At 38.3% G+C, this 1,153,433-nt stretch overlaps 3 protein-coding genes and 3 long non-coding RNA genes across 34 annotated transcripts; 3 read left to right on the forward strand and 3 right to left on the reverse strand.

Annotated features, from left to right (window-relative positions):
- Positions 1-1,869: 1,869 nt before the first annotated feature.
- On the reverse strand, positions 1,870-4,370 carry LOC139082761 (uncharacterized). The gene is made up of 3 exons (XR_011538969.1): positions 3,466-4,370; positions 2,602-2,720; positions 1,870-2,507 (listed from the first exon to the last, which is right to left on the reverse strand). It is a non-coding gene; the product is annotated as an uncharacterized lncRNA (long non-coding RNA).
- Positions 4,371-11,867: 7,497 nt separating this feature from the next.
- Positions 11,868-13,498, forward strand: LOC139083101 (uncharacterized). 2 transcript variants are annotated; one of them, XR_011539670.1, is made up of 3 exons: positions 11,868-12,064; positions 12,822-12,992; positions 13,107-13,498. It is a non-coding gene; the product is annotated as an uncharacterized lncRNA (long non-coding RNA). The 2 variants fall into 2 exon arrangements; XR_011539669.1 differs by having other exon boundaries at positions 12,822-12,988.
- Positions 13,499-47,007: 33,509 nt separating this feature from the next.
- Positions 47,008-47,762, reverse strand: LOC139082762 (uncharacterized). Its single transcript, XR_011538975.1, has 2 exons — positions 47,621-47,762; positions 47,008-47,133 (listed from the first exon to the last, which is right to left on the reverse strand). It is a non-coding gene; the product is annotated as an uncharacterized lncRNA (long non-coding RNA).
- Positions 47,763-48,661: 899 nt separating this feature from the next.
- CDK13 (cyclin dependent kinase 13) lies at positions 48,662-160,534 on the forward strand. Of its 4 annotated transcripts, none has more exons than XM_070615462.1 (15): positions 48,662-51,493; positions 73,745-74,404; positions 80,139-80,309; positions 81,745-81,884; positions 83,457-83,627; positions 121,967-122,156; positions 123,354-123,410; positions 135,391-135,492; positions 135,589-135,666; positions 146,127-146,243; positions 146,812-146,943; positions 151,851-151,898; positions 153,396-153,601; positions 156,484-156,936; positions 157,478-160,534. In XM_070615462.1, exons 1-15 carry the CDS (start codon positions 50,274-50,276, stop codon positions 158,326-158,328), a joined length of 4,596 nt encoding a protein of 1,531 aa, XP_070471563.1. In that variant the 5' UTR covers positions 48,662-50,273; the 3' UTR covers positions 158,329-160,534. The 4 variants fall into 4 exon arrangements, with proteins under 4 accessions (XP_070471563.1, XP_070471564.1, XP_008537596.2 ...); XM_070615463.1 differs by having other exon boundaries at positions 156,664-156,936; XM_008539374.2 differs by lacking the exon at positions 151,851-151,898.
- A 12,092-nt stretch (positions 160,535-172,626) lies between these two features.
- Positions 172,627-194,378, reverse strand: MPLKIP (M-phase specific PLK1 interacting protein). 2 transcript variants are annotated; one of them, XM_008539373.2, is made up of 2 exons: positions 193,909-194,378; positions 172,627-172,818 (listed from the first exon to the last, which is right to left on the reverse strand). In XM_008539373.2, the coding sequence occupies exons 1-2, from the start codon at positions 194,338-194,340 to the stop codon at positions 172,696-172,698; spliced, it is 555 nt and encodes a 184-aa protein (XP_008537595.1). In that variant the 5' UTR covers positions 194,341-194,378; the 3' UTR covers positions 172,627-172,695. The 2 variants fall into 2 exon arrangements, with proteins under 2 accessions (XP_008537595.1, XP_008537594.1); XM_008539372.2 differs by lacking the exon at positions 172,627-172,818 and adding an exon at positions 192,129-192,853.
- Positions 194,379-194,512: 134 nt separating this feature from the next.
- Positions 194,513-943,616, forward strand: SUGCT (succinyl-CoA:glutarate-CoA transferase). Of its 24 annotated transcripts, none has more exons than XR_011538973.1 (15): positions 194,513-194,813; positions 213,363-213,414; positions 214,049-214,122; positions 224,461-224,546; positions 225,079-225,129; positions 231,751-231,871; positions 279,606-279,697; positions 308,897-309,040; positions 345,722-345,817; positions 472,067-472,138; positions 478,530-478,627; positions 479,011-479,119; positions 521,787-521,889; positions 778,117-778,180; positions 873,438-874,862. XR_011538973.1 is itself a non-coding variant. In XM_070615473.1 (15 exons), the coding sequence occupies exons 1-14, from the start codon at positions 194,513-194,515 to the stop codon at positions 778,145-778,147; spliced, it is 1,389 nt and encodes a 462-aa protein (XP_070471574.1). In that variant the 3' UTR covers positions 778,148-778,180; positions 943,600-943,616. The 24 variants fall into 24 exon arrangements, 19 of the variants coding, with proteins under 19 accessions (XP_070471574.1, XP_070471572.1, XP_070471573.1 ...); XR_011538970.1 differs by lacking the exon at positions 479,011-479,119 and adding an exon at positions 602,037-602,220; XR_011538971.1 differs by lacking the exons at positions 479,011-479,119; positions 873,438-874,862 and adding exons at positions 602,037-602,220; positions 778,770-782,094.
- Positions 943,617-1,153,433: the final 209,817 nt, after the last annotated feature.

Raw genomic sequence — 1,153,433 nt, forward strand, 5'->3', positions numbered from 1 at the left:
TTTCTTAACAAATTTCATTGCACGAACACAATCCTTACATATTTTTGCACATTTTTCCCAAAATTTCCTAAAGATAGTAATGGATACTTTCTAGTAGTCCAGTCAGACCATAGTCTATGAATCATTGTAATTAAATAAAACCTGTAAGAATCAGTCCCAATAGAATATAGCGTGTTGAATCTGGGATTTTTTTTTCTTTTTTAAAGATTTTACTTTTCCTTTTTCTCCCCAAAGTCCCCCGGTACATAGTTGTATATTTTTAGTTGTGGGTCCTTCTAGTTGTGGCATGTGGGACGCCACCTCAACATGGCCTGATGAGCGGTGCCATGTCCACGCCCAGGATCCAAACCAGTGAAACCCTGGGCCACCAAAGCTGGAGTGCGCGAACTTAAACACTTGGCCACGGGGCCGGCCCCAGGGATTTTTTTGTAAAAAAATTTCTCCAAGAGTTAGTAGCCTTTTAGAAGACAGATTGTCTTAAGAGGGTTATTATACAAAGATTCTTGTTTAATAATAAACTTACAAGTCCTGATCTAACTATGTTCTCTGTATCACTGGACCCTTAGGTAAAACTTGAAAGAAAGGGAGTTTCAGCTCAATAGAAGAAAGAAATCATGGGGCCGGCCCATGGCCGAGTGGTTAAATTCACAGGCTCCACTTCAGTGGCCCAGGGTTTCACAAGTTCGGATCCTGGGCGTGGACTTAGCACTGCTCCTCAGGCCATGCTGAGGGGGCGTCCCACATAGCAGAACTAGGAGGACCTACAACTAAAATATACAACTGTGTACTGGGGGATTTTGGGGAGAAGAAGAAGGAAAACAAAAAGATTGGCCACAGATGTTAGCTCAGGGCCAATCTTTAAAAAAAGAAGAAGAAAGAAATCAACAATAATGTCTACAACAGGATGGGCCGCCTCAAAGGAAAGTAAGCTGCCGCTCGCTGGGGAGTCAAGCTAATACTGCATGAGTATTTGTCAGGAAATTGTAGAACAGATTTAACGTTCACTGATGGAGAAAAGTAAAGGAACTCCTTGACCAATGATTTCTCAAACTAGCCAATCAGAATCACTTGAAGAGCATGTTAAAATTCAGATTCCTTGGCCTCACTTGTGGAAATTCTAATTTAGGAGGTCTGGAATGGAGCCCTGGCATCTGTATTTTTAGAGAAATCCTCAGAAGACTCTAACGTAAAGTCACATTTGGGATCCATTACCCTATGTTGGTTTCTCAAAATGGAGGATACATGGTCTCCCCCAAATATGTCCATAGAACGTCTCCTCTCCCCTCCAGGAGCTGCAGACCTCATTTTAAGAAATATTGCACCTAATGTCAAAATGAAACAATCACTCCACATTTATGATTTTATTTTGGTAGAATTATTTTATCAGTTATAAAGATAAAACTCATATATTTTAGTAACAATACACAACTGAAAGTTTTGTAGATTGTCTTTCATTTCTTGAGGCAGTGTTTTCCCAGCCAGAATACTCTTAGCTCTATTCTATATAGATATATTCTTAATAGTGAATGTGTTCACTATATTCGTAACTCAAGAATACAGTTGGAGAAATCAGTTTGAGAAACATTGTACTAGAAGTTGTCTAAAGACGCTGAGATTTAACAATCTGGTAACTGGAGTTTCCGGTTTGGGCTGAACTAACTCCTAAAGAAAGTTCTTAGGGAAAAAAAATGAAAACTGGGGGTGGGAGTGCAGGTCCAAGCCAGGGAAGCGAGCAGGTGACATATCAGTTCTCAAGGACAGGACCTGAGGCTTTTAATAATAGCCCTTATTCAGGGCCAGGCACACCGTAGGCAATCAATAGATATTTGTTGAATGAATAAAGCGAGGAAGAGGAGGACAGACATCATGTGTGTCATAACCAGATTCTTTGCCTTTATTTGTGGCTAAGCCGGCCACATAAAAAACCTCTAAAAAACCATTTTTGGGAGAATAAGGAAATTTGAATATGATTAGGGTATCTCATGTTATTAATTTATTGCAAATCCTATTGACATTAGTTTACTGTTTTAGATGTTAGGAATTTATTATTTTTTGTGAGGTGCAATAATGGAATAATGATGATGTTTTAAAAGGTCTTTCCAGGAAGAGATGTATATTCATGTATTTATGGGTGACATTCATGATGTCTCAAGGAAAAGATGAAACAAAATTGACAAATTGTTGCTAGCTGTTGAAGATGAGTGATGTGTTTACAGGAGTTTATTATGATATACATTGTGCTATTCTTAAGTAAATAGACTCTTTTCTGACAGAATCCAATCTTGTTGTCCTAAGACATATGTATGTAATGAATTTCAACTTCGCTCCTATGTATCCAGCATGGGACTAGTTACGTAGCATCCTGGGAGAATTGAGAAAATAGTCATTAGTTACGTAGCATCCTGGGAGAATTGAGAAAATAGTCATTCAAAATACTCGAAGTGTTTTCCACGTGGTTTCTGTGGTTCCGCCTCATCAGTGGAGAAAGTTTGAGAGAGGTCTAAAACCTGTAATCCAGAGGGGACACCCAGTTAGGAAACAGCAAGGCACACCTCCTCGCCTCAGTGCACCCCCACCTGAAATGGAGATAACAGTGCCTACCTTCTAGGTGGTTGGGATGAACCACCTGCCCTTCTTGTTGTCCTCGACAATTGTTTTTGCGCTGTCTGAACTTGGTGGCTTTTGACCAAGGTCAAAACAGGGGATGAAGGAAGAGAAAGCTACAGAAGAAAAACAATTACGGACATATTCCTCTGGACGCTTCTCACACTTCTCTGCTTCTCTGCTCCTTAGCCCCCACAGAACTCAGCCTCATCTCTTTTCCCCTTCTCTCCTGTCCCTAAAGCAGTGCACATGCCTTTCAAGATTTTCTGACAATGACTAGGGAGTTGAAGGGCAGGATTTGGAGGGGAAAGTGCTGGCTAGGGCTGTGCATCCCACGTGGACCGGTTTCCTATTCTGATCCCACGACTCTTTGGCCATGTGATCTTGAGCAATTACCTAACTTCTCTTAGCTTCAACTACATCTCCTGTGAAACAAAGATGGTATCACCCAACATGTTGTTGGAAGACTGAGTGAAGCATTATATGGAATGTGCCTGGTGGACTGCATGGCATACAGCAGATGCTCAATAAGTTAGTGATAAGGGCAAGAAAAGGCTCCCAGTGCTGCCTCCCTCACATCCCCCATCATAGCCGCTCAGACCTCACAGGAGGATCATTTGAACTTTGAATTCAAGGTGCTGATAATTGGTTTCTAGAAGGCGAGGTCAGGGGAGAGAAGACCCAGAGGAGGGTTGGTGTGCTTCTCAAATGACTCCCTCTATAAGAGCTGACAGTGGGGTTTTAAGTGAGGGAGATGAGAAGGAGAGTGCTTGCAAGATGGGCAAGGGGAATTCCTAGGGCAGATGGTGGGGGTGGTAGGGGAGAGGTACACTCCAGAGACATAGGTAAGACCTGAGTTACCTGTAAATACGAATGTTTCCTACAAGTAAACAGAAGAAACTTAGTACTATGTGCCGAGGATAATCCTCTACAGATATTTACAGTATTAACTCCTGTAACCCTCCCAGCAACCAATGAGGTAGGTACAATTTCATCTCCATTTTACGTATGAGTGAACTGAAGCAAAGACCCAGTAAGTGACTTGCTCAAGGTCCCCCAGCTGGTAAGTGGAGGGGCTGAGCTCAGACCAGGCAGGCTTGTTAACATCCATCCTTGAAATTGATGGTGCTTGTGTGACCCTGCGTTGAGGATGGCACAAAAAGTCACCACAGTTTGGTTGATCTTTCTTCCCCTGAAGAGTGGGTCACCCTAACAGCCCCTGGTTTTCTCAGCCAGAACATCTTGAGTCTCCAGCACGTTTTTTTTCTCCTTCAGGCTTAGTTCCTGGATCCCTCTTGGCTTGTCCATTGTCTGTTCTTAGATGGAGTGTCCTCTCTCTGTTCCAGTGTATCTGTTAGGGTTCAATCAGAGAAGAAACAGCACCACTAGGAGCAATATAAAATAGGGACTTATAGTCACTAAATAATTTGGGGAGCTGGTTAAACAGTCTATGTACTGCTGGTCCTGCAGCCTGAAGTGTGTAGGGCAGGTAATCTGGAAGTGAAGATGGGGGACAGCAAAGACAAACTGGAAGCCACGAGCACGAAGCTGGAACCAAAGGACAGATTGGAATCAAAAGTCTCCAAATTCAAGGAAGTCGGTATCCTAAAGAAGCTGAAAGAGGCTCCAGTCGGGGCTGGAGGAGCAGTGACCCAGCGGCTGCCCACACCAACAAGGTGAGCCAGCAGACAAGGCCACCAGGAGCAGGAGCTGTGACAGAGCCTCACGCCCTGCACCAGTCTACATAGAAGGAACATGGCAGCTCTTTCACTTCCACCTTCCAAATTCCACACCAGCGCTCTCCTGTAGCCCATGCCAACCCGGAACCATGCAAGAGAGGGAATTCTGGGAAATGTAGTTCCAGTTTAACTAAATTGTTAGAATCTCAAGCCACACACCTGGGATAGGATGCCCTATTTTTTCTGGGCAAGCCCCAACATTCTTTCTCTGGCTTTCAAAAAGCTGAGGGGAAAACAAAACAAAACTCCTGCCCAGGGAATTTCTTGTCTTTAGTATTTATTTTGAGTTTTGGTTTAGAGCAAAGGTGGAATTATTCCTTCTGCCAGACCCACCCAGGTCTGGGTCCTTTGCTTCTCTTCAGAACCATCCAGACCCTCTGTCCTTGGGCCTCTTCTCCCCAGCGGTGGGTTGTCACCCCAATCAAAACTCAGTTGTGATGAGCCGAGGATCCCTGACAGTCACCAGGGTTTTTGATGAGTTTGGGAAGCACAGCGGAATTTTTTCAGGGTCTTAATTATATAAGCATTATGTTCCAAAGTATATTTTCCCTTAAGTCCCGGACAGTGTCTTTTGACTTTGCCATAATGACATGAAGTAACATAAATGACAGTGTACCATTCTCATCTCCAGGGTAGGGCTAGGCCCAGAGTTGCTTTTATTTAAATACTCTAACAATTGGAGGTACCGTGGCCTAGGTTAGTGCTGTCAAACCACTGTAGGGCTGGTCAAAACTCTCCTGGTTCCCATCCCCCCAGTTTCTGATTCAAAAGGTCTGGAGTGGGGCCCGAGAACTTGCAGCTTTATCAAATTTCCAGGTAATGATGGTGCTGCTGGTCTGGGGGCCACACTTCGAGAACCACTGACCTTGTGGTTAAGAGCACAGGCTTCTGGAACGGACTCCATGGCATGGGCTCCCAATTCACCATCCGTTTGCTGTGTGACCTTGGGAAAATTACTCAACATCCCCATGCCTCAGTTTCTTTATACGTAAAATGGGGATAATAATGGCACCTACTTTGGGGAGTTATAGTGAGGATTAAATAAATTAATCCACATAAAGGACAGACACTTTATTATCCACAAAGTACTTTAGCCATAAAATGCTTTATCCACATAAAATAGGGATACAGCATATAGTAAATACTCAAATGTTTACTATTATTTTAAAACAGAGTGTTTTGTGAGTTAATGATTACATAGCAGATGCATATTATAAAATATTCCAGATCCGCAGATCTTTCACACTCATGAAGCCTGAGTCTAGAAGAAATTGAAGTTCTTCTTTTCTTTCCTGAGGAAGACTCGCCCTGAGCTAACATCTGTTGCCAGTCTTCCCCTTTCTTTTTGCATGAGGAAGACCGGCCCTGAGCTAACATCTGTGCCAATCTTCCTCTGCTTCATCTGTGGGTCCCCGGCCACAACATGGCTGAGTGGTGTATGTTCCCGTCGGAGATCCGAACCGCGAACCAGGGTTGCCGAAGCGGAGTGCGCTGAACTTAACCACTAGCCACGGCACCAGCCCCAGAAGAAACTGAAGTTTCACAGTAATCAGTTGTGAAGTTTTCATGTCTCTTTATAATTGTCCCTTCGTATTTCTCTAATGATGGTCACGGAGCTTGGAAATACCAAGCAGATGCATTGGGAAAAAATATCCTGGTAGAAATAAAGAAAGTGCTAGCTCTTTTACAAAACATTTTAATGGAAAAGCTAGCTTTATTGGCGAAGTTTGAGTTTAATTTCCTAGTTGAACACAGGGTGGCAGCACCACCCGGGAATTCTGCAGGAATATTGCTCTGAGCCGCCTCCCCGCCCCCTCCCGCACGAGGCTGGGTTTTTGCACTTTGAACCTTATTTCCTGAGTTTCACACGCTTTCCTATCCTTGTTTAGCCTTTAGACCATCAGTGGACCGTGCCCCTTTCCTGTTGGGGACGCCAGTGCCAGTTCATGGGTTTGAAAAAATAGTTTCACCTCGATCTCAAGACTAACCTGATGTGTGACTCTCAACAGGTCCCAGTGCCCCTCTGAGCCTCAGTTTGCCTGTGCACAACGAGGCCAGTGGAATAGGGGCTCTCCGAGGTCATCAGCCCCGACAGCACGGGGTTCCAAGTCCAGAGTCAGGGCTTCTATATGACCTCAGCAGGTGGGTCGTGACTGGCGCCGATGGGCGCTCCGGCGAGAGTCCCCGCAGCAGGAAGGCAGGAGCGCGGGGCAGAGCCAGCGGGTGCGGGAGACGAACAGGGCGCCCTCGGGAGCACCCTGTTTACCCGGGCCCGGGAAAGGTAAAACATTGTGTGCTGGAGTAAAACGAACCAGGATGCATTAGGAGACGCGGTGGAAAATCACATCCATTTTTAACATAAAACTGATGTCGTCAACCCAAACTGCATGCCTCAGAAGACTTTTTCAGGGGCCGCCCGTCCACTCTGTTCTGTCTTTGGGGTTACTTCGGTGGAGACTGTCGCTTCGGGCAAATGTTTTGTTTAATTGAAGCCTAACGGGTTTTGTTCAACAGAAACTTCTTTTGGAGGAGGATGCTCTGGCGCCCTCTTGTGCCTTATCCCGAGTGAGGCGTCACTCGCCTTCCAAAGGCTTCGTTTACAACCTCTCACACCAAAGGATCCAGTTTTTGCCTTTTGAGTCCCATGTTACCCTTCTTCTGGATGATTACTTTTACAGCTAACTCTGATCTCCCAAGTAGCGGTTATGAGATTCCGCGTTGGTAATATGGACTCCAGGCAAGCTTAGAGCGGAAGCACTAATAAGCTAACTTGATGGAACTGCCAAGTCTGGTGTCGGCTCATTTCGTAGGAAAACAACACGCCTCTGGAGAGATGGCTGTCAGTCCTGCGGGGAGAGGGAAAGTCTGCGAGGAGTCTCACATTTTTTGAGCTTGGGTCCAGGTAGCTGGCGCTCTGGAATCCTCTCGCCTTTCGTCTACCTCCTCTTTCCAGCTCACACAGTATGACTAGGTGTCTGCCTCAGTTCATGTTTAAGATGCCAATTCCTCACAGGCGGGCTCCCCTTGGGGCCCTGACATCTATCCTAGCGCTCCTGGTGAGCAAGGGACCAGATCCTGATCCTTGTGCCTGGAACGGTTGCTAGAATACCAATACTTCTCCAGGGAACGGCTGCATTAGAACCTTCTGGGATGCTATACATCCAGACTCTGGGAGTCCAGCCCTGGACCAGCTGCATTAAAATCTCTGAAGGTAGAGATGAGAATTATGCATTTTAAACAAGATCCCCATGTGACTGTTAGGCAAGCCAAGATTTAGGAATTGCTTCACAGATTAGCAACTCATCGTCACGATACCCTCAGTCCACATAGCAAGTGTCTGCATTTTTGCTGCCACTTCCCCACACCACCGCCAACAGGGCTGCACCTTCTTAGATCTGAGCACCAGCCAGGGTGCATGAGCGTGAACCTCCTGGCTTCTGTCCCGGGAAACATGTCACAGAGTAAATTTCTCAGCTCTTTCCTGGACCCTTTTTTTCTTCCATCAGGCTAGTGTTTCTGAGGTTGCAGCAAGACTCTGCTGAACAACTTCAACTTACATCCCTGACATTAAAATAAAAATGTCAAGAAATAAGAAATTGAACTTCTAAGGTCGTAAGAGCATATGTATTCTGATATATGCATAGTCCCAGAATCAGTTATATTTAGGCAAACTAAAAGCTACCTACAGAAACAATTGTCTGGTGTTTTGGTAGCTTTGCTCGGCCGAGGCACCTTTTGTCTATTTGTGTCTGTCTTTCTGTCTGTCTCTCTTTCTGTCTGTGGTAGGCGTGGTGAGCCATCATGCACTTGACATTAACAGGGATAAGCTGAAACTGAGTATCTGCCATTTCTGTCAGACAGAAACGGTGAGGTCAGGGGCCTGAAACCCACTCTACGGTTCCGGGACTCAGTGTTGGGAAGGACAGTGAAGGCCAACTTCTTCCCCAGGGCAGGACTTCCTTCCCCTCGGGCTCACTCAGGGGACATTATCTCAGATGCTGACTTCCGTGGCTGTCTGCCGTTGGACCTACTTCCAGGTATACTTTTCATCTGAGTACCCCAGGGTTTCCTTGCCTAGCAAGTCTCACAAAAGAGGCAGAGAAAAAAATAACCTATGAGCTCACTAACACTGATCACTAGTGTTACAAGTGCTGACAATCACATCTTCGACTTTAGTGCATTGTTGCCCAACACGGTAGCCACAGGCCACCTGTGGCCACTGAGTGCTTGAAATGTGGCTCATGTGGAATGTGCTATATATTCTGGAGACATGGTAAGAATGTAAAATATCTCATTAGTGTTTATATATGTATTGACTGCAAGTTGAAATGATAATATTCTGGATACATTGGGTTAAATAAAATACACTGTTAAAATTAATTTCACTTGTTTATTTGAAATCTTCAAATTTGTCTACTAGGCAATTTCAAATTACATAACATGGCTCATACCCTACTAGTCTGAACCTGTGGTATTTATCTGATGATTTCTACCGTAACTAACCTTTTGGGGCTTAACCACTTCTCTAAGCTTCATGATCTGTCAAGTTTCTCCTATTTCTTCCCCTCCTGGCCAGCCCTATCGTATTGCCTATAGAGCTGTGTGACCCATGACAGCTCTTGCTAGAATGCCCCAAGCTGCTCATTCCATTGCTGCATAACTTTAGCTGTTAGAAGATTCTTTCTTATATATAAGCCAAAATATGCTTTCCTGGGACAGCTTTCTATGAGAATAAATGAGTCGCGGTTAATGACTAGATAGCAACAAATTTATGCCATTTATTTAACCAATTCCCTATTGCCAATTATTTGGTCTGTGTACAAGCTTCTAAAAATTATACTCTGATAATCATCCTTACAGTTAAATTTGTATATACATATTAAGTGATTTTCTTTGGATAAATTCTTACTAATATAATCTTTAAAGCATTTGACATCGTTCTGTATTACATGAACAACATTAGATATTACAATTTTTGAAGTCTTTATACTTCTTATAAAATGGTAATTTTGTTAAAAATTTTACTTTAAAATGGTAATTTATTATTTTCCTTTGCTTTAGTGGAATGATATTTTAACTTTCTTGGTTTATTTAGAGCTTAATTTCTTCTCAAGCTTTCTTTCTGTTGATGGCAGAAATTAAATAGAATTCAGATGCCAGTTTCTATGTCTGTGTTTCCTTCTAGAGGTATTCTATGCATTTTCCATACAAAGAAACCACACAATATACATTTTCCCATGCCTTTCATTTTCATAATTATTATTATTTTTTAAATCCTAGATTGGCTTCTTTTTTACCCTCCTTAGTAAATGTCGCCTGTTACCTTAGTTTTGCAATAACCACAGGACCCACACATATATAGTCAATTGATTGTTGCAAAGGCAATTCAGTGGAGAAAGGACAGTCTTTTCAACAAATGGTGCTGGGACAATAGGATATACACAGATAAAAAGATGAATTTAGTCCCTTACATCTCATAACACACACAAAAAAATAACTCAAAATAGATAATGGACCTAAATGTAAAATAGAAACTATAAAACTTGTAGAAGAAAACATAGAAGAAAATCTTTCTGGTTAGTCAAAATAAGACCAAAAATGGTCCTAGATATGACACCAAAAGCATGATCCATAAAAGAAAAATCTGATAAATTAGACTTCATTAAAATTAAGAACTTCTCTTCAAAAGACACTGTTAAGAGAAATAAAAGATGAGACACAGACTGGGAAAAAAATTTGCAAATCATATTATCTGATAAAATTCTTGTATCCAAATTATATAAAGAACTCTTGAAACTCAATAATAAAACAACCCAATAAAAAATGGGCAAAAGATTTGAAAAAACATTTCACCAAAAAGATGTTCAATATCAAATAAACACCTGAAAAGGTGATTAACATCTTAGTCCTTAGGGAAATGCAAATTATTACCACAATGAGATACTTCTACACATCTATTTGGATGGCTAAATTTAACAAGACTGACCATAGCAAGTGTTGGTGAGGATGTAGGACAGCTGAAACTCTCATATACTGCTGATAGGAGTGTAAAATGGTACAACCACTTTGGAAAATAGTTTGGCAGTTTCTTAAAAAGTTAAACATACACCTACTATGTGATCCAGCCATTCCACTCTTAGATATGTGCCTAAGAGAAAGGAAAGCCTGTGTCCATTCAAAGACTTGTACATGAATGTGCATAGCAGCTTTATTTCTAATAATCCCAAACTGGAAACAACCCAAATGTTCATCAAGAGATAAACAGATAAACAAACTATGGTATATCCATACAATGTAATACTACTCAGTAATAAAAAGGAATGAACTAGTGGTACATGCAATAACAGATGAATTTCAAAAGAACTATGCCAAATAAAAGAAGCCAAATAAAAAAGAATATTTCTTGAACAATTTCATTTATATAGAATTCTAGAAAATATAATCTAATCTGTAGTGACAGAAAGCAGATTAGTGGTCACCTGGGAACAGGGTAAGGAGGAGAGAGGCCAGGAAACTTTCAGGGGTGATGGATGGATTCATTGTCCTGATTGAGGTGGTGGTTTTATGGCTACATAGCTATGTTTAAACTTATTTAGTTATACGTTTTTAATTTGGACAGTTTATTGTGTGTCAATTGTGCCTCAGTAAAATTGTAAAAAAAAATCTTATTACTTACTAAAGCACAACCAAAATCTAACATCTCCAACATGGGAAGAGCTCTTATCTCTTCTCTGCTCCCTACTTTACTCCTTCTTGTGAGAGGAGCAATGACCAATCCTACTGGGGAGATTGGAAAAATGAACACATGTGACTGCTCCCCTTGCTTTTGGAGCAGCTTGTCTCCAGTGCTCACAATCTAACTACACCTGTGGGAAAATTCCTGGAATGAGAATTATCCCTAAAAGGGAAGGGATTTAAGTTTAATTCTGGAAGGAGATTTAAAGAGCCCAATTGTGACTATTGTTCAAGTTACACTTTTCAGTTCAGCCTCATCGCCAATGAAGCTGACATTTTGATCTCCGTTGGTCTCATTCTTGTATCTTTCAGTTGGTTCTTACGTGGGGAACCTTAACTTCTTAAACATCACCTTCTCCTCCTTCACAGACTATTGGGAAAACAGTGGCACAAAGGTGTGAATCAGTGATTTTGCTCATAAATATTCGACAATCTGGTATCTGAGAGGAAAAATACCCAAGATTTGTAGTATTTGCCTGTTTGTGTGGTGTAAATATTCTCATCATGATGGATTTCAAGTTACCAACATGAAGTTGCTAAATGCAGAGCTAGGAAGAGAGGCACATGGTTGGCTCTTGTCAGCTGATACAAACCAGCTCCTGCACAACAGTGAGAGAGCTCAAGGCAGAACTTTGACGACGATCCAATGTATGAGCCGCCTGCTAGCTACCAGCAACGAATAATAATAATAATAATAATAATACCCTATGATGAAATAATGTTATGCCATTTTTTAACCATTTTCTGCAAGTAGAATACGGAATTTGGAATCAGGTTCAAATTCTTGCCACATTAGTTATTCATTCGTTCAACAAACAGGCAACACCTAAGGGCCAGGTCCTAGTCTAGGTGCCATGGATAGAGTGGTAAAGAAGACAGACAAACTTCCAGCTTCATGAAGCTTACTAAATTCCAGTGGTGAAAAGAGACAATAAATAAGGACAGTAGTGACTAGTGCTATAAAGAAGAATAAAGAATAACACAGGGTAAGGGGGAAAAGAGGGTGCTTTTTCCTCTTACCCTGAGGGGGCAGTGGGGGACTGTTGTAGACAGGGTGACTGGAAAGCCTGTCAGGGCAGCGAAATTTGAGCAGAGTCAAGAGTGATGGGAGGGAGTATCCAGGGAGAAGGGTTGGGAAGAGAATTCTAGGCAGAGAGGATAGCAAGAGTAAAGACCTTCAGGTGAGGAGGTTTGTACGAGGCCAGAAGGCTGGTAGCTTTTTGTGTGGGAAATTGTGGAAATTCACATCTATTCTCAGTGAATTAAGAGTCGAGTGCACAGTAAGAGTGGAGCAGAGGAGAGAGGTCTGAAATAGTGTGTGAGAGAAGGGGAGAGTGAATCGACCGGAGAAAGGTAGGACTGTGGGGCAATGCCAAGGATCAACTTGAAGTTTGTGATGGTAAATTTAAATGAGAATAGTTTCCCTGGTTGTTTATTCTTCTCCAGCCACAGTGCAACTGGGTGCAGGCATGGAGAAAGTGGGATTGGCTCAATAAAGGGATAATTTAAAAGATGATGGAAATGACTGCACCAATTGAACCTTAAGAAGGTCAGTCAGCTTCTGCTTTTGCAATTTTGAGAGCCCTTGAGTCAACAGGTCCAGCTACTTTGCTGGAGAGACCACATGGAAAACCTTTTGGAGGGGCCACGCAGAGAGGCCGAGGCTCTGGGACTACTTGGGGAGAGAGAAAACTCTCACCTTCCCAGAATTCCAGCTGAGCGCAGCCTCCCTGCTGCTCCCAGCACCTAGGTGCCAGACATGAGAGTGAAGACATCTTGGACATTCCAGCCCCAGTCATGTGCCTGCAGCTTCATGACAGACTACTCGTGACACCAGCAGAAGAACCATTCAGCTGATCTTTCGTCAACTCACAGAATCATGGGAAATAATAAAATGGTGGTTGTACTAGGTCGGTAAGTTTTGTGATAGATAACTAAAACAGCACCTAGGCAGCACCCCTCCAGAGAGGGAGCCTGGAAATAAACCTTTCAACGTCACTCTTCTCCCTCCCTCTGATCTCCTTGTAGGTGCTCCCCGTAAGTTGAACCTAGTCCAAGGCAGAAGGAAAAGGAGCCTTCGATGTTGTCCATAAAGGTCAGACTCTCAGGTCACAGAGCAAGGGAGAGAAGAATGGAGATTGGCTCTGGAGAGGCAAACAGAAGAGATTCAGCAGGGGCCACCCCCTTCCCCTTCAGCATCAACTCTAGCTCTCCGTGCAAGTGAAAGTTGATCTCCCTGTTACAGAACACATCGAAGTCCTTCAGCTTCCGTATTATCATGGGAAAATGTTTGTTCAGTCATAGTCCCACCTGGAACCCAAAATCTTAGCCAACACTAGTGTTCTTCATATCAGGTGGCTAAGATGAGGGGAGAAGGATGTGGAAAAATAATCAATTAATATCAAACCTAGCTATTACCATCCCTGCTTCTTGACTGGTCATGAGGTCTAAGCAAGTGGTAATCATATCTGTTTTCTTCCACATTCACTTCATGTTTCTCTTACCCTCTGATACCACCTCAGCTTCATGGGGTTCTTTACCTGGTAGGGTGACTCAAACCTTCATTCCTGTGGGATTTGAGTCCTTACTGGTCTTGTTTTATTCCATTGCTACAGTTTCCCGTTGACTAGGACAATTGGCCGAGTGAGTACTAGGAGGCACCTAGTGATTCCTCTGGGCTCCAAATATAGTTCTGTCCCATCCTTGTGTAGCAGCAACCCAGTTTCTCCCTGGTAATCAGGATCAATGACCCCGGTCAGCACAGTAGCCCCATTCTCCACATTGCTCCCTTGGCCACTAGGATCTTTAAATCCAAAGAGGCCAAGGTCATAGGGACAAAAAGCAAAATTCTTCAAGTGTAATAGTGAGAGGTACCACTCCCAGCTCCAACCCTTGGTTCCCAGGCCCATGCATTCTGGCTAAGGAAAAGAAGACATGATATATTGGTCACTGGTTAAAAGTATACCTCAATTTACAGATCAGCAGCCCAACCTCACAGGGTGATGTCTCCCAGCTGCTTTCAGGCCTAAGCCTTCACCAGGCTACTCCACTGTTCTATTAAACCACTACTTCTGTGTAACGGGGCATGTGGTAAGATCGGCGACGTTCACAGATGCTGAGGGCATGGCTCCACTTCTTTTGCCATAAAAGGCACCCCCTTCTCTTAGGCAATGTTGTGTGGGACATGATGATGGTGGATAAGTTGTTCCAAGAGCCTGAAAACAGGTAGAACTGGCAGAAGCACTGAGATCTTGCCACTGATTTTCCAAAACTAATCTTTCCAAGTCCCTGGCCAACTGAGTCACTGTCCATGTGTCACTATTGTTCTGTACCTCAGGCTATCTCTTTTTTCACGTGAAGTGGGTACAGCATCCAGAGTTCTGCCCATAGGGATTTCCCTTCACCGTTATCTTTCTGGGCCACCCTTTGGCAGAGTGCTAGTGTAGCAGCCACCCACTTCCAGCTGGTCCTGGCATAACAGGAAGATCCATCAACAAATCTAGCCTGTGTTTTCCTCTATTCACTGGCCCTGTAGAACTCAATCACAGGGCCCTGGTGTAGATTGAGAAAGAGGCTGCAAAGCAGTAGGAGCAGGAGCATGGGGCTCTGTGCCACCTGCTTATGCAATTTCCTTGTGTCTTCCAGACCTGCTTACGAGGCTTTCTAAGAAATCTGCTGTGCAATCTTGATATTTTGGGAATATATAACACCCGGTTCATGATGGGCAGGTTGGGTCACAGGTGTCTGTTAGGGCTCAGTAGCTATCCAGGAGATCTCTTTCTTTTTCTTTTTTCTTTTTTTTTTTTTTAATAGAGAATAGTTGAAGACCTTTCAGGAGCTGAGTCTTTCCAATGAGGGATGCAGCCCATGGTGACTTCTTAGAGAGGGAGCTGGAGGAATAAATATCCTAACCTCACTCTCCTCCCTGTCTCTGATCAGCTTCCGGGTTTGCCATGGGCTGAAGCCAAATGGAACCCAGAGAACAAGAGTTCATTGATGACTGTAGGCCATTTATGTCACCCTCCTAGGGTGGAACAGGGTGCAGGGTGGGTCTGGAGGGGAAAATAGAAGACAATCTGCATGTCAGATGAATATAGTAAAGAGAGGAGTAAGGGAATTAAGAATAATGTGAGAGATCATAACATTTAAGCTGGGTAAGGTGAGTGATGAGGACATGGGAAGAGGGGAAAGGCAGTGAGAAAGATGGAGGATCCTATAACTATAGATCCAAATGGAGGTTACAGAGCATTCAAGGGGGGATCCTAGAGCAAATTGGAAAGACAGAAGGTGCCCATAAGAGAAAGTAACTGATCAAAATAGAAATTCTGTGTGAAATATTGGTTACGATAAGGTTTAGACAGCAGTGTCCAATGGAAATTTCTGTGATGATGGAAATGTTCTATATCTGTGCTGTCCAGTACTGTAGCTACCAGCCACGTGTGGCTACTGAGGACTTGAAATGTGGCTACTGTGACTGAGAAACTGAATTTTTAATTTTGTTTAATTTTAATTAATTTTAATTTAAATAACCGCGTGAGGCTAGCGGCTACTGAATTGGACAGTACACATCTAGAGTATGATCACGTCAGCGGCTTTATGGGGTAGGGATACAATATTAGTGCAATGTTAGTGATGGAAAAAAGGAAGGTGGCGAAGCAATGCAATGTGATGAGTTACTGAGCTGGTCACAGCTTCACAAGAAAGCACACCAGTTGCATGGCCACGCAGGATGTCTCTGGAGGTGCGAGGTGGCACCGTTGTTTGTGGGAACAGTCCATCACTGGAGGAAGGAAGATGCACTTGTTTACTGGTCCATCCCATCTTCTGCCTCCCATTGTCCAAGCTTGCCGCACAAGGCGTTAATTACCCCACACTTCCGGGTTGTGCCGGGAAAGCTGCACAGTTCTTCACCTAATCTGGAAGTGGTGGGAGGAGCCAGTTGGTGGTCAGTTTCGACCTGGGTGGTGAAGCTGCTGCTTTATGAGTGGGCAAGAGGGAGGTCAGGCCAAAGCCATGCCCTCACCCCAAGAGAGTCGCAGTCAGCTGAGATGTTAGGAGATTAGAGGTCAAGATTGGTGGGTGGGGTCGGGAAAGCCTGACCTAGGAGTTGGGCATTGCATAAACTCAGTCTGGTCTATTGTGAGTGACCTTGGGCAAGTCACCTACGCACTTTGAGCCTCAGTTCCCTCTTCTCTACAACAGGTAACAGTGCCTACCTCATACGCTGACTCACATTATTCATATATACTACTCAGCATTGTTACAAGAGCTTGGTAACAATAGGTGAGGCAGCTGTCATTTTTGCCAAGACGCAGATATGGAAATTGAGGCTAAGAGAGATTGAATGAAAATCCTCAATCACTGGCAGAGCCAGAGTTCATCTCACCCAGCCTCTTACTGTTTTCACCATGTTGCCCTTCTCCTTGAGATTTCCTCGGAGGACTGAATTTCAAAAGTCTCAGAGAGAGAAAGATTCAAGCCGGAAAGTGAGTTAAAAGTTATGCACCGGTGCAGGTATTATGAAGGGTAAAATGTGCGTCCAAAAACAGGCAATTCTAAAATTACTTAATTGATTTTATAAAGCAAAATGTGCTTTGAAAGCAGTTTACAAGTATAGTTTTAGAAGTACTCCAACAAGTGTTTGCTTTGGATTAATTTATTTCTGTTGAATCGTAGCAATGTGTGGAAGCGTAAAATATAAGACCCATTCTTCCAAACAATTTTCAGGGCAATCGGTCTCATTTGCCAGGCGAGTGCAGCATGAGAGCTGCTATTGGAGATCACACGTGCTCTGACTTGTCAAGACCCACCTTTGTGTCTCCTCCCGCCAAGTGACAGGCTCAGCTCTTGGGATCTCTAATCTCATGGATCCAGTTGCCTCTCAGGCTGTTACAGCCTCACTCACACAGCTCCCGCTGGCAGCAAACCTCATTAAGATCCCAGTTCCGAGGAAAAGAAAGAGGGATGAAGGGATTAATTAATCAAAGGCCCTGCAGACAGCTATGAGCAAGACTCAAGAATCAAAATGAACTGTGAACTGTTCATTTTTCTGCACTTTCTGTAAATACAGAGAGAAACCCAGACTCTCTTAAAATAGGGTTATTACTTTCTAGTCTTCAAACTCCGAGTAAGGCGATATGAGAGTGACGTTAATGTCATGGAGGGAGTCAGATCTTTTAAAGAAGCACCCAGCAGAAACGAGCCATTTCATAGTTGAAGACTCTTCCTCCTAATTGGGTGGACTTCATAAGGCTATGGAAACAGAAACTGGCACCTGTTAACGGATGCTATTGCTCTGAGACGCTAATGTCAGAAGGAATGAGATGGTCATCAAAATGTTAGACTAAGTCAGGTGTCCTGGACACCCAGGACCTCTTCATCATGAGGGAAACAAACCGAGGTTCTGTGTCTCCAAACTTACTGCCCTAACCCTAAACCAGAAGGCGGTGGCAGAGCCAAAAAGGTACCATGGTAATCAATTTGGGCTCCTTTCGTGGAGAGCTGAATGGTGGGCTACTGTTGATGTGAACACTTACATGAATTATCTCCGAGGCCATTTTTAGTGATAAGGAAGAAGACTCTCAATTATGTTATACTCGAGGATCGCAGAATGCTATGTAAACAAATTCCAAATAAACCTTCCCCTAAAAGAGATAGAAACTGCTGTCAGAGAAGAAACAAGTCTGCCTCATGTGCTATGTTCTTATGTCCAGAATAGAGCCTTCCGTGGACACAGTAGGACTCAACAAATCTTTGTCATCAATGCTGATAGTAAAAAGGCCTGATTTAAAAAGAAAATTGAGTGGTCAAGGGATGAACACATGCATACTTTGACTTCACATTATCTTGTGAGGCATTAACCGGCTGTCATTTCGTGAACAGCTGTGAAAAAATGCTTCAAAACTATTGAGTCTTCTTTGGACTAATTCTCATTTCATCTCCTCTCCTTTTTCCAACATTTACAAATATCACTTAAGGTTCTGCTCCTTGCTCATCGTGTGATGTTGAGAAAATGACGTAATTTCTTTGATCATCTATTTCTATATTTTTGACATAGAGATGATGATAATACCTACTTCACAGGGGTGTTCTAAAAATTAAATGAGTTATTGTCTGTGAATATCCTCGAAGAGTGCTTAGGAATCCACAGGATTACTGGGTTTAAAAACATGCAAAAGTGACAGTTAAGTTTTATTGATGATATTTAAAATTTCTCTTTTAAATCTGGTGTTAATATCAGAAGAAAAAGGGAAAGAAACAGGAAATAGTCCATATTTTGAAATAAAATCTTTAAAAAAAAAAAAAAAAAGGGGCTGGCCCCGTGGCCGAGTGGTTAAGTTCGCGCGCTCCGCTGCAGGCGGCCCAGTGTTTCGTCGGTTCGAATCCTGGGCGCGGACATGGCACTGCTCGTCAGACCACGCTGAGGCAGCGTCCCACATGCCACAACTAGAGGAACCCACAACGAAGAATATGTACCGGGGGGCTTTGGGGAGAAAAAGGAAAAAATAAAATCTTTAAAAAAAAAAAAAAAGAAATAGTCCATATTTTGGAAGAATTTTGGGAGAAATCAACGACATATGATCTAAAACTTTTTCTCAGATTTAGGCCAATTATATCTTTCCTGAAATATGGGCAGTTTGAATTTTCTTTTGTTTTTGAAGAATTTTGTTTAAATCGAAGACTTTTAGACATCTAGATTTTTCAGAGCAAATACAAAACATGAGGAAAAGAAATCTTGCAGCATTTCTGGTTTCATCTGGATCTGAATTTATAGATCCTTATGTCTGTTTCATAATTTTTTTGGAAAATGGGGCAGACTGTTTAACTGTCATGAATCTTGTCATTCTCAATGAAAATTTTTTGGAAAAAAACCTCATGCAATAAGTTTCTGCTAATAAGTCTAGAGATGAGTGGAAGTCAAATCTTTTAAAAAAATCAGCAGCAGCGATAAATATTTAGTGATTGCCTACTATTTTATGCAATATACTAAGCAATGGGAATATAATTCAAGCTTTCAGGAAACTTACATTCAAGTTATTCAGATGGAAAGTTAGGAGAGTTGATTATGAGTGCATTATTCTATAAGAAAAAAATCCTCTTTTTTTGGTAGAAATTTCTGTGTTCTTTTTTTCTGTTTGATTTTGCATAATTCTGGTGTTAAACTGGGACATCCCCTGTGGGGAGTGGGAAGAGGGCAATTGAATGTAAAGGGATCTGCGTGTGGGGTTAAGCAGAACAGGCAGGGGTTTAATTGTTATTCTGGCCTGGGATTTGTCCGTGTTATAAATGTGCTGAGAACTAAAGTCATTATTGAGAAATGAAAGAAGAAACTTTCTCGTTAAAACCAACTTTTACAGTCACAAATGTACAGGTCCGCTGGTGAAATTAGGATCGGAAGAGAATGAGGGAAGAGCCAAGCCATGATGAATTATCCAGTAAAATGCTGTGGAAATACCCAAAAACGTATATGTACAACCCAGATTTAAAAGGATGGAGGAGGTCCCTCCGTGGGGAGGGGCAGACCTAAACTGAACCTTCATGGATAGCAGGAGTTAGCCACCGGAAGAGGATTGAGAAAGAAAGCCACCGTGCCAGGAGTTCAGGTCAAGGACCAGCAAGGAGCACTGATTGGTTTGGTTGGAGAGCTGACAGGTCAGGCCAGAAAGGTGAGCAGAGATCAGATCAAGAAAGACCTTAACTCTGGCATAAAGGCAATGGAGAGGATTTAGGTTAGGGGAAGGCCTTAAGCAGATTTCCCTTTGAGTAAGGTCCCTCAGGACTAGTGTGGAGAACAGATTGAGGGATAGACTGGATACTGGCCCAGTTTTCCCTCAGTGTCTTAGGCAGAAGAAAGTGACATATAAATCTGTTTTTCAAGTTTAATCTAATTTTAATTTTTTTTTTTTTTTTTTTTTGGTGAGGAAGATTCACCCTGAGCTGACATCTGTGCCAGTCTTCCTCTATTTTTGTATGGGTTGCCGCCATAGCATGGCTGTCAGGTGGTGTAGGTCTGCGCCCAGGATCTGAACCCATGAACCCAGGCAGAGTGTGCCAAACTTAACCACTAGGCCACAGGACCCACCCTTAATTTTAATTTTTTAAAGTTGCTCTTGAGCAACTCAGAGATGTTGAGTAACTACCTAAATATGTAAATTCAACTTGCAAACATCATGTAAATATATACTGCTAATGTGTTGGTAAGTTTTTACGGAAGCAAGAATTGCAAGATAAGCTGGGTGTGGTTCTAGAGATGATTTTCCCCTTGTGCAATCTCTATGGTGTCATTGCTTTGATTTGTCATTTAAAATCATTAGTCATGTCAGATGTCATGAACAGTTGTATAATTAAGGATCTATACTCCCTCCCTGAAGGGCACCAATACCTCCACGAAACACAGATGGCACTTTCAAGATTTTGCATAGGCGATTTAAAAATGAAATCACCAGAATATATTCTTAATTTTTTAGTTACTTGATACAGTAAAACAGGACAGATTACATTACTCGGTGGTTTTGTTTCCATAGTTTAAAGCATACTCAGGATTAAGGACTGTCGCGATCTTCATAAAGCTACATTTCGGGGAAACATAAAAGTGTGGAAACATACACATTCCGTCTACTCTTTCAAAGGTGCTAAGGCTATCTTTCTCCAGAGAGAGGCAGTGCCTGTTGCTACTCCTTCAACTTTTCTCAGCTCTTGGCCTCTTCTATTATTAGTGGCAGAAGAATTTAGTGCCTCACATCTAGAGCAACTTCCTGGCAAGCCTAATAGTAATGCCGGCCTACCTTTCAAAATCAAAGAATGCAAAAGAACGCATAACACAAAGCAACAGTAACCTGCCCCACCCCCTGTACTGTTTTCCAGAGACAAATACTTTGAACCACTTTCTTGCTATTTCTTAATCAACTTAAGACATTTTCTTTTTACTTCCTGCTGTGACGGATGAACGTCTAGCACATTTATACCACATCTCAGTTCATTTACCTCTCTTCTCACTTCTGTTAGTCACATCCCGTGTTTAGTTTCTCTATTACACAGGCTGCAAAGGGATGGCCTGGAGGCTAGATCTGACTATAGATGTGTTGCATTTGGATTGCAGGGAGTTTAAAAACAACAACAACAACCCAACATTGAAAAATTGTAAGATTTAACATGTAAAAGAAATCCGAATCTGAGGCCGGCCCAGTGGCGTAGTGGTTAAGTTCATGTGCTCCACTTCAGTGGCCAAGGGTTTGCCAGTTTGGATCCTGGCATGGACCTACACACCACTTATTAAGCCATGCAGAGGTGGCATCCCACATACAAAATAGAGGAAGATTGGCACAGATGTTAGTTCAGGGACAATCTTCCTCAAGCAAGAGAGGAGAATTGGCAACAGATGTTAGCTCAGGGCCATCTTCCTCACCAAAAAAAAAAACAACAAAAACACCCCAATGTTTGGCTTCTCACAAAAAGTCAGACGGGGCATGTTTTAGTTGCCCAGGGCTGCTGCAACAAAGTACTATAAACAGGGTAGCATAAAACTGCAGAAATTTATTCTTTTACTGCTCTGGAGGCTAGAAGGCTAGAATCAAGTTTTTGGCAGGGCCATGCTCCCTCTGAAAGATCTAGGAAAGGATCTTTCCTCGCCTCTTCCAAGCTTCTGGTGGTTGCCAGCAATCCTTGGTGTTTCTCGGCTTGTAGCTGTATCACTCAAATTTCTGCCTCTGTCTTCATGTGACCTTCTTCCCTCTGTGTGTACGTGTCTCTTTGTCTAAATCTCCCCTTGTAAGGACACCAGCCATTGGAAGAGCCTATCCTAATCCACTATAACCTCATCTTAACTAATTACATCTGCAAAGACGCTATTTCCAAGTGAGATCACAGTCTGAGGTTCCAGGTAGATATAAATTTGGGGGAGACATTAACCGAGGACATGCAAACACGGCCCCTATTCCAAGAACTGACCAAAGCTGGTCAGGTGGCTGGACTCTCCCGATGGGGCAAGCACCTACTAGTATGCCAAAATTCTCCACGCTTCTACGAGGTAAACACCTGCACCAATACAGGAGCCCTGTTTCTGGTTTATGTTACCTGTTTGCTCCTGTGAACATCTCAGTTTGCTAACCATAGTATTGGTTATCTTTACAACTTTTAAAAAATATACCAAATACTCCTAGTTCACATTTCATAAACTTTTGTCAATATCTCACAGCTCCCTTCCTGTTTTGTAAGAGCAAGATATTAGTTTTTTCCCACTTTTTCCTCTATCTCTTCTGCTCCCTTTCCATCTCACAGATTTTGCCAGCAGCACCTTAATTATTGTTATGGGTTGAATTATGTCCCCCCCAAATTCATATGTTGAAGTCCTAATCCTCAGCACTTCAGAATGTGACCTTATTTGGAAAAAGGGTGATTGCAGATATAATTAGTTAAGATGAGATCATACTGAAGTAGGGTGGGTCCCTAATCCAATATGACTGATGTCCTTAAAAAGGGGAAAATTTGGAGACAGACATACACACAGGTAGAACACCATCTCCAGGTGAAGACAGAGATTAGGGTCATGCAGCAGAAGCCAAGGAATGCCATAGATTGCCAGGAAACCACCAGAAGCTAGGGGAGGGGCATGCAAAAGAGTCCCTCTCATAGTTTTCAGAAGTAATGAACCCTGCTGACACCTTGATCTTGGATTTCTAGCCTGCAGAACTATAAAGACAAAACATTGAGATGATAAATTGCTATTGTATAGTACCACACTTTGTGGTACTTTGTTACAGCAGCCCTAACAAATTAATACAATTACAAATATTCAGTGTTGTAGCATTCATATTCTATTCTGAAATTTTAAGTATATCTTATGTTCTGTGGTCCTCAAATGTCTGCTGATCCCGGGTTATCCACTCATATTTAAGAATGAGGCAATAGGTCTCTGCTTCCACCCATGAAGGGGCTACTGGTATGGGGCCTGCTATCCTGCTGTGGAAAACTGGGCAAAATGTATGAAATAAATGTTTGAATCTATTTCTTTTTAAGCCACTGAAAGAAAGGAAACCCACAAGGTGTACTTTTTGATTGTTGCAGCTTTCTCCCTGGAGGCAATTTCTGGACTATGGCACAGGGAGGAGAAATCCAAATCTCCCAGTCACTGGGAGATCTCACTGAGGTGATGAGTGAGAGATAAGGACGTGGAGAGGCTGAGGTGCCTGCAATTCGGGCAGAATACCAAAGAGGAGGGAGCTATGCAAAGATAGACATCCGAAAATCTCTATTATTTGGCATAGTACTAATCTGAACCTATGTCAGGTGAAACTGCATGAGGCTGAGCAAGGAACAAAAGCTGGGAACCATGAGCCAAACATCCTAGAGTTCACATAGGGCTAAGAGACGTTTGTCTCTGACTAACCAGAGTAAAGGGAACATATGCAAAAACTGGGGCATTCAATAGAGAACCAAGAAGTGTTATGTCTTAGAAGTGGGGCTAAATAAGCGTTAGAGTAAAAGCTACTTTAGATTTGCCCTAACAAAGCTTAAAAGGAGGGCTTGAAATGACCAAGCTGATCTTCAAGTAACTAAATTGCTCGCCAACCAAATTTAACATTTGTAAGAGAAGACAACAAAATTCAAATATTCAACAACATAACATGCATGATATTCAACTTCTAGTCAAAAATCGCTAGACAAGTGAAGAAGGTGAAAATATGACCCCTAACCAGGAGAAAAATTAGTTAATATTTTTAAGGGTTGCTGTCTGTTCTAGACTCAGAAATGACAGATATAATGGAATTTATAGACAAATAATTTAAAATAGTTATTATAAATATCTTCAAATGTTTAAAGAAAAACAAAAATAATAAAGAAAAAAGTGGAATTTATAAAAAAACCAAACAGGACTTCCAGAGGTAAAAAATACAAAATGTGAAATGAAAATTTCACTTGAGGAACTCAATATACAGTTTAGATACTGCAGATGAAAAGATCAGTGAAATTGAAGACATACAATAGAAATCATCCATATTGGAAAAAAAATAGAAGAAAACACTGACAAGTAATTCATGGAGCCTCAATGACCTATTAGACAATTTCAAGAGGTCAAACATATGTGTAATTGAGGTCCCAAAGAAGAGAAGAGAGAGGAAGATGTGGGAAAAATATCAAAAAAAGTAATAGCCAAAAAGTTTCCAAATAAAATTAAAATTTTAAAAACCACAGATCCAAGAAGATAAATGAAAGTCAACCAAGAAAACCATTGCAAGGCACATGATAATTAAATTGCTAAGACCAATGATAAAAAGAACACTTATAAAGTAGCCAGAAAAAAGGAAAAAATTGTCATAGATTTCTCACAAGAAACTATGCAAATCAGAAGACAGTGGAACAATGTTTTTAAAATGGTGAAAGAAAAAGACTGTCAGTTTAGATTCTATATCTTAAAAAAAATCTTTCAAAATAAAGGCAAAATAAAAATTTTTCAGACAAACAAAAGCTGAGTGAATTTGTTATCAGCAGACCTGTGCTACAAAAAAATGTTAAACAATGTTCTTCAGGCTGAAGGATATGATATCGGAAAATCTTGAATCTACACAAAAGAGAGACGAGCTTCAGAAATGATAAATGTACCAGTACTTAGAACAGACTTTTTACTTAATTTTAATTTCTTTTAAGGATAATTGATTGTTTAAAGCCTAAGAAATAACAATATATATTTGGGTTCTGTAATGTACGTAGAATTAAAACTTGTGACAAAAACCATATGAAGGATGGGGAGGGGGCGGAAATGGAAGGATATTGTGGTAAGGTTTTTACACTATACTTGGAAGTAATATGACATTATTTGAAGGAAGATTCTGGTAAGTTAAAGGTGCAGATTGCAAGCCCAAGAGCAAACACACACACACACACACACACACACACACACACACACAATAGGTGTAGCTAATAAGTAAATTGTGGAGATAAAATGGAGTACATTAAATATGAATAGACTAAACATTCCAATTAGAAGGTTGAGATTGTCAAACGGGATTAAAAAGAAAAAAGCAAGACCCAAATAGATGTTATATACAAATAACTTGCTTTAAACAAAAAGACGCATATAGAGTAAAAGGGTAGAAAAAGCTATAATAACATGCTAACAATAATGATGAGAAAGCTGTAATGGCTCTGGTAAGAACAAAGTAAACATCAGAACAAAGAATATACCAGATAGAAAGAGGGACATTTCAGTATGAGAAAAAGGTAGGGGGTTAAATTCATCAGGAAGGCATAATTTCTAAACATGTATGCACCTAATAACAACATTTCAAAATACATGAAGCAGAAGTTGATAGAATTAAAGGAGAAATAGAAAAATCCACAATTTCAGTTGGAGATTTCACTCAGCTCAGTGATAGATTAAGTGGCAAATCTGTAAGAATATACAAGACCAACAGCCAAATTAACCTATTGACATTTATAGAACACTTTTTAAAAATAATAGAACCCTACACCAACAATAGAAGAATACACATTCTTTTTAACTGACTGTAGAATAACCACTAAAATAGGCCATATATTGGACCATAAAACAAATTTCAATAAATTTAGATATCTTGAAATCATAGTGAGCATGTTCGCTACCATAGAGGAATTAAATTAGAAACAAACAGTCAAAAGATATATGAGAAGAGTCTAATTATCTGGACAATCAGCACATTCGTAGTTAACTTATGGGCCAAAAAAGGAATAACAAAAGAAATTAGAAAACATTTTGAATGAACTGATAATAAAACACAACATATCAAAATTCGTGGGATGCAGCTAAAGCAGAGCTTAGAGGGAAATGGGTAGCTTTAAATGCTTATATTTTTGAAAATGAGGTCTAAAATCAATAATCTACACTTTCTCCTTAAGAAGCAAGCAAAAGAAGAGTGAATTAAACTCAAGTAATTAGAAGGAAAGAAATAGTATGGATAAGAGTAGAAATCAATGAAATAGAAATGGACAAACAAAAATGAATAACCAAAGATGGCTCTTTGTAAAAGATTGATAAAAATAATAAGCTACTAGCTAAACAGATAAAAAAATAAAGTGAGACAGTATAAATTGAAAATAACAAAGTTGAAAGAGGGGAGACAACAACACACACTGAAGGATGATAAAGTAATGTTATGAAGAACTTTATGCCAATAAATCCCACAACTCAGATGAAATGGACAAATTTGCTGAAGGACACAAATAGCCAAAATTGACTTTAGGCATAATAACTATTAAAGAAATTGAATTTATCATTAAAAACCTTCCCACAACAAAGCTCTAGGCCTAGATGGCTTTGCTAGTCAATTCTATCAACTACTCAACGAAAAAATACAAATTTTATAAAAACTCTTTCCAAAATTAGAGAATGAGGGGATAATTCCCTTCATTTTAAGAAGCCAGTGTATCCTTCATACCAAAACCTGAAAAGCTATTGTTAAAGAAAAGAAGTTTATAGATCAATATCCTTCATTTACTTAGGTGAAAAATCTTTAACAAAATATTAGCAAGTCAAATCTAACAATATATAAAAATGATAATATACGTTGACCAAGCAGGGATTATTCAAGGAATGCAAGGCTGGTTTACCATTTGAAGAGCAACTGATGCCATTCACCATATTAATAGACTAAAAAAGAAAAACTAGATGATCATCTCAATCAATATATTTCACCATGTCAGTGAAACAAATGATTAAAAACACATCTTCATGTCAACTGATGCAGAAAAAGCATTGAGAAAATTTGCACTCACTAATGATAAAAACACTCAGCAACCTAGGAATAAAATGGAACTTGATCCGACTTATACAGGATACCTGTGAAAAATACACACCTAATAGTGAAAGACTGAAAGTTTTCTGCTTGAGATTAGGAGCAAGGTAAGGATGTTCGCTCTCACCACTTCCATTCAACACTATACTAGAGGTCCAAGCCTGTTCAAAAAGACAAGAAAAGGCAATAAAGAGCAATGCAGATTGAAAAGGAAGAAGTAAAACACTTTATTAGAGATAGTGTGATCATATTTGTGGAAAATCCTAAAGAATCTACCAAGAACTTAATAGAACTAATATGTGAATTTAGCAAGCTAAAAAATAGCAGGTAAATGCACAAAAATCAATTGTATTTCTAAATACTAGCAATGAACCAAAAGAAAATGAAATATTAAAAAAACTTGTATGCACTTTTCGTGAAAATTAACTAAAAATGGATTGCAGACCTAATTTTAAAATGCAAAGCTATAAAACTTTTAGTGGAAACATGGGAAAAAATATAGGTGACCATGGGTTTGCTAATAAATTTTCGGACACACCAAAAGCATGATCCTTGAAAGAAAAACTTGATAAGTTGTACTTTATAAAAATTAAATACCTCTGTTATATGAAAGATAATCAAAAGATCAGCCTCAGAAAGGCAGAAAATATTTGCAAAACTCATATCTGACAAAGGACTTGTATCAAAATACATAATGAGCTCTTAAAGCTCACCAATAAAAAGGTGCAACAGACATGAAAAAAACACCACATCAAAGAAGATATACGGATGTCAAATAAGCATATGAAAAAATGCTCAAAGCATTTGTCATTAGAGAACTTCAACTTAAAACAACAACGAGACACCACTACCTACCTATTAGAATTGCTCACGTCCAAAAAGCTGAAAATATCTATTGCTAGTGAGGATGTGGAGAACAGGAACTCTCGTTCATTGCTGGTGGGAATGAAAAATCATACAGATGCTTTGGTAGTTTCTTACAAAGCTAAAAATAGATAAAATAGATGAAAAAATATGATCTTGCAATTGCACTCCAGTTACCCAACTGATTTGAAAAATTATGTCTGCACAGAAACCTGCACACAAATGATCATATCAGCTTTATTCATAATCATCCCAAATTGGAAGCAACCAAGATGTCCTTCCCAAAGTGAATGGATGAGCAAACTGTGGCACATCCATACAATGGAATATTTTTCAGTGATAAAAAGAGATGAGTTATCAAGCCACGAAAAGACATGGATGAATCTTAAATACATATTGCTAAGTGAAAGATGCCTATCTGAAAAGAAAGCATTTCTGCTGTATAATTACAGTTACAATTGCATTCTGGAAAAGGTAAAAGTATAGTATGTTTTAAAAGGTTAGCAATTGCCAGAGGTTTAAGGGGAGCGGGAGGAGGTTGAGTAGATGAAGCACAGGGGACTTTTTAGGGCGGTGAAACTATTCTGTATGATGCTCTAACTGTGCGTGCATGCATTTCATAGCAGTTTTATTCATAACAGCTCCCAACTGGAAACAATCTGAATGTGCAACCACAAGTGAATGGATAAACAATGTGGCATATCCTTGCAATGGAGGACTACTCAGCAATAAAAAGAAATGAATTATTTGCACGAGCTACAACTTGATGAATCTCAAAAATATTATGCTGCGTAAGGGAAGGCAGAACCACATGCTCTGTGATTGAATTCATCAGAAATTTTTAGGACGTGAAAACTAATGTCTACCTAGTGGCCTGGGGCAGGATGGTGGTGGTGGTGGGGATTGATTGCAAAGAGGTAGGAGGAGGGGCTGGCCCCGCGGCGGAGTGGTTAATTTCATGCGCTCTGCTTCAGTGGCCCAGGGTTTTGCCAGTTGGAATCCTGGATGTGAACATGGCACCACACATCAGGCCATGCTGAGGCAGCATCCCACATGCCACAACTAGAAGGACCCACAACTAAAAATACACAACTATGTACTGGGGGGCTTTGGGAGAAAAAGGAAAAATAAAAAAATCCTAAAAAAAAAAAAAACAGGTGGAAACTTTTTGGTTTTGTTAATGAAATATACTTTATTGTGTGGTGAGTGCGTGCCTTATACGTCACTAATATTATATATAAGTTATACATCATAAAGTTGATTTTTAAAAAAAGGAAGCAACAGTAAAACTGATGGGATAATTCCTGCTCAAAGGAGGAGATTTGCAATTGATATGCCTTTTTTGAGAGTATGGGTCAAGCGCTGGCTTTTATGCTGGAAGCTTCTCTCATGCCAGAATGGAGAGATTTTCTCTGCTGCACCAACTCCTTCCTAGTACCCCTAGCTCTCTCCAGGCAGTTCTTTAGAAAGGAACTCTCCTGCCCGTCCTCGCCTCCACTCCCACCCACCCAGGTGTAATCACCTGGCTGCCAACTATTCTGCCTTCACCGTACGGATGGAGGTTGGTCTGTTTCCACACACCTTCGAATCATTCTGATTCTGCCCCGCTTCTCTTTCCTTCCCTCTGTAATACTTCCCATACTCAAGTCCAGAACCTGTTCAAAGTTCTGAAAATCTAAAATTGTTAATTCGTTGCTAGGATTTTTATTTCTTGATGTGAATCCATTGGTTTCATCCTAGTTGAAGGGCAGTGTATAAGTTATCCATTGCTGCATAACAAATACCACAAAATTTACGGGCTTAAAACAACAAAAAGAAGATGAGGACCATTGGGGATCAACTTGGAGGCTGGCTAATAAGTTAGCAAATACTTTCTTATGTGTTTATGTCCATCTACTTTGTTTTTATTCCTCAGTGAATGTTTCACCAGCCACTTGTGAAGAAAATACTGACCAATTTTTATTAGTATGATACTATGATAAACATAACTAAGAAATTTATCGTAGTTTAAATAAAATTACAATTGCATATGTTTCTCTCTCTTTTTTTATTGAGGTCATAATAGTTTATAACATTGTGAAATTTCAGTTGTACATTCTTATTTGTCAGTCACCATATAAATGTGCCCCTTCACCCCTTTTGCCCATGCCCCAACCCCCTTCCCATCTAGTTAGGACTAAGCTATTCTCTCTGTCTATGTGTTAGTTTATCTTCGACATATGAACAAAATCATATGGTGTTTGTCTTTCTCTGTCTGGCTTAGTTTGCTTAACATCATACCCTCAAGGTCCATCCATGTTGTTTCACTGGGACAACTTTGTCTCTTTTTATGGTTGAGTAATATTCCATTGTGTGTGTATATATATATATATATATATATACACACACACACACACACACACAATGATATATACAATCATATATATACAATATCTATGATATACATGGTATATATGAGAGAGATATATATATAGATAGATAGATATAGAGATATAGATCTCACATCTTCTTTATCCAATCATCAGTTCGATGGGCACTTGGGTTGCTTCCACTTCTTGGCTATAATGAATAATTCTGCAATGAACATAGGAGTGCATAAGTCTCTTTGAATTGTTGATTTCAAGTTCTTTGGATAAATGCCCAGTGGTGACATACCTGGGTCATATGGTATTTCTATTTTTAATTTTTTGAGAAGTCTCCACACTGTTTTCCATAGTGGCTGCATCAGTTTGCATTCCCACCAGCAGTGTATGGGGGTTCCCTTTTCTCCATGCCGTCTCCAACATTTGTTATTTTTTGTCTTGGTGACTATAGCCATTCTAATGGGAGTAAGGTGATATCTTAGTATAGTTTTGATTTGCATTTCCCTGAGGATTAGTGATGTTGAACATCTTTTCATGTGCCTGTTGGCCATCTGTATATCTTCTTTGGAAAAATGTCTGTTCATATCCTCTGCTCATTTTTTGATTGGGCTGTTTGTTTTTTGGTTGTTCAGTTGCGTGAGTTCTTTATATATTTTGGAGATTAACCCCTTGTCAGATATATGATTTGCAAATATTTTCCTTCAGTTGATGGGTTGTCTTTTCATTTTGTTCCTGGTTTCCTTTGCCTTGTAGAAGATCTTTAGTCTGATGAAGTCCCACTTGTTTGTTTTTTCTTTTGTTTCCCTTGTTTGAGTACACATGGTATTTGAAATGATCCTTCTAAGACCAATGTCAGGGTGTATTGCCTATATATTCTTCTAGGAGTTTTATGGTTTCACGTCTTATCTTCAAGCTTTTATCCATTTTGAGTTAATTTTTGTGTATGGTACAAGATAATGGTCTACTTTCATTCTTTTGTGTGTGGCTGTCCAGTTTTCCTGACACCATTTATTTATTTATTTATTTATTTATTTTTTAAAGATTGACATCTGAGCTAACAACTGTTGCCAGTCTTTTTTTTTCTCCCCAAATCCTTTATCTCCCCGAATCCCTCCCCCCACCCCCAGTACATAGTTGTATATCTTAGTTGTAGGCCCTTCTAGTTGTGGCATGTGGGATGCCACCTCAATGTGGCCAGACAAGCAGTGCCATGTCCATGCCCAGGACCTGAACCAGCGAAACCTTGGGCCACCGCAGCGGAGCATGTAAACTTAACCACTCAGCCACAGGCCGGCCCCCTGACACCATTTATTGAAGAGACTTTCCTTTCTCCATTGTATATTCTTGGCTCCTTTGTTAGAGATCAGCTATCCATAGATGTGTGGTTTTATTTCTGGGCTTTCAATTCTGTTCCATTGATCTGTGTGTCTGTTTTTGTACCAGTATCATGCTGTTTTGAGTACTATAGCTTTGTAGTATATTTTAAAGTCAGGGATTGTGATTGCCTGCAGCTTCGTTCTTTTTTCTCAGGATTGTTTTAGCTATTCAGGGTCTCTTGTTGCCCCATATGAATTTTAGGATTCTTTGCTCTATTTCTGTGAAGAATATCACTGGGATTCTGATTGGGATTGCATTGAATCTGTAGACTGCTTTAGGTAGTATGGACATTTTAACTGTATTTGTTCTTCCAAGCCATGTGCATGGAATATCTTTCCATTTCTTTACATCAACATCAATTTCTTTCAATAATGTCTTATAGTTTTCATTGTATAGGTCTCTCACCTCTTTGGCTAAATTTATTCCTAGATATTTTATTCTTTTTTTGTGATTGTAAATGGGGCTGTATTCTTGAGTTCTCTTTCTGTTAGTTCATTATTAGAGTATAGAAATGCAACTGATTTTGTAAGTTGATTTTGAACCCTGCAACTTTGCTGTAGTTGTTGATTATTTCTAGTAGTTTTCTAATGGATTCTTTAGGGTTTTCTATATATATAATCATGTCGCCTGCACACAGTGAGAGTTTCACTTCTTCATTGCCTATTTAGATTCCTTTTATTTCTTTTCTTGCCTAATTGCTCTGGCCAAAACCTCCAGTACCACGTTGAATAAGAGTGTTGAGAATGGGCATCCTTGTGTCATTCTTGTTCTCAGAGGGATGCCTTTCAGTTTTTGCCCATTGAATATGATGTTGGCTGTGGGTTTGTCATATATGGCCTTTATTATGTTGAGGTACTTTCCTTCTACATCCATTTTCTTGAGAGTTTTTATCATAAATGGATGTTGGATCCTCTCAAATGCTTTGTCTGCAACTATTGAGAAGATCATGTCATTTTTATTCCCCATTTTGTTAATGTGGTGTATCACATTGATTGATTTGCAGATGTTGAACTATCCCTGCATCCCTGGTATAAATCCCAGTGTATGTGGTGCATGATCTTTTTAATGTATTGCTGTATTCGATTTGCCGATATTTTGTTGAGGATTTTTGCATCTATGTTCACCAGCAATATTGGCCTATAATTTTCCTTTCTTGGATTGTCCTTATCTGGCTTTGGTATCAGGGTGATGTTGGCCACATAGAATGTGTTAGGAAGTGTTCCTCCTTCCTCAATGTTTTGGAATAGTGGAAGAAGGATAGATATTACATCTTCATTCAGTGTTTGGTAGAATTCTCCAGAGAAGCCATCTGGTCCTGGACTTTTTTGGGGGGGATGTTTTTGGTTACTATTTCAATCTCTTTATTTGTGATTGGTCTATTCGGATTCTCTGTTTCTTCTCGGTTCAGTTTTGGGAGGCTGCATGAGTCTAAGAATTTATCCATTTCTTCTAGAGTGTCCAATTTGTTGGCATATAGTTTTCATAGTATTCTCTTATAATCCTTTGTATCTCTGTTCTATGTATTGTAATTTCTCCTGTTTCATTTCTAATTTTATTTATTTGAGCTTTCTCTCTTTTGTTCTTAGTGAGTCTGGCTTTTCAGTTTAGTGCTTAGTGAGTCTGGTTTGTCAGTTTTGTTTGTCTTCTCAAAGAATCAGCTCTTTGCTTCACTTATCCTTTCTACTGTTATTTTTTTTGTTTTGTTTCAATTTCATTTATTTCCACTCTAATTTTTATTATTTCCCTCCTTCTGTTGACTTTGGGCTTTGTTTGTTCTTCTATTTCTAATTCTGTTAGGTGTAGTTTAAGTTTGTTTGTTTGAGATTTTTCTTGTTTGTTAAGGTGGGCCTGTATTGCCATGAATTTCCCTCTTATGACTGCTTTTGCTGCATTCCATATGAGTTGGTATGGCATATTTTCATTCTCATTTGTCTCCAGATATTTTTTGATTTCTCCTTTAATTTCTTCAATGATTCATCGGTTATTCAGTAGCATGTTGTTTAGTCTCCACATGTTTGTCACTTTCTCAGCTTTTTTATTGTAGTTGATTTCTAGTTTCATATCATGGTAGGAAAAGGTACTTGATATGATTTCAATCTTAAGTTTATTGAGGCTTGCCTTGTTTCCCAACATATATTCTATCTTTGAGAATGTTCCATATGCACTTGAGAAGAATGTGTATTCTGCTGTTTTGGGATGGAGTGTTCTCTATATTTCTATTAAGTCCATCTGGTCTAGTTTTTTCTTTAAATCCACTATTTCCTTGTTGACTTTCTGTCTGAATGATCTATCCATTGATGTAAATGGGGTGTTAAGGTCCCCTACTATTATTGTGTTGCTGTTAATATCTCCTTTTAGGTTTGTTAGTAGTTGCTTTATGTACTTCGGTGCTCCTGTGTTGGGTGCATATATATTTATAAGTGTTATGTCTTCTTGGTGGAGTGTCCCTTTTATCATTATATACTGCCCCTCTTTGTCTCTCATTACCTGTTTTCTCTTGAAGTCTACTTTATCTAAGTATGGCAACACCTGTTCTCTTTTGTTTGCCATTAGCTTGGAGTATCATCTTCCATCTCTTCACTCTGAGCATGTGTTTGTCTTTAGAGCTGAGATGTGTTTCCTGGAGACAGAATATTGTAGGGTCCTTTTTTTTTTAAAGATTGGCACCTGTGCTAACATCTGTTGCCAATCTTTTTTTTTCCCTTCTTCTCCCCAGAGCCCCACTTTACATAGTTTTATATTCTAGTTGTGAGCATGGGGTCTTGTTTTTTAATCCATCCCACCACTCTGTATCCTTGTATTGGAGAATTTGAACCATTTACATTTAGAATGATTATTGATATATGAGGGCTTAATGTTTCCACTTTATTGCTCATTTTTTGGGTCTTCTGCATTCTCCTTGTTTCTTGTCCCATCTATTTTGAACTTCCAATTTAGTTTGGTAGCTCTCTATGATGGCTTTTCCTTGGTTTTCTCTTTATTTATCTTTTGTGTCTCTGTTATGATTATTTGTTTACTTGTTACCATGAGGTTTGTATAAAAAAATCTCATAGATGAGACAGTACTTTTTCTGATAGCCTCTTCTTTCCTTAGACGAAACCGATTCCATCCCTTTCTTTTTCCTCTTCTAAGTTATTATTGTCACAACTTATTCCACCTTGCATTGTGAGTTTGTGGTTAAAATGATGACATTATATTATTTTTTGATGTTTTCCTTCCCTTTATCTTTAATGTCATAATTGTTTGCTAACTTATTCTGATAGAGATCTGCAATTTTCTGATTTTGTCTACCTATTTATCTCCTTCTCAGGGCTTCATAAACCCTTTCTCTTTTTTTTTCAGATATGAGAGCCTTCTTGAGCATTTCTTGTAGGGGGTGGTCTTGTGGCAATGAACTCCGTTAGTTTTGTTTATCTGGGAAAGCTTTTATTTCTCCATCACATCTGAAGGACATTTTCACTGAATAGAGTGTTCTTGGCTGGATAAAGTTTTTGTCTTTCAGAATTTTGAATATATCATTCCACTCTCTCCTAGCCTGTAAGGTTTCTGCTGTGAAATCTGCTGAAAGACTGATAGGAGCTCCTTTGTAAGTTATTTTCTTCTGCCTTGCTGCTCTTAATATTTTTTCTTTGTCATTGATTTTTGCCAGCTTTACTACTATATGCCTTGGAAACCATCTTTTTACATCAATATACTTAGGAGATTTATTAGCTTATCTAACTTGTATTTCCAGCTCCTTCCCCAGGTTTGGGAAGTTCTCAACTATTATTTCTTTGAACAAGCTTTCTGCTCCTTTCTCCTTCTCTTCTCTCTCTGGGATATCTATAATCCTTATATTGTTTTTCCTAATTTAGTTGGATATTTCTCAGAGAATTTCTTCATTTCTTTTTAGTCTTAGTTCTCTTTCCTCCTCCATCTGAAGCATTTCTATATGTCTTTCCTCCATATTGCTGGTTCTCTCCTCCATAATATCAGGTCTGTTATTCAAGAACTCCAGATTTTTCTTTATCTCAACCATTGTGTTTTTAATCTCCAACATTTCTGATTGGTTTTTCTTTATAGTTTCAATCTCTTTTGTGAAGAAGTTCCGGATTTCATTGAACTGTCTATCTATATTTTCTTCCAACTGGTTGAGTTTTTTGATGATAGCTATTTGGAATTCTCTGTCATTTAGATTATAAATTTCTGTGCCTTCAGGATTGATTTCTGGGTGCTTGTCATTTTCCTTCTGCTCTGGAGTATTAAAATACTTTTTCATATTGTTTTATGGTGTGGATTTGTGCCTCTGCATAGTGATAGTATTTGGTTGCGTCTTCCATCTGCCGCCACTGGGTAGTAGTCAAGAGTTGTGTATTCTGAGGCCATTGCCACCCCTCACAGCTGCTGCTTTTCTATCATATACACGCACACTATGGCTGACTTGCTGAGCTGGAGCATTGGGTGTGGGGAGGGGTGCTTTTTTTGCTTGCATGATCCCATGGGGAATTCTCACTCTGCCCCTGCCCTTGCTATCTGCTCTCCTGGGGCACTGGTTTGATGAAGACACCCTGACAACAGCTTAGCCACCTCTGTGTTGGGCTTTCCCGTGGGCTGTGAGGGAACTTGGAGAGCAAAGGTTTTCCCACAAAGGGAAACCCCTCACCCCTCTCCTCTCAGAGCCACACATGGTCCTATGCCCTGGGTCACTGCCACTGGGGGAAGGAGAGGAGGTCCCTTATCTCCTTCCACTTCCTCCGGGGGGTCCAGCTCCTCCACCTTCAGACATACAGCTGTGTGGGTCTCTCAGATGCCTTTTGTGTTGTGTGAATGTCCTCTGTTGGGCTATGAATGTCCTTTTCATTGTATCCTAGGGGAAAGAGTCTATGGAAGAGCTTCCTGCACTGTGATGCTGACATCACTCTATGCTTCTCTCTTTTTAAAAAACTAATAGAATTCATTTTTTGTGCACTTGTAGGTTTACAGAAAAATTGAGCTGGAAGTAAAGAGAGTCCCCATATGTCCGCCACCCCTCAGTGTCTTCTGTTAACATCTTGCATTAGTGTGCTACATTTAGTAAAATTAATGACCCAATATTGATACCTTATTATTGACTACAGTCCATCGTTTAAAATAGGGTTCACTCTTTGTGTTGTACATTATGTGGATTTTGACAAATGTATAATGATATGTATCCACCTTTACAGTATCATACAGTACATTTTCACTCCCTTAAAAATATCTTTTGCCCCACCTATTCATCCCTCCCATGCCCTTGAACCTGTGATCTTTTTATTGTCTTTAGTTTTCCCTTTTCCAGAAAGTCATATGGTTGGAATCATACAGTATGTAGCCTTTTTAAGTTGGCTTATGTCATTTAGCAATATGCACCTAAGTTTCCTGCCTGTCTTTTCATGGCTTGATAACTCAATTCTTTTTATTGCTGAGTAATATTTCATTGTTTGGATGTGCCACAGTTTGTTTATCCATTCACTATTGAAAGCCATCTTAGTTGCTTCCAAATTTTGGCAATTATGAATAAACCTGCTATAAATATTGATGTGGAGATTTTTGTGTGGACACACACTTCTTTTTCATCCCTAGTTCTTCAGATTTACACTGAACTTTTTTCCTTAGATGGTTCATTTCTTCCATATCTGAGAAAAACCCTTCGTCTTGTTTATATGAGCCCAAATTCTTTTTAGGTTCTCAATAAATATTAACTACCACAAGGTTTCCTCAAAACTCATACAGACATGTTAAAATTTGAGTGGTTTTAAGTCTTTTGAAAGTTTCTTGCTTCCCAGGGCTATTTCCACAGAAAGGTGGAATTGTGTGCTATAATTGAGATTGGAGCACTACACAACTTTTGTATAATGCAACCCAAAGTATTTTAAGTTCTTTTCAACTGATGTTTTAAATGTCTGTTTTGTAATTCCTCTTTCTATCCCTAACTGAGCACTTCATTAAGTAAAAACTCCTAGCATAACCATATCTGAATTAATGAATATCCTATTTGACTACAAAATGAAAATTATTTTTTTTTAAATATCACACTCAATTTTTATTACTTTTTAAGCCATTCTAGAGGCCCTAAATACTCACATGGCACCAGAGCAAACTGCTCTGTGTGGGAACACATATTTTGCTTTCGTTCTAGACAGCTGGAGTGGACAGCTGTACTTTCTTAGCTGTGCTGTATCCAACCTTTCTTCCTGTGTGTGGGAATTCCCCCACAGTCTTGATGAAGGGCATGCCCTTCTTCCCACTCTGGAAGTGTGATAGGCCATACCTTGATGTTCCCCACCTCTAGCAACCTGGGCATGGGCACATGATCTTTAGCCAATGATCATTTTTCCATAAATTTCCATCTTGACCAACTGACACAAAGACAAAGGGGCGATGAAATTTAATTCACAGCAGTGTGGAGATTATCTCCAAGGATACTGAGGTGGAATCCCAAAGTGGCAGCAGCAGTGCCCTGCAACAGAGGTGATTGTGTCCTTCTCAGGCTATTTCTGCTAATATTTTCAGGCTTCTTGGCTGTTTGGAGCTACCTGGATCTTCACCTATTTTTCAAGCCTGGTTTTACAGCTTCCTGTCAATTCATGAACACCTTATACCCTTCCGATAAATTCCTCTTTCACTTAAGATTGTTAGAGGAGCTGTTACTTTCAATAGAATTATTTTAATTGATAAATCAGCAAAATCAATCAACCCATTCATTAATTCTCCAAATATTCATTAATAACCGTCAGTACTACACATTGTGCGTGGCTTAAGAATATGATGGTGAGTGAAGTAGACATTGTCCCTACTGTCTTGGCACCTACAGTCTATTGGAGGATACAAGCTATGAAAGAGATGATTGCAGTACATGCTTGATGGGGAAGGACACTATTCATCAGGAACAAAAAGTAGGAGCATTTAATCCAACCTTAATGATGGTAGTGGTGGGGGGTGTCAGAGAAAGCTTCAAGTGATAGTTGAATTGAGATTTGAATATGTAAAAATTATACCTAGTTGGGAGGTAGCAGGTGGGGTGAGTATTCCAAATAGAAGAATAGTCCATGTGAAAGCCCAGAGTTGAGAGAGGAACAGAACCTTCAAAGAGCTGAAAAGAAGTTCCAAATGACCGAAGTGCAGACTTTGAGAGGAGACAGAAAGACGAATCTGGAGCGCTAAGTGGGACTTGGATCATAGACAGTAATGTGAGTGCCATGAAGGGGTTAGCACTTTCTCCTATAAGCAATTTGGAGTGATTGAAAGGTTTTAAGCAGAGGCCTCAGGACACAGCAGCCTGGTGCCTGGGTGCCTGGGGAAATTGTGTAAGAAAAGAGAAGCTTGCAAAATTTAGGAGTGGGAGCAGAAGTTCTGGTATTTCTCGACTTCAAAATCTTTTTTTTAAGCCTCATGCAAAAGGATCAAAGTAGACCATTATCTTACACCATGCACAAAAATGGACTCAAAATGGATTAGAGACTTGAATGTAAGATCTGAAACCATAAAACTCCTAGAAGAAAATGCAGGCAGTACACTCTTTGACATGGGTCTTAGCAGCATCTTTTTGAATACCATGTCTACTCAGGGAATGAAAACAGAAGAAAAAAATAAACAAATGGGACTACATCAGACTAAAGAGCTTCTGCAAGGCAAAGGAAACCAGGAACAAGATGAACAGACAACTCACCAACTGGGAGAAAATATTTGCAAATCATATATCTGACAGGGATTAATTTCCAAAATATATAAAGAACTCATACAACTGAACAACAAAAAAACAAACAACCTAATCAAAAAATGGCAAGAGGATATGAACAGACATTTCTCCAAAAAAGATACACAGATGGCCAATAGACACATGAAAAGATGTTCAACATCACTAATTATTAGGGAAATGTGATATTAAACTACAGTGAGATATCACCTTACACTTGTTAGAATGGCTATAATCACCAAGACAAAAAATAACAAATGTTGGAGAGGTTGCAGAGAAAAGGGAAACCTCATACACTGCTGGTGGGAATGCAAACTGGTGCAGCCATTATGGAAAACAGTGTGGAGATTTCTCAAAAAATTAAAAATAGAATTACCATACAATCCAGCTCTCCCACTACAGGGTATTTATCCAAAGATCTTGAAATCAACAATCCAAGGAGATTATGCACCTCTATGTTCATTGCAGCCTTATTCACAATAGCCAAGTCATGGAAGCAGCCCAAGTGCCTTCTGCAGATGAATGGAAAAAGATGCATTGTATACATTTATATACAATGGAATACTACTCAGCCCTAAAAAAACCAAAATGGTCCCATTTGCAACGACATGGATGGACCTTGAGGGTATGATGTTGAGTGAAATTAGCTAGACAGAGAAAGACAAATAATGCATGATTTCACTCATACATGGAAGATAAACTCCTAGATAAAGAGAACATATTGGGGTTACCAGAGGGGAAGGGGGTTGGGGGATTGGTGAAAGGGGCAAAGGGACATAAATGTATGGTGATGGATAACAATTAGACTACTGTTGGGGCTGGCCCCATGGCCTAGTGGTTAAATTCGGTGTGCTCTGCTTCAGCAGCCCAAGTTCAGTTTCCAGGCGTGGACCTATACCACTGGTAGGTGGCCATGCTGTGGCAGGGACCCACATACAAAATAGAGGAATATTGGCAGAGATGTTAGCTCAGGGTGAATCTTCCTCAGCAGAAAAAAATTAAGACTACTCGTGGTGAGCACAATGCAGTCTATAAAGGAATTGATAAATAATAACGTACACTTGAAATTATATAATGTTATAAACCTTTATGATTTCAATAAAATAATTGAAAAAATAAGACTAAAAAAATCTTTTTTTTAAAGCACAATGATGATGTGCTTTCCTTTCTGTGTGGAAATGATAATACTGATTTAAAAATTAGCAGATAGGTTTGTTGAGAATGTTCTTCTATAATGGTAATGGATTAACTATGAGTCATCAATATTCTATGGAGGATTGCCTATTACAGTGGTTTTCAGGTTTTTTTGCTTATGCTTCCCAAAGTAATTTTGAAAGCCTATATATACCTTTGCACCTTCATATGTTGACATTTAAGATTCTTTCTATTATCAATACTTGCAAAGGATGCAATTTTCTGTCATGTTATAAATATTAACATTTAAAAATAAACTATTATATCACTCTTGTGTGTAACCAAGACTCTCAAACCATAGCTATTTTATATCCACTATCATTCTTTTTTTTATTATTAATTTTTTTCCATTTTCCCCCCTAAGCACCCTGGTACATAGTTGTATGTTCTTAGTTGTGGGTCCTTCTAGTTGTGGCATGTGGGAAGCCGCCTCAGCGTGGCTCGATGAGTGGTGCCATGTCCGCGCCCAGGATTCGAACTGACAAAACACTGGACCGCCTGCAGTGGAGCACACGAACTTAACCACTCGGCCACGGGGCTGGCCCCTCCTCTATCATTCTTTTAGAAAAACTACATCAGGCTTCAATAGGCAGACTTTTACATTGTTCCTTTTTCTCTTTGAATTTGTATTTCCGTTCTACTTCTCTCACAGAATTTTATCCTGATGTAATACACTAGCATACCTTTTTGCTTTAAAGTCTTTTATTGATCACCCTATTCAATATCCTGCCATAAAAATACGTATACAAGTGGAAATTTATGAGTGTTAAAATGTTTCTTCTAGATTGTCATAATTTCAACTATCAGTAATAGATGATTAAAACAGCAAGTATACTTCATATTTTGATTAATAATATGTAAACATTAGTTAATTTGCCCACCATTAGTTCATGTGTCTATAGAATTATATTACTTACTGCTACAATAAGACAGGCTGTTTTGATTAAAAATGTCTTCCTCACACCAACATTTTGAATCGTGGCCTGGTTTGCCTTTGTTCTTACACTTTTGGACAACGTGCCATTAAGATTAGAGAATGAGCGAGAATTGTGTCTTTGTTTTGTAAAGTGGGAGAAAGAACTAGTATGACACCTTGACCACAAGAACATTCTCGGGCAGATCAATTATAGAATTACGGAAGTTGAGGATCTGAAAACAGATTTCCTCAAAACTTTCCCAGCCTATGTACCCCTTTGAATGTCTGTGAGTAGCACCAGTCAGTTTGAAAACTGTGAGTCTAACGTAGAGCGTACTGGAGGGGAGACAAAATAAACTGGGCTTCTTTTACAAAGTAGCAGTAGGACCTGAGACAAGACATTCGATTTGCGTAAATCTCAATTTCCATCAATAAAGTGAGTGTGGGAGAATTCAGCTAATTAAAAAAACTCTTTCCAGCTCTTAAATCCCTTGATTTCCACTGGAAATTTTTAGCTATGCCCAGGACACTTGAAAGAAGGCCAGGCACCAATACAGAAAGGGAAAAGGAAAGATGGCTAGCATTTGAGTGGTCACTGAGAACACAATAAAGGAAAAGGAAGGGACCATGTAGATCATAGATCAAGAAACACTTTTTGAAAAAGTATTTTTATTTGTGCTTAGGATGTATTTCTGGGTTAAAATCTAGTTTCATATTACTGTTTATGTGGCTGTAGATAATTCAATCTCTTTGAGCTTTTCTTTCCTCAACTGTTAAATGAGAATAAACTGTCTACTCTGTACTTTAGGTGACGATTAAAAGACAGAAACAGACTTATTTCACGTAGCATAATGTTTTCAAAGGTTGTCTATGTTGTAGCATGTATCAGAAATTTATTCCTTTTTATCGTTGAACAAATACTACATTATAGGGTTATGTCACATTTTGTTTGTCCATTCATCTGTTGATGGACATTTGGGTTGTTTCCACATTTTTGGGGTATTATGACTCATGCTGCTATAAACATTTGCGTATAAGTTTTTCCATGGAGATATGTTTTCCTATCTTGTTGGTATGTACCTAAGAGTGGACTTGTTGGGTCATATTGTAATTCCATGTTTAATATTTTGAGGAACTGCCAAACTATTTTCCAAAGTGGCTGTACCATTTTTACATTCCCACCAGCAATGTATGAGGGTTCCATTTTCTCTATATCTTTGACAAAACTTGTCTCTTGATTATAGCCATCCTGGTGTTTGAAGTTGTGTCTCATTGTGATTTTTACTTGAATTTCCCTAATGGCTAATGATGTTGAGCATCTTTTCATGTCCTTTTTGACCATTTGTATATCTTCTTTGGAGAAATGTCTTTTCAGATCCTGTAACTATTTTTAAATTGTGTTTTTTATCTTTCCATTATTGGGTTGCAGAAGTTCTTTATATATTCTACACACAAGTTCCTTACCTGACATATAATTTGTAAATATGTACAAGTGATCTTTTCCACTTTCTTGATGGTGTCATTTGAAACAAAAGCTTTTTAATTTTGATAAGTCCAACTTATCTATTTTTCCTTTTGTCACTTGTGCTTTTGGTGTCTCATCTGAGAAGATTTTGTGTTAACTCAAAGTTGGAAATATTTATTCCTATGTTTTCTTCTCAGAGTTTTATAATTTTAGCTCTTTTATTAGATCTATGATCCATTTTGAGTTAATTTTTGTATATAGTATGAGGTTGGGGGTCCAACTTCACTCTTTTGTGGCTATCCAGTTGTCCCAGCACTGTTTGTTGAAAAGACTATTCTTCCCCATTGAATTGTCTTGGTACGCTTGTTGAAAATCATCTGACCATAAATATAAGGATGAATCAATTCTTAAATGCTGATTCTAATACTTTTATTGTAATGCTCTGAACACAAAATAAGATTCACATTATGAGCTAAAAAGTTCTGGCAGGAATTATTTCCTTTGACCTATATCACCAATAGTGTATTTTAAGATTATAATGACCTTATTTATGAGAACTTTTAACACAACAAAGATGAATTGTTCCTGTTTGTTTACGCTTTCTCCGTCAAAGCTGTTAGGTGATGTAATTAGAAATTTAAAGTATTCTTGTTCTGTTGTTGAACTTCCAAATAGTCCTGAATATCTATCTCCTAAGAGTACATAAATATTCCTGTGAAATTAAACATTAGCAAAATATTTATTCCAATAAATTATGTTCCCTTTACATTCTGACATAATTCAATGTATTGCCTTGACTTATCTCTGTAACTAAGGCATAAATAGTACAGCATAACTGTAATGCACGTAGTTTTGTGCCAGGTTTTCTAGTTTTGTGAATCCTACGGTTTTGGGCCAAACAATTCCCCAAATAATCACAAAAATTGCTCCAGGACAGGCAGGAGAAATAGTTTCACTGCTGGTGCCTATTGGCAACAGGCTTCCGAGCCGTGTAAAAGATGAGCGTGGAAGCAGCACGTCTTTCACTTCACAGCTTTACTAGTGAAATTGATCTTAAAATTTGATCATAAATTTTATGTTATACTTCCTTTTATTCTGGAATATGTTACTTTGTGTGTATGTGTGAGTACGTCTCAGGCTTAAGAAAAAGGTGATGAGTGACATAGGCATTAAAATCAAGAGCATTATTCAACTTACCCTTCCCTCCAACCAGTTCCTCCAAACTCCCCGCTCCCACACCTTGTCAGTTTCCAATTCTTTCCTTAGTGAATGAAGAATTTAATCCCCAAAGCCCTGGTACAAACCCCAGGGTTCTCTTTCCCTAGCTCTCCCCTTTCCTCTGTCCCCCATCCTGAAGGGCAGGCACCTTATAGGAGAGCCCTGAGTGGTGACAGACACAGAGGGAAAGACTTCATCCTCAGGGAAAGGGACCAAGGAGTACAGGGTAGTGAAGTGAGGGCCCCCATGGCCTGGGGTACCAAAATGGGGCCCTGGTGCCAGACGAAAGGATACTGGTCCTCCTGAGAAAGGAGACCCAGCAGCCTCAAAATCCTCTTGTTGTGAATAGTCCCTGCTTGATCATTTGCCCTTGTGGTGGTGATTGCAGAACCACACTTGGACCGTGTCCTTCTCAAGCCTGAGCTGCTGTGCGATGTGGCTGATCTACTGCAGTGTGGGTTTCAAGCACTTATGTTGAGATGGATTCTACGGTTATATTTAGGATAAGCAGGAAGGATTGCTGTCATTAATTAATGATATCCATCATGGAAGTGGGATGGGAGAATGAAGTCACAGTGTAACATTTAGGAATTTAGTTTAGCTGTTGTAAAATTGGAAAAAGCAGTGGCTTACACATTACCAGCTTTATTTATCTTTTTTAGACCAGGGTTGGTTTGGTAAATCCACAATGTCCTCAGGGAGTCAGGCCCTTCGAGTTTCCCTTCATCTAGCCATCTTTAGCATGTGCTTGTTTCTTTGTAGTCACAAGATGGCTGCTCAAACTCCAGTATTGCATTTGAGTTCCAGACATAAAGAAAAGTAAGCATGAAGGGCAAAAGGCACAGGTCAGCTGAATTGGCCTTCCATTTCAAGGAGCATTCCCAGAAGCCCCATCCAATAACTTCCACTTGCATTTCATTGGCCGGAATTGCAGAATATGGTCATGTCCTTCATCTACAAGGAGTGCTGAGAGATGTAGTTTCTAGCTAGGCACATTTATCCCCTCAATGAAATCAGTGTTCTGTTACTTATGATCAGGGAGAATCCATATTAGGAAGGCCTCTAGCAGTTTAGTCCACCATTCGTGTTCTATAAATAGGTATCCTTCAGCTTTACTGAATCAGCAAGAACTCCATCTCCCCCCGACCCCACATGGAGGGGAGCATCGCTCTTCTGCAAAGGGTTGATAGCAAGTGTGGGCCTCTGAACTGTGTAAAAGATGAATGTGAGAGAGGCACATCTATCACTCCAGAGTTTTGCTAGGGAGATTGGTCTTAACATTTTATCATAAATTTTGCATTATACTTTCTTTTATTCTAGAATATATTACTATATTTGGGTTCAACATAAATCTCAGGAGTGCTGATATCACTGTGAAACATCTTGTAATTCTTAAAATACTGGACTACAAAGCCAGACAGACCTGGGTTGGGATCTCAGATCCACATTTACTAGTAGTATACTCTGGGCAAGATGTTCAATCTCTCTATGCCTCAGTTTCTTCATTTGTAAACTGTGGATAATAATTTTTACAGGTAGGGTGATCACATACCTTATGTCTAAACTGGGAAACTTATGTATTGGAAAGGGGATACTATGAATAATTATACTTCAACAAGTGGCATAAGCCAGGACCACCCCAAGCAAACCCAGGACTACAGTCACCCTGCTTATAGGCCTTGTTGAGAGAATTAAATGAGAAAATAAATATACAGCACTTAGCACAGAGCCCAACACCCAGTAAGTGCTAAGTAAATACTAGCCACTACATGTTTTTATTACTCAATTGAAAAGTTCCATTGTTTCAGGTTTGCTTTTCTCTCTTTGAACAACAATGTTTGATATTCTTCCTTCTGATAGAGAATAGTGGGCTGAAACAAGGCGAGCTTAAATTTTTTCAAGACTTAAAAAAACCTAATTGAAAGTCAAACAACCAACTCCTCTAAAGGACGAACAATGTTGAAAGACACTGCAGAAACTCCTAGTTATGAGGATAATTCTGGAACAACAGTGCATGGCCTATCCGTGAACTGTTTGTACCCTTAGAAGCATGAAGGGTAGAATTGGAATTTTAATGATTTTGTATAGCATTTCTCAAAGGTTTTGGTCTGAAGATCCCTTTACAGTCTTAAAAATTTTTGAGGACCACAAAGAGTTTTTGTTTATATGTGTTATATCTATTGCTATTAGAAATAAAAATGGAGAAAATTTAAAAATATTCATTAAAAATAACTATAACCCTATCATATATTAACACAACTAACCATTCAAATGAAAGTAACTATCTTTACAAAACAAAACAAAACAAAATCAGAAGATTATTGTTTTACCTTTCTGCAAATCTCTTTATTGGCTGGTTTAATGTAAGTGAAAGTGGTTGCAATATGTTGTTTTGGTGGAAATATATGAATAAGATATGCTGTTGGAAAAGGGAGGGAGTTTTTTAATAGCCTTTCCAGATAACTGCGGTTATTTATTTTTTTTTTTTAAGATTTTATTTTTTCCTTTTTCTCCCCAAACCCCCCCGGTACATAGCTGTATATTCTTTGTTGTGGGTCCTTCTAGTTGTGGCATGTGGGACGCCGCCTCAGCGTGGTTTGATGAGCAGTGTCATGTCCGCGCCCAGGATTCGAACCAACGAAACACTGGGCCGCCTGCAGCGGAGCGCGCGAACTCAACCGCTCGGCCACGGGGCCAGCCCCTAACTGCGGTTATTTTTTGATATTACAACAAAACTCCCCAGCAGTTTCTTAAAGGTTAGTTGTAAAGCGGAATCTGAAATCATATCTATGAACTTTTTGCACTGTTACATGAAAACCCATCAGTCTGTTTTGCACTTTGAATGAATCTTCTACTCATGATTTTGTAACATCATCTACTAGTCATTTGGAAAATATTGGTTCACTGAGTTATGCAGATGTTTGAAATGTTTATACATTTCAGAAACCTAAGATCTCAGAACATTCTAGAAAACGTATGAACACACAAGCACACATTCCATTAGCCCTCAGAACGATGATGTCATCACGTCATGTTGCTTCTGGAAAACTCCATTGTACACTCATGAAATAATGAGAATGATAAAGACAAATCATGTTATTATCATTATGAAAGTAGTTTGACTGCATTACATGATCCATTGAAAAGGTTTTAGTCTCAGGCCACACTTTAAGAACAGCTGATATAGTATGATGCAACCTGTTAGATAAACAAACAAAGCAAAAAAACTTACCACCTCTTTTTTTTTTAACCAGGAGACAATAAATTATAACACGCAAACATCAAAATACTAAAATATAGTCCCAAGTACCAATTTCAAATCTCTTTATATGATGGCAAGTGGACAAGCTTATAGAAACAGATGGCTTCTAATTTAAAGGCCTTTCTCATTTTTTTGAGTTTGGACGCTATTAATTATTAGTATTTCAATGCATGTGGGTAGGTATCTTTGGGGAGCTCAAAATGCTTCATTTCTTCCTCTCCTCCCTATTCTCCCCAAGATATGATCTTTGTGGAAAGATGTGGGTGGCAGAACCCCACTAAAAATATTTTAGTACGTGTTTTCTATTTGCAACCTGGACCGGAAGCTATCCATTTATGGATCAAGTTTTCTGTGCAAGTGTAGGGCAGAAGATGACATTCTCAAGTGGAATTGGGTATAGATGAGAGGAACTGCCAGACAAACCTCTTATTTTGCTCTCCTTGTTCTGTTACTCCAGGCTTTTCGAAGTAGCATGATGGGGCAGGTTGATCCTACTTTTTGGAAAAAGCCACTTGCTAAGCGGTCTTCAGCAGGAGGCTGGCTATGGGATCTTCACATAGCAAAACTGCCAAGGAGAAATTTGTTTCAGCCGCCCTGCCCCTTACTTTTCTGTTCAGTTTCCCAATGCCCTTACCACTTCCTTCTGGCTGCACAGCAGGTCCCACTGTGTGGTCCACCCACGCCTATCCTCCTGGGCACAGCTTTGACTTCAAGATTACCTTTTCCTTGCTGCTTCCTTTATCCTTCAGCAAACAAACACGCTTTGTATTCACTCTTTCAGTGAAATCTGCTTTTAGCTTAGATCAGTCCAGTCTGAGACAGTGTTAGTGGATGTCAAGCCAATTAAAATTTACACTAAAGCATGAATGATGGACGGATATCAAGTGATGACCTGCATGGCATAGGGGTTAAGTTCCTGTGCTCCACTTCTGCGGCCAGGTGCCTGGGTTCAGATCCCAGGTACAGACCTAGCACTGCTCATCAAGCTACGCGGTGGCCGCCTCCCACACACAAAATAGAGAAAGACCGGCACAGATGTTAGCTTAGGGCCAATCTTCTTCAGAAAAAAGAAAAAAAAGCCACTAAGGACCAAGTGATGGTCTGAACAAATAAACTTGAACTGGGGTGACTACATGTAGCCATTGACAGGACGGCTTGGTTTTTCTTCTCAACCATATTAAAAGCCAACAAGCAATTCAGATTTTAATCTAATTATCCTAAGGGTCCAGTCTATAAGTGAAAGGCAAGCTCGGGTAAGGCAAGAAATGAGACTCGAGGGCAGTGAATGGTTATGTTTGGCAGCCCTACAGGTTTAGATGTTAAGGTGAAAGTGGGTGAAGTGCCAAGAGGGCGGCCCTCATTTGAGCAAGATGTTTGACTTCAAGGCCGCTGGTAATAATTCTGGGATTTTCAGCAGTCCCTTTGATGTTTCATACACTCCCCGGATTAATCTAAGGCTTTTTTTTTTTTTTTCTTTTTGTAAATTTCAGTGTTCTCGAAGCTCAAAACTGTGATTCCGCTGTGGTTTTAGCCTAAGCTAGGGCCTGGGACTCGGGTGTCCGTGAGACGGTTTAAGCTAACGCCACCTCCGCCCTCTTTTGCAGAGTGCCCTCTCTTCTCTCGCAGCTGTTCCAACCCTGGAGCTCGACTGAGAGCAAACGAGGGGTGACGACCCGGCCCAGGCGGCCAGTAACGGCATTACTCCCGAGTCTCCAGGTTCTTGCTCTTGCCGTGACCTTTAACAGGCAGGCGGTGCGGCGCCCGCGAAGGGCCGGAGCCGGCATCGCGCCCTGGACGCCAGCAACAGGCACGACTGCCGTGCCACCACTGCGAGAGTCTCAAGCGACAAGAGTGGGCGGCGCACGACTGCTCTCCTTTCTTTCACCCTTCTTCACACATAGTCCCACCTTCGCCGGAAAGTGGAGCCGTTTCTACGTTACGCCACTTCCGGTCCGGACGCCGGTCGCTTGGCGGGAGCGAGCACGCCGGTGCGCGGCAACTTTGTTCCCGCCTCCTTTGCCCCTGACACCACTCGCCTTCGGCTTTCTCGGAGCGTGACGTGCGTGCGCGCCCCCAGCCTTGCGTCGGGGCCGAGGGGAAAGGCCGAAAGAGCGAGGCGAGAAGGAGGGGTTGTGGAGGTTAGGGCCCAACCAGCGAGTCCCGTCGCCCTCCCTCCTCCTGACGAGGAGCGAGAGGGAAGGGGAGGAGCGAGCCGGGCCGGCCGCGCACACTAGGAGCCTCCTCGTGTAGGGGGGGGAGCGGAGAAAAGGGGCAGCTCCGCCACCTCTGCTCGCGGCGGCGGCGGCGAAGGAAGAAGAAAGTCAGGGCCCGTACCCACCGCCACAGACTCAGAAACGCCCCCCGCCCCCATCTCCCCGGAAACAGCCCCCCGCCCAGCCCCGCACACTCGCTGCCCCAACCGTGAGCCGCAGCCCGGTCGCCCCCGCCTTGCCCCGCCCCGCCGCCCGTCCCTGCGGGCCGCAGAGTGCGCGAGGCCCTAGGCCGGGAGTTGTTGTCAGGCCCAGGCCACTTCCGAGGCGCCCGCCGTGTGTCGCCGCCACCACAGAGAAGGACGTCGACGCGCAGGAGGAGGCGGCGGAGGCGTGTTGTTGTCTCGCCCACTCTCCTCCCCTGAACTCGCACCCAGCGTCGGGGCGCGATGGAGTGAAGCGGCGACGAAGGTGGTACTTCCGCGTTGCGCTGCCCGAGCCGAGAGCGCGGCCGAGGCCGCTCCCCCGCCGCGGGGGCACTTGGAGGACTCCGGACTCCCCCGCAGGTCAGCGCCCGGCGCATCTGGGGTGTTTGCTGCTGAGGCGAGGACGACGAACGCGATCGCGAGCTCGGCCGCCCGGATTGCTGCCTCCGTCAGGCCCGGAGGCCGCTGCGGACCCCGCCGCGACCTGGAAGCCAGGGACCCGAGTCCCGACCCGGATTATCGTGGCGCGGCTCCAGGCCGGCCCTTGTGCTCGGTGTCCCTCCGCCGCCGCCGCCGTTCCCGTTTCCGGCGGGGGAGATGGCCGGGATCTGAGTCGGAGGAGGCCGCACCCGCGCCGCGCTCTGCGGCGGGCTCTAGGCGATGCCGAGCAGCTCGGACACGGCGCTGGGGGGAGGCGGGGGCCTGAGCTGGGCGGAGAAGAAGTTGGAGGAACGCCGCAAGCGGAGGCGATTCCTGTCCCCTCAGCAGCCGCCGCTGCTGTTGCCGCTCCTGCAGCCGCAGCTCCTGCAACCGCCGCCGCCCCCGCCGCCTCTGCTCTTCCTGGCTGCTCCCGGCACGGCCGCCGCCGCAGCCGCCGCCGCCGCGGCCTCCTCCTCTTGCTTCAGCCGGGCCCCCCCTCTGGAGGTCAAGCGGCTGGCGAGAGGCAAGAGGCGCCCAGGAGGGCGGCAGAAGCGGCGCCGCGGGCCCCGCGCCGGGCAGGAGGCGGAGAAGCGTCGGGTCTTCTCGCTGCCCCAGCCGCAGCAGGACGGCGGTGGCGGTGCCAGTAGCGGCGGGGGTGTGACCCCGCTGGTGGAATACGAGGATGTGAGCTCCCAGTCCGAGCAGGGGCTGCTGCTGGGGGGGGCCAGCGCGGCAACGGCGGCGACGGCTGCCGGGGGAACGGGGGGCAGCGGCGGGAGTCCGGCCTCGTCCTCCGGCACCCAGCGGCGCGGGGAGGGCTCGGAGCGCAGGCCCCGGCGGGACCGCCGCCGCAGCAGCGGCCGCAGCAAGGAGCGCCACCGCGAGCACCGGCGGCGGGACGGGCAGCGCGGTGGCGGCGAGGCCTCCAAGTCCCGCAGCCGCCACAGCCACAGCCACAGCGGCGAGGAGCGGGCCGAGGCGGCCAAGAGCGGCAGCAGCAGCAGCAGCGGCGGCCGCCGGAAGAGCGCCTCGGCCACGTCCAGCAGCAGCAGCAGCCGCAAGGACCGGGACCCCAAGGGCCACCGGAGCCGGACTAAGTCGTCCAAGGAGCCGCCTTCGGCCTACAAGGAGCCGCCCAAGGCCTACCGGGAGGACAAGAGCGAGCCCAAGGCCTACAGGCGGCGGCAGCGCTCGCTGAGCCCGCTGGGCGGCCGGGACGACAGCCCGGTGTCCCACAGGGCCTCGCAGAGCCTGAGGAGCCGCAAGTCCCCCAGCCCGGCGGGAGGTGGCAGCAGCCCCTATTCTCGGCGGCTGCCCCGCTCCCCGAGCCCCTACAGCCGCCGCCGCTCCCCCAGCTACAGCCGCCACAGTTCCTACGAGCGCGGCGGCGACGTGTCCCCCAGCCCCTACAGCAGCAGCAGCTGGCGCCGCTCCCGGAGCCCCTACAGCCCGGTCCTCAGGTGAGTCCGCCGGCCTCACGTGCGCCGGTGGCCGGCCGCCAGGTCCCCCGGAGGCGGGCCGAGTGGGGAGCGACTCTCCCCAGCCGCCCAGGGCAGCTGTGGGGACGGGGGCCGCGCCGCAGAGGGGTCCGCGGGCGCCAGGCGTTTTCGCGCGCCCGTGCTGCCGGACCTTTCGGGGCGCCGGGGACAAAGCAACCGGTCCGGCAGGGCTCTTCTCCCCGCCCGGCAGGGAAGGGTCTAGGGAAGAGTTCCAAGTTTTGAACTTGTTGCGTTGATGCATTAACAGGTTTCTCTCAGCTGCGTTTTGCTTTTCCAGCACGCTTGCTTCGGGCAAACCTGGAGGGGGTTTAATTTGTCGTCATTTTGGGAGCTCTCTGAAGAGGTTCCGTTGTTGGAGACTTCGGAAGGGACTGCAGTTCAGGGACTAAGTGTTGTGAAGGAGAAGCAGCATCACGTGTCGATGTCAGTTAGACAGGGGTTGCAAATGTTTCGTATGATTCATACAGCGATGGGAAAAGCAGCCCGTCTGTAAGTGTGTTCTTGTGGTATGTGAAAAGCTTTTGTGGGAGCTTACAGTTCCAAATTCTGGAGATAAGAGAGAGACCCAGTTTGTGATGTTCTTGTGTGGAATAGTCTTTACGTGGTATTTGAAAGTCATAATTTTAAAAAGTAGAAAAAAATGACAAGATTTTGGTTTCTATGTTGGTTTGTGATGACACCCAGTTGCTAATAACATAAATAGAATCTGGTTGTTGTAATCCAGTGTAACCAAGTGAGTGGCTTAGTATATTTACACTGTTAACTGTTTACTATTATTTTTTTAAGTTACTATTCACGCTTTATAGTTAACTAGACCTTTAAATATGAGGATCTTCGTTTAGAAATGTTTAAACGGTATAATTTAGTCTAGTGAAGTTGGAGTAAATCCTTTATGTAGCTGTTTTGTTTATTATGTGATACTTTTCTCCAAAAAGAAAGTATGGGCATTGATATATACTTGTGTGTTAAAGCCAAGTGAATTAAAAATGACTTTTGAGTGTTTTGCAGGTTCTTATGTTCCTTGAGATGTTTGGAAATTCTAGGCCTTGTAGTTGAGGTGTTACAAAGTGACGTTTGCATTGGTGTTGTTTTTCCTATTGGTGTTAGTTTTCAGTAATGCCCAGCTGAAGCTGAGTCCGTGTAACTATGAGTTATGTTGAATCTCAGTATAGTATGTGGACCTGTAAAATTAGCAGATTTCTTTGAAGCGTCAGCCTGGTGAATGTAAAGGTGTGATGCGAGTAGAGATCTGGGTGTGGGTTTGTCTTTAAACCAAGACAGCTGTATAAATCTCTTCCTTACAGTGGTCGAGCACACTTGAAATGCCAGTTGATGCCTTATGCGAAGACTATCAACATTGAAAACTCATTTCACCAAATTTAGCGTTTATAAAACCATATATTTTACTGCTAGTTAAAATAGTTCAGGTTTGCCAGAATGTTTGCAGATTTTGCAGCTGAATTTGTTTTTGAAGACTGGTTAAGTTTCAGGACTTTAGATAGCAATTTTTAGTGTAGTGCTGTGTATTTTGTATATATTATGTAGTAGTCGCGTGTATGATTAGGATTATTCCCATTTAGCAAATAATTATTGAGCGTATATTATATGCTGGCTACTGTTTTAGGGACTGGAATATAGCAGTAAAGGAAGACAAGTTCCTTGCCCTCAGGAAGCTTGCATTCTAGAGGACCGTTCATTACTGAATCTTTTCATGGCGTTAGATTGACCCACCAGTGTATCTAAAGGGTTGGATTTGGAAGAAGCTTTAAAATATCTTGGCCAGCATTACTGACAGCTGGCCATTTGATGTGTGCCTGAACACATCTAGAGGTGGGAAGACATTACTTTGAGACAGCCTCTTCCATTAGATTTGGGACTTGAGTTCTAGTCCTCCGTTGCCCACTGTTTAACGAGGAGACTCAGTTTCCTAAACGTTAACAGGGAAAATATTTGTTTTGTTTGGTTATTTCATGGATTAAATGAAAATTTGTATTTTGTATAGAAACATTATAGACTATAGAGAAGTGTAACGTGGTTGAATTATTATCGAATAGATGGAATTGTTAGAATTCTTCATACTGAAACAGAAATCTGCCTCCATGTAACTTCTACCCATTGGTTCAGGTTTAACCCTTTGGAATGATACAGGGCAAACCTGTATGCTGCCTCTTTAAAATGCAAAGATAGTTGCCATGTCTTCTGAGTCTTTCCTTCTCTGGGCCAAAAAAGTCATTTTTCATAAGGTGTGGATTTTAGATTTTTGCGTTATATCTAGTTTGTCAAATACCCTGCTTAAAACGTGGGGCCCAGAATTTACAGCTAAAATAGTTGATTGGAAAACTTTAAGATTTTTAAATATAGCAAATGTATTGTTACTATTTAGGAGCGATTAATTGAACTCACTTGTCCAAATTAATGCAGGAAGTTTTATTTACTTTTAGACTTTAGTCATTGTGGTAGGTGGCCCATGCTGTTTAATGAATAGACTGCTGCACTGTGAGCTCTGTGAAGGCAACTAGCATGTCTTGCCCACCATTGTATTCCTAGTGCTCAGCATAGTATCTGGCACAAGTAGACTACGAATAACTGTTGAATGGGTAAATGAAGAGATGGTGGAGTTTAGTTTACTGAGCATATGAAATATTATTGTGGGCCTGGATTACGTAAGTATTTCATATATAGACTATGTGTTATGCTGTAGGAAATAGCAGTGTGATCTTTTTCCAGCCCACATGGAGCTTATGTATTAATGGATTGTCAGCGTAGATATTTTTAAGGAAATGCGTACACGTTCAAAATAGTGTTGAAACCATGGCATGAAGATTTTTCTCAGTGTTAGTTCCTAGGATAAATCCTCTCCATTTTGTTGACTTCTGCTTCACCTGCTCTTTGCCTTCATCTGAATCTTCAGTCCTCTGCTCCTGCTTTTCTTTTCATCAGTCCCTTCTTAGCTTTTCTTTTTCTCCTTTCTAACCGGTTTACCATATTTTCTTTACCAGTTGACTGTTGGGGTACGCGAAGACACATACTTTTGTTGATTGGCCCTATAGTAAACGTGAGGCTGTACTGAAGAGAGGGACTGTTGAGGAAAGGCAGAGAATGGTACTGACGTTTGGGTTCTACTATGTGCCAGGCATTGATAAATACACATTTACCCCCAAAACCTACGTGGTAGTCGGAGATATTCCTGCTGGTAGATTGGGAAATGGAAGCTCTCAAAAGTTAAGTGATTTGTTCCATGGTTGGCTTGGATTCAAACCCTGGGCTGATTCCGAAGTACATGCTCTTGATACTGTGCTGCATTGAACCTCACCTGGCATTCAGGGGAGCTGACCACCTCAGGTAATGATCTGTTTTGCTAAATTTCAATCCCTGTTTGGTATTTATTTATTAATTTCCATTTCCTGGCCATCTTTGCAGCATTTTGAGGATTTAAAAAAATGAATTCTTTTAGATTCTTTTAGCTCATTTTGTCTTTATTAATTTGTAGGTTTTGTGAGTATGAGGCTGAAAACATTTCTTGAAGGCAGGAATTACCTTTAGTTATTGATGATTGTTTGGCAGTGGGATATCTTGATCTAAAGTCATTCACGTCAGATCAGTTAGAATCCATACAATAAATTGTTAAATATAATTGGTTCTGTTTCTGAACCTGTGGTAGTTCTGTTCCACCAAGAAACAGCAGAAGCCTCCATTATGGAATAATATTGAGACCCTGAGAATCTGAAAATGGATGGACACTAGATGTAAATAAGTGAACTTACTAGTATTCACTTGCATATGATATAGGATACCTCTGTTGTGGATTCTTTAGTGTTTTGTCCTAAAAATCAGTATTCAAAAATATATAAAATGAAGACATTCCATACTTTAAAAAAAAGCTCTTATCACTCATAAAATGCTAGTGATTTGATATGTACTTAATAGATGTAAGTTATGAGTATCCTTAGATGAATGGAATTCTTAAATGCTTTTAAAATGTGTCAAAAATATAGGGTACTAGAATAAATGCGGGACACTCAGAAGGGACGGAAATTTAGGTGAACTGTCTTAAGTCTCCAAATCTGTAATCACGCCTTTCATTCTCAAGATGTCTTTGTGTTTTGCTCCTTCTCTGACCAAACCTTACCTGACATTTATGTCTACTCAGTCCTTACCACATGTTTGTTCTAACACTAATATTTATCCCATTTCCATTTCTAGCATCTTAGTTCAGGCCTTCATTTTTAGACTCCCTCTTATCATTCTTTTCTTCCCTGTTCATCCATTCTTTTCTCCCTAGTTCATTCTTTCTTAGGAGAGTATTCTTAAAATCTTGGTTAGATTGTGTCACTTCCATTATATAGAATTAAGTCTCAACTTACTAATGCATCATCAGGTAATGCCTTTTATGATCTGGCCCCATTCTATCAGAATGGTATTTTTAGAGGCACTTCTATTTCTCTATATTTTTACTATTGATGTTCTTTTAGGTTGAAATGACCTTGTTTCCCTTCTGTGCCTCCAGCGTTGCATTCAAAACCCAGCCCAAATTCTACCATCTTGAGACCCTTTCTTCACTCATCTAGAACAAGTTACTTCCTTTTCTTTTTTTTTTTTTGAGCAAGATTGGCCCTAAGCTAACATCTTTGCCAGTCGTCCTCTTTTTGCTTGAGGAAGATCGTCCCTGAGTTAACATCCATGCCAGTCTTCATCTATTATTTGTATGTGGGATGCCGCCATAGTGTGGTTTGACGACCGAAGTCTGCACCTGGGATCTGGGCCACCAAAGCGGAGCGCGCAGACTTAACCACTACGCCAGCCACTGGGCAGGCTCCTAATTCCTTTTCTTATATTCCTACAGCAGTTTGCTTTATCTTTGTTATAGAGCTTTTAAAAATTTTACTTAATATTCTAATTATTTGTCTGGCTACATTTCTGTTTTCCCTGGTAGATTTTGAGCTCCCAGAGGACAGATTCCAATGTGTATTTTTTAGTGGTTGAATTAATTTAAATAGCATTTTTCTCCATAGATTAATGAAAACCAGCTTTTGCACAGGTACCGATTATATCTCTACACTTGCTTGCTATTTTGGTTCACCTGTGCTCTAGGATGGGGGAAGTAATTGTTTTAATTTATAAGGAGAAAAATTAAGAACCTCTCTGTTCTAGCGTCTGCTTTACTGGATTAGTTGAGGATGCTGGGAGTCGTTTTTAGTGTGAATAGAATAAATTCAGTTCTAGTGTTTATATTTGCACTCTCTTGTCCTGATCAGGATAAGTGATCCGTTCTTCTTGGTAAGAATTTTCCAAGTAGACTGTATGTCAAGCTCTTGTTTCCTAACCTTGAAAAATTGTAGCTATTTCTGAAAAGCCAGTTGAGAATATTGCTTATATCCATATTTAAGATCATTTTACTCTTTTCTCTTTTTCTATGAATATCGCTTAAGTTTTTGTTATTTTTGTTTTTGGTTGGCTTTGTTTCATATTTAGATATTTGTAGACTTTAAAGTGGATGTTGGAAGCAGAAGTATCACCTAGAACCAGGAGTATTTCTTGTTTGCAGTGATTTTTGTTCTTGAATTTCTGCACATCTATATTGTGGGAGAATCTAGTGTTCTTAATATATTTGGAAAATAAAATGAATGTAGATTAGAGGATAAAATCTAGGTTAAAAACTGGAATTTACATAAAATGGAAATGAAAAGGTAGTGAGAGGAACTGAAAACTAAAGGTAGTCAATAGGCTGCATGCCTCCCCACTTTTCTCTTTCTGCATTTTCAGTTGCAGAGGGGCACCTTCACTGAGATATTTTATTGACACTCCAGACTTAGTTTGTCTAACATTTAATTAATTATTTCAGGTGTCTTGGAGTCATTTCTGATATTTCTCTTCATTATTTTTCACCTGTTTGCAAAGGTAATAGAGGCTCATGGTAGAAATTGCAGTTAGTACAGAAAAGTGTAAGAGATTTCAAATCCCCTGAACCCACCCTCCTGAGATGATCACCCTTGACATTTTGATGAACATTCTTCTGGATTTCTGTATGCATATGTGCATAAGGGCATAAGATTTTACATAAATAGGAACATATTACAATGCTATTTTGTACCCTTACTACATGGTGTATATTTTTTCTACCGACTCCTAATATTCTGTTGTACGGATATGCTATAACTTGTTTGGCCAAGTCCATTTTGCTAGACTTAGTTTTTTTATTTTTTGTTTTTGCAATGTGTGTGTATCTGTTGCAGATGTTTTTTATTTGCATTTGTCCCATTCTTTCCTCTCGATTGGACTTCCCAGGGGTAAAATTTTTGGGGTCAAAAATGGTATACACATTTGTAATTTCAATATACTGTCATATTGCCCTTAAGAAATCTTCTACCAATTAATATTTCCCAACAGTGTGAGAGTGCCCATTTCCTCAGTCCGATCATCACTTGGAGTTGTCAAATATCCCATTATTTTTTTCATTTGCATTTCTCTAATATGTAATAAGGTTGAATTTATTTTCATCCGTTTATTGGATGTTCTAGTTTCTTGATTCATTTTTCTGATTGTTGTTTTTCTTGTTAGTTTATAAGAGCTCTTTGTGTATTAGAAACATTAACTGTTTTTTTTAGTAGCATTAGCAAGTATTTGTCATGAGTTTGTCTTTTAATCTTGTTTATGTAATGTTTTGTTTTAAGAAGTTTTTGATTTGCACATAGGCACATTTTAAGTAGCAGTAGTTTCTCCCAGACACCCAGTGCCAAAATTTCAATAAGTCTTATCTCTTCTCCCTCCCCACTTGTAATGAATTGCTTGTTTTGTCTGTCCTTTTGCAGTGGTCTTTAGTCCACTCTTATCTAGTTAAGACTCCTTAGCTTACGTCCTTATTGTTGGGTCAGCTAGCTTTGGGACTTTTCCTCTTCAAGCCTCTTCTGTTTTCTGCATTCGAATTAATCTTAAAATACCACTCTGGTTCTGTCATTTTTCTATAAAATTTATTTATAGAATCAAATTCTTGAACTGGGCACTTAAGATTCCCCACTCCAGACTGATCAAAACTACCCTTATTTCTTACCATATGTGCTGATCACAATACAAACTGGACTCCTTACTATTTTAAAAACATGCAGTTGTAAGCCCTTATACCTTAGTTTATGCCCTTCCCTCAATTGGCCAATCCTAATTGCCTGTTCTTCTAATCATAGTTCAGGTGTCATTTTATCTATGAAGCCTTCAGTAATCTCATCCAGAAGTGATTTCTCCTAACGCCTTTAGTAGTGAGATCACTTTTATGAATGCCTTTTACATCTAGGCTTGCATTAATTAGAGTGGTCCTCCCCACACTTCCCCCCACTTTCAGGTGCATTGGTCATATTTCATTCATTCATTTTTTAAAAAACAAGTTTTATTGAGGTATAATTTACATACAATATAATTCACAGTTTTTAAGTACACAATTAATGCGTTTTGACAGATAGATATACTTGTGTAACCACCACCACAATCATGATAAAGGACATTTCCATCGCCACAAAAAGTCCCCTGTGCCCCTTTGCAGTTTATCTCCTTCTCCTACCTGTGATCTTTGGCAACCGCTAATCTGCTTTTTATCTCATTAGTTTTACCTTTCTTGAACTTCATGTAAATAGAATTATACAGTATGTATTCTTTGGTGTCTGCTTTTCTCTTAGCATACTTTTGAGATTCATTGATGTGGCATGTTGAGTGGTTTGTTCCTTTCTATTGCTGAGTAGTATTCCATGTATGGAGTATGCCATAATTTGCTTATCTGTTCACCCAGTTGATGAGCATTTGAGTTGTTTCCAGTTTTTGGCTGTTATGAACAAAGCTGCTGTAAACATTTGAATAGAGATTTTTGTTTTAAATTTCTTGTGAGTAAACTAGGAGTGGGATTGCTGTGTTGTATGGTAAGTGAATATTTGACTTTAGAAGAAAATGCCAGCCTGCTTTCTAAAATGGCTGTACCATTTTGCATTCTGCTGAGCAGAGTACGAATATTCCAGTTGTTTCACATCCTAAGACTTAGTTTTTGTCAGTCTTTGATTTTAGCTGTTCTGGTGGATGTGTAGTGGTATATCATTGTGGTTTTATTTGCAATTCCCTGATGACTGATAATGTTGAGTACCTTTCCCTTTGCTTATTTGTTCTTTATATGTTTTGTGAAGTCTCTTTAAATGTGCTGTCCCTATTCTTTATGAATTGGGTGGTTTGTCTTAGGAGTTGTAAGAGTTCTGTACATATTCTGGATACAAGCTTTTTATCAAATACACGTTTTGCAAATGTTTCTTCTCCGTCTGTGGCTTACCTTTCCTTAACAGTAATTTCGAAGAACAGAAGTTTTAAATTTTGATGAAATCCAGTTTAGCAATTTTTTCTTTTATAATTTGTGTTTTTTTTGTGACCTGCAAAAACTTTGCCTCACAGTCACAAAGATTTTCTCCTTGGTTTTATAAAACACATCTTTAATTCATCACAGTCTACATTCATGTATAACGTTACAAGAGCATACTTCCATTTTCTTCTCTTTTGTATTATTTTTGTCACGTTTCATTTTTACATATTTATGACTGTGTGTATTATATATAGACATGAGATTAAAAAATGGGAGAAGTCACTTATATCTTTTTAATATATACCTTTTCAAGCACTTCTCATTTCTTTGTGTAGATCCAACTTTCACTGTAGTATTTTCATCTGGGCAGAGGAATTGAACATTTCTTATAATGCAGGTCCCCTGTTTCGTTTGTCTGAAGAAGTCTCCATTTTTGAAAGATATTTTTGCTGGGTATGGAATTCTGCATGGACTCCCCCCCGCCCCCACCCCCTGCCCCCCCAAAATACTTGGACTTATTCTATTCTGGCTTGCATAGTTCGGTGAGAATTTCCCTAATATTTTGTTTTTACTTCAGCCACTGGGTTTTAACTCCCATGAGGTTCTTTTTTCAGTCTTAGTGTCTCTTAAGCACCTACCACAGCATGTGATAGGTAATAGATGGCCAGCAAATGATAGTAAGTTGATTTGGGTAAGAAAATATCCAGCAGCTCAGAACTTAAAAAAATGCTCTTAACAGGGTCTGATATTGGCCTATGAGTAAATTCATAATGACTAGAGCTAGAGCAATCAAATGTATGTGCCTTTGTGCAGATCAAGTATCAAGCCCTCCCTCTACTCTTCTCATCATCTTTCCTTTTTCTCTTTTCAAAAACATATCTCAGGGCATGGTTCACTGAAACATGAAGACAAACAGTTTATATGTTCAGTGGACTAGAACTTGTTTGCCTGAGCAGATCTGCAAAAAGTCAGCCATGTGTCTTTTATTTTTTTAACTTTTAATGTTGCATAGGAACATAAAGGAAAGGAAGTATGCTTTTAGAATAAACACAAAACATTTCAGATTTGTTGTTTTTTCTAGTTTTAAAATAACATCTTTTTTGAGATATAATTCACATTAACGTACAATTTTAAATGGTACGGTAAGTGGTCTTCAGTAGATTCACAGAGTTATGTAGCCATCACCACTAATTTTAGAATATTTTAATCACCCCAGAATGAAACTCAGGGCCTATTAATAGTCTCTCCCCAAGTCTGTGGCAGCTACCAGTCTACTTTCTGTCTCTCTGGATTTGCCTATTCTGGACATTTCATGTAAATGGAATCATGCAATTCATGGTCTTTTGTGACTGGCTTCTTTTACTTAATCATAATGTTTTTAAGGTTCATTCATGTTGTAGCATGTATCAGTACTTCATTCCTTTTTATGGCAAAGTAGTATTCCATTGTATGGATATATACCACCTTTTTTTGTCAGTTGGTGGACATTTGGGTTGTTTGTACTTTTTGGCTGTTATTGTGAATTATGCTCCTATGAACGTGTGTACAACTTTTGCATGGAGATATGTTTTGTTTCTCTTGGGTATATACTTAGCAGAATTTCTGGGTCATGTGATAATTGTATGTTTAACATTTTAAGGAACTACCAAACTGTTTCCCAAGGTGGCTGCATCATTTTTATATTCTGACCAGCAACATATGAGGGTTCCAATCTCTCCACATCTTTGACAATAGTTGTCTTTTTTGATGATAGCTGTCCTGCTGTTTAAAGTGGTATCTCATTGTGCTTTTGAGTTACGTTTCCCTAGTGACTAATGATGTTGAGCTTCTTTTCAGGTGTTTATTGGCCATTTGTATATTTTTTTCGGAGGAAATTTATTCAAATCATTTGCCTGTTTTAAAATCAAATTGTTTTCTTATTGTTGAATCTTAAGAGTTCTTTATATATTCTGGGTACAAGTCCCTTAATATGACTTGTGACGTTTCTCCCTCTCCTAGAGAGAGGAACTCTTCAGGAGAGTCCATTTTAATTTATTACAAAGAAACAGAGTCTTCCCCAAGTAACTTGTTCGTAACTGCTTAGGCCGTTCTAACAGTGTAACTTTGGACAAGTCATATAACTGCTGGGTTGTCATCTGTGGACTTTGATCAAAAGAAGAAAAGAAAGTTATTTCTAGGATGAGGTGTCAACAGAACAACCAAAGGACAACTATCCCATTGGCAGATCTTGTGCCTTGGGTTTGCTGGGTAAATATGTAGTATAAAGGAAAAAGCAAGGACTTAGAAATTATACTGATGTGGATTTAGGTGCTAACTCTAGTGCTTTTGTAGCAGAGCAATAGCAAGCAATTCATTCACTTACGCTGTTTAAGCCCTAGTCTTTCTACTTGTAAAATGGGATGAATAATGCCTATCTAATGAAAAAACTGGGAACAATGTAAGTACTGTGAATAGGGGAGCACTTAATAAATTGTGGTACAGATACTGAATTTGCGAATGTTTTCTCCCGTTGTATCACTTTGTTGATGGTCATTAAAGCACAGAAGTTTTTAGTCTTTTTAAGATTTTATTTTTTTCCTTTTTCTCCCCAAAGCCCCCCAGTACACAGTTGTGTATTCTTCGTTGTGGGTTCTTCTAGTTGTGGCATGTGGGATGCCACCTCAGTGTGGCTTGATGAGCAGTGCCATGTCCTCACCCAGGATTCGAACCTACGAAACACTGGGCCGCCTGCAGCCGAGCGTGCGAACTTAACCACTCGGTCACGGGGCCAGCCCCCAGAAGTTTTTAGTTTTGATGAAGTTGTTTATTTTATTCTTTTGTTGCTTGTGCTTTGGTGTCATATCTAAGAAGTCTTTGCTTAATCGAAGATGACAAAGATTGGTTCCTGTATTTTCTTTTAAGAGTTTCATAGTTTTGGCTCTTATATCTTGGTCTTTGATCTATTTTGAGTTAATTTTTGTGTATGATGAGAGAAAGAGGTCCAACTTCTTTCTTTTGAATGGTTATTCAGTAGTCCCAAGACCGTTTGTTAGAAAGACTGTTCTTTCTCCATCAGATTATATTGGCACCCTTGTTGAAAATCCACTGATCCTAACTTTGAGGGTTTATTTCTGGACTCTCAATTTTGTTCCAATGACTTACATGTGTATCCTTATGCCAGTACTACAGTTTTGATTATTCCAGCTTTGCAGTGATTTTTGAAATCAGGAAGTGTGAGTACTCCAGCTTTTTCTTTTTCTTCTTTCTGCTTTTTCTCCCCAAATCTGCCCATATATAGTTGTATATTTTAGTTGTGAGTCCTTCTGGTTGTGGCATGTGGGATGCCACTTCAATATGGCCTGATGAACGGTGCCATGTCGGCACCCAGGATGCAAAGCGGCGATACCCTGGGTCTCCGAAGCAGGGCGCGCGGACTTAACCACAGGGCCGGCCCCTCCAACTTTTTCTTTTAGATCATTTTGACTTTGTGTTTTTGGGAGGTCCTTTGCATTTCCGCGTGAATTTTAGGGTCAGCTTGCCAACATGTGCAAAAACGGCAGCTGGAATTTTCGTGGGGGTTGCGTTGAATCTGGAGATCAATTTGGCATACAGGCATACCTCATTTTATTGCGTTTGCTGTTTTGCGCTTCCCAGATAATGTGTTTTTTACAAGACCCTCCACCAGCAAAAAGATTATGACTTGCTGAAAGCTTGGATGATGGTTAGCACCTCTTAGCAATAAGAATTTGTAATTAAAGTATGTAAATTTTTTTAGAGATAATGCTGTTGTACATTTAATAGAATACAGTATAGTGTAGTGTAAGTATACTACAATATAGTGTAAACATAACTTTTATATGCACTGGGAAACCAAAAAATTTGTATGACTTGCTTTATTGAAATACTTTATTGAGGTGGTCTGGAACTGAATCCTCGATGTCTTCGAGGTATGCCTGTATTGCCATCTTAATAATGTTAAATCATCTAATAGACAAATATAGAATATCTTTCCATTTATTTAGGTTTTCTTTAATATTTTCAGTGGTGTTTGGAAGTTTTAAGGGTACAGTCCTTGCACTTCTTTTGTTAAATTTATTCCTAGGTACTCTTTTTAAAGCTATTGTAATGGAAATTATTTCCATAATTTCATTTTGATTGTTATTGCTATCGTATAGAACTACAGTAGATTTTTTTACACTGATTATGTATCCTACCATCTTGCTGACTTATTAGTTCTAATAGTTTTTAATGGATTCCTTAGGATTTTCAATATACAAGATTATGTCATCTGCAAATAGAGATAGTTTTCCTTCTTTTTTCCCCAGTCTAGATACCTTTTATTTCTTTTTCTTGCCTAGTTGCAAAGACTAGAATCCCAAGTACAGTGTTGATTAGAAATGGTAGATTGGACTTCCTTGTCTTGTTCCTCATCAGGTAGGGAAAGCATTTACTCTTTCTCCACAAAATGATGTTAGCTGTGAATTTTTCATAAATGCCTAGTTTTACTTTTTGATTAAAATTATTTCCCTCAGAGTCTAATTTTTGGTGTCAAAAAAAATTCTGAATGGCTTTGGTTGACCCTTATACACGAGCCTGTGTAATTATTCATTATTCGTTATTGTCCTAGGGGCTAGAAAAAGGAAATCTCCTATTTTGTAGTATGCATGTAATGATTGGCCACACCGGTTTCCTCATATACTGTGCCTGAAGAAACATTTGAAATATGTTTTGTTATGAAAAACGTATGTATTAATGTTGGTAGTATTTTCTTTATCTAATTAGTCTTTCTTAAGCACTCATGATTTTCTAAATTTAATTCTTTGAAGTTAAGCAGTTGGAGTACTGGAGTAAGAATAAATATGTACAACCTTTTTCATTTTTATTAAGAAATTGACAATGTTTTTTCATACCATACAATTTGGTTTGTAATAATTTCCAGTTTTGTTCATATTTAAACTTTTCTGGAGTTCTTAGTTTTCTGCAATGCAATTGCATTGCTTTTTTTAACCTATACTCTCTTTATATTTAAAATTTACATATGAAATACTTGAAACAGTAGAGAGGCATACAGAGGACGATGTGAAAGCGATCCTTTATGTCCTTTTCATTCCCATTTCTTTCCAAATATATAACCATGTAAGTGGCTTGGTGTACAGTTTCTGCTATTTCAGTGGCTGCCATGCCTGATCATGGGGTATGTTTAAGGAGAAAGGGAGTGGATTTGGAAAGAAAGCTTAATAGTTTTAGTTGTATTGTGTTGAAGGTGCATGTTGGATAATTGGGAGGAGAGAGGGTGACTTTGGGGGTTAATCAATGTTTAGATAATAGTTTAAGCCACACATAAGCATAAATTAAGTTATTATGGGAGAATGAGTGTAATGAAGAAGAGGAACTAAGGAGCACTGAGAAACAGCCATAGAAGTGAGAAAATAATCAGGAAAAAAAAGGTAGTGGAAGTCGTTAGGAAATGTTTTTAAGGGTGTCATGATCAACATTGTCATGACAGATAGTGATTTTTTTCTTTCTTTCTTTCTCCCCCCTGCCAAAGGTAAGTCATTGGTTACCTCAGTAATTTCAGTGAGGATATAAGCCAGATTCCAGTGGTTTGAGGAGTATATGGGGGCATGAGAATTTGGCTGTAATGGGAAGGAGAACTAAAGATAAAATATCAAGGTATCATCATTTGCTTGTTTTTTCTTGTCTGTTTTTAAAAATCTTAGAGACTCGAGTTATTTATTCCTTGAAAGGAAATAGCAAATGGATATCAAAGAGTTGAAGTCACAAGTAATGGAGTAACCATAGAGGAGCCTAGCATAGTGTATCTCAAACTGTAATGGGGATCTTATTAAAATACAGATTCTGAATCAGAAGGTCTGGGTTTGGGCCTGAGACACAGCATTTCTGATAAGTTCTCGGATGAGGCTGATGCTGCTAGTTTGTGGGCCATACTCTTTGAAGTAAGGATCTAGAGAATATGAGATTGATAGCACTATAGAGGAGTTAGCCTTGGTTTGGAAAAGGAACACCTCTACTCTGAGATCAGGTGGAATGTAAGGTGGATGGAGATACAGATTAAGTTTGCAGCCAGGAGACATGCATGATAATCTTTGTTTTTTCTGCAAGATAGAAATAAAGTGGTGTTAAGAAAAGACTTTGAGGGGCCGGCCCCGTGGCCAAGTGGTTAAGTTCGTGCTCTCTGCTTCGGCGGCCCAGGGTTTCACCGGTTTGGATCCTGGGCACGGACATGGCACTACTCATCTAAGCCCTGCTGAGGTGGCGTCCCACATAGCACAACCAGAAGGACCTACAACTAGGATATACAACTATGTCCTGGGGGACGTTGGGGAGAAGAAGAAGAAGAAGAAGGAAAGAGAATTGGTAACAGATGCTAGCTCAGGTGCCAATCTTACAAAAAAAAAAATCAGGGCTGACTCCTGGGCTGAGAGGCCAAGCGGGCCTTCCAGCTTTAAAAAAGAAAAGAAGAGACTTTGAGAATGGTGTTGTGAGCTTGAAGAAAGCTGTGAAGGTTTGGAATAACTACTAAAAAGGGAAGAGAAGTGAGTGAATTTGGAACATGTAATAATCAATGAACAGTGAGGATTAGTTTGGTTATCGTGTCTGTAGAAATAACGGGAGCAGGGAGAGACTAGACATGAAGAGATGAGTTATTTTTAAGCCTAGAGGAGAGGTAATGAGATCTGAAATAGAACAGTGGCTTTGAGAATTGAAGGGGAGGGTGTGGTAGACTGAATAATGGCCTCCGCAAAGATGTCCAGGTGAATGTTACCTTACATGGCAAAAGGGACTTTGTAGATGTGATTTAAATAGGGATCTTGATGTGGAGATATTATTCTAGATTGTACGGATTGGTCTTATGTAATCACAAGGGTCATTATAAAAGGAAGCAGGAGGGTCAGAGTCAGAAAAGGCCATGTGATGACAGGAGAGAGAGGGAGGTATGTGATGATGGAAGCAGAAGTTGGATTGATGTGGGACCATGAACTAAGGAATGGATAGCCTTTTGAAGCTGGAAAAGATGAGGAAACAGACTACAGAAGAAACAAAGGCATGTTGACATGTTGATTTTCAGCTCAGTGAGACTGATTTTGGACTTCTTACCTCTAGAACTGTAACATAATAAATTTGTGTTGTTTAAGCCACTAAATCTGTGATAATTTGTTACAGCAGCAATAGGAAACATCCAGAGAAGTATGGATGTAAGGGAATGTAGGATTAGAATCAATTAAATGAGACAATTGATGGGATGTGGTACGGGCACCAGGAAACTGGGAAGATTTCTAGCCTGGGTAAATGGGTGGAGGAGAGTGGTGAAATTAAAAATAGAGAATGGCAAGGAGGAGATGTTAGAGGAAGATGTTCACTTTGCATGTAAGTGTGAATTAGATAGGATGAAGGAAAATTTGAAACAAGGAGATGAATTTAAGAGACTTCCATAGTACTGTTATAGTTAATAGAACTGTTATAATACCAATACATGCAGATTACACAGGAATATTTAGAGTTTTGACTGAGAAGGTAGCAAAAGGGATGACTGAGAGAGACAGGTTTTTGAATATCACTTTATATTTATGTAGTGCTTTTCATTTTGGGAAGCTTTTTTCCCTCAGTTTTGTTGAGATATAGTTGACAAATAAAATTGTAATACATTTAAAGTGTCAATGTGATCATTTGATATAGTATACATTGTCAGTGGATTCCCACAGTTGAGTCAATTAACACATCCATCACCTCACATATTTACCTTTTTTTATTTTGGTGAGAACACCTGAGTTCTACTCTCTCAGCAAATTAATTTCAGTTATACAGTACAGTATTATCACTTATATTCACCATGTTATACATGAAAATCTCAGACCTTATTCGTCTAATAACGAAAGTTGGCACCCTTTTACCAACCTCTCCCCATTTCCCCCACCCTCTAACTCCTGGCAGCCACTATTCTATTCTCTGAGTTTGCCTCCCCCCTCCCACCCCCCCCAGATTCCACATATAAGTGATACCATGCGGTATTTATCTTTCTCTGGCTTATTTCACATAGCGTAATGCCTTCCATGTTCATCTGTGTAGTTTCAAATGGCAGGATTTCCTTCTTTAAGGTTACATAATGTTCCATTATTTTTAAGTACGTGCGCACATACATACGTACACACCTCCCCACCCCAGTTTTCTTTATCCACTCATCTGTTGATGGACACTCGGGTTGTTTCCATACCTTTGCCATTGTGAATAGTGCTGCATGAACATGGGAGTACAGATATCTCTTTGACATAGTGATTTAGTTTCCTTGGGATATATACTCACAAGTGGAATTGCTGGATCATATGGTAGTTCTATTTTTGACTTCCAGAGGAACCTCCATACTATTTTCTGTTATGGCCGTATCAGTTTACATTCCCACCAACAGTGTACAAAGGTTTCCTTGTCTCTGCATCCTTACTAGCACTTATCACCTCTTGTCTTTTTGATAATAGACATCCTAGCAGGTGTGTAGTGATATCTCATTGTGGTTTTGAATTGCATTTCCCCGATGGTTAGTGGTGATGTTGAGCACTTTTTCAGATACCTGTTAGCCATTTGGATGTCTTATTTGCAAAAATGTCTATTCACATCCTTTGCCCTTTTGTTTTATTCTGTTTGCGTTGTATGAATTCTTTGTATATTTTGGTTATTAACCCCTTATCAGATATCAGGTTTGCAAATATTTTCTCTCCTTCTGTAGGTTGCCTTTTCATTCTGTTTCCTTTGCTGTGCTTAAGGTTTTAGTTTGATGTAGTCCCACTTGTTTACTTTTGCTTTTCCTTTCTTTTTGGTGTTAAATACAAAAGATCATTGCCTAGACCAATGAAAAGGGGCTTACCCCTTGTGTTTTCTTCTGGGAATTTTATGGCTTCAGGTATTATGTTCAGCTCTTTAACCTGTTTTGAGTTGATTTTCATGTGTGGTATAAGATAGGGATCCAGTTTCATTTTTTTGCTTGTGGCTATCTAGATTCCCCAACACCATTTAATGGAGAGATTATCCTTTTCCCATTGCATGTTCTTGGCTCCTTTGTGGAAGATTAGTTGACCATGTACAGATGGCCCTCTGTATCCATAGGTTTTGCATCTGGTTGGTTGAATCCACGGATGTGAAAGGAGGGCCAACTGTATTCCTTGTATTAGACCATTTTATGTACGGCGTTTGAGCATCTGTGGATTTTGGTGTCCTCGGGGGTTTCTGGAACCAATCTCCCACAGATACTGAGGGATGACTTTGCATGGGTTTATTTCTGGGTTCTCCAGTCTGTTCTCTTGATCTGTGTCTCTGTTTTTATGCCAATACCATCATGTTTTGATTACTCTTGCTTTGTAATATAGTTTGAAATCAGGATGTGTGATGCCTTCAGCTTTGTTCTTTTCTCTCAAGATTGTTTTTGGGGTTGTTTCTGATTGCATGTGAATTTTAGGATTGTTTTTTTCTGTTTCTATGAAAAAGATCATTGGAATTTTGATAGGGATTACATTGAATCTGCAGATCTCGTGGATAGTATGGACTCTAGTAATCATAGTATTAACAATGCTAATCATAATATTAACAATATTCTTCTAATTTATCAACATGGAGTATCTTTCCATTTATTATGTATCTTCCATTTTTATCACCTCCTTGGTTAAATTTATTCCTAAGTATTTTGTTCTTTTTGATGCTGTTGTAAATGGGATTGTTTTCTTTCTTTTTCCAGTAGTTCATTGTTAATTTATAGAAACATAACTGATCGTTGTATATTGATTTTGTATCCTTCAACTTTACTGAATTTGTTTATTAGTTCTAACAGCTTTGAGTAGAGTCTTTAAGAGTTTTCTGTCTTTAAGATCATGTCATGTGCAAATAGAAAGTGTTGCTTCTCCCTTTCCAATTTTGATACGTTTTATTTATTTTTCTTGCCTAATTGCTCTGGCCAGGACTTCCAATACCGTGTTAAATAAAAGTGGCAAGAGTGAGCATCATTGTCTTTTTCCTGATCTTAGAGGAAAAGCTTTCACTTATGTGATGTTAGCTATGATGTTAGCTGTGGTCTTGTCATATATGGCCTTTATTATGTTGAGGTACCTTCCTTCTGTACCCAGTTTGTTTAGTTTTTATCATGAAAGGATGTTGAATTTTGTGGAATGCTTTTTCTGCATCTCTTGAGATTATCATATGATTTTTAGTCTTTATTTTTAATGTGGTGTATGACATTTATTGATTTGCATATGTTGAACCATCTTTGCATGGGAAGCATTTTTGCACCTTTTGTGGTGGAGGTTATCAACAAGTTTTTGAAATGGGCATAGCTACTATTAGCATGTGAAATAAGCAAGATAGAAGAATTAGGCTAAAAAATGTTGTGAATAGTGCCTGCTGTATGGGGCATCACATGTGTAGAACGTTTCTATCATGTTATAAAGTTCTATTGGATAGTGCTGTTCTATATTATTTTATATAATGCCATTGGATATTATTATAGTAAAATTTGTAAGAATCAGTGTTTGTTAATTAGGCACAATTTCAGAAGACCTGGACTCTTGCAGAGATTGTGATGTAGTTGAGTGAACAGTACACCATGTTCTTTCTCTAAGGAACACTACCCTAATTAACAGTGAGCACTAACCAGTTGGGTTTCAGGATACTGGTTATTTTATCCTGGTTCTGTTTTGTGTTGTCTGAAGTTGAGAAACCTTAGAAACATAAAAAGTTCTCTTAACTTCTTAAAGAGATCCAGTAACCTCTTGAAAATGTTAAAAACAAACAAGAAATAGCTATTATGTATTCACTGTAGAGTCTACAGTACAGAAATATTAGAAAAAACATTTTTAAAAGAAGAAAAATCTTATCTAAAACAAGGGCTTGCTATCTGCCATCCATTTCAGTTCTTTTAGTAAGACATCATGATATAATTCATTATATAGTCTTAAAGATCCACTTCTCTATTACCCTCCTAACTTTGTATGGCTGAAGTATAAGATCATTAGTAAAAATGACCTAAACTTGAATTTTGTATTTAATTTAATTTTAGGTTCTCAAACTCTGTTTGTTATAAAAAGTAAATATGTAATTGAAATTTAGTAGCAAATATGCAGTATCTGAGAGAATGCAACTTGAGGACGTGAAATAGAAAAGTTAAGGAACTAGTGAAGACAAATAGAGAAATTAGAGAGGAATGGAGGGTGTGTCTAGAATAATTCAATTGGTGTAGAGATCAAATACCATAAAAACATCATTTCTAAAATATCCTTTTTATAGAGCAGAAAATTTGTATAACTCTCTTATTCAGATTCTATCCAGAAGAGAATAATTTAATAGACCAGAGGAATTAATTGTGTTGGAATTTTACCAAGTATCTTTGTATCTCTTGGGTAAAATTTACTGATCATAAATCTTTCAGTTAATTGTAATTTATGTATCTTTATGTAACTGGTGACCAAAATCTTGCTAGTGTAGGAAAGTTAATTTAAGAAAAGTTCTGTGCTGTTACCTCTGATGAGATGATGATTCTCTTTGCTTTCTCCTGCTATGTACCTTTCAGCCGTTCATTAGTATCTTATCAGGGGAGGTCTGAGAGTCTGAAGGGAGAGGAAATTAAAAATGTGGCTGAGTGTTTCATATTATGACACTTTTGGTTCCTATATTAAAGTTATCCAAGATATTTTGCAATCAACTTATCACTTTATATTTAACCAAATATTTCCCCTCTCATTTCCATGAATGATTGTAAGCTCATGGGTGATTTTAATGATTGGTATATATGAATATTTAATGATAAGAAAGTGTTATATTAGAATGTTTTCTAAACCAGTGTTCCCATTAATCTAAAATAATGTTACATAAATACTTTGTGAAATTGTGGAGTTTGTATGAAACACTAGCTCAGTGCTGAACACTAGTTGGCCCTTTGTACATTTTGAAATGTTTTTGAAAGAATGAGAGAGAAGTTGAATTTGTATTTGAGTTTATTCTAAACCTAATTATCATTTTGTTTTCATACTAGAATTGTAGAATGTTTCTAAACTTTTTGCTTCATACCATATTAATGTCAGATATAAACAGAAATTTCCAGTTCTTCTTTTTCTCTGTCCATTTTAATTATGGGTTCCTAGGAGTTTTTTTTTTTACTTCATTTACACTCTCCTCATAACTTTCACAAAATTTCAGCAAGAGCTATCTCCTTGGCAGTGTGTTAATGTATTAATTGTGTTAACCTACCTATTTACAGTCAGTAGGTCTGAGTGTAAGACCTGGCATACAACTACATCAGACAAGGTTCTAGAGGGAAACTGAATCCAATTCAGATGGTTTAAGAGACTTTAATGAAGGACCACAAGAGATAGGGGTGGCTTAAGGGAACCCACAAGGGATGTTTTCACTAGTTATAGAGGGAAGTTCAAAGGGGCAAGGGAAATGTGGTGTTATTAGAGCCTGGTGAGAGTTGTGGAGAAGTGGGTGCCTGACAGGAGCTATGGTGGTAGAGGGACACAGCTTCTGTCAGAAAATGTGGCCAAGAGGAGGGACAGAGCTAGGAAGAAATAATCTAGCTTTTCTCGTCCTTCTGATCTGCTAGCGACAAACAGCATGGAACCCAGAAGATGCATCTGTTGAGGTCAGCCTCCTTGGGCACGGCATAGGGTAGAAGAGTATTGGAGAGAGAGGATAGTGGCAATAAGGTAATAACCAGTACAGCTATGAATGAGTATGGAATTGACTTCAGGTAACATAATATTTTAGATTCAACTTCTCTGTAAACTGCAGATACTTTACTGGGGTTGATGTGGATATTAAATGAGACATGTCAAACATGTCAAAGTGCTGTCATAGTGCCTTTGTCTTGTGAGTATTTTTTTAAAGTTTTGATATGTGTGGATTTGAAAAAGCTCAGTTTTGTTTCACTTGGTGCTGTGCCGCATTTGTTTTATAGGAATTTTGTTTGCCACCATACTTTTAAATATACGTTAGTTTTTGTGTTTTCTGATATTTTTGAGAAATGAATTGCACAGTCATTATTAAGTAATTTCCAAGATTTAGAGACTGTTCTTACTTATTGCCCAACGACAGGTTTCATCTTTTTCCCTCTTGCAGTAGACAGAGCACTACTTAGTTCTGAACTTATGGGTGAGGGTGCTTTTGAGATGTAGAAATTCTCTCTCTGGTAGAAGATTGGTCAGACTTCACCCTGCTACTGCTACAGTTGATGCATCCTTGTTGTCTGCTTCTGTTTTCTGGGACAACAGGGATGCCTTGTTGCATTTTTTCCTTCTGATTCTTACAGTCCTCCCTCAGTATCCATGGGGGAGGTGGTTCCAGGGTCCTCGAAGATACCAAAATCTGAGGATAATCAAATCCCTTATGTGAAATGGTGTAGTATTTGCGTATAACCTAAGCACATCCTCCTGTATACTTTAAATCATCTCTAGATTACTTATAATACCTAGTACAATGTAAATGCTATGTAAATAGTTATTATACTGCGTTGTTAGGGAATAACAAGAAAAATAGTCTGTATGTGTTCAGTAGGGGCACACCCATCGTATGCCTTCTGATCCGTGGTTAGTCAAATCTGCAGATGTGGAACCCCAGGATAGGGAGGACCTACTGTATTTCTTCTCACAGAAATCTCTTTTCATCCAGCCTCATCTTTGAGCATTGGTAGACCTGACCAGGATCAAGACAATCTATTTTTGGGACGACTAGATAATATTCTACTTAAAAGCACTTTTTGTTTTTTAAAAATCCTGTCACAAAAACTTAAAGTATTCTGATTTTGAAATTAAATGAATTTCTATTCTGTTTTACAGGCTTCAGTTAGCAGTTTTTGTAAATTTCAAACTGAATTTTTCTGAATTACTGACTAAATCTTAATTATTTTCCACCAGACGGTCTGCCAAGTCCCGAAGCAGAAGCCCATATTCATCTAGGCATTCAAGATCTCGTAGCAGGCACAGATTGTCTAGATCCAGAAGTCGTCATTCTAGCATTTCTCCTAGCACACTAACTCTCAAGAGTAGCCTGGCAGCTGAATTGAACAAGAATAAAAAAGCAAGAGCTGCAGAGGCAGCAAGAGCTGCAGAGGCAGCGAAAGCTGCAGAAGCAGCTAAGGCTGCTGAGGCCGCTGCCAAAGCTGCCAAAGCCTCAAACACTTCTACACCTACCAAGGGGAGCACAGAAACTGGTGCCAGTGCATCACAAACCAACCACGTGAAGGATGCGAAGAAACTTAAAATTGAGCATGCACCTTCTCCCTCAAGTGGTGGAACTTTAAAGAATGACAAGGCAAAAACAAAGCCACCTCTTCAGGTGACAAAGGTGGACAATAATTTGATTGTAGATAAAGCCACCAAGAAAGCAGTTGTAGTTGGGAAGGAGAGTAAATCTGCTGCTACGAAGGAGGAACCAGTATCTCTTAAAGAGAAAACCAAACCACTTACACCAAGCATAGGAGCCAAGGAGAAGGAGCAACATGTGGCTTTAGTGACCTCTACGTTACCACCATTACCCTTGCCTCCCATGCTGCCTGAAGATAAAGATACTGATAGGTAAGCACAAAAAATGTTGTCAATCCTATTTCAAGGAAAAAAAATGCAAGTTTCAAGTGAGAAATTATTTGACCTCCCTCAAAAAAAAGTTACTAAAAAAAAGAATATAAGTAAATGAATTAATTTTGTTTATTACATCTTAAAATGAAGCACATTGCTTGTAAATTATAATTGTAAATTGACAAAATTATGGTTTTTCTAAGAATTCCAGGAAAAATTTGCTATTGCCTTGGGGTACAATGTATATTTTAGTTTGAATTTTGGAATTAGAAATGCCCGTATTTTCTTTGGCTAGTATTCCTTGATGATACTGTCAGAGATAAGACATTTTATGAGAGAGTGTGCCCTGGGTGATATAAAGCATGTATCTTGGTTACTTATAAGTTTCTACAGTGGCCTTATAAATTTATCACTTCAGATGGCTTTATAAATTTATGACTTTCTGGTCTTTTCTTAACTTTTTGCAATTAGTGATTAATTACATATTACAGAAAACACATAATGTGGTTATGCTTTCCTTTGACCTGTTTACACATTTCTATTGTGAGTATCGGGGGTATTAACTTTTTTTTTTATTTTGAAACATTTTATTTTTACGAGAATGAAGGTAGGAGTGTGACCGTAAAGTAATTGCGGTTCTGAGAATGTTTCTTAAATGTATGCTAGGATAGAAGCATTATGCGATTGTGTGATATCTGCCTATTATAATACTTAGCCTTTTTTATTTTTATTTTTATGAAGAAATCAGAACTGTTTTTTCCCCCCACTTTCTATTAAAAAGCAACCATATGGGCAGTTTTTCTAGCTGACATCTTTATAGAATTTGAAAACAAGTGTATAAAAATGCCATGTGGGCAGGTCTTACAAGTGCTCACTTTGGCTGGCATTATGAAAATTTTATAATTTGAAGCAAACAAAAATTTCTGTGTTTCATGCCATCTGAGGCGTCTTTTTTCTACAATCAAAAATGTTGCTGAGACACCCCATCCAATTTAATCAAGTGTTATCCAGTTATACTACTCTAATTGTGGTATTTGCGGGTTTGAATGTTCTTAGGAACACTAAGGGTTCCTAACAGTAGTGGTTTGTGATTTTGATGAGTCGTAGAATAGGCTCTCCAGCACAGAGACAGAGGTATGAGTGCAGAATTGAGTCACTTCATTAGTGAGAGAATAACCCAGTTGCCCAGAACCCAGTGATTCTGGACCAGTGAGACTGGTTATTCTCTACTTAATTCTTTATATGTTCTTTAGGGGTGAATTTTTCCTGGTGATATTTTCAAGAACTTAGAATGTACCCATGTGAATGCTTAAAGAGGGTATTCTGTGTGCATCCATTTTTAATGAGATGGTGATGGTGGCACATTTCATACTAGGTCATTAAAAAATGTTTTTGATCCACTTTCTTTTCTGTCTCTTCTGCTTTTGTCTTTTATTGTGTGTCTGCTTTTCTTTCTTTGAATGTGTTTGTGTGTTTCATGGATATAAAGTTTCTTAAGATTCCTCAGTACTGCTACTGACATGTGTGGCCAAAGATTGATTCAATACCAGTTACTGTCACTCTTCTTTTTGATGCTCCAGTTGTCTGAATTTGGCCAGTGGGAACTCTTTTAAGCTGACTTCTCATTAATTTTTGAGTGCTTCCTTGCTTCCTAGCCAATAATATCTTTTATGCTCACTTTGAACTTTGCTTCTCTCCCAGACCTGGAATCCATTACTCTCATAAAATAGACTGTTAACTATATGTTTTCATATAATAAATCGTCTTCTTTAAAAACAAATTAAGATCGTACTATGCATAATATTTCTTGACTTGTTTTTTTCGTTTGCTATGTTGGAGATCTTTCCATGTTGGTATAGATAGGTTCAGTATTCCTATCTATAGGAATGGATGCATCATGCTCTTATTAACTGTTCTGCTATTGATTAATGGATGTTCAGATTTATAATTGTTTGCTGTTAAACTCTTCTTATATATTAATATTTTATGTAGACGAGCAATTTTTTAAAAAATTTCTGCTGTTTATTTAGTCTATGGAATTTTATTATTTTTTTAATTTATTTTTTTTTGTTTTTCCTTTTTCTCCTCAAAGCCCTCCAGTACATAGTTGTATATTTTAGTTGTGGGTCCTTCTAGTTGTGGCATGTGGGACACTGCCTGAGCATGGCTTGATGAGTGGTGCTAGATCCGTGCCCAGGATCTGAACCAGCAAAACCCTGGGCCACCGAAGCAGAACACACAAACTTAACCACTCGGCCATGGGGCTGGCCCCACACATGAGCGATTTTTGTAGGATAGTTGCAGGGCCAGAGTATGCACATTTAAAATTGACAGAAACTGCCAGATTTTATCCTAATAAGACTGTGTACCAATTTATGCATCCAAATGTATGAAATTGCTTCAACAGCACTGAATATTGTCAATTTTGGATTTTTGACAATCTTTAAAATATGTAATCACTTGATTTCGCGTTTTTCTGGTTATTGAGATGTAGCATCTTGTGAACATTTGTTGGCTATTTTTTCCTTGTTGCTTGTTCATGTCTTATGTTGGCTTTTCCTTTAGATTGTTTTCCTTTTTCTAATTGATTTGTATATTCTCCTTATGTTAAGGATCTTGACCTTTGCCTCTCAGAGTCTCTTGCTTGTCTTTGACATTTATTGTTTTGTTTTTGGCTATATGGATGTTTTCCAATTTTTTACTGTAGTCAGCTCTATCATTTTTTCTTTGAAACTTAGAAGTTCATAAAGTTAAAAAAGGGTTAATTTAAATCTCACAGAAATTTGGTTTTGGTTATTCTAAGAAGAAGAAAGGAATGGTCTGATTATATGCTCTTCCCCATCACCCTGTGGACTAATAGGTCCAGTTGTTACTAACATCATTTATTGAATAATCCATCGCTCTGATTTGTGGTGCCATATATAAAAATTCTTGTCAATATCCATGTGTTTCTGGACTCTATTTTCTGTTAACATGTCTTATTATTTCTTTGCCAGTACCTTTTTATTTTAACTTCTTTAGATGCATGGTATATGGGCTCTCAAACTCAAATTTATGTTATAAGGGTAGGCAGGTAATGTAAAAGTGAAGGGATGGAGTAAATTACTGATTAGTAAATAGCCCTGCTTTTCAACCACAACTTCAGTGCTGCTGTACGTGAATTTGGACTCATTGTTGCTAGAGCTTTTGATGTTTTTTTAAGAAGCCTGGACTTGGAATGTTTATGTAAATCTTCTGATTTAAAACTATTGACAATCCACAGTTTTTGGAAAACATTGGGTAGACAATAATACATATTCTTTGACTTCAAGCAGCCTTTGGCTTCTAGTTTGGGATCTTTTTAAATAGGTTAACCATATGACAGGGCAAATCCCAGTTTGTTATTCCTTTTCAGAAGTTTCTTGGCAGGTTTTTACCTTTATTCTTAGACCGATTTTATGATCAGTCAGCTTGTCAAATTGTATTTAAAAAACTCTTGCTCAGGTTTTGTTTGGGACTGTTAAATAGAGTAGGTTAAATTGGAGACTGACAGCTTTACACTGTTACAATTCCCATACAAAAACATGGTTTCTTTCTGTTCATTCAGATCTAGTTTTGTGTTCATCAGTCAGATGTTTTAATTTTCTTCTGTTGGTCTTGTACATTTTTTATTAAGGCATTTTGTTGTTTTTGTTGCTGTAGTATATGGAAACATTTTAAAATCACGTTTCCTGTTTGGTTATTGCAAGTATTCAGTGAAAATATAATGTTTTTAATTATATAATGTTATTCTTGGAAAGTAATATTTTATTTCTCTTAAGTTTGGGAGGCTTGCTGAATTTGATGTTTCATACAGTGATATATTTGAATACAGACAGGCTTTTAAATTTTAAGTTTTAAGTAAACTTAAGACTTTTAAGTTTTTCCCCCAAAAATGTTGATTGAATCTTTAGAAAAATGAGAATTGTTGACTGAAGCTTAATTACAAGTTAGAGACTACAGTTTTCTAAATAAATAATTTTAAATAGTCTTATTTTCAGAACAGAGTTCAAGTGGTACTTTTTCTAGAAAGAAGCTTTACAGTCTTTCAATCCTGATTTAGCTGCCTTTTAGCTACCACATTGCTCTGGGAATCTGTTCGTATGGTACTTTATCCTGCTGCTTACCTGACTGTGTTCTCCAAAAGACCGTAAGCTCCTTTCCGAGAGGAGCTGTATCTTAATGTATTTGTTACTGTTCTTGTTGTTAAACTCTAGTGCCCTACATAATACCTAGCACGTAGAAGGGTATAATTGATATTTCTTGAATGGAGGGACGTTAAATTTGAAAAGTGGGCTTCTGTGATACCATTACTTTAAAAATTAAACTGCAAACCAGTTTCCTTTTGAGCAGGTTTTCTCTGTTAACCTTCTAGTGGGTAACATGGGATTATGGAGAAAAGGCACAATTTTATTATGATTATTGATAAATAGTTTTTATCAGATGTTATTAATGGATCCATTTATATAATAGTATTAATGTTTAACATGAATAGAAGAAGTTATAATTAAAATAAAGTGATTTACATCGATAACATCATTAGCAGTTTCTGACCACAGCTATGTGGTCTCACTGAACATTTTCATTATGGGAGTCATAACTGCAATGAAAGTAAGTGAAATCCAAATTATATTATTGTTATGAGATTCTCTTTGAATATATCACATTGTTAAACAGATTTTTTAGTATTTGGGAGGTTTAAAATAATCAATTCCCAAGTTAAAATATTCTTTAAAAATCAGAGCTCTTTATTTCTGTGTTTATTTGTGTATTCATAAAATGTACAAAACTAATTGAACTTGAATTTTCACGTGTAATGCTACTAAGCTAGAGCCTTAAAACATTTTTAAAGAATCACTGTCCAGTTTAGAAGAATTAACCCTGAAAAAGGGCAAAGGTAAAATAGGTGTTTGTGGTTATTTAAACAGACAAGATAAATAATAGCATGTAGTTTTATTTATTTCTTACAACAAAACCACTTTTTGTCTCTCTACCAGAATTAAACCAAATGCTGTTACAAAACTAATGAATTTTCCTATAATGCATGACTAGTCGACTTTCAGTTTTAACTTAGAGTTTTATAGTAATTATATATCATTTTTAAAAATAAACTACTTTTTTGGAACATTGTAGAATTACAGAAAAATTACGGTGATACTACAGAGAGTCCTCATATACCCTGCACTCTGTTTCTTCATTAATAACATAGATTAGTATGGTACCTTTGTTACAGTTAATGAACCAATATTGATACATTATTGGTAACTAAAATCCATACTTTGTTCAAATTTTCTTTTTTAATCTAATTCTGAACCTTTTTCCCCCCAAATCTTGTATTTTGCAGTCAAATACAGTATATTATTTTAGCTGGAAAGTGAAAAAACTCAGTTTAGTATTTTTTTTCTTTTGCTGAGGAAGATTTGCTCTAAACTAACATCCATTGCCAGTCTTCTTCTCTTTTTCCTTTTTTTATGAACTGCTGCAACAGCATGGCTTGGCTACCAACAGATGAGTGGTACAGGTCCTTGCCCAGGAACCGAACCTGGGCTGCCAAAGCGAAGCGCACCAAACTTAACCATTTGGCCACCGGGGCTGACCCTCAGTTTAGTAGTTTGCCATTGCATTCTGCTTAAATGTAAGAAATGGTTGTATTTTTATTTCTCAATGAAATACATTTTTGTGTTTTGTTTATTTGTCTGACTCCTTTCTTTTTTAGCTTACGAGGAAATATTTCAGTAAAAGCGGTTAAAAAAGAAGTAGAAAAGAAACTACGATGTCTACTTGCTGATTTACCACTGCCCCCTGAGCTACCAGGAGGGGATGATCTCTCCAAGAGTCCAGAGGAAAAGAAAACAGCAACACAGTTACATAGTAAAAGGAGACCTAAGTATGTGCTTGCTTTCTACCTGCTCTTAAATTGACCAGAGATGATTCTGGATCATCATAAAACCATAAAACACAAAATTAAGATTTAAAATAATAAAAAGTGTATTTATTCTTTCAACTTAAGTATCTGAATAAATTCTAATAGTTTTGAAAAGAAATTTTCATAATTGCCTGCATACCTATTCAAAATGACTAATAAAACCAAATTTAATTTTCTCTCTCAGTTTGTAATGTATTAATTTCTTGGGGTATTGTATGTGTTAAAGATAATTTCTATAATTGTGATATTTAAATAACACAGAAACACTGAAATTGGACAATTGGAAGACGAAAGTCAGCATTCACTGAGCCCAAACAAAATTAGTAATGGGCAAGCTGCTATGTTTTCCTTTGCTTTTACCTTCATTTGCTCACATAACTAAATTCATTCTTCATTTTGCAAGAGGTGGTGGAGTGGAAGAAGGTTTGAAATCTGTGTCCTAAATTAGCTTCAAGTAAGTGCCTAGAGATAACTGTCCCTTGAAACCTGTTCATCAGTTAAGGGAAGAGAACGTTGATTTCTTTTTTTACTTCTACTTATCCAAGGGAAAGTGTGAGTAAGACTGAGTTAGATCTGATTTTAGAATTGCTGTTCGGGTAGGGCCTAGTGTAAGAGTATGAAGTGCTTTTCTAGTATGGAGTAGAAAGTTAGAAAACTTTTAAAATAGACTCTTTTAAAATAGACTCTCCTTGAGTGTTGTAGCTTTATTCTTTTGCTTGAGTTTCTGTTAGCTACTAGAATATTAAAATACTACAAAATTACAAGTCTTTTTGAAGAATGGTAAATATTTGTCATATGTATATATAATATATACACATACTTAAAGTGTGGATTCCTGACAGTTGATTATATTAATACTTCTGTGCTCTTTTAGACTAAAAATCTTTCTGGTGTTTCCATTTTTAAGAAAATTTCATGTAGCCGTAAGTCTAAATTTGTCAATAAGCTGTATAGTTATATTTTTGGTAATGTTCATTATCAAACTTTTGTTTTTTGAGAGCATAGATATATATATATAGTTCATTAATGGAAAGGAAAACTTTCTGGAAGTTGGTTAGAGAACCTTGACTCTTTATGCTAGTGTTGATTTTATCCACTCGCTGAAAAATTACATTTTATTTCTGAAGTCCTTCATACAAACTTTAATTCTTCTCCTTCCCAGTTTAATTGTTAGTCTTCAGAAGAAGAGTCAGTATGGAGAAGTGATACCTTAAGTTTCATGGCAACTTATAATGCCAAATCACAGTGTTACTTGTCCTAGATAGATGATCACAAATATGCAAGGATTGGGGGCAAATAAAGGATATAAGATTGGATGGAGGGTGGACATTGAGTATTAAACATTTTATTCAGTTTGCTTGATTGTATATAAAAACTTCAGAACTATATTTGATAGAATATGTGGGCCTCGCTATGGTGAAATCAAAGAAAAAGATATTGACTGGGGAAAACGCTGCGTGGATAAATTTGATATCATCGGAATTATCGGAGAAGGTACCTATGGACAAGTTTACAAAGCCAGGGATAAAGACACTGGTAAGAATGCCAAATGTTGTGGCTCTTTGGGTCTGTGGAGTATACTTAATTTGTATTTAAACAAATTAAACACAAATTTAAAAAAAAGTTAAATTAGAATTTATCATGCTTTTGTTTCATCTTTTTTATTTTATTTCATATGTGCACTTATGTAAGATATGAGTACCTATAAGTGGGTGCGTGTACATGTATCTTTTTAAAAGTATTTCTTCAGTATTTGTGATGTGTAGTATGGTGGGATTTAAGTTTCTTTTATGTTGAATAAATTCTTATGTTGTTAGTAATCAGAGATAAAAAGTATCTTGACCTTAATTGTTAGTCTTAGTGGTAACTTTGTTGTATTAAGCCTCATGCAAAATTTTTATCTTTGGCCAAAATAATTTTTTTTCTGTAGAAATTACTCTTTATTTGGAGGCCAGATTTAGCAGCTTAATCTTTCAGAACGCAGTCAGGAACCTGAGAGAAAGTTTTAAAAGGCCTTGCAGCTCAGGAAAAAGTAACTGTGTCAATGGCTGTCTATTTGACTAAATAATGCTTAGAGCCAGTGTTTAATCTTTATTTATAATTCCTTGTTGAGTAAGTTAGTAGATTAAAATACTATAGCTATTTGAGGCCATGTAGTATAGGGGAAACTACCTTCTTCTTAAAAACTCCGGAAGGCAGTTACAGCATAGAGTAATAACATTTATAATGACGATTCTTCATTATCAAAAAGAGATTAAATTATAACTTTTTAAAGCTGTTTAATAAAACAAGGAATCATACTACATTTTAGACTTCCATAAAAAAGAATCAAATAAGTTTTAAGGATTAAAAGGGCAGAATCCTTCTTTTGGAAAATTTCTAAGTTCAGAATTTGTTTTTTCTCCAAAGCAGTGGAATGAACAACTGTTTTTTATAATGAATGCTTTCTTATAATGAGATTTGTGTGTGTGTTATTTAATATTTAGATTTTATCTGATACAAAACTTACTCATGTCTAAATTATGAGGCCATTTAGTGTATTGGGAAGAGCACATACTTTTGAGACAGCTAAACCAGATTTTGAATCTCAGTTTTACTACTTGGTAATTGGGCAACTTTAGTCAAGTTAATATGTCTGAGCATATTTTCTCACCTGTACAGTGTGCAGAATTTTCTCATCTGTTCAGAGAGATTTTATGCATATTAAGTATATTAGGTATATTTATCCTCTCCTCCTTCACTTTCTAAAAATGGCGGTGTAATGTATCTACTCTTATTCATCTTGCTTTTTACATTTAATATATCTTGGAGAGCATAAAATAACAATACATGTGGACCTATCCCATCTTTTTTAACAATTGCATAGTATTCTACTATTGCATAGTATTATGGGATTGATATCCCATAATTTATTTAACCAGAGACTTAATCTTTTGAACTATAAACATTATAATTTGGTATGTTGGAAACTAAAATATATTTTGTGAGTTGTAACAACATTTCAAGAGGTAGGAGCAGAAATTATGAATTAAAATAAATTTAAAATTAAGAAAAATGTCCTTTGGTTTTGTCAGCTGGTTAACCTCATTTTATTTAATTTCCTAATAGGAGAGATGGTAGCCTTAAAAAAAGTACGTCTAGATAATGAAAAGGAAGGCTTTCCGATTACAGCAATTCGAGAAATTAAAATTCTCCGGCAGCTTACCCATCAGAGTATTATCAATATGAAGGAAATAGTGACCGATAAAGAAGATGCTCTGGATTTTAAGAAGGATAAAGGTATGTTTGCCTATTTGCATAACCAATTCTGCATACTTACCATGTTGCTAATTTGCAGATTTTGTTATAGATATTGACCATTTGAGTAATTATTAGGTACATAAAAATATTGCCTTAATGTCAATGTCTAGATTTTTAGTGATTGAGAAACAGTTTCTAGTAGTATTAGAGTATGTTTTCCTTACATTTTTAATGTTATAATGCCGTAAACTAACAAAGAAACTTTATGGTGGGCGTATATATTATTTCTAAAAGTGTGGATGCAAAATCTTACCTGGAATTGCCTTTAATAAACCATAGGAGTTTATTTTTAGCAGATTTAGCAGGTCGACTTTTAGCAGAAAAGCTGAAAAGAAATTAGCTTGCTTATTAAAGTAGTTATCATAGAGCATATGAAGAGTGAAAGAAAGGTTATGCTTCTAGTAGGTTTTAGATCTTCACAGTAAGATTTTGCAACCAAGGTCGATTCCTTTGTAATCTGTGGTTTTCAAAGAACAGGTTTCTTTTTCAAACTAAATCTAGTACAAAACAGATTAAAGTAGGTATGTTCTGACTGAACGTGATACTTAACCTCCTCCTGTCCCCAACTACGCACGTGCACACGCACACAATCTTATTCTTCTGGAGAACACAATGTAAAAATGATTGATAATAATATATGGTAATTTTTATTGCCGGGGGCTGACGGAAGGGGGAATAGGAAGTTGTATAGACCTTCAGTTTTGTACGATGAAAACGTTCTGGAGATTGGTTGCACAACAATGTAAATATACTTAATACTGCTGAATTGTAAACTTAAAAACGTTAGGATGGTAAATTTTATGTGTATTTAACCACAATTTTTCAAAATTAAATTAAACTATATGTTGAAAGGGTACATGATATAGATTAAAAAAAAAAACCAGAGCAGCCACACTAAGACATTCTAGAAGAATTATTAAAGAAGAAAGGATAATGGTACTACAGAAGCGTAAGAAGATACTTCCAATACTGTTTGTGATGCTTTAGTTCTTGGGGAAAAAGACTCTGCTTTGATGCAAGTAAGAAAAGTTGTATTTTTCCTTATAGGAGACGCATAAATGGGGATTTGTTATGTTATCCTCTGTACTCATCTGCATGCTTGAAATATTTGATCACACAATCACAGCTATTGACTCCCATAACTGGAAAGTTCAGAGATTAGTGTTGTCTGCAGGGCAAACTTGAACCAGGAGCTCAGTGTCACCAGAGTCCCAATTCTTCTGCACCTCCTGCTCTGCCTCTGTGGAATCAGCTTCACCCTTGGGTTCCACACAGAAACCAGGCTTTCCCCTTACCCTGACCACATGTCTGTGGTAGTTCCCAGTTTCAAATCTTTATAACAGAAGCAGCAAGAGCATTTCTTCTAAAAGGTTCCATTTAGGTCCTGGAATTCACTTTCTCACATTGACTGAAGATGGGTACTCATTCCTGAAATAACTGCTATGACAAAATAGTGGGATACAATGATTGGCTTAGACTTACCAGCACCCACTCATGGAGGTAGGAGTGGAGTAAGTCCTAAGAATGGAAAAAAGAAATGGAGATGAACAAAGGAGAAATGGATTTTCTAAGTCAGATACAACATCTTTGGCAGATGCCATAGTCCTTATGGTCATTTCTCAGCCTCACAGATGCTATCCCTCTGCTTACTCCTTGGAACCCTCAAGACATGATCTGACACATCTGGATTTGCTGTGAAACTATATCTAGGCTCTTACTCTGCTGTGTATACGTAGTAACTTTCATGTAAAAAGAACAGAGTTCTTTAGAGATAGGACAACTTTTCACAAAAAAGTATCTAGATATAGATATGATTATTTTGCATAGAAGAACTTCTGTTGGAAGTAGTCTGTATTCGCTGTGGAGATAATCAAAATCATCTTTTTCACTGATGGAACTTCCATTAGTTTCTTCTATTATAAAGTCCATATCCCTCAGCCTGACCTTTAACCTAATTTGTCTCTTTCACCTTATTTTTCTCATTATTTCTTATTGTGTAGTAGAAGAATACTGGTTTGACTTTGGTTAAAATGTCTGGGATTTGTGACTTAGCTTATTGGCAGTGTGGCCTTATTAGCAAGGCCTTTGACCTTTCTGAGTTGGTTATCCCTTCTTTCCTTAAAGGGAAATGTTACTTCTCTTACTGTGTAGTAAGAGTCAGAGTAAGATTTTATACATGAGAGTGATGTGCAAATGTTGTTTTTCATTAACCTTGTACTTTAGCCAAATTAATATATTTGCTTTTTCTCCAACATATCCTGAACCTCCTGCTTCTTTGATCTGTGGGATCACATCCCTGCTTATCTCTCCATCCTCATCTATGCTATTTTTTCTGATTGCTCACCAAGCTTCAGTCTCATTGGTCTTTTGAATTGTCAGATATGGCAGTGTACTTGCCTGCCATAGTCTTTACTCATGCTGCTTCCCTGGGTTAAACTGCTTCACCAACACACACCCACTCACACACACACACACACACACACACACACACGCGATTAGAAAGGCTGATTTCTCATCCTCTGGGTTTCAGCCTGAATATTGCTTTATTCATTAGTGAGGCCTTACCTGGCCAGTCTTCCCACTTTCTGCTGCATATAGACACAATTTAAAAGCCCTAACCTTCTTCATAACTTTTTCAGAATAATTATATTGATTTGTTATATATTTGTTTCTCCACATGAGGGTGGGAACCATACCTGTTATACTCACTGTTATACCCCCTATCTAGATCAGTGGCTAGACCATAGAAGGTACTGAATGCTTGATTGCTGAATGAATAAGTAAGCTCTACTGATTGTATCATGTCCATACTTTAACACTTTTTAAAAGATTATTACCTCTGAACATAGAAAATTTTCATAGTTTTCCTTTATATTTGTGGTCATAATTTATTTCCCTTGCCAGATGATAAATTCCCTGAAGCCTTTGTTTTTTGTTTTGTTTTATTTTGGTTCCTCCACAGTGCCTAACACTGTACTTCACAAATCATAGATTTTCATGTATTTGCACCCTCACCTTCTTTTTCCCCACCGTAATCCTGTTTGTAATTGTATGAGTCGTGATAAATAAGAGAGTGTTTCAGTATGTGGGAAGTTACATGTAGGTGCCATGTATTAGTTAAATATGTTAGAGTGTATGAGGGAGTATAAAATTGGAAACAATCCTTTTTCAAAATTGTTTATTTTATTGAGATATAATTACATATAATATTAGTTTCAACAACATAGTGATTAGATATTTTGTGTTATGAAATGATCACCACAATAAATCCAGTTAACATCCATCACTGCACGTAGTTAGAAAATTTTTCTTTCTTGTACTTAGAGAAATACTTAGAGAACTTTTAAGATCTGTTCTCTTAGCAACTTTACAATGTACAAAACAGTAATTTCAACTATAGTCACCATGCTGTGTATTACATCCCTGTGACTTACTTATTTTATAACTAGACATGCTTATTTTATAACGTTATAACTATTTTATAACTTACGTACCTTTTGACCACCTTCACCCATTTCACCCACCCCCATCCCTTGTCTCTGGCAACCACCAGTCTGTTCCCTATCTATGAGTTTGATTTATTTTTAGTTTCCACATATAAATGAGATCATATGGTATTTGTCTTTCTCTAATTTATTTCATTGTCATAATGCCCTCAAGGTCTATCCATGTTGTCACAGATGGCAAGGTTTTCTTCTTTTTTAAGGCTGTATAATATTCCATTATGTATATATACCACATTTCCTTTATCCATTCATCCTTTGATGGACACTTAGGTTGCTTCCATATCTTTGCTATTATAAATAATGCCACAGTGAACATGGGGGTGCATATATCTTTTTGAGTTAGTGTTTTTGTTTCCTTTGGATAAACACCCAGAAGTGGGATTGCTGAATCATATGGTAGTTCTATTTTTAATTTTTTGAGGAACTTCCATACTGTTTTCCAGAGTGGCTGCACCAGTTTACATTCCCGCCAACTGTGCACGAGGGTTACCTTTTCTCCACATTCTCACCAACACTTGCTATTTCTTGTCTTTTTGATAATAGCCATTCTAACAGATGTGAGGTGATACATAATGCTTCTTTAATGAATCTGTTCATTTTGATGGGAACCATGTTGATGAGGCAGCATGGTTTGGTGAAAAGGGAAGTAGATTTGGAGTCCTTGGGTTCTAATCCTGACCGTGCTCGCTGTGTGACATTATACTAATTGTGATTGCCACGCTGGAGCAGAAAGACAGTATGGGAACTTTGATTTAATATTGTATGTTAGAATTCATTAAGTTTTAAAAAGTAAAATTAAATACTTAAAACAATTTAAATATGAAAATTATAAACAACACAAAAATCAAGTAAAATTACAAACTTATAAAAATATAAACATTTGGATTATTATAACACAAGCCATTGGCTATTTAAGAATAGCGCCATAAAAGAATATTTTAAAACTTGGCTCTACTTAAAAATGAAAAAAAATTAATCATGAAAAATTGAAAATAAAATATTATTTGGTCTTAAAAAAGAAATCGTTGTCCCTAAGAAAACAGGTTAAGTGGTATGATCAAATGGTACATGTCATTTGTATATTTGTGCAAAAACTTAGAGATGCCAAAGGAGCTTTTTCTGAAATAATCGGGGAAATGGATGGGGGATAAACTAATTATAAATATTTTTCTTAGTTCTTTTCTTCATCTTCAGGTAATGCCATCTATTTTTAATAAGTTTGAAAGAACCTTTGAACCTTTTTGTCTGTTTTTCAATCTTTTTATTATTAGCAAGGGGGAGTTTTTGTTTCACAGAAAGCGGTTTCTGTGCCTCTAGGTCTTCAGGCTCCTCAAGTGTGGAAGGAGAGGGGGTGCAGTTACTTGTATTAATTTCAGTACTCTCATGTTCCTATTTCACTGTTTATAAAATCTTTCAACTAGAGTGTGAGTTATTTTGCAACAGAAGCTTTGTTTTACTGTTTTCTTCCTCTCACTGAGGATTATGAACTTACAGAAAAGTACTTTTCTGAATGAGTGTAATAATACTCAATTAAAAATTTTAGGGCAGTTTATAGTTCTCCGAGGAAAAAAGACTTTTTGTTTTGCAGTTATATACAGTACAAAATAAAAACTTTCATCATTGATCTCCATCTGAAGATATAAATATTTAGTATTCAGATTTTTAAAAAAACACTGAAATAATGATATCACCCAACAAAATAATATTTTGGTACTTAAAATTAACATAATATCCTGGGCAACCAAAAACCAATATTATAATTATTATGCACAAATTAAGTAAGCTATAATATTTTCAATATTAGTATTTGTTTAATGAGGGAAGTTGCGTAATCTTTTAATTAGGAATTTTCCTCAAAATCAAGAAAACAATATTCTATAGTAAATGTTGTGTCAAAGTGTCACTGATGGTCGAGGGAAGAACCCTCAAATATTACTTCCTCTGTAGTCTCTGATTCCCACATGGTGCTCACTTGTTCTCTGATAGTATTTCCTGTTTCATCTTATCATTATGTTTTCATATCTTATTCCTATTGAAGTCCCTGAGGGAAGGGACTGAATTTTATTCTACTTTGTATTCATAGTGTGTGGCACACATTAGATTTTCATTAAATTTTGAGTAACTGAATGAATGAAATACGGGGGTGAGAAAGTTCTGTGTAATAGGTAGAATGTTAAAGGTGGGGCAATTTGGATAGAGAGGACAGCCTTCTAATTCATAACTGTCATGATTTGTTTTACAAGACATTGAAAGATTGGCATATTCCCTAAAAAATACCTTGCTTCACAATTACCTTCCCTATCTCATTTTCTTCAAAATCTGAGCTCATTCCCATATATAGAACTGCTAATATCTTGTAAAGTTTGTGAAGAGAGCATTATTGATGCATTTGTTCATTCTTTCATTCCGCAGATGTTTGTTGTGCTAGGTCTAGACTTTGGCTGGTCAACACAGTAGCCACTAGGCATGTGTGGTTATTTACATTAATTAAAATTAAATACAATTAAAAGTTCAGTTCCTTGGTTGCATTAGCCACATTTCAAGTGCGCTGTAGTTAACGTGGCTACTGGCTACATTTTAGGTAGTGCAGCTATAGAACATTTCCATCAAATCAGCAAGTTTTATTGACCAGTGCTGGGGAGATACTAAAAAGGAATATCTGGTTCCTGACTCACTCTGGTTCCTGGGAAGGAAGGATTGGTAGTTGCTAGACCTAAATCGGACTGATATATGAATGACAAACTTATTTCTGCTCAGAAGCTTTAACTTTAAAGAAAAAAAGAACTTGCAGGTTATTTTATTAAAGATAAAATTATCCTAAGATGGGGGTGCCTCCAGCAGCATGTTGAGGCAGGATTAAAAGTCACATGTACGTTTAAGTTTTTTGTATACAGGGGGCTGCCTATTTTGTGTTACTCATTATCTCATGTAAAAGATAAAACTTATAAAGTAGTCTCAGTTGTGCATTTTATTTGTATCTGGAATTTTATGTGAAATTTCCAAGTAAGCTACCAGGCCAGGGATTGCTAATTTTAAGATCCTGTACCCTCTTTTTGTATATTACTTTGTAGAGTTAGTTACTTTTTTTGGGTGTGGCAGAGGAGGAGAAAGAAAAATGTTAATGTATAGGCTTTCTTTACTTGATTATGAAAATGGTATTTATTGTTGTAAATTTAGAAAGTAAAATATAAAAAAGAAAATAAAATGACCCATATATTATTACTATCATCATTTTTCTGTACTTTTTCCTAGCGTCTCTTTTCTCACATATATGAGATTATTTATTCCCAAACTGAGGTGATGCTTCTTTCGTTAATAACATGCTTTTTTCTTGGCATAGTATGTCACTTGGATGGATCATATTTCATTCCTCTCTTGTTGCATATTTAGGTTCTTTCAGGCATTTCACTACTATTTCCTTTATTGAAGTTTTATGCTGGCAAATTTTAGCAGCGGTTTGCAGCCATTCATATGCCTTTAACCAGAGGAGGGACTTTATCTGCTAGGAGAAGTCCTAACCAATTCTGAATTAGAAGTTTGGTTAGCAATGGCGTAGTGAGTGACAAGGATCCTGTATAATGAGCAGATATGCCATCATTCCTAGTATTCGGTGAGTCCATAGACATTGGAACCAGATTTCTCTCTCTTCTCATCTCCTTACGCATAAAACTTTTATTCCCATCTGATTATTCCCTTAAATAGATTAATAGGAATAGGATTACTAGGTCAAAGCATTTGAACTTTGAAATTTCTTGACATATTTATCAAGTTGTTTTCCAGAAAGGTTGTGCCAGTTTACACTCTCAAGTATAGGACAGGAATAGAACAAAGTAGAAATAGAAGGGAACTTCCTTAACCTGATAAAGGGTATCTATGAAAAACAAGGGTATCTGCTCTTGCCACTTCTGTTCAACATTGCCAGGGCAATTAGATAAGAAAATGAAGTAAAAGGTAACCAGATTGGAAAGGAAGAAGTAAAACTATCTTTAATTAGTTTGTGTGTGTGTCTGTGTGTGTGTGTGTATATATATATACACACAATATAGAAACTATGGAAAATCCTATGAAATCCACTAAAAAAACTCTTATAACTAATGAATGAGTTCAGCAAGGTGGCAGGATACAAGATCAATATGCAGAAATCTGTTGGGGCTGGCCCAGTGGTGTAGTGATTAAATTTGCACACTCTGCTTTGGTGGCCTGGAGTTTGTGGGTTTGGATCCTGGGTGCAGACCTACACACCACTCATCGAGCCATGCTGTGGCAGTGTCCCATGTACAAAATAGAGGACGATTGGCACAGATGTCAGCTTAGGGACAATCTTCCTCAAGCAAAAAAAAAATTGGAAGATTGGCAGCAGATGTTAGCTTGGGGCCAGTCTTCCGCGCACACACACACACACACACACACACACAAATCTATTGTAGTTCTGTACACTAGCAATGAACAGTCCAAAGTGAAATTAAGAAAACAGTTTAATTTATAATAACCTTACAAAGAATAAAATATCTAGGAATAAACTGACAGAAGAAGTGTAAGGCCTTGACCTTGAAAACTACAAAACATCATTGAAAGAAATTAAAGAAGACCTAAGTAAATAGGAAGACATTACATATTATGGATCAGATGACTTAATTTTACTAAGATGGCAATACTCCCCAAATTGATTTGTATATTCAATGCAATCCCTATCAAAATCCCAGCTGGCTTCTTTTTAGAGACTGACAAGTTGATCCTAAAATTCATATGGAAATTGAGGAGAGGTAAAATAGCCAAAAAAATACTTAAAACAGAAGAGCAAAGTTTGAAGACTCACACTTCCTGATTCCAAATCTTAACTACAAAACTAGAGTGATCAAGACTGTGATACCGGCTTTAGGATAAACATAGAGATCAGTGGAATAGGATTGAGAGTCTACAAATGAACTCTCACGTTTATGGTCAGTGGATTTTCGATGAAGATACCAGGGCAATTTAATGGAAAAGAATAGACTTTTCAACAATCAGTGCTGGGTCAAGTGGATATCCACATGCAAAAGAATGAAATTGGATCCCTTCCTCACATTGTACACAATAATTAACTCAAAGTGGATCAATGACCTAAAGATAAGATCTAAAACCATGAAATTCTTAAAATATAGGAGTAAATTTTCATGACTTAGGATTAGCCAAAGCCTTCTTAGTTATGACACCAAAAGCAGAAGCAATAAAGGAAAAATTAGATGTATTGGACTTCGTCAAAATTAAAAACTTTTGTGCTTTAGTGGACACTACTGAGAAAGTGAAAAGACAAGTCATATAATGGGAGAAAACATTTGTAACTCATATATCCGATAAGGGGCTTGTATTTAGAATATATAAATACACCTCTTAAAGGTAAGTAATAAAAAGCCTGCTTAAAAAGTGAGCAACAGATCTGAATAGACATTTCTCCAAAGATAATATGCAAATAGCCATTAAGCACATGAAAAGATGTTCAACATCTAGTCTTTAGGGAAATTCAAATCAAAACCATAATGAGATACCACTTCATACATACTTTAGGGCGACCATAATAAAAAAGGTTGATGATAACAAGTGTTGGAGAAGATGTAGAGAGATCGGAAGACTTATACGTTAGTGGTGGGAGACTCATACGTTACTGGTGGGATTGTAAAATGGTACAGCCACTTTGGGAAACAGTGTGGCGTTTCCTCAAAATATTTAATAGAGAGTTAACATATGACCTAGAGCTTCTACTTCTAGGGATATATTCAAGGAGAAATAAAAACGTGTCCACACAAAAACTTGTATACCAAGGTTCATAGCAGGATAATTCATAATAGCCAAGAAGTGCAAACAACCCAAGTGTCTATAATTGATAAATAGATAAATAAAATCTGCTGTGTTCATACAGTGGAATATTATTCTGCCATAAAAAGGAATGAAGTACTTATACCAACAAATTGGATAACCTAGGTGAAATGGACAAATTCATAGAAAAACACAACCTACTAAGAATCATGAAGAAATAACAAATATGAAGAGACCTATAACCAGTATGGAGATGAATCTGTAATCAGAAACCTTTAACAAATAAAAGCCTGATGGTTTCACTGGTGAATTTTACCAAACTTTTAAAGAAGAATTAACACCAGTCTTCTCTAGACTCTTCCAAAAAAATCAATCAGGAAGAAACAGTTCCAAACATTCCATAAGGCCGGCATACCCTGATACCAAATCCACAGAAAGATACTACAAGAAAACTGTGGACTAATATTTCTGACGAATATTTATGCAAAAATTCTCAGAAAATACTAGCAGACTGAATTCAGCAGTGTATTAAAAGGATTATACACTACGAACAAGTGAGAGATTTATTCCTGGAATGCAAAGATGGTTCAACATATGAAAACCGATCACAGTCAGTGAAAATTCTGCAAAGGAAATGAAGAAAACAGTTCCATTTACAAGGACATCAAAGAGAATAAAACAGGAATAAACTAGCAAGGAGGTGAAACACTTGCACACTGAAAATTACAAAAGATTGCAGAAAGAAGTTAAGGAAGACTCCCGTAAATTAAAGACATCTGTGTTCATGGATTAGAAGACTTAATAGTGTTAAGATGTCAGTACTATCCAAGGCGATCTACAGATTCAGTGCAATTCCTATGAAAATCCCAACAATGGTTTTTGCAGAAATAGAAAAATTCATCCTAAAATTCAAATGGAATCTCAAGGGAACCCCAGATAGCTAAAGTGATCTTGAAAAGAAAAACGAAGTTGGAGGTCTCACACTTCTTGATTTCAAAACTCACTACAAAGCTCCAGTAATCAAACAGTGTAGTACTGGCATAAAGACAGACCTATAGACCAATGGAACAGAATAGAGAGCCCGGAAATAAACACTCACACATATGCTCCAGTGATTTTTGACAGGAGTGCTAAGATATTCACTGGAGGAAGGCAGTCTTTTCAACAAATGGTGCTGAGAAAATTGGATATCCACATGTAAAACAGTGAAGTTGGACCTTTACCTAACACTGTATCCAAAAACTACTCAAAGTGGATCAAAGACCTAAACATAAGAGTTAAAACTGTAAAATTTTTACAAGAAAACACAGGGGAGAAACTTCATGGCATTGCGTTTGGCAGTGGTTTCTTGGGTATGACACCAAAAGCACAGGCAACAACAACAAAATAAATTGGACTGCATCAAAATTTTTTGTGCATCAAAGGACGTGATCAACAGAGTGAAAAAGCGGCCCATGATATAGGAGAAAATATTTGCTAAACATATGTCTGACAAAGGTTCATATCTGGTATATATAAAGAACTCCTACAACTCAACAGCAGCAAAAGAGCAAAGGACTTGAATGGATATAAGTGCATGAAAAGATGCTAAACATCACTAACCATTAGGGAAATGCAAATCAAAACCGTAATGAATCACCACTTCATACCTATTAAAATGGCTGTTTATCAAAAAAATATAAAAACAAAATATCAAGTGATTGCAAAGATGTGGAGAAATTGGAACCCTTGTTCTTTGTCAGTGGGAATGTACAGTGGTAAAGCTGTTGTACAAAGTGATACTGTTGATTCCTCAGAAAATTAAAAATAGAATTGCCATATGATCTAGCATGTCCACTTCTTGGTATATACTAAAAAAAAATGGAAAGTACCATCTTGAAGAGATGTTTGTACCCCATGTTCATTGCAGCATTATGCTCTGTAGCCAAAAGGTGGAAGCAATGCAAGTGCCCTTGGATGGATGAATTGAAAAGAAAAATGTGGTATATACATAGAATGAAAAGGAAGGAAATTTTGACACATGGTACAACATGGGTGAACCTTGAGAATATTATGCTAAGTGAAGCAAGGCGGTCACAAAAGTACAAATATTGTTTGATTTCACTTATCTGAGATACCTGAGGTGGTCAGATTCATAGAGACAGGAAGTAGAATGGTGGTTATCGGAGTGGAGGAGGGGAGAATGGAGAGTTATTATTTAATGGGTACAGAATTTCATTTTTGCAAGGTGAAGAGAGTTCTGGTGGTGATGACGGTTGCACAACAATGTATGTGAACTTAATGCCCCTGAACTGTACACTTAAAAGTAGTTAAGATGGTAAATTTTATGTTAGATATAATTCACTGCAATTTTTTAAAGTTTAAAAAAAGGAATGAAGTACCAATATGTGCTACAACATGATTGAACCTTAAAAACATTATGCTAAGTAAAAGAAGCCAGTTACAAAAGACTATATGTTGTGTGATTCCATCTGTATAAGGTGTCCAGAATAGACAAATCTATAGACACAGAAAGTAGATTGGTGGTTGCCAGAGACTTTGAGGAGGGGATTGGAAATGGGGATTGACTGCTGATGGGTTCTCTTTGAAGTGATAAATGTGTGCTAAAATTCATTGTGGTGATAGTTGCACAACTCTGTTGAATTGTACACTTTAAATGGGTGAATGTATGGTTTGTGCATTAGATCTCAGTAAAGCTGTTATTTAAGACCAAAAAAAAAACCCAACTAGCTCCCAAGAATTCTGTGTTCTGCTGAAAATACTGTGTAAATTGAGAGGGATAAGCGTTGGGAGGAGGAGGTAGGTCTGTTAAAGAAAATGAGGCTGGTAAGGTAGGTTAGGACCAAAATTGGTGCCAAAATATTATGCCAAGGAACCAAAAAAAATTAACTTTTACGTTTTTCAGAAAAAATAGGACAGTTCTTATCGTGTATTTCGATGGGCATTTATAGTGATTTTATTTGATCTTTGGGAATTCTATAGGTAAGAAATGGGAGCCTATCTTTTTAATAATTATTTTTTATTAGTATGGAAATAGGACAGTTTGCTGTGCTTAGAGGCCCTTTATATTTCAGTATCCATGTAGTACCTGTTTATGTCCTTTGCCCGTTGTTTTATTAGGGTATTAGTGTTTTGCTTAATTGATTTTAAATATATTTTTTATGTAGTAAGAATGTTTATCTTTTGAGTGATTTACGTAAAAACTATCCAGTTATCTGAATTCTTTGCTCTCCATGTGTTTCTTATGTTAGTACTCAGAAATGTTTGTTGTGTTGAAGAGAAGAATATTTATAAGATAGGGGCCGGTCCTGTGGCCAAGTGGTTAAGTTCACTTACTCTGCTGCAGCAGCCCAGGGTTTTGCGGGTTCGGATCCTGGGCGTGGACATGGCACCACTCATCAAGCCATGCTGGGGCAGCGTCCCACATGCCACATCTAGAAGGACCCACAACTAAGAATATACAACTGTGTACCAGGCAGCTTTGGGGAGAAAAAGGAAATAAATAAAATCTTAAAAAAAAAAATTTCCGGAGTAACCAAATGAACCTTTCATGATTGTGAATTTGGCATAATCAGTGAAAGATATAGGAAAGTGCTTTAGTGATAATTCAGTAAAATATAGAAAATAATGCTTTTAAAGGAAAAAATTAAAATCTTAGTTAGGAATGACTTCCTTCTCTGGGTCACAAGGGACTATAGAGTTAGCATCATGTGTTGAAATTTAGAGTTTAAAACACAGAGAGAGATCAGAATGTGTAGATGCCCGTCAGGAGATGATCTCTTGCAAAAGGATTGTCAGGAGTTTAAAGGAAAAGGAATATGGGAAGGTAGGGAAGAGGTAGGAGGAAATGGAGAGGGGGGAGTGATTTCTCCTGTCATTATTTCCTGAGTAGCTGCACAAGAAATATGTTCTTGGGACAGTTCAGTGGTTACCAGGGGAAGGGGACTAGGGGGTGGGCACAGGGGATGAAGGAGAGCACTTACATGGTGACGGACAAGTAATAATATACAACTGAAATTTCACAATGTTGTAAACTATTATGAACTTAATTTAAAAAAACACAAATGTTCTTGGGGCAGCCCTGGTGCCCTAGCGGTTAAATTTGATGCGCTCTGCTTCAGAGGCCCAGGTTCAGTTCGCAGGCCTGGACCTACACCAGTCATCTGTCAGTGGTCACGCTGTGGCCGTGGCTCACATAGAAAAAAAAGAGGAAGATTGGCAATGGATGCTAGGTCAGGGTGAATCTTCCTCAGAAAAAAAAAGTACACACACACACACACACACACACACCCTTTTTGGGGCACATGTTATAAGGTAATAGTAACGGGAACTATGTGTAATGGTTGAGAGCATAGTTTGAATCATTGCTTCTTCCATCGTTATATACTCTATGTTTTCCTCATCTGGAAAATGGGGTAATAATACCTAACTCATAGGTTTGTTGTATTAAATGAAATAATGCATGTGAAGCACGTAGCCTAGAATATTGCACATAGCAACCACACAGTAAAGTTTGCTATTATTATAGCTGTGTGGTGGATTGATGGTGAGGGCAGAAATAGATCAATAATGATTGTTTATAATTAAGCAGAGAGGATGGAGGTTTGGGAGAAATGAATTTTAGTTTTAGTCCTCTAGTGAAATTTCATTATGTGGAGATGAAACATCATGAATGGTACTGACCCAAAAAGTTAAGAAAAACAAAGTTTTTCTGATAGCTTAGAAGTAGTCTCTAATTATTAATAGTAAAAGTTCTCAAGAAGAGTGAAAAATTTGTCACATCTGACTAGCTGTGATTGATTAGTTAACCCACCAGAAGTTCAAAAGTGAGCTCATTGATTGCATCAAACCCAGGCAGGCTAAAGGAAGCCAGAAGAGCGAAACTCAGTAGCAGGCCATAAGACAGGTGCCAATTGCAGAAGCCACGGTATGGGTTTGAAATGGAGAGTAGAGGGGTGAGTTAAGGAACAGGTGATCTGACATTGAGAGTACCGTGGCCATCAATAAAGAGAAAGTATTCTGCAAGTTAAATTCTGCAGTGAGGAAAGGCAGGTGGTGAAGGTGGAAGTGGCAGAGCACTGTTTAGGGCATCGTCACCATTTAGGGCAGTGAGCTGAAAGATAGCTGTTAGGTTGCTCCCTGTGTTTTGAGCCTTCTCAACTGCTGTTTCTTCATGGTGAAAAGAGGGATGGGACAGTCAGGCTAGGGGATTATTTTACTTTTGCCATTTAGTAGTGGTGTGATAGACAAATTATTTAGTGTCTCTGAGCCTCATGTGTTATAGGAGATAATACTACTTTTTGGGTTATTGTGAAGCTTAAATGAGGTAATATGTGAAATATTTTCACCTCTTTAATAGTTTACCATTCCTTCTTTATGCTTACCGTAGAGTCAACCTACATACTAGGATGTCACTCTTAATATGATATGTTACGGGAGAGACTTAATATATTGGTGGTCTATCATGTAGTTACCATATAAGACTTTCAGATTTCTTATTTCTTGTTTGTGTGAGAATTTTATTGAAAGTCAGATATTAGAGTTTGGCAGGTGTAATGCCAGGTGTTGTATCTTTAGAGGTATACTATCTGATGTTTAAAAGAAATATGAACTGTGGCATAAATGTTGTTTTAAACATGTAGGCACAGTTCTCCTTAGAGCTCATAGAAGATTGACTAGAAAAGGACATAAACAGGCAATAAGAAAGCAACAGTTTCCTTAGTAAAAAATTCAGCTTTACTATAATAAAGGAAATATAATTTATATATGATATATTTTTTACTTATCAAGATAAAACTGGTAGTATTTATAAAAGAACGTATCTTACCTCATTCTTTTTAGAATTATAAAAATAGCATATTTGATTGCATTAAAACGCTGGAAATGTAGAAATAAAAAGCATAGGGGCCGGCTCCGTGGCCGAGTGGTTAAGTTTGCACGTTCTGCTGCGGTGGCCCAGGGTTCGGATCCTGGGCGCGGACATGGCACTGCTCGTCAGGCCACGTTGAGGCAGCGTCCCACATCTCACAACTAGAAGGACCTGCAGCTAAGATATACAACTGTGTACAGGCGGGGGTTGGGGAGATAAAGCAGAAAAAAAAAAAGATTGGCAACAGTTGTTAGCCCAGGTGCCAATCTTTGGGGAAAAACAAAAAAAAAAAAGGAATAAAAAGCATAAATGAGTGCAAGGGAGACATATGTATAGATGCTCTGACATTTGGCCACAATGAAGAGAGCTCAGAGGCTCCACTTTTTCAGTTTCTTTCCAGACTTTTTTTTTTGGTTTTTTTTTTTTTTGAGGAAGATTAGCCCTGAGCTAACATCTGCTGCCAGTCCTCCTCTTTTTGCTGAGGAAGACTGGTCCTGAGCTAACATCTGTGCCCGTCTTCCTCTACTTTATATGTGAGACGCGTGGCTTGCCAAGCGGTGCCATGTCTGCACCCGAGATCCGAACTAGCAAACCCTGGGCTGCCAAAGCGGAAGGTGTGCACTTAACCGCTGCGCCACTGGGCCAGCCCCTCCAGACATTTTTTTGTGCAAAACAAGTATACACATTATTTATTCATTAGTTTTTACAAAATTGAGGACATAATATGCAATATTCTATAAAATAAACATCTTTGTGTATCATGCAGCCATTAAAAAAAAGTGTTCTATAATTTTGTAATTTGGATGTATTTTATTTTACTAGGCTTTCTGCTGTAGATAGACATTTACGTTATTGGATTTTAGCTTCTAACAGTGCTCTGCCAAACATCATTAAATGTAAATCTACGTGTATTTGTTTGGGTCTTTTTGTAGGATACATTCCTAAAAGTGGAATTGTTAGGTTAAATGATACAGCTCTTTTTTATGTTAATAGTTACTTTCAAATTAACTTATGCGAAAGCTTATACCAATTTACATTCTCGTTACAGTTTTGTGTTAATGTCTATTTTAGTGAAACACATTACATTATTGATTTTAAATTTTTTATCCATCTGATAAGAGAAATAATACTTTTTTTCGTTTTATTTGTGAGGTTAAAGATTTTTTTCATGTTTTTGCCAATTCTTCTGTGAATTGCTTGTTCCTTTGACATTTTCTTACTAACTGGAGAGATTTATTAAAATATAGATATTAATGCTTCATGTGTTTCACATATCATAGATAATTTTTCCCATATCCAATTTCTTGCCCTTAACTTTATCTTTCTGTGTTCTTTGTTATTCCAAATCTTGTAGGTGGTCATGTCTGTCAGTTTGGGGTTTTGGGGTTTTTTTGAGGGAAGGCAGGATGTGTCTCATGCATAGGAAGGCTCAACCCTCTGGAAAATTATAACAATGCTTTTCCGTATTTTTTCAACTTTATTTTACTTTTTAAAAATAATCTCGTTTGCTTTATTCTGTTCTGCCATCTTTATCCTATGTAAAGTTCCCACATATTCTGGGCTCTTCTGTTTTATTGATTCTTTTGCATGTCCACATTGTTTTAATTATTGTAGCCTTATATTTCATGTTAATTTCCAGTATGGAAAGGTCTCCTGCCCCCTCTTCCTTAAAAAGAAGATCTTGCTTATTTTCATGCATTTAGACGGATATGATGTGTGAAAACTTAGCCCTGGAGAGTTGACTGGAATTACATTGAGGTTCATTTGTGAGAGGGCAAGGAGTTTTTAACAGTTTGGTCAGTAATGGGATCATAGGTATATTCATGTTATGCTTGACACTGAAAATTGGTATAACTTTCAGAGCGTATTTAAGGGCATGATGTAGTGCCTGGCACATACTAAATGCTGTGTAAATGTTTGATGTTGATTTTATAATAATAATCATTTCTTACGCAGCAATTCTATTTTTAGAAACAAGGAAGTAATCATGACTTTACATAGCTGTAACTGCGAGAATGCTATTCATAGTGTTGCTTATAATAGCAAGATGTTAGAAGCAACTTAAATATCTAACAGTGGAGGGTTATTGAACAGAACTGTGGCACATTATTACTGTGGAATACTATATAGTCATTAGATTTATGTAAAAATTCAATGATAAGGAAAACTGTTCACTGTATATATTATGAACTGGAGAAAGTTCACAAAGAAATATGAAGTTTAATCCAATTTCTGCATTAAAAATACGTTCCAGGAGCACAAGGAAACCTTTGGGGGTGATGGGTGTGTTCATTATCTCAGTTGTAGCCACAGTCTCACAGGTGTATACCTCTGTGAAAACTACTTAAATTGTACTTTCTAAATATGTGCAATTTAATAGTGTCCATTACACATTAGAGCTGTAAAAAATGTTTGTTCTGTTAAAATGTGGTAAACTTAAGGAAAACTATTGAGTTTATTACTTTAAGAGAGAAAACCAATAGGTTGTATGCATGTAGACATTTATTTTAAGGAATTAGGTCACACGATTGTGGAAACTGGCAAGCTGGAAATTCTGACTGGAGTTGATATTGCAGTCTTGACTTCAAAGGTAGTCTGGAGGCAGAATTCCTTCTTTTTTAAAAGGCGTCAGTCTTTTCTCTTAAATCCTTCAACTGTTTGGATGAAGCCCACCCACATGGACAGTAATTTGCTCTTCTCAATGTCTGCTGATTTAAATGTTAATCACATCTAAAAATACCTTGACCCAACATCTAGACTGGTTTTGACCAAGCAGCTGGGCTGTATAGCCTAGCCAAGTTGACACACAAAATTAACCATCACTCTGTTTCAGAGTGATTTCAGCAGAGTAACAGAAAATCCAACTGAAACGGCTTAAACCATATGGCAATCCATTAGCTTTCATAAGAAGAGGTCTAGAGATAGGGCAGGCTCGAGGGTTAGTTGATTCAGTGGCTTAAGGATGTTATCAGAACCCCAGGTTATACCATCCTTGGTGTCTGTTTCATTCGAACTAGTTTGGCTTGTACAGGCTGTTATTCATATCTGGTGAGAGACGGCCTGGCCACTCATGGCTCTCTGAGGTCCAAGAAGGGTTCTCTCTCAGGGACCCTCCTCAGTGCCTCGTAGGCCCAAATCTACTTTTGCCTGCGCATTTGTGAACTAATCACCAGCAGGGGGGTTACCAAGAACCTACTTAACATAAAATGTACCCAAGTTAGAATATGATAAAAAGAAAAGAAACTAACACACCACTTTCAGGACTCAGGAGCTTGTTAGGAGGGAGGGAGATAGCTGAGTGTACAGAGGCTTTACATGAAATCTGAAGACACTAGAGTATTATGGAAGAAGACTGAGAAATCCCTACTCTGCTATGCAGAGTAAAGGTTATGCAAACTTGTTTCCATAGAAGTTAGTCTGTGTCTCTAGGACAGGTGGGAATTGGCAGCCAAGCCTGCTGAGTCATGAAGTTAATGGAATTATTGAACATTTTTAATTTAGCATGTGGAAAGTTGCATTAATATCCTCTTTTTTAATGTTCTGACTTTAGTGTTTTATTTTAGCGAATGTAGAAATTATTTCCTGACTGGTCCTCTATCACTCTTCGTTAGGGTTTAAGTTCATTTCATTCTTGGATTTTTAGGTACCGCACTTTGAATTTGGGGATTTTTGGTCATTTGGTTTATAATGGGATTTTCTAATAAATGTTATACACTTATAATATTTGTTCATTTTTACAGATATTTGGGGTAACAGGAATTGAATGATTTTTGCACTTTGGGAAGCTTTTTTGTTGCTTGTCTCTGGCTTTAAGTGCGTTTTCTGAAAGTGAATTGGGGTTTTACGTTATGTTCTAGATGTAATATAACCAGTAAACTTTCAACTTCCATTAGTTCAGATTCTTTTATCACCTCATGTTATTTCTGCAGCAGCCACTGTGCCAACCTGGATTCCCTTCATTGATACTTCTACACACCTTTACTCTTCATTTTTAAAGCCCTCCCCTCTCCCAGTATATTTCATTGCCTAAGAGTGGCTGGACTGGCATGCTACCCCTAAAATGTAAAGAGGTTGAAACACTTGTCACTGTATAGCCAACTCTTGCAGCAGAAGCTCCATTAAATGATGGCAATTTAACAGAGTACTCATGGTTAAACTAAATCAAAGTTGCTTCAACTTAGCAAATACGCTTTTAAGGTGGTGACGATGTGGCTGTGGGTAAAAGAGCTTGTAGGGTAAAGTTTTTAAAAAGTAAGGTAATTTTGAAAGATGATTGCTTTAAGCATATTGAAAAATTATAAATTATAGTTTTAAATTAAATTAATTTGAAATTCCCGAAGATTAGTTCATGTGCTAGTCGTTAGAAATAATAATTTTGACTATTTTAACTCTTAGTTCTCTTTGAGGTAGACAAAAAATTGAGTATGAAAACACCACTAAAAAAAGGATACTTTTTTGAAAAATTACTTAGAAAAACTTTTAACAAATGTGAAGAGTGTATTAGTATTTTGTTTAATAAAAATGCTGATTTTTTTTTTTATTGCAGGCCAGGCACTATCCTAAGCTCTTCACAAGTATTAACTCATTTAATCCTCATAAAAAATCTATGAGGAACAGAGAGGGAAATGTGGTACAGGAAAAGTCAGAACCACTCTTTTATACACGCAGTGCCTGATATGAAAAAGAGTGTCTAGAAATATTCTTTTCAAGCAAAAAGTCATTTCAATTTGTTTGATTTTAATAGAATGTGTAAAGTCTAACTTTGTATCACAGTATGTTTGTAGGAAAATGCATTGGAAATTGAAATATTGAGGCCAGGTATACACTTCTTCTCTCCCGCTCCCAGTTGTGGTGGTATTAAACGGATTTCTACTCTTTCTACTTCTATCACCTTTCTGTAGTGGAAGCACATTTACTTCCCCAGCTTGCTATCACTGGTAGTGGCGTTAGAGGCCTGAAATGAGGAAAGGAGACCCTGAGGTGAAGAGCCAGGAGCTCTCAAGTTTTCAGAGTTCGAAGCTTGGAGGACCAGGGTTTTCTTTGTTCCTCTTTGTGGTATAAACACCTCTGGATATGAGGTATTTGGGTTCAGACAGACATGATCATCAAACCTTTCTCTTCTGCAATTTCAGGAATTGATCTATTTCTGTTTTTATTGCTACCACCACTCTCAGCCACAACTTCTTGTAACATGTAATGTGCGTGGCTCCCTTTTTAAGTTTTCTGCCACTGATACCAGTGGCAAAGGGAGGAGGATAGATTCCTTCCTTCTCTGCTAACACACTCCAACCCCTACCCCTAGGCATTTTTTTCTGTCTCTTCGACCTGTGGGAAACGCAGAGTTATGAATGTGACCTTTGGTTAAGTAAAAATAAGCCAAAATAAGATTCCTAAATACTTAGAGAAGAAATTCCCTAACAAATATTTGTTGAGCACCTATTATATTGTTCTAGGTGATCGGAATAGGCTGTTAATTAGATAGACAAGGTCCCTACCCTATGGTGCTTACATTATAGTGAGTAAGACTCTGGCTGTCTTGTATATTCTATCATAAGACCTGAGGATTGGGGCTGGGCTGGGCTGGGATTAAGGGACTGAGGAAAAGAAGTTGTTCATTTTCTCTCTGCTCCAGTTTGAAGAGAACATAGGGTCAAAGGAGAAGGGAGGAATGTTGCCATCCACCCTCAGTGATACCGTATGGCTTGGGACTCTAAGGTTAGGTTAATTCACTTCCTCCTGTTAAAGCTAGAAATGTTTTCTAGCAGTTACAGGTTAAAGGCAAAGGTGGCCGCAGGAAGAAATATTTTTGCTTTCTTTGCAGATTTCAGGCAGAAATGTTTTTTGAATTTTATATAAGTGTCTTGCAAATTTACACATTACAAATACATAGTCTTTTTTCTTTCACTTGTTTTCTCAAGTAAAGAGCAATGTAATTTTTGCAGCCATTGGTTTTACAGTCAGAACTGTTAAATCTTGTCTATTAACTTTTCTTCCTTGATAATTTCTGATGTTGAATTTGAGAAAGCAGAGTTCTAATACAACTTATACTTTACTTTTGATCATATTTTTTCATAAAGTAAAGATATTTGGAGTTGTATATAATGACTTTAACACTCTTGCCAAGAAACTCATACCTCTTTTGATATTTGTCCTTCTGGCACACCTCCCCTTAACCTTCAACCTTGGATTGATTGCTTTTGTTATACTAAACCTGCTGGAGGAAAATCACACAACTATGTAGCTTATTTTCTCCCCAGATTTACAGTCTACAGAGCTTGAACTTCAGGGCTGCTAGACAGTCCTTAGTTTCTTCCATTCTATAAAGCAGAGATTCCTGTTCTCTTAAGGAAGACATAACATCATTGTATACACAGAAATTCACACTTACGAGATGAGAATTCACTCTCTCAACTTCTACCTTTCCATGCTCTTACCTCACTGTGTACCCATTTCACTCTTGTCTCAGAGGAAGTAATATTTCTTCTTCCTGCTTGTAGCTGATTCTTTCAAGTTCCTAGAAATGGTGTTGTATGTTCTCTCTTCTGCATTTTCAGTCTCTTCCCTCTCCACTGGTCCTTATTTTCAGCACTCAACCTATTCAGATCCCTCCTATCTTAAACAAAGCAAAATGTCTTTCTGTCTTTCAGTCTGCTTATGGCTCCATTACTCTGTTTTGTTCTTTCCTTTGTTGCCAGATGTTTTAAAAGAGTAATCAGCATGTACTGTCTGTACTTCCTCACTTTTTTGTTCACCAATTGGTCTGAATTTTCTTACTACTTTATAAAGATAAGATCACTAATGATCTCTTGCCAAACCCCTAGAAATTTCGGTTTTTCTTACTTTATGTGAGCAACATTTATTATGTTTACTTGCTTCTTGAATGTCTTCTTGGCTTTTCTGCAAAAACTCTAGTCAGATTTTCTTTCTCCCTTTCTGACTGTTGCTTCATAACCTTAATCATTGCCTTTTCTTTGTCTTATCCTTAAATGTTGGTATTCCTCAGGATTATGTCCTTGATAGTCTTCTCTTTTATTCCCAGATATTCTCATAGCTATAAGGTTATCATCACCGTTGGCTCTGTGCCATTACCTTATAGAATTATTTCTAGACCTGAACTCCAGATAGCTACCACTATTTACTGAATATCTCCATGTTCACATTTCACAAAGGTGTCTCATGCCTCTCCCCACCATCAGCTTGCTTGCGTCTAGCCCTGCTTTCAATCTCAGCTTAAATCTCTTCCTGATTCCCCGGTCAGATTTTGTCTTTCAGGATACCACTGCATTTTTAAGCCTATCAATTAAAGCGCTGTAGAACAATTATTTTATTTACTTAGATCTGTCTGCACTGCTACCTTATTAGACGCCTCATGTCAGCAACTCTTACGCATCTTTGTACTTATAAACAATAAACATCTGTGGACTATTCTGTTGAATAAAGTCTCACAAAGGTAAAATTCTAAAATAATTGGTAGAGTATAAAGAATTCATATAAAATATGTAATCTAAAACATAATTTAAATTAGGATTTATAAATGAAAACTTGTAGTTTTTTGGTCCACATTCACCATCCCTATTCCTTGTGCCTGCTTCTAGCTGCTGCTGGCTTAGTGGCTTTGAACAAGTAGAATCTAGGTTAATACAGATCATTTCTAAACTGTATAATTGAAAGCAGAGTAGTCTTTCACATTTTTTTCTTGAAATCTTTTTCACCATTAGGAATTATCTTACTATAAGAATTTTAAAACACATTTTTATAAATTGTGCTATCTTTAATCTTTCCATAATATTTTGATCATGTATAAAATACTATTTTGGAATTAGTAGTAAGTGAACAATTTAATTTCATCTCATGTAAATTGGTGTGATTTTATTTTCTTGATGTGTCCCACCCCCCTTTTTACCATATATTTTAAATAGTAAATAGTCTATTTCTTCTTGCATATTATTTTTAATAATACAGTTTATTTTACCCAAAATGTCCAAAAATGTTATCATTTCAGCATATAATGAACATTTTAAAATTACTTAGGTATTTTACATTTTTTTATACTAAATTTTCAAAATCCATAGCACATGCCACGTCAGTGAGTCTAGTTACATTTCAGGTGCTCCATAGGCACTTGTGACTAATGCCTTCTGCATGGGCAACATAATGCTAGAGTATAGCTTGATATTGGCCCTACTTTGGGGTAGATACTGTGTTTCACATGTTTTGGTGTTTCCTACCACCAGTTACTCTACTTCCTGTTTACCTTGCTTCCTATAACAGCCCTGGGCTTTTTGTTTTTGAGGATTCACCTTTTATCTGCTCTAGCTGGGGAGCTGATTCTACTTCCAGCTTCCTAGGGACACATCACTCCGATATGGCAAGTTAGAGCCTCACAGTTTTCCTGTCCTTGAGGTTGAGACTTTTCCTAAGATTTCGTGTATAGAGTATGGTCCTCTTACCTGTGAGATGTGAGTCTGAGAGCAAGAAAGGGGCTATTGCTGCAGCAACCACCTTGAGGCAGTGTGGGTTCTGAGGATAGAGCCGGCACTGAGAAATGGATAGAGGGAACCGAGACGCTTGCTGTAGGATTTTGAAAGCTGTTTCACTCCATATCCAAAACAAAGTACTGGAATGTTTAGAGGATTGATAGATTACTTTTTTTGTTTAAGTCAGTGTGCATTGGGTTGTAGTAACAGTCCAAGTTTGACTGAAAGTTGGACAAGAGGTTTGGATTAAGAAGGTCCATCTTAAAAGAGCCTGTGGTCTTAGAATACCTAAATAGCACACGTTAGTTTTGGGATTGATGGGAGAGTTTCCACCAATTAGAAGTCAGGTCCGATTGAGATGCCCAGGTCTCAAATGCTTGACTTGACTTCTTGTCAAGGGATACTCCAGATCTTTTGATGGGGCAGACATTTAAGGATTTAGCCTAATTTATAGTGAACACTGATGACTCTACTGTCTCCTCAGTGAAGGGGCTCAGAAATGCAAGTAACACAATAATTTATTTCCTCTGGGATGCTCTCCTCATTGTGTTTTATTGCCTAGCCTTTGAGTATAGAGCTTATTGTGATCAGCTTTTACTGAATTTGAAATCTCTTGTATTTTAAGGACTTGTAACTTTAATGTTTTTCTTTTGAAAATAACGTTCCTCTATAAGAAATATAAAAGTAAAATATTTGCCATAATCATTGAAATAATGCAAGTACATATAAAGAAAAAAGCTTTCCCATTTTCTCTTGCCACTTTCTGCCCAACCCAGGGTTAGCAGGCTGTTGTGTATCCTTCAAGACTTTGTCTGTCGTCAAAAATGGAAATGGGGGGCTGGCCCCGTGGCCAAGTGGTTAAGTTTGCGTGCTCTGCTTCGGCGGCCCAGAGTTTCACCTGTTCAGATCCTGGCTGTGGACATGGCACCGCTCTTCAAGCCATGCTGAGGCAACGTCCCACATGCCACAACTAGAAGAATTCACAACTGAAAATACACAGCCATGTACCAGGGGGCTTTGGGAGAAAAAGGAAAAGTAAAAACTTTAAAAAAAAATGGAAATAGAAATAATAGAAATATTTGTTTACATATATATATTGAGAGAGAAAGAGACAGTCAGTCAGGTAGTCAGTCAAGCAGAGACATGTAGAGTCCAACATAAACACACAAGTTGATAGAGTCTGAGGGAGACCCAAAGACAGGGACACAAAGACAGACAAGGCCAGAGTCACAGAAAGTCTCACAGACACACAGAGACACAGAGAATACTTCACTGTCCTAAAAATCTCCTATATTCCAACTATTCATCCTCACCCTTTGAAACCCTGGCAAACACTGATTTCTTTTTTTTTTACTGTCTCCATAGTTTTACCTTTTCCAAAATGACATTAGTTGGAAACATACAGTGTGTAGCTTTATCATATTGGCTTCTTTCACTTAGTAATGTGCATTTAAGTTTGCTCAGTGGATTTTCATCACTTCATAGCTCATTTCTTTTAAGTGCTGATTAATATTCCATCGTTTGGATGGACCACAGTTTATTCATCCATTCATGTACTGAAGGCCATCTTGGTTGCTTCCAAGTTTTGGCAATTGTGCATAAAGCTGCTATAAACATTCATGTGCAGGATTCTCTGTGTAGATATGTTTTCAGCTCCTTTGGGTAAATACCAGGGAGCACAATTGCTGGGTTGTATAGTTTCATAAGAAACTTCCAAACTGTTTTCAGAAGTAGCTGTATCATTTTGCATTCCCGCAAGCAATGAACAAGAGTTTCTGTTGCTCCATATCCTCATCAGCATTTGGTATTGTCAATGTTTTGCATTTTTGCCATTCTGATGGGTATGTATGGTATCCCATTGTTGTTTTAATTTGCCGTTCCATGATGAAATAGGGTGTTGAGAATCTTTTCATATGCTTATGTGCCATCTGTGTATTTTCTTTGGTGAGGTGTCTATTCAGATCTTTTGCCCAGTTTTTAATTGGGCTGTTTGTTTTTTACTGTTGAGTTTTAAGACTTCTGTGTATATGTTATATACCAATCCTTTATCAGACATGTGTTTTACGGATGGATTTCTCTCAGTCTGTGGCTTGTCTTTTCATTTTCCTAATGGTGTCTTTTGCAAACCTGAAGTTTTTAATTTTAATGAAGTTCAACTTCTTTCACAAGAAGACCATTTCTTCTTCCACAGGTTGTTATTTTGGTGGTGTATCTAAAAAGTCATTGTCAAACTCAAGGTCACCATGATTTTCTCTTATGTTATCTTCTAGGAGTTTTATAGTTTGGCATTTTACCCTTAGGTCTATGATCCATTTTGAGTTAGTTTTTGTAAAGCATATAAGGTCTTTGTCTAGATTCTTTTCTTTTTTCCTTTGGTATATCTGTTGATGTCTGCTTGTTCCAGCAGCATGTTGAAGACTATCCTTTCTCTGTTGAAGTGCCTTTGCTCTGCTCTTGATGAGTTGACTGTTTGTTAAAGGTCTATTTCTGGGCTTTCTGTTCTGTTCCATTGATCTGCTTGCCTATTCTTTTGCTAATACCACATTAATATTGATTGTTGTTCTTTATAGTAAGTCTTGAAGTCAGATAGTGTTAGTCCTCTAACTTCATTCTCCTTCAATATGTGTTGGTATTCTAGCTCTTTTTCCTCTCCATGTGAACTTTAGAATCAGTTTGTTGATGTCCACAAAATAACTTGCTGGGATTTTTATTGGGATTGTAATAAATCTACAGATCTGGTTGGGAAGAACTGACTTCTTGACAATATTGAGTCTTCCTATCCATGTATGTGGGATATCTTGATTGATTTACATCTTTGGTTTCTTTCAGAATTTTGTAGTTTTTCTCATATAAATCTTGTACATATTTTGTTAGGTTTATACCTCAGTATTTAATTTCCTTTTTTTGGTCCTAATGTAAATGGTATAATGTTTTTAATTTCAAATTCCAGTTACTCATTGCTGTTATATAAGAATGCAGTTAACTTTTGTATGTTGACTTTGTCATGGGTTACATTAATTGATTTTTGAATGGTGAAGCAGCCTTGCATACCTGGAATAAATCTCACTTGGTTATGGTATATAATTCTTTTTATACATTGTTGGATTCAGTTTGCTTATATTTTGTTGAGGATTTTTACATCTATGTTTGTGAAAAATACTAGTGTGTAGTTTTCCTTTCTTGTAGAGTAATGCTTTCTTCATAGAATGAGGTAGGAAGTAGTCTGTCTTCTTGTCTTTTCTGGAAGAGATTGTAGAGAATTGGTATAATTTCTTCTTTAAACTTTTGGTAGAATTCACCAGTAAACCCATCTGGACTTGGTGCTTTCTGTTTTGGGAGGTTATTAATTATTGATTCATTTTCTTTAATAGATATAGGACCATTTAGATAATCTATTTCTTCTTGTATAAGTTTTGGTATCTTTCAAGGTATTGGTCCATTTCATCTAGATTATCAAATTTGTGGGCATAGAGTTGTTCATATATTCTTTTACTATCCTTTTAATGTTTTGGGGGGCAAGAATGATATCCCCGCTTTCATTTCTGATATTTATAATTTGCACCTTTTCTCTTTTTGTCCTTAGTTAACCTGGCTAGAGGTATACCAATTTTATTAGTCTTTTCAAAGAATCTGCTTTTAGTCTTCTTGATTTTTTTTTGTTTTCAATTTCATTGATTTCTGTTCTAATCTTTATTATTCCTCTTCTTTTGCTTACTTTGAATTTAATTTGCTCTTTTTCTAGTTTCCTAAGGTGGATGCCTGGGTTATTGACTTTAGATCTTTTTTTCTAATACTTGCATTCAGTGCTATAATTCTCTCTAAGCAATAGCTTTGCTGTATCTTACATATTTTGTTGTGTTTTCATTTTAATTTACTTCAGAATATTTTAAAAACTTACTTTTAGACGTATTTAATCCATGTGTTATTTAGAAATTTTATGTTTTTTAAATTCTAAGTATTTTGCAGTTTTCCAGCTATCTTTCTGTTACTGATTTTTACCTTAATTACATTGTAGTCTGATGGCATACTTTGTGTGATTTTTGTTCTTTTAAATTTGTGTAGGTGTGTTTTACGCCCCTGAACGTGGTCTATCTTGGTGAACATTTCATGTGAATTTGAGAAGACATATTCTGCTATTGTTGGATGAAGTATTCCATAGACATCAGTTAGCTCCAGTTGATTGATGGTGCTGTTCAATTCAAATACGTCCTTACTGATTTTTTTCCTGTTGCATCTGTCAATTAATGTTAGAGAGGTCTTGAAATCTCCAACTGTAATAGTGAATTTATTTATTTGTGCAGTTCTGTCAGTTTTTTCCTGAGATTTTGACCCTCTGTGTTGAGTGTACATAATAAAGATTATGTCTTTTTGGAGAATTAACCCCCTTATCATTAGGTAATGCCCCTCTTTATTCCTGATAACTTTCCTTGCTCTTAAGTCTGCTCCATCTGAAATTAATATAGGTACTCCTGCTTTCTTTTTATTAGTGTTAGCATGGTATATCTTTCTCTATTCTTTTATGTTTACTATATCTGTCTTTATATTTAAAGTAGATTTCTTGTGGACAACATACAATTTGGTCTTGTTTTTTATCCACTCTGCATGTGTGCTTTAATTGATGTATTTAGACTATTGGTATTTAAGGTGATTATTGATATAGTTGGGTTAATACCTACCATATTTCTTACATTTTCTATTTGTTGCCCTTGTCTGTTTCCTTTCTTCCACTCTTTTTCTGCCTTCTCTGGTCTTAATTCCATTGTTTTCTCCTTTCTTTGCATATCAATTATGCTGCTTTCTAAAATTTTCTTTCATGGTTGCCCTTGTCATTGCAGTATGCATTTAAAATTTATCCAAATCCTCTGTTAAAATAACATTATAATACTTTATAGGTAGTATAGGTACCTCATAACAGAGTATTCCCATTTCCTTCCTCCCATCCCTTATAACATTGTTATTCATTTCACTTATCCACAAACTATAATCACTGAATACATTATTGCTGTTATTATTTTTGAACAGACCATTAACTGATAGATCAATCAATAATAAGAAAAATAAAGATTTTATCTTCATTTATTCTTTTCTGATGTTCTTCCTTTATGTCAACCTGAGTTTCTTTCCTACATTAGTTTCCTTCTTTCTGAAGAATGTCTTTGGCCTTTGGCAAGATAGATCTACTGGTAACACATTTCTTCACTTTTTGTTTGTTTGAGACTGTTTTTATTTTTCCTTCACTTTTGAAGGATAATTTTACTGTGAATCTGGAATTTGGGATTGGTGGGTTTTTTCTTCTAACACTTTAAATATTTCATTCTGCTCTTGTTTTTACGGTTTCTGAGGAGAAATCTGATATAATTTTTGTTTTTGCTACTGTATAGGTAAGGTATTTTTCATCTGGCTTCCATCAAGATTTTCTTCTGTCTTTGAATTTCGGCAGTATGACTGTGATATACCTAGGTGTAGATGTTTTGGTATTTATCCTCATTGTTCGTTGAGTTTCCTGGATTTGTGGTTTGGTATTTATTGTTAATTTGGGGGAAATTTCAGTCGTTATTACTTCAAATATTTCTTCTGTTCCTTTCTGTCTTTTTTCTGTTTCCAGTTTTCCCGTTATACTTATGTTAACACCTTTTGTAATTGTCCCACATTTTTTGAGTGTTCTGTCTTTCTCATTTTTTTTTCCTTTGCGTTTCATTTTTGGAAGATCCTATTGGCATATCTTCTGGCTCAGTGATTCTTTGCTCAGCCATGTCTGGTGTATTGATGAGCCCATCAAAGGCATTATTTCTGTTAACAGTGTTTTTGATTTCTAGCATTTTCTTTTGATTCTTTCTTAGAATTTACATTTCTCTTGCTTACAATAGCCATCTGCTCTTGCATGCTACTTTCTTCAATAGAACCCTTAGAATATTAATCATAGTAATTTAAAATCCCTAGTGTGATCATTTCAATTTCTCTTCTGTATCGAATCTGACTCGGCTGCTTGCTTTTTCTCTTCAGTCTGTGTTTTAGCATACCTTGTAATTTTTTGTTGAAAGGTGGGCATGATGTGTTGGATAAAAAGAACTGAGGTAAACAGGCTGTTAGTGTAAGGTTTTATGTTTATCTGGTTCACTTATACTGTGCTTCCTATTAGCTGAAACTTTGTCACAGGCTAAGAGCTCCTTCCCTGTTGCCCTTCAGTTTCCCTGGAGACTTTTTCTTAAATAAGGTCTGAGATGTACAGTTCTTTCAGTTGTATTCTCCTGTTATTGTACAGGAGCCCCGTTTATATGGTGGTAAGTTATGGGGGGAGGAGAAGTGTTCTATAGCTCCGTAATTTGGTCTCAGTTCTTTTAGTGAGCCTATATCCTTGGGCTGTCTCCTTCAGATCTGTTTCTCAGTTTTCTTATTTATTCCCTTTCAAGTGAGACAGGAATGCTAAAGGGTGCTGGAGCTGAGTATTTCCTTCTCCTAAGTCAAAGGCTAGAATATTCTAGAGTTGGATATTTCCTCTCTGCCAGGTTGGTAAGGCTCCTGTAGAACCCCAGTCAGTTAACCTCTGGTAAAATAGTTTTCTTGAGGGCAGGCCTTGTTGAGAACAGAATGCTCTGGGTATATTTCTTCATGACTACTTTCCCCTGTCTTTACTGGAAGCACGGATGATTTTTCTCTCATCTTCAATGTGATGACCTGGTAGGGTTCTTGATGGTAAAACTTGCAGAAGTGTGGGGGCTGCCCTAAGAGTGGGTCCCCTGGAGTTTGTAACTCCCAAACTTGTTCACACTGAGCCTCCAGCAATTTGTCAATTACAGTTTAGGCTTTCCTACCCCGATAGCGGTTCCTGTGGGGGTTTCTGCTTCTGGGCTTCTGCTCTGGTGGGTTGTGATTCTCTGTATCTGCCTGTCTCTCTCACCAATTTGGGGGGCAGTGGTTTGCTCGAGTACCTCAGTTCTCTGATAGTTCTAAGAATTGTTGATTCCCAGTTTGTTCTGCAATTTTCTTGTTTTGAGGATGGGTGTGGCAACTTCCAAACTTCCTACATGTCAAACTGGAAACCAGAAGTCCCTGGTGCTAATTGTTTTTTTACTCTGTATTTTACTTTTCTTTCTTTTTTTTTTCCCCTGCTTTATCTCCCCAAATCCTGCCCTGGTACATAGTTCTATATCTTAGGCACAGGTCCCTCTAGTTGTGGCATGTGGGACGCTACCTCAATGTGGCCTAACGAGCAGTGCCATGTCCGTGCCCAGGATCTGCACCAGCGAAACCCTGGGCTGCCGTAGCGGACCACGTGAACTTAACCACTCAGCTACAGGGCCAGCCCCTGCTTTTCTTATTAAAAGATAGAATATATCTTTAGGTGATAAACCTTTCTTTTACATAACTGTGTAATATGCCACAGGGTAGATATACTAGGTTTATTCAATGATTTCTCTCTTGATGGGCACTCAATTTTTCCCACCTTTTTTTCCATTACAAACAATACTGCTAGGAATGTCATTATACATGTATATTTGCATACTGGTGCTATTATTTCCTTTGGTTTACTTCCAAAAGTCAAAGGATAGTTGTATTTTTAATTAATAGATAGTCAGATTACTTTGCTAAAAAATTGTAACAGTGTATAAGTTTCCTTTCATTTGGATACCACTGGATATTGTCAGTCTGATAGGTAAAAATGGTATCTCATTCTTTCTTTGATTATTACTTTCCTGATTACTAGTGAAGTATGGAGCATCTTATATGTGTTTACCGTTTTGATTTCCTGTGTGCACTCTTTTATTTGTGACATTGACATTTCTTTCAGTTGGGTTGTTTTTTTTCCGTATCAGTTTGTATATTAGGCACAGTTGTTAATATATTTAAAAATTATTATTTGTGTTCCTTGTAGAAAAGTCAGAAAATGGCAGCATAAGAAGAAAGTAAAATTCACCCATCTGCTCACACAGAGATAAACTGCTCTTAGAATTTGATATTGGACATTTTTCTAAGCATATGTATGTATATAAATTCCTATCCAAATGAAATTTTACTTCGCATGCTTTATTATAAAAAATATTATTTCATATATTTTATTAACGTTTAAATACAGTGTAGGAAAAAATATCAAGTAATAGAAAAAGGTTTTTAAAAATGCAGGTCATGACCTACTAAATTGATTTCATGACTCAATTTGAAAACATTGTCTTAAATATATAACCTTGATAAAAATAAAAACCAAATTTAAAATATGGGAACAAGAAATATACCCCTTAATTCAAGATAATTCGAAAGCCTTCTAAAATTTTTTGTTTATTTAGTTTTGTTTCAGACATTAAAAAAAAGCATTATTACTGAAATGCTCAAACATACTTAAAAGTAGAGAAAATAGTCTGATGAACTCCAGTGTCCTCATCTTTCACACTTAGCAATTATCACATTTTGCTGATCTCGTTTCATTTGTTTCTCCCTACTTGTTTTTATTTTGCTGGATTATTTTTAAGTGAATCCCAGGCATCATATTGTAAGCATAAATACTTGACTATCTGTCTACAGTTGATAATGAAATTGTGGTTATGTTAAAAAAAAAAAAGACAAGAAAGAGGCCTTAAACATAAGAAAATTGGCAGTAATTTTATATTATCTAACAGTCCCTGTTTACGTTTATCCAGTTGTCTCAAAAACATTTTTAGGGTTGCTTTCTTTGAATTTGGATGCAAACAAGATCTGCAGATAGTATGTGGTTAATTATTATCCTAAGTCTCTTGTAATCTATAGTATCTCCTATTGCCTTTTAGAAGTTTCATTCAATTTATTTATTGAAGAATAGGCAGCATTTTAGATTTGGCTAAAGGCTTCCTTTTGGTGGTGTTTGTTCTTCTGTGCCTCATATTTCCTATAAATGGTAATTAGATCTAGATGCTTATTTAGATAGAAGTTCAGTTCTTTGACAATTACACTTCAAAGGTAATGCTGGAAGCTGTTACCTCCTGCGGTTTCTATGGGGAGAAATTTGGGAACATCCTGGCTGAGCAGTTTTGGCTCTGGATCTCTCATGAGATTACAGTGAGCTGTTGACTTGGGCTGTAGTTACTAGGCTTGCCCAGGGTTGGAGAATCTGCCTCCAAGGTGGCTCTCTCACATGGCTGGCAAGTTATAGTTCTACTCTTGGTGGGAGGTCTCAGTCCTTCTTCACAGGGGCCTTTCCACAGAGTTTCTTGACTATCTTGGCAGCATGGTGGCTGGCTACTCCCACAACAAGTGATCCAAGAAGTATGATGGAAGCTGCAGTGTCTTTATGACCTAGCCTTGGTAGTCAGTGACATTATCACTTCTGCAATATTTTGTTTGTCGCACAGACCATCCTTGAATCACTGTGGGGAGGCACGCATAAAGGGGGAGGGGACTCACTGGGAATCTTGGAGGCTGCATACCATAGATGATTTTAATTTAAAATTAAAAGTACAGGATTTATGTATTTTTTGATCTTATACTTGTCTTTCTTTTATACTAAAAGTCTTGCTTCCTAGGATATTAACATAGTTTAGCCTACAATATACATATATATAATAATTTCAGGTAACAATACCAGTGCTAATATTAATTACTAAGAAGACTACTGAATCCAGTTTAAGATTTCTCAGTGGTTCTTTTTGTCCTTAGAATATACCCCACTAGGGATATATAGTCAGAATACTGTGGCATAGATAGTTTATGCAGCCAGTTTAATACACATTTAGATTTAACTGTTTCCAATTTTTTTTAGGCATTGCTTTTTTACGCTTTTTGGTTTAATGATGTATTTTAATCATGTAAAACATTTACATGGTTCCAGACTCAAAACTATAAAACAGGGGCACATGGTCTGGGGCCGCCCTGTTGGCATAGTGATCAAGTTTGCTGCTCTGCTTCAGCAGCCTGCGTGCGGTTCACAGGTTCGGATCCTGGATGCAGACCTACAGACTGGTCATCAAGCCATGCTGTGGTGGGTCCCCCATACACAATGCGGAGGATTGGCACAGATAGTAGCTCAGGGACAGTCTTCCTCACACACACACACACAAAACAGGGCACATTCAGCATAGTCTCATTTCCATTCCTCTTTTTCCTATGCTCTCCCTTACCCCTGGGCAACTGCTTTTTTTTAAGTATTTAGTTCATTCTTTTGACTTTTCTTTCCTACATATTCACCCTCCCCTTTTTATATAAAAGGTAGCATTTTAATGAGTACTCTCCTGTGCCTAGTTCTCTTTATTTAATCTTGTATCTTGAGGATTACTCCACATCAGTAGACAGAGATCATCCTCGTCCCTTCTTACGGCTACACGGTACTCCGTTGTGTGGATGGGCCACAGCTTATTCAGTCAGTCTCCTCCTGATAGGCATTTGCATTGTTTTCTGTCTTTCACTATTAGAAATAATGTTGTGTTGAATAGCTCCCTGCCTACATCATCTTGTATTTTGGTCACTGAGTTTTTGGGATAGGTTCCTACAATTGGGATTGTTAGGTCAAAGGGAAATGCTAAATGTGATTAAGCTAGATATTGCCAAATTCCTAGCATTGTCTGAGTGTTCCTCCCAGCTTTGTCAATAGAGTCTGGTTGTCAGACTTTTTGGATTGTTGTCAATTTGTTATTGTGATGAAGTTTTAGTTTGAGAAATAAATTTTCATTATGAGCAAAGTTAAGCAACTTTCCGTTGATTTAAGGGCACTTTGCTGCTGCCTTTTTCTTTTCTTTTTTTTTCTGATTTATCCGTCTTCTTTTGCCCAATTTTTTGTAAGATTGTTAATCTTTTTCTTTTCAATTTAGAGAGACCTTTTATAATGGATACTAATCATTTATCTGGACTAGAAGTTGCCAATGAAATTTTTCCAGATTGCTGTGTTCTTCTAAATTTGCTTGCAAGTCTTTCTAGACGTGCAGTAGATTTTTATTTTTACATAGTCACATTATCAGTCTTTTCCCCTTATTGCTTCTTGGTTTGATTCTTAGGAAAGTTTTCCGTACTTTGAAGTTATTCAAGAATTTTTGTTTTTTTAAAAAAAATACTTTCATAGTTTTATTTTTTATATTTAGAACTGGTTCATTTGCTTTTTATGCCGTTATTTATTCTGAGGAATAGATCCATTTTGTCTGTTTCTGTCCATCTATTCAGTTGTCCTAGTATTGCTAATTAACAAGTCTGTCTTTTCCACAGTGAATTGATATACCATCTTTATCATTTACTAAAGTTCTGTATGCATTTGGGTATATTTCTAGATTTCTGGTTTTTTTTTATGTTCACTAACCAGTTATCGTACCTTTTTTTTTGCTGAGGAAGATTGGCCCTGAGCTAACATCCGTGCCAGTCTTCCTCCACTTTATATGTGGGTTGCCACCACAGCATGGCTGATGAGTGCTGTAGGTCTGTGCTCGGGATCTGAATCTGCAAAAACCTGAGGCACTGAAGTGGAATGAGCCTAACTTAACCACTACAAAATTAACCACTATGCCACAGGACCGGCCCCTCGTACTTTGTAATTATAAAAATTTATACTGTCTTAATATCTGGTAGAGCCTAGTGCCCATCTGCCTTTTCTCTTTTAGGTATATTCATAGCTGTTCTTACTTATTTTTCGGTATGGATATAACATCAGCTTGTCAGTAGGAAAAAAAAATAAGGTATTTTAAAAAGTGAACTTGTGTTTAATTTATAAATTAACTTAGGGAAAATTGACATCTTTATCATGTTGAGCCTTCCTATCTAAGAATCTATCCATTTGTTTGTGTATGGTTTTCAGCCTTGTAAGAAGGTTTTATAGTTTATCTCTGAAGGATTTTGCACATTTCTTAAATTAAAAAAAAATTTAATATAAATCGAATCTTCCATTTTATCATTTAACTGGTAGTTATGTTAATGATTACTCTAAGTTTTATTTGTTTTTCTAAATTATGTTACTGTTTTTAATAATTTTTCATTGAATGTTTGTCTTTTCAGACACTAAAAAAATCACGTCATCTGCTTATAGAGATAGTTTTAGTTCTCCTGTTTAATTCTTATACCTCTAATTCAGTAATGTCTAGTAGACATAGAATGCAAGCGTATCATATACTCATTTAAAATAATCTGTTAGCCTCATTAAAAAAACTAGTCTCTTAATTTTAATATTTATTTAACCCAGTATGTCAACTAGATCATTTCAATATGTAATCAGTATAACAAATGGTGGAGATATTTTATACTGTTTTTGCTGTTGTTATTCTAAGTCTTCAACATCCAGTGTATGCTTTACATTTCCAGCACATTTAGACTAGCCGCATTTCACGTGTTCCGTAGCCACATGGGGCTGGTAGCAACTGCTTTGGATTGTGCAACTCTGAATGCTCTCTCTTCTAACTGTGTTGCTTAATACCATCTAAGATAGTGAGATAGATGCGTCAAATACACAGTATCTGATAATCTCCTTACTTTAACAACATCAATATATTTCCACATCAATATTGTCCCTCTACAACATTTTTCTAGGCGCATGGTATGGTATAGATGCATTATAATAACCCCCCTCCTTTTTTTTGCTTAATGTTTTATTTTTAAGTATTTTTATTATTACCTTGCTTTTAGTGAACATACTTATGGCTAAATTTTTGAAATCCTTATTTCCTTATGCTAAATATCTATAAATGCAATTGCTATGTAAAAGGGTATGTAATTTTTAAAGCTTTGATGCATATTTCCCTATTATATTTTGTAAATATACCAATTTACTACTGACACCATATAACAGTGTCTGTTTACCTCACACCTTTGTTAACACTGTGTATTGTCTTTCTTTTGATCTTTTCCTTTTAGTTAAAAGTGATATATTGTTGCTTTGATTTGTATATTTTGATTAATAGTGAGATTAAATATTTTTTTATGTTGTTTTTGGACATAAGTGTTCTTTTGCTTATTGACAGTTCATTTTATTTGTCCTTTTCTGTCATGGAATTGGTCTCTTTTTGTACTGATTTGTAAGACTATTTTTTATTAAGGGTGTTAATCTGTTATATGTTGCAAATGTGTTTCCCCAGTTTGTTATTTGCCTTTTATATTTCATATCGTTTTCTTATGTGCGTGATTCTAAATTTTTATTTAGTGAAGTCTGTCAGTTTTTAAATGAGTTTTGTCTTTGACAAAACTCCCCATCTCCCTATGGGGTTACACCTTTGTCCTGATACCATTTTGCCTCTTTTTTTCTTAACTGACTTAAAATGGATGTTTTCATAGTTATAAGGGTATATATATTTGGGGTTTGTTTTCTGATATATGTTGTATTATGCTGTTCCGTCTGTCCCTATAGTATGATAGGTCATGTTAATTTCTGATAGGGCAAGTAGTTATTTTCAGAAATGTTTTGGCTAGTCCTCTGATTTTTGTTTTCTTCAAGGTAAATTTTAGAATTATTTTGTGAAGTGTCCCCTCAGCAAAAGAAAACAAATCATTAGTCCTATTATTGAAATTGCTTTAAAATATAGAATTTTACAGTTTGATATTTCTTAGTGAATTGGTATAATTCTTCTTACAGTTTATTTCTAGTGATTTGTAGTATTATTTTTCTATTGTGGAATCATTGAAATTTCGTTTTCTAGTGAATTGTTGCTGGCATATATGAAGTCTTTTGCTTTTTTAATATGATTCCCTGTTGGACTTTTCAGGAGGATGTTCATCTACCAGTAGTTGTGTTCTTTTTGTCTCTTTCAATATTTATACTTTGTCTTTAATTTACTTACTGACTTTGAGAAAAGTTAATTATCATGAACATTTTTGTCTAATGTACAACACCATGCATTTTGCTGTTAAACAGGACATTGGCTGTTGGTTTCAGAGAGGTGCCATTGTAAACTTTTAAAAAGAATCCTTCTATTGTACGTTTACTATGATGTCTTTTCTCTGTTTTTAGTTAGAAACTGATCGTGAACTTTCTTCAGATGCCTTTTTGGGCATATTAATAGTTTTTTTCTTTGATAGATAGGTGTCTTGAATTTTATTAGCTTTTCCATTCTTGAATTGCTAAGTTCAATTCTGCTTGATTGGGGTATTTGTTGATATGGTGGTGGATTCAATTTGTGCAAATTTTTATTTAGGACTTTTGAATCTCTCATAAGTGTGCTTGTGTATGTGCGATGTGCTATTTTGGTAGCAGGATTAAGCTGGTTTTATAAAATAAAGTTGTAATTTGTATGCTTTCAAATGCTCTGGAGCTATATAAACAGAATTAAATTATATGTTTATTGAAGCCTTAATAGAAGTCATCTGAAGTCCAACTGGGCCCAGTTGGCTCCTTTTTATTAAAGGCAGTTCTTTTAACACCTTTAAATTTTCTTTGATGAACTGTACTGATTTTATTTAGCTTCCACTGAGAGAGAATTTGTTTAATATATAAAACATTTAGGAATTTATTTTATGTTAATCACACCCAGAAACTATGCAGTGTGGAATTCAGCAAGGTTGATTTTATGTCATAACAGTTTTCTTTAGGAGCAGAAAACTAGATTAGATGTTTCCTTGGGGTGTATTTATATTTATAGGTATTAAATTTAGAGAGAAGGATGAATGTTGTTAAAGTGGACAAAGTAGCATTTCTTTTCATGGATTAATTTTCTTCCCAGCTTTTTATGTTTAAAAATTTTGAACTTATAGAAAAATTGTAAGAATAGAAGTCTCTAATGTATTAATTATTCTTGTTCTTAGGTGCATTTTATCTGGTGTTTGAATACATGGACCATGATCTGATGGGACTACTGGAATCAGGCTTGGTTCATTTTAATGAAAATCACATAAAGTCATTTATGAGACAGCTCATGGAAGGTCTAGATTATTGTCATAAGAAGAACTTTTTGCATAGAGATATTAAATGTTCAAATATTCTTCTAAATAATAGGTATGATATGAGTTTGATTACATATGTCTAAAATGAGTGTTATATAATGCATACCTTGATTCTGTTAAAAGAATTTAAAATTTAGTTATTTCGTTGATCAAACTGTTTTAACATAATTAAAATATCATTGGGCTATATCTGAAGTTGTGTTAAATACACTTTAGTTAATTAACTTCCAATAATAGTTTGTAATGTACATAAAATAATACTTAGTTGACTTTCTTGTTTGATATTTTTCCAAGCAATGTGAATGCATCTTCTAATAGTAATATGATTTCAGCTTTAGGTTAAGAATAGCGTTTAGAATTTTTTTTTTTTTTTCAGATTTTTATTTTTCCTTTTTCTCCCCAAAGCCCCCCAGTACATGGTTGTATGTTTTTAGTTGTGAGTCCTTCTAGCTGTGGCATGTGGGACGCTGCCTCAGCATGGCTTAGATGAGCGGTGCCATGTCCCCACCCAGGACCCGGACCAGCAAAACCCTGGGCCGCCACAGCAGAGTGCGCGAACTTAACCACTCGGCCACGGGCCAGCCCCTAGAATTTTTTTTTAATTCAGAATTATTTTAAAAGCAGTCATCACAATTTTTAAAGTGAACTTTTTTGAAGTGTGTATATACACACACACACATATGTATTTAAAGTTTATGTTATATATTTTGCTAGCAGCATGACCTGAACTCTGATAATTCTGTTGTGATTGGTACAATTTGTTAGTTTAAATGAGGTATACCTGGTCCTGATTTTAGTTAGTAGAAAGTATTTTGTACACCTAGTGCCTCTAAGAACTGGAAAATGAAACATAAATTTAAAATAATGTGATTTAGTTCTTGAGCATTATTGAACAAGTAATTTATCTTACTACTAAGTAGTAGAAATTATCTCATTTTATTTCCATTGAATTGTACTTTTCTAAATAGGAACTGAATAGTACTGAAATACTGGAAACTAGTACTGTAATAACAATAATGTACTAGTATAATAATAATGGTAGCTGAAATTATCCAGAACATACTAATTTTTTACCTTATCTTGTATGTTCATCTACTTGCCTTGCCTTGTAGGACCTTGAGTACTGCAGTGTGATCAAAGTTGACGTTTATATGTGTATTTTTGATTAGTTCTAGGAATAGATTATGAATGTGTATGATCAATTGAGAGTAGACTAATACCTTTTGTTCATTTTGTCTTATTCCACCAGAGGGCAGATAAAACTCGCTGATTTTGGACTTGCTCGATTATATAGCTCAGAAGAAAGGTAAGAGTACTTTCAAATGAACATCGTGGACAGTAGAGACCAGTTTTAGAAGCTTTACTAAGAATACCTTATTGATGGTTTATTTTTCTAACAAAAGGGAAATTTACTTTTCACAGTTAAATACAGGAAATAATGAAATCTTATACCATTTTAGGGTTGATAATTTAATTACAAAGTTTTATACTTTTATCTCAGTTTAAAAATATATGTTTTTTAGCACTTAGGGGTAAATAAAATTTCTTTTAAAATGTGCCATTTAAAGTCTGACTTAACTGAACTTATGAATTTTTAAAAAATTCTTACTTAAATTTCTAATGTAGATCCAGACGTTAAGATGTTTATAATTTTTGTGTTTGGTGAAAAACCTTATATGCTTTTTATGTTGCGTGTTTAAATGTATAAACTTTGTTTTAATTATTTTGGACTTCCTTTTCTTTTAAATGTAGTTATCTCTGCAGTTGTGTGTGTGTGTTTGTAACTCCCTAGAACCTTGTGTTTAAACAAACTGTTGTGAGGAAGTTCTTTATAGACCTTCTGTGTGTGGAGCTTTTCTGGCTAAGGTCGGGATGTATATCCCACTTGGCTTCTTTTGTGCCTAGTGGTAGTGAAATATGACTTGTCTTATTAGAACTAATATGGAATTTCAAAATAAAATATTTCTGTAAAGTAGTCAGTTTTTTATAAATAAACTATGGAATTAACTGAGTTTAGTAAAGCTCTAGTTTAGCCCATTCCTTTCCTGTTAGCATCGTTTTTTTATTTCCAGGTATAATAGATATATATGTGTTTAATTTTGAAATTCTTTATGGCAATTCTGTAATTTCTTTAGTGTAAGCATAGTTTCATATAATGAAATATCAGTTAATTGGAATTCTTAGAAATAGGGCTTTACACTTTGACTGAATTTTTGCCAGTTTCTGGTTAGTTGAAAACATCTTCTGTTGTTTGAATTTTTTAGAGTGAAAAAATCTGTTTACTTTTGAATCTTGGAATGCCTATGACGTCACTCTGAAAATTGCTTTCATTGTTTAGTGTTTAGAGATTTTTAAATGGTGTATTTTGGATCCATTAGAGTTCCATGAAACCGCTCAGAAACTGTGGTGTGGGTGGGTTATTAGGACAGGGCTCCAGTTTCCTATACCTATTTTGGCCAGAGCTTTTCTGATTTTATTTTACCTACTACACTTCTAATTAATATTTTAACAAATGGTTGTATCTTTGATTTTTTTCTTTTTTTAAGTTTAAAACTGTTCTAGAGAGTAAAATCTATAATTTTCATTTTGCTTTTGAGAAAACTGAGTGGTAGAAAGAGTTGAGTGACTTTAAAGATCAAAAAGTATTTGTTGGCAGAATCAAAAGTGTGTAGTTCAAGGTTTCCAACTTCTAATTTTTCATTCTTTTCACCATATGTAAAATGCCTCTTGGTAGAAATTGAAGGAAAAATAAATTGGTCTAAATGTGTACTTAATCCAAAACTTCACTTGAGATACATTTTTTGAATGACTAGATTTCAGTGACTGTTCTTCAGGGGGAGATTCTGCTTAATTAAGGATTCTATCTGCTTAGCTGGCTAATTGAGATTTCACTGTAGTTAGATCATGCTTTCTTAATACAAGTTTGTGTCTGTCATCCTTGAATATAAATCCCCCCGCTCCTTTTTTTTCTTCTCCTGTGAATACTTCTCCCTCACCACTGTGTGAAACACATGAAATCTGAGGTGGTCAGAGAGGGAGAATTCAAAGACCACCACTAGGAGAGCATGGCCAAGTTTGTGCTATAAGGCTCTGTGCAAGAAGAGGCTGCAGAGAGAGGTGGTGGCTGTCATTGTTGGGTTGGTTTTACCTCAGGAAGAGGGAGAGGATAATAGGCCAGTGACAAAAGGCAAGAAAGGAAAAGTGATGTACCCAAAATGGAAATGAACCACAGGAAAGCAAAAGAGCAGTCATTAGGATGACCATATCCCAAATATTGGTTCTGGAATTGGAAAAGAAAGCATCCACTATGATTTCTGACAAGGGAGAGAGAGACGAGAAGAAGCAAGACAGTGTGTTTCCTGTAATTTATTTAGATGTAGTGATGATAATAGAACAACAGCAAGAATTAATTTTTATTGAGTATTTATTATGTGCCAAGCACTGTGCTGAGTGCTTGACAAATATTAGTATCTCGTTTAGTTGTATAACAACTCTGTGAGTAAGTATTATTGTTATCCCCATTTTACAGATGAGAAAATTGATGCCCATAGAGGTTAAGTAACTCCCCCAAGCTACTGGTGACAGAAGACTTCTAAAATCATGCTCTTAACCACCATGCTGTAATGTCTCTCTATACTGACATTTGCCCAGAAGGGATCATAATTTCCACACAGAATTCAGATATTTACTAAATATATGATACTCCCATTTAATTATTCTATAGCCTTCTTTTTTACATATTTGCAGAGAAGAAAAGAATTGTCCAGTATGGTATTCCTAGTCTTAAGTGGCCTGAATGGAGGTATTTCCAGCAATGGGAACACTGCTAAGCACAATCCCCTGCGCTCTTTGTGGTATCTTTTTATGTGCAATTTTACCTCATCTGCTAGGCAGCCTACTCCTTGTAGGATGGATTTACAAATGCACGGCCCAGGCTCAAATCAGTTTATGGTTTGTGTGAACTTGGACAAGTTACTTAATCTCTCTACACCTTAGTTTCCTTATGTGTAAATGGGGATAATATCATTGAGCTAGTATGAAATTTAAGTTTCTGTTTTCTTAACCCGTCACTGTACTTTGCTCACAAAAGACAGTCGGTAAATACCATCCTGTGTTTCTTGTTGGTGTTAATGAACTATTGATGGTTGGTTGAATATCCTTGTGGGGAGAGGCTAGTTTCTCCCTGATGTGTTCGCTCTTAGTCCACAGTATTGTACTTTCGGACATTTGACTTTAGCCATATATTGGGATTTAGAATAAAAATACTGTTTTTCATAAGCTACTGTCATATTGTATACAGGGTAAGGTGCATCAGTTCTTATTTTAAAAGGATGTTTTCTTTGAAGTTTGTGTTTTTTTTGGCAACTTTATTACTTTTTTTACTTTTTGACCTCCTTCACCCAGTTTTCCCATCCCTACCCCCACCTCTGGCAACCACCAATCTGTTCTTTGTTTCTGTGAGTTTGTTGGTTTCTTTTTTTTTCAGATTCAACATACAAGAGAGATCATATGATATTTGTCTTTGTCTGGCTTGTTTCATGTATCGTAGTAAAAAAAAATCCTTTTTTTCTTGTTTTCATGTTAGATTTCACTGGAGATGGAGAACAGCTAAATTATCATTTTCCATCTCATTCTTTTTAAATGCAGATATTTGTTCACATTGGAATAACTATTTTCCAGAAAAACTGACTGTAAAAGCCAAATTCTATATATCAAACTCCATTTTTGTGTTGATTTTTCCTTTTAAAATGGGATGTTGGGTTTCCTGGAGTGCCAGGGTGTGATGGATTTACTGAGCCATGGTCCCCATTGCCCTGCTGAATTGATGGAGGAATTTTGAGCTGAGAGAACTAGAAAATTTTAAATCCTTTGCTTCTTTAGGTAATGTATGCTGATTTTTCTGCTTAATCAAATTTGTAAGATAAAAACTTAGTATATCATTTTGTTTTATAAACAAATATCCTGTCCTTCAGGAGTTTATGTACGCCTTTAAAACTTCTCTTTTTCAGAATCTAATAATTCCAATTTCTTTAAAATCAGGCTTAATTTAGTGGAATGATTTTAAAATACATTGTTCCAGTAAATTTTAATAACATACTAATTTCTAATATACTTAATTCTGCCTTTAGCCGATTTACTGTATTGTCCAAATTTTCTGGATATTTCTTGAAATAAACATAAAGCAAGTGATTTTTCATTCATATTTCTTTGTTATTATAAGCAGAAAGGTAAGGCTTTATCATAATACACCCATCCAAAGGTTAGGTCATTTTGAAGTATTTTATAAGTAAGTAGCTATTACAGATAGAATAATTGAAGTGTTCAAGAAATTATTGCAAGATTTTTTGTTTCAAAATGGAGCAGATTTCAGCTTATCTGTAGTAGCTTCAGCTACATCTTCCTCACTCATTTGATTTTGGATATCTTTTTTGAATTTGAGGAAAACTAGAGTTTTCCTCTATCAAGTTACAGCTAGTATGTAGGAATTGAACATTGGGGGTGTGTGACCAGTATGGATCTCCTCCGTCACGTGTGCTATATAATAGAAAAAAGAAGGAGAACCACTGGGTTAAAATTAGGGGGAATATGATTCCTTTAAACTTCAAGAATCATTTTCTTATTTTAAACATCAGTATTTATACTGTGTTCCATCTGGCATTGAGAAATATAGAACTTGAGAAGTTTTTGCCCCGTGTCTTCATTACTTCATTTTTTCAGTAGCTCTTTTAAGTCCAGCTTTTCCTGAGACTTTAGCCACAATGATGTATCCTTTTCTGAGTTTTTATTTTACCAACTCATTGCTGCAGTGCTTTTCCAAATGATAGAGGATATTTTTTTCTTTATGTGACTGCCCCTTATGAAAAAATGTGTTTTTCATATAAGTTGAAATTAATTGCATTTTCTAGAGAAGAAACTATAACTTACTACATTTACTTTTTTAATGCAAGGAACATAAAACCTGAATCAGGAAATTTGCTCTAGTCCTGGCACTGCCATTTAACCAGTTGTGGAATCTTGGGCAAGTCACTTAATCTCCATAGATCTCATTATTCTTTGAGATTAAGGATTTGAAATCTCTACAGTCTTTACTTATTGGGTATTGAAAACATATCTTTCATGGTTCTAAAAAAGTTACTGTGATCAAATGTTTCTTAAACAACATTTTTGAAAGTAATATCTCCATCTAGTGGCTTTTCCTAAAATTGCCATTGAAAGCAAAACCGACTTTTCTCAAAGCTATACAGCTGTTAATGGGAGAAAGAGAGAATACTTCTTGCTACTTGTTCCAAGACTAGATGAAATTATATTCAGGATTAAAATTGCCTCCTTAATGCTGATCTTATTACTTGTTTTCTTCTTTTTACTCAAGCTGGAATTATAGTCATTTTAAAGGCAGGGATCATATTTTAAATTTTGTGTTTTATATGCTGTAAAACATAAAACCCATTCACAGTAACTGCTTGATTAGTTCTGATCCAGGAGAAGGTCATCCTGATCTTGAGGACCCTCCTGATATAGATTAGTGCAGGGAGCTTGGGATTCTAGGTAATACAGAGGATCTTCTGGGAGACCCTGGACAATATTGAAACTGTGGTAATAAAAAGATCATTAATAACATACGAATGACAATAAACAATGCGACTGAACAAGCTTCAGGAATGGAAATCTCATTTAGATCACTGACAACTACAAGATCAAGATTGAATTGTACTTCTTTTAGCCCTAATGCGGTAGCTTACACTTTTTGAGCATATAAAATGGGAAGGGCAATTTAGTTCTTTAGGGTACAGTATTACCCCTCCTTGTATAGGGAGAATCTCATCCATTCCCTTAGTGCTGAAGACTACAAATCTGAATTTCAAGCCTTGATCTTTCTTCTCATCTCTAAACCTGTGTGTTTAGTGGACATCTCCACCTAGGTGATCTAGGGTACCTTAAATTAAACATATTGTTACAAAACCTATCTTCACATTCCCCAGAAAGAAGTCTGTTCCTTTTCATGTATTCCCTGTTTTAGTTAAAGGTATCCAGTCCCTATTACATTTAGATATGTCTCATGTAGACCATTGTAAATAGAATTATATTAGTTTTCCTGCCTCTGGTCTTTCTTTATAACATTTTTTTCTTCTGCCGTTCTTTTCAACTCTCATCCCCTGTCCCCAAGATAATAACGATGTTGAACTCTGTTCTTTGAACGATGTTCTTTCATGAATAAAAGAAAAAATAAAGTGTCATATGGTGTCACATCAGTTTGCCTTTTCTCTGTGTGGTCTAAACAGGACTATCTTTAGGACGTTGACAATGGGTAGCCACACAGTAGACCAAGTTCGAAATGTTCGTTTTTGGAGATTCTGGATTTTTATTTATTTGTCTAACTTTGAATGATCTATTTTCATATTGCAGCAGTACTTTAGTTTTCTTGGGGCTTAAATGTCTAGTTTCAAAACATAATTTCAATGTCTTTTACTTTTGTCTTAACATTTGTAAACACAGCATCCTAATCATAACATGGAATATTTTCTTGATAATACTATAAACGATTATTGAATTAGGTGATTCAAAATTGGCCTTATTCTCTTCTAACTCCAGCTACCTTGGAATTTGCTTTTATGATTAAAGTCTTTCTGTCTGTGTACTTTCTTAATGTTTGCTTCTTTTTCATTAAACACTAAGATGGAAAGTTGGTGTGGCCCCTGTTTTGCAAAATTTTTCAATAAATTATCACAAGTTTTTCCTTGACTTTAATAATCATTTTCATTGTCTTTTGTCAATTTTAACTTTTAAAAGTTTATTTAAAATCTTATTTAAAGTGCTCATTGAAAACATAATTACAGCACCACTATATTTTTGAAGGTTTTCTTACCAGCTCTTTTCTCTCCTTGGCTTATCTTCTTGTTTTAGAAAATGAGCATTTGCTCACCCTTCTTAGGGAATTGGTGGTTCAGTGTGGTTGGAGCAAGAACCAAGTAATGAAGAATGTTACAGGCTTTGTGTGGATATTCTCTAGGAGGCAGCAGTGTGTATTAAAGGTGTAATACATTTCATTTTATGCTATCATATTTTATATGATCACTTTGTACTTTGGAAGATGAATTGACCTTGTACGTCTGGAACAAGAGAAATCAGTTAGAAAGCTGTTTTAGTAAACCTAGGTAGGATGGTTATGGCGAGAACTAGGGAATGGCCATAGATGTTGCAAAGACAGAGATGAATTATATCATATGATGTAGAATTGTTAGAACCTGATGGTTTAATATCTGTTGTTAGACACATCCCTGCCTCCACCCCTACTGTTTAACTTTTCTGCTTAAGCAACTAGATAAATGGCGTATTAGTTAGGATAAGCTAAACTGTTATAACAAAGAGAACCTCAAAACCTAGTGGCTTAAAGAATAGGAAGTTTATATATATATTTCTCACTTAATAATCTAGAGTGGTTGTTGCTTACCTTAGTGCACACTTAAGAATATTTTAACAATATCATTAGATTAAGTGGTAACTCAGCTTCATACCATCATTCAGGGATCCAGGTTGGAAGATCTGCCATCTTCTTCACGTGCCTTCCAAGGCTGTCACCATTTCTGTCAGCCAGAAGCTAGAGAAGAGGGAGGAGTATTGTGAGCCAGACCTAGAAATCACAAGCGCTCATGTTCCATGGGTGAGAACTTGGTCTAACTGGCCCTCACTGCAGTAAGGTTGGGAATGTAGTGTAGGTGGGCAGCTACCATCTAGGAAAGGAAGAACAGATTTTGGAAGACAGCCAGCAGCCTCTGCCATAAACAGTGATGCTGTTTGCTGAGGGAAACAGGAAGCAGGTTTGTGGCAGAAGATAATAAATTTCCTTTTGGATGGTTACAATCCAAACGATTCAGGCACTTATAGGACTTCTAAGTTTGCATGTGTAGTAAGAACAAACAAGTGATTGTAAGGTGACATCAATTCAAAGAAAATTACTTTTGTTTCTCTGTAGCAATATTATGATACAGAAATTTGCAAAGTTATTTTTCTTGGAAAATATCAAAGGGAGGAAAATGGGACTGAAAATAGGAAGGAGGGGGAAAGGGCATGAGGAAAAAGATTGTTTATTGTTATGTGATTGTGGCATAAGTCAGTTGATTAAAAATATTATTAAGTGCTTACTGTCTGCCAAACACAGACCTAAGTATTACCTGTTGTTTATGTATTAGAGACACAGCTATGAAAGACAGACCAAGTCCCTAGTCTCATTTACACGATGACGAGAGAAAGTAGACAGTGAAGCTGTGGGGTAGAGGAAAGAGTTTAAAATACTAAATGCTACAAAGCAAATAAAATAGTGACTGTAGAGTCACTGTGGGCATGGGGGTGGCTGCTGGGTTAATTTTAGCTAAAACAGTTACGATAGACCTCTTTGAGGAAGTAAAATCGAGCTAAGACCTGAGCAAAGAGAAAAGGATAACTTAATGAAAACCTACGCAAAGAACATTCCAAGTAGGGGGAATTTAGCAGCTGCAAAGCCTGGGAACAGACTGGGAAAGTTTGAGGACTCAGAAGTTGCCCAGTGTAAAAATAGAGGGTCAGATACTTGGGAGTACGGTCTTATCAAGTGAGGCAGTTTATTTTATTTACCTTATTTTATTTAGCTGCATTTGGAAATCACTGAACAGTTTTAGCAAGTAAGTGATATGATCTGGTTTTATGCTTAAAAAAACTTTAAGAAGTTGGGGAGGGAGGTCAGAGGTGGAGGCAATGGGGCTAGTTAAGAGGCTGTTGCAGCAGTTGCAATGGAAAGACAATGGGGGCTCAGATTTCCTTGAAATTGTGGGAAATGGTTGAATTTAGGTTGTAGTTTGGATGTAGAGTTGACAGTTGTTGTAGATAGATTAGATGTGAAATTTGAAGGAAAGAGGAATCAAGGCTAACTCCTGGAATTTTGACCTCAGAAGCTAGGTTGGTGTTAAAAATAGGTCCCAGATTTTTTTTGTAGGTTTGATAGGTGTTTCTGCAGTAGACTCTGAAGGAGGCATGGCGTTTGTGTATGTGATGAATTTAGTTAGCTGAAGGTTTGCCATGTTTCTCTAAAAGCTATAAATTATAGTCTGAAAGGAATAGGGACAGACTTTATTAGATGTGGTGTTGGGAAAATGAAGCATTTTAGAGCTAGTTTAGGTATTTTCTTTTACGCATATGATTCTTTTTTTCATTTCATAGAAGAGTTTGTTTTTTTTTTAAAGATTGGCACCTGAGTTAACAACTGTTGCCAGTCTTTTTTTTTCCTGCTTTTTCTCCCCGAATTCCCCCAGTACATAGTTGTATGTTTTAGTTGTGGGCCCTTCTAGTTGTGGCATGTGGGGTGCCGCCTCAACGTGGCCTGATGAGTGGTACCACATCCACGCCCAGGATCTGAACCGACGAAACCCTGGGCTGCCAAAGCAGAGCGTGTGAACTTAACTACTCGGCCACAGGGCCAGCCCAGAAGGGTTTTTAACAAAGTTAGCAACCGTGGTTTGTATATTTTAACTGAGATTATCCAGAACCCTCAAATACTTCAAGGGCCTAGGATCTTGCTCTGAGCTCTTCTTTGCCGTTTATCTAGACCAGATAGGAGGCTGAGCCCCTGCCAGCTTGGGGGGACACCCTCACAGCAGTGCTGGGTTTGCTGGGGATACTGTATTGCTTCTCAGGCCCTAGGTAGGGAAGACCGTAACCATATCCTACCTCCCCTCATTACCCTAGTCTTTTGAATTCCTGGGATTATCTAGAGGAAAAGTCTTAGAATTTGATCACTGAACAGATAGAATGTCTTTGTTCTCTACTCTGTTGCTATTTCAGTGAATGTAAAGAAAAATGTTGGGATGGTACTTTATTTTATAAAAAGTATATATCAGCCCGAATATATATTTACTTCACAAATGAAAGAATTTCCACAATTTTGAGATTACATTAGTGTTTTAAAATGGAACTTTCTGGGTCAAATTTTATAGTTGAATGTTTTTTCTCAGTCTTTACGTAGTTCTTTATTTTTCTTCTGACAGAAACTAAGCATTTGGAAATACTTCGAAAAGCTATTAATTAGTGTACATTAAATATTTTTGCTATACATTTAGAAGTATATTTCACCTAGTTTTGTACTTAATCATTTTTGAAAATGTGCTAAATATTTTCACTTCTGAATTTTATTAGAGTTAATTAGAAATTACACTAGTCTAATTTTGACTGCTGAAGATGACTGTGTTCCACGTTGCCTAGAACTTGATACACAGTATATAAATAATAATCTTTTATTTAAATATTCCTTTTTCCATAAAATTTAGTAACTTTAATTTGTGTAATTTCTCCAAATGATAATAAAAGGAATAAGTGCTTTTATTTTTTAAATATATTTTAATACATTTCTAAACATAAAAAGATTAAAAATTAACTATTTATAGATAGGTTTACATTTCCTTGAGACTATAGATATCTAGTTGCACTTGAGTAATAAGACCATAGGTTTCATATGCTTAGAGACCATTGAAATGTTTTAGAGAACTGGCCATCATAATTTTCACAGACTTTTTTCTCCCACCCAGCTAATTCATGTATGGTACCTAAAGTTTCAGGGCCGTATACGTTAGGGTGTCTGCCCTATGCCCAGCATTGTTCTGGGCTTTGTGTGTGGGGTTCATAATAAAGAATGGTCTCTGGGGTCTTTTGACTTTCTGGGAAGATAGAAAACATAAAATAGAGATTTCAGTACAGTGGTGAGTATAATATAAATTTAAGAATGTGAAAATCTATTGTAAATAGAGATTAGACTTTATGGAAATGAGTCTTTCACTATGTCTTGAAGGAGGTATAGGATTTGAATGAAAGAAAAATAAGGAAGGAATTTCAAATTTAAAAGGAGTTAAGGCATAAAGAGGTGAACATATTTTTAAAGAAGTATTAAGTCTAGCTTAATTAGAGTATCTAGAGTTTAAAAGATCTCATTATATAAAGATAAGTGATGCCAGTAAACAAACAAAAATCACTAAGAAAAAATACTTTATTAGAAAAATTTAATCCTAATTTGCTATTGAAAATATACATATTAGACCATGCTCCTTATTTTCACAATTTATATACCAAGGTCAATTACCCTTTTTCCTGGTTTTGGCATACTGTTAACGATAGTCCTATCTGTGGTAATGCTGTGATGCCCAGATCTATAGCTTATAGTGCAAGTGTTTAAATTATTTGGAGAAATTTGGCTCAGTGCGGGCAGAGCAGATCAGGCTGTTGAGGTCTTACACTACCTGGAACTGCAGACCTACAGTTGGCAAGTGAGAATTGCTTTATAAATTATATGCTCCTTTTCCTTCTTCCCAGAACTGGTCCAGGTCCATGCCAACCTCAGGTAAATAGGTTTGGAACTCAGCCTTCCTGGAGAATTTCCTATACTAGGCCTTTGAGTCCTTGTGTTTTAGAGGATGTCCAGAAAGAAAGAGAGGTTTAAAATCGATGTAAAGACATACTTATCACCCTATATAGGTTAGTATACCCTAACGACGAATCAGTCAAAGAACCACCTCTGACTTCTTAGAACCCTCTTTATTCATGTGAATCAGCTAGCACATGATCATTCTCTGAGGATTGAAAACACTTTGCCAGAGAATTTGTACTGTGATGGTCAAACTTGTCCCTAATACAACTTACTAGATAATCTCTTCTACGGCAAATAAAGAGGTAGCAGTATGTATATGTTTTCTTTGGTAGAAGGTGACAAAGGGATCATCTGATAAAGTATACCTGTTGCTAGTGGTTCTTTGCAGCATAGACTTCAACTACTATAGTCTACATTTCTGTGTTTGCTATTCATGCTAAAATGGGTTGAAATCAATTAAATGTTGCCAAAGATATGCCCAGTTGAAAAGTTTCGTTAGGGTGGTTCCAATTTGAACTGTATCTTGCTACACATTAGTAATTTGCCAGATTTTGTCACGATCAATTACGTTTAAATCAGTTATTCTCTCTAAAAGTTATTATGGAAAGGAAAACAGTATTGAACAGTAGAGTTGATAAAGACCTTTCTTCGATTAAATTACAGTTACAGCCAGCCAACTCCTTTTTATTTTTATATATTAAGGGGATAGTTCAGTTAATCACACTCTCAGCTGTATTTTATGATCATATTAGATGTCATGGCTTGTCCCTATTTAGTAGGCAGATGAAAGTGGTTTTAGTTAGGATTGTAGGATTGCTTTGATTAGAGAAATTAATATTTCCTAAGAGAATCTATCTTCTAGCAGATACTACCTCTAAAGAGTGCTTTCTGTGTTTTTTAGTCGGCCATATACTAACAAGGTCATCACCTTATGGTACCGTCCACCTGAACTGCTGTTGGGAGAAGAACGATATACGCCAGCTATTGACGTATGGAGCTGTGGGTAAGATAAGCCTATTGATTGGTTCAATTTACTTGAAACTTTTGTTAGTGAAGTAAAATCATATCATTTAGTAATGATGGATATTTTTTCCATTAGATGTATCCTTGGTGAACTCTTCACTAAAAAACCGATATTTCAAGCAAATCAGGAACTTGCACAACTAGAATTAATAAGGTAAGCTCATGATTGTAATATTTGCTGGGGAACGGGTGGTTGGTATGTGTCATACTCCTCAGAAAGTTTAAAATCTTCCAAGCTGCTGTCTTCAGGAGGACAGGAGCGTGTTTCTCCTGAAGACTAATGATTGCTGAAAGGAGGAGAAACTAGCATGCCAGGCGCTTTGGTACTTGATCCAGTAAAATTAAGGATCTTAACCTCCTTAGATCTTTTGTCATTAAATCAAAGGGCTTGAAACCCAAAAGATAAGACTAAGAAAGACGACTAAATAAGGGGGAAGAGAGAATGAATGTTAGATACTTTTTTCCCTTAAGTATGGCAGAATGGAAGAATTAATGTTTTGGGATATTGTAGGGAAATAGTCTATTTTATATACATAGGTACATGTGTTTTTAAAAGTTATTTTATTTGGGTCATATTGGCTTACAACTATGCATATGTGTTTATACGTATCTCTTTATATGTATACACAGTGAAATTTATGCTATACCCACTAGCATGGATCTTCATTATTTGGAGCCTATTGTAGGACCTAGGTCATGAGGAATTACTCATTCATCTACTATTATAAAATCAATTTCTTTTTTAAAAAATATAAAGTGCTTTGCTTTTCATATAATGTTAATTTGCAACTTGTAAGATTTACATGAGTATTTCAAAATATGGATGAGAACTTTTAGAAAAGATACTGGTATGAGGCACAGATACCAATATACTATGAATCTTACTGGATTAATTGATGCTCTCCACTCCTTTGGTAAATAATACTAGCTTGATAACATGGCAAGCTGCATGTGTGCAACCAGTAGACTGCCACTCTCTAGTAATACTGTGTGTTTATCCTACCAGTTGAAGAGTAGGATGACCGAGAGGTAGTTGTTTCTGATTTTTTATTATTGCACATGTATCGTTTAATTAAATATAGACATGCAGTGCTTTGCAAAGACTTAAAGTTGCTTTCAAATTAATTAGAGGTGGGCAAATAATTATAAGAAGGAAAAGTCAGAAAAATTTAGAACGTAGCACTCAAATTGCTTTAAATCCTTGATGGCATGTTATGGGTGTGGTTTGTGCAAGAAAGCATTCTCTGTTCAAATAAAAGGCCTTGGCCCTGTGTCTGAAGATTGGAGCATAAATGTACATTTATAAATTTTCACTTAAAATAAAATGTTTAAATTATGTATTTGTTGTATCTTGTTTTTTTAATGATTCCCTCTAAACCGTCTTTTCTGTTAACCAAACATTGGTCCTGATATTGGATACTAGGGCTTTATTAATAAGTTAACATTTATTTAGTTTATCCTGATGCAAGTGTTGTTCTAAGAATTTCACCTGAATTAGCCTCAGTTAAGCTTCATAACAACCCTGTCTTCTTTTTATAGTTAAGAAAACTGAAAGGTAAAGAATTTGTCCAGGGTCATACAACTAGCAAGTGGCAAAATCAGGATTTAAATCTAAACAGTTTTACCTTACTATCTGAACTTTAACCAATTCTCAATACTGTGTAGGAAATCAAACTTCCTAGCACTTTTTACAAAGTCAATATGAAACAAACATCAGTAATTGACAAAGATAGCATGAAAAATTTCCACAGAATATTAATTCACAAATTCCAAAGGAGAGATTAGCCAACAATATCCAGCTTTTCATTAACAAGTTAACTTGCAGAGTCAAGTAATGTTCATCCCAAGAATACAAAGATGTCTCAATTTTAGGAAATATATTATTATAATTTATCATTTTAAGAGAAGTAAAATAATATGTTTATCTTAGCTGTGTGTTATCTGTGTGTTAAATAGGCATTTGCTAAAATATAAACTCCTAGCTAAATAAGTGTAGAGGATATTTCTTTAAATTTGATAAAAATATGTATCACAAACTGACAGCCTGAATAATATTTAGTGGTAGAACACTAGAAGAAATAAAGACAAGAATGAGAAAAAAATTGTCTTCCAGTATCATTATGTAAGAGTGTTTTAGAAGTACTAACCAGTTAACTAGTAGTGTTAGAAAAGTGAACCAATAAGAGCTATAAATAGTGGGAAGATGTCAGTATTGTCATAATTTGTATATGATAACATTGCATACGTGCATGCAACATACAAAGGCATCACCTGAAACACCTTAAATAAAAAGTTTGGTGAAATGGCAAGTCTTAAGAAAATGTGTGCACGTGCGTGTGTGTGTGTGTCTGTATATACACATATACAAACGTATATACTCACACAATATATATTAATATATACTAATACATATACACTAAAAGCAATAGTTTTTAAAAATATGAACCATTAATAACCAGTTAGCAATATAGGATGGGGAAAAGATGCCCCCTTTTTTTTTTTTTTGGTGGGGAAAATTGTCCCTGAGCTAACATCTGTGCCAATCTTCCTCTGATTTTTGTTTGTGGGATGCCACCACAGCATATGGCTTGATGAGTGGTGTGTAGGTCCATGCCTGAGATCTGAACCCATGAACCCTGGGCCACCAAAGCAGAATGCACGAACTTAACCACTGGGCTGGCCCCAAAGATGCCTTTAAAAAAACCACCACTATATATTGAAAACTATAATGTCTCACTTAAAATTCTACAGAAGATTTGAGTAACTGTTGGAGAGGTCTATCTCCTTTTTTGGCTAGGAAGCTTTAATTTTTTTTAAAGATGGTAATTCATCGTATTAGTCAGTATAGTCCTAATGAGACGTTCAAAAGACATTTTTTGAAATGGTGATTGATTTTAGTGTTTATCTGGAGGGATAAACATGAAAATAACCAGGAAAAGTCTTAAAAAGAAGGAAAATTTGGTATACCATATGTTAAAGAGTAACTAAAACCATTTGGTACTGGCACAAGATACATAGATGAATCAGTGAAGTTGTTTGGGAAGTCCAGAAATCAAGTTAATATGGACCTTAGAATCTAATACAGAAGACACCTCAATTCAGGGGGATTAACCGAACAGTATTTATTGACTGGTGGTTGCGTGCCAGTTACGAGGTACTGAGGCTACGACGGAGAATAGGAGTTGTATCCTCATTGCCTAGAGACTGGCACATACTTTTTCTACTTTCTAGTTGGGGTAGACAGACAAAACAAACTAATAAAATATGTCAGGTGGTGATAAGTGTAAGGGCTTAGAAGATGATAGGAGGTAGTCTTGTTTATAGTCAGGGAATGTCTCCCTTAAGGTTCTCATTTGAGCAGAGATCTGAATGGAGCGAGGGAACAGGAAGGTAGGAAAGATCCTGAGGCATGAGTGTACTTGGGTTATTTTATTAACGTGTTAAGTCAGTTAATGACCCAGATGGGAAAAGAAAGTTCAGTCCATCCACTTAATGGCATACTATACAGTTATTAACAAGAAAATGGTCCATCTGGAGATACTGACATGGAAAAGCAACATAAAAGAAAAATTTTTTCAAGAGAAGGCTATGTTTGGTTTGATCCCATTTAGGTAAAACAGGCCTATCAAAAGAGTCTCGAATTATTGGTCTGAACATGACTTGTGAGAGGGCTAGGGAGGGAACTATTTTACTATATAGTTTATTTCAGAATGTTTTGTAGAGAAGACATCAAATATTTATAATAATTTTAAAAGATGCTTCAACTTCAATTCTGTAGCATTAATTATTATTATTTTTTTTTAGGCATTTTTTTCAGCTTTATTGAGGTATTATTGACAAAGTAGTGATATATTTAAAGTGTACAACATGATGATTTGGTGTATGTATCCATTGTGAAGTGATTCCCACTGTTGACTGAGTTAACACATCCACCACCTCATATATTCACTTTTTTGTGTGTGTGTCGTAAGAACTCAAATTCTACTCTCTTAGCAACTTTCAGTTATACAATACAGTGTTATCAACTATAGTCACCATGTTTCACATTAAATCCTCAGAACTTATTCATCTTATAGATGGAAGTTTTACCCTTTTACCAGCCTTTTCCTATTTCCCCTGCCCCTCAGTCCCTGGCAACCACTATTCTCCTCTCTGTTTCTATGAGTTAGACTTTTTTTTTTTATTATTAATGTTATGATAGATTACAACCTTGTGAGATTTCAGTTGTACATTATTGTTAGTCATGTTGTGGGTACACCACTTCCCCCTTTGTGCCCTCCCCCCACTCCCCCTTTTCCCTGGTAACCACCGATCAGATCTCCTTATCAATATACTAACTTCCACCTATGAGTGGAGTCATATAGAGTTCGTCTTTCTCTGACTGGCTTATTTCGCTTAACATAATACCCTCGAGGTCCATCCACGTTGCTGTGAATGGGCCAATTTTGTCTTTTTTTATGGCTGAATAGTATTCCATTGTGTATATATACCACATCTTCTTTATCCAATCATCAGTTTCTGGGCATGTAGGTTGGTTCCATGTCTTGGCTATTGTAAATAATGCTGCGATGAACATAGGGGTGCAAGGGACTCTTGGGATTTCTGATATCAGGTTCTTAGGATAGATACCCAGTAATGGGATGGCTGGGTCATAGGGTATTTCTATTTTTAACTTTTTGAGAAATCTCCATACTGTTTTCCATAGTGGCTGTACCAGTTTGCATTCCCACCAACAGTATATGAGGGTTCCTTTTTCTCCACGACCTCTCCAACATTTGTCGCTCTTGGTTTTGGATGTTTTTGCCAATCTAACGGGTGTAAGGTGATATCTTAGTGTAGTTTTGATTTGCATTTCCCTGATGATTAGCGATGATGAACATCTTTTCATGTGTCTATTGGACATATTCATATCTTCTTTTGAGAAACGTCTGTTCATGTCCTCTGCCCATTTTTTGATCAGGTTGTTTGTTTTTTTGTTGTTAAGCCGTGTGAGTTCTTTGTATATTATGGAGATTAACCCTTTGTCAGATAAGTGGCTTGTAAATATTTTTTCCCAATTAGTGAGCTGTTTTTTTGTTTCAATCCTGTTTTCCCTTGCCTTGAAGAAGCTCTTTAGTCTGATGAAGTCCCATTTGTTTATTCTTCTATTGTTTCCCTCAACTGAGGAGTTATAGTGTCCGAAAAGATTCTTTTGAAACTGATGTCAAAGAGTGTACTGCCTATATTCTCTTCCAGAAGACTTATTGTTTCAGGCCTAATCTTTAGGTCTTTGATCCATTTTGAGTTTATTTTGGTGTGTGGTGAAAAAGAATGGTCAATTTTCAATCTTTTGCATGTGGCTGTCCAGTTTTCCCAGCACCATTTGTTGAAGAGACTTTCTTTTCTCCATTGTAGGCCCTCTGCTCCTTTGTCGAAGATTAGCTGTCCATAGATGTGTGGTTTTATCTCTGGGCTTTCAATTCTGTTCCATTGATCTGTGGACCTGTTTTTGTACCAGTACCATGCTGTTTTGATCACTGTAGCTTTGTAGTATGTTTTGAAATCGGGGATTGTGATTCCGCCGGCTTTGTTTTTCTTGCTCAGGATTGCTTTAGCAATTTGCGGTCTTTTGTTGCCCCATATGAATTTTAGGATTCTTTGTTCAATTTCTGTGAAGAATGTTCTTGGGATTCTGATTTAGCATTAATTATTTTTAAAGCATGAAGAAAAAAGGGAGTTTTTGATAAAAGAAACACGTCTCCCTGATTTGAAGGAGGCGGCAGAGTGTATTCGGGGGGTGGGGGGAGCGCTTTGTAATCTTACAGACCTGGGTTCTAATTCCAGCTCAGCTGCTGCTTGCTTTTGTGACTTAGGGTAAGTTCCATAATGTTCTAAGTTTGCTTCTTCACAGGTAAAACAGGACCAATAATATGCTTAAGGTTGTAAGAATTAAATGTATTTTTCCTGATACTTCTCCCCCTCATCTCATTTGCAGTAATGCTGGGATATTTCCCTAATCTAAAGCCTCAGAAGTGATCAGATTTAGGGTTTGCATTGTACAAATACATGTAAACTGATCAAGGGTGAGAATACTAATCAGAATCTGTCTTAAAGACCTTTATACCACATGGTCAAGTTATTTGTACTTTGCCTTGGTCCAGAAAGTATTTTAGGCAGATTAGAAAAGTTTTGTGATAGAAGTATAGTATGAGTTAAAAAAGTGATGGCAAAAGAGAGTGAGAAACATAGGTGGGGACAAAATGGAATGAATGAAGGAAAAATTATTTTTACATGAGTGTCACACTTTAAGCCTTCTAGCAGCCAGGAAAAGAGCCTTGATATCACACAATTTACATTGCTTATGAAATAAAAAAACACCTATGATCATGGAAGAAATTAAAAATGGATCAAAATGAAAAGAACCCTGTTTCTCTCTATCCAAACCCCACCCCCACCGCTGCCACACAGACACACACACACATACACACAGCCTCAGGCCTAGATGGTCACACAGGTGAAATTTTAAAAGCTTTAAAGGCATAGGCTTTGGTTGTTTCATAATATAGGGAAATAGGGAAAGTTCCCATACTTTTTAAAATGAAGCATGTATACCTTCATAATAGCATATCTGTGGTGTACTATTTTTAATAGTCACTGAATAATTATTTCAGGTAACTTTGCATATTATTCTTTGAAACCGCAGTAAATAAGTGGTAGTTTTTTGTAAGTTAGTTGTAATGTGCAATCTGAAACCATAGCAAGGAGTCTTTTGTATTCTAATACATTGAAATCCATTGTTCTGTCTTGCTTTCTGAATGGATCTTTTACCGGTGATGATTTTGTAACATTTTATATTGGTCGTTTGGAAAATATTGGATTAATGAATCGAGCAGATCTTCCAAATGTAACATTTCATTTTATAATATTTATTATCACCACTAATCTCATCAGAAAAACTTTTAGCTATTTATTGTGAAACTGTCAAGTTTATGGTGTAAGTATAAGTTTTCTAGTATTCTGATTTTCTCTTGAAAGCTCAAATTTTATAATTGACAATAAATACTGCAGTTGTCTCCTTGAAGTAACAAGCTGACTTTGTTCATATCTGAGAAAATGTCTGGCAGATGCCCATTCTGAAATGAGCATAGTTAGTTAGTTGTTCTTGCAGGTAAAACTGCTGCTCCACGAATAAAGCAGCTGCTTCAGCATGCAACTCAAATAATTGCACAAGTGTTTCTCAAGATAACTATCAGACTTTGTTGTGCTGCAGAAGAGTTTTTTGAGTATTTTCTATTTCATCACTAAGAATATTAAAAAGATGTTTATTCAAGTGTTAGGATTTAATAGCATTAATAATTTTTACTGCTTCAACAAGTACATTCTTAAGTGACATTGCCCCCTGATGGCGTGATTGTGTGGTAGGGAAGAGTACCTACTGCTGATAGTTTGGTGCCACTGTCTTGAATCATGCTAAGGTGTCAGTAGTTTACTCACCATTGGCCTTGTACCAAAGTCAACATATTGAAAAAGGCAAATAATGTCTTAGTAATACCTTTGATCTGCTAGACTCCTAAGGGTCTTTGGACCCCATTTTTGAGAACTCCTGCTGTATAACAATCTCACGTATGAATATTGATGCCAAAGGTCTAAGTTAACTAGTAGACTATAGCATTACGCTAAAATATAGTATGTCTGGGCCTAGGAGATAGTCCTCTTTCGAATGTAAGGATGAATAAATACTAGGAAATCTCTTAATATAATTCATGGCATTAGTAGCCCAGGGTGGAAAATGCAGATGATGATTATAATAAAGTTTCTACAAATCAAACTGATAAAACTAAAGTATCTTTCTAAAATTTAAAAGCCAGAGAAATAAAACTCATAGTAAAAAAGGAATGCAGGTGAATTCTTCCTTAACAGGATATATGTGTGAATTTGTGTGTGTGTGTGTGTCTGTGAGTATCTTTATTATGTGTTGTGTTTCTCAAACCAGAATTCATTATCCTTCCCAGTGGTAAACAATGAAAGTACTTCCATTTAAATCAGAAACAAAACAAAATTACTTAGTATTGTGTAGCACCATTATCATTTTCACATTGAAAACTGCCACCTAATGTAAGGTACCAAAATGATAGAGATATGCACATCAAAAAAAGTGTAGATGAATTCTGGTTATAGGTGATATGGTTGTCACCCTGGAAAGCCTCAAAGAAACAACTACGAAAACTGTTAGGGACCATAGAATCTCTGGCGGCTACCTTAAAATTGTGTATGTCAAATTTTCAACCATTCCTATAATAAAACTTTCCTAGTTTTCCTTGGAAATATTATAATAGGCACAAGAGGCACAGGAACACATTCCAAAAAGCAAAAAATAAAACCCGTAAGAATATACAAGATCTAATTGAAGAAATATATATAAAACTGAAAGAAATATAAAATGAGTATTTCTGGGATAGAAATGTTAAGCTTTGTGAAGATAGCAGTCCTTTCTAAGTGAATTTATAAATTCAGAGCAGTAGTTGAATCCAAACAGGATTCTCTTACTTTTGGAGTGTTGACGGTACTGATTCTACATTTCATCTAAGAAAATTCTGAGAAGAGTAATTGCAGGAATGGGTAGATAGAGGAGTTTGTCCTGTCAGCCTTATGAAAAATACAAAGCTACCATATGGTATTGACACGAGAGTAGATATGTGAGTAGATCAGAATAGATGCCCAAAATAGGCCTCAGATATTTGGGGATTTAGTATATTATGTATTTCAAGACATCTTTGGTAAATGCTTTTGGTATAGCTGGCTAGCCATCAGGCAGATTTTGCTAATAAGCAGTTATCATCAATGGCTGTCATGTCTGCTTTCCTAGTTTCTAGTAACTTTCCCTGCCTCAGAATGTCTCTTCCATCTGTATGCTGCTACCAGTTAGGTAACTTCACTACTCAAGTCTTTTTACAACATATAAAATAAAATAATTGAAACTGTTTAGCTAAGAGGTAATAGGTAATAAACTGATTTTTATTATAAAGCTATTAATTGGCCAGATGCTAGCTCATTCAGTTTCACAGCTTCAAAGTAAAATTAATCTCTATTTTACAGAAGAAGAAATAGATTCTTACACAATGTAATTTGACCAATATCACCCAGACAGGATTCAGTTGTGAAGTTTGTCTTCAAAGTCTGTCTTAATTGTAGTTAGGCAAATTGCCTCTTAAAAACTGTACTGTGTGACCTCGGTCTGTGCTTCCCACGACCCCTCCCTGAGCCCTAAATTCCACCTCTCCTGATTTCCTGTCTTCCTCCCAAATGCCCACACTTTGCTACTTCCATGCCTTTGCCTGTGCACTTCTGTTTGCCAGTAACATATTTCCTTTATTCCCTTTGTCACCTGTCTGTTGTTTACTTAATCTTGGAGTTGTAGCCAAAATTCTGCACCCTTCCCTAAATTGAGTATATTTTCTTGTATTTCTCTGGTTGAAAGTATGCTCCATTTCTTTTATTCCAATATACTTTATACTTATGTTATAATACACATCAGTCTGCCTGGAATTAATTATTTATGTTTATGTAGTTACTTGGGAAAGTATACAAAAGTGAGGGACATGGTTCCTGAATGATTATTTAGAAAGAGAAACAGACATGTAAACAACTAAAATAGAAAGCAGGACTAAATAGCGTCAAAAGAAACAAGTAGCAGGCAGAGAGTGACCATTCTGGGTAGGCTTGGGGATATAGAAGAACTCGTTGAATAGATTACTTTTGATCTGAATCTTGAGAAGTGAAAAGGATTCAGCTAGGTAGAAGCTAGGGAGAAGGACTGTGAGGGTGGACATGGAGGAGTGGTGCTTCTGTGGGGAGAGGTGAATTGCGAGATGAGACTAGGAGGGCAGCTGGGACCAGATCATAGATAGTTGTGCTCCCCAGTTTGGCCTTTTTTCCTATGAAGCTAGTATATTTTTGAGGAGGTTGTGAAAATTGGGTTGTAAGGAAGAAGAGACTGGCGTGTACAAGTAATAAGATTTTTTATAGCATTTCTTCTACAAATTGCCATAACAAGGACTTACTAATTAATACAAAAATAATGAGGGTTTGCAAGGTATAGATAAGCAGAGTGTAAAGCAATTCAAGTTTCTAAATACCTTGAAATCAGTAGCACTAAAATTGAAGAACTTTCATGTTGCCAGAATGTTACTTTTAGGGTCCTCCTGTTAATAGAATTCAGCAGCAGTCTTGACAGTCCAATGACCTTCCTGAGTGTAGGAAAACTGTTTCTGCTGTTACTACAGACTTCCTTATATTCATGAGAAGAGCTTTATTGGCATAAAATGTTTTGTTTTGGTTCAAAACGTGGTCAACATATTTTCACTGTTACCTGTGTCTTAAGATTTGATTTTGCAAATATGAAGCTTCTCTCTGGGGTGTTTGGAGTGTTAAAAGCATCGACTGAAAATAAGTTGGTTTCTTAAAACAAGTGATTAAGTTGGGATGACTAAAATATTTAATGAAACTTCTTATACATTATATTAGGACTTCAAATTTTGTGTATTTAAAAATGAGTTGATGTTTTGTATAGCAGTAATATGTATTATTTTTTCTACGTAGTTTATAGTGATGTTCTTCTTTTTGTGTATTGTTTAGCCGTATATGTGGGAGTCCATGTCCTGCAGTCTGGCCCGATGTAATCAAACTACCCTATTTCAACACCATGAAACCAAAGAAGCAATACCGTCGAAAGTTAAGAGAAGAATTTGTTTTGTAAGAAGGGGATGCTTAAACATCTATATTGCATCAAATGGTTTTTTGTTGTTGTTGTTGTTGTTATTTCTTGTGAATTCTAAATGTCGCTCTATAGTGACCCAAGGTAGACCCGTCACAATTCTTCTGTGTCGTTTAATTTTGTTTCCCTTTGCTCCATGCAAATTACCATTTCACCGTCATTATGGAATTAATGATTTGGGGTTTTGTGTTTGATTTGGTGCTTACATGAAAGACCTTTAATAATATCATTTTAAATTTTAATGAAACAGTTTTCAAAGTGAGCTCAGGTTTTTATTTTCTTATAGGAAACTATTCTATTCATTTCTTAATTTATAACAGCAAATTACCTATAGAGTAGTAAAATATACTGTTTGCCAAATTTCAAATTATTTAGAATAATAGTTACAAGATTGTGTGAAAATGTTTCTTCAAAGTAGAATTTGGAATTTATTGGAATAAAGTAATGCGAACATGTTATAAAATGCTAATATTCAAAATAAGCTTCTAAAGAAACATTAAACTTGTGTCAGAGAGCACGTGTGACTCTGTAATCCTCTTGTGCCAGTATCCCTGCAGCCGCACTAGACTTGTTTGATTACATGCTCGCCTTGGATCCTAGTAAGCGCTGCACTGCAGAACAGGCTCTTCAATGTGAGTTCCTACGAGACGTGGAACCTTCAAAAATGCCTCCGCCAGAGTAAGTGGCTTTTTATTATATTAGATCCCGTATAGGCAGAATCTGGACAGTGTTCATAACATCTATCTATAACAATCAGCAGCTTTTCCATGATTAGTCAGTCAAAAGAAATAGAATAAATCAAAAGAAACAGAATAGCAGTAATACATATAATTTTTATATCCAGGATGCAGAGCCTTGCTTTTAATGTTCAGCTCACCATAGAATTAGCAAAAGCAGCCTTCACTCTGGCTAATTTTATTAATATATTTCAACTCTGAGAAAATCTCACTGCTGCTGCTGTTGCTTTGGTACTGCTTCTGCCAGTACTACTGCCTGCGCTGCTACTAGTTGCTCTAGCTAAAATTTTGAGTGCTATGCTAAGCATTTTTCACGTATTACATTAGTCTTTATAATCCTATCAGGTGGGTATTATTATTATTATTATTATCACCATTTTACAGAGGAGGAAGCAGGCTCAAAGAGGTTAAGAAACTTGCCCAAGAATACAAATGTAGTAAAGGGTGGAGCCAGCTCTGAAATTCAAGTTAGTCCAGAATGAAAGAGAAGTTCTGAAATACTCCTTGGCATACTACACAATAGAAAATCCTTATCACTGAATGAAGTAATATTAGTATCAAAAGCTTGTCTAGAATGAGTTTATTGTCTGATAGGAGGAAACATGCATAGAGTTTGGGCGTCAGAATAGCTGGGTTCTTGAATCCTCACTCCCTTGTGGCTCCTGTAATTTCTCTAGGATTGATTTGGGGGAAGGGGAGGGGACAAGGCAGTCTCTTTGGTTCTCCTTGATAGGATCTAGCAGCTTTGTAGGAATTTTCTTAGTAATTTTATAGATGATAGCATCATAAAAGCAAGCCTATCCCTATAATAATAACATGTTTGTATGTGATACAGTTAGCATGTTGTAAATGAACAAACATGGGCTTTGGAGTTCAAATCCTGGCTCTTCCACTTATCACTTAGGCTTATTATGTTTCTATGAGATCATCATATTCAGCCTCATTAAGTTTTTACCAAACTGTATATAAATAGCTTTTATGAGATGATTTGAAAGGCAAAAAGGGTCTATCATCTGACGTGTTGAGGGACCTGAGTCATTCACTGTTGAATTGATTGTTTTGTGGGCTTTTTGTGCTTATCAGTATATATCGACAGGCTTGAAACTTTGGGTCTAGTACCCCTTCAAAGAGTTTTTTACCAACCTTTGTTTTGGAAAAATACCAACTCTACAGAAAAATAGGAAGAATGGTACAATGAGATTCATATATCCTTCACCTAGATTCAGTAGTTAATATTTGGACACATTTACTTTCTCACTCTATATAAACTTTTTCCCCTAAACTATTTGAATATTATATTGTGGAAGTGACGCTTCACTTACAAATAATTAGCCATGTATCTGTAAGAACTGGGACTTTATTCTGTATAAGTACAGAGCCGTTATAAAGCATAAGGGATTTAACATTGCAATATCCAATAGATAGTCCATATTCAAATTCTCCAGTTGCTCTGATAATTTCCCTCATGGCCTATTGTTTTCTCTTTTTTTTTGGCTGAAGAATTTATTCACAGCTCTGAATTTCATTTAGTTGTTGTATCTCTTTGGTCTTTGATCACTCTTGGGAGGGCTTTTATGACGTTGACATTTTCAAAGAGTCCAAGCTAGCTGTTTCGTGGCACATTCTACAATCTGGCTTGATTGCTTTCTGGTGATCAGAATCAGAGTAAACTCTTTTTTTGGGGGGGGGCAGGGCAGGAACACTGCCTAGGTAGTGATGTGTGCTTCCTGCTCTGTCATATGAAGAGGAATATAATAACATTTTTCTCCCATTATTGGTAATACTAAGTTGATCTCTTGGTTGTGTTAAATGATCCACATGCAAGAATTCTAGTAAATCTGTATCAAGCACATTTTTAATTGACACCTAAACTTTTTAAAATCAAGGGTTCAACTAGTTGCAAAAGAAGTAGTTTTCAGTGTATCATAAGTGTTGACACTTAAATGGAGCAGTTACATCACTCTTATAAATGTGTCCAGTGGAATCAAAATATCAGCATTTTGATATTCACCACCATTCATGTAGAAGATGTCTGAACAATGGGACATTGTTCTTCTTTCATCTTGAATTTATTTTGCTTCTGCAGGTTTTTAATGTAACATATATTTGAACATATGTTTGAAAGTATTTTATTGATTACCCTGTTGTATTTCTTCTAAACAATTATTTATATGTAAATGTAAATTTAATTTTAAAAAATGTCCTCTGACTAGAAAGCTCTTTTTCTTCTTGATTAAATTGTCATTGCAAATATTAGTAATATATATTTGTTAAAAAACCGAAAGAGGGCCAGCCCCGATGGCCTAGTGATTAAAGTTCGGTGTGCTCCCCTTCAGTGGCCCAGGTTCAGTTCCCGGGCACAGAACCACACCACTCATCTGACAGTGGCCATGCTGTGGCAGCAGCTCACATAACAAAAGCATAGGAAGAAGCCAGGCCTGTGGCCTAGTGGTTAAGTTCAGCACGCTCTGCTTTAGCAGCCCAGGTTTGGTTCCTGGCTGCAGACCTACACCACTTGGTGGCTATGCTGTGGCAGTGCCCCACATACAAAATAGAGAAGATTGGCACAGATGTTACCTCAGGGCGAATCTTCCTCAAGCAGAAAGAGAAGATTGGCAACAGATGCTAGCTCAGGGTGAATCTTCCTCAGCAAATAAAGAAAAAAAGGGAAAAAAATTAGTAAGTTTTGTTGGAAACGCAACCTAATGAAATAGATAGGGCTGAGATTTTTTTTCCTAAGTAATTTGCATATCTGTTGATGAATATTACTTATTCTAGAATGAAACATAGTTCCACATTAATTGTAATTTTATTTTTTTATAAGTATCCTTGTAAATAAGCATTTGAGAATGCATAGAGTTTTGTCATAGTTATAGCACTGACTTCTTTGAACTTCCACATTATGTCTTAAAAATCACATAGTGATCTGTCATCAAAATTATTTTAATGGCCTTTCAGATGTCAACTTAAAATTCTTTTCTCCTTTAATATTCTTGACAGTAATGATTGGGAAACTACATGACTTGCCAAACGATCTATCTAGTCATTAATCATTTGTTTTTTCATATTTTGAGAAAATAAACCAAAGAAAGTTTACGAATACTTAAGTAGTTTCTTTTTATACTTGTTACTTTTTGTTTTATTAGCACTTGTTTGATTGACTATATGTAGAAAAGATTAGGAAGTCATTGTGTAATTTCATTGCTACTTTGCTAATCCATTTGTTAAATTGTGTTTCTGACTTTTTTTTTTTCGCTGAGGAAGTTTTGCCCTGAGCTAATATCTGTTGCTAGTCTTCCTCTTGTGGTATGTGAGGTGCTGCCACAGCATGGCCACTGATGGACAAGTGGTGTAGGTTGGCACCTGGGAACCGAACCTGTGCCAGACTTAACCACTAGGCCACCAGGGCTGGCATTCTTATTACATTTTTAAAATACGTGTTTTTGTTAAAACCTTGGAACTATAGTTGTATCCCATTCAGTTTATGGAAAATGTCTGCCACATGACCTAATTGGAAACACTGTGCATATTGTCAAACGCATCATCTAAATTCTCTTAGTTTTAGCAGACCATACACCTGACTACATTTTTACATTAAAAATAAACGTGTTAATACACATTTTGGTGAACATTTTATAAACCAGTAATAAATTATGGGACAGCTCTTGTTAGATCCATCACTAAAGCAATCAGGTCAAAATTATAATGATTTTGACCTAATATTTAAATTAAAAAAATATTTATATAAGCAGTGTAATATCTCTCATTTTGTAATATGTAATGGGTAGTTAAAATTATAAATTATTTATGAGGTAAGGACCATGAAGAAGGGCTTGGTATTCCTTTGTGAAATAATGATCAATTTTTTAGGAATAATCAAATGAGAGTGGGGTATAAAAAAATAGGAAGTAGCTCCATTAATTATATTAGATGTTCTGTCAAACTTTTCTGATGTATTTTAATGAAAAGGAAAATGTATATATTGCCAAAAAGTGAATTAGACTGGCAGTTAGCCTATAATTTTGTTTTTTCTTAACAAGTAAAAAGCATTAAACAATTCATAAAATACGATCAACTGTAATTGGAATAAGTATTTCATGATATGATTTGACAAAAGTAGCTTTAAACTACTTTTGTCAAATGATGGTGAATGGTATCAGGCATGAATACTGCACCTCCTGTGTGAGAGGCACTGTCCAAGTCCTTCCACATGTTAATGTAGAATGTGACCTTCGCCCTATAAGGTAGATTGTATTTTTAAACCCATTTTTAAAGATAAGGAAACTGAGGCACAGAGCTCCAGTTGCTTGCCTAATGAGACACAGTAAGTAAGTGGCTGAGCCAGTATTTGAACCTTCAGGAAAGCACGTAGTTGGTCATCCTGGAAAACGTTCCTGGTACATCTAAGAGTCAGCGTCACTAACCTGTACTGTCATAGCTCTTTGTTGGGTCATATTTATCTTTCTTAGAGATGAGTGTTGAGATCATCTGTAAAGAATCTCTTACCTTGAAACTGGGGGAGGGAACTAAAGCCCTTTTTAGTGGATTTCTTTGCTTTACTCTCATGGAACTCTCCCACAAGAGCAGAGCGTTCCCTGAACATCAGGATGGAGGAGTGAGATCGCTCCAGTTACCCCACTCTGCAGTCCTGCAGTATGTTTGAATTCAGAATGTCCCAGCAGAGGCTCCGCCCTCACAGCTTACACACACACACACACACACACACACACAGAAACACAGAAACACACACTCACACTCACACAGAAAGGAAAGTCTTTGGCGGGTTTATGATGCCTTAAAGGTTCCCAATATCAATATTTCAAATTGTCCCTTTGTTTGTTACTCCAGGAGGTTTTTACACGCTGAGGCAATGCACCATAGTAAGATGGCTGAGAGGTATGCCTTTGTTTTGTTTTTGGACCTCAGGTGCATAGACTTGGTTTAATCATAATCCTTGTGTCACTCATCATTGGTCCATGCATGGCTCTCTTTTTTTGTTTTAGTTACTTAATTTAATTAGTTATTTTAAATGACGTTAATAAGCAGCCATGAACCTACCAAATAAAAGCTACAACCTTGAAAATAACCTACTTCAATCATATCATACCCTCTCCCCCACCACGACCTATCCCCTTGCCTTCTCCACCTGAGGTAACCATCATCCCTGTTTTCTTTTGTATATTCTTTTTGTTGCCATCTATATGTACTCATAAAAAGTTATATTTTAAAATTTTAGTTGTTTTTAATTATATAAAAGGGTGTCATGCTGTATGTAATCTTTCGGGAATGACCTTTTTAACTTAATATTATATAATATTGCTAAGATTCGACCATATTGTTGCATATGCCTTTATTTTATGACATGAGATGAGAGTAATTTTGAAGGAGGAGGTGTGAAAGAACTTGCTGAACATGCAGGCCATTCTCAAAGATCAATTTTAGAAAAGAGGACATATGGATGTGGAAATGCCTTTAAAACAATTCCAGGTCCACCCCCATAGAAAGTCTTCGTGTATTCCTAGAGGTAAACATACCAGTTTGAAGACTACAGACGCCTATCACCAGGTTGGGGCTGCTTAAGGGAATTTGTAGATATTCTGGGCAAGTTTATTAACCTTTCCAAGCCTCAATTTTCTCATCTTTAAAATAGATATAATAGTAACTTCCCATTGAACTTTTTATTAGGTTAAGAAGAAAACATTTATAAATCAAATATTTATGTTTTTCTTTAAGCAAAAGTTTTTCTGCAGTTTTATGAAATTACATTAACGTAGAATTGTGGGTAATTTTGATAGTTGCTAGTTATTTAGAACTCTTTGTTAACGAGTAATGAGCCTGGATTACCTATTTTTGAAATTCCTCTGTAGCGTCAGTTTAATTTTAAAGCATTTGATCGTAAAAGCAAATATGAGGATATTAAAAAATAGAATCCTTACTAGAGAGTTTCTCACAAATGTTATGTCCTAGCGTTTACTATTTTTTAATCCTGTGTCTAGTTTCTGCAAATGGCTTACTTTTTGCCCTTTTTTTCATATCCTATTCAATGTATGATACACTGTGATAGAATTGGCTTTAAAAGATTGCACCAAGGATAATAGTAACCTACTTTTATGAACATATATTCTTCATTAATAGTTTTAACAAATGATTACTTGTTGCTTATTCAGAAGCCACAGAAAAATAGTCCGTCTGTAAAGGTGAAGCCCTGAAGGAGGTGGGGCATCAAGGATGATTTTTATTGGAGAAGTTTACAGAGCCTGTGTGTGAAGTCTTCAAGAGCAACTTGCGGGAGATTGGGGCTGGCAGCTTTGGTGCTACGTAGTAAATATTGGCATTTTTTTGTTGCTGTCAAGAAATGTCACTGACAAACAATTTAATACTTTTTATTTCCAGCCTTCCTTTATGGCAAGATTGTCATGAGTTATGGAGTAAAAAACGAAGAAGACAGAAGCAGATGGGCATGACTGATGATGTTTCCACAATTAAAGCCCCCAGAAAGGACTTGTCTCTGGGCTTGGATGACAGCAGAACCAGTACCCCTCAGGGTGTGCTGCCGTCTTCACAACTGAAATCTCAGGGCAACTCGAATGTAGCACCTGGTCAGTAATGCTTCCGTGGGTGGGTTGGTTTTCTTCGTGCTGGTGTGTGGCTAGCGTTGATTGTATTGTTCTAGTGGTAAAGCATCTTGTGGCTATAGGTCAGGTTAATGCACCGAACTTGACCTTTCCTTGTTATTTGCTTGTGTGCCAGTACAGGCGTTTCACTGCCACTGGCACCACAATATTAAGCAATTTTAAGGTAAGGTTAACTTATAAAGAAAGCATGACATTGCATATGATTAGTGATTGGTCAGATTTCCCTGTTTCCTTTTCTCCCTAGAGCAGGAGTCAGTAGGTCTTTTACTAACCCCGTTCTCATGGAGGCTCAGCATTTAGTGTCTGTGGATGCTTAAAGAATACGAAGATAGAGGAAACTAGCCAAAAACTCAGAGGAGCTCTTTCGTACTGTTTGTAATGTCCTTGGATCACTCTTAATATAATTCCCATTATATTATAGAATCTCAAAGATTGCCATCTTAATACTGTGCCAGAAATGATTTGAAGTTTGATAAAGAAGAATATTTTCGGGAAACTTAAATTTCTTCCTCTGACTCAATCTGTTATACGAGTAAGCTGCTTTAATGTTGTCAGAAGTGTATTAAACTCATTCTCTCATTTAGTTAACAACTTTTTAAAAAATGGAATCCACTCCCTCATTTTACCTCAAGAACAGAAAACATTCAACTTTAGCTTAATTTTTTTAATGAAAACAGAGACTGTTATGAAAAAAATGTTTGTTTGTGGAGGTGGTGATTTATTAAACATGAAAAAGTAGCCTAGCACTTACTAAGAGATGAGTACATATTGATCAGTTAGTTGATTAAAACAGATCCGTGGTCAGATCGAACTTCTGGTGGTTGAGGATAAATATATGGTAGATAAGCTGAGAAAGGTTAGAGAGATTCCCGTTAATGCATTTCCATGTAATCTGCAAGTTTAGACTTGGCCTTGGTCAGACTAAAGTGCTGATACATGTTACTTTATAAAGCAAAAGCAGTTGTTATTTGTTGTTCAGAAGTATTCTTTCCTTTCTTGGAATACTGAATTCCCCTCATACATGAAAATATTTGATATGCGTAGCTTTGGAGAACACATGTGCTGTGTACAGTGAGGGCTGTCTATATCAAGTTCAATATTACTTCTCTTCATGCTAAAAATATGTAAAATTTGGAGAAGGGCAAAAGAGAAGCAACAGGAAGTTTTCATAATTTGTATTTATAAATGTTACGTTTTCTATGCCGTCTGCTCCTGAAAAAGGATTTGAGCTCGCAGTAACAGGAAATTTGGATGGTGTCAGCTGTCCCAGGTGACAGTTGTCATATTCCTTAACAAGACTATCAGGTCTTCATTTCTACTCCTCTTCACGGAACTGATGTCCTTACTTCACCAGCAAACCTAATGTAACAGAGGGTAGATATTTCACTCTATTTTAGCTGCTAAAAAATGAATTGCCCTTTCTGGGCTCATTTTGTTATTGTTTCTTAGCTCTAACCTATTTAACAGCCCTGTTAATGGGGGAGAGCTTCATTTTATTTTTTTTCCTTTTTTTTTTTTAACTGTTGCTATTAAGTGAGAATTTTGGTTTTTTGAAATAGGAATGAATCCTCTTTGTCTTTCAAGACATCATCAGTGTCTTGAAATAAGAAAATGCCCCTTCTGTAGAGGAGACACCATAGTTAAAGAATACTTCTCTGAGCTCACGCAGAGATAGCCTCTGCCAATAGAGAAGTGAAAGGGAAAATGAACAAAACCAACTTCAGGGGTGTAGTGAACAAGCTTGGTTCCCTATTAATGCCTGCAGGTCACAAGAAGAACTTGCAAAAGTTTGTGTTGAATTAATCTAAAAATAATATTAAGAATGAATGAAGACTATCTCAAAATATGTAGAGAGAGAATATAAAAAGATAGCATTAATCATCAGCATTTTATCATCTTTGGTTTCTCTTCTATTAGTCTGTCATCTGTGGTTATGGAAATTGCTTATCACTGTCTGTATTCTCTCTTAACATATTAGTATTGTATGCATTTGAGCCTTGTTGTATATGACTCAGATAAGCTTGCACAAGAGCCTCTGTAAACCGTCACAAGTCTAAACTGAAAATTGGAAAAAGAAAAATAACTGGTTCTGTTTTCCTGGTGCTGAGTTAATGCCTTCTTCTGTGCACATTGTAAGCATGCTTCTGTAGGAGTTCCTAGCTTACCCAAAGTGACCTAACTTAAAAAATGAATTAAAATACATTTTATCAGAGAGTCCACAATATCCTAGTTTGAAATTACTGCAAAGATAAAGTTAGGTTCTTAGGTAATAAGCATTATTTTAGATAAACAATACCGTGGGTTAAGAGCTCAGACTCTGGAATCAGAATCCATGGGTTCAAATCTCAGCTCGGTTACTTACAGCGTTTGTGACCTGGGCAAGTTATTGAGTCTCTCTGGATGTCAGTTTCTTCTTCAGTAAAAAAAAAACGAGGCTGATAATAGAGCATGCCTTATAAGGTTCTTGTGAGGAATGAAGGAAATAAAATACTTAGCCCCTGACACTGTTGCTGTCGTTGTCATCATCATCTATTTCCATTCACAAGTGATATTTCCTGGTTATGTCTATAGTATGGGGTTCTGATGGTAGTTTGGATTTTCCTTTTGAAGTATTTACTCCTAAAAATAATTTACTCAAAATGCACTGCAGTTTTTTTTTGTTTAAATTTATGTGCAGTTACATCTTAAATGTACAGGAAATTGAACTAGACTGAGATTCCCTTTTCACAGTATTTCTTAAACACTGTCCCACAAAGTGCATTTTAATATGGTAATACAGAGCCATTTTGGGGGGCAAGGGAGAGCTGCGAATTATGAATTCTAATTAATACAAATTTTGTCTTTAGTAAAAACAGGCCCTGGACAGCAGTTAAACCACAGTGAATTGGCAATTCTACTAAACCTACTACAATCTAAAACAAGTGTTAATATGGCTGATTTTGTCCAAGTGTTGAACATTAAGGTAAACTCTGAGACTCAGCAGCAGCTCAATAAAATAAACCTTCCTGCTGGAATTTTGGCAACAGGTGAAAAACAGACAGATCCATCAACACCACAGCAGGAGTCTTCGAAACCATTGGGAGGAATTCAGCCTTCTTCTCAGAGCATCCAGCCTAAAGTGGAGACTGATGCTACCCAGGCTGCTGTGCAGAGCGCATTTGCGGTTCTGTTGACTCAGTTAATAAAGGCTCAGCAGTCGAAGCAGAAAGACGTGCTACTAGAAGAGAGGGAGAATGGATCGGGACATGAAGCGTCGTTACAACTCAGGCCACCTCCAGAACCTAGCACTCCGGTCTCGGGTGAGTGTGCAGACAGCAGACCACTAACACAGCTGTGTTCACACTGTTTTCTTGCTGTTGCTGATGATTTGTAATGTGTACTGTTTCGTGGCATTGCTAGATGTCCTGAAAATTTTCAGGTCGCTGGTTATGGCTTGGTTTCTTTGTCTGTTTATCCATGTGTGAGATAACTCAATATGAATGCCATAGATTTTTTTCAGGTAAACCTATCGTTAAGAAATAATCTTTTACTCCAACTACAACAGGATGATTGACCGAGGCAGAAACTTTATGTATACAGTAGCTTTTGTTCTTCAAGCAAAAAAATAGGTATACGTGAGATACTTTTCAAAAGTCAAATACAGTCAAGTTTTTCAGTCACCATAGACTTAAATGGTAGCAGGTAATGTTAGTACTTACATACCTCTTTCCTTTTGTCTTTTTTGCTAGAGATGGAACTTCTAATGATCTTTAGGCCCGCCCATAGGAAACAGGAACTATTTTGAACGGTTAGTTTTCCATGGTAACTTTGTTCTCTTTTTTTTCGCTTTGTTTCACTCAGGGCAAGATGACCTCATCCAACACCAAGATATGAGGATATTGGAGCTCACACCAGAACCAGACCGGCCTCGCATTCTGCCTCCTGATCAGCGACCTCCTGAACCACCTGAACCACCACCAGTCACTGAGGAAGATCTGGATTATCGGACAGAAAACCAGCACGTCCCCACCACTGGTTCTTCCTTAACTGACCCTCATGCCGGAGTGAAAGCAGCGCTGTTACAGCTTCTTGCTCAGCATCAGCCCCAGGATGATCCCAAAAGAGAAGGTGGTATTGACTACCAAGTAGGAGACACTTACGTACCCACTTCAGACTACAAGGACAACTTTGGATCTTCTTCCTTCTCCTCTGCTCCTTATGTTAGCAGTGATGGTCTAGGGGGTAGCTCTGCTCCACCACTGGAACGACGTAGCTTCATCGGGAACTCTGATATTCAGTCTTTGGACAACTACAGTACTACTTCATCTCATTCTGGTGGGCCACCTCAGCCTTCTGCCTTTTCGGAGTCATTTCCTAGTTCAGTAGCTGGATATGGAGACATTTACCTCAATACTGGTCCCATGTTGTTTAGTGGAGACAAGGACCATAGATTTGAATATAGCCATGGCCCCATTGCAGTCCTGGCAAACAGCAGTGACCCTTCCACAGGGCCCGAGAGTACTCATCCTTTGCCAGCAAAGATGCACAACTATAACTATGGTGGTAACTTACAGGAAAACCCAGGCGGCCCTGGCCTCATGCATGGACAGACCTGGACTTCTCCTGCTCAAGGACCTGGATATTCACAAGGATACAGGGGACACATTAGCACATCAACTGGCAGAGGTCGAGGCAGAGGGTTACCATACTGAGTATCTGTTTTTCCTCAGGCACATCATTTTTATCTGGAAAGACTTTTCTAGCTGCGATTTAAGGCAGCAGTCCAAGAGACTTGAATAATATTAATTCAACAACAGCTTTATTTTTATGTGGAAAAGGGTCTTGCATACAATAGTTAAAAAAAAAAGACAAAAAAAACCTTGCTTAAATTCATGCTGTTCTAAAAACTAGATCTATTAATTGTACATCTTCACGAATTCTAGTTAACAATTTTATTTTGTATTCTTGCAGTTTTAAGTGGATGCTAATCTTAGGGACATAAAAGTCTTTATGGCCCTCTGCAGATCTTCTGAACTATGCACATTTGTGCTTTTTTTGTAAGTTTGGACCAACTTTTATGTAACAACCAACAAACCCCTCCCCCCTCCAGTTTTACAACAATCAGAAAGGGCACTGATTTATTTGGTATTTTTCTTTTTACAAAGCTACCTTTAGTCAAAGGTCACTGTCAGTCTTTGCACCTGCTTTCAGTGTTATTGTGAAAGGTGTACTTTGTGCATTTCAGAAAATAAAACACAGCCTTTCTCTTGATGCAGCAGTTTTATAAAAAAAAATGGTCAACGTTATTTTTGTTTTATTTTGCAGATTATCATAGCCTAGCAAAATGCATTCAAACGAAATAGTGGGTTTTATATGAAAACTATGGGTGGGCTGGGGAGGGTAAGTAAGTGCCTTAACAGGTAAACTTAAGGTCTGAAAAAGCAGTTAACCTTTACACCCATTTGTCTTCTAAAGGGAATCAATGCATTGTACTGGCGAGGCAGGGAGCTCTCCCGTGTTTAGGGGCTGCCTGCTCAGTTCCCATGGGGTCCATTCCCTCTGCCCATCACACTGTCTCCTTTCTGCCTGTCTTTGGGCTCTGTTACCTTCCACTACCACCTTCTCTTGAGAGAAGAGTCAGAACAAAGAAAGGGAGTAGAACTCCAATCAGTACCTTTTGTTACTTCTGAGAAGTCCTAGAAAGTTTTGTCATTTAAATGGTTAAAATAGCTAACAGAATTTTAGAGTACCATTTTCTTTCAGCTGCCATATTGTCCCTGTTTCCTCTTGCCATGGATAATTGGAGGGCAGTAGCATAGAAGTAAGAGGTAATAACAGAATTTGCATAGATCTTTTGAAGTTCATGGGGGAGGGGTGGCAAACACCATATTTTAAGTTATGCAGTTGCCATTTTAAGAAAAAATTAACTCTATTCACTTTACTTGTTAACTAGAAACATTACCTAGATGGAATTTATGGAAGCAAAGAAAACATAGTGAGAAGAAACCCTGTTATCTTCCTTCCCTCACCTGTGAGGTTTCTTATGACTCCTTCTGCAAGACTTCGAGCAAATTTAGTTCATTTTAACATTTTTTCTCTTATTAAAAGCAACGAAGAATGGTGGGCTAACCCTTATCTAAACCGTCATGGTGTCAAATCTATTCATGTGCACAGAAACACACATGTGCACAGAAACACACATGTGCACACACACATACAGTTAGAATAATTCTAGAAAGGAACCAAAGGTAAAAAGCCAGTGTTTCCATTATCACTAACTGGAAAAAATAGACTCTGGAAATGAGAGTTGTGCCAATTAACCATTTTGTTTTAATTATTCTCTTGGTAACTTATTTTTTGATTGGAATCTTAAATTGGAACAACTGTTATAGAATGGAAATTGCTCCAGTTCTAAAGTCAGTTTCTTAACCCTGTGCCCTCTTATCTGACTTGTGAACCTTCATTTCCAAACAATATATGGGAGGCATTGTAGTTTGGGGACAGTAAGGACATTTTAAAGTGGATAATTTGCCATTTTACTGCTATAAAATGAGTTGATGTCGGTTGACCATTTTATTTTTTGATGGAATTTTTTTTTGTTTGGGAGAAAGAAATGAAGAAAAAATTATTTTGCTTTTATTTGAATATTGAGTACTAACAACTTATAATAAAACTACATTGCAGGAAGTGAAGAAATATTTTGAAATTTAGCAAAATAGCTACAGTATTCAAGTATCTGAAATTTTAATATGGTGAGTCTTAGAGCTTTAGACTTTCCTCTAAGTGACAGTATCTAAGTTATTCTTAATAGTCACACTTGATAATTCTGCTGACTACAGCAGCTAACCTGAAATTGAAGATATTTATGTGACATGAATAGCCTGTGTTTTAAAATTAAATATTTTATATAAAATGGAACTGTGTTTGGATAGTTTTTCTAATTCAACATTTCAGTTATATATTTATGTTGGGAGAGTGGCTGGGAGGATGTGGAAATTGTTCCTTGAAATTGAAAATTTAAACCACAGCTTCTAATCTCACCCTAAAACAGTGTTGATGTGACACATACCAATATTTTATGCACCACTTAGAAAAAATGTTGCCACTTAAACTACAACACAATGTTAAGGTGCATCCACTGTAAAATAATCCCCAAATATAGAGACATTGTTGTATGAAAGAATTTGTCTTAAAATTGATGAAATATGATAGTCAAAATCTTAATGCATCCTTCCATACCATGTAATACTTTAGCAAGTTTGGATTAATAAAAAGAACAGGATTGGGAAATCACTGATTCTCTAGGTGATAATGACTGCAGTAATCACTGAGTATTCTTGAGTGAAATCTAAGCAACATAAAATATTGCTGATGTTTTTGGGGAAGAAACAGGTAAGTCAGATTGCAAATAAGATGAAAATAGGTAAGATTGACCTACCAAAAGAAGAAAATATTCATTATATCCCACGTGAAGTTCCTTTTTGTATTTCCTGACACAGCAAGTTTTTCCACATGGAACTCAGTGTATTTCCCAAGTCTTCATCCATTATTTGCTGGAGAGGTGCAATCACTCGCCCATGAAATTTTAAAAGACTCATTTGAAGGGGTTTATTGATTAAAATAGTTTGTGGAATGTGAATTAAGAGAATGCTTTACCTGTGGCTCAGAGCTTCATTCTGTCAGTGAATATGTGTTGAGTGCCTCCCAAGTGCCGGGTACTGTTCTAGTGCGCGGGCTACGTCAGTCAACGTGAAAGGCGCTGCCCGGAGCTTCTAGTGGCTGACGGTGAGCAAGGCGGTTTAAAAAGGGTCTGGAGAAGCTAGTGGTGTTTGCTACTCTCAGCTATATCTAAATTACACTTAAGTGAGTAAGAAATGAAAAATGTGAGTGTCTTTGTAAAGTTTTAAAGTCAAATTTGAATAGAGAAATAAGGTTTTGGAAAGAACAACTGGAAACTCAGTGATGAAAACAAATTTTAAGTTGCACGTGGCCAGTTTGTAATAGGCCGATTTGTAGGAAACATCAAGATTTCTTGAGAAAAATGGAAGGTAAATGGGTTAAATGCTTCCAGACTAACTTGACTGGTACTTCGGAGTCAAGTGTTTCTGCATTCGCTATGAGCTTAACCCAATTTTGGATGATTTTTCACTTTTTTTTTTTAAAGTGAAGTTGAAATAAAAGCTTTGAATAAAGATCTGCTGATTCTCTGGGATGCTGGTTTTGACATTTGTGAAGTCTAACAGGATGTTCCAGTAATCTAAAATCATCTAGTCCGTCTCCTCACTGTAACAGCTGAGAACAATGACACTTAGATGGCTTGCCAGCGCTCGTTTCTCTAAGCCTTATCTAAATTCCGCAGTACTTAACTTTTTAATAAAAGCGACTATTAAAATACTTATTAGTGTGATAGTAAAATAAATTTAGAATCCTGAACAACTGGTTTAACACAAATGGCTTAAAAAAGTCAACTGAAAAAATGATTCAGAAGAAATAAGGAAATAAACTAAAAATTTTAGAAAACTTATTTAGGAGCCTTGTAGAGACTCTTTGCTTCATATGTGGATAGTCTTTAAAAAGGAGTTTTTTTTTTTTAAGGATAGTAGTATAAATTTCTAACAATTAGGTAATAAGACTGAATCTGATTGAAACATTTTCTGTTTGTAGGAGGAAAATTGATATCTGCCTTGAAAACATTGCTTTTAAATTCTTTCAAGGTTTTATAATGTCAAGTGGTTTTATAAGAGGAGCAATGGTTTGTCATTTACCAAAGGCCTCTCTACATAAGTTCTTAAATTGTTTTTAGTTTAATTAGAAATAAAAGCTACCAACAGATTAATAAGCTATCAAGGGACCCAATTGAAGATGAGGAAAACAAAATTTTTATCATACTGGAAAGAACTTACCTTTTGAATTATGTAGACTAACGAATTTTGTGGCTCTCACTCTTTTTACCATATCAAATGTCCCATTAAAAAAGAATTTTCTAGTTCTCATTGCATTCAAAAATACGGATTGTAGTGAATTGCCCTGTAAGTTTTTTTCACAAGTTAATTTGTTGTAAAGGTGCCATGCTTTTCTGCAAGAACTTTAGTATCAAGTCTTGTAACTTAAATCGAATGTGTTTAATATAAGCCATTTGTTTAAAAAAGAAAAGGCTGTATTTGATAGTCTGTAAATAAACTGTCGTAAGAATTCCAGGCCATTTAGCCTTGTTTTCTTCTTGCTTATATCCAGAACAGACTCTTGGAAATAATCTCATCTGATGAAGACGACCGCTTGTTAACCATTGTGCCGTGTTTTACTGACAAAGCTTAAAAGCTAGAACTCTTATTTTTTCCTGTTTATATTTGTACGTGTTTGGAAATGTAGGAACATATCCAGAGATAAACCACCATTAATATTTTGCTTGTGATGATGTATATGAATATGTATCTAATTTTTTTCTGGATGGGATTATACTGCCCATAGGTTTTGAATTAGATTTTTTTAGTAACGTGGACACCCGTCTATTCAGTAATTAAATTCTACGCTTTTTTAAATGGTTGTAAATAATTCCTTTATAGAAGAACCGTTAATTTAACAATTCCTTATTACTAGACACAAAATATTTCTAACTTCTGTTATAAATAATGAGATGAAAATCTGCATAAATATATGTATACATACATACAAATGCACATAATTTCTTTGGAATTGCTGGTCTAAAGAGTGCAGTTCTTTTGCTATATCCTGATTGTCCTCAGGAAAGTTTTGCAAGTTGTACATTCCTATTGCTTTCGCTTTGCCTTTAGCTATGTTGAGTACATAAAATTTTTAAATCTTTGCCAGTTTGACAGGTGATAAATCATCTTGTTTAAATTCATATTTCTTTGGTTACTACTGAAATTCAGTATTATGTTAGCCAACTGTCTTTTGTTTATTGACTATTCATGTGTTTAATTATTAGGTGTTTATCTCTGTTGCTTTGAAGAGCTCTTAATATAAGGCAGGTAGCCCTTTGTAAACTATAGTCTTAAAAATGCTGTACGGGGCCAGCCCTGGTGGCCTCGTGATTTAAGTTCAGCTCAGTCTGCTGTGGCGGCCCAGGTTCAGTTCCCTGGGGCTGACTTAACAGAGAGCAGTCTCTGTTAGTGGCTGTGCTGTGCTGGCGCCCCAACTACTAACAAGTAGAGGAAGATTGGCACAGATACTAGCTCAGGGCGAATCTTCCTCAAGGGGAAAAGAATACTGTAGTATGGTGTGTATTGATATAGGAAAATTTAATGATTGTATGTAGTCTGTTCATCTTTTGCTTATGTTTTCTCCTTAGAAAAGCTTTGTCTACTCCAAGATTATTCTAATTTTCACACAAATTTCATCTTACTTCTCTGGCTTTTACACTTAATTCTAAGTCATTCTGGAATTTATTTCGTTAGAGGTTGTGAGCTAAGGATCCACCGTTACTCCTTTTCTGAATCTCTCTACTGACCAGGCCAAGAGCATTTGTTGAACAGTTCATCCTGTCCCCTGTTTTGAAATACCAGCTTCGTCTCATTTGGGTCCATTTCTGGGCTTTCAGTTATGTTCCAGCTCTGGTCTTTCTCTTCTGGTTACAAGTACTGTACTTGTGTTAGATCTTTATAGACTATGCATGTCTCATTGTAGCCTTTCTTTAATCACTGTAATTTCAATTCCTAGAACAATGTGTAGTACATGGCAGACAGTACTATTTGTTGTAGGATGGAACTTAATTTAACTGTCCTTTTTCAAAGTTTTCTATTCCTGCCTGTTTATTTTCCCATGTGACTTTCAGAATCATTTTTCTCACTTTCCCCAAGTATCCTGTTAGGATTTTAACCAGAAACACGCTAAGTGTTTAAATTCACTTAGGGGGTCTTTCCATTGAGCACATAGTACAATATATATATATTTTTTGCATGTCCTCATTAAAGGTTTTGAAATTTTCTTTACTATAATACTGATATGTTGGTTTTTTAAAAGTCTCCAAAAATTTTTGTCGCTTTTAAAAATGGACTCTTCATATTATTATAAGTACTGTAATATTTTAAACGAATCACTGCATATATAGGAAAGCTGTCGTGTGTTTTTTTTTTAAACTGACCACATTGCATAACTCTTCTATTATTTCTAATAGTTTTCAGTTGATTGAATATGATAATGGGCATTCTTATTTCTGATTTTATGAATGTCTAATTTTTAGTATTTCGCTCAAGTATAATTTAAACTATAGAATAGAAATAAAATACTTATGTTAAGAAGAATCTTGATTCATGAAGCCCATTTATTGGAATCAGATGTTAAATTTTTTTCAAATGCTTTTCCAGTGTCTACCAATATGTTAGTATGGATTTTCTCCTTTGACCTATCGATGAGAGACCCTGATTATATTAGCAGAATCTAATATTGAGCCAGCCATTATAAATGCTGCTGTATTCTATTGACTGACCTTATATTTAGGATTTTGTATTTATTCATAAGAGGTAAGTCTAGTTTTGATGGCTTTGCAGAATAAACTGGAAAACTGTCTCATGTCTTATTTGATTTAGAATATACCCTGAGAATTGTCTGTTTATTGAAGTTGATGCTATTTTATTTATATCTAGATACACCTGACTCTTTTCTTGAAGGTATTTCTTCACAATTCTATTTCCTCATGGGTTCCTGCTCTGTTCAGGATTCTGTTTCTTGAATAAATCTTGGTAATTTTCCTTCTTGAAATTCATCATGCAGTCTACCTTATATTTAAAATGTTTTTCATATAGTTAATAATCTCAGCGTTTTAAGTACACACATCATCTACCATTACATGTCCTCTTCGTGTCTTTCTCTTCTCTTCGGTTAGACTCGCTCAGGTGTGCCCCCTTCTACCCCCATCCTCTTTACCATCAGGGAATAATCATCTATCATTTTTTCTAACTTATTTCAGCATTTTAACTTTGATTCCATTCTTCTACTTCTCTTATTTATTCCTACCTCTTGAGTTGAATAATTGGTCCATTTATTTTTTCTTCCTTTCAATTCTAAAAGAAATCACTTTAATGTGATGAATTTTCCTCTGATTATTTCTTTGAGTCCATCCCATAGGTGAAGAATGTTGTATTTTCATTATTGTTTTCTAAATATTTGGTGGCTGCAAATTTGATGGCTTGTCTAACAGTTATTTGGGATAGTGTGTTTCACTTTTCAGGTGGTTGGCTATATTTTATTTTTTAGTTTAGTTTTTTGTTAATAACATAGTTTCTACTACATAGAGTCAGTGTCTCTAGTCTGCTTTTGGAAACCTATTAAGGATTCTTTTTAGCCTGCTAAGCAAACAAATTTTCTAAGTATTTCCTGGTTGCTAGGATGGGTATGTCCTTCGGTACAATTTGTCATGTAACCATTAAATCAATATTATTAGTTAAGCACTGGTGAGATTCTTTATATCTTTACTTATATCTCAAGGAGTGAGAAATGTAAAATAAATTCTTATATTGCTATTATGTGTTTTTCTTCATATATCCAATCCTTTTTGCTTTGTGTATTCAGTGCTATGTTCAGCACATACAGGTTCATAACTACTTAATCTTTGTTCATTTATTCAAGTTTCTTTTTTAACATTTTGAATTCTACTAGGTCCAATTTTAATATTACCACAATTACTTGGGCCTCTCTATCAGTTTATTTTATACTCTCTGCTTGCCCTTTTTTTTTTTTTAATGCGACCTTGCTGGCTTTGTTTATAATCTTCTGCTAAATTGATTTTTTCTCTTTAAAAATTTGTAGTTGGGGACCTTTTGTTGATCCGTAATGTATACAGACTGTTTTCTGTTAGGCTTTAAATATTTCAAAGATATATTTAAAGCTATTTCTTGAATAATAACTTCAGGAATGAAAGAGTTGCCTGGACTGTCTCCTATACAAAATGAAATTTGCACGTTCCCTTTATCCTAACCCTCTACTTTCTCCCCTTTTTTGGTAGAAAAATTCATGATTTTAGACCCATTTTAAAAATAATGATGTTTCAGTTCTGTTATATAACTATTGTAATCATTTTCAAAACTTAATGCCACAAATATACTTGGAGTAGAATGCTGGACACGTTCATTTTAAGATCTGGATGGACATGGATGCTCATTATTAGTTACTATTTGGTATTCAACATTTTGTGGCGGGTCTTTGTTAGTTAAGAAAGTGGGGGAGGGAGAGAGGAAGAGAAGTAAAAAAATAAGCTTTGGAAAGCAAGAAAGAATGGCAGATTATATATGACTGTCTACGTAGAATACACAAAAGAATCTACAAAAAATATTAGCAGTAATAGATTGAACAAGTTGCTAGAAACTTTTATATAGAAGAACAAAGGGCCAAAAATAGCTAACATAATTTTGAAAAAAAAAAATTTGGACTTGCTCTCCCAGATAGTAAGATTCCTGGGACAATTGGTTACACACAAGTAAAAAAGTCAAGAAGAGGCAAATGTTGAAAATACACGTTTTCATGGGTCTGAATGACAAAAATTAAAAATACTATGGGAGGGAAAATGTACTTTGACCTGTCGATTCCACTTCTGGGAGACTTCTACTCAGAAATGACCCATGTAGCTTGTATATCATTATTTATAAAATAAGTGTAAATATCCTAAATACTTATCTGTAGGAGAATAGTTAAATACCATTATGGATAGAAGTATAGTATGACTCCGTTTGATTAAAGAAGTACATCTATATATAGTGTATAGAAAAAGAATTTGAAAACTCCAACTGCTTGTGGGTTATAGAGCATAGTGGTTTTAAAAGGAGGCTTATAAGCCAGGACCAATTCCTGGCTTTACTATTATTAATCTTTATAGCCTTAGACTAGTTATTGAAACTCTGATTCTCAGTTTTTACGTTTATGAAATGGGTGCAATACTGAAAGTTTTAAGGCTTCAGTAACTTAACAGTGCCTGGAGTATGATAAGTGCTTCATGGATATTTGCTTTGTTATTGAGAGAGAGGTTGGGTGGGGGTGCTGAAGGGGAAACTTTGCTTCTTCATTGATGCTTTTTAAGAATTTTTAATTAAAAACATGCTTGTGATAAATTTAAGTTGGAAGGTATTGGTTTCAGTCAACAAATGATATTCACTCTTGAGGCTTTCCACAGACTATAAAAATTTGAACTATCTTCTGTCTAGTTCCATCTTAAACATCTGAAAAAGTGATTAATGGAGAACTGTCTGAAGTATATGTAGTCCATTAATTCTTATTCTTTTAAACACTAGAATTTATTATCTTCAATTCAGAGACAGGATTTATTTCTTTGTCTCCATTGGAAGAGATAAGAATAAGCTAATTCTATGTTTTCTAGAAGGAAATGGTCTAAGTCGTCTAGCATTGGAATCATTCACTTTGAAAATTTAGGGCTCCATCAAGTGTGCAGATTGGCTCTCTCAGGCCATACTTGAACACAAAAGTTTCAGCCTTGGGTGGGCATCAGAATCACATGTTAAGCTTCATTTTTAATTTCATTTTTAAAATTTTATGTAAGTATAACATGTATACATTAAAGTAATATTAAGTGCACTTAATGAATTTTTATATATGTTTACACCCATGTAACCACGAGCCAGATCAAGATAGAGAACATCTCTATCACTCCATAAGGCCATGCACTTTCCCAATCAGTACCCCTGGAAGGAACTAATATTCTAACTTCTAACATCTTTAATTCGTTTTGCCTTTTCTTAAGCTTTATATTAAGGGAACCAGATAGTATATACTCTTATTGACAATTTTCTTCCAATAAATTTGATGTTAGGTGACATAGACACAAATTATGACTGACAGAAGAAGAAATCCAAAAGTCCTACATCTATGAAAGGAATCTATAATTAAAACTTTTTTCCGCAAAAAACAAAACAAATAGAACTGCAGGCTCAGAATGTTTCACTAATGAAAGCGTCCAAACACTTATGGAAAAAAGTAATAATTTTACACAAACTCAGAGATTAGAGAAAGAAGGAATATGTTCCAACTCATTGTATGAGTTCAGCATTTCCCTGATATCAAAACTTGACATGGACTTGACATGACAAGAAAATTACAAGTCAGTATCTCTTATTGAACGTTCTTAACAACACATTAGAAAGTCCAGAGATTAAAACAAAAAAAGATGATATGTCATGACAAAGTGGGGTTTACTCCAGGAATGCAAGGTTGGGTCAACATTCAGAAATCAATGTAATTTACCACATTCACCTAACAGAGGAGAAAAACCATAACATCATCTCAATAAATGCAGAAAGTATAAGATTAAACATCCATTTATGATCACAACTCTCAGCAGGCTAGAAATAGAAGAAAATGTCCTTAATTTGATTAGGCTATCTGTATAAACCCTACCGCTAACATACCTAATGGGGAAAGGTTGAAAACCTTCTCCTTCAGGTCCAGACAAGACAAGGAGGTTTACTATCACTGCTGCTTGTCAATATTTTACTAAATATGTAAAGATTGGAAAGGAAGAAATAAATCTGTCTTTATTCGCAGATGGCATGATTGTGTACATAGAAAATACAAAAGGATCTATAAACAAGGTAATTTAGCAAGGAAACAATGAAAGATCTATATACAAAAATCAATTGTATTTATATAGACTAGCACAGTTGGAAAATGAAACGTACTAAATGTCACTTACATTAGCATTAAAAAATCAGATACTTAGGGATAAATCCTACAAAAGATGTACTTTTGTAATAAAAACTACAAAACATTGCTGAGAGAAGTCAAAGAAGACCTAAAATGAGAGAGAGAGAGAGAGGGAGGAGAGAGCGCACTAGTTGATAGATAAATATATTAAGCTCATGGATTGGAAGCCTCATTATTATGTCAATTCTACTCATATTGGGCTAGCTATAGATTCAATGCAATCCCAATCAGAAAACCAGCAGGTTTGTGTGTGTGTGTGTACATATGTGTGCATGAAAACTGACATGTTGACATTAAAATTTATGCACAAATGCAAAGGAGCTAGTATAGCCAAGGTAACCTGGAAGAACAAAGTCGAGGAACTCATTCTGCTACATTTTAATGCTTAATGTAAAGTAACAGCTATTAAGAGAGTGTGGTATGGGCACAAAGATAAACACAGATCAACTGAATAGAATACAAGCTGTTGGAGGAGCTCATCAAGAGGATGTGGCTGCTGGTTGACCCACGAGATGGACCTGAGCAACTGGAGGCTCCACCTCCTCCCCTGTCCTGGGAAGGTACTTCTGCCCACCGTTCCCACAGTGGGAGCCATTTCAAGGACACAGCCTTGAGAGTACTGTGTTGTTGAGATCATCCAGTCTGTAGACGTGAGTGAACGCAATTAAGGCTCTATGTAAACTTTTAAGATTCTGGCGGGTGGGTATGAAAATCTATGCGTCTTGTGGCTGTCTAAGACAAGCCTTGATGTAAGTTCCCATGCTGTTACAACTGCCATGTACCACTCTGGAGTGGCCTGCCTCTTCCTTCCGTCTCTCCTTGCCCTCCGTGTATGGGGGCCAGTTTCAGATTTCACCTGGGAAGCTCCCAAGGTTTCGAACCAACACAAGCCTAGAATAGACCCCCACAGACACCTTCACCTGCATGTGACTCGGAGATAAAACAGCCTTCTCAAAAAATGTTGCTGGAGTAATTGCTATCTATGTGGGGGGAAAAATGAAGCTTGAGCTAGCTATCGAGAGAATTTGAGGTAGGTCATAGGCCTAAATGCGAAATGTCAAAAAGCAAAGCTTATAGGAAAAAAATAGGAGATTTTTTAATGACTTTGAACAAAACACAGAAGCACTAATACTACTTTATTAAATTTAGGAACAAGTTTATCTTTTCTTCTAGTTATTCTAAGTAGTATCCTCAGATCAACCTAGACCTTCAGAACATTTGAATAATTCCACCAATATCTGGATAGTTTGTAGAATTGCTTTAACTAATATTATACTGTTATGCTCTCAGCTTTTTTTTTTTTTAAGATTTTATTTTTTTCCTTTTTCTCCCCAAAGCCCCCCAGTACATAGTTGTATATTCTTCGTTGTGGGTCCTTCTAGTTGTGGCATGTGGGATGCTGCCTCAGCGTGGTTTGATGAGCAGTGCCATGTCCGCGCCCAGGATTCGAACCAACAAAACACTAGGCCGCCGGCTGCGGAGCGCGCAAACTCAACCACTCGGCCACGGGGCCAGCTTTCAGCTTTTCATCAAAGGACACTATAGGAAACACTCATAAAATTATTACCTCATTTGCCATGGATGATTCTTTAATCAAAACTTTGGTGTTTACTGTGGGTTAGGCAACGTGCTAAGCCCTTTATAAACACTAACTTCTTCAATCCTCATAACCCATGTGAGGCAGATGCTATTCATAACCACATTTTACAGAAGAGGATACTGGTAAAGAGACATTGAACAAGTCGCTCACGGTCACGTAGTCAGGGTTGGGATTTAAACATAGCCATCACAAAATGCCACAGGTTGGGTGGCTTAAACTGAAACGGAAATGTATTTCTCACAGTTCTGGAGGCTGGAAGTCTCAGATAAAAGTCCAGTGGGGTTTGGTTTCTGGTGAGGGCTCTCTTCTGGCTCGCAGATGGCCACCTTCTGGCTGTGTCCTCACATGGCCTTTCCTTGGAGTGAACACAGAGAGAGAGTTCTCTGGGGTCTTTTCTTATAAGGACACTATTGCTATTGGACGAGGGCCCCACTCTAGTGACCTCATTTAACCTTAATTTCTTCCTGACTCCGCACATAGCTACACTGCCGGTTAGGGCTTCAGTATATGAATTTGAGGGTAGACACAATCATTCAGTCCAAAACAGTCAGTCTGGCTCCAGAGTCCACACACAACCACTTATTTTAAGGCCCACATGAAAATTTTCTTTGAGAAATTGGTGTAAGGAGAGAGAGGCATATGAGCACACTCTCCCCCAAAATGTGTGTATGTATTTATGACAATTCAATAACAGCATTGGGACACAGGCCTCTGTGTCTAGAGATTTGTCAAAATTATCGGAAGATAGAACGCAAATAAAGTTGGAGAAACTAGAATAGGAAACAACTGAAAACATAGGATGAAACTACTGCACAGTGAAAAACTGCAGAGAAATTCCAAGCTCAGGCTACCACAGACAGACAATCCTTATGCCAGTATAATGGGCGCGGCAAAAACTTCTCACAGAGAATCCAGTTGCACTGGGGGTGGGGGAGACTCCATAACGGGGGGAAATGTTTTTTCGGTACTTGACCTCTAATGATTATGAAAGCTACGAAAGTAAATTTACTAAATTTATAGTTAACAAACTTCTGATTATAATTGCAACTGTGTTAATTGTTTAAAGGATACCGATTAAATCACCGCTTTTGTCTTTTTTGGTGTATTTCTGATGAGACTGTGACGACACAATAAGACACCTTTCATTCCATATTTTATTTTTGTAACCTATTCATCCCTCTGACCTCGTATTTAGGATATCTGGCCTTGAGGCAATTTGAATCAACAGTCTTGGGGAGGAAGGAATGATTCATAATTCTGTAGTTCTGAGAAAGGCGTAACAAAGTTTATCTTTTTTTCCTCAATCTTATCTCCCGCTATATCTTCCACTTCCTGGGGCAGAGAATGCAGCTTTTCAAACCTCAAGGCCTCGACTTGGACTGCAGGCCATAGCTAGAAAGAACTCCACATTCAGCTGGGCCACCTTAAACCGGATGTAGCTCTTTCTTGTGGGCCACAAGAAATTGCCAACATATTCCAACATCCTGAATTTGTTTTCCACTGTTTTCCTTAATACATTTCTGTAGGTACACCTTTAGTGTCCCAATGAATAGATAACAATTTAGCCAAATGCAAGGGTCATCTGAACCTAGAATAGTGGGAATCAAGTTGCCCAATTCTCTACTCCTTCACCTTGCCAATTCCACACTTTAGGATTTGCTACTTGAAGTACCCACTTCCGTTAACCACGTTCTGTATCAAGTCAGCATGTTTTGGCTACAAGTGACAGAAATCCAGTTCAAAGTTGCAAAGCAATAAGGAAATTTATTTTCTCACATAAATCCAGAAAAGGTTAGGCTTCAGACATGGTCCATCAGGACTCCAGATTTACTTCTTTGTAGTTGTCTTGGTGGTGTCCTTCTCTGTGCGTTGGTTTCATCTTCAGCACAGCAAGACTGTTGTGGCTCTTCCAGGTATCACAGCCAAACAAAACTCTCTAGAGCAAGAAGGATCATCTCTAAGAATTACATCCCATTCGCCAGAATTGAGCTACATACATGTTGCCAAGTCAATCAGCGAAAAGAGGAATGGAATTACTGTGACTGACTTGGACCAGGGTTGAAGGAATGTTGGAGTGTCACCTATAATTATTATTAAGCATTCACTTAAAAAAAAAAATAAGACTGACAAAAATCAGAATCAGAGTTCTTGGATGTTAAAAACATGATTGCACACAAACAAAAAAGTAGATGGACCGTAAAATAGAATATCCATGGCTGAAGATCAAATTAGTGAGCCTGAATATCAAGCTGAGAGATGCTGGGGATGATCCTCCCTAAAATTTACCACTAAAAATTTAAATGAAGGAAAGTATAAAAGGAAAATTGAGAAATGGAGGATAGATCTAGATATCCCACTATTCATGTGATAGTTCCAAAAGGAGAGAACAGAGAGAATGGAGAGCAACAAATAAACAAAGAAATATTAGAAGAAAATTTCCCAGAGTTGAAAGAGACATCAGTCTTCCCATTGAAGAAGACCATGGAATGCAAGCAAAACATATGATAACAAATTCACACTTGAAAGACAGCAAAGTAATATCTCAGAATTTTACATTTTATTAGAACTTGAGATTTATTTATATTAGGGGAATAAAAAATAGATTGTCTACAAAAGAAAGAGAGTCAGACTGGCATCAGACCCCTCACCATTAACACTGGATGCTAAAAGTTTCTGCAACGTCTAGGGGAAATAATTTTGACCTCAGAATACTATACTCAGTGTGTTAAGGTATTGTTCTTTTCCCTTGGCCTTCTTGCTTTGACTGAAACCTGGCTCTTCCCTGAGGACGCTGATCACCCTGCAGCCTTCTGAAGTGATGGCCATTTTCTCTCCCTTGTACCACTGGGCCTCAAGTCTAGTTAGGTGTCCTTCCTGATCCTCACTTTCACTTTCAGATCATTCTTGTTGCCTCCTTAAAACTACAAAGCTTTGACTCTCATGTCATCAGACTACATCACTCACTCCTCCCTGTTACAGGTATTTACTGATGTCTGAGTTATTCTTCCCCTTCCACCCTCCCCACCACACTCTACCCACTACCCATTCTTTGAAGATTTTGATTCCTGGCTTACCGTCACTCTCTCCTATTTCTATCTTGATTTCACCATCCATGTGGATGACCGTTCAAGTCTTGGCTTCTTTGTTTCTTGACCACTCCAGTGACCTTATCCTCTACCTCATCTCAGCTCTTGTCATACTCAGGACTTTATCAACACCAATAACATAGTCCTCCCACAAATCTCAATTTCAAGCATACTACTTATACTACTCTTTGAAAAACTGCTCCTAAATTTGCAGCTCACTCCCTCTAGTACTCTGACTCCTGTCTTTTTCGCTATAATCACTCTCTCATTAATTTATACACACCTTCAACTGCCTTGTAACCCTCTTGCTTTCCTGAATTCACTTGAAAAAAACAAAATTCCGTTTAGACCCTAACTCCTAAAATACTATTTAAATCCTATGTCTGCATTCATGCAGCTGAACATTGCTGGAAAAATACTCAATCATGCCAACTAGTTTCACCTTACTTCATGATCACAAATCTCAGGTGGGCCCTTAAGGCTACCCAACAATTATACTTACCATATTTCATCAATTCTAAAACATACACATTTTCACACTTAATATCTCTGAAATGAGGATGTGTCTTAGATATGCCACTATGGCATCTCATACTTTAATTGTCAGGGCTTTTCCTTTTTTAGTGGTACCTAAAATAATGGTGTGTCTTACAATCAATGGCATCTTAGATTTGATGAAGTATAGCATAATTCTCGAGTCCTTTTCATTCTCTCATTCTTCCACATGATCATTTAATACTTTTCTCCTCTCTACTCAAACCTCCAGTACTTCCTTCCTGTATTAGTTGCTAGCGCTGCCAATGCCGCCTTCCTGCTGTGTCCTCACATGGTCTTTCCTCTGTATGCGTGCATGTCTCATGGTTGTGTGTCCAAATTTCCTCTTCTTATAAGGACATTGGTCATATTGGATTAGGCCCACACTAATGGCCTCATTTTAACTTAATTGCTCTTTAAAAACCTTATCTCCAAATATATGTACCTTCTGAGGCACTGGGGGTTAGAACTTCAACATAGGAATTTTGAGGGGACCACAATTCAGCCCATGGTACGCCCCCATGCTCACTTTCAGTTGATGACTTTGTTCCATATGTCATAGATTTAGAAATAAATAAGAAAAATTCGAAAGTTCCTACCACATCACCTCCACTCTTCACTAACCATCTCCATTTCATTAGCTTCTTTCCTGTTACTACAGATAAACTATCCGTACTCCTAGAGAATCCTTTCTTGCCAAACAAAGCACTTCCCTCCAGCTCTCCTCCCGCGCCTGCGTTATCATTTCTTTCCATATAAGTTCAAAGGGGGCCAGAGTTTTTTTTGTTTCGTTTTGTTCTCTACTCCCAGCATCTAGAACTGTGTCTGGCACATCATATAAACTCAATATTTAATGAACAAATCCTGATTTTATAAATAATATAAAAATATATAACAAAATTATATATCATATATATTATAAATATATCCCTTTAGTATATATAATATAAAGGGAGGCACTAGAAGGGAAACCCTTTATTGGAAGTAAAATTATAACAGTGTATCAAGTAAGAGAATAAAAAGGAACAAAGTCAAGTGAATCAGTCCAAGAAAGGCAGAACACTTCACAAGAACAAGAAGTAGGTTGCTAAGGAGAGGCAGTCACCTGAAGGAAAAAGCCTCCTGAAAGCTCATCTCAGATATGGTCATATAGTAATGACAAAGGAGATTCAGAGAGGAGAACCACGCTGATCAAAAAACCCACTTTAGGGGGCCGGCCCCATGGCAAAGTGGTTAAGTTCGTGTGCTCTGCTTTGGTGGCCTGGGGTTCGCCAATTCAGATCCTGGGTACAGACCGACACACCGCTCATTAAGCCATGCTGTGGTGGCATCTCACACAGAAGAACTAGAATGACTTAAAACTAGGATATACAACTACGTACTGGGACTTTGGGGAGGAAAGCAAAAAAAAGAGGAAGACTGGCAACAGATGTTAGCTCAGGGCCAATCTTCCTCACCAAAAAGCATACCTTAAAAAAAAAAAACAACTCCACTTTACTGCTAAGATAGGGGGTCTTTGCTATTCTTCACAATTAGGGTGTTATACATAAATGGTGACCTCTGTATGTTTTCATTTCTCTCCCATCCTAATGGGAGTTTCTCGTTTTTTTCTCTTTCTCTCTCTCTCTTCCCTTCTTCCTTCCTTCCTTCTGCTCCTCCTCTATCTCCTCCTCATTGTTGTCTTCCTCCTTTCAATTGTAATTACCCTGTTTTCTTTCTACCACCGCATATTGAGTATGGGGCAATTGGTTAATTGTGTAATTTAGCCATAGTTTACCATAGGAGTTGTACTATATTTAGACCTGAAAAGAGAAGCACAAATCATCCAGAGCTTTTTTTGAACTTCAGTATGAATGAATAATGGGATCTTGAGTTATCTCTATAAGGAGGTGTGTTTGTCATACACATTAGTTACATTTTATCAGGTGTGCCTAGTTTAAAAAGTGCGTGTATGCTGAATGCAATGTGGAATCCTGGATTGGATCCTAGAACAGAAAAAAATCATTAATGGAAAGATTGATGAAATCCAAATAAAGTCTGTAGTTTAGTTTTAGTTTAGTCTTCTTAGTTTTGACAAATGTACTGTGGTTATGTAAGATGTTAACACCAGGGAAAGTTGTGTGGAGGCTATATGGGAACTCTGGGTACTATCTTTGCAACTTTTCTGAAAATCTAGCATTCAAAATACAAAGTAAAAACAAAACAAAACAAAACAAAAAGACATACAAAAAACAGTGCCTGGAAATAAAGTAGCCTGTATTTGGAGGCTGGGCTGCCAGGACGTGGAATGTCTTTTCTTACTCAGCATTCATTTCCCCTCGGTCAATAACATCCTGCTTTCTATTGGGGAACTAAGCATCCCTCTACTACCAGTCTTTGTGGTTCAGATGGCGGGCCATTACTAATTCTCCCTCTGTCTCTGTGGATGGAAAGCGCCCCAGGCTTGACCCCACTGATCAACACCACATCCTCCTGGTCACAGTCACAGACTCAGGGATGAACATGTGACTCAATCAGTGCCAGTGAGACTCAATTCCAAGACTCTTGTGAAACTGGTAAGAAGCTAGAATCTCTCCTTTCCACTAGGGTTGCTAGGAGAAGTTGTATCAGCCTATTGGCATCATGAAGCAAGAGTCTTCTGGATAATGGGAGTAAGAGATGAAAGGGCAGAACAAACAAGAAAGAGCAAACCCAAGAGCCGACAACTTATTATCTAAGCTTATCTAAGTTCCTCTTGCCAGCCAGGTCCTGGACTTTGTCAATAAAGTATGTTTGCTGTATAAGTCTGTTTAAATGGGTTTTCTGAACCTTGCAACTTGAAGGAACTCAGACTAATGCAAAAATTTCTAAGTGTAGTGGTGTGAGGCAAAACTGTGCATCTAGCATGATGCCATCTTTTTAGAGTATTGTTTATGCATATAAAATGTCTGGAAAGATTTAATCTGTTCACTGGATTGGGGTTACAAGAGATTTTCACATTCTGCTTTGCACATTTCGGAATTGTTTGAATTTTTCATTAGGGACATACATTATTTCTGTCATCGGAAGTAGCAAACAGACAGAAATGTCTTAGGAAGTATCTATGATAAAGAAAACAAAACCAAAAACATTTTAATTTGCCTTGTTCAGTTAGTCAGATGATTTAGGCATTTCAAGTCATAGACTGAGACCCTCAAGTTTTTTTTTAATATGTGAATGCCATATAGCTGAAAGTCATAAACACTTTGCTCATCACAGCATACCGAAGTTTTCACGAAAGATAGGCATGAAAATGTGTGGCTTTTGAGAGAAAATTCTAGCAATGTACAAATCTATTTTATTTTAATAATATCTCCCCTTGATAATCTCCCCTAAGAGAATATTCCCCTAAGTTAACATCTCTTCCCTTGAGCTTTGAATTTTGTCCAATTCACTTTCTAGGGTTACGAATTTAAAACGATTAGAGCATAGTGCCAAAATTTGCGATGAAATCTGTCATTGTTTTAAATTCAGGATTTACGAGACAATATCATCCTTCAACAGGAACCTCATCATATATTCGATAGGTTCGTGTAGTGATGTTAATTTCACTGAAGAAAAAATCATCACAATCGTCCATTCCCAGTAAACTTTGCTGAATTACAAACTGGTCCTAACACGGAGTACGTCAGCCAACAATGAGAATTCCTCTATATCTACATATTATGGGAAGGTTTCAGAAAATTACTCAACAGATTCCACTCCCAACTTAAAAAGAGACTTTCTCTACCAGAGAGATTCTTGGCTCAGCATTTACTAAGGGACACTGTGTGCACATTTCTCTGCCAATCATGCGGAACAAAGGTCATAAACTGGTGACCCAGGGGTGAGATTCAGCTTATATGTGGTTTTGTTTGATTTACAGTGTTCAAACATTTAAAAAGTTAGCTTAAAACTAGGAGTTGGTGTAAAATAATTCAGATTTCTGGGAGTCGTTTGAAAAACGGGAAAAATGTGGCAACATTACACTTCGCATTGGGCATTAAGTTAGTACAAACTCACAAAGTGGCTAATTTCTCAGCGTCCGTCATGTGAAAACAACTAGGAAAAAGATGGCAAGGGAAGTGGTTCCCCCTCTTGCCCCAGCAGTCCTCTCTCTGGTGGCTGAAAGTTGAAGATGCTTCGATAACTTATAACTCACTGCTCTACAGGGAGCATTAGAGATTCTGACTTTCAAAGGATTAATAACAATTTAAAAGACCAAAGGGAAAGGTAATATGCAGTATTTATTTAAATGTTGCTTTTGTATCATTAAAGTATAGATCTATACGTTTAAGGCCACTTGATAAAATCAAAACAAAACAAACGAAAAGTATGCTGATACTTTCGTATGGTGAAAGCTTACCCTGATTATAAAAAATAAAAGGAAATGAAATTTGAGTGCTGGAGTCATAAAACCCGATCAAACATATTTATCCCAGATGATATGCCCACCTACAGAAAAAGAAAACTGCGACAGTTTCCTTTGACTCCTGTTTTTCTAGCCTCATAAACATTGGGTTTTGATGTTATTTCTTTAATGAATCTTAACTATCAAAAAGTTAATGACCTGTCAGGATTTGGATTATCTATGTGGCCCAGACCTTCATTGATACTGTACGCTGAAGTAATGAAAGTTGGTCTGTATGTAACAATTTCAGCCTCACAGGACATCCCTCTGGTCTGTTCCCTTTCCTCATTCCCCATTAAAAAAACAAAGAGGGATTTCCAGATTAACAGCTAAGCTTTTACTTTTAACTTCTCTGTGGATTGTGTGATACACTTAACCCATCAGAGTTCAAGGTATGAGACAAAACTCACTATAAATATTAAGTTCTTATAAAATCATTGGGAAGCCTGAAGGAGCAGGATCTAGGTTGGGCCTCCTGGAATGCTCTCTGAACAATACAGAAGTGGCCCATGACTACAGGGTCTTTACTGCTTCCAGGCCAGGCTAGAACTGGAGACACTACCACCAGCAACAGCATCCAGACAACAGGAAGACCACTGCATCCAGGGACTAGGGAATTAGATCAAGAAGCGGAGACACTCAGGAAGCTGGCAAATGAACACTGGATCTTCTCAGGAAAACTACAATTTTCCTAACCAGTGGTGACAGCCAGAAGTCACAGTGATGATGGCCTCTCACTCACTTTTGCTTCCCAAATCTTGGGCAACTGCATCTAGTGGGCAAAATTGAATTTACACTCAGAACCCTGGGTGCAAAGGAATCAGGGCATTGAAACTTTCCAAACAGAAGGAAGGTGAAATGAAAGCTAAGGGCCAATTTAAGTATTTACTATATACATAGTTTTTTATTTAGTTTGTGTTGAATGATTTTTATAAATTTGCATTTAAAAGTGTACAGAATTAAAGTGCAACAGTGACAGTTCAATTCTAGGCATTGGCATATGGAAACATTTAACACAGATTATACATAAGGTAATAGGACTGAGAGAAAGACAAAGAAGGAATTATACTTTCCCTCGCACAGAGATAAGCTGTAGATTGAAAGCTTCAACCTTCTTGTGCCATTTCCAGCTCCACTGTCACTATTTTAATACAATGCACGACCATCTCTAACCCTACTTCAGTGATTCACTAAATGGTCTCTGGGAATCTACCTTGTCAACTCTCTATTCTGTTTTCCACATGAAACTATAGTAGTTTTCTTTTTTTTAAATTAATAGACTTTACTTTTCTGAGCAGTTTGTGTTTATAGAAAAACGACCAGAAAATACAGAATGTTTCCATATGCCCTCTCCTCCTCCTCCTACCCGTTTCCCCTACTAGTGATCTCTTGCATTAGTGTGGCACAGTTGTTATAACTGATGAGCCATTATTGATACATTATTAACCGAAGTCACAGACTACAGTTCACTCTTTGTGTTGCACATTCTGTGGGTTTGGGCAAATGTATAATGACATGTATCAACGATTAGTTTCATACAGAATAGTTTCACTGCCCTAAAAATCCCGTGCTCCACCTAGCCATCACTCCCTCCACTCACCAACTCCTCATAACTCCTAGCAACCACTTTTCTTTCTACTGTCTTCATAGTTTTGCTGCTTCCAGAATGTCACATCCTTGGAGTGATACAGCGTGTGTAGCCTCTTCAGGTTGGCTTCTTTCACTCAGCAATATGCTTTCAAGTTTCATCCATGACTGTCTGTGACGATAACTGTTTTCTTTTTATTGCTGAATACCATTCCATTGTATGGACATACCACAGTTTCTTTACCCATTTACCTATCGAAGGATACGTAGCTGCTTCAAAGTTTTGGCAATTATGAATAAAGCCGTTATAAACATTTGTGTGCAGGTTTTTGTGTGGACATAAAATTTCAACTCACTTGGGTAAACACCAAGGAGTGTGATTGCTTGATCATTTGGTACGAGTGTGTTTAGTTTTGTAGGAAACTGCCAAACTGTTTTCCAAAGTGGCTGTGCTGTTTCACAGCCCCACCAGCAATCAACGAGGATTCCTGTGGCTCCATGTCCTTGTCAGCATTCGGTGTTGTCAGTGTTCTGAATTTTAGACTTTGGATTGAACCACTGTAACAATGGTATTTCATTGTTTTGCAAACACTTTCTCCCACCAGTGGCTTGTCTTTTCTTTCTCGTAACAGTGTCTTTTTCAGAGCATAAGTTTCAATTTTAATGAAGTTCAACTTACTAATTTTTTCTTTATGGATCATGCTTTTAGTGCTGTATCTAAAACAGTAATCACCAAACCAAGGTCACCTAGGTTTCCCCCTACGTTGTCTTCTTTTATAGGTTTGTGTTTTACATGTAGGTCTATGATTCACTTTGAGTTAATTTTTATGAAAAGTATAATGCCTGTGTCTAGATTCCCCTTTTTTTGCATGGGGACGTCCAGTTGTTCCAGCACCATTTGTTTAAAGTCCATCCTTTCTCCATGGAATTCACTTGCTCCTTTGTCAAAGATTAGTTGACTATATTTGTGCAGGTCTATCTCTGGTGCCTGTATTCTGTTCCAATGACTTAGTTGGCTACTCTTTCACCAATGCCGGCTGGTCTTGGTTACTGTAGCTTTACAGTAAGTCTGGAAGTCCAGTTATGTCAGTATTCTATGGTCTTCTCCTTCAATGTTGTGGGTCTTCTGCCTATACAATTAAACTTAAGAATCAATTTGCCAGTTTTCACAAAATAACTTCCCGGGACTTTGAATGGGATTGCATCGAATCTATAAATCAAGTTGGAAAGAACTGATATCTTGACAGTATTTAGTCTTCTTATCCATGTACATGGAATATCTCAATTTATTTAAAATATTTTGATTTCTTACCCAGTTTTGTAGTTTTCCTCATATAGATCTTGTACATATTTTGTTAGCTTTATACCTGAGTTTTTTTTTTCTTTTGGTGCTAACGTAAATGGTATTGGGTTTTTAAGTTAAAATTCCAATTGATCATTGCTAGTATTATATAGAAAAGCAACTGACTTTCACATATTAACTGTGTATACTGCAACCTTGCTGTAATTATTAGTTCCAGGATTTTTTTTTTGGATTCTTGGTGATTTTCTACACAGATTAATCATGTCATGTGCAAACAGAGTTTAATTTCTTCTTTCCCAAACTATATACTTTTTATTTCCTTTTTTTGGGACTTGCAGTACAATGTTGAAAAACAGTGGTACAGGGGACATGTTTGCCTTGTCCCTGATCTTGGCAGGAAAGCATTTAGTTTCTCACCATTTAGTATGATACAGCTGTAGGGGTTTTTGTAGATGTTCTCTCTCAAGTAAGAAACTTCCTTTCTACTTCTAGTTTGCTGAGAGTTTTGATCATGAATGAGTGCTGGATTTTATCAGATACTTCTTCTGCATGTATTAATAAGATCATATGATTTTTCTTCTTTAGCCTGTTAATGTGATGGATTATATTAATTGATTCTTGAATGTTGAACTAGCCTTGCATATCCGGAATCCCACTTGTTCATGGTATATAATTCTTTTAATACATTGTTGGATTCAACTTTCCTTTTTTTTAAGGTATGCTGTTTGGTGAGGAAGATTGGCCATCTGTTGCCAATCTTCCTCTTTTTTTTTTTCTCCCCAAAGCCCCAGTACATAGTTGTATAGCCTAGTTGTAAGTCATTCTAGTTCTTCTATGTGGGATGCCACCACAGCATGGCTTGATGAGCGATGCGTAGGTCTGCATCCAAGATCTGAACAGGAGAAGCCCGGGCTGCTGAAGCAGAGCATGTGCACTCAACCACTAGGCCACGGAGTCAGGCCCTCAACTTGCTAATATTTTGCTGAGGATTTTCGCATCTATGTTCACGAGAGATATTGGTGTGCAATATTCCTATCTTGTAATGCCTTTGTCTGGTTTTGGTGTTAGAGTGATTCTGGCATTACAGAATGATTTAGGAAGTCAGAGTAAATTTTTTATTATGACATATTTCAAAGAAATAAGAAAAATAAAAGTATGTGTACCTTATAGCCAGCCTTAAATCTGGATATTTTCCTAATTTGGATAGCTTGTAACACTCACCCATCCATCCTCCCAAATTCATTGGAAGCCTTTATCTCCCCATCCTCCATCCCAAAATAAGTACTATTATGGATAGCATTTGTTGTTTTCATTCATATATACATTTTTTACTACTTCTTTACATTTGTATGTCTATCAATAATACAAAATATTGTTTTGCAGGCTTTTAAGATTTATATAAAGAATATCACATAGGGGCTGGCCCCATGGCCGAGTGGTTAAGTTCGCACGCTCTGCTTCATTGGCCCAGGGTGTTGCTGTTTCGAATCTTGGGTGTGGACGTGGCACCGCTCTTCAGGCCATGCTGAGGTGGCATCCCACATAGCACAACCAGGACCTACAGCTAGAATACACAACTATGCACTGGGGTGCTTTGCAGAGAAGAAGAAGAAAAAAACCCAAGAATATCACGTAAACTCTTTTGGCTTTTCTTTGCTCAAAATTATTTTGGATTTATTAATATGGTGTCATGTAGTTCTAATTAATTAAACTCCTGAATTCTATTACATTGTGCAAATATGCAACTTATTTATCCTTTCTCCTATTGATGGTCATTTAGATTATTGCCAATCTTTTGATCTTGCAAATATTACTGCAAAGAACATTCTTGAATATATCTCTGCACAGATACAAGTGCAATTATTTCTCTAGGTTATATATTGTAGAAGAAAATAATTCATGTTGTGTTTTAATTCTCTAATTTATTTTATCTGCAAAAATAATTTCTGCAAGGAGGCAGATCTTTTCAGATCTTTTATTCAGTGAGAGGATTAACAATATTTTTTATGCTGAGTTAATTATAAAAACAATGAAGCCATGGTCAGCAGGTTATTATACAAAGTTCATGAGGAAATTCCACCTACTATCACAACTCTAATAAATTTTATACACAAATATTTTTAATAGTTCACTCTTCTATAACCTCATGTTGACAGGTAACAATCCTTGGAGGACAACATTAAACACGAATCTAATATTACAGGAATGAGTCTTTGGCCTTCTGAGTAAATAAACACAAGTATATTTAACCTGTATTTTATGGTAACTGCTATGTTAATATACTCTAACCTTTTACCTTTCTAAACATATTTGTATTCCCCAAAGTCTTAGGAAGCTTTCCTATTATATCCTATTCTGACTTGTGGCTAAGCTTTTCAGCTACAATTTTAGACAAGTTTGAATTACACTAATTGGTGTTATAATAATTTTATTCCACAATACCTAGATAAGGGTTTGCTGGCTTTCAGGGTGTTCAGCAGCTTCAGCTTTGCTATATTGCCAAATGCTCTCCAAAGTGGTTGTACTCTACTCCCACGAGCCCTTGTGTAGGGGGCTCAGTATCTTCACCAACACTTCATGTTGCCAGACTTTTTAAGTTTTGTCACTCTGATGAGTGTGATATGATAGCTCATTGCGACTTCAATTTATACTTTTATGATTACTAGGGATTCATGTGCTTATTGTCCACCTGGGTTTTCTCTTCTATAATTGTCTGTCTTGACTCAATAGGCTCCTTGCTTTTCTCATTGATTTGTAGGAATTCTTTATTATTCTAGATATGAGTAATTTGCTAGTTATGTGTGTTGTAAATATCCTTTTGTTTATGTAATTTGTGGTTTTTAATTTTAATTCAAATTTGTCAATCTTTTATGTGCTTTTCGTATCCTCAGTAAGAAATCCTTACCCATTACAAGCTCATAAAAAAATGTTGCCTATATTTCCTTCTAACACTTTTATTCAGTTTTATTTTTCACATTTGGGGCTTTATTCTGCTCGGAATTTGGCTTTTGAATGGTGTGAGGTAGGGATGTACACTAATTCTTTTCATAAGCATAAACAATTGAGTTATTCCCACTTATCTGTCCTTTCCCACTGATTTTTAGTACTATCTTAAACATATATCAAGTTTTCACATATGTGTGTTTCTGAGGTCTCTATTTTTGTTTCATTAGTCTGTTTATTCCTGTACCAATCACAGTCATTAGTTTTACAAGTTTTTTAAATTTGGTAGAGCAAGTCTGCTTATATTTTTCTTCTCCAACATTTTTCCAACTAATCTTGACTCTTTCCTCTTTCATATAAATATTGGAATCATTTTGCAAGGTTCATAAAAATTATTTTGAGATTTTTATTGGAATTGGATTAAACTTGTAATTTAGGGAGAATGGGCATATTTACAACATTGTATCTTTTTATCCATGAATAACATCTCTCTCTCCATCTAGTCATGGTTTTTAAAAAGCCCTTCAAAAATGCTTCGTAATTTTCTCTGTAGTTTTCTGCCCACAAGACTTACTGCAGCTTGCTATGGAGGGTAGGGCAGTTCTGCCTATTGCCTTTTTTGACTGGTGTGTAGGAATACTATAATTGTATATCGTTCTTGGATCCAGAATAATAGCTCTCTTGGTGTTGTACACAGTAATATTAACTGCAAATATGGTCAATTTCTTCCCATCCTTTGTTACTCCTATACCTCAGATCTTTTCCTTTCCCACTTCTCAAAGACTTTTGTGTATCTAGTTTAGAGCAATGCTTTTTCTTCATTTACTGAGTTATTAGCATAGATCCTCTCCTTTAACCAATTAATAAGGTGTATTATAGGAATAAATTCCTAGGTGCTGAACCATCACTGCAATCCTGAGATTAAAGCCTATTAGTTTTTTTGCTAATTGCTAAATTGTGCTATCTTATTTAGGATTTCTGGTGTCTATGGTCATTAAGCGAAATGTGCTAGTTTCCATTTATAGGGTCCTTGGCCAGGTTTGAGATCAGATTAATATCAAGGGTGTAAGATGTGTTGGATACTTTCTTTTCTTTAGTAAAATTTTTATAATACAGCAATTATGTATTCCATGAAGGCTTGGTAAGTCTGGTGTCATTCATGGGGAGAATGATTATCAACTCTAAATTTAATGGTTATTGGGTTATTTTGGCTTTCTATTCTTTTTGTCAATATTGATAATGTATTTTTCTAAAAAATTACCTATTTCATCTATGTTTTCAAATGCTTTGGCATAGAATTGTTCATACTATGTCTGTGTGGCTTTCAAAGCCTTTATCAGTAGTAAATATAATTTCTTCATCTTAATCCTCAGTGTACCAGAAAAAATATTATCTGGGCCCAATGGACCCTTTTAATTTTTAAAAATATTTCATTTAGCAAAATTTAGAGAATAAAGATACAGTTAGAAACTTTACTAGAAATTTGAGTAAGAATGTAAACATAGCAATCCCAAATTCGTATTCAATGTTTTCCTGGTTTAGAAAGCATTTAATATAATAAAACATTACCAAAAAAGATGGGTAATGTACCTTGAATGCATCTAGATGTTCATCAACTGTCACAAGCCTAGGATGTATTCGTTTTATGAATCTTGATCCAGATTTCAAATATATCTCTAATGTGCTCTAGTTTCTACTTCTGATTCTTTTCACTTCTGTCTTCAAAATGCAATACAGTTAAAACTTTGATGTCATATTTTTGTTGAAGAGAGGATAACCATCTTTTTTGCTTCATAACTGCTAAACATTTTCACTTTTAGATTTATAAACACCAATTAGAATGGTCAATCCAATTCACTTTTATTTATTTCATTTCAGTCACCTTTGAATATAAGCCTGCTTTTAGCATTTGCCTACTTACAAGCCTTATCATGTAAATTCTGATAAGCAAACACAAAAGATGTTCTCATGACAAAGTATTGTTTGATGAAGTCCTTTTGGATGACTAACTGGATGAGAATATCATATTTCCTTTTGCCCCTAGAAATATATTGTTCACTTATTGATTCTTGAATTTGAGAAAAATTTTCCAGGATACTGTCATCTGAAAATTTAGTCTGAGATTTTGCTTCTAAGAGTCCAGAGTGCTGATTTGTCTAATAATCATGACACCTGTTAATTTTCTTTTCTTTGCCCTTATGAATGAGAAATGCAAAATTCCAATTGAGCCCAATGAAAGCTTAAAAAATGTTTACAGAGATTGTATCTCTAGACTTCTTTTATACCTTCTTGAAAGATGATGCAGTACTTGGGGCAATGCAATAAGAAAACTGAAGGACGATGCAATAGTGACAATTTATTATTTCATTATCCTTCTAAGTGATTCCATCACTATTGTTTTCTTATTGTACTTTTTTTTTTAGCATAGTTCCTGATGTTACATGAAAGGTTAATATTTTTTATATTTTTCCTTTTGTCTGTTTTTTCCCATGGCCAATCTTTGTCTACTTTAGTTTATCCAAAGAATAGACTTTTGCTTTTGTTGACTTGCTCTATAGTCTGTCTTCTGTTCATCCACTTTTATTTGATTTTTTTAGGAAGGGTACATTTTGTTATTAAATTTATTGAACATTTTGGTCAGAACACATGATCTGCACATCAATGAGATCTTTGAAATCTGCAGACTCTTTGTGATTTAGAACATTCATGAAAATTTATTATATACTGTGTGCACTTAAAAAGAATATATATTATATAGAATCTCTATTTTGTGTAGCATTTCTCTACAACCTTACAAATTCTATATCTGTTTGATATATACATGTCCGGTAGAGATACCATAAAATCACCACTGTGATTGTGAATTTGAATCTTTTTCTAACTCCTCATTTTAGATATATCTTTCCTAAACCAGCAAATAGATTGATTTCCTTTTTCTAATCCAATCTGATAATCTGCTTTTAAAAGAAAACTTTACTTCTTTTAGATTCTGATTACTGAAATATTTGGACTTACTATTGTTGCTTTTTGTTTTTTTTTCCTCGTTCGCTGACTTCTTTTGGATTTCTGGTTTACTAAATTCCCTTTTCTCCTTTCTCTGCTGGTTGGAGAGCTTTAAAATTTTTGGTCATATATTCTCTGAAGTAATTCTCTGAAATGACAGACCCTTTTATACTGTTTTAAGTCAGTATAAAAACATTTTCATACGTTTCAAAAATTGCACAGGAAGTCATTTTTGTAATATTGATATTTTAAGCTAGATCCATTACTTTATTAAGGTATCCAACTGAATCTAAATATCACAGCAATTTGATATCCATCATCACTCCTTAAAACAGTTGCAGCAAATTTTACACTATTTTATTCCCAACTCGTATTTTTCGTATACCCCATGTAATTTTATCTCATTGTATTTTCTCTCACTGTATACACTGTACCGCTTGAAAGTCTTACTGATATTCTATCATACATCTGTTTTCTCAAAATGTATGAAAAACATATTTACTGAAATAAAAAAATATTTTTTGAAATAAAAAAATCCATTTCCAATGACTATAAACCTCCAAGTGTTGAAGATTGTTGTCTGGATTATTGTTAGTATTCAAATGGTAAAAACAACACAACTATATCAATTTTAATAAATTATTAAAAGCACAAATCAAGTTTTATTAAAAATGTATCTCTTAATGAGATGGATGATGCTGTATTTTTCTATATTCATGGGTAAATACTGCTAATATTGCTGGACTGACACAACATCAATTTTATTACTATTTTTTAAGCATAGATATATATAAATGCTGAGAAAATTCATTCAGGTTTAGAAGTAAAAAGGGATAGAAAGAATTTTGTTCTAATGATGCCATTCAACTCTCAGACTCCTTTTAGGTTATATGCCCCAAATTATAAACTGACCTATCATCAAATTATTTTTAACGATTTTAACTGACAACTTGACTATGTTTTCTTCAATTTTGTTGAAAGCAAAGAACTGGAAACCACCCTCATTGAAGAATCTTGCTGTTCAAGCCATTTTCCTTCTCAATTCCTTGGCAAGTCAACAAAAGGGCTTTACCAAGACTTATCTATAACTCTTTTACTTAAGAGTCATCTTGCTTATGGAGCTTAAAATTAAGACAAAACTGAATAAAAATATCCCTCATAAAATTAGAAATAGCACAGATTTCTTGAGAATAATTATATATAGATTAGAAATTTTATGTTTGAAAAACAATTATGCTTTTTACAGAATTAGAACATAACATAAATATCTGAGAAGGAAGAATTAATCCTATTTAAGTAAAGCTGATTTTCTAAAGTTAAATTGCACTATGTGCTAGACTATATTTTGGGGACACTCACTCCTATACCTACACGTAAGTATATGTTTTGCTTTTAAGAGTACTGTTTACAGTATTTCATCAAATACAATAAAATTCACAATATATTTCTGCTAATTTAAACCTAAATATACCATAGGAATGAAAAAAGCAGGGAAACAGCTGAGTGTCAAGAAGCAGGAGACTTGGGCCAGGTAAAAAATTAATACGCATTTACAGAATCTAGGAATGAACTGGCAAAGGTTAATAAAAATGATTCTCCTAAGAATCTGGGAAATGCTCTGGAAAATATAAAAATCATGAACTTACCTCTGAAATATGATCTTCTAACTTGAAGATGTAATGTTAATATATCAGAAATAAACATGGAACTTTTAACTTCTTTCTCCTTGAAATCATGCAAATTATGCTACTAAGACAGGTTTGAGACACATTCATCAGGCTCCTTATCATTACTGAGAATGGTGAAAACAGTTTGCTTGACCACAGATTCACCAAAACCTACCATGCTTTTATACCAGTCCCGAATATTCTAAGACAGACGAGGCAAGCAACCTTACCATTTGTTTGTTGCCTAAAAATAAAGTGCCTTTCCCTTCATGTTATGTTCTTGTTCTATTTGCTTTACTTTCACATGATCCACCCACAGGAAAAATGGTTATTTGAATGGTCAGGAGACAAAAAAAGCAAGGTCATTAAACAAAAACTGTCATTACACTATCTCCCTACTTGACAACTCATCTGAATGGTGAACATCCCCCATGGGCCAATATAACCCATTTCTAAGATCACACTTCTCCCATAATGAAAATACATTAACTTCCACCATACTTCCTTGAACATGGCAGTGAGAAAGATCAGCTCAGGTTCAAAGGAAAGGGACGTAACTCCACATCTTGACGGAGTAGTGGCTATGTTCTGGAAAAGCATGAGGGACCTGAAATATTGTTGGGGTCATTTTTGGAAAATGCAGCCTGCCATAGGTTTCTTTTGTAAAGTGGAAAAAGGGTGACTACGAAAAGCTAGAAGGGAAAAAGGAGAACTGGCATGATCCACTGAACATGGAAATGTTCTTTAGGCAGATCGGTTTGAACACAGGACCTATGGGAACTGAGGATCTGGATTCCCTTAAAGCTATCTACGCCTGCATTTCCCTTTGACAGCTAAGTACTCCCAGGAGAAGGCATACCTTCGTTTGAAGATGCAGCAGTAAATTATACTTTCGTTTTTTAATTATCTGAATATCTAAGATGCATACTTGACTAAAAATTTTTCTGTTACTTAGCATTTCTATGGAGGTAAAAATGTGTATTCTGAAACACACAAAAAATCATTTTTCATTTTAAAGAATGATCAATTCCTTTCACTCAGATAAAAATAGGCTAATAATAGAAACAAACCAAATTATCAATGTTGCAAGAAGTTTGATACCTGAATATACTAACTAGAGCAAACAGCAGTGCACCTTTCCTGAGGACAAAAAATGTTTCTTTCAGAAAAAGTCAGATCTCTGGAAGTAGATGTTGGTAGTTTGGTAAGAAAGAAATTTCACATTTAGTTGTTTAACATTACACTTATAAGGTATGTAGTGAAATAAGATGCACATAAACCATTAGAACAGTTACAATTTGAAGGTCTTCCAAATACGATATGAACGCATTGGCACAAAAATCCTTCCTGACTTCTTTTCATCTTTGCCAATAACCCAGTGATCTCTAAGAAATAGTTTAATAATTATTTCCAAATGCCATTTCCTAAAGATATTTCTTATCTCTGAAGTTCAATAAAAGGTTTACAAAAGTATTCTACTTGCTCTAATTTTCGTTACACATCATGATCTCAAATCATCTGGAAAGAGATTAGGGAATAAACACATTCCCTTTAAAATATTGGGGAAAATTACTCACCTACTACCCTTTTTATACACAGGAGATAAGGTAGAGCAACACAGTTGTTACAATCAGAATGTCTGCATTCATTCACCAAATACTTATTAAGCATCTACTATTTTCCAGGCATCATTCTAAGAGCTGAGGATGTAGGGGTGAATGAGAAAGCAACAGCTACCATTTATTGAGTGCTTACTATGTGCCAGGCTCTGGCCTAAGAGTTGCACATACATAAACCCATTTAATCCTCAAACACAATACCTCTATGACATGGGTACTATTAATTTCTTTATTTTACATATGAGAAAATTGAGGCATAGAGAAGTTAAATAACTCATCTAGCTAGTAATTGATAGAAATAATCCTGGCTCTCACGGAGCTTCCATTAATCTACAATCCTTCCCTTCTCCTTTTCTTCTTTGCCTCTGTGAAAGACCTAATGAGCAGACAAAACCGGATATGGCTGAAATAAGTGGTGTGACCATTTCATTTATAGATGTTCTTTATGGGAATATTTAACAAAATCTTAACTAGCTCTATCTTCATCATATATTGAGACCTCAAAATATCTAAAAATCCTGCATGTTATAAGACTCGGTTTTGTTTAGTCAGGGGAAAAAAATCCCTTCATATTTTTCTATTACTGTAGGTATATATATATATAGCATCCCTTTCTTTGGAAAACCACTTCTCTAATCCAGGTAGGCCTGGTGGGGCTGAAGATCATGGGACTCCTGAAGATCATGGGGGCGGTCCATGGTTCAAGCTAATTAGGCCTCAGTGCCTCGGTGAGTTATTGGTTCAGGACTGCAGAAACATGATCTAAGCATGGCAAATCTGTCTTCCCTGGGATCGACAGAGTTGGGAAATGTTCTGCAACGGGAAGTGATCTGAGACTGCTGGTAGCCCCTTTCCTTGGCCTCAAGAGAAAATGACTCCACAATACTGAGGGATGTAGAGTAGAGACATTCAGATCCTGAACACTTTAATCTAGCTATGCAAGAAATAGACCTACTCCTGCCCACTCCAGTTAAATAGGCATAAAAGGTACAAATATCATTTTTGACTTAAGCTTAAGTGGGTTTCTGTGACTTCCAATCAAATTTCAATGCATTTTTACAAAAGTATTACATAAAATATGCACGAAGAACAATGGTTATAATGAATATGAATGAATTCTTTTATTCTTTTCCTTCATCCCTCTTTCTCTACAAATATAGAACTGTCTACAGTTCAAAGCATGTTTTATCTATTTCATTTTCAAAAGTAGTATGCAAACTATTTACCTATCAATTCTACGTGATTACAAAGCATTATTTTAATAATTCTACTTCTTTAGCATATGACAACACCACAATATAGCTAGAAAGACAAAATGTTTTATTTTAAAACATTGAAAAAACATTAAAAGACAAATGTCCATTATATAGCCAAGAATGTTAAATATTTGGAAATCATAAATCTTCCAAAATGTGGCAGGCACTTCCAGAGAGCTAGATATCGCAAATTATCCTACTATATGTCTTCCCTAATACCAACAATACTTGATATGATGAAAAATATCAAGAAGGCCCAACTAATTGTTCAAAGTCACCATCTTAGGGTTCAAGTTAATTACACAAGTAAGTTCTGTCCAAGATGTTCCTGACACATGAAGCTTCCAGGTGAATTTCAGAAATGTTAACAAAAGTATCTTCCTTTTTTGCCTGTGCATGTTTGAGTATTGCTGTACTGTTGGTTAATATCCACTACAGACACTGGTTCTAGGCCAGCCCAAGGGTCTTCAAGCATTGAAGGCTTGAAATAACTTTCCAACTCATTAGACATTCTCTTTTCTCTACCACGCCCTGATCCAAATGGTGTAGATGTCCTTGGAGAACCCTTTAGAAAAAAAACCATCAGTTAAAAAAACATTTAGTAGAGATAATTGGTACTTTTTAAAGAAAGCTACTGGGGATCCATTGCTAGTTAAGTTTGTGTCTTGAGCCCAGATACGTTCAACTGCAAAGTCCATGCTTCCTTTAATCCAGTGTTTCTGTCTGTAAAAACTATTTAGACTAATTTGATATACTCATTTATTAATCATTCCATGCCCACTGTCACCTCAAATACTCTTGGATTTCTAATGTAGTATCTTTGCAGAACTATCAATTGATGATGACATAAAAAATTAATTGTATTCAATTTTTCCTCAAAATTTCAATCTTTTTTTCTAGAGAAAAATTTAAAAAATTTTTTCAACCCTAAGCTGCAAAATTTCTAGAAGCTTTCCATCTCGTGAAACTTTATCTCCCTAGCTCCAGCCTCAAAGGGGTCGGGGTTGGTTTAGCATAAGGAAAGCTGGAAACCACTCAAGTTTTAAACCACAGAAACCCTAGACACACCAGAAACATTCCCTGTCTCCTGTATTCAGTCTCCCTGAGCGGCACGGGAAACTTCCACTATCCACTGAATCTCCCTTGAAAAGACTTGGAGCAGAAGCCAGTGTAGTTCGAAAAAAGTCACACCGCCCCCGCTAAAAAGGTGCCAGCAGGAGGAAGACGGCACCAGTCTATAACTCTACGACCGAGATGAAATCTACGCCGGAAATTCACTGGCTTTTTTTCCCCCTCGGAGACCGGGGGTCAGAATCACTTACTGAGACGAACAGGCAAAGCCCCTGGCAGAGGAGAGGGACTTAGGGACATCAGTGTGGGGGTGGCAGCGGACTGGCTAGAAGCAGGAGGGCTCTAGAAACACAAAGTACAGCTCTGCCACTTTTTAGGGTAACCTAAAGAAAGTTACTTAACTTCTCTAAGCCTCAGTTTATTCATCTGCAAAACGGGGCTAACAATCGTATCTCACCTCATAGAGGATTAAACAAAATAATCCACGGAAAGGGATTATTAGTACCATGCCTGCCAGACAGTAAGCTCGGCACACGCTGGCTATATTACCTGGGGGTGGGTCTGCTGCTGCCCTGGGGAGTAGCCGAATTGCTGCTGGGACCCCGCGGGGGACTTGGAGTAGGAGCCAGGGTAGCCGCCAGGGGACGGAGACCCGAACCGGCCCCCCGGGAAGCTGCCGCCGGGCCGCGGAGAGTGGCTGCTTCCGTAGGGCCGAGACCGGGGCCCGTATGGCGGCGTGTGGTGCGGACTCCCGTACCCGTCCCGAGGGGAGGGCGGCCGCGCTCCGCCTCCGCCCGGGGTACCCCGGAAGCTGCTCCCGCCACCCCAACCTCCTACGCCCGGGCCGGGGTAAGGAGGAGTCGGGGGGCGAAAATTCTGTCGGTGCATCTCAGGAGCCGCAGACGAAGACCTCACCGCCGCCTTCTCCCGCCGGAACTGTCCCGACCAACCCTGCACAGAGCATTGGCGGTCCTTCACCATAACAGTCCTCCGGCCGCCCACGCCGCACAGCACGTTGGTTCCGGCCTCGCAAAGGTTCCGCCAAAGCCGGCGGGGTAAGTGGGTTCTCAAATTGGGTGGAGATTGAGCGGATTTAAGTGAAGGAAGGAAGAAGAAAAAGGAGCAAGGAAGGGCCGAACACCCGGCCCCGACAATGGCCTCTGCAGTCTCGCGGTCTTTGGTAGGGACGGACGGACGGAACGTGCGCCCCGCAGTGACGCGAGCCCGGAGCGCTCCTGCGGGTCCGCCCGGCCGGCTGGCGCGGGGCGGGGCGGGGCCTGGCGGGTCCGCGGGCGCCCCCAGCGGCTGCGGGCGGCGCGCGGCGTTCTCCCCTCGTGCGGGCGCCGACGAGCTGAGGCGCGCGATGCTGGCGAGGGGCGCGGCGCTGCGGAGGACCGGCCTGCTCTGCGGCCGGGGCGGCGGGCGGGGGCTGTGGACCGGCCGCCCGCAGTCAGGTACCCTCCGAGACCCGGGCGGGCGGCGAAGGGGACCCTGGCCCCGGCCTCCCCCGCAGGCGGCGCCCCGAGGAGGGCGCCCGCGCTCGCCTGCAGTGTCCGCTGCGCCCGCAGCCCGCGCCGTGGCCCTTCCCGCCTCCCGGGCCCTCGCCCCGTGGCCCGCGGCGGGCTCCGGGCCGGGCGGGCGGACCCTCGCCTCTCCCCCTGCCCCTACCCGCTCGTCCCCGAAGTTTAAATAACTTAGAAACGGTGCACCAGCCGACTTTCAGGAAGGATTCTAGGGTTGAGAAATACCGCACTTTGCTCCCTCCTTCTGGTCGAATGGAAGCGGGTAAGGGAGGAGGTTAGGATGCACGTACTGATTTTCCAAAAGAGCAAAATCTGCCCAAAGCTCTTAAAATCGTGATTGTTTCACCCACTTTTAGAAAGAAAACCGTGATGATTCAAGGATGACACCTAACGTTTAATCAGACACGCCCTTGGACCAGACACCTGTCCCAGAATTTTATTTAGAATTTGAAATTTAGATTTACTGTAGTTTTAAAGAACTTCCTTGACTCCCTTAGAATTGGAGAAAGATAGTCTGCTGAGTCTTGAGATCAGACTGCAGTGAACCGAATCTTTTAGGCAACTTGAGGACTCATTAAATCGTAGCCTAAGGGGTTAGCCGGGACCCACGCTTTTCAGCCTCGATCCCTTCTTGCAGGTGCCACTCCTCACTGTGTCTTTGACATGTTCTGTGACATGTCTAGCCGGAGACTGTGATGTCTTCTCAGCTTCCATCCTTGACGAGTGGAGATACACCGTTTCTCTGTTGTGGTTTATTCTGAGAGAATTCGGTTCACCAAATTTCTCCTTAGGAAGCGAGTTGTAGAATCAGTCAAGGCAGGATAGTGCCATCAGGGCTTTGTGATGCAATTAAGGCCTGAGGACCAGATTATCCACTTTGTTATATACTTCTGTCCTGGCCAAAAACTCGCCTTTCTGGACATTGTCTTTGATGCTTAACTTAATGCCGGGTAATTGAGCACTCACATATTTATGGAATGAATGAATGGGTCACATCGTATTGATCAGTGATTCTCACCTGACATACCTTTATGTCATCAACCAATCTACTTTTCTGGGAGGAGGGAGCAGAAAAATGAGGGTGGTGGGGACCAAAATTACCTTTATTAATTTTTTTATAAGTGGCAAATGATTTGCAGAATTGAGGAAAATACTATAAGTTGTCTTTTTACTTGGCTTACACTTCTAGAATGCTCTTCCCTATAGTGATATCTTGCTATCTTCTACACATATGAACTTGCATTAGAAATGGTGGAGGCAAAGAAATACATTGGAAAATTTTTGATAGATAATTATGCATGACATCGTGCCCTTCATCACATTTGCAGGTGTACATGAAGATTGAGGGAGAGTAAATTCTTAATAATTATATGAAAACTCCAGATTCCACTTGCATCACTTCTGAGAATGGGCCACTTGCCTTTTCACATATGAGAAATTGACCAAGAGAAGTTAAGTGACTTGCTTAAGTTCACATAGCAGGCAAAGGTGGGACCAGAACTCAGCCTTCCTGAATCCCAGGCGATTGTTTTTTTTTCCCTAAGTAAAGAAATATGAATTGACAGTCTATTTGAAAAATGCAATAGACAAATGTGCATGCAAAATTTTGAAAGTGGTACTGTGTAGCATATTACTTCAGATTTAGAGATTAGTAGTTATAGCCTTATGTAGAATTTTTATAAAGGTAGCTAGAATCTTCCCAAGTGTTACCCAGGGAATTGCAGTCCGGCTGCCTGAACTGTTGGGTGTGAGGTCTCCAGGCATCTATTTGTATTGAATTTATTTGTGTGGTGATGAGTTCAGGGGAAGAGAGATGAGGGGAAGGGGAGAAAGTTTTGTTAGGTAGTAAAGTGAACTGGGATGATGGATATGAGAGCATGGTGGCTGCCCCATGAACTGAGTCCTCTGGAGAGAAAAGGACACTTCTTATTTTTGTGAGTGACAGAGATATGGTTCCCACAAAAAGAAAATTGCAGCACTGTTTAGGGAGGATCACCTAAACAGGATCCTTCAGAGGGCAATTCTTTCATGGAAGATGCTCTTAGTGGCTAGCTGCTGTCTCAAGTGGCATTGTAGACTGACATCAACAGACAGAATGTCAAAGAACTTTCTGAGTACCCATGAACTATGTGAGGAGCCCCGGAAATAATTGGTTGTCTTTGTGTTTTCCAAGTTTACATTAATGCAAATAAAAGCACCAAGCCAAGAAATTTAAGAGTAAATGTAAATAAGGCCTTATCTGTTTCTTGAAGACTGAGGATCGTTATTAACCTAACCCAAGATTTTTTGGTGTTTCTTTTTTCAGTGGATTTCAATTTTTTTTTTATAGAGCCTTATCTTCAAACAACCATACTTGGAAGTCCAAAATATGAGAGCAGATGGGCTATGTTTGAAGCAGGAATTGAGATCCCAGAGCCCTACTCTCTCTACTTTAACCGCCCCTCCCCCCAAGAGGCTTCTGGGGCATCTGTGAGGAATTCCTAGGACTTTCCAGAAAGGATTTGAAAGCCAGTATTTTAGGAGATGTCAAGTATTAACATGTACTGCAAATATAAATACTTTAGTTAGTTTTACTGTGAATTATTAAGAAGTGAATATTTTCATGTTTCTGCATGGTCAGGGCTTTCAAAGCCAAGAAAACTAGCACCTCGGTTAAAGGGCAAGCCTTGGAAGTTAAAAGATGACTGAATAGATTGTTAGAGAACTCTCAGGAAGTTTATGTTTATATTTCAAAGGGGTATAAAACTCAGAGCCTTGGAGACATTCCTGAGATTGAGATTGTAAACCCAGTGAAGTTTATCTTCCCCCGCCAGAGACATTTATATACATACATTCCAGAGGGTGAGAAGCCAGTGACCTTTCCCTTTTCTTCCCAAGGAGAGTTTGTTTACATTACGGAGATTAGCTTTTTCTGCCTTTTTCAGGGGAACGTGGCAGCTGGGCAGTTATCCTATACAAATTTCCAGGTTCATAATTTTGGGGACATTTCCTCTGGTTCAACCCCTGTATGTGCAGCCCTAACCAACTGACTGTCATTACAACACCTGTGGCATATTAGGTGTGAGAAAAATGGTGCGTTTCTTGATGTAGGTAATAATTAACTCTGCTCTCTGCTCCAGAAACCTCGTGTTTACTTTCAGGCTAAAAGTGAATAAATATAGATATTATTACCTTACATATTTTTGATGTAAAACACATTAGGAGAATGTATTTAATAATTTCTATATGTAGAAATATTTGTATGTATACTTAGAGCGTAAGCTTTATCTTATTATTTCCTGAAACTTTTCAGATTATCTCAGTTTTCCTTGTAGAGGTCCTGTTGTTAGCTGTTTTATGTTAAAGACTGTCAATAGTAGAAAAGTAAAGGCATCTCTAGGATGTGATTAGCTCATGCATTGATAGGGTTACTCCTGCGCTGAACACAGTAGACCACTTCACTGTCTCTTAAGTACTCATTGATAGAGCAGGTATTAGAAGCAACTTGTTTCCAAGAATCTCTGCGAGCCTAACTCTACTGTTAATGACCTTCTTTTTAATTCTAGGCATGTATCCATTGTCCATGATAGTCAGGCACAGGTGAAATGTTTTATGCATATTTATTTCTTGCAGACTACTACTCTTCACCCAGGTGTAACACAAGTGTTAATGCATTAACTCACACTTATAAAAGTTTTCATTGGAAATAATAAAATTGCTAACAGAATGCTTTGATATGAAGAAAAATGTAAGAGGATATGAATACTGTTTTCTGGACACATTTTTGTTTTAAAATGACTCAATAAAATTTTAATGTCACTAGAATTTGTATCTTTCTATTTTTCCAATTATAAAAACAATACATGCTTTTTGTAGAAAACCTGCAGTGCTTAGAAAAATAGAAAGCAAGAAAAAATATTAGTCTCTTATCCAAGAAGCAACTACTTAATATTTAAACAGAAAAAATAAATCTCAGATAGTATAAATCTTTAAATAGGAAAATAAAAGCTTTTGAAATGGGAAAACCAACTATATGAGTATTTGTATAATCTGGGCTTAGAGAAACATGATATCTGTGCAGAAAAGAGTTAACGTAGCAGGTCTGAGGCTGCTAACTTTAGAGGGACCTTCTTACAAGTTTCGCTGTTGGTTGTCATCTGAGAACCCGGCACTCAAACTGCTTCCTAATGAATAAAGGTGCCTAGATGGTTTGTAGAATAAGTGTGATTTATGGTGAACACCTACTTTTCTTCTGGGAGTCTGGAATCTAGGTACATGGTAAGCAGAGAGTGCCTTTGTGGATAGCCCTCAATAAAAACCTTGGATTCTGAGTTTATAGTAGACTTTCCTGAGCAGAAACATTGCACTTATTACTGTATTTTTTGTTGCTGGAGAAAGAAGCATGCTTGGTGTGGTCCTTCATGGGAGGGAGAGAGCATAAGGAGCCTGTGCATGGATGTTTCCAGACTCTGTCTGTCTTTTTCCCTTGCTGATCCTGTCATATATCATTTTGGTATAATAAACCTTATGTTGAATGAATGCAACTATATGCTGAGTCCTGTGAATCCTTTTAGCAAATCACTAAAGGTGTGGATAGTCTTGAGAAATCCTGAAACGATACCAAACACGGACAGCAAAATGATTTTTTTTGAAAGTGAAATTCTAAAACAATTCAAAAAAGCAAACAGAGAGGGAAAAATTACTTTTACTAAATATGACTGATAAAAGGTTAATATTCTTACCACATAAAGAATCCATACACATCAGTAAGAAAAAGATAAATGTATTTGTAGAAATATGGGCCAACAACGGGTAGATAATCTACAAGAGAAGATATGAAAAAAGAGCAGATACGAAAAACAGTTTACTTTCAGAAGTCATTAAATAAGTGCAAATTAAAATGACAATGACATGCAAATTTTGAACTGTTCAAATTGCAGCAAACAAGTAAACCAAAACCCTAGAAAACCAAGAGATCACAGTCAGGGTTATGGAATGTGGTGGAGAACACCAGTTTCATACGATTATGGTGCCGGTATATATTAATACTGCCTTCTGGTGGACAGTTTGATAATATGTATTAAAAGTTTAAAAGAATTTGTAACATGACATGCCTAGGCCACCTTAAGGGCTGCCTCTGTCCTTGGAAACATGCTCCTCATTTTCCCTTCTGTATCCCCCCCCCCCAAACTCTAAAAGCCTTAAAGAATAATTTTATCTTTACTACTTGAAGAGAAGTCTCTAGGGGGTTACATAGCCCTTCATGCAGAAAGTGTCCTAAATTCTTTATGGGTATCTCTCCTGCTCTTCTGAATTACCCATTGGCACCTGTTAAAAACAAATGAAATCGTAAAACATATTCTTTCTCACATATGCATCCACCCCATACACTTCTTTTAGGTTCCGCCTCCCCTCCCTTCCTCCCCACATCCCTCCCCTCCCCTTCCCTTCTATTCCTCTGGAGTGTTCTGTAAAATAGGGCTCAATATCTTTTCTATCAAAAGAGGCTCATCGCATTCACAATCTAACGCTGCAGCATTCCCCTCGCCCCCTTCACTGCCTCCTCCAGCCCTGCACACACACTTTTTCTTATTTGCTGTGATAATTTTAATTCCCCAGCCTAGAGTGGGCGCTTTTTTGCCAGTTGTCTCCTGGAAGGGATGCCTTTTTCTGATTTGCACAAAGGTCCTGCCTTTCTCGGTCTTGTCCCAGAGGAGAGTCACATCGCCAATACTGAGAAGTTCGAGGGGCCTCTTGGGTTTGTGAGCACTCACATTCGGTAGTTTGTAACTATCATTTGCTCCACCAGTTCCTGGTTCAACCACTTCTCATCGTCTAAGTAGTTAACTTCAGGATGGCTCATTAAGAGGCCTGAACACCGCGGAAGTTTTTCCCTCTGGCTTGCTGACTTTTGGTTATGAATTCTGTAACTATAAATAGATTTATAAAGTCTATAAATTGGTACTGTTTTCAACCTTTTCACATACCAATCTATAGTACTGGTCTATCTCCTAAGTGACTTTTGAAAAATAGTCCCTTGCGTTTATTAAGTTGATAGTTAAACGGTTTTTTTATCGCTTTAGTAAATTTTATAACATGAACTAAGGTGGGAGAGTAAGATCTGGGATGTGTGAGGAATATGCTTTCCTTTTGCCTAGGGGGAAGAGGCTTATCATGAAATGTTTATCTGTAGGCTGGTTGAACTTTAGGAAGGAATACGTATGGAAGTTGAAGACCTGGAAATTGATTTCTTTAAGATGATTCATATATCTCTTAGGAAAGTCTTCACATATCTCAGTTTGAAGACTGTTCCTCAAGGAACAGTAAAACAATTTACCTTTGAAATGGACTTCCCTGTTGTTGGCTTTGATGCTATGAAATTGCTTAGTGGCTACCAATTTCTCTGCTTCCAGTGCTTGGCATCTTTATTAGTCAGGATAGGCCAGATTGTGCTTCGGTACTAATTAGCCTACAATCTCAGTGGCTTAATACAAACAATAGAAACATCTTTCTTGCACATAGAGCTTCACTATTTGAAACTTTTAGCCTCCAAGCTCAGGGCAGCAAGAGAATAGAGGCCTGGAGGATTTCATGGGATGTTTTAAGGGCTGGTCCTGGAATTGACCTATATTACTTCTGCCTATGTTTCACTGGCCGGACTCCAGGCATTTGGCCCCAACCTAACTGCAACAGAAGCTAGGAAACGTGGAAGAGCAGAGAGATTTGGGATCAGCACTGACTTGTACTTTGGTTGTGGCATGCTTTACCCGTGACACAAAAGCCTCTTTTCTCGTCTTTTTGCACAGTTCTTCCTGTAAATTTCTAAAGTTTTCATTAAAATAGTAGCATCCCACAGTTCCAAACCTGTGTGATTGCTAATCCCACAGCAACAGCCAAGTTCTTGCAGGGGAAGGGCAGTTCTTAAGAAATTGGGTGTCAACATAAGGTGAATTATAAATTATTATCCATACAACTATTGTTCTTTGGGTGTCTTTAAATGGTGTAATTGCCTTATAACCAGCTTTATTTCACACTACTTTTTTACATCTCAAAAATTTTAATTTCCGTGGAATATCTTCCAGTGGATACTAATTTTCCAAGTACCCTAAATTCCTAAAATTACCTGCCAAACTATGTAATTAGGAACAGACTTCTATCATGTGCTAGAAATAAAACATCCTGCTAACTATTCTAAATAAAGCTTCAGCAGATTGAGAGAGCTTGCTTTAAAGAGATGTCCATCTTCTGCTTTCTCACGCCTAAGTTCTGACAGTTAAATTCTCTGTAAGATATCAAATTAAAAATCCCTTTGGCGTAGATTGCATGTCACATGTTCTCTTTGATATTGATATTTGATCAGTCTGTTTTATGATTGGGCCTTTCTGTTTTTTAAATGTCTCAGTAGATGGCTAGGACGATGGGAAGGGATGCCATAATTGCTGTCACACAGATGAGCCACTTGTGTGGGCATCTGTCGATTATCTCTGCTCCAGTGCTGCTCAAGCTTATTTGTGTCCTGGAAACCTTAGGGCTAAGTACCAGGGGAGTTCTCGAAGCAGCTCTGGCAAGCACAGAATTGATGGCAGCTTCATTATAATTATACTTCTTTCCATGGCTGCTCAGCTGTATCGTTATAATGGCTTTCCGTCCTAGAGGCCAAATAAGATAGAGTGATATACAAGCTGCTCAGTATATCTCGACAAATTACATTACAATTGATGGCCTTTCCAACTGTTTTCCCCCCTGTCATCACCCCTGACTCCCATCCAACCTATTCTGGTCTTTCACAAACAGGCAAAATATGGCTATAGGTACCCTTTTTAAGTATAGAGAATTGAGAATCCTATTTTTTTCTGTTCCTTAAAATAATCGTGTGTGTTTCTTTTCTTGTTTTCAAATCTGGATTAAGTTATCTAATAGGCGGTGTGACTGTCTAATACATACATGATGATAATGATAATCACCGCTGTAAACTTTTTTTTTTTTTTTTAAGATTTTATTTTTTCCTTTTTCTCCCCAAAGCCCCCCGGTACATAGGTGTGTATTCTTCGTTGTGGGTTCTTCTAGTTGTGGCATGTGGGACGTTGCCTCAGCGTGGTCCGACGAGCAGTGCCATGTCCGCGCCCAGGATTCGAACTGACGAAACACTGGGCCGCCTGCAGCAGAGCGCGCGAACCCAACCACTCGGCCACGGGGCCAGCCCCACCGCTGTAAACTTTTAGAGAACATTTACTATGTGCGAGGAAGTGTCCTAAGCACTTGACACACAACATTTCATTTAATCCTTGCAAACTCTATCATATGGGTGTTTTGAATGAGGAATGGAAGCTCAGAGAAGTGAAGTTACCTTGCTCGAAGTCTAGTAAGAAGCGGAGCAGGGGATTAGATCCAGTCAGTCTCCAGAGTTCACGCTTTTAACTGTTTAAAACTCGTTCATTGATTTTGACTTGAAGTCCTTTCTGGGTGTCTTCTCAGAGAATAAAAGTAAAATTCTATTGCCTGATGTTAAATGAATTCAGTTTAAATGTTTTTGCTTCATTAAACAAAATTTTACAAATTTATTATGGTTGTGAGATGGCATTGATAGTAAAATATAGACTTCTCTTAATAGATTTCTAATGAAATGAGATTATGGGATGAAGAGACCGCATAAGTATATTTCCTGCGTCATTTTCATTTAAATTAAAACAGTGGCCCTAAAAGAGATCTGAATGCAGAAGACCAGTATTTTTGGAGACTTAGGTAACATAAAGAATTACTTATCCATTCATTCCTGATGATGTCAAAATATCTTTTCATATTTGAGGTCTTTTCTGTATTTTTTTCTCTAGATAGTTTGTTCTTTATGTCTTCATTTTCTGCTGATTGTACAGAAATATATAACTTAGCCAGTGAAAATTCTCCATAAAGTCTTTCCCCAGGACTTAAGCTCTGATAAAATATTATGCATGCTCCTACAACTGCCAACATATATTATTGTTATTATATATGTTTACAAAAGTTGGATCATATTATACATTCTATTCTACAACTTGGTGTTATTTTGTAACCTAGAAATATATGTTGGTCAACTTTCCGTGTCAGGGTTTGTAAATCTGTCTAATTTTTCTTAATTTCTGCATGATGTTCTGTTGTATGGAGGTGCCAGTGTTTTTTTAACATTTCACCTGTTGGTGGATTCTCTCATTGTTTTTAATCATTTTGCTTCCATATTAAAAACAGTGGGACAATTCACAAAAGAAGATGTATGAATGTCCAGTTGTTACATGAAAAGATGTCATCATCATTAGTCATTAGGAAAATCCAATTAAAACTACAGTGAGAAACATATACCCATTAGAGTGACTAACATTAAAAAGATGAACAGTTCCCAGTGTGGAGAGGATAGGAGCATCTGGAACTCTTATTGCACTGTTGTATAACTACTTTGGAGATCTGTTTGGCAGTTAGAAAGTTAAACATATACTTACCATGTTGTCCAGTCATTCTACTATGTGTTTACTCAAAAGAAATGAAAACATGTCCACACAAATACTTGTACACGAATGTTCATAGTAGCCTGATTGACTGTAGCCTAAAATGGAACCAACTCAATGTCCATCAGCAGCAGAATGGCTAAACAAAAATGGTATATCCATATAGGAGAATACTACTCACTTATAAAAACATAGCATGGATGAATCTCAAAATCATTATGCTGAATAAGGGAAGCCAGACACAAAGAGTGCATACTATATGCTTTCATTAATATACTATTCTAGAAAATAAAAACTAAAATTATAGTGACAGAAACCAGTCAATGGTTGCCTGAGGCTGGAAATGGAGGAAGAGGTAGTTTGCAAACTTCCCAGGTGAAGGAAAGTTCTGTTTCTTGATTGTCGAGGTGACTTCACAGGTGCTAACATCTGCCAGAGCTCATTTAATTGTATAATTTATTATATGTAAATTATTCTTCAACAAAGATAACTCAAAAACTTCTAACGTACAGTGGAAAATTAAAAAAGTTCTGCAGTGAACATTTTATACCCATGTCTTAGCACACTTTTGGAATGTTTCTGTGAATTAAATTCCACCAACAGGAAAACTTAGTTAAAAGATACTAACATTTTAAATTTTTGTGCAAGTGTTAAATTGCTCTCATTAGTTATTACTTATTTGCATTCCACAATATATGAAAGTGACCATTTCACCACAACCTTGCCAACATTGGATATTATCTTATAAATGTTTGCCAGTCTGGTGAGAAAAAAATTCTTATCGTTATAAATTTCATCTTTTTGGTTGTAAGTGAAATTATTGCGAATATCTATTGCTGTGCATACTGGAAATTTTTATTATCTGTAAGTTGACTGTTCATGTCCTTTTCCTGTTTTTCCATTGGGCTTTGTTTCTTTCTTACTGATTTGTGAGTTCTTTATATGTTGTAGAAAGCTTTTGTCTTTTATTTTTATTGTAAATGTTTTTATACTTCCAGCCTGCCATTTATCTTTTAACTTTATTCATGGTATCTTTCACTGTATTGAGTTTAAAATGTTATATAGTCACAACTATCAACCTTGATGATGTTTTAATTTCAATGTGGTTGTTTTGAGTATAGAAGAGCTTTCCTCAGCCAAAAAGATAACATGTTTTCTTTCATCTTTTTCTGGTATTTTAATAGTATCATTTAATTTAAATTTCATTCGTATTTAGCTCTTAGAACTTAATAGGATCAGGAGTAGATCACACTTCCTATTTTTGTGTATGGATAAGCAGTTTTCCCAATACTGTTTCTTAAATACTTTATCATTTTCCCATTCATTTGATATTTCCTCTTCATTATGTAATAATTTTTCATTTCTGAATATGACTTTCTCTGCTCCTTGATCCATTTATCTGTTCTTATGTTAATATCACATTTAAAAAATTGCTATGTATTTTATCACCTTGTAGACTAAGTATCCTTCTCCCCCCCTCATAATTTTCTGGGCTATCCTTGATCATATACTCATTAAGATGAATTTTAGAATCAATTTATCAAGTCTTTTTTCCCTTTCCTTCCTCTGTGCCACCCCCTCACTGCCTAGTTGCATTTTGATGATGATGACATTCAGTTTTGTTTGAAGGCTTCCCAAGGCTGGTCAAGGATTCCTTGGGGAGCCAGCGCTGATCTTTCTCTTGCCTCGTTAATACAGTTGATTCTTGTTACTTGCAGTAGTTATGTTCTGTAATCTGTGAACACTGAATTAGCAAATAGTGAGACACCGCTCCTAGGGGAAATACAGGATTAGGTTCCTGGAAGTCTTTGATCACACATTTTTGTCAACCGATGAATACACATAACCTGATTTTATGTATGTTTCTGTTTAAAGATACCTTATATAATATATATTGTTGCTTCATTAACATTGAACTCATGGCCAATAGTACTGTGACATATATTTATAGTCATGCCTGAACGAACCTCATCTAACACACCTATTTACTCTGTAAGGCACAGCAGAACCTTCTTGGGCTTAGAAACACTGCACAGCACTTCAGCACTACTCTTGGAGGCCATTTTAAACAGCAAAATCACCAACAAACAGCACAAAAACGTGAACACGTGACACTAAATATACCACCAAAAGGACACTTATTTAACAATATGAGACCTCAAACAAGAAGGCCTTGTTTGACCTCAGCTGGGAAAATGTGCATCAGGTGACTCCAGTTTTCCTGCATCCTGTGCATGTCCCAGAATGACTGTGAAAGCTCTGCAGGTACAGTCATGCACTGCCTACCGACGTTTCAGTCAATGATGGACTGCATGTACGACAGTGGTCCCATAAGATGAGTATCATCTAGCTGAGGTATGTAGTAGCTGTACCATCTAGGTTTGTGTAAGTACACTCTATGATGTTGGAACAATGATGAAATCACCTAATGAGGCATTTCTCAGAATGGATCCACGTCAAGCAAAACATGACTGTATTGATTTTGAGGTTACAAATAAATATTAGTGAGGAGTCAAATTTGCAAAAATGGACTCTGTGAATAGTGAGAATAGACGGTAGTTTCTCTTTAATGCTGCTGTGGTTTGTGCAAACAATGAATCAGGAAAAGCTTCAGAGTGGCAGTGTTTATTAAAATATCGCAGGGAGCTGTACAGCAGGAGATATGGCCAATGACACTTCACCCTGTTGCTCATGAATTTAATATAAAATAATTTATAATTTATTTTTAAATTTTTTAAAATCAAAGTTTACATATACTTTAGATCTACAAGGTAAATTATGAAAAGTAGTCATCCCTTGTGCCTCTCTGCCCTGTCCCTTTTCCCAGAGACAACAAATTTCAATTCTTTTAACTGTTTGTTTTAGTTTTTACCTCCAAATCTCTACATAACATGATTATAATACTGCTTCTTCATTTTTTTATTTTTCGGCATTATTTGTAGTGAGAAAGATTAGCTTTCTTTTACCACCATTCGAACAAATGCACATATATTTTCCATCCTCCCAAACCATAAATTTTGCTAGATCACTGTTCAGTATTTATATTATTATGATTATATAATTATTCATTTCTGATCACATTGCTGCTCTGATATACCTTTTTGTTTTCCCTTGTATTGATATTTCCCTGGCTTCTTTATTTGCTGTCTCAATATCTGTTCTTAATTCATCCACAACTGTACTGTAAATATAAATCTCTCAGCTATTGTGATAGTATCTTCTTTACTGTCACCCTGAGGATTCCTTTCACTCTTCTCCTTCTTTGGATCCCCCGTTTTCTGGGCCCATCTAGGTGTTTTCTTTTGGTCTGGTTCCATTTATATGAAATGTTCAGAATAGGCAAATCCATTAAAACAGAAAGTAGATGAATGGTTGCTGGGGGGAAGATGGTGGATACCATATCTTCTTATTTCTTGTTCATCTTTTTGGTAAAACATATCCTCTAGAAGTAATTTTCCCAAGAAAGGATGCATGGGAGGTAAAGTTTTTGAAAACTTGCATGATTGAAAATATTTCTTTTTTCTACCTTTACACATGACTCACAGCTTGACTGGGTTTAGAATTTAAAAGAGGAATAATTTCTCCTCTCAAGATTTAAACATTTTTGCTCTATTTTTACATTTTAGTTTCCGGTATTTTTTTGAGAAGCTCAATGCAATTCTGATAGCCAATCTTTTATATATGATCTGCATTTTTTCTCCCTAGAAAATTTTGAGATCTTTTGTCAGAGAAAAAATCTCAGTGTTGCAGATTTTTACAGTGATGTGTCTTGGGTGTGTGTTTTTTAAAAATCCGTTATGCTAGGCATATAGTGGGCCTTTTCAATCTGGAAATTCATGTCCTTCAGTTCTGGGAAATTTTTCTGAATTATTTCTTTATTAATGCTCTGTCTTCTGTTTTTGCTGTTCACTCTTTGAGAAACCTATGTTATTGGAATTTCTGGACCAATAATTGGATCCTTTATTTTTCTCCCCTTTTCTCCATTTCCCACTTTTCTTTAAAAATTTTATTTTTCCTTTTTCTTCCCAAAGGCTTCTGGTACATAGTCGTAGATTTTTAGTTGTGGGTCCTTCTAGTTGTGGCATGTGGGACGCCACCTCAACGTGGCTTGATGAGCAGTGCCATGTCTGCGCCCAGGATCCGAACCGGCGAGACCGTGGGCTGCCAAGTGGAGCGTGTGAACCCAACCAGTCGGCCACAGGGCCGGCCCCTCCATTTCCCACTTTTAATTTGTCTTTTTGTTTTACTTTCTAGGTGATTTTCTTGTCTATTTTTCCACCATTCTTTTGCACTCCTGTTCTTCTATCGTTTTTTTTAACTTCCAAGACTATTTTTATTCTCTGAATTTTTTTTACATATCTTGTTTTGTTTTATGTGTGCAAAATCTTCATGTTTCTGAGAATATCAATGACAATTTTTTTGTGGAGGTAAAATTTGCATCCAGTAAAAGTCTTTCTTTTTGGTATAGAGTCCTCTGAGTTTGGACAAACTATGTAAAGTCATGTAGCCATCACCATAATTAAGATATAGATGCTTGGCTCACCCTTCGTTATAATCATCCCCTCTCTTCATCCCCAGTCTCTGTGAACTCTGATCTGTTTTCTATCTCTATTGGTTTGCCTTTTCCAGAATATCATATCAGTGGAATCATAACGATAGTTTAAAAAAAATTATTTTACCTGCTTTATCTTTGTTTCCTCTGAGTTTCTTTTTCATATTTGTTTTGATTTCCCTCTTTCCTGATAGAGCCTTTCCCCATATATATATATATATATATAATTTTTTTTTTTGAGGAAGATTAGCCCTGAGCTAATATCTGCTGCCAATCCTCCTCTTTTTGCTGAGGAAGACTGGCCCTGAGCTAACATCCATGCCCATTTTCCTCTACTTTGTATGTGGGACCCCTGCCACAGCGTGGCTTGACAAGTGGTGCTGTAGGTCCATACCCGGAATCTGGACTGGCGAACCCTGGGCAGCTGAAGTGGAACGTGTGAACTTAACCACTGTGCCACCAGGCTGGCCCCGAGGCTTTCCCCAAATTTTGCTGATTTTTGACTGTTCTCCTATATAATAAGAGATGGGCATTAAAAATTTATTATTCCTTCCTCCTTCCCTTCCAGAGTGATCCTTCAGTTAATTCCTAGTGAGTGCCTACTCTGTGCCGACCACTGTTCTAGGCATGGGATGCAAGACAGACAAGTCCCACCTTCATTGAGATTACATTCTAGAGAGAAAGACAGTAATAACAGAAATAAACATGTAATGTGAGGAAACGATAAGTGTTATGAAGAAAGATAAAGCAGGTATAGAGGTTCAGAAGGGTGCTGTTTTAGATATGATGATCAAGCAAGGTCTCTCTGAGAGTGATATTTGAGCAGAAATTTGAATATAGTGAGCAAGACATGCAAATATATGGAGGAAAAGAGTTCCGGGTCTAGGGAATAGTAAGTGCCCCATCATATCTTGGGTTCTCTGGAAAGCAGATGTTGGGACATAGTTAGAAGGACAAAGGATTTATTGGGGAGTAACACCTGTGAATGGGAAAGGAAGGAAGTAGATTGAGCAGAGGAACCATCAGACTGCATGCTGACCTGTCATGTTCTTTGCTGGCCCAGTGGGAGTTCCAGAGCCAATACCTTTAAAGAGAACTGATCCAACATTCCACACTGGGTGGAAGAAATGAGCAGGGCTTTCTACCCCAAATCTGGTCAGTCATTTGACCAAGGGCTGCCCTGAGAATAGTGTGCTCTCAGCTGAGGAAAGCTGACGTGCACCTTGGCAAAGCTAATACTGGAGGTCAGAAGCTAACTACACTTCTGGTAGGTAGGCAGAAAGCCCTTTGTTTCAAGGGGAATCTGAGTGGTACATCTTTCCGCCACAGGCTGTAAAACAGAAATGTGCTCAGTGTGTTCAAGGAACTGCAGGAGGGCTAATGCAACTGAAGAGTGAGGGGGAGAGTGAGGAGGAATGAGGCTGGAGAGCTAGCCAAGGGCCAGAACAAGCAGATCTGTGGGCTGTGCTATGATTCTGGATTTCATTCTAAGTTTGGTAGAAAGCCATTAGAGGATTTCGAGCAGAGGAATGACATTATATGTGTTATATTGTAAAAGGATCACTCTGGCTGCTACAATAGGCTATCTCTGCCATAAGTCATTTTGTCTGTTTATCTATTGTTGCATAACAAAGCACTTAAAACTTAAGAGCTTAAAACAACAGTGGCTGATTTTTTCTCACAGTTCTGTGGGTGTTCTGCTGGACTCACCTGAACTCACTCGTGGCTGGATGTGGGTGTCCTGAGATGGCTTCACCCACATGTCTGGGGCCTCAGCTGGGATGGCTGCAATGCTTGGGGTGGCTGAGCCTCTCTCCATGTGTTCTTTCATCTTGTGCTTCTTTATATGAAGGCAAAAGCATTCCAAAGAGGCAAGCCCCAGTTTGCAAGCACTTACCCAGCCTCTGCTGGCATCAAGTGTGCTAATGTCCCATTGCCAAAGCTAGGCAAATGCCCAAACCCAGAGTGAACATTGAAGGGGAATAAATAGGGTGTGGATATCTGGAAGTATGATTCATGGAGGCCATTGCTGTAACAATCTACCACATTAAACTTTGTTTTAGCTACTTTCCTGTTTCTGATCCTCTGCTCATCAATTTATCATCTGAGTATAATTTGGTTTCCTACATAAGTGTTCTTCCAAGAAAATATTTCACCAGTTACATGGACTTCACATATTTCCTATTGCTGTGACAGCAGTTTTTGGTTGTAAAATAGTAAATTGGCTTATTTCAGGGAGAGAATGCCTACTTTATGGACTTCCAGTATTCCTTGTAGAGCAGGGCGGTTTGGGGACCCCCTCACTAAGAATCATTGCACCCTTTATGATCCGTCTCAAGCCTATAATGGTGTATGGTGTAAATGTATGACTTCTGTAACCCTCATTCTTGATCCACTGGTGCTGGAGCTATGTTGAGATTTTAAAAAATTGTATTTAACTGAGGTAACTCTCATTCATTGCTGGTGGGATTGCAAAATGGTACAGTCAGTTTGGAAGACACAGTGGAAAACTAAACGTACTCTTACCATACTATCTAGCAATCACACTCTTTGATAGTTACCCAAATGAGTTGAAAACTTAAGTCCACGCAAAAACCTGCATGTGATGTTTATAGCAGCTTTCTTCATAATTTCCAAACCTTGGAAGCAACCACGATGTCCTTTAATAGGTGGATGGATAAATAAACTGTGGTATATCCAGGTAATGGAATATTGTTTAGCACTAGAAAGAAATGATCTGTGAAGCCATGGAGGAAACTTAAATGCATGTTACTAAGTGAAAGAAGCCACTCTGGAAAGGCTACATACTGTATGATTCCAACTATATGATATTCTGCAAAAGGCAAACTATGGGTACAGTTGAAAGATTGGTTGCCAGGGGTTTACGGGAAGGAAGGGATGAATAGGCAGAGCTCAGAGGATTTTAGGACAGTGAAATATTCTGTATGATGTTATAATGGTGGATATGTCATTATGCATTTGTCCAAATCCATAAAATATACAACCCCAAAAGTGATTCCTAGTGTGAACTATGGACTTGGGGTGATAGCAATGTGTCAGTGTAGGTTCTTCAACTATAACAAATGTACCACTCTGGTGAGGGATGTTGAAAGTGGAGGGGGTTTTGATGTGTGAGGGAAAGGGGTACATGGGAATTCTCTATACTTTCTGCTCAATTTTGCTGTGAATCTAAAACTGCTCTAAAAAATAAAGTCTATTTTTTAAAAAACATATTGAGCCAGTAGTTCGTCATTTGTTCCCATAAGTTCAGCTTGATTTCAGTCACCACAACCTAAACTTTTGTAAGCCATTTGGCTAGAATTTGACTTTGTGATTTAATGTTGATGTTAAATATTTTTAGTGAATTATTGATATAATTATTGACTTATCTACTTATTTTTATAGCTGATGGATGAAAAGAAAAAAGAAATACACTTAGGATTATAAATTGTTTAACAAACTTTTTAAATTCATTATTTTCTCCGTGTCTTAAATGTGGGACAAATATGTGAAAGTCTTTGTTTCTCCTTTTTTGTTGTTAGTACTCTTTTGTTTAGTTCACTTTTTATTTATTTATTTTTTTAAGACTTTATTTTTTTAGAGAACTTTAGGTTCACAGCAAAATTCAGAGGAAAGGGGTCAGCCCCCATGGCTGAGTGGTTAAGTTTGCATGCTCTGCTTTCGTGGCCCAGAGTTCGACGGTTTGGATCCTGGACACAGACCTACGTGCCACTCATCAAGCCATGCTGTGGTGGCATCCCACATAGAAGAACTCAAGTGACCTGCAACTAGGATATACAACTATGTACTGGAGCTTTGGGGAGGAAAAAAAAGAGAAGAAGATTGGCAACAGATGTTAGCTCAGGGCCAATCTTCCTCACCAAAAAACATACTTTAAAAAACATTGAGAGGAAGATACAGAGATTTCCCATATATCCTCTTTTCCCGCACATTCATAGCCTCCCCCATTATCAACATCCCATGCCAGAGGGTATGTTTGTTACAATTGATGAACCTACATTGACACATCATAATCACCCAAAGTCTATATTTTACATTAAGGTTCACTCTTAGTGTTGTACATTCTATGAGTTTGGACAAATGTATAATGACATGTATCTATCATTATAGCATCATACAGAGTATTTTCAGTGCCCTAAAAATCCTATGTGCTCGGCCTATGCATCTCTTTCCCCTCCCACTTTCTATTTTTCATTAGACAAACTATCTTAAGCATAGATGTGGGCTTTATTAATTGGGAATAATCTGGTATTAGGGGCTTTAAGTTTGCAGATTGACCTAATTGGATCAGGTCAAGGTTCCTATGTTACATATAGAGCAGAAATATTGTGAAGGAAAAAATATTTTTTGGTAGTAATAGAGATTACTTAAAGCAGAATATGAAGAATTCTGCATTCTTCCTCCTGAAAATTAGTAGTCAATACTCTTCAAATATTTTCTGTGTTTTGCCAGATGCTGACAATACGAAGCCATTAGAGGGTGTAAAAATTCTGGATCTAACGAGGTTTGTATTGGTTTATCCATGTTTTGGAGTTTTTCCCGTCTCTCAGAAAACATTAATTTATCTTTTAGATTATAAGAGGACTCTTAAATGCTTATTATCAAAATTCTGGAAAGAAAAATTCACATAACTTCATCATTCTAAGAGACAAGTAGTATAATATTTATGTATTTCTTTCTAATCTGCATATTTATATATGATTTTTAAAAACAAAAGTTGGGACCATATTAAAATTATAGTTTTACCCACGTTTAAAACATAGTATTATATTGTGAATATGTTCCCAGGTCATTCAAGATTCAACAAAAATATAAGATGATACTTTATTATATAGTTGCCACATCATTAATTAATCATCCCACCGTATTTCACTATTATAAATTAGGCTTCTTGTACATAAATCTTTGTCTCAGGACATCTTTTGATCTTTAGAATAGAATTCTGGAAGTAGAGTTACTGTAACAAAGGGAATGTACTTTTTAAAGCTCTTGGCACATATGACCAATGACTTTTTTGAACAGTTTTAATTCTTACTAGCATTTTTGAGCTTGTCTGAGTTGATGGACTATTAAGAAAAGAATTAGTATAAAAATCTTCAAGATGGTAATTAATTTATTTATCATTGTTAACATTGTAGAGTACTGGCGGGACCTTTTGCTACTATGAATTTAGGAGATCTTGGAGCAGAAATTATAAAAGTGGAAAGACCAGGTAAAGCTAATGCTCCCTTTAAAACATAAAAAAAGCTAATAAATATTTTTCACAGTTCTTTAAATATCCCTGTCCCTCTATGTGGGATGGGGAGAAAATTGAAATGAAATGATTATTTTCTCTTCTTCATTCCTTATTTTCCTCTGAACCTATACTAAGGGTCTCTCTTTACCCTTTTTAGGTACCCCAGGCTAAGGCTTAAGCCAGGTCCTTCACACGCACCTGAAAGCCTCTGGTAGAAACTGAGATGCAACATGTAATGACAGTGATGCTAACAGCACTTATCCCAGTGCCAGGCACGGTTCTAAGTGCTTTGCCTATATTAACTTGTTTAATCTTTACAATGACCTTATGAGTTGATGTTATCATTCCTAGATTATAAATGAGAAGACAGAGACACTGAGCGAGAACGCAGTTTGTTCAAGGTCACGCAGCTAATAAGGAATATCCAGGCCCTCAGCTCTGATCCTGGCCCTCCTGAGCCCCACACAAGCCCTACTGTTGAGACTGAGATTCCAGAGGGCCTGGCCACACTCCCTCGCTGTGGGATGAAGGGGAGCAAGAACAAGGCAGGGTAAGAGGGAAGAAGTAGTTCACAGAAGGGGAGAGAAGGAAAAAGGAATCAAAGTCTGCCAAAAAGGACCCCAAATACCTCAGGCTAAGTCATTCTTTTCTATTCCTAATAGAAGAGACATTTCCCCATTTTATAATTTTAAAGATTTTGAGGGAAAAACACCTAAGCTAAGATCAATTCTTCATTTTTATTTCAATTCTTCATTTTTTTGTTTTTCATCTGATGTGCTTTCTTTTTTATCTTCCCATTCTTTACATTAGTTTTAGAAATCATCATTCCCTATTTACTTAGGCCTATTTCTCCTTTGTACTTTTTTCTTTCTTAACCAAATAAACCTATTCTGTTTACACAATTTTCACTTTTATTCGGTGCCTTGGTAGCATTTTGGTGTTTGGTTAATGCTGTTATTGATAAACTTGCTTAGAAAAGTGTCATGTGACCTTTCTCTCCAAAAAGCACTTAAAGGGCAGAGTCTGTGTTCTCTACGTCCTCTGCATATAAACAGCTTGTTTTGGATGGTTTCAAAAATTAGCATTATTATTTATTCTTCAAGATCTAGTCCTTATGGAGCTGGAACAGAATTCTAAAATCAGTGAAAATGGTCTAGCCTTGAATAGTGTGCATGTATCTATAAGACTCATTAGAGACTAGTTTATAATTATATCAACTTATTAATTTACCGTAAGTGATTAAACACTGTAAAGTAGAATATTTGATCTGGAAGATTCAACTTTCTGTTACACAGATCTTCTTAGGAGCCAAAGCAGGGAGAAGAAGATTCTCTGATGAGCATGGGGAACATTATATATATTATTATACTCTATTTATCTGGTCCTGTGTTCATCAGGCTCCAGGTGATAGACTAACGTGGCCAATCCTGCCTTCCAGAGATAATAGTTCATTTATCCAGTGATGTTTATCACTTTTGGTCATTGCAGGGTACATGCTGAATAGTGTTTATTTTCTAGCTGAACATTGGTTTTTTCTTTTCTAGGTCCCATAAAACTTCTGGTTTTCACACTGCTGTCCAATGTCAATGCCACAGCTCTTTCTAATTTCAACCATTGGGTCTTCCATTTCTAGATAAAGCATCCAATCTAATTTCTCTTGCTATTTCAGTTGATCTCTGCCTAAATACTAGGCCAAATATTTGTATTTACATTAATTATGAAAATAATTATCCCCTATTTATTTAGGCCTGTTTCTCCCTTGTACTTTTTCATTTCCCTTGGGGAGGACACCTTCCTTTTAGGTCTTTATGATGTCCCATAGCCATACATTTGGTATGAAGCTTTGTTCCTAGCAGGTATTTGTTGCTTTTTTTTCTGACTGATTGCTCTCTTTCCTTTAACCCTTTGGCCAATATACATTTTTTAAAAAAAATTTTTGTTGAGTTTATGATAGTTTACAATCTTGTGAAATTTCAGTTGTACATTATTGTTTGTCACTCGTGTTGTAGATGCACCCCTTCGCCCTTTGTGCCCACCCCGACCCCTCCTTTCCCCTGGTAGCCACTAATCTGTTCTCTTTGTCTACATGTTTAAATTCCTCATATGAGGGGAGTCATACAGAGATTGTCCTTTTCTGTCTGGCTTATTTCACTTAACAATTCCCTCAAGGTCCATCCACGTTGTTGTGAATGGGACGATTTTATTCTTTTTTATGGCTCAGTAGTATTCCATTGTATATATATATATATACCATATCTTCTGTATCCAGTTATCAGTTGACGGGCACTTAGATTGCTTCCACGTCTTGGCTATTGTGAATAATGCTGCGGTTAACTTAGCGGTGCATGAGACTTTTGGAATTGCTGACTTCAGTCTCTTTGGATAGATACCCAGTAGTGGGATGGCTGGGTCATATGGTATTTCTATTTTTAATTTTTTGAGAAATCTCCATACTGTTTTCCATAGTGGCTGCACCAGTTTGCATTCCCGCCAGCAGTGTATGAGGGTTCCTTTTTCTCCACAACCTCTCCAACATTTCTTACTATTTGTTTTGGTTATTTTTGCCATTCTAACAGGTGTAAGGTGATATCTTAGTGTAGTTTTGATTTGCATTTCCCTGATGATCAGTGATGATGAACATCTTTTCATGTGCCTATTGGCCATCCATATATCTTCTTTGGAGAAATGTCTGCTCATGTCTCCTGCCCATTTTTCGATCAGGTTGTTTGATTTTTTGTTGTTGAGTTATGTGAGTTCTTTATATGTTATGGATATTAAGCCTTTGTCATATATATGACTTGCAAATATTTTTTCCCAGTTAGTGGGTTGTTTTTTTGTTTCCATCCTGTTTTCATTTGCCTTGAAGAAGCTCTTTAGTCTGATGAAGTCCCATTTGTTTATTCTTTCTATTCTTTCCCTTGTCTGAGAAGACATGGTGTCTGAAAAGATCCTTTTAATACTGATGTCAAAGAGTGTATTGCCTACATTTTCTTCTAGAAGTCTTATGGTTTGAGGTCTTATCTTTAGGTCTTTGATCCATTTTGAGTTTATTTTTGTGAATGGTGAAAAAGAATGGTCAATTTTCATTCTTTTACATGTAACTGTCCAGTTTTCCCAACACCATTTTTTGAAGAGACTTTCTTTTCTACATTGTATGCCCTCAGCTCCTTTGTCAAAGATTATCTGTCCATAGATGTGTGGTTTTATTTCTGGGCTTTCAATTCTGTTCCATTGATCTTTGCACCTGTTTTTGTACCAGTACCGTGCTGTTTTGATTACTGTAGCTTTGTAGTATGTTTTGAAGTCAGGGATTGTGATGCCTCCAGCTTTGTTCTTTTTTCCCAGGATTGCTTAAGCAATTCAGGGTCTTTTGTTGCCCCACATGAATTTTAGGATTCTTTATTCTATTTCTGTAAAGAATGTCATTGGGATTCTGATTGGGATTGCATTGAATCTGTAGATTGCTTTAGGTAGAGTGGACATTTTAACTATGTTTATTCTTCCAATCCATGTACATGGAATGTCTTTCCATCTCTTTATGTCATCATCCATTTCTTTCAGAAAAGCCTTGTAGTTTTCATTGTATAGGTCTTTCATTTCCTTAGTTAAATTCACCCCAAGGTATTTTATTCTTTTTGTTGCAATTGTGAATGGTATTGTGTTCTTGAGTTCTTTTTCTGTTAGTTCGTTATTAGACTATAGAAATGCACTGATTTATGTAAGTTGATTTTATACCCTGCAACTTTGCTGTAGTTGTTGATTACTTCTAAAAGTTTTCCAATGGACCCTTTGGGGTTTTCTGTATATAAGATCATGTCATCTGCAAACAGCAAGAGTTTCACTTCTTCCCTCCCTGTTTGGATTCCTTTTATTCCTTTTTCTTGACTAATTGCTCTGGCCCAAACCTCCAGTACTATGTTGAATAAGAGTGGTGATAAAGGGCATCCTTGTTTCGTCCCTGTTTTCAGGGGGATGGTGCTCAGTTTTTGCCCATTGAGTATGATGTTGTCTGTGGGTTTGTCGTATATGGCCTTTATTATGTTGAGGTAGTTTCCTTCTATCCCCATTTTCTTCAGAGTTTTTATCATAAATGGCTGTTGGATCTTGTCAAATGCTTTCTCTGCATCTATTGAGATGATCATGTGGTTTTTATTCCTCAATTTCTTGGTGTGGTGTATCACGTTAATTGATTTGCAGATGTTGAACCATCCCTGTGTCCCTGGTATGAATCCCACTTGATCATGATGTATGATCCTTTTGATGAATTGCTGAATTTGGGTTGCCAAAATTTTGTTGAGAATTTTTGCATCTATGTTCATCAGCAATATTGGCCTGTAGTTCTCCTTTTTCGTGCTATCCTTGTCAGGCTTTGGTATCAGTGTGATGTTGGCCTTGTAGTATGTATTAGGAAGTATTCCATTCTCCCTAATTTTTTGGAATAGCTTGAAAAGTATAGGTATTAAATCCTCTGAAAATTTGGTAGAATTCCCCAGGAAAGCTGTCTGGTCCTATGGTTTTATTCTTTGGGATGCTTTTGATTGCAGTTTCAATCTCTTTCCTTGTGATTGGTCTGTTCAGATTGTCTACTTCTTCTTGACTTAGCTTTGGAAGATTGCAAGAGTCTAAGAATTTATCCATTTCCTCTAGGTTATCTATTTTGTTGGCATATAGTTTTTCATAGCATTCTCTTATAATCTGTTGTATTTCTGTGGAGTCTGTTGTTATTTCTCCTCTTTCATTTCTGATTTTGTTTATTTGAGCTTTCTCTCTTCTTTTCTTTGTAAGTCTGGCTAGGGGTTTGTCAATTTTATTTATCTTCTCAAAAAACCAGTTCTTTGTTTCATTGATCCTTTCTACTGCCTTTTTGTTTCAATAGCATTTATTTCTGCTCTGATTTTTATTATTTCTCTCCTTCTGCTTATTTTGGGCTTTGTTTGTTCTTCTTTCTCTAATTCAGTTAGGTATAGTTTAAGATTGCTTATTTGGGATTTTTCTTGTTTGTTAAGGTGTGCCTGTATTGCGATGAATTTCTCTCTTAATACAGCTTTTGCTGTATCCCATATGAGTTGGTATGGCATGTTATCATTTTCATTTGTCTCCGGATATTTTTTGATTTATTCTTTAATTTCTTCAATGATCCATTGCTTGTTCAATGGCATAGTGTTTAGTCTCCACATCTTTGTGCCTTTCTCAGCTTTTTTCTTATAATTAATTTCTAGCTTTATAGCATTATGATTGGCTTGTTATTATTTCAATTTTTTTAAATTTATAGAGGCTTACCTTGTTTCCCAACATATGGTCTGTCCTTGAGAATGTTCCATATGTGCTTGAGAAGAATGTTTATTCTGCCATTTTTGGATGAAGTGTTCTTTATATGTCTATTAAGTTCAACTGTTTTAGCTTTTCATTTAATTCCACTATTTCCTTGTTGATTTTCTGTCTGGATGATCTGTCCAATGATGTGAGTGGGGTGTTGAGGTCCACTGCTTTATTGTGTTATTTTTGATATCTTTTTTTAGGTTTGTTAATAGTTGCTTTATGAACTTTGGTGTTCCTGTGTTGGGTGCATAGATATTTATAAGCATTATTTCTTCTTGATGAAGTGTCCCTTTGATCATTATATATTGCCCTCTGTGTCTCTCTTTACCTGTCTTGTCCTGAAATCTACTTTATCTGATATAAGTATTGCGACACCTGCTTTCTTTTGTTTGCCATTAGCTTGGAGTATCGTCTTCCACCCCTTCACTCCTAGACTGTGTTTGTCATTGGAGCTGAGGTGTGTTTCCTGGAGGCAACAAATTGTTGGATCTTGTTCTTTAATCGATCTTGCCACTCTGTGTCTTTTCATTGGAGAGTTCAATCCGTTTACACCGAGGCTGATTATTGATGCATGAGGGCTTAATGCTGTCATTCTGTTGCTCGTTTTCTGATTTTCCTGCATTTCCTTTGTTACTCGTCCTGTGTGTTTTGGCCTACCCATTGACTTCTTCAGTTTCTTATGCTGGGTTTCTTAGCTTTTTCCTTATTTATTTTTTGTGTCTCTGTTCTGTTTTTCAGTTTAGTGGCTACCCTGAAGTTTGTATTCAGAATCTCATGCATAACGTAGTCCATTTTCTGGTGGCCTCTTATTTCCTTAGCCTAAACTGATTCAGTCCCTTTCCTCCTCCCCTCCTAAGTTATTATTTTCATCTCTTATTCCAACTTGTGTTGTGAGTTTGTGGTTAGAGTGATAAGATTGTCTTTGTTTTTGGTGTTTTCCTTCCCTTTATCCTAATGCTATAGTTGAATATTTGCTATCCTATTCTGATTCTATCTGTTGGTCTCCTTACTCTGTGTTTTGTTACCCCTTTCTCCCTCTTTTTCTTTTTTCAGGTATGAGGGCCTTCCTGGGGATTTCTTGTAGGGGGGGGGTCTCATGGCTATGAAGTCCCTTAGCTTTTGTTTGTCTGGGAAAGATTTAATTTCTCCCTCATACCTGAAGGACATTTTTGCTGGATAGAGTATTCTTGGCTGATGATTTTTATTCTTTAAAGTTTTGAATATGTCATTCCAGTCTCTCCTAGCTTGTAAGGTTTCTGCAGAGAAATCTGCTGAAAGTCTGATGAGGGATCCTTTGTAGGTTGTTTTCTTCTGCCTGAGTATTCTTTCTTTGTCATTCATTTTTGCCATTTTTACTACTATATGCCTTGCGGTAGGTCTTTTTTTTTTTTTTTTTTTTTTAAAGATTTTATTTTTTCCTTTTTCTCCCCAAAGCCCCCCGGTACATAGTTGTGTATTCTTCGTTGTGGGTTCTTCTAGTTGTGGCATGTGGGACGCTGCCTCAGTGTGGTCTGATGAGCAGTGCCATGTCCGCGCCCAGGATTCGAACTAATGAAACACTGGGCCGCCTGCAGCGGAGTGCGCGAACTTAACCACTCGGCCACGGGGCCAGCCCCCTTGCGGTAGGTCTTTTTACATTGACATATATAGGCGATCTGAAAGCTTTCTCCACACACATTTCTCTCTCATTCCCTAGACTTGGGAAGTTCTCTGCTATTATTTCTTTGAGCACACCTTCTGCTCCATTCTCCTTTTCTTCGCCCTTGGGTCTGCCGATAATTCTTAAATTGCATTTCCTCATTGAGTCGGCTATTCCTTGGAGATTTTCTTCATTTCTTTTTCGTCTTCATTCTCTCTCTTCCTCTGTCTGGAACCGTTCAACCTGTCTATCTTCGATTATGCTAATTTGCTGATCTATGTTGTCCACACTGGCATGCAAGGAATCTGTATTCTGTTTTATCTGATTCATTGTATTTTTCATCTCTAGTATTTCTAATTGATTCTCCTTTATAGTTTCAATCTCTTTTGTGAAGTAACTCCAGAACTTGTTGACTTGTTTCTCTATATTTTCCTTTACCTCACTGAGTTTTTTGATGATAGCTATTCTGAATTCATTGTCGTTTAGTTTACCTATTTCCAAGTCCTCAGGACATATTCTGTGTTTTTATTTTTTCCTTCCGCTCTGGAGCTTTTATAAATTGCTGGATGGTAGAGGAGCGGTTTTTGTGCATAGTGATATTATTTGGTTGCAGTTACAGCCTCTCGCCACTAGATGGGGGTCGAGAGCCGTGTATTCTGAGCCCTCCGCCTTCGGCCCGATGGCAGTGCACAGTGCTGGTTGGAGGCGGGGGAACACTTTCTCTTGCACGCAGACCCGGGTTTCCCAATCAGCTGTTGCTCTCTGGTTTCCTGGGGTCTTGGCTTAATGGGATCACCCCACATGAAAGCTTTTGCCCCATTGGAGGGTTTCTGCTGCAGGGCGGTGGGAGTCCTGGAAGATCCCATGGAAGCGTGGCCCCTCCCCTGCTCCTTCCCTCACAGAGCCTCCAGCGGCAGTGATCCCAGTCTCTAGGGGAGGGAGCAAAGATCTCTCTTAACCCAATCCAGCTCCTCTGGCTGCTGTGGGTCTCTGGGGATTCCTGTGCTATTATTTTTTGTTGGAATGTGGTTGCTCCTTTTTGTTGCATGTTGGAGGGGAGAGTGTCCTGGGCGAGTTCACTCCGTCGTGATGCTGATGCCACTCCTCTGCATCCAATGTACGTTTTAATGTTCACATTATATATTTAATTGTTTTGGGTTTTCAAGATGTTATTCAACACAGATATGAGGAGAAGTGACTTGGCTGTATTTTCAGATTTCAGTAGAGAACTGGTCTCTTTTTGTGTCCATTTCTCCAGTTCTTTAATTAAATAAGATTTGGTTGTAGTTTTCTGACTTAGAACTTAGAGTATTCTTATTTGTGTAATCAAAGAGCACAGCAAGCTGAAGTATATTTTTTATTCTCTTTTTAGAGTTGGTCATTGAGTGGAAACTAAATGTCTGTAGGGCCAGGCAGGTAACACAAATGAGTGAAGTGGGCTGGGGGCGGGCCACAAATGATGCTGCTGATACTCCAGCATTGTCCCCAGTAGGCAGGGATGTGAGGGCAGGGCTCTTGGTCTTTTGTTCACTGCTGCGTCTGCTCTGCATAGAGCAGTGTCTGTGACGTAGTAGGCACCCTGTAAATATTTGCTGAATGAGTAAATGTATTGAAATATTTAAGAAAAGCAGTCGGAATTTTTATATGAGATCTTCAGATTTTGAAATCATGGTAGCTAAAGAATTTAAATTGTGTGTAGGACAAATAAAACATGTCTCTCAAACTGCCTGTTTTTACCAGTTGTGACCTTTAACCTTTATTTCCTGTCGTGTGCCTTTGACACTGATCCTTCTGCCTCTCTAAAACCCTGGTTATATACCAGGGACAATTGGGGCAGAAAGCCATGTAGGCCTCCAATTTAGATTGCTGACATTTTCTTCATCTGAGAGATGAATGTAAACATTTAAAATAAACCATCTAATTTTAGCCTTATCTTGGCATGGCTTCATTTTAAAAAATGTTTTTAATGTATGGGGAGCTTCGAAAAAAAATGGAAGTAGCTGGACTTTCTCTTTACTCTAAGAGGTCCTGCTGATCCTGAAGACCCAGATTCATGCATACGTTTTCCCTGAAGCCTCTAACTGGTTTGTTACTGAGAGGTTGCCTTTGTGGGCTCTTGTGGTTCATTTTTTTCCCCTGATGTTTGAGTATTCCATTCCATTTGATACCATTTATTGTTTTGTATTGTTATTGGTTCATATCCAGTTGGAACTAATGTTTCTTTTTTCTTTTGTCCTGTGTCCTCTGTTTCTCTTGGTTTTTTTTTTTTTTTTTTAATAAATGAGTTTATTCTTTAGACTCTTTTATTTTCTAAAAGGCTGTGTCTGTTTTTCTTCATCAATTTTAGTAGGTAAAGTCTAATGGGCTACTAGGTTAATTATATCATTTAAATGAAATTAGAATTTAAATTTTAACACATGTTCACAAATTATCTCTTTTTAGGGGGCTAGTGATAAATACTTTATAATTGCTTATATAGTGATTTGTTTCTTATATCAATACTTAGAACTTACAAAATTCTTAATTAAAGTGATATTGTTTTGTGTCATTTAAGTGTTGATTCATTTTCTGAGTTCTATCGATGTTGTTTGCCAGTTGCTTTTTGTGCAAAGAAAACTTTTTTTTCTGTAACTCTAAGATGTTGTCTTTGAATCAAACACAAAAAAATTTCAGAATCACTTAAAGTAGATGTCCAGAATAAAATGCCCTATTTTTTGATGGTTTTAAACTTTTACTTTGAAGCAGGACCCAGAAGACTGAAATTGTATTCTAAAATAATGTTTTAAATTCACAGAATTTGCTATTCAGTAGCTTATTTTGCCTTTTCTGATTTGTTGTTGCTACAGAAAATTTTGTTATAGATTTATTTATCATTGTTCTCTACCTACCCTCGGATGCCATTTTATCCTAAAGACTTACTTATCATTATTCTGCCTTAAATAATATTTAACAAAAATCTTTTGCAGACTCAACATTTTCTTTGCACATTTAATGCCAAGAAACATGGGAAAAGCTGACCAACTTGCTTGGCAAAAACTGACAGTAATTTTTTTTCCCCTCACATTTGACATTTATTAAACTTTAAAACTGCCAGTAGGTTATTTCCTTCTGGATTTTGACTTTCAGGGATGGAGTTCAGTGAAAGAGAATATGGAGGGATTTAGTGGTTAAGATGAACAGGTAGAGTGTGGACAGTCCTAAGCAGCTCCTATGGCCCCCTCTAGATGGCTAATGCCATGACTTGAGCTGATCTTGTTCAGATGCCTGTGAATGTGTGTGATGAGAGAGCCCGTTGGTGTGACATGTCTCATGGTGTTTCAAAGGTAAAGATTAATAGCTTGAACTGTTACTTCCAGGAGCTGGTGATGACACACGAGCTTGGGGGCCACCTTTTCTGGGGACGGAAAGTGTTTATTTTCTCAGTGTTAACCGAAATAAAAAAGTAAGAACGTCATTTCCTTTTTTTTGCCTTCTTTGTGTTATTCTCTTGTAATAGCAAAGCGTTTGATATCATCCTGGCTTGTTTGTTTCTACTTTTTTTTGTAGATATAACTAATGTTTCAAATAAGGTGAAATTTTATTCATTCACCACTTACCAAATAAAAGCAATAGAGCTTTTCTTCCTTTGTCACTAACTTAAACATTTTGTGAGAGTTTATAATGTTTTATAACGGAAATAATTTTACTATCAAGAGGAATCATTTGATTCTTTACATTTGTTAATCCTTTGGAGATTGCTAATTGCCCAATACTTGGTATTATTATTGGAAAAATTTTTACTATAATCCTTGCTATCAGCTAACATATCCAAATTGCAAATAAAATCAGTAAAGGTGATTTAAATGTTTCTTCATGAGGAACATACATTTGCTTTAAGAGCAGGATCTATGATATGAATGGTTCCCTTGTTGAAATGTCAGTAATAATAAAAACCTTTATGTACGATTTTAATATTTATATATTTTAATTTTTAGAGTATAGCTGTTAATATCAAGGATCCAAAAGGGGTGAAAATCGTCAAAGAGGTACAGTATGCTCTGTGGGAGGCATTTTACCGCCTGGGTTGTATTAGGGATTTCAACATCAGAAAAAAAGTGTTTTAAAACTTTATTTCATTCACAATATGTAATTTTGCTGTAAATGCCATTTAAGAATTTAACTTTACTTTTGTAATAGGTATAATTTGTTTTATAATTTCTTGTATATTGAGTGTAATGTTTCTCCAACTGTGAGAGTATTCAGTTATAGTACTAGCTACTTACTGTTGACTGAGTGCCTGCTCTGCATCAGATCTTAGGCTTGGCCACTTTAATTACATGATCTTCTCAAATCCTCAGAATTTGACTTGTAAACGAGGTATTAGAATCCTCATTTTCACAGGAGGCAAATGAGTCTCATGGGGCTTAAGTGATGCTCCAAAGATCACATAGCTAGTAAAGGGGAGAGCTGAAATGTGAACCCTGGGCCACATCACTGGAGAGCCCAAGCTTTCTCCAGCACTTATTCAGATGACCAAAATGTCCAGACCTGATCCCCGCATCTTTCCTTGAGGGGCAGGATTGCATAATGGTTTGGGGCATACCTTAGGGTTCCACTACTGGGATTCAAATCCTGCCTTCTGTACTTACTAGATACGTGACTTCAGGCAGGTCACTTAACTTCTTTATGTCCTTATCAGTAAAATGGGGATAATAGTAGTGCCTGCTTCTTAGGGTTGCTGTTAGAATCGAGTTCATAGGTGTAAAACGTGTAGAAGAATGCCTGCCACAGTCAGCACTCATTAATGCTGACCACTATTACTCTTGTTCCTGAGGCACGTGAAGTTGGATTCATCATGTGGGATAAAGCTTGTTTGCCATCCTTGTTAAAGTTGAAAACCTGATGTAATGGATGTAAGTCTGCTTGATTAAAGAACCAGTCCCCAAATTTGTTTTATACCAAAGCATCAAGTTTAACATCATGCTCTGCTGTTACTTTCCTCATTTATCTGTCCAACTGGAAGATAATTTCTTTTAATTGTTACGATCAGAACTAGTGACCATCCACTTTGGGTCTGTTGGATCAATATAGCAAATTTAGAACTTTGATTTGCTAGATACGTTTTGAACCCAAAGCTCGATAATTGTCCTGATCTTACTGCTCTGTTTTCCTACATCTTTTCCGTAGCATAACTTAGGTTTGCTTGTTTGCTTTTTCAGTTGAAAGTTAGTTCAATTTTTCTAAGTTGTTCTCCATTATCACTGCCCTGCTCTGTTTTTCTGCAGTGGCTGCCCTCACTTTGGACCCAACTCTCATTATCTTCATTATCAGGCCTTTCTTTTTATCGTCTTCTCAGTAGTTATTTATTTATTTATTTATTTATTTATTTATATTCATTTATTTATTTATTTATTATCTAGGAGATTTTCTTTCCTTAACTCTTCTCTTTCTGTTCTGTGTTTCTCAGTTCCATCTTCCGTGTTCAATCTGCTTCTTTGCTTCCACTTCAGAACATTCTGATATTTTATCCTGAATAGTCAAGCTTTCACATTTGATTTAACAAATACTTTGCAGTTTCACCCGGGCTTCTCAATGGGGCAGTGTTAGGTGGAATTCATCACTCCTGCTACTAAGCCATCGGTGTACCTTTGAATATTTTAGGCCTACAGGTATAATTCTGACTGAAATAAATGAATTGCTGGGACTTCCTCTGCACTCTCCTTGGATCCTGCCGGTGTCTTCCAACAGATTGTAACAATTTAAAATAGTTTCATTGTGGGTTTGATTTCTCTTCGTGTCTGATTGATAACATTAAAGTACATTTTAACTCATATTAAACTTAAATAGATTGTCTGGGGACATTATTCATGTCTATGGCTTTTAGTTATATCATTCATAAGTTATGTCTCTTACTGCCTAGAGGAAAAATTACTTTTTGCCTAGTTTTTTATTCTTTCTGGCATGGATTTCTCTTTTGGCCTTAGGAGTAGCAAAACAACCTCTGCATTCAGACCTTGGTGGCTGTGATTGCTAATAGAATGAGTCTAGTTTATAGAAACGCTTCCAAAGTATTATACAAAGCAATCAGCTGGATACATGAGAGCTCCAAAAAGTATGACTCCTTTGTTGGCTAGACTAACCAAAAACAGGTTGTGTCAAAAACAAAACTCTGCTTAGAAAGTCTTTGTGGAGCCTGGTATTTTCATGGCAGTATGATCTGATAACTTTCTAACACATCTATATTTCAAATAATTCTCTCTGTTAATTAGTTGACAGTCACAATATCTATATTGTGTGCATGTGTTATGGTCCACAGAGCAGTGTGTTAGGTTTTATTTTCCTCTGACATTTTATTATGAAAAATTTAAACATACAGAAAAGTTGAAAGAATAGTACAATGAACTTTCTTTTACCCTATGCCTAGAAGCTACAATTTTAGCATTTTGCTATATTCGCTTATTTGCATGTGTATTTGTGTATGTATTTGTGTATTGTTGAACTATTTGAAAATAAGTGGAAGATATCATGAAACTTTGCCCTTATGTTCTGTGACATAGCATTGAAAAAATTATTTTTATTTATTTATTTATTTTTTTAAAGATTTTATTTTTTCCTTTTTCTCCCCAAAGCCCCCCGGTACATAGTTGTGTATTCTTCGTTGTGGGTTCTTCTAGTTGTGGCATGTGGGACGCTGCCTCAGCGTGGTCTGATGAGCAGTACCATGTCCGCGCCCAGGATTCGAACTAACGAAACACTGGGCCGCCTGCAGCGGAGTGCGCGAACTTAACCACTCGGCCACGGGGCCAGCCCCTTGAAAAAATTATTTTATGATTTCTTTACTCATAAGTTTGGTTAAATTATTATCATCACTTTCCCCTGTTCTTGATCTTGCTCATCCAGTCTGTTCCTAAATTATGTCTAATGAGGAGAACTCAAAATTATATACTTTGTATTTCAAATTGATTTTAGTTCTTATTTACTCTGTGACTGGAAGGAAATTATCTTTTTCCCTTTCAGAAAGAAAAAGATGGTGAGTTCTCTAACATACAAAATTGTACTTATTTTTTATTCTGGGCAAGATTCTAGAAAAGATTAATAGGTGATTTGCAAGCACCTAAATGAGGAAGAGATGATGACCAGTAAAACTGGGAGCCAGTCTTTTTTATTCTCACTTTATTTCCTAGTAGATTATTGTGTCCCAGCAATGCAGTAAACATTTGGTCTCTACTGAAACAATTGACTTGTATAATGCTTGTAGATAGTGTGGAGATCAATTTAACTCCGAGGAAGTTTTCTGATGACTGATTTCAGCGCTGTCCTGTTTAGCCTATGAATGCCTTGGCTAAAGCTATAGGGAACATACATTATCTTGAACTGGGTGAATATCCTGAAACAGAGAGGGAGAGAGAATATGTTGGATGACAGACTCACTAAGAATCAATATCTAGTAAGCGGATAGTACATATTTATTTAAAATAAATATTTATAAAATGGAGAAAAGAATAATTTCTGCCCTATATACTTTTCCTGGAATATTTTATCAGTAAATATCAATAATGCCTACACATTGAGTTCTTAGGTAATCATAAAAAACTACTGGGCGTCTTTATCAGTAGAAATCTTTAGTTCTTAAACTCGACTTTTTCATATTTTTCTTATAACATTGTAGAGCCAGACTACATGGTATTCTGAGCACAACTCTTTCTGGTTAAAAAATTTGTTTTTTCTTGTTACACAGGTAACATCTGTTCATGGGCAAAAAGGTTAATATTTTAGTGTATCATATCAAATCTCTTTATGCCCTCATGTACTCACTTTTTCCCCCAAAACATGAGATAATGCCATGTATATTGGTTTTTATTGCTTTTTTTTTTTGGTTGCTTAAAATGTATATTGTTTTTTATTGCTTTCTTTTGGTTACTTAAAATATTTTGAGGGGCCAGCCCTGGTGGCCTAGTGGTTAAATTTGGTGTGCTCCACTTTGGTGGCCTGGGTTTGTTTCCCAGGTGCAGACCTACACCGCTCTGTTAGCAGCCATGCTGTGCTGGCAGCCCACAGACTAATAAATAGAGGAATATTGGCATGATTGTTAGTTCAGGGCAAATCTTCCTCAGGAAAAAAAAAAAATTTGGAACACTTGTTTTAGCATAACGTATTCATTGTATTTTTTTCTTGTTTTATTGGAACAGTGAATTTGTTTGTGGTCCATCTGGATACTTTATGTGGCTTGAGATGGATTCCACAGAAGTCTAAAAATACAAATACTGTACATTGTTAAAAAAATTTTTTATTTTTTTATTGTGATAGAATATATATAACATAAAAATTTCCATTTTAACCATTTTTAAGTGTACAATTCAGTGGCATTAATTACATTAATAATGTTGTGCAACCATCACTGCTGTCTATTTCCAAAATGTCTCATCACCCCAGACAGAAACTCTGTAATTAAGCAATAACTCTCTACTTCCCTCTCCCCCAGCCCCTGATAATCTCTAATCTACTTTCTGTTTCTATGAATTTGCCTATTCTGGATATTTCATGTAAGCGAAATCATACAATATTTGTACTTTTGTGTTTGGTTAATTTCACTTAGCATAATGTTTTCAAGGTTCATCCATGTTGTGGCATGTATTAGAACTTCATTCCTTTTTATGGTTGAATAATGTTCCACTTTATGGGATGGATATATTTGTCTGTTAATGGACATGTGGGTTGTTTTTCAACTTTTGGCTATTGTGAATAAAATGCTTCCATGAACATTTGCATACAAGTATCTGTTTGAGTTCCTGTTTTCAATTTTTTTGAGTATATACCTAGGAGTGGCATTGCTGGGTCATATGGTAGTTGTATGTTAAACTTTTTGAGGCACCTGCCAGAGTTTTTTAAAATTAAAACTAATTTATTAAATGTCATTTACATAAGGTACTTTATCATACACCATGCAGAATACATGCAGTGAGAGATGACCAATGTGGAAGCCTGGATGTGTTTGATGTAGTTTGTTTCCTTTAGTGCCTATAGGAGGGCCTTCTAAGTAGTAAATAGAGGCTTAGGAAAATTTGTGGAGTGAATCGAAACCTAACTGTACCTTTGTGTTTTATTTAATACTAACTCCCGCCCTCCCTTCAAAGCCCGAACCAATACTTGGTAGAATCATTAACAATAAATAAGTGCATCTTTATTGGGAATCTCCCTGGAACATACTATGTGGAACTGCCCATGTGAGAAGTAGCTCAAATGTTATTTGGCCCCTGAAGTTTGGAAAGGATGCCTATATGGCTTTAGATTTGGGGCGCATACTTTAAACCTTTCAGTCTCTGTCCTATATCTTAATATATTTATCATTCCTTTCCTGATAGGTGGTCCCCTGGGCATCTGGTGCTTCTGTTTCAGGAGCTCTGGAGGATGATAACTTGTTTCCTTGAGATATCTCCTAAGAGTTCCCACTCTTCTCCAAATTTTGTTAAGTCAGACAATTCCATAAATACACTCCCAATTTGGTGGCCGGCACTCAATTTATTTATGTGTTTCCATCTAAAGCTTATTTGAATTTAACCTTTTCCTCTTAGAGCAAAGGTTGGCAAACTATGGGGGCCAAATCAGGTTTGTTTTTATACAGTCCGTGGAGTAAGCGTGGATTTTACATTTTTAAAGACTGTTAACAAAAATGAAGAAGAACATGTGACAGGGAATGGATGTGGCCTGCAAAGGCTAAGATATTTACTATTTTACTTTTTATGGAAAAAGTTTGCCCACTTCTGATCTAGAGTCTTATTCTATTACATTAGTTTGTATGTGTGGAAATAAATCTAAATCCAAGTCAACATGGCAATTAAAAGTTTATTTAATAGTTATTAAGCTCTTGGATATGTTCAAGAATTACTGTAATTAATTTGTCTGGGTGACCTAGTATAATTTTTATGATGACTTTAAAAAAAGACTTTAAAAGATATATAGTCACAATTGAAATTTTGAAAAAAATTTTAAGATTAAGGTTTACAATGGTTCCTTGTCCTCTAATTCCTATAGCAGTCACCTAGGAATAAAGATCTGCGTCTTGTTTCTGACAGTTGATGATTCAGTGGGTTATATTTTAATAGTTTTTCTTAAAAACAATGATTTATTAAATACATTTGAAACTCTTTGGAAAGAAAGCATCTGAAAAGTATGAAAGCATTTCAGAATCCTGTTTTCATGTACTAAGTGTCTATATGTGCATGTTGCAATGAGGAATATTGCATAATAAGAATAGGGAGTAGTAAAGACATCGTATTTAATTTTTTGTAAAGTGTTTAAAAGATGTTTTCCATATATTTTATGTACTTATATTCTAATTTTTCTGCCTAAACTTCTGAGAATATATTTGGACCACGTAGCTTAGATGTTTCTTACGTTTAACCGAAGCAGAATCCATTTAATACCACAGCATTTACTGAAAATTTTAATAGCCATTGTTTTACTGGCAGTAATACCTCAAGTAGTTGACCAGAACCTGTGTGTTTATCTAATTCTACTTTGTAATTCTGCTTTTCCTGTGATTCTTCTGGACTATTACAAAATGAGGATCAATTGTTTTTACTGAATTAGAATTCTATCATGTGGGGATTTGTTGAAAGTTTGGAAGTCCCTTAAGAAGTCTGACTCATCTTCATCTCTTCCTTCAGCTTGCAGCTGTTTGTGATGTATTTGTGGAAAACTATGTCCCTGGCAAACTGTCTGCAGTGGGCCTGGGATATGAAGATATAGACAAGATTGCTCCTCACATCATCTATTGTTCCATCACAGGTATTTCAACCCCACACCCTTCTCAGTGAGTAGGTTGTCCAATTTCTGGGTTTCTTTGTTTATATAAGAAATCTCTTGCTAGTGTTGGTTTTCTTGAAGTGATTTTGCTCTCCATCCCCTGGCCCCCAAGCTATTTTAGGTTGCTGAAAATTAACCGCTAGAGAATGTTAACCTAAATGAATATTTTTCATGTATTTACGGGATATTTGTATTTCTCCTCTGAATTATATGCTTGTAGTTTTTGCCAACTTTTCTATTGATATTTTATAAAGTACTGTTATTAACTCATATACAGAATTAAAGGTGAAATATTAATCAACTTTAAGATATCACAGGAACTCAACATGTTCCTTCAATATATTCAAAAGTGCTAAGCCAAGTGAAGGAAAAGGAAAAGAGTGCTAGAAAGTCTTCCCGGTCATTCAGCTCTTGCTGGTGAACCTCATGTGTGTGTGTGTGTATGTCATTGGGCCAAAAGGGAAAAAAGTCATCGTATTAGTTTTACGTATTTTTATAAGCCTATTAATTAGGAATGCAATATAGGAAAGTGGCTCTTAAAATTGAAAGTTACATTAATAGTTTTTGTCAGAAAAATTCATAATATTTTCAGCCTTTATTCGTTCATCCACCAAATATTTACTGCAGGCCTATGTCCTGCCAGGCAGTATTCTAAGGTTCTGGATATAGCAATGAATAACATGTATTTATGCTCCCAAGGAGATTTACATTCTGGGTTAGAGAGATGGATAGTAGATAAATAAGCACCTTCTTTTGTTTTTTGTTTTTTGTGATTGAGTAGGGTAGTGATAAGGGTTAAAGAGAGAAATAAAGTAGGGCAACGTGGATGGGGTGAAGAGGAGCTATTTTATATGGGGAGGTGAGAGAAGGCTTCATTGATAAGGTGACATTTGAGCAGGGACCTGAATGAAGTAAAAGAATGAGTTATATAGATATTGGCAGAGAGAGTTTTAGGTACGGGGAGCATCAAGTGCAAAGAAGTGAGGCAAGAATGTGCTGGGCATGTTTGAGGACCAGCAAGGATGGCTGAAGCAGGGTGAGCAAAGGGGCATGAATATGAAGAAAACCAGGAGATGTTGGTTAGCAAGATCATAAAGGGCTTTTGGGTTACTTTTAAGGAATTTGGCTTTTACTTTGAGTAAGATTGTAAACTAATGGAATGTTTTGAGCCAAGGATTGATATGATCTGACCTATTTTTAAAAACATCATGCCAGCTCCTGTGTTGAGAAGAGACTATAGAGGACAAAGGTGGAAGTGGAAGGACAGTTATGAAGCTACTGAACTATTCCAGCCTCCAGAGGATGGTGACTTGAATTAGGGTAGCAGTGCTGCAGAGAATGGAAGAGTAAGAGGATCCCGAATGTTTCCACGACGAAGTTGATAAGTTTGCAGACGGAATAGATCTGAGTATCAGAGAAAGACTAGAGTTAAGGATGACTCGAAGGTTTTGGCCTGAGCAATTATGAGAATGGAATTGCTATTTACGGAGTTGAACAAGACTGTGGAAAGCAGTGTTGGTAGGGAAAACGTCAAGAGTTCAGTTCTGGACACGTCTAGCTTGAGGTGTTTATTAGATATCCAAGTGGAGGTGTAGGGTAAGGGATTGGATCTAAGAGTCAGGAGTTCTGGGGAGATATAAAATTTGATAGTGATGAGTAAGTAGATGCTATTGGAAACCTGGTTGAGATCATTTAGAGAGTGAATGTAGATGAGAAAGGAGTGTCTGGGAGGCTGAGCCTGGTGCACTGTAACGACTAGATGTTTGGGAAATGACAAGGACACAGTGAAGGAGACAGTGAAGGAATTGTCAGTGAAGTGGGAGGAGAACCTCCTGGAAATCAAGTGAAGAAAGTGTTTATCTTCATAGATATTTTAAGCTTAAAAATATAGACAGAAAGCAGAAAGGCATAAAGCGTAAAGCATATATGGACCTGAGTTACTTGCATTTCCTAAATTCTCCATGCCCTCCCTCACTTTAGAGCCTTTGCATGTGGTGTTCCCATCACTTGGAAAACTATTCCCCTGCTGCACCTGTTTACTCTGTCTTTGTCCTTCAGATCTCAGTTTTGATGCCGTTGCTTCTGCGCAGACTTTCTTGACCCCTGAAGATTGAGCTGGATGTTCTCTATCACATTTTCCATTTTCCTCTTTACTAGCTTGTCTCCCCCACTATCCTGCAGGCTCTTTCTGTTCCAGGTTCCACACACAGTGCAGAGCACCCGGTAGAGACTCCACAGGAGTTTCTTGAATCAATGAGTAAATAATCAGAACTTGACTGAAGAGCTTTTAATAGCTGAATTTTTTCTGCATTCCGCTTTTCGGAGACGAGATTAAGTGATAAATATTACGTTTGTATTTTCCAAAGAAACTTTCAGAAGATAGCCTGGGGTTAGTGCATAGGTTGGCCTAGTCTGTGATTTCTTTATCCATAGCACTGTACAGTGATCATTGCTTTAAGGGACCAAAAGAGCCTGTGCTGTGAAATGAATCTTCAATTATTGTCATTAGGTCACTATACTTTAAGTTTTTTCCTAAGGCAGGAAGGGAACTAGTACATTTAAAAAAGATTTTATAAAGGAACTAAGCCCAAACTTTGCACCTTATATTTCAGTAAATTTATCTCAAAATAGATAGATACCTGAAAATCTTGTTTTTCTGTAAAAGCCACAGAAATATATCTTAAAATATTTATTATTCGTAAGATAATAATAACTAAAACACTCCTGAATCTCTACATTTAGGTTAATTGAGATATTATAATGACTGTGCCATCCTTCTTTAATATAAATAGTACTTTTCACAGTGTAATTATCTACATGGTGGTATTTTTATGTAAAGTCAGATATAACTACAATGTTTGGCTGATTCTTATTATTTTAGACAGGATGAAGAGCCCAGTGATCATTAACTTCTCTATTGAATCAACATGAGACACAGTTCTGTACATTGTAGAAAACTCTTTGCCACTACATCTAACTCTTTTTTAGGTGTACTATTTTATAGATCTGTAATTACACTTTCATTTTTGTGTTTATATATTAATATTTATATATGTGAGAGGGAGAAATTTTTCCTTAGGATCTCACAATCCAATGGAAATGTTGAGGTCTAAAATATTATAATAGGTTAAATATTATCTTCTGAATTACCCTATTACCATAAAAATGCTACATAACTAACAAATGCAAAGTCTTATGTGACAATAAGTGTTTATTTCTCATTCCCATGTCTGTGGGTTGGCTTGGATTCAGGTGGTCTATACTGCTTAGGGTTGGCTGCACGTTGCAGGCTGGGGCCTGGTCTGCTTTGCATGTCTCTTATACTTCTTGGATCAGTGGCTACCAAACGCCTATTCTTCTCATAGTGAAAGGTAAGGGCACAAGAGGACAAGCCCAATCTTACAAGCACATTTAAAGCCTATGCTCACATCACATCTATTAATATTTCTTTGGTCAAACTAAGTCACATGGCCAAACCCAATAGCAATGGGTGGAGAAATATATTCTACTCTAGTGGTAGGAACTACAAAGTCACGTGGCAAAGGGCGTGGATGCCAAGAAGGGTGAAGATAGGGAATAGTAATACATTTATCACATCACCCAGCCAAGTAAAATGCTAATCCACTTGGGAAGCCTCACACTTCCCCAAGTTCCCCACCTATAACTAAAAGTGGTTAGAGTCAGAAGAGCCTCTGGGCCATGCTTGTGACTGGAGAATCTCTAAGGTTTCTTGCAGTTCTCAGATCTCCTATTAACATTTTAGTGTGGCAAAGTGCCTTGGGGATAGATTATATAATTCAGTAGTTCTCAGCTCGGGGGAGAATGGGAGTATCATATGCTTTTCAGTTATTGGGATGGGGGAGTAAGGAGGCGATGGGGAGAGCCATGTGTAGTCTGAAAGCACCTCTCATAATTCTATAATCCTCGACATCCCCACCTCCTGACAATCATTAGAATTCATTAGGAAAACATTCATCCAGTTCATTCCCCTTTATTTCCTGATAAGGAAACAGATCCAGAACGGCTAAGGGATCGCAAGTTGCACAGCTATCTAATGGCAGACAGCTTTAAAACTCAGGCTTCTTGACCTAATATTAAGAGCCTTTATGCTTTCCATTCTTAGACGTATATCATTGTTAAATGATGACAGGGACTTTGTGATTACAAGACACTGAACTGCTCTACTTGAGAATAATATATTTTTGCTATTCTCTTTCATTTGTGTTAATTGTATTTTCAACGGTGGAAGTCATGAACACATTTTCTCACCAGAGAGTCTAAATTTCAACAGATTCTTTTGGAAACAAAGATCACTTACGAGTCATGAGTTTGTGTGTGTGTAATGCAAGGGCCATCTCTTTTTTAGAAGTTTGAGATTCTTCGTAATCAATGTTTGTTTTGTATCTTTTAATAAGCCTGATTAGATCAGGCTTAAGTTGCACATGTTGTGATTGGGATTGTAGACTTTCCTGCTGGTTCCCAGTGGTATTGCTGTCTTGTCAGGGCTGTCCAAGCGCAAATAGTCTGTTCTCACTCACATGTTGGCCTTATTGCTGATGAGAGTAATCTTAGAACGGTTGGGAGATTTGCTTTAATGCATTCTGACAGTTGTGTGGTTGAGATTGCCTCAGTCTGTGAAATCTGGTCTGCAGGACAAAAATGCTAGACTGATCGCAAGAGGGGGAGGATCTCATTATTGTTATTAGCACGGTGTTCTTGTCCTTTCAGAGGAAGCTGAGTATGAACATTAGGGGGCAGTGTTGAAAAAGCTATGATTCACAAAGAATTACTTTTTGAGAAAACTGTAGTTTCCTGTGTAGCACTGGGTAGAGAGAATCTCTGAAAGGTCATATTTATATTTTTTAAGAAGTTTTTTTTTTTAAAGTGACCATTTTCAACCTCTTTATACTTTTAGGAGTTTCATGATATTTTCTCTAACAATGTATTTTTAAGTTGTACCTTCTTTCTTTTGTATCTTCAGAGCATGTTGTTAATTATAAAAATTTAGCAGTAAAAATGCTCTCTACCACATCTAAAAATATTTATTTTTTTCTTCTTGTTAACGTCATTACTCTCTTTCTACAAGGATAAACATTATATTATCTTATTGACTAGGCTAATTTTGTGGTAGGAACATTGTGTATGCCCTTTAATAAAATTTCCTGATTTCTTTTTAAAGAAAGGGATTTCCAAAGTGCATTTTGATTTTTGTGAATCCCTCCATAGCATTTTCTTAATCTCTGTCCTTGTATGGACAGATTGCAGGGTCCCACTAGGGCATGGGGCCTCATAAGGGACCTCAGAATTCAATTCAGAGAGAATATTCCAGAGAGTTAGATCCACTCTTTAGTTTTCAATAGAAAAAGCTTGAGTGGTCTACTTAAGAAATGAAGGAATAGCATACGTAAAAACAAAAGGACAAGAATAGCCAAGACAATTTTAAAGAAGAACATGGTAGGCAGATTTGCTCTGTTGGATATAAAGACTTACTGTATAACCATAATAATAAGACAGTGTAATATTAGATAAAGAAACAGATCGATGGAACAGAATAGAGAGCTCAGAAATATACTAACACATAGTGGAAAGTTTTTTCTTTGGGCTTATACTACAGATCATTAAAGGATGGATATGCAGTAATTGATGGTAGAACAATTGGTTATCCTTATGGAGAAAGATAAAATTGAACTTCAGGTTTATTCTATACAGTAAAATAATGTTCTAGGGTGAACTTAAGCTCTAACTATAAAAAGTAAAACTTTAAGAAAACAATATAGGGAAGTGTCTTTATGACCTTAGGGCAGGGAAGAATTTTGTAGACAGCAAGTGAAAAATACAAACTGTGAAACAAAAGTTGGTAAACTTGACAACTTACTAAAATAAAAAACTTTTGTATCATAAAAAAGCAAGAAGACAAGTCACAGACGTTTGCAAGATAAATGATAAATGATTAATAACCAGAATATATAGAATAGTCCTTCAAATCAAATAGAAAAAAGAGACAATTCAACAGAAAAGTGGGCAAGCTCCAGAAAAGGAAACCTGAACGGCCAGTAAAAAGTTACTCAGCCTCAGCAGTCCTTAGACAAATGTAAATTAAAACAAGAATAATATTCCATTTCACACCTAAGGGTTTGACACGTTAAAAGTCTGACAATACCAAGTATGGATGAAGCAAGGGAACCCTTGAACATTGCTGGGGGACTGTAAATTCTTCTCCACATTGGAAAGCTATTTGGCAAACCCTTCTGAGGTTGTACACGTCTACCCTATGACCTACAGCTTCGCTTCTAGGTATCCGTACAGAAACTTGAATATGTGCATGAGGAGACATGAAGAAGAATGTTCATAGCAGCATTGTTTGTAATAGCAAAAAGATGAAGATATCAAATTAAATATATTTCAATAGGGGGCTGGCCTGGTGGCATAGTGGTTAAGTTTGCATGCTCTGCTTTGGTGGCCCAGAGTTTGTGGGTTCAGATCCCAGGCACAGACTTCCACACCACTCATCAAGCTGTGCTGTAGTGACATCCCACATGCAAAATAGAGGAAGATTGGCACTGATGTTAGCTCAGGGACAGTTTTCCTCAAGCGAAAAGAGGAAGATTGGAGACAGATGTTAGCTCAGGGCCAATCTTCCTCACCAAATATATGTATATTTTTAGCATTTCACTCATATGTGGTTAAAATATAAAGACATGCATGGTAATGAAAAATGCTAAATTCAAGAGAATAATTACCCTTGGGGAGTGAAGAGGGAGGGATGTGGGACAGGGAAGGGATGCGCATGGGGTTTCAACTATATTTGCCAAATAAGCTGACTAGCTGGTGCATGAGTACTTGTTATATTATTCTGTATACTCTTTTTATGTTTGAAATAACAACAACAAAAGATTCAGAAATACCCAAATAATTCCCTTTCTTCCTTCCTTCCCTCCGTCTTTCCCTTTGTCCCTCCACCCCCTACTCGAACACATATTTCTTGAGCTCCTGTATATCCTGGCTGTGCTGAGTTTGCAGGGTGAACAATACAGACGTGGTTCCTGCCTTTAAGGAGCTTACAGCCTAGTGTCAGAGACATTTTATAAACAAGTTAAAAATATAGTATGGCATGTACTAACAAATTGTGTCGTTATGAAAGAATCAAACAGGGTACGATCATAGAGATTAATAGGGGAGGGGATGACATCCCATACTGTAAATGGGATGGTCAGGGAAAGCCTGTCCGAGGAGGTAAAATTTAATAGACCTAACGTATGAGAAGGAGCCAGCCAATCAAAGAGCAAGGGGAGGAGTGATTCAGGCAGAGAGAATACCATGTGCAAAGGCCCTGGGGTAGGAAAGATCTAGATACCTTTAAAGGCCAAAGAGAAAGCCAGTGTGCCTAGAATACCAAAAACTGGGACCAAACTGCTTGAGAAGACACTGCATAGGTGTGCAAGTACCATGGCCTGCTGGAAGGGATTTAAGCAGTAGAGGGATATGATCCAAATTACATTAAAAATAATCTTTAAAAGAGGTAGGAATCAAACACTGATTGACTCAGTGAAGAACTTTGTTATATACCTTGGACGTTGAAATAAGGTTCGTATTTCAGAGAGTAGCTATTAAGATAAAATTTCTTTGGACTACTAAAGGCTCCATAGTGTTCCAGAGTCAACAGCAGAAAATGATGAGCCCAAATGGATATGGCGAATCATCTAGCAACTGCATCCAGCCTTCATATCATGGCAACGACAATACAAAACAAAACACTGCTGCTGTTGGATTCCTATGGAGTGAGTTAGTCTGTGTGTATATATATATATATATATATATATATATATATATATATTCTCATCATTTTCTGTGTATTCACTCCATAACCACATCTTTTAAAGAAGAATACTTAGAAGTCTGCTTGCACTGTAAATCCATAAAAATTTTGAACAGCAGAGAAAGAAGGATGGAAGGCAGGGGAGGATGGAAGTAGGGAAGGAAAAAGGAGGGAAGGAGGGAAGGGGGGAGGGAGGGAAGGAGGGAGGGAGGGAGGGAGGAAGGAAGCAAGCAAAGCCGGATGCAAAGAAGGAAGAGAAAGAATCAAAGTTAAGTCAAACGGAATAACAATGGGCAAGTTTGCTTTTAACCTCTAAAAACAGTAGTCCAGGTTAGTTCACATGACATTAAGCATCATTTTTAGATTGAATAAATAATAAATATGGATATGACATTAAAAGGGGTCATCATAGTCAAAATAATCAGAAACTACAGGTCTAGATTATGAGTGTCTCTGTTGCCCGCTCTTCTATCAGGTGATATTTTTTCCCCCAGAATTTCCGTGTTGTGGCCATCTGTCCAACTTTATAGTCGGTAATCCCTTGCAAAAGTGAGGTTTGACATATTTACCATTTCGTACCAAACTCGTTATTTAAACAAATAATGACACCATCTCTGCAGGGGAAGAGAAATTTAGCACATAAATACAAGATTTCAAAACACAGCCCATAAAGCTAGGGACTGGGATTATATTTTGTCTGTAGACATGGACTGACTCCAGAAAGTGACTTTATGCCTTCATTTTATCCCCGAAGGGCATAACCTTTTTATCTTTAAATACTTCTTTTTACCCTTACACAATGTAACAGATGTGTTATACAAGTGGGACTCAGCGGCGTGTAAGCATAAACTTTATTCTTTCCCAGTCTGCCTCTGCAAACCTGCACTCTTGACTCATTCTCCTCGCTCATGGATAAAATCCCAGGCAAGTCCTATAGACTTTTTTCCAGTCATTTCGTTTAAAATATTAAAAGTCCAATCTAAAATCAAAACTTTAGACTCTTGTACAGTTTATGACTTTTCCCTCTCCCTGACTTGGGCCTGCCTTCTTGGACACCTGAAGAATCTGAGTGTGTGAGTGTGTGTGTGTGTGTGTGTGTGTGTGGAAGAGGACAGGCAGTTTCCTCATTCTTCTGTGGTGCATCTCTTCCCTGTTGCTAGCTGCTGTTTGTGATTCCTTCAGAATCTGGTCCTCTCAGGGAAGGGAAGTGAGTTAATGGGTGCCGAAGAGCCGTGCTAGACTGGTGTGGTTGGGGCCCTGTGTTGGAGCCTTCTGCTGCCTGAAGCTCAAGTGGCGGCTCTTTGTCTTGTGGGGAGCTTTGTAGGCTCTTCGGAGACCTTGGGCTACAGTCCTCCCCCTTTGTCCCTGGCTTTGTGTGGTCCTCTGTACACAGCGTCTATCTATTTGGGTCACCTTGTCCTATAGGAGGTGCTCATGGGTAGAATGCCTTTTGAAATGAACTAGTTCTGCTCTCTTGATCATCCACTTGGCCCATGGGGAAAATGCCTCCTTCCTCCTCCTTACCATTAGTGAGAGGGCAGTTTACTCCCAAATCTGTTAGTTCTGCTGCCTTTGACTGATGTAATCATAACTCCTTGCTTTTGATATTTTCTTTTTTTTTTTTAGGCCTATGTCAAGTCCGTAGGTAATTTCAAATTTCCAGAACACAGGCCAAGATCTCAGATGCTTTTTTTGAAGAGTCCCTCATGTGGCTCGAAGTAGAGGGGAAGTAGCTGGTCTTTCCCCTTGGACAGGGTGAAATGCATAGCACGCTGACAACTCTTTCTAAGGAAATCCTTGCTAAAGGTCATATTTACCTTCCCACCTTTTCGCATATGCCCGCAAACGGATGATAAGCTAAGGGCAGCAAAACTGGCTTCGTAATCTTTTAGCTTAGCCCACATTGGTATTTGACACTCATGCCATTCTTTTTGAGTTGGAAGCCTCAGCTGAAATTGAGACAAGAAAGTCCCATTTGAACATTCTTTACCTCAAATTTTGTTGAAGAAATATATATCTCAGGTAGTAAAAAATCACATTAAGTAGAGCAAAGCTGAAGTATCTGTCTTCAGAATTTTTAAGTATGAAAAGATACTATTTAATGATAAAAGTGTTTTGATTGATTCCGTATACATTTTCAATTATTTAAACCCAAAGAAAAAGATCAGTTTTTTCCATATACATAATTTCTAAATAAATATCTCTTCCTGATAGCAAATGCCACTTTAAAGCTGATACTGAGTTGTTACTGGGTAGAAGGAACATTATGATAGTTTTCCATGGGAACTCTTTATGAAACTGTGAGATTAAGTAAATCTACTGGAATGGAACATGGAAAATGATTCCCCATTATGTTAAAAGAGACAAAATTGCTCTTCTTAAAAGAGCTCTGCTGGGTATAATTATGGATATGCAGTGAGTACCATCTCATGACACAGTTTGGTACATAAATGTATGTTTGACCTATTCCGGTTTCCAGATACATTTACTATTCTTATACTGTTGATCAATAAAAGAGAAATCCAGGGCTTGAAAAGCAAGTTAAGTTGGTTTTTTCAGTGCTTTAAAATTCCTGAAGCAAAAAGCCTGGTCCTGGAAATATGGTATAAATCTATAATCAGTTGCTTTCACCATTGGTCTCTGATTTCTAATATATGGATATAATAGTTCCCAATTTAAAGAACCTCTTGGGGACGAGAGACCAACAGCAGGGAAAAAGATGACGATGTTAGTTAATGTCAGAGCAGCAGTTATTTCAAAACCTTCACAAATCAAATGTTTCGTAGATCGTGCCATATAAACATGCCAAGACTTAGCCACTATCCAAAAACCCTGTCATCAGAACTGAGTTGTTTCCCTCTATGGTAATAGGCTCTGGAAATAAATCCATAAATTTAAAGAAACAATGCTAGATAAGAAGAAATATTCTGCTTAGGATAAAAAATAAATGTTAGATAAAATTTAGATAGCATTTATTTTAAAAATACTAATGATTTTTTCCATTCTTTGAGTGGTCTTCCAAGCCAGCACTAGTGCAATACTACAACTTTCAGCTATTTATTTGAATCATAGTATCTTTAGTTGTGAAGGTCAAAAGTATGTGGAATAAGTAATAGTCAGGCGCCCTGAAAGATCAGGGATATTGATAGAATATCAGATTGTGGATTCAGTGAATCTGATTTGTAAAGAACATAAAACCCACAAAAGTTCATCAAGTAAAAAGATCAAAGTTTAAAAAATTTGCCAATGTTTTCTTCTAGAAGTTTCATGGTTTTGGGTCTTACATTCAAGTCTTTAATCCATTTTGAGTTGACTTTTGTGCATGGTGTAAAGGAATGGTCTACTTTCATTCTTTTGCATGTGCTGTCTAGTTTTCCCAACACCGTTTATTGAAGAGACTGTCCTTTCTCCATTGTATGCTCTTGGCTCCCTTGTTGAATATTGGCTGTTCATAATGTGGGTTTATTTCTAGGCTCTTGATTCTGTTCCATTGATCTGTGTGTCTGTTTTTGTGCCAGTACCACGCTGTTTTGGTTACTATGGCTTTGTAGTATATTTTGAAATCAGGGAGTGTGAAACCTCCTGGTTTGTCCTTTTTCCTCAGGATTCCTTTGGCTATTCGGGGTCTTTTGTTGCTCCATATAAATTTTAGGATTCTTTCCTCTATTTCTGTGAAAATGTTGGAACTTTGATAGGGATTGCGTTGAATCTGTAGATTGCTTTAGGAAGTATGGACGTTTTAATGATGTTAATTCTTCCAATCCAAGAGCACGGAATATCTTTCCATTTCTTTGTGTCTTCTTCACTTTCTTTCAACAGTGTCTTATAGTTTTCAGTGTACAGATCTTTCACCTCTTTGGTTAAGTTTATTCCTAGGTATTTTATTCTTTTTGTTGCAGTTGTAAGTGGAATTCTATTCTTAATTTCTCTTTCTGCTACTTTGTTGTTAGTGTATAGAAACGCAACCGATTTTTGTATATTAATTTTGTATTCTGTGAGTTGACTGTATTCATTTATTATTTCTAAAAGTTTTTTAGTGGATTCTTTAGGTTTTTCTATATATAAAATCATGTCATCTGCAAAGAGTGACAGTTTCACTTCTTCTTTTCCAATTTGGATCCCTTTTATTTCTTTTTCTTGCCTGATTGCTCTGGCTAGGACTTCCAATATGATGTTAAATAAGTGTGGTAAGATTGGGCATCCTTCTCTGGTTCCTAGTCTTAGAGGGATAGCTTTCAGTTTTTTTCTGTTGAGAATATTTGCTGTGGGTTTGTCATATATGGCCTTTATTATGTTGAGGTGTTTTCCTTCTATACCCATTTTCTTTAGAGTTTTTATCATAAATTAATGCTGTATCTTGTCAAATCCTTTCTCTGCATCTATTGAGATAATCATGTGATTTTTATTCTTCATGTTGTTAATGTGATGAATCACGTTGATAGATTTGCAGATATTGAACCATCCCTGCATCCCTGGAATAAAACCAACTTGATCATAACATATGATCTTTTTAATGTATTGCTGTATTCAATTTGCTAGTATTTTGTTGAGAATTTTTGCATCAATGTTCATCAGTGATATTGACCTGTACTACTTTTCTTCCCCACAATACCTCAGGCCCTGGCCTCCCACACACCCTCAGTTCTGTTTCTAACCTGGCATATGGATTCAGTGATTCCACTAAGCTGTACCTGTTCATGTCCACAAAAATATCCTCATTTAGATCTTTTACCTATGGAAGAACACCTGTGAAGGTGCACAGCATCAATTATCAGCAGCAAAGTTCTCAGTCTTTATCCTATTTCCATGGATCTTTCACTTCTTTGGGTGGGTTACTATACGCTTCTGCCCTCTAATTCCTCCACTATTTCAGATCTAATCTGTGATTTGGACTTGAACTATTTGTTACATCTGTGGGCCGTGGGGATTACTGGACATAAGCTATTTGGTCCATCATTTTGACTGTCTTGAGTTTTGCAGGATCTGAAACAACCAAAGCTAATGTGAAAAGCATAGAACAAGGGACAATGTGGCCCAATCACTTCTCAGATGATGCTAATGGGGAAAAGAGGGACGAGGCACAGGAAGGATCTCAGATGATGAGATTTAGGTGTGGAGAGGCAATTTGTTAAAGTGTATTTCCCTCTCATGCCCCTACTTCTCCCACTACCGTTTCCTTGGATTCCTCACAGTTCTCCAATTTTGCTTATCTAGAGCAGGGGCGTGGAAGGGCTTGTTGGGCCAAATTTCACTAGCTGTCTCTTTTTCACAGTAAGGTTTTATTGGAACACAGCCATGCCCACTTGTTTACATGTTGTCTATGGCTGCTTTTGTGTTGCAATAGCAGAGTTGAGGAGCTGCAACAGGGACCCCCCAACCCCGCAGAGCCTAAAATATTTACCATCTGGTGCTTTACAGAAAAGGTTCACAGGCCCCAGATCTGGAGCATTTGAAATTCATGATCTGAAGGCAGGGATGACAACACTGGATGGAGAGAAAAAAAAAAAGTACTTTATTTGTTCTCTTTTGAGTCTAGGCCCTGAGGATACTTTCATAGAAAATGCATTTTGATGTAAAAGCCAGAAATCTGAGTCTTATGCCCACATTCCCAAGAATGAAAATAATTCTCCATAATGAAAATGATTACAGAAATAGTAAGAAGTGGAATCAGGGAAAAGTTTACATTTGGTTTGGCTATATAACATAATATCTAATATTGAGTATTTACTATGTGTTTGACACTGTGCTAAGCATTTATTGTGTATTATCTCATATAAAATAATACATAATTGGCATAATTTATATATAGGTATGTACTATAATTATGATAACAATTGCTCATCAATTATAAAAAATATCATGCAGCTTATTTGAAAGGTCTCAACAAGGATTTATGAGATTTGTAGTATTATAGTGCCGTGTCACCTTAGGGGACATCATTACACTGATCTGAGTCTAAATATCATCATCTCTAAAATGGGAATAAATCTGCCCTGCTTATCTCATTGACTATAGTGAGTCTGAGATATAATTCATAAAAATTCTTTCAAAACTATAAATTATTTGATAGATATTAAAAACATGGTCTTTAAATATGTTTCACATTGTGTTATGTAAATTTTATATTGGCTGTAATACTGGTGATACCTGGAGCTCTTTTTCACAAGACTACATGTGGAGAGCAGAGGCTCAGTGGTCAGAGGACCTGGACTGAAGTCCCAGTTCTACCGTTATTGGTTGTGTAAATTTGCTCAGGTTATTTGATCTCCTTTAACCTGTGTTTTCTGGTTGTAAAATGGGAACAGTGATGCTGGTGCCTCCCGCGACAATGTTATTGTGAGGATTAAATAAGAGTGAAAAGGGACTCTCTAAAAGTGATGCAATCGTAACATGCAATATTGTTCTCAAACCTGAGTCTTTTACTCCCCTTCCTCCACAGCACTCCAGACATTTGCCAGACACATGCCCTCAGCTCCAGCATGGGGACAGTGGTGCTCAAAGCTGAGAGGAAACTGCTCTTGAGCAACCATTTCTCAGGGCACAGAGAGTGTGCACTAATATGTTAATCCTCTAATGTTTCCTGTGTTCTCTGACTCAGTGCTGCTTTCCACGCTCACTTCATTGTATGTTGTGTTAAAGTACAGTTATTTTTGCTAGGTAATCTGAGCAAACATTAAAAAAAACAAATGGAAGAACGTTTTCTAAGTTAAAAAAAGAAAGAATTTGTGGAACCTATACTGAGGTGATAGAATAGCTATCTGTTTAAAAACTATTTATTACCACAGATACTTTGATGGGTACCAGGACCATAAGGATTAATAAGACATGTGGGCAGCCAAGAGCTCCTGGGGAGGAGACAGTTCATATGGAACCAAATTGTCACAAATCAGTTTAAGGAATGGGCACACATGCTATGGAGCACAGAGTAGGAGCTGACTAACTGCCTGGTGGTAATAGGGTACTAGGGAAGTCTTAACAGAGGAGATCATAGTTAAATTGACTTTTGAAATATTAGTCTTTTGCTAGGCAGAAAATGGAGGGAAAAGACATTTTCTGTGGAAAAGGGAGATCAGTTAGGCAAAGGAATTGAGGCGCAAAACAACGTGATGTGTTCAAAGAACAGTGCAGAGTTCTATGTGGATAGTGTGATGATGAGGCTTGACGAGGAGATGAAGCCATACAGAAGGGCTGTATATGCCAGACTTGTGAGCTTAGCCCCCATCCTGTTATCAGAAGGAAATCATCAAAGATGATGTCATGGTCAAATCTATTTTAGGAAGATAATTAACTGCAGGTAGAGAAGTGCATTTAACAAGAGAATATCCTGATAGCAGTAGACCTGGTATAGATACATTAAAATAGTGCTAGGGAGAAACAGTGAGTCTAAATAAAGTGGAAGGAGATAGAGTGGAGGGATGGATTAAGGAAAGATTTAGCATCTGAATTGAGTGACCAAAAGAAAGAAAAAAGAAAGGAATTGAGATGATTTCAAATTGTCTAGCTTGATCCATTAGAGAAGCATCTGGGTACCTGGGAGAAATGAAAATAAGTTCAGTATTGGGGGACCTGGGAGGAGAAACTTCCAGGGGAAGGTGAAATCATCACTGACAGACACTGTGCACAGGACGTTTCTGTCCTTGTATTTCTCTAGCCCGTTTTATACTATCTTGATTTTAACATTTATTAGATATATTCATCCCTCGAAATATGCATACACAGACGCATGCATCCACCCATCTGTTTAGTCATTCAGCAAGAAAGTGCTGTATCCCCCCAAGCCAAGCACTGTAATGTAATTATTTAACTGACTTTCTTCTTCCCTCAGGGATGAGTCTGTGTTCACCTTGATAGCAGTACTATCTCCTTTTTCTTTGTGTTCCCAATGCTAGCGTGATGTCTGTAATGTAGTAGTTACTCAACAGATGTTCATTGAGTTAATTATTGAGCCAAATATGATATAGACTGGAAAAAGAAACCATTAGACAATTAAGAGGTTATTGTTAATCCTGCAAGAACAATTCACTAAAATGCTGGGAGAAGAAACCAAATTATAAGGATGTTTAGGAATGAATGGGAAGTGATAAAATAGAGATAGTGAGCTGTTAATTCTTCAAGAATTTTTAGGTTAAAGGAGAGATGAGAGTTTGGAGAGCATCTTCCAGAGAGTGAAGAATTGAGAAGACTTTGATAATGTACATTTTCTGGAATGCAAAAATTGTGTCAATATTATATAAAATTTTAGAGAATGGCTAGTGCAGCATTTAAAGTGTATTCAAATTTTTAAAACCCTTTTGCTTTGCTATGTAGAAAGGCAGATAATTTTGCTGACTGCCCTCTAAATCGATGCTGTCCACTTTCTGCTGAGTTCTTCTGGTTACCTCTCAATCCTTTCCCTTCTCTAGTTAAGTCCTTATCAAGTTCAAGGCAAGTGCTTTTCATATTTCCTCTTATCTCCTTAAGTACCTTGAGTACCCTTCCCCAATTCCGTATTTCAAATTCAGCAGATGTCTTTGCTATCAAACGCCAATTTACATGTTGTATTAGTCAAGTTTCTCCAGGAAAACAGGATAAATAGGATATATAGATATATGAGGAGATTTATTATAGGAATTGACTCATATGGTCATGTGGGCTGAGGAGTCCCGCGACCTACCATCTGCAAGCTGGAGCTCCAGGAAAGCCAGGGTAGTAATTCAGTCTGAGTTTGAAGGCCTAAGTATGGGGGTGTGGGGTGATGGCATAAATCGCAGTTTGAGTCCAAAAGACCCAGACCCAGGAGCACTGGTGTCTAAGGGCAGGAGAAGATGGAGGTCTCAGCCCAAGCAAAGAGAGAGAATTCACCCTTCCTCCACCTTTCTGTTTTATTCAGACCCTCAACAGTCTGGATGGTCCTCATCCACATCGCTGAGGGCCCTCTTTACAGTCTACTGATTCGAATGCTAATCTCTTCTGGAGACCCCCTCACAGACACACCCAGAAATAGTGTTTCACCAGCTCTCTGGGCATCCCTTAGCCCAGTCAAGTTTAGCCCATAAATTAACCATCACACATGTATGTCCTTAATTTCAAGAATCTCTGTCTTACTTATAATAGCTTAGCTTTATTGAGTCTTACGATGTCATCAAAGCTTTACATACATTACTTTATTTAGTCCTCATGAGAACGAATACAGTTATACTATTTATCCTTATTGTCAGTGATGAAACTGAGGCCTAGAGTCTTGTCCAAAACCTCAAGTCTGGTGCCAAGACTCAATCCTTAACAACAGTGGTAAATTATCTCAAGTTTTTACAGAAAACTGCTAGAAAATACAACTCCAAATTGTCAATATAATACAATACAATACAGTATTACAATAGAGGTTTATTTCTTTCTTATGTCACAGTCTAGTGTGGGTCATGGGGGCTTTGCTGGACCTAATCAGGTCCAGCCTTCTTAACCATTATGACAAATTAAAAGAATAAAGTTTTCTTTGAAAACCATGAGTGAGGGCAAGGGGGTTAGGAAAGACCCCATAGATGAGGGGGCATTTGAGCAATGGTTGAAGGAAGTGAGGGAATGAACCATATAAACTCATACCTAGAAAAAGAGCATTCTGAGCAGGGATTAGTAAGTGCAAATGTCCTCAGGAAGTGAGCTTGCTTTGTTCAAGAGTAAATTTAGCTGGAACAGAGTGAGTGAGAGGGAAATTAGCAGATTCGCTTAGGTAGGTGGCTGGGGATCAGATACCCCAGGGCCTTGTGGGTGGTGTTGAGCACTTTGGCTTTTACTCTGAGACGCAAGCCCAGGATTTTTGAGCACAGGAGTGCTATACTCTGATCTATGTTTTGAAAGGGTTAAGCAAGGAGACCAATTGAGAGGGTGCTGCATATGAAAGGCTAACAACAGTGCCTTGAAACAGGAAGACAGCGGAGGTGGTGAGAAGTAGTCAGATTCTGGACATATTTTCAAGTTAGAACTGCCAGCATTTGCTGAAAGATTGGATGTGGGATACAAGAGAAAGAGAGAAATCAAGGATGACGCCAGTTTTTTGCCTGAACAGCTGGAAGGATACTATATTGGTTAGGGTAGGTAAACTGTTCTAATGAACAAGTTCCAAATCTCAATGACTTAACAGTTTATTTCTTTCTTATGGCACAGATAGTATGAGTCAGAGGGGGCTTTGTGCTATGTAGTCATTCCAGGACCGCAACCTTTTCATTTAGTGGCCTACCTGTTACCTAGGGCATTTGAGTCCTGTGTCAGATCCTCTGAAACCAGCTGTCAGATGAGGAAATAAAGAGAATGTGTGGAGGATTACATGTTAGGAGTGAGGAGGATCACTCTAAACTGAAGCAAGATAAATAAGAAGCAATCCTTATCTAGGCTGATCATAGTGAAACCACAGAAAATCAAATATGGAAAATGTTAACAGTAGCCAAAGGGAGAGGGAAAGTCAGATTATTTTCAAAGGAATGAACGTTGCCTGACAACTGACTTCTTAATAGCAACATTAGAAGCTAGAAAATAGTGGACAAATATCTATATCAAGGTGCTGAAATAGGTTAACTGTCAATTAAAAATTCTCTGACCATGAAAATGTTCCTCAAAAATGATGAAGACAAAGGTGTCTTAAAACAGCAGCAGCATACTGAGAGAATTCGTTTAGCAGCAAACACCTACCCAAGAAAATTTTAAAGGCTATCCTTCAGGTAGAAGGAAAATGAAGCTAGATGGGTAAATCTGAATGTTGACTGTATGAAGCCTACTAAAATGTGGTATTTAAAAAAAAAAAAATATATATATATATATATATATATGTATATATGTATATATTCCGCAAGCCCTGGTGGTCTAGTGGTCAAGATTCGGTGCTCTCACCACCATAGCCCGGGTTTGTTTCCAGGTCAGGGAACCACACCACCTGCCTGTAGGTTGTCACACTGTGGCGGCTGCATGTTGCTGTGATGCTGAAAGCTATGTCAATGGTATTTCAAAGACCAGCAGGGTCTCATGGTGGACAAATTTAAGTGGAACTTCCAGACTAACAGAGACTAGGAAGGAGGACCTAGCCATCCTCTTCCAAAGAAATTGGCCATGAAAACCCTATGAATAGCAATAGAGCATTTTCTGGTCTAGCCCCCGAAGGTGAGAGGAGGGCACAAAAAGACCAGGCATGGTTCTGCTCTGCTGGACATGGGGTTGCTGTACACAGGATCGCTAGGAGTCAGAATTGATTCAAGGACACTAACAAAATACACATAGATCTTTTAATATGTAATGTGTGCAACACACACACACGACAGTAGCAGATCAGGCAGGAGTGGATAAAGGGATTTTAATGCCCCTGCATTGTCCAGGAGGAGGATAGAGGTAAAGTTAGATAGGCTGAAAATTCCATGGATGCGCACTGTATTTTCTAGGCTAATAACTAGAAAAATAGAAAGCAGGGTATAACTTCTAAACTAATGCAAGGGATAGAGAATGATGACAAATACGCAACCAATCCAAAAGAAGTTAAGAAGGGAGAGACAAAGAAACATAGGACAATTGGAACAAATATAAAGGACCTTAGAAGATGACAGAGGAGTTAAACCCAAATGTATCATACAATTACTTTAAATATAAAAGAAGTAAAATTCCCAGTTAATAAGGAAGATTGTCAGACTATATTAAGAAAAACATAACTAAATATTATTTATGAGACACATCTAAAACAAAGTAATTCAGAAAAGTTGAGAACAAAAAGATGAAAAATGATAAAGCATGTAAAATATTAATCAAAAGAAAGCTGGTGAAGCTTTATTAATGCTAAACAATAGACTTTAAAGCAGAAAGCATTACTGGGGCCGGCCTGGTGGTGTGGTGGTTAAGTTTGTGCTCTCTGCTTTGGTTGCCTAGGGTTTGTGAGTTTACCTGGATCCCAGGTGTGGACCTGCACACTGCTCATCAAGCCAGGCTGTGGTGGCATCCCACATACAAAAATAGAGGCAGATTGGCACAGATATTAGCTCAGCAACAATCTTTCTCAAGCAAAGGGAGGAGGATTGACAATATATGTTAGCTCAGGGCCAATCTTCCTCACCAAAACAAAACAAAATAAAACAAAACAAAACCAGAAACCATTATTAAACAAAATAAGGGATGCTTGATAATGATCCATGTGGTTCATAATGATAAGTTTAACAGAAGTTTGACAGTTCTGCAGATATATGCCACAAATAATATGAGTTCATCATATACAAAATGAAAATTGGTAAAAATGTATGGAGAAAATATGTAAATTCACAGTTATAGTTGAAGATTTTAATACATTTTTTCTCAGTAATTGACAGGACAAATAGACCAAAAAAATCATTAAAGACTGGAAGATGTCGATAGTACAAGTAATGAAGGAAACCTTCAAAATTTTAATGAAAAGGATATTTAACCTTGAATTTCATATCCAGACAAATCAAGTATAAAAATAGAATAAAGATTTTCAGACATGTAAGTTTTCTTCAAATTCAAAAGTTTTGCTTCTTTTGCATATTTTCTCAGGAAACCACTGAAGGATGTTTTGCGCCAAAATAAGAGAATAGTAATAATAATAATAATAATAAAGGAAGACGTGAGATTCAGGAAACAAAAGATTCAGCAGAGGAGAGGTGAAGGAGAGCACTAATGACAGGCTGTGCTACAGGCCCAGAGAGCAGCTGGTCCAACGTGGACAAGAGGACACAGGACTCCCGGGGGTTATCTTCAATTGAACAAAGATTGGGACTGAGAGATTACCTGACATGTTTGGTTCTCATATTGGAAATTCAATTCTATTCATTGGAAAGGTGCGAGAAAGATTTAGGGATAGGCACATATAAAACTAACCACGCCAAAAAGTGAGGAAAAGAAAGATAATGTGGCTCAGAAGTGGACAATATTTTCATAGTTAAAATAATACAAATACTGACCAAAATTTGTGATATATCACTGGGAAGTGATGTAAGATAGCAAAACCCACACCTGCTGTAGTAAAAAGGCAATATTTAATATCCGAAGTTGAAATTCCAGAAATAGTAATATGTGTGTCGTTTGAAAGTATTAAGGTAAATATAGTAGGAGAAACAGCTAAAAGGGTTGGAAGGGGTTGCTTTGGGTAGTGGGATTTGAACATAGGGAAGTATGACTGTGGTTTGTTGTTATAAATCTTGTGGTACTATTCAACTTAATAAACTACAAGTATTATTTATATGAAATAAAAATTGTATTAGAGCAAACATGAGGTTAGTAATGTGGCATTATTGACATCTGCATTAAATGTCTCTCTCAAGCACTTACTGCTGGAATTGGAGTCTGTAGTGGGATAATAACAGCAATGATTGAACACATTAAATATGTAGGCACCGTTCATCACTTTACATGTATTAATGGGTACAATCTTTATAACAACCCCATGAGGTAACTTCTGTTATCATTCATAATTTTTGAGCGAGAGAACTGAGGCCCAAAGGGGTTAATTCACTTGTCCAGGATTGCTCTGCTGGTAGCAGTAGTCAGATTTTGGACCAGGCCATCTCACCCAGCCCTGCCTTTACCACTACATACTCTCTGTTGTTTGCTTTCCTGTGAAGAAATGAAGCTCGACGAGGTGAGTTACATGTCTACACTCTAGACCTTTGTCCAAACTAATCTCATTTGAACTCTACTTAGTAGGAATTCCTAAACTTTAGACATTTGGAGGGCACAGATGCAGGTTTTCCCATTTTTATATTTCCTTGGTTATTTTGGTGAGAATTGCGAGAGAGAATTGCAATGCCTGAGCTCACTATCTTTGACGGGAAACCCATCAGAAATTTTTAAATAGGGTTGTGATCTGTACCTCTTTGTGTGTCAGAACTGTGGACTGGGAGCAGGGAGTGGGGATCAATGAAAACTGAGTGTCATGGTAGAAAGACTGTATAGAGAGGAGAGAATATGTATATTTATGAGATAATTCTGGGGTGAAATGGATAGATCTTTATGATGTGGGGAATGAGTTGAAGGACTGAGAAGGATCCCCAAAGTTTCTAGCATGGGCACATATTTAGGGTCTATCAAAATTAGCGATGTCTCCTTTTTTCTGGGCCATATAACACTTTGATAATTTTAATCACAATGATGAAAAAGTTTTAGGATACCAACAAACAATGACTAGTCAAAGAGTTTTGTGTGTCATTTATTTCTTATCAAGCGCAAATAATATTTAGAGATTCCTGAGGGTTTGAAATTTCTATATTATGAATGGTTCTGGATTTCAGAACTGATGTTTCTCCTTTACTGAGTAGAAGTAGGTGACTGCAACTCATAGCCCAGAACTTTTAGGAAATATTTGGCTGTATTTACCTTTTGTGGGATAGAGATTATAAATCAAAAATGAATTTACCTACAGCTTCCATTCACAGGAAAGCATGTTCTACTTTCTTTACTTGTTTTGGGAAACAAAAGTATTTTAAAAAGGCTTTTCTTTTCTTTTTTTCATTTGTCTTGGTGCAGATATACAGATAGCTTACAAGAAAGCATGAAGGGACATGGCTGGCTAAATTTGCTTAAAAGAGTGTTGTAATTTATTCGTACCCTCTTTATGTGAGAAGGAAGAAAGGATTACAAGGCAGCCAGGAGGTTCAGCCCACGTGTAAGGATGCTCCTGGTGGAGTGTTCTTTTCCACTCTGTCCACTTGGACACCAGTGTTTCCCCTCTCTCAATATTTGATTGGAAGGCAAATTGTTTATAGAATCCATGTCTAAATTTAGCAGAGGTTTGCTACACTGAGGATTTTAGTCTCTTGTTTTAACTGCGTGATACTATGATTAAGCTAGGGCCACAGATACTATGCGAAATCTGCCCCTCTCCTCTGCCAACTACCCTACCATGAATTGCTTGCAGAATTATTCTTGTCTCCATCCCTCCTTACAGTGCTTTTCCCTAGGCATCAAACTATCCCAGCATGCTGTGCACATCTACCAGTCTTCATCCTGCTTCTTCTCTGTTGTGTACCTGGAATTTGTAGTCTTTGAATGGCTGTAAAAACAGAAAAGTGAATGAAGCTGATGGACCCAAATTCTGGTTTTGGAAAGCTGTCTATTGTTTTACGTGCAGTTGATGGATTCTAGAACGAATGACTATGCCAGGGTACTCTTGAGAAATCTTGCATTTGTGGGCAGAGATGTTTGGCCACTTGCCATGTGATAATCCTCCTGGAAAAAGATGGGCATGAAAAACTGTCATTGGTGTTCCTCAAGTTGGTCATGCCTGGTTAGGGAGTTTCACACCCAGAGGACAATTTACACAATTTAAAAGAAAGGGATGAAAGCAAGAGATGCTCTGCAAAATTATTTTATTTTACTCTTCGGGGAACTACGCACACGTACTGCTTTGTAATAGTAATGTTTCTATTAAAGAATGGAGGAAGCCTGGCTCCCAGTACTCCAAATGAGGAAAAAAAGGGTAGTAATTGGATGTCATCATGATCAATCATCTCAGTTGTGAAAGACAAGTCACCTTGTCTCTCGGAGAGGTAGTGGCCAGGAATTATCCTTGGAGATTTTCTGTGGATGAACCTCTCTCCACCAGGCATGCTGATGGTAGGGATGGTGACTCTGCTATTTGGATGTTAAAACAAACATCAAACGGACACAATAAAACAAAAGTTAAAAAACTAAAAGCTCCTTATCAGCAAAGGACTGAAAAACCAATGCAGATAGTATCTTGATACAGAAACTAAAAAGAACCTTGTTAAAAAAATCCCTTTGGCCCAACTTTCTTCCTTAGAATTCTAAATCTTTTGTTCACTACCTTATAAAAAGTATCAATTAATTAATTAGGGCCTTGTGAAGATAAGGAAGTTTACCCTAATCTCTGGCTGGTTTTTGTTAGAATAGGAGCATGTGGAAGAAAAATCTGAAGGTGGCCTGTGTGATTCTGGTTCAGAATAAGATACATATGACATCATTCAAGAATGTGCTTCTTGGGGCCAGCCCCGTGGCTGAGTGGTTAAGTTCTCGCACTCCGCTTTAGTGGCTAGGAGTTTCGCCAGTTCGGATCCTGGGCGCAGACATGGCACCGCTCGTCAGGCCATGATGAGGTGGCGTCCCACTTAGCACCACCAGAGGCTCTCACAACTAGAATATACAACTATGTACTGGGGGACTTTGGGGAGAAGAAGAAGGGAAAAATTATTTAAAAAAAAAACGTCCTTCTTAATCCTTTGCCCCAATGATGCTTTTAGTGGGAATTCTCCACTAAACGTGGTATGTGATGTTATCTTCCCTTTAAAGTTTTTCTTCTTTTTCTTTTTCTCTCCAGTTTTGGTTTTTATTGTATCTCTCCATAGGTGTTTTGATGGGATGTTGAGAGAAAGCACACTGGCATGGCTGTCTGCTGCCATTTTAACCCAGAATTTACAAGAACCACTTTTGATACATTCTCTGACACAGGCGTACCTTGGAGATATTCCGAGTGTGGATCCACACCAGTGCAATGAAGTGAATATTGCAGTAAAGCGAGTCACAAATTTTTTGGTTTTCCAGTGCATATAAATTTATGTTTACATCATACTGTAGTCTGTTAAGTATACAATAGTATTATATCTAAAAGAACAATGTACTTACCTTAGTTAAAAAATACTTTACTGCTAAAAATTGCTAACTATCATCTGAGCCTTCAGCAAGTCATAATCTTTTTGTTGGGGGAGAGTCTCGCCTTGATGTTGATGGCTGCTGACTGATCAGGGTGGTGGTTGCTGAAGGTTTGGGGGCTCTGGCAATTTCTTAAAATAAGACAACAATGAAGTTTGCTGCATCAATTGACTTCCTTTCATGAACAATTTCTCTGTAGCATGTGATGCTGTTTGATAGTATTTTACCCACAGTAGAACCTCTTTCAAAATTGAAGTCAGTCCTGTCAAACCCTGCCACTGCTTTATCAGCTAAGTTTATGTAATATTCTAAATCCTTTGTTTTTATTTCAAAAGTCTTTACAGTGTCTTCACCCGGAGTAGATTCCATCTCAAGAAGAACTTTCTTTGCTGATCCATAAGAAGCAACTCCTCATCTATTAAAGTTTTATTGTGAAACATCAGCAATTCAGTCACATCTTCAGGCTCCGTTTCTAATTCTGGTTCTCTTGCTGTTTCCACCACATCTGCAGTTACTTCCTCCACTGAAGTCTTGAACCCTTCAAAGTCATCCGTGAGGGAAGAAGAATTAACTTCTTTCAAACTCCTGCTATTGTTGATGTTTTGACCTCTTCCCATGAATCACAAATGCTCTTAATGGTGTCTAGAATGGTGAATCCTTTCCAGAAGGTTTTCAGTTTACTTTGCCCAGATCTATCAGAGGAATCACTATTTACGGCACCTGTGGTCTTACGAAATTTATTTCTTAAATAATAAGATATGAAAGTAAAAAATACTCCTTGGTTCATGGGCTGCAGAATGGATGTGTCTTAGCAGGCCTGAAAACAACATCACAACAGTTCGTCTCCATCAGAGCTCTTTGACCAGGTGCATGGTCGATGAGCGGTAATATTTTGAAAGGAATCTTTTTCTGAGCAGTAGGTCTCAATGGTGGGCTTAAAATATTTAGTAAACCATGTCATAAACAGATGTGCTGTCATTTAGGCTTTGTTGTTCCATTTATATAGCACAGGCAGAGTAGATTTAGCATAATTCTTAAGGGCTCTAGGATTTTTGGAATGGTAAATGAGCACTGGCTTCAACTTAAAGTCACCAGGTGCGTTAGCCCCTAACAAGAGAGTCAGCCTGTTCTTTGAAGCTTTGAAGCTAGGCATTGACTTCTCTCTAACTATGAACGTCCTAGATGGCGTCTTCTTCCCAGTATAAGGCTGTTTCATCTACATGGAAAATCTGTTGTTCAGTGTAGCCACCTTCATTATCTTAGCTAGATCTTCTGGATATCTTGCTGCAGCTTCTGCGTCAGCACCTGCTGCTTCACCTGCACTTTTATGTTACGGAGATGACTTCTTTCCTTAAACCTCATGAACCAACCTCTGCTAGCTTCAAACTTTTCGTCTGCAGCTTCCTCAACCTCTCTCAGCCTTCACAGAATTGAAGAGAGTTAGAGCCTTGCTCTGGATTAGGTTTTGGCTTCAGAGAATTTTGTGGTTGTTTTGATCTATCCAGACCACTAAAACTCTCTCCATATCAGCAATAAGTCCATTTTGCCCTCTTATCATTCGTGTGTTCACTGGAGTAGCACTTTTAATTTCCTTCAAGAACTTTTCCTTTGCAGTCACAAGTTGGCTAATTGTTTGGCGCAGGAGGCCTAGCTTTCAGCCTGTCTCCGCTTTGACATGCCTTCCTGGCTAAGCTTAATCATGTCTAGCTTTTGATTTAAAGTGAGAGACATGTGACTCTTCCTTTCACTTGAACGCTTAGAGGCCATTGTAGGGTTATTAATTGGCCTAATTTCAATATTGTTGTGTCTCAGGGAGTAGGGAGGCCCAAGGAGAGGGAGAGAGATGGGGGAACAGCTGGTTGGAGCAGTCAGAACACACACAACATTTATTGATTAAATTCTCTGTCTTGTACGGGCACGGTTTGTTGCACCCTCAAGCAATTACAATAGAAACATCAAAGATCCCTGACCACAGATCACCGTAACACATATAATAATAATGAAAAAGTTTGAAATATTGGGAAAATTACCAAAATGTGACACAGAGACACGAAGTGAGTAAATCCTGTTGGAAAAATGGTGCCGATAGATTTGCTTGACGCAGGGTTGCCACAACCCTTCCGTTTGTAAAAAACGCAGTATCTGTGAAGGGCAATAAAACTAGGGATGCCTGTATTTCATCTGGCTCTAATGATATTCCCAGAGTGTTCCAGATATTTATTTACATCTGGTGCAAAGTTAGTATTAATTAAAAACATAAAGCTGGCTTTGGCGCTTGACTACATCAGGAGGAAACTCGGTATTGGTTCATGACTTTGTGATAAATCTGTTACCAAGTACTTTCAGGCTATCAGACCATCAGGCCAAGTGATAGTCCCTGAGTGATGGTGGAGGAACGTCCTGCTTAATCTAAGTTGCATGTGGAGATGACGAAATCTGAAAGTCTCTAATCACTTCATCAAGCCCATTTCACTTAGGGCTGCAACAGAAACTACTCTATGCAATAGTTTCTCATATAATGTGGAAAGTTTCCTATTTGTGGCACAATTCCATGAATAAATAGAAATATCTGTTCTTTACAAAATAATGCCAGCCTCACCTTGGTTTTGTATTATAGCGTGGTAAATTCCAAATTATTTGTTTTTGGATTACCCACAGAAAAATTTGGAACCTGGGCTGACTCTCTGGCACAAAATATTTTGAATCATCTTCCTTTGCCATTGTTCAGTTTGTTGAAAGCAAATGTAAATTCATCTTAATATTAGTTTAGCTGAAACAATGAGGAAGATAAATTTATGGAAATATATCCACATTTTTTTATTGAAGATACACTAGCTGGATATTGTTTGTTTTATTGTTTTTGAGTCAGTGTCTTTAGTATCAGTGGAGATACCAAAGATATGACTATGGTTATATCGCCTCTTGATACTGGCCAGCACTTAGGGAAAAAAAGCAATTTTTATTTAATATTGGGAAATATACTTTGTAATTATCATTTATTAGAGATCTAATTATGGAATAAACCAGATATTTACATTATCTATGTTTTTTGAGTAAAAAAGCTGTTACTGCTCTTTTGTTAATCACGAAAATGATAAACGTTCATTTTGGAAAACTGAAAATAGAGAACTATAAAAGAGGAAATAATTATGAGTTATAATGCTATCACTCTGAGATAACTACGTAAGGTTTTGGATTTCCATAATCACTTTTGATTTAAAAAAATTTTAATCAAACATTTATAGTTTCAAAAGAAACAATTCTACAAGATTTATAACCTCAAGCCAAAGGAAATGGCCTTCTCTGGGACCTCTGGGAGGATTTGGTTTTTGTTCCCTAGAGGTTGGTAGATAAGTGGATTGATGTGTGATTCATGCCTGAGATATTTAGAGAGCCAGAGGATGTCTGGAGGGCTGCGGTTTGGGAAGCTACCACAGTCCTGCCAACATTTCCTGTGGATCAGGGCGAGAAAGAGAAAAACATCGTGTGGTTGTTTTAGATCCTGTCCAGGAGGGCAGAAGGAAGCTGGTGTGTACAGATGATGCCTGGGGCTGAGGAAACACTCATAAATGATCAGCTGGAAAAGAGATAGATTCACCAGTGTTAAGAGACCCTGGAGGTGAGAGATCCCCACTGATGCAGTGGGGGAGGTCTTAGAAGAACCCATTAAAGTACTCCATGTGACAAATAAGCTTTAAACCCTTGCCATACCCAGAGAGCAAAAGGCTAGATCACGATGATGCTACTAGTTAAGTGAGACTTTCCCTGCTGACCACACCTCTTCTCCTTCTCCTCCAGCCTCCTCCAGCCTGTGTCCACCCATGGAGGCATTAGAAACTGCACTTAGCAATTGGGGAGCTACCTAGAGTTGGATTTTACCACTGTTAGACACTAATGTTTTTTCTTAAGCGCTACTGGCTTTCTTGAAAGTGATATTTACACATAGTAGATATTTGTCATATCAATATTAGTGCAATAAAATTTTGTAACTAATTTACTAGAAGTTAAATGACTCTCCAGGTTCCTACTTTGGGTTTGAGCCCTGTGGTGAGTGTTCTTTTCCTTCCTCAAGTTTTGCTTTAAGGCAATGGACTTGGTCAGTGGCTTTAATTAGCCTGCCCTGACCTCTTTGTAGCCTTAGTCTTGTGTCTTCCTAAGTGATGCTCTCATTGCAGCCTTGGGAAAAAGTCCAGGAATGGTGTGAAGGAGAATAATGTAATATAGTATTTTAGTTATTGAAACCTTCCTTCTTTACAGAAGCCTAACACAGATAAATGTGGAACTGCTCAGATTAAAGCAGGACAAAGACAGGTGTGAGTGTTGTCCCATATAGACTGGTTGAAATATGGCCTCTGCCACTTCCTATTTATGTGACTTTGGACAATTTACTTAACCTTTCCAAGTACAATTTTCTTATCTGCAAATTCTAGGGTTACTGTAAGGATTAAATGAGATAATGTATGTGAAATCCTTGGCGTTTAGAAAGTGTTCAGGAAATGTTTGCTGTGCCTCCTTAGCCACTACCGCCTCCCTCTCTTCTTCCTAAAGAATAGGGGCAAGTTAAATGGTTTTCAGGTTCACGTTAGAACTCATTACTTAAAGTCTATTGTTCCATGGATCTGGATATACAAATACTTTTACTTTATCCGTCTTTCTGCCTCTATCTATCTATCTATCTCATCATCATCTATATCCCCTATCTAATCTATCTACACTTTTTTTTTTTTTTTGCTGAGGAAGATTCACCCTGAGCTAACATCTGTGCCAGTCTTCCTCTATTTTGTATGTGGGTCGTTGCCACAGCATGACTGCTGACAAGTGGTGTGGGTCCACACCTCAGTACGAACCTGAGCTGCCAAAGTGGAGTGTGCTGAACTTAACCACTAGAGCACAGGGTCAGCCCCCCATCTATACTTTTTATGAACCATATAAGAGTTACAGACATGTGATGCCCCTTTACCCCTAAATTTTTCATTTTGTATTTCATAAAAACATGGAATTCTGTTAGGTAACCAGAATACAATTACCATAATCAGGAAATTGATGTTGAAACAATACTATTATATAATTTATAGACCTTATTGATAATTTGTGAGTTGTCTCACTAATGCCCTTTACTGCAAAAGAAAACCCAAAATCTGCATCGCATTTGATTGTCGTGTGTTGTTAGCCTCCTTTAGTTTGAGTCTGTCTTTGCAGCTTGTGGGGCTTTCTCTGTAGTACATGGCATTGACATTTTTGCAAAGTGCGGGTCAATTATTAAGGAAAATGTCTGGTTTGGATTTGTCTGATGTTTCCTCATGAATAGATTCAAGTAAAGTACATTTGACTGTTATGGCATGGGAGCGATGCTGAGTTCTCAGTGCATCATATTAGTAGGCAGGTTCTGTCGATTAGTCTCATTACTAGCAATGCAACTTTGGTCATTGGGTTAAGGTGGTGTCTGCTAGCTTTCTCTAGTGCAAAGATATTGTTTTACTCTATAGTTAAAAGGATATATTGTGAAGGGGGGGTGAACTTTGAGACTATGTATATATTCTGGTACTTAATCAAACTATCATCCACTATTTTTATCATCTATGGATGATTCTTGCCTGAATTTAATAGTGATTTTCTAATTCCACCATTCCTTCTACATCTATTAGTTGACTTTCTACCACAAGGGAGAGCTTTCCCTTTCCTTTACTTATTTATATCAGTGTGGACTCTTGTATTTGTGTTTTTTTCAATCAGTTATAATCCTTTATTATCACTGTTTATTTTGACGCTCAAATTGTCCCAGATTTGGCCAGTGGGAAATCTTTAAGATGTCCCTTGTATCTTTTTGATATGTCCTCATCATCCTGTGAACACTTTCTTAATCTTTGGTACAAGATGTTCCATGTTTATTCTGTTTTGTTTTTTTCTGCTGCCCCAGTCCTGGAATTGACCATTTCTATGAAGAGCCCTGGTTCCGTTGAGTGGAGAATGGTATTTAAGAACCAAGAGCTGAGTACTGTATGTGCTCATAACTGCAAACTTTAAACCTCCCATTAGTTTATTTTACAAGTGATTATTTAAACCAGCATATTACATGCTATAACATGGCGCTTTCTCCCTTTGCATGTTATTTCTCTGCTTTTGGATTTGGTGTTGATACGTGTATTTGCTTATTTAGGAAACAATTACCTAGAAGTCTGCACTTGTGGAAAGACTTTAGTTATTCCCAACTTTGGACAGCTCAGTGATCACTGGATTTTATTTGAAATCTTCCTTATTTGGATTAGTTTTATTCTCTTATTTCATTGATCTCTATTAAAAAAAGATGTAGACTGTACTTAATTGAGAATTTTTATCTTGGCAATGGAGGAAGGCTAAAGGTGATTCTTGTTAATTTGTTACTCAGTTGAGTTATCCATTTATCTGGATTTGATTTGAGATGATGTTTAGTCTCTGTAAAGAGATCACTACCGAACATTTTTGTGTTCCTTGCCTAAAATGTCCTTTCGCAGGCTGACGTAGTGCTGCTATTTGGAGTGTGGGAATCTAGTTATAGGGAATTAGTTTTATGTGAGAGTCTGGCTGGATTTTTATTTTCTTTTCTACTCATAGAGTGTGTTTTATATTTCTGTCATTTAAAATTTGATTTTGCTCCTGAAAATGAAAAGTATATAACAATGGTAATTCTCTTTGTTCTTTAATGATTTTATAGGGCATCTGTCGGAATGTGAGCTGTGTTCGTCTGCCAGAGAATGTTGACTCTTAGGATATAGGTGAAACTGTCGATATAGTTTCTTACGGATAGAGTTCATGAAAATAGATTTGAATTCTTAATTCGAGGGCAAATTCTGCAATTTATTTTCATTCTGTATCAGTGTGGTTGATGATAGTGTTTTCCCTCCCTACTTGAATAGTCTTCTTGGATTTAGGTTAATCAGTGTGTGTATGTGTGTGTGTGTACACGATTGTGGTGGAGTTAAAGTCACTTTTAGCAGAATACATTGGCATGATCATCAAAGCCTTTACAATTGTAGACTCCATTTGGATGATGATAGTTTTGAAGACTTTTTATTTCTTTTCCATGAAAAACACAGTTGTGTATTATAGGCAAGATGCTGTTTTGATATTCAATTACCTCTAACTCCTGTCAATCCTGTAAAAACATTTATTTTGATAGTTTATGTGAAGAATATCATAGACATGTATGAAATAGTATAAAATACAAAAACGTGCACCAGTCAGGTAACAAATGTTTATTTGTTACTGTCTGTTTAGTGTTATGCTAACTAGTTGGAGGAAATGAAACAAATGTTTAAGAAACAATTGTCAAACAAGACGTAGTTTTTCATATATTAGAATCATCAAATTGGATATCATAAGGCAAAGTAGTAAATTTGTGATAAAGATAGATACCAGGGCAAACATTTCTTTTTGCTTAATATGCTTTCGCTGTATCGTGGCATACTGCTTAACTTACAAATTAATTTCCTTTTTCTGACTGGGAACATATACTTCTTAGTGGGATACTTCAGATGTTTTAGGTGCTGTACACTTAACCAACCAATTTTGCTGCCTTTCTGTGATAGAGATTGAAGGATCTGATTTCAAAAGTTATTAGGTAGCAAACCATATTAATCACATTTTTGGTCTTTAAACAACGTATGAAGTGTTGATGCTCATGGAAATATTATGTAAAAGTGACTACATGGCAATGAGTGTCAACACTTCAATAATTACTTATAGAATCATAGTAAGTAGCTGTGTGGCCTTGGGTAAAGTATAGTTTCTCAGAACCTCATTTTTCTCAATAGTAGTGAAGATAGGATAGTAAAACTTTCCTCATGTAGTTCTAGTGACACTTCAATAAGATAAAAGGTACAAAGCACCAGCACAGTTCCTGGGACATAGGACGTGCTCTGTACGTGTTAAATATTATTATTATTATTACCCTAAATTGCCTCCATTGGTTGATTTATGGAGTCCTGGGATTAAGTTTTGATTGGTTAGCAGCTTTGCAGGGAGGTCTCTTGCTGTATTGAAATTTGCAGGAATCTTACTGGAATCCTGCTGAGGTATGTAATCTTGCATGCAAAAAGGTACATATCTTACAGGTTAGAAATGCTGTGTCTGTACCCCTGAGGGAAAAAGAAAAAAAACACCAAAATGAGGTATGACTGTGAGAATCTAAATTGTCATGCATATGACAGAACAAACCCTGTTAAATGGAAAGTATGATTGTGGGAAAACTTTCAAAGTAATAGGAAGTTTTTCACAATGCCAGTAGAAAAAGTTGAGTGAAAAGCTATAAGAATGTGAAACTTTGGTACATTTGCTGAACACGTCTCATTTAGTTGTCACCGTAGAGGAAAGAGGCAAAAAAAGGGAAATGTCCACAAAACAAAGCACACAAGTCAAAAAAAACCAAAAACACTTCCTAGAGAACTGGCTCTGGAGAAAGTAGAAAGTGGCTGAGAAGATTCTTCAGAATAGACTAGAACTCCCATGTTCAGATGAAGGGGAACCAGATTGGGAAACTGAGAACCTGAGCGTTCTAGCTTTGCTATTGGTTGGCTTTGTGACTTTGGACAAGTCACTTAACCTCTCTCGGACTCATTTTTCTTATCTGTAAAGCAAGAGTTTTTGCCCCAGACTGATTCAGCTCTAATATTCCTTGCTATATTTTTAGACATACAAAATGAAATTTGCACGTCATTCTTAAATTTATTTACTTCTTGGCATTTTATTGTGGGAAATTTTAAAGTTACACAAAAGTAAAGAGACTAGTGTAATGGCTCTTGAGGTGCATATTACCCAGCTCAATAATGATCAATTTATGGCCAATCTTATTTTGTCTACAAACCCACCTCTTCTCCCTCCCTTGGTTATTTAAAAGCAAATCTCTGCCTTCATATCTTTTCATTTCTAAATATTTCAGAATATATCTAAAAGAAAAGGACTCTTTTTAAAGCATAAACACCCAGTGTCATCACTTATAAATAAAAAAATAGTTATAATTCCTTAATATCATCAAATATGCGGTTGGTGTTTAGATTTTCCAAATTCCCTCTCTCTTTCTTTTTATAGTTTGTTAATTTGAATTGGGACCCAAATGAAGTCCAATCATTGTAATTGATTGATATGTCTGTTAATTCTTTAATTTATAGCTCCTCCTTAGTCTCTTTTTTTCTTACTTTTTTTGGTTTAAAAGCCAGTTTATTTGTCCTGTTTGGTAGTTTGAATTTTGCTGATTACATTCCCATGTTGTTTAATTTTTGTTGTTCTTTATAAATTGACATATCTATAGCCTTGCTCAGATTTTGGCTTGATCTTTTTTTGTTAAGAATGTTTCACAGAAGGTGGTATGTAGTTCCACGAGGAGGCACGTAAGGCTATCCTGTTTGTGATGTTAGCTGCCATTGATGATGATTGCCTAGATCTATTCATTAGGAGTTACAAAATGATGATATATTAATTCTGCCATTCCTTCTTCATATATTGGTTGGAAAACTTCTATAAGGGGAATATTTCCCTCATCACCTATTTGATTAACCTGAGGTTTAGTTCATTTAGTAAAGGCAGGATGGATGCAATATTGTTTCCACCTACCAATTTTCATAATAATGAATTTATACTCTAGTATCCCTATTCCCTAGTATCCTCTAAGGGTGACTGTTGATTTACAAAAAATATCATTATGAACTCACAGAATTTAACATATTTGATGTGTTTCACTCCATTCTAGCTATTATCCTTATTGATACTCAAAATGGTCTCATCTTTGGCCAGTGGGGGCATTTTTTGAGTTGGCTTCTGCATCCTTTTGACATGACCAATAGTCTTTGATAGCTTCCTTAATTTCTGGAATAACAAGATATTCCAGGCACATTTTGTACATTTCCTGTCCTATCCTCGAATCAACCATTTGCCCAAGGAATTTTAATTCCTTTTAGTGGGAAATGGTATTTAAGACCACAGTCCGGATACTAGGGATGCTCATTGCTACTGGGTTAGTCAAGGACAGAAAAGAAAATAAATATTAAAAAAAAAGCGTTATGAATTCATAATCCATCAGTTTAATTCAGAAACAATATACACCCAGGAAAAGAGCAGGGAAATAAACAAAAGCCAGATGTTTATACACATTTTGAAGGACTGGATTGTAAATATTGTAAAATATTTATTGCCTTCTGTTTTCCTTTCAGGTAAACAATCTATTGTTGAAATATCTGAAGCTGCTGGAATAGTAGTATTAGCTATCTAGCTAATAGCCATGATATTAACTTTAAACATACTCCTGTTTTGTTTTTGAATTCGTTACCAGGATAGGTCCTAGTCCTCTGTGAAGCCTCCTTCTTTCTCACCCGCAATAACCCATCATTGACCAGGTCTTTATCTTAAGAGGACTATGCTTACCAGACAGATGGGGGAAGCACAGGTTGCAAGTAAATTGGCACGTACAGAGGCCCAGAGGAATAAAGAGTCTTGTGTATTTGGAGAACAGCTATACTGAGTATAAGTTTTTTGCAGGAGTGGCAGGAGATAAGAAGCATGAAGTGGTTAGGAGCCAGGTCACAAAGGACACAGTATGTCATAGTAAAGAATTATTATTTTTATCCTGTAGGTAATTTAATAAGAACTTAATAAGGGAAATGACTTGATCAGAATTACCTGTTCAAACGGCCTTTGTAGCCATGTGAAGAATAAACTGAGGTGGAGGGCCAGTACGTAAGGTATTGCAGGGCATGGGGGTTTGGATGGATTTGAGAGTTATTTGGCAGATCAAATAATAAGGAATTTAGTGATCAATTGGATATGGTCAGGGAGTGAAAGAAAAAAGTTCAGGATGATTCTTAGGGTTCTGGGTTGTGCAAATGTGTCGGTAATGTTTCGTTCAGTGAAACAGTGAATGTGGGAGAAGGAGCAGTCTGGGTTGGTGGCATATGAATGTGACTGAGGTGGGACGATGAGTTCTGTTTGGGGCATCTTCAGCTTGAAGTATCTTGGACTTTTTAGTGGAGATGTCCATGTACGCGCGCACAAGCATCTTTATGATTAAGGACCCAGACTGGGGTTAAAAATTCTAGCTCTGCTACTTCCTGTCTTTGTGACCTTGGACAGGTTACCTAACCTTTCTAAGCATCAGTTTTCATAGTTGTATAAAAGGGATAATGGTACCTAACTCATAGGGTTGTTGTGTGAATTAAATGGTCTAATGGATAAAAATCTAACAGAGTGCCTAATACACAACAACTCAATAAATATTGTCATTATTATTCTAGCTATGGGTGTTGCCAGTTTGTTGTTTGGGGCCACGGTATGGATGAGATTCATTATAGAGAACACAGAGAGTAAGAAGAGACGGGGCCAAATATGACTATTAGGAAATGTCAGCAGTTGAACCTGGGAAATTTAGTTGCTTGGACCTTCCCACCCTGTCCTCTACCCGACACAGGTTATTTCAGGTATTATTGGAGGAACCACAGTTTAATCTTTGGCTTGTAGCCAGAGACTAAGCGTTAAGTTAGGCAAGTGTTAAGTAAGTATTATTTCTATTTCCCAAGCTTATTTATTCACATTAATTCATTTATTCAACACACATTACTGAGATACTGGTGGACATTATTCTAGGTGCTGAAGATACTGCAGAGAACAGACACCTAGGTCACAGCTGTCATGGTGCTCGCATCCTAGAGAAGAGACTGATATTCCTCAAAAAATAAAAATATCAGATAGTGCTAAGTGCTTTAGAGAGAACTAAAATATGATAAGATGCTAGAGAGTTCCTGGAAGTCTGTTTTAGATTGCGTGGTCAGGGAAGGCCTCTTTGAGGAGGATACATTTAAGATCACATAATCAGTAGTAGCCAGCCATGTGAAGATTGGAGGGAAGAACATTCTAGGCAGTACAAAGGCCTAAGGATGGAAATAAGCTGTGGGTATATTCAGAGAACAGTAAGAAGGCCAATGGGACTCAAGGCAGAGGGCAGTGGGAAAACTGATGAGATTAGGCCGGAGAGCAGGCAGCGGCCAAGCCATGAAGGGCCCTCTGAGGCAGGATGAGGAGTTTGGATGCTCTAGGTGACTTGGCAAGCCCCCGGAAAGATTTGGGCAGGAAAGCAGTGCACTCTGATTTACATTTTAGAAAGATCACTGTGAGCACAAAAGGCAAGCAATAGGTAGGGAGATTAGAAACAGGAGGCTAATGAAATAGTCTGGATGAGACATGCTTTGTTCTGTCCTTTCTTCTCCTTTTATTCGGGCCAAAGTCTCACCCCAAAACCTTGGTTGCTTGGAAACCTCCAAGCTGTCCTGGAACTGATCCTCATCAGGAGAGTTGTCCTGATCATCGAGGAGCTGTGGGCCTGGAGCAGACAGATACAAGCAGTGATGACCTGCTGAGGGTCCTTAACCTGCCTCTTAACTAGGGGCGGGTGGGTGGGCTTCTAAGTCTATAAGCTTATGGTGCATTACTTTCTTCTGGGGAGACTTCATAACTTCTCACCAGTTGGTCAAAGGGGCCTTAGACCTCCAAAAGGTTGACCTTTGATAGACAGTATGTTGAGCACTGTGGGAGGTGTTACAGGAGTTACAAAAAGCAAAAGCACCAGTGGGAGCTCTTGCTTTCTAAGAGCTCCTAAGTTAAGGAGAAAAGCAAAACACAAAGTTAGACACAATTAAGAAGAAAAATGAGTGAAACGAGGAGAGGGCAAGCCAGATCATCTAATATTCAGGGCAAATGTTAAAAGATAAGAAATCTCTTCCCTTTAGCTTCCTTCCCTTGCGTTTTTACTTAGGAGTCTGGAAATGAAAGTTTTGCTTTATAGTCGATGTTCATAAAAGCCACAAGATGGCGAGGTTGCTCCTTAAAATAAATGTGAGTAAGGCGTGGGGAGGTGGTGGTGAGAGAGAGCGAGAAAGAAAGAGAATGAGGGGTGTTTCTCTCTGATTTTCCATAACCTCCTTAATTTTCCTTACCCCCTTGCTTGAATATAAAATGAAACTGACATGCATAAATTTTTCCTCTTTAATTTGGATTTTGATCATCGTTATTTTTGGAATTGTGAAAAAATTGAAAAGAACTACCTGGATCCCATGTTTGCTGTTTTTCAGCATTTTATTAAATTATTAATAAATAATTCAATCTTTACATTGACAACAGACTAATCTTTACAAAATACCATGTTGATAATGTCAGTTCCCTGCTTTAAAATTTTCTATTTGTTGTCATAAATATTTGTTGTAGGACTGGTGGTCAGTATTCAAATAGCTAAGATAAGTGTAAGGTGAAAGATGGAATAGTTTTTGACCCATATTACAAAAATATGTATATATTTTATTATTGTTCGCTTCTTTTCTAAAATGAACGAGTGCAAGTTTCCAAATTCAAAACCTTTCCATTTTAATGGGTTATTAAACAACATAATTGTAATGCTCAGAATATTATTCTCATCATTTCAACATACCTCAAGGCAGTTTTCAGTATTCTCAATATTTTGTGGAAAGGGCAAGTTACTATATTATTAGTATATTAATTAATGCATATTTATTAACTAAGTCTACTTAGCTCTCAATGTACAGTGCACTTTGCTTATGCTGTCTTATCAAATTGAATCCTCATAATGTCTGTGAGATGAATGTGAATATTGTGGACACTGAGGCTCAGGGAGATGAAATGAATTGTCCAAGACTTAATAGTTGGCAGGGCTATAATTTGAATCCAGATTTTTTTCAACCCTAAAACTCATCCTTTTACTCACTCTGCCATACTGCCTCCATGAGAGTAACTATTTATATTTCTCTTTAATAGAAATACTTGGAAGTTGTAATTTAAAGTAATTAGGATATTTGTGCCTCCCCTTTGTTGCAAGCTGAACAAGAGACTTTGTATCACAAGGCAAGTGTTACGGTGCACTTTTATTTAGCAAGCTGTTTGTTTTTCTGAGCATGATTTCCCGCATCCTTTATTTAGAAGACTCCATTTAGAGTGGTGCTGATGGGGAGGGGCCTCTATTTGTCCCATTTGAGGGATTTGGGCTCCTGGCCAGAAGCCTGAGCACCTGATTTTTCCCTACTCAGAGCAGACTGAAACTTAATTCCTTCTCCTGACTTCCTGTTGAGATAACAGGTGGTTCACCAGCACACAGTGTTCCTGCCTTATGGCAGAGCTTCTCTCTGCTCCTGGAGGCCTGTTTTATGCTGGGGATACCAGTGGTTTAAAAACCATTGTGTTCAAGACTGAAAGCCTGGTCTGGGGTGCCCTTTACACTAGCTGTCCTGGAATATAAATTCACTCCTAAACCTTGGCATTAATTTCTGCATTTTTGCATGGGGAGTGTTGACTTATATTTATTTCTCTTTATATTTCCTCCATATCTCATTTTTGCTTTTCTAAAGATTTAAAAAGTAATAGTTCAGAATTTACAAGTTTTGTTTTGAAATTGGGAGACAAACATGGCAAAGCCTGGAATTTTGTGTGACTGGTTTTTACCTGAATCAAGACATTTTGGTATTTTTTAATAGTTTTACTTTTTTCTTCATACAACAATTTTAATTGAAATATGTATAATAAGTGTAAGAATGTTGGAAAGAAGATTGGCTATGAATAAATAATTTTTGAAGTTGGCTGGTGGGTTTATTTTATGATTCTCTCTACCTTTATTTGTGTGAAATTTTCCATAAATAAACATAAAGGAGAGATATGTTGTGACACCTTTTCTGCCATCAATAATGATAAATGTAATTTAATCTTGAAGTATTTTAATTTCTTAATACTAAGTGATAATTTTATCTGAGGACCTTGTTTTACATACTCACATTTCTTTTCTTTCTTTTTTTCCTCCAGACTTATTGAGGAATAATTGACAAATAAAATTGTATATATTTAAAGTGTACAATATGATTTTTTTTTTTTTTGATGAGGAAGATTGGCCCTGAGCTAACATCCATGCCAATCTTCCTCTATTTTGTATGTGGGATGCTGCCACAGTATGGCTTGATGAGTGCTGTGCAGGTCTGTGCCTGGGCTCTGAACCTGCCGAATCTCGGGCTGCCGAGGTGCACAAACCTAACCACTATACCACCAGGCAGGCCCTCAATATGATGTTTTGATATATGTATATATTGTAGAATGATTACCACAATCAAATTAACTAACACATCCATCAAGTCACATAGTTAACTCCTTTTTTTCTTGGTGGTGAAAATACTTAAGATCTACTCTTAGCAAATTTCAAGGATACAATATCGTATTATTAACTATAGTTGCCATACTGTACAATAGATCCTTGGATCTTATTCATCTTATAATTGAAAATTTGTACTCTTTGCGCAGCATTTCCCTACCTCTGGCAACTGCCATTCTATTCTGTTTCTGTGAGATTGGCTTTCTTTTTTTTTTAGATTCCACAGATAAATGATACCATACAGTATGTGTCTTTATCTGTTTGATTTATTTCACTTATCATAATGCATCTAAGTTGCTGAAATGGCAGGATTTCCTTCTTTTTAATGTATGAATAATATAACATTATATTATTATATTAACATTGTATATATATATTTTCTATGTCCACTCATCTATTGATAGACACTTAGGTTGTTTTCCTATCTTTGCTATTGTGAATAATGCTGCGATGAACATGGGAGTGCAGACATCTTTTTGAGATATTGATTTCATTTCATTTTGGTATATACCCATAAAAAGAATTGCTGGATCATGTGGTAGTTCTATTTTTAATTTGTTGAGGAACTTCCATACTGTTTTCCATAATAGCTGTACCAATTTACATTCCCACTGACGATGTTCAAGGGTTTCCTTTTTTCTATAACATTGCCAACATTTGTTATTTCTTGGTATTGATCATAACTGTCCTAACAGGTGTATAGTAATATCTCATTGTGGTTTTTATTTGCATTTCCCTAATGATTAGTGAAATTGAGCACCTTTTCATGTACCTATTGGTCATTTATATGTCTTCTTTAAAAAAATGTCTATTCAGGTCCTTTGCCCATTTTTTAATCAGATTATTTTTTTTACTATTGAGTTGTATGAGTTCCTTGTATATTTTGGATATTAACCCTTTATCAGATATATGGTTTGCAAATATTTCCTCCCATTCTGTGGGTTACCTTTTCATTTTATTGTTTGTTTCCTTTGCTGTGCAGAAATGTTTTAGTTTGATGTAATGCCATCTGTCTATTCTTACTTTTGTTGCCTCTGCTTTTGGTGTCATATCCAGGAAATCATTGTTAGGGCCAATGTGAAGAAGATTTCTCCCTATGTTTTCTTCTAGGAGTTTTACAATTTCACATATTACATTTAAGTCTTTTGACGTTTTGACATTTTGAGTTGATTTTGGTGGATGGTGTAAGATAGGGATCCAATTTTATTCTTTTGCATGTGGATATATGGTTTTCTCAGCAGCATTTACTGAGCAGACTATCCATTCCCATTGTGTGTTCTTGGTGCTCTTGTCAAGAATTGGTTGACCATACATGCATGGATTTATTTCTAGGCTATCTATTCTGTTCCATTCCTCTATATGTCTGTTTTTATGCCAGTACCACATATGTTTTTGATTACTGTAGCTTTGTAATGTATTTTGAATCAGGAAGTGTGATGTCTCATTGCTCACGATAACTTTGGCTATTTAGAGTCTTTTGTGGTTCCATGTGAATTTTAGGATTATTTTCCTATTTCTATAAAAAGTAGCATTGGGAGTTTGTTAGAGATTGCATTGAATCTGTAGATTGCTTTGGGTAGTATGGACAATTTAACAATGTTAATTCTTCCAATCCAAGGATGTGGGACATCTTTCCATTTATTTATGTCTTCTTCAGTTTCTCTCATCAGTGTCTTATAGTTTTCAATGTACAGGTCTTTTAACTCCTTGATTAATATATTCCTGAGTATTTTGTTGTTTTTAGTACTATTGTAAATAGGATTGCTTTCTTAATTTCTCTTTCAGATGGTTCATTGTTAGTATATGGAAATGCAACTGACTTTTGTATGTTGCTTTGGTATTCTGAAACTTTACTGAGTTTGTTTTTAACTTCTAACAATTTTTTGGCCGAGTCTTTAGGGTTTTCTATATATCCTATCATGTCATCTGAAAACATAGACAGTTATACTTCTTTTTTTCAGATTTTGATGTCTTTTATTTCTTTTTCTTGCCTAATTGCTCTGGCTAGGACTTCCAGCACTATGTTGAATAAAATTGGCAGGAGTAGACAACCTTGTCTTGGTTGTGATCTTAGAGGAAAAACTTTCAGCTTTTCACTGTTGAGTATGATGTTGGCTGTGGGCTTGTCACATATGGCCTTTATTATGTTGAGGTATGTTTCCCCCTATGAGGATAATGCTGGCCTCCAAAAATGAATTTGGAAGTGTTCCTTCCTCTTCTATTTTTCTGGAAGAATTTGAGAAGGATCGATATTAATTCTTTACGTATTTGGTAGAATTCACCAAAGAAGCCATCTGGTCCTGGACTTTCATTTTTTGTGAGGTTTTGGATTACTGATTCAATCTCCTTACTAGTAATCAGTCTGTTCGGAGCTCTATTTCTTCATGATTCGGCTTTGGTAGTTTGTATGTTTCTAGGAATTTATCTATTTCTTCTAGATTGTTTAATTTGTTGGTGTATAATTATTCGTAGTAGTCTCTTATGATCCTTCATATTTCTGTGGTATCAATTTTAATGTCTCTTCTTTTATTTCTGATTTTATTTATTTGAGTCCTTTTTTCTTGTTTTCTTGGTGAGTCTAGCTAAAGATTTGCGAATTTTGCTTATCTTTTCAAAAAACCTGCCTAGGACGCTGGCCCCACGGCCTAATGGTTAAATTCGTACACTCCACTTTGGCAACCCAGGTTTGGTTCCCAGGTGCAGACCTATACCACTCATTGGCAGCCATGCTGTGATGGTGACCCATATACAAAAATAGGAAGATTGGCAACAGATGTCAGCTTAGGGCGAAAATAACAACCACCACCAAACAACCGCTTTGTTTCATTGATCTTTTCTATTATTTTGTTAGTCTCTATTTCACTTATTTCTTCTCTGATCTTTATTTTCTTCCTTCTACCAAGTTTGGGTTTTGTTTGTTCTTCTTTTTCGGATTCCTTTAGGTATAAAGTCAGGTTGTTTATATGAAATCTTTCTTGTTTCTTGATATAGGAATTTATCGCTGTGAACTTCCCCCTTAGAATTGTGTTTGCTGCATCCCATAAGTTTGGTATGTTGTATTTTCATTTTCATTTGTTTAAAGGTATTTTTTTTTAAAGATTGGCACCTGAGCTAACAACTGTTGCCAATCTTCTTTTTTTCTTTTCTGCTTTTTCCTCCCCAAATCCCCCAAGTACGTAGTTGTATATTTTTAGTTGTGGCTTCTAGTTGTGGCATGTGGGATGCTGCCTTAGCATGGCCTGATAAGTGATGCCGTGTCCGCGCCCAGGATCCAAACCAGTGAAACCCTGGGCTGCCAAAGCGGAGCACGCGAACTTAACCACTTGGCCACGGGGCCAGCCCCTAAAGGTATTTTTTTGATTTCTTCTTTGACACATTGACTTTTCAGTAGCATGTTATTTACTCTTGACATATTTGTGAATTTTCCAGGTTTCTTCTTTTAATTGATTTCTAGTTTCATACCATTATGGTCAGAAAAGATGCTTGATATGGTTTCATTTTTCTTAAATTTATTAAGACTTGTTTTGTGGCCTAACATATGATTTATCTTGGAGAATGTTCCACATCTGCTTGAGAGAATGTGTGTTTTGCTGCTGTTGGATGGAATATGGTATAATTGTTAAATCTACAGGTTTAACATGTAGTTTAAGTCCAGTATTTCCCTATTTATTTTCTGTCTGAATAATCTAGCCATTGTTGAAAGTAGGGTATTGAAGTCCCCTACTGTTATTGTATTGCCCTCTTTTTCTCCCTCCAGGTCTATTAATATTTACTTTATATATAAGGTTCTTCTATGTTGGGTGCATAAATATTTACAAATGTTATATCGTGTTTTTGCATTGACCCCTTTATTATTTTGTGATGTCCTTCTTTGTCTCTTATTGTAGTCTTTGTTTTAAAGTCTATTTTATCTGATGTAAGTATAGCTCTCCCTGTTTTCTTTTGGTTTCCATTTGCATGGAATATCTTTTTCCATTCTGTCACTGTCAGTCTCTGTCCTTAAAGCTGAAATGAGTCTCTTGTGGGCAGCATATAGTTGAGTCTTGTTTCTTTTATTGATTCAGCCCCTTTATGTCTTTTGATGGAGAATTTGGTCCATTTACATTTAAAGTAATTATTGATAGGTATAGACTTACTATTGCCATTTTGTTAATTATTTTGTGGTTGTTTGGTAATTTCTTTGTCCCTTTCTATCTCTCTTGTTTTCTTCCTGTGTGATTTGATGATTTTCTATAGTGGTATGCTTCTTTCTCTTCATCCTTTGTGTATCTGCTATAGGTTTTTGCTTTGTATTACCATGAAGCTTACATAAAACGTCTTCTAGTTATAACAGTCTATTTTAAGCTGATGACAATCTGACGTCAAATGTATACAGAAGTTCTACGTTTTTGGATCCCTCTGACATTTTGTGTTTTTGACATCACAGTTTTCATCTTTTTTATATTGCATATCCATTAACAAATTATTGTAGTTATAGGTAGTCTTAATACTTTTGTCTTTTGACCTTTGTACTAGAGTTACATGTGATTTATGCACCACTATTACAATATTAGAGTATTTTGAATTTAACCATATATTTACCTTTAGTAGTGAGTTTTATACTATCCTATCTTTTAATGTTGCTAATTAACATGCTTTCATTTCAGCTTGAAGAACTCCCTTTAACATATCTCATAAGGCCACTCTAGTGGTGATCAACTCCTTCAGCTTTTGTTTTTCTGGAAAACTCTTTATCTCTCTTTCAGTTCTGAAGGACAATTTTCTGGGTAGAGTATTCTTAGCTGACAGTTTTTTTTTTCCTTTCAACACTTTGAATATCTCATCCCACTCCCTTCTGGCCTGCAAGGTTATTGTAAATTCCCTTCTATGTAACAAGTTGCTTTTTTCTTTCTTCTTTTAAGCTTCTCTCTTTGTCTTTAACTTGTGACAATTTAATCATAATGTGAATCTCTTCAGATTAATTGTAGTTGGTACTTTTTTGACTACCTGGATCTGATGTCTGTTTTTTTCCCCAGGTTAGGGAAGTTTTTAGCCATTTATTTCTTTGAATAAGATTTTGCCCCTTTCTTGCTCTCTCTTCTTCTTCTAAAATGCATATATTGTCCATTTGATAATATCCTATAAGTTCTTTAAGCTATCTGTAGTTGTATTCCATCTTTTTTCTTTTCATTTCTCTGATTGGATGTATTCCACTGCCTTGTCTTCTAATTTGCTGATCCTTTCTTCTACTTGATCTAATCTGATGCTGAAGCCCTCTATTGAATTTTTCAGTTCATTTACTTTATTATTTAGCTCTGTGCTATTTGGTACTTTTTTTATATTTTCTATATCTTTGTTAAAATTCTTACTTTGTTCATGCATTTCTCTCCTGACGTTGGTGAGCATCTTTATGAGCGTTATTTTGAACTATCAGGTAAATCACTTATCTCTGTTTCATTAAGATTGGTTTCTGGAGATTCATCTTAATTTTTGTTTGGAACATATTCCCTTGTTTCGTCATTTTCCTTGAATCCCTGTGTTGATTTTTGTGCATTAGGTAAAACAGCCACCTCTCCTAGTCTTGACAGACTGGTCTTGTGTAGAAGATGAATCTTATTAATCAGCCCAGCCTGAGCTCCTGGTTGCCTCTCAAACCTTTGTGATTATCTAAGCTGCTGTCCTTGTTCTTCGAGCCTCCTAGTCGTTGATGGTGTGAGAAGACCCGTCAGTGTTCCAAAGGGGACAATTGTAGTCAGCATCTAGATGCAGGCTGATCAGAAGCTGGACCCTCAGGCAGCAGCTGGGAAAGTATGCTGTCAAACTCCTTCTGGGGAGAAACTGAGAGATAGTCATTTTTACATTCTCCCTCTTCACTGAACCTGGTTGTATAGCTGTTGTGGAGGAGGGGGGAAGTACTGCTCCTGAGCCCATTAAAAAACTGCTTGTTTGTTTGTTATGGTCCTATGGACTTATGAATCCAAGCCCCATTGGCAATCAGAGCCAGGTGATTTGGGGCCCATCCCTCAGGCAGTAGCTGCAAATGTTGGGGCAGCAAACATGTGTAGACGGTCCTTCCAGAGAAATGCTGGTGACCTGGTCTTATTGTTGGAGCAAACTGGAGGGAGAAGGTGGTGGAAGCACCCACTGATTCTTTTGGGTTCCAGGTAGGATCACAGTCAGCACTCAGATATGTGTTAATCAGTGTCTGGACTCTCAGGTGGCAGCTTATAAAGTATACAGTCAAAGCTTTTCCAAGGAAAGACTGGGAGATAAACATTTTTGCCAGCTCCTTTTGTGCTGAACCCTGGGGGATAGCTGTGGTTAGTGCTTGTGTGCCTGTCAACAGCTTCTTCTTTGTGTGCTATAGTCTTGTGGGACTCATGAATGCAAGCCCTGCTGGCTATCAGAGCTAGGTGTTTTGGGGGTCTATCCCTTGGGTGGAAGCCTTAAAAGTTGGGGTGCTAGATGTACCATGCGAACTGTTTGCTGCTGAGGGAGAAGCTGTGAGTTGGGCTTTCCCTCCCTCTTGTAGGACACTGTGCCTGGAGTGGGGCTTTTGGTGAGAGTGTGTCTCAGCCTTTTCTACAAATTTCTATGTGGGTATTTTCTCTGTTGCCCACTGTGTAGGAGTCATTCAACTAGCTCCTGGATATCTCTTGGAGGGAATTTCTCCATGTGTAGCTGTACATTCAGTGTGTCTGTGGGAGGAGGAAAATGGCCTCCACTTTGGTTAAAAACAAAACAAACAAAACAAAATAGAAAAAAACCTCTTTAGTTTCTTTATTAGTTTACTTTTTATAGATTAATTGTTTTTAAAAAATAGTCATGTGTAACAATTATTCATTCATTTCATTCAATAAATGTTATTGAATTCTATTCTAAATGCTGGGGATACATCAGTGAATTGAATAGGAAAAATATCTTTGGAGTATATATTTTAGTAGGGAGGAGACAGAAAATAAATCAATAACAAATTGTATTTTATATCTATGGTGACAAGAGCTATGAAGGTAAAAATAATTTGGTAAGGGGGTTAAGAGTCTGAAGTGAGAGTGCTCTTTTGTGAAAATTCTTCAGGAAAAGTCTCTTTAGTTAGGAGACGTTTGTAGACTTGGGGGATACGAGGGAGAGAGGTATGTGGATATGTGGAGTTAATTGGAGGGAGAGTGTTCCAGGGGCTGGGGAAGCAAGCAAAGGCCCTGAGGCACCCCTGTCTTGATATTTCAAAGGAGAGTATGCAGGCAATTTCAGCAAATCACAGATGAGTATGGAAGGCTCTTTATCTGGCCACTCTTTGGTTGATACATGGGGTCTGGAGACAGATTCACATAGCTCCTGATGTAACCTTTATTATTCAACAATGAGCACCAGGACTGAGGAGAGCAGGAGAAAATATTTCCTGTGTTCTTTTGATTTTTGCTGATGGCCAAAAAAAAAAAAGGGGGGGGGGATGCTTTCACATTCTCTTTGTAGTCTTGAAAAGCACTGTTTGGAGATGTAATCATTTTATTCATGTTCCAATTTTTTATCATTTATATTTTCTTTGCATGCTTGAGAAAATATGTAAATAGAACTAAGGGAGACATTGTTTTGTTTTACTTTGTTTATTGTTTTGTGTAGAGTGAGAGTGGTAGATATCTGTTGGAGTCTGGAAGGTGGGTTAATGAGTGACTCAGGTGAGGCTTAAAGGACTAAGGAGTGGTGGAGACTGTGGCAAATTGGAGAATTTATGCCCGTTTAGAGGGAAGAGATGTTACTTTAATTGATTGTTGCCATGTGAGAAAGTAGCCCTAGTTTTGAATTTATTTTCTGATTTTTTAAGAAAAGCCAGAAATGTGCATTGATGTGCTATCTCCTGATTTTTAAACGTTGGCAACTAAATAAAAATATTTCAAAACATTCTTCAGGCCAGACAAATCAATCACGCAGGCGGGATCTGGCCCCCAAGTCACAAGTTTGCAACCTTCTGGAGTATAACACCATAGTTAATTTTTACTGCCTCCTTCAAGGGATAGTATAGATCTAATAGTAACAAAGTGCTGCAAGATTTCTGTATACAGATGGTTTTCACATACCATTGTACTGTTGTTCTCCCTGTGTGGTGCTGAATATGTCTATTCTCGTTGTTGTAGGGTTTGGTCAGACAGGTCCGCTGTCTCGGCGAGCTGGTTATGATTCTGTTGCCTCTGCTGTGTCTGGTCTGATGCACATCACAGGGCCTGAGGTAGGTATCTTTCTTTAGAATGTTCATGATTCCTGCCCCCGCGACCATGTATTCCAGAGATTTTTGTCTTTCCTAACACCTAGGCTTAAACTTGAGTTAATTTTAGAAAGAAACCAGGGAAAATGAATGGCTTCTTAAAAATGGAAGGGTTCATTACAAATGTACTCAAGGCTCAATGTCAATTTGGCCCCATGGAAAAGAACAGTGTTTTTTGTAAGGGCAATAGATTAGCAGTGAACACATTTTCCGTATGTATTATATTACTCAAGCTTAATATAGGCACTTTCATGTGACTTCGGTATATTCCTTCTGTTGAATAGAATGGCTGACTAGACTAGTTCGCAGATGTCTATTTCTACCAGAGTTCCTTCATTTGGCCTGTATACATAGTGGAGGGTTTCTTTTTCCCTCTGGAATATTATAAGTGGTTATGTATTTTAAAATTTGTGTCTTAAAACCTCAGGTGTGATTGTGTCTGATTACTATTTGCATTAGATTCTGACAGTGCAAGGAAATATTCTATGTTATAACAATCCCTTTCCATTGATGATAGGTTAGGAAGTTCCTAAAAAGTATATAGGTGGTCAAAATTTCATTGGTTAGATCAAAGACTCTTAGAAAATGGACTCTTGGGGGAAACAGTTAGAATGGCATTAAATAAATAAAAAGACTGTGGAAGCCTGGTAAATAAAAATACTAAAAGACATCCATTTCCAAAACAAATTAGGTTGGTAGGCTTAAAAGACTTTTTCTGGTAGGCGTTGCTTTAGTTAACTTTTCAGGAAATATTGCTGCAGTGGTGGGATAAACTGAAGCCAGAGCGACCTCAGGTCTTTTTTTTACAGTCTTCTTTTTATTAATCTGAAAGCAGGCATTGGGATGTCAGTGACTTGGAATATAAGGTCTTTTGTGCTTTCTTTGTTGTTTCATTTTCACAAGTTTTAGAAAAAATGAGTGTGGCCTTTCCTTAAAATATTCAAGAGCGCTGGTTTTCTTTCCTCCATTGAGAGAATAGAACATGAGTATATCTCTCTTTGCTCTATCCCATAAAAGTTCTTATATGTACAAGACATTATTATTATGAATGGCTTTATTTAAGAGCCCTGAACTCGATTGCGAATATGTGAAAAGATCTGGGACTTTTAAATTTGTATATTCAAATGTTAAAATGAATTAGCTCAAAAACAACTGAGGTCAAGGATTACTGTGGCTCCTTTAGTACCCTGCGCTGTACTCTGGCAGGGATAACCACACAGCGTGACCTCAGCCTTACCATTTATCAGTCAATACCTTTCTCTCCTGTGTTACTCTACCTGGTGATTTTTGTTCTAGCCAAGCAAATAACAACAACGTTGATATGCTTACTATGTTCAAAGCATTATTTAATATACTTTACATGTATTAAATAAAGTTACTCCCATATACTGTGTTTCTTTCACACAGACACATCTCATTTAATTCATGGATTCAGTGAATGGTTATTGCAGATATGCCTTCTGGGTGCCAGGAACTGTGGCAGGTACTGGGGATTGAGCAGGCAACAGGGTAGGCAGAGTCCTTAAGTGGGGAAAATAAACGTTAATGGAAAATAAACACTGAATACAAACAAAAAGAGGTCTGAAGACGAGTACAGGATGCTATTAACATATATAACAGTGTGCCTCAGACCATTATAATACTTCCAAAGATCTCTGAAAAATGTGGTTTGACAGTGAAGGATAAGAACAGACTGAAGAGAATCAGGCCATGCTAGGAGTTCCCCTTAAAGGAGTTGTTTTCCCCTGTTATCAGCAATATATCTCAACTTGCCAAGCCTCTCGGCAGAGACTGCACAGGAGGGATCACTTCTGAAAGCCTTGGCTAATCTTTTAAACTAGCCAATGCAGATGACTATTGCCAATTAGATCATGTTGCACGTGAACATTTATCTACCTGCACAGCTGTGTATTTGTGCTGTGGCATAACTCCATGTTGTCCGATGCCTGATTGGAGCCCAAGCTTCTCTATCATTAGGAGACTTCACCACGTCACCCTACACAGTGCAGCCTAATGTTGTCAGGATGGTTGGTTAGGGAAGGCTTCTCTGAGGACCAGATATTTAAGAGGGGACACACGTAGGCATTAGCCTGGTAACTAGAGGGCACCACCTTTCATCGTGTCTAAATGTTGGAGAATCTGGTAGGTGTGAGGAGCCAAAAGAATGCCAGGGTCATTGGATTATTGCGAGATAGCAAAGAAGGGGGAAAATGAGGCTGGAGAGGTGGGGAGTGGTGGCTGAGCTTGCTGTTTATCGACTTATTATGTTACTTAATAGTTTGACAAGAGAAGATACATTTATCATTTATACATATTTTTAGTGATGATCTAGTATATTTCTGCCTGGAAAATGAGGGATATTCCCAAAGTATAGACCAACAATATGCTGAAAAAACTCAAAATGCATGTTTTTTTTCTATAATGGAGTAATAATGCCAGTTTTATCCCAAAGGGGCATCACCTAAATGTATAAAGTAGAATAAAATTTATGAAAGCAGTCTTTATCATGGGATTTAAGCAGACTAGTGACATTTGACTTCCACTAAATCTAAAATCTAGCCTTTTAGGCATGCTGTGGTGTTGTCAGATAAGATTCATATTTGATTATGAAAAATAGAGAACCAGTATTGAGTACCTACACTATGCTAGACCCATGCTTGATGTTTTACATAGGCTATTATATGTTTTGATCCTCACATTCATCCTTCCAGGATCAATTTATTGATCAGTTCTGTAGCTGAAGCTTAAAGGCTTAGAAAACTTGTCTAGACTGTCCAGGGATGTAAAAGGCTAAACCCAGACTGTGAACGCAGGTCTGCTTTATCCTTATAGCCTGTACTGTATCCATTGTCCATGCTGCCTGAAGAATGAATCCTGATTTTTGTTGTATTTGCATTTTGCTTGTGCATGCTGTTGATATGATAATGTTACATTGTAGCACATAGACCATTTGGTGTGATAAGACCATACTCAACTAAGAGTCTGGAGGCCTGGCTCTATCTAATTCTCTCCTGTGTAATGTTTACTGGCTGCCCTAAAAAGGGCCCTGAGAGAATCTAAGCCTCATAAGACAGTGGTGTTTGCTTGGTCACTGCTGTATCTCTATGCCTAGAGCAGAGCCTGGCACTTAGTAAGCACTCAATAAATATATGCTGAATGAATGAATGAATGAGTACCTGGCACTGTGCTATGTGAACATATTATATGGCTTCTCTGTGTTTCAGTGAAGTACATCTGGAAGTGATGCTCACCCACCTCCTCTTCAAGATATTGTAAAGAGCAAATGAAATGTCTTTTATAAAATAAAATATAAATAATAAAATAAAAATGAAATAAAGTAATAAAATAAAAAGCTTGTTTATAGTAAAAGGCAGTATACATAAGAATCAGCAGTTACTTGATATATCTGCAGACTCCTTAGCTCCACCCTCAGAGATACTGATTTGTGGTGGAGCCCCCAAATATGCATATTTTGTGATGGCCCCAAGTGCTTCTGATGGACATGGTTTGTGGATCACACTTGGAAACATTATGATAGGCATTATTATTAAAATCCCCTTTGCATTGGAAGTAGACAGCAGATATTCTTTCATAGACTCTGACAGAAGTTAATGACTCATTAAGATCTACATATTTTTCAATTATAATCTGTGCTTCAAACAAAATCATATTCTGTTATTTTTTTCATGTTCATGGCCCTACGCTAACCAGTTATTACTCGAAAGGGACATCTATCTATCTATCTATCTGTTTTTTTGATGCATATGTGATGTGGAGATGGGATTGGGAATGAAATCAATGAGTGTGAGATTCTGGAAAGTAAATGACTCAAACATGTGTAATACATGTTCTAAGTAATAATTCACCTGTGCATTATGAACCATTTAAACATCAAGAAGAGTCATATTGATCAACCAATGAACAAAGATGTATTGACCATATGTGTATAGAACTGTATTAAATACCATAAGGAATTTAATGAATTACTCTATAAGTAGTGATTTAGTTGACTAGATTAGATATATACTCATGGAAAAATTAGAAAATAATAGAAAACTGCATAAAATTAAATGGAACATTATGTATCAGACAGTGTACAGAACTGTAAGATAGAGGATCTCTAACTTTTTCTTGAGGATAAACAACCTTTGGAACCCTTGAGTTTTATGATCCTACAGGCCTGGAGTTGGGGAATGGGTGAGTGTGTATGTATGTGTGTGTGTGTATGTATGTGTGTCTACATATGTGATGTTTATAATGAAGTAAGTTCTTTGCAAGCAGCTGAGGGGGCAGACATGTGAGGGCAAGTTGAATATGGTGGCAGTTGTCACCTGTTTCTGTTTCCATGGTAGGGACAGCTTCTCATTCAACTTTTGTGTCCTAGTGCCCAGTACAATAAGTGCTCTTTAAATGCTTTTTAAAAAATTTCATTAATAACATCCTCAACATCTAATTTGTGCCTTATATGGAATGTGTTGGAGAGAACTTATCATAACATAAGGAAGTAAAATATAAGTGCGTTTCAGGGTAGGACTTCAAGGAAGGGGTGGGATTTGAGTTGAATGGCACCTGGAAAGATGAATAGGATTTGAATGGGTTGAGACACACCTAGCGGAGATCGCAGTGAACAAAGCCGGGAAAGCAGGAAGGAGGCAGGCATGCCTAGGAAAAAGCAATAGGCCGGTTATGGAAGAGCTGAGAGTTAAGATTTCAGAGTAGTGGGGGACGGTTGGTTGGGGCCATCCTTTGGAAAGTCTTCAAGGTCAGGGAAAGAGGTTGGGCTGTTGTTGGCTCATGGTGAAGTTAGGGAGGTTTTTCAGAAGGGGAGTGACATGATGAAAGCTATGCCTCAGGAGATGAGTTTGGCCCATATGTGTAGGATGGATTAAATCAAGTTTACAAGCAATGCTTCTTAGATATTTATCTCCCCTTTTAAAAACTGGGAAACATGAATAATTACACAAAGAAGAAATCTTCTTAGATTGCTGTCCAAAGGCACTGTATTATATTTCGTTTATATTTTATTCATTTTTGAAGAGATAATACACTCACATAATACTAAATCTACAAGAAACATAAGTATGTTGACTATGTAATTTATCATACAAACCAGTCCTCTTTTAAAAATGAAGAAGTCTCTCTATACAATAAATTGGTGAATAAACCAGGCTGCTGTTTATCACCCTATATCTAAGAGTCTACAGTGTAAATCACCTTCCCTCTGTCCCCACCCTACCTTCTTTTCCTTCTCAGAGACAGTCAATGCTATCACTTATCTTTTGTGTCCTTTCAGAGATATTCTATTAAAAAACAAGCAAAATAGTCTTCCCCATCTTTAGAAAAACGCAATTGGTAGTATACTTTCTCAATATTTTTAAAATCCCATAAAAAATGAAGTATAATTTGTATGCAACAAAGTGAAAAATCTTAAGGTGTTGCTCAATGAAGTTTTATAAATATATAGACCTGGATAAACATCACTCAGTTCAAGATATAGTGTATTTCCATCTCTGTAGAAAGTTTCCTCGTACCTCTTCGTAAGCAATACCACCTCCTCCTAGAGGTAATCACTATTTTGACTTCTACTCCTATGCACTAGTTTTACCTGTTCTTGGACTTTGACAAATAGAGTCATATCCTATGTCCTTTTCAATGTCTGGCTTCTTTTGCTCAGCATGTTTTTGAGGTTCATTCAGTTGTCACGTGTATCAGTGGTGAGTTTTTATTGCTGTATAGTATTCCATTGTGTGAATAAACCACAATTTATCCATTGTTCTGTTAATGAACATTTGAGATGTTTCTAGTTTTTGCCTGTTATGAGTATAACTCCTATGAACATTCTTTTGAATGTCTTTTGATGGACACACACATTTCTCTTGGGCATATACCTAAGAGTGGAACGGATGGGTCACAGGTTAGGTGTACATTTAGCTTTAGTATACTGCCAGTTTTCCAAAATGGTACCAGTTTTTACTCTACCAACAATGAATGAGAGTTTTAGTTATCTTCACCAACTCTTGACAATGCCAGTCTTTTTAATTTTAGTCATTTTGGTGGTTATGTAGTAGCATCTCGCTGTAATTTGAATTTGCATTTTCCTGATGAGTAGTGATGTACCTTTTTTTCACATGCTTAGTGTTCATTTGGATATCTTTGTGAACTGTATGTTTGAATCTTTTCTGTTGTTGTTATTAGAGTGTTAATCCTTTTCTCATTGATTTATAGGATTTCTTTCTATTCTGGGTGTAAGTATTTGTCAGACATATGTATTGCTGATATTTTCTCCCAGTCTATGGCTTACATTTTCTCTATCATAATGATTTTTTTCCTTTTTTTTTGTTTTTGAGGAAGATTACCCCTGACCTAGCATCTGCCACCAATCCCCCTCTTTTTGCTGAGGAAGACTGGCTCTGAGCTAACATCTGTGCCCATCTTCCTCTACTTTTTATATGTGGGACGCCTGCCACAGCTTGGCTTGACAAGTGGTGTGTAGGTCTGCACCCGAGATCTGAACTAGGGAACCCTGGGCCGCTGAAGTGGAATGTGTGAAATTAACCACCATGCCACCGGGCTGGCCCATAATGATTTTTTTGATGAGCAGTTTTTAATTTTAAGTCAGATTAATCAGTTTTTTTCTTTTATAGTTAGTGTCTTTTATGTCCTGTTTAGGAAATCTTTGCCTGCCCTTAAGTCATGAAGATTTTCTTCTAAAAGCTTTAGAGTTTTAGTTTTACATTTAAGGTTACATAAGGTTACATAAAACTCAATGCTTTTTTGCTTCCTATATCTTGGAGCTTATTCTATATCAGTACACTTGCTCTTATTGTGTCTGTATCTATGGATGTACCATAATTTATTTAACCAGCCTCTACTTGATGAGCATTTGGTTTCTTTTCATTATTTTGCTATTTCCACAAGACTACAGGGAATATTCTTGCACCTATGTTATTTCTCTCACGTGTAACTATTTCTGTTGGAAAAATCCCTAGGAAAGAAATGCTGTATCAAAGGGTTTGTCCATTTGTACCTTTGGTAGATGTTCCACGAGATTGAACCAGTTTACACTCCTGTTAGCAATGTCTGAGAACAAGGACCTGTTTTAAATTTGAAATATTTGTGTAGATTAAACAACTAGAGATGCAGCCATTTCTAACACACACACGCACACTCCTTTTTTTAATTCTACTATATGTATTGTTTTTAATATCTCTAGTATCTAGTATCTAAAGAACTTCATGCTCTTTAAATATTATAGGGATTACGAATTCTTAGGCATATTTTCTCTTTGATGACCCATATCAGGATAATATCTTTCCTTGATCTTAATCTTATTTATTTATTATAAATATTAATATATTAATAAGAGAGATTAAAAAGTCTAGATTAAATAATCAGCTTTTCCTTAATTCATGCCCCTTTCTAGGATGGCACTGCTTAAACATAGCTGACCATTGATTAGTCAGAGTTCATGGTGAAATAATTTTATTTATCTGTTTTATTTCTATTTTATTTTAATTTACTTTTAAAAGTAATTATTTTTATAAATGATATATACTTCTTATAAAAAGTTAAGCAATGCAGAAAATAAAAGAGAAGAAAACCAGAAATTATCCTAAATTTCTCCACTGAGAAGTTACTAGTACTAATATTTGGTGAACATCATTCCAGACATCTGTTTATGCTCACATGTGGACATGTTCAGAGGGCATGATGAATAGAAATAGTTTTATAACAATGAGATCATAACATTCTTGTTAACTTAAAGCAAATAAGTATTGAATTTTGTTGAATTTGAGAGGAACAAAACGTAAAGTGAAATGGAAGGCATTGCTCAAATTTAGCTAAATTTCTTTTTTACAAAAGTAATTGTTCCTAACAGATCGTTTTGTGGTTGAGACAAAAGACTGTGAAAACCCTTAAGATATTGGAGTCATTTCATGCTTCTTTAACTACCTTCATATTCAATTTTAAATATTACGTATTGATTCTGTGCTATGGGAATTATTAGCATTGTTACACTTCTTCCCTCTACTTCCCTTCCTTCACTTCCCAATTGTTGCTGATTAAGTGCTTTTACTTAAAGTTTACTTAGTACTCATACTTAACCACTTTTACTTGGTAAGTACTTTACTTGCCCTAACCCTGATACTAACTCTAGTCTAGTTCATAACATTTAAATTCTATACTGCCACCACAATTTCCCCGGCTTGCAGTTGGCTGAGGTACAGAACTAGAAGTGGGGTGAGGCTGAAGAACAGGGGTGGTAGGAAGCCAAGCCTTGCAGGGCTGAGTGCAATCTTTTCTGGGGCTTGGGTTGTCCTCTTTCTGGGACTTCCCCAACAAAGGCCCTGTGCTAGGTCTACACTGTCCAACCACGGGGTGGTTGAACTCCCACGTGAAAGGAAAAGGCAAATCCTGGCAGCACTTTGTGCCTTGGTTCTGGGCCTGAGACTTTCTCCTTTAAGGCTATTTTGGTTAACTTTTCCCAGTGTTGTTTGCTTAATTTTTCATTGTGCTTCTCTCCTATTAAAGATTTTTGACCTGGATTATCATGATTTGGTTGACTAAACCTATTTTTCCTCAGTACTGTGTGGGCAAAGAAGGGGACGTGAGGAGCTGCACTGTGTGGCCAGTACCTCCATCTTCAGTTTCTTTCCTTGGCCTCCACTTTTCAGAGTGATGACATGACATTTTCCACGCTCCTTGTTTGGTTGTTAATAGGACCAATTTGTATTACCTAGGAAAAACAATAAACAAACAAACAGGGTGGTGGGGAAAGTACCAATGGGCTGCTAGAACTGTGCTTTAATGTATCTGTTCACTACCAGAAAGCAAGATTATCCAATTGTACTTGTGTTTTCTTGAGTGAAATGATGTAGTGTAACATTTGATTTGTTTATTAGAATCATAGTTCCATAGGTCACATAAAGCCAGGCCAGGTGGTCTAGTGGCTAAGATTTGGTACTCTCACCACCATGGACCAGTTGTTTCTGGTCAGGGAACCACACCACCCATCTGTTGGTTGTCATACCATGGAGGCTGCATGTTTGCTGTGGTGCTGAAAGCTGTGCCACTGGTGTTTCAAATGTCAGCAGTGTCACCAAAGATGAACGTGTTTCGGTGAAGCTTGTAGATGAAGGCAGACAAGGAAGGAGGACCTAGCCACCTGATTCCGAGAAAATTGGCTATGGAAACCCTGTGAATAGCAGCGGAGCATTGTCTGATATAGTTTAGGAAGGTGAGAGGATGATGCGGGCCTGTTCCGCTCTGCTGGACACAGGGGTGCTAAGGTTGAAATTCTCGACAGCACTAACACCACCACCAAGGTCACATAAAGATTTCAAGATAAGAAAGTCCTAAGGATAAACTACAAATTGGTAAACTATAATTTTATTATGATAAATGTTTTGGGATAGCTTCCAAACAATGGAAGATGTTTTGTGAAACACAGCAAATTTTACCAAAAATTTTCAGATATAATTACTACAGTAGTTATAGTGATCATCAAAGTGATAAATATTTAGAATTTATAACATATCATTCTTATTTCCTAACACGTCTCATAAATATAGTGTTTAGTAAGAATTTGCTTTATTAAAATCTATTAAAGCTAATGAATAATATAACTGTGGTAAGGGATTAAAGTTTGGACATAATGAGGCGATTTGATTTTTATCAGAGCAGTTGTGTGATATAGTGCAAAGAGCATGGATTCTGGAGGTGCACAGGGTTTGAATCTGGCTTCTGCTATTTATTGTCTATGTAACTTTAGAAAAGCTATGGTGAATATTCTGAATTATCTAATTTGTTTATTTAGAATTTGTTTTTCTTTATTCTGTAAAATGTCATGCAATCTCCTGTAGTTTAAAATTTCAATTTTATTCTCTATCATTGTGTTTCTTTTTCTGTAATTTAAATGCCTTAAAAATGTACCTGTTCTTTTTTTCTGGAAAATTCCTTTTTCAAAAATTTAACACATTTATGTTTGATAATTCATTAGTTTTTGTATGATCAAAATAAAATATTTACTTTAAACTTTGAAATAGAATAGTAGTAGAGGTGCCCTTCAGTTTGAACTCATCCATAAATTGAAAAGAACAGTAGCAGGAGGTTTAAGCAAGAGGTGATTTATTTTTTGCTTGGACCTATGAAAAAGTTAAAAGACACCAGACTGATTGCTTACAATCTGTAGGTTTGCATATTTTCTCTTATTTGCAATCCCATTTTCTCCTGATGTTTTCTTTTGGTCATCAAAGTCTAAGAATATATTCTCATCTAAAAAATTATATGTTGGTATTACATGGACTGAGGAATGAGGATGCATATGTATTTCCTCTTTTTAGGGTGAGGAAGGCTTAGCACCTATGTCTGGTTGGGAATGAGAGTTCTTAATGATCAATAGTCCTCGTTATAGAGGCTGTTATTGTTACCATCTTTCTAAACTGTTCAGTAAATGTAATCAGAATTAGAATAAATTATTTTTATTTAGCATTTTATTTAACCAAGTTATTTCTTTATGTTGATTCTCTTGATATTGTCCATATCATTTTGAGCTGTGTCCATTCTCATTTCACATTGCTGAGCAAGAAGATTATTATAGTTTATTTATATATAACACTGGTATGCCTGGAACTATAATACTGAGTTGGTTTATAAGCACCAAAAATTCCAGAGAAATGTCAACACATTGGAAATATTCTAAAGAAATGTTAAACAACAGTATCCTTTTTAAAAAAAAAAAACAAGGAGGAAAGATTAAAGTAAATATAAACAGTTTACTTAAATGTTGTAGGACAAAAAGGACATTTAAGTATATATAAATTCCAGTATAGAAAGGGAGTATAGGTTTGGAAAATTGTTTTGAAATATTATCCATGCATAGCTTCCAAGGAATACTTTCAAATTCCTCTCAATGGGAGGATGTTCATTCTCGGCTGCTGTACCTTCTGCAAACTCCAGGGTAGGGACGGTGTCACAGGCTTCTTGCTCTCCTTCCCCACATCTAGTCCTTGATTCTACAACCTTATGCCAACACTCATTCCACTTCTAAAATCTATGCACAAACTCTCTCTCCCACCCTCATAGCTTCAACCTTCTTGGGCTTGTCTCTTCTCTGCCATGTTATCTTGGAACTTTAACCCTCACAGTTTTCTTTTTAAGTTCAATTCCTGACATTATCTTGAGCAGTTTTAACATCTTCATTGATCAACTCCTTAATCATTGATGATGCCTTCACTGAATGGTCTCAGGAATCAAGACCTGCGTTTGAACTTTCATTCTGTCCTTCAGTGTGACATTAGACAACTTGTCTGACTTCAATTTCCTCCCTTGTAAAACAGGGAAAATGTTTTTTAAATGGTAGTTGTAAAGTTGTGAAGTCATGGTAGAAGCATCACATAAATTATATGTAAAACCATGCTGTAGTCATATTCAAATGCCTGTTGTATAGTTAGGTTTTGTTTCTTGTTCTTGTTGTTAGTGGTGTCCAGTGGCTTCTGACTCCTAGTGACCCTGTGTACAGCAGAGTGGAACCCCGCCTGGTCTTTTCGTGCCATCCTCTCGTCTTCTGGCGCTGTATCAGACACTGCTCTGCTGCTATTCATAGGGTTTTTATGGCCAATGTTTTTGGAAGTGGGTGGCTAGGTCCTTCTTCCTAGTCTGTCTAGTCTGGAAGCTCCACTGAACCATTTCTACCATGAGTGACTGTGCTGGTGTTTGAAATACCAGTGGCATAGATTCCAGCATCACAGCAACGAGCAGATACCACAGTATGACAACCAATAGAAGGGTGGTATGGTTCTCCACCAGGAATAAACCCGGGCTGCAGGAGTAAGAATGCCACATCTTAACCACTAGACCACCAGGGCTGGTTATGTTTACTCAGCGACAGTTATTTGATCAACCAACTCATATGACCACATTTTATATTTTGTGTTGTATGTGAAAATTCCATTTTGGGCTCTATTCTCTGGTTGTATATTCCACATCACAAATTCCTTGACCTTATTGACTCTTTTAAACCTATCTTGCTACTCACCTAGTCATTCACCTCCTTTCTACTTCAATTCCCCTGCTACTGTCCATAACAAAGAAGTTGGATTATGGGTCTCTTCACGATGTCATTTCTGAGCTTGAGGTAACCTATGCTCTAGCAATGGTTTTCATCTTGGGGTAGTAGTCCCCACCCTCAATCCAGGGTAGTTTTAAAATGATGCTTTAGGTTGTTACTGACATTTAGTGCTTAGGGTAGGGATGGGTAAACATCCTTAAGGTATGAGACAGGCTCATGAATCTAAAATTCTCCCTCCAAAATGCCAATAGTTCCCCTAATGAAAGCACTACTGGATATGCAGGACTTTCGTTCATCCTTTGTGACCTAGTTCCTTTCTTAGCTTTCTTAGGCAAAATTTGCCACTTCTTTCTATGTGCTCCTATATAACTTTCATTATGCTGCTAATTGCATGTGTGTCTGTCTCTGTGTTTAGAATATAAGTGACTTGATTCAGGGAGAGTGTCTTTGTGACACTTACTTTTGTGTTTCTAGAGTATACCACAGACACCCACTGCAGAGTTGGTGCTCACTGATTATTTGTTGTGTGTGAATTTGGAATCTTTAGTGGTTCCAGGAAGGGTTCAACTTCTGTTTCCTAATAAGTTGATACATGGTAGCAACAGTTATGGCATTTGAGATTCCTTTGGAGTTCTTTAAGGGACATACTTAAAAATAAAAGAAGGGTCTTTTCTATGGGTAGAACATTTCATATAAACCCCATACTCAGAAAATATGAATAGAAAATTTTTGGGTAGTGACTGGAAAAATATAGTAAAAATATTTGAAAAAATATTCAGTTTGAGGTAAAGATTAAAAACCATATAATTTTCTTCCTAATATTTTTGCCTTCTGAGTCTTATGAAAGAAAGAACCTCCCCTTCCTTTTTTTTTCTATATCAGTAAATGGTTACTTTTCAGAGTGTTGTGTTCATTTTGAGTCATCATCCTTTGAAAAAATGTTATAATCAGAGAAGATCCTGAAAAGAATGGCCAAAATTATCCCAGGGATATGAAATAGTTTCTTCAATGAGAGTCTATAGCAACTGGATTTTTTTTGCCATAGATATAGCAAAGAAAAGATTTGATTTCTGTTTTCATCTGTTTTTTTGGAGGATGTGGAACAGTTATTTTTATTGTTCATAGAACAATGAAGAAGAGAAAATGAACTCACACCAGAGAGAAAATTTTAGTTAGCTGAAGGCAGAGCTTTTTGACCATTAGGGTTCTGGACCCTGCAGTTCATAAAGAAACTGGTTCTGCAGTTCCTATTAGCATGTGGGGTGGAGAGATTCTGGGCCTTGAGACCATCCTAGCTTGAAACCCTAGCCCCATTTAACATCTCTGAGCCTTGCTTCTTTCATTTGTAAAAATGAAAATACTAACACATATCCTGAAAAATGTACTCAGATTGAATGAGATAATGTGTAGGCAAACACCTGGAAAATAATGCCGCTCCTTCTCCCTTTCTGGTGCGTGCCTCGCATGTACTAGAGACGCGATAACTGTTCTCTTTCCTCCAGAGATCTTTAAGGAGAGAGGGATAAGCATCTCTCCTGGATGATTTAGAAATTTACCTAAAGGCAGGAATTTGGACCAAATGATGCTTTGAGAGCTTTTAAAGCTTTAGGAGTCTTTATTTACTGTTTTATTTTGGAAACTAGGTAATAAAATACTTTTTTCTTAGGTCTTTTGTGGGAAAGATTGACTAGTCAACGATGTAGTGTTTAATTCATACTGTAATTCTACGTAGTAAAGAGAAAGATGCTGAGTGTCTTGAATTGCTATTTGAATTCCATAGAGAATTTTGATGGAAAGTTAATGAGAACTTAAATTCTCAGTTAGTGTCTTCCCTAGGGGATTGGACTGCAGGGCAAATCACAACGTGCACTCTGCACTCCTGCCTTTTCATCTAAGTAAAGTCAGGGTAAAATAACTATAAAGGAGGAGTTTGAAGGGGTCCCTAAAGGGCTACATGCAGCTTTGAGGAGATAAAGGGAAGTCAGGTTTAGCTCAGCTCACCTTCGTTATGAAACACATCCTTCTTACCCATTGTTCCCCCCTTGACTGGCTGTCCAGCACCATAACCCTGTTCAGCTATAACTGAGAAATAGCTTCCAGATTAACGTTTGAGAAAATAGTTTAATTTTCTGTCTTTCACTACATGTTCAAGGAGGAGGAGACACCTGCACTTTTGGCATAAAAGGTTCTAAAATATTAGGAGCAATAATATTTGTCTGTATAAAATCGATACCTTTCAGTAGAGTCAAATGTGCTTTTACTCATCTCTAGAAGTAGTGTTTCTCTTTATATATTGAGGATAAACAAATGCAAAGATACTGAATACTTGGCCTGCAGTCATAGTCACTGGAAAAGAACTTTGAACTTTTAATAAATCTCACATTTGTGTTAGTAAATCATAATTCCTGGCCTGAGGGGTAAGGGATGTTGAGGAACTTTTCACTAGAGAACTATAGCATGCAATCCTACAAGAATTTCAGAAGCCGGTTGAATTACAGATTTTCAAGTTTAGGAGCACTGATACCGATTTTGTGGTATACCAGAAGTTTTTAGAATTGCCTAGAGAACTCTAAATAACACATAAATTCCCTTGTCTTAGACCTAATGAAACAGAAACTTGGGATGGTGTTACTTCTGCGTGCATTCTTGAAAATCCTTCTGAGTGATTCTGCTGATCCATCTGGTTTTGGAATCACCGGTCTAAGAAATAAGAGATACTGTTAACACTTTGTGAAAGAAGAGCATGTGATTTCTGTTTGTTCCTCAATCCATGGCATTCCGGCTCCCGTGGTCACCTCACCGATGAAATTGCTCTTGTGAGGGTTTCCAGTGACCTCTTAATGGAAACTACAGTCGGTACTTTTCCTTTCTTATCTCTCCTGGATAGCAGACAGTGTGGACTATCCCTCCTCGCTGCTCCTTTTCTCCTTGTCTTCCGTGATATCACTTCTTTCCTGGGTTCCTTCCCACATGTCTGTTCTCTCTCTCAGGCTCCTTCAGGGTCTCCTGTTCCTCAGCCTGCTTTTTAAATAGTGAGTGTGCCCAGAATTCTGTGCTTTGACCTCATCTATTCTTTTCACTTTTTTATGCTAATACTGCAGCCATCAGCCGCATGTGGCTGTGAAGCGTTTGAAATGTGACTAGTTTAAGTTGAGGTGTGCTGTAAGTGTAAAATATACATTGGATTTCAAAGACATATGAACAAAGTCATGTAAAATTTCTCAATAATTTGTGGAAATCAGTTACATGTTGAAATGATAATATTTTAGGTATTTAGGTTAAATGAAATATATTAGTAAAATTAATTACACCTGTTTCCTTTTACTTTTTATAGTTTGGCTACTAAAGTTTTAAAAATTACACATGTAACTTTTAGTTTGCTCACATTATATTTCTGTTGGATATCACTGTTCAGTATGTTCTTCCTAGATAGCATCTCAAACCTACTGTGTCTTAACTGCCATATGTAATGTTTTGGCTCTCAGATTTGTGGCTGCTGCCCAGTTCTTTATTTCCTGGGCTCTAGGTTTTGTATTCAACTCTTGATTTGAATACACTGTAAGCCCCTTGTACTGAACAAACAAAAAAATAAATTCATCAAATTTACTTCCCTTTCCCTTTATCCTATCTCAATTGAACAATGAACCCAAACCCAGAAACCTAAACTTATATCCAAACATTCACTAAGTCTGATTGGTTCTATGGTCTAACCCTTGTTCCTGTTTTTTCATTCTTTTTATTCCTACTGCTATTGACTTAGTTTGGTCCCTGATCTTTCACATGAATAATTGTGATAACATCCTACTTGGTTCCTTGCCTCAAATCTCAAACCTTATGATTCTTCTTCCTATCTAATCTACAAAGTGATGCTAGAGTGATAATTTTAATTTATATTTAATAAAAATGACCTTGACGCTTCTTTTCTGGAAACCCTTTCCTATCACAGTTAGGAAAATACATAAACAAACAAATCAACCTAACTTCGTTAGATGTGCTATCAGGCCTTCATGATTTGTCTTTGGTTGCTTCCAGCCTCATTTCCTATCATTCCCTCACATTCTTTCTTTGCTTCAGTCATCCAAACTACTTGCAAACTACTCTCCAAAATAATAAATTCATTTTTAATATGTTTTTAAAGAGTCATAGACTTCTTTGAGAATTTGACGAAGGCTATTGAACCTCTCTAGAAAATTAACATATAGAATTTTTCCTGTAGTTCCAGAGGGATCTTGGACCACCTAAAAATGGGACGAGAACTGCAGTTTATATCCTTCTGTTTCCTAGCGTCCTTCTACATTGTATGCTAGTTTTCTTCTTAGTCAGTTGTAAGCCTCGATCTCTATTTTGCTAACAATTATTGTGTAAGAAATCAGCCTAAAACTTAGTGATTTAAAACAAGAACAATCATTTTATTAACTCTCATGGTTTCCACGGGTCAGGAACTTGGGAAGGGCTCAGCTGGGTGGTTCTGGCTTGCAGTTTCTCAGGCAATTGCAGTGAAAGCAGGAACAATAGGGGCTGGAGCAGGTTGGGGCTTCCAGGCTTCTCTCTGTGTTAATCTCAGGGCTTCTCCATGTGGTCGCTCTGCATTGGCTGGGTTGGGTTTCCTCACAGTATGGGACCTCAGGGCAGTCAGAGTGTATATTGGGGCACACAGGGCTCTACTAGGACAAATGCTCCAGTAAACAAGGCAAAGTCAGCAGTACATATGTTTTATGACTTAGCTGTGGAAGTCATGCTCCAACTCTTCTGCAGCATTTTATTGGTTACAAGCATGTCACAAGCCCACCCAGACTCAAGGAGAAAGGAATTAGACTCCACCTCTTGATGGGGGGAGTGGCAAGGTACTAAAAGGGCCTATGGAATGACAGATATTACAGCCGTCTTCGGAAAATACAATCTGCCACAGTCTCTCCACATGCTGTGATGCTACATAAGGAGCAGGTGGGAGTTAGGGACAATGTTTCCACTTTGTGGAGAAATCTTTAGTAACAATGAACTTTTTGTAACTTTGATTGATCATTTCTTGGCTTTGTCTGTGGTAAAAATTGGTTATGGACTGAGCTTTATGATCTCAATATAAACTTTCTCTACTACTAGTGTCTGAACCTAGTTACAAAAGAAAGAACCAGGATGAAAGAAGAGAGCAGATATCTCTTGACACATTAGATAGCAATTTTGAGTGGGTAAAAAGGATATGTTTTCATCATTTATTCCCGACCTTTTAAAACTTGTATCTTAACAACTTGATAATCCATTTGTATAAAATGAATGCATTGCCACAGAGAGCAGAGAGATAAATGTTCTCCTATGTGCCAATGTTTATTATCGTGCACCAAGACTGACCTTAATAGGCCACCAGTTCTATGTAATTTTTGGCATAACTAAATAAGACTAAAGTAATTTTTTTTAACCACATTATCTCCTGCTTTTGTTTGGCTTATTCTAGCAACTCCATGCATGTGGTCACCACAGCTACCATGAGTGTTTCTATCCAGTTTTGCTTAGAGGGTTCAGGAAGAAATTGTATTGGATAACTTGTAACACTGATGTAGAAAGACTTTTCTAACAAAAGTAATTGCATTCAGAGTCTATAGTGTACATTTTTGAGATATCACTTACTGATGGGGAAATGAAAATTAAATGAAATAGGTAAAATCATAAACTAGGAAAAGTCCTCAAGAGTTCTCTGTTTTGTTTCTTCTAGGTATGACTTACCTAAATCATAACAGATATAGACAATTACTGACTAACGTCTGGAGGAAAGGTCTGGATCTCCCCTCTGGAATATATACGACTGAGTTCAGAGGAGGCCTGTTAAATATAGGATTGATTATATGTGAATCTTAGTGGGTATGAACGTTGTCTTGTCTCAGGAGTTAGAGACATTGACTTTTAGATTTGTTTTTGCTTCTCTCTGATCCATTAGCACAGAAAGCTGTAGCAAAGAAACTATAGCTAGGAAACTCTTTCTTGAACAACATGGAAAGAAGTAAAATAATTTTTCAAATTATTTCTTAGACCATCCCTTAAAATATCACAATTCCCCAACCATCCATTCCGTTTTCTCCCAGCCAGGCTAGGAGGACAGCCAGGCTAGATGATATTTTGGGCATCTCACTGTGGGAGCTCGCTCAAGATGATTTAGATGGTATTTCATCACTGGACAAGAAAATAGTATGACTGATGTGTTAAGGCATCTTTGAAAATTTGTAGTTTTGTCCACGTTTTAATTTACTGGCCTCCCAGTGAATGTATTCTTCCAGTTATTTTCTGAAAAATGTTTTGGTTTACATTTTTCAGAGTGATAAAACCATATTTCTCTGTAGGTGCATTAGGTTGCTTGCCATTCACTTGAATTTTGTGCAACAAACCATCCCACATCAGGACCGATCATTTCTAATTGGAGTTGTAGAAATGAGAAATCAGCTCACACATTTAAAATTTTTGCTCTGTAGTGATTGTCTGAAAAGGAAAGATGATGAATACTGGAGTTATAACAAAATACTATGTGGGGGCAAGATGGTAGTGGAAAGAACAAGCTTTGGGGTCAGAATTCCTGAGTTCTAGTTCTAGTTGTATCGTTTTCTCTCTGTAACTTTGACAAGTTAATTTATCATCAAAATCTTTCTTTTGTAATCTATAATGGGGGTAATATGGGTATTTGTAGAATTACTGTTGAAAGTTAAATGTAACAGCATATGTTAAAGCACTTTGAAAAGCAGTAAGCTGTGCATAACATTATGGACATGCAGAAGACCTAAAGAAAAGCTTCCTGCTGGTCTAGTAAATGCAAAATAGTTAAGAATTCAGATCTGGTCGTGAAGACTTATGGAGGGCAATTGAATCCAGCACTAGTAGCCTAAATTTGGTGTATTACTATGCTAACACTCTTTTCTCCATCGTATCAGGGATCTCTTTGCCAGTAAGTCGTAGAAACTGATCTCTTAACAACTGTCCTCTTTCCTGCTTCTCTACCTTCACTGATAAGGAGACTTATTACGGGATCCTTTCAAGTCCTGACAGGCTGTGATTTAGGTTGGAGGACTCCATAGTGTCACTGAGGCACATGGTGTGTGTGTGTGAGGCGGGGTGATAGATTTCGTTACGACTGTTTACAGGTGAGAAAGTGAAGGCATCTACAGCTTTGAGTTCAGGGTTTCAGCCGTCCAGTGGAATTTCCTTCATGTAGGGGAAATGTTACTTTGTGAAAATTTATACGTGAATGTCGCTATAAGCATATTTTTAGAATCAGTGAGTGGTCTGAGTAGATTGTATGTTTGAAACAGAAGGTTCAGATACTGTGTAGTTCTGGAGTCTATGTTCATGAAGTGTGAAGGCAGTGACTGTGGTGAGTGTGTTCTCGTGTACCAAAACCCTCATTTGATCTGAATATACCATTTTTTGTTCTCCGCGCTGTCCTTTGTACTTCTACTAAAGATACTTTTCTCCTAATTAGGGCTGCAAGTCAGGCTTATGGTGGATTTCATAATCAAAGTATCACCTTCATATTAAGAAACTTAATTTCCTGTTGATTTTCTCCCAAGTTGATTTCATTTTCAATCCCTCCTCACCCAATCAATAATCAAAGTCTGCGAATTCAGATTTCTGAGTATCTCTTGAGTCCATGCCTCCCCTCTTCTCTGTTGCTCATTGAGGTTCTCATCTTGTCTCTCTCCCCTGAGCTATTGCCAAATCTTTCTGATGGAGCTCCTGGCACCACATCAAGTATCTTATAAAAAGTCACATTTCTGCAGCCTTTTACATTCATAGAGTGCCTTTATACACCTTTTCTTATTTAATTCTCATCTAACCGGTGAGCTGGATTTTATCATTACCCGCATTTGACAACTGAGAAAAAACTAAGAAAGGCTCAGATCTTTCCAAAGGTTATGCAGTTAGTGAATAGTGGAAGAATTCATATTTCAGAAAATAGATCACTAAAAAATTTCATGTGCCCTAGGGTAAAAACAAAATTTTCTGTAGATTACATTAGTATAGTGAATGACTGAGTGTGAAATAAAAATATGACATAGAGACACAGATACATCAAAGGATAATTTTTTATTTTGGAAATGAAACAAAAAAAGTTTTAACGTTTTTGTTGTTTTATGAAGTATTGGGTTGAGTAATGTATCTAAAGAGAAAAATCCTTGATGACTTTTCAAATTCATGCCTTTTTATTGAACATCTGCCAGAACTGATTTAAAGTTTTTTTTGTACTCTCTTTTTTTTTGCTGAGGAAGATGAGCCCTGAGGTAACATCTGTTGCCAATCTTCCTCTTTTTTTGCTTGAAGAAGATTAGTCCTGAGCTAACATCTGTGCTATCTTCCTTAACTTTATATGTGGGTCACTGTCACAGCATGGCTGATGAGTGGTGTGGCTCCACACTCAGGATCTGAACCCATGAACCCGGGCCAACAAAGTGCAGTGTGTTGAACTTAACCACTATGCCACAGGGCTGGCCCCTTTTATGTACTTTTTAACAAGACAAGGTTTTGAATAACTTAGAAAAACACATACCTTTTCTTTCTCCCTTCCTCCTTTCATTTCTGTCTTTTTTTAAAATCTGTTTGGCGAACTCTGAAAGTAATGACAATAGATGTGGAGAAATGAATAAAAGTGTTAAAGTGTCTTAAAGTGTATCTGGGAAATAATCTTTTTAAGTTTTAAATTCTTAATTTATAATTTAGGAGACTGTGATGTAAGGGGAGCAAGAGAAGACCTTTACAGGGAGCTGCCTGTCTTTTTCCCCTTCTCTAGGGGAGAAATAAAAACCACTAAAACATTTCTGCCATTTCAAAATTGTCATATTTTATTTTTTAAAGAAATAACTCAGGTTATACTTTTCAACTTTTAAATTTTGAAGCAGTTTTGTGCTCATAGAGAAGTTGCAAAAATAGAATGGCAAGTTCCTATATCCTTCATTCAGTTTCCTCTAATGTTAACACTACACAAAACCATAATACAATGGTCAAAACTAAGAAATAAACACTGGTGTGATACTATTAATTACACTCCATGCTTTATTCAGATTTCACTACTTTTTCCACTAATGTTCAAGTTTTCACGAGTTTTTGAATCCGTGAATGAATGGAGGATGACAAAGTATAAGGAAAGAACATTGAGGCAATGAGAGTGGAGAAATACACAGTGAATGTGGAAAGTGAGTAAAGTAAAGACTCAATAATTTTATGTTCTACTTTGTCATCTCACTATAACTGTCTTCAGTCTTGAGTAGAATCTTCCTTTTCTTGTGCCTTTGTTGGTGAGAGGCATACTTGTTTAGTTTTACAGGAAAATCATCGCAAATTGTTCTTATAAAAGAGTTACATTAATTTATTAACAGGACTAAATATATTTAAAGCAGTTTCTAAGTGGCCATGATAAAAATAAAAATCATTCTGGGGCTGGCCCTGTGGCGGAGTGGTTAAGTTGGCAGGCTCCACTGCAGCGGCCCAGGGTTTTGCTGGTTCAGATCCTGGGTGCCGACATGGCACCGCTCGTCAGGCCACGTTGAGGCGGCTTCCCACATGCCACAACTGGAAGGACCCACAGCTAAAATATACAACTATGAACAACAAAAAAAACAAAAAACAAACAAACAAAAAAACACATAGCATTGAAGATTGGACTGGTGGTTACCTTTGGGGAAGGGGGGAGGGGGGAGGGCAAAAGGGGTGATTAGGCTCACATGTGAAGGGATGGACTATAGTTAGTGTTTGGTTGGTGAACATGATGTAATGTATACAGAACTCGAAATATGATGTACATCTGAAAAAAATAAAAATTAAAAAAAAAAATAAAATATACAACTATGTACTGGGGGGATTTGGGGAGAAAAAGCAGAAGGCAAAAAAATAGATTGGCAACAGTTATTAGCTCAGGTGTCAATCTTTAAAAGAAAAAAAAATCATTCTACTGTCAATGTCCAGAAAAATTCAGTAAAATAAAAATATTACTTGATTTTTAAAAGTCTACATATCGGTTTAAATCTACTTCTTCCAGTAAGTTATGATGAGATTTTAGGGCACATGTTTAACAAGGTCAGTGAATTACCCATTTTTCCTCAAATGAGGGATGAGTTCTTCTACCCATTGAGATAAACCCTGCCATTTATCCCAGATTTGATGAGAAGGGACACCCCGTTTTGTGTTGTCACGGCAGCAGGGCACCACTGGCGCTCCCGCGTGGGAGGGAGTTTTCATACCTTGCACGTACACAGCCCCTTCTCCGATTCTGTCTAGTTACACCTGGGAACACATAGTCACTTCACAGCCACAGCGTGGTTCTCTGTGGGGTTTCCCGTTCACTAAATGGTAATTAATTTTCACTTCTTTATTCCTCTGGCATGCTGACAATTCTTAGATGACAGGAGTTTGATTATGAGGGCTTTCCAAAGTATTAATATAGCCACCTCTGAATTATCCTAGAAAATGAATTGTATGTCTTCTCTGGTTATTGCTACCAAACAGCCTTGAATGAAATGTAACTTCTAGAGTTTCCACTAAATGCATGTTCTTTAGTAGGCCTTTAAAAAGATTTTTTATATTTAATTTAATTTTTGTTTATTTCTATTTTTCTGCTTTGTTTAATTACCAGCATTATAATGATATTGTAAAAAATAAAACAGCTTTATAGAGACATAATTCATTTACTGTACAGTTCATCCATTTAAAGTGTACAATTCAGTGGTTTTTTAATATATTCAGAGAGTTGTGCAAGCAGCACCACAATCAATTTTAGAACGTTTTCATCACCCCTAGAAGAAACCCCGGGCCCATTAGCAGCACTCTCTATTCTGACCTTCTCCTTTCCCCCTGGTTCTACTTGTTTGTCTCTATGGATTTGCCTATTCTGGGCTTTTCATCAAAGTAGTATCATATAATACGTGGTCTTTTGTGACTGACTCCTCAGTTTTCCATGTTGTAGCATGTGTCAGTGCTTCAGTTCTTTTTGTTGCCTAAAATATCCCGTTGTATGGCTCTACCACATTTTATTCACTTACCCATTGATGGACATTTGGGTTACTTCCACTCTTAGGTCATTACGAATAATACTGCTATGAAAATTTGTGTATAGGTTTTTTGTGAGGACATATGTTTTCATTCTCTTGGGAATACACCTAGAAGTGGAATTATTGAGTTATATGGTAATTCTATGTCTAAGTTTTTGAGGAACTCCCAGACTTGTTTTCCACGGTGACTACACCGTTTTGCAATCCCACTAGCAATGTATAAGAGTTTTGATTTTTCCACATCCTTGCTGACACTTGTTATTCTCTTTCTCATGATAGCCATTCTAGTGGTTTGATTTGGTTTTGGTTTGCATTTCCCTAATGACTAATGATGCTGAGCATCTTTCAATGTGCTTATTGGCCGTTTGTATATCTTCTTTGGAGAAATGTGTATTTAAATCTGCTGCTCATTTTTAAATTCGGTTGTCTTTTTATTGTTGAGTTGTAAGCTCATTGTGGTTTTCATTTGCATTTCCCTGATGGCTAATGATGTTGAGCATCTTTTCATGTGCTTAACGGCCATTTGTAGATCTTCTTTGGGTAAATATCTGTTCAAATTCTTTTCCTATTTTAAAAAAATGGGTTATTTATCTTCTTATTATTGAGTTATAAATGTTCTTTATAAATTTTGGTTGTAAGTTCCTCATCAGATATGTGATTTGTAAAAACTTTGTCCCTTTTTTTTGGTTGTTTATTCAATTTCTTGACGGTTTCCTTTGAAACACACATCTTAAATTTTAATGATGTTTCATTTATGTATTTTTATCTTTTGTTGCTATTGGATGTCATATCTAAGAAATCATTGCCAAATTAAAGATCATGAGGGTTTACTCCTATATTTTCTTCTGTTTTATAGTTTTAGTTCTTTTTTGTTTTTTTGAGGAAGATTAGCCCTGAGCTAACATTGGCTGCCAATCCTCCTCTTTTTGCTGAGGAAGACTGGCCCTGAGCTAACATCGGTGCCAATCTTCCTCTACTTTATACGTGGGATGCCTGCCACAGCATGGCTTTTGCCAAGTGGTGCCATGTCGGCACCCAGGATCCGAACCGGTGAACCCCGGGCTGCCGCAGCAGAACGTGCGCACTTAACGGCTGTGCCACTGGGCTGGCCCCTATAGTTTTGGCTATTATGTTTAGGTCTATGGTCCATTTAGAGTAAATTGTTGTGTATGGTGTGAGGAGGGGTTCAACTTCATTCTTTTGCATTCTTTTTACTATTTTTTGAAAAGATTGTTCTTTCCCCATTGAATTACCTTGGTATGTTTTTCAAAACGAATTGAAAGTAAGTTGGAGAATTTCCATTGTCTGTATATCTGTCTTATGCCAATACCACATTGTCCTGTTTACAGTACCTTGTAGTAAGTTTTGAAATTGGGAAGTATGAGTCTTCCAACTTTCTCCTTCTTTTTCTAGATTGTTTTGGCTATTATTTGTCCCTGAAATTTCCATATGAATTTTAGAATCAGATTTTATTTCTTCAAAAAAAGGTACCTAGGATTTTGGTAGGTGAAACTGCATTGAATCTATAGGTCAGTTTGGGGAGTATTGCCATATTAATAGTATTAAGTCTTTTGATTCATGACAATGGGATGTCTTTCCATTGATTTAGGTCTTCTTTAATGTCTTTCAACAATATTTTGTAGTTTCCAGAGTGTAAGTTTGTACTTCTTTTGTTAAATTTATTCCTAAGTGTTTCATTCTTTTTGATGCTGTTATAAATGGTTACGTAATTTCCTTTTTGTTTTGTTGATCATTACTGTGTAGAAATACAATTTTTTTTGTATATTGCCTTGTGTCTTGCAAACTTGCTGAACTAATTTATTAGTTCTAGGAGTTTGTTAGTGGATTCCTTAGGATTTCCTATATACAAAATTATGTCATCTGCAAATAGAGTTAGTTTTACTTTTTTCTTTCCAGTCCAGATTTCTTTTCTTTCTTTTTATTCCCTAATTACACTGACTAAAACTTCCAGTATAATGTTGAATTGAAGTGATGAGGGCAGCCATTCGTGTCTTGTTCCTGATATTAGGGGGAAAGCATTCAGTCTTTCATCTTTAACTATGATGTTAGCTTTTTATTTTTATGTATGCCCTTTATAAGATTGAAGAAGTTCACTTTGTTCCTAGCGTGTTGAGTTTTATGGAATGCTTTTTCTGCATCTGGATGATCATGTTGCATGTGTCCTTTATTCTAATGATATGGTGTGCTATGTTGATTGATTTTCAAATGTTAAACCAAACTTGCATTCCTCAGGAAAATCCAGTTGATTACGGTATGTAATCTTTTCCATAGATCACTAGACTCAGTTTGCTAGTATTTTGTTGAGGACCTTTTTGTGTTCACGTTCATGAGATGTTGGTCTGTAGTTTTATTTTCTCTTGATGTCTTTGTCTGGCTTGATCTCAGGATATTACAGGCCTTGTAGAATGAGTTGATAAGTGTTCTCTCTTTCACTTTTTGGAAACATTTGTGAAGAATTAACATTGATTCTTCTTTAAATGTTTGGTAGAATTCACCAGTGAAGCCGAAAAAAATAGCCTGTTTTTTTTTCCTGTTTGAAGCTTTGTGATTACTAATTCAGTTTCTCTAATTGTCATATGTCTATTCAGTTTTTCTATTTATTCTTTAGTCAATTTAAGTAGTTTGTGTCTTTTTAGGAATTTATCCATTTCATCTAGGTTATCTAATTTGTTGGCATACAATTGTATTCCCTTATAATCCTTTTTATTTCTGTAAGGTCATTAATGATGTTCTTTCTTTCATTCCTGATTTCAGTAATTTGAATCTTCTCTCTCTCTTTTTTTTCATTTCTTGGAAAGTTTAGTTAAAGTTTTGTTTTGTTGATCTTTTCAAAGAGCCAACTTTTCACCTTGTTGATTTTCTCCATTGGATTTCTATTCTCTACTTCACTGTTTTCTGCTCTAATTTGTGTTATTTCCTTTCTTTTGCTTGCTTTGAGTTTAGTTTGCTCTTCTTTTTCCAATGTGTTAAGGTGGTTATTGATTTGAGATCTTTCTTCTTTTTTAATGTTAAGTATTTACAGTTCTAAATTTCCCTTGAATACTGCTTTAGCTGCATTCCATAAATTTTGGTATATTGTGGTTTTATTTTCATTCATCTTGAAGTATTTTCTAATTTCTTATGTGATTTCCTCTGTAACTCATTGGCGTTTTGGGAGTATGTTGTTTACTGTCTGTATCTTTTTGAGTTTTCCAAACATGCCTCTGTTATTGATTCTAATTTCTTTCTATTGTGATCTGAGAACATATTTTGCACGAAATCATTCCTTTTAAGTTTATTTTAGCTTATTTTATGTCCAAGGATATGGTTTGTCCTAGCAAATTTTCCATGTGCACTTGCAAATGTGCATTTTGTTATTATTGGATGTAGTGTTTAATAGATATCTCTTAGGTATACTTGGTTTATGATGTTGTTTAAATATTTTATTTTTTTGATCTTCTATCTAGTTGTTCTATTCACTATTCATATTTGAAGATTGAAATCTCCTAATATTATTCATGAAGTGTCTATTTCTCCCTTCAAATTTGTCCCTTTTTGCTTTTCATATTTTGGCATCTCTATTATTGGGTGCATATATGCTTATAATTGTTGTATCTTCCTTATGCATTGACCTCTTTTTCCTTATAAAATTTCTCTTCTTCTCTAGTAACTTTTTTGTTTTCAGGTCTATTTTGTCTGATGTTAATATAGCCACTTCAGCATTCTTATGCCTGCTGTTTGCATGATATATCTTTCCCCATACTTTCATTTTCAGCCTATTTGTATCCTTAAATCTAAAGTGTGTTAGCAAGACTCTTTCAATTAGTGTTTCGCTAAAATTAATTGGCACAAATTGTCATTTTTAACAATGACAACGTTGTCTCCAATATATGGGTGACAATGTTTATTCAATGTTCATACATCGCAGATTATTACTCCTGATAATGTGGTGATGTTTTTAGAATATTAATGAGGCATGTTCCCTCTTTTTCAGAAAATTTATAGTGAAATATAAAGGATTTACTATCTTATTTATTCCTATTGGTCTGAGAAGTATAGCAGATAAAATATGATTATATTCCTATTATAGTGAGAAAGCAGATGTCTATAAACTTAAATTTGAACTTGTCTCCAACTTTTAATTCATTAAATAATCTTAAATCTCAATGACAAATTAATTTTAAATTTACTGATTCAAGCCACTGCAAGTTTTGCCAATAATAATAGTTAGAAGTCTGCCAGAAGTTTCCAATTTTCATGACAATATCTTCCTTGAAATTGTGTTGAAAAGCAGGGACAAAAGTTTAGTCACTGTTTAGTCTCACTTAGTTTTGTTTTTTTTTTGAGGAAGATTAACCCTGAGCTAACATCTACTGCCAATCCTCCTCTTTTTGCTGAGGAAGACTGGCCCTAAGCTAACATCTGTGCCCATCTTCCTCTACTTTGTATGTGGGACACCTGCCACAACATGGCTTGCCAAGTGGTGCCATGTCTGCACTGGGATCCAAACCAGCGAACCCCGGGCTGCCGAAGCGGAACATGCGCAGTTAACTACTGCACCACCAGGCTGGCCCCTCACTTAGTTGTTTTTTAATGTTATTTACCTTTCTTGTAAGATGATTAACATAGTTTATGGATGGGCTGCAGAAAAGGAAAGATTAGCTTCCAAAGATGACTGAAGTGTAGCTGGAGTGAATGAATAGGGAAGTGAATGAGTGAATCCCTCAACGGAATAAAATGTGAAATGTAGGTCTTTTTATGTATTCTGTGCAATGAGAGGCTTAGCAGAATTCCAGAAAGTGAAAAATAGGAACTGCCTGACACAACAATGACTGCTATTAACGTTGACGATAATTGTGATGGCTAGTTTTTATTGGGTACTTCTTGTTTGCCAGGCACTGTTCTAATATCTTTACATATGGGTTAATAATTGGATTGTCAGATCAGACTGACCTGAATCAAGATTCACCTGTAATTTCAAGGATACAAGCAATCAAAAAGCACAGGAGAAGCAGAGCCAGGTCCTGGACGTTGAGAGAGGCCCCCAGAGACTTTCTTCCCATGGTAGACAAAACGGTCAATCCGAGAGCAGTAGATAAGATCTCTAATTAAGTACATGGATTACCTCATATAACAGGGAACATTACAGGCTGTGAAACATCTCCATTTTATATCCAGATAGTGGCATAGCTCATGCCCCATGCCCCATAAATGTGTAGATTCTAAGTTTGTTTACCATAGTAATTCTAAACTTCCTGCTAAAAGCCTTCTATGTATAAGTACTCTTTTTTCTTTTTTTTAAGCAAATACCATGGTTATTAGTAATAGTTGTCAGCATGCTTATAAGGAGATTAGCCCAGGTCTTCTACCTTCTTCTTTCCTGGGAGAGCCTCCTAACCAACAGGGAAAAAATACTGCTTTAACTCTTTCCTCTCCAACAGATTAACTCATTTATTTTATCTTTATTGTTATTTTTTGTTTTTGAGGAAGATTAGCTCTGAGCTAACATCCGCTGCCAATCCTCCTCCTTGTGCTGAGGAAGACTGGCCCTAAGCTAACATCTATGACCATCTTTCTCTACTTTATACGTGGGACGCCTACCACAGCATGGCTTACCAAGCGGTGCCTGTCTGCATCAGGGATCTGAACGGGCAAACTCCGGGCCACCGAAGTGAAACATGTGTACTTAACCGCTGTGCCACCAGGCCGGCCCCAAATTAACTCATTGAAATTCAAATTCAGTTATTTACTTTTTTAATACAAACAAGGCAAAATATATTAAGAAGGAATTTCAGACATGTTTTAAAAAATCTTTTATTTCATTTGGTTTGTTTTAGTTTGTTGGTAGAGGGTGGGGTGAGAAATATGGTAAATATACAGTTAATATAGATATATTATCACCACTAAGAGATATCTGCAATAGCAATTAGTTCTATTTCTTTCGCGCGCGTGTGTGTGTGTATGTGTACATCATATACAATTCTTTCTTCTATTTGACCTTAGGATATTTGAGAAATCATTTGATGTTTTAATTTTCAATTTTCTCTGTTTTTCTCAACCCTACTCTCAAATCAGGATGGAGATCCAGTTCGTCCAGGAGTGGCCATGACTGATCTTGCCACTGGCCTATATGCATATGGAGCCATTATGGCTGGATTGATACAAAGATACAAAACTGGAAAAGGACTGTTCGTTGATTGTAACCTACTGTCATCTCAGGTACCAATCCAAATAACATTTTAGATAGTGGTGTATAAACATGTGTCTGGGTATTCTCTTTCATATCAAATCCTATGGTCATATGTGCACAAACAAAAAACAAAACAACAGACAAAACTACAATCAACCACAGCAAAAGCTGTTCTGTTTTGGTATACTAAATTGTTGTCAAATGAAAATAAATGGACCATGAAGATTTTGTCATAGTATAGATATTGCTGTTGAACCAGAATTTTAAAGACCGTTTTTATTAGAATAGGTCTATTACTATTTGTGAGACAAGAATACAGATGTTTCTATTTTATTGTCACATGAGCTCCATAACTTCTTTTTACCAGAGTCAGTTTCTTCACCTTTTTTGTGCTATGGACCCTTTGAGTAGTCTGGTGAAGTCTGTGGACCTTTCCTCAGAATTATGTTTTTAAATGCATAAAATGAGATACTTAGGATTACAAAGGAAGCCAATTATATTGAAATACAGCTATTTCAATGTAAAAACCCGTTTTGTGTTATAATAACATATATGATTTTTCACTAAGACATTAAGCCACAAGATCTGTCAGTGGGTCCAATAACTACTGCAATTTTGAGGTAGTATTGAGCATAAATGATATCTGCAATAACTATAAAATGATATGAAAATATGTGTAATATTGATTGATGATCAAATCATAGATCCTGCTAATACTCCTGTGGTTTGTTGCCTGCGTTCATAATTGAAGAAAATGCTAAATTTTAGTTAGAGGTTGATGAAAATAAAGATATAACTTTTTTCCATTCAAATTAATTAGTTCCCAGAATTCTATGGAAACATAGACTTCAGATTAACAACCCATGGTTTAGATAGTTATCAGCTATGTTATGCTAAATACTAAACTGGTGGAATAAAAGGGTTAACTCACTCTCAAATTGACATTTTGCTTCCTTCGTACTGGATCAGACCCAGATGCTGTACCATATGTGGAAGTTGATTCTGAATAGATAATTTTTCAGGGATAGAAAAAAAGAAAATATCTAATTTGTGCAAGGAGACATTTTACTGTGGGAAAAATTGCTTTATAGACAGAGACCTCAGTTGGGAATTTCAAATTTAAATGACATACATGGGAAAATAGTAAACTTGGAACACTACTTTGGAGAATTTTTTCTCTTAGACAAAATTAAGGAGGTATACAAGGGTAAAAAACATCAATATGGTCGAAGATGAAATATTACATATGGGTTTTCAACACTAGCTTTGAGTCACAGTCAGCATTTTGATGGTTATGAAAAGGGTAAAAAAATTCTCTCCAAATGAATGATGTAGCTTCTTAACAGAGAAACACAGATGTTAATTGTGGGAAGAAGCTGAAAGTCTTTTCTACTCTCCCCTGATTTTATAGCTGTAAGGAACTTGAGGTAGGTTAAGTAACTGACTAAAACTTGCACATCCAATAAGTATGGAGGCCATGGAACTTTCATGGATGTGTGACCTGTGCAGTCACAGAGGGCCTTAAGCTTAGTTTAAATGTTCTGCTGTTACTGCTTTGAAATTCTTAATAATTTTGGTACAAGAGGCCCTACATTTTTCATTGTGCACCAGTACTCACAGATTATGTAGCTGGTCCTGGATTTGGGACTCTACTTAGGTCTCCTGATCTCTACCTAGACTGCTTTACTTACAATACATCAATGATTAATTAATTAGCTTTGGAAAAAATTCTTTTATAGTTTATTATAGAATTTAATTCTCTTCTAGCACCCAACACAGAGATTCACAATGTGGAGGTGTGTGGTTCCTTGGGGTTAGGGGTGGAAGTGGGTAGAATCACTGGTAGGGCTGTTTCAAAGTGAGGAATACGGTAAGGGCAAATTCATACACACATACGTACATTCCAGCCATTTTGGGTGTGTGTCTATATTTGTTGTTTATGTTGCTCCTTGAGACTCTAAGTTCCATGAGCGCAGGAATAATGTTTGTTCTTGCTTACAGTGGTATCCTCAAAGCCCAGCCCAAGCCCAGTATTTGTCAAATAGCAGGCTCTCCCAATCTTCTGTGATTAATGGGAGAATCACTGTTTCAATGGTTATGTCTCATAGCCCTTATGTTTTGCATTTGTTTTTTGGGCTCTTTCTTTGCTGAGTAATATTAGCCCCGAGCTAACTTCTGTGCCAGTCTTCCTCTATTTTATATGTGAGTTGCTGCCACAGCATGGCCAATGATTGGTGTAGGTCTGTGCTCAGGATCTGAACCCATGAACCCAGGCCGCCAAAGCTGAGTGTGCCAAACTTAACCACTAGGCCACGGGGCTGACCCCTCATATCCCTTAGGTTTGCTGGGGAAGATTAGGAAAAGGTAGAAAACCATTGACTTAGGATAAGTACTTGATAAACAACTAATGATGAGATGATTTGCTTTTGGCACACATGGTATTAGTGATTTAGCCTATGGTGCTGTAGCTAATCCAGTCAAAAGTTGCTAAAATTATAGTGTGTTTAAGGCTCATTAACTACCTTTTTTTAAAATTGATATATAATTGACATATAACATTATGTTGGTTTCAGATGTACAGCATAAGGATTTGGTATTTCTATATATTGTGAAATGATCGCCACAATAAGTCTGGTTCTCTATCACTGTACTTAGTTACAAACTGCTTTTTTTTGTGATGAGAACTTTTAAGATCTACTCTCTTAGCAACTTTCAAACATGCAATACAGTATTATTAATTATAGTCACCATGCTGTACATCACATCCCCATTACTTAGTTATTTTATAACTGGAAGTTTCTACCTTTTGACCCCCCCCCCCCCACCCATTTTGCTCACCTTCCCATCCCTTGCCTCTGGCAACCACCAATCTGTTCTCTGACTCTGTGAGTTCAGTATTTTTTAATTTTTTTTTTTTTTAGATTCCACATGTAAGTGAGATCATACAGTATTTGTCTTTCTCTGTCTGACTTATTTCATTTAGCATAATGTCCTCCGGGTCCATCCATGTTATCACAAATGGCAAGATTTCTTCTTTTTTATGGCTGAATAATATTCCATTATGTGTGTGTCTCACATTTCTTTTTAATCCATTCATCTATGGGTGGATGCTTGGGTTGTTTCCATATTTTGGCTATTGTCATTAACTACCTTTTAACAATTAAAATCCATTTTTCCTTATTTTAGAGCTATGCACTTTCATGTCTACTATTTTATATGATCTTCATAATAATCACTTGAGGTAGGTAGATAAAGCAGGAACTTTTATTACCATTTTACTTTTAAGGAAACTGAGTTTAAGAGAGGTTGACTTGCTTGAGCAGTAGAGTCTCAGCAAGACCTCTGGTTTCGGACATTCTGACTGGTTCTCTTCTCCCTCCTTCCTGAAGGCAAAAGCTTTGGCACAGAGGGACAGGCAAGCTCCAGCTCTCCTGGGTGAAGCTCCAGGGGAGAAGGCACTTTGAGTAAGAGGCAGAGGAAGCCCAGGAGCGCTCCGTAACGGGGAAGCACGCAGTGAGACTGCCCCCTCCCACCCCTGCACGAGTGTGCCAAGAGCCGCAATAAGACAGTGCTGCAAAGTGGGCCCTTATGGGTCATTATCTAATCGTGTTCAGACCCAGTGAGTGAAAACTATCATGGAATTTAACCTGGAGGACAAGTATTTCTGTTGAATATGAGAATTTTGAGAAAAATAGGATTTGGAGTCATGGGCTGACTGGATTTTTTTGCTTCAGCTGGAGTCAACTGAGCACTCACTGTGTCCCGGGCTCTGTGCTAGTGAGGCCTGGAGTGAGAGGCACACAGCTATTCCAGGCTCAGTAGTAGAGGCAGCCAGGTCGTATGGAAGAGTTGGAGGTGATATATAGTTCCTTTATGGGGCCTCTAACAGGGTGATAGAACGTGGTTGGGCCAAGATTGTTAAGGGCCTCATATATGTCATGCTTAGGAATCTGGATTTTAACCTCTCAAGGCTTCTGTTTCTCTGTCTATAAATTCTGTTAGGTGATGGTCTTTTCAACCAAAGACTATGTCTCGTTGGATACTTGCCACATTCAGAATATCCTCTAAGCTGTGGACAGTATTAGAGAGTTTCAAAGGACAGTGGTACATATCATGATGGATGCAGACGCCTACCTGAAGTGCAGGGCAATGCGTGATAGGAACATTTTCATTCTCTGGACCCACTGCAGTCCAACTCTGTTTTTCTTGGACTCTTTGCTTCTACTCTGTTCCTTGTCTCTGGACTCTCTCTATTCTTCTTATGTGAGCTTCTCTAGCCTTGGGCATCTCTTTCCTCTGTTTGTCTTTTCCTCGCTTGTCTTTCTTCTTCCCTGTTTTCATTCCTGTTCTGTGCTCTTTGCTTTTCTCTTTGTCTCTCCCTGTCTCTCCATCCTTCGTTATGTGTGGCTAAAGTTGTAGCAGTTCTAGTTACAGATCTTACATCCTTTTACCATACCACTCAGGAAAGTTTCACAATCTTTCACTAGTTCCCAAGGAAGAAAAAGGAAGTTTCCTTTCCTTGAAGTTCCAGAAAAGAAGCCCATATATTTCATTGGGTTAAGTGACCATTCCTGAACGGACTAATGAAGGCTGAAAGATAGAATATACTGATTGGCTTAAGCCCTTCTTGGGCTTTACTTCACCCAAACCATTCGGCTGTGGCTGGGGAGAGGTGATCTCCCCAAAGAATGGTGTGATTATTTCTTGGCCCAGGAAGGGGAAATGAATGTTGAGGAGCCAATCAACAAATGTTCACTATACTAGCATACTGAGTTGTTTTGAGAATCTAATGCAATAAAGGATGTGAAAAATTCTTTGTAAGTTAGAAAGTACTCTACTGATGACTAGCGTTAATGTTATTAGGTTATTGAAAAAATATTTCATAGTGTTATAGAAATGTGCTGAGATTAAAAAGTCGGTTATTGACATAATTATTTTGTTATCATAATTATTGTAACTTTTCATAATGGAGAAATCTTGACTAGCTTCACTTAGTCTTTCAATTTGAGGTAACATTTATAGATTCTAGATCCCAAAACCAAATCACAAAATGATTAAAATCTGCTTTATGTAAATGGAAAGTGCTATTTCTAGATACTTTTCAAAGTAATATAATAGGAAACTTCACCTTTTCTTTAATGTATTCATTTTCTTTTTTTATATAAATGTTCACCTGCATTAAGCAGGTAACATTTGAACTTAATTTCAGCTGCCTGGAAAATGACTGTGATTTCATGCAGTGGTAAAAAACATACTTTTCTACTCATTTTGATTGCATTACATAGGATGACAAATGAATGATTATAACATTCAATATCTGTTGCTAAAAATGAAATTCTGTACTCCTTCTCCTAAAAGTGATCTAGTATACAATAGACAAATTACACTTGATTTGAATAGTAGCTAATTATTAACTCAGAGATGATTGCCTCAACCACAACAAAACCATTTCATTGTAGAAACATGACAGTTGCCAGGATGTGGTTTGTAGTGGGCACCAAATTTTTTGTAGTTTCAAGGCTATAAACTTTTAACCCTGTCATAAAATTCTTTGATTTTTTTTTTTACTCTTAATATGATTTAAAGTTGTCAACTGAAGATTGTCTAATGTCAGCATCTAAATAGTATTCTTTAGATGATATTGGTAAATAACAAGGAAGTGGGTTTGGATGTGGTTCCAATTATTCTGTTGCTCTTATTCTTCTGTTGTGGCTTACAGAAATATCTTTTTGGAAGTTTTAATATCCTTCCTGTACTTAATTGCAACCAGGCTCCCCTAATTACTACTACAATGAGTTAGTTTTTTTAGCACCAAACTTCCATAATTATTTTCACATACAGAATGTTTTGGAATTTTTGATGTCACCGTTCTTTCTCCACGTTTGTGTACTGCTCATATTTGGGGTAGACAATATTTCAGCTCTCATAATTGTAGCACATTTTTATGAATAAACTTTTGAATCTCAAACAAGTATAGTAATCTGTAATTCATCTTTTTGTGTCTTTAGATACACCTGTGTTTCTGCTTTTTTTAATCCTCTATCTTTTTAAAAACAATTTTATTGAGGTATATTTTACATATAAAATTTACCCTATTTCAAGCGACAATTTAGTAATTTTTAGTAAGTTTAGTGAGTTATGCAGCCATCATCCCTAAATCAGGTTTTGAAATAAATACTCATACAGTCACCTCAGGTCTGGGTCTTATGCATGAGGCTAGAATGGATCGGTTTTGAAGTGAGAGGGATGCAGGGCTGGGCTGACTCAGAAGAATTCAGGGCCCATTATTACTTCTGTGGGCTCTCGAAAATTTTGCCTTTGTGAGTTCTTTCCTCCATAAAAGTATTAAGAATTACAACTGCATTGGTGTAAAATAAATATAATGTAATTCATTATTATGCATTTATTATTATTGCATTGATTTTTTTCTTCTGATTTTGAAAGAAATTAAAATTAAAGCATTTTTGTGGAGCCCTAAAGTATCATGGACCTTTGGCACTATGCCTCGTTGTTAAGTCAGCTCTGGAAGAGTTACGTTGACAATGGTACATAAATGTGCCACATCTTTGAGGAAGGACACTCTGGTACCCAGGAAGGAAGTGGAGATTGTGCTGGAGGATGAATAGAGGATGGAAAGGTAGAGAGGCAGCAGTCTATGACCGAGAAAGTTGAGAGAATGGAGTAGGGAAAGAAAAATAGAGGCTAATAGAGACTTCAAGAAATCATGGAACTGTGAGTGTGCATTTGAACCTCCCGTTTTTGAGAAGCCTAATCAATTCCTGCTTAGAAGGCCCTTGTCAGCCTGACAATCCTTAGTTACTTGTGGACAGTTTTTTTTTCTGTGTGTGTGTGTATGAGGAAGATTGACCATGAGCTAATATCTGTAGCCAGTCTTCCTCTTTTTGCTTGAGGAGGAGTGGCCCTGAGCTAACATCTGTGCCAGTCTTCCTATTTTGTATGTGGGATAGCTGCTACAGCATAGCTTGATGAGTGAAGTGTATGTCCACACCTGGGATCTGGGCCTGCAAACCTTGGGCCACCAAAGCGGAGCACGTGAACCCAGCCACTACACTACTGGGCCAGCCCCTTGTCGCCAATTTTTAATCCTTGTCCAACTTCCATCTTTAACTAGCATTCTCCCTAATGCCTCCCATTGCTCTATTAAAGTTTTGGGGATACAAATGGATATTAATATTTATCTAATATTAAGATGAGTAATTAGGAAGGTGAAGACACACATCAAAAATGTAGTTCTAAAGATAACTACAAAGAATTTTAGATAATCTATTATTTTATGTTATTATTTTATACCATGATTTGGATTGAATACTAGTTGACTGCAATATAAAACATGGTTCACTGTTCTTTTAAAGAAGATTCGGTGAAATGCAAGTGTATTGGGAGAATGCTCTGGTTTTGCATAACTGAAATCCTTAGGTATATTCACAGGCATTGCAGATTTTTATATAATATGAGCCACAGTGATGGAGACCAGGGCTTTTAACTTGTAATAATCAATAATTACTGGTGGGAGAAGATCTCAAAGGAGAAAAGAATAAAACAAGAAGAAAAATTTCATTATAGTCTAATTTAATTCCCTTCTTAGATATTTTAAAACAATTTGGTGCTTTCAAAGTGTTCTGAAAAACAGAAAATAATTAAGACCAAGCTATGAAAGAAATAGGAGAAGAAAGATTCATTGGTGTTGACAAATAGTCCTTGAATTTAGATTTTGTCCTTGCAGAATCTTGTAGAATAATGAATTTGATTGGCTGTTGCGAAAGGTGGATTTAACAGTGTTGGAATCACCTATTTCTCTACTACTAGAGTTAGAGCAGGTTGTTTTTGATGCTGAGTTAATTGACTCTACCTTTATCTTTGTACTTTCTAGGGTAGGAAAATTTTTTATAGAATAAAATGTAGTAATCATATCCTTCTGTCTTGGCTAATTAATGGTGGCTGTTTATCTACCATAGTTATAGGCCAGCTAATTCCTACTGGAATGTGTCTATTTGACCCAAACGATTATGCCATCATTGTAGCTAAAAGATAAGTAAACCGCTGACATGAAGCATGGTGGCTGAGATTTAGTTTCTAGGAAAATCATTTTAGTTCTTTACAGAATGTGTATGAGGTATAGTGGTGAGTAGTTTTTAAATTTTTTATAGCCTAGAGTTATCATGTACCAGCAATGTATAATAAGATCTTGATTAGCTGGAGTGCTTAGCAGTTTGGATAGTCTGGTTGATTTCATTTTCTAGATGACTGAGGGCTAAAAGGGAACTGCTTTAGTTTCTACCATTTTCATAAAAAATCTTCTAAAATGCTTTAATTTACTTTTACATTGAGGTAAATGCCACATACTAAATATATTTTTTCCTTAAAGATTATTATTCTGATCTCAATCTTTTTTAACCTATTAATATTCACTTTGGGGAGTAAGAAATTAAGTCAAATCTGTACTAAAAGAATCCATCCATCCATCCATTCATCCGTCCATCCATCCATCCATATCTGTTCCTCATCTATTGTATGCCAGAGTATACAATAAATGGTAAATAAGCCAACGAGTTTCCTGGCTCATGGAATTTACATTGTAGTTGGAGATATAGGAAATAAACAAGTAGAAAGTGATAAATTCACAGAAGGGAATAAACACTTGGATAAGGATAACAGGGACACTTCTGTTAGCCAGGGCAAGATTATTCCACATAGAGGGAACAATAAATGCAAAGGCCTGAGGCAGGACAAAACTTGCCACGTCCTAGGACCTGACAAAAGGCTGCTGTGGCTGACCGAAAGACATCCCCTAGACGTTGACATTGGCACTAAATCTGGCCATTTATTAATACTCATCTGAAGAATAAACATGGGATGTGACATTTAACCAATAACTCAATATTCTGTAGTTTGTAGGCCTAGTAGAAGTTAGGAGTCAGCAACAGACTGTTCTTTCTTGGAAGGAGAGAATTTCTCGGCAGGGTACGAGGTCAAGCTTGTAGAGCAAGAGTTGAGTTCTGGTGCTGTTTTGGAAGACTGATAGTAGAAGTAACACAGGACTGCAAGCAGCTTCAGTCTTTTCTGCCTCTTGGGCTGACTGGAGATGTGTGTCGAGAAAGTTGAGATGGGTTCTGGAAAAAGAGTGCTGTGATTAATAACAATGTTTGCCAAGGTGCAACATTGGGAGAGGGCTATAAACTTGCTGACCTTGGAGTAGATGCTGGAGTATGTAGGCTATTTATAGTCTCCAAAATTGAATTATTGAGAGTGACTTTAATAACATAGTAAAGGTTATGCAACATTTACTTTATACTAGACATTGTTCTCAGAGCATTGATATATTAACTAATTTTATTTCTCCAATAGCTCTATTATTCCCATTTTATTGAGGAGGAAGCAGAGGCACAGCATAATAATGTAACTTGCCCTATGTCACACAGCCAGTAAGTAGCAGAGCTGAGACCTGAACTGAGTCTGGATCCAGAGACCGTGCTATGGGTCTACTCTCCATAAGAGTATAAGGCCCTTCCAGTATTCATTCATTTACTTATTCACCTAAATATTTATTGAGTGCCTAGTGTCAGCAATGCTGTTATTCCTGGAAAAGTTATAGTGAATAAGGATGTCTGGGGAATATGTTTTAGTTCTTAAGATGGGTATACAAAGATAACACATATTGACTTGTCTTTTGGGAGAATGATTTATAAGTAATGCTGTCAACACTGAGCAATAGAACTTAACATGATGATTGTGTATTGATTTTGTATCTTGCAACCTTGCTGGGCTCATTGTTTTAGTTCTAAGAGTATTTTAGTGGAACCTATAGAATTTTCCATGTACAAGATTATGTCATCTGTAAATAGATAGTTTTACTTCTTCCTTTCTAACGTGGATGCCTTTTCTTTCTTTTTCTTACCTAATTGTCCTGGGTAGAAAGAACCCCAGTACAATGTTGAATAGAAGTGAAAAGAGCAGACATTCCTTTTTTTCTTTTTCTTTTCCTGATTTCAGGGCAAAACATTCAGTTTTTCACCAGTATGTGTGGTGTTAGATGTGGTTTTTTCACTGATGCTCTTTATTAGGTTGAGGAAGTTCCCTTTATTCCTGGTTTGCTGAATGGTTTAATTATGAAAAGGTGTTGGATTTTGGCAAATGCTGTTTCTGTAACTATTGAGATATTATTTGGTTTGTGTCGCTTATCCTATTAATATGTTATTTGACTGTTGATTAACATTAATTGATTAACAATTGACATTAATTGACTTTTGTATATTGAACCAATTTTGCAAATCCTGGGAAAAATCTCAGTTGGTCTTGTATAATCCTTTGTATATGTTGCTGTATTCAGTTTGCTAGAATGCTCCTGAGGATTTTGGAGTCTATATTCAAAACGGGGAATTGACCTGTAGTTTTCTTTTCCTCTGATGTTTTTCTTAGTTTTTGGTATCAGAGTAATACTCACCTCATAGAATGAGTTGTTCCCTCCTCTCCTAGTTTTTGGAAGAGTTTCTGAAGAATTGATATTAATTCTTCTTTAATTGTTTGGTAGAATTCATCAGTGAAGCTAAAGAAAACCTGGGCTCGTTATTTGTTTTTTCCTAAGTTTTGTGATTACAAATTCAATCTCTCTACTTTTTATATGTCTGTTCAGTTTTTCTATTGATTATTTACTCAGTTTCTGTAATTTATGTCTTTATAGGAATTTGTCCATTTCATTTAACTTATTTAATTTATTGGCATATGATTGTTAATCGTATTCTCATATAATCCTTTTTATTTTTGTAAGGGCAATAGAGATGTTCCCTCTTTTATTCTTGATTTTAGTAACTTGAGTCTTCTCTCTCTTTTATTTTTGGTCAGTCTTGCTTAAAGTTTGTTAATTTTGTTGGTTTTTTCAACAAAACAACTTTGGATTTCATTGATTTTCTCTATTGGTTTTCTCCATTCTATTTCATTTATTTCCACTCTTATTTTTATTATTTCCTCCCCTTTTCTAGTGTTGGGTTTAGTTTGCTCTCTGTCTCGTATCTTAAATTGAAATGTTAGGTTAATTGTTTTGAAGTCCTTTTCTTTTTCAGTATAGGCATTTTCAGCTATATATTTCTCTCTAAGAACTGTTGTAGCTTCATCTCAGAAATTTTATTTTATTTTATTTTTTGTTAAAGATTGGCATCTGAACTAACATCTGTTGCCAATAATCTCCTCTTCTTTTTTTTCTCTTCTTCTTCTTCCCAAAGCCCCGCCCCCCCCCCCCCCCCCCCCCGCCCAGTACATAGTTGTATCTTTTAGTTGTAGGTCCTTCTGGTTCTGCTATGTGGGATGCCACCTCAGCATGGCTTGATGAGCGGTACTAGGTCTGTGCCCAGGATCTGAACTGGTGAAGCTCTGGGCCGCCGAAGTAGAGAGCACAAACTTAACCACTTGGCCATGGGGCTGGCCCCCTATCTCATATATTTTAATATGTTGTGTTTTTGTTTTCAGTCATCTCAAATTATTTTCTAATTTTCTTTGTGATTTCTTCTTTCATCCATTGGTTTTAGGAATGTGTTATTTAATTTCCACCTTTGTGAATTTCTTAAATACACTTATGTTGTTAATTTCTCACTTCATTCCACTGTTGTTGGAAAATATTCTCTGTGTGGTTTGAGTCCTTTTAAATTTAGTGAGGCTGTTTTTGGCTAAATATATGGTCTTTCTTGGTGGATGTTCTGGGTGTGCTTGAGAAGAATGTGCATTTTGCTGTTGTTGTGAAGCATTATATAGATGTCTGTTAGGTCTAGTTGGTTTATATGGTAATGTTATGTTTAACATTTTGAGGAACTATCAAATTTTTTTCCCAAACAGCTGCACTGCTTTACAATCCCATCAACGATTTATGAGGTTTCCAATTTCTCCACATCCTTGCTAACACTTGCTATTCTCTATCATTTTTACTTTTCCTGTTACAGTAGGTGTGAAGTGATTTTGATTGCATTTTGCATTTCAAATCTTCTCTTTCTTTGTTGACTTTCTACTTAATTGTTCCATCTATTTAAAGTGGGGTGTTTAACTCTCCATCCATTATTGCTGGATTATCTTTTTCTTCCTCCAATTCTTTGAGTTTTCCTGCAAGACTCTGGTGCTCTGTTATTGGGTACATATATGTTTATAATTGTTCTGTCCTCCTGATAAATCAACCATTTTTATCATTATAAAGTGTACTAATTTGCCTCTAATAACAATTTTTGTCTTAAAGTCTACTTTTTCTGATATTTGTATGTACTCCATCTGTTTTTTAGTTACCATTTTCATGATGTGTTATTTGCTAGGGCTGCCATAAGAAAGTACCATAAACCGAGTGGTTTAAACAACAGAGAGTTATTTTCACACAGTTCTGGAGGGTTGAACTCTGAGATCACGGTGTTGTCAGGTTTCTTCTGAGGGCCATGAGGGGAGAATCTGTTCCATGACTCTCTCCTTGCCTTGTAGATGGCCATTTTCAGTTTGCGTTTTCACTTTATCTTCCTCTGCATATGTCTAAGTCAGAATTTTCTCTTCTTATAAAAACACCAGTCATATTGGACTAGTACACATCCTAGTGACCTCATTTTAACTTAATTAGCTCTTCAAAGACTTAAAACCTCAAGATGAGCTATAAGTGAAAGATTAGACCTTCTCGGCTCATTCCTGTGCATGCACACAGCTCTGGATATGCGTGTGGCCATCTAGATTCCCAGGAATAAGTTGGAGCTATTCCATATTCCCTCTGGACATCTCTTTACCCAGTGTTTCCTATTAAGTTATTGGTCAGTCTCTTGTTTGCTCCAAATGGTGTTGCCACCTCAGCCAGCTGTGATGTTAAGCAATTGCTGCTGATTGTTTTTAACAGATGTCCTCAGGATAGGGCTTTTTGCACTGATTAAGCTCTGAGGCAAGTCAAATAAAGCAAGTCTGAAAGTGGGACTTTTTCAGGGCACTGCCAGACAGGTTAGACCATGGCAGTGCTCTGGTGGTGGGGTTTTTTTGTAAGCTTCAAGCTCATTCTGCTCACTCTGTGGCTGCCAGGTTGCCTGGTATTCATAGCTACCTGTGAGACAATTGGTTTTCCAGACTACCATGGAGTTGAGTAGAGGTGGGTGGTAATATGGCAAGTTAAGACATCATAAAGCTTGCTGTTCCTACTTAGATTCAGTTATTTTTCTTGAATAAACACTCATCACTTGTTCCAAGGCTTTGCTTCATTTCCATAGTTCTGAAAAAGTTGATTATGAGAATTTTGCCAGTGCTTTTATGGCAGAAATCCTTATTCTACATTTTTTGGAATTTATATTAATCAGGGTTCTCCAGAGAAACAGAACCAATAGAAAAAATGTTATATATATATATACACACACACATGTATACATATATGGTATAGGAAGGCTGATGGTGTAATTCAGACTGAGTCTGAAAGCCCGAGAACAAGGAGCACCAATGTCCAAGGGCAGGAGAAGATGGATGCCCTAGCTCAGGCAGAGAGCAAATTTGCTCTTCCTCCCCCTTTTTGTTCTGTTCAGGCCCTTATGGGACTGGATGCTGCCCACTTGGATTGTTGAGGGCGATGTTCATTTACTCTTTATTCTAATGCTAATTTCTTCTGGAAACACCTTCACAGACATACCCGGAAATAGTATTTTACCAGGGATCTGGGCATCCCTTAACTCAGTGAAGTTGACATATAAAGTTAACCATTACAGAAGTGCTTCCTCCCTACATATGTAATTTAAATTTATCTAATAGCCACATTAAAAAAATAAAAAGGAACAAATGAAATTAATTTTAATTGAAAAGAATGTATTTCATTTAATAAAATATACCCAAAAGATTTTCATTTCAAAATGTAAAATTCATATAAGATTAATAATGAGATATTTTACATTTTTTTCTGGGCTAAGTCTTTCACATTTGATATGTACTTTGTACTTATAGCACATCTTAATTTGGAATATCCTCATCAAGGGCTCAATAGCAACATATGGCTTAGAGCACAGAACAGGTAGATGTGTTAAATTCCAGTGTTTCCTTTATTCTTTCCCTATTTGTGTTGAAAGTGAAAAGTAATGTTTAACCGCGACTATGTCCACTCTCTACTCCTTTGCTATGACTGCCTGTGGTAGATCGAATAATGGCCCTGAAAGAAGGCAATGTCTTTATCCCCAGAACCTGTGAATATGTTACCTTACGTGGTAGAAGGAATACTGTAGATGTGATTAAGTTAAGGCTCTTGAGTTGGGGAGATTACCTTGGATTATCTGGGTAAACCCAATGTAATTACACGAGTCCTTATAAGAAGGAGGCAGGAAGATCAGAGTCAGTAGTTTGAGATAAGAAATGGTAGCAAGGGGGGCTGGCCCTGTGGCCAAGTGGTTAAGTTAGAGCGCTCTGCTGCAGGTGGCCCAGTGTTTCGTTGGTTTGAATCCTGGGCGCCAACACGGCACTGCTCATCAAACCACGCTGAGGCAGCGTCCCACATGCCACAACTAGAAGGACCCACAGCGAAGAATATGCAACTATGTACCGGGGGGCTTTGGGGAGAAAAAGGAAAAAAAATAAAATATTAAAAAAAAAAAAAGAAATGGTAGCAAGAAATTGGAGTGATGCAAGGAAAGAGGAGCCTAGTGAATGCAGGTGGCCTCCAGAAGCTGAAAGTGGCAAGGAAACAGATTCTCACCTGAGGGCCTCCAGAAGGAACCAGCCTTGCTGACACCTTGACGTTAGCCCAGTGAGAGTGATTTTAGACTTCTGACCTCCAAGACTCTAAGATAATACTTTTCTTTTTTTTTGGTGTGAAAGATCGTCCCTTAGCTAACATCTGTTGCCAGTCTTCCTCCTTTTACTTGAGGAAGAGTGGCCCTGAGCTAACATCTAAGATAATATATTTGTGTTGTTTCAAGCCACAAAATTTGGCATAATCTGTAACAGCAGCAGTAGGAAATGAATTTACCATCTTAGTTGGCAGAAGTAGCTATTGAAATCTTTAGTTTTATGTATAAATTTTTGTTAATGTTAAGGAGCTGTTGTTCTGTACAAGTGAGGGTCCATATCAATTTGATTTGAGCTTTACATCTCTGCTTAAAGTACTCATTTTTAATTTCAACAATTTTATATTTTAGATGGATTTTCATATGGGCAGAGGACTAAAACATGGCTGAGAGATAATTGCCAGAAGTTTCAGGGTAGCTGTAGAATCCATATATTTATCTCTGAAATTCCAGGAAGAACACTATGTGTCTTCTTGGTGGGATAGTTTGTTTTCAGTTCAATCAATTCTTCCTGAAACTGAACCACACTTATAGCATGGATGATAATACAGATACGTTCTGAGGTTTTCTCTAAAGGAAGCTGCAGAAACTTAAAGCATAATTTGAAATCATGTAAATCATTGAGTCTTTTCTGGAATGACGACTTCCGTTCCACCAAATAGCTCTGCAATTCTTTTATATTTTTGATTCTATTGAACTCAAGCCAGGCCGCACTAGTAAAATGAGTACATTGTCCTTTTGCCCACTGTTCAATCTTTAGGCCCAGTTTGAGTCTGAAACTTGCAGTTCTTTGAGTAAAGACATGCTTTTTAAATTCTGTGACTATAGTTTCAGGTTCACTGTATTCAGATATGTTGTGTCAAGTTTAATAATGTGTTATCTTGTAAGCTACTGAGGGAAAACCCTGTCTTTTAACTACAGAAACCCTTGACTTTAGAAAGCAGCTTGCTGGATTATTTTATTTCTCTAACATTGGTACCTTATTGAAAATTTAGTTTGTTTTGATACACATTCTGCTCTAGGATCTTCTAAACATCCCCAAACCAGTGCAGATTGATTTGTAACAGTGTGAAAAAATGTACCATATTGGTAACTTCCTCCATCATATTATGTAACGAAACTGGTTTGCAATGTTTAGAGCATAAGTTTTCTGTCAATGAAGGCTGGACTTAATAAGTTTCCTCGTTTGATTCAAATAAATTGTTGGAAACCTTTTTTGTATGTGGTCATATTGGTAATGAGGATTTTTCTGTGTTTAAACCATACTTAATGCTTTTTATGGCAGCTTGTTAGGTTTTATTTGTTGCTGCCATGACTAACTGGGTGTTAAACTTTTGTTGTTGTTGTTTTGATTGTTAGAATCTCAAGTTGACTATGTCTTGACACCGTGGAAGACTGAATTTGGCTCTAATCTGCACCTGGAGCCTTTATAACCAGTGCTCAGACGTGGCCGCACTTTGGAATCACCTGGGAAGTTTCAAAAACTGCTGCGTGTGTCCCACCCCCCGAGATTCCGGTTTAGTTGATGTGGGGCGTGGCCCAGGCACTGGGACTTTGTAAACTTCTCCAGATGATTTTAATGGGCAGCAAAGTTTGAGAACTGCGGTTCCACAAATGATCCCCAAACTTATGCTGTATGAAAATCATCAGGGAGATTTTTTTGTTTTTAAATAAAAGAAATTTTTTAGAGCAGTTTTAGGTTTACAACAAAATTGAAAGGAAGGTACAGATATTTCTCATCACCCCCTGCCCCACACGTGAATAGCTTACCCCGTTATCATCATCACTCGCCAGAATGTTACATTTTTTACCAAGGATGAACATACATATCATAATCACTCAAGGTCCATAGTTTAACTTAGGGTTCACTTTTGGTGTTGTGTATTCTGTGGGTTTGGATGAAGTATAATGATGGCTATCCATCATTATAATATCATGCAGAGACTTTTCACTGCCCTAAAAATCCTCAGTGCTTGCCTATTCATCTCTTGTTGCCCAACCCCTGTCAACCTTGGATCTTTTTATTGTCTCCATAGTACTGCCTTTTCCAGAATGTCATGTGGTTGGAATCACACAGTATGTTGTCTTTTTAGATTGACTTCTTTCACTTAGAAGTATGCATTTAAGGTTCCTCTATGTCTTTTCATGGCTTGAAAGCTCATTTCTTTTTAGTTCTGAGTAATATCCCGTTGTTTGGATATACCGCAGTTTCGGTAATTATGAATTACCAAAAGTTTTCAGAAGAAAAATCTTATTAAAAGAACTCACTAAAGAATTTTTATTGAATTCCTTCCAGCACATATATAATCATTTTGTCTTGGTAGTATAATTAGCTATAATATTATGGTTTTCAACGAAAACTAAACTTTAGAATTCAGTTAAGTCACAATGTAAACGTTCTCTCTATGAGAATTTTTAAAAAGTAATCACTTGTCTATTTAAGTCCATAGATATGTTTTTGCCTTGTTTGATGCTTTCCCAGCTCCCCTCCCTGCATCTCAGGTCTCTCTTCCACCACATGCCTAAGTGATGCATGTTTCCTTCTCGAGGTCCCAAGATGAGGGAACTACCCACAATTTGCTTTGCTGTTTGGAGCAGCGTTTCAGCCTTCCTCATTGGCTGCCTCTGAACTCCATAATCCATTAACTGAAAGGGTGTTAGTAAGCGGTGAATTACCCTGTATGGTGACAATAGTATGTCTTCACTGGGAGACTGAGATGCTATTAATAAAGACTTTGAATGGTTTCTTGGGGAAAATGAAGTAGTCTAGTAAATTATCAGCAACCTCTCTTACCCCTCCACCTAATAGTTTGGGTTAGTCTTATCAAAGTCATATGTTTAATTAAGAAACAGTGGGGTAAAATTTAAATGTAAGGGTAATTTGGCAAAAGTTATAGTAAAATAAAAGATAGGTTACTACTAATGTTGGTTTCCTTTTTTATGTGAATCTTCTGGATTTGTTAAAGAGAAGATTGCAGTAATTTGTAGGAGAGGGTGTACACGCGATTCACCTACCTTATCACTGGATGGCACTGTGGGCTTATGAGCTGCACTAGTAATGGGATCTCTCGGCTAGTTAAAATATTGTGCTCCCATATTTCTGGAGAAGGCTTTTTATGTTCATTTCTAATGTTTGTGCGTACACTTGTTACCTGTTGCCAAGTATGCATTATATTGTGTTTATTAGGTAGAACATTTTAATCTGCATTCAAAATATATTTTTTTCCCTATAAGATAAAACTGCAGTTGTATTTTTTTTTTTACACTTAATTTTAGGCTTATTGTTGAATTAACTTCTTTCCCTTTGGTCACCTTCCTGTTCAGGCCTATGCGGTAGTGGTTAGAAACATGGACTCTCGAGCCAGACTGCTGAGATTGACATCCTCAACATGCTACTAAGTCGCTGAGGTCCTTGGGCAAGTCTTGAAATGGTTCTGTGCCTCAGTTTCCTCATTCATTCAATGGGGATAATAACAGTGTTTGCCTCCTAGGATTGCTAGGAGGATTGAAATTAGTTTATCTATGGAAAGTACTTGTCGAGGTGCCCATTGCGTTGTAAGCACTAAGTAAGTGTTAGCTTTTAATATTTTATTATTATTATTGCCATCGTCTCCACCTTAGTTTCTCCTTTCTTTTTCCTCTTCCTTTGACCCCTCTTCAGTAGGCTGTCACCTAATTATGACATTTCTTAACCCCGCATGTACCAGCATAGGAGCATATTGGTTCCAGCAGAGACTAATGTTTTACCCAAAGCTTTTACTTTTGATGAAGTCTTGTAATTATTTAGAATATAAACATTAAAAAGTAAAAGTCTTACTTTGCTACTGCTTTTTTTTTTTTTTTTTAAGTTGAGGGAACGTGGATGTTAAAATGCCTCAACCAAAATTAAGAATACTGATGACCTACTGCTTATTGTAACTATGCACGTAAGGCCTGTGGCTGCCGGTGCTTAAACCAGGCCGAGAACTGAGGTAACTTGTCCTAAGTCCAGGAAGTACTTCTTTGCTAGTCAGCTGCAGTACAAACCTGAGCATTTGGAGTAGAAGGAGTCTGGCTCACGTTGAGTTCTGTTACTGAAAGAACTCGGTTACCCTTGAGGTAACTGAGGTTCAGGCCTTCAGCGTAAAATCAGCGGAAATCCATACACTGAAACAAAGTTCGATATAAATTAGCGCAGCTCGCACACGTTACTGAATACAGGTAGAACTCTTGTTCTTTGTGGTGTCCTTGTTCTTTGTTTTATTTTTCGTTTTTGGTACTATCAACAAACTCCTCTTGACTTTAGCCGAATCATTTCCTGAGCTTCTCCATCTACACTTGAGAATGTCTCATCCTCATGGGAGCATGTCAAAAATCAGAGGCAAAAATTTGTTCAAGATGATAAATAATAATATTATTTGGATTCCACCAGCCCAAAGTTTACATTAAGAGCAGTCTAAAAGGACACATGACAGTTGCTTTCCTCCTTCTCTTTTTAAAACATGATCCCTTTCTCTCTTGTTACCTCAAAACATTCTTTGTGTCTTTTCTTTGTAGTCCCCCCGACCCGTGATCCTTCTTTCCTGTTTCTTTAATCTCTTGTTTTCTTGCTACAGTAAAACTGACCTTATCATAATTTTTGTGCGAGGGTAGAATTCTAAACACTTGTTATTTTTGAGCATCTTGAAAAAAAGAAAAGACCAGCAACCATGCTAAAGTAGGTCTGAGACGGAAAACACATTTAGTGGGAGATAGAGGAGGGAAGATAGAATTTTAAAAGTGGTGCATTGAGGTAGAGACTCCTGACAATGCTCGTATCACCGCTGCCATATAGTGGTCGTGACTCCTGCTAGGACAGTACCCAGAAATACAACACCCATTGATGGGAACTGTTTTAGGAACTTCCATTGGTCTGTGTTCTTTCCCAAACTTTGTCCTCTGTCTTTGTTCTTGGGACCTTGAAAGTGGTTTCTGGAAAATGCTTTTCTTTTAGTGGGTAGGACTATCATGGTCATGCCCCAAGGGAAGGGAGTGATAAATGAAAGTATTATTGTCTTTGGAAGCACAGACCTATGTATTAGGGCAGGCTAAGCAACTGTCGTCTGTGTATGAACCCACGTAATGTAACATGAAAGGGAATTTTCCTGACCACCATCATATCTGGTTTCATGTTCAGACATTCTTATTGATAGAGTCATTTAATCAGAGGTTTGTCTTGTGTAGGGATTTTTTTTTGCCCAGGTTTTTGAGATTTCCATCAAGTATCCATATAAGGTCTCCAGACAAACCAAAAGCATTCAGTTTTGAGAAGCAATGATGATTCTTTTCCCTAGAAAAAAAATTCTCAGTTTTTCACATTTTGTTTCTTAAGAATACACAATTAAATAATATTCTTAACTTTAAAAAAATCCATTATGCTAACTGCTCAGTTTATGACTTGAAATCTGTTACAATGTTCTTTTCTGCTTAAATAACAGGAGTTAGAAAAGAGAGAAAAAGGAATCTAAAGATAGTATTTCAATTTGTCCAACAGTGTTGAATTTAAGCCTGGTTTTTGTTTGTTTTTAATTATCAAGCAAGCACAGTGGCTTGGCTATTTTTCTTTGTTATCGTCTAAGAGTTTTTTAAAATAGAGTCTGACTGTAAACCAGGAATTGCAAAATCAAATGCTTAAATATGCCAGGTACGTAATTAAAATGAGTAAACTGAGCCAGACAAAAACACGATAGGGAAGAGTGGTGGATATGGACTAAAGAGTCCACATCCTGTCTGAGGGCACGGTCACTGCTCACTCCAGCCATGTGAGATTGCTGCCATGTGAGGCTGTGGTCCCAAGGGTGGAGTGTGCTTGCAAATGTTTAACTAGCTTTCTTAAAGAAAAAAAAAAAAAAGCTGTGATTTGTAGCAAATGCCAATTCTCATGGTATAAATATTCTGACATAGCTAATTTCAAGCCTCTAGTGTGATTGTCACTTGAACATGTTTGGAAAAGATATTAACAATTGGCTCTTATGAGCCAGTGTAAGCTAGCTCCACCACACCACTAGCCCAGTGTAGCCAGATTTACAATTTTTGAAGCAGGAAATCTGAATTTTTGTATAAGACTTTTCAATCTTTGAAATGCTATGTAGGCCAAACAAAACATATTAATGAACTCAATCATGCTCATGAGCTGCCAATTTACAACCTCTGGAGGTAAACCGATAATACTTGTCTTAGAAATCAATTTTTGCCAGTTTATAGTCAAACTGCAGATGTTTAATCAACAGTTCCACTGGTATTTTTCTGAACCGACAGTGTTTTAGTTTGTGTTTAATATTTTTAAAAGTTTAAAAAATTGCAGTTTAGAAATTCTTCTTTGATTAATAAAAACAATCAATATACTTAGAATTTCTAAAGCCGATTAACCTGGTTTGCCTTCTCTGGGAGTTACTTTTCTTAGATGGATTATTTTTATCAGTGAAAGATGGAAAACAATCTAATTCATAGAAATTACTAAACTGTTGTGTAGTATAATCCTCTGTTAGCTGTTTGATCTGTATTCACTTGGATGTGTTTTTTTAAATGATAATGTTTCATTCTTCCTACTTTTGGGTATTTCCAAAACACATTTACAGTGTTGTTCTGAAGTCACACAAACAGGGCTGTGAGGAGTTAGCGGTGTTTTGCAAACTGGCCTCAGGGTTCAGGACTCTGTAGTGAGCGAGTAAGCAGACTGGGACTCAGACCTGTTGACTTAGAATCCAAATTTTTTCCACCAAACTGCTGACGACGTCAAAAAGATTCAAAGACTATGCCCTCTTCAGAACTGTCTAGCCCTCCAATTGTGGTTAAGGAGTAGGTGGAGGATGTGGCTAAGAGACTGATCATTGTCTGATGAATATGAGAATTGACACAACAAAGCAGAGTGGCTCTTAAGGGTTCTATCGTATTATAGTCTTCTAGCATCTGAAAACATATTTGTGGATCTGTTCGAATGCAGATCATATGCAAATGTGCTGAATTAGGGACATATGAGAATAGGGATATATGATACAGTGTATCGTCAAAGGCTGATTATGTCAGTGTCCCTTTGAGGTCTCTCAGAGGTGATGTTGAAAAGCCCAAACACGTCTATAATTTGCAGCTTAGATCTTAAAAGCCATCCAGCTTGTGCCATGTGGCATGTTGTTGATGAGTTCTGACTGTGATATATATTAGTGAGGTTCTGAAATCAGTTTCCTTGGTTTTGATCTCTGGTGAGATGTATTAGTAAGAACAGAGGAGAGATTGGCTAGATGTTTATATACATAGTGGAATAGTCTCATTGTTTCTGTTCTTGTGAAGTGGCTTCCAAATTAGTAAAGATAGCCATCATGTGGCAGTTTTATTTGCCAAAAGCATTTTGTGTGTTTTGGTGGGGAGAGGGGGCCGGGAAGTTCAGAAAGAGTACGCTTGTCATGCAAACTCAACTTTGAGCTCAGTCCGCTAGGCCTGCCTCCAATCAGGGTGCTGGCCCTAAACTCCATCACTGACTTTAGCCTGTTTAGTGTGTGTCTTCTCACTAGACTCTATGTCCCATGAGGGCAGAGAATCCATCTCTTTTCACCATTATATTCCCAGCCCCTAGCACACTGCATGAACAAAGTAGTCACTCAATAAACATTTGCTGGATGGAAAAATGAAATGTACATACAAGATTTTTTAAAACTTTCAAATAAAACCGAATTAGTATATACAAGTATAGAATGTGTTTCTTCTCTCTTGGTGTTCTTAGAGTTGTCTTTTTCATCTCTGAGTTGGTTTTTGTTAATTAACATGGCAGTCCTTGGCACTGTGTACCTGTATTCATTGCATGCATTTTTGCTTGAAGTGTAATCACATAACACATACTTCACCTGCTGAATCATTTGGTCACTGACATCACGATATCTTGTCTTTTTTTTGGAGGAAGATTAGCCCTGAGCTAACTGCTGCCAGTCCTCCTCTTTTTGCTGCGGAAGCCTGGCCCTGAGGTAACATCCGTGCCCATCTTCCTCTACTTTATATGTGGGACACCTACCACAGCATGGCGTGCCAAGTGGTGCCGTGTCCGCACTCGGGATCCAAACCAGAGAACCCAGGGCCGCCGAGAAGCGGAACATGGGAACTTAACCGCTGCACCACCGGGCCGGCCCCTGGATATCTTGTCTTAATCCAAACCTGGCTTTGCGCCTTTCTCCTGAATGCCCATGAGGTCACTCTAAGAAGAGTCACCACTAAAGAACTTAGTTAGGTACTGTTCTGGTGAGCCTCCCCTGTTATTCTGGGAACCACGCCACAGCAGCTCAGGAGAGCAGTGCGACATGGCCAAAAATCAGCATTAGATTTACCTTTGCGTTCTTGGATTTTAGTCAGAATGTTCAGATATAGGCAGAGTATCTAAGTTAACTTATTCTTTTCTCCTGTCGGGGCTTGGTTTATCAGCTGTTGTCATATGCAGAGTTGTTTTATGTAGTTCTGTGACTTACAGGTTCTAGGAAAATGACTCAATTATAAAATCTGTCTTCCATGAACTTGGGAAAATGCCTGAAATTCCACTAATAGAGATTCATTCCTTTAGCTCTAAGGCTTTTGGGTCTTGATTCATTTTCTGTTAAAGTCTGTAAACCCGGGAAAAGGCAACATCATGAACAATCTTTACTTGACACCATTTTTGGCAATTTGGCTATGTATTCCAGCTATTGTTCTCTCTTTTCTCCGTTCACTACCAAAGTTGATATATCATTTGTGTTTGAGGTTTCTGTTTCCTACCTGCTTTTCTTAACCTTTTGCAGTATAACGTCCACTCCAATTCCTCTATGATATTGCCTTTCAGGGCTAATTTTCTTTTGTCCAGTCCATGATTCTCACTCTCATCCTTCTTGACCTCCCTTGGCTATTCAACATACATTCACATAATTCCTTCCAACATGCTCCTTCTTGGGCCTACAGGCACCACACCTTTCTGTTATTCTTCCTACTTTTACAACCGATTTTTTTGTATCCTTCTTGGTTGACTCTGGTGCCCTGTCCTTGTCCTCCACTTTCCCCCTAATTGCCCAGCCTGGTCATCCTCTTCGATGGCTTCAGCCTTGTGTTAGTTTTCTAGTGCCACGTCATAAATTAACACAAATGTAGCATTAGTTAACACAAGGTTATTATCTCATAGTTTTTATAGGTGGAGTCCAGGAAAGGCTGGATCCTGTCCTCAGGTCTTAAATGCTGCAACCAAAGTGTCTGCTGGACTGAACTTCTCACTTGGGGCTCAGAGTCCTTCTCCAAACTCTTTCAGGTTGTTGGCAGAATACAGTTCCTGTGGCTGTAGAGCTCCTGGAGGCTGTGTCTTCAAGGCCGGTAGGAGCATGGCTCTCTGAGTTTACCTTCTTTTTAAAGGTTCTTCTGATGAGATCAGGCCCACCCAGCACAATCACCTTTTTTTCTTTAAAAAAAATTATTGAGGTCATATTGGCTTATGATGTTGTATAAACTTCAGGTGTACAGTATTATATATTAGTTTCTGTATAGACTCCATCGTGTTCACCACCAATAGTCTAGTTTTTATCTGTCACTGTACGTATGTGCCCCTTTACTGCTTTTGCACTCTCCCTACCCCTTCCCCTCTGGTAACCACTAATCTGTTCTCCTTGTCCATGTGTTTATCTTCCACATAGGAGTGAAATTGCAGTGTTTGTCTTTCTCTGTCTGGCTTATTTTGCTTAACATAATACTCTCAAGGTCCAGCCGTGTTGTTGCAAATGTCACAATTTTGTCTTTTTTATGGCTGAGTAGTATTCCATTGTGTATATATACCACATTTTCTTTATCATTCATCCATTAATGGGCACTTGGGTTGCTTCCATGTCTGGGCTATTGTGAATAATGCTGTGATGAACATAGGCATGCATAAATCTTTTTAAATTGTTGATTTCATGTTCTTTGGATAAATACCCAGGAGTGGGATAGCTGGATCATATGGCATTTCTATTTTTAATTTTTTGAGAAATCTCCTTACTGTTTTACACAGTGGCTCCACCAGTTTGCATTCCCACCAACAGGGTCTGAGGGTTCCCTTTTCTCTACATCTTCTCTGACATTTGTTATTTCTTGTCTTGTTAATTATAGCCATTCTGATGGGTGTAAGGTGAAATCTCATTGTGATTTTGATTTTCATTCCCCTAATGATCAGTGATGTTGAACATCTTTTCATATACCTGTTGGCCATCTGTATATCTTCTCTGGAAAAATGTCTGTTCAGGTCCTCGGCCCATTTTTTGATTGGGTTTTTTTTTTTTTTTTTTTGTTGAGTTGTATGAGTTCTTTATATATTTTGGAAATTAACTCCTTGTCAGATATATGATTTGCAAAAATTTTCTATCAGTTGGTAGGTTGTCTTTTTGTTTTGTTCATGATTTCCTTTGCCTTGCACAAGCTCTTTAGTCTGATGAAGTCCCGTTTGTTAATTTTTTCTTTTGTTTCCCTTGCATGAGTAGACATGGTATTCAAAAAGATACTGCTAAGACCAATGTCAAAGAGTGTACTGCCTATGTTTTCTTCTAGGAGTTTTATAGTTTCAGGTCTTACATTCAAATCTTTAACTTATTTTGAGTTAATTTTTTGTATAGTGTAAGATAATGTTCTACTTTCATTCTCTTTCACGTGGCTGTCCAGTTTTCCCAACACCATTGATTGAAGAGACTTTCCTTTCTCCACTGTATGTTCTTGGCTCCTTTGTTGAAGATTAGCTGTCTACACAATCTCCTTTGATTAAATCATAGTCAATGGATTGTTAGCCTAATCATGGGAGTCACATCCCATCAGAATGGTAAGGGATTATACAGGGTGCATTCACCAGCAGATGGGAATCTTGGTGGCCATCTTAGAATCCTGCCCACCCCAGTCCTCTATATAGATAGCCACTGAACATCCATGGCTGTTTCTCACCATCATCCAGGCTCCAACAACTGGATTTCCAGCTAGCAATGGGTATCTTCATTTGGACATCCCAACCACATCTTTAAATCAATGTATGCCCTACCATAGAAACAAACAAAAAACCCAGCATATTTCTTCACCAAGAAAGCCATTTATATAGGTAAATTCACATTCCTTTTATGGTCCAGGCTAAAACCATTAGAGCTCTCTTTGTACCTTCTTTTCTATTCCTTACAATCTGTTACCAGGTCTTGTGATCCTTTCCTTTAAAGTCTCTCAGATTTGTTATTTCTTCTTTTCTCACAGTAGCCACAACTTAGACAAACATATGCAAGGTGACCTGTGTACATGCAAGGAAGATGAACAGTCTGAGCAATCCCTATATGTACTGTGTTCTGTACCTGCATAATTTTGTCCTACCTCCCCTTTTTAAGTGGATAATACATTATTGAATAGTGTTGAAGAAACAACGACAAAATGTCACCAGAACATAAAGGCATAGGTAATCAAAACTAGAGGAAAATGTGGCAAAGAGAGAACTGGAGAAGGTTCCCTGAACTAGCATAACTAAACAAAGTGTATGAAGCTCTTCCCAAAAAGAACCACAACTTTCTGTAGAAGAAACAGCATCTTGGGCACCATGGGACAAGGAAGGACGTCTAAGGGGTCAGTGGGAGTCAGCCTTCATTCAATTTCTCAGCCTCAGAACTGCCTAGTGCTCCCTCGTAGATCCTATTGATCTCTCAGTTACAGATTCACCCCACCCCCATTCCTAGGCCAATCCTGACTTAAGGGAAGAGTTTTTGTTCATCTCTCTCCCGTCCATGAATCTTCAGCATCATCCTATAGTCACTTTTAGCGCAATGAGATGTTGACTCCTGAAGATTCCCTTGTTGTTCCCTAAGCCACCTTTGTTGCTTTTCCCACCCTGTGAGGCCTCAGGCCCTGACATTGCTCTCTAACTAGTCTCTCTGTTTATCCATTTGGTACACGGTGAAAGAATGAGTGGACTTGCTCTATGTGACTCCAGTGGGAAGAGCCAGGGTTTAGAGGGAGAACAAGGCAAATTTCATCCTATCTTTCTCATTCCATGAAGATGCCTTGTACTATTCTGCTTTTTTGTGGGGATTGCATCCACTCTCCTCTTTTTCACCTAACATATTTCTTCTTCTTTATTAAGATTCTCCTCCCAAATTAGAGGAAAACTGTATCATTCACTCACTTTTTCACTAGTTTAACTAATAATTACTGAGTGCCTGTGTCTCAGGTAGTGTTGCTGTGGCTGGGGAGAGAATGGCAGACGAATCAGGCAAGTTCTCTCCCTCCTGAAGCTTCCATGCTGATGGACAGAGAGACAGAAAAGGAAGTGATTCCAGCTGAGTGAGTTAGGGAAGACTTCACTGAGCGAGGACATTTTTAACCATAACCCCTTCTTTTGTGCTTTCTTTTTTATCTTCTTTCATCTTGCTTAAGACTCTACACTTTCAGTTATCTTTTCTTGCATATTTAAATGAAGTTTAGGGTTTTTTAATCCTCAAAAATAAAGCCTTTATCTTCCTGCTCACTTGCTTGAGCTACTGTCCAGCCTCTCTCCTTCCCCCTGTACACAACCCTCTAAAATACTCCTGTGGCTCCCACAATCTTTTCATTGACTCCTTAACCCCCTTTAATCGGGCTTTTATCCCTACTGTTTTATTGATATTGCATCTTAGTGATCATTCATGGTATCCTGGTCATCAAATCTATTGCCTTGTTTCAGTTATTTCCATTCATTAATAATTCGTTCAAAGAGCCCCAATACTTTTCCATCTCTGTTATGACTTTGCCCACAATATTTCTTTCATGTGGAAGGCCCTTTTCCTTGTTTTTTGCATGACTAAATTCATATTATTAAAGCATCAGCTCAAATGTCACTTTCTATCCCAACTTGATTTTTTAAAAACGTCTCTTGTGGCACTGATTATTTCAATTTTGAATTATAGATTTTAACCCTCTTGAGAGATGAAACTCTGTTTTATTGATGTTCAGATCTCCCACCGCACCTGTTAGAATACTTTGCATATAAAAAGTGTTTATTAAATATCTGCTAAATGCATGAAGAAAGCAATAAGCGAAGGTAACTTTCATTTCATTTTTAGAACTTCTTTTTAAAACTAGTGGTGCAAAACAATGTATTTTATTCCAAAATCAGACATATTTTAAAGAACTGAATTATTTAAAATGTAAAAACATATTTCAAGAAGACATTTGAAACTGAAGACATGCCACCACAAGGGTAGATAAGCAAATCATGTTATTAAATGTTACTTTTCTACATTTCCACGTACTCATCACTTTTTTTTAGTTGTTAATAACCATTTTTTGAGTCAAATGATTGACTGGGTCAGTGGTTCATGGTAAGAAATATGTTTGAAGTATTATCCTAAACATGCTTTTGAAATTCTGCCTCTTTTTGCTGTCTGGTCTCACCTTCTGGCATTTGATATTCAGTTTCCTCATATGTCTGATTCTGATTCAGATGGATTGGCAAAATTATTCTGAGTATAATGCAAATATGTTTTTCTTTTGAGTTCAGTTTAAAAATAAACATCAATATGATTTGACAATCATTAGTGATAATTTACAGGAATATGAAGTGTATGTGTTCCTTTCATTAAGTTAAAAAAATGCCATGAAGAGAAGGATTTGATGATATGGTTTTTCTTTGCTATGTAAATAAAAGTAGAGATTTTAAAATTATATAACAGCTCTACTGGTTTTTCAGTGCTATAGGTAACATGTTTATAGGTTGAAGTTTATTTCTAACTACATTGGAATAGTAGCCCAGAATAGTTGCAGCAAAGCAGAAAACTTTGAATGAGCATTAAATATTATGTAATAATTAAGGTTAAATTTATGTGTAGAGGTTTACGTAATTGAGAAGGATGCTTAATCACTGTTTTTTCTTTACTGAGTAGGACGTTCCAATAAAACTTTTCCAGGATCAAGGCCATTCAGAAATTTTGAGTCTGATTCTGTAATTTAGTCTAGAATGCTAGAATCCAGACTTTAGCTGAGTTCTGGTTCTGGCTCGTCCATTTACTAGGTATATAACCTTGGGCAGATTACTAAACTGCTCAGTTCTTCAATTGTCTCTTTTGTAAAATTGGTTCATCACAGCACCTCTCTCATACAATTATCATGACGATTAAATGAGATAATTCACATAAAATGCTTAGAATATAATGCAATGAGTGCTTAATAAATATTAGCTTTTATCGTTAGAAACTTAGAATGATATAGTATGAATAGGTAGAATTCTTCTTCTTCTTTCAACATGGGATACCCAAAGTACTTTCTCTTCTCCTGAAGGTTTTTCCTCCTTGGCTCTATTGGTTCTGGAGGAATCAGTTTACTTTGGGGTGTGGGGGACAAAGTGAAGCAGATTAAATTACGCAGGAAGTTTGACATGCCAAGTAATGGTATTAGGATAAAAAAGAGATGTCAGGATCTCAAAAGCTCTTTCTGATATGAGAAGAAATTTCCCTTCTTGAAAGGTGTATTCTCTATGAATGCTAGCCCCTTCATTTCTCTTTTAGCACATTTTTCCCAGAAAATGTTGTATAGTTAGTAAATGAGTGAAGTTGAGCAGAAGAACATGAAGAGAATTACTGATTCAGTTAATAATGTGCTTTCTAAGCAAATGCGGAGGACCACTGAGTGATCATGGAGGGCGTCCAGTCCACTCCAGTGATTTGCGGGCCTTGCAGGGAATGTAAACTGTGAAGCCAAGGATATGGCCTAGGATAAGATGTGAAGTCAAGCACTGCTAAGCTGGGAGGGGCTGGCAGCAGAGAGGTGGAACAGAGAGGAGGTAGCAGAGTAGGGATGACTTAGAGAGTAGAGTGACCTGAGTGTGAGTGGTAGTTTGCCATTCACCAACTGTGAGATCCAGACCACATAGATCTCCCTGGGCTTCATTTTCTCATCTGCAAAATGAAAGTTGTAATACTGATTTCATGTGAGATAATATGGTTTCATTAATAAATGAATATTGCCCCTTTATATTCCATATAACAGCCAGGTGATCTAATTATATAAATCAATGGCTTTCTGTGACACTTAGAACAATATCCCAGATCCTTGCCCAGACCTACAAGGACTCACATGATCTGGCCCTTGCATACCTCCCTGACCTGACCTTGAACTACTCCCTCTTTTACTTACTACATTCCGGCTACAGTGACATTATTTTTGTTCCTAAATGTGGCAAGCTTTTCACCACAATAAAGTCTTTTAATTGGTTGATCTTGTTGCCTAGAAAGATTTCCCCTAGAGTTTTCACATGCCTTCTCCAGGTCTCAGATTAAATGTGACATCTTCAAAGGTGCTTTACTAACCTGCTAGTCTAGAAGAGCGCCCTCTGTGATTCTGTTTTATTTTCTTCATAGCACTTATCATTCCTTGATATTTTCATGTTTGTTTATGCCTGAGTATACCTTACACCACAATATAAGCTTCATGAGAGTATGACCATATCTGTCTTGTTTACTCTTTATCCACTGTGCCTAACACAGTTCCTAGCACATAGTAGGTGTGATATCAAGATTTTTGAATAAATGAATGAGTGAAGTGCTAGTCGACACTAAAATAAATATTGGTTCCTTTCTCTACCCTATGACGACTCTTCTTTTTATGCTTTCTTGTAAGACTGGAGCAGGACAGATGAGCCTGGAGCATCTTGTAGTTCCACAAAGGAAGGAAGTAAGTGCTAAAAACAAAAAAACCTCACAATGATGAGAAGTGTGTCAAAGGGACATAGGAGCAAACTGAAAAAGCGCCCAATGGCCAAATCTGGAATGACTTGAGCAAGAAAATAAAGTAGCAGTGGATTATAACCCAAAGTATAAAATAAATATGCAGAAGTCTGTGCTGATATAAATAAATGATTGAACAAATAAATAAATAGGAGAGAAGAGATAAATCTCCCGTGCAGAATTCCATATAATTTATATAGACACCTTGCCCTCAAGAAGGAGGAGTATAACTCCCCACCCATTAAGTGTGGGTTGTACATGGTGACTTCCTTCCAAAGAGTACAGTCTGGAGAGGGGGGGAAAGAAGAATACTTTTACAGTGGAGAAACCTGATAAACACCACCTCAGCCCAGTGATCAAGGCCAGCACCAACAGTGAGAAATCATGTTGATGGCATGTACCTTTGATATGATGTGTTGAAAACAGTGCTTTACTTTCGTGATCTTCTTTCTAAAAACCCATAACCCCCAACTAATTGTGAGGAAAACATAAGAAAAATCCCAGTTGAGGAGCATGCTGCAAAATACCTGATCACTACTCCTCAAAACTGTCCAGGTCATCAAAAACAGGGAAAGCCTGAGAAACTGTTATAAACTAGAGGAGCTTAAGGGGGCAACAATTAAATATAAGGTGGTAAGTATCCTGGATGGTATGTTGGAACAGAAAAAGGACATTAAGTAAAAACTAAGGACATCTGAACACATGGACTTTAATTAATAACAATGCATCAATAATTGATTCTTTAATTGAAAATATGTATCACACTAATGTAAGATGTTAATAATAGGGGAACTGGGTGTGGAATAATGAGAACTCTGTACTAACTTGGTATTTTTTCTATAAATGTAGATGGCCAACAGGCACATGAAAAGATGTTCAATATCATTAATTATCAGGGAAATGCAAATCAGAACTACAATGAGATATCACCTCTCTCCGGTCAGAATGGCTATAATTAACAAGACATAAAACTGTTCTAAAATAAAAACGTTTTAAAAAAGAGTTGCTAACATTTTCCCACATGATGCTTTATTCTTCTGTTGTATCATTTTGAGTGCCTACTTTGTCTTCTATTGTATATGGATATCAAAGCTTATTTATAACTACACCCTACTTCTGGGTATTTAAATTGGTGCTAGTGTTTGTATCTACATCATTGACCATACCTGGACCAGAGGAAGGGCTGTTTTTGACATGGAGACTTACCTTCTTTTGTTTTGTATTGTTTCTGGTTTCATCTCTCTATATTTCCTATTGGAGGATGATTTTAAATGCTTTCTATGTGTTGATGACTTCAGCCCAATTGTTTGTCTTGCAGGCATCTCCAATTCAATGTATTCCAAGGTAGACTCTTATTTTCTTCCCCCTTTAAATTGTTCCTCTCTCTGACTTCCTTGTTTCTGTTAATGCCTGTATAGCTCATCGAGATATTCAGCCAGAAATCTGGAAGTTATGATTGGCTCCTTCCTCTCCCTCACCATTCTGTCTCCCATGCTATTCCCATACATCTTTCACGTGTTCTGTCCTTTCTGTCCCTAGTATATATTTTACTCCACATATTTTTACATGTTCACTGCTGCCAACCTAGTCAGAGCTATCATCAACTTATGCCTGGACCCTTGCAATATCCATAACTGGTCCTTTTCTCTCTTGCCTCTTTTCAGTTCATTCTTTGAATTTAATTGCTAGTGCAGTGGGAAGCCCTATGAGTTTTAAGTAGAAGGATGATATGATATGATTTGTGACTTTAAAGTGATCATTCTGAAAGATGTGCAAAGAATGACTCCTTACAATGATCTGCAAGGGCTGGCGTGATCTGGTCTCTCATCCTCTCCAATTTCATTTCCTGTCTCTTTCTTGCTATGCTTCAGTTACATTGGTCTACTTTCAGTTTTTGGGTTTTTTTCGTGTATGCCAATCTTTCTCCTGCCTTAGGGCTTTCACACGTTATTCTCTTTGTTTTTAAAATTCTCCTCTATCTCCTCTCTCTATGGCAGTTCCTATAACTGTTTGTTTAGTTACCTTCTCTGCTATTCTTAAGTCCAAACGGGGCAGGACTATGTCTTTTCATTTGCTTATGTATACCCGGTACCTAGCATAATGCCTTACACAAAGCAGCACTCAGTATTTGTTGAATAAATAAACAACTAGTAATTACTGTTTTTATTCATGTGTTAAAAAAAATTAGTGTGCAAGCTCTATGTTAGTTGCTATGAGAACATGCAAAGGGTTTGTAATACACAATTCCAACCCTGAAATAGTTCTCAATTTACAAGGAGCGAAAGGATATGAATAATACTGTAGCATGGAAGAGGGCACTGTAGTTGGTGTAGTTTAAAGTTCTGCCACTAGCCTGCTGTGTGGCATCAGATACATTATTTCCCTTTTCTGTTCCTTTACTTATCCATCTTTAATATTAAGGGGTTTGACTAGACTTTCCTAAGGCTTTGGTTCTCAAATCTCCTGTGCAATTAATTGTACATTGGTTAAATGATTCTTTCCCAGGCTCCATCCCTGGAGAGTCTGATGCAGTAAGTCTAGGGTAGGGTCCAGGAATTCCCCCAGGTGATTGGGATATACAGCCAGGTTTAGGAACTACTGATCTAGATTTGTCTAGGTTCGCCATCTTATAATTCTAATTATAGTACAAGGCAAACTATGAAAGTGCAGTAGGAGTTGGACAAATTAAGACGTTATGTTTGTTCAGATGCAGGAAAATACTTTTTTGCTTGGGTGATGGGGAGCACTTGATGGAAATGGTGATGTTGAAATGGACTTTGAAGAGTGGATGGGGATATAGGCAGGTGCAGAAGTGAGGCGTGATTGGTGTCTAGTCAAGCTTAGTTGAAGGCCAGAATATATGCAAGTGAGCAGTTGGGAAGAAATTAACAGTTTTGATGCAATGGACCATAGTTCCAGTCTTGTTTTCCCCATGTTACCTATCATACTTGGTTGTCCTTTTGGAGATGAAAGATTCTATTATTGCAGCTTGAACCTCATTTGGCAGTAGTGAAACATGAGGTGACAGACACCATGAAGCTGCTTTGGGAAATAATTGAGCGTATTCTTCCTGAAGCCTTTTGGGGCTGTGCCCTTTGAGATCTACTTTGATCATCCCATTGGTTTTCTGGTTAGACATAAAGAATATCAGGACCCACTGTATTATCTAAAGTAATAGTTTTTCTATCCAAATTATTATTATTAAACCAAAGTTGGCTTTTTTGTTTAGATGAAACCATATAAAGGCAACATTCTGAGTAAATTATATGGCATCCACATGATGAAATAATGAGCCTAAGTTTAGGGGATGAAAGTGGTGATCTAATGCAATATTTAGAAGGGATATACAGTATGTAGTTATTAACCTAAAAGTCACATCCTGCATTCTTTTAATTTGCAGAAAGTTTGTCATTAATTGCCAGGAAGCCTCTGATTTTTTATGCATAATCACGTCATAGCTGTTGACTTCCTCCCCCTTCTCCTGTTTTAAAATATATCCTTGTAAATAGTAGATTACTTTCAGATTAGCAATGCTCCTTTTAAACATTGGGTTGCTAAATTTAGCCCTGTTGCTCTCTTTTTTTAAAAATAGAATTCTTTTTTTCCCCAACTTTGCCTCTGAGTAGTTACTCACAAATCACACTCTGTTTTTGCATGGCAACTGGCTTCAAATCTTATTTAACCTTTCTGCCCATTGGGAGCTTGCTAGTTCTGAAGTGCTTTTTGTTTTCATGACTTCATATTGTGGGAGAGAATGGCTATGGTATTCCATTTACAAACAGTCTGCGAGATGAGTTTTCACCCTTCATTCAAACTCACTCTAAATGGGGCTACTTTTATTAAATCATTGTCAAAGATAGCTTATCAAGGCAGGGCCAGAAACACAGAAGTCAAAATTGAGAAGAAAGAATAAGGTAGTGGGCAAGAAATGAGACAGCCAGGCTGATGTCCACTCTAGAATCCAACCCATGCCTACGTTGGCAGCCATCTCAGATCAATCTAGGATTTACGGGTTGACCTGTATCATCCAGTCAGCCCACTACCTCATGCAGCTCTTGCCGATGTTGGTCTACTGACTGTCAGTTGACTTTGAAATTAGAAAAGTGGAAATACCAAGCCTCTTGTGATTCTTTGCTTGCAAAAAATTACCTTTATTAATGTGAATTCTTGCCCTTCAGTAGCACCAGAACTCCCTAGAGAATGACTTTCACCAGAATTTATTTGAAAGGAACAAAAAACCCCTCTCAACATACCTAGATCATAGAAGCACCTGTTCTATAGAAAAATCTAAGACTTGAGAAAATTTCTCCAATTTCAGGAAGAGCCTTCATGGGAAAATGACTACTATTGCATCCCTGGTACCTTTTTATCTACCAGACTCTTAAAAAGAATAATAGAGTCAGAAGTGTAGACCTTGGAAGCAAATTTAAGACCATTTACTATTTTGCAAAGTGTATTCTGTGTTCATGTTGGCATAGGATGGCATTGTACGCCTGCCTCTGCTTGCACTGGAGCACTTGGGATATTATCTGCTTACACATTAGGATTTCACTATTATTTGGTTGATGCGGGAGTTCTGCTTTTTTAAAAATAAGTTTGAAAACCATTGGTTTAGGTCAAGTGCCCACGACTTTTTAGAGTATATGTCTGAAGGTCAAAGAAGTTAAATTATATGCCTATGATGGTACAACTGCTTAGAGGGTGACAGAAATTAGAAACCATGAATTTGGACTTCCCAACCAGTGCATTTTTACTACAAAATGTTGATTTGATTTTTCCATTTTGAAAGACACAGAAGTTATCTGTGAAATGGTGATTAGCACTAGGCAGCCCCAGGCAGCCCTGGAATGCTCCATGTTTCAAATGCCCAAGACCAGATGGAAGTCCAGAAGTGGGTGACTCAAAGTTTATTAGTTTTGCCACCTGGGCAGTACAGCTAAACCAGCTGCCATAAGGCAGTTTCAATTTCAACAGAGCAGTAAATGAACATAAAAGTGAGTGTAAATCCCAAGAATAAAGTAAAGGAGAATGGTTGCTGCTGCAAGGAGATTCACACACGCCGAACCCTATTGACAGCCCTTGTAGGAGGCATGGCTGCCATGCTAGGTAGAGGGCAATAACAAATTGTGGCACCAAGCCTGAAAAATCACCCTGAGAGTTGTTCCAGGAGCCAGTCTCGATTTGGGATATGTTTGACCTGGCTTGGTAGATTCCCAGTCACATTTGATGATCTAGGATGGAAAAAGCAAACCCATGCTATATTATTATTATGTTATGAGGCCAGAAGCTTTTTTTCAGGAAGCAATGGAAAGTTGTTATTAGGTCACTTTCTTTCCATAGTTCTGGGCCCTTGGAGGCATGGATATTCATTGGAACATATGCTCCTTGTGGCAGCTCACCAGGAATCATGTCATTATCCTCATGTTATCCTCACAGGGAGTTGAGTTACTGTAGGTTTTCGAGATCTGTATATGAAATACTGCAAGAGTCAGAGGTTGTCCCTACGGTTTTAGACGACCCCTTTAATAGGTCTATTGTTTTTGAAAACTGAAATAAGTATAATAATGAGAATATGGGCCTAGGTCCAAACTGAGAGAGGTACAGTAATTTTTGTTCAAATTAGAATGATTCACTAATAAATAAAAACAAAGTCAAATAATTATGATCCTCTGTGTTAGAATGCTTTGGGCAGCAAGTATCAGAAAACTTGACTAAACAGACTTAAACAAAATAGAAGTTTATTATTATTATTTTTTCATGTAATGAGAAGTTTAGAGGAAAGGCTCCTGACTTTGGCTCCCCTGCTCAGTGGTGGCACAAGCTGTTTTTGTGTCATCTTGATGGAAAGTAAAAGAGGAAAGGAATGTATACTTGCTGATTGCTATGGCTTTGATGTTAAAGGCTGGACTGAGGTTCCATCTGCTGGGTCAACCTCTGCCTTCAGATGATCTTTTTTGGAGCTGAATGTTTCTGTGTTTATATTTCTCAGCTGACAATTGCTCAGTACTTAGCCTCATGCAATAATGTAATACTGCTCTTCCTTTCTTTGTATGATGAAAGTGTCTATGCGTGCATGTTTTCTAACCAAACAGGATACTTTTCTGTCACTTTTTTTCCTTCTACAATGACATGAAGTGACATCAAGTGAGAACTTTTATATTTTAACCTTCTGTTTGTGAGTGTAAATAAACTAGCTTTTTTTTGTTGTTTGTTTTCCTGGTAGGTGGCATGTTTGACCCAGGTGGCTGCTAATTATCTTATTGACCAAAAGGAAGCAAAACGCTGGGGCACAGCTCATGGCAGTATTGTTCCTTACCAGGTAAGAATACAGAGTGTAGGGTTGGACTGCTGTAATCTGCAGTTTTGTATGATATGAGTTTGGGAAATGATTCCTTTTTTTAAAAAAACTGTCAGGGTATTCTGTTATGTATCTTTGTCTCACTATAACAAGATTTTCTTGTTCACTTTAAGTTCTGTGTTTTGCACATTTCTTCATCAGAAGATTAGTAACAGGACACTTGAATAGATCAAAGGAGTTTGCTGAAAGTGAGTGACTTTTGGACTCATATGATGGTTTCCTTTTTTTTTTCACCCAAAAGAGGCACTGCTTGTAGCCGTTTTATAAAGCATGGTTTGTTCACCATGTTAGTTATGAACCAAATGTTACCTACCCTAGCTGCAATAATATTCTCACAAGGTTCCAGTAAAATGAAAATTTGCGTGTGATGGATCTTCATTTTTTGACCAAAGCAGATGGTTCAGGAACTCCTGTTCTTTATTAAGTGTCTAAACTTGTCCTTAGGAATTCTTGACTTTGGCTAGTGTGAATGAATATGTGAAGTAACTGTGATCTTTCAAAAATAAAAATAAGAACAAAAACTCTAACTCTTCTTTCAAATCCCTAACCTTTGCTTAGCCCAGTTGCATCATATCACTGTATTTCGTAATGTCTTTGTCACATCTTCTGTACTGTGTTGTGAGGTTAAGAGTGGAGGTGTCTTTTTCATCATTGTATCACTTCTCACATCCAACAGAAGCATGTATAAGATACTATATAAATATCTGTTGAATAAAGGAGTGCATTTTACAGTAGTTATTTCAATGCTAGTCTTCTTGACAGAACACGTAAAAGTCAGCATTTTCCATTTGCCAGGAAACCCATCAACACTGCTAATCATCCTTTTAGTTTTAAGAACATTATTTCCTTGGGCAAAACCAGTTTCATTTCCATTTTCTTTAATGCAGCTTTGAGGAAAGCAGTGACCCGATGTGAATCTAGAATTCTTTTCTCTCTGTTTCTGTTTATGGTCTCTTTACACCTGAGGCGTTACTATGATTTCTCAGTAAAACTGCTTTTGAACACATTTAGTTAATCTTTTGGCATAATTACAGTTGTGGAGACATTTTCTTTAGTGCCTCTCCTCTTTTCTCCAGCCATGGTTTTTTGATCACCATTAGTGACATTTTGCTTCCCCACTTTTTAGTGCTTTGTGGTTGATCCTACAGTTCTAGCCAGACCAGATAAGAAATCTGATACCTAGATTGGATAGATGGACTCCAACTCTGATCTCTTCCCTCTTTGTTGAATATTCTTTCGGATCGTGCTGCCTTTGACAGGAGAGTGCTGTGATTTCTGTTCTCTTCTTCTACTCCACCCCACACCCTCTCTATCAAACTTGCTCCAGGCCAAGAGGTCTCATCAACTAATTTATCCTCATCCTTGATAATGAAAATCCCTCTCAAGCGCATTTTAACAGTGAGCGATGTTGAACCCATGGGGATTCATCTCAAATAATGGAAGTCCAGTCTTCAGTTTTTGATGTGTACAGAGAAAGCATTTGTGGGTGGGAAGGCTTGAGAGTGTAATTCCAAGTCATATCACATAGGGAACTGTTCATTATGTTCTAGTATAAGGTTTGTAGTTTATTTTTTTTGAAATAAAATGTCTTTTAAAAAGGTTTTGTGTAGACTTCAGCTATCCCTCCTGGGTGTTTGTACCTAGAGCTCTGGCCTCTTGAGTATGCTCTCAATTATTTCACTGTGAGGTGAAAAGAAATTTAGAATTTTTAGCTTTTCTTATGGTAGGTGAAAGATATGGGAGACTGTGTGAGTGTGTGTGTTTCTATTCTTTGAAGACAGAAATGTGCTTTTTCTGCTTGAATTGTCCCAGTCACATAAAATGGATACTGTGCTCATTTGATCTAGTTGATTGCAGCTTTATTATCTATAAGAAATAAGAGAAGATTACTAGGGTCTTTCTTAGGAGCCCAGAATTAATTTGTTTCCTCTTGGTAGAGAACTGGTTCAGCACTGTGATTAAGGAACAAATGCAAATTTAGCTTGAATGAAACTAGCATAACCAAGATGGGTCCTAGATATGCTTATAGACCCTGGTCTGTTTTCAATTTTTAAAATAGATTTGGGAAACATTTTTATGGGTGAATGCCAGGATAATTATAATTCAGTTTTCTATAATAATTACAGCTTTGCATCTAATTTGAGTTGTCTGAGTTTTGAGCTGAAAGTCTGTAATGGAAGACCCTGATGGTCTCAGGAATTAGTTAAGGTGCCCAGCTCACTTTCCTCAATTCTTGTTGAACCCTATTTGAAAGAGCATAGACCTTGAATGCATGGAATGTAAATTTCTGAAAAGTAGTGATCCTTGATTTGTGTGTTATTTTATATATATGCAATTCTTAATTTCTCAGGTTGATTATCCACTTATCTTTCCTCCCAATTCTTTGGATGCCAACTTTTTCAGAACGAGTAAGCCAAACAAAAAGCAGACAGAATTGTGATAATCGTTTTGCTACTTGTTGAACATATTTGTGGATACTTTTCTGAGAATTCAGATTTTTAAAAAGAGGTTTTAGACTTCAATGCTTTTTTGGTTCCCATTACCATTGGACTTTGCCACTGAGAAGCACCTTGCCCAAAGTTATTAATAATTACATAATATTCATGTTAATATTTTTAGTGCATTAGTATTAGTCCAATGTTTCTCAACCCTTCAAACAGTTATATTTATAAAGACAGGAGGTTTTTAGAGATGGGAGAGGAGAGTGCCGAGAAAGCAGTTAGTCAGTCTTCAAAAAGAATGTATTTTATTATGTAACAGTTATCAGTGGGGCCAGTGCCCTTTAGATGTGTGACTAACATGGTAATCCTTCTAATTTCATAGCCTGTATATATTCAAAACTCTCTTCCAAATTCCTTCAACAGCCCAGGAGCCTATATTTTCATGTCCTCCTTCGCTTTCTGGGCTCTTGACCCACACTGACCTCGACCTCTCTCAAATATTATAGAAGATCCATTCACAAATACACTCATGAGGATGGGAGACTATACTGAATATTTTGAAGAAAAATGGAGTTTTTTATAGATGAAACTTATGCAATCTCTGATAGGAAGCTTCAACCTTTCTTCCCATATCCTTTGGCTGCTCCTAGGGAGTGTTAGTGTCCTGAATAACGTAAGAATCTCCCCATCTTCTGTTCCTTTCTCTTCCTTCTTCTTTTGTCTCTTCTTCTTTTCAAGAGCAATGAATTCCTCTAGTCTTATACAGAGTTATTACACTCTCTAGGCACAGATCTTTGGGTGGCTACCTAAATACTTAACAATTTACTGTTTATATAAAGAGAGTTCCTTCCTAAGGGGCATGCTGGTGTGTGGATCTAATAGGAGCCTACTAAGCTCTCTCTGTGCTCCTGGTCTCTCCCAGTCCATACAACTTGCAGGAGCTCACAGAGTACCATATGCTCCTTCAGCTACAGTCTTGCCCCCATGATCAGTGTAAACTGCCCAAGAGTCTGGGGAATGAGACTACAACCACAACTATCTGCTTCCCTTAAAAGACTACCGGAACTAATCTCATCACTTTACACATTTTCCTCAATCACCACCAGGACTCTAAGCCTTCCAGGCCATCTATTATCACCTAGACAATTATTCCCATATGGCTCTGTTCATCTCTTCCTTTGATCCCGTCATGTCTTCTGTCATCAATCTTGGTGGCTCTAAAGTCTACATAGAGGACCCATGCAACAGCCTATCCTCTCTTTTCTTTAACCTGCCATCCCAATACTTTTAATGATCTTTTCCTGTTTTCACATGGCTCCCACTCAGGTCTTTCTAAAGTTCTAACATACGTATGAATTGTTTAGAAATTTTGTTAAGATGCAGATTCTGATTCCAGGTGATGTTGATGCTGCGCTATGAGTAATAAGGTTCTAGATCTAGACTTTGTTGTTATCGATGACTATCCCATCTCCTTTGTACTAAACTGGCAAAATCCCACTGCTGATTAGACTTAATACTCCATCTATTCCATGTCTGTACTCAAGCAGTGGATATGGCTAGAAGAAAACCATAACCACCACGTTGACGATCTATCTCACTTTCAGTTTATGGCTGTCTCTCTCAAGATGTCCCTCAGCTTACCCAGCAATCCTGCCACACTTACCTACATATTTATTTTCTCTCTTTGAGATGACTATTGCACATTTTCTCTCTCCTCAAATCTTCCCTTCTCTCCTCATCCTTAGCCAAAGATTCTGCCTCTTATTTCACTAAAAATTGATGTAATCAGAAGAGAACTACTTCATCTTTTCTCTGCTGTACCTCCTAAACTGCTACCTGTGTACCCACATATAGTCCACTTGATTTCCTCCTATCACAATGGATGGACTGTCCTTTTCACATTTTACCTACTTGAAGGCATTGCTCCTGCACTGTCTCCTCTATCACCTGTGTTATCCATCAGTGCACAAACATATGATTACATCCTTCACCTTAAAGACCCAGCCACCTACCTTGGACCCTCCGGGCAGGTCTTTCTATCTCCCGTCCCGTTTCTCCATGCTCTTATATTACAAAACTCCTCTAAAGAGTTTCCAGCGGTGTCTGCTGGAAGGAAGCACTCCCCCCTCTGTTCTACAGTGCCATTTGTGCCTCACAGGCAAAGGGATTTTACAGCACTGAGGCCTCAGGAGTTTGGCTGCTGTGGAATAGTTAGAGGAAGTTGACTTTCTGAGCAGTTCATTAATAAGAATACTCGTTTTATGTTTTTTTCTTGAGCCTTTGAAATGTAGGGCCTTCAAAGGGATTTTTTCCTTTAAATGGCTTGATAATTTGCATGGTGATTTCTTTTAGACTTTTTTTTTTTCTTCTGGAGTAGCTTCTAATTCAAGAGATTGAAGAAAACAATTATTCAGATGATTAAATAAAATCATGGCTCCCTTTCTTCAGTTTGGGCTCATTTAAGTAAGAAGTAGAGCAGGAAGCTGTGCTATGTTATTTCTGGTAGGGACGTTATACTGTATATTTAATTTGGCACAAGCAGACACTCAGGCAGGCAGTAAATTCCAAGTTTGAAGAGATGCAGCACTTTGCTATCATTCCTTAGAAAACGTCAAAATGCTGTTAAATCATAGCAGATTAGGTAACCTTGGGGATCTTTTTTTAAAACTTATGTTAAGGATTTGAGTCAAATTGTAAACAATATGCATCTGTCTCTTGTGTGACTTTTTTTTTTTTTTTTACCATAGTCACACTAAGGCACTCGCTAAAGTTGGAGAGTACAACTTAAACAGGCATTTGATTGTATTGCACATTTAATTTAATTGATGCATTGGTAATAGCAGTAATAATAATAATGCTGGCTTGAGCATGATTGAACACATACAATGTAACTGGGATATGTATATACACACACACACACACACACACACATATATATTCTCATTTCATATTGATGAAGGGGAGACTGGAGAGAGAGAGCAACTTTTCTATGGCCATAGCTAGACAGTTGAAGAGCCTGGATTGGAACCATGGTTTTAAGATTTCAAAACTTGATTCTTTTCTCACCATGTCCAACTAGTAGTTCTTTTGGTGCTTGACACATTGCGGATGCCTGTCTTTTCATTTGGCAGATGGTAGAATTCTTCTAATCTGTTTCCATCATGTCTTTGACAAATGACCTGCTTATTATGATTCCAGAAGCTACCAACCTAAGAAGTGATCTTGCTATAGAAGTAGATTTGAATTCTGAACTCTTGGGTAGTTGTAGGTTTCCCTCTGCTGTGTTTTCAATTCCTGCTTTCAAATGACTCTTGATAAATCAATTAAACTACAATTTCTTGAGCCCCCTATAGAGTAAGCACTGTTTTGGTTCCTGGAGGCTTCCAGATGAGGAAGAACTGGGCCCTGGATTCCAGGAGCTCCGAGGCAGTATAGCAGGCACAGCTGGAAGAGCTTCAGCTTTGGAGTACGACAGACCTGGCTCAGAACTTGGCTCTGCCACTGATTGGCTGTGAAATCTTGGACAGGTCTTTTGATATCCCTAATGTTAGCTGCTTCCTATGCAAAAGGTTATAATGATAGTTGTGTCCATGTTTACTGAAGGAATTAAATGAGATAGTGAATGCTAAGTGTTTTATTCAGTGCTTGACTCTCGTAAGCATTCAATAAAAGGTGGCTACTATTATTATTTCTGTGGTTGAACTAATGATTATGACTTTGTAAAATAGTTTCTAGGGGGGCCGGCCCGGTGGTGCAGCGATTAAGTTTGCACATTCCACTTCGGCGTCCCGGGGTTTACCGGTTGAGATCCCTGGTGTGGACATGGCACCGCTTGGCAAGGCATGCTGTGGTAGGCGTCCCACATATAAAGTAGAGGAAGATGGGCATGGATGTTAGCTCAGGGCCAGGCTTCCTCAGCAAAAAGAGGAGGATTGGCAGCACATGTTAGCTCATGGCTAATATTCCTCAAAAAAAAAAAAGTTTCTAGGAAACTATGAAATAGTCTCTATGAAAACTATCCATGGCAGCTTAGGGGCAGAGTAAATAAAGATACACAGCTGAATTTCTTTCTTAATGAAATTCTACTTTAATTTCCTTTTTTTTTTTTAAAGATGAAAAGGAGAGCAATGCATTGTGGTACTTTTCTGTTTTAAAAAACTGTCCTCAGATCTTTTTCTGAAACTGTAGTATTTTGCCATTGCCATAATGTAGCATTATTTAAAGAAATACAATGTCAGGAGAATCATCTATAGCAACACCACTCAATTGTCACAGGGAACAGGGATGCTAGTTTACTGAAGCATCTGGTTGAGTTTTAGTATAAATTCATACCTAACAAGATAAAATATGACAAAAATGATTTTCACAAGTAGTCTCTGAGAAGCCCACAAGATGGGAACCAATCTCTGTAAAAAGATATCTACCTAACCCTTTGAGAGCCAAAAATTGTGGATATTTCTCCCTCCGTTTTAAAAAGTGAGAGAACTACAGAACATTTTAAACATCTATTCTTACAACCTTAAGATTGCAATGAACTTTGATAATGTTTACCCAGTAAGAAATACCTGGAGATTTATTGGGAACAAAAGTGCAGATGATAGCAAGCAAGTTAGATTACATCTCAGAGGTTTCTGCAAACGTTTGGATTGCTTAGCAATGACAAATTAGAATATTCAAGTATTTTTTATTTTTTTGTAAATTAAGGAATGGATTATCTGAGTTTCCCCTGCCAGGTAGCTTTTGAATATTTGCTTTAGGGTGTGTGTGCTTTGATCTCTATGAATTTGGGGTTCTTGTTAAAACAAAACAAAATCTTTTATTTGAAGATCCTGGTTACTTTGAAACCAAATGGCCTGGACTTTACCACAGTCCTAAGAATATAAGTAATTGGGCAGTCCAACAGGCAAATAAAATTAGGGCAGATATGTCAGCTACGAGTATGATAGCAGCCACCCTCTGGGCTTCTGCTTAGAAAAGGTTTGGCCTTTAAAATAAAATTCCTAAATTTAAAATAAATTGGGCAATATGACGTTTAAGGAGAGCATATTGACAAAGAATAAATATACTTATCACTGTTCAAAACTATTGTGATTTTTAAAAATCAGAATTGCCTCCAGTTGACAGATATGATATTTTTAATGCATTTCACTAAGAGGTAAAATAGAAGGAGGCACAAGGAAAGGCAAGATATCTTAAGGAGTAAATCTGGAATTCCTTTAGGATCTTATCAGCTTCTCTTGCATTCTAAATATACATGCAGAATTGATGAGATTGTATCCTGTTTACGCCTATCAATTTGGCTAAAATTATCCAAAAGAATCGAATGCCATTTTGAATATTCAGTTAAATAAGAATATTATTAGTTATTACCCTTAATAATATTGTATTAAAAATAATCATTATAATCGTTAGAGATAAAGTTTATTGAATGATTACTGTGTGTTGGTTATTAACTTCTTTACATATATTAATTCAATCCTCACAACAACCCTGTGAAATGGGTATGGTTATTGTCTTCACTTTCAGATGAGGAAACTGAGGCATAGAGAGGTTAGGTAACTAACTTGCCCAAGGTCACAGTGAGTGGGGTAGCTGGGATTCTAACCAAGGCAGGGGGACTATGCTATATAGGCAGATGACTCAGTGCTACTCACTTACACTGGCTTGCTTAGTTTCATTTTCTGTCTTCATTCCACTTTTGGGGAAGAATTATGTGAAATTTTCCTCTACATAATTTCCCCTTTAGGACTGCCAAGAGCAATTGAAGAGGTATAAACAGTTCTGTTGTTTACTTATTATAGAGATCTTTAATTAAGACTTAAAAGTAAATTTCCTTCAGGAAATCAGGTTGTACAGCTCTTGAATAAATCCTTTGATTGCATATGTTAAAACTGTATTAGAATCATAATGGAGTCAAGTTATAGTAAAACAGCTATCTGTAGCTCCATCTATGTAACGAGAACAATACTGTCCTTGAGCGACACATGAGCTTGGGATGGTTTTAGCTAGTGTGAGACTCATAGTTGCTGGTTTTCAAACTCTATGAGGTTGGTAGACTGGCGGGGGGGTGGGGTGTGGAGTTGGGGTGGGAAGGAGTATTTGGGGGCATAAGGAGGAGTATTCAGGGGCATTGGGTGGGGGCAGCCTGGGGAGAAATCAAGTGGCAGATCTCCAAGTATTCCAACTCCATCTCAACCAGAACAGCTCCACTTTTTTGTTTGTTTGAAATAGGGGTTCCACTGCTTAAAAGTGATTATTTGTCCTAGAGCAGTCGGCTTTACTGAGGGATTCTACTGGACCGGGAAGTGGGTTTTGTACACGTTCATGTGTGTGTTTTGGAAGAGAAAGCCTGACTTTCATCCAAGGTGATGGCTCCTAGAACTGTGACCCAGAACCAAAGAAAGGGTTCTAATCTGGCTGAGAAGGGGGCCTTGGCAGGAGGAGTTTGTGGGGGGGCCTAGCAGAGCTCCTCTGTGGAAGAGCGCACATGTTACCTTCCAGCTAGGAGTCTGGCTTGGTGGCTCTGCATGGAGGTCAATGCTCTTTGGCTCAGATAAATCACATAGGACTGGATTCTGGAAATGGTTGGATTTGGATATAGTTACACATCCTGTTCTGTTCTTAGGGGTGTCCAGGGCAAATACTGTTGAAATTCTGAGTAGGTGTGCTTAGCGTTCAGACAATACCCTGATGGCTCCCTGTTCAGGGGCAGGTTACCTGGGGGAAAAAGAACTGAGTTCTGATATGGTACAAATTACTATTATAATTCAATATTGGGCAAATAAATAATAACAATAAAGGAAAATCTGTAAGACGTTAAGTTCTGAAGTGAGCCTGTATTGGAGTCAAATCATGCCCACCTATAAATATGGCTTGTGAAGTGTGCTCTTTTCCTTCTTAGTTTTGTTTCTGGCGTTTGGGAAAAGGAGTACTGGTGCAGGGACTCTGCACAGACAGGAGATGTTAAGTGTGCATGCTGGGGGGGAGGGGCGGGCAGTGAATTTTTTGAACTCATGTTAATAATTCGTTTGACCTAATTTTAACCTGGAAATGAGTCTCAAGTGTCCCTTCCCCGTTTTCTTTCCTGAGGGTAAAAGCAGGTGTGAAATGCTCCAGGTCCTCAACCACTCTAAGTGGTCCGTGGAGCAGCAGCATCGGCTGGAAGCTTGTTGGAAATAATAGACTCTAGTTTATTCTACTGAATCAGAATCTGCATTTTAACAAGATTCTCAGGTGATTCGTTTTCACATTAGGTTTTGAGAAGCCCTGCTCTGAAGTACATGTGAAATCCTCTGGTCGTTGTATTATGAGTCCACTAGATGTCACTCTTGTAACCTGGTAATGGGATGGTATTTTTCAATGGGGACTTGGAAGAATCCATGAACAGGATCACGTTATTAGGTGATTTCCTCCCTACTCTTAGAGCTACTGATATACATGTTGATTATTTAAGGTAAAGTTACCTTTCTCTCTGGTTCAAAGTCCTGGAGAGAGATTCCTGGGAATGATTTTCATCGTGTTGAATTAGCACTCTTGCCTCTGCCTTTCCCTCCTTCAAGCCCCCTGTTGCTTGAGTTAGTTCTGTCATTATATAACCTTAGCACAAGAATATGCTGCAGATGCTCTGACTGACTGGCTCACTGAGAAAACAGCGTCCTGGGCTGCTCAGCACAGTGACATAGAATAAATGTACAGATTTGATCTCTGTAGAAATGACTGAGAGCAGAAAGGAAGCAAGGCTATATCCTGAAATTAACATCACCTCTATGTGATTGTTGAAGGAAGTGCAGACCTTTCTGAATTCTTGGGTGTCCCAAGGGTGGTTTTACAAAGAAGATCGAGTCTACTTCTGCTTAGAAAGAAATGTCCCAAGTGTAATCTTGTAGGGCATTAGTTTTAGCCGTGAAGATGAATATGAGGGATGTTTATAGGTAAAGTAAGATCCAGAGGGAGATGATATACTTTCAGAGATATATGAGGCCCCTAGGACTAGTCCTGTTAGCAACTGGTTAGGTCTACATATTAGGAAAGAGAGGTGAAAAGGTTAAGGACTATACTTTAGAATATCCAATTTTTTGCCGGATGCCCAGCTTGAGAAAAGGTAGTTCTTGAAATAAATCAACCTCTTGCAAAACTCTCCTCCCTCTGAGTCTGATGTGGTTGTTTCTCTGTTTCAGTTAACAAGGGTAGCAAGCAAGTCATAAAGTAGCAGGTATGTGTGTGCTTGGGTGTGTTTTGTGAGTTGTGTATTTCTTCTTCTTGGTGTATGGGAGGGGCATTTAATTTATAATATCACTAAATGAAAGAAAAATGTTTAATTTGATTGATTTCAGTAAAGTAAATATCTTATTGGTATGAAAGCAATATGGCTTTAGCTTAAATATAATTTTCTTTGTGCAATATAATTAAGGTGGCCATGGTATTTATTTCTAAGCTTTATGGTCCTTTTTGCAATGTCACTTTTTATGATGTGATTCCTGATGACCAAGAGCGGAACTAATTTTCAAGCATTTTACTGAAAATTAATTTCACTTTTTTAAAGGAGTATCTAAATGATGGAAAACAAACCTAAAACGCTCATTCCCATTCCTAGCCGTGGTCTAAATTTCTGCTTCTGCTGTGATGAGATTTTATACCACCGTCCCCTTTATTGTTGAATTCCCTTCCCTCCTTCCTTTTTAACTGTTACTGCTGAGACTCCAGATGCTACCAGATATAGAGACATACTTAGATATATTACTTAAAAGCATGGGCTTTGGAGTCAGACAGACTTTGGGGAAACTGCTTCGTTTCACTGGGCCTCAGTTTCTTCGTTTGTAAAATAGCAATAATACTACCTGTCTCGTGGGTGATGGTGATGCTTTAGCAAGGCAGTGCTCATAAAGGGTGTGGTATAGAGTCAGGCGCATAGTGCATATTCAGTGGATGCAACTGTTATCACCATCATTGCCCCATCTCACAGACCCCAGACCTGTGGCAGGAGCTCCTGTTCCTATACTTTTTCTCTTCCAGAGGACAACTCCAAGTCAGAATCTTCCTTTTCCTCTGCCTGGAAAATGTATGTGATGAGGGCGTGGGTTGATGGGGAACAGATCAATAGGACGGTAGAGTGGTAGGGAGGATATTGATCCTAGAACTGCAACAAGGAGAGAAGTTCTCCTTACAACCCACATTGGAATTCTCAACGGAAATCTCCCTCAGTGTTATAAAACGGTGATCAAGTTCATAGAATTGTTAGCACTGTTAGTGTTGCCAGTACAGGCATATCTCAGACTGGCCCATGATCCTATGCACCAATTTAAACATTATTTCTAAAGAGAAACAAACTTGGAGATGCAAACTCCCAAATCCCAAGTGATTTTTTGCACATAAGTTCCAGCTTGCCTGCTCTTTATTATCTTTACTGCTTTGGAATGACATTTTTGGTTTACAGAGGACCTCTAGGCTTTCAATAGCTGTAACTCATACCTTGGGGTCATTAGAACATTACCTGGTTAGCAACAGCCTCAGAAAGCTGCTGTGAGGAAGTCCAAAGAGATCTTTCATCCTGAAAACATCCTTGCATGAGTTTTTACTGTTTTCATTTGATAATATCCTGCTGATGAAGAACAATGGAGATGTTGATGTGACAGCAACTGTGTTAGTGTGCTGCCTCAAATGGAAGAGGATATAAAATATTAAAGGATTGTGAGCACTTTGCGTCTTTAAAATACACTCACTTTTCTTGCTAGAGTTTTGGAATCTGCATTGGATTTTTTGCTTTTTACCTGATTTTTATATATATTTTTGTTAATTGTTTAAAACGCGTTCTCAAAAAACCTTAAGGGGTATGGATCGTACTTTTTCTCCTATGTATCATTCTTGTTTCCATTGCAAGGAGTCAAGTCAGTAAGTTCAGTCCTAGTTCAAAGAAGCTGGGGGGTAGGGAACAAAACTTATAATGGTGTTACTGTGTAGATTGCAAAAGAATCTGAGGTTTGTTCAGAAAATATAATGGTGCATTGAGGTGTTGTGTTAATGTGGGGGGCCAGAAAATGAGCTCAGTGTGTAGCGAATCTCTTAAGTGGCAGTTTAGAGTTTAACCTAAAAATTGGGAGAAAGTTGATAAGTGCAGGGGAAGCATGAGACCCAGTTTGACACAGACCTTGCTAGGGTGATGGTGGTGGGATGTGGAGGAAGACTGAAAGGAGAAGGAGAGTCTGTGGTGTGTTACATGAAGATGAGGATGGCAAAATTGTCCTTCCATACCAACAGAAAATTGACAGTTTTGTAGGAAAGCAAAGCCCCAAGTATTTAAATTCACGTTGGATGTATAACCTCTAGAAGTATAGGAAAGAGTGGATAGAATGATTGGTAGCAAGTAAAGATCCTGATTCCATTTTCTTTTCATAGGCTGGATAGAAGTAGAAAACTGGTAGAAACTAATGAAAACTGGTACTGCAGGGTTATGAAATCTACAGGAATGTTAAGGATGGATGAACTGATGGGATTATAACGTTTTATATACAGAAATGATGAAAACAGAGGAAGTATAATAACAGCAAAATTCATAAAAAAATGCCGGACAAATAAATTCTCTGTGGATGAGAAATTCATGCTCACTAATAAGGATATATTTAGGGACACTATGAATCAGTGGCTCAAATTTTTTTTTTTGCTCATAATTCCTTCGAAAAACTGACAAAAACTATAGAATCTTTTCTCATAAAAGTACACATACCCGTATGCATGCATGATTTTGCCTATGATTTTAGGAGCTTCTCAGACCTTCTGGAACCCATCCCTGGACCCTAGGTTACGATCCCCAACCAAAGGCAAACTGAATATGGTAAAGATAGTGAAATTATGTTAATAACACTGAAATTAGACCAAATAGTAGGTATGAAGGAAATCATACCCTGAGACTGAAAGATCTCACGCAAATTTCTGCTTTATAGGGCAAGAAGTTTTAGAATTAAGGAAAGAATGGAATTATACTGGACTTGGGCCTAAGATTAGACAGGGATTGGTACAGGAAATTATCTGTGACTATTGTAATAATGCTCGCAACTCAATTACATTCAACCTTCTGAAGGAGAGTGAAAGGCAAAAAGAAAAAGTCTTATCACTTTATTTCTTAGTTTTAGAGAATGCAACTATGATCAAATCAACGTGTGCATTAAGTTAAAATGAAAGTACTATTTTAAAAAGTCCGTAAGTTGTAGGAAACCGGGAAATTCTTTAAACACATTAGTGAAGGGGCAGGAAAGTATGTCACATACCAAAGATTAGGAGCTCATATAAAAACTTTTGCATCAATCTCATAAAATAAAAGAAGCGAAAGTGGGAGGGAAAGTAGGCAAAAGATTGTTCAAGTGAGAACAGGGAAGGCTTCCCAGTGTGACAGGTCAGGTGTAAATAAGAAGCCAGTCAGACTGTAAAGGAATTCAAGAAACAGCACAAAAAGGGCTGCAATCCAGAAATAAAAGCTTTTTTATACATGAAAGGCAGAGGGTCAACTGGAGAATCAATGGGACTGCTTGATGATCAGGGTGCAAAAGATGTGCTCACGGGGAAGAAAGGATATCTAGGGGCTCAATGAATGCTTTGCTTTGGTCTTTGTTGAAACATAGAAATTTCCACTGTCATCATGTCTTTTGAAGCAAAGAGGCAAGAGATGTAGTATTAGATCAAATAGTGGTGAGGGAACAGGATGTTCTACCTGATTGGCATCCTGGGTATAAGCAAATTGCTGAAACTTTATGGCATCCCTTATAGGTCTGAAGAAACTCAAAGGAATAAACTGACCAAAATGTGAAATAAGTTATTGCACTTAGTCTTTCCTTTTAGTGAATTCCACTCTTGTTTCCATTCTCATGAGGAGACCTTACAATCTGTTGATTGGTGACTCTAGTTCATATTGGTGGATTCCAAAAGTTGTAGGATCCTTGACTACTTAGTATAATGAATGGAGAAAAGTATTCTGTTTTCTATAACATGCTTGAATTGTTTGAAGAGGTAAATAAGCACCAGGAAAAAAACCAGCAAATGTAGTTTGTGTAGACGTTCAAGGAGTCAATTACAAAGTTGCATAACAAAGCTATCCCCAATTGTGTTACCATGGTATTAGGAGGAATGTTTTGTCACACGTAGGTATTAATAGAGGAAACAAAAAGTAGGATGTGTGAGCCTGCTGTTGATAGAGACGTGTAAATAGTGAGGCCCCTACAGGGATTTCTGCTGGACCTCTTTCTTAAACATGTTTATGGATAATCTGAAAGAGTAAGTACACAGTGAAACTTCTGAGGGTGCAGGACTAAGCTCTTTTGGCTAGTGAAATTGTAAATCAATGGGAATAAGCTTTTGAAGGATCGTATAACTGGATAAGAAAGTGGTAGGGAGACTCCAGTAGTGTGAGAAGTGCTACCTATTTAGGGAAAAAGAAACCAGACTAAACTTATAAAATTTTGGGCTTTTTGGAAGCCTGCTTTCATTTATGAACCAGGAAAGGAATTTGGAGGCGGTGTAGTTGCATCCTTCTGAACAGGCCAACAGAATCTTGGAAGGTTCTGAAAACAAAGGTACACTTGAAGCAAAACCAATCTGCCTGTGGATTCTTTTGGTTTTGATTGCCACATCTCAACAAGGATGGTGAGAAAGACCTGGTTTCGAATCTTGCTCAATCCTCACAGGACTGTTATGAGAACCAAATGAAATATATGTGAAATTGCCTAGTACAGTGGTCCATGGCAAGCACTGAATGCAGAGTCTTAGAGGGGATATGATGAAATTAGACTATCCCACTTGGAAGAAATCATTCACTGTCACCTGGAACAGGAAAGTCCATACCAGATGCTGACCCACCTTCTCTCTGACTCAGCTACAAGGAACTCACTTTTTAAGAGGGAGACAACTTAATTTTTGAACAGCTCTAATTGTCACTCAGGACTTTGTACTTAGTTGAAAGCTACCTTTCTGTAAATTTATAGAATAACAGAGAAGAAAGAAGACGTGAGAGATCACTCAGCCAAAACCTCCTATTTTATGGATGAGGGCAAGGAATATAAGGTGAAATCAAATCTCAGGAAAGCAAGTGAGGCACGAATGACCAATTAGTGATCTCTGATTTTTCAACAGAGTAATCAGTCATAAGATGCCCTACACACAAACCTACACACATCTTTTTAGATAATAGTTACTAGATGTTGTTTAACTCAGAGTGGTGTGGTCTGTGGAAATTGTTAGAGGACTTGGCATTCCATTTTCGAGTCTACAAAAAAATATCTGGGAAACCTGTTACTCATAGTGACACTTTCCGATCCCAGAATATTAAAAGTTAATAGAAAGTCCCAATATCTTAACAGTTGGTCTCCCTCAGCATTGAAGGAATCTAGTCTGAAATATCTTGCTGTTTTTAGAACCGTGGCGTATAAAAAGCTCTCTGTGAGGTAATGACCGCCGATAAACATCTTTGCTTGCTTCTTTATTTATTTGATAAATCTCAAGGCTAAGCTATGGGGTAAGTTCTATAATTGTACCACAATTCACAAATCTCCCTCAGCCTTTCCCTCTCAGGCTTATCTCACAGTTTCTTCCTAGTTCATCTGTTCATTCCTAAGATTATTATTGTTATAGTTATTAGAAATCACCATTAACTCACAGCTGTTATAATTATTTGCATAATGTAAATGAATTGTGTAATAATAATTCATGATATTCATCTATAATAATTACCAGCATGCCATCTCACATCTCATGTGCTGGCCAAGGTAATGGAGCAAATTAGACAGACTTCGGACTTGAATCTGGATCTTTCCGAAGCTGGGGAATCAGAAACCCCTTTGAAACTATGCCAGGTTTTTCAGTCAAGGGACTCTTTTCAGAAAAAAAAGGGAAAGGAACCATAGATACCAAATAGATACTGACATTTCACAAAACTCTACCAAGAGCAAAATCTCTTGGATTGATCCTCAAACTTGAAAATATTTTGTTTTTTCCTTCTCACCACCCTGGCCCCTTCTTTCTCTATAAACATTTCTGTTCGTAGAGAGTCTTATCTCCTTTTCCTCCCTGCCTTCTGTGCAAACCTTAGCTCTGTTCCCAGGAGGCTGAGTAGTGGACATTCAACATAGTTATATTAGCCCCCAGGCAACTGTGGTGCCTCCAGCCGTTGAGATACCTTCTGGTTCAGTGATTACATTTTATTTTCTTTCTGACTTCCTAAAACTTTGGAAATTATAAATTTAAAATGGCAACTTGGGATGTGTTTCCACCCACAAGAGTTCATAAAACATTGCTTCATTGATATTTCTGTTTGCATTTCTATATGTTTATTTTATCTTTATTAAATTTGTAAGGCCCCTAATATCAAGGCCTGTTTTGACATTCCATTATTTAGCATTCATTACCAACTTTCAGTGCTGATCCTACCCTCAGGATGATTTGTTTCATTTTCTATATTGCAGCCGTCAGTCATTTAGAGCAAGAGTTGGCAAACTATGGCCCACGGGCCAACTCCTGTCTGTGCCCGATTTTATGTGACCCATGAGCTGAGAACAGTTTTTACAGTTTTAAATGGTTAAAAAAAAATGAAAAATGATATTTTGTCACACATGAAAATTGTGTGAAATTTAAATTTCAGTGTTCATAGGTAAAGTTTCCTCGAGTCACAGTCACACGCGTGTGGTTGCGTATTATCTACAGCTGCTGTGGTGCTACACCAGAAAAGTTGCGGCAGAGACTGTGAGGCCCGGAAAGCTGAAAATATGTACAATGAGCTCTTTATGGAAAAAGTTTGCTGACCCTTGCTTTAAAGTGTCTCCAAAGACCCGGTCAGCATCCCTCTATATTCTCTCCTGGGCCTTTTCCTCTCTCAGAGTTCCAGCTTGAATTCCACTTCTGTCATGACCTTCAAAAATTTCTCTTTACTCTTTACCTAGCACGTACTAGCATTTGATGGATTGCCTAGTTCTCTAGTAGTTTTACATATATCAAGTTTGTGCTTTTTTTTTTGGTAAATGTAATCTTTTTGAAGGCAGGAGCCTTATATACCTCATAACTTATACATAATGTGTTTAACAACATAGCACTCAGCCAAGGATTAGGCACATGGTACTTGGCTCTCACTAGGTGGTTGCTGAATTTAATTGAATTTCTCTAAGTGGGATCCTCCAGAGTTCATATAAGGAGCCACAGTGGGGAAGACAGGATTTTGATATGCAAATAATTTATGTGATTACTGCTTTAATTGTGGTTTGTACAGAGAACGGTGGGAGCCCAGAAGAGCAAGTAACCAGAGGAGTCAGAAAAAAACTTCACATAGGAAATGAAATTTGATCAAAATCTTGAAAGCTGGGTAGACATTTGCTAGGGGAAGAAGGGAGAATGAGGACAAGAGGGCTTGAGCATTATGAGCTCGTGTGTGCACGAGGCATTGATGGAAGAATGTATCCGAGGTGACTTCTCATTCCTTTTCCTCCCTGGAGAAGGATGAACACTATCCTAAGTCTGGTATTATCAATATCACGAGTGCTTTTATCCTTGTATTACGTATGTTTCTATCTTTAAAAAATACATAGTACTCTTTTCAATGTTTTTAAATTCTATATAAATAGTATCGTACTGATACATCATTCTGAAAATTGCCTTTTTTAACCTTATTTTTATGAGTTTTGTCTATGTTAATACATATAGTTCTAATACATTGATTTTTCATGCCCTACATCATTCCATTCTTTCAGTATGGCACAATTTATTTACCATTCATCTTTTGAAAGATACTTAGATTTCCATTTTTTACTTTTACAACATTGCTTTCAGCATTCCTTTTTTTTTTTTGGTTCATATGTTGGAAATTCTCTGGAATCTATACCTAAGAGTAGCATTGATAGGTCATAGATGTGTGTATTTTTGCCTGATATTGCTAAAAAATGAATTATATAGATTTTCTAATATCACATCATCTTTGCATTTCCAGGATAACCCATTGGTAATAATGTATTGTTTTTAAACATTTATAGATTTATTTTTCCAGAGGTTTATATAGGACTTTTATATCTATTTTCATAAGAAAGCTGGTCCAGAACCTTCTTTTCTCAGATTGTTCTTGTTTGGTTTTGGTTTTGGTTTTCATGTTATTATGTAAGTCTCATAAGTTGAGATCAAGAATATTCAGTCCTTTTCTGTTCTCTAGAAGATTAGACTTATCTGTATATTAAAAGTTTGATAGAAACAGCCTGTTAGACCACATGAGTCTCGTGGTTTTTGAATGGGTAGATTTTAAATTATAGACTTATTTTTTTTAAGGTTAAAGATCTATACAGGCTTTCTATTTCTTTTTAAGTCAATTTTCTTGAGTTATATTTTTTCTAGAGATTTTCACTTGTTATCTAAGTATTCTAATTTATTGTCATAAAGTTAAGCATATTCCCCCATAATTAAAAAAAAACCCCTCTGTTATACCCTTTGTTGTTTTCTTTTTTCGTTTCTAATGTAGGGAAAAGAATGATAGGGTAGTAGATAAAAGCATAGATTATGTAGTCAGATTGTCTAGGTTTGGATCCAGGTTCCTCAATTTTCTGGTTGTATGACAGTGAGAAAGTTACAGAACTTCTCTGTGCCTCAGGTCCTCAAGTGTAAAAATGATGGTAAAATAGCATCTACCGCATAGGCTGTACTTAGAATTTTATAAATTTTTGATGTTTTTGTTGTAAACCTTTTAATAACTTAAATTAATTTTTATAGACAATAAAAATTATATACCTATAAAGAAGAAAAAATTAGTTGAAATTTACCATCTGAGAGATAATATAACTAATACTAAATTGGTGTACCTTTTTTTCCAGTCAATCCTTTCTCTTTTTTATGTGTGTGCATGCATGTGTTTGTGTATATATGTGTATCTGTGTGTTTATTTGTATTCCTCTATCTGGAGAGATGTATATATATATATATATATACATACATAATACATATATGTACCTATACATATGCATATATATGTGCATGTCTATATCTCCAATTTTTGTTTATCCTGTGCATCTGCCATATCGTTTCAGATCCTTCAAAAATGTGATTTTTAAATCGATGTCTATATAATTCTATCAAAGATTTTTAGAAAAGGAAAGATGGAAATTACCCAATTGGTTTTCCTAAAATTTGTATGAAGTTGTTTATTGTATTTGATTACTGTCACTTCTCTCATTAAAAAGCATCAGTGGGTACATCTTTATCACTTGAGTTTAAATGTTAACTCCTTAACATGTTGTAGAAGGGATCTGTCCTCTACTTATCTTTCCTCTTTCAACTCTCTCTCCAGTCATTGTTAGCACTTGCTGTTTCTGACTGTGCCATACTCTAGCTCAACCCAGAGGTTGACGAGCTCTGCTTCTTCTGCCTACGCTGGCCGTGTTTCTATTGGTTATTGGCTAGTGAGTTTATTTGCATTTTTGTTCGGGTAGCCATTTGTGGAGTTAATCTCTTTCTTATTGATTTGTAAAACTTTTCACGTGTTGAAAATATTCATCTTCTGATATATAGCTACAATATTTTTCTTATGTTATTTGCATGTTTATTTTATATGTGGTTTTATTTATGTAGAATATTTTGATTTTTTTAAAAGGTAATCAAATTCACCAATCTTTTCTTTAAGATTTAAATTTTTGGAGTAGTTTATTTTTTCTTATTACTTTTATAATTTTGTTTTCCAATTTTTTAAATTTTAAATTCATCTGCAATTTATTTTGGTATGTAATATGAAGTACATTTTAATAATTTTTTCTCTCAATAATATACTAATTATTCCAGAATATCTCATTAAACAATCCATTCTTTGTCCACTGTTTAAAGTGTTAATTTCATCATATACTAATTTACAAATGCTGGTCCTTTTCTCAACCCTCTGTTCTATTTATTCCACTGATGTTTCTTCTCAAGCCTATGTCACACTCTAACTCCATAGTATGCTCTGTTATTCTGTGGTGAACATCTGCCCTTCTTTTTCCTTTTTATCATTTACTTAGATATTTTTGTTGCTGATTTCTTTCAAAATAGGTAAAGTTATTTTTTTCAAGTTAAAAAATCTCTTTGAAGTTTTACTAGGAATTGCATTAAATATACAAATTGTTTGGCAAGAATTTTCTCTTTCACTTACTGATTAATGCATTAGTATAACAGATTTCTTAGTATTGAGTTATTAAAATATTTCTGGGATCAATTGTCTTCAACCACAGTTTATTTCTCTTTTTAAATGCTGCTGATCTAATTTGGTAGTATTGTACTTAAAGTTTTCACATCTGTTTTTTTACATCTATTTTTCTAAGTGTGTTGAGTCATTAGTTTTCTTTGTTGTACTTTACGTTGTAGTATGAGGGCAATGCTGGATTTTGCGATCAAATGAGGCACTTTTCCATTTTTATTAAGCTTTGAGTTTACTTTTTTGTCTTCTTTTTTATTATTGAGACGTAATGGCCATATAGCATTGTATATGTTTAAGGTATACAATGTGTTGATTTGATACATTTATATATTGCAATATGATTTCTACCATAACTTAGCTAACATCACAGTTACATCACATAATTATCATTTCTTTTTTGTGGTTAGAACATTTAAGAGCTAGTCTCTTAGCAACTTTGAAGTTGAGCTTTTTTATGTAACTGGAGAAGAATCTTTTCTTTGAACGTTTGATAAGAAACTTTTCTAAAAACTATCTGGTTCCAGAGCCTCTTCCTGGGGGTTAAATTTTAGTTCATAGTAGTTATTTGTCTATTTAGCTTAATTTCTGATCATTTCTCTAAATTGTATAATATTTTCTCATAGTTTTATTAATCACCTCCATTTGTCACCAGGTCTCCTTTCTAATTTTGCTTGTTTGATTATAATTTTGCTTGTTTGATTGTTTGCCGTCTTGTTCTTACTTCAATTGACTCAAGTTAGTTTTAGTTTTTTAAAAAAGAATCTCATCTTTGATTTATCAAAATGGTGGTTACTTTTTCTTGAAATTGAAATTTGCCACAGGATGTTTTTAGGTCAATTTTCATTTAGTGATTTTTTTAGTCTTTTTAATTTACAAGCATGTCTTTTCTCAATTTCATTCTTGTTCCTTTTCTTTTTTCTGGAAGAACTTTTCAGGTTTGTCCTCCACATACCTTATTCCATTTTCTGCAGTGCTGAATTTTGGTCTTTTTGCTTTTGATAGATTTGTGTCAGAGTATTCCTACCTGCCTCTGTTGTAATATCTTTTGACCTCTTAGCTGGCCGTTGTCTCTTAATCTCTTGTTTTATCTTGTGTTTCAGAAAGATATTTCTCTGAATTTTACTGAGTGGATAAAGCAGCTGTCATCTGTAATTTACTTCTTTGCCCCACATAAATGGTTTTGAAATTCTTGTCTTTTCATGTATCTGGAGAGTTATGTTCTCTTTCTTTTTTGTCATAGAATATTTTATGGGTCCTCTCCGTCCCTATCCTGTATAATCTTCTCTGAAAGAGTTCTCATCTCTGTTGTCTGAGGTTTGCTGTTAACAAGGCAGGTGGCTTTGCTTCTCTTTATACTCATCACTATCTGGTTGCTGTTCAAAATGCTTCTTTTAAGTCTTAATGTGAAATACTCATTGGTATAAATTTAGATTCAGAAGGCATTACTGGAATGGCAGTCTCATCAGGGGAACTGTGTCTCTTCACTTTTTCCCCTAGTACCTTTGATTTAACTGTTGCTCCAGTGCCTAACTTTTCTTACCCGACGTTCTAATAGTTCTTTCCAAGTACAAACTGGATCTACTGTCTGGAATATTTGAGTCTAGCCCTTGTCATTCCATTTTCTGCTCGGTGTTGTCAGTCCACAAATTCTGGAGACTTCTCGCAGAGTCCTGCTTCCGAATGTTGGTTATTCTCGGTTGCGAAATGGAGGCTGTGCCACTTGCTTTCCACCTGTTGTACCATCATCTCATTCCTCTAACAATGTCTTATATATATATATATATTTTTAAAGATTTTATTATTTCCTTTTTCTCCCCAAAGCCCCCCGGTACATAGTTGTATATTCTTCGTTGTGGGTTCTTCTAGTTGTGGCATGTGGGACGCTGCCTCAGCGTGGTCTGACGAGCAGTGCCATGTCCGTGCCCAGGATTCGAACCGACGAAACACTGGGCCGCCTGCAGCGGAGCGCGCGAACTTAACCACTCGGCCACGGGACCAGCCCCACAATGTCTTATATTTTTGTCAGTGTTGTTTTGTAGCTGTGTGAGTTATCAGTGGACCCCTGGTGATTTCTTTGTTTTGGCTTATTTAGAGTGTACCAGCAGAGGGCTGACCCTCTGGCTGGGTGGTTAAATTCATGTGCTCTGCTTTGGTGGCCCAGGGTTAGCAGGCTTGGATCCTGGGCGTGGACGTACACACCGCTCATTCAGCCATGCTGTGGTGGCATCCCACATAGAAGAACCAGAGTGACTTTCAACTAGGATATACATCTATGTACTGGGGCTTTGGGGAGGGAAAAAAAAGAGGAAGATTGACAACAGATGTTAGCTGAGCACCAATCTTTCTCACCAAAAAAAAGAATACTTTAAAAGATAATATACCAGCAGGAAATCGTCAACATTTCTGTTCCCCAGTATCTTTTATTCTAGTACTGTTCTTTTTCTTCTTTTTAAAATAATTTAAAATAATTTTTAATATATATAAAAATAAATACATCCATTAAATGGAGATCTGGGAAGAGTAATAGATAAAGGTTTTCAGGGGCAGCCCCATGGCCAAGTGGTTAAGTTTGGGCACTCTGCTTCTGCAGCCCAGGGTTTTGCTTGTTTCCGATCTGGGGCACGGACATGGCACCGCTTGCTCATCAAGCCATGCTGAGGCCGTGTCCCACCTAGCACAACCAGAAGGACCTACAACTAGAATATACAACTATGTGCTGGGGGCTTTGGAGGAGAAAGAAAGTAAATAAATAAATAAAAAGATGATTGGCAACAAATGTTAGCTCAGGTGACAATCTTTAAAAAAAAAGCCTTTCATATCAACTTACTTGTAAGTTACATATTTTTTAAAAAAATCTTTGCTTATTTGGTAGGTGAATCTCACTCATTATTGTTTTATTTTCATTTGTTGTATTATTAATGATTTTGAATGCTTTTTCTCAATATATAATGAGTTGTCTGTCTGTGTTCTCTGTTGTGGTGTAAGTCTTCTTATGAACTTTTTGCAGACTGACAATATTATGCCTGTCTCATAGTTGTTGTGACTACTCTTTCCCAGTTTGTCTTTTAATTTTATTTGTTTTTTAATGCATAAAATGTTATGTTTAGATATTACATTTAATAATTTTTCTTTTGTGACCTCTTTTATTCTTTTTATGCTTAAAAATTATTTTCCATCCTGAAATATGACAATAAATCATTTCCTTTGGTCAAATTTTGATTTCACATTAAAATATTTATATGTTTATTTTCCAACTTTTTAAAAAATAAAGAAATTATGTTCCTATTTTCTTGAGTGGATTATTAGATTTATTTTGGGATTCAGCATAATGTACAAATAATAGTGTGATTGGATTTTTTTCACTACCCTTCCAAGATTCTCTAAGCCTTTCTAAGCATTATCTCATTAATTCACACAACACCCTTGTGGGTTAGGTAATAACTGTGATCAGAGTTCCACATGCTGTTTTTAGAAAAATCTCTAGAATAAATAGGGTTTAATTTGTTAGCAAAACATTTGTAAGCAGTCTTTAATGACTAGCTGACATCACATTTAGAGTTGGGGATAAAAACATAATTCTATTTAATGGCAGCTTTGCCAACTTATCTTTTGTTTCTGACTTCATTTTTTAATCTATGGAAAATTTGCTACTGTAGTACATCTTTCTGAAATGACATGAGGTAGATTATGATTGAAGAAATGGAGACTTTTAATTTTAGATTAGTGGTTCTCAATCTTGGCTTCATATTAGAGTCATCTGAGAAGCTTCTTGAAAAATATTAATGCTCAAATTTCACCCCCAGAAATTACTGAACAGGGCCTGGGCATTAAGAGTTTAAAAAAATCTCCCCAGGTGATTCTAATGCACAGCCAGAGTAGAAAACCATTATTTGACATCAGTGGATTTCCTGGTGTGCTCCCTAGACTTGCTGTATCAGTTGGGGACTTTTTAGAAATGTAAATTATCAGGCTACATCACAGGTCAATTCAATCAGAAACTCTAGGGTTAGGGTCTGGCAATCTGTGTGGTTTTTTTTTTTTTTTTGACTTTTTGTTATGAGAGAATTGTAGATTTACATGCAATTGGAAAAAATAATACAGGGATCCAATTTCAGCAGTTTTATGTGTATTCGTGTGTGTGTATTTAGTTCTGTGCAATTGTGTCATATCTGTATTGCCACCACAGTCGAGATACAAGATACAATAAGAAGCTCTGTTTTCCCAAGCCTCCAGGTGACTTTGATGCAGCTAAGGTTTGAGAATCACTTTTAAAATAAAACTGGAAGAGCAGAACAGTTTTTTGATAAGAATTCAAGTATTCAAAGTTAGCTAACAGACCAGCAGCATAGGTCTCACCTGTAAGCTTGATAGAAATGCAGACTCTCAGGTCCCCTCTCAGACCCGATGAATCAAAGTCTGCATTTAACAAGATCCCCAGGTCATTTGTGTACATGTTGAAGTTGAAGGGTACCTGATGAATGGGTTAAAAAAAACCCTCCAAACGGACAAAAAAAACCCAAATCAGTTTTCTGCAATTAGTTCAGATATTTATTCTTGTAGTAAATAACTCTTGTAGTAAAGATAATTTGTCTTGTAATAAAGATAAAATCAGTTTTAAGCAAAATTAGTATCAGTTTTTCTGCATGTATATCGTAGTCATTTTGAGATTCATTATGATGTTATTTTTGTCAGATACAGTTGGAATTTTTTTTACCATGTATGATGTAAAATTTGAGATTTTCTACTAATTAGTCTTAATATTATAACATCTTAAGTACAAGAAATATGACAGCTATCATCACCTTAATATCAAACATGAATGTGTCTGAACCCTTTTTTATCCATCACTACTTTTTTTCACTTTAGTCACTTACTTCTGATAAAATTGGATATAACTGAGTTTGTCTCAGGCTCCTGTTGCAGCTCTGTTGACGACTATCACCATTTTCTGCCTTCATTTTTGGGGCATTTGTTTTGAGAGTCCAAGAAAGAATTTTAAGGAAAAAGTGCTACATTGGGGAAAACAAATAAGACCAGGGGGTAACATTATTAGTAGTTAGATTTCCTTTTATTTCAATTGAAGTGTAATTGGCATACCATATCCTATTAGTTTCAGGGGTACATCATAGTGATTCAATATTTATATACATTATGAAATGATCATGATAAGTCTAGTTACCATCTGTCACTATACAAAGTTATTACAATATTATTATAAAGTTATTACAATAATCTTTCTGTTTTGTTTATTTGTTTTGTTTTTTAGATTCCACATATAAGTGAAATCATACAGTATTTGTCTTTGTCTGACTTATTTCACTTAGCATAATACCTTCTAGGTCCCTCCATGTTGTTGCAAATGGTAAGATTTCATTCTTTTTTATGGCTGAGTAATATTCCATTGTATACGTATACCTCTCTTCTTTATCTATTCATCTATCGATGGATGCTTAGGTTGCTTCCATAACTTTGCTACTGTAAATAATGCTTCAATGAACATAGAGGTGCATATATCCCTTTGAATTAATGTTATCATTTTCTTTAGATAAATACCCAGAATTGGAATTGCTGGATTGTATGGTAGTTCTATTTTTAAATTTTTGAAGAACCTTCAGACTGTTTTTCATAGTTGCTGCACCAATTTACATTCCCACCACTTGTTGTATAAAGATTCTCTTTTCTCCACATCTTCGCAATCATTTCTTATGTTATCTTTTTTGTAATAGCCATTCTGACGGATGTGAGATGATATCTCATTCTGGTTTTGATTTGCATTTCCCTGATATTAGTGATGTTGAGCATCATTTTGTGTGCCTGTTGGGGACATCTATATGTCTTTCTTGGAAAAATGTCTGTTTAAGTCCTCTGCCATTTTTTAATTGAGTTTTTTTTTTATATTAAGTTGCCTAAGTTCTTTTTATATTTTGGATATTAACTCCTTATCAGGTGTGTATGATTTGCAAATATCTTCCTCCATTCAGTAGGTTGCCTTTTCATTTTGTTGATGGTTTCCTTTACTGTGCAAAAGCTTTTTAGTTTGATATAGTCGCATTTGTTTATTTTTGCTTCTGTTGTCCTTACCTGAGGAGACTGGCTCAAAAAAATATTGCTGAGACCATTAACAAAGAGCTGACTACTTATGCTTTCTTCTAGGAGTTTTAGGGTTTCAGCTCTTATATTCAAATCTTCAGTCTCTTTTGAATTATTTCTGTATATGGTGTAAGAGAGTGGTCCAGTTTTATTCTTTTGCGTGCAGCTGTCCAGTTTTCCCAGCACCATTTTTTGAAGAGGGTGTCTTTTCCCCACTGTATATTCTTGTCTCCTTTCTCATAGATTAATTGACCATATATACATGGGTTCGTTTCTGGGCTCTCTATTCTATTCCATTGATCTATGTGTCTGTTTTTGTGCCAGTACCATACTGTTTTGATTACTATAGCATTGTAGTATAGTTTGAAATCAGGGAGCATGATACCTCCAGCTTTGTTCTTCTTTCTTCTTTCTCCAGATTTCTTTGGCTATTCAGGGTATTTTCTGGTTCCATTCAAAATTTGAGAATCTTTATTCTAGTTTTATGAAAAATGCCATTGGTGTTTTGATGAGGATTGCATGGAATCTGTATATTGCTTTGGGTAGTCTGGCCATTTTAACAATATTAATTCTTCCAATTCATGAGCACAGTGTATCTTTCCATTTATTTCTGTTGTCTTCAGTTTCTCTTATCAGTGTCTTATAATTTTCAGAGTACAGTTCTTTTGCCTCCTTGGTTAAATTTATTCCTGAGTGTTTTATTCTTTTTGATGCAATTGTAAATGAATTGGTTTTAAATTTCTCATTCTGATACTTCATTATTAGCGTATAGAAACACAACCAATTTCTGTATATTGATTTTGAATCCTGCAACTTTACTGAATTTGTTTGTTAGTTCTCATAGTGTTTTAGTCGAGTCTTTAGGGTTTTCTGTATATAGTATCAGGTTATCTGCAAATAGTGACTGTTTTATTTTCCCTTTCCTGAATGCCTTTCATTTCTTTTTCTTGCCTAATTGCTGTGGCCAGGCTTTCCAATACTCTTTTGAATAAAAATGGCAAGGGTGGGCATCCCTGGCTTCTTCCTGATTTTAGAAGAAAAACTTTCATCTTTTCACCACTGAGTCTGATGTTAGCTGTGGGTTTGTCATACATACCTCATACCTATAATGTGAATGTTAGTGTGCTTGATATTGTCCCAGAGGTCCCTTAAACTATCCTCATTTTTTAAAATTCTTTTTTCTTTTTGCTGTTCTGATTGTCTGATTTCCACTATGTTGTCTTCCAGATTACTGATCTGTTTTTCTGTATCATCCAATCTACTGTTGATTCCCTCTAGTGTATTTTTCGTTTCAGTTATTGTATTCTTCAGCTCTGATTGGTTCTTTCTTATATTTTCTAACTCTTTGTTGAAGTTCTCACTGTGTTCATCCATTTCTCTCCCAAGTTCAGTTAGCATCTCTATGACCATTACTTTGAATTCTTAGGTAAATCACTTATCTCCATTTCACTAGAGGTTTTTTCTGAGGAACATATTCTCCTGAGTCATCATTTTGTTTGACTTTCTGTGTTTGTTTCAATGAATTAAGTGAAACCACTACCTCTCCTGGTCTTGAAGGAGTGACCTTGTGTAACAGTGTTCCCTGTGTAGACTCATATTCTGGGTTCGTTGGCAGGCCAGTGGTAGCTGGGGTGGGTGTGGGCCAGGGGAGTCTCAGGGCATGGTGTGTTCAGGGCATCTTGGCAGGCCTGCTGGGCTTGAGGTGGGTGTGGGGTGGGGGAGTCCCAGGGTGTGCCATGTTCAGGGCACTTTGATGGGTCAGCTGGAGCTGGTGTAGGCAAGGGGCCCAGGGCCCACTGAGGTGGCCTTAGCAGCCTGGCTAGAGCATCTGGACTGTGTTCCCACCTGTGCTATCAAAGTGGAGGGAGAATGGAAATAATGGTGCTTGTTAGTGCCTCTGACCCTGGGGAGAGTTCCAGCAGTTCCCCACCAGTTTGGCAGATGCTCTAGGGTTAGTAAATGGATTTACTTCTCATATAGTCTAGGGGCCATTTAAACCACTGTCTTTGTGCTGTGCCCCATGGGAGGCAAGCCTGCTCTCCGGCCCCTCAGTGATATCCCTCCCTGCTGCAGGTTGCTGCATCGAGGGTGTGGCTTCTCTGTCTTTCCTACCCATCTCTATGTGGTCCCTCTACCATTTGTTGTGTAGAAGCTGTCCAATCAGCCCTCAGTTCTTCTTCAAGAGGAACTGCTCTACGTTTAGGTATAGATTCAGGGTGTCCATGGAAGAAGGTGAGTTCAGAGTCTTCCTAGGCCATCATCTGGGACCTCTGTCTCTGTTAGATAGAGTTCTTATTTTAGGCACTTTTCCAGCTCTCTTCGGCCTCAATCCCCACCAAAAAATAAATGAGGATATTTCCAGTTTTTCCTTTTCTTCTTCCTTCCCTTCATCCACACTGTAAGAGGTGCCAGAGATTAATCAATGAATGAGATGTGGTTCTCTTTCTTAAGGAGCTGACAGTCTATTGGGGATATGTAAAACCCATCACAATATGATGAAGAAAGAGTAAGGGGAATACCAGTAAGGGAGAACCAAGCTCAACATGAAGAAAATTGTCAAATAGGGTTTCACAGAGGTGCATCTATTCAAGCTGAACGTAGAAGGGTGAATAAGAATTTGCTAGGCAGATTTATCAGTCAGGGAGTCAGGAGAAGACAAATTAAGCCCTGATAGTTCAAATGGAGATACCACATACAACAGTGTAGACAGAGGTCAAAGAAGGGTTGAAGAGACAGGAAATGTGAGAAACTATTATCTCTCCATGGGGCTAAAGGGACAAAAAGGAAATAGAGTTCCTGAAGCCCAGTAAGAGCTTGAACTGTGGAGAAGTGGCCACCTGGTTGAAACTGTAGTCGTGGAGGCACCTGGCTACTCCTGGAGATACAGTGCCTAAGCTGGGAGGGAGCTACAAAGAAATTCCCTCATCTCTTTCTCTTCTCATTGGTGCCTCCCATTGGCTGAATTTAATGACACATCAGCTGGCAAGGGAACTGGGTACTGCAGTCCATAGGGTCAGGGTCAAGAGCAGTGAGCAGGGCAGAGAAGTTTGAGAGTGGATAGAGGTTGGAGGATAAAGAAAAATAACCAAGACGTAAGGGAGAAATGGCAGTTCCAGGGAAAAGGAACATTATGTGCTGATGCACAGAAGTACAGAAAATTGCCAACTCTGGGGAGTAGCAAGGAGAACAGGAGGCAGGGAATGTGAAAGGAGATGAGGCTGGATAAATATTAATAATAACTAATACTTTTAGTGCCAGGCACTTGGCTAAATACTTTACATAATTTATTCAATTCAATCCTTACATGGTTATGAGGTTGGCCTTATCATGTAGCAATTTTGAGTCTTATCCACAAAAACCTATGCCTCTTTTTTTCATTTACTCAGATTTGGCTCTGAACCTTTACCCCATCTTAGGAAATTATACCTCAGTCATTATTTTAGCACCTGCATTCTCCATTGAGTTGTATATAGATCCAGGAGATTTATATGGTGCCCAGATAAATAGGGAGGACTCTAATTTCAGGACCATTCTGCTTACCAACTCTTTGTTACTTGAAATCCCTAGATTCTTAACCATGGGTGGGACACTAGAGTCTTTGTAGAGGCTGTGAGCCCCAATGGAGAGTCCACCCTCTTCATAGGGTGGACTCTTCTTTTTTCATTATTTTTAATGTCCTAATCTGTGTCAGAATCTTTTGGTAAGAGTCTTAAGAGGTATGTTGTACCTTGTTTCTCTTTCAGACAAGGTTATACTTAGAGTTTTTAATTTATGTCAGTCATAATCTATGGTGGTATTTTATTTTTATATTTGTAGCCTATTCTGCTTTTGGGAAATCTGAACAGTTCATGCTCCTCAGAGACTGTGATATGCTTCATTTTACCAAAGTCCTCTTGAGCAGGACTTAGCAAACTTTTTTGGTAAAGTGCTAGATAGTAAATAACTTAGGCTTTGCAGGACAAGAGGCAAAATGGAGGATGTTATGCAAGTACTTATACAATTAGAGAGAAAACTAATTTCCACAAAATTTTGGTTGGTTAAAGTAGAAATATGACAGTAATAGTAATTGAGTACAATTTTCTTTTGTAACGCAGGTTTGCTGATGAGGATAACATTTTTGGGGAGGATAACATTTCACTTAATTGGGGTGCAAAGTTAATATTCCCTATCATTAGAATCATCAGAATTGATTGCAAATGTTTATTTCTTAATGCTGATCTGTGCTAAAAGTTTTCATATTTCATCTTTGAAAATGTCTTTTCACGCAGAAAGGTGCTGCCAAATGGTGGTTTCTATCCACAAGCAATGGATTTTAATTGAGCACGTTCATTGCCTGGAAGGCATTCATAGAATTTATTAGATTTTTATCCTGATATTTTTCTTTTCCATATCATTATAGTTCAGATTAATCACTTACAATTGAAAGTTAGGTGGAAGCTTCTCAATTACACAAATGGATTTTGAAATGCGGAAGTTTCCTTTGCAATTGCATCAAAGTCTGAAAAACTGCTGTAATTTGAGCTTAGAAGATATATCTGCTGCCAATTTGTGTAGGAATGGAAATCTCACTTTTTGTTTTAACTTTTGCCACCATGGGAAATATATAAAGCAGCCTGCCATTACTCGTGATTCAAACAACATTAGTTGCCATTGAAGTGGCTTTACTGCCATAAAAGTTTTTCATGTAAGTGCTGTTTTGCCTTGTAATTTTAGGTGGAATTCATTAAAAAACATTATCAAGTCTGCAGGAAAAGCTAATTTCCAAAGCTAATCAGTGTTCAGTGAGAATGATTGGGGGTGGTTCTTCTTACTCAGAAAACTCTCCTTCCTGACCCTGTGCTTAAAAAACCACAGTAAAACTTTACCACTGTTCAGCCATAGTACTGCTCTGTAGTAGAGTGAGTCAGTATTCTCAGCTTCTATTTCTGAGAAAACTTCATGAGAATAACAATGGTTAAGGCTATCAGAGCAAATGAAGATCACCATTAACACTACCGGTTCAATGTCACCATAGATTCAAATATTTTCCTCAGTACACTGCCAATGAATAATACAATGAATAACCATAGGCTTTAAACACCCTACATTTTTACAAGCTCTGTAAATTTGTCCAACTAAGTCTCTTTTTGCTCCACGTGTAATTTTTACTGCCCTAAGTTGTAAGACATCTTAGCAGATTCCACTTAAGTTGTACTGAATTGCTGTTCTTTCAAATTCTTTGGAAATATTCTTCGTAGTTGTTCCAAGCAGCCTATTCGTAGAGGCTAATACTTCAGTCACTTCAAACTCGACGTTGACTCTTTGTACAAAGAACAACTGAGCAATAACCATAACATCTGCCAACTCATCAAAGCTAAGGAAAACCACTCAAAATAATTTGCTTCATTTTTAAAGTGACAATTGATCTTGCTCCCAATGTCTTCCACTTTTTGAGTAACAGTTCTTACCAAAAGACTAACAGTCTTAAACAAGTTTATTTTCTCTGGACGCCTTGCTTTAGCTGCTGCAATCAAACACAACTTAATTAAGCTACCATTGGTAAATGGCTTTCCTTGCTTGGCTAACAAGCGAGCCACTCAGAAACCGACTTTGGTTGCAGCCTCATTTTCAGTTTATTTTATTTTTTTACTTTTGTGAAGAAATTCTGCTGTGATGAGATATTCTGTTTTAAATTTCGTAATTTTCTGACCATTGTTTTTCCCGTGAGTTGGGAATATTATGATGAGTGCTTAATCTGGCATGTGTTATATTCTTTTAGCATGGATATGATGTCATTGAATAATAAACAAAATGCTTTGTCATCTAATCCAATGACAACACAGTCCATCTTCCAGTGTGTGCCAAAAGTATGGCACACTTTTCTGCTTTTCTTCTTTTGACATGGTGTCAGTATGCACTGGTAATAAAAAAGATTGTGGTAAAAAAAATTGTGACATTTGAAATGCTGTCGAGTTATAACTACATCACTGATTTGTAGTGCACCAAGCAGGTGTGCAAAGAAATGAGTGAGAGTGCCACATGTGGTCTCTGTTACAACCACTCAACTTTTGTAGTGCAAAGGCAGCCACAGATATAAACACATGAGTGTGGCTGTGTTCTAATAAAATTTTATATATGGACACTGATATTTGAATTTATGTAATTTTCATCTATCATGAAATATTAATTTTTTATTTTTTAAAGCCATTTAAATATGTAAAGCTAATTCTTAGTTTGTGAACCATAAAAAAATAGGCAGCAGTTTGGATTTGGCCATTAGGTCACCTTTGTTGATCCCTCCTACTGAGAATCACTGATCTATGATAATCAGTAGAATCTCAGAGATGCTGAAAAATACAGATGTCCAGGTCCTGCTTTAAGACTTGGCATCCAAAGTTAGAAGACCTTGGCTATCTTGTTTTCTGTCAAATCCCCAGCATATAGACACTCAGTAAGTATTTTTTGAGTAAGTAAATGATAGACAAATCCTGGCATATAATAAAGATCTGTTGGATGAATGAAATGAATGAATAATTTACTATATATCTTACACAATATATGAGATTCTAAAAATAGTGAAATTAAAATGAATGGTTTAGGGGAAGGATCAAGCTGGTGGAGTAGGATCCTGAGCTCACCTCCCCCCTCCCATGGACACACCAAAAGCTACAGCTATATAGAGAACAACTATCTCTGAGAAGGACCTGAAGACCAGCAGAACAGATTATCCACAACTAAGGATATAAAGAAAAAGCCACATCGAGATGAGTAGCAGGGATGGAGTTGCAGTCTAGTCAGGACCCACAACCCCTGTATGCCAACCCACAAGTGGGAGGTATATCACAACCTCCAAGGTCCTCCCTGAGGCGCGAGAGGTTCAAGTCCCACATCAGGATCTTCAGCCCAGGGAACCTGCATGGTGAAGATGAGATCTCATAATGTCCGGCTTTGAAAACCAGCAGGGCTTATGTCCAGGAAAGTCAGAGGGCTGTAGGAAACTGCAACTCCTCTCTTAAGAGGCGCATGCACAAACTCACTCGCTCCCAGTTCCAGGACATACACAGCAGTCTGAAAGCGCCTGTGTCATATGTGAAGGAGATTCGTTGACTAATTTTAGAGTGTATGCCAGAGGGGCAGGGATCTGTTGGTACTTTCTCTAGGAATGGAAGCGTTGGTGTGTGCCATGTTTTTTTACTCTCCTACCTAGCTGGCCCAGCTCTGACAGGCACCATTTCTGACACTCTCCATCAACCTTTGTAGCACCACTTGCCCCACCCAGGCATTCCCCTGTGGACCCGCTCCAGTTGATGCCCCTCCAGAGTGCTCCCACACAAAAGTGGCTCCCACCCAACCACACCCAGCAGGCAGAATCAGCTGGGTCCAGCACCTCTCCACAGCAACTCTTGCACCTCCAGACCTGGCACACCTGGTGGGCAGCCTCAGCTGGGACCAGCACTCCTCCAAAGTGGCTCCTAACTGGACCACTTGAGGACAAGAGGACAGCTTGACTGGGTATGGCACCCCTCAAAAAGTCTCCCACTGCACCACACCTGGAGGGTGGCCTCAGCCTGTCTAGCTCCCCTCTGAAGGGGCTCTCATCCCACCACACCTGGCAGGCCACTTCAGATGTGACTGGTGTCCCCCCAAAGTGGCTCCCATCCCAGGGGGCCAGCCTTGTACACCAGAGCAGTAGTGTGGCCAAGACTCACAGCCAGTTGCACCTGAGGCCTGCTCTGCCCAGTGGTGCACCACAGCTATCATGGATGTGTGTTGCATCCAGCTGTGTCAGGGACCAGATGTGCACACCAGCATGCCTGCAGCAGTTGCAGATAGACCTGTTAGCCAGCCAGGCTGTGGGCCAGCCCCACCCACCAGTATGCACAGAGCTATTACAGCTGGGCCTCACAGACAGCTGTGCAGAGAGCCAGCCCCAGGCACCAGCTTGTCTGCAGCAGTTGCAGCCAGGCCTTATAGCCAGCTGGCCTTGGGGCCAGTCCCACCCATCAGCACACCCACAGCAATTGCAGCCCAGCCACAACAGGAGGACACAGACAGCCCACACGGTGGACACCCCTGGTACCTGACTCTGGTGATCAGGAAGGATTGCACTACTGGACCCCACAGGATGTCTTCCACATAAAGCCACTACTTCAAGATTGGGAGCTGTAGCTGATCTACCTGATACATAGACACAAGCTCAGAGAGTTAGGCAAAATGAGGAGACAGAGGAATATGTTCCAAATGAAAGAACAAGACAAAAATATCATAAAAAGAACTAAATGAAACAGAGATGAGAAATCTACCAGATAAAGAGTTCAAAGTAATGGTCATAAAGATGCTCACCAAACTTAGGAGAAGAATGAATGAACACTGAAAACTTCAACAAAGAGTTTGAAAATACAAAAAAGAAGCAATCAGAGCTGAAGAATGCAATAACTGAAATGAAAAACACACTAGAGGGAATCAACATCAGATTAGGTGATGCAGGAGACAGATCAGTGATCTGGAAGACAGGGCAGTGAATCACCCAATCAGAATAGCAAAAAGAAAAAAGGATAAAAAAATTAAGAGAGTTAAAAGGACCGTTAGACAATATCAAGCACTCTAATATTCACAATATAGGTGTCTCAGGAGAAGATAGAGAGAAAGGGACAGAAAACCTATTTGAAGAAATAATATCTGAAAACTTCCCTAACCTGGTGAAGGAAACAGACATCTAAGTCCAAGAAGCACAGAGTGTCCCAATAAAACAGGCCTGAAGAGAACCACACCAAGACACATAATAAATAAAGTGTCAAAAGTTAAAGATAAATAGAGTATCTTAAAAGCAAGAGAAAAACAAATAGTTACTTATAAGAAAACCCCCATAAGACTATTGGCTGATTTTTCAGCAGAAAACTTGTAGGGCAGAAGGGAGTATTACAATATATTCAAAGAACTATGAGGAGAAAACTTGCAACTGATAATACTCTACTTAGCAAAGTTATCATTCAGATTGAAGGAGAGATGAAGAGTTTCCCAGACAAGCTAAAGCTAAAGGAGTTCATCACCATTAAACTGGCCTTATAAGAATGTTAAAAGGACTTCTTTAAATGGAAGAGAAAAGGCCATAAGTAGAAATAAGAAAATTGTGACAGAAAAAAATCAAACTGGTAAAGGCAAACATATAGTAAAGGTGGTAGATCAACTGCCTGGATAGCTAGTATGAAGCTTAAAGAACAAAAGTGGTAAAAAAAAAAATCATCTATATCTATAATAATTAGTTAAAGAATACACAAAATCAGAAGATGTAAAAAACTTCAAAAATTGAAAACATGCAAAGGGGGAGTAGAACATGCTTGAACTTAAGTGAGCATTAAGTTAAAATAGATTGCTATATACATAGGTTGTTATCTATGAACTTCATGGTAACCACAAATGAAAACCCTATAATAAATGCACAAAAAATAAAGAGAAAGGAATACAAGCATAATGTTTAAAAAGTTATCAAATCACAAGGGAAGAGACCATGAAAAGAAGAAAGGAACAGAGAAACACTACAAAAACAACCAGAAAACAACGAACAAAATGGCAATAGGTACATACCTATCAATAATTACCTTAAATTTAAAGGACTAAATGCTCCATTCAAAAGACGTAGGGTGGCTGAATGGATGTAATAAACAAGACCTGGGGCCGGCCCTGTGGCCGAGTAGTTAAGTTCGTGCACTCCACTTTGGCAGCCCAGGGTTTTGCTGGTTCAGATCCTGGGTGCAGACCTAGCACCACTCATCAAGCCATGCTGAGGTGGCATCCCACATAGCAGAACCAGAAGGACCTACAGCTAGAATATACAACTATGTACTATGGGGGTTTTGGGGAGAAGAAAAAAAAAAAGATTGGCAATAGATGTTAGCTCAGGTGCCAATCTTTGAAAAAAAACAACAACAAGACCTATGTATATGCTGCCTACAAAAGACTCATTACAGATCTAAAGACATACACAGGCTAAAAGTGAAGGGATCAAAAAAAATAGGCCATGCAAATGGAAACAAAAAGCAAGCTGGAGTAAAATATTTCTATCAGACAAAGTAGACTTCAAAGCAAACATTGTAACAAGAGACAAAGAAGGGCATTGCATAATGATAAAGGGATCAATCCTACAAAAGGATATAACACTTGTAAATATTTATGCGCCCAATGTAGGAGCAGCTAAATACATAAAGCATATATTAACATACATAAAGGGAGAAATTGACAGTAATACAATAATTGTAGGGGACTTTAACATCCTACTTACATCAATGGATAGATCATCTAACAGAAAACCAGTAAGGAAACATTGGCCTTAAATGACACATTAGACTAGATGGACTTAATAGATGGGTATGGAACATTCCATCCCCAAACTGGAGAATACACATTCTTTTCAAGTACACATGGATCATTTTCCAGGATAGACTGCATGTTAGGCCACAAAACAAGCCTCAATAAATTTAAGAAGATTGAAATCATATCAAGCATATTTTTTGTCCACCATGTTATGAAACTAGAAATCAATTTTGAGAAGAAAACTGGAAAAAACAGAAACATATGGAGGCTAAACACTATGCTACTAAACAACCAATGGATCAATGAAAAAATCAAAGAGGAAATCTAACAATACCTTAAGACAAATGAAAATGGAAACACAATATTCCAAAATCTGTGGGATGCAGCAAAAGCAGTTCTAAGAGGGAAGTTCATAGCAATAAATGCCTATCTCAGGAAACAATAAAAATCTGAAATAAACAATCTAACTTTGCACCTAAAGGAACTAGAAAAAGAAGAACAAAGTCCAAAGTTAGTGGAAGGAAGGGAATAATAAATATCAGAGTGGAAATAAATGAAATAGAGACTGAAAAAACAGTGGAAAGATCAATGAAACTAAGAGCTGGTTCTTTGAAAAGATAAACAAATTTGATAAACCTTCTGCTAGGCTCATCAAGAAAGAAAAAGAGAGGACCCAAATAAATAAAATCGGAAATGAAAGAGGAGAAGTTACGAGCAACAGCACAGAAATACAAAGGATCATGAGATTACTAAGAACAATTATATGGCAACAAATTAGTCAACCTAGAAGAAATGGATGAATTTCTGGAAACATACAGTCTTCCAAGGCTGAATAAGAAGAAATAGAAAATCCGAACAAACTGATTACTAGTAATGAAATTGAATCAGTAATGAAAAACTCCCAGCAACCGTCCAGGACCAGGGGCTTCACAGGTGAATTCTACCAAACATTTAGAGAAGAGTTAATACCTATCCTTAAACTGTTCCAAAAAATTAAAGATGAAGGAATGCTTCCAAATTCTTTTTGTGAAGCCAGCATTACTCTGATATCAAAATCAGACAATGACACCACCACAACAAAAAAATTATAAGCCAATATCCCTGCTGAACATAGATGCAAAAATTCTCCACAAAATATTAGCAAACTGAATCCAGCAATACATTAAAAGGATGATACACCATGACCAAATGGGATTTATTCCAGGGATGCAAAGATGGTTCAATATCTGCAAATTAATCGATGTGATATGCCACATTAACAAAATAAAGGATAAAAATTGTATGATCATCTCAATAGATTCAGAAAAAGCATTTGGCAAAATTCAACATCTATTTGTGATAAAAATTCTCAACAACATGAGTATAGAGGGAACATACCTCAACATAGTAAAGGCCGTATATGACAAACCCACAGCTGACATACTCAATGGTGAAAACTGAAAACTTTTCTTCTAAGATCAGGAAGAAGACAATGATTCCCACTCTCACCACTTTTATTTAACACAGTATTGGAAGTCCTTGCCACAGCAATCAAACAAAAGAAAAAAGAAAGAAAGAAGGAAGGGAGGGAGGGAGGGAGGTAGGAAGGAAGGAAGGGCATCCAAATTGGAAATGAAGAAGTAAAACTGTCACTATTTGCAGATGACATGATTATATATATCCTAAAAGATAGGACCCTAAAAGAAAATCCTAGAGACTCCACCAAATACTGTAAAATCTAATAAATGAATTCAATAAAGTTTCAGTATACAAAATCAAAATACGGAAATCTGTTGCTTTTTTATACCCTAAGAATAAACTTTTGGAAAGACGAACTAAGAAAATAATGCCATGGACAGTCGCATTGAAAAGAATGAAATATGTAGGAATAAACTTAACCAAAGAGGTGAAAGACCTGTACTCTGAAAACTATAAACCACTGATGAAAGAAATTGGAGACAACACAAATAAATGGAAAGTTATACCATACTCATAGATTTGAAGAATTAATGATGTTAAAGTGTCTATACTAGCCTGAGCAATCTACAGATTCAATGCAATCCCTATGACAATACTAATGGCGTTTTTCACAGAGCTAGAACAAATAATCCTAAAATTCGTATGGAACAATAAAAGACCCCAAATAGCCAAAGCAATCTTGAGAAAGAACAAAGCTGGAGGTATGCTCCCTGATTCAAAACTATGCTAGAAAGTTATAGCAAACAAAACAATATGGTACTGGTATAACAACAGACACATAGATCAATGAACAGAATAGAGAGACCAGAAATAAACTCATCTTTATATGGTCAATTAATTTATGACAAAGGAGGCAAGAATATACAATGGGGAAAAGAGAATCTCTTCAAAAATGATGTTGGGAAAAGTTAACAGTGACATGTACTGGACCACTTTCTTATACCACATACAAAAATAAATTCAAAATGGATCAAAAACTTAAATGTAAGACCTAAAGCCATAAAACTCCTAGAAGAAAACATAGGCAGTAAACTCTTTGACACCAGTCTTAGCAAAATTTTTTTGTATCAGTCTCCTTAGGTGAGGGCAGGAGAAGCAAAAATAAACAAATGGGGACTACATTAAACTAAAAGCTTTTGGACAGTGAAGGAAACCATTAACAAAACGAAAAGACAACCTAACAACTGGGAGAAGATATTTGCAAACTGTATATCTGATAAGGGGTTAATATCCAAAATATATAAAGAACTCATACATCTTAACAACAACAAGAAACAAACAACCCAATTAAAACATGGGCAAGAGATCTGAACAGACATTTCTTCCAAAGAAGATATACAGATGGCCAATAAGCACATGAAAAGATGTTCAACATCACTAATTATTAGGGAAATGCAAATCAAAACTACAATGAGATATCACCTCATGCCTGTCAGAATGACTATAATTAACAAGACAAGAAATAACAAGTGTTGGAGAGGATGTGGAGAAAAGAGAACTCTCATATACTGCTAGTGGGAATGCAAACTGGTGCGGCCACTAGTATGGAGATTCCTCAGAAAATTAAGAATAGAACTATGATATGATCCAGCTATTTCACTGCTGGGTATTTATCCAAAGAACATGGAAACATGAATGTGTAAAGGTATATGCACCCCTATGTTCATTACAACATTATTCACAACAGCCAAGACTTGGGAACAGCCTAAGTGCCTCTCAAGGGATGAATGAATAAAGAAGATGTAGTATATATACACAATGGAATACTACTCAGCCATAACATAGGTGAAATCTTGCCATTTGCGACAACATGGATGGACCTTGAGGGTATTATGAGATAAGTTAGAGGAAGAAAGTCAAATACTTTGTGGTCTCGCTCATAAGTGGAAGATAAAAACAACAACAAACAAACACATAGATACAGAGATTAGATTGGTGCCTACCAGAGGGGAAGGGGGCAGAGAGGAGGGCGAAAGGGGTAACATGGCACATGTGTGTGGTGATGGATGGTAATTAGTCTTTGGGTGGTGAAGATGATATAATCTATGCAGAAATAGAAATATGATTATATGCACCTGAAATTTATATAGTGTTATAAACCAATGTTACCTCAATGAAAAAAGAAAAGATATGCAGAGGAGATGAAAGAGTTTTCAGCAAGGAATGAATATCAAGCCAAACAAACTAGTAGCTAATAGTGTTTTCCAGGAGGATGAAGTCAGTGTCAGTGTATTTTATTTAATATGCTAGACTAAATAAAGACCCTCCTCTTAATGTGTACTTTCATGAATCTGGTTTGTCTCTAGGATGCGGGTAACCGTGGAATATATGTTAGCCAAAGGTACATTTTACACTACATTTTCAAACTCATTTAGATCGCACACCAATAAAGAACTCAGTAAGCTTTTCAGGATCACCTTTCGTATGGAGCTTTGTTTCATGGATATGCACTATTTTACCAGCTCAGAGACATTTCTCACTCCAGCAGCCTTAACTTTTGTGTTCTGTCACTTACTAGAGCAAGATTCCATGTGACATGGCAATGTAAGTACAAGTTTCATGGTCGTTTTTTTTTTTTCTGCTTAAAAGGGTATCCTAGAGAAGGATGGCGTACTGGCTTTGTTGTAGGCAAGGTGCTTATCCTTCCCAAGCCTTGGTTTCTTCCTCCGAGAAGTTGTAATCTGGTGCACTTTAGAGCTTGATTGTGGGGATTAAATGAGAAAATATGTCTCAACTGCTAGGCACAGTCTTGGAGAATGGTAATGGTAGCTATTATTTGTATTCAATGACAGATTTCATACTTTAATATTTCTTAATTTAAGATGACTAGGTGACTGTTGACACTGCATAATACAAGCTCGTTATGGACAGAGTTAAGAGTAACTACTTACAAATGTTGGATGAATGAACTACAGCCTTTTAATATCCACAGGATGGCCCGTGGGTTTGCTATGCATGTGTGTGCAAGACTTTTTTTAACTACTATTTTTCTTGTGTTCTAACTTTGCTTGAAGAGAGTTAATGCAAATTTCATTAATGAGATTTGTAAGAAGGAATACAAGAGCTATGCTCATTAATTCATTTATTCAGTATTCAACAAATACTGAGCACTTACTGTAACAAGAACTGGGTGACAGTTAAGAATAAGACATTGCCTCTGCTCCTAAGGAGTGCACTTGTAGCTGGAGAGACAGTCAAGTTAGTGATTGATGCAAAGTAAGTGTATGATGATGTGGGCATGAATGGAAGAGATATTTAACCCAGTTAGAGTTAGGTTAGATCTAGTCTAGAGAGTAGGGAAGACTTCCCAGAAGATGGAAATCTCTGCTACAGCCAGGTGAAGTAGTGGTGAGAGGATTAGACTAGCACCAGAGGGAGCAGTGAAAGCGTTTGGAGAAGTTTTTAAGGGCCTTGTAAACCATGTTGTGAAATGGAAACACTATCCTAAAGGTAGGAGGGAGCCTTTGAAAGATTTTAAGTACACAGAAACATTTGGTTTTAGAGATTAAATTTTGGTAGTAGTGCAGAATAAGTGAAGACTGTGGGCAAGGGGACCAGTTAAGAGGCTGTTGCAGTACCGCAGGAGAGAGGAAATGGTGATTATGGGGAAGGAAAGAAAGTAAACATTCAAGATCTGTTAAAGAGTTAGAATTGATATTACTTGGTCAATAATTGAGAGTGAGGAGGTGAAAAATGGAGGATTAAATCATGATTCCCAACTTTTTTACTTCAGCCATTGGGTGGATGTTAGCGCCATAAATTCAGTAAGAGCGAGAACTGGATCTGTTTTGCTTATTCTTGTATTCCCGACATGTAGTACATTGTCTGCCACATAGTGGGTTCTCAGTACATATATTCTTGAAAAAAATGAATTAATGAGTAAATAAATGCATCCATTGTTCTTGATTGGTCATATTCTGAGTTCCATATTCTTTCTTGTCCTATCCAGACTGTAATGCTTAACTTACGCTGAGGCTGATAATGATTGCATAGAGTTGTCATCTTTTGTCTGAAGTTGCGTAAGCTTCAGGCTTCAGTACAGAGTGTCTTCACTGGCTACATATCTATGCCTGAAACTAGTATTGATTCTAATTCACCACTACTCAGAACTAGGCAATCTGAAATTGAAGAAAGCTCATTTTCCTATAATGTACTGATCCCTCAATTTGGCTGATTTTCAAAATCATCTGGAAACCTTTACAAAATGCAAGTTCCTGGGCTTTAGATTTATTGAATTAGAACTTTCAGGTGGGGCCTGGGTGTCTGTATTTTTAGGAAGTTCTCCAGGTGGGTGACATCCAATGAGATCAGTACCGGACTGCAGAGTTGCATTTGGGAACCAATACTCCAGAAAACTTGGCAAAATGCTGTAGTAACTGTCATCCCTCCTTTTTTTTGGAGACGGAATGGAGGATGGGGAGGGAGCAGAGTCTTATATATTTCTCTGGCTTTTGTGTGAAGAAAACAGCTTCTAAGTTGAGTTCTTCCTGAAGAAACTAACTCCCAGTTATCCCTCTAACATTTTCTCTATCATTTCTTCCCTTTTCACATTATCAGATATTCTATTCTAACGCTGCCTTCTTATGTCCGTATTGTAACAGGTTGATGTGGAACTGTTTAATGATTTTATATACATTTGTGTCTGGCCACTCATAGAATGTTACAGTGGGCTGTTGACCTTAAGCAAATAGACAGCCAGTTATTTCTCCAGGAAAAATGGGTTTATTCAGGATCAGCAAAGAATTGCAATTTGGGGTCTGCAACTATGGCAAGCCATGTGTAAGTCCCCCAGCTGCAAGGGAGGAGAAACTCTTTTATAGAAGGAAAAAGGAAGTCGGGAGGGCTATTGTAAACAAAGTTTGAGATGTAATGGCTTTTCACTGGCTGAGTTGTGACAGTCTCTCATTGGCTGAGCTTCTTGCTGATCAGGAAAAGGAAGTCCTCTTCTTCCTGTTGGGCTCTGCTATTGACATAGGGCATGAGAATTCCCCCTTTTGGCCTCCTGACTCCCAATTCAATGAGATTTCTATTTGACATCTCCCCTTTTGATCAAGATTTTTCTCTCAAAGCATCACTGACCAAGAGTCATATTTTTCTTGATTTCATCAACTTTTTGACCCAGATGCCAGAAAGGACTTTTCCTCAGTGTCACGTTGGAGGGAAAGTGCACAGATTGGAAACCTATTGAGGCCACATTTGAGTAACAAGGAGAGGTAGAAGGGAGAACTCTCAGGCATTTTTCTTTTCTGAAGTCCATATGTTATCATTGGAGATCATCTGTAGCATTATATCATCATCAAAGGTTTGGCAGACAGAATTCCGACAGGCCTGATCTGAACATCTTTGGGAAGCTGTCTCATCAGATGTCATCTACTTCAATTCCAGGAAATCTTTACTTTCAGGTCCCCAGATGATGTGCAGGTCCAGTCAGCATTTGGTGCTTTCTTTAGATGTCTCACGTGAATGCAAGAGTCTATTCCCTGGAGTTTTGTGGCACAAGGGTTAGTTAGCAGTAGCTGATAGGGGCCTTTCCAGTGAGGTTGAAGAGAATCCTGCTGGAGGGGTCTTTTTCAATAGATGAAATGTCCAGGTTGCAAGGCGTGATGCTTAAGGGCTTTGTCTCCCTTTGTCTCCCTGGAGCGCACTGTGAAAGACTGCTCTACCAAACATGGTTATTAATAAAAGCAATTAGGCCCTTGCAATATTGGAGTATATCTCTTTCATCAGCTGTGGGTTGAAAGAGGCGGGAGCCAAGTACACTGGGAATCATGTGACTATCTCAAGGGGTGAAAGTTTATGAGTTCCGAAGCGGGTGGATTTGAGATTTAGAAGGACCAATGGCGAAGCTTTTGGCTAACCTATTTTGAGGGTCTCCACAAATTTTGCCAGTTGAGTCTTAATAATGCCGTTAGTACATTTGACTAAACCAGAGGATTGAGTGTGGTAAGTACAGTGAAAGTGTAAAATGGTTTTCACATTTTTGTGCTTTTTCTTTTGATTTTGCTGTTTAAAACGGACCCCAAGTATAGTGCTGAAGTGCTGTCTATTGTTTGTAAGTGAAAGGTGGCTGTAACGTGCCTTGCAAAGAAAATACAGGTGTTAGATAAGCTTCATTCATGCATGAGTTAGAGTGCTATTGGCTGTGAATTTGATGTTAATGAATTGATCATGTATATTAAATAAGGTGTCTTTAGACAGAAACACACATGAAACAAGGCTGTGTATCGATGAGTTGGTGAAAATATTGTGACCAGAGGCCGTCAGGAACTCAGCTTGTACTTCACTGGGACGAAATACCTAGGGGAACCCAGCGGAACAGTTCAGGATCTGTTGACTCAGTGCATGCTGAGACTTTATAGAATATAACTGCTGAAAATAACAAGAATTAATTGAATATTGGATCAATTTGTACACACGTGCTGCTATTTACAACTGAGGAAAGTGGACCTTGGGGAAGTTAAGTAATTTCCCCAAGGTCAAGTGAGGGGTGCACCTGGAACTAGAATTCAGGACAGTTTGACACCAAAGTTCATGCCCCTAACCATTAAACTTAGGAGTCTGAAAGCCTTAGCATGAGAGGCGAGCTCTCTTACTGTCTGACCCCACTGCCTTCTAGGTTCTCTTCTCTCCTGCTCCCCTCTCTGCAGCAGAGTGCCTATGCAACGGACGTACAGGACAAATTTAATTTCCTGAAAATGTCATTTATTGAGCACCTATGGAGTGCTTCATCTTAATTAACTCTCAGTAACATTTTGCAAGATATATTATTATTATTATTTTTCAGGTAGAGAAACTGTTCAACTTCTGAATAAGAAGTTAACTAATAGTTAAATAAGAAGTTAAATGACTTGCCCATGGACTTACATAACAAATTGCACAGAGCTAGTCCTGACTCAAATGACCATGAACATTTCTTTTATGCTAATTGTTTTCACTCTTATGAAATTCAGAAGATTCCATTTTGACCAGGTTCTCAGCTGCGACTTGTCCGTTTTGCATTCCCTATCTCTCTCTCTTTCAGTTACTTGAAAACAGTTTACTGCTGTATATCACAAGGGCTCAGTAAATGTTTATTGGTTACTTTCAGTGATTACAGAAGTTAAATAGTGTATGGGATGAGCCAGGGACTCTTTTTTATGCTCTGCATTCAGAGCTTTGTTTGTTTGATTTGTTATTTTGATTTCTCCTACAGCTGGTGAGCACACAGACAGGAAGTGGTGATGCCAGGTGAGGGAAGAATTGGAAAGGTTACTGCACTACAGAAAATCGGTTCCTAACTGTCGGAAATGCAGCTGTGGAGGCAGATTAAGGCAAAGCGTGATTTCCTGTGCATTTCAAGTTCCTAAAAGTAATGAAAAAAAAAATAGAGACAACAAATTCATTATATTTTGTTTTCTTTACTCCTGCTAACTGAGCAGATTTGGGAACTTGCCAAAATATTGCTTGTTTAAAAATAGTGCAAAGAAATCTCAGCCATGCACCAGAGATTCATTGAATTTAATAATTTTACAAGACATTTTCCATTTTTGAAGACTTTGGGTATTGTTTCCTTAGTGTCTTAATCATCACTACTCAGTCATAGATAAGGTTCAATATTGTGCTGATGCTTGAAAAGATTATTTAAAAACTTTCATTGCATTTCCTGTGGTATAGGAGGAAGAGAACCTTCTGATTTTCTCCTCCCTAATTTAAAAATCATGTTCACAGGAAATTCTTCATAATTCTTTTAAATAAACAGGAAATGTAATTATTTGCTTGGGGGTGTGTGTATAAATGTGGGTTAAAAATAGTATAGGTTGAGGAGTACGGTGTGTTTTTTTTTTTTAAATCAGGATTATGCAACACATGCTTTAAATGAGACCCAGGGTCGTGTGTGTGTTTCTGACATGGTCTTACTAGCTTGAGGCTTTTTTAAAAGCTTTGTTTTGGATTTTATTTTTCTGATGCTCTTCCTGTTTTCTTACAAGTCCGGTAATGGAATAAGAGTTGAAGAGCTGACAGATTCACATGGAGACAGTCTTTGTAACATCATCTGTCAGGTGTCTGTCTCTTTCTTATTAGTCATCTGGAATTTTGAAGACTGACTGAGGCCATTACAAACTGTACTTCAGAGCTTAGACCCTGCATCTTTAATCAATTAATGTCCACAAAACACTTTGCAGTTGATGAATAAAGCTGGCTGTTGAAAAATACCAAATGATTAACTCTTTTTATATTTTTCTCATCTCCACACCAAATGCATTAATCTAATTTTTAAAAAAATTGTGCCATGGCTGCTCTTAAGCACTTTTTTCTTTTGAGCTCTTTATACATCATTTACCATTTGTAGAGGGACTTGTTCCATGATTTTGTGTCTTCTGATTTGCCTGGTAAATATATATTCCTGGCTATGGATTTTTTTCTCGGCTGGAAAGCACCATTCAAATATTGTTTTAATTCTTAAGAGAATTAATTTTTTATATCAGTGGAAAAATAAGAAATTATTCAGACAAAAATGTCATACGTCTATATAAACTTTGAAAGAGAAACCTAAAGGTCACGGAGAATACTTTCTAAGAGAATAGAATATTCCATGAAGAATGCTTGTTTGTAAGAAAAAGTAATATTTGTCTAAAACATAAGAACAAATGTGACCATAGGAGTAGGTACATTTTTGATCAAATAATTGCAAAAGATTCAGTCCAAGTAACCTTGATATACTGTTCTCTAAGAATTTATAATCTTAAATCCATATCGATTTTTCATAAAAAGAATTTGAGTACAAAGACGTTGAGTATACAGACAGAAGATTATTAGGTTGCAAGGGCCAACTCCAAGACCCAAGATTTATACTGTATATAAAAATCATATCATGTGGTTTAATTGTATGTCATAGCAGTAATTACCACTAAAGTATTTCAAAGAATTCATAGGTGAAAATTACTACCAGTGAAGCCCAAAGGAGTAAAACTGTGATAGTATAAATTCCTAGATGATGTGATTTGAACTTAAAGTTAGAAAGCTGCATTTTTTTCTCTTTTCACTTGTATGGAGAAGTTAAGTGATTAAAGAAATAAGAGTCATTTAATTCTGTGGTTTTCCACTTAACTATAATAGACTAAGATTTATGTCAAATTGAGCTCAGTGAAAAGTAACCCTAAGCTTTATAGATTTCATCCCTGAAAAGCATTATGAGATTTTAAAATGACTTTTAAGTTAATAATACCCTCATAATTTGAGGATATTCATTTTGACATGTGAGAATTTTCAATGGGAGAATATGTGTTCTTGAAGAAGGAATGTAATGCTAGGAAGTCCTCACATTCAAATTAGGAAGATACTGAGTGTCTGTGGACTTCATTCTGTCTACGTACATGTATTTCTAATTGTCCTTGATATTGGAAGTTGAATGCAAGTTTATTTTTGTAAGTAACAGCAGAGATAAACACGTGATTTATTTGTGATTGAATCATTCTGTTTGTGGCAAATCAATTTTAGCAAGTATTTTTCAGGATTTTGACAAGATGATTCAGTTTTAATATAAATGAGACAATGACAGGAGTAATAGAAATCTGTGAGGACGTTTCAAATATTCTGTAGGTAAAAAGTATATGTAAGTTGAATTCATTATCATAAAGAATTCACACAGGTAGGTACAAAACACCTATATTAATTTTTAGTTTCTATGTCTACAATTTAATGACATTTATAGCTAGGACCCATTCTGTACCTGGTCAAATAAAAAATGTTTTGGTTAACCATTTTTAGTTTTTATTTTTTGCTGTGAAATAAGACTTGAAATTCTTAGTGAAGCAACTGAGTTGCATGGCACCATGCTTAGAGATGCTCAGTACAACTACATAAATCCATGAAGCAAATGTTAATAAAGTGTGTCAGGCGTTATGCTGGGCAAGTGCTCATATAGGATTGAGGGAGGAGGGATAATAATTTAGCCCTTGAGCAAGAGCCGTTTCTTGAATGAGGGGATGAAGATGAGGAAAATCAGCAATTACAGTTTGAGTTAATATTTGTATGGTACTTTTTGTATGTACTTTCTGATTTAACCTTCAAATTGACATTGTGAGGTAGATACCATTTTCATCGTACAGATGAAGAAATTGAGGTTCAGAAATGTTAATCGTCTTAAGTCTTAGATGAGCAAATGGATCTAACCCAAGCCTTTTGGCTCCATATTCTTTACTTTTTCTTTCCATCAGCTGGAGACAGAGGCAAAGTATTAATCCAAATTAAGGGAATCAGCACAAAATTTATGGGAGAAGCAGTGCTTGAAGGCCTTTAAAGGAAAAGCAAAATCTAGATGTGTGAAACTAGGGATGTCACAAACTGAATGAGTGGCCCATGGACTGAGTTTAGCCTGCAGATGAGTTTGGTTTGACTAGCCAGGTGTTTTAAAAGTCTGAGTTTGAATGCCTTACGTAGAAAAAGCATTTTCTAGTTTTCTCAGTCTCCACTACGCTGTATTATTCCCATCTGACTGCACTCACTTAGCTTGTCTGCTTAGCTTCCTACGTTCTTTGAATATGCACTCCTGAGCTGAATGAATCCTGTGAGGAAGAACGTGGAGGAAAGCATGAGGGTGAGCATAGAGAGCAATTTCATCTTTTCAGCCAAGAATACTATATTCAGTGAAGTTATCCTTGAGATATGATGGATAAAGAAAACTTTCCCAGGTAAAAAAAAAAAAAAACTGAGGGAGTTCATCACGAGTAGACCTGCCTTACAAGTAGTGATGTAGGAGAGAGACATCAGCAACATGGCAGAGTGAGTTGTGCCCTTTATCTCTCCCCCTTTGAACTACAACCAAATGGACATTCATTGATCAGCAGAGGATACCCACACAGCACATCAGGACACCTGAGAGACCCATGCAGCTATACATCTGAAGGTGGATGGACTACCTCCTGGGGAGGTGGTGGAGATAGGTGAGCAGTGTCCAGCCCTGAGGCAGCCCAGTACACGTGTCCTACTTCTCTCCAGGCTTGAGCGCTCACAGCCCTACTGTGGGCCCGAGGTGGGTGTGTGCCTCAGCATGACTGTGCAAACAGGTGATGGCAGCCCTGAACCTCTGCTTGATCACTTCCCTGTCTCATGAAACAGTCCACAGGTCCACGTGGCCCACAGGGAGCAGCTCAGGCTCAGACCAAGTGGGGTGGCCCTGCCCATCAAGCACAATGGCTGGTGTGACCTAGGAGCAGATGGCGGGGCAGCTGTGAGTCCAGGTGAATGAGCTCCCAGCTGCCATGACTGCCCGTAGTACTGTTGCAGCCCTGAAAAGGAGAGTGCATTCAGCATGACTGTGGGATGAGGCAGCACCAGCCCTGAGCCCACATGTTATTGGCTTTCCATTTGGTGGTAGACCCCTCAGGTCTGGGGCAATCCCAAGGAGTGGCCCAGAACCAGACAGGCACAGATGACATGGATCACCATGGATTCAGATTACACAGCCCCTCCCCGCCCCCAGTAGCAGCAAGTAGAACTTGTGACCAGATATTATCACTATGTGATGGCACAAATCCACTCCATAAAATTGTATGAAGAAATATATTGATACTCCAGACCAGAAGGAAAAAGAAAAACACCCAATCCTAAAGGCACAAAAATCTACAATCTAAATGACAGAGAATTCAAAACAGACGTCATAAAAATACCCAATGAGTAACAAGAGAATTCAGAAAGACATTTCAATGAAATCAGGAACAAAATTAATGAACAGAGGGAATTCTTCACAAAAGAGATAGAAATTATAAAGAAAAACCAATCAGAAATGTTGGAGATGGATGAGATAAAGAAAAATCTGGAATTCTTAAATAAGAGAGTTGATATTATGGAGGATAGAAATAACAATCCAGAGGATAGGAGCACAACAATGCTTCAGATGGAAGAGGAGAGAGAACTAAGACTAAAAAGAAATGAAGAAATTCTCTGAGAAATAACTGACTCTATTAGGAAATGCAAGATAAGGATTGCAGGTATTCCAGAGAAAGAAGAGAGGGAGAAAGGAGAAGAGATCTTGTTGAAAGAAATAATAGCCAAGAACTTCCTAAACCTGGAGAAGGAGCTGGAATTATATGTAAAGAAAGGCAGTAGAACTCCTAATTACATCAATTATAAAGAGATCTTCTCCAAGGTGTGTATTAGTAAAGCTGGCAAAAGTAAATGACAAAGAAAAAACATCAAGGGCAGCAAGGCAAAAGAAAATAACCTACAAAGGAACCCCTATCAGGCATTCAGTGGATTTCTCAGCAGAACCTTACAGGCTAGGAGAGAGTGGAATGACATACTCAAAATTCTGAAGAACAAAAGTTCTCAGCCAAGAATACTATATCTCTCAAAAATGTCCTTCAGACATGATGGAGAGATAAAACTTTTCCCATATACCAAACAGCACTAAGTACTGTTTTTTTGTTTTTTTGGGGAAGATTAACCCTGAGCTAACATCTGCTGCCAATCCTCCTCTTTTTTGCTGAGGAAGACTGGCCCTGAGCTAACATCCATGCCCATCTTCCTCTACTTTATATGTGGCATGCCTACCACAGCATGGCTTCCAAGTGGTGTGTACATCTGCACCAGGGATCTGAACTGGTGGGCCCTGGGATCCGAACCAGGAAACCCAGGGCCACTAAAGCAGAACATGCAAACTTAACCACTGTGCCACCGGGCCAGCCCCAAAACTTTTCCCATATAAACAAAAGCTGAGGGAGTTCATCACCGCAAGATCCCCCCACCCTACAAAGATTTGATCAAGAAGGCCCTCATACCTGAAATGAAAAAGAAGGAAGGGTTTATAAAGCCTTGAGCAAGGAGATAAATAGTCAGACAAAATAATGAAATTGCAACTCTCTATCAGAACAGATTAGCAAACACCTAATTATATCTCTAAAGATAAAGGGAAGGAAAACATCAAAAATAAATATAATCACTTCATTTCAACCACAGATTCACAACACATAATGGCGTGACTTGTGACAACAACAACTTAGAAGAGGAAGAGGATAGAGATGAAACCTGCTTAGACTAAGGGAATAAGAGGCTGTCAGAGAATGGACTATCTCATCTAGGAGATGTTTTATACAAACCTCACAGTAACCACTAAACGAAAAATCAGAACAAGGACATAAATGATAAATAAGGGAAAACTGAGAAAACTGTCATGGAGAGCCACCAAACTGAGTTGGCAATCCAAAATACATGGGACAAGAAACAAGGAACATGCAAAACAACTGGTAAGCAAATTACAAAATGGCAGCCTTAAGCCCTCATATATCAATAATCACCCTAAATGTAAATGTATTGAATTCTCCAATCAAAAGACGCAGAGTGGCCATATGGATTAAAAACAAGACCCAACAATTTGCTGCCTCCAGGAAAACGATCTCAGCTCTAAATTCAAACACAGGCTGAGAGTAAAGGGACGGGAGATAACACTCCAAGCAAATGGCAAAGAAAAGAACGCAGGTGTTGCCATACTTATATCAGACAAGGGAGACTTCAAGATAAAAAAGACAATGAGAGACCAAGAGGCGCAGTATATAATGATAAAAGGGACACTCCACTAAGATGACATAACAGTTATAAATGTATATGCACCTAACACAGGAGCATGAACTTACATAAAGCACTATTACTTGATGTAAAAGGAGACATTACCAGCAACACAATAACAGTAGGGAACCTTAACACCTCACTATTATCAATGGTTAGGTCAACCAGAGAGAAAGTCAACAAGGAAATAGTGGAACTAAATGAGAAACTAGACCAGATGGATTTAATAGATATATATAGAACACTCCATCCAAATTCAGCAGAATACACATTCTTTTCACATGCACATGGAACATTCTCAAAGGTAGACCACATGTTGGGACACAAGGGGAGCTTCAATAAATTTAAGAAGATTGAAATCATATCAAGCATCTTTTCCGACCATAATGGTATGAAACTAGAAACCAACTTCAAGAAAAAAGCTGAGAAAGTGACAAACATGTGGAGACAAAACAACATGCTACTGAGCAACAAATGGATCATTGAATAAATTCAAGGAGAAGTCAAAGAATATCTGGAGACAAATGAAAATTAAACTGCACTACAACTCATATGGGTTGCAGCAAAAGCTGTCCTAAGAGGGAAATTCATAGCAATAGAGCCCCACCTTAACACACAAGAAAAAATCTCAAATAAGCAATCTTAAGCTACACCTAACAGAACTAGAAAAGGATGAACAAAGTCCAAAGTCAGCAGAATGAGGGAAATAATAAAAATTAGAGAAGAAGTAATGAAATGGAAACAAAAAAGACAGTGGAAAGGATCAATGAACCAATGAAACTAAGCACTGGTTCTTTGAGAAGATAAACAAAATTGACAAACCCTTATCCAGACTCACTAAGAAAAAAGAGATAAGGCTCAAATAAACAAAATATGAAATGAAAGAAGAGAAATACAAAAGATACCCCAGAAATACAAAGGATTATAAGAGAATTCTCTGAAAAACAATATGTCAACAAATTGGACAATCTAGATGAAATGGATACATTCTTAGACTCACATAACCTCCCAAAACTGAACCAGGAAGAAATAGAGATTCTGAGTAGACCAATTACAAGTGAAGAGATTGAAACAGTAATCAAAAACCTCCCAAAAAATAAAAGGCCAGGTACCAGATGGCTTCTCTAGAGAAGTCTACCAAACATTCAAAGAAGATTTAGTATGTATCCTCCTCAAACTATTGCAAAAAATTGAGGAAGACAGAAAACTTCCTAACGCATTTTATGAGGGCAACATCACCCTGATCCCAAAGGTAGACAAGGACAACACAAAGAAGGAAAACTGCAGGCCAATATTGCTGGTGAATGTAGATGCAAAAATCCTCAAAAAGATATTGGCAAACTGAATACAGCAATACATCAGAATGCTCATACAGCATGATCAAGTGGGATTTATACCAGGGGCACAGTAATGGTTCAACATCTGCAAATCAATCAATGTGATACATCGCATTAACAAAATGAGGAATAAAAACTACATGATTATCTCAATAGATGCTGAGAAAGCATTTGAGAAGATCCAACATCCATTTATGATAAAAACTCTCAATAAAATGGGTATAGAAGGAAAGTACCTCAACATAATAAAGCCCATATGCCAAAACCACAGCCAACATCATACTCAATGGGGAAAAACTGAAAGGTATCTCTCCCAGAACAGGAACAAGACAAGGGTGCCTACTCTTGCCACTCTTATTCCACAACATCTTGGAGGTTTTGGCCAGAGCAATTAGGCAAGAAAAAGTAATAAATGGTATCCAAATTGGCAAGTAGGAAGTGAAGTTCTCAGTGTTTGCACATATATGATTTTATATATAGAAAACCCTATAGAATCCATTGGAAGACTATTAGAACTAATCATCAACTACAGCAAACTTGCAGGGTACAAAATCAACTTACAATAATCAGTTGCATTTCTATACTCTAATAATGAACTAACAGAAAGAGAACTCAAGGATACAATCCCATTTACAATTGCAACAAAAAGAATAAAATATCTAGGAATAAATCTAACCAAGAAGGTGAATGACCCATACAATGAAAACTAGAAGACATTATTGAAAGAAATCAATGATGACGGAAACAAATGGAAAAATATTCCATGCACATTGATTTGAAGAATAAACATAAAGTCTCCATACTACCGAAATTAATCTACAGATTCAATGCAATCCCAATCAGAATCCCAATGACATCCTTCACAGAAATAAAACAAAGAATCCTAAAATTCATATGGGGCAAGAAAAGACTCCAAATAGTTAAAGCAATCATGAGAAGAAAGAACAAAGCTGGAGTCATCACAATCCCTGACTTCAAAATATACTACAAGGCTATAGTAATCAAAACAGCATGGTACTGGCACAAAAACAGATACACAGATCAATGGAACAGAACTGAAAGCCCAGAAATAAAACCACACATCTATGGACAGCTAATCTTCAACAAAGGAGCCAAGAATATACAATGGAGAAAGGAAATTCCTTTCAATAAATGGTGTTGAGAGAACTGGACAGCCTCATGCAAAAGAACGAAAGTAGATCATTATCTTGCACCATACACAAAAATTAGCTCAAAATGGATTAAAGACTTGAATGTAAGACCTGAAACCATAAAACTCCTCCAGGAAGAAAATACAGGTGGTATGCTCTTTGACATTGGTCTTAGCAGCATGTTTTCAAATAACATGTCTACTCAGGCAAGGGAAACAAAAGTAAAACTTAACAAATGTAACTACATCAGACTAAAAACCTTCTGCAAGGCAAAGGAAACAATGAACAAAATGAAAAGACAACCCACCAACTGGGAAAAAATATTTGCAAATCATATATCCAACAAGGGGTTAATCTCCAAAATATATAAAGAACCCATACAAGTCAACAAGAAAAAAAGAAAGAACCCAATCAAAACAGGGGTGGAGGATATCAACAGACATTTTCCCAAAGAACATATACAGATGGCAATAGGCATGTGAAAAGACGTTCAACATCACTAATTATTAGCAAAATGCAAATCAATACTACAGTGAATTATCACCTTACACCTGTCTGAATGGCTGTAATTAAAAAGACAAAAAATAGCAAACATTAGAGAAGATGTGGGGAAAATAGATGGGGCTGCACTGTGGAAAACAATATGGAGATTTGTCAAAAAATTAAAAATAGAAATGCCATTTGACCTAGCTATCCCACTACTGGGTATTTATCCACAGAACTTGAAATCAACATACAAAGAGATTTAGCATTATTCACAATAGCCAAGATGTGGAAGTATCCCAAGTACCCATCAACTGATGAATGGATAAAGAAGATGTGGTGTTTATATACAATGGAATACTACCCAGCCATATAAAAGACAAAATTGTCCCCTTTGCAACAACATGGATGGACCTTGAGGGTGTTAAGTGAAATAAGCCAGACAGAGAAAGACCGACAACATATGATTTCACTCATATGTGGAAGATGAACAAACGTATGGATAAGGAGCACAGATTAGAACCCCCTCTGGTGGTTCAGAAAAGATTATTATATTCACTAATTTCCAAATCATTGTGATAAGATTATTTCCATGTCTCAGGAGACACCCTAGACCCAATGGTGTTGTGCTAGTCTGGATGTGATGAAACTTAATACATTCATAAGGAATATTTTGGCAAGTCCATATCATATCATTCCCCTCCTCCATTTCTCCCATTGTACGGAGAATTGTAATCATTAAAAAATTACAAACGAACAGACTTACAAAAATCTCATCAAACCAAATAACTACATAACATTTGGAAAAATGTCAGTTTTGGTTAAATAATCAAATGATGAGTGGTCTTTTTCATGTCAATCTTTTGTGCTTATATTTATTTTATATATTTTTATTGGACAATTATTTTAGAAGGAGTTGATGAATTTCACTTACTCATCCAACACATCATGCCAAATGTTTCTGATTACATAGAATTGGAATAAATGTAGTTCATACCATCAAGGGAGGGGTGTCTCTATAACTAGAAATTTCTTCAATGTGATAATCGACATATGGATTCTTCCTCAATAGTGTTGTTTTCACTTTTCAAAAAACATCTAAGATATTTGAAAATATGAGTACTGCTCTTTAGCACATTCATTTTCATATGTCCCTGTGTAGCCTATCTGTTTTGAGTTTTATGGGCCTCTTCTCTTTCTGATAGACTGAATTTTTCAGAATCTTGCATAATCTAGTGACTGTCAGAATTATGTTGTCAGGAATAGAATTTGATTGCTTGTAGGTTTACTCTTCACACATTTATACATGCGATTAAAAAAATAAACAGCTATTTTAAGGTGGAAGTGAACTTAGATCATCTTATGTCATCCTTTGAGAGAACATCACTCTCAAGGATTTGGCACTTTCACTCCACTTCATTGGCTAGGAACAGGTCATGGCTCATGGTCTCAGTCAGTTTCTCCTTCTTATGGAAGGGAATACTCCTCAAGTGTACAGAGAGGAGTATGTGAAAGAAGATATAAAGTTTTGGTTTTGTGGTCTAAGATCATACCTTTAACTCATAATTACAGTGCCAACTATAGTGGTGTAAGTGGGATTAGAGAAGAATACAATGTTACAGCTCATGAAACCAAATGTGTTTGTGTTAATTCAAACGTATTCATGAGATAAAGAAACCAACAACTTTCAAATGTTTATATCAAGTTAAGCATTTTAAATTTTATTTTCTACTGCTTTTATTAGGTCTTTCATTAATATAAATTTTAGTCTTTTCTTATTCACATTAAAGATTCACAATTTTAAAAGATGATTTCATTGGTATTTCATTTACTAAACTATTAAGTCTGTTTAATTTCTATTTGTTGATTTACAAAACCAAACATTAAATTGTGGCTATTTACAAAGAAATATTCTTGTTTTTTCTCTGCTCATACTAGGGGGCTTACTTTCTACATTATAAAAAGAATCTCCAAATTGGTATTTTTACCTAACTAATAATAGAAGAAAATGTATGTGATGAGTTGTTTTATAGATAAATTTCTTTTAAAGAGAGAAAGGAAAGTATAAATAAAAATAGCAAAGAGCTGAAATTTAAAAAAGAGAAAATTTAATGTAGATTGTATGCTTAGAAATGTCTATCAGAGACTGCTTTCTTTGAATAGAGAAACTTGGATGAAATGACAAGGTAGATGCTTTGAAAACTAGGTTAACTCTTTGAAGTTGTGTTCACCTACCTTTGTCCATCATCGCTAGAAAGTGTTTAAGTGCTGATACATATTTGATTATATACATTACAAAGAGAACTACTGAAAAAATGTTTCTGCTTTGTAAAATCTCATTCGTTTTATTGAATATACAGGAGATAAGTAGAGGTATATTTTAATTAAATAATCACAGTAATAAATAAAGATGATAAGTATGCTAAGTCTGTGAAGTGGAGATTTATGATGCTGTAAGAGTGTTATGTGGAGTGATTTGTTGTAGTCTGGTCATCACGCAAATTTCTCTCTGGAAGTGATGATGATTTGAGCTCTGAAGAAAGACTTAGAGCTACTAGGCAAAGGGCGAGGGGAGTTGTGTTTCCTTTGCTTAATTATTCACGTATTTTGTACCGTATAATGTACTTACATATTAGTAATGGCCTGGAGGATCAGCTCTAGTTCATCTTTTTTGAGATGAGGGAACTAGAACCCATGGAGTTTAAGCAACTTGCCTAAGTTTCATAGCCAGCTTGTGAGAAAAACTGAATTAGGATTTATGATTTATAATTAATGCCATTTGTATTAAGCCATGTTTAAGACATAAGAGTAACAGAACAAAAATGCACTTAACTTTTTTTCGTTCGTTTATTCAGGCACCTTATAAAGCACCAGTGTATGGAAGGCCCTGTGTTACTTGATGTGAAAGATACAGAAGTGAATGATATGTGACATTTGCCTTTAGGGAGCTCACTGTCTAGTAGGGAATATAAAACGATATCTGAATTTATAGTGGAAAGTTATATATGTCAACAGGAAAATGTAGATAAAATGCGGGAATTGAGGCAAGAAAGGGATTATGTTCATTTGGAGTGAGTTTGTGAAGGCTTCCTGGAGGAAATGATAATTGAACTGGGCTCAAGCATAAAAATGAAGGGCCTTTGGTACAAAATAAACTTCATGATCAAAGGCAAGAAAGTTGTCAGGGCATCAGCAGGTGATTCTCTTTAGATGACTCTAAAAGGGGTGAAAGGAGGGATATTGGGAAATAAATTTGGAATGACTTGAAGCTTGATTGTGGACAAAAACTATAGATAAAGGAGAGCCATTACTAAAAAGGGGCATGAACAAATAGCACCTGCAGGTCCATGCTAAGTGAATTGGGTAGAAGATGAAGAAAGGTGGAATGTGTAGGTGCTTTATGCTGTGCTGGGGATACAAAGATGAATATATGCAATTTAGGGATAGAAGTAAGTGTGATGTATGAAACATGGAGAAGGCCAGGTGTGAGAGTTTCATGTCTAGGTGGGGGAGATAGCCATTGGTTCTCAAGTTTGGAAAGGCTTTGTGGATAGGTGAGTTTTAGTTGCTGTTAATCTCTGCTATTGTTTTGTCTCCTTGGACCATAGGTTCTTTACATGTCAATCATGATGCAACAGTTGCCAGTGAAGTCTTACTGAGCCAGGTGCCACAACGATGCTATGCCTCCCTTAGCTCATAAGGCTGCCCTGGCTCCTTTAATCATTCATTTAATAGAGGTTTATTGAGAGCCTACTATGTGTCAGGCACTATGCTTAGGTGTTGAGACTAGTGGTAAATGAAGATAGACACTTTTCCTTTCCTTAAGGGTCTTGTAGTCTGGCAGGGAAGACATGATAAACTAGTAATTAAAATAAGGTGTGATTAGTGTTAATGATGGGTAAGAGTTCTGGGTAGTATAGAAGATAAAGCCAGGACTCTTTTCAATGATCATAGCATTTCAAGGAAAGTGAAAATAGTCTTATTAGTTCATATTTTAATTGTCACTGCTAGAGTCCTTGATGGCCAGTAGGAATAATCCATATTAATTTTGAAATGTATGAAATCTCTCCATTGTGTGATGAGTGAAGAGAGAAGGAGGACTCGTGGCTGGGAGCATGGGCTTTGAGTCCAACAGTCCTGGGTGGAATTCAGTCAGTGACCTTGTATAAGCTACTTAGTGTCACTGCCCTCAGTTTCTTCAGCTGTCAAATAGGAAAAATCACATCTGCCTCTGAGTAAGATTTAAGAGAGAAGAATATTTAAAACATGCTGCCTTCTATATAGAAACTGTTCAATAAGTGATATCTTTTTAAAAAGATATAGTGCTTGTAAGAGAATAAGATTTAACTAGTGTCTTATTCTCCATGTAGGATTTTGACCCCATCTCCACTGATCATTGTACTTGGGCAAGAAATCTGAACTCTTGCTGCTTCTCCATATACAAAAGAGATCATGTTGCCTCTTTCTTCTTTTTAGCAAAGAGGTGTAAAGATTAATTACACCATATATTTTTTTTTTCTCTTTTAGAGAAGGTGCTACATAAACACTGTTTTATTCCTTTCCTCAAATTTATTTTTCTACAGAAGTTGAAAATACGTCTCTTCCTAATTCTATTTTTTTTTTTCAAATGCATGTGACTGTTTACTTACCTTTTAAGGTGATGTGTGAACATTTCTCATGGAAACTGATAATTTGTGTCACTTTAGGTATCATTGCCAAAGTCCTTTCTTGTCAGTCTTCTTGTGACATGTAACAATTGCTAGGTGGGATGGATGCATATACAGATGCTTAACCAGATTTTATTGATTATAAATAAAATAGCTTAAAAATAAAACTTTAAAAATATAATCACTGCTGCATTTTCACAAAAAAGTCAGAATAAAGAAATATGGAGTGTTCTCTTAGGGACAGAAGGATGGCTGGGTTTTATCTTCATTTCACTAGGACACAGATGCAATCTGGAAAGCCCTCTTCAGAACCATTACAGTACAAAATACAATGCGTCCTCAGAAGTGTGCAGAAGACAGGACAAGAGCAGATCATGCCTGTAGAAAGCCTCTGACACTATACTCTTAAAAATGAAGTATCTATTGGGAACGTCAGTATCTTCTCAATATACTCCAGTGTATAAGAAATATTGCCTTACTTACTTCCTGTAAATCAACCTAAATCCAGCTCTGAGCTCCCATCCCACCAGCTTGAAGGGAATTCCTTCTCAATCATAACTCCTCTCTTGCTCCCTCTCACTCACAAAGTTGTGGAGCTGAGGGGGTGTTGCACAGAACAGCGTTGAAGGGCAATTCTTGGTCTTTTAGTCCAAATTAGTTTCCTCTTTGATGTGTATTGTCCGTCACTTTCTCTCAACAGAATGTACTGGCATTTTGAGTGGAACAGTTCTTGTGGTGTAGGACTGTCCTGTACATTGTAGGATGTTTTTAGCATCCATGACTCTCTTTCATTGTGACAAGTAAAAGAAGCTTTCCCCACCTTTCCAAAGCCCCTTAGTTGAGCCTGCTAAGGTACCTACCTTTATCTCCCCAGCCAATCCTTTGGAATCTGATGATGTTGGGCCTATTGTGTCACCCAGTGTGTGGGGACCTAGAGGGCTCAGGAGCCTGTCAGAATAGGAGACTTGTATGGCTACTTTGCTGTCATTTCTTGTGGAGACCCAAACTCTTTCCTGGAACTCTGCAAGGGAGAAGGTGTGGGCCCCTTTACTTGAGGTCCCACAGACCTCCAGTCCTTTCTTAAGTTTGGGGCAATCTTTTTCTTCCTCTTGCTGCTTGTGTCACACCTGTCCTCACCTCTATCCTAGAGTCTCTCATTAAATGCAGTGGCTTCTTTTTGTCTCCATTGTACAAGGCTTTTGGAAAACTATAGCAAGGAAGGGAGGTTCTCTTCAGGCCACTTCTGCTTTAGCCCTGTAGCCTACCCTGTGGCAAGGGAGTGAAGACCATCTGGCCATCTTCTCAGGAGGCAGAGGTGGAGTATAAGAAGATAACATAGAAAATGCAAACTTCTAAATGTCGTTTAACTCTTGTGGGTCATTCAACAGCAGCAAAATCAAAAAGCTAATTAATATCTCAATCAATTATCCCGCCACATACCCAAACATACATTTTGTATCATATTTCCTTCAAAAATGAGTGTTCCTGCCCTACCTCTGTAGTCTGATTACTTTACCACAGGGAATCAGAGCCCTGTAACTTGGGCAAATGGGATGGCTAACTATTGGTAATGCTGAGGCAAAGGCAGGGAATAATTTGACAGGGGTTGAGGGCTGTGCTCACTTTCTTCTATTGGGGTTCTTTAACTGAACAGCAGAACACAAAAAACTATGTGGGCTATTTTTCTCAATTCTCCTGTGGATGGTACTTTCTAGTTTAATAAGAGAGAAGTTAATTTGTCCCATGCAATGGACGCTTTAGGGCATTAGGGCTTATTTCCCTTGCTGAATGCCCTGGAGTGGTTAGTGCTAATCCCTGTTTATCTGGTCCTCTTGTCTTGTGAAGTAATCAGAACTGTGGTTTACAGATGGCTTCTCATATGTTAAAGAAGGATGATAATAGTACCTACCCTGAGGAGCTGTTACAAGATTAAAGGAATTAATATGTAAAGTGCCTAGAACACTGCCTGGCAGGCAGTAAGTACTGTGTAAGGGCATAATGTTAATGTGTTCAGGCACTGTGCGAAATACTTTATTTACGTCTTTGTGCATTCTCATTTATGTTCCCTAGACCTTTCTGAGATAGACATTATTATCTCCGCTTCACAGAGGAGGAATATGAGGCATGAAGAGTTTTTTACTTGCCCAAGGATGCAGCCCATGAATGGATGAGTTGCAACTGGTTGCAAGTACAGAAGGAAGTCTCCTCGCCCCAAATGTGGGTGGAGATGGCCTTGGGCTTCCTAATTGGAAAAGCTTTCATTGGTATTGTGCTGAGTTTTGTCCCTTACATGCCTCCACACTGTTTTCCATTGAAAGTAGAAAAATGAAGTAGAAAACTAATCAAAATTATTACAATGTTAAGACTGAAAAAAATGAATCTGGTTAAGTTTGTTGATTACAGTGTTCATACCTGAATATATTTGTTTGGTCCCCCTTACACATTACTGAAAAATATACCATAATTACAAGACATTTATTTACTGAAGCAGGCTAGTGGGCACATTGGTAATGGGTTGCATTTTATTTTCCATGGGGTAATGGACAGGCTTAAAATATAATGAGAGAATTTTGGTTTTGGAATTGAATTCAGTTTTAATACAAATCACTGGAAAAACAAAATTGAGAACATTTTAACATTTTTTAAATTAGCAGATGTTCTTGTAGAACTTCACATTTTATATTTTCACATCATCATGCTCTGAAGAAAAATAAAAGCAGGATCTCCTATTATTTTGTGTGTGGGTAATTCATAATGATTTAGTATAAGGACCCATTATTTTTTGCCCCTGGAAAAAGTTATCCATGATTCTTAGTATTTGTATTTTTACCAATTAAGAACTTTAAAAATATGTTTGACATACTCATTTATTGTGAGAAAAACTGCTGCTCTCCTATTTTTTCATTGGCAAGTCATTGGCAAACTTTTCTTCTTGTTATTGTTTTAATATGTGTCAAGATAATTTCTTTTTGTAAAAAAGAGTTTCTGAACACTAAAAAGACTAACTTAAGTAGATAAAATAAGATATTTTGCAAAGATTCCTTTGCAAACAACTAAAATTCTAATTTATTGGGTTCTTATTCTGTGCCAGTTTATATCCTAAACATTTTGTCTCACTAATTCTTAATGACAAAGCAATAATGCGAATATTATCTCCATTTTACACATGAAGGAACTGAGGAATTAAAGACATTGTATGATTTTTCAGTTAAGAATGTTGACAAATGTTGGAGCAGTGGTTTAATTCCAGATCTTTGTTATTAGCAAGTTCTCTTAACTGTTGCATTATGATATGAGTAATATAGAAATGCACAAGCTATTATGCACATACAGAGGTGAACACTTAACCAAACCTGGAAGACTTGAGTCTTAAAGTATATGAATCAGCTAAAGGTGTTCCTGAAGTGGGTAGGGGAAGTAGTGGGGAGACGAAAAGAATTCAAGGTTCAGGGTTCTGCAAATAGGGGATCCTATTGCTCTTACTTGCAGTACACTAAAATAAGTGAGATGGGGGATGATGTCAGAGAGGAAAGGTCCAAATTTTGGAGAATCTGTGTTGAAGAGCTTAAGCATGATCTTATATGATAGAAGGACACCGGTAGGTTTCAGTCATGTAACTGACATGGTTATATTTGTGTTTTAGGTAAATCACTCTTGAATGGGTGAGGAGATGGTTTTAGGAGACAAAACCAGAGGTAGGGAGGGCAGTTAATTTCCGTCTTCCATGTGAAAGATGATGAAGACTTTGGATTATGTCAGTGGTAGTGGGGGATCTATTTGAGATGTATTTAAGATTTATTTTTGTAGGATCTAATGATTCTTGGCTCTGGATGTTGAGAGAGATAAAGGGGTAAACAACAAGTATCAGATTTCCAGCCTATATAACTGGTGGCTTGTAGAGTCACCAATTAAGACAGAGAAATACAAGAAAGAGGGGCAGGCAGAGGATAAAATGAGTTCAGTTTGGGGCATACTGGGTTTGGTACAGCCAAGTGGTAACAGTCAAAAGAAATTAACTATATGAATCTGACATTCTTCGCAGGGATTTGAGGTGGAGGCAGGCATAGGAATCATAAGCATTTATGGAAGTTTCAACTATTAGAGTGACTGAGATCATGGTAAAAGTGAGAATAGTGGGCTGTAGATAGACTACTGGGGTACCTGGGTTGGGTGAAGAAAGGGGAGCCTACCAAGGAGACAGAACAAAAGTAATCAGAGACATGATGAACCAATAGTGTGTGGTATCAGAGAATCAGATAGAATTTCAGAAAAATGATAAACAAGTGTGCAGTGCTATAGAATGGTGTTAAAAAGGAATGAAAAATGTCCACTAAATTACACAATGGATGTAACTGATGACTTTTGCATGAAGAGATCTGGTAGAATGGTGTTGACAGAAACCATGACACTTTGGGTTTAGAAGTAAATGTTAGGGTGGGAATCGAGATGGCAAGTTAGGAATTCTCCTTCAAGTATTTTGGTTAACAACATGAGAAGATTGAATAGTAGCTAAAGGTGGATTTCTTTCTCTCTTTTTTGTCTGTGGAGTGGAGGGAATAGAATTTAGGGCTGGAGTAAAGAGCCATGGACTTGACATGGGTCCACAGGGCCATTGATTTCTTGAAGGATGGGTGGACTTGTAGATCGCTTACAGGTCATGCGTGTTAGACAGTCCAGTGATAACACAGTTTCCGGTTTCGGCCATCTGGAAGAAGAAGGAAGGAGTGACAATTTATTATTTCTTTTAATTTTTATTTATTTATTTATTTTTAAAGATTTTATTTTTTTTCCTTTTTCTCCCCAAAGCCCCCCGGTACATAGTTGTATATTCTTCGTTGTGGGTCCTTCTAGTTGTGGCATGTGGGACGCTGCCTCAGCGTGGTTTGATGACCAGTGCCATGTCCGCGCCCAGGATTCGAACCAACGAAACACTGGGTCGCCTGCAGCGGAGCGCGCGAACTTAACCACTCGGCCACGGGGCCAGCCCAGCAGTGACAATTTTTGAAAATGAATGTGGTGAGAGATGTGGAGAGCAGTGAAGTTTTATACTAGTTTTGAAGTGCTGCGGTTGAAAACAACAACAAAAAGCCCCCCAAGAATTGTGCTGGGGATTGTGTCTTAGTTCCTACTGCCCACAGTGCAGATGGTTGTGCAGGAACAATCTGTGAATAGTTGAAGACCTGGACTTTAAGCTTTGACTTTGGAGACTTTGTCTATAGATGCTGAGACACGGGTAGGTTGGGGATATATCCTGTAGACCAATGGTTTTCAAATCTGGCTGCTCATAGGAGTCACTTGGAGAGCTTTTAAAAGATAATGATGCCAGGGTCACCCCTTGAGATCCCGGATTGACTGATTTTGTGTGGTATAGGGTCCTCAATATTTTTAAAATCTCCCCAGGTGATTTGACTGTGCAGCTAAGGTTGAGAACCACTGCTCTAGACCAGTGGTTAGCAAATGTTTTCTGTAAAAGACCACATACTAAATATCTTAGGTTTTGTGGCCTATATAGTTTCTGTTGCAACTTCTCAACTCTGTTATAGCACAAAAGGAGCCATAGACAATGCGTAAATAAATAAGCATGACTGTGTTCCAATGAAATTTTATTTATGAGCACTGAAATGTGAATTTCGTATAATTTTCAAATTTCACAAAAAATTCCTCGTTTCGATTTTTCCCCCAACCATTAAAAAATGCAAAGACCGTTCTCACCTCACGGGCCATGTAGGCATGGGCTGCAATTTGCAGACCCCTGCTCTAGACCTTTGCTGCTCAAAGTGTGGTCCTGAATTAGCAGCATTGGCATCACTTGGGAGGTAGTTAGAAATGCAGAATTTTCAGCCTCAACCCAGCTCTACTGAATCAGAATCAGCATTTTAATGAGATACTCAAGTAATGTGTATGCAGATTCAAATTTGAGAATCATTAATCTGCTCTAGGCCATCCTACCCCCATTCCCACCCAGCTCAGAAAATAGGGGAGCCTCTTTGTTCCTCCAGTTGTCTCAGTGACCTTTTAATGAAAGCTAGAGAACGTTTAAAGGGAACCCTGTGGGAAGAGGCTGTCGTTCAGGTGTGCTGAATTGCTTAACAATTCAGATATCCTGGCTTTAGGTCTTAGAAATACTAGTGGAGAGTGACATTCTGTTATGAAAATGAGGAGTTTAATTTATATTCTAGCACATAGAGAGAATCTGTCTTTATACAGAACAGGCTTAGTGTGGTTCTCCGAGGCAGGGCCAAACTTTTCTTTAAGAAACTCCTTAAATTTATTAAACAGGCTTTACCACGGACTTTTTTCAGTTTCTGGAGAACTACAGCCAAGAGCATGTAAGAGGCCATCTTAGCCTAGCTTTGTGAGAGGAAAACCAAGAAAATCGTGAAAGAATATTAAATGTCTAAAAACTAACTTATACGTTCATAGTGAACCTGTTACTGAAAGAAGTGATATCCACCTTTTTTTTGCACAGATTCAAAAGGTGAATTATTTAGCAAATAATACTTATTTGGTTCTAAGACTCATTTGAGGTAAATGGGAAAGAAAATTAAAGTGGGACTCAAAACACTGTAGTACTACTCTGACATGGGGAAGCCAATTTTAATTTACTTTTGAACCTTGTTTTTTTAATCTGTACAATGAGGATAACGTTTTTTGGACCAATTTTCTTTCCAGGATTATTCTAAAGGTTAAATATATGGGAATATGCCCTGAAAAGTACTAATTCATATTCTAATGTAGGTTGACCCATGCTTTGTATGTCTATAAGAGTTAGACTAAGACTATGTATTTGTGGGTTGACAAAACAACTGTTAGGATTGTCTAAAACAGTCCTCCAGCTGAACAGAAGTATTTGTTCCGTAAGTAAGAAACAATTTCCCTTTAGCTTCAGTTATTTTTAGCAGATTTACTTCTCATTTGACTCTGGTAAGAATAAGATTAATAATGGAGCTATAGCAAGACTAAAATGTTAATTCTCCCAGGATGTGGAGAAACCACATGCATACAAATGTGTTTAACATTGATTTCCCTCATTATTTACTTTGGCTAATTTCCTTTTAAACTCACATATATGTGTAGATTCAGGCACCTGTTGAAGAGCTTATTAAGCGTTGACTTATTTTGTTCATTCATCTTTTTTTATTACCTCATTCCACCTCTTTTGTAAAATACAAACTATTACTTCTTTCTTTAAGCAGATATTGGACAAGGACAAAAAAGATCATAGACTCTTAAACTTTTACACTATCCTTCTATGACCATAAGGGAATGACCCCCTTCTGACTTCCTACATTCCATTTCAACAAGTTGGATCTTGTAGAAATTTTAAAATATGAATACTAACCTGGCATTAAAAAGTAGTATGCAGCTGATTGACCTTACCACCAGAGGCATTAATGTCATGCCACTTTTAAGAACTGAAATCTCTGATGATAGATTACTGAAATGGTTAAAAATGTATGTAGAGTGGTGTTTTCCAGCCATATCTCCCAGTACACCTCTGTGATGTGTACATTATGCTTCAGCCAAACCAGACTGTTTCTCAAAGGAGCATGCATTTTTCTGTGGTTGGAGCTTTGCTTATAATATTCTCTATATTTAGAAAGCCCTCTAGTCACCTTTTGCTGACAAAATCCCATCTGTCCTTCAAAGCTCAGCTCCCAAGCCCCCTTTTCACATCTCCTTCCTGATCCTGCCAACTGCACGTGATATTTATCTCCACTGAGCCCTCAAAGCACTTTGTATGTACCTCTCTTATGGCACTTAGCTCATTCTGCCTTATGTTTTAGTTATTTGTGACCTTGACTTCTTTCCTCTTCTAGGCAGCTGGAGAGCAGAGACTATGTCTTTTTTCTTCTTGAAACTTTTTAAAGTTAATGGTCCTGTTTCCTCAAGAAGGTCATTCTTGAGACTAATGACAGACTGGTCAGAAAAGGGACAGATTATATCAAGCATAAGTTCCCTTTGTCTTTTGGATAATATTGATCAAAGGGAAATATATTATATTTAATAAGGGAATTGTATCTATGTTAGAAGTAGAAATATAATATGTTAAGTAGGTGAATGATGAGGCATGTAGAGACTGTAGAGAAATCCATGAGATGATGAGGAGGAGAGAGAAGAATGTTGGTATTCTTGTGATCACAAGGATGAGGTAACTTGAAAGCTCCGTTGGACCATGTAACCGATGATGTTGGTGTCCCCCTCCATGTCACCTCCATCTACTTGTGAGTTCTCCTGCAGTGTGGTAGACAGTTCTTGTAGTCACTGACAGCTTCCAACCTCAAGCATTGTGACTCTCTGATTCTCTGCCTATGGGCTTGCTTCCATGTCATAGGTGCTTGCTTAACCCACAAAAGGGCAGGTCAGAAATGCCAGGCAGTTTATGTCCCCATTGGCCATTCTCAACCAGTGAGGAATGACACTCAGTGGTTAAATGTTCCACTTTCTCTGTTACTTGATGAGACAGTTCTGGAGTATATTGTGCATGATTTGCCAGAAAGGCCCCAGTGGGTTTGAGAATCAGTTTGCCACAGTGGTATCTGATCATTAACATATTATTCATTGATTTTTCTCCCTGATCTCACTTTTATTTCTCCCTGACTTATGCTTACCAGGATCACATAACAGATATGGTCTCTTTTGGATTAGCCCATCTTAAGACATTCTGACCAAGTAGAGCTGAGGTCATAGCAAAGAATAAATTACTTCAATTACAAGTTCCAATCTTCATATTAATAATGTTATAATAATAGTAGCCAAAGATAAAATAAGCATAGGTTAATCAGAATGGCAAAAATGTGATGTAGTTAACATCATTTTGGAGAAGGATTTTTGGATGGGTCTGGGAAGAATATGTGCAATAAACAAAGGGTGAATATATAAAGGGATGATCTTGAGTTGGAGATAAAAGTAATTGTATTGAGCCTTTATGCTTGAAAATATCCCATATCTCCTGATGAATTTGGTCATAATCAGTATATGTAAATGTTTTCTATATCTATGTTGCACAAATCTGCCATGTTTAATTGCCATTCCACTGCATTGCAATATGGAAAGTGAATCTACAAGGAGTATAACAGATGAATCTACATTGTCAGCCTTTTACATTGGTGAAGAGATTTACAGAGAACTGACTGATTCATCACTCATGAATTTGAAAAAATTTTTACCATATTACATTTATTTCTCACATATGTGGGAGGATAATATTTATATATACTGATTTATATGTTGTTATTTTACCTATTCAAATTAGAATTAGAATCAAGTTTCAGGGAAGAAAAAAACAGCAGCCAAAGAAGTTAAAAGTCTAACCCCCAAGGGGGTTTAAGGTATGAAAGAAGATATGAGAAAAAAATTAAGACTCTTAGATGATAATCTGAATTGGCTTTAGCCAAAAAGAGAATTTATTATTTCATATACCTGAATGGTCCAGGGATAGAACTATTCTCAAACAAGCTGATTCATAGCTCGTTTTCACTAGGGTCATTTTTAGGCTGACACCTAATGGGGTAGTTCTATTCTCAGACTGTATGGTGGACCCCAGAAGCTTGAGGGTCTCTTCACCACAATAAAAGATAGTGTAGCAGAAAACAGGGTTCATACTCAAATTCAAGGATTGGAGGTCATTGGCCTGATCAGCTCATGTGTCCATCTCTAAACAGAGGCCAGGATAATGAAATGAGCACATTAGCTTATTTTACTTTCCACTTTCCAATCTGTATGTCATCAGTTTATTTTTCTTGGTTTATTGTACTGGCTAGGACCTCCAGTACAATGCTGAAAGAAAGGGTAAGAGCAGGCATCCTAGCTGTTTTCCGATATCAGAGAAAAATCGTTTAGTGTTTCACCATAAAGTATGATGTTAGTTGTAGGTTTTTCATCTATCAGATTGAGGGAGTCCCCTTCTATTCTTAGTTTGCTGAGAATTTTTTTAAAAATCATGAATTAGTGTTGAATTTTGTTAAATGCTTTTTCTGTGCCAATTGAGATGTTTATGTGGATTTTCTTCTTTATTCTATTAGTATGTGAATTATGTTAATGAATTTCATCTTGATTCCTGGCATAAACCCTACAAGGTCATGATGTAGTGGATACATTTTATAAGCTACTGAATTCGATTTGTGTGTGCATGTGTTTAATTTTTATGTTCATGTTCTTGAATGATAATTGGTCTATTTTTTTTTGTAATAGCTTTGTCTGGTTTTGGTATCAGGGTAATGCTGGCTTCATAAAATGAGTTGAGAAGTATTCTGTTTTCCTACATTTTCTGGAAGAGTTTGTGTAGGAAGATTATTTTAATTCTTGATCTTGCTCTGATTCTCAAGGGGTAGAGTCAATTGTACCCAAGGGCATGAATTGACAATGGGAGAGGGATGATTCCTCTGAAAAAACTGAAGTACTGCTGCCACAAGAAAGAAGACTGGGAGATGGACGGCAGATACAACAAATGCCCGTTATGCACAACGAGGCAGAACAAGGCTGCTCATTGCCAAGGCTAGATAAGATTCCATGGGTTGGTAGGAGAGATGGAGGGCGATGGAATGAAGAGGTAGGGTTCTTAATGAGGGGTCATGAATAGGAGCAGAGTTATTATCCAGAGATTGCCCAGCACCAATTCTCATGAGAATCTCCTAGGAGCCAACTTTAGTCTTCATCTGAACAGAAGTTATTAATCATCGCCTGTGGCAAGGGAGTGCACGAACTCCTCTTCTACTTGGCATTAGGTGGGGACCTATCCCCCTGCCAGCATGTCGTCTATTGACTTTCAGCTGATGCGATATGATGCATTTCTGTGCCTCTACATTTTGCTTACTTCCTACTCTATTTAAGTAGCAACCCACCTTTCAGTGTCCTTGGATATCCATACCCTACTTCAGCCCAGTCTCCACAGGTAAAGGATATGTACCTTTACCGGGGGGAGTGGTGAGGGTGTGAGAGCAGGCAGAACTTCCCGCACCTGCACTTGGATGGTTTTGAACAGAGCCAGATGGAACCCTCCAATACAGGTAATCATCAAAAAAGCAGCCTCATTCATTCCTTGGAAGTTGTTAAAGTGCTTTTGTTTTACACCATTCCTTCATTTTGAATGTTAATCTTTAGCTGTGATTTACACCTTTCTTGTCAATCCTGAATTATTCTTCTTAACTTCTGAGATTAAGGGAAGATAACTGGCTGATTCTTTTTCCTTCTGACTAGCTTTGTATCTCACAAAGCCTCAGGCATTTATGTAAAAATTACAGTGTTTGGTCTTAAAAAGGAGAGTTTTCCCTCATTACCAGCTGGTAAAAAATCAACGTGGGCTTTTATTACACTAAACCTAAGAAATCATTGTATGACAATACAGGATACAATAGTGCCTTGCTCAATTCACTTAAACTTTTTAAAGTGTCTGTTGTTTACTAGATAGCATTAGGGCTAGACCTTGAGATGATTTAGACAAAGGCTCTGCCACCAAGTGCTCTACAGTTCTGTAAAGTGGAAGCAGTGGGCCCTGAGGACTGGACAAGGAAACACAGAAGTGGAATAGAATGTGAGAGGCTGCTAATTTATTAACTTATCCAGGATGCTGTTAGAGGCAAGCAGAGAATGGTCAATTAAACTTGTGAGAGTTCTGGAAAGGTAAATTAAGGACTCTCTATTCTCTGGGGTTTGTACTTCCAACTCTGAGAGTTGGCCATTCAGTTAATCTGAGTGATTAAACCCTACGGAAAATGGATTTACAATGACCAAATTCTGATTTTAGCTAGAAACTAGTTTAATAACTGAAAATAGCAAATCCTTCTTCCTAGAAGGGAAGTTTACGTAAGACCAGAAATAACAAGAGCTATAAATCAAGACCAGAAAGAAACTTGGTGAGTATATAGTACTTGAATAAAAAAGGATTCTTAAGGAAAACCTATCCCAACTATTAGAGAGCTCTAGTTGAGTTAGGGCTCCTCTCTCCTTAACTATCATCCTGCTTCCTTCTGGTACTCTTTCAAAAATGCTCCAAGTTACTCCCTTTAATATTTTTGGTAGCAACAACTTTTTTTTTTTTAACCAAACATTCCAAATTACTTCATGAAAAACACATTTAGTGAGCACTCATAGCAACAATAGCTAATATTTATTGAGCCAGGTAATATGTACCAGATAATATTCTAAATGTTTTATATGGATTATCTTCTTTACCTCTTACACTCACTCTATAAAATAAGTATTATTATCTCCCCCCCCTTTTTTTTCCAAATGAAGAAACTGAGGCATGTGGAAGTTAAGTACCTTACCCAAGGTCACACAGTTAGGAAGGATGGTTCCAGAATCTGTGCTCTTCAGCATTCTGTGACTCTGCCTCAGTCCTTCTTTTGAGCTGTTTGAGACATTAGAGATGATTTGGTATAATCTGTTTTCATTTTTAAAATGAGTAACTAGAGAAGGTTATGGGAGCTCAGTTTATGGTTGACATAGAAAACCAAGATGGCAGCTTTTCTTGTGCTTTCTGACCTCCTATGCCCTGAAAATGAACTGCTTCAACTAAGAAGGGCAACCTGTCTTATAAGAAGCAAAGATTTTCTTTTTATAAACTTCCATGGAATAAAACTGATGATAAGATAGAAAAATAAATCCCAGTAACAATATACTAATGCAAAGACAGTGAAATTTTTGTTTTGCCGATATTGTTTATTCATACCTACTTTCTTAAAAATCCACTTTTGAAAATATATCTGGCTTTTCTAATTTTGGTCTAAATATGTTGGGGTGGGAATCCATATATGCACTTTATTAAGAGCTACATTAGATGGTTTTGGAAATAAAATTGCTCTCCCTCCTCTCAGCTTTAGAAAGTCCTTTCTCATTGCTTCATCCTGATCGGCTAGGATCCACCCTCTTTAGGGTGACAGGAAGTTCAGTCTCCAAGCAGCTTAGGCTTTGGACTCACCGCCAACTTGCTGATTTATGTGTGGTTTTAGTGATGAGGACTACTGTCTTCCATGGATTTAGGTGAGAACACCAGGGACTTTTTACTGGAAACCTCATGTTGCGCTTCACTTAATTTCCAATAGGTTAGAGGCAGCCCGATACGTGATTGTACGCATAGAGGCATTATCTGGTCTCTGTATCTGTGTTACTTATTATGTTTTAAGCTGTAACCTTATTCCTCATGTCCTATGTTCATTCTTACATATTTTTTTTCCATTTTCCTTGTTTTTCCTTTGGGAGGTAGATGACTATAAACTATATATTAAACAATAATTTTCCTTTTGCTGTCACTTTCCATAATTTTATTAGGTTTTGTACAAAAATGCAAGTGCTTTTGCTGCTGACTTGGCACAAAAACATGGAAGAATATAAGCCAAACAATATAAAAATCCTTCTGTCAGTAAATAAAGGGTCCCATGCAAGTTTTTTTTTTCACTAATAAATAAAACAAGACTTGTCATGCCAAACGAGGGTGGGTGGTGTTTTATCCACCACACTCTTGACTATGGTACAATTTATTTATTTCATTGTAACAAAAACCATGGTAACACTTTCAGGAGCACTGGCTTTTGCTAGAGGGACCGCAAGCCTAAAGGGACAGAGGAATAGCGTTTGCAAAGAAGGAGTAATAACTATATTTTTAACTGTTAATGTGTTGGGCAAAAGGGGAAAGTTACCCAGACATAAAAATGGAGGAGCTATTCTAAAATTCAGGAGGAAGGTTTACATAGTCCCTATGACCTGAACCCAGGTCAGAGTAGCTAAAACTTTTAAGCTCTGTCTGTGGCAGCCCTTATCTTGGGTTCTGATGTGCTTAGATGATTCATAACTTATTTCTACCCAGCTTCTTCATAGGAGGGTGGACTAATTTGACGCAGTTTGATGGCGAGCATGTTTTCATATTTTCTTTGCCTATGTGGCCAACAGGTTGAATTTACAGTGTGAACATGCCCTTTTAATCTCTTTGAAGATTAATTTTGGAAGCAGCATCTACTCTGTGGGATTCTTTTTGACTGGCTTGCTGGCTGATGAAATGTCATCAATCTAGATAGAATCATCATTCCAGTCTTGGCCACTTACTTCTTTTCTTTTGTGGGTTTTCTTTTTCAGGTTTTAGCAACCCAGGAAAAAGAGGTAAGGCAGGGATCGGGAGAGAACTGCACTGGCTTTGTTCAGGGACCAAACACAGAGCTCATGGGTACAGGTCACCTAGGGACTGAGGCAGACACAGGAGCACTGCTCTGTGCCGTGGGAGGCCCCTGCCTGCATCTCAGGAAGCTCCATTTCTGACTGAGTGACTGTGGCCAAGTTGCTGAATTTCACTGAGCTTGAGTTTTCTCATTAGAGAGAAGAAGAATTAGAACAAATGAGGTTCCTTGTACAGAGTTGCTGCTCTGTGACTGAGTAAAAGAGGGAAAGTGAAGTTGGTCTTACGCATTAGGCAAGGGCCCCTGACACCTTGCACAAGGTGAGTACCATGGCGGTGACCTCTGTTGTCCTTTATTTTCCTTGGTCCGAGGAAGACATTCCTTCAGAGAGGTCTCTAGTTCATTTGTTGCTCCGTCTTTGCACATAGAGGAGTTTCTGATGTTCGGGCATTTGGTAATGTAGCTTCTTGTAGAGAAAATTGCTTTTCAGGCCAACGGAGCCTCTTCAATATGATCCCACGTTCTGCCAGGTCTGTACTGCTGACAGGAATGTGCCCTAGCAGTGCCAGGACTAACTGGTTCCTATTCCTAATTCTGGGATCTTTATAGAATTAGCTGGGCTTTAGCCTGAAACGCCACAGCAAAGCTCTCTGGTGGGCTGAGCTGGGATGTGTGGTTTAATTTCTAGGCTTCTTCATCACCTAAAACCCAAACTGAAACCTCACCACCTTCCTGCAATGCATGGGAAATCAACGAGATGAGAGCTGCCCAGCAGATCCCTCAGACCAACAGAAGAGTTGAAATAGCCAGGCCCCCTCCTGGGCTGTTTAGACAAGGCTGTGGCATCAGTTTATTGGTATCTAATCATATGACTGGAGGGAGTAAGAGAGTCCCAGTCATGAGGATAGTGACCTCGCCCCTAGGTAAACACAACCCACTCAGTGTTTTATGCTGTTTTTAAAGTAACAGGAGACATAGGCATGATAAGAGATGTGTTATATGACTATGGACCTCAATTTCTCCATTTCCATAATGAGGATAAGGTCTTTTCTTTTTCCGCTATCATCAAGATAATGTTTCCTGCTTTAAAATTAGCATTTGACTATGTAATGTTTTAATTATTACAATGCACATTTACTTTGCTTCTTATAATATCAATGTTTCTTAATATAGAAAATATTTTATAAAAATTAGCTTTTTAATAATCAGGAAATGTCACTTTCAATTTATGAAATTCTGTAATACTATCACAGCAGGTTTTAACTGTGATGCCATTAGGAAAGTAAAGTGGTTGATTTAGGTTAACTAGAAAGCTAATGTGGGGATTAGGGTTTGTTGAGTTCTGAGTTAATTTATAGGCATCTCTTTTATTCAGAAAGTTGTAACTTAGTCATAAAAATATAGCTCAGGGATAAATATGCCAAAAATCTGTCCTAGTCCTTTGAGAAGTTTTTAAAAGAGTAAATAATATTGCAAAATGTACTGGTTTTTTAGGTGCTCATTCATATGCAATGACAGCTTCAAGAATTCTGAATTTTTATAGCGAGTTTGGCTTGGGAGTAGAAACAAAGGGGTCCCTCTCTTTTTATTTACTGTTTTTGCTGAGCTTTAAATTATATATATGGACAAAAACTGGGAAATACAATGATAGTGTAGGTTCTTGGCTTAAAACAAGTGTTGCAATAAAGTTTACCTTAAAAAAAATAAAACCACACATTTTTGGGGAAAAAAAGAACAAGGAGAGCTTTAAGGGCTTCTTTTGGAAGACTGAAACAAAGAAAACAGAAAATATGAATGAAAATGAGAATTCAAATGCACAAGCTTATAGAAAAATACTTGCAATTTACCTCATTGTCATAAGATAAAATTTTCCTGTTGACATCTCTGTTGATTCAAGACAATGTTTTCTTGACTTACTTGGCTCTCTGAGTAAAAATGTAATAAATGTAGCTATGTGATATTTCAAGAGCTGAATGAAATGGCTTTTAAAGTTTAAGAACTATTCCAGTTATTTTGTTTTATTAAAACAATAAAAGTCAGAAAGCATTTCAGCATATTATCTGAAATTAAGGTAAACATTCATTGAGTCATGTATCTTTTAAGTTGATGCAGGCATAAAATTTTGTGGTACTGAAACCGTGTCAAAAATTAAAAAATAAAATGAATGTCATTCTTTATCATCTGATTATACATTTTAAAAGTGGTCCAATTTAAGTCATAAAAGGATAAAAAAAGTTAGCTTCAGGACTTAAGAAGATCATGCCAAAATAAGAATTAAAAAGTTACATTGACCTTGGTTTATAAGCACTGAAGAATGAACAATGTTGATAGTACGTTGATTCTGATCTTTCCTCATTCAGCTTTGGCAATCCTCAGCAAAAGATTTGGCAAGTCTGAGCTTTTAGAAGGTTTTTTAAGGAATGTAGGTAATAGGAGTACCCTTTTTTACACCCCCTGCCCCCAATTTATTTCTCAATGCACACAGAAGAATTGGCATTGTAGACTAGAAGAGCATTTTCATTTATATTTCTTCTAAACTAGACTATATTAGTTTAAAACAGGACACATTCTCTGAAATAAGAGCCATCCAATTCATTCCCTAGTGAGCCTGGGATAGTTTTCCATTACCGTTAACTCACTAACCTACCCCCGATTCAGATGTTTTCTTTAGTTCTGTTTTACCTGTTTCCCTTGCAAGGATATTAATGGTTTGTTGATTCTGATGCCAGCAAGCTTTTCCAAGTCATTCAAATCAAATGTGCTTTACTGTAATCTTTTGATAGTCACTGTGTAAAAACATCTAGAAGGTAAATTGAAGGTAATGCCTTTGTTTTTAAAATGACAATATTCCTAGAGCAGTCCTTAAACTTGAAAGTGACTTTTCTTAGAGTTATCTCCTTTCTTTTAAATGACACATGTTCCTGGTTAGCAGTGTATAATGTGTGTACTTGCAAATTCCATTCAGCGTATATGTTGGAGCCACTATTGAGAACATATTTTTTAGTGATTTTTCTAGAGATGCTCAGAAAAACTAGTCACTTTAAATTAAATATTTTGTTCCAGAAACTGTGTTAGAAACAGGCTCATACAAATTGAGATGGTTGACTTTGATTATTTCTGTCCTCCCTAGGCTGTCTCCCCTGCCTCCCTGCAGAAGGTGACTTCACTGAGCACCTTTCTGACTTAGTTCTTCTCTATAGGAATTCTCACTAAGTCCTACTTTTCCAAGACAGTACCCAATTCTCTAAGATAATTTTCACCCCTTTTTCTTGCACAGCTTATCCGGGTTATAGTTTGTCACCAAAGCAGTTTTTTCTTCAGTTGCCTTTCACTGTGGAGGAAATCTCCAATTTACAGAATTGAAACAACATATTTTTCTTTTCTAATTACAACTTTAATTGAATCCATACCATTAAAATAGCATTTATGAGGTTTTTCTAATTACAAGATTAAAGCATTCTCAATGTTAGAAATTTGCAGAGCTCAGGAAAATACCACAATGCTAAGGAAAGACAAAACAAACTGAAACAAAACAAAAAGGAAATCATTTGTAATTTTACTGCATAAGTACAGTTCATGTTTTTTGTAGGTCCTTCAAATAGTCATACCCTACCTCATAATCACTTATTAACAATCTCTCAATGATATGAACTTATTTTATAAAGATGAAATAACTTTTATAGACACAGGCCCACATGGTTCTGGACTTTGTGTTCTGTTTCATTGTCTCTTGTCACCTCAGTTAAACTCTATTATCATTATTTTAGCTTTACAACAAGTTTAGACATCAGTTTTTATAAGTTCTCTAGCATTCTTCTTTTTTAAATATTTCTTGCCTATTATTATGTGTCTTTACTTTCAGAGAAATTTTTGTGCCAAAATGTCAAATTAAAACATCCTTTCAGATTCTGATTGGCATTGCTTTAACTATAACAGTTACCTTTGTTAGAGATGACCTGTTAACCATAATCGAGTCTTGTCATCCAGGAACATGGCACTAGTCAACTCTTAAAGTATGCCCCTCAGCTAAGTGTTATAGATTTCTTCATATGGATCATGTACTTTTTTTCTTGCCTATTCCTAGATACTTTACAAGCTTCAAGAGCTATTGTGGGTAGGGTCTTTTCCTGTTATGTTTTCCAGCTGGTAACTGCTTATGTTACATCTGGCTCTTAACTGGCCACATCACCAAAATCTTTTATTATTTCTAATTAGTTCTAATTCACATCTTGGGCTGTAGTATAGCCTTCTGCAATTTTATCTAGTTATTTTTAATTATTCTTTTTTATTCAATTTAGTATTTTTTGTCCTGAAGTCTATAATATTTGTTTGTTTCTTTGACATTATTATATTTGTTTGGTACAACTTTGTGCATAAATGAGGGCAACAGAGAGACACGATAGAACTGTAGGCGCTAAGAGCGTACGTGTATCACTCATGTCTGAGCAGCAGTGCAATTAAAATTGTGTGCTCTGGAGCCAGACTGCCTGGGTTGGCTCGTGGCTGTGCCGCTCACTACCTGTATGACCTTAGGCAAGTTGATTAACCAATTTAGACTCAGTTTTATCATCTTTAAAATGGGGATGTTTTGAGGATTTAAATGAGTAGTTAGATGTAAAATGCCTGTGAGAGTTCCCAGCGCATACTAAGCACTATATAAGTATTTGCTATTATTGTCATTATTCTTCTATTTCTTTTAAACTTTTCAGAATAATTTTGATTTAGATATGACTTTTAAAATGTCTGGGGAGGTTGAATGCTTATTTGTATATTACTGATATATTTGGTTCTACTTCTGACATACGTACTTGAATTTATAAAAACCTTTCCTGCTGATCCCCTTTGTTTTGTGTCTTTTGAAACCTTGCTGTATTGCTTTTTTGTTCTTTCTAGTAATTTGGAGGGGATATATTTGCTTTGAGTGTTTCTGAAGATTATTTTTGTGTTAAAAAATTACTTGAAAATATGTTTTTCTAATTACACACATTAAGAAGCAAACCATGTTGATTGCCTGCCTTGATGTGAGTCAAAGGAATTTGCACCCTTTTACTTTCTTCCTCCTGCAACTTCCAGATTTCTGTTTGCATATTTTGTTATTTTTGCTGTGTTATTACTTAAATTGTTATTTTTAACTCATGCGTCTTTTCTTTCAATAATTGTTGTACTGTCTTATTCTATCTTGTATTCATACTTTAGCAGCTACGTGGGTATTTAATTCTGAGATTAAATGGTGGCAATATTCATGCCTGTGTCTTTTGTAGCACTATTTGCATATTCATGAGTTTTTTTTGTCTTACTTAACTTCTCCATGACTGAAATATGCCTCCAAGTGTTTTATTTTTCTTCCAGTATACATGGGTGTTATATTTCATAAGCCCTTACATATCTGACTATATATTTCTGTTGTCTTTACAAGTGAGTGGCAATTTGTCTGCATATAGAATTCTTGAGAAGCAAACTTTCCCTGCTAAAAAACTATGTATTTTATTCTATATTTAATATTGATCTAGGCCAATCTTGTGTTTTTTTAAAAAAGTACTTTTTTAGGACTATTTCTTTATCTTGGAAAAATATTCATCACAGTTTGTCTAGGTTTAATTAGTTGTGTCCTGTATAGGGCAAAGCTTTTTAGTCAGCAGATTTAGATTTTATTCAGCTCTGTAATTTTGTTATAGAAAAATTCTGATTAAGCTAGAAGAATATAGACTGGGCACAATGGCTCATCTCACTCCTCCCTAAGCCATTGACATAAGCCAATGAATCAGGCATTTAAAAAGGGAAATTTATTAAGTGTGATGGATAAAAAGTGTCAGGACATTCTTCCTGCTCCCATCTCAACCTCACCCACTTTTCCTAACCCTGTTCAAGTGCTCAAAAGCTCTTCCTCTCATTGGGCATTGTTGTTGGCAATATGATGTAAATGATTTCTTGCTCAAAAGTAGAAGTCAAAGGGTACCAGTAGGGTTGCATAGCTGACCATTCCTTTTGTAGTAGTCCCAACCCACAAATTCATGCCTATTAGACCAGAGAGTTTCTTAGTGGTCCAGAGTCCTCATGACTATTACATCAGAAGCACTCTCCTCTCATTGGCTTATTTTCTCCTAAATTTGACTCACAAATAGAGTGCTTAATTCTTATTGGTGCATTCTACTTTATCTTGTTAGGAAGACAAAGTTTAACCAAGAACTAACATTTTTTAATGTGCTGACCAAGACAAAGTTCTTATTACTGCTCTAAGTAATTGTAGGTTGTAAAACTAGCTGATGCTTATTCTCCTTTCTTCATTCTTCCAAGATAAGTTAAACAACAACAATAACAAATACTATTCTTTTAAGGGAAGTTTCTTAGGCAATTTTAGATTTTTTGTCTCATTTGTTTAGATTTCTTCTTTAATAAAATACATTGTTTATTTGTTGAATATTCACCCTGTCTTCTATAAGTTTTAACATTTTTTGACTATTTGAATATTTCTGTCCCTTTCTTCTTCAGTCTTGGCTAGGTTTATACTTTGTCCTCCACGTGACTTATTAGATTTTTTGCAGTATAGATTCTGACCGTTACAAGTTTTAGTGTAATTTTAAGTTCTACTAAAGCATTCTCTCTCTCCGTCTTACATTCTTTTAGTGAATTTGTCAGTTTTATTTTTCTGTAAGTGTTTTTTGTCAGTTCGTCTTGACTCTTTTTGTTTGGAAAGTCCATAGTGTTTTCTTTAATTTCCTTGAGAGCGTAAATAAATGCTTTCTAGAATTTACTTATGTTTTCTGCCATGTTTACATTAAAAAATGCTCTCTTTACCTCTTACATGCTGTATTTATTTCCTTTTGCAGGGCTTATCTTTATGGGTATCATTTCATCCGTATATTTATACATTTTTAAATGAAAAAGATTTATTCTGACCATGTATTTGCCAAAAAGTAGCATGGAGGGATTTTCTTTTGGGTCCTGTCAGTACTCTCATGTATGATGTAAGGATCTTTCCCTAAGATCTATAGTTGAAGGGCTGAATGGGGTAAATATATGTTAGTGACTCCGTAATCTGGAAGAATTTGGAGACATGGGACATCCAAGCAGGGAAATTTCCTCTCTGCTTGGTATATTCGTTGTACATGGGAAACTGCTAGTCTATGGGCCAGCTTTCCATAGCTAGTTTCTTTTCTTCCTGGCTTCCCCTCAGAAATACTCTTTGGCTATGTCTGAACTCCTTCCTGGAGCTCCTGCCTGCTGTTTCAGGCAAAACCCCGACTTCAGTGGGAGAGTCAGATTCCTAACTAACTCACTTCATCCACCAAAATAAACTCCAGATGGATTAAAGATTTACATGTAGAAAAATTAAAATATGAGTACTCGAAGAAAATATGGGAAAACATTTATAAACTCTTTGGGTGGCAATGTACATTTTAAGTCCAATACAAGGGCAAATTAATTACTGATAAACTATTTAAAAATGTGTAGGTCTGGCCCGGTGGCACAGTGGTTAAGTGCGCACGTTCAGCTTCGGTGGCCCGAGGTTTGCCGGTTCGGATCCTGGGTGCAGACATGGCACTGCTTGGCAAGCCATGCTGGGGTAGGCATCCCACATATAAAGTAGAGGAAGATGGGCACGGATGTGAGCTCAAGGCCAGTCTTCCTCAGCAAAAAGAAGACTGGCAGTAGATGTTAGCTCAAGGCTAATCTTCCTCAAAAAAAAAAAAAAAGTGTAGTGTCTTCTGTATGTGAGAAAGCTTACTCCATACACACTATTATATGGTAAGTAAAAATATTTATAACATGATTTGATGGTCAAGTAGTGAGTTCTTATGGGTAAAGAATTTGTGCAAACCAATAAGGACGATATGAAAATCCTAATAGAAAAATGAGCAACATTAAGACAAAATTAATAAAAAAGAAAATACAAATTACCAATCTCCATGTCATTAGTAATCAAATAAATGTAAATCACAGCAATAAATTACAATTTTCTTTGTCATATTGACAAATGTAAAGAAAAGCTAACAATGCTTATCCAGTATATCATGGAGATTTCTCTTTCCAAGACTTCATTCCTTTCAATAGTTGCCTAATATTTCATGGCTTGGATGTAACATAATTTATTCCTCTATTGATGGGCAGTATGTTTTTTCAAATTTTTTTGCCACTATAATAAATACTACAATAAATATTCTTTTAAATATGAATAAACTATGGCTATTATATCTACAGGATAGATTTTCAGGAGTGGGATTGCTATAACTAAGGGAAGGAAAAATAATTCATGTTTTTACCAACAGTATATGAAAATACTCTTGTCCTGCCTGTAATTTTCTCTGATACTGGGTATTATCACCCTTTAAAATTTTTGCCAACCTAATGCATAAGAAATAGAAGAGCAATTCTGTGTTAATATTTAATATTGGATATTTGCATTTCCTATTCATACTATATTTTTGCTTGTTTTAATGTTTTTCTTATCAATATGTAGAAACTCCTTTATATTAATCATATTTCCCCAATCCATTTTTCATCTTTGATTATGTTTTTGTTTTTTATCTGTCAAATATGTCTCATTTTTCTTCTGCAAATTTTGAGTTTTCTACCTTTGAACAAAAAGGCCTTGATTAAAACCTCTCCCCAACATTTATTTCCCTAGATTTTATTATATTTTTGTTTTATTTTTACATTTGTATCTTTATTCTACATGCAATATGTTTCTTTATATAATGGGAAGTAGTGTCTAACTTTGCTTATAGGTGAATGACTAGTTTTGACCATTTTGAATAAAAACTTTTTTGTTACTAAAATAAAATTCTGTCTCTGTCATATTAAGTACTTGTATATCTTGGAACCTATTACTGACTCTCTTTGATTCCATTGAATTATTTGTTTATTTCTTGTTTGACTAGCATGATCTTATAGTAAGTTTTAATATGGTTGGCAAGTCTTCAACTTAGTGTTGTTTTCATATTTTTTCTCTTAGACATTTATTCTTCCATGTGAATGTTAAAATCATTTAAACCTAATTCAGAATGATTCTAACTAAATTGCTTTCAGAGTATACACTTTTTGGAGGATATATATTTATACTATTTTGATGTCAAATATTCCTTTCCAAGAACATAGTTTGCCTATCTACTTGTTCAAATCTTATTTTGTTATCTAAGAATACAATTTTATGCCTACATAGGTTTTTTCCACTATTGTGAATAGCAGTTTTTTTCCTATTTTAATTTCTGAATGGTGTTTCTTAGACGTAAAGTGTTGGTTTTCCATATAACATATGGTCACCTTATCAAATTACCTTATGAGTTATAGTAGCTTTATTTTTAGAGTCTTTTGCATTTTTCTAGGCATGAAATATATGTCTAAAATATAATTTTGTATCATCTACTATTTATGCCAGTTATTTTATTTTCTTATCTTCATGTGCTTGAACCTCAAAACCCAATTTTGGATAACTGTGGTGGTAAAGAGTCATTCTGATTTTAATGATGTTTGTCTTTCTATATAGTCTTTACTGTATTTATTTCCTTCCAATCTTACTTGGAGGTCTTATTAGAAATTTCTACTGAGTTTTATTAAGTGACTTAGTTCCATTTATAGAATCATACATAAAGTTTTCTTTATGTTTTGGATGCAGTGAACTCGTTATATTCTTGGTCATCTTTGGCTACCTGAAATAAACCCTACTTGATCATAGGGCATCATTCTTTTGAAATACTGCAAATATTGATAGATTCAATTTAATAACATTTTATTGACATTATCTGCACATATATTCACAAGTCAAATTGGACTATAATTTTCTGTTGTTAAACTCAGATTTTGCTAGTTAACAATTTAAAGAATGAGTTCGGAAGCTTTCCATCTTTTACTCTAATCTGGAACAATTTAAACAACATTGGAATTATGAGCCCTTTGAAACTTGGAAGGAGTTCAGCTGTACATCTATCTGGGCCTAGTGCCTTTAAAAATGAGTGTTTTTAAATTATGATAATTTGTCTTGATAATCTTCATTATCAAGTGGTTTGTTTATTTTTTCTACCTCTTTCATGAGTTTTGGTAATTTGTATTTTTCAAGAAAATTATCCATTTATGCTAGACTTTCAAATATGTTGTAATAGAGTTGCATATAGTATTTTCATATTTTTTTCTAATTTCCTCTGTATCTATTGTCTCTGTTTTCATTTCTTCTTGCCTACTTTAACTATTTATCCTTTCTTCTGTATCAGACCTGTGAGAATTTCTGTATTTTATTGGTCTTAGCAAACAGTCAGTTTTTGATTTTTTTCTATTATATAGTTCAGCTTTTTCCTTTGTTAATTTCTACATTCTACTTTGTTTTGGTTTATTTTGTGGCTTCTTTTAAAATATTTAAAATGTATACTCGGTCCCATTATTTTCAGTTTTTATTTTTTAATAACGATATTTAGGGCTACACGTTTTTCTGTAAGTGAGACTATTTCTCAAAGGTTTTGATGTGAAGTAGTCTCTCTTTATTTGTTGTCTTGTAGATAACCAGTAATTACAGTTTTTATTTATTTTCTGATCTATAAATTATTTAGGAAAATATTTGTCGATTTTGAAAGTTTTATTCTTATAAACTTTTATTGTGTTTTTCTAGTTTATTCGTTTATAATCAGAAGATGTGATTCATACAATTCATTGGTTTTGAATTTGTTAACCATTTCTTTTGTGTTCAAGTACATGATTTATTTTTAAAAAATGTTCTATGGACAGTAAAAAGTAAAATACATGTTCTCTATTTACAGTACTATGTGAAATTGTATTTTATGTATTTATATAAAATCTTGTTTGCTGATTACAATATTCAATTTTTCTATTGATTATGTTATTCAATTTTTTAATGTGCTTACGTATTTTTAATGTGCTAGCTCTATGGCATTTTGAAAGATATGTACCAATATCTCTCTATAAGATTGTGTTTATCAATATGTCCTTGCATTTCTATTAGCTTTTGCTTTATTTACTTTGCTTTGTTTATTTTATCCTAAGTTATTTTACTTTGTTTATTTAACATCCTCATTATTTAACTTTTAAGTTATATGTTTTTGAAATTAAATCTTCCTTGTAAATCATGCTTTGTGTTTTTGCATAATGACTTTCTTTGTCGTGTTTAATACTTTAAAATTCTGCCTCATCAAATATTAAAATTTCTACTCCTGCCTTCTTTTTGTTTGCACTTAAATGGTACTTGTTTTTTCTTTTAACTTCAGTCTTTTCTTTTTCTATTAATTTTTAAAAGTATAAACATATACTTGGGTATTGTTTTCAATTCAGTATATTGTGTTCATATTAATGGAGGTATCCAGCCCATTCACATAATGTTAGAACTAGTTTGATTTCATTTCCCTTTTACTTTATGATTTACTTGTTCTTCTAATTCCTTTTCCTCATTTTTGTAGGTCAATGAAATTACTATTCACCCTCTACTGCCTTGTTTCTCACTTGCTAATTCGGAAGTTCTGTGCTTCCTTATTTCATTAGTATTTGTCTTACTCTTTGTGACACTCATAAGCGAACATATTTCTTTAGTATTATATCAAAAGAAGCTCCTAACTCTACTCTGTCCAACCAAGGTGATCTGTTCCCTCCTTACAGTCATACTCATCTTTCTCACACTGCGCCCCATCTCCCAAGTCCCTGACTCTTGGCACTCCCTAATCTATTCTCTATTTATATAATTTTGAAATTCAAGAATGTTATATAAATAGAATCATACAGTATGTTACTTTTGGAATTTTTTTTTTTTCACTTAGCATAATTCCCTGGAGATTCATTCAAATTATTGTATCTACCAATGCATCATTCCTTTCTATTTCTGCATACTACTCTATGGTGTGAGCATACCACTCTTTTGTTATCCATTCACCCGTTGAAGGACATCTGAGTTATTTCCAGTTTTTGCCTATTATGAATAGAGCTGCTAAGAGCATTCATGCACAGATTTCTGTGAGAACCTAAATGTTCATTTCCCTGGGATCGGTGTCCAGGGGCACAGTCGTTAGGTGGTATGGTTGTTGTATGTTTAGTTTTATAAGAAATGGCCAAACTATTTCCCAGAGTAACCGTATCATTTTATATCCCCACGAGCAAGGCACGAGTGGTCCAGTTTCCCTGCCTCTTTCTCAGCATTAATGTTATCACCATTCTTAATTTTAACCATTCTGATAGACATATGGATATCTCACTGTGGCTTTAATTTGCATTTCTGTAGTCACTAACGACGTTGAACATCTTTTCACGTCCTGATTTGCTGTACGTAGATCTTCTTTAGTGAAATGTCTCTTCATGATGTTTGCCCATTTTCTCTTTTGACTGTTATGTTTTTTTCACTGTTGAGTTTTGAGAGTTCTTTATATAGTCCAGTTCTTTATATATTCTACTAATCATTTATCAGATATATAGTTTGCAAATATTGTCTCCCACTTTCTAGTTTGTCTTTCCATTCTCTCAACAGGGCCTTTCTTAGAGCAAAAGTTTTTAATTTGATGAGATCCCATTTATCAACTTTGTATTTATGGATTGTGATATTGGTGTCAAGTCTAAGCACTCTTTGCCTAGCCCTAGAGTCTGAAAATTTGGTTCTATATTCTTTCTACAAGTTTTGTATCTTTCTATTTTACATTTAAGTCCATGATCCACTCTGAGTTAATTTTTATATGAAGTGTGAGGTTCATTTTTTTTTAACCTATTGATGTCTAATTGCACCAGACCATTTGTTGAAGAGTTTTTGTTTCTCCACTGAATTGCTTTTGTACGTTTTTCAAGAGTCGGTTGAATGTATTCGTGGGGCTCTATTTCTTGGTTCTGTATTCTGTGCCATTGATTTATGTATCTATTCCTCTGCCGTTACAACTCTGCATCTATTTACTTTTGTAATTCAACAGTTATGTTTTTTATGTGTAGAAAATCTTATTAGTGCTACAGTTGAATCACTTTCACTCCTTTTATTATATGTATTTCTTTGAAAAGTTGTCATCTGCCTCTTCTAGCAGGTGTGTTTCACCTGGAGTTGTCTGTTCTTGTATTCTGCTTGGTCTTATGCCTGTTAGTTATTTCTTCTTGGATGTTTTATTGTTCTTCCTTGTCTACTCACTCTGTTCACTTTCAGTGGTCAAGTCAAGTGTTCAGATCACAGTGGATCTGAGCATGGTTGTAAGGAGGAGGCCAGCATTGTACTAGCTATCAAGCTGTCGGACCTCTGATGAAGCTCTGTGATGACACCTTTTTTGGCTCCCAGGTCTCCCTGGTTGCATGTGTTCAGCATTTCCTACATGCAGTAGTTGGAGGCATTTTAGCTTCTCATCATGACGTTCACACACTTTCTCTAGGACAAAGGAGATTGGATGGGCCCTCCTGGGATAACATACTTAATGGGTGATCTTCAGGTCTCTTGGGCCAGCCTTTGAGCTGTGGAATCTCCAGGGTTACCACAGGCATCTCTTTTGCTTGTCCCTGGCCCAGAGTAGAACAAAATCTTGGGCCTAATTTCTCCCCTAGAGATTTCATCACAGCCTTGCATTTTAATTAATGCCCTGAGGTTACTGGCTTGACCATTTTGGCTGTCTGTCTGCCCTGGAGAAGTAATTGAATAAGTGTAGGGAGAAAGGGGCTTCAGTAATATTTGTTTAGGCCATTACTTTCTGGTAAAAAGTTTTGGAATATGGTTGTAAATTCTTTAAAGCCGAGGTCTCTGTACTACTTATTTCAACTCAGTAAACATTTACTGAGTGATTATTTTGGACCAAAAACTTTGCTAGGAGCTACGTATGACAGATAAGGCCTGAAAAGAACTAACATTGTAGGAGACAAGAAAGAGAAGTAGAACAATAATTAAAATGAAGTGTGATAAATGCTACAATAGAGATGTACTAGTATGAATAATCGAGTGATGAAATCCTGACATAAAAGTGGAAATTCATACAGATTAATGATTTAAATGTAAAAAAGCAAATAAATGTTTTATGCAGCAAAAAATAAAATAATTTTTTTAATCTTTGGAGGTTTGGTGCAGTAGTAGATATCAAAACCAAGTGTATTAACAAATTGAGCCAATGATTTATAAAATGCTTTAGTGTAGAATGATTTTAAAAAAGAAGAAAATGCTGGTAAAATTATTTTCCATCATTATTACCTGTATGATATAATGAGCTCTTATAGATTGAAAAACAAAACATCAATAGAAAAATGATCAAAGAACATGATTTACATTAATAACAATACAATCTATACATAAATATAGATGGGCTATTTCAGCGTTGCTGGTGATTAAAGTAATCTGACTTAAAACTAGAGTTTTAATTTTTGGTACTCTTATACTCATAAAAAATAGATAATACTTGATGTTATAATGAAATTAAATACTTTTTCATTGCTTGGGCCTATATGGGTAACATACTTTGGATAACTGCGTGGCAATGCCTTTCAAGAAACACATAAATGATCAAACACTTTGGCTTATAATTCTCACTTTTGCAATTTTTACCCAAGGAATTTTATTTATGGTAACAACTTGTAACAAAGCTAATACCTAATAGGAGATAGGTATCTTAAATTATGATGTATCAACTTGATGGAATGTTAAGTAGCCACTGAAATTTTATAAAAACTGTAGTTACGTTATCTCCTTTGTCTCCATGCTATGACAACCACTGTGTAAACATAAACACATAAATTTCTGTCTATCTGTCTGTCGTCTGTGGATAATGAATGGAAGAGGTTATGGAAAATGTTTATCAGTTTTGCTTTGGGGTTATGGGGTTTGTTCCCTTTAAAATGATTCTTATTTCCTTTATAAATCTTCATTCCATAAGAACATTTTAGCAATTTGGTTATCTGTATTAATTTTGGCAAGTGAGAGTGTCTGTGTGTGACTTTGTATTTTGAAATAATATTTCTCCACAATTTTCTGAAGAAATTTTCGAAGAAGTAGTTTAGTTAGATTATTCTGCAAACCGAAAAGGGAGAAGCATAATACTCAGTGATAATAATTGTCTGAGGTAGCAGACAGAATTATGAGATGATCCTCAATGATCCATGCCCTCATAGTTCCCTCCCCTAGAATGCAGGCAGAATTTAGGACTTGCTTCTCACCCATAGAATATGGCAAAGGTGATGGGCTAGGCGTTGCTATAATTATGTTACACGATATGACTCCGTCTTAGCAGACTAGGGTGAGAGACATTCTCTCTCTCTTTTTCTTCTTTCAGTTATTTTATTGAGGTCATAATGGTTTAGAACATTGTGTAATTTCAGGTATACATTATTATTTATCAATTCCTGTATAGATTGCATCATGCTCACCACCGCTAGTCTAACTTTCATCCATCACCATATTTATGTGCCCTTTTACCCCTTTCAAACTCCCCCCAGCCCCCTTCCCCTCTGGTAACTACTACTGTGTTCTCTTTATTCATGTGTTTATTTATTTTCCACATAACAGTGAAATCATGCAGTATTTGTCTTTCTCTATCTGGCTTATTTCGCTTAACATCATACCTTCAGGGTGCATTCATGTTGCTGCGATTGGGGTGATTTCATCTTTTTTATGGCTTAGTAGTATTCCGTTATGCATATATATCTCTGTGCATACATCTTATATATCCATTCATCCATAGAAGGGCACTCGAGTTGCTTCCACGTTTTGGCTATCATGAATAATGCTGCAGTGAACAAAGGGGTGCATAAATCTCTTTGCATTGTTGATTTCAAGTTCTTTGGATAAATTTCCAGTAGTGAGATGGCTGGATTGTTTGGTATTTCTATTTTTAATTTTCTTTTCTAAAATCTCCATACTCTTTTCCATAGTAGTGGCACCAGTTTGCATTCCTACCAGCAGTACATGAAGGGTCCCTTTCCTCCACATCCTCTTCAACATTTGTTATTTTTTGTCTTGATAGTTATAGCCATTGTGATAGATGTTAAGTTGATATCTTGTTGTAGTTTTGCTTTGCATTTCCCTAATAATTAGTAATGTTGAACATCTTTTCATGTGCATGTTGGCCATCCATATATCTTCTTTGGAAAAAATGTCTGTTGATATCCTTTACCCCTTTTTCAGTTGGGTTGTTTCTTTTTTTGTTGTTGAGTTGCATGAGTTCTTTATATGTTTTGGAAATTAACCCCTTGTCAGATATATGATTTGCAAATATTTTCTCCCACTTGGTGGGTTGTCTTTTCATTTTGTTCATGGTTTCCTTTGCCTTGCAGAGGCTTTTTAGTCTGATATAGTGCCATTTGTTAATTTTTTTCTTTTGTTTCCCTTGCCTGAGTAGACATGGTATTCAAAAAGATGCTGCTAAGACCAATGTCAAAGAGTGTACTGTCTATATATTCTTCTAGGATTTTTATGGTTTCAGGTCTTACAATCAAGTCTTTAATGCATTTCAGATTTATTTTTGCGTATAGTGCAAGATAATGGTCTACTTTCATTGCTTTGCAAGTGACTGTCCAGTTTTCCCAACACCATGTATTGAGACTTTCCTCTCTCCGTTGTATCTCCTTGGCTCCTTTGTCAGAGATTAACTGTCCATGGATGTGTGCTTTTATTTCTGGGCTTTCAGTTCTGTTCCACTGATCTGTGTGTCTGTTTTTGTGCCAGTGCCATGCTGTTTTGATTACTATAGCTTTGTAGTATATTTTGAAGTCAGGGATTGTGATGCCTCCAGCTTTGCTCTTTTTTCTCAGGATTGCTTTAGCTATTCAAGGTCTTTTCTTGTTCCATACTAACTTTAGGATTCTTTGTGCTATTTCCATGAAGAATGTCATTGGGATTCTGATTGGGATTGCACTGAATCTGTAGATTGCTTTAGACAATATGGACATTTTAACTATGTTTATTCCTCCCATCCATGAGCATGGAATATCTTTCAATTTCTTTATATCTCCTTCAATTTCTTTCAATAATTTCATATAGTTTTCAGCGTATAGGTCTTTCTCTTGTTTGGTTAAATTTATTCTTAGATATTTTATTCTTTTTGATATGATTGTAAATGAGATTGTGTTCTTGACTTCTCTTTCTGTTAGTTCATTATTAGTGTATGGAAATGTAACTGCTTTTTGTAAGTTTATTTTGTACCCTGCAATTTTGCTGCAGTTGTTGAGTATTTCTAAGTTTTCTGATGGATTCTTTAGTGTTTTCTATATATAGAATCATGTCATCTGCAAACAGGGAGAGTTCATTTCTTCCTTTCCAATTTGGATAACTTTTATTTCTTTGTGTTGTCTGATTGCTCTGGCCAAATCCTCCAGTACTATCTTGAATAGGAGTGGTGAGAGTGAGCACCGTTGTGTTGTTCCTGTTCTCAGAGGGATGGCTTTTAGTTTTTCACCATTAAGTATGATGTTGTCTGTGGGTTTGCTATAAATGACTTTTATTATAGTGAGGTACTTTCCTTCTATATACATTTTATTGAGAGTTTTTTTTTTTTTATCGTAACTGGATGGTGGATCTTGTCAGATGCTTTCTCTGCATCTATTGAGACAATCATGTGGTTTTTATTCCTCATTTTGTTAATGTGGTGTATCACGATCAATTTGTGGATATTGAACAATTCCTGCATCTTTTTTTTTTTGGAGGAAGATTAGCCCTGAGCTAACATCTGCTGCCAATCCTCCTCTTTTTGCTGAGGAAGACTGGCCCTGCGCTAACATCCATGCCCATCTTCCTCTACTTTATATGTAGGATGCCTGCCACAGCATGGCTTGTCAAGCGGTGCCACATCCGCACCCAGGATCCAAACTGGTGAACCCCGGGCCACCGAAGCAAAATGTGCGAACTTAACCACTGTGCCACTGGGCTGGCCCCCATTCCTGCATCTTGATCATGGTGTATGATCCTTTTAATGTAATGCTGTATTCAATATTTTGGTGAGGATTTTTGCATTTATGTTCATCAGCGAGATTGGCCAGTAATTTTCCTTCTTTGTGCTGTCCTTGCCTGGTTTTGGTATCAGGGTATTGTTGACCTCAGAGAATGAGTTAGGAGGCATTCCATCTTCTTCAATTTTTTGGAATACTTTGAGGAGGATAGGTATTTAATCTTCTTGAATGTTTGATAGAATTCTCCAGAGAAGCCATGTGGTCCTGGACTTTCGTTTTTTGGGAGGTTTTTGATCTCTTTACATGTGATAGCCCTATTCATATTCTCTATTTCTTCTTGATTCAGCTTTGGGAAGTTGTATGAGTCTAAAAATTTATCCATTTCTTCTAGGTCATCCAATTTTTTTATATAGCTTTTTGTAGTATTCTCATATATTCCTTTCTATTTCTGTGGTATCCTCTGTAATTTCTCCTCTTTCTTTTCTAATTTTACTTATTTGAGCCTTCTCTCTTTTTTTTCTTAGTGAGTCTGGCTATGGGTTTCCCAATTTTGTTTATCTTCTCAATGAACCAGCTCTGGTTTCATTGATTCTTTCTCTATTTCATGTATTTCTGCTCTAATTATTATTATTTCCCTCCTTCTGCCAACTGTGGACTTTGTTCTTCTTTTTCTAGTTTTGTTAGGTCTAGTTTAAGGTTGCTTATTTGAGATTTTCCTTGTTTGTTGAGGTGGGCCTGAATTGCTATTAATTTCCCTCTTAGAACCACTTTTGCTGCTTTCCAAAGAGTTGGTATGTTTTATTTTCATTTTCATTTGTCTCCAGGTATTTTTTTAATTTCTCCTTTGGTTTCCTCATTGATCCAGTGGTTGTTCAGTAGCATGTTGTTTAGTCTCCACATGTTTGTGACTTTTCCAGCTTTTTTATTGTTGTTGATTTCTAGTTTCATAGCATTGCAGTTGGAAAAGATGCTTGATATGATTTTAATCTTAAATTCATTGAGGCAAGCCTTATTTCCCAACATATGGTCTATCTTTAAGAATGTTCCATGTACACTTGAGAAGAATGTGTATTCTGCTGTTTTTGGATAGAAGGCTCTCTATATATCTGAAGTCCATCTGATTGAGTGTTTCATTTAAATCCACTATTTCCTTGTTGACTTTCTGTCTGGATGATCTATCCATTGATGTATGTGGTGTGTTGAAGTCCCCTACTATTATTGTGTTGCTGTCTATTTCTCCCTTTAGGTCTGTTAATAGTAGTTTTATATACTTTGGTACTCCTGTGTTAGGTGCATATATATCAATAAGTGTCATGTCCTCTTGGTGGAAAGTCCCTTTGATCATATACTGCCCTTCTTTGTCTCTTGCTGTCTTTTTTATCTTGAAGTCTGCTTTGTCTGATGTAAGTATGACAACACCTGCTTTCTTTTTCTTGCCATTTGCTTGGACTATTGTCTTCCATCTCTTCACTCTGCAACTATGTTTGTCTTAGGAGCTGAGATTTGTTTCCTGGAGGTAGCATATTGTCGGGTTTTGTTTTGTAATCCATCCAGCTACTCTTTGTCTCACATTGGAGAATTCAATCCATTTAGATTTAGAGTGATTATTGATATATCAGGGCTTAATAGTGCCATTTCATCTGTTGTTTTCTTGTATTTCTATATTTCCCTTGTTTCTCTTCCTTTGTATTTCTGACTGCCATTTCATTTTAGGGGTTTTCTGCAGTGGTTTTCTTAGTTTCCTTTATTTTTATGAATTGTGGCTCTGCTCTGATTTTTTGTTTGGTGGTTAACATGAGGTTTGAATAAAAGATCTCTTAGATGAGACAGTCCATTTTCTGATAGCCTCTTATCTCCATTAGCCAAAGCAGATTCCATCCCTCTCCTGTTCCCATTCTGAATTATTGTTGTAAATTACTCTGTTTTGTGTAGTGAATTTGTGACTAAGTTGAAGTGTTTATTTCGATGCCTTCCTTCCTTTTATCTTTTAAGTTATAATTATGCATTTGCTGCCCTGTTCTGAAAGCAAGCTACAGTTTTCTGATTTTTCTGTCTATTTATCTCTTTGCTTGAAGCTTTGTAGAACTTTGGTTTTTTGTTTCAGTTATGAGGGCATCTTTGATCATTTCTTGTAGGGGAGTTGTCGTGGTGAGGAATTTTCTCAACCTTTGTTTATCTGGGAAAGCTTTTGTATTTGAAAGATAGTTTCACTGGATAGATTATTTGTGGCTAAAAGTTTTTGTCTTTTATTATTTTGAATATATCATTCCATTCTCTCCTAGCTTGTAAGATTTCTACCAAGAAATCTGTTGAAAGCCTCATAGCAGTTCCCTTGTAGATTATTTCCTTCTGCTTTACTGCCCTTAATATATATATTTTTTGTCATTAACTTTTGCCATTTTGTTTTACTATTATATGCCTTGAAGAAGGTCTTTTTGCATTAATGTAATTAGGAGTTCTTTTGGCTTCATCTATTTGTAAGTCCAGTTTCTTCCCTAGGTTTGGGAATTTCTCAGCTACTGTTTCTTTGAACAAGCTCTGCTCCTTTATCCCTCCTTTCTCCCTATGGAACACCTATAATCCTTCTCTTACTTTTCCAATTGAATCAGATATTTCTCAAAGAATTTCTTCATTTTTAACAAGTCTTAGTTCTCTCTCCTCTTCCTTCTCAAGCATATCTATATTTCTATCCTCTAAATTGCTAAGTCTTTCCTCCATAATGTCAGCTCTATTTTTTAAGGATTCTAGGTTATTGTTTATCTCATTAAGTGTGTTCTTCATGTCCAGAATTTCTGCTTGTCTTTTTTTGTTTTTAATAGTTTCAATCTCTTTGGTGTAGTATTCCTTCTTCTCGTTAATTTTATTCCTGAGCTTATTGAACTTTCTTTGTGAGTTTTCTTGTAACTCATTGAGTTTCTTTATGACAGGTATTTTAAATTCTCTGTCATTTAGGTTATAAATTTTAGTGACTTCAGGGTTGGATTCTGGAGACTTGTCATTTTTCTTTCGCTCTGAATTGTTTCTGTAGTTTCTCATGGTGTTTTGTGAACTAATCCTTTGCTGGCACATTGGAGGTAGTAGCAGGTCACAAATTCCACCTGCTACTGCTGGGGGGAAGCAGGAGCTGTGTTTCTGATCCCACCCCATCTGCTGGAAGTTGTGGGGGTATGGTGGTCACTCCCACCAGCTGGAAAAGCATTTGTGGGTCAGCTTGGGGCTGACACCTCCTCTTCTTACATATGCGCTGAGGCATATTCCCACTTGTGAAGCCACAGCTGTACTATGGGCCCTCCTGCTGGCTGAGAAAACATTTGCATGCACATGTAGATCTGCTGCCACCTCTTGTTATGGTTGTGCTGTCTGCTGTGCTTGGTGGGTGGAGCTTCCTCCCAGGACCTGAACCTGGGCCACTCACTGGGACTGCAGTGGCATGGTGGGCTCTCTTGCTGCCCAGGAAAGTATTCACACATGGGCTGAGAGCTACTTCTGTCTCTTCTTACAGTCATGCTGAGGCGTCTTCCAATGTGCAGGACTGCAGTGGTACTATGGGAATTACCAGCTGGGAAAGCATTCACATACATGCACATGGCTGCCGGGGAAGGGTTGGGGAGTGCTCACCTATCTCCACCACTTCCTGGAGGCCCAGTCCATCCACCTTCAGATGTATAGCTGTGTGGGTCTCAGGTGTTCTGTTGTGCTGTGTTGGTATCCTCCATTGGTCAGTGAATGTCTGTTGAGTTGTAGTTTGAAGAGGGAGAGATAAAGGGAACAGCTCACTCTGCCATGTTGCTGACATCACCTTTGTGAGAGATATTCTCTTGATAGCTGTGCAGAAGCAAACAGCCATGCTGTGAACTCCTTTTGTAGAGGAGAGGCTTCTGGCAGCTGAGGGCCTCAGTCCTACAACCATGAGGAAATGAATCAAAAAATTAAGGGAGCTTTGAAGGGCATCCTTCTTTAGTCTAGTCTCCAATGGGAACACAGCCTGGCTGACACCTTGATTTCCAACTTTGAGACCTTGAGCAGAGAACCCAGCTAAGCTGTGCCCACATTTGCCATACAAAGACTATGAAATAATAAGTGGGTGTTGTTTTAAGCCATTAAGTTTACAGTAATTTATTATGCAGCATAGAAAATTAAAATAGCTGACAAGCATTATATACTTCATATGAGCTTCAGGCTTTATGTGATGTCAACTGGTTTAAGACAAATATGTATGTTTTGTGTGTAAATGTAACCCTAAATTTGTATATTTCTCTTGATGTTTAAATAGTAGAAATCTTCCTTTTTGTTATGTTTCTGAATTTTACATTTCTATGAAACAGTTTTCTTAATTCTGAAATAGCTGTACTAATTATCCAATAGACACTGTGTTAGGAGTCACTGTGTTTTTTATTGCAAGCAGAGAGCCACTCAGTAAAAGGAGGTTTGTTGTAAGGATTCACAGATTTGAAATCCTAGGAACTGTGTCTTATCTGGGAACTGGTCTCTCTGCCGTCTCTGCCTCTCCTTGGATGATGCTGTGATGTCCACTGATTAGCTTCCTTACCAGCTACTCAATATTGTTTTTGCTTCTTCATTATTTTGGGGCACATGTATGATTGCCTTGCCATGTTTCTGACTCACTTTCATAGCATATTTTTCCTACCAGCTTACATTTAAATGACTCAGTCTCTCTTTTTCCCAATATCAAGTGTTTAGAAGATAATTAGATTAAACCAGCACAAAGTTTTGGTCAGGAATAGGCCACTGGCTGGCCTTTGGATGATGTGCCACTTATCAGGAGCCATTGTCTAACTCCCACCATTTATGGCAAGAGGTGGGTCCTGTGTAGAGGACTAGGCCACTTAGGGTGCAGAAGTTATGGGCAAGCAGATTATAGTAAGTGAGGTATGGTCTGGATGGGCAGTGACAGCATTACTTGTATAATCTATCAGTTACCAAGAGATTCTTTAAATGAAGAACGTTGTCTTCTTTTAGTTTTTGTCATTTGTAAAACAGAGGAAGTGGTATTTTTCCATTTGCCCTCTGAATGTTGAACAACTTACTTCTGAGATAGTAAAAAGAAATTAAAATGCCTTATTAAACATCGGAATCCATAAACTAACACATTTCTAACCAGAATTTTAATATTAATCAGGGTCCTGAAATGATGCTTTATTCTTTTCCTTTCTCCTTGCCTGCAGTAGAGTGCTGTAAGTATATTTGGAAGTTATTATGGCAAGAGATATAGTTTTAAAAAAGAACATCAGTGTAAAGTGTGTTAACTAAGTTTTTTGGTGGAATAAGATGCAGCAGAATCATAAAGGAATGTGTTCATTTATGGGGCAGAGAGTCCCTGTTGCATGGATTAAAAGGCAAAGTTCATGTTTACATATGGCAAATGGGTATTGTAAATGGATAGTTCATCATGGGTTTTATTGATTGAATTTCTTTGGCTGATGACAAAGGTACTCAAAAGTAGTGCAAAGAGAGATCTGATAGTGGGAATTCAATTGTTTTTTCTTTTGCTTAATTAACCACATCCACTTTTGTATGTTGCTAGCCAATTCTAAACCTAGACAGAATCCCCAATATACTCATAAATCACTTGATTCATTACTAAAAGGGAAAACATAATTTTGGCTTGAATTAGAAGGAAAAGGAGGAGAGTTACAATTATTAGTCAGTAAAAAGCTACTTTCCTCCAATTTTTTCTGGTCAGAAAGATATACTAAGTTCAGTTTGTACTTTTGGGGGCTCTCTCTTCCATTTTTTCTTGTCTGATATCTGTGGGAGGAATTGCTTCAAGAGCTTGGAAATCCCTTTGTAAATTTACAGTCCAAGTCCACTGTTGAGCAGGTCCACTGCTAAGAGGCATATCTGGGTGGAAGGGGGTAGAGAGACTGAGATCTTGTTGGAAGGTCTGTCTAGTCAATGACTTTGGTGGTTGCTTTGGGCAAATAGCCTGATCTGCTTCGTTGTTTACTCTGCAACAACATCACAAGAGGAGTTAATGAAAGCGCTGTGTTATTCAGTTCTGCCATGCCAGTCGCTGGTATTAATCCATGTATTGTCTCATATACTTCTTGCAGTAGTCCTGCCAGGTAGATAGTATCTGCACTTTTGCAGAAGTGGATAAGGCCCAAGCATGTTATTTAGCTGATAAACTGCAGAAATGGGAGCCTGTGTCCCTAACCTCTACATTGGACTTCCTTTCCCTGTGGCTGGTTGTAGTTTTAGGAGGGAGAACAGAAAATCCGACTCAGGACTTAGTGTGTGATAACTGTGGCAGAGATGTGGCAGACGGCTGTGGGGGTACACAGACTGCCAGGAGATCAGAGGACTTCAGGAAAATCAGATGCTGTGGTGAATTTTGAAGCATGAGAAAGATTTGATAAGTGAAGAAGGTGGGGAAAGGGCATTTTGGTGACAGGGAATAGCATTCTGTGAAGTTATGTGGGTGGGCAACTCTATGCGGTGTATTGCTGCTACTAATTGCGGTGAAAGTTTCCTGAGAGCGATGATGGGAAACGAAGGTATAGAAGTGGGCAGGAGTCAGATCAGATTATGTAAATCGCTATTTCCAAAGATTAAGTGTACCTGTTTCATTGGAAGTTTCAAAGTGCTAAGTTACTGCACAAAATTGGCGATATCTGCTTGATGTGCATAAAGCCAATTAGTTATGGAATCAGAGTTTGGGAAAAGAGATCAGCTTTATTCTGCAAGATTGATCTTCAGGGGGAACAGGGGACATGTGCCCTCAGATCTGTCTCCCTGATTCAGGATTTGGGGTGAAATTTAAGAGGTTAGGGAGAACAGGCTGGCATGCAGAAATGCTGGTGGGACAGGTTTTAACTGGTGGGCTTCAAGTATTTATGGTAAGGCTTTAAACATTTATGACCGGGCTGTTAACATTTATGATGAAGTTCTAGACTTTTTGATGAGGTAGGTAAGGAATTTTAACACCGGGTCTTCCTGAATGAGGGACCCCTCATTTCTGATAAGAGTCCGAGTTGCAAGTTCTGGTCGCATCTGGGTCTTTGGGTTTCATGGAAAGGAGGATCTTTTGTTCCATGGTCATTTCAGGTCCAGATTTCTTCTTTTGCACCTGCCATGGCTACACGACTTTATAGATTTTCTGAAAGGCAATTCTTAATCACTCCGTTGATAAGAAACGGGGTCAGTTGAACTCATCCTGGCGGGCCTGGCATTACTGTGTGGGAGAAATTCTCTTACTGGCTCTTTGTGCTGCTATGATTTGCATGTCCACTTCCATGGACATAACCCTGCCCAGTATCTTATTTTTGCTTGCCTGGACTAGTATACAAGCCTCACCTTCTCCCTTCTTTTTTCTAATATGTACTCTCTTTTTACTAAGCGGAGCTTTGATCAGGTCTCTCCCCTGCTCACAAACTTACAGAAACTTTCTAAAGTTTGTTGATTAAAATCCAGCTTCCTGAACATGAAAGCTATTAAGGCTCCAACCTGTTTTTCCACCTGTATTTTCAGTATTTACCTTACCCAACCCACGTTCTGACTAAGTGCATTTGTTCACGTTCCCTCCCTGTGCTCTCCCTGAAGCCCCCTTTTTACCTTCCCACATCTTCCAATCTGCAAAGTCTATCTTGTCTAGCCAGTAGAGAGCTGTAATAGATGCTTCTAGACCCATTCCTGAGACCTCTGATAGCTTTTGAAGATCTTTTGGAGCTACCCTTTGCAGCACTGGGGATTTTTCCAGCATCTGCTTTGCATTTTCATCTAATTTTATGTCCATCTTATTGTCAAGTTCCTGAAGATCCGTTGCCTGCCTTTTCCTTTGTTTTCTCCTCAATACCTCACTTCTTGCATCATCAACATTTGTATTGAGAGGCCTCAGGGCAAGTGACACCCTACCCCTTGTCCTGACCAGACCTGCTCCAGGACACTTCAACAGAATCCAGGCTTAGCATTCCTCCTGCCCTCCAGTCTGGAAGGATGATTAGCCCATGTGTGGGTTCATTTGTTTTGTCATCTATTTCTTCGAGAAATATTTACAGATTACCTACTGAGTGCCAGGTGCTGGAGACATCGTAGTGACAAATACTAGGCATGACCCCTGCTTTCTTAGAAGGTTGGGAAATGCTTCCTTGATACAGGCCTGATACCTGTTACCACCCCTAAAACTATGCACTAACCCCGCGCTGTGGCTCATCCACAGAAAATGGCACAGTCTTTCTGGACTATTGTCAGAGAAAGGCTCTGATCTTCTAGTCTTGAGCCTTTATCTTGCCCCAATTCTCACCCTTGGATTTTAAAACATTGACAAAGTTTGATGATCTGGTATCTAACATTTGAATTCCAATATCTGCCACTTATATCATTTGCTCCCAGATCAAGACTAGGTCTAGGTGACCCAAGGGATTGTTTGTACCTTTTTTGATCCCTGGAAGTCTGTGGAACACAGTTAAAATGGATTTGAATGCTTCTAAATTAGTCTTAAACTTATAATATACATAAAATATGGTGGGAACAAGTGGGAGGTAGAAATATGTGCTTCTGTGTTTATGTTGGTAGTATTTTGGTAGTATTTGGAATGGGATGTAACTGAATTTTTAATAAATAAAATATTTATTGGCTAGCATTTTTGAGCAGTTAATATGTGGCAGGCACTGTGTTAAAAGTTACCGTGTGTATTATTTCATTTAATCCTTTGGAAAAACTGTCAACACGTCTTTACTGAATAATGTATAAACGCTTTCTTGGGCTTTTTACAATTTGGCCTCTAGCTTCTTGTCCAGACTCGTTTTCCACTATCTTTGAACTCTTTGTGACCACTAAACATATTTCTAGCTATTTTATGTGCTGGGTTTGCGTATTTGTTTTCCTCCACCTAGAGTACATTCTTTTATTTTCACATCAAAATCCTACCCTTGGAATTGTTACCCCTTCAAGACTCTCCAGTCAGTCCATATTGGATGTAATCTTTGGCACTTTCCTTAAGTAAAGTGATGCTCAGTGAATATTTGTTGAATTAGACATCAGTTTCTTTGGGTAGCTTTGCTAATTTATCTCATTTAAACGAGGTAGATGTTTAATAGCCAAGTAATAATGATTTGAGATGGTTTGTTGCTCTCATCCCTGCCATCTTAGAGAACCAACTAGCTGTCAAAACAACATTCTCTCTAAAACGTATAATCAATAAGAATCATTAGTACTTCATTCTGAGAAATTTTCCTGATTTAAGAATAGTTCCGGGAATTCTAGTTTAGAGTTGTTTGCCCCAGTAGGTGCTCAATTTTTTGAATGAATGGATCGTATGAGATAGGTCCTATTATTATTATCAGATTAAAAATGGGGTGCCTGAGGCACAGAGCGGTTAGATCGCTTGCCTGGGTCACACAAAGTAGCCAGAGGCAGAGCTGACATCTTTACCTATGTGTCTTTGATGGCTGGCCCATATTCCCAACTCTGTCAACAGTTATCAGAGGTATAATTTTTAATGGAGTATCATTTCACTTTTAAATCCATATTACTCTTTGGCATACCACCCTTCTAGGAATACCTGAACTCTCAAATACTGTGACTGGTGACTGTAGAAAAGTATCAATGTTACTGATGGGTGTCATATCTAGTAAGAAAGTGCATGTCAAAGTGTCTGAAATCACAGGTTATTTTATAGAAAAAGATAGGACTAAATTTATTTGGCAACAAAGTTCCAAAATATATTTGTAAATCTGCCAAAAGCTTTTAACTTTCTTTTACAGTACCTGTTCCTCAAAATAATTGAAAAAATCTTCTTCCAAGTGGTCAACAGTTGCTTTTATTTTCTTTTCACTTTTTAAAAATGTTGCTTACTAAGAACACACATGCCAGATTTCACTTAATTGCATTTTTATGGTCCAGTCATTAACCTGCTGAAAAAAAGTAGCCTAAATGGAAACACTGACATAAACCTCATTACACTGGCTCCAATGTGTTGCTATCATAAAGTATCCATCTTCTATATGTGTATGTTTTCATAGGATACTATTGAAAAGGTAATGGAAAATTAATGTTGCAATGGAGAATTTGATTCTATGTATATATTTTTAAACACTCTAGCACAGTGTGTTTATAACATCAAGGGGTTTATTTGGAATTAAGGTTTATCATAAACTTTATGATATTTAAAACATATTTTACAACTGGCTATATATTATTTCTGCTCCCCGTCTTCAAGCTTTTCTCATTTCTTTGACAAAATATTTGTATGTTTCTCTCTTTGGGCTGAACAAATTACTTATATTCAATTTTCAATGAGGAAGAAAAGTCTTAGAATTTCAAAGTGATCAATTAACTTTCCCACATAAATTTTTTTTTTGACATTTAAATTTTAAAGCATGCTCTGCCATGGTGGGATGGTGTGTCAATGGTAGAAATAGTTGAGTCTGAAGTAATCATTTAAGAGATATTATTATTATCATCGTCATATCATCATCATCATCTTTGGCCTCACTGATATTGGCAAAGAAACTTACCTATATAGTTTTCATAAGGAAGGAAGCAAGGTATGGGGAATTGAAGCAATTGAGATGGTGACAAAAATGGGAATATGTGCAAGCCAGGGAGGTAATTTCCTTTCCAAATACTTGATGTATGTGTAGATGTGTGGAAAATAGTAAAGATGGAAGACTTTCATGATTTATTTGAGATTCTATAATCATTACCTTATCAATCAAAGCCTCCTGCACATAAATTTGTGAAACTTGAGAAGAAATACAAACTCTGCCTCTAGACCTAAAGCTTCCACCGTATTGTAGGTGCTTTTCAGGAAGGGGTTTGAAAGCATTGATGTTTTTAACTGTCTCGCTGTGGACACGTTAGTTAACTTCTCTATGTTTCAATTTCCCTACCTGCAAATGGAGATAATAGTAGTGTCTAACTCATAAAGATGTTGGGAGGAGTAAAAGGGTTATTACATAATAAAAATTCAATAAATTTTATTACTATTGTTATTTAAATAGTGAGCAGATTTATTTTAAGTTATTTTGAGACAGAATGGCAGAGCACACCTTAGCAGACTTGGGTTCTCATCTTGGTTCTTATTTAATGCTGTTCAGCTAAGCTACTGTATTCTCTGAGGCCTGATTTTCTTATGAGTAAAGTGGGATAATAATATACATTTTGCAGGCTTGTTGGAAGAATGACATTATGTATGTAAATTACCAACCGTGGAGTCAGACCCAATAGTGAGTGCTCAGTGAATGGGAGCCATTATAATTCTGTACAAAAAACACAGTAATAATTAGATTGAGTGCCTAAGGACACCATGTCTTTACAAAATAGCATTACTTTACTCAACAACATAAAGAACAAAGGTCAGTGTTCTCAGAAACTCATGTAGTTGAACATTACCTCTCAGCCAAAAGAAATATATTACAGAGTAAGTGGTTGTAAATGCTGTGTTCTATTTATACATGATGAGGGTGTTGTGAACTCTGGAGCCACATTTTTAAATATCATGTGTGTGAGGGCTTTCTTGTTTCTTACCTTATAAAATGTCCTCATTTTAAATGTCTCTAAGTGCATGTAAACATGTATAAAATAGCCCCAAACACTTATAATAAAATAGGCAAGATCTTCTAGACCAGACCATTTTCTTTCTTTTTCACTGTTTTATTACAATCCTCCTATCAGGATTTCATGTTTGATCTTAAAATCACAGAATTTAATAGCTGGAAGGGACCAGTCCAACACCCTAAATTTATACGTGAGGAAACTGTGACCTGACAAGTTTAAGTGATTTGCCTGAGGCCATAGAGTAAGTTAGTGGCAGCATTCTGATCTCTTGTCTCCAAGCCAGAACATTTAGGGAAGAGAAATGACAGTTGCATCTAGACAAATTAAGCTCTTATAACTTAGGAGAGGTGGTGTTGGGGTCCTAATGAATGACACTCAGCATACATATGTATGACAAACAGCGTATAGCTGAAAGAAAAGATTAGGTGAGGCAGGTGTGGGGGACCCTTACCTGGTGGCAGAGGCTGGCCCTTGTGAAATTACCTGGATGGAGCCATACACCGCTCATAAAGGATATTGTGATCTCAGATATGTTCAGGTAAGAATTATCAAAGGGCATCTGGTTGAAAGAGCAAGGCAAGCACTAGTAGATACCAAGCAGTGGGGCAGTAGATTCAACATCAGAAAAGCAATAGCACCTTAGCTCCAGGGGACATCTGCTAATTAATGGCTTGAGGAGGTTACTTATCTCTCAGTCCTTTGTTTTCCTCAACAGTAAATTTATAATAATGCCTATATGTTCTGGTTGTGCTGATAATCAAGTAAGGTAATTCATGAAATGAGTTTAGCATAGTGTCTGCTATAGCTATCACTATAATTCCAAGTGATGAGTCTCTGCAGGGTCGGAGATCTGCTGGAGAAAATCCTATCCCTTGAGAAAGTACGCAGAGAACTTCCTAGGTTCTCAGAGTCCTAGGAAAGTCACCCACAATTTAGGATACCATTCTAGTCTGAACAGATAAAAGGCATACTTAGTAGAAAATTGAGGCAGAAACCTCTGCCCTGAGCTGGCCAACAAGCTGGGTATTTAGCATTGTTAGGTAGAGCAGCATGGAAATATTCTCCTTTCCGATACTGCAAGTGAGCTGGATTTTTCTCAGACTCAAGAGGCTCTGAGTCCAAGACAAATTTCAGTGACCTTATCCAGACTAGATTCAAAGATCATTGGTGGACTTCCCTCCTAGAATCTTGTAGAAAGATGAACTTTTAAATAAGATCAAGTTAATATCTATTATAATTAGCTACTTTAAAACTTACCGATAGTCAGTAACATCTTCTTTTAGCTATGGCGTTTTCTAAAGATTTTTTTTTTCCATTGCTGCTGGAAAATGAGTTTTTAACTGCTGATGACTGGCTATGATTGTATTTAAGGTTTAGGTTCTAAAATGCTTCCAGGTTTCAGTAAGACCATATAAAAATCTGGAGGCTGGCCTGGTGGTGCAGTGGTTAAGTTCACACGTTCTGCTTCAGCAGCCCGGGGTTTGCCAGTTCGGATCCCAGGTGTGGACCTATGCACCGCTTGTCAAGCCATGCGGTGGCAGGTATCCCACATAAAATAGAGGAGGATGGGCACAGATGTTAGCTCAGGGCCAGTCTTCCTCAGCAAAAACAGGAGGGTTGGCAGCAGATGTTAGCTCAGGGCTAATCTTCCTGGAAAAAAAAAAAAAAAAAAGACCCTGTGCAAGAAATTTGTCCCCACCACAAATTTCTGATGTATTCAAAGAGATATAAATATATATATTAGCTCTGTATATGACTTAATTTCTGTCATTTGATAATGGAGTTTCACGGGAAATGTGTATAACCTGAAGCGGCTTGAGTGACTAAATCATTTGGGCATGATATATGCCAAGCCAGTGCATTAAAGATTCATAGAATAGACATAAATAAATCCACAAATAGTAAGAAACTTTTATTTGTACATTTCTTATCACTTTAGGGCTTCCCAGATTCTTCTTGGAATGTCCATATAAGCATTGAAAATTAAAGCCAAAATACAACCATAAAAAGAAAATGCTGAAACAAAATGAGACAGAAGACATTGTGTTTTCGTTAGCCCTCTCATTTCTCCCTTTATCTGCAAGATCATGAGCTTTTACATTAGATTTCTTGAGTACAATATTATTCATATTTATATTCACAGTGCCTAATATTGTACCCAGAAGAACATATGTAGCTGCACAATAAAATACGTATTGAATGAATGTATAACGATGGCTTGAATCAATATTCCAGGACAAGAAACAGCCTATTAAGTCCGGAGAACTTTGGGTGTTTGTGGTATGTGCTGATTACTCTCTTTTGATTCTCTTAGTAAGAGAATCTTTATGTTTGACTGAATAAAATAATATATATGAAAATTTTTTATAAATTGTAATATACTCTGCCAAAAGAAGGCTGTCACTAGTTTGCATTATTACTTTGAGAACGTGAAAAGACCACACCTTCTGAGTAAGGGCCAAGATCTAGGAGTAAGGAAAATACTGAAATAGACCAATCTTAACAAAGGCCAAAGCCAACTCTTGCTAAGATCAAGGTGATCTTTCAGGCAATTCAACCTGCCTATCAGAACAAAACAACATAAACATCCTGGGATTTTATAGGAATATAACGTAATCCACAACCTTTGCAAAATATCCCTTGTAATTTTTAACACACAATTGAAAATTTGTAGACATGTAAAAAAACTGGCAAAAGTGACTGATAAGGAAGAGATAAAATGATCAATGAGGCAGATGCAGAGATGATTCAGATATTGGATTTAATAGGCAAGAGCTTCAAAAATAATCCTGATGAATATGTTAAAAAATAGAGGAAAGGATGGACAAAATGATGGTAAAAGAGGATATTTCAATAGAAATATAAAATGAATTATACAGCGTTAAAGAATACCAAAATGTATCTGAAACTAGAACCCATTAGATGGGTTTAACCACAGATTGTACACAGCAAGACAGAATTAGTGAATTCATAGACAAGTCAATAAAAAATATCCAAACTGAAGTTCAAAATAGAAAAAAGAATGGAAAGAAGAAAAGAATATAAGCAGAAAAAAGTGTAAGATACATATAAATTATGCTCAAAAGCTTGAACATGTGTAATTTAATCCATGTTTTGTAGTTTTCTGTATACAAGTGTTCCACCTCCTTAGTTATTTCTATGTATTTTATTCTTTTTGATGATATTTTAAATGAGATTGTTTTCCTAATTTCCTTTCAGATAGTTTACTGGTGGTGTATTGGAACACAAGTTTTAAATATTGATTTGGTAACCTGCAACTTTATTGAATTTGATTAGTAATTCTAACAGATTTGTGTGGAGTTTTTAGGATTTTCTCTATGTAAGATCACGTCATCTGCAAATAGGGACAATTTTACTTCTTCCTTTTGAATTTCGATGACTTTTAGTTCTTTTTTTTTGCCTAATTGTTCTGGCTAGCATCTCCACTCTTATGTTGAACAGAAGTGGTGAGTGTGGGCATCCTTGCATTGTTCTTGATCTTAAAAAGTTTCACTGTTGAGGATGTTGTTAGCTGTGGACTGTTCATATATGGCTTTTATTATGTGTAGGTAATTTCATTCTGTTTCAAGTTTGTTGAGAGTTTTTATTGTGAAAGAGTGCTGAATTTGTCAAATGCTTTTTTCTGCATCTATTGAGATGATCATTTGACTTTTATCCTTCATTCTATAATGCAGTGTATGACATTAATTGATTTTTATATGTTGAACCATCCTGGCATTCCGGGCATAAATTGCACTTTGTCATTGTGTATAATCCTTTTAACATGCTGTTGAATTCCATTTGCTAGTATTTTGTTGAGGATTTTTGCATCTATATTCATCAAGAATATTGGCCTGTTCTTTTCTTTTCTTGTGATGTCTTTATCTGGCTTAGTATCAGGGTAATACTGGCTTCATAAATTGAGCTTGGAAGTATTTTCTTCCCTTCAATTTTTTTAAGAGTTTGAGAAGGAATGGCAGTAGTTTTTCTTTAGATGTTTGGTAGACTTCACTGTTGAAGCCATCTAGTCCTGGGCTTTGTTGTGATATTTTTGGTTATTGATTCAATCCCCATGCTAGTTGTAGGTCTCTTCAGACTTTCTATTTCTTTCATGATTTAGTCTTGGTAGTTTGTATGTTTCTAGGAATTTATAGATTTCTTCTAGATTATCCTTTTTTTTTGCATATAATTGTTCATAGTAGTCTCTTTTTATCATTTTTCTTTCTGTGGCATCATTGTAATGTCTCTTCTTTCATTTTTGATGTTATTATTTGAGTCTTCTATCTTTTTTTCTGAGTTATTCCAACTAATGGTTTGTCAATTTTATCTTTTCAAAAAAAGAAACTTAGTTTCATTGATTTTTTTTTCTATCATTTCTCTTTTCTGTATCATTTATTTCTGGTCTGTTCTTTGTTATTTCCTTCTTTCTGCTAAATTTGGGCTTAGTTTTCTCTTTTTTTCTACCTCATCGAAGTGTAAAGTTAGGTTGTTTATTTGAGATCTTTCTTCTTTTTTAATGTAGGCATTTACAATGTGAATGTTCCTCTTATTACTACTTTTGCTGCATCCCATAAGTTTTGGTATGTTGTGTTTTTGTTTATGTCAAGGTGTTTTCTAATTTCTTTTTAAATTTTTCCTTTGACACAATGACTGTTCAAGAGTGTACTGTTTAATTCCCGCCTATTTATGCATTTTCCAGTTCCATTTCTGTTATTGATTTCTAGTTTCATTTCATTGTGGTCTGAAAAGCTTGTGAAGTCATACTTCATATGGTTTAAATCTTTTAAAATTTGTTAAGAGTTGTTATGTGACCTAACATGTGATCTATCCTGGAGAATGTTCCATGTGTGCTTCAGAAGAATGTGTATTCTGCTGTTGTTGGGTGGAATGTTCTGTGTATGTCTGGTAGGTCCATTTGGTTTATAGTGTTGTTCAAGTCTTCTGATTCCTTATTGATCTTATGTCTGGATGTTCTACCCATTATCGAAACTGAAGTATTGAAATCTCCTACTATTATTGTGTTTCTGTCTATTTCTTCCTTCAGTTTTGTCAGTGTTTGCTTCATTTATTTGGGTGCTCTGATATTAAGTGCACATATATTTATACTTATGGTGTCTTCCTGGTAAATCGAGGCTTTTATCACTGTATAATATCGTTCTTTATCTCTTGTGACACTTTTTGACTTAAAGTCTATTTTGTCTGATAGAAGAAGTATATCTCTTTTGCTTACCATTTGCATGGAATATCTTTTCCATCCTTTAATTTTCAGCATATGTGTGTACTTAAAACTATACAGTCTTGTAGATAGTATATAGTTGGATCTTGTTTTATTATTTATTCAGCCACTCTATGTCCTTGATCAGGAGGGTTTAATCTATTTAAATTTAAAGTAATTAGTGTTAGGGAATGACTTGTTATTGTTTTCTGTCTGGCCTGTAGCTTTTTTGTACCTTTTTTCTTTTCTTTTTCTCTTCCTTCATGTTTTGTTAATTTTTTGTCATAACATGTATTGATTTCTTTCTTATTTTATATTGTGTATCTTCTATTGGTATTTTTCTTGTGGTTACCATGAGGCTTACATCTTATGTTATAATAATCTATTTTAAGCTGGTAAGTGTTTAACTTCAATCACATTCAAAAACTACTGTTACTTTACCTTGCACACTTTTTCTTCTTGATGTCATAAATTATGTCTTTCCATATTAAACAATATGGATTTTGCTTTGGAAAAACAGTATATTTATCCATTAACATATTTTTATAGTTTTTTTTATTTTATATACTTTTGTCTTTTAACTTCCTTGCCAGTGTTAAAAGTGACATGCACCACTGTTAAAGTATTAAAACATTCTTTATTTGTCAATGTATTTACTTTTATTAGCAAACTTTATTTTTTCATATGCTTTCTTGTTTCTTGCTGCTGTTTGGTATCCTTTTGTTTCAATTTGAAGGATTCCCCTTATAATTTCTTATAAGGCAGGTCTAATGGTGATAAACTTCCTTAGCTTTTGTTATCTGGGAAAGTCTTTATTTCTCCTTTATTTTGAAGGACAGTTTTTCTGCATACAGTATTCTTGGTTGGCAGTTCTTCTCTTTCAGCACTTCAAATATACCATCCACTCCCTTCTGGTCTGCAAGCCTTCTGCTAAGAAATCTGCTCATAGTTTTATGGGGGCCCCTTTGTGTGTGATGAGTTGCTTTTCTTTTGCCACTTTCAAATTCACTCTTTCTCTTTGACTTTCAACATTTTGATTATAATGTGTCCTGGTGTGGAGTTCTTTGAATTCATTCTAGTGGAGTGTTTTTGCGCCTGTTGAATCTGGATGTCCATTTCTTCCCCCAGATTTGGGAAGCTTTTAGCCATTATTTCTTTCAATAATCTTTCTGCCCCTTTCTCTTTCTATTCTCCTTCTGGGACTCCCATGTGTGTATTTTGGTCTGCTTGATTGTGTCTCATAAGTCCCTTACACTTTCTTCATTCTTAGTTTCTTTTTGCTTCTCCTACTGGATAATTTACAATGACCTGTCTTTGAGTTTACTGATTCTTTCTTCTGTCTGTCAAGTCTGCTGCTGAATCACTCTAGTGAATTTTTCAATTTATTGTATTCTTCAGCTCCAAAATTTCTGCTTGGTTCTTCTTTATATTTTTTGTCTCTCTGTTGATATTCTCACTTTGTTCATGCATAGTTTCTCTCAACTCATTGAGCATCTTTATCATGGTTATTTAGAATTATTTGTCAAGTAGTTTGTATATATTCATTTCTTTTTTTTTTTGGAGGAAGATTAGCCCTCAGCTAACTACTGCCAGTCCTCCTCTTTTTGCTGAGGAAGCCTGGCTCTGAGCTAACATCCGTGCCCATCTTCCTCTAGTTTATACGTGGGACGCCTACCACAGCATGGCTGCCAAGCAGTGCCGTGTCCGCACCCGGGATCCGAACCAGCGAACCCCGGGCCGCCGAGAAGCAGAACGTGCGAACTTAACCGCTGCGCCACCGGGCCGGCCCCATGTGTATATTCATTTCTTTACAGTTGTTTTCTGGAGATTAATTTTGTTCTTTGATTGAGCCATATTTCCACGTTTCTTCGTATGCCTGTAACTGTGTGTTGGGATCCAAGCTTTTGAAAAGACAGCCATTATTCCTAGTCCGTATGGGCTGGCTTCACACAGGGAAAGACCTTTACCAGTCAGGCTTGGTAGAGATTCTGGGGGCCTCAAATATTTTTTGGTGGATTCATGTTCTCTGGACAGGTATGTGGAAATTTATAATTAGATTTGCCAGTTTCTTTTTTCAGGAGCTCATAATCTTTTACTCCCTCTGATGTCTGTCTGCAGTACTGCAGTTTCTCTAGAAGTGTGACAAATTCCCGCTCTCTTTTGGTCTCAGCGGCCCCCAGCCTCTAGTGTATGTTGTGTCACCTCAGTGCTTCGAGATTGCAGAGACAAAAGCCAGTCCCTTGAGCAGCCCCCTGAAGAGACAGAATATTGGATGCAACACTTGGCTCTTCTTTTCCCCCTTTGACTGAGAGGCCACTTCACTGTATTGGCCTCTGTCTGTTGTACTGTGGATCCTCCAGAATAATACCATGTTATCCAGCTCTCTTTTGCTCTCAGTGGCCCTCAGGCATCAGAGTATGCTGTGTTCTATAAGTGCTCTGAAATAAGTGAGACAGAATCTGGTCCCTTGGGTAACCCCCTGAAAAGCTGGAACACTGTATGCATGCTCCAACTGTTTCCTCCTCCAGCGAGAAGCCTGGAGTTGTGGGTTTTCTCTCACTGTGTTCACAGTAAGTTGGGGGATGGACTAGGGTGAGTGAGTGTGTGCCGGTCCAAACTCTCACCTTCGTCCTCAGCATCCTACAACCTAACACCCTGTCCCATTAGCACTTAGATTCAGGCAAGACAGAAACCATTCCCTCAGGCAGTCCCTCAGAAAGTCTGTACATTAAACATATGTTTCAGTCTTATCTTTCCCTTCCTAGGGAGAAGCCAGGAGCTGGGAGTTTTCTCCCAATAATGCTGCAGTGAGCCGGGGGAGGAGTTATGGCAAATGGATGCCACAAGTTTTTCTATTGGCTTCTATGTAGCTGGTTTCACACTCACCTGTGGTGCAGGAGCCTCTTAACTGTTTTCTGGATTTCTCACAAAGGGAATTGGTCTATGCATTCTTACTGAATCAGTGCCTCTCTGGGGGGAAGGAAGGTCTGGGGCTTCCTGTTCTGCCATCTTGCTGGTGTCACCCCACATCAGAATCTCTCTTGAAGGGAGATCTTAGTGATTCATCCCCATTTCTGCCTTATTAGTCATCATCATCATCATCATCATCATCATCATCATTATTTTACACATCAGTCTTTTCTTAGATTCACTCATATATATATATATACACACATATATATAATATTTCATTTTTCTCAGCATTCTCTTTTGTATTTCAGTTCTTCCAGATTCAATTTCTTTCTTTCTAAAGTATGTTCTTTAGTTGAAATTGCTTTGGTGAGGAACTGGTGGTGATAAACTCTCTCAGATTTTGTTAGTCTTAAAATGACTTTATTTCAGGATCATTCTTTAAGAATATTTTAGTTAAGTATAAAGTTCTATGTTGACAGCTATTATATCTCAGCATTATCATCTGACTTCTATAATTATTATTGAGGTTTCTACTGCCAGTCATAATGAGATTCCTTACAGGTAATCTGTCCTTCCTATTTGGCTGATTTTAACATCTTTACTTTGTCTTTGATACTCTTCAGTTTTACTATGGTTTATCTAGTTGTGCATTTCTTTTTATTTGTCCTACTTGGGATTCATTGAGTTTACAGAGTTTATCAGTTTTGAATATTTCTCAAGTATCATCTTTTTATATATTGCATTTCCTCCATTCTTTTTCCTCTCTTTATCTATAACTCCAATTGGATATTTTAATTTGAACCTCCTTGTCTCTTAATGTCACTTTTATATTTTTGATTTCTTCTTTTTTCTGCTAAATTCTAGCTAATTTTAAAAAATCTCTATTCTAGTCTACAATTCTCCTTTCAGCGTACTAATAAACTCTGTAACCTGTCCATTGAGTCTTAAATTTCAATTGCCTTTTTATTTTTAAAAACAGTATCTTTTATTTTAAAAATGTATCTTTTTTTTGAGAGTAACATATTTTTCTCTTCTCTTTGAACGGATCCCTCATTTTAAAAAACATTTTAGCCATGCTTATTTTATATTCTATGTCTGGAAACACCATTATTTGAAGATCTTATGATTCTGATTCTGCTTTTTGTTGTTTCTGCCAACTCCTGCTCATGGTAGTTTATTTCCTTGTATATTGTATAACGTTGGATTGTGGGCTCAAAGACCCTTGGGCTATCTCAGTGCAAATCTCCTGCAATTTAGGTTCAGAGTGTCCTTCTAAATAGGATTTGTATTTACTTCTTGCATAGCACCCTAAGGCAGTAGAAATCAGGGACTAGTTTTTTGTTAATTTTTTGGCCTTTGCTATCCATACTCTACAGATAAATTTGAACCTCTTTAAGGAAATGCCACGATTAGGATTATTCAGAAGAGTCTTTTTTCCCCCCACCTTTTCTTGTGAGTGGGTCTTTCTCATTTACAGTTTCACTGGTAGAATATCCCTTTATGTGTCCCAGCTTTGTGTGGGTGTCCCCTGGGTGCAGTTTCCCAACTTGTTCCGGTCCTGTTTTAGAGGGTAGTTAATTAGTTCTGTTTTGATTACTGACTTTGAAGAATTTAGTACAAGAGCTTGGAAGTGGGTCAGTGTTACAAAGATAATTCCTATAGAAATCACAGTTGAAGCTATGGGAGTTGAATGAGGTTATAGAGCCAAAGGATAAGGAGAAGAAAGAGGGGTCAGCTGAGGAGAAAAAGCTCAGGAAATCCCATGGAGAATAAGGAATTGGAATTGAAGGAAGTAAGATTGTGTGGTTTCTCCCAGGGTAAAACAGGAGGGGCTGGTTATCAGAGCAGGGAGATCAAGAAAGGTGAGGACTATGAAGAAAAAATATTGTGATGAAGATGTCATTTGAGAATAGTTTGGGTGCAGTGCTGGGATGGAAGCCATATTACCAGCAGGGAGGGAAGGAAGGAATGAATGATAGGGAAATGGAAGCAGGAGGGACTACCACCTGAGAAGTAGAATAATTTATTATATATTGTTAGACACTTAAAACTGAATTTTAATTTAGCAACACATGGAGAGAGGTTCCTAAAGAATTTAAACTATTTGGTATTTGAAAATATCATTCTCTGTTCAGAACACTTGATTAACAAGATTTCATGGTCATTTAAAAGAAACACCTTAGATAAATAATTATCTATCTTTTTTTTTTAAAATTAAGCTTATTGGATGGAAAATATGAATTAAGGTAAAATAAGTCACAACATTTTTCTTTTGGCATTTAGCCAAAGCCTTTATTTAGGGATTTGCATAAAATTGCAAACATAATTGGGGCTGGCCCCTTGGCCGAGTGGTTAAGTTCTCACACTCCGCTGCAGGCGGCCCAGTGTTTCGTCAGTTCGAATCCTGGGCGCGGACATGGCACTGCTCATCCAACCACGCTGAGGCAGCGTCCCACATGCCACAACTAGAAGGACCCACAACTTGGAATATACAACTATGTACCGGGGGGCTTTGGGGAGAAAAAGGAAAAAAAAAAATGAAATCTTAAAAAAAAATTGCAAACATAATTTATCCTTTAGAGAATAATATTAAATCAAACTTTAAAGAAATCAGCTAATTTGTGGAACTAACACTGGAGAAAATGAAAGATCATACTCTATAGATTCTTCTGGCTGTCAGAGGCGTACTTGCTCCTGTATAGGTCTGACAGGTTATCTCACCCTTTTTGAACTGTTCTATGGAACACTCTTCTGGGAGAAGAATTAATTGATAGGCTTTCAAAAAGGGGTTTCATGATCAAACTAATTTGTGAAATTCCTTTTAAAAAATTCTAGGACTCTTTTGGAGATTCATAAATTCACTAGCACATTAAGAGTTTTGAAAAGTAGAGGTAGAGAAAGTCAAATACCATATGATCTCACTCATAAGTAGAAGATTAAAACAACAACAAACAAACGCATAGCATTTCAGGTCAGATTGGTGGTTACTATAGGGGAAGGAGTGGGGGGAAAAGGAGTGATTAGGCTCACGTGTGAGGGGGTAGACTACAATTAGTTTTCGGGTGGTGAACATGACATAATCTACACCGAATTCGAAATATATTATGATGTACATCCGAAAATAAATAAATAAATAAATTGAAAAAAACAAGAGTTAAAAAAAGCTGTTGAACTAGCATTTCTCAAACTTATTTGAGTAAAGAAAAGGTTTGTGTGTGTGAGTGTGTTTGTGTGTGTGTGTGTATGTGCGTGTGTGTGCATGTGTGTGTGTGGTGCTGAGAGAGAAAGAGAGAGGGAAGATTGTTAGTAACACTTTACGGAACATTGTTTTGTAGAACTTGTTTCGGAAGTGCTAGAGTTTAAAATCTCTAGTAAAAATCCATTTTAAAATAAATATAAGGTCCTTCTATATGTCAGGCCATGTGCTAGGCAAATAGACAATGAGCCCATGAGATATAGACCCAGCGTTGTTGTTCACTGCTTCACCAAAACTCCACTATGTGAGAGAGCTCCAGTCATATATTGCCCCTGAATTTGCATGATATGGCACAGTTTAGGAAATCTATGATTAAGTCTTTTTTGGTTCTAACAAACAGAAATGCATTCAAACTGATAAATAAGGATGGGAGTAGATAAGGGGGAGGTTATTGTAAGGCTACAGAAGATTTTGCAGAAACAAGTGTGGTTCAGTTTCATGAGAATCAGGATGCTATGAGGCATGTGACAGTTGCTTAGTCTGAATCTGTTTCCTTTGTGTAGTCTGGTCTTTTATCTCCGTTTTAGTCTTTCTGAGGCTTTCTTACTTACTTAAGCCTAATATGGCCATCAGTCCCACCTCCACATCATGACTTTTGAACTCTCAAGCTAATGTAATTGATTCCTGCCCAGTGAATCTATTGGCTGGCTTGAGAGTAGTATCCACACTCTTCTAGTCAACCAGGGATGAAGAATGGTCAGTCACATGCTGTATAGAGCTGCTTCTTCGGGGAGGTTTGGGGTGGAGTAGAAATTAAACATATTTAACATAATCGAGATGAAGAATTGTGTTTGAGGAGACAGGCAATGATAAATTATTTCCAGCACATTCTGTTATTATCCATAAAAATTCTTAAATAGTTCCCACCTTTATTTAAAGAGCATAAATCCTAGAGGAACTAAAATATAACAATTATTCAAACAGATAAATAAACTCTAAAATAAAACAGAATCTCCCTCTACCCTTGACCTTTTAGCTAATAAGACCTGTTAATGTTGTCGGGGGGGGGGGAGGATAAAAATACCAAATATCTTCTCTTAAGTGGTTATGGAGGCCAGAAAAGAATTATTCCTTTCTCCACCTTCTGACCTCCTGGAAGGACTTATTGCAAATTCTTTTCAGGTTGTTTTGGAAGAATGATTATAATGACTCTGATGTTAAGTTACTTTGGAAGAGACAACTTCCTAGTTGGTCTAAATTTTGAAGCAAAAGAATCTTGCATAACACTCCCATGACCTCAGTCATGGTGTACGTGCCCATGTGAGTTCAACTCTTTTGGGTCACCAATGATTGAAACAGGAATGTACAGAATAATATTCAGATTGCATCTTGTGTTTTCTTGTGAGTATTTTGTGAAATGGAAATTGTTGAGGTACATTTTGAGACCTCAATCCCCTAGCTATTCATCATGACTCTGTCTGTTGAACAAGCCTAGGTCCATTTTTCCCTGCTTCTTATAACCATATACACAAGGGTCTACTGACCCTTCCAGTGACAGATTCAGACTTGCCTCAGTATCCAGATTCATGAAGACTTGAGACGAGAAATAATTAGTCCATAGTCAACTCTGATAATTTTGCCTTCTGATTATTAGTTTTCCAAGGAGAGAATTCATTGATCTTTTAGTCTTCAAGGATTCTGGCTTCTAATATAATTCTATCTCAATATATACTAGCAGTTCCTCATTCTGGTATCTACCTTAATCTCACATGCATGTTAGATGGCCTGAGTTAGGCTCCTGGGTCCTTGGTCACCCAGGAGAAGGAATGAGTCCTTTAAAGAACCAGTTCAGACCCTGGGATATGGCAGTCTCATCAAGGTCCTCCAGCTGCTTGCAGCCTACCACCTTTCTCCTCACTTTCCTCAATAAGAAATGTCTATAAATATTTAAGATGGAGCCTTCTCCTGAGCTTTTTCTGACCCTGGAGTTGACTTGTTTTAGATACTTGGTTATCCCATAAGGACTACATTTTACCTGCTCCTGCCAGCTAGCAGGGCTTTCCCATAAGTGCTTGTTCTCCACTGAGTAAGCTGAGTAGACATCAGTACTTCCTATGTCTTTGGGCCAAGCCCACAGATATTTAAAGAATCTGTATACTTTAGATTCCAAGCCTCTATACAGGAAACCATTTTATATTTGGATAGAAAATAAATTTTATTTCTAGTTCATGTCCGATTACTTTGTAGTAGCTATCTGGAGTGTTTGCTGGAAAGAATACTAAAGCTGATCCTGTATGCTTCAAGACAGAGTGCCACAGTTACATGGTAACATCTGCCGTGGGTACTGGATTGGGGTGAAGATGATGGTTGGAGGTGGTTGGAGGTGGTAGCAGTATGAATGGATCCTTAATGGTCTTGTACTATGGCGAGATGCTAGGAGATTTCTCCTTACCATCCTAAAGTATAACAACTTCCCTTGCCTCCAAACACTGTGATGAAACTGTGTTAAGAGACTCTTGGCTCTGAGTATTAGGGAGATAAAGGAAGAGATCTTTCAGATAACAAAATGGCTTCCGAAAATGGGAGGGCTGTCTTGTGAATGGGCTAAATTTTGACTTTAGTAAGAAGAATGAGAAGTACTTAATTAGAGAGACTGAGTCCCTCATTGTTTCAACTACAGGGCATATCTGGAACTCCTAATGGAATTATATTCTTCATCTCCCCTTAAGCTTATCTTCACCCTTAAACTTAGGTGATCATCTGCAAGGAAGGAAGTTTTTTTGTGGTAATTGATTCTCAGTGTGTTTGTCATTCTCAGTGGGTCCTCATCTTTGGGTCCTTGACACTCCTCACCTCTTCTACTTCATGCTTCCCAGTTTTGCCACCAAGCCTTTTGTATAGTGTCTGAGATTTCCTGAATTGCCTAGTTTGCTGTGATCCAGCCCTAATACATTGGCCTTGATTTAACAAAATGTATTAAGCTCCTGTTATGCCAGATATTGTCCTAGATGCTAAGTATAACTGCGGTAGGCTATAACATGTTGGGCTCTCAGTTGTTCTTATCTGGAGCCAGACTCCCATGCTCATCAGAGGTCACTTGCATTGTTTCATATGCCTTTGTTGAAATGCTTGGGCTTCTGCCTTTGCCTATATTCTCTGAGCATCTTATTTAGTTAACTGCCTCGTTCCTGTCCCTCCACCCTTTGCCTTGCTTTCACTGGTCCTCATGTGGGAATTTGGAGGCAAGTCTCCGAGCCTCATTCCTACAACTGTGACTTTGCAGCCTCTACCTGTACATCTCAGGGGCCAACTGCCTACTACAGGACTTAGGAGAATTATGTTATCAAAAGTTCGCACCCTGTTCCCTTCCCTTACTCTTAGACTTTATCGTGCTGACTGCTTTCCTGAACCATGTTTATTCAAACCTTCCATATTCTGCTGTGAGCTGGGCCTGTATCCCAATGCCTTATGAGGCCTGGTGGGCAGGTCTAATGTGTCAGGGCTTCCCCTAATCCCAGTCTTACCGTGTATATTTTGTCACTGATAAATCTTGAGATATGATAGAATTAAGATGTATTTGGAAAACTTTACTGGTGATCCACTCTGTAATCCACTTTGGAAAATTTTTATTGTAACTACAGTTAATATCCTTTTCTAGCTGATTCTTTGCTTGAAGGTAAAATGTTGTTGTGACAGCTTGAATAAAGTTCTGGTCTATGAATGCTTTTAACTAGTCTGAAATAAATGTAGGCCCTTTGTCAGAATGATGTTTTCATGTATGGTACGTAACTAAGATGCAACTGTGATTGTTGTAGCATGTTTGAGATAAAATGAAGAACACTTAAAAATGATAATGTAGTCAAGAAAGTTTCACCTTGAAGTGCTCCTGAAAAATCAGTATGGACTCTTGACCAGAACTTTTTGCTTACCTTCCATTAAGTGGTAAGTGTTTTGGGCAGGATATTCCAAATAATCTGGCTTAAGATTCTTTATAATACAGTCAATTCAAGATCAGCAAAACCAGTTTCTGTCACATACTTTGCAGGAAAAATAACTCCAAGTGCTATTTTTCTTTGTGTCCAAGATACGTGATGATTGCTTTCTTAAATAACAGCAGGCCTTCGTCACAAAGGACTTATTTTATAAGAAAATAACATCCATTGACAATTTGCAAAGAATATAAAAAATTTAAGATAGTTTCCATTTCCTTCCTTGCCATTGCCTCCATACCAGTATCAGAAACTGAGTGATTGAAAATCCTAGATATGTTTGATTTGAAATGAAATTAAGTTATTTGAAGAACCTTAAGTATGTCTTTGAACATTCAAACTTCCTATGGAATCAATAAATCCATATTAGCTTGGCTCTGGGGTGCAGGAAATCAGTACATAATATTGCTTTCAAGCCTATTCTAGAATTCAAAGCAAGGGATCATATTTAGAAATGGGTCCTCAAAAATGGCTTTTGACCTATGAAAAATGTACAGATAAAGCCAAATAAGTAGTGGATGCAATTAGAGACAACTGGGCTCCTTTACCACTGTTGCACAGTTCTATCCCATGGATGACACTGTTCTTGAGTTGTAAGCAGTCTGTGCCTTATTGCCATCTGGTTCAGCCAGCTCCAGCACCATAAGGTGAACTGAACTGTTAGTGATAGGAAATAGTGCTCTATATTTGTCATGCTGTACTAGCACGGACTCAAAGTCATAACTGCTTGACATTCCAGAAAACATTCTCATGGCCGTGAGTTAAACTTCATGGAATGTCTTTTTCCAGTGGACGATTAAGTCATTTAGCAATGGTTACCTTTTGTGGAAGAAAATCTTGTTAAAAATAAAGTAGCTCTAGGAGAGCTTCAAGTCTGTGCTCTTGTTTTTGAAGTAGACGCACTACCAGTTGTGTGGACTTTATTTAGACCAGAGAAAATAATGACGCATCAATATGGTAGCTTAAGAGGGTGACACAGGAAGTTCCAGTTTTACTTTTTTCCTCTTTTTTATTTGATCATCTGATATATAAAGTTGATGCAGAACTTCTAGAAGTCCTTCTTTGGTTTTATCTCAATAATTAGGACATTTTCAAGCCAGGTTAGCATGGCTGGAAGCTCAGAAAGCAGAGTATCTGGGAAGCAATAGAAACTTCCAAGAACAATGGGAATTCCAGAACGACCCTCTTATTTCTCTGCCTTCACATCTTCTCGATATCCTCTACTCTTGTATCTTACATCTCCACCCCCCAGTCTGTCAGCTGTGGTCACATTTAACATCTGAAACTGCTCTAACCAGAGGAACTAAACTCTGAAGCCCCATGCTCTCTCGTTTTTACATGTGTCCCAATTTGCTCATAAGTTGAGTGCACTTTCCATGGGACATCTAATCACTTGACCCATCAATATTTTCTCAGACTGAGAAATACCTTCCTCTCCAAGAGACGAGGTTTATCATGACTAGAATGCAAAGAAAACCGTGTGATTTCTGCATGATCTCCCCATCAGTGAAACTTGTCATCCTTGAATAAGCACACCTCACAGTAAGAAGCATTTCTTTCCCCAGAAATAGTAAAACCTGGTCTCCTATGAGGAAAGTATTGGTTTTTGCCCTGTCCTTTTAAAACCAAAGACAGTTGCCCCTGCTGCCCTCTCCCCCATCATTTCATGCAGAAGTAATTTATTTCCTCCTGAGGCTTGAATTCCTTATAAGAGAAACATCCCAGCTATGAATGTTTGCAGCCAGATTCAGTGCTTGTGATTTCAGTTCTCCCTGTAATGGAAAGCCTGCTAGTGGTATCCATGCGTGGCATATTGTCACTTATCTTGCCTGGCATGGAGAATGAGGCAACCATGGGAATGGAAGAGGAGAGAGAGACGAGTGGTTTACAGAATAGATGAGGGCCCAGGAGTCAGGATCTAAGGGCTTAGAAGGCCCTAGGGAGCTCCATTTATGTATATTAGTAATTATTTAATAATAATTAGATTTATTCATTGAGTCCCTACCTCTTATCAGCAAGTATGTTATGCAGCTTACACTGTGGCTCTTACCTCACACTGAAACTGCTTCACTTCAATAATCACTGAATGAAGTATTTTGCTTTCTGACCATTCATAGTCTGCTGTTCTTCCGCCCTTGAGGTTTATCTGTTTCCCTTGTGGCTGTTCTTTGACTTCATCAGGATCCCTTATCCTCTGACACCTCTCCCTTTGCCCTGTCTGTAACCTCCTCCTATCTGCACCACCTTCTTCCGTATCCAGATGGTCCATGGCTCATCTCTCGATAACATTCTGGCTAGTTTTTTAATTTTCCTACACCTGTATCTTTTTGTCATAGCCATTTGACAAAAGCCTGGTGAATCCATTTATTCTATGGCTGTAACTGAGAGTTGATGGAGAATATCCTTCAACTGGGCTCTCCCCACTTCAGCGTTACAGTTATGTTTATCTGGTCACTCTGCTGTGCCACTCTCTTCAATGATACATCAGACCTTCTCCACTCTTTTCAGTCTTCTAGTCTCATATTGCCCAACTCTACTCTCAGTTGATGACCTCACCCCTTATTTCACAAGAAAATAGAAGCATCCAGTGGGAATTTCCTCGGCTTCCCACCATCACACCAACGTGGGGAGCTGCATCTGCGTTCCTGCTCCTCCTGTGTTCTCAGTCCTTTGCTTATTCCTCTCCTTCACAGCCAAACTTCTCCAACAGATGTTTGCATATACTCTCTCCAGCTCTCCAACTGTTACTCAGTCCTGATCCACTTCAAACTGCATTCTGTCCACATCATGAGCCAAGAGCAGTGTTTACTGAGGTAGTATTAGAGGGACCACCATGTGGGCATTCTTCAGTCCTCCTCTTAGTCTCTGGCTAACTCCTCTTCTGCCTGGACTTCAGAGGGAGGTGGCCTTCAGACTCATCCCTTGGCTCCTTCTTTTCCCCTGCTCTACAGTCTGAACTCTCTTCCTAGATGACTTCACCTATGTGATGGCTTCAGTTACATGTTACAAGCAAATGACTCCCAAGTTTTATCTACAGTTTAGACTTTCATATGGTCTCGAAGCTGCACTCATTTGGAATTTCCACTGGAGTATCACAGAAGCTCCTCAGAAACCTAAACATTATCCATGATGACTTCCTCTCCCTCAGCCTTCAAATCTCAACCATCATTTTCAAGTCGTTACCAACTCTGGTAGATTTTACCAGCTAAATATTTCTTGAAACTGTTTTCTTCCATCTCTGTTGTCAGGGCCCTAGTCTAATGTATCATCATCTTTTTTACATTAAACTTTAAAAATTTTTTTGAGATAATTGTAGACTCACATGTATTTTAAGAAATAATAGAGATAGAGCCTGTACACCCTTTACCCAGTTTACTCCATTGATAACATCTTGCAAAACTGTAGTACAATGGTCACAACCAGGATATTCACATTGGTGTAGTCAAGATACAGAACATTATCATCACTGCAAGGATGCTTCCTGCTGTTCCTTTTATTTTAAAAAATTATTTTTTAGAGCAGTTTTAGGTTCACAAAAAAATTGAACAGAAGGTACAGAGATTTTCCACATACCTCCTCCCCCTACACATGCACAGCCTCCCCTATTATCAACATCCCCCACCAGAGTGTTACATTTGTTACAATTGATATACCTATGTTGACACATTATAATTATCCAAAGTCCGTAGTTTACATTAGGTTTCATGCTTGGTGTTGTCCATTCAACGTGTTTAGACAAATGTGTAATGCCATTTATCCACCATTATAGTATCATACAGAGTATTTTTACTGCCCTAAAATTCCTCTGTGCTCTGCCTTATAACCCTCCCTCCCCTAAGCCCTGTCAACCACTGATCTTTTTACTGTCTCCATAGTTTTACCTTTTCCAGAATTTCTATATGGTTGTAATCATGCAGTATGTAGCCTTTTCATATTGGCTTCTTTCACTTCGTAATATGCCTTTAGGGTTCCTCCATGTCTTTTCATGGCTTGATAGCTCATTTCTTTTTAGCACTGAGTAATAGTCCATTGTCTGGATATATCACAGTTTATTTATCCCTTTGCCTTTTGAAGGACATCTTCTTATCAAACAGTCACTTGGCCACACCCTTAGTGTTTTCTTCTGGCCATGCTTTCTCATTTTTCACAATATGGATATGCTCAGAATTTTCCAAATCTTTAATTTCTGCTTCCTTTTTGCTTAACAATTCTGTGTTTAAGTCATTCCTCTTTTTTTCACGTTGTACTATAAGCAGTCAAAAGGGGCCAAGTCGCACCTTCAACATTTTGCTTAGAAATAGCTTCAGCTAAATATCCAGTTTCAACACTTGCAAGCTCTACCTTCCACCAAACACTAGCACATGAATATGATTCAGCCGAGTTCTTTGCCACTTTGTAACAAGGATTGCCTTTCCTCCAGTTTCCGATAACATGTTTCTTATTTCTATCTGAGACCTCATCAAAATGGCCTTTACCATCCGTTTTTTCTGCCAACATTCTGTTTAGGATTATTTAGGTATTCTCTGAGAAAGTTGAGCCTTTCTCTACAGCTCTTTTCTTTCTGAGCTCTCAACAGAATTTTCCTTAGCAGTCCATTAACAGCAATGTAGACTTTTTCTAGCATGTACCTCAGACCTCTTCCAGCCTCTACCCATTACCCAGTTCTCAAACTGCTTACACATTTTTAGGTATTTATTACAGTAGCATCTCACTTCTCAGTACCAATTTCATATCCGTTCAGTCTGCTATGACAGAATACCATAGACTGAGCGGCTTAAACAGCTAACATTTCTTTCTCACAGTTCTCAACGCTGAGACCTCCAAGATCAAGGTGTTGGCAGATTCAGTGTCTGGCCAGAACCTACTTCCTGGTTCATAGATGGCTGTGGTCTTGGTCCTAATACCATCACATTGGGGTTAGGATGTCAAAATATACATTTTGGGGGGATGTAAACATTTAGTCTTCAGCACAATAGTGTTTTTTAAAAAAAGTTCTTATATAAAACATATTTGTTAAATAAGCACTGTAGCAACAATAACAGGGAACAAGTAAGTATTTTAAAGAACTCGGAATCTTACCTTCATCCTTACAAATCTATTTGGTGATCTTTAGTCTAATTGTATTCTGGTGACTCAGCTGCTATTCAGTCTTCACTTTCATATGATTGTTAACTAGTTATCTCTGCTTAAAATTAAAAAAATTGTATATCTGTAAAGATGTATTTCATGGTACGGTTCAGGCTTAAGGAAGAAAGCCATTTCTTCATTAATTAAAAGGAAATGAGCACCACCAAAAATGGAAACTTGTTGAACATGTCACTGATCCAAAATTTGGAAAACCTTACTTTATGTTATACTTCACAATACACATTGTTACTTCACATTACTTATCCACTCCCTTACTCACCTTTTCTCTGCAAAAAAGCAAGCAAACAACCTGCGTACCTTCGTAGTCATCGATGGTTTGTTGAGGCATCTCTGCTCAAAATCCTACGTCCCTCATTCACAGCTTTGTTGCAGATTCTCTTTCTGTAGTTTGAGAAACACTAATGCATTATGTACAACACTAACTTTGCTTTTGTCCTGTGGACAAGGGAAAATAAATGTTTAAAATAGTTCACGTGATATCTTCTTAATAGAATTTATTACCAAATCAAGCAAAAATGTAAATGGAATAAAACCCTGTTATAATTTTTTCCTTGAGATCCATTTTAGCCACAATTTTATTAAGTGGAAGTAATCACCTGAGATTCATTAACATTTTATACCCATTTATTAATTGTCTAACATTCTTCATATATCATGTTAGGCCTCGTAGGAAGAATAAAGGGAAAAATACAATCTGCCCTCTCCAGTCTACCAGCACTGTGCAACAGAACTTTCTGTGACGAATGAAATCTTCTCTGTTTGTGCTAATACTGCAGCCGCTAGCCATGTGTGGCTATCAAATGCTTGACATGTAGCTAGTGTGTCTGTGGAATTGAACTGTTAATTTAATTTTTCTTAGTAAAAGCTTTATTAAGATATAACTCACATGCCATATAATTCACCCATTTAAAGTGTACAATTCAATGGTTTTCAGTGTACTCACAGAGTTGTGCAGCCATTACCACAATTGGTTTTAGAACATTTTCATCACCCCAACAAGAAAGCCAGTACTCGTTAGTAGTCACTCCCCAAATTTCCCCAACTTCCTCAGCCCTAGGCAGCTACTAATCTTTCTGTCTCCATGGATTTGCCTATTTTGAACATTTCATATAAATGGAATACCAATGTGTAGGCTTTTGTGAATGGCTAATTTGATTTTATTTTATTAAAATTTAATAGCCACCTGCGGCTAGTGGCTACCATGAGAAGCAAGTGAAGTAAAAGACTAAATACTAAGTAAGGAATGCTGAAGGCTGGGGAGAAGATAATCTTTCAAAAGGGGCATGTGGAAAATAGGGCGGCAAGATTGGAGATGAACTCAGACAAAGCCTAGAAGCTGAGAGGTTCCTGAAGGATGGGATGGTTACCAAATAATACAGAGGGGTCCAGACAGAATAGTTTCAGTGTAGTGAAAGGATAAGAATCCTAATGACAGAGGGCACTGAAATGTGGTGGTTGGTGAAGAAATATAGGCAGGTGGCACTCAAATCATTTAGAGATGGGGAGAAGGAAGAACATGTCAAGATAGCTTGAAAGGGGTGTCAGGATTGCTGTTAATATTTTTAGTGTAGGCATGATCCTATACATAGGCAGAAGAAAAAGATCCATAGAAAGGAAGAGATTAAAGCTGATTGAGCAGGGTTGAAGGATATGTGTGAAAGTAGACCAAGAGCAGTATGGGAGTAAGCCCTGCCAAGGAAGACAGAAGCCATCTTTCCCAGATGCAGGAGTAAGTGAAGAAAAAGTAGGTGCAGATATAGAGCAATTCTTACATAGAAAGGAAGGAAACTAAAGGAATTCATTTACTTCAGGAAAGTGAAGTTTGGTTCCTCCGACCAGCAGTGTGATCAAATGTGGAGAAGGAAGTGCTAAAAAGTTCTCCAGAGGGTCTAGGACTGTGGGAGGTGGGAGTATCAATTACTTATGTGTCTGTAGCTGCCCAAATGAATGTGTCTCCTAAAAGGAGCAGACATTTTCAGGTACATAAAGACCCATGGGGTCCAGAGACCCAGATGTGTCAATTTTCACATACTAAAAAGTGAAAATTGCCCCAAAGTTTACCTCTGAGATCTTTAAAGATGAAATGTAGCTCCGTCAGTCACTCATCCTCCCGCCCTCCCTTCATCTCTCCCTCTCCTTCCTTCTTTCCTTCCTTCCTTCCTCCTGCCCCCCTTGTATCTCCCTCTCCTTCCTCCCTCCTTCCGTCCCTCCCTTTCTTCCTTCCTTCCTTCTTTTCCTCCTTCCTTCCATCTATTCTTACACTTTGTAGAAAATAATGTAACCTCTTGCTCTTTGCCTTACAAGGAAACATGGAAACAAAACACAAAACTTGGGGAAAATCCAACATTAATCCATACTATAATGAAAATAGAATTTCATGTTATGAGTTATAATGAAACTCTAGTATTTTCTTTATTTTTCTACGTCACCCCCACCTCCATGTTATAACAGTTAGTGGAAGAGCCAGAAAATGCTTTGAAAATCCCAAATGCAATCAAGTATGCAAATAAAAGAGAAAAACATACTAATTAGTTGATATTGATTTAATTAATAACATAGCTTTAGAGCAAGCTTTCTGTATAGAAATTCTAGAAATTAAATCCACAGCCTTTGAGGTATTCTCAGTGTATAAAATTATATATTTATGTATGTATTTATTTATTTTAGGCTTTTAAAACCAAGGATGGATATCTTGTAGTTGGAGCAGGAAATAACCAACAGTTTGCTACCGTGTGCAAGGTAATCTGTAATCATTGGGATGGGTGAATGCTATATGCAACAATTTATTTTGTACAAAGCTAGGAAAGTTCAACTTTGTTTAGAACAATGTTGCTAAGTCTATAACCAACTTAAGATCCCCTGTGTTTAGTACCTAAAAGTATGCCATTTTCCTACTTACAGATACTAAGACAGGGTCTGAATTGGCACTCTGACTGTATTTTTTTTAATCGAGATATCTGGCTATATTTTGAAATGAAGAATCATAGTGGCCTAAATTACCAGTCCAAACAAAAAGGGCAAGAAAAAAATTCATTTTAAAGGGATTTTTAACACTAGGATGATTTTTCTTTTCTTTTCCTTTCTTTTCTTTTTCTCTTTCTCTCTTTCTTTCTTTTTTAACAAGATGAGATCCAATTAGGCTCAAATATAGTTACTTTACTACTAAATTTTTTGTATTTACCACTAGGAAATTGAATTTTTTCTTTTTCAAATTAGTCTTTGTTTAATGAGTACATTTCTGCAAAATCCATGTTTTAAGGTTTTAGCAATTAAGTTTATATTAAAAATGTTGCTACTCAACAAGGCCTTAAACAAAGGCCTTGGAATAATTTAAAAATAATTTATGTTAAAGATATTCTAAATTTTTAGCATGGCTTTGATATTTTTTTAATTGATGTTTTTACTATTTATGTAGACTTTTGACCTTTTGTTTTTATTTGAGGCTTTAAGTTTCAGTTAACTTTTTCCATTTCTAATCTCAGGAATATAATCTAGTTTTTAAAAAATATATTTAAGTTTTTATTTTTATTTTTCTTGCATGTAAGGAAAAGGCCTCACCTGCTGGGGATTTTTTTCTAATTGGGAGGCGTTCATTTTTTTTGTACTAACCATAGTACCCCGAGCTTTCAGTTTTATTAAAGATGCCTGTGAATTCCTGAGAGGAACCTTATTTATTGCAGTTAACTTATTATGTACAAAAATTATTTATTACTGTGCCTCTTTTGAATGAGAGGTTAACGAGCAGAGCTAAAAACCACAGCAAAGGAGTGGGAAGTCCCACAGAGAAGGTGACAAATGGAGATGGTTCTGATTGCAGGAAGGGCTGGAACATCTGAGGTGGGACGGAGGGGAGCTTTTAGAATGGCGACTCTGAGTAAGTGTAGAGAAATTGATTCAAACATTTGATCTGGGATCAAAGAATCTTTATTATGAACGGTCAACGTTAAAAATATGAAACATACGGAAGCCCTTGCCTGTGAAGTCATTTGCCTACTTGAGCTACAGAGATGTAAAAGCCAGTTCATTGCCATAAATGAGTACAGATTTTCTTTCTGGGCCATATGTTTTGGAGTTTTCTGTCTCCAAAAAGAAGTTGGGCGTGGGGGCGGGGAGAAATTACTGGTTGACATATTCTTCATTGTTGAAAATAACTGTACTGAATTCTTTTTATTTTTGATTCATTACTGCTGATCAATTTGAAACTTTTGAACTTCCTCATAAATATCCATAAGAACATTTTTGAAAAAAACTTATTTCAAAGCAGAATATTTGCTGTAAGTTTTAGTGCTAAAATATGACTTATTGTTATGGTGTGTTCTGACACATTTTAAAAAGGAGACTCAGAGGGCCTTGGAGAATGACGTAGTTGACCTTGTGTTTTCCATCTGTGAATTAGGAATGATAATCCTTGTTATGAGCCATTAAGATAATGTCTATAAAGCCCTTTGAAATCCTCAGAAGAAAAGTTTTATGTGTATAGGATTTTAATGTTATTTACATCATTTACTAGGCATCTTGAGCAAACATTGCAATCTGATTGACTTTTCAGCCTTCATAATTATATCCTTACATATAGACTTGTCCTAGAAATCTTCTCACCTAAGAAAAATAATGTTTCCTTATTTAGGTGCAAGTTTCTCCCCCGTCTCATACATACAGCAGTGAGTTTCTTCCAAGTAGAAAATAGATTTGTCTATTACAGAGGAGCTTGTCACTGAAACTAGTCTTATAGAGGATGAGGTCCCTAGTTTTTGACAGTGAGGGCATCGAAATTGTTCTTTTGCCAAGTAAGGTCCATCATGACAGAGAGGGCAACTCTGCCTCCTGAGGAGAAATGTGGCAGTATTGCCTGTGACGAATGAGTAGAATTTACTTAGGCCTAATCTCTTTCCGAAATAGACTTTGTTATATTGTTGGATTAATGCTTCTTGGGGAGGGCTCCTATTAGGGACAATGCTTATTGTCGGGGATTAGAGTGAGTCAAGAGCTTTGGGTTCAAGGCTTGGGGTTCAGAAAATCTTCCTGCATATAAAGGGAACCTTTGGCTTAAAACAAATCCTATTTTATGTCCCTTAACGTGATACAGAAGAGTAGGGAACATGAGCATATGTAAGCTATTTTGAGCTGATTGATGCCCACACTAATGGGTATTCCTATTTGAAGTACATTGACATACTTTTAAAAGTCATTTGACTGAAAGTTTCTTTTATTGGAGGCAATATGCATTGGTTCTCAACTTTAGCATGCATGGGAAATCTCCTTGAGCCCCATTCCCCAAAATTTTGACTTAGTGTATCTAAAGTGGGGCATGGGAAACTTCAATTGTAATAAGCGTTGTAGTTGATTTTGGAGCAGGTGGTCTGAGGACATTATAGCATAATTCTAAGGCATATTGTGAGTCTTGAAACTAGTCAGGTGACCTTTGACAAGGTACTTAATCTTTGCCATGCATCTGTGTCCTCATGATAAAATGAAGATTATAATACATAACTCCACTAATATATAACTTTTGGGGCTTTGTAAGAGTTAGATTAGATAAGAAAAATACTCAGTACAGTCCCGCCTCATGTATGACCTTAATAAATGGCCTTTATAGAAATTAGGTGTGGAGATTCTGTTTCTGGGTGGGATGGAGTAAGCACACTTCCTGTCTCTTCCACTGAACACAATGACAAAACCTGGGCAGGATGCACAGAGCATCTATAAGAGGACTCTGAAAAGTAAGTCGTAGCAGGAGAATTGAGGAAGAACACCAGAATTTGAAGTACCTCTAAACTGGCAGTAAGTTTGCCAGTTATCCCCTCCAATTATTCCTCTATATGAACACAATGGAGCCTGAAACCTGTAAGTGAGCACCAGGAAACAGAGCTGAGCTCCAGGAGATTCCCTCATTTCTGGCACGAGGAGCATGAAAGTGGCTCTAATGTCAGAGATAGTGTGGAAATCCTCTGTTTTTTCCTCCTCTCCATTTGCTCATGCCCTAATGCCCCCAAAATCTGTAATGATAGCAGCAGATGAGCAGGGGCCAAGATTCTAAAAAAGGGGAACTTTGCTCTTTCTCTCTGAGCCGTGATCCCAAAAGAGAGGGGTGAATCCTTGTTGCTTTTTTCTCTGTCCTCCAACTGCTTGGCCTCTGCCCTGAAACTGAGCTTGGGAGTGGAGTAACTAAAGCAGAGCCCCAGGGAACTAGAAAGACATTGCAGAGAGGGAAGAGCTTGAAAAGTGATCCTTGAAGTTGTTTGTGAACTCCTGTGCTCATCCCTGAGCTGCACATCCACTGATCTGATCCTAATCAACACACCAAAGATGCTAAGAACTGAATGAACAAATAGACAACTGTCCAAGTTGCAGCATGACCATTAAATGTGGCATGTGTGGGACAGGTTTGAAAAGTACCACAAAAGCTTTGGAAACTGAACCAACACCAGAACCAAAGCACACCTAACATGGGTTGGGACTTCCAGCCTGGACCTAACCAGGTCAATTGCTTGCTAAACACAATAACAACAATTTTCTGTAGGATTTAAACAAGACCCAGAGGTTCATAACATAATATTCAAAATGTCTAGGATATAATCCAAAATTACTCATCTTATGAAGAACTAGAACTTGCATGAGGAAAGACAATCAATGAATGCCAAAGCAGAGATGGCACAGATGTTGGAATTAACTCACAAAGACCTTAAAACAGCTATTATAAAAATGCTCAAACAAGCATCACAGACACTGTTGAAATAAATGGAAAAGTAGAAATGTCAAAGAAATAGAAGAGATGAAGAAGAACCAAATGGAAATTTTAGAACAGAAAACTACAACAACCAAATACAAAAATACCTCACTGGATGAGCTCAATAGCACAAAAGAGATGCCACAGGAAAGAGTCAAGGAGCTTGAAGATAGATCAATGGAAATTATTCAGTCTGAACAAGAGAGAGAGAAAAAAAGTCCCCTTCCCCAAAATAAAAGAATTAAGAACAGATCTTCAGGGACCTATGTGTCAGTAACAAAAAGTCTAAAATTTATGTAATTGTAATCTCAGAAGGAGAGGAGAAAGAGTACCTGATAAAAAATACTTGAAGAAATAATGGCTGAAAACTTCCCAAATTTGGTGAAAGATAACCTACAGATTTAAAAATTTCAGTAAACTCCATGTAGGATAATCCCAAATAAACCCATGGTCAGACACATCAAAACTTTACTGCTGAAAACTAAAGACCAAGAAAAAATTTTGAAAGCACCCAGAGAAAAAGTGATGGGGGCACACTGACTCAGTTGTCTGCAAATTTCTTGTCGGAATCTGCAGAGCCCAGAGCAAAGTGGCATAACCTGTTTAAAGGGCTGACAGGAAAGAACTGTCAACCTAGAGTTTGATATCCGGTAGAAATATCCTTCAGAAATGAAGGTTAGGTAGATATTCTTTCCTCCCTCTTTCCTATCCTCTTTGTTGAACAAACACATGGCTTATTATTTCTTTTGGGGGAAATAGTACCTAGTTGGAATACTTCACATTTATTTAGTGCTTAATATGTGAAGCACATTCACTGACATCGTTTCCCTTTGTCCTGGGCAACACTCTTTTTCAAGCACCTAAAGAGTGGTTATAATCCTGACATTTGAAGCAGTCTCTCTACAGACACTGTGAATGTCGGCCTGGCTGAAAACAGAAGGATAATTACTTTGACCCACTGTTTTACACCAACTCTCAAAGAGAAAAAGAGATCCAAGACGTCAGATTCAGAGAAGGACACAGGAGGGCGTTCCAGTCACCACTGAGTGCAGTCACTGAGGATTTTTTATGTAGCTTGCAGTATATTCGGGGTGAGGCCAGATTTGTACATTTAATCTGGGATTTAGTGAAGGCACTTGCTTTTTCTTGAAATGACTTATTCACTCTTAGGGAGGGAGGGGGGTTTTGATTCCTAGACAAGCCTTGAGGCCAATTTTGGGATCAGGTGTGGTGACAGGGAGGTTTTTAGAAATGGCACTGTATGTGGTGTCACTTTTTGAAATCTGGGAGAGTAATGCTATCTTTCTTATTCCAAAAGGAAATGAATAAGTGAAACATGTGAGAGAGAAATCACACCACTGAGATGCTCTCTTTACTCTGGGGACCTTCTTCACTTCTCTCTTCTTTCTAAGATGATTAATGGGTTGATTTTGTTTAAACTGTGGGAAACAAATGAAACCATTAAATGTTTATATTTAAAGCAAATACATTAGTAGAGGTAGTGAAGCTTTCTGTAGGCCACATGGCCTGCCCCCAGCCCATAAATGCTCCTTCTGACTTTCCAACACAACTGCCAAACACTGCCTCCACACATTCTTTTTAAAACTTCTTTTCCATTCCAAATCCACTTGGTACTTTCATTATGGTCTTGTTAAAATTGCACGATGTCCAAAGGGACTTGCAGGATAGATTTTCCCTTTATTGAGGAGGAGCAAAAGAGGAAGTATATAAAAGCATTTCTATTTGTTATTCCTTTAGGGAGAGATACTAAAGAAAAATAGTGACACTTCTATAGGAAGAATATCTTTTAATTTGACATGGTTATAATGGTGAGCATTTGGGGCAAATGTACATGCTTTCCCTTTGTTTTAACACTTTGTACAACATCCTGAATAAGACTACTGGGACGGACAATATTATTTTATTTACATGTGGAACAAATAAGTGAATATACCCACAAGATATCTGTTGATTATGGCCTTCATATAAGTGCAGACATGCACTTCTGATATTGGTTCTCAGAATTAGGTCAGTTTTAGCCGATTTTATAGTCCTCTCCCTTCGCCCTCTCGGTAAGACTTATTGTGAGAATCTGAGAACTCTTTCCCTATACTCTTATGTAGGAGGACAAGACTTACTATGGGGGTCTGATAACTCTTTTCTGTGCTTACACATGTAGGCACATGCTTAAATGCAGTAAAAACTTCTTAGAAATAACAAACCCAGTCACCAGCATGACCCATCCTAATTGCATGATCCTTTCCTCTATATCCCTTTGTTTTGAAGTATAAAGACCAGCAAGGAATGGTCTTGGGGAGGGAGTGGTGGGCCCTGATCTGGCACCCACAGGCGGGTATGTGAAAAACATGTGAATTATACTTCAAAATTCTTTTTCCCTTTTAGATCTTGAATTTGCCTGAACTGATTGATGACTCCAAGTATAAAACTAACCACCTTCGGGTACAGAATAGAAAAGAGCTTATTAAAATACTATCTGCCCGGTAAGCTTGGATCTACTATTTGTACATTTAAGGATTAATATGTAATTCTCTTCCATTTCACAAAATTGACTAGTGGAAAGATATCTTTATTAGCATTTTTTGTTGTTGAGTAAATTTGACATGTAACAGTGTATAAGTTTAAGGTGTACAAAGTGTTACTTTGATACATTTATATATTGTAATATGATTGCCAATGTAGTGATATTTATCACATTACGTAATTACAGTACAATATTATTGTGTATATCCATTATACTGCACATTAGATCCCTATGGCTTATTTACTACTCATTACAGGTTTGTACCCTGTAACTATCACTATCACTGCTATCCCACCTCCTCCGAACCCTGGTAACCACCATTTTACTCTCTGTTTTTTACAGGTTTAACTTTTTTAGATTCCACTTACAAGTGATATCATACAGAACTTGTCTTTCTCTGACTTATCCTGCTTAGCATAATGCTTAAGGTCCATCCATCTTGTTGCAAATGGTAGGATGTCCTCCTTTCTTGGGGCTAAATAATATTCCATTGTGTGTATGTACCACATCTTTTTTATCCATTCATTCGTTGATGGGCATTTGGGTTGTTTCCATGTCTTGGCTATTGTGAATAATGCTGTGACAAACACGGGAGTGCGTATAATATATCTTGTTGAAATCCTGTTTTCATTTCCTTTGGGTATTTATCCACAAGTGGAATTGCTGGATTTTATGGTAGATCTATTTTTAATTTTTTGAGGAACTTACATATTGTTGTCTGTAGTGGTTGGACCAATTTACATTCCCACCAACAGTGCACAAGGGCTCCTTTTCTCCACATCCTTGCCAGCACTTGTTATCTCTTGTCTTCTTGATGATAGCCATTCTAATAAGCGTGGGGTGATGTCTCATTGTGGTTTTGATTTGCATTTCCCTTGTGAATAGTGATGTTGGTACCTTTTCACGTACTTGTTGGCCATTTGTATGTCTTCTTTGGAAAACTGTCCATTCAGTTTCTCTGATCATTTTTTCATCAGATTGTTTATTTTTTTGCTATTGATTTGTATGTCTTTATATATTTTAAAGCTATGTTTTTTCTTTGTCTGAAACCATTTTATATGTCTTATTATGTACTGTCATAACAATGGTGTAAATAAAAAGTCAGAGTGACTTCAATGAAGTTGCTTCTCTGTGGCATGTAAGTGTTTGGGTTTAGTCTATCATAAATACTACTCACAACAATAATGATTTAACATTACTTTTTACCTCTCCTGTATTAAATGCTCTATTTACATGATCTCATTTAACCCTTACAATCATCCTATGAGGTAAGTTCTATCATTCCCATTAAACATATGAGCAAACTGAGGCAAAGGGAGGTTAAGTCAAGAGGTTGGTGGCTTTTCTGAGCCACTCCTATGAAGTTTGTCCTGATGATGTTTTGAAAATGCCAGATTCAGTTATGGGTCATAAAGGATTAATGTTAATCAATTAAGAGTATTTGATTTCCAAATTATTCCATTCATGTCAAATTATGCTTTTGTTAAAACCTGTGCTAGTTTTTCAAGTTTGCCTCAGAAAAAGATCATAATTCTTTTTTTAAGGTATGCTTTTTTTTTTTTTTGGTGAGGAAGATTGGCCCTGAGCTGATATCTGTTGCCAATCTTCCTCTTTTCCTTTTTTTTCTCCCCAAAGCCCCAGCACATAGTTGTATATCCTAGTTGTAAGTCCTTCTAGTTCTTCTGTGTGTCATGTTGCCTTGGCATGCTTGATGAGCGGTGTATAGGTCTGCACCCAGGATCCAAACTGGCAAAACCCGGGCTGCTGAAGTAGAGCATGTGAACTTAACCTCTGGGCCACAGGGCCAGCCCCAAAGATCGTAATTCTTACTCTTTCCTATCAGGTTCCACTTTTGTTTACCTCTAAAGTTCTCAAGCCTATAGAAATAGGCTTTGTGGTTTTTGCAGATCTAAATGCCCACGTGAGTTGTTCTTCAGTATGGAACATTTGCTCTCATTATGCAAATAAATTAAGCACTTTTGCTCAAATACCATATCTTGTCTTTTGCAAAGGCCCTATGTAGTATATATCAAAGTTCTTAGAAAGTAAAATTCTGCTAATGTTGTTTTTATTTCCATCCCCTTTGTATTTGGGGATCTCTACGTGAGTCAACGTTCATTACCTCTTTGCTCTTTCCTGGATTTTAAGCACTTCTCTATGCTGCCTGTCTCTCTTCCATGTGCCAAATGCTCTTCAGTCAATGGGGGCTCTGTGTGTTTAACTGATATGTAGAAAATAGGAGGATGGGAATTGGGCTCTCCTTTCCTGGTCGTTAGTTAAATATAACTCTGATTCTACTGCAAAGCCCGAGAGCCCTCAGTCATTAACCTTTCTCCACATGAGAATTGGCCATTTATTTCTGCTTTTTGCCTCTTTGCCTCTCCAGCAGTTTTTAATTCATTTAATTCATTGATATGACTTTTTCCTTTCACACCATGGTTACCAAGTTTCAATAATAGGCACTTGTGAGAACCTTATCAAAAGCTCTTTGATAGTCTAAATAAATCATATCCATGCTGTGAGAAGAGGGGACCCAAGAAAAATACAAAACCTGGGGAGATACAAGTGTTATCTTGTTATTAAGTTGCCAACAGTTTTATAACTTCAAGAACCACCAAGTTAAGTTATTGGTTTCCTGTGTCCTAAAAGTTGTATTTCTTGATAAATTCTGTTACAGAATTCTGCTGTGGAAAGACTTTTAGCAGCATCTGTAACAGATTAATTGCTATTTTTTCTCTTTGGGGTGAATTAATCTGTCACCTTCTTCTTTCTATTCTTATATACACGGAAGTGGGAATTTCAGCATTTTGGAACCCATAAAGTTCTTATGTCTCTATTCAGACTTAATAAGGAATAAGGAATCAAACTAGAAGGAATAGACTAGGGGGTAGTCTTAAGAGAGGCAATTTGATAGGGGAGGTCACATCCTCATAGGTCCTGCTGTCAGATCCAGTCCACAGAGAGAGCCCTTGGTTGCTTGGAGGCCAGGTTTCAAGCTCTCTTGTGCTAGTGTGTTGACATTTTTTGGTGCTCTCTTGTGGTAGGCAGTTTTTCAGTCTCTTACAGTTCAAGTCTCTGTTCCTCCATGGTGGATCAAACAGTGATGACCAGGGAAGCTTAGGGTATGATTCAGTCCCATTTATAACCCTGTCGTTTGTTTTGCTGAACAAATGTCACTGGATTCATCAGTACTGTTTAGCGCTCGGCTCTCAGAAATCTCTATGAACATTTTAAAATGTCTTATTTTCATTATGTGATTCTATGTTTTTCCAATATTCAAAATGTTTACTGTCTGTCTGGCAAGTATAGGATTGGGTCTGGTCTTTTTGTCTGACATCATGGTCTTCCACAATCTGCCATGACCTTTCCTTCCCCCCTTTTCTCAATGTAAAGCCCTGCTCCAGGCACTTTCCTATTTAGTTCGGTTTGCTCTCTCTCTGTAATGCTTCCCAGACTCACCATTATTCTGAAACACAGTCATGCTTCAGGGGCAGTTGACAGCTTCCTGAAACCATCCTTGAATGTCTCCATTTGGGTTCCCAGTCAGATGACAGCAAATTCAGGAAAAAAGGTATCCTTTTGGTGCCTTGGATCCAGCCTATCAGTTATCAAATGCAAACAGAACCAACCTTAGTTGTTGTTCTGAATGATATTATTAAAGGGCTGCTCAATACCTTGTTCCTTTCATTTTATGGCGATCTCAGAAGTCATAAATCAATTTGTTTCCTATTATCATAGCCACATTAGCTCCCAACTAAAAGAGAAGCAGGGAGAAAGGAAGGAGAGAAACCATCATTTATCGATGCCAAATACTTACCAGATAAGTGTTATTATTCTTCCCACTTTACAGATGAAAATTCTCACGTGTAGGGAGGTTAGTCTCCAGGTCAGACACATAGTGAATAGTTGGAAATGGGATTCAAAACGTTGTACCTTTCCCATATATCATAGTGCCTCCCTGAAATGGCACATGAAATATTACTGTGTCTGAAATAAACTGTTTGTTTATTCACTCAATAAACATTTATTGAGCACTGGAGATAGAGAAGTGAATGGAATAGGCGAAGTAATTTGGTGAAAAACAATGCAGGGAAGGGAAATGAGGAGTGCCAAAAGTTGGGTGTGAGGCTGACTATTTCATTCAGGCTGTCAGGGAGGGCCTCTCTGATAAAGTGACATTTGAGCAGAGTCCTGAAGGAGATGAGAGGGAGGCCAGCAGATATCTAGGAGAAGCCTTCTAGGCAGTGGGTACATGATTGGGAGTTCAAGGAGTGGCCAAGAGGACAGAGTGCCTGGAGCTCAGTGAGCAAGAGGAAAAGTCGGGGAGATGGGTCCAGAGGGGTGGGGGGAGGGCGGAGCAGCAAATCACATTGTAAAAGTTATGATAGACTGTATGATAAAATAGTTTCTTAAACTTGTGAAAAAAAGGAGTTCTTTTGGTCATAAATTGAATTTTCTTATCAGCAACTTCTATTCTCTATCTAACCTGAAGAGAAGTTCCCCCCCTAGTTTTAATGAGATGTAATTGACATATAACATTGTGTTAGTTTAAGGTGTACAATATAATGATTTATCATATTGTTAAATGATTACAGTAAGTTTTGTTAACATCCATCACATCACATAGTTGCGAAACTGTTTGCGAGAAGAACTTTTAAGATCTGTTTTCTTAGCAACTTTCCAATATACAATGCAGTATTGTTAACTGCAGTCACCATGCTGTGCGTTACATCTCCATGATTCATTTCGTCTTATAACTGGAGGTTTGTTACCTTTTCAGCACCTTCATCCGTTTCTCCCACCCTGAAGAGACGTCTTGAAGGGAATACTCTGCCTGGTAGAATTCGGTTTTCTAGCAACTTAGAGTCAGCGAAACCTCCTTCCTCACCTGAAGAGAATGGAGGGACTCAAGCGTTTCAATGGCACATGCTTCTCATTCATTCATTCTCTCACTCATTTATTCAGCAAATATTTATTGAAAACCTACCATGTGCCAGTGACTGTTTTGAGTAATAGGAACACAGCATTTAAAAAAAAGACAAAAATTCCTGCGCTCCTGGACTTTCCTTAGAGTAACCCTTGCAGATCTTTGAGAAGACTTTTGTTTTTTTTTATAACTCTTCCACGAAAACGTTTGTTTTGATATGCCTAAGAAGTTAGTTTTCCATATAACCTTTTTAACAATTTTGCTTTATGAAAGTATTGCAGCCACAGGCTGTGCTTGTTAATAATTTGTTGTCTTTTTGTCTTTTTTTGAGCATGTTGATATACATGCTACAATTTTTTTACTGTGGCTTTCCAATCACTTCTATAGTAAAAGCGTATTTCTAGTAACAGTAGCTTCATTACCATGTGAGTATACCATTTTTTTCCCCGTTGTCTGCTGTTAAATATTAAATCATAAGTACTTTTCCCTTAATGTTCATAGATACTTTCCTCGGCCTATATTTCTACTTTAGAAAATCTTTAAAATATGTAAAAATGTAGAGGGATTTCTGAGAGTGAATTTGCACTGCAGACAACTTTAAAAACAAACCCTAGGAATGATGAAGTCATAGTTTTTGTTAAAAAAAACTCTCACCCTTTTCACCCAATTTCATATCCAAAAGTACAGACAGAAGTATTTATGGATTTTTACATAGTCTCTTTTTCTAAATATACATAAAGCTTCCCAAAGTATTTTTCCTGAGTAATTTTATTAATTTCCTGAGTAATATTCCAAGGTAATTTCCCTGCCCATGGTAAGCATTCATTTAAATTTTTTAATCGGGTGATTCTCGTTGAACTTTCCTGTTAAATTCACAGACTGTTTTGGAAGTGCCTACAGAAACGTCAGTCACTTGCCTCACTTTTCTGTTATTCTTGCTAACTCCAGTTTGATGCTGCTCGCTGAGAGCCGTCAGGCTCATTCAGGAAGGCAGCTGCACGTTTTTGTCATCAGCTGAGTTTTCCGCAGCCAGCACACACACAGTTCCCCTCAAGTGCTCTCAGGTGTTACTATCCCCCACCGTGGCTGTGAGCAAACTTTTTTTTTTAATCTAAAGGTGGAAGACTTTCCCCTTGAGCTTGCCATTTTATCCAGGGTGTTGCAGAAAGTCTGTTTACCCAGCTGCTAAGATTGAAAACTAGGCAAAACTAAAGCATATTAAAAGTCCCCAGCTAAAACACGGAAGAGGAGATATAATGGAGACTAATCCAGGGCCTGTTCAAACAAACCCCTTCTTTGCAATGCTGAGGAGTGATGGACTCCTAAACCTGTGCTACTTACACGCTGGGTCAGCATTTTTGCAACAGTTAGGACCTCAAGAGAGAGATTGAAAATCATGATGTGTATTGAAACTAAGAGGAGGCTAAAGATGATGCATTAGTAGTTGGGGAGAAATAATAGGAAGACATGAAATGAGGATGAAGGAAAGAGAAATGATGGAGAAAATAGAAAAACAATTCATTTTATTCCTTCCCTTTCCTCTCTTCACCAACATTATTGGCCACTACCTGTGTGCCCTGGTCCTGCAGATAGAGGTGAAAGATGAGGTCTGAGCTCTTGAGGAGTTCATGGTCTAATTAGGAAAGTAAGTAAAGCAATGATTTAAACAGTATATGCAAAGTGCCAGGGTAAACATATGAACAGGGTGCCCGAAGCCCAGAGAAGGGGCGAATACCTCAATCTGGGCAAGTCAGGGAAGGCTTCCTGGAGACAGTGCCACCTGGGATGAGTCTCGAAGGACAAATAGAATTAAGCAGGTGAAGAAAAAAGATGGTTCAAAGGAGCAAGTATTGAACTGAGTGTAATTTTGTAGAGAGAAAAAAAATCATAGAAGAAAAAAAGCTTGGAAAGAAACTGATGACAACTTTTAAATTGCTTTTTGAAAATGCTACACATGTTAAGCAATCATATGTCAATATAGTCTTAGTGAAGGCACTCCTAAAACGTTGGTTACACTAAGATGTCATAAATAGAACTAGCAGCATTAGATACATTTACCTTTTAAAGTACTGTTGACAATTCTTTTAGTAAAATAAATTATTTTCAGTTTTGAATGATCTGATTTTTCTTAAATTAAGTTTCTGATATATAATTGAATATTTTATTTTACAGAGTTTACTCTATTAAAATACTGTGAAATTAAATGCCCTCCTTCAGGGCCTTCTAAACAGAAGTGCTAAATAAATATTTGTTGAATTGACTCAAAGGGTTATTCGAGAGCTTCCTGTAATCTGATCATTTCCAAAATTTGGCGTCAAGTTATTTTTAATAGACTTGTGTAGAATATTGGAGAGTTAGACCTGGAACGCTTTTTGACTCTTGATGGAGAGATTGTAACTTCAAAGGTACCTAAATATAATGTTAATTTAAAAAAACTGACGTCTTGGTACAATCAGGTAAATTTGGTCATTCCATTTCTCTGTGTAGGCCTTTCAGGGAGTCTCCACAGCTTTGAGGATAAAGCTTAAACTATTTACCTTAACACATGTGATTGCATCTCCCACCCTGTCGCCTTAGAACCACTTGCAACTCCTCATAATGTGGCCTGGTCTTTTAGTCTTCCGTGTCTTGCCACATGCTCATTGCTTTTCCCTAAAATGATGAAGCATCTTTGTCCCACTGGCTGATACTACCAGTTCTTTAAAATGAGCACGAGTTTCAGGAGCTTTTTCTGTCTCACCTGTCTGTTTTAAGCAGCCCCTCCAATGCTGCTGCGTCAAAGCATCGATTGCACTCAACTGTCGTCAGTCGTTTACCTCTCTTCCTCCTTGACAAGACAGTAAATTTCTTAAGGCAGAGACTGTGTCTTTTTTTTAAGACAATTTTTTTAAGAGCAGTTTTAGTTTCACATCAAAATTGAGAGGGAAGTACAGAGAGTACCCATATACCCTCTGCCTCCACGTATGCACGGTCTCCCCACTGTTGACATCCCCCATCGGGGTGGTACATTTGTTGGTGAGGGTATGCACCAATAAGGGGCAAAGCTATCCAAACTTGGCAGAACTGGCCAAGTGGAAAGAGGGAGGATTCCCAATGTCAGGTCAAAATACAAAGAGGAGAGCCAGAAATGAGAACTTTGTCTAAGCTAACCTAGGAGGCCTGTATTGTGGTCACCGAATTTCAAAAGGCCTGAATTTGAAACCAGAGTCTGCCGTTGACTAGCTCACTCTGTGGTCTTGAGCAAATCCCCTGATTGCTCTGAGCCTCACATTTTCGTATATAAAATGTACATAACAATATCTACATCAGAGTGAGAATTAAAAAACATAACAGGCATGAAATCAGCTAACTGGAATTAACTTCCACAATTTTATTTAATAAAGTGCTATTTAACTACCAATCAAATCTTGATTAGGATGACATAACTAGCATTACTGTACTGATTTAATTCCAGCAAAAGTAAAACATGACAGGGCCGGCCCCGTGTCCAAGTGGTTGGGTTCCCACACTCTGCTTCTGTGGCCCCTGGTTTTGCCAGTTCCGGACCCTGGGTGCGGGCATGGCACTGCTCATTGGGCCATGGTGAGGCGGCGTCCCACATGCCACAACTAGAAGGACCCACAACTAAAATAGGCCACTATGTACTGGGGGGATTTGGGGAGAAAAAGCAGAAGAAAAAAGTAAAGAAGATTGGCAAGAGTTGTTAGCTCAGGTGCCAATCTTTAAAAAAAACAAAAAGTAAAGTATGACATGCCAATTGGCCTGTATGGCCTAGTTGCAGCTAAATAAATGATTTCTGTTCAACTTTTTTGAAAACTTAAAAATAGCTCACAAGACTTAGGATTACATTTAACTTGGTACCGTGTTCTTAATAAAGGCTATTAATAGTGCTTAGTTTTTTTTAAACCCAAAGTGGACCTTAATAGCTCATATTCTATTCCCTTTCAAGAGACACTTGTTTCTCAATGTGGGCAGTGAATTTGGAACTGTTGCACACTCCGCTTAAGTTATCCCTCGCATTTGTGGCTGTAGTCTCATAAAGAATGAAACGCTTTTGTGTGTTCCTTAGTTGCTTTGCTGTGCTAATAGCCTCTATGGAAAGCTCCAGCCAGGACCTTTGAACTCTTAAGTAAAATGCATCCATGAGTTTTCCGGTGTCATTTTTATGGTTAAGTTTTAATGGGTATCTTTGGCCTTCCTGAAAGCTGTTGACTTTACTTTTCTGTTAAATAATGTCTATAATATCCTGTCTTTTTATTTTTCGTAGAAAATAAAACTACGTCATATTTAATTTCTAACCACTATCTATCTCTTGCCCCTTCCCCTTTCTACCTTTCTTAAGTCTTCATTTCACTCCTCCCTGGGGCCGTCCTTCCCTGGCCACTTCTTCCTGTCCTTGTCCTGTCTTTCACTATTTGAACCATTTTACAATTGAATAATAAGTGGGTGAACTTCCTGGTTGAGTTTTACTTATTTGCAGGAAGGCATCATTGAACAAGTGTTTTGTTTAGAGACAAGGGAGGATCTTATCTGTGGTCCCCTACATGGCATAATTCAGCAGAGCTGGAGGGAGCCTCTGTTCCATGGAATATCGTCCTTCCTTACACAGTTTCCCGATTTCAGAGCTTCTGCAATTAGAGATTTGTTTTTTTGGCTTAAAAGTTTGTCCACTCTTAAGCTTCAAAGAGCGCAGGGAGAATTGAAGCATGACCTCTTATTCCTTAGGGTAAATAAGTTTCCCCAGACCTTTTCCTCAGGCTAGATTTAACGTGGAGAAAGCAGAGAAATCATCAAAGCATTGGCTGCCTAAGGTGGGTGAAGAGCAGAATGAAAGGAGACCCAGGGGTGAAGTGCCCCCTACTGATGCCTTGGCCGGGGATGGGTGGCGCGGAAGCTTCTTTTCTCTGATTCATTCCTCCCGTCTCTAAACCGGGCAGCGATACACTCTCCCATGTCTACGTGTTTTTAATATACATAGAGAAACTTATTGTTTTCTCCCGTGAAACCTTTATGTTGACCTAATGTTTTCTTTCCCATAGGATCACATTTTAAAATCTCCTCTGCCAGCCTTTTTCTGACTTCTCTTAGTATCTTATGAGGTTGCATTTCATGTAATTTATATATATCCTCAACCTACATATTTAGTTTATTGTAACCTCTCCTCAACCTCCCCTAATGCTTTGAATCTCATCACTGTAGGTTTATCTGGCATCCACTACAGAGGGCTGATTTGGATAAATGGATCTGACGTTTGGTGAGGGTCACATTTGTTTTCTTATGCATTCCATGGCAGCTCTGCCATTATCAGCTAATAGATGGTGCCTTGTAAAATGTCTATATTTTATGTGGTACATTTTCTGAATGTTGGTTATTTGGAGATAGATTTAAGTGGCTATGTGTTGTTACTATAAAATCAGCCTGGAGGGAAAAAGAATGAAAGAAACACAGCCCTGGAATGCATCCTCTTGGCTTACAGAATGCAAAGAAAACCACGGCAACTCCAAACAAGCTCCTTGTGACCAGGGCTTTTTCCAGCCTGTTAAGAGAATTCTTTGTGACTGAGAATCAAGTGATGTCTTTAAGTGAGTCAGGATGGAATGGAATGTCATCCCACTCCTTCTCCCCCACTGGTTTTTTTTCCAAGAGGGCTATAAACCATTCCACACTGCCTTTTAGTAGAAAGAATTAGGTGATAGCGGTGGGATATTTATATGTAAGTGTAGGGGGGGGCTGATGGTGGTGGGAGGGAGTCCAGTAAACTCTTTTTCCCTGGATAAAACATTTAATACCCTCGTTTCTCCCTTGGAACTTAATGTATATTTTTAGATTTATGGAATGTTAGAGTTCTAAACACTTGGGGAGCTGGATAGGACTTTGAATGTCAGTGAACTTAAAACCCTTCCTAAGTGTAAGCACTTAGAACTTAGCATTATGGCCAGATACCCCTTGAAATCTGGTGGGGGGGGGCTGCACAAAGCCAACGCCTAAGGCCTTCCTATTGGGAGAGTGTAGGTGCAGCTCTCCAGGCCTTCCTGGCTGAGCTTGTTTTGCTCTTGACTTTTGAATTGGATAGAGATTCTGGAGTTTGCCTCGGTCTCCCGACACTCTGGTCTCCCGACGCTCTGGTTTGCTCCTCAGGCTCCAGACTCATTCCTGCCCTGCATAATTTCCTGCCTGCCTTTGGCTCAGACTGAGCTCTGTTCTGCAACTGTTTTGCCCCCACTTGGGTTCTTTTCTTATCTCCTCTTAGCTTTGGCTTTCCAGTGTAGCCCTTCCTTGGGTCTTTGATCTTACATCAACTAATATTTCTAGTAAGAGCTGACTCCACCTCTCTTCCAGTGCTGACAGCTGACATCCCGACTGAGTCTTGATTTCCACCAGCTGTCCAGCATCTTGGAACATTCCCTAGTGACCAGCTGCTCCTGACCATCTTCACCTGGACAATCTACAGTAGTTTTGGCAAGCTGTTCACTGCTTCCAATGCCAGACTGGACCTACCTTAGTTCTAGTTTAACGTGTTTTCCCCACTATTGCTCATGTCATTGGTGAAGTTCAAATTGGAATCTCCTGATTATCAATACCTTTGCCACAGTACTCATGGAATAATTGCTTACATCCTTTAACTATAAATTTTATGTTTAGAATAATAATCCTAGTTAGGAAAAGAAAATGAGTGAACATTCTGCACCCCCCACACACACATTTCCGTATTCATATACATATGAATCTCTGTGTATATATTCACAACTTTTAATCTTTCAATTTATAAATTTGCATTTTCCTTTCTTGATGACTTTTCTTTCCTCTTTTGTGAATTGTTTTCTTTTCTCATTTGCTAACTTTGGAAAAAGAAAAATCCAGACATTGGAATGTCTGAGTTTATTTAAGTCTCAGTACTCTGTTCAATTTAATGAAGGGAAACAAAAAAAGAAAATCAGAATGCTGGCCTGGACCTTCATGGCTCTGGGATTGGCGCTTTTGGGTGGCCATTGTTGTATACTGTATTTGGAAAATAAGAGTAATTGATGGGTCCAAGTTATTTTTAAACACATCAAAATACAGAAATATATTCTAAAATATAGAAATTTAGAACAGTTAGAAAGTTAGAGAGAAATTGTGAGAAACATAATTGTTTTGTAATAGTTTACCATGACATTTTCTAAAATAGATTAAGAAAAAAGGACTTATTTAGTATATCTACTGAGGTAGAAGCAGTAGATATATGTTACACTGCATATCCTGCTAAAGAGAGTACGTATTCTTTTCTGGTGTCTCTGGGACGTTTACAAACACTAGTTGTAGGCTAGGTTACAAAGAAAATCTTAGAAAGCTCCAAAAAAGGAAAACTAACTACAATGAAATATTCTAGAAATTAGTAACAAATTTAAATGTACAGCATAGATATAACCATAAAACACAGTGCTGTAAGCAAAAAAATATAAAATGGGATGAAAATTTAGAAAATTTTAACTATCCTAGTATGATAAACCATCCTAAAACTTATGGCTTTAAAGCGGTCAGCAAACTTTTTCTATAAAGGACTAGATAGTAAATATTTTAGGCTTTGCAGACTAGATGGTCTCCATCACAGGTAATTAACTTACCGTTGTAGGGAGGTAGAAACCATAGACAATACTTAAGTGGGTATTTAAGTGAGTACCTAAGTAAGTACTTAAGTGAGTGAGCGTGACAGTGTTCCCAAAGAACTTTATTTATGGATACTGAAATTTGAATTTCATACAGTTTTCATGTGTTATGAGATACTCTTCTTATTTTTTTCAATCATTTAAAGATGAAAAATCCATTTTTACAGTGAGGGTTGTACAAAAGCAGTTGGAGAAAATGTTGTCTATGGCCATGGTTTTTGAGCCCCTGTTTTGAAGCAACGATTCATTATTTTTCATGCCTCTGAAGGTTGGCTGGGTAGTTCTGCTGGATTTTTGGGGGCCTACTTAAGTGGTTGCTTTTGGCTAGAGGGTAATCTGGGATGGAAAGTCCAGGATGGCCTCCCTCACACATCTGGTTGGTGCTGGCTCTTGGCCTCATGGAGTGACTTGGTTCTCTTCCTGATCTTTTTCATCCTTCAGGCTGTAGAGGCCTTCTTACATGGAGGTCTTTGAACACTTGTTCAAAGGGCAAAGACAGTAGCTCCAAGGACTCTTGAGATCTTGGCTGTAGAACTTACACAGTGTCTCTTCTTTCACATACTATTCGTCAAAACGAGACACAAGGCCAGCCTGGATTCAAACTGAAGACAAATAGTTTGGTTTTTTAACAGAATTTCTTACCACCTTAATATGCTAATATATGTTATGAATCTCTGTGGAGAAACCTAGCAAGCAGTGATTTCCAAACGTATGTGACCAGGGAAACTTTCTTTCTCCTTCCTATGCCACTAGCCCCAACTCCTTTAAGACATTAAGAGAAGCTAGGATGCCTTGGAATGCAGTTTGGGAAATCAGAGTTTATAATCTAATATTCCGGCCCTGGTGGTCTAGTGGTTAAGATTTGGCGCTCTCACTACCATGGCTGGGACTCGTTTCCCTGTCGGGGAACCACACCTCTTGTCTGTTAGTTGTCATACTTTGACGGCTGCTTGTTGCTCTGATGCTGAAAGCTATGCCACCGGTATTTCAAATACCAGCAGGGTCACTCATGGTAGATAGGTTTCAGTGGAGCTTCCAGACTAAGACAGACTAAGAAGAAGGACCTGGCCACGCACTTAGGAAATAATTGGCTATGAAGGCCCTATGAATAACTGTGGAGCTCTGTCTGATATAGTGCTAGGAAATAGCAAATCTAGAGAGTGGCTTGGAAGTTGAAAGAGAGAATAAAGTCGGCCTCTGAATGTACACTAACAATACAGGTTGTTCACTAAAATGATTATATTTGTTAGACTAGAAAAAGGAAGTACTAAAAAATGATACTGCATATAATATTAGAATAATACTACTTTTAAGAAAAAATTACAACTAAGAGAGTTCAGCATGTGACCAATTACAAAAAGAATATACAGAAAACAGTACTTTACTATATAATGGCATGAAGGAGAGATTCCATGCATGGTAGACAGCAGCAACAGAGAATACAAAATACCTAGGGACAATGGTAACAAGATATGTATGGGACTTACAAGAAAAAAACTATAAAAAGTTCTTGGCTAGGAAGACAATGTTGTAAAGATGTCAATTTTTCTTATTATTAATAGTTTAACAAAATTCCAAGCACTATTTCAACAGGGCTATTTTTGGAATTTAAAAAATTATAAAGTTTATGTTCAAGAATAAATAGACTAAATGAATTTTTTAAAGAGTATTGGAGATGACAATTCTTACCATATATTAGAACTACTCTAATGTTAAAACACCATAAATTGAAAAAAATAACAAAGTTGGGAAAATATTTCCAATAATATCTACAGATAATGGTAGTTATTTTACAAAGAGGACAGTCAAGTAGATCAGGAAAAAAAACACAACAATCTCAGTAGATTAACTTGAAGAAATAATTCATAAAAACTGAAATCCTAATGTCAAATTAATAGATGAAAAAGTATTTAATCTTACTAGTAATTAAATATATGAAAATAAAAAAGGCTCAATTATGTTTTTTCTCTTTTTAACCATTCAGATATTTATTAAACATAAATAATATTTAATGTTGCCTAATGTGTAGTAAGACATAGAGGTTCAGATTCTGCTGGGGTGAAAGCAATTGGTTGACAGGCATATAGAGCCTTGAAGTGTCCATTGTTAGTAACCCAATCATTCTGTTTCAAAATATTCATCCTTGATGTCCTAGTAAATCTCTTTAGAGGAATCAAGATAAAGACACCTGCACAGTTGTTCACAATAGTCAAACACTCCAGAGCACATAAACATCCAGAATTACAACATAAGTAAATACTGACTTTGAAATATTGTTCATTGGGTTGGCCCCCTGGCTGAGTGGTTAAGTTCGCGGGCTCTGGTTCGGCAGCCCAGAGTTCGCTGGTTTGGATCCTGGGTGTGAATCTACATACTGCCACTCATCAAGCCATGCTGTGGTGGCATTCCACATAGAAGAACTAGAATGACTTACAGCTAGGATATACAACTATGTACTGGGGCTTTGGGGAGGGAAAAAAAAAAAAGAGGAAGCTTGGCAACAGATATTAGCTTAGGGCCAATCTTCCATGCCAAGTATTGTTTGTTTACCCCAAATTAAAGTCACTGATAATTTTTCATAGGAAGAGGAATGCTTATTATATATTAATTTAAAAAGGCAAAATTATAAACTGTATTAACAACAGCAAACAGGAATGGCACCAAAAGAGGAGGTATAGCTAGATATTAACTGTGGTTGTCTCTGGACAGAATTATAAGTAATATTTGTTTTCACATCCTTATGTTTTTCTCTGTTTTCCAAATTTTCTAATATGAACATCTTTGTGTTCATATCAATAAATTGATAAAACTAACAAGTAACTTTGCCATACACAGCCATCTTTAAGAGAGCAGACAACATAATTCCAAAAATAACTATAAAACAAAAAATTCTGTGCTCTGACCTAGTTGGTAAACATACCAACAATTTTATTATGAGCTTTTGGTCATTGAAGGCCAAGAATAGCACAGAACATAGAGGTCAAAATAAAGGTAAGAATTTAATGCTTTTTAAGGAAATAGCATCTATCATTAATTTATGTTCTTAATTTTGCTTAGTGTGAATATCAAAATCAAAGTATCTTTAACGTTTTTCCTAACTTTTAAGTAACTCTGGATAAAAGCTAAATTTTTATGATCATATCATATACATTTTACTTGTTTTCAGTTGTAATTTTTTTCCCTTGTAAGTTTTCCCATATATTTTCCTTGCTATGGCTACTGGGAGGGAAAGTGTAAACTTGGTGAGAGGGAAAGGAACATATCTTTTGTTTATATGCTGCAAAACTTTAAATTTTTCAGTGGGAGAGAGAACGTTTTGATGAAACACAGTCCACCAATGAATTCTGCCATAAGTAGCAGAATCTCCTAACAATTTCTGTATGTTTTTTGTGGTTGTTTACTGTATTGTTCAATAAAACTTAACTCTTATTTTAGCAGTAACCATATGAAACATCTTAATGCAATGTGTACGTGCAAAAGCTGTATACTTGAGAAGTGTCAATAATTTTATGATAGTTGGTTACCTTATTTTTTCTAAATATATCACTTCATGTATGCAATAATAGCTGTTGAGTGTGACCTTTGATTATTAAAGTATTATTTTTCAGTGTAATAAAATAGCTAAACAGTAAGATTACATTTTGGATAACTTCATAAGTAGTCTTTGTTCTTCACATTCCCAAGGTGTTTCTAAGTCTGAATTGTTCATTCTATAAGATAACAGCACCCTAGCATTACTGACTTATCAACAGCACGTTTTACCACCTCCTAAAAGTACTCCTGGAACTAGAAGAGTACGCCTGTGATCTACAAACTCAGTAACAAATGGTTGCACGATTTAATCAAGGACAAGAAATGGTTTTCCAATTTGCTAGCCCAGTTTGATTTATATTTCTAACTACCAATAATTCCCTTTAAGCATATCCAAAAAAACATAAATGAAGGAACTCACCCCTCTCAGGACATTCTTGAGAATGAGCTGGTTTTATAATTTGGTGCTGAGAGTCCATGGGTGGGTGATGGGATGGGCAGAGATCTAAATTTTACTTGAGTTATAGTGATTAGGTTCAAAGTTCCTGTCTCATATTCCTCTCTCATTATTTGGCCATTTTCTCTTCCCTTCTTTCTCAGCTACTATTGGGTTTGGTTGGTGGCCTGGAGGAATTCATCTAGCCTGTTTTATTTTCCCCCAAGTCATGCTCTAGTTCAGCTTATAAAATAAAACAATCAAAGAATGTAAATTAATGCCAGAGCTATCTAAGGTATGCTTAGAAAGATAAATTATTTAAATTCTTAAAGTAATTAAATTAAGTAATTACTTAATTACTTAAAGTTAGTAGAAGATTTAAGAATGATTCATAAACAGCATAGGGTGGTATCTTAGTTTGAGTTTCCCCAAGAGCAGACCCTGATAATTTATTAGGGAAATGATCTCAAGAAACACAAATAAACAAGGAGGGAAGTGAGGCAGAGAATGGTGCATTGATTTGCAGGTTGCCATTGTGAGCAGCTGGGCCTCAGTCATGCTGGGGACACTGAAAACTGTGGAACAAGCTTCAGAATCATCTCACCAGAGGATGGGGATTCTGGGGCATTTATCCACCAGCTCCTGTCCCCCAGTGTTTGAGGGTTGCCCCTGGAGGTGCAGACCAGCCAATTCCCATGGTGTTGGAGAAAGCCCACATACAAAGAAGAGGCAGAGGCATTTGAGATGGGAAGCTGTCAGCAGGCTGGAGCTGTCTATATCTGCAGTAGAACTCGTGTTGGTCAAAGGCACATGGAAATAGAACAAAGAATCTTAAAATTTATATGAAACAATGAAAGACCCCCAATAGCCAAAGCAATCCTGAGAAAGAAGAACAAAGCTGGAGGCATCACACTGCTTGATTTCAAAGTACACTACAAAGCTATAGTAATCAAAACAGCATGGCACTGGCAGAAAAACAGACACACAGATCAGTGGAACAGAACTGAGGGCCCAGAAATAAACCCACACATTTATGGACAGCTAATTTTTGACAAAGGAGCCAAGAACATACAATGGAGAAAGGAAAGTGTCTTCAATAAATGGTGTTGAGAAAACTGGACAGCCACATGCAAAAGAATGAAAGTAGACCATTATCTTACACCACACACAAAAATTAATTAAAATGGATTAAAGGCTTGAATGTAAGACTTGAAACCATAAAACTCCTAGAAGAAAACATAGGCAGTACACTCTTTGACGTCAATCTTAGCAGGATCTTTTTGAATATGTCTCCTCAGGCAAGGGGAACAAAAGAAAAAATAAACAAATGGGACTATATCAACCTAAAAAGCTTCTGCATGACAAAAGAAACCATCAACAAAATGAAAAGACAACCTAGCAGTTGGGAGAAGATATTTGCAAATCATACAAGGGTTAATATCCAAAATATGTAAAGAACTCATACAACTTAACAACAAAAAATCAAACAAGCCAATTAAAAAATGGGCAGATGATCTGAACAGACATGTTTCCAAGAAGATATCCAGCTGGCCAACAGGCACATGAAAAGATGTTCAACATCATTAATTATTAGGGAAATGCAAATCAAAACCACAATGAGATATCACCTCATGCCCATTAGAATGGCCATTAATAAAAAGACAAGAAATAACAAGTGTTGGAGAGGATGTGGAGAAAAGGGAACCCTTGTACACTGCTAATGGGAATGTAAATTGGTACAGCTACCATGGAAACCAGTATGGAGATTCCTAAAAAAATTAAAAATAGAATTACCATATGGTCCAACTATTCCACTTCTGGGTATTTATCTAAAGAACATGAAGACATTAGTTCAAAAACACATATGCACCCCTATGTTCGTTGCAGCATTATTCACAATAGCCAGTTGGAAACAATCTAAGTGCCCATTGACAGATAAATGGATAAACGAGATCTGATACACACACACACACACACACACACACACACATACATACATACACAATGGAAAACCACTCAGCCATATAAAAGGTGAAATCTTGCTGTTCGTGACAACATGGATGGACCTTGAGAGTACTATGCTAAGCAAAATAAGTCAGCCAGAGAAAGCCAAATGCCATATGATTTCATTCATATGTGGAAGATAGAAAACAACATAAACAACAGCAAACAAACACATAGTTATAGAGAACAGATTACCAGATTTCCAGGTTACCAGAAGAGAAGGGGGTTAGGGGGAGGAGGAAAGAGATAAAGGGGCGCATGTGTACAGTGATAGATGGCAACTAGAATTTTGGTGGTGAACATGATATAGTCTACACAGAAGTCGAAACATAACGATGCACACCTGAAATTTATATAATGTTTTAAACCAGTGTTACCTCAATAAAGAAAAAAGGACACATGGGATGGGCCACCTACAGCTTCTGTAACTTTTGACGTCAGAGGACAAGAAAGGCTGAATAGAACTGTGGTTAACATAAGCTGAAGCTTGAATTAGACTGCTCAGCTTTCAACACTTGTCCTGCCCTGTTAGTTGTAAGGTAATAGGCAAACTGTGTGACTTCTGTGCTTCAGATTTTGTCATTTGTAAATTGGGGATAATAATAATAATCCTTACCTGTAGACTTGTTGAGAGAGTTAAATGAGTGAAAACAGTAGAGGTAAAGCCCTTAGCAGGGGGCCTGGCACACGGCAAACACCTGATAAGCGTTACTTATTGCCGGGATCCAGCTGGGCAGCCGTATAGCGGTGCAGGAGTCAATTTCTTTTGGGTAACAGAGTTCTGTTGATGAAGTGTAAGTTTTTACTCATATTTGGCTGCTGGGTGACATGTTGATTCACAGTAAATAACCACAAAAACTCCTTTTTTTAAAAAAAACCCAGCTGCTACTAAGTCTTATTTCTCTTTGTGCATTTATTATTTTTGGACTTAAATACATTTTTTATTAATTTTGTTTAAAATAAAATTGCTTCTGTTTAAAACAACTTGGTTTTGCTGTCTATCTACCAGCTTCTTGCTATGCACAAATCTGACCACCATGACCTCATCTTAGTCCTCATTTAGGTTCAACAACAGAAACTAACTTATTACCCAAGACTGAAACGAAACTCTCTGGGTGTTTCTTTGACTGGCTTCAAATTCACACAGTTATGTCATTAGCACACTACATTTTTCCATCTCAACCACAAAGATATTTTGAACGACCTTGTTAGCGTTGGTGAAATCCAGGAGCGTTTTGTCCCTAGTATTTCCCTCACATACCTGTTTAGAACCCAATCAAAAAAGAAAATAAGATTGGCTTGGTATTATTTGACTTTAAGAAAACCTATTGGCTACTAATTCTTTCTATTTCCTTTTCTAAGTATTAAAAAGTTACTTTAAAATCTTCCATTGAGTAAATATATATTGAGCTGCCACTGTGCCATGCATCATTTTGAGTTCCAGGGTTACTTTTCCAAGATTCAGCATCAAATGAACAACACCCAGTTTCCTCATATTAAAAAATGGGCAATAACGCTGCATCCTTGCAAGGCTGTTTCTGTGATTTAGTGAGATAATGTATGAAAGCACTAGCACAGTGCCGGAGTGCAAAAGGTGCTCAATACGTTAGTTTTCTTTCTCAGGTTCCAGAGAGAGTAAACCCAAATAATTTATCAATCCATCGATTGATTGATCCATCAATACATTCATCCATATATGCATATATTCAACCACCTTTTATTGCTCACCTCCTTGTTTATTGAGATGGTATAGCGTGGGGAGAGGGTGGGAAAAGTGTGGACTCTGGAACTCATACCATCTGGGTTCTAATCCTGGTTCTGTCTCTTACTCACTGTGTGACCTCTCTGTGCTTCAGGCTCCTCATCTATCAAATGGGGACAATAATAGTATTTATGTTGTAGAGTTATTGTGAGTATTAAATGTGTAATCTATGTAAAGTGCTTAAAATGGTATCCAGCACACATGTATGCCATAGAAATGTCAGCTATGAAATGCAAGGCTACACCAGGGAACCAGCAGACTCATTTCCTGCCCTATGGTACTTACAGTTAGTGGCGGTCCCGATATTCTTTATGGAACTATGAGACTGCTTTATTCATCTTGGGTTTTCTTAAGGATTTGAAAAATTTTGCGTAAAAAAAGAACGTAATGAACATTTAGTTCTATTTATATCTTGCCAAATTGTTTTTGGAGTTTTGTTAATGTATATATGTAATTAGATATAATTATATGCACATACAATTGTGAGTTCTGTTTTTGCATTTGCTAAAGTATTTTTGTGTATATTGTATGAAGTATTTAGTGTATATTGGCTATATATTTACTTTAAATTGCTTATGTACTAACCTGTTGTATAAATATTCTGGCGGATACGAAGGCATCTTGCTGTTTTCTAGGCATTTAGGGTATTTTTACTTTTTTACCGCTATTAGAAGCTTTTGGTTTGAATATCACTGTACAAATGGCATCATTTAAACTGAATAAACGGATCCATAGTTCTTATTACTTCTTAACAGATTGTTTTCAAGAAAATTTGAGATAATTTGTAGCGCCTCAGTAATGTGTAACATTCATTTTTTCACTTGTTATGGTATGTAATGATGCCTCAAATCATTTAACTCTCATTTGTTAAATTGTAAGTGAGGCTGAACAAGTTTCTCTGTGATGATTTAGTTTTATCTTTTCCCTTTGGACAAAATATTTGCTCCATTGATGAGTAGCCTAAGAATTGTTTAAATTCTTTATATGTGCCCTATTGAGGGATAGCCAAAGGATATAGGGTTTTTAGCTTATAGAAGAGGTGACTTGGGAGGAAGGGTGTGACTGCTGTTTTAAAATATCGAAGGAGGCTCTCAGGACTCAAGAAGGTCAATGGGAGGAAGTTTCCAGAGGCAGATTCTAGGATGGATGTGAACGGTTGTCTTCTAATGTTTGCAGCATTGGTTCTCACCTGGAAGGACTCTTGGGATCTCCATCAGGGAAAGGAAACTAGGGTGAGTGGGGCTAGGGAGGATGGAGAAAGGGCAGAAAGATTGGGAAACTGGAATTGTCATTTAGAGATTTCCAAATATGAGGTGAGTTGCTTTTGAAAGTGCTATCTTTCCTGGCAGAGCACGTCCTGTACTGTAATCCTACAAACACGGGTGGAATGACCACTCTTCTGGCTTTCAAGTGTTGGAGGAAGTTGCCAGTAAAATTCATTCCACCTCTGGGATTCTTTGAAATTAAAACAAAGCATTTTATAGCTTATAACCTATTTTCTTTATGCCATTTTCATGCTAGTATTTTGTGTACAGTGACAAAATAATGTTCTCTTTTTAAAGACTATTTATTCAAGGAAGATACCAGATAAGAAAATGTGTAAATTTGTGAAGCAGTAGATTTTTATAGTTCATTTGCAAATTTCCTTTGTTTAATGAGTTTAAATTAAATTCAGTAGAGAAATATTAAAAAGAGGGGTTTGAAGCAGGAAAATTAAGAAATTGCAGGCTTGCATTTCATGGTGTGTTGCTTTTCATTACTATATACTCGGATTTAGATTATACTTGATACAATGCTGATGGTCCAACTGTGTATTTTAAGTGACTAGAAGAAGTGGACCTCATAAATCACCAGTGATTCCTTTTAAGCCAGTGTAGGACTAGAAGCAAGTAATGAAAAAATGTCTGTTGGTCAGGGGATAACGAGTTTAACTTGGCCAGGAAAAAGAATAAAAATTGTTATAAATGAGTGTCTTTTGAGCTCAAAATGACACCTGACTAGGAGTCTTCTAAGGAAACTTCTCCAAATTTCTTGAAAATAATACCCTTGAACTTCTGGGAAGATGGCAGTGGCAGTGGCAGCGTAGTGTGTGGATCTTCCAAAATTTCCACATAAAAGCAGACAATGTAAATTATAAATTAATATAAAAAGAACTTTTACACATTAATAAGAAAAAGGAAAACCCAATAGAAAATTGTCCAAAGAATATAATCAGACATTTTACAGGACAAGATATACAAATAACCAAAAGAATTAGTAATTGAGATGCCTTTTTTATTTTTGCCTGCCAAATAGGGAGAAATCAAATCAAATGATAAAAATGATAATATCTAGTTTCTGTGAGTGAAACTGCTTATATAATGCATTTAACACATCTTCTTCTCACTGAGACCTTCTTAGGTGATCCTATTAAAAGGTGCCACTGCTCATGGAAGGGGTTTATTTTCTCCTTTATTTTTCTTCATAGCACTTCCACAAATAATATGGATTTTACTCATTCATCGCCTTCCCTAGGCAAATTCCGTGGCGATGAGGATGTTCGTCTTTTGTTCACTGCTGAAACCCCAGACAGTGCCTAGCACTTAGCAGGAACTCAACAAATACTTATTCAATGAATGAATATAAAAATGTTTTAAAATTTAAAGTATTTCCATTTCTAAGAACGAATCCTAAGGAAATAAGATCATGTATAGAAATTTAGCTGCAAGGATATTTATTGAAGCAATATTCACACACCTTAGGAAAATAAACCATAAATATCCAAATGCTAGAGGAGGTAACTATTTATTAACATGGACTTATGATTACCAAATTTTCAGTGGTTACAAAACATTGATCAATAGACGGTTGGTTTGCTTCCATGTTTTAGCTATTGTGAATGATACTGTTATGAACATGAGTGTCCAAATTATCTCTTTGAGACTCTGCTTTCAGTTCTTTTGAGTATGTACTCAGAAGTGGAATTGCAAGGTCATAATTCCATTTTTAATTTTTTGAGGAGCCTTCGTACTGTTTTCCAGGTGGCTGTACCATTTTACATTCCCACCAACAGAGCACAAGAGTTCGAATTTCTCCATATCCTCACCAACACTTGTTGTTTTCTGTTTTTTCAATAGTAGCCATCCTAATGAGTGTGAAGTGGTATCCCATTGTAGTTTTGAGTTATATTTCCCTATGATTAGTGATGTTGGGCGTCTTTTCACGTGCTTTGGAGAAATGTCTATTTCCAAGTCCTTTGCCCGTTTTTGAATCAGGGTTTTTGTTGTTGTTATTGAGTTTTTGTAGTTCTCTGTATATTCTAGATATTAATCCCTTATCAGATATATAATTTGCAAATATTTTCCCCCATTCTCTGGGTTGCCTTTTTACTCTGTGAATAGTGTCTTTTGATGTACAGATTTTTCAAATCTTCATGAAATCCAATTTGTCTATTTTTTCTTTTGCTTTCTTTGTATTTGGTGTCACAGCCCAGAAATCATTGCCAAATCCAATGTTGTGAAGCTTTTATTGTATGTTTTCTTCTAATATTTTTATTGTTTCAGGTCTTACATTTAGGTCCTGGTCCATTTGAATTAATTTTTATATATGGTGTTAGGTAAGAGTCCAACTTACCTGTTGAAAAAACTGTTCTTTTCCCCATTGAATGGTCTTGGCGTCCTTGTCAGAAATCATCTGACTGTAAAAGTGAGGGTTGATTTCTGGGCCCTCTATTCTTCCATTAGTCTTTACGTGTGTCTTTATACCAATGCCACACTATTTTGATTATTGTAGCTTTGTAGTGAGTTTTGAAATCAGGAAGTGTGAGTCCTCCAGTTTTGTTCTTCCTTTTTGGGATTGTTTTGGCTATTTGGGGTCCCTTAAGATTTCATATGCATTTTAGAATGGGTTTCTCTATTTCTGCAAAAAGCGTAGTTGGGATTTCAATAGGAATTACATTGAATGTGTAGATCACTTTGAGTAATATTGACATTTTAACAATATTAAGTCTTCCAATCCATGAACATGGGCATGTTTTCATTTATTTATGTCTTCTTTAATTTCTCTCAGCAATGTTTTGTATTTTTATTCAGCATTAAAAAGGAAGAAAATTCAGGCTGGCTCAGTGGTGTAGCGGTTAAGTTTGCACACTCCGCTTCGGAGGCCCGGGGTTTGCAGGTTCAGATCTTGGGTGCAGACCTATGCACCACTTATCAAGCTGTGCTGTGGCAGGTGTCCTACATATAAAGAAGAGGAAGATGGGCACGGATGTTTGCTCAGGGCTAATCTTCAGAAAAAAAAAAGAAGGATTCAAATTCTGCAATATGCTACTACATGGGTAAATCTTGAAGACATTATGCTAAGTGAATTGTCAGTCACAAAAAGACAAATACTGTATGATTCCACTTACATGAGGTACTTAGAGTAGTCAACGTCATAGAGATGGAAAGTGTAATGGTGGTTGCCAGGGGCCGGGGGAAGGGGAGAATGGGGAGTTATTTTTTAACAGATAGAGAGTTTTCATTTTACAAGATGAAAAGAGTTATTGGAATGGATGGTGGTGATGGCTGCACAACATGTAAATGTATTTAATACCACTCAATGGGACACGTAAAAATGGTTAGGATGATACGTTTTATGTTATGTGTATTCTAACACAATAGAAAAGGAAAAAAAACCCCATTGTGATCCTTTTTAAATGTTTAAAAATATATATTCATACAAAAATGCTAAAAGATATGTATAAACCAAAATTATTTCTGTGTAGTAAGGTTATAGTTGATTTTATTGTTTTGTGTGCCTGTTGATATTTAAATATTCTTTATACAATAATTATGTATTGCTTTACGAGTAGTTCTTCACAAACACATCTCAATTACAGAAGCTTAGTTTTAGTACGAGAAGCCCTGTTGTGAGGTGTCACTGGACCTTGGCCATGTGGTCAACTTTCCCATATCGTGTTTGCAATGATGCCACTTAGGCTGTATGGACGGTCACAGCAGTGCTGGTCAGGCCAAACCATTATATGACCCACTCTTCATTTAAAATCTGTACAAAATAGAATATGTTTCTGAACTGTGAATGATCATTGTGTATGGACCAGAATTGTTAATGTGGTAATAATTGGTGTGAATCTTAAGACATAGTGGCTACTCAGCCTAGTAAGTGTCTTGGCGTGTTTAAGAACAAGTTATATGAAAAGTCCTGAGCAACCCTGACCTAGAAGGCAGTGGCTGAATTCCCTGGATGGACTCTTACTCTGTCTTTTGTGTGGCCTGTGAATTGACATGCAGACAAAGGAGAGAGCTAGTGAATGCTAGGGGGGAAAAAGATAACTTTAACCATAATTTATCAGTAATATGTAGAGATAAATTCCTAAGAGGAAATAAGGTCTGAGGAAATTACAGGAAATATTAAATCTGTGGTTCTGTTTACGGTAGAAACGCCGACCAACAAATTCCAGCTGTTTCTCTGTGGGTTATAGAAGTGTCACAAGCCTGTTTATAGTTACTGCATTGTAGACTCTAGCCTGGATCTTATGAAAGCCCATTGGTTTGGTTTGGGTTTACTCAGATTTGTCCTAAGAGACATTTCCTATAGGCCCTGCATTTAGGGAATGCAGCCCTGTACCAAATTTTTGTTTCCAGAACTTCTATTCTAGTTTCTTCCCCCTCCCTGCCAACAGTTTACCGCCCCAGAAATGTTAGTATAGTTTTCTTTATTTAGCATTTGTGTAGCAGTCACATGTACCACGGACTGTTCTAAACACCTTTAAAGTGTTAGTTCATTTAGTTCCTCATGACAAGGTTTTGAGCTAAACATTAACTTTTTAAACCAATATGGAAAGCAAAAACCTTAAAGGACAAGAATCATAATTTGTCTACGTTAAAATTAATAGCTTCCGTATGAAAAGTAAATAAAGCTAAAAGACAAGCTATAGTCGAGGAGGAAAAATTTGAAATGCATATAACTGATAAAGGATTTGTATCTAGACTATGCAAATATTTATAGAAGTCAATAAGAAAAGACAAACGGTTCAACTGAGAAATGGGTGAAAGATATGAAGAGGAAAGACACAAAAGGAAAAAAAAATGTCTCATAGCCCATAAGCTTATGAAAAGATGTTTAGTTTCTCTAGTTGTGAGAAATGCGACTTAAGGTAACTATGAGATACCATTCCACCTCTATCAGATTGGCAAAACTTTAGTCTGACAATAGCTAAAGTTGGTGAGAATATGGAGCGTAGTAGAAGCAGAAATTGGCATCAAGCACTTTGGAGGAGAATTTGGCAAAATCTAATACAGGTAATGGTGTGCCTGCTTTATGACTCAGCAGTTCTACTTCTCTGTACATACCTTAGGGAATCATTCCTCTTTGAATAAACAGAGAAATGCTTGAGGTTCCATCAAAGCATTGTGTGTAGTAGTAAGAAACTGGAAACAATGGACCATTAATAGTAGGAGAAAAGGTAAATTGTGGAATATTCACATAGGAATGTGCCCAGTGGATAAAATATGAATAAGCCAAATCTCTCTCTCTTCTCTATATAAATATGGACAGATCTTAAAATTAAAATGTCCAATAAGGAAAGCAAGTTGTAGCATAAAGTTTAAAAACATACAATATGACGCTTTGTATTGCTTATAGATTAATCCAAACAGCACATACTTATGTAATATAAGTAGAATAATGTGAACAGAGAGATGCACATGAACTTTAGGTTGGTGGTTACTTCTGAGGTGAGGGAAAAAGGAAATAAGGTCGAGGAGTGGTACGAAAGAGGCCTCACTTGTGTTTGTAACATTTTGCTCCTGAAAGCTAGGATGCAAATATGCTGTGATATTAACATCTTAACAAGGTGGGTGGGTGAGGGGACAGAAGTATTTATATTATTTTCTTTTCTATAGTTTTCTATGCCTATACTTTTTGGCATGTTTGAAATATTTCACAAGAGTAAAATTAAAAATAAATTTAATAATTTAAAAACTAACTCTAGTGGGTAATATTCCTGAATTTTCTTTTAAAAATCTTTGTGAAGCATTGCCATGATATTAAGAGAAACTCTTCCCGAATCTTTTATGTGATGTGGACAGCATGTCTTTCCCAAGTTGTATTCAGATCTTACTGGCTTACAGTATAATGTATTTTGCAATTCTCCATTGTTTTTGTTAAGTTTCTGCAAGATATTTCTTTGGCTTTCTAGGTTTTTCACAAAATTATTTGAAGTTTAAAGGCACAGCATTCTGGGTCTAGTCTTCTGTATATCAAGACGGTTGTGTGTTAAGAGATCTTTCTCCCCGCTATCTTGGAGAGCCATCCTTATCATCTAAAAGAGAAATCCACAAATGTAGTTACATTTGTTTGTGTAAGGGGATGGAACGAATGTGTGCAAATTTTGAAAAGATTATGGGTTTTTGGTATACAAATATCGATACTTATTTTCAGGAGACTGTGGTTGGCAGATCAACAACTCTACCATAGAGACGACATAGCAACAAGGCAGGTATACCTCTTATGCATAAATATGTGAAAATATCTTGCAAATTGGTTCATGTTTTCAATTATATGAGCAAGTCATTGTGTGAATTGAAGAATGCTTTTGTAACATAAAGTCACATGTTCTAATATGTTACATTTGGATTTTCACATAAAACCTCTCTGAAAAGACAACTAAGTAGACCCCCAAAATAACCTACATTTTTGGAGTCCTGAAATTTTGTGTGGGAAAATGATTGAGAGGATTCAAAGATTTAGAGTCTTACCACAGAGTCTCCATATATAGTTTATCCTTAAATACTTTTCTGTTCTGACGCAAAAGTGGGGAAAAATTCATGAAACCAAGAGGGATATGCTTTCACTTTTGCCACAAACTTTGTCCTATTCCCCTTCAAGGAACTCTGACAATTATGTCTTTGAGCATCTCACAAAGTCTAGCAGGATATAAGGGTAAAAGAAACCTTTTATTTGCTCCAAGTTGCTGTCATTGACTTTTAAGTCACCAGATTTTGTCCGGGGGCATCTGGGGGCCGCTTAGAGAAATGAGGCCTCATCCAGATATGGACGCAGCGTGACCCCCCAGCTGGCATTCTCTTTCGTCAGTGGTGGCAATTGAGACTTTGGACTTAGTCTTAACCATTAGGATGAGACAAAAAGATAAGATCTTTAAGCTCGGTGGCCTCTCCACAAGCTATATTTATGGTACCTCTCTAAATTGCTTCAACTCTCTTCATTGTTAACCTGGTAAAATGTGTCTGCTCTATTTTTCCCCACCTAGCTTGAAATCTCTGCCTTGTCACTCCCTGCTAAGGGATCTCCAAGTGTAATGAAGACCTATCCCCTACAGGCTCCAATACAAACACTGATATTTTCTAGAAAAAGAAAGAAGCAGGAATGAAGTGACACATGAATTTATTTTAGAAGTCCCGGAAGCTTAGATATTTTATGTTTAAAATTTTTTTAATATTTTTTTATTGAGGTATAATTGACATACGACATTGTGTTAGTTTTAGGTGTACAACATAATGATTTGATATATGTATATATATGCTAATGCTATGTTTGTTGGGTTTTTTTTTTTGGTGAGGAAGATTAGCCCTGAGCTAACATTTGTGCCAATCTTCCTCTATTTGGTATGCAGGAGGCCTCCATATCATGGCCCATGAGTGGAGTAGATCCGTGCCTGGGATCTGAACCTGCAAACCTGGGCTGCCAAAGTGGAGCATGTGAAACTTTAACTACCCGCCCATGGGGCCAGCCACTGCTTACACATTTGTGTGTGTGTGTGTGTGTGTGAGGAAGATTGGCCCTGAGCTAACATCTGTTGCCAATCTTCCTCTTTTTGCTTGTTGCTTGAGGAAGATTGTCACTGAGCTAACGTCTGTGCTAATCTTCCTCTATTTTATGTGGGATTCTGCCACAATGTGGTTTGACAAGCAGTACTAGGTCTGTGCCCGGGGTCCAACCTGTGAACCCCAGGCCACTGAAGCTGAGTGTGTGAACTTAACCATTACGCCACAGGGCTGGCCCTGTACTTATGCTTTTATAACCAAGTAATATCTGAGAGATGATCAGCAATAAACAGGACCTGCTATGTAAATTGTCAATTCCTATGTAAATTCCTTCCTTGGATTTGCAATTATAAACATATTTTTTATTGTGTTTATTTTTACTATAAGTGATACTACTACTAAGTAAATACCATTTCTTGGGTACTTACTATATGCTGGGTGCTATGCTAAGCAATGTACCTAATTACTACTTAAAATAGATGAGAAAATTGGAGCTCAGAGAAGTTAACTTACCTATAGTCATAAAGCTAGGTGAGGTTAGGATTAAAAGTCAGGCTTGTCTTTTCAATACTTTTACTTGTTGATTTACTTGTTGGTTATCTTTTATAAAGGGCAGCAGTATGTAGTGAGATGAGTTCTGAATGCAGATAATTTGTCCTTTCTCATAGAGTTCTTAAAAGGATCAGATTGGAAAATGGTGGCCAATATTATGAGACATTATGGGACCATAGGGTTGATCAGTGGTCAATGGGAAAGAAGTCAGGAATAGATGAAGCCTAGGCAACTCACTCAGTACAGAATTGACCTCCCTCTCCCCACCAACTCTGGGGGCAAACAGTAGCTCAACTGTCAATGGCCTAACGATGGCACCATGTGTTAGATTTGATTGGGGTGATGCTGACTTCTCACAGGTCTACCCTATTGAATGAGCATAGAGAAGGACCAGTTCAAGACCCCATCGGCTGATAGAGTTGAGCCTTCCGATTCATGTACTTCCCTACTCTACTTCTCTATGACTTTGTTTCCTTAATCATGAGAATCATCAGACTCACTTCCTAGGATTATAAGGACTAGAAAGAATATATGCAAACTATTTCTTGTGGTGCCTACTATATAAAAGGCTCTTGTTAACAGTAGCACCAAGAAGCTGGACTTGAATTACTCCTTTTTAAGCCCTCTCTGGGACCGGTCTTCAGCAGCACGTCACTCACAGAGCTTTGTTTGGTCTGTTCTCCTGGACTTCAATGCTCAGAGTTAAGCAGTAGAAAGTGGTGGTTAACACATGGGCTTTGGACCCAGAATAGACTTCCAGCTTGGCTACTTAATGTTGATATAACTTAAAAAGGTTACTTAAACTCTCTAAACCTTGATTTACTGATCTTTAAAATGAACGTAATGATGGTACTTACCTCACAGAATTGTGAGAATTAAATAAAATAATGCATGTAAATAGCTTAGCATAGAGCCTTGTACTTGGTAAATGCTTAATAAGTGGTTTCTTTGATTTGAAGACTTGTGAATGTTATTAATTGATATTTTTATTGAGGTCACATGGATAGGAGGTGCCAGGACTGGCTCAAATCCGAATCTACTCATATCTCGTGCCTTTTCTTTAGCATACTTCCTGTGTTTGAATACTTCCAGTAACTGGACTGCCAGTGTGTTCTCTATTACTAAAAATATGTTTAATATGCTTAATATGATGATTTTGTAGGATCATAGAAAACAATGGATGATTTTTAAGGTCCTTTGAATTCCTGAGATCTTATGATTCTCTGGATAACATAGGCAGTCTCTAAATTGAAACATTATGCTTTAAGCATTTGTTTGCAAGTTAGTTGTTGGGAACATGAAATTTATTTTCCATAAGACGTACTTCTATACAGAATTTAGAGATCAGTGTAGAAGAAGAAAGAAGAAGAGGAGATGCTGTGATATTACATTTAAACCTAAGAGCCTCAAACTGTCTTCCTTCTCCCAATCTCAGTGTCTAAATAAACCTAATCTCAGCAAGGTTTTAGGGGAAAGTAATTCACCCCAGTAATTCATGCTAATGTGATTGAGACCTTCTTATTCTTCCCAAATAGTCGTATATTTTATTCATTCAGCAAGTATTGAGCACCAACTATGTTATAAGTTATGGGGATATAACAGTCAATAAACAGTATGTTTCTCTAGTGTAAGAGAAGATAGTGATCCTGGAGGAGACAGTTGGACAGATTTGAGACGTATCTAAAATTCACGATTTATTGAAAAGAGGAAGACTGGAGGCAGTAAGGTTTTAATCAACTATTGCCATAGTCCAGGTGTGAAGAATCCATGGCCTGAACTGTGATATTAACAGTGGGAAGTGAGGAATAAAACTTAACTTTTGAAAAGTTGATTCTACAGGACAATTAGGCATAGGTTCTAAGAAATGATGAAAAGAAAAGAGTTCCAGGTTTAGCCAAGGGTGTGAGTTCAGGCAAAGGAAGAGTACGAGTTTTCTGGGGGAAATGGCAATCTTAGTCGTCCATGAGCACGTTGTGTTTATGGGGATGATAGTGCACCTGAGTGGAGATATCCCATGCTAACTACGAAAAGAGAGCTGGGAAAAGTCAGAGCTAGAAATATGGCTTTGGCTGTCATCTGCATAGAGATGACAGGATTATTTAGGTGAGTAAAAGAGAGCAAAGAATATTGGGACTAGGATCAAAAAGTAAAAGAATTAATAGAAGGAACAGAAATGGGCAAAGAAGTATTAAAAATCCAAGAAGGTATGGAAACATAGGACCTAAAGATAGGATAGTCAACAGTGCTGAACACTGCACAGAGAGCAGGTAGGATGAGGACTATGAAAGGAATATGGGATTTGACAAGTGGTCACTGGAGAACCTTGGAAATTGAGTAAGAATAAGCATTGGTGACCAAGTCAGATTTCAGAGGCTCAAGGAGTAACGGATTGGAAACCGATGAATAGGATAATAACAAAAAGGGGTAAGAATGTCAAGAAAACTTTTTTTCAAGTGAAAATTTGTTTATGATTGACAATAATATGGGAGATATTGATAGAGAGGCACATTTAAGATGCATCAGAGGAAGAGAGTATGTTGCCTCCTGTCCAGTTTCTTTACCTTTAGTTGCATATATATCCTTCCAATCTTTATATCAATGCTGATTATGTCAGTCCCTGCTGAAAGACCTCTCTGGGTTCCTCATTGCCAGCAGAAATTCAATATCCTTAGCTTAGCAGACAGATGCCTTGCACTCTGGTTCTAACCTCCCTTTCCCATTTCATCGTTTGCCACGCAGGGGATGGGAGATTTCAGATTCTTTCCAGGTTGGGTCTTTGTACACATTGCTCTCTCTGCCTGGAAGATCCTTCTTCCTATCTTTCACATGGAAAATTCTAACATCCTTCAACACCTGGCTCAGATGTCACCTTGGTTTTGAACTCTTCCCTGACTCCCCAGGTCCAGTTCAAGTCTCTCTCTTTGGTGCTTCAACTGTAAGTTGTCAATTTGTTTTCCTGTCTCAGGACCCTGCACTGTAATTCATCAGTTTCCACAGCTGTGTTCTCCATTAGACAATGTGATCCCTGAATACAAGGACTGTCTTTTTTATTGTTGTAATCCCCATGACTGGCACAAAACAAACTCTTGCTAAAAGCATCAGGAATGAATGAGTGAGTATTAATGTAAGGAGATATATCTTGAGGTATGTAGGATGGTAGTGAAGAAGCTTCTTAGTGCTAAGTGAAATAAACCAGAAACAGAAATACAAATACGGCATGATCTCACTTATGTGTGGAATCTAAAAACGACCCACCCCTAGAAGCACAATATAGAATGGTGGTTCCCAGCGGCTAGGGTGTGGGGGAAATGGGGAGATCTTTTTCAAAGGGTACAAACTTTCAGTTATAAGATGAGTAAGTTCTGAGAATGTAATGTATTTCATGCTGATTATAGATAATAATACTGTATTGTACCCTTAAAATTTGCTAAGAGAGCAAATCTTGTGTTCTCACCACACATACACAAAAATGGTAACTGTGGGGTGATGAATGTGTTAATTAACTTGATTATGGTAATTATTTTACAATGTATATGTATATTAAGTTATCACATTGCACTCCTTAAAAAATTAAATTGTACACACTAAATATATATGATTTTTATCAATCATACCTCAAACAATTTTGGAGAAAACAAGCTATATGAATTTGAGCAAGTTAATTCCTCCAAACCTGAGTTTCCTATTGGTCAAATGAGGGTAATATTTACCTTATGATGTGCTTGTGAGGATAAAACCTACAAAATATAGACCAAACAATTTAATGACCAGCATTTAATTACCATCAATGTTACAATTAGCTCCAACTCCCACGTTCATGGCCCAGATCTCTTAGTTTCTCTCTGGTCTTGGATTTGGCTGCAACTTTAATCCATTCTCTTAAGAGAAGAGTTTTTTGCTTATTTTTTTAAGTCAAATTTTGACTTTAAGAAATTTAAACTGAAGTCTGTCTTTATGCAGCAGTGTTTCATCTACCTAAATGGTGCTATCTGATTAATAATACCCCTTTTGGCATCAAATAAATTCAACAAAAATCTAGAATTAAATATATGGGTTGATTTAGTAAGTTCACAATTAAGTCTGAATTGTTTTATAAGTCTCCAAATAACTTTCCAGAGGAGGCTGTAGCTTTGAGACTCACTAGGCTGAATCTAAGGACACCCTTCTTGTCTTATCTTCAGCATTGTATTGCCCTGAGTGATTTAGATCAGCTCCTTCTCTTTTTTTTAGCAGAATTTTTGTGGTTAATAAAAACATGCACTTACGGCTTTTTTGTGTAGATAAAGGAAGAGATTCCACATCAGATTTAGATCAAGAGATAGATTTTCAGAAGAAAATGATGGATGTGTCCTCTGGGAACAGCGGAATGCAGTGATGTTCTGTCTCTGACTGATTGAGTTTAAGGCATGTGTGAACACTTCCACGCCCACACCCACGCAGAGACACAAACAGTGGTCACAACTGCAGCTCCAGACGCTGCCTCTCTCCTCTGTCTCATTTCCAAAGTGCATCCGTTGTTTTCCATAACATGAAATAAATCCCTCTCTTTCGCCCAGTGGTGAAAAGCTTATATAAATACTAAAACTTCCACTATTCCCCTGAGTTTTCTGTTGGCAAGCCTGCAACTATGTGTTTGTTTGGATATTAACATGCATTTTCTGTGCAAATCTTTCAGGCCACTTGGGTGAATCCAGTGGTGATAAATTCACTTGTCTTGAAAATTTATCAGACTAACTATTGTAGCACTCTGTTTATGAAAACCTAAATAATTGACATCCTGATTGAAAAACCTCCAGGTTCAAAGTATCTCTTTTATTCTTTCAGCATATATCAGTCTGGGGATATATAGAATCAATCAATCTATCTATCTATCTTAGGAAGTCTTAGCCAAGAGATGACTTTAACAGTCATTGGAAAGAAAATACGGATGTGAAGAATCGATTAATGCAAGACATTGAAACTTTCATTGTGGTGTTTCCATGAAAGAATATTTTTTGACATTTAGAAGTGAAGTATATTATTGTGTCCTAAGTAGGGATAGTTAACATTACTGGGCTCTAGTTAAAATGTATAATGAAAACTCTTTATTCATCATAATGGAGAGAAAAGGGAAGGCATTATATTTAAAGAAAATAATCAGAGATGGTGTCAAGATGGTGGTGTATATGGACTCTGAACTCACCTCTTCCCACGGACACAACAAATTTACAACTACTCTTGGAACAATTACCCCTGAGAGAGAATTGAAAACTAGGAAAAAAAAAAAACCCACAACAAGGTCCTGTGCTGACTGAGGTGGAAGAGTCAGAAATTCCCTTCTGGAGAGAAAAAAGCCACCTTTGAGTTGCGGTGCCTCACAGCTGGCTTGGAGTAATCCTAAGTTATGAAGCCTTCCCTGGAGGAGTGGGAGATCTGACTGGGGGTGCATTACTGCTATATGCAGGTTTTGGACTCAGCACAACCGAGACAAGTGTCATAATATCTGACTTTGCTGGCTATTAACTACAACAGAGAATACACCCTGAAAAGCTATTTGACATAATGGAAAAGAAAAAAAAGCCTGGCCTTCAAGGACCCAAACACAAATTCACCAGTTTCGGAAAGCAACCTAATATCACCAGAAAGGAAGGTGACAGTCCTTTGGTGAAAAGAAACTCACTTGATAGACTCCAGGTACATCTTAGTGATAGGTGAGACCTCTCTAGGGACTTAGACAGTGGTGGTAGCCATTATTGTGACCTAGTACAGGTGTGCTGACACAGACAGTGGCAGATGCCATTGGAGTTCTCCCCCTGGCCTGTTAGCACAGGGGTCTGCCCCACCCACTAAAGCAGGGCAGGTAGCCTGCCCTAGGGACTGGTTCCCCCCGACAGCAGTCCCTCAGGCAACTTGCGACCCCCATAGGTGGGGTGCCTGGAGGCTCTGCAGCTGGGTGAATGGGTCTGCCTCTTGGGGGCAGGATGTGTGCAAGCGGGGTGCCTGCATTGGTTGATTCTGTGGAACCTCTGCAGTGGGGCGACTGGGTCTGCTTCAGTGGGTTGGGGTGCATGCACAGGGCAGGATTGTGTTTTTGGGGTATGTGGCCTTGCAGGCAGTGGGGCTTGTAAGCTGCAGCAGATTTGTGCTTCTCAAACAGCCACATAGGGGATTGGCCTCACATTCCAAAGCCTAAAACTATTGAATGGTCCTATGCCTGGGGCTGGCGCTCTCAGCTGCAATACTGAGAGAGCTGACAACAGCCTTGTGGGCTGGAGGGCTACAGCAACTATAACTCCCTGAGCCTAGCAACCAGCCCACTGGGGGCCTACTCACTTAACAGAAAAACTGCAATAGGAATGTGCTGTTAGACCTTGGACCCAACTGTGCTGGGGCTTCTCATGCCTGATAAAGTGTCTGAAGAGTTCATAGCAGCCACACACAACCTAGCATTACAACCAGCTGGCCGGAGGGACAGCCTAGCCTTGCTGGGCACTTGCAGCAAGAGTGACTCAGCCACAACAGAAGGATAAATTTAGCCCACACAGGGGACACTCCTGGAACATTTGGAACTGGTGAAAAGAGGGAAGCACACTGGGCCTCATAAGGCATTTCTTAAATAAGGCCACCTCTCCAAGATCAGGAGATGGAGCTGACCTACCTAACACATAGATATAAGCACAGAGAAAGAGGAAAAATGGGGAGACAAAGGAGTAATTTCGGAGTAAGGGAACAGGACAAAAACCCAGAAAAAGAAGTAAAGGAAGCAGAGATAAACAATCTACCTGACAAAGAATACAAACTAAGAGTCATAAGAATGCTCACTGATCTTGGGAGAAGAATAGATGAACTCAGTGAGAACTTCAACAAAGAATTGGAAAATATAAAAAAGAACCAATCAGAAATGAAGACTACAATACTGGAATTGAAAAATTCACTAGAGGCACTCAATAGCAGAGCAGATGGTACAGAAGAACAGATCAGTGAGCTGGACGAAAGACTGGATGAAATCATCCAAGCTGAACAGATAAAAAAAAAAGAATTAAAAAGAAGAAGAACAGTCCAATGGACCTCTGGGACAATATCAAGCACACTAACATTTGTATTATAGGTGTTCCAGAAGGAGAAGAGAGAGACAAAGGGACAGAGAATCTATTTAAAGAATTAATAGCTGAAAACTTTCCTAACCTGAAGAAGGAAACAGACATCTAGGTACAGGAAGCACAGAGAACACAAAACATGATAAACTGAAAGAGCCCCACACCAATACACATTATAATTAAAATGTCAAGAATTAAAGATAAAAAGAGAATTCTAAAAGCTGCAAGAGAAAGGCAACAAGTGACATACAAAGGAAACCCCATAAGGCTATTAGCTGACTTCTCAGCAGAAACCTTACAGGCTAGAAGGGAGTGGCATGACATATTTAAAGTGCTGAAAGGAAAAAACCTATGGCCAAGGATACTTTACCAGGCAAGGTTATCATTCAGAATGGACGAAGAGATAAAGAGCTTTCCAGACAAGCAAGAACTAAAGGAGTTTATCACAAAGAAACAAGCCTTACAAGAAATGCTAAAGGGACTATTTAAGTGAAAAAGAAAAGACCGCAAATAGGAATAAGAAAATTATCACACAAAAAAAGCAATAAGATCACTGGTAAAGGCAAATATATGGTAAAGGTAGCAGATCAACCACCTATGAAGGTCAAAAGACAAAAGTACTAAAATTTTATCTATTTCTATGATAAGAGGGTAATGGATGCACACACACACAAAACGAGGTTATAAATGAGATCAAAAACATAAAATATAGGAAGAGGAGCGTAAAAAGTAGAGCTTTTAGCAGGAGGTGAAACTAAAGAGACTATCAACTTAATATAGATTGCTATATACGTAGGTTATTATATATGAACCTCATGATAATCACAAACCAGAAACCTATAATAAATATGCAAAAAATTAAGAGAAAGGAGCCCAAACATAATACTACAGGAAGCCATAAAACCACAAGGGAAGAGAGCAAAAGAAGAAGAAAGGAACGGAGAAGAACTACTAAAACACCCAGAAAAAAAGTAACAAAATGACAATAAGTATATGATTATCAATGGCTACTTTAAATGTCAGTGGAATAAATGCTCTAATCAAAAGACATAGAATTGCTGGTTGGATAAAAAAACAAGATCCATATTTATGCTTCATACAAGAGACACACTTTAGACCTAAAGACACTCACAAACTGAAAGTAAAGGGATGGAAAAGGATACTCCATGCAAATGGCAAAGAAAACAAAGCTGGGGTAGCAATACTTACACAAAATAGACTTTAAAAAAAAAGTGTAACAAGAGACAAAGGTCACTACATAATGATAATGGGAACAGTCCAACAAGAGGATATAACACTTGTAAATATCTACACACCCAACATAGGAGCACCTAAATATATAAAGTAATTAATAGACATAAAAGGAGAAATAGATAGCAACACAACAATAGTAAGGGACTTTAACACTCCACTTACACCAATGGATAGATGATCCAAACAGAAGATAAATAAGGAAACATTGGCCTGAAATGACACATTAGACCAGATGGACTTCGATATATACAGAACATTCTATCCAAAAACCACAGAATACATATTCTTTTCAAATGCACATGGAACATTCTCCAGGGTAGAGCACATATTAGGCCACAAAAGAAGTCTCAATAAATTTAAGTAGATTGAAATAATACCAAGTATCTTTTCTGACCACAACAGTATGAAATTAGAAATCAACTATGGGAAGAAAATCGGAAAAGCCACAAGTATGCTGAAATTAAACAAAATGCTACTGAAGAATGATTGAGTCAATGAAGAAATCAAAGGAGAAATAAAAAAATACCTGGAGACAAATCAAAATGAAAATATGACATGCCACAATTTATGGGATACAGCAGAAGTGGTTCTAAGAGGGAAGTTTATGGCAATACAGGCTTACATCAACAAACAAGAAAAATGCAAAATAAACAATCGTACAGTGCACCTAAAGGAACTAGAAAAAGAAGAATAAAGCTCAAAATCAGTAGAAGGAAGAAAATAAGATATCAGAGCAGAAATAAATGAAATAGAGACTAAAAAAAAAAAAACAGAAAAAAGAAGACTAAAACTAAGAGCTTGTTCTTTGAAAAGATAAACAAAATTGACAAACGTTTAGCTAAACTCACGAAGAAAAAAAAAGAAGCCTCAAATAAATAAAATCAGAAATGAAAGAGAAGAAATTGCAACAGTCACCTCAGAAATACCAAAGATTATAAGAGAATACTATGAGCAGCTATATGACAACAAATTGGATAATCTGGAAGAAATGGATAACCTCTTAGCATCACCATCTTCCAAAAGTGAATCAAGAAGAAATAGAGAATTTGAATAGACCAATCATCAGTAATGAAGTCAAAACAGTAATCAAAAACCTCCCCCAAAATAAAAGTCCAGGATCAGATGGCTTTCCTGGGGAGTTCCACCAAACATTCAAAGAAAACTTAATGCCTATCCTCCTCAAACTCTTCCAAAAAATTGAAGAGGACGAGAAGCTCCTAACTCATTCTATGAAGCCAATATTACCCTGATACCAAGATCAGGCAAGGACAACACAAAAAAAAGACAATTACAGGCCAATATCACTGATGAACATCAATGCAAAAATCCTCAAAAAAATACTAGGAAACTGAATATAACAATACATTAAAATGATCATATACCATGATCAAGTGGGATTTATTCCAGGGATGCAGGAATGGTTCAACGTCCACAAATCAATCAACGTGGTGTACTACGTTAACAAAACGAAGGGTAAAAACCACATGATCATCTCAATAGATGCAGAGAAAGCACTTGACAAGATACAGCATCCATTTATGATAAGAAACTTTGAATAAAATGGGTATAGAAGGAAAGTACCTCGACATAGTAAAGGGCATATATGACAAACCCACAGCCATCATCATACTCAATGGGGAAAAACTGAAAGCTATCTCTTTAAGAACAGGAACCAGACAAGGATGCCCACTTTCATCACTCTTATTCAACATAGTATTGGAAGTCCTAGGCAGAGCAACCAGGCAAGAAAAAGAAATAAAAGTGATCCAAATTGAAAAGAAAGAAGTGGAACTGTCACTATTTGCAGATGACATGATTTTATATAGAGAAAACCTTAAAGAATCCACCAGAAAACTTTTAGAAATAATAAATGAATACCGTAAAGTTGCAGGAGACAAAATCAACATACAATTATCAGTTGTGTTTCTATAGATTAATAACGAAGTAGCAGAAAGAGAAATTAAGAATAAAATTCCATTTCTGATTGCAACAAAAAGAATATAATACCTGGGAATAAGCTTAACCATGGAAGTCAAAGATCTGTACAGTGAAAACTATAAAAGATTGTTGAAAGAAATAGAAGACAAAGTAATGGAAAGATATTTCATGGTCTTGGATTGGAAGAATTAACATAGTTAAAATATCTATACTTAGAAAAGCAATCTACAGATTCAATGCAATCCCTATCAAAGTTCCAACAACATTTTTCACAGAAATAGAACAAAGAATCCTGAAATTTATGTGGAACAACAAAAGACCCCAAATAGCCAAAGAAATCCTGAGAAAAAAGAACAAAGCTGGAGGTATCACACTCCCTAATTTCAAAATATACTACAAAGCTATAGTAATCAAAACAGCATGGTACTGGCACAAAAACAGACACAGAGATCAATGGAACAGAACTGAGAGCCCAGAAATAAACCCACACATCTATGGACAGTTAATTTTTGACAAGGGAGCCAGGAACATGCAATGGAGAAAGGAGAGTGTCTTCTATAAAGGGTGTTGGGAAAACTGGACAGCATCACGCAAGAGAATGAAAGTAAGCTATTATCTTACACCAAACACAAAAGTTAGCTCAAAATAGATTAAAGACTTGAAGTAAGACTGAACCCATGAAACTCCTAGAAGAAAACATAGGCACTATACTCTTTGACCTTGGTCTCAGTAGCATATTTTCCAGTACCATGTCTGACTGAGCAAGGAAAACAATAGAAAAAATAAACAAGTGGGGCTGCATCAAACTGAGAAACTTCTGCACAGCAAAGGAAACCATCAACAAAATGAAAAGACAACCTAACAATTGGGAGAAGATATTTTCAAGCCATATATCTGATAAGTGGTTAATATCCAAAATATATAAAGAACTGATACATCTCAACAGCAAAAAATCTAACAACCCAATTAATAAATGGGCAAAAGATCTGAAAAGACACTTCTCCCTAGAAGGTATGCAGATGGCCAGCAGGCACATGCAAAGATGTTCAACATCACTAATTCTCAGGGAAATTCAAATCAAAACTACAATGAGATATCACCTAACGCCCCTTGGGATGGCTATAATTAACAAGACAGGAAAGAACAGTGTTGAACATGTGGAGAAAAGGGAATGCTCTTACACTACTGGTGGGAGTGCAAACTGGTTCAGCCTCTATGGAGAACAGTATGCAGATTCCTCAGAATGTTAAGAATAGAACTTATATACGATCCAGGGATGCCACTGCTGGGTATTTATCCAAAGAACATGAAAACATGAATGCAAAAGATACATGCACCCCTATGTTTGTTGCAACATTATTCACAATAGCCAAGACTTTGAAGCAACCTAGATGCCCATCAAGGGATGAATGGATAAAGAAGATGTGGGACATGTATACAATGGAATACTACTCAGCCATAAAAAGGATGAAATCTGGCCATTTGTAACAATGTGGATGGGCCTAGAGGATATTATGCTAAGTGAAATAAGTCAGAGGGAGAAAGTGTATTACCATATGATCTCACTTATAAGTAGGAGATAAACAACAACAACAAACACACACACACAGACAGAAATTGGATTGGTGGTTACCAGAGGGGAAGGGAGGAGGAAAGAGGGCAAAAGGGATGATTAGGTACATGTGTGTGGTGATGGATTGTAATTAGTCTTTGGGTGGTGAACATGATGTAATCTACACAGAAATCAAAATATAATGATGTACACCCCAAATTTATATAACATTATAAACCAATGTTAGCACAATAAAAAAAAGACAATAATCAATACCTGGTATATAGTAGGAACTCTCTAGATGGTTGTAGAACAAGTGGATATGTGAATAGGATTAATTATATTCTTAGTGAAAGGTAATACTACTTCAATTAAAAATTTTTATCAGATTTTTATGTAAAAATTTATGTGATTGAGCATTGTTGTTTATATAGTAGTCTATCTTTTAGGAAATACATTAATTCAAATTTCTTCTCTCTTTTTATTTATTAGATGACAATTGGAGAAGTGTCCTCAAAATATTGATATTGTTTTATACTTTTTTTAAATTGTGAAAGAAGTACATTTCTCTAATATAATTTCCCATGGTATCTGCAGTTCTGAGATTAATTCTAGCTATGTATGAGAGTTGAATAGAAGTCCATGAATACTAAATGTTTCTACTATATTTACTTGTCTCCAACAATCTGCTATAGTAATGGTCTTTAAAAATCTTTTTCCACCTAGATTACGACTTATCTAGAAATAATTTGCTACTTAAACAATTCATAATTCTAAAATTCTTCATATATTACAAACTGAGTATTGAGTTGTTTTTAGGGATCCAAGAATTTTTCTCTCTTCACTGTCTTAACAAAGAAGAAGTAGAAAACAGTAAATGTCATTAATGAATTAGGTCCCCTTTCCTTAAGAACTAATAGAGAAAATAAAAGAAATCAAATAAGCTTTTATGTCTGTGAAGTCCAATTTTAAATTATACTAAAAAGAAAACAGGAGTAAAGGACTTGGATGAATTTGAATGTTATTGGCTAAACTGAGGTGTCAGTCTTTTCACGCCTAGATCTGTTCTGATTAGTAAACCACAGTGAAACAAATACGTACCTAAGGCTGTTTTTAGGCCAATGATTGTAGCTTTTAATTCTGATGTACTTTAAATGTAACGGAGGTAAAACATACAGTTTTCTTTTAAAACAACTACATTAATTTATTTTTTGTTTTGAGGAATAATCTAGTACGTTAGTGTCTACCTTAACCTGGTATACTATGCCTGAGACCTAAAAAACATTTTGCACAATGACGTGCTCAAAATTGGAATGATATTATTATTATATTCATAAAGTGCTCAATACCATGTTTGCAATTCAGTTAACACCGTTTTCCACATAATCTCTCTTCTCCAAGGGACTCTTTGTCAAAAAGCACATAGGGACAGAAATAGGAGGAATTATATCTCTAATGGTGGCTTTTCAAACAATGGGACCTGGGTGGATATTCTTACCACAAGGTAACTCAAGTTGTTTCATGTAGTTAGCATTCTCTCAAAACTGGGAGCAAAGAAAGCCTAAAACCCATATTTTTCTTATTATTGGTTGCTTTGAAAGAGGGCTACATGAGAAAAAAAGTTGTGTTACAATCTCTAGAGTGTAAAAATGTATCCCTTTTGGTCTGTTCCTAGGTTTGAAGAAGAAATGACCAGTAAGTGGTTATACCTCTTTGAAGGCAGTGGGATCCCGTATGGCCCAATCAACAACATGAAGAATGTATTTGCAGAACCCCAGGTTTGTTTTTTGAAGTTTTTAATACATTGCAGTTAAAAACAGAAGAACTTGCCTCCCTTTTCTATACAGATTGATTCTCATAAATGTACATTAGCCATTGGCTTGAGCTTAAGTCACATGACATGTTTTTTTACTGTTACGTTAAACTGTGGGTCTGAAATAAAAAGAATTAGAATTTAGAGCTGGCTGTCTACAGTCATACTTTTATGTCTGTCAGATTTCACATATTTCTTCAGCAGCTTCTTCTTAAAGTTTCCAAGGTGAGGACATTTGTTTTTCTTGAAAAATAGATATATATATACAATTTAGAGGGTGAAATTCGGGTGCTCAGAGATCATTCTCTGTAGAAAGAAATTTGAGAACTTTCACAGTGAGAGTCCACCCTTCATCATATGGCTATCTTAAAATGCACAAAGCGGGTCATAGTTAATTCTGCAAATGAGAGGTTTTATATGCTTTGATTAATGTACATTATTCATGAAGAGTAAATTGTGCGTGAATATAGATATGTGCTGTATGTTGTTTTACAGCTGCTTCTTGGGGCCCAGGACAAGGATCATCCGAAAAAACATTTCTTCTGTAACATTGTTCAAATAGCTATTTTTAGATAATGTCATTATAATAAGTTTTCATTATTACTTTAGTCACTATCAGTGGAAGCAATTTACCCTTTCTTAGATTTACATATTGATCCCCAAAGTAGAGGAACTCCATTTTTCTGTGAAGCTTTCACTATGGTTATTCACATATCTTGTCAGTTTCCAATATTTCAAAATTATAGGACTTTTAAAATTCTTTTTATTTATATTGGCAGGTTTTTCTTTGAAATGAATTATTGAAAATGAAATACAATTTTTAAGGGAGGAGAACTTTGTTGAAAACTGACCTAACTCTTTAACTTTGATACCTTTGTCTTACATGAATATCTGTTTAAAAGAGAATTGATATATATTTAATTCAATGGTTACAATATTGACTGGAGGAAAAAAAAGTGAATGAATTTAGGAATTCTACTTTGTGCTATTTTTCTGCCAAGATTGTGAGTATGGCAAAGTTTTGTTCATAATAAAACAATGGTCAATAAGTATTTGAGATGCAGGTGCCCACTTGATACATACTGAGCTTATGTGAAGGGTCCCCACATTGTCAGTGGATTAATGCCTGCTGATTCCTTGTCACGGGGTAGCAGTGTACGCACTCTGAATGTGGTAGACCAGGGGGCCAATTTTCTCACTTCATAACTTTGAATGAGGCCAAGCTTTGGCTTTAAGCTGTTGTGGGGGAATGAGTGGGTTTTGATATTACTTCCCTGCTTAAAAGTGGTAGTGAGGTGTCTAGGACTTCACATTTAATTCAATTTGAGGGCACATTTCTTTAAAGATAATTTCTGGCAGTTTTTCCATCAGCATTTCTGTTGTCCCACCTGTGTTTCATCAAGGATAAAAGCACCAAAGCAAAGAATATTATTTAAAAATTGTTAGATATATTCTAATGTTGCCTATTTTTTAGGTTTTGATGAACAAGGATCCAAGGTCCCACTCTTAAAATTGTTCCTTTTATTGGCTGATTCAGATTGAACCTAGGATAATTAGGATATTCATTCCCAATTTTCCCTTGTAGTTCAGTTTAATTACTTTAATCTTTGTATCTCAACTCTTTAGTGCCTGCAAGAAGTTTCTGTTATTGGTCTATGACATATTTGAAGTACTTAGCCCATTTTCCAAATGGAGGAGATTGATATTACCAAAGCCAGGATGCCAACTTTTCCTCCTGACCCAAAAGTCTGTGAAAATTGTCTTCTTACGCTCCAAAACATAGACCCTAAGTTGTTACAATTCTAACATCAGAAATTCTTAATCATACAGTGATAGGTATTGACAATTGTAGCCAAGTTACAAGAGTAGAGTTTGCCTCTTTTATATGTAATTTCATCCTTCTTTAGAATCTAAATAGCGGAATGTACATATAAAATTTATCTGGATTTTTAGAAAGACTACAAAACAATATAATACTATTACATTTTAAAAATAAGCAAAGATGACTATGGCAATTGTAAGTAGGACTGTTATACACAAGAGTTAAGGGGACCATCTTTCTCCTAGGCTTGGAAGTGTTTAGTTTTTTTAAAAAGAATTCCATAAAATTTTGAATTTTGAGAGGAATGTAAAATGTGGAAAAATTAGAGTTTTAAAAAATTTGTGTAAAATAAATAATTTTTAAAAACCTTTAAATTATTTTAAAAAACCAAAACCTTAAGATGATATCTAAAAAATGACTACTTAGAAAGTTCATTTAACAAACCTTTATTGTACTTACTATGAACCAGCTGCTAGGGATTTAGCACGGGTTTAGTAATTCTCTTCCCTTGTGGAAAATAAATTCCAAATTGACTTAAATCGCAGGTACACAATCAAAATTTGTTGATGCATGAGTCAGTGAATGAGTGAGTACTATACTCTGCAAAGTATAGGTTTTCCAAATGATCAAATGGCTCCCATGTACCCCTAAGTGGGGCTGACAAACTCTATCTGTAGGGCTGGCTGGACAGCCTTGTTGGAAAGCTCAGGGGACTAAGCATAACATAATGGTTAAGACCATGGAGTCAAAATTCTTGGGAAGTTTTATAAACTTTCTAGGCTTCCATTTCCTCAATGGTAAAGTGGTGAAATAGGATCTTTTGTCTATATTGTTGTGTGTTAAATGCAAAGATGTTTATCAAGGGGACGTAGTAGGGATTGCTGGATGGTGAATGCTCAATGAACAGTAGTAGCTCTGTTAATGATGGTGCCCTTTATGGTTATATTTTTGTTGAAAAACACCTTCTTTTACTTACCTTTGTTTAGTGGACAGAGGCAAATCCAAGTGTAGCTTCGGGAATGGGGATCATTAGCTTACATGTAAAGCTCTAACTAATATCCTTTTAAGAAAATGCGTTTGCAAACTCTGTGCCAAAAGTTCTCAACCCTTCATTGTTTTTGATTACTGCAAATCCTTTTATTTTTCATTTTCCGTAAAAGTATGATTTCCGTTTAAGGTGTCCTCCCTTGTTTTTCCCCTGATGAGCTGTGGAGTTTCTTGGCCCTGGGTACAGGGAACCGGCCACTTCTGTTCCGATGTGGGACTGCACCGCTGGCGCCCGTGGCCCGGTTCTCCATGTGCGCCCTGCCAGCACAGCTGCTAGTTCAACTGAAAATTGATTTGGGTGAAGTACAAGGCCTGGAATATGGCGCAGGAAGTGAGACTTTGATGAAGTGAAAAGGGGTATGTCTAACCCAAACCAAAAAAACAGAGTTAGAAGCATCAAAGATGAGAGGAGAGAATTTTCTGCGGGCCTACTTATCAAGTGGCCTGTTTACATTTCATCTGGGGTTTGCACTTGGTACACAACAAAAATGTACTTAATAGTAGAAACTATTTCTAACCTAAATAATTTCATCATAGTCTCGTGTTCTGACAAAACTTGATTTTTTTTTACTCAACTGAAACAGCAGATTATTTTTATTCTTGGATGGATGCAAGATTGTCTACCTTTTATCCTGTGATTATGTGCTGCAGACCTTTGCACAGTTAAAATGATCCTACAGGCATCCATCCATAGTAAAGTCAATCAAGAATACTGTGGGGGTTTTGGTCTGTCTTTACTGATAGCTCTCAGTAATTTTGATCCAAAACCCTTTTAGTGGTAGTTTAATTGTTTTTCTCCCTTAATGATAAAATATCTGTGAAAAACTCTGTGCATTACAGAAGTGTAATATAGATTATCTGCATATAGACTTCAATATCCGTTTTTCCAAGTGCTTTCTTAAAATATCTTCTTTTAATCAGGCCAAGATTGTGTAGTACATTAAAGGAATTCTTAAAAAGTTTAAAAAACTTGCTAGATGACCTCAGTATGGTCCTATTTAACATACCCTTGGGAGCATGTGCACGAAATACATTGTGGTTTGAGGTTTTCCAATCCAAACAAACTTAAAAGAAAATACAGCTTTTAATAGAAACTATTCAAATTCACGCAAAAATAGGTATGTATCTCACCACTGAGACCATTTAAAAGCATCATTATCTATCATAAGAATCAAAAGAGAATGTGTTATCCTGCTTTTTTGATTTTGCTTGAGACTGTATATTTCGTGATTCTAGTGTATTACCATCTTTGAATGAACTGCTCAATTAAAAAAAACCCTACATATAAGAATGGCTGAACCTCTGATTAATGTTTTTCTTTCTCCTTGATGCCATGACTTGTGGGTGGGGAAGAGAGGGCAAAGGGTGTCACAAAACTGGTGTTGTTGAATCGAGTCTTCACATTTGTACCACACAAGTTGAATCCATCAGGTGTAAGACATCCCCCTGCAGCATCACTTCTGAGAACTACTGGGAGGGAAGCGTCCGAGCTGAAGCCTCACAGCTGGCCCTGATTTCAACTGGTGCCAAACACCTGCAGGCTCTAAAAGGATACCAAAACAGAGCCCCACCCCGTGGCAGCAGGCCATCGCTTAACAACCCTGCCTTAACTTTGCATCACCGTCAAAATTAATTTAACATTTTCTACAGAAACCTTATTCTTCCCGTCCCAGAAGGCCATTACAACTCCTTTAGCAAATCTTTCGTATGGGATAAGTATGTCATAGAAACAAACAGAGTGAGGTATTGAAATAGTTGATAGCTTAAAATTATCTGTTGTTTTCATATCATTATTTGTGGAAGTCTGTGAAGTTGGAAGTTTTATTAATCTCTAGGCTAACTCGTATTCTCTAAGTGATTCTGTTTTAGCACACTTTGGCAAAATATCTGAGCATCTGGGAAAAAAAAAAGTCTTCAGTAGTCATATAGTAAGCGCCAGAAGCACCCCAAAATATGGACCTGTTTTTTCAAGGCCTTTCTACCATACACACACGTGAGCACACACACACTATTGATGCATTTTAAAGATTGCTTTTTGAATTACATTAGTTGGTATTTATTGAAATACAGTTGCATAGCCCTGGGAGGGTTATACGAATCAAGCAAAATTATATCCTTGTCTCTAATACTGCTGGGAAATACGTACATGTACTGCTCCCTGCAACTGGGAACCAGTTGATAGAGATTTGAGGTAAAGCAGTATGTCTGGAAGGAATTCCTAGTAGACAAAGGAGATAACAAAATAAATTTTATATGTTCCTCTGAATATGCATGACACATTTTAGATGATGAACAAATTCAGATATATTATGTGTGTTTGCTTTATGATACTTGGGTACAATATTTTAAAAGTCTTGGAGAAATAATGTGTTTTAGCCAAATGATTAAATGAAATAAAAATTGAGAGTTTAAGGCTTCCATTTTATATTAAAATATAAAGTATAAGGCAATAAAATCTAATTTTATTTTGTTGAGTGAGGACAATCTTAATGCAACGCATCTTGTGTGTTATTTAGGAAACCCATGGAAATGTCAGATAATAATGGCGGAATTAGTATAACATTACTGCATTTTACGTTCATTTTTTCTATATACTTAAGAAATGTTGATGCACCAATTTCTTTGAACTCTCGCACTTATATTTATTTAGATTTCTAACTGGAATGCCTTGGACATTACCTGATTTACATTGATGGAAATAAGCCTGTAGAATTTATGTTAAAGAAGAAAAGCTTCCTTTACTTTTCATCTTTTCATGAAAATGTGAAAGGCGTGGTTCAGAGCAAAAGAGACCAGAATCACTTTTCGTTCAGTCAATCATTTATTCATTCATTCAGCAAATAGTAATTGATGGTCTGCCGTATATATACACCTATATGGTCTTGTATTAGTTATTTGGCAAGGGGCAGAGATGATGCAAAATAGTGAATCAATAGGATAAAGATGAAGCTACTAAACATTTAAGGAAATTGCACAGTCCAGTTCAAGGTAGAAAGTGTTCAGTGTCACAGAAGAGTTACACATAAATGTTCTGGATATTTTTAGTAGCAAGAAATAGTAGGCATAAAGCATCATGAGATTTTCCTATTTAATGAATGAACAAAAGCTTAAAATCTGACAAAGAGTTGCAAAATTTCTTAATCAAGAAAGTTGTGAAAGAACTCTTTATCCTTTTAAGTACTTTTTTAAAATTAGTTTATTATATTACTAATAAGTTCCTACTCAATAATTAAGAGGAATTTAATGGAGGGTTTCAAATTTTACCATTCAGTGATTTTGAAATTATTTGTGACTTGAGAACGTTCAAAGGTTTCTTGTTTTCTTTGTAAGGTTATTCTCTGTGTCTATCTGTTTCTCTTCTCTCTCACAGCTTATTCATCAAGCTCCACATATCTGGTATTTCAGACTAGAGATACGTAGTATAATCATTGGCTTTTACAGAGCCTTGAACTTTCAAACTAGAGACATAATTTATTTCTTTAATAGGTAAAAGTAAAAATCAGGAAAGGGTAGTCTCAGGGTAGTGCAAATCAAACCCACAATGAGGACCCTCCATACTGCTTTCCATAGTGGCTGTACCAATTCACATTCGTACCAAGTGGAACAAGGGTTGCCTTTTCTTCACATCCTCATCGGCATTTATAATCTTCTGTCTTTTTAGTAAAAGACATCCTAATAGGTGCGAAGTGATATCTCATTGTGGTTTTGATTTGCGTTTCTCTGATGATTAGTGATGTCAAGCATCTTTTCATGTACTTATTGGCTGTTTGTATGTTTTTCTTTTGAAAAATGTCTATTCAAGTTCTTTACCCATTTTTAAATGGAAATATAGATTAAATAACTTGAATTTGATTAATACAATGGAACACTATATTGCCTTTATCGTATTTTTGAGGAATGACATGGATAGTGTTCATTTTAAAGATGAAAAATAGCAGCATGAAATTATATATGGTATGATCTCAATTATGTAAAAATGCATTCTTTTAAAACAATCTTATATTACTTCTGTAATCAGAAAAAAAGATTAAAATATCCCTATCGTTTAAATAGTTTCTTAAGTGGAAATTTAAAATGAACTCTGGTTATTTTTGAATAGTCAAAACAGTTGCCAATACTGAATATCATGACTTCACAGATTTTTTCAAATGAAAATAGTTTGCATTATCATTTTTATTGTAGTTATTTACATACATTAAAAAACATTCTAGTTGTTTTATTGGTAGTACTGAACATGAATGATGATTGACAGGGACTGAGCACCATTGATATTTTGAGAACTTCTAAAATGATTAACAGTGAAGGAGGAATAGACATAAAATTGTGTATTCAGAGCCTAAAGGGACCTTGGAATAGAGTTCTACATTCTGTGAGAATTCAGCAGTTAAAAATAGACTCTAAATTTTGCAATTTATCTCATTTATTCGACACTTGTGCTTTAGGTGTTGTACTGAGAAACCATTTCCTAATGTAAGGACATGGATATTTACACCTATATTTCTTCTAAGAGTTTTATAATTTTTAAGTCTTACATTCAGGTCTATGATCCATTTTGAGTTTGTGTGCGTGTGTGTGTGTGTGCACTAGTGCACATGGTGTGAGGTAGGGAGTTCAACTTCATTATTTTGCGTATGGGTGTATCCAGTTGTCCCATCATAATTTATTGAAAAGACTATTCTTTTCCCATTGAATATTCTTGGCACTCTTGTTCAAAATCAATTGACCATTAATATAAGGGTTAATTTCAGAAATTGATTGTTCATGAATGTATTCTTTAATTTCCACATTTGTATGTATTTGTCAAACTTTCTAATGTTGATTTCTCATTTCATTGTGTTTGAAAAGCACATTTTGTATGATTTCAGCTCCTTCAAATTTATTGAGGCTTATGTTATGTCCTAGCATAGGATCTGTTCTTCAGAATGTTCCATGTGTTATTAAGAATGTATATTCTGTTGGAGTATTCTGTAGATGTCTGTTAGGTCTCTTTTGTTTATACCATTGTTTAACTCTTGTGTTTCCTTGTTGATCTTCTGCTGAGTTGTCATATCCATTGTTGAAAGGGTGTTGAAGTCTCCAACTGTTATTGTTGAGTTGTCTCTCCTTTCAATCAGTTTTTGCTTCATGTATTTTTGGGCTCTGTTGTTACATGCATGTATGCTTATCGTCATTATATTTTCCTGACAGATTGTCCCTCCATCATTATAAAATGTCTCTTTTTATTTCTAGTAACATTTTTTAATTTTAATATCTATTTTCTGATATTAGTATAGCTGCCTCATTCTCTTTTATGGTTGGTGTTTGCATTGTACATCTTTTTCCATCCTTTGATTTTCAACCTGTTTGCATATTTGAATCTAAAGTATCTCTTATATAGACAGTATATAGTTGGATCCTGTCTTTTTTTTAATCCAATCTGAAAATGTCTGCCTTTGGATTGAATTGTTTAAGCCATTTACACTCAATGTTATTATTGATATTATTGGATTTACATGTGATAATTTTGCTATTTGTTTTCTATGTGTCTCATGTCATTTTTATTCCTCTGGCCCTCCTTCATTGCCTTCTTTTGCATTAAGTGGACATTTTCTAGTATAATATTTTAATTCTTTTAACAGTTTTTAATGATGTTTTTAGTTATTTTCTTATTGGTTTATCTAGGACCTGTAATATACATCTTAACTTATCAGAATTGACTTCAGTTTTATACTGACAATTACAGTGAAATATGGAAACTTTACTCCCATACAGTTCCTTTTATGTATATATATTTTATATACGTAACAACTGTGTATATTACAAACTCAGCAATACACTGTTATAATTACTACTCTATGTAGTATGTTATATAATATAAATCTTTCAAGGAAGCTGATAAAAGAAATGAGAGCAAGTTTATATTTATAGAATTTTTAAATTAATCTTATTTATGCTGTCTTATTTTCTTAATTTCTTCCTTTGGATTGAGTTATAGATTTGAGTTGAATCTGATGTCCTTCCCTTACTCCAAATCAGCTTTTTCTCTTATCCACTTCCCTTGTGCTATTATTGTCGAATATATTACACTTCTATATGGGCCCAATAGTACACTTTATGTACATACTATTTATTGCAATAGCTTTTTAAATCAGTCAAGAGAAGAAATACGTAATTATACTGTTTTCTGTAATTGCCTACATGATGCTTACTGGCATTCTTTTTGTGTGTCTGTGTGTGGATTCATAGTACTGTATGGTATCATTTACTTTCAGCCTGAAGAGCTTTCTTTGGTATTTGTTATAATGTAAGTCTGCTACCAACAAATTCTCTCAATTTTTGTTTATCTGGGATTATCTTTAGTTTGCCTTCATTTGTGGAAGACAGTTTTGCGGGGGACAATATTCTTGTTTGATAGTTTTTCAATTTGAGCACTTTTAATGTTGCTCCATCTCCATCTGACTTCCATGATATCTAATGAGATGTTATATGTCAATCTTATTGGATCCCCTTGTGTGTGATATCATTTTTCTTTTGCTCCTTTCAGAATTTCCTCTTTGTTTTTTGAACATTTTGAGTATAATGTGTCTGGGATGTGTGTTACAGATGTGTAACATACATCTGTGTCTAGGGTTTGTCTTACGTTTATCCTACTTAGAGTTCATTGAGCTTCTAGATATATAGATTAATATTTTTCATGGAATTTGCCAAGTTTTCAGCCACTATTTGTTTGCTATTTTTATCCCTTTCTCATATCTCCTGCTGGTACTTCCATTATGCCTACGTTGTTGCACTTAATGGTATCTCACGTTTCCCAGAGACTGTTCATTTTTCTTTATTCTTAATTCTTTCTGTTTGTCACATTGCATAATTTCTGTTGATCTATCTCTAAATTTGCTGATTCTTTCATCTGCCAATTCAAATGTGTGGTTGACCCCCATAGTGAATTTTTCGTTTCAGTTATTGTACTTTTTAACTTCAAAATTCTATTTGGTTCCTTTTAATAATTTTAATATTTTCATCTCTTTATTGATATTGTCTCTTCAATGAGGTGTTGTCCTCACATCTTCTTTTAATTTGTTAAGTATGGTTTCCTTTTGTTCCTTGAACATATTTATAGTGGCTGCTTTGAAGGTTTTTTTCTGCTAAGTCCACCACCTGGGCCTCTTTAAAGATAGTTTCTATAGTTTTTTCTTTCTGTGTATTGGTCACATGTTACTGTTTCTTTGCATGTCTCATAATTTTTTGTTGCTGTCTGAACATTTTAGATGCCCCCAGTAATCCCAAGAGTTGTTTTGCTTGTTGCTTACTAGGTCAAACAACAGTGACCTGGGTGCATCAATTCTGTGAAGTCTATTTTCCCTGCAATGCTCAGCTTCTGATGTCTCAGCTTAGATTGTTTCCACTTGTTTATATCTTTTACATAGGGGTAGCTACGGAGCTGGCATAAGCCACTTATTAGCCAAAGGTTGTTCTTAGCCAGTTAGATGTATATCCTTTATAGTTGGATGTGTATGTGACTTAGAGGCTGCTATCACCATTTAGGGAGTTTACTTTTTCTTTTCCCCACTTTCAGCCAGGGACTAGTAGCTTGGGGATTCTCACTGTGATTGCTTCTGAGAGAGCACAACCTTGGGTGTGCACACTGTTGCCCAGACTTCCAGGGGTATGTGTGATTTTATTTTTAAGTATAGTTTCCTCGGCATTGCGCCTGGGTCAGAGTAGCTTACTATTAAGTCAGCGGTTGGTCAGAGGTTGTTTGAGCCCCCATGCCAGTGAGGCTTCTGCATGTCGATGGGTCAAGTTGCAGCTCAGTGAATGCTTTCAGGTATGCCGGTACATCTTGCTCTGATTACTCCTAGTGGGTGCAGCCTAACACATAGGCACCCCTTCCTTGACACACAGAGTGGACTGTGATCCAAAAAGGGCTCTTCCTGAAGGTCTCTGTCCCTAGTTCCCTCTGTTAAACTTCTGGTTTGTCTCCTGTTTTACTTGCATCCTGGAGCTACCAGCTTTCTCTCAATTGCTCTCCACCAAGATCTCTACTGTTTTCAACAATCTCCTTAGGTCATTAGGCATGGAGTTTTCCATTTTCTTTTCCAAATAAAGTCAGTCCCTTCAGGTAGAGCTGGGGAGATCTTCAGCCTTATAACCTACTATTTCCTCTTGGCTATTCCTGCCTGGAATATAGCTTCTGCAGTGCAGGCTAAGGGGAGTCAGAAACACAGCAGCCTGTCCTTCATGTGATAAAACCATAGTCCCAGAGTGAGAGCTGGACAGAGAAGATCCCATTATCTTGACCCCACCTGCTTGGAGTAAAGCACGTGGGTTAGATCTTTCATAACATGGAGCTATGGAGCTATGGTGGTAGTGGTAGTGATGTTGGAGTAAAGCACGTGGGTTAGATCTTTCATAACATGGAGCTATGGAGCTATGGTGGTAGTGGTAGTGATGTCAATGGAGTGATCCATGGCTCAAATGCCACAGACCCACACTATTCTTTCTGAGATTGAGTAGATTTTCCTGAGTGAAAGTTTTTTTTTTTTTTTAATATGCTGTATGCCCTTAAAATAATTTTCAGGGACTTTAGATGATTTTTTAAAAATAATTTTTACCAGGTAAATTGCTTTATTGCTGGAAAAGGGTCTGCTGAGCAACTTGCTCCATCATTTCAGAAGATCTGTTCCTGTGTGCTCTACCCTGCCTCTTTCCAGGATACCCTGAAATTATCTTTACCCTATCAGAATATCCGTGTGCTAAATTTCTTTTACTTTGTGCTTGGTGCTCACCCTCTTTCCAAATGTGCTTGCACCCTTAAGAAGGTCTGTGCCCTGCTGTTGTTCTTAGTCTCCTTGTCCTTAACCTGCCAGGTTTGGTCCCCCATTTATTGCTTTTTAAACCCTGTTTCTGAAAGACAAGTGTAAAAGTTTTATGGTAGTGTTCTTACAGTGGTCCACCAAAGAATACCTGGGTCAGAATAATCCTGGGACCTTGTTAAAATTCACATTTCTGGGTCTAACAAAGCCCAGTGGTTTTTTTTAAATTGACGTCATAATAGTTTATAACATTGTGAGGTTTCAGTTGTATATTATTATTTTTCAGTCACCATATATATGTGCCCCTTTACCCCTTATGCCCACCCCTTAACCCCCTTCCCCTCTGGTAACCACTAATCTGTTCTCTTTGTCCATGTAATTGTTGATCTTCCACATATGAGTGAAATCATACAGTATTTATCTTTCTCTGTCTGGCTTATCTCACTTAACGTAATACCCTCAAGTTTCATCCATGTTGTTGCAAATGGGACAATTTTGTCTTTTACATAGCTGAGTAGTGTTCCTTAATATATATACACCACGTCTTCTTTATCCATTCATCAGTCGATGGGCACTTGGGTTGCTTCTTCATCTTGACTATTGTGAATAATGCTGCCATGAACATAGGGATGCATAAGTCTCTTTGAACTGTTGATTTCAAGTTCTTTGGATAAATATCCAGTAGTGGAATAGCTGGGTCATGTGATATTTCAATTTTTAGTTTTTTGAGAAATCTTCATACTGTTTTCCATAGTGGCTGTACCAGTTTGCATTCTCACCAGCAGTGTATGAGGGTTCCCTTTTCTCCACTTCCTCTCCAACATTTGTTGTTTTTGGTCTTCGTAATTATAGCCATTCTAACAGGTGTAAGGTGATATGTCATTGTAGTTTCGATTTGCATTTCCATGATGATTAGTGATGTTGAACATCTTTTCATGTGCCTGTTGGCCATCTCTATATCTTCTTTGGAAAAATGTCTGTTGATATCCTCTGCCCATTTTTTGATTGGATTGTTTATTTTTTTGTTGTTGAGTTGTATGAGTTCTTTATATATTTTGGAGATTAATCCCTTGTCAGATATATGATTGCCAAATATTTTTTTCCCAGTTGATGGGTTGTCTTTTCCTTTTGTTCATGGTTTCCTTTGACTTGCAGAAGCACTTTAGTCTGATGAAGTCCTGTTTGTTTATTTTTCTTTTGTTTCCCTTGCCCGAGGATATATGGTATTCAAAAGATCCTTCTAAGACCGATGGCAAACAGTGTAGTGCCTACATTTTCTTCTAGGAGTTTTATGGTTTCACATCTTACCTTCAAGTCTTTAATCTACTTTGAGTTAATTTTTGTGTATGGTGTAAGATAATGGTCTACCTTTATTCTTTTGCATGTGGCTGTCCAGTTTTCCAAACACCATTTATTGAAGACACTTTCCTTTCTCCATTGTATTTTCTTAGCTCCTTTGTCGAAGATGAACTGTCCATATATGTGTGGTTTTATTTCTGCAAAGCCCAGTGATTTTTAATGTGTTTAGAAGAGGCTCAGGAATTGGCATATGTAGATTTCCCAGAATTATTCTTGTATAAGTTGTATTTTGAGAACCATTACAAGGGATGGTAGAAGATTAAGTTGGAAGTATAGCTTTGGCCCTAATTGTGAAGCCGTCAAATATTACTCTAAAGGATTTGGATTTTCCCTCTGGGCTAAGCATTGGAAACAAAAATGGCATTAGGTTTTTTTCAGTGGGACCCCGATTGATTTTAGATGAAAAAAGCATTGTACTAAGTATCTTTCATGTCTTCTCAACTTTTTTGATGTACTTTCCCCTTTGTTCCCGGCACCTTGTGTGTTCCTCACCTCTCACTAAGGACTTAGGATCCTCATCCTATTATCAGTCTATGTTTCCTCTCCTTTCTTTGCCTCTGTCTCCCCACCAGCTCACCATTACCCCATCTACCCTTCCTATCAAAGATCTTAATGCATCACTTTCTGTTTCTTTCTCTTTCAAATAAAAACTTACAAGAGTGTTTCAGCAATTCAAATAAATTTCTAACCCAGGTCATGAGTGTAGGGAGTTATTTTTAATATGATTGTCTCTCTTACCTATTTCTTGCACTACCTTCTCTTCATGGCAGAAGTAAAAGGGACAGTAACTTTGTACCTAAATTCTGAAATATTATCAGCCTCTCAAATTCTGAAAGATTGTCAGCCTAATATAGTCATTGATAGAAAAGTGAAGACTTTTCTAACAAGCCCATATGTATCATGAAATTCATTTGTGGGAAATATTAATTTGGACACAGAGTGCAAGATGACTTGAGGGGTGCTTTTAAAATCATAGGAAAGAAGATCTTGTGGGAGGCTTTTTCATAGATCAATTAGAAGATTCTCTTCTGAATGGTTAGTCTAGGCATTAGGTCTAGAAGGCCCACACTGAGATGATAATAGTGTGTCTAGGAAATAAGAGATATAAGCCACATTAAAAATACGTGATTGAGGGCCGGCCTAGTGGTGTAGTGGTTAAGTTTGTGTGCTCCACTTCTGCAGCCCAGGGTTTGCGAGTTTCGATCCTGGGCGCAGACCTGTGCAACACTTATCAAGCTATGCTGAGATGACATCCCACATACAAAATAGAGGAAGATTTGCATAGATGTTAGCTTAGCAACAGTCTTCCTCAAGCAAAAAGAGGAAGATTGGCAACAGATGTTAGCTCAGGCCCACTCCTCCTCAAAAAGAAAAAAAAGAAGAAGAAGTAGTTGGACTCAGGGCTACTTAAATATTGGGAACACTACAAGTTAGAGTCAAAGATACCATAAGTGTCTAGTATCCAGAATATATAAGAAAATCCTACTTAACAATTAACTTAACAATAAAAAGACAAATAACTCAGTTGAAAATGGACAAAGGATTTGAATAGACTTTTGTCCAAAGACGATATACAAATGGCCAATCAGCACATGAAAAGATGCTCAGCATCGTAAGTTATTCGGGACTTATAAACCAAAAGCACAGTGTGATACATCTAGGATGACTATAATGAAAAACAGACAATAACAAATGCTCTTGAGTATGTAGATGTATTGGAACCCTCACACATTGCTGGTGGGAATGTAAAATGGTGCAGCTGCTTTGGAAAACAGTTTGACAGTTCCTTAAAATGTTAAGCATGGAGTTACTATATGACTCAGCAATTCCACCGTCGGGTACAAGAACTGAAAACATACGTTCACACAAAAATGTGTCCACGTATGTTCATAGAAGCTTTCTTCATAATAGCTAAAATGTTGGAAACCACCCAAATTTTCATCAGCTGATGAGTGGATAATCAAAATGTAGTTTATGCATATGATGGAGTATTATTCATCCATAAAAAGGTATGAAGTACAATATATGCTACAACATGAGTGGCCTTGAAAACATTATGCTAAGTGAAAGGAGCTAGACGTAAAAGGCCCCCTACTGTATGATTCAATTTATATGAAATATCCAGAATAGACAAAACCATAAAGATAGAAAGTAGATTACTGGTTTCCAGGGGCTGAGGGAAGGAGGGGAAATGGAGAGTGGTTGCTAATGAGTATGGGGTTTCTTTGGGGCCTGATGAAATGTTCTGCAATTAGAGAGTGATGATGGTTACACAACCTTGAGAATGTATTTAAAGTCACTGAATTGTACACTTTAAAATGATGAATTTTGTGGCATATAAATTATATCTCAAAACAAAAACAAAAAAGATAACAAAGAAATTCATTGTCAAAGAGCAGAATTTGGAGTGTTGGGATGGTTTAATTTGACGTATGTGGAAGAGCATGGAGAAGAGGCTGAGTTAGGTCCTGAGTTTTAGAAAAGAACAGGATATCTCCTGTACTCCCTTAAAAGCTGGTTCCTTTGTGTTTATTGGCCTCTGTATCCCCAATTCCAGGCACACCGTAGAACTACAATGTAGTTATAAACAGGACAAATAGAATATCCGTACGTCCGTGAAAATGTGGTATTACATTTTGATTCTGACAATATCTTTTTGTATAGTATTCTAGTAACTACTGCATGGATTACAATGTACCTATTTAACTTTCCATAATCTACTTAGAATCAGTATTTCACTCTTTTAAGTGGAATGTAAGAAATTTACCATGACATCGGTCCCTTACCCCCTCCCTTTGCGTTATATTTGCCTTATATGTTACATCTACATATATTGAAAACCCCATCAGACAATATTATAATGTTGGCTTTTAACCATCAAATACATTTTAAAGATCTCGAGAGGAGAATAGTCTATTATATTTACAAAGATAATTTACTATTTCTGTTTCTCTTCCTTCCTTCCGGATGTTCCCAGTTTCCTTCTAGCATCATTTCTTTTCTGTATGAAGAGCTTCTTTTAGCAATTTCTTTACAGTTGGTCAGCTGGATAAAATTACCTTCATTTTCCTTCATCTGAAACATCTTTATTTCACCTTCCTTCCTGAAGGACATTTCCATTCAGCATAGAATTCTTGGTTGACAGTTCTTTTCTTTCCACACGTTATAAATGTTGTGCCATTGCCTTCTGGCTTCAGTGTCTCTGATGAGAAATCCTTAATCATTCAAATTGTTCTTCTTTTATTGGTAACATACCATTGTCTTACTGCCTGCTCTCAATTTTTTTTAATCTTTAATTTTATCAGTGAATTATGATATATCTGGGCATAGATTACTCTGGCTTTATTCTGTTTAAGATTTATTCAGCTTCTTGAATCTTTAGGTTTATGTTTTTGCCAAAGTTAGGAAGTTTTTGGTCATTATCTCTTCAGATATTTTTACTGCATTACATTCTTTCTTGTCTACTTCTGGAACTCCAGTAATATGAATCTTAGACCTTTTGTTATTGTCCCACAGGTTGCTGTGACCTTGTTCATTTTTATTGTCTTTTCTCTCCCTCAGATGTTCACATCAGATTGTTTCTGGTGATTTCTCTTCAAGGTCACTTGGTCATTTCAAAGTGATTGGGTTCAGGCCACAAGTTCTGATCAACCGTGTGTGGGCTATGGTTCTAACATCAGTTCAATTTTCCAACTTCTGTAGAGCTATCTGAACTCTGTACTGTGTATGCACCACCTAATAGCCAGTTTGGAATCTGGGCGGTGTTTTATCTGCTAGTTCAGTTCTCAAAGTGTGGTTTTGCGAGTTCAGTATGTGCATACACCCAGGAGTTCATAAGCAACTTTTGCAATCATATTCCCAAGTTCCTCTCTCACAATCTCCTTGGTAATTTCTGGTTTCCTGGGTGCCGCTTTTTGGTCCTCTGGCCAGAAAGCTATGGCTTTAGTTACCCTATTCTTGTGTACTTCCACAACTACACCTGTCTTTGGGGCTAGGTGGTGGCAGGACAGAGAGAGAAAAAGAGCAATCAGATTTGAGTCCACCCTTTTGCAACTGCAGTTCCGTTAAACTTAGAAGATTCCCTTTTCTTAGGAATTTGGCTTTTGTTAGCTCCCATTGCCTCTGCTTGTCGAAACTGCTGCTACCATTTTCACCACAAGATTGTCTCAGAGCTGCGAGTAGGGGAATGTATAAAAGAAAGAGAAAAACATTGAGATTTCCACACTCTCTTTGAGTGTTATGCATTCCCTGTCCCATTCCTTGAGCCAGAACTAAAAGGCTTCTGGAGCTGTCTGTGTCTGTGTCTGTCTTAGTCTGTTTCGTCTGCCATAACAAAAATACCATAGACTGAGTGGCTAATAAACAAGAGAAATTTATCTGTCACGTTTCTGGATGCTGGGAAATCCAAGATCAAGGTGCCAGCATACATATTTGGCATCTGGTGAGGACTCACTTCCTGGTTCATGGATAGCTGTTTTCCTGCTGTGTCCTCTCCTGGCTGAAGGGGTGAGGGAGCTCTCGGAGGTCTCTTTTATATGGATGTTAATCTCATTCATTAGGGCTCCAAACACATGACCTAATCACCTCCTTAAGACTCCACCTCCAAATACCATCACCCTGGGGGACTAAGTCTCACCAAATGAATTGCAGGGGGACAGCACAAACATTCAGTCCATAGCATCATCCCCATACTCAGTTTGTTTCCTATGTGACGAGTTCAGACCTGGGGATACAGCATCAAAAAATTAGTAAACTTACCACTTGTATGGTGGTATTTGAATTCTATCCTTCTCCAATCCATCTGCTGCTGTTTACTTTTAGATTCTCCAATAGCCACTGCATGTATTCTGTCTAGATTTTACAGCCCAAATCAGTGGAGACAGTGTAGGGCATTTATTGCCCCGTAGTACCCAGAAACGGAATGTTTCAACTTTAAAGCAAAAATTTCTTGGTACTTTTTAAAAAGTTTCCAGATTATTTTCCTTGACGGGAACCCTGACGTGGTCGTTAAGTTGAAGTACTCAAAAAGTTCCTCTATTTTGCAACTACTTATTCATGCAAGTTAGAATTTTCATGAAATATGTAACCACAACAAAATATACAGACATATTGAATGAATTTGATAAATAACTGGAACTATAATGTAAAACCACAACTTATATATTGATGTAGGGTAAGCAAAATTTATAGTTTTGAACATTTATATTATCATATTTATATAATACACTATTGCTTTTAATGCTTTATATATTGTAGTTTTGTTTACTTTTTTATTAAAATAAAGGGTTTCCTCCTAAAAAGAAAGAAAAAACATTTCTGACCTATAGGGATGAATGGTTAGCTTGTCTTTAAACTGCTTTCCTTGAATATCAACTTTCTATGTCAGGCATTTGATAGTTACCTAGCGCTTATTCAGTGTTCTCTGGCAAGTGCAGTCTTTGAAAGTATGAGGGAAAACAAAATTTTCAGAAACTGGAGTAAGGTAGCAAAGCTTACAATGATCAAGGAGACTTACTGAGCAAAAAAATTTTTAAAAAGAGTTGGTTTTCTTGTTTCTGAGCAGTACTAAATCATTCATCCAATTTTTCATGGCAATATTACATAAGCCTGGAACGTCTGTGGTGCCCATAAGGGAGGAAGGGCTCACAAAATGAGGGGAACATGGCAGAAGTACAAAGGAGCCAGCTTCAAAGAGTTCACACTGGCCAAAGTGAGACAATTTGAATAACAAAATTAATATGATATACTTATAGAAATGGATTATAATCGACAGAATAAAATAAATAACTGAGTCCAAACTAAAATACGTAAATAATTGAATCAATAAATAAATGTGGAAGAACGGAAAGAGCTCTTCAGATTGTAGAATCTCAATTAATAAGCATAGAAAGAATGAGGGAAACAGAAAATTACCCTTAGGTAAACATCTCAGTAAAATTGGTTACAGGAAAGAACCATTGATGCATGTGAAAATTATGATGAAAAAGGATATTTGTGTAATCTCAAAGTGTCTCTCCTCCTTCTTAGTTAGAAAGGAAAAAAGTAATAACACCACAGTGGGGAATCTTACTGATGCCAGCTCAACCACATGATCAGCTAGTGTCACGAGTAATGAGATCTATCAACATCATGAACCCTTTGATATGATGCATAATATTGCTTTCTTGCCCGAAATGTAAACTTTAATCTAATTTTAGGAAAATATCTGGCTAACTCAAATTGAAACTTTCTGTAAAATAGCTGACCAGTATTCTTCAGAAGTGGCAAGGTCATGCAAGATAAAGACTGAGAAACTGTCCCAGATGAGAGAATGATAAAATGACATGATAATTATGGGATCCTGGATTGTATCCTGGTCCAGAAAAGAAGGACATTAATGTGACACTTGTCAAAACTCAAACAAGCTCTTTACATTAATTAATAATATTGTATCAATTTAAATGTTTGGTTTTGATAATTTTACTATGGTTAAGTAAGATGTTAATAGTAGAAGCTAGGTGAGGGGTATATGAAAACTGTACTTTGCAATTCTTCTGTAAGTCTGAAATTATTTTAAAATAAAAAGTAAAACACAAAAAAATTCATCTCAAATACCTCATGTTATATAAACACAAAGACAAGGAGCCTTGCATTGTTTTTAAAGAAAGTTTAAAATGTAAAGTGGCAAAGGGAGAGTCCTCTATAGTACATGCAAAATAAAGTTCCAAATTTCATTGTCTGTCTTTCAGATTTCCATCATTTAAAATAATGCTTATCAAAATATCAGAGGACTCTCATAGGCCATTGCTTGTGTTTCCTCACATTTCAAGTTAACTCATCATAATAATTCTCTCTTTCCTGTTCCAAGGAGATGAAACATTGAGTAGTATGAAACCTGAACTATTATTAATATTTCTACATCACAATTGAGATTTTATTTTTGATGCCTGAGGACCACGAAGACAGGCACACACTCAATCAAATGTTCAGATCTTCTCCACACAGTTGTACTTGATCCCTTGTCAAGAATTTAAATGAAAGATAATTTAAATTCGTTTTTCTTTACAAAACAGATTTTTGCTAATTTATAAAATGTAATTAAAGTGTTACCAGAATGCAGTTACTCTTGGAAATACTTCTCTACAGATTCTCATTTTGCAAACTAGATATGTCTCATTTAACTTAAGTGAAAAGTGGTTAAATTTTCAAAATTGGTTTCAGATTCTGTCCAATTTCTTAGTGGCGCACTAAAGTGTCAGTAGATGTTGTAAGCCTTTCTGTATCATCAGGCAGTGGTTCTCAAACACGGTGTGCGTTCGAGTTACCTGGGGAACTTTTCCAAAATGTAGATCCCGGAGCTCCAGCAACAGGGGTTCTGGAAAGTGATTATTAGCCATTTATATGTTTACTTTGGATAAATATTTATTCAAACCTTTTGCCCATTTTTACTTGGGTTATTTGTCTATTATTATTGAGTTATAAGAGTTCTTTAGATCTTCTGGATACAAGTCCATAATCAAGTATAAGACTTGCAAATATTTTCTTCCATTCTGTGTGTTTTTTGTTTGTTTGTTTGTTTTCTTGATGATGTTCTTTGAAACACAAACCTGTTTAAAATTGATGAAGTCCCATTTATCTATTTTTTTTCTTTTGTTGCTTGTGTTTTTGGTGCTGTATCCAAGGAAACATTGTCTAGTCCAAGGACATAAGTATTTTTGATTATGTTTCTTCCAACAATTTTATAGTTTTATCTTTTACAATTAGGTCTGTGATCCATTTTGAGTTAATTTTTGCACACAGTGTAGGTAGGAATCTAACTTTTTTTTCTTTTGCGTATGGATAACCAGTGGCACAGCACCAGTTGTTAAAAGACCGTTCTTTCCTCCACTGAATTTTCTGGCACCCTTGTTGAGAATCAATTTGCAGTAAATGTGAGGGTTTATTTTTGTTCCATTGATCTATATGTCTGTCCTTTTGCCAGTACCACCCTGTCTTGATTACTGTAGCTTTGTCATAAGTTTTGAAATGAAGAAGTGTGAGTACTCCAACTTTCTTTTTGTTTTTCAAGATTGTTTTGGTTTTTTCCAGGTCCCTTGCAGTTCCATATGAATTTTAGAACTAGCTTGTCAATTTTCGCTGAGAAGTCAGTTAGAATTTTGATCTGAATTGTGTTGAATCTGCACATCAATCTGTTAGTATTGCCATTTTAGCAATATTAAGTCTTCTGATCCATGAAGATAGTATGTCTTTCCATTTACTTAGACTTATTTAATTTATTTCAAATCTATTTTGTGGTTTTCAGTGTAAAAGTCTTGCATTTCTTTGGTCAACTTTATACCTAAGTATTTTATTCTTTTTGATGATATTGTAAATGGAATTGATTTCTTAGTTTCACTTTTGTATTTTTAATTACTATTGCATAGTAATAAAATTGGTTTTGTGTATTAACCTTGTATCCTTAAATCTTGATGAATTAATTTACTAGTACCTATAGCATTTTTTCAGGGGTGAGGGAGGTGGATGCCTTAAGATTTTCTGTATGCAAGATCATGTCATCTTCCTATCCAATTTGAATGGCTTTCAATTTTTTGCCTGATTTTCTTTGCTAGAACCTCCAGTACAATGTTGAATAGAAGTAGAAAGAGCAGACATTCTTCTCAGGTTCCTGATCTCAGGGACAAAGCATTCAGTCTTTTACCATTAAGTGTGATTTTTGCTGTGATCTTTTTGTTCATGACTTTGATCAGGAGGAAGAAGTTGCTTTAAATTTGTTGTTTGTTGAATGCTTTTATCACAAAGAGGTGTTGGTTTTCTGTATCTATTGAAATGATTGTGTGTTCTTTCTCCTTTTCTTTAAATGGTGTATTGCATTGATTGATTTTCAGATGTTAAACCAAATTTGCATTCTTGGGATAAATCACACTTAGGGTGTCTAATCCTTTTTATATGTTTCTCTGTTTGGTTTGCTAGTATTTTGTTGAGGATTATTTTGGACAATATTTATAAGAGAAACTACTCTGTAGTTTTCTTGTAATGTTTTTTCTGGTTTTGGTTTCAGGGTAATACTGGCCTCGTATAATGTGTTGAAAACTCATATAATGAGTTGGCCTCATATTTGTATAATTGTTTTTTAAAAATTAGTTAAGAGAAGAAAAAAGAAGAAATATACATATATTACATTTTTTATATTTCCGTATTTGCCTTTACTGGTGGTCTTTATGTTTTTCATGTGGACTTGACAAACTTCCTTTAACATGTCTTGTAAGGCAGGTCTGTTGACAACAAATTCTCTTAGGTTTTGTTTATCTGGGAATATCTTTAGTTCATCTACATTTTTTAAAGATAATTTAGCAGTATAAAAGATTCTCAATTGACAGTTTTTTCTTTCAATAGTTTCACTATGTCATCCAGCCTACATTGTTTCTGATGAGATGTCAGCTGCCAATCTTACTGATGGTCCCTTTTTTGTTCCAAGTTGCTATTCTCTTGCTGATTTCAAGATTTTCTCCTTGTCTTTGGTTTTCAACCTTTTAGTTAGGATGTATTTGGGTATGGATTTCTTTACCTTTATCCTACTTGGAACTCATTGAGCTTCTTGGATGTGTAGATTAATGTTTTCACCAAATTTGAGAAATTTTTAGCTATTATTTATGTGTATTTTGTGTTCCTTTCTGTCTCTCCTCTTCCCTGGTACTCTCGTTATGCCTATGTTGGTGCACTTAGTGGTATCACATTTTTCTCTGAGTCTCTTTATTTTTCTTCATTTTTTCCTCTCTGCTTTTCAGATTGTATAATCCCTATTAATCTGTCTTCAAATTCACTGATTCTTTATTTTCCCAGGTTAAATTTACTTTTCAGCCCCTCCAATGAATATTCATTTTACTTATTGTACTATTCAACTCCAGAATTTTTATTTGGTTCGTTTAAAATAATTTCCTTCCCTTTACTGATATTCTCTATTTGACAAGACATTTTCATCCTTCTTTCCTCTAATTCATTAAGCATGGTTTCCTTTAGTTTTCTGAACATATTTATAAGGCTATTTTGAAGTCTTTATCCATTAAGTCTGATATCTGGATACTCTTACAAGTGATTTCTGTCGCCTACTCTTTTTCTTGTGTATGGGTCACATTCTCTTGTTTTTTTCTTTTTTTGCAGGTCATCATTTTTGTTAAAAACTGGACATTTTAAATAATGTATTGTAGCAACTTTGGATCCTGGGGCTGCCATTACCCCTCTTCAATGCTTGTTATTATTTTCTTGTTTATCTGTTTAATGACTGTTCTGGACTGATATAGTGAAGTCTTTCCCCCAAAAGTTTGAAGCCTCTACTGTTTCCATTCAGAGGGGGTAGGCTTAGGTATGTGTAGGGTCACGCTGGGATTACAGTGGTTTTCACAGAACTCTCTTTGACATTCCTCAATCTCCCTACTAAATTGTCTGACTCTCAATGTCACACCCAACTGTTAGGTTCCATTAATTGCCAGGTTATTTCTGTATTGTTTTTAGCAGTGATCTTGAGCATAAATAGTTCCACAGTCTGATCCAATTAAATTGGCCTCCCTTTGTAGGGGTGGTTTTAGGAGGCCAGTCTTTGTGGTTTGTTCTGACTCCAGGAGGGAGCTACTTAGCTTTCTCTTTCCCTGGTTCTCTCTGGTAAATAAACTGGCCTCCAGTTTACTTTTTTTGCTTTCATGTAGCTACTAACCTCCTATTAATTGCCTACCAGCAAAATCTCCATTGTTTTTGAGAGGATTCTTAGTAATGAACTACCCTATACCCTTTCAAAATATAGTCAGTTCTTTAGGGAAAGCTCTTGAGCTTTCTGTTCTTATTGTCTCCCTCTCTCTTTGGGCAAAATCTCCGAGGCACTGCTGTAGGGCTGTGGGCATGGACAATGGTGACTTCTCTTCGAGTGACACTCCTGCTTTATGAGCAGGGCACTGGGTGAGAGTGGTAGCTTCTGGGCTTCTTGGCTTGCCTTTCCCAGTATGTAACCTCTGTCCTATGAGTCAGAGTTGGGGGGAAGAAGATGGCCCTAGACATCTTCTAACAGTTCCTGCCTGAAATAGAGACTGTGAATACTGAGCTTGGGGGTGGAGGTAGAGATGAGAAATGCTGTTGGCCTGCACCTTCTGGAGAGATGCTATAGCCCTTGACTAGGAGCTGGGTGGATAGAGAGCCCTGTGTTTTTGGAAGCACCTACCCAGAATAGAGCTTCTATCCTGCTGATCTCAGGGGCTAAGAGATGGGGGTTTGTGGAAGGAGTGGGTTGTAGTTCAAGGGCCACAGACTTTTGCTGTTCTTACCGAGATTTAGTAGATTTTAGTAAATAAATATTTCTTCCTTTGCTCTATGCCCTTAGAATAATTTATAGAAACTTTAAATGGTTGTTTTAAATAGCATTTTTCCCCAGCTATGCTTGTTTCACTGGGGAGTGGATCCATGTAGCTCCTCAGGTCATTATTCTGGGAGTTTCCACTCCCCCCCGCCCCCGGCCCCGCGAAAGCAGGTAAATTTTAAGTGCATTTTGCTATGTGAAAGAAGCCAGACACAAGACTGCAGATTATATAATTCCACTTATATAACATTCTGAGAAAGGCAAAAATGTAGAGTCAGAAAACAGATTAGTGATTGACAGTGGTTAAGAGTCGGGGTAGAGGTTGATTACAAAGGAGCAGCACAAGGGAATTTTGGGGGTAATTGAACTGCTCTGTATGGTACCATGGTGGTAGATACAGAACTTAATGCATTTGTCAAAATACACACAAGTCAATACTATAAAGAGTAAGTAAATTAATAAAAAATCAACCAGGATACCAAGAAAACCCAAGATGCAATCTAGACTGTGACGAATGAATGACATAACTACACTGAAAGAGGTAGGGAAGAAAGTTGCTGACCGAAGTAACTTTGGAAAACAGTTTTTTGACAGGATACTTTAAGACAAAATACAAAAATTACCACACACGAACAACATACTTTCGTTGTTAATTTTCTTTTTCAAATGGGCGTGAGTAGCAATTCTGAAACTACATATATACTAGAGTTGAACAAATAAGTAAATAGCTTGTGGATAATGAAAGCCAGGTTTCTTATATTGTGAAAAAATTTATAAATAGGGGCTGGCCCTGTGGTGCAGTGGTTAAAGTCCTGTGTACTCCTCTTTGGTGACCGGGTTTCACGGGTTCAGATCCCAGGCGTGGACCTATACCACTGTCAAGCCATGCTGTGGTGGCATCCCACATACAAAATAGAGGAAGATTGGCACAGCTGTTAGCTCAGGGCCAATCTTCCTCAAGCAAGAAAATGGGAAGACTGGCAGCAGATATGAGCTCAGAGCAAATCTTCCTCACCAAAAAAAAAAAGTTATAAATAAAGAAAGTAGGAATAATAAAATGAACCCTGTGGTGCTGGATTGGAATCAGAGATATCAGTATCAACCCATGTGTTGTTTTAAAAATATTTGCAGATACTTAGACAAATAAATATAGATATCTGTCCTAGAAGCAGTGATTCCTTGGTGGTCATGAACATAGTTAACTCTCAGGTCTTGCTTTCTAAATATCATTCTCCTATTAAAAAGTATCGGAGCTTTGTGGAGTAATAGTTGATTCCAGGGCTTGTGCAGAAAAATTCAAGATAAACTTGGACAGCTGGTGATGCCAGAAAATAAAGAAGTACCAAAAAAAAAAAAAGGTATGGGAACACATCAAAAGGATATAGGAGCTAACCTGAAAGAACTCCCAATGGCCAAAGTCAGAACAAATTGAACAATTAATTATCCAAACAACAAAAAACCCAAAATTATTTGGATTACAATTCAAATAATAAAATAAATATCCATTTGTTTGTACTGACATAATAAATGATTCAAGAAGTGGGGATAAGAGACAAGTCTTTTTACAGAAGTATTCCAGTTAATAAATGGAGAAGGAAGAAGGAAATAGAAAATCACCATTAGAACAGCGCAGTAATAATTATTGTAGGCAAAATCCACCAATGAATGCTTAAATTAGTGGGTGATTTTTTTCCAAGTAATTTTATTGCGATTATAATGGTTTATAACATTGTGTAATTTCGGGTGTATATTATTGTTTATCAATTCCTGAATACGCTTCATCCTGCTTATTCCCAGAGGTCTCATTTTTATCCAGCACCCTACATATGTGCCCCTTTATCCCTTCTCCCACCCCTAACCCCTTTCCCCTCTGGGAACTGGTAATCTGTTCTCTTTATTCATGTATTTGTTATCTTAGTGGGTGAATGTTTAATGAGAAACAGAATATTTGCAATATATCACCATCCTCCCCCCAAATACTTATTAATTACAATAGGACGAATAATAACTTTACGGCAGAGCAAATGGTCAGACATACTTTAACTCTGTAGTCCTGGTAACACCAACAGTAATCATAATAATAATTTAGTAATTCTGAATTAGATCCTGGTATAGTAAAAGGACATTAGTGGAAAAGCCGGTGAAATCTGAAGAAAGTCTATAGTTTAGTTAGTAAAGCCTATAGTTAATGATATAGCATTGTACAAATACTAGTTTTTTGGCTTTGACAATTATACCATGGTTATGTAAGACGCTAACATTAGGAGAAGCAGGGAAAGAGTACACAGGAACTCTGTAACTATTCAGCTCATATGTATGTCTGAAATTATTTCAAAATAAATAATTTAAACAAAAAATACAATGAAACAACACTACATAAGAGATGTCACAAGATGCTATATGTACAGTAGTTATAAATCATTCTTTGAGCTGAGACTAGGAAAAAGTTGAGAAAATCCTGACGATATGTCTGAATTAAATCTGAAATAAATTGCCAGAGGAGTAGAATTTATAATAAAAAGTATTGTAATGGGGCCAATTCAAAAAGATAAGACAGGCTGTTTATAAATTTTATTAGCTTGTAATAGCAAACAAACAAAGCTTATTTTTGCTTAATAATCAATACATGTGGATTTTCCTTCCAGTAGGGGAAACTTATATTACCAAGACAGATTCAGGGTGAATTTGATGAAACTCCAATGCAGAATTAGGATAATTCATGAAGGTGTCCAACAAATTAACAGCTTTGTTGAAAAGCTCTTTTAACTACTCATTAATTCCAGGTGCTGAGTAGATGACAGTTACCAATAGCATGTGATTCTGGTGTACTATATGATGCTTTGCAATTTGGACTATCTTTAAAAAGAGGAAGCTTTTTAAAGCTTCTAATTTTAAAGTTTGGAAGACTATGGGAATAAACAATGAGAAATTGGCTTACTTAATATAGACAGAAAGAATAATCAAAAGGAGATTATATGGAATTTTTATATTGAGCTAGAAGAAAAAGAAAAGTCCAAATAAGGGTTGACACCCAATTCATATTTAGGGGATAATAGAGTAAAACTGAAATACTAAAAGACACACAATTTGCTTACAATACTAGAGTACCCGTAACTGTCAACAGACAGCATTGAACATAATTAGAAAGGCTAGATGAGACAGATTGAAGAAATTCTGGTGGCTATTAAAGTAAAACTTTCTAGGGGCTTTCGTGGTTTAGAAGAAATTTGGGTGAGAATATTTGGGTTTCGGTCCTGTAATGTTGAGTGAGTCTACCCCTGTGAATCTCGGCTTCATGATTTGTGAAATGGTGATAATATTGATCTCCCAAAGTTATCATCAGGTCAAATGAAATAATGGATATGAAAGGACTTTGGTAAAATATTAGTCATTAGATTTTTTAAGAAAATGTTACAAAACACTTCAACTAGGACTCTTTCAAGTTATTTGTTCAGTAGGAAGAAGAAGAGAACAAATTCTTAGCCTGGACAAACCAAATTCGAGATGAGGGATTTGCCACTCCGTCTGTGCTCTCACTTCTGTAATACTTCTGGTTAGGGGACAAAAATTTCCCAGGTACAATAATTTGAGCCAAGGGTTTCGTTTCTCCCTTATAATTGGCAGCATATTCACACGCCACTGCAGAGTTGCTGAAGGAGGTGTTTGCTGCTGTGATGTAGACGGCAGGAGAGAGGATGGAAAAGTTTAAAAGGGACACGTTCTTGTGTATTTATCTTTCAGATTGATAGGTGTAATTCCTAATATTTTGGGTCTAAAACAAGATTTCAACTCAAAAGTGGTAAATAATTTTGTTGCAAAAGTAGCTAAAGGATATAAAATACCTGGAATTGTCATCTGAGGAAGACAGTTGAAAAACTAAATTATGGAAAATATGATAAAAGTAAAACTGGGAGTGGTCAGGTTAGAAGCAAAACTCGTTTCACTTTTCTACGTTTAAATGGGGTCCATGTGAAGTTATTGTTGCAGAATTTAAGGTCAAGATGCATTGTCGTTACTAATTGAACTACTTAATTTTGATGACTTACTTCCTTCTCTTGTTTTCACACTTCTTTCCTCTCTCCCTCCCTTCTTCCCTTCCTTTCTCCCTTCTCTTTCTTTACTAGTCAAGCACATGACTTTTGGAATCAGAGAGAGAGAGAACTGTCTCTGTTACTGGTTATGTGATCTTGAACGAGTCACGTCTCTAAACGTTGGCTTCCTTATTGTAGAATGGTCACTGTGATATTGGCAGTTGTAGGGTTGTGATGATTAAATGAGGTCACATAAATATTGTTTAGCACAGTATCTGGTACATAATAAGGTCTCAATCAATGTAAGCTGTTATAATTACTACTATCGTCACTGTTAATTACCATTTTTTGAGTGTCTCCTATGTACCACTCACTGTTGCTGGGTGAGGTCACGTAGCTTTTAACATTCCATGCAGTTCTGTAAGTAGATATTATTATAAATTCTCTATTATTCGGGAGCATGGAGAATATATTGGACCTAATATTCATTTGCGTTGCTCATCCAGTCTTTGCATACTTCTTTCACACACACGTAACATTAACATTACCTTCCTTAACATTACTTTCATCCCTTCCTCCCCTCTCTTAGTCACCCTTTTCTGGTCTTCTTTTTGTTGCCAGCCACCATCTGTCATCTCTTTGTCTTTCTGCTGTGTCTACCCTACCAATCTTCTTGTGGGACCCATTGAAATTTGGCTACTGTTTCCATTTCTAGATTGAAACTGTTCTTGTAAAGGTGAAAAATGACTTCCTATTAGTCCATTTTCTACCTCATACCTTGGTCTACTCAACTCTTTATGGCATTGACCTTGATGAAGAGCCTCACCTTTAAAAACTCTTTATTTTAGCTTTGTTGATAGTGTAATCATTTTTTATCTGTTTCAGTTTCCTTTTCTGGTTCCTGTTCTTCCTTCTTTTATAGACACTGTAGAATAGTGCGAGGTGCATGGGCTTGAATCAAACAGATTTGGGGTAGAGTTCTTGCTCTTCTAGTTTCAATTCTGTAACTTGGGTCAAGTTACTGAACTTCCCTAAAATTGCCACACCTCTCTAGGCGTCAGTTGTCCTACTTGTAAGCTACCCCTCCCCTGTGAGTAGAGTGTGAAGATATTTGTGCCCCATGTTAATGTTCATTAAAGGCTCTCAATAATCAGGCAGACAAAATGGAACTTTTTTTTTTCATAGATTGGCACCTGAGCTAACAAGTGTTGCCAATCTTCTTTTTTTTTCCTGCTTTTTCTCCCCAAATCCCTCCAGTACATAGTTGCATATTTTTTAGTTGTGGGTCCTTCTAGTTGTCGCATGTGGGATGCTGTCTCAGCATGGCCTGGTGAGTGGTGCCATGTCCGCGCCCAGGATCTGAATGGGTGAAATCCTGGGCCGCCGAAGTGGAGTACGCGAACTTAACCACTAGGCCATGGGACAGGCCCAAAAAATGACACACGTTTTTATGGATGTCAGTCAGCCTCTTTTCTCAGCCATCCCAGTACCTGCTCAATGATTTCATGTACAAAGTAGCCGTGGTGTAGGGGTAGAAGCTATGGATGGGCTCAACAACATAGATTTCTCTTTACCAAAACTGACTTGGCTGCTCCTACTGTTTAGTGCCAACAGTAGAGACCAATACTGAGGCAATGATATGGCGTCATTATCTAGGGGCATCAGTAAGCCACTTAGTGGCAGGTGGGTTGCATCAGACCCCTTCCATCATGGAGGGAGCAGCATTTGTCCATCCTAGAATTGATGTGTAATCCTGATATAGATTTGCCTTCCGTGCCCATAATGCTTTTGCCAGCACCACATCCATGGACTCACAGAATGCATTATCCATCATGAAGATGTTTTGCATGACATTGATTCTGATTAAGGAACTCATTTCACAACAAAAATGTTCATCAGTGGGCTCATGCCTATGAAATTAACTTGTCTTACCATGTATCTCATCATCCAGAAGCAGCTTTTCTAATAGACAGATGGAATGGACATGATATCTTGGAAGTATGGGGTTTTATCTTACAGGATGCAGTATATGCTTTGAATCAGAGTCCCATTTATAGTACTGTTTCTCCTCTGGTCAAAATACATGGGCCTGGAAATCAAGGAGTTAGGAATGACTGCTTGTACTGTAATATCTACTAACCCATTCTCAGAATTTTTGCTTCTCTCTCTACGACTTTAAGCTCTTCTGGATTGACAGTCTTGTTTCCCAAGAAAAGAATGCCTCTACCAGGTGATAGTAATGATTCACTGAATCGGAAGATGAGAAGATGAGAATAGAAGATGGAAGATGAGACTGCCACCTGACTATTTGAGATTCTCATGCCACTGAGCAACAGGCACCAAAGGTGGTTGTTGCTGGCTGGAGTGATTGATCCTGATTACCAAGGTAAAATAAGGTTGGTGCTACACAATGGAGGCAGGGAGGACCGTGTCCCAAGGCATTCTCTTGGGAGACCCTTAGCACTTCCATGTTCAACAGTAAAAGTTAATGGAAAACTACATCCATCAAACAGAATTCAGACACTTCAGGAATGAAGGTTTGGGATACCTCCTCAGACAAGAATACTGACCTGCTGAAGTCTTGGCTGAGGGCAGACGAACCTTGGAATAGTGAAAGAAGGAAGTTAGAGACATCAGTGAGAGCCTCATGCCCAGTTGCATAAAAAAAGACTGCAGCAGTTACGTATATTTTCTTCTTTGCTTGTTTGTTATGTTTGTATGAATATACGTAGGTATTTGTATATATTAGCTTTCTTCAACTATTTCCTCCTTTTTCTTGTTTGATAGCTTTTTAGAAATTAATTTTTTATTTAGTACTAGGTAAAAGAAAATTCAAATGTGACCGTAACTGACTTTGGGGTGGATATCATGATTGTTGAAACGTTGTCTCCACTCAGTTTGAAGAGAGGATATCTTTGTACTAAGAACAGTTCCATCTTGTTAAGTGGAAACACAGAGTCGCGTTGTTGTTTAGGAAAGCGTATACATGGATGTGAGTCGTCATGGGCGTGGACAAGTTACTAAGTTGTTTCTCAGCTGCATGTCCACCTTCTGTGTTCTGCTTGGTGATGTTGGAGCTGCGATGCTAAACCACATTTCTGCTTTCCCACCTGACTTCCTGGTGGGATTTTACACAGAGGAGGCACTAGAGGGAGTCAGCAAGATGGGAAGAGCAAGAAAAGACTTTGTCTTTCCCATTTTGTTGCTCCTTCCCATGGACTCCAGTTCTTTTGTGGTTCCTGTGCTCATCATTCTGGCAACACTTCGTCCCTGTGGCAGCAGCACTACTTTCGTGTGGCAGCAGCTGGATCAAGTTTGAAGTTTTTCCAACATTTATAGAATTAACTTCAAAATGTCCTATCTCAGAGAAATCAGCCCGAACTGGCCTGCACCTTCTCCTCAGAGATTTGTTTTAGTTCCACAGCTCTTTCCTCTAAGGTTCTAAGTTTAATAATTCTAACGTTTTCTAACGTTTCCCCTAGTCCTGGGTGTGATAACTGCTTCCTGTAGTTGCTACCATTGTAACACCTTAGAGTTCCCTTTTTATTATTTTAGTTACTTAGCTAACAACTTTAGTCCAGAATTCTTATTAGGTTATTTCTGAAAAGAGAAATGATGTGATTTCTGTCTCCTGACTTGACTCTGACTGATACTGAAAGTCTCAGAAAAACAATTTAATTTGGAGACAGTTTTGTGTAGGAAATATAAAATGTACCACAAAGGAAACCTTCTCATAAATATTTGAAATTTTCCATCAAGGGAGTAACTAGACTGAGTTGTCCATTTTCCTCTTAGTTTTGGCTGGTGGGTAGACCTCCTTGCAGTTGCTATAGGAATAACCCCCAAATTACAAGCTAAAAAATGATCTTCCAATTTGCATATTTACAAATTATTTTCTGTCTCTGCTGTCGAGGGGTTCACACTACTGTTGTAGGTGAGGCCATAAGCTCCTGTGGGCAATGCCAGCAATTCTCTTCCCCAACAGTAAATTTCCATATAGTTTATTTATTAAATCCCATTTATGAAATTGCAATTCACACAAAAATGTTGCTTACATCCTAAAAATTTGAGGATTCAGTATCTATTACATAAACTATATTTTATGCATAAATACTCAATGATGGCTTATAACTAATGTCCAGCAAACTGTTAAGTGAAGCTGACAATGAAATATAGCAAGTGAATGTCCCTTTTTATTCCTATTTTAATAATAAATGATTTCATAACATTATCTATAGAATTAAGAAAGACATGAGGAATGTCTTAATAGCAAAGACTAAGACAAAGTTCTAAGTTTTATTTCTTTCAATGAATAATATTAAACCTCCAAAATCAATTTTATCTAACAAGTAGGTATCTAGAACATCTACACATTTCTAAAGTGAGAATATTAGTAGATAAAATGAAATTATGCATAATTAAAAAGAATCAGAAAGTCTTATACCTATCTATGTTAATATCTATGTTAAGAATTGGACTTTGTATTTTCTCTGTTGAAAGGACTGTGTCTTAAAGGCAAGAGGATATTTTAGTATTTTTATAACTAATACAGTGTCTGATTGTATTAGTTTTCTATTATTTGCTAAAAGAGATTTCCACATAATGGCTTAAAGCAATACAAACTTATTATCTTATAATTCTGGAGGTCTGAAATCTGAAACAGGTCTCACTGGGCTAAAGTCAAGATGTCTGCAGGATTAAGTTCCTGTTGGAGGCTCTAGGGGAAAATCCATTTCCTTGCCTTTCCCAGCTTCTAGATATGGCCCATATTCCTTGGCTCATGGCACCTTTCTCTCTTTAAAGCCAGAAATGGTCAGTTGAGTCTTTCTCATACTACGTCACTTTGAAAATGACTCTCCTGCCTCTCTTTTTCGCTAGTAAGGACCCTTGTGATTACACTGGGCCCACCAAGATTACCCGGGATAATCTCTCCATCTGGAGCTCATTGACCTGATCACACTTGCAAAGGCCCTTTTGCGATGTAGAATAGCACATTCACAGGTTCTGGGGATTAGAATGTGGACATGTTTGAGGGGTCGTTATTCTGCCTGCTGCCTTGGTTTATAGCAGAGAACAAATATCGTTAACTCAATGGACACAATAAACTTGCACTTTGTACCTAACAGTAGGGACAAAAAATTTCTCTGTAAATATTTATTATGCGATGGTTAAGAGTATTGTGCAATGGTAGGCAATGCTGTGGTCAGCATTATTTTTAAAGGATTATTTCAATTGTTTTAAAATCATTAGTAACTTAATTATTTAAGCATTATTTTTAAAGAATTATTTCAATTGTTTTAAAATCATTAGTAACTTAATTATTTAAATATTAATTTTTAATTATTTAAATAAATATCTAATTATTTTTAAGGAATGCACAGGGGTATATGAGAATAATGAATTTCTTTAGTTGGTGCGTATGTGACTTGAAATGTTTAACTGATACACATAGTAAGACAATGAAGATCTTCATATTTGTCTTGGCTTACTTGAGCATGTATTTCTAGAATAAGTTCTTTGAAGCATTATTGCTGGTTGAGCAGGTAAGTGTACGGAAAGAAGACATTTCTTCTACCTGCTCTGGGTTCTTCTGGCAGGAGAATGAATTAAATTCACATAAGACAGAATAACAGGAGAAAATTAAACAAAGCTTTATAACACGTATACATGGGAGAGGCTCAGGCAACCTGAGCAACTCCCCAAAATGGCTGAAGCCACCACCTTAAATATCATATCCAGCTAAAGGCAAAGGAGGATATTGGGGGTGGAGGGGGAGTCAATCATGGGAGATTACCACACAAGTACAGTAAACAAGAGTCAGGTTATTATGCAGACTTGAGTCCTTGTCTTCCACATTGATAAGAGTTTCTAGAGATAAGGTCAACCCTCCTTCCTGGTACAGAGAGGGAGACACCTTTACAGACCGAGATTTCCCTTACAAATGTAAATGTCTCTTAACAAAGGGTGAGTAAATTCTACTTTTCAGAGTTTCTTTCCTGTCTGCAGTTCTTAAAAGTAACCAGCCCCAAGTAATCCTCATGCCAAGGAGACATATCTTGGGGTGGCCAATTTCAGTCCCCCACATAAGCACAATTTAAATTTACATAAAAACTACCAAACTGCTTCCCAAAAGGCTGGGCTAATTTACACCCCAATTAAAACTGAGTGGAGAATGCTTGTTTTCCCACACCATCACCAGTACTACATGCCATCAGTCTTTGCACCTTTCACTAATCTGATTGGCAGAAAGAGATGGCGTTTGCATTTCACAAACACTCGCACTTTCATTTCCTAGATTAAAAATGAGAATGAGAATTTTTTTATGTCTACTTGTCTTAGCTGTTAAAATCCTTTGCCTATTTTTTGATTAGATTCTAAGAAATTTTTACTTTTGTATATTATGGTTTTAACTGCTTGTCTATTTATAAACAGTAAACTTTTCCCCAGTGTTGCTTGCCTTTTAACTTTATTTTTTTGCCAAACAGAATATTGTAGTACAGTTTGATGTAGTTAAATTTTTGATGTAGTTAAATAAGTCAGCTTTTTCCTTTATGGCATGTGGGCTTTGTGTCTTGCATAAGAGGACCTACCCTCCCAAAGTTATTAAAATAGTCATATTCATTTTTCCTTTGATATTTTTATAGCTTTGTTTTTAGCTCTTTATTAAATCAAGAATTTTTGTCTGTGATATGAGATAAGGCTATAATATAGCTTTTGTTTTTTTTTTTAACCAGGTGAACCAATGCCATTTATTGCTTTAGTCTTCCTTTTCCTGCTGGTTTGAAATATTACCATTATCATGATAAATTTCACATACGCATGGATCTTTTTCTGGATTCTCTATTCTGTTTATTGTCCAGCCTATATGTCCCTGCATTAATTTCTTGCTGGGTTTTTAATTTTTTTTTAATTTTGGTTAGGAAGATTGTCTCTGAGCTAACATCTGTGTCAGTCTTCCTCTATTTTGTATTTGGGACACCACCACAGCATGGCTTCACAATCAGTGCATAGATCCTCACCCAAGATCTGAACCCTCGAACCCTGGGCCACCAAAGCAGAGCGCCCGAACTTAACCACTACACCGCTGGGCCGGCCCTCTTGCTGGTTTTTAATTACTGTATTTGCACAGTATGTTAGGCCAAATTTTCTTCTTTTCAAAAAATGTTCTTGTTCATTTCATGAATCTATTTTACATAGATTTTAGACTGGCATGAGGAATTTTCTTTAATTTATAGATTTATTTGGGGGCAAATTTACACTTCTACAATATTGAATCTTCCCATCCAGGAGCATGGTGTTTCTCTCGGATTTAAGCCTTATTGTATGTCTTTAGTAAGATTGATAGTTTTCTAAAAATATGTTTTGCACGTTTCCTTTATCTTTATTCTTAGTTATTATATGAGTAGTATTTGAATTCTGAATGAAATCTTTATGGGTTTCATCTTCTAATTTGTGACTGTTCATGTAAAATAGATACTGGTTTTATATGTTGATATTATTTCCATCTAGCTTAGTAAACTCATATTTGTTTTATTAACTTTCTAAATGTTTCCCTGGACATCAGATTGTTGGTACAGAATGTTACTTTTATTTCTTACAGTACATGCTTGATTCCTAACGTCTTTTTCTTATCTTAGTGTATTTACTAAGACCTACTTCTTGTCCCTTTTACTATACTCTGGGAGGTTTCTTATGACCTTCCAAATGAGTAATTAAATCTTTATTCATATCCGTATCCATCTTACTCTTTACTCATCTGTTGATTTGTTTTATTTCAGTCAAAATGTTTTTAATTTCCAAAAATATTGACTATTTTTATCCTTCCTCCACTCTCTGTTCTTCCTTATCTTCCTCTTCTTTCTTTCTATTCTTCTTGTTTCTGAACAGTGTTTTTTTAAAAGGAGGCAATATTTTCTTTAGGCTTGTTGATTATAATAATTATAATCCTTTTAAAAGTTCTTTCTATTTCTTTCAGAAATTCTTATTTCTTAGGGATTAGTTCTATTTGGAATATTTTTATCACTTTGTGGGTTTCCCTTAAATGTTAGTGATTCTTGCTAGTTTTTTAATAGTTACATTTGAAGGACTCAGTTGAATAGTTTTGGCAGTTGGACGATTATTTCCTAAGGACAAATAGGAATTCCTGTCCTTCAGCAGTAAATCGGCCCAATCCCAGGAACCTTGGCTCTAGTGGCCGTTTCACAGAGAGATGAAGGAGGGTGTCTGCTTCACCTCAAGAGTGTGAGCCTCTGGAACAGAAGCCTCTTCCTTTATAAATGTGTTTATCCTTGGCATCTGGAATAGCGCTAGCTCAATATTTAATTCAAATGCTGCTATATAGGTTACCAAGGGCCCATGGTAAACTTTTAGACGCATTATTTTCTCCTAACAGTTGTAAATTCAATAAGGCAGAATAATGAAGTTGGAAGCACTGATCTGCAATTAAATCCTGGATAGTAAACAGGCTTTGATTTATTCTCTGCTTGAATGCCTATTCTCACTTTGGTGCTTTGCATCTATTATCTCCTGTCTGAAGCGATGGAGAGGGATGAAGAAGAGTTGCTGGAACATTCATGACATGTTTTGGAGACAGTGAATGTAGAACTGTGATTCAAGTTTAGGATTCACATAAGGAAACAGTTGGAGATAAAGTTAAAGCCAAGCTGTGAAGATGTTTATATTTATGTGTAAGGAGTTTGGACTTTACCCTGTCAGTAATGGAGTATTTTTGATGGGGTTTGAGCAGGGAAGCATCATGATAAAAGTGGCTTTATTTGACAGTGGTCTCCGTGATAAATATAAGGAAGAAGGAGATTAAGAGACCATTGCAGTAATCTAGGAGGAGACGATAAGGGCCTGAGATAGGGCAGGGGCAGTTGGAATAGGAAGAAAGTGACCTAAAAGATTCTGAACAAAATAATTTTAAGCTTTGGAGATTTCTTGGATGAGAGAGTAAAGAAAGAGGAATGCTGAAGAAGATAGCAAGATTTCAAGCCTGGGTTACTGGAAAAGAGGGGCATAAAAAAGAGGCTGCCATTTATTTCCTGATTTTAGCTGTCATTTAAACACTTAGACACAATCACGTTTTATGATCTAGTTGCAACATCTGCCATCTTAGTTGCCACTAAAACTATTCAGTGCATCTAGCTAGCTGGGCTCAGTCTAGCTCGTATTCTGGACCATGACGAAGGGTATCAGAATGTAACCAGTTCAAGAAGTTGATTCTCGAAAAAATTAAACCTTGACCTATTCATCTTTCAAGAGAAATTTCAAAGTTTTATGAAGATTTTTACCAGTAAAGTTGCTTTAAAGGTGCATGAAAATCTTCTTTTCAGACCTCCTAACATTTATGCTCCTGTTGCTGTTGGTAGATGGCATTCAAGAAACTCAGCCTTCTCGTAATACCACTATCTTTTCTTAGTAAATTAGTTTCACTGTGCCTTGTCTAGCTAATGAGTTGCACGGACGTAGTAGTTACAGGGTTGCCATAGGGGTGAATATAAGTAATATGTCATGAAGACTGCTTTGCTTGTAGTCAGCCCTCGATAACTAACTCTTATTACTATTAGGGTTCACAGACTGAAGAAGGACATGTCTACTCTTTACTGATCATGTTGTGATGTTTAAGGCAGTGGATTTTAAACTTTAGTGTGCATTAAGATAATCTTTAGGGTTTATTGAAAGACGGATTGCTGGGCCTCATCCCCAGAATTTCTGATGCCATTGGTCTTAGGTTGGGCCTGAGAACTGGTATCTCTAACGAGTTCCCGAATGTGGTTGATGCTGCTGGTTGGGGACTAAACTTTGAGAACTAGTGGTTTGGAGGTGGGAAGGGGGAATGAGATTTGTATTCATAATGGAGTCAGTTCCTTTTCAGTTAAGAATTCTGTTCTCTTCTGGCTGTACATTCTGAACCTTAGTCTGCTGTGTTTTTTGTTTTCTGAGGCAGCAGAAACAAGTTAGCAGGTGACAAATTTCATTACTCTACTTTCTTTGAATTTTCCCAGGGATTGCTAAGTATACCACTGTTAGTGCTGGCACTTTTCTGTTATTTTAAGGATTTGTTGGTTTTTCCAAGGTGGTTTCCCCTCGATGCCAGAAGATGTGAATAGGAATATTATGGAGATGCTTGGGTCTACCTTGGTATTTGATGAACTGTAGAATTCATACTTTTCATTTAATATTATTTTTAATCCATGCTTTTCTTTCTCACATCCTTTTTAATTCTCGTTTAATTAGTCAGAGTTACAAGTGGCATCACTTATAAACATACTTGTTGTAAGCACAGCAATGTGGCTTTCGGCATCTCTGTAATGAAAGTTTAAACTACTTGGAACTCTAGCTTACATTCCTTTAAGTCTTTATGATCTAAATATTCTTTTCCACGGTGCCAAAAAGGTTCTGTGTGATCATCTAAAGTTTGAAATTCTTTTTCAAATCAAAGGCACTGCCAAACTCAGAAGCAACTGTGTGAAGAAAATGTGTGGAAACACCAGTCATTACAGGTTGGTTTATAAAAAGAGTTGCAGATTGATAGGTCTTTGAAAAATGTTTGGTGACACAAAACTCTTTCAATCAGTTCCAAATCTGGCAACTCTCTTGTTGCATTAGACTTTCTTTCCTTCACTTTTCTTCTCTCTCTAACAGAGACAGACACATCCCTTTTCCTGCGTCCCATTTTAGATGACTGATGGAAAAGTAAACACCAAATATGAGCATGTGGGGATGGTTTATTTCTTTTTACATTGACTAGAAGGCAGTGTTGAAAGGGAGACACTGCTGTCATTTCACAATGTAGGAAATTTAGAAAAGGTGTTAGAGCTGTTTTAAATAATTTCTATTTTTGGATTATGCCATTCATGAGGGTATGTAGTCTTTCCTTTATAGAAGGAATTTGTTTAAAGTATATCTGGGATCTCTTGGTGACAAATAAACAATGTGCTCAAAAGAAAGCTCTGTAATTTTTTCATTAGGTGATTCATGCTTAAAAATGTCAAATGATCAGAAATGAAAGACCCAACGATGGGGTCATTTGAAACATATGGCTCTGGGAATTATTATGCATGCCGACTCTAAATATGGAATCTCAGTCCCATTTTTTGTCACTGTAAAGATAGTAGAGTCTGTTGTGCCTAGTTCTTTTCTTTTACCTCTTGAATTCAGCGCGCTCACATTTTCTTCACCTGTGAGGCAGCACAGTGTAGTGGTTGGATGTAAAGACTGTGGGGTGAGTGGACCTGGGTTCAAATTCTGGCTCTGCTATTCATTCATTGAGAAAGCTATTAGCCTTTCTGTACCTCTGTTTCCTAATTTGTAAAATAAAGATGATGCATGTACTTACCTTGAAAGATTGCAGTGAAGATTAAATGAAATAATACACATAATGCTCTTAGAACAATGCCTGGTGTACGATGAGGATACACAATAGCTTTTATTATTTACTTTGATTGGACTTCCTGATTCGATCAATTAATTCTCCCAGAGAGTGAAGATTAATTAACGCAACCTCAGTGTTACTTGCTATTGAGGATATCATTTGGGAATGGTTCAGACTTAAAATGGCTTACATATTATAAATTTAGATGCATCTTTATGAAAATTGAATACGTGATATTTTGGTCGTGGGTTATATTTCTACATATTAGAAACTATACCCTATTACACTAATTTCCCCATACATTAACAATGGAAAATTCATTTAGGCCAATAGATTTTGCATTCTTTTATTTAGTGAGAAAGGATCTATAATCTTTTTTTCTGTTCTGTTTTTTCTGGTGAATGAAAAGTTTGTACAAAAAAGAGTAATTTATTAATTACATTGAAACTCTTAAGAATGCCTCAAGTTAAATATAACATCATAGAAATGAGTGCCTCTGAACTGTATATTGGAACTGAGATGCACATTGAAGATATTTTGGAGACATTAAAATTATATATCTAGATTCCTTGTAATCCCAAGTTCCTACTTGTTCCTTGATTCTTCCAACTCATTAAATCAATAACATCCATTACTTCTTGGGGAGGACAGACCCAGCTGAGAGCAACAGAGTCATCATTTCTCTTTGAACTTTCAAATATAATTTATAACATCTATAGCAAGATGATAGTCTTGAAGCAAGCACCTTTTGTTTGCAAAAGCCATTCTTTTTCGAGAAATAAAAAAAGAGGAGTGTATGTTAGGATTTTCTTATAAACCAAAACTTGGAGTGGAGATCATAGAACAGAACAGAGCAGAGAAGAGCACAGGTCAGAACATATGGGAAGTTCCCACAACATGAGAAGGAGCGAATCTCATAGTACTGGAGAGAATCACTGAAAGAGAAGAAGGTCAAGAAAGCTGACAGAGTACCTTCACTTCTCCATCCTGCCACCTTCAGGTGTGATCTTGAAACTGGGAAGGGGGAAGTAAAATATTAATAGATTTGTCTGAATTTGAGAACATTGAAAGTCGATACTCTCATTTACTTGGGAAGAGCCTGGGGCAGGTTGCAGACTCTTTGTCATGGCAAAATGTCCAACGTGACATTGAGCGGTGGAGGACCAATGGTAACAGGGGATGCTAAGGGTATCTGGGCAGACTCCTGTGTACTGCACTGTGCAGTAGAGAAGGCAACTGAGGGTTGCTGCTTCTCCATATCCTCTCCGCTCTCCCCATTCTTGGAGGAGTAATGGACCAGAGGGCTGGGTACTAGAGGATGCAGAATGTGGGGATCTCACTACCAGGCACAATGGCAAGTTCCATGGTCATCAGCAGTGGGTGCCAGCCTGAGACCATAAAGAACCAGGCTAGAGAAATCAGTGTCACCAACAGAAGATTCCCAGTAGGCTGGGCAGATTGCAAGTCATCTCAGCAGAAGCCAGTGAGAACCCAGAGGATGAAGGAAACAGATGCTCCTCTTCACAGACAACACCATCTTGGGAAGAAGGAAGAGGAACAGAAAGTTTTCCTTTCAATTGTCAAGTTAAAAGGTTTTTTCTTTGTTTGTTTTGCCATCAGTAAGAACGAGGCCTGGAAGGAAAACAGTATCAGTGATACAAAGTAAAGTGAGTTGTAGAATCTCAGTTTCACCCCACAGAAGTTATTAGTTAAGATATTCATTCTATGTTCAAAAGTATATGAAAGGTAGACTTACCCAAAGGCTGGAAATAAACCCAGCTCGCTCAACTCCAGTGTGGACCACACACCCCCAGAGTCCCCGTGTCTGGAGATTTTTAACCTAATTGCTCACCTGACTCCAATTTCTCTCCTTTATGTTCATGCTGCATGTTTCTGCCCACATAATCATCTGCCTGCAACCTGCCTTTTTTGTCAAGTAGTTCCTCAATTCAGGAACCTCGGTGGCGCGTTTATACCTCGAAGTGGCGTGATTCACTCTTAAGGTTTATTTGTTTCTTGATTTATTGCTATTTTTTGTTCCTTTTGAATGGTTATAATTATAACTTAAAGCAAGTTGGGAATAGTTTGTTCTGTAATTTTTAGCTACAGAAAATGACTATTTGGAATCAATTTTCTTTCTATGCTTTTACTGTTATTAGAAACATAATATATACTTTTTGGCCATGAAGATATGGTTGTTTTAATAAAGAATCAAGTTGACAAATAGCAGGAAGTGTATATAACCCTTAAAATACTACTGCTGAGCAACGGAATTCAGTGACCACACTGAAACTGGAGAAAGCATGCTTACAATTTAGCTTTGTGTGGTATATGGAAGTCTTGTACGTCATTTTGCCTTTTTCATGGGATTTGTAAGCTGAAAGACCTTGATGCTAACTTAATACAAACAAGAGAAAATATTCTTAACAGAGTGTGCTGACCATATGTAGGATTCATTTGATGATGTTTTTTATGAAACATATCTTGAGACCGCTAGCAGTTGTTGTTGAGAAGTTTAAATTACAAAAATGAACTGATATCATGGTGAGCGTAGGATCCATCCTCTCTAAGGGTTTGCATTTACATTTAAATTTCAGATTCAGCTAATCTAAACTGAATCCCTGTTACATCACAAATAACTAAGCCCAATGCTTTTCTATACGTCATGCATTCATTAAATCATTCATGCAGTTTTGTGTTTTTCTGCTACGAGTTGGGCACATGCTTGGTACACATGATGAGATGGAAGAGATAGAAGGTACTCAAGGAATGTGGGGTGTGGTCAGGGAGTTGGACTAATAAACAGGTAAATATTAGAATAAGGATTTGTACAGGTTGACCTTGGAGCCTAGAGGAGAGGCTGGTTCAGCTCGGAGGTGGTCAGGAAAGAGTTCCTGGCGTGTTGTTGAATTGATCCATGTTATCAAAGTAAGCTGAGGAAGAAGGCATTCAAAACAAACGAAAAGGATGATGGTGACACCTTTAGAGAAGCTCAAGAAGTTTGATGTGACCAGACTATAAGATGCATGTGGAGAAAGTGGCTAGATAATGAGGATTGAAAAGTCAAGTGGAAGCCAGATTATGAACTATCTAATTTAAACTTCGCAAGAACTCTGTCAGGTAGATGTTGTCAGCCTGTTTCACAGATGAGGAGAAGACTTGGAGAGCTTCAGCAGCTTGCCTATGGCCACACAGTAAGCAGCAGAGTTGGTCTTCTGACCCCAAATTCAGTGCTCATTTCACTGTCACAGCACAGGAGTTGTTGGATTTTTTAGTCTCTTAATGGCCACTTTTGTTTTTAAGAACATGATCAGTCAGTAAAATGTGAGAAAATGTAGAATTAGAATTGCTTATGGTTGTGAACAATGCTATTTAGATAATTACTCAAAAGTGTAATAATAATAATAATAGTTCTTACTCTTATTGTAATGGGCAAGAAGTTCCTATCCACCTCCACGGGCATATCCTTACAGTTTGTATTGAGCATGAGAAACTTTTAAAATATTTTTCTACCACATGTGTGGGACAGTCTTTAGTTCAGTCCTGTCTGAATATCCACAGAAGACTGGGAGATGAGATCAAATAGCTGAGGGAATGGCTAAGGGATGGGGCAGACTGGAAGAGTGTCCTCATGTGAATTTTTCTATGAGGTTGGCCCAAATCATTGCGTGATTTCTTCAGGAATAAGGATCCAACACTAACGAATGTTTTGATGTCTTAGAGTGACTTTACAACAGCAGAAATATTAAAAGAGTTTATTTTACAATCTTTAAAACAAAAGAAGACAAAACAAAATTTAACCACGTCTTATGCTTCTTTGGAGACCAGTTTTAAGGGAAAAAAATGATTACCTGGGTCCCATTCTCCCTAGGTGATGTCCAATGTTAGGCTTTAGCCAGGTGTATGTGTGTATATAATTTACCTGGAATGGAGGGGGAGGGCCTATAGGATTCCTTAGATCCTTAAAAGGACCCAATAAATCATGAAAGATGAAGAAACATTTCAAGTGTGGCATTCCAAACAGGGCATGTATGTGTGTGTGTGTGTATTTGTATGTGTTTGTGGGTGTCCTCAGATTAATTTTAATCTATAGTGTTGAATTCTCCAAAGTTGATTCTAAGTATGCATGCAAGATGTTTTAGAAGACATTTTATGTTAACATTTGACCAAAGAAGTTTTTTTAAATATTGACAGGATTTTCATAAAGTAACATACTGATTCCATTATGTCATACAAACAATAGTATCAACATTATGTTCCACAACAGTAAAGCTTTTGGACCAAGAAATTAATGTGTAATAAGTGAATTATTTATACAATATTTTAATTATGATGAAATTGATTCAATATCACATTGTCAGTCTCCCAGTTCATGTGAATGAGCAGAGAGAGCTACTTTTTAAAATTTGTGACAGGCTACCAAATCTCTTGATAAACTCTCCCTTCTACCCCAAAAATGTTTTCAGATAATTTAGAATAGAACATGAGTTGCTATAATAACTGTACAAGCTAAAGGAATACACCGTGTAATGGCCATGAGATGCAAGAAGCGTTATTATGAAGTTTGTAGTAAATAAACAAAGAGCCAGAGTGTGTAAAGGTGATTCAACCATAAAAAATTAAATTTTACATTGATCAATAAAATTAAAGTCTGGGAATCATGTTTGCATCATCTATAAAAATTTTTTACATCTTCAATTGTTTAGGTGTTTGTTTCTTTTAAAGAGAAGCTCTAAAGTTTCTTTTATTTTGCTCAAATTATTGGCCTCAAAATGGAAATTTAATTTTAATAATATTGCATTCAATCGAAGAAATACATATTTTAGAATAGTAATTAAATATAACTATTTATCTTTTTATGAGAGCTATGGAGAAATATATAAATAAAAGAGCTATAATCTTGTCTTCTCTGAGAAGAGGGTATTGTTGATTTTTATTCATTTGGAGAATATTTTTGGACAGACTTTCTACTCCTTTGCAAATGTATTTTGAAATTTAGCTGAAGAACCACTTCTATATTTGAAGGTAAAGAAAATATCTATAATTCTATATTTAACTTCTTTAGAAAGAATTCTTAGAACTTAGCCTATGATAAATTTTAAGTCAAGTGTAAATTCAGATTTGAAAAACAATACCAGACACCTTGATTTACCAGCCACCTATTTATTTCATTGAAAAATCATTTTCTACAACATCCAATGTCTTAATAACCTTTGGAAATGTTTCAATCCCCCTAATAATGCACTATGATGCAAGTCCAGCATGTTTCTAAAAATTGTGTATCTTCTTGCACATTGTTAATCGCTACTTGTTGATATTTTGAAAAATGGCCAATCTTTTTGCAAATGCATACAAAGAATTGATAGTGTTAAGGGCAGTTTGCAGTTCTTTAAGTGCCATTTCCTCTGAAAGCTTTATCACTTCTGAATCCAAAAGACATGTATGGCAAAGTAATATACACAAGTTTTGCAGCAAAATGTCGACATGTGTTAATAGCACGATATTAGGTCTGGCTTAAATTTTTAGGAAAATAATTTGAATTTGTGCAATTAAAAAAACAAACCCCTGTAAGATGATCTCGCTATTTTCCACAATCTCTCTTTATGATGGTTTCTGATGTCACTTGCATCTATCTAACACAAATAGATTCTGTTTTTGTGGTGTACTACCTGTTGTCACATATGATATTATTGACTAAACTGATAACTTAAATGTCATTAGCAGTATTCAATCAGAGTTTGATCCTTGTTATACCAATGATTTCATATTGAATTTGAGCATATGGTATTTGTAAGAAATCATTAATTCTTGTTAAAGTGATTTTCCTTATCTTTCATTCTGATTTCCAATAATTTCCAAAAGCCTTTACTCACAGTTGAAAAATTACTTATGTCATCTTAATGGTAAACAGGTTTTCAAGAAATACGGTGTTTTCAACCATAAATTTCACCTACTCTGTGTTTTTCTTAACATATTTTTGTAGTTGTTGGTGACAGTTGATCACAAAGGGATTTGCCCCCAAACAGCAATGATTTTAAATATACTTATTTGTATGTTTTATGAATATTTTCAATGTTTTGTGAACGACTCTTCTCTATTGATTAAATTTTTGATAGCAGAGCAAATTTGTATCCTTTTAAGTATAATATCCCAATTTTTGTTTATCTAAATATTAAAATAGCCAACTCTGGTGGTGTAGTGATTAAGATTTGCTGCTCTCACCGCTGAGGTCCTGGTTCGTTTCCCAGTCAGGGAACCACATCACTCATCTGCTGATTGTCAGACTGTGGCAGCTGCATGTTGCGGTGATGCTGAAAGCTATGCCACTGGTATTTCAAATACCAGCAGGATCACCTATGGTGGACAGGTTTCAGTGGAGCCTCCAGATTAAGACAGATTAATAAGGACTTTTCCACCTACTTATGAAAAAATTGGCATGAAAACTTATGACTAGCAGAGGAGCATTGTCTGATATAGTGCTGGAAGGTGAGAGGATGGAGCAAAAAGAGCAGGCAGGGTTCTGCTCCTCTGTACACAGGGTCACTAGTAGTTGGAGTCGACTGGATGCCACTAACAACAGACCAGGCCTAGGATGTGTCAGGCGCTAACAACAAAAATATTGAGATACTTTAAAATATATTTTGTCTCAAACTTTTACAATTGGAGATAAGTTTTTGCACATAATATCACTTATTTTTATGAATTTTGCACCTTATGCAGAATCTAGGCATAAAACAGCACTGTTCTGTATGAATATATTGATGCCATATCTACATTAACAAAATACTCAGTTGTTTCAGCCTATTACCACTAGCACTGTGGCTCAACTTCCCCATTTTTTGTGAAACATTATAATGCAAACTTTTATTTTATGGTTATTGCCAAGTAACTAAAGTTAATAAGAACCCCAAATCATTGACCAAATGTTGAATTATTGGAGGAGATAAGTTTGCAAAGTTGTCCAAGTGCTGACAACTGTTGTTTGTGTAGAAAGATTTCTGTGGAATGGGAGAGGCGAGCCCTAGTAGAATAGGTTTAAGTGTTCATAGGAGTGAGGAAACCAGTGGATTAATCTTTCCAGAAGCTTAGCTGTGATTGGAAGGTCAAAAGAATAAAGAGAAACATTGGATGAAGGATAGGAGAGACTTGGACACTGCCGAGAAGGCACTAACAACAAGGAGGAAGAGGTTACATATTCTAGAGAAAGAAGGAGGATACCAAATGGAATAAGATCTTGAACATGAAGGAAATGGGAAGGGATACATTTGGAACCTAGAAGAAAGGGTACCTTATGTTCTGAGACTGGCAGGAAGAAGGGGGAGGGGAGTGGATTGAAGATGAAGGGACAGGAAGCAGAGGGAGTTCATGCTTTGTTCTTTTCTCAATGAAGTAGGAGGCAAAATTTTTTGTGAATGGTGAAAAGACAAGGCAAGGCAATTATGAGGGATGTGAGAATGGAAAACTCTGGAAGAGCTATTCTTGGAATTGGAGGTAAGCTAGACAACTAGGGCCAGGCAAGTAGTGATCTCTGTGATGCTGAGACCCATTCATATAAGAAGCCTTTCCTTAAGGCGTGCTACGTGTTAAGTACTTGGTTAGGCTCTGGGGATACAGCGATGAAAGACCTGGTCCTGGTCCCCAAGGAGTTTACAGACATGTAAATCACTAGTTACCATGTGGTTGCTGCTCTGGGCGCTGAGAGGAGGGATGTCTTTCTTAGCCTGGGGAGAAGAGAGAAGCTGATAAATTTTTCTTAAGGGATTGCTTCTTAGATTCTTTAATGTGCCTAGTTAACTTTACTCTTTGCATTTCAAACAAGATTATCTAGCTTTCAAGCAAACTAGCAGTAGAAAATTCTAAAGGTCTAAATTACGCAGTAATTGGCATCTGACAGAACAGTAGGAAATAAACCATGAAACCTAAAAAAAAAGAGCGCTAACATCTTAGTCAGACTCTATAAGTTGTTAGTGGCCAAAGTCCAGTTCAAGGGGGATTAAAGAGAAAAAAGAAAAAAATGAAGCTACAGGTTCATGCCATTGCAAAAGTCTGGGAGTCGCTCCTGGTTTCCGGAATGGCTGCATTTAGGGGTTCAAATAATGTTATTAGGTCTCTGTCTTCCTCCATTTTTTGAGAAAGGAAGCTCTTCTTTACTCCAGCAGTTTCGCACCGTTGCGCTTATAAGCTGTATGTTTCCCTTTGGGAAGTAAAAGTTTCCCTTTTGCCAAAGCAGCGTGGCAGACCTTTGAGGCCCAGGTGCAGGAGGTCGGTGTTCCCTGTCAAATCCGGCCACCGAAGCTGCTGGGAAGTATTTGCCTTACTGATACAGTAATAACAACAACAAAATGCTGTTATTCATAGTTTCATTAAAATTTGGAGTAAAATGAGAAAATCAACAATTAAAGCTTATCAGGAATTTTTTCTGTGGATTAGTTGAGTGTGTTTTAGGCATTATTCATTAATTCTAAAAGCTTCATCTTTATTAACAAGGTAACCGCTAATTGCTTCAGTGAAATTCTGAATACATAACCATGTGCAACTCTGGTGTTTAGAGTAAGTGATTTAAACAGTAGAAAACAGAAATATACATTAGAATCTTAGATGTAGACTAAATCATATGTGCTTGTTTGAGAAAGAATTTTTGTGATTATAAAGCTCTGAATAGATAAAGCATTCATTGTGGGGTCTCCTTAACATTCAAATGTACTGGTCTTTCAACAGAGATTTTGAATTTAATATAATCTAAATGACTATTAAACACTTTCCTAATAATATTTAATACAGATAGGAAACAATCAGATAGTGAAAATTTAATATTCCTTAAGACATTAAAAAATTCAAAACATAGTGGCATAAGGCTAATTTTTAGACTATTTAACTACATTATGAACAAGAGAATTTCTATTTGGGGAAGTTTAGAAAGTAATGTATATACGTTTTATAGAATTAATCATTATGAGTCCTTTTCAGTCACTGTTGTTAGAATAACCACCACGGATATCTACAAAATGCATTGTTTCCTTTACCCAATTTATTTTAACCCCTTTACAACCTCAATGGCGTTCACCTGTAGGTGATCACTTTAACATTATTACTGATGTTGCTTTTATAATAAGTCAAGTAAGAACATACACGTATGGTGAAGCACACCTTACTGTGTTTTGGTAGTTCAATTTTGTTACTATGATTAATTACAGTGATAACTTATTATTTTTTGCATCATTTAGAATTGATATTTTTTGACATAGGAAACCATCACCACAAGCAAGGTAATGAACATATTCATCCATTTAGCTTTAATAATTTTTTTCCTGCTTTTTTTCTCCCCAAATCCTCCCAGTACATAGTTGTATATTTTAGTTGTGGCCATTAATAATTTTTAATGCTTGGATTTTGAACCTATGTTCAAGAGCAGTTTGAAGGATGCAAACATCAGGATTATTACTGATTATCAAATAAATGTCCTGGTATGGAAAATACGAAACAATATAGAAAGTTTAATTTAAAGTTTGCGCACAGCCTACAGTAGAAAATGAGGGCTTGCAACTTGATCTTTGCAGTCAAAATATTCTTTCCCCTCCTTCTGAAAGTATATTTAACCAGATTAGGTTGTAGTTATGGTCACCAAGTTTTTTTTACTAGAGCAGGGCATTCTGCCCTCTAAGTTTCTGGTCAGAGATTGAACCTATTTAAGACAAAATAAGCATCATTGTTATCTAAGCACTGCATGTAGACAAGGTATGTTTAGCTTTAAAGGTAATTTACAATACTAAAGCTTAGAATATGGAAATAATAATCTGGGCAATGTTTCCAAAAAGTGCTTCTTGACAAAACCAAAGCACAGATTAAGGGTTGGTGCTGACAATAAAAAGGAATGATAAGAGCAAGCATTAAAATGTCATCAGAGATGTTTTGTTTTCTTTTTTTTTTCCCAAAGATTGGAACCTGAGCTAACTATTGCCAGTCTTCTTTTTTTTTTGTTTTCCTGCTTTTTCTCCCCAAATCCCCCCAGTACATAGTTGTATATTTTAGTTGTGGGTCCTTCTAGTTGTGGTATGTGGGACGCCACCTCAACATGGCCTGATGAGCAGTGCCATGTCCCTGCCCAGGATCCGAACCGGCAAAACCCTGGGCCGCTGAAGGCAGGCGTGCAAACTTAACCACTTAGCCACGGGGCCGGCCCTGTTTTTGTTTTCTTGAGTAAAGGCTGAACACGTAAGATCCCTGGCCATATGGTGGGTGTGGAGATGAAGAGACTGAAGGAGATGCCATGCTGCTGCCCAGGGGGAGGAGGAAGACCCTCACATAAAAGATGGCTGTCCTTTAAAAGCCTTTGAAGTGAAGCCCAAAACTCACTCCTTCCTAGTCACTGAGATTGATCTGTTTCTTTCTTTATTTTTAACTTCCTCACTCAGGCAGATTAAAGAGCAAGTGGGAAAATCTAGGCAAAGAAAAATACGTGTAGGAATGCTAAAATATGTCTGGGAAGAGGTGAGAACACAAAATGCATGCTGTGGAATTCAGTACATTCAGAAGTGACCTCAAATTTGGTTCTGAGATTTCTAGCAGCCAGCAAAAATAAAATGAAACCAGATCAGTTACAAGCATCATGATATTCATAAAATTAAAACAAACAATTGTTCTGGGAAGCAGAATTCTTCCCTAGCACCAAAAAGACACATTTCTCCCATTAGTCCTTATAGAGTTAGGGCAATACTGGTTCTTTTTCTTTTGTTTCAAAGGTCATGCAGACTCTTTTGATTTCCAAGGTACTAAATAAAATTTGGACATCTCTCAATGATAAGGTAAAAGGTAAAACATTCTTGCCAACACTATTTTATACCTAGAAAAATTCTTCTGCCATTTTGAATCATGGTTAGAATAGGTTATTGTTTTTAACACTGACAAAAATGCCAGTAATAACCAAGGTGCTGTCAAACCTTGCAAATTAATGATATTTAACATGTTTTATTTTGCAAGTTGCAAAGAGCTTTCACATTCAGGATCACAGCAATTTTTTACAGTGTCTCTGTGCGTAGATAATATTATCCTAATTGGCAGTAGTCTGCATACTGGTTTGAAGTCAAGGAACGAACTTACTTGAGCTCATACAGTAAAGAAGTGGTAATAGCTGGGACTCAAACTAGAACCAAATCTTTCCTTTTTAAAATAGTCTATATGTTTTTCACTACAGCAAATATAATTCATTTTTCAAGGAAAACCTCCAAGTTAATCATTTATCATAGGTATAGACATTTCTTTCCAATACTTATTTCATGTATTAGCTGCATACAAGCTTTCATCTATTGCTGTAATCTTGATAATGTAGAATAGGTTGGGGAAATAATAGGCATAATAAAATAGCTACCATTTATCAAATTCTATACCATTATTTCACTTGGTTATTACAATCGCTGTATAAGGTCAGTATCATCCGCATTTTTCAAATGAGGAAACTGATGTCAGGAGCAATAAAATACAGTCGTCCATCGCTTAACCACAGGGATACTTTCTGAGTAGTGCATCATTAGGTGATTTCATCATTGTGCAAACACCATAGAGTGTGCTTACATAGACTTAAATGGTATAGCCTACTACACACTTAGGCTATATGGTATTAATCTTATGGGACCACCATTGTATATGTGATTCATCATTGACTGAAATGCTGTTATGCCGTGTATGACTATAGTGGCATAGCCGGTATGTGGCAGAGTCAAAATTCTAACCAGGTCTGTTCAGCTCCAAAGACCTCATTCTTGATCACCACACTGTGTAGCTTGGCAGCTTTCATGATATACATCAAGCTAATGTTCATGATGGTAGAGTTAATTAAGTGTGAGACCGTTGTCGCTTTGCCCTTATCAGGAAAGTTAAAGAAAGTAGAGTTTACTGTACTGACTACTGGGTAAATGCCTATTTACTCTCTAGGGCATGTTAACGTTGGCAAATGGCAATTTTCTTAACCAGTCTTTGTACCTGTATTTAAGAGCTGGGCTTCGGGAGTTGCCAACGTGAATCTTCCAGCCTAACTTCCATTAGGTCCTTCAAGTGAGCAGGGAAGAGAATGTACTTGTACATCGGACCAAGGAGGACTATCGTGTATATCACAGTAGAATCTCCACTTTAGAATTCAGCACATTAGCACCTTCTTCCTGCCCTTCACTATGGGGTTTGAGGGAGTAAAGCGGTGCTGCCATTCTCAGATCAGCTGGCCAAGCGAAATCACAGTTTTAGCAAGAACTGGGTGAACCATATGCAACTTATTTTAGAATTCAAAGCGCTCATTTTTCTCTGTAACTGTTCCTATCCACTCATACTGCCATCCTTTCATTTTTGTGCCCATGTTTTATGTCTTTCCTCAGGTGCCATGGTGGGCACTGTAGTGAGTGCAAAAATGAGCAAAAAAAAAAAAAGCCTCTACCTTAAAGGAATTTGTGATCTTGCAGAGAGTGAAGAGGAAAAATAAATATTTTAGTTAAAAAACCTCCAGGCTATGTAAGCTAAATGTCCAGGAAAAGATAGAACAATGAAGATTAAATGTATTAGTAAGCAGAGAGATGCAAGTGAAAACAATGATGAGATGTCGGTTTATACTGAATAAAGTGTCGAGAATCTGAAGGCCGAATAGAACAAAGTGTTGGCAGAGATGTGGAGATGTAGGGGCCAGCGTGCACCTCTGCTGAGAGTACATACTGGTACAGATGTTCTGGAGAAGGTTTGGCGTTACTTAGTCAATAAGCTGACCTATTCCTGTGACCTTGAAATTCTGCTCTTTGCTATATATCCCAATAAAATTGCCAAACAGTCCATAAGGGGTCATATATGAAGATATTCACTTCTGGTGGCCAGGAGTTCATTGTCAAAGTGTAGGCAACATGTCAGTGGTGTGCATCCTGGAGTATTTTGCAGCAATTAGAAATACCCAGAGCACCATGGAAGGATCACAAAACAGCATAGATCAATAAAAGAGGCAGAATTAAATCTATCACAGTACCCATTGAAATAAATTGGCATGCATGCACAAAAACAGTACATATTTTCCAAGAATACTTATTAATGAAAAATATTTGATATATATGAAATATATTAGAATGGCTTCCTATGGGAAGATGAGAATGGGGATTGGGAACAAAAGGGAAAATAAATCTAACGCAGGGACTAACCATGAACCAATGATTATACTGTGCCATTAAATGAGTAGTATGTCTACTTCCTGTCAGCAGAAAAACAAAAGTCATGGAGATTCAAGATAGTAAGAGGTCACAACTTGAAGAGTTCAGGAAATACTTCATGGATGAGGTGACATTTGAACTGTGTCTTGAAGGATGGATAAAATTTTGCGGTGAGATTGGAGAGGATAGGAAGCTGGTATAGGTAATAAATATTGGGATATATGAAGAGAGACTTCCAGGGAAAAGGGTCAGGGCCAGCAAATGCTTGGCAATACAGTGACAAGGGGGAGGGGTTCAGTGAGAATAGAAGGGTTCATTTTGGTACACATGGGGCAACGAATGATAGCTAACATTTAGCACTAAGTGTCAGGCTTTGTGCTGAGTCCTTTATGAACCTTATCTAATTAATCCTCACAATGGCCATATGACATCGATAATCTACTCATAACCATCATCATCATCATCATCCACTTTACAGATGGGAGACCATGTCTCAAAGAGGTAAGTAACAAAAAGCCAGGCATATCTTACTCCAAAACCCGTGCCTATTCCTCTATTCCTCTGTCGGTGCAGATGCAGAGAGGCCTCGTAGTGAAGTGGTTAAAGTAGTCAAAACTCAGCCCTATGCTATGTATGGCTTTAATTATCCTTTACTTCTGATTAGTTTGATAGCAAAAGGATATTCGAGAAGGAAGCTGCCCATGTTATAAAGGCCTGGCCTATTTTATAGAGGCCTTTCTGCTCATGTGTCTCTCATTGAAATGATGGAGGGGCTCTGCCAACATCAAGCTAAATAAGGAGAAAACATTTATAAGCACCCTTTTAACCCTGTTAGAGCCATGCATTCTGAAGTCTCTTCAAGTAACAAATGGGTAAGAACAAAAGGGGCAAAACTGGCCTTTCAGCTACAAAGACTGAGGTTTAAGTTTAGAGAACCCCATTTATCATGCTGCCTTGATACAGTTAAACTCCAAGCTTCTATGCAATTAAAGATGGGAGAAATCACCACATCTAAAAGGTAGAGTTTTGAGTGTCAGCATATTGAACTGAAATGTAGGACATATCATTCTGGTCAATATAGGAATAGAATTTGGTTCATTAGAAATGAATAGCCAGGCCAATGGCTAAGGCTGGCCTGACGTTTTGGAAAGTGACATTTGCAACATGAGAGTCAGTTGAGTATAGAAGCCCACCAATGGAAACAAAGGCCAAAATGTTTAGAAAGGGCTTTTTCTGATAGACCTATGTGAACTGAAGTTTCAACAGGTCTGTTTTTATTTATGCCTTCCTCTTTCTTGCATCTCTACCCATTTCTCAAATTCTTCGCTTGCATTTACACATCAAAACATCTGGGATTGGGCTTCCAACACCTGCTATAGGAAGCGGAGATTTTCCTGCTGAAAGCATGCTTCTAAATGGCAAAAATGATATTAATAGCCCTCATTTACTTCAGAAAGAATATGTTTTAAAATCTGGTTCTAAACAAATGTGCAGCTTAAAAACAATAACGACAATATGATTTTAACGAAAGAAATGCCCGAACCTGAAGATCTTGATAAAAGAATAAAACAAATGAAGAATTCAACACACAGACTGAAAACAGACTCTTCATAGTTTAGACCTGGAAGCCTCTGCAGTACATCTGTTTAACATCTTGCAGTTTGAAGAACTCTGCCTTGAAAAACCTTCTGTACCAATGACACACAGAATAAAAGGTTATGTTATGACTTTCAGATGGAAACCTGCAAAAGTTTATCTGCTGGACTGGGCTGTTAACTCTTGCTGCTTCTAATTCCAACTGTTAAAACGGTTTCTCACGTGTGAATTATAATTAACTTTTTAGGTTTACATCAGAAACACCAGAAAGAATTTTTGCTTGGAGAAAGTGAACGTGCTGTGGAATGAATAGAATGCTTTAGTTGTGACATCCAAATGGAACTAAAATCCCCCCAATAGGAATTTTATAGAGTACATTTTAATAATAAACATATATGCCTATATGTTGAATTGGGAACAAAAGCACCATATTTGAAATATAGCATGTTACCAAACCTCCATCACAGGCAACATTCATTGGAAGTTTTGTTGAGAGAACAGGAGTTATTTGCTTCCAAGTATGGGTACGGAAAAATGCCCTGATATTGATGTGGCAAAAATCATACTTGGTAAGGAGGTACTGAAGTTTGGAATAAAAAGTAGTAGAAAAATCTCTTTTGAGATCAGTTTGCCACCAGAATTCCATTGTCTTTGCTTATGATTTATTTGGCTTTGGGGGGTAAAAATAAAAAGAGCAATTTCTAAACACACCAGGTTCTCCTGTGTTGAGCTGTCATGTGGATGTGTCTTTTCTTGATCTGTAGGAAAGAGATACTTCCTTCTTCCCCAACCACACAGGAGGCTCGCTGCCAGCCTCTTGCTTGTGTGCCCCCAGCATCCAGCAGACACATCTCAGAAATGCTATTTGAAGCTCACTGTGCAGCAAGTGGGTGTGTGAGCAAAGGAGAGATAGCATTTCCTTCAGAGACATACACACCCTCCGACCCAGACGAAGGAGGACTCTGCTGTGCAGCGGGCTTGCTGGAAGGGATTTTCCATGTGCACTTTATTATGCTGAAGCTGACCGTGGTGACAAGTTACACATTAAATAGCTCTCCGTCTTTTCTGAAATTTCACATTCTCTTCTCTTTGTAGGGAAAGTGATGTAATACTCTACTGCTTGTGTAAACAATATCATTTAATTAGAGGGTGTCCGTTTTCCCTCGCATGCCGTGAAAGCTGCATTCTCTTCACTCGGATGCCATCATGGCCTTGGTTACATAGTGATTACCTGTGCTCTTGGGGACAGTGAGGTGCATTTACTGACACTGTTAGTAGCCAGGAGTTTTCACTGGGGAAATAAGTTTAGTACACTGTTATTAATTTGGTTTGGAAAATAGCTGCAGAGTACTCGGATGAACAAGACATGGTAGAACACATGGTCTTCGTTATTCTATAACTGTCCCTCTGCAAAGGAAACATGGTCTATTTCCCATTTGAGAAGGAGCTTGCAACAAACTAGTAAATATGGAAAGAGGGCTACACGTGTACTATAATTTTATTGAATAGTTCTCCTCATGCATTTATATAGCCTTCCCCCACCCAAACACACTCACACAACATGTCCACATAGATGTATTCCCAGCTGGTATTAGCATAATCATTACCACATTATAAACAAGCCTGTGGAAAAATAGCCTCAGAGATTTAGATGGCTTGTTTTATAAATGAAGGCAGGTGGGGATGGAGAACCAGATATTTTGGAACAAATTCTTCTTTTTCTCCCTCCTTAGAAATAATAGGTTAGAGCTCATAAACCTTAATTAATAGCATGGACGGAGGAGGTAGAGTTGAAAGGAGTCATGACATATTCCGTATTCCTGGATAAAAGTCAGTGAAAGGTTTACCGTGGAGCCCCTCCACTGGAAGAAGTCCTCATTTGATGATAGAAATGTTAAGCCTCTCTTTTTTCTTTCCTGTTGGAGCGCAAGTGGAATACTTTTCTTCTGGTTTAATATAGTTCCTGTTGGTCAAGGTCTCTGGCTCTTTCTTTCTTTCTCTATTGTACTTTTCCTTGGAGTTGACTAGATGAGAAATCCGGACTTAATAGCTAATTCCAAGTTTACTGCCAAGACCAGAAATAAAATATGATGTAAAATATGGCCTTACCTGAAAGCTTCAGGACATTAAATGCTGTTAGATCCAGGTTTAGTTGTAAAAAGAACCCAAGACAAAGGAAAGAAAAGAATTTTATGAAGTAAGAGCTGGTCCATTTGTCCAGGTTCTATGAGATCAGACAACAGGCTGAAAAGAGATTTAGTGTGCTGTCCTTTTTTCTTTCTTTCTTTCTTTCTATTGATTTTTACAGGCATACGGAGAATAACTAAGTGTGGGTGTATTCTTTTAAACTTTGACTCAGGGAATACCTAGAGACCTGTACAATTAGGATGAAGATGGCGTTGGTGAATGTGGGTGAGGCAGTACACTCGCTGTGGGCTCATTATGTCTTCTGTGGCCTAGGGGTTTGTTTGGAAGATTGCCTTAATTTGATCAGATGGGCTTAACCACATGTATCTATAAAATCAGAATCATACATAATGTGGATCACATGAATGTCAAAATCCAGGAAGATAATCTTCAAGTCCAGTACTCAAATGTCTCTCAACTTTCATGTGGGATTTTTATTTGGAATAAAGTTAACAAGTCTCTTTCCTCCTGGACTAACTTAGATTCAGATATAGGTGACCATTATGTGTACAGACCTATGGGAAGGGAATGTACACATGTCAAACTGGAATGGCTGTCTGGTCTACTGGAACCTCATTTAACACCTGTGCAATATCTTCAAGTTGCATCAAGTACTGAAGTTACTTAATGTTTCATTATAAGTAAATTATCTGACATGAAATGTGTTATTCTCATAAATTAACTTTTCCCGTGATTAAGAAAGAGAATTAGATTAAAACAATTTCCAAGTAATGTGCCTATTTTTCCATTATATGTTTGCAAAGTTAATAAAGTAATTGATATTTCAAAGACTTTGCCAAAAGGCAGGGCATTTCCAGGCCTTACAATTAAACCATGATGTCCAAAAGAGCTTGCTTAATGCATTATTTATTGAGCACTGATGGAATATTCAGTGTAGTATAAGAACAAAGTTAAGCCAATAGATTCACAGTTTGAATAAAAGCATCTAAGTATTGTTTTCTATTGATAATAGAATCTTAGATTTATAGAACAGAAAAGGACCCTGGAGGGTTTCTGCTCTAAACAACTCATTTAATAGATAAAGAATGAGAGGCTTAGAGAGGGGAAGTCGTTCGCTTACTCTAGGGCATAACAGCCCAGCTGGAATTAGAACTCAGTCCTGTTGATTCTCAGAGCACCATAAACTGCTCTTTGCCACTGACCCTGTCCAAGACCATCCCTTCATCTTTTTTTCCCAATTTTTGAAGCATCTTTCTGCCTGGATTCTTAGCCTCCGGCCTTCCCCAACTCTAATCCATCCTGTACACCACCATAAAATTAACCTTCTTTAAATGTATTTCTTATCAAGAATCCCTTCTGTATTAGGATTCTCCAGGGTTCTCATATATATTATTAGCTCACAGGACTATGGAGGCTCAGAAGTCTTAAGATCTGCAGTAGAGAAGCTAGAAACCCAGGAGAGGCAGTATTGTAGGTTCCAGTCTGAGGGCAGGAGACCAATGTCTCAGCTCAAACAGTCAGACGGGCGAAGTTCCCACTTACTCAGACTTTTTGTTCTAGTCAGGTCTTCAGTTGATTAGATGAGGGCCAGCCACGTTAGGGAGGTGATCTGCTTTATTCAGTCTGTGGGTTCGAATGTATCATCATCCAAAAACATCCTCACAGACAAACTCCAGCTAATGTTTGACCAAATATCTGGGCACCTTGTGGCCCGGTAAAGTTGATGCATAAAATTATCCATCCTACCTTCCTTAAGAGGGTATAATGGCTATGTCTTTTTTTCTTTTTAGTAGAGCATTTTATCCATTTCAGAACTCTTTCATGGACTTAACCTTATTGGATCTTCTGTTGGACACAGAGAAGAGGAGGGAATGCTGACTTTGAGTGCCAGATTGCTCTGAGGTACTAAGAAAATCTTTCAGTGTTTATTTTTCTTATTATAAAAAAAAGCTTATTATTTAAAAATGCAGATAATAGAGATAAGCCAAAGAAAGAAATACATCTTTTTCTTAATTCAAGGATCAGAGGTAACTTCTCTTTATAGCTTTTTAGACTTTCATGGTTTAATTAGTTTTATAAAATATTATACATAATATTCACTCTGCTGTATTATCATTTTCTGTGAACACACTCATATACCTATGAAAGGACTGTTTTTAACCATTTCATAGTATTTGCCATAATTTGTCAGCTAATTCAGTATTGGATACCAAGATGATTTCCGTTTTATGCTGAGATATAACTTCGTACATGCAGCTTTGCATACGTGTCTAATTATTCTTTTAGAAAAAACTCTTGCAGGTGAATTTTTGTTTTGCTTATCACATCAGTTCTGAACTATTTGGCCTCATTTTCACCTTCTAATACTATGTTTTCTACAGTTCTAAAACAAATCTTCTATTTTAGTGACCTCAGTTTTGTACTGTCCTGTATTCTTTACTTTTTCACCTGTTAATTTTAGTCCTCCAAAAAACTGTTAGCTTCTTGATGGAAAGACTCACATTTTATATTTTTGTGTATGGATCTAATCAAACATAAAGTAATTGATTTGAGTTGTCAGTAAACTTACTGTGGGTTGTTAGACTATTTTCTGCCCAATAGTCAAAAGCCAAAAGAAATTATCTTGTATAATTTCTATCAGCTTTAAAAATTTGATAGTTCACAAGACAATTTAAATGTAAATGGGAAGTTTCTCAATCTTTCCACCAATTGACAGCTATTATTGAGCACTTTCTTGGTGTAGATTATTGTGATGGTCGTGTTTGAAAGTGCAGTGAAGCATAAGAGACACTATTTCTGCATGTAAACATGTAGTTAACAGTCCAGGTCATACATGATAGACACCAAGTCATTCTGGGCACTCTTGTGCTTGTCCTGGTATGACGTTCTCTGAGGAAATTGTTCCATTTAATAAGTGACATGGATGCTGCCCTTTGTGAATATGACATTCACTGTCACTTTATTGTTTGAACTTTTCCTTGATACTTGGTCTGATGATCTAGACTTTCTATAGACCAAATTAATGAATTATGGATAGAAAATATTATTGCATTCTAAAAATAGAACTCTTTTTTGTAATAACTAAGAATAAACACTAATAAGCCTTGGAATGATCACTAATTTTAAATTGAGTATGAAATTAGAGCAAGCATTAAAGTAATGCAAGCATCTGGCTGAAACTTTGTTTAGGAGGAAAACAAGATGATAAGACAATGTACCTCTGCCTAAGGAGGTTACTATCCAGTTGGAAATTTGCACACTTACAACTCTCTAGTATGTTAGTTTTCGATGGTGATGCAATTGGGCATTAAGATGATATGATTAGAATATATAGTAAGAACAATTATTGTGACTCAGAGGATCGAGGAAAGAGTCATTGAGAAAAAGACATTTAAGCAGGACATTGAAAAATAAGGAAGATTTCGGTGTGTGAGTTATGGAAAGTGAATTTTAAGTATGGGGATAGCATTTAGAGGCAGTATGAATATCTGAACATGCATATTTATTCCTGGAATGTTGAAGAGTCTAGTGTAGTGGAAAAAAAGGATGAGGGAGGAGGAAAGTGGTAGAAGATAAAACTGGAAAAGTAGATTGTGGTCTGATTCTGATGAATATTTGATGCTATCCTAAGCAGTTCAGAATTCATTCTATAGGGATTGGAAGGCAACTAGGGGAGAATTTTAAGCAGGGATGGCATTATTAGGTTAATCTCTCAGGATAATTACTCTAACTTTGTCACAAAAGATAGATTGCAAGGGCTAGAGTTGGAAGTCTTTATAAACAATAGTTCAGGATGGCTATCCAGAATCATAAATTGTTATTTCTGATAGTGCCTCTACCACTTGATGAAGAGACACTTTAATTGAATTTAAACCCTCCTGGATTTTATCTGTGACTTTTAAAATACTGGGTCTCCCAGTATTTTATGGGATATCAATCTCTTATATCTTCTCTTCTGCTATTGGTTGTATCTCTCTTTATAAGAAGGGAGTGCTTGTGTTGTCATAGATGGTACCAGTGGTACTAAGTGTTCCTGATCTCTAACAGTCCAGATCTCATCTTCTCTTGAATACCTAGTCTTTTTTATGAAGTTGCATTCGCTTTTGGGGACAGATTCTGCTCCGTGGCAGCTCCTGTCTTCTCAGACAGGAAGGCAGGAGCAGAGGCAGATCCCATCAAGAACTGTTTACTCCTGCTTGGGTGACGGACAGCTATTGTTGCCTCACTTGTGTTACGATAACACTATCCTTACGGGGGTCTTGTCCTGAGACTTACAACCAACAAAGATTTAACTGAGAACCATGTAATCATACACTATGGAAAGAACGTTAACTAAATTTACTAAAGAACTATTTGAACATTACAAATGCAAATATGTGAATGTTCTTCTCCTTGGCCCCCAATTTCAGTTCACTTCAAAAGTCTCCCCAGGTGGAATAGCCATTGTTCTTCTCCTTTTCCCTGTTACTCTCATGCTCACTTTCGCTGTCTTTCAGGGTGCTCCAGATGTTTTGCAGGTTCACGTACATTTCACCTTTTTATCCTCAGGACTCATTTACTATATTACTAGACCTCTTGTGATCTGGCTAGAAAGTTTTATTGGAGCACTTTCCCTTCTTCTTCCTTTCTCTTTTACTCTTTTTGCCTGTTTCCTTTTCTTGTCTCCTACAGTTTTTGCCTCCTAAGACAGCCTTCTCCGTCCTTTTGTCATGCTGCAGTGTCTGGTGTCTTTGCAATGACTTATTGCTCAGAGGCCCTCATTAAACCCCGCTCAGGCCCTCTGCATTCAAGTGGGCATGCTCTTTGGCTAATGGGTATGCCTAGGACGCTTTCCTGATTGTCCTCTTGGGCAACTTTTGTTTTTCTGGATTACGTACAAGTTTCTTGCTCTCCTATTCCCTACTCCATACAGCCCCCCACCCCACCACCCCTTGGCCCCCTTTGGTTAAATCCTCAGTGACAGTTCTCGCCTTTGCATTGAAAAGCTGCTTTCGGGTATAAAAGACAACTCTGCTGAATGCAAAGTTCTGTTCATTTTCCCTCAGAATATCCTATCTCTTTGGACGGAAAGAACTAACATCCAGGCTGAATGCTACCGGGAATACTATCACTTCTATATGCACATTCAACCTATACTCACATACAGCTTTAAAACGTATTTAAGCTCTCTCTCATAAGGTTTGTATACAAAGAAGTGGTTTAGGTAAATCATGAGGAAGTATACAATCTAAAATAGACAGAGGGAGAAGTAAATTTATGTTGTGCGAGGTCATAATAATAAATATTGACAATTCAGACTGAAATGTATTCATTCATTCATGAACATGCACCAATGGAGCATCGTGTGTGCTAAGCTCCGTGGATGCGAGGCAGTAGAAGACGTGCTTTCTGTCCACAAGAAGTAGCAGTCTAGTTGGAGAGACAGACGTAAATATGGATGATTTCAGTGTGGTGGGATGAGCTCCATTATACAGACGTGTAAAAATAATCTTGAGAACACAGATAGTTGAGTGAATGATTCTGACCCAGCCCAGGAAGCTGCTCCACAGTAGTGGTGCTCAGTCAGCCAGCCTGAGAAGGACAGAAAGACTGGAATATACGAGCCTTCACAGCCCAGCATCACACCTAGTTTGCAAGCTGTGAGAGGCCACTTTCAGCTCAATTATAGTTTATCAGAATCATTAAACTTGAGCTACACCATCTTGGAGAGCTTTCTCAAGCTTTAAGGATCCAGATTGTCTAGAGAACGAAAGCATCTACGAGGTGCTTGAGAATTGTTCTTGTGAGGTCATAGGTCGCTGTTTCCCCTGTCACACTGACACTTTCCCTTAACAGCGTGATAGCAAAGCAGGAACATCTGTTTCTGTGTGGCTAGCCTGTGAATACATTGAAGGGGACGGGTAGTGGTTTAGTGCCTGTGACTTGTAAGGAATTTCATATGGAGAGAATTCTACTCTGTGGTTCTGAAATTAGGGAAAAGAGGAAGTTGCTTTTATTACTGTGGCATAAGAGGCCCCCCTGCCCTCGATTCCTCTTTCTTTTTCTAATTTGTAACCATTTCCTGACTGACGTTCATGTTGCATGCTCTTTCATAAGTTACCTGACGCTTATATCAGTTAACGGCCGGGGCTGCACTGGGCGAGCCTGAACCCGAGTCCTCGCACCTGGCTCACACTATTAATAGATCGCACTGGGCTTGGTGACGCCTGCGAGGCCAGATGGGACTGTTCAACCCTGTGTTCATCCGTCACGACTACCATGCCTTGGGGGTTTGCCTGGCTTGCTTCTCTCATTTTCTTTGTCAGCATGACTAAGATCAAAGTGCGAGAAGGATACATAAATGATAACCTAGAACTTTGCCCAAACACAGAGGCTACTCTCTGGGCAACGTGTTCCATCACATTTTCCCCAAAGGCGCGGAAGGAAAAGGCCAAATTATGTTTAAGTATAGCCTTTCTCACTCGGCCACTTCCAACCACCCCCCTTGCTTTGTTTCCTGAATCCATCGTAGTTGTATTAATCAATTGGTTCAGGGATTTGAGATTTCCTGACCTAATCACAGGATTTGGGAAATACTGATTTCTGTTTACATGAAGCTGTGGCTGTGATTGCAAACTTTGTACCTGACTGAGCTCACATCTGTCATTCTGTAGCCAGGATTTGAGATGGTTCTGACTGTTCTTCTGAAGAGTGTGGATAAATTGTCTCTGCTTGTGTTGTGAGCAGAAGATAATTTACTTCCAGAAGGCACTTTATTTAAAACAATATTGACAAACAACCTTCATAGCGGCAACAATAGTTAATGAAAGTAATCGGACAGGTAATAATTACCTTTGGGCTTGCGTTCCAGATTTTAAAAAATGCCTTGCAGTGTTTCTGAGTTTACTTTCGTCACGCTGTGCTTCCTCTCTTCAAAATGAATGTTGGTGCCTCAAGGAAAGGGAGAGATGAATTGTGAGTATGGAATCAAGTTAGGGAATAACTCGGAATTAACTAAGAGGAATAATTCTTTTAGAAAAATAACAGCCAGATACAACAAAAGGTCTTTACTTAGTTAGCAAAATGCGTATGATTGTTCTCTAGATTGATGTTGTTTCTGAGATCATATAGAATAACCTGGAAAGTCGAGGTTGAATGACGCAGCCCTTGCTTAATGCCACTGTAAATGCTTAATGTTTTCTTTATCAGATGATTATGTTTTATTTTGTTGTTGTGAATTGATTTACTAAAGATATTTGCTGCTTCCAGTGTTTTTTTTTTTTTTTTTTTTTTTTTGCGGGAAAGACTTGCCCTAAGCTAGCGTGTGTTGCCAATCTTCCTCTTTTTTTTTTTTTCCCTCCCCAAAGCCCCAGTACATAGGTGTATATTCTAGTTGTTCTATGTGAACCACCACTACAGCATGGCTACTGACAGACGAGTGGTATGGTTCCGTGCCCGGCAACAGAACCCAGGCCGCCAGAGCAGAGCACGCCAAACTTTAACCACTAGGCCATCAGGGCTGGCTCAAGATGATTATGTTTTATAACAATAGATGGTAATTCCTCCATGGATTTCCAGAAATCACAGCTAGTCCATGTGATTACCCATTCCTTTTGGAAAGCAGATATCTACATATTTATCTGTGTCTATATATATATAGCTATATATATCTACACACACACACACACACAGACTGACATATCATTAACTGATAGTGGAAAGCTGAAGTGTAGACACTTCCCACACCATTATCACCTTTGCCGGGCTGCCACATTAGTTTGTGTATGTGTGTGTACCCATTCGCAGGTGTACATCTTCAGTGCCGCCAGCTATGCTGTATTTCAAATATTCTGCTTTCTTTCCCAGAAAGTATTATTATATTTTGGAAGTACTGAGGATGCTCCCAATCAGAGTAACCCCCTACCAGGTGGTGGCACAGCGCTGCCCTGGGACTCAGACAGCTCAGGTTAGATCTTCCTGGTGGACTCTTGTTGAACTTGACACTTCACTTCTCTGGGTCTCCTGGTCCTCTCTTGTCAAATGGTGATAATAATGACTACCAAAAAGGATTTTTAAGAGGATTAGTTTAAAAGAAAAAATGTGTGAAGAGACATTGTTTAGTGCTTTGAACTCTGGCTCTGGAGTGGCCAGATGGGGATTTGAATCTTGGCTTTGCTGCTTAAAAGCTGTGTGACCTTGGGCAACTCATTTAATTCTCTGTGTCTCAGCGGTGAATAATATAAGGCATGAAAAGAGCATAGTGCCTGGCACATAGTAAGCACTCAATAAATATTTGCTGTTATTATTAAATTATGAAAACTATGCAGATGTGAACTTTTTTATGGTGAGCCAATCATAAGACAATGTCTAACTCTGAGGGTGAATGGTTTCTCTAAACTTATTCTAACAACAGATCTGGAGAGTTTAGTGACATGTCAATTAGCAGTTTGTTGATTTGTAACCTGCCAACTTCGTGATGGAATGAGTGTATTTATAGGTTTGAGCTAAAAGTATGATCACATGCATTTGTCTTAAAAGACACCTGGATTCATTTAGCCTGTCCATGCCTGAGAACTCTTCTATGGTAAATACAAGAGTTAAACAGCATCTGTATGATTACAGTTTCTGTGTCTTATATTTTGCTGGGTGGATAATTTTAATGAGCATTGTTTTGAGGCTGAGACTGAATTTTCTGTTTCAGCTAAAAAAAATAAGACTTTTGCAGAAGGGGTGTTTAACGTTTATTGATATCTACAATCTGCATAAAAATGTTTTCTTGTCTTTCCTTAGCCGAATATTTGTCAATTTTATCTTCAGAATTTCTCGTGTATTTTTGTACGTTTCCACAGTTCTGCTTCTGAGTTCTGCCTTCTTTTCTCTCTCATTTGTTTGTATAGCTTGCCAGAGACACTTGCCTAAAGCTCAGGGTCTGTTCATTTCACTTCCAGGTCTAATGGTTCCTCATCCTGACCTAGGATGCCTGTCCCCAAAATCATATCTCCATGACTCCTTTCTGCATATCCTGTCCCGTTAAACTATGCTACTCTTTCATAGAGCAAACTGTTATATATTATATATCAACAGTCACTATTAAACCATTTTTCTGTAGAAATTATCTGTAATTCTTCTATACGGTTTCTATACAGTGTTTCATATACAATTTCAAACTATGGTGGTGCTGCCGTTCCTTATCCTCTATTGGCATAAATGTTGAGCCTGTCATTTCCTGAGGGAATGTGGGTATTTGTGAGCCCCCGCAGCTGGCCCGGGCCCCGAGGGAGAAGGAAGAACTAGAACTTCCAGGAGATGGATGGGGAGGATGGCCCCATGGTGGTCCAGGCTCTCCTCTCTGATCAATGAAATCATTTCTCTCTCGTTTTTTTTTTTTTCTCACTAAACGGGCATCGTGGAATTCTGCATCACCTGAGCCTCAAGATTGGTAGTCACAAAAGGCTGCTGTCTGGCATGGCTGTCTCTTCATCTAGTCCAAACTCCACTCTCATACCTCTCATATCTTGTTATTCACTCAAGAGAGGGAGTGGAGAGTCCGGTGCTGGAGGCAGCAGGGTCATAGCTGGCCTAGTACACGTGCAACCCAGCTGAGCTTTCGCTAGGCTGTAGTCCAGGTGGTGGTAGAGCAGTGCCTGTCCAACTTGAGCGTGTGTCAGTGTCGCCTGCAGGGCTGGTTACAACAGACTGCTGGACCCCATCCCTGAGTGTCTGATTTAGTAGGTCTGCAGCGTGGCCCAAGATTTTGCATTTCTAACACCTTTTGGGGAACTTACTGTATTAGGAAGAACAATGTTGTTGAGCACTACCTGATTCTGAGAGTGCTGTGTACCTTCATACTTCTGTGTGGCTGCTCTTGTAGTCTGATTGATGCTGAAGGCTTTCCATAAATCTTGCCATTTGTAACACCCAGGTCAAATGCCACCTCTTCAATAATGTTTTATGATTCTCTCAGCCAGAGCATAAAACAGTTGTCATGTGGTCTCTTCTCTACAATTTCTCAGCAATTTGTTTGCTCCTCTTATAGTGTTTACCACCATCTACTCTATATAAAGTGCATGTCTTAGCTTCGCTACCAACATATAAACTCTTTGAAGGCAAATGTCTTAGTCCCATTTATCTTGCTTCTTCAAGTGCTCAGTCCAGAGCCTTACAAACAGCTTCTGTTGGTGCTCTACCTAGAACCCACTGGATCCACTTTACCACCTCTGTGTATTCCATCCTCCAGCTTCTGCGCACTTTGTTCCTACCAACTTGAACTTGTAACTTTCTTCAGAGGACTAACCTTGAACTACTAGAGCCACTTCACTCAGACACAGGGAGAGATGGAATTCTCTGGAAGTTTACATCCCCAGCAGAGTGATCTGCAGCTAGTCCCTGGTGCAGCAGTACAGAAGCCCAGCTCTCTTGCCTTGAGGTGGATGCACACACTCCACAGCTCTCAGAGGATCAGGCTGAGGCAGGGACCTCACTGAAATCAAACCCTTGTTTGGCTTCTTCCCCTTCCCTATTTTGCTTTCTTTACTCTCTTAGTGGATTTTTTCTGGGAGCACTTTCTTAATAAATCACTTGCACAGGAACTCTTGTCTCAGGGCCTGCTTCTGGGGAACTGGCAGGAGTTGTATAAATGCTTGTTGAATGAGTGAGTGTTTGAAAGGAGTATAGCATCATAATTAGGAGCATAGACTCTGGAGCCAGACTGCCTGGGTTCAAATCCCAGATCTACCACTTACCAGGTGCGTGACCTTCGGCAAGTTATTTAACCTGTTTGTGCTCTAGTTTCCTTATCCATAAAGTGGAGTTAAAATATTACTTCATTGAGTTGTTATGTGGATTAAATAAATTAATACTTGTAGAGCATTTTAAATGGTTCCTGGCATAGAGTAAAGACTAGTTAAGTGTTTGTAAAAAACAAATTAAAAAGTAAATGTATTGAAAGGAATTAAAGAAGACATAAACAAATGAAATGACGTACTGTGTTCATTGATTGGAAGACAATATTTTTAAGATGAAAATACTACCCAAAGTGATCTGCAGATTCAGTGCAATCCCTATAAAAATCCCAATGTAGTTTTGTGCAGAAATAGAAAATTCATCCTAAAGAGACTCTGAATAGCCAAAATGATCTTGAAAAAGAACAAAGTTGGAGGATTCACACTTCCCAATCTCAAAATTTACTACAAAGCTATTGTAATCAAAACTGTGATACCAGCATAGGGCAAGACATATAAACCAAAGAAATAGAATAGAAAGCCAGAAACTAAACCCTCACATAAGTGATCAATTGACTTTTGACAAAGGTGCCAAGACTATTCAATGGGGAAAGGACAGTCTTTTCAAGACAAGTGCTGGATATCCACATGCAAAAGCATGAAGTTGGACCCTTACCTTTTACTATATACAAAAATTCACTCAAAATCCTAAATGTAAGAGCTATAAGTATAAAACTCTTAGAAGAAAACAGGAGAAAATCTTCATGACTTTGGCAATGAGTTCTTGGATGTCATACCAAAAACACAGTCAACAAAAGAAAAAGATAAAATGGATTTCATTGAAATTAAAAACTTTTATATATCAAAAAAACCCCACTATCAACAGAGTGAAAAGACAACCCATAGAATGGGAGAACATATTTGAAAATCGTGTATCTGATAAGGGGTTAATATCCATGATATGTAAAGCACTCCCACAACTCAACAACAAATACTCCACAAAAAAAAATGGGCAAGGAACTTGAATAGACATTTCTCCAAAGAAGATATACAAATGATCAATAAGCAGATGAAAAGATGCCCCATATCATTCGTCATTAGGGAAATGTAAATCAAAACCACAATGAGATACCACTTCACATCCATTAAAATGGCTATTATAAACAAACAAAGAAAACAGAAAGTAGCAAGTACTGGCTAATACGTGAAGAAATTGTATTGCATAGTGTTGAAATGTAAAATGGTGCTGCTGCTGTGGAACATGGTTTAGCAGTTTTTCAAAAAGTTAAACATAGAATTACCATATGATCCAGTAATTCTCCTTCTAGGTACATACCCCAGAGAATTGAAAGCAAACACTCATATACTGAAACACCAATGATCATAGCAGCATTATTCACAATGGCCAAAAGGTGTAAACAACCCAAGTGTCCATCAACAGATAAATGTATGAACAAAATATTGTACATGAGGGAATATTATTCAGCTGTAAAAAGGAATGAAGTTCTGATACATGCTTCAACATGGATGAACTTTGAAAACAGTATGTTAAGTGAAATAAGCCAGACACAAAAGGACAAATACTGTATGATTGCCCATATATGAGATACCTAGAACAGGCAAATTCAGAGACGGAAGGTAGAATAGAGGTTACCGGAGGCTGAAAAGAGGAAGGAGAATGAGGAATTACTGTTTAATGGGTACCGAGTTTCTGTTTAGGATGATAAAAAGTTTTGGAAATAGTGGCGCTGGTTGTACAACATTGTGAATGTTCTTAAAGCAGTTGTATACTTAAAAGTAATGAAAGTGGCAAATTTCATGTTATGTACATTTTACCAGGGTAGAAATAATGCATTAATTCTAGTCTTTCATTTTGCTATTACTTCTCTGTCTCTGGGACTGTGATGTCTGTCCCACTGACGTTTCTTTTCTTTCTCATGAAACAAATACATGTGAGTTGTCTATGGGCATTTAAACAAAGTGCCTGAATAGCTGTGAAATTTTAAACATTCAATTAAAGCAGAGAAACAAAAAAAACCACTTTGGATAAACATGCATAAATAAGGCAATAATTAGATTATTTGAAGACTCTTTCAGTTTAGTGAGAATTTGCAATAACCCCGTGAGTGCAGGGAGTCCAGTTTAATTATTGATGCCATAAAGCAGTCTGAGCCTAGAGTTTTCTTTAGCTTTACTGTTTATGATTTTACAAAAGCTATCCATATGGGTCCACTTGGTTTGGGCTCATAGGCAAATTGGTCTCCAGCCAGATGTTCCATCTTCTTACGTATCACCCCTCTCCGTAGAGCTGAAATGTTCCCCTGAAGAGAAACCTTTAAAAATCCTGCAAACTCTAATTTAGATTTGGCAATCACTGTACTATGGTGTTTGAGTGTTTTAGACTTAGCAATAAATAATGTTTTAAAACTTCCAGTGTCTTGTGTCTTCGTTGCTGAGCTCTCTGTTTGTATCTATAGGCAAGAGCCCTCACTATAAGAGTAAATTAAATCTGGTAGAGTCACTTACTGGTTAAGATTGTCCTTCCCAGTCCATAGTCCCAGATTCTCCTCATTTTTATCATAAATAGTGAAATGAAGTGAAAGAAGGAAGGAAGAAGTGAGAGAAGGTGCCTTTGTTTATGAGATAGTGTTCCTCAAGGAATCAGTTGACAAGATTGAGTAATCTCCATAACATTCGTGCTAACATATTTTTGCCTTTGTTTCTCATGCTTTTACCTCTTCATCTTAAGACTTTTTGGTTTTCATTTGGGTAGTCCAGTGTTGGGAGTCTGTGGGACAGAGCACTAACCCATTCAAATATATGTTATTTTAAATCAAATTTTAATTTGCATTTCCCTGATAGCTAATGATGTTGAGCATCTTTTCATATGCCTGTTGGCCATCTGTATTTCTTCTTTGGAGAAATCTCTATTCAGATCTTTTGCCCATTTTCTAATTGGATTGTTGGTTTTTTTGTTGTTGAGCTGTATGAGTTCTTTGTATATTTTGGATATTAACCGCTTATCTGATATGTGAGGTATCACCTCACTCCGGTCAGAATGGCTCTAATTAACAAGACAGGAAACAACAAATGTTGGAGAGGGTGTGGAGAGAAGGGAACCCTTGTTCACTGCTGGTGGCAGTGCAAATTGGTGCAGCCACTATGGAAAGCAGTTTGGAGTATCCTCAGAAAATTAAGGATAGATCTACCGTATGATCCAGCTATTCCACTGCTGGGTATTTATCCAAAGAACTTGAAAACACAGAGGCATAAAGATACTTGCACCCCTATGTTCATTGCGGCATCATACACAATAGCCAAGACTTGGAAGCAACCTAGGTGCCCATCAAGGGACGAGTGGATAAAGAAGATGTGGTATTTATACGCAATGGAATACTACTCAGCCATAAGAAATGACGAAATCCAGCCATTTGTGACAACATGGATGGACCTTGAGGGTACTATGCTGAGTGAAATAAGTCAGAGGGAGAAAGTCAAATACCATATGATCTCACTCATAAGTAGAAGATAAAAACGACAAAAATCCCCCAACCACATAGCACTGGAGATTGGACTGGTGGTTACCATTGGGGAAGGGGGGAGGGGGGAGGGAAAAAGGGGTGATTAGGGTCACATGTGAGGGGATGCACTATAATTAGTGTTTGGGTGGTGAACATGATGTAATGTATCCAGAATTTGAAATATGATGTACATCCGAAAAAAATAAAAATTTAAAAAAAAAAAAACCTTAAAAAAAAAAAAAGAATATTACTGCTTTTGGAGATAGGACCTTTAAAGAGGTGACTAAGTTAAAATGGGGTCATTAGGGTGGGCCCAAAACTAATCTTATTGGTGTCAGATTGAGTTTGAAGAGGAAGTTGGAACACACAGAAAAAGAGACACTGGGGATCAGTGCCCATGAAGGAAAGGCCGTGTGAGGACATGGTGAGAAGGTGGCCACCTGCAAGCCAAGGAGAGAGCTCTCAGGAGAAACCAAACCTGCACACACCTTGATCTTGGACTTCCAGCCTCTAGAACTGTGAGAAAATACTTTTTGGTTGTTTAAGTCACCAGACTTTGGTATTTTGTTGCTGCAGCCCTTTAAACTAATACAGTTACTCTTGCCAGGTACTCTCTTAAAACTTTTACATGTAATGCTAATAAGAATCCTGTGAGGTAGATGTTTTTATGATTTCCATTTTACAAATAAAGAAATTAAGGCGTTGTGATGTTAAAAAAAAATAAATCAAATTTTATCCAAAAGAATACAATAGGAACAAAAGGTCAAATTCCATTTAACAACAACTTTCCAAACGTCAGCCAGTCTCACACTTATTTCAAACAAAACTACTTTAAATTCTTTCTGGAACAAGAGAAGGCGTAAAGGGACAAAACAATAATATATCAAACTAATGCAAAAAGTTTTGGTCTCTGGATATGTAATAGTGCGTTTTAATCTTTGCTACTTGGATTCAAATCTGCTTGTCTTCTATTGTTGGCCTAGGGTTCTTAGGTGAAAGTGTAGTTTGCTAGAAATTATCCCATTTAAAATATCTTGCTGCTACCGGTAGATCTGTTCTTGGAGAGTATAAATATAATATATCCCCCCATCCTTTGTGCGTGAAGTTGACTCTAACAAGAGGTGAGTGGCCCTGAGCATATAGCTATCTTAACCATGTAAATGCTTAGTCAATACCGACTGGTTGAAAATCTGAGCATTTGGAAAGTGACACACACAGACACACACACATACATGTATATATGCACACATAATATATACATACATACATATATGAATATTTATATATACATTCTCCCCACTTTTTGGGTGAAAGGACCTTATAAGCAATGACATAGAAAAAGGAATGGCCACAGGGCAGAAGGCAGCATTGAGGTGTAACTTGTGAGACTGGTTTCTCAGGGTAGCTTGCTCTTTTCACACGAGGCAGAAAATCATGCTCATACTGAGTTAACAGCGTCAGAGCATCCTCCCTTATGGCAAGCACAGAACTCCTGGAAGGTCTCTCAGGAGCGATATATCTTAAGTGGAAATCCTATACCCCATGGATCTTAGATTCCTGAGTAGAGATTATACTGATAGAGACAAATTGGTTATTTCCACCCAGCCCTCCAAACTTCACTGTTTGACTTTGTATTGAAAACCGAAAGTAAACCTTTATTTATTTACCTGCACTGCAAAATTTGCATGGTGGAAGTTTGTTGATGTGCGGTGACTCCCTGGTGGGAAATTACTAGAACTAACAAGACTAGGAATATTTATTTTCAAATGGATTTCTAAATTGACCTTGATAGTTTTCAATGTTTCTTAATTAGTGTTTGCAAATCTGCTGATTTTACAAAAAATCTGTTTCTTGCTGTATTAGAGTATAGCATCACAACAAAATTAGCATTCCATATGTTGTTTTGTTACACGTGCTTGGTGACTTTCTTTAAAATCCCTTGGGAAATGTTTTGAAATTTGTTGAAACAAATATGCAACACTTGAAATTAAACGGCGATTATCACCACATTGTTCTTTCTTTAAAGCATTACCTGTGTTTAGACTCAGTTAGGAATGCTGCTGTTGAACACATACTCTTCAGAAATTACTCATGAATGGGTAAGACCTAGACAGAATCTGCCTTTTCACCTAGGTAAGTAAAGTAGCTTGCCACAAAATTCAAGCAAGGCCATGATGCCAGGATGAAGCATGTCTATTTTACCAAAGGCCGGAGGCGCCAAAACCATCTATAAAAGCCTTTATTAGGGTTTTGTCTTCTCTAGATGGAATGAGAATATTCAGCTCCTTTTTCCTAAAATCTCCTTCAAAATTGTTAAATAAAAACGGAAGGATATATTTCATCTGAAATTGGAGACCTGGGTTGCCTACCATTGGTAGTACTAATCATTCAATCATTTATTGAAACTGAGATGTGGAAACAATTGTCATGTCTGTATTTTCATTTCAGACTTAAAATTTAGTCAGCAAACATATCGAACATCTACTATGTGCCAGGCGTTGTGCTGGAGGCTGAAGGTCCTCGTGGGAATAAGACCCAGTGGCATCAATAACTCTACTTTAAGGGCATCATAGCTTAGCCAGGGAAATAATGAGTAGCACACCAGGGCTAGGGGAGGTGCTCAGGGAACACTTTACGGAAGAGTAGATGCTTAAGTCTAAAAGGGGAATGTGAGTTTACCGGGTAGAAAAGGCAGGAAAGAACATTCTAGGATGAGCAACTGACCATATAAGGCACTGAGGTGTAGAAGGTGGCAGGATGTTGGTGTGATGGCAATTCCTTCATTGTGGCTGGAGCGTGGGGTTCAGGATGAGCCCTGGGAGGAAATGCTTTTGGAAAGGTAGGTGGGTGTGTTTTCTGCTGGGCTGAGGAGTTTTGACTTCATCTTGCAAGATATGGAGAGACTTTGAAAAATTTTAAGAAATGGCAAAAATTGATCAGTGGTGTATGAGGAGAAAGTGAAGAGACTGGAGACCCCAGTATTAATTAGGAAGCTATTTTAATAGTCTTGGAGAGGATAGTGAGGGCCTGAACTAAGTCATAACAGTGGGAATTAAAAGGTTCTCCTTTTTAGGTCTGAGAGATGTTTAGGAAGAAGAACCTATTTCACTTCAAGGAATGAAGGTCAGAGAGAAGGAATCACGATGCACTCCAAAGTTTGTGGTGTGCCAGCTGGGTAGATGGCAGCATCATTCGCTGTTAGGGAATAGAGTGGTTTTTGAGAGGAAGAAAACAAGTTCTGTTTTGGACATGTTGAATTTGAAGGTTGAGTGGACCATATTGGAAGTGTGGATCTTTGCCTTGGTTCTGATAGCGAAGCATTTCCTGCCCCTCTTTTAGTGGCTTAAGGTTTTACTTCCTGTGAGAGAAACCTCCAGGGACGTGAGCAGGGTTTAATGCTTGCTCCCCAGTAGCAGCTGACAACTACTTGCATGCACGTGCCATGGAAGGGGCTCTCTCCGGTCTCCTGTCCTGTTCTCATTCTTTTTCATGAGCACTGAGTAGATACCCATGGAGAAGAGCTTGCTAGGAAGTGCAGACTCCTCTTTCATCTGTGGCTTCCAGTTATTCTGTCATGCTATTCCAACCTCAGACTTTAAGAATTTGTTAAAATTTTAGCAGCTTTCTTCTTAGCTGCATTTATGGCCATCACCTCTTCCTCCCACACTCTGCTGAAGGTGAAATAGTTCGTGTGTTCCATCTCTTCTCAGAAAGGCTTGTTAACGCTTTGGAATTTGGTTCACCTAGTTGCCTTGATACTTTAGGATGTGCTTGAGAAAAATCTTTGCTTGTAAATTATTTGGCTTTTTCTCATTGTTGGGGTAAGAACCTCTATGGCTTTCTAAGTGGAAGCAGTACTCCCTCCATAGAATCAGTTTTGGTAATCGAACAGCTGGCAGTTGCTTTCGAACATGCTCTGAAAGGCAGACTCGTGGACAGCTGCTGGCAGGTAGGTAGAGCAAATAAAAAGTGATCCCTTAAGGATGTAGAAGAGAGCGACTTGGAGGTACCAGTCCTCAAAAATTCACAGCAGGAACCTGGGTACCTTTGATAGGCTTTTCTAGATTATTGACCAAATCAGAACTGTTTCTATTAGGCTGGCTTTCCCCTTCTTTCTTACCCCTCGGCACCTTGAAGACATCACCTTGCAACTGAGGATAAATAAAGCAAAAAGCAAAGCCAAACCAAACCGTGGACTGTCCCTAAACCTGTGATAATTCAATATGGACTCTTTGGTTTGGAAACTCAAGCTATGACATTAAAAACCTAAATAAGCCAAGATAAAAGTGGAGGAGGGGATGGTTGGGTACAGGCACGGTATTTTTCTTCTGTGAGTTAGATGGAGGGTGAGGGGTAGGGTAGTCAGCAAACATGTTCTGTAAAAGGCCAGCCAGGTTGTAAATATTTTAGGCTTTGCAGGCCTTACGTCTCTGTTGCCAGCATTCTGTTGCAAGTTAACTTGGCCATTGCAGAATGAAAGGAACTATAGACAATATAAGAACAAAAGGCTGTGACTGTTTTCCAGTAAAACTTTCTTTACCAAAACAGGTTGTAGCTGGGTTTGATCCAGGGCTGCAGTTTGCTAGCCCCTGAGTTATAGGATTGATACAGAAAATAGAGCAGAGGACATCTCCATTTTGGCCATATGGCAATCCACATCACAGACTTTCGCAAAGAAGCTCATTGAACCCAGGCCCCGTCTAACGTAATGAATCAGAATATTTGCCTATGAGATATGGATCCTACTCTGTGCTATAAATGACATTTAAAAGCAATAACAAATGTCCACCGCATGGTCACCCCAAGTCCTATATATATATACATAAAACTGGAAGGAAACATACCAAAATATTAATATTTCTTATATCTGATTTGTTGAGTTATAGGCAATTTACCTGTTGAAAATATGCAAAGTCTCAAACAATGAGCCTGCATAACTTTTAGTCAATGAAAATTAGTTTTAAATAGAAGAACACTAATACACATATGATAAAGGAAAGGAATGCACTTGAAATTATTCTATATAAGAATTAATTTCAATTTATTCTGTTTACTTGCTTTAAGTCATGAATCATAATCTCAACTTCTTTTCCTGCTAGGTATATGTCCATCCCTTTAGACTACCATTTAACATCTTGAGAATAAGGATAATCGCATAATGTAAAAAAGTCTTAATGTTCCTAATGGTTCTTGTTAACCTGGCCTCTCATAGGAGAGGCTGGACCTACCTTCCTGTAAGCAAGGATGGAAGGAATAAGATCTCCCTAATGGTCGATTTTCCTTCCTGCTAGTGAACTGGACACTTCAAGATACATATTGATTAATTCAGAGCAGCCTTTTGGTATCCTGAGAAGGAAGACAACTTTCTAACCTCCAAAAGGCCCAATATTAGTCTGGTCCAGATGAAAAGCACTTGCTAACTATGTTCTCTTAGAAGTAGAACCATATCCAACTTCCTGTGCCCTGGGAAGAATGGCATTCCAGGACACCTAACCAATCCCTTCAGATAGAAAAACTGGGTTCTAAAGAGGTAGGATAGGTACTGGAAATATGTTGTAGATGTGGGCCGGAATCATTATCAGAGATAAACTTTGGGCAGTTGAAAAATAGGCAGAATTCATCATTATTGACTTCTCATATCACCTTTTCATAGCATTCTCCCGATTCTTTAGTTTTACTCATCCACCCTTGAGAGTGTAATACACAACTCTTGTTTCCTAGATCTCTTTTTATACAGACACTTATGAAACCTGTTTTCTGCTTATAATCACATTGGGCAGAATCTATTAGTCAACTAATTCATGAAACACATTGATAACTTAAAGTGACTAAATTGTGATACTGCTCAGGTGCATTCTGCAATGTAATAGGGAACGTGGTTTTGATGAAAGTGATAAAGGTCTAATGGCAGATAAGTTGTTGTTGGGGCATAGGCTGTCGTCATCATATGTTATATATATTCATCCTTTCTTTCATTCAATAAATCTTTACTGAACATCTCTTACATGATAGGCACTATTGGAAGTGTTGTGTTCGGGATTTCATGGTTCTGCTTTAGGTAGAAGTTGATGTGACCTTGTCCTAGTCATTGGACACCATGATTATCACGCCCCTTCTCTGCTTAGACCTCCGATACCTTTCTGTCACAATCAGCAAGATTTTCAAGCCTGTGCATGGTCTGGCCCAAGTTACCTCTCTCACTTTATTTCCTACCTCTATCCAACTTTGTCATTCTGCTCCAGCCCCACTGACTCCCTTGATATTCCTCAAGCAAACTAAGTAAGTTCATGCTTCAAGATTCTTGTATTGTTGTTCTGTCTGTATGGAATACTTTTTCTACAGATATCCATGCAGCTTACTCCCTCATTTTATTTAGGGCTCTGCTCAAATGTCACTTCAACAGAGATGTACCTGACGTTATTCTCTGCCCCCTGTCCTTGCTTCATTTTCTTCATAGCACTTATCAACACCTGGCATTGTGTGTGTGTGTATTGCCTTTCTCTCCACTAGACTATAAACTCTATAAAGTCAGGTATTTTGTTTTGCTTGTGGTTATATTCCTAGCACCTGGAACAGAGCCTGGCCATGATATATATTAAACGAATATTTGTAGATCGTTGAATGACTTTGCTCACTTGGAGCATCTATATTCAATCTTCTTAATCTTGGGTTTATGTTCTTGCTCGGCATCAACTAAACAAAGAAGGAATAGCATTACTACACCAAAAATATTTATTAAGGGAATTCAATCATCAGAATTCTGGGTTAGTGATGGATTGCAATTAGTCTTTGAGTGGTGAACATGATGTAATATACACAGAAATCGAAATATAATGATGTATACCCGAAGTGTATATAATGTTATAAACCAACGTTACCCCAATAAAAAAAAAAGAAAGAAGAAGTCCCAGTTACTTACCAAAGATACAACTAATATTAGATCCATAAGTTCCTTCCCTACAGCCCTCTTTTCAGGACATTTGGCCGTTGTGACTTTGGTTTGGCTCTGCTGTTATTTTTACATGGTGTTAATGTGTTCCTGACATATTTCAGAGACCAGGCTTGTCATTTACTTTGAGGGGTCCCATGAATTTCTCTCTTACACTTTTGAAATGAAATTTCAGAATTGAATCAAATTTATTGTTTCAATCAAAATGGATTTGATTTACAGATGTCTGATCCCTTGAAAACAGATCTAAAAAAAGAAAGCTTCCATCAACTTCAGTTCTTATTTTCTTGTCTCCTCCAAATGAAAACTCAGGACTTTCTATAAGACATTTTCTGTAAGACTTTATTGTGTTAAAAACATCAGTGCATGTTAAACCAAGTACATTATATTTGCTTATATTTTAAGGTTCGTTTCATCGGGGAAGTAGTATAATCCACTAGCAAGTTGTGTATGCCTTTTCAGAATGTGATTATTGCTCATAAAAGTGGTTTTAATTGAAAATTTTATGTCATGGATAGCCTATGGCAATCTTAGATCCACATACCTATATTTATGTGTCTATAATTTATTTTTTAAGATTCCCTATACAACACTATTTTGAAATTACTAAAGGGGTTTTCTTTCTTTTTTTGTTATTCATCTGGGTAACTTAAAAAAAATATAGCTGTTGTGTTCAACTGTTGGCACCGTTGCAGGCAACTAAAAGCTTAAGAAAATTATTCCCCTGCCTGTCCCCCCAAAAGCCACATCTAAAAAGGTCACAAAAGGAAACACACAATTCCAATAATCTCCATGCTGTATCTGAGATTAACTTGGACACATATGTTTTAACTTACAGTTTGATCTGGTGTAATATATACATTTAACAAAATCCTGTTTTGTATTGCTTCTATAAACACTGAAGTCTGATAAAAGTGTATTGATTTTTCTGCTATTTAAGAGCTTTTGAACCAGTGCTTAAAGCGGGTTTTCTCCAAGGCCTAAATTAACTCTTTCAGCTTTTGACTCTGGTTTCCGTGTAGGGGTGTATATGTGCCTGCAAGTATGTGTTTGTTTATCCTTGAAATGGATTAGAATGGCAAACCATTTTGTGGTCTGCGATATTTTACTTGCTGGGGATAATCATTAGACTTTGTTCTTGATTTTTTTCTTAGAAGATGAAATGATTCAACACTGTTCATTACTACTCATTTCCTAACCACACCATAATCATTATAGGCCCAGATATTATCTGAAAAGTTACTGAAAATATTAATGCAACATGAATAGGGTTTTCCCTCTACACTCTGGGCATTAAAATATGGACATCATACTTCCTCCTCATGGTCCTCAGGCCTTTTGTCCAACTGACCTTAATGTGAGGGCCTTGGAAGTGACTCAGGGAATGTCAATCCAGTTTAAGTCTATCTTGCTTTCAAAGTCATGCTCACCCTCTTTCTTCCTTGGCCAACATTCTAACATGCCACAAGGTCAGCTTCTCTCTTGGGGCAGGAGCACAGCAGCCACCACAACTATGAGTAGGCTTCCCCAAATTATTTGTATCTTCAGACCAGAATTGTGACCTTGGTAACTCCTGGGGGAAAAGATATCCCCAAATTTAAAATATTGAAATAAATATCAAATTCAGCAATATCACAACCTTTGTAAGCTGCAGAGACTGTTGCTAAGTGGAATCTCTTATGATAGCATAAAAAGATAGGTTCTGAGTTAGACAAGACACTGGCTATATGAGGACTTACTGGACTTTATTTATGAAAGGTCTTCACAAGAATGATTTCATTTGAGCCTCGATATAACTTTCTGGGTTAGGTGTTTTAGATATCTCCACTTTGGAAATGATGAGAGTCTCTGAGAGAGGGTGAATGTAGAGTCAAGAACTTAAATCTGCGTTTCTTTTGTTTCACCAGGCAGAAAGGCCATGTCACTTTGGATATAATGGACAAACAAGCATTTAACTCAGTGGAAAGTTAGTCAAATGGCTATTTTATGATGTTGGACCACATCTCTTAATTTTTAAATTCGTCATCTGGGTGCACAGTACGCATGACATATAATAGTGATAATATTTATCTACTTTTCAGTCACACACACACACACACACACACCTCAAGGTCAGGTGACAAAAGCAAATGCAGAACCAAAATCTAGAAACCTATAAGGTACTTTGTAAGGGATTCTCTCCTTACCTTAACGATCTTTCTGGAACAAAACTTATAGAAAATAAAAATCTATTTCAGTGATTGCCATAAAAGCCACTTAAAAAGAATTTGCTTCTCAGCTCCCAGAGACTGGCTGCTTCCCTGGGACATACCTTCTGAATCTACTCAGGCCAGAAAGCAGACATTGCCAGCCAAGTCACCTTTGCAGAGTGTAAACTTGATGCGTGACTTGTCAAGATGTTGGCCAGAAAGTGGCACCGTGGACATGCTATGGCTTTTGGGAAATCTAGGACATATTCTCAGGTAAAGTTATTACTTATTTTTTTAATTTTATTAAAAATTTTTATTTTTCCCTTTTCACCCCAAAGCCCCCTGATACATAGTTGTATATTTTTAGTTGTGGGTCCTTCTAGTTGTGGCATGTGGGATGCCACCTCAGCATGGCTTGTTGAGCGGTGCCATGTCCGCGCCCCAGATCTGAACCGGCAAAACCCTGGGCCACCAAAGTGGAGTGTGCAAACTTAACCACTAGGCCACTGGGCTGGCCCTAAAGTTATTACTTATTGACATCAAGATTACAGAAGTGTTTTACATACGTTTGTGGAGATTTTAATTTACATTTTATAAAAGGAAAATATCTTCCTTTAGCAGAAAACACCTAATAACTTCCTCAGGGAGAATGAGGATTCTGTCAGCAACAGTAAAGGCAAGAGAGTAGTGTAATTCTGAAGGTTGTGGATTTAAATCTGGGCTCTACTACTTACTAGCTGTGTGATCTTCGGTAAGTTAATTTTCTCTTTGAACCTCAGTTTGTCTCCTCTGCAAAACATAAATAATAACATCTACCTTGAAAGGTTGTTTGAGAGATTGTAGAGAATATATGCACTGGCCCAAGATGACTTTTAAAAAATCAGGTATTTAATTTATGTGAGGAATGGGACTTTAGATCATGAAAAGCCTCATTCCCGGACAAATATACTTCGGAAGACCTGTAATTCCATTACCTGAAATACCAAGTAAGGGAGATGAGATTTAGGGGACAGGAAATTGAGATTGTAAGGAGCAGCAGAATCTTAGGAGACACTTAAGCCCTTCCTTTCCTCCAGTGGTTGCTGAACCTTTGGCAAAGGCACCGTTCACCCGATCAGTATTGTGTGAAAAGTCATCTTTTTGCTCAATATTTCTTTCCATGTGTCTTTGACTTATGTCTGCTCCTTTTATCCACCAAGCTTGCTTTTATTATCTTCAGCTCCATAGAGCCAGCACATCTCTGCAGGAACGAGCTGGATCTCATTCTGCTTCTCACATCCCTGACAGAACTGTCAGCTTCATTTCCATCAGAAAAATCTTGGTAGCTCTTAAGCGTGGCAGAACTCAGTGTTTCCGATTCCAGGTTGAATTGGCACAGCTGGGGCAGACAGGAAACTTCTTCAACTTGTGAACTGAGCAACTTGCACTGACAAATTATTAAGACACAAATGCGGGTTTGAATTTCTACTGTAAAATCTCAATTATCTGAACATCGAAGGATCATAAAAAGTGAATTTTGAATTAATTCTTTGAGAGTTGAGAGTTACCTTAATCAGATTATCCAATCCCTTTGACCTGTGGTCTATTCTGAACATAAAATTGCCTCCAAAAAGCCTTTAAGATCTTATTAAACCTCCACTCCTAACCTAAATGATAAGGTTGATATTGTTTTTCATTTACTTAATTGGAAAAATTAATAAGCAGAAATGTATGCAGTTTTGCTCCCACCAAAATATGAAGTGTGGAACCTCAGAGTTGAAGATATGTAGCTTGCTTCCATAACAATGAAGGCTGCACAGCCACATTGTTATCAAACCTTGCTTGCACAGTGAGGAAAATGTGGGTTTCAAGAGAAATTACTTTATTGGGGTAATTCAGTGGTGATTGTATTACATTTCAGAAAATAAGAACTTTTCCAGTTACCTGAAGTTGCTACTGCTTTTATTTTTAAGATTGACTCATTTTAAACATTTTTGGTGGACATGTATATATTTCACTCTTTGCTTTTTGGTCTGAATATACTAAAGATAACCTTTTCTGAAAGACACAGGGTTAATGTTATAGATGTTTATTTTTTTCATTTATGTATTCAACAAATATTTGCTGAGTACCCATTCAGTGACAGTTACCATATAAACTGAGTCTTAAAGACAGAGAATGTAGCCATGTAGAGAATGAGGAGAAAGAGTTCTAAGCAGAGAGAACAGTGTGAGCAAAGCCCTGAGGTGGGAAAGAAGTTGACAAGTTTGCAGAGCTAAAGAGCAGCGTGGTTAGAGCTTAGAGCTGGAGGAGGAGAATGGAACAAGAGTCCCAAACAGACTGGAATGCAGTTAAACCTTGAGGGGGTAATAATGTGCATAGAGTGATTGCCCTTAATTGAAATGTCACCACGATGCTGTATATTTTGTGATGTGTGTGATGCCTTTATTTTTTGATGTTTCTGATGTTTTCTCCAGTTTCTTCCTTTATTGTTAATTATTTGACTTTTCAGCAATTAGCGCATTTAAGTCTAGTAACTTTATCTTCTCCTCGTTCTAATTTGCTTTCTGTTGGGTTGAAAAATCTGATAACCAAACTAATTAGAATTATATCTAAAGTGAGAGTAAAAGAGCCAGGAATTGGGGGCAGAGACAGTTTCCTCTGGGCAAAATCTATAAGCTTTTATAAATGGACCACTTTACTTCTAGACTTCAATTTCATCATCTATAAAAGTGGGCTAATGATCAAAACACTAAGTGCCCTTTCAGTCTGTAATTTGACCTACAATGGTTTTATAAAAGATCTTTAAAAATTAATTGCATTTTATTGTGCTTTCCATAGTTAAGCTTGCCACATCTTAATTACCTGAAAGTGTTAACTACTTCTTTAAATAACAGCACCCCTAATGCATTAACATTGACTAAGAGAAACTAAAAAATTAGTGTTGAGAATCACTTCTAAATGAAGATCAATATTTAATTATACATCATCTTTTCTGTTATATTTTTCTTCATCTGACTACAGAATACATTGTGAGAAAATGTGAACTCAAGTGAAAATTACAGGTATGGGTTCCATGTCCAATGAGTTCTGCATTTTGGAAATGTATGTAATCATTTTCCTATTCCACAATTCTAGACTCTAAACTTTCCATACACAGGAGCGCACAATTGTGCATGGACACATAACTGTTAACTCTTTGAGGAGAGCAGCTGATTTTCTATTTTCATATTAACTGCAGCATTTGCCACAGTAGTTTCAGCAAAATAGATGCTCAAGAAAATGTTTATTGAATGAATGCACAAATGAATAAAATCTGTTTGCTTGACTCTGACTTAAACCTTTGCTAAATGCATCAGGAGTCATCACTCAGCTGCTTTTCTAATTTCAGAAAAGCTTTTGTCTGGTACTAGTTTCTTAAAAACAAAGCGTGAATCTATGGTATTCTAGAATTCTCTGGGATTGTGTAGGAATGCATAAGACAGTCTTCAACTGTCTCAGGAGAAAAGGGTTAGCAAGCAACACTTATGTAGAACTAGAATGGTTTCAGACAGTGGTCAACCTCAGCAAAGTATTTGCAAAATAGCAATCAAGTGACTTTTCTGCTTTGCTTTTGGGGTCAGAAGCTGTCCACTTACCTCCAAACCTCCCTCCTGGCTAATTGTGGGGGACGGATGAGTGGAAGGCAGGGTGCTGGACAAGTGCTGACAGCTGTCCCGAATGTGGCATCTTATTTCCTGCAGGCCCAGGTCTGCTTAGCATTACACAGTGCTTAGCTTTGGTCAGGATGTGGTCAGTGTTTGTTGGAAGGTGTATGAGAAATGGGCTTTCCAGGAGGAAAGCTCCCGAAAATTTACACCGTGCATGCAAATTTTAGTGTAGAAAATTCCCTGTAAAAATTCAGAGGGGAAAAAGAAAATTTATTGGTTTGGCAGCAGGGAAAATATTTCTTTTGCCTCTCCAAAGAAAAAACTTCATAGGACTTATAGCTATATTTGAAAAGAGATAAATTCATTCCTAGAAATGTTTTGGGATCACTGGCTCTCAGATGGCTCGGAGTCCATTCATCAATGGTCAGATGATTCTAGAGAGCGTTGTAGGGGTCAAGGAAGGAAAGATGAAGAGCTGGGCGGAGGGCATTGTAAGGGTGGCAGGTACACTGTGATACAACAATCCTTGAAGATCATGAGGAAGTAGTGGAAATTATTTATTGAATTAATCTGTGCTTCACCTTATTGGGGATTATCTTTAAAGAGCAGCGGTGGAAAAAGACATCTGGGGAAGAACCTTAACACCTCTGGAAGAAATTTATGATTTTAATCTCATCATATTATCGTGGTGTTTAAAGTATTAACTCTTCCTTAAGAATAAGCAGCTAAATTGATGATGTGTGAGGTCCCTGCTGTCCTTAGATTTCAGTGATGCTGTGATTACTGAACAACGAAAGGTGTGTCTGAGAAAGACCTGGCATGTCTCCTTATTTCTAAATCAAATGGCGTCGTTGGTAGCATCCGTTTGTGGCACCAAACTTCTGTGGAACGAGAGGAGACAGGATGTAAGCCATGTGGGTAAGTGATTCATCTCGATGAAGAGATCTATCCTCGGTGTTGCTTGGCAAGTGGGCTGAGAAAGCCCAGGACGTGGAGAGGAGATGAGAGTAACAAAAATGCATCCCTTCCCAATGTGTGAGCACATGTGTTCGCTTGTGTTTCAACTTGAGCCGTGACCTCTCAAAACTGCTTGCTCAGCCTTTCTTAATACCAGAGCAACTTAAAAACAAATCACATCTTCTACCAAAACTGCACAAAGCCGCTCCTCTGGGCCCCTGGCTTTGACAGGATTTATTCTGAAATGGTCCTGTGTCATACAACCTATACAGCAAATTCGTTACTTTGATAACAGAGGAATCAGACAAGATTTTCCAGAGTCCAGCTGTGGATCTGTAGATTGTCGTCATGTTACTCAAAACAGAACAACTGTTTGAATCAAAGCCAAAGATGTCCTCGAATCATTTGGTATCAGGGCATTAATGAGCTCTGCAGGCATGTCAAATTCCTTTCCTTCCCGTCTCTCCCTCTCCTTCCACCTTAACCAGGTGTGACTTAATCCAGTCTATTTTCCCTTAAGTAATAAGCCGTAACACACACACACACACACACACACACATATGTATACATATACACATAAAATTGATGTGTATATAATTTTTTTGTATTGTGCAGTGAGTTTTCAAAACAGTAGTTTTTAAATAAAAGCTACATACTTCACTGACCTGTTTTATTAATAGGTATGGAAAAGTGGGGCTTCAATTTTCATTGTATCCTAGGGTTTTTAGAGATGACAGATATCTTAATGATTTGCTAAGCCAGCTCTCAGTTTTTAAAGATGACAAAAGTGAGGCTCGGAGTTTGAAGAGATTTACCCAGGATCACACAGATGGAACCAGACTTGAACCAGGCCGTTGAACTTCTGGTGCCCTCTCCTCTTGAGCACATGATTTGAGAGCTTTATTCGTATTTCTTACTTCCCCCTTTTTCTCTACTTAAAGTTATCTGTTATAAATGGGTGCGTTTTATTCATCTATGATGTTTCCTTTTTCTCATTTTTCATGGCAAATTTATGAAATTATATTATTCTGAAGTCGCATGTTATGTGAGCCCATATAATTTCTGTCTGTCTGGTATGCTTACTGCTCCCTCCTCGCTCCTCTCGCCACATCTGTCTGATGAACTTCCACTTATACCCAAGGCTCAAGTCCTCTGTGAGTCTCTGTGCAAAGTAAGACCTTCCTGAACAATCCCCCCCTCCCCCTTGGAAGGCCGTCCTCTTTATGTGTTCTAGCAATACTTTGTGCAGGTGACTATGAGCACTTCTTTCACTGTGTTGTGTTTGTTTATTTACTCATTCACGTATCTCTTTTTATCCCTACTTCTATAATATAGAAAATGGAATTCTTTACAAAGCAAACCTCTAATAATAATTTAAACCCCCTTTAACCTTTATTTCTAATTTTTTTCCTGAACCTGTATGTCATCTTGAAGGGGTCTTATTAGTTCAGTCTCCCCATAGATTGTTGGTGAACCAGGTTTTACTGTCAATTAACCAACAACATTTATTGAGCATTTAGTATTACAACTAACCATAGGAATTGCTCCGACAGATATCATCCCATTAAGTCCACACAACAGTTCCGGGGATTTAAGTTGTCATACCCAATGTATAGATATGAAAACTGAATCACAGAGAGTACACATCCTGCCCAAGGTCTATTGAGTGTCTGACACTGAAATTCAAATTCAAATATTGGAATCCATGTTCAAGATTTTTTTCCCTGTTGTATCCATTCTTATCTTATTAAGCGCTTTCTTCAGCATGCCTATACTTCAACAAGATATAAGAATGGCTGGGGAGGAAGTTGGGAGAAGTTTTGGGGTAAATTCTTTACATTGTCTGCCTCATATGTATGCATTCAAAAGTCACCGCCACCAAAATGAAAAACGTTTAAACTGTCATCCTTTTGAAAGAAGGAGACTGAGGTTTCCTCAATCGTTTCTTTTTCATTGTAACTTTGTTTCTGTTTATAACTTGTCTGATTTAATTTCATACCACCAATACTTTTTTTTTTTTACTAGGAATGAGTTCAGTATTCTAACCCCTGGAAGATAGACCTTAGTTATCTAAGGATAATGGAGAAGAGGGGATGAGACTTAAATTACTAGGTTTCAAATGCGGAGGAAGTTGTCTAGTAGCTTCCTCCCACTAAATTCTTTGTTGGAACTTAATCAATTCCAACAACGGATTCCAATGTTCTAATCAATATCAAACATAAACTTTAACTACTTTTTTTTCACCTTTTAAGCTCCGAATTCTTATTAGTTCTTTATGTGGCCATATACAGAATGGTAAAGAGGAAGACAAGATAAAAATCTCTTAGATTTCTTCAAATTGCATTACCTGTACCTGAATAGCTATGAGTTATGTGTAATGCTTGTCCTGTGTTGTGAAAACTAGACGATATTGCTGAGCTGTGACAAATCAGTCTCTTATAATTCATTGTTGCTCACGTTTGGCATTTACCAATTAGTATTGAATAGTGAAAGATAGGCCCTTTTACTTACATAAAGATAAAAAATAAGGCTCATAAAGCTTATTTAGTCTTTGAACAACTCAACTCTAGTGGCAGAGCAGGAATGTGTTCAAAAGAATTAAAAATAATGAAAAGTGTTCATCTGTTGGTAGAGCAGCAGCTTGAAGCTTGAATGTTAGCTGCAGCTTTGCCGCTTTTGGTTGGTCATTGTTTTGTCTTCTGCCTTGCAGCTGTCAAACAAGGCTGGCAGTTTTGGAAAAGGCAGCCGGGATCTGCCTCTCCAGAGAAAGGGTCTCCCCTCACCAGAGGAAAATGCTTCTTAGATATGGTTTGCTTCAAAGCTGTTTCATCCCACCAAAAGGTATAAAAAAATGTCTCCGGTCTATTGAGAGCAAAGAATAGTGAGTCAGGGAGATCAGAAGGCTCTTGAAGACCTGAGCATTACTGCAGACCTCGTATATGAATGTTAGAATGAGGTCACAGGGGAAGGCTGCTCAAAATATCTACTGGTCGGTGTAGTCCAGGTTGTCAGCCAGGTGAGAAGGAAAGAGTTGCAAGAATTATTCTTAATTTTCTGGAAAAAGGCTTGGCTGAGTTTTGTTAGAGCTATTGCTTTCAACTTTTGACTTTTAGATAGATTTCTCAGTCCAGTTGTATTACAGGGTCCTCAAAGAAGTAGACACTAAGATGAGATCAAACTTGAAAGGATTCTAGCAGAGGAAACACCTGTGAGAGAAAGTGGGGCGGGCGCTAGGAAAGGCTGGGCCAGCTGTTCAAACTCAACGCAAATTTACCTTGAGTGAAGGAAAAAGGGAAAGAAGATTGGGTAGAAGTATCTCAGAATGTTAATTCTAATATCTGGGTCATTTCTACTGTTTATTTTTTTCTCTAGCAAATGTTATATTTTCCTAAGTTTTTTTTTGGAGGAGGATATTGAGTAAATCTGGATTGTTTCCTGGTGATTGTGAATGATCTGATCTGTTGTGGAGACTCTGTGTTTTGGTATAATCCCCTGAAGAGTTCCGGTTTTAAAAAAATAGGCACTTAATTTTGCTGGATTCCAACTGCACACTCTCTCTGCTTTGTACCTCAAGTCTTGGTTCAGGACGTACTCGCCGTCGTTGTCAGTGCTACGTGCACAGTTCAGGCGTGAGCCACCGTTTGGGCAGAGTTTCTGGACTCCCCCTCTCTGGCTCTCTCTTTTGTGGGATTCCCCCTTCACTTTCCAGTAGCAATAGTTTCCTTGACTTCTGTCCTCTGGTTCTTCAGGCCAGTAAGACTGTAAGTTTTCTATGGGAGTTTTGTCTTCCTTTCATGGACCTGACCATTTATTATTTATTTGCTTCTGTTTTTTGCTTTAAATATTGAGTGTATTGTGGTTTTGTATATCCTATTCATGATTGGTATTTATATAGTTTTAAAAATCAACCGTGCGTTTAGCATTATTTATTTCTCTAGCCTTTAAGTGTTTTCTCCTCAAATTTCACCTTATTTTTGATATCATATTGATACTTCTACTTTCTTTTTACTTGCCTTTGCCTATCTCTTTTCTTATTTGTTTATATTGAATCTTTATTGCTTCATTTTAATTTTTTACAAATCTAATCTGTCAATCTCTTTTTAAATGGGAGAATCACGGCCATGCACACTTATTTGACCACTGATATACTTAGTAGTTTTATTTTCATTTTCTTTTACATTAAATGTTTATTTCATTCTTTTTCCTTTTTGAAAAATTTATGCTAATTTTCTGAAGTTATTTATTTACTTTATTCTCCGTGCTAAATTAGTTTTCTATTCCATTAATGGTTATCTTCACTGTCCAGTACTCATGATTTTATATATATTTCTCTAATATCACATGGAATCAAGATACCAAAGATTCTTTTACCAACATACTCTATTCTTCCAGGAAGATGAATGAAACCTATGGAAAACCTTTACTCTCTATGCCTCTTTCCACATATCCTTACCCCAAACTCATAGGTTGTACTGAGATAATGTAATATTTTAAGTTCTGGGGTTTTAAAAAATTTCTTTTATAGTATATGTCTTTTATCTCAGAAGCCCTTATTTAGCATGTATTTTATATGTTTCTAGACAGTCTGTCAGTGTATCATTATCCATAGATTTAAATATATGTATATAACATACATACATATGTATACAAATATGTGTGTATGTATTTATTTCTCATTAATGTTTCCTCCTATCTTCTCTTGAGGCTTCTCTTCATATCTATTGTTTCAATGTTTGAGTATTTTCTTTAGTAGATGTTCTTTGGTTTGCAATTTTTTACTTTACTTCAGATAATCTATAGATATTATTTTACTGTCTTCTAATTTCCTAGTTTACAAATGAGAAGTCTGATCCATATCTGATTCTTTTTTCTTTCTGTAAAGAAATTGTTCTTTCTGGGCTGGCCCGGTGGCGTAGCGGTTAAGTTCGCACCTTCTGCTTCGACGGCCTGGGGTTCTCCGGTTCGGATCTGGGGTGTGGACGTGGCACCACTTGGCAAGCCATGCTGTGGTAGACGTCCCACATATAAAGTAGAGGAAGATGGGCACGGATGTTAGCTCACAGCCAATCTTCTTCAGCAAAAAGAGAAGGATTGGCAGATATTAGCTCAGGGCTAGTCTTCCTAAAAAAAAAAAAATTGTTCTTTCAATCTGGAAGATTATAGGATTTTGTTTTTAAATCCTTGGATTCAAAGGATTCATTTTTTTTAATCATATGTGCCTAAATGTATTCTGTCATCAATCCATTTAAAACTCTGTGGGCTCTTTCAAGTCTTTCTTTCCCTTAGAGAAGTTTTTGTTTGTTTGTTTGATAATTATGTTTCCTCTATTCGTTGTTGCTCACCCCCTGGGATTTCCATTGTTGAAATATTAGGGCTCCCGGATTTCTCTTTAGGTGACTTTCTCTCATGATTTCTAGGCTTTGCATGTTTTCTCTTTGATTTTCTAGGCTACTAATTTACCTCTTAACAGAGACCAACTTCTCCTTCAGTTTATACAACAAATTTTTTAGTTTAAAGATTATAGTGGTTTTGGGTTTGGGGTTTTAAATCCTCTGGTTAGGGGGCCAAAGTGGTTGTGGTTGGGGGAACCGTAGAAAGTGGATTTTCTCTGACCTCGAGGCAGCAACAAGCAGCTAGTGAGTTGCATGTTCACACACCAGAAAGCCTCTCTGTTCCCTGGTTTCCAAACCATCTGCCAGCCTCAGTGAGAGAGCAGTCAGCCCACCTGTTCACTATTCCTTAGTATCTTGGGCTCCAAGGATACCAGTAGACCCAGCTTTTCAGAACCAAGACCAGAGAGTCTCTGGTTGGTCACTAAGGAAGCGAGAGGATCCAAAGGGGAGCAATCCCTTTCATGTATCTATAGTGTAACATCCCCCCATCCTGTTTGCCTGCATGCTGGACTCACCACTTGGTTGGTCCAAGACAAATACTTGGATCAGAGTGGAGTTGGGAATTGAGAGGAAGAGAGGTGGATTAAGCTGCCCCATTTCCAGTACTAAGGCAGCCTTGATGGTAGGGCAGAACACTTGCCAGTTTTTAATTCTTTCAGGGGAGTGTAACAAGTACACACTTTTTGACTGTGAGTAGTTTTTTTGTGGATTTTTTTGGCATTATATTAACAAGGTATTCTATTCTTAGGAGTATCACAGCAGTCTGAGCCTTACGCTGATTTTTTTCTTTCTAATTGTTTAAAAACTATAAACATTTGTTTTATTGCTTGAGCAAAACGTGCCTTTCCACTGGCTTACACATTCAATCTTAAGAGACTTTGATATTCATCCTGCAATAGAGGTATGATTAGAAGATATCCCGGTAAGTTTGTTCACTTATTTATCTCTTCCTTTATTCATTCATTCATCTTTTCCTTTATTCGTATGTTCATTCTTCTTGCCAGTGTTCTCTTTTGCTCTAACATGCTAGTTCTCAAACTTTAGCCTACATCAGAATCATGGGGAGGGCCTGTTAAAACATAGATTACTGGGCCCCACCCCAGGGTTTCTGATTCGCTAGAACCATCCTTTGAAAACCGCTTATCTGACTAGGCTGATCAACCATCCTAATTTGCCAGGGACAGCTCCAGTGTTAGCACCGAAGGTCCCATGTCCCTGGACGCCCCTCAGTCCAAGGCAAACCAGGATGACTGGTCACCCTAACACAGTTAGTTGTACATTGGAATCACCCGAAAAGTTTTCAGAACTACTGATACTTGGCCTTCCCTGCCCCAGAGTCTGTATTTAATGGGTTTGGGGTATGGTAATGGCATCCTGATGTTTAAAAGCTCTCTAGGTGATTCTAATCAGAGACTTCTTAACCATCGCTCTAATTACAAGCCTCATTCCCATAGGAAGGCTTAGCTATTTCTTTGCCTGGAATGTTGCTCCTCTTCCGTGGTTCTCATTCCTGGCTGTCCATTAGAATCAGCAGGAGAACATTTAAACAATACCGATGGCCAGGCCCCACCACCTAAGCCCTGTGAAATCAGTCTCAGATTCCTTAACTCCCCACATGATTCTCATGGGCAGCCATGGTTGAGAAATAGTGTGATCTCAAGGCTGGCTCCAGTCATTCAGTGCGAAAGACTCATCCTGTCACAATTTCTTAGCTCCGTAACCCCTCACCCTGGCACTTTCCAACTGCACCTATCACTTTATGATATTTTCTTCTTTATTTCATTCTCTACTTATTTATTTTCTGCTTCCTCCCCGCAAATATGTTATAAGCTCCGTGAAAGCAAGAGATTTGTCTTGGTTATCACTGTATCCCCAGATCAGAACAATATCTAGAACATGTAAGCACTCAGTAAGTATTAATTCATGCCTGCAATGTGCTAAGCACTGTGTTAGGCCCCAGGGACAGTACAGTCATGAACAACAACAATAATGACAAAAAAAGTAGTGCTCTCTGCCTTCATAGAGCTCACAGTCTGGTGGATTACTTCTTTTTTTAAAAAAACGTACTATATTATTCTATTAGAACCTCTGAAAAGTAAATGGTTAAACAAAAAAAAGGGGAAAACATTTCACCACTTAAAGACCGCCACTAGCATCTCGTCTTTACGCTGTAGTTTCCAGCAACATATTTACAGGGTTAAATGGATTCAGTGATTTATAGAAACTGAAACGACATTTCAACCCTGCCTTACAACAGTCCAATCCATGGTTTCAGGGCTCTGTGATTTCTTCTGTCTTCCTTTGCAACTTAGTGCTGTTGAGGAGCTGTGAGACAGTACAGCTTCCTCCCCCACACAGCAGGTCCTTGGTGGAATCCTCCTGGTGGTCCAAGACCAGAGCCGAGCCTTCCTGCTGTGGTTGGCCTGCAGGAAGTACTCTGCAGTCCCTCAGTTCAGCCAGACAGACACATGAAAGGGCCCAAGAACACACACAGAGAAAACACATAAACAAGTGCACACTCATCCATTTTTATGGAGACAGACAGGAATGGTGTGGGGGTGCTTTAGCACATGGCGCGTCTAGATTCTAGAGGGTTTAGTCAGCACACAATGACTAAATCTCGACAGCAGAAACTTCACTGAAGAGGGTACTCAGTTGGGGAGATAAGGACTAGAGCACTGCAGGCCAACTGAATACATGTGCAAAGTCTAGGAGACTTTAGCTGACACACCTCATGTGGAGCCTAAGCAAGTAGTCCCTTTGCTGATCTTAGGGAGTCTGGCCTGAGCTGGAGCAGGCCGGCTTAGGGATCTGGTACAGTCTGCATTTCGTCATCCTGTCTTTCCTTCTGAGATAATTCACCTATCTGGTCAGCTTTATTATGAGATAAAAGGATTAATTTTAAAGCAACTTATTCAGCCATTTGAAACAATCTGCAAAGCTGGTGTAGACCCTCTCAGCTTTGACTAGCTCATCTAGATTTATTATGTTTTTAGTTATTAAGCCATTGGAAAAGCTTAATCTAGAGCTTTGTTTTTGCAATGCAGATTTATGGAGAGAAATCCATTAGTTGATTGAAACATGAGTGTGAACAAGATAAGTTTTTCCATAGAGTATATATAATTGTATATATTACATATGTATATGTCTGTCTATCTAAATGAGATGACAAACTCTTGGTTTGCCAAAAGGTAGTGACTGTTCCACTTTGAAAATTTGTCCTATAAACATTTAAAATATTTATGTTTTTAGTGAAGAAAGCTTAACGAAAGTGCTAGAAGACTTGTAGCTTGTCCAGGCATAACGTCTACCTAGTTACATTGTCTTTTAAATTGCTGTGTGGGCCAAATACCCAAGCCACTCTGTCAAAGGCAAAACCGGAACCCCAGAACATCCTAGGCCGTGTACCTAGCCATGCCTGCACTTTGTCTAGAGCTCAGGTAAAAAATCACCCCACGATGGCTCCACTAGCAAAGGCCTTCATATGTGGTGGGTCAGGAGGAAGGCACATCACATTTCTTAACTAACTTGTAATTTTAGATTTGTGTGAAAATGTACTTGCCCCAGCAAAGTGCAATTATTTTATGATACTGTATTTTATTTCTTTAAACAGCTTCGCAAAAATATTATCTGTTTTACTATTTATTTAATCATTAATGCAATACATATTTATTGAGCATCTATTCTGTGCCAGGCCCTGTGATGGGCACTGAGTATGTGATGGTTAAGATTTTTTAAAAGTTTGCAATTAAGTGGAGGAGGCAGGGTGTTAAAAACTCTGTAATTACAGGTGTGGTCTTGAGTGAAAGCAGTGCCATGAGAGAGCAATGTGGAGGATATAATTTAAATGGGTGATGGGGCAGCTTAGTGACATTTAGGCATAGAAGGAGTTAGCCAGCCAAAGAGTACTTTACATTTCAGCGTTTCCAGAAAACCTGCAAACTTGACATATTTTATGTTTTACTTTCCAAAACTACAGAAAGAAGAGGTACAGTAACTTGTTTTAGTCTTTATTGTATTCTCAGAGAAAGATATGGGAATTAATTTTTCCCCTAAAATATGATAATTGTGGAGGAAGTCTAAAAAAGGACTACTTTATTTTTATTTCAAAATTGTGATTTTATCCCACACATTCAATACCCTACCTCCCAAAGGATGTGTGTGTATACTCTTTTTCCTGATATATATCAGGTAAAAGACTGTAGTTGCACAGGAAATAAGAAATAGGAACACCACAGGCTAGAATATTTGAATAATTTCTGCAAGATGTAGTACAAATAGGTCCTAATTTAGGGAGGTTCGCTCAGCCCGGCATTTCCTTCCCCGCAGGGGCAGGAAAAGTCCACCTGGAAAGTAAGCAGAGAGAATCTCGAAGAGTCCCAAGCCACCTCCATGTTTGTGGAGACTAGTCTATGCGACTAAAGACGAGAAACCACTGGGCAGAGAAGGAAATGTCCCTCCTCATGAATGACTACTCTGAGAAAACAAAACTTCAGGAAACATCTTCCTTCTCTGCATTTTGGTACTGAAAGTATTGAACAGGGACACCACAGTCTCTCACAGAACCCGTCACAAATTCTAGCCCTGGACAAACATACTCCACACTTCACGAGGATAAACAGGGAAAAGTCACTAGGAGAGACTGCTTCCCGAAAAATAAGGGGACATAAATCCTCATTGTCCTCACATGGAAAAGAGGGTCAGACAGACTACAAATCTGCACCTATAATTAGGTCTGAAAATGGAGTCGTCCCCTTCAGAATGGCCTCACTGGCAGGATCGTGGAGTTCACTCCTCACTGACACAATCTGTGTGTGATTTCCTAAGTGAGGCCGTATTAACAAATCGCGTAGTGGCTTTAGTATTGCTCAACAATGATGTATTTGAATTCCGTTATTACACTTCACAACCAGAACTAAAGTTTAGTCGCTATCTGCCACTAAACAATTATAATCAAGGCATAGGGTCTTAAGAACGTTTTTCATCAATAAAAGTGCTGTCTGCAATAGCTTGGGTATTTGATAGTCCTTTTTTTGTGGGCACTAGTTTTTTACCTGTCCTAAAAATACAGCTGGGCTGAACTTTGAGATAGACTTCATTTACGCCGCTCTAACAAAGGATCTCCTTGGAGGCCTGCTCCTCCTCTGCTGGTTACTGCTGCAAACACAGTCATTAGCTTGCAAGTGCTCAGGAGTCAGATGACTCCAGCCTTCTCTAGTCCCTTTGCCTCATTTTCCCCATCTATACATTAGGGAAACTAGCAGTTGCTTCTGCACTGGGCAAGCTCTTAGCTCCGTGCCTGTCACAGAGCACATACTCAGCATATGTTAGCTCTATGTCCGTAAAGGTTAGGAAGCCAATGGCTTAATAATGTCAACATATGGCATTTTCCATAATAATAATGTTGATATTATTAATATTTCCTAGATATTGCCATTTTTTCCCCACAACCTTAGATTAGCTCTATTTTATGTACAGGTATACCTTCCTTATAAAAGGAACCAACACAATAACAAAAAACTGACTCACTGAAGATACAATCTATTGAACAAAAAATTGGCAGTTCGATAACTTGCTTTACAACATAATACCCTTAAATAGCAATTAACTGCTTGTCTGAAGCTTCTGAAAAGAGCAAATTTATGGAATGGGGAAGTCCACCAGTAAGGGAAGATATACTTAAAAATTTAAAACCAAGTGAAGAGCAAAGGTGAAGAATAGCCTTTGAATTCCTGTCATAAAACAGTATGGAAGTCTGAACTTCAATGGTTAATTTTAAGTGAAAGAATTTTTTTCCTTGAATATAAGGATGGATTTTTTGCAATCCAGAAACTTTTGCATCCTGCATGGATGGACCTTTCCTTGGTTCTTCTAATAAACACATTTTAGCATTATATATTTATCTTAAAGTGATCATTGAAAATCAGATCTCCTTGCCATTGATAATTCAAAGTATGTCTTCCAAAATATATCTTCCCTGGAATCGTCTGGATGATCTTTTGTGACATTGGGTCAATGGTTTTACCTTCACATCCAGAAAATTAAGCTTAAAATCAATTCTTAAACAAATCCAAAAGAATGTTTCCAAATTAAACCAATGGCTCTTTTGGTATCTGCAGCATGCTTTATTTTCTACCACATATGTGCAAATTGGCAAAGTACCCCTGGACTATAATAATCCTGATGGCTTGAAATCAATGTTTTACCATCATAGCACAAGTCCAGAGCCCATCTACCCTGAGTCTTTGGATAAAGACAAAACTCCATCCTGCCATGCACCTGGTCAGTTGTGCAATGCTGACCAATGAGCAGCTGCTAACAATAAGGGTATTGTGCTTATGTAACACAGTTCAGGATCTGCTGGTTAGTCTCTTGATAAATGGTGAAACACTGGGGAATTTTCTCTTGCCAGGATGCCTGCTCCATGGAAAATACTGTCTCTGTGTTGAACTGTACACTTAACTCTTCTCTCTATATGAATTGGTGGACCTGGGTTCTAGAAGATCACGTTAGCCTTTCCAGTCGGTTTTGAGGGAGTTAAGGCTCTCTCAGCCAAGAAATGCCCATACAGTGTGGCAGAAAATGTAATTTTAGGAACTGTTTTCTGTAGACTTGTTTTACCCTGTTAACAAAAGTCTGTATTATGTTTCTTCCCATTGATGTGGGTGTGTCCTTGTGTGTGTATTCAAGAGAAGCTTCCGTTTGTTGAGTGATCTTCATGCAAACATCTTGGAGTGCTTTACTAAAGAATTTTAAAAATTAAACCAAACAGGATATGAAACTGTGCTGCCAAACAAGTAAGTCTTTAGGCATGATTTAAATTTAGTTAATGACATAAAGAGCTAAATCTGTGAAAGGAAGCAAGTTCCTTGGATCAGAGAAAAAGAAGCAGAAAACAGATACTCATATTTTGTGTAAGTCTTCATTTGAGTAGCTCCAAAAATGTTCTTTTAGAAGTGCAGTTGGAAAATCCCAGGCTAAGTAAGCTCCAAGGAATGGTATTTTAGGGAAAAAGACCAGATAATAGCTCCCATGTGCGCAGTGATCTACCGATTACAAAGTGTTTTCTCAGCCGCTATTTCATTTGATTGTCACAACACCCCATCAAAGTAGTTAAGAAATGTGTTATTCCATTTTATGGATGAATAAACTGATGACAGGAGAAATTAGATTAAACTAAGATCACTCAGCTAGAAAGTGATAGAGCTAGGATTCGAATATGAATCTTGATCTAACTCAGGTGTGCTGTTTACAGTACCGTGAGTGTGTGGCAAATCATTTACACTAAGTACTTTCCTCCTGCTGTTAAGGTTCTCCGTCCCTGAGGTAATAGTAACGGCTGACTCTGGCTTCCCAGGATACCCTGCCATTCTGTTCCCTCTTGGGAGGAACTCCTGACATTCTTGTGTAAGTGGGAAATTAGAAAACCAGGGTCTTCTCATGCAAATATGTTGCAAATGATAATGTCCTGGCTTAATCCTTTTCCAATAGGGAAACTGACTTTGAAAGTTTGCCTTTCAAGTCACCCTGCAGTGGTTCCCAGAATCCTCCCCTAGTAGATACGATTGGAATGACTGGGGCCTCAGCTCCCGTGGTTGTAGGTAGCTTCTCTTGGTAAGAGACTGTAGTGAGGAAAATGGAGAATTCTTAATGAGCTTTCTGTTCATTGCTGACCCGTCCAAGTGCCAAGTGTGGTTATTCTGGAACCTCTGAAGATTCTGTGAGCATTGTAGTTTCAGACGGTGAGTCACAACCTTGTGCCCGAGTCGGGGGTGATGCAGTATTTGGAGTGATTCTTGAGACACACAGTGTCTCTTTAAGACAGATCATTCCGAAGTGACTGTGCTAATGCTGTCAAGTTTTGTTGTTATTATTGTTTTGCCTTTTCCTCTAAAAACACATTTGATTTCTCATCCAAGTTTTGGACTAGAAAACGTTTACATTTTGTAATCTACACAGAAATCGACATATGATGTACACCTGAAATTTATATAATTTTATAAACCAATGTTACCACGATGAAAAAATTTTTTAAAGGTTTACATTTTCTTTGAGACTCCTTTACCTTCGCACAAAGCTGGGAAGAACACTGTTTTGTGACTTTGTAGATCTTTTGTGAATCTACACATGTGGTGGAACCCAACAACAAGCAGTGAAACCATGTATCTGTAACCAGCTTTTTGACCACGTCACTCAAGCCAAAGAAAAGCCCAAATAAAGTAATAGAGAAATGGAGGGACACCGTCAGGACAGCTAGGGCCTTGCAGAGGGCCCATAAATCTTAGGATGTTACTTTTTACCGTACATTTCAATATAGTTTTTGCAGATTTTTACCTCTATGCTTAATTTAAAAATATTAATATAACTACTTCAGCTATCTTGCCTTTAGCCAATAAACACAACCTATTCGAAAGATTTATATGACTTCCATATGTCATATGTCATTTGAGACAGGAAGACAAACCATCCCATATGGAACTATCAGGGATAAAAACATAGCTGGAGTGGCATTTCCAAACTGGCTGCATTCCCCAGTCTGGCCTCTATGTGGGCACACACTCTCGCATGCTTCAAGCTCTCTGGTGATGAGTTATTTCTGGCTGCACTGTCCCGACCTTTGGACACCGCCTTCCTCCTTGAGCCTGTGTTTATCTCAATATCCTTTTGATTGCCTCTTCTTTATTTATCTATCCATTTTTTTCCAACTTGATTTGACTTTGCTTCTTAGCCTCCACCTCTGGGTTTATTCTACACCTACTTTTGCCAATCCGCACTTAGTTTGATCTGCTTTGAGCGTCTGGTTTTTAGCTCTCCATCACATGACTGTTTTCGGATCCTTAGGACATGCCAAGCCACCTTCTGTCACACATCTCTCTGTGTGTATTCCCATTCCTGATCATTTTGTTCTTCCACGTCTCAGTGTGTTAGTTATGACCCTCTGTATCTAGCACTGTGTTTAATGCTCCGGCAGGAATATAAAAAAAGTATAAGATAGTGTTCTACCCACTTTTCTACCTACCTGGAATATTCCTTTTCCTATGTAGCCTAAACTTTTAATAACCCTTTTCTGTACCAGCCAGACCTTGGTAATCATTTCTTCTTTTAAATTCCTTTAGCATTTATTGCACAGGTGGCTCCGGCCCGCCTAAAACATGTGGCATCATTGCTTAAGATTTATATTATCATCAGCCCTTGGAAGGCAGAGCGCCAGATCCTCAGTCCCCGGCAGGGTGTCTTGCAAAGAATAGATGCTTAGTCAAGGTCTGCTAATTATTAGTTTTGTGTGGAATATAAAACTATATTCACAAAAAAAGTGAGAATACAACTATATCATATAGCCCAGTTCTCAATGGAACTATATAGTTTTAACTGTTAAGTAGTGTTATCCAATAGAAATTTCTGTGATGATTGAAATAGTCTATATTTTCATTGCCTAATATGACATCCATTAGCCATATTTTCCTAATGAGTACTTGCAATGTGGCTACTGTGACTGAGGAATTGGATTTAAATTTTATGTAAGTGTAATTAATTAAAATTAAGAAGCCATGTGTGAGTAGTGACTACTAGATTGGATAATGCATGCTACAAGAATGTGGAGAAGGGAAAGATAAATGTGGACTGGGAGTTCGGAAGGTCCTCATGGGGGAGGATGAATTTGGGTCTTGAACATGGGAAGCAGGAAGAAAGGGTGATACATTTTAAGTAAAGGGATATAGTGGAAGCTCGACGTAATTGAAGATGCTGTGTTTGGGATCAATTTGAAGACTTGAAGTAAAGCAGAGTTTGAGAGCTAGAGACAATAGTAATAATACCAACAGCCATTTTCAATACTACAAATCACGTACTAATTTAATCTTCACAACAGTACCATGACTCAGAAAATATAAGTAATTTGCCCAAGGGTAAAAGTTAATCTATGGCTGATATGGGATTTGAACTAAACTCTGTCTAGCTCCAAAACCTAAGCTCTTGACCACCATGCTATACTATCTTATGCTCTGATGAGTTAAGAAAGATTTACAAGTAGAAAATAGCCCCAATGTCCTTCATCTGGTAAATGGGTAAACAAATGATGGAATTTAGCTAACCAACGGAATGCTACTTAGCAATATAAAAACAGAACTACAGGTAAATGTAATAACATGGATGAATCTCAAATGCATCATGGTAAGTAAAGCCAGATGTAAAAGGCTACATATTGTGATTCCATTTATATGACATTTTAGAAAAGATAAAATTATAGGGACAAAAACCAGATCAGTGCCTTCCAGGAGCTAGGGGTGAAGGGCAGGAATTGACTAAGGAGGAATAAGAGAAATTTGGGGGGTGATGAAAATATTCTATATTTTGATTGTAGTGGTGGTTACATGATTATGCATTTGTTAAAACTCATAGAACTGTGAACTAAAAAGAGTGAATTTTACTATATGTAAATTGCACTTCCATAAAACTGACTGAAAAACAAAGAAAGACTTACAAGTAGATCCAAGTTTATTTTCACAAAGGCAGGTGGGAATATGGTTAGTTATTCTAACTCAGGCTATTTTGAAAAATAAATAACTCTAAATTTTTTATGTCTAAACGTATATTCATATTTATGATATATATACACATATAACAGAAAAATGATGTAGGAATTGAAGACTCTTAAAAGAGATGTGTATGTGTGTGTGTGTGTGTGTCTAAAGCAGTTAAATTTGTATTTAAATTTGTATTTAAGGTGAATTGACACAGTAAATGTTTATTCAACTTAGTGTTTATTTGCCATTGGCATGGGAAAGAGGGTGGAGGTGGAAGAGGAAGAGATATTTTAATTAAACCTGAATGGTAAGATGTCATATGATTTATCCCATTTTCCTTTTATTTTGTTTAAGTGAAAAATAGCTACCACATGAGGTCATCAGCCCCTTTGAAAGCTTGCTTTAACATTTCCCAATACATAATGAAATTCTTGTTTTTGCAATCAACCACTTATATGAGACAATAGTACCATGGATATCTTTTTGCATGTACTGATTTCCTCTTTTCATATTTCCAAGAAAATGTCATGTAGAATTAATTATCTAAAAGGCTTTCATGACTTTGTCTTCACTCATTTTGTTGTATGTTCATAAAACCATAGATTCATACAATTTTTAGACAGAGAGAATGTCAAAATATTGTCCAGCTCAGCCTGTTGTCTGTAAGCAGATAAGGGGTTATCTCTGTTTTATAATTGAAGAGATGACATACAGAGTAGTTAAAAAACCTTCCCATGGTCACATTCTAATGCTTAGGGTTTTATGCTTAAAGAGTGATTAATCTTAATAAAGAACTATAAACAAGATTAATTAATGATTGTGATTTAAGCATTTTTCTTCGTTTTCTGCTTTAAGCATGTCTCCAGGTTGAAGCTTTAATAACATTGTATATAATAATACTTCATAATTGTGGTTAATCTTAAAAATAGTCTTACTAGGGAAAGTATCAATTACAGGATATGTTATTCTTTGAATAGATTGCATCTACTAATGTGGAATTTGAGGTAATGAGCATGAAAACACTTTGCTAGCTATAAAGCACTGAACAAATGTAATTTTTTTCTTTGATTTTTATCTTTCAGTCATTTAATTGCCATTTTTCCTAGAATCCTGAGTAGTATAATGCATACATTTGCAGAGAAAACTGATATCTGAGATTTTCGTGAGCCAGGAAATAATTCTGTGGTGATACAAATGAATATTTAATTAAATATATATTGCTTTTTTGAACTGATAGAAAACTAGTAATTGTTGTCGTAGTGACGTGTCACTCTGTCCAGTAATCTCAGCATTATTTAAATACATATGTGCATGCATGTGTGTGTTTTTGTGTTTGTATGTGTATTCTTAAGACTGTGATCCTAGGCAATATTTCCATATTTACCCCTGTTAAAAAGAAACAACAGGCCCAAAATGGAGTCACTTATGCTAAGCCCCAGCAAGACTTGATACCTAACCTAATTGCAGTTTCAGCCTCTCCCAGGAGGGGAACCGCAAAGCAATCAGTCTGGAATTCCTTGATCAACACTAGTGAGGTAATCTGCCTGATAAGACCCACTGCCTTCCCCTAAGGGAAGGTGACTTGGCATGAAATAATTGACTCTTTTAACTTCTTTGTCCCACCCCCTTTCTGCCTATAAATACCTACCGTTTTGTACAACTCCTCAAAGCTCCTATTTGCTGGACGGGATGCTGCCCAATTCCTGAATCACTAAATAAAGCCAATTAGATCTTTAAATTTACTCCCATTGAATTTTTGTTCTTTGACACCCCCTTTATTCTTCTTCCTGTAATTTCACTTTAAAGATATAGAGGAGAGAGAGATTAGATCTAAAAAAGATCAGAGAACTCACTAACTCTTAATTGTGTTAAGGCGATGTTAATAGCTCCATAAATATATTTCTTTCAACAGTTAATAAACTTAAAACCGAAGGACGATATGGTAACTTTGTTGATTTTGTGATTTTTAAAAAATCTTCTGATATATTTAAAGCATTTTGGATGTATTCTTTTAACTTTTTTTGTCCCGTTCTAGTTATTCTTTTCCCAAAACATAGAAAAACTGCAAAAGGGCAGAATTTTTTAGCCATATGGCAAGAGGTATCAAACTTACATTGGAAGGCAACTCTTTGGTAATATTAAAGAACAGATTTGAATACTTGTTGAAAAGTTGGGTTAGATTTTCATTAAAGTCGCTCTCACTCTTGTGAATTGCTAATCACCAAATCATGGGCTGGACCAATTTATCTTTTAATAACTGACGGCCCATAAAATAGGGATTTGGTCCCATTGTCTCCCTCATTCCCCTGTAGCAGAGATTTAAATAAAATAACAATGGCTGCTGCTCCTGGATTTGCAGGCTACACATGAGAACTCTTGCAACTGGGGCCAGCCTGGTGGTGCAGCGGTTAAGTGCACACACCCTCCCACACGGCCGGCAACCAGCGACAGAGAGGTAGAAACAAAGTGTGTTATCCCTGGATGCTGATTTCAGGGTCATTAGGTAGATTTTGATGGTGAACAGAAAATGGGCATTGGCAAAGGGGAGCAAACAGAGTTGTTGCCTCCAAATATCTGGACTGTCTGAGTGGTCATGGGTAAGAAAGTATGGAAATACTATTCTAAAGCAGTAGTAAATGATCTTAAAGTGGATTTTTTTTTTCTTTTGGTGAGGAAGATTGGCCCTGAGCTAACATCTGTTGCCAATCTTCCTCTTTTTGCTTGAGGAAGATTGTCACTAAGCTAACATCTGTATGAATCTTCTTCTGTTTTGTATTTGGGACACTGCCACAGCGTGGCTTGATGAACAGTGTGCATGTCCGCACCCAGGATCCCAACCAGTGAACCCTAGGCCCAAAAGTCTGCTTGGGCTTGCCCAGCCCACCTCCACAACCCCTCAGGCCACTCTGCTAAGTTTAGAATGAAGATCACATCTTTAAAGCATCTTTTCCCAGGGGTAGTTTATTGACAGCATTTTCTGCGTCATCATTGAGTCATTTTCACTTTAGAGTAGCCTCTAGCACTGGTAATGAAAAAAGAAGGAATTTTGATCAGACATCAGGAAAAAAAATGTTCTCCGTATACTTAATATTCTAGGGAAGAAACCAAAAAATTTAAAGCTTACAATGTGCCAGGTGATTTTAGATATATTATATATTAACAGCCACAACTCTGTGATGAAACTATTATCCTTCATATTACAGATGATGACAATGGGCGCCTAAAAAAGGTGAAGTTATTTGGCCTAGGTCATAAAGCTATAAAGTGATAGCTCTGTATGACACTGAAGGCTGCATTCTTTCTGTTCCCCTTTTCCATCTGTGGAGGCCTCTGGAAATATATTGTGCTTCTTTAATTTCTTCTATAATATATTATTATGACCTATTAATTAACAGAGAAACAAGTAGAGTAGAGCCTGTGAACCTACGAAATGTGAAAAGCATTTCATAGAAAGTTGAGAGCAGTTAATTGGCAAGTGGAAGTTGATAAGACTGACAAAATTTTAGAGGCAGAGGTCAAGTCCTCACATTACTTCTTGGACAGGGGCATGGAAAAAGAGAAACCTCAGGAACTTTCAGCAACTCCCTTCATGTTGTATATCTCAGTGGGTTACTAGAGACACTCCCTCCTTTTCCTTTTTTTTTTTTTTTTTTTTTTTTGCCATATAAAGAATACAATAAATTTTCAATGTAATGTTAGGAACCAGCTACAGCTCTATAACCACTCTCTTCTTTAGCTCATTAAAGGTCAAATGCGGCAACCAGAATATAGAGATGGTCTTTGCTAACGAAGGTTAAAACATAACATAGACTATTTACACCTGAGAGTAGGCTTTAGACTGTGTACCAACAGTTGATAGCCTATCATATTAAACATAGTAGCTTAAACTATTTATATTTATCAAAAGGAGTTACTGGTACCTTTCCCCTGCCTAAAGTTGATGGAAAAAAATGTCCTATTTAATTGGAAGGAAAAGCATTTTAAAATAATACTAAATCTTGGACCTGTTGAAGAGCAAATAGTCACGTTCCCCTGTAGTGTGAAGCCTTCATTCTATTCACAACATGGCTGACATGTTTGTAAGCTAAGGTTCTTTTCAGACCAGAGAATCCTGCAGATGTCTCATCTGGGAGGACTTAGGAGCTGTGTGACTTACTTTATTGTTATTGTTAATAATGAAACAAACTATTCAATTTAGAAATCATTCTTATCCTTTTCACTGCTTTTTGCACATTTCCTTTGTAGCTTTAAAAGGATCCTTTGTATTTTAATAGTTTACTCATGCCGTCCAATAAAAATAGCTTAAAAAGTTAAACTACAATAGGCATTTGGAGTACACCATGTCCCTGGAAGCCACGTTGGTACTATTGACGTTAAAATCAGTAGAGGCACAGAGAAAATTCTACCATTGCTTTTGTGAAGGTGTAGAAAGTGTTTTATAATAATGCATGTTGCTGCTGCAATGTGAATTTTCATATGTTGTTTATGAAATTAGGCTCTTTAAATATGCACACATTATTCTAAGTCAAATATCTAGGAAGTCAAAGGAGAAGGCTTTAAGGCCTTGTGAGCTAGCCAAGGAAACAAAGGACTTCACCTCCATGAATGGGCCACACATTGACGGCTTTGACTTTACATATCTTTTAATACCTGCGCATGTATTTCTTTGCACTCTGGGAGTCCAGTAGTTGGGGATGAATGAAGATCTTCCTTGAGCTATTATATGCAGGTATTAAAGTTTCATTTGTCTCTTGTATTCCTTGCCTCCCCTACCACTTGTCTTTCGGATTACTTCTGTTTGGGTGCTCATAGCAGTGTATTTACCAGATTAATGAAAGCCTTAGTAATTTTCATAGTATGTTTATCCGTACTTGTATTATCATAGTCTGTTATTTAGAACCAAGTGATTTTGATCACTGGTGGTAAAGAGATTATAAGATTCGTGAGTTCAAGCATCTTGCATTTTTTCCCTTAATCTTTGAATTACCATTGTAGCCAAGAGCCTGGACCCAGTGGATGTGAAATGAATATTTGATAATTAGATGAAATAATGTTATCCATTTCTAGATAGAAAAACTGAAGCACACGAACTCGTGAGACTCTTCAAAGTTAAACGGCAAGTAGGGAAAAGATGAGGAACTAGATCTCTTATCTTTTTGCTGTTTTAATCAATCTTCCATCAGATTTTGCCTCCTTTAAAAAGGAAATTCTTAACTTATAAAAATCTGAGTCAGTTTTCCCCAACATATTTGTCAAACGAGGAACAGGTCTGTCCTGGCTTCCTTAGCAAAAGTTCTTAGAGACGTAATTGTGCAGTTATTGTGTCAGTTCAGGTTCAAATATGTTTTTCTAGAATCTTTCAGACTGGTTACAGAGACTTGCATAACATCTATGAACGACATGCATTTTATTTATTTAAACTAAACCAACAGGAAAACCTGTTTCAGTAAAATAGGATTCAATTTATTGTAACAAATGTCATCTACTTTACAAGCTTGGGATACAAATAAGGTCATGTGGTAGTCATCAGGGCTGTTTACCAAATATTTCCAGCTTTCTGCCTTCTGGCAACATGGTAGGATTACACTTCCTGGCTTTCTTATAGTGGGATGGGACTAAGTGACTAGACCTGGCCAGAGTGTTGTGAAGAGAGGGTGTATGACATTTCCAGGCCAGAGCATTTAATATCTGGTCTGAGATCCTACAGCGCTCTCATCGTCTTTGGCATGGTGGACTGGTAAATGCTTGAAATGGTGGTTTCTCTGTCAGCCAGGGTCCCTGCGTGATTAAAAGGAACAGAATCCACTACTGACCCAATAGTATGGGAGAGAAATGAATCTTTGTTGTTTTAAGCCATTGAGATTTGGGATTGTTACTGTAGCATAATCTAGCCTATCCTGACTGATATAGGTAATATATCTCTTATTTTTCAGTTAATCTTTGGAACACTCAATGATCATCATCTGCCCTCAAAAAATCCAATGTTTTATTTCATCCAAAAAGGTCAGAAAAAAGACAGAAAAGTCTTATCAGTCCACTACTGCCTCTTCTTCATCTCTGCCACATAGTGTGCTCACGGTTTCTCATAGACAAGTGTTTTTTTTTTTTTTTCCATTGGAATAATAATACCCTTGCCAGTCCAGATCTCTGCCGAGATATCATTTAAATTCACACTTACATCCTGAGCCATTGCCCACAGTGCAGCAGTATGAAAGGGTAACTGGCACGCAGCACACCTCTCTCCTAAGTACTGTGCCATGGCAAGTCTCTCTCTGGGTACCTGACTCCCTACCCTGTCAGTAGACCATAGTTAGAGTCATGATTCATCAGACAGATTCTAATAACCCTGGCCCCTAAAAGGAAAGAAATCAATGGCTTGATCCTTGCTCAGGGAGACAGATATATACACAATTAATTCTAATATGTCAACAGGCCATGTTATTATTATAGAGGCAGAAGCCCTTGTGAAAGGTGAATGGAGAGAGGCTTCATAGAAGTGATAATTGATTTGAGCCTCAAAGTATATGATTTTTTTTTCCTAGTAGAAAACTGGAGAAAAGCACTACAGGAAGAGGGACTCTTCGTGCAGACATGAAAATGTTAAGGAAATAGTGAATCCAGAGTGGTTGGAGCAGGTGGGGATCTGATGAGACATACATCTGGAAAAGGAGTTTGTTGGGATGCATGGCAAGTGAGAGATAACTGTGGGATATTATTTTGGAAAATCAGATGGTAAAAAAGGTACTATAAGATGGTAACTTTGACCAATGAATGACAACCATCATCCCAAACACAGCATCTTTGTCTACAGGGTGACAATTTCCCCTCTCACGTGTGATATGTGACTTCCAGAATTGAGAATATCCTCTTTAAACTGAGTTGGAGAGAGAGAGCATATTGGACTTTCAAAATATTGGCAAAGGAATAGTGATTCCTGAAGAGTTCACCTCCATGGTCTCTAAGACCATATCCTTTTCCATCCATGATTCGAAATGATGGTGACTGTAGAATTGGGATTGTATGGGGAACTTGAACACGGCTCACCTTCCTCTTCACTTCCTGCTGAATGAAATACTGTCTCTGGTTCCTGCTGCCCATTTCACATGCCACAGGAAGCGGCTCTGCTTTGTGGTCAGACACAAGAGAGGGTGGTTGAAACCAACACTTTAAGGGAAGCCTCAGAAGCTGGTGCTTGACATTCGCTTGCCACCCGTTGTTATCCTTGCCACAGGATATCACAGGGTTGGGGGAGTTTTCTGAGAAGTTTGTGGGTAGCCTGTGCATTCTCATTAATTAGGAAATTAGATTGTTGGCTATAAATTGGAGAGTTAGGAATGTCTTTATTTAAAGTTGAGGAAATGAAGCGTGGGAGGTTAGATGAGAATTATGCTTTTTACATCAAATTGCAGTGGCTTTCTTGCTTTTGCTTTGGGGGTCATATTAACTTCAGCACCAAAGCTAGTCCCTCAGAAGGCTGTTCCTTCCTCTTAAGGATGGGTTTATTTTACAAGATTTCCTGTATGAGCTTGATTCTGAGTAATATAAGTAACCTTATTGATTACAACTCTTCTTTCTCTTCCCCAAAACTACCCATCCGATTTTCTTCTTGAAGACGCTCTGACTCCTTCTAGAAACAAATTTAAAATTCAACTTTGTTTTTAAATTTCTAAACCAAGTTTTCCTAGGCTTACCAGTTTGTGGATAATACATAATAAATTGTAATATCATCTGTACTCACTAGTATAAATCCAGGTTTGTAGTCCCACTCTTTAGCAATCCTTTCTTATTTTCCCCACTGTAGTCACCAACCCCCTTGCAGGCGTCTAAACTCCAGCAGGTCAGTTAGGGGCAGTGCCTTATAATGGCTGCAGGGCCCACTATAGGAATACTGCCGTCTGCATCAAAAGAGCTGGCACGCAGAGCTCTTCAGCTCTTTCTGAGTGTCCATGTGGTGCTGGGATCTCTGCATTTCTCATTGTGGGGAAGCTACACTGAGTTCCACACAAATGAGGAGAAAGCCTCTCTTCCTTTCTGCAGTTATGTTTTGTCTGTTGGGTCCTGGAGCAACATTCCTTGTGCCCACCAAGGAAAGCACTCCATCAGCTTTGTCTGGTGTCCTCTCTGCGGGACTAGTACTAGGAGACGTACCTGCAGTAGACCTCAGACTGTTCTGCCTGTCACAGTCTCTTCCGGGATGTGTATGCAAAACCATTTTATTATTCATTTCTAGGAATTTGCTCTCCCCAAAACAAACAAAAGCAAAAAATTCCAATAACACAAGCATAAAAGCCAGAGCTCATATTCACCCATTCATCAGGTGGGTGTAAACCCCAATTTAGACTCAAGCTGGATGTCTAAGAAAAGTGATTTCATGGAAATCTTTTTTTAACCAAACTGAAGAAGATGCGCTGAAAATCCCCCCACCGGAATCCGACACATCATTGTTGCTAGAGGAATGGGTTATCAGGGTTGACTGTTACATCGTTTGCAGAACGTCATTCAAGGTATTAATTTTGTAAATGTCTTCTGAGAGAACCTCTGTGCGTCAGCTTAATCTCTAGGGCTTTCCCATCAGTTTAGGGGATGAAGTTGTAACAATCCCTGTTCCTTTTTTTCTGGGGGGAGACACAAGAGACTGAGGACTTGATTTCCTATGTGATTTGAAAAACCAAGCCTCAAACACTTTGGGGAAAAATGGAATTCATTAAAATCAGAGTAAGCCAATTTTCTTTTCTTGGTCAAGAGGACATACAAATTCAGAATTCCTAAAGAAACAAGGTAGAGTTGTTTTTCCTTATAAATTTTGTGGATTAGAGTTAAATGAATAAGCATTCACTGCAAGTAAAGGAAGAAGATATGTCCGTGGGGTGAGGCTTGTGCTCAGAATTCTCTAATTAGAGACAGTTTTGTCTTGTTTTTATTTTTAAGCCACCTTTACTTTGATATGGGTAGACTCATGTACATTTTTAGGTACCTATGTTCAGTACTCTGTTCCAGTATTTTTTGGTTGAACCATGACATATACCACTGTCATTGTAATAGAGCAACATAAATGGGATTCTATGAATCTGATGTCGATTCCAGAGAGAAAGAGGAGAAAGGATTTATGTTTTTAAGGTCACATATTTACACGAAATTCAGAACTGCTTATGGTGGTAGGGAAACGAACACATCCTAGCCGTGCGTAGGGTCCTGCACATGGATGATACAAAAGAATGCAGATAGCTTCCAGGGTAATAACTGCACAAGTCAGAAATATGTAGTGTTTGACATCTGGATGTACCCTCTAAAAAAATCCTTGTTATTAAAGTGTACCTTATGTCTTGTTGTGTTGACCTGAAGCTCTAAGCTCATTTGATCAGGAACCAAAGGGGGACATTGGGGGCTTGCAGACACCAGGTTCACATATGTCTTTGCCACAAATCCATGTGGTGCTAGCATGGGTTTCTGAGTGATAAAATAATATTGCTTAGAAGCATTTCTGAAGGTTTCAAGTCTGTTCAGGAAATAATTATGTGAACCACACAATACCCTGGCTTCATGTTGTGGTTCGTTAACACAAAATTCCACCATGTGGAGTATCCCAGGAACCTTGCTCTTCTCCCTTCCAGCACTGGATGACAGCAGCTCTGCTGTGGAAAGCCCAGGCCTGTAGGATGTAACACAAAATAAGATCTAAACATTCAAATGGCCAAATTCAAAATGTACTTAAAAATCCAGAATTGCCCTTTGCCTGAAAGTTTTCATTTTAAAGCATCTAGCACATCCAATTAGAAATAGTTCCTTTGGCCTTTTATAGACATACTATTTCAGTTTTGTACTGAAACTAAAATGTTAATTTATGCCATTATTTTGAGGACCTCTTCATATAACAATTAGGATTTTAAACATGGTTTCACATTAAATAATCTCAGCTCGACTTTGCTGAGTAAAAATAGATTTCCTCGCTCCCCCAACTTGTCTTCTATAATGTAAGATTAGACTGTAAGTCTGCCCTCAAGCTATGGCTATATACTTACTCTAGGTATGGGGAAAACAAACAAACAAACCCAAAAATCTGAGTTACTGAGGCAGGAGGGACTCCTAGTGACCTCATGAGAACCTACTAGAACTCTTTCCTTCTCTTCTTGGATCTTCCATTCTTTTTGTCATCTACTCCAATCATTTCTAGATGCCACTGTTTCCTTTCTATGGGATTAGGAGTCCTATCGTAGACATTATTTACAGTAGCCCCAGCATTCTTCACAACTGAATGATGCCCCTAGGATTTGCCCACTGTCTTCCCGGAAGCGGTAGGAATCTCCCTAAGGATCTGAGCGGCTGCTTTTCGGACTTGCAGTAAGGAGGAGATTTTGGAGCAAATGGGCTGGCGTAGTCATTTTAAACATAAATAGGTCTGAAGGAACAGAACTCTCACCCGAGTTCCTGGGGAACTTAAATTCTAGGAGGAATTAGATAAACTTTTCATTTATAGTTGCTCTCTAATTTGGTGCTGATGTGTTTTTAGAATATCCAGCCTCTATTTTTAGGAAAGATACAACTGAAGAATATAGGGAAAAAAAATGTTGATTTTAATTTGATTTGCGTAAATTCAGACTATATGTTTCTGCTTGAAAATTGGGTGTGAGAGACTAAAAGGGCTTAGTTACATATAAAGATATATTACAAATGCATAAAGATAACAAAAAACGCTTTCACTGGTGTTTTTATTTGCAGAAGATAACCCATAAGAAAAAGTGTTTTGCTCTCTACTTAACTTGAAGAAGTCTGTGAATTTTTAGAAGACAGAGATTGCATTTTATTAATTTCAGAGTTCCCAATAGAGTTTGGTACAAAGGTTTCAACATAGCAGCTGCTCCATAAGTATTTGCAAAATAAAGTTCCTGTATAATAAATCATACTTTTATCATTGGAACATAGGATTGTGAGTCAGGTCACTTCAGATTTTGTTCTGAGTTTCGGTGGTTCTAGGCTTTGTGGTCTGCATAAATGGGGCCCTTAAGGTTGTGCGAGGCATGGGGTCCTTGGTCTAGGGTAAGTCAAGTGGACTAGAAATGAAAGAAACTCTCCATTCGTGTTTGGCATGTTCTGCTTTTCAAAAATAAATTCATGATCTTGCTATGCCTTATCATATAGTAAGCACAAAAGTTAACTTGACATTTCATATTTGATCTGCATAAGCTTGCCCCACTATCTTCTGTCTAGAGCGATCTTCCCAACATGCAAACCTGATCCTGTCACTCTCTGTTTAAACTTCTTCACTGGCGTTTTACGGCATCAGGATAAAATCATACCCCTGAGCACAACTTACAATCATCTTTCACTACTCCCCCGCTCTGCACCCTGCTTCAGCCAGAAGCATCCACAGCCTTCCGGTAATCATTCTCATTCTGCTTCTAGACCCTGGCACAGGAGGGGAGGCAGGTTCCTCAATGCAGCGGTAAAATTCCATGCAGATGTCTCTTCTTTTCTTGAGGTGTATTTTGAAGGAAAAAGACAATGTTTTGTGTGCTCTTTCTGAGTGTTACAAGAAGCCCTTGCTATGTCCTCCCTCTCAACAGCTCTTGCAGTTAGCAGAGCAGACAAACAGTCTCCCTGGGGGACCACGCTGTTCCTTTGTTCTCCTCAAATGAAGCACAGAGGAGCAACACCTAGAGTTCCTCGAGAGTTCCACGAATCTGTTCTGTTACTTTTTATTTTGCTTTTCTAGATCAATGGCCCTTACTCTTAAATCGAACAACAGAAGAAGCTGTCTTTAGAGTGTGAGAAGATGTCTTATTTTCTCTCCTCTTCTACGTGTTATGTCTCGTAAAATATAAGTACGTGTTTAGGGGAAGGAGTTTACCCCTTTCAGCCTCTTAATAGCCGGATGACCTCAACGTTATACTCCTGATGCCAAAACATCTAAACTAAATCATTAAGAGCAGAAAATCATTTTCCTTCAAGTTGGTTGGAGGGGCATTTTGAAAGCCTCCACCTCTGTTATCTTATTCCCTGGTAGGAGGAAGGAACCAAAATGTGTGATATAACCAGTTTAGGATGCCTTTCTGTAGCTCTAACGCTAAGGAGGAGTGAGTTAAAGTTTCCTTTTCAAAGAAATCATTACACTCCTAAGTGAACATCCGCCCCTTTGCCCTCTCCCCATTTGCTCCAAACCTGGTGTGCCTGAGATCTGGAAGTTCACTAACACCTCACTGTGAGTGGAAAGAACAGAACAGAGCGCCAGGGAGCAGGCGAGGACAGGAGGTCAGCGCACTGACCCGCAGTCGGAGGTTTTGGTTTGTTGAACTACTTCCCCCACGCTGCGCCAGTTTCCTTGACCTGTCCTGCACGGTATTGGGGCTGGGCGCCCTCTGCTGGGCAGAGCAACACACGCGGCCTCCCCACCGCTCCTGGCCTAAAGAATTTTGAGCTTTTGCTAACGCTGGGGCAGATATTCTTCTCAAGGATGACGACCTGCTAGTGTAAGATGATGGTCATGAAAACAGAGGCTTGAGTTGTTTAGGTAATTTTAAGTGTAATCTGAGCAAACAAACAAGAATTCATTTTATGATCTACCCCCCCGGTCAACTTCATACCCACCCATTTCCTCTCTGAGCGGAATGAGGCTTTAATCTTGTTCTAATAGCATTCAATTCAGTGGCACAGTACACCAAAGTGTATGTCTTTGTGGTCAGAGTAAATGGAATCACAAGAAGAATCACCTCACTCACATTTTCTGTTTAACATATGTCACATTTTGGGGGGAGTGGAAGATTTTGGCATATTTGAATGCCTTTCCTTATGTTTAACATACCTCTTTCTAACATTAATGTTCCAATTTCAGGGCTTAAAATTTTTTTGAATTTCATACATTCATTAATTTTCTTTAGTCATTCAACAAACATTAATGGGCACCTATTTTATACCAGGCATTGTGTTGGGTTATACAGAGCACTAGTAGATGCAGGAGAAAAGAGATCCCTAGAATCTTGAGAAGCTCAGTCTAGAGGGAGACTTTTAGACTTGCAACATAAAAAGGCATTAATAAAGAAGGAGACAAGTTTTTTTGGAAACACAGAGGTTGGAATAACAATACTAGAAAGGGACAGAAGTTAGGATATACTCCATAGGGTGGGAGAGGTAAGTATTGAGAGATGTTTGTGTGTTTGCCAGTTAGAAAAGTGGGGTATGGCAGATAGTAAATAGTAGAGAGAAGACATGCTCTGTGCGTGTCTCAAGAAAGGCAGGGTCTTTAGAGAGGCTGGAGGCCAAGAAGTGGCTCGTGGGGAGAGGCGAGGCTAGAGTGGCAGTTTAAAGCCAGCTGGTGGAGGGCCTTATGTAGCAGGCTAAGCAGACGGGATTGTTTCTATCTGGAGATGGGGAGGCACGGAAGGACTGCTCAGGAAACTATAAGGACTGCTTTTTACTTTAGAAATATCTCAGGAAGGTAGAGGATGGATAGAGGGTAGGGGACTGTCAAAATATCGACAGGAGGCTGCTGAAGAAAACTGTTGGAGTAGAAAAAAGAATGAGAGTGGGAATCCTGGAAACAGGATTAGCTGAAAAACTGCTTAATGGAAACTGGTTGCATGTGGAGGTGAGGAAGATGGAAGAATGAAGGAAGAGTTGGCTGGTGGATGGTGATGATACCAGGGCGAGCAGAAAAGGGTTTGGGGTAGCAATAATGACTTTCACTTCGGGCATGTTGAATCTGAGGTGACTGCGTGTGGGGATATCAGCTGAGTACGGAAATATGGGTCTTGAACTCAGAGAGAGGAAATGGCTAAGGGGGGAGATTTGGGATTCCCCAGCTGGGGTTTGAGGAATCAGAAGATTGTCCATGAAGACTCCGCGGAGGGAGGGAGAGAGGCAAGAATGGAGTGTCTCATGCTTCACTTCTACTTAGTAGAATCAGGTGACAGTTTCATTAGCTGCTTTTTAAACATTAAACCTTGTCAAGAATGTGGATTTGGGTGACATTTTATCTTAATAAGTAACCTCTTCAAAAGTAAGTTTTTAAAAAGAAAATTGGTGCGCCTCCATGAGGTAGGTCTTCATCGTGGAGTCTGTTCGCTCCAGCATCCTGGGTTTAATGTCAATGCATGTTTTCACAAAGTGATATTAAATCAGAAGGGGCTTCAAAATAATCTTACAACGAACTTGGTCTATTCAAGTTAAAGCCAGGATTAAGTTAGATACATAAGAAAACATCAACGATTGGGTTCTTTTTTGGGTGGGCTTTGGAATGGGAACGTGGAAAAAGGTATATAATTTGTGCTGATCTCAAGGGGGAATCAACATTCATTTTTATCTATATTCATATGCATAGCTAATTCTGAAAAATGCATAGGATTATAACCTCTTAAGAAGGAGGGAGGAATTTAGGGATCATTGTAAAATTTCATGTTTTGTAGATGAAGAAACTGCACAATAAATTTAGGTAGCACTGCAAGCTCGATCTTATGACTCTAGGAGATTCATAATTGACATTGTCACGTTAAAGGCTCTGAGAAGTTCTGCAGCAAAAAAAACCCTGGTTTTGTTTTCTTAGATTTTCCAGTCATTTGGTGATCAACCCAACATTTCGCAGAGTTTGAATAATGGTACTCTAAAGGTTTTCTTTATAATTAAGCGAAACAATGTAAGATTTCTAACTATTAGCCACAAAGCTCAGTTCCGTTAGTAAACACTTACTGATTCCTTAATATTTATAGGCACTGTGTTAGGTAGTAAGGGTACAAAGATTATTCATATAATAACAATAATAATGGTGGTTACAATTTGTTGAGGTGCTAGGAAATTTGCTAAGTATTTTACATATACCATCTCATTCAATCCTCTCTACCCTGTGAGGGAAGTAAGTACTATTTCCCATTTTAGAGATGAGGAAATTAAGGCTCAGAGAGGTGAAGTGATTATCCTAAGGTCATGGACCTAGTGAGTGACAGAACTGGGATTCAAATGTGGCTTCTGTCTGATCCCACTGCTCACATTCTTGACTACCACCGCACTGTCTTTGGAGAATTTACAGCCTCAATGTTGTCCATAAGCATTTGCAAGATGGACTTCAGATATTTTGATTTGAGAATCTCCAACCTGTGATGTCTAAAGTTAACCCCTGAGGTTCTGCATTACCCAGAAAAGTCTTCCTCACTTATCAGCCAGGGTAGCCCCTTTCTCTCTGAATCTGAAGCTCTGGGTATCAAACAGTGCTTTGTTGGGATGTAGTATTTCGTTTCTTCCACATGACACAATGCAACATATATGAAGTAGATCAGGATATAGCTAATTTAGGACTTTCCTGTATGGTTCCTGAATGTTCCTTTTTCATTTTTTTTAAGTGGGAAAAATGAGCACTATATTTTAAATCTTCTTTATACACTTTAGGCAATACTTAACATTTAACTCTTAGTAATTTGTGTTTTTAATGGAATAGGGTTTTCCTTTTGGGTCGTTTTCATAGAGTAACTTCGGTTGTCTAAACATAGTCTGAAATACGTTGGGGATTATGGTTTCAACACATGTAAGCCTAAGGCCAAAGTATGAGTAACACATGATATTTTGTTACATTTCGTGAACAAACCACTGTTTTGTGGTATAATACAAAACATAACTAAGTAGTTTAGATCACTATCAGGCATTACAAGGTTAGGTTTTCAATTTACGTGATTACTCAAAGCTCATTAGAAGTATATTCTTTAGCTCTAGGGAATGCCGTCTAGAAAATTGTGGTTTCCCTTGTGAAAATGGTATATTTTTAGTTCATTTATTATGTTTTTAGTTTATCTCAATTATATCCCTTTGTACTTTTAGTACAATAGTTGAATTCACAAATAAACTTACAAAGTCTATTTACCAGTGAGCCAAAAAGGGTAAAAAAAAAAAAAAAGGAAAAGAAAAAATAAGTTATTTTTATTTATTAACTTAGACTCTGTCTTTAGAATGTCATAGGTGTTCTATCAATGAAACTGTTACGCATTATTCTCCCTAGGTCATGCCAGCTGTGGTGTGATAGAAAAGCTCTAAGTTCTAATTCTGGCTCTAGTACACACTAGAAAGCCAGTTTGACTTTCTGATTTTTTGGCTTCCTCTCCTAGAAAATGGACCTACCGGGGCATAGTGGTTAAGTTCATGTACTCTGTTTCGGCGGCCTGGGGTTCACAGGTTTGGATCCCTGGCATGGACCTATACGCTGCTCATCAGGCCACGCTGTGACGGTGTCCCACATACAAAATAGAGGAAGATTGGCACAGGTGTTAGCTCAGTGACAATCTTCCTCAAGCAAAGAGACGAAGATTGGTGACAGATTTTAGCTCAGGGCCAATCTTCCTCAACCAAAAAACAAGAGAGAAAGAAAGAAAATGGACCTACTATCATGTCCCTGCTATGTGGAAGTTCTTTTGAGGTATGTTAGGAATAACATGAACTCTGCGATTGCATATGTATGGAGTCACATTCTCTTTCTGACCCTGTGATCTTGAGTGAATTATCTAACCTCTTTGAGCCTTAGTTTCCTGATTTGTAGAACAATGATAATAATAGTGTCTACGTGATAGGACTATTGTGGGGATTAAATTAGATAATGTTTGTAAGTAACAGAGACCAGGATGGGATACAGGTTAGTTTCTCACTACATGTTAAATTCTTTCCCTTTTTCATTACTATATATGTATATTATTATCATCTTATTATTTCATACTCTTTATTTTATTTATATATGACTACTGCTAAAATTACACTTCAAACATTTAATAAATCACATGAAAACAACTGTGGATTGTGATTATATATCTGATATCTGAAGAATTAACCCTCATTTGGTCCAGCACATTTACTGAGCTTTTGCTGTGCACAGTACATTGGATTGACTAAAAAGAACTCAGAAAGTCTCTTTCTGAATCCTTGTTAAGTCCACATTAACAGGGCATTTAGTTTTGCTTATTTTTATCTTATTTTTAGCAAAATAAGAATGCATTATTGGCAATATACGGGCCATAACTTGGTAATAATCCATCTCCTTGGTTTAACATAGAAACATTGACCATATTTTCAAAACTGAAATGTTGTCTGTAGAGACCTTCCTTCTGGAGAGAATGGAGGCCTTTCTAGGGGAAAGGGCAGCTGGCTATTGCTCTGAACGAGACACATATGAAGGAAACATTCACGCAACATCAACCTCTGAGTCTTAAGTAGACACATATTCATAGAAATAGTCTTACCTGTAGTTTTGGAATAATCATTAAAATCTGACTGTATGTCTGCAGTCTCTTTAACTTAATTCCTGGAGACCTTTTCTTTTCTTGCTTTGACAATCAGGAAGCTTAAAACTGAATCTGTGGCCCAATTATATTCACCTTACGAAACTTTAGCTTGGGTCTTACCTTTCTTGGCCCTGATTTTTATAATTTGTCTTTTATTAGTGATCTCATAAGCTTTGTTGAGTAAGGGGGAGTATTAATATAATAAATAAATAAATAAGAAAAAAATCTATTTAAACCTTTTGTTAAAAGAGATCTAGTTCCCAAATGACCCAGACATTTGACTTGTAATGGGGTAAGAAAAACGTGGGTCAAGTGACACCTCATCTGCTCGTTTTTGGAAAATGCGTTTGTTTTAGTGATTGGAAATGGGGTATTCTTAGAAGAAACTAGCAAGTCCCCATGATTCTGGACTGCCCTTGGGATCAGAATGCTGGTTTGAACAATAATCCTGATTTTTAGCAGCTTATTATGTGTGCCTCCACTTTGGGCCAAGGAGATTTATTCATGCTGATGACTTCAAATTCCGTCATGAACCTCCATGTTGCGCCATGTCAGTTTAAGATTAATTATGGTAATTCTCAGAGCAACTGAGAGTGTGTCAGAGTTTCCAGCCAGATCGACACTCCTCCTCTGATCCAGAACCCAGGGCTTGGGGGGCTGGGGAAGGAAATGGGCTTTGGGGACGGACATGCATTTTAGACATTTCCCTTAAGTACACTTGGTTCTGACACAAGGCCTTGACTTCCCACTGTTCACTGTACAATTGGGCACCTTCATGTATATTTGCTGTACGTTTCCTGGCTCTCTCATATGTTTTTATAGTCAGGGTACATCAGATTTAGTAATCAGGCTTTGGTCACTCCAGAATGACCATATGCTTTGAGGTATAATTACTTTTCTAACATTGAAAATGAAAAGGCTGTTAGGCTGTGAATCTGTGAATAATCAGTCATTCCCTTGTTTAAGTAAAACAAGTTATCATAATTCATCAGTACGGGACCAGCCCGGTGGTGCAGCAGTTAAGTGTGCATGTTCTGCTTTGGTGGCCCAGGGTCTGCCAGTTTGGATCCTGGGTGCGGACATGGCACCGCTCATCAAGCCATGCTGTGGCAGGTGTCCCACATATAAAGCAGAGGAAAATGGGCACAGATGTGAGCTCAGGGCCAATCTTCCTCAGCAAAAAGAGGAGGACTGGCAGCAGATGTTCGCTCAGGGCTGATCTTCCTCAGGAAAAAAAAAAAAATTCATCAGTAAATTAAATTTTCTTTAGAATGGCATTTATATCCCCATGCTGTATCATGATGTTTAGTAATGACTTATTAAAAATAATACCCTAGGAAGTTTTCCATTTTAGATCACCAACGGTGATATGTGATAGAAAAAGGACCAAAACATACTGGATGTTCTTTCACAAACTTTAGGAAACAGAGTTATTGGAACTTCGTGTGGAGCGTTGGTTTTATTTTAAATCAAATGCTATCCCTGCATCACAGGTGCCTTATTATTTCTCTTTGGGCAATAATTCTAGGAGGAAAAAACAGTCAGAAGATATGCTGAGTTATGTAGTAGAACTGCACAGTAGTAGTAGTTTGTGGCGGTGGGAACAAGACTGCTACTAATAGCTGGCTTTTTTTGATTATCTGCCACGCTTTTCTCTAAGTCCATTGCATATATTATCTTATTTAAAGATCATAGTCCTAGAAGGTAAACGTTATATTATCTCCACCTTTCAATTGTCTAAGGGCCGGCGTTTTTATGATCTCCATTTTACAGGTGAACAAACTGAGACGCGGCCAGGGTAAGACGCTTGCCCAAGGTCACAGAGCTATTCGGTAGCAAAGCCGATCTCTGATCAGGACAGCCTGCAGGCAGAGCTGCTGCATCCACCACGATCAGAGAGCTGCCTCCTTCATCATCTTTTATTGCTAATATTTTATAAATTTATATTGCATCAAAGCATTGCTGGAGACCTAGATTATCTCGCTTTTTTAATAACATGGCACTGATTTGTAGCAACATCTGTACGATGCTGTTATGATGATTATGATCAAATTGTGTTATGGATTTAAGTGTATGTGTGTGATGTTTCTGATAGCTAGCATTGATATGCTGTGTCAGGCATTGTTCAAAGTTCTTTACAGGCGTGAAAACACTTAATTCTACTATTATTCAGGTATCATTAAGGATAATAACAGCATCTACTTCACAGAATTAAATCTCTTAAAATATGCAAAGTGTTTGGACTGCATGGCATGGGATGAGTGCTCCGTACATGCTGGTTGTTATCCTTTTGTTACAGATGAGGAGCCTGAGGCTTCAGCGAGGTTGAATACTTGCTCACCGGCACTCAGTGGTTTAGACGCAGAGCAGGGCTTTGAACCCGGGCAGTCATGTTATGGAGCCCACACTTAACCACCACACAAGTGAGAAAGCACAGGACATTTGCGAATTACCCTTCTGTTTTCACTTGCTTTGATTGCCGAACAGAACTGAAGCTTTTGTGTTACTTATGAAAAACAGCATGGTGTCTGGATTAAGACCATAGGCTCTGGCGTCAGCCTGCCTAGGTTAGAAGAGCATCTCCATTCCCTCATAGCTGTGCAACCTAGGGAAATTTATTTAAACTTTCTGTGCTTTGGGTTTCTCATCTGTACAAAGGGGATAATTATCTCACAGGGTTGCTGTGAGGATTAAATGAGAAAAACCTATCTAAAGCTCTTAGTATAGCACCTGGCATATGGTGGCATTCAAAAAAGATTAGCTGACATTATTATGGTTATTAGAAATAAAATTGCGCTTGCATTTCAAGGTATACTTTGAATTTTAAAGTCACAGATTAAATCCTGGGAGTCAAACTTAAAGAATACTCCTATAAACCAAACGAGACTCCCTCTGAAAGAGTGTGTGTGTGAACTGGCTTATAGAGAAAGTCAGAGTGTGGGCTGTAGAGGGAACAGGATGAGGCTGCTTACACACCTTGAAGAGCTAGTGGGGGCGCTGCATGAAAAGGCCAGAATGGTCCACATTGATACATTTATCTGGGTGCTTAGAAACTGTGTTTAGGCAGTTTATTCTCTGGTTATGGGGGAGTCAGATTTCAACCAGCTCCATCATGACTATTTTCTAGACCTCGCATAAAGGGAGAAGAGAGAAACATTGTGCCTTCCTCATCTTGGATTCTTCTGTTCTTGGAAGGTAAGCCAAGTGGTATAGCCTTCTTGCAACCGCCAACAAGTACATTTGCTGTTCCCTCCCAGTCTTATCATGTACCTTGTGTCTAAACAGCACCGAAGTGAATGCTTGGAGTTATAGTTTTAATTTTATTAATGTTTAAGTTGTTTTTGTTGAGTTCAGAGTATCTTGTCTGTGCTAATTCATATGACTAAGATTTTTATAGTCCCTGCTCTCTGCAAGCCTAGTTTTCTTCAGGGAAAAACTGGGAAGTGAGGGAAAAAGATAAACAAATAACCATGAACAAAACTAAGGTGGTGATTGTTTCAAAACCCACTCTATTATACAGTTGACTTTGAGGGATATTGCTTCATTTTTCTTGCTTTCCCTTAATTTTGTTGAGTTCTGCATTCAGGAAGACATGTTCTCATCTGGTTACAGCCTACTTCCCCAGTCTCTTCTGTAGACCGACAGTTCAGAGGAGGTTAATAGATACTCTGCTAAAAATCTGTACTGTTTTACATTAGTTTAGGGAGCACTGGCTTATATAATATAACCAGGCTTCTTTTCTGCTGGACTTTGCAGAGCCTTCACTAACCCCATACCCAGTCTGCAAGAGGAGACTGTCATAAGTTGAGTTTATTTAATCGTGGCATCTTTATTTCCTGCAATATCTTAGAGTGAGTGTTTGAGGGCCACGCTTTGGGAAATGTTAGTTAATATGGTAGTCAGTTTTATAGGCGGAAATTGTTAGAGTAAGGTGCCACAGCTTAATGGTAATTTTGCTGTTATTTTTTCAAGATTAAATAGACGCCATACCGCAGCTTATTAAAAACATGAAAATTATGAACTCAGAGCTTACTATAGTGTTTTTCTTTTGTATCAAACTGAAGAAAAAGAAGAAAATGACAAAAAAATAGGATTTATTTAAAAACACGCTCTAATTCTATACCGAATCCTGAATCCATCACAAATTTAATCTAAAAGTATACATATTCTTTCTAGAGTCACAGTGTTGAAAGACACTTAGGGGACCACAAGCTCTTCAGTCGTCAACGGGGTTGTTGTTGCTCTTCCTTTTCTCTTTCTTTTTTTATAAATGCAAGATAGTACAATATAGATTAATAAATTATTGATAATTTTATAGTGCAGATTAAAGCAAAGATATTTCTGGACATCCCCAGCTACCCAGAAGAACATTTTTCTAGAACTTCCCAGTCCCAGTATAGTAAATGAGATGATTTATTGTCGTGATATTTTAATTCATGACTTTTAATTCTTACGTGGGAAGAAATTTAATTTTTGCTCTCAAAGTCTGGGTTTTCTAGAATACTGGAAAGAAAATCAGAAGGTCTTGGTGACCTTGTTAAATTCAGACCCCAGTAAGCACCATGCCTGATACAGAGCAGATACCCAACACGTTCGTGGAATGAACTTTATCTGACTGTGTTTGACTTCTCATCTGTTCAAAGAAAACTTTGGGCAGAATTCATGTCCTCTTAGGTTCCTTAAGGTGTGGAAATGTGGGTTCTGTGGTACTCCGTAGGTCTTGGATTGTTTAGGGAACAGGTAAGGGTCATTTGGGAGCAAAGACAAACAACTTTCAGCTTGCTGTATATAATAATAAGACTAATTATAAGCTTTATTTTACAAATCGAGTCTTTCTCTCTACTTCAGCTTTATCCTATTGGTTGTACACAACATACTTTTAAATGTGAAGAGTGAGCCCCTTTCTCTGCACAGAAAGTAAAACAAATTATTATTGCTGATGATATGGAAGAGTTTACTGTCAATCTTCAAAGTCACCCATACCATTTAAAATGTTTACTATCACTAGGGCTTAATTAATGCACTTAATTAATACCTGGAAACATGAGCAGTTTCTTTTCCCTCAAGGGTCTCTGTATAGTTTTGATTCCAGGATCACTAACTAAAATGTCAAAAATGTAATAAATATATGACCGGAGAAAGCAATTAATATTTATTGAATGCCTATTTTGTGCCACATCCTGTACAATATGTTTACATATTTACGTATGCTATCCTTTTTATTCCTTAAGGAAACCCAAGAGCTACGTATGATAAATTAGTTTTGAGAAAATCAGTGCTAAACTTCAAGTGATTTGCACAAGATCCAAGAGCTAGTAAGTGATGGAATAGAAATATAAACTTATCTTTAGAGAAAAAGAAAAATATTTCAGGAATAACTAGTCCATTTCAAGTATATACTGGCCTGTGTAACTGTGGACTAGTAGGAAGGAGAAAGACCCTGAAGGTGGCGGTGGGCTAAGAGCCCTTACGGTCCCTGAGCATGGGCCTTCAGTGGAAGTGCAGCGTCACCCTCCTCTCCACCTTGTGCCCTGAGGGTGTGTGAAAGCTTCAAGCGGCATTCCATTCTGAGTGGTGTGGGCATGTGGAAAACACAGTTAGGAGGATATTTTATGTGATTAACGTTGGTTGTCATGGCAAAGTCTAGATTTTTCATTTGCATAGACATGAACCCAGATATTCAATAAATGTTTCCACTTCAAATGTGAAAAGTTATCTTTAGTGGATTAAAAGTCAGAACTAGTTAGGACTTTTTTCATACCATGCTACAAGGCAAATGAATACTATATCTTTTCTTTTTTAAACTCATATTTTATTTTTATAACTTTTGTCTTCTTGTTTAATATTTGAAAAAAATTCCAAAGACATTTGCCCACACGTCTCACTATTTTGAAGATATTATTGCTAAAGACTGGAATTATATCTTTAAAAGATGGATGAACACCATTTGAATGTCTAGTAGAACACCTTTGTCATACAGGGGCCTAATGAATGCTCTTAGAGGATCAAGGTTAGATGAAAGCATGGCGAGGTCATCTAGTCCTGGGCTTTGAATAAGATCTCCTCCAAGGTTTCTATCAAGCTTGAAGCTTTATACTTTCATGCTATCTGAAGTTTGTCCATGAAATGTGTGCTTTTGACGTATTTTTAAAGCAGTTTTGATTCTCACAGTAAAAGAGCTCAGATGTCCAGTAAAATTCTAATATAAAGTCAACTGGTTAGATTTTGTATTTTTAAAAAAATTCTTAACTGACCTGCTCTATAAGGGGGAAAAAAACTTATCTTCTTAAAAAAAAGTCATTGTAGATCCTAATTATACTATATATAAAAATAACTCAGTTGGCATTAAAGAGTTAAGTTTTAAAATCTTGGAAGACTGAAGAAAAAATATCTCAGAAATTCCATAAACTTCAGATTTTGCCTGTAAATTGATTCTAAATATTGAAAACCAATAACTACATACGTATTTATCAGTGGAGAACCATGGCTATATTTTCTCCATGGTTTCAGTGACATGCCCCTTATGATATCCAAAAAAGTCAAATTAATTCTTATTTCTTACATTGTATAAAATCATGTCTTATTTAATGTTTCTCATATTTACTCCATCAGACTGTCTAAAATAATATTTTTCTTTCTGTTTTTAGTTGCTTTCCTTTTATATACATGAGAGAAAAAATATATTTCTACTTCACTATAACTCTGCCCGTTAATCACATTGTGTATTTCTTGTAATCCATTTCATTGTTTTCCCAGAAAGGCATTCTTTTTGGAGATTTCCTGTTTTAATTTTGACTGATTGTTTTCTAGGGCTGTTGCAAAGCTAACATCCCAAGAATTATTTTCAAAGAACTCTCGAGTTGGTTTCAACGTTATATATCATCTTTTTTGGTCTTTTCATTTCCATTTTGTTGGAGTACACTTGACGTCTCTACTTGGATGTCTAATAAACATCTCAAATTTAACTGATCTTCCCACTGGACATCGTCTGCCCAGTCTTCTTCATCTTTGTTAATCGCAACTCCATCTTTCCAGTTGATCAAGCCAAAAATCTTGAAAGTGCACTTGACTCTCCCACACTCCACATCTAATCCAACAGGAATGCTGTAGCTTAACTTCCAAAATATAGCGGAATCTAAGCCAGACCTCTACTGTAACCATAGGCATCATTGACGTGATACGTACGGCTATCTACTACTGTCTTGGAATTGTACATGACCAAATGACTTTATTATCATCATGGAACATCTAAGAGGTGACAGCCAGGCTATCAGTCTTCCAGGAGATATAATTAGGATCAGTAGTTTGAACTTATAGACGGAGATTCTCATTGAACAGAGATGGACACTCTCATAAGCAGAGCTGTCCAGCATTGGAATGTGCACCCGAGATGGCAGGTTCCCTATCAGTGGTGGTGTTTAGATAGAGGCAGATGTGCCCTCTCTGGCCACCATCCACACTGGCCGAGGACACTGTGGAATCTCACAGTGGTTAGGTGGCTCTTTGAGGTGCCTTCCACAGATGACAGAGATGAGATCCTGTTGTTTATAAAAGCCCATGGCCATGGCTGCCTCTGTAAGAACCTGAACGTCAGAGACACTGCTGAGCCTCTTGAATTTTTATTTTAATAGAGCTGCTTTTTATTAAATTACTGAACCTACTAAATTTTTATTAAATTATTGAAACTGTTAAATTATTAGTCATGACTACTTCTGCCTTGTGTATTACTTCTTTAATATTTAATATTTGTATTATTTTCTCTCATCCTATAGTAGGACCAGTATATTTAAAATGAAAACTCGAGAAATTTCCTGACAAATAGTTGGAAAATATATTCTGTATTTCACATTACCAAGTGATATTCATCTATTAATTGTTCTTGTTTTTTCTTCCTTCAGAGTACTTAAACATTTTATATTAAAATCTAGATGAAGGAAATCATTTCTGACAATTTTATGATTAATTTTTTTGTGTTTGCGAGTCTTTATACATTAATAATAAATGCCCTTTCCATCAGGTTTATGATTTTTGTTTTGAAATGTTTAACATATATGAGAACATATTTTCATGATATAGTTTTTAAAATCTGATGTATAAAGGAGATTTATTTTAGTTTTATGATCATATGTAAAGTAATTCTTACCTTTTGTCTTACAGATTTTGTCAGCCAAGAAAAGCCTCTTAAAAATTCCTTTCCCTCAAATTCATTTGTAATGTATCACCAGGCTAACAATTGGTTTTAAAGTAAATGTTGGAGACTTGCCTTTTCATCTGCTCTCTTCTCTTCTTTTTGGGCAAAGACACTTATGGATGACTTTGGCTCATCTTCCAAAATGTGGGAATACTTTCCTCCTTTCCCTTTCAGTGGTGGTCATGACATAGACAGATATTGTAGACGCTGGCTTGGTTTATAACTTTTGTCCTAGGAGATGAATATTAGAGTATTTTGGAAAGTAACCAGGCAAAGACATTTGAATGATCTTAGCTCAATGTGGTGTACAGATGAAAGAAAGAAATACAGAAAAGAAAGCTGGGTGTTAAGTTGAGGACTGGGTAATATGACTTTTCTTTATTGGATTACAACATTTGGTTTTGAAAAAAATCTTAAATAGAGGGAAGCTAGGCCCCATGTCAAGAGTGCTATTTTTCATTACTAGACTTATCATGCTTTATCTGATGTTTCTTTGTCCTGATACTTCTAATTCAGCTTTCAAAGCTGTCTGCAAAAAGTTTTCAATTTGGGTTCTGACTTTACACAGTAACAACAGGATAACTTGGTGGCTTTCATCTGTATTTTACCTTTTCAATTAATGAAAAAAGAAGATGATTTCTACGAGTTGTTTGGTACTGCCAAGATAGAGACATGGCCAGTGTTTAATTTCCGAATTCTTCTGATCACAGGAGCGCTGCAGTGTATGAAGAGTCCACTTTTCGAATAAGGCTGGCCTTAATTTAAGCCAGGGTGCGCTGGAGCCAGGGCCCTAGCTGACAAGACGTGATTGTGTGTCTCTTTTCTCAACTCCGTGTTCAGTGACATCACCTCAGTAGCTTGAAATCCCTTGCTGGGAGTATTTGCACGATGGGGATCAGCAAATATTACAAATCAGAACTCTCCTCTGACCTCAAAGAGCTGGTTGGTAAACATTTACCAGCACAACACTAGTTTAAGCACACTTAATTTGTGTGACTTTGCTCACGATATTTAACCTCTCTAATCTTCCTTTTCCATCTCTAGAAAATGTGGGAAGCTAGTACCTACTTCACAAACTTTTTGAAAAAAATTAAATGAGATAACATAGATGACAACCCTCAACATAGCATTGATGAATGGCTATAATAATAATGATAATGATAAAAATAATCCTTTCAAACACAAGTAGGTTGCTAGTGTGAATTTACAGGACTGCTGTACTCACTGTTGGCTAGGTAGTGAGAGGAACAGGGTTGCAAAACCCTGGCAGAAACTTCTGTTTTTAAGTGGACATTGTCTTGCTGAGCTTTCTCTTACCAGTCTTTTAACATTTTTGGCTTAATTCAGCATCTATTTTCACTATGTATCATATGGCAAACCACTATGGTGAGTATAGTGGGTAGCCTGTTTTGTATTTTACAGCCTGTGTCCTTTTGCTACTTCTGAAACAGTTCTGGAAGTAAGCACCACCAATTTATCACATGTTTTGTCATCCTGTCTTCTAAGACATTTTTTATTATAGTTATTTATTTATATTGATATATGTAATATATATTATATATATTTCTTATTATTATATTTATTGTTGTAGCAAGTTGAGGAATAAATAGGAAGTAAGAAATTGAAGATACATAAGGAAGTCAGCAATTATAACCGAGAGAATGCAGCGTAAGAACTCTGTGAACTAGGGAGCTTTTCCATGTTTGTTATTTTGGTTTTTCCTGTCTTTCTCCTTGTAAAGATCAGTGATAAAAATGGGCCAGTGTGGATCCTCTTAGAGTCAGCGGGAGATGTTTAGCTGCGTTTTGCTCCTTGGCTTATAGCCTGAGAGGACAGAATCTCAAGGGTGGGGTGGGTAGAAGTAAGCTACCTAAGGAGAAGGAACAAGGTTCAGTCTCCGGGGCTTTTGCCTGTAAATCCGAGGAGAATCAGGGCTGCTGGTCTGCTAGAGTGAGGTTTCCTCACATGTGGGGCAGTTGGAGAAATCTGGTGATCAAAGGAAGAAGGGTGTTTTGAGGAGAAGGTAACAGGCAAGAAAAAATCAGAGATGCAGGATGTGAAGTCAAATGATGGAACTTTCTGTCTTAATGGAGACCATCTGGTCATCTTATCTTTAAAGGAGTGATTTCTCAGACATTTCTCATCTTATATCAAGACGACCATATGTCCCAGATAGCCTGGGATGGGCCAGATTTCAAATATGTTTGCTGCTCTTGGACCATTGGCCCCCATCGGGATTGGAAAATAAGATCACTATTCTTACTCCCTCTCCCAACTTTTGTTGCTTTTGTCACATGTAGTTTCTAAGTAGTTAACAGCATCATTAAGCAGCTGTCCAAAGCAGTGTTTCCCAAACCTGACTGTGTGTCAGAATCATCTGGGACATGCGTTAAAATACTGCTTCCCGTGGCACCTGCTCCACTCCTGCAGCCCCAAAGTTCAGATTCATTAGGTTGTGGCAGATATTCTGATATCTGTATTTTCAACCAGTGTCCCACATGATCAAGAGGTAGCTGGCTCCTGGACAGGTTGTTGGAAACCAATGGACCAATCAATGCCATTCACATCTTCCTCTGAGCATCATAAAGCCTCTTACAACAGGGCTTCACGTATCAGGGTTCTTTGGCTTATGAGGATCTTTGAACTCCTGAGATTTTAATGTTAAATTTGTGAGTATGGGTCCATTGGAATTCTCCTGGAGGGGACTGTAGCTTTAATCAAATTCTCAAAGGAGGTAATGGCCAAGAAAGTTTAGAAAGCCAGGCTTAAAGGCCAAGACTACAATCTGATCGTCCAGAACATAGAAGGTACTTTTTTCAATGACCTTACACTTAGCTGCCCTCACAGTTAATTGTTTTGTTTTGTTTTTTCATCTTCTCAGAACTAATTACTGATCTAATAGGAGTCTCTTTTCTGGATTTAAGGAAAACACACACACACACACACACACACACACCCCTCCATACGCACACGTCAGTGACATTCTAAAACAATGACTCTTCTCTCAGACAAGTATTTTCAATTTTGTTATCCAGTAACATTTAATAAGTGTGTGTGTGTGTGTGTGTGTTTGAAGGATGAGAGTTTTGGGGTGACAATTGGTCACCTCTTTAGCCTCCCCATTTCCTCAGCCACCTTTCCCTCTGTGCCCTCCAGCTTTCTCTGTGTTTCTACCAAAACAGGTTCTGGATCTGTAATCCAGTGAAATCCTGTCTGTTTTAAACGTTAGGGTTAATATTCTCCAGCTGTGTTGCCTCAGCACTAGGGAGACTTTTTCCTTGACAAACATTTGCGGTTTAAGGATCCAAGCAATAGATTGGAAACTTTAGGGCTATGAGTTCTAACTCTGGGTCTGCCCTGACACAGTGTGTGACCTTGGGCAATTCATTTGATCTCTTTCCAGACTCTCTGATCCTTGATAACAGGATCTTTTAGAAATTCCCTGCCAATAAAGGCATATGGAACCACTCCTTGGTTCCACAAGGGAAGGCTACACTTCATTATGCTTCATGCCTTTAACTCTCTTTCTCCATTTACCCATCTCTCCATGCCAGGGCCTCCAGAGTCTTACAGTGGCTGTTTTCCCAAGTCTTAGAAATACTTTCTTACTTTTCTTTCTAAAAATGCATCAGCAACGCTACTCTGTTTCAGCCCTCTCCAAGATTCCAAACTTTGTCCCCAAATACACACCCCACAAAACTAAATTGCCCAGGGTGCTTTGGAACAGTGTGGATTGTGCAGAACTGGCCTCTGCCCTGGATTTCAGTGGCTACTGTGAATAGAAGAGAGCTAAGTTTCTCTCTCATTTTCCTGCATTCTACAAAGTACAATTTATTGTTTTATGAGCATCCACAAATCATTTTTATACTCCCTCTATTTTTTAACATCTCCTTTTATAGAAAATGATTAAGTTAATAAATTTTATTAAAAGCAATACAATTCCAAAAATTTTCTTTTGTAGAAAATATGCACCATTTCAGCTTTTGGACTTTGTTAGAAGGTTATTTACTCAGATAATATGTGTCTTTTAAGTTTTGGGAACACACACACATATCCCAGTGTGTAATCAAGAATTTTGTGGGGTGCCATAGGATAAAATTAGGTTTTGTAAAGAACTTTTAGATTCCTGGTAATTGCTGGTTCCTTGTTTTAGAACAAGGCTGGAACAGTAGTGTTGTGAATATTTCTTTCTTGCTAATATTTTCATCTGCTTCGCCCTCAACATCTCATGTTCCCCTGGACATTGGGTTTTCATATTTTAGTCATTTTATTTCTGTTAATGACGGTTAAGAGTCCTTGGGCCAAAATACTAAGAAGACTTGGCGTGTGGTTCATAGTAAGTCAATCAAATGGACTGAGCAGTTAATCAGTTAGTGGAGTAACTTTAGTCGTGTGTTCTTGGTCAGACACTCTTTACTTGGAGTGCTGCGGGCGGTCAGTCTTCTGGGGCGGACAGCCTTCCTTCTGATGCTGCCTCCCTCACTCTCCTTTCCCTCCGAGGCTGGCCGAGAGTCCTCCACCTTTGGTTTGTCTCCTCAGTAACTTCCTTTTGCCATGGACCATCTTCTCCTCTCTCTCCGCCAAGACTTCTTTTGGGTAATTGCCAACCTGGAAATTGTCTGATGATCTAATATCTGCCTGTTATTCCTGTGCAAGGGAAGTAACAATAATGGTTAAGATTTTTTATTTAATCTATGCTAGCACTTTTTATAATACTTGTGATTTTTCATTTAATCTTCACAGTAATCCTGTGAGATCACTTATATACCCACTATATTTGTGAAGAACAAAAAAACGTTAAGGTAATTTGTCTAGACTCACACAATGAGTAAAAGCAACCTGATTTGAAACCTTGAGTGCCTAACTGATGTGCTCCACCTTTGAAAAATAGCCAGATGCACATATAAACCATGTGGTTTTAAAACTGTGATGGTTACCCCAGTCACAGTAGAGCTGCTCTAGGGGTAAGAAGAAAGTGACGAGTGGAGGGAGCCAGTAGATGGGGCTCTGTCTCTCCCCTCCTTCTCCTCCAGCCCTCCCTCCCTCTCTCTCTCTTACACACACACACACACAAACACACCACATGTGCACATACCCCCCAAGCTGAGCAGATAATCTTTTATCTGTTTTCGCACTGGACTTCCAAGTAATGTTTCATTTGAAGAAAGTTTCTCTGTAAAAAACAAACAAGCTTTGAAAATTGCTGCTTTCTACAATCTCACTTATCATAGTGCATTCTTATCTTTCCCGCCCTGGTCTGGAAATGCTAATGTAATTCAGATGTTAGCTGAGGTCATCCTTGTCTCTGAGGTTACCCTGTCCTTTAAGATTTAAATAAAGTTGCCTCAATCCCCCATTTCATATCTCCTGGAAGGTTCCAATGCCATCTCCCAGATTTCTGCACGTTCTCGAACCTATTCTCATGGCAAACTTTTTTCTGGTGACCGCTTGACCTCACAGCATTTTACCTCCCACAGCTGCCTTTTTCTCTGTGCTCCAGCTCCATGCTGACCTCCACGAGAACTCAATCCTTTTTCCTTAACTTGTACCCCCTCTATCCCCAATTCACTCCCACAAGGAGCTGTTCCATGATGAAGAACTGCAGGCAAAGGAGAGGGTTTATATCCCAGCAAAACGTTGAAACGGAATGTTAGACATTGTTGCTCTTCAGCATTCTTGAGCCACTTTGCCACCAGGAAGTTCCCATTGATCGCATTCCTCTGCCACAGCAGGTCCAGGCCCCTTGCTCTCAGCTCCTCCTCCCCCTTCTCACCTTTCTCTTCCTCCTCCTCCTCTGTCTTGCCATCCCGTCCTCCTTCACCTCAGAATCCCTCTGCATTTCTTCAGCTGGCCTTTGTTTGCTGGCCCCTTCTTAACCAGGTCTCTCAGACTCTTGCCTTGTCTACCCCGAGCAATTTATTAGGGTGTTTTTCTAAATGAACACGATTTTCCCTCCATGAGAAACTGTGATGCACAGTATTGAGAAGAGTTTCCCCCCAGCTATATGAACGATCTGGCCCTACTGGAGGAATATAACCAGGCTGGTTAGCAAGCCCAGACCGGAGGCTAACTTCAAGCCCCGCAGGAGAACAGTCAGGGGCCTGTGTGAAGGGTGGATGCACAATTTGTCTTTTTCCTTGAGAGTTAATATTAAGAGTGTTCAATGCCATGTGTTAAGGCAGATACACGCAGCATCAGACACTATGCTCAGCACTTCACATTTTTTACTTTAATTGAAATATCACACTCTGTGAAGTACATATTTATATTTTCTTTTATCTCATGAGTGAAGTTAAGCAACTTGCCCCAAAGTCAGAGTTGGAAAGTAGTGCAGCCTGCTGTAGGCCCTGCCCTGACATTGCAGGCTCTTAACTACAGTACTATGCTATTCAACCACCTAGTGGTCAAAAGAATACTTCTCCTGGATGGTCCAGTCCACCCTCTGGCATCCCTTGCTCCCCTGGGGAAGTTCCTAGACTCCATGTCATTTTCCTGCCTCCTGAGAGATTCTCATAGAATTTGAAGGATGCAACTATTTTCAGCTCCCTTCTGGGAATATGTGCTTTTTCTAGTATACAGCAAGGAACTGAGCTTAATCTGCAAGTCATGTTAGCTGTATATTTAGATATCTGTATTTCTAAATGAAATGTGCTAAGTAAACATTCTTTAAAAAAATTTTTTTTTTTTAACAATAATGAGAGAGCTTGTGGGGAAAGGCCCAGACATCGTGGGCCTAAATCCTGGTTCCACATCTTCTTGTGCATACTTTGGCAAGTTCCTTCTCTTCCCTTTGCCTCCATTTCTAGATGAGATGCACAATGATACCTACTTCCCCACCATAGCACTTGGCGTGAAGAAAATGCTCACTAAATATCAGTTTCTTTCCCTTTATATTGTTAATTGGAATTCTTATATCAGCATATTTACTCAGTATTTGTTCAAAATAGCAAGTGGCTCCAATTTTGGAAGTTGAAGGAAGGTGATATGGTGAATATGTTCTATTTTTCCAGTTTTCCTTAACTTTTTATATGCATTTTCCTTATGAAGAAATAAAAATACAGGTATTTCTAAATGCCAACAAGAAGAGAGCTGCTATCCAGCTCCTATTTCTGGTGAAGATGGAAAGGCATGTAGACAAAAAGCGAAGGTGGATTCAAGACCCATGAGATAAAACTTTTCTCCAGGACATTGGGACAGCTCTCCCAAACGTGGGAAGGAGTTGAGTATGATTTTCACGTCTTCACATTGAAACTTGTGGCCTGTGTTCATTTGAATATAGCAGTTTACCAACTCTTGGATTTTGGATTTTTATGTTATCAACATTTACTATATTAAGTGATTTTATATCCAAATTTACTGTGAACGCTTTGTTATTTAAATGGACTCATTCAAATGGAAGGTTCTCACAAGAGCTAGGCTGGGTGGTTAACACCAATGCAATGATGAGACAATATCTTCTCTCCATAACCGTAAACGCAAAATATCTACACTGTACTCGTCTGGAACCACTGATCAGGCAGATGATTCAACCATCAGATATACCATTTAATTTCTCCTTAAATGGGTGGTTCCTATCAGGTGAGACGTCCATACCAGGCCCTCTGACTAGGGCTGAGGCGCACACAAGGATTCCGTCATTGTGAATGGAGAGATCTCAGCTGACAGCAAATCCTGCTCTGTCTTAACATCGGTAACTGCAAGCTGAAAGGAAATGTATATTGAAGATAAAGTGGTATTTTCCTTTCAGGTTCTAAATTATTTCTGAAATGGAGTAGTAGTAAAAACTTCGAAATTTACTGTCTAAGCATACTTATTGTACGGCATTGGTTCTTAAACCTCACTACCCATGGCAATTGACAGATTCCTAGATGCCACCCCTCATAGGTTCTAACTGAGTTAACTTGGGAAGAAATCTAAGAATCTTGACTCTTCAAAGGCTTCTTCTTGAATATTTCTGTACAGACAGTGCCTATCTTTCAAATAGCTACCTTACAGACAACCAATACATACAAATAGCTGTTTCTACTCCTTTTCTACCTCTGAAATATCTGTCCTTCTACCTTCTCGTCCCCACTCCACCTCAATCGCATGTTGTTTCTTCATAAAAAGTTGTTTTGTCAATTTCCTTGGGTTTCTATGGGCTCTGAAGTGGAAGAAGGAGTTCAAACAATGATAATCAGCGTAGGTAACTGTTACGCAAGAATCTCAGTAAGTCTGATTAGTCTGAGCAGTGTCTGGGACCCCTGTCCGAAGCTATATTTACCCTACTTGACTCCATTGGTCAGGGAGGGTCCTATTGCAGACAGAAGAATTTAATTATAGCTAATTTAAGTAGACAAAGATTTTGTACAGGGGATTAGTTACTTCAAAATTGTTGGAAGAGCTGGAATAGATGGCTGACCTCCCAGAGACAAGCTCCCAGAACCTTTCTGCTGTGCTTACTCACAGCTGCCACCACCTCTGTAGGGAGCTGGTGAAAAAGAAGCTCTTGCCACCAGAGTTCAGCTTCCTCTGCTGCCCTCAGGAAAGCAACAGAAGCTGCTGAGCCAGGAAGACCCTAATTCAGGAACCACACAGTCTCTCGCAGAATGTGGGGTACACCACACTCTCCTTCTCTCTCCATGTGACTCACTATTTGAAATCAAATTTCATGTAAGTTAATCTGGAAACTAAGTCTTGCCTGAAACTCTAGTTACAGGAGTATCTTGGATTTTTTTCCCCAAAATGTTAACTCTCCAGTCTCTTGCTATCTAAAAGTGACCTAGAATAGATCTTGGACCAATATATTCTCGGCACCCACTAATTCCATTTCAGGTTGAATGTTTTCACTTCATTTTATTACATTTTCAGAAGTGCCATAATTTAAAAGTTAATTTGGGTCCTAGAATTCTGTGATTACTTTCTTACAGTTATTGCTTCTATGAGAGGAAAAAAACATTTCCAAGATCAAAGAACATTCTTATCCATATATTTTTAGATCGAAGCTCTTTGTAAGATGGAGACTGCCTCTTTAGCAAAGCTATCTTGTTACATATATGTATATGCATATGTATACGTGTCTATGTGTATGTGGGTTCTAGGTAGGATGAATGATCTTGAAATAGTACATATGCTATAATTATTATTGAGATTCACAAGGATTAATTGAAGTCTCTGCCAGATTCTGAAGTGCCATAATAATTACACTAATAACATTTATTTGTACCAGGAATCAAACTACATATATGTTCTTATATTTAATTCTTACAATTCTATGAGTTAAGTAGAATTATCATCCCATTTTGCCAAAAAGGAAACTGAAATTAAGAGAGAATGGGTAACTTGCCCAAGATCCATAGCTGGTAAGTGGCACAGCCAGGACTTGAATCTAGGACTCAAATCATCCCACAAAATTAATATTAGTGTAACTTTTAGTGTAGATATCGCATTTTAATCTAATGTCAGATGGTGTAATTTGTTCTTTCTCTACTTTCTGCCGCTTTGCCGGTGTATGTGCATGTGTGTGAGTTCAGTTTTAGACATGTCAAGTTTGAGGTCCTGTGGGGCTTTCTTTTATTTTCTCATCTTTGTTTAGGATGAGATTTAAGATAAAAAGTTTGTTCATTTACAGCTCCAAAAGAAAGTCTGACCCACATTTGTCCAATTGATAAACAGGACAGGAGAATGTATAGATTCACAGCTCGTGCAAAACTAGAACACTCTTGTAATACTTCACCATCTGGTGGTCAGAAACTCAAGTGAGCCATCTGGGTACTAACTAAGCAAAGACTACGTTATTGAGGTACCTTCTTACTTGGCTGAGAATTCTTTTATAACTTGGCCATTAGCCAGTTTCAAGAATTGCTTGCTAGCTGTCATGTAAAAGTGGAATGATCAATTCATGCTTTAACCCATGCAGATCTTAGCCTACATAAGAATTGTGTGAATTTCTGCACCCCCTTGTCAGAGGTTCTGATTCTGTACTACTCACTGAAAACCATTTTCACTGAGGCCACTTATGACCCTTCTAGTCATATGTAACAGCATTTTGCACTCTTGACTACTTGCCCTTTCTAAATTCTATCCTCCTGGAACTTCTAGAAATGCACACTCCTCCTAGTTTTCCTTCTGCTCCTTTAGTCTTCCTTCTCAGGCACCTCCTTAAAACTTCCTCTTGCTTTGTCAGTCCCTAAGATTTAGATATTTATCAAGGTTCTGTGTTTGGCCTTTTGGGTTCAATGAGGAGCTCTTGGCAACTTTTAGTAACTTCCGACTCCTAACTTCATCCCCAAAGGAAGAGGGATGATTAAGTGGGATCAAGGGCAATGACATTTATTAGATCCAGATGCAGGGGATTCTCTCTCTCTGTTTCTCTCTCTCTTGATTATTATCCTTATACAGTCTCTCTCTTCCTCCCATGAAACTGGGAGTAATATGTGTTTGGGGCCATTACTGCCAGGGAAATACCTTATCCTGAGAATACCTTGGTGCCTGGATTAGACAGTCTCTACTCTAAGACCATGGGAAAAATCCTAGCTTTGTCCTCTTGTTTACCCCCATTTGTCTCTCGTTTGACACACTTTTCCTTGACGCTGGAGTGGTCAGATACAGAGAACTGAGGACTTGTGTTTCAGTTTAGGGCAAATGGACTAAGCAGCCTTCTCAGCTTACTTTAAGTGTTGTGGAAGTTTTCTATCAGCCTCTGGTATTAGAACATGGATGGTCCAGTCTCACTCACCAAGAGAGTTTCCATAGTGGGGAAGGTACAGTGGTGAAGTATTACAGTGGTAAAGCGTACGCTTTGACCTGGTCTTCGTTCTTGACCTCTAAGCATGTATTTCCTTGGAAAATTTGTGATGGGAGTTTAAGGGTAACAGGTAGAGCCTGGGAATTCCGTGGCAAGACAAAGTTTAGGATTCTGGTTTCTGAGTATCTCTTAATAGATTTCCATCATAGTCATAACTTACAAGACCTACTTCTCATTCTATATATTCTTCCTTTGCTTCTAAACAGAACTCGGCTATCACATATATGCCAGCTTTTCCTCTATTCTTCTCTTCAGCCCAGTTGTCTCTACTATGTGCTGGACACATACAGTCATTTCTCATCTGTAAATTCTTCCTTGGATGCCCCACAAGATCTCAAATATGTCCCAAACTAAACTCATAATCTTTCCTTCTCTCACTCCTTGAATCTGTGCTTCCTCTTCTATCTCAACAATAACAGGCACTCAAGTCAGAAACAAAGAGGTCACCTTGAACCTAACTTTCTCCTAGCCCCACATTTGACCTGTTAGTACATTATGCAGAGAGAACTTTGAAAGTAGCTTCCTTGAATCTGCCCTCTCTTCACTCTCACGCCACTGCCTTAGTTAGGCCTTCATCGTTTCTCACGTGTTTTATAACAACAGCATCCTAAGAGGTCTCCCCACTTCTAATCACCCCCTTAAAGCCTCCAGGTATACATGCAATGGGATCACTTGCTTTCAGTTTTTCAGAACAAAACCCAAAGCCCTCATCTCGGTCCTCTGTAATCAGCTCTGTCCTCTCACTGCCTGTGCTGTGTTCATACTGAATGGCATCTCGTCCCAGAGAGTGCGCTCTCCAACCATTTCCTAGGGGTTGCCAGCTCCCTGATCTCATGCCCCAGGTGTCCTCACGTGGAGGATGCTGCCCAGGAGCCACTTCCTCTTTTCTTCTCAGCCCCTCTTCTTGGGACTTGTTCCTTCCATATCACCACGTAGCACCTTTTGCTTCTCTCTATTATAGTACTTGTCTCATCATATTATAATTTTCAATTTATTTATCTGTTTACTCATGTTCCACTAAACCGTGATCTCCATAAGATCAGGAACTAGGTCTTTTTCATCTTTGCATAAGCCCAGCCAAGCCTGGCATAGCCTGGCACTTACTAAGCATAATTTATCTTTAAATCAGTGAATGATATATTTATCCATAAGGAAAGAACCTGTGTGCCACCCTTCCGGACATGTAAGATCTAAACAATTTAGCCAATCATTTGAAATCAGAGAATCTCCCATAGAAAGAGTAAGTAGTAAACCAAAGGGAGGGAGAAGGTTCTGTCTTCCTAAGGGCTGTTAGAATGGTCAGAGAGGGCATTACAGAGGAAGACCTTTTAGGATAGCCTTGAAGGTAGACTCTGAATTTGCCAGAGAGTTAAGAAGTGGAGGGATTTTCAAGCTACAGCTATGGAAACGATGTTTGTGGGCCTCCAGTAATCCTGTGTGGCTGGAATAAAGGGCAGGAGTGTGGCGGAGAAGGGTGTCGGTTCTGAAGGACCTTGAGAGAGACAGCATGTTGTCCAAGGTCACATAGTCTGTTAGTAAATGAGTTGAGAATCAAGTTATTTTACTTGGGAATGAGCAAAGAAAGTTATCGTTCAGAATTAACGATCAGAGTTAAAGACTGGCTCATCTGTCAGATCATACATCATGAAATATCAATCTTGTGAATCTCTATTATATATTTTATCCGAATATAAAATTACATGTAAAATATCAAGGGGGGAGAATATTCATGACCCTTTAAAAGATCTTTCTATCCACAAGTGGAGCTCCATTTGGTGAACTGCAGAGTTAGAAGGAGAAGGTACAGAATTTGAGAGGAAACATCTCTAAATTTTTGAAGCCAATTTCAGTGGGGAAATAAAAAGGCAGCACTCAAGGAGAGAAATGTTTCAGGGGTAGCCTGCCTGTATTCCTCCTGACTTCCGACTTCCTGCTTCTTGATTTAAACCTACATTTAGGCATAGAACACCCCTCACCTCCTCCTCAACCAGCCAGATCAGTCCCACGTTCTGTGCTTTGTGCCAACACTTCCTCCACCCCCTCCCTCTGTGCTCTCAGGAAACTGCTCCTCCGTCAGCAGCTCCCTCACTTCCTCTGCTAGTCCCCTTCACTCCTGCAGTGGCTGTTCCTTAGCCCAAGGCTGGAGTTTCTAATACCAGCTACAGATCAAGTCACATGGCAGAAGGAAGCCCCCTGTTGGCTCCATGTTGACTCTCAGGAAGTGGAGAAAGAGATCTTTTTTGTTTTCTTTGTCTTCTGCTTCTTAGTTCACACTAGGAAATACCTGATGTCTATTCATAGCTGCTTGACCCAGTATCTGAGAACCAAGGTACTATTTCTTAGGAAAGAAAAACCACAAAACAAGGATAAGCAGACACTAGAAACAGCAGACCTCATTGTAATATTGTTTGTGGTAAAAAGATTTTGCATGTGCACAACTGTAAAATTGGCATTGAGCTGCTCTCTTTCTCTTGTTCTCATTTATTATCGCAAATGGAGAAGAGGGGTCTTGTGACACAAACACAGTAAATGTTAGAAAAACAGATGAAAAAGAACTTTTTTAGTACCTACTCTATGCCAAGAACTTTCTGAATCCTCTTGACAGAAAGATAGTAAGATATACGTTCTGTCCCCAAAGAGCTCTCAGTTTAGTAGAGAAGGTAAATTTATAACAAATACTTAAAAAGTTGTATAATAGTGTACGCACAAGATTCTGAGCTAAGGGAATGGGAATTGGTTAATGTTTTGGGGGGAGTGTGGGTGTGTGTCTATGAAAGAGAGAGAGAGAGAGAATTTCATTTATTTCATATGAAAGTCCTATGAGACAGTTATTAATATCTCTGTTTTGTAGATTAGAAAATTGAGGCTCAGAGTGGTTGTGTAATTTGACCCAGGTCATTTAGGAAGTGGTTAACTTGACATTCACACCTAAATCTGTCTGACTCCAAAGTCCAAAGTTGTTTCATTTCACTCTGCTGCTTCCTGTCTCCATAACCCTGTGTTCTAGAAAGATAGGAAAGAACAACTGGATGAAAACAAGAAACAGTGTTTGTTATCATGAGCACTCTATTGTAACATAGATGTATTATGCAGCTTTACTTTGAATGATTTTAGGTCTCTCTCAGCATTATTTCTATGTAACAAGAAACTATTAGCCTTCAACATATACTCCTGATTTATGTTTAATAACACCTTTTCCTCCTAACTTTGGCTATATGTATATGGTTATGGATTTCGAACATAATATGCATCCCGGACGCGAGTTAAGATTAACCGTGTGACATTTGTTGCCCCTGTCACCAACTGTTTAGATTTAATTTTACGAAGCCAACATTCAAGATGCTGTTTATACTCATCAAAGAACTAAATCAGTAGTTGCCCTATAAGTTGGCAAAAGAGGCCTTTTGTGATCTGAAACTCTGTGCCTAGATTGGATCTGGATAATGGTGGTAGGGATGAAATGATCAGTTTCCAGACGTTTCTTTGTATTCAGGAAGGTGATATACAGATTTCTTGGATCAGATCCTTCCTGTAGATGTCTGTCTCTCCTGAGACATCAGACCAATTCCGTCTAAGGAAGCCTGGATCGGGTACGACAAATACAGTGAGAAGACTGCTGAGTTGAGATTTCCTTGATCATGGACTGGCCTCTCTCTCTCCTCTAAGAAAATAGAGGTCTACGTTATTGCTACAAGGACTTGAACTTTCTCTTCTGAGAAACTGAGTCATCCCCTACATTTGCACCCACCTTTGACTTTTAACCCAGCTTGGTTTTTGAAGTTACTGGATTCTTTCTTTGGATTCAGACTTTACTCCCTCCAGATGCTCCCAGGCCTACAGCCCTTTCTGTTTTACTGGAATGCTAACTCCATGGGAGCAGGACTTCATTCACCACAGTATCTCCATGGGCTAGAATAGTGCCTTGCACATATTGTGCCCCTCATAAAGTCTGTGGAATGAATTTGGTACTGCAAGACACTCAGGATGACCCATTCTTGCCTGAGACTGTTTTCCTCCTGGGATGGAAGTCCTGTTCCATTCTCAGCCCTATGCCAATATCATAGTGAAACCTTTTTTTTTTTTTTCAGTTTTTTTGCCAGTTTTATTGAGATATAATTGACATATAACATTGTATAACTTTAAAGTATACACCATAATGATTTGGTACATGTCTGAATTGCACAGTGATTACCACAATAAGTTTAGTTAACATCCATTACCTCTCACGCAGTTACAAGTTTTTTCCTTGTGGTGAGGACTTTTAAGATCTACTCTCTTAGCAACTTTCAAATGTACAATACGGTACATATTGCCTATAGTCATCATTCTGACATCATTACACCCCCAGAACTTATTTATCTTTTACCTGGAAGTTTGTATCTTTTGACTTCCTTCACCCAGCTCCCCCGCCTCCCACTCCCCTGCCTCTGGTGACCACAGATCTGATCCCTGTTTCTATGGGTTTGGTTTTTTTAGGTTCCACATAGAAGTGAAATCATACAGGATTTGTCTTTTTCTGTCTGACTTATTTCACTTAGCATAATTCTATCAAGGTCCATTGATATCATCACAAATGGCAAGATTTCCTTCTTTTTTGTGACTAATCAATATTCCTTTGTGTATATATGCCACATCTTCTTTATCCATTCATCCACCGAGGGGCACTTAGGTTGTTTCTGTGTCTAGGCTAGTGTCAGTAATGCTGCAATCAACACAGGGGTGCGATTATCTCTTTGGGATAGTAATTTCATTTCCCTTGGATATATACCCAGAAGTGGAATTGCTGGATCATATGGTAGTTGTATTTTTAATTTTTTGAGGAAACTCCATACTGTTTTCCATAGTGGCTAAAACAAATTCCCACCAGCAGTGTACAAGTGTTCCTTTTTCTCCACATTCTCACTGGCACCTGTTGTCTCTTTTCTTTTTGATAGTAGTCACCACCTCATTGTGGTTTTGACTTGGATTTCCCTAGTAATTAGTCATATTTAGTAGCTTTTCATGCACCTGTTGGCCATTTGAATATCTTCTATGGAAAAATATCTATTAGTGAAACCTTGATAAACTCTTTTGCTTGCCTTTTGCTGGAAGATGAGAATTATGCCTATATATATGAGATATCATATAGCATAAAGCTTATGGCTAGGAAATACCAAACTTTCTCATCTGAATCTTCTACCTCTGAATCTCCTCTTAAGCAGTCTATGGTTGCCATGGATGTTGCTGTTCAGGCATCTGTCCTTCTGCGCTTCACTTCCCATTTCCTAGTCAACCTCACTCAGCATGAAGATAAAATAGGTGGATGTCACAGAGGAATATAGAGCCACTCCACCACTTCCTTTCTTCTGACTTCTTGCCCTTCTAATGCCTGAGCAAGAAGAAAAAGAATAAGTTACATAGCGTTTCTATAAGATTGTGTAAAATCGTATTTATTCATTCAGAAAAACATTTAATGAGCATTAATTATATGTCATTCACACAAATTTTTGAAAATATGATTTATTTTCCTCTGCATCATCAAAAAAGGGAAGATTTAAAATCTCCCATTTAGAAGTATTAAACAACAATGACTAATTTACAATTCCCTTGAAATTTAAGGACAATAGTATTTCTAAATGCCACTCAGGTTACCTTTACGAACCTGCACATTTCATAAGTTTGGGTACAGACTACATTATGAAGATTGTTTTCTTCAGCTAATTAAAAATAATGTATCTCTAAGAGAATATCTTCAAAAACCATGACAGAGAGAGAAGGAGAAACAAAGAGATACTTATTTAGAAGAATTTCATCAAATATCATAAAACAACTGTATTATAAATATGAAAGCAACTGGGGGAGGAATTGTGTGTCTTGCACTTTGTATCACCAGGTGAAGGTACTCAGTGCCTTTGCCTCTGAGTTCCTGTACAGACACTTTTTTATAAAATCAGAAATCAAAAGTGTCTGTATAGTTTTTTCTTTTAAATCTATTTAATACTTAATATTAAGGATTGAAAGAGCATCTCTCCTTTTTTAAATAAAATAAACTTTCTATAAATGATACATCCCATATGCAGAAACTGACCTCTTTGCAGAAAGACCAGTGTCACTGAAATGGGCTGACTCAGCTCAGGGCTTTTGAACATACTAAAGCTGGCTCACAATGAACTGACACATAGACAAGTGTTTGTGTGAAGTCTGTTGTCAGTGTGTATGTCAAGTCATCTGCACCTTCAGCCAGGAAAGTGATACCTTTTAGCAGGTGCTTGGTGCAAATGAGCCAATCAAACTTGTCTTTGAAAATTAGAAGACTAAAGAACGGGTTCTCACTTGACCAGGAGCTTGTTTATGCTACGAATCTAAAGCAAAGTTCAGTAATTCAAAAGATTTAAAGGCTCCTAAAGAGAGTTGTGGAGATCTGCAAAAGGTTTATTTCCCATGTTAGGAATGTAATATGTGTGATTTTCTGTGTATCTTCTGCTTTTGCACAAATATGCACATATATGTAAAAGTTGTATTCTTTTGGTGGTTCAAGCACTGAATCAAATACTCATCAGACCCCTGTATTACCTAGAACACTTGCTTCATAGTATGATTTTCAGTTCTCTATTAGGGCAAGTATATCATTTTATGCAGTGGTAGACTTACTTTACCTTCTCTTCACCAAGATAAAGATGAACTCTTTTGACTATGAAAATTATAGAGATTTTCATGCAAAACTGAGGAAAAGAAAGGAATGACTTGTACTCTAATGTTTTCTTCTGTGGTCAAGATGGCAGGGTGGGCACACATAGGCATACCGCCCCATCCGTTTGAAACATAGAAAACTGGAAATAAAAAGAACTTTTAAAAAAATATGTAGAGTTTCCCTAATAAAGCAGAGTTTAAAGTAAAAATCTCTGATGGACAAAAACAGAATAAAAATCCATTTGATGAGCACAAGCTGAAGTACCCAGGGTACTGAAACTGGAAAGTGGGAGCAGACCCAGTAGTCTCCACCCCATAAAGTACTAAATGTACCCACCATGGTGAGTCATAGAGGCCCCTGTGCTGTGGTGTCAGAGGCTGTGTTAGAAATGACCTGGCAAGGAGAGGAAGAGGAGCCATTTGCTCATTCCAGTGGATTTTCCAATAAAGCCTCCATTTGTTACCACAGGGACTGGAATTGTGGGCTCCCCATTGGGCAGGATCCCAAACTTCTTGTATGAGACCTACTTCTGAGCTGTAGGCTATTGGTTCAGGCTGAGGCAATCATGAAACTGCCTACTTCATGGAAGTGAGTTTAGGAAGGGATAAAAACAAACAAAATTTTCTTGGCAAGAAGAGCTCACAAGCCCAAATTTAAGAATATGTGGAAACTCAAGACTATGAAAGAAGCCAGTGTGTGCAACAAGTGGGAGGAATTATACTTGAGGAATTAGAAATAGTCAAGCATTTGTCAAATGATTTCAATAAAATTATTTCATAAATATATGAAAGGATAAAAAAGGGACTAGTATCCACAGTGATAGAAGATTGTAAATAAAAATCAAAAGTTTTGCAACTAGTATGGATGATGGAGCTAAGAACTCATTAGAAATCTTGCAAATAAATTTTTCATATAAATTAAATATTGAAAAAAGACTCTAACAAAGAGGATAAATAATAGATTGGACACAGCTGAAGTAATAGTTAATGAAATGGAAAATAGAACTGAATAACTTACACAGAATGTTGAGAAAGAAAGAGATAAAAAATGAACGAGAAGAGTCAGAGGATGAATTGAGACACTGAAATATATTTCTAATAGGAGTTCCAGAAGGACAGAATGAAGAAAAGATAAAATACAACAGATGATAACATTAGGAATTTTCTAGAACTGAAGAAAGCCATGAGTTCTCAGCCAGAAAAAGCACAGAATGCCAATCAGGTTAAATTAACACAAAACAACAAAAATCTGCTTGTAAACACATTTTATTGAAGCTTTGAATTAAGGTGATATTTTGAAACATTAATTTTCTTCTTTTTGTCCTATTCTTGCTGGAACAGAGTCTGTTTGCATTATTATCTCTGTTTCTGGCACCAAGATCACCTATTAACCTATTTTTGTCACCAATATTTATTATGTGAAGGGACAAGTGATTAAAATAGCCAAAATCTTGAATTTTGTTTTCTTACCAAGGAGAAACACACTTTGGTTTTGCCAGTGGATTAGACATGTCTTCTCTCATAATTGGTTTTACATATACCCATCAATAATATTAATATATCTAATATCCAAGTATTTTCTAATTTCTTCCCAAGATATGAATATTACTAGCTATTGTGCAGATACTCAGGTATTATAAGTTGATTGAAGACTGTTGATTCCTTCCTGCCTTAACTTTGGTCTAAGTTACTATGAACTTATTTAATTGAATATTCCAAAGCCATTTTGTGTCCAAGATTCCCTGGAATGGGTTTCTGATTGTTTGGGACCATCTATTTTATGGGATAGATAGAGTGCTGATATGCAGCTGATATATACCTATGTGATCACTGGCCAGCATTCATCCTGATTGGTTGCTATTCCAATTATATATTGCTGCATAAAAAATTACCTCAAAATTTAGTAACATAAGACAATTGTTTGTCTTGCTCATGAATCTGAAATTTGGGGAGCGCTCAATGAGACCAGTTTGTTTCTGTTTGACTCAGCGTCAGCTGGGGTGGCTCCAAAGCCAGGAGCTAGAATTATCTAAAGGCTCGCTCTGGTAGTTGATGCTGGCTATTGAGTGGGACCTCAGCTGGGGCTGTGGCCAGAATACCTACACATGTCTTTTCCATGTGGCTTGGCTTCCTCAGAGTATGGTGGCTGAATTCCAAGGGTGAGAGAGAGAGGAAGCCAGGTAGAAGCTCTGTCATCTTTGTGACCTAGTCTTGAAGTCACCCAGGGCCACTTTTACCTCTTCTATTTATTAGAAGTGTGTCACTAAGGTAGACTTGTATTCAAGGGACGAGAAAGTAGACTCAGCTTTTGATGAGCAGAAGTATCAAGAATTACAGACATTAAAACCACTATAGTCTTTATATGAGATACATAGAATAGGCAAATTCACAGAAACACAAAATAAAGTAGAGGTTACCAGGGGTTTAGGGGAGGGGAGAATGAGGAGTTATTATTTAATGGGTGCAGAGTTTCTTTTTGGGATGATGAAAAAGCTCTAGAGATGGGTAGTGACAATGGTTGCACAACATTGTGAATATACTTAATGCCACCGAATTGTACACTTAAGATGGTTAAAAGGGTAAATTTTATGTTATATATATTTTGCCACAATAAAAAAAATCGCATAGTCTGCACCAATTCTAATTAATCGGTGCCTGACTATTAGGTCTTAAAATATTTTAACTAGTCCTTCTAGATACTTGTATATCCCAAAAGTATTCATGAAAGGTATGGATGACTCCTGACTCCTCCTTGTCCTGGCAGAGAGTTCCCAAAGGTAAAGACAAATATTACTAATGAAAAGAGTGATGACTTCTGCTAGCTATGTGTTCCTGGGGCTAGAAGGTCTAGAAAAGTTTGGAATAAGCTATTTCCAATTTTATTTGGTGGGCAATCCAACAGAGGAGCTACTTTTAATATGTGGGGATGACTGATGAAGCTCACATTTTCCATTTACGTTTGATGAACTTGTCATTTTGTTTCGCTCCAGGGAAATCTCACTAAAAGGGAATTTATAATGGAGATTTTCAACATCTAAACCCAGCTTCCTCTTTCTATTCATCAAGGGCAGGAAAAGCCAGATATCCTCAATGACTCACAGAGTTACATGGGGACTTGGTGAGAATGTGTTAAGACTGACCACCTAGTGAGCAGCAGGCCCAGAACATTTGTAGTCTTGTCATACTGGGCACCTCCCCTGAAACGTTTGAATTCAGTATGTGGAATCAAGGAGAGGTGTGGCTGAACAGCAACTAGCATCTCTGAAAGGCAGAATGTTTAATAGTGAACAGGGAGCACACAACCCTGGGATCATTTTCTGGGGCACCTGGGCCACTCCCGTGAATAGAAATGGCCTTCTGGTATATTGGCTGTTAATTCTTTAACATCAGACCTTAGTCAGCAAAATATCATAGCACATGGCTCACTAGCCTTGGAAAAGTGGCTGTCCCCATTTCAGTGTGATGGTCCTTCATCAGGAATGCCAGAGCTTGGTCTCTTCATGTTTTACCACTGGTGGAGGACCCCAGCAAGTGTCCTAATATATTTACCCCTGTGGTTTCTTAGTTTTGTAACATCGATAACATCCCTGTGCTAACTTATTGATTATTATGCTAACAGCATGAAATGAACTCCTTTGAGAATGTAATATGGCAGCTGGAAGATTCTGTAAAAGGAAGGGTGTAGTACATGCAAAATTTAACACCATCAGCCAATGTGGAAGGAAAGCTTTGGGCTAAGCATCATAATGTTTCTCCTTCTGACTTTTATGGGGTATTTGGAAATATTTGATAGCATTATTGTTATTTGTGGTGATATTGCTTGAGTTTTTCAGAAAATGCTCTGGGGTGAGTACTTGCACATATGTGGTAAATTTTATTGGACCTACTCATGACTTTAGATAACATGCCCTAAAAAGCTCTGGTGTGTCCCTCTTTCAGTAGTTTACCTCTATTGTACAGTGATTTGCCCTAAAAGTAGAGGTCAGCTATGTTTAGAAGGCAGAGTTACTGGCCATTGACTTCAAACAGCTTGCAGTTTTGTTTTGTTTTGTTTTGTTTTTTTGGAGGAAGATTAGCCCTGAGCTAACATCCAAAGCCAATCTTCCTCTTTTTTTTTGCTGAGGAAGATTGGCTCTGAGCTAACATCTGTACCCATCTTCCTCTACTTTATATGTGGGACGCCTGCCACAGCATGGCTTGATAAGCCGTGCGTAGGTCCACACCCGGGATCTAAACCCCAGGCCGCCAAAGCAGAGCATGCGAACTTAACCGCTGTGCCACCGGGCCAGCCCTGCAATTTGTAGTTATTTTTGGTGACAGGTTTGTAGCCATGGTGCCTTGATTGTAGGGTATATTGTTAAGTGTGCAGATAACTGCTTACGACTACTTAAGTGAAATTTTAGAGTGGTTTGTTTCAAAAAAATAAATTAGAGCAGATTCAAGCTTTTCTCTTAATACTATTACTCTCAATTGCATTCTGAAATGCTTTCTTGATGGAAGAGGGTAGGTGAAGCTATGATTGGACCACTCCCATATGGTCACCCATCATCTGCATATTGACGAATTCTGATTAATTTGGTGCTTTGCGTTAATCTTGACACTTTGCTTGTGTCTGCTTTTGAAAAACCTCAAGACCGAGATGACTGAGCACATGTCCCCAGTGGTGAAAGCTGCATTGGGACTCCCTCCAGAAAGGTTCTTTCTTTTCTTCTTGGAGTGAGGAAAGGACCAAGAATGATACGAATTTGTCCCTTCTGCCTTTGGGAATTGTTCAATCCTAGTGTACAGGGTGCTGTAGAGGTCAATAAGGGAGGAGGGGAGAAGGTGTGTGCATTAGGAACAGGATGGAGTAGGGATGCAGGGCCTGTGATGGAGAAGAAGCTTGGGGAATTGTGATGGAGATGAAAGGGTCATGGCTGCGTGAAGGGAGCGGAGTAATGGATTGCTTCAGAGATGCAGGTAGGACATGAGCTAGAGAAGAGGGCATTGTAAGAACTTGAAATCCAAGGAAAGAAAAGTCAATTATTCTTTTCTTTGCATTTAAGAGCCCTTCCAGTACTTCTCATCTTATTCGCTCTGGCCCTGCTGAAATCACAGTCAACCAAAGCAAACTGACTGGATGATGTCCTATTTAAATAGAAATATGAAGATATCAAGATTGGGTTAGAACAGCAGAATGACAAAGTTTGGGGGATGAATGTGATTACTCAGCAGGTATTTTTCTTTAGCTTCTTGTGGAGTCTACAGAATTTGTAGCCTTTGGCCAGGTCCAGCTTGTGTTCCCCAGCATGCTATACTGCCTGTTAATAACCTAAATTTTACTTATTAGTGCTCCTTGTATGTCTGTCTTCCTGGCTAGATTGTAAACTGGGAGGGCAGGACCACATATACCCCATTATCCACTACATTCCCAGAACAGTGTCTGGCAAAGGGTCAGTGCTAACTACATGTTGGCAAAAGAGGAAGCATCATATAGAGGAAAGAGCACAGCATCTCAAAGCAAATGAACCTGAATTCAAATTCTAGTTCTATCGTGTATTTACCAGATATCTTACATGAGCGAGTTACATTGATTACTCTGATATTCAGTTTCCTGGCCTGTAAAATGAGGGTAATATGTGCTTTATAAAAATGTTGTAAGAATTAAAGACAATGTTTCTAAAGGACTTCACTCAGTTTCTGACGCTTAGTAGGTGCTCAATAAATGCTTTTCATTATTTGTAGCAATATTAAAGTCGTCTTTCTCTGGTTCCTGTTTGATTGGTTGGAGGAGACCACTGCAGTGAGAAAGCCATGAAGAGTGAGCATCACTGTGTTTGAATACTTATGTGAGAATGTGTAAACTCTCCTTAAGATGCTTGCTAGAAACTCTTCATTTCAGAAGAACATAAAACAATGCTTGCACCTTCCTAATAAACCCTTCCTTCAAACTTCTGGTGGCTGTCTTTTTCCATTAAACCCAGTAAGTCAGAAAATCAAACAATGGAACCCAAAAAGCTAAAACTAACCATGGGAAGTGAAATAAATATTTACACATGGCTTCCATAAGCATGATATATGTTTATACCTGTAGTATGTTTTGATTTGTGTATCCCACCACCTCAAGATGTAAGCTTCTAGCAGCTGGGACCCTTATCCCGGACATATTTTGTTTGCGCTTTATTGTGTCTAATGACTATCAGAGTCCACCAATAAATATACTAGACAGTGTAGATACATGCATGGCTCGTTCAGCAAGCATTCTTATCTAAAATTTTGTGTTTTTGCTTGGCTGCTGTGTCAGTAGGCCTGAAGGCTCAGCCACAGCTGTCCTGAGAGGCTATCTATAAAAGTGCAGGTGTTCAGCATTAGCAAATAGTTCTTATTATATGGATCGACTTTTGGCAGCTAGTAACGATGTTTCCTGAGATTGAAAAATGATTTTCTACCTTAAACAGTGGTTTCACGTTACTGGAATGCCGAATTTAAAAAAAAACAACAGAAAAACCCACACAAAATTCCTCTCATCAAGTAGTACTGAAACTGTTTTTGTTAGTTGTATACATTTCGTGATTTGTATATTTTATAGTAGAATATAAGCCTTTCTTTTTAACTATTGTGGTTAGGTTTAGGTCCTTTGCCAAATGAAGCAGACTATGAAGAATTAGGAAGGGTCGTGCATCCTGAGGTTCTGTTCCTGGTAAAGGGGACCAGGGCCTGGCCGGACGCCATGGAAGGACCTGGGGCTGGAGATGTTTTCAAGGCTTTAAAAGTATTAGAGCATATTTGTGTCCTACTATTGGAGACTTGGTTTTGCATCATCACATATTAGCAGATTGCTTTTTATCCCCATTTACATGGAGCTCAAATGCCTTTGTGATGGAACCCTTGACTCTTCCTGTACCTTAACCTGAAGATCACAACTGGGCATAATTTGAGGACCTTATTTAAAATGGTTTATGGGCAGTTGAGAAATCCTCTGTCTGCAGTCCCTCTGTTTCCTATATACGTACCTATTGATTAAGCCAGAGAATGAACTCTATCTAGAACGGTATCTGTTAACTTCTTGGTCAAAAACACAAGACTAAGAATATAAGGGACAGGGTGCAGACATTTTCCTTTGGAATATTGTAGAAAAAAATACGAAGACCATTTGCAGAGGGTTAATGAAGCTCGCATCTAACATTAGAGCTCTTCACTGCTTGCTTGGGAGTTTGCTGAGGCAACAGAGAAACCGGTTTAGCTAAGTAAATGAATGACAAGAAGGTGCTATTGGGTGGGGTAGCATTGGGGGACTATAATTGAATTGATCTTAAGGAAGGCTGGTTCTGTTAAATAAATAATTTTCCTTACTTTGGCAACTCATCACTGACATTTTGGAATCTTTACAAGGCAGGTAAGCCTTGATATCGAGGAAAACCAAACAAACCAATGTCAATTATCTGAACTAAGCTCTACTTTAGCAGACTTGAGTTACGGCCCATGGCAGGAGAATTCCGAAATGTTTCATGTGTAAAGGTTTCCCCTTTATCATCTTACCTTCCCTCTCCTTCAGGTCTTTGCAGCAGAGTGCGTTTCAGGTTTTTGTTCAGCATATGAAAGGCTCAGTTTCAAAGGCTTGGGTTTTCACATCCATGTCAATATCACAGACTGAAATGTGACACGGGTACCTGGCCACATACTTTCTTTAAACCTGAGCCAGTAATACTGCAAAATGTTAGGGGAGGCACTCTTTCATCTCACACTTTAAAGTGAAAGGTTTGTTGATGTAACCCAATTTCCAGTCTGCAGAGGTCACCCTGTAATGTAGCACAATGATGATAAGCCCATCAATCCTGTTTGATGTTTGGATTCCCTTCCCCTGGTTTTTACCCCCACTTTGTTTTGTAAAGTAAGTTTAGTGATAGTGATATTCTGGCTTGCCAACATGTGATGATATGATTTCCCCTGACACTTGCAGTGTGGCTTTTTAAACGGGGCAAGTACTTTGCGGGGATTATACTCTGGCTATAATTATGAGAGGGATAATAGAAATAAGAATGTTCTTACATACTTTTGCTAATGTTCTTGGGAAGGGTAAGTGATCAAAAGCAGAGATACTAGACTCTGGTTCCTGGCTCTCCTGTGACCTCTGACAGTAGTGAAGTTGTTCTGTGTTGTAAGCATTCAGCGATCGATATGAAACCAGTTGGTGGTCTGAGTGCCGTCTCTGTGTGATGTGGGGGTGTGGGCATAAACTGAGGGTAGAGGGCAGGAGGGGAATGGACAGGAACCAGTGTCAGGGAGAGGGAGGGCATGAGATAGGGCCTGTGACATACATGCTCAGTCGCACTTGGTAGAACACATGTAACCTAAAATGAAGGGCCGCGCCATTGTTTCTGTCCCTGTCCTAAGCTAAGAATTGGGATCAGGGATGAACATGGACCAGAGCCTGTTACCTGGAATACTGGACAGTCCAAGTTGGTTGGGGATCAGGCCAATGAAATACAGGCTGAAACATAAAAAGAGCCAATATTTGGCCATTTGTGATTTATAAAAATAGGTGATTCAGTGTTTTCATTTCATTTGATTTCATATGATTCAACCTAATTCTGTCTTCAATGGCCAAATAGGTTTTATCCTTCTAGTACAGAAACACCCCCTTCACCACCCCTTTCTCAGGGAAGGACAGGGATATAATGAGGGCAGTAGGTTCTAACTAGCAGCTACCTGTTGGGACAGACATCTGTTATCTTTGCTGACTGGTCCCTTCTGAGAAGAAGAGACAGAAGGACAACTTATTCAAACTATAGTGTTTGAGGTCGCCTGGGAAGCTCCATTAGTTTATCCTTTTTCCTCCAATTGAACCATCCTGATAATAATGATTTACCCTTTTGCAAAGATCTGTATTAGCAGCAGTGGCAATAAAGTGATTCACAGCCCTTCTTGATGGTACTTTTCAGTGTGAACTCCCTGGCTAGGTCCAGCTTCCTCTAACACCTGTGGATTTTACTAGATGGGGTATATGGCAGCAGAAAAAGAAACGAAACCATTATTAACAGGAATCCCTTCCCAGTGAGTTGAAACCCTTTGTGTTGCTTTCAAACCCTTGTCAAGGTAAGGGATCCATGTTGGATTCTACTTATCTCCACCTTTGACTCAGCTGCACAATTTGGGCAGTCACAGAACTTCTCTCAGTAGTATTTTTCCAGCACAGTAGGACCCTTTCAGGGCTTTGGAATCTATATGTGTGAAGTCTGAGGGTCCCTCCGAGTTGCCTTTGGGTGGCTGCTGAGGAGGGGAGGGGCGTACTCATGGGTCAAGCCTGGGCTTTCCACACGCCTCACTTCTTGCTCCTTTCAGCCAGAACAGCTCTGTCTTTTGTGTTTTATATTTGAAGAATGAGTTCAACAAGTAAAACAGAAAAATTTGAAGACCACTGGACCAAATGATCTTTGGGTCTTCTTCTAGCTCACTGAGAAATTAGACTCTTTCCTCTACATATCGGAGTGTGCAGTCTGACAGTATATGCCAGTACAATGCAAGGAGGATTATTTTCTTCCTTGTACAGGCATCCCTCTTGAGGCCCATAAAATAGAAACATCTGTCCCTCTGGAAATACTGGAAAGGGAGGAAACTTCCAGCCTTCCTTCCAGCCCCCTCCCAAAGGAAAGGATGACTTCGCTTTTGATTGCCTGCTGGGGGAGAGTAACTGACTTTGTGTGGCTCAGTCCCTCTGGGTTCTCTTTCTTTCAGCCCAGTTGGCCTGTGGGCAGGGCATGTTCTTTCCTCCTTGTGGTAATCAGTGAGGGCAGCCCGGGGCTCTGGCTGGGGAAAACCTGCCCTTGGGGACGGGTGTGGGGGAGTGGGGAGCCTGATTGTGACCTCAGGTACTGGCCACATTCTCTGATCTGGCTTTACTAGTAATAAAGCTGATAGATTGATCCCTGTGTGACTCCTGCATCCATTTCTCAGTAAGTTCCAAAACTGTAGGAGTGGGAGAGATGGAGAAAGTTTCTTTGGAGAAACTCCAAGATATTAAATCTTTATTCCTTGGCTATTAATTCTTGATTTCCCCAGTATAGAGAACATTCCCTCTCCTGATCCATCGCTTGACCTTTGTAACAGGACCTTCCATGTCTAGACTAAGAACCTGTCCTCTGACATGTCTCTTCTCTCCTTACTGCCTCTCTTGTTCTGGGCTGTGCCTGCAGCTGGTGTGCAATGATGGCTCATTGGATTAACGAGCTGCTCTCATTACTGATCACTCTTCTGTCCTGGTACCTTGTGTTTCCTCACATTGCCTCTGCAGTTCAGTTTAATTCAGAGCCCTGTGAACTACCACAAGTGGGTCTGGTTTTCACAAGAAAGATATCATCTTTTTTTAAAAAAACTTCCTATAGTCATGTTTGTTGATCTCAAAAAATCATGCAGGGAGCTCAGCCCCAGTTGACAAGAGCAGTTGGTTCAACCACAGAGTTCTGTGCTCAGGCATGCCTAACCCTTTAATCTCGGGATCCTTTCATCTGTTCCATCATGAGCAGAGGCGCCTGCCAGTTGCAAGCCATCAGGGACCTGTGCAGCCTGCATGGAGTTTGCAGCTCCAGAAGGAAGCCCTTGTCATTCCTTTGTCTCTTTATGTCCCTGTTGGGCAGACCCTGGTGGCATTTGCCCTCACAGCAACTTGCCCTCCTCAGACTGGTTCATGGTGTCCACCAGAGTCTGTTTGTGAATCCATCCTCATCTCTGCACCTGCATCCATGAGGAAGGCGGATCTTATGCCTTTCCTCAGCTGCATGGCTGCTGTGTTTTTGTCTCAACTTTTCTCCAGTGCTTACAGCGTGATAAATTTCAAAATGCTTCCCCTGCCCTTCCCCTCCTCCTGTCCCCTGCTACTGAAATGTACTCCAGCTGACTGAGTCACTGCAGGCAGAGCTTTTAATTCATTGGAGCAGATGTTTGTCAACATCACTCTGGAAAGCAGGTGCTGCTGTTCTGCCCTGTCATATGCTATGGCCTGCATAGGACAGCACATAGCTTAGTGTTGAGGGACACTGAACTGCCTGTGGCTCCCACACAGGCTGCATCTCAACTCTGTGCCTTCCTTCCTATTGGCTGCTCTGCCTAAAATGCCCTCCCCAACAACAGGGAGTTGGACAACAAGACCAGGGAGCCACTGATGTAGAGGGCACAGGAGAGGACAGTCCTAGAAGAACTCTGGGGCCTGGTGCTGTGGGCTATGGCTCTCTTCTCTCTCCTGGGTTGGTGTGTGTTGTGGGAGGGCCACCTACATGCAAAGGACCAGAGACTAAGTGGGCATGGAAGAAATGCCATCAGGACTGCTTTTCTTGTATACTCCTCAATTCATACCACTTGAGTAAACACCTATTCAATGGAACACAAAGATGGCTACCTATACGACGATTCTTCCCACCCCCACCTCTCTGAAACACTGTGATTTATCTTCCATGGAGAGACACTGCCTTTCCAACAAAACTCCTTTAAAATACAAGTGCCTGGTAGAGTACAGGCTCGTGGTCCAACACAGGCTGGACTCAGCTCAGAGGAGGCAGATCTTGGGTCTTGAAGCCTGGAAGGGGATATCCAGGTCATTTCAGTCTGGATGTCACAAGGTGAAACACAGAGGGCTCCAAGGGTAGACCTCAGACTCCTGCAAGGTCTCCAGCTTGGTGTGGAGGAGTAAATGGGAGGTCAGTCCCTCAGCCGACCAAGCTGGCGTGCAGGCCAAGGCTCCGGTGGAAATGGGAACTACCTCGAAGATCTGGGCAGTTCTGACATTGACCAATTTCCACATCTTCAACTCAAGCTCAGACCCCACGTCTCAGTTCCAGATGTATGTATCCAAATGCCTCCTTTCATCTTCATTTGGATACTAGATTTCTAGGTACCTCAGATATCACATTTGAAAAACTGGACTCTGATCCCTATTTCCCAATCCACAACCACCAGCTCCTCAACAAGATTTTCTCCAAGTCTCGCCTCCTCTCAATCAACAGCCCTACCATCCAGCCTTTTGCTCAATCAAGGATCCGGGCAATGACCCTTTGTCCCTTCCTCTTCCCCATACACAATGTTGCAGCAGGCTCTGTCATTTCTTCCCCAATGTTAAACTCAAGTGCCTCCAATTCTCTGCCTCCACACTAGTTCAAGGCCCCATTATGCTTCCCCTGGAGCCCTTCATAGCTTGCTTACTAGTCTCTCCATTTCCACTCCTTTCTATGTTCTATCTATTTTCCAGAAAGCAGCCAATCTTATAAAGACATAATTTGAATAACTGTTAGGTTACCTATCAATGGCTTCTCATGCAGGTAAAACAGAATCAGAATGTATTTCTTACTATGCCCTACGAGACCAAGCTCTGCAAGCCTGGCCTCTGTTTAGCTAACTCATGTCTCTCCTCCCTCCCACGCACCGCTGCATCGGCTTCATTTCTGTTGTTGAATTTGTCTAGTGCTTTCCTGCTCAGGCAGTATTCCCTTACCTGAGCTACTCTTCCCCTTCTCTTTGCTTAGCCCATTCCTCTCATCTTTGAGGTTTTTAAGTGTCACTTCCTCTAAGCGGCTTTCTCTGACTCCGCAATCTAACTAGGTCGCCTCTTCCTGTTTTTCTCCGTCTTTGCACCCTATTATTTCTTTCATGCTGCATATCACAACGTGTGATTCTGTGTTTGTTTAGTGCTTTAATTCAGTAAGCTTCAGGAGGGCAGGTGCTCTTCTGTTCAGCATCTAGTACAGGTCCTTGTTTTCAATAAATATTTGTTCCATGACTGAATCGTTTAACCCAGTGTGGCTCAGGGTAAGCAGAATGGTGATCCTGACTCAGAAATCGGGCACGCCTGCCAGTAGAGTTAGTGCAGTGGGCAAATCCCAGCCTGCCTTGCTCTTGGGGAGAGTGCTCTGAACACACTGCCCAGGGTTCAGCAGGCTGGGCTGGGCGGGGCTGTGTGCACCTGAGGGTCACAGGCCTTCAACACCTGCAGCTTGACAGGGCATGGCAGGAACAGATAGGCACGAATAACATGAGGGCCCTCAGCACCCTCTGTGGCCTGTTTCACTGGGGCTGGACAAGTCACTGAGAGGCTATAACATTAAATCATTACAAGATCAAGGCGCTTGAAGGATATCAAATAATACCTGCAAATATATCAGACTTACCTGTGTAAGTCTAAATATATTAGACTTGTAAATATATTTTAATATTTTTACATTGTAGCATATCACTAACATTTTCTCACATATTAATTTTTCTTCCACAATCTGAGCTTTAGTAGGTTTTTAATATTGATTATATAGATGTATGCTAATTTGACTGCTTATTGTCACATATTTAAAGTGTTTCTGATTTTTTTTAGGTGTGCCTTTTGTAAACAGTACATGGCTGTTATGGGTTGAATTGTATCCCCTAGATGATATATTGAAATACTAACTCCTGGTACCTATGAATGTGACCTCATTTGGAAAGAGGGTCTTTGCAGATATAATCGAGTTAAGATGAGGTCATACTGGATTAGGATTGGCCCTAAATCCAATGACTGGTGTCCTTCTAGGGAGAGAGATTTAGAAGCAGAGTCACACACACACAGGGAAGATGGCCATGGGAGACGGAGGCACGTTGGACTGATACAACTACCAGTGAGGGTGTGCCAAGGCTGGCAGGTAGCTGCCAGAAGCGAGACAGAGGCAAGGAAGGATTCTTCCCCAAGAGTGCTGACACCTTGCTGGCCTCCAGGACTGTGAGAGGACACATCTCTGTTGTTTTAAACTACCCACTTTGTGGCAATTTGTTATAGCAGCCCTAGGAAACTAATAAAATCGTGATATTTTGCTTTTTGACCAAATTTGAGAAACATTTTTCTTAAAAAATTTGAAGGGCTTAATCTATTTTCATTTGTTACTATCATTAATGTATTTAGTTTGTCTTTAATTTATTTGATGCTTTTTATGTGCTTCCTTGTGTTACTTTTTTTGGTCTTTTTAGTTGCTTATCTCTTCTTCAGTGTTTTAAAACATGTATATTTTATTACCTTTACATTTTTCAAAACCATTCTTTGACCTGTGCTTTTTCTAACTGTCAGAATTAAGATTGAAACAGCAATATTTAAGTTACCTATACTTGAGATTAGGGGTTAAGAAAATTTACTTTTTCTCTCTTCTGCACTTTTAGCTTTTAAAATCTGGTGATGAGACCTCACTTTTACTGTGTAGGTAACCTGGTAGCGTGCTAGTGTTTACATGTGATAGCATATCTCAGTTTTACAGATAAGGAGACTGAAACATTGAGGGATCATGGAATGTGGAGCCACCACTCAATCGAGGGTCTTCTTACTCCTGGAGCTGTGTTCTCTACCTCTGTACTACCAGGCCTTCCAAATAAATTCTGGAGTTTCAGACTTAAAGTTAGATTATGATGTTCTATGTTAATTATATCTCCTATTTTTAATTTTTTTCAGACATTTTATTTTAGTATTAAAGATAGATTGATTGACAGATTAATTGATTGATTAGCTGATTTCTAAGTCTGTGTAGTTTATGGTCAGAGACTTGATGGGCCTTAGCACATGGAGCAAGTGCTTGCAATTCTTTTTTTATTTTTTCAAGTGCTTGGTCAAATCAGAGGTGGCTCCCATCTCGAGTTTGTTGTTGTTAGTGCTGTGGATTCCGACACCTGGCGACCAGACCTGGCTACTGGACCTTGTACAGCAGAGTGGAACCCTGCCTGGTCTTTTTGCGCCATCCTCTCACTTTCAGGCACTAAAACAGACAGTGCTCTACTATTAATCATAGGATTTTCATGGCCAATTTTTTCAAAAGTAGGTGGCCAGATCCTTCTTCTTACTCTGTCTTAGTCTGGAGCCTCCACTGAAACCTGTCTACCACGGGTGACCCTGCTGGTATTTGAAATACCAATGGCAGAGCTTTGAGCATCACAGCAACACACAGCCACCACAGAATGGCGACCAATAGACAGGTGGTGTGGTTCCACGACTGGGTAAGAAACCTGGGCAGTGGTAGTGAAAGCGCTGAATCTTAACCACTAGACCGCCTAGGCTGGCTCCCATCTCAAGACCAAGACTAATTCTTCGACTCTCATTCTTTACTCAGTATCAACATGTTATATATTGATTATCCATTGCTGCATAACAAATTGCCCCAACACTTAGTGGCTTGGAACAACAAACATTTATTATCTCAAAGATTTCGTTTTGGGAATCTGGGCATGGCTTAATTGGGTACCTCTGGCTCAAGGTCTTTCACAAAACTGCAATTGACATGTTGGCTGGGGCTGCATTCTTATCTGAAGGCTCAGCCAGGGGGATGGATTTGTTGATAGGGTTCATTTCCTCATAAATTGTTGGACTGAAGGCCTCAGTTCCTTACAGGCTCTTGGCTAGAGGCCTCTCTCGGTTCCTTGACATGTGGGCCTCTCAACTGAACAGGTTACAGCATGGCAGGAGGAGCCCTCTGGGCGAGGGAGAGAATGAGCGTGCCCAAGACAGAAGCCACAGTCTTTTTGTAACTTAATCTTGGAAGTAGCATTCTGTTGCCTCTGCTACGTTCTGTTTGCGAGAAAGAGAGAACTAAATTCAATCCAAAATCAAGGAGAGGGGATTATGCAAGAGTAGGAATACTAAGAGATGGGGATCATTGGAGGCCATCTTAGAGGCTGCTTACCACATCTTGGTGGTTTTAGCTCTCTGCTCGTGAGATAACATTTTAAAATCATACTTCTGAGCAAGTTTGAATCACCTGAGTCTTTTAGAGGAAGCTGACACTGAGAGTTTGGACTGTTACTGAGCTTATGCTTCTGGGAGCAATGTTCTGCTTCCTGTTAGAATCTGTTTTAGGCAGACATGATTAGCAGGGATCACATGCACATGTTTTAACCAAATTTCGGCAATAAATTAGATGTTCCTCCGTTGTCATTTGGTATTTAATGTTGCAAAAGATATTGCTGAGAGTGATCAAAATTTCTTGTTTCGTATTCCTGAAGTTGGGGATTTTTTTCACTTAATTTTGTACTTTAAAAATGTTATCAGGATGTGCTTAGGCACATACATTTTCTTTTTTTTTTTCATAATCATCCGAAGTCCATAAGTTACCTTAGGTTTACTCTTTTTTTTTTTTTCTTCCTCTCTTTTTTTTTCAGATGTACATTGTAATATATTTTGAATTCTGTGTAGATTACATTATGTTCACCACCGAAAAACTAATTATAGTCCGTCCCCTCACATGTGAGCCTAATTGGCCCTTTTGCCCTCCCCCCTTCCCCTATGGTAACTACCAATCCAATCTCCGTTGCTGTGTGTTTGTTTGTCGTTGTTTTTATCGTCTACTTATGAGTGAGATCATACGGTATTTGACTTTCTCCCTCTGACTTATTTCACTCAGCATAATACCCTCAAGGACCATCCACGTTGTCACAAATGGCCGGATTTCATCCTTTCTTATGGGTGAATAGTATTCCATTGTGTATATATGCCACATCTTTTTTATCCATTCATCCCTTGATGGGCACCTAGGTTGCTTCCAAGTCTTGGCTATTGTCAATAATGCTGCAGTGAACATAGGGGTGCATGTATCTTTATGCCTTTGCGTTTTCAAGTTCTTTGGATAAATACCCAGCAGTGGGATAGCTGGATCATATGGTAGATCTATTCTTAATTTTCTGAGGATATTCCATACTGCTTTCCATAGTGGCTGCACCAGTTTGCACTCCCACCAGCAGTGTATGAAGGTTCCCTTCTGTCCACATCCTCTCCAACACTTGTTGTTTCCTGTCTTGTTAATTATAGCCATCCTGACCAGAGTGAGGTGACACCTCATTGTAGTTTTGATTTGCATTTCCCTGATAGCTAATGATGTTGAGCATCTTTTCATATGCCTGTTGGCCATCCGTTTATCTTCTTTGGAGAAATATGTGTTCAGATCTTTTGCACATTTTTTAATTGGGTTCTTGGTTTTCTTGTTGTTGACCTGTATGAGTTCTTTGTATATTTTGGATATTAACCCTTATCTGATATGTGGTTTGCAACTATCTTCTCCCAATTGTTAGGTTGTCTTTTTGTTTTGTTGATGGTTTCCTTTGCTGTGCAGAAGCTTTTTAGTTTGATGTAGTCCCATTTGTTCATTTTTTCTTTTGTTTTCCTTGCCCGGTCAGACATAGTGCTTGAAAATATGCTGCTAAGACTGATGTCAAAGAGTGTACTTCTTCTAGAAGTTTCATGGTTTCAGGTCTTACATTCAAGTCTTTAATCAATTTGAGTTGATTTTTGTAGGCACTTATATTTTCATTGGTTTTCCTGTGAATTATAAACTAGCAACCATTGCAATGTGCTTACACAGGCCTTTCTTCATCTCAAGGAAGTGTTTTGCTCATAGATTATGAGAAAATAATTATGATTATTGCTATTTTTCTTTCATTTCATTGTTTTCTTCAGAAACACCTTTCAGCCTTAACTTGGCTTTATGATTTTGATCATCTGTAGCTCTCATTTCCTTCTTCCTACTTACTTTTGTTGTTTTTTCTAAGAAAACTTCTATGCCCATCACCACATGATTGATTTGAGTTTTTGTGTCATTGATTTTGCTGTACTTTCAAAGCAGATTTTAATTCTAATAAGGTGATTGTAGAGTCCTTGCAATTCTTTTTTCACTTGAGCGTCACCCCTTAAATTTCATCCTTTTATTTTTTCCTTTCAGCCTATCATTTCCTTAAGATTATTTGTTCCTATTCAGAGTTGCCTTGTCTTCTTGTCCTTCCTTGAGGCAATTAAACATTTTCTTGAAATTCTTCTCAGTCCTGAGGCACATAATGTTATACAGTGTTTTATTCTCTCCTATCTCCTGAATGGTATTTTTTTCTTTCTTTTTCTGCAGATTATTTTCTCCATGTTAGTTTCCTTTTTACTCATCTTCAAACAAGGGTCCAGACTCATATTTTTCAATAAACAAGACAACTAGATTGTCCTTAATTTACTCTGAGACTGAATTGCTTTCTTAGTTGTGCACCTGGAAGATAGGTTTATGAATTTGTCTCTCATTTCATAACAGTCTTAAATTATAGTATACCTCTATTCTATTGAAGGAACAACTTGCTTCTTATCTGACTTATTTCTCTAGTTTGATGAATTAATAAAATATATGAGAAACTGTAACATTTGTGATCCCAAGGTTGTGTCTATACTCATCCTCCAAAATGTACTATTCTACCTCCAGGACCTTCTCCCCCCATATTTACTATCAAATAGCTTTCTGGTTTCAGTCTCTGCCTGAAATAGAATATTAGAGTGATGTTAGTGAGATAGGTGTATGTCAGTCCAGCTCCATTTATCTTTTAATTATAGCCCATTTTCCTAAATTTGGGCATTGTCTGTTGATATTGGTTTTAGGTGTCTTTTATTTTTTCCGTGTTTTCATGGATATTTTAACAAGAAGTTGGGGGAATTGCACTGGTGGCTGCTACCAAAAATTGTTTGACAGAAAAATCTGTATTGATATGATAATATTTGCCCTCTCCAATCTGTTTGCTACAATTCTGACTAAAGATCTTGGTAAAAGGCCTAGATTATGTCACCCCCTTCTTAAAGCCCCTGAATGTCCTTTCTATCCAAACTCCTTATCATGGAATATTTGATCATCTTCAAAATCTTGTGTCTGCCTAAATCTCCAGCCTCATCCCTTACACTGTATTCCAACCTTCTGTGTTTTGACTAGTGGTGTTCCCTCTGCCCATTTTGTCCTTTCCTTCCAGTTTGTCTTGAAAATGCCTGTTGAAGACTCAGCTCCAGCTTCATCTCCATGAAGAGGAGACTTGATAATTCCATTTTTGTGTCTCTATTGGGCCCCATGCATGAATTGGTCTTAGCACCTCTATATTCTTACTGCTTTTACTTGACAATGCCTGGGCAGAGGAGGTTTCTGGTTTACCTCTGTAACCTCAGAACCTGGCACTTGCCTGGTATATATTAAATGCATCAAAAAAATGGTTGCTGATTCAAAGAAAACTTGAATGTATAATACGTTTCCTCTTGCTCCTAGTAAATCAAGGAGGGTGATAAATATGGAGCCTGGTTCCTCTCTTTAGCTCCTCTTATCTCTTAAAAATTTACAACCCAATTCTTGAGGTTTTGTTGTTGTTGTTGTTATTGATCAAAATCAAAACCTCTTATCCTGTAAAAAAAAGAAAGATCATAAACTGTACTGTGACCTCATTGTCCATTACCTCCACTCTGGGACAGTTGGGTGCATCAGCCCTCCTATTGGAAGCAATGGCTTAGGATGGTAGCTCACTCTTGAATGGACATTCTCTAAATGTATTTTAAAAGCTGAATTCAATCACCCCATCTCCTTTGCTCTCTCTTTCAGTTCCTACTTCACTCCCTTCTAGGATTGTTTATGGCTTAAACAGCCAGAATAATCTGGGAGTTGCTGGTCAGCTGCATGGAGTCCTAATGCTGGCCTAGATAGGCTGGAAATGTCTGAGGAAACCATTTATCCCTTTAGGTGTCTCACCTTAACCTCTGAGAAACAGGTTGGCTTGGTTCACTGGGTTGTTTCACATGAAATCCGTCTATTAAGTAGCAGAAAAGTAATGTTGTTTTTCCCTTCCTGAGTGCTAAAATTAGTTTCTGTGGAAATGATTTAGTTGTTGATAACAGTATGACGGACTCCTGTGTGACACAGTAGCAAGTACACATCAGCTGTTAAGAAACAAAGATCTTGCTTTCCTACTGGAGACATATGGTTAAAACCACAACAACAACAATTACAAAAAGTACCAAAAGGATATTTTGCACACGCACAAAACATTCAAGAGAACTAGTTTTAAGTAATATATCACTGACTTTCCCTTGAAGTATCAATCTTATAAACACTGAATAGCATTGATCTGATTTTTAAAAATTTGATGTTAAATTAAGATACTAGTTACTTTAGCAACAAGGGAGATGGATGGAGTAGGGAGTGAGAAGCAGTCTTTTGCTGTTGTCACTTATAAGAATGAAAAGTATAAGAAGAGCTCAGGCAAAAAAAAAAAAATTCATTTCTAATTGCAGTGCAACCCACAAGCTTGCACATCCTATAACGAGAAAGCTCCTTGTTAGCTGCCAAAATCTGCCATCCAATCTGTCTCGTAGTTGATTTCGTTATTACATTTTGATGTGCCCTTGACAAGCTTTAGCACACAAGAACTCAACACCTCCTCCTGAACCCCTCCAGTACCAGAAAGATCACGGAGGGCTGACAAAGGCCTGTGCTTGGCTTTTTATTATTTAAATAGCTGGAATGTTTATAAACAGAACAGAGTGTAAGGAGAGCAAATGCTCCCCACATCTAGTAGCTCCCTTGTCTTGCATGTCATTTAAATATCGACTCTCTCTCCTGCTGCACTTTGTGCTTCACACACACAAAGACCCAAACTCAATGCCTGAAAACTGTCCTTAGGGGTTTAAAAATGTGCACAAGCAACTCTCTTTTCTTTTGATAATTCTGACGCATTGTTCCACCACATTGGGTCTAGCATCTGGTGTTTCTGCAAGCATCTTTAGATGCCACTCTGATCTCCTCAGCCACTCTCAGTGCCCTAACCTATCCCTTCAGATTTACTCCTACACGGGACCTAAGTGGGGAAAATAGAAAGAATTCAATATTACTGTTAATTTCATGAAATATATTATAAACCTCAGAAAAACTTAAGGGAAAGGCAATAAAAACACCCAATGCCACGGTGCTTTCGCAAATATAATTATATTCTCCCTCTGTCTCTTTTCCTTTCACTGGTGTTAATGTGATATAAACGTTCTGGCTGCATTTCATTTGAAAGGTCATAACCTGCTCCTCGGGAGTAAAACATTGCTTTCAGCATCAGTCTGGGCTACACTAAACTTCTTCAGTGCAAAGCAGAATTCTTTCCTACACTCTGGGCAAAGTATTAGTTTGCAAACTTGTCCATTGGTAATCCTCAATGTTAGAAGGAAATGGGTTACAAAGGCGATGACACACTCTGGTCCAGCTTGTACTCTAACCCCAGGGCCTGTGATTGTCCTGATTTTGGTGAATCAAGATGATTATAATAAACTACCAAGGACTATTTTGGGTGCGTTTGGGGCGGGGGGGGGGGGGGCGCAATCGTGAAATCATAAAGGTACAATTTGCCACCATCATAAAAATATGTGTCAGGAGATAACATTTCATGAAATGCGTTTAACTGCAATGATACACTTTTCTGAGATACCCAAAGGGGAATACTTTCAAATCCATGTATATGTTTAATTTCTTCTATTCTGTTGTGCTACACTACTGACATTTTAGGTTGGAGGGTACATACAGCTTCCTGTCTCATTATATTTGCCAAAAATATATTGCTTCTAGAAAAATAAGTTTACAAAGAATAGAAGGAAGTGAGAAAGGGAGAGTCGTGAGAGTTAACATTTGTGGAATACTTTCCACAGCCACACAGTCTCATAATTGTTAGGTGTTTTACATATGCTGTATAATTTAATATAATAATCAGAACATAGATCTCTTCAAGATAAGAATTATTCCCATTTCTCAGATAAGGAAAAGATAAAGAAAGATTAAGTAACATTCCCAAAGTCACACAGCTAATAAATTAAAATCTACATCAGTCTGATGCCAAAACCCTGCTTCTTCTCACAGCATCTTTTCTTTTTTTAAAGAGACAAGATGTCTAACCACCTAGATTTGACCCTCACACACAAAAACTCCCAGGCAAAATGTGCACCTCAAAGGGACATTGGAAAATTTGCCTTAGTTGGTCAACAACAGTAGAAACTACTATGGATGTAGCTAATGATTCTGGGTGAAATAAGAAGTGAATATATTCATGAACTAGAGGTGGCCTGTTTGCATTTGAGATTAGCTGGAATTCCTGGGTTACTCTTACTTGTTTTGAAAATGTAATTAAACCAACTGTCCTAAGAAAACTCTTCCTTCTGGTCCACAAATAACCGATTCCAGATGTGAAACTGCTTCCCTACAATCATTGGTTAGTGTTTTACTTTGGCTGGTTTGACCTTTCTTAAAACCAACTCCTCTCAAACTCATTTAGATGCTAGTTTCCAGACTGAAATCAAATTTGGACCCTAAAGTGAAGAATGTCTGCAAACTGAAAATTCCAATTTCATTTACATACTGCTCTCGAAACATTAGAAATGGAAGGGAAGGAAGGAATGATGATCTCCCAAAGACCCACTCTGGTGTGTTCCTGTGGCTTAGCCCCTCTTGCAGGCGAGACCCTCAACTGGGGCTTTCTTGGCTTGGAGTCATTTTGCTGCAGTTAACATTTATTTCACACATCATTAGGTGAAGCCCCAGTTACAAAGATACACTGCTCTTGTCATAGCAGAAGTATGCTGCATGCACCTGCAGTTTGAAGTTTTGGTTGAGGGAATAGACTAAAATGAATGAAAAGATTGAAACCATTTGCTTTTTTTGCGACTCCACCTGCTGTAGTATATTTTTGTTGGATGGGATAACTGGAGGTGTGTTTATGGCTTTAGGGAAAGGATACATTAGGGGTTACATGGTTTTAAGGGTTTTTTTTTCTTTAAAGCTATAAATCAAATTTCCATGAAAACAGTCGTATGTATATAACTTTTATAGATTTTGTGTATGTATATATGTATGTAGGATACCTGTTTCCCCTTTGGTGAAGCAGGAAGGAAGAATTTCCTTTATTGTTGTCAGCCCAGGAATAATTCGCTCATGGTAGTAGTGTGTCTGTACCATATCTGTGCTGTATTTGACACTGACAACAAGGTCAAAATAAAAAGTAACCTACCATCTTTATAAACTTAGGGTTATCTGATTCTACTTTGAGTGTCTTTCAGGACAGCATATTCTTTATCAAGTGTTCAATTAGGCCCTGTTACATTTAATTAGTAATCTCAAGAAGTCGATTTCATAATCCCCATTTTCCAGATGAAGAACCTAAGGTCAAGGAAGTTAAGTGTCTTGAGAAGCTCTTGCAGCTCTTAATTGATAGAGCTGGGATGAGACACTTGGTCTGTCGACAACAAATCCGGTGATCTACTGCACGACAGCACCACTATTAAAAACTCTAAAGCCCCAGGTGACAGTCAAACACGTTGTCCCTCTATTAATATGCAGCACGTCTTCAGTTAACCCATCCATTTCTATCTGTGATTTCTAGGTATTCCTTCCATATGGCGTTTCGATTATTAACCTCTGAATATTTACAAGTCAGAATGACTATATGAATTATAATTTCTACATGAGGAGTCTCAACTCATTGAGGTAGAAACATGAAATGGTCTTGATTTTTACCAGTTACTGTTTTCAGCTCTGTATGTTGAACCCCTCCCTGCCTTTCCCATCTCTTGATAACATATTGGGATGACTCCATGAATTTCCAGTTATTTTAATATTAGACCTAATATTAGTCTAATCACATACTCAATTTAAAGCTCTCTCTTTTTCCTAGCAAAGGCTAGACTTCTTCCTTAGAGTGGAGAGGGGTGTGTGGCCTGGCTCTGATCGACCTTCTTCCCATCCTTTTCAAGACGTAGATACTTATCTATTGGGGTCAGGGAGGAGGAATGGCAGAGGCAGGTATCTTCTTTTTTTTCTCAGCTATATTGGGGTATAACTGACAAATAAAATTGTAATATATTTAAAGTATTCACGTGGTGATTTGATATATGTATACATTGCGAAAGGATTCCCACCACTGAATTAATTCACAAATTCATCACCTTGCATATTTGCCTTTTTTCTCACTTGGCTGTGGGTGAGGGGCACCACCTCTCTCTCCTCCTCAGATACACTGTACTGCTCACGAAGTCAACACTCACCTCTCACCTTCTCTTAGTCCTCTCCTTACATGAGCCAGGGAGGGGTGCGGGTTAATGGTTGGTGGGTAGTAGGAACACTACAGTTAGTAATGTTTTAAAGAGGTCACTGGCTCCAATTATGAGACACATGATAGACGTATATTGGTTAAGGTAATTTTATCTTCTGTAATCAATAAACCCTGAAATTTTAGTGGCTTATTCAACATAGGTTCATATTGTTCTCACACAAAGTCTCCTAGCCAGGACAGGTGCTCTGTACAGTCCTTCAGGCCAAGAGATGCTCTGCCATTTCAATATGAGGGCTGCAATGTCACCCTGACCTTGACATCTGGCCCGTGAAAGGAGTAAGACGGAAAGCATGGGAACTGTTTGTGGGCCAGGCCTGAAGTGGCATTCATCACTCTTGCTTACGTTTCATCGACCAGAACTTAATCACACCTAATTCATGCCTCCCCTTAATTTCACAGGGTGGAGATGAGGGGAGGAGGCTGGGAAATGTAGTCCTTGGTTGGAAAGCTGCTTCTCATTCTGCACTAAGAAAGGAGAGTGCAAATCTTTGGTAGACAGCTAACCGTCACTGTCGTAGGATGGCATTCACAAATGTAACGTGGCATACGTGTGAAACCTGACATACATGAGGAGAGCACAGCCAAGTGCCCTGGAAGTGAGCCCCTCCCTGCAGAGATTCACCACATTCCCTGAGCTTTAATGCATAAGCATCCACAGGTCTCCCTGAGCATGCCAGTCACTGAGTCCACGTACTCATGACCAGTCCCTTCAGTCCTCACATCCTGAGTCTCGTTCAGAGCGCCCCACCCCACATTTCTCCTACTGCTTCATAACCACCTCAATGGTTACCCATTTACCACCTTCCCCACCCTCACCCTGCAAACCTCCCCATCATGATCTCTCATCATCAGCTTCCCTAAGTCCTCAACCTTTTCTTGGAAAGTTCCCGTCACTTTCTTGCTCTAACTACAACCCAACCTGGCTGTCCCCTGAGAACACTGCCTCTCCCACAGTCCTCTTAAGTGATAGCTGTGTTATCTTCCTACTCCACATATCTCAGGGCTAGGCCATGTAGGTATCACTTTCTCTATTTCTTGCTTCTAAACTGTCTTTCCTTCTACTTCTTTGACATGCATGTCATCAGACTTTATTAGCCTTAGCCTTTCCTCTTGTCATCTCATGGCCTCCTGGCCTCTCTTATCTATTGAAAATGTCAGCATTTGGGTCATTGTCTCACTTAAATATTTTTCCTTTCATTTTTAGCAATTTACACATCCAAGTAGGTAATTCAAACAATACCCAGGCTCCTTGGTTCTCTGATGTCTTTGACTTTGATGATTTTCTCTACCACCACATGTTGGCAGCTCACTCAGGCAATAATATCTTACTTAGACGCTGTAATAACTGATCATTGTGCCACCTCAGAAAACTCGATTTGCTAAAAACAACCTAGAATGACCATCACTTCCTATATTTCCAACTCACTCTGGTTCTCCCTTTCCAAGAACTCTCCCACTGATCTTTAGCAGTGTTTCTTTTCAACTATTCATTATTCTCCTTGTATTCTCACTTCTGTGTCTACTGGCCTGGATTCCATTGTCCAGCAGTATAACATTCTTTGCAATCTCATGTTCCTTGCTCCTCTGTCCTTTTATTGTACTTTACTGGCAAAACCTCAAGTCTGGCGAAATCCAACTATCTGCTTATGCCACACCTGTAACTGTGCAGCTGAACATTGCTAGTGAAAAAACATACAACTTCACCGATTGGACTCACTTCAAATTTATGACCAGACATCTCAAATGGGCAGTAGACTTGGTTTGCATTATTAGAAACAGGAAAATATTAGTACTTTAAATGACATTGATAAAAATTTCAGCATAATATCCGAATAATGGCAAAACATTAGCGTAATAGTCTACCTCCATATTGCACTTAAGAATTACTGCCCTGTAACATGAAGATAAATAAAGAACTGGTCCATGTGGTTGCTTTTATTTGCTTAATTTTTAATTCATGATAATCCTTTTAAGAATACATTTTTTATTTCTCCTGCTTATTAATGTAATACATATTTCAAAAAATTTGGAAATTTGTGAAAAAAAGAAAGTTATGTAAAAGTATTACTCACTTTTAAAGCCATGGAGAGAAAATCATTTCTTTTTGGTGTAATATTTGTATGTGTTTGATTACTTAAATGTTCCTCCCCTAGTCTCTCTTAGAGGTCCTCTGTGAGCAGGGTGGTCTCTTGTACATGTGTTCTTAAATTAATCCATAGCCACGACCAGTAACCCATTTCTAGCACTCTGCACACCAGCTTGTTATCCCTCAGGTAGTTTCAAGGACATTCCTCTCAGAATAGGATTAGGCTTTCAATTCCGCTCAGTCTTATGCATCGGAAATACATTAGGTAGAAACTTGTTCTATTCAAAGCATGATCCATAGACAGCAGTATCGGTATCACCTGGAGGTTTGTTAGACATATACATTATCAATCCCCACCTGTTCTGGGTTGAATTATGTCTCACCAAAATTCATGGAAGACCCATCCTGCAGTCCCTCAGAATGTGACCTTATTTGAAAATAGAGTCTTGGCAGAGGTAATCAAGTTAAAATGAGGTCATGGGGTAGGTCCTAATCCAATATGACTGACATCTTTATAAAAAGGGGACATTTGGACACAGAGAGACATGCATAGAAGGAAGATGCCTTCTACAAGCCAAGTAGAGAGACCCGGAACAGGTCCTTCCCTCACAGCCCTCAGAAGAAATTAACCATGCCAATACCTTGATTTTGAACTTCCAGACTCCATAATTTTGGATGAGTTTCTTTTGTTTAAACTACCCAGCTTGTGGTACTTTGTTACAGTAGCCCTAGTAAACTGATACCCATTGCGGAGCTGAGTCAGAATCTGCATTTTAACAAAATCATCAAGTGATTTTTATGCATGTTAAACTTTGCAAACATGGAGTTAGAGTTCTTTCAAGAGAAAGTAAGGGAAAACCTAACTCAAATAGTCATCACCAATAGAGAGGATTGATTGCAGTGGTTCTCAAACCTGGAGTCACGTTAGAATCACCTGAAGAGCTTTTAAAAAATACGAATGCCAGGGTCCTACCTCAGAACACTTAAATAAGGCTCCTTGGGATGGGTGGGTCCTGGGTATCAGTAAGCTTCCCAGAAGAATCTAACGGGCAGGGATGAGAAGTAATGATTTATTGACTTAAGTAACTGAAAAGTCCTGCATAGTGTGGGCCCTGAGTGTGGTGAGTTAGGGCTTTGACTTTGATTCTCTGCTCTCCATATGTTTGTTCTATCCTCGGATGACTTTCTTCAGGGTCACAGAGCTGCTGCTGGCAGCAATTATGGTGGCATTCTTCCTCAGTCACCCCCAGAGGAGAAGGAGGGTGCTTTTGCTTTAGTCTGACAATGCCTACATAGTACATTGCTTGTCCCTGAACCACAGCTAAGGCCCAGGGATCAGACGCTGAAAGGTTGAACTTGGTTTATGTGCCTTTTCACAAATAAATAATGATAATGAGGGCAGAGGGGCAACTCTGATTGGCTCAGACCAAAGGAAGCTAAGCTCTGAAGCTATTGGTGGGATTATTCTCCTCCAAATTGCTGGGCTTTTACAAAGTGGAAGAGGGCTATATAAAATCGCTTGGTTTTAATTCAATCCATTTTTATGTTCCATGTTCTGCAGAACTATAAATACAGTAAATAGGAAGGAAGAAAGGAAGGAAGAAAGGAAGGAAGGAAGGGGCTCTGTAAAGTAAAGCCAGCTAAAACAGAAGGTTTAAATAAGATCCAGAGTCTCGTAACATACTACTCAAGTTGTGCAGGTTTGAATCACTCACCATACCAAGAACTAGGGATATTTCAAATATCATGACAAAAGAGCATCAGCAGATGCCAAAACTCAGATGACGGAGATGCTGGAATTATCTTACAAATATTTTAAAGCAGCCATAATTAAAATGCTTGAACAAGTAATTATGAGTATGCTTGAAGCAAATGAAAAAATAGAAATTATGAATATGCTTGAAACAAGTGAAAAAAATAGAAACAAATGGAAAAACTTTGAAATACAAAGTCTCGGCAAATAGAACTGAAGAATAGAATACCCCCCCAAAACTCACTGTATGGATTCAACAGCAGAGTGGAGAGGACAGAGAAAAGAATCAGTAAACTTTAAGATAGAACAATAGAAATTATGTCATATGAGCGACAGAGAGAAAATAGACTGGAAAAAATGAACAGAGCCTCAGGGACCTGTGGGATTTAACACCCCTGTTCTTGGTGTCCTGGAAGGACAGCATAAAAAGGATGGGATGAAAAAGTAGTGGAAGAAATAATGACTAAAAACTTCCTAAATTTTCTAAGAGATATAAATGTACAGATTCAAGAAGCTGAGAAAACCCGGAAGAAAAATCCAAAGAAATCCATGCCAAACACACATCATAATTCTGAAAACTAAAGACACAGAAAACATCTTGAAAGCAACCAGAGAAAAATGACACATTACCTACAGAGGAAAAACAATTCAAATGTTAGCAAATTTCTCATCAGAAATCAAGGAAGCCAAAAAAGAAGTGACAATATTTTTTTAAGTGCTGGAAGAAAACAATTGTCAACTTGGAACCCTATAAACAGCAAAAATAGCCTTCAGGAATGAAGGGAAAATGAAGACATTCTCAAATGAAAAAATACACTAAAAGAATTTGTCACTAGCAGACCTACCCTAAAAGAATGGGTAAAGAAATATCTCTAAATAGAAAGAAAAGTATAAAAGAAGGAATCTTAGAACATAAAGAAAGAAGGAAGAAAGAACATGTTGAGTTAAAATGTGGGTAAATACAATAAACTTTCCTTCACTTCAATTTTCTAAATTATGTTTGAAGTTTGAAGCAAAAATTCAGGCACTGTCTGATATAGTGCTAAATATACGTAGAGGAACTATTTAAGAATATTATAAACAAGGGAGGATAAAAAGATGTAAAGAGAGGTAAGGTTTCTACACTTCATTTAAACTGGTAAAATGAAAATGCCAGGACAGTTATAAAATATCTATATATAGGGGCTGGCCCAGTGGCATGGTGGTTAAGTGTGCATGCTCTGATTCAGCGGCCTGGGGTTCGCATGTTTGTATCCTGCGCACAGACCTACCCACCATTCATCAAGCCATGCTGTGGCAGCATCCCACATATGAAGTGGAGTAAGATTGGCACGGATGTTAGCTCAGGGACAATCTTCCTCAAGCAAAAAGAGGAGGATTGGCAATGAATGTAAGCTCAGGGTCAAGCTTCCTCACCAAAATAAAATAGTATGTATAATGTAATATCCAGAGCAATGTTAAAAAGCTATACAAAAAGATACAGTTCAAAAACACTATACCTTAACCACAATTTTGAAAAATATTCAAGTAACCTACAAGAAGGCAGGAAAAAGAGAGAGAAACAGAAAACACAAAATGAAATGGTAGACTTAAGTCGTAAAATTTTAAAAATTACATTATAGGTAAATGGTTTAACTATACCAATTAAAAGATAAAGATTAGCAGAGTAGATTTAAAAACAAGACTCATTTATATGCCACAAGAAATTCACTTCAAATATAATGAAAGTAAAAGGATGGAAAAGATATATCCTGAAAACATTAATCAAACAAAAGCAGGAGCAACTATATTAATAGCCAATAAAGTAGACTTCAGCACAAAGCTAATTATTAGGGTAGAGGTGGATATTATATAATGATAAAAGGGTAAATACACCAAGAAGAGATAGTAAATTCTAAATGTGTATGCAGCAGATTACAGAGTACAAAATATATGAATCAAAACTGATAGAACTAAAAAGAGAAACACTCAAACCCATAATTATAGTTGGAGATTTCAACACTCTTTTTTCAACAATTAATAGAATAACTGGACAAAAAAATCAGCAAATAAATAGAAGAACTTAACAACATCATCAACCAATAGGATGTAACTGACATCCAACAACAGCAGAATACATATTTTTTCCCTGTATTTACAAAACGTATAACAATATGGACCATTCCCTGGGCCATAAGATAAACTTTAACAAATTTAAAAGAATTGAAAAAATAGAGTGTACTCACTGACCACAATGGAATTAAACTAGAAATCAATAGCAGAAAGATAATATGAAAATCTCCAAACACTGAGAAACTAAACAACACACTTAAAGATAATCCATGAGTAAAAGAGGAAGTCTCAAGGGAAGTTAAAAAAAAAATAAACTGAATGAAAATACAACATTTCAGAATTTGCAGGACACAGCTAAAGCAGTGCTGAGGGAAATTTTTAGCACTAAATGCAAACATCAGAAAAGAGGAAAAGTCTCATATCAATAAGCTAAGCTCCCACCTCAAGAACCTAAAAAAAGAAGAGCAAAATAAAAGATGCAAACAGAAGGAAAGAATTCATAAGAGGAGAAATCAATGAAATTAAGAATAGGAAAAACAATAGAGAATATCAATGAAACTAAGAGTTGATTCTTTGAAAAGATTGATAAAATTGACAAATCTCTACAAAAATCGACAAAGATAAAAAGAAAGAAGACAGGAGTGACTAATATCGGAAATGAAACATAGGGTATTACTACAGACCCTACAGACATTAAAAGGATAATAAAGGAATACTATGAATAACTGTATGCACACAAATTTGACAACTCAGATGTAATGGACCACTTCTTCAATAAACGCAAGCTGGCACAACTCACCCAATATGAAATAATTAAATTGAGATAAAATATATAAGTTGAATAGCCCCATAACAATTAATGAAATTGAAGGCATAATTTTAAAACTGCCCCAAGGAAATGTTTAAACAAGAATTAACACAAATTCTACACAATCTCTTCCAGAAATTAAATGATAAAGCACATCCCAGTTCACTTTATGGTGCTAGTATTACCTTGATACCAAAACCAGACAAGACACTACAGAAAAGAAAACTACAGGCCAATATCCCTCATGAATATAGAACAAAAATCCTTAACAAAATACTGGTAAATAGAATTTAGCAATACATAAAAAGATTTATACACTATGATAAAATGGGATTTATTCCAAAGATGGAAGGTACAGTATTTGGGAATTCAAAGTTGTCTGTGTTTTGTTGGGATTTTGATAGGAATTGTGTGAAACCTATATATCAATTTGGGGATAAGCGACATGATTCTGATGTTGAATCTTCCAATCCATGTATTACCATAGATCCACCATATTAACAGTCTAAAGAAGAACAATTACATGATCATATCAATTGACAAAGAAAAAACACTTGACAAAAATTTAAAACCCATTCATGATAAAACTCTCAGAAAAATAGGAATAGAAGAGAATTTCAACAACTTGATAAAGAGCATCTGCAAAATTCGGGAAGTTCTAGCCACTGCAATAAGGCAACAAAAGGAAATAAAAGGCATGCAGATTGAAAAGGAAGAAAATAACATGATCTTTGTTTGCAGATACGTAATTGACTATACAAAAAGTCCTCAGATGGGCCAGCCTGGTGGAACAGCAGTAAAGTTTGCACATTCTGCTTCAGCGGCCTGGGATTCACCAGTTTGGATCCCAGGCACAGACCTAAGCACCATTTGTCAAGCCATGCTGTGGCAGGCATCCCACATGTAAAGTAGAGGAAGATGGGCACAGATGTTAGCTCAGGGCCAGTCTTCTTCAGCAAAAAAGAGGAGGATTGGTGGCACGTGTTAGCTCAGGGCTAATCTTCCTCAAAAAAGAAAAGTTAAAAAAAAGTCCTCAGAAATGTACAGAAAACTCCTAAAACTAATAAGTGAATTTATCAAGGCAGTAGGATGCACGTTAACCATACCAAAATCAATTCTATTTACATATACTGACAATGTACCTGTGGATACCAAAATTAAAAATAGAGTATCATTTACAATCTCTCAAAAATAAAGGAAATACTTACGTGTAAATCTAACAAAACATGTATAGGACTTGTACGCTAAAACTACAAAATGCTGATGAAGGAAATCGAAGATTTAAATAAATGGAGAGACATACCATGTCCACGGATTAAAAGATTCAACATATGAAAGATGTCACTTGTCTCAATTTTGATATATAGATTTAATGCAATTCCTAGCAAAATTCCAGCAAGATACACAAGCTTATTCTAAGTTTTATATAGAAAAGTACAGGATCCAGACTTGCTAAAAACATTTTGAAATAGAAGAATAAAGTGAGAGAAATTAGTGTACTCAATTTAAAGCCTTATTACATAGCTACAGTAATCAAGACTCTGTGAAATTGGAGGACCAATAGGCATTCAGATCAGTGGAACGGAAGAGAGAACCCAGAAACGAACCCCCTGAAATATGCCCAGCTGATTTTTAACAAAGGAGCAAAAGCAATTTAATAGAAGAAAGATTGCCTTGCAACAAATGGTGCTGGAGAAATTGGACATCCACAGTCAAAAAACCAACAAATAAACCTAACTCTAAGTTTCACCTAACTTTAAACCTAACTTTAAGTTTCAAAAATTAACTCAAAATTTATCACAGACTTAAATGCAAAACATAAAACTACAAAACTTTTAGGAAAAAACAGGAAGAAATCTTCGAGATCTAGAATAGACAAAGAGTTATTAGACTTGACACCAAAGCATAGTCTATAAAAGGAGAAAATGGTAAATTGCATTTCATTAAAATTAGGAACTTTTCTCTTTGAAGTATCCTGTTATGAGGATGAAAAGACAAGCTACATACTTGGAGAAAATATTTGCAATCTACATATCTAACAAAGGAGCAGTACCCTTGGTTACAAAAAGAACTTTCTCAATACCATACCAAAAAAGAAAAATCTGATTAGAAAATGGGCAAAGGACATGAACAGATATTTCGTCTAAAGATGATATACAAATGACATGGAAAGATGTTCAGCATTTTTAGCCATTAGGGGAATGCAAATTAAAACCACATTGAAATGTCACTACTCACTTATCAGGATGGAACATAGTGACAATGCCAAAAGCTGGTGAGGACATGGAGAAACTGGATCGCTTGTACCTTGCTGGTATAAATATAAAATGATATGGCCACTCTGGAAAACAGTTTGGCAGTTTCTTCAAAACTAAATATGCAACCACCATATGACCCAGTAATTGCACTCCTTGGCCTTTATCCCAGATAAACGAGAAGTTATAGTCAAACAAAATTCTGTACATGAATGTTTATAGCAGCTTTATCCTTAATAATTCAAAACTGAAAACAACCCAAAGGTGAATGGACAAACTGTGGTGCATTCATACTGTGGAATATTACTCAGCAATAAAAAGGAATGAACTATTAAAACATAGGGGAAAATCTTCATGACATTAGATTGGCAATTATTTCTTGGATATGACAAAAAAAAGTACAAGCAACAAAAGCAAAAACAGACAAATGGGACTACACCAAACTTAAAAACTTCTGACAGCAAAGAAAACAATCAACATAGTGAAAAGGCAACTTATGGAATGAAAGAAAATATTTGCAAATCATATATCTGCTAAGGGGATAATATCCAGAATATATAAACAACTCCTACAACTCAACAACACAAACCCAAATAACTGGATTAAAAAATGGGCAATGGACTTGAATAGACATTTCTCCAAAGAAGAGATATGAATGGCCAACATGCATACAAAAAGATGCTCAACATCGCTAATCACCAGGGAAATACAAATCAAAACCACAATCAGATAGCACCTCACACCCTTTAGGATGGCCACTACAAAAAACCAGAAAATAATAAGTTTTGGCAAGGAAGTAGAGAAATCGGCACCCTTGTGCACTATTGGTGGGAATATAGAATAGTGCAGCTGTTGTGGAAAACAATATGAAGGTTCCTTAAAATATTAAAAATAGAAAACGATCCAGCAATCTCACTTCTGGATATATATTCAAAATAATTGAAAACAAGATCTTGAAGAGATATTTACATATACATGTTTATTGCAACACTATTCACAATAGCCAAGAGGTGGAAACAGCCTAAATGCCCATCCACAGATGACTGGATAAAGAAAACGTGGTATATAGTCATCCCTCAGGATCCACAGGGGGATTAGTTCCAAAACCCCATGGATACCAAAATCGAAGGATGCTGGAGTCCCTTATATAAAATGGTGTGGTATTTGTCATATTACCTATCCACATCCTCCTGTATACTTTAAATCATCTCTAGGTTACTTATAATACCTAATACAATGTAAATGCTATGTAAATAGTTGTTATACTGTATTGTTTAGGGAATAATGACAAGAAAAAAAGTCTGTACATGTTCAGTATAGACACAGCCATCCTAGGCCTTCTGCTTCGAGGTTGGTTGAATCTGCAGATGCAGAACCTGAGGGTATGGAGGCCTGATTGTATACATACAATGGAATACTACTCAGCCTTAAAAAAGAAAGAAATTCTGTCATATGCTGCAACATGGGTGAAGCTTGAGGACATTATGCTAAGTGAAATAAGCCAGTCACACACACACAAAAATACTGTATAATTCTACTTATATGAGTTATCTAAAGTAGTCAAACTCTTAGAATCTGAAAGTAGAGTGGTGGTTGCCAGGGCTAGGGGCAGGAGAAAAATGGGAAGTCGTTGTTCAATGGTTACAGAGTTTTAGTTTTGCAACATGAAAAAGTTCTACTAGGCATTTGTTGCAAAACAGTGTACATATAGTTAACATTACTGTGCTGTACACTGAGATGGTTGAAATGGTAAATTTTATGTTTTTTCCACAATTTAAAAAAAGCAACAAATTATTGATACTTGCAATAACTTGTATGGATTGCCAGGGAATTATGCTGAGCAAAAAAAGCCAGTCCCAGAAGTTTACATGTTATATGATTCTTTTTAAATATACATTCTTGAAATGAGAAAATTATAGAAATGGAGACTAGATTAGTGGTTGCCAAGGTTTAAAGAGAAGGAGGGGGCAGGAAGGAAGTGGTATCAAAGGGAAACATGAGGGATCCTTGTGGTTATGGAAATGCTGTGATGGAATGGATCTTGACTGTATCAACGTCAGTATCCTGATTGTGATACTGCACTATAATTTTACAAGATGTTACCATCAGGGGAAGTTGGGTAAAGGGTAACAAGGATCTCTCTGTATTATTTCGTATAGCTGCATGTGAATCTACAATGATCACAGAATTTTAATAAAAATAAATTTTATTGAGGCATAATTTACATACAATAAAATTCATTTTTTATGTATACAATTTGATGGTTTTGACAAGCTATATACCTGCGTAACCACACTACAATCAAGATATAGAACTTTTTCATCCCCCCAAAAAGTTCCCTCGTGCTCCTTTTGGGGCCATCCTCACCCACCTCAATCTTGGCAACCACTGACCTGCTTTCTGTCACTGAAAATTACTTTGCCTTCTGTAAATTTCAGTATTTGCTTTTAAACTACATATTTATATCTCTATTCGGATCACTAGCATTTTCTTCAATAATGAACCACTGGTTTTGTTCCATTTGTCCTCATTTCTTCTCTTAAAAATTCTATTCTTTATTAGATTAAAATTTGGAATCTCTGTCCCTCATATGTTATCTTCTTTCTCATGTTTTCATTTCTTTGTTTCTTCCCTCTCTGTTATGAGAATATTTCTCATCTTCGTCTCCTAAATCACTGATTTGATTTTTTGTAGAGTGACCATGTTTTTCTTTTTGCTGTCATCAATATATAGACTCTAATATTGCGCTATACTTCAATATTTCCTGAAAACTACCTGTGGGCCCTGCTGCTCATGTTGCTGTCCTGATTCCAACCTCCCATGGCCTTTTACAATTTAGTTTCTTCTTCTTGGATGCTATTCTGTCTCTGCCAGCACTCCCTCTGAACCACGGAGTCACTTCCTCTATTTAAATCTTGCATCAAAGCTCTTATTTCCTTTTTTATTTATGAATGAAACTTCAAGTGAGGAGTTTTGTGATTCTATTTAAGGGCACTATGTAAAGCTGAAGAGCATTATATAACCACCCATAAAATGTCTGTGACTGAAGCACAACATAGAAATAGAGGACATCCAATTCATAAACTTCTTTTACAATCACCTATCACTTAATAAATATAAAGGAATTAACTGCAGTACATTTTTTCATGTTGCTTTTGTAAAACCAATCTTTGAAACAAAATCACCTGTGCTTTGGAGCCAATTTATGTTTCATGGCCAAAAATTGTGTAATTTTGAATTTATTTACCGTATTGGAGATAAATAATTGCTTCCTCAATTTCACAAGTTTTTGCTACCTTAATAAAAGATGTTGCAGATATCTAGAAACCTCTTCTACTCCCCAAACTCATTTTCTGCCAAAGTCACTTAAAATAACAACAAAAAACCACCACAACAATAACAACAATAAAAACCAGTCACAGATTTTAAACATTCAAAAGTTCTACTAAAATTAGGTTGGAGAGGAAGAGTAGTTAAAGATTAAACTATATCATTAAGGAAAGAAATGTAAAAGGCTTAAAATGTGAAACTGTGCTTTCTTTTTTTGAAAGAACAAGTTTCTCACTAAAGAACTAAATGATATTTCTTCCTGGAAAGAATGAATTTTCTATAAGGAGGGACCGCAGAAAATGGAGACTTTCACCACAGGATAGGGTCTGCGGAAACTTCATTTACCTTGTAGTGCCAGCTCCCTGTTGCAGCCTGTCGCCTAATCTGGCACTCCGCTGCTTACTGCCGCCTAAGGCAGAAGAAGTCCTTTGACAGACAGGCAGGTCCTATCAGTCCAAATGGCATCATATCCACATCCCCTGATATACCCTTTTCTGACTCTTTATTGAAATACCCATGAAGACGGAGGAAAAGACAGATGGTTATGAAAATCAGAGGCGAGTGACCCATTCGATAGCCACAGAGGCATTCCGTCAACCACAGAAGGAAAGAAGCTGGGAGAGGACCCAGAATTGTAGCCTCTGCATGCATGCTTTAACTTCTGAAAGAGCATAGCTTCATCCAATGGGAAATAAAAATCTAAAGGAAATAAAACAATATGCTGGTAAATTTTTTTTAAATGACTGTAATTAAAAAATAGGTAAGGGGAGATCCAGAGAGGTTGAAAAAAAATTTTTTAAGGGGCAGGCAGTTGATACAGAGATAGAGTTCAAGAAACGTTTAAGTACACAGCCATATTAGAATCTACAGTAGTCCCCCTTATCCGTGGAGAATACTTCCCGAGACCCCAGTGGATGCCTGAAACCACGGATAGTACCAAACCCTATATATACCATGTTTTTTCCTGTACATACATACCTATGATAAAGTTTAATTTATAAATTAGGCACAGTTAGAGATTAACAATAATAACTAATAATAAAATAGAACAATTACAACAGTATTTTGTAATAAAACTTACTGTAGATTTTAGGAAACTCAGCGTATGATAGAGGCACTTTACGGCTTCTCTTTGGAATATCCAAATTGCCAGCATTATTACTTTTGCACTTTGGGGCCATTATTATGTAAAATAAGGGTTACTGGAAGTCAAGCGCTGCACTACCAGGACAGTCGATCTGATAACGAAGAGGGCTACTAAGCGTATACGGCGTGGATAGCTGGACAAATGGATGATTCACATCCCAGGTGAGACAGAGCAGGATGGCGGGAGATTTCATCACGCTGCTCAAAATGGCATGTGATTTAAAATTTATGAATTGTTTGTTTCTGGAATTTTTTATTTGATGTTTTCAGACCACGAAACCACGGATAAGGGGAGACTACTGTATATTGGGGATGGTAAAGAATTACAGAAAATCAAATCAGTGACCTAGTAGACAAAGATGAGAAGTTCTCTCATCCATGGAGTAGAAGGTGGAGGTGGGTGCTAAATATTAGGAAAGCAATTTTTTTTTAAAGATTTTATTTTTTTCTTTTTTTCTCCCCAAAGCCCCCCGGTACATAGTTGTATATTCTTCGTTGTGGGTCCTTCTAGTTGTGGCATGTGGGACGCTGCCTCAGCGTGGTTTGATGATGTGCCATGTCCGTGCCTAGGATTCGAACCAAAGAAACACTGGGCCGCCTGCAGCAGAGCACGCAAACTTAACCACTCGGCCGCAGGGCCAGCCCCAGGAAAGCAATTTTTGATTGAATATAGTCTACTTAGAGAATGGAGGAAGATGATAGAGTACATGAATTAGGCTGACATAACTCTAAATTTGAAAAGGAATCTATTCTATTAGGTAATTATATTTACTTATATATGTATATATAAAATATTCTAATATATAATTACATATGTTACATGTATAAAATATACATTGCCTACATGTACATACATTCACTTGTGTAGAAAATGTGGTGTATTTTACAAGGAGAATGAGCAGTTAAATGTGCAAGCTCAGTTAGACCAGGCACCTGGGTTTTTTGTTGTATCTGTGAAACTACCAGAATGTTGTCTATAATTATATAAGTGTAGGTGGCATGCAGTGTGCCAACAAAGTTTTACTTTAATAATATGGTTCTAGTTGTAATATAAATTAATGGATGGAATACAGTTTCACTTTGGTTCCTTTGAAATTGTTCACACTTTAGAATGGGTTGTGTCTTGACTGATTTTGATATAAATGACCATGCAAGCATTTTTTAAAGAATGAATGAAGTGAACATATATTGAACGCTGGGAGCACAGTGGTGAAAATTATTTGTATAGCCAAGCTAAGAGGAAGACAAAGACAAAACAGTGAAAACTGACATTTTAGAGAAGCACAGAGTGCTTCAGAGGTGACATCTAAGATGAAGGACGCGTGGGAGTTAGCCAGGCCGAAAGAGTCAGAGAAGGTTCTCTAGGCAGAGGGGGCATTGGCTGCCAAAGCCTGAGACTGAAAAAGTGAAAGGAAGTGGGAGAAATCCAGTATGAATGGGACATTGAATGAGCAGCACAAGTTAGTAAGAGGTATCAAAACAGAGGTCAATGCTGTGAGTTGAGGCTGGGGAGCAAGTAATGGGTTAGTGACACAGAACTCCGGAGCATCTCATTAAGGAGTTGTGACTTAACTCTTTAAATAACAATGTATCAACAGGAACAAGTATAGACTCGAGAAGGACATCTGTGGCTGCAGTCAGACTGGAGGAGAGTCAGGGAGACCAGTGAGGGGTAGAGGCCAGTGACGTCAGGGGAGTGGACAACATTGAGGAATAGTCACAATATACAGTTAACAGTAACAAAACATCGGGAGGCATTACAGCATAATGATGTGAGCGAAAGCTCTGGAGCCACGCCATTCAAGGCTGGGCTTACTGTGTAAGTTTCATCAGTTTTCTTATTTGGCAAAGGGACTGTTAAAACTTATCTCATTGAGTTGTAAAGATTAGATAAAATAATGCATATACTGTGCTTGAAAAGCTGGTACAGGATTGATATATGGTTACTATTACCTTTCTAATAATTGTTATTTTATCATAGGAAAAATGGGAAATGTGTTTGATGAGATCTTATGCCTGCCAATTTTTATTTCCCCTTCGGCCAAGAGAGAAAAAGTATATATCAGAATCTACAAAAAGTTTACTTGATTGTTATTTATCAAAGCAGAGGAAAGACAAGAGGAGAAAAATCCCTCCTGTTTTGAAGTTGCCTATTTAGTTTCACACAAAAATTGTTATAGGAAACGAAACAGACACACCCAAAGCCTTCGCAATGGCTACTCAGTGTGTGTATGTGTTGTGTAAAAAGGATCCTACTCTTTAACATGCCATGCCTTGAAGTGCCCACAGAGGTCACTCACCTTCCCATGTGAGTCTAAATATTCTGAGACATAAAAAAACAGTGTGCATGAAAAAATAAGGTGTCACAACAGGTTTTCTACATTTTCCCCTAACACTCCATCTTTTTTTCAGTATGTAGTCTGCATCCCAACAGGCGACAGTAAAAACAAATGCTTCACCACTGCATAACCAAGGTAATCCTATTTCCATCAGGAATAGTTGGAACTTCATAGCCCAATGTCCTGTCTCTTCCCCTTAGCCAATCCTACATTTTAGGGTCTGTTCTTTAAAGCACCCCCTCTTGGTTCCAAAATCTGCATCAATTAGGAATGCTGTCAGCTGCAAGTAATAGAAACCCCAGCTAACAGAGGTATAATAATAGGGTTTATTTTAATCGCTTACCAAGGTGGTAGGATGTAGCCAGCAGTAGTTCACCTAACCAATAGTGCTATCAGGAACCTCAGCTCTCTTCTGTTTACTCCACAATCCTTTGCCGTTAGTTTTTCATCCTCATGGCTGCTCCATCCAAGCTATATGATTGCTGCCTCAGCTTGACATCATTATGTTCAAAGCAGAGCATGAGGGAGGGAGTTGTGTGAGTGAACTTTCCTTTTCTAAGAAAGCTCCCTTTGGGGCCACCCAGTGGGCGGTGTGGCCCTTAAGTTCGCACGTTCCGCTTCAGCAGCCCGGGGTTCACAGGTTCAGATCCTGGGTGCAGACCTATGCACCGCTTGTCAAGCCATGCTGTGGCAGGCATCCTACATATAAAGTAGAGGAAGATGGGCATGGATGTTAGCTCAGGGCCAGTCTTCCTCAGCAAAAAAGAGGAGGGTTGGTGGCAGATGTTAGCTCAGGGCTAATCTTCCTCAAAATAAAAAGAAAGTTCCCTGAGTAGACTCCCCCTTACATCTCATTGCTCAGAACAGATTCCATGGCCACTGCTAACTACAAGGGAGGCTGATACGAAAGTCAATATCTTGCTTGATTCTTGAAGAATTGTTGGTCACCACTATCTGGAACTATAGGCAGCTACCAAAGTCTATGAGAAAGAACTTAAAAATAATGAATAACCAAACTGGCCAAGGTCCTTTTGCAACAGTGAATGGAAGAGAATGGAATTGAAAATGCTGATGGCTTAGCAGCTATATTAGCTATCTATTGCTATGTTACAAATTACTTCAAAATATAGTGACTTTAAATAAAACAAATGGTTTAGTATCTTTCACAGTTTCTGGAGATCAAGATTCAGGACCAACTTAGATGGGTGGTTTTGCCTTGAAGTCTCTCATGAGTTTGTAGTCACTTGCCAGCCTGACTTTAAGGCTTGACTTGGGCTGCAAAGGTCTGCTTCCAAGGTGGCCCACAGGCATGGCTGGCACGCTAGTGCTGGCTATTGGTGGTAGGCTTTAGTTCTTCTCCAATAAACCTCTCCATAGTGGGTGGTGATTGGCTTCCCACAGAACAAGGGACTCGAGAGATCAAAGCAGAAGCTACCATATCTTTTGTGACCTACTCTCAGAGTTCACACACCATTACTTCTGTAGCATTCTGTTGATTGTGCAGGTCAGCCCTGTAGAACATGAGAGGAGACACATGAGTGCATGAATACAAGAAGGCAAGGATTGTTGGTTGCCATATTGGAGATTGACTACCACAGCAGCAAAGACCTGAGATGCTGCTACTAGTTGTTTCCTGCCTCACACAGTGTTTTGTTGGCAGCCATGGTGAATTTTTACAGCTTTCTCTGCTACCTATCCATGAGCAGGAATGAATGAATGTGTGGTGAAGTAAAGAAGAGAATTGATATAGAATTATATTTAGTTGTCAAGAAATAATTATCCATACCTCTTCATTTCACCAGAACAATCTCTTGGAAATACAAGTCACCAAAAGAGAGATGACAATCCACAAATAAGGCATTGATGGCAGCTCCTGCTTTTCCTGCCTGAGTACCTTCCCTGAAAAAAAGCCAGATGTCACTGGTGATTTTTAACAAAATCATGAGAAAAATTCCACCACAATAGCATAGGGTGAGTGATGTGAATTCTTTTTCCAGGGGTAGTCTGCTTATATGGCATATCTATAGGAGTCACAGGGGCAAGGAACTTTGACATTTTGAATACAATTTGGGGTTTTAAGATAGATATTTTTTGTTACATGAAGAAAATTTAGGTAATTCAATCCAGTTACCCCCACACTGTAACTGTAAATTTGGTTTACTTCCCCCAGATTTTTAGAAAGGTCCCTTGACCACTGTTGCAAAAGGACCTTAGCCAGTTTGGTTATTCACTATTTTTAGGTTCTTTCTGGTTGACTTTGGTAGCTGCCTATAGTTTCAGATAGTGGTGACCAATAATTCTTCAAATTAGAGGCTGAACTCAAGACTTCTTCAGAGAGCCCAGGCTAGATTCCAAAGGGTTCAGGCTGTTGGGCTTACCAGATTCTTTAAATCTCATTCATGTGAGGGTAAGAATGCCTCTACAATATTTCTATCAAGTATCTTGCCACTAATTTCACTGATTAAGGAATATTTCTTTCTTTTTTTAATTTATTTTTTATTTCGGTGACATTGGTTTATAACATTATATCATTTTCAGGTGTACATCATTATATTTTGATTTCTGTGTAGATTACGTCATGTTCACAACCCAAGGACTAATTACAATCTACCACCACACACGTGTGCCTAATCATCCCTTTTGTCCTCTTCCCTCCGCATTTCCCCTCTGGTAACCACCAATCCGATCTCTGTCTCTATGTGTTTGTTTGTTGTTTTTATCTTCTACTTATGAGTGAGATCATATAGCATTTCACTTTCTCCCTCTGGCTCATTTAACTTAGCGTAATACCCTCAAGATCCATCCATGTTGTCACAAATGGCCGGATTTCATTGTTTCTTATTGTTGAGTGGTATTCCACTGTGTATATATACCACATCTTCTTTATCCATTCGTCCCTTGATGGGTACCTAGGTTGCTTCCAAGTCTTGGCTGTTGTGAATAATGCTGCAATGAACATAAGGGTGCATGTATCTTTATGCATTTGTGTTTTCAAGTTTTTTGGATAAATACCCAGCAGTGGGATAGCTGGATGATATGGTAGATCTATTCTTAATTTTTTGAGGAAACTCCATAGAGTTTTCCATAGTGGCTGCACCAGTTTGCACTCCCGCCAGCAGTGTATGAGGGTTCCCTTCTGTCCACATCCTCTCCAACCTTTGTTGTTCCCTGTCTTGTTAATTATAGCCATTCTGACGAGAGTGAGGTGATATCTCATTGTAGTTTTGATTTGCATTTTCCTGATAGATAATGATGTTGAACATCTTTTCATGTGCCTGTTGCCCGTCTGTATATCTTCTTTGGAGAGATGTCTATTCAGATCTTTTGTCTATTTTGTAATTGGGTTGTTAGTTTTTTTGCTGTTGAGATGTATGGGTTCTCTATATATTTTGGGTATTAACCCCTCATCAGATATACAGTATGCAAATATCTTCTCCCAATTATTAGGTTGTGTTTTCGTTTTGTTAATGGTTTCCTTTGCTGTGCAGAAGCCTTTTAGTTTGATGTAGTCCCATTTGTCTATTTTTTCTATTGTTTCCCTTCCCCAGTCAGACATAGTACTTGAAAACATGCTGCTAAGACTGATGCCAAAGAGTCTACTGCCTGTATTTTCTTCTAGAAGTTTCATGGTTTCAGATCTTACATTCAAGTCTTTAATCCATTTTGAGTTAATTTTTGTGTATGGTGTAAGATAATGGTCTACTTTCATTCTTTTCCATGTGGTTGTCCAGTTTTCCCAACACTGTTTATTGAAGAGACTTTCCTTTCTCCATTGTATGTTCTTAGCTCCCTTGTTGAAAGTTAGCTGTCCATAGATGTGTGGGTTTATTTCTGGGCTCTTGATTCTGTTTCATAGATCTGTGCATGTGTTTTTGTGCCAGTGCCATGATGTTTTGGTTACTATTCTTTGTAGTATATTTTGAAATCAGAGTGTGTGATACTTCCCGCTTTGTTCTTTTTTCTCAGGATAAAGAATGTTTATAATATTACTTATGGTAATGAACAAAGCCCCTGGTGTCTATCAGATTTGAAGATAGCTGAAGACTATCTTGTGATAACTGTATCTGGAGTTGGCCCTTTGATTAGAATTTTTCCCGTGCTAGTTAGTACCTCTGAAGTATGTACTCCTTATTAGCGCATATGACCAGCCCAATGGTATAGATGAAAACTAACACATGTGAATACATCACCTGTCTGTCCTGCAGTATTTTAAAGACAGTTAAAATTTCATAACAACCACTCATTGGAAATCTGGACAAAGTTACATACCACCACATACAACTGTCCTTTATTATACCATTCTGTTCAGTGATGTCAAGGTTCTTGATTAACAATGAGGAGTGGCCTAGACAAATTTTTCTACTTTGCTCCTTGTTGTCTACTTTGACCTTTGTTTTGGTGGCTGGAAGCGAAGAATACTTTGGCATGGACAACAGAAGATAACCAGTTGATAAAATAGTGCTAACATTGAAAAATTTATGATAAAAAGGCCCAGATGTTAGGGTAGAGTCCTGAGTCCAAGGACATGAATTAAAATTTAATTTGTCCTTGTTAAACTTCCCCTCCCCTTTTCAAATCTCATTTACTATCCTGTGATTGATCCCCTCTTACCCACTCCAGTATTCTCCCATGATGGGAATTTCACATCAAGTCTAGACAATGCCTTAACTTAAAGCCACTTGCCATACCATAGCATTTTGTGCCATTATAGAAAGATATACTATTTCATTTTTAAGCCGGTATTGCTAATATGTGTCCTTCCATCCTAAATTAAAAGGTTAGAAAAAAAATGTAATGTCACATTTTGGACCATTCAGCTTTTTAAGGAGCAAGTCCACATGAAGTCATGTTTTAATCTCCACCGAAAGTTTATTTTTACAGGGAAATGCAATCCTTTTCTTAAGGCAGAATAAAGAGGAAGGATTTACTGTCAAAATAACCTAAACAAATAGAGCTCTTTTTTTTTTTGGTTTGGTAATAGATGGATTTGGTTCTTTAAAAAATTAAAGTCAGCTGTTTAACACCTGCAAAAGATTCAGGATGTATTATATTCAATGTGTTAACTTTTTAAAAGGTGAAGAATCAGCAAACAGAAAAAAATTCTTCGTAGAGTAAATGCTAGCATCTGAGATGCTCTCTCGCTTCATGAGTGTTACTTAGAAGACTGTTGGGGCTCCCTAGGCCATTTAAAATCACAGGTCTGTCCATATGCAGGCCAAATGTTTAAGAAAGGATTGCACACCCACGAAAGAAGTAAAAGAAAAATAAAAGGCCTAACAGTTTTGCCTTGAAAGTCCCAGGGTACATTCTATTGTCAAAAGTAATTATATTCCCCACCCCTACCCAGAGATGTAACTATTCCTTGTTTCATGAGGTTCTATAGGGGAAAAACAAATCCCATATTTCACACTGGTAAAGTCCTTATTTGGAGGGAATTTTTACATTGATAATTGGGGATCACATCTCCCATTCTGGGTTCTCTATGCTCTGTTTGATTATGATGACCATAGTTCCTAGATCCAAATCTGCGATCCGTCTCCAGTGTAGCCATGGTCATTCTACCTGGAGGTGACAATCCACTTATGTAGTAGTACAGTAAGTGAGGCTCTGGGGACAGTAATGAATAATGAGATGAAGCACCATGTCTAATTTATTATCATGACCCATTCAACATACGGTAGCATCTACACTTACATTAGGAAAGTCCATGCATTTTCTTTCAACTTAAGTAAAACTTTAAGTGTGCTCAACTTTCCACTAGCAAAGGACAACTGATGACTTCCTATGGGACGTTAATGTCAACTATCCTGATCACCCTCTGTAAATACACCTCAGGTACTGGGAACTTTGAGGGGATTACGTAGAAACCAGAGGCAAAAGATAAAAATATCTTCTTACTCTCCCTAGGAGGAGGGAGGAAAGTTAGTATTTTGTTAGTTTTGACCTAACCTGGAAACAGTCTTTATTCTTTGTTCATTTTGCAAATGTGGGCCTAAGTTATATTCATCTTATTCTATTCTAATTTTTTGATGTCCCCGAAAGGAAAGGATTTGAAAATGAAGAGTCAGTGTATAATGTGAAAATTGAAGGGATCAATTCTATGTTATTCTAACAGAATAATTTCCATTCGTGTTCTTCTTTCAACATGTTTGTATCTTGTAGCATGTCAGTGGTGAAAATAGAATTTCTTTGTATTTTGTAGTTTGTCAATTTACTTTCCTTGCTTTATATCAATAATTTATTCTTTTAAAATTTACTTTAGATGATTTTTCTGCTTAAAAAAACCCTAGACTTTTTTCTGTGAGTAGAATTTTAATAAGAGGAATTTTCCAATTATTCTGCAAAAATTCCAAAAGGCTATAATATTCTTGTTAAAAGGAGCTCATGAAAAGATGCTCAACATCACTAATCATCAGGGAAATGTAAATCAAAACCACAATAAGATATCACCTCCCACCTGTTAGAATGGCTGTCTCCAAGTAGACAAGAGATATTAAGTGTTGATGAGGATGTGGAGAAAAGGGAACCCTTGTGCACTGTTGGTGGGAATGTAAAGTGGTTCAGCCACCATGGAAAGAAGCATGGAGGTTCCCCAAAAGATGAAAAATAGAACTGCCGTATGATCCAGCAATCCCACTTCTGGGTATATACCCAAAGGCAATGAAAAGAGATATCTAAGAAAAAAGGAAAAATTGTCATTTGTGACAACATGGATGGACCTTGAGGGCATTCTGAAAATCGAGATAAGTCAGAGAAAGACAAATACTGAATGGTCTCACTTATTTGTAGAATCTAAAGAAGCTGAACTTGTAGAAACAGAGAGTAGAATGGTGGTTTTCAGGGGCTAGGGTGTGGGGGAACTGGGGAGAAATGGGTCAAAGGGTACAAGTTTACAGAAGATGAAAAGTTTTGGAGATCTAATTCACAGCATTGTGATTATAGTCAACGATACCGTACTACATCCTTCAAAGATGCTAATCTTAAATGTTCTCATCACAAAAGGGAAATGATTATTATGGGACATGATGGAAGTGTTAACTAACACTACAGTGCTAATCGTACGGCAATATATAAATGTATCAAAGCAACATGTTGTACACCTTAAACATATAATGTTATATATCAATTATATCTCAATTAAAAAAAAGTTTCCCACATTAAAAAAAAAGAAAAGAAAAGTGATCAGAGTTATTTTTCTCATTTGCTGCTGTCAGGTTGAGATAAAGGGCAGTTTTCACCGTTAGTTACACTTGAGCCCCGACGCTTCCACTCATGCTCCTGCAGACTGCTGTTCGAGCAGGTCAGTTTTTCTACACTGTCACCTGTGCTCATGACTATCTCCTTCTTTCTGCACGGCTTACTCACGAAATCAGATCCTGTGCTTTTATCTCGAGTGTTTACAAATATTTATATTCCATCATAAACCCATCTCACTGACTTGGATGCATTTGATAGGAATGGCTTTAATAGAAGAATGTGGAAGACATTTAGATGTCCAAGTTCCCTTTCCTGTTCTGGGAACCTTCAGACCTCTTGGCCATGCTCAAAACTATTGAGCAGTGTGTGATATGTAGGTGGGTCTTTCCTTGCTTGACTTGCAGCTGACCCTTGTCAGTTATAATGAGAAGATAATCTCTCTGGTGAATTTTAATTTCACGTCTTTATCAAGCCTATTAAGTGTCCACATTCATTGTCAGATTTTGTCACTTAAGATTCTCCCATCAATGATAACTGCATGAGTTAGTTTAGGAGGTGGCAGTCTGTATTAGTTTTCTATCATTGCCATAACGAAATACCACAAGCATAGTGGCTTAAAAGAACGCAAATGTATGATCTAACAATTTTGTAGGTCAGAAGGCCGACATGAGTCTCACTAGGCTAAAATCAAGATGTCGGCAGGATGCATTTCTCTGTGGAGACTTTAGAGGACAATCTATGTCCTTGCTTATTTGGGTTATTGCCAGAATTCACTTCCTGTGGTTGTAAGATGGAGGTCCCCATTTTCTTGCTGACTGTCCGTTCTAAAAGCTGCTTCATTCCTTGGCTCATAGACCCCTTCCTCCAACTTCGAAGCCCAACGAGGGCGGATTGGAGTCCTTCTCATGTTGTGTCTCTCTTGCTGCAGCCGGGAAAGCTTCTCCTCTCCTAAGACCTCATGTGATTAAATTGGACCACCAGAGAATTCAGGATAATCTCCCTGTATCAAGGTTTCTAAACTTAATTATATCTACACTTTTCCTGTGTAAGGTAACATCACAGGTTCAGGGGATTAAGGCATGGCATTTTCAGCGACCCATTATTCTGCCCACCACTCAGTCTCTGTGTGGCTAGAGGAATAGAGATGCCAAGAAACCTCATATTTTACTTGGAATCCAGTTCTAAGACTCTACCCTACTCTTTTAAAATCCTTCCTTGTAATTTTAAAAAATCATTTTATCAAAGTAATACATATACATGGTTTGAAAAACCAAGTAGTACTCATAAGTTTATAAGGAAGAGCAGCATCCTCTTGCCTTACTCATCTGTTCTCTAGATTCTTGTTTTCTGAAAACTCTTAAAGTTGTTTTTTCTGCTAATTATCTCCATCTTTCTAAATAACATAATATTACTATTTCCTAACCTTTTAGAATTTCAGACATTATGTATTTATTCTGTTCTATGGACAATGAGGATTGTTCTTACAACCTGTTTCTCTCCCATCCCTTTCCAACATAATTTGTTACTGTTTTTGGTTAAATCAGTAGCCAGTGTTTACATTACTTTGAGTATATAAGTATTTCTCATTATGGAGACACATAGTGTTTTGTGAGTATATTTTTTTTCCGAATTCAACACTTGCCTTTGTTTATCTATTCTTTAGCTTTCCATGTTTGTAGTAATATATCATGCCTCAATTCTCCATTGGAGCTGTAAAACTCCAATGTAAGATTAAAAAGAAAACTGGAGTTATCTATCAGTTGGTATTTCCCTAAAGACATCCTTTCTGGAGCCCTTTATCCTGTTGCTCTGATTTGGATTTATTCTCTATAGTCCTGCTGTTTGAATGTCTTTTCGAAGCTTCCCTTCATTATTAACTTGGAGCTATTTTTTAGACTCCTGTCTTCCTGTTGGAAAAAGACACATAGGACATAATTTTATTGAGATTTTTGTATATCAGAAAAGCTTTTTATTTTATTTTAACCTTTGACTGACATTTGGCTAGATGCCACTCTTTGTCTTCCATCTTTCAGAGTTGCTGTTAAGATGCCTATGTCATTCTAATTCTTAATCTTTCTGATGGTGTTCTTTCTTTTTTCCTCTCTAGAAATTTTCAGAATAATCATTTTATACCTGGTGGCTGAATATTTATCAGTGATGTGTCTTAGTGCGAATCTTTTATCATTCATTATGCTAACTGAATATCTATGGCCTCATTCAATCTGGACATTTTCTTGTATTATATCTCTGATAATTTTATAACCATAGCTTAATCTGCTCTTTCTTTCTAGATGGATCATCTTAGTTTTCCCTCCTGTTTTCTATTTTTGTCTTTTAGTTCTACAATTCTACTTTATAACTCATCTATTGAATCTTCTGCTCCCATGTTCTCTTGTTCTCTGAATGAGAGAGCGTTCTGGTTTGGTGTTTTTAATGGATGCGATGTCTTATCTGAGTAAATGTGTTATAGTTGCTTTACGCATTTCCCCTAGTCCCTGTTTGCCTGTTTCTCTTGTTTTCCTTCGTTTTGCTTGTCTTTGTCTCTACTTTGATTTTGAGGCAATATGATGTAGAGATGAGATGCGTGGGCTCTGGATCCAAATGGAAAGATTGTGCAACTGGCCTTACTACTTCATAGCATGTGACCTTGACCAAGTTACTTAGTCTTTATGTGCCTCAGTTTCCTTATTGAAAAATGAGAATAATAATAGTACTTACCTTATAAAATTGTTATGACGATTAAATACATTTACATGTATATGTGTAAAACATTACTGCTGTAAAGGATTAAATGCATTAATTTGTGTAAAATATTAAAATGTGCTTGGAATGATGTTGGGCACATAGAAAGACAGCAGTGGCTATCTATTAATACTGAAGAACATGACACTAAAAAGCTGACTGGAAGTTTCTATGTGTTGACATGGCTTGTTGACTGATAGCTTCCTGAATATAGGCTGATAAGGTGGCTTTTTCATTGGGGAACCCCGAATATAGGCATCTGCAGATCTAGTTTCTTGATCTGTTCAGTTCTCTAGAGAGAAATCCAACAAATCTCTGCCTGTGGGGTTTGACCTTTGTTGTCTGTGTTCTAGGAGCCAATGGGGGAAGGAGGCTAGGGAATTCCATGATTGCCATGCAGATTTTTACTTAATTGTCCAGTTTCCTGCGTGGAATATCACTTTTGTCCTCAGCTATGGATGGTGTTCAACTTTTCCAGAAAGTTTGGGGAGGGGTAATCAACAGTCAACTATCTGCAAATGCTCTTGTTTTCAGCATTACCCAGCACCCTCACCTTTCTGAGGTTCCTGGTACCTCCACTTCCAGGATTTTTCAGCTTAAACTGCCTTGTTTCTCACTTCCCCCTCACCCTCCAATCCACAGTTTCAGCTTTGTCCCATCTTTAAGTTAATGACCATTCATCCACTGCATTTTCAGCTAACGAAATATTCCTACCATCTCTCATCTTCTGTCACTTTCTCTCCTATTCTCTTTGTCCTTTTAGTCTATCCTTTGCTGTCATTTTCATAGAGAATTAGGAGGCTATAATAGTAAGCATTTGTGTTCAACCTACCACGTCTAATCAGCCTTTTCCAAGAAAGGCCTAGCTCCACTGGCAGAAGAGAAGGGATGGAGAAGTGGAGATCTGACAGCAGTGGACACGTGTTGGTTGTAAGCAAGTATTCTTGTTTCTGGGTCTGTCTTATTTTTCCTGACACTGATAGACTCTGCTGATGTAGTGGTTGTGATTTCTTGTGATGACTTTCACCTTTACTCCAACTCCCTCTCAGAGGGTCAGATTAGTTTCCCTTTAGCTGTTCCAGCAATGGATAATGCCCCAATACCTTTTCTACCTACAATGCTTCCTATCCTTTTCTCGTGGCCTCTTGGAGGCTCCTTGGCTTGCACACCTCCTCTAACCTCTGTGTTCCTTCTTGAGGAGCTCAGGAACAACTGGATTCCTCTCCCACACCCTCAGAGTTCCATAGGGAACTGGAATGGGGGTGTCCACACTTTTTTCTTCTCACGAACACTATACTATACTACATACACTTCCTGCTTTGTTGACAAGGGCTGCTACAACAGACCTCCCTCCTTCAGTAATCTCTGGTTAAGAAGCAAGCACCAGCCTCTACTTTCAATTATTTTTACCCACATAAACCTCACAAGACTTATGTCAAGCCCCTTAGGAACTCTCTCATGAGGATCCTCTGAGGTCATTCCCAGAGGATCTAACAGGTTTTACAAGTCAGCAAGTCTCAAGCAGAAGACAGGTGGCTATACTTGGAAATGGTGAAGATAAATTATTTTTTGTCCATGTGTTTTGTGTGTATTTGGAATTACAGGCCCAGAAATGCTCTTTTGTCTATCAACTTATTTACCAAGGAAGTGATTTGGTAATACAGAGCTATTCATCCTTCAATAAAATTTATTGAACAATCAAGATGTTAACCTGGAAGGTGTTATGGAAATGTAAAATCTTAGTAGTATTCTTAATGCTATGGTGAGTAAACATTAGAGCTATGTGAGTAAAGACATTTAGACTCCCATGGCACGATCTTGGCTCGATAGATCCTGAACCTTCTTGCTTATGTCCATGTTGCAATGGATGCCATTAGATATTCACTCTCCCTCTCTTACCAGAATTCCAGCTGGATCTGCAGGGTCCAAGAGGGTCTCTGTTGCCAGAGATCTAAAGTGAGACGCTTCAAGATCTACTAGCCATTATGCTTCTGAGTTCCCATTTGCCCCAAGAAATAAAAAACCAAGTATTGTTCCCAATCATTGGAATAGTCGCTGTGGCACTTTTAGTTGTCTTGAAATATGTTTGTCCCCATTAATGATAAAAAATTAAAAGCCACTCCAAAGCCCCAAAGCAGTTGTATCTAAATAGTAGATTATCATCAAACCATTAAAATGCATATAATATTTAAGAGGAGATAATAAGGTAGAAAGTTGCTAGCACATTTTGATCACAATTATAGTAAAAACAATATGCAAAATAAAAAGGTTTGGGAGGAAATATACTGAAATGTTAATACTGACTGTGATTGGGAATGAAATTATGGAAAAATTTTCCCCTTTTTAGAATTTTTCCTACATTTCCCAAATTTCCTATAATGATGTTTTATTCCTTTTGAGTTAAAAATAATTTATATTTAATATATATTGTATTATCATATAACAATTCATATGATAGAAATAACTCTAAATTAAATTAAAATTGGCATATTCATGGGTGAGATTAGGTATTTCAATTCTATATTCACATTTTAGAGAAACTGTGGAAGGAGTAAACATTCTCAAGTCCCACTATGAAATTCTGAAATTAAATGGATTTATTTAAAGACTAAATTATAGGACTGTGGATGACTCCTCTTTGTATAGTTTGTCAATGAAGGAAAGAAAGGAAGAAACTTATTTAATTCCATGAGGCAAAGATCCAACTTTACATTTCTTTGAAAGCTTATAAGCAAGACATGCACAGAAAGCTATAAACTGATTGATATGTATTCCAATCCTCAACACCCTGTGTTTTTCCCTCTATGTTTACTCATTTTAAGCCTATCAATTAACTGAAAAAGCTGACTTCACTGGAGCATTATTCTGGAGAAGATTTAAGTGTCCAGTTGATGGCAAGTGATGAGCCCCCAAGTTCTGGGCAAAATACAAGCAATGGGAAGCAGTATCTTTTATCTTTTTACATCTGAATTTGAAAAAAAAAAATCATAGATTTCTGAGCAAAGAGAGAGCAGCATAGTTTGTTTAGAATGTCATTCTCAAAGGATAAGAAAGGTTATTCTGAGTAATTGCCTAATGAGAGACTTGAACAACCATAATGGAACAGGTATACTTTCAGATTTCAGATGGTCCCTTTCTGCTACAGCCTGCTGGCCTTCCATAAAGACAAAACTTCCCCTTGATCCAGAGTTCCTTGCTTCTCACTGTGTGAAGGGCATCATGTAGCAAAGGCAGGGAATCTTCCGTGGAATCCTGGTATGAATGAGACGAATCCATGGCAGAAGGCTCATTTCTTGTAAATTGACCAAGTCTGTTTGCTGCAACTCAAATTCTTGTAGCAAACTCTGCTGGGCATTTCTCATTTAACTGAGTAGCTGGGGGGTGGAGTGCATGGACTAGAAGGGGAGAAGTGAGTGGGGAATTGGATAGGGGAGAAGGATATAGAATGAATGATGAGGATTAGCTGTGCATATTCTTTTACTAAGAGTTCTCTCTTCCTTAATTCTCATGATCTACCCCTGTGGATTTTCCACATTTAAGCAATAAGTAGCCACTGTAAATTACAACTTAATGGGATCAGTTCCTCATGTCAGAAACCTAAAGTGTTCCAACAGAAAGGGAAATTAATATTTTGCTTTTACTTTCTGAGGATTGATGCATATGGTCACCATATTCCAAAAAGTTTCAAAGTTGTGTTTAGATAAATGGATTTGTTCTCTTATGCATTTGGAATAGCAACAGAAAAGAATCTTCATATTAGAGCCCTTATTGTTGAGTCAAACAAACGATGCCAAAAACATGTGGAGCTTGGGACATAGGCCAAGATGGTAAACATAATGGTTACAATTTGGTTGTCTGTGACTATTGCCTTAAAGCTCTTTTTAAACTTGTATTTACAGAATCATTATATATATGAACAAGAACATTTTTGTGACGTGAGTTGACTTCTGTTCAAAAGAGAGTTTAAAAGAAGAAAATGTTTTAGACTTTAGACTTTCTATCCAGTCACCTTTAGATGTGCTATACAAGTCAAATATTATCTTTCTTAAGTGCTGACTTCTTCCCTGTGGCTAATTAAGTTGTATTTTAATTATTGAAAAGCTTAATTTTCCTAAGTCTTGCTGTAAGTCACATTAACAGACTAGTACAAGAGATTCATCCATATAAACATGTAAGCTGGAATCTTTAGGAGGATCTAAAGATTGTGACTGAAAGTCACTGACAAGGTCTGTTTCTCCACCAACGGTGAAAGCAAGAGTCTATCAAGGCCAAATATACTTTGGGCTTTTGCATTTGGCTCTCCAGCTTATCCTCTTGGAGGCAGAAGAGGAGGACATAGGAAAAACTAAGGTTGGGGCTCCCTGCTGTTGGAGAACTAAGGATCTGAAATAATGAAGATGGAGTCTATTGGAACAGGGGGAAAAATGAAGCTAAACGAAGTCCTGGAGTGATCTGGACCTCTCCTTGGAGATGCAAGAAATCGTTTCTGTGTTTAAGGCCAATCAGCATTGTCTCATGCTAAGATAAAATGTATATGAGACTATGGTAGACACCAGAAAACTGATTAATTTATGCAAAAGCATTTTTTTTATCTCTAGGACTGAAATAAGACCAGAGGTTTTCTCCTCACAGCAAGATCATAATCAGAAACCATGCTGTTTCCTCACAGCCAAAGGGGTCTGGAAAGAGTCAAAACCAGCTTGAATCCATAGTTCTTCCCAGAAGGCAGGCCCAGCTTTCTGGCAAGTGTGGAATCAAAATGACCACATTAGATGTATTAAAAATTTATTGGAGTGAAACCAAAATAGCCTGCTATCTCCACTCCATAATGGTAATGCCTTTGTCAGTGGGGCCAGAAATCATTAGAGTCCGTTGCCTTAAGAATCCCGTATTCATCTCCATATGAGGACTACCCTGATATCAGGTTTATGGTAGTCAAGACAAATGGCTGTCTCCCTCTCCTAGACTCTGCTTGAAGGGTCTCACCTAAAACCTATTATAATTCTCCTTTATCCAAACTTTCAACAGCTACATTCCTATGTTCTAAGAAAAAGAAACAGTGTGAAGGGAGGGGAGGGTGAATGTAAAGAATAGTAAATATGCACAAAGTTCAAGAGAGACACGAAAACTTGTTAAATGTGCACCGTGTAGCAAAAGTATTTATATCCCTTTCTTATTTAATTCTTATAACAATACTGTCTATTTCATAAATGAAGAAACAGAGGTTCATAGAGGTCTTCTCCATGGTCCCATAGATAAAAGGGGGTAGAACAAGAATTTGAACATAGATCTCTCTGATATCAAAAATTATACTCTTCCTCACTACACTACCTCTGCCTTGCCTGTCTTAGTCACCGTTTAATGGTTTGTCTCAATAAGCCCTATTGAGTGTCTGTTATATCTCAAGACTGTACTAGGTGCTGAAACAAAGAAAGATTAGGATACAGTGTTAGTGCTATAGTATTGGGAGACACTGAGGAATGCAAACAAGCTAACCATTTTGCCTCGCAGGAGACACAGATGTTCATGTGGTCTAGGAAAACTACAGTGAAGGCGTGGCACCTAAGTCTTCCCCTTTGAGTAGAGGTAGAAGTTTGCCACATTAAGAGAACAGAGGCATGGGGGTAGGGTAGAGAAAAGAAGCAGCTATTTCAGTTCTAGGAAGTAGGAGCAACAGAAGCAAAAACTTGCAAGTTTGAGAGTCTGATTTTATGCACTTTCACAATACAGTCACTGAAAATGCAAAGGGTCTCTTTTAATTTGAACTAAGAGAGTGAGCGCCTGCACTGAGAGGAAACTGGATGCGAAAAATGGAGCTGTAAAATTTATGGATGGAGTGAATACGCTACCGTGATGAATACGTTCAGCAACCCAAGAACAATTCATAAAGCCTGGCCTCCTGGGGGGACTTGGATAGTGGTAGAAGAGAGGCTTCCAGAAGAAAAACAAGTACAGATAGGGCTCACCAACACTAACCTTCATTTTAAAATTCTGCAAGAATCTGCTAAGCCACTTTGCCTTACCCGGAAGTCAGCTGAAACTGACTCACAGTCAAGAAAATTCTGCCAGTGAGAGACCCAGTGTTGATGAGAGGCGCACAAGTTTGCTGGGGAAGAGGGAGGAGAATGGCTTTCAGATATTCATGCTTTGTGCTAAGTGTCAAGAAAGTTATCTGGTTAAATTGAGGGAAGAAGAGATTTTTGTGGAAGCATAATTGACATGCAATATCCAAATAGTTTCAGGTGCACATCACAGTGATTTGATATTTATATACATTAAGAAAAGTTTTGATAGGGGTCATTTTTGTCATCATACCTCCTCGCCCCTATTAAGTGCTTTGGGAAGAGGAAAGGCATGGTAGATGCCCTCTGGAGGGTTATGAAGAGCTATTTCCTGGACTAAATGCTCCTAATCACTCACAGCTATTATTTCCTTTGATGGGAAAGACCAGTTCTTCCTCTTCACAGTCGTTTCCCCAAATGCATCTTATAGTGAGTGGTTAGGAACTTGGGCTTTGGCCTGAAAGAAACGTTGTTTCAAGTACTGGTTCCACCATTTACGATCATTCTGACCTTGGACAGGTTAAATTACCCATCAAATCCTCATTCATCTGTGAGATGAGAATGATGGATAGTACTTACCTCACAAGCTCTGTGAATTGATGGAACAGTTATAATGTATCAGGCACTATTTTTTCAAAGTGCTTCACATGCATTCAATCATTTAATTCTTAAAACAATGACCTTATAAGACAGGTACCACTATTATCCGCAATTAAGACATCAGAAAGCCCAGGGCCAGGGAGGTTTAATGTTTCCCAAAGTTATACAACAAGTATGAGAACTGGAATTTGAACCCAGGCCTTTGGGCTTCAGAGGTCACTGCTGGCTACCATGCTATACTGGACTCTCAAGGAGTATAAAGCATTTGGGCACATTTTCTGGAAGATACAATCATGGAATAAAGATCAGCCAGCTAAAGAAAGCTGGCTTTTTACTTGAGCCTGAGGTTCAGCATATTCCTCGGCATTAGAATTTTGAAACCCTCCTCTTACCTTGCTGACACTTTAACTGGTATTTACTTCTTCACAAATCCCAGTTACATGTACACAGTAAAAATATTTACTCTTTCCCTGACCTGGAAAGTTATAAGGAGTGGTACTCCTTTCAATCACTGTTTTAAAACAATTTCATTCCAACCTGTGGAAAATAGCAGTTAGCACATTAAGCCCTTACAAAAACATTGTCCTGCCATGTTCTCACTATACTTTTTGAAAACATTCCCACAGCGCAAACAAATTAAAGATGTCAGTATCCATTCTATAACTAAAATGTATCTGGATATGTCTTGGGGTGTGTGTTCACATAAGTTCAAGTCCATTCTGGTTTTATCAGCTGTTGTCCTCAAAAGGGATCTCCAGATGTTGTAGAAATTAAAATCTTGATTTTGACTGGCTGCCATTTTCATTTTCCATTTTGAAAGTTTCTGTCAAAGGCCCCAAGTGTGAATGAAGAAGATTGCCTTTAGTCCCAAACCTACCAACTTGTTTCTATGCTTGGAAAAGCTGACGTGGAGAAAGTCCAGCGAGGATGTCAGGTCTGCCCTAACATATCTGTCATGGTTTGCAAAGCGTATGATCAGGCTCTTGGCAAAACCCTGAGGAGGGGAACTTCTCCAGCTGTAGCTGTAGCCTGCCATCCCTCTCTTGAACTTGGCACTTAAAGAATCAGTCCTTGGCTTGTTTGCATCTTAGAGTCAGGCTGAAATAAGCTTCATTCTCAATGTAGGGCTTTTCAGTTTTGTCTCTAGTATTTCCTTTGCAATAGAAATTTTATTAACATTCATAAATAAAGTTTTCCACATACTGTCATCTATCTCTCTTCCACCTAACTTATCCCAGATTTTCTGGGGATTGTCTGAAAATGATTCACATTGTTAGTGAACAGTTTCCACATTGTTCTTGCTGGTCTCTAAATAGAAGCTTGCCTTTGGTTAAGTGAAGGAGAAAGATATGAATTTGTCCTCTTTTGCTCTTGTTAAACAAACAAACCAAAGAAGACATGAAACAATTCTTGCCATCAGTGGCCAGATCTCTCCTTTTCGAAGATATCACTGCCTGGGAAATGTTGCTACACTTTCTGAGATAAAATTAACACCTTGCCTCAAGAAGTAGCAGGATGAATCGGGACCACACGCCTGGAGACATTTTGGGGAATTCGATGGCCCAACGCCACTGGATCATCTGGTCAGTTCTAGAGGCTTTGGCTTGAAAATCAGACACTTTTGTGCTGACCACCCACCCATTTGTTTTATGATGTAAGTCTTGGTTTCAGGAAAGATCAAGGTCAGCACTGGACATAAGATGACTACTTACGAGATATGACTGAGGGGGATTGAAGTTGCCATCTGCTTCCAAATAGCCCACAAAAAATTGCCTCTAGTTAACAACCACTGTATTAAGGAGATGATGAAACTAAGGCCTAGAGAGTTTGAATAGCTTTCCTGAGGTCACACAGCTAGTAAGCGTCAGAGATAGGACTACAAAGCTTTTCTGAATACAAAGTGCATGTCTGCTACGCGATACAACTACTCCATCTGGCCATCCTCTTCTTTTCCCTTTTCTGTCTAATGTCTTATGTCTAATGAACATTTGCTTAATATACTGTGTGTACATACTCGCATGCACCCATGTCCAGCAAATATCTGTTAATATTTCAAAGCACTCTCAAACTAACTTTGCGTTAATCCTTAAACCATCAAACAGGAATGGTGGAAGAGGAAACTTACATTTGTGCTATTATAGTAGCTGTCTCTGAGTCAGTAGGTGCATTTGAGTGGAGGTCTGAGGTCAGAGGTATGGGTATGAATTCAAACTAGGAGTCCCTGTTGCAGGAAACCCCTCATTTCTTAGTGGGACTCGAGTTATCACAGCCCAGGCTATATCTTATGTTTAGGGTAATAGACTATGCCAGTCTCCAAGGGATAAATTAAATAATGTGAAAAGGCTTCTTACCCATGTATTGTTGTGAAGTAGAAATGACACCTGGAGACATAATTAGCCAATTGTATCTTTTTTGTTCCCCACCCTGTAGTCATTATCAAAACCTCCAAACTCCAAGTTTCAGCCTCTTGTCTGAAGCAACTGAGACTCCAGGGGGATGTGAGAATGTTAATAGATTTAATGTTGTGTTTTGTTCGCTCCTGACTATTGACATCAATCCCACTCAGCAACATTTTCTTCATTGCTTCATAAATACATGAATATTTATTACAATGGGGGAAAACACTACTGTTCACAGTGACTGCAGCTGAAAAAATGATAATAAACATGAGAGATTAACAGGACTCAGGAGAGGAAGCAGTTCGGGGATGGTAAACCAGGGTCTGTGGAATGTTAACTCAACTGTCATCCGAAGAACAGCTTAATGTCGGAGACATGCAAAAGGACATTGTGTTAGCAGAAAACAACCAAGGGCAGTTGTAGATTACAGTGTGTAATTAACATTTGCATAAACACTCACACTGGGATACTTTGCAGATAGTAGTAGCAGATATCCAAAACACACTCACACACACAGCTCAAAGGCTCAAAAAAAGTATCCATTCATGTACTCATCATTTGAGATCTGGCTCAAAACTTATCTCCATAGCTGAGTCTTCCCCAGTCTGCCCTACAAGAAATCGTTGGCGTTTCACTCAGACCTCTATACCTCTTCCCTGTCTCTGAATCTGTTACTCCTCTAGACTCTCGACCCCTCTAGACCCTTGGCTTCCCCGGTTATTGCTTCCACAGTGCTTTGTGAAATGCGTGTATGTTGTAGATGATGGATAGATGATGGCTGAGTGAGTAAAGATTGATCAAAGCAAGAATTATGTGGTTCGGTTTCATTTAACTAATTGGTAATGTGCACCAGGTGCTCTGTTAGGCACTGAGGAACAGGAACAGCTCAAAGAATTTTGGCCTTTTCTTCCCACTGGTCTGAGGTGAAGGATATAACTGCACCTTAATGCAGTCAATTCATTCAATTAGTCAGTCAGTCAGCAAATTTGTTCCTCAGTGCTCACAATGTGCCAGACGTTTGTGGGACCACTGAGGACACAAAGCAGAGAAGTTAACTATCTGATGTCATAAATGCTGTGCCTGATATACATCCAGGACTTTTGGAAAACAGAGAGGAAGGGATGCTGACCCAGCCTGGTGGAGTCAGTAAAGACTTGCCAGGATATATGAGCTGAGTCTTGAAGGATGAGTGGGAGTTACTCAGGAGGGCATTTGAGGCGAGGTACAGCATGCGCAAGTCCTGTAGATGGAGAGAGAGCTGTGACGGAAAGCCTGCCAGTGGTCAGCTTGGCTGGGCAGGGGTGGCAGTGGCTTAGAGGCCATTGAGGAGGGAAAAGCAGTGTCCATCAGATGAGTATCACAGGTTCAGGTGGCTTGAACCAAGATTATTAGAGGTTCTAGGAAGAAGGAGGTGGAAGGAGGAAGCTGGAGGAAGAAACAGGGGCAGAACTTAGTGGCTCCAAGTGTAAATGGAAAAGGCTGTGCCTGCGGGATGGGCCCTCCCTTGATATGAGTCTCAGGAATCTTCAAGGATGGAGTGCAGACACCTTAGCCTGTGTCCATTTGTAACTGGACTGCAAGCTCAGGGCTGATGGGGAGCTCAGGATGCTGTCTCCTTTGGGGTTAGGCCTCCTCACGTGGTCAGCATCAAAGAGAAAGAAGTGGTTACATTCCATTATTGGCATGGAAAGTTCACAGATGCTTTGAGTTATACATTTCAGGATATCAACTTAATCTTTTTAAATAACTCTCTCTTTTTTTCTTGGACTTTTACTTTGATTTTGAAGTCAACTTTGTCTAATTGGTTGCTAAGATTGGCCTTAGCATTCAGTTAGGGTTGAAACATTATATTTTACTATCCAAATAATTGTTGAGTTAAAAATACTTCCAACAGTTTATGATTCATACATTTCAACTCAGATGAGAAAAGCAAGGTGGGTGACTGTGGATGCCCACAATTTTTGTATAGGCTGAAGTGCCACTGATCCCTTACTGTGATTTCTGGCCTGCTGGGAAGGCTGCCTGACACTCCCAAAACATCCCAGACTTTCAGGCTCTGCCTGAAATTGGTTAGAGCCACATCCATTTAGATTCAAGTTTATTACGCATAGTGATGTATAACACTTTAAGTTTCTATCAGTCATACAGTTTTGTATGTGTTTGAAAGATCTGGGAGTAGGTTTGACAGGTGGGAGTCGAGGTTGAGAACAAGACGTTACAGGGTGGCAGATGCACAAAATTCACCTGTTCTTTCAGATTGATTCAGTTTAGTTCAATTTGCCAAATGTTTGTGGAGCACATGCTGCATGCAAGATGCAGTGCCATGTCCTCAGGCCATCGAAGATGGGCGTCACATGCTCCTTGCCCTCAGCGAGGTTTCTAACCTTTAGTAACGCTAAAAAAAAGTATACAAATAACTGAGGTGACAGTTCACTGGGTGATGAGACCAGCTGCTAAGGGGTGCAGAGAGTGAAGAGTGAGTGGCTATGCGTGTGTAGGTAGGAGGGGTGGCGACTTGGGGAGAAAGGGAGCTCAGGCCACACTGCAGTGGATGCTGAGCGACAAGCCCATGTGTGACAACAGCTCTGCCAATAGAGAAATGTGACCTTTGGCAAGCTATGCAGACCTCAGAGTTGGCTTGCTCATCTGTAAATTATGGATGACAAAGTCTACCCTTCTCACTCAGAGGTTTGTTATGAAGGTCAACTGAGTTACTTAATATAAAAGAACTTCAAATATATAAAGGGTGCTTAAATGCTCTTCATTATTTAATTGTTAGCAGAATCAGAATTGGAGCCCAGGCTATTTGATTTAACCCCTGAACCACTAAACTCTGTGAGCCTTCCTGAAACTTTCTTTTCCCTTTTAGCTGGAATTTGCTTTATTGGAGAAATCTTTGTGTTTGCTGTAGGCAGCTGCATGTCTCTCTTGATTTGTAGAGGAGGGTGGAACAAGGACAAGGAGGAAGATGACATTGATGAGTGTGGGTGGAAAATTCTAAATTTTATGAGTCAAATACAATTCCTGGGACTCTGAAGATGCTTGGAACCTCTTGAAAGCCTGCCTTACACGATGCATTTTAAATTGCATGGTGTACATACGTTAGCTATGTGGGCCTGCTCTCACATTATGTGGGCCTGCTCTCACATCTCCAGACCCATCTTTGGACTGGAGATTATTAAAGCATTTAGGAGAACCTAGCTTTTTCTTAAGAGAGGTGTCTTTCAGGCACTGACTGCATGGAATCTTACATTGTAGGATTTAAGTGATCATGAAATGAGATACCTAAGCATCCACTCTCTTCAGGGAATCCATCATGGGAAATCTCCCCAGTACCCTATTGTTTGAGTGGCTTGGAAAGATGAAGGAAACAGGCCAATCATGCTGTCTGAGTATTTTGAACAATTTTCCATTTGTTCTGCTTCAAATCAATTATTCATCTTTTTGTTGTGACTGAAAATTGACAGATGTCAGAGGGAATGCTCCATGACTTTCTCTTGACCTAGAAATCAAATGAAAGAAACATATTTATTGACTATGTTGGTGGTTTTATATCTAAGTTATAACCCTTGTTCAAATCAGTTCTTTTCCTGACTTCCGACGGCAAGAATTCTGATGGCAATGGATACTTTCTGAGCAGGTAGTCCATTTTGTTAGACACCACTAGGAGGTGCGTGATGCAAAAAGAAGCTACTGATTCTTGTTTAACTTCTTAAATATATCTATAGTGGGAGCAGGAGAAGACTAGATACCACCTACAGTCACTCACTGAGGAAAAGAACCTCCCAGAAACCAAACCAAACCTCACATCCCTCCTGAGGAACTTCCTGTAGCAAACGCAGTCTGAAAATTACAAGCAAGGTTTGGGGTTGAGAGGAAATCTCTTTCCCTCTTTGGTTTGGCTGGTAGTGGTCCTGCTAAAACCCTGGCTCCTTTTATCATTCTTTCCTTTTAGAGCTTCTTCAGGAAAGCCCCAGGCCTCTGAGGCTGGCTTCCACCCCCACTGGAGATTTTAAATGTGAGGACAGGAAACGTTTGTTTGGCTTCGTCATTTTATGACACTGTTGCCCACTCCCCCACCCACACACCCTCATTTGATGCCTCCTGAAAAGTTCTGCCAACATTAAGCAACAATCTTTTAATGTGGCTTTGGCTGAACTTGTTCTCTAGGAAGTGAGTGTGGCAGGGCACCCCTGTCTCAGCCACCCCAGCCACTTCTGAAAGCTGAGCTCCTCCACCACTGTGTTCAGAGGTCCTGAGGGCCCGGGCCATCTGTGTACAGCTCTGGGTGGCCTGAGGCACAGGGCTGCCTCAGCAGGACACACTGGCTGCTCCTGAGACAAACACTGTGCTTTTCAGAGGTAGCTGTTACCTGCCTTTTGAAAGACAGGTGTCCTGAGAAACACTGATTATATGCTGGCTATGCACAGTCTTTTCCAGATGAGCATCTAAAGTGACAGAATTTATTTAAGGAAATAGAGAAATACATAGGGATCAAAGGAATTGGTCAAACTCCACATTGGTCAAACTCCACAAGCCATTTGGGTACTAATAGAAGGAGAATTTCCAGATCTCCTTTCTACCAAATTTCATCTCATGAGCTGCATTTGGTAGCTGTGTATTTTCACTCTTGAGAGTTTCTAGGGCAATTCTAAACATGTGACAGGCTCTGCCACCTCGATTTGTTCAAACTCCACAGAGAAGCTCTGTGAAGTGGGGAGATAGGGGCTTCCCCTAGCTTTCAACTGAGGAAACTGAGTTGTAGAAGGAGTTGACATGTGGCCTGGAGCCAGGCGGCGAGTTAATGCGAGAGATGGTCTAAAAACTCAGCCACAGGCTCAGAGACCCTGGGGTAGCCCTGGGCCGCAGTTAGGACCCTTTGCGGACACAGGCCTGCCAAGGTGAAGCGGTAGACATGTGTAAGAAACTCAAAGATTAGTGTGAGATCCACCTGGATTATTACATCATCTCACTCTTCAGCCCTTTCTAGAACCCCAGCCAAGGACTAGTCCCAAAATAACCTTCCCCATCACCACAAGCTCCAGCATCCTGCTGGAGGCAGAGCAGTTTGCAGGCAACCGGCTCTTCCTCAGATTGTCTAGGTGGCGATAGAGAGGTGATTATCAATGACCAGATCTCTTTTGCATCTTACTTTGTACTGGATGGACAAGCAGGCTGCTAGAACAAGTTTAGAAGAAATTTAAAATCCAGTTTCTAACCTTTCATTCTGTTGAGATATTTTTCCTAATGTGAAAGAAACTTGGCACTGTTTCCGATAGGAGAAATAGTAGAGTGGAAAACACACATTTTCATGTGACTTTTTCTGTAAAAACATCAAAGTCAAGAAAACCAAGTTAAGTCATTATTCATTACCTTTAAGAGCCACAAATTGCCTTCTCAGCTTCTTGGACCACGGGCACCTGTCTCCTTTTCCTCCCCTGTGTGCTCAGCAGTGCCGTCTGGAGCATATGGTATTGGTACGTTAGATTTATGTGTATTTTAAAGGCACTGAGTTCACCTCACTTTAACTCCCTGCCTTAGGGGTCAACCTACTGCAAAGCTACTTTCGTAGTGATCTATCAACATGAGTCTACTCCACATTTTCGGGGTAGAGAGAACTGTGGAACAAGGTGTTCTTGTTAATGCCCTGCAAACACCAGTGTGGGATTTCCAGCTCAATAAAAGATCACCCAAATGTATTTTCTGGGTTAGCTTCTTATCCTGTGGGGCACTCACCAGAGCTAAACATGCAATTCTTTTACAGTCAAAAGCCATGCTACTCACGGGGCCGACCCAGTGGCCTAGTGATTGGGTTCACACACTCTGCTTTGGCGGCCCAGGTTTACGGGTTCAGATCCCAGGCTCAGACCTACACCACTCGTCAGCCAGGTTGTGGCAGTGACCCATATACAAAATAGAGGCAGATTGGCACAAATGTTAGCTCAGTGAATCTTCCTCAGCAAAAAACCCCAAAAAACAAAAAGAACATGCTATTCTCAAATTAGCCCACTTGGTGTGCAAGAAGATGTGGACTAGAGGTGCTTCTGTTCTGTATGCATAACAGAGCCACTCTACTGTTTCTGCTCCCTTTTTTTTAATCCCAAGGAAAAGCGTCTAAGTGATATCCACAAAGGGTATTATAACAGGAGAAATATGCATTCCATGTCTGTGGGAGAGAGAGAGAGAGAATACGTGTATGTATACCTGTGTCCGCCCGCCTTCTCTTTGGGTGTTGGTTGTTGCCTGGGCCCAAATGACGTGATTCTTTTGAGTAATTTTGCCAGGAGAGCTCGGCACAGGTGCAGCCCTGCACTGGCCCCTCGCATTCCCTCAGAATGTGTTTTTCAGTCCTCTCCTTCTACCTTCTCCCATCTTTCTATAGATACTCAGGTTTTTTCGAAGATTGGAAGGATTGGAGGTTCTATCTTGCAGAGCAGATTTCTTGAAAAGTGATACATTCCTTTCACAATGTGGGAAAAGAGATGCAGGAAAGTTTAATCACTTGTCCAAAGTCACACTGAATGGTGATTTTACAAGAATTCTATTCTTGGCTCTAAGAACTAGCAAAAAAGCAAACACTCTTCCTCTTCCTTGGTACCAGTGTAACATACTCAGATTTCCATACTCATAATCCCACTCATACATGCAAGAGCTTCTCAAATAGAAACATGCACCATCTCTGCCTTTTTCAAGTATTGTTCCAGATTTGGGGGCAAATGATCTGAAGTTACAGACCACTGTGGCAATTATTTTGAGTGGATGCCAAATAATGGCAAACATGTGTTCTCTGTATTCTGTGAGCTCTATCTATCTGGAGAGACAGAGCTCTAAAGCATCTTAAGGAATACAGAAAGCAGTGTATGCTCCCACACAGAAGCGGTCTAACTATGGGAGCAGCTGATTTGCCCAATAGAGAGACTTGTATGGTGAGTACTCCTCTCTGGAACACTGACAAGAATCAGGGAGAAAAATGGAAAGCTTGTCAGGAGTCAACAGGTTGTCCAAAAGCCCCTGCTAGAAAAAATTGGAGCTTCATAGAACCTATGGGAATCTTACTTTAGACACAATGCTTCTGATGTGAGCCAGAGGGTTTCCCATCACTCTGGAAACTTCCAGCTTTTGAGTCAGAACTGGTTTTGAGATTTGGTGGTCCTACTTGCTGGCTGTGTGATCTTGTGCAAGTCACTGACTTCTCTGAGTTACCATCTCTTCTCTAAATGGAGGTAGTAATATCTACCCGACAAGGACACTGTGAGGATTAACAGACAATATATGGGAGAATGCAGATGACAACATTGGACACCGGCACAGGGGGGCTCTGACAAATATCTCGTTACCTAATTACAGTGGACTAGAAGCACCATATTAGAAGGGAGGCAGGATGAAAAGCCGCAGAGGTAGACATGCTGAAAAGGACAAGGCGTTCCGGCTCACAGTTGACCACAAGGGTTGAGGTCACTTAACGTAACACAGATCATCAGCTGTCAGGATAAACGTCCAGGCCTGACTCAGCATGAGGATGTCGTTGTATCAGGGCAATCTGTCCAGACTCATCAAGGATGAGTTTACCCCAGCCAGATCCTGAAGAGCTGAGACCCTGGCATCACAGAGGGATTTAAGCTTTTAGCATTGAGTTGTAGTAATTATAACATCAACAACTAACTCAGCTAATACTGTGTGTGTGTCTATGTTCCAGGCACTATTCTAAGGACTTTACTTTGTACTTACTCATTTAGTCCTCAGCAACAGCTCGTTGAGGAAGGTACCACTCTTATCCCTGTTTCATAGATGATGCAGTTGAAGCTCGGCCAGGGGAACTGACATTGGGACAATGTGTTTGCATCCTTCTATGCCATTTTATCACGTGTGTGGATTCATGTAATGATCACCGCAGTCAAGATCCACAGCTGTTCCATCACCACAAAGATCTTGATGCTTTCATTTTTCTTCAAAATGTGTTAGTTCAACTGGAATTTATTTTGTTGTTATTGGAAAGTTGGGAGTCTATCTTCTAATTCCAATTTCTCAGCGCCATTTATTTTACAGATCATCATTTGACACTAATTAGAAACTCCACCTTTCTGTTCCAGCACTGCATGATTACAAACCCCAGATCTTTCGGAGCTCAGAGCCACCACTCCTTCCAATTCACTATGTTACCTCCTAAAATGTGGGTCATGGCCAAAACGGAAGTTGATTTTTATGCCATCAGAAACAACAGAGCTGACATCAGGTGTTGGGCCACTTAACTGTGTTGTTGGGAAATTGTTGCCTTTTTTTCCCTTGAAATTTCTCCCTGGGTCTCACTGGGACAGCGGGGAGGGCTGGTCTGTCTGCTGCGCCCAGTGGTCCCTCCTTTCCAGGGCAGCACTTCTCAGCACTCAAAGAGGACTGGGCATGAGTTCAGAGTCACAGAACTCCAAGTGCCATCACTTTTCTTAATTTTTCTTCAGCCTCAGTTTCCTCATCTGTAAAAAGAAAAGGATTATATCTACCTCAGAGGGTCATGACTTTTATGAGAATTAAATGAGGTAATGTATTTATTTATTTTTACACGTAATTTTTTGTTGAGGTATAATTGACAAACAGCATTATTTTAGTTTCAGGTGTATGACACAATGATTCAATATTTATATATATTGCAAAATGATCACAATAAGTCTAGTTAACATCCATCACCATGCATAGTTACAGGAGTTTTTTTTCTTGTGATGAGAGCTCTTAAGATCTACTCTCTTAGCAACTTTCAAATATGCAGTACAGTATTATTAATTGTAGACACCATGCTGTAAATTATATCCCCATGACTTATTTTATAATTAGAATTTTGTATCTTTTGACTCCCTTCACCCATTTCACCCACCCCCACCACCAATCTGTTCTCTGTATCTATGAGTTCAGTTTTGTTTTTTTTTCAGATTCCACATATAAGTGAGATCATACATTATTTGTCCTTCTCTGTCTGACTTATTTCACTTACCATAATGTCCTCAAGGTCCATCCATGTTGTCATAAATGGTAAGATTTCATTCTTTTTTTTCTGGCTGAATAATATTTCATTGTACACACACACACACACACACACACACACACACACACACACACACATATGTATACCACGTTTTCTTTATCCATTCATCTGTCGATGGATGCTTAGATTGTTTCCATGTCATGCCTATTGTATAATGCTGCAATCAATATAGGGGAGTGGTTATCTCTTTGGGATAGTGATTTTGTTTCCTTTGGATATATACCCAGGAATGGGATTGCTGGATCAAATGGTGGTTCTATTTTTAATTTTGTGGCGGAACCTCCATACTGTTTTCTGTAATGGCTGCATCAATTTATGGTCCCACCAACAGTGCACAAGGGTTCCCTTTTCTCCACATTCTTGCCCGCACTTGTTATTTCTTGTCTTTTTGATAATAGCCATTCTAACAAGTGTGAAGTGATATCTGTTTGTAAATTTGATTCTCATTTTCCTGATGATTAATGTTGAGCATCTTTTCATGTACCTGTTGGCCATCTGTATGTCTTCTTTGGAAAACTTTCTATTCAGATACTCTGTTAATTTTTTAATTGGGTGATTTGTCTTTTTGCCATTGAGTTTTATGAGTTCTTTATATATTTTGGATATTAACCCCTTAGCCAATGTATTATTTGCAAATGTTTTCTTCCCATTCAATAGATTGGCTTTTCATTTTGCTGATAGTTTCCTTGCTGTGCAGAAGTTTTTTAGTTTGATGTAGTCCCACTTGTTTATTTTTGTTTTGGTGCCTTTAAAGGTATAGCTTGGGAAGGGCTCAACATAGTCTAGTATTGTGATAATCATTATCATTTCTAATAATATAACATTTCCTTTATTTATGACAAATATACATTTTTTTATATTGATATATGCCTTCAATCGTGATGGTGTTTCTTGTTCTCTCCTGAAAAATCGGTGTGATAGAATCTTAGAATTGAGGAAATGTGGTCATCATAAGATTTGAGTATGAAGTTGATAATCAATGTCTGAGTTCATTTAGGCTGCTGTAACACAATGCCATAAACTGGGTGGCTAATAAACAAGAGAAATTATTTTTCATAGTTCTTGGAGCTAGGAAGTCAAAGATCAAGGTGCCAGCAGATTCTGTGTCTGGTGAGGACCCACTTCTTGGTTCATAGACTACCATCTTTTTGCTGTGTCCTCACAGGCCAGAAGGGGAGAGGGAGCTCTTTGGGGCCTCTTTTATAAGAGCACTGATCCATTCATGAGGGCTCTATCCTCACGTCCCAATAACTTCCAAAAGGCCCCACCTCCAAATACTATCATATTGGGGATTAGGTTTTGACACATAAATTTGGGGGGGGGGACGTGAACATTTGGTCTATGGCAATAAGTAAGTGGAAACATGCTCTTTCCTCTCTGGGTGGTGTTTTCATGGAAGTAGCTTCTTCTGTTGACAGTACATCCATTCAGCAACTGTCTAGAGGCTGCCCTGGCGTAGGGACAATTAGCCTGGCTCCCAGGACCACCTCCAGTGGGCAACTGTCTCTAGGGACCTCACTAACTCTTAATCTAGAGAAAACCACAGCATTGTGAAGGGTTTACCGGATAGCTTTGCATGATAACTTTGTGTTCAGGAAGCTAGATTGCATAATCCAGATGCCCACTCTTCTTCCTCTTGTGGACTCAGCCCCATAGCCCCTCAGTTAAGTCAGATGAGCAGTCCTATTCCTTAAGGGAGTGCTTAACAAAGATGGTGGCCATGGCACAGCTCTGACAACTAGAGAACTACTCACCTTCATGGTCTATCTTCACCTTGGAGCACGAGAGCACCACTGTGTTAGCATCTCTCAATACAGCCTTGCATATCCTATAATTTCCCAAGGTAGAACTGTTTTGAACTGAACTCTAATAGTGACTCAGATTACGTGGATCTATACCTAATGCTAAAGGAACAATGTACCTTTAAATGAGGGGTGTAGACTTGAAGTCCCAGTGTAAGCTATGAAAATACTGCAACAGCTACTATTTAAAAAAAAGAGGGGCAGTTTGGGAATTGGAGAAAATGTCTTTACTCTCTTTTCTCTGCTTCATTCTCATTTTGTTTGGGGAGATGTTTTGTGTGTGTATATATGAGTGTTTTGCTTGTCACTGTAAAACTCAAGAATGATGCTGTGATTATCGTTTCCTAAAGAGGCACTCCTACAGGAAATTGGGCAGCGTGAAAGGAGAAGTGTGAGCTTTCCTGAAGGAAGTGCTTGTAGAAAGCTAAATCTGAGAAACAAATCATGGGGAAGGTAGAAATAAACTTTTGGCCTTTTCCATTTTGAATGGTGAGATAGTACCTTTGGTCCCAAGGAAAGCAATTTCTTCTTGGATGTGATCCTTAAGGCATGTGAAAGATTCAGGTTTGATTTTAAAACCAGCACCTTTGTCCTTCCCATTTTCCCTAAACCACTTGACCACAGGCACATACTCTGCAACCACCAACATAGGGAAACTTACAAACAGGAAAATTGAATTCCACTTAGAAAAGGAGTATTAGAAATCTCCGTGGATTTAAACCTTAAATATTGTTTCTAAGTAAGCTCTGGGGGTTTTTTGTTCCTTTTGAAAGAATTGACTTCCCATGTTAAAACTTGCTGGGGTTATAAATTGTAATTGAAATCTTTTTTCCATGCATTTAAAAACTTACTGACAATAAAATTTTACCAAGGAGTAGATTTTATTGGGAGTAAAAAAATGAAGTAGGAATTTTTAGTTTTTAACATGGATGATATCAAATGTCTTCTTTTATGGTATTGTTTAATAACATATTTATGCACTTTGAATAAAATGAAACAGAAATAAATTATTCCTCGCATTGTGGCTTTAGAGAAAAGAACTTGTTCTCAGTGAAACTTCCCAGATCTCCACTGTCCCATATAAAACGACAGGAAGCAGGGAGCTGTTTCATGAAATATAATAGTACTAGTGTCAGTGTAGGACACCAGAATTGAAACACTTCCTGGGTACTCTGTGCTATAATCATGTCCTGTACCTAACTCATTCTGGATAGCTGAGACTCAATGCCTTCGTAAATCCTTCCTTCCCATTCCAGGATGTGATAAAGCAAAGAGAGAAGGAGAGTTTCAGAGTGTGCACATCTTGCAAGGCCATTCAGGGCTCACAGTGGATTAAAGAAGTACATGTATAGATAAGTAAACTTTCCTGGAAACTGTTAGTCTTCATCTCATTCCTGCCTAGTCTATTGCACTATTCTCTTGTCCGTGGTCTCTGATTCCCTTACCCTACCTACAGTTTCTTCTCTCCAAGGATAGACTTCTAAAACATAGGTCCAATCATCACGCCACCACGTGCTCAGAATCTCTGAGGGCCTTCCATCACGTAATGTTTGCTCTATGACCTATATGGTCCCCACTGTGACCCTACAAGCCCCTACCTATGTGGTCAGGGCCCTGGCTGCCTCCTGAACTCATCTTCTGCCACTGTCTCCCTCACTAACTAAGCCTTCGCCCCAGGGTCTTTATGCTTGCTGCTTCTGCCTAGAACGCTCTAGATAATCCCATGACTTCCTTCTCTGAATTCAATGTCTGCTCAGATATCACCTCCTCAGTGAGCTCCCTGCCCCCTCCCTGCGTTACCCCTCCCCATCCCCTTTCCCTTATTTACTTTCCTTCCTAATATTCTCCCTCTTTGATATCAGATTACAGATATTCATCTGTTTATTCCCTGTCTCCCTCATCAGGATGGAAGCTACCTGAGGGTAGAGACTTTGCCTGTAGAGTTTACTATAGAAGCCACAGTGCCTGGCGCATATGGACTCAATAAATATTTGTTGAATGACTTGCTTTATGATAGTGAACGTGAATATTTGCCCTTCTTAGGACCTCTTGTCCTTTCTCTTCGTATAGTTGAATACAAATAAAACTGTACAATATGTTTCTCTCATTCACCACCAGGGATTGTCATGACATACACATCTTACAACTTAAATGCTCAGTAGCAATCATCTGGTCCATCAGTTTCAACCTTTATTTTTACTGTGCTGAAACACACAGTCTGACATACAGTTTTTTGGGGGGGTGCCCCTTTACCCCTTTTGCCCCCACCCCCCACCCACATCCCCTCTGGTAACCACTAATCAGTTCTCTTTATCCATGTGTTTCTTTATCTTCCACATATGAGCGTTTTGGGTTTTTTTTTTTTGGCTGGTACACTTTTGAGAAGACTCCTGTGGGTATTCTCATCTTTGAGACCTTCTTTCCTCACCAAACAGTAACTACTCTCAGCCATCATTGCTTTAAGAAAAGCTTTGCAATCATTTATAATCATTATAACTATTACTAATATCTCCATCTGGTTCCCTAGAAGCAGAACGAGAAAAAGGGATTTAGGTGCACTGATTTAATGATGGAGTACTGTTTAAGGAAAACCTGTAAGAGAGTGAGGAGAGCGAGAGAGGGAAGGTGGAAGAGTCCTCAAGGATGTGGTCTTAGATAAAGTCCAGCGTTGGCCTGACACACAGGGCTCACAAGGCAGGGCTGTCCTGATCTTCTAGGAGTCCAAGCTTCACTGCCTTATGTCAGCCAGTCACTGACTGCCCTGGGGTTGGGTGAGTGGTGGGTGGGTGGCTTCCAAAAGCATCTCTCCTCATTCTGTCAGTCAAGGATAATTCACTGGAGAAGGTCACAGGAGTGAACCCTCAGCCGTGTTACTCAAAGCAGCCAAAGGATGGGTGTACTGGCTGGTCAATGGGATCTGAATGGGTGGGTGCCAACAGCCTCTGCTACAGATGGTTTCTCAGTAATGGCTACTCACTACAGGTTTATAGTAGTTCTCAAATTTCAGGGTGCATCAGAATCACTTGGACCACTACTTAAAATACATAGTGCTGGGCCCCACTCCCAGAATTTCTGACACAGATCTGGGGTGGGTCTCAAAGATTTATTCTAATAAGTTCCCAGGTTGTGCTGAAGCTAGTCATAGGTAGAGGGAACAACTTTGAGAACCACTGGATTGTATCATACTACAGATTTCCTTGAAGTCATTCTCAGACAAAAGTAACAAGAATCTTACTCCCATAGGCATTGGAAGTAATATAGATCTTTAATGAAATTTTCTTGAAGAAGTGACAGAGTTGTGTGTGCACTATACCACATTTAGCAAACTTTCTGAGAAATAATTTTTAGATAATGTCCCTCTCCTCAAAGTTTCGCTCCTCACTGTAACTGCCACCTCTCCCTGGGTGATAAAACATCCTCTGCATGTAGCTATAAGATGAGCCACTTCTTTCTCATTCCAGAAAGTGTGGTAGCATGCAAGACAGAAATACATCACTGCAAATATAACCTTGGATTTGCTTTTATTTACATAGAAATGAGCCATTTGTAAATTTTTATTCTACAGGGCTTAGGAACAAATTATTTGTGGTCCATCTCAGAGTTTATGGAAAGAATACAGATCCAGTCCCAGCCTCTGCTTTATAGATGAGTAAGGGGTGCTGAGAGGGGTAAGCCTTTTAATGTTTTACTCTAGAGTCCTTATCTCTGGAGATTTTCCTCCACCTCATTTCTCCTCAATCCTCATTCCTCTAGACCTTGATAAAAGGGATGTTGTCAGGTATCTGGGGTTTTGTGTGTGCATGTATGTATGAGAGAGAGAGAGATTTCTAAAATCATGCCTAAGGAAAAAGAGATGAGAAAAACTTTCTGTTCACATTAAGAGCTAGTCCAGGAAAAAAAAAAAAAAATGGTGCTAAAGCTAGATCATTCCATCTGAGTGGAGAAACCTGGTAAATAACCATCAGCTTAGTGAAAGATCAGTCTCAGTGCTCAGTAGAGGTGTTATTATTGTTTGATTATTTTTTTCACTGGGATCTTAATTTAAGAAAATTTCCTTTAGAAGTTTTTATTTGAAAAGATGTCATCTAAAATAAATTTGAGGTTTGCCTGTAATTTCTCCGTGTTCAGAGTGTGGAATGCAGCCCGGAAGGGGTTGGAAGATGAGTTCTTGCCAGTGGGACGGGGTAAAGAGAGGAATAGGAAGCAATCTGTGGTGCCAAGTAGGCTGATGTTCACTTAGCTCAGGATCCCTTTTTAACAAGGTCAGTGAAAACTCTAAATCAAAGATTAGCAATTCAAACACCTACTAGAGCCAGTCAGGGAACCCTGGTAAGCAAAGGCCAAAGGGCGTAAGAAATGCAGAATGGAGACACTGTGGTGACTTAGAGAGCGTGGCAGACTTCCTCTATGGGGACAACTCAGACTCAGCCCCTGTGTTTAGAAGAGAAGCTGGAAATCAGGATTTTGTTGTGAAATCTTATAATTGACCCACTGGATTGCAACATTTGTGTTAACCTCTCCCGTGCCTATTCCCTTTTCATAGTCAGTCCCCCTTACCGAGCTCCAGGCCCCCATCCTTTTGAAACCTGGACACTGCTACTCACGGGCTTCACTGCCTCCTGTGGAAGCCTAGGACTAACTCTTTGAGTCACACACTTGAATACATAGTCTTTTGTGAATTCTGCTTCTATTTGAATGTTTGAATCCTTGTTAAAGTGTGTCCGTGTGTCCCCAACTAGATTGTAAGCTTGTAAACTCTTTGAGCACAATATCCAGTCTCCTGGCTTTGCTTTCCCTGGAGTGGCTCAACCTTGACATGGAAGAACAGGATTCCTGGCCTACACTTAGCCTACACTGGCCTCACCAATGGCTGGGGCTTTGTATCCTTGCTCTCATTCAGTCCTTGCTGTGGCCCCGTAAGTGAGGCCCACATGGAAGATGAGGAAACTGAGGCTCAACAAGCCTGCCTGACTGACCAGGTGGCCCAGTCAGAAGGGGAGGAACTGGCACTTGAAACTGACTTTGACTTTGTTGTCCTTTACAATATTGTCTTAGTCAGTTCAGGCTGCTATAACAAAAACACCACAGACTGAATGGTTTAAATAACAGACATTTATTTCTCACAGTTCTGGAGGCTAGAAGTCCAAGATCAAGGTGCTGGCAGATCCGGTGTCTAGTGAGGCCCACTTCTTGGCTTGCAGATTGCTATCTTCTCATTGTATCTTCACGTGGCAGAAAGCAGAGAGAAGAGCAAACTCTCTTGTGTCTCTTTTTATGAGGGCACCAATCACCTTCATGAGGGCTCTAATTACCTCCCAAAGACTTCACCTCCTAATAAAACCACATTGGGGGTTGGGACCTCAACATATGAATCTTGGGGGAGGCACAGACATTCAGTCCATAACAATTATATAAACTATAGCTTCTTTGCTTGGCAAATAGGGACTTCAAATGATGAATCAATGATTGACTATTCAAATGATTTTATACTGATTTCTAGACAACCATCTTGTAACTTCTAGGATATGCTATTTGTTAGAGAGGGAATACTAACAGAGAAGGAGGTTAGTGAGGTCTGTTCAAACATATCACCTATCTTGGGACCGGCCCTGTGGTGTAGTGGTTAAGTTCATGCTGCACTTCAGCTTCCTGGGGTTTGCGGGTTCGGATCCTGGGCACGGACCTACATACTTCTCATCAAGCCATGCTGTGGCAGCATCCCACATACAAAATAGGGGAAGATTGCCACAGATGTTAGCTCAGGGCCAATCTTCTTTACCAAAAAAGTAAAAAAATAAAGGATAAAATCACCTACCTCCTTCTAGCCACAAGTAATTTTATAAGAACAGATCAGCTGTATTTTCTAGCCAAATAAAGCATATTGTGTTTCATCAGGCAGAGCTGGAAAGCAGTGTATGTACATTATATAGGATAAGCAAGTTGATTTTTTTCCCCATAATTTCTTGTGGGATGTTCTGCAAACCTTCCATAGCATAATGCAGTGTAGAAAGGAAGTTACCATTTGCCTCTTTAGAGAAAAGAGAGTTTAGGATCACATAAAACTTGGTTGGAGTGCGCATCTCTTACTTGTAAAGAAATGCTGGCCATATAAAACGGAAGTACATTTGTTTCTTCTCTTATATTTATTAGAACTACTAGTTATATACTATCCTTACGAAAGAGGATGTTGACTCAAACATTTCCACATTCAGCTTCTCAGTGTGCCTCAGAGAAGGGTGGAGTCCCTGACCTGGCATGACAGGTACCCTGTGGAGCCCTTGGTGTAGACGAAGGCCTCACATCTTCTTAGAGTTAAACTTAGGAGCAGATTTCAGAGGACGCGGCCACACCTTTATTCTTTATGCACTTTCTTTGATTCTTTATACACTTTATTCTACATACACTTTATACACATTCTTTTAAACACTTAGGTTTTCCTGCTGCCGGGTCTTGGGATGATCCCATAACTTCTTCAGTGATCCAATAATAAAACGTCTCCCACATCACCCTTCTGTCACCAGATTCATCTAAAATATAATTCATATGTCAGTTACAGTGGCATAATAAAATCTCTACACTTATTTTAGAATGAAAGCTCCTATATGGCCCCCAGCGCTGGCTCACTTCAATCAGAAGAGGGGCGCACAGTTGGCTTCTGTTCCATTTTCTCATCTGTCGTTTGTCCCTCTCCCCTCACTCCAACTAGCTGCCAGGAGAGGGACTCAAGGAGAGCAGGGCAGAAAAAGCCTCCCCTGATGGTGTTAGGGGTTGACCTCTCTGGGCTTGGAGACTGCTCAAAGCTGTCCCTCTCGTGATATGCTTTCATGGATTGCTCTGAGAGTCTCCCCCTCAGAAAATCCTGAAAATCCAGAAAAGGGACTGCAGGTCCCTCGGCTCAGACAGTGCCTCTCTGTGCCTGGCTGTTAGCATTTGCTCAGGTCCAGCCTCTGACCCTGTAGGTATGAGAAACCTCCCATGGCCACCTGTCATTGTGTGTTTAACCTTTGGGCCTTAACTGAAACAAAGGTGGAAGTAATTCTATTTTAATATCCAGTAGCACGTGTAAATCCTACTCTGGACCTAGGCATCTAGCAGTGGTCAATCTGTGTATTTGTCTGGGAAGTGTCAGTTGTATGTAGAATTGTTTGAATTAGTCTTTCAAACAATTACTCCTTCAAACTCCAGCCCCCACATTCTGCAACCCTATCCCCACGCTACCCCCTTGCATCATGCTTTACATTTTTCTTCATATTCTCTTCCTCCTTTGGGAAAAAAGGCATTTTGACCACATCAGGGGACATCATTTGGCATCTACTTCCCTTTTGTCGTGTAGAAAAGTATCCAACATTATTAAATAAATATTTTAAACTTTGTCACTTTCCATGGTGATATTATTTAGCTAACATTAATTATTGAAAACAGAACCAAACAAAAAACAAAAGAAACACAACTACTCACTCTCTCCTCTCCTAAAAAAAAATGTCAAAAGGTTTCCCGAGATTTGTCGTGTACCGAGTTAAGTCTCTAAACACTGAGAGCTAAGGTTCTGCTGTAGTTTCTGTTTAATCTCCCAGTTTTGCCTGAAGCCATGAAGTCGACCTCAGAGCACAGCGTCTCTCCAGCCCTTACTCCCAAATGAAAACCATGTGCTCATGTAGGGTTTCTTTGTTTTTCTTTTTAAAGTTCTTCTCCATCATTTAATGAAACTATTTAGTAATGCATAGGACTTAAATAATAGGGTTCGCATTGGCTGTTATCAATTAAGTCACATTAACACGAACACTTGTTCTCAGAAGCAAATTTAACTCTGGACATGTTTAAAGCCGATTGTAACACCCTGGAGGAAGCCAGAGACTCTGAATTTTTACAAGTCAAACCGTAAAGGACAATACACAAAAATACTATGTATATGAAATCCTTAAGTCTCGCCCAGCTCCCATCCATCCTTCCTCCTTTCATGAAAGCAATTTATCAGTCTAAACTCCCACCCTGAATAGTGATACTCTGACCCTGATTTAATGGTAGAAAAATCACATTCACTCTGGAGTTATATCACATTCCAGAAATCAGGATACGAATCACAGATCTGTACACCGAGTTAGTTGTGAAGATGTCTCCTCCTTCTACCTACCGGGCGTTAAGATTGTTTGGAAAAAAAGGATTGCAAAAGTATGGCTTGGATTGTGAAAATCACACTTTTAATTCTACTGAAACAGTATTTTTTAAAAATCAAATCTCTCTTTTGTTTTTAAAACCAACCAACCTAGTACAGACAGGTCATCCTTGAGTATTCATTGCATCTGTGTGGCAAAGAATGAACGATTTATGGCCACTGCAGCAAACACAAGAGAGGTGTTGATGTGGGAGGTGAGACGGGGAAATTTTGCCACTGTGATCTACTCTGCACAATTGCCAAGAACATCTGACTGGCTTTTGCTGCCTTCCTGAAGCCCCTTCTCCTGTTTCCTGGCATCTCCTCTCCTGCCTGTTAAGAACCCAGTGTCTGACTGCAAAATGAAAGGAATGTCACCCTATGGCATGCACCATCCATGAACTCTCTTTATTTCCCACAAAACAAGCAAACAAGCAAAGAAGCTCAACTCTCATTCCCCAGTGAGAATGCTCTTACTAGGAAATCAAATGTACTAAAGTAATTTACAGTGGGATGTGATTGGTTGTCCCTGAGCTCCAGATTTGTATATATCCACCTGTGAGCTGGGACTGTCCACTAGGATGTGTCCACCCACAGCAGCTCAAACTCAATATGTCAAAAGCTGAGTTCATCTTTGCCCCTCCTCCTGTATTTTCTATTTCACTGAAGGGGCACAGGCATGTTCTGAAGCATGCAAACTACTGAATGGATAGCACGCCCCAACTTCTCTCTGTCCCCACCTCTCCGTACTCAATCGACTGCCAAGTTCTAATTCCACCTCCTCATTGTATTTTCTATCTGATTCTTTTCCAGTTTCCCCAGACTCGTCATTTGACATTCTCACTGTCGTTTCAATGCCCAAGCCCACAGGTCTGCTTGCAGTTTCTTCAACCAAACACGCTGTTGGTACACAGCCCATATGCAGGTGGAGATGTTCCCAGACACATATCTCCACTCTGCATCTTCATGTTCCCTCCAGATACCTCTTCCTTGTAGTTTTTCTGTCCTCCTCCCTTCCTCTTGGACCATTGTTTACTTCTTTGTTCTCCTATTGCTCTCCCGGTATACATGAATAAACTAAGAATTGTATTTTATAGCAATTTTATTGACGTCTTTTTTCCCCGCTGGCTGGTTCTCTGAGGGCAGAAACGTTTTCGTACCCATCTGCCCTTCAGTGATAGGCATGGAATAGCTGCTCATCCACTGTTACTTGAGTGTGCTGACTGGCTGTGGGCATTTGCAAAGATGAACTTGTGAACTCAATTGCTGAGGTGGGTGGGGGATGTGTTCCTGACGTTAGCATATTGCCCTGGTGGGCTCTCAGTAAATTCCTGTGGCATTTTGTAGAGTACTGAAAGCAGAGACTTGCCAGCCCTGCGCCGTAATCCCTCCTCCCTGATTCCAGCTGGCTGGAAGAATGGTCCCCAGCAATGAGGAGCACTAGTTTTTAATTTGCTGGGTCCTATTTTATATCATCTGACTGAAGCAGTGGTTAGTCAGGGAGCCAAAATGGCTGATTGGCATTTCACCCCTGAAGCTAGAATCCTTTCAGAAGCCCTAAACCGTGACTTCACAACCTTAACTTAGCCCAAAGTCTAAAAGTTGTTTCTGAAAACTTAATTAATCAGCGAATGAAAATCCATTAACTACTTGTGTGTTTAAGACATTGAATATATAGAGATTACTGATGTTTAAATAGAATAAGCTTCAAATATGATACGTGAGCAAAAAAGAATTATTCAATAAATATTATTAGGGTAATTGGCTAATTTATTTGTGAAAAAGTAATTTCAAGTGTATTAAAGATTCTAATGTAAAATATAATAATAGGAGGAAACAGAAGTGAGTATTTATTACATAAAATTAGAGAAATCATGACCACAATGGCTAAAGAATAGACTTTTAGACTGTAGAAAAACTAAAATCTACTGTCTATCCAGTAAACACAGCACACATATAAAGACAAATGCCATATTTTATGGCATTTAAGACTGATTATATGATGCAACACTGTGTTATAAGTATCACTAAGAAAGGGAAAAAGAACAAACCACCAGTTAAACCATGGGATGCTATGCTATTGACTATAAAATGTGACTTGATTTTAAAGATGTTAAAATGTGTCTGGGGGTAAGGGGAAATGTGCCTCTTGGGATCAAGAAAGATGGTAGAAAACTGGAAAAAACAACGTGACAGAAAAATATCATGTACTCACCTCTAGTGGAGGTGTAACTTAACGTAATCTTTCTCGATTCAATTTAGTGGTTATGTACTGAAGTTTTTTAAATATGCATCCTTTTGACCCACAAATTCTACTTCTTGGAATTTATGCTGAGGAAATGATCAAGAGTATATAGAAATATTAAGCTATATATTTGTTCATTGCAATAATATTTATAAAATCAAAACACTGGAATAATTTAAGTGCTCAGAAATCAGTGATTAAATAAATTATAGCATTGCAATATCAGGACAATGTCTTCAGTTATTAAAAATGATGCTGTAGATGAAGCTTAGTCAGCATGGGAAGATCTTCACTGCATATTTTGGTTCTATTTATCCAAGAAAATGTCTATAGATATATAGATATGAATATATAGAGGAAAAAAAGCCAAAACTAAAGTTATGTTAGAGGTGGTTATTGAGGGTGGTGTCATAATGAGAATTTTGTTTTCTTTTTATTCATATATTTCAGTTTTAAGAACGTATATAATCTGTAGTAACACAATAATGAAAAGTTATTTTCTATTTAAAATGAAACTCATGCCTTTAATGATTTAAAAGATTATTTGACGTATTAAGGGGAGAATACAAATGAAAATTATTGAAATAAAAACGTAAACTGTGCCCTTGATTTGCATTTGTGTAAAATTCTATTTCATGCAAAGTAATGAACACTCTAGTATAAAAACTAGTTTCACCCTGTTTTATTGCTACTTTTATTAATAACAAGTCAAGCTCCTATTTGTGACCATGTGCATATTTACTCTAACCCCTGCACCTAAATCCAACAAAATCCTGTGAAAAATTTCAGAACCAATTCTTGAGAAGTAACCAGGCACTTAAAAATTAGCAAGTATTCAGTGTAACCTGACCTTGAGTGTCACATTTTAACATCTGTTTTTCATGCTGTGATGCTTATTTGAGATCTGGTATTATTAAGTAATGAGGAAAATATCTGACTGTTACCATAGGTAACAGGCAGTAACTTGAGGCCGATGGATGGATCGGCAAGCTCTGTCCGTATAATGTGATTCAAATAAAGTCATAACGTTATGGCTATAGCCTTCATCCGTCAAGCATTTATACCTTTTTTTTTCTCTGATAAATGACCTGCTAGGCTTTCTGACTGGTTAATAATAGTCCAATAAAAAGGGAGAGAAACAGCTTTTGACCTTCCATTTAAAATTGCTCTCAGCAGTTTGCAGATTTAGGTATATATGTAAACATTTTTAAGTGATTCTGCAGTGGTATTTTTTTCCGTGAAAGAGCTTTGAGTATTTTAAATAATGCTTATTGAAATGGATTCTGCATACTTGTGTCCGAGCCAGTGTCCACACTATTGCCACAAACTCTGGGAAGAAGTTTTTGTATTAGAGACTACAAAAATACTTAATAGTCTTTCTTCCCAAAGACTATATAATATAAAATTAAAAAAAAAAACTCACAGATATGAAAGGACACCACTTTGAAAAGGTGATTGAATATAGTTCCTTCAGTTATCAAGGTTGACCTGGAGATTTCCTAGGCAGCAATCCTAAAATGCAAATTTCATCAGGTTATTGCGTGTTTAAACGTTTTAGTATCTCTTCATTGTCCGTAGGATAAAGTCCAGGCCCCCTAACATAGCTTACGAAGCCACACATGCTCTGGCACTTGCCAGCCTCCTTAAGCTCATCTTTCCCTCCTCACCCCCTCCCGCTTTACCTGTGCCAGGCTGCGCTTCCTTTAGGACGATGACTATACTCTGCCCCCTGGCATGTGGGCATTTGCTCATGCTATTCTTTCTGAACTGTCCGTTCTTTTTCTTCCCTGTTCTTTAGTCCTCTATATTCCTATCTATTTCTCATTCTGTTCCAGACTTTTTAGTTCATCTCTTATTTATTGTTATTATTTAACTCTCCTGCGCTCTAGCTGCCTGGTGTTTGCATTAGGTCAGTTTCTCCATTCCTACTCTGATCTCCCTCAGGAGCCTTTCATTCCACTTGTTCTTCCCACTTTGATCCCTTTGGCAACATAGCCAGCTGTAGCCAGCCCTGAAGGGCCACATGTCAGGGGGCCTTAGGATGTGTGGGACCTCTACAGGCGCCAACTCAAGAAGAGCAAAGCTGAAAACTGGGTCAGGCAAAGAGATACCTAAGCGCACAGCAGAAAACTGACACACAGAAGGAGGTTGAGAACTGGGTGAACAGAGAGGGAGAATAGCGATAAAGAAGAGAACCTGATGGGCAAGATGAGGCAAGAGGAAATACAGCTGCAGGAAATAGAAGGGCACCGAGTGCTAGTATGAGGACACGGCAAGCCCAGAGGAAACAACCTAGGCAGCACTTGGTTATCACACAAGGCACATGCAATTCTGCAGTGACAATCATAAATTCGGATTCTAGTCTCTCCACTGGTCTGTGTGACCCCGAGCGAGTCACTTCATCTCAGGTGATTTTAGAGTCACGTGACTTGGTTGAGTCACAAACGTTCTTGGCCTGAGTATTCTCTATCAACTGAACCATCAGGGTTAGATCTGTTGGTTAAAGTTTGGCTTGGCACAGAAATATCCAGAGCACAAGGGGATGTGGCAAGGATTCACAAAGCTATTGGATAAAAATGTCACATCTTCTTGAAGAATTAATTTTATGTAATGGAGCAATGTTAAACATCAGTTTTTTAATCCATAGAAAAATGGATATGCTGGGGAGTCAAATGGGAAATTTGAATACAGTTTTAGGACAAAGCCTGAGATTACAAAGAAATTTTATCCATGGTGAGGCCTCTGTAGGCTTTCCCTCCAAGTCTCTGAGGAAGCCTCCTCCTCCCCTCTTCTATTTGAGGCCTTTCAGCGGGCATGTGTGAGAAGCAGAGACTACAGCATTACTCAGGCTCCTTCCAGCTAAAACAACAAGTTTAAAAAAAACAAAAATTAAAAGATGAATGTAACGTGGTAAATATGAATTTTGCTAATAGCATTATTCTGCCTCTTTGAAATAAGTAAAACAATAACCTTCATTGACCAAATACCACTTACCTATGTCATAGTTTTGCTTCTTGAATGTCTGCATCTTGTAGTAAACACATCTTTTACACATCATCTTTGAAATAGGACAAGAAGCTGCATAGCGTTTTGACAGCATGAAGGAAGCTCTACCATATGTTACATAAAAGACTTCAAACCAGACCTATATTTTCCCTCTGTCTTTCTAGGTTCTCCCTGGATCTGTTACAGTAGGAGTTTTGTTTTTTTTTTTTTTTTCTGGTCTTTAAGGACCTGAGCTTGCGAAAGCACAGCTAAGGTTAATTTCTCAAATACTCAAACGACGAGTCTGGTGACAGTAATTGGGGCTTTCGATGTGCACGCTCCGCTCCGGTGACTTGTTTATGCAAGAGCCCGAAGTAGGCAGGTTCTGGAGCCAGTCTGTAGCAGCTCTCCTCACTCTGAGGATGTGTTGATGGATTAAATAGAACCCAAACAGCCACTACCTGTCAGTTGCTGTGTAAATGAGAACCCCTTGATTAAAAAAAGGTGAAGGGTGAATCTTGGTGCTGGGCGGTAACAAGCCAGATTAGCACAAAACAGAGCTCCTGTTTGTCCGATGCCTCATTCAAAGGATACTCATTCAAGTTACATTGTTTTGTTTTCATCTCCTGAAAGGCATTATGGACTTTCTTTACTGAGTGATATATTTAAGCTCTTTGACTAGTTTGCTGTCTGCAACAGGGGTGGCAGATAAGGAATGCTATCAGTTCATTGCACTGTGAGACATAATGGTGAAATGCCGCAATGCGTGGCATTTTATTTGGGGCTGCAATTTAATAAATGATGGACTATCTCTAGGTCAAATCTAGTCCAGATCAGTCACTACCATCTGTCACCAAGCTACAGCCAACTGGCAGCTGGTTGGCGGCCATTATGAAATCCATTAGTAATTTCGGTTCATTTCTTAATTAACGGACATACTTATGCACAGAACATTCCGTAATTGACTATTTTCTTAAGTGGCTTCATTCTATTCCTATAACCTGGGCGTTCGTTGCCTCTGAAGTATGTCTTCTGGTTGGCAGTTGCTATAATGGGGATAAAGTTTCTTCTGTCCCTGTGTATGCATATGTGTACCATCTGAAAGGATGGTAGGTTCTGAAATTTTGTTTTACATAGCTCGGGTAGAAAATGTGATTCCCAGTGAGACTTCTAGGATTGGAGGGATTTCAAGACCTCCCTTTCACGAGGGATTTATATTCTGGTCCCGGACGAAGGCAGGTCTTGTAGAAGACTATGACCAAGAAAACCTAACTATCCCGTAAATACAAAGAGAGCTGGCCTGTGTTGGGACCATTTTCCCAGCCGGTTTTAGTTTTATCTGAATGATTCCATCCACCATAAATTGACAGAGTAGAGGACTTCCTCTTTTTGGGTTTTCAACAAGCACATTTTGCTACCAGTAGATTCTCCTAAATAATAAGTGCAATGAGTAACACCAATTGGGGTAAAAAATATTAAACATAAAAAAGGCTGACAGCTGTGAAAACAAGTGTGCAGCTCTTCAATTTAAAGAGACCTTGCTCCCTGATATACTATAATGTAGGAGAGTCTCTTGGCAGAGTCATATTTTTGCTCTATTTTTGTATAATAAATACACATATAATCAAGTGAAAATAGACCTTGGTGCAGTGCTCAGCCATTCCCAGGCTGTGACGATATAGCTCATTTAAATGCTCCTTAGGAATGTTGGCTCATTCAATGAGAAAACAGTCAGTTTTAGACCAAATATAGTCAATTCCAAAAAACAGTCAAACCAGTTGTGTGAAAATGTATTTTTCACTTCTTCACTGGTTGTTTTGGAATGACATCGACACAGACAGAAGGTGGAAGGAGCATTCTAAAACCACATTGTTTACTCTAGATATAGTGGCCCTCAATCTGCATTTTCTTAAGATGCTTGTGGTCCTCCAAACTGGACCTTTTAGAGGTGGATTCAGAGGGGGCGCTGTCTGGATTTGATCAGTTGGAGTACAGATGTTCTGAAGATCTCGGGCTGGGTGGTGGCAAAGGGCCAGAAAGTGTTCTGTTCCCTACCACCCCATGCACAGTATTTTCACCACTTGGGCAGCTGATGAGTCTGGAATGCAGGCTATGTGCAATCCTCCTGCCAAGGCAAGAGTTTCTCCTTAAGAGGAATTAACTTCAGGAGGAAACTAAGTCAGATTGAGGGGCTGACCCTTTTCTTTGTACATAAACCTTGGTGGTGGCTCCATTTCGGCAAGCAGCATTAGAGGAGACAACTGTGCACAGGATGTCACTCTCAGAGACTAATCACACAGAGCTGCTCCTTCCTGGATTGGCAGTCAATGAATGCTGGGCAAGACTTCGTGACTTATTCTTTGATTCCTTCATCCAATGAACAAAACAGATAGAAAGCTAAGGAAAAATCAAATCCAAGTCTTCATGCTGTTTTCAACCTGCCAGAACGCATGGGCACAGGCGTGAGAACAATGCACAAGTCTGGACCGAACGTGTGAGATTCCTAGCAGCTGAGTGCAGACACAGCTAGCGTCTGTTGCTGAGGCGTTTTTGTGTTAGCCTTACTTAAACTGGCAGTGATTAGGTTTCCACAAAGCAAAACAAAACAACCAAAAATCCTCTTAGTGTTGTTAAAGCCTCCTCAAGGACCTAAAGCAAATTCCTGAAAGGTCCTTCTTGACAGCCGTCGTTCAGGAAACTGGTCAAAACAGATAATTTAGGGGCTGGCCCGGTGGCACAGTAGTTAAGTTTGCACACTCTGCTTCGTGGCCCGGACTGCTTGGCAACCCATGCTGTGGCAGGCGTCCCACATATAAAGTAGAGGAAGAGGGGCACGGATGTTAGCTCAGGGCCAGTCTTCCTCAGCAAAAAGAGGAGGATTGGCAGCAGATGTTAGCTCAGGGATAATCTTCCTCAAAAAAAAAAAAAAACCCAAACAAACAGATAACTTAATCCTTTTTCTTAGAAAGTCAACATTTTGAAGTTTATTGGCTCAGAGAGGAAAGAAGTTATGAAAATCATAACATGCAGAATCATGTGCATTTTAATAGTCTTGTACACTTTGTGAAACTTTTGCTCTATCATGCCGATGAAGATAGAGAGAAGTAGGTGTTCCCAGAAGATGCTTGGGTTCTAGTTCCAAAAAGCTCACATGTGGAAGTCTGCATTTATTTGACTGTATCCATTCAGACAAATAATGCAGTAAATACTTTTCCTTCTATTGGAAAAGGATGTATTTTAGCAAAATTCTCATCTGCTGAGTCTCCTGTATTTGAATGTTGCCAGGAATTAGAAAAGTTACAGGGAATAAGTGAAGAATTCCTATTAAATTATATTATAATATAAATCTTGCCCAAAGGCAGTTTTTGAAGGAGAATGACCAAATATTATCTTTTACAAATTTTATTCTTAAAAATTTAGATTTCTTGGAAGGAGATGGAGTGTAAATAAATAAATCATCAGGTTTAGAAACGCTTTACCAGAAAATATGTATGGGTTGGTAAAGCTACCTCATGGACACATCCAAAAAAGATGGCTGACTGGTACACTATTTAACATCATGTGTGTTTAAAAGAGATTTTTCTCTTAGTTGGAACATAGAGGCAATCAGTAACTAACTCCTGAATGCGTGAAGGAGTATAATACATTTCTGTCTAATCTTCAATACATATGTATTTCTTCCCTAAGCTGAATTACCACATTCCTACTTCAGTTTTCTTACCACGTCTTTGCAATGTGCCCCTTTGAGGTGAGGTATCCCCCCATTTTTGGTCAAGAAAATGGCCATGTGACACATTGAGGTGACATTCTTCAATCTGATAAAGTTATTTATACACTGTATAAATCATAAGCAACCTCTGTACTCTCAAGTAACATTTGCCATCTGAAATGAATCTACCCATAGTGCTATGTAAGTGATTTGTTCTGAGGTCAGCTTGCTTGGGGTCCAAACACAGAAAGCAATCCAGCAGAGTTTTCTATGAATTTTTTATAGGGCTATTGAAACTTTTAGCTAACTAAAATAGTAAACTGCTTCTGAAGCAGTGTGTGAAAATTGGGGGTCATACCACTTCATAAGCTTATTGGGTACATTTCCATGACGCTGGACCTTGGCCCTTCACCTAGCTGGGCTTTCATGATCTATTGTAGCAAGAGGTAGATGAGCTGGAATCTTGGCTCCACCGCTTCTTTGGGACTTTTGAAAATGGCTTCTCTGAGCTTCAGTGCCCTTCACAGCTTACTCAAGTCTGAAAGGAGGTGACGGCCAGCGAGTGGCTGGCGCAGTGCCAGCTAGTAGTGGTCTTAGCAGTGTTCATCTCTTTCTCTCTGTCTCTCCCCTTCTCAGCAGGCATAGGGGCTGCTGCTTTCTCTTTTCTTGTCGCTTCTCTCTGCGGAAAAATACAAAAAGCACAGATACTTCAACTGGTCATTGGTCAGGTGACCATTTACCCTCTGGGATGTCCTGTCTCCTTGAAGTCACAGTTCTCTGAGAGAGAACGTGGTTTGTTTTGATTTAACAAGAACAGTTTCTGATACTAATTCCTGGTAATGGACTCCTACTTCTGATTCTGAGTTTCAGTTAGATGAAAAAACCACAGGAAATCTCTGACTAATTTGTTTTTTAAGACTAACTTTTTGGTGAAAAAAACTAAACTATGACTTTCCAGGAAACACTGGAGTTTCTTATCTTACATATGGCATCCCATTAATTCAGACACATAGTGAGGATATTGGGCCCTTGATCACTACACACTTTAATTGTCTATTAGCAAGTAAAATTTGCATTGTAATGGCAGGGATCTTACTCCCCACCACTCCCAGGACCTACCACTTAATGGATTCTCAGCAACTGTTGGTGGATCAACAGATGGATCAATATTTACATATTTTCTATTTCCTAAAAGGATTCGAGGCAGTTTGTAATAAAACACATGTGAAACAGAGCAATAAAGTTAAGATAAGAAAAAGACCAGACACCATGTGAAGAAAATGAGAAGACACTTATGCCAAGAGCCAGGGCCTGGGACGAGATCATTGAGCACTAGACTCAGTTCTACATTGAGGCAAAAAATGAACACATGATTGACTACATTGTTGTCTTAACTGAGAAAACAAAACGTACAAGGGAGATTGCTTCACGTGGGGGCACTAGCAAGTGGAAGCACATTGCAGATGACAGCTGCCACGTCTGACCCAATTTTCCTCTATATGGCACTCTTGGTCACTCCTCTCTCCTATTAAGAGAGGATCTGGGGCGGCCAGGCCCGGTGGCACAGCGGTTAAGTTCGCACGTTCTGCTTCAGTGGCCCGGGGTCCACCAGTTCAGATTCCTGGTATGGACATGGCACCACTCAATCAAGCCATGCTGTGGCAGGCGTCCCACATATAAAGTAGAGGAAGATAGACACGGATGTTAGCTCAGGGCCAGTCTTCCTCAGCAAAAAGCGGAGGATTGGCAGCAGATGTTAGCTCAGGGCTGACCTTCCTCAAAAAACAAAAAAGGTCTGGGGCTGAAGGCAGTGGCCATCCAAGTGCAGCAACTGGTTTACTGACCTCTCTTCTGAAGTCGGTACAATGCAGTTTGAATGTGTTATATATGTAATATATATGCTTATTATGTATATGATATATTATACAAGATGTATATATACAAATTTGTACATATGACTTATATATGTATGTTTATTTCATATGCACGAAAGCCAAATTTCTAGTAGAGTCAACTCTATATCCTTTGTTTAAAAAAAAGACAAATTGGAAACAGAAATACATTTATTGTATTTAAGGTTTGAGAAGACAAAAGGAAAATCACGTTTAACATCTATTCCGCCACCATAAAAGGGGCCTTTGTGTGCATTTGCCTATAGCCCATTTTTATAGCCGTGTAAAAACTCTACGAGGACTCAAAACAGTTGAGAGAAATGCTTGACTAGAGCAGTGCCTTCTCAGATGGGCGCTCTCATGGCGCTCCTTCTAGTTCCTGCGCCCCACTTCTCATTGCAGCCTGGCTTTGCTTTCCCTTCCAAGGATGCATACCTGGTGGTCTTCTCATTCAGTTACATAAAGTCTTGCCGCTGGAGGTGAGATGTGTTTCGGCAGCATCAGCATCACCTGGGAGCTTGTTGGAAATGCAGTCTTGGATATGCAAACCTCCTAAACCAGCTCCCTAGAGGATCTTACCCATGCTAGAGTTTGAAGCGCTGATATAGAAGACAATTTTGAATGAATGAATGAGTGAATGAATGAATTAGTAAATGAATGAATGAAAAATATGAGGCCTTCCTTCTTGAGAGTATTCTTTTACAAATATGTGTTATCTGAAACCATCTTCTTAGAATCATAATATTCAAATGATACAATGCATTTTCTGTCCTGGTAGAGAACGGCTAGCTTAGAATCCTCAACCATTTTTAATCTTTTATGCTTTTGAGTCCCTGCTTGCTTACTTTTCATTTTTTAAAAATTTGATCTTATTTTTCATTTATTTTAATTGAAATATTTTGACATATAACACTGTGTAAGTTTAAGATGCACAACATGTTGATTTGATACGATTGCATGTTGCAATATGATTGCCATTGTAGTGTTAGCTAACACCTCTATCACAGCACATATTAACTATCATTTTTTTTGTGGTGGGAATAATTAAGATCTAGTCTCTTAGATTTTTCTATGTAAAAGTGTTTCCTTCTAGATAAAACCCTACTGGGTTAAGGGTCACATTAAGGGTCATAGAAGACGTTGGGCAACAGAGACCTCTACTTTCCTTTCCCACAGCCTTTCCTAGCCTTCTCATTTTTTTTTCCTTTTCTTTCTCTATTAACTATTGGAATTCACTAGAACTTTCTGTCCTAGCACTTGGCTTAAATGCTCCCTCCCAGGGATAATCTCTTGAATCCTATAATTAATTGTTTATATCTACCTTAAAATCCTATTTCTCAGTGGACTTAACCAAGTCGCTCGTTCCCAGAGTTGCTTTGCTCTTGATGAAAGTCCCAGACTCTTTCCAGGGAGAAGTTGGATTTTTCCCTGTTTCCACTGCCTCAAACCCTTTGACAGCCTTGATTTGTGAGGATAAATTTTTTAGACAAGGAGACTGCCAGAGGGAGTAAGAGTATAGAACTTTATAGAGAGAGGAGCAAGCAACCCCTGGTGAAAAATCATAGATAACTTTATGGTCGGGAAGGTGGTAATCAGAAGACAGTATTGAATGCGGGTTGACAGCTTTGGCTCTGGCACCAGGCAGTCCCAATTCAGATCCTAGCTCTGTCGTTTAAACTGGCTGAGTGACTTTGACAAATTACATGGACTCTCTGACCCTCAGTTTCTTTGTTTGTAAAACGGGGCTAATAGACAACAAAAGGAAATAATGCATATAAAATTCGTAGCACTCATTTAACATTGACAATTATCTCCTCATATGTAATAATCTGTATGCCCCAGGCACTAAGCTTTTTCTTAGATGTCTATAAAGGTCAGCATCTTCTATTTCAGCATGATAACTCATGGAGAGAGATTGCACTTGGAGCAGGGTGAGAGAAAAGCTGAGGCTCCACAGCAGTGCAGCAGCTTACCAGCCAAGTAAGTGGCTGGGGGTTTATTTTGAAGGACGTTGGCCATGGGTTGGCTCCCCATCACCATAAGGGGATGCGCTGTAACTGACTATGCAGGTGGTGCTTGGAATAGGTTTTCGTGCAAGGAACAAGCTTGATCATCAAGGGAGGGGTTAATGCTTATAGCCAAAGGGCTGTGCACTAAGAAAACAAAGAATGATATATAAACAAGGTGCAACACTTGCGTGGCAAGTGGAAGATGAATGGGGTACTTAAGAAAGGCTCTCGAGACAGAGCAGTGTGTGTGATTGAAAGGCTGCACTGACTGTGTATATTGTGTTTGGAGAAACAGGTGAGGCCCCGTGGGCTGTCAAATGCTGAATAATGTATTAGCAGGAATGGTATCGTGTTATTATTAGTGACTCCTTTGCTCACTGTTAGCTAAAGCAGTAACTTTTTCTGTATACAAGGATTTCATGACCTTGGAGATTTCCTTTTTGCCTTCCACAAGTATGCTTTTCCATGCTGTATGCAAAGATGTCATGATTTCTTTGGTAGAAAATCTATTATTGTTGTCCCCTGGAAGTTATTCTTTAGCTTATCCAAGAGATAGGAATTCATTTTTGCATTTCTTAGTCACAGTTGTTGATTCCCTAGTCTCAGTGGATATAAAGCTGCAACATGTTGGAAACTATTTGCCAAGCATCCTTCATCTTCAGCAACAGAATCTAGCCCACTGGGCTGTTCTCGTCTTTCGTAAGCACGTTTCATTTAGGTGAGTCTCAAGGACCTTTATAGTCTTTTATTATTTTTTTTATCATATACCCATACTTATTGACAAATGTAGACCATTCCACTGAAAACATTCAGGCATGCCCTTCATATCTGATAGCTGTGCTGAGGCTCAGCAGGAAATCCCATATCCATCCCGCTAGGCATGGTTTCTTCCAAATTAGCCATCCTGTTCAGATTAGAACTGAGTTTTTCAAACTTTGATTCTTGACAGACAATGTCGCTATCAATTCAATATATACTCTGTGTCTAGTTCTGAATGTGTGAGTCATAAAGATGAAATGTGTAGTTACTATAGACAGAGAGAGGATTTTGCCTACCCTAGTATTGTTGTGGTTCTGGATACCTACATATGAAATAAATGAGCTATATTTCCTTTCATTCTTTTGTTCTCTTAACATTTGGGATTATCTTTTTGTTCAAATTTGTATCCTGCATTTTTATTTGGAAAATTTCCTGTTTTGTTGAAACAACTTTGTGAACATAATTTTAATAGCCCCCCAAAGTTCAGTCATATATTTGTATTACTGTTCATTTATTATTCTATTTTTTGGACATTTAGGTCATTACCAGCTTGATAATGCTACAAATATGCTATGAAGAAAAATTTATGTATAAGGCTTTTTTATTTTTAAAAATTATTTCTTTGGGCTGGCCCAGTGGCATAGTGGTTAAGTTTGTGTGCTCCACTTCAGTGGCCTGGGGTTTGCAGGTTTGGATCCCAGGCACCAACCTACCCACTCATCAGGCCACGCTGTGGCAGTGTCCCACATAAAGAAGAGGAAGGTTGCCACAGATGTTAGCTCAGTGACAATCTTCCTGAAGCAAAAAGAGGGAGATTGGCAACAGATGTTAGCTCAGGGCTACTCTTCCTCACAGTAAAAAAAAAAAAAATTATTTCTTTAGATCAGAGTCACAGAATTATGATTACTCGGTTAAAGGGTACATTTTTAAAGTTCTTAATATATATAAATATAGTCTAAATCTTTTTCAAAAAGATATTTAAATGTGTCTCCTTTAACCCTTGAAAGATGTGTTATTTGAGAATATACATTATTACAAAGATTGTAAATAAAATATAGTGTTTCATTGTTGTTTTAGGCATATAGTATCTTACTTCTTGACTTTAACTAGGATGTCTTTTTTCCAATTAAGTGTATTTGTTTAGGACTAAATTGGAGCTTAAGGAGAAGAGGAGTTTCCTGAAGGCCCCACCTATGGGGAAAAAGAGCTTTACAACTTCTTTGAATATGTGGTTTTTTACTTTATGTAAGTAAAATATGAGACCTCAGAATATGGCCGTCTCACTAGAGTGCTATTCTATACGTTCAATCTGTGGGGTTGTTACACAAGGGAGACTTCTTGATGAAAAAGCCTTCATATAACAAAATAATAACAATAATCATAGCTAAATGTATTTAATGCTTACTGTGTGCCAAAAGCCCTGTTCAGGGGCTTTATAAATATCTTATGTAATCATCCCAATAACCTTTAAACCGGGTACAATTAAAATTCCCATTTACAGGTTATTAAACTAATTTAGGAAAGATACTTGCCAAACATTGAGCAATTGTCAAGCAGGACAGCTAGAATTTTAACCTAGAAAGTCTGATGTCAGAGCCTATATCCTTGGCTACTACACTATGACTTTCTCTTTTGATAGGATCCAAAGTGGAATTCATTCATATTACACTCTAGTCTGTGGTACCTAATACTATTTACTCCTAGTCAAATCAAATTTATTGAGCACTTGGCTATATGCCAAATAGTGGATAAGCACATCAACATATTGATTTCTTAACCAACACTTATAACACCCATCAATACCAGGTACTGTGCAAGAGGGTAGGGATATGCTATAAATGTAGTAAGCCCGGTCCTATTTCTCAGGGACTAGATGTCAACAGAAGATTAGAAACCAGTGTGATAAATGGATTAGAAGGAATGGACTACAATGGAATTAGGAAGAACTGAAGTTGTTCTGGGCCAGATAAGACTTGACAAGTCATGCCACTGAAGTAGAGTCTTATAAGACACATTTTTTGCAAAGAAGATGTTGGGTTGTGTGTTGGGGGCGAAAGCATATTAAAAGTCAAGGAGGTTTGAAAGAGTGTGCTGTTCAGGAATCTACAAGTGTTTGATGTTTCATTTGGGTGAGTTGAGACTGGAGAAGTAGTCCAGGGCAAGAGCATGGGTTTTGTTTTTTTTTTTTGTCCATGCTAGAGTTTGGACTTTATCCTGTAGACCAGAAGTCACATCTCAAATACCTACAGGTGCCAGGCGGATAAAGCCAATGAGTGAATCAGACTCGGTAACCAGCAGTAGGCAGTAGTGGGGACTGTGCAAAACAGGAAAACATGTGCCACAGATAAAAAATAGGAAAGCATGCGCCACAACTAAAGATAATAGCTGCCTCCCAGCTCATCTGGGTTAGATCTAGAATTTCCAGACTCTACTTTTTCATGAAAATTCACAAGTTCAGATTTATATGGGAAATCTCCACATTTTTAATCTTGGCAATTAAGATCGAAAATGATGATGATGATAAAATATGGTGCAATCCCGAGGAAGCTGCTTGGGTACACCCTCTGCTAGTACGGAGGTGCCCTGGAAGAACACGAAGCAGGAGAATGGCTTGGTCGGATCTGAACTTTAGAGAGTCATTTCTGTTGATTGGAGCTGTTGATGATGAATGAGGCCAGAGGGACAAGACAGATGACGAGACTGTTTAGTTGTCCAGGCAAGTGGTTCTGAGGTCTTGACCTGTGGTTGTCTCCACGATAAAGGAGTGAAGGGACATATTTGAGAAGTGTCAGGGCTTGGTGATAAATTTAACTTGGTCAGAAGAAAGGTGGCAAGTTGTGAAAAGGACGGAAAAGTCAAGATTTCCCAGTTAGGTGACCCGGGTGCTGAGTGGATGGGATTTCGGGAGGAACATTTTTGAGGTAGAGTGACAGTGAGTTTTATTTGAACGCTAGTGAGCTTGAGAGTTTCCCAGGGTATTCAGGTGAAAATATTTTAACTCATCAAATTCTCTATGAGGGACATCCTATCAGCCCAGTTTTTAACAGCACAAAAGTCAAAGTCCAGAGAAGTTAAAAAAGCTTTGCACAAGCCCTCTCATCTGGTTAGTCACAGAACTGAGGTTGGTAAGTGTTCCTTCTACTAGTCAACACAGCTTTCAGATAAGACCAAGATCTTTTGAAATACCTGTCAAATAGTCCTCATCTCCTTATTTTAATTTCCAAGTACCCTTATGTTATAGGGAAATAAAGCATATTCAAAAATCACATCTTCTATGTTAAGGAAAAATCTGAAAAATTCAATATTTGGGAGTCGTCAGAAAATAACTGTGTTCTGGGAATGAACCAAAATAGTGAGGTTAACACACGTCTTCGTTTACGTGGGGCACATCCCCCGTGAGGCACCAGCCTGTACCTGAGCTCAGGGCATTTGCATGAACAAATCACTGAAGTGGAAGAAATAAAATTTGATGTGAAAACAGTAGTTACTTTAAATTTCTACCAGGTTATTGAAAATGGCAAAGCCAGTTCCAAAAGAGTGCAAAAATAGGATTAAAAAGAATCTTCCTTCATGAAAATAATTTCAATAAAATACCATCTAGTTGATTGAAGTATGGTTGTATGCTGCTCAAAATATTTCTGTCTCCATTATGTAGAAACCCGAATCTCACTTGGATTTATAAGACTGGGTAAAATTTTGGGGAGGGGTCGTTATTTGTTCAGGTGGGGTGAATGCACTAAACTGAGAGTTGGAGCTCCTGAGGATGGGTCTGGATGTAACTGGAGAGCTAGATACAGTGTATCCTAGGGCCACTGTAACACATTGCCACAAACAGGATGGCTTAAAAGAATTTTGTGTAAAACAATGTGACAATGATATTTACTCTGTCACCGTTCTGGAGGCCAGCAGTCCAAAATCAAGGTGTGGGCAGTTCTCTCCATCTGACAGCTGCAGGGGAGGATGGTCCCCTGCCCCTCCCAGCTTCTGGTGCTCCAGGTGTTCCTTGACTTGTGGCCACTTCTCTCCGTTGTTAGCCTCTCTGGTTACACGACCACCTCCTTTCTGGTGTGGTAGGGTTATCCCCTCTTGCCTCTCTTATAAGGACTCTTGCGATGGCGTTTAGGACCCACCGGGGTAATCCAGGGTAATGTCACCATTTAAAAACCTTTAATTTAATCACATCTGCAAAGACTCTTTTTTCCAAATATGGCAACCTTTACAGGCATTAGAACTTGATATCTTTGGGTAGTCACTCAACCCTACTGCATAGAGTATAAGGTTTGATTCGAGCACTAGGCTAAACAAGGTGTGTATTTGACCATGGGGCTCAGCTCCAAGGAGAGTCTCCATTGTGAACAGAAGCAAAATGTTCAAATCAGAGTCAGAGTGTCAAGTTTCAGGTCCAGAAGATAAAGCACGGTTTATAAATAGGAAGACAGATCACACCACTAGAATTTAGAAGACAGTGTTTCCCATGATACTCTAGCAAACCAGAGGCGAGAACCACTTTTCTGGCTGCTCCATTGAGATGCGACAGTGCCATGAAGAACCAGGCTGAAAAATGTGTCTGTAAGGCAGATTGATAACATGTGATTGAAATTATGAGCACCTGGATGCAGAAAATCAGCTGGGAAAAGGAATGTGTCTGAAGAGGGCTCAGGCCTGACTCTCCACTGGGTTCCTGTCTCTCTTTTTAGTTTCTACATATGACCATCCCTACCACTACCCCAGACTCCAGGTAATTCAAGTCAAAATTATGTATACATGACTCAGCCCTTTGTGGATGATACAATCTCTTGGCGTATCAAAAGGGTCGCTTGCTCACAAAGTTATAGGTGACCCTGCTCACACTTATCAATATTATCTCCCCTACCCCAAGTCATACAGACTCCTTCCTAAAGTACTTCTCCTTATCTCTTGCCCCAGAGCTAACACACATGTGCCTGCATCAAGCAAAGTATTTCCCTACCAATACAAATTCCCTGGAAAACCAAACCAAAGTGTAAGATGAAAACACAGAATTTATTGAATTTTAGAGCCACCCCCTTAGAGCTTCTGTCTTAGAAACTTGCCAGTTCTGTCCTTTTTTGAACCTGGGCAAATTTTGTGAGTGATGAATCAGGGGCAAGGAGGATGTGGTGTGCAGTGTCCACAGGACTGTTGCTGACTTGCCTCCTGGGTGGTTATGGTGCTCCAGAATGGCTGACATAAAGTAAACACATGATATTGCTTCCTCATGGTAGAGGACTGAGTAATCATCACGTTTATCAATTGGTGTTCTGCTTTGTGGCTGTTCACATACCATGTGTTCCATGACATCATTTCCTCTGTGGTTTCCTGATGCTGAAAATCTTTCCTGGTTAAACTTATACTGTATCAAGAGTGACAACGAGTCTTAAACATATTTGGCATGCATGACTTTATTAAAGAAGCAATTGTTAAGGAAGTGGATATTGTGTCTTATTCCATCCTGCTGTCCTTCATATCCCTGTGGACTTACTAAGGAAAAGTTTGACTATGCCAAATAAGGTGATGCTTTATCGTAATTAGATCCCAAAAGAGATTTAATCTCAATAGAGTTTACAGCCCTTACAGAAAGGAAACCCTCAATAAAATATTACTGGCATCTTACTATACCCAAGCTTCTAGATAGCACTCAAGACAACAGGAGGCACGACAAATTGCTAATGCCAGTCATTTGGAATATTTGGCGTCCCCAATGATTCTTTCTCCTTCTATCTGTGTTGCACCCAGGTTAGGAACACTAGAATCTTATTATAGTTGGATGTGGTACTGAACACTTAAGAGACAGCATATTGTGGTGGAAAGAGTGTAGTCTCTGCTGTCAGAGAGACATGCATATTTCATTTTTTCCCTCTATTTATGATGTCCATCAAGTCATTTTATCTCCCCAAGTCTGATTCTTCATTTATAAAATGGAGATAATAACACCGATTTCACTGGGCCTCTGTATGGAAAAAATGAGCCAGGGCCTGCAAATCGCCCCATATGTGGTAGGCAGGTGCTATTCTCTCACACTCACCCCTGTCCTGTCTTTACATTCATGCTGGCTAGACTGTCTAACCCTGACACATCGCTTAGAGGACTCTGCCCACTCAGAGTCCACGTACTTTTTTGGGTCATGCTCTGTGTTTATCAAGCTGACATTTTGCCTTCTCATGCTCTTGCTACTTCGGTCCTTGAAAGGGTAGAGTGGTTGGCAGTGATTCACATTTAAGTGATGATTTCTTGATCAACAAATGAACATTAATAAGAAAAACGTCTGGTTCCATGGCTTCTGAATAGGATCAAGAACTATTTCCTTAAATAAAGTACATCAGGTTGTGCATCTTAGACTAGACATTTAAATCTTTGCTTAGCATCATCAGAGTATCTGGGGAGAAAAGGACTAAATCCAGTAAGAAAGATGATACATTTACAACCTCATGACCTGTTCTTAGAGCTAATCAAAACTCACAGTTTTCCCACTGGAAAATTGGAAAATTCCTAAGAATGAAGGAATTATTTGGTTCTTGCTAAGTGCAGACAGCACACGCAATCACTCTGCTGACCGCCTCTTGGAATGGTTCCCTTTACAGGGCTTTGCAGGCCCCTGTGCTGGAGGGGAAGGAATGCTTTCTCAACTTTCACCAAAGTTCGTAGCAACTGGTTCTGGGATAATTTCATTAAAGGCCTCAATGCCAAGGAGGATTGAGTTAAAGATGTAAGTCTGGACTTCTAATATCCTGACTTTAAAGTTCATAAATCACCTTTATATTTCACTGGATTCTATCATATTTCCTCTTTCATTTAACAGTTGTTATTTTTCTTATTCCCTGGGCTAATTAATCTTGAGAAAGTTTGGAGCACCAAAGTAAGCCTGAAAAATGTAGCTTAGAGAGGACACAATGACATACTGAGGCCCTCTGTATCTGTCAATGTGGAGGACAACATGACCAGAGAATGCTGCTGGTCCAAAAGTCATTGGAAAACATGCAAGTGGAGAAGCAAGCGCTGGAGCCAGCACTGGCTAATACCTGTGGGCTCAGAGCTTGGACTTGATGAACCATAAGAAATGGGGATGGGACAAAAATCCTGAAGGACTTCAGAATAAAACTTGCACATCCAAAAGTCAGCATTCTCAGTGGGTGAACTAGGTGAAAAACAAAACAAAAACAAATAGATGTAAGCACCTGCACTGAAGACTGAAGAGGGGAGCAGTCGGTATTCTGTCTTGACTTTGGCTCTTACCCGAAAGATACAAAGAGGAAATCTCTCATGGTTACTGTCCTGCACATAGGGCAGAAATTAATTCCACTTGGGCTCCCCAAAATCTGTAAGCATAAAATTTAATTTAATGTGGTCCCATTTTGGTGGTCCCCCTGAACAGTTGGAAGACGCAAAAGCAAATTGTCTGTGGATAAGGCACAATTGCATGACAGACAAATTATAGTGGATTAGAAACAGCATAAGAGAGGACTCGTAATCTGGTACGTAGATATGAAAAATCAGTTAGAGTTCAGCCCAGAGAGACGGAGAGCAAATATAAGAGATGTAGAGACATATAGAGTGATCAAGTCTAATATGTAGTTAGTATATGCCTAATATATATCTAATTGGAGCTCCAGAAGAGGCTGGAGAGCATAGGTAGGGGCAATATTTGATCATGGTTGGGAATTTCCAGAAATTTTGAAGACATAATCCCTGAGATTTGTGAAGTACTGAAGACAAAAGAGATTACATAAAAATTAAATAGATTAAATAAAAAGCAATGGACGCCTAGACTCATGGTAGAAAACCAAAGACATAGAGAAGATTTTTAAATCAGCCAGAGAGAAAACACAAAACATTACATAGAAAGGAATGACAATTAGACTTGTAGCTGACTTCTTGAGAGCACTGATGAAAACCACAAGACTGTGGAATAATATTATCAATGTGCCAACAGAAAATAACTGTCAGCTTAGATATGTGTAACCAGGACAGTTATCTTGCAGACTGGAGGCAAAAGAAGGTAACTTCTAAGAAGATACAAACCAAGGCTATAGATGACTAAGAAAATCCTAAAGAACCTCCTACAGAAAAGAGAATACAACTAATCAAGTAAGGCCTATGATAAAAAAAAAAAAGAGCAAAAAATATGATAACCATGTAGTAAACTAAAAAATATTGACTTTGAAAAAAATATTGATAATATCTAATTTTTGAGTTAAAAAAAGAGAACCAAAATATTGGACAACTAGCATGTAATTGTTGATCCCAAACCATATAGTGAGGCACCCACAGCGCCCCAGCAAACACACAGGGGCATCAAAAGATATTAACATTTTCCAGGGAAACACAGCAACATCTGTTGGACACAACATGAAATGCTAGCTCAAGGCAGTTCACAGCTTCAACATGGAATCACACGACGTTCCTTTTGATTACATCATTTCTTTATGAAACTGCGTTTTCAGATGTATGTTTCTGTGACAAAAAGACAAGTACCAAGAGAAAATCTGTATGAAACAAGAAATGAGGGTGGAAGTATACAATTGAATTCCAAGATGTGAGAATTCGTGCAGTGCCTAACAAGTGCACACACACTGAGAAATTGATTGTGGTTATTGAAGAATGAAATAAAATTATTATTTTTCTTTCAATTTATGTCTAGTATTTTTTTCGAATAGCTACTAAGTTGTTAGGACATAAATGCATATAAATTGTTTTGACATAATTACTTAGTAATTAAAAAAATGTTAATAAATCTTAATAAAGTAAAAGATTCTTCTTTTTTGCCTAGGGGCACTGTGAAAAAATTATTGAGTCACTAATACTGGGAGCAGAGAAAGTTTGGGAACATCTGGCGTGTAAATTGGCGTGGGGCTAACTGGATGGGTATTGACCAAATTTCTATTTTAAGTTAAATGTACATCTTAAAATTTCCAGAGGAAAGAATAGTAAAAGTATAGATGTATATCTTCCAAACTATTAAATGTAGGAAAAATTGAATATGAGAAAAAAATTTCAATCAATCTCAAACAGGAAAGATGGAATTTTTATTTTTACTTTAGTGGGACGGAAAGGAAGGCATTAAATAAGATGCTAAAAATGAATTCAAACGTTTTAATAATCTCAATTTGTGTAGATGCACTAAATCCTCCAGTTAAAAGACAAAAACAAAATAAGGATGAATGCTGTGATTTTCTATTTTCAAGAGACATGTCCAAAACTTAGAACTTAGAAAGATTGACTATACAGGCGCGAAATGATATATGAAGAAAATACAAACCAAAACTAAGCCAGTGTAACTTTGGTAATGTTAGACACGACAGAGTTTAAAACAAAACGCATTACTTTACAAGTCACCACATAATAATAAAAATTTTAATTCGCCAGAAAGATATAATAATTTTAAAATTGTATGATAAGTAATGAACAATTTTATGGCAATAAATCTGATCACTTAGCAGAGTGGTAAAGTTCCTAGAAAATATGTATTATTGAAACTAACTCAAGAAAAAAGAGAAAATCTGAATTGCTCTATATAGGTTAAAAGAAGAAATTGATAATTAAAAACCTTCTCGCTCATAAAACACCAGTTCCAGGTAATTTGTGCGTGAGTTTCCGCCAGGTGTTAAGGGACCAGATAATTCCAATCTTGCACAAATACTTTCAAAAAATAGGAAAAGAGGATTTAGTCTACCTCGGTTTATTATGTAAAGTTACTCTTGATACTAAAATTGAAAAAGGCAATACAAGAAAAGAACAGTGCAGGCCAATCTCATTCATGAAAATAGATACAAGAAAATTTTAAGCAAAACATTACCAAACAGAACTCAAAAATGAGTTTGTTCTTGAAATTTAAGTTTAGTTCAATATTAGAAAATTAATTCATTCCTCATGTTAACAAATTAGTAGAGAAAAATTATATGATCCTCTTAATAAATGGATAAAAAGAATTTAATAAAAGTCAGCATCTGTGATAAAGTTCTCAGCAAACTAGAAATAAATTCCTTAACCTAATAAAGTGTGCCTACAATACCGTTGGTGTAAACACAATGATGAAACGTTGTGTGTTTTCTTTAAAATTGGGAACAAGATAAAAATGTTTTCCACTGACACTCCATCAATTTATTGGTAGTCTTAGCCAACAATATAATATAAGAAAACAAGATAAAAAGTATAAGAATTGGAAAGGAGGGGTCAGCCCGTGTGCAGAGGTTAAGTTTGCAAGTTCTGCTTCTCGGCGGCCCGGGGTTCGCTGGTTCGAATCCAGGGTGCGGACATGCCGCCGCTTGGCAAGCCATGCTGTGGTAGGCGTCCCACATATAAAGTAGAGGAAGATGGGCACGGATGTTAGCTCAGGGCCCGGCTTCCTCAGCAAAAAAGAGGAGGACTGGCAGTAGTTAGCCCAGGGCTAATCTTCCTCAAAAAAAAAAGAATTGGAAAGGAAAAACAAAACTATAATTATTCAGAAATGATATGATTAGTTTTATAGAAAACCCAAGAGAATGTAAAAATGAGTTATTAATAAGAGTGTTTGCCAGATATGAAACCAAAATTTTAAAGTTAATTTCATTTCTATATGCTAGCAATAAATAGAAAGTTTTATTTAAAAAACAAAGATCCATTTTACGTTAGCAACTAAAATGGACTGCTTTTGTTAGAGATAAATCTAATGAAAATTGTGCAAAGCCTTTATGAAAAATGCGATAACTTTACAAAGATATTAAAAATGACTTAAATAAATGGAAAGTATTAAAGTAAATGTTTAATGAGTGGTAAGATAATATTGTAAGGATATTATTTCTGCTGAGTAGGATTTTCCTGAACTTGACAGCCTGACTTTAAAATTTATAGAGAAGTGTAAGGGGCCAAGAACCCCTCAAGGCAAAGGACGAGGAAGGCGTGGGGCGAGGATCTTGACAAATGAACCACTGATGCTTATGATGAAGCTACAATGATTTAGTCAGTGTGGTATCGGCCATGTGGGCAAATAGACCTGTAGGACAGAATACAGAGTCCAGAAACAACCCCAACACGTATGGACATGATCTACAACAAAGCTAGCACTGCAGATTCACGAGGAAAGGAAGGACTGCTCAAAAATTGTTCTAGGGGAAAAAATGAAATCGAATCCCTTTTCACATTATTCACAAAATTCAATTCCAGTTTTTCAAAAAACAAAATCTGGAAGCGCAAATGAAAAAAAAATTAAAAATAAAACGTTTTTATTTTGAGACAATTGTAGATTCTCATGTAATTCTAAGAAGTAATACAGAGAGATCCCATGTACCCTTTACCTAGTTCCAGAAGGGTAACATTGCAAAACTATCTCACAATATCACAACCAGGATATTGACGCTGATACAGTCAAGATACAGAACATCCCAGCACAAGAATCCCTCTTGCTATCCTTTAACAGCTGCACCCACCTCTCTCTCCTCCACTCCCATCTCTCCTCTAACCTCTACGACTAATCTGTTCTCTATTTCTGGAATTTTATTGTTTCAAGAATGCTATGTGAATGGAATCATGCACCATGTAACCTTTGGGGATTGGCTTTTCTCACTCAGCGTAATTCCCCCAAGATTCATCCAAGTTGTTTGTGAGTCAAGTTGGTTCCTTTTTATGACCTAGGAGTATTCCATAAAATGCACGTACCACAGTTGGCTCAACGATTCATGGGTTGAAGGACATCTGTGTTGTTTCCAGTTTTTGACTATTACAAATAAAGCAGCTATGAACATTCGTTTGCAGGTTTTTGTATGAACATAACTTTTTGTTTATCTGGGATAAATGCTCAGGAGCACAGCTGCCGGGTCATACGCAGCTGCCTGTTTAGGTTTTTTAGGAAACTGCTAAACTGTGTTGCAGAGTGGCTGTGCCATTTTACGTTCTCACCAGAAAGGGAAGAATGATTCAGATTCTCTTAGCTGGTATTTGATGTCACGTTTTAAAATTTTTAAAATTTTTCTTTTCTTTTCTTCTTCTTTTTTTTTTTTTTTGTGAGGAAGATTGGCCCTGAGCTAAGATCTGTTGCCGATATTCCTCTTTTTGCTTGAGGAAGATTGTCACTGAGCTACCATCTGTGCCAATCTTCCTCTATTTTATGTGGGATGCCACCACAGCATGGCTTGACAAGCGGTGTGTTGGCCCACACCCAGGATCTGAACCTGCAAACCCAAGGCTGCAGAAACAGAGTGTCCAAGCTTAACCACTATGCCACCAGGCTGGCCCCAAAAATGTTTTAAAATTTTTTTAAAAAATTGGATTGTTAGTTTTTTTTTACTGTTAAGTTGTAAAAGTTCTTTGTAAATATATACTAGCTACTAGTCCTTTGTCAGATATATCGCTTGCAAATATTTCTTCCAGTCTATAGTACTTTTCATCACCTTAACCTGATCTTTTGCAGAGCAATCCCAAAGATTATTCCCAAGATTTTGTAGTTTTAAATTATACACTGAAGTCCATGATCCATCTTAAGTTATTTTTTGTACAAAATATGAGATTTAGGTTGAGGTTCTTTCCCCGCCTCCCCAATTGTTTTGGTACCTTTTGTCAAGGAAGCCATTCTTCTTCTACTGCATTTACGTCTTTGTCAGGAAATATTTGGGCATACTTGTGTGGATATATTTCTGAGTTCTCTATTCTGTTCCATTGGTTTATGTGTCTGTTCCTCTGCCAATACCATACTCTTTTAGCAGCTATATAGTCTATCGCAGCTATATGGTGTACTTTAATATTAGGTAGACTCATTCTCTTTCACTTTATTCTTATTTTCAAGACTGTTTAAGCTATTCTGAGGCCTGTGTCTTTCCAAATAAATTTTAGAGTAAGCTTTTTTACATCTACAAAGAAATTTTCTGGGATTTTGGTAAGAATTCTGTTAAACCTACAGATAAATTTGAGGAGATTGACATCTTTACTATGTTGAGTCTTCAATTCTGAGAACATGGTATGCTTCTCCATTTATTTACATCTCTTTTATTTCTTTCATCAGCAAAGGAGAAATAAAGCCATAATATTTTTTATTTATGTTCCGATGAAGGATTCATAACAAGAATATGTAAAGGAATCTATATGAATCAATAAGAAAAAAATAAACCGATAGAAAAACATGCAAATGACTTGAATAAGCATTTTATTGAAGATGAACTATAATTATTAAGCAGAGAAAATATACTCAGCCTCATTGTTAACCAAGGAAGTGCAAGTTAAAGCTTCAATTAGATACTATTTCAGAGTTACTAGATTGGTAAAACCTAAAAATTCCGATAATATCAAGTTTTGGTAAGTATGTAAAGCAACTGAAAACCATGTTCACTGCTGGTGGGAATGGCTGGTAAACCGCTTAGAGAAATAATTTCCAATTACCTAACAAGTTGCAGAAACATGTGTCTTATGTCTTAGCCATTCTAGCTCTGGGTATATGTATACCCTAGAGAAATTATTGCACAAAATGTTAGGTTAATAGCAGCATGGCTTGACATACTAAAATAACTGGAAATAATGAAGAGCAGAGTGGATTAATAAACTATGATATTTATATAATGGTATACTTTATATTACTGACCTTATAATTGGCCCATGGCCATAAGCTCCAAAATGGATGAATCTCACAAACAATGGTAAGAGAAAAAGCAAGTCAGAGAAGAATATATTCACTTGATTTCATCGATATAAATGTTATAAACGGGTGAAAGCAAGCACTAAATTGTTAGCGATATATGCATATGGAGTACAAGTATGAAAAAGAAGGAAACGATAAAAAAAATTCAGAAAAGTGATCATTTGGGGATGGAGGAGGGAGGGATTGGGGCAAACTTGGGACTCGAAACATTTTGGCAATGTTCTATTTCTTAAGATGGGAGTCGGGTGTATGGGTGTTCATTTTATTAGTATTCATTAAACTCTACATATATGTTATAATACCTCTTTAAGTGATTAATATTCATGTTTTCTAATTAGAGAAAAGAAGGAAAAGTCTGTGTCATGTGCACTAGCACAGGAATAAGGTTAAGTTACAGTAATTGCTTCAAAAGAAATAAGAAAACCAAAAATGTCAGCATTTAAATTTGACCTTCATTACCCAAGTAAAGTTAGAAGCTTACGTGTCAGTTTTTTTTCTTGAATTTCTATGTCCTTTTTCTGGTTTTGTGGTCATAGTTTTCAGAAACAATTGAATTAACTTTTATTAATTGTAAGTTATGCCTTCAGTTATGTAACTTGTCAAATATTATTCCAAGGTTGTTTTCCCATTAAGCCAAAGGAATGACTAAATTGATAAAATGGACAATACAATAAATGAGATTACGCCAATGTTGTTTCGCTTTCTATTGCCTGTTTTGGAAATGGTTCTCTGGATTTTCCCAATGAAGAAGGATGCTATGCTTATTGTCTTTAAGTGTGATCAGACTCACTTTACATGTCTGATTCGCGTGCCTGCTGTTTCTGCTGGATTCGTAAGTCACCATTTTTGGCTTTTCTTCACTGTTAATGGCCACAGTCCTTGCAGAGCTTCTCAGCGCGGTCTCTGGAATATCTTCAGATGTGCTCGCTGTCTAGGACAGATTCAAGATCACCTGGAAAGCTTCAGGAAACTGAGGGAATTGCAAGGCAACTCTGGAACTTGATAACTAAGTTCCTGAAAATGATTATATTTTGGAAACCCAGTAAAACAGTTTTGTGTTAAGGGAACTCTAGAAATTTATGAAAGCTTAAAACAGAGAACACTGTCCGACGCCTACCCCTATAAAATAATAAAACCAAAAGAAGCCATGTGCTACTTGGTTAATTCAATTAATTCAATTAATTAATTAAATTCAATAAATCCACTAAAATATTATTGACCATCTACCAGTTAGTGCCAGATAATATATAGCAGAGAACTAAACAGATATTATTATGTAACAATAACAGGCCAGTGGACTCCATTTAATTTGAGTCTCCTTACAGGACTGTAAACTTCTTGAGGGCAAAGATCTTACTTGTTCTGTGACCTGGTTTTTCCACAGCCCTTAAATATGCCTGGCATGTTAATATGAGTTTAATATTTATTATTAATTATTAATCATTACTATTAATACATTTAACATCTGTTTCTTGCATGAATTAATTTTCCCAAACCCACACAACTCAGTCGTTGGTGGAGCCAGAGTCTGCGCTCTGTCTATGGATCATGATAAACAGTTGTCATTTATTCTGAGCTTGCTTCATCCAAGATGCCGTGTTCACTGCTTTACACTCCTCATCTCACTTAATCTTTACAAACTCCCGAGAAAAAGATGTTAATTAGCCGCTTTTTACTGAAGAGGGTTCTTAAGTGCCTTTCCCGAGGTCACCTGCTGGGTCTGGCCCCTTCAAAATCTGAGCTAGGCTGGGACCCAATCCTTCCTCTTTTCACAGCCTCTGTATCTGTGGTAGCCGGAATATCCTTGGCTACCTAAAAGGGAGCAGTTCAGTTTAACTAATTGGGCCGCATAGTGCCAAGCAATCTGTTTGGCTAATTTTCTTTCCCCAGTGAATTGACTAATTTGTTTTACAGAATTGACCACATCGGCTAGTCATTTTACCGGTAAATCAAATTATCCTTGTCTATTTTTTTCTTTTGCTGAATGTCCAACTGGCTAAGAGTTTAGGGTCAGACACACCTAAATTATAATCCAAGGTCAACCACTTATTAATTGTGAACCTTGGCAGCTGTTTAACCTCTTTAGGCTTCCATCACTTTATCAGTAGAAATGCAGATAGCAGTAATTCCTACCTGATCTAGTTAATGAGAGGATTGAATGGAAACAACTCTTTAGCCCCTAACACAATGCCTGACCCTTAAGGAATTTTGTTGAGCAATAGCAGCTGTTCTTATATTTCTCATTGCAATTGTTAACCTAATTTTTTTTCAATTATTTTATTGAGGTCATAATTGTTTATAACATTGTGTAATTTCAAGTGTACATTATTGTTTATCAGTTTCTGTATACACTGCATCTTGTTCACCAATAGTCTAATTTTTATCTGTCACCATACATATGTGCCCCTTTACCCCATTCACCCACCTTCCAACTCCCTTCCCCTCTAGTAACCACTAATCTGTTCTCTTTGTCCCTGTGTTTGTTTATCTTCCACATATGAGTGAAATCATGTGGTGTTTGTCTTTCTCTGTCTGGCTTACTTTCTTAACATAATACCCTCAAGGTCCATCCATGTTGTTACAAATGGAATGATTTTGTCTCTTTTTATGGCTGAGTTGTATTCCATTGTGTATATATGTACCACATCTTTATCCACTCATCAGTTGAAGGGCACTTGGGTTGCTTCCACATCTTGGCTATTGTTAATAATGCTGCACTGAATGTAGGGGTGCATAAGTCTCTTTGAATTGTTGATTTCAGGTTCTTTGGATAGATACCCAGTGGTGGGATGGCTGGATCATATGGTATTTCTATGTTTAATGTTTTGAGAAATCTCCATACTGTTTTCCTTAGTGGCTGCACCAGTTTGCATTCTCACCAACAGTGTATGAGGGTTCCTTTTTCTCCACATGCCCTCCAACATTTGTTATTTTTTGTCTTACAATGAAGAAAAGAAAATCTCTTCAATAAATGGTATTTGGACAACTGGACAGCCACATGCAAAAGGATGAAAGTAGATCATTATCTTACACCATAAACAAAAATTAATTCAAAATGAATTGAAGACTTGAATGTAAGACCTGAAACCATAAAACTGCTAAAAGAAAATATAGGCAGTCCACTCTTTCACATTGGTCTTACCAGCATCTTTTTGAATACCATGTCTACTCAGGCAAAGGAAACAAAGGAAAAAATAAACAAATGGGACTACCTCAGTCTAAAAAGTTTTTGTAAGGCAAAGGAAACCGTAAACAAAAGGAAAAGGCAACCCACAAACTTGGAGAAAATATTTGCAAATCATATATCTGACAAGGGGTTAGTTTCCAAAATATATGAGGAACTCATACAACTCAACAACAAAAAACAAACAACCCAATCAAAAAATGGGCAGAGGATATGAACAAACATTCTTCGAAAGAAGATATACAGATGGCCAATAGGTACATGAAAAGATGTTCAACATCACTAATTATTAGGGAAATGCAAATCAAAACTGTGTGGAGATATCACCTTACACCTATCAGAATGGCTATAATTAACAAGACAAAAATTAACAAATGTTGGAGAGGATGTGGAGAAAAGGGAACCTAATGTTTTATTTCAATATCATCTTTGTTCTAGATTTTACTGTCTTCCTTGACTTATATCCTTCACCTTCCTTCTAAGGTAGACAGAGCTACTTACTTGTTACTCATTGGATATTGCTTCTTCTTTATGGAGCTTAAACTGTGTTATAAAAATTGACTCAGGTCTCTTATTCCCTAACCTCTCTTCCAATTATAGGCACTTTGAATGCAAGTTCATTCAGCATTCATCTTTTTACTGCCAGCTCCTTCATGTCAACTAGTATATAGATGCTCTATGATGTTTGTTAAATTGAATAAGTAGGTCATGTCTGTATTCAGAGTGAATGGATAGATGAATTCCTTTTTGTGCAGCATTGTTAATGTTACTGATAGTATTACATTGATTTTTGATATGGTCTTTACACATATCATTTATGTACATCATTTAATTCTGGCACTCGATCAATCTTCTTTCATTTGAATATGGCTTGCTGCTTCTAAGCTTGACCCAGATCTCTTGCTTTCCACAGAGATTTTCACTGCTTATATAGCGGGTTTCAGTTTTTACTTTTTTTGCATTTTTTTCTTGCTGATGCTATATTATAGACTTTTTTCCTGCCATTGCTGCCATAGGACTTAATAAAAAGACTTTCTTACTTTCACTTAAACTTTTATTTCCCACATGGCTTTAAGGTATACATTTTACTCTTTCCCCCATCATTAATACATCACCGTTTGACTCTGTCATTAGGCTGTCAATCTGTAAAACTCTTGAAGAAGAGGAAAGAGAGACCTTATTTTAAATAGGCCTGATACTTTGCTAAAGAGGTTGGTGCACTGTCTACAAGTCTATTCTTGTCAAGAATAAGCTTTTGAAATTTCAATAAGAAATGAAATTTAGAAGAACAACCAAACCGTGAAAGATCTAAGGAGGATAAAATAAATAAAAGAAGGACAAAAATCCGCTACGAAATTCTAGGGAAGATCCCTTGCTTTATTTTAAAATAACTAGATATGCAACCAAGTATATCCTGAATGGCCAGGCTGAGAGTCTAGGCATAAAATTTCGTTAAGGGAAGATAGTAGTCAAAAGTCCCTAAAGCTTAGGTCTCCATTCCAGTGTTAGTGGTCAGAATATGAAACGCTTTAAACTTGAATTTCTAGGTTGAGGTAGTAGAGATTGCGGTGTTGCGCCTGGATGAGAATAGGAAAAGGGAATGTTTAGTAACCATTCCCAAAGAAACGCCATAGAAATGGTGGTGACCCGCAGTTCCTCCATTTCCAGTGAAGTTAGGATGAAAGAGTCGCCTGAAGTTCTGCGGGAGAGATTTATGTTAAAATTCAGAGAGTCTGCTGGGTTCTGAGATTCCTGAATATGTTATTAAGCAGAGCAGGACCTGCCCCACAAACAAGGCTGGAGAGTTTTCCAAGATTCCAAGTCATGAGGCAGGGTTTCCAGGGACAGCCCTGCCACAGCCTCAATTGTTCTCTGAGATAATCTGACCTGATTCACGAAGAAAGCCTATGGAATTTCATGGACTTCAGACTTTACCTAAAAATGTGGTTGGCAAACAAGCTGGGGAATAAGTCAGTTCTTTCTGAATATGGGCACTCAGACTAGCCCATTTGCCTCAGAATTATACAAATACTACTGCAAATGAGAAACTGCAGTTAACTTCCTCTGCCAAACCTAAGAAAAAATTCTATTTCTGCTTAAAGCGGAGCGATTTTCAATGCAAAGGAATTGATGTGGTTACAGGAGAAAGTTTCATATTGGGAATAGCATCTAAAGACAGCCACAGGGGTAGGGCCAAAGGAAGTTCACTCCTTAAGCTGCTTCCATGAAAAACTTCAATCATCTGCTAGCTTTTGCTTCATAAAACTTTGACATATGTCCCTTGACCTTTACCAACTACCCTTTCACGTTTGACACTTAACATTTTCTACATGATTAAAATTCAACGTTAATTAATTTCAACACTATCAGTTAAGTTATATTTAGCTAAGAACACTCACTTTTGTCTTTTGTGAGTAGCACTGCAGTGTTATTACAGAGAGGGAGTCAGGAGGGCAACAGAGATACGAGAAGAGGAGAATGATTCAGTGTGCAGATAATTGTTTCAAGTGAAATTTAGCTCGATATTTTTGTTCCTGTCCTCAGTAGAACTGAGATTTAGCACCTCGCGTTGGCATTTAGCCCCCACCCCCACATAGGAGGAGGCTGTGCTGGGCGGGTGCTGAGAACGAGCCACACCAGAATTAAATTATAGCACAGTTCTAACACTGGCAAGAATTTTCTCTGGCCAGCTCTTGGGTGCAAAGCTGGTGATTCCAGAAGAGAGGCAAGGCATTCCTAGAAAGGATCTCCATATGGTGTGGCTTCTCCCTCAATGAGGGGCGTTGACATGGTTGTTTAAAGAGCATCGCCCCAAAAGTGGTGACTATTCCCAAAGGAAACAGCGGAAGCCAGAATATTTTAGCCGTAGCTGAGTTATAGTTCTAACCTTAAAAAGTCACCCATGAGGTTGTCTTATTGATGGTTTGTTCCATAATGTAACCAGAAAGCTCGCTGGAAATGGATAAAACCCAAGAAATTTGACCTCTTTCCTTAAGTTTTCCAAGTGAGAAAACATTTTTATTAGTTTGTTTGTTCCATGCTCTTCTGATTTGTGAAAAGCAAATCTTGCTTTTACCTGAAGCTCAAAATACTGTAGAACTATTACAGCTGCTACTCTTGGGGATATTAGCATGAAATTGTGGCCCATATGTTTACTCTGCCACTGAAATACTTCTGTCCTTCAGATCCACGTACAGAGCAGATAATGCAGGTGAAGCATAATTCATATATAAGTCGTCCATATATGTCTCACCGAAGATCCAGTAATAGTAATAATGAATTAAACTTTGGGGTTCTTTGAGATGGTGTATACCCATGTAACCTCCAGTTGTTACAAAACAAACAAACAAAAGAATACAACTTTGCAGCATTTTCCTTTGCGTATGGCAGGACATTTTGCCTCCAGTAATTCAACTTTTATGTTCTAGAATCTAGTTCCATGCCCTCATCTCATGCTCTACCTGCCGTTGGAGGACACTTGATCTCTGACAGATTTTGTTCTCCTACCCACCCCTTGGGAAAAACTACAGCCTCTGTATGCAAAGGATTTAACTAGCTCTGTTTGTTGTCGAGTGATTCAATATATCAGGTCATTTCTGCTAGTCGAGTGCTGAGAGGATGTCCCTGTCCTGGTAACTGGCGTTGAGTCTTAGCCCTGAAGTCAAGTCTGCCTTGTGTTTTTGCGTTCTTCATGGGACACCAAGTACCTCTCTTGGTCCCAGTGCGTGGTAACCCAATCAGCCCTCTAGGATGGGGTCTCTGGCTTTTTTTTCTCAGTGCTCTCCCCAACCTCGCTCCCCACCAACTCGAGGATAGTGGAGTCCTAGTTCTGAAACCTAGTCTTTTAAAACTATTTATTTATTTATTTATCTATTTTGATGAAGATTAGCCTTGAGCTAACATCCGTGCCCATCCTCCTCTATTTTGTATGTGAGACACCTGCCACAGCATGGCTTGATAAGCGGTGTGTACGTCCTTGCCCGGGATCTGAACGTGTGGACCCCAGTCTGCTGAAGCAGAGCATGCAACCTTAACCACTGCACCACCAGGCTGGCCCCGTGAAACCTAGTCTTATGATTAAGGTCTACTACCACTGAAAACATTTCTGGTTGCAGTGGCCTCCTCGGGCCTCTGACCTGGGCCTACTCTGGGCTCTCTGTCAAGGGTTCTCCTCGTTGCTTATCACAGAAGCCCTGAATCTATCCACTCTCAGCAGTCACTGGGCCTTCTGGATACTCTGATTCACCTTTCAAACTGGACTAACTCCCCACACTTGTCAATGAATAAATTGCCAGAAGCACATGTGCCACCCCAGTGGGCTGCTCTGTTCCAGGTCCCGGTGCCTCCCTCCCATCTTGTCCTTCTACAGTTGCTCTTGGCCAAATCCTGCTATGAGGTAATGAAGGAAGACGCCGAACTTTACTATTTAGAGGACCAAACATAGATGAAAGGGGGGCAATCATACCCTACATTTAGGAGCAAAAACATTTTTAGTGTGGGAAGACTTTATAAAAACGTAGTTTGCTAGTCCTTGAGTCTTCTAATTCTTTTTGGCTTCACTTGGTTTAATATAAGATGGAAACATTTTTATCTCGGATCTTCACTTTCAAGTTAAAATTTAAAACATCTTGTGTTTTGCAATATCTTTCTTCAATGGACTGAATAGATGGCTTCCCATACCCCTTGAGATTGGAGATAATTTTATTTTATAAGTTATTTTTCTCTCTGTTTTTACATTTTAAGGTGTTACACAATGGCCTCATTATGGAGATGAAACATCCGACTGTGGGGAAGATATCAGTGCCAGGTTTGAACATTTTTGTTATTTTTCTTAACACCTTCCCTTATTAATTTTTCCCTGTGCTGATCACTGCAGGTAGCTGATTATCCCCCAAACAACTTGGCAAGACATTATCCAAACTTTCATTTCGGTTAGAAGGAAAACAGTAGGATCACACCCACAAGCTTGTATGCTGAGGCGATGGGATTGTGTTTTTGCTCTAACAAACGTCTGATTCCTTGGTGACAAAAAATACTCATATTACCTAACTCCATTTTGTGTAATCATATACTCAGAAATGTACGTTATGTAATTGCCAACTGATAGATAACAGTAAATATGACAAATGTTATAAAATTTCTTGTGGTTCAGATAAGAATGATAAAGAAAGCCAGGAATGATAGAGATGGTGTCCAAGGAAGGCTACTGAATGCTCAGGCCAGGGCGTTTTCTTTCTAAACTATGGTTGACGGTATGGATGTCGGCTTTGTAGATTAAGAAACTAAGTGTTTTCAGTAAACCTAGACTATATTGAATTTTCGTAAGCTGACTCATACCAAACAAACTCGCCAAAGACATTTTGGCCTAAACTAAATGCTAACGTTTTCACTTCCAGGGAGAGTTCTCCTTCTGGTGGCCAGAAGCTTCAGGCCTGCTCTCAGACCTTCCAGACTGTAGTGAGAGCTTATCATCAGCCTGTCACCCCCCACAGCCTTCACTTTGCTGTTGATCATAATATCACTATTCCTCAGATCTTTTGTCTCTACTCTGGGCATTGCTGGAAAAACACTCCACATTCTCGTTCATTGTGTCCCTATTGTCTAGGCTTATACATAAACTATACACTTTTTTTTCTTTTCTTTTGACAGAGAATAATGAAATTAGTTAGAATATAACTTTGGTCATTGTTTTCTGAAAACTATATCCTGGTCACCTTGTTTGAAATTTGGGTATTCCCCAACTCAGTCAAGCAACATAGAGCATTTACTTCTGTAGGTATCGGATCCCATTCATTGACTAACTGCTGTTGTTAAATTCATTCTAGGTATAATCTAATTCTAAGATTTTGGATCAGTTTGATAATAATGCCCCAGAACAGATCAGATCGTGGCCACATGCAAAAAGAATAAGGAGAGAGAAGTATGATGAATAAAGGAAGCTGAAAGAGAACATTCTGATCTACAGGAGTAAAAGGAACATTATGCATGGATTAGGGAAAATAAATAAGAGAAGTAGCAGGTCTATGCATATCAGAGACTGGAATCACATGGTAACAGGGACATGCTATATGGTATAGAAAGATGGTGAAAAAAAGCATGTTGATAAAAGCTAAGATAGTCATTTCTTCATTCATGTTATGAGCATACTATGTGCCGGGCAATACTTTGGGTCCCGGGAATACAAAAATAAACCAGACAGGTTGGCCCCTGGCCATGTGGAGTTCATACTCAATGGAAAGTCAGATAATAAAAGTAACAAACACATTCTCCCATAACTGTAAGTCATGATAAGTGCCAAGAACGGGAAAGGGCAGTGTGCTGTCACAGAGAATAATGGGGACGGAAGGGACCTACATTAGTTTGGATGATCAGAGAAAGCCTTTCTGAGAGGATGCCTTATAAACAAAGAATTGAAAGATAATAAGAAGTGGACGTTTGAAGAGTAAGGAGTAGCATTCCAAACAGAGGGATCAGCATGTGAGAAGACCTTGAGGTGGGAAAAGGTTGGTGTGTTTGAAGCCATAATGAAAAGTGAGGAAAGAGGGGCAGGAATTAAGACGGAAGAGAGAGACAGAGCCCAGAGGCCCCACTAAATTTAGTTTCACTCTATTTTTAATCAGGGGAGTGAAATGACACAATTTATAACTTAAAGCAGGGAGTCAAGTTCAGAAGTTATTACAGGAGTTCAGGTGACGGTGTCAAATTAGGGTCATGGTAATAGGGATGAAGAGAAGGGGGTGGTCAAAACAAAAAAATATAATCACGGCACTTTCAGTATGAGAAGACGTTAAAAAGCATTTTGTCCGGTAATTTTTAACTTTAATTTTTAAACAGTGGAATTTATTTTCCAAATGAAGTCTCCATATCTAAAACAGATCAATTCACTGATTGATAAGCTAGCTCTCCAACTGTTTACCTTTCTTTCCCTGCTTCCACCACGCTGTAGTCCACCAAACACCTCCTTGAAACCATTGGCCCTACTGAACAATTCAAGAACCACTGATCTAATTTAATTCCACAAGTTTACAGATGAGGTCGTGCAGTCATTGATGCCCCCAGGACATGAGAAGAAAGGGTAAACTTTTGAAAGTTAAATACAGTTGTTAGCATGATAGTAAGGAAAAAGGAAGTCAGTGGCCAGCCTAGAATGAATTCATTGGACGTAACACTCTCTCAATCAATCAGATGTGAATTTACTGACTTTCCTGGTAAATGAATGAACAGTCAATCTCAGGAAGTGTGAAATAACTTTTCAGATTCCTAAAGGGGAACACATAACTCTTTTGCTCACTTTATAAGTGTGTCAGTTAGCTATTATCACAATAATGCCGTGTAACAAATAACGACAAAATCTCGGTGGCATCCAAACACAAGCATTTGTTTATTCCATGCATGTGGATCAGGTGAGGGATAGCTGATTTAGGCTGGGCTTGTCCCACTGGCTTTGCTTATAGGTGTAGGTTGGCCAGGCTTGGCTCCTTTGTGTGAGTCAGGCTCAGTTCTACTCCATGCATCTCTCATGTTCTTCTCATGGCATTGGCAGAAGAGCAAGAAGGCAAACAGAAACCACAATGCCACTTAAGACCTTTTGCAGAACTAGGAGAACCTTCTGCCCACATTCCATTGGCCAAAGCGAGTGTTAGGCTGTGTCCCAATGGGTAGGGAAATAGATCTCTCTTCTTAAGAGAAATTGCAAAGTTACATGGTGAAGGCATGGGCACAAGGAGGGGTAAATAACTTGGCCCCAAAATTCAATTTGCCACAATAAAATTCTCAGCTCTATAGCAATCTCTATTTTTTTTTTTTCTTTTTGATTAGCCCTGAGGTAACATCCACTGCCAATCCTCCTCTTTTTGCTGAGGAAGATTGGCCGTGAGCTAACATCTGTGCCCTTCTTTCTCTACTTCACATATGGGATGCCGGCCACAGCATGGCTTGATGAGCAGTGTGTAGCTCTGCACCCAAGATCCCAACTGGTAAACCCTGGGCCGCTGAAGTGGAGCATGTAAACTTAACTACTATACTACCAGGCTGACCACTATAGCAATCTCTTTTTAATCTCCTTCCAGAAAATTTTATTTTTGTTTCTTCAGTTTCCATAGGGCTTAGACATCTTTTTGGTATGCCTATCTTATTGACTTACGTTATATTCTTTCTATAGAATTATCAATATAGGAAGTCTCAGATTTGAGATGAAATGGAAGTGTTTAGGTTACTTTTGGAGTAGGTATCTGAGTGTCTCTTGAGGGCAGCACATCCTGACTCCCCATGAAAGGAGAGAGACAATTCTGCATAGAGATGTCAGGTAAGAAGTTGCTATTGTATCTTCTAATTCAGTGTATGCCAGTAAGGGGTCACTCAGACAGGACAAGAGAGATTAAATGCAAAGGGAATTTATCAGCAAATAATTAAAATTTTGCCTGTGGGTTGTTCCTTTCATTGATTTTATTTACCGATGATAGTTTCTTTGTAAGGGATGTCCCCTTTGGAGACCTCATGAATACTGTAGAAATCACTCAGATTCTCCCACAATGCCTCAGTGAGGCAAATCTGCCCAAACTGGAAATGTAGGTGGAGTTAAAAGTGATTTTATGCTACACTGTTTTCTAGTCAGCCAGTAGAGGCACATTTTTGAATTCATTAAATTTAGTTCTATGGATTTACATATATATCTGCATCTCCACTTTTACAGTAAAAATCCTTGTTAATGTTACTTAAAACTACTTGTTTATATTTCCTTTGTTATTAATGAACTTCTTGTGACCTGTACTGAATTTTCTGTACGTTGCACTAGTTTGCCTGAGACATTTTATATCTTAGTCATTGCTCGAAACTTGTCTTTTGAAGAACAATATTTATTGTGCCTGTTTTAGAGATGTATAAATCCACAGCATTCCCTCAGATTCTCAGACTAGAACTCCTGTATAGGAGACTGCAAATTGATTAATACCTTAAAGATGCTGGTCATCCAATGTTGAATATACTTTCAACAGAGATGGGAAATAATTTACCTCTTCAAAATGCCTTTTTACTACTTAAATAATTATTGTAAGCATTTAATACATTATTCCAGTATTTATAATCATTACCAATACTAAAATAAAGTAACATTATCTAAACTATCTCCTTTATGAATTTAGATCTAGGGTAACATACTCCTTTTTCATATCATTTCCCACTACCTCCAATCTAGAGTAGGCAATTAGGAAAGAAATTTCATTTGTGTATGTACATGTCATAGTTAGAGCATGCAAACTAGTTAATGCCCATGAATTATCTCTAAATGTGACTTGTAGTTATGCTAAATACTATCATTCTTTATTTCATGTATTGTTCATTAAACTACTCTCTCATTTGAGCTTTAAAAGTAGAGACTGACTAAGAAAATTAAATTATTAATGGGGGTATAAATGAGAAAATGCATTCTCTCTCTCTTTGCCACGCTTAAATATTCCAGAGTTCTAAGAGTCCCCAGTGAGGGGAGTCATCATTCCTTTTAGCTCACCATTAGTTTAGTGACAGAAGTGTCAGCACAGTGGACACAATGTACTAATTCGCTCATAATTAACTACAGTAATCTGATTGAGTGCTAAAACCTCAAACACACACCCATCCACACTCACACGCAACTCAACTCACTAAACCTATCATGTTCCATAAGCTATATGAAGCTCTGGGATAAGGTTGTACCTAGGACAGGTCCAGTCACTCATGAGCTTACATTTTGCCATGGAATTATTGTTATTCCAAACAATAAATACAGAAAAGTGGGTTGAGGATCCCCAGGGAGAACCAGAGGCCTCAGCAGGAAGCACAGACAGGGAGCACTCACCTAGTATATGGGATCAGGACAGGTTACCCTGAGAAGTGAAATGTAGACAGACATGTGAACAATGACCAATTGCCAGCTGGGCCAAACTGGTGTGTGCCGAGGGAGCAATGAGGAGGCGCTGAGTTCTGGTGTGCTGGAGGAGCTAAAAAAGGGCTCAAATGAAGAAGGGCTCACAGTTACCCTGGAGAGGTAGCCAGAGGCCAGAAGAATACAACCTAAACTAGAGCTAATGAGTAAATTAAAAACCAATCAAAAGTTACTGGAGAAGTAGGCTGAGGTTTCTGAGATCTCTTCCCTCCGTGGGTGAAGGAAGGACTCAGAAGAGTCCGCAAACCTGGTTTGGCAGATGTTCTCATTGATTGCTTTTAGGGGAAATTTCTACATTGTTTCTAACTCGCTTGAAGATTTTTGCAAAACTCATAGTGTCCTGAAGTTTAAACTATGAAATTGATAAAAATTTGTGTTTGCCAGTTACTAAAATGAAAAGATACATTCAAGTTCATACCACAACATTTCTTTAACAAGAGATTGGCCATTATTTAAGCTTTAGCTTATTTGTGATTTGAGTGGAAAGATCTTACGTTAGTTATCGCGTTTCAAATGACTGCCAGTTTCCACTGAGCCATTCAGCATTTGCATCTTCTTCTTGTAATACTGCTGGCCATTGGCCTTGTAGCCACAGTGGAACAGGCTGTCCTTCCATGTACTGTGTAGGTGCCAAAACAGGCTTCGTGCTGACTTCCAGACTTCAAAGGATGTCACTGAAATAGAGTTTGATGTGTAACTATAAAGTTTCTCACTGGAACCTTTTTCCGATACTTCCCTGTGAATGTGCATTGTGGTTATATGATTCCAGCAGCCCTTCTGGGAAGTATTTTAGTGGTGAATGTGTCAGCGTTGGGAAAGGGAAGCAGTCTTCTATGCATGTGAAATGATTTTAAGTTGAATTGCCCATGCCTGCTGGTCCCCTGATCTGTGTTTTTCAGAAAGCAGCTCCAAGTTCCTTTAAATAGAAGTTTTCTTAGTTTTTTTCCCCATAATATTTTAATATTCCTATTTGGAACCTACAACAATTTTTGGCTAGTGGGTCTTGGATGCAGGAAGAGCAGTTACCACTATGAATTAATGTAGCTCAAAGCAAATTATTAGAATATTGATGTTTGGGTTTTAGAGTGAAGTTTTCAAAAGTTAAATGTACTTCTTTACTTGATTATCTAACATACTGTATTTCTGAATGTTTTACAAGTTTTTTATAGTTGATGATCTAAAACACCTTTCTTTTGTAAGCTCCTGGAAGGCAAAAATGCTGTCTTTTAAAAAATCTAACCGGCACCCTCTAAGCCAAGTTAGTACTTAATAGATGTTTTCTGGATGATTATTAGAATAAGAAAGAATTAGATGAAAAATAATTGAAAAGGTGATTTGTGACAATTTTAAGAATTATGCATTTTTTTTAACTCACTGGCTACCCGTGGAAGCTATCTGAAAGAGACTTATTTACCTCTTTAGTTTGTTTCCAGTGTGAAGTACATGAAATGGGGTGACCGCCTCGTGTCTTGCATGGTTACCAACCTTCCTCTTCTACGCTACTCAAGCCTTCACCTTGCCCTGTTACTTTTAGCTTTTTCCTTCCCTTTAGATAGAAAATTAGATAATGTTTCTGAAATCACGTATCTTCGAAGTGCATTTAAGTTTCTATGATGGATAACAGCAATTGAGAAAGCTGTCATAAATCCCACTAGGGAAAAAGAAAAATTAAGAGGAAACAAAGTTTCAGCGTATGTCCCTCCATAATGTTTAGATATGTTGATCCTCATAAGGAATTCTAAATAAAACCAATCCGAGAATGAAAAGTGAAATAAGTTATTTCTTCCAGGTAGAAAAATCTTTCAGATGACAACAGGAAGAGTGTGTGAAGTTTTCATGTTGTGTATAGTGCGTAATCCGTCTTCTAGAAAGAGCATACTCCTTCAGGGACCAGGTTAAGCTGTAAAAAGAGGAAAGAGATGAAAGCAAGGTTCTACAGTCTGTCAACAGAATGAGAGGAAGCTGGCAGGGAAGTTAGTTTTCAAATAAGACTAGCCACGGTACTTCCCAAAGTACTCAATTATTTTTAACTTTATTAAACTCTTAACTCGTGGCAATGCACTGAGAGTTAAATAAATCAGTATATTCTCAGATGATTTGACAACGAGTGCCTGCAGCCTTCTCTGGAAGTCCTGTTACAGACACGCAGGATCATAGACATTGTTACCGTTCGGTCAGAAATGAATAGCACAGTGACTTTCCTTCCTAGGAGGGCAAGGATAAACAGGAGGAGTGAATCGCATCCCCAGGAAGGTCTTTCCTTCAGGAACCGGAGAAACCCTAGGAGCCAAGTTACTGTTGCCGATATGACTTAGGGATCTCCATCAACTATGTTTATCTGTGCCATGAGGAAGAAATATTTCATGAGACCTGGGCTTTCATGCTCAGGGAATTCATGTTCCTGTTAGTTGGGACTGGGAAAGTGGCCAAGAACTCAGTTGTTCCTTTTCAACATGTCCCCAACAACCTAGATGCTAAGGTAAGTGATATGTCTAATAGACAAGAAACTCTTGTTGTAAATCAGTTCTCAGTTTTCGGTGAAGTTTTGGGGTACAGAGTAAGTTTTCACTATTAGAAAGTGATATTTAGGCTAAAGAATTTTCCTGGGTGTATATTTAATTGGCTATGCATTGTTGGCGGTGTTTTCCCAAGTATCACTACCCAGAATGACCCTTGGGCTTAGAGATGTGTTTGAAATCATCTGAGTGGGCCACTGAATGTTGAACCAAACCTAGACATCAAAACAAAATAAAAAACAAAACCAAAAAGCCACAGAAACAGTGGAAATTTCGATGATGAAACATTTTCTGGTTTTTGCCTAGAAGGTGGTTCAGAAATTTTCTGGGATCAATTCTTCAGTCCTTGCTGTATTAGCTGCAGCTAACTTTCATAGGGTACTCAGAGAAGTCTTTTTCTGGATCAAATTTAAGTATTGACTTTGTGATGGATCGTTAGAGAATAAATTAATTAAATATAATTAGGCATGTAAACTGGCTGGAGAAGTAAAATCAGATACCATGTGATAGCTAAATACTCAAATTTAAAAATTGTCTTCCAGTTTGGATTTCCATTTTATGGAGTTAACGTGGATAATCGAGAAGCGACATTGTCTTTGCCTCCAAGTGGGCTTCAGCCTGGAGTGAGTTGTGTGACTTCACTGCCAGGTTTATTCATGGCTGGAGAAGGGGTCTTTCAGTCTTGTCTGAAAGAGGGATTGCTTCGTTCTCCTCTAGCTTCACGAAGTAGGGGCTCTTTGGTCCATGAAGAGATGACAGTTGGGCTGAATACCATAGAAAAATTGTTTTCTTTAAATATGGTTCTTTGAGATGTCAAGGTATGCTCCTGTTGAGAAGACTTAGCCAGAGAAAATATCAGTGGAGTAAGCCATCTTTTTATTTAAAAGGATGATGGTTTAATTTTGGTCTGGCACACAGTGCTATGTTAATGTTAATATGTATTGCGGGAGGTGAAGAAATAAAGGGATTTGTCAACCTACAAAAACAGAAACTAGTTTAAGAGGCAAAGGGTATATTTGGGACCAGACAATTGCCATCAGGGAGCACAGGTCCAGGCAGAAACCCAGTGAGTGTCCTGCTTAGAGGAGAGGGGCTCAGGGTTTTTATGGGAAAAAGGAGGAAGCTGAGGTAAGATATTTTTAGAAGAGGTGATTGGCGCTGACAAGTTCAGTATTCTTGGCTCTACCCAATTGGTTACTGATTCTGTCTTCAGGTAGAAAGTCCATAAGCATCAGTCTTTGTGATTAGGATGTCTGTTTTCCTGCTGACTTCTCCGATAATTGCTACTAACACAATTGTGATTTTGGCCCAGTCAAAAGGTTTGGCCCAGTCTGGTTTAGGACACAAGGCAGTTTCTCTGGAAAGGCAGCTCTGGCTACATTTTAAAATGACTCCACTAAAGTAACTTTTGACAAGTTCAATAAGAACCTCCAGATATGTTCATATAACCAATGGGTTATGTGCAATATCCCACTTATCACATCACCTCCGGTCCTTCAGGGTTTATTTGGCCCCGAGTTGGGTCTGTGGGACTCATTGCTTATCTCCTTCTCAGCAGGAGCAAATGCTGTCTTCTGTGTGTCAGTTGTGTATCAGCTTTTATGCAACCATATCTCCATGTTGTCATTTCTTTATCTGGTGGGGCATTAACAGTCACTGTGTCTCTGGGTTCATCCTTTGAGGAAGATTAGGGCACCGCACAGAGGGGAAGGGATGAGAGACCTTGAAGTGCTTCCCCACTGTGTCATTCATCAGAACATCATGAAAGTCACAGCAGCCACGTGACTCTCAGAGTGGGTAACCCGTTAGTCTAACATACTCAGAACCCTGTGTCCTATTGAAGGTGTTCCTATGAATCCTGTACTCCAGCTTATTGCAAGAAGCCATGCACTTTTCAAACAATTAAGCAAAAATCTAATTTTAATTAAATTAAAAGTGAAAAAGTTAAAACAAGACATTTTGGGGATTTGAGGAGAACATGTGGTGAAATAAAAGTACCAATAAGATGCTATAGCCACAAAAAGATAGAGAAGCATGACCCCACATAGATTTCAGGAATATCCTCCACACAGTCGAGCTCCCATAAACTCTGCCAGGTCTGAGTCTGCTTTCTCTTTGTCACTAGACCTTCAAGTTGGTGTGTGACCTTAAGTAAACCACTTCACCTTTTAGTGCCTTGTCTTCTTGAGAGCCATCTTTTTATTCTTTCAATTTAAAGTAAAAATGCAATTCACTATACTGCATGTAAACATATTTTATGAATAGATTTTTATGGCATCATTGCCGTGGAACATTCAAATTTGAAACCAGGGAATGTAAGCACACATCTGTTGAGTATTTCTCTGTCTATGGTGTATATATAAGCCCTTTATATACACAATTTGTTTAATCTCTAGGACCCTTCAGTAAGCCGTACATTATGATGTCCATTTTACAGATGAGAAAATTGAGACTTGCTGGGTGTTGCAACGCCAATTGGTGCTGCACTTCAAACCCAGGTCTGGGTATCTCTGAAATCTGTCTTCTTTCCCCTATTTGCTGCTGTCTCCTAAAGTTGAGCCAAAAAGGAAAGTTGAGCCAATTATTGAGTGTTTTAGCTTACAACTTTAGTCTCTAACTTAAAGGCTGCTTAATGTAGTATTTTAAATGTTTTGTTTAAAGATCAGCTTGGAAATCTATTTAAAGAATGTTTAACTTTCAAGAATTTGAACTTAGATTGAGCCTACCTACTTTGAGGATTAAATTCGCTTTTTACAAAGTCTATAATTGTGTTTCTGTGGAAAAAAAAAGCCATCAGAAAAGGCATTGTTAGACCATTTTGATATTCTCAAGAGCCTATAAGTGTAAATGCACCAAAACATGTGGATTACATTTCCCTCAAGTTGCACTGTTTTCACACATTAACAGAAAAGGAGTTTGAAAAAGGAAAAAGAAATATTTGGGATGTAAATGCAGATTTCAATCATCAAAAGACTAAGGAAGTTAAGTTGCCACCTCAACCTATTTGGATTTCTCAACTTTCCCGTGGTCTTCCCATGGCCCTGGTGCTGTGTGGGCAAAGCTGCTCTTGCTCACGGGGCGGGGGGACTGATTTTGTTTTAAAGTTAGAGCCCAAATCCCTTTGAACAACATTAACTAAACTGCAAACAATGTTGTGTTGGTGTAAAAAAGTGAAGATGGTTTTTTTTTTTTAAGTGAGTGCTTGATACTATGACCAGAGTAAGAATTTAAAAATTAATTAGCGACAAATTCTGTATGATTCCATTTATATGAGGTACCTAGAGTAGTCAAAGTCATAGAGACAGAGAGTTGAAGGATGGTAGCCCGGGGCTCGGGGAGAAAGGAATGGGGAATTAGTGTTTGATGGGTACAGAGTCTCAGTTGGGGAAGATGCAAAAGCTCTGGAGATGGGCAGTAGTGATGGTTGCACAACAATGTGAATGTACTTAATGTCACAGAACTGTACGTTTAAAAAAGGTTAAAATGATAAATTTTGTGTTATATATATTTTACCACAATAAAAATATGATTACTAAAAAAAAACTAGTTAACTTCTATGTTGTTTTCCTGTGTACATATGGTATATATGTGCGGTGTGCATACAAAACCTGAGTAAAGAGCACGTCGGCTTAATCAGCGAGACCTGAGCCCAGAACCTGGCTCTGGAATTTACAGTTGGAGACAACAGATGCCTTCCTATTCTGTCTCAGTGGCATGTGTCCTATCTATAATGCAAGGATCAAAATTCACTGTGACTTACAATAATTAAATAATAACGTATCAAGTGCTCAGCACATAGGAGTAACTGGAAGTACTTTGTAGATAATTTATAAACTCGACTATATCTACAGTAGCAATGACTTGTGGGGGCAAATAAAACTAGCCACAATATTACTTATTTTTCAAACATTAAAAATTGAAATAATCATGCATGTTTCTCTAAGAAATACAGTAAAACAAATCATTCTTTTGTTTAACAAACATTTATCTAGTGTCTCCTCTGTGCCAAGTGCTGGCTGACAAAGAACTCAGTCTAATGGAGCATTTGACAGTGACCAATCAACTGAGCTGCAGTGGGGACAGGGAGACCCTGGGACTGTCGCTGGCTGATATGTGTGTTAGGCCAAACCAGCCCCTTTATCTGCCTTCGAAGTAGGGGCTCTTGGATCAGTATGTTGTGCATAAAGTCAGTGGAGACCATGCAGTGTGAAGGCATCCTCCAAAAACAGCATTGTCTCTGAGAGATCATGCAGGTGAAAACAATAATTCAGAGATCACAGATGAGAAGGTAACAGTTTGTTAAGGGGAAATTGGAGAAGGACCGTGATACAGTGCAGCGTCGCCAAAATATACTCTGCAGATCCTACAGTTTCTGGAAGTCCTAATAGTTGTCCCACCAAGAAATGACTCTGTGGTCAAAGAACTTTGGGAAACCTGCATTAAACAGAGGTCAATGAATTTTCTTCACCTTGGCATATCTCAGAACCATGAACATTCTAAGACACGTTTGGGTCTCTGAGAGGGAGACCCTGAGTGCTGTGTTTCCTTAAGTTATTTGACAGTGGAAACATTTTTCCCCCAGAGCTCTTATTAAGATCCCACGGAAAAGTGTTTTGTGGGTCACTCACTGGGAGCATGTGTCCCTTGGAGTTGGATGGGACAGGGTGTAATGGTCATTTACTGGAGAAATTGCCTAGTTTACACTAACAAAGGGAGAGGAAGCCAAACAAGAAAACTGCCCATCCTCTGAGGGTTAGAATTTTCTCTTTTTTCTTAGCTCAAGCGAGCAAGGGTCCTGAGGCATATTAGAAAGGGTTATTATTTTTCTATGAGGGTCGAACACCCACAAACACTGGACAGGAGAGGGTTAGCCAGGAGCATGGCCACGGGGGTGTCTGGGGGTCCGAGAGGCTGAAGTGGCAGTAGTGGGGTGCTTTCACTCCAAGCTGGCTCAGCCCCACCAGTGAGAGCCTCGTTCGACAATGAAAGGCACTAATAATGGAAATGAATTGAGGGCAACACCGAAGTGCAGATCAGGAATAGCTCACATGGTGATGCTCTTGCACTAGAAGCAAAAACTATCCTGGGATCTAAAGGAATCACTTAAGAAGAAAACACTTGCTCTTCATTGAGCCTCGGTAAAGCTGCATTAGGAGAATTCTGCACAATTGTTCATAGTGTAGCTAGAAAATGGGGCTGATTAAGTGGAAGGAAATTTTTTAAATGTGACAAAGATGATGAGGTGATTAAGGGGTAGGATTTAAGTAGCAAGATGTGGAGAATTTAAGATGTATGACTGAGTAGCGATGACAGTAGGTTATATGATAGCCGCCTATAAATACCCAATTAATTGCCTAATGTGGCAAATGAGAAGAAACAGGCTTTAAGCACCAAAAGGGAAACTTGAATTGAAGTCTATTAAGGAAGCAGTTTTTACCAGTAAGGGTGACTTGACTACCATCGAATGGGAAGTCACTTGAGTTATTTGGTTAAAGACTCTGGGTGATACATTTTTTTTCTTATAACATCCTGGTGCCATCAAATTTTTTTTCTTTAAAAAGGACGCAAACATTTTCATGTTTCTTAGGAGCAAAAATTGAAGACTAGAGAAAAATCATTAATTTGCTACAGAGTATTGTGAGCTGATAAAATCACTTAGGGTTGCTTACAACTCTAGACATATTTTTTCTTAAGCTGAATTACAGTACTAGCCTTGGTGGTAAGAATCATAATAAATCTATGCATTATGTTACACTGTGTGTGGAGATACACCCTGTGAATGTAAAGCATCATAAGGATAGTTACTATAGGGATCACCCGATACAACTAGCTAACAGTGCACGTGATTATGCATGAAGTGTCTTACATATATAGCCTCTAATCATCATATCAACATTCTGAGGGAGACATTAGTATTCCCATTTTACAGATGAGCAAACTGAGCCTCAGAAAAATTAAATAATGTGACCAAGGTCACACAAGCAGTGAGTTGCAGACCCAGAATTTGCATTCAGCTCTGATTTACTCGAAAAATCTGTGCTCTTTTATTGCGATGCTATGCTGCCTCCTGAAGGCATTTTTGAATCATCGCTTTTATAAACTTTAGAGGCCAAAGGCTTAGTATATAAGAAGCACTCCTGAGGGTGAAATGGTTTGCGTGTGTTTGAGAGTGGCTGGTCACAAGAGTGTTACCCCCACTTAACCCAGATAATGCTGTGGCACGGCTTCAGCAAACAGCTTGCCTGGGGTTGCTCAGGGAGTGAATGAGGCAGGATAGAGAAAAAGGGCAGTTGGCTCCAGCTCCCTGAGCATTCAGAGCTGGTGCATGGAGGAGCTCTGTCCGATCTCGCAAACAGCTTCCAGATTTGATTATAACTTCTCTTTGTGGTCTTAGAAGCTTTCTGTTATTTCTTCCCTTGCTTCATGAAGTTCAGATCTATTTTCACATAAACAGAAATGATTCCTCTTTTCTGAGCGCTTCATTGTTGGTGGCATTGTGGAATGTCCCAGGAAGGGGGAAATGGGGCCAATTTTAAAGGAGAAATTCCTCTTTGGCTTGCGTGTTTATGTGAAAATGCCAAAGCCACCAGCTGTTACAATAGCAGGCCTCTGGTAAAGCCCTCTTTCCCAACTGTCCTACAGCGTACATACAGCAGGGGGAGGTAATTGCAGTCGACTTGATTAGAAAATGAAAAAAAAAATTCCCCCAAAAGTGTCATCCAGCAGTCGTGCATTTTACAGGAAATTTGGGAAATGTGCCCTTTGCTATACTTTTTGTTTCAGTTAGAAGTTCCCATATTACAAGCATGGAAATGACAACTCAAATTCTAACCATTCTCTATTAAATACTTTACTTCAGCTTACCACTGAGGAGTGTTCTCCTTGAGTAGAGAGAATTGTAGATTGAAAAAAATTAATTTCACATTCCTATTTATAGGACATTTGAGACAAACAGCCCATCAGTGTTACTGTGACCTCATCCGCCTTGTTTAACCATCAGGACTGACTGCTTATGTCATTTACATTCGTGGAACGCATTTCAAATCTAAAGAATTCAGTTCCATAGCAGGACCTTAGCAGAGATGATATATATCATCTTCTTTGGCTATCTTTATAATGCTCTCTTCTTTTCTTTAAAAAAAAGTATAAACGGTATATTAGTACTGATGGAAAAACCAGATCCGAAAGGAAGGTAAAAAAATATATGTTACTTAAACAATTCTTCTGAAATCACTCAAGAGAGTGGGGTGGAATAGACTCTAAGAACAAAACGATATAATCCTGAAGATTATATTTTTTAAATGGAGTTTGAGTGGAGCTGTTTTCTGTATTGAACTGGTACAGCGTCTTCCCTGTGGACACTCCCAATAGAGGTGACACCAGTTCTAGTTCCTCCGTCTGCCCCCTGGTGTCCAAGGTGAGCTGTCAGTTTCCTGGACATGAGCAAGATTTCAGTGGGACTCATGCCCAGCTCTCCAAAGCAGGCCTCAGGTTGGAGCAACGTGCCCTTTCTGGGGAGAGAGCTTCTCCCCGGTGGTGCTGGAAGCTCATCTTTCTCTATTCTTCCAATTTTAGAGGTTCCTTATGTTTTTGGTCGCTCAAGTTAGAATCAGAATGGTGCTGCAGTGTTTCTGAGTCTCCTTTGCCCATGTATAGCCATAGGGCCCCTAAGTCCTCAGAAAGTTCAGTGACAGCTTACTCCATATTTGGCATTTTAGATCCAGCAATAGTTTTTATTAGTTAACTTCCCTTCATTTGCAGTGACTTACACACAATTTTCTTTCTGGCTTATTTTTCTACCTCTCTAATTGTGAAATTTTCCAGTAAGACCAAAAAAAAAAAAAAAAGAGCTGTCATTTAAACACTTTTGGTCTTAAATCAAATTAAAATTATAGGAACTCCAAAGCAGAGGTTGCCATTTCAGTTGGAATAACAAGATATTCTCCATGGAACTGGATTCTGATTAAAAAACACAACAAAACAGAAACAAACGTCACTTGAAGATGCTTCTTGGGCTCGTTGCCATCAGTCATCCTGGATCTTCCTCCTGGGATCCGGGGAGCCCCATACAGATGCTGGCAGGGCCACACCATTTTAAAAAAGCCATGCGTTTCCCCTGAAATCAACCATAACCAACTTACATTTGGGCCTCCATATCGTCTATTCCAGTACTTGATCCAAAAGAAAAATTAACTGTTTAGAATCAGAGGTTTCCAAACCAATACAAAAAGCAAACTTGACTCCTTCTTGTCATTTGTTTCCTTTGTTTTTATTTAAAAGGGCATAGGAAGAAAAAACGAAGATTAAAGGAAGGCAAATAAAGGGGGAAACACTGCAATTTATGAGTGCAAAAAATCGAAGGAATACACGTATTTGAACGGTTTCTGAGTTGGTCTCAATCTTTCTCTCCAGGCAACCTGTGCGCCTTCTCTTCTATGCAGGGAAATCCTCTGACCACACGGCTCTTCCTGTGCTTTTCCTGAGTATCAAGCATCACCCTCTAAGTTTTCAGCCATGTATTTTCTTTGGACGGCTCCTCTTTACTCTTATTAAATACTCACATATAAGAAAGGAAATGTCAACATTTAACCTTTGGTGTGAGGTGGGAAAAGGAAAAAGTTTATTTCACAGTGTTCTTCTATTTAAACACAATGGAACTCTGTTACAATGTAACTTTTTATTCTTACATTCCAATATAACGTGGTTGAAACTATGACACCCCCCCAAAAAAGTGAAGAAAAAGCAATGCATGTTATCCATTCAAATCCTGGTGTCAATCCTGGTGTTACAACAAAATTCAACATTCTATCCTTATAAATGGGCACTATGCCTGTTGAGTCTTTTCTCTCTCATAGTTAAATTCTTACAAATTTCAGCATTAATGTATTATAGTTTTCCAGTAAAAAATGTAAATCTCAATATGTTCGTGATAATCAAGCCCTTGAAACAAATATTTTTTTCCCTATGACACTTTATTAGGGTAAATATAGACAACTCCTGGATAATTTGAAAATCAACCAGTTTTAGACTTTAGCAGATAGACATATTTTAGTATAAGCAGCCTCATTCTGTTCTCCTGGCCTATATTTGCAATTTGAGGTGTATGTGTTTTTACTTGGCATATTTTTAAATGCTGTGTCAAACATTTTACTTATTATATAAGTCTTAGTTATTGCTATTATCATATCTGTGACATCCACTTTGCATCATGAGAAATTTAGCGACGTTGGATGAAGGCAATGGATTGGACATAGTAGTGTAGGCGTGAAAACTGGAGTTCATACTTAAGGAGACCTTATTATAATGATGATGATTATATAACTGCAATATCTCTACATCTAATGCAAGAAATGTTTGACTATGTGTTGTCTAGCTTATTTACTTGGTTTGTGCTTTTGAAAATGTTGTGGTGACTTAAGACCTTTAAGTCTGTATTTTGCAAAGAAAGAGAAATGTTTACCTAAACCACAATAGTAAAAGCAAATACACCAGTAGGGATCAACCTCCTAATTTTTTTCTTTTTAATAATATAGGTGGTCTCTTCATAGAATTTTCTAATAAAAGGTATAATATTAATTTCTGTACTTGAAAAAAAAACCCTCCTTATGTACTTCTATACACAAAAGGTATGCCTATAGAATGTAAATCATGTGATATTAAAAAAAACTGTATGGTATTCCTAAGGCTTGGGTCTCCAAACACTATCTTAATGGGGCATTTTTCAAAATGCCATTCATTCAAAGGATCTCTCATGGGATGCCTGGGTCTTATGTCATACCACAGAGGAGAGTGGCAGGGTTGGTCATGCTAGCAGGACAGAACAGCCCAATGATGTGAGAACCGGGAACTGGACAGGGACCCTGGTGTGGGTCAGAGGGATGGCACACCCACCTCTGGGTCTCCCCTCCTGCTTATGGGCAGTGAAAAGAACGCTAACCCACCAGGTGGGGCTTGATAACTGGTAAATATGGTGTCATAGAGATGGCAAGGTGCCCTGACAGGCAGTGACAAAACACATAAGCAGAGATCGTATGTTCAAGGAACCTCACAGAATCCTAGCAAATAGCATTCAGTGGACCTCAGGTAAATTCTTGTGCTTGGCCAGAGGGCTGGTATTTGGGAGCAGAAGTCAAGTCCTAGTAAAAGAAAGACAAAGGCAAGAGCAAGATGGACTCACTGACTTTCCCATATCCTGGAAGAACAAGGCTGCCAGAATGGTTTTAGGGGCAGAACTGAGCCCCAGGGAAGAAGGCAGAACCTACTTTTCAAAACTTGAGCAAAAGGCAAGAATTGATTTCGCGGCAAAGTCAAGCAAGTGCCTGGGCCTGCAGCACAGAGAGAGGACCAGACCAGCTCCGCGTCTTCTAAGCACAGTCCCGAGTCCCGGGCTCTGAAGAAGTCAGGGAGGAGTATCAAGGGGCAGAAAGCAACGCAGAGCATCGCCCAGAGAATGTTTCCAGCTCAAGTCTGTTCAGCAGGTAAGAGTCCAAGGCAGTGGGCTTCAAGCTGCTTAATGACCTATTTCTCAGAACTTTCCACAGCTTCAGCGGAAGAGGCAGTAACTGCTCCTGGAGGGGTCATGGCAGTCAGTCTGTAGGAAATCGAGACTGTTTCTCATGCCCTGGACAACTTCCCAGGAGTTTCCTGGGGTCCTTGATGGCCCTTCGGACTCTCGATCTCTATGAAGGACATCAGGGTGACGTTTCAACTTCCCAAGGCCACCTTGGGAGTCACCTTTTGACCAGGGAGCAAAACCATCCAGGAGTTTAGTTTGTTGAGACAGCTAGATGCCAACAACCAACATGTTTTAAAGAGCCCGCGGACCCACCTTATCTTTCCATCACCGTGTCTAGGAAGCAGGTATGTTCAACATGACCAAGACCACGTGATGCTTTTTAAAAGATTATTTGCTATCAAGACCATGCTGAGTGCTTAAAAACTGGGCCATATAGTTAGTTCATTTACTTTCAAATAATGTTGTGTTTGCCGTATTGTAATCTCCGTGCTTTCATGTTATGGTTGATGCTGCTGGTGACACATTCATACTACATCTAATATATTTATGCCATTCCTTTTTCTATGGAAACACCTAATCAGGCATCCAAACAGACATCCAGCACCCTGCCCTGTCAGACTACTGCACAGCATAATTTCTGGGGGAGGCGCGGGTGACCAATTGTTCTTCAAGGAGAGAGCCACCAGCAGAGCAAGGACCTTGAAATCATGTCCTGTGCCAAGCATGTTTATTAGGAGAAGTCGCAGATCCATGGTTAACTTAGAAAGGGATGTGCCTTCGGAGGACAGAGTTAGGACGAACAGATGTCATAGGGAAGAGAATTGGGCTCAGAATAAAGACAAACTTTTTCACATGTGGAACAGTAAGGAAAAAGAAGCAGGGTGTGTTGATCTTCCATGCAGTAAAGTGAATGTCACAGTAACAGTGGAGTTCAATCAAAGAAGAAGCAAGTGGGCACTCAGCGGGAATGTTATGTTTAAGTGCAGAGTCGGAAATTGACTTAAGTGGCTTTTAAAGTGAATGACTGAGCTAGAATCAAAATTCAAGTTTCCCGTTTCATAAGCTGGAATTTTTGCCTGGTTCCCTGCTGTGGTAGGCTGAACAACATTCCCCAAATATGCCCATGTCTCGATCCCTGGAATGTGTGAATGTTAGCTTATGTGGCAAAAGAGACTTTGCATATGTGGCTTAGTTAGGGATCTCTGGTTAGGAAGGTTATCCTGGATATGATGACAATAGTTTTGTAAAAGGGAGGCAGGAGGGGTCCGAGTCAGAGGAGAAGAAGATGCGATGATGGAAGCAGAGACTGGAGTAGTGTGCTTTGAAGATGGAGGAAGGGTCCAGAAGCCGAGGAATGTAGGCAGCCATTAGAAGCTGACAAAGGACAAGGAAATGGATTCTCCTCTGGAGCCTGCAGAAGGAATATAGCTCTGCCAACACCTTGACTTTAGCTTACTGAGGTCCATTTTTGACTTCTGACCTCCATAACTGTAAGAAAATAAATTTAGATTGTTTAAAGCCACTAACTTTGAGATTATTTGTTACAGTGGCAATAGAAAACTAATACCCCTGCCTTTCTCTAAACTCTGCCTGGAATTTTATTTGAGCTCCAAACACGCTAGCGAACGCCAGAAGTTTACACACCAATGGAGGAAATAGAGCTCTCTCCCCCAACGCTAGTTGCCGATTCTTGGATTAAGCCTGTCCGTAAAGTCTCTCCTTTCTAATGGAATTTTTCCTTCTTAATTTACATGTGTGCTGGAATGACTTCTGTGCGTTTATAATTGAATCCACTCTTAGCATGACATACAAGCCTCTTGAGGATCAAGCTTGGGACTCTCCCGTCTATCTCCTCCCTGCATCCCTCGCATGCTGAACCTGTCAAGTTTTCTGACTGTACCATGCTATTTTTCCTCTGTTATTTTTCACGTGTTGTTTTCCCTGTAGTGAGTGGCTTTTATTTTCTATTTTGCCTAGACAACTTCTACTCAGCTGCATCAGGATTGTTTGTCTATAACAGAGACCTCAAATAACACATCTTAAATAGAGGTTTCATTCTCTCTCCCATGATGGCTCAGAAGTGGTCAGTTCGGCACTTGTGTGGCATCTCTGCTCTGGGATGTCTGCAGGAAATGAGGCTCCTTCTGGCTATTGCTCTGGCACCCCTGGAGTATGGTCTCTGTCTTCATAGCACAAAATGGTATTTAGAGCTCCAGCCATTACATCTATATTCCAGACAGAGGGATGGAGGAAAGCATAAAGAGGAAAGGAGCAAAGAGCACTCCCAGCTATCTTTTTGGGGAGGCTTCTGAAAGTTATCATTATATCTACTCACGTACATTAACGAGTACTTAGTCATTTGGAAAGAGTCTGGGAAGTGTAGGTTTATCCTGGGGATGAGGGGTGGCATTTGCCTTACCAAAAACTAGATGCTCTATTTCTATGGAAGGAGAGAAGGGGTATTAATGGACAACAGCCATATCTGTCCCATTGTCATTTAAGACTCAAATTATATGGCTCCTGCTCTGGGAACATGTTCCTCACCCCTGACTGTGTTAGTTGTCTCTCCTCTGTGCTCCTAAACCTCTGTGAATACCTTTCCTAACCGCGTCAAACACCTTTATTACCTTGGCTGGCTCTCCCACTGGACTGTGAGCAATTTGAGGTGGGGGCTCTGTTTTTATCACTCTACTGCCAAGCACGGTAGCTATTAAAGTTTATTTATATTGAATGAATGAATGAGTTAACCCTGAAAAGTTGCAGATGCCAGTGTCCCAGAAATTTTGAGATTTGAAAAGATGTTTTAAGGTAATGTGTACTGTATTTTGTGCTCTTAAAATAGTTTTATAGGAATTCCTAGGAAATTAATAGAGGATGTTTCCAAATATAAGAGAGTATAGTTGTATGTATGTGTGTGTGTGTATTTCACAGTTTGAAAAATTGGAACTGTGCACATAACAAAGCATACTTAAATTCCTTCTGCACCCCCACCCCACCTTTCTCTGTAAAGATAGTTTAGAAAAACGTAATCAAGGGAAATTAATGTTAGTTAAATTCATTAAAATGCAGCAGATTATATGTGGACCATAGTCAGTATCAATGCAACCAAAACATGTAGGCGACGATAACACTAAGTTAAGAGGTTAGCTAATAAATCTATTGAGTACAAACCTACTGAGTAATAAAAATACATAATTTCATTTCTAGCAATTTTTTTTTCTGCTATGCCTCTCTTCTGTAATATATTTTAATAGTGCCATGAGATTATCAATACTGGAAAGGTAAGTACTGTAGTCTGGAGAAATCCAGAATCCTATAGCACTTTTTAAGTTCAAGCAACTAATTTCACCCTAGTAAGATTAATTTAAGATTAGATGGGAGAATAAAAGTGTAATTATGATTTTCAATATGTAGGTCTTCATTTTTCTTTAGGTTACTCTTTTGATAATTAACAGATATTTATCATCTACTGAAGAAATAAAATATGTAACACTTAATGGAGATATAATTTTAAAAAAAGACACACTACCTGCTCTTAAAAACTTGTAATCAATAGGGAAGGAGATTATATTAAAAATTGTAATGTGTTACAGTAGATATCAACTGAGGTTCACTGAGTTAATGAGTGAATGACCATAAGAATTGGGGAGACCATTTCTTTAGGGTATCCTATGGAATATTTTTGTGAATTACCTGTTCATATTTTTCCATCACCCTCTACCTCAAGAATTATTAGAGGACAATTAACTAGCAAATCATTTTTCACCTTGCTCTTCAAAATTAGGGTGACCATATGTTACTGTTTGCCTGGGACTGTCTCCATCTACGCCTGTTGTTCTCGCATAATTATTCATAATTCTCCTTGCACTTCCTGAAGGAGTCAGTCAATTTATAGCTCTCTTCTCCATCCTCAGCAGCACGTGCTTTCCTTCATTTCTCCCTTCTTCCTCATTTTCCACACCAAAAGCACATAGGGGTAGGAAAGAGGGCAACTTATTCTCCTCGAAAGCTCAATTTCTTGCTACGGTTCCCATATTCCTGTTACCACCCGCTGAATACAAGCCCGTACTCAAGTCTTGCAGAATGTTTCATGTTCCTGTGGTTTACAGATAAAGGCCTTTGTTCTTTGGAGGAGAATGTGCTTCTGGTTTAAAGAAAAAGAGAGGGAGAGATTTCCATGTTTGAGCTCACAAGCCTTTCTTTGTATTAGTTAGATCATCCAGCATTGGGTATATAGCCTTTCTCAAGCTCAATAATTTGACCTGCTGCAATTGATTTAGCTTTTGGCATTAAAAATTTTTTTTTTTCTGGGGCCGGCCTGGTGGTGCAGCGGTTAAGTGCACACATTCCGCTTTGGCAGCCTGGGGTTCACCGGTTCAGGTCCCGGGTGCAGACATGGCACCTCTTGGCAAGCCTTGCTGTGGTAGGCGTCCCACATAGAAAGTAGAGGAAAATGGGCACGGATGTTAGCACAGGGCCAATCTTCCTCAGCAAAAAGAGGAGGATTGGCAGCAGTTAGCTCAGGGCTAATCTTCCTCAAAAAAAAAATATTTTTTTTTCTGAGGGAATGAGTTGTTCTACAGTGAATATATTGTATAGATTGATTAATCAATTGATAAAGATGGCTAGATGACCAGACTTAATCTTTCCAAGTGCTAATTCTTTTGAAGTGTTTTTCTTATTTGATGGAATTTTATAAAATGTCTTAAATACCTTCCTGGCTGTCTTATTTAATGTGGATTGAATAAAATTAAACTTTTCCTGTTTTTATAATTATTAGGAATGTTAATTTTTTAACGATGTAATAAGTGATGTCCTCCTGGTCTGTTGAGGCATACGGAATTGTTTGACCTTTTTCTATAATTTTTGAATTAGTGTCTTTTTTGACGTCAAATTCTTCTCAGTTTATTGCCTCTGTTAGTCCCTTTTTCTCACTTATTGCTTGTTTCTTCTCATCTTCCATAGGCTTAAAAGCAACATCAGTATAGCGATTAGCATTGTTAATAAAATCAAGGTAAATTTGTTCTAAATGATTAGCAACCCCAATGGGGAAAATCTATGGGTTTTTCTGACATCACTTTTGGCTGCACAGATACCTTTTTACTTGCTTTCTGTCTGTGTTCCAAGTAGTTGAGTTTGTGGAATAGTTGACCTCTAGATAGGTAAAGTGTTTTTGTCATTCCATTTGAAAATTAGCGTGGAAAATTAAGGTGTGCCCCCCTATGGAGAAAGCTGAGGTCAAGTAATTCATTCCTGAAGCTGTGCAGTCATAAAGATTCACGTACCGGCCTCAGAACTAGTATTAGCCAATCAAATTGCTCCCAGAGGGGTGCTCACTTCCTAGGTCAACTCTTAAAACACTGCGCATAGCCATTTTAGGCTTCCAAACACTGGCTTGGTGAATGGACAGAGAAGCAGGAAATCAGAGTGAAAATGGAGGCTATAAATCTGCTTTGTACAGAAATGTGTTGAACAACTTTTAGTGAGGGCAAACGGACTGCCTCAGATTTTAGGATTCCACAATATTACCTAATTCATCTGGGAAACGAAATCTTTCTTTTGTTACACTTCTCTTTTTCCCTAATTTAAGACTCACCAAAATTGTGTAAAGCTTATTGTTCTTTCAGAGTTTTGGAAGTCAGTCTTCCCTCCCTTTTATCATGAGTTATAAAAAATTTCTCTGCGAGTCACGGGGAAGATAAACAATTCTATAAAGTAGATTTAACTTATCTAGTGAAAGCCCCAAAGTTATTATGGCCAAAAACATGCCTTCCAAAGTAGCAGGCAAACTAAAAATAAAAGATTTTCTCTAATTGACATAAAAGAGGGCTCAATAAGTATAACAATATACATATATCTGTTGTTTTCCTTTTTGGAAGAGACGTTAAAAATTGACCCTGAGAAGTTTCCAGCCGCCAGTCTCCCAGGAAATTAATCTGTCATTTTCTCATTACTCATTGTGGAGATTGGGAGACTGCTGACTGTGTGGATTTTTGCTACATTTTGGTTTTTAGATGCTCATGTAGAACCTGTAGGCCAAAGACACTGTGTCTTGCCTGGATGTAGTTACATTTCCTAACAGAATTATTTCTGGTGCTGATAGTGTTTGTATACAGATTATAAGGCCTTGAAAAGAATTCTGGATTTTGATTTTCTGTTGGCTTTTTCCACAAGTTTCATATTTTCCATTTACCCCAAATACTGCAACTGTGAGATATAATGACTAAGGTATTTTGGCAAAGAACACGAATTTGTTCTGTCCATCAAGGTGTAAAGGATCTTGAGTTTTCATGACCACTACTGCCCTCCCATTACTGACATTTAGGAGAAAAGGGGGAAAAAGTTATTAAAGTAATTCACATCTTTTAAATTGTGAAACAGCAACAACAAAAAACCTTTACATGGACCAAAGGCTTGTTATTGGAAAATGTATATGTCACAGTCATATTTAATATTTATTCTTGGTAACTGCCATTCCATGCAATTTCAGCTGTGGTACTACTGGAGTTTGTTTCTGCACAGAAGAATTACCAAAAACAAACAAATCAAAAAAACAAAAGAAACTTATATTTGAGAACCACAAGAGTTGCCTGAATATCAATGAAGGTTTTGAAAGATAAATCTACTAATTTACCATCTGTAACCACTGATGTGGCTTGTATTAAAAGGAGGTGGTCTTAAGAGCCGGCATACGCTAATGAGTTCTGCTCAAAATGAGTGGGGTGTCCTTGGTCCAATTACATACCCTGGTTTACAAGTAGATGTATTTTATTTCTGGATTCAGCCACTGACTTATACCTGAGGTCTTTGGCAGGACATGGAGTCCCAGTTTCTCTTCTGGAAAGGTAAACTTCCACAAGCATTCTCTTGCTAACAGCTAGCAATCCTAAGAAGTATATCTATAAGCTAATAGTTACTATTCAGTGAGTGCTAACTGTCAGACACTGGATCAGGTGCCTAACATACACTATTCTAAAAATATTCTTTCATCTTGCAAGGTAGATGCTATTTTCTCTGTTTCACTGATCAGAAAACCAAGGTTCCGATGGCTAAGGACATGGTTAAGGTCACACAGCTGGTGAGTGGCAGGACAGTGTTCCAATGGATGTGAGTGGATTCTAAAATCATTGCACCATACCACTGCTTTGCTTTTCTTCTTCAGGGGAGAGAATCTGGTCTGATTTTAGACGGATGCACTTTATGCCTTTTGGAGGGCAAACCCAAGATATTAAACTGTTTCTGGCTTACGTGTGAAGTGAGTGGGTTATTTCTGTACTTAATTTCCTCTCATGGAAGTATAAATAAGTCAATATAGGTGCAGTCTTCCAAATTCCTTTAAGAAGCAGCAACATGAAGTCAAGTCAGCAGATACTGTCAGAGGGAGGCACTCGACACATATTTTGAACAAACTTGAGGCTTTCAGAAATGGTGTAGCTTCTGGAATTGTTTACTGCATTTCTTTTCCTGTTTCAAAGCTCCTGTTCTAAAGAATCCACTTGGTTGAGACATGCTACCCGTCAATGTCGGCTAATCTCCTGACCATTCCCCTGAGGCCTGCCCATCACAGACATTTGCCAATCTCCTGCTGGGTGGTGTGCACGCAGTCCATCCTGCCCCGGGGAAAGTCAGCTGGGGATTCCAGGTGTCTAAGGGCCAAAACCAGTCAGCTCCAAATCAACCCTTTTATTTTCTATGCCCACAATCCACTATAGATCCACACTGGGGCCTGTGAATCTGTTTTATCTTTCCACTATCCCTCAGTTTCTCAACTATCAAAATAAGGAAGAAAGAAAAAAAAGCACATGTGTTCTGAAGGGAAAAGCCAGCCTTGTTTAGATTGAAAGGATTTTTGAGTGTTTTTAGGATTCAAGCCCAAGTTTATTACATCATTACTTTTTTTTTTTCATTTTTATGGTTATTTCTCTTTGGCATGTGGTTCTTTCACATCATGAGAAAAATACCACTTCCTGGATTTGAGTTTTCATATTCTTCTGGAAGTTTCAGTTATTAATTAGTTACTGTTACTTTTTCAGAACCTAGAGGCAACAAGTTTTATAACAGTGTTATGTTCTATATATTATTTTAGCTTTAAATGTCAACACCTCTACCTGGAAGGGATATTTGAAGCTGAATAGTTTTGTGCTAGGCTCAAAAATGCAGTTCGCTCATTCAAACACTTGCTCGTACATTAAATGTGTAAACTAAAGTTGGCCGGTGCCTAGCATGCTTGCTCTTTTCCCTCCCATGCCTGTGGCAGACATTGCTAATCAATCCTGGGCTCTTCCCCACCAGGCGCAGAGGCCACTTGGCTTTAAAGAGTCCTTCTTGGCACAGGGCTCAAGCAATCATTTGGGGTTGGCGTGCAGGGTAAAATCAATTTGCCATCCGCGGGGGAATGCCTCATGTAATAAACATCAAGACCGACATAGATTTTTCTCCTCAGGGAGCACTTTGAAACCTTAATGGGAAGATAGTTTGTAGTGAATAGTGAACCACAGAGAAGGCCCTGAAATCCTTAGAAGCTCTAGAATGGTGTAATGGGGATCGCGTCTATGAAAAAATGCTTTGTGAAGAAACGAAGTTTTGAGCTGAAAATCCCACTCCCAGAAGCAGGGATAAGAGAGAATTCGCTTCTCTTCTATAGACAGATTTTCATTATACATCATCTGGAGAGATTGCTCAGATTTATGTTTCCCAAACCCTGCTGGAACTCATATCCTTGGGTCAGGACTCAGATATCAGTCTCTAGAGATAGTTCCTAGTTACTTTTTCTCCTTAGCTTGAGCACAAAGGCGCCCTGTGGAGGTGTGCACCAGGAGGCCACGCTTACCTTTTCTGTGAGCGTCAGGATAAACTCCTCGCAGTAAGTGCTAAGGTAACGCGTGCCTTTTAGTGGAGTGTTAGAGTAAAAAGACATCAGATACAAATTGAATGGCCATATTCCTACTTAAGTTTCCTTACTTGGATTTCTTTCTTAATCAGTTTGATTTGTTTTTCTTATCTTTCAATCTAAGTGTGAGTAGCATTAAATTTCAGGGATATGTCATATAAATTTTGGAGAAAGAACAAACTCCTTGAAGTCCTCTAAGCGACCAGGAGCTGCACTAGGGGGCACCCTCTTCCAGGAGTCCTGGCGCTGCTGTGGGTCTGGGGAGAGCTGTGTGTGCTTGGGGCTGGACTGCACAACGGTTGGACTTCCCCAGAGGTCTTTAATCATTTCTTTGGGGGCCTTTGTTCTTCTCAAGGCTCTTTTGGTTACAAGAAACAGACGTGCACTTAAATTGTCTCACGTGCAGGAGGATTTATCGAAAGTTTGTGCATGGGAGAAGCTGAATGACCAGCTTTAGCAAGGGCAGAAGCTGAGCTGCAGCGCCCTTGCATCTGTCTCTGAGTCACAGGGCCCTGCCTCGCTCTCCTCTGCTTTCCCACCTGCCTTTCTCTGTGCTTTCATAGTCATTCCTCTGCATAAATCCAGCAGACCCTTGGCCTTTAGTGGCCACCAGCTCTGCCTACCACTACTTGTTAGAGGTAGTGGCCACAGCTAACTGGCTCAGTGGCTTAGCTTCCCAGTTCTCAATTCCACACGGAGGACTTGGGCACAGCTTGTCTTTCCAAGCCAACTCACTGATCACAATGTCACGTGGACTGAGACCCAGGGATTGGATGCCCTTGAGTCAGGGCCCTATTGGTTTAATCAGCTGTGGCCAGAGGTTGCAGAATCAGCCTGTACACCTCGCAGCTGCCTTCTACAGCCTCTTCGGTATACCTGTGCTTCCAGCCGCCTGGGAGGTATGTGAGTTTAATGACCACACCTAGAAGTAGAATCATGAGAATCAACTGAAGCCTGTAACAGTGCGGTAGACGCTTCCAAAGCTGGCTCCAGAGCTGACAGTAGGTCTAAAGCTGTGTTTAGACGTTTAACTATGACATTTAGCCCACGTGAAATTTCATCCATATTCACATTTTTTTTTCTGGCAGAGGTAGAATCATTTCAGAAGCACTCTTTTTTCCTATAATTATCGTCATTGGCTTATTTCATAATTTAATGATCTAGGAAGGTTCTCTGTCACCCAGAGGTGAGGTGAGACTACACAGAAAGGACTCTACATTCTGCTGTGCGCTCTGTAAGTGATCAGAAGATAGTGTGGATCATAGGCTCGGAGTAAAGGAAGCCTCAGCTTTTCTTACCCTGACCTTTTCAATTAATGAAACATGATGTTAGTAGTAACTTGGGATCAAACCTGAGAGCCTTGAAGTAAAATTTGTTTGTAGAAACATATTTGTGCGATAGGTAAGACGAGGCTGAGTGTCTTTTGGATAAGGAGGAGATTTTCCACTCCCTTGTTATTTTCTGGATGCTTTTTACCAAGTAAAATTGAGCCATGATTAGAGGACATGTATCCAGCCCTTTCAGTTTCCTTCTGGCTACCTAAGGAATGTTAGCATGGACCTTGACCAACACTCCCACCTTCCAGCTTTGTGAGGAGGTGGCAGGTGGTGTTCTGGGCAGCGACCTTGGAGAAATAGATCAGGCAGGATGGCTCAGGGGTCTGAGATCCTGCTGGGTCCTGTTTATTTCCTGCCTCTGTTTATTTCCTGCTCTTGAAAAAGTCCCCCAACCTCTTTCCCCATCTCAGTTTCCTCATCTGCAAAATGGGAATCCATCCCCCTCGATGACCTTTAAGGACCGTTGTGAAGTTTGCTTATTAATGATGCTAAGAATGCTTGGAACTTGTAAATATTTCCCAAGAAGAGCTGGTATCTTTCCTCTCGCTATAAGATTGGAGGAAGTATGCAGCATCTCTTCTGTTCATCTGTAATTTAGTCAGCTTGTATACAGACTGCATTGCATTAAACGCTGAACTCCGATCCTAGTGTTTAAACATATTAAATACAAAATATGAGTAGTATAAATTGTGTGAAACACTTTGGTCTCCTACTTGGAGGCCTAACAAGATTTCTATGCAGGGTCACCACAAACATTATACAGACACTGCTAAGAGTAAGTGGAAGTCTTTTAGACGGTGGCTGGAAAATAGTCTTACGGCAAAAGTAGTAGGAGTCCATCACTGGGGGATTTATAAGTGGGCCAAGGAAAACTGAGGGGAACCAGTCTGCACTGCTCATGGGTGGGCAAGGACTAGAGGTATTTGTTTATTTTATTTGCACATTAACTTTTATAATGCTATTCCTCTAAAGAGCACAAAAAAGCTTTACAGATAACAGACTCCAAGTTTTAAACTCTTCATTCCCGCAGCAGCTTTGTAGGGGTTTGCTGCCATAATTAATCACAAAGGACACGCACCTATTTCTCCCTTTAGAAAAATAAAGCTTTAAGACAAGGTAGTTTTCCATTAGTGTTTGGGGATGGAGGATACCACCACATGCCTTTTATTTCTGAGATCTCGGTTCTGGGGTTTCATTAATAAAAATACAACGGGCTTCACATGATGGATATGTCAATAGGAGCATGCTGTCATAGGGGAACTCTGGAGAAGCCACTAAGGATGACTCTCGTCTTTCCTTGCTGAATTGCAGCTCTAATGGTTTTCGTTATCCACAGAGTCTTTAAATTACGCATTTTTTTCTTGCTTGCTTTTTCCAGAAGAAGTGGTAATTTGTTGCTCTCCTTTGCTGTTATGTTTGCAAAGTGACTTGCAGTCTCGACATCGCTGCAATTGTATTTTTCCAATGTCACATTGGATATGAATCGGGCACTGAGTGAATGTTTATGTCCTAAAAGATACGTGAAGCTCTTTGACCTTTTCTTTTTCACCTCACGCTGTTTTCCGTTTTGTCTTGGCCTGTGTTTTTTTATTTTACTATAATAACCTGAAGTCTTTAATATCTTCCTCTGGGGCAGAGCCCAAGAAGAAAAGGAACTCTGTGAATAGTGGTAGAAACTGTTGACAAGGAAAGTTTGAAAATGACCATGTTTTGTTGCAGTTTTCAAAAACCGTAAGCTGACACAGAGAAACCTCAGCGCTTACACATATCGGCTGATCCCTCTGTCCTCTGAGAAGAAGGGAGAGATTTATGGAATCCACAGGGGCTAGGGCCACATAACCCAGTTTGAGCTTAGAAGGCGCTAGTTCCTTAATGCCAAGTAAATTTTGGAAATGATTCTCCTCTGCTGACAGTACCCTCATTACTGATTGTGTAGAGTAATTTATCAGGCATTTCTTAAAATAAACCGTTCATTTATACTAATAGGACTTGGCAGGAAGAAAAAATTGGCAGGACTTGGAGTTCCTCGTGTGGGTCTTTTCTCTCCTTTTTTTTTTTTTTTTATTTTCTTGTCTTTAAAAAATTTAAAAACACCAACGTTGAAAAGTTTTAAACATTTTGAGGAAACAGTTTTTAGGGGCCAGCTTGCAAGCATAAAGAATTGCATTATAAATCTTCAAAATGGAAGAAAGGAAATATTTCCAATGACGAAGTTCACCAAAAGAAAAAATAAGTACAATGTCACTGATTTTATCTTTCTGCATTCTTCAGGCATTGGGTTCCTTATGTTATGACTTTGTTACTTACTTTTCGTATCACATGGGCTTTTTGAAGGGAGCTCGTTTCAATTTTTCTTCTCCATGTACAGTTATAATCTCCTTCTCCTTGAAGTCTGTATCAGCTAGCTGTTTCTCTTTAGTTATGCACATAATGTATCAGTGTTGTTTATAAATACCGAAGACAGTTATTCTCAAGGCTTTCTGATTATCTGCATATTCTTAGCCTTGGTCCTCTGACAATACATTTCCATCTTCCATTCCCTTGGAATTAAAAGGACATCACTAGGATTGATAACCTTCTCTCCGGAATAAAATGATAGCTATGTAAATCATAATAAAACATAAGTAACAACGGAATCTTCAGGCTCAGGAAAAATGTTTCAGCCCTTCCCCGGCACTAGGGATGAGCAAGGCCTGAGAGCCAAACTCTGACAAAATGCTCTAGTGCAGGGGATATATACACATGCGTGTACATACGCATATACACATGCATATAGATGTACGTTTGCACGTGCATTTACATATACATCTGCAGATACATATTACTTAGACATATTACATATATATATCATATATACTTATACATATACACACACATATATATTTCTTTTGATGATGGATTGTATATGTTACAGCATGTGTTGAGGTTTAGGCATGCCAGTAAGTTGTGTGACTTGAGACTGAACAGAAAGAATAAATGTTATTTTCTGACAATGAATGGCATTCTTAAAAATTTCAGAGGTCTGTTGACGGTTGGATCAAACTAAAGAGGGTAATGTGGGCCAAGTGGAACTTACAGCAGTGGGTTAGCAATTGTTTTCCTACCAGTGAATTAGCAACTCTACCAGTTTCTCAGGCATGACAACTTCCTTAGCTGACTTTTAAACAACAAATGGTAAGGGCCAGCCCAGTGGTGCAGCGGCTAAGTTCACACGTTCTGCTTAGGCAGCCCGGGGTTCACTGGTTCAGATCCCAGGTGTGGACCTATGTACTGTTTGTCAAGCCATGCAGTGGCAGACATCCCAGATATAAAGTAGAGGAAGACGGGCATGGGTGTTAGCTCAGGGCTGATCTTGCTCAGCAAAAAGTGAAAATAAGAAAATAAACATCAAATGATAGTTACCTCTTTGTTTTCATCTTCTTTCCTATCAAGACATTAAAGCTTGTTATTTGTCTAAAACTCAACTTTTAGATTGTTTTGTAATATTCAAGCTTTTGTGGAATTGCTAGAATGAGGTTTATGCCTCCAAAAAAAAGTGTCTGGAAGGAAATACATCAAAATATTAATAATAATGTTATGATGTTAAGAATAATAATTCCTTCTTGGTGCTAAGATTATGGGTAATTTTTACTTTATTTTATTTAGTATTTTTTGTAAATTATTTATTTTTTTTTAATTTTTTTCGAGGAAGATCAGCCCTGAGCTAACATCTGCTGCCAATCCTCCTCCTTTTGCTGAGGAGGACTGGCCCTGAGCTAACATCTGTGCCCATCTTCCTCTACTTTATACGTGGGACACCTGCCTCAGCATGGCTTGCCAAGCGGTGCCACGTCTGCACCTGAGATCCAAACCAGCAAACCCCAGGGCGCCGAAGCCGAACATGTGAACTTAACCACTGCGCCACCAACCTGCCCCTACTATATGACTTTAATATTTCGAAAGAAATATTTCCAAGAAAACAAGGGAAAAAGGCATATATCTTATTTTTTAGAGGAACAGTATAAATAAATAGAATTTTATTTTTCCTGGAAAGTTTGAAATACATTATTATTTTTTTCTCAATATGCATTATCATGGCTCTACATAGTCATATTATATCCTATATATCCTTATTTTTTTATTTTTGGTATCCATAGCTTTTAAATGTGCCTGACCAATTCATCAGTAACTTCTAATCTCTAGTTGTTTTCATACTTTTCCTGTTAATACAAGTATTTTTGCTTTGTTTCCTTTCTCTTCACTTCCAGACTGTCTATTAAGATGTGTATACAGAAATTTTGTGATACCACAACCAGTTTATTTTGATTACCATCTGTAGTCTATGATATAAAGAAGTTAGGTAGTAAATGCACGGGCTTTGCAGATTTCCTTCTTTTCCTAGCCAAAGGTTCGAAACAAAATCTTTAGCAGACCTGCTCTTGCAGCCACCGAATTCTGATCGTCGCCCTTAATTCCAAGTTGAAGGACCGTCTAGAACAGTTTGAGGGCAGCATGTATTTGGATTGGCACACAGAGTCATTGAGTCTGAAAATAATAAGAGAATCCAGAAAGAAATTCACTGCTGTCAAGGTTGAAAGAGGTGCCATGGGCCTCATTCCTTGCCCCTTTTCAGATTAAATCCATCTGATGAAATTGCCACACACTTGTTTAGCAAAAGCAGCAGGAGAATGGAAGAACACAGTTATTTCATGATGAAGATTAGTTTTATTACAGTATCTTGAGATGTCCACAAACTCAGGAAACTTCGTTATACTCCTCTATTTCACCTGTCTAATCACAGATTGCCTTTTCCTTCCCTACTCTGCCTTTATGGAGGCCAGCTGGTCCTGGAAAGAGGATGTCAGGCTACCTGGCTGGTGGGGTTATTTTAGTCCTTGGGATCTGGAAGCCAGCCTCCCCTTTTCCAGGGAATTCCAGAGAGAGGATTTTCAAGTCTCAAAGGCCAACCAGCTTTGACAGAGTCAGAACGTTTCTCCTAATTAGCTTGCCTGTGTGTATGATATTCTTCTCTTTCCTTTTTGTTCTGCTTCAATGTTTAGTAGAGAAAGTTTTCTGAAAGTTTCAGCCAGTTTCAGCTGAAACTAATGCACAAAACCAATTGGTTCATGTTTGTTTCAGGGCACTAAAGGGAGAGGCGGTAAGGGGTTCGCCGGAGGGGGAGTGAGAATCAGAGGTGAGAACGCGAGAAGGGAGGAGAAACTCAGGAGGAGAGACCTGGGTGTGTTTGCTCAGACGTCCCTTCCCAGCAGTAGATTCTCTGTCAGTGCTGAGCTCTGAAGGTGCCTGACTGTGTCTTATTAAAGCAAAGAGCGCTTGGTGAATTATCGAGAAAACACACCATTATTGATGTGGATATGACTGAATGCTTGTATATTTAGGCTGGGAGACTAGCTTGGCCTTCACCTGTGAACTTCTCAGAGGTTTCTCAGTTATTCAACCTGGATCACTACGACTTACTCACACAGGAGATTTTAGGCTCTGATAAAATGGATTCATGCCCTTTAAATTCACATAAAACTAATTTGCACAAATAAGCCAGTTAGATTCTCAGCTCATAAGGGGCAGGAGTATCTTTGTCATTTTTGATTCTTCAGTGCTGAGAATGGGTGTGTGACTCAATCAATGCGTGTTGAATGAATATGTGTTAAATTGGTGTGTGAGAAAAGCCTTTTATAATGGCTGGATACTTCTATCCTTGCCTATGGGACCTCCTTCTTAGTTGAAAAGCCTACTCTGGGAAGTTGGTATTCGCCAGATGATTTGAGCCTGGTTTCAGAGAAAATGGAAGCAGGTAGTTTCGAGCAGTTGTGGACGGAGGGCGCTCTCAGTACTTGGGGAAAATGACTTTTTGCTCCGCTCGTCAGCGTATCGTGTAGTTATCTGAGACCTAAGCTCCTCTGACGGTGTCTCCCTCGGATGGGGCTAACAGCATTCTTTACATTCTCATTTCCAGTATTTCAAGTGGACTATTTGGAGCTGCTTAGGTCATCCTCTTCTCAGGCTATTTCTAACACTTTGATATCATTAAAATCCTACATTACTGGGGATTACATTCAGAGGACTAGACTCACTTGCTTCTGGGAGGAACTCTCGTGGACTAATCCTTTATTAATACCCTGTGAACTCCTGATCTCTTGGGCCGGAGAATGCCCCTTCTTTGACCTCTGGCTCGTTCATCTTTTCTGTAAGAAGAACTGGGGAAGAAAATAAATGTGAAACAATTATGAATGCCATGCAAAAATGACTTAAAAGTTTCTTGACAATTGTTTGAACAGCATCATTAGACATAATTAGCGTAGATGCAGGTATTACCCAGACTGTGGTCAAGTGGAAAGGATGCTGAGCTGAGTTAGAATCAGCTTTTCTGCTTATATGTTTTGTTACATTGAGCAAGTCACTTAATCGCGCTGAGCCTCCATTTCCTTGCTATACAATAAATAAAACTTTACTCCCTGTCAGAAATAAATAATACTAACATGTATCTATCCATAGCATTCCATACATGCAAGGTCACATTGCATATAACATCTTGATAGCAAAGTATCCTCCCAGAGACCAATTAAAGGGAGACATTTACATTTCTAGCCGGGGCCGATAACTAGATGGTTTTAGTCTATCAGTCTCTGCCACCACCACTCTCCCCTAGACCCACTGACATTTGTCAATTTTGCATTTTATACAGAAATTTTATCAAGTGAAAACTGCCTCTTAAGGTGAACCCGAATGTACACCCATTGGTATCAGCTGTGTCTTCTGTAGGGAGGCACAAACTGCTGGATTGTCCCTCCTAAGAATAGGGCTGTTCTCAGGTTGAGTTGATCCGACTACCTGTGTTTCACTAATTCTTTAGGGGTAGGAACCATGACTAAATTCGCTCAATGAAAAGAATTCTGACCATCTGGAGTCTTCTTGTATCTAGTAACTCAATCCTTACAGTAGCTTCAGATATGTCAGCCTCACAAATCCCTTTAAAAGGAGCTTAGTCCTAGTCAGACAGTAGAAATTTGCAGTTGAGATTTCTTTGTACCCGATTAGTAACCAAGAACTCGAGGTGGATCCAAGAAAACCCTCCAAGGCTTGGTCACAGGAGCTGGGAACTAGGAATACATGTATAAGAGCTTCTCCTTTTACTTGCGGCACACAGCACCATTTCAAAACAGCAAATGAAGAAAAAACAACGTCTGGCCAGCCTGGTGGCATAAAGTTCACACCTTCTGCTTTGGCTGTCCGGGTTTGCTGGTTCGGATCCCAGGCACAGACCTATGCACCACTTTTCAAGCCATGCTGTGGCAGGCGTCCCATGTATAAAGTAGAGAAGGACGGACACAGATGTTACCTCAGGGCCAACCTTCCTCAGCAAAAAGAGAAGGATTGGTGGTGGATGTTAGCTCAGGGCTAATCTTCCTCAAAAAAAAAAAAAAAAGAAGAAGAACAGTCAAGGCATAAAAACAAATTGCATGCAATAGGCTCTAAATTGGTCGGTTTCAGAGTGAAAAAAATAGGAGCTGGGAGAAATTCTGCCACTGCATTACATTTTAGCAAAATCATTAATTAGGCTTCTGTTTGTAATTTAGTCCAGAAAAAAATAACCGTAGCTTAATTAAGGCTTTGAATCACCCTAGAAAGTCAACAAGTGAAATATTGATGAAGGCTGATAGGAGCCACAAAACACAAAATTCTCGTATATTCTGAAATTTGAGCACATTATCTCAGACAAGCATAACAGCAATAATGTACTGAGACCACAGTTCAATAAGTAAAAGATTACAATGAATAACAGTAAAATTAAGATGGCCACTATTAATGAGTTTTCAGTGATTATTTTCTGTAAGACCGTGTTATAGAATGTTCTTATTTTCATGTATTCAGCATAACATTTTTGATTAACAGAAAATTATTATCTCAGCTGTGAGGTTGGCCTTATCAGAAGTTATTTGGCTTAACCTGGCAATTATGTTTGATTTTAATTATGTTAATGAAAGGTAAGGATATTCATAGACTAGAAATTAAAACAGGGTTCATTAGCAGTAACAGTTCCAAATATTTTTGCTAATTACATTGTTGTGTATCATTCAAATACATGAAAGAGCCATGCCAAACAATTCTCTCTGGAAATAATCAAGAGGAAAATATAATTAATTCCTCTAATAAGAGAAAACACAAACTGGGATAGACATGGCTAAGATGTACACAGGAGTGGTATTCAAAATACTTAACAGCTAGGCTTGTACCCTCACCAAAAATGACAGGATGCTAGGCTTGGCCTCAGAGCAGTGCCTCTGAAGGTGCATGCTGACCACGTGTTAGCCCTTTATATTTTGGATCATGAGAAATGTGCATAAGATTCCAGAGAGGGCATGAGGTATAGAGGACAGCAGTTATTTTGTAGTTAATATATCAGTATTTTAGTAATTGGTATGGATGTAGCAGTATTCACAAGCTGAATGTTAGCCATGGGAAATACTGGTCATCCATTAGTAAACATTTGATTAACTTCCCATTAAATGTTACAAATGGAATCTGTCCTGACTGGCCTTCACTGTCAGAATTAATTTGTAAGCCCAAGGCAGATACACAAGAAGAGAATACCAGGTACAGTGCTGTATAAAAACCCTCAGGAGATATCTGAAAATTCTATTTCTGGCAATGGGAATACTAGCTTGGAGCACACCAATCCTCCTAGCAAGAACAACGTGAAAAAGTGAGTAATTTTAAAAAATCTGTTTGAAAGCACTGAGGAACTACCAAGAAAGCTATGACTGCAGGGGCCAAATCCCAAAGAGAAGAGAAACACATTGACATGAGACCTCTCCACTCCATCACTTTCCCGCTCCTAGAACAGTACCGTTTTTTGAAGCACAGCATGGAGACCAGAAAGTGGTGACTTATTGCTTGCACCAGTTTGGCTGGGTTTGGGTTCATGGATAATTGCGGCAGTTAGGAATTAAGGGGCCAAGATCTCAGACAAAAGTGGCTATGAGAGGTAGACATAAGAAGACTCTGAAAGATGGAGAGAATAAGGCAAACCAGCTAGGGATCTTGAGACCCAACGATTGACATGTCAGTGAGTTCCCTGAGGTTTCTTTTTGCCTCATATGTCCAAAATTGGATGTTGGATAAACTGGAAACCAAGAAATTCCAAGACCACAAAACCCTCAAGAAAAGCCTGTTCTCTCTTGCCAAACGGAGAAAGCTAGAATGACAGAAGACTTTTAGACAATAAGCTCCCTACTTCAGCCAAACACCACAGGAAAAGACTGCAGCTCCCCTCCCATCTCTGTCAGTAAAGATAGAGTGTGGAGCCTAGACTTTTGTCCTTGCCAGGCTGAGATGAGAGTCTCCCCCAACATACACCTATGCTAAGTTGGTGTCAGAGAAAGCTAGGTGGGGAGCCTGGACTTTTCATTTCTGCCTGGCAGTAATGACGACCACCCCCACAGTGAAAGTGGAGATCCATGGGGAGAAAGAACTTTTAATCCTACTCCCACCCAGTGGTAATAAGGCACTCCTCCCCATCTATGTTGGGGTGGTGTCAGAGGAGGCTGAGTGGAAAGCCTGAACTTTCATCATCTTCTAGTAATGGCAGACCACCCACTCCACCTGCTGGGTCAGTGGAAGCCATGCTGGTAGGAGTAACCAGGCACTCCACTCCCTTTGAGCCAGGTTGGTATCAGCAGAGGCTTAGTGGGGAAATTGAACTCCCATCCTGCCCAGCAGTATTGAGGAGCAGCCCCCCCTCCACCACCACCACAGGGTATCAGTTGAGACCAAGTGGGGAACCTGGGCTTCCACAAGCACCTTGTACTGATGAGGTAACACTCCCTTTCCCCTGCCAGACAGAGTCAGAGGAGTCTTGCTGAAACAGATTTAAATAAGGTATAAAATCTCGTAAGTCTTGCATATAATCAAAAATCATTCTTCATACCAAGAACCAGGAAAATCTCAACTTGAGTGAGAAAAGGCAATCAACAGATGTCAGCCCTGAGAATGCACAGATGTTGGAATTATGTGACAAAGATTTTAAAGCAGCTGTCATAAAAATGCTTCAATGAGCAATTACAAACACACTTGCAACAAAGGAAAAAGTCGAAAATCTTAGCAATGAAATAGAATGTCTCTGCAAAGAAGTAGAATATATAAAGAAGGAGCAAATGGAAATGATAGAACATGTTGAGCCTATAAAGTTTTCATTCTCATTAGATGGATCGCTCTGAGGGCTGGGACACACATTTAAAGTTCAGACATTTCTCAAGTCTGTCTCAGCTTTTACTTTCCACTTGGTCCTCTCATGTCTCCCCCTCCTCATGATGGTTCAAGTAAGGCTGTCACCACCTCCCTTGGCTAATGAGGAAACATGAGTCTATGGCATTCTTCTGGCCAAAGAGTTTAATTCAGGCTTAGGCACATAACCGGATCAAGATAATTGGAGAAAATTCTGGAATTCTTGCTGGAATTATTGGGAAAGATACCTCTTTTTCAACAGGATTGGCTCAACTCTTAGAATGTAATCACAAGCTATTGGTTGTCACATTTGCTACCACGGGGTGGGAACCTGCTTGAGGTGACCCAAGAGACAGGAAAGAAGACATGATGACAGCAAGGGTCCTGGTGACATGGTTTGATCATCTGGATATACCTGGACTTTGTTGCATTAGGTTTTGAGTTAGGTCACTTGCTTCTTAAAGGGTCCCAAGAAATAGATAATCGTAAAGAGAAAAAACCTATTTTATGTAATAATTCTATGGGTTAAAATATAGAAAGAAGTGGATTTGTATTATGCACTTATTTTGTTTTCAAAGCAGTGTCCCAGGCTCTATACTCATCAACTCATCTAAGTCTTGTAAAACTCAATGTGGAAAGTGTGATTTCCACATTTAATAAATGAATAAAGAAGGAGACCCGAAAAGAGTAGGAACTGTGTTCGAGCTCCCTTGGCTAGTAAACGTCAGAGGTAAAATTTGAAGTCTGAAATGGCTGATCCCAACGTCTGCCTTCTAATTAAGATTTATCTGTACATATACGAGAAAGATAAAATGTTACAAATAATTTCCATCACTGAATTTTCACTGCTGTAGTACAACTTTTAGATATATACTCATCTGGAAAACCAAATACTTAGTAGTGAGCCAGCACACAAAGAGGAGAGTTTTCTTAAAATATCTTTTCCCTGAAGACCTAATTCAGACTTAAAGAATGATTCCAATGGATAATAGACAGAATGGGGGTATCGAAATTATTTGCATGCAAATAAAATTAATTTCCATGCAATAGTGAAATAATTCCAGAATGTCATGTCACCACATTTACTTATGTGCACGTAGTCATTTAAACTCTAATCACTTTATCTTGGAAAAATAGAAATTTGAGGTATTATTGATTCTTTTTAGAAACACTCTTTAACCCAAAGAGTGATGAACAAATATTCGAGGGAGATCCGTTTGGGTATGATTTTGTATTCTGTCCTTAGACACTGGTGATATTCTTTATTTCCATCTGTAAGCAATGAGTTAAATTGCCTTTTTGATGCACTTCTTTTATTTGCTAGTCAGAGAATATTACCAATGATTGAAAGGATTTATAAAATGAGGTGGCTGAGATTTGCTCTGATTTGCTTTCAGCTGAAAGCATAATACTCTTAATGCTTCCAGGATATGGAGGAGCTAACAGATGTCAAAAGAGCAGAGAAAGCTATTTTCTAAGATCAGTCCAAAGCCAAACAAAAGTCTTTTCTTTTACAAAATTCATAAACTTTATTTATCAGACATTAATTATATTTGACAGAAAATGCATTTGCTGTTTATACAAAATGTATCTTTTTCCTTTTCAGTTAAGAAAATAAAAGTTGTTATGATAAAGGTAAGACCACTGGATTAAAATTAGTGGAACATAACTTTGTCTTCATCAAATAACCATTACTGTAAACTTTATCTTTGTAACGCTTTACTGTCTATACAGTGTAGACAAATAATTTTGCTTGAAGATGGAAACAAAATAATTAAAAATCAGAGAATGTTTTTACTCACTGTTTTGCTTAACCAGCTTTCTGACTGATCTGAGTTTCCAGGAACTGCCATTAATGCTGGATATTTTATCTGTAGATTTACGTTAGCGACTGGAGGTCTGTAGGGCTTGCTAACTAGGTCAAGTTGGTATGCTTGAAAGAAGAACCATAATTTTGCATGTTAGAATTTTAAGAGCAAGATGGTAGTTTGAAGGAATAAATTGCTTAATTCTGTTTCCATAGGTCCCATGTAAACAAACAGTAGAATGTTGGCAAGTTTTTGCAATCAAAGCCAATGTTTAATAAAGGCAGGAAGGAAGAAAAAATGGAAATATTATTTCTGGATTTACATTTTTTCCTACCTCCATCCAAATTCTTACTGTTAAAACAATCCAAAAATATACCTAAGCTCTTACCTGGGCTGCCACCCTGCTCGTATAAACATGTTACTTTAATGAATTGGTTTGTTTCTGACAGATGCTCCTTTTGGAATTAATCAGGAATATTATGAATACAGCAACTATTGGCTTTACACACTTCTATCTTATTTCCTTCTTTTGTTGCTAGCCTCTCTTTTTTTCTGGGGAAACTCCTCCCACACACATGGAGATCATACGTGACCATTTTAATCCTGCCCCTCTGGCCACACTTTGGTCAAGGGTTGACCTAAGATGGATAAATATGAGGCATCACCACAGAAATTTTGAAATTATAGTGGAAGAAAGAACTCCTATCTGGTGGCTGGAGCTGCAGTGATCTAGTTTTTTAAGAAAAGTCACATTAAATCTATACATCTGTCTTAAAGCACATCTTGACTTTAGAAATATGAACATGTGCTTGTGTCTTAGAATAGAAGGGAAGAGTGTATATTTAAAAGTTTCAGTGTGAAGCAGGCCTAGGGTGGCTAGCTAAGGAGTTTTACAGAGGCAGTGTCATCTGTGCACATCCCAATTCCATCCAAGTACTGTCAGCCTCGTCATCAGGAGCCTCCTGATGACCTCGTCTCCAGGGCCAGTTGCTGGCATTAGACTTGCATATTCTAGCGCCATGCTGAAAACCATCCCTTTGGTGAGAGAGATATTTCAAGATATCTTCAGTTTATCAAATGCCCCTTGTTCTAATTCCTCATTCACCAGCGACCCATTAATTCTGAAGAAGAAAATATGCTGATGGAATATACTGGACTTAATGTAGCTATTTGGTCCATATGGCAATGGTTGCTGAGGCAAATTATTAAAGTGTCTTCTTGCAATTAATGTTTCCATGTAGTTTACTATAGGTGGAGGAGGGGAAAATCCTGGAAACGTGAGTATTTGTGCTTCACGTGACATTAAGGAGTGGCATTCTGACGTCTATTTCAGTCTTAAAGACAGTTTGATTTTGAGTGTTTCAGCTTTCACGGGACCAAGAGCTGCTGAGAACCAGGTTCTGGGTCTTTGAAGCCCAAGGCTAGGTCTGGCTTGAATTCCCTTAGACCAATAGTTCTCGAACCTGTCAGTGCTCCAAAATCACCTAGAGCTTTTTTAAAGTACGGATTCCTATACTTGACCTGCTGATCCAGTAGATCAGGTCCAGTCCAGCTATTCACATATTTATAAACACTCCCCAGATGGTTCTAAAGCATAGCCATGTTTGGGAACCACTGCTTTAGACTCTCTCTCCATATGACATTCAGATATGCCTTCTTTTAACTGTTTTATTTACAGCCATAATTAGATTTAGTGAGTTGCTAGATTTGCCTGCATTTATACTCGTAAATTTTGCCCTAGATGGAATTTCTGATTGAGTAACCATAATATACATTTCTGAGTTTGTAGAAGAGGTATGTGCTCAGAGGGGATAATATCAAAAATGAGAAGTGGCAGTGGCATCTTTGATGTAAATAGTCAGCCAACCTCACTACTCCCTTTCCTAGAGTCTTCAGTTCAGAAATGATTAGTGATGGCTCTACCCTTAACATTAACGATGTTCTTTCTCTAGTCATTTAATTGGTCAGTTTCTGATCCTTTTTACCTTGTTTTCATAATTGTAAAATATTAATGAGGCCATTTTCACTGACTAGTAACATCTGTACCTCTGGCTTCATTTTTGCTGTTGAGCTGTCAGCTTTGTGTCCAGATGTGTTCCTTGTTAAGTAGTCTTAGTAGTCTTTCCTCTTTCTCTCTCTATCACTCAATTTAAACATTTCTCTTGGACTTTTTTTTTTCAATTTTACTGAGACATTTATCGATATGGATTTATTGATATTTTTATTATCTTACTTGGAATTCACTAGTCTTCCTGAATCTGAGAAGTCATGTCTTTCATCAATTCTGAAAAACTCTTCGAATATTCACTCTCTATTTTCTCCTTCTGGAACTCCAGTTAGATGTGTGTTAAACCTTACCACTTCATCTTTCATGTCTTTTAACTTCTCTTTCATGTATTTCAAGTCTTTTTCCCTTCTATTGTATGCTGAGTGGTATCCACAGTTCTGTTTTGCAATTGAATAAATGCCTCTTCAGCTGTATCTAATCTGATGTTTAATCTTTCCATTGAGTTTTTAATTCAATCATTTTACTTTTCACTTCTGGAAGCTATATTTTCAAATATTTCCAATTATTCTTATAGATTTTTTTTCTTTCTTATAACTTTGATTCCTTTTTTTATTTCTTTAAACATATTTATATACTGGATCTGATAATCTAACATCTGAAATATCTGAATATCTGATTCTTTGTTTCCTTGTTTATTTTGCTCTCTCTGGTTCATGGTAATTTATTTCCAGGTATGTCTTGAAATGTGCATTATGTTCATTGGAACTTTATCTGTCAGAATTCTTTAAGGCCTAGATTGAGAGTACATTCCTTCGTGTTAGCTTCTGGTATACATCTATGACACTTCAAGCCTAATGACTCTTTAAACCACACTTCACCTTATAGTTTTTGTGACCACCAAAGTGCTTTGAATTCAAGCTCCAAAGTTGTATGAGGACTGATTCATGGTATATATTCTCAAGGAAATTACTTTATCAATTTTCATCAGAATTGGGCTGAGACATGGAATTTTTCTTGCCATTGTGCCATGTGACATGGATTTTATTTCTAGTTTATCATTTTACTGAGATTATAACATTTTGAGGGTGTCTCAGTTTTAAGGAGGGGCGTCAAATATGACTTCTCACCTTGTACAACACTTAGACTAAGTTTTCTGTTCTCCATGTGGTCATTTATGCCACAGCTGTAGGTCAGTAAGCATTGGTAGAGTGTTCTCAGGGCAGCTGCTGGCTCCAGAACCTAATTAAAGTTTTATGATTTTCTCTGTCTATTGGGTCCTCCACACCCTGTGCCACCACCCAAGGATTTCTTTTACTTCCTTTTTAACTTAACCATACATTTAAAGTATTTACAAAATATATCCTAACATTTTTAAATGTCTTGGATCATGAGGATTTTTCATAATAGTCAATCTACCATATTTTCATAAACAGAAGTTCCATGTTCTTTTTAAAATTTAGTTAAAAAATTTTTTTTCATTCTCCCATTCTCATTTCAAGCCACAGACATTTTGAGCAAGCAAGAAATACAAAAGTTTACAGGAATTTTAATATGCATCTTTTCCAATACCCTCATTTTTTCCTTAAAGAGTACATGTGTATCTACAGGAGCGCTTCCCTAAGTGAGTGCCATGGAACATTAATTTGTAGTTACATGGTCTGATAAGCTTGGGAAACACTGGGTTAAACTAAGTTACAGATTTCCTTAGTGAAGAAATTTCGTGGTGTGTAATATGCTTGTGCGTCTGTCGGAGTCCGATAATTCACAGGACAGGTGTACTTCTCTGAGGTGCACTTGAAGAGAGCTGGTGTAGAGGTAAGAATGGCTTCCCTGAGACCATGGAGGTAGTTAGTGGCAGAACCAAGACTAGAACCCAGTTCTTCTCTCTCTTCCTCTTTATCATCACAATGAAACATTGTACTAATAGCTACTTATGGAAGTATTTCCATAGTGCCCCATCCTCAAATTGAAATGCATTTGGAACCTGTCTTCTTTCACTAAATGAAAGTTAGCTTCTCTCCCCAAAATGGCTAACGAGGAATGCTGCAGAAGTTCTTCTGGGAAAATAGTCTGAAGCAGAAAAGCAGGAGTTCCAGATCTTGACCTGAAGTAGAAAATTGATGTTTTCCTGGAGCTTCAGTCCAAATCAACGCAGAGATATAGTCATTTTGTCTGATTTTTAAGAGAGTTTGTGCTCTCCTGAAAATCATAGCTTTTAGTTGGCAGGAAACAAACCCCCAAGAACAAGTTGTGACAGAAAACTTTTTTTAAAACTACTTTTGGATTTCAACCAGCAGAATGTGCACAGTTTCTGACTGTTAGTGTATTCTTCCCCCTATTACCCAGAAAATGGACTGTGGGAACTTGGGAAGGTGAAATGCAATGTTATTTACATTTTTATGCCAAAACATTATGAAGTGAAATAGTCAAACATGCTGAGTGAGTGCAGCATATGAAAATTAATAGGAACATTTTGAATATGTGATAATTTACTTGGAACAATATAAATAAAAAAGGTTCTGTCAAGATACTTTTTTTTGACCTCTTTTTAAATCTTTCTTTTTTTTTTTTTTTTTTAACACTCTCAGTTGTTTATAATAACCCCTTTGGATCCTAGACCTAAAAGTTCTTTCCTTTCAGAATTTCCTTTTCTCTTTTTGTCTGCATTCAAAAAATACTTTTCAGGGGAAAAAACATAGTGCCTTGAGTCCACTAAATAGTTAATGATGTCTAATAGCATCAAAATAGGAGAGCGAGGGTGAGTATTGGGTTTGGAATCCAAGTGTTGGTGTCCCATTTAGTCATTAATCCATGAAAACTAGTAGATAGATACAAAGATATTCAAAGGGGATGAGAACATTATAGATATTTTAAGGAGAGAACTTCTCATTGAAGGCTAAGAGGGGACCTAAGCATTTCCGAGATAGTGTTAAGATGGCAACTTGGTAGAATTTGCACTAACAAGAAGCATATGATGGAGAATTTATAATAATGGAAAAATGGAAGAGAAGGAGAACAAGAAATATTGGACTTTTACTCTCTGTTTGGTACCAGGTTAAGTACTGGACATGCATTATTGTACTGTTATATTTGTACCACAAAAGCTAGGAGGCAACTTCTATTATCCCTGTTTTATAGACGAGGCTCAGAGAGCTAACAAGCCAAAGTACCTTGTTTAAGATCTTACATCATAAATGGCACATCAGGAATTCGAGCCCAATTTTTTTCTGACATCATACCCTGGTCTTAATTACTAAATTGTATTGCCTCCCACAGCAGGTGTGGCTATAGGTTATATCTTTTGTTTTGTATCTTTGCCAATTTGGAGAAAGGATTAGACTTTATGCAATAAATCTAAACCAGTGAAAGTCTGGAGCCAACTGGTGACCCCAGCGGTTTGGGCAAAAGGGAAGTGCTGAAAGGAGAGGATGACGGTGAGTGGAGGTCAGCAATAAATGAGCCTATGGCTGGTCTCCGAGGACAAGCCAGGGGTCACCTGGAAGTGGAATGTCCAAAGAACACGGCAGGGCAGAGTCAGCGTTGTGAACAAAGGGATGAGTGGATCAGGACTTTTCTGAGAAAGCTCTCTCTAGTGGTCATGACCAAGTTTCCTCAATCTGTGGCCTGTAGTGCATATCAAGGGGCCTCATTTAAGTCTGTGATAACTTCTCATATATTTACTAGGAAAGAGAGGAGTGGAGGTGATGCACAGTTTAATTCCGTGCATTTTATATTAGTGTTTATGAAGCAGCGCGACATGAACTAACTTTTTTAACTATAAAACTGACCTTTGACGTCAGTATTTAACTTAGAGTACACAAAATTCCATAGTTGTAGTAATAGCCCATGTTGAAATACCTCCCTTATTTTCTCACAAAAAGACTGCATATTGGGCAGGTCCTTGTAATCCGTTTTCTCATTTGGAAAATATGACTACTCTCCTCAGCTTAGTTATTTCAATTTCCTAATTCAAGATCTCTCAGACTACACTGGTTATCTATCCTCTGAAATCCCTTGCTCCTCTTGTATCACTCTCTGAGTTATTGGCCCCATCAGTCACCGTACCTGGAAACTTCACAGTCATCCCTAAGCTGTTGCCTCTCTCTCATCCTTCACATCTTTTGGGTCAACAAAACCCTCAGTTCCAAGTCATATCTACTTCTCAAATTTATCCCTTCCTCTCCATTCCTAACTTCCCCATCATGTCTACCTCATAGGCCAATGGGCTTTCTCACGTCCAATATTTCCATCTGGCACTGATTGTCAGCCTGCTTTCTTGTTGTCAAGCATGCAGGATCACATGATCAAAAGCATGGAACCCAAAACAAGTGGCCAGGGGCTGCTTTACTTAGAAGGGGTAACGCAAGTGGAGGTACCCTTAGGGTTCTGGACCTCTCAATATTAGATTCATACCCTTTATGGCCTTCGCATACAGGTCAGAATTCAAATTCCATAGCCTGAAATACAAAGACTTCACAACTCAGGGCCCATCCACCTTCTCTGCCTGTCCTGCCCTACTTCTAAACTCATGCCGCATGTGTTAGCTATTCAAACATATTTGCAGCATTATGCAGTTGCCTGGTTTCATGCTATTTCCTCTGCTTGAAGTGCGCACCCTCGTCATGCCCACCAGGAGAGCTCTAATCCCTCATTCAGAATTTAAGCATCAGCAACTCTGATGGCATCCTCAGCTACAAACAGATTCTCCAACCTACTGTATACCCCTGTACAGGTACCTTCTCTAGCATTTATCAAACTGTGCCATAATAATAATTTGCTCTTTTATCTTCTCCTCTACCCAGTGACTTTCTTGAGTGTAGACTCATATTTTATTTCACTTTTATCCCCAGCCTCTTACATAAGGCCTGGATCAATAAATGCATATGTTGAATGAATGATTGTGCTAAGATTAAGTAATTATGACAAAGAAATGACTCTGCCCTCTTTGATACAAATTCTGTTGTTTTCTATGGTGCACTTCTTCTTGTGAGATACTTTGAGACCCGTATAGATGAATAAATATAAATAAAAGAAAAAGATGTGTTTAGGATTGCTGAGTTAGAACATGAAGTTATTGAAAAGATATAGGAGATGTTTTTAACAGCAGTAAAAGATAAATTTTCTCAGAATTCATTGCTTGCTGACTTAGCTTTAATCAAAATAAGAAGTGGATTTTAACCCATTTTAAGCAAATAATATATCCTAGTGCTAGTAGGTAGTATTTCAAAGTATATTGATGTCTTTGATTTTAAATAAAAATATCTTGTTTTCTTTAATGCTATAATGTTCAAATACCACGACTTATTTTCTCTCTCTGTGTCCTTCATGCCTTGTGCATGCTGCTTAACCTCCCTGAGCATCATAATCCTTACTTTGAAGTGTAAGAAATGATACCCATCTCGTATAGGGAATCCAAGGAGGTAACATATCTAAGATGCTGAAATACTGGCCGACATAGTTAGCAGTCACTAATAAGTGTTGATTTCTTTCTCTTTTGTTTTTTTAAAAAATCATGTTTGTTAAATGGACTTTACCCCAGAATGTTAGGTTCACAAATATGTAATAAGTTGTCATTTCTACACTGTTAGAAATCCCTGCAGGTCTTTGCTTTGGGAAGATTGGAGTAGACTCCATGGGTGAACAGCTTTGTTCTGCTGGAGGTCAACACTGTGGGCTGAGGAGGCCCAAGGCCACCTTGGGCAAAGGGACTCCTGAGAGGCAGAATGGATCCTGGGTCCACATCTCCACACGTCTCCAATCGTATTTCAAAAGCCCTGAAAGACTCCCAGAGCCACCTCTCCCATGAAGGGAGCCTGGAGCCAGCCCCTCCTCTTTGTGTACCACAAGGCCCTTGGAATGCCCTAGAATTGGACCTCATTTATCTAAACACTCAAACTAAATTTTTTTTAAAAAACTAACATCAAGGTTATTGCAAAATTTTGCTAGCTTTGCTTACGAATAGCATGCTACTTGTGAAACCTTCTAAAGAGAGTGTATTAAAAATAACCTGTGTGTTTTGTTTGAAAAATTGACAGAAGTATGTTATTTTAAAGAAAATTACCCAAACAACCAGAAGAAAAGACAGAGTTAAGGGATAGACTAGGGTTGGTTGGTTGATGGTTGACATGTGAAACCCTTTCCCATTCATAAAATATTTAGGTTATTTGAGCTAAGGAGGAAATTGCTAAGGATTAGGTTTATAGCACTTGACCACGTCTCAGACGTGCTACTCTGTAAAACTTGTCAAAGACGCAAAAAAGAAAGCAATCCCATTAGGAGACCTGGGCTTTGCATCCTGTCGTTTATTAAATTTGTCAGTTGAAGCAGTAAGGATTATGGTGGTAGATTTATTAATTTTTCAGAAAAGCTGGCATGGAGAAGCCTTACCCTTGGCACTCGCCCGGAAAATGCGGTGAAGGGTGTTTGTGAAACAAGCAGAATGCTGAATACCTGCCGTGAAAAAGTCATTACCATAGCAAACCTGTCACACACGAAGCCAGGTAACAAATTTCAGGAGGGCTCTCTTCCTGAAAATCAGCAAGATTTTATTCAGGATCTTTTTATACAAAGAGAAATTCTTTCTTAAGCACAAGTGCTATGGTGGCTCCAGTCACCCTGGGCCTGGAAAATGACATTATGCCCCAGGCAAACATTTGTTTTCATTTCTGGCATTCAAGAGTCATTGTCATGAATGTCCGAAGATTCATTCTTGCCTACCCAGCCAAAAATCAGGACTGACTCCTTTCTCTTCACATAATGATGAGGGCTGCAGTGCTTGGGACTCTTTTGCTGACATTTCCTGCCCTGGACATTGGGGTGGCCTTGTCTGAGGATGTCAGTGGTCTGGGGCAGGCCCAGGGTTGGGCTGTGGATTTGTACTTACGGCCTTTTACAGTCTTTGTTGTTCATACTGGATACCACAGAAACCAAGTTTCTATCTTTTTCTGCCACTGCTCATCATAGATCCAAGTTTCTCAATTTCTTTATTTTCTACCCAGGACGGTGTACCGGCTATACAGAGGGTTCTATATTGTGTACAGAACTTGAAGCTACTGCGTCCTAAATTTATAGTGTCCACAATTACAGAGTGTTGTTTGCTATATTTCAGGCATTATTTTAAGCACTTCATAAATATTAACTAATTGAATCATATAGTCCTCACACTGGCCCATGAGGTAGGTGCTGTTATTACCACTATTTGAGGAATGAAAAAACTGAGTCAGAGATGGTTAGGCAGCTTGGCTGAGGTCACAAAGCCAGTAAGTGGCATCTGGCTTCATGTTCAGCCACCTCGCTATGCTGATCAGAGCAGTGACGCAGTGGCGGCTGACAGTGCATTTCATGTGAACCAGATCAATTTGTCCACACAAAGCAATGGCTCCATTCTGAGGACAAATAGGTGAAAAGGGGAGGAGAGTGCATGTATGAAAGGGGATAAATAGTAAAAGTTTGTGACCGGTCACCTGGTTAGAGCGAAAAGGATTAAAACTTTGGTACTCCTCCTTTACCATGCAAACAAATCACCTGAGGTGTTTATTAATTTTGCCTCCAGTTGCAAAAATTTCTGATCCAGCAAGCCTTGGGCCATGGGGTCCACATTAATGTTAGCACTCTCAAACATTTCAGAGCATTTCGAGAGTGTCTGAGAAATATTTCATTAGAAATTTGTGCCTTGTATCCACAGACTTGGGGTTATTTCAAGAAGGATGGAAAGATGCTAAAATTTTATCCTAAACATCTTCTCTATCTTGTGGATGTGTCCTAGATAAGAAACTTTGTAGAACTCAGATTCATCTTCGTGGGCAGGTTTCCCTTGGGGAAAGAACAAGGGGTTTGAAGAAGCCGGCAATGATGAGATAGTCTAAGATCTTAACCCTGAAAATGAAGACTTGATTTTTTTCAGGAAAGGGTGCCCATTCTACTGGGAGGTACAGCACATGGCAGTGTACTCCGCTGAGGAAGTAAGTTTAGAAATGAAAGCGTGTGGGACATTTCAAACTGGGCTGAACTTTGAACTCCTATCTATGTACCTTGGACATAGGAATGAGGAAAAAAACAACTCTAAGATGTTATGTAATATATGGTTTGTCAGATTTGCTTCAGGCCCCTCTAGGCCAGGATGGATACAACTAAAAATGCCCTCACAATCGACTCCATGGACCAGACAATATAACTCTTTTGGAAAAGAAAAGAATCTATGTATAATCTTTCGTCCCTTCTAACAAATGTTAGGTATGGCCACAGCGAAACTCAATCATTAAAGTGAAAAATAAAAAAGCAAAACAGAAACTGTTTCCTAAGACATAAATTTAAAGAACAGATTTACTTTTGTTCCCCCTTGACTAGAAACAGTGAAGTGAAGTGGAGTAAAATTAAGCTAAGTAAGAGGAAACAGTGAATTTTGTAGACTGTGGGATAGTCTCACTGGGAACATTTTGGAAGCCCCATCACTTAGTCATTTCAAACTACATCAGACAAATGACTTGAAGTTCTGCTGCAAAAAGCAGGGTTGTAGAGAATGAATGAATGAATTTTTTCTCTATCCCCTTGCAAATTTCCTCGATGGTGTGAGCATTCACACATACAAACACATACACACACCCCCCACTACCGTAACTTACTTTCAAATTATCCGCTTTCTGACTTTTCAATTTCATCATCACCAAAACAGCATTTGGAAACTTCAAAAGCCTCTTCCTATTGCTAAGTCTACACTTACTGCCTATGTTGGTCTCTCATTTCCTTCATTATGGATAAGGTTTTCTGTTCAGACTATAAAATCCTTCCAAATTCCCCATTGTCATCTTTGAGGCCTTGTAAACACCTTCTCCGGTGAGTCCTACTGAGTGTAGTAGTGAACAGCAGAGCTTCCTCTCTGAGACTCAATGGGGAGGAAAGACGACAACCTAATTCCCATCAAATGGAGAGATACAGAAGCTGTACATTTCATCAGGCTCATTAAAAGTACCCAATCAGAAAACCACTGAGCATTCCTCCCACTCCTTGAGCAACACACACTTTTCGTGGATAGCTGGTAGAAATTGCAATATTGAAGAGCTGTCTTCTTGCAAACTTGGAGCTGAAAGTGGGGATGTTAAGGATAACCATCCCCTCTCTTGCCTATTTTTCAGAGTTTAGCCCATTTTGCACCAGAAGATATATAAGTGACTGGATTTTCTTTACTTGTTTGTTCCATTTTGTGTTGGCTACAATAAAAAAATCTGAATGAAATGTAAAGATTAATTATGGTTTTCCATGTAAACATGCTAACTTTTATTCCTTGATTATGGGAGCTTAGGGATTATTTACATGTTTCTTTAAAAAAGATGTTTACCTATTCCAGATAGTTGATCACAATGAGATAGAATAGAATATCAATTTTAATTTTCAATTATAACTTTTTGGAAGACAATTGGGTTATACTTTATTCCTTTTCTTCTTTTCCTTGCTGCTCATGGTCAAGATCAAGCCAAATTCTCTGCTTGGCCTTGTGACATGTAACAGTAAAATAAAATAATAATAATGTTAGTAACCAATTTATTGAGTACTTAAAGATACTCCAGGCCTTTCACTAAGCCCTTCACAGATTTGTTCCATTTTATTCTCAACACAGATCTATGAGTAAAATGTTCCCATTTTACTGATGGGAAGATTGACCTTAAAGAGGCTCCACTATGCCTAAATAATAGAACTAGTGTGTAGCCCCAGGATTTGAGCCAACTTTTTCTGACTCCAAAGCCTGTGTTTTTAACTACCTGCCATATGCCTCAGAAAGATACATTTTCATTAAACTCTTAAGGAAATCATTGTATGTCCTGTGTTCCTCCCTTCCTCTCATTGTATCTTCTTATTCCATCCTCATGAAGGAAACAAGAGTCCATCTTACAAAATAATATTTTTGAACCATTTAAAATAGTAGACACTGGGGCTGGCACAGTGGTGTAGTGGTTAAATTCACATGCTCTGCTTTGGCGGCCCAGGGTTCATAGGTTAGGATCCTGGGTGTGGACCTACCCACCGCTCATAGAGCCATGCTGTGGGGGCATCCCACATACAAAACAGAGGAAGATTGGCCACAGATGTTAGCTCAGGGCCAATCTTCCTCACACACACACACACACAAAAGTAGATAATTATTATTAATTTTGCCTGCTATTAAAATAGTCACACAAATAATATGATTGTGCAATTAGCGACTGATTCTTTGGGTTATCTAAAGAAATAAAGAAGTGGCTTCTAAAGAAAATCGTATAGTAAATTGAAAACCATTTTTAGCACATTCGTGCTGTTGCATTTGGTATTTTTTCAAATGCTAGTTTTATTCAAGAATATAAAGCATATTCTTACAGTCCATAGTGGGAAGGGTAGTGCATTGACTATATTTGCTTTTGGAACAGGAAAGAAATTGATTTATCTTACTTTTTCTACTCAGTCATCTAGAAAGATCAATCTCACCACATGTTTATTCACTTTCCACATGAAAAGCAACCCATCAAAGTAGGGTAACTAAATGGAACACAGGATAACATAGCATCGGACATAAAACCAGAGAAGAGATGCTTACCAAAAATTTTAGCAAATGCTTAATTGAACAATAGAGTATTAATATGTTTGTTTTATTTTCTTCACTCCAAATTGAATGCAAGCTCCCTGAGGGCAGTCACTTAGTATTTCTTAATTAATTGCTCTCTCTCCAGCACCTAGAAAAGTACCTGGCACCTAATAGATGCTTAATAAGTATATCTTAGATAACGTGCACTCTAAGAGAAGGAATCAAGGGGCTACTGCACCTCTGCCTGCTTCTTCTTCTATATCTATGACGAGGAAGAGTGGATTGTCTACCTGTTTCTCCTTAAGAATGTCACTGCCCAGGCCATTGCCCTTCTCAGACAAAAAACACTCTTTCAGTGTAATCAACATTGTGGATGATTCAAGGTCTGAATATCTTAAGTGAAAGCGTCTGTTAGAAAACGTGATAAGGTTCTCAAGGACAAAGTCTTTGTCATTTATAGGTTCTGAATGATGCCCAGCTTCTCATGGGTAAACACCAAGTCCTAAATTGCCATAATAAAAGATCAGTGCCATTGTCGTAGAAGCACAGTGTTTCTCCCAGCTTCGGTGCAGAAAACGAATGTTGGCACCATGGGACTGATTCTGCACCCATGTGGAATAATTTAATTCCATTAATAATGCTAGAAATGTTAAGAAAACATTTTTAGGGAAAAAAAGGCGTAATATGGGGGCATACAAAACCAGTCTTTTTCATCTGAACTCCGGGATCCATTTGTTTTCCATTGTTTGCTGTGCTTATTCTAGGTCTGTTTTCACTTTTATTTGTGGTCAACTTCAATATGTCTACACGAAAGCGCACATCAGAAGTAAAACGACTCTGTCTTTTTATAGTATGACTTCAGACAATTGCACAGTTTTTGGGTTCGCTGGCTCCTGGATCAGTTTTCCCATGCCTGCTTGAAGCAGGCTAGTTAATAGACTACAAAGGAAAAAAGCATTGTCTTTAAAGGCACAGGAATCCAAGCCATCGAGCTAGATTCGAGGCCCAAACCCTGCCCTTAAAATCCTCATGCATAGCCTCCCAGATAAGGTCTACCCCTCAGAAATTCTCACATAATCTTCGTTGACTACAGTGGGACTGATATGGGTGTGTCCAACGGCAGAATCTGGCTGGCTGCATGTAACATACTGTTTGGGTTGGGGCATACAGCCAAAAAAGTATTGTTTACTATTTATGTGGGCCTTTACCAAATTCTAGACGCCAAAAGAGATGAACTCACTGCTTCTGAATAACTCATTCATCAAAACAGATATGAACATTTTTCTCCCTTGGGTTTAGTTAGAAAGAAAATCGTTTGCTGGTTCACTGTCTAGAAGCCAAAATATGTTGAAGGTTTGCCACTTCAACCCAAGCTGACCACACCTTAAGGCAAGATGACTCGGTTTTATGCATATGTCCAAGCGGACTTGAGGGTCTGACAAAGACCCTGAGACTGAATTGAACCTTCTTGAACCTTCCCTCCAAAGTTCAAGTTCTTATAAACGGTTTAGGGAGCAATCACTTTGGTATCATTCAAACATGAACCAACCTAGGAAGCTGTTAATGCCTCTACTCTCAGGAATCAATATTTCTTCATGTAGTTGATTTAATGGCAGTTGTTATTTGTTTTATGTCCTTATGAAAGAAGGACATATTCCTTGGTGGAACTATTAAATATAAAAATGCTAGTCCTTTGCTTTTCAATGTATTAAATGGTTCCATGTGTATTATCGAGCTATTGTGGTAGCATAAAATGAGAGTGTGCTCTGCCTTGGTCAAAAATCATTGTGTGTGTGTAAAATGTCATCTAAGGAGCCTCAGAGACAAACACCAGAAATGGAGAGCAGTGAGAAGGAAAGGCTCCTTGGAGTAGTGCATGCATCTTGGAAAGGACTTGAGGGACCTCCTGAGAAGCAGTGCATAGATACCCTTCCAAACCCTCAACCATCAAGCATCCAAGTGAAAACCATTAAGTTTAATGAGATCTTTTGTCTGTAAAAGAAAAGTAAGAACCTAAAGAAATTTCAAGTTTGCAAGTACCTAGCGCTAGGTATTTTGGACTAAATTCTTGCTTTTAATAAGGGGGATGCACCCTACACTATTGATGGGGTTTTGTTCTCACAGGGTTCCAAGTGGTTGTGAATAGCCACGTTCAGGGTTCCATCAACTCCTTGTCAACACTTGGGATGTTCAGCCACAAATCCCCCCTGCTTTGAATCTATTGCATGCTTTCCGTGCCTCTATGAATGCTCAGAGAGATTTCCTCATGAGGAGTTCTTTGACCACTGAGATTCTGTTCTGTTAGCCTTCTCAACTCCACCATCATCGTTGTAACCTCCCTCTTCAATGATTTTCCTCTCATTGCTAGTCTTTATTACTCTGTTCTCTCAACTTTATAAAATTAGGGAAACTATGGTGGTTCTGGTTATTCTCGCTCTCTTCTACCCATCCTTGGGGGGATTCTATCCTAATTGTCTTCCTCCCTCCCTTTTATTTGTTTTGTTAGGAAAAACATCTTTATGAATGTTTATCTTGACATCAAGTTCTGATTTCCAAAGATTTGAATTCAGAGTGCTTCTACCACTTAACCAAGTTGCTTAAATTAGTGCTTCACAACATTTTTAATGTCATGGAATAAATTAAAAATGATAATATTTTTACAAATTCTGGGATAAGAACCCTGGAGTAAACAAATGGGGCTGCTTGAGGTAGAGGCCAGAAAGTCTGACTCAGTTGCCCTAGGGGTGAGATGACCTCTATCACAGGAGACTGATAACCTATTCTCCACACAGTGCCAGGGCATGGCAGTGGGCAATCTCTGGCTTCAACTCTTGATATATCAGTTTCTTCGTCTATGAAGATGCTAATTAGTGATGGTAGTGGTAGTTTAGCAGTAGTTGAAGTGTTCTTTATAATCTCACAAGCTGGAGAGAGTCATTGACAAGCCATAGGCAGGTAGAGTCCAGAGGAAATTACTCAGTCTCTTAGCAGAAACAAGTAAGCTGCCTGAAGAGCAGGCCACAAAACTAAGTCAATAAGCTTAGTCAGCAGAAAGGACTATGGCTCTTGAGGAAGAGACTACAGGAGGGAGCTGGACAGATGGACAGAAGCTCAGGAACAAGATGAGACTAACTTGGGGATAATTTGAATTATGATGGAAGAGACATCTGGCAATGTCGGACATGTCCCTAGGCCACCCCATCTTTAACTTGTTTCATAGCAAGGGAAGAACTGGAGTATGTGAGGGTAACCCAGGGGCTTAGCCATGGATTCCAGGCCCGAGAGAGCTGCTTGATTCCAAGGTGCATCTGAAGGACTCCTCTCTTGAGACTGGCCCCTGGCCTGACCTACAGATAGAGGACATCACATATCCAGCAGCAGAGGCCGAGGCAGTCTTAACAAGTGGGAATAGCCATCTGGAAAACTAAGAACGCTTAGATTTGTAAGAACTGTCTTCAGACAAGTCTGGGTTATCTGCACAGAGGCATCTGTATGCTTGGGCACTGTCTCCTCCCTCACAGCCCAGACTGTCTCCTTCCAGCCATACTCCCTGGGGACATTGCCTCCTTTCCCCAAGCCTTACTCTTCTGCAGTTTCACCAAGCCTACTTGGTTTAAATTCTTTGCCCTCCCATTGGCCAAGCCTAATAAGGAAGTCAGTCAACTGTGGGTTGGGATAAGGAGCCGGTGGTGAGGAATAACATTCCTCCAGGGGCCTTTTGATCTTTAAGAGGCTATAAGTGGCCCAATTCCCTGCTTTTATGCAAAAATATCTCTTGTATGTGTCATTCATAGAGACTGTTCTCCTTCCCATGAATGTAATTGTTGTCTCTTGGAGATTTTATAAGAAACAGAATGCACACCATCCTGAAGTCAGGCAGAAGAGGAATGCATGTGACTTGATTTGCTCACCTCCCAGACTTGTCTTTGAATAAGAATTCATTGTTCTCTGTCTTCCGGAGTCACGTATTTCCACAAATACAAGGCAAGATGCCCTGAGGTAATTTATGCCTAGACCTCACTCTGTCCCTAACCAACTGTGTGACCTTGGACAAGCTGTTTCACACCTTTGGGCCTCAGTTCTCCTATCTGGAAACTTATCGAATTGGACTTTATAATGTATAGGCAGTGTGTTAGCGCTGTTGAAAACGTGGTTTTGAAGATGAATGCACATGATTTTAAACCCTCATTCTGTTGCTTTACAAAGGTGACTCAGCTACATCAGAGCCTTAGTTTCCTTATCTATAAACAAGGTCGTTTTAAGGTATTTTTAAGGTAATGCTTGTAAAGTGATTAATAATGCTTTAATATTGAAAGTGCTAAATACATTTCAGCTCATATTATTTTTTCCATCTATAATTTTTCTCCTAAGAGTAAATTTTACATAAATCTATTATTCTTTACCATATATGCTAATACTATTTTCCATTAGTGTGGACAAATTAAAATGGACAATGGTGACACTGTATTTTGTTCCATAGATACAAGGACATTTGTGTGTGTATACATATTCTCTCTCTCTCTCCCCCTCCTCTCTCTCATACAGACATGTACACGGACAAAACAAAAAGGGAACCGGATTTCTTACAATCAGTAGAATCTAGGATAAACACAGTTAAAGAGATATCACACCAGTATTTTGTTCCTCAAGCTCTTTCACAGATCCTTCCCTTGGAGTCAACTGCGCATGAAGACAACAGGTTAAGTTTTAAAGCTGAGGAGGTTATTAAGTTCATTTTTCAGCAACGCCACTGTGTGCAGAAGTAAAGGTCCTCTCTGAGACGGAATGAGCAGAATCTCGATGGGTGAGGTCATTACAGCTCTGCACTATTAGATATGGCCATTACCCTCAGAGCCCGGGCCTGGTTTGCTAGGCGTACACAAATAGGAAGTCAAATAAGAGCTGCACGAAGATCTTGGAAGAGTCTGAGAAGAGGATGGGAGTGGAGTGAGGGAGAAGTGTTTCTCTCTAGGGTCTTTTGAGAAGAGAGGATCTTTTGAGAGGAGAGGTTTGGAGATTATGAACCAAGACCTTCGTTGTTCAGTATTACATTTCTCAATCTTAATTGAGTGGGTTTTGGTGCAATTAGGAATCTGGAGCTTCTTTGTTTTTGTGTACAGCACAGGCAAGTCTGACTTTTCATTTGTTTATTATCTATTCAAAAAACACTGATATATACCTGTAGTTTACCAGCATTGTGCTAGGAGGTAGAAGTACAAATATGACTACGACTGGATCTCTACATACAAGAAACTTACAGTCTTGGAAGAGATGGATGAGGAAATTGGTACTCTCAGTAGAGTGAGTTGGTGCTATGAAAGAAGTATAGAAAAGGTACAGTGGGAACACAAAGGAGGAATAACAAAATCACCGGGGAGTGGAGGATGTGGATAAGGCAGCAATAGAGGAGGCCAGTGGTGAAGATACATTGGAGAGAAATTAAAACATGGAGTAGATGAGAGTAAATGGCCTGGACTCGGAATCAGTATGCTGGCTGGGGCTACTAGGATAACAATGGTATCATCATTGATGGAAGGATACGAGACAAATAGCTGTTTTGTGCAAAATAATGATGACTTTGGTTTTAACCATGTGGAGTTTGAGGATCTTGCAGGACATGCCACAAAGGTAAGGTATCCAGCAAATAACTGTCATTAGGATTTAAATGAAGTTTGAAGCCAGGAGTACTTCTTCAAAGAGAAAGTATATAGATTTAAGAAAATTATATCACAGTATGCCTGAGGAACACCCATTCTTAAGGGTTGAGATGAGGAAATATAGATGGTGGAGAAGAAAGAAAAGGAATGGCCATGTAAATAGGAGGAATACAAGAAGAGTTGTATCACATAAGCCAAGAGAGAGAGAACTTCTGGAAGGAGATAGTGATCAGCGGAGTCCAATATCACAGGTATAAGGTAATGATTGCTAGGTGTCTCTATTACTTATACAGGCTTTTTACTAGAAAAGAATAACTTCATTCTTCTTAAGCAATAGTGGCTTTATTATAAATACACACTCAGAAAATATAGTAAACAGGAGCCCTATTCATGCAACCAGATTTGGGGAGAATAGGAACTACAGAAAAGTCAGGTCTTGTAGAGTATGGAATACAGTTCAGAAGCTAGAAGTTTGTTTAGGATACAACACAACTCTTGCAATCAGGATATCTTCTTGCCTCCTGAAGGTACTGTGGGAACACAGAGGAAGCTCCATGATCCCTCTTCAGGCTGTCTGCCATCAACCTAACTCTGTTTCTCTGTGGAGATGTGCATGCTTTGGCCCCACTATCATATTACTATCTCTAACCAGCTTTCAAGGAGAGAATCCATTTGGTCTAGTTCATCCCCATGTCTGTAATTAGAGAAGGACTTCACAGTCTAGAGAGTGTTAGTGCTTGGGTCACTTGTATATCCCCACCCCGTGGGGTCCAGTCAGCTGTAGCCAGGGAGATGAAGTAAAATGGCACCCAGAACGTGACTACCTCTTCATAAAGAACCACTGAGGACTACTCTCCTCAACTAGCAGCAGTGGCCGGGGAGGCTGCTTCATTTTAAAACTTCTTCTTTAGTACCGTGGACACTGGTCATGTGGAAGGAAGTGTTGGTGGACCAGGGAGAGTAGTTCCACTGGAATGGTGGAGACAGAAGCCGGAGTTTGAATTTTAGTAAACTGAGGAGTAAATGAGAAGTAAGTTAGTAGAGATAAGGAATATAGATGAGTCTTCAAGGGAAGAAAGATAAGAGATACAGTACGAGAGCCAATAGGACATATGCTTCCAAGATAAGATTGTCCTTTAAGATAGAAGATACTTCTGACTATTGATGCAGGAATAGAAAAGATAGAGTAGAGAGAAACAAAGAGTGCATATGCAGGGGGCAAGATGATTGGAAGGGATCCCAGAAAAGCACCATCATTCACTTTATCCATATTTACACTCGTCAGTGGACTCCCCTACTGAGGCAGCCTGATAATGTTGGGAATGGAGAAATTCTGAAAGAGAAACGAGGGACTAAAATGAAAATGAGAATGTTAAAGAAATGGAGAAATACCCTGTGAGTGGGCAGCTAGAAAGATCAATGGGAATAGGAGAAAAGGAAGAGTAGGAAGGTCAGAGAAAGTGAAGAATCAGTAGGCAGGAGTTTGACCAAATATTCCCAAGGGTCAGGTTATGGGTCCTCTTGGATGTTTTGATGACTCAGAGGGTTCCGTTTCTCTGGCTGCAGGAGAAAGAAAAGCAGGCCTTGGTTGTGGTGTCTGTCATAACTCACTCCCATAGCAGAGAAGCCCCCAGATGTTCTAGAGCTTCTTATTTCGCATCAATAAATATTTACAGCCATTGTATCACCTTAGTGATGATTTTTACCATACATCCTGTCTGAATTCCTTGGAACAATCCTTTTTAAAAGTTTTAATAACAGAAATAATCCCAGTGGATAAGCCAATTAGGTCTTAAAAATAGAACCTATGTTAAAAAGCCATTACAATTTCTCTTCTGGTGTTGGGCTCTGTCATTGATAAATTGCCCCCAGGCTCCTCTCTTAACGTCTTAGGTTAAGACTGTCTCTAGTACATACATATACCAGAAGCACTAAGATTTTTTCACTTAAAAATAGATCCAAAGGCAAACATATTTCAAGTGGATTTCCTACTATAGGGATTTCAAAAACTAACAAACACTGGAGAATGAAGGTAGAAACTGTAGTTTTACACTTGTACCTAGCAAATGTAATATCCACTCCTGTAGCTTTCCATTTCCTCCACCAAACTCTACTACACTGGTTGCTATAAACACGAATCGTAAGGGGAAGAATTTGCAAGCATTTGAGACCTCTGTTTTCTGCTTTGGGAGGAAAATGGGCCTCTTACAGTTTTTCCTTCCCTTTTCTTTCTTTTCTTTCTCTTCCTCTTTCTCTTTCTCTTTCTCTTCCTCCTCCTTCTTCTTTTTCTTTTGAGAGATGGGAAAAAGAAAGAGAAGTTATTTCAAGGTGAATTAAAAGGTGGCATTTATATTCAAGATTTCCTTTTCTTTAAGCATCAGATCTGGGATTCAAATGACTATAGACTCAGAGAAGGGCTAGGCAGCTGTCCTAGTCTCATGAAATTGCCTTAATTCCTCTTGACAAAGTCAAAGCTGGTTTATTTCCTGGTTTATAATCTTATCACTGAACAATAGCCAACATTTATTGAGCACCGTAGGTAGCAAATACTGAGGCTAAGAAAGGAATAAGCATCAGTCCGTTTCCTAAAAGCTCACACTATGGTGATGATCATTGGGTGGTTGCTAAATTAATGCAACTCTTCAGGGGACATAGAAGTTAGAAAGAGAGAAAAGGACAGCAGTGGATGGGAAATTTCTCCTTCTTATTCAGGTTCATAACAAGGAGTGAGCTGGATCCTTAACTTCAGTCTGTGACTGAAGAGAGCAAAATCTAGTCCTTGCTCAAGAAAGTGTTCCCTAAGGAAAGAACTTTTGCCTATAGCTGTGAAGTTGCTTGATGTCCTTAAAGCCCAAGGAGCTTTTGCTGACAGGCTTGCTTGCCATTTCACAACTGAAAAAGGGGTGTGTAAAGGTAAAGGTGTGTGTGTGTGTGCGTGTGTGTGTGTGTGTGTTGGGGAGGCAGGGACAAAGGAAGGGGGAAGGGGAGAAACATCAGGTAGGGAGATGGAAGAAGCACTTGTACAGATGAAGTAGTTTTCCTAATTTTGATCTTAAAATGATGGCTATGAGTGAGGCAGGAAATAAGCAACACAGGGAACATCCATGATATGATATGGTGTGCATTAGTGGGGGTAAGTAATGCTAACTGCTGTAACAAGAAAACCCCAAATCTCAAATAATTATTTCTTGTTCACCCCATCACAGTCCGGTATGGTCAAAGGGGAGAGGACATCATCTCATGGAGTCTTTCAGGAACCCAGGCTCCTTCTATCTTGTCAGGCCACCATCTTCAGTACGTAGTCCTAAGGTTACCGTAAAAGGAGCAGAGAGATGTTAAAAATTGTGCAAGGGGCGGGAGAGCTGTGGCCAGGCCTGGAAGGGGCATATAAGACTCTCTTTCATTCTACCTGATAGAATTCAGACTCATGGCCCAAAACTAATTGGAAAAGAAACTGGGAAATGTAGTCTTCCTGTGTGCCCAGAAGGAAAATAAATTGTTTTTGGTGAACATACGTCATTGTCTCTGACATGTGGTAGTACTTCCATCAGGCTAAAATTGACAGTGATAAGAGTCCTAAAAAGCACACAACAGGCAAAGTCTCACCCTTGTTGGAATACTGGCTGCCTTGTTTTCAGCATTACTTAGAAGAGTTAGAATCTATATACTTATTATTTATATCTCTCTATGGCTTGAGTAAAGAGCATTTTTAAGGTTTCACATTTTCCGAGGAAACCTGATTTGAAGCACATAGCATAGGCTAAAGATTTCCCTTTCTTTTCTTTCTTCCTTTCTTTCTATTAGATATAACCACTGTGTCAATTCCATGCAAAACAGGAAAAAGAGAAACCTGACTTATTTAAAGTACAAACACTCCGCATGAGTAAGGGAAAATGGAGGATGGAATCAAACGTGTATCCACCTTGAAGGAAATACTTATGTATGGGAATTTCCTTTTTCTCCCTAAAAGTTCATTTTATTAAGTACTGCACCACTAGAATGGAGACAGAAGCTCAAAATGTAAAACCATAATAAACAATCCGAACACCGTATATTTTTAAATCCTCAGATTGCACAGCTAGTTGTCTCTTTAAGTTTTAAATGGCAGTTGCTAAAGCATACCATCAAGGATTGCTTTTAGCAAAAATAACAGCTGGCTTTGAGATTAATTTGAAAATGAATATAGTCTATAACAGGTACATATACATGAGGTGAAGTAATTCCTGGCATCCTTCAGCTGATACACTATCTTAAAGTTTAGGGCAAAGCATTTAGTATTGGGGAAAATTACACATATGATTGTATTTTATGATTTTCTTTCCCTGGGAGTATATGAACCAGCATTACAAACTTGCGTTACACCTGTAAGACCCAGCATTATGCAGGTAACAAGGGAATATCCACACACCAGAAAGAAGGCTGCGCAATGAATCAGGCACAGAACAGCTGGTGTAGAAATCAGCTGGAGAGTCGGCGTAATCTGTGGACAGCATTTGAGTTCACTAGAAATATTTTGCAAGCGTTGGATGAAGACGCTAGACCTCTGGGCCTCACAACCGAAGCCCAGGCTTGTTGCAAGATAGAGAAATGGTTTTCAGACAGTGCATAGCTCACGACAAAGAATTACCCTCTAAACAGTATGTGGGGAATGTTGTTCATTCTGACTTGGGTTGTTTTGGACTCACCCACGAGACATCAGTCTTCAGAAGAATTGGCCTCTGGTTTCTAGAGTTTGGCCTCTTGGGGTGCCTGTCTTTCCACTACTGGCAACAAGCACATCACTAGAGAAAGAAAGGGTATTTCTTTCTGTATTAAGTACGTGCTGAGCAGGAAAGAGCCTTCGCCGCTCCCTGAAGGCACAAAATAAGCTCTGTGTCGAGTAACTGAGAACTTGGCCCCGAAAAGAAGTATGTTTGAGGTTTGGGAAAGTGGAATGCAAATTTGCTTTCCTTCACCCCCAAATCCACTAGATTTTCCTATCCTATTTTTCCTTTGGCACTTTCTACTTTAAATCTTTGCGTCGTGCTTGATTAAGCCAAAAAAAAAAAAAAAAAAAAGATGAATTCTAGAGAATTCCTCCTCATGCACACAAAGGAAGATGGTCACTGAGCTCCGGCCACAGAGGAAAGGAGGGCTGGGTGGGGAAAGGAAAGCACAGGAGAGCAAAACACAAAAACACAGATTCTGGAGTGAACTCGGCTTGCAGGGTCAAATGGGAACCCAGACTACAGACGGCAAAGGATCAACAGTGGGAAGGTGTGTGGGTGGCAGGTGCCATCCTGCTCTGAGACGTTCTGCGCTGGAGAAGTTCTGCTGGACTCAGGCACCTGCTGCTGTAAGACCAGAGCCTCGGGAAAGGGGAGAGAAACCTTACAGGGCAGAGGCACAGAGAGGAAGGAGGGAGCAAAGAGGAGGTCAGAAGCAAGGGACACACTGAGCTGCCCACATTAGCGGCTGGCTGAAGTACTGCTTCTTTGCTAACCAGCTTCAAGCTGACTCGCATTTGGGGCCCCAGGCTGTTCTGTAGTCAGCTGAAATGTTTGACTTAATTGCAGCAGAAGTTTAGGCAGAGGAAGCTTGGATCTGTTATTAACCATGAGGATCATTCCTCCTCCCGGGTGTGTTTGGGCCTGAAGCTTCGGCTTGACCCTCCCCTCCCTGCTGTGGCCGGGGGTTGTGGCAGGGACAGGAGCTGCAAGGCTTTGCCTACCCTCAGGGGAGTCTTCACCAGCCAACTCTCCTTCGGTCCTAAGCAAGGCTGGCAAAAGGAAAAAAGCCACAAGAACTTAAACTTCACAAGAGCAACAGCAACAAAACTTCCCCGCACTGTGGAAACCATCCAGCTGCAGAGGGGCCCGCCTGTCTGTCCCACTTGTCGGGGACCGGTCTTGTCCTCCAGCTTAAGCTCCACGATGACATTGGTCAAATTGCCACTTTGAAATTCATGCCTGGATCCTTATGTGGAATGTGCCCTCTGTCTACCCTCATCTCTTTGGAGCTTAAATCCAAACACTGCGTGTTCTGTTAAGACTCTGAAATAAAAATAAACCAGATAATTGGAATAGGAAAGGAGGGAAATCACAATAACCAGCAAGTATAGCTTCTATGTTCGCTCTTACTTTGCCTGTAGCTAGCATTTAATATTGCTAAAACCTCACGGGAGCCTCCCCCTCCTCTGTAATGCTGCAGAGTTAAGGAGGGATGAAAACAATGAAAGGAGGGAGAATGGGTGCCGGGGAGCTGGGACGTATGTGGGGACCTCGAGACACCCTCACGTGCACAGAATTTGTGTCCTCTCCTTGTTCCTCTTTATTTTCTAAACTGTGTCTGACTCAATAGATACAAAACAACATCTCAAGAACACAGTGTTGAGTGAAAAAAGCCAAGTATGAAAGAATATATAGTACAAAAATTAACCACATATGTTAATTTCAAAAAACCACACAAAACTGCACAATATATTATTATGAAGATATATGTATGTCATAAAAGCCGGAAAATGCATGAGAAGGATACACAGCAGCATCGTAATGATTACCTCCACCAGCACCACCGTACCTAACCTTTACTAGAACTTTCCACAGGCTGGGTGCTGTTCACTAAAGCCTCTGAGAAGGAGGTGGGGTGGAGGGGGCGGGATGTTGTTGTATTTGACATGAGCGTTGCAAAGTGGCAAAATGTTCACAAATTACAAATTTGGGCGGAGTGTCAGTTATTTTATTTTCAGTATTCAGTGTGTCTAAAATGGTTCATAACTTTTTAATTAAAAGAATGAAAGAGAAGCAATAACCAAAACAAACATACAGACTTTTAGGTAGAAAGGGTCCTTCAGCCAAAGGACAGGACTTCTCAGTTTCCAACGTGGAGGGTGTCCCCGCTGACCTTTAAATGCTGCCCGGGTCGGGTTGGGGTTCCGTCCTCTTCCCTTTTCTCTATTCCTGCTTCCCAGGAAATCACATCTGGTCCCGCACCTGTCAGACCATTGCCCTGCCGAGGCCTCCAGAGCGTCTGTCCCAGGCATGTGCCCTTCCCTGCCCTCCAGGGCCTGCCTTCCATCCCCACGCAGACACCCAAAGGGTATCTCAAACTCAACCTGCTCAAAGAGAAGACTGACCCCCCCAAACTATTTCTCCCACAGTTAATTCCCCATCACAGTAAATAGCGTCACCTTTAGAGTGAAAACAACAATTTGATTTTTTTCTCAGTTCCTTTCTTTCTATCCCTCTCCACAATCAATCCATCAGCAAATCTTATTGGCTCTAACTTCAAAATGCACATTCCATCAGAACATCTCAGCCTCCACTGCTCCTGCCCTGGCCTCAGCACCGTGGTCTCTGGACTGCGCACTGACTGCTGTCACTTCCGGGCGCTTGCCAGCTTCCGCCCTTGAGTTGCTACACTCTCTTCTCCATACACCTTCTTTAAAACCTTCCCAGGGCTTCCTTGTGCTCAGAACTAAGTAGAAAGTCCTTTTAGTGGTCTGCAGGGTGCATGTCAGTGGGCCTCTGGTGGCCTCCGATGCCCATCCTTTCCTGCTCCCTGCACCACAGTCACGACTGCTTCTGCTGTTTCTCAGTCAGGCCCTGCATGCCCCAGTGCCCTGACCTTTAGCCTTGCCCTTCCCTCTGCCTCGATGCCTCTTCCCTTCCATATTTTTATGGCTCTCTCCTCATTCTGCTCAAATCTCATCTACTCAGACAGACGTCCCTGACGACCCCAGCGAATATAACAGCTCTGTCACTTTCTTTCCCCTTGCCTGGATTCGTTTTTCTAGAACAATGCCTGGCCCATAGTGGGCACTCAACTGGCATTTGTTGAAATGTTGAATTAATAATACTCTTGAGCTCCAGCTGGTTGCAGGCATTCACACACACATTAATTCTTTTCCTGCCCACAGAAGCTCTCTAGGAAGTCATGTCCAAACAGCACAGATGACTGAAACTCAGAGAGTGTGGACCTGCTCTCGCTGGTGCTGACACTGGGAGTGGGATTTGAACCCATTCCCTTTCCCTCTAATCTTCCCCCTATACCACAGTGCATCTCTCAAAAGAAGAAAACAGGAAAAGCAGCATTCAACTGTCTGCCATATGCTGTCAGGGATTGGGCTCGTCACATTTACAGAATTATTTTGATCTTCACAAATATCCTGAGAAGTAAATACAATCTCCATTTTAGAGATGAGACACCTGAACCTTCTGAGAGGTTAAATATTTAGCTTAAAAATCACCATTTCTACTTAGTGACAGAATGTACCCCAGGCCTGCCTCATCCACGGCCTGTGCTTTCTTAACAACATCCATTCTGCTTGCCTAAAAGTTCTGTTTAATTCCCGTAAAAGGTCTTCGTCCCTGTGGCCTGTCAACAGCATAGGCTCACCAGTCATTGCTGTCTGGTGAATGATTCCAACTCTGTCTTCTTTCCTCTCCTCACTCCCTCCCTCTGCTGCTGGGACCTTTCCCCAGAACTTTCACCTTCTACTCATTGCTTACGCCTGCTGTGGTCTCAGAGGAGCAATAGTTTTCATGGGCCACCCAGAAGTTGGACATGAGAAAACAGGTTAGGTCGAAGAGAGCGATTGGGAGAACAGCCAGTGCTGGAAGACAGACGGTGCCCAACTTGCAAATGGGTTTGTTTGCTAGAATTTCTTTGGAGTGCTGGCGTATGGAACTTGAAACACATTTCCCCATAGAAACAATATCATCAATGATGGATAGGGTCCTGGGGTCACTCATGAAGCCCTGCGTAATGTAAATGTCCAACCAAGATATGGCTAGATACTCCTAGGATTATTTCGCCTCACTAGCAAGTCAGCATCAGTCACATGGATCTTTGGGAAAATAGGATTTAGAGTTCCAATTGGGGACACCAAGGACACACGTCTGTTCACATTATTCATTCATGCTCCCGTCTCTGGGTGAGATGCTCCTTGCCATGCCCCCTACCGCAGCAGGAACTCGACAGGGCTGGTCATCAGTCTTGAGTAGTGCAAGGTACTGGGCATTGAAGGAGTGAGGGGTAAAGGGCTCTGAGAGCAAAAGAGGACTCCCAGAGTAGGGGTCCCCTGGCCGGGAAGAGCCTTGGCTTAGAGCCTGTATATAGTGATGACTCCAGCTTCAGGGCCCAGCACATACTGGGGGGTTCTTCTGTGATGTGGTGCAGTGACCTGAGCAGACCCAGTAATAACACATGAGCAGTGTGGAGGCCGTCACCATTCATAGGGGCAACATGTACAGATGCATGGTTATTTCCTGTGCGTATCCTGCATCTTTGGAGAGTACTGATGAGGTGGGTGGCAGTGCAGAGTCGTGAAAAGTACCCAGAGCAGGAATCAGAAAGCCCTAGTGCTTGCTCTGCTTCCTTAACTGGGGACTCTGGGCAACACTTAGCCTCTCAGAGTCTTAGTTTCCTTTCATGTTAAGTGGGAAAAATAATAATTACCCTCCACTCCAGAGGGGCATAGTGAGCATCTATTGTGAAATTATTGTGAAGACACTTTCTATTCCATTCAATGCTATATTAGTTTTATACTTAGCATTTCACAATAGGCCACATGTTCTCCAAAAATTAATATCCTTTCGTGTTCTGGCATAAAACAACTAAGAGAAGGATATATACAAATTTCCATCTATCCACTATGGGTTTTCTTTAGCATTCCTAGCAACAGAGAATTATCTAAAGAGGAAGACTTCAGCCCAGACACCCACTTTGTTCCAGGTCTTCTCCATTTCTGGCTACTCTTACTTCTGGTCCTCCACCAACTTGCTGCCATGGGCTCAGACCATGTAACGTAGCATTCTGCTTGGCTGCATTCTCTCCCCTTAGAAGAATCTACCTTTTCAGCAGCCCATTTTTTCTTTGTTGTCCTGTTAGAGAAGAATCTAATAAATAATTCTTCTTTTAAACCTCCTAGTAATAATCAAACAGATCACATTTTAATTGCAATTCCTGGAGGAAAAAAAAAAATCTTTATCCGAACTCCAAATGTAGGAATGTTGAGCTGAGATGGGTTGTATTTTAAAACTCTGCCTGTAACAGGAAACATTAACAAACCAAAGAGTTCTCCCTATTTGGAAAGGATATTTTCTTTCCTACCTGCTGAATTATTTCTCCCCAGTTTGTAACATAACGTTCCTATGTGGAGTGTAAACACGGACTTGATGGACTCCTTTTAAATGACCGTTTTCTGTAGGGGAAGTCAACCTATTCAGTGCTTTGTCATTTCAACATGTATTCATAAACTTATTAGTTAATTTGTCAGATTCTCTGTTTTAAAGTCCCAGACTGTATCGTATCTTTGAAAACTGAAGTCATAGATCCAAAATATTTTCAAGTTGGAGGGACATTAAAAAAATTTTTGTTCTGCGATGTTTCTCTAGAACTTTCACTTTTAGGATCTTGTCACATGCTACCTCCTTACTGTGTGGCCACCTGCTTTAAGATCAGATGCTGCAAGTTTTTCTCTATTTGTCTCTGCGCTGAATGAGTCAATAAGAGATTTGGTTCTAAAACATCCAGCTGGACAGTGGTGAAGGCAGCATTTAGAATGCTTAAATCTCCTCTCCCACAGCCAATTCAAATAGTTTTGTATAAGAGGTGCATTTAGTGGAGGACTGTGGAAAATACCAAACTCGGCAGAATTCCGTTAAACAGGGCCTCACCTTGATTATTGTTTGAAAATCAAATAGAATCATTAGAAATTCTTCTCAGCACTGCCTTAATATAAAATGCTAGAGTTGCCCACTGTGGGATGCCAAGACTCTAAGTGCATCCTCAGTTCTCCAGAGCTGATGAGTTCTCTTTTGTGTTTTAAACCCCCCCCCCCCATCTTAAACTTAAAAATTTCAGCATCTGCTTTTAGTTTTTTGGGAAAGGTGAAGTATGTTGTAGGAAATTCAATAAAATCTTAACTACCAGGTATGTCTTTCTGGGTAAAACAGAGAATGGACTGAATCCTACTATAGTTGGACTGACTTGAGAATGGTTTTATCCAAACTCTGATGATTATTGGGCTGGGGGTGAATGGTCATGAGAGTTTTCCAAGAACGTACCCTAGGTTCCTATTGTCAACTTTTTTATCAGTTACATCAGGAAAGATGAAGGAGGTTGCACATTTGCATTTGATGCAAAACCAACGGTGTTAATGAACTTGCCACCTGAAGTATTCAAAAGTCTGCTGGTGGTCCAGTTCACAGACACGTTATTAGAATCAGGATACAAACATCTCAATTAGCTGGAGCAATGAGTCGTATTAACTAGATTTCAGGGTTTTATTTGACTGAAAACTCATTGCAGATAAACTTAGTGGATTTACTAAAAGGCACCTTGTGATTTTAGTCTGTAAAAGTAGAGATGAAATGTCTAGAAGAAGGGAAAAGATAAATCCTTTATACTCTGAGCACCTGAAACATGCACTTAATTTTGGCACCACCATTATTTGATTAGAGATGTAAATAAATTGGAATCCAGATTGGTATCCAGCAGTGAACAGCCAGAGTATGCTTCTATGGAGCTGCCGTTTTGTAGAATTATGGCCCTTTTAAACAAAAAAAAGTTTTGAAAGTTTGTTGTATTTTCCTTAATCATCTAGATTGGGGCTGCCCAGCACTTTATCAAGAAGATAGAAAAATTTTCTGTGCTGTCCAATATGGTAGCCACTAGGCACGTGTGGCTACTGAGCACTGGAAACTTTCTAGTCCAACCGAAGAACTGGATTTTAATTTTATTTAACACTAATTTTAGTTTAAATCCCCCACATGGTACTGGTGGTTACGGTACTGGACAGCGCAGGTCAAAATGTTGCCTTTCTTTTCCATGTCACCTTGCTGACAGCGTTGGAATTTGTCTCTTCCAGATTCACCTAAAAGCTTAAGCAAATGAGTAAAAGAATTAAAGTCTAATTTCTAGATTAATAATGATGACTATTTTTTTTAGATTCCTTACAGCTATTTCCTAACTTCCATATCTAAGTTTTTCAAATTTCTTCTTATCAAATGGCATCTGCTTTAGAGCACCTTTCCCCATTTCTTGCATGTTGAAGTATTGATTGCAGAAATTCAGATCTCTGAATAAAAACCTAGGAGAAAAATTTTTGGGACCTAAGACTGGGTGAATAATTCCTAGACTTGACACCAAAAGCAAGATCCATAAAGGGGAAAATGGATAAATTGGACCTCATCCAGCGCCCTCCTTCTGACAGCACCTATATTCTATTGCCAGGTCTCCAGAAACAGTGTGTTCCATAAAGGACCTGCATTTGAGGCCCCCAACCTAGCATAAACTGATTAAATGACACAGTAGGCAATCCCCCAAGCCTTGCCAACAGCTTGGCAGAAGAACGTATTTGATGGTTGTATTGTATATTCTCATTTGGTTTCAAAACTTTAGAAAAGATAAACATTCACTTTGAATCTGAAGCAAAGTGTATTCTTGGTTTGATGTAAATTTTTATTAGTCTATTGTTGAGCCCTGTGGTTCAGAAAAATCCTTCTCTATGCCTCAATTTCAAGCTCCATCCAGTTAGGTTAGGGGGACATTCAGTATTTTCTATTTGGAGGAAATCTTTAGTGTCTCCCATTTTCTTGAGAAGAGATATTAGATAAGAAAGGATTTGTAGAAAAAAATGAAAAGCATTAATCTAATGTAAGGTATTGCTTTGTTTGTTTTTATTGTCTTTTTAAACACCTTTTATTTTTAGATAACTGTAGATTCATGTGCAGTTGTGAGAAATAATTTCTTTACCAGTCTCCCCCAATGGTAACACCTTGCATAATTGTGATACAATATCACAGACAGGAAATCGACATTAATACAATCCACTGATTTTATTCAGATTTCTCCAGTCTTATGTGACTCATTTGTGTGTGTTTAGTTCTATGCGATTTTATCATACATAGAGATTCGTGTGAATACCACAATGGTCAATGTACAGAACAGTTCCATCACAAGGATCCTTCATACTACTTTTATAGACACTCTCACTTCCCACCTTCTCACCTTCCATAATCCTTATCAACCACTAATGTTCTCCATCCCTATAATTTTGTCATTCCAAGCATGTTATATAAATGGATTCATAGAGTATGTAACTTTTGATTTTGGCTTCTTTCACTCAGCATAATTTCCTTGAGATCCCTCCAAGTTGTTCCTTGTATCAATGGTTCATTCATTTTATTGCTGAATAGTAGTCCATGTAAGGACATTTGTTTAACTGTTCACCTGTTGAAGGACATTTGGGTCGTTTCCAGCTTTTGCTGTTATAAATAAAGCTGCTGTGAACATTTGTGAACAGATTTCTGGGTAAGCATCAATTTTCAGTTCTCTGGGATAAATATCCAGGAATACAATTGTTGGATCATATGATAAATGCATGAATAGTTTTGAAACTACCATATGTAGTAATATTTTACTTTTCCAACAGCAATGTATGATTGGTCCAATCTCTCTGCATCATCACCAGGATTTGTTGCTATCACTGTTCTTTATTTTAATCACTCTGATGTGGTTTTAATTTATATCTTCCTGATAGCTAATAATGTTAAACATCTTCACTTGAGCTTGCTAGCCACCTGCATATTTTCTTCAGTGAAATGTCTGTTTATGTCTTTTGCTCATTTTCTAATTGGATTGTTTGATATTTCCTACTCCTTTCTTTGTCAGACATGTGGTTTGAAAATATTTTCTCCAGGTCTATAGCTTGTCTTTTCATCCTCTTAACTTAGCCTTTTGCAGAAAGAAATGTTTTAAATTTTGATGAGGTCCAATTTATCAATTTTTCCTTTTATGGATCTTGCTTTTGGTGTCAAGTCTAGGAACTATTCACCCAGTCTTACGTCCCAAAGATTTTCCTTCTGGGTTTTTATTCTGAGTTTTGCAGTTTTACAGTTTTTTATATTTATTTCTGTGATCCGTTTTGAGTTAATTTTTTTATGGGATGTGTGACTTAGGTTGTGTATGGATGGTCAGTTTCTCCAGTACTATTTGTTGAAAAGGCTGTCTTTCCTCTGTTTAATTGGTTTCACACCTTTGTCAAACATCAGTGGGGCATATTTGTGTGGGTCTATTTCTGGATTCTCCATATTCCATTGATTGATGTTTCTGTCTCCCCACTGATACCGCACTGTCTTGATTACTGTGGCTAGCAATATTTAACATTGGGTAGAGTGATTCCTCTCACTTTATTCTTCTTTTTCAAAATTGTGTTTTAGTTATTCTAGATACTGTACCTTTCCTTATAAAACTTAGAATAAACCTGTCTGTGTCTACCAACCAAGAAACAAGCAAACACGTACGTCCTTGGATTTTGATAGTAATTGCGTGGAGCGTATTTATCAATTTGAGGAGAATTGGCATATTTACTATATTGAGTCTTCTACTCCTGAATGTAGTAGGTCTCTCCATTTGTTTAGATTTTCTATGATTTCTTGCATCGGCATTTTATAATTTTTAACATACTTAGCCTGTACAAACTTTATTAAGGTCATACCTATTTCATTTTATTTGAAGCAATTGGAAGTAGTATTGTGTTTGTAATTTCAGTTTCCATATTTTCCTTGTTAGTTTATATAAATGTGATTACTTTTTTTGTATTCATCTTTTATCCTGCAGCCTTACTGGATCACTTTTAACAAGTCAACTTTGTCAGAAGATGTTTGTTTGTAGGTTACATGGGATTTTTATTTTTTACACAGACAATCATGTCATCTGCAAAGAAGGACATTTTAATTTCTTTCTAACTCATGTGCCTTTTATTTCATCTTTTGGCCTTATATAGTGGCTAGAACTTACAGTATTTTGTTGAATAAGAGTGATAAGAGAAAACCTCCTTGCTTTTGTTCCTAAGAAGAAAGTAGTCAATCTTTACCATTAAGTATTATGGCAACTCTTGGGTTTTATAAATGCTCTTTAAAAGGTTGAGGAGGTATCCTCTATTCCTACTTTGCTGAGAGTTTGTTCACAAATGATGTTGGAATTTGCCTAATTCTTTTTCTACACCAATTGATATGATCATATGATTTTTCTTCTTTGGCCTGTTGATATGATGGATTGAATTAATCGACTTTCAAATGTTGAAGCAGCTTTGCATAACTGGAATAAATCTCACTTGGTCATAGTGTATACTTTTTTAACACATTAAAATTTGCTAATATGTTGAGGATTTGTAGATTAGAGTTCATGAGAGATGTTGATTTCTAGTTTTCTTTTTATGTACTATCTTTATTTAGTTTGAGGATCAGGGTAATATTAATCTCATAAAGTGAGGTGGAAAGTGTCCCCTACTCTTCTATATTCTGGAAGTAATTGTGTAAACTTGGTGTTAATCCTTCTTTAAATGTTTGGTAAAATTCTCTAGTGAAACCATCTGGGCCTAGAAATTTCTTTTCTGGATGATTTACAATTTGACTTTAATTTCTTTAATGATTACAGAACTATTCAAATTGTCTATTTAATATTTTTCGTACTGTGTGGTTTCTGAAAAATTGTTCCATTTTCTAAATTGCTGAATTTATAAGTAAATTAACTTATTATCCTTTCACTGGCTGTAGGATCTGTAGTGATAGCTCTTGTTTCATTCTTGATATTTGTGATTTGTGTCTTCCTTATTTTTATTTTTGTCAGTCTTGGTAGAAATTTGTCAGTATTACTGTTTTTTTTTAAAGACAACTTTTTGTTTCATTGATTCTATTTTCTTATTTTCAATGTTATTGATGTCTGATCATGTATTTATCAATACCTTCTTTGTGCTTGCTTGGATTTCTTCTTTTCTTCTTTTTCTAGTTTCTTGTGGTAGGAACTTAGATTATTGATTTGAGAATTTTCTTCTTCTCTAATGTAAGCATTTAGTGCTATGTATTTTTCTCACAGCTCTGCTTTAACTGTGTCCCACATATTTTGGTAAGTTATATTCTAATTTACATTCACTTGCAATTTTTTTGTTTCTTTTGAGACTCCTCTGACCCATGCATTATTTGGAAATGTGTTGTTGAATTTCCAGGTGTTTGGAGATATTCCTGGTGATTTCTGGTATTGATTTCTAGTTTAATTCCATCAGAGTCAGAGAACATACCATGTGTGATTTTTGTTGTGGTCATCCTGCAGCATGGACCCACATCCAAAATTTGGTTCAGATGCTGAGAGTTATGATGACAAACACATCAAGAGGGTATGAAAGCTTTATTACTCACATAATGAGCCTTTCTGAGGAGAGCTGGGTGGCTTCCAAACAGGTCAGAAAATGGCTTGGGAGGGTAGGGAAAGGAGACTGGGTTGGAGTTGTGTTATGGGCTGAATTGTATTCCCAGATTAATATGTTGAGGTCTTAACCCCGAGTGCTTCAGAATGTGACTATATTTGGAGATAGTCTTTAAAGAGGTAATTAAGTTGAAATGATGTCATTAGTGTGGGCCCTAATACAATAGGACTCGTGTCCTTATAAGAAGAGGAAATTAGGACAAATACATAGAGAAGACCAAGTGAAGACACAGGGAGAATATGGCCATTTACAAGTCAAGGGGGAGGTCTCAGAAGAGTTCAACCATGCCATCACCGTGGTCTTGGATTTCTAGCCTCCATAACCATGAGAAAGTAAATTTCTGTTGTTTAAGCTAGACTTTCCCACAGGCACGAAAGGAGGTAGCACCCAAACTTTCTTTCTATTTTACCCAGATGGAGAGAAGAAGGGCAAGGAAGAGGAGTGAGGCTTAAATACTGTCAGCAATCAAACATCAAAGATAGAGTCAGACTCTATGACAGATTTTAATTTTTAAAAATGTCTTGAGGTTTGTTATATGGCCCAGAATATGGTGAATCTAGGTGAATTTTATATGGGCACTTGAAAAAACAACTATAGTCTTCTGTAGTTGGATGGAATGTTCTATATATGTTGGTATAGGTACACTGGTTGATTGAATTTTTCACTTCTTATATATCCTTGCTGATTTTCTGTCCAGTAGTTCTATCAATTGTTGAGAGTGAGATGTAGAAGTCTCCAACTAGTTGTGCATTTGTCCATTTCTCTTTTCAGTGTTATCAGTTTTTGTTTCATGTAATTGGGGCTCTGCTGCTTAGTGTATACACATTTAGGATTGTTATGTATTTCTGTTGAATTGATCCTTTCATCATTGTATAATTTCCCTTTTTGTCTCTAGTGATTTTCTTTGCTCTAAAGTTTACTTTATCTGATATTAACATGGCCACCTGCATTTTTTTTAAATGAATGTTTGCATGATGCATCTTTTTCCAAACTTTTACTTTCAACTTACTTCTATCATTAAATTTGAAATGAGTTTCTTATAGTCAACATATTTTTTAATCTTTTTTGCCAATCTCTGTCTTTTAATTGGTGCATTTATACCATTTGCATTTAAGTAATTAGAAATATGTTACACCTTAAGAATGCCATTTTATTATTTGTTTTCTGTTTGTTTTCTCCGTTTCTCTTTTCCTGCCTTCCTGTGAGTTACTTGAACATTTTCAGAATTCTACTTTCATTTATTTACAGAGTTTCTGAGTGTATCTCTTTGCATACTTTTTTTTTTTACTGATTGCTCTAGGTATTATTTTATACATACATAACTCATCAAGGTAAACTCGTGTTGACATCTTACCAGTTCAAGTGAGGTTATAGAGACCTTATCTCCATTTAAGTCCTTTTACCCTTCCCTTATATAATATAATTGTGCTGAATATTTCCTCTACATACCTTGAGCACACATCAGATGGTGTTGTAATTTTTGCTTGATTATCAAATATGATTTAAAAAACTCATAACCGGAAGGATGGTCTATTATATTTACCCTTATTTTTACCCATTCTGATATTCTTCTTTCCTTTCTGAAGCTCAAAGTCTTCTTCTGGTATCATTTCCTTTCTGTGTAGAGAATTTCCTTTAGCCATTTTTTGAGGATAGATTTGCTATCAACAATTTCTTTTAGTTTTCCTTCTTCTGAGGATGTCTTGAATTCCTCATCATTCCTGAAGGATATTTTTCTCAGACATAGAATTCACAACTGATAGTTTTTTCTTTCAGTAATTAACAAAGTGTCACTTCCTTCAGTCCTCCACGGTTTCTGATGAGAAATTCCCTGTCATTGGAATGTTTTTCCCCTTTTGTAAGGTGCTGTTTTTCTCTGACTGCTTTCCAGTTTTTCCTTTGTCTTTCGTTTTCAGAAATATAATTATGATGTGTCTTGGCGTAGATTTCTACAGGTTTATCCTATCTGGAGTTTGTTCAAATTTTTACAACAGTATATTTATGTCTTTCACCAAATTTGGGAAGTTTTTGGCCATCGTTTATTCAAATATTTTTTCAAAAAGTCGCACTCTTTCCCTCTCTTCTTCTGAGGCTCCAATGATAGAAATTTTAGCTCTTTTGTTATTGTCTTGATTCTCTCTTCATTTTTTTTTTCAGTCTATCATGTTCACTGACTCTATCCTCTGTTATCTCTGCTGTGCTGTGAGCCCATCAGTAAGTTTTTAATTTTGGTTATGGCATTTTTCAGTTCTATAATTTCCATTTGGTTATTTTTAATAGCTTCTATTTTTTGCTGAGATTTTATATTTTTTTATTTGTTTAAAAAGAATTGGTAATTACTTATGAAGCATTTTTATGATGACTGCTTAATAATCCTTGTCCATTAATTCCAACATCTGATGTTTCTTGGCATTGGCATCTATTGATTGTCTTTTCTCATTCAAGTTGTGATTTTTCTGGTTATTGTTATGATGAGTGGTGTTCATTTGTATCCAGGACATTTTGGATGTTATGAGATTCTGTATCTTATTTAATCTTTATTTTTAAGCAGGCAATCTCCCCTGATGAGGTTTAGCATGAAGGCCAGGTGGGTCTGTATGGGCAGCTTCCCACTGGGCTCCTCACTCCCACTCGACTCACTGCTAGATTTCCATGACACTATCCTGGCAGGGTAATTATAGTACCACCTGCTCCATTGAATGGAGAATGAGAGATCTGCTCCCCTCTTGGCCCTGATGACCCCACACAGCTGGGAAATCAGAGTGCTGCTGCCTGCTTCTGTGGGATTTGGTGGGAATGGTAGGGTAGAAGATCATCTCTTGGCTTGGCCCCACTGGGACCACCAGGCAATGGTGGTAGAGGCGTCTCCCATGTGTGTTTGACCATAATATGGCAGGTATTGACAAAAAGGTTTACAGTTCAGTTAGGCCACCCTTTTCCTAGTCCTTTGGCTGGGAGGAAAAGGCTTTTCTTGACATTTATTTTGTCTATGTCTGTTTGTGGTTTTGGGTTGGACGCTTCTGTAGTGCTCGGTCCAGGATGCATGGGAGGCAACAAGGAAACCCAGAAAACTCTCCTCCTTGTTGTTTCTCAAGTCCCAAGATCCCTTGGCAGTTATCTTCTTGTTTCCACTTCTCAGAATGTTCCTATGATTTTTGTTGCCTTAAGTACAGAGTGTTTTAGTTGCAAAATGAAGGGAGGACTTGGGAGAAATTAAGCTACTTCATCTTGTCCAGAACTGGAAGTCCAAAGTATTAGTTTTAATGCAATGCTTTTTAAAGATTTCATCTTCCATTTCCTAATGGCAAAACAAATAGCCTCCCTCTTGGGGCTGGCCCTGTGGCCGAGTGGTTAAGTTCCTGCGCTCTGCTGAAGGCAGCCCAGTGTTTCGTTGGTTCGAATCCTGGGCGCGGACATGGCACTGCTCATCAAACCACGCTGAGGCAGCATCCCACATGCAACAACTAGAAGGACTCACAACTAAGAATATACAGCTGTGTACCAGGGGGCTTTGGAGAGAAAAAGGAAAAAGATAAAATCTTAAAAAAACAAAACAAAACAAATAGCCTCTCTTCAGAAAGAGTCTCTCTGCACAGATTTCAGACTAGATCCTAAGCATGTGTTTGAATCAGTGCTGGACATCATGAAATAGAAGCTCAATTCTCATAGCCCCTGCCTCTCAGACCCTGCAGTGTTAATTACAATAAGAAGAATGAGAAGGACCAACAATTCTCAAGCACTTAGTACGTGCTGGGTTCTGGGTTAAGTACTTGACAGGCATTGCTCATTTAATCCTCCAAACTAGCCCATGAACTAGACACTGTTGTCATTCTCATGTTCTGGATGAGGACCATTAAGGCTAAAAGATTTGACACCAAATCCACATAGCTAGGAAATGGCATGACTTTTCCAAGTTAGTGATTCAAAAAACTTCTGATACGCTTATTCAAATTCAGATGAAAAGCCCTACTCCCAAAGACTCTGATTTAGTAGGTGTAAGGCCAAACCCAGCAATATTTAATTTTGACTTGGCAAGCTGGAAAATTGAGGTAGAAAGCCCTTTATTCATACTTTGACCAACGCCTAGGGCACTAAGGTATCTGCCTTCTCTTTGGTAAGATGGTTCTCACCAATGAAGGATGGTTTTAAAGAAAACCTCTTCTTTTTAAAGAAAACAAGAATTTGGGGATACTTCTCTCTTCTGGGTTTTGCCCAAAAGGATGTTCAGGACTTTCCAACATGTTCTGTGGGATTTACTGCACATTCACTGTCATACCACTGGGCGGGGCGATCAGAGTCACTCCAGAGTGGCCACTTGGATGTTCCTTGAATGTTCTGTTTCATAGGAAACAAATTGTGGTTATCCTTAAAATATATACCATGTATTTGGATGTTTTTGGCTTTATAACATTCTTTTTATAGTATGCCAACTACCAAATCCTTTTATAGTCTAAAAAAGTCACTTTCCTCACATAAACAGTTTCATACCTCTTCAAGTAATTCTAAGGTACAAAAACTTTTGGAGAAAGTTTAATTCAGAGAGAACTCAACTTATAATCCATTATTGTTATAATATTTAGACTTTTTCTTTCACAGGATTCAAAATGTCATGTGGAAACTTTCTAATTAGAGTATTTCTTATTATTTATTTATTTTTGTTAGGGACATATTTGACAAACTGACCCCACATCATTGCTCATCAAGGACTTTTTACTCCTGATAGTCTATAAATCATCATCTGGAACCAGATCTTCTGGTTTTATGGAGCTCATGAACTTAGAGACCTAAGAATAGTAACACTTTAAATTTGGTTCTCATTTATTTGGAATATATGATCACTTCAATGTTTAGATTATCTTTTTAAGGTTTATCTTTGTGCTATCTTGTTAAAAAAAAAAATCCCTGAACAGGGGCCGGTACTATGGCCGAGTGGTTATAGTTCTGGATGCTCTATGTCGGGAGCCCAGGTTCACGAGTTTGGATCCTGGGTGTGGACCTACTCCACTCATCAGCCATGCTGTGGAGGCATCCCACATACAAAATAGAGGAAGACTGACACAGATGTTAGCTCAGGGCTAATCTTCCTCAAGCAAAAAAAAGAGGAGGATTGGCAACGGATGTTAGCTCAGGGTGAATCTTCCTCACACACACAAACACACACACACACAAATCCCTGAACAAATTATTAATTTAATTATGATTACACAGGAAATGTTTCGATTGCTCTTAAGAATCAGCATGCTCAAACACAGAATGAATACCATGTGTATGCAACGATTGATTTACTAATTATAATCCACTTGTGTATATTATTAAGTAGTTTTCTTATGGATTTACAAGACATCTCTGGTCTAGTTTCATTTATGTGTAAAAAATGATGTTTCATATTTTTCGTTTGCTTAAGCTGGATGATTACTCAGGCAAAATTAATGAAGTTCCAATGTGGAAAAAATGCCTTCCCACTCAGCATGAACTGAGGATATCCTAACATATTTCATAGACAATGGCCAACTCTACCCTTAGGGGAAGAAAAGAACCAAGTTTGTGTCCTTGGAAGCTGTGCAAAGAGCTCTATGTGGGGAGAGAGAATATTACTCACGCATTTAATTAATATATAAAAAACTAAATGACCATCTTCAAATTTACAATGAAACTATGAAAATGAAAACAACACTTCAGATACTCAATAGTTATTAGCCCTTTTCACTTTGTGTGTTAAGTACTTTTAAATAGTTCAAAAGATATTGCGAAAGAATAACCGCAAAATTAACGTGCAAGAGAGTCTGGAGGACATTTTGTCAGCGCTAATCTAAATAGCTATTACAAAGAATGTGGGAAAAGAGAAGAAACAATAAATAGGAAAATGTTTGTATACCACAATAGACATGTATTATTATTATTATGTGAAATTCACAACACCCACTAGCAAAGAGAAACATGAGAAACAAAATTAAATTAATGCTCAATTGTAAAGTTATAGTGTCATATAAATAAAAAGCAAGACTTATGTTTTCCAAATAGAAAAAGCAATAGTCATTAAAACTCCAAAAGGATTTATCTCCTTCCAAGAAGGAATAATAACTATTTTTTTAAGTCCGACAATGTTTTCCTGAGCTATTTTACATTGTTTATGGAGTCCTAAATATTATTGTCCTAATAAAAAATTAACTTCTAAACAAGTTAAATTAAGGTAAAGTTTGATATCATTGTACCAACATCCATGTGGTAAAATCTTTCAACGTGTGAATAATAAAATTACCTTTTACTGTCTTATTTCCAAAAATATAGGAGTCCTTTCTCTTCATTCCGATTTACTTGCTTTTGGACATACAGTGCAAACAAAGCAGATATGATTCCTGCCCTCATGGAGCTTAAAAATTCTCCTGAACTCCTGTTTTGATCCAGCCTATAAAATGGATCTTGATACTCAACAATCTCACACAGCTGTTGGAGAGTTTCATCTTTGGAATATTGCAGGTGTCTGTCCCCATCGGTAGCATGAGTGCAAGTTGCACAACTGGATAAATCAGATGCAGTGAGAACAAACATATTGCATTTAACACTTTTCTGTTTACACGTGACTATTTTGGATTATAGTCGATAATAGTGCTTCACCTTGCTTTTGAATCTGTTTGACAGGATTATTTTGCTAGAATCTTGAGGTCCGAGGGTATGAACCCTTTGAGTTTCATTGGTTTAGAACTCTGAGGACTAAATTCAGAGCTCAGTTGAGCTAAATCATTCATTCATTCACATTCAGCAAATATTTGTTGAGGAACACAAATCTCCCTGCCATTGTCAAGCTTACATTCTAGCAGAGGGAGACAGGCGAAGACCAGTAGACATACGTGAAAAGTGCTATGAAAGAAAGAGAAAGTAGAACAGAGTAAGGGAGATGGGAAGTGGCAAGGTCAGAAGGGCAGGTTGAAACGTTAAGTGTGGTAATTAATTAGCGTAGACCTCACTGAGCAAAGTTGAGGGAACAATTCGTATAGGTATCAGAAGGAAGAATGTTCCAAGCAGAGAGAACAGCTGAACCAAAGCCCCTAAGGATGAGCATGCCTGCTCAGGGGCAAGAAGGCCAGCATGGCTGGGGCAAAGTGAGTAAGACGAGGAAGGCACACGGGGAGCGTGGTGGGAAGGTGGGTGCCTTAGGTGGAATCTCATAGCCCATTGTCAAGAGTGAAACAGGGAAGGCTTTGCAGAATTTCAAGCAGAGGAGTGACGTGGTCTGACTTATTTCTTTTGAAAGCGTGACTCCAGCTGCCTCGTTGAGAATATATTGCAGGGAAGCCTGCAGGCAGGGAAAGGGGGCAGGGAGCTCCAAAGAAATCCAGGCAAGAGGTGATGGTGGCTAGGACCAGGCTGGTTGTAAAAAGTGGCTGGATGCTCTATGGATTTTGAAGGTAGAGTCAATAGGATATACTGATGATTTGAATATGGAGTGTGGGAGAAAGACAAGAGTCAAGATGACTCCACTTAAAAACCTGGCACAAAATATACTTATTTGCAAGTCTTAACATCTCAAAAAGATCAAAAGAGGTAGTAATACAGTTAGAAATTGAGATACACCATAGGGGAAAAGCAGACCAAACATTGTAGGGAGTCAGAAAAGAGAGATGTTCCTTTGGACTGTGAGAAAAAGGAAAGGCCTGAACAGAGCTTTAAGAATAATGTGGGCTTGAGGATTGCCAAGCCGAGATGCATTCCAGGTGGGCACTGAGACCCACATAGCATAAGATCCCAGGGAGAATGACTGCAGTTTGGCTGGAGGGAACAGCTGGAGGAAAAGCTTGGACAAGTGGTCTGCCCTATTTCAGAGTGCTTTGGACTGAGGAGGTGGCAGAAGAGATCAGGGTATGTGTGTGTGAGAGACGTTTCAGAGAAGACTGCTGGGATAGCGGGTGTCAAAGGCAAGGCTGAGGATTATGTGCCATTTTTGAGAGGATGGTGATGCCGAAACAGAAATAGAGGCATAGAGGGAAAAGACCATCTCCTAAAACCTTTCCTTCTGGACCTCAAAGGCAAAGTGAAAGAGAAAAACTAAGATCAATTCTTGCGAGAAATAATGAACGCATGCCCATTTTCCAAGCGGGTTCAGGGACCTAGTTTTCTTGATCCTCCATTTGCTTGGGCTGTGATTGTGATTTGTGTGATCTCAGAGACTCTTGGAAAAGAAAAGATGGAGATGGTAGATATAAGGCTGACTCCTTTAAGATAGAGGAGATTAAGACGCACAGAAAAAAATTATTAAATTACAAAGACCTTCAAAGGTTTACAGAAGAACTTTTCAAAGCTCATTTGAGGTAAGAGCCACAAGTAACCACCTGCTCCAGCTCCATTCAGTTCCTCCTCTCAAAACTGAATCGAAATACAATCTGGCTTCTCTGACTGGAAACTTCTTCCGGTATTTTCCTTAATGGAGCGCAGAGGCAGAGGAGGTGAGGAGAAGGTCACTACTTTGAAGGTCTGTGAAGCTTAAAATGTCCTGGCTGCAGACTCCAGCTGAACCAATTTTGTTTTCCATGGTGAAGTCTAACCAAACAAAATCTTGGGAACGTGCCCAAAGATCTCCTATTGAATATTTGCATTTTGGAAGGCAGAGAAGCAGGAGAATTGATTATTTTGGCAAAGAGCACATTGTCAGCAAGGTGTTTCTTCACCCTCCCAAGCATTTTCACAAGTGTTGAAAATAATTAGAAGCAAACACAAATGTTGGAAAGAAGCATTCAGGAGAGAGCTTCTTCGAGCCGACATCTTTTGGAGACCTCGGTCGAAAGTTTGGGTAGCACGCTTTGAGGGGAGATGGTATGTTTGCTAATGAATATGAATAGCATTTCCTTATGGACTATATATTTTTCCAGCAGGAAATGGATAATCTACTATGACATTTCAGTGGGTTGGAACGAGATAGATAAATCAAATACAAGTTTCCTAGTTTCTTTTTCAAATGAAAGATAAATGCCTTAATGGATTAGCAATCATGAAATATATAAGTATTTATAATACAGGGCTGCTTTATAACACCATCTGCCAAAGAATGGTATTTATTCAGCCACTGATATGAGAACAGATTTTTTTCCACATTATGCAGGGAGGAAATGCATCCTAGTGTTAACGAGCGTGCACTTTGTACTAAGTAAGCCTAAGTTCCAACAAAATTCTTTAGTTGCCTGGCTGTGTAATTTTGATAATGTTACTTAACCCCGCTTTCCTTTTCGATAAAATGGTATAATAATAATCATACTTTTTAAAGTCATTTTGTATATCAAACAAGGCACTATATGGAGAGCATTCTGACCAAATGCCTAACACATGTGAGTACTCAATAAATAATAGCTGTTATCATCATTCCACTGGTCAAAATTGGCTACACACAAAATGAATTTCAAAGTATTTGGAACATCTGAACTGAATGCTTTTAAAGGAATGCTGAGGGACTAGATTAATGAGTCTCTCCTCTGGTCCAGGCAAATAGATCTCTGTATTAAAATTGAGGCATATAATCAGTCTCCATAGGCTTCCGTAGTCTCCGTTAGGCTGTAATAACAAACAATTCCCAAATAACATTGGCTTAAAACAACGCACATATATTACTTGCTCCCACTGCATGTCCATCTTGGGTTGAAAGGGCCCGAGGCTGGTGGAGCAGTCATCACCTTGTATACTGCCAAGTTGTCATACCAGAGAGACCTAGAGGGTCTTAAATCAGTAACTGAGTGTTCTGGCCTAGAGCTGACATACACATCCCTCCTATTCAAAGTTTTTTGGCTAGTCACATGGCCACCCATCATGAAAGGGGTCAGGACATACAATACTACCATGTTTCTGGGAGGTGGAAATTGGAAATTTGATGGACAACACTGATGACTACCACAACGCAGTTGAAAATATGCTCTTATAGGTAATCGCACTTGAAGCACCCTCTATTGAGTTACAAAATATTGAGTTAAAGTTTGTTACAGCAGTAGCGATAAATGGTTCCTCTGAACTCTGGGTGAGACTGGGGTGGCCCATCCAAGTTGGTGGTACAAACCACATGTCGCCCTGAGTTTCTGAGATGCCTGACCACATAAGCAGTGCCATAGATCGAGTTCTTTGGTTAAAGAGTTCCAAAGCCATTTTTATCCTCTGTGGCCTCTTTCCACCATTCCACACTACTTTAAATGGTTTTATCTGTTTTTATCTCACATCTAATGGGTTTAATGTGTTCTAACTGTATGGCTCCATTTGGCGCCTTGGATGCTATGGCTGAGAGGCGCCATATAAAAAATATTGTTATTGTTATGATGATGAGTTCAAGCAGTGGAGGGGAAATTGTGAAATAACTTAGTACTGGAGCTATCATTATTTTCAATAAAATGAAGTTTAGCTTCTTATTACACTAGTAAGCCTTGAAGATTAAATGGTATCTACAGCATGTATCTTAGCAATGGGCCAAAGAAGTCAAAATAAAAACGTTTGGTATAGCATTTTGCATATTATAAAACAGATGTTTGCTTTTAAGTACTCTTGATATTTTTAAAAGTTGACACCCGTATCAGACATTAAAAAAACAACAAAAGAAAAGACCCACACACTTAGTTTTAATTTTATTCATTCTTGCTGCCATTATGATCAGACAGACCGGCTATGTTAACTGATTTAACCCTTAATATTTGATCATGTGCCAGTGAGCTGTGATGTTGAGCAATAGTTTGCTTCGTTGCTTTAGAAATGCATCATCAAGATGGGAGGTGCATGGAGTTCAGGGGAAAAAAGGACTGTTTAGGTCCCTCCCTAGTGATGATTTGATATTATGTTCCCATTACTTGAATATTCATTATGGTTTCCCACATGTTTCTGGCTACCTCTGTTTCCTGCAACTGTTTACATTATTAAGTTGGTCTGGGTTGTCGAAATGTAGCTTGAATTCTGTATATGGTTAGAATAGCTTGGGACATCTGCATAGATAGGGTAGATTCCTTTTTCAGCCTAAGAGAATCATGGAAGGCTTCTAAAAGGAGATGGGACAAAATACTCAGGGTCTTGTTACTAAAGGGCCTCAGACCACGGATGGAAAACACTACAGGGCTAGTCTGAGGAATCCTCTGGCACACCAAGAACTGGGCCCTCCCTGTGCCTTGAACCAGACAACCCTCTGCAGAGAAAACAGTGAAGGCTTCTTTCCCTTTGGGCTGGGTAGGGAGGAAGGCTTTGGAGAGCATCGCCTGACTCAGAAACAGGAGAAACTGGAATGTATTGATGGTGCTGCAATTCCAGGACTTTCTACAAGGAAATAGGTGGCATATGACAAATTAATTTGAAAAGATGAGGTAGTAATGAGTACATGTTATGTAAGAAATCCAGCAGAGCTGTGATCTAGAAAGATGGAGAGAACAGACTGGTCAGAAGATGAGTCCTGAATCTGTCCTTGACATGTTCTACTCCAAGACCCCTGAGTTCAGTTCAAACTTAAACAGTTCTCTCTTCTTTCGCTGCCCTCCTTTCACCGGGTGGTAGTGTGGCCCATGAGCAAAGATTCGGGATTTGGAGTAAGAGTGTCAGGGTGTGAATGCTGGCTCTGCTCCTTACTGTCTCTGTGACCCTGAGCAAGTGACTTCCCCTCTATATCTCTCAGTTTCCCCCATTTGTAAAATGGGGATGATAATAGTACCTTCTGGCCTTATCCTAGGGCTGAGTGAATCAGGTGTGTAAAATACATACAGTAGTGTCTTGTACATACTAAGTGTTACATAATTAAAGTAAGTCCCATATTTTCAAAGTTCCTTCTAATGTAACTTGTTAAAATTCAAGCATATAAAATTAATTTCTGATGTGTGTTCTGATGCTGTTTGAGACATTAAGTATCTACTTATCAGATGTGTGACTTGAGTAATTGTCTCACCTCCCTTAGCCTCCTTTTTATTGTCTGTAGGAAGAGGAAGAAATATCTGTCTTGGGGAGTTGTAAGGAGGAATAAAGAAAATAAACATTTGAAAAATGCTTCTTATATAATATGTGTTTAAGCAATGGTTAACTCTTTCTTCGCTTTTCCTTTTCCTTGACTATTAAGGATTTTTTTTTGGGGGGGAGGTGAGGAAGATTGGCCCTGAGCTAACATCTGTTGCCAATCTTCCTCTTTTTGTTTGAGGAAGACTGGCCCTGAGCTAACATCTGTGCCAATCTTCCTCTGTTTTTGTATGTGGGATGCTGCCACAGCGTGGCTTAGATGAGTGGTATGTGGGTCCACGCCCAGATTCCAAACCTGCAAACCCCACGCCACTGAAGTGGAGCATGTGAACTTAACCATTATACCACTGGGTCAGCCCCCAAGGATTTTTAAAGATTAAAACTTTTAGCCCCAACTTGCTGTCACGGATTTAAAATGCAACTACCTTGTCCATGTTCTGGGAAGCCTAGATTGGAAATTAGCAGGTGACCAAAGCTCGAGGATTCAAGATTGCTAAGGTGAGCACTGCAGCAGAGAACAAAAGATCATGACAGCAGCCAGCATGTACTGAGCACTCACTGTGGGCTTGATACTGGTCTAAGGAGTTTCTTTAAATCCTTACAACTTTATCATCCCCATTTTACAGAGAAAGAGACTGAGGCTCAGGTGATTAAATAAATTGCCCAAGGAGATACAACCAATAAATGGCAGCACCAGGATGTGAACCTAGACACTCTGTTCCAGAACCCACTCTTAACCACCTTGCTGTATCGCTTCTGGAAAACAGTGGCCATGAAGTCAGCAAATGTATGTGTGCATCTGCTGTGTGCTCTTGTGCACATTTTTTAACTTCTCTGAGCTCCAAGTTCCTCTTTTGTGATATAGGAATAAAATACATCAGTAAATGCAAAACCTATCTAAGACTGTTGTGAGGATTAAATTAAATCACAAATACAAAGCACCCAGCCCCGGGCCTTATGTACAGGAAGGACTCATTAAATAGTAGATTCACATGTTATCATGTGTGACTTAGAGACTGTGACAGGATTCCTCCTCATCTACCTTTGTGCTTTGTCAGCCTCCAGCTCTTGAACTCTAGGTTCCATGAGGTTTCTCAGTTCAGCCTTCCAGGAATGGGCACATGTAGTTGAAGCAACAGGCATCATCAATTTTCTAGAATCTTACAGATCGCCCCTCAGGGGACCACGGGCCGTTGACACACAGTCCTCACTTAGAGGTAGTTATAGCCACCCAACTCCCTTCCTCATGAGGGGTGAAGAGACTCAGGGCTTTGACACCAATCGTTAGACCAGGTGGTCCCATCACAAGGACAGCCTTGGGGTTCCAGGTTTGGTACCAGTTGTGCTGGAGTTTGCTGTGGTGTACATTTGTTTCAGGGTTTTCCAGTTTGATTGCCTTTGTGATGGCAGAGGAAAAACATCCCACCTTAGTTTATCCCTAAGTGGCTATGATTCTGTCTATGAGAACTCTGGGCTTCTTTCCGTGGGGCACAGAGTTCATGGTTCTTTCAAAATTAAAACTTCTCTAATTTCTACCTTCAAATCAATAGAGATTTGTCTGTTTAAGGCCAAGAATATAGAATCTCTTTGAAAGAAATGCATTTATCTCTGAAATTATGAGCTACAGAGATTAATTTTCATTCTTTTAATTTGCTTCCTGTGTACACAAAGCATTTTTTGGTGCAATTGATTTTGATACAGAGCTTAGATGGTAGAGAAAAGGCTGCCTACACAATGTCTTTAAAACCTCAGCATCAGGGATGTTGGAATAAATACAAGCGCCTTGAAAATAGATTGTTTTGGAATAAGGACATTTAGATGGTCAATAACTTCTAAATTTATATATCCTGGCCAAAACTCCTCCCAGAATTCCAAACTGGGATAAGCCCCACTGACATCTCTCCTTGGATATCTCTTAGGCACCTAAAGAAGCATGTCCAAAAGAGCATTTGACTTCTGTTTCCTCCCAACCCAACCTTGTCCATGCAGTCCATGCAGTCTTCCCCATCTGGTAAATGGCTCCACCAGTTGTTGAACCCAGAAACCCAGGATTCTTCTTGATGCTTCTCTTTCCCTCCCCAACTACCTTGGCTCATGTAATCCATCAGCAAACCATCTCATTCTATCACCAGAGTAGCTCTCGAATGCATCCACTTTCCTCAAACTCTACAGGCACCATCCTGATCCAGGCTACCATCATCTCTTCTGATCTACCCACAACAACCTCCAAACTTGTCTTATCGTGTTCTCTTCTGGCAACAAGAGTATTCCATAATAGGTCTTGTCACTGCTCTTAAAGCGCCACTGGCTTCCCTCTGAACTCAGAACAAGATCCAACTTCACTATGGTAGCCTCTAAATCCCTGTGCATTCTCTTCTCTGTCGCTCCCTCCAACTTCATCTAGAATCACTCTTGACCTGTCGAATTATGTAAGGCTCAGCTTAAGGAGCATCTAATCAGTTTGGCCTCATTGCACATCTCATTTAGCATAGCTCTTTAGCACCACCACGGCTCCTCCTCACTGTGCCTACAATATTGTTCTCTTTTCAGCTATGTTTTTAACAATTTAATAATTTCTATAAAATTTTAACTATTTATTTATTTATTTACTTATTTGTTTATTGTCTGTCTTTCAAATCAGAATAGAAATTCCATGAGAGTCGGGTCCGGGTCTATTTTGTTTGCTAATATATATCTAGATCACACAGCCCAGATCTTGACACAGAGACAGATACTCAAAAAGTAAATTTAGAATGAATTAGTGGATAAGTGAATTAATTAAAATGACATAAACAGTATTTATTCAAATATCTTTAATTGTTAGCAACCATTAGTTCAACAAATTTGTATTGAATGACAGAGCATGGACCATGGAGTCTGACATGAGGAGATCTTGTCCTGATTCTATCATTTATTTAGCTGGGTAACCTTAGACAAACTAACCAATCCCTTAAAGGGCCTCAGTTTTCTCATCTGTAAAAGGAGAGTTATAACGGTCTCTGTTTTATGAATCGAAAAGTTCAGTGAGATAATGCAAATAAAAAGCATAGACCACAATCATTGCAAGTGTTTAAGAAACGATGCTTGTCATTATCTTCGTTTTGTGGGACACTGAAAGGCATCCAGGGCCCATTAGCAAACACAATTGTCATTTTCCTGCCCCCGTAGGGGATGCAGACAACTAAGTAGGCAATTTAATGCACTATGCTAGATTACCTTATAGAGGATGCACAGGTAACATGTGTTACTGGAATGTTCTTGGCATCAAGGTCAAATGGATTTTCTTTGTTTATATTCCATCAAGTACTTAAAATCTTGCCACGTTGTAATTTGCTTCATATTTGGCTCTTGACCTTCTTATGCAAATTTTGAAGTTTTTTCTATTCTAGTTATTTTTCCCTTACATAATATAATTTTATCTCAGTATTATATTTTTCCAACCTTTCAGTTGTACTAATTGTACGGTTAAGGCTCTTTTTGTCTCCTTAGACTCCCCTTTTGAAGACTTCTGTCCTCCTCCATCTCTACCTTGTTGACTCTCCAGGTCCAGGCTGTCATCCTGGGACCTTCCATCCTGGACTCCTTGGTTTGTCCTCACTGTGTACCAAAATTTTCTTCTTCTTTCATTTACTCCAAAGTTTTACTGGCATGAGCTTCAGGAAACTTACTTAGTAAACTTAATCTTTGAAAGTTTGAAAATACCTTCATTTTGATGAATCATTTGACTGGATACACAATGCTAGATTTAACAGCATTTCATCTAGAAATTTGAAAGCAAAGTTCACTTTCTTCTAGTTTCTGTTAGAAACTAGTGAGACTAGTCCACATTGAGATATTCAATTCTTCTGCTTTCAGTCCTACTTATACTGAGTCTGTCTCTCTCATAACCATTGATTTTAAGATCAGAGCCTCCTATGGAATGAAATAGACAAACTGACATCTACTTCCTCTCATCTCCTTGTAGAATATTCTGGGCTTCAGCATTCTCTACCTCTTTTACTCATCAACTTGATTCCAGCTGTGTTTTTCTTAAATTTGTTAAAATATATCTTTCAATAGTGATGCTCCCTCCTATTCTTTTCACTCATGAAGTTTTGTGTTTAACTTCTATACGTTTATTTAAGTGGTATTTCAGGAGAAAGTGAAGGCAATATATATGTTCAAAGCTCCAAAATATACAACTTTAAATTACTGTATAGTTTGCCATCATTCAGATGTACTGTAATTTATCTAACCAGTGCCCAAGTTTTGGACATTTTTTCCTAATTTTTTCCAATATTATAGCTATTTGACCTCTTTATCTGGAAGGAAGTAGTTGGAGATAGGCCTATGGGGCAATACATGAGGGAATGAATTGCTAGACACCTAATTCTAACAAGGGCACCTGTGGAAGCTAAGAGCAGATTGAGAAGTTTTTTAAAAAACGTACAGAATTCCACGTGAAGAACCCTCACAAGATATATTAGAAAGCCATGTGAGAAGGAGAGAGGTATTAGGAGTATTAAGTAGATTTGGAAATTTGTATACATCCTTGCCTATCAAATTTGTCAACATTCCTGACAACATCCATAGATAAAATTTTAAAGCAGGATTTCTCTATCCAACTGTGTAGACACTTTTAAAACTCTTGACATTTAGTTGACAAATTTCCTTCTGGAAGGATTTCACCAATTTAGACTCCTACCAGTCACCAAACTCTTAAAAGCAAACCAAAATAGCCACAAGATTTGCTAGTTTTGTGAACAAAATTATGTCTCATTATTATCTCCATAGGCATTTCTTTGATTGTTACCTATATTCAATATTACTCAGATTACATTTCTCAAATGCTCAAACCAACCGTCGAGAGGTATTGTCAACTCGTTTTAGACTGAGGGTCAGGGACTTGAAGAATCCTCAACATCACACAGCGTGCTGGTGTTTGAAAGCATATGTGAACATGGATGTTACTTCGCCAAAAAGTCATTTAAGAACATGTGACTTATCTGCTCATCTTTTTTTAACGGAAGATCAGGTTATTCATTCTTTCTGGACCTTAGATGTAAATAATATGTCAAACATTTTTTACTTCTTGAAACAAATGTATTTTAAGAACTCGTTATTTCCTTTGTGTAAAGACTGGGAGGGGTGTCCCGGGTACATGGGATTATTGCACAGGGCTGCAAAAACAGGAAATTTCAATTGACTCATGAGAACTTAGCTTTCTCTGGAATCTGGATATCACTTTATTTGTTCCATTGCATATATAGATAGATAAGTAGATATAATATTTTTACATATTTTATATTATATGTTATAATATATCAATATAATATATAGATTTTATATTTTTAAAGAACTGCAAATTTTCATTTTTAATAAACCACATGGCAAAACAATACTTTATTTAATAAATTGTAAGAAATTACAACTTGAAAATTGCTAAATACAGTACACATACATATACTATACTTTGATCTTAAATTACATGGATGAACCCCAGCTTCAAAATCTTTCTAAAATCAATCATATGCAAGATACCTGGTTTCTGAAGGGGCGTATGGAAAAGTCTATACAATTTCCTGAACTTTGGTATGGTTTGCTTAATAACATGTATTTATTTAGAGAAGCATATGCTTTCAAATATACAGTATTTTCCAGGTGTCTTTATTGTAGTAAGTCTAAAAAAATTACTAAGAAATACCATTTTACCAACCTAAATTCTTTAAGATTTTTTGCGCAAAGTGCTAAAAATCCTTCATCTTAAACTGATAGCACAGTCTTCAGTATAGATCTGGAAGCTACCAGGAAAGAATGGTGTATGGTGGGAGTGACACAGTTGAACTGCCTTTTAGTGTGGCTGGACTTGAAGAATTCCCTCATACCATCACCACGTGGAGGTTAAAAGTCCAGATTCTACGTACCAACGTGTGCTACAATGTGGATGAATCTCAAAAACATTATGCTAGGTGAAAGAAGCCAGATGCAAAAGGTATATATTGTATGTTTCCATTTATATGGAATATCCAAAATAGAGAGAAAGTAGGTTAGTGGTTGCCAGCATCTAGGGGAAGGGGGGAGTTGAAAACAACTGTTTAATGGATAGAGGCTTTTGCTTTAGAGTGATGGAAATGTTTTGGAACTAGATAAAGGAAGTGGTTGCACAGCCTCACAAATGTACTAAATGCCGCTGAATTACTCACTGTGAAATGGTTAATTTTGTTATGTGAATTTCATCTCAACAAATTATTGTTCTTTTTAAGTCCAAGTTCTTGAACCCGACAAACTTGGACTTGGAAACGGACTCTCATTTCCTAACTGTGTGACATTAGGCAACTTATTCTAATTTCCTAACCTGAACCCTACCTCTGACCCTTTTGCCTTAAACCTCCTTTACCTTCCATGTCCATCCAGATTGTTGTAAGGATCATATGAGACAACGAACGTGAAGCCTTTGACACAGTGGCTGACACCTAAGTTCTTAGGAAATGGTAGCTACTACTGCTGCTACTACTAGCAGCTGCAGAAATAGGAAGGGTACTAGCTGTGTTCCAACCCAGATTCTTGGCATATTCGAGTGAGCCCGCTGGAAGTCTCTCTTCAGGTAATTCATTTGGAAAAGTCACATGACGTTGACTTCAGGCATGTATTCCCTCAGTGTGATCCTTCTTTTGAAAGACAAGTTTTAGGTTAAAACTCTTGTTAATTAATGTCAAAATGGAACCAAGTGTGAGACAGCAATGAGCAAGGCTCACATCTCTCAAACATCAAATTATCAGCTTTCTCAGGGGAGTAGTGGACCCTGCCTCCCAGTGTGTGCTCCTTGACTGAAAAGGGACCAACCATGAAAAAACAGTCATGCCCTGGGCATTTAAAAGGAAGTAGGAGAAGAAAAAATGAATTTCAGTGAGCTTCAGAGAAGGATGACTCTGGACATCATTGGACAGTTGCTGTGTATCTGTAGTTGATGGTATGTGTCCTGCAAAGGTGCGGCTTGATGGTCTTAGGAGGTCTGTCCCCTCCATCGTCAGCAACAGTGGCTTCTACAACAGTACTTTTTATTAATGAAATTCTGCAAAGAGCTCAAAGTACATCTGCTCTTCACTGACTGACATTCTGTGACCTACATGTGCTTTGGTTTTATTTGTTCTTCCTACGGGCTCCCCAAATCAAGAGTAAGCTGGAAAAATGTTTATGAGATAGAAATGCACTGTTTTGTAGTCTTCTTGTGACTATCTAATTTGTTTTCCTGAAGCTTAATCAAATAAGATGTAAAGGACAGCCAACACAAATACCGTTTATTTAATCAGGCAACAAAGGTAAAATCTGTTGAAATAGCATGCTCCCCAGTGTAGGTCCAGCTTGTCCGTGGAAGAGTAGGAAGTAAGAAGAGGCCGCTAAGGTCATGGAAAGTGCATGGCCTTCAATGTGAGACAGTTCCAATGGACTTGAATTTGCATCCTGGTGCTATTAATTATTAGCCATGTGACCTTGAGCAAAAGCTTAGCTCTTTGAGCTTTAGTGTCCTCTTGTGAAGAATGGGGACAATAAAGTCCATGCCCAACAGTTGTTGAAAGTATTGCTTCAGTTACTCTGTTTATAGTGGCTGAGTGCTCAGCAATGAGCTGGCAATAAATGTCCTTTTCCTCTTGGACTGGGAGCGTCAAGAGAGAGGCTGTGGCAGCTTTGGTCATCCTAATAGCCAGCAGGTTTTGTGCATTATTGTGGGTTAGGGAATGCTTACTTGGTGCTTTCTGTCCGTTATCTCCTTTAAGTCCTTACATCAAGTCTATGTGGTAAACACTATCATATTCAGTTTAATTGTAGAACATAGGCTCAGAGGAGTTAAGTAATTTGTCCAAGATGGCTCTGCTAGGACGTGTCAGAGCTGATACTCAGAGCCAAGTCTCCCTGACAATGAAACTTACACATGTAACATTTTCTACCACCAAAAGCCTTCAGCCAGGGTCTGGCTTGGGTTTAGTTCATCTGCAGTCTGTTGAACTAGGTCTTGGAACTATGCGGTAGACACTCAAGAATAAAATTTGGGGGTTACCTTCACCTGCGGTCAGATTTCCAGCTTCAGAGAGACGCTGTGTCCCCGTGGTCATTGTTTGCTTGGCCCCAGAGAGTCTGCTCAGTGGAGTGACCTACCCTCAAAAGTCTTTGCAAGAGGACTGGCAGGTTCTGAACAGGCCTGGCACATACCAGGCACATACCTGCAGCCCCTGGATGGTGGTGGGCAGGTCAGAAGACCACTGCGCAGGTCAGATGATCACTGCACAGTCAAGAAAAGCCACATGTGACAGTACATTTCTTTCCAAAACGATGGTGCATCTGAAAGGGTGTAACTGGCAGTGATATTCTTGGCATCCATTGAAAACACCCCAGGCAGCTTGGGTAATTCGTTTCCTAGGGTTAGTCATTAACAGGCTTCCTGCTTTCCTCCTCCTTTGACAGGCCCAGCTGTGAGATACAGTAAGTTCAAGATGTCAGAGGCCAGGCCGCCTCCCTTGCTTGGGCAGCACACGACGCACATCCTGAAGGAGGTCCTGAGATACGATGACAGGGCCATCGAAGAGCTGCTCAGCGCTGGCGTGGTGACCCAACATGAAGCTGAGTGACAGAGGAAAACTGCTCTTTCTCAAAACCACATTCTGAATGCACTTTACTAACAAAGGCAATAGACTTTCTGGACCCTTCTCCCCAATTCTGGTGCCTGCCACTGAGAAGAAGAGTTAGGGTAATTCCAGATTTCCTGCCTGGCGCTTCCAGGATGGCTCTGGCATCAGCGAATCTAGTGCTTTCTAAATGTACCCCACCTTGTATTCCTTATCATTTTTTCCCCAGACAATAGATCAATTGTGAATTTGTAGGACTTTTGTGTAAAGATTTTTTTTCTGGAAAAAATACTTTCCTCATTGTAATTGGGTTAATGGCCTAAATGTTTACCCCTCCAGCCCACGCACGTCTGCAAAAGAGCAGATCTCTTGATGCTCCCTACTAGCACATAAAGTCCTCATTTAAACCTTTGTTAGGAAGTCAAAACAATAAGCAGAATGATGGTCTCAGTGATTGATTTGAAACAGAATAACTTAATTTTGAGCTCATGAACCCTTTGTTAATCGGTAATTTAAACCACGGACTTTGCTGGTGTCCATTATAAAACTGAGCTCCATTCTCCCCTGTGGGGGTAAATATTTGCTTTATGTTGTATTTCTCTGATTATTTCATGATCTGTGGCAGAAAATCAATTTCCACCAAAGCAATTTTGGGTGTAGGTAGCTATCAGCATTTGGGGGTAAAGAGTGGTTCTTTTTTTGAGCCAAGTGCAAACGTGACAGGTTCTTAAATGAATGTCAGATGACTAACGAGGTGTTAAATAATGTGTAAATAATAACAGGAGAATGAAAGGAAAACATTTCTTTGTAATCTGAATATCCACTATAGAAGAATATATCACACCTTAGTATTAAGTATTTGCATTTAAGTATTTGTCAGTGAATTCAAAGTATAAAAAACAGCTTCTGTCCAGAAGGTGGTAACTGATTTGTAGATATGGATAAATTCCAGGATAAATTGTCACTCGGATTGTCTATCAACCAAGCCCAGGACGGACCAAGGAATCAGATGACCCCATGATCAATATCTGATGTGCTCTCAATTAACGGCTGTTAGGCACACATATTTTAAAGCCATGTCGTTACATACCAAGTGGTAAATGAAAGTTAAATTACAGATGTCCATCTTTCAAACTGTGATTTGGAGCTAGTTTTCTTTTCATGTTCTTTTTATTGGAATGAGCTTAGCCATTTATGCATACTGTAAGCCCCAATGTGTTTCTAGAATCAAGGATTCCAAATAAATAGGAAATTTGTCTTCTCACAAGGCCTCATGGGACTAATTCTTGAAACAGTTTTTATCCTCTCCGCTCTGCTCTTTGTGAACGTCTATTCTAAAGAACTCCTGCTGTTATTCCATTAGTTAGAATTTCATCATACAAGGGTCACTTGATGCCTTCTACAGTATTTTCCCCCCAGTGGCTAATTCATAGATATATATCTGGAGACATTCACTTCAGGCCAGACATGTAAATGGAATTTCTCCATGTCTATACAAATAGTAATGAAAATGGTTAAAGGCTGGATGACAGAGAATTGGCAAAACCATGTATCTTGAAAGATAGATCCACCATTTCTCCTACTGACTCAAGTCGATATCTTGAAATGCAAATTACTTGGTTACTGAGCAGTAACCCTAAATATCTGGGTAGCCATATGTAGGAGGATACTGATCTTTTAGAGAGGTCACAAAATGCCTCTAAAACCTTGAAGTCAATCAAGACTGCAGTCTTCATACATAGCAGAGTCACCGCTGGAGACCATCTCCAGTGTCATCATGTATGTAGCTATGCAGATTTCCACCTACACGCTCAAAATGAGCCAGGGGAACTTTGAACCTGCTCATCACACAGCAGAAAGCATTTACTCTACTGCTTAGTGAGAGAAATAATTTAGAATGTGTTTCAAGTTCAGATAGATAATTGGTCCTGAAAGAAACATTGTGCTTGCTAAAATTTCTAGCAGTATGCCCCAGATCAAGTAATACTTATAAACAAATGTGCTGTTTTAATTATCGAGGCCTATTATCTTTCACATTCCCAAATCTGAACACACTACTAACATACCATATGCTCCAGTTCAGTTTGTGTCAAGGCCTGCCGAGGTTGTCCTAGAAAATTCTTTGAAACTCGGTGGGTTAATCATTATGGAATTGAGGGTGTGTCCACAAGCAATTAGGCATCCGTCCCTTGATTTGTTCTTAAACTTTTTGCTGCCATGATTTTCTAGTTAATCAAGCATGATATTTGCCAGCATGCAGTCTGATATGCTGAATGTTTCCCTAAGAAGAAGAGAAATGAACATTGAGCAATTTTGTGTGATTTTTCCCCCCAGTTACTTGGTGTTCTTTTGTCTTTGATCCATCTATTAAGAGTTAGAAGTACAATCATGATTGTGTGTGTATGAGGAAGATTGGCCCTAAGCTAACATCTGTTGCCACTCTTCCTCTGTTTGCTTGAGGAAGATTGTCACTGAGCTAACATCTGTGCCCATCTTCCTCTGTTTTATGTGGGACGCCACCACAGCACAGCCTGATGAGTGGTGCTAGGTCCACACCCAGGGTCCAAACCTGCAAACGCCAGGCCACAGAAGCAGAGCACACAAACTTAACCACTATGCCACCAGGCTGGCCCCTGGAAGTACAATCATGATTTTAAAAAACAAAGGAGAATTCACATGGGCTATTTCATACCAGGTCATTAGGCTACCTAACCTACAGAGCCCCACAATGGGGGGCTTGTGCATGAGGACGTCACAAACTCTTCTTTCAACCTTCTTCAGGGAAATTCACACCCACTCATATCTCACCTGAATTTGATATTCCACCAGTGACTCTTTTGGCCCATGGTGTTGGCATGTTATCTACTTGAAAAGCTGTAGATATGAGTCATGCTTGTCAGTCTTCCACATAGCTCAGTGCTGCCTTCATCCACAGGACTCATTCTCCAAATAATGAGTCTGAAGGCTCTGAGAAGGAATGCCAGCCCCAAGCTGAACAGACTGTCCAGATATTCTGCCTCTCCTCTGACTCCTCACCACTGCTTCTCAACTGGCAAAGGAGATAAGCAGAAAAAATATCCTGACCCTGAGCTATTCATTTTCAAAGTCATTCCCCAAGATTATGAGATTCTTCTTGCATTTCTTCTTCTCAGGGGAGACTATCTGCTTTAGTGACCAATGAGATTCTTGAGACATGATGTGCCTGAAAAAAATGGTTGTAAACCTTGCTTGTAGTATTGATGATCTTTATGAGGCCAGCATACCAAGCTCACTTCTTTTCTCTCTTGATTTTGTGGTACTAGTACTGGTACAATTATTGTTTGATAAAGAGGATGAAAAGGTTCAGAAAAAGGTACCTATTTCCATCCCAACAACAGCTGGGGTAAACAAAAACGCATCTAGAGGCTCATATATGGAGGTGGAGAAGTTTCTCAGACATCAGGGTAAAATTGTATTTCTTCATACAATCTTAGTATAGCAATAGCAGGGTTAAATGTTTTATAAATTACTGCTCTCATAAGATGCTTAAATAGTTTTGTATAATGACATACCAAGCTATCTTCTGGGCACAAATGGTCCTGAACTTTTACACCAGGCTGGCTCTATGCAGAGCAGGTTTATGTGGTGGGATTAGTGGGGTATAAGTAACCCAAATAGACACATTCCCCCAACACCCATTCAAAACCATGTCTTCCAGGGTCACTCTAGGAAGTTAAAGTGTTACACGCAAATGAATGCAAATACTTTGCACTCATACATTTATTCCACACGCTAGGGGGAAAAAGTACAGAAAAGGAGAGTTTTGAAGGAATGAGAGTTGGAATAGGTACATTTCATAAGCAGGAAAGGAAAAGAAAGAGCAGACCCAAGGGTGCATTAGCTCTGAGACTCTGGCCAGCCCATAGCCGTATGAGACCAGCCTGATGTGTAGATGCCAAGAGGGAAGGGCACGCATTGGAAGGAGCCCAAACACTACCCAGAAAACAGATTTTACCCATTGGAAAAGTTTTCTTGAGAAATAGCTTTTTTCCCATTCCTTAAGACCTGACATTAAAGGGACTGCCCAGCCTCCTGGTCCTTTACAACATTCTTAATAAGAGGCTGTGATAGGCAGAAGAATGGCCCTCCAAAGATGTCCATGTCCCAATTCTCAGAACCTGTGAACATATTTTCTTAAATGGCAAGAGGGAATTAAGGTTGCTTATCGGCTGACCTTAAAATAGGATAGGTATCCTCGATTACCCTTGTGGGTGCAGGGGTCCTTTAAATGTTGAAGAGTCCATGTCAGAGTGAGGTGAGGTGAGAAAGACTTACCGACAGTTGCTGGATTTGAAAATGGAAATGAATGAAGGAATGTAGGCATCTTTGAGTAGCTGAAAAGGACAATAAAAATGGACTTCCCCTAGAACTTCCAGAAGGAACGCAGCCCTGCTTGATTTTAGCCCAGGGAGGTCTATTTTGGACTTCTGATCTCCAGAACTGTAAAATAATAAATTTGTGTTGTTGTAAGCCACTAAATTTGTCATATTTTGTTATAGCACCAATAGAAAACTAATACAGAAGCTACTATGCCCTTGTTTGAAAGTCTAAAGTGACAGGAAAATCATTACTTTGCAAAGTGGCTAATTGACACCTCCTTGTATTCCATTTTTTTTTTCTTTTTCTGCTTACTTCCTTTCCTACTTTTCTTTTTTCCCCCTTCTTTGAACCTCCTCTTCTTCCTCTCTTTCTCTGTGGTCGTAGTCTTTTTCCTCCCTCTCCTTTGTCTTCCTCCTCCTGCTCCTCCTCGTCCTCATCTTCCACTCTCCCTCCCTCTCTCTGCGTAGACACACACAGTTATGCATCCGTGTTACACAAGCATGGATACCAAAAACTGCCACTGACCTTCAGAAAAATAGGACTTGCTCAGTAATTTAGAAGATAACTAGTGGTGATTCTGGCCATGACTTCACCTCCACAAGCAATCTTGGATTAATCTCTGGGTGGAGTGGTTCCTAAATAACTGGCTGTTCCTTCTTCTCCCCCAAAACTCAGGGAAAGAAATAAAGGAGGGTTGCAAATGCCACTCTGGACTGGCAGAGCCCAAAGGCTTACTGCCTCCCTGTCACGTGCTTCCAGTTCTAAGAAATAAACTAAAATAAATAAAATACAGTGCAGAGCAGAATCTAGGCTCTGTGTGGGGAAAGCCTTCATCAGAGGAAGGGGAGGGAGGGCATGAGGGCCCAGGGTTTCTCTCCAGCACTAGGCCTTAGTCTTTGTGGCCTGTTCTTTCTTAGAAAAGGTGCCTTACTCGGCCTTCAGGGGGTGCTTAGTAGCATGTCCCTAGCTATTTTAGTCAAATTGTCTCCACAAGGATGGTACCTTCACCTCTACCTTGGTTTTGCTAGCCGTTAAACAGGGGGAGTGGATCCTCATGGCTCCCTTTGCTGTCTTCTATCAACAAGATGACAAACACATTGAAACATCCCTCCTTTTTCCTCCCCCCTTTCTTTTTCTCTGCAAATTAACCACATGACAGTCTGTTCAACTCAAGTTGGTTTCTTTGGCACATGACCACATAGATTGGAGGAACAATGCTTTCCTGCGCCTCATCCTGTCACCCGCGCCCTTTCCTCTCGCCCAGAAGTTTCACACAAGTGCTGACCATGAAGCAAGACACTCAGCTTCAGAACACACAGCTGAAATGTCGAGAGGATAGAAATTAATGCAAAACTCCTGCAGGAAAATACCATTCTTTCTGTCCTTTACCTCTTTGTGAACCCTACGGATAAATTCAGCTTTCCGTCATATTTCTTGGTGCCGGATGTGGCCACAGGTGTAACACACATTCACCCTCACAGTCTTGGGTTTATGCTTTTAGATTTTACAAAGAACTTCCTGGCTGCTCTTGATTGAAGCTCTGAAATATACTAAAAATGATCTTATTGTGTTCTTTCTTTGGAGAGGATCAAGAAAATGGTAGCATCCATTTTGAGGGGCCCTATTTCTGGAGGTAGAAACATGCACTATATTCTCCTGTCTGAGGTTACCCTTATGTAGAGCCAAACATGCTTGCCACAGCAATGACACGGACAAGAAGTTAAGACAGAAATGCAAGGACACACAGGTCACCTCCGGATACAGTGTCCAGTGACCCAAGACCCTGAGAATCTTCCCAGCCTGACTTGCTGACCTGTGAAATGGGAAAGGTCTGAGGAACAGCAAGCTGAAGTGTCTTATTCTTACAAACACGACACAGGTGGACATATCCAATCACTGGGGCTTCTACCTCTGGGCCCACGTTTCCCATCTTCTGAATCTCAAACATTCTGTCTGGTTCTCAGTGTTACTTTCTGGGAAAACCTAAGTGAAAGGATGTAGGCCCAGTATGCAGGCAGAAGTGGTGCTCAGGACTTGCTAAGGCAATCAGTTAGCTGAACTCACTGAGAAAACCATGCAGAGACGACAGTAATCAGAACTCCGTGTTTTATGCAGCGGCTCTCATATGACCCAGGTACAATGAGCAGCTTGCTGGGTCTCTGTGTGGGTGAATTTCTGGGGGAAGGTTTATTAACTCAGCAGAGAGAGCTCTCCGATCTAGAACAGGCCCAGGTGGGGGAGGAAGAGATTCTGCCAGTAGTCAGAGCTATTACCTTTAATTTTTTGTGCCAAGTGGAAATAGATTTACTCTACTCATCCCTGTGGTATAAGGACTCAATATATATATTTTGTTCTCTCTCTTAGGGTACATAATAGATATAGTTCAGCAATGCTGGCAGATCTTTTCATGAGTTCTGTGACTGGGGTTAAATTTGATGCTAAATAATAATAATAATTATTATTGTTATAACGAACATCTATTAAGTTCTTACATGTACAGCACTGTTCCAAGTAGATTTACATGTACTAAGTCACTTAATACACGTGCCTGGGAAGGCCTGATGGATGTTCTGTCTGAAGAGGACATCACGCCAGTGTGGCACACTTACATGTCTTCTTATCTGCCATATTCAGTGTGACTAAGGGATGCCTTGCCCTTACTACCGTGCACACTACCCTCAGATTGTGTCCCTAAACCTCATGGGCCCTAAGACTTTTAGGATCTTCACAGGGATAAGGGGCAAGACACTTCAGGGGCAGGAAAAAAGACCCTAATCCAACCATTTCAACCTTTGCAAATGCTCTAGAAATAACAGGGTTCCCAAGAGGATCAGCTTAGCTCAAACACTGTCAAAAAAAAAAACCCTCGAGAAAGTCTCCTCATGCTGCCATCTCAGGAAGATATTCTTCTTTATCTGTTAAAAATCCTAAGGATATATAGTTCACTGCAGAGGACCTTAAAGTGTTCTCCCCACCCCAGCAGATTTTTCTGTGTGTAAATTTACAGACACAAATTGCCATTTTTGGTTCTTTTTAAAGGTTAAATGGAGTCCTAAGTTGCCGATGAAGTGGGTCAAAAGCAGCTCTCCCAAAGACCACTGCTGAGAAAAACGAGAGAACCTCGAGCAGCCAGCACACTGTTGAAAGCTGAGGGCGTTGCAGTGGGAGAGGCGATCCCGTGTAAACAAAGTATGGCTTACAGGGACACTAAAAAGTGTTGGAAAAGGAGAGACAGCCATTTCCAATTAAATTTCAGATGCTCATTGCCAAATGAAAGACGTATGAGAGATGTCTAGGATGATATCTATGACTCCAGCAGGAGTTAAAAATTATGTTAGTAGGAAAATATTCATTGTGTAAAAACCTACTCTATAAGAAAATTCAATGAAAAACATAATCTCCCCAAATGAGAAGATACAGCAGTGAACCATACAGGTAACTTCTTTTGGTTTGTTTGGAGCATTTTCAAAGTATTACAGTGAAGGGGAGAGGGCCGTACATCTTTGTGTTTGTCTGTTAACCTACGAATGAAACTTTTTCTGATATTCACAATTCGTAGTGATTTCTGCATCTTGTTTGTTAACTCAGTCCTCTGCATTTTTCTGACCATAAGAGTTATCACACCTAGGGTTATAATTTCTGGTCACCAATCACTCTCTCTCATTAAACTGTCATATCCTTGTGGGAATCTTAGTCACCATTGTACCTCCAGTGATTATTATGATGCCTACTCGGTGGGAGAGCCACAATAAGTGTCTGTAGAATAGACGTTCTCTCACCCACCAGATTACAGGTTCTATGAGAAAGGAACTGGTCATATTCATTTTTTTATTAGTCATGGTGCCTGTAATAAATAGTCTTCAAAGATGATCGCCATCAATTCCTCCTTCCCCATATACACGTATCTCTCTTCCCATCAAGAGACACACTTTATTTCCCTCCCCGTGGAATCTGGGCTGGGCTGATGGCTTGCTTTTCTTTTTTTTTTAACTTGTTATTTTATTTATTTGTTTATTTTACTTATTTTTTGCAAAGAAGATTGTCACTGAGCTAAGATCCGTTGCCAATCTTCTTCTATTTTGTATGTGGGATGCCACCACTGCATGGCTCCATGAGCAGTGTGTATGTCCACACCCAGGATCTGAACCTGCAACATCAGGCTGCCAAAGCTGAGTGCACAGACTTAACCACTATGCCACCAGGCTGGCCCAATTGACTTTTTATTTTAAATAATTTTAGATTTACAAGGCATTACAAAAACAGAATGCAAAATTCCCATATATTGTTTGCCCAGTTTCCACTAATGTTAGCATTTTATATAACCAATGTACAACTATTTAAGCTGGGAAATTAACATTGATAGAGTACTATTAATTAGACAACAAATTATTGAAATGTTATCAACTGTCTCACTTTGGTAGGAAGAATTCTAAAATGGTCCCCAAGGTTTCCAGCCCCTGATGTACACACTTTCTCCCAGTAATTCAGTCAAACACTAATCTAAATGCTACAATGGAAGGATTTCACAGTTGTAATTAATGTTCAAAATCAATTGACTTTAAGATAGGCAAATTATCCGGGTGGGCCTGACCTAATCGCTTGAGTCCTTTACATCTGAGTCTAGAGGTCAAAGACATTAGGCCAAAGATTTGAAGTTTAAAGGGGATTGGACATGAGAGAACTTTTCCAAAAGGGTATGCTTTCCAAAAGTGACTCACTTTGACCAACAGAATGTGGTAGATGTGATACTGTGCCAATTGTAGGCCAAGCCTCGAAGAAGTTGAGTATCTTCCTCTTTTGTTCTTGGAAGTCAACCACATGAAAGAAGTCTGACCACTATCCTCTGAGGAAGTCCATGACCACTATTCAGACAGAGAGGGACCACTTAGAGGAGCACAAAGACAGCAGACATGTCAGTGAAATTTTCTTGGACCTCCAGCGCACTTCTGCAACCACGTAAATACCACTGAGTAAGAGACCCCAGCCACTGCTCCATGGGGCTGAAGAACTGACCAGTTGAACCTTACCCACACAAATTGATGTTTTAATCCACTGTTTCAAGGTGGTTTGTTATATAACAATACATAAGTAAACGTATAACTCAGAGAAGAATCTCAATAAATATTTGATACATTTAGTTTGATGAATAGTTTTCATGGAATCTTCGTGGTTGAAATAGGGAATAACATCCTATGGCTTATTAATTACTTTTTCTATTGAAAGAGGGCAACTAGAAACCTGCTTTTGTTGAAAGTTCTTCTAAAATGAATCAGCCTACTATTGTCACTTTAGGAACAGAGTATGTTGAATTTTTTTCATGATGTGTTGCCTCAGGGTCACCATTCTGACCAGATGCAAATCCCTTCCTATTTTCAAATGAAACTGAGGACACCCACTATTAGAAATGACCATGTTTGTGATATGGGAAGAGGTTAAACTTAGGAAAGTTTTAAGTGACTGAGGGGTTTCCATGGCACGCGACTTCTAAGATGGCCCCAATGAGGCTCACCCCAGCTTCACACCTTTGTGCTGTCCCTTCCCACATTGTACCAAGGTTGTTCTGTGGACATAGCATATAACAGAGGTGATGGCTTATCCCTTTGGAGATTAGGTTATGAAAAACTGAAGCTTCTGTTTTCTCTCTCTCTCTCTCATCACTCATTCTGGAAGAAGCCAGTTGCCATGGGGCGAACAGCCCTTTATAGAGGCCCACACAACAAGGAGCTGAAGCCTCTGGCCAACAGCCAGTGAGGAACTGAGGCCTACCAGCCTACCAAGAACCACATGAGTGAGTTTGGAAGCAGATTCTCCAGCCTCAGTAGTGCCTGGAGATGACTGTAGCCCCAGCCAACAGCTTATTGACATCTCAGAATCATGCAGCTAAGCCACTCCCAGATTCCTGACCCTCAGAAACTGTGTAAAATAATAAATATTTGTTGTTTTAGCTTTATTTCTAATAGATAAGTCAGCCTTAGTTTGGGGCAATTTGTTACACAGCAATAGATAACTAATACAGTTCCCCATTAGATTATGGCAAAAAGTCATTTTTAATATATGACTTTCAGTTTTGACCTTCAAGGTTGTAACTTTCATCCATTATCTCTACTTTGTTAAGTGTGGTACTCCTGCCCAGCCTTGTGTGGAGGCATGATGAAGAGCAAGGGGCAGTGTTGCCCGCCCTATGTTAACCTTTTTGCAGGATTTCAGGGTTGAAATCACAGCAGGAATCATAGAGTCAGTGTGGGGGGGTCCGGGTGTGGAAGACAAATGCTGATGAGAAACTTCTGGATGGATCCCTCAGAATAACATCCATGTTCACGGTGTTCTAGACCCAGTCGTTCTCAAGGGGGAGGGGAGCAACTTTTCCCTCATGGGACGCTTGACAATATCTAGAGACATTTTTGGTTCTCATGACTGGGGCAGCAGTGGGGACGGTTTGCTCCTGTCATCTAGTGAGTAGAGGCCAGGGATGCTGATAAACAGGGGCAATGCACAGGACAGCCCCACAACAAAGAATTATTTGGCCTAAAATGTCGCTAGTGCTGCCATCAAGAAACACTGTTCTAGAGGAAGTTGGTCCACGAGACAGAAGAGCAGGTGCCTGCCTGGTCACCTCTATGTCCTTTTTTATATTATGTAAGTTAAAGGGAGCAGGGAGGTGAGCTCACTGAGGTGTAATAGGATCCCCAGAGAAAGCTTACAAATGTTGGGGCTTTTTAATGGAAATGTGAAATCTTTGTTTTGACTTCTTGCCATAAGTGTGTTTCTAAAGTGGAGGGAATAAAACATTCTAGGTAATGGAGGGAACTTATTAGTTGTTTTTCACAATTGCAGTTTACATTAGGGACATCAATCAAATTGCATGAAAAATCTTAGTCCTTAATGTGATCAGAGAACTGTAACATGCCCAGGGGACGCTGGCCAGGCCACATCCCTCTCCTGGGCTATGGTTTACTCTGTAGAGTAAAGGGCTTTGGTGAGATAGTTTCTGATATCCTTATTTCAAGTCTTTCCATCCCATGGTTCTTTCATTTAGGGTTATGCTATAGATGCACAGAGAATGCCATAAGTGTAGAGAAAAGTGATGGACAGGTTTGAACAATACCATTTAAAGGGGGAATCATGAGTACCCCTTTTGGGTATCTGGCGACCCAGAACTGTAGGGAAGTAGAGGGTTTACAAAGGTAACAAATATGAAGTGGGACAATCCACACGTTTCTTGGCCATCTTCCTATCTCCTTGATGTATGTGTTCTGCAGATGTCTACTCTGGAGAAGAGCTGAGGTGTGATTGAGGCTGAAGTGTTCAGCATGGGAAGGGTCTCAGGTCAGGGTTACCAGGTTGGATCGCAGTTGCAGCCTCAGCAGATCCCAGGTGACCCCTTGATCAACACATGCCCCATGATAACCCCCACATTCCTGAAAACCTGCAGGTCTGGATGTCATGGCATCTTCTCTACAAGATGGAGTTTTGAGGGGACCTGAGGACATGAAAAGGAAGATAAGTACACGTGGGAAACAATCAACATTTGCAATTCTGTACAATTTTTCTGACAGGTTAAAGTGAGGACCAAAAAACTCACTAGCAAGCTTCCCGTTGGAAAAAGCTACCTCCTCAAAGGAAATGATATTTCAAAAAACTGAATGGAAGAAGGACATTGAAAGGTCATCAGATAGAATTTAAGCCTAGATGATGACTTTTTCTTGGCCCTAATTGTCGACTCTATAGACCTAAGCAAGTTACACATAGAAGATATGCAAAAGGAAGGACATCTGGCAACCAGACTTCTGTACCAGGTTGTTGATTTTACGCAACTATCAGAACAGGGCCAGGCTCCCAGATCCACCCGTTCCTTTCCACATCCATGGTCACCATTTTAACCCACACCCTTCTTGCTTCCTCTCCTTCTTGCCCTTCTGCCGTTCTTGTCCTTTCTTTCAAACCCAGTTTAAAAAGTCACCTGTCTAGTAAACTTTTTAAAATTCACTATAGTCCTTTCTGATTATAACTGATTACTTCTTTGCTCCATACTTATGCCTGACTTAATTTTGCCATCAACAGCAGTGTTAAAGACCTTGTGTTGTTAAGCTTTGGGGAGGTAGAGAGGATTGGGACAAGGTGCTCAACATCAAGGAGCTGGAAATAAAGCTGGGAAGGCGAGACACTTATATAAACTTGATGCAGAATTACCTCATGGTATTACATGAGAAATGTCAGTGGTATTGGAGTTCAGAGGAGGGAATAATCTCTGTAATGTGGTGTGTTTAGGAAAGTGTGTAAGAAACAAACCTTCATCTTCAAAGAAGAGTGAGACTTAAATAAATGAAGGCAGGAATTGTATTACATGCAGAGATGAGCAAGATGTGGAGGCAGGAAAGCTGTGACGTATTTGGAAATAGAGATCTTGAGTAAAATTTAGTTAAAGAGAATATTGGAGTCGGGAAAGGGGGCTGCTATACTGGCAATAGATTGGAAGGCTGGAGAGGAGCAGGTTTCAGAGGGTAGTTGGAAGCCTCGAAAGTCAAGGGGGTAATTTTTCTGTGGGCAGTGGGCAGCCAGTGTAGATTTCCCAACAAGGAAGTGACTTGCCCACTGCTGTACTTTGAGAAGATGGCCCTGGTAGTGGTGATCGAATCCACTGGAGTGTAGAAGGACCCAAGCCAAAGGACCGACTGCCATAATCTGCCTGTGAATCAGTAAGGACCTGGACCAGAGATGTACTTTTATATGTTGCTTTGTACATTTTGTTCCATATATCTATGTTGTATTAGCTTAATCAGATTATAAATGCTTTGTAAACCAGGAATATTTTCCCCTAGCTTTACAGCATGTCCCCTTCTTGCCTGTACAGTGCTCAGGATTAAGTACTTGTTGGTGAGTAAATATTATTGTTACTCTATACATTTTTATCAGGCCGAGCTGCTCCAAATGGGTTATAAACATACAGCATTGTATGGGCAATCATGTAAGAATTTGTGATACACAATATATTCTCTATATAATATATTCGCTCGGCTCGGTGTGCAGAGTCACTTAGAGCAGATCTATCATTTCTGAGCTGTGAATCCTGACGGTTGTGTTGGAAGATGGAGCCTTGAGAAGCCAATGCCACACTGTTAGGCTCTAGAAACTTACTACCTCATCAGGCTTCAAGACTCATCCTTCGCTGGAAGAAGATGTGTTTATACAAGGTCGTGGTAGTGGCTACAGTTAACACATGGGAGAAATTGACACTGGGTCTGAAAAACTCTGAGGCCATCTGTATGTCTGCTGCATGCAAAATATCAGTCCCTGTTACAGGTTTAGGCTGAGCCCATATGCCAATCTGCACCATGGTGCTGCCACTAATTATGGGATTCTCCTTGGTCAGTTTAGTCATGGCCAATTAAAATGGCTCTAGCAATTTCCTCAGACCCTGAATTCTAGGTTGCCTTGCACTACTCTTTAACACTTTGCTGTCCACATGCTTTATTTCTGAGATAGAATGAAAGATTCTTAAGGATAGAGTTTGTGCCTTCCACATCTTTTGTAGTCTGCTAAGCACCTGGCACAAAATAGGGACATGAGTTAGTTCCCAGTGAATAGTGGTTGAGTTGGTCTGTTGAGAAAGCTCGCTTTCTCAGAAATCTGGAAGACCAGCTATTCTGTTTAACTCGTTCTTCAGTGGTGAAAATGCACTCTCGGTTTTAGTCTAAAAGGCTTGAAGCCATGCTAGCAGTAGTCCTATGTGGCCTCAAGTTTAAAAAGTGCCAGAAAGAAAGATGCAAATGGAACAGGGCCCAGTTGTCCAGTTCTACCCATGGCCTTGATGAAGCCTTATCTTGCACGCCTAGTCAATTTCTATAACCAACCATGTCACCTTCCCTTCCCCACCATAGATGGAGCCCCAGAATCCTCCTTAAGCACCGCTTTAGACAGCCACTAGAAGCAGATCTAAAGTGACACAAAAAATAAAATCTATTTGCCATTTCAAGACCTTTGAAGTGGTAGCCAGTTGCATCTTTGGAAAAACTTCTTCTAGGACTATAAGGACAACATAACGTGGACAAGAATGCTAATAAGAAGTAACCTGTCCTGGGTATTTAAATGATCTTCCTCTACATCCGTTTGTCCTCCAAAGACAAGTCTCTTCCCGTCATGGTGGGGTCCTGTTCTACGTGCCGTGACAATTTTACAATGGGTTTGTGATCCAATTCTGGCCAATGGGATGAGAGAAGTCTACTAGAAAGCTAGAAAGTTTGCCTTGCCCTTTCTTGTTTATTATGGACAAGAAATAAGAACAGCATATGAGAGAGGGAAAGAACCTAGGTTTTAGACAATCCGTCAAACTGTCAATCATTTTGTGGGAAGCCTGCTCTTCTGGATCCCAGCCTATTTGAAACACACATTTCCTTATTGTTTTATCCAGTCTGAGTTACTGCTTCTGTTGTTCGTAGCTGCAATGCCTCTGGGCAGGGGAATATCCTAACTTTACAAAGATTATCTCATTTAATCCTCATAGCAACTCTGAAGGTTGACAAGATCTTCATCCCTATTTCTCAGGGGAGGAAACTGAGCATTAGATTGCTTCAGTAACTTTCCTAAGGTCAGAGAACACTTACACATTGGGGCTGTCATTTGTACTCAGGAACCCACACTCTTCAACATTATGCTAGAGTCAAGCTGTCTGTCAATTTATTCCGTGAGAAAAGTAAGAAGGCTAATACTAGGAAATGTCCAGTCTGGGCATGTTGAAGTTTCTAGAAAGTCTTTTTAACTCATTAAAGGAAAGGATATTATATGTCTGTACCAAGTCAGAGATGTAACTAAGGAGGTAGTGCCACCCGTGACTTAGAATCCTATGTATGAAAACTGTTTGATTTAGCTTCTTTCCTTGCAGAGGCCAGAGCTAGAGTTTTGAGGGAAAAAAGGCTTTACCACCATAAATCAGAGGTTCCTCTCCAAAGTCTACATGGGTTGTCTCAGGCTCATGGAAGGTGGAGTTGGTATGCTGGGATGGTAAAGCCCTTTGGGGTGGGTTAGCAAATCATTATGCTGAACAAATTTGCATGTGTGCGTCTCAACCAGGGCTGCCACACTTGACAAACACTGCTCAGTCACAGTTCCCGCTGTGGATGGACACCACACAACTGCTGCTCCGGGAGGGGCCTGTGCAGCCTGGAGCCTTTCCAGCTTCCACATTGTCAGCCTTCTCATTTCCCCTGGGATCAGCTATTCCTTTTTTTGATAGTACCCTTCCCCAGAATTCATAAAAGGTTTTCTCTTCTTTAATATAGACATAGATTCTTTTTTACTTAGAGCCTGGATGGAGTTCAAAAACATTTAAAGTTGAGGTCTATTTATGAATTTTTTGAAGGCTTATCTTCCTTTTGTGTATTGATCACTTTGACCTGCTCCAAGCTTCCTTTGGCCAGATGATGTTCTCAGATGAGCAAAGTGTCTCTTGAATTGTGACTTGTAATCAGAACCTCAAATGGTCTTTAGATAAAATGTAATAAACAATTTAGCAAAAGCTTCCTAAAAATATCTTTCATGTTATACCCAAATGTGCATCCGTCTCTGTTTGCTGGAAATCATACACGATTTCAAAGTTCATCTTTGGATATTTTCCCCCAAATCATTATCAAATGGATTCTAGGCACTTAAGCATTTTTCGACATAGACTGTGTGAAAGTAATTTGGACATATTTTTTGGATTTTCAGTAATGTACGGCAGGCATTAATGTGTACTCAGTGAGTGGTGGGGGGATGGTGAGTAAACTTTTACTCAACATGTAAACTTTTTCTTTTTACAAAAATTTCAACCATAACTCTCCTCCAAAAACCACAAACTCTCAAAACTAAATGACAGGAACTTCTCTAGGGAATTGACTTCACTGTGAGAGAACTTTAGATATTTTTTGGAACCTTAACCTTTCTCCACCAAGTGCTGACAATTCATAGAGAGACTAGACTTTGAAGTTTTTGGTTCTAGAAATAAAAGCCTGGCTGAGTTATCAGGTACTTGAGGATTTACTTCATATGATGCTGAGTCTTCTTTGGTCTTGCATTTCTAAAATATGCTTGTCATACCAAATTGCTTCTGCACATGTGTGTGTCGTATATTCTGACAATGTCTGGTGACAGAACCAGATACGGTGAAAACACTGCAGATCTAAACAGAGCTCAGGTGTACACCGTCCACCTAGATGAATGGCTCTCCCAACTCCCCTCTCATTCACTCAGGTTTATTCCTCTTCGGTGGCCCCTAATTCTTCCTTCACCTTCCCAGGGAAGCCAAGTGTCCTATTTCTCTCATTTTTCTGGTGGGGCCTACATTATCTTCTTTTATTTTTTCTTCTTTCTTTGGATGGGACAGACTGGGGCTTGGGAGTGAATTTAATTTCTAACCGGACTTTATCTCTGATTTTTCCTTTTTCATAGAATCTGACTCTTGTCTTCTGGATGCCATCTTGTTTCGAGTCTCTCTGAGAACGTTAATCCAAAGTTTTTCCTTTTTCTAAAAAAATATTATCCTCTGTTTCCTGATTATTTCTGTTTTCTCTGGTGTCATTTTTCCCGTGTTTATCTCTGTCATGCTGCAGGTTTTCTCTCATTGTGTGGTGATCCTCGTCATCCATTCACATGTACAAATGGAGCAATGGTGGCCTGGCTGGGGTTCCCCTGTGGGCAGGGCTAGTTGTCCTGTAGGTCTCACTTTAGGGTTAACATGTGGGGAGCTGACCATCACATTAAAATGCCCGATTTTGGAGTGCTTTGCTCTTAGACATCAGTGCCCACATTAGCCATCCTAGTTTTGCCCAGGTAGGCTTTGTTTTGTTTTGTTTTGTTTTGTTTTGTTTTGTTTTGTTTAAAAAGAAAGGGAGCCTACTATTTTTCATCTGGAAGGCAAACCCTTTACTGGGCATCATTCTGTGTGTAGGTGTGTGGATGGGTGGATGTCATAACATCAGCTGTTACTTATACAGGCTTCCATTTACATGCCTTGTTGTCAGCTCTGTGCTATGCTGTCTGGGGCTGATCAAGTCTTTTCAAGACTACTCTCCCAACTCCATCCTCCACCACACACACACACACACACACACCCCACACACACTTGACATTGAAGCTTTCTCATCTTCACTTTCTAAATTACCACTAATACAAACACTTTACATCTTCCAGAAATTCTGGAATTTTCCGCTGGGGACTGCCATCACGTTGTTTGTTAATTTTTTTTAATTCATTTGCTAAGACTTAAAAATTATTTATAAGAAGAATTTTAAAACATGCATAAAATTAGAGATAACAGTATAATTAACAATTAGAGATAACAGTATAATTAACCTCTGTGTGTACATCGTCCAGCTTTAATAATTATCGATATTTTATGAACATTTAATCTATCTCCTGACTTTTTTTTTCTTGGAGTATTCAAAAGAAAATCCAGACTTCATATCACTTGACCAGTAAATATCTAAGTATACATTTCTAACTGAGAAATACGTGCATATATGAACATTCTCAAACCTAACAAAATCAATAACTCCTTAATATTACATAATATGCAAACATTATCCAAATTGTTTTAATTATCCCAACCAAAAGTGACATTTGTAGTCTGAATTGTTTGAATCCAGATCCAATCAAGGTCTACAACATGTCTTCAATGGTTACATTTCTTAGGTTTCTTTTATTCTATAAGTTCTGCTCTGTGTGTGTGTGTGTTGTATTAAATTTACCAGCTTTGCTGGGGTAACAACTGACCCCCGAATTTCAATGGCTATAACAACAAAGGTTAAACGTTTTTGTTTCTGGCTCACATTGCACAGTATCTGCAGTTGGCAGTGGCTCAGCCTCTTGCTATGTGTCTTCTTATTCTGGGACCCAGGCTATTTGTGTCAGGATGTTCTTGTGGCAGAAATAAAAGGGCAACAAAGCAGGTAATGAAATGACCAGCGAAGCTGTGCTTGGACATGGCATAGTCCCTTTTACTCATTTGCCATTGGTCAAAGCAAATCAAGAGGCACAGCCAACATCAGTGGGTCAGGAATGTACACAGTTCCCCAAGGAGAGTGGCCAGCCAAGAGGCAGTAGGCACAAACGTATGATCATTATATGAATGCATAATCCTTCCTCTTACAGCAAAGAAGAATGAAGCATTGGGCAATAATAAAATCTACTGCACGTGGCTTTGATCAATTAGAGAAACGAGGACATTTGTTCTGTAGACTACCCCACATTCTGAGTTTGGCTTTCTTCCTCATGGTATTGTTTGATTTATTCTTTTATGTTCTGGAAACTGATATTTAAATTTAGAAGACTGATTAGATTTGGGTTCCATTTCTTTTTTCTTTTTAGGCAAGAGTACTTCATAGATACTCTTCATATGTCCTTCCTGTTGACCAGCTCTGAAACCACGATAGAGTTGACTAATCCACTTTTACTAAAGCTAAGTGTGCTCAGTTGGTATCAGCCCAACCCTTCCATTAAAAAGTTCCCCATCAACCTTTCATTTTATGGTTTCAGCATCCATTCACGATTATTTCCCAGATGCATTGTTTCATTAGCAACTGAAAAATGATGATCTTTTTCTAATTAAATCCATCTTTATTTATTAGGTAAGATAATAAAAAGTTATGATGAACTGCCATATTGAGTCATAGCTACTGTATTTATTTTATATTTTGGTGTCTGAGTAAAATTTCACTTGAAAAAATTTTATTAAATCAGTTTAGAAATCATTGAGCCCAAGGATCTCTTGGGTACTTTCCAGCTCTAGTGGTTTATGATTCAGTGACCTGTGCTAAAATGTTTCATGACAACACAGAGAAGTACAGCTGATAGAAGTTCTGTTATGAGCACAAAGGTAGCCAGTTAACCTCTCCCTCTGGCCTAGAGGAGATTGGATTATGATGAATCCACGGAGGATTCCCCTGGGCAACAGCTTCTCATAAGGTGGACGGAGAATGATCCTTAAGCCTTCAGTCCTTGGAAGCCATACAGAATGATTATTATACCAAGTTGTATCAGTATATGTACCTCACACCAATGCAGGATATAAAACTGGGATTACGAAGTGTAATGAACACAATCTCTACCCTTCTATTTCCCCCATCCTCCACTATGAAGCCTTTAGTTTCCTTTAAAGTACACGGTGACTATCCTCATGTTTTATGGGATAGCATGCTCCCCCATATTCTCAGAAACATGGAGGCATCCATCATTAACCTCTGCTCAGGACCCATCACCCAAAGCCTCGTCTGCTTTAAAGCCATAACCTGCCACCACTGAAGAACACAGCTTTGCTACATTCTCTGAACTCCCTGATGTGCTGCTCTGAAGTGGGAAGAATTCCTCTGCTACATGTTTATGCTCCATCTCGTTCATGAATAGAAAAGTAATTTTCTTGGGCACCCAGTGATTTACAGAGATTTTAGTGAAATAGCCCTCTCAAGATGAACCCACTGTCTCCTCTCCTGTGATTCAGGCACGTGTTTATGGGGCTTAGGAGAACTGATGATCTGAATGACACCTCCTTTACTGCATATCAAATACTCCTTCTTTTGCTTTGGCTGGGACATGCAGGTGGCCCCACGTTTTGATATAAAAGAGGACATTGTTGGGCGCTTTCTTAACATGAGAGTGGCAATGACTTTAATCAGGCCAAGTAAAGCAGCAGGCTGGGAGATAACCTCAGATCTCTTTTCCATTTCTCAAGTGCAGTGACATCCTTCTCCATGGGGAAGTTGACGTTGGCTTCTACCACATAGGGTGGTCCTCGAGAGAGTCAAGGTGGAACCTTGTTGATAGAAGGATTGTGTATATTCTGAGGTCCTTACTCTCTCCTCAGGGAAAGCAGACTGCAGAAGGAGCAGAGGGCAGATGGAATGGGAAGCCTTGGGAAGCGGCATAGTCTAAGGCAACAGTAAGGGTTAGTGTGGAGAAAATGCACATGTAAAAGCCAGCAGAGAAAGAGGGTCACTCGGATTATTAAGTAAATCAACACTGGCTCTAATTGTTGCCTAAATCCCTGAGAAGGGTTCCTTTTCTCCCACTTTGCTTCTAAGTTTCCTTTTAGACAAAGTCTTGGAAGCTATCAAATGTCCTTGTAGAGATGAAAGCAGCTCACTAGACCTGCCACAAACAGCAAGGTCTCCAGTTACCCTCCAGACATCAGGATGATCCATCAGGCTGAAAATTTATTAACTTATAAAGGTTATGAAATATCAAACAATAAGTTTAAGTTCTTGAAGTCTGGCCAGTATAAACGGTTTTATATAAAGCTCTATTTACTCCTATTCAGAAAGAGTTCAAATGACTCAGTTGTTCTGTGGAACATGGGACCCTGGGATCTGGCATCTACCGATTGGATTTTTGTGGTCAGGTTATAGCAAGGACCATCTTAACCTCCTCAGGCGCTTCCTCCAGGACAAACTTAGCCTCTTTTCCCCTATGGAAGGCAATATCCAATGATCACTGTAGAATTTATACTATTTGTAGCACACATCAAGGGCATGTGTGTATGTGTGTCTGTGTGTGTCTGAGCAAGCTCTCAAGATCTCAGCATCATTAACAGAAGAAGGACACAGATATACTCTCTATTAGAAAAAACGATACAGCTCTTAGAGTGATGCTCATGCTACATGGATGTGAAGTCTGCCTCCCATTGAATTTGGGTTAAAGTTGACTTAAAAACAGTAAAGATGCTACAGGTGAACACTGGTCTTTTTTAAATTGTGTAAATTTTGCTTAGCATAATATCCTCAAGGTCTATCCATGTTGTCATAAATGGCCAGATTTCATCATTTTTATGGCTGAGTAGTATTCCATTGTGTATATATACCACATCTTCTTTATCCATTCATCGCTTGATGGGCACAGAGGTTGCTTCCAAGTCTTAGATATTGTGAATAATGCTGCAATGAACATAGGGGTGCATGTATCTTTATACATTCATGTTTTCAAGTTCTTTGGATAAGTACCCAGCAGTGAAATAGCTGTACTGTATGGTAGTTCCATTCTTGATTTTTTAAAGAATCTTCATACTGCTTTCCATAGTGTCTGCACCAGTTTGTATTCCAGCAGCAGTGTATGAGGGTTCCCTTCTCTCCACATCCTCTCCAGCACTTGTTCTTTCTTGTCTTATAAATTACAGCCATTCTGATGGGCATGAGGTGATATCTCATTATAGTTTTGATTTGTATTTCCCTGATAATTAGTGATGTTGAATATCTTTTCATGTGCCCATTGGCCATTTGTCTATCTTCTTTGGAGAAATGTCTGTGTAGATCTTTTGCCCATTTTATAACTGAGCTGTTAGTTTTATAGTTGTTGAGATGTATGAGTTCTTTATATATTTTGGATATTAACTTGTCATCAGATATATGGTTTGCAAATATCTTCTCCCAATTAGAACTTGGCGTTCTTGACCTAAGTTTGTGTGGTCTGTTCACTAGGCTTCATCAGGCTTTTTTTTTTTTCTTTTAAATAATGCATGCTTGTCAGTTAGGTATTAGTCCAGCTCCTGAGCTACGAGAGCTAACGACCTTTCCCATGTGAGTTTAGAATCGAAAGCACCAGGCCTCTGGTGGTTTGGGACTTTGGCCCCAGGAACTCAGCTGCTATTCAGTCCTTTAGTCAATTCCGTGTGTGACTCTAAGACCCTAAGTGTTGGAGGATGTGGAAGCAACAATTCCACTGGGACTCAGTTTCTTTTATTTGATCCATAGGTAGCATTACGTGGAAGTTAATAGCATGGGCCCTAGAGTTCCACAGCCTTAAGATCACATCTTTGTTCTGTTGTATATTCTGTATGAACTCAGGAAAGTTTCTGAACCTCTCTGTGTCAGTTTCATCTATAAAATAAGGATAATGCATCTATTTATCTCATAGGATTATCATGAGGATTAAGTGAGATGACATGTGTAAAATTCTTTGGACAGAGTAACGTCTCCTTAAAAGTTAGCTGCTATAATGGTTATAAATAGTATAAGATTGGCCTTCTGGAAGTTAAGGATGGGACTTCTTGGGATGTACTTTACTGTTTCAAAATGAGAATGCCTTGAGTGAGTTTCATAACATGCGGTACGTCTAATATAAGCAGTTGACGTCGCTCTGCCGCAGTGCTGAAAGAGCAGACAGACCTTGTTACCCACTTCAGGGAATGTCCTGCTGAGCCGGCACCGGACTGTGTGGGCAGGATGCATAACTGCAGACAGGGTCTCAGTCAGTTCTGTCTCCAGGAGCTTAAATAACAGAAAGGTTCTGCAGTGGCAAGTTTGTTCCAGAAAGAACACTACTAGGATGATGGCTCATAAAATCCAACTGGGCTTTCCTTTCACATTCTGTCTTATAACCCTAGTGAAAAAAAATCCAACTGTCAAGGAATCCCTGCCCTAAACAAGATTTATGCTCAGCTTTCCTGACATTTGGTTCTTTTACTGGGTTCAGGCTCATTCCAAGAGGTTTCTGCTTGAAGAGACCACTGGAAAATTTTCCAAGCCAGCAACAGGAGACTGCTACCTGGCTGGTCCTCTGTTCAGCTGCTGGCATAGGCTGAGAAAAGGCTTAGGAACCTTCAACAGACTGTTTATCTCCCCGTCAGGATCCGCATCAACATAAACTCTGTGTGGTTCATGATTGAAAAAGATATTCTAGGCTTCTTGACTCATCTGTGTTTCCCTTGCCTATAACCTTCCAGTGAGGGAACAAATGCTTTGGGATTCCTGGAGAGATGGGCCTTTCCCATGGCTGTGCACCTCGAGCTCTGTGGATGGCCGAGGCTGGCAGATGCCCCTTGGCTCCATCCAATCCTCACAGGTTGAGATTTGGCCCCCATCTCCTGTTGTGCTAGATGTTGGGGAGCTTTTTGAAAGGAATTATTTTTTCCTGAATTTTTTAAGCAGAGGTCACAGTGACCTGCTGAGAATGCAAGAATGGCTACAGCAATTTAGAACAAAGAAAGACGGCTACCACCTCTTGCTTGGCAGAAACAGACAAGGGAGTGACGGCGCCAAGGGACAAGAAGGATAATCAATTATTCTAAAGAGTGCTATGGAGTCACTGAATGCGTGAGTGAGCAGAAGGAGAGGTGTAGCTGGGGATTGGAGAGATGTAGAGTAGGACTGGTCTTTGCCTTATAGTTTGTATGTTAATCTGAACTGTTCCCTTCTGCCCCAAAGAGAATTTTCCATCTGTCACAGTGCTCATTGAGAGCACAGCTTTGGTGTTAGATATGCTTGGGTGAGAATTCCAGCTCTGTCATGTATAAGATAGACACCTCTGTCAGGCTGCCCGACCTCTCTAAACCTTGGTCTCCACATTATTAAAGATAATAACACCTGCTATATAAATTAAATAAAAAGTAAACATAAATCACCTAGAATGGTATCCACCAAATAATTTAGGGCATTAAAGGGTAGTAATGGTGGTGATGGTGGTGGTGGTGGTAGAAGAGGTGATGATGGTGTTGAAGTGGTGGGAATGAGGGAAGAACAAGTGGAAGAAAGCGCAGTAATACGTGCAGGCTGTAGCTTTTTCACGGTATGATTCAATGGTCCTCCAAGGGTGCCACAGCAGATGTACGGCTTGGAGAGAAACCAAAGTTTGTTGACCTCACCCCTCTACTGCCTTCTTCAAAGTACATTTTTCCACCATTTTTGCCTGCTTTTAATGGAATCAGACTCACAAATTAGAAAAATAAGAAGGGTCAATATTCCTGACACTTGCCTCACCTGAGCTCCTCAGAGACCTGGCAGTGAGGATTTCCTAAAAGCCCTGGTGAGACTGGCCTTTCAATCTTCCTCTCTGGGGAACTTTGTTCCCCTTCCAGGATCCGCAGCCAGAAAGGCCAGGTGGTTTTCCATGCCATCAGACTGAGGTCAGAGTCAACCTCAGTCCTCCAAGGGAAAGGTACCATTTCCTTTCACGAATCCCCCCGAGCCAACCTTCATCCTGTGATTGGACTTCTCCCAGAGTGACTCATCTACCCAGAGTCTGGCCTTGTGCTGACCCCTGACGTCTTCCTGAGACAGGGTGAGACCTGCTGGGAGGAAAGGCAATCATTATATCATCCCTAAGCCAAGGCCACATAAACACTTCTCTAATGAATGGGCTCCAAAGGGCAGGCTGACTTGTCTTGGTGGGGCCTCTTAGGCCAAGGGTGTGGATGAGAATTTAAGCTAATGTTGGTGTTGGGAACATTTAGATATCAATTTCCTGACTTTTTCTCATTATAACAGAATGTTAATGTTGTAGAAGGACCTTCACGTTTTTTTTTTCATTTTAAAAGACTTTACAGAAGCAGAATAAGAAATCATCCTATTAATTGTGCATTGTCCAAAATGTGCCAGTGTATCATATGCTGGGGAGGCCTGGGATATAAGAAGATGAGTCTCAGGGAACGTGGGAAAGACAGGCATTGTTGTAAATGAGGCAAAATAGTACAACAGCTAAGATAATGCATGATAGAGTTGGACAGAGGTGGGCTTGAATTGTGACTGTGAACATGCTACTTCATTTTCTAAGACTCAGTTTCCCCATGGGTAAAATGGGGAGATTGATGGTACCTACCTAAGAGGTACCCTGTTAGATATGTTAGATAAATAAGGCTTATAAATTGATCAGCACTATGTCTGGTGCAGAGCTGATGCTCAATCCATGGTAGGATGTGGTACTGGCTGTTAGTGGGAGATAAGCCCCAAACCTTGGAGCCCTGAGGAGTGAACACTAAGCTCCAGTTGGAACTAACACCTGGCTTAGGATATTTGAGACCAGCACTTGGTCTAGGCTTTGAAGAAGAATGTGATTACCGCAGTGGCTGGGGAAGTGGCGTGGATAGAGAGTGAACACGGCTGTGAGGGGTAAATTCATCAGACAATGCGGGGCTTAGTAGAGCAGAGTGCAGGGTATGTGGAGACAGCAGTGACAGGAAAAATGAGCTGGGCTAACGCGTTGGTGGGCTTGACTAACATACTAAGAAAGTCTTCCAGAACAGCATGACTCCATAGCAGTCCATTCTCTCCATCCTGCCACCTAGCCTACTCCCAGAACTATTAATCCAGAGGCAAGGGAATTCAGAGATACCTATATTGGTATGCAGTGGGCATCCCAGCATATTCCAGGCTTGTCTCCACCACTGGAATTCAGACCTACAGATAGGTCTGAACTGTTGGAGAGGCAGGCCCAGAAAAGTGTCTTTATATGAGAAATTGGGATGCCACAAGGGAAAATAACCATTTCAAGAAATTGACTCTTGGTCGAAGGCTTCAGCTTGAGGGAGTAGGAGTGATTCTGAACCCACGGCACTCTTACTTCAGTCCCCCATGGACCTATACCAGAGTCCTATATTGGATAAAAGCCCTGTAAACAGGAAATGGGAGAAAGTTCTAGGCCAATGGAATAGCATCTGCAAGGACCTCGAGGAGGGAAAGAGGACGACTGTGTCTGGGACATAATCGGTGGCTGGGAAAGTGGCATGGGATGAGCTTGAAGAGCTAAGCCAAGGCCAGATGATAAGCAGCCCAAGTCCTGGAGAAGAGTTTGGGTTTCGTTCTATATATAATGAGAGGTTACAAGGGGATTAAGCAGCTGAGTGACATGATCTGACTTTCAAGTTAGAAAGACCACGGTGTTTTGGAGAATGTGTTGGGAGAGAGCAAAACTGGAACCTGGGAACAAGTTAGCAAGCCACTGCAGTGGTCGGAGCAAAGGTGGTAATGATCTAGGTCGCTGTGAGGGTAGTGGTAGAGTCAGGCAAATAAGTCTAGATTCAAATTTATTTTAGCTATAGAACCACAGAGCTCACGAATGGATGAGGAGAGTAGTGAAGACAGAGAGGGTAGAATGAAGAAAATCTATGAAGTTTCTGGCTTCAGCTACCAGGCCGAGAGTAGAACCATCGACTGAAATGGAACACAGAGGGATGAGGAACTCCTTTGGCCGGGAGAGTCAGGGTTCTGTTTTTGATAAATTCAAATGGAGTCTCAGGGAGGCATTTGTTTATCCAGGACCTTTTGGCATCCGAGGACTGGAGCAGGGTGGTGACACAAAGGTGGGAGAGCTGAGCTTCCTGAGAGACGAAAGGGACAGGGCTCTGGGACTAAGCTTCAGTATCTCCAAAATTTAGTATTTGGGAGAAGGCGGCAGAGTCAGCAAAGGACCCTGAAAAGAAGTGGCCAGCGAGTGTGATGAAAAGCAAGGGAGTGTGGCACCTGGAAGTGGGAGGTGGAGCGCGTTTTCAGACAAGGCAGGTGGCTCTGCACGATCAGGGCCACTAAAAGGGCCCACCATGGCAGGCATGGCACTAAGCATTCTACATGTAGCATCTTATTTGACGCCTGAAGCGGCAGAGCTGGACTTGCAAACCAGGTCCATCTGATTCAAAGCTGATGCCCTTTCTACTACACTATGCCCTGTAGGCATCAGTGTCCTCATTTTGCAGATAAAGAACATCAGAGGATGGGCGGCTATCCAGAGAAGCAAGGACTCACGTGGGCCCGCACCCTGGTGCTTATTACTCCTAAATCCATGTCTCTTCACCCACAACAGGCTTCCTCTCCTACTCTGCTCCCAACATGGACTGAGAGACTGTGGGAATGTACAGAGAGCCATTGCTCTCGAGGAAGACCTAACCACAGAAGTAGAGATACACCTGACATCAGGGTTCCAGCAGTGTTTTTGAAGAATCCAAATAAGATTTATTTGCATACAAAGCAACAACAAAGAACATTCTTAGCCTGTGCTTTAAAGCAAGGACATAGGGGCCGGCCCAGGGGCTCGGCGGTTAAATTTGCACGTTCAGCTTCGGTGGCCCTGGGTTTGCTGGTTCAGATCCGGGGTTCGGACAATGCACTGCTCAGAAGGCCATGCTGTGGCAGGCGTCCCAGATATAAAGTAGAGGAAGATGGGCATGGATGTTAGCTCAGAGCCAGTCTTCCTCAGCAAAAAGAGGAGGATTGGCAGCAGATGTTAGCTCAGGGCTAATCTTCCTCAAAAAAATAAAATAAAATAAAAATAAAGCAAGGACATAGGCTTTCTGAAAATTGTGTCACAGAATGTCTAAGGCAAGGTGCACTTTGGAGGCGGCAGCCACGAACATCTAAGTGGGGACCCAGGACGGGTTGGGTGCACCTGCATGTCCTCAGACCTCGGTGGGGAGAATTTATGGATGACCACAGGCAGGAACTGCTCACTGACTCAGCTGGGGCCAGGTGGGAAGAGGGTGCCAAGAGGAAGCCTGAGCACAGCCCCAGTGACCCGCCCTGAGGGTGGGTTGGAGGGGGCGCAGATGCCGCTGGGGCACGGCAGCGTCCACTTGTGTTTCTGGACCCCAGCTGTGGCTGCTGCTCGGCGGCCAGTCTGCTGCAACCCTCCCTGAGCTGTCAGAGTCAGTTAGGCTGAGACAAACAGCCTGTGGCCTGATGCCGCTTGATTGTGTTTTATTTGACGGATTTTATTTTGGCACAGAGGCAGCAGGAAAATGCAGACGCGCTGGAGCTTGACTGTGATGGACGGAGCAGGGGGACCCAGGAGTTAAGCTGTGCCCTGAGGCAGGTTGATGGACCAGGCTGGCAGTATGGACCCCAGCCAGTGGGAACATGGGCCCTGGCGGGTAGGCCGGTCAGCTGGCCTCTGTGGCTCCAGGGGCACATCTGGAAAGTTGGGGGCACCAATCTGTGCCTTGCAGCTGGGCTGAGCAGTCTGGAAGCACATGCCCTGCAGTGCGCTCTGGGAGGACAGCTACTTCTAGAACTTAAGAGCTGGGTACTCTGTGGGGCCGCCACCTTAACAGGAGGAGAGGGGCCTTGGAGCACTGCTAACTTTGGAGTGGGCCTGGAGACGGGGCCCTGGGAAGCTCATGCCTTATCTCTGAGCACCAAAGTCCCAACAAGAGTGGTTCCCAGGGGCCTTTGCACTGCTAACCGTGCATCTTCATTGTCTTCAGAAGCAGGAACAGAGCACACGGTTAGGCCCTCACACTGCAGTCCACTGCCTGAGGGCCTGGGAGTAGATCTACCTCGCAGCAGACTAAGGTTCCTTGCTGTGGAGTTCCACCCGTGCACCAAGCAAATCCTCCATCACCAACTTCTCCTCCAACCAAAAAGAGAGGGAACTAACCTCCTTGGACTATATTATTGCCTGCTGGCCACGGTCCTATTTCACTGGGCCTTTTCCCAGCAAAACTTCAGGCCCCTCTAGTACAATGTTCCACACAGCAACTAAGGAGGTCTTTTAAAAATGGAAATTAAGTCATAGCCTCCACTTGCTTCCAACCCTCCCATGGCTTCCCATTACAATTAGAAAAATCCTAACCCTCCCACCCCGGCTCTGACCCCGCCAGCTTTCCTGACCTCCTTCCCCACTTCTCGGCCCTGCCTGCAACGCTGCTTCCTCAGATGCCCTCCTAGCTGCTCACCAATCAGGTCTCTGCTCACAGATCACCTATCCCAAGAGTCCTGTCCACAGGCTCTGTACCAAATAGCCCCACTCACCTTGTTTCTGCAGAACACCTGTGACCGGAGGGTGTGCGTGTTTGTGTTTACGCCCTTTTCTCCTGCAGACTGCAGGCTCACTTTGCATCTTCCACTGATCGCTGACAGGGGGCCTGGAACAGAATAGCTGTTCAATAAATACTCACTCACTGATCGAGTAAAGGGTCCCTGTGGTTGCCATCTGGGTGTGACTGGAGATGGAGGGAGCAGCTGGAGAACAAGTAAAGCTTCGAGAGCGCAGGCCCTTGAGTCCTGTGTGAATGTATTTGAGTTTTACCTTCTAGGAGGTGGGCGAGTCACAGATGAGCTTTAACCAGTTCCAGGATAGGATCAGATCTGTGTTGTGGAATGATCACTTCAGGGGCTCGGCAGAGCGAGTTGCATCTCCTAGAAGCAGAGAGATCCCATTGGGAGGCCACTGCGGAGGCCACCAAGAGACTGCAGGGATGGACGGGGTCTCCAGCCGAGCCTGCAGGGTTCCAAGACCAGGAAGAAGGGAAGAGTATCGGGGGTGGGGAGAGGAAGGCCAGAGAATGAACATAGTGAGGTCTCAAGGGGCCTGGGATGGTTCGTTGGTTCGGAGCGGAGAGCTCCCATAGAGCAGGAGCAGTCCAACTTTTAGCTAAATGAGGAAGCTTTTCTTCAAACAAAATCGTATCCAGAATTTCCCCAATTAGTCAGATAAAAGTAGAGTGGCTCTCACTGGTGCTGGCGAGGGGGCCCAAAGCCACGTCCTACCCCATCCTCTAAGTCACCCTCCTGCTCCGTCTGACAGTGGCCTCCATGCCACTCTTGCCGAACCCCTGGCGCTCTGAGGGGCGTAGTGAGAGCTCCTGACATGGGGGGAATGGGAGTGGACCCCCTGCTGGCCTCTCCTCTCCTTCTTGCCTCAGCTGACATGTGCAGGGTGCCGCTGTGGCCCTTCTCTCTGCAGACACGGGCACCCCAGCCGCCCTCCCTACCCCCACCGGCCTGACCAGCCCGCACAGAGGTCCCTGCAGGGCCCTTCGCTCACCTCCACTCCTCCTTTGGCGCGTCTGTTGCTATAAATACACCCTCTGAAGGTAATTACGTGATGGAACAGAAGTGGCTCCAAAGCCCGCTGGCTCCGGGCTATTGTGTCAGCAGTACACGTCTGAGAAGCATATAAAAGACAAGCGACTCAGGAGGTAATGCACAGGCTACAAGGGAAAGAAAGAACAAGGGGAAAATACAACAACAAACAAAACTTACGAGTATTCCCAGGAGAATGAAAAGGCTCCAAAAAGCTAACTCAGTCCCTTGAGCACACAATATGGTTTTTATAAACTTCCATGACTCCCTTCTACTTTTTTCTTTTTTACCATTTCACCCCCACAATGCACTTTTTTCTTAAGGAAATTAAACACAAAACACCTACTGTATATTTAATTTAAAGAGGGGGGAAAAAACCCCAGAAACCCTCTCAATGTTGAAATGTCATTAAGGAGGGTGACGCAAAGCTGAGAGGCCAGGAAATTGAGTCTTTAACCTGCCACTCCATCCCCTACGCACCTCCGCGTGCACCATTACACATCGCTCTGTTCCAAGGCAGAAACTGAACTTGATTCTAAGGACAAAGGGGTAGCCAAGTCAGGGAGGACTTCCACATCAGCGGGTGGGGGCTGAGGTTGCCCCCCAGGTCTGGAGGTCACAGGAGCTCGGGGCCCACAGCCCCCTTCATCGCGGGGGCTGCCCCCAGGCCTCCGGGTGAAGCTTTGGCCAGGCTGTGGAAAGGCCCACACAGGACAGCCTGTGCTTTCCAGCTCTGGAAAGTTGGCTCACGTTTCTCCTTTAATACCCTCCCTGTCTCTGCGTGTGGCCAATCTTGCTGTCCTTCAAGTCCAGAGTAAGCACCAGGGTCTCCCTGAAGCCATCTCTGAGCCTCCTGCTTTTTCTTCCTCTGGCTCCTCTTTACCCTGGTGCAGATTTGCAGTTCAGATTTTGAAATCTGAGTTCACGGCAATGTTCTACCTTGTCAGCCAGATTGCGAAGCCTCTTTGCAACTCTTGTCTGTGGCATGAGCTAGTTGTGTAGATTAGGCGAGATTGTGCCCTGGTGAGTTTCAATCTGCATTGCCTACTACTGTAGCCAGTGACTCTGCATGCCTTCCTCCTCTGTCCAGGTTTTCTGTGAGGCACGGGGGTACAGGAATGAACATGACCGTCAGGAGCTCTGACGTCACAGGCTCTCAGCTCTTGGAGAGGCTTCTCATTTATTTGCATTTCTTTCATGGCACCCGTCACCTCTGTTCCTCATACTGTGATTGTTTCTATTTACCATCCCCTCTCTCCTTCCAAAGGGATTGGACTTATTGCTTCCAGTAGAGATACACCCAACTTCAGGGTTCCAGCAGTGTTTTTGAAGAGTCCAAATAAGCTTGATCTGCATAGGAAGCATCGACAAACGGCATTCTTAGCCTGTGCTTTAAAGGAAGGACATAGGTTTTTTGAAAACTGGTCATGGAATATCAGGGAATAGGTAAGAAAATTAAGGCCCCTGAGGATTAAGTAGCTTTGGGAGGTTCTGGTACGAGGGAAAGGTGGAACTGGGATCACCCCACTTAGAGTTTGGATCTTTGCAAACATCAGGCAGTGCAGCACTGTTATGTGCATTTGGTCACTATCATATTTGAAACTAGAGTCACAATTGTCACTTTGTGTTTTCATCATCCCTAGGTTTCGGTAATGAATTTTCGTAGTAAAGGAGAGATTTTGGGTATCATAAATAAAATACTAAGTTTTCCTACATGCCTGTCCTATGTTTACTGTGCTGGAGGTGAATGTGGATGGTTGTTTTGGGAATACCCACCTTCGCCAGCCCCCTGGTGGTCCAGGGCACCGGGAAGAACACCTCTTCTCTGGGGGAAAGGCCTTTGTGAACCACACTGCCCGGCCTCGGGTGGGCGTCTCTCACTCACTACCACCTTCTTCAAAGACGTTCACTTAGTCATTCAACAGCTATCACTTAAACTATGACTGTGGGCATAATAGACGTGAAAGAAAACTAGTTTTCACCTCTATTGATCTCCAGAGGTAATTCTAGATCTGGCTGGCTAAAACAATAGCGCTTGTTTTGTTATCAGAGGTAAGTTCCAGGCCCAGGCCTGGGCTGGGTGGGTGCCGATGGACCCTGAGAAGAATGCTGAGGAAATATTAGGGTCTTTGTCCATGAAGAGCATAGGAAAGTCTCAGGAAACTACCTGTGTTTAAGAAACCACACAGCAGCCTAGAAGCTGATCTTCCACGGAGAGCTAAAGGGACTGAGAATGGAGTGAGGGCTGCTGGGCTGGAGTGAGGGGGCCTCACAAGAAAAATAGCACCTCATTTATATCTCATTGATGAAGTGATTGATCTGTACATTATTTTTCCTTGAAAGACTTTAGGTGGTTTTCAAAAGTACATGAAATTCAAAATATAAAACAAATGAGGGAAATATATATATATATATATATATAAGAGTAAAAGCAGGGATTATATTTGGCCCATTGAGCATAAAGAAATAAGCAAGTTTGAATGGATGTGGTGGGCCTGGGGCTGGCGCTCAGGGAGGGAGTCCTGGCTCTGAGCTTGCTGTTTTAGGTGTTTCATCTTGGGATTCACTCTATTTGGCTTCAGGAACCATTAAGTCCATTGCAGGGTAAATATTCCAGATGACTTCCAGCTCTTATATGGATTCTAAGCAGAACTTGGTTACAAAGAATTAGGTGAGTCACCTAGGGACCCATGGTCGGGGAGGTGACTAGTGGGGAAGTGACCGGGGGAGGCGGCTAGTGAGGATGAAGGCAATGGCTCTCCCAGCTGGTCCTAAGTCTCCTGCTTCTCCTCCAGCTCCTTGAGTCATCTCTTTGGCCAGAGAAAGCTGTCCTCATCGTTTGTTTCAATCAGTCGGTCATTGCCCCAGAGCCTGGCCCCTATCCCTTCATCTCAGGAGGACAACTATTTAAGTCCATGAAGCTTTGCAACACACACCGTTTAGCAACCAGCACAGTTGGTTTGCCTCCATGGAGAAGGCCATCCTGAGGTGTTCTGGAAGCTCAGGCCCCGCTGAATGGGGCTTCCAACCTGCCTTGATTTATGGCCATCTTCAGACAGAGCATCACAGAGCACTCTGCAGGTCTATGCTAACCACGTGGTTTTCTTGGCTCATATATATCAAAGCAAGGGATGCCAGGCAATAAATCAGGAAACAGAACAGAAATAAGCACAGAGGAGCAAGGGAAATGAAGAATATATTTGGTTTCTGATGGGAATAAGTTGGATTACAGTCTTAAAAATCCCTTAAGATATTGCAGAAATGCTAAATGTGAAAAGAGTTGTTGGATTTTTTTTTATTAAGACTTTATTTTTATTTTATTTATTTATTTATTTATTTATTTATTTATTGAGGGAGATTAGCCCTGAGATAACATCCATGCCCATCTTCCTCTACTTTATATGTGGGAGGATTACAACAGCATGGCTTGACAAGCAGTAAGTCTGCACCTGAGATCTGAACCCACTAACCCCAGGTCATCGAAGTGAAACATGCAAACTTAACCGCTGTGCTACCGGGCCTGCCCCAAGACTTTATTTTTTTTAGAGCAGTTTTAGGTTCACAGCAAAATTGCGGGAAAGGTACAGGGATTTCCCATCACTCCCTGCCCCGACACATGCCCAGCCTCTCCCACTACCAATATCCTGCGCCAGAGGGTACATTTGTTACAATTGATGAACCTACAGCGACACATCATAATCACCCAAAGTCCATAGTTTACATTATTGTTCACTCTTGGTGTTGTACATTCTCTGGGTTTGGACAAATTTATAGTGATATATATCCATCATTATGGGATCATACAGAGTATTTTCACTTCCCCAAAATCCTGTGTGCTCTGCCTATTCAGGGTTCCCCCCACAATCCCTGGCAACCACTGATCCTTTTACTGTCTCCATACTTTTGTCTTTTCCAGAATGTCATATAGTTGCAATCATACAGTACGTAGCCTTTTCATATTTGGTTCATTTCACTTAACAATATGCATTTAAGTTTCCTCCATGTTTTTTACGGCTTGGTAGCTCATTTCTTTTTTGTACTGAACAATATTCCATTGTCTGGATGCACCAGTTTATTTATTCATTCATCTACTAAAAGAAGACCTCTTGGTTACTTCTAAGTGTCGGTAATTATCAACAAAATGTTGGATATTTTTTAAATTATAGAATCTCAGAACCAATGTCATGATGTAGTCGGGATTCACTGGTCATTTTGTACAGTGGTGCCAAAAATAAGGAGTAGGGTAAGGCATATCAAGCCAATTCCAGGCAGATGGTAGTAGAGAAGTGAAGAGAGCCTTGGCTAAAATGAAATATCATTATCCTGCCTCAATCAGGATTTATTGAAGTCCTCACATGGGCCCAGGACTCTGTAGCACATTGAGAAGGCATGCACCTCCCTTCCACTCTAACAGCCAGCAGTGTTCAGGAGGGGTTCTGTAAAGAAATAAGAATCTGTGCTGTCCTTCCACATAACGGAGACCATGAGATGAGTGTTAGGCCAGGTTTTCCTGCAAATCCGGGCATTATAGGCAAACTTGTGGCCAGAATGATGTTTATGTTTAATATACTTTTCCTTTTTCATAAAAGATGAAACTGCAGAGAATTAATAAAAGAGAATGTTGTTTACCTATAAAGTCATCTCCTTGTATTTCTTTAGAATAATTTAACTCTGATAAAATCTCAATTTAAATGATATTTTTGAGTTGGCTGCCAGGATCTGTGTGAGTCTCTCTTTATCTCTGTAAGCGTAAGCAAGGATCCTGACTGAAAGAAAGGACCCTGCCGGAAAGCCTGAAAGAAATCCAGTTCTTCTCCGGCCTCATCTTTCTGGAAGGGTAGGGAATCAGTGGTTCCAAGAGATATTCTCTAACTCAAAAATGAAAACTGGTAGAGCTAGAAAAGACCTCAGAAAATGTGTTTCATCTCCTCATGTTCCAAAGGAGGATCCACACTGAGAAAGATAAAATCATTTTCCCAAGTTTAGATCTCCTGATTCCAAATCAAGGTACTTTCTGTCATCCTGTGGCCTGGGCCGCTGGCAAAACCAAGGTAGGGCAGCTATTTTGTTTAGTCAAACGTTCCTCCTCTGAAGGGCTGTACAGCTGGATCTGGGATGAGAAGTAAATCTAAGTGGGCTTCAGCTGGAACAAGTGTCACCTGAGAGACAGTTCTTACTGCAGTGGACCCCACATTCACATTGTCCCCTAGATAGAGAGTTACGGAATGTAACCAGGGGACAGAGTTGAGAAAGGGAGAAAAAAGCTCCAGGGTTGAGGAAGGGAAGGAGAGGGGGCTCTGTGAGACCACAGTTTTGCGCAGACTCCAGTCTGTTGAGCCAGTGGTTCAATACAAGAACCTCCTCAGATACCTTTGGAAGCCCCACAGCAGAACGCAGAACTGATGCCGGGTCATTGCTGGCACTGAGGTCACTTCTGATACATCCCACCTTTTTGTTGTATTTCCTGTACCTCGGAATGAATAAAGATGACTTCTTCCTTACTTGTCTAAACCTTCCTTTAGCGATGTCCGAAGAAAGGAGAAGTGTTATTTTGTCACATAGAAGGTGACAGATGGCACACTAGACTTCCAATGGGAAGTGTTTTTAGCATGAAATGACCTCTATCTCTAGCCTCCATTTCCAAATGTTGCCTCACATTCTCCTGCCAAAAAGATAGATCCGTGCTGTTTAAGGGACTTGAGGGTCTTGAAGGGTGCCTCTGTATCCCCAAAAAGGCTGAGACTGATGGTGAGTCATTTGCTTAACAACCATGAACCCATCCTCACTTGATATATTTGGACATTGAAGCTGGCAGGAAAGATGAACTTCTCTATGGGTGATACTGGATGGCCATAGCCTAAGCCTTGGCCCAGCTTACATCAGGCATACCATCCTTTGTGGCCAGCCAACCATCCTTGGTCTCTCTGTTTGCGCCAGCAATCATTATGACTTTATTATAGCCCCTTTCAGCAAGCCATGAATTTTTACAGCCAAATTACAAGTCTGTTTACAGTTAAGTGGCAGCAAGTACTTTTAAAGCAAGTACTGTAGATATTTTTACGACTGAGTTTTCACCATCAGAAACACACAAAGTATATAGGCAGGACCGAGAATACCAGTGAGACTGTTTAGGGTTCAACTAAATAGGGTAAATAAAGGGGCTTTGTATTTGTCCAATGGAGGCAGGTCCGCATCAGGCCAAGGCTTGGATTCCATTGTGAAACCATGAGGTCTTTGTATATTCACCAATGGTGAGTTGATCCTATAGTTTAAGGGACAAAATTTGCTTAATTAACTGTGCTAAAATCAGGATAATTGCAATAAAATTTTAAAAAATTACTTGCTATTGTCTGATTCCACTTATACAGGGTACATAGAATAGTCAAATTCATAGAGACAGAAAGTAGAATGGTGGTTGCCAGGGGCTGCCGGGAAGCATGAATACGGAGTTCTTGTGTAAGGGGTAGAGTTGCAGTTTGGGACCATGAAAAAATTCTGGAGATGGATGGTGGTGATGGTTGCATAACAATGCTAACGCCAGTGAACTATATACTTAAAAAAGGTTAAAAGGATAAACTTTATGTTATGTATAACTTACCACAATGAAAGATTATTTGGAAGCTGAAGATATATATTATTGTCTTCAGGTAGAAGGTAAGGGTTTAGGATTAAAGAAATGATCTATTTATCTACCTATCAATAAGCTCACCCCCTTTCTTGAAACACATATTTAACCTCTCATTCTATTTTTCCATAACACTGACATCTGACAGCTGGGGTTAGTATAAGGTGATCAAAACATTTTTATGATTTCAGTCAGCTTCGCGTGTTTGCCTGAGCAACAGTGGATGATGGTAATTTATCTATTTTTATTTTGTTTTTCATCCTTCAGTAATTTTTATTATTAAACAAAAATAATAATAACCATAAGTGAACTTGAACTTAGTTTTAAAATTTATAATTAAACAAACATAATTAAAGTAGAATTGAGCAATGTTAAATGATATATATATATATTTAGAGATAGATATAATTGTTTAACAAAAAAGGAATAAAGGTAGAATCATTGAGTTTTAGACATAATTTTATGTAATACATATATATTTTTTCAGCAAACCTAATCAAAAGGCAAAGTTAAAAACAAAAATATACATATTTAGAAGGACTAAATATTTTAGCTATGAATATAGACAATTTAAAATATTTTTAAAAACATAATATGTATTATCTTGGAAATTAATTTGAAAATTACAAAATTAAAATTTTAGGCATATATATATATTCTCACACTTTACCCAAAAATGTTAAACATTAAATGGGAAACAAATATGGAAAAAATTGAAGATGTTCAAAGACAAGCATTTTCCCACACTAACCCTGGCACTGACAACTGCTGTGTAACTTTCCAATAAACTTCAAACTCCCATGTATTTCCCTCTTTGACACCTCCATGTTAGCGATTCAGTGGCATTCTGAACATAACATCCCTGAAACCGAACTGATTTCTACCCGGCAAGTCTGTTCCTCTGCCAGTTTCCAGTATCTTGTAAATGAGATACTTAAAACCCATCCGTGGTAGACCGAATGATGGCCTCCAAAAAATGTCCACGTCCTATTCCTGGGATCTGTGAATATATATCTTACATGGCAGAAGGGACCTTGTAGATATTTTCTGGACATGTGAGAAAAGACAATATGAAGTAGAAGAGGATAAAAATACATAAAGAACAGAAGGAGATATGGAGGGGAAAGCGGAAGAGTGAGGAACGAGAGAGAGAGAGACAGAGAGAAGAGAGAGAAAGACAAAGAGAAGGAAATGGCTGAGCACCTGGGTTGAACCTCTTAGTTCCATAAGCCAATGCATTCCCTTATTTTGCTTGTGCAAGTTTGAAACAGACTCTCTCACAGGACTCTAAAAACAGAATCAAGGAGAGAATTGGCACTTGGCTGTGAGGAGTTTAAAGTCATAGACTGATAGGGGATATGATAAAGCAAGTGACGATTACACCATACTCAGGTAAGAATTTTCATTCTTTTATAGATAGTAGTCCAAAGCCAGATAAAGTGGTTTCATATTTCATCTCAGGACTCAGGCCAGATATTTCAATATTGTGGTTTGTTGGCTATTTTTCTGGCTCCCAGTAAGAAAGAGATAAGTTTCGGTCCAAGTTTGTTCATCTCAAAGCAAACATGAGACTTTAAGCTTTTTAAAGGCGTCCTTTCCGCCCATGAACTGCTATATATGAACAGCAATACAATTTCAAAATAAAATAAATAACATAATAAAAATTCCTACCGTGTGCTAACAGTAAAGCTCGGCATGACAGCAAAGGATAAAAAAGGGAAGAGGTAAGTTTTAGATCTGTATCAGTTAGCCCTTTTTTTCAGCTTTTTTTGAGATATGGCTGACATATTGAGTAGGTTCAAGGTGTACAACGTGTTGATTTGATAAACATATACGATGTGAAATGATTACCACACTAAGGTTAGTTAACGCGTCTATCACCTCATGTAATTACAAGTTCGTGTGTGTGTGATGAGAGCATTTACGATCTCCTCTCTTAGTAACTTTCAAGTATGTAATAGAGTATCGTTAACCATGGTCAGCACGCTGTACGTTAGATCCCCAGAACTTACTCATTTTATAACTGGAAGGTTTTATCCTTCCACCAGCATCTCTGCATTCCCCCCCCTCCCCCCCGACCGCCAGCACCTGGCAAACACCATTCCACTCTCTTTTTCTGTGAGTTTGGCTTTTTTTTAAGATTCCACATAGAAGTAAGATCACACAGTATTTGTCTTTCTCTATCTGACTTATTTCACTTAGCATAATGCCCTCAAAGTTCTGGATGATGATATTTTTTGTATAATAAATAGTTTCATTATTTTTAACTAAAGTCTCTGTAAAATGGTGAATTCATGGAGAAGTTCAGTTATGAAGAACTTTCTAACAGGATAATGATTACCAAGTATTTTCTGTGATGGAATCCTCATAGATATTCGAGAAACTTGGTAAATATGTACACAGAAAACATAAACTATTAGTATTGTGTAAAATTCTCTTCCTTTAGTCACCTGGGCCATGAAGATGACTCACTCACTATTTCCAAACAAAAGAAACCCTCGGTTAGGAGAAGATAATTCCTGACACTATGTGTATCTGAAGAGAGATTTCCTTGTTGATTTAAAACCTTCTCAACTTTTGACTATAATTTGAAAAATTCACATTTTCTCATACAAGCAAAAGGCAAGTAAATATTAATGAGAAGGGATGGTAAAAGGAGACAGATGAGGCTTAACTAATATTGATTACTATATTTATAATTTTTTGGCTTAAAACAACAGAAATTTATTTGCACCCAGTTCAGACTCTTACTCACTACATTACCTCTCCTTAATATAACCCCCCTCCATTTTCTGCATTTCTTTCTAGACTGTAATTTCCATAATGGCTGACCAGCTGTCTCTCTACTCACTACTGTCCACTCAAGGTCTAGTCCACTTCTTGGTATTTAGTGGGTTCCTTTTAATTTTTTTTATTGTGGTAAAATATACATAGGCTTTTAACCATTTTTAAATATACAGTTTAGTGGCATAAAATATATTTACATTCTTGTGCAACCACCACTACATCTGTCTCCATAACATTTTTCATCTTCCCAAAGTGAAACTCCATACCCTTAAACAACAACTCCCCATTCCTCTCTCCCTCCAGCACCTGGAAAGTAACATTCTGCTTTCTTTCTATGAACTTGACTACTCTAGGTACCTCAAATACATGGAATCTTACAGTGTTTTGCCTTCTGACGGGCTTATTTTATCCAGCATAATGGCTTCAAGGTTCATCCATGTCATAACATGTGTCAGAATTTCCTTCCTTTTTAAAGCTGAGCAATATTCGACTGTAAGTACATACCACGCTTTGTTTATCCATGTGGACACTGGGGTTACTTTCACCTTTGGCTACTGTGCATTATGTTGCTACGAACACAGGTGCACAAATATCTGTTTGAGTCCTTGCTTTCAATTCTTTCAGGTATACACTCAGAGTGAAATTGCTGGATCATATGTTAATTCTATGTTTTCCACAGAGGCTGCACCATTTTACACTTCTACCAGCAATGCATGAGAGTTCCAATTTCTCCAAATATTCACCAACACTTGCTATTTTCTGGGGTTTTTTTTGTTTTGTTTGAAAATAGCCTTTCCAAAGGGCATGAAGTGGCTTCTCATTGTGGTTTTGATTTGCACTCCCCTGATGACTAGTGATGTTAAGCACCTTTTCGTATACCTGTTGGTCATCTGTATGTCTTCTTTGGGAAAATGTTTAAGTTCTTTGCCCATTTTTTAATCAGATTGTTTGTGTTGTCATTGTTGAGATGTGAGAGTTCTTTTGATATTCTGGATATTAATCCCTTATCAGGAATGTAGTTTGCAAATATTTTCTCCCATTCCATGGGTCAACTTTTCACTCTGTTGATAGTGTCCTTTGATGTACAAAAATTTTTAATTTTGAGGAAGTCCAATTTATCTATTTTTGCTTTTGTTTCCTATGTTTTGGTGTCAGACCCAAGAAATTATTGCCAAATTCAATGTCGTGAAGATTTTCCCCTATGTTTCTTCTAAGAGTCTTATAGTTTTAGATCTCATGTTTAGATTTCTGTGAAATTTGTTTTTAATATGATCAATAGAGAAGGTATGACTTCTGGGGAGGCTTACAAATTAATGAGACACAGTGGACTGAAGTAATGAAAACAAACACTGCCCTCATTTTGGAAGTCTTCCAAGGAAGGTTTGCTCCTCACTCTCAGTCACGTTTCAAGCCTTTTTATCATTTAGTTTCACTTGCAGAAGGTTCTTTTGTCATTCCATACTAAATCCATTCAGCCAAGCCCTCAAAACACGAGTCCTGGGGGCTGGCCAGGTGGCACAGCAGTTATGGTCACACGTTCTGCTTTGGTAGCCTGGGGTTCACCAGTTCAGATCCCACATGTGGATATGGCAGCACTTGTCAAGCCATGCTGTGGCAGGCATCCCACATATAAGGTAGAGGAAGATGGGCATGGATGTTAGTTTAGGGCCAGTCTTCCTCAGCAAAAAAGAGAAGGATTGCCAGCGGATGTTAGCTCAGGACTAATTGTCCTCAAAAAAAAAAAAAAAAGAATAAAAAAGAAAAAACACGAGTCCTGTTATTACTCCTTGAAGAAGACAAGAAGTTGAAGAAACTCCTCTCTACTAATATCCTCCATAGGGTTGAAGGAAGAGTATGTTTGCTGAGAGAATGAACTTCCAAGAATTCTCTCCTGATGAGAGGGTTAGAGTTGCATATAGCCCAGCAATGAGTGGATCTAGATGCAAAAAATAATTTACTCCACCAGGAAGATGTAGTTTCTTGGCTCTTGTGGGGAGAGAAAGCTGATTGACAAGTAGGTGAGGCCAGGCAGCAAATTCTTTGGCTAGTTAGCACTTTGAGAGTATCTATGGATTATGCCTTGTGTGAAATACAGATATTGAAGAAATTGGCTTACATAACTATCTGAATCCATGTGTCATTTATGCTTAACCTGGCATATTTCTCTAAGGTTCTTATTTATTTCTTTGCTTTCTTAAAAACTCAGATTCCATAAATGGAAAAATTCTGTCCTACATGGTGCACATATGATAACCATCAACTATATCAGAAACACTAGAGAAGCTGATCTAATAGTACAGATTCTGGTCCCTGCCCTGGAATTACAGAATAGAATTTTGGGGAATGGTTTTCAAGAATCTATGGCAATTCCGATGTCCTGTTCAGTTTGTAAACTGGGGTCCTCACTATGCCAGGACATCTAACACTCACTTGATTTGGTTAAAAATAAATCTCATTGCCTGTTGGATATTAGCAGTGTCTAACTCTGAATTTTTCCATAGATCCTCCAAAACCATACAAGTTACAAAGAAATATAGATAAAATCATCCACAGCTCACACTTAACAGTATACTGTAAGACTGAGATCACTATAGATTTCAGTTTGTGTGTAAGAGGGAAAGAAACATCCAAACTAGAAGAGTTGGCTCTGAAGCCCACACTAGCATTGAGAGTCAGGTGAACACTATGCAGGAGAGGGCAGGGATGGCTAGTGGTGGCGGTTGTATTGGTTTCCTATGGTTTCTGTAACAAATTACAGCAAATTAGGTGGTGTAAAGCAACATAAATTTGTTCTCTCACCATCCCAGAAGATGGAAGTCTGAAATCAAGGTGTCAGCTGCTTTGGTCCCTTCTGGAAGCTCTGAGAGAGAATCTGTCCCATGCCTCTCTCCTAGTTTCTGGTGGTTACCAGCAATCCTTGGTGTTCCGTGGCCTGTAGCTTCATCACTCCAATCTCTGGCTTCATGGTCTCATGATATTTTTCTCCTTGTTGTTACATGACCTTCTTCTTTCTGTGTGTGTCTGTTTCTCTCCATCTCCAAACCTGCCTCTCATTATAAGGACGCCAATCACGGGATTTAGGGCCCACCCTAATCCAACATGACCTCATCTTCATTTGATTACATCTGCAAAGACCCTGTTTGCAAATACAGTCACATTCACAGGCTCTGGATGGACATGAATTTGGAGGGGACGTTATTCAACCAAATACAGTGGTATTACGTGGATAAAGTCACCCCCAGATGTGGGGGTCCCACCCTGTTGAGGAAATACTGAGAATAGGTCTGAGATCTGGGAAATGGGACTGTTGGCTACCAAGGAAATTAAAGAAGGAAAGTGGCACGAGAACTGGAGAGAGCAGACATGGCCAGCTTTGGAAAGCCCTCCAACTTGGAGCTGGAGAAGCCTTCAGAGATTTAGCAGTAAAACAGTGAAAAGTAAGGGCGCTATAGATGTACAAGAGGACCACAATTCAGAATACACATTGCCCCTCTCACACCTTCCAAAAGCGCCACCTCCTGAGGAGACTGCACTTCTCCTCCCACCCTAGGAGGGGCCTCTTGAACTAAGAAACCCGGGAAGCCATCCCTGCCTACACAGGATCTCCTATTATTGCTGATGTAGGAAATACAAGACATTTCAAGACGAATAGAAAACGACAGGCAACACCTGAATGCAGTTACTGCTAAGAAGTAAACCTAAAAAGAAACTAAACATTTCAGCTCATAAAAAGTTTTGCCCCCAAGTAAAATCACAAACAGAAGAAAAGCATAATACCCCAACCTGACTTAAACATCTGTGAATGAGCATTCATGGAAATGAAGAAAAACTCCTTGAAACAGAAATTCAAAAACTCAGAACAAAAAAGGACAAAAATCTGGATGATGTGAAATGAAAAGAAATCAAGCACAGGGAAGAAATGGAAGAAAAAGATAAAATCAACTCAGAAATGAAAATGAAATGACAAGGTACCCCAGGGAGAAGAGATTTGGCTGAAAATATGTGGGGTGTCAGTGGGGAAAGGAAAAGAGACAGGGGAATGAAAACACAAAAGGTAAGTCAAAAGAAGCTGAGAGTCATGTGGCAAACATAAGAGACAGGTAAAGAAGAGGTGGCATCACATAGTTGAAGTCCCTGAAGAAGAAAAACAAAACAAGGATAAGAAATAATAATAGAAGTATAATTCAAGAAAACTTTCTGGAAATAAAAGACTTGAATCCATGGGTTGGAGGAACCTACCATATATCTCAGAAATTATGGAATAGTCGACTCTGAGACATATACTAATAAAGCTACTATGCTGTAAAGATAAATTTAAAAATACTCTGGGCATTAAGGAAATTAAAACGACAAAGAAAATTGGCTTTGCATCAGACGTCTCAACAGGAAACAAGACTGTAGTGGAGAACATTGTCAAGACTGTGATCTGAGGATTATATCCAGCCAAGCCATCCTTCGACAGCTTTGAACACGCAAAACTCAGGCCACCCTGTGCTCCGAGCCCTTCCCGACGGCTTCATCCAAATCAGAGAGGCCTGGGCAACCTTTGACAAAAAGACTAACAGGGAGTCTCAGATATGTTCATTGCAGATCTAAGATTAAAATAAATGCGGGGAGAAGGGTGGAAAACAGTGCAATTTTTTTTATTGTTCTGACAAAGTATAATAACACAACAAAAAAACTGGGAGAAGGGAGAGAAGAGAAAATAGAATAAGCACATTGATGGCTGCATAAGGACTAGGTGGAAACCACATTTTTTAAAAAACTGCTATATAATTCAGAGTTGACAAACCAAATACATAGCAAAATTTTCCTGGAGAGGGAGCTATTCCTCCAAGCATTAGTGGTCTCACAAGGACTCAAGATGGTTCTCTTTTTCCATCATGAAGGTGCTGTTGCCAGGACCCACAGGCTTGCCTGGATGCTGGGTGTTTCTTTGTTCCCGTAACAGGATGGGGCTTGAGTTCAGGGTAGGAAGATGAAAGTGAGGACATATTCCTCAGAAGATATATTTGTCCTAAGTATGAGAGTGTGTTTGTGTGTGTGAGTGTGTGAGTGTGTGTGTGTAGACTTGTGAGAGTGGGGACAGGGTGTTCCTGGCTTCTGCACTCCTTCCTGAGCATGTTAATGATTAAATACTTTCTCAGCACAGAAATGCAGTGTCTACATCCTAACTTAGCCTACCTACTATCGTGTTACATGTCGCATCCCCAGACAGGAATCAACCTCACAGAGGTGAAGTTCTATAAGGAGTGGGGCTTGATCTAGCGTTTACCTCCCCGGGCTCCGAATCCCTCATTCTAGTTGTTAGACAGGGCCCATGAAGAACAGGTGCAGTAATACTAGTTTAATAGAGCCAACACTTATTAAGTTATCATTCTCTGTCAGGCATTATGCTTGTAAAGCCGTGCCTAAATGTAGTTAACACTTAATTCTTATTATTTTTATATGCGTTGCCTCATCTAATGCTTGCAAAAAGACCTTATGAAGCTGGCGTTATTACTCTTCCCATTTCACAGCTGAAAAAGCTGAACTGGGATTAAGTATGTTATATTGCCCAACGTCACATGGCCAGGACGTCGCGCAAAGAACTTGACTTCAGATTTGTTTAACAGCACAGCCCATTCACTTAACCGCGATGTTATTTCTGGATGGGCTCTTTGACTCAGAATTGTGTAAAGAGGAGGAGAGTGTGTTGACAATGCCTGAAACACACTGTATATTGTGGCTATAATCTAAGACACAAGTCTGACATCATTCTTTCCAAAACTGAAATAGTAAAACAAGAAAAGTTTGTTAATTTATTTATCTTAGGAAGAGTCAACCCTTACTTTTTAATTCTTAACACTAGCAGTAGATAGAGGTCTATTTTCGTTACTTTGTATTTTCTAAATGTTTAAAAGCAACTTTTCTTTGTAAGATACATATACTAATCTATGAGAAAAAGACTCAGGCTCAACCTCAACCTAATAGAAACATGGGAAAGGCATGCTCAGAAAAGCCACTTAAAAAATATGGACCAGAAGTTGGTTAAGTAAATTTTGGAAGATCCCTACAATTAAACATCAAGTGGCTGTTAAAACACAGTGGACTGCTTGTAGCTGTAGAAATCCACAGTGAATTACCAAAGAAAGAAAAATTTACAACATATTAAGGGTTTTATTGAGTTGTACATTTCTATGTGCACTTTTCTGTGTACGTGTCATATTTACATTTTTAAAACTACGATGGATGGTAGGATTCCATTTTTGAAGAATATACATGGATACATCACATAAAGAAGAAAATCTTTGGAATTGAATACCTTAAAATACTCACAAAACTATCTCTGGGTGGTCATTTATGGGTTTTTTGGTCTTTTTTCTCATGCGTTTTTTTCTAAAGTGAACATGCACTGCCACGGCAAGCGTAGTAATAAAATTTTATTAAGTAAAAAAGAGTGGAGACCCAATCATCTGTTGTGGCAGAAATACAGCCGTAGCCACGTCCAAAGTCAACAGTTCCTCCTCAGGTCACCTGGGCCGGAGCTCCACCAAGGGCGGGCTGAGGTCTGGAAAGCAGTAGATCATTTGGGAGCAACGCCGCCGGACACTCGATGTTTGGTTTCCGAGTGTGACTTGTACAAACAGCGTGTGCCTCCATCTGCCTCTTTGACTTACTGCCCTGCAGTGTGGCTGCAAGTCACCCCAGCTTCACTCAGCTCCTGCTCACGGGCCGTGGGCCAGTGCTCACTCGCTGAGTGTTGTTTTATTTTATGACAGTCAGAGCTGGTCGCTGGATGCAATGAAACACAAAGACAACTGGGGTGGCTGCTGGTCTTCCTTGCAACATCACAAGGAGGGAGTGAGAGAGGGACATCTGTTCTTAAACATCATAGTTCTCCTTCACTAATGGCTGCCTTGGCTTGGCTTGTCTTCCTGTATAACTTCATCTGGAAATCTCTTCTCTTGTTATTACCTGCTTCCAGATATTTCATGAGAGATTTCAACTAGGCCTCTTGTCTGGTTATTCTGGCACCTTCCAGACAGGCTGGCTCCAAGGTTATGAGGGAGTTTGGACTCATCTAGTGGCTTTATCAGGAAGGTTTTCAAAAGAGTGAATTCGTCTGTATGAAATTCCTACAGAGTGGCGGCTTTCAGAGCCAATGTGTCTGAGTCTAAAAACAGAAACTGGGTTAGACGCGGGTCCACCCAGGGTGTCTTCCAGGGACGTGCTCGCGTTACCGGTTGACTCCTTGATTCGGGGTTCAGCAGGCAAACTTGCTTTTCATTTCCCTTGTTGGAAGCTGGTGACAAGAGGGAGAGCATCCAGAGTTGGAAAATTTCAATGTAATCCAACTGCTCCTGCATTAACCTGGATGTAGGGGTTTCAGTTTTTGGGTTTTTTCTGGTTTTTTTTTTTTTTTTGGTGTTCAACAAGGAAAGTGCCCTTCCAAGACCTATCAGCCCATGAGGGAGGATTCTGGAAAGGACCAACTGAATAGATGAAGCGGCTGAGACAGGAAGCAATCAAAGGCTTACCCAGAAATGTATATCAAGCTGTAGAGGGAAGAGTAAGACCAAGAATGATGGATGTTGGGCCATAATATGAGAAACATGGCGAAATGCCCAGTTGGAGAAGATTAAGTTTTAATGGAGGATAGAAAGAATTATAAACTTATGTTGGTACTTGCTATCTGCACAAAACAGTTAACTCATCATGTGTTGGGTTTAAGAGACATTGAGATGCCTGCCTATAGATAGACGCCTGTAAAATTATGGACCATTTTTGTAATGAGATAGAAACTTGACAGTTGATCCATATTTATAAAGTGTTTTTGAAATGCAAACTGAGAGGGGACATAATGGTGTTTAGAAGTGATAGGAAGTAAGGATGTCTACCCACATGCCTAATATTGACCAAGGATTTTTGGGCCCTATCTGACTAATGCCATCATTTTTGTGAATTTGGTAAATACAATCAGCCTTTGTTGTATTTGACTTTGTGGGGGATCAAAACTGGCCACCCCAAAATGTGTCTCTTTGCCTTGATTATTTTTAAGAACAAAAGACTCTGAAAGAAGCTTTGAGGGCCAGCCCGGTGGTGCAGTGGTTAAGTTCGCATGTTCCACTTCTCTGGCGCCCAGAGTTCACCAGTTTGGATCCCAGGTGCAGACATGGCATCGCTTGGCAAAACCATGCTGTGGTAGGCATCCCATGTATAAAGTAGAAGAAGATGGGCATGGATGTTAGCTCAGGGCCAGTCTTTCTCAGCAAAAAGAGGAGGATTGGTAGTAGTTAGCTCAGGGCTAATCTTCCTAAAAAAAAACAGAAAAAGAAAAGAAACTTTGACCTTCCCCCTAACTGCCTAAAAAAAATTAAGATAAAAGGCCTGTCCCAAGAACAGGCCATCACCATAGATAACTCTGGGTGTGGGTAGACTGGTAGATTGTGAGGGTACTTGCTAAGCCCATTCTTATCTACCAAACATTTGCTTTCCCATCTTCATGTGAATTGCCCTTTGTAGCCCCAAACAACTACCCCCAACATCCTCCTTTGTCTTTAGCTGAAGATGATATGTAAGGTGGCAGCTTCAGCCATTCTGGTGAATTGCTCAGTTTTCCTGAATTTCTCCCTTGTATAAATGTTCTAAAGCTTTGTTTGATTTTCTTCTGTTATTCTGTCTCATTTCAATTTAATTTGTAGCCCAGCCAGAAGGACCTAGAGGGTAGAGGGATTCTCTTCCTCCTCTACAACTTCCTATTTTGCTCATTTACTCTTCCACCTCTTGATCAGTACTCAATATTTACAGTAAACTTCCTTTATCTCTCTATGTCCAATACCCAGTAAAGCCTGTGATACACAAGAGATCCTAAATACATTCACCAATTTGGCATTCATTTAATGATTGACTTTTACATTTAGAAATTATGATAGGTCCTTGGAAATGTCAAAATGCCTTTACACAGAAATTGTAGGGTTTGGTTTGTTTGTTTGTTCAGTTTTTGGTTTTTGTTTTTTTTTGTAATAAAGATCATGCTGAAAGGTGGATTGTGATTTGGGCAAAGAAGGAGGAGATTCTGATAATAGATGCTAAAAGTAAGTCTGGGCTTTATTACTGTATATCATTGTGCTCCCTTCCCCATCCTAACCCCTTCCCTGTAACCATGGCTAGCAGGCATAACTTCCATTCTTCCTGAATGCTCCCCTCAAAGTAGCCAGGGTGACTCTTTTGCCTCAGGATATTGCTTAGAGGTGGGGAAAGACCAGAAGACCAAAGAGAATTAAGCTACAGACAAAGCAAGACAATGCAACAAGCAAACAATACAACCCACCAAAACGTCCTCTTTTTGCTTGAGGAAGATTGGCATTGAGCTAACATCTGTGCCAATCTTCCTCTATTTTTATATGTGGGATGCTGCCATAGCATGGCTTAATGTGTGGTGTATAGGTCCATGCCCAGGATACAAACCCTCTGTCGACAAAAATAATCCATAACCAATCTATAAATGAAAATTTGAGAGAGTTTATTCTGAGCTAAAATGTGAGGACTATGGCCCAGGAGAGTCCTTCCACAAAGGAATGGAGCACTCCAAAGAAGTGGCGGTATACGGGGTGGTTACATACCCTCAAAGAGGGTGTTTCACATATGATTGAAATGTCCCTCTTACAATAGTCACACAATTGCCCTGTTGGCGCAGTGTTTGATGGACACAGCAGGTAGTAGGTCTGCTATCTTGGCGGGTGCAGCAGGAAGCAAGTCTGTTGTCTTGAGCTGGGTGGTCACAGGTGAGCGCGGCAATCAGTTTCTAGCCTAAGGAAAGATGCTTAATCTTTAAGGAAATGCCAACGTTGGGAGGGGAGGGAAGTTGCACCTATATCTCAAGGGCCTTTGTTCTTGCCATAGTAAATGTCTAAAGCAGATATACAATGCATGCTCAATGGCCACAGTCAGGCCCTTTTGGAAAAACAAAATCTGGCCGAATTAGGTTTACACCAAATTGCTTCCTCATATACTCCAATATATCCTATTGCTTGCCATTTCTATTTGTCACCTCAAACCCTATGCCCCCAAAGCGGAGCATGAGAACTTAACCACTACACCACCAAGTGGCCCTCAATGACCTTATTTTAAAATCTTCTATTTGTGAGCTGCTACAGGTACAGTGGTTGTTAATAACACTTTAAGTCCTTTAATTACCACTAATGCAATAAGTTAAATACAAGAAGAAATTAATGATAGTAATTAGTAAATAATAAGTATTAGCTGAACCTAATTTTCTGGAAGACAGTGAATGAATGGAAAGCAAGTTCACCAAAATCAAGCAAACTTTGGCCCTAGCACCATCCAGTTTCTTTTCACCCCCTTTCTCCATTCTTTCTCACTATTCCTTCCTCTTTCCATCCATTTATTCATTTATTTAGCAAATATTCGTTAAACCACCTTAATGTGCCTGGCACTAGGCTGAGATCATGATAAACAAAATAATCAAGTTTTCTGCTTTCTTTTCAGGTTAACTGTGATTTGGTTACTGATGAGTGGTGCTTCTTGTTGAGAAATAAAATAGATTCTCAAGTATTATCCAAGGAAGCTGAAGGGCTGAATCCACATCTTTTTTTCTAATGCAGATCTTTGTGTAAATTAGAGCCTCTCAACTTGGCAACATTGACATTTAGGGCTGGATGCTTCTTTGTTGTAGGGGGCTGTCCTATGTATGGCAGGACGTTTAGGAGCATCCCTGGCCTCTACCATCTAGATGCCAGTAGCACTAACAATATATCTTCAAAATATATCTTCAAATTTTGCCAAATGTCAAGAAAAGCCATGTTTAGTTAAGAACCTCTGGTGTAAAGGAACCATGGAAAGGAGTTTTCTTGGTGTTGCTTCTCACATCTCTGTGTTCAGGGATGGACACTGAAGGAATTATACAATGAACCCATCAGGAGGGAGGGTGTGGTTGTATGTCTGTGTATGCACATGAGTGTCAGCTAATTATATATGGAGATAGATGGAAATGTCAACAATTTAAATTTAAGGTCTATTGGTGTTTTGCCCTAAACTCTCTTCCCCAAGGTCTTGCATTTCAAGAAACAACATTGGCTTTTATTTGACTTATTTCCAGCAGTGGAATTTATTGAGAAACAAAGAATGCATCAGTTAAACTCACTGTGACAGCTTGTTTTTTTTTCCTTGAAGACCTAGGCCATACACATTATCCTATGAAAGTCTTAATTCAATGTTTACAATAGCTATCTTCCTATTAGTTTTAGATTGGCCAAATTTATGATGCATTAGACCTGTATTTTATGTGTTATTTGTAAATTCTTGCCCATTTTATGAGACTGGGATCATAATTTTACTAATTCAAACGATTTTGGAAAGTTTATAGTTGTGGTATCTTGCTCACATGACATATTGTTGGTTATATCTATGATTTATTGGCTGCTGAGTCCTTGGTCAGGAACATGACTCCCAATTATCCAACCAATTATCACATTGTTGCGTGGGAAAACTTCAGCAGCTGAAACTGTTGACTAATCACAAAGAGCGGCTTAGTATCAGATAAATTAAAACTAAAATTTAGTTTTGGTTGACAACAACCAATGTTCACAAGGCCAGAACTAAGTAACACCATCTATCATGGACTCATATTGTGTAGTTTCCCATGCTGGATGGGGCCATGCTTGTAGCTTTTACTGTCAAGATGGCCAGTTGGTTAGAATTGTTCTAAACAATTTCCAAATTAAAACTAATTGCTTTTTACTACTCAATACAGTAATCTTGGATCTGAAAGACTACACATTTAGGCAACTAAGCATATCCAAAAAAAGCCGACTTCACCATACTGCAGTGTAGGGTTCACTGTTTAGTCTTCATAGCTGAATGCTTCTTTCCCTTCAGTTAACTTGTACTCTATCCATATTTAATAACGGTGTTTAGACACTTAATGCACTCACTGGTCAGAGACCACACCCCTGATCTGCTCCAGTCCTGCCAACTGATACTGTATTTCTTGACTTCTGAATTGCTGGACTGTAAGGCACACTGAGTCTACCTTTAAAAGGACACATCACTGAGGGTGGGCTGAGGAAATGGAGAAATACTACCATATGCCGCTAGGCCACATGCATGTTGATTTTATAGCACATCCTGGTCATAATGTTAAAGTGGGAAAAAAGGTACATCTTAGAACTAAGAATATCACACCACCCCCCACATCTCTATTAGCCCACCCAAAGTAAACATACAGTCTAAATAAAATCAGTATCCTTGCTCTGTAAATACAACTGGAAGATAGTTTCCCTTGTCCCATATTCCAACAAGATTTCTGGTTTTAGAAAGAAATTCTCAAGCATCTACTGCAAAAATGTCTTAATGAACTATTGCTCAAATAATGTTGCATAATGATCTCAGAGCATTTGTTCTCTCACTTACAGGTCTGCAGGCCGACTGCAGCTGATTGAGGATGGGCATATCTAGGTGACTTTGCTTCAGGCTGTGGGTTGGATTCTGGTCCGCTGTATGTGTGTTCATTTGGGCACCCAGCTGAAGGGGCAGTGCTGTGTGCAGCATGCTCTTCTCATGGGTGATTACGGAAGCACAAGAGCCAAGTCAAAGTGCACCCTCTCATTTAAGACTGCTTCCTGTCATGCCCACAAACGTTCCATTGGCTACGGAAAATCATATGGCCAAGCTAAGTATCAATGGGTCAGAAAAAGAAACTTCACCCTCACAGGAAAGGGAAAGAAAGAAATATTTGCTGACCCATAATCTAAACTATCACACACACACAAAAATATGGCATTGTAAAAAGAGACTAAAAGAGCTATTAAATAGAGTTTTTTGGGTAATATTTTTTAGCTCATTCTTGAGTTAACCCAGGCAACATCACTTCTTCTACATATCAAGTTTCTATCTAGGACTTGTCCACTCTGCCTCTCAGTCCTGAATGTCTAGCTTGGGTTCCATCCTTATCCCAAGAGTGCAGCGCATGACCCAAAGAGCAAGTTGCCTTCCCTTTGTCATAGTGACTAGTGTGTCTTACAACAAGGCTGCAAGGCTGCGACAAGGACACTCAGGGTTTTTCAGTTACATGCAAAGCCATGTTTACTTTCGGGCTCCTAAGTTTTGTGAGTCAATTAATGTCTATGCTTGATACCTCGTATTTAGGAACTTAACCACAGATAGGATAATGACTCATACATAAATCATCACCAGGAGTAGGGTGTAGTAAGAAAAGGCCCTAAAATATTATAATGCCAAGCTGAGGAAGTAGAGTGAAAAGCACTGAGAATTCCTTATTCACAGCTTAACGATGGTGAGCCAAGCTATGTAGTAGTGTAGCTGTATCTTAAACTGCTCTGTCTTAGACCTTAGACCACATGCCTGTGGATGTTGCTACATTAGGGAATTTGGTAGAAGAAATGCAGGATATTTGAACACACGAACCACTTTTTGTGGACTTTTCAAAGAGACAGTAAAGGTTCCACCAGATTAGATAAGTAAATGTTGAAGCTGGCACATTTGAAATCAGTTAGGAAGGATAGCAGAATTTTCTGAAAGATGTCCTTTTGCACGAAACCTGTAGAATAAGAAAGTTGAGAACTGGGTATTTGGAGTTTTGCAGGGTTGGAAAACCTTACTCTCTACCCCAATCAAAAGTTAGTACAAACCACATCAGGAAGGTAGGAACCACATCAGAAGAAATCATTAGAATATGGGATATTATTTTCATATCACTGCCAAGTACCTCCTGTTATATGTTTCCTACATGACAAAGAGGATGATTACCCACACTGTTAAGGCATATGCGGTTGCCTCCTGAGTGTCAGGTGAGTTTTCCTACCTCAATTATTGTTTCTAGTTGCTCCGAGGCAGTGCAAAGATGAAGGTCACTGAAGGAAGGACTTCAGGGATGAGCAGAGTACCTATCCTATTACTGAAACACAGAAATTCTTAAGCTGGATTCCCATTTAAGGGACCATGTACCAACAAGGCTTCTGGCTTTGGATACTAGTCTATGGAGTTCTGTTTAGAACTAGATAAAACCTAAGACATTTTTAAAGGAGGAGCCAGAACAATTGTCTATGGATGTTTAATCTGTAAGAAAGCCCTCAGGCCTGAGAAATGTCAACAAAAAAATGAGCTAAGATGAGGGCATTTTCCACAATGCTATTCTAAGATATGGCCACAGAAGACAATAGATCAGGAAGATTCTACCAAAGAGCAGAACAGTTGGCCACAAAGGCAAAAAACAGGAGCCATTCTCAGAGAGAAGAACCTGTTTTAGAGACACGTCCCTCTGTCAGACCTTAAAGCCATTCTCCAGGGTGAAATGAAAAGAATCCACCGAATGAGACCAGAATCCTGAAAGGAGGTGATTCGAATAAAAGGATGGAGCAAGAACAGAGAGGAGAGAGAATGTCCTCCTAGATGCCCATCTTGGCTTCAAAAATCTCTGTTTATGCCTGAACTTCCATTCTTAGTGGTTCATTCCTTGGCATTAAAACACCCAAGCAGCCAGAGTCCCTTGGAGTCTAAATTCATTTAACTGTTGGGGTTTTCTGGAATTTTGTCTGTCCCCTCTCCTCATTTCTGAATGAGCTCATTGAATCACATGTCTTTACCCATGTTTTAGGTACAGATGACTCACACATTTATTTCTGTAGCCGTGACCTCTCTTCAAGCTCCACACTCATATGCCTAATCCTACCATGTCCACCTGGACGTCCCACAGGCACTTCACTCCTACACTCTTGCACTCTGCCTGACATTCTTATTTCCCACATTCTCTATGTTGTTTGTTGGTGCTATCATCCAACCAGGAGGTTTTGCTTTTGTTGATTGGCTGGTTTGGTTTCTTCTTTCTTTTCCACAGTTCTTGCCCTGACCTGCAAGAAAATCATCACGCCAAGTTTTTAATTGGCACATCTTCTCTTTGGTCTCAGGATGTCCCTGGATCCCCAGCTGGAAGAGAAGGGGTGGCTCTTTTTTAGATGTTGCCAGAGAGAGAAGGAGAAATAGTGTGAGAGGATGCGGCAAAGAGGTAAACGAAAGATAAGCAGGTTTAAGTTTTAAATACTCAATCTCTTTCTGTCCTGAAAGCCTTGGAAGGAACTTTTTTTTAAAAAAAAAAAGAAAAGAAAAACAAATGCCAAACACGTTCATTTGGATGGTAACTTGAGTTGCAGTCCTGTTGCTGTGATGAGCAGCCCCGCTGGGACCCCCTCTGGGGAAGGAGCCCCAGGCCGGAAGTGGATAGGTTGGTGTTGACTCCCAGGGTCCCTGCTCCTGGGTCAGGAGACCTTGGGTCCAGACTCTGTGCCCATGTCTCCCATCGCAGGTTGGGCATTATTGGTACCTTCCTGCATTCGCCAGTGCTCTAGAGATAGGGATGGAAATGCACTAACATAAACTGAAAATATTAACGTTCTAAGACTGACTTCAGCATGTGCTGGCAAGGTAAAATTTATATTTTTGTTTATTTTTCACAAGAGGAGATATTGTTAGGTGGAGAGGTAGGTAAATTTGCACATTGACTACAGGAACCTCCTAAAAACAAGAAGGCATGGGTCCCGGAACCTCATGTTTTTAAAGTTCAAAACTGTTGAAATCCCATCGGGGTGGAAAGGTCCTGGTGAAGGGAATTTACAAGGGCTCTGAAATAGAATCTCTATACCTAAAGGTAGAGAGGCGGGCTAGGTGCACCCTTCTACTGAGGTGGGTCATCCAAGTCAACACTGGTTCTGAGGTGACAGGGCTCTAACCAGCCCCTCAGGGAAGGTTCAAGATCCAGGGGAGAGGAGGAGGCACTGGAAAACCAGTGCGGGCAAGAACGCTCCGTTGACTGCTGCCGCACCTGGGGGAGCAGTCTAGAAGTTCTCCAGTTGCCCGGTTGCCCAGGCAGGGGCAGCAGGAGCAGATGCCTCTGCATTTCCAGCCAGCATCTGCTGCAGAGGGCTTCTCTGATTCCAAAGCTACACGCTGCTGGGAGTGGTAGTTGTATCCTCTTGTCTCACAAAGGCCTCAGCTGAAAAATGAGATTGTCCACTGCGCTTTGAGGGAGTGTGTGTGTGTGTGTGTGTGTGTGTGTGTGTGTGAGATTATCATGTGAGGGAACGCTCTAGACTGGAGAAAAAGACAATCTCACAATAGGGGGATGGCAGCCTAAGTCATTTATTTAGAATGTTAAAATCAGATATTACCGTCTTTCTCACTCCAACCTAGAGAAGTTATCTATATTTATAATAATAATATAAATCATATTAGAGTTGGTTAATTTGCAGATTTAAAGGAGTCTCAAGGTATTCCTATATTAGCTCAGATATTTTAAAAAGAAAAAAATAAATCTTGCCATCACCTGAATTGATTCCTCATGGTTACCCATACCTATGAGGGGAGATGCCTGATTTTCATGACAGAGGTTAGAGGGGTGAGGGGATCTTTGATGAATATGGTTAGCATTTCTCTGACTTGGACTATATGTCTTCCAGGGACCCCTTTTGGTCTTAGTGGAATGATTGCCATATAGCCCAAAGTTTCTGTGGAATTGGCCAAGGGAGGAGACCATCCCCCCTGGCCTCCCTGGTGGAGGAGGCACCAGCACCCCAGGGTGCTGACTTCAGGAAACTCTTCAGCCCTTTCACTGTGCCTGCTAAGACCTGGGCCCTTCTGAAGAAAACACCTTTGTTCTCCATTGGGTGGCTCTTGCAACCTGTCTCAGATTTCACGCCTGAGGGTCAGAGCCTGACTCATGGGGCAGGGTTCCTGGTCCTTGCCAGGGAGCCCGAGACAGCAGCCTCAGGCAAAAAGGAAATCTCAGCATGCTTGAAAGGAAGCAAGGAAGCACAGACTTTCCCACTGAGCCTGCAAGTCCACTATGACTGTCTGTTCTCCTGGAAAGAACCCACCTGTATATTTCATTTCATCCAAAAGTGAGTAGGATAGAGGCCTAGCAGATATTGGGTTAATAAATAGAAAGGTGTCCTGACCCTTGTCTCAAGTTGGACTTAGCACCTTTCAGATAAGAGCGAGTGGAGTTTACCTTGCAGCAAATGCTACAAGTAGCTGACTTGCCCCAAACAAGTTTCTTTATAGGCCTCTACCTTTTCCCTCTGTGCCCCTGTGGTATTTACTGCTCTTGGCTGCTTTACACAGGCATTGGCAACATGAATAATTACCAGTGGGAGATTTGCCCCTGAGCTGTCTTGAAAGTGCCCAGCTCTTGGCTACTGGACAGACCTGGGGTAGGCACTTTGATGCACGGCCATCCCGTAAGTGCTTCTGGCAAGGTTAGAAAGCTGAGCTGACGTTGAGAGGTAGATGTCATGGCAAGCACACTCAAGATTCAGTGGAGCCTCTATATAATAGGAGTTTGGGGAAATGCCTTAGCTTTCAAGTGTGTAGAAGGAAAAGAAAGAGATAAGTAATGTCTCATTCAGGGTGTGTGCCCTTTGGGGCTTTCATCTGGGAACACTTGACACCTGGCCCCCTGCCTGGTTTTAAAAACATGGTAGTTGCTTGGCAAAAAGTGACTGTCGGAGGACATCATAGACTCTCTGCTCTGTATGTTGAAGACATTACAGGCAGGAAATATTTGGTCTGGAAAATGCCCTTTGAGAATCAGAAAATCAAGATCATTAAGTAATTTTGACTAGAATTTCAACTCAAATGGTAATTTTAGTTTGGTCCTTGATAATAATTAACCATGTTTTCGCACCATTCATTCATTCATTCATTCAGAGCACACATACGTATAAAGCACTTAGCCAGAGTTATCACTCAGTAAAGGATAATCACTAGTGCAAATGCAACATGTGCTTTTGCTTTACTGCGAAAAGGTGAAAAATAGTAGTCATAATTTCTAGCTTGAGAAAAACTCCATGGATCCCTCACTCTGCCCCTTTCCTAGGTACAGCATTGAGTGGTCAAGGTTCTTCTGTGGGACCACCAATCTCTTCTCTAAACCTGCAGTTTTCTCCAGTCCAGCATCACTGCCCACAACCTTGGCAAAAATCTGGCATTTGGTGTTGCAGATCCTATTCTGGGTTATCTTCTCAGCTACTCTGAGTCCTTGTCACTCTTCTAGTCTTTACTCCTTCAATGTCAATCAAGTCATTCTCGAGGCTACGAATCTTGAACTCCCTGAAAGGAGCCTTTTTCCTGCCAGTGATAAACTTCCTCATTTGGCCTTCAACTAAGGTGGCCTAGTTCTTTTAGTTTTCTATGTTTAAACCATACAGGAAAATACCCCAGGGCTGGATTGGAGGAGTAGCCTGTGAACCATCAGCCTGGGCCCAAGGACCTCAGCCCTCTGCTTTACCTGGGTACCCATTACAGAGCACACTTCAACAGGGAGGACCAACTCTGGGGTAAGAATAAACAACATTGTATCAACACAGTCCACACGCTCAAGAAATTCATAATCCATTTTGTGTCATCAATACTTCAGTAAAGTCAAGGTAAACTTTCTTTACTCACAGATTCTAAGATCCTTTCACATTGTTATGTGCAGCTATAGCACACTTATTTTTACTGTTATATAGTATTCTATTGTAATATCATGATTTACTTATCCATTCTCCAGTCACATGGATATGCTGCAATGAAGATTCATGTGCATGGCTCCCAGTGCACCACATGTAAGTTTCTCTAAGTTGAGTGCATACTCCCAGAACTTTTTGTGGTCTCTGTTTCTAGAAGGAAGAGAGCTGTAGCAGGCCACAGCTTGCAAAGCTTAATTAATGATGTTTCTGAGTTACAGGAATGAGCCCTTGACTTTCTTTTGGAATAATTTTACTTTTTATTGAGTGAATCCTGGCTTTTTACTCTTATTGGAGCTTCTTTTACTTCTGATAGTAGCCAAAGGTCAACATTCACACTGAGAATTTCTCATCTTATGGGATAAGCCTGCATGGTATTCCTCCATTTAAGGAACGCGGTTTCTGCATGACTCCAAGTTGAATAGCATCAGGGAAAGGAATGACTCTTGTCTGACTTGCTCTTGAATATCTTTAATAGGATGCATTCACAATGTATTCATCTTCCTCAGTTACCCACATACATGTTATCTTCCCAGAGGTAACTATTGTGACAAACCATGGCATGCTTTCAACTTTTTTTGTGATATTAGCACCATTTATTGTTACCATTCTCTGTTCTGCAAAGCCCTTCAGATAGGACTCAAAAAATGCACTCATCAGCAAGGAACAGCTCTTTGGGGCTTGTTCTTTGCATGAGTCTGGACAACTCCCAATTCAGAGTGGAGAGGAGGAAGTAGATGAAATAGAGATTAAGATAAGGAAAGTGCACAGCTTCTCATTCCCTCCAAAATGGCATCTTCGCAGTGCAACTTTGGTGTTTTTTCTGATACACAGAATTCATGGAGCCTCAGCAGAGTCATGATCAAAAAACACTCAAGACTAACAAATTAAACTTTGATGGGTTGTCATTTTAAATTTCCCACTCTCCTGCTTATTCTGCTAATTGAGAACTGACTACTAATGCTAAGTAAATACTATCTAACACAGTTTGATACTTCCTCAACAGGACTGTGCATGTTACTCCATGTTTCAACAGTGATGGGAGCCTTGGGCCTTATACTTCTTAGCTTATAATGGAAAACATAGAGAAGAGCTCTTGAGAATTGAGTGAGATTGTTTATATCTTGGGCTGTTTGGTGTTACTCAGCCAAACACTCACAACATTCCCTCCCTCAAGGAGAAATGGGCTCTTCATGGATATCAGATCAGGTGATTTCCTAAAATTGTTGATGGAAACCAGAAAGGTGCTAAAGAGCAAAAGTGAAAACTTAGGATAAAGGTATTCAGAGAGTTTTCTAGACTCAAGTAGTTTGTTTTGCATTGTGGACTGAATGTTTGTGTCCCCCACAAACCTACAACGTGATGCGATTGTAGATAGGGACTGTGGGAGGTAATTAGGGTGAGATGAGTTCACGAGGTGGGGCCCTCATGATGAGATTAGTGCCCTTATAAGAAGAGACACCAGAGAGTTTGCTGGTTTTCTCTCTGCCGTGTGAGGAGACAGTGACCATCTACATGCTGATAAGAGAGCTCTCACCGGGAACCGAATTAGCCAGCATCTTGATCTTGGGCTTCCCAGCCTCCAGAACTGTGAGGAACAAGTTGATGTTGTTTAAGCCACACAGTCTACGGTATTTTGTTATGGCAGCCTGAGAAGACTGGTACACTTCGGTTTGTTTTTCAGTCTTTCTGTCAAAACCAAGTATTATTTTGAGTTCAATTTCAAGTAGTGAAGACTGATTTATTTTAAGAGAGCTGATGGGACTCTTGTAAACCTGAATGTCCCTATAGTGTCTGAAAGTGTAATTGTTTAGCCATTGCCAATAAGGAGATCTTGTGCTAACTCTCTATGTGGGAAACACATTTTGTGACAGGAAAATAGTGTACCGAACTACAATTAACTTTTGTATATTGATCATTTGTCTTACAGTCTTGCTGATCTTGTTTATTGGCACCAGTCCTTTTTTTGTGTGAATTTGCTAGGATTTCTATACAAAAGATTGTGTCATACACAAATAGAACTAGTTTTATTTCTTCCTTTTCAATCTAGACACCTTTTATTTATTTCGCTTGTCTAACTTGCTTGGCTAGAACCTGCAGTGCAATGCTGAATAGAAGTGGTGAGAGCAGACATTCTTTCTTGATCCTGAGATTAGCAGGAAAGTTTTCAGTCTCCCAGAATTAAGCATGATGGTAACTGTGGTTTCTTCATAGATGCCGTTTGTCAGGATAAGGAAATTCACTTCTTTTCTTACTTTGTTGAGTATGTTTTTTTTATCATAATAGGCGTTGGATTTTGTCAAATGCCTTTTCTGTTTCTATTGAGTGATGACCATATGTTTTGTTGTCCTTTATTTTATTCACATGGTACATTACATGGATTAATTTTGTATGTTGAACCAACCTTGCATTTCTGGGATAAATTCCACTTGGTCATGCTGTATAATTCTTCCCACGCATTGCTGGACTTGGGTTACTAATATTTTCTTTAAGATTTTTGCATCTATAATTACAGGGGATACTGGTGTGTAGTTTTCTTTTCTTGTCATGGCTGCCCGATCTTGGAATCGAGGTAATGCTAACCTCATAGAATGAGGTAGTAAATGTTCCCTTGTCTTGTATTTTTTTCAGAGTTTGTGAAGTACTGGCATTAATTCTTTAAATTTTTGGTAGAATTCACCACTAAAGTAATTTGGGCCTTGGCTTTTTTTTTGTGGGAAGATTTTATTACTAATTTAATCTCCTAACTTTTTAAAGTCTAGTCAGATTTTCTGTTTCTTCTTGATTTAGTTTTGGTAGTTTGTGTTTTTCTAGGAATTTGTCCATTTCATCCAGGTTATGTAAAATGTTGGCACATAACTGTTTTAGTAGTCCCTTAAAATCCTCTTTTGTTCCTCTAAGATCAGTAGTAATAGCCTGTCTTTCACTCCGGATTTTAGTAATTTGAGTGTCTCTTTTATTATTGGTCAGTCTATAAAGGTTTATTATATTTGCTGATCTTTTAAAATAACCAACTTTTGGGTTTGTTGGTTTTCTCTGTTCTCCTATTCTCTATTTCACTTATTTGGGTTCTAATTTTTATTGTTTTCTTTCTCCTTCTTGCTTTGGTTTAGTTTGCTTTTCTCTATCTAGTTTCTTAAGATGAAAAGTTAGGTTATTGATTTGAGATTTTCTTCTTTTTCAATATATGTATTTTGAGCTATAAATTTCCTTCTACATACTGCTTTAGCTGCATCTCATATATTTTGATATGTTGTACTTTTGTTTCCATTCATCTCAAAGTATTTCCTAATTTCCCATTTTCTTCTTCAATTCATTGATTATTTAAGAATGTGTTGTTTTATTTCACATATTTGTAAATTTCCAAAATTTCTTTCTGTTATTGATTTCTAATTTCTCTTCATTGTACGGAGTGTTAATCTTTTGTGTGATTTCAATCCTTCTAAGTTTTTGGAGATTCCTTTTATGGCCTACCGTGACCTATCCTGGAGAGTTTTCTATGTACACTTGAGAATAATATGTACTCTGCTGTTGTTAGGTGGAGTCTATAGATGTCTGCTAGGTCTACTCAGTTTATAGTGTCATTGAAATCTTCTACCTCCTCATTAGTCTTCTCTACAGTTGTTCTTACCATTAATGAAAGTGTTGCATTAAAGCCCCCAACCATTATTTTTGAATTGTATATTTTTCCCTTTAGTTCTGTCAGTTTTTGCTTCATGTATTGTGTGGCTCTGATGTTAGGTGTATATGTGTTTATAATTGTTATGTCTTCTTGATAAATTGACCCTTTTATTGTTATAAAATTTCATTCTTTGTCAAGCAGCAATTTTTGTCTTAAAGTCTATTTTGTCTGATATTAGTATATCCACCCTAGCTCTCCTTTGGTGACTGACTAGTATATCTTTTTCCCTTCTTTTACATTCAGCCCATTTGTGTCATAAATCTAAACTGTGTCTTGTAGGTAGCATATAGTTGGATTATTTTTTCTTTTTCAAATCTTTATTCTCTGATTGAAGTGACTGATCCATTTACATTTAACATAATTGTTGATAAAGCATAATTTATATCTGCCATTTTGCTTTTTGTTTTTATACATCTTAGACTTTTTTGGTTCCTCTGTTTCTCTAATAATGTCTTCTTTTGTGTGAAATATTTTCTAGCATGCCAACTTAATTCCCTTGTTATTTCTTTTACTGGTTTTTGTTGTTGTTGTTGTTATTATCCAGTGGTTGCCTGGAGGACTACAATTAACATTTTAACATAAAAATCTCATTTGAATAAATACCAACTAATTTATATAGTAATCAAAAATTTTCCTCCTTTCCCCCTTCTTTGTGCTATTATTTTCATAAAATTAAATCTTTACACATCATATGCCCACCAGCAAAAGATTATAGCTTTATGCAATTTTCTTTTAAATCAGAAAGGAGAAAAAAAGTTTTATAAATAAAAAGTACATTTGTACTATCTTTTATATTCACCTATGTGCTTATCTTTACTAGTGCTCTTTATTTCTTTGTGTGGATTTTTATTAGCCTCTAGTGTCCTTTTATTTCATTCTAAAGGGCTCTATTTAGTATTTCTTGTAGGGAAGGTTTGCTAGTGACACATTCTCTCAGTTTTGTTTATCTGGAGATGTCAATTCTTCTTTAATCTTATTTTGAAGAACAGATTTACTGGATATAGAATTCTTGGTTAACAATCATTTACTTTCTGTATTTTCAATATGTTATCTCAATATCTTCCATTTTGGTTTTTGATGAGAAATCATCTATTAATATTATTGATGATCCTTTATACACGTACATTGCTTCTCTCTTGCTGCTTTCAAGATTCTCTCTTTGTGTTTGGCTTTTGACAGTTTGATTATAGTGTGTCTTTGTCTGAATCTCTTTGAGTTTATCCTACTTGGAATTTGTTGAGCTATTTGGATGTGTAGATTAATATTTTTCATCAAATTTGCAAAGTTTTCATACTTTATATGTTCAAATATTCTTTCTGCCCCTTTCTCTCTCTCTCCTCTCCTTCTGAGACTGCTATTATACATATGATGGTCTCTTGATGGTATCCCACAGGTCTCTGAGACTCTATTCATTTTTCTTTATTTTTTTTCTTTCTGTACCTCAGAGTTGACATCTCAATTAGCCCATCTCTAAGTTTGCTAATTCTTCCTTCTGCCAGTTCAAATCTGTTGCTGCACCCTTCTAGTAAACTTTTCCTTTCAGTTTTTGCACTTTTCAACTCCAGAATTTTTATTTGGTTCTTTTTATAATTTCTATATCCATTGATATTCTATAATTGATGAGGCATCATTCTCATACACTCCTTTATTTCCTTAGACGAAGTTTCCTTTATTTCTTTAGATATGATTTCCCTTTGTTTTTTGGAAATATTTAAGTTACCTGTTTTAAAGTCTTTTTCTAGTAAATCCAGTGTCTGGGCTTCTTCAGGAACAAGTTCTATTGACTGCTTTTGCTTCTGTGTATGGGCCATATTGTCTTATTTCTATGCATGTCTCATAATTTTTTGCTGAAAACTGGACTTTTTAAACAATATAATGTAGCAACTCTAGAAATCAGATTCTTCTTCCTCCACAGAATTTGTCATTGTTGTTGTTTTTTGTGATTGTTCTTGATGCTGTTTGTTTAATGACTTTCCAAAACTAATCACATAAAGTCTGTATTCTTTTTCATGTGTGGCCACTGAATTCTCTGCTCAATTAGCTTAGCAGACCACTAATTATTCAAAAGAGACTTTCTTAAATGCTCGTTTCCCAGTCTTTGCCAAGGGGCTTTCTGCATGTATTGAAGGATATTGTCAATGCTCAAGTAGGTAATTTACAACTCTGCCTTAGCCTTCACTTATTGCTTACGTAGAGTGTCAAGTTCAGTCAGCAGTTTCTTGGCAAAGTCATAAAGAATAGCAGCAGGAATCCCTGAGCTTTTCTCGTATCCAGTCTGCAACAGGACAGCCTCTTCTGCTTTAACCAGGGAAGCCTTCGTTGCCATTTTGAAGACTGCAAAGAAATGAGTAATGCTCTCTCATTCTGTGTTTGGCAAAACACAGGCATACCCTTAGGGCTGGTTTGCTTCTAAAAAGTAACCTTGTGGATGTTGGAGTTTCTCTTCACATACTGCGACATTGTACAAATAGCCAAATGCCAAACGGAAAATAGTTTTTAAAGTTTAGTTATCTATTTGTTATACTCATGCCGTTCCTTCTATGCATGAAAATACCAGCACAGCTATCTCTTTAAAAACTTGCTACTCATGATCATATTCCAAGGTAGTTGCAAGACAGATTACTAAAGCAACACTTAATGGATGACTTTCTCCATCATTCCATGATTCATTTACTTGTACTGGAATGTAACTCACAAACAGATTTAGTGTCAAATCTGGCAATAACTCTGCTCCCCTAGAAACCTTTGATGCTACATTGCCCAATTGCCGGTGATGACCATTAGATTCTGAGGCCTTTGTGAAGTGGAAAAAACAACTACCCACGAAAGGGCAAAGCACCTCATTTGCACTCCCTGATTTAAAGTTTGTTTCTCACAGTGGTCTCTGTAATTTCTTTGGAAGCTGGGACTTGAAATATATATCTTGTGTTCATGTCCATCTTTTGTTCCCACACAAGTTTATTCTTGCAGTAGCCATTGTACATCAATGACATCAGTATTTGCAAGGAGAGTCCCATGAGTGCCGTTAGAAGGATGCTCCATTTTGCTTCCAGGTCCAAACAATGGCTTTTGAAACCAGAGAAGGTCTTGCACAATGCATAAGCATTCCAGATGCTATAAGTACTTTCAAATGCCCCATGAATCTAAAAGATGTTGGAAACTCAGAGACCTGCATTTTAGTGGCACTAAAAACACATTTTTAAAGAGACACAATATATGGCACATCAATTTGGAGAAGTTTGGAGTGTCTTTTTCCATTTGTTCTCCTTCCAATCTTTCTCATGCCTCTAGATATTTTCTCTTTTTTTAAAAAATAAAATCTTCTATATTATATGTCATTTATGTTTCTTTTAATGTATCTTAGCATACCAGCACATTGCTTCTCTTCCAGAACTTTAATGCATCAATCCACACACATGTATGTGTGTTTTAGGAGTGTTCAACAGCAATTACACACTTACCTCACTGGTGATAGGACAACCCATCTGAGCAGACAGATCTGAAAAGTATTAACTTAAGGATGTTTGAAGTTGAATGTTTGTTCTTAGAAGATTGGGATACTATCTTAAGAAGGAAAAAAAGTACTATGTATACACAGATGATATTAGGAAATAACACTATCATGGTTTCCTATAACTGGATGTGAATCTCCTCTCCCCCATATAAGGTCACTTTAAAGTACACAGTGGATTCAAAATATTTAGAAATACTTGAGTAATACTGAACAGTTTCAAACTGGAGTAAAGTTTACCAGGTCCAAGTTAACCGTCCTTTGAAGGTTGAACTTCTTGGCTACACATGGATGCTCTCCAAGTGAAGGTTCTTGAGACAGATGGGTTCTTACACAGCACTCCACCCTGTTCTCCAAAGAAGGGGAAGGAGTGTGACCAAACACTTCCTCACTGAGGACTCCATGATACCTCCAGGATTCTGTCAACTGTTTCTTGCTCTTCTTTGTTATCAGACATCCTACTCCTTAGCCTTGACTTCTGCTAGGATGGACTTCATCTCCTACCTTTTATTGCTAAAGAGGGAAGAGAGAACTCAGAAATCCCCAGCTCTTCTGTATTTGCTTCAAACGCAATCAAAGAACAGAGGTAGGGTACTTGCTGTCCCCTTTCCTTAAGTGGAGAGTTGGTTTTTCCAGATCTTCCAGATTGAGTGATATCCAGTTCAATAGACCCTTCTCCCCAAGAACTTCCAGCCCCTGCTATGTGGATTCCTTCAAAGACAAATTACACCCAACAACAATAACGAATTCAAGAAAATAGCGATTTTTGCCTAGGCAGGCTGCACACTTGCATTACTAGTGAGGAAGTCTATGTTGTAAAAGCCCATCATCAATGTCATGAAAATAGTATGCAATTCAATGGGAAATAGGTGGGTGATTTGGCCCTTCCTGGGCTGATCACACAATGGCTCCAGGTTGACTTTTGATAAGGAACAGAACGGAGTTCAAGGTGCTTGTTAGATAGAAGTGTCATGGATCAGCTCTTGGAAACTTTCTACCCTAATCAGCCCCAGCCTGTTTATTTTCAAATCTATGTATTGCTCTTTCAGGCAGGTTTCCAGGTGGATCATCTGGAGACAAGTGTATTTCCAGTTCCCTCCCCTTATAATAACGGCAAGGAAGAAGCTGAGTAAACCAAAAGAGCTGTATTTTAAGCATCAACTGTACCTTTCTGGGGAATTTCACATAAACAAGGAAACGTTATTGTGCTGTCCCAGCCTGTGCTTTTATGAGTTCTCTCTTCTGAGTTATGCCATTTCAAAATTTACCTAATTATTAATTACTTGAATTTGCCCCACGTGTATGAATTATGCTTATTTTATTTTCAGGTGTTTTGGTTTTTGTACCCAGAGGTAAGAGGCATTTTTGGCAGATGTAAAAGTATTGTTGGCTACTCAAGTGGAGACTGTCACCAAGCTCCTCAGCCCACTGATCAAGAACATGTCCTATCTTAAATCAGTTTCCTAATGAGACAGAGATGTCCCTTGTTGATTTTTACTCTTCTCAATGCAACTAATGCATTATCTGCTTGGATATTAGACTCTAATTAGATAACTTTTTAACAATGATCTTTTTTCTCTGCTTTTAAGAATGAAAATAGTTGTCTCTAGAAACCTGAACAGCAGGATATGCTTTCATGACTTACCTGGAGCCAATTTGTACTGGGAAGAATGTTTTGTGTTGTTCTCCTTAAGGAGAGCTGTGTTAAATTAAATGGAATACTCTTGTCCAAATTTATTTGCATACAAAATTTAATCATGTTCAATGGTACCCTATGGGATAAATATGGGGAAATATTACTTTCATATATCAATACCCTGGTATGGCTTATTCCAGGTATATACAATCATCAGTGTGTACTTGTTCTCTTCTTTCTTTCTGGCAGGGTAAATGCATCTAGACAATCTAGAAGCAGTTCCAAATTATCAAGATAGAAGCTAAAAATAAGAGAGGTCAAACCACAGCAACGTTTATGCTGTTTAATATTTTAATCCTTTAAAAAGATGTCAAATGTGGGTTTACACTGTACATTTGCATGAAGCTGACTTACTCATCTATTTTGATTAGGACCGTCATTAGGAGGGATAGCCTGGACTTGTCAAGAGCAACTGTTTTTCCTTCACTATAACCCTTGAAATGATGTCTCCTAGCCCACTGAATGCCAAATTGAACAAGCGCTATTAAGAGTTTTCAGAAAGGTCTTCATATTCTACATGGTATTTCTCATTATCTTGAAGATATTGAAATAGCGTATTAATGTTTTTTCAAGGAAGACTTCTCTATTCATTTCCTATCAACAAATTATGCATAAGTTGAAAAATATTTGTCTCACTATGTTTGAATAACATGAACCTTGCCTATCTAGTTTTTGGTTGGGCAGGTCTCTTTGGGTGTAAAGAAAGCCCTATTTAGGTCAAAAGGATGGTATATAAAGGAAAACAGAAAGGAATTCTCTAAAATTTAAACTTAATTCTAAACATCATATTGCATCTTAAAAACAGAGGTACACTCAATCTTTGTGGGGACATCAAGGTTGACTGTACTGACCAGTAAGAGGGCAGGCTCTGAGACCAAGATTCTGGAGAGGGTTCAGGGAAGCACAATCCAGGCAAGTGCCTCAAATGTTCAGAGGCACTTGGCTCCCTATGGTTTGGATCCAGTCACGCCATGTAACAGGTCTCATGCTGTGAAAAATAGTCAGTGGTATGCAGAACAGAGTAGTAGGCTTTGTCCTCCAAAAGCTGTTCCAAACTCAATCTGTGTGAGTCCATGGGAAGGATCCCAGCTGGGTAGGCCCCAAGCATATACTCTTCTCGGTTTGCAGAAGGTGCTTACTCAATTCTTTACATGCTGGAAATAACTTTCTATGAGGAGTTGTGTCTGTATTTACCCCAGGGCCTAACTCTGTGGGGAGGTGGGAAAGCCATTGATGAGAAGTGTCACAGCTACTCACCTGTAGCTGGGTTGTGAGAGACTCATATGCTGTGGTTGAGTTTCTCTTGTCTAGGATACGGATCTGCTTTCAACAACCTCATCACACCATGGGCCTTCCACAACCCCACTGAAAAGGCAATATTAGACTCTCTGTCATGCAGCCTCAACAAATGAGTTGTCTAAAGGTTAAGGACTCCATTCATGGCTCCACTCCAGCTGGACTGACAGAAAGCTTTATACTTGGGCTTAAAAATTGCTTAAACTAAGTTGTGTTTTAATGTCGTGCTCTTGATTTTTAAGTGGGACTTTGTGTGGCATCCTTGCCTGCGCAACTCCAGTTGAGCACACGGTGTATGACATCACACAGTGTTTCCTGTATGAGGCCCCATCAGTGTGATTTCCTTGAGAAATTAATACAGAAAAATGCATTTGCTTCCCTGAGGAACCAGTATGTTTCTTATCTAATAACAAGAACTGCATAACAGACCATATCTCCCTTTTTTGCTTCGGCTGCCAGGGAACTTAAAGCCAAATTTAACTATGTTTGCAACTATGTAAGCCCATTTAGCCTGTGTATTTGCATTCTTTTATGACCCTCTCTTCTTTCTTTTTTCCTTCCTTTATTAGTCCATTTGTTTTAGTCTTACCCTCATCAACTACTCTGAGAAAAGAGGAAAAGTATAAATTAATAAAAAAAATAGAACAATGTTTGGCAACTTTCAAAATAAAGATTGTTTCACTTCAGAATGATCATTGGCCAATTTCTAATAACTCTATCAATCACATTAATTGAGTTTCATATGGTGTTTCTTTTAAAGTATTATATATTCTCACTAAAACAGATGAAACAAAATAAAAAATGCTTTTGTATTTTGGTTGATTTAAGTTTCAGGAATTTTTCAATTCTGTTTCTGAAAGATAAATTAGACCTTTTTGAAAAAACTAATATAGAATCAGACAATCTATGTGGCTGCGATCAGAGACTAAATCCTTAATTCTAAAATGGAAAATATAAAATAAAATTTATTTACGTTGGCTGAACCTCACTAATTTGCAGACACTATGACTGAAAGAAGACAGTTTGTTGAAAATCCAAAAAATTATAAGAATTTAGTCACAGTAATGGCCTAGTTTCAAATACCACAGGACAGGGTTTTTTTTTCCCCATTGTCACTCCCTTCTTCTCTGTCCCACCACTCTCTTACTCATGAAACTTCTTTTTAATTAGCCAGAGAATAGAGAACAGAGTTGCTATTTGCACAGAACATCAAGACTGTGCAAAAAGAAGTGGGCAATAACAGCAAGAGAAAGTTTCCTCGGTGCATTTTAATTTTGAAGAACCTATAGCTACTCCCGAGGATGAACAGGACCCTATAGGTTTCACAGAGCTTTTTCAGGTGGTGGAACTAAATGGGACAACTGGTTAGGAACCAGGGTTTGGGAGGGAGGGAAGCAGGATACAAAGACTGTGCAGGGAGACGAGGGGAGAAAGAATTCATGAGAAGGATTCAGTATTGGTGGAGAAATTGAAAACAAACTAATAAACAAGCAAACCTGTTTTGCATCAGCCTCTGGACATACATTAGTGATCATACGATAGCAATATTTTCTTTCTGTTAATGGATCGTCTTCTTTTGCCTCTTAGAAGTTAAGGACTTTATTAAGGAGTGATTAAAATCTTGACAAACATACAGCAGTAGACTGCCACGTTGGAGAAGGATTCTTGATTTGGTTGAAAGAGCTTCTGAAAGAACCATTGGAGAGGAAACATATGAAACTGTTCTAGAGGCTGTTTCAAGCAGTCCAGAGATGTTTACCTTAGCTCCTTTGTATTATGCAAAAGATGTACTTGCACATCCATCAGATCTCATATTTCTTCCCTTCTTCCATCTTTTGGAAAATTTAACACTTACATGACCCTGGACATGATCCAGCACATCCTCCTCTGAGCTCAATGTCTGTGAAGCACAGCTTAGGGTTTACTCAAGTGATCTGTTTTGTTGCCCAGATGGAGTGAGAACTACCATGCTCTGCACTCTCTCTCCCATTACTGCAGAGTCCCGTGCTGCCCAATAGCTGCTTCTTCTGTGTGGGCCACAGCACAGTCTCACTGGCATGGAAAAGGTGCCGCCAGCCTCCCGGAGGCAGAGATGTTATCCTTGTCACAACTGGGAAAGAGCAAGTTGAGATTGGATCATGGAGTGTTATTGTAAGTCACCAAGTTCATGGGTGAGTAATGAGAGATCACAGAATCTCCATTTAACAACTAAGACAAGCACAGAACCCCTCAGTATGAAGTGTGTTTCATAGGAAACTGATAACCAGATCCTCCCACACCCAAGCAATTAAAATAAAATAACCTCCTCCCCATTTCCCAATCTCACACACTCCCACCCTCAATCAAAATGAAGTTGGCGACGTACTCGTGTAAATTCTGGCTATGTAGCTTTGAATGTCCTTTCCAAAACTATGGGAATTTCTGGAAATAAAACAGTGATTTCTCATATCAAAATACATGCAATAACCACAAAAAGCCACTCCCCCACTATTTCTTCCCTAATATAGAGCCTAAAACAGAAATGAAATCAAGAGAAACTGGACACGATGCATATTTCTAACCTGTGGAGCATAATTTCAATAATAGGTGATATTTAATAAGTTTCTATGTGACCCACCCGTTTTTCTTTTCTCCTTTCATGAACCTAAGAAAATTTCCAAATGAAAAACACTCATTCTATGAACAATGGACCTGATAAGGACTGGAACAAACTCCTCCTTTTGTCCATATCTTTGGGTCTTATTTACACACTTTTGTAAAACTAGAAAGAATAAAATAGGATAAGACAATCTAGATATCTCTGAAATATTTATGAAATAAGCCCTTTTCGATGTAAACAAATCATTTACAACACCCATAGACTAGGTCACAAACTGAACCATCCGCTTCATCTGCCCATCAATTCCAACTGACGATGGACCTGTATTTCCCGAGTCAGCTGTGAGGAGAACTGCTTCAGGCTCAGCCTCGTTCTATTGGCAGGGCTAAACTCACACCCGGGCTGAGCACGGTCAATCACTGTCAGCTGGTTATGCTGCCTCTGTTTATGTAATTCAGTGGATGGTTCTGGTTCTGGGAAGCCGAGAAGCTGAAGCAGTGCAGTGTCCATACGTTATTAGTTTCCAACCTCAATGTGACCACCTCAGGGGTCGGGGGCAGCTCCTGAGGCCACAAGAGACATCAAATAACAGAACAAAGTTCTCCATGGCCTGTGGGAGAAGTCATACTGATCACAAGACACAAGACTGGGTTGGTTAAAGGTATGGAGAAGATTCAGGGCTCAATGTTTAATAAGCCAAGATGGAGTCATCAAAAGCAGGGTGAGCAAAAGAGTTCTCTGAAGCAAAGACTCAAGCAGGAAGAAAGCTGTTGCTCCGTCTGTGGAGGGTACAGGACAGGGGCTGACTCCTACTCTGGGTGCTGCTCATACCTGACAGACTTAAGGGAATCTCAAGCCCTCCTCAAGAGTCCCTGTAGCGTGAGTGTCCAGAGGGCCTCCTTATAGTTGAATGGATCCTGGGCAACCCCCAGAGACCCAGTCTCTTCCATCAGCCCCTCAGTCATGCTTTTATTACAGCTCCTGCTCTAACCAGCTGAGTGAAACCAGCTCAAGGCGCTGTTGGTGTAGGAGGAGAAAGGACCTGCAATGACAAGGCAGTTTTGTCCTGATCCTGACTTAAGAGATAGCTCTGTAAACTCCACTGCTGCTTGTTGTCCCACAGCCTCTCTTGGCCAAAATCCTTCCTTTAGAAATGGCTTATCAAGTCCTATTGTGTCACAGGGTCTGTCTTGGTGTTTCAAAGCTTTCAGGAAACATTATGCTATGCCCTGCTTAAGGTAAGAGATCATGCTGAAGAAATAAAGAATATTTCAAACTTACATTTGATCCATCCTTTAGAGTTCTATCCCAAGTGATGCAGTTTAATTGGAATACAGAAACCTGATGTCCAGTTTCAGGTCCATATCCTATTAGATCAGCCATTGTGTCTAAAAGCTTTTGTTTTCCACATCTGCTTTGATTTGCCCAAGTTAACATTTGTTTCTGTCCTTGAATGTCTTTAGTAATAAATTATAGAAAAGCTTTAAAGTATCTTAGTATGCTCAGTTCCATAAGATCATGTTATAAAGCATATTATGCTGTTACGGTGTTAGTTTTTCCTGTTGGCTTTTCTCCTAGGGGTGTTGACATTCCCAAGCTGTTCTCTCTGCAATGGCAGCAGAGTGCGGCTGCCCTGTGTCAGTCAGAAACCAGTATTTCCAAAGCAACATTCTTGCAGGTAGGAATCACCCAATTTATTCCTTTCTGGGCAGCAAGATATTGATGACAACACATTCAGAGTCCATCAGGAGGGGTTTTTAACTTGGAACTTTTCAGAATCAAGATTTGTTGAGTACGTTTGGACTCAGACTCTGAAGTTTTAACCGTCTTTTTTGGTTTGTGTATAGGCAGTCTCTTTTGTGCAGGGTATAGGACTAGGTGTTGATAATATAAGTAAGATATGGTTTCTGCTCTCAAAGAGCTCAGAAGCCAAGAGGGAGAAAGACATGAAACAAATAAAAGCAAAGGATGAAGGGCATTACTATGAATTTGCGTATGATCTAGTCTGAACTCCTAGGAGGGAATTCAACTTGGGGAGGCTGTTACAACACATTTCACAGAGGAGACGAATCTTGAAACAAACATTTTCCTGACAGGGTGGCGGTGGGACATTCTGTAAAGAAGGGGCAAGAAATCAAAAGAAATGAGTCTGGACAGCAGGGCAAGGAGCAGAAGCAGTGTGGCAAGGCCAGCAGGAGCAGATTACGGTGAGCCTTATCTCCCGGGCTGTTTTGTCAGTATCTGAGACGCACTGAAACATCTGAAGCAAAACAGTGACATGTTCCGATTTGTGGCTTTTGAAAAAAAAAAAATCATGCAACAGCCGAGTTAAGAGGGGCTAGAGAGATGTGAAATGGTGACAGAGAGGCCAGTTTAAAGACTTTTGCACTTTCCAGGAGAATGGTGAGGAGGAGGTGGACTCAGGCCAGAGCAGTGAGATGAGCTGGAAGGGATGGTCCTAAGAAATTTAAAAAGGATATATGTAGACATGAGTCAGCAAGACTGAGGGCCAACTCTCAGACTTCATGGATGAATTACAGCATAATTCATAGATGTAACAGATTGGTTTTTTTTAATTTCAGTTTTATTGAAGTATAATTAACATATAAAATTGTAAGATATTTAAAGAGTGCATAGTGGTAATTTGATACATGTATACATTGTCAAAGAATTCCTCCCATCTAGTTAATTGACACATCCATCACCTCACATATTTATGTATTTATTTTTTTGTTGACAACATTTAAGTTCTACTTTGCTAGCAAATTTCAATTATACAATACAATGTGATCAACTCTATTCACCATGTTTTACAGTAGATCCTCAGACATTATTCATCTTACAACTGAAAGTTTGTACCATTTTATCAACCTCTCCTTATTTCCCTCACCCCCAAGCCCTTGATAACAGCTTTTCTACTCTTTGTTTCTATGAGTTTGTTTTTTTTTTTTTTTTCAGATTCTACAAAAAGGCGATACCATGCAGCATTTATTTTTCTCTGTCTGGATTATTTTACTTAGCATAATGTCCTCAAGGTCCAACCATGTTGTTGCAAATATCTATCTATCTATCTTTCTATCTATCTATCTATCTCACATCTTTATCTCCTCATCAACTGATGAACACTTAGGTTGTTTCTTTATCTTAGCTATTGTGAATAATGCTGCAATAAACATCAAAACTTCTGCACAGTAAAGGAAACCGTCAACGAAATGAAAAGGCAACCTACAGAATGGGAGAAAATATTTTCAAATCATGTATCTGATAAAGGGTTAATATCCAAAATATATAAAGAACTGATACAATTCAATTGTAAAAAAACAAACAATCTGATTAAAAACTGGGAAGAGGAGCTGAATACACAGTTTTCCAAAGAAGACATACAAATGGCCAACAGATACATGAAAATGTGCTCAGTATCGCTTATCATCAGGGAAATGCAAATCAAAACCACAATGAGATATCACCTCTCACGTGTTAGAATGGCTGTCATCAAAAAGACAAGAGATAAGTGTTGGCAAGGATGTGGAGAAAAGGGAACCTAGAGCACTGTTGGTGAGAATGTAAATTGGTGCAATCACTATGGAAAACAATATGAAAATTCCTCAAAAAACTGAAAAATAGAACTACCATATGATGTAGCAGTCTCACTTCTGGGTATATACCCAAAGCAAATAAGAACAGGATATTGAAGAGATACCTGGACTCCCATGTTCATTGCAATGTTATTCATGATAGCTAAGACAAATTGTCTTAATGTGCATTAAAACACTAGGTGTATTTAGCATCTCAGATTCTTTTTCAATTATTATGATTTTATTATTCATTTCACTGTGGGGAAGAGGAGACCACACAAGTGAGGAAATAAATAAATAAAACTCATTTCTAAGTCAACCACCTAGAAAAAGTTTCAGTCAACTTTTTTTTATGTATAGAATCATCTGGAAATTTTATGTGTATATGCCTGTGAAATATCTATGTTTATATAACAGTGGATCTTCTATGCACATTTCTTTGTTACCTGTTTTTTTCACTCAAAAATATATTGTAATATTATTTCCACGTCAATAAATATGTATCTTGAAGTCATTTTAAATCTCCACGCCATACTTTGCGTATATACCATAATTAATCTAATCAATTTCTCTTCAGAAGCCATTCAGCTTCATTGTTTTTACTGAACAATGCTGTCTTAAGTGTCAGGTTTGGGATTTGATTTTATCCTACTTGCCAGCTCAGAGGTAAGCCAATTACTGCTTTGTGGATGTTGGCAGAAGACACAAGACTCCTGGGTTAGAAACAAGGGAGATTATTCCCTATAGCACAAAAGCAGCAAGAGCATCAGCATGCATGGTTCCCCCACCCCACAAATCCCGCAGCAGTGATTACATGGGCCCAGATGGATGCTGCGCACACAGTGAGTTTGCTCTGAGGCTGAGGACTACTGAGCTTAGGGAATCTACTTCATCTACGGAGGCAGTAAGCAAGCTTGCTCTTTGCCCTGGAAGGAGGCATTACCTCATCCTTCAAGCACAAGCCTGGGAAATGTCCTGGGTAGAGCGGTAAGGATGCTACATTCTTGGCATACCCAGCAAGATGTGTAGGAGCACAAGAGATCCATGAAGGACTCTCTCTCAACAATAAGTACCCTTAAATATTTAAGTATTTTTTAAAAATCTACATTTTTACATATCCTTAGGGTAAAACAGAAGGAATGAAATTACTCAAGCAATGAATTTGCACTGCTGGGGACTTTCTGTATGTGTTGCCAAATTACTTTCTAAAAAGTTATACTTTCAGGTTTGTTTTCTCAAATGTGTTCTGTTAAATGACTATTGCTGTTCACTTGCTAGCACAGGAATGACTTCTCTCCTCTGAGTACTCAGGCCCATGTTGGTGTTTTCCACTTTTCCGGGATATGTCTCCTTTGTATTAACAGGGAGGGTGTTTCAGCAGAGCCATTTCCTGAGTGGTGTCAAGCTGAAACTAGATCCTTTGCCCCAGGTTGGTAGGAACAGGAATGCTAACATAAGCAACAGCATTGCCTCTGCCCTTCTGCAGCAGGTCAAGTCTCTTCCTATTTGTGAGGCCCAGGCCTCTGTTTTCCCATTTGATCGAACACTATGGACAGGTGGTATGTTGTGTCTGTGTGCTTGTAGGTGAATTTTAATGACAATTCAAGGCATTCTGAAAAAAAGAAGTAATTCTTTGGATTGCTTTTGTCAAATAATAAAATTATTTGACATGTCTCATTGAAAACAGATGTGGAAATATGCAATTCTTACTTTTTTACTATCCTTCCCTGGGGGCTTTTGGCTTATGCCAATCTGAATTTTGATGTTGAAAGTTTCAGTGTCTCTTTCCCAGATATGTTGTTTTAATATATAGGAAAACTTTGGAAGAGTGCCCTTGAGCAGTAGCTAACACTGTTAAAAGCAAGACTGAGCCATCAGAGAGCTAAACAAGGAGGAAAGGTTTGTCCTTGGATCAAGGCCGCCCATGGGATAGGACTCTGGTGCATACATCCTGGCAGTGGCTGGAACCAGTGGGTTTGGTCATGCGAAATTCTGTTTTTGTCACAGATTCTTCCTATGACTTTGGCATATTCACTTCTTTTTGATTTCCTCTTCTAAGTGAGAATGCAAATATTTGACCCTGACTTCAATTAAATAATCACCAGAAAAGTCCTTGTTTTTATTTTTGTGTCTGAGATCCAAATATAGATTCCCAGGCAACATTTTGTATTCTACCTACAGGCCCGTCTCCTTTATCCCCCAGCAGTGGCTCTCCATGGTTTGCCCGTGTGTTTCCTGGCATTGGAAGCAAATTGGTTGAAATGATTACCTGTTGGACATATATGGTATCTCCTTGAAGTGAACGAGCTGGGTGTTCTGCATAGGGAGACCCTGACTGCTGTGCCCTCCAGGAGGTTTATTTTTTGTTATGGCAGCCTGAGCAGACGAACACAGTCATGTAAACATTCCAGGAACAGCCACCACGACTGGGCAGGAGGGAATCCAATCACATTTGAGATGACTTGTCAAATGTGTCCAAGAGTGTCATTTCACCCTGACTGGTCGCAAACCAATCCTCTCAAATCTCTTCTTGGGAAAACCCAAATGTTTGGTGAATAGCAGTAGGGAGATTATGTGAGCTCAAATTTTTATTGTTAGCTATACTGAGCTATTTTTCCATTTTTCTGTGAAACTTAAACAGATCCCAACTATCCAGATACTTATCCAATTTTACAGGAAGTACCTGCTGAATTGTCTGCCTTGAGATCTACAATAAAGTTTTTTGAAAGGAGATAAATCATATTTACTGTGGTTTCTATGCACTGGCATTACTATTGGTTGTCAATAAACATTTATTGCACGAGGAATGAATGAATGAGTAATAAATGGAATCTATACTGACCATAGTATCTGGTCAATTTTTCAGATCATTCCACATTTCTTCTACCTTTGTGATAAGCTTCATTACCCAAAGTTTTCTATACATCTCCCTTCAAATAACCTAAAGAAGTCTGACTAGGATATCTTCAACCAGTTCTAGTCCATAAAGAATGAAAGATTTAGAAATGGGCATTTCAAAGATCCTTCTTGCATGTCCAGTGTGTTCCCCTGGATCTCTATATGTGGATGGCTTCCTTGGTCTCCATGTCACAACTGAGATGTTCAAATGATTTAAGTCAGTTTCAGGATGCTTAAAAGGAATGGAAGATTCTATTAATTCGAAATACAAGAAGCTGCCTCTTCTGTTTGCAAATATCAGAATATTCAACTCACAGAGGCTTAAACCAATAGTTGTATTTTCCTTTCTATGTATTACAAAGTCTAGAGATAGGCCGCCCTGATATCCTGATTCAATGATCTTTCAGTTCTGTAGGGTTTTTTTGTTTTAATGTTTTCCAGATGGCTTCTGCCCCTCCAGGCATAACATCTGCTTTCCAGTCAGCAAGAAATGGGAAGGGCATGTCTTTGCCTTTTTATTTTGGAACCCATAATTGAGGACAGGGACTTGTGCCTAAATCTCCTTGGCTAGAAATACATTGTATAGTCACCCTTAGATGCAAGGATGAGAGGAAGGCAAGGAAGAACTTGGCTGAAAATGTGTGTTGAATGAACCAACCTCCCATATATTCCATGCTATCTTAAGTAAGAAGAGAAGATTTTGGAGAATCCCAAACAAGACTCAGAAAAGTGGAAATAAGAGTAGCTTATGAGAGTTCAGCAACAAGAGATTATGGATGCTCCTTTCACAGTCCTGCCTTGACTAAGCTTCATGGAGGTCTGAATCTACGTCATGTTGCTCCAATCTGAATGGCCAACCCAGGATCAGGTGTCCCTTCCACCCTATGTGAATCAGTCATGACTAGGGGCCTACCAGTTGAGAGTCAGAGTTGGATGGTTCATATGTGGGGATCACCCAATGTACTCATGGCCATTCTCAGAGAAGAGGGGTCATTTTGAGCCAGGGAGCCTTGAGAAGTGTCATCCTAAGCTTGAGGGAGTGAGTGGGACTGGTAGGGAGATTCTTCTAGGATTGCCTTTGGCTGCTCTCAGTACCCTCAAGACGTGTTTTTGGAGACACTGGAGAACAGAGCTTTGGTCTTAGCCTCCAAAGGTGGGCTTGAATCCTGGATCTGGGCTATGACTTCAGGCAAATCATTTCCTAGACCTCCATTACCTCATCTGTGAAGTAAGAAGAGAAATATCCATACGTCAAGTGAGCAAATGGAATAAACACACTCTGACAGGTCTGACGCCTCGTGTACATAAAATGTGTTGCTATGATTTGTAGAATGGTGCCAAGCTGTGACAACCTTTCCTGGTCATTGATCTCATGAACACAGGCCATTAATGTTTACAAGAAGAATCTTCTTTCCTACAATGCATACTCTGATTTTTTCTAGGTCTTCTGTCACCTCTTAACAGCCATGTTCCATTTCATGAGTGGTTGGGTAGAGATAGGTATGTGCCTGCTAGATCCAGGAGCTGTGTCACATGATCCCATGTGCAGTGGATGAGGACAGAGAAGGCAAAACCTGGCTTCCTCTGCTCACTGGAGATCACCCAGAACTCAAAGGGTTAACGTAACATTCAAATGAGCCTCACAGTAAAGTCTCTAACAGGCTGTCCAATGAGATAGTCACTTGAACACACCACATTTAATGAGGTAATGGTCCCACATGCAATCTCTTCTCTTTGGTAGAAGGTGCATAAAATATAAATAAGTGATCAGGTTACAGAATGAACTCTGAATGACCAATTTTGGTTCAAATAAAGGCCTTCTCCTACCCTGCAGTTCCCTGGCGATAAATCTTTAAGCAACAGGTTGATCCCTCTCAGAAACAGACTGTCTAGCAATGTTTTCACCTTCTGCACTTGTCAGGATGGAGTGAGTGCGAGGTGGAGGCCCAAACACACACGCAACCGCAGACTAACGACCTTGAATGGATTTTCTCTTTCAAGGGCCTTTGGGTGGATACTCTGGCTGCTGCTGGGAGGGAGAGAAAAGGGAACAGGTTGCAATGTCAATAATAATAGCAAATGCCATAGACCAGCTGTAAAAGGGAGCTGCTGATCTGACTTCCAGAGTCTGCTAGCTACAAAAGCTAGAGTATGCTGGGACAGAGTTCCTACTAGTAAAAACAACGGCAATGTCACTTTCAATTTCTCCATCCTCTTAGTTTTCCCTTGGGGTAGATAGTTCAAAGTCTGTCACGAGCCTTTGCAAATGCATAAAGCACCCTGTACGTGCTGTCTCATGTTACCCAGAGTTATCTGTGTTCCATGGGGAAAGGAATAAGAAGGAATTAGGGCTTCCGCATTTCTCAAGGTATTTGGCGACAAGTTGCAAGAGGTTGATGGGGGGAGGGGCAAACTTATGAAGCTGCTGCTCTGACCAGAAACGGAAACCACTGCCTCCCATGGAGGTGTTGTTTTGGATAAACACCTTCCAGAGGTGGTCAGATGAAAAGGAAATAGGACAAGGTTATCCTCCTGTGTCTTGTTTCTCTGGTTCCCTTGGTGTTTGATTTCCCTCCAAATTAATTAGAGCCAAACTGCTCTAAAGTGACCAGTGCGTCCCCACTCAGATAGACATTGTCTAAGTGCCACCAACTCTTGCTCTTGAGGGAGGCCTTAGTGTTGGATCTGGCTGATGTCCTTCTGTGATCCAAAGGCGGCTGCCACTTGCGGCCTGATGGGCCAGCCACTTGACCCTTAAACTGCAGCCACCCTGGGCCTGAGATTCAAGTTCTTTCTAGTCACCACTGGCTCGGTGGTCCGCACTCCCCTGAGTTACTGACAGGGTCCTGGATGGCCTCTACTCTGTCTTTGTGTGAGTTACCAAAGACTCGCTGCTCTTGGCAGACCAACTAGAAAGCATCCCTCTGTGGACTGAGGCAGCGAACGAAGGGCACACAGCTGGCATGTGGCATGCAGGCTGGTCCTCAGCCCCTAGTTGCACCTCTCCACTTAGCACATGAGTTCGTGCCGTGGACTTGGTTGGTGGAAACACTTTTCATCTTTCTCTTTGCCTCCAGCCAAAGCGTCCCAGAGAAGTAGGCCACAGGGCAAGTCAGCCAGTACTCATTCTCCAGGCTCCTCGACTCCTGTGTCAGGTGACTGCAACATCTCGGCATAGACAGAGACAACTTGGCTTTTGCTATGGAGACTTTCAACTCATTCATTCACTCAACAAATACTTATCAAACACTTCCAAAGTGCCAGCCCTGAGTAATATGTTGGGGCATTGAGGAGACACCACAACAGGCATGGTCCCAGGGCTCATGGGCCTCACAGCCTAAATGGGCAACAGGCAAAAACATGGTAATGGACAAAGTAATTTCAAAATGTACAAGTGCTAAGGAAGTTATGGCTAGGTGCTGAGAGAGAAAGTAAGTGAAGCAGGGAGTGACACTTGGGTTGGGGTATTCTGTGGTGAGACCAGAAGGTTAAGACTAATCCAAAATCAAGAGGATGAGCGATTCAGTCTGGAGAAACATCCAGCATGTATCAAGACTTCAAGAAGGAAAACGATAGACACGCTCTAGGAACCAATGGGAAACCATTGTAGAGAGAACAAAGCTAGAAAAGGAGAGCCAGCACGAGATGAGGTTATTGAAATGTGCACAAGACAGATCATTGCAGGCCAGGTCAAGGCTCTCTGACTGTATTCTTCATGTAGTGGGAGGGATTGAAAGACTTTAAGCAGGATAATGACGTGATTGGTTTGGGATTTATGAAGATCGCCTGAACTGTTGCTGTAAGTTGTGCTGTCTGCCTTGCTTAGCCTCAAGATGAACCTCCCAACCGGGGGTAGGTGGAAGAGTGGTGCGCTCCACACATTAAGGCTCCCTTGTCCCCCATGCCTTTTCCATTATGGCCCTTTGCCTATGTCTCCACAAAATACTAAACCCCAGATCTGCAAGAGCCCTTCTTGACTTGGTTTTCCCCTTAGCATTTCCCATTTTCAAGTCCCAAGACATCCACAAGAAAACATCCTTGGGACTTTTTTTCCCATTCATATGAAGAAATGTGGTTCCTGTCACTCTACTCTATTACCAATCACTAACTCTTTACCAAGATTCAAACCTGGCCCCGAACTACCTGTGAACTTGACATAGTGTATGTGTTAATCTATAGACCAGAAATGCTGCTGCCAAATGCTTTACCTTTATGTAGGTACTAAATACATATTTGTGTTTTCTCCAAGTGCTCCTTCTTACCAGATCACAGAAGGTCAGCACATGGTGGTCTGATGAGCTGCTTGGACCGTGCGTCATCAATGGGCCCTCCTGGAGACACGGCAGCCGTGCAGTCCCCTTGGGGGCTAGGCTGCATCTGGTGGAACTTCATTTCAACAAAGGTGTTGGTGACATGGTCAAGTCATGTAGAAATGAGAGATTCAGGTGCTCCTTCCCTTGGTGGCTTGTCTACACAGCTTCATAAGGGGAGGGGTGGGGAAAATTTCTGTCCCACCACTCAGAGACATTTTAAGAAGGAAGAATAAATCCATGCACCTGGAACCTTAAGTCAAGTCACACTTTTCTATATCCACTCATGTAAGGGGAATATGGGAGACTGCAGCCACTGTAGAAAACAGTATGGATATTTCTCAAAAAATTAAAAATAGAAATACCATATGATCCAGTTATTCCACTTCTGGGTATGTATCCAAACATGAAAACACTAATTCAAAAAGATATATGCACCACTATGTTCATTGTAGCATTATTCACAATAACCAAGATTTGGAAGCAACCCAAGGGACCATCAATAGATGAATGGATAAAGAAGATGTGGGATACATATACAATGGAATACTACTCAGCCATAAAAAAGATGAAATTGTGACATTTGCAACAACACAGGTGGACCTTGAGGGTATTATGCTAAGCGAAATAAGTCAAACAGAGACAGACAAATACCCTATGATTTAATTCATATCCAGAAGATAAACAAACAAAAACACATAGATAAGGAGAATAGATTGGTAGTTACCAGAGGGGAACAGAGTTGGGGGAGGGCAAAAGAGTTAAACGGACACATATGTATGGTGATGGATGCAAACTAGACTTTTGGTGGTGAACACAATGCAGTCTATACAGGAGCCAAAATATAATGATATACACTTGAAATTTACACAATGATATAAACCAATGTGACCTCAATAAAATAATTTTTTTAAAAAAGAAAGGACACAAATATTGCTCTCTAGAGATCTTTTGGGAAAAAAGGACTACCAAAATCGTAGTGTCATCGGTTAAGGGAAAGCCGTCAAATCAGACTTTGGGGTTCAAATCCCAACCCTACCATTTCCTAGGTATGTGTCTTAGTTGGCTTGGGCTGCCATAACCAAATGTCATAGACTGGGCGGCAATTTATGGTAAACAATCGACATTGATTTCTCACAGTTCTGGAGGCTGAAAGGCTGACATCAGGGTGCCATCATGATTGGGTTCTGGTGAGGGCTCTCTTCCTGGTTTGCAGATGGTCACCTTCTCATTGTGTCCTCACAGGGCAGAGAGAGAACACACTCCACTGTCTTTTCATATAAGGGCACTAATCCCATCATGAGGGCCCCACCCTCAGGACTTCATCGTACTCCAATTACCTCCCAAGGGTCCTATCTCCAAACACCATCACATTGGGTGTTAGGGTTTTAACACAGGAATTTTGGGAGAACACAAACATTCATTCCATAGCATTCTGCCCCTGGCCCCTCAAAAAATGTCCTTCTTACATGCAAAATATATTCACTCCACCCCAATGGCCCCAAAAGTCTTAACTCGTTTCAGCATCAACTCTAAAGTCTAATGTTCAAAGTCTCATCCAAAAATCATCTAAACCAGATATGGGTGAGACTCAAAGTATAACCCATCTTGGGGCAAAATTCTTCTCCTGTTAGGCAAAACGTGAACCTGTGAAACTGGACAAGTTATGTGCTTCCAAAATACAATGGTGGGACAGGCAGAAGATAGACAGTCTCATTTCAAAAGGGAGAAATCAGTAGGAAGGAAGAAGTGACAGGTCCCAAGTAAGTTCAAAACCCAGCAGGGCAAGTTCCATTAGATCTTAAGGGTAGACAACAATCCTCTTGGGTTTGATGCTCTGCCCTCCAGGCTCACTGGAATGGCAGCATCACCTCCATGGCTCAGTGGGGTGGCCCCACTCATGCAGCTCTCTGAGTGGGCCCACAGGGTGGCAGTCCTGAACTTTAAAATTGAGACAGAGGCAGCTTTGCCTTTCAGGCCTGTGCACTCTGGGTCTGTGGTGGGAGTGGCAGCTGTGATGATCTCTGAATTACCTTCGGAGTACTTCTTCTCTTTTTTTGAAAGATAGTACAAGTTTGCAGCCCGATAGCTAGCTCTATGGTCCTGTCCTGTGGAATCCAAGAAGTCCAAGAGCCTTCTGTCATTCTGTTCTGCCTTCTCTGTCCCCTTCAGTTCAAACAGGCATTGTCACTGCTAGCGTAATCTCCTCTCTATTCCTGCCTTCTGACGAGATAGCTGATTAAATTCATGGGTCAAATCCACAATCTCTTATTAAATGGTTATTCAGCCACACCTTTAGTGTTCTCTTCAGAACAAGCTTTCTCATTTTTTTCAGTATGGCTGAGAATTTTCCAAACCTTCAAGTTCTGGTTCCTTTTTGCTTAACAACTGTTTCTTCAACTTACCTCTGTCTTCTCACATTTTACTTTCAGCAGTAAGGAGAAACTAAGCCATTCCAACACTTTGCTTAGAAATCTCCTCAGCTAAATACCCAGTTTCATCACTTGCAAGTTCTACCTTCTACAAAACCCTAGAACATGAACACAACTCAGCCAAGTTCTTTGCTACTTTATAACAAGGATCACCTTTCCTCCAGTTTGCAATAACACGTTCCTCATTTCTGTCTGAGGCCTCACCAGAATCACCCTTAGTGTCCATATTTCTAGCATGCACCTAAAAACTCCTCCAGCCTCCACCCCTTCCCTAGTTTCAAATCTTCTTCTTCATGTTAGGTATTTGTTACAGCAACACCCCACTTCTCAGTACCAAAATCTGTCTTAGTTTGCTCAGGTTGCCATAACAAAATACCATAGACTGTATGGTTTAAACAACAGAAATTAATTTCTCACAGTCCTGGAGGCTGGAAGTCCCAAGATCTGCAGTGAGCAACCTGGAGACCCAAGAGAAGAGAGCTGATTGTGGAAGGTCCAGTCTGAGTCCAAAGGCCTGAGAACAAGGAGAGTAAAAGGTGTAAGTTCTAGTCCAAAGCCAGAAGACCAACGTCCCAGCTCAACACCGAGGCAGACAAACTTCCCTCTGACCAGCCTTTGTGCTCTATTCAGGTCTTCAGGTGATGGATGAGGCCCGCCCACATTAGGCAGGACAACCTGATTTACTCAGTCTGCCAATTCAAAGATAAATCTCATCCAGAAATATCCTCACAGACATACCCAGAATAATGTCTGACCAAACGTCTGGGTGCCTTATGACCCAGTCAAGTTGACACAAAATTAACCGTCACAGTACGTGATGCCCAAGATTCTCCTCTATCAGTTTGTTCATCTGTAAAATGGGGATAATAATAAAGCCTACCTCATAGAGCTGCTTTGAAGAGGAAATTCTTTAATGCGTATGAAGCACTTAGCCGTGCCTGGCCCAAGCGAGGGCTCGACACGTGAAGGCCATCATCATCATCACTGGGTCGCACATATCACCAGATAAGGCTATCTCGAAATCTACAATGTTCAAAAATGACTTTAATTCACCCTTGATTATTTATGATGCTGTAATGTCAAGTGTCTTAGTCTCAAGCGTATTATCCCAGGACAATATGACCTGGCATTGTATCTACTGAAACTCAAAAACCTAACTGAACTCTTTGGCAATATAATGAGAAATGCTATCAGCGTTAGAAGCACCTCCAAACTTGTTAAAAATATGCATCTCAGGCTCCACACAAAAAGCACTAGAGTAGCACATCTTGGACAAGAGGCCCAGGAATCTGCACTTTGAACAAGAGCCTCCGATAATTCTGTTGTACACTAAGTGTTGAGAACCACTGCCATAATGGAACTTGGCACAGGCTCCTGATTGACTTCTCTCACTTTGTTTTAATAGATTTATTTGCATGTGCTTTAATGTTATTGCCCATTCAAGTTCCTGTTAGCATTATATCTCTTGTGTTCTTCTAGTTGTATATCATATTCCTTTGGGGGGGCGGTTCAGGGCCATTTTCTGATTTGGTTGATGCTTGTGATCCACAGTCTGCTCACTCCCAGCTTATTTACTGCTACTGAACACATCATCCCCTTACTACCCTCAACCGTAACAAACAGTCCTGCCCACTCACTCCTGATTTATCCTGTATTGTATTACCTTCCCCTCTCCCCTTCTTGGTGATTTAAGGAGCTGTTTTTATTGTTTCTAGAGCCAACACATCTGTCATATATTTCCCTCCAACTTAAAAATATCGGAAAATCACTGGGTACCTAGCACAAAGTAATGCCTGCACTAGATGACCATTTCTTTTGTAACTGGCTCTCACTTAATAAGACTGAGTTTTCTGGGCTTCTGCTCCCCGACTCTCTCTTGCTGCCATTTAGGTCAAGCCCTTAAACTCAGAGTAGACAGAGATGCCTCTCAGCCTAGGTTTGTGTATATAAATGCTTAATATTGTGAATTAAAGTAAACTTTGTGGTTTATCTGCAGTTTCCATTTTTATGGACTACTCTTTCTCCATGAACACAAAAAATTAAGCTGTGCTTATGACTGAGGAGGTGATGTAGCACAAAGTATGTTAGCAATGGACTGTGAATAGATTGGAAAGCATTGGTCTGTCTCTGTTAGAATTATATCTATAATGAGTGTCTTACTAGTTAGAAATAGTAGAAGTTAAGTTTATTTAACCTAAACAAATAAGGAATTTTCTGGAGGGTATCAGAGAGCTCCTAGAAACGTCAGGTTCAGAGCAAATGTAGTAACCTAGGGAGCACATCGAGCTGGACTGTCTTGCAGAATTCAGGCAGGAGCCTGCAAGGGCCCTGGGTGGTACCCTTGCAACCAGTCACTTCCAGAGTCAGGGCCCCAGGTAGAGGTCTTCTTTTTTTTGGTGAGGAAGATCAGCCCTGAGCTAACCTCTGTGCCAGTCTTCCTCTATTTTTCATGCGGGATGCCTCCACTGCATGGCCTAAGAGTGGAGTAGGTCTGTGCCCAGATCTGAACCCTTCAACCTGGGCTGCCAAAGTGGAATGTGGGGAACTTTCATCACTCAGCCACGGGGCCAGCCCTCAGGCAGAGGTTTTGATTGGCTGAGTTCAACCAGGTGTCCACTCTCCTGCTGACAGGGACTTTCCTCTTACAACTTCTGTAGTGAAAGGTGAGCTTTTTTCCTCTCCCTGGTTTCCTCTTAAATACTAAGATTTGCATGTTATGTGGCCTCAAATAACAAAAGTCCACCCCAAACATGACTCAAATCCCACTTTTTCTACTGCATCATAATGTCAATCAGTTATTGAGCACTCATTTTTTCAGGCACTGGGCTAAATGCTACATACGTAGAACCTCTAATCCTCACCACATCCTCTACAAAAGACAGCAGTATGTATTTTTACAATTGAAGAATCAGCCTTGAAGAGGTTAACTAACTTGCCTATGGCCACACAGGTGATAAGTGATGGACCCAGGCTTATCTGACCCCGGAACTGACGGTCTGTCCACTCTATCACACTGCCGCCTCAATGTATTATCTTCACCCGAATTTTTCCCCTGCATCCCAAATGGGTTAAGCAAATAGGACTTGTTTCTTAGCTATTATGTCCATGTTTGAATATTAAAGGGCCTTGACAAAATTACCTCTAAGGCTCCTCTGTCGTTCTGTTTTTATAACTATATTCTGATGGCTACCATTTTTAAACAGCACTGATTGTATAGCTGCAGAGCAGTTTCAGAAGATGTTGGTGGAACCATTATCGCTATCAAGAGTGATGCTATTTTCTTTGGTCTTATGCAGCCTTCCCTGTAAGACAGTACTTCCCCCACCAAGTCATTTCCCTGAAATCTGTTTGGAAACTAAATGCAGGCCTGTATCCCTGTGGAAGTGGCTGCCAAACATACAATTCCTAAAGTCTGGCTGGTGACATTGAGACAGGAACCAGCCTAAGAAACAAGGCCGTCTGCAAGGCCTGAGCCTAACAAGATAAGGCCCTAACAGATTGGCCTTAACCAATTGGCAGACTAGGAGAATCAGAGAGAAGCCACCAAGATCCACATTCCACAGCCTCTGGACTTTCCTGTGCTTATGCATGTGCCCTAGCACCCAGGAGTCCATGAAGCTGACCCTAGCCCCATTAGCATAGTAAAAATCACACCCAGGGGTGGAGAGATAGCATGCTACTGATACATGCAATGCTAGGTGACAGCACAGGTGTAAACATAACCCCACCTCTTCATGCCATGACGGAACACACGTCCCCTGCCCCAACCTGATAAACACCCCAAAGTGTGGCTATTCAGGGAGCCACTCGCCTCTCTCTTTCTCTTCTCCCCTTCCGTGATTGGCTATCTTGTGCACAAGCTAATAAACTTTCTATCCTCTTGCTCTTGCTTGTTGTCTCCCTTGATTTCCATCTTGGGGGACAACAAGGACAACAAGGACCCAATGCACCCATAACAACATGCTAATCACCTCTTGTTCTTCTAAATGAAAACATCTCAGCAGAGACTCAAAGGAACATTTTCAAAGAAGAAAGTAGGTGTTCACCATTTTTATGTGGACAAAGTGAGGGGTGGTTATTCAAGTAATCACTCCTGATATTCTCTTGGGCATATGTGGTTTTAACTAGAAACTAAAAGCCACTTGGACACTTTTGCAGAACCTTATCCCTGGCTTCGGTCTGGAACTCCTGTCTGAAACTGCAACTAGCATCAGGGCATTAAAAGGCAGAAGCTCTGGGTGTGCTCCACCTTCACGAGGAGCAGTTTGTGATTCATTTATTCAATTGTGCTGCAAATGGACATTTATGGGGTACCTGCTCAGGGCTAGAGATTGTATCAGTGTTGATCTTTTACTTATGAAAAAGACAGAGTCCTCAGCACAGGGTGGGGTAGGGGTAGACGTTCAAACATAATGAAAGTGCAGGGTGATGGAATGTCATGTTATGATTGCCTGGAGTACATATTACAGGAGCACAGAGAAAGGGATGACCAGATGTTGGGGGTAAAAAAAATCTCAGAAGAAGTTACCTTTGAGTGGAGTTGTAATGAAAACAATTTTATACCTGGAAGATCAAGGGGAGGGTATTTGAAGGCTGAAGAACAAAAGCCCACAAGTTTCAGGACACACGAAGTTCAGGGTGACTGTGAGTTACATAGGAGAAGAGTGAAAAAGCGCGAAAGGAGAATTTACAGAGGAGCTAAAATACCCCATCATCTGAATAGTCACATATACCATTCAAAGGTGCTTGGGTTAGTTTAATAGGGAACCACTGAAGTTTTCACACAGAGAGCGATGTGATCAGATTGCATTTTAGAAAGATCACTCTGTTGATAGAAGGATGGATTAGAGCAAGAAGGGGAAATGAGCCCTTATAGATACTCAGATCACAGGTACAATTTTACCATTTTGGTAAGCATTTATGGAAGAGTGAGAAGACTCATCATTTTTCATAGTCTCTTTAAAACTATGAATGCCATAGATTTATATATGTGTGGTGCAAAAATCTGATATAAAAATGTGTGGTATTTTCATTACAAAATAGTTACAGTACTTATTTTCTTTTACTGGCCTGAAACCTTAAAAAAAAAAAAAAGATACTAGGCTAGTACAGTATACCTTGACTTTTTATAACACAATTTTCCATAGCATAAGTCAAATTTTGTTCTCTTATCCATAAAATGATTACCAACAAAATCTTTAATTATGGTGAGTTAATAAGTTACAAAAGAATAGTTACTATTTGAAAGCTTTCACATTAGTTGTCTAGCCACTGAAAACGCTTATTTAACATTCAATGCTATATTTAAGAACTGCTTTTAAACTTTTGTCATTTATCATTGAGCTAGATCAGAAGATGTGAACGTGGACTGCTTTAAGTCATGTCAAGATGAATAAGTGTTTTAGCAAACTGTTCTATTTCTAATACAAGCCAGTGAAAAAACAATGAGCAAGTCTCCAGTGTTAAGATGGGAAAATATGAAAACCATCCCCACTTACCCCACTCATCACCATGGTTTCATCATCTATTACACAGTAAAACAAACATAGCCACTGACTATAACCCTTAATGAGCATATGTGACTCTGATAATATTTATCGAGTTTATTTGTTTGAGGCCAACTGAAATGAAAAGAAAACAGTGAAGCATTGGATCATTAGTCTCTTCTGACGTGTTCGGTAATTCTAAGGAAAACATTAGTAACCTATTTTTAGCAAGTACCTTCATGAACTGAAGCGGTAATGACCCAAGGAATAATCCCTGGGATGGAAAACAGAAATTCCCAGAATTAAAGCTTCTTGCTCCTCTGTCCAATGGTCACAGGAAATCTATCAGCTCCGTCATTTCTCATCAACATCGAGAAGTGTTTTACATCAGACCATTATGCAATTCCCCACAGCTAGACTGCCTTTCATCTTCATCTCTGCTAAGCCAGGGTCCTTGCAGCCAAAAGAAATAAAAAACATCACCTCCTCCAGAGAGCATCTCTTTACCTGCAAACACTATCACTTATACCTTATATTATTTTCACTTACATAATCTGTTTAGTCTATGTTTTTTCCTTTATTCAAAATGCTATTTAAAAATCTCGTATAGAAATGACAGGAGCAAGACATTGTTCTAGACTCCACAGTGACGGTGTACGAGGGAGGTGGCAGATAGATGAAGAAGGTACAGTTTCTTCCCTACAGGGGTACAAAACCCAGCAGGAGAGATAAGGCAAGTGAATAGGATCAAAAAAAGGTCCTCAATATCATTTTACCTCCACATCTGAGAGGGATGCAGCCCTTTGCCACCAATCCTGGGGACTCACTGATTATAAGAGTGTGTGGACATGATGAGGTGGCCACAATCCAGGCTGGTGGGGTGGAAGAAGAGGAGGGTATAAAGAATGATTTGAAAATTATCGGGATGCATTGCTGATTCAAAGCAGGGTCACCGGAATAAAACAGATGTGGGTTAAAATGTGAGGTCTTCTATCTGTGCAATTTCAATGAGTTACATGATCATTTTGAAGCTCATACGGTTAGTGTTATCACTAAATGAGATACTGTAATAAGGCTGATATTGTTCAGCTTATAAGTTGGCAATAAATGGTATTTATTGCTTTTGTTGTTATTATTTTATGGTTCTCAGAGGGTGTACCCCCATCCCTTTTCCTGCAGCGGAGAATCATTGTACTAAATTCTGAAATGTCTCCCAAAAGAAGTGCAGCATATGCTGGGAGTTCAGAAGAAAAGGAATTCTGACCTTGGAGGGGGGGATCAGAGAAAGCTTAGTGGAAGAGATGCCATTACAGCTGGTTTGTAAGGGTCAGTTATGATTTTGAGGAAGCAGCAATGAATGAGACAGACCATCCAACTATGAGCCAAATGATAAATGGAGAGCATTTACACATTACTTTCTTGACGTTCCAACATGAATTCCAGGCATTTGTTGGATATTCCCACCAGAAAGAGTAAGCTTCTTAGAGCATTTCACATTTTATTTATTATCCCCACAAAGAAGCCAATAGAAATAAAATAAATACTTTTGTTGATGATCTGGGGCCTAGGCGGAAGTCATTCTTTTAACTGAGAAGTTGATTGATACAGTGTGAAAACTCTCTCTCTCTCTCAAAAGAGAGAAAAGGAAGCTTGGAGAAAGCTGGGGTGGATCTATGCAGTAGATTGCAGCCCTATCATTTCTAAATGGTTTCATTTGTGTGAGCTCCCATCCACACTCCCCAAGAGCATGGTATATGTAATAGAATCATAGTACTTTGGGTTTCTTGATCTTTCGTAATTCCTCATTCATTAGTAAATTCTTTTATTTTATTTGTAAAATTTCCAACATGTTTTCAGCTATGCAAAGAGACAACTAGGTGAAGATGTTTAGTTTGAATGTGTGCAGAAGCGTTAAAGGGCAAGAGCACTCACGGAATGACGGGTGGGGATAAAATCTTACAGTGAGGGCAATTTCCAGGGGAGGGAGGTGGGCTTATCGCCTCATCACCCTCCCCATGAGATCCTCTTCTAGTGCTACCAGGTTCTGGGTTTCATTTTTCCTAAGGAAGATGTGCTTCCCTTGAAGGGATCTTTTATAGAATGGCATAAGCTACTGAGATAATAACACAAGGAAGTGTTTCAACAAAATTCATTTTCTACAATGCTGTAGAACTGCATAGGCCCTAAAATGTGAATACTGATGCTGAGGATAATAATGATTCTGGAGGGGGCTGGCCCCGTGGCCGAGTGGTTAAGTTCGCGCGCTCTGCTGCAGGCAGCCCAGTGTTTCGTTGGTTCGAATCCTGGGCATGGACATGGCACTGCTCGTCAGACCATGCTGAGGCAGCGTCCCACATGCCACAACTAGAAGAACCCACAACGAAGAATATACAACTATGTATCGGGGGCTTTGGGGAGAAAAAGGAAATAATAAAATCTTAAAAAAAAAAAAAAAAGAATTTAAAAAAAATAATAATGATTCTGGAGAAAAAAAGTATATGCTTAAAAATAAGTTTTAAGTATGTATTCCACAAGTAATATATGTTTATTATAGAGAACAAACCAAAATATTGAGATGAGCATCAAGAATAAAATAAAAATCTCCCATAGGCCTATTATTCTTAGTATTCTACCATATACTCAGTTTTGTATATAAGTAAATTTTAAAAAGACATAGAAGAACGTTGAAAATCCTGTTTTGTGACTTGATTTTTTTCAGTTAATATATGACCTTGTCCGTAAACATATTTTTAGCACAGTCAGGCTTAATTTTTGTAGAGGTTTTTTTGGCTTCCTCCTCAGGATGGCTTTCCTCCTTAGGAGAGTACACATTCTCACTTTACCTATTGTAACCTGAATGGCTGGGGGTGGGGTGTGGAGGGGGAGGGAATTTACTTCCTCCTGTTTGGCCACAAGATTGAATGGAAAGACTCCACCCACAGATCCAGGAGTGCCCCCAAATTGGTTTAAATCTGTCAGTGTTTCCATCTTCAGCCCCTGTGATCAGTACACGTATGGGAATCAAACAATTTGGGCCAAGGAGTGATAACAGATCCCAGGGCAAGCAGATAGAAGAGACTTTCTCTCTTCTGGATGGTGTTTGAAGTTGTGAAGTTTGCAGTCCCCTCAGCCATTTTGTGACCACGGAGGGGGAGCCCTGAGCTGCCGGAGGAAGGCTTCCTCTGGTGGCTTACAGGATGGGCAAGCACTGCTTCTCCCCGATTCTGAACAGGCTTCCTCTGGAAAGACTGGGCTGTAGAAGCCTTGTATGGAATAGTCCTGGTTATAATGGGAGGAGATTTGGCTTTGGAGTGAGCTAAACCTGGCTTCAAATCCCAGGTACCGTCGCAATTAAGGGCAGTTTTACCCTAGGTGAATTACTCTCTCTTTGCAACTCAGTTTCAGTGCCTGAAAAGTGGGGAAAGAAAACATGTCTACAAGTTGTGAGATTTCAAGGAGTATATTCAAGAGCAAGAGTGTTATGAGATTTGGGTGTTGTGAGAGAGACAGAAGACAGATAGACACAGACAAAGATACAGGGGAGGACAGAGAGAGACAGACAGAGTGGATGGATCAGGAGTCCGGGCACAGATCTCACCATATGCAGCCTCATGGGAAATCAGTTCTCTGGCACAGGTTTCTCAAACTCAGAAGTGCACATGCATTGCCTGGGGGTCTTGTTAAAATGCACGTCCTGATTCAAGAGGTCTTGACTGAGGCCTGAGTTTCTGTGTTTCTAACTAGCCCCTGCCTCCCAGTGATGTTGATCTGCTGGTTTGTGGACCACTTGGGTAGCAAGGTTCTAGATCACAAACGAAGAGGGACCACATCACTCGTGTTTTTACTCTCTATAAGGCTTCCCTACTACCCGATAAGTGGCAATCCTGGCTGTGTTCAGTGCCGTGTGAGCTGTGTTTTCGCACTATATTGAGGAAAAAGCTTAACCATAGCAGGCGAAGGCGAGGTCCCTTCACTTCTGCTTAGCCTGTGTAGTTTAACTGGAAGCTCTTTTACAAACGGAGCTGAGTTCATAAGTCAGAAAGCATTGGTGGAATCATGGCGAAGGCCTGGGTGGAGGGCTTCTACGGAGGGAAGGTGGGAAATGAAAGTCTCTCAGTGTCACAAATTCTCATCAAGTTCACAACTCTCTGCATAGGAAGCAGCTTTATCTGCAGTTTCCTTTATGAGTCCAAGGAGATCAAATTACTCCTTGGGTAGAAGGTAGGTAAGAGGTGACTTGTTTCCCCTTGGCAAGGATTTTACATGTGGCCAGAATCCAATCCCAGGGTTCTGCACAGTTGAGCAATGCTTGAAGAGCAACGGATTCAGAGTCAGAAGACCTGGATGTCACTCAGCGCTCTGAAATTACTTGCTCAGGTCCTTGGACAAGCTACCCAATCTCCTGGAGATTCAGATTTTTCATCTGTAAAATGGAGATTATCAAATAGCACAAGCTTTCTAACACCCCTATTAAGAGGAACAAGTGAGAAAATATATGAAAAAAACTTTGAAAAACAAATAAAACATTGTACAATTGTAAAGGATTATAGGATTCTAAAGCAGCTGAGCTACCCAATTGCCCAACTGTAAAATTATGTCTAAGACTCTAAAACCTAAATATACCTGAGGAAGGGGCAAAGCAGAGAGAAAGATGTACAAGCTGCTTAGGAAATCTATCAGGCACCATGTTGTTTCACATGGTGTGGTCACCCCTGCCCCCAAGGTCAGGATGCTGGTCAGGACATGGCCAGCCAAAGCAGGACTCTAAGTGGTAGACTAGATGGCCTCCTGGAGGAGTGCAGTGTGCATTTAGCTTGAAGGTAAAGGGATCTCCTTGCTTTGAGAAAGCACATTTGAGTAAGATGATGGAGTTCGGTGTCTTCCATATTGTTGATACTAGAATGAGAATACTCCAGAAAGGCAATATAAGGAGGAAAAAGAAGAAAGAAAGTATCCACACCCCTCCTCTCCCAAAGAGTCGCACTCACACTGAAAGGCTGCCAGCTCCTAATATTATTCTTTTTTAATTCCTTGATCTGAATTAACAAATTCCATGCCCTTATTTTGAAGAGGTTGGAACACATGCTCTGGATAGGCTTCTTGATATTTTTGGAAGAAGCAGGAATAACTCAGAAACTACCTGGCATACAGAACAGGAGATCTGGGACCTGGCCAGAGGAGGGCACAGAAGGTAGGCATTGCTCATACACTCTTCTTGTATCTTAGTTCACATGGTCCAATAATCAGAAGATGTTCCCTTAAACTTTATCAGCAGTATGATTCTGATAGGTAAGGAAACCGAGGATATTGAAGGTGAAGGGTACAGCTGCTCATCTCCAGGGCTGAGAATAGAAATCATGAGAAAGTCAAAGAACCAATTTTGTGTGCCCAACGAGTGACTCTTCCATTTAGCTGTTGGATTCTTCCTAAATGCTACCTTCCAGTGTATCTTCCCCTGACACCCATTAAGCAAATTAACACCCACTCCGGAACATATACTGGCTCATTGCACCCCCCTTACCTCCTCTATCTCAGCACTTGTCATCCTATGTATTAACTTTTTTTTTTTCAATTTTCTCTCTTCCATCACTATAATGAAAGTTCCATGAAAGTATGATTTCTTTGTTTACTATTATGTCCCCAGCACCTAGCATGGCCTGAAAATAATGGGTTCTCAATAAATGTCTCTGAATGATTGATGCCCTGGTATCAATGTTCCTGAACACTTTTCTCAACTTATAGTTTTAGATTCTTCTTGTGCTTCTTTCTTATTCTTCTTACTCTCTTCAATATTTTCCTTAACCTATTTCCCTATCATCATCACATAAAATTGCTTGCATTTCTATTCATAGAGAATTTGAAAACCTATGGCCTTCTATGGTATCAGCCTCCTGGCAGTGTACCCATTGGGCACAGCAGGGACCAACAATTGCAGTTCAAGTTCAACATTTCCCAACCTCCTTCAGGCAAGTTGCTGCCTTTGTAAAATTCACTTCTCAGAGTATGTTTCTCTCCAAGGCATTTGTGAAAAGAGACTAGGTTAGTTAGATAAAAGGAAAGTCATAAAATCACTTTTCTAGTGATATCATACATGAGGGGCAATTGGTATGCCAAAATTCTCATTCTCTGAATTGCATAGTGATTTCTAAGTGGCAAGAAACATGTTTCTCTAGTGTGAGCAATTTTGTCACAGGCAGGAAAATATTTTTAGAAAATGTCTGACATATAGTAAGCACTCAGAATTTTTGGAGTGAATGCATGGATAAAATCCCCCTAGATGCTTCCTTTCTCTCTCCTATGTTGGTGGCTTGAATATGGGGATTTGTGGTAGAGTTAACTACATGTCCATACTATGTTTTCTCTGAAGCCAAGCTGTCCCTGTGTAGCCTCTGTCTTCCTGTACATAAAACACTCCCTGTGCATCTGGAGACTCAAAGAAAGGACCCCACCAGTCTGCACGTGAAGTTTGCAGGCTCGACTTCTGCACCTGTGGGCTGAGCGATCTGGAATATATTTGCGTTTCCCAGTCACACTTGGAGCACTGAGATTTGACCTTTAGAAAGCGGTGGTTTGTTGAGAGGCTGTTCTTAGTTCTTTTTAAATCATGTACACATTGCGAAGGCTGGACACTTCTGCCTACCGAAGGCTGAAGGAATGTGCCTTGAAGCCAAGTCTAGACAGAATTCCAAGGCAGGGGAGTCAGTGGGACGGGGAAATCACCACAGGGTGCATGCCAACTTTCTGTTCTGCAATTTTTACCATTTTTGTGTTTCTGGATTTTAGCCAACATGGGAGGCCTTTTGTGCCAAGAATGACCATAACAAGTGGGTTGGGGTTTCCACTGGAGGTTAATTTAAATGTCCTGCCTTCCTTCACCTCCTCATTTAGAGTGTGTTACATTTCCTGAGGTAGGCTCAAGATTTTCCAGGCCTCTGGTTTACTGAGGGAAGGAGCAAGGGGATGCCAAGCTATTCTCTGTCACATCTCAGTTTATAGCCACCTGTAATCAATCACCAGATAAATGGGGATTTTCCAAAACAATTGAATTAGGAAAGTACTAATCTTAACTGTCAATGTGATGAGTAAAACACAGAATGAAAGTGAAGGAGACAGGCAAGATCTTTCTACTCACTTTCTATAGATGCCCAATCCAACTTAAAACTCAAAGCTGAGCCATCCCTGAGCTACAAAGCTGGAAACCCATTGAAAGCTGGTACCCAAAACCCTCATGTGGTTCATGGCCTTTATCTTAAACTGTCCGTCCCCACCTATATCAAATTTCATGTCCTGAAGGGCAACGTTCTCCCAGCAGCTGACTGTTCATATTTAGAGTCTACTCTTTCTCTCTCTCCCTCATCCCACACATCCAATCAATCCTGAAGTCCTGCTGGTTTTACTTTCTGCCCATTCATATCCACCTCCACTGCCATTGTACTGGTGCCAGGCCTGGTCCTACCATTTCTCACCTGGACCATTGCAGTAGTCTTCTGCTCACTCTCCTATAAACATGTTCTACACTCCAGCACCACTCTCATCCCCATTCTCCACATTGCAGCCAGCATCATGGGAATACCATATAGATCTGATCTTCTTCTTTCCCGTCTAACATTCTAATCTTTGATCATACCAGACAGTTTATGGTCTTCCCGACACCGTCCTCCACACACACCCCTGTTGTATCATGACTTTGTGGCTTTGCCCACTTCCTGGGCATTTCCAACTTGTTTCACTAACATTCACTTCTCAAGACTTGGATAAGTTTGTATGTTCTAGAAGTCTTCTCAAATGCATCACCTCACTCTGTGTATAACTTCTCATGTAATTTTGAAATTATTTGATGACATCTCTTCCCAAAACTCTCAGCTCCTAGTGAATAAGATTGTACTTACAATGCCTGGCCCAATACCTAGAACACAATAGGTATCAAGAAATCTTTGTCAAACAGGAATGATTAACTTCATTCTCTCCTCAAATCAGTTTTTTTGGCATTGATTCCTTGACTTGGCTTTATTCCCTGTCTAGACAATGGTTTAGACTGTTCCTCTAGTGATATTGCTCCTGTCTTGGTGTCTTGGTGAACAACTCTTCCAATACTGACCAGCTATTCCTAGGAGATCTCTCAGTTATCCTGGGATCCAGCCCTGGGATCTCTCAGTGGCCTTTCTGCAGTTCTAAGAAGTGTTTCAATGAGGATTTAATTCCCAAATGACTTTGAAACTAGATCTAGTGGGTTGAGTGCATACTTACTATTAAACTAAAAAGTCATACCGGAATAAAGACAGAGAAGAATGTAGGATTACATGGAAGAGGTCACAGCTGTATGGTACCCTGTTGGTACAAAGGGCTGGTCATCTTGCTTGCAAATGTTAGTATACGTAGTACCCAGTTGGTACTAAATTAGTGTTTTTCTCTAAATTCTGGCTGCATATCAGTAGCACCTAGGGAGTTTTAGGAAAGCTGACACCCAGGTACAATCCCAAAGATTACGATTTAATTGGTCCAAGTAGAGCCTGAGTATTGGTATCTTCTAGAAAGCCCTCCAATGATTTTTTTGAGCATCCAGGATTGAGATGGATTGTTCTACATGGAGCTTCTCCCCATTAGGTTCTTCTCAGCCAGAGCAAGTCTTGTCCATTGTGTCCCTAGTGACAGCGGACTTCACGAAAGCTTAGGTTATCTAACCAACTAGGTGAATGGTCATGCTACTTACTGAAAAGAAAAAGAAAACTGGATGAGGACCATGTTGAGGACAGTATCAAAATTATCGCATGGCAGTTAGAGGTACCTATCATATATCCATAGGGAAATGGCAAGTCAGGAGCAGGAGACTGAGTTGGAGTTTCAGGGAAAGGCCATGGCTGGGGATCTCTCTTTTCAACTTTTATATGGGTGATATTTAAAGAGACAGGTCCTGATGAATTTTCTAAGCTAAAGATGCAGACAGAGAACAGAAGGGTGCTTGGATGGAGTTGTCGGGAGGGCACTTCAACATTTAAAGATCAGTCAGAGGAGGGCAGCCGAGTGGGGAGTGAAAGCAGGAGAGCGTGGTGTCCCAGAAATTCAGAGAAGATGCATTAAATCCTGCTGAGAAGTACAGCGAGGAGAGAGAGGCCATCGACGCATGTGGTGACATGGAGGTCATGGGTGACCTTGACAAAGGCAGATTCAAGGGGATGGTGGAAACAGAAGCCTTATTGGAATGAGTTGTTTTTTCCTCATTCTACCTACAACAATGGGGATCAGAGAATGAGGTGTTAACTGGAGGGGGCATAGCCACAGGCAGAATATTTTAAGGTTGCACGTTTGTATGCTGATGGCAATGATCCAGCAGAGAGGGAGAATTTGATGATCTAGCAAAGACAGGAGCCAAGTCTTTGAAAAGACAAGAGGGCATGAGATGCAGGTGTGTAATTGGAACAGTTGCCATTTGATGAGACTGGCAGAGAACAGGTAGGTCAGCAAATATGGTGGGGGAGAAATTAAAAAGGTCCTACCTAGTTGCTTATTTTTCAATAATAAGGCAAGTTCATTAGCTGAGGGGGAGTGTGGTCATGGTGTAGAAGAGATGAGGATAGAAGGGTAGGAGATAGATGTTTGGGGGAGTCTAAAAGTGAACAGGAAAGGGAAATACATGTAGCACTACCTGGTGCTGCTGCATGTCCATTTGAGATTTACGGACATGAGATTTATGAGATCAGTCAGCATAGTGGGGTTTTTGTCCAGAAATGTTTAGCTGCACTGGGGCATGAGCTGTGGCTGCCGTTACTAAATGCTTACTATGTGTCAGACACTTTTTAAAATGCTTTACAAGTGCTTACTTTATGCTGTGTTATTATTATATTGCTATTATAGGTGAGGAAACTGAGGCACAGAGAGCTTAAGTAATTTGTTCAAGGTCGCACAGCAAGTAAGGGTGGGAGCCCATTACGAATCCTAGCAATTAGACTCAAAAGACCACATAATTTGTACTTCATGGTGTTATTACTAGAAAAAAACAAGCCAATGGTATAAAAAGCAGCTAGCACAGTGCTCTGCCCATAGGAAACATTCAATGAATTTTAGCAAATATGAATAGCAGCATTTACAGAATTATATTATCTACTCCAGAGAATTTCTGTAAAGTTTAGAAAAGCTGACATGTGTGAATTCTGAGCCTAGCATCTGGAACTTATAAATGTCCATGCACTTCTGCTCTGTCCTCTCCCACCAACCTAGGTGATAATCTGACATCTCAATCCTTAGTTATTCAATTGCTGAGAACTGTATTGCCACAGGAAACCACTAGGTGACGCCACGAAAGAGCCAGCCTGTTCCCTTTACCTTCAGATCTTTAATTCAGATACAGGTGGGCCAGCAGAAGCTGGACCTTCACAACCAAAAGAAAAGTTGTCATAAATAAATAAATAGATGGGTAGAAAGAGGGATAGGATTGCATTTAAAGCATATATTTGGGCAAGCAAATAAAACAAAGAGTATGTATATCCAAAGAGACTGTTATTTGATAGGCAGGCAACAAGGGCCAATGCAAATTTCGTGTGCTTGCAAGCCAAAAAAGACAGAAATCTTGCCTACTTTCTCAAAACCAAGCTATACTCCAAAACTGTTAAATAGACGGGTCAGACAAAATTTCGAACAGTGGCATAGACATATACATCTTTCCTTTGCATGCCTCCAGCACAGGTAATGGAGATGCTGAGCTGTAACTCAGTAAGGTCTGTGTTCCTGCCCCCACCTTCTGCCCAGCCCAATCTATAATTTGATAGCTATTTCTCTAGCTGTCAACTCCATCCAAGGTCAGCAAATGAAAACACCTAGTGTTCCAAGGAACGTTGCCTCATAAGGAGACTATTCCGGGTATCCTCCTTTGTGCAACACCTACATTCCAGTCATTTCTCTCTGAATGGCAACAGTCAGCCACAGAAACTGCACAGCATGCTTTTCTTATCTTTATTTCCCTGTGAGAAGTGATGTAATGTGATCAAAATCTTTGCCCGTTTATTGTATCATCACCAATAGCTCTATGACTCTATGGTATTCTGGAAAAAGCACAGGTACAACCAAAACACAAGTAAAAAACACCTACCCCACTACATTACCATGGCCTTTGGATGTATTTGCCAAATTCTACCCTTCCCATCCCTGGCCATCATCATGTCTTTCTATTGTTTCCTGGATCGCCCCACTAAGGCCATATGTATCTGCTTGTAGTCAGTGCAACTGAGCTCCCCAAACACAGATTCCCATGAAAACTGAACAAAAGAGGAGGGAGAGGCAGAGCATGTTAAATGTCTCATTAGGCCTTCTGTCTGATTCTCATTAGATTCGCTGACTGCTTCTCATTAGGCCCATTGCCTCAACTTCTTTCAGGCCCTGAATATGTAGGCCAGTGCTTATTGTCATGGTTGGTCAAGAAGATCCATTTCATTTATTCATAAATTAAATGCGGCTTCTGAAAAGTCCCAGGCAATTTCTTTTGGCAAAGTTAAGATAGGCTTATTGTTGTTATTTGCTATTTTTTGAGCAATCCTAAGCAGGGCGGGCAGAAGAAATAGTTTAAAAGACCCAGCACGTAAACTTCAAACCCTGCTGCAGAATTGGGGCACTGAGAGACAACTGTTGCAGCCAAGAGGCTAGCCTGATCTGCAGACATCAGCAACAGGTGACATCATGGGCAAAGTGACAAATACCACTGGGTTCAGAAAGTAGCCATGGTGGATCTAACAGGATGCCCAGTGGGCAGGGTATGGAAGAGGATAGCTGTCAGGGCACAGCAGTGAGCTGCAACTCCTGTCTTCCTTGCCCTCTGGGGACATTTGCCCAATGTGTTGAATTAAGAGCCAGATAATAACATGGAAAAGTCACCACACAGTTGAATGTTCTACAAATTATGTGTATAGTGCATTACTCTTGTGAAAAGAATTCACTTATATCTCAATATTCTTCTGACTGAAACCAGTGCCTGATCCCTTCCACTGGGAAGAAAGCTCCCAAGATATAACAGGCAAGTAACGGAACTTAGAGATGACATGCTGCTGATGAGATCAGTGGACATGGCCCTGAATTATAACACAAAATGCCTATCTCCAGTGGGAGAAACAGATACCGATGAACATTTGCTCAAAAAGTGGTAAACAAATGCCTGCTTTCTGTGTTCTGTCTTTGTTCTTGTTTTCTGTCTTGATGTTTGAATTTCTCATTTGGTGAACATGATGTGAGCCCAAGATGCTTTTGAGAGTCATCTGGCATCTAAAATCAGAGAAGTGGTACTCACAAAGAATTACCTTTTTTTTTTTTTCCTGGACAGTAGAGTTTGAAGGAGGAGATTTGGTAACTTTTAGAAAGCAAATGTTTTCCCTTCAACTGAATGTGTGATCTGGGATAGATATACATATAGAGAGGAAAGTCAGACTTCCCAAGAGAAACATTTGTGCAATTAGATTTCAATATATGATTTGACACCTTCCCGCTGCCCCATGCCCCCACACAGAGGGGCGAGAAGAGGTGCCTCCACATGAAACCTCCTCCATCAGGAAGAGAGGCGGGTATTCCCCAAGGAAGGAGGAGGTGATGACTCACTGAGGAGGCAGCGGGTGTGGTCGCTTTCAGACAGGCTCCAGCTGCTTCCTAGGCTGGAGAGACATTCTCACTTTTCCTTTATAGATTTTGCCTGAGTTTGCAATGTCCCCTTTTTGAGATAGAGCTGGAATCACATTTTCATCCTGTGGTATATGAAGAATTTCTGTCTTGGCACATGACTGTATCAACGAAGTTACATTTTTTTGAGCTTATTGCCTTTGTATCAGGCTATGTGGTCAGTCTTAAAAGGACTTTATGGAGATTAGAAAATAGAACTTGCTAGTATGAAAGGTCATGATCATTCCAAAGACTATTATATGAAAGTTATGTTTCTCCCTCCAATATTGACTTCATCTCCTGAGCAAGTCTCAGCATCCTTGTGAGCTGCCCTCATCCTTTTGTAAGCACTCTCACTTTGGAGGACTCGCCCTTCAAGCATTCCAGGAAATATGTATTCCATTCTGCAATGCTCATTCATAACATTCCCAAACAAAAGGTGTTTTCTTCCAATTGGCCCACGGAGTACACCGTTTTATGAAGCCTTTCTAAGATGGCAGGTCTCTGTGCATTAATTTCTGAAAGAGACATTCTTATTGGTGCCTGTGGGCCATGAGTGTGGGGATGACATAAAAATTTTGGCTCCAAAACTCTAGCAAAAAGCCCAGTTCAGAGACAGGCTAGAACAATGGGCTGAAAATGATCTTGGCCTTTCAAGTGCTTTATCCTATCCAAAGCCCCAGTGCGAGAACCTGATCTCCCAGAAAGCATTTCTTTTATTGCCAACCACAGAGAATCACTGACAAAACTAATTAAAGAATTTGAACCTCATTCTGTCTTTCGTTAGCTGACCCTCAATCAGGGGCTGGACTCGAAACAAAGACGCTCTGAAGCCACAAGATATAGAATGTGAGGCTCTCACCAGAGTAAAGCAGGCTGCACGTTCTCATTCTCCTCTTTGAAAGAGCTACTTGAGCGCAAAATACTTCACCTATTTTTTTTCTTTTTACAATGGAAAAAGCGTTGGGTTGCCATCAGAAATAATGAAGTTTGAAGTTCCTGAAAGTTATTCATTTATTGGACTCAACTTTCCACCCTTTCCTTGAATTCCAGGAGCCAGGTCAAGACAGTGAATTCTCATGGAAAATTAAGCACTTTTGCAAAGGTGCTTAAAGAAATATGCTTGTTTCAGGTTTCAGACTCTCAAGGGGATGATGGTCATTGATTTCCAGACTTAAGACAACGACAGACTTCCAGAATGAATGGACTTGTGTGGAATCTGGCCAGTCTACCTAAAAGGCCTCCTGCCATAAGTACTTGGTCTCGTCCTGAATATCCACCCTTCTTGTTCTTTATTTTTCCCTACATTTTAAGACTGCAGTCATTACTAGTTTGGCAGTCATAATAATGATCACATGGAATGACATTTATTGATTGAATATCTTGGCTATTTGAAGAATAACAATTTTAAGATTGTAAAATGACTTCTGAAAGTTACATAGTTATCCACTGAAGTGAAGGGATCTATAGCATCATAATATACATCTATATTAGTTTATTATACAGCTGACATAAATTTACAGACAAGGGGCCTCAAGGAGACTCCTGGAAAAAATTTTCACTTTATTGATATGGAAAAATAGTAGGCTTAGAGATTCATAATTTATTTTTAAAATTAAAGACCAGAAACACAAATATTGTTTTACTTTAAAATGTATTTCCTTTCTGTCTTGACTTTGGTAACAATAAAACAAAGGTTTTTGTGCAAGAGTCATCATACGAAAATAAAAGTTGGGTTCTCTTTTCTCGAGTTGTACACTATCTTTACCCTATTGATCAGTCTACACAATCCTGTTTGATCAATTGAGATGGTTCTCATTGAACAGGCTTTTCCAAAAGCATTTTATATCAAGTCGAATCCTCTTTAATCCAGAGTAAAGCTAAGCATATACAAGAGTGGCTAAATATAAACAAGGGTAGACTCAAGCATGTGCTGAGAATGGGAGCTCATGTGCTCCTCGCTGAGTCTGGCTGGAGTATTGTTCCTGCTGTGTGCATGCCTCGGGATGTCACCCAGGGAACCGGATGCAATCCTTTGGCACATCATCTAATCCCCTCCCTCTGGAGACCTAGTCTTCAATGCCAGATAGATTTTCTTGCAAATGACCAAATACTTGACTTTGAACTTTTGGTGAAAGATTTAATGTGGGGTGATCAATGAGTGAAACTACATTATGCAATCCCAGAAATATGCAAAAAGTAAGAAAAAGAAAAGGAAAATTAACATTCCTGGATTATTTGACCATGAGAGCACAAAACGTGCTTTAAGTAAAGGCTTCTCCAACAATGGAATCTTGAAGAAATCACAACTGAGATCCAAATAAAAATGAAATACTCGTATATATTTTTTTAAATCTTTGTGTTCATTTGTGCTATGTAGAATCCACTATTTTCTCTTCCCTTAACAAAATCTTGGGTGTATTCCATAACTTCCTGGTCACATTTGGTAATTAAAACTTAGTGTGGCTTAATTTAAACCCTTAATTGCGTATCCAATTTACAGCTAGAGCTGTGACTCTGGCTGCTTAGAAAGAGGGTGGGGGCCAGATCTGGCTCTGGATCAATGCTATCCTCTCCCTCCTCTAGACCCAGCTCCTCAGGAGCCTGGAGGAGGGCTGGAGGACTCAGAGAAATCCTTCCTTGAAAGCTCACTTTGCCTCAGGAAGGAGGTACCTCTGGGCGTTGTTCTGATTCTTCCTGGTTCTATCTACTACTCGTAGTTTCCACATAGATGGTGTACCTACGTTTTTAAGCTTTCCCCACCCTCCCCAACATAGCCTTGTCTGCTATTAGCCCTGTGTAGGCATCCCAGAGCTTGACTTGGTGGCTACTGGTGGAATCCCATGGCTACAGCACCTCCACTAATGTCTGGGCTCCTTCAGGTGGAACCAATGAAAGGTTAGGGTCCTCTTTCACATCATCCAAGCATGGAAGAAAGGCAGGTAGGTTGGGGATTACCCAGCCCTTCCCAGAAATTTCTGCCCTAGTCTCTCCAAGTTCTGATACTCATGCCTTCTTAAATTTCTATGCTAAAAGAGGGCCACAGATTGCATATTCCTGTATGCAAAGAGGGCCTGGTATGATGGTGCTTGGTGGTAGAGAAACCATCCTGCTGCTTCTCAGTTGCCCTGAGGGGTAGTGTCTGGGCCTAATGCATGATGGCTTCTTGACATGTCTTCTTTGAATATGAAGTTATCTTTATCTCCAGTGGTGTTAAATATCTTGTTACACTAGCAAAAAATGGACATGATTTTAAAGTGATTTATTTGGGAAAAATCTGGTTCTAAAAAACATAATTTATGTAGTAAGCAATGGGCAATTGAATGAAGGATTACATTTCATCCAGCCTATTTTAATTATTCATTCTGAAAATGATTTTTATACCTAGAGCTCAAAGAATAAGCTTTTTCTTCATGAAAATTAAAGGAAGGAGATTGAACTGAGCTTACCTTCCCAAATCATAGGCATAGTGCCACAGGACAGGTAAAGTTAAGAGTCATGGAGCATATGTTGTGTCATATACCCACTTGCTAAGAATCCTCCTGTGAATTTGGTTAGTAACTTAAAGCCTGAAAACCTTTGGGTCCATCCATGTCTCCAACCCTCCTTCCTTCCATCTTTCTTTCCATCCATTCATCTGTCCATCTCAGTGTGCTGAATGTTATCCATTAAAGTGTTATAATACAATGCTTTATTATGTGGTACAAAAGTCATTTGCACCAGAATCATCTGGAGTATGCATTTTTAACATGTACCCCAGATGAATCTAATTAAAGTTTGAGAAATTAAAATTTGTGTAACTCTGGGCTATACTGAAGACTACAAAAGGGCACCTTCTCACCAATTAAATCAGTGGCCAGTCTCCTCAGTAACATATTCCCAGGCATGACTGGCCTCGTGAAGAGCCTTCCCTTGAGACATGTTCAACACGCTCTATTCACATGCAAACTTTGACGTGCACATCTAAATCAAGGGAGTCTGTAAGTGTTTGCTTAGTATGTGGAAGGCTTTTTAAAGTGCATTCAGAGGGAGAGTTCAAAAGCAAGCTGACTCCTTGCCTTATAGCCTCGTACCACCAAATAGTAAGGACTTCTTCACCATCTGAAATTACTGTTTGTTTATTGCTCATTATCCACCTTCCTAAACCTGAATGTAAACTCTTTGATATTAAGAACCTTGTCTGCTTGTCCACTGTGATCTCCAGCACCAGGATTAGCTCTCAACACATAAGAAGCATGCAGTTAATGTTTGTTTATGACTCTAACAAGGCACATAAATATACTTGAGTAAAACACAAATTTTGCCAAAATAATCAGAAGACATTGACGTGAACTAGGGATCACAATGGATTGAAGATTGGATGGGATTAGTTTGGGAGATATTTCTATAAGTATCAATCTTGAGCTGAAGTCTGAAAAGGCTTCTGAAAGGTGTAGAGAATGGAAGGTAGAAAATTGTTTCTCCTCTGTAGACCAGTTCAGGCAGAGGCCTTGAGGCAGAAATTGAGAAAAGGGTTCTGAAAAATAAGAAGCCCAGCTTCCCTGGAGCAGAAGGACCCAAGAGAGAAGCAACAAATGAGTGGGGCATGAGGGTGGGGCAGGTGGAGGAGAGCTGGAATCAACGGTCAGAAGTTTATATTTGGTCCAGATGGTAATAGGAAGCCACTGGAGGGCCATGTTTACACATTTGCAAAATCCAATTAGGATACCACATGTTTTTATGGTCTAATCACCCATTCTGGACCCATTAAATAAATTAGTTGAAAGAGAAAAACAAAGAAAAAAACAAAATGATGTGTCATTCGATAGCACTAGGAAATCATGAGATAAATGTGTGAAATTGGAATGTTTGACCTGGAACCAAATTAATCCAAACATGGTCTTGACAACTGAGTCTCGAACTGAATGAGGCCCACGCTGATGTTTAAAAATATGAACGGTTAAGAAAATACAAAATAAATGACGGTGGTTTGACTGAGTAACATAGGCTCCTCTCTCCCTTTGAATGACTTAGACATTCACTTACTGAAGGCAGAAAGCTAGGCCAGCTGATTTCTCATGCTCTATTCCAAGCTCTAGATTCTAACGGTTCTATAAGAACACTGGTTGATACGCATGAGGAGGAAACAGCTGTTTCAGTGGAATTCCCTCCGGAGAGGAAGGAAGTCCAGCCATCCAGATGGGCTCAGGCAAAAGGATGAGGATGGGAGAGAAAGCAGGCACTGGAAAGACAGGGGGACCAACAGGCCTGGGATTTAGTGTGGCAACTACTGTCCATCCTCAGCCTTAACTACAAATTAGAACATACAGAAAATGGAGTGTAGTGACAAAACGGAAGTGAAAATATGGAGAGAAACGCTGTTTTCTTGGGAGAACGTGATAATCATCATTCTCTTGTGCCAGGGTAATTTTATTTTTTAGAATCCCACTACTCAAAGTGTGGTTCCCCAACTAAGGCATCCACAACCCCCAGGGGCTTGTTAGAAATACAGAAACTTAGACCCCACCCCAGACTTACTAAAGAAAAATCTGCTCTGTAACAGTATTTGCCAAGTGATTCATAGGCACATTAAAGTTTGAGAAGCACTGTTAGAAGGTTTGAAGCAAACTAGATAAGATAAAATTAGAGCTGAGAAAAGTGAGAGAATTGTAATCCCATGGGACAGAAAACAGTGTAAGTAGTCCCACCCCCCTGCCAATTGAACCTGGATAGGTTACAAGAATTGCTGCAGACCCACCCACATATGTCCAGCCATGGGGACACAGACTCACAGCTGTACATTTGTGTATACAGATAGACGTCCTGGGAATGCACTGGCGGGAGAATTTCTGCTGTTGCAACCTCAAATCAGCTTGTTTTTTTCTTTACAATGTGACTTTGGAGCTACTGTCTTTTCCCTGAATTACACCCAGTTCCTTTCATCAATTATGTTTTATGTTCTTTCCCTGTTTCACTCCATATTCCTCTCTTGCATCTTTCTTGAGTGCAGCCCCAGGTCAACCAATAACTGAGGAAGCCAAATCGAGACAGTTAGAACTGTAATCGTTTGCCATTCAGCTGGAAAAATAATGATTCCCCAGTTTCTTGAGTGTGGAAATTTCCCGGAACCAGCCTCTTTCCAGAGCCGAAGGACCCTCCCTCGTTAGTCCCAGTGAACTTTCCCTCACTCTAAGTACGTACTTTTACTCCTTCTGAGGTTCCAGACTTGATTAGCTCACACTCTACTGTGCTTCTCCCCATCACCTCTCAAACTCCTCATTGCCTTTCTTTACAGTTTTTCAGTCTCTGTATCGGCCAGTGCACTCTAATGACCAAGGGCAGCAGTTCATGTCTGGCAGATCTGGGTTCAACCCAGCTCCACTACTCTGCGATCCTGGTTGACCTACTCAGTCTCTAAGAGCTGTGGTTTGTTTACCTGTAAAATAGGAATAATAATACCAGCTGTACAGCAATCTCTCATTACCAAAGAGGCAGTGCTACTTAAAGTTGTCAGCACAGCACCTGCATGTAGCAAGTGCTCCAAAAATGATACATAGAAGCTAGCTGGGGCCTTCAATGATAAATTCATTAGATAATATTTATTGATTGATTGATTTTATTTTTTGAGGAAGATTAGCCCTGAGCTAACATCTGCTGTCAATCCTCCACTTTTTGCTGAAGAAGACTGGCCCTGAGCTAACATCCAGGCCTATCTTCCTCTGTTTTATATGTGGGATGCCTACCACAGTATGGTATGCCAAGCGGTGCCCTGTCCACACCCGGGATCGAACCGGCGAACCCCAGGCTGCCAATGTGGAACGCGCGAACCTAAGTGCTGCGCCACTGGGCCGGCCCCTAGATAATATTGACTTATAGAAATATTAGTATATCAAAAGGCCTCATTTACCTTGTGATTGCTTCCATTCTCTCCAGACAGGACTGTCCCTTATAACATTCATACTTAAAACATGTAGGTTTTAGGTGAGGAGATTGCAACCCACCCATTCAATTACACTAATTTTATATCCAGAGAAACTAAAAGAAACATTAAAATAAAGCAGAAGAATGCAAGATCAGGAAATGTATCATGAGCAAGCTATGGGTGTACTTTTTGACTCTCAGGATCTATGATGAAATTTCTAAATGAAAGGCGAAAGAGCTTGACCTTGGTTAAGTATTTTCACATTCAAAACTCTTGTAAATTTCTGTGTAAGTGAATTACAGGGTTACCTGCACAATAATACCACTGCAATCACCATTGATAATCCAAGTAAAGAACCTCTGATAAAATCTTATATTGTTATTTTGTTTTTTAATTTAGAAGTTACATATGTGTTTGCAGAAAGTTTTGTCCCACGGAATCTACTGTGCTGTTTCAGAACAATGATAAATACAAATGGCATTTCACTTCAAACTGCGGAAATAATGCCTGATTTCTGCTCCTTTGGCTGACCAGTCATTTATCACAGGTCATTTACATAGAGCTGGATAGCTTGGTAAACTAATCACTAAGCTCTTTCATGTGGTACTGTGTTCTTCTTAGTACGTCGTGTGAAATTAGCTTGATGATTTCAGTTCTTTCTCCTGGGATTCATAACCCAATTCACAGACGAACCAAGAACAATTTGGCTGAATCTACCAGCCTGGGTCCACATCAGGAGACAGTTGTGTCTTAATGTTGGATTCACTGACAGCCAATGAGTCAGGTCTGACTTCCGAGAGGGAAGCTTTGGCTGAAGATAAAGATAAAAATATAGTAATTTAAAAAAGTGGTATACGTATGTGCATGTGTATGTGCATTGTGCATAGGTGTATATATGTATATATGATGTATATGCATGCATGTGTGTGTGCGCAATTTAGGAGGGCAGAATGTCTATTCTGACAGAATGTCAAGTGGCTACTTAATAGATTTTTGTTCATGACATATTTTTGTTGCTTCTTTTTAAGAAAAGAAACATTAGATTTTTTTCACTAATCTATTTATCTTCCTAAACTCTCACAACAATATTTCTGGTCTCACATGCTCTTCCAAAACTTTGCCACTCTTTCATCAAAAAGTGAAGTCTACGTGCCCTCTCCTGGAAATTGTGTAGGCCTTTGGGACTGCCCCAATGAATAAAATATTGCAGATGTGAGGCTGTGTGACTTCCGAGTCTAGGCCATAAACAGTGTATAGCTTCTCTCTCTCTCTCTGTCTCGACCGACTCAATTTTGGCTCCTGGGACGAGGCTTTGCCTGGAGAAGCAGATAATAAGATTTTTTTAAAGTGTGTGTAACACGTTGTTCCAGTGTCGATTTCCTTGTTTTAATACTAAACTATAGTTACATAAGATGAAACCATCAGGGTAAACTGAATGAAGGGTATGTGGGACCTCTGTACTATCTTTGAAACTCCATGTGACTCTAATTATTTCAAAAAAATGTTTGAAGTGACTATATGTGAGTGTGCATGCGTGTGAGTGTGTATGTGTTTATGGCTGTGGGGAATGGACTGATCTGGTATGGCAAATATTCGGATGCAACTTCCAGTGACTGCTTAGTAAAGTTTAATTGTTAACACATTTTTTTAAAAAAAATGAAACATCAATTTAGATATCTTCATTAATTCTTTCACCCACCCCTAGTCTCAAGTTGAATTTAAGAAGTGAGAAGGAGCCTTTTACTTTCATCTTTTCAGTCAATTAGCACAATTTTCATACTGGAAAACCATAATAAATATTGATAAAAGGTATCTGAAAACTGTAAAAGAATTCCAGTCTCTCCCAGTGAGTTCCACTTTCTTTCAGGGTACTGAAAGGCTTGGGGATGGGACTGCCAGGCTGGAGCTGAGGATCATTGAAGGGGGAGGGTACCAAATTTGACATTAATCCTAGGAATCAGTTTGAATTGATTACTTACAAGATGGTGTTTTAAGCAAGGGAAAATGAAACTAGGAAGAAATGCATAGCAACACAGGATTCCTAAGAAAATGTTTACTAAACTTTCTGAATTCCCTTTTTATTGTTGTTATTAGATTTATTTTACTGATAGATCAAGCAATATGGTAGACATGATACATTAGGGGTCTAACACAGCATTTACAGCATTTGTATGACTAGGTTGGAGAAGTTGGAACTGATCAAATGAAAGTATAGATGATAGGATTAGTCCATGGATAGCCCATGCTGGGAATCCATTCATTTCCCAATAAAGTAATGAGAATTGTGATCTTTTTAAAACAAAAAGAGAACTAATATTGCAGGAAGAACTTTTTTGGTTAAAAGAGGAATACAATCGTAGGCAGGAGATACTGATGTGAATCCTTGACAATGGAAAGACTTTTTCTCCCCAACAGTCCAATGGTCATTGAAGGAGTCAGGAGAGAAAAGAGGAACAATGATAGAGAGCTGGAGCTCAAATAAGAGGCTCTTATCTCAGAAAGACGACTGATAAATTAATATTGGACTGAATAGAGGAATTTTTATTTTGCATTCATTCAATGGTGAATGCGTGTATATGTGTGTGTACCGAGGTAAATTTTAAGCAATTGATTCAGTCAAATAAATTAGTGTACCCTATTAGTGGAAGTGGTTGTGACCAGAGATTTTCAAACTTGACTGATCATTACCTCCCGTAACATTTTTAAAATGTAGATTCCCAAACTCTGCTCCAGACGTTATGAATCAAAATCTTTGAAAGTAGAGTCCTAAATTCTATATTTTTAAGGGCTCCACAGATGATTCTTAATATCACCCAGGTTTGGAGAACTAGGTAGAAATGAAAGGATGTTTTGGTCTTTCATTCTTCAAGTGACATTGGCATCAGGCCATTTCTATTCAAATGCATTGATGCCACAAGACTGTCCATGGGAGGTTCCCGGTGGAGCCTTTCAGACAATGAACTCCTTGAGACATGGCAGATCCAACGTGAACTCTCCACAGTGTGGGAAAACAAATCAGAGTAACTTTATTTCCAGATTTGTCTGTTTTATCCAAAGAATCCATTAACATGTATCCCCAAAATATCTTTCCTGCTTCCTCTCTTGAATGCTAACAATTCAGGACACAAATGTCTCCAGATTGGGCATTGTGTGTATGTGTGTGTGGAAGTAGGGGTAGGGGTGCGCCAAGAGGGACACACTGGGGAAAGAGCCCTTATCAGCACGGTTTCTGCACTCAGTTACAACAGTGCATCACAAATTGTTTTGAAGGTCTGGCGTTTCAGAGAGGTCCCCCAGACTGGAAGGACTTGTTAGAAGGAATGGGTACTCAGAAAATTGGTTTTCCCTATCCTGAGAGTCCTGGCCTATTTTTGAAAACACTTTTACTGGCCAGATGGACAAAGGCAAAGGGGTTCTTACACAAAAAAGAATTGTTCTCAATCTTGTGACCAGTATAGAGTTTCACCCTGATGATGTCTGTATTATTCAGGGAAGGTTAACTTCTATTGCTTAGAACTCCCAAAACTCAGTGGTTTAACACAACAAAGGTTAATTTCTCATTCACATCACAGTGAATTGCAAGGCCACTTGGGGCTCTGCTCCATAGGGTCATTCAGGGTCACAGGATCCTTCCTTCTACCTGTTCTGCCATCTCCCAAGGTCTCAGACTTCTCCGCTGGAGTCTTTGCATTAGACTAGCTAATGAGGGATGAGAAAATAATGCAAAAAATCCATGAGAGGTTTGTTATGGGCAAAGCTTGGGAATTATATTAGCCAGAACCCAGTTTCACAGCCTAAGTGCAAGGAAGGCTAAGAAATGTAGTCTAGCTATGTGCTTAGGTAAAAATAGAGGTTTTGGTGAACCCTTAGTAGTCTTTGCCACCATCTCTTTGGTTGCTTTAAAGATATGATGCAGTGAGAATGGCACTTTATCTCTGTGGTTTTCCTCCCCTAAGCCCATAACCCTCATGTAATCATGAGAAAAACATCACACAAATCCCAATTGATGGATAGTCTACAAAATGCCTAACCAGTACTCCTCAATGCTGTCAAAGTTATCAAAACCAAGGAAAGTCGAAGGAACTGTCATAGCCAAGAGGAGCCCAAAGAGATATGATAAGTAAATGTAATGTGGTATCCTAGATGGAATCCTAGAACAGAAAAAGGACACTAAGGAGAAACTAAGGATATTTGTATATAGTATGGACTCTGGTTAATAATAATGTATCAATATTGGTTCATTAATTGTGACAAATGTACCATACTAGTGTAAGATGCTAATAATAGTGGAAATTGAATCTGGGACACATGGGAACTCTCTGTAATACCTTTATAATTTTTCTATAAATCTAACACTTTTAAAATAAAAATTTGTTTAAAATTTTTTTAAAAGTCAGTGCCAAGAAACTCCACTGTTCCTGTTTCCCACCATAGCCATGGAAAACCATGTTGTCTACTGAGTACTATGCTGATCTTCCCTTTACACTCATTCTTTTCTCTTATATCTGTTCCGTCTACCTTGCCTCATCTCAAAGTGATCATTTCTCAAGAGAAATTCCTTTTTTTTTTTTTTTTTTTTGCTGGGAAAGATTCACCCTGAGCTAACATCTGTTGCCAATCTTCCTTTTTTTTTTTTATCTCCCCAAAGCCCCAGTACAGAGTTGCATATTCTAATTGTAAGTCCTTCTAATTCTTCTATGTGAACTTCTGCCACAGCATGGCTAATGACAGACAAGTGGGATGGTTCCCCACCTGGGAACTGAACCCAGGCTGCTGAATCAGAGCAGTCTTAACCACCAGGCCATCAGGACTGGCTCTCTCAAGAACAATTCTTACATCACCTTTTTAATATCATGCTTCATGCTCCTCTAAGAACATGGACCAAAACAAGATGCTAAATAATGCAAAAATTAAAAGTTATTACAACCCTGTGTTAAAACATACATACGTGTTCTTAGACACATATGCACATGCATACACACTCACACAAACACACACACAAGATCCAGGAAGCTTCTTACCTGCTTTTTACTTGGATCACTACTTTCAGAATTTTCATTTCACAAATTCTATTACGAACAATAATATCTTACACAAAAACTTATTTTCATCATGTTTTTCCCCTTTTCCATGTCATCCCTAATGTTTTGTACAGAGTCTGTCAATATATTTGAAAATTTCGCTAAATGGTAATAGAGTAGAACTTTAGAGGAATATTAATCCAGAAAGATTTCTCAATTTTTGAAACAATCCTTTTCTTTTCCCATTTACAAACTCTCTTGTGGTCAAATTAGTTTGAGAAATGTGATATTCCATAACACAATTCTAGAGACCTTTATAGACATGCAGAAGAGTCTGAGAACTTCCACAATAAATAAATTTATCTCATTTGGTTTAATCCAAAATTACCCAAACTTCTTGGGCTTGGAGCTTTTGCTTTGTTTTGTTTTCATTTTTCTTTTTCCATTTCTTGCCTATTATCCATTAACTTCTGTGGAACCAGTGACTCTTCAAATACATTTTAGATAGCACTACACTCAAAAGTGCTAAGTTAAATAATTTTTATTCCTTCACATATTCATAGAGAAGAGAAAAGAAGAGCGAGCGTGTTTTTTTTTTCAGTCTTATTTTAAAAAATGAGGCACTCGTTTTGAAATTAGGAAAAAAAAGTTTGAGTTCCTTTTCCTACCTGTGTCCTTGGGTTAGTTATCCTATCTGAGTCTTGGTTTATACATTTTATAAAAATAGGCTAATAATAATCCCTGTTTGAGGATTTTATTGGGTAGATTAAATGACAAACTTAGCCTGTATAATTATCCCTCTTCCTGGCTGGTGGAGAGCCGTGCCAAATATCTGGGTGACCCGGCAGCTCAGTATGGACTACACAGCCTAAACTTGATGGCTTTCATTTAATCAAGAACTCCAATCTTAGACAAGAAGCAGTGAGATTGGTTCTCGGCAGTCAACAAGTGAAACTCCAGGAACGAAAGCAAGTTAGGATGTGGGACAAAGGAGGTGGGTACAGATGGGGATTTATGACAGCACAGCCACATACCTTAGTACCAGTCCTTAGAATTGACATTTATCGATCATTTACTGTGTGCTGAGCACTGTGGTAAGTGGTAAGCACTTTACACGCATTATCTACCTTATTTAATGTTCACAATACCCATGAGACAGGCCCTCTAATGATCTCCATTTTACAATGAGAGGAGGTAAGAAACTTGTTCTCGGTTGGAAGTAGCGATGCCATGATTCAAAGTCAAATCATCAGACTCCAGAGCCCAAACTCTTACCACTGTATTATCTGGGAATCATCTCTATCAAACTATGTTTTTTTATTAGACTGAAATGGCAACAGCTATCTATTGTTCTCCTTCCGCCTCTCCCTCCTTTTCTCTTTCTGTCTGTTAGGCTGCCCTGGTAAAGGAAAGTATACTTTCCTTGCCTAACTCCCTTTTCTAGGAGTCACGACATTGGCATGTCCTCACCTAAGCCTATATTTCTGATCAAGGCAGAGGGGAAGGCCTTTCCGTACACAAGGCAACGTTTCTTCATTTCTCCAAGTGTAGTTACCTGGGAATAGCTCTCATCTGAAGCAGCATTTGCCTTACAATCAGCTCAGTCCTTTCTCACCTACAGCCTCTGCTACCAGTTGCTGGCTACCGTTGGATGACCTGCCCTGTACCCAGCCATCCTCCGCCACTGCCACCATACCACTGGGGAAGCATTAGACACTGACGTGGAGGAAGGTTCTGTGAAAATTAGAGAGCAGTTGCCAGGCTGGAATCCAAGGACAAGCCCCACCACTATGTCAAGTGTTGTTTCTAGGGGACAAAATGTCCCCATTGTCCAAATATCCATAAAGATGTATCTTGGGAAAGGTGGTTTACTATCCAAAGGCTTTATAAGGAAGCACTTTCCTTACTGAAGTCACTACAATTTAATTTTTGCTCCTCAGCTTTCTTAGCTCTTCAGGGAATTAAATTTTTTTAATTTATTATTTATTTTTATTGTTCAGTAAGTGCATTCAAGGTGGACATATGTTAACTAATCTTATAAACTGATGCACATATAAAACAAAATGAAAATGTATGGCTTTGTATTGAAAAATGTAACAGCCAGCAGGACAGCACATTATATCTAGGATGGACTTGCCAAGGTAGGCTCATGGATTCCTGTCTCCTTGACTCATCTGATTCTGATACATATTTTTTCCTTTTGTTTTGCTTTTAAGTTCAATTTTTTTTTCTAATTACAAAAACATGGTAGAGGAATCTAAGAAACATATATTAGTAAAAAAAAAGATGAAGAAGAAAATAATGATCTCTTGTAATCCTACCATCTAGCAATAACCCCGGTTAACATCTTCCAGACATTTTAATATGTATACTTATATGTATAAGCCAGATGTCAACTAGGTCTCTCTGCTCCTTATTATCTAGATAAGATGACTTGGTCCTTCATTTCATTGCTTCCCTGAAGATTTTGGCAACTTCCCAGGATCTCACATTCTAATGATCACTTGTGACTCTGACTTCCTGCTTCTTCTGAATTCCATTCTGCACTCTTCAGCCTACAGCTGTTCCTTTATTTCGCTTTGGCCATAGACCCAAATGTGCAAATCAAGTTCTTTCCTTGATTCAATAGTAACAACAAATCATCCATACAAGGATTTTTCAGTGTGTAGCTGACTCCACTTCAGGATGTGAAGACCGTTACACTTAAATAGTAGACATTCTTTTCCTTAGAATTCTTTGGTCTTTAATCCATGTTACTCAGCCATGCACTTTCTTCCCTTTCCCCATTGTTTTTGCTTTCTCCCTCTCACAAGGAGAAATCATATTCTTCACTTTTTTTTCTTGTAAAGCAATTTAGATGTCTAGAGACCTTGACCACAAACTTAACTTCAGAAATTTCCTTTCTATACACAAAGTCTCCTGCAAAGCTTTGACACTGTCATTATCAAAGGGTCTGGAGTTATTGGATAAGTGCCATTTACACTCCCATGTGTGGCATGCAGTTTCCACTGAGATATAGAGATGCAATACATGGCAAAGACAAAAGGAGTTGAAAACAAGATATTCCACAATGTAAGAATTTCAAAGAAGATGCTAAAAATTTAGTTAAAAATTTAGAGGCCCCTCCCTCACATCAAGGATATAAAAGGGACAAGAAAGGAGATTACGAAAGGTTTTAGAAAGATTTCAATAAACAGCTGTTAGTGGACCACAAGAATCCCTATCCTAACCAGAAAAAGTTCTTGGTTAAAACAGAGAAGCTTCATGGACCACTCAAAATTGATTTGATATGTACGTATTCTCCTCAGTTGGGGAGACACAGTAGATTGATGTCTGACTTCTGTTTACAAAATTTAGAAGCCAAGATGAGCTAGATGCACTAGGCTGAGCCTGCCTGCCCTCAGGGAAAAGGAAGGTGGATGTTTCCTGTGGAGGAGATGTGGCCCCACAGTCAGGGGAGAACTGCTTGGACCATCTTCAACGCAGCCCATGAGGATTTCTTGGGGGACCTTGGGACTTACAGAGTCTCTGTCCACTTGGCCACTGGGTGGAGGGTGACTAGTTGCAGTGAACACATGACAAAGTCATGGGAAGTGCAATCAAATGAGTCCAGTCACGGGGGCCTCCAGAAAGGCCAGCAAAGTGTCTACAATCTCCAGCCAGGCCCCGAGAGCATGGCACCTCTCATTACAGAATCAGTCAAAAAACTGTCCTGCTCCTTTGCCTCTCTCCTCCTCGACCAGAACCCTGAATGGGTCAGAAGCCACAGTTGGAAAAACGGGAAAACGGGGAAAAATGAGGAAACAGAGTGGGGAATGAAAAACAAAAAACCACCAGCCCTTCCAGATCTTTCGCCTGCAGAGGGCCCAAGGTAGATAATTAGAGAAGTTTTCTCTTAAAATCAAATTCTAAGTTTTGAAAGTTACATGCTAAGAATGATTTAAAAACCAAAACAAAACATGGGGCTCCCCGAATTTCCATCTAGAGGAATTCCTCTTACCTAATAAAGACTGAAGAAGCAGTGGAAGACAAGAACAAAGATGCTAACTGATGAATTTCCCTGTGTTGTGTTTACCATTCTGTAACATTATTTTGCAATTATTAACTCCAAATAATCGTTAACAATTATTAACAATTCTTTAACCAACATCACGGAACTTGGGTTACTTTTTATTTTTCCCTATATAAACACCGATATGATTACTTCATATATCCCTAAGTATTTCTTTAGGTCAACTGTGAGGTTGCTAGATCAAGGTTTAGAGTTATGACTAAAACTTTAGCAATGAATTATCAAATTCACACCAATTTACAGGTCATTCATGCATTCTCTTGTCATAGATACATTAGAACCTTCAGTTCTGCCACCTTAAAGTGACTTTGCTTTCCTGACCCTGATCCCATGTGGGTTTTTGTAATGTAACTCTCAAAGGAGAAAATTATTTCCCAGTTCCTGAGGTTGTGTTTCACCTCTTTTCTGTTCCTACACTTATGAATGCATTTCAGAAATCCAACCTGTCCATATATTAGTAACTGCCTTTACAATGTTTTTATGATTATGAGGTAGAACTGAAAATGTACCATTATATGTATATCCTGGATAGACTACCTATACTTGGATTGGGAAAACAAACTCAGCAGATCAAATTTTCCAACCTCATGTTTTCCTTCTGAGAAAGATGCAATTGCTTTTCCTGATCTCACAACCTCAGCTAAAGCTGTAATTAGGGCTGATTCAGTAAATACAGCTTCCGCCTGAAGGGGTGTTATGGATAACAGCTCTGGTCTTGAAGGGTATGAGGAATAGGACTGCGATAAGGAAAACAGATACATTTTTTAAAATCTTAAGAAATATTTCAAAACAGGATTTCAATGAGCAGTAATCCCCTCTGTCTATATTTGGCTATCAAGTACCTTCCCATGAAATATAATTCCTAGCTGGCTGTCACTTGTCACTTTCTTTGTGTTTAATATTCACCAACATAAAGGTCCTACTTTTCCAATTGCCAGCACTTAATTTTCATTCTCATTCATTTTACCATTTCTCTTAGAGTGAAAATAACACTCAATTGTCAAGAGGACTGAATGAATTGTAAATAACAAATGTTATCTTACTCCCTGGAACTTATCTTATGCTATATTATGGATTTACCAGGTCCCACAAAATATCAAATATATGAACCTTAAAGGGGAAAAGTCTCCATACTAGTATATGAAAAAATTCCTAAATTCCAGAAGGGTGAATGAACAGATGGATACTTTTGGGACATGTGTGTGTGTCATTTTTGTTTTACATTTCCTTGGCTCTGCAAGAGAACGCATTTTCTACAAAGTATGGTAGCTGAAGTGAAGGATAATATTAAACTAAACCTGGAAACAAGAAACGAGAAGTAAATAGTTTAGCAAAAATGCAGTTCCATATGTTAATTTTGAAAAGTTTCTTTATTGAAACACAGATTTAAAACAATGTGGCCACAGACTAAGACACAAAAGGTAAATAGTACCTGATGTAATGGAGAATGCTTTTCTTAGTTGGAGGTGTAGATGCCATTCTAACACCTTCATATGCGTATTTCCAGGTTTTGCTCATTAAGAAAATTCAACGTTTTAATAAACTGCCATAAAAGTAATTATAGATTGGCTATTTTTCCCCATGAGTGGTGATTTCTTACGCAGAAAGTAAAGCACTGAGTGGTTATAGCAATGGGGAACGCTAAACTATTGCACCTCTTGCCACAACATAAAAATTCTGGATAAGTTATAACAATGCAGCAGTTTATAAAATATATCTGAGGGAAAAAATAAATAAAAGGAATCCCCACTTGCCAGAAATGAAGAGAGCTCCTGGCCAGCACAGAGCTAACTTAGCAGCAGCTTGACATGGAGGAGGAGGACGATGGGTGTCTTAGAGTTTACAGGCTGAAGTACCAATGCTCACACATTGACAGGAAACGCGGACTTTGGCCCCATGGGGCTTGGTGCTTGAACTGAACTGGCATTGAACGCTAGAAAGACTACCCTCTCCGTGAAAATACCCTCATAGAAAACCACCATGACCAACCTGGCAAGCCGTAAGAAGCGTGCGCTGCCCAGGGCTTGGGGAAGAGTAGAAAAGGAAACAAGTGAGTCTCTAGCCTGCCACACACACAGTAGTAACAACCAAATTAACACTACCAGCTAGCGCAGAATCTCACTCCAGAAATCAGCAGGACATCTGGTCTCAGACAGGCGAAATCCTTGGGTACCTTGAAAAAACAAAACCAGCAGGAATTCAGAGCAAAAGGACCTACAGAGAAAAAAGAAAGTCCCTTTATATATTTACTTCCCTCAGATATTTTTTAAAAACTGTTCTGTTGTTGTAGTTTATCCAACGTTTTTGTACGTTTGTAGTTAGAGGTGAGTCTCCAATAGTTTTATTCTACATGTTTCTAGAATCAGACAATGAGTTACTTTCTATGAAAGAACTCATCATTCAGGAAAAAAATGCCAATCTGAAAAAGTCAAGATAAGTTTGCAAGAAAAACATTGCAAATAATATAATTATCTGCCACAAGAGAAAGTCAAGAGATACAGCCAATAGCAGAATTAATGCCTCCAGCTGAAAGAGCCAGAAGTAATAAAGCAATCTGAAAGAAATCAGAAAACAAGATTATCTAAAACTATTAGATATTTAAAAGGAATAGAAAATGATAAAAAGCATGACGTTGTGTAAAAGAACAATCTAATTAAACAGAAAAACTAAATTCAGCTTCATTCTACAAAGAAAAAAATTATAACTAAAAATTCAAAGGATAGACTAAATGCTACATCAAAAATAATAGAAGAGAAAATCAACAAACAAAACTATAAAATCCAGGGGCCTGCCCAGTGGTGGAGTGGTTAAGTTTGTGCACTCTGCTTCGGCAGCCTGGGCTTTGCAGGTTCAGATTCTGGGCGCGGACCTACGCACCGCTCATCAAGCCATGCTGCAGCAGCATCCCACACAGAAGAACTAGAAGGACTTACAACTAGGATATACAACTATGTACTGGGGCTTTGGGGAGGAAAAAAAAGAGGAAGATTGGCAACAGATGTTAGCTCAGGGCCAATCTTCCCCATCAAAAAACATTAAAAAAAAGGTATATGTATAAAATCTGTGAAATTACCTGGAATGCAGCACCAGGAATTACCTGAAATGTGAAAGAGAAGTTAAACAATATGCAAGATAGATTTAGGCAGTCTAAAATATGTCAAATTAAATTTTCAGAAAGAAAAAAGTAAAAAGAGAGAGGCAACCTTCAAAACGATAATGGCAGAGAATTTTCCACAATTGGTTAAAGACATCAATTCTCAGATATAGGGAGCCCAATGAATCCTAAGCAGGATAGATTAAAAGAAAATCCTCACCTAGACAGTGCAGTGGAATTACGCAACACCAAAGACAAGGAGAAGGTCTTAAGAACAGCTAAAAAAAGATATTTTAAATAAAAGAATGATAATTAGACTGATAATGGACTTACCACCAAAAATAGAGACCTGAAGACAATAGAATAATATCTTCAAAGTGCTAAACAACTTAATACTGAAAAGAACTGTCAGTGTAGGATTCTATATGTAGTTAGACTTCTATTTAAGAGAGAGAGTGAAATAAAGACAGTTTCAGACAATGAGTGGTAGATATTTCTTAAAGATGCTTGATGAAAGAACTACTTAAAAGTCTAATCAAATTAGAAGAAAATTAACCCTGGAATGAGGAGTAGGATGTAAACAGTAGTGGTGAGCCAATGATTGTTAAAATGGGCAATAAGTCTAAGGAGCACTGGCTGCTGAAAGCATTTTTAAAAACTAATAAAATAAAAGCAAATAGAAAACACAAATTACTCCAAATATCAGTATTTATAGTAAATATAAATAAACTTATCAACTAATGCAGTCTCTCAAATTTAATTTTAACAATTCAAATATTTGTCATAGCAGTTATTAATGTTGATTACTAAATGGTTCTTAGCCAGCCCTGGTGGTCTAGTGTTTAAGATTCGGTGCTCTCATCACCACAGCCTGGGTTTGTTTCCCGGTCAAGGAACCACACCACCGATATGTTAGTTGTCACTTGTGACAGCTGTGTGTTGCTGTGATGCTGAAAGCTCTGCCACAGGTATATCAAATACCATCAGGGTCACCCATGGTGGACAGTTTTCAGCAGAGCTTCCAGACTAAGACAGACTAGGAAGAAGGACCTGGCCACCCACTTCCGAAAAGATGGCCAAGAGAACTTTAAGAACAGAAGCAGAGCATTGTCTGATAGAGCACCAGAAGGTAAGAATATGGTGCAAAAAGACTGGGCAGGTTTCAGCTCTGCAGGACATAGGGTCGCTAGGAGTCAGAATCCACTCAACGGCTCTAACAACAAAAATGATTCTTATTCTCATTCTGGACTCATGATTTGGATTTGCCTGCCCACTAGGAGTGAGGTGATGACCAATTTTGCATAAGCTGAAGTGATATGTACCACATTGGGGTGGAAGTGTTAACATCTAGTGCATGATACATCAAGTTTTTCCCTTCTTCTGCTACAACTATTAACAATGCTGCAGAGGACGGCTGGTCCAAACTCCACGGTAAGGACAAAGCAGAGCAGAGTCCCCGAGGAGCCTTGAGGGACACGCGGCTCAAGAGAGAAAGAAATTCTTGTTGTTTAAGCTGTTGAAATGTTAGAGCTATTTATTACAACAGCATAATATAGCCTATCCTCACTGATATATACAAAAGAGATATGTAAAACATAAAGAAAAATACTTTGAAAGTAACGGGATAAGAAAGATACAGGAAAGTATTAATCAAAAGAAAACCAGGTTAATGATACTAATGTAAGCAAAATAATCTTTAAGACAACAAAGAATTATTAAAGATAAAGAATAAAAAATATTCTTATATAAGAATAAAAGCAACAATCTGAATTTTTATCCATCTAATATCATAGCCCCAAAATATACAAAGTCAAAATAGACAGAATTACAAGGAGAGAGGGACACATCCACAATAATAGGCAAATTGCTGCAATCCCATTTCCTTATGCCAGCACTGGTGGATGGCTATCCATGTCACCCATGACTGGGCAATGGCATGTAAAGAACAATCCCTAGCAGGGCTTCTGGGAAAGGATTTTTGTTTTTTCCTAATAAAAAGCAGGGAATGCCTTTCAAGTCTCCACCCTTATTTGTGTCTTTGAATGAGATTTTGTGAAAAAGTGATGATTGAAGTAACAATAGCTATTTTCCTTAGACTTCTTATTATATGGTATTTTATAAAATCCCACCTTTTATGCCAGTGTTAACTGCAGCCCAAAGCATCCCAACAGCACAAAAGTGAACTTGCCTTTTTAGGTATCAATAATCATGATCAAGTTATGGCAATTAAAACAGCATAGTACTAGTGAAGCAAAAGACAAACTAACCAATGGAAGACAATATACAGATATGTGAGCTTGACGTATGACAGAAGTGGCATACAAGTAAGTGGAGACAGAATGTGCTATTAAAGAAATGATTCTAAGGAAACTCCATTTGGAAAAATATAAAGTTAGCATCGTACCTCATGCTATGTAGAAAATTACATTCCAGGAGGATTAAAGACATAAATATAGAGAGCAAAAATTAAAAATATTTAGAGGAATATATTGGAAAGATGTTAAATTTTGTTATGTGTATCTTACTACAACTTTTAAAAAATCACATATGTTTATGGACAAAGACAATCAACACAGAATTATGAAGTTAAAAAATAGTAGAGAGTATTTTTATAAATTTGGATTAGAGAAGGATTCCCTAAACAAGACACATAAACCACAAACTGTAAAAACAAAAGAATGATAAATTTAATACATTAAAATTAAATTCTCTGTATAACAAAGGCAATACAAAGTGAAAAAGCAAGCCACAGACCAGGAGAAGATATTTAATACACTTACAACCAACAAAGAATCCATATCCAGCATGTATAAAAAACTTCCTCATAGCAAGAAAAGAAAGACAAACAATATAATTTTTTTAAAAAAATGACAAAGGGTATAAAGCAAGCGCTTTGCAGAAGAAAAAACCCTAATGGTCAACAAACATATGGAAAGACACTTGATCTCATCAGTGACAGGGAAATGAAGATTAGATCAGCAATGAAATGTCTCTTCACACCCATAAGTTATGTCTCATCATTATAAGTGTGGGAGAGGAGACAGGGTTTGGGGACTCTCAGATACTGGTGTGGGGTGTAAATTGGTATGGTCCCTGAATGGATATTGCCAACCTGCTCCCCACTTGAAGATGTTCAGACTCTACAATCCAGGCACACATCCTTGAGAAAAGTATCCACCTGCACAAGGACATGTAAACACCAAGATCTTCACTGCATATTGTCTACAATAACAAAAAAAATCAGAAAGAAACAGAAAGACTCATGCTTGAGGCATGGATAAATTATCATATATGCCTACAGGGGCTTACTAAACAGCAGTTAAAATAAATATCCTAGATCTACGTGTATCAAACGGATATATTCTGTAAGTGTTGAGGGGGTAAAAAAACAAGTTGTGAATGTATTATATACTTCTAGTAAACCAAAAAGAAAAAAGAAAATAATACTATATATTTACTTAAGTGTCAAAACATAAAACCATTGATGGGAAAGTTATAAAAACTTCAAGATTGTGGTTAATCCAGGGGTAAAAGTAAAAGGAGTATATGCACAGCATTTCAAATATATCTGTAATGTTTCTTTCTTAAAACAAAGAAATAGATTTGAAAGAAATATGTCAAAATGTGAAATTTATTAAATCTAAGGTTAGATGTACTTGGCTGTCTGTATGTTATGTTTGAAATGTAATTAATTATTTTGTATGTTTGAAATATAATTAATATATAAATATTTTAAAATAAAACATGAATAACAAGTTATAAAACAAAAATTTAAATAAAACGAGTTATGAATAAAGGTGAAAAAATTTTAAACATCATGGTTAGAAGGAAGACATCCATTCTGTTTCAGAATGGAAGGAAGAGAAAGGAAGATGTATTAGGTCTCTATCCTAAGTCCTTGTGAGCTATGTGCCCATGGCTCTCAGAAAATCTCCTTGCCAAGTTATCAGCCTCAGGTGCAGCTGAGCTCAGGCACTCGGAACAGGTTTGCATTTGTAATTCAGGAGCAAGTGGAAGTGGCGAAGGTGTAGCCTACAGGAGAACTGACCCCTAAGCAGGCCAGGCCACCTCCTACAACATCCTCGCAGGGACGCTCCTGCTCTGGGTTTAAAGGCCTCAGGAAGCAAGCCAGCTCCAGTGTCTGTGTGCTGCTGCCTTCGACTTGGTCGAACATTCCCTCCTGGCAAGGGCCAGCATCATGGGTCCACGACCTGCACAGTCACACATGGCACTGCACTCAGAAGGGCCCCATGCTTGGTTTGATGCTCTGCTGTTGCTATCTTGACAAGGACCTCGCATTTTCATTTTGCACTAGACCCTTCATATCACGCAGCTAGTCCTGCTCATGGCAACAACAGAGTGGCAATGGCCCCCTGTTAAAAGGGGTATGTTCCTCTGTCCTCACCTAGTCACCACTGTGCCCAACACTTAAATGGAATATCTCATTTACCATATTTTCCAAAACCCTGCAGGTATCTGCACTGGCTGCCTCTGTTTTACAGCTTTGATCTCTTGGATCCATCTATGTGGCACTAAAAAGTCCCAGAGAAAAGGTGCCCTCCTGCCATGAAGTTCTGGGAAACTCTGGGTGTGCAGGGCAGAAGTCCACATTAATCTTGATATTGACATCTTGTACTAATTCTATTTATATTCAATGAAACTAACAGCAATAACTTAAAGTAAAAATGCAATGAGAAATGCAGTTAAAGTATCTCAGAAATGATTATTTAGGTAAATGCAATCTAATTGTATTTACACAGCATTAACATGTACACCTAGGCAGAAAGTCTTGTACAGTCTTTATCCATATCAAAGGCACCTGCCTAATGCAGGCTTTCATAGATGCCAGTTATCTGATTCTTAGTTTTTATACTTAAAAAAATCAATACTATTTCTAGAACTCAGACAGAGATGGTTAATTCACACATTCACTTTTGGAAGCTGAAGCAACTCTGGAAAAATAAGTTCACATCTTCCGCCTAGGACCTTAAGGGCAGGTCCTCTCTAAAATCTCCAGGCCTCATCCTGTGTCATTGCCTTCTACAGACTTCTCAGGGAATTTCAAGGCAAAAGTTCCAAGGAAAGGATTGCTCTGGGCACTGTGAGTAAGAGGGACCAATCCTGGAAAGAAGATGCTGCCCAGGGCAGGGCTAGGGATTGGCCAAGGGCTTTGGCTACTCCTCTCCCCAGGGGCTCTATGGTGTCTATGAGCAGAAAAATGAAAATCCCACCATGTCGCTGACTAGGTTCAAAGCTTATATTTTATTAGAGTAAGGGAGGAAATCCTCTTTTAAAAGACTCATTAATTCCTGGATATACATAACATTCTGTGGTGTAAGAAGCATGCTTGGAATGGAAGAGACAAATATGCAGGAAGTTTGTACATCCATTTTATACATACTACGATCTGTGGTTATGAGAGAATTGAAGGTATTCAGGGCAATGACATTCTCATTCATGACATTCCACTTGGCTCCTGAGGAATATAAACCATTGTCTCCGGTGGAAAAGTCTCAAGCTCCCCTTGGGAAAACATTAGGAGAAAATAGACATAACAGGGACATATTCGATCTTTGAATGTCATCTAAAGACGACAAAGAGTCTGTGATAGGAAACACTCAAATTCCTCTTTGGTCTACTTAAGCTGAGTGGTCACCACATTATCACAACACGCTGGATCTTGAAGAGTCCAAAACACTCAGTTGTCGTCTCTAGCTGCCATGCCTTCCGTCCCTGTGCAAGTCACTTACCCTCTCCAAGTCTCACTTTCCTCATCTGTAAAATGGGGGTGGGATTGGGACCTTCTTCGTAAGGTTTTGGGGATTAGGTGAGGTCATGCATGAAAAATGCCTAGTGCCATATTCAGCGCTCAGGAAGCCCTTGGTAGATGACAAGGATTACTAACAACGACTGCCAGATGGTCAGGCAGGCCTTCTGGCATCTGGGCCCTATCTCCTGTCCCTAAATTCAGTGCAGAGGGTACCTGTGTTATGGCAATAGACCTAGAAGCCAAGAGAAAGGAGATACGCTTTAGTTCTTCTGAGGCTGAGACCCTGAATACGTAGGGAAAATTAGAATAGAATAAAGGCGGGTACAGCAGGTCTAAGAAAGGCCTCAAGAAATAAAAGCATTAGGATTTTCTGTTTCTGTAGAACACTAAATAATCCTGAGAGGACTAAAGGCATCACCGGCCATTCTGAGTTACTACTGTAGAAAGCAACATACCTAAAAGTTTCAGCTCTCCAGCTGTGGAGACAGGCAGACCCAGTGTACTCTGGTTGTTACTTAGGCATGTACCTTTACTTCCGTAAGCCCAGGTCTCCTCACCTGTAAAACTGGGACATCAGTCTTGCCTCAGTTGTGGGCTTATTGAAGTGTTAAATGTTCAGCCCGTCAGTAATGTTAGTTTTCTTTTTAATATGTCCCCAGAGAAGAGCTATGTTTAGAGGATGAAGTGGCACCACAAATCACATTTTTGGCACATCTTTCAGACAATGGAGCAAAGGTGTAGCATTTCTGAATGTTCGCAGCCCAGCTCAGTCAGTCTTTGTCTTGCCCTCCTCCCCTGGTATCCCCAGTATGGTGGAAGCCCTTGTGAGGTCTTCTCAGTCAGCCAGCCTTCATGCTGTGTGATGACCTGAAAATTCAGTCATCTGAAGACTCTCTGACGTGGGCATGAGTCACTTCACTCTAAATGTTACACTGTGCAAAGACAGCGTTACTTGTTTGCACAGACAGTGGGGCCTTGGCTATACAGGATTATGTCTCCTTGAAAAGTCCTAATCACATACTAGTCAGACCACCCCCAAATCAGAGTGGAGAGCTTACCTCCAGATTTTGCATGTAACGCACAGAACCTCCGAATAAGCAGTGTTAGGCCATATCCCTCCATCTGTGTGGCTGGGGTCAGGTGCATGACTGAATGGATGGATCGCCACGGAACAGTCACCTCAGCCCTGTGAAGCCCCTGCATCTACTAGGCCCACTGTGAGCATCTGAAACTCTCAAGTCTTCCTTAGATGGAAAATTTATGCCAGAGACTTTTTAAGAATAGACTTTATTTTTCAGAACAGTTTTATGTTTTCATAAAAATTGTGCCAAAAGTACAGAGTGTTCCTGTATACTCTCTCTCCCCACTCCAAGTTTCTCCTAATATTAACATGTGGTATTAGTGTCGTACATTTGTTATAGCCAATGAACCAATACTGATACACTATTAATAACTAAAGTCTATAGATGACATTAGGGTTCACTCTTGGTGTTGTGCATGCTGTGGTTCTTGACAGATGCATTGTGTCACATATCCACTACGACATTATCATACAGAACAGTTTCATTGCCCTAAAGATCCTCTGTGCTCCGCCTAGTCATCCCTCTCCCCAACCCCTAATGACTAACTGATCTTTTTTACTATCTCTACAGCTTTGCCTTTTCCCCAATGCCATGTACATTGGAATCATATAGAATGAAGCCTTTTCATATTGGCTTCTATCACTTAGTAATATGCATTTAAGGTTCTTCTGTGTCTTTTTGCAGCTTAATAGCTCATTTCTTTTTATTTCTGAATAATACTCCATTGTATGGATGTACCACAGTTTAGCCATTCACCCATTAAAGGACATCATGGTTGTTACCAATTTTTGTCTATTATGAATAAAGCTGCTATAACATCCAAATGCAGGTTTTCAGGTCGATGTAAGTTTTAGGTGGACTGTTTTTCCATTATTAAGATCTTCAGATTGATTCTAGGTCTTCTGTTTCTACTTGTGTTTTCTTAGAAAGTACACAAAATGGGGTTTTCATTTTAAAGCCTTTCTCACCAGGTGGGCTGGTGAAGTGGGAAACATGGGCTTTCATCCTTTAGGAGTTCATTTAACCTCTCTGAACTTCAGATTACTCAGCTACCGGAGGAGCAGTAACATAAAAGCTGAGAAATATATGTCAAGGTGATGGTTACATAATAAGAAATGGCCAATAAATATCTTTATTTCCTTGCACTCTTTATTCCCTTCTCTCATCTTTCCCTTCATCTTTTCCTGCTAAGAAATTCAGAAAAGTAAATTTTCAGATGAACTTCTGCTTGAATTTTCACACATTTTAATTCAGTATCTGATGACTTTCAAAACCACCCTGAACTCCATCATTGATCAATCACACATTATAAATCCTGAATGTACACTGACATTTCTGTTTGGGATCTGCATTTACGATGAGAAGAGAAACTGGGTTAATTCCAGGGTGAATCTTCATTGGCTGGAAGTAGATAGCTGCCTACTGAGTTGTGGGAGGGGCCCGAGGGTGGCCTGCGCAGGGAAGGGGAGGACAGCAGTGAGGAAGTGCTGCAGTGCTCAGTCATAGTTGAGGATTAATTAGTGCATCACAGATCATGCAGTACATTCTATGCTAAGAGCTGATGCCAAGTCTTGACAGCTCAATGACATGGCTTTAGACGTCACAGGTCAGTGAGTACACCAGCAGCATGTCTCGTCTCTCTGATTCATAAATTTTGGAAGCTGTGTCTACACAGTACCTGTCATAGGAGACTGAAAAATAAAATCGTCCGTTCTCCACCCAGCTGCTTCACTGAATAAGAGGAAAATCATTTAGAATGGAGTTATCCAAGCTGATTGATCAAAGGTGGTAAAAACAGTCCTTTCAGACAGGCTACCAGAATTGAGAGAGTTTACAACATGACCATCTGTGACTTCTGCTTCAAGCCCTTCACTAGCTCCCTGTGCTGTCTCAACAAGGTCATCATGATCTGACCCTTGCCTACCTCTCCCATGATTCATTTTCCTTAATTCAGCCTATATTTCAGATATTCTGAACTTTAAAAGTTTTCAGAATGCCAATATTCTTCCCCCAGATCCTTTAGAACATGTTGGTGTTTCTACTGGAATAGTCCACCCATTCATCTCCATTCCTCTCTTTTTTTCACTATACTCTGAGAAGACTCCCTAACCTCACAATTGGTTAGATGCCCCACCATATTGTGTGCCCCTCTTGCATCGTTCACTTTTCTTATCAGGGTACTCCTCTCTCTGTGTCGTACTTCCCTGTTTATGTGTCTCCCTCCCTCTACTGGAATGCCAGCTCCACGACAGCAGAAGTCAGTTTCACTCCATCATCCCCATAGTGTGGGGTCTTATGCCTGTCACTAAGTAGGGTCTCAAGAAATGAATAAATGAATGAATGAATGGATCTGCAATTAGACTCAAGAAGCTTCAATCACATGTTAAGCTGGGGGACTATGTGAAGAGGGAAGGAGTTAGTATCTCTGCTACTCATGCCACCATTATAAGCACAAGCAAACACATACAACAAAAGAATCATGTTCCCCAGATAAGCCAAGGGCATATCTCTAGGCCTGGGGCACACGCTGCTGGTTACCAATCCAGTATCCAGGTGTCTCTTCTTCCTTACTCTTCTCCTTTTATTCAAGGAGACAATGTCCCAGATTTTAAAAATAAAAGCTACATTTATCATGCTCCCTTGCAATTGGAGGTAGCCATGTCAGACAGTTCTCACCAGTGAGAACCAGAAGATTTCTGGGAATTTGAGGAGAGTTTGGTTTTCCTGATAGAAGCGGTACCTTTCCTCCTTTTTGCTTCCTGCTTCCTCTTTTTGCCCGGAATGCAGAGAAAAGGTGAGGGTACAACCACCATAAGAATAAGGCTTATCCCTACATTCTAAGGAAGGCAGATCAGTAAGATAAAAGAAGCCTTGGACTTTAAAAACTTGGTGGTGCCCACCTTCAGCTGTATCACTGAATGAGGAAAATAAACTGGTTAAGCCACAATAGACTGATTTGTGTAACATGAGGAATCTAATTTCTAAATGACACAGGGCTTTATCTTTAGGTTCCTAAAATGAGTGTATTTGAGTAGGGAGTTGTGGGGAGGGGACCCTGGATATGAGCTCCTATTTGCATGGTCTAATGTTCAGGGCAAAAGCAACTAGCAGGGCCCAAACATTTGGTCATTCAATACTCAAACTTTGTATGGCTCAGGAACCATTAGTCGTGCCACTGTGGGGACATCTGCATAATACAACATGTTCAGAAGTTGCAGTAAATTGGATCAACAAGTACAAACATTTTTCCCCCCTCATCCTTCCTATCTTATCTCTCTTTCCAGTATCCCTTCCACTTTCTACCCTCTTGCTACACTAGCTCTTTTTTAGCCTCCATATGAGGAGGTATGGCTATTTAAACTTCTCCACTTATCTGTTATCCTTTTGTGAAGGTAACTATCAATAACCAGATCTGAGAAGCTCACATACCTCAGGAATTCTATTATCCAAAGGTGTTCATACATCTCCCAGTCAAGACCAACGCTTAGAGTGTTGTCCTGGAATCTCCAAGTCTTTATGATTTATAAACTTCTCTTATAGCCCTGGGAGGCCAAATACTTTATCTTAATGCTTTTTTCAGTGTGTTTATGCATAGGAATTACCTGGGAAACTTATTTAAAATGTTTATTTAGATTTTCCACTTCTAGAAATTATGATTCAGTTGGTAGAGCCTAGCAATTTGCATTGTTAACAAGCACCCATGTGTTTCAGCTGCAGGTGGTCCCTGGATCAAACCTGAAGAAATACTGAAGTATAACGGGCCTGAGGTAGGCTAGCATGAACGAGCTGGTTCCCATCTGAGAGCAAGGTTTTGAGGAAGAGGAAACTGGAATCAGGTCTAGGGGTATGTAGGATATAGGAAAAGAAAACTGACATGAGGGAGGAGAAATGATACTAAAATAGAAGAATAAAATTGTCAAAAGACAAAGTTTCCATCTCCACAGACATTTGGACCTGTCAATGCTGTCCTTGTACCTTACAGTGACAGGATGTTAGCATCAAATTGTTTGCTTAGCTTAACGATTGCATACTTATTATAACAGGTTGTTAAACCAATAGACCACAAGAGGCATAAGCAATTTAATTATACTACTCATTATGTTTAAAGTGTTTAAATTAGGCTATGTTGACATGGTCCAACTTCTTACTCAGAATCAGATCATTTGAATTCAGAGGAGTGTGTTTATAAGCATGTGCAAGGGAGATGGGGTGTGACATGTCTTGATTCATGTAATAGCTGCATGGTCAAGAGAATTCTCATTTTAGAGAAAAATAAGACACTTAGGAAGAACAGTTCATTACCTCTGGGGCACAGTCTCTTTTTTCTTGGGTCAAATCAGCATGAGTTTAAAGCTGAGTCTGAGCCTTGAGAAAACAAGGTTCATAATGGGGAGTTTGGATCCAGGAACACAACCGGGGCTGGAGCTGGAGGGGCCAGAGTTGCTCGCATATAGCCCCACCGAAGCCGAGCTAATGAGGATTAATTGGGTCTTCCTGTGCACCAGGCTGAGGGTAATTGGGTCCCTGGACACGTTGACCTTTTCATTTACTCACCATTTAACATGAGCTCTTGGCTACCGTGTTTGGAGCTTAACAGTGGTACATTTAAAGCAGCAGCCACATTCTTCCGCATGTCCATCCATCCTTCTTTGCTTCTTTTCTTTCTTCCTTCCTTCCGTCTGCCCTTCTTCTGGCCTTTTGAGGAAGGCAGAGTGGCCTCTGAGTGGAGTTGTTCTGCCAACGGAAGACAAACATTAGTTGTTGTCTGGCCCTCTCTCCAGGGGTGATGAGGGGCATCACTTAATGAGGCCCCAGCCTCAGCAATGGAGCTGAGACTTTGAATAGCATGGCTCTGCTCCTGGTTGGTGGCTCCAGCTGCTCCCTCCAAACCCTCCCGGCACGGGCCAGCTGGACCGCCTACCTCCCTGCCCCCCAGGCTAGCTGACAGACTGTGAAGCAGGCACTTGTGCACTGAGGGCAGTGACCCTGTCTCTGCACCTCAGTGGCTTTCTTTTTTAGGGCTAGCTGCCTGCTGGGCTAACTCAATCTATTCCTTCAGCTAGTAGAGGGCTGAGGTACCCAATCAACACAGGCCAAGGCTGATTTGCATTTTGCCTGGACCTCCTACAGCTGCGGTCTTCCTAGTGCTAGGATGACAAGGTTCCTGAAATTATTTGTCTGGCTATTTAGTGCAACCAGGTAACCTCCTGGGATCCAAATAAGATGACTAGCAGGTGGGTTCAGATTTGTTCTTTTAGACTTTAACAGGACCACTCACAATGCAACCTGCCTACTCCTATAGCAGGTGACTTGACCTTTCATCCAGTAACATCTGGGTCCTTCCATTCTGAAATAACATGCAAAATAACACGTGTGAGTGTCTGTGCTTGTGCACACATGAGTATCTAGAGAGAATGCATTGTTTCCATTATACTCGCAAAGTGGTCTCTGAGCCCAGAAAGTTTGACTCATCAATCTAGACTCTCACCTTTATGCTTTGACCCAGGGTGCTCACACTTTGTTATGCACACGACAGGTAATTTACAGGAATCACAGACAAATATTTTTTATTCTAATGTCTTAGAAAAAATAAATAACTGCTGCTCAAAACAGCAATTCTGTGGATTTTAAAATTTGAAGCTCGATTATTTTTAAATACTTGATTTAAAAAATATATCACTCAAATGATTATGGTGGCATGCTGATATATAAAAAAATCAGGAAGAAGGCAAATTCTTGATATTTGGGAACTCACTCTAACCACTTGGGCATCTTTGTGGTTCCACATACTATGCTGTTCACAGCCCTGAGTCTCACCTCTTAGGACCACCCTGCCTCCTGTGCTCCCAGTCCTGGCCCCAAAAGAAGCCTGCCTAATACCGACTCACCACCTAGACTCAGATCTGGCCACTTCCTCTGAATCTTTTCTGACCTTCTGGATGAGCAACCCCTCACCCTTGTTGCCCTCGGTGCCCATACTGTCTTCTCTCACACCACGTTAACCAATAAGTGAACGGCTTTGTTTGAGTGCCTCCTTCCTCTGAGGCTGACAGCTCCTTCAGGGAGGAATCAGGTCTCCTTCACACATGGATCCTTGCTAACTTGCTTGGTGCTGGCCTTTCTATAGATGCTTAAAAATAAATGTCTGTGGAATGACTGAAAGGATGAATGAGTATGTGAACGAATGAACAAGGGATGGATGAACAGCTCACATCTCCACCTCTTCAGGAGACTAATCAAATTAAGGCCACTTTCTAGAAAATTTTTATATATATCAAACTTTTGTGATAATTTCTGTTAGAAATTTTTCTACATCAGGAAAGCACAATATTTAAGAGTATGATATTACAAGACAGACAGACCCGGGTTCAAAATCTGGTTCTGACACAAACTAGTTTGGTGACTTTAGGCAAGTTGCTTAACTAACCCTCAGTTTCCTTATTTGTAAACCTGAGTTAACAACAACCACTAGTAATATCGGGAAAATTTTAAAAACCCATATATTCAAAACTATTAGCATAGTACTAGTCACATAGAAAGTGCTTGAAAAAAATCATCCAGTTAAATTTTTTTTCTTAGCATGTACATTCTTCTCTTCGTCCACAGAGCATATTGGGCATTAAGGTAATGTGTGCCTAACTATTCAGTGTTTTCAGTTGGAACATCATATATTGACCTGCACAGTAATACACTTCTCTATGTTGGTGTTTTGCTGTCTCCTTCACTGATATCAGACCACTAGATGTTACCTTTCCTATGATCATACCTGCCTCTGACAGCCTCCCACCACATTTCTTCAATCCTGTAAATACCTTTCTGCTGGTTTCCTATTTTCCTCAGTAGCTCCACATCTCACTTGTCCTATAAGGCATTTTGATCTCAACATAGACTCCTGACACTGGTTTCACAGGGAGAATGGAGGACAACAGACAGGGTTGTCCCTGGTCTCCTGAGTGCCCTTCAAATTTGTCTGTATCATCTCTTATCTCTCCAAGGCTGACTTCTACTCCATTCCTACACAGATTCTTCTACCACATACATTTTGGGTTCTGTTCCTCCTCAAACCTTGCGCCTCCATTTTATTCTAGAATCTTTTCTTCTTCACTGGCATCCTGCCTTCTGCATGCAAACTTTCTCAAAAATCCATCATCTTGAAATGGACCAACAAATAAAGCAAAACAATCCTTACTTTGACCCTTAGAAGCTCACGGCTTAACTCTCTCCCTGCTTTCATAGTCGGCTTTCCTGACATTTTTGCTTTCTTACCCCCACTATCCTTGCCAAGTTCTCATCTGTCTTCCTACCTCAGTATTAGACTAAAATTTCTGTCTCTAAAGTCTCCAACAAGCTTCAAATTGCCAGATTGAATGGCTGTTGTCATCCTGTGCAAGCTCTCGGCAGCATTTATGGCATTTACTGACCCTGTTCATTCCTTACAACTGTCCTCTCTCATGGTTTCCAAGGTTTTACTTCTCTTTTTTGTGTGTGTGAGGAAGATTGGCCCTGAGCTAAAATCTGTTCCCGATCTTCCTCTTCTTACATGAGGAAGATTGGCTCTGGAGCTAACATCTGTGCCAATCTTCCTCTGTTTTGTATGTGGGATGCCACCACAGCATGACTTGATGAGTGGTGTGTAGGTCCATGCCCAGGATCTGAACCCGCTAACCCCAGGCCACCAAAGTAGAGTATGCAAACTTAACCACTACACCACTGGGCCAGACAATTCTAACTCTCTTTTTATTGTTTCTGGCACTCTCCTCATTTCCTTTGTCCATCTTTGGACTCTTGCCTTTACTCCAGGATTCTATCTACAGCTGCTTTTCTCACCTCACATCTGCCCAGGACAATCTCATCACTCTCATGCGTACTTCTGCTGACACCCATCTGCCTGTGCTCCTAAATCTCTCTCCAAACTCTCTTTTAGTCCCAGACCCTTATTTCTAGCCAATCTACTCCTACATGTACCTCAAGCTTGACATATTAAGAGCAGAACTCATTACTTCACTCCTGACCAAAGACTGTCTGCTTCAGAGCCCACCTTGAGTCTAACTCACAGACTTTGAGTTAGATGCCTGACCAAACCGTGGCTTACTGTTTGTAACCTTGGACAAGCAACTTTGTCTCTCTCCTCAGTTTCCTCACTTATAAAATAGAAAGACCAATTCTGTAAGACCTGAACCCCACCTGTATGTGTGTGAATAAAATAAGATAAAGTATGTAAAATGTGGAGCACAAAGGAAGCCCCTTTGCTCTGGATTGACTTCTTTACGTCGCCAACCAAGGGCATTTATGTTTATGATTCTTCCTTAGTTTGTCCCGATCCTCTGAAGCAGAATCATTTTTCCCCACACAGACACTCCCTTCCTTGAAGCATGGATGACATACTTCCATAGATCTCTGTTTTCATACTAACTTTCCCTCTACATGTGAGCTCCTGAGTTCATACTGAACTTCTGAATTCTCCTACCAGGCATTCAACAAACCAGGCAGACTTAGGCATTCAAAACATCAGGTAAATTGCATTAAGTTGAATGGAGATTTTAAAAAATGATATAATACCCATTTTCCAATAAGATTCTAGAAAGAAGACAGTAAAGCCCATGTCCTTAGATCTTTTTTGCTTCAAAGCACTGAGTTCCAAAAATTGAGTTTACTGACAGGAGAACTGCGCAAATTTCTGAACTAACCTGGGAAAGTTCACTAATTAACAGGGCTATTTCAACTGCAATCCCAGGAAGCCCTTTGGAGTCAGCTTCAGTATTCCTGGCAAATCTCTAGGTGGGCCCTCCCATCTAACACATAAGCTGTGGAAATGCCTTACTTATCTTACTTACTTATGTGTGTGCTTTTTTTTTTTTTTGGAAAGGTATCTTGGAGTCTCCCTCCAACTTTTCTTGAGGAAAGTTGAAAAAATGGAAACTTCTTAGGTAATTGATTTAGCTTCCCTGAAGCTCCTGGTTCTTGGCAGGTCAGATATTGGAAACTGCAATAAGATTCTTTTTTCTGTTGTGTTTTCAACATTTGGTTCTTAATCCATATAAAAGTGCAGTTGCTATGAGGGGATGTTGTTGGGTCACTCAGAACACAGGAAAGGAAAAGAATTACAACACATACACACCCTGCAAGGGAGGCAAATGATTCTTCCTATCCTTCTTATATTTTTCTTCCCACTAAAGCCTGAACGGGGGGACAAGAGAAGGGTCATGAGAAGACCAGGAGAAGCCTACAGCCTAGGTCACTAGGGTACCTGCCCATTGCTGGGACAGGTGGAAGGGAAGGAGTCTCTCTTCCCTTCCTGCCTCTCCTTCTGTTGGTCCTGGGTGCGAGCAGAGGATTGCTGTAGGGCTGTGAGGGGGACTCTCTCAAGACTTCCAGGGTATGCCATCTGTATGTTGGCTTTTCCCTTATTCTCCCCTCACCCCCACCATTCTGCAGGCAGCAAACTGAGGCCCTGAGAAGTTAACTCAAAAATGGCACCTTGGCTGAAAGCCCAACTGAGGCTCCTCATCTCTGACTGTTCAGAGTATGCTCCACAGGCCTATTCATACGTGGGATACAATGCTGCCCCGAACATACCAAGTAGTCATATTTTACTCACTAGTAATGTACCCAACTCTTCTGTGACCAATACAGGTTTCAGAAAGGGGAGGGAGATGAGTCACCTCTCTCAACAGTGGAGGATCACTGTGCTTCGTGACTGTGCTTTATAAGCCCAGACTGAATTCCCCAAAAGCTGGATCTATCCACAGAAGGAAAACAGATTAATCAAAGGAGGCCAGATCTCTGCCTCCCAGACCCAATCTCACAGTTTCCATAAAAGAGAGCATATGAAGCCTCATCTCTCTTCTCTTCAGTTTCATCAGCAGCAAACTGAAGATTGTAACATGTACCTCACAGCGTGGTTATCAGAAGTAACCAAGATAGTACATATGACACAGGTAAAGTAGAGCCAGGTAAACAGAAAGTACTCTGAAAATCACAATTATTGTTTTATTTATTTTATATATGTTTTACTATTTTATCTTACCTCTACCATTTCACTAACTTCTCTGTTGGTAACTCCTTCTCCACCAGAGACCCCTTTTCTAATTCAAAATCCCCTATATCTCTCTCTCTTCTACCGTGAAGGCATTATGTGGCCACCTCTCTAACATGTGTTTCCCACTGAAAGCTAATCTCTCGGGATCCCCTGTGTGAGGGAAACCAAGCCCTGGGAGCTGGCTTTTGTGAGACAAGGCTCAAGACAGGAAAAGAGGAAAAGTCCACTGCGTATGTTGTTTCTATCTGTGTGTCTGTGTGTTTGTATATGCGTGTACACTCATGTCTAGGGTTTGTTAAGGAGAAGAGGAGTTAGGGGTTTGGATGGGGAGGGTTAATTTAGAACCCAAGGATTTCTTGGAAAGAAAGATCACAGTGGTGACGATCAGGGAATACCTGAAAAGGAGAGAGCTCCAGAGGGAGGGGAGAGGGATGGAGAAGAGCAATAGGAAAGAGGATTCTCTTCCCTGCCTCCTGCCATTTGCCTCAGACTACCACAGGAAGCCTGCTGGGGCCTCAAGACAATCCTCAGGGTCAGCACTGGGGCCCTCAGAAAATCTCTGTAGTCACCACCTGGGTTTCTTTGATTCCCATCACTCATATTCTCGTCTTCTTGCTCATGTTCCCTTGCCTCTGGCATTATGACTGGTCTGCAGGTTCCCATGGACCTCTCGCCACTCTCTTCTAACATGCTAACAATATTGTCTTTTGTCACATTTCTTGTTGATTGCATTTTTTTTTCAAGAAAGGAAAAAAGGTTTCCATATCCACTCCACATATCCAGCCACAGTGCCTTGGATTGAAAGAGGTATTTCCTAGGGAATTTGGTGTTTTTGTTCTGCCAGGCTCTAACCCTCAGCAACAAAACTGAAAACTGGAGAAGGAACTCCCCTTTCTGAACCATCCCGACCCTCTACAAGGCTTCCACAAATCTCATTCTGTTTCCTACTGGTCTCTTCTGCCCTCTGCTCCTGGACTCCCAATTTTGAGGCTGGGAATATAGCAAAACTTCCCATCTAGAGCAGCTCATCTTATCAAGAGACTAGGCCAGGATCTTGAGTGGCTAGGAGACTAGGGAGAAGACAGGATGTTGTATGGCAATTCTAGTCAGTTGACCTAACTTATGAAGGAGGGGACAACATTTTAAAATTCTTATAAAAACTGATCCTCTCACACTGGAGGACTGTTCTGGCATCTATACTCATTGTTCCTAGGCAAGTCAAATAGTTTATATGTTTAAGAATTTCATTCTATTTCTGGACTTTAACAGTCTTCTTCTTTAGTTTTTCTCTTCAAAACAGGTCTTTTGATAACCAAAGCAATCTTGACAAAGAAGAACAAAATTGGAATTCTCACACTTTTTGACTTCAACACTATTACAACGCTACAGTAATCTAAATAGTGTAGTTCTGGCATAAAGACAGACATATAGATCAATAGAATAGAACAGGGAGCCCAGAAGTAAACCCTTGCATATATGGTCAAATGATTTTCTAGAAGGGTGTCAAGACCACTCATAGGGGAAAGACAGTCTTTTTAACAAATGGTGCTGAGAAAACTGGATAGGCACAGGGAAAAGAGTGGAGTTGGACCCTTACATTACACCATATACAAACATTAACTGAAAATGGATCAAAGACCTAAACATAAGACCTAAAACTATAAAACTCTTAGAAGAAAACATAGAGGAAAAGCTTCATGACATCGAGAATTTGAGAATGATTACTTGGCTATGACACCAAAAGCTCAAATAATAAAAGAAAAAATTAATAAATTGAAATATATCAAAATTAAAAACATCTGTGCACCAAAGAACACAATCAATATAGTGAAAAGGCAACCTACAGAAAGAGGGAAAATATTTTCAAATCAAATATTTGATAAAGAATTAACATTCAGAATATACAAAGAACTCCTACAACTAAACAACAAAAAACAAATAACCTGATGTAAAAACAGGTAATGGATTTAAATAGACATTTCTCCAAAGAAGATATAGAACAAGCATATGAAAAGATGCTTAGCATCACTAATCATTAGGGAAATGCAAATCAAAACCATAATAAGATAACACCTCACACCCATTAGGATGGCTACTATCACAAAAATAGAAAATAAGCGTTGGCAAACGTGGAGAAATTGAAATCTTTGTGCACTGCTGGTGAGAATGTGAAATGGTGCAGCCTCTATGGAAAATAGTTTTGCAGTTCCTCAAAAAATTAAAAATAGCATTATCATATAAGCCAGCAACTCCACTTCTGGATATATATCCAGAAAAATCTAGAGCAATGTCTGGGAGAGATATTTATACAACCATGTTCACAGCTTCACAAAAGCCAGAAGTAAGAAACCCAAGTGTCCATTGATACATAAATAGATAAACAAAAGGTGACATATAGATACAACGGAATATTACTCAGCTTTAAAAAGGACGAAAATCTTGACACTTGCTACAATATGGATGAACCTTGAGGACACTATGCTAAATGAAATAAGCCAGTCACAAAAACACAATTACTGCATGATTTCACTTATATGAGGGATCTAGAGTAGTCAAAATCATAGAGACATAGAGTGGAACAGTGGCTGCCAGAGGCTATGGGGAGGGAGAATGGGAGTCGTTACTTAATGGGTATGAAGTTTCAGTTTTGTATGATGAAAAAGTTCTGGAGATTGGATGCCCAACAATGTGAATATACATATCACACTCTGAACTGTACATTTAAAAATGGTTAATCTGGTAAATTTTATGTTATGTATATTTTACCACAATTTTAAAAATCAACAAAAAATCAGGTCTTTTGGTGAAAGCAATGGTTGGATGCTGTTCTGCCTCAAACAGGCCCAGGATTGAATCCTATCATGTATGTCACTAATGTTAAGAAGATGGCTTGACCTTGGTTAAGCCTCTGTTTCCTCTTCTGTTAATGTAAGGCACACATTTCCTCAGAGGGTTGCTGTGAGGATTAAACGAGATATTATGTATTTGTAAAGTACCTAGCACAAAGTCTAGCACATAGAAGGTGCTCGATAAATGTTGGTTCCCTTTATCTAATATTCATGAGCACATGTCACTGAGGGCCAATCGGATTGCAAAGGAAATGAGGTCTATGTGGAAGATCTCTTGTCAAAAAGAAGCATGGTGAGCCTTGTGGACTTGCCTTCACTGTTGTTCTACTGAACAGAAGGGGTTGGTGCACTGTTCACTCCAGATTCCACTGCCAGTGATGTTTTGAAGCTATACATCTAGTGCTTTCACAGGGCTCTCCCAACTGACCTGACTCCTGATCTGTGCTGACAGGGAGGCAGAAATTCTCCCACACAGGTTTGCTTATTTTCCACTGGGGATAAGGGATGGGTGGGTGGCAAGAAATTATTTACATGTATGGCCCACATTCTGCCATTTCTTTCCATAGCTGGTATTTCTCAATCCCGCACAGAAGTTCTCAGTATACTGTGGTTTTTGCTGGAATACTAGTGGTTTCCCAGAAAAGCTCAGCTTCGTTTCTAAACCTCCAGTTGGAAATCTCAGGATCCTTGAGTGACAGACTTAGGTTAGGGTTTTCTGTCCTTGAACCTTAATGTTAAGACATTCAAGAGGAAACGTCAAAATTCAAGGAATGTATTTGACCTATCACCAGTGCTACTTTGTCTATGCTTGCTTGAATCTCAAGTTAAATGATGCTTTGTCTATTCCAGAAGGGTCAGTCAAAGCTGTCCTAGAGTGCCCAGGGTAGCACTCTCCTAGGTGATGAGGTGGGGAGGATTGGGGGAGGGATGAGGAAGCAGATGAAAAAGGAACTTAAATTCTCTGGTATTCGTGAGCCAAGTGAAGGCGTGATCTTTTAGCTATGTAGAAATATAGACTAACATTGGCTAATATTTTATTAGCCAAGAAATTCTCAGATTTCCAAAATCACCTCACCAATAGGAGAGAGATGATTTCAAAAGCATTATAAACCCTTCCTTCGTCTAAATATTCTTTCCTCTTCATGACCTAAAATGCCTGAAATAGTGTCTACCATTGGGTTTTTTTCTCATATATATTAAGTAATAGGTAGCAAATTATTGTTTACCTAAAACTTTTCCCTGGATGAATTTATCAACTTCCTTTCTCTGAGTCTAGAGTTGCTGAGAAGGCCCTGGCACGAGGAAGTAAAGGCTCAGAGTAGGTGTGTCAAGTGACATAGCAGAGAAAGGCAGTGTGGCCCAGTGGGGAGGTCCCGTCAGAGTGGTCCTTGGACCAACAGCATCACAGAGGATACCAATGCTTGGGCCCTCCCAGACCTACAGAATCAGAAACTCCAGGGGGTGGGTCCAGCAATTTGTTTTAAGAAGCCTCCAGGTGATGCTGATGCACCAGCAAGGTTAGAATCACTCCTTCACTACGCACAATCCACAGTTTCTGTATGCCAGGTACATCCTGTGCTCCTGGCATTGTGCTAGATGCTTATGTATTTTATCCACTAATTATAGCAATCCTTTGAGGTTGAGAAGCCTGGCTGTATCCCCTTCCTGCCCAGAGGTGGAAGGACAGTCCTGTGCTGAGCCAGTGGTTCGGACTTTTTTCCCAGGACCAAACAGATGTAATAAATGAGTTCTTATCAGCCGTGACTCACAATCTCTGTTTCCTAAAAATGTCACTTATTTTCCTTAAGGCCTCAAAGTATGAAAATATGACCATACTGTCTGCTCAGTCCTTGTACTGATTAACACATGTGATTAAGAGAGGATTCAGTTAGTTAATGCCCAGGACGCGCTGAGCATAGTGCATATTCTGGGCACGTTAACTCTTCCCTGTAATTCTGCCCCTTCCCCCCAGTTTTTATTCCTAGGCCTTTTTTTTCCAGGCTACTTTTTCCTCCCTAAAATGTCATTTCTATATCAATTCTTTCATGTATAAACATTATCCATTTGTTCAAGTCCAGTTGACTTTACTTTCTCTAGATCCTTCTTAAAAGCTCACTTTGGAAGGTTCCCATCGGTTCCCCTGCATTCCCATAGCCTTTTACCCTCACAATCCCATAGACCTCACAATACCCTCAGAGAGCCCAGCACATCAGAGATAACCAGAATCTTTTATTAAATGTAGAAACAAACATCACATTAAAGAAATAATAGGCATTCTAGAAATATCAGTTTCTCTTATTATTGTCACCTTACGAAATGTAACCAACACAGAGGTTCTAACTATCTTGTATTCTTTCTCCAGGTACACTTAAAGACTCTTTATCGAGACAATATCCTCCTCTCTAATACCTTATAGGTATTTATTTATTATACTCTTCATTGTCAAGATCCTCATAAGAATAGTCTACAAATGCAAATGGTAAATAGATTCTACTTTGTGCACCAGTCAACCACTCTGTTGGGGAGGCTGTAAGTCCTTTGCCATCTAAACTCAACTGGAAAGGTATAGGTGATCCTTTATGATGTGACCCATAGACGAGTAATCAGGGACAGTTATTTGCATACCATGCATTCACTGGTCCTTGTCTGCAGTTGCCTCCACTTTCTTCAATTTACTGTTTCTTTACCCCCTTCTTTCCTTTAACTACTCACCATTAATTCATAAATTCCTCAATGGGCATATAGTAGGTGCCTACTATGTTCCATAAGTTTCCTTAATGCTGGGTTAGGAGATTCTAGGCAGAAAAAGTCCCATGAGTAAAGGCAGAGGCATGAAACAGCTCAAAGGGCTCTCATTGCCTGTTGCACCTCTGCCCACTTATACACCCAGAATTACCTGCTCTTCCAGTCTCAGAGGCCCTCCTGATGCCTGCAGGTGGCACTGACCACCTGCACTATATCACTACACCATGCTTCCCAAGACCCACATCATGGCGCCATGTAATTGCGTATGTTAACTCCCCAGTTTCTCTCGTACCACCCAGCCAGCCCATCAGCTACAGGAACCATGTCTTATTCATGTCTGTCCCCTGGGTCTCACTGTGTCTGGCAGATTGGGCACTGTGTATTTTTTCTGCATTTTTGAATGAATGGATGGATTGTTGGATAGATGAGTGAGTAAATAAATTTAATATGTTTTGGCCAATGATGAATAATGTATCAAGTTTATACAATTCTAATTTAATCTACCATCTTACTTAAAAACAATAGAGCTGAAGAATTGAGAGTTGAGGAATATGTGCGATTCTTATTTATTAAAAATTTACTAAATCTACCTTGTTTTAACAATTGACATTCTAAGTGTTATCACAAGAAAGTGAGAGGATGGGAAAGCTGTTTCAGGCAACTTTTTATCCAATCCAAGAGTGGTCCAGTGCATAGACACACATCATTAGGGCGTGACGTTCTTCTGGAAGGTAGAGGGAAATGGGGCTGTTGGACGCAGGATTTGATTTCAAGTAGCAGCTGAACCTCAGCAATGGCCCCTGGCTCTGTGCTGGGAGAGAGTGTAATGAATTACAAGAGAGCAATGGGCCCGGAGAGTGAGTCATTTCCTCCTTCTGGCTCTCTGTGGGGTTGGCCTGTGAGACTCTGATTTGGAATGGATTTGGAGTGACCCCTGATGTGTTCTTACCCCCCACAAAGTAGCCTTAAAAATATCTTTGTGCCTAACCGGACGTGAGTTAAACTAAAAAATGACTCTGGCTAGCCAGCAACAGAGGTCATTAAGCTAAGGGGTGGGGGTGCAGCTAGTGAATGATATTTGTGTTGTCTCACCAAAAGTGCCTCTTGGGAAGGGGAGAAATGTCAGGGAGAACATCCTAGGAAGAGGGGCAAGCTTAGCCCTTGGCCAAAGTTTCTTAGAATAGCTACTGAATGAGGCTGCATCACTCTGATTACTGCACTAGTGGGACCTATGGGAAATGTGGAACCTTGCAAGAGAGTCGAAAACACACATGCACACACTCTCACATGTTCGGACACCCCAGGGTGGGTGCATTTTGTAAAGAGATTCCTTCGCTGTCAGCACCTGACAAGTGCTGAACCTGAAGATTAGCAGGGTCAGCATGGCTGGGGGTATGTGCAGGGGGTGGATGAAAAGCACCTGCCCCCAAACACATTTCCTTGGTGACAACAGGCCTTGGTGACAATGCACAGGCTTCCTAATCAGCTGAGCGTGTCTATGGAATAGGCACTGTGAGTACACTGGGGAGAAAAAGCCAGAGGAAGAGAGGGAGCCAGCTCTAGTTTGCTAAAAGAGAGATTAAATTTCAACCCCTGGAGGAAAACAAAAAGTGAAAATGAAAAATGCTAAACCTGGGTTTATTTTTTGCACTTATTTTGATTTTTTTAACCTCATACCTGTCTTTGAACTTGCAGAATGACAGATCCACGCATTTCAATCACAGCAGCATGAATGCTACCTGGCGCAGAGGGGCATCTCCTTGACCTTTCTCTCTGGACAGAGTAGTAACGATGGGGATGACCCTCCGTATTCTGTCTGATCCAGCACAGCTGCATTTTCTCATTCCTGAGAACCGGACGAGTTTCCTGAGCCCTGGGCTGATATTCTGTACCATCTTTGGTGCAGCTGTAATTTTAACAAGGGGAGCCGACTTGAACCTCTCTAATCCTTACTCCAGACACCTCGAACTCCTGAGACTGCTGTGTATGCATGCATGCATTTTTAAAGGTTTTTCAGCTGTGTTTCTGAGAAAGTGGCTCTGTCCAAAGGTTAAAATAAAAAAAAGAAAAAAGGGGGTGGGGGGACAGTGACACACTTGCCTGATTCCGACCACAAAATATTTCTATAGCTTTAACATCTAAAACAGCAAAAATAATATTATCCTATGCTCACCTACTTGTCTTTCAATTCCTGTTTCCTTTTCTGGGGTCGAATGATACCATGCCCCTCTTTCTGCTTTGAACCTTGGAAGAATTAACCCAGAATTAAAAATATGAGAAGTGTGGAGGAGGGGGGGAGGAGGCTTGGAAATCAATTGCAACTAGTCTCAGAATTGCACAACCAATTTTAGATTTTTTTTTCCTCAAGACCTATTTGGGAATGAGCTGTTTTATGAATGGATATAGGCCTGACACATGAAACGCGTGGGATCCATCTGAGGGTCTCGTTCGGGTCAGCTGTGACATCTGGCTCTTATGAATCTGGCATATTGTGCCTCACGGAAACACAAATAGTGATCCTTGATAGCGACCATTTGCGACTGCCGGCAAACAATGTCAAATGCCAGGGAACCACTGTGGCTACCTTGGCTGAGCTGCTCAGGCCACTGCTGTCCCTGCTGCTGTCACGGAAGAGTCACCAGATTCCAGGGCTTCTCACCCTGCTAGGACCCCAGGCAGCCAGCCCTGGGCCATTGACTGTACAATTTACAGCCTGGTAGCCTCCCGAGGTCTCCTCCCAGGAGAGCCGGGATGAGAGCTTGTGCCTTTGATGGCAGATGGTTTGGACTTGAACCCCAGCTCAGCCACACCTCAGCTGAGAATGTGGCAAGTTATTTAACTTCTCTGAGTCTCAGTTTCTTTATCTTAAAAAAAAATAAGTAAAACTTAAAGCAATTAAAATAGCTAACATTTATTGAAACTTCCTATGAGCTAGGCACTGTTCTAAGCATGATGCAGGAACTATTTCCGTTAAAATTTTTTAAATATGATGTGGTTGGTACAATTGCCAATGAGAAAACTAGCAGTCACATTGGTAGTAAGTGTTGGAGCTAGAATGCTCTACACCTTTTCTGAGACTCTAGAACAGTGATTCTCAACCAGGGGTAACTGTGCTCCCCAGGGGATGTTTGGCAATGTCCAGAGACATTTTTGGTTGTCACGACTGGAGCGGGTGAGGGATGCTACTAGTGTTTACAGGGTTGAGGACAAGGATGCTGTTTAATATCCTACAGTGTACCCACAACCCCACAGCTGCGAATAACCTAGCCCCAAATGTCCATAGTGCTGAGGTTGAGAAACCCTGCCCTAGAGCCTGTTCTCTTAGCCATGACAGTAATTCACTAGCTAATATCTACAAGAAGGGGTTTGGGAAGATAAAAGGGCATGATGCATATAAGGCACCAAGCACATTGCCTGGCACAAAGTAGGTGCTTAGTAAATTCAAACTGCCATTGCCGCTGCTGCCACTACTAAGTTGTTCATCCCCAACCTCTTTTCTCTGTTACTCGCAATGTCTTGAAGGCTACTTGCACATTGGTGTCATTTCTCTTTGTGAGAAGGGGCTGAGAGGTATAGTAAGAAAAGGTAGGTTTCCTTTTTCTTCCTAGCATTTGACAACGTTGGCTTTTTCCCACCAAATCCCTTTTGTGCTCAGATCTCCATGAGGACATATGCCTGCTTTCCCCCGGGACCTGCAGCCTGGTAGCTTTGTTGGAGAGGCAGCTCTCATCTCTGCTTCCTGTGAAGATCACCTGGGTAGGCTGAGCTTGACCCTTTCCAGTGATGGAGAACTAGCAGGTTCATCCAAGAATGGGTACTGCCAATTGTCCAAGGGGTTAGGAAACTGGTTTCATAAATGAAGAAAGTTTTGTAAATGAAAACTCATAAATGAAGGAAGCTTATGTCTTTCTGCTATGTGTCTAGCCTCTGTTTAATTCTAGAATATCTCCAAAATTCTCCTCTTCCCTGGAGGCTGAGTGGGTCAGGAGGTAGCAAAGACTTGAAGGATTAGCAAATACTGTACAGTAAAAGGTAATTTGGGGGGAACAATGGCCGTGTGCTTGGCACTGTTCTAGTCACATAATGCATATTAACTAATTTAATCTTCATAATAACCAGACAAGAGAGGTTCAATTTTTATCCCTTTTTTTTTTTTTTTGAGGAAAATTAGCCCTGAGCTAACTACTGCCAGTCCTCCTCTTTTTTGCTGAGGAAGCCTGGCCCTAAGCTAACATCGTGCCCATCTTCCTCTACTTTATACGTGGGACGCCTACCACAGCATGGCGTGCCAAGCGGTGCCATGTTCACACCCAGGATCCGAACCAGTGAACCCCGGGCTGCCGAAAAGCGGAACATGAGAACTTAACCACTGCACCACCGGGCCGGCCCCTTTATCCCTATTTTAGATATGAGGAAACCAAGGCATAGAAAGGCTAAGCAATTTATCCCCAGCACAAAGGCAGAGCTAAGGAATTAACCCAGGCAGTTTGGTGCCAAAGGCCATAATATCGACTGCCCAGATGAGCTGCCTCTACCTAGAAGTGGTCAGAGATCATCTAGTAAAGGTGGGCCAAGGTTCCACAGCTCGGCAAATCATGGAGGTCAAGAGACAGCATTAACACCAGAAACACACATGTAAATTGCTTGCATTTTTATGAGCTGTTTTACATTTCCTACAAAGGGCAGAAATTGGTGAGTGGGTACACACAGACATGGATGAAGGCGCCTTACATGGGTTTCAGATGTGAAGAGAACCAACCAGAAGTGGTCATCTTGACCAAGATATGGGGCAGGAACGTGGGGATACAGAGAATGTCTGAAGTGTTGATCTACAGCTGTGAACTACATCTAACCCTAGTGAGGTGTTCACAAGTACACTTTCCACGACCACTCAATACATGTTTTCTAAGTGTCTGCTGTGTGCCCCAGGGAAGTCAGCGCATATGGATATATCAACACAGAGGCACCACAACTGCTAAAGGAAGAACTTACTACGTACTCTTTGAATATATAGGTCAGCCTGTTCAGAGACATGTTTTTAAACACAGAGTTGCTCTAGAATTTTGTCATATGTTAGAACTGCTTAGTCTGCATTTTAAAGGATTCAAGGATTAGACACATCATAGGGACTGAGCTTGGTAGAGAAACTGAGAGTTGAATTGATATCCCTGAAAAATCCCTCGCACACAGGTGAGGCCCTGGAGTTCTGGCCATCGCTAAATATCACTTCTAATTGAACTTCTAATGCCTACTAAACTGTAATTAAAAGACACCTGACCATTCGATTACGTCACTTGTCAACTGAAAATGCTGGTATTAGTCACCTACCAACTTGCTACCCAATACCCAGGAAAGGTTGGTGAGGGAGCTCTGTGAATGCATTGATGTTCTTAGGATCATCATAATTATACATCCATCAATATGTATTGATCTTTAAAATTCTTTCCTTTATATGTTGAAAAGAATCTGAGTCCTTTCACATTCTTAGGGCACAAATGTCAGGGCATGTGTATTATGTCTTACAGGAGAATGAGACTAGATACTAAAATGATACTCTGTACTCTTGTGGGTTTCCTAAGAATGAACTTGGATTTACCTTTACATAACCTCACAAACTTTTCAAATCACTTTTTAAACTAAAGACCATGTAGTGGCAGAAAAATATCAAGATTAATGTGATGATCTGTGTGGCTACACTCACGGCCACTTCTCCCTAAAAGCCTTCCTCCAACTCACAAATGCTCCAATGTTGTCTCCTTCCCCAACATGTCACTGCAGCTCTCTGGGAAGAACCACTATTTTGCCAAATCTAGTGAACAAGTCCAAATCCTTTTCTTACTGGACATTGACACTATTTGACATGGTTGCCCTCTCACCTCTTAACCCACTGCCCTTGGCTTACATGATTTTACCCATGTCTCTGACTAGTCATTCTTTTGCTCTATCTTATGCTTTCCAGCAATGACTTCTCTCAGCTTCAGACCCCTCTACATATACAACCGCTAACTGGACATATACATTCCCAAAGTAATCTCAAACTTAATTTGTCTCAAACTTAATCCATTCTATTTGCACCCCATACCTGGTTCTGTCCATGAATTCTGTATCTCAGTGAACATCAATGCCATCTTCCTAATAACAAGGTCAGATACCAGGGAGTGAACTGAGATTCCAAACTTTCTTACTCTCCTCAATAAGGAGACTACCAAGTCTTACAAATTTACCTTTGACTATATCTTGACTCCATTCTCTTCCCACAATTACTTTCTTATTTAGCTCATTGTCATTTCACTCTTGCACAACTGCAATAGTGTCCTTTGCTACTCTTCTTGCCTCCAGCATCTCTCCCTTTTGAAACCATCCTCAGGTGGTCATTCACATCTAGGCCACATATGATCTTTAGGTCAAAGGACCTTTCATTCTAGATTCCAAAAAATGCCGTATCATTTAAAGTAAAGCATGGTCACATCACAGAATCTGAGGTAGTTATTTTGGACATCTGTACATCTTTGTCTGGGTGTGTGTGTGCGTGCATACACATTGACACATGTATTCCCCACCTCAACTACACAGGATTTAAAGTGTCAGTTTGCAAGTTTTTAAAAGCACATTGTTTTTTTTTTTGGAAGGGGTACTCTACAGTAGAAATTGAGGAAATCAGACAAGCAGTTACATGGAAATTAAATTAAAATTAAATTACATTAAATTAAAATGTAAGCTCTTTTAAGACAGCTGCTCATGATCCCTTGTTACGCCTCACAACACTTAGCAAAGTACCTTGTTTAATGTGATTGGGTTCCGACGCAGGAAAGAGGGAACTTAAATTAATCAAAAGCAGATTGGGGCAGTTGAGCCTCTCCAGGTTAAAATGTGCCAGTCCTTGAGGAGAAAACAGTGGATTTCAGAAGCAAAATATTTGTGTATGATGAGTTGGAGTTTGCAGAGTTTTTATTTTTTGGGTTTTTTTCTTTCTTTTTTTTTTTGGAATGGAAAAAAAGAAGCCCAAAGGAGCCAAGAAGGCACTAATGGATGAAATGCTTTGCACATATGGGATGGAAAATTGTGCTCGGTTAAGTAAAAAAGCAGCTTCTGAAGAAAGTTTTGTGGCTGCGGCTTCACAGGTGCCTGACCTGCCGGCCCCACGACATCACTGCACCACGTGTTTGGCCCTGGTCTCTACTCCAGTCGCCATGTGGGAAGATCATATTCAGTGATGTAGAAACTTCTAGAACTGCTTGGAATTGCTGCTCGTGCCAAAGAAGATCCCCTCCTTCTCACCCTTTTATCTACACACAGGAGCATTAAAGAACTAAACAGCTCTCATCTCAACTTCCTCCCAACCTCACTCTTTTGGCTTATCCTCCTCTGAAGAGCAGCTGTTTTTCAGCTGATGTTTAAACTTACACACTCTGAATTACTCAATTTCTTCATAAAGCAAAAAGCTTCTTTTCACTGGTTTGTTTTAATTTCTCCTAAATATCATTCCTACAGGCGTACCTCATTCTACACATTTTTAACTCTCTTCAGGAACATATGGTTTATGCACTGTATAAATCCAATATTTGCAAATCGAATCAGGGTTGAGATTCACCAAGAAAGGAGGTCATTTAAAGAGATCATGTGGGGCATCCTCTTTACTTTATTTTTTTACTTTTTTGTTCTTTTCTTTCTTTGTGCTTTTTTCCCCCGGAATCAAAGAATCCTTTGATAATGCAAATGACTGATTCTCTCCACTCTTTTTCCAGAAAAGTACACTCCATTTTTATAAGCTTAGTAGATTTTGATTGATGTGCATTGGGATTTCTCAAAATGGGACACCCTTTTGTTCCCTAGCAAGCTGTCACTCGTAGGCCTGGGGCTAGCTTCAAGTGTCTTTCCTTATTTTCCAGGTTGTTCTTACTCCTCAAAAAGTGGTGACTGTGTAGGAATGTAACATTTAATAAAGATTTTAGAATTCATACATCAAACAAATGCCGTCCCCTCCAGTTCATCAGTTGGGACAACCTAGAATGTTCTGGCACTGTCCTTTGTGAGTTGTTTTTAGTTCCAGTTTGGAAATGACACTAGAAGGACATGCTACAGAACCTAAGTCACAGCATACCAGTTCCAGGGATAGCTATGGTTCCTCTGTGTGCTTAGGGCCTGGTCATCAGAAAATTTGGTCTTCTGGACCCCCAGCCTCCTATCCATCAGTCATTAACTTCTCAGTGGAACCCTCCCTCCCACCCACCCCCTTTTCTCTACCTTTCTTCTACTTTAGAAGTATCAGCAGCTAAACTTAAATAGTACCTATTGTATGCCAAGCACTGTTCTTACCACTTTACATATAGCAACTCTTTTCATCTGCACTACTACAGTAACTACTACAGTAACTACACAGTAACTACTACAGTAACTACTACAGTAGGTGCATGGTTTGTATCTCCATTTTGTACAAGGAGAAGCTCAGGCACAGGAGAGGTGTAGACCACACAGTAGCAGAGCTAGGATTCCAAGGCTTAACCAGCACACTATAGGGCCTGGAGTGAGGAAGGAGCCATGTCTGGCCTCACCCCTGACTACAAGCAATGTCAGAATGTCAGTGACCTTCTACAACAATAACAACTTACATTTACTTTACACTTAGTCTATATGAGGCTTTGCTGTCTTTTTTAAAATTTAATTCTTACAACACTCTTTACAGTCCTTACAATTATCACGATTTACAAGTGAGGAAGCTGGGTTATGCAACTACCCCAAGGTCACAGAGCTATCTAGTTGTTGGGCAGGGGGTTCACCCACAAAGTTTACCCACTGCAGTGTGTATAGTTCAGCTGAACAAAAAGGAAGAATCGGGCCTCCATTAAAGGAATTTCAGAGTAGTGGGATGGGTAAGAGGTTTTTGAGAATAGGGTTAAAAGTTCCTGAAACTTAATCATACAAATTTGATTCTTCTTATTGGATCCACTCAATTCACACAAACACACACACACACATATCCAGGCACACACACACGGACATCATGTACAGGCTCATGCACACATGCACATTACACACACACATGCACATACACCAAAAAAAGCTGCTTCATAAAATAAGACTTTCCATTATAAAATGCAAAACTTTTATAACAAGTTAGAATAAGCTGAATAAAAATCTATGCGCAGGAAGAGCCCGGTGGGATCCTCTCCCTCCCACCCTGTGAGGCAGTGCTTGGCTGGCTTGGTTGTGAGGTGGGTGGAATCTCAGGGCTTGCACCTATTGCTGGATGGAGAGGTAGTTGTTCAAGCACAGATGAAGAAAATGCTACCTGGAGGGCATGACCCCTGATCCGTGCCTGTGAGACCTCCTGGCACCTCAGGAATACCCTAAAAGGACCAAGAACCAAGTCAACCCCCTAGGGAATCCTGCCCCTCTGCATCCTCCTGTGTTCTCTGTGCCAGCAAAGGGGATCTCCCGGCTCCCATGCATCTGGAACCTGACCCTCACTGTCAACTTCGATTTGAACTTCTTTCTTACCCACACAGCTATCTGGCCACTCCCTCTGTCCACCTGTCAGCAATCTGCTGCCATGGGTCAGACCCTCACCTTGACTTATCCAACAGGAGTCTCCTCATGCTTTTGCCATTTCAATCTTCTGAACTGCCTGCTCTTAGAATTTTTTTTTTTTTAATATAGATTTGTTTAGGTTATTTTCTTACATAGAGACATACTAAGACTTCTCATTCCTGACCAGATAATTTCTTGGTTTATCACTCAGGGTCTTTTCTAATCTGCTCCAAACTTAACTCCCCTGCCCACCCTATCACCTTTTCCTGCCACCATGTACCCTGTACTCTTGTCACCTAGATGACTTCATTAACTTTGAACATGCCAAGAACTTTTATTCCTTCATCACTTTGTCTTTGCTGTTTCTTTGGCCTCCAGTGTCTCTCCAACTACTGAGTTCATGCATCCAAGGCTTGACTTACATGTGCTTTTTCTAGGAGGCCTTCCCTGGTACTCCATCCCAGACATTATCACCTGAAAGCCCTTTAACATAGAGAAGCAGCACAATAGTAACACTTACATTTCACTTAGTATGTGTCAGGGCCTGTTCTAAACACTTTACACCTATTAATTCTTTTAACCCTCTCAATAATCCTATCCTCATTTTATAAATCAGGAAGCTGAGGCACAGATAGGTTATGGGCGTTGCTCAAGATCACACTCACGGTAAGTGGCAGGGGCAAGAACTAAAGCCAGGTAGACTGATTTTGCCTCATCCTCTTTTTTTAAGTGCTTACCCCAGTATCAACCAGCATGAAGTCTGAGGAGGGCAGGAAATGTTCCATATCGAGTTTTACACTTTGTAGCCCCTCATACAATGTGATTCGGCTCATCCTTATGACTGAAGGAAAATGTACTGACGCTTAATATAATTTTATGAAATAACTGAAGGAAGCTTTCTTGATGAGTTACATCATTCCAGTTCCTGCTGCCACAGGATTATAGAGAAAAACCAGAGCGGGGAACCTGTTGTCAGTGATAGCTGTGTCTGACATTTACTTTAAATCAAAGAGTGCTAACAGAAGAAATTATTGTGAATCTTTGAGTCTCTATTAAAACAGATCTAAGAGTCAGCCTGAGCTACACGGGCATCTTCAAGCCTCATTCTGTACCTTCAACATCAACTTCACTTTTAAAGCCCTGCAGGACCCAAGTGCATTATGAATTTTCCAGCACACATCACATTCACCTTGGCATTTCCAGGTGGCCAGGTCACAGGGGAACCTCTGAGGTTCACCTGGGTCTCCGGGGAGGTTTTAACCTGGGCTATGCTGCGTAGGTGTGCACAGTGTGGAGCTAAGGTCACAGTGGGCCCAGAAGGGAATTCATCAGTCTTCATTTCACTGCAGAGAAATAATCAAGCCCGAATATTAATATTGTGGTAATTGCTTCCCCTCTTCATGTTTACAGAGAGAGAGAAACAGCTGGGGTGGTTGACATCTGAAACAGGAGCGGCTGATCGTTACTTGCACAGCAGATGGGCTTGGGTTATGAATAAGCAGCAAATGTGAAAAAGAGATTCACAGGGTTGAGCCAGGCTTGCTTTGTGCATAACCGGTTAACCCTTGCTGTTTGTCACTGATCCAAGGTTTGGGTTACTGGGCTGCTTCTTTTTATAGTCAGAGACCTGTTACCAATGGACGTGGCAAAGACTAGAGCAAAACTGGACTGGGAAAGTACACAAGAAGAGCCGATGTATTTTTGATGAATAAGTGTGAGGTGAAAAACATAACAAAGACCCAAACATAAATAACTGGAAAGGAAGCCCTTCTGCCTGTATTCAAGCTCCTAGCAGGTACATAAATCAATACCTCATAAGGGGCAGCCTCATGAAGAAAAGGGAGTTATTGAATGGGGGTCCTGAAAATCATGTGATTTGAGAGGTCTCAGAATGTTTCCATTTTTCACCAATACCTCCCTAACTGCTCACTAATGCCTGTGATTTTATATTTAGGAAAGTATTCCTTCACGTTATGTAACTGAACGAAGCTCATTAAAATGCAATGTCCTTGAGAGGGGTGACATGTTGAAACTTATCAGCATTTAATATTACCATATGTAAATTAGTTTGTCAGAGCCCTTCCAAACTTCATCATTCCCAGCTCTCAGAGAGCAGCTCCCTATAGAGTTGGACAAATGATGGGGGAGAGGTTAAACTGAGGAGTGGCCCTGAGCATTGCAAATGCCTTCAACTTCTGGTTTTCCCCAGCTCTGCCACTTACTACCCTTGTTCTCTTGGGCCACGTCTTGACCTTGGGACCATGTAACCTTCAGGATCTTCATTTGAAAAAAGTCAGACTATTAAGAGGTACTATGAATAGGTCATAGGACATTGTGCAGATCAAACAGGGCAAAGATTGATATAAAAGAATAACGTAGTAGTGGTGTGGTGACGATGGTTGGAGTGGTGGTGTGGGTAAGAGTAGTTCTTATAATGGGAGGCATGGTGCTTTTCAACAACGATATATAATATTTGGGGGGTAGGTAGAAGAATTTGGAGCCTCTTTATGGCTCAAGTAACCAAAACCTTCACTAAAGGAGGCATAAAATGGCTAAACAGAAACAACTGCTGACTTCTATTTATAGAGAAGATTCCTACTAGCATTACACAGAAAGGGACATTGAGTTTGTATTTCTGTTTAATATCGTGGATTCTCTGGATGTAACCCCCCTGCCAAGGGGCAGAATTTAACTCCTTCCATGCCACCAAGGGCAGAGAATACAAAGCAGGAATCTCAGGGGTAATTTGGAACCACACAGAAAGAGAAAGAGCTAGAGGGGAAATGGGAGAGAATGCCAACCCCTAGAGTTCCAAGCAGAGCAGGTAATCAAATATTTCCAGATGGGATTGATGAGAAGCAAAAATTATTAGCAACTCCTGATAAAGACTGTCCTTAAAATTAATTTCAAGCAATTTCATCAGCAGAGACAATGAGGAAAGGCCCTGATAGAGTAAAATGAAGTTACGAGGGAAGATCTACTGGTTAAGAAGAGCACCACACAGGTGGAAGGAAATCAGCAGAACCTGACAGAAGATGGCACAGCACCAGACCATTACCAGCGTGTGAGTTCCCAACAGCTCCTAAATGAGGAAGAACTGCAAATTTATGGTGGAGCCCCTTTTTTTAAATCATTGATGATTTATAGTATATATTAATTTGCATTGACTTGTATATTAAAATATCATTCTTCTTCCATTTTCAACAAATCTCTTGAAAGTTGAAGGTATCTTTACAGGCAAATATGTGACTCGGTGGGTTGGCTTTGCCATTATAATCAAGGTGTTAATGTCTAGAGTGCATAATTGCTGGCCAGCAGCTCATGTAATAGAATATTGCTTCAACGGGGCTGGTAACTTGGTTTGTTTCACAAGACATAAGCTTACAAGCTGAATTCTCTGCCAGCTCCAGCTCTAAAGTGCTCATCATTTTTACCTCAAACCATCACTTGATGGCACTTTCCTTATAATTTCACTCATGCTGGCTCCCCACCTGGCATGATATATATATGACCACTTGGATCTTTTAACTGCTCTGAGAGTGACAGTAATTGCTGTTGGCTTGGGCTTTATTTTGAATATCTTTCTAAACTCCTGAGTGACTGAAATCTCAGAATTGCCTGCTGATTTCTACACAATACAAAGCTGAAGTTCTCATCTTTTATTTTCCTTTCTTTCCCTACTCCTTTTCTTAGGACTTCTCCTTGTCCTTTTCCTTATCATAGCACATGTTTTAGTGGCTCCTCTTGCACCTGCCAGTTTAGGGCTCCAGCCCTTTGTAAAGGCCCCATAATCAAGTCTTAGAGTCATCGGAGGGTTTCCATGTATTCTCACTGTCAATTATCTTTAAGCTTCAATGAACCAGTATCCCCCCTTTCTTGCTTTGGCCCCTTCAGTGTCACCCCTTTTACTCCCTCTTATCCCTCACGTGAGCGACATTCACCCTTGAGGTGCTGACATCCTTGGGATGCTGAAGTGTAACTGTGGTGAGTTCTCCATAAGCCAAAGCTGCTCAGGGTCTCTTCCAGGAATTATAAAAATACTCCTCATCTTACTTTTGAGTTATCCTTAGAGGAGAATCAAAGCCAAATTTTTGGCACTTCAAATTATTTAGAATATTTATCAACTGCCCCCCACTCCTCCCATCACTGCTTCTCCAGGACTGGGCAAAACATGATGCCGAATGCTTGCCATATCCGTGGCTCCTGCCTAAGGCCATGAGCCGTGGCAATCCCTCATACACAAATCAAAATGCATCACATCATGTGATCCCACTAGCAGGTCACATCTGTGGGCCAGGGATGGGCAGTGGGGCCAAAGGCAGCCATGTAGATAAAGGTCAGCCAATTGGAAGACTGGGAAAAAGTTCTGGTCAATAGAGCATTCTATAATAGATGCTGACTAACCAGACCATTCCTTGGGGAGTTTAAACCCAAGCTACATAGTAACTTGATGACCTCAGAGATAGGGAGGTGACACAGCACCACAAGGGCAGAGCTCTAGAGTAGAGAAAATCATAGGCCTGCAGGTCAAGGAAGATCAAACACATCAGGCAGCAAGGTCTGTGTTTTGTCCCAAATGGCATTTCTGTCTGGATAAAGACCGGTCCCTTCCCTTTGCATCCTTACAAGAAGCAGCTTCCAACTTAAGTAACTGGAGTACATCTGCTCTCATCTGAAAGATTCTGAAGACCTGACTCTTGTTCCATTATCAACAGGGGAAAGTCAGTGTCCCCTCCTCCAACCTCCTGCTTGAGTGGCTTACGATTAATGTGTTGTCAACTGGGCTGCTCCTGGAAAAGAGAGCGCCTTGTTTCCTTAATCTCTTTGACACCAGAAATTAGAGCTCATAAAGGAAAACAAGAGCCTCAAACATACCTAATGCAAAGCTAGTCCCTGTCAAGGTGCTGTCTCTACCCTCTCTATGTGGACAAACTTTCCACAAAAGCCACGGAAGCAGGAACTTTGGGCTTAAGTAATGACAGCAGGATTGGGCCCAAGCTGAGTCAGCGGCAGCCCTTGGCATATCCCCAAGGGAACGGTGGGTGAGGGTTACTTAGGATAGGAACTCTTTAAACAGTTTCCCACTGGGGAGGCTTTGACAAGCCAGCCAAAGCACCTCCTTTCCCTTGCCCCTCCTCATCCCCACAATGACAAAGTGTAGGCTGTTGCCTTCAGGGGAGCACAGTTCTAGGGAAACGAGGAAAGCAGACAAATACTCAATGCAGTGGAATGGTTCCCAGGCTTCCTTTCAAAGGCAGGTCCTTACGCTTTTGTTTGCTCCTGTTTTTCCCAGCATAGGTGTTTGATATCACACAGACCTATTCTGAGATTTCCAAGGAGAGAAGTATTTAGTTTACAGTGGTAGCCAAGAGTTTCTGAGTTTAAAAAAGGGAGTAAGTTACCTGTCCGCTGCGTATATTTAAAAGCCCCCAATTGTGCTGCTATGGAGGTGCTGATGGGACACGAGAAAGTTCAAATCGGGTATCTACAAAAAGCACCTATTGCAATGGCCTTTTCGGACACCACTTAGCAGCACTGATTGTCCTCAACTGAAGGGCAGCCTCCTCACTGGGATGTCACTCCTCTTTTCCAGCTTCAGTTGTGGCAGGAGAAGGTCAGGCCATGAGGTGGGTGATTGCCTATGCAGGTAAATTTGGAAAAGACTAAATAAAGTTTAGAGAAAATAGAAAGTGTGATATTCCTATAATACTCCACGTATCACTGGGACTTGCTGACATTTGGAACGCTCAAAACTCTTCCTCACTTTGGCTCTGACACAGACATGATTAAGGCATTAGGGGAACTTTTATTTTGCTTTCTTAACTCTAGCCTAGGCAGGTACCAAAACGAGCAAGCGCCGGCTGTTATGAAGGAAATAAGAAAATCCGTCTTCAACCATGAGGAAGAACATTCAAGGGAGTTTTGAACACATGCAAACATCCCTAGGGTTTGCTATGGGTCACAAAGGGACAGAGATGAAAGGGTGGAGCCCCCAGAGAGGGGCGCAGGCAGAGGGTACTACACCCTGTGCCCTGTGCCGCAAGAAAGAGCCTGGGGCAGCCATCCGGGATAACAGCAAGGTCTTTAGTCCCTTCTCCACCTCTCTCCTCAGTGGTGGGCTGCATCCTCACCATTTCCTTTTCTCCAGAGACCAGCGCCCCTCACCCTAGTAAGCCTGCTTTCAGAAGTCATCTTTAGGGAAGGTAGGAACAACAGATAGGGTATAGTATGTCTTTTGACCACCCTTAGGTATTTAAATTTTAACAGAGGAAGTGGTTTTAATCTCTAACTTATTGAAAACAGTGCCTCAGTTTGAGGTCTTAAAAAGGGAGTTGTAGGAAAATAAATACAATACTGGCAATGGCACATGCCTATAGATTAGCTTAATATAGCACTTCACTCCTGGAATATAAGGTGCCATTGTTAGCAAAAACTTCCTTTAAAAATCTAATCATCTAGAAAACAATAAAGTCCTTCCCTCTGTCCACCAGCCCCAAGCTGACTCAAAGCCCAACCCCAGGCCACATGCAGGAAATGGCTCTAGGCAGTATGCCTGCAGGCATGGGTAGGCAGTAAGCTAGCAGCTTTATACAGCACACTCTAAATTTTAGATTATTCTAAACTTTAGGCTATCGTGAAGCATGACTGACAACGGCAGCCGGGGTATGAATTGTCTTCACATTCACTGGCCTTGTGTTTGAGTGACAGGCAATACCTGCCCAGCAACCATGGGAATTCCTCACCTAATAATGCTATCAGTAAATGACTCACAAGCCCTACAAAGAGTACATTTCTAACCATATGGCCAACCATCAGAACCACTTGGAAGGACGCCTCTGCCCTGGGTGTGCTCAGGTCATGTTCTTCTGAAGTGAAACACACCCAGGGCAGAGAGAAGAGATATCTGGGTCCTGCCAGAGAGCTAGCATTGCTCCCCTCTACTTCTGTGACCTGCAGTGTAGCGCTGCCATTGGCCAGGGATACCAATGAGAGTCACATGTCCATAGTGCTTACTGTGTACAGGCACTCTTTTAGGGGCTAACAGTGAAGGTGTCACATAATCCCCATACTACAGATGAAGAAACTGAGGCTTAGAAAGGTTAATGTATTTGCTTAGCTATACACCTACACATATTGACTGAATGAATACCCAATTGGGTGCCAGATATTATGAGAGAGTTAAAAGCATAAAAATGGCACCTGATTTCAAAGTTACAAATATTCAACTCTTTTCCCCCATGTCTAAGCATGGTTACCAAGAGACCTATGGAAAAAGAGTGATGAATCACCTCCACATTGCAATTAAAGTGACAAGACTAATCCTCATAAACAATTCATGTGCAACTAAACTTGGTGGTTCTATTTCAAAATATGTCTCTGAAATTCTTAAATTTGAAGTTAATTTAAATAAATTAGATGAAAGTACAACTATATATGATTAATAAATTCCATTTATGAAAAGTAAAAATACACACAATTAAAAAATCCACACATTTATGTATATTCAATGTATAATTTGATTAAAGAATTTAAAAATCCTGACACTTTTACATTCCTATATTAATAGGAGACAATCTAAAATGACTAATTATGATTTTACCTTTCATTTTCCTTTCTGATCTTCCTTTAATAAAAAATCAGACAAACCAAAAAAACTTTTATAAGTAATAAAAAAACTATAACTACATCACCTACATTTTAAAATATTCTTTATAATGCTCAAAAATTCATAATTTAAAAAAATCTTTGTGATTTTTAAAAATTAAAATGGGTATATTAATATTTACTCATTCATTTGGGTCAATTTTTGTTGCTTTACATAAAGGTGCTCTGAACAACCTTGTTCTTACTGATGTGTTTACACCTCTGATTGTATCCTCAGGATGCATCCTAGAGCAGAACCACTGGGTCAAAAAGTATGAACTCTGTAAGTTTCTTGACATTTATAACCTCATTGCTTTCAGAAAGGTTTAAACAGTTTTCTTTCCCATGAGCAGACTGCAGAAGTGCCTGTTTCCTGTGTTGATCACTTGCAATTTATTTCTTGCCCTGAGAGTGATCAAACCATCTCCTTTAGTTAAGATTCTGTTGGTAATAAGTATTTCCCTATTGAACTGGAAAAAAGTTTACATATGAAGACTATTAAGCTTCAGATACTGTTCTAATTCTTTTCCCCAGTTTGATGTTTATCTTGATGTTTTCCTAGAATACGTTATGTATAGCTCAGGTAACTTACTAATCATTTTCTATGCAATACCTTCCTCTACTTTCTCTTCTTTTTCCTTTTTCTTTTTCTATTGCTTTTAATTCTAAAACACTTGTACCCATTCCAAGATCAGCTAAATATTAAATATTTAATAAATAAAAATTTACTTCATTTTCTGCCAAATCATCAATTTCATAAACCACATTTATTGAACCATTTCATTAATTCATGGGTCAATTTTTATAGCAGTAATATACCATTTGTATTGTCATTGTACTAAAATATATTTTAATTTCTTTTAGAATAAGTCTTAGCTGTTCTCATTTGCTCTTTCTTCCATGAACTGTAGAACCATTTGGTCACGTTCCAAGAACAAAAGAAGAAAAAAATCGTTTCAGGAATTTGTGCAAGTATCAAATCTATAAATTGTTAATCTATCTATCTACTGGCCTACCTATCTAGTTTTGTGGCTAATTTTAATTAGAGTGCCTTTACTGTTTCATCACTAAGTATGATGTTTAAAATAGATGTTCCTGATTATGATAAGGAAGTAGCCATCGATTTCTACTTAAGTCGTTTGTTTAAAAAAGTCACATATGGTGTTGGAATCTGTCCAATGCATTTTCAACATCTATTGAGATGATCATATGGTTTTCTCATTACTCTCCTATATGGACTCTCACTCTAGTTAAATTAATTTGCTTGCTCATTTTTTAATTTTATGCTTTTGTATAAGTCCCCCCCTCTTTTTTTGAACCTGATGCTATTCTGTATTAGTCAGGAACTCTAGGTGCAAGTGATGGAAAACCAGACTGCAACCAGCTGAAACACGGAAGGAAATATATCTGATTACTGAACTGAAAAGTCCAGGAGGAGAGTTGATTCAGGAGCCCAAAGGATGTCATGAGGATTCAGTGTTGCCCTGCCCAGTGACTGGAACTTTAAACCTTCATCCTCACAGATGCAAGTCCAAGGGGAACGGAGCTTTTCTTTACCAACAGCTCTGACACAGTCCTGAGCAATTCACTTTTTGACTCCAAATTGCTCACATGGTCAAGCCTGTACCAATCACCTATGGCCAAGCAAAGCTGACTGACTGAGGCTTAGGATGTTTGTCTACACTGAGGCTGAGAGGAGGGTAGACCAAGAGGAAGAGAGGGTTTCCACTGGGAAAATTAAGGTGTTATTACCAAACGAACAAGATTAATTCCAAATGGACATAGACATTAAGTGTCTGCTATACACCCTTAATAGCTTGAAACTTCCCAGGACTGAAGAGCTGAAATAATTGGTCTTCTGACCATGTTGTTTCTCCACGATCCCCAACCCACTGGGCTTTCACCTCCTTTTAGTGTGGTGGCAACTCCCCACCAGTCACACTATGAAACTAAGGGTCTTAACACCCCAGCAGCTCAGTCTGCTTTTAGCCTGAGTTGCTTCTCTGGCTCAGAGCTTGCTTGGCATTCCTCTTAGAAGGCATCCACTGTGAGTAAATCCTTGGTGTGTTGTTGCTCACCACACGGCAGTGGAGTGGGGCATAGTTTCCACAGCTTCCCCACTTGGTGCTGCATGCATAGACAAGTGCTGGTGTCTCCTTCAGGACAAGGATTCAATTGCCAATCTCAATATAGGCACAAGGGGCATAAAACCAGACAGAGGTTACAGTGGTTCCCAACTTTTATGAAATCCTTCCCATCGCAGTTCCTGATGCATGGTGCTGATTTCCTTGTTGAGATAGTAGGTTGTAGCTCTCCTGTTTTTTCTGGCTAAGAGCTCCCCAGACCTTTTTCATTCTGCCACTACTCTCCCAACCTCCACCATTCTTCACAAAGGCCCCTCTTCTTTGGTAAACCTCAAAACGGAACTAGAACTGACACTAAAGGTAGTATCTCACAGCTTAGATTGGTACTTTGCATTAATAAGAGCCTCTCTCCAGAGACACCCACCTCAAGGGGCTGCCACCCTATTCAATCATTTAAGGCATTTCTGAATATTAAAAAGGGAAACCCACCCAAGGCTGAATGGAAACCACTTCCTGTCACCTTTAAGACATGAAAAAATCAGTTTGAGGTAAATACATCAGAACTCCCTACCTCACAGAAGTATTGCAAAAATTTGAAATTAAGATTTAGAAGCCAAATAAATTTTCATGGTAAATCAATCAATCAATCAATCAATCTATCTGACAGAGGAGTATATTAAAGTGAAAGCTGCCCTTTGAAAGAAACAGGAGTGTAATTGCCAGAGATGATGACACTGGCACAATGAAGAGTTTACCAGTGACATGGCAATGAGGAGAATGCTGCTTTGTGTGGCTTAGGGTAGGGCTGAGGTCAGCTGCTCAGAGGCAGTTTAATGCCTGTAGGCTTTGTCGGGGGAGGAGATAGAGAGGGCTGGTCAAGTAACTCAAGTTAAGTTTGCCAAGATTCTGAGCAGGGTTTGGCTGCTCAGGCTAAGACCGCCTCAGTCCAGTGCTAAGAAGTACAATTCCTTCCTTGTGAATCTGTTTGTCTTGCAATGAAATCAGGAGAGGGATTTGGTGGCTCTCATCAGCTGGGAAACCAGTAAACATTTTTACTTACTTGGTTTCTCTTCTCCCTTTCATCTTTTGTCTCTGCATTCCCCTTCTTGAAGGCTTATTATACCGCAACAAATCACCACACCCACCAGGATGAATTTAGGGTTGTAGGTAAAGTACAGTTACCACGTTGGTCCCACGAAGACTTGCTATTGATGTTTCCAACTATAAAAGTGCACAGTGGAGGAAAATGAGCATCACCTGATTCCAAGCTCCACCTGCAGAAAAGAAGAACAATCTGAGTTGATTCTATGCCTTTTTGAATCTTCTTGTCTTGCTCTATCTTGCAAATAGAAGATGTATACCGTCCTTTCCTGTGAAGGGGGGAAAATGCAATGTTTTTCTTTTGTACAAATCAAAAATCTTTGGAGCCAGACCTGCTCGCTTAGTGGTTAAAGTTCAGCACACTTGGCTTTGGCAGCCCAGGTTCACTTTCTGGGCATGGAACCACACCACTAGTCTGTTAGTAGCCATGCTGTGGCAGCAGCTCACATAGAAGAACTAGAAAGACTTACAACTAGAATATACAACTATGTACTGGGGCTTTGGGGAGGAAAAAACACGTATATTTATATATAATATTTTATATTATTATCCAGTTGCCCAATCTGATTATTATTCAACTTTTTCATACACTTTGAAACCAGCAGACACCATAATTGTTATTATAGTCTCTTAGGTAAGAAATGATAAGGGACTATGCCCTAATGATAACATTATCCCAAACCATCTTAATTCTGCACTGCTGAGCTTTGTCCATCTTGGCACTACTGTCCATCTTCAATGAAAATTGAGAATTCAGTGTGCAGGAATCCTGGAATCTCACCTGACATATCACCCTGCACTACTCTCTTCCCTCTCACATTCTATAATATGAGAATGCAAAGATAACAACCATGGCAAAGGCTTCTCTAATACCGGAAATGTATTTAGTTATTAGATGCCCTCAGATCCTTTGAGGTATCACGTGCCAATGGCACAAGAAATTTGGATGGATTTGGAAATGGGCCATGAATTCCTTATTCCTTACTCTGAAAACTCCTAAACACAGATGTTATGACACAGAAAAATTAAAATCACAAATTTCCCTGAAAGACAGCACTTGTTTAAAAGTATACAGAAGCTAGTCATTTTGAATCTATAACATTTAACCAAAAATAAATAAATAATAAAGGGAAGGGAAGGGATTATAATATTATTCTCACTGAACCACTGTCCTTTGCATTATTCCAAACAGTGAACACAACAGGGAATCTTAACCTGTAGGGCATAGCCCCCTAGGAAAGCACAAAATAATCTCAGAGAAAGGGAGGTTTAGTTTGGAAAAAAGCACATTCAATAATGTAATATCATTTTATATTGGGAAAAATGTTTTACAACACAAACTTAAGAAAATAAAGTTAGTTAAAATTATCTGACCAAGTAGAAATACACAGACAGTAAAAGGATCCTCACCCTGTGGCCTGGCAGAGTCCCAGCAGTGGTGTTGTGTATATGACAGAGACAAAGAAACAGAGCACAAGAGACAGAAAGTGAGAGACAGAGAGAAAAGAGTCTGTATGGATTTTACAAGCTGCTAAAATAGGTAGAGACTTCTATTGCCTTCTTAGAGTCATTAACTTTTCTGGAACTGATGATGAGAAAGATCATGCATTGTGATATTTATCTGGGAAAGGACATACGTATATTGTATGTGTATTTGTATGTGCCCCATATAGTCATAAGTGGCTTATTTTACCATGACAGTGTTACAGAGTAAATTACTACTCTAAGATTATTTATAGACAGTGGTTTGAACCTGAGTTTCTTTTCCTTGTTTGAGTGATGGACCCTTGGATATCAAATTTCCTCTGTCTGCACTGTTGTCCCATGAAACTACTTGATTCTAGTGAACGCAGGGCTTGGCAGTTCTTGATGAAGCATATTTATGAGTTAAGTCCAAATGAATCCAAAACATATGGATTAAATTTCCCTTGAAATATCTAAATTAAAGGTGGAAAGCACTTTGGAGAATGCATTGGGGATCTGCTGTTCCTCAGGCCAATTTTAAAGTTTGAGCTATTTTTTTCCCAATCAAGTTTGCCCATGTGGCCCGGTATTTGAAGATCTCCATCTTGGCTCTTCCATGGCTACTGCTATCCCAGGGCAGACGGACCTTGATATTCCAACAGTGACCCCACCAAGATCCAGAGGGCCATGCATCGGGCTAAACGGGGAATGCTTTATTGAGTGATACAACCTAATGTCTCTTCCGGGTTCCTGCCTCATCCAAAACCTTATGCACAATTAATGCCAAATGTATAGGAATAAAAAGAGAGTTAGGAAGGCATCCAAAAAGCATTTCGAGGTAGAACAAGGATCACATTGGCTCTCCCTCCCATGAGCCAAAGTTATAGTGAATGTAGTTCAGTAATTTTTAAAAATAAAAACAAAACAAGAAAAGCTATTTGGTCATCATGGTTTCTTCATTAACAGATAAGCCAATCTCTCTTAACTTTTGGAACAATTATATGATAGCTGAACTTTATTCCATGATGTTGAACTTATGCTTTTTGCATTTGACATCTAGAATTTCAATAGTATTAACTTCAAAGAAAGGTGCTTCAAGTAGCCCCTGAAGTTTTATTCCTTTCCCTTTTTTTTCCTTTGTGCACACTAAAGATTATCCAAGGATCTCAAACCATAACGAATCTGAATAAGGTTACCTCTAAAACTGTAACACCTTTTCTACATATCTGTTTGCCTTGGCTTGAAAGAAAATGCTTCTTGTATATTTTCTTATCATTACAAGGACTGTATTAGTTAGTTTGTTTTCAGGAGATTGAAATAATTTTCCCTCTTGTGTTTGGTCTCAACAAAATAGTCTAACAAAGTTCAGGCCTGTCTATAAACGAGTTAAAATTCGCTCTATCGATAACCAAACAAAGAGATTGATTATGCTTTCACTGGAAAGAGTCTGATTTTCCTCGGGCTAATAATGCTTTTTCATTAAGGCTAGCGGATCAGCAGAATTCAATGTTCTCAAAATCTGACCATGTGCACCTTTATCAAGCAGAATCAAGTATTCTGGGCACCAAAAATGCTCTTTCTGGTCAGTGCTGGGCCCATGAGATTTCAACTGGCTCAAGGCAAGTGGCTATAATTTTAACATATTTAAAGACAAATAGTTTTCTCCCTCTCACCTAAATGTCTCCACTTAGTGACATTTTAGTGACAGAAACCCATTACAAGTGAGTTTCAATTTTATTCTTTTATAATTAGCACTCATCACAAATAAATACCCTCATCAAAATAAACTTGTGCCAAATATGTTCCAGTTGGCATAATAAAGTTGTCATTGTTTTACCGTTTTTCAAAATTTTACATCTAATCTTAACCTTCAAAGTCCTTGTAGATCTACATAGATGAATTTGGAGAAGTGGATTTTTAATAAATTGACATTGTAGGGGAAACAAATTTAGAAAATTTAGATAAGAAGGCCCATTTTTGTGATCAGAAATATCTCATATTGTTGTTTATATCCATCAAATGAGTAAGCTAATAGCTAAGTCTTCCCTTCTCTATGTAGTCATTACCTTTCTGTCTAGATTTTATCCTGGTCAACTTTGAATAGGGGGAAAATTATGAAAACATTGGAACAGATGACGCCCTTGTAATGGATTCTCAATGACCCTCATGTAACAGTTCAGACTTTGGTCTAGCACAAAGCAGTACCTCCCCTGAGTCTTTGAGCTCCCCCAGAGAGCCTGAATGTTTTAAGAAGAAGTGGTTGTCACAAATAGAGATGCTAAATGTATGATGACTGTTTTAGGGTGTATCTGTTCTATGCAGACATTTCCTCCATCCTGTCATCATCCAGGCTCTCCGGGCCAGACCTCCCTGTGCCTTGACCCCCTGGCTCTGTCCCACAGGCTTTAAATCTGGCTCAATCTTACTCTCTGACTGGCGGGAGCAGTGGGATTCTCCATTAAGTATTCAAAACTCCACACATCTGGCTTTTCCTCCATGTTTCTCTAATCAAGTTATCAGAAGTCAACTTTTAGTGGCAAGCTACTTTCAGAGAGAGTACTGATATTTCTGTTTCTCTTTGTCACACATGGAGCATTATCCTTTTAGAGAGGAGGCAAGATATAAATCAATTTTCTTAAAACAACAAAAGTACTATTTCCCTGTATTTTTGCATGCAGAGGTGAACCTGAAGAACAATGAAGGTGAAACCTGAGCATTTTCACCTCATGCTCTTTGGTCTAAGTACATGGTGTGTGTGCATGTGTTCATTATGAACACAACTTTTTTTTCGCACCAATACACCAAAATTACCTTAATTTGATCAACATTTGAATAATTCATTTTTTTTAAAGCAGTAAATTTCATGAAAAATCAGCTATATCAAATGGAGAGGAGTAGTACATAGGTAAAACAACAGACCGAAGGGTTTGTTTTATTTCGTTTCTTTCTTTTTTTTTTTTTTTTTGAGGAAGATTAGCCCTGAGCTAACATCCATCACCAATCCTCCTCTTTTTGCTGAGGAAGACTGTCCCTGAGCTAACGTCTGTGCCAATCTTCCTCTATTTGGTATGTGGGATGCTGCCACAGCATGGCCTGATGAGTGGTTTGTAGGTCTGTGCCCGGCATCTTAACTGGCAAACCCCAGGTTGCCAAAGCAGAGTGCGTGAATTTAACTGCTACGCCACCAGGCTGGCCCCTCATTTCTTTCCTTTTTACATCCGCCTCTTAGGACTGATACTATGATGCAAATAGTCATATGTGATTCTAGGGTGGATTTTCATGACATTGTGTGCATCAAAGAGCAAGTATTCGTGCTTCAGACACTGACAAAAGACACAAAATTTCTGTCTTGGTCGGTTTGACTGCCTTTGTAAAGATTCAATGAGTTTATGAAAACAGGGTGATAAAGTCCCTTGTCCTTGTCCCTTGGCATTAAAATTAACTATTGTTGACCACTTTTTAGCTCCCTTATTGCTTCCAGACTGCACCTTATGATCAAGTCCTGCCAACTACAATGACCTTAAGTCTGATTCACTGTGGTCACAGATAAATACTAAGCACTTCATTCTTTTTTTTTTTTTTTTTTGAGAAATGTCTATTCAGATTCTTTGCCATTTTTAACTTGAATTGTCTTTTTATTATTAAGTAGTAATTCATTCATTCTTGAGAGTAATTACAGTTTCCAGGGATTAAAGTGTTCTTGACTCCTCAGGGAAGATTAGAGAGTAACCCAAAGTGCTCCAAGAGACTTGGATTAAAAGTCTGCCTCTGCCCCTTATTAGCCCTGTGATCTGCAACAAGTTCCACCACTTCTCTGAGCCTCCATTTCCACATTTGTCAAATGCAGATCATAATATCTGCATCTCTTAGTTGTCCTGATGATTAAATGAGACAAGATATGTAAAGAGCTTGACTCAAAGCAGGCACCAACACGTTTATCACACTTCTCAGCATCAGTGGACTAATTTGAAATCCCTCTGTTTAGCATTTTCTTCTCTTCCAGTATGAGACAGAGAGTTTAGGGAAAGGTAAAAAAATTTTACTGTTGCAGAATTTGTTTGATCTGCCCAATTTCACCATGTACCAAAGATTATTTAGGGCAATGTTTATAGGTCTTGCCTGCCTTGACAGCAACAGGAGCTAGTATCTTTAGGTTTCTTGTTCCTCACATAACTTGGAAACTTGCTCAAGAGAATTGGAATGGGCAGAATTGTCACAAATTCTTAGTTATATCTTCTAAATACACAATTGTACTTTTGACAGATAAAAATCACTTGATCTAAATATTTGCACTTCAAAGCATAGTAGTAGATGCCAGATTGGTAGCTTTTCATGTTGTCTAAATAAACTAAATGCAATTCCTAATATCATATCATACACAGTCAATGAACTATTGTTTTCCCCATAGAGCAGTTCCAATCCAAATTAAGTTTCACAATTGCTTGAAAGACTTTTGTGAATAAAACCAGTCAGAATGCATTTAACCTGAAGCCACATTTCTCTTTCCACTTGAATCAGTCCTATTCAAGTAAATGGAAAAGGATAAGAAAAAGAGTCATCTAATGCTTTATTACACACTCAGTAACATTCTTAATATCATGTCTTCATTTTTCTTTCACCAGTGTTAGCAAAAAAGGGGGTCAGAAGGAGGAGATTTCAGGCAACAAGGTAAAGAGAAAAAGATCATACAATATTATTTGCTAACATCTAACAAAATTAACTCAAAGTGAGTTTATAGCATCAAACACACGCAAAACCCAGCAGAGAGAAAAAGGAACAACTTTAGATCATAATCTTTGCAAAGTTATGAATGGGGAAAGAGAAAGACAGATAATCAATTTTGAACTTGGTCTGCCTCTTAACCATGACCCTCAGGATCAGTCTGGGAAAAAGAAGTGGAAAAATTCAGAATAAAACTTCATTAATATCCCCCAACTGAGGGAGACTTAGACAAAGGGAGTGTGTCAGGTACTTGAGCAGGAGATGGGGAGAAACAAAGAAAACTCTGACAATTATACACCCCTTTTTAATACCCCAAAGTCTCACTTGAGATCAAAACACAAAAAGCTAGCAAGACTCCTACCCGGAGAATTAGAGTCACCTTGTGCTGTAATCTCGAGTAGTAAACAGGGCACTTAGCTGAATGGAAGACAAAAGAGAAAATAAACGAAAATTCAGAAAGTGAGTTCTAAGGGATTGAGATGCCATAAGTAGAAAAGGCTAACAGAACAGCTCAGTTAAAGATCTGCTTCTTATTCTTCTAAACTAGTAGTTGTGGCTCATAGCTGTGGAATTTACTCATTTGATCCCAGTTTGCTGGGAGGGGAAGGGGATAGCTGCTTGAGAGCTGTAGGTAAAGCAGGGCAACGGAACACTGGGAGCAGATTAGATAATGCTCTGAGCATCTGTCCTGAATGGGCATGGGAGAAGGAATTTCTATACCTGAAGGTGACCCAAACAAGATGGAGAGAGGTCTTGGGCCAAACCAAATGAACCCTAGTACACACCCCTTAACCAAATTGTTGAAGGCAGAGCAAGATCAGGCCATCCAATCACATTGGCTTATTGAGGTAGATAAGTGCTGCCTTCCCTTATTCCCTCCAAGCTCCTGGGGAAAAGCAGAAAAGTTCAAGAAAACGCACACTATCCTGATTCCAAACTGAAGCTCTAAGAGGAAGCCAAGTAAAGCTGACAGAATGTCCAGAAGAATTCATCTGGATATTTCATCTGCACGTTTTCAGAACAAAGATCTAACAGACTTTATAGACTTGCTCATAAAATAAACATGAAGAAAAGAAATATGGTAACTACTTACATGGTATTAATATCCATATTATGGTAACTAGGATTGTGCTGGTAAATGTATAACAACAAGCTCTCTGAGAGGGGAAATAAAAGCAATTTGTAGCATTTGCTAGTTGCCATGGGTTAACTGCTCCCACCATAGCCAATTCAACCTGCCAAGTGACATCATTGAATGCAAAGTTGAGAAGAGATGTAAATATCTGATTCTCACAACTTAGCTCCAGCACATAACTAATGATAACTATTCAAAAATTCCACTGCAATAATATGGAGAAAAGGAAGAGCATGCATAAGACAGATAATGCTTATGTTCTGTAAGATAATATAAGCCAGGAAATGGAAGGAAATTACCTGCAATGAGTGTTTTGCATTCTAAAATGTAAACAGAACAAAAATGTTTAAAAAGAAGAACAAAACATTAAAACAACAGAACACAATTTCAAAGCCAAGGAAATAAATTCAGGATCAAAATGAAACAGTCATAGAATATCTAAATAAATTAGAAATATCCAGAACCAACTGAAACCATTGGAAATTAGTAACCAAGGAAATAAGAGAATGCAGAAAAAAATGAGATTAAAACAATTTTACAAATCAACAACTACCTCAATAAAGATAAGTGATATATTTGAAATAGAAAATCCAACAAATGGTAGAGAAAACATACTCTATGGATCAATTTTATTTATAAATATGAATTCAAGTATCTTAAAAACATTAGCAAATAAAATTCAGCAGCACTTTGAAAGAAAAATACAACATAATCTAACAGGTTTTTCTCAAGAATAAAAAGATTGTCCATTCTTAATAAATAATATAATTCATTATATAAATACATAGATTAAAAGCTAAAAGCATATTTATTTCAAGTATATCAAAATGTAATTTAATAAAATCCAACATCCTTTGCTAATTAAAAAAGAGAAGCACTGACATAGAACTCAATGTACACTTCTGTGATATTTTGTGTGTATGTACATATATGTGTGTATTTGTATATGTATATGTGTGAATACATGCAATGAAAGGCTCTTACCAAATCAAAATGTGTCCACTTCTTGGTGAGTTGAAATCAGAGCCTTCAGCAGAAGAAGTTGTCACAAAAAGTAAAGTCTATTTGCTGCAAATAATGAGCATACGGGAAATTATTTCCCAAAGTTGTGGCTCCCTGAGCACGGGGAAGCAGGAGCCTTCTTTTTTGCATGCATAATGAATATTCAAAAGGGAGAGGTGGGTATTCATTTGCACAAGATCAGCTGGAAAACATGCTTCCATATATATTGCATGTTATGGTAATAAGGCCTAAGCTCCTCCTGGGGTAGAGCCTTTAGCGTTTAAATGAGGCAAAGGTCATCTCTTGGACAATTTTGGCCCATCTTCACATGTGCTGCTCTTGTGGTGGGGCTCAGACTGGTTCAGAGTGGTTGGTGATTGCATCTTGTAACACAAAAAATAGAAAAAAAATTTGGAGAAATAGTTAAATGCTTCAGAAACTTCCCTTGAGTTCCTCTAGGCAACTAGTCAGTGACAAAGCCACCACCATGTTAATGATGAAACACTAGAAGTATTATCATTAAGGATTGACAGGAATCCCTTTCATAACTACTATATTTAACATTGCTCTGTAAATACCAAACAATGCAATTAAGGGACACATGTAAAACAGGCAAAATAATTGGAATTCAGATGCAAAAATTTCCATATTTGTAATATGTATTATTGAATATCTAGAAAACCCAAGAGAATCAATTGAAAAATTACTAGAATGACATCATTTAATAAGGAGCCAGTTACAAAATTAAAATAAAAAATCAACACCCTTCTTATGCATAAACAGTATCCAATCAAAAACAGATTGGAAGAACATGTTTCCTTTACAATATAAAAATAAAAATCATAGAGTGATGTCAGCATCATGGGGGAGTGAGTTGCTCCCTTAGTCTCTATCCACTAAGCCACAACCAAATGGACATTCGTTAACCAACAGAGGATTTCCTACAAAGTACAATAAGACATTTGAGAGATGCACACAGCCATATACCTGAAGGTGGGGGTACTGGATCCCTGGGAAGCAGTGGAAGGAGGTGAGTGGATCCCCACCCCCTCCCCAGCAGCAGCAATCAAGGTCGTGTGTCCTCACACAGCAGCTGGCACACGACTGTAAGAGGAGGCGGAGATGTGGGCAGGCAGGCCTGCATGCAATTGTTTTGCTTTGCAGCCCCGCACAAGGGAACACTCCACGCTGAGTGGTGTGGTTCAGCCACCATGTGGGCACCCCCACTAAGAGTAGCAGCCCAGGAAAACCAACCATGAGTGCAGAGTGGGCTCATGTGCATGAAAGAAAGTGCCCCTCCCCTCACGCCTAGCATACCAGCTTAGCTTGTCCACAGCCAAGGCAGTGGTTCCACACCAGAGGGCCTGCACATGTGTGTGTGACCTGCCAAGTGGCTGAAACCAGCAGGAAAACACAGATGAGCCCTATTGGCACAACTTCCAGCAGACACAGTGAGTGCAGAAAACACAGCTCCTGCCCCTCGCCCGCCAGAGTTGGCAGGTGGAATATGCCAAATGATACCACTACAAATGCCTTGGAAAAGGATCAGTTCATCAAACACCATGAAAAACTACAGTAACACTTCAGAGCAGAAGGAAAATGACAAGTCTCCAGAAAATAATCCTGAAGTCACAGAAATTTACAATCTAAATGACAGAGAATTCAAAATAATTGTCATAAAGAAACTCAACATGTTACAAGAAAACTCAGAGAGACATTTCAATGAGCTGAGGAATAAAATAAATAAGCAGAAGGAATACTTGACCAAAGAGATTGAAACTATCAAAAAAAAAAAAACAAACAGAAATTCTGGAGATGAAGAACACAATGAATGAGATTAAAAAAAAATCTAGAAACCTTAAAAAGCAGAGCTGATGTTATGAAGGACGGAATTAGTGACTTAGAGGACAGAAATATTGAAATGCTTCAGGTGGAAGAGGAGAGAGAACTAAGACTTAAAAAAATAAAGAAATTCTTTGAGAAATATCAGACTCAATTAAGAAATGCAACATAAGTATTATAGGTATTCCAGAAGGAGAAAGGAGCAGAGAGCTTGTTCAAAGAAATAATGGCTGAGAACTTCCCAAATCTGGAGAAGGCACTCAACTTGCAAGTACATGAAGTCAATAGAATTCCTAATTATATAAATGCAAAAAGACCTGCCCAAAGGCACATAATAGTAATACTGGCAAAAGTCAATGACAAAGAAAAGAATATTAAGGGCAGTAAGTCCAGAAGAGAATACTTTACAAAGGAACCCCTATAAGGCTTTCTCCAGATTTCTCAGCAGAAACATTACAGGCTAGGAGAGATTGGAATATTGTATTCAAAACACTAAAAGATAAAAACTTTCAGCCAAGAATACTCTATCCAGAGAAACTATCCTTCAAGTACAATGGAGAAATAAAATATTTCTGCAATAAATAAAAGTTGAGGGAGTCCATCACCACTAGACCTCCCTTACAATAAAGGAGGTCCTCATACCTGAAACAAAAAGGCAAAGGTTTACAAAGCCTTGAGCAAGGAGATAGACAGACAAAATCAGAAAATTGCACCTCTCTATCAGAACAGGTTAGCAAACAATTATAACATAAAAGATAAAGGGAATGAAAACATCAAAAATAACTGAAAACACTTCAGTTTAGTCACAAACTACAAGAGAAAACAGAATAATTTGTGACAACAATAATTTAGAAGGGGAAGAGGAATAGGATCAAACATGCTTAGGCTAACGGAGAGAAGAGGCTATCCCAAAAGACTGAGGAAGACAGAAGGCTTAACTTATTCTATGAGGCCAACGTCACCCTGTTCCCAAAACCAGACAAGGACAAAACAAAGCAGGGAAATTACAGGCCAATATTGCTGATGAATGTAGATGTAAAAATCCTTGACAAAATATTGGCAAACTGAATACAGCAATGCATTGAAAGGATCATACACCATGATCAAGTGGGATTTATACAAAGAACACAGGGATGGTTCAACATCTGCAAATCAATCAATGTGATACACCACATTAACAAAATGAGGAATAAAAATCACATGATCATCTCAATAAATGCAGAGAAAGCATCTCACAAGATCTGACATAAATTTATGATAAAAACTCTCAATAAAATGGGTATAGAAGGAAAAGTATCTCAACATAATAAAGCCCATATATGACAAACCCACAGCCAACATCATACTTAATGGTGAAAAGCTAAAAGCCATCCCTCCGAGAACAGGAACAAAACAAGGGTGCGCACTCTCACCACTCCTACTCAACATACTACTGGAGGCTTTGGCCAGAGCAATTAGGCAAGAAAAAGAAATAAAATGTATCCAAACTGGAAAGGAAGAAGTGAAACTCTTGCTGTTTGCTGACAACATGATCCTATATATAGAAAACCTAAAGAATACACCAGAAAACTATTAGAAATAATCAACAACCACAGCAAAGTTGCAGGGTGAAAAATCAGCTTACAAAAATCAGTTAAATTTCTACACACTAACAATTAACTAGCTGAAAGAGAACTCACGATTACATTCCAATTTAGAATCACAATGAAAAGAACAAATATCTAGGAATACATTTAACCAAGGAAGTGAAAGACCCATACACTGAAAACTATAAGACATTATTGAAAGAAATTGAAGACGACATAATGAAGTGGAAAGATATTCCATACTCATGGACTAGAAGAATAAACATACTTAAAGTGTCCATGCTACCCCAAAGCAATCTACAGATTCAATGTAATCCCAATCAGAATCCCAATGACATTCGTCGCAGAAATAGAACAAAGAACCCTAAAATTTACATGGAACAACAAAAGACTCCGAATAGCTAAAGCAATCCTAAGAGAAAAGAACACAGCTGGAGGTGTCACAATCCCTGACTTCAAAATATACTTCAAAGCTATAGTAATCATAACAGCATGGTACTGGCACAAGAAGAAACACAGAGATGAATGGAACAGGATTGAAAGCCCAGAAATGAAACAACACATTTATGGATTGATAATCTTTGACAAAGGAGCCAAGAACATACAATGGAGAAAGGAAAAGTCTCTTCAATAAATGATGTTGGGAAAATTGGACAGCCACATGCAAAAGAATGAAAGTGGATCATTATCTTATACCATACACAAAAATTAACTTGAAATGGATTAATGTCTTGAACATAAGACCTGAAACCATAAAACTCCTAGAAGAAAATGTAGGCAGTACAGATTTTGACACTGGTCTTAGCAGCATCCTTTCAAATACCATGCCTGCTCAGGGAAGAGAAACAAATGAAAAAATAAACAAATGGGACTTCATCAGACTAAAAAGCTTCTGCAAGGCAAAGGAAATCATGAACAAAACAAGAAGACAGCCCACAAACTGGGAGAAAATATTTGCAAATCATATATCTGACAAGGTGTTAATCTCCAAAATATATAAAGAGCTCATACAACTCAACAACAAAAAGCAAACAAGCCAATCGAAAAATGGGCAGAGATATGCACAGACATTTCTCCAAAGAAGACATACAGATAGCCAACAAAAGGCACATGGAAAGATGTTCAATCTCACTAATTATTAGGGAAATTCAAAGCAAAACTACAATGAGATATGACCTTACACCTGTCAGAATGGCTATACTTAACAAGACAAAAAATAATAAATTTTGGATAGGATGTGGAGAAAAGGGAACCCTCATACACTGCTGGTGAGAATGAAAACTGGTGCAGCCACTATGGAGAACAGTATGGAAATTTCTCAAAAAATTAAAAACAGAACTATCATATGGTCCAGCTATCCCACTATTTGGTATTTATCCAAAGAACTTGAAATCAACAATTCAAAAGAGATTTATGCACCCCTATGTTCATTGCAGCATTATTCACAATAGCCAAGACACAGAAGCAACCCAAGTGCCCATCAACTGATGAATGGATGAAGAAGATGTAGTGTATATATATACAATGGAATACTACTCAGCCATAAAAAAGACAAAATCATCCCATTTGAACAACATGGATGGACCTTGAGGGTATTATATTAAGTGAAATAAACCAGACAGAGAAAGACAAACACTGTATGATTTCACTCAAATGTGGAAGGTAAATGAACACACAGATAAAGAGATCATATTAGTGGTTACCAGAGGGGAAGGAGGTTGGCGGGTGAGCGAAAGGGGTAAAGGCGGCACATATATATGGTGATGGATAAAAATTAGACTATTGGTGGTGAACACAATGCAGTCTATGTAGAAACTGACAAATAATAATGTACACTTAAAATTACACAATGTTACAAACCATTGTGACCTCAGCAAAATAGTCGAAAACAAAAACTGTCAAAAACATTAAAAATAAGGAAAGCCTAAGAAACTTTAACAGCCAAAAGTACCTGAGGAGACATGACAACTAATGCGGTGTCCTGGATGGGATCCTGAAACAACAACAACAAAAAAGACATTAGATTAAAATAAAGGAAATTTGAGTAAAGTATGGCCTTTAGTTAGCAAAAAATAAAAATAAAAATTACATATTTTAAACATAAATTATGTATATATAAAGGATTTAGAAGAAAATTCAAATGTTAAGCCATATCATGTCTTGGATAGGTACACTAAATTTTGAAAATATTCATTTATTTATTCATTTACTCACTCAAAAAAATATTTATTGAGGACCTATTACATATCAAGCACTGTTCTAGGCCTTGGGGAAATAGGAGTAAACAAAATAGACAAAAGGACCTGACCTCATGGAGGTGACCTAGTGAGGGGAGATGGACAATATATCATATGTGATGACGAGTGCTGTGAAGAAATGTAAAGAGCGAAAGAAGATAGAGAGTGCTGAAGAGTTGGATAAAGGCATGTTCTTTCAAACAGCATGGTCAGAGGGGTGGTTAGAGAAGGCCTCACTGACAGGTGACATTTAAAACTGTGACCAAAGGAAGTGAAAATGCAAGCCATGTGCAAAGTCCTTAAAGTTAAGAAGCATTCAGCTTACTATTCAAATAGTAAGCTGGCCCACGTGGTTGGTGTAGATTAAGAGAGAAAGTAATAGGAGACGGGTTGAGAGAGAAAGCCGAAACTGAACACATCAGGTCCATTGGCCATTGTAGGACTCTCGCTTGCACTATGAGGGAGATGGGAGCCCTTGAAGGGTTTTGAGAAGAGAAGAGACATGCTCTGACTGTATTTTATAAGGATCACTTATTTTACTAATCTTAACACCCAACCTATCCAATTTGACTTATGTAAGTTACTCATAGTTTGATGTGTGTTTTTTTCTGCTAGGGAAATTAAGAAAATGATTCTAAACTTCATCTGGAAAAATCCAATGTGCAAGAGCAGTCACCAAATTACGCAGAAAAAAAACGACAAAGAATGCAGTATCAGTCAAGCCAGATATTAACCGTATCATGAAGCTATCATGATTAATACTTTTGATACTGGAGTGGATCATGTAAACGTGCGTATTTCAGTATTTGACAATTCTGGGATTCTGAATCAGTGTTGAAAAGATAAAATAGTCAATAAACAATGTTGAGAACAGGCTAGACATTTGAAACATAAACAAAATACTTGTGAAGAAGACCTGTGAAATCTCACATCAAAATAAATTTCAGTTCTTTAAAAATATGTACACACAAAAATAAATTCACAAAAGATGCCGAAGACAATATGGGGAAAATGTATGTGTCTATATGTATGTGTATGTGTGTGTATTAGAGCGCAAACAATTTTTATTAGCAGGAATCCAAATCATGGACCCTATCAAGGAAAATACTAAATAAAAACTAATGTATAGTAAAAGTATAAAAAATAAAAATAAAAGATAAGCTTCTTAAAAAATATTAAAACATGCATTATTGACTAGAAGCTAATTTACCTGAAATAGAAAGAACATTAGAAAATAAATGTGAAAAATACTAACAACCTGATAGCAACTGAGATACAAATGGCAAATGAATATGTGAAAATTTGTTCAACTCTACTTTTGAATTAAAATATTCAAACAAAAAAATATGCTCTTGTCCAACTAATAGTTTGACAAAAATAATTAAAAATGATTGATGATATTCAGAGCTAGGAGGATGTGGGAAAATGGGAGTTGTACATTGATCCAGCATTTCCATAAGACATATTGGCATAATCTATAAAAATTTCAAGTATATTTACTATTTGCTGAAAATGGTGTATAAGAATAACAATATAGATGACTGAAACAGAATAAAAATTAAAAACAGATCCAGAATTTAATATACTGTATAACAAATAGGCTTTCAATTCAGTGAGGAAAGGATGTTTGTTTAATAAATAATATTTGCATAATGGGTCATCAATCTGGAAGAAAATAAGACTGGATCCCTACCTTATAGCTTATCAAAAATAAATTCCAAATAGATCAAAATTTCAAATGAAAAAGTGTTTACAAACGCATTTATTCTTTGACCATACGATCTCACTGCTAGAAATTCACCATTGAGACACATTAACAAAAATTTTCCAAACATTGTCTATAATACAAAGAAATTGGAAAAATCCAATTGCCAGTCAATAGAAGTCTAGTTAAAACTTTAAAACTGTAGTACATCCATACAATAAAATGCCGTGTAACTATTAAGAAAGAATGAGACAGATCTGTATTTTTATGAAAAGATTCTGTAGCTATTTTACATGATTAAAATAATAAAGCAAAGTTAAAAACATCATGTTTATTATGCCTGTATAGATTTTTAAAAAGGAATCAAACACAATTACATTATATTAATAATAATAAAATGATAATAATACCCAGCGCTTATTTAATTGAGTATGTGCCAGGTACTATTTTAAGCACTTTACATGCTTGAACAACTCTAAAAGATAGGTACTGTTAACAGGCCCGCTGTGAGTCAGAAAGCCAAAGCAAATTGCCCATGGTCCTAGTAAATGGTGGAGCCAGGATTCAAAACCAGGCAGTGCCACTCCAACTCTTGTACTGTTAACTGTCAATCACTGTGCTGTGGATACACACACACACACACACACACACACAATTATTTTCTAGATACAAAAAATTATTAGTTATAGTTATGAGGAGTAGCAAAATCAAAGTTGGGTACTGGAATATGGAACACAGAGTCATTTTCTAACTTTCTGTACTTGTTTGATTTTTTAAACCATACGCAGATTTTAATTTTTCTTGATTAAACAAATAAGAAAACAAAAGGAAAAAAAAAAAAGGAAGGGATCCCAAGAGTCCTCAAGAGCTCTAGGGAAAACCGACCCCAGGTGGCATAAATCTCTCTATGGCCCAAAGCAATGAAACTTGAAGTCACTGATCCTAAAAGCAGCAGGCTCCTGCATTTGTACCCCCTTTCCTGAGCTGGTGTATGGGACTGACTTGCTGGAGCAGAACATGGGCGCCACTGTGTTCCATTTCCTATCAGCAAAGAGATCAGAGAATGATGCTGCCCTCTCTATCTGGTCTCTCTTATCGATCGATTGAATCTCTCCTTTTCTGTATGCCTGACACCATGATACCCAGGAGCTCAGAGAGTGCTGCTGGACTCTGAACAAACAACGATGCCAGGAGGTGCTCATTTATCTTCCCATGGGAAGGAAGGCCTGAGAGTCAACACTGGTTGGCTAAGTCCCTGGCACAGGGGCTTGGTTTCCTTGGCAGGGAAGAAGTCACCATATGTCTCCAGGCACCAGCTAGTTGGCCACCTCCAAAGGAGGAGTTACTGTATCCATCACTAGAGGATTCAGGTGTCAAGCATGCTGGCAAGCTCCTGGCTGCTACCTGAAACCTCCAAAATGCTGCATTGTTCTTTTCCAGGTTCTGAAGGGTAAGAGAGGTGACCAGGCCATTATTGTTGGGCCACAGAGAAATAAAATCAGCCCTTCTGCAAGTCCACAGTTGGTATGAACTGATAAAGAATATAATGCAAATGGCAAAAATAAAAGAACTTTGTGGCGTTCCAAATCTCTCTTCCTCCGTGCACTGTTCAATAGTGGTTTCCTGGAATCTTGCCTTATTTTTTCCAGTGATATAAGGAATGGATGCAAATCAAGTTCTAGCAGTGAACCCTTGACTCCCAGAGCTGAGTAGCCAGAAAAGTTACAGGCGGAGAATAAAAGTTATGTTTATAAGGGTGTGTATGTATACAAAGAAATTACCATACTTTCTTCCAACAGTAAGGAATCAGAGTGTGAAGGCATATATTTACAAAGATGGGGTTTAGGAAAGAAAGCGCAATCCTGGTTTACATGGACTCGAGAAGAAGGACTTAGTGTGGATCAGGGGACCGGAATAGTTTTTCCAGATATCATTCTTCTGGCTGCTTCATGAATAAGATTTCCTTTAAAAAACAAAGTTATTCAGACTCATATTAGGTTTTTGGCTTCCTCCTTTACAAGAAATTATTTATATTGGTCTAGATCAGTGGTTCTCAAACTCTTTGGTCTCAGGACAACTTTGCACTCAAAAATTATTGAGAACCCCAAAGAGCTTTTGTTTATATAAATCATATCTATCTATATTTACCATAATAGAAATTTAAAAATGAGAAAGTTTTGGAATGTTTAGTAATTTATTATGATAGTAATAAACCTATCTTATGTTAACATAACATTTTCATGGAAATAACTATATTTTCTAAAACAAAAAAATAAAATTATTTGAGAAGTGGCTTTGTTTTCCATTTTTCCAAAATCTCTCTAATGTCTGCCTGAATGTAAGACAGCTGGATTCTTATATCTGCTTCTGCATTTAACCTGTTGTGCTATTGGTGCTATTGTAGCTTCTAGAAATCTCCACTGTCCATTCTTAAGAGAATACACTAAAAAAGACAAATAGTGCCTTATTATTATGAATATCATTTTGACTACAAAGACCTTCTAAAGAGTTTCAGGGACCCCAGGCCACACTTGGAGAACCACCAGTATGATTAACAAGCAGACAATTAGGTAACTGAAGCGATAGATGAGAAAGTCACTGGGGTAGTTGGATTGAATAAAGTGTTACTAGCACTATTATTTCCACTGCTAAAAAGACAAGCACCGGAAGATCAGTGCTCTGGGTTTGAGAATGGCCAATTAGGATTTTGAAAATCAAGGCTTGTGAGGTTTTGAGAAAAGCATGTAGGAAAAAACATATGTCCAGTTAAACAACAATAATAACAACCCAGCCACCCTCAAGCCAAAGGCCATGGTTTCATGGTTGGGCAATTCAGGATTTCTGATAAATTCGATAATTGAGAGTTTGGGGACTTTTAGAAATTAGAAATCCAATTACATTTTTTCTTAAAATAAGTGTTGTATTTGGAGCTCTGTGCCAAGGTTATTTTGCATAAATGGCTCCCCAAATGTAATTAAACCACAGGTTAAAATGGACAGAACAGGTCTTTGTCTTTTGGTTGGAAGCTCCTATTTCTCTCTCAAGGATTTATGGGGAGATAATGAGAAAATAGATGGAAAAGCCCATTGAGAAATTAGCACAATAAAATATAAGATTTGCTTGTTTCTATGTTTGATTTTTGGAAAGGTCTATGTGGGATAGCTGCCATGTTAATGTCCAAAATCTGACCTTCGGGGAATACATGGACCACACAGAAATATGACCTTCAGGGAATATATGCACCACACAGATGGTTAAAAATGGGAATACACAGTAAGAAGTTTAATACATTCAAATTCAATAATAATTACTCACAAGGTCATGAATTCTGAAAAACACAAACTGGCTTATGACAAATAGACACAAATAAGCTTTCTGAAATATTAGATTACTTGCAAAAGAAATTTCTCCCTCCACTAACTAGAGAGACTACCATATATAAAGAGAACTGTGGGTTTGCAGCACAAGAATCCCAAAGAACAAGAAAACACACACACACACAAACACACACACACACACGCACAAAAGCATCCGGGGTTTAGTTGTTTCTGTTGTGTGAGTTTGTTTAACTCCAACCTTGGCTAGATTCAGAATCCAGAGATAACATTATAAAGATTTCTGATCTTTACTGATAAGCATAATCTTAACTAACTGTAAAACCCTTGGCAAGTTAATTAACCTATAATGGATCCATTTTATCATAAAATAGTTACAAAAATATATTCTTTTTAGACATGTAAGGATTCAATGGGATGATATGCACAGAGCCTAGCTCATTGCCTGGTACTTAGAAAATACCCAGAAAATTCACTTTACCCCCATCTATCCCCACATAGTTCAAAAAGACAGGGAAATTCACAATCCTAAGGACCTTGAAACTTATTTTGGCCTGCTAAAGATAACAACTTGTGAGGAGAAATGTGAAACTGTTATGTAGTTTAGAGATGGGAGAAATGCTGCAACTGTACATAAGCATAATTGGTGTGAAATGTAAGGTTAACTGTGTGAAAGCAAAGTAGATTAGATTTATTATTCAGTGTATTCGGTTAAGTAAAAAGCTGCTTTTCTGGGTCTTAATAACCTGCAAAGAGAAGTAAGTTTGGAAAACATAAGCACGCTAATGATTTAGGTGAATAAAGTCTTAGCATTATACAAGTTCACAGATAAGAGCCCCAGCTCCAGTTGCACCAACTACAGTAGGATGGAATTACAGGAGCTAGCAGGCCCTACACATCAAGGTGCAGGCCAGGCAGTCTGGAGTCTACAAACAGTGCTTCCCGCAGCTCAGCAAAGGGCAGAGGAATGACAAAAAAAAAATGATGCAGCAGCACTTTAACTTGATGGCTAGAAATGGAGACTATTGACAAAAAAAAAATGATGCAGCAGCACTTTAACTTGATGGCTAGAAATGGAGACTATTGGTGACAAAGGAAAAATATGCACATATAATTTGTTGGTGGATTTACTCTTTGTTTGCCATAGATTAATTTAAATTATGGACAATACTTATTATCCTCGACTCGCTAGAGTAGGGATGTATAATGCACAAAGGAATTTTTTTTTTGGGGGGGAGTTTGAGATTTCTTACCCGTGAAGGAAGGACAGTCTGCCATTTGGGTAAAACCACTATTGCATCTGTTTACAAGTGGATGGGAACCTATGGATAAGAAGCCAGACTTGACCTTCACACTGGTTTTTCTGCCATGGTCACCTCTGCTTCAGTGCAGACAAGAATAATTATCCTAGAAGCTACAGTGTTTAGATGGTTATATCAGAGTAGAGCCTCATGTTAAGAAGGAGAGAAGTCCAACAGCCACGCCTAACCAATCATTAATAGATGCTTCACATAGCCAAGGATGTCATGTGATAATATTGTGATGTCCAAGTTCTGAACAGTACTAGGATGGGGCCTCTAATGCTAATCTTAAATTGCCAGAAGCTCTCCTTTATTTCAGCCTTGTCTAGTTTTCTAGACATAGTCTAGTTTTCTCTTTCTCTCTAGTGTCTTTCTTTTCTTATTACTGTCCAGCTCTGCTTCCATATTATTGTTTTCTGTTTTTCCTCTGTTCTCCTCTCTTCCCATTATATTCTTTATTTTACATATTAATTGATCTTAGCGAAAACAAATATTTAAAAGTTTACCTTAACAGGCAAATATGGCATTTTCCCCCAATCCACCTTTACACCAGTATGTTTGAATACAGCCTCAATATACCCTGTGTACTTCCCAAATTGCACAGTTTTCTATTCCTTGAACACTCAGTACATATTCACACATTTGAATATTTTGCTAGAAAATTCCTTTCTGACATCTCTGTTCACTGATATATTACCAATATTTCAAGCCTCAGTTCAGAAATCACTTCCTATATGACGCCTTTCACAATCCTCTTAGGTAATCTTCTTCAGATGGTCTCCGCATTTTCTCATTTGGTGATCTAATCCAATCCTATAACTTTATTTACTACTTTTATGTGAATAACATTCCAATCTGCAATCCTAGATCTAACTTTGATCCTGATATATCTATCAACTTCTTATTGACTATTTCCTTATGGATGACCAGTTTATCCGGGAAGACAATAAATTCCTAATAATATATCAGTAACTCCTAAATTCACATATATGTATGCATGTGTGCACATGGGCGTGCACAAACACACACACCAGGATGTTAATAGACACATATTCTCTTCCCATCTTCAAAAGCAGTTTGGGTAATCTGGTGCATCAATTTAAAACTCTCTGTATTACTGGGGCAAATCACTATTTTCTAAGCGTTTCCTCATTCACTGCCTTGTGTGACGTAATTACTAAGGTACACTTGGTCCATGGTGCCATCATGTGACCAATCCCTGAGGTCCCTGCCCTCCCCAGGCCCTGAAGAACATCTACTGGATGTCTATGAGAGCCTTGAGCTGTACATTTGCGGACGGACGTGGGCCTTGGTAAGGAAGTGTGAAGCGTAGAATGCTCTGGGATTCTTCTGCACTCTAATGTACTGTCTAGAAAGAGACCTTTAGCCCACTTTAAAAATGTTCTTCATAAGCCAAACTATCAGAAGCACTACAGCCACAATATAGATGGGGGTTTGTTCCAAGCCCAACTATGTAGGAGACTAGATGAAGAGGTCAGACTGACACATACTGCTAGCACCTTCCAGATACATAGAGAAAACAAGTTGCCATAGTAGTTTCCACAAAGAGGGTTTGCGCACTCATACGTTGTCTGTCTGTCAGTACAGCTACTTATGTTTTAAGAGGAGGACTTGCAAGCCAAAAGGAAACTAAGGTACTCTATTATGTCCTTCTCCTTTGTCAAATAGATTAGTGTGAACTATAAATGATTTACTTATTGATCATTTTAAAAAGGCATTAAATTTAACGTAATTAAACTTGAAGCACTAGTAAGAGATTTAAATTTTCTATATTGTGCCCATGCCCTGTAAATTTAAAACTATGAGTGGTTGTATTTTCTTCAACTATGTTAAAAGTCAAAAAAATAAATATATACTGGGTGCACAGATAACAAAAAAATAAAAGTAATTATTCATGAATTTATTAATTTGACCAGTGTGTCTCAATCTTGTAATGCAGCAACTTATTCAGAAGAAGAAAATTTTTTTAAAAATAGCCTTTGATGGATTCATGTTATTAAAATATGTGAAGGAAATAGCATCAGGGAAGTTCAGGATGAGAAGCTTGTTTCTCAACTCATGTTAAAGCTCCTTGCTAGTAGCTTCAAGCTCCTTTCTGGATTTCTGAAAGATTCATCTCTTTCCTTCACAAACTCCCTACATAAACTGAACCCTGATTGAGACATGCTGGATATAACTGATCAGTTATTCTCCTAAATGAAAATATTAAAGTCATCAATTTATGTAAAAGTTTATAGGTGCATAATAAAACAATGGTTTTATTCTCAGCTTCCTTTCCTCTCCAGAGTGTAGAAGCCAATTTTATGAATAACTCTCAGCAATGCCCAAGTTAAAATCTTCTGGTATGTTGAAAGCTAAAACCACTGATGAATCATCATATTGATGAATGACCACACAAATTCAGACCACACAAGACTTCAAATGGGGCCTAGAGTAAGTCAAAGAATTGTCAAACATTTCAATTTCCTTGTGAAAAAACTGATTGTTGAATTAATATTTTAAACTTATAATCTGGAAGAACTGACATGACTTAAATGTCTATTCATGGTCTTTTTCCATTGTTTGACTCAATTAATAGCTGGATTCAGTTAACTCACTGGTATTAGCTACTACAGAGTTGTTTTAAAAGTAAAGTGTTATTTAAATTAATTCAACTTGCTCTTTTCCTCAAAAAAAGTTTGTTTAAAAGTACTGTTTGATATTTTTATATACTATAAAAGTTATAATTTTTACATTTGTTATATTTCATTTTTTCATTAAGATAATTTACAGGTTTTTAAAATACCAATAGTAAATTGTACACTAAAAACATACATAATGTTGTAACATATAAGAAGGATTTTAAAAGTGAGTGACCAAGCTACTGAGACCTAAGCAGTCATTTATGGAAAGATGTCACGGTTATTATTACTATTACCAATGACAGTTTGAATCATAGTACTTCTAAACTGGAAAACTCTATTTCTAAGTTGTATTCCAAAAAGTTTATAACTTTTATTTAAGCGTTTGTGAGTCAGATTATTAATTTCAATAAATCATACAGTTTGACTTTCTTTGTCATTTACAGTTGTACACAGTCCAATCATAGCTTGTTAACTGCTCTTTGTTATTGCTTTTTCCATGGTACCTTTCTCAAGGAAGCTTGATTCCAAACTTCTTGATAGGGCAAGTGAGCACTTCCCAGGCTTCAGGGTGTGGGGGTGTTGTGAATCCTGTGTCTCCTGAAAAAGTAAATCACACATAACTTTTTTTTAATAGACTTTATTTTTTGGAGAAGTTTTAGTTCACAGCAAAACTGCACAGAAGGTACAGATTTCTCCTCTACTTCCTGCCCCAACATGCGCACAGCTTTCCCCACTAACATCCCACATCAGAGTGGTACATTTGTATAATTGATGAACCTATAATGACACATTAGTATCACTCAAAGTCCATAGTTTATATTAGGGTTCACTACTGGTGGCACACATTCTATGGGTTTTAACAAATGTATGATGAGGTGTATGCACCATTACAGTGCCCTACAGAATAGTTTCACTGGACTGAATGTCCTCTATGCTCTTCCTATTCATTCCTCCCTCCTTCCTAACCCCAGGAAATTACTGATCCTTTTACTGTCCCCATAGTTTTGCCTTTTGCAGAATGTCATATAGTTGGAATCATATAGTATGTAGCCTTTCCAGACTGACTTCTTTCACTTAGTAACATACATTTAAGGTTCCTCCATGTCTTTTCATGGCTTGATAGTTCATTTCTTTTTAGTTCTGAATAATATTCCATTATCTGAACATACTGCAATTTATCTACGCATTCACCTGCTGACGGACAACTCAGTTGCTTCCAAGTTTTGGAGATTATGAATAAAGCTGCTATAAACATTCATGTGCAGGTTTTTGAGTGGAGTTTTCAACTTGCTTGCATAAATACCAAGGAGCAGGACTATTAAATCATACAGTAAGAGTATGTTTAGTTTTGTAACAAAGTGCCAAACTGTCTTCAAAAATGGTTGTACCATTTTGAACTCCCAACAGCAATGAATGAGAGTTCCTGTTGCTCCACATTCGGCATTTTCTGTGTTTTGGACTTTGGCTGTCCTAATAGGTGTATAGCAGGATGTCATTGTTTTAATTTGAAATTCCTTAATGAAATATGACACTTACCATCTTATCATATGCTTATTTCCATCTGTGTATCTTCTTTGATGAGGCGTCTCTTCAAACCTTTTTCCCATTTTAACCGGGTTGTTCAATTTCTTTTTGTTGAGTTATAAGAGATTCTTATATATTTTTGGATAACAGTCCTTATCAGATGTGTCTTTTGCAAACGTTTTCTCCCAGTCGAGGCTTGTCATCTCATTCTCTTGACAGTGTATTCTCTTGAAAGGGAGAAGTGACATCTTGAAAATGTTGACATTCTCTTGACAGAGCAGGTTTTTAATTTAAATTAAATCCAGCTTATCAATTATTTCTTTCATGGATTGTGCCTTTGGTGTTGTACCTAAAAAGTCCTCACCACACTCGTGGTCATCTAGATTTTCTCCTATGTTATCTTCTAGGAATTCAGTAGTTCTGAGTGTTACATTTAGGTCTATGATCCACTTTGAGTAAATTTTTTGTGAAGGGTGTAAGGTCTGTGTCAGGATTCTTTTTTTTTTCTCTTTTGCATGTGGATGTCCAGTTGTTCCAGCATGATTCACTGAACAGACTATCTTTTCTCCATTGTATTGCCTTTGATTCTTTGTCAAAGATCAGTTGACTGTATTTATTTGGGTCTATTTATGGACTTTTTATTCTCTTCCACTGATCTATTTGTCCATTCTTTTGCCAATACTGCACTGTCTTGATAATGGTAGCTTTACAGTAAGTCTTGAAGTCTATCTCATCCAAGTTACCAGGTAGTGTCAACACTTCAACTACGTTCTTCTCCTTCCATATTGTGTTGGCTATTCTGGGTCTTTTACTTCTTCTTACAAACCTTAGAGTCAGTTTGTTAATGTCCACAAAATAACTTGCCAGGATTTTGATTGAGATTCCATTGAATCTACAGATTGAGTTAGGAAGAATTGACATCTTGAAAATGTTTAGTATTCTTATCTATCAGCATGGAATATCCATGCTTTTATCCTTTCAGATTTTCTACACAGATGATCATGTCATCTGTGAAAAAAAACAGTTTTACTTCTTCCTTTCTAATCTGTATAACTTTTATTTCCTTTCTTGTCTTATTGCATTAGCTGGGACTTTCAACACAATGTGGAAAAGGAGTGGTGGGAGAGGAAATCTTTGCTGTGTTCTTGATCTTAATGGGAAAGTTTCTAGTTTCTCACCATGAAGTATGATGTTAAGCATAAGTTTTTTTGCAGATATTCTCTATCAAGTTGAGGAAGTTCCCTCTATTCCTAGTGTGCTGAGAGTTTTTATTATGAATGGGTGTTGGATTTTATCAAATGCTTTTTCTGCATCTATTGACATTATCAAATGTGTTTTCTCTAGCCTGTTTTGATAGGATGGGTTACATTAACTGATTTTTGAATGTTGAGCCAGGCTTGCATACCTAGAATAAATACCATTTGGTTGTGTTGTATAATTATTTTAACACGTTGTTGGTTTTGATTTGCTAATGTTCTGTTGAACATTTGTGCATCTAAGTTCGTGAGAGATATTGGTCTGTGATTTACTTGTAATGTATTTATCTGTTTTTGCTATTAGAGTAATGCTGGTCTCATAGAATGAGTCAGGATGTATTCTTTCTGCTTCTATCTTCTGGAAGAGATTGTAAAGAATTGATATAATTTATTCCTTGAATGTTTGGTAGAATTCTTCAGTGAACTTATCTGGGCCTGCTGCTCTCTGTTTTCAAAGGTAATTAATTATTAATTCAATTTCTTTAATATATATAGGCCTATTCAATTTTTCTATTTCTTTGTGTGTGAGTTTTCGCAGCTTGTGTCTTTCAAGGAATCTGTCTATCTCATCCAAGTTATCATATTTGCGGGCACTGAGTTATTCATAATATTCACTTATTGTCTTTTAATGTATATGGATCTGTAGTGATGTCTCCTCTTTTATTTCTGGTATTAGTAATTTGAATCTTCTTTCTTTTCCTTAGCTAGCCTGGCCAGTTGCATATAAATTATATTCATCTCAAAGAACTAGATTTTGGTTTTGTTGACATTCTCCATTGATTTCCTATTTCCAATTTCACTGATTCCTGTACTATTTTTTTATTATTTCTTTTCTTCTGCTTAATTTGGATTTAATTTGCGCTTCCTTTCCTATTTCCCTAAGGTGGAAGCTTCAATTACTGATTTTAGATCTTTCCTTTTTTCTAATGTATGTATTCCATTCTATAAATTTCCCTCCAAGCACTACTTTTGCTGCATCCCACAATATTTGATAAGTTGTATTTTCATTTTCATTTATTTCAAAATGTTTTAAAACTTATCTTGAGATTTCTTCTTTGGCCTATGTGTTATTTAGAAGTGTGTTGAATAATCTCTAAGTGTTTGAGAATTTTCCAGCTATCTTTCCATTATTGATTTCTAATTTAATTCCATTGTGGTCTGAGAGCAGACATTATATGATTTTTTTTTCTTTTAAATTTATTAAGGTGTGTTTTATGGCTGGAATGTGGTTTATCTTGGTAAATGTTCCATGTGAGCTTGAAAAGAATGTGTATTCTCCTCTTGTTGGATAAAGTAGTTGACAGATGTTAATCATAGTCAGTTGATTGATGATGCTGTTGAGTTTAACTATGTCCTTACTGATTTTCTGCCTCTTGCATCTAATTCTGATACAGGGGTGTTGAGGCTTCCAACTATAATGGTGGATTCATTTATTTCTCCTTGCAGTTCTATCAGTTTTTGCCTTATGTATTTTGATGCTCTGTTGTTAGGTGCATACATTAAGAATTATTATGATGCCAAAAGCATAGGCATCAAAAGGAAAAAAATCAATAAATTGGACTTTGTCAAAGTTTAAAACTTTGTGCATCAAAGGACACTATCAAGAGAGTAAAAACACAATAACAGGATGGGAGAAAATATTTTCAAATCATATATCTATTAAGGTGTTAATATCTAGAATATATGAACTCCTACAAATGAACAACAACATCAAAAAACAATTCAATTCAAAAGTGGGAAAAGAACTTAAATAGACATTCTCCAAAGAAGATATATAAATGGCCAATAAGTGCATGAAAAAATGTTCAACATCACTAGTCACTGGGGAAATGCAAATTAAAACCACAATGAAATACCACTTCACAACCATTAGGATGGCTATTATTTTTAAAAAACTATTAATGGAAAATAAGTGTTTCAAGGATGTTGAGAAATTGGAATCCTCATGCATTGCTGGTAGGGATGTAAAATGGTGCAGCTGCTGTGGAAACAGTTTCGTGGTTCCTCAAAAGCTAAACATAGATGTACCAGTAATCCAGAAATTCCACTCATTGGTATATACCCCAAATAATTGAAAGCAGGGACTCAAACAGATACTTGTACACCAATGTTTACAGCAGTATTATTCACAATAGCAAAAAGGTGGTCCATCAACAGATGAATGGATAATCAAACTGTGTATACATGCAATAGAATATTATTCAGCTTTAAAAAGGAATGAAATTCTGACGCACGCTACAACATGGATTAACCTTAAAAATATTATGCTAAGTGAAATAAGCTAGACACAAAAGGACAAATATTGTATGATTCCAGTTACATAAGGGACCAAGAATAGGCAAATTCATAGAGAGGGAAAGTAGACTGGAGGTTACTAGGGCCTTAGGGGAGGAGGAGAGGGAGTTATTATTTAATGGGTATAGAGTTTCTCTTTGGGATGATGAAAAAGTTCTGGAAACACAGTGATAATGGTAGCACAACAATGTGAATGTACTTAATGCCACCAAAATATACACTTAAACATGGTTAAAAAAATTATTACGTTTTCTTGGAGAACTGACCCATGTATCATTATGTGAAGCCAGTATTTATCCCTGATACCATTCCTTGCTGTGAAATCTGCTCAGTCTGAAATTAATATAGCTACCCCAGCTTCCTTTTGATTAGTTTAGCATGTTTTCATGTTTATCTTTCTCTATCACTTCACTTTTGTGTGTGTGTGTGTGTGTGTGTGTGTGTGTGGAAGTTTGGCCCTGAGCTAATATCTGTTGCCAATCTTCCTCTTTTTTGCTTGAGGAAGATTATCTCTGAGCTAACATCCATGCCAATCTTCCTCTATTTTATGTGGGTGCTGCCACAGCATGGCTTGATGAGTGGTGCTAGGTCTGTATCTGGGATCCAAACCTGTGAATCCAGGCCACTGAAGCAGAGCGTGCAAACTTAGCCACTACACCACCAGGCTGGCCCCAGTCATCCCTTCACACTTAATCTATATGTGTCTTTATATTTAAAGTGGGTTTTCTTGCAGACAACATATATTTGGGTCTTATTTTTTGACCCACTCTGATAATCTCAGTTTTTTAATTGGTGTATTTGTACCATTGACGTTTAAAGAGATTATTGATATAGCTGGATTATTACTATCTACCATATTTATTAATGTTTTCTATTTGTTGCCCTTGTTCTTTATTCCTAATTTTGTCTTTGACTCTTTTTCTGCATGTTGTGTTTTTGTTTTTTTAAAGATTGGCACCTGAGCTTACATCTGTTGCCGATCTTTTTTTTTTCTTCTCCCCAAAGCCCCCCAGTACATAGTTGTATAGTCTAGTTGTGAGTGCCTCTGTTTGTGCCGTGTGGGAGGCAATCTCAGCGTGGCATGACGAGTGGTGCCATATCCACACCCAGGATCCAAACTGGCAAAACCCCAGGCCACCGAAGCAGAGCATGAGAACTTAACCACTCAGCCATGGGGCCGGCCCCTGCCTGTTGTATTTTAAATGATTACATTTTCTCTCCTTTCTTAGTATATCAATCATACTTCTCTTTTTGCTTTTTTCAATAGTTGCCCTAGAGTTTGCAATATCCACTTATCCAAGTTCATTTCCAATAACACTCTACCACTTTACAGGTAGTACAAATACCTTATAATCACAATATATTTCTAACTCCTCCCTTCTACCATTGTTGTCATTCATTTCACTTATACATAAGTATATATCTGTATATATATATGCACACAATCAAATACATTGTCACTATTATTATTTTGAACAAACTGTTTTCTGTTAGAGCAATTAAGAATAAGATAACTTTTTTCGTCTTCACTTAATTCCTTCTCCAATACCCTCATTTTCTTTATGTAGATCTGAGTTTCCAACATATATAATTTTCTTTCTCTCCGAAGAACCTCTTTTAACATTTCTCACAAGGGAAGCCTACTGGCAACAAATTCTCTCCATTTTATTCTGTCTGTGAAAGTACTTCTTCTTCACTTTTGAAGGATAATTTTGCAGGATACGGAACTCAAGATTGGTGTCCTTTATCTCAATACTTTAAATACTCTTTTCTGCTCTTTTCTTGCTTTCATGGTTTCTGAGGAGAGGTAAGATTTAATTTTTACCTTTGCTCCTCTGCAGATAAGGTGTTGTCCCCCCTCTGGCTTCTTTCAAGATTTTTTTTCCTTATCTTTGATTTTCTGCAGTTTGAATATGAGGTAGTTTTTTGAGCATTTACACTGCTTTGTGTTCTCTGAGATTCCTGGATCTGTCATTTGCTTCCTGACAACAATTTAGGGAAATTCTCAGTCATTATTGCTTCAAACATTTCGTCTGTTCCCTTTTCTCTATCTTCTCCTTCTGGTATTCCCATCACATATATGTTACACCTTTTGTCCCACAATGGTGGTTGTTTCAAAGTTCTTGGATATTTTGTGCTTGGTATTTTTTTTTTCAGTTTCCTTTTCTCTTGCTTTTCCATTTTGAAAGTTTCTACTGACATGTTCTCAAGCTCAGTAATTCTTTCCACAGCTGTGTCCAGTCCACTAATGAGCCCATCAAAGGGATTCTTCATTTCTGTTACAGTGTTTTGATCTCTAGTATTTCTTTTTGATTTTTAGAATCTCCTGTCTCTGCTTACATTACTCATCTGTTCTTATATGTTATCTACTTTTTCTTTTAGAGGCTTTAGCATATTAATCATAGTTTTTAAAAAATTCCTGGTCTGATAAATTCCACCATTCCTGCCATATCTGAGTCTGGTTCTGATGCTTGATTAGTCTCTTCAAATTGTGTTTTCTTTCCTTTTAGTACATTTTCTAATTTTTTCTTCATTGTCAGACATGATATACTAGACAAAAAAAACTGTGGTAAATAGGCATTTAGTAACGTGATGGTAAGGTGTTGGGGAGCAGAAGTGTTCTATACTCCTATGATTAGGTCTTAGTCTTTTAATGAGCTTGTGCCCCTGGACTGTGAGCTTCAGAAGTAGCACTTAGTCCCCTCCCCCTGAACTGGGACAGGATGGCCAGTGAGGGCTGAATTTGTGTATTTCCCTTCCTCCAGTTAGAAGGCTAGAGGGAGTTGGAGTTAGGCATTTTCCTTTCCCCCCATGAAGGGCTAGAGTGGGCTGGAACTGGGTTTTTCCTTCCCCTAGGTCAGCCGAGCTCTATAAACCCCCAATAGGTTAGGCTTTGGTAAAACAGTTTCTCTTGAGGGCAGGATTTGTTAAGACGAACAGAGTGATCTGGTGTATTTCAAAATGGTTCTTTTCCTCCTCCCACTGCTAGAAGGCTGAGGTGATCCTTCTCTGATTTCACTGAGTGACCCTGGTAGAGTACCTAGAAGTAAAACTCACAAAAGTGTGAGGGCCCCTATGCTGGTACCCCCTAACATTTTTATCTCTTAGGCTTGTGCACATTGAGCCTCTAGCAATTTGTCAATTATAGTTCAGGTTTTCCTATCTCAGCTCTGGTTCCTGTAGGTTTCTATTTGTGGGTTTCTGCTCTGGTAAGTTGTGATTCTGTGTATCCTACTGTCTTGTCTCTCCAACTCTGGGGGCAGGAATGTGCCCTATGATCTCACTTCTCCGATGGATCTAAGGAGAGCTGTTGACTTTTCAGTTTGTTTGATTTTTAAATTGCTGTTAAAATCCCTGAAGTGACAGCTTCCAAGCTCCTTACATGTTGTACTGGAAACCAGAAGTCTTATACATAACTTTTGAAATTAAATCTTGCGAGGGAGAAACAGTGGCCTTAAACTCCAATGACAAAACTGATTAGCTGTAGTTGAAATGATTACAAGATCCAGAAATTAAACTAATTAGTTTATTAATTAGGCTTCCAGGCTAGTAGTGCGGATTAGACATGCCTCTAGCTTCCTGTTGGGTTTGGCTAATGGAAGATACCAGCAGGGCATGAGAAGGTGAAAGGAGAATGAACGTGGGGCAGCTCTTGTCAACCTTCTCCCTGCTTTGATGCTTCAGTTGTGTAGGAAGCTACAGCTCCTGCCAGCTGCCCCCAGGTACACAGTCAAAGCTGTGGCTCAGGCACCAGTCTGTCTTCCTTTTACTCCTTCGGGCCAAGTGGTGTTATTGGCTTCCCTTTGATTATAGTCTGTGGGTGCCTCAACATACCTTGTTTCTCTTACCCTCCTCACACTTCTAAAAACAGTCTCTTCAGGTAACTCTTGTTTCCTTCCGGGACTCTAATACACAACTGTTGTATAAAGTCAGTAAAAATCTATCAGCTGTGCATATAAAACCAGGCATCTTACTTCAGTAAGCAAACAACTTCCAATTAGCGAAGAATAGCACAAAAAAAGTTGACACGAATGTAAAAAGTACGATTGCCAGTAAAGAAGATGAAAGTCTTCTTCGAGGCCCTGGGATATGCCTTGTGGCATGCTCTTTCATGTTTTCAGTTATGCTTGTTTACTTGTGTATATTGATTTAGCCATTATCATTATTATTATATATACTTTTATATTTTATAAACATATTTATAAATTTATATTTTATATATTTATATACATAGATACATAGAGATTTAATAATATATCTAATTGCTCCGAAGTCAAATAAGTAATCTGCATCTCTGGTGTGTCTGCTCTCTAGAGCTTCAATTTGTGTTAAATTGCTCTGCTTTGGTTTACCCAAGTATCTTACGCTTACTATATCATAAGCTGAGCCTACTCTTGCCCCTCCAAACCTTCTTCTCCTGTGTTGTCTTTGTTTAGTTAGTTTTACCACCTAGTCATCTAAGTTGGAAAAATGGGTATCTTTCACTCCTCCAGCCCCTTAATATCCTCTGTCTAAATAGTAAACAAGCCCTGTTAATTATGTCTCATGTGTCTCTCAATTCCTGATGTCCATATTTATTCTCACTGCCACAGCCTTAATTAAAGTTCTCAACATCATTTTCTTTGACTACAGAATGGCTTACTATTTTGATGACTAGATAATGGCTATACAATGACTATATTCTTTTGAGACTGCCCTTCCCTTTCTCTACCCTGCTGTGACTCTCTTTTTAAACACTTAATAAATCTCCATATCCTATAGCAATGTTTTTCAAACTGCTGGTTATGATACATTAGCGGATCTTAAAGTCCATTTAGTGGGTGCCTGCATAAACACACTCATAGACACACATACACCAATATATCTGAAAGAAAATTTTATGAAATAATACTAACCCTTATTATATGCTCTGCACTCCATTTTTATTGTATAATTTGGCATTCTATTTCATTTTTGTTAGTGATAGTCATGGCCCACCAAGGAGTGAACTAAAATGTGAGATATGGGCAAAATGTCTGAGTAATACTATACTACAGGCACAGCACGGACACACTTCACATTCCATCCTCTATCCATATTGCACATGTCCAGCTTCGTTGCACTCCTTATCCTTTTGTTTATGCATTTAATTCTTCTGTGATGGTTTTGCCTAATGCTCCCTATTTCCTGTATCTTCTCTCTGTAGATCTCTCAATTCATTTTTTAAGATCCTATGCAAACGTTTCTTTCTCTGGAGACTCAAAGTAAAATTAATCACTCCTTATTTTGTGTGCATTTGACATATCCTTTTATGACTTAAAAATAAAATGATGTAATTTGTTTATGTGTACATCTGCACTCCTCAACGTGGAACTTTTTGAGACCAAGACTTTTATTTGCTATTATATCCTCCATATCTAGCACAGTGCCAGATATTAGTAAATGCTTAATATATTATTGTTAATTGATTATTGATTGAATAACTGAGGTATATTAAAAAACCTAGAGCAGCAGGGATTTTGAAGGAACTGTTGCAGTGAATATCTGTCTACCCAGAGGAAGGCTTGTGCCTGGGAAAAACCACCTCAAGGAATTAAGTTTCCAAAGTATTGGTCTAATCCTTTCATGTTCATTATCACCAATAGGTAAGTGTATGTTCAACTTTTTAAAAAATTACCAAACCTTTTTTTAATCATAACATTTTATACTCCCATCAGCACTGTATGAGGGTTCCAATTGCTCCACATTCTCAGAACTTGGTAAAATCAGACTTTTTAATTTTGGCCATTCCAGTGCACGTATAGTAGAATTTCATTGTGGTTTCAATTTACATTTCTATAATGACCAATGATGTTGAAACCTTTTAATGTGCTTATTTGCCTTCTACATATATATTCTTTAGAGAAGTGTCTGTTCAAATCTTTCGTCCATATTTTATTGGGTTACTTGTCTTCTTATTTGTAAGCTGTAAGAGTTCTTTATATATTCTAGATACAAGTCTTTTCGTTGGATACATATTTTGAAAATATTTTCTCCTACTCTGTGGATTGCCTTTTCATTTCTTGTGTCTCTTGAAGAGCAAAGTTTTTAATGTTGATAAAGTCCTATTTACTAATTTTTGAAATAATTTGTACTTTTTGTGTTGTATTCAATAAATCATTGCCAAACCCAAGGTCACCAAGATCTTCTATCTTTTTTCCAGAAGTTTCTGTTTTAGTTCTTACATTTAGATATACAATCTACTTTGACTTAACTTTCAGGCATAGATAAAAGTTCTTTTATTTTCCCAAATATCAACCAATTGTTCCAGCATCACTTATTCTTTCCTAGTTAAATTTCCTTGCACTTTTATTGAAAATAGGTGATTGAGTCTACTTCTGGACTGTGTATTTTGTTTTATCAATCTATTTGTCTATCTTTATGCCATGCTGTCTTGATTACTATAGCTTTCAAATAAAACTTGAAATTGGGTAGTGCAACACCTCTAACTTTGTTCTTTTCAAAGTTGTTTTGCCTCTTTTAGGTCCTTTGCATTTCCATATGAACTTTGAAATTGGTCTGTCAATTTGTACAAAAGACTGCTGAGATTTTGATCAAGACTGCATTGTATTTATAGATCAATTTGGTAGGAATTGACATCTTAATAATTTTTGAGTCTTCTAATCTGTGAACATGATGTGTTTCTCCATTTACTGATTTTTAAAAATCTCTCTCATCAATGTTTTTTATTTAGTGTGTATTTCTTTTAGGCAGAAAATAGTTGGGGCTTGCTTTTCTTTGGTCTGATCTGACAGCTTTTTTACTGGAGTGTATAGACCAATTACATTTAATGTGATTAATGAGGTGGTTGGGTTTAAGTAAACAATGTTGCAATTGATTTTTTTCATTTGTCCCATTTCCTCTTTTAGTTCATTGTCTTGGATTCACTGAGGAAATATCTGATTCTATTTTATGTTCTTTGTTGGCTTATTAACTTCAATATTAGTGGTTGTTTTAGAAGTTACAGTATATATCTTTAACTTAGCACAGTATTCAAGTAATATTATGGCACTTTAAGAACAGTATAAGAAATTACTTAACAGTAAACTTCCATTTCCTCACTACTGGTCTTTGTGCTGTTATTGTTATATATTTTACTTCTACATATGTTATAAACATCACAATTCATTATTACTTTTTCTTTAAACAGTCAATTATCTCTTAAATAGATTTTTATAATTAAAAAAGGCTTTTATATTGCATCAAAAAGAATAAAGTATCTAGGAATAAATTTAACCAAGGAGTGAAAGATCTGTACACAGAAAACTGGAAGATGCTAATGAAAGAAACTGAAGATGACACAAATAAACGGAAATATATTCCATGTTCATGGATTAGAAAAATTAATATTGTTAAAATGTCCATACTACCCAAAGCAATTGACAGGTTCAATACAATCCCTATCAAAATTCCAATGACATTTTTCACAGAAATAGAAATACCAATTCTAAAATTTGTATGGAACCACAAAAGACCCCGAATAGCCAAAGCAATATTGAGAAAGAATAAAAAAGCTGGAGGCATCACACTTCCTCATTTCAAACTATATTACAAACCTATAGTAATAAAAATGGTATGGTATTGGCAAAGAAACAGACACATAGGTCAATGGAACAGAACAGAGAGCTCAGAAATGTGCCCATGCATATATGGTCAATTAATTTATGACAAAGAAACAAAGAATACACAAGGGGGAAAGGATAGTCTCTTCAATAAATGGTATTGGGAAAACTAGAAAGCTACATGCAAAAGAATGAAACTGGATCTTAGACCATACACAAAAATCAACTCAAAATGGATTAAACACATGAATGAAGAAACCATAAAACTCCTAGAAGAAAATATAGGGAGTAAGCTCCTTGACGTTGGTCTTGGCAATGATTTTTGTTTTGACAGCAAAAGCAAAGGCAACAAAAGCAAAAATAAACAAGTAGGACTACATCAAATTAAAAAGCTTCTGCACAGCAAAGGAAACCCAAAACAAAATGAAAATGTAACCTACAGAACAAGAAAAAATATTTGCAAATCATCTATCTGATAAGGGATTGATATCCAAAATATATAAAGAACTCATAAAGCTCAATAGCAAAAAAACTCTAACAATCCTATTTAAAAATGGGCAGATGAACTAAACAGACATTTTTTCAAAGAAGACATACAAATGGCCAACAGGTACATGAAAAGGTACTCATCATCACTAATCATCAGGGAAATGCAAACCAAAACCACGATAAGATATCACTCACATCTGCTAGAATGGCTATCATCCAAAAGACAAGAGATAAAAATTGTTGGTGAGGATGTGCAGGAAAGGGAACCCTTGTGTACTGCTGGTGCGAACGTAAATTGGCACAGCCACTATGGAAAACAGTATGAAAGTTCCTCAAAAAGTTAAAAATAGAACTACCCTATGATCTAGCAATCTCACTTCTAGGTATAAATCCAAAGTAAATGGACTTCAAAGAGATATCTGCACCCCTATGTTCATTGCAGCATTTTTACAAAAGCCAAGCTAAGGAAACAACCTAAGTGTCTATCAACAGATGAATGCAGTAAATTAAAAAAAAAAACAGAATGGATAAAGATATGTGTGTGTGTGTATATATGTATATATGTATACACACACACACACACACACACACAATGGAATACTATTCAGCCATGAGAAAGAAGAAAATCCTGCCACTTGTGACAACACAGATGGAACATGAGGGGATTATGCTAAGTAAAATAAGCCAGACTGAGAAAGACAAATACTGCATGGTATCACTTATAAGTAAACTAAAAAAAAAGTCAAATTCATAGAAACACATAGTAGAAAAATGGTTGGAGGGGCTGAGGGTGCAGGGGTAATAAGGAGAGGTTGGTAAAAGGGTACAAACTTAGAACTATAAAGTGAATATAGTCAGAAGATCCAACATAAAATGTGGTGACTATAGTTGATAACACTGTATTGTATAATTTAAATTTTCTGAGATTAAAATTTAAATGTTCTCACCAAAGGACAAAAAAGATAAATATGTGTAGTGATAGATGTGTTAGTTAACTAGATGAGAGGGGAATCCTTTTGGAAGGCATACATATATAAAATCACCATGATGCACACTCTAAATATCTTACATTTTTGTCAATTATACCTCAATAAAGCTGAAAAAATAAAAACAAAATCACTTAAAACAGTTGCAAAGCATTATTTCCAGTGTATTATAAATATTGACATTTGTAAATGACACTTAAATATATCCAGTGGATATTATAAATACTATGGTAGTTTTATACCTACCATCACTCATATAATAAATGCACTTTTCAGTACCCACAAAGAAAAAGCTTTTATATTTACTGACAAATTTATTATTTCCAACAGTTTTCATTTTTTGGTGTATGTCCAGATTTCTAACTGGTATTATTATTCTTTTACTTTGTATTAGTTAGGATTCTCCAGAGAAACAGAATATACATTTACACATAAATATATATATTACAAATATATATATGTAAGCATGTGTGTGTGTGTGTGTGTGTGTGTGTATATAAATAAGTTTATTTTAAGGAACTGGCTCATGTAATTTAGAGTTGGCAAGTCTGAAATCCAAAGAGCAGGCTGGTAAGCTGGAATCTCAGGTAAGAGTTGACGTTGCAGTCTTGAGTCTGAAATCTGTGGAAACTCAGACAGAATTTCTATGTTGCAATCTCGAGGCAGAATTCTTTCTTCTCCAGAGACCTCAGTTTTGCTCTAAAGACCCTCAAGTGATTGGATGAGGGCCACCCACATTATTGAGGATAATCTCCTTTACCTAAAGTCAGCTGATTATAAATGTGAATCATATCTACAAAATACCTTCACAGAAATATCTAAACTAATGTTTGATCAAGCAACTTAGCACCATAACATTGCCAAGTGGACACATAAAATTAGCCATTACATGCCTAAAAGACTTTATTTAATATTTCTTATAGTTCAGGCGTGCAGGTGATGAATTCTTTCAACTTTCATATGGCTTGAAAACTTTCTACTTTGCCAACACTTTTAAAAGATATTTTTGCTCGGTATCTAACTCTTTTTTTCCACACTCTAAAGATTTCACTGTACTCTCTTCTGGCTTGGAACAACAAGGCATCTAATGTGATTCTTATGTTTGTTCTTCTGTAGGTTATTTGGTATTTTTCCCTGGCTGCTTTTGAATTTTTCTCTTTATTACTGCTTTTAAGCAATTTGATTATGATGTACCTTAATGTATTTTCCTTCACGTTTCTTGTGCTCTCATCAACTTTGGGGGGGAAAAGACTATTATCCTTCTCTATCTCTCCTCTCCTTGAGGACTCCAATTACATTTATTTTTTGCTGCTTACAGATGTCCTATAGCTTATTAATGTGTGTTCATTTTCTCAGTCTTTTATTTTTCTGTGTTTCATTTTGTATGTGTGTATTGCTACGTCCTCAAGTTCTCTAATCTTTTATTCTGTAATGTTTAATTTGTTGTTAATCCCACCTAATATATTTATAATCTCCAGAGACCCAATTTAGGTATTTTTAATACATATTTTTCATATGTTTACTTACTGTGCTTATTCATTTCTCTGGCTTATTGAACATATGAAGTATTAACAGTTGTAATAACTGTTCTAATGTCTTTGTCTACTAACATTCTATCTGGATCTTTTTTCTACTGATTGATTTTTCTCCTCATCATTGGTTATATTTTTCTCCTTCTTTTAATGCCTGGTAATTTTTGGTTGCATGCTAGACATTTTGAATCTTATCTTGTAAGGTGCCAGATATTTTGTATTCTTGTAAATACATGTAAACTGTATTCTAGAATACAGTTCAGTTACTTGGACACAATTTGATCACTTTAAGACTGGTTTTTAAGATTTAGAGGTGGGGCTAGTACAGCCTTTGATCCAGTGCTATTTTTTTCCTGCTGCTCAAGTCAAATCCTTCTAAGTGTCTAGTATCTTGTGGATTATGAAGTTTTCCACTCTGGATGTATGATCTCCAGGGAGAGTTCTCTCTGTTTCTTTCATCTGCTTCTTCTCTTGGCCTTGGGGAGTTTTTTCACATCCATGTTCTAAGCAGTACTCAACCGAAGACTTGAGAGGGGATCCTGGCAGATCTCTGGGGCTCTCTTTCTATGTAGCTCTCTCTTCTTGGATATGCTGTTTTATAAGTTCTAGCTGCCTTGGCCTCCTCTAACTCCAAGTTCAGGGAAATGGCAAGCCTCTTCCTGAGCTGTGGCCCAAAAACTCTCCACAGGTAACAAGCTGTGGCAATCATACACTTTCTTTGTATCCCTTCTCTCAGGGACCACTGTCCTGTGCTTCCAAATATATAATATATGAAAATCATTGTGTATAGAGCTTGTCTGTTTTTTTAGATGTTTCAGATGGGAAATAACTGTTACAGTCATGTGTCACTTAACAATGGGGATATGTTCTGAGAAATGCATTATTAGGAAATTTCATCATTGTGCAAACATTACAGAGTGTATTTACACAAACCTCGATGGCATAGCCTACTGGACAGCTAGGCTATCTGGTACTAACCTTATGGGACCACCATCACATATGCAGCCCATCATTGACCAAAATGTTGTTCTGTGGTACATGACTGTAACTCTATCTTGGACAGAAGTAGAATTGCTTTACTTTTCAAAGAAAATTATCTTATAATCTCAAAGAATATATTATGATTATGTAAGGAATGATTTAATAATGATTTAAAAATTTTATGTTATGAGTAAAAATTTGCAAAAGTAATATTTAGTTATCATTAAAAAAAGAAAAATGTTATCTAACATATTTCAAAATTAAGGAGTGAAAAAAATAGATATATTACTTACTGATCGATTCACTGAATCATTCATTCATTTATTTTTCCAATAAAAATTTATTGAGTTCCAGGAAGACAGGGTGTTTAGATTCTAATTGGTGAGATAGACATTAAAATAAAAAAAAAAACAAATTCAAGATTGTAGTAAGTGCTAAGGGGACGAACAGGACAATCACTGAACATTCTCTGAGGAGGTCATAATTGAATTAAGACTTGAAATATGAAAATAACCCATTCATAGGAAAAACTATGGGAAACTGTTTTCTAGGCAAGGGGAATTACAGGTCTAAAAGCTATGACGTATCATAAGCTCGTGTTTCAGAAATGGAAAGAAAGCCAATAGCTTGAAATGAATGTGGAGGAGGAGTCATGATAAAGAATTTAGGATTTATTCTCAGCATAATGAGAAGTTATGGAAATGTCACAGAGGGGTGATATGATCTGGTTAAAATTTAATTAAAATAAAAGCATTATTTACCTTCTATGTGGAGAATGGATGTTGGAGAGTAAGAAGAGAAGTAGGAGGGTGAATTAAGAGCCTATGACAGCAAGCCAGGTGAGATATTATGGGGTTTTGAAAAGGGGTGGCAGTGGAAGTAGAGAAAATTGGATATTTTTGAGATACATTCTGAAGGTAGAACTTATGAGATGTCATGATGGATAAAAGAATCAGAGAAGACTCCAAGTTTTGACTAGATCAACTGAGCATTTTATTGTACATTTATTGAAAGGTAGAAAAGACAGAGGGAAGAGAGTTGGGGAGTGGACAGAGGAGAAAAAAAGAGATCCATTTTACACAAATTAAGTGTGAAATGCTTATCAGATGTACAAGTAAAGACAAATATTTAAACATTTAAGTCTGAAGCTCAGGGGAGAGATTCAGCCATTATTTTGACAGATATCAGCATATAGATGGTATTTAAAGAAGAAAACATCAAGAGAGAAAATGTGGATAGAAAATAGGGTCCAAACCTAAGCCCCAAGGACTCCATCATTCCAATCAGGCAAAGAAGAAGGAACCACAAGAGATTAAGAAAGAGTAGTTGGAAGTAGGAGGACAAATAGGTGAGTGTAGTGTTAAAGAAGCCAAGACTAGTGTTCAACTGTGTTGGACGCTGCTAAGAGGTTAGAGAACCCATAAGAGCTTTACCGGATCAAACAAAGGACAGGAAGAATCAGAGCTTTACTGAACCGAAAAAAGGGATAATACTTTGATGCAAATTCGGCCACCTGTGAAGCATGAATAAATTACTGAAAAACGGTCATAGTAAAATATTTAAGGGAAGTAGACATATGGATTTTGATGAACCTTCTAAAAATAGTATCCCACATAAGACACTCCTTTAAATTTTCTTCTCTGGGAGAATGATGCCTGGGGATAGCAGGCACATTTAAGGAGAGATCTGTACATTTGCACATAAATATATAGCGTGTGCTGTTGCCTTTGGAGAAGGTTAATTTTTTGTTGACTTCTTCTAAACATAGAGAGAAAGATGGAAGGTGATTGCTAGGAGGAATTTGGGCAGGTTTAAACGTACTCTCTCTGAATAACTTTGCCCAACAAAAGTTATTTGTAATAAGGTGATGAAAGTAAAGAATTAAGTCCCTACAGAGGAGAAGACCAGTGATAAAATTCAGGATGATATGAAAAGACAAATGGAAAGATCCTGATAACTGGCTGATGAAATTCCACATGAAGAAATGTCAAATAATGAAGACAGGGCCAACGTTCCAGAAAAAGGAACTATATAAAGCCTAGCAGCATTAGGAGGGAGAGAGTTCTGAAGGACTGGAAAAATAAATTCCCAAGTCTCCAGTACAGATTGAGAATAAACAGTATAAAGAGAAGACTGGGAACCAGAAAGAAAGAGTCTGAATGAATGTAAATGGAAGCAAATTACTTCAGGACCCTAAAAGGGATTAATGAGGCTACATATAAATTATGGTAAGCATTTCTTGTCACACTATGATTTAAAGTGTGTGGAGATGGAGAGGGATGAAAAAGGGGCCTGAGGACTTGAAGTATTCACTCAGGTCAGAGAAAGTACAGCATCCTCCTGACAGAGCTAGAGCACATTCCAGCCCTCGAGTTCCTTGTCCAGGGTAGCTGTAAGTGCAGTAAGTAATGCCAAATGATGATGTCATCCATAGGGAGCATTTCTGTGGTCTTTTGGAAATTTCTAGCATGGGACGGAGGCAGAAGACCATATAAAGCCTGAGGTGGAGAGCAGTGGTTGGTTTGGATAATAATTGCCTGACTCTTTTAGAACTTTTGTGGTTATTTCTTACCTGCCTCCCTGTCGCCCCACCCGACCTAGGAATTTAGCATAGAATGTCTTCTTTGTTACTGCGTTCATCCAGGCTGTGTTTACCCAACTCTATTGTTAAGTTCCTTGAGGACCAGAGTCTGTATTAGTCATCTTAATGTCCATACAGTTATAGTTCAGGATCTTAAACACAGAAGAAAATCAGCAGAATTTGTAGGCTCATCCTTCACCAAAATATGAGTGGTTTTTTACCAATGAGGGTTTCAACAGCTGGGAAAAAGTCATTTGAGGTTTTGGATGTGCTGAATCCACAATTTTTAGACACTAAAAAAGTACAAGGTCAGTCTATTTTAGGCACTATTCAAGATGTAGTCCTTATTATGAGACATGTGTTTAAAAAATATTTTCTAACATTTCTTTTTGAATATCCATTTCAGAGGTGTGTGTCATTGTGGCTAACCAGTATTAGTATGACTGGCAATTACAGTTATTCTGTGTACGTGTGTCCTTATATGACTGTGGAGAGGAGTGTGCAGACTGCCTAATTAACATATTTGAAAAGTAATTCCTTCAAAGATGAGAAATAACTCGTTCAAAATTACAAAGAAATGATCTCCTAATACGAATAGCAGCAGCTCTGCCTTAAGCTGACTAACAGAGTACATATATAGGAAGATGCACTATAGCGTGACCATTTGCTGCACTTGCCAAGTGCCAGTTAGTAGAGTTGCTGGTCTTTCCACTATCCCATTCAACCCTCAAATTAATCTCAACTGATTTTCCTCATCAACAGACAAAGAAACTAAGGTTCAGAGAGGTCAAGTTCCTCAGGATAATACTGTGATTTAGGTAAAGATGTGGCATTCAAAGGCAGGTTTTCTGATCTCAAAACACATACTCTTTTTACTAAACAATCCTTGTAGTAAGGACTTAATAAATACTCACTGAATTGAATTCAACAATCCAAATATAAATCGATATGTGAAAATCATGACCAAAATGCAACTGAAATGTAACCAAATGCAACATTCCTTTGTCACCCTTCGTTCCTTCAAAGTGTATGTGGAGGTAGGGGGTTGTTTCTCCCACCACCAAGACTTTCCCAGTCAATCTTAGGTCATAGACAGATCTAAAACCACTTTAAATTACAAACCAGTCAATTGAGGAATTAGTGTATTAAGGTTAAGATAATAATAATTGCAGTTTTCATTCTAAGATTAGACTCCTCCATCCCTTCTTCCTGTCAAGGCCTATACTGGACAGCTACCCACCAACTAGGAAGGGGTATGCTTATTTTTTTCTCTCTTTCTCTCCAAATTTTTATTCGGCCAGTACTTCAGTAAGCTGACTCCTCCCCATTCAGATGCTGGTTCTCTTGTGGTCATTCTCTTCTGATGAATCTCCTTCCTTCCACGTATCTTCTCAGGTAGAACTTAAATAGCTCTATGCCTTCTCTGTGTGATTCATGTCAAAAACTCACATACACTTTGCCCTGCTATGGATGAGAGATTAATCACTTCCCAAATGCAGTCCTCCATTCTCCCTCTGTCCTGCCACAGACCACTTTCCACCTTCTCAGGCATGAATAAGGCTGCAATCCAAGACAGACTCATATTCCAGGAACATGCTTCAAGCTCTCCATATGGCTCTACACTTGAGGAAGAACAGGTAAAACAACCCACTCCCACACGCACTCAGCAATAAATCCCCTTAACGTTGGAAGTGGCTCACCCACAGAGCAACTCTCGTGAAAGACACCACCTCACAAGTCCTTCCCTACATACTCTGATCTCCTTTTCTGGTCTTAGTTTGAGGAAGGCTTTGTGGGGTTGGATCTCCACCATTTCCTTTGTGAATTCTGCATTTTGGTATGGCCTTTCACTTTGAGATTTAAAACTGTATTTTGCCACTTCAGTAGAAATTTTAGTTTCAACATCCTACTCTGCAAAGGATGTTTATATTTTATTCTGGAATAAGCTACACTAATAAAAAAAAGGCTATTGATCTGTTGAAATTAAAGTAGAATTTAATTTAAAAGAAGTTACTAATTAAATTTATGGGATCATTGGCTCTAAGAATTGAGGGAGAGATCAGTAGGTAACTGAAATGAAAGAGGTCTTGAATTCACATTTCATTTGGTCAGTATTCAAGGCTACACAATAAAACTTGTTGACTCATGTCCACAATATACAGATACAAACAGGGGTGATCTGGTTTAATTGATAAACCATACCTCTATGCTTTTAGAAGCTGTAGGCACTCTTCTAAAGAGAAGATTCCTATACTTTTATATTTTCTAAAGACATGCCATTTATTAGGATGGCAAGTTAAGACTGAAGGAGAGAAAGAAATATAATTTCTGGGAGAAGGTACAGAATTGTCTTCTTTACTTAAAAAGTAAACTGCAAGGGCATTTCTAAGAGTCTAAAACTGGGAAACAAGTGACCTATACTCTTTTTCCCTGACATCGATTCCAAGGAAATTGAAAGTTTGGACACTTCTTTGGTGAGAAGTATTCTGCGATAAAACAAGGTGTTATCTGTTTTAATGCTGCAAAATAGAGCAAACCTCAATTCCTACAAATAATAAGCTAGTCTGTTCTTATCAAGAAAAATAATAACCTGTTCTATTGTTCTAAGCACATGGAGTTAATTTGAAAGAACTAGAATTAAGGTTTTCCTATTCCTCACACAGACTCCGAAGTTGGATGTCTGTGTTTAGGTCAATGGAGACCCATCAGCTTAGATTTCGGGGGCTTGAATGGTGCCACAGGCCACCACCCAATCAGCTTATGCACATTAAATCCAAATCGTCATGAATTTGTCATTAAGATGTTTGGATAAAGAGGACAAAGTTAATTTGGGGAACAATTGCAGATATAATATCTCCTCTATGGAAATACAGGCCTAGATTATACTTATTACGATTTATTTAAAATTATTCCCTAGAGCACTAGAGTTCTCTAAAGGTTATAATGGAACCTACCTGGAGACCCCTGACCAGCTTTAAGCAAAACAGTTCCCATCTTACTTGGTTTACACTTTGATTTCAAGTAACATTTTAAAAAAAAAAGTTCCACTGCTTTAAAAAAAAATTCTATCAAAAACCACTTCCCTATGCATGCAAGATTTTTCTGTATGTATACTTGATAATCAAGCTCATAGCTTGATACTGAGATCTCAATACAAATGTTATATGTTGTCTCTATCTAGGGAGAACAAGTGGGCTGATAAAGGGGACCAAATTCACAGGTAAAAGACCATATGAAGTGCAGTGACTCCCTCCCAGCCTGATGTGCTGTAGAGTTTCATGTGCTAAGCTATTTCACTGGAGGGAGTGATCCACCTGACTCTTCTGACTTGACTCATTGAGGGGACCTTTTCTGTTTCAGGCGCTAGAAAAAGAGGCAGAAAATAATAGTATTCTTTTGGTTTGCGATTTACCTTTGATGGAGCTGCCTTAGCTAGAAATTTTCCACTTAGGAAGATCTCCAAATACTTCTGGAACTCTTTTAAGAAAGGACTAAACTGCTCCGGTAGGAGGTTCTTTGTGCCATCAATATTTCTCCTGCTCTAGAATCCAATGGAAAGAAGATGAGAAAAGAATCCTCCTAACTTTAATATATGGGTAAGCTGCATAGGAAATCCTGGAAGTCTTTTGGTGTCCCTTTCAAGCTTCTGCTATACTCAGGCAAGCAAGATTTGGCATGCAACAAGGTGGCAAGTAGAGGCATAGACTGTATCTACAGAAGTATATTTTGTTTGTTTGGTAATACACTACAGGAAACATTGGCAGAGCAGTAGGGCAAAGCAAAGGTCAGTGATATGTCCTGTATTGACTGGTATGGATATCAAAATTAGAACTGAGTATAGAAATTGAGTTCAGAAACTGCAAGAGGTCAGGGGAGCAGGAAGACCTTGCTGAATATGGAGAGACAGTAACTTATTGGCATGTGACTACTTAAAAGGACAAAATGCTTGTCTTCTTAGTAGTCCTCGGGGTTATATTAAAAGTACCACTCAGTGACCAACAAAGTCAGGAATTATTCAAAGAGACAAAGAAGACAGACATTACAAAGTTAAAATTGACAAGACTTAGTTATTGATTGCTTTGGGAATGGTGAGGGGGCAGAATGAATCAAAATACGTGGTAACCTCAATGTTGGTAAAATGATTAATTTGAGTGGAGAATTACAGGATCTTGGCTACTTAGGGAAGGAAATGTGGTTTGGGATATGATAAATGACACGAAATATAGAAATGGAAATTAAATCCTAGAAATCACAAGAAAGGGTAAATGTGAGAGTCCCAGTGTAAAGGTGAGACACGAAGCCCTTGCTTTGGGTCACTGATAGAGTATAGATGAAGAGACCTTGGAATTGTTTGGATGAAGCAAAGCAAAAGAAAGAAATTGAAAAGAAGCCAAGAGGGAGGAAAGCCTTCTACCTTTTCTAGCATTACAAAACATGACAACATAGTCCCTCTGTTTTGTATTAACTACAAAATACAATTAAATAGAAAGTAAAACACAAAATACAATTAAAATTTAACATAATCAAATATTTGATGCCATATTTTTTGGAAAATTTTGATTAGGTTTATAAGTATAATCCAACAAAGCTGGTTTTCTGTGCAGACAGAGTTAGCTTTTTATTGTTTTTTATATATAGAAGGATATAATTCACTTGTTAACTCAATTTTATGTTTCCATTACCTTTGGTTAAGAGTGCTGGTTATGGAGTAACCAATAACCAATTTGCCCAGGACTGTCCCAGTTTAGTAATGAAGTACTCACATCCTGAGACATCCCCTAGCACTGGGCAAACCAAGATGGTTGGTAACCCTAGGTTAGGTTACTAATAGAACCTAAGGAAACTTGGAATTAAAAGAAAGCAGACTACTATTAGCACTTAATTCTTATATATAATTTTTCTTCTTTCTTTTTAAAGCATGCTTATTGTAGGAAACTTGCTAAATGATGAAACATACATAAAAGCACATAAAAGTCACTCATAATCCTACTATTTGAACATAAATTTCTTAATCCCTTGGTGAACTCTCTGTCTATGCATACTTGGTGACATTGTTTAGACCCTACTATATTTTATATTGCTCCCTTTATTTTTATTATAACATAAGCATTTGTTTTTGATGTAAACATTTCTTTGTAAACATAATAGTTGATGATTGCATAATATTCCACTGGAATTTTTTGGAAATTCTTGTTAGTTAATTGACCATTGAAAAATATAGGCTGTTGACAGTTTTTCAAAATGACTATACTGCAATGAATATCTTCATTGCTTAAATTTTTACATGTCATTTTTATTCTTTCCAAAGATTTATTTTTAAAAGGGAAATTATTAGATGAAAAGCTTTATGATTATGCATAAAATTGAAAGAGTATTCTCTTTGAAAGAAATATTCTCTGAGTAAACTGACCAACCAAAAAATAACTGTAGGAATACTGACACACTTGGGATTCCCAAAAAGTGAAGCTCACAGTCAACACGATCTCCCACACACTCTGAGACTATAATCAGCTTATTAGTCTTTCACTTTTATCATGAGCAAAGACACAAACACTATCAAACAACTGAAGAAAGCATTTAATATGGCAGAAGAAAAGCAACTTGGAAGAAACAGACTATGCAGGGAGAAGAAAATGATATTTATATTAATACACATACACACACATATATACATATGTAATGTATATATAATTGATTCTCATTATTCATGGTAGTTATGTTCTATAAAGTCACTACAACATTGAATTCTAGAATACTAAATCATTGTTCCTACAGGAAAATACATGATTAGGTTCCTGTGAGCCTCTGGTAACATTTACATCAACTTATCAATACATAACCAACAAAAAGCACAAGTATGTAGACAGTGTGGTACTAAATATACCACAAAAAGAACACTTGTTTACAGTATGAGAGCTGAAACAAGAAGGCAGAGCATAACCTTGGCTGACCTCAGCTGGGAATGTGTGCATCACCCAACTCAAATTTTTCAGTTTTACACATCTATGAAAGATAGTGAAAGCGCCACTACAAAATCTGTGAATAATTAAATAATGAAGATTAACTGTGTGTGTGTGTGTGTGTGTGTGTATTAATAGAACAAAAAACAGCTCTTGGAAATTACAGACATTATAGATGGCAGGAATGGAAAACTCAATAGTGGGTTAGAAAATAAAGTTAAGGAACTCTTCCAGGCAAAAGAGCAAAAACGAAAAAGAGATGGAAACCAGGAAAGACGGTTGAAGAAAGTAAAGGACAAGACCCAGAAGGCCCAATATCTGAATAACTTTTCTCTCCTGAAAGAGGCAACACACAAAATGGGTTGAAGAAAATCATTAAATAAATAGTTTTGGGCTTTTGCCAGAATTGAATGACGTGAGTTTCCAGACTGAAAGGCCTATGGTTTGCAACAAAATAGATGAAAATAGATCCACACCAAGAAGCATCACTGTGAGATTTCAGAATGCTAGAGACAAAGAAGGAATTTTTGAGGGCTCCAAAGAGAAAAAAGAGCATGTACATAAAGGATCAAGAATCAAAGTGGAATCTGACTTTTCTAGACCAAACTGGAAGCAAGACAGTGATAGAGTAATTCCTTTAAACTTCTGAAGGAAAATGAAGTCCCTGCTAGGATTCTATACCTAGCCAAACTATCAATCAATTGTAAGAGTAAAAATGAAGACATTTTCAAACATGCAGGGTCTCAAATATTTTGCCTCCCTTCTACTCTTTTTAAGGAAGTTAATGGCAGATGTTCCCTATCAGAGGAGGCAGTAATCTAAAAAAGGATGACACAGGATTCAGAAGACAGAAGAATCAACACAGAAGATAAGCAAGGAAATCTTCAGGATGATGAAGGAGGGAAATTCCAGGATGACAATAGTGCCCCAAGGTTGAAAGAAACCAGTTCAAATTGGAACACTGTGACTCAAAAGACAAGCATGTTGAGGGCCATTATCATGATTTCTGCTCTAATACTATATTTCTAATCTGACAGAATGGCCAAAGGAATTGTTCCTTCAAAACAAAGAAGTATGTCATTACAGAGGGAGTCATGAGACACACGGAAGAGGCAATCTAAACAGGGAGAAAGACAAGGGAAATTCTAAGGATGATGGACAAAGGGAAGTCCCAAGACGTCAGTTATGAAACAGGCCTAGAGATGTCTCAAAACAAAACAAAACAGAAACAAGGAATTGAAGGATTACTGATGTGATTTACCTTGTGAAAAACTAACCTGACAAGTTTTTGGAGGATATTTAAACAATTAACAATACATACAAGAAAACTAAGTAAATAAAAAATAAGGCACATATTAACTTCAGGAAAAACAAAAGAAAGGAAACAGAACCATATACCATAATAATCAGATGTGAATATATTTTCATAGGCATAATAATGCTAACACTAAATACTGATTCAACCTCAAAACACAGTACTATATTATGGGTATGGGAGAGTGGACACAGTGGGAATGTTGGTATTAGAGAGTTAAAGCCTAATCTATCAATACAGGAAGTCACTATATAGATAATATCTAAAATTGATGAACCAAAAGACAGTAGTATAACATTATTTAAGAAATATGAAGATGTGTAAATACAAGAAGTAATAGTGAATGAGTCAAAAGTGGTTGTTTCAGTGCAGGAGGACTGGAGCAACTGAAAAGCAGTAGGGCAAGGAACCTATATGTTTTTCAATAAGCCTCTTAGTAAGGTTTAACTTTAAACCTTGTACATTTATTTTTAGACTAATTAATAATTCAGCTGAAAAGATTGTACTGAATTCATACTTCTTCCAGCAGAGAAATCATTTAAAATTGACTGCTGATAACAGTAATCATGGAGGTCTGAATTTGGTAGGATCATCTGGTATAGTAATTTTGACCAAATTGAATGCTTACTTTCCAGGTACTCCCGTTGTGCCTGCACCAAGCTTATAACAAAGGAAACTTTCTGGAACTGGATTCCAGCTACCCAGACCTCCCAGTATTTTGGCTAAGAATGCCTTTCACTTAACAAAGAATTATGACCAGAATTGGATTGCAATAATTTAACCTTTCATTTAATTTAATTCCTAATGTTAGATTGGTACTAAAATCTATTTATGGGTTTTTCCTTTTTCTGCTTTCTTCCAGGAACATTATCTGGCACTCTAAACTTGGGGAAAGTCTGTATAAGGAAGTTCTAAATCTTGGCAGAAAATATAAGTTGTTAGAAGTCTCATGAGTAAGACCAAGCTGTGGGATGTTTCAGGACTGACCTTCAATATCATCTTTTCCAACCCCCTCATTTTACATGTTACAAGAAACTACAGCCAAAAAAGGCTAAGTGATTTATCCAAGGCCATACAGCTATTAATGGCACAGAAAAGATGACAACTCAGGTGTCCTGACTTCCAGCCTAGTGGTTCTTTCACCACATTACACTACAGTATACTACACCAAACTACACTATGCCACAAACAAAACACTGCTCTGTCCTACACTGTGCTACCCTACACTACATTACACTACACTACACCATATTACATCGCATTACTCCGTAACTATACCACACTACAATGACCTATACCACACAGCACAACACTACACTTTAGTACACTACACCACACCACATACTACTCTACCACTCTGTACTCACTACCTTGCACTATAATATATACTACACTCCAGAATACTACACTAAACTACACACTCTATAGTATTAAAGAAATAACCTGGAATGAATTTTAACCTCCAATCTTCTGGATTTAATCCATAGCAGTCCACCAATACCCCCAACCTGCAAGCTGAGTTCCATTCCAATTCCTGCGCTGCCACTGACCCTATCCTTGCCCCACATTTTCCATGCCTCTTGCAGTAGGCTTTGGGATTCAGGTACATTCCATGTGGCAGACTGCCCTACTCTTTCCTAATTTCCTGGATTGTGTTGGATGATAGAATGATAATCCAGGGTTATTGCCCCAGGACTGATCCCTGGGTTCTCCCATTGTTATCTGCCTACCTGCATGGTGCCCCATTTTGAAGAGTGAGTTCTATAGATGATTTCCTGTGCTCAAGTCCCTTCTGTGTGCTGCAGTTTACAGGGCTGAGCTTTGCTTGTAGTGCCCTTTCTAACAAACTGAGCATGTCCCCATCTCCCTCTTTGGACTAAGAAAATCATAGCCTTGCAATCACCTTGCCGTCTCTCCTACCCCAAGGATTGGAATTGTACACTAGGAACTTGGGCCAAGAATACCATCCCCATCCCCAACAGCAGCAACAACAGTGGTGGCAGAGGTGGCATCACCCTACCATAAGAGAAGAGAGATTTTTGGGAGAGAATTTGAATCTGGCTAAAATCTCGGTCCTTTAAGTCAGATCTGAATTTATCACTTGCCAACTGGTGAACTGAGTTTTTAGTTTCCTCATATACAGAATGGAGATAATGACATCGAACCTATAGGATTGTCTTGAGGATTAAATATAATTATGCATAGCAGGCTCTTTGCACAGTAGCTAACATAGAGTTAGTGCTGAATAAATGTTATATATTATTATTACTTAATTTCGTCCTTAAAAAATAAAATCCTTGTTAACATTATCTGAAACTGAGGTTCTGAAAGATTGGGTAACTTGTCCATGATCACCCATGGGGTGGGGGTCAGGGATGAGACCAGGAGCCCATATTCTAACCCCTTCCATATCCTGCTCTTTTGATAATCAAGCCCCCGGCCAGTCTGAATTTCTGAGCAATGCTCTGCCCACCTGTTGGGCAGCTCCAATTTGGATCCCCCCTGGTGCCAGGCATCTGCCTGAATCGTGACGGGAACATGTTGATCCCTGTTGGACCCATGCCTAGCCCACCCAGCAGTAACTTCCCCGCCAGCCTCTGCAGCAAGGACAGCTCTCTCAGCTCCTGTTCCAACCTACAGAGCAGGGCTGGTGCCAACTCTGCTCCCTGCCCCAGGCCTGTCTGGCTGCAGGTAGGCTGCTCTGATTCACCCGGAGAATCCTGAGTTCTGACAAATACTTTGTCTAATGTCTTTTGCAGGGTCAACATGATAGCCACAAATGGAAGGGGAGCAGGGAAAAAAGGAAAGAGAAAAAGGAAGAAAGCTTGTGTTCCCTGTCAGCCCAGTGAAGTCAACAGGAAATGGCTCAGTGTAGATCAACTACCTTACTATCCTGGGTAAAGGGAAGGACAATCTCTTCCTGAGTGACAGAGAAGTTAATCACAACCCGAGCAAGAGTTTATCACCCAGAGTTCCATGTTTGAATTTGGGAGAATTCCCTTTGTTTCATCTCAGCACATTCACTTCAGTGCCTGTGTCTGTTTTAATAGCCTGGAATGCAATTCCCTTTGCCCATTATTCTCTTTCACTATGGGTTTTTCCGACCCTCAGGGTAGATTTATGCTTCTAGCTGAATGATTACTCAGTGAATCTTTGCCAAAGGATGTTCTGTTCCAAGAATGACACATCTCTTTGGGGATGACTCTCTACCTAATAGGGGTGGGTGGGAGGTCAGGGGAAGCCCCTACCCAGGAGAAAATAGTTTCTTTGTGTGTTTGAAGAAAAACACTCAGATGATGAACAGCCTGACTTGGGGGCTGTGAGTGGGTGAGCCACTCCAGTGAAGTCGTCCTCAACGCTCCCTCATAAGGAGAGATTCTGAATATAATGAGCAGAAGAATTCTGACAAGCCTTAAAGCCAAAGGCAATTAGCAAAGGCTGAATTACTTGAATTCCTTGCAGTTATGAAATCATTCCATCCTAATGAAATTATACACACATATATCTTTATATTTTATCTATGTTATCGTATCACACATAAGACTACATTATACTCTTTTATTTGCATATACAAGCATTTCCCACTGTGTGTTCACTGGCCCACTAATCCAGGAGATGCTACATGAAAGACAAGTGCCACCATCAAATCTGATTGGAAATGCCACATGCTAGAGCCCCCTCATTGCTAAGCACAAAGGACACTGGTATATTACACGTTCTGAGAAATTCTGTAGTAAGGATTTTGTTTAATTTTATTGCCTCTAGCATTCCAAATATGTTTGAACATGAAATCCTTTTCTCTACCTTAATACCTACTAATATCCCAAGGAATTAATGCTCCATACAATACACTTTGAGAAATCCTGATATACTGTGATGTGACAGTTAAGTCATGGAGCAGGCCAAAATGCTCACCTCTTTGATAATGCCAATGCTTTAAATATTTTTGACACTCATACTTTACTTTACTCATGTTGCTTTAAGATACTAATGACGCTCTTTAAAACATTTTAAGTGATGGTAAACCTTGTTCTTTGAAGTGATTTGGTTTTTAGATACTGCCTTCACTCAGACCTATGTCTGTTGAATGAAGTGACTGATTTAGCCAGGACATTTTAAGTCAACAGCAAAATACGTCTTTTGACTGAAAAAAGTAAAAGATTTGTTGAGGTCTCTGTCACTTTATAACTGGATTATTATACCAAATTCTGGTCTGCATCCCCCAACTCTGCCTTTTCCCTGCTTTAGTCCACATCATCACCAGATCAACCTTTCTAAATTCAATGATAGGACATCAGCCTCCTTGATTAAAGCCTTGGGCAGGCTCCAGGTCAAGTCTCTCCTGCATTGCCTAGTTTTAAAAATCTTTCAGCACTCCTATCCATCCAATCTCATTGTCCTCCACTCCCCCAATCCCTAACATTACCAATTAGTATTCTTACTATCTCACAATTTCCTAGGTCTTTCCTGCCCTATTCTGATTGTCTGAAATATTCAACTTTAACCCTGAACCAATTCATAACTCTTCAAGACCTAAATTTTTTCTTACCTTTCTTGAAGCATTTATTAAATATGTGCATATTCATTAATGTAATTGTTCTGTAGATGCTTTCAAGATTCCTAAGCTATTATCAATGGTGATTATATTTTCTAATCCAAAACTTTAAATGTGTAGGCACTGGCCAGTGGTGTAGTGGTTAAGTTCGTGCTCTCAGCTTTGGCAGCCTGGGGTTTGCAGGTTTGGCTCCCAGGTGTGGACCTACACATTGCTCATCAAGCCATGTTGTGGCAGCATCCCACAAACAAAATAGAGGAAGACTGGCACAGCTGTTAGCTCAGGACTAATCTTCCTCACCAAAAAAAGAAAAAAGAAAAATAAATTTAAATGTTCAGCCTGATAAAAAGGGACCTATGAAAAAATGACATAAAATATTAGAAATCATTGTAGTTGTGGAATATATGAGATATTTCAGAATATGTGAGATAGTCTCAAATACGTATGACTTGTCATGTGATACATTTTATGAAAGAATTATTTACTCCAATACAAGTTCATATTGCTGACTCTCACCAGCACTGTAAATTATTAGATGACAAAAAGTCGTATTTTTTAGTCCTTCTGACTTCCTCTTGCACATAGCACATGTGCAAGCTTCTCAAATCTTTTCCAGTATAAGGAAGAATATAAAATAAATTAAATTGTAAAGGCTTTTAAAAATGTATTGATCATTTTATATTTCAGAGGTGCAGTGGGAACAATTGAGCTAGGCAGTTTCTATTTAGGTTAATATTTTGTCAATTTCTCTACTTCCACATTCTATCTTACAATCAAACCCTTCCCTTACCCATGAATGCCATGGTAATGCCATGCATTAGGGAGAGACACAGTGTATCTTGTGCAATTCAGGAATCCACTTAAATGGTACTTTCCCCAAAAGTGATAAATCAGGATGATGTAAAGAAGTAAGAATGCATAGCCCCAATCCCTGTCTGTTTCCCCACCTGGCTATATCCCTACATTCACCATATTACTCTGAGGGTGTGAGCCATGACTCCTCTCAGGAAAACTCAGCATTATGTAACGTGTGACTGAGCCCTTGGCAAACACCGCAGAAGCAGGGTTAGACCAACACTTCATGTAAGGAGGATGAAGTATCAGTGGTTTTATCATTAACTGCAACACTCTGGATCATGAAATGACAGTTCTGGCCCCATATTCTGTCTATATTTCCATTGTTATTGTTGTAGTAAATTAATTCAATAATTATTATAAAATTCCAGCAGACTGGCATATCACAATGGCAGATCCTATGTTCTGCCTAATTGCTTTACACATTTAGAAACATTTCAAAATTGGAACAGACTTGTCTGATCATTTCTGTCCATGAATCCCAAATTTACCATTGAAGACCAGAAGTGTTAGAATTTGAGTAACTTCACCAGGACAAAAAAACTCTGACACTCATAGCAGGCTAAAACCCACATATGTGTTAAGATTAGAAATGAGCGAAACATTTATTAATAGAAGGAACACTTTAGTCCCACTGCATACAGCCCAGTATTGAAGAATATTTATTGTTGTTGTTGTTATTATTATTATTATTATTATTGGGGTATCTATATGCTCCTAGTATGCTGCACTGACCTATAAAACCTTTATTCTGGAAAATGTTTTCTTCAACTGATCTCTCAAGTTTCAGAGGTATGCACATGGAACCGAAAGTAAGGGAAGAAGAAGACAGTCACCAGGTTGGCCACAGCAGCCATCTGTAATATGACAATCAGCAGAACATTAGAGGATAAAACCAGACTGATTTCTTACCCTGGTGAAAAGTAAAAAATCACATAGTTAGCCAGTCTTCCAAACTTGTAGAAACTTGGAAAAACCTATATGATTTAAAGTGTCACCTATTTTTATCAATACATCTCTAGATAACTAATATAGAAACTATAACAAGAAAAATAAAGTACTGTGTATTTTTTTCCTGAGCAGAGATCTTTATACTTTGGGTCACTATATACTTTATCTTCCAAATCAGGCTAATTTTAAGAGGAAAAAGGACCATTATTAATACCTGGAATAACAGACATAAATTGGGACATTACTACATTGGGAGTGAGAATGTATCCTGGAAGGTTAAAATTCAGATAGTACTTAAAAGAAAGCATGGAATGTAATAAGAGCTACAAAATAAAACAACAAATAGATCAACCCAAAGTACATATCAGTCTTAGATATTAAAAAAAAATTACCCCCTTCCTTTGAACTCAAGATAGTCAAGATTTTCAAAAACGCTTCTTGTTAAGAAGCAACCTTAAGAAGGGCAGCCCCATGACAAGCACTAAATGTGCACAGATCGTAAGCTGTAGTGTTTCTCACAAATGGGGTAGAGGAAGACCCCGACTTTGACTCCTCTGGGACCTTCTTTTCCACCCCATTGGCGATTAGTCATGCCGTGGTGTTTAAAACTGAAACGTTCATTTTAAATACTACAAAAATGTGGCACAGAGCACAGGCAAGGCATCTGTTCCAGCAAAATGTTATGTTTTGATCATTTTCAAAAATGATTTTTCTGTTTTTAAAGAAAGTGTGTGGACATGGAGATGAGTCAGTCAATCTGAGGGGTACTGTATGCTGAGTTATTTTGAAAGCTGTAAAATTTAAAAATACATGGAAAGAAAATAATTTTCCTTAAATATTATTTCAATTTTATTCTTTGACTTAGTATTTTTTTCTTTTTTAATCTTTCCATAGCATCATATTCATTGCCAGAGGAAAAAGATGTCATGTTGAAGGAGCTATAGAATCATCATCATGTGGAGAGCTAGATGCCGGCCTACAAAAATGGTTCTACTCGTATTCATAGATCTAGGTAATCTTTATTTAAAAAGAATGGCTTATATAATGCGAAGGTGATTTACTTAGGTATATAATTAAACTTTTTAAAACAGTTCCTGATTATGTAAATATTTCCAAAAATCAATCTATTCCCTGACTAGGGCTTCTATCACTTTAATATTGGACCTACTATTCAAGTGCAATTGCACATAAACTGTATCATAACCTCAATATTTTCTATCCTGGTCTACATACCCCTTAATTTTCTAAATGAAATGCATTTAGTGTATCAACATTGTTTGATAGCCTGAAAAAATATAGGCTCTTCTCCAGAATTAGAATATTTGAAACCTTCAATGTAGTACATAGTAAAACAGAATTTCAATAAGATTTCTCCTACTTTCTTTCTTAGTTTTGCAGTATTTCTATTCCACAGAGCCTCAAAAGTAAACTGGAGTGTTCTGTCTGAATACTTATGTATAGTTTGATTTCATTTTGAGAGCCCACTGAGAGAGGAACCCGCAAGTTCTAGTAGAGAATGAACACTGACTTGCTGTGTTTTTCCCAAAGCAAATCATGTTACTTTCAGTGCCATTTCTTTCTCTGGAAAAGTGGAAAGAAATGACAATTAACCACTTCTTGATAGATTACTGAAGTCTGAGGTGTCACAAATTATTTGCATTGTAAAGCACTTATCAGTTAGAGTTCACAACACCACCATATCAATTGAAATAAATCAGAACAGCTACCTCACCAACTATATTTTTATCTTGATCTGTTCATTTTGGCCATCTAAAGCAGAAAAATCAATTGGACCAACCATTCTGAGATACAAATTGGCTGTTAAGAAAGCCAAAACAGCAGATTGGCTGCTTTTTTTTAATTGGTGTTGTTCATGATATGAAAACATTGGGTGAAAATGGAAAAACTGAGTCAAAGATCCAGATGTTTGATCCTCCCATTGCCAAATAGCCACACATTTTGTAGCATTCAGATTTGCAACTGAATTTCTCAGCTTTCACCAGAAAGCTTGTCATCATATAGATATAGCCTTAGAAGAGCTGTAAACATGAAACTGATATGGTCCCAAGAAAATCATCTCTTTTACCCAAGATAACAGTTGCTTGTGCATCTGCTGTTTTCTCCTCACTAGGCAGCTTCCTGAACAGGAAGGGCACAGGATCCATTGTTCAAAATCCTTGAGTGTTTTCTTCTTTATTTAGGCCTAAGGCTGCTTAGAAAGGAGAATACCTGTGTAAGCCAAATAACAGCCATGACAAGAAGAGCTTCTTTCCTGAACTGGTCCACTTGGTAATTCAGATACAGATGTAAGAACTATCTTTGCAACATCGAGAGGGACATGACCTACACCCATGTTTTCTGGACTGGTGTGTCATCTTATGCACTGATTAGGGCTCCTGTCAGGCATCAAAATGGTGTGCACCAAGCTATTCTACATATCCTAAATCCAGTTTGTTAACAACACTTACATAGTTCAAATGAGCTTAGGAAAAGCAAATACTACTACCTCTAGGTATGTGTCAAGGGGTGGGAGGTGGGGGGTGGGGAGAGAAATTACAAATTAAAAATATTGCCATTTTGTCTATTTTTGATGGTTGACATTTGTCTGCATTGCTTCTTCTGCATCAGGGCACATATTAATTCAAAGCCACAACCACAGTATGTATTATCTGTAATTTTTCTTTTTTCCTCCTTGGATTCACTCCTCTTGAAATATCACATTTTAATTATGTGCATAGCAATGACTTCATTGCTTCTTAACTCAGCAGCAGCCAACTCATTTTCCCCTGATGGTATGATGACCTGTCCTTGTGGGAGAAACCCATCTGCTTATATTCTTTAAGCTGTATCTACACAAAAAACATGTTTTGTATATTTTAAAACCATCTCTCCTCATTTCACTACCCATTGCTTGAGTAGAAAGGAGGAACCAAGAAACTCAGAAGAAATCACTGCATTCACTAAGCATTTCTAGCAAAACCAGTAAATAGTGAGCACACTTGGCATAAAGAACATGGCCTGAAAATTATCATGGGCTATGGATTTCAATTCATTTATTTATTTATTTTGAGGAAGATTAGTCCTGAACTAACATCTGCTGCCAATCCTCCCCTTTTCGCTGAGGAAGGCTGGCCCTGGGCTAACATCCGTGCCCATCTTCCTGTACTTTATATGTAGGATGCCTACCACAGCATGGATTGCCAAGCGGTGCCATGTCTGCACCTGGGATCTGAACCAGCGAACCCCGGGCCGCTGAAGCAGCAAGTGTGTACTTAACTGCTGCACCACCAGGCTGGCCCTCAATGCATTTAAATATTTGATCTCAGTGTCAAATACGAGCATAAACCATTTAACACAGGGCTTGGTATATGGCATAATAAATAGCTATATTTTTCATTGGGATTATATATGTAGAGACCAAGAAATTAAAATATTTGACTTTTGGTAATGTGTGAATGCTAATGAAAACTGCTTTTGCAACCTGGTTGTCTATCTGATGCTAATAATAGGTTTGTAAAGTACAGTGATTCTACCTGTGTGGCATAAATTCCTGCCTTGACAGTAAACATTGGTTGAGATGTACTTAATAAAGTGCCTTCAAACGAAATTTTGTACTTTTAACTTACTTTTACAAGTAATTGGGGAAGATTTTTATCACCTGTCATAAGAATCTTTCCATGAGAAGGGTTTATTCCAGGAATAATGCATTATTCATCTATAGAACATTTTGTCCCTCCATATAGTTTCTGGTTTCTACCATGAGTAGAATGGTCTTTATTAATGATGGCCCATAGTTAACTGTGGGAATACTACATAATGAGAAATAACTCAGATTTGCGTCCAGAGCAAAATTTAGGTTCAGTCCTGGGACAGAGCTGGTAAAAGAGTGGAAAAGTCTCCTTCTCACTCCATAGGGAAGGCACATCTTCACAGGGAGAATGAATATAATTCCTCCACACATAATACCTTATCAAAGAACTAGGGAAAGACCCCTTTCAATTTCTTCCTTAGTTCAGAGAGATTTGAGCCTGGATATAGACCCCCAGTCACATTACAAGGCATATCACCATTATTTGGAAAAGGAAGGAAAAACATAGTAAATGTACTAGGAACTAAAACGACAGAAAAATCACTTTAGGCTGGAAAATTTTCCCAGAGAGAAAAGAATATGTGTTGGGTTGTGAAGATAGACAAGAGCTGAAAAAGACATTCTATAAAGGCAAATGATGAAAGAGAAAGGAAAATCTGAATTGCCTGGAAGTGAATAATTAAGTTAGAGCTTGGGAAGTTGATGTGGTGTCATCTAAAACAGCGTCACATTGTCCCTAATGGAAATGAATGACTAGGGTTTCCCCAGGGAGGAGCTAGACCTAGGCACCTCTTCTTTTGTCTCAAGCAGCCTCGTGAGGCTGAATTTTCACTGGAAGAAAGGAAACAATTTTTATTGAACAACTACTCCTCTTCAGGTAATGATGTTCTTAGACTTACATCAATTATATTCCCCAAATCCTGTTGAAGCATATTTCATTATCGTTATACATTGTGCCAATTATTAGCTGTTGTCTTCAAACCACCTTCTACCATCAACTTTGTGTTCTGGGCCTGGGACCCTGAAAGCACACTTCTACCTGTCAGAGGGCTCTCTATTAGGCTCTGCTGATAGAGAGTGCTAGAGGGACACCACAAGGCTGGAGGAGAAAATTTGCTTTTTCGTCTGTAAGTATCACCCAAGCAATTCTCCTTCAGCCCAGATGTGACAGTTCCTTCCTGTAGCAGCAGCTTTTCCTACATCGACTCACATCAGTGAGTCAGGCTCATGAAGCCCCTCAGAGGCACCAGCACTCGCTGAGGCATGCCTTCTCATACGCCTGGGCCAGCCTCACCAGGCTGCCCCTCCAAGCTTGGAGGGGTTAATAATTCCAACTTCTTCCCTTAGTACCCCCAGCCCTGTGGGTAGTGGCTGTTTTCTGTAATTCATACCTCGATAATACTTTGGAATTCTCCTTTTACTCTTTCAGTTCTTCCATACATAGTTAACAATTCTTTATACTGGATTCTTTCTGTTAAAATAACTGGAATGGTTTCTGTCTCCTGACTGAACCTAAAACTTAAATAGATTGATTAATCAATTGACTCTTAAAAGTTAATATAAACTATAGTTTATCTGACTAAACCCTTTATTCTTTCAGTCCTCACTATAATGGCCTCCAGTTAGATACCTGCAGAGACGAAGTATTATTTTCTTTTTCAACTAATTACAATTTACTTGAATTAGTCAAGACTTCCACAGTTTTAGGTGATAGAAATCCAAACAGAACTAGATTAGGCATAGGCCAAAGGGAGAATTCCTTGATTCACAACCATACATGGAAAAAGGCAGGGGAGTCAGCTGGGTGTGAAGCCAGGCCTTAGATATATGCCTGGAATGAGGAAGTCTCTCTTTTCCTGCCCCTACCCTCCAGTACAATATACACACAGACCCATACCTCTGCTTCCTACTTCATTTTCTCAGATTGCAGGAAACCCATCTGCTGGTTTATGAGTTCTAATTATACCACCCTAAAGAGTTAAGATTTGCTTTTTCTGTCTCTGATCCCAAGCTCAAAAATCCCAAGAAAGGGCTTTATTGGTATAATAGGGATCAGGAGTCCACACCTGTACAGAAAAGCTGGAGGGTGACAAGAACATTGTTCCAGTTTGGGTCACATGCCCTCCCCCGGAACAAAATACAGTGGTCAAGGAGGAAAGATTTACAAAACAAGAGAAGCTCCCATTTAAACTCTAAAGTTAAAGTGGAAGAAAGATTTCCCAGCAGAAGTGTGTATGCTAGTCTAGGCAAGCAAAACAATAGATGTCCTCTGCCCTACTCTTACAACAAACTTTACATTCGCAGTCTGTGTGTCAGTACATAATAATAGCTTACATTCCTATGCTTTGTAGAAGTATATAATCAATCATTAATATAATTTGTCAATTGATTTTGGTAAATGAGTAGTCCTACAAATACTAGATTTTAAAATGTCTTCTTTTTTATAATATTTCTATAAAGTCTTTCATAATAGTTTAAATGTTAAAAGTGAAATTTATAGTCATAAACCTCAAACTTTAAAGATCTTTCAGTCAGTATTTCTGGGGCTGACTACGGCATTCTTTAGGATGGAAATAATTTATTTTTAAGTAAATTAACCAATATTAAGTACCATGTCCTAGGCACTGGGTTAGGAGTTTTACAAACATTCTATCTAACCCCCAAAATGACCCTGTGGAGTGATCATTACCATTCTTCTTTTTCAGTGGAGGAATTAAGACTTGGTGAGATTAAACAGCTTACCCAAATTTATGAAATTATTTAAGTGGTGGATTCAGGATTATAACATAGATCTAAATGAATTAAAATCCCACCTTCTTCTCACATTACTAGTTTCCCAGCTGAGCTCTGTGGAGTGCTGTGTTTGGCAGAGCCCACTTGGGACCACCTCCTGCTCCAGTTGGTTGGCCTCGTGCCTCTGACCCCACCGTGCTCCCTCCGCCGCATCCGACAGCATCTCTCTCTATACTGTGTTCATTCAGGGCTTCTCAAAGCTCTCTTTAAAATAAATTAAACCATGGGAATTTAGTATTAGCAGCATCCTTGCCCTCTACTCACGAGATGCCAATAGCACTCCCTTACCAAGTTGAGACAATCAAAAATGTCTCCAGTCATTGCCAAATGTCCCCTGGATGACAAAATCACCCCCAAGTTGAGAACTATGGCTTTAAACCTACCTGCCCTTCACCTAATACAAAGGCTGGGGATGCTGATAATGGGTTCTAAAGATGGCTTTTTTGAAAAGTGAGCTTAAAAATATGGAACTATGGTCTTGTAATGTGCTGTGTGGCATAAGCATCTGAATACAAGATGATGCTAAATTCTATTGTTTTTATTGCAACTTTTATCTGAGTCATTACATTTTCAAAGCTTTAAAATGCTATAGACAAACATTGAGCAATTACCTCAAGTATTAAGATATTTGCCTCTAGTTTGTGGCATTTGATGTCCTTCACTAATTCCCAGATTTGTTTAGAGAATCAGAGCCTCCTAGCTGTGGAAGGAACTTGGAGAGATGATTTGTGGCACTACACTGTCTGTAAATCAAAATCTGAGCCATTCAAGGTTCATAGGTCATTGTTGAAAAGCAGAGAATTATGGGCAAATGGTTTTACTATCTAATTATTGCCAGAATGAAAAGTTATAGACAGCATCTCCTAAAATAAAAGTTCTTTAATGTTTGACATATCATTAGCAATCCCATTCAGCAAGCTACCTCATTTATTTAGCTTGCTTTAATTCTCTAGATAACACAAAATTTAGCCCCTGGTCAAAGCTAGGCATCGTATGTGTACTTTATCAAGACTGCTCTAACACTAAAGTAAGCAATCTTTTCACTTGCCATTAAGCTTCATAAGACAAATTATTTTGATCATAAAAAATGAAGACGAGATCTGGGACCTCAATGGTAATTGTTATTTTTTAAGAATAATTAAAAAATTATAAGGACAATTTTTATCCTGCCAATAAGTTCTTTTTGTCTCCCTTCTCAGTTAAGGTAGGATGGTCTTTTATTTAGCTGTGTATCCTTGACCAGTAACTCAGTTTTTCTTTGGGTGACATCATTCTCACCCATAATTGAACTACTGGACTAGTATTATGGCATATGCTTCGGTCCTTCATTGGGACCATAATATCTGCATTCCAAGTATATGAGAAAAACAACACATATGAAGGAATTCCTAAGAATAGTTTGTCCATTCCCCTATAGATTCCTAAACTATGAGGTCCATGTGTTTTAAAAGGCTTATGAACATCAAAAAAGGGAAATTGTATGCAAAAATATATGTTACATTTGGAGATGTTAGGCAATTGGAGAGTTTCTCAGATGTCTTACCCTTTGCTCTTCTAGACCAAGTAAGAGGAAATGAGAATTATAGAATGTGGACACAACTCTCCTTATAAGTGCTTTGAATGATTGCACTTCGCTGATATGCCATCAATCCTTAAGGCATACTCTGTGATACAAACAGTTATTTCTCCTGTGGAAATATTTATTGAGGGCGTTTTCTATCACATTATAGAGTTTACTCTTTATAGGTAAACCCTTTGGAAAAATTCTCTTCTGGTGTGAGTGTGAAGAATAGTTATGCATCCACTAACCAATTGTTTGGTGCTTATTTTATGGGCAGAAGAAATTGTGTAACTGACCACTTTTCTCTCCTCATCTTGGCTGCTAAAAACCTTGAAGCTAAATTTGTGGCCCACCCATTAGCTACTGCACAGGGCTTTGTAATATGCATGTCTGTATCAGTCTCACTCCTGGTTCTACTTTCAATACCCAGATCCGTTTTTTTTCTTTTTCACAGAATTCCAGTATTTATATTTTGTGTTGTGTTTTATAACTGTTCATAAAATCCTGTAATAGTAATAAACAACGAAACACAAAGAACAGAAGAAAACATGATTCATGCTCTTCCATAGTTAGAGAAGAAACTGATGGTAAAATGAACTTTGACTTTGAATAGGAGTTCATCCAACAGAGAAGGGAGAAGGGGGAGTGTTGCAGCAATGGGAATTGTAGTAGCATGGCTTGAGATGAGTTTAATGAGTTAAAGAAGAGAGTGTGGCCCTAATTGCATGGTTAGAGAATGGAGAGAGCAGAAGGTCTGCAAGCTAAGTTAGCCTCAGGTTGTGAAATGGAAGATGATTAAGCGATTTAAGTCAAAAAAGTGGCATGATCAGAAAGTGGCTTCGGAAGATAATTCAGGTATCCCTGAAGAGGAGGGACTGGAACTAAAGGGGAGAATGAAGGCATGAAGACCTATGTCAGCCCCAGCCTGCTCTAGGCCCAGTTTAGCATTCATGGTTAGGTTTTATACCAGCTCAGGGTCTGGTTTAATAAAAACGAGACTAAGAGTCTCCCTGTCTACAGAAAATGAGGTCTGAAAATATCCTGCTGCCCCACTCCTGGAGTCCCGTGTCCATGGGCCTGGATTTATAGTTTCCCTGTCTACTTTCATCCCACATGACCCAGCTGTCCCTGAAATCTCTGCTGAGGTTCTAGGTGTCCATGTATTGTTTTCTTTCTGTTCTTTAGTACCCATTTCATTGCTCCAGCCAATCACCTAAGAATAATAGCTCTCTATTTACTCCTGTCAGTTTCTTTCTATCCAGGGATAGGCCTTGCAGCCAGTATTCTCACATCTTTGCTTGAATACCCTTCCTGGCTTGCAAAATCACCACACACTGAGAATAGCCGCCACCAGGAAATCTAGATACCACACCCAATTTTTCCTACCCTCACTGTCCACTGATTATTGATCTTGGTAAGGGTTGGACCTAAATTTGATATACCGTTTTGGACTATTTGGTTGATGGAGTAGGGGCTGGATGATTATCCTGGTCAGTTTTCTTTAGTCCTTACCTCTGTTTATCTTGTAATCATAGCCTACTTACTTCACCTGAGGGAAACTCCAAAAATGTAGTGAGGCTGAGGCTAGACCATTTACTGACAGTAAGGAATCTATTGAAATACTAGTGATAAACTAAGAGCTGAAAATTGTGACAACAGAAAGAAAGAGTGTGATCCTGATCAAGAGGTCTTTCTGAGATTCAATTGTTGAGATTTTATGATTGGACAGCAGATCAAAAATCAAAGAAAGTTCTTTGGGAGCTTGGCTAACTGGATATCGATGATGACAATGATTCGTCTCAGCTTCGGCCCTCTCCCCCTGCTCTGTCACCGCCAAGCTTCTTAGCTATGCATGCCGAGGTATCCCCTTTATCATTTGCCATTCAATCTTCACTACCTCCAGTCTATATCTCCCTCCAGTCTGGATTCTTCGTCTACTTCTTCACTGAAACTGCTCTTGCCCAGATAATTAGAGACCTCCATGACGTCAAATTCTGTCTCAGGAGATGTCTCAACAGCACTTGACACCATTTATCACTCTATTCTTTTTGAAACACTCCCTTCTCTTGGCTTTTGTAACACAATCCTCTCCTGGTTTTCTTTCTTCTTCTATGACCCCCTCTTCTCATTCATGATTTATTCAATAAATATTTATTGAGTTTACACTCTGCATTAGGCACAGTTTTAAGAGCTGGGATATGTAGTAAACACCACAGTCAAAAACTCCAACCTCATAAAGCTTGCATTCCAGGGTGGGGAGACAAAAAATGAAGATATATTAGATAATGATAAATGTTAAGGAGAAAAACAAAACTATGAAGATGTATGAAGGGGTTCAATTTTGAGATGGGAGATTAGGGAAGACATCACTGAGGTGACAAGCAAGCAAGAAAGATAAAGAAGGGTGAGTAAATGTGAGTAAATGGTGGGAGATTTGTTCAGGCAGAAGGAATAGCCAGAGAAAATGTCTGATGTTGGGAAACTTCTTGGCTTGTTTGAGAACCAGAAAGGAGAATGTGGCTAAGAAGGGAACATCAAGAGATGAGGTCTGGGCCATGAGAAGGAAAATTGTTTGTGGGATTGGTAGGCTTTTTTAGGACTTTGGCTTTGTGTTCTAAATGAGATAGGAATCTAGATAATTTTGAGCATATAAATGGTAAGATCCAACATGCTTCACAGAATCATGCTGGCTTTTGAGTTAAGTACCTGGGGGGCAAGGATAGAAGCAAGGAGGTGGCTGCTGTTGTCCAGTCATTGTACCAGGTTGGTTATGGTCAATGTGGTAAGAAGCATCTGGATTCTGGAAGCACCTGGAGGTACAGATGCTGGTATTTCTCAATGGGTTGAATGTGGATATTAAAAGCAAAACAAGAGAAAGAGAAGTCAAGGATGACTCCAAGGTTTTTGACCTGAACAAAAATAGGATTGAGTTGCATTAACTGAAATGGGAAAGATGACAAAACAGGTTTGGGAAGGATGATCAGAGTTTTGGTTGTAGAGATGGTGTACCTGTGTAATTGAATATTTGAGTTTACAGAGTTTCAAAGTAGAGAGATACATTTGAGAGGAACTAGTATATGGATGGATTTGAAAGCAATGATATCGGAGGAAATTACCAAGAAATTGGACTTCAATAGAGAAGAAAAGTAGTCTGAGCCCCAGGGTATTCCAAGTGAAGTAGACCGGTTGATGAGAGGAACATCATAGGAGACTGAGAACAACTGACAGTGAGGCAGGAAGAAAACTAGGAGATGTGGTGCACTGAAAGCGAAATAAGGACAAACACATCAAGGAGAGAGTGAAAACCGCTGTCTACTGTTGCTGATAGATTGGGAGACTACAGGTCTTGCTTGGCCCAGGACAGTCTTCAATTACACCTGTTGTCTCAGCATATCTTTTTCTCAATTTGAAATAGATATTTTTAATTGAGATATAATTGACATATAATATTAACATAAACTAATATACAGTCATGCATCACTTAATGACAGGGATACGTTTTGAGAAATTAGTTGTTAGGCAATTTCATCATTGTGCGAACATCATAGAGTATACTTATATAAACCTAGATGAGTACTAGCCTACTACACAGCTAGGCTATACAGTACTAATCTCATGGCACCACCATCATATATGTGGTCTGTCATTGACTGAAATGTCTCTATGCGGTGCATAACTGTAGTTTCATGTGCAGAACATAATGATTCAGTATTTGTATATATTTCAAAATGGTCACCCCAATAAGTCTAGTTAGCATCCATTGCCACATGGTTACAAATTTTTTTGTCAGCATAGTTATTAATAGCACCTCCTTTCATTCTCATTAAATAGGTAAGTAAGATCAACTGAGAATTGACATTATATTTAGAAATGTGAAGGTTATTAATGACTTTGACATAATCTGTTGTGGTGAAGGGCATGGGGGTAATAGCCTGGGCAGAGGGGACTCATAATAGAATTGTGACTAGAGGAATTGGAAACAGTTAGTAAAGACAACTGAATCAAGAAGTTCTGCTTGAAAAGGGAGCAGAAAAGTAGGCGGTAGCTGGGGGGCAAATTTCTGTCAGTCAACTGTTAGGTTTTGTTTGTTTGTTTTGGTAAGATGGGCTTCCACATCTCCATTTCAATTCCTCCTCCCTTGTTTGCCCTCTAAATGTTGGGTTTTATAGGAGATAAGTCCTAGCCTTCTTTTTATTCTAAATTCTTTTCCTTTGTGATCTCATCTGTTTTTATGGCTGTAAATACAACTTAAATGTTGACAATCTCCAAACCAAAAGCTTTGACTTTTCTTTTGAGCTCAGGATCTGTAAATGTAACTGCCTGATTCAGATGGATTCTTGAACATACATATAATGGGCATCTTACATTTCACCTCTCCCAAACTTAATTTTTTATACTCTTCCTCACCAAATCTATTTCTGGCCCATGTCTTCCCTATTCTGTATACAGTACCAGTTGCTTAAGCCAAAATCCTAGCAATCATTCCTAACATTTCTTCCCTGCTCATCTCTCCACATCCTACTCATCACCAAGTCATTGTCAATTCTACCTTAAAGTACTGATATCATATTATAGCAGTCCTGGGCCTATTTGCACTCAGATTCATTCTTCACCTTTTATCTTCTCTGTTCTATAATATAGGGAATGTATCCCAAAATGTTATGTTTCCAGGCTCCCATGCCAGATCGCTTGTGGCTGAGTTTCACAAATAGAAGGCATTGACAGGATAATAGAGAACAGAAGGAAAGGAGAGAACAAGGTATTTCTTCCTCCACTCCATTTTAGGTAGTATGTTTGCAATGGCTCCAGCTTCCAGCCAGGTGACTCCAGCCTAGGAGCTCCAGTGGTGGCATTTTTCTCCTTGTCTCTCCAGCCGAAAAGGTTGAAAGTGTCTTGTTTAAGCTCAAGGTTGTCTCACCCTTCCCTATTGGCTTAGCTCTTCCATCACCTGAGTAGTAAATCCACAGATTAAATTTCCTCTGTTTTCTTCTACTTTACAGTGTGTTCTACTTGCTTTTTTTTATTGGATCCTCAGAAATATTCGCTTTCATTTGCTTTTATCCTCTTCGTGAAAAACTAAGCTACCATTCTTTCTTCCCTGGACCACCTCCTTCTACCTGGTGTTCTCCACCTCTCACCTTTCCTTCTTTGGATCCGTTCACACAATTGCCAGAGTGCTCTTTAAAAAACTCAAAGCATCCTCTTTAATGGCTTTCAGTTCTATGTAAAAGAATAGACTAACTCCTTAAGCTGCCCACAAGACCATGTATACTTTGGCCTTTTACTATTTTTCAACACTATCTCACTCATTCTATCCTACACCCTTCTCCCCACCTCCTACAACCTTACCCTTTTCATGAAACTCCTACTCACATATCATACAAAAGTGGTCCCCTCTCTCTACTCTGTTGTTTTCTCTTTTGGTTTTCTGGTCTTTTCCTTCATTTGGTGTATCATGATTTATAATTATGTATTTACTTATGTATTTACTTTTTTTCCCTTTTCAGTGAAAGCTTCAAGAGGTCAGGGAACATGATTGTAATGTTCTTCATGTAACCAGTGCCAGGCTCAGTACTTGACTGGTAGAATGTGTTCTTGAGGTAGCGTTTGAATGAATGAATAGCAATTATTCATACTAGCATTTTCTTCACCGTTAGGTTACAATGGTCCTTCTTAGAGGCATAACTAATAACCAAATCAGCTGCAAGTTATATCTGGAGTTACCAAATGGATCAGGCTCCACTCTACTAGTTATTGGCTTTATGCTTGAAGGAAAACTAAGGAAGCTCTGGTTTGGAGAACCAGAATTTAAACAGTCCCTGACCGTTCCCAACCTACCTTCTCCCATCCTCTACTAATCTTATTACTTTCTCCAACTCTTTCAATGTGCTCTATTTTCCAAAGGAAAATCCATAGTTCTTAGCATGACATGTAAGGCTAGTGCCAGTCTTTTTCCATATTCTTGGATGACAACTTCCTGCCTCCATAGCCTGTTCTAAGGCAGCATTGCTATCTTAGAAGTTACACACACAAGTGGGCTCTCCTACCCCTTAATTCATGCCACTGCCCTGGTGCTCCCATCACCGGGAACGCTCTCTCCTCCTTGTCATCTGAGAAACTCTGATCAACATCATGATCCAATACAAGTTCCTTCTCTTCTGTTGAGATTCCCCTAACCTTCACCCACTGAGTCAGTTCTCCCTCTGGGTCCCTCTAGCATCCAATGTTTCTCCTTAGACAGTTTACCATATCGTATTTTAATTCTCTTTTAAAGGTCTCACTCATGTACTATACTATAAGCAGGGACCATATTTTGTTCCTATGCGCATTAAAACACAGTGCAGGGTCTGAAAGGTGCTTAATAAGCTTGTGTTGAACGGATGATTGCGTGAATTGTAATTTGGCTTTTTGCACACTTTCATCATCTCAAGAAATAATTTTGCCACAGAAACTTCTATTTGTTTCCGCCTTCCTTTTAGTTCCTGAACTGCATTTCTTAGTGGGTTGTGCTTCTTTCCTAAAACTCTACATTTTGTAGCTCTGAGATCAGCCACCACCTACCCATCTGCTTCCCCTGCCACCTGGCCTATTGACTCTGCCTCCTGTTCTCACTATGCCTTTCTCCCTGCTCGAGTAGCAAATCTGGCCCCGGTGCCTCTACTTTCTGCAGGGACAGGAAGAAGCTGTGTCAGGGCTCTAATCCTGCTTCTGGGGGTGGGAAGGCACAGAGTGGCCCTGCCACCCACTGCCCCCTCCCTCACCTCATCTTCTTCAGCACTAGGAGCAGTCCCAGGGCTTGATGAGCTAATCCATTCCGCCTCAACCAGGAGGGTACAGTGGGAGGAGACATTCTGCAAATCAAAGAAATAATCAGAGACTCATTTGCATGCACTATTGATTTTGGTTCCAGGAAATGTTAATAGCAGCGGAGAGCGAGACCCTCATACCTCTTTCTGCTGAAAAGCAACCCTTCTACCTTTTTAATTCCGGCAGTATTACTGGAGAATGATTCTGGCATCATCTAGTACACAAAGCCAAATTCCTCTTTGTGGAGTAATCACGATGAACTCTAACCTTTCCTAATAAGATAGCCCCTTAGCTTCTTCAAAATCATTTCTTTTAAGAAGGCAGACACAAAGCAATGGTATTTTTCATATGTGTATTACTCTATTTCTGTGACTGGTACCAGAAATTATCTGGTTTTCTTTCTCCAGTGTTCTTCCTCGGATAAAAGGACTAGGCGAAAGCCCTGCAACCCCACGAGTCCGCCCGTTTGTTGAAATCAGTTCAAGATCATCCAGGTCTGCAAAACTCGGCTGAAGCAGCTTGTTGCATAATTTACCAGAGAAAAGAGGGCCATCTGGAGAGCCAATCTGGAGAACTAAGCAAAGGCAGAGTCTTTTTTTTTTTCTCCTCTTAAGTTCTCCTGATTGACTCCCTGCCTATATTAGGCCTCAGCAATCCTTGGCCTGCAGCCTGAAAGATGGTGGTCCAGGTCAAAGGTCTTGGCCTGCTGGCTTTGAACTCTGGCAAAGAATACCAGGCCTAAAACTGCTTGTATCCCCACCCACCATCGTTGTTCAAGGTTCTCAGTCAACTCCCACCAGTCTTACCCCATGACACTGTGGGGGCCTGTGTCATTCCAAAGGACAGCTGGTTTATGCATATGCAGAGGAGGCAGCTACCCACAAAGGGATATGGGAAAGCTCTACCAAATTAAAAAAAAAAAAAAATACAAGGAAAGAAAGAAAGCTGCCTTAACCTCTAGTCAAGGAGTAAGTCATTTCTTCCACAGAGATTAAATCCTTTGTGTTAAAGCAATCTATTTCTTTTGAATCCAGAGCCTGTAAACGATTCTATGGGACAGTTAACACAATAAACTATTATCAGAGGATAGTATCTTCTCAATTATTTAGGTGATCTTTTAAGGGGTGTAAGGAGTTCCCATAGAACTGCACCTCCACAGAATCTGGGAAAGAGACTAAAAGACCAGGGGGCTTGATTAATCAGCCCCTACCTGTCTCCTCTAGAGTTCCACCCGGCCCACTGCTCCTGGCTGCCCAGGCACTAGGTGTGACCTCTGTGCTAACTCCAGTTGATCTGTAGTAATTTCCTTGAATGTTTCATTGGGCAGGTTTCTGGGCTGGAAATGCAGCCATCGATTTATGAGATCTGCCACAGGTATGAGTTGACAGGAGGGACCAGGAATTTTCCAACCCAGTTCTCGTCACTTTTCTAGTCTGCATGTTCCAATACCATCATATACAGATGCAGTCAATGTCCATCTTAGAATTCAGCCAGTCAAAATAAAATACTTTTGAGTCTTACATTGGACAAGTTATGTACCTTTCTAGGCTTAATTTCTCATCTATTTAATAGAAATAATAATACTTATTTCCTTAGATCTCCAAAAATCCAATATGTGCATAAGCCCTGCCCATAATTATATGTTCAATTAAAAAGTGTTTGTTTTCCTTTTCTTTCTTATGTGGTTTAAAATGTATGGATTTAAACAAGCCAACTTCACTGGTCCAGCAGTGTAGAATTTCTTCCACGTGTCCCTCAAGGGTACTAAAGTTCAGGCTCCAGGGCTCCGTTTCTTGAATGGCAGTGCACCTTGAGCTTCCTTTCCTGCCAAAGCCTTGAACTCGGGCATGTGGGGCCGGGGGAGGGTCTGCGCAGTCTTGCGTGAACTTTACAGTGCCTCAGCCGAACAATGTTTTAATTATGGCCTTTCAGTCTCAACTGCACCTGCCCATTTCACTATCAGAAAGAAAAATCTCTTTTCTTCCCTGCTTCACTGTTATACTTTAGAACCATGATTGTTTTGCCGAAATAGATATTGACTAGAGAAGGACAAACCTCAAAGGGTTTGGATTAAATTCTCTTTCTGATAAACATGATGGAGTCTGAATGCTCCAGGGAATCCTATTCAAACTATCTTAACTTTTGGAGCCCATGAAAACTGGAAGAAAAACTTCTTTCTTGCCACTTTCTTTGGTTTACAACTATCAGAGGAGACCAAAGTGCAAGCATGCACTAAGGCTTTAGCCACAATTGCTTTATAACATGTTTTGAGATCCTAGAAAGACATTGTTTGTGTACATGCAAAATATGAAGAATAAACTGGCCTTTGGCATATCAGGGGTTCTTAACCTTTTTTCACCCCTTTGGACTGCCAAAGTGACAGTCTGGTGAGGTCCATGGATGCCTTTTCTAAGTAATGTTTTTAAATGCATAAACTAAAATACATGGGATTTAAACGACACCAATTGTACTGAAATACAGTTTTCTCTATAAGCAAATTAGTTGCTCTTGGGATACAGAAAGATCTCTAAAAGTAACATTTGTTGACTTTTTTATTATAAAATATTCATTATTCAGTAAAGGTATAAAATTTGGAAAATACTCATTATTCAGTAAAGGTATAAAATTTGGAAAATACAATAAAAGTATAAAGAAAAAATTAAAAATCACTTACAGCTTCATTTCAAAAGAATCTTTGAACATTGAGTCATCTCTGATAGGTGGTGAGATTACAAAAGAGAATTGTTTGCTTGTTTTAAATGCTGAAAACATAGTAAAGGCACAGATGAACAGTGAGCACAACAACTGAGAACCTTTCAATCAACACCTAGTCCTGGAGTTTTCTAGTTGAACAGGACATAAGAGCTCAACTAATCCTAGAGTACTGAACCTGACATGAATATCACATTCATTTGGGAAAATTTTTTTAAATTTAAGTTTTTCAGCCTCTATTGTAGGCCTCCCAACTGAGAATCTCCAGAGACAGGGCCAAGGAATCTGTACTTTTAAAGGCTGATTAGGGAAGTCTAATTATCAGCAAGTCTTGGGAACCACTGATAAACCTCCCACTCAGTGCAGAATGCTTTCTAACAAGGTCTCTAGAAGTTTCTTCCAAAGGACATTTGGGTTTGGAGATTCAGCTCGCATGCCCCAACACAGACTATCCTAAACTGGTAGCATTACAGTCAGTGACAGTAACAGAAAAACAGGTAACACTTCAGTTCTAAAATCATGATTTCTGCTAAGTTGTGTCCTTGTCAGATAGCTGTTTTCTATTTCTCATGCCCAAGTGCACAGAGGGCTGCCTGGCCCCAGCATGTGCTGGACAGAGTGGGAGTTACACTTGAGGGGGGACTGGGGTGGGGGACTGATACTTGGAGTGACTCTCTGGATCTGGATCGTAGGCTTTTTCATCCTCATGAAGTCTCCGTGCTGCGTTTTATTCATTAGCACCTACAAGGGACTAATTGCCATCAGGCATGTAGGTGGAATTCCTGGCAGGGAGCAAGAAATGGAATAGGTTTGATGACAACCAATGATCTGCCAAAGCCCTGTCAGAAGGAGAACAGAGTCTTGCTGTCACTCATCCACCCCTTTAAATTCAAATGAAGATGCTTTTGGGTGGGGAGGGGGAGGGGGTTGGCACCCATCCAACTTTGCATTGAAGATACTGTACATTTTTACTGTATATGCGAAAGTCCCTGCTCCTAGTGGTGCTGTTTCTAAAATGAGAGACAGAAAGAAAAAAGAAGAAAAAGAAAACGTGAGGCCTTCAGTCCAGCCAGCTGCACTTGCCACTTTCTGTAGTGTTAGTGGGCGGAGGTGACTCAGGCATTCAACGATTGACATAAAGAGGTCTGCACACCTCCTGTAACTGTCTGCCTAGTTTCCTGTGTATTATGTACATATGTTCATAGCATTCCTCTCTTTCTCAAGGAGGCTATGCTCCAAAAATAGAGGAAGAACCCTTGTCATAGAGTATCAAGCCTGTCATAGGACACCCGGAGGTCACAGTCACACAAAATGAACCAAGATGCCCTAGCAGGAAGAATTTCAAGCTACCAGTTAAGTCCCACTGATCCAAACTGCAGTTTTGCATGTAACAATAATTTCATGAAATTATACACAAGAGGTATGAGCTGCCTGGGTGTGGAACCACATCCCCCAACAACAGTGGGTAGTAGTAACAGCGGGTGGCAGTGCTCATACATTTAAATCAGATCAAGTAATCCCCAGTAAGAGCCAAGCATTTAACTCTCCCAAGTAATAAACTTCAGCAGCTCAAGGGAAACTCAGCCCTCCTTCCCCACAGGCGATAGCCACACCTTTCCTTCTTCTTGCAGCCCATTCTCCTCCTCTCTGCTATTTTCCGGGCAGGGAGGGAGTAGTCCGGTTCCAACCTCTGCAGTGCAGATCCACTGCTACTCAGTAAAGTCAAGGAATGACTCAGCTACCTCACATTGTTTTACGGAAGGAAGCTGCAAAATCTCTGGTCTCAAAATGTTTAGCAGAATGATAGGAATCTATTTTGGGTACTTCTATGGTTGAAGAGAGGGAGTTCAATAAGATGACCCCATAAAAGTCTTCTGAAGTTAATAAGTGATTGTTTAAATTGCACCAAGATATCACTAAATTCTATGTAATATTATGAGATTTTTCAGCAAATGTGTTTTCAAGAAATGTGTCTTACTGAATTACTTTGCTATTTAATCCACAAGTATTTTATTTTGTTTTCCATGCTTAGAACGACCACATTTTCTTAAGATGACCACAAATGTCATGCCAGTGACATTTGTAGGTGGAATCAAAACAGCATTAATTAGTTTTACTGAAGAGTTCCCTGACTTGAGCCTGTGTGTCAGTGACAAAGACACAGTATATTTTCCTTAGCTCTATGAGTAACTAGTCCTTCGGGGCTCAGCACGGTACCGTAAAGCACCTCTACCTCAAACCAGTTACACAGACCCCACGTGGGAACATTTTACTAGGAGAACTGATGGTTAACGAGCAAGTTTATCCTTATTCTATTGAATAATCTTCTTATCCAGTCCTAAAATGGTGCCTGTGAGCTTTATATTAATTATATTAATCAAGTGAAGTTTACACATTTTCAAGAAGGGACATTTAAATATCAGATGTTAGTGAACCCTCTATTAAAACCACCAGGGTTAGTGGAGATGGGGAAAGGATAAAGAGGAATTCAGAGTGCAGAGTTAGGAAAGGAAAAAGCTAAAAAAGGGAAGTTGTTTCTCTATATTCCATTTTGTGCCTTGATATTTGGAAAAGAACAGAGCTTCATCTTGCGGCATTATCTGTGCGCTAATGTTGTGAAGCAGGAGGGAGAAGGAGGGAGAAAAGAAAAAACGAATGAAAGAGCCAAGAGAGAAGTGCAGATATGGGATTATACCAAACTGGCTACAATTTGGGTTTATCTGTGAGACTGTAGAGAGAAAGGGCAGGAACATGTATGAATGATCCTTCAAAAACTCTCTCAATCAACTCTTTCTTTTAATCCATGTCCACTAAGTGGACGAACTGTTCTTATTTTCAACCAAATGAATGGAATATTGGGTCCAAGCAGAGCCTCCCAATCTCACAAGGGGTTAAATGAACTGAAAGGGCCTCGGCAAAATAAATTTTTTCCAACATCTGTCTTCAGTTGCCCAATCCCACACCCCTCTCCTTTTAATTTCCCCAGGCACTCACTGTAGCTCAGGGCTCACCTTTTCTCACCCATCTTTGGATAATATCCTATCAGAATTCAGGCAACATCTCACTTTGAATTGCTCCCCAACTTTCTTTTCCCTCAAAATTCACCTGCTCTCTTTCTTAGTTCATCAGGTTCCTGTTTTCTGCTTGATTGAGAGCAGGTATTGTTAGGTTTTTAAATTTGATACAACAATCTGATCAAATGCCAAGTTGCTCTTAAGCCAGATTTTATTAACTCAGGTTAAAAAAACAAAAACCAAAAAACAGTCATCTCCACAAATCATCCAAGGAGGAAATGTGATGGGTGAAGCTGTAAAGATTTGGGGATGTACTTTTGGATAAGTCTCTAAATATCACAAAAGATTTACCAGACCCCTCCCTTCTTGGGGGTCAGTGAAAGCTGCTCCAAGGAAAGTTGACTCTCTACCCCTACTGATCCTTCAAGGGGAATCTGCACACTTACTGCTCGAGCCAACCCATTCTGTCTTGCTTAGGATAGTTCACCAGGATGCTTAGTTATAGATCTTTCTCTTTGGATTTGTTCTTATTTTTTGCCTCCCAGTGTGCACATAACGTTTCATTTACTTCATCCCTTTGTCTCAGTTGCCCACCTTTGACTTACCAGCCCACTCCCTCTCCTGATGCGTTTCTGAGACTCCAGCTCATTGGGAAGGGATGATTATACAGCAAGGGGTTTATTCAGCACCCTTCGTATTATATTACTTAGGGAGGGACTGATAGGTATGGAGAAGGAAACAATATTTAGCACCTACTAGGTGTTAGATACTTTGCATGGATCATTTCAGAAACCATAAAACCACACCATGAGGTAGTTATTAATATCCCCATTTTGAACATGAGGAACTAAGCCTTAGATGAATAATTTCCCAAATTTACAAAATAGGAACTAGCACAGCTGGGATTCAAACCCAGATCTGATTTCAAAATATTGGTTATTTCTAATACATTAACCGTAGTCTCACAGATCAGCCTACCTTCTTGCCTGGGTCCATGTGTGAGGACCAACATATATGCCATTGTTATTGGATTAACCAAATTCATTACTCATTCAAAAAGTACCTAATATATGCTTTAGGCATAGATGTCATAGAAGATCTGAAGAAGAAAAAAGTCATTGTGCCTTCTCTTAAAATTCTCTCAGTCTATAAGAAAGAAAATTAAGTAATTATAATACGGTGTAGTATAATAACAGTTGTCCGTAAAAATGTTAAGAGGCCAGGATATACCTAAGGAAGCATTTATTTTGGAAGGTAGGATGAGAGATGTTCAAGGAAAATTTTTTTAAAAAGCAGGAGACTTTTTGATCCAGATGAATGGGTTGAGTAAGGATTCTCCAGGGTAGTAAGATGGGCCAAAGGTTCAAGAGGAAACTCATGAGCAAAGGTACAGAGGCAAGCAAGTGTCTGGAATGTTCTGGAATCTGTGAATAATCTGGTGTAGCTAATGAAGCACTTCTCAGATATCCGTTCTTAAATATCACTAAAGAGTAGAGTGAAAGTTTTTATGCAAGATTAGGGTAAGGATGGAAATAATCTTACCAAAGTAGAATTTCTTTCAAGTTTTTTGCTTTCTTTTAAAAACAAATATCTGTAATTCTATTGCAAACTATTCCTGTATTTGTTCATAAATAATATTTTTAAATTGCTTACTATGTGAATTAACTTTTCTTGGGGAATACTTGAAGCCCCAGGAAGATGTATCAAGTGCATCCTGTGGCTTTGTGTATGCCCTAGCTACCTCATTAACTACTACTGCAGAGTTAATGCCATTCTACCTCATTTGAGAAGCGTGGACTCAAATAATACATATGGCTAAATCATGTCTAGAGATGAGGCTAAAAATGGAAACTGGGTTTAGTTTATGAAGAATTCAGACCAATGAGGTAACTAGATCAGATCCTGATTTTTATAAATTTATCAAAATAATCTTTTCATGTAATGTGTTTTGAGATACAACCTAATTATGCAAAGTAGTTGGTTATATCAATAAAAAATAGGTTATTTGATCAACACTTTCCTAATGATGATGATGTCTTTTTCTCCCCCAGCTATTAATTTTTTCCTCACTAATCTCTCTATTGCTTGCACACATGCAGTCACATCTGACTCAAGGATGTAAAAGCACTTCTTGACCCACATCTTGAGTGCAGTTGCCTAGCCTAAAGATGGGCTGGTGGAAAGGATGATCAACTTCACTTTGAAAACACAGAAACGCTGGGTGGTTTGCAAAATTGTTTGCCTGGATCAAATTAGTGTCTGTAACAGGAAAGAGATAAATCAGAATCTGACTTTCAGCCTGCCAATTTTAGTGCAATAAATTCAGTGAAAAATTCAATTCTACCAAACTCACTCATATTTGATAAGTTTAGTTCATATTTCTTTCTTTTCAAATTTTTTTTCCCCTTGTACTACTTGAGTTTCTTGTCATCAAGGCAGACCTTATCCCTGGGTCACTGGGAAGGCCCTCTGCCCCCTCTCCCACCTTCAGTGATGCCTGAAATACTTTAAGTAGGAGACCAATCAATCAATTTTGCCTCCACAATATGAGTAACACCTAGACCTAAATTCATACAAAGAGATGAAAACTGAAATCAGACATTTCCTAAGGCAGCAAGTATGGATCAATAGAAGGAAAGAGAGCACACAGGGGTGCTCAAGGCCAGAAGGAATACCAGCTGTACCAAGTTTCAGAGAAAGCAAAAAAAGATGAGGTTATGAATAGCAAAGCCAAATGTCACCTACGCCAGTTTTACCCAAGGCTTGTGCTAATGAAACTTTACAACCTACTCAATGACCCCATGATGTAAAACAAGCTTCTTATGTCGGCGGCTTGTGCTGTTAAAGGTTAAAGACATTAAAATTATAATCAAATATAAACTTCATAAAAATTGTAATAAGAAATTTTCATTCAGACTCCCTGCAATCAAATTTAAACCTTCTCCAACAAATCAGTTGTAAATGCCTAAAAATCAGTTGTAAATGCCTAAACTTAATCCTTAAGTTTAGTCCAAAACGATGAAAATTTCCATAAAAAAGAAATAGTAACAAAGTAATAAGGACTCAAATCAAAATCATCTTCCAGAATGAAAGTGAATGTGATGAGACTATATGCCACAGGTCTCATACTTCAAATCATCTTTTGTGTTTTCTCCAAGTGCATTAAAAATGACAATGGGAGAAAGGACATGTGATCATCATGCTCATACAAGTGTAGAGTTAGTTTGATGATTCTTGTGAAGGAGTAATTTGGATGTAGGATGATATTAACAACTATAAATAAAATCAGTAAGGAATCAAGTGCTTTGTACAAGATATTTTCATATCTTGTGGGAGGGACAACCTTAAGTTTTACCAAAAAAACATGAGTTTACTCCGTCTACTGATGTTCATTTGTATTCTAAAGGCCATAACTGACCAGGAAAGAAAACACTACCTAGATGTAATAAGGACACTTGTGAGATGCTAGAGCAATGATAAGACCAATGGCATACCTGAATGTGTCACTAGTTTGCACTGTCTTACCCTTGAACTTTTTAGAGTGCTATTTGCTACAATGTACATGAGTAGAAGAAATATAAATCACTTGTATTCATTTCTGATATGCTGGCAACAAATTTTCTGGACTTCTCAGCCATACAGAATTGGAAGTCTAGCACCTATTTATATTATTGAGCATAATCATTGAAATCTGGTTTGAATTGGCAAATGTCCCACAATATCATCACTTAGTTTACATCTTTCTTTCTAGTACCTTCTAGGAAGGACAGCAACTGGATTCCTTTTTAGTTACCATGCCTCTAGCTGTCTCTGCTCTTAAGCTGTCCCTTTTTCTGTTCTATCAAGCAAGAGTGGACTTAGAGAAAAAATAAAGCACTACATAGACCTACTCAACTATGTGTTAGTTGCAAAATGAAGAACGTGGTACAGGAGGAGGAGGAAAATCATCTTCTATCTTCTTGCTCTCTTCTGTAACACTGAAAACAGATGAAATTCTAAATAAAACTGAGTCTTTCTAAAACAGCTTCATGAACTCACACTAGGATTCAGCTTATTCTGTCAAAATATTCTATATGGTATAGATCTTATTCCAAAATTTTCTGACTTAAAAATGGGGATAAAATATTAGGATATATTGGATAAACATATTTCATGGCATTTCTAGGTTAGAACCACAGATACAAGATAGCTACAGAGAATGAGCTGCTGAACAGAAGTGGATTTTTCACTTATATGAGTTACACACTTTAAATCACCCCCCTTCCCACACATTTTTTAACGGAAACTTTCTAAAACATGTTAAAATTATTCTAAGCATAATTTGACCTATCTTTAATGATGCAGAAAAAATATTTGGTATTCTTCAGCGTTATTGAAGTATAAATGGCTACTTGCCCTTAAACTCAATGACCTCATGCTTTTTGTGAGATGCTGTATCTGTTTTTTATGGTTTCCCTGCATTGTCAAGCCAAATCAGATGATGACCTGACTACGTTTATGTCTTCTGGCCCTACTCTCCTAAAATATACAAAAACTCTAATCTGCATGGGTTGAGAAACCAGGTTTTCCAATTTGTTGGAACTGGATTTAAAGTAAGACTAAATAGATGTTAAGTGGGGACCTGAAAAAAGCATATGGACTTGTGGTCATTACTGGCCACCTTTTCGTTTAATTTCAGATTTGTGGTCATATTCCAAAGTCTGGACTGTTAAATAAGTGAACTGCGGATAAGTGAGATAATAGAATAAGTTTTTGCTATAATTTAGATAAAGCATTCATATTTTGCAAAAATAACATCATTTCATTTATGTTTCAAGCGTAAAAGATACCCCATTTTATTTTACAACAATAATCTGCTGAGAATGATTACCAAATGCAGAAGACTCATGAGTTTAAAAGTCTCTGGTTTTCCTATAGAGGCCAAACTTGTCTAGAAATATAATAGTTCTTTCAGTCTTTCAGATGCCAGAAGCAATTAAAGGAAACGCTGTTTGAATTTGCTAATGCCGTTTATTTCCTTAGTGTTGCCATTTCATCATGGTTACTGGGAGGGGTCAACAATGCATTCTTTTTTTTTAATGAAAAGTAATTTTTAGTTTTAGTGAAAGGGGATGACCAAATGTCTGATAGAATCTCTGAGGTTAACAAGATGGGATGATGCCCAGTTTCAGGCCACAAAACAAGACAGAGGAATGAATGGAATATGCCATTTCTAACGGGGTAGGACTCTGAAAACCGTCTACTTTTCTATTCTGGTGTTGATTATAAACAGGGATTGTAACTTGCCAGACTTACATACATGCATCTGACTACTTGTACACACAAGCACAAAGACACAGCCTATGCAACACTACCAAAACATCTGCATTTACATTTATATAATTGGTTTAAAAGTCATTACTGAGAAAAATTGTTTAAATTGTCAGAGGACACTTAGTTATGGATTTTTAAATAAAATATCAGAGCTATCATGCATTCTAATTTTTAAAATAGCCATGCATATACAAGGAAACAAAATTAAAGTGAAACTGTATTTTAGGAGAATAGTGTATTATTTATTAAGTAACTGAAGTGTTAAGATATTTTAATCCCTACAAATCTAGATCCTAGAGAGAGGATACACTTGATTAAAATTGCTATGCCATTGACTTCCTGAGATTTTGTTTCATTTAACAAACACTTACACAGTACTTACTATGTGTACAAAATATTATTCTAAGAACTTTACAAATATTAACTGATTTAATCCATATAGCAATCCAGGAGAATATACAATATTAGTATCCTCATATTATAGGTGGGTTAACTGAAGCATGGACAAGTAACTTGCCCAAAATGGGTTCTGAAGTCAGCAATCTGGCTGAAGACTCTATGCGATTAATCACTAACGTATGTTACCTCATTAATTTACATTCTCATGATATGTGGGACTAAGCCACTGTTGCCAAAAATATCCACTATGCCAGCTTCAGTGCGTCACAGGAGTCGTCAGGACTCAACCACGTGCTACATTAAGACCAACCTCTTGATACACAAACAAGGTAGGCTCTGGCTTTGAGTCCAGTCTTTAGTCCACACTCCTCAACTTTCATCATAAGACCCCCCTTTTGTCATTCTTTTAGGTTGGGGAGAGGTAAGGCACATGGGAAAGCATTCATTTCTTGTCAATGAACTTCATTTGCATACATCAAAATTATTCAGAAAATATCTAATGATATAGAGACTCAAAATAGAAGGAGTTATGTTCTCAATCCATTTGTTCCCTGAAAGTCCCTTGGTCTCTAGGCAAATTCATACCCACCTCTTCCCAGCAACGAGCTGTGCATAAAAGCAGTATTGAGAAGGATACTATTTGTCAAGCTACAACATCTGGTATTAGAGCAATGCATAATGACTTGCCTGTCATTCTCTTAATTTAGAAAGACCACTCAAGTGATATTTCCAATTTAGACCTAGCATTAACTGGGAAATTATATGACAGTTTCAATCAATCAATGATAAAAACGTAAAATCCGCTTAACTCTTCCCACCCCAAAATATGCAAGATCCAACAAGAAGTATTCTAATTAATAACATCAGAATTATCTTCAATTCCCACAGCCATTCATTCCTGGGCCATTAGAAGGCAAACTCTGTTTATGTGCTTAGTATTAAGTTATACCTATCTCTTCTTACAACATGGCATAATTTACTAATCCTTAGAGGATTGTTTTAGGAGGATAAAATAACAAAAATAATTAACTTGATTTGGGATATTTTAATTTTGAAGTGTTTGTAAGATACATCCATGAGGAATAGCTCTAATGCATTTGGAAATGTCCTGAACTCACTGAATGAAGTAGCTTAGGGACATACTTAAAGGGTTTTGAATAATTTTCATACATTTAAGTTGAAAAGTTCATTGGAAAAAGTTAATTTGTGGCCAGATTGTGAAGGGTCTTAGACATTATTAGCAAGAAATTTGTAATTATTTTATAAGCATGGGACATGAGGCATCCCCTCTACACCAAGGAGTCTGTGACTATATCTATACTTTAGAAAGACATCTGGTTGTATTAAAAGGATATAAAGAAGGGGTTATAGGAAAGTCTGAAAAGAAATGATGAGGTCTAGAACCAGAACCATGGAAATGGGAATTGATATACAGAAGAGGTAAGAACAAAGAGAGGAATGAAATGCCATTTATAAGAAAATGGAAACATTCTTTTGTTTTTTCTACGAGAAAGGTTTGCTGTTTTATTTAGTTTACTCTTGAAAGAGGCATATGAAAGAAATCTGAGCAACATATCACAACGTTGGACTGAATTTGAAAAAACAGGGATTTTTATGAGCATGGGGATTCTAATATTTACTTTTAAGTGGTTTCTGTTGCTGTGATATTAATGTGGTGGATTTTAGGTTTGTGGTTGTTTATTTTGTTTGTTTTTCTGTGGAAATAAAGGAACTAGGCTGGGTTTGACAAAGGAAGAGCATACACAGTATAGCAATGATAATCCATATATCAAAATGAATCAGCAAAATCCAAGCTCCCTCTGCATGGGGATTAGGGTGTAAGTCAGTTTCATTCTGCGTCTCCGAGGACAGGTTTCCTTGGACTACCTGGGCTGCTTGAGTTTTAGGGCAGCAGAACTATGTGTGTTCTTGGCTTGAGCAAGAAGAAGGAGAAATATATACTCTCCTACAGTCTCATGGAGCTGTCAGCTAACCTTGCCAAGCTGAATGCATAAACACCAGCTAGAGAGAAAGTAAACCTGACACTAAACTTAACCCCCTGACAACACATAAATTTAAATGTCCAAACCCTGGCTGCTCAGTCCCATGACAAACCATTGTTTCCTTCTACCAATCTTCAGGCTGTGAGTACAACACTGCTAAGGCACCAGGTGACCTCAAGCCAGACACAACATTCAGTAAGAGGGATATAGAGGTAAATAGCACATAGTCCTTCTCCCTGTGAAGCATATGGTCTAGTGAGAGAGGCAACTAATTCACCATATAATTAAAAAGCTGGACAATGGTGAATTTATGGGCTGAATGATGCAAAACACCCCAGAGGACTAACTGACTCTTTGGAGAATCATTATTTATTTCCCTTGACCCTCTCAAGACCTCCCCTTCCACCTATGGCATTCAAGAGATGAGGCTTTCAACTCCTGAAATTTCAGACATCAGACCTCTATGGAGTATATTTTTGCAAAAGATTCACATATGGTAAAGCCAGCATTGTCCTAGAGGGAAAAGAGATTGCAGCATTCTGCTAGCTGTATTAGATATGCTGTTTTACGTAATTCTCCTAATCACTGTATGAGACTGGTATTATTATTGTCACCTAATAAATGAGGAACCAGAAACACAGAGATCTACACAACTAGTCACAGTTCAAACCCTTATCTGCCTGATTCCAAAGTTCTCACTTTTCTCACTATGTCAAATTCAATTCCCCAAAGTGGGATTGATACATGTCCTTGTTGTATAAAACAGTACGTGCATTGTTAACACTCACCCTAAAATAAATATATACATATATCATCATTATACATAGACACACATATAAGCATCATTAGTCATTAGGCAAATTCTAACTGAAACCACAATGAGCTATCACTACACACACAGAATGGTAAAGAAAGAAACAAAAACCTGGCAATACCAAGCACCAGAGAAGATCTGGAGCACTTGGAATGCTCACACCTTGCTGGTAGTAATGCCACAATGGTGCAGCCAAAGTGGAAAAGTCCAATAGTCTATTATAATGTTAAATATACATTTATACAACCCACAAACCCCAGTTCTAGGTATTTTACATATAAGGTAAATGAAAATATGGTCCATACAAAGACCTGTATGTGAACATTTATGTAGCTTTCTTCATAATAACCAAAAACTAGAAATAACTCAAACGTACATCTATTGGTAAGTAAATAAACTGTGGTACATCCATATAATAATGTATGTATGTATGTATACATTCATAGAATGGAATGATATTCAAAAGTAATAAGGAACAAATTACTGATACATGTAAAAACATGGAGGAATCTCAAAAGCACTATGCTAACTGAAAGAAGCCAGACATGAAAGGCTACATACATGTATGATTCATTTACAGAACTTTCTGGAAAAGGCCAAAGTGTGGGGGCAGAAATAAGATCAATGGTAGCGAGGAGCAAGGGCAAAATAAGGGAATTGACTACAAATGAGCACTAGAAAACTTTTTGGAGTGGTAGAAATATCCCATATCTTGATTTCAGTGATGGCTACGTGACTGTTCATGTTTGTGAAAATCTGTACATGTACTATTCACCAAAAAGGATGGATTTTGCTTTATGTAAAGTTTACCTTATTTAAAAATGCATAGCACTGTACACCTATAAAGCCTGACTTTCTCTGTGTAAGTTAACCTCAATAATCCTTATGTCAACACAGCCCCCCCAACACACGCACAAAGGTCTTTCTAGAAAAATGTATTTTAATACAAAACCGAATGCTTATGTTTTAATCTCTTTAAGCCATTCCTGTTTTGCCCTTTTTACAAATCCCACCCACAAGGTACCATCTTTTATGGAAGATTTTTTAATGAGTAAGGACATCAGAAAACAATGATAGTAATTTGCACCATCCACCATCACCCTGTTACAGATGCAGACAAAGCATCTGAGTGTGAAAGGATTTGAGCCTGTTACCAAGATTAATGGAAACCCATCTGGGGGACTCCTGAGGAACTAACAGCTTCATCTGAAATCCAGTGGAAAACAATTGTCTTCGAGTCATGTGAAATGCTATAAAAGTTAAAACTTAGTTAACTAAGTCCTACTGCCCTCCGGCAACACTTGACAGCCTCATGGGTTCTGAGAGCAGAGGCCTGAGAACTGAGATTTATGCCACAAATTAAGCTCCTAAAACCCAGTGGAATATTTTGTTAGCCCCTTGGCCATATGTAACTCCACTGCTAACTGTCACTACAAGAGAACGTTCTAAAAATGAGGAGGAATGGGGTGCAGGATAGGGAGCATTTAATCGAAAAAGAAAAAACACTTTGTAAAAATAAAAATTTAAGAGCTATTTTGCAATTCCTTAAAACTTGCCTCATGTTCCAATGTCTAAACATGCTTGGGGCCATCATTTAAATTATTTTTCTCAACCAGTGGGGTGTACTTTTTAAATTACTGAAGATGTCCAAAGATAGTCATGTTTTTCATCTGTGAAAAATGCAAGACTTTTTCTGAGAATTTCTACTTGCCCTACCTATTACTCATTTTCTAAGTCAGCTAAACCTTTGACGGTCAGGGTCGTAAACAACATAAATAATGACACTGGGGAAACTTAAAATGAAGAACAGGACTGTACTAGAAATTTTGTCCCAAATGTGTCTTAACAAAGCCACATATGGTGTTAAATATTACTGAACAGTTCATGCTTTTTCGATTCACTATGTTTTCCTCTGTGTTCACAAGTTGTGCAGTAAAGTCCAATAAGCTAGCAAGAGGAAACACTTACTTAAAGCCCACGTGAAGGGAAAGAATCACGAACAGTGAATAAACAGGTGGAGGCAGGTATATTAGGAAACTACACATTTTGGGAGTTAGGATCAATATGAACAGGGTTTTCTCTCTAATCTCAGGGGCAGGATTTCAAAACCTAGGCTTTGCTGGAATAGTTATCTAATTTCTCATCACCTGACTACAACCAAATGCTAACCACAACACACATCATTTGATTAAAAAATATAGCTCTAGTGGCTCTAGCAGATGAATCATTCAGATATAGAAACGTTACATCCAGATATAAGCCCCTCTTGGCTACACATACGCAAAACAAAAGCTCAACAAAACACAGAGAAAGCAGAATGGATACGACAAGAAATTCCCACTATAATTGGTCCCTAACTCTCCACCTTTGGTCAGTACTGTAACCTAAATTCATACAAATGGCTGTAAGAAGAATCAGATGACCCGGGGACGTGTACTGCAGAATTGGGAGTATAAGTGAAGAGATTCAGAGGAAACAGGGGCGGATCCTTTTCTTCGTGCAATTTGTTTCTTGGACTCACCCTACTGTTTGCTTTTGCCTATCAGCTTCCTTAAACTTCCAGCGTATTCCTCTCTTTTCAATCGTTTTTACTTCTCCCACTTTCATTAGGTCAGGAGACCCAGGCCCACTGAGACCATAAGGGGTAAGCCTCAATGGGCCGCAGTCAGTCACGGCTTTGCTCCCGCCATCACGAAGCCTGCTCGCAAGGCCAAAGGACTTGGTCTGGCGCCGCGGCCTGGACGTCAGGCTTCTGTTCACAGCCCACGTGAAACCGGGCTGCTCGAGCCGCCCCGGAGCAAACTACTCCCTCCCGGGCGCGACGTCACCAAAAACGCCGCGTTCTGGACGCGGCAGCCCAACCAGGCCGCGCCCCAGCAGCCCCCGCGCGCACACTCGCGCCCCTGTCCCGGCAGACCCTGCGCGCGCCCGCTCCCAGGTTCCCGCTGTCCCATTCACACCTTCGCGCACACTCTCTCCCAGGTCCCGGGAGCCCCCGCGCACACCAGCGCCCAGGTCCCGGCAGCCTCTGCGCACACCGTCCCTGGTCCCCGCGCACATCTGCCCGCGACCTCCACCCGGCTCCCGTGGGCCCTTGCTCCCTTGCTCCCGCGGGGCTTGGCCACGTGTTGTTTGCTGTCTCGCATGCCACCTGGAACCCCTGGAAATGAAGGCCCAGCCCCGTGCGCGCCTTGGAACCTGCAAAATACAGGCTGGTCTTTTTCCACCCTGCCTGGCCCTGCCCGCTTGGCTTCCTCCCACGCAGTTTCTACAGCTTTTTCTTGGACCCTGGATTACCCTGATTTAAACAGAATCCTAATTTAAGGGGTGCCAAGGAGAGTAATAGAATATTTCAAGGTGACACAGATAGTTCATGGTCTGAACTAGAGCAAGGATAAGAGCTCGGTTTTCTTCCACCGCCATATACAAAAGAAACAATCCCTCTTGTCCAAGATTGACTGCAGTGCCGTTACACTTGCTCTAATCCCATCCCGTTACTCAACAAAGCAGCCTAGCCTATAAGAGAGTGAGGGGCCAAGAGTGTATTTTATCGACAGTCTTTACTTTAAATATTACTTATAAATTGCTTGTGCTTTACCTGAAAATGAATGCAAAACAAGACTGAAAACCCTTGGCTCAATAATATGCAGCCTGTGTGGAATCACTGTGCCATCAATAAAAACCCTAATATGCTTGATTTTTTTTTTTTCATTTTGTCTCAGTAATTGTTAATTCATAATGATTACACAAAGAATACAGTTTTCCTTGGGTTAAAATAACTAAAACTTTAAAGATGTTCTCCTTATTCTCCCAGAAGAAGAAATTTATTTCACTGTAGATGGCAGTAATTTTAATGTATTTTATAAGACTATGTCAACTTTGAAAGGGACTGCAAATGTTCCGTGGTAAAATTTCCTACTCAGTGCAGGGTCCTTTTATATAATTTCTGATATGTAGTTTCCTTTCTTCTGCTTGAATACCAAATGCTGATTGGACGGGAGTGGTGTCAAGAGTTGATGGGTCAAACTTGAAGGAGCCTGAAGAAAGGATAATCATTGTCAAGGAGAGACAAAATTGTAGCTGGGAAGAAAAACAAGCCAAAAAAACCTGTGCTTTGGATGTGAAGAGCAAGGCAAGGGCTGAAATGACAGTTAAGAGCAAAGCTGATACTGGTAGGTAAGGGAGGAATGAGAATTGTCTTTTGTTAGTGTAGCACCTGGCCTCTTTGAAGGCATGTATAAGAGCTTTAAGGAGTGATGTCGAACTGAAGACTCAAGTGAGAATGCATCAGCCTTTGTTGGACAGATGTGATACCTGTATCACCAATGTATAAATCTCTGACCTCCTTCCTTATGATATTCATCCATTTTTTCCTAGTTCCACTTTCTGATACTCCCCAGAATAAATCTATCCTCTTAACATATGAATATTTCAAATATCAAGATCAGCTAGCATCTCTTCTTTTAGTATTCTTCAATAAAAACCAGGTCTATCAGACATGTCCATTACAAAATAATCTGTAGAACTTTTACCGTTCTGGTTGTCCTTTTTCAGTTTCACAAAGATTCCTTAAAAGTACAGCCCAAAATTTCACAAAGTACTTTAGATGGTATATGAAAACCATAAATTCCAGGAGTTCTATTATCTGTCTCGTAAATTTATATTAATCTTAAAAGTATCTGCAATTGTGTTCACTTTCTTAACAACCATACCATATTATTAGCCCCCATCGACTTGAGGGAAGATTAGGTGAGGGAAAAAATATGTTGCCCAAACTAATCAAGTAAGTCTTAAATTGGAAATTTGTGGAAGAGGGTGAATTACAAGCTAAGATGTAGAATGGGACATTCTCAAAGGTGTTATAGATAGTTATTGAGTGGTATTCATAACTGCAGCTGACCTTGTCAGGACTGCTACAAATCCTCAGTCACTCTGGAGTGAGAGTACACCTTAAAAACTGGGCAGAGCAGGGGAATATTAAAGTGGCTCCTGCAGAAAGTATCTGATTTGTCTAAATGTCTTGCTCTCCTTGATTCCTCTGACCAGCACTGACTCCTGTGTTCCTGATTTCCTTGTGATTTCACAGTTCCCCTCAGCCCTCAACTTGTGATGACTCTGTTTTTCCTGGTTCATCTCTTTAGGCTGGTGATCTAGCTGTTTGCTCTTCTATTCAGCTTCAAAAATGCATTACTTATTCATTTATCTACCCCTCCCCACTCATTGTAGTATCTTGTCCCATGCTACTGATTCTGTCTTCTCTGAGGTACATTTCTGCCTGCTTCTTTATCAATATATAGCATTCATCTTAAGCACCTGTATAACCTCACGGCGTCTAAAGTATCCTTTTGATTTTGACATGATCCACTCAGCATCTGGCATTTGACTAATATAGTCAGCTTTATTAAGTAAAATACATACCATGGATATCACTAAGGTTTGGTAGGATGAGTCTTAGGGATATGTGACAACAGTGGAAAAGGAGATCTCATCTCCTTAAAGGAAAGATATCTAATGCACAAAGTGGACTGTGCATTAAAAGTACATTGGTGTGTTCAACAGTATGTTAAAAAGAATATTTAGGGGCTGACCCTGTGGCTTAGTGGTTAAGTTCAGCATGCTCAGCTTCAGCGGCCTGAGTTTAATTCCTGGGCATGAACCTATACCACTTATCAGCGGTTGTGCTGTGGCGGTGACCCAGATAACAAAATAGAGGAAGATTGGCACAGTTGTTGGCTCAGGGAAAATCTTCCTCAGCAAAAAAAAAAAAAAAAAAAAAAGATATTGAAAAATAAGAGGAAATCAAAAAATAAATGATCTTGCTGAGAAATACCACTAACTGCTCAAGGAAAGAGAAAAGGTACAGCTGCTGCTTTCTTAATATAGATTATAACTCTAGTGTTTAGGCTGTTAGTGTCAGAAACTTTCTCTCTCTCATCTTTGAATGCCCCTTAGATTCTAGCAAAATACTTTATTGACTTGAAGTTTATCTTCTGTTGGCAGTGTCTTTCTCCTGAATGCTGAACAGTTGATATATACTTTTTTGTTTTTTTTAAGAGTCAATCCTCTCTGGTTGATGAAACTCCCAAGGAAAGGATTTATGATAAGTGAGATTCTTTTTTTTTTTTAAGGATTGGCACCTGGGCTAACAACTGTTGCCAATCTTTTTTGATATATTCTTAATGTACCCAGAGAATCTTTTGTGACTGAAAAGCTAGAAGAATCCACAGGGGGAATGGCTACTGTAGCCTTGAATCCAGCCAACAATACAGGGGATAGAAGAGCTAGCATTCGTCACACTCTTCCCAAGCATTCTGTAGCCATCAACTCATTGGGTCTTCATAAAATCCAGCTGAAGGAGCATTTATTAGCCCTATTTTTCAGAAGTGGAAATAAAGACTCAAAGAGATTAATAACTGTGATAGGCAGTAATTATTAATACAGGGAGTTAGACTGAAAACTCTGGCTTCAGAGTCCATACTCTATTGGATCCACCATGCTGTCCTTCAAGAGCTGGAAATTTGGAAATGAGGAGAACCTTGGGAAATAAATATGCATGCCATTCCAGTGAGAAGAAAGCAGAAAGATCATTTAGAGCATGTGGCTTCTGGGATGAAAATTTTCTTGTGCACTCAGATTTCAAAGAAAATGTGCATTTAACCACACAGGAAGGCTAAAGAGAGTCAGGTAGCCCTAAGGATGGTACCAGGAAAAGCTCAAAATAAGCTCATATTTATACAGTGGTTAAACACAACCGAATAAATAAAGAGAGAAGATTTTGCACATATGCTTGATATAAAAAAGTGGGCAAAGCATGGATACCCCCGTTGTTCAGAGAACATATAGCATCATACAATTTAAAGAAAAGATAATCTAGTTTAACCCCCATATGTTTTTATCTTTTTCACTGAGGTAAACTGCCTTTCAAATTAAATTTGCATAGCAAGCATTATTAAGAGGCTGTTGCTATTCAGAGTAAGAGTAGGATAAAACAGCACTAAGAAAAGTTTTGGTAAGTTTTTCAGTCAAGTATGGACAAAACTTGTATATGTGATCATGAAATCGTTCTCAACTTGCATGGAGATAACCTGGAGAATGAGAGTGATGCTGTAAGGCCAGAGAGGGAAAAAATGTTGTACTTAAGAAAGGGAACCCCAGCTGTTCTTTAGAGAGGAAGGTGAGCACAGGGACTTGGAACTGTGTCTTTCCTTTTTTTTTTTTTATAATTTCCAAACACTGGGCACACTGCCTAGCACCTAGTGGCATTTAATAAATGTAGTTTTTGTCCGAAGTGGGAATAATTTCCCAATTAAAAACCGTGTGAAACAAGTATAATATCATAGTTTGCAACATTTATAGAGTGCTTTCAGTTTATCAGAAAGAGGGTATTATAAAGCTAAAATCTCAAGGTAAACCCCAAGTGTTACTATTATTATCACAATAATATATTTTCAATCCAACCATTATTTTCCTTGGTTCTTAATTTCCAGGTGCTGTTTGAAGCACTGAGAAGCAGAGAGAAATAACACTCTTTGTTCTCAAGTTTCTCACCATCTTAAGCTAATAACAACCAGGCTGTGACTTAACAGAGATCTTGATCTTTGGGGAAACATATTCACAAAGAGGCAGGACGGGGGTTTATATGCAGGACCTCATTTAATACTCACAACAACCTTGTGAGTTAGGGACATTGTTGTCGTCCTACAAATGAGGAAACTGCAGGATAAAAAAATGAAGTACTTTGCCCGAAGTCACAAACATAGTAAGTGGTAAAGCCTGGCTTTGAACCCAGGCAGTTTGATTATAGACTCCATGATCTTATTTTTTACACTAAACCAAAATATAGTTTGGTGCTAAATTAGGAAGGCCAAAGAAAAAATGGCAGGCTGGTTTCACTATGGACTTTGTCCCTCTTTTCTTTCACTATCCATTCTTCCCTCTAGGCACCTAGAACTCTGCTGAGAGCTCTGGGCCGAAGGGACATAATCTAATAATCTTATTCATACTAAAGTATTAAGGATCTAATGTTAGATCTTCCCCAGATATTTGTATTTTAAAAAGAGGATATCAAGTAGAGGGTAATGTATAACACACAAAGAGTCTTTGAAAATGAAAATTTAGGGAATGAGAGAGAGTTTTATGGACTGTAGAGGGTAGGGCTCACTCTCCTAGGAATAATATCAACTTTCCGACCCAAGAGTGGTCAATAGTGTAAGAAATACATTTGAGGAAAATTTAGGAGAGCCTTCTTTAAAAGATAAGGCTTGAAACAGATCAGAAAAGAAGCAATAGATTTAAATTCTCAGAGCAGGAGGTCTGGGAACCATCGTAACTGCAAGAAGAGCAAGAGCAAAGGCAGCAGAGAGGAGAGTTCTAAAACACAAACTTTTCTCGAATGAACCCAAACCATCCTGGAATCACTGAGAATATTCTGAAATATATTTTCCGAAGGTAACATGGGCGAATACTTACTTCTCTTCACTATCTTAGCTTTTAAAATTGTCTTCCATACACAAAAAGCAAATTGAGCTTAACACAAAGCTCACATATAGTTGTTCAGTATTTTGCCCTGGAAACTTACTCTTCTATCTTTCACTTTTCAAACATAGTGTTTTATGTAGAAGGCCTATACTGAACTCTTTCCAAGGGGACTTCATTATTAAAATCCCCTAATTTCTATCACAAAGTTTCATTTATAAGACAAAAAAATTATTTTATAACATTAACATGACCTGTGACATTTTAATGTTCTTTATTTTTTTCTAGAAGAATTTCATAGCCTCATAAAATAATTAATTATAGCATATGCTTAATTTGAGAAGTAGACTATTCCACGATAACCACTCATGTATACATAAGTTGCAGTAGTTTCCAAGACCTTTATCCCATCTCCTTCTTAGTAAAAAGGGTAAGACCCTCTTGTGACTCATTCTTTTTCCCTATTTTTTAATTCTCTAACTTCCTGGAAACTCTTCTGTTCTGGTGGTCGGGTAGAGAAGCATTCACCCAGAAAGTGAACTGAAATACTCTCCCAGGAATTCTTGGTTCACTATTTTGTTTTGTTTTTCCCATGTACTTTGCCTTGAAAGAAATGCAGGAATGAACAAGACAAGCAATAGATAGGTGAAACTAATTTTGCTGCATTGTTTGTCTAGAGCATCAGGCCAGAAGATTAGTAAGTAAAGGGATGGGTTTTTATTTTTCTGCAATTGTTCTTAAAGTATACATCTGCATATAATTCCAAATGTGTGTGGTAAGTTTGGGAGAGAAATTAAGACTATTTTTCTGCTTATTCAAGAAACAATACCAGTATATCAATATTTACTACCAGTGAAGTAAAAACTTGATTAGAATATTAAGGAGGGTCCCCCCTAATATGCATATGGATAAAGCCATATTAAATGTCTGTTTTTGAAGGTCAAAACTAGTTGCATATTGGAAATTCCATAAAGTCCAATCCATAGATAGATTAACTGGTTAATTCCTTCAGCATTCAAGGAATGGATATAGGTGGCCATCTGTTTTATTCTTAGGAGAAAATGTGACAATTCTTAAATAATAACTTTCCATAAAAATAATTTGAGAAAATAGAAATAGATTTCACTTATCAAAGTAGATGAGAAAGCCTTAAATGAAATATGAAGTAAATAATACAATAAAAGAATGATCCATCATAAGCAAATAAATATATCTAGTAATATAGATGTTTAAATTTGAGGCCCTATTAATATAATCTGCATAGTTACTATAGATGCCTTAAATAATTACATATACATTCCTTTTAAACATTGATTTCAGATAATTATAAAAGCACTTTGACACATTTTTTAATTAAAAAAACACTATCTCTTATAAACAAATAGCCAAAATTATTTGTAGTGGACAAATATTAGATTAAAGGTTTTCAACATGGAAGAAAATGCACCTGTCAGAAATACCTGGGAACAGATTTTAGTCTCTGGCAAAATACCGAACAAAACGTAACCCCTAATTTGCTTCTCACCCCAACGCTGTATATGTACTGATGCTGTAAAAACAAGAGTCATGTTGCTAATGCTGAGAAACCACTGGGAAAGAGAAGGTGGGATTGAACGAAGGGTGATGCAACAACCAAGGGGGAAGAAAGTCTCCGGGCCAAGGGCAGGGTAAGATTTTTCATTATGAGTGTGTATGTGTGCTTTTGCAAACCCCCCTCCCACGTGTATACTGGGTGAACTGTTGCCCTCTCCCACTCCACTGTGAGAAAGAAAGCAGGCCACAGTTGCCAAGAGCAGTCCAGAGATTGTTCCCTTCACTGGCTGCATTAGCGAGTGGATTACAAGTGACCTAGTCATCTAGTGAGTGTGCCTTCCTTCGTTCCTCCCCAGCTACCCCATGGTCTATGTGATTACAAGAAGCAAGAGATACAGCTTTGGGGAAGACGCAACTCCTGGATGGCGATAGGGAGATTTTCTGTGGGGCAGGGCCATCTGTTGAGGTTTTGGTCAACAAAGAACAATGGAACCTAGATTGCCATGACAGAGGGTTTTTTCACTGAGCCCTGACCCACCCCCTAGCCTTATCAGAAGGGGCACAAGTTAGGGTCTGGACTTCAGTCCCTCCCTATGGGTATATACTGCCAGGTAAGGAAATATGAGATCCTGGGGAATAATAACAAAACCTCTGAAGAGTATAACTCCTTTGAAAGAGAGCCAAAAACTGAACATCCTATTCTCCATGAAGTAGAACTGTCTAGAGAGAATAATTTTTTAAAGTCAGCACAGTAAGTTTCTCAAAGATGTAAGAAAGGATACTGATAAAAAGAATCAGAAGTAAACGGTTATGAAGAACCAGTTGGAAAAATGTGAACAAAGCTTTCAACTTAAAATGAGGAAGAATTTCAGAATAAATCCAAAGATATAAGAAAAAAATGTTAAAGATAATGGCATAAATTAATGACATGGGGAATAAAAAAAATGGAAGATTAGCCAAGGAAAAACATCTTTTTTTAAAGATAAATAAGATGGAAAAATCTGGCATTGAGAAAAAAAGGTAGACAGTGGAAATATAAAAAGATTGAAAAAGAAAACTATATATTCAATAGTCTTGAAAGAATTCTATGAACAAGTTATATGAGAATACATTTTAAAATCTTCTTAAAATATATTTTTTTCTATCATAGTATTGCTACATGGCACAAGAAAAAAGAGAAAAGCCATTAAATAAATTGAAGTCCTGTTCAACCTCCTTATATAGAATCTCAGGTGGTATTTTATGTATCATCTTTCAGACTTCCAAGAATTAGATAATCTTTATTTTATACAAGTGGTTTGAAAAAACACATAAACAGGGAAAACTTCTCAACTTGTTTTACATGGCTTGTGTTACTTTGATACCAACCGTAGATAAAGGAAATGAAATGTAGAGTCTGTTTCATTTATTAAAATACATGCAAAATCCTATATAAATGTTAGATTATTTAATCTGTCTTATATATAATGTAGTCTATATAATACATATATATTTTATATATGAATGTGTAATATAAATATATATTTATAATTATATGTAATATTGTAATATACCATGTTCAAGTTTAACCCAAGAAGGCAAGCGTTTTATCATCAAAAATCAATCAACATAATTTGCCACACTAATGGATCATGAACGAACACATGATTATCTTAAAAACTGAGAAAAAGCATTTGATTAAATTTGATTAAAAACACATATTTATAGTAAAAATCAAAGACAAAAGAATACTATCATTTAATAAAGGCTTTTATCAAAAACTTGGACCAGACATTTAACTTAATAAGAAAGTTTGGATGAATATATTTTATGATAGACCAGTGAAGATGCCCACTATCATCACATTCAAGATGTTTTCAAAAGTCCTGGACAATACAGTAAGATGAGAAAAAGGAACAAGATGTAAATATCTGAACTGATGACTCAAACTCTAAGTATCTATAGATTATATGATCATTTACCAAAGAAAATCCTTCAAAAGCAACGGAAACTTTAGAATAAAAAAGAGGTCAGCAAAATAACCATATATGCAAGATTAACTTAGAAATATCATGTTCCCTTATTCCAACAACAGCATCATGATAAATAGAATAGAAAATATTTCATATCATAACACATCTGTAGGGCAAGTAAGAAATAAGCTTAAAAATGCATTAAACAACAGAAAACAATATCTAAATAAATGGAGAGAGAGAAGATGTTCATGGTTGGAATGAATTAATACTGATTTATCTATAAATTCAAATCAATTCTGATAAAAACTATAAGATGTTTTTAAGAAGTCTACAAATTCACTGCAAAATTAATATGGGTGATACAGAATCACAAATAGCTAAATCAGTCTTGAAAAGGAAGAGTACGGAAAAATGACTTGCACTACAAAGATTTAAGACAAAGTGTAAATCCATATTAATAAAGAGTAAAACTGGCACGGGAACACACAGCTCAATGAAACAAATCTGTGTACATGTGGCAACTTAGTTTATGAAGTAGATAGCACAAAACTCAGTTGAGAAGGTATGGATTATTTAGTAGGTGGTGTTGAAACTGGCTCACTTTATAGAGAAGAGGTTAGAATCTTACATTAAAAAAGGAAAAGGATAGGAGGATTAAATACTTAAATATAATAGATAAAAATATAAATCTACTAGAAAAATGTAAAGTAATGGTTTTGTATCATGGTGTGGAGAAGGACTTTTTAAACAACTAAATGAACCCAAATGCACAAGCAATAAGGCGAGAAAAGAAGATATTTGTCATAATATTCAGAGTTTCTATTTAATAAAGTCATTATAAGAAAACAGAAGTGACATACTGAAATGCAATTTGCAACATGTAAATCTAAAACATTAACATAGACAAATTTATTTTTAAAAATGTGTATATACATGTAATGGAATATTATTCAGCTTAAGAAAAAAAGAAGTGAGGTGCCCGCCCAGTGGCATAGTCATTAAGTTTGCGCGCTCCACTTTGGCATCCTGGGGTGTGCAGATTTGGATCCCAAGTGTGGACCTACACACTGCTCGTCAAGCCGTGCTGTGGTGGCATCCCACGTACAAAATAGAGGAAGATTGGCACAGATGTTAGCTCTGGACCACTCTTCCTCAAGCAAAAAGAGAAAGATTGGCAACAGGTATTGTTAGCTCAGGGCCGATCTTCCTCACCAAAAAAAAAGAGAAATTCTGCCATTTGTGACAACATGAATGAATCTGAAGGACATTATGCTAAGTGAAATAAGCCAGACACTGAAGGACAAATACTGCATGATATCACTTATATGAGGAATCTAAAACAGTCAAACTCATAGAAGTAGAGGGTAGAATGGTGGTTGCCAGGGGCTGGGCAGAGTGGGATATGGGGAGGTGATGGTTAAAGGGTACAAAATTTCAGTTATGCAAGATGAATAAGTCCTAGAGATCTCTTGTATAGCATAGAGCCTATAGTTAATAACACTGTATTGTATACTTAAAAATTTGCTAAGAGAGGAGATCTTATGTTGAGTTCGTATCATAAAAAATGATAATAAAGAGGGCACTCTTTCACAATCTCCAAACTCATCAAGTTGTATACATTAAATATGTATAGCTTTTTTATATGTCAATCATGACCTCAGTAAAATGGTTAAAAAAAAAAACAAATCAGGGCCAGCCCCATGGCATGGTGGTTAAGTTCAGCACTTTGGCGGCCTGGGTTAGTGGATTCGGATCCCAGGTGTGGACCTACACTTGTCAGCCATGCTGTGGCAGGGACCCACATGTAAAGTAGAGGAAGACTGGCACAGATGTTAGCTCAGGGCTAATCTTCCTCAGCAAAAAAATAGAAGAGAGAAAAGACTCCCATAGAATAGTGGTCTCTATATATGGATAGGTGATTCACAGGAGGGGAGTTTTGAGTGACTCACAAATATGTAAAGAAGTGCTCAGCCTTCCTTGTTAGTAGGTATGTAAGCTCATGCAGCTAGACTAGGGGGCAATCTGGCAGTTCTAGGTGAAACTAAGTATGAAAAAGTTTCATAACTCACCAATGTCTCTCCTCAGCATATGGTTCAGTGAAATACTTGTTTGTAGTTATTTATGGGCACTAGAAGCAACCTAGATGTCCCTTCCCAGGAGGGTGGTTAAATGGATAAATGAAATGTCTTGGATGTAAATGCATGGCATGTAATACCACACAGCAGTTAGAAACAATGAATTAGCAAATGAATCGCTCTGAACAGCAACAACATGTATAACCATAAAGAAACATTATTGAATGAAAAAGTAAAAAAAGATCTATTGTGTGATATATTTATGCAAATTAAAAGCCCATGGATCACAAAACAGCCCCACACATTTTACAATAAACATACATGTCAAAGGATATGGAATGGGAGTAGGGCCAGTAGTCTTGAAGGGGAAAAAGAATAAAGTGAACCAAATAAAAGGGGGCCTTGCACAGGTCAGTAATGGTAATGTATCACGAACTGTGTTAACTCAACCTTCTGACCCTTAATTCCATTTAAAAAAAAATTATCTGAGGAGCTTCCTCAAGTGGTATCTTTATCTCTTTCTCTTCATCCCATCAGATTTTCATTTTTGAGTCCAAGGATGAGCTTGGGGACGGTGTAAACGTTCTCCAGGTGATTCTGGTTAGCTCCCTGAGGCTGGTGCTGGCTCAAGGGCACTGTGCATGGATGTTGGAGTCCCCTGAGAGTGGGTGTCAAGTGCAGATTTGCAGATTTCCAGAGGGCCTATTTAATACCACTTAGTGGGACTCAGGAATCTGAGTATTTAACAAGAACTCCATGACATTTTGATATGGGTGGTATCAAAGTAGTGCTTTGTGCACTAGAAGTGAACTCTTTTTAAGAAGGAATAATATCAATAAGAAAAGAGGTTGCTCATTATTGCCATTATTGTTAATATTTGAATGTTCTAATAAATGCAATAACATTTGAACGGTGAAGAGAAGAATAAACATCAGAAAGAAACATGTATCACTTTATCACCATGGCACGTGGAGGACATTTTACAAGAAGCTCAGCCCCAGCCTCTAGGCACACTCTCTGCCCTCTGTACCACAGAAGGCAGAGGAAGGAGAGCCTGGCAGGGACATGGCTGGGATCAGCAATGAGTTTCCAGAGTTGGTTAGTCTAATGTTAGTAGAGTCAATAGAGTTAGTTAGCCTAATGCAATATTCAAAGTAACGTAAGGAAGTTGGTCTTTCTTCTAGAAGGGCTTTCCTGTCACAAATCTGGTGGGTGGAGCAGATGTCCCAAAGAGCAGATTCATAGTATCATGGTTCTGATTGATCGATGTCTCATTCAAGCGAGTCCCCAAGCAGCAGTTGGTGTATGGCAAACAGTATTCTAAAAAGGATGAATCAGAAGCACCTAGGGTGCTTGTTGAAACAGAATCAAGTCCCCACTCCAGACCTACTAAGTCATAATTGCTGTGACTGGGTGCCAGGAATCTGCATTTACTTATGGAATTTTTTCGCTCTTAGGATGGATTAACTAATGCTGGAGAGAGCAACTAGTTTGTACTCAATGGCTGGCATTCAGTGTAATGAGAAGACCAAACAGATGTTTAAAATGCATGTTGGGACATAGTATTCTTTTTTCTTGGGGTGCACCTGTGTGTTTGTGTGTAGGAGGGTGGTTTCCCAGAAAAAACGGAAACGCAATGTCAATATCTATTCACAGAGCAAACTGAAGTTTCAGGGGAAGGGAGGACATTTTATGGAGGACTTATGAGATGAAAGACCGTTGCTTATGTTGTTGTTGTTGTTGATATGAGACTGTTGGTGTAGTTTGCGTATGTGTGTTACTTGCTTGTGTGTGGTGGGAGGTGTCCTCTAGAGAAGTATATGTAGCCGATGAATTTGTACAGGGAGGAAAAAATGACAGCTCTCTCATGTGAGAATTTGTGGAAATTTGAGCCTGAGCTGAGCTCCCTAGGGACTGTGCACTTTGGGAAGACCAGGAGATAGCCCTCTAGACACTCCTCCAGAAGAACCCTTCAGGAGACATAAGCAGTAAAAGGTTGGGGAAAGCAATCTGTGTGTGAGAGGAAGCCAAGAAATATGGTGCCTGATGTGTTAGTGAGGTCAGTACTGAAGTGACTAACCAGGGAGCCCCAACTGGGGAAGAGGCATTACTCACGTGGGTTGTTAGAAAATGGGTAAGCAGAGAGCTCAGTGAAAACAAAAAGATAATTCAAGAAATAGAGATAAAGGTTCCTGTGATCTATAATGGGCTTATGCTCAGAGAAGATAAGAATGTTTGAGATCTTGGAGGTGTTGGGTCGAGATCCAGGATATGACTGTACTCCTTTGAGGCTGATGGTTGCTGGAGTCAAAGGTCAAAGAGGAGGAGGAAGGTAAACAGCGATGAGTCAGAATATCAACTGTAATGTTTAAGTCACTAATGAAAAAGGAGAAGAGGCGAAAAGGAAAATAGTGAATCAGGCACAGAAATGGTTGAGGAAGGTAATGGTGAGTTGTGAAGGATGATAAATCATGATGAAGAAGCTGATAGAAATAGATCCCATAGGCTTCCAGTATACAAAAGTGACATGATTAGAGTTGATCAGTGATCAGAAAGCAGCACTGGGGAGCAAAGCCCAGACTTTGAGTGCATTAAGCTGAGTAGGGGAATGGAAGTATCCACAAGAGTGTTCAAAGGAGACAGTGAAAAAACATTTACAGATAAAAATAAAGTTGCTAATAAGTGAACAAGACTTCTAAGGAACTTAATGAAAGGTACTAGAAGTTGGGTCAAAAAGAGAAGCACAAAGGTAGAGAATGTGAATGTGTGGGATTGAATTAGGTTGGAAAGAGGACGGAAGAATGTGGGTGTTTGGTTGTTTGGGGTTTGAGGGTGGTTGGACAGGAGCCATAAGCGTGGCTATGAGAATGACATTTAAGAAGCTAAGGTTTAGAGGAGTGGAGAGGGTTGAGCACTTAGAAGGCTGTGGTAGGGGTCATGGTGTGTGGCTTCTTCCAGACTGCAAAAGCAGGTTGTATGCATGTATGCCAAAGGGAGAATAACAACAACAGAATAAATCAACTCTCTAAACACCATGGAGCTTCTGATCAGCACTTCTTTTTCTTTTTGTATAATGTGGCATATTTACTTATACACTGGACATTTCAGCTCTTCTAATTAAAAAAAAAAGTCATATTTAAACAGAAGACTCTCAAAGTGACCAGAAATCTAAATAACAGCATGTTAGATTTTCATAGAGATAATCTCTATGGCAAAGTTTGACAGGTGATGACATTGTTAATTTCTACTGATTTAAAATGAAAATGGTTACAGAGCAGGGATTCATTCATCCGTTCTTTCATCCGCTGTGTTCTTTGTGGATTGATCTGTTAAATAGATACTGAGCACCTCTCCATGCACCAGGCACCACGCTAAGGTTTGAGTGAACATTGGTAAATAAAATAGACTGATCAGTGGGGCACAGACATTGAACAGGAGAACAAACTAATAACGTATAATTACAAGTTATGGGACGTACAATAAAAGAACTGAACATGGGTGTGGTGACAGAGAATTCCCAGGGAGGAGGAACCTCCTGGGAAAGACTAATCAGAGAAGGTCTCTTTGAGATTGTGGCTTCTAAGCAGAGATCTGATTGAAGAAGGAGCAGTTAGACAAAGAGTGTTCCAGGCATATGTGAAGTCCCCAGGGAGGGAAAGAGCTGGCAAATTTAAGGAAAGCATAGGAGGCAAGTCTGGCTTCAGCACAGAGGAAGGGAGAGAGATAGCTGGAGCCAGACTGTACAGAACCTTATTGACTCATGATTCCCAATTGGGTCATTGAACAAAAACTATGATGTTAAGGGTTTAGTATGTATATTTTGGCCCAGTGAAAAATGGCCGCTTAACTACAAGCCAATACATACTTTTTCCTACTAATCTTAGATTATTAACATAACCAAAACCTGTTTTTTTTGTTTTGTTGTGTTGTGTTTCTCCCCCTACACTTAAGGCATAGAGCTTTAAGCGACTTACTATCTCTAATAAAAACTCATGTAGGCTGGGAGATATAACGCTGTTCCGGTTAGATTTTCTGTGGTTTAACACAGATGGGAAAAGTATTTTAAGAAGCTTAGCTATTTTGTTAAATGTTTATGACTTGTAAATTCCCAGCCTTTTAGGATTATCCAAATGTGTTGACATTGATGGTGAATTTGAAGGGAAATTAGCCAAATATGTTTGTCTAATTAACCAGTGGGGTCTAATAATAGCTGTCAGGGTTCGCATGTAAAGCAGGGCTACTTATTTATTGTATGGAGATATGTTCATGTTATTTCCCTTTGAAGTTTAGATTTTCAAATTCTTTCCCCACCACTTTCTGGAGAGTCATTGAAAGAGCTGTCAGAGCACGAATCCCCAACCTCTTCTTTCTAAAAAGAAAAAAAAGTAGCCTACTAGTTTCATTTCACCAGAAGTCTGAAGTTTGACTCTTCCAAATTTCTATTTCTGTGCTTCTCATAAGATGCAGGAGGGAAATCACTCATTCCACTTTTGGCTCAGTAGTCTTGAGAGATGAAAAGTTTGAGTTTCTTGTGATGGTTTTTAATCTCTTGGGCTAATGGTTTTATAATTCAGCAATTATATATCATCCTTGTTTAAGTAACTGTAGCAGTTAGGTATGTAAAGTTGTAATAATTCTGTCAGACCGAAATGGTAATATTTAGCAAATTACTACAGGACCTTCTGCAAGGAGTAAGAGACAGGAGAAAGAATAGTGTCATTGAGAGAATATTACTTCAGATACTGTACCAGGTATTTTACATACACTTTCACTCATCGTCACCAACAGTACTATACTACCTTTTATTTTAAGTTTGTGTGACACATGAGAAGATTCACAAGCCCACCAGCTGTGTTGGGAAGCATTTATTTTAGAGCTTGATATTTCAGATTCTGAAGTCTGTGCCTTTCCCCATTTTAGTCAACAATGACTTATCATACTTATTACCCAAGTGAAAATGTTCTCATAGTCTTGGTCACTTGTGTGTCAGCTACTGGTTTGTAGCAAAGTACATTTTCTGTTTGAAAAAATGTGAAGAAGATGATGATGATGAATGGTTGTCATCTGTTCATATTTCTCGACCCAACGGATGGGTCAAATAGTAGAATAATTCCATATGAGTGTTGCCTCTTATATTCTGGGCTTTAGGGTGAAATATTAACATATTGGTTATCTCAGCCTACAAGTAATATAAACAGAAAATGTAACACAGAAATGAGGGTTTTTTTAATATTAAACTTATTGTTGACCCCCAAAAAAGTCACCTGAAATCAAGTCATTTTAATGGAACTCATTGACCACTACAGGCAGGCTAAGGAGCTACTAGTAAGCTTTCCTCTACTGATTCTACTCTCTAATGAACACCAATCCCCTAGCTTTTCCAAACTTTGTGTTTTATTGATAAAATAAAAGGATTTTTATATTATAGTCTCTTTTAGCTATAAAATTCCTATATTTAACTCATAAATATTGCCTTGCAGATTAATCAGGATGGGGCAAAACATCAAGCAATTTTATTTACAATTTAATGATGGTTTCTTCCTCATTTTTATATAATGCTTGTCTTTTTTTGTGTTTGGAATCCGTGGAGAAGGAGAGAAGTGTTTCTTATGTATTTCTCTTTTAATGAAGATTTTTTTTTCTGCCTGAGCATTTTCAGTCCTTAGTAAATTTTATTTAAGAAAAATACAGAATAATAAGTATATATGAAATTATTTTTAAGTTTAGTACATTTATTTTAAAATCAGTAGGTAAGCTTCATTTTGGTTTTGTTTTTTAGTATTGTTGACAATGCTACATCAACTTGGCCCCAGGATAGTAATTAACAACCCAGTCAGAGGTTGCTAGTAATTTCCCAATTATTTGGAAAGAAGATTTTATTAAAGTTGGAATCTTGAAGAAGACTTTTTAAATTGTGTTCAACATAGTAGTATTTATAAAAAAGAAAATGAGCAAAATAAAATTAAAATTCAAGTCCTATTAAGAAAATAGGAGTTTTCCAAAGAAGACAACTTGATGGAAAAGACTATTGTTGACCTCCCAGTATGTGTGAGAATGTTTCAGATCTTTAGTTAGAAATACAAATCAAAACAGAACGAAATTTAAAAATACACAGTAATAGTTGAAAAAGAGCAGAATGTCCTTATTTAAAAAATTTGAATACGTAAGAATCATATATTGATATTTAACTGTCTGCTGTTATCTTGATGGTTTAATAAATGAAATATGAAGAGAAGTGTAAATGTAAGTGGAGGCAATAATAATAATGGTAACCAAATAACTGAAGCAGAGAGTGTATAGGTATTTGGGAGATGTGAAGTGTCTGTCAGTCCTGGCCTCAGAGCCCTGCTGAGATTGACGCTGTGTTACAATACCAGGTTCTGACCTAGACACATAAGTGACGTGGGAGGGTAAGGTAGACAGGGGGGTCAGTGGGTGATAGCAGCTGATGTTTGGGGGAATCCTCACAATGATCTCTCAGCATGTCTGTAAGAAGCTTTTGCTTTTGGTGCTTATTCATCCACTTTAATATGCATAGAAGGAAGTTAAATGTTAACTAAAATTAAAAGTAGACTTGTAGAAATAAATATTGTTCTAACTTAGAACATAAATGCAATTTGGATATAAATAGAATCTTTGTTCTTTTTAAAAAATAGCATGACTAGAGTATTTTCAAGTTAAATGTTTTGTTGAAATAAAATTCAGTAGAAATTTACTTGAAAATGTTTTAAAAAATTTTAAGTAGATTGAAGGGCAAAATCTAAGATATCACTATATTTGTCTTTATACCTATGTACACTCTAACCACTCATTTTGTAGAGATTTTACCTTAGGAAATGATCACTATAATGTCTGTGTTATATATACTGAATTGCACAGATCCTGATGTTATGTTATAAGGAGATATAAATAGCCAAAGCATATTCTAGTAGTGTGCTACCCCAAAAAATATGTAGCAAAAAATCTTTGACTCATAAAATATTAGAAATGGAAGAGACCTTAGCTGTCATCTAGATGAGGGTTGGCAAACTACCACTTGGGACCAGATCCAGCCTAATGTCTGTTTATTTATGCCCAAGAGCTAAGAATAGTTTTTATGTTTTTAAATGGTTGAAAAAATAAAAATAAGAATACTATTTCAATGCATGGGAAAATTATATGAAATTCTAATTTCACTGTCCATAAATAAAGTTTTATTACAACAAAGCCACACCCATTTGTTTAGATATTATCTGTGACAGCTTTCATACTCCAATGGCAGACTGAGTAGATATGACAATGAGCCTATGGACTCTAACACCTAAAATATTTATGTGAACCTTTATAGAAGAAGTTTGTAGATCCCTGATCTAGGGGCAAATATGTTTCCTCTCTGGAATTGATCCTCAGGGGTTGCTAAGACCCTGTTTGAGAAGTATTCTATTTGTAGGTTGGGTAGAAAAGTCCACAGTGATTGACAGGCAATGCCTGTCTCAGACAAGGGAGGAGAATGGCACAGGTTCAGCATTTTCCGGTCAGACTTCTTCTAACATACATAATCCATTGCCACTGAGTTTGTGTCAAGGCTCAGTAGAACACAAGGCCATTACCCTTCCAATCCTCATTTCCATTATTACTGGTACCAAACCAACCATCTAAGACCATCTTAGTGCACATTAAGAATCATGGGGAGAACTTTTTTAAAATGCAGCTCCCCTCCCCCATGCCAACACACACGGGATTATGATTTTATTAATTTAGCATGAGGCATAGAAACTTAGATTTTCAAAGATCTTGAACCTTAAGTGATGTTCATTCAAGTGTGCTGTCCAATACACTAACCACTAGGTGCATGTGGCTATTTAAATTTAAATTAACTTACATTTAAAATTCAGTTCCTCAGTTGCATGGCCCACATTTCAAGTGTTCAATAACTACTTAGCCTAGTGGCTTCTGATCGAACAGCTCAGAAGGACATATCCTTCATTGCAGAGTTCTATTGGACAGAGCTGATCTAGGAGATTCCAAGATCCCAGTGTAATCTCAGAATTTAAGAAATGGCATTAGTTTGTTTTCATACTGTCAGAAAGGTGCAAAAAGAAAGTTAAGAGAAACAAAATTTCAGGATAAAGATGGCAATCTTCATCCACTATGTAACTCATTCATTTACCATTAAGATGACTAAAAAGATAGATAAATTGAGTAAAACTCATAAACAACTAAAAGTGAGGGGAGGAGAACATTTTTGTCAGATAGTTGGAGGAATTTTCATAAAACATAGTGTAGAGGAGACAGGATTGAGAAGGACTGATCAATCTATGAGTCAACAGATGCAATAGACAAGTTTGCCTGAGGAATGAGAATGTGAGATGATAGGAAAACCCCACAGGTTTCAGGAAGTTGACAACAGGTGCCAGAGGCAAAGGTGAGCCATTGAGAAGTCAATGGGCAGTACTGAGGTTCCCAAGATAGCGCGGTGATACTAGCTCCCTGACGCACCGGTGCAGTGTTCTCTCTCGGAAATGTGTGGCGTTGACATCATGCCTTGTGACACATGCTGCTTCCTCTGGTGCCTAATGAATATAGTCATGCAGCTTAGAGGAAAGGGCTCCAGCAAGAGTTACAGTGAAGAAATCCTCTGGAATAGTGTCGATGGGCACTTTCTGCAGGGCCATGGCTTCCCTTATTGAACTTTCCTTCCTCCCACAGTCAAGAGAAAGTCTGAAGTGACAAAATACATCTGCTACAAACCCAAACTTTTCTTTTCCCGCTAATTTGGTGTAAAGAGTAGCACAGTGTATTTTATAGTTACCATCTCGTTCTCTTAGTACTGAAAAACAAAACAGAAATACATAAACAACCAACTGTAAAGATGAACAAACAGAGAAACATGGCCAGATATATGAAACAGCCAGTAATTCAAAAGAAGAAAACTTGTGAAAGAGTAAATGCTTCTGAAAATCTATAGAACAGATTTACTGCAAGAAATGAGAGAAAATCTTTAAAAATTTCTCTGATTCAGGGAGTTGTTGTGTCTCTGAACAAGGCACCTATCAGAAAAGATAGCTCTCAGATGAAAAGGATGATTAACAAAGGTTTGTAACAGCATACAGGCAGAAAATATATGTTGAATATTTCAGAAAACTGAATTAGTGAATTACTATGGCAGATTGAGAAGTTGTCCCATAATTTAAAGTAAAAGAATAGGGAGATAAATTACAAATCAGAAATATAAAGGGCATCGATGACAAGCCTAAGAAGTCAAAGTACATACAGGAGAACAGACCAGTTACAGGAAAAGCAATTCCCAAAGAAATAATGGAATAATATTTTTTTGGTGGTAGGGACTTAAAACCCAAGGAAAATCACTTCTCTAAAACTACGATGGTGAAAGTCCTGAGTTAAAAAAAAAAAAAAAAAAGAGTCAAGATGACAGGGAAAAAATTTGTTTATAAAAGGAAAAAAATCAAATTGATGTCAGACTCTCTACAATTTGAAAAATACAGAAGAAAAATGAACACAAGACTCTTGAGAGAAATATATTGAAACCCAAGAATGTTATAGCCAGACAGGCTATCATTCATATTTGAGAGTAATAGATATTAATAGACACAAAAGGACTCCAAATGTTTTTACCCACATTCCTTTTATGGAAAAAAAAAAACAAAAATTAAGAAAAAAGTTGAAAAAGTATTCCAGTTGACTGAGGAATGAATCAAACTAAAAAACTAAGTAATGAGGATTATGTGTCATAAAAGATAGTATGATGAGTAATGAAAAAAACCAATGGGGATTAGATTGTGTTGTAAAAGGAAGAATAGTGACTAATTAAAACCAATCAAAGAATCAATATTTAAATCACTGTTGTTAATATAGTGAGAAGTTAAAAACCATGGAAAAATTTTAATTCTTCTAAAAGAAACTAAAAATGTTAAAAATGTTAATATTCTGGATATGAAATCCCAAATTACACCAACAAAATCTTAGAGTAGGAGTATGAATAATTGCTTGCAAAATGTTTCATTTTATGTGTGTGGGGGGGGTTCTCAAATACATGTATTTTATTTTTGAAGAGATAAAAGATATATAGAGATAGAATTAAGTAAAGATATATAAGGGTAATTTACATGTAAATTAACCATTAGTAGGAAAAACTTATTTCCAAATTATGAGAAGTAAAAGAAACAAGACTTGGATATATATGGAAAAATATGAAAACATACAAATAAGTAAAAAATTTTTTTTGATGAAATCATTATTAATCATGAATCATTAAAATAGAACTGGAAATCATGAATAAATAAGCATGGTTAAAATTTGATGAATTTTTATTTCTGGCCCCAACTCGCTCCTCTTACCCAAAACTAAATACAATGATCCTATACCCTTAATTCCTTAGCAACAATTTGTTTTTATTTCAAATTTGATGCATTTTATATTTCCTTTCATTTGGAAAGCTTCTTGAGGGAAACAATATATTCCAGTTCCACAGTTCTCCATAATTCTAGTTTCATTACCTTCACTATTACCAGTAGCAGTCAGAAAGTCCTAGATATTTAGGAAGAATTTTTCTGACTTCCATTTCTTTTTACTTTTGAAGTTCATGATGATCTTTTAGTTAGTGTCCTAATCTCACCTTGTCAACTTCTACTTGTCCTACATTTTTCTAAGTGCTGAATGTGTTTGTTTAGATATGTATTTATCAGTCACTCATTTGGCAAATATTAAAAGCTTACCTTTTGCCTAGGATTGGGAATAAAATCCAGCCTTCATGGAATTCAGAGACTATCCAAAGTAATGCACCAAGTTATCGTTTAAGTCCCTGTAGCAGCTGGGCTACCCACACAACCCAAATGTGTGCCTCATTCCTGCGTGCTTACCAATATGAAACCTGTTCTCCAATTTTCTTAAGCTCTTCTGCTCTCCTACATTTTTATATTCTATTTGTTCCACTTGGTGTGTCTCTTTACTTCCATCATGTTGGCCAGTCTGTTTCTCTTACAATCATTTCCTGTGATTAACCTGGAATAGTAACTCCTCAAACCACCATTCTTAAAATTTTGCTTCCGGTGTCACCACCATGAATGATATCTAGCCGTGTCTGAATTTTAGCTTCATTCCATCTATGTCTGAAAACCCAGGAATGAGCTTTTGATTGGATGAGCCTAAGTCAGTTGCTCTCAGTTTACCCGCCAAGGCATTGAGAGAGGGACTGTCAGCTTTAACCTTTAAGTTGGCTTCCTCCCAAGTGGAGTTTGGATGCTGAAAAGCAGCAATAGTTCTCTACAATGCATATACAAATGTCTTCATGTGAATGTTTTAAATGTATGTGTATTGGGTTTATGTGTATGATATAGAATGTTATGAATTCATTTATTGATATTTAAACTCTCCTGAGTCCCTGTTTCCTTATGATTAAAAGTAGTTTTTAGATTAGACTATATATTTCCTATCATATTCCACAGATTCCAAGATTTTCCATGAAAGTGCCTAGAAAATGCCTCAAAAGCCCCTGGGGACTGTGAAAGAACAGCTAGGTCTCCAAGCCCACCACCATTGCCTCAGTGTGCACAGGTGTACTTTTAGTTTTATCAGAATTTTTTTATTGAAGTATGATTGATATACGAGATCATACTAGTTTCAGGTGTCAGTCATAGTGATTTAATATTTATATACGTTACAAAATGATCACCATAATAAATCTAGTTACCATTTGTCGCCATACAAAATTATTACAATATTATTGACTGTATTCCCTATGTTGTACATTACATCCCCATGACTTATTTATTTTATAACCAGAAGTCTGTACCTCTTAATCCCCTTCACCTCTTTCACGCACCACCCAACACCTCCCCACTCTGGTGACCTTCACTTTTTCCTTTGTATCTGTAAGTCTGTTTCTGTTTTCTTCGCTTTGGTTTTTAGATTCCACTTATAAGTGAAATGATATGATATTTGTCTTTGCCTGTCTTATTTCACTTAGCTTAATTTCCTATAGGTCCCTCCATATTGTGGCAAGTGGCAAGATTTCATTCTTTTTTATGGATGATTAATATTCCATTGTATATATATGTACACCACATCTTCTTCGTCCATTCACCTATCAATGAACACTTACGTTGCTTCCATATCTTGGCTATTGTAAATAATACTTCACTGAACATAGGGGTGCATATAGCTTTGAATTAATGTTTTAATTTTCTTCAGGTAAATACTCAGAAATGGAATTGCTGGATCATATGGTAGTTTCATTTTTAATTTTTTGAGTAACCTCCGTACTGTTTTCCATAGTGGCTGCAGCAATTTACATTTCCACCAACAGTGTACAAAGCTTCCCTTTTCTCCACATCCTCACCAACACTTGTTATTTTCTGTCTTTTTGATAATAGCCATTCTGACAGGTGTGAGGTGGTATCTCATTATGGTTTTGATTTGCATTTTCCTGATGATTACTATCTTGAGCATCTTTTATATGCCTATTGGCCATCTATGTGTCTTCTTTGGAAAAATGTCTATTCAAGTCCTGTGCCCATTTTTTAATAGAGTTCTTTGATTTTTTGATATTAGGTTGTATAAGTTCCTTATATATTTTGGATGTTAATTCCTTATCAGATAAATGATTTGAAAATATCTTCTCCTACTCAGTAAGTTGCCTTTTCATTTTGTTGATGGTTTCCTTTGCTTGTGAAACCTTTTTAGTTTGATGTAATCCCATTTGTTTATTTTTGCTTTTGTTGCCCTTCCCTGAGGAGACTAGTCTAAAAAAACGTTGCTGAGACTGATGTCAAAGAGCTAACTGCCTCTGTTTTCTTCTAGAAGTTTTGTGTTTTCAGGTCTTACATTCAAGTCTTTAATCCATTTTGAATTTATTTTTGTAGACAGTATAAGATAGTGATCCAGTTTCATTCTTTTGCATATAGCTGTCCAGTTTTCCCAGAACCATTTATTGAAGGGACTATCTTTTCCCCATTGTATGTTCTTGCTTCCTTTTCATAGATTAATTGACCATATAGGTATGGGTATTTTTCTGGGCTCTGTGTTCTATTCCATTGATCTATGTGTCTGTATATGTGCAGGTACCATAGTGTTTTGATTACTTTAGCTTTGTAGTATAGTTTGAAATCAGGGAGCATGATACCTCCAGCTTTGTTCTGCTTTCTCAAGATTGCCTGGGCTATTTGGGTTTTTTTTGTGGTTCCATACAAATTTAAGGATTCTTTGTTCTAGTTCTGTGAAAAATGCCATTGGTATTTTGATGGGAATTGTGCTGAATATGTAGATTGCTTTGGGTAGTGTGGACATTTTAACAATACTAGTTCTTTCAATCCGTGAGCATGGTATATCTTTGCATTTATTTCTATTGTCTTCAATTTCTTTTACCAATGTCTTATAGTTTTCAGAGTACATCTTTCACCTCCTTGGTTAAATTTATTCTCAGATATTTTATTCTTTTTGATGCAATTTTAAATGAGATTATTTTCTTAATTTTTCTTTCTGAAAGCTTATTAGTGTATAGAAATACAACTGATTTCTGTATACTAATTTTGTATCCTGCAACTTTACTGAATTCATTCATTAGTTCTAATAGTTTTTGGTGGAGTCTTTAGGGTTTTCTCTTTATAGTATCATGTCATCTGCAAATAGTGACAGTTTTACTTCTTCCTTTCCAATTTTGTGCCTATTTCTTTTTCTTGCCTAATTCCTGCAGCTAGAACTTCCAATACTATGTTGAATAAAAGTGGTAAGCGTGGGAATTTGTGTCTTATTCCTGATCTTAGAGGAAAAGCCTTCAGCTTTTCACTGTTGAGTATGACGTTAGCTGTGGGTGTGTCATGCATGGGCTTTATTTTGTTGAGGTATGTTCCTTCTATACCCACTTTGCTGAGAGTTCTTATCACAAAAGGATGTTGAATTTTGTCAAATGCTTTTTCTGCATTTATTGAGATGATCATATGATTTTTATCCTTTGTTTTGTTAATGTTGTGTATCACATTGATTGACTTGTGGATGTCAAACCATCCTTGCATCCCTAGAATAAATCCCACTTGATCGTGGTGTATGATATTTTTAAGGTATTGTTGAATTCAGGTTGCTAGTATTTTTGCATGTATGGTCATCAGGGATGTTGGCCTGTAATTTTCTTTTTTTGTGGTGTCTTTCTCTGCTTTTGGTATCAGCGTAATGCTGGCCTTGTAAAATCAGTTTGGAAGCATTCCTTCCTCTTCAATTTTTGGAGTAAATTGAGAAGGATGGGTATTAACTCTTCTTTAAATGTTTGATAGACTTCACCTGTGGAGCCATCCGGTCCTGGGCTTTTATTTTTTGGGAATTTTTAAATTACAGATTCAATTTTATTACTTGTAATTAGTTATTCACATTTTCTACTTCTTCATGGTTTAGTCTTGGAAGGTTGTGTGTTCCTAGGAATTTATCCATTTATTCTAGGTTTTCCAATTTGTTGGCATGTAGTTGTTCATAGTAGTCTCTTATGATCCTTTGTATTTCTGTGGTGTCAGTTGTAACTTCTCCTCTTTCATTTCTGATTTTATTTATTTGGGCCCTCTCTCTGTTTTTTTTGATGAGTCTGGCTAAAGGTTTACCAATTTGTTTCTTTTCAAAGACTATCTTTTTCAAAGAACCAGCTTTTAGTTTCATTGATCTTTTCTATTGTTTTTTAAGTCTCTATTTCATTTATTTCCACTCTGATCTTTATTATTTCCTTCCTTCTACTAACTTTGGGCTTTGTTTGTTCTTTTTCTAGTTCCTTTAGGTGTAGGGTTTGTTTTATCAGATTTCTTTGAAATAAAGTGATGTGCAACTCAAAATCTTTGAATATCACTGTGATATATCCTTACTTCTCAAGAACCTACAGTATCAGCACATCTGGGAACTTTTAGAACTGCAGTCTTGCTGCACCCTGGACCTTCCAAATCAGAGTCTGTATTTTAACAAGATCACCAAATAACCCATCTCAAATTAAAGTTTAGGAAACATTGTACTAGTTGATCCCTAAAATCATTTTCAGCTTTACCATTGTACTTTTACACAGATTTATACAATATATATTTTATCTTTCCTTATTTTGCTTTTTTGTTTTCTGGACATTTTAGTTCAAAGAAATCCATCGATATACAGCATAAAGAAATTTTTGATCGAATGTAGATAGAGATATTTGAATTGAATTAGGTTCCAAATTTATTTCATTTCTAGTGATAATAACTATGGCAGATGAAAGTTACCTAGCCCTGTTTGATTAGGAACTTCAGTTGGTCCTTTGAGAAAAATATATGAATCCAAATATCCTGTAACTAATGAAAAAAAGAATTTTCCAAAAATAGGTCAAAGGCGATTGGGTGAGAGAAAGAGAAGTGTATTAAATATTGATAATAAAAACATCAAGAGAAGCTGATGAACTCTTGCATTGAATAGTCAACAACTCAGTGAGGTCATTAACAACTCAGGGAGGAAGACAAGTTAGGTTATTTTCAACCTCAACTGACAAATTTAAATAAGGCCTAACCAGTAGTCTATCATAACCAAGACTGGTGTATATGATTTTCGTTCTGAAGTTGGTCTCTCCCTTTCCTCTAATTTCATGTTTAAATAATGTTAGTCCCAGTACAAATGGGCCATGGAGAAGGATGTTTATACTACATTCCCAATATCTGAGGTTAACATTTTTCCAGTTGCAGACATGTCTCTTTTTGGTTTCCTTTTTTGTTATGCCTGTCTATAATGGTTTTTTTTTTATCTTTTTATTTTCTCCTTCCACTTTTCCTTACCAGCTTCTTCTTCCATCTCTTTGACTTCAGCAGTATCTTAGGCCAAACTCCTAGTTTGCAATAACTGTTCCTGCTTCTTCCACATCACCCCTGCCCTTGCAGCAGCTTCCTCATTTCCTGTGACCACCTGCCTCCTGATCATCCTTGCTGGGACTCAGGACTCGGCGTGGCTCAATTCTCTCTTCTGCCTCCTCCCCTCCACCTGACCCAACCACTGCTCCACCAGGCCTCCCTCATCTGCTCAATGTCCTTATGGCAACCGATAGTCAGTGGGCCTGGGAGACACCATGCTGAGCCAAAATTGGCAGGAAGAGACACTGAGCAGCATCTGTGGGGGCTGATAAGGCCAAAGTGTTGGGGTGGGCACCTCCTGTAAGGAAAGAAAGAGGAAAGCATTGAGATCATATTGGCAGTTTTAGATCTACCAGGAAGGATTCCTGACCTCATGGGATGGCTGAAAGACTCTGTTTACAGGCCCTCGTTGAGTTACAGATGCCTTTCTGCTTTGTATGCCCAAATCTGGCTTTTTGAATCAATATCTCCATCCCCACAACCGTTAGAAGAAGGAGAAAAATGAAAATGATTCTAGGTTCTGGGTGGAAAAGTGGAGAAAAAAATACTGTTTAGTCTATTTAGTACAACATATTACTATATCCCAGCTTTATCCAAATTATTAACTCTGATTATTGTGGAGGGGGATAAATGATAATTTTACAGTTTAAAATGCACACGCTAGGATTTAATAGGCGTGGTCTTCTTTGCTGTAAACAAAAACAACCAGTAAAGCCATTAATGATGGTTTCCTCATATTTCAAAGTATCTCCAAGTACCAAAAATGATGAAGGCATTGAGGAGAGCAAGGCTTTGGCAGTCACTCAGGATCACTTAGAAAAGTAGAATTAAGTGTTGTTAGAACTCTGCTTCTAGGACTACAGTGTCATTTATACCTGCAACACGTCTATGTAATATTCAATAATTTAGAATATTAAGATGTTGAAGCTAGCAGAGACAGACTAGTTCATCTCTCAGTCTACAAATGAGAAGAGTGAGGCCCAGCAAATGGAAGGGCCTAGCTGTGGGCCACGCAGCTTCCGGGCTGCAGAGCTGGGTCCATGTTTCAGCGATAGCTTTGTCATCTCTCCATTCCTGAATTCTGCTAAGAAAGCTAAAACAAACCTAGAGAAGTGTCCTCTGGACCTCAGTATTTGGAGAAATTGTGTGCATGCACCTCGGAGTGCATTTTCTTGGGCCTGTCACACCGTTTGGCTCTGCATCAGATAATCCATGCCCAGTCAGAATACCACAGGTGCTGTCTCACCACCTTGGGG

This window comes from Equus przewalskii, chromosome 4, assembly GCF_037783145.1.
Source record: "Equus przewalskii isolate Varuska chromosome 4, EquPr2, whole genome shotgun sequence".
NCBI lineage: Eukaryota > Metazoa > Chordata > Mammalia > Perissodactyla > Equidae > Equus > Equus przewalskii.

Excerpts from the sequence above, each read along its gene's own strand:
- SUGCT (XM_070615466.1), top strand. The coding sequence starts at position 194,513 with ATGGCCTCTGCAGTCTCGCGGTCTTTGGTAGGGACGGACGGACGGAAC. Across the intron at positions 224,547-225,078 it reads GTGTTAACCGAAATAAAAAA|AGTATAGCTGTTAATATCAA; the intron begins GTAAGAACGTCA and ends TTTAATTTTTAG. Across the intron at positions 309,041-345,721 it reads GTAACCTACTGTCATCTCAG|GTGGCATGTTTGACCCAGGT; the intron begins GTACCAATCCAA and ends TTTTCCTGGTAG.
- CDK13 (XM_070615462.1), top strand. The coding sequence starts at position 50,274 with ATGCCGAGCAGCTCGGACACGGCGCTGGGGGGAGGCGGGGGCCTGAGC. Across the intron at positions 146,244-146,811 it reads TTAAGAGAAGAATTTGTTTT|TATCCCTGCAGCCGCACTAG; the intron begins GTAAGAAGGGGA and ends CTCTTGTGCCAG. Across the intron at positions 151,899-153,395 it reads CATAGTAAGATGGCTGAGAG|CCTTCCTTTATGGCAAGATT; the intron begins GTATGCCTTTGT and ends TTTTATTTCCAG.
- MPLKIP (XM_008539372.2), bottom strand. The coding sequence starts at position 194,340 with ATGGTGAAGGACCGCCAATGCTCTGTGCAGGGTTGGTCGGGACAGTTC. Across the intron at positions 192,854-193,908 it reads AGCAGCAGACCCACCCCCAG|GGTTCTCCAAGGACATCTAC; the intron begins GTAATATAGCCA and ends TTTTTTCTAAAG.